This window comes from Monomorium pharaonis, chromosome 4 (assembly GCF_013373865.1).
Source record: "Monomorium pharaonis isolate MP-MQ-018 chromosome 4, ASM1337386v2, whole genome shotgun sequence".
Classification (NCBI taxonomy): Eukaryota; Metazoa; Arthropoda; class Insecta; order Hymenoptera; family Formicidae; genus Monomorium; species Monomorium pharaonis.
Window position 1 is genome coordinate 7,353,976 of NC_050470.1, and position 1,105,242 is coordinate 8,459,217.

At 37.3% G+C, this 1,105,242-nt stretch overlaps 52 protein-coding genes, 10 long non-coding RNA genes and 1 other non-coding gene across 120 annotated transcripts; 30 read left to right on the plus strand and 33 right to left on the minus strand.

Moving 5' to 3' along the window:
• The first annotated feature begins 932 nt into the window (after nucleotides 1-932).
• LOC105830509 (nipped-B-like protein B) lies at nucleotides 933-10,569 on the plus strand. Its single transcript, XM_028189301.2, is given in 4 exon segments — nucleotides 933-1,705; nucleotides 2,468-2,654; nucleotides 2,883-9,341; nucleotides 9,343-10,569. Coding segments are annotated over 2 exon segments (6,726 nt in total). The 5' UTR covers nucleotides 933-1,705; nucleotides 2,468-2,654; nucleotides 2,883-2,888; the 3' UTR covers nucleotides 9,616-10,569.
• Nucleotides 10,570-12,814: 2,245 nt separating this feature from the next.
• On the minus strand, nucleotides 12,815-19,949 carry LOC105830510 (coiled-coil domain-containing protein 112). The gene is made up of 7 exons (XM_028189300.2): nucleotides 19,734-19,949; nucleotides 18,652-19,075; nucleotides 18,440-18,543; nucleotides 17,937-18,206; nucleotides 16,963-17,602; nucleotides 16,474-16,695; nucleotides 12,815-16,401 (listed from the first exon to the last, which is right to left on the minus strand). Exons 2-7 carry the CDS (start codon nucleotides 18,873-18,875, stop codon nucleotides 16,341-16,343), a joined length of 1,521 nt encoding a protein of 506 aa, XP_028045101.1. The 5' UTR covers nucleotides 18,876-19,075; nucleotides 19,734-19,949; the 3' UTR covers nucleotides 12,815-16,340.
• Nucleotides 19,950-20,255: 306 nt separating this feature from the next.
• On the plus strand, nucleotides 20,256-84,149 carry LOC105838292 (GAS2-like protein pickled eggs). The gene is made up of 8 exons (XM_012683750.3): nucleotides 20,256-20,796; nucleotides 33,883-34,072; nucleotides 45,750-46,250; nucleotides 71,210-71,411; nucleotides 71,514-71,598; nucleotides 72,314-72,731; nucleotides 72,962-73,334; nucleotides 79,542-84,149. The coding sequence occupies exons 2-8, from the start codon at nucleotides 33,902-33,904 to the stop codon at nucleotides 80,486-80,488; spliced, it is 2,697 nt and encodes an 898-aa protein (XP_012539204.2). The 5' UTR covers nucleotides 20,256-20,796; nucleotides 33,883-33,901; the 3' UTR covers nucleotides 80,489-84,149.
• LOC118645321 lies at nucleotides 23,696-111,209 on the minus strand. Of its 2 annotated transcripts, none has more exons than XR_004963074.1 (3): nucleotides 110,845-111,209; nucleotides 110,059-110,096; nucleotides 23,696-26,753 (listed from the first exon to the last, which is right to left on the minus strand). It is a non-coding gene; the product is annotated as an uncharacterized LOC118645321 (long non-coding RNA). The 2 variants fall into 2 exon arrangements; XR_004963073.1 differs by lacking the exon at nucleotides 23,696-26,753 and adding an exon at nucleotides 86,723-90,269.
• LOC118645322 lies at nucleotides 28,399-33,913 on the minus strand. Its single transcript, XR_004963075.1, has 2 exons — nucleotides 33,851-33,913; nucleotides 28,399-33,547 (listed from the first exon to the last, which is right to left on the minus strand). It is a non-coding gene; the product is annotated as an uncharacterized LOC118645322 (long non-coding RNA).
• A 2,883-nt stretch (nucleotides 111,210-114,092) lies between the features above and the next one.
• LOC105835784 (protein takeout) lies at nucleotides 114,093-119,380 on the minus strand. The gene is made up of 6 exons (XM_012679334.3): nucleotides 119,204-119,380; nucleotides 117,944-118,036; nucleotides 115,639-115,798; nucleotides 115,358-115,491; nucleotides 114,714-114,863; nucleotides 114,093-114,357 (listed from the first exon to the last, which is right to left on the minus strand). The coding sequence occupies exons 1-6, from the start codon at nucleotides 119,256-119,258 to the stop codon at nucleotides 114,209-114,211; spliced, it is 741 nt and encodes a 246-aa protein (XP_012534788.1). The 5' UTR covers nucleotides 119,259-119,380; the 3' UTR covers nucleotides 114,093-114,208.
• Nucleotides 119,381-122,653: 3,273 nt separating this feature from the next.
• On the minus strand, nucleotides 122,654-124,960 carry LOC105835773. Of its 3 annotated transcripts, none has more exons than XM_028189149.2 (2): nucleotides 124,864-124,960; nucleotides 122,654-124,275 (listed from the first exon to the last, which is right to left on the minus strand). In XM_028189149.2, the coding sequence occupies exon 2, from the start codon at nucleotides 124,126-124,128 to the stop codon at nucleotides 122,887-122,889; it is 1,242 nt and encodes a 413-aa protein (XP_028044950.1). In that variant the 5' UTR covers nucleotides 124,129-124,275; nucleotides 124,864-124,960; the 3' UTR covers nucleotides 122,654-122,886. The 3 variants fall into 3 exon arrangements, with proteins under 3 accessions (XP_028044950.1, XP_036142030.1, XP_036142032.1); XM_036286137.1 differs by lacking the exon at nucleotides 124,864-124,960 and adding an exon at nucleotides 124,350-124,578; XM_036286139.1 differs by lacking the exon at nucleotides 124,864-124,960 and adding an exon at nucleotides 124,333-124,578.
• Nucleotides 124,961-125,251: 291 nt separating this feature from the next.
• Nucleotides 125,252-131,264, plus strand: LOC105835789 (zinc finger protein 90 homolog). Its single transcript, XM_012679340.3, has 4 exons — nucleotides 125,252-125,719; nucleotides 125,836-126,081; nucleotides 126,159-126,650; nucleotides 126,725-131,264. The coding sequence occupies exons 1-4, from the start codon at nucleotides 125,510-125,512 to the stop codon at nucleotides 127,277-127,279; spliced, it is 1,503 nt and encodes a 500-aa protein (XP_012534794.1). The 5' UTR covers nucleotides 125,252-125,509; the 3' UTR covers nucleotides 127,280-131,264.
• Nucleotides 131,265-131,323: 59 nt separating this feature from the next.
• On the minus strand, nucleotides 131,324-138,295 carry LOC105835788. 2 transcript variants are annotated; one of them, XM_012679339.3, is made up of 3 exons: nucleotides 134,072-138,295; nucleotides 132,877-133,426; nucleotides 131,324-132,714 (listed from the first exon to the last, which is right to left on the minus strand). In XM_012679339.3, the coding sequence occupies exons 2-3, from the start codon at nucleotides 132,877-132,879 to the stop codon at nucleotides 132,022-132,024; spliced, it is 696 nt and encodes a 231-aa protein (XP_012534793.1). In that variant the 5' UTR covers nucleotides 132,880-133,426; nucleotides 134,072-138,295; the 3' UTR covers nucleotides 131,324-132,021. The 2 variants fall into 2 exon arrangements, with proteins under 2 accessions (XP_012534793.1, XP_012534792.1); XM_012679338.3 differs by lacking the exon at nucleotides 132,877-133,426 and having other exon boundaries at nucleotides 134,072-138,292.
• Nucleotides 138,296-139,437: 1,142 nt separating this feature from the next.
• Nucleotides 139,438-227,286, minus strand: LOC105835774 (serine/threonine-protein kinase par-1). Of its 3 annotated transcripts, XM_028189150.2 has the most exons (11): nucleotides 226,820-227,280; nucleotides 216,004-216,457; nucleotides 204,257-204,332; nucleotides 158,393-158,961; nucleotides 156,699-156,839; nucleotides 156,412-156,605; nucleotides 153,150-153,510; nucleotides 151,883-152,079; nucleotides 143,136-143,498; nucleotides 140,810-141,003; nucleotides 139,438-140,325 (listed from the first exon to the last, which is right to left on the minus strand). In XM_028189150.2, exons 2-11 carry the CDS (start codon nucleotides 216,032-216,034, stop codon nucleotides 140,271-140,273), a joined length of 2,181 nt encoding a protein of 726 aa, XP_028044951.1. In that variant the 5' UTR covers nucleotides 216,035-216,457; nucleotides 226,820-227,280; the 3' UTR covers nucleotides 139,438-140,270. The 3 variants fall into 3 exon arrangements, with proteins under 3 accessions (XP_028044951.1, XP_012534765.1, XP_012534763.1); XM_012679311.3 differs by having other exon boundaries at nucleotides 156,412-156,839; nucleotides 227,165-227,286; XM_012679309.3 differs by having other exon boundaries at nucleotides 156,412-156,839.
• On the plus strand, nucleotides 185,205-196,097 carry LOC118645304. Of its 2 annotated transcripts, XM_036286141.1 has the most exons (13): nucleotides 185,212-188,024; nucleotides 188,204-188,285; nucleotides 191,201-191,316; nucleotides 191,476-191,643; nucleotides 191,898-192,073; nucleotides 192,237-192,327; nucleotides 192,404-192,595; nucleotides 192,737-192,904; nucleotides 193,031-193,172; nucleotides 193,283-193,353; nucleotides 193,493-193,594; nucleotides 193,691-194,061; nucleotides 194,239-196,097. In XM_036286141.1, the coding sequence occupies exons 1-13, from the start codon at nucleotides 187,992-187,994 to the stop codon at nucleotides 194,282-194,284; spliced, it is 1,758 nt and encodes a 585-aa protein (XP_036142034.1). In that variant the 5' UTR covers nucleotides 185,212-187,991; the 3' UTR covers nucleotides 194,285-196,097. The 2 variants fall into 2 exon arrangements, with proteins under 2 accessions (XP_036142033.1, XP_036142034.1); XM_036286140.1 differs by lacking the exons at nucleotides 191,201-191,316; nucleotides 191,476-191,643; nucleotides 191,898-192,073; ... (6 more) ...; nucleotides 193,691-194,061; nucleotides 194,239-196,097 and having other exon boundaries at nucleotides 185,205-188,024; nucleotides 188,204-191,062.
• On the minus strand, nucleotides 197,602-204,250 carry LOC114253944. Its single transcript, XR_003625375.2, has 2 exons — nucleotides 198,229-204,250; nucleotides 197,602-198,142 (listed from the first exon to the last, which is right to left on the minus strand). It is a non-coding gene; the product is annotated as an uncharacterized LOC114253944 (long non-coding RNA).
• A 3,973-nt stretch (nucleotides 227,287-231,259) lies between the features above and the next one.
• Nucleotides 231,260-233,693, minus strand: LOC105835771. Of its 2 annotated transcripts, XM_036286119.1 has the most exons (4): nucleotides 233,240-233,693; nucleotides 232,575-232,796; nucleotides 231,624-232,014; nucleotides 231,260-231,445 (listed from the first exon to the last, which is right to left on the minus strand). In XM_036286119.1, the coding sequence occupies exons 1-3, from the start codon at nucleotides 233,399-233,401 to the stop codon at nucleotides 231,643-231,645; spliced, it is 756 nt and encodes a 251-aa protein (XP_036142012.1). In that variant the 5' UTR covers nucleotides 233,402-233,693; the 3' UTR covers nucleotides 231,260-231,445; nucleotides 231,624-231,642. The 2 variants fall into 2 exon arrangements, with proteins under 2 accessions (XP_036142012.1, XP_012534759.3); XM_012679305.3 differs by having other exon boundaries at nucleotides 231,260-232,014.
• A 1,835-nt stretch (nucleotides 233,694-235,528) lies between these two features.
• On the plus strand, nucleotides 235,529-238,585 carry LOC105835782. The gene is made up of 4 exons (XM_012679332.3): nucleotides 235,529-235,993; nucleotides 236,402-236,482; nucleotides 236,872-237,608; nucleotides 237,895-238,585. The coding sequence occupies exons 1-4, from the start codon at nucleotides 235,949-235,951 to the stop codon at nucleotides 238,274-238,276; spliced, it is 1,245 nt and encodes a 414-aa protein (XP_012534786.2). The 5' UTR covers nucleotides 235,529-235,948; the 3' UTR covers nucleotides 238,277-238,585.
• Nucleotides 238,111-244,265, minus strand: LOC105835781 (alpha-N-acetylglucosaminidase). 3 transcript variants are annotated; one of them, XM_012679328.3, is made up of 15 exons: nucleotides 243,907-244,265; nucleotides 243,533-243,696; nucleotides 243,263-243,441; nucleotides 242,952-243,170; nucleotides 242,650-242,877; nucleotides 242,338-242,401; nucleotides 242,126-242,271; nucleotides 241,781-241,865; nucleotides 241,273-241,422; nucleotides 240,436-240,578; nucleotides 240,066-240,225; nucleotides 239,677-239,867; nucleotides 239,072-239,457; nucleotides 238,613-238,699; nucleotides 238,111-238,249 (listed from the first exon to the last, which is right to left on the minus strand). In XM_012679328.3, coding segments are annotated over exons 1-15 (2,289 nt in total). In that variant the 5' UTR covers nucleotides 243,992-244,265; the 3' UTR covers nucleotides 238,111-238,247. The 3 variants fall into 3 exon arrangements, with proteins under 3 accessions (XP_012534782.1, XP_012534781.1, XP_012534784.1); XM_012679327.3 differs by lacking the exon at nucleotides 238,111-238,249 and having other exon boundaries at nucleotides 238,440-238,699; nucleotides 243,907-244,263; XM_012679330.3 differs by lacking the exon at nucleotides 238,111-238,249 and having other exon boundaries at nucleotides 238,440-238,699; nucleotides 243,533-243,688; nucleotides 243,907-244,003.
• A 1,373-nt stretch (nucleotides 244,266-245,638) lies between these two features.
• Nucleotides 245,639-249,841, minus strand: LOC105835786 (4-nitrophenylphosphatase). Of its 2 annotated transcripts, none has more exons than XM_012679337.3 (6): nucleotides 249,488-249,841; nucleotides 248,816-248,976; nucleotides 247,872-247,961; nucleotides 246,636-246,849; nucleotides 246,026-246,170; nucleotides 245,639-245,859 (listed from the first exon to the last, which is right to left on the minus strand). In XM_012679337.3, the coding sequence occupies exons 1-6, from the start codon at nucleotides 249,576-249,578 to the stop codon at nucleotides 245,700-245,702; spliced, it is 861 nt and encodes a 286-aa protein (XP_012534791.1). In that variant the 5' UTR covers nucleotides 249,579-249,841; the 3' UTR covers nucleotides 245,639-245,699. The 2 variants fall into 2 exon arrangements, with proteins under 2 accessions (XP_012534791.1, XP_012534790.1); XM_012679336.3 differs by having other exon boundaries at nucleotides 247,872-248,006; nucleotides 249,488-249,837.
• Nucleotides 249,842-249,938: 97 nt separating this feature from the next.
• Nucleotides 249,939-262,103, plus strand: LOC114254003. Its single transcript, XR_004963095.1, has 2 exons — nucleotides 249,939-250,072; nucleotides 260,626-262,103. It is a non-coding gene; the product is annotated as an uncharacterized LOC114254003 (long non-coding RNA).
• Nucleotides 262,104-263,423: 1,320 nt separating this feature from the next.
• Nucleotides 263,424-333,141, minus strand: LOC105835770 (protein kinase C-binding protein NELL1). 4 transcript variants are annotated; one of them, XM_036286318.1, is made up of 14 exons: nucleotides 330,996-333,141; nucleotides 289,745-289,957; nucleotides 282,812-282,962; nucleotides 281,337-281,619; nucleotides 280,906-281,061; nucleotides 280,420-280,642; nucleotides 279,818-280,009; nucleotides 278,926-279,045; nucleotides 277,963-278,217; nucleotides 276,829-277,209; nucleotides 276,449-276,708; nucleotides 276,017-276,259; nucleotides 272,749-272,769; nucleotides 263,424-269,818 (listed from the first exon to the last, which is right to left on the minus strand). In XM_036286318.1, exons 1-14 carry the CDS (start codon nucleotides 331,411-331,413, stop codon nucleotides 269,120-269,122), a joined length of 3,615 nt encoding a protein of 1,204 aa, XP_036142211.1. In that variant the 5' UTR covers nucleotides 331,414-333,141; the 3' UTR covers nucleotides 263,424-269,119. The 4 variants fall into 4 exon arrangements, with proteins under 4 accessions (XP_036142211.1, XP_036142210.1, XP_036142213.1 ...); XM_036286317.1 differs by having other exon boundaries at nucleotides 272,720-272,769; XM_036286320.1 differs by lacking the exon at nucleotides 278,926-279,045 and having other exon boundaries at nucleotides 272,720-272,769.
• A 7,106-nt stretch (nucleotides 333,142-340,247) lies between these two features.
• LOC105830425 lies at nucleotides 340,248-343,734 on the minus strand. 3 transcript variants are annotated; one of them, XM_012669730.3, is made up of 8 exons: nucleotides 343,572-343,734; nucleotides 343,407-343,486; nucleotides 343,118-343,279; nucleotides 342,874-343,039; nucleotides 342,578-342,795; nucleotides 342,344-342,511; nucleotides 342,083-342,261; nucleotides 340,248-342,010 (listed from the first exon to the last, which is right to left on the minus strand). In XM_012669730.3, the coding sequence occupies exons 3-8, from the start codon at nucleotides 343,225-343,227 to the stop codon at nucleotides 341,871-341,873; spliced, it is 981 nt and encodes a 326-aa protein (XP_012525184.1). In that variant the 5' UTR covers nucleotides 343,228-343,279; nucleotides 343,407-343,486; nucleotides 343,572-343,734; the 3' UTR covers nucleotides 340,248-341,870. The 3 variants fall into 3 exon arrangements, with proteins under 3 accessions (XP_012525184.1, XP_012525187.1, XP_012525186.1); XM_012669733.3 differs by lacking the exon at nucleotides 343,572-343,734 and having other exon boundaries at nucleotides 343,118-343,276; nucleotides 343,407-343,542; XM_012669732.3 differs by lacking the exon at nucleotides 343,572-343,734 and having other exon boundaries at nucleotides 343,407-343,542.
• Nucleotides 343,319-346,828, plus strand: LOC105830424 (WD repeat-containing protein 18). Of its 2 annotated transcripts, XM_012669729.3 has the most exons (3): nucleotides 343,319-343,334; nucleotides 344,156-344,204; nucleotides 344,397-346,828. In XM_012669729.3, exon 3 carries the CDS (start codon nucleotides 344,712-344,714, stop codon nucleotides 345,999-346,001), a length of 1,290 nt encoding a protein of 429 aa, XP_012525183.1. In that variant the 5' UTR covers nucleotides 343,319-343,334; nucleotides 344,156-344,204; nucleotides 344,397-344,711; the 3' UTR covers nucleotides 346,002-346,828. The 2 variants fall into 2 exon arrangements, with proteins under 2 accessions (XP_012525183.1, XP_036141583.1); XM_036285690.1 differs by lacking the exon at nucleotides 343,319-343,334 and having other exon boundaries at nucleotides 343,798-344,204.
• Nucleotides 346,829-350,016: 3,188 nt separating this feature from the next.
• On the plus strand, nucleotides 350,017-353,666 carry LOC105829981 (CAPA peptides). Of its 7 annotated transcripts, none has more exons than XR_004962864.1 (6): nucleotides 350,017-350,173; nucleotides 350,982-351,023; nucleotides 351,719-352,012; nucleotides 352,545-352,661; nucleotides 352,847-352,964; nucleotides 353,199-353,666. XR_004962864.1 is itself a non-coding variant. In XM_028189661.2 (6 exons), the coding sequence occupies exons 1-6, from the start codon at nucleotides 350,113-350,115 to the stop codon at nucleotides 353,279-353,281; spliced, it is 600 nt and encodes a 199-aa protein (XP_028045462.1). In that variant the 5' UTR covers nucleotides 350,017-350,112; the 3' UTR covers nucleotides 353,282-353,666. The 7 variants fall into 7 exon arrangements, 5 of the variants coding, with proteins under 5 accessions (XP_028045462.1, XP_028045463.1, XP_012524528.1 ...); XM_028189661.2 differs by lacking the exon at nucleotides 352,847-352,964 and adding an exon at nucleotides 352,781-352,783; XR_004962865.1 differs by having other exon boundaries at nucleotides 350,019-350,173; nucleotides 351,719-351,970.
• A 229-nt stretch (nucleotides 353,667-353,895) lies between these two features.
• Nucleotides 353,896-360,243, minus strand: LOC105829979 (leucine-rich repeat-containing protein 24). Its single transcript, XM_012669070.3, has 3 exons — nucleotides 359,491-360,243; nucleotides 359,157-359,416; nucleotides 353,896-358,637 (listed from the first exon to the last, which is right to left on the minus strand). The coding sequence occupies exon 3, from the start codon at nucleotides 358,481-358,483 to the stop codon at nucleotides 356,429-356,431; it is 2,055 nt and encodes a 684-aa protein (XP_012524524.1). The 5' UTR covers nucleotides 358,484-358,637; nucleotides 359,157-359,416; nucleotides 359,491-360,243; the 3' UTR covers nucleotides 353,896-356,428.
• Nucleotides 360,244-362,297: 2,054 nt separating this feature from the next.
• Nucleotides 362,298-371,096, minus strand: LOC105829980 (carbonic anhydrase-related protein 10). Of its 4 annotated transcripts, none has more exons than XM_012669071.3 (10): nucleotides 370,655-371,096; nucleotides 367,052-367,163; nucleotides 366,236-366,286; nucleotides 365,800-366,128; nucleotides 365,469-365,564; nucleotides 365,309-365,375; nucleotides 364,398-364,552; nucleotides 363,193-363,321; nucleotides 363,073-363,118; nucleotides 362,298-362,842 (listed from the first exon to the last, which is right to left on the minus strand). In XM_012669071.3, exons 2-10 carry the CDS (start codon nucleotides 367,113-367,115, stop codon nucleotides 362,826-362,828), a joined length of 954 nt encoding a protein of 317 aa, XP_012524525.1. In that variant the 5' UTR covers nucleotides 367,116-367,163; nucleotides 370,655-371,096; the 3' UTR covers nucleotides 362,298-362,825. The 4 variants fall into 4 exon arrangements, with proteins under 4 accessions (XP_012524525.1, XP_012524527.1, XP_028045461.1 ...); XM_012669073.3 differs by lacking the exon at nucleotides 370,655-371,096 and adding an exon at nucleotides 369,963-370,620; XM_028189660.2 differs by lacking the exon at nucleotides 370,655-371,096 and adding an exon at nucleotides 369,582-369,952.
• An 11,757-nt stretch (nucleotides 371,097-382,853) lies between these two features.
• On the minus strand, nucleotides 382,854-474,570 carry LOC114253726. The gene is made up of 3 exons (XR_004963054.1): nucleotides 466,698-474,570; nucleotides 402,378-403,002; nucleotides 382,854-385,424 (listed from the first exon to the last, which is right to left on the minus strand). It is a non-coding gene; the product is annotated as an uncharacterized LOC114253726 (long non-coding RNA).
• On the plus strand, nucleotides 439,343-577,194 carry LOC105837623 (lachesin). The gene is made up of 9 exons (XM_012682548.3): nucleotides 439,343-439,894; nucleotides 506,893-507,088; nucleotides 543,807-543,967; nucleotides 553,012-553,197; nucleotides 553,576-553,765; nucleotides 554,299-554,427; nucleotides 563,272-563,391; nucleotides 563,638-563,808; nucleotides 570,817-577,194. The coding sequence occupies exons 2-9, from the start codon at nucleotides 507,037-507,039 to the stop codon at nucleotides 571,068-571,070; spliced, it is 1,263 nt and encodes a 420-aa protein (XP_012538002.1). The 5' UTR covers nucleotides 439,343-439,894; nucleotides 506,893-507,036; the 3' UTR covers nucleotides 571,071-577,194.
• Nucleotides 480,245-616,925, minus strand: LOC114253963. The gene is made up of 5 exons (XR_003625386.2): nucleotides 616,113-616,925; nucleotides 615,937-615,992; nucleotides 576,451-576,718; nucleotides 539,364-539,467; nucleotides 480,245-481,143 (listed from the first exon to the last, which is right to left on the minus strand). It is a non-coding gene; the product is annotated as an uncharacterized LOC114253963 (long non-coding RNA).
• Nucleotides 616,926-617,147: 222 nt separating this feature from the next.
• Nucleotides 617,148-621,740, plus strand: LOC105837634 (regulator of nonsense transcripts 2). Its single transcript, XM_036286120.1, has 2 exons — nucleotides 617,148-617,296; nucleotides 617,515-621,740. Exon 2 carries the CDS (start codon nucleotides 617,525-617,527, stop codon nucleotides 620,996-620,998), a length of 3,474 nt encoding a protein of 1,157 aa, XP_036142013.1. The 5' UTR covers nucleotides 617,148-617,296; nucleotides 617,515-617,524; the 3' UTR covers nucleotides 620,999-621,740.
• LOC105837635 (methylosome subunit pICln) lies at nucleotides 621,737-623,740 on the minus strand. The gene is made up of 6 exons (XM_012682568.3): nucleotides 623,550-623,740; nucleotides 622,916-623,042; nucleotides 622,687-622,832; nucleotides 622,400-622,576; nucleotides 622,231-622,320; nucleotides 621,737-622,031 (listed from the first exon to the last, which is right to left on the minus strand). Exons 2-6 carry the CDS (start codon nucleotides 623,032-623,034, stop codon nucleotides 621,940-621,942), a joined length of 624 nt encoding a protein of 207 aa, XP_012538022.1. The 5' UTR covers nucleotides 623,035-623,042; nucleotides 623,550-623,740; the 3' UTR covers nucleotides 621,737-621,939.
• A 1,046-nt stretch (nucleotides 623,741-624,786) lies between these two features.
• LOC105837637 (probable ATP-dependent RNA helicase Dbp73D) lies at nucleotides 624,787-627,907 on the plus strand. Its single transcript, XM_012682570.3, has 6 exons — nucleotides 624,787-625,376; nucleotides 625,485-626,194; nucleotides 626,304-626,516; nucleotides 626,586-626,796; nucleotides 626,909-627,343; nucleotides 627,479-627,907. The coding sequence occupies exons 1-6, from the start codon at nucleotides 625,354-625,356 to the stop codon at nucleotides 627,864-627,866; spliced, it is 1,980 nt and encodes a 659-aa protein (XP_012538024.1). The 5' UTR covers nucleotides 624,787-625,353; the 3' UTR covers nucleotides 627,867-627,907.
• A 141-nt stretch (nucleotides 627,908-628,048) lies between these two features.
• LOC105837632 (lachesin) lies at nucleotides 628,049-804,963 on the minus strand. The gene is made up of 10 exons (XM_012682562.3): nucleotides 804,727-804,963; nucleotides 706,257-706,385; nucleotides 666,612-666,714; nucleotides 650,466-650,581; nucleotides 649,078-649,263; nucleotides 645,146-645,332; nucleotides 639,214-639,345; nucleotides 636,760-636,879; nucleotides 635,290-635,460; nucleotides 628,049-634,926 (listed from the first exon to the last, which is right to left on the minus strand). The coding sequence occupies exons 3-10, from the start codon at nucleotides 666,664-666,666 to the stop codon at nucleotides 634,586-634,588; spliced, it is 1,308 nt and encodes a 435-aa protein (XP_012538016.1). The 5' UTR covers nucleotides 666,667-666,714; nucleotides 706,257-706,385; nucleotides 804,727-804,963; the 3' UTR covers nucleotides 628,049-634,585.
• LOC118645268 lies at nucleotides 747,767-751,139 on the minus strand. Its single transcript, XM_036286017.1, has 2 exons — nucleotides 749,145-751,139; nucleotides 747,767-749,090 (listed from the first exon to the last, which is right to left on the minus strand). The coding sequence occupies exons 1-2, from the start codon at nucleotides 750,999-751,001 to the stop codon at nucleotides 747,843-747,845; spliced, it is 3,105 nt and encodes a 1,034-aa protein (XP_036141910.1). The 5' UTR covers nucleotides 751,002-751,139; the 3' UTR covers nucleotides 747,767-747,842.
• Nucleotides 804,964-805,479: 516 nt separating the features above from the next.
• LOC118645269 lies at nucleotides 805,480-808,791 on the plus strand. The gene is made up of 2 exons (XR_004963035.1): nucleotides 805,480-805,621; nucleotides 807,057-808,791. It is a non-coding gene; the product is annotated as an uncharacterized LOC118645269 (long non-coding RNA).
• Nucleotides 808,792-849,733: 40,942 nt separating this feature from the next.
• Nucleotides 849,734-866,055, plus strand: LOC105837631 (4-coumarate--CoA ligase 1). Of its 4 annotated transcripts, none has more exons than XM_012682559.3 (7): nucleotides 849,734-849,898; nucleotides 861,415-861,561; nucleotides 862,434-862,641; nucleotides 862,920-863,250; nucleotides 863,586-863,880; nucleotides 864,703-865,258; nucleotides 865,810-866,055. In XM_012682559.3, exons 2-7 carry the CDS (start codon nucleotides 861,457-861,459, stop codon nucleotides 865,941-865,943), a joined length of 1,629 nt encoding a protein of 542 aa, XP_012538013.1. In that variant the 5' UTR covers nucleotides 849,734-849,898; nucleotides 861,415-861,456; the 3' UTR covers nucleotides 865,944-866,055. The 4 variants fall into 4 exon arrangements, with proteins under 4 accessions (XP_012538013.1, XP_012538012.1, XP_036141911.1 ...); XM_012682558.3 differs by having other exon boundaries at nucleotides 861,419-861,561; XM_036286018.1 differs by lacking the exon at nucleotides 849,734-849,898 and adding an exon at nucleotides 849,931-850,077 and having other exon boundaries at nucleotides 861,416-861,561.
• A 725-nt stretch (nucleotides 866,056-866,780) lies between these two features.
• On the plus strand, nucleotides 866,781-879,403 carry LOC105837639 (calcium and integrin-binding protein 1). 2 transcript variants are annotated; one of them, XM_028189387.2, is made up of 6 exons: nucleotides 866,781-870,596; nucleotides 875,798-875,855; nucleotides 876,442-876,544; nucleotides 877,131-877,278; nucleotides 878,372-878,496; nucleotides 879,025-879,403. In XM_028189387.2, exons 1-6 carry the CDS (start codon nucleotides 870,542-870,544, stop codon nucleotides 879,136-879,138), a joined length of 603 nt encoding a protein of 200 aa, XP_028045188.1. In that variant the 5' UTR covers nucleotides 866,781-870,541; the 3' UTR covers nucleotides 879,139-879,403. The 2 variants fall into 2 exon arrangements, with proteins under 2 accessions (XP_028045188.1, XP_012538028.1); XM_012682574.3 differs by lacking the exon at nucleotides 866,781-870,596 and having other exon boundaries at nucleotides 875,169-875,855.
• On the minus strand, nucleotides 877,492-883,614 carry LOC105837638 (E3 ubiquitin-protein ligase TRAIP). Of its 3 annotated transcripts, none has more exons than XM_036286019.1 (8): nucleotides 883,236-883,614; nucleotides 882,457-882,831; nucleotides 882,259-882,360; nucleotides 881,950-882,072; nucleotides 881,618-881,864; nucleotides 881,378-881,521; nucleotides 881,148-881,292; nucleotides 877,492-878,532 (listed from the first exon to the last, which is right to left on the minus strand). In XM_036286019.1, exons 1-8 carry the CDS (start codon nucleotides 883,346-883,348, stop codon nucleotides 878,498-878,500), a joined length of 1,284 nt encoding a protein of 427 aa, XP_036141912.1. In that variant the 5' UTR covers nucleotides 883,349-883,614; the 3' UTR covers nucleotides 877,492-878,497. The 3 variants fall into 3 exon arrangements, with proteins under 3 accessions (XP_036141912.1, XP_012538027.1, XP_012538025.1); XM_012682573.3 differs by lacking the exon at nucleotides 877,492-878,532 and adding an exon at nucleotides 878,539-878,762; XM_012682571.3 differs by lacking the exon at nucleotides 877,492-878,532 and having other exon boundaries at nucleotides 881,034-881,292; nucleotides 883,236-883,613.
• A 1,185-nt stretch (nucleotides 883,615-884,799) lies between these two features.
• On the minus strand, nucleotides 884,800-895,915 carry LOC105837633 (bestrophin-4). 3 transcript variants are annotated; one of them, XM_036285858.1, is made up of 12 exons: nucleotides 895,537-895,915; nucleotides 895,033-895,454; nucleotides 894,418-894,517; nucleotides 889,323-889,601; nucleotides 888,789-888,923; nucleotides 888,416-888,582; nucleotides 888,191-888,348; nucleotides 886,969-887,280; nucleotides 886,736-886,887; nucleotides 886,379-886,510; nucleotides 886,117-886,144; nucleotides 884,800-886,020 (listed from the first exon to the last, which is right to left on the minus strand). In XM_036285858.1, exons 4-12 carry the CDS (start codon nucleotides 889,499-889,501, stop codon nucleotides 885,157-885,159), a joined length of 2,127 nt encoding a protein of 708 aa, XP_036141751.1. In that variant the 5' UTR covers nucleotides 889,502-889,601; nucleotides 894,418-894,517; nucleotides 895,033-895,454; nucleotides 895,537-895,915; the 3' UTR covers nucleotides 884,800-885,156. The 3 variants fall into 3 exon arrangements, with proteins under 3 accessions (XP_036141751.1, XP_012538018.1, XP_012538019.1); XM_012682564.3 differs by having other exon boundaries at nucleotides 895,033-895,915; XM_012682565.3 differs by lacking the exon at nucleotides 886,117-886,144 and having other exon boundaries at nucleotides 884,800-886,024; nucleotides 895,033-895,915.
• A 1,390-nt stretch (nucleotides 895,916-897,305) lies between these two features.
• Nucleotides 897,306-899,774, plus strand: LOC105837630 (RNA polymerase II-associated protein 3). The gene is made up of 8 exons (XM_012682557.3): nucleotides 897,306-897,552; nucleotides 897,721-897,843; nucleotides 897,925-898,169; nucleotides 898,264-898,468; nucleotides 898,541-898,897; nucleotides 898,986-899,255; nucleotides 899,313-899,505; nucleotides 899,578-899,774. Exons 1-8 carry the CDS (start codon nucleotides 897,409-897,411, stop codon nucleotides 899,664-899,666), a joined length of 1,626 nt encoding a protein of 541 aa, XP_012538011.2. The 5' UTR covers nucleotides 897,306-897,408; the 3' UTR covers nucleotides 899,667-899,774.
• Nucleotides 899,775-899,964: 190 nt separating this feature from the next.
• On the minus strand, nucleotides 899,965-903,003 carry LOC105837626 (TRAF3-interacting protein 1). Its single transcript, XM_012682552.3, has 10 exons — nucleotides 902,710-903,003; nucleotides 902,446-902,563; nucleotides 902,257-902,369; nucleotides 901,872-902,189; nucleotides 901,273-901,640; nucleotides 901,066-901,194; nucleotides 900,737-900,986; nucleotides 900,509-900,634; nucleotides 900,326-900,411; nucleotides 899,965-900,230 (listed from the first exon to the last, which is right to left on the minus strand). Exons 1-10 carry the CDS (start codon nucleotides 902,842-902,844, stop codon nucleotides 900,080-900,082), a joined length of 1,794 nt encoding a protein of 597 aa, XP_012538006.2. The 5' UTR covers nucleotides 902,845-903,003; the 3' UTR covers nucleotides 899,965-900,079.
• Nucleotides 903,004-903,101: 98 nt separating this feature from the next.
• On the plus strand, nucleotides 903,102-904,995 carry LOC105837628 (39S ribosomal protein L40, mitochondrial). 2 transcript variants are annotated; one of them, XM_012682554.3, is made up of 5 exons: nucleotides 903,102-903,270; nucleotides 903,636-903,719; nucleotides 903,864-904,034; nucleotides 904,370-904,568; nucleotides 904,706-904,995. In XM_012682554.3, the coding sequence occupies exons 1-5, from the start codon at nucleotides 903,236-903,238 to the stop codon at nucleotides 904,826-904,828; spliced, it is 612 nt and encodes a 203-aa protein (XP_012538008.1). In that variant the 5' UTR covers nucleotides 903,102-903,235; the 3' UTR covers nucleotides 904,829-904,995. The 2 variants fall into 2 exon arrangements, with proteins under 2 accessions (XP_012538008.1, XP_012538009.1); XM_012682555.3 differs by having other exon boundaries at nucleotides 903,148-903,281.
• LOC105837627 lies at nucleotides 904,882-919,461 on the minus strand. Of its 2 annotated transcripts, none has more exons than XM_036286325.1 (4): nucleotides 919,440-919,461; nucleotides 910,340-910,599; nucleotides 906,685-907,096; nucleotides 904,882-906,492 (listed from the first exon to the last, which is right to left on the minus strand). In XM_036286325.1, the coding sequence occupies exons 2-4, from the start codon at nucleotides 910,587-910,589 to the stop codon at nucleotides 905,997-905,999; spliced, it is 1,158 nt and encodes a 385-aa protein (XP_036142218.1). In that variant the 5' UTR covers nucleotides 910,590-910,599; nucleotides 919,440-919,461; the 3' UTR covers nucleotides 904,882-905,996. The 2 variants fall into 2 exon arrangements, with proteins under 2 accessions (XP_036142218.1, XP_012538007.2); XM_012682553.3 differs by lacking the exon at nucleotides 919,440-919,461 and adding an exon at nucleotides 912,903-913,233.
• LOC105837629 (neuroparsin-A) lies at nucleotides 908,780-921,691 on the plus strand. The gene is made up of 4 exons (XM_012682556.3): nucleotides 908,780-908,905; nucleotides 919,491-919,557; nucleotides 919,649-919,790; nucleotides 920,324-921,691. Exons 2-4 carry the CDS (start codon nucleotides 919,505-919,507, stop codon nucleotides 920,534-920,536), a joined length of 408 nt encoding a protein of 135 aa, XP_012538010.1. The 5' UTR covers nucleotides 908,780-908,905; nucleotides 919,491-919,504; the 3' UTR covers nucleotides 920,537-921,691.
• Nucleotides 921,692-922,325: 634 nt separating this feature from the next.
• LOC105837619 (transcription factor SPT20 homolog) lies at nucleotides 922,326-927,309 on the minus strand. 6 transcript variants are annotated; one of them, XM_012682542.3, is made up of 3 exons: nucleotides 927,070-927,309; nucleotides 923,930-924,376; nucleotides 922,326-923,000 (listed from the first exon to the last, which is right to left on the minus strand). In XM_012682542.3, the coding sequence occupies exon 2, from the start codon at nucleotides 924,350-924,352 to the stop codon at nucleotides 923,996-923,998; it is 357 nt and encodes a 118-aa protein (XP_012537996.1). In that variant the 5' UTR covers nucleotides 924,353-924,376; nucleotides 927,070-927,309; the 3' UTR covers nucleotides 922,326-923,000; nucleotides 923,930-923,995. The 6 variants fall into 6 exon arrangements, with proteins under 6 accessions (XP_012537996.1, XP_012537994.1, XP_036142221.1 ...); XM_012682540.3 differs by having other exon boundaries at nucleotides 923,930-924,524; XM_036286328.1 differs by having other exon boundaries at nucleotides 923,930-924,654.
• A 611-nt stretch (nucleotides 927,310-927,920) lies between these two features.
• On the minus strand, nucleotides 927,921-937,888 carry LOC105837616 (titin homolog). Of its 3 annotated transcripts, none has more exons than XM_036286323.1 (6): nucleotides 937,654-937,888; nucleotides 935,699-936,676; nucleotides 930,824-935,544; nucleotides 930,453-930,544; nucleotides 929,392-929,678; nucleotides 927,921-929,265 (listed from the first exon to the last, which is right to left on the minus strand). In XM_036286323.1, exons 2-6 carry the CDS (start codon nucleotides 936,523-936,525, stop codon nucleotides 928,551-928,553), a joined length of 6,642 nt encoding a protein of 2,213 aa, XP_036142216.1. In that variant the 5' UTR covers nucleotides 936,526-936,676; nucleotides 937,654-937,888; the 3' UTR covers nucleotides 927,921-928,550. The 3 variants fall into 3 exon arrangements, with proteins under 3 accessions (XP_036142216.1, XP_036142215.1, XP_036142217.1); XM_036286322.1 differs by having other exon boundaries at nucleotides 937,571-937,888; XM_036286324.1 differs by lacking the exon at nucleotides 927,921-929,265 and having other exon boundaries at nucleotides 929,359-929,678; nucleotides 937,571-937,888.
• LOC114253967 lies at nucleotides 937,887-938,670 on the plus strand. Its single transcript, XR_003625392.2, has 2 exons — nucleotides 937,887-938,020; nucleotides 938,458-938,670. It is a non-coding gene; the product is annotated as an uncharacterized LOC114253967 (long non-coding RNA).
• LOC105837618 (diphthine methyl ester synthase) lies at nucleotides 938,302-940,634 on the minus strand. Of its 2 annotated transcripts, none has more exons than XM_012682539.3 (5): nucleotides 940,510-940,634; nucleotides 939,597-939,773; nucleotides 939,266-939,442; nucleotides 938,805-939,129; nucleotides 938,302-938,612 (listed from the first exon to the last, which is right to left on the minus strand). In XM_012682539.3, the coding sequence occupies exons 2-5, from the start codon at nucleotides 939,729-939,731 to the stop codon at nucleotides 938,398-938,400; spliced, it is 852 nt and encodes a 283-aa protein (XP_012537993.2). In that variant the 5' UTR covers nucleotides 939,732-939,773; nucleotides 940,510-940,634; the 3' UTR covers nucleotides 938,302-938,397. The 2 variants fall into 2 exon arrangements, with proteins under 2 accessions (XP_012537993.2, XP_012537992.2); XM_012682538.3 differs by lacking the exon at nucleotides 940,510-940,634 and adding an exon at nucleotides 939,848-939,933.
• LOC105837620 (essential MCU regulator, mitochondrial) lies at nucleotides 940,535-941,896 on the plus strand. 2 transcript variants are annotated; one of them, XM_012682544.3, is made up of 2 exons: nucleotides 940,535-941,032; nucleotides 941,648-941,896. In XM_012682544.3, exon 1 carries the CDS (start codon nucleotides 940,673-940,675, stop codon nucleotides 940,946-940,948), a length of 276 nt encoding a protein of 91 aa, XP_012537998.1. In that variant the 5' UTR covers nucleotides 940,535-940,672; the 3' UTR covers nucleotides 940,949-941,032; nucleotides 941,648-941,896. The 2 variants fall into 2 exon arrangements, with proteins under 2 accessions (XP_012537998.1, XP_012537997.1); XM_012682543.3 differs by having other exon boundaries at nucleotides 940,535-941,024.
• Nucleotides 941,897-942,870: 974 nt separating this feature from the next.
• Nucleotides 942,871-948,920, minus strand: LOC105837617 (protein flightless-1). Its single transcript, XM_012682537.3, is given in 23 exon segments — nucleotides 942,871-943,005; nucleotides 943,125-943,238; nucleotides 943,348-943,530; nucleotides 943,742-943,871; nucleotides 943,948-944,036; nucleotides 944,038-944,200; nucleotides 944,272-944,393; nucleotides 944,467-944,670; nucleotides 944,754-944,876; nucleotides 944,979-945,105; nucleotides 945,178-945,350; nucleotides 945,489-945,803; nucleotides 945,888-946,073; nucleotides 946,191-946,437; nucleotides 946,521-946,591; nucleotides 946,654-946,742; nucleotides 946,830-947,071; nucleotides 947,160-947,376; nucleotides 947,463-947,683; nucleotides 947,763-947,924; nucleotides 948,025-948,263; nucleotides 948,440-948,550; nucleotides 948,858-948,920. Coding segments are annotated over 23 exon segments (3,726 nt in total).
• A 1,989-nt stretch (nucleotides 948,921-950,909) lies between these two features.
• LOC105831605 (mitochondrial import receptor subunit TOM22 homolog) lies at nucleotides 950,910-953,572 on the plus strand. Its single transcript, XM_012671836.3, has 4 exons — nucleotides 950,910-951,039; nucleotides 951,364-951,467; nucleotides 952,025-952,130; nucleotides 952,602-953,572. The coding sequence occupies exons 1-4, from the start codon at nucleotides 950,994-950,996 to the stop codon at nucleotides 952,805-952,807; spliced, it is 462 nt and encodes a 153-aa protein (XP_012527290.2). The 5' UTR covers nucleotides 950,910-950,993; the 3' UTR covers nucleotides 952,808-953,572.
• Nucleotides 953,573-954,720: 1,148 nt separating this feature from the next.
• LOC105831603 (39S ribosomal protein L17, mitochondrial) lies at nucleotides 954,721-955,929 on the plus strand. The gene is made up of 3 exons (XM_012671832.3): nucleotides 954,721-954,962; nucleotides 955,413-955,623; nucleotides 955,698-955,929. Exons 1-3 carry the CDS (start codon nucleotides 954,768-954,770, stop codon nucleotides 955,829-955,831), a joined length of 540 nt encoding a protein of 179 aa, XP_012527286.1. The 5' UTR covers nucleotides 954,721-954,767; the 3' UTR covers nucleotides 955,832-955,929.
• LOC105831601 (2-oxoisovalerate dehydrogenase subunit alpha, mitochondrial) lies at nucleotides 955,876-958,777 on the minus strand. Its single transcript, XM_012671829.3, is given in 9 exon segments — nucleotides 955,876-956,040; nucleotides 956,114-956,377; nucleotides 956,469-956,569; nucleotides 956,571-956,673; nucleotides 956,744-956,888; nucleotides 957,150-957,311; nucleotides 957,387-957,582; nucleotides 957,752-957,913; nucleotides 958,402-958,777. Coding segments are annotated over 9 exon segments (1,272 nt in total). The 5' UTR covers nucleotides 958,459-958,777; the 3' UTR covers nucleotides 955,876-955,958.
• Nucleotides 958,778-958,975: 198 nt separating this feature from the next.
• On the plus strand, nucleotides 958,976-961,059 carry LOC105831602 (dnaJ homolog subfamily C member 17). The gene is made up of 7 exons (XM_012671831.3): nucleotides 958,976-959,407; nucleotides 959,484-959,612; nucleotides 959,725-959,889; nucleotides 959,969-960,175; nucleotides 960,264-960,344; nucleotides 960,535-960,735; nucleotides 960,832-961,059. The coding sequence occupies exons 1-7, from the start codon at nucleotides 959,339-959,341 to the stop codon at nucleotides 960,964-960,966; spliced, it is 987 nt and encodes a 328-aa protein (XP_012527285.1). The 5' UTR covers nucleotides 958,976-959,338; the 3' UTR covers nucleotides 960,967-961,059.
• On the minus strand, nucleotides 960,974-965,840 carry LOC105831600 (D-aminoacyl-tRNA deacylase 1). Of its 4 annotated transcripts, XM_028189003.2 has the most exons (11): nucleotides 965,328-965,805; nucleotides 964,526-964,761; nucleotides 963,808-963,928; nucleotides 963,620-963,729; nucleotides 963,383-963,547; nucleotides 963,172-963,317; nucleotides 962,810-963,044; nucleotides 962,410-962,722; nucleotides 962,022-962,332; nucleotides 961,319-961,782; nucleotides 961,056-961,221 (listed from the first exon to the last, which is right to left on the minus strand). In XM_028189003.2, exons 3-11 carry the CDS (start codon nucleotides 963,875-963,877, stop codon nucleotides 961,056-961,058), a joined length of 1,980 nt encoding a protein of 659 aa, XP_028044804.1. In that variant the 5' UTR covers nucleotides 963,878-963,928; nucleotides 964,526-964,761; nucleotides 965,328-965,805. The 4 variants fall into 4 exon arrangements, with proteins under 4 accessions (XP_012527280.1, XP_028044804.1, XP_036141221.1 ...); XM_012671826.3 differs by lacking the exon at nucleotides 964,526-964,761 and having other exon boundaries at nucleotides 960,974-961,221; XM_036285328.1 differs by lacking the exons at nucleotides 961,056-961,221; nucleotides 961,319-961,782; nucleotides 962,022-962,332; ... (4 more) ...; nucleotides 963,620-963,729; nucleotides 963,808-963,928 and adding exons at nucleotides 964,227-964,418; nucleotides 964,833-964,923 and having other exon boundaries at nucleotides 964,526-964,776; nucleotides 965,328-965,840.
• Nucleotides 965,841-966,258: 418 nt separating this feature from the next.
• LOC105831604 (putative leucine-rich repeat-containing protein DDB_G0290503) lies at nucleotides 966,259-975,213 on the plus strand. 2 transcript variants are annotated; one of them, XM_012671833.3, is made up of 12 exons: nucleotides 966,704-966,817; nucleotides 968,127-969,021; nucleotides 969,307-969,395; nucleotides 969,468-969,668; nucleotides 969,754-969,789; nucleotides 970,240-970,479; nucleotides 970,592-970,764; nucleotides 970,851-971,312; nucleotides 971,435-971,757; nucleotides 971,860-971,963; nucleotides 972,077-973,396; nucleotides 973,472-975,213. In XM_012671833.3, the coding sequence occupies exons 1-12, from the start codon at nucleotides 966,704-966,706 to the stop codon at nucleotides 973,673-973,675; spliced, it is 4,161 nt and encodes a 1,386-aa protein (XP_012527287.1). In that variant the 3' UTR covers nucleotides 973,676-975,213. The 2 variants fall into 2 exon arrangements, with proteins under 2 accessions (XP_012527288.1, XP_012527287.1); XM_012671834.3 differs by lacking the exon at nucleotides 969,754-969,789 and having other exon boundaries at nucleotides 966,259-966,817; nucleotides 973,472-973,675.
• A 312-nt stretch (nucleotides 975,214-975,525) lies between these two features.
• On the plus strand, nucleotides 975,526-980,880 carry LOC105831599 (lysosomal Pro-X carboxypeptidase). Its single transcript, XM_012671825.3, has 7 exons — nucleotides 975,526-976,318; nucleotides 976,912-977,052; nucleotides 977,521-977,801; nucleotides 978,431-978,588; nucleotides 978,659-978,831; nucleotides 979,039-979,391; nucleotides 979,746-980,880. The coding sequence occupies exons 1-7, from the start codon at nucleotides 976,157-976,159 to the stop codon at nucleotides 979,957-979,959; spliced, it is 1,482 nt and encodes a 493-aa protein (XP_012527279.1). The 5' UTR covers nucleotides 975,526-976,156; the 3' UTR covers nucleotides 979,960-980,880.
• Nucleotides 980,498-984,622, minus strand: LOC105831597 (kinesin-like protein KIF3A). The gene is made up of 9 exons (XM_012671824.3): nucleotides 984,452-984,622; nucleotides 983,647-984,065; nucleotides 983,277-983,467; nucleotides 983,059-983,198; nucleotides 982,754-982,951; nucleotides 982,214-982,605; nucleotides 981,674-982,091; nucleotides 981,455-981,580; nucleotides 980,498-981,311 (listed from the first exon to the last, which is right to left on the minus strand). The coding sequence occupies exons 1-9, from the start codon at nucleotides 984,464-984,466 to the stop codon at nucleotides 981,174-981,176; spliced, it is 2,037 nt and encodes a 678-aa protein (XP_012527278.2). The 5' UTR covers nucleotides 984,467-984,622; the 3' UTR covers nucleotides 980,498-981,173.
• Nucleotides 984,623-986,955: 2,333 nt separating this feature from the next.
• Nucleotides 986,956-1,015,775, plus strand: LOC105835495. 6 transcript variants are annotated; one of them, XM_036285185.1, is made up of 21 exons: nucleotides 992,148-999,128; nucleotides 999,233-999,924; nucleotides 1,002,871-1,003,070; nucleotides 1,007,192-1,007,442; nucleotides 1,009,457-1,009,542; nucleotides 1,009,731-1,009,929; nucleotides 1,010,233-1,010,618; nucleotides 1,011,092-1,011,317; nucleotides 1,011,435-1,011,583; nucleotides 1,011,738-1,011,773; nucleotides 1,012,217-1,012,311; nucleotides 1,012,416-1,012,589; nucleotides 1,012,801-1,012,998; nucleotides 1,013,088-1,013,357; nucleotides 1,013,442-1,013,615; nucleotides 1,013,708-1,013,906; nucleotides 1,014,028-1,014,257; nucleotides 1,014,319-1,014,538; nucleotides 1,014,767-1,014,887; nucleotides 1,014,962-1,015,173; nucleotides 1,015,323-1,015,775. In XM_036285185.1, exons 2-21 carry the CDS (start codon nucleotides 999,864-999,866, stop codon nucleotides 1,015,475-1,015,477), a joined length of 3,642 nt encoding a protein of 1,213 aa, XP_036141078.1. In that variant the 5' UTR covers nucleotides 992,148-999,128; nucleotides 999,233-999,863; the 3' UTR covers nucleotides 1,015,478-1,015,775. The 6 variants fall into 6 exon arrangements, with proteins under 6 accessions (XP_036141080.1, XP_036141079.1, XP_036141078.1 ...); XM_036285187.1 differs by lacking the exons at nucleotides 992,148-999,128; nucleotides 999,233-999,924 and adding an exon at nucleotides 986,956-987,623; XM_036285186.1 differs by lacking the exons at nucleotides 992,148-999,128; nucleotides 999,233-999,924 and adding an exon at nucleotides 989,714-992,135.
• Nucleotides 1,015,776-1,016,302: 527 nt separating this feature from the next.
• Nucleotides 1,016,303-1,017,757, minus strand: LOC105835499 (small VCP/p97-interacting protein). Its single transcript, XM_012678841.3, has 3 exons — nucleotides 1,017,471-1,017,757; nucleotides 1,017,059-1,017,226; nucleotides 1,016,303-1,016,978 (listed from the first exon to the last, which is right to left on the minus strand). Exons 1-3 carry the CDS (start codon nucleotides 1,017,534-1,017,536, stop codon nucleotides 1,016,964-1,016,966), a joined length of 249 nt encoding a protein of 82 aa, XP_012534295.1. The 5' UTR covers nucleotides 1,017,537-1,017,757; the 3' UTR covers nucleotides 1,016,303-1,016,963.
• Nucleotides 1,017,758-1,021,393: 3,636 nt separating this feature from the next.
• On the plus strand, nucleotides 1,021,394-1,021,555 carry LOC114254013. Its single transcript, XR_003625447.1, has one exon. It is a non-coding gene; the product is annotated as a U1 spliceosomal RNA (small nuclear RNA).
• A 1,091-nt stretch (nucleotides 1,021,556-1,022,646) lies between these two features.
• Nucleotides 1,022,647-1,035,513, plus strand: LOC105835498 (somatomedin-B and thrombospondin type-1 domain-containing protein). Its single transcript, XM_012678840.3, has 5 exons — nucleotides 1,022,647-1,023,682; nucleotides 1,029,111-1,029,311; nucleotides 1,029,786-1,029,864; nucleotides 1,030,778-1,030,851; nucleotides 1,033,525-1,035,513. The coding sequence occupies exons 1-5, from the start codon at nucleotides 1,023,412-1,023,414 to the stop codon at nucleotides 1,033,935-1,033,937; spliced, it is 1,038 nt and encodes a 345-aa protein (XP_012534294.1). The 5' UTR covers nucleotides 1,022,647-1,023,411; the 3' UTR covers nucleotides 1,033,938-1,035,513.
• Nucleotides 1,035,514-1,035,774: 261 nt separating this feature from the next.
• Nucleotides 1,035,775-1,043,431, plus strand: LOC105835497 (phenoloxidase 1). Its single transcript, XM_012678839.3, has 9 exons — nucleotides 1,035,775-1,036,554; nucleotides 1,036,939-1,037,131; nucleotides 1,037,983-1,038,206; nucleotides 1,038,688-1,038,890; nucleotides 1,039,619-1,040,036; nucleotides 1,040,379-1,040,507; nucleotides 1,041,182-1,041,509; nucleotides 1,041,833-1,042,065; nucleotides 1,042,350-1,043,431. Exons 1-9 carry the CDS (start codon nucleotides 1,036,447-1,036,449, stop codon nucleotides 1,042,593-1,042,595), a joined length of 2,082 nt encoding a protein of 693 aa, XP_012534293.1. The 5' UTR covers nucleotides 1,035,775-1,036,446; the 3' UTR covers nucleotides 1,042,596-1,043,431.
• A 5,484-nt stretch (nucleotides 1,043,432-1,048,915) lies between these two features.
• On the plus strand, nucleotides 1,048,916-1,064,105 carry LOC114253983. The gene is made up of 2 exons (XR_003625407.2): nucleotides 1,048,916-1,050,323; nucleotides 1,063,659-1,064,105. It is a non-coding gene; the product is annotated as an uncharacterized LOC114253983 (long non-coding RNA).
• A 4,626-nt stretch (nucleotides 1,064,106-1,068,731) lies between these two features.
• LOC114253952 lies at nucleotides 1,068,732-1,070,562 on the plus strand. Its single transcript, XR_004963091.1, has 2 exons — nucleotides 1,068,732-1,069,887; nucleotides 1,070,041-1,070,562. It is a non-coding gene; the product is annotated as an uncharacterized LOC114253952 (long non-coding RNA).
• Nucleotides 1,070,563-1,092,173: 21,611 nt separating this feature from the next.
• On the minus strand, nucleotides 1,092,174-1,104,552 carry LOC105835501 (facilitated trehalose transporter Tret1). 4 transcript variants are annotated; one of them, XM_012678849.3, is made up of 3 exons: nucleotides 1,101,432-1,104,552; nucleotides 1,095,222-1,095,345; nucleotides 1,092,174-1,095,118 (listed from the first exon to the last, which is right to left on the minus strand). In XM_012678849.3, exon 3 carries the CDS (start codon nucleotides 1,095,105-1,095,107, stop codon nucleotides 1,093,692-1,093,694), a length of 1,416 nt encoding a protein of 471 aa, XP_012534303.1. In that variant the 5' UTR covers nucleotides 1,095,108-1,095,118; nucleotides 1,095,222-1,095,345; nucleotides 1,101,432-1,104,552; the 3' UTR covers nucleotides 1,092,174-1,093,691. The 4 variants fall into 4 exon arrangements, with proteins under 4 accessions (XP_012534303.1, XP_012534302.1, XP_028045149.1 ...); XM_012678848.3 differs by lacking the exon at nucleotides 1,101,432-1,104,552 and adding an exon at nucleotides 1,098,313-1,100,589; XM_028189348.2 differs by lacking the exon at nucleotides 1,101,432-1,104,552 and adding an exon at nucleotides 1,097,425-1,098,303.
• Nucleotides 1,104,553-1,105,242: the final 690 nt, after the last annotated feature.

Consider the following 1,105,242-nt stretch of genomic DNA (forward strand, 5'->3'; position numbering starts at 1 on the left):
ATTGGAATCTTTTTATATTCCATAGATTATTGTTTACATAGATGACATATGTAACGCATAGACTGCGTTCAGCGGAGAATGTAGCGGTGGGACTGTTGTAAAATTCTCTTGATTGGTTTATACATTTAGATCCGACTGGAACCGAGGACAAGAACCAATAATCGTGTTAAAGAACTTTACAACAGTTCCACCGCTACATTCTCCACTGAACGTAGCCAATGTAAATTATTTATATTTTACGCGTAAACGCCCAACCTTAATAATTGCCACGAATTTCAATCGATCGCTGAATCGTTAAATTGATCAGAATTTTCGGCATGTGGAGTTCGATAAATAAATTTTGGCGACAAGCACGTGTGTCATCATTTTTTAATTCTTACCTAAAGTCCTTAATCCCTGAATCGAATTTAATTTGTTCAAGGGAACAAAATCGGAAGGCTTCTCTTCGATCAAAGTATAATAAATGGGCAATGTTAAAATGGTTAGTTGCATCAGTTAACTTAAAAAGAAATTTCAAGATAAAACACGTTCGATCTTGTTCACGTCTCACACACGACTCTTCGCGTGTTCGATGCGGGCGCGTGCCGACCAATGACACCGCGCGTCCAGCGTTTCCATTGGCCGTGTCCACGCAGTGGACGCACTGGCCGCTGCGTCGTCGAAGGACTCCGTTCACAGGAGCTTACACCATTTAAACATATCTTTTCCTGTACATCTGCCAGGTTATATTAAATAATATTTTCGCTGATTCGTGAGGATTCGAGCGTCGAACCGCGGGAGAGCCGCCGAATCGCGCGCGCAAGAGGTTCCTCGAACGCTGATCGGTTTACATGCGAACGCGACCGAAGTCGCCGCTTGGAGAGCGCGCTGGCTCTCTCGCGCGACGCCGCCGTAGCGCCCCCCCGCCGGTAATACCTGCGTCTCGGCCCGAGAGCGATATCCCACTACTACGCCACTTCCGCTCGTTCGCCACTGAGCAAAATGGACGCCTTTGTGTCTGTTTTCTTCGCATTCTCACTATAAATACGGTTTACGGGGCGACGCAGCGCCTGCGACGAGGCGATGCCCGTGCGGCGCCGCGTGATACGCGTGTGAGGGCAGTGTCGTGCTCGCGAGTCGTGACCGCGGCCCGCCGTGGCCGACGTGGAAACGCGTCCAACCAAGTAGGCCAAACCGCGGTGGCCCCCGCGGATGACAATTGAGCGAGCATCCCCCGGACGACGGTAGGCTGCCCCGCGGTGAGTCTCGTGACGGGCCAGTCGACGCCGCCAGCCGCCACGACGTGCCTGAGGATCCGCCGGCGGCTGCGAGCGACGCGGGGCCGCGATACGGCGCCCGGCCTCCCGCCAAAACCAGCCGCGGACGCGAGCGGACGGCGACGTAAATAGGCCCCCCCCCCTCCCCCGGGGTAAGCGGAGCGGGCACGGTGCTGTCGCGCGGCGCGACCGCGGCCGCGTCCGCGAGGCGTTGCGTTCCGCGACGCGCGACGGTGTTTTTCCGCGCGAGTGAACCCGGCGAGTTCCTTCTGTCTCTGTCTCGCCTGTGCCCAACACCAGAGTTCAACGTTCATCGTCCGCGGGAGGATCTTGCACTTCTCCCCCTCTACCCCTCGCCCCCCCTCCTCCTGCCCTTGTGTTGTTGTACCTGGTCGGTCGAGGATACGGTGTCACACGGCTTGGATGGTAGACGTTCATTCAGAGAAGGGGTATGCTGTGCTAGTGATAATTATTAATATTGATATATGATCTTGGAAGCAGTGGATTTAAATTAATGAATATCGTAATGTCAATGTAGCACTTCACGTGTAGCTTCCTTGTGTTTGTCGCAGAGAATTCCAATTTGATTTCATGTGCGTCAGCTGATCATGTTACGTTTCTGCCCAGCGACTGGTTGTTTTATGCAAATACGTAGGATTTTTTAATAAAATTAACTTGATGATATTTTTCTAGGAAGAATTTTTCAATGTCTGTTCAGAGTATACTAATGAAGTGATGACGTGTTCTGACAAATATTACTTATAAATTGTATCAATTTAATATGAAACCTTTTCGTCGTAAAAGATAAAATACATGTTTTTTGATACATAATAATTTTATATAGCAATAGCTTAAAACTTGAGATTTGATTTGGATTTTTAAGACTTAAAATAATTGAGAAAACAGTGTAAATTTGATTTTTATAAACACATGTAAAATCAAACGTTTTAAAAATTATAATTAATGTTTATAATTAAATAAGAAAATATTCAATTATGTAAATGTATTATAAGACATTTTAGGTTAGTTATTATTTTTGTTTATATATGTGTGTATTTTATATGAGTATTATTCTCATTGTAGTGTATGAAAATTTTATTTATTTAGATATTTCTCATTTTTATGTTTTTAAATATCTGGTTTTTTAAAGATAATATATTACAAAACTTATACATTAAAAAATGATTATATATATTAAATTTTTGTTGCAGGACAACAAAGACATAAACATGGGTCGTTTATTGGAGGATCCACGGGCTTCATCAAAATTTGGTTGAAACTTTCGTTTGCAACATGGGAACTTAGAAGAGACTTTGTTAAGTTCCCAATATTTGCTTTAGTGCTAGTGTTCTTCAAAGAGGATTTAGAGGCGGCTCTATTCAACGGTGAAATATTAGTGTCAGTATGTCTTAAAATACGTTGTGAGAACACTTTAACAAATTTATTTAGACATTCGTGGAAGCAGTGCATTTAGATATATTCAGTTGATTTACATTTATTTATTGCATATCGTAAGCAATTACTCATAGCATGTCTGCACAGTACTCAGTACATTGTACTGTCCCACGAAGCAAAGAAGCTTAGGAACACCAAAACTGATTTTCATTTTCTTTTTTTTTTGTCCAGGCTGTAATGCCAGAACGAATCAAACTCAAAATGAATGGGGTTGTACCGAGTGTGCCAATAACTACCCTCGCTGGTATTGCGAGTCTCACGGACTTGTTGCCTGAAATGCCCCTACCGACTCCGCTGCCACAAACACTGACTAATAAGTCGCTGTTGTTTCATCCACGAGTAGCGGAAGAGGCGCAGATATTGCTAAGCGTTCGTGACGAGAATCTCGTGCCACAGTTAATAATGTCGTTGTCACAGACGTCGTCAGAACATATTGAACTTAAAGACAATTATCCGAACACTGAACAATCACTTGAAAATGAGCAAAACACGCCTGAATTGCTCAAGGCGATCTTGCAAATAAACCCTGATGTATTCAGAGGAACCCAGCACAATTCTCCAAGGAACTGGCCGCAAGGTGTGCCTATGCTGCACGCGAATCAATCGCCGGCGAGCTACGGCCGTTTTTCGCCGTCCTATTCGAGCTCTTCGGGCTCCAGGCAAACGCCCCAAGGTAGTCCGGCTCATTCTGCGGCACCTAGGACATCCGTACTTCCGCCGCCAGTGGCCAGTGGCATCGCTCACGCGCAACATCCGCGGATGCCGATCACTCCGCAGAATCATGCAGACATCTCGCAGATGTCCCCCTTCGCCGTGCCTTCTCCGTCGCCAAGGAGCAACGTTATGACCGAACAAACGAGAACGTTGACAACGCCCCAGCATATGCAGGAGGACACGAACTGTATAAATCCCTTATCGAACGTGACCCTTCAACCAAACATGTACTCGCCGGCCCACATGAACTCTCCCAATGCACCGATGGCATCTCTCACTAATATGACACCTCAGCATAACATGACTGGTATGACGCCACAACACAATATGCACATGACATCCCCAATCCGCAACATGCCTCTACAACAGCATCCGACCATAGGTATACAGCAGAATCTTTACGATTCTATGATGACTCAACAAGTTCATCATGCATTAGGCAGCGGTCAATCATTGGATATCGATAATACAGTTCAGGAAAATCAGCAGTTCCTTCTCGATCCAGTAGCTGGACTTTCCGATATTGATCTACCGATAGAAAACATTGACGCGAAGCAAAGCGTCGATCATGCGATACAACATTTATTACCGACTTCTCAGACTACGTCCTATCCGAATATACATGCTACCGACATGGTTAGCACTTTAGATCCGGCTGCGGCTAGTATGGCGTCTAATGTGCAACAGAACAATAATTCGGAGAAGAGTATGAAATTTTCTGGATCAGAAAAGCTGAAAGAACCCATTGTTATGTTAAATAGATTATCGCTGGCTGATCAAGCGCTTATGCAAAGGAGTCTGACGGCATTTGCAGAGAAATCGCCGAGTCGCGCGGCAAAAATGGGTATTTCCAATTGTGACGATGCATCAAAAACTGACTCCGAGAGTGAGGAAGAGATCGGCAAGAATAACAAGTACTTTAAGGCTCGCGCGAAAGAGCGGCAGGTGCAGCGAGAGAAGGAGAAAGCGGAGCGGCGGAAAAGCGAGGACAAGGGCCGCAGACGAAAGAGGATAACGGATGACGATGAGGAGGAAGATAAACGAGATTCATCATACTCGCCCACAAAACCAAAAATACGCAAGATTGAGAAAAAGCTAGTGCCTGTGTTAGCCAAACTGAGCGTGGAGGAATTAATGGAGACGAATACGTATCAACGATTTAACTCTGTCATAGAGACGATTTTTGAGAATACCGAGGACATTACGGCGAACGCTGATCTGGAGGACGACGGCGAAGTTCTTCCAGAGATGCTTATTCCCAAGTATCAACTACATGATCTTTGTACAGAAGCGGCCAAGCTCAAAACATTGGGCGCCATGGAATCGATACCTACCGATAAATTGGTGAGATTGTTGAACATCTTGGAAAAGAATATACGAGATGGCGCGAGGGTGTCACCACTCGTAGATCCGGATGACGATGTCGATGAAGGACGATTATGGATGCAATTGGCGATGGAACGGGTTCAGCGCGCTGTAGATGCGTCGTTAATCGCGCTGCACATTATGACTTCCAACAACATGCCGAAGACAGTCTACTTAGAAGATGTGATTGACCGAATAATCCTTTTCATGAAGTTTCAACTACAAAACACGATCTATCCCTCTTTCGACCCTGTATATAAGGTAGATACGAAGAACAAGACTGACAATTTTAATTCTAGCGGACGGAAAAAGCGCGGGCATACAAAGGAAGTGCGCGAGAAAAGTATTCTACAAGTTTACAATAAAATGCACGAGCTAGTGGGTCTACTGGCTGAGCTGTTGAATATACAGGTTCTAACGGATACGAGTGTTTTACATGCATCATCATTGGGCGTCGCACCATTTTTCGTGGAATCGGTGAGCGATCTTCAATTGAGCGCACTAAAACTCGTCACTGTAATATTCACGAAGTACGAGAAGCATAGGAGATTATTATTGGACGATATCCTGGCGTCAATTGCGAGATTACCTAGCAGCAAAAGGAGTTTACGCACGTATAGGCTCAACTCCGAAGATTATATACAGATGTTGACAGCATTGGTTCTGCAACTTATCCAATGCGTGGTGGTTCTATCAGATTCCAAGACAAAGGAGGAGGAGGAGAAGGAGAAGAAACAACCCAGTCATGTAGACGCCGACGTCTTCATTATCAATAGATACGATACCGCCACAAGAATAGCTGGAAATTTTCTAACGGTATTTCTCAATAAATGTGGTAGCAAAGGCGAAGAGATCGATTATAGACCGTTATTTGAAAATTTTGTGCAAGATTTATTAGCGACGGTGAATAAACCCGAATGGCCCGCTGCTGAGTTGCTGTTAAGTCTTCTCGGAAATCTGTTGGTGGGACATTTTTCTAATAAGAGCTCCGATATGTCGCTTCGAGTAGCCTCCATTGATTATCTTGGCGTGGTAGCGGCCAGATTGCGCAAGGATGCAGTCAATTCGCAGTGTAAATTATCAACTATCGACCAAATCATACGAGATATCAAAGCCGAGCAACAAAAGGACTCGGATTATGATCAGATAAAAGACAAGGATATCGTAGGACTAACCGAGGACGATGAGAGGACCGTGTTTCTGCAAAAGGTACTTCTGGATTATCTGGCCGTCAACGGGACGAAGGATCCGGCTCTCGGATATGCGCGTCATTTTTATTTGGCCCAATGGTACCGCGATTGCGCGTTGGAGAAGTCCCGGGTAGGTCAGCCGAAAAATAGTCCGAGTAAGAAGATACATAAGAAACGGGGGAAGAAGAAAAATCGGCATCACAGCAGCGATCAAGATACCGAGTCCGAATTGGAGGAACAAGATCCAGATGAGAACGACAATAACGAGCAAAAGAATTCGGAAGCTTACCGAATTATAGAAGAGAAGAAAAAGTATATTATCAGTAGAATAAGGCCGTGCAGCACAGGAACGAAACCGGATATCCTTCAGACGTACATCGATTACAGCTCTGCAGAATTAATCTCGCAATATCTCGCGTCCAAGAGACCATTCTCACAGAGCTTCGATATATATCTGAAGCAAATTCTTCACGTGCTGACGGAACCGTCAATTGCCATTAGAACCAAGGCAATGAAATGCCTCACGATGATTGTCGAGGCTGATCCAAGCGTGTTGGCGAGAGTGGATATGCAGCTGGGTGTGAAACATTCGTTCCTTGATCATTCAACGTCTGTGAGGGAGGCAGCGGTTGACTTAGTAGGGAAATTTGTATTGAGTAGAACTGAATTGATAGACAAATATTATGATATGCTATCGGCGAGAATTCTGGATACTGGTGTAAGCGTTCGAAAGCGTGTTATCAAAATTCTCAAGGATATCTGTATGGAATGTCCAGACTTTCCCAAAATCCCAGAAATATGCGTAAAGATGATAAGGAGAGTAAACGACGAAGAAGGTATTCGGAAGCTTGTCATGGAGGTTTTCCAAAACATGTGGTTTACGCCAGTGAGAGAGCGTCCTACTCTTGACTCGGAATCGCTATTGAGAAAAGTGATGAATATCACAGATGTCGTAGCAGCTAGCAAGGATATGGGGCTCGAGTGGTTTGAGCAACTCCTGGTAAGTTTATTCAAACCCAAGGAGGATAAGGACGACAGCACAAAGATGCAGACGGAACCACCGCGAGCCTTACTGACAGCGTGCAAACAGATCGTGGATTGTTTGATCGAGAACGTACTGCGGCTGGAGGAGACAAATTTAGATTCGGAGAAATCTGAAAAGAAAGGCTCGTCACAGAGACTAGTCGCCTGTCTAACTACACTCTATTTGTTTGCGAAGATTCGGCCACGGCTGCTGGTCAATCACGCAATCACCCTACAGCCATATCTGAGTTTAAAATGTCAGACACAGGGCGACTATCAGATCATCAGTAGCGTTGCACACACGCTTGAATTAGTAGTGCCTCTGATGGAACATCCCAGTGAGACTTTTTTAGCACAGTTGGAAGAAGATTCGGTGAAGTTAATTTTGCAACATGATAGATCGGTGGTCGCGAGTTGTCTGTCATGTCTGGGCTCTGTAGTCAATAACGTCACGCGAAACTATAAACTAATACGAGATTGCTTCAAGAAATACTATGGACATTTAACGGAGTACAAATCGTTTTACGAGAAGGATCCAACGAATCCCATGCTAATAAGGTGCAGACCGTTTTTCCGACGAGCGCTCTTTACGGTCGGCTTATTGCTGCGTCACTTTAACTTCATGGATCCAGAGGTGATAGAGGGTCTAGCGGAGAACATTAAAGATCAGGTTTTCCAGACACTCAGTTATTTCGTACATTTGGACAATGACGATATCCGACACTTTACGCTGTCGGCTATTGGTTCTCTCTGCATACGACATTACGAGTTCATGATGTTACCGGAACTGCAAGAACTTTATCATCATTTGCTCACATCGGAATACGCATTGGTTCATATGAGAATCCAAGTACTTAATAACATCGAAGTATATCTGCAGGAGGAGGAGAAGAGAATGATCAAGCAAGACTTAGAATGGGCAAAAATGTCAAAACAGGAGAATTTGAAGGAAATGGGTGATGTGTCGTCGGGTATGGCGAGCACTGTTATCCAGCTCTATATCAAACAGATCCTTGAGTCTTTCTTGCATGTTAATATAAATGTACGACATGCGGCTCTCAAAGTTATCCAGTTAATCCTGGCGCAGGGTCTAGTACATCCCGTCCAGATAGTGCCCTATCTGATCTGCATGAGCACCGACTGCGAGAAAGCTGTGAGTCATAGCGCGGATAAACAGTTGCAGGATATCGAAAAGAAATATCCTGGTTTCATCCACATGAAATCGCAATTTGGCATCAAGTTGAGTTACAGGCTGCAAGAAATTCTGCAGAATGACATTACGGTGAGAGGCATGCGAGCAAAGGATGGTGAGTTCCCAGGCGCACTCAACGGTTTTCTCTATACGATCCTACGCAACACGAAACAGCAGAGGCGGGCGATTGTGTTGTCTTTTCTCAAGCACTTCGACGAGACTGCCAAAACTAGTCTGTCGCAAATGCTATACTTGGCGGACAATCTCGCCTATTTTACATATCAAGTACAGGATGAACCACTCTTCATAATCCATCACATTGACATCATTATTTCTATGTCTGGAACAAATTTGGTACAATCTTTTAAAGAGGCTTTGTTGCCTAAGGAGGGCAGCTCAAAGCATATATCGGGACAACTGATGGCACAGCCAATGGCACAGCCGATGGCACAACTGATGGGACAACCGATAGGACAACCGATGGGACACCCAATGGAACAGTCGATGGGACATCCGATGGGACAGCAGACAGAACAAACAACAGTGATGGGACCAGACGGACAACCAAAATCCGGCCAGTTGTCGGTTCTGGAGGACGAAGAAGATGATGAAGAGGACGAAGAATCTCTTTTGACTAGGTTGCCAAGCGATACTACCTTGCTAAGGGAGTATATTACCGCCAGTCAAGGCTTTTTGCTTCTACTAACGCTTCGGCAACATCTCAAAGACCTTTACGGCTTTTCTGACGCAAAGATTGGCCAATATTCACCATCGGAAGCAGCCAAAGTCTATGAAAAGGCAGTGAATCGCAAGAACAATCTGCTCTTTGAGCCCAAAGCCACATTGCAGAGGCTGCGAGAGGGTATGACAAACGTCAGTCAGGAGCTGGACACGAACGGCAGGAAGAAGCTTGTGAAAGAATACTTGGACTTTAAGCAGCTGATGCTCAAATTTGATCCTGAGGAACCGGACGACGATGGCGGCAACGATGCTGCCGATAATAGCGGTAAGCATAGTACGGAGAATCGGCAAGCGGCGAGGATACCGCATTCTGAGGCTGACAGTGGCAGGACGATAGCGGACGGTGGCGTCATGGGAAACGTCGCCTCGTTGGTCATTGCACCTGGCCAGCAGCAATTTCAGTTAGCCGCCACAATCGAACCTGACTACTCCGATGGAGCATCCGAACAATTCGGTAAATTCGCTGCCGCATATGGCAACAGCGGCGGCAACAGCAACGACGCCACGGGTCCCGAAGCTGACGATACATACTAATCCGGATGCGAGGGAGTCGCACCGGAAGCACCGCGCGCACAAGACGGACAAGTCAGTAAGGAAGCACAAGAAGAAGAAAAGGAGAAGAATCTCCGACAGCAGCGACACCGGCGAGGATTACAGTGATCCTGACTTCCTAGTGTGAGTGCGGTGGTATCTCTCATCCTGTGTGTGTGTGTGTATATATATATAAATGTCTGCGATGGTATGCGCGTGTGATCGGTCGGCTGGAAAAACTCTTATTCCGCGCGGCCAAAACTTGGACGCTATTGCAGCGCAGTCGTCCCTTTCCCTTATCATCCAAAATTACTCTTTCTCTCAGAGTTCCGTCAGAAAACTGCATAGAGACTATAATTGCTATGTGGGAATGTATGTGAACGAAAGAAAGAGATCTTTAATAGGAATGATAGCCAGAGATTTTTAAGTGCGATCGAACGTTGAGGTAGGATTAGCGCATTGTTGGCCGAAATGGCGAGTGTCTGCGAGGTTTATCGATCCGCCATGCCGTTGTTAGCAAGATCAGCTCGTTAAATATTTCGTGTGACCGGCTCGGAAACGTGGTTCGTTCAAATTAACTTTTATTTCTTCCCTTCGAAATACACCTTCAATACATTAACAAGCGAAAGTTTCTTAATTATTTGAGTGTATTGAAAGGACATGAGATGAAAAATTATAAAAGATCCGAGAATAATACGAACCAAGTTCTCCGAGAAGAATAAGTACAATAAATGACATTCGAACAAAATTCATCTGTAAATAATATCACATAATAATGATTAATTTCTTTTTACGGATAAAAAAATTAGCGCGAAGAGGAAAAGACTACAAAAATGTACAGTTTGAACGATATCAGTTTTATTCGTCACTGCTTCCTCTTCTTTCCTTTTCTAATTGAATTTGAATAAATTAAACACTGCTTATTTCGATAATGCTCACTTATTAATATTTAAATTCGTCCATTTCGACGATTTATAGATAGGTAAATGTCTAAATTTGCTACGTTTATTTCAATGTTTGTCAATTTTAAATTATACGATCCATATTTCTGTAATAACTACTGTAACATTTATACTAACATGTTTGCAATATTAAAAAAAAATGTAGAAAAATAAATTACTGCGTTAGGATGTTGATACAACAATAAATTTAATAAAAAGTAAATATGATTGTATGGTCTAAAATTATAATTAATAAATTATTTTTAAGAGAACGAATAATTTTTTTATAACAAAATTTGCTTAAAATTTGTTTGATATTAACATCTACTATCATCTTATTATAATTATTATATTAAGTTTTTAATTATATTTAATATATTTATTATAAACATGAATTTTTAAAGAAATTTTTTTAGAAATTTAGTATAACATTTATTTTCAGAAAAAAATGGTACTATTCTTGAATAAACACGTTAAAGAAAACAACATACAATTTCATGTTAAATTTTCAAGCATATCTGAATATTTTAGAGATTAGGTCAGTATTATCGATATAAGCGGTAATTACTCGCTTTTTAGAAGCAGAGTACCAAATATTGAAGATTCATAAAATTTGAACAAACGACACGAATTGAAGTCGAGGGGGCGGATTCGTATAGATCCTCCTCTGCAGTATGTATAATAATGAAGTAGCAGGACGCATTGCCTATGCATTACGAAACGTTGTTTGTAATATCTGTACATAAAAATCTTCAAGTAAAGTATCTTATTTTCTTACAAACTATATAGCGGTGACATTTACGAAGAATACTTAAGATTTTGTTGTAATATTAAGTATTTATTCAGGATTCATGTTGTCCCAGTATAGTTTGCTTTATGCACTCATTCGTCCTTGGTGTACGAAACGACGAAAACGATAAAAGGAAAGAAAAGAACAAACGGAAAGGTATCGTTTTTTTTATACAAGCTTATAGAGATAAACAATAGTGTGTGTGTATTCTTTCGACGAAAGTTAAAAGCGGGATCTATTGGCGTAAGATGACAAAGAAATGCGAAAAATATTGAAAGTGTGGTGAACTATCCGAAGAATGCGATTCTAAAATTTGAGTTATATTTTGGAATTTAGAAACATCAAAGAAAATCTTAACAATGTTTCTTATAATTATTTAAAAATGATGTAGTTGAATTCTTAACACAAATTATTTGTAGGATCCAATATTTAATTATCAATTATACAAAGTGATAAAAAATTTTGCAGCTGTTATTTTTTACAAAATTCTTACAAATAAACACAGTTTTAGAATCGCAAACTTTCATCTTCGTTTCCATAGCCAGTTGGTATTGTACCTGAAGAACAATATTGATTTGTTGTAAACAAAATACGTAAACAAAAAGTATGATTTTTTTATCGTGCTTAAAAATTAGGACGTTAATGTTGGATTCAAAAACAGTTGTGACTTTGAGAATTGTACAAGAGTTGTATTGTATTGACTTTCTTTCCATTGTGGAACAGAAGTAATCTTTTTTATAGTTCATAGATATGCATCGTACAACAAAAAAAGAGAATGAAAGGAGAGGCGAAGTCTCGTGGTATTCTTTTTATGGACTGGGTGCAAACGCGAAATAGATTGTATAGTCCGATTAAATCAAATTCAAACGTTTAAATGATATCTATGTATTGGGATTGAAAATACTGAATATTTAATATCACGTACATTTCTCTGGCTTGGAAACGAAAATGACGACAACGACGACGATTCAAACGCTTCCATTTTTGTTTCGAACCTGTTTTCGTTTTTTCCTGTAGTGAACGCTTCGAGGAATTTGCTAATGACGATTCATTAGCATACATCTTGCTGTAAATGACGATTACATGGATCTTTCATATTTTCCACAATGCGTAGAGAAAAAAATTGAATGGATACTGATGTGCACTTAGAAAAATGAGAATCCTGATCTATTGTTTTAATTTTTCTTTCTCCTCTCGAAAATTTATACTGGGAGAAATTTTTATTACATATAATTTTAAATTTTTGTATGAACATTTTTATTTTCTAAAAAGAAAACGAACTATAGAATTATTTGTATCACATGGGGATCCGTTCAGTTTTATCATCTCAACTTTTCTCTAGTAAAAACAAAAAAAGCTATAGCTTTCAATTTTTACATGTAATTGGCAAAGAAAAATAAATATAAAACAGCGAATACAAGTCAAGCGCGTTATGTAAAAATGATTTAATTATGATATATTTACATGTACTTGTTAAATTTATTAAGTTCTACCACATGTGACTTGTATAAGCTTATCTTATTATTCTTTTTCGAGGAAGTGTTTATCCTAGCTATGCATTTATATTCATCATGAGAGATTATGCGCAAATTTTCGCATTGTTTATGGATTTGATAACTTTTGACAAACGTAAGATCTAGGCGCATGTTCTCTTACATACTTAATTTTCGATTAAACTCGAGCTTTATCGACACCGTACACCTGTCTACACCACGTCAATAAATCTGGCAGCAAAACATGTATGAGAATTCGTTTAGCATTAAGAATGCGCGTAGACTTTGGAAGCGCACGTAAGAATTTTATTTGTGAAAAAAATTGTCGCGCTTTTCGCTTTTTTATCTTTCTGATTTTCTGAAAATTTCTCGGAACTTAACTTTCTTCATACAAAAAGTAGTTAAAATTATTCTACTTTTGTGAATTAATTTTCTTTTTATGAAATATTTTGATAAATTATGGCTGTCTGTATAGAAAGAAATCTACTTATTTGTGGAATGTACTCGGCCACGTGCGTTTCTAATGTTTAAATATTAGTAAAATTCGGTTATTAGACGTATTGAATCCTTAGAAAACAAAAAAATGACCTGTCTCGTTTCTTTATAGAAATTCGAGATAAAAAATACTATATAGAAAAATAATACTATATAGAAGACTGCATAACACCAGATTTTTACGAACGACGACTATCCGGGGGAAAGCAAAATGTGAACCGTGATATGTAGCAATCGTCGCGTTGAAACGACGCGCACAAATCCCGCACAAAATCATTCGTCGTAAAATCATTTTCTCGATTTCAGAAATTTGGTTTTGCGCACGTGACTTTGCTGTTGCTTCTTATAACCGTTCGCATATTTCTTATCAGCTTTTCTTGTCGCATAAACTTTGCAATAAAAAATTTCGATAGTAAAATTCGAAAATTTGTATTCTATACTTCGAGGTCTCTTTAAAATATTATAAATTAAATATTAATTTATTAGTTTTATAATGTATCAAATAGTTTTATATGAGTTAATTCGCTTTGCCTCGTTATATATATAAATATCTCATTATTATTTATCAATCGGCGAATCAGTTAGAGGCTTGATTGCGGAGAGACTAACTTTTTTTTTTTTTATAACTGCACCATGATCGGTGATACGTGCACATAATAACTTAAATGCCTGATTTTCTAATTAGTGCGATACTAGTTCGTTAGGTATTAAACTGTGCAAGAAATTTCTTTATATTCACAACAATTGTGAAGATATTTGCAATTATTGTGTATATAAGTATCTTTACGAAAAATGTTATAATTTTAACGTTCTGTAAAAATATTAACATTTTTCTTACGTGACATTAAATTATTATAATTTTTGTTTTACGAATACTGTGATTATCTAAATTGAAAATTTCTCTAGCTTATATGTCATTACATCTATCACTATTTTGTTGTCACACAGCAAGTCATCACATGGTGCGAAACGTGAGGTCTTGTTTTTGAATTTGTACCGTCCTCGAAGCGTGCAATGCTAGAGTTTAAGCGAGAACTTATTTCCCAACGCGTACAGTTCTCTTTCAGAAAATATATATCGGGAGGAATAATTTATTAATCAGATATTCATTTTAATCGGAAAATTTATCAAAGCAAGCTTTGAGAGAAAATCAAATTAATCGAGTCTCTAGTATTTTTTTACTTTGATAATAACATCTGTCCATAAATATGGTAAAATCTGTGAGAATATTTCTTACAGACTGATAATTTAATGGTGTACTTTGCGCCGAGTTGTATTACATAAAGAAAAAATAAATTAAAAATTTATTAGTTCACTCGTCAACTATCAAAACAATTTCTAAAGCAAATTCCGTAACGATTGAAGATTACTAGTTCTTTCATACATTTTTCTACTGTACGTTTCTATAATCACAATGAAAGAGTTCTCTTTTTATGGACAACATAAGAGCCAAAAACTTCAAAAATACTGTATGCTCTCGCGCGGCTTTGGTAGCAGTTCTCTCCGAAGTTAGCCTCTTCAGTATTGTCACGAAAATTCGAGGAAGTCTTTCTTTCCGAAATCGCATAGCTATGATTATACATATACATATAGTATATATATATACATATGCAATTATATCTGTAAATAATTCACGAATGTAAAGATTCTAATAAAATTTATCAATAACTCATGCGTTCTCCAAACCCTCTCAGAAGTTTTCTTTTTCTTTTTTCGCCGACTGCTTTTTTTTATATTGTCTGTAAATACGATTAGATTAACTTAAACATTTTATTTCGTTTACTAAAGAGGCTTACAAATTTTTATTTTACTGGAACTTACATGAAACTTACATAATTTTACATGGAACTTACATAATTATTTTTGACTTTAAAATATTTTCTCATAAGTTTTCCCAGAAGATACCTTTTCGTTTGTTAAAAAAAAAAAGAGATATGTACGTATTCTCGCTGATCGTCTAGTCGATTTTCGTATTCGAGAAAGTTTTTAATCGTAAAAAGAAGCAAGTGCGGCAGTGTAAAAAAAGTTGTAAAAAGAGAGGATGGCGGAATTAACACTAATAGGGAAAAAAATTAGCAGCAAGAACTAGTCTGCTGAGATGAGGGACAGCGCAGTACACGTGGACTTTACTGTTGACTAAGGAAACACAAATGTTAATGATACATTATAAAGGACAGAAGGGAGGCTTTGCTGTACAAATATTCACATATGTACATTTATCCTTTGGGTTTCGGAAAGGTTAGTGATAAAAAAAGAAATCGCGGCAGCCATTGCAATGACATATATATTATCAATTGAGAGAGCGTGAATGAAACAGAGTATATGTTAAATACAATTTATCGTTCGTTGTAATAAAACAAACTCCTGAGTATGCATTAATAAATTCTAAATAGTTATATTTCTACGTATAAATAAATAAAGAGTATAAATACAAATGCACTAAAGCGAGAAATAAAAAAGAGTACATTTTAGGATATTTGCGCGTATTCTCACAGAGTGAGAGGTGTCACCGTATCGCGCCGTGTAGGATTATCCCGCGATATGTAAACAATTATAATAATAATAGTGATAATTACTAAAGAGGAATTTAAAACTATTGCGGGCAGACTGTCGTCAAACTGTCGTCGAGCTATCATATTCGGCGCGATACAAGACACTCTTTTGTATTATAGCATATTATATATATTATATTACCTATGTGTTTTTGTATTTGGTCTAATCTAACGAAGGAATATCTCGAATTAACGAACAGAAAAAGATTGATAGAAAGTATATTATATATATTTGAGTAAAATGTCGTTGAGAGTTGAAATTATCCGAGACGACTATCCGTTGACAGAATCGTCTCTCCTTCTCTTTATCTTTTATTCCGTCTTGATTCCTGGAAATAAAACAAAAGTTACGAAAATAAACAGAAAGAGAATCGCGGTTTATAATTGTAAAGCCGAATATATGCGAAACGGTGGTCCTGGATAAAGTCAACGCTCATAACTTTACTCATAACTTATTATGTTCATCGTCTAAAAAAAAACAAAAAAGTGCGTTCGTAAAGAAAAATAAATATAAGTATATATCAATATGTTTTGTGTATTTTTTTTTATTGCCTTCTTCGTCAAAATATGAAGGAACTTTAGTCAGGAAAAAATCTTCAACCTCAAGAAAACGACAGAGCATCCTTAATCTCCATCGATTCCTTGTTTCTCCAATGGATATGTCTGTAAAAAATGAAATGTATGGGTATAAATTAATTATGTAAAAAGAAACATTCCTTCTCTTAAGAAACGTACAAACGTGGAACGTCTTTGATATACTGCAACTTCTTTGGCTCCCTCGTGTTAGGATCATGCTTCCTGCATTTTTCTCTCCACACTTCAGTCGAATTCAACAGAGTGGAGTGATCTTGCTTTGTCGATATTTGTGATCTTGCAATTTTTACCGTTTGATTTTTAATCAATCTTTGTTTCGCTATCAAATTCTTTTGTCTTCTTGTATATTCTGCATCTTGCTGCCTGCGTTTTTGAAAAAAATTTAAATTTTATAATTATTTTTAAAATTTAACGTAAGCTATATATATGAAAATATTTAAGTCTATTACTTATTAAAATATTAATATATTTTTTAGAGTTATAAAATAAGTTGCAGATTTGCAAAGATTAACAAAACTTTATATTTTTCTTATTACACGTTTTATTATCTAACATGTGTTGTTATATATAAAATAATAAAAGTATACTTTTATGCAGTTTTGAAAAGAAATAATCAATCGATACCGGTACCTAAAAGCTTTAATCAACATCGGATTATACTTCGGTCCTGTTCTCGAATCGTTTTTCGAAGTTTCGGAAGGAACTACCATCGATTTTCTCTCACAACGCTCCCCCAAAACTTCCCGAAGTCTTTTCAATCTTTCCCTTTTACGTTTTTCTTGCGCGGCAAGCTTCGACTTCATCAGAATCTTCAACTGCTCCTCGTCCATCAAACGTTTACGCTCTTTTTCTGTTTTCCACTGTCTTATTAATTCCTTCTTCTGATTACTGATATCATCAGAGTTGCCAGTCTTCGTTATTCTCCCTTCGCATTTATCCTTCACGCAAGTCGAAAGATCTTTTGTGATATTGGAATTTCTTTCCTCTCGTGAAATCTCTTCCGTGGTTTTGGCTCCGGTTTCATCCTCGCGATTTTTCATCTTCATCTTCTCCGTTTCTTTTTGTTTGCGCCATTCTTTGACGCTCGATCGTTGCTTTTCACGCAGGCTCAGATAAACCTTGTACCAAGCCTCGTGATTCACTATAGTCTCCGCTGTTAGATCCGGACATTTGACTCGAATGGCAGTCACAAGAGCAGGAATGTTGCTGCACTTTTTTCTCATTTTCAGAAATAGGAGATGATCACCGTCGCTCCAGTTATCAGTATGGCCTGTAACGTGACTATTTTAGAACGTACTGCATATTCATTTTTTAAATTCGTTTTTATAGATGTATAATAAACAAAAATTTATAAAAACAAAATTATGGCAGAAAAGTTTTATGAAGTGTGTATTTAATAAAGTTTAAGGATATAAACTTGAGAGTAGAGAGCATGGTTTATTATTTATGGTTTATCATTTGATTGGATTATTATAAACATTTAATTAGGCGATATTTAACGCAAATATATTACGTGTTATAAAGTAACAACCAACTGTCATAAATTATATTTTATTGCGCATTTTAATTGCCAACGCAGGCGCATGCAAATGTGTACGCGGTACCTGTTTTAGCAATTAACTCGTGGAAGTCCTCGATCTCCTTATAATCATAACACTTTTTATTTTCCTTGTTAGAAGATGCGGCGGACGTTGGTTTGCCGATACTACCGGTTGCATTCTCATACTTATGCAAATTCGATTCAAATTCGCGTAATTCAGATTCGAGGGCAGTTTGCTCCTGCGACAAAGTTGCAGCCTGTAGTTGAGAGGACTCCTGAAAGTCCCGAATTTTTTGCGACAATCTCTCGAGCCGTTGTTTGTATGCATTCGTATCTAAATAAACGATTATTCTTTTCTTTTAAATATCAAATCTTTTAATCGTTAAGACAAATTAAAATTTTAAATACATATAGAGATCGCTGTACAACTAAAAATGTATAATAATTTTATATAAATAATATAATTTAAATGTCACACAATACTGGTACTATCTAGTGAAAAAAATTCTATAATACAAAAGTAATACGAAAGTAGCACTTTTCAGTAGAGGATGAGTGAAGATTCACCTAACTTCTGGATCTGTTTGGGACAATTTGTGACCGATTGCACCGATTGCAGTTCCTTAATTATTTCCTTCAAGGGTTTCTTTATACTATCCAAAAAAGTCTCCCTTTAAAAATATAGTTGAAGTTAAAGTCCGCCGTAGAACGGACCTGCCGCGCGGACTTGATATGCATAACGCAATCTAAAATCGACTGATTCGTTTTTCACTACGTACCTGTTTTTCGAGATGTCACTCATATTATGCAAAACGGGTCGTAGAACTTCTGGTTCCAGTTTCATGTTCTCCATCAAGTTGGCGAGGCTCTTTTCCATCAAGTATTCTTGCTGCTTTAGCTTCAACAGGGATTTCCTGCACTTCGTACTTTCAGCGGAGCACACTTTCCCACACGACGGAATTCGCTTTTTTTTCTTATCTTTCTCGTGAATAATTCCATTCATCGTACACACACACACACACACAGCTGCGATATTCTTTTCCGCTTATTATTATATTAAAATAATGTAACCTAAAAGTTTAAGAGCTAATAAACGCGTAGAAAGCTAAGTTCATTGAAGTTTTTGAGGCCTGTTGGAGTTTCACACATGGGTTTCCATAGCAATTCACCATAAATATCTCCCCTCCCATGCAATCGCACCTGCTGATCAAGTAGAAAACTCGTACAATTCTATAGACTTGCAGTAATTTTATTCACGTGTAAATATGCATATATATATATATATATATATATATATATATATATAAAACTTATAAACATTTTATACGTAAAAAATAATATATATATCTATCTATCTATCTATAAAAATATTAAATTATAAATTGTTATATAAGATAAAGTGTTTTTCGTGATACATATCTGCGACTAAAAAGATAATGTTGTTACTAAGACATATTTTATACTAAGAATTCAAATTTTTAGTTAATTGTTCAATTTGCCTACCATTGTTTTTATCGTAATTGACTTGTTAATTATTTAATTAATATATGTTGCTACATGAAATGTTTTCCGCGATATAAAGTTGTTAAAAAATTTTTATTCATAATAAACTTACTTTATGTCTGTTTTACTTTTTATTTAAATTTTCAGCTATCGTTTTTTATTATTATCATAATTAATTTAATTGTCAAATACATTCATAATCGTACATGTACGTTGAACAATAACAATGTATCTTATTTTTGCATACAGTTGATTTTAATTAGCTACGCTAGTTTCATTATTTCATAAAAATTCTATCCTTGCACAAAAAACGCTCATAAATATAAATTTTATAAAAATACGCATAAACCATTGTTACCCAAAGTCGATTAGATTGTAGCGGCAGGGTTCCATTGTACAAGCACGTGCTTATCGACGGCCACATAAGGACGGAGATTTTTGTCGGTAATCAACGAGACATAAACAGAATAACAGAAAATAATCGTCATTATAAACAACAAGCAATCAAAAATTGCAAGACAAGAGAGAGAGAGAGAGAAAGAGAGAGAGAAAGAGAGAGAGAGAAAGACTTCTCTGTGTCTCTGCTGGAAGGAAAAAAAACGTATAATTCGATTTTGCATTAGTTTAAATAAAATACAAAAAAAAAACAGATTTTATACGAAAGATTAAAATAAAGGTCTGCAAATCTAAATTTTATTAAGGAGAGACGAGGCATATTCACGCGGGCGAAGGACAATACGTTTACATATACGATCCTTGCGCGTATCGACGAGATAACGCGTTCTCCAATCCGTAGTGACCCCTCGCGGTGCTCCGCGGACCGACTCCGATCTCTCCCTCCTCCTTTCAACCCGCGGCACTTCTTCGACCGCTTGCGCTGCGGCGCATTTATACGGGCGGCCTGTCTCTAGGCGCCTCAGTCTCTGATTGGGACGCGACGAGTGCGAGCATGGGGTTCGCGCGTACCCCGCGAGACGTAAGACCGTAACGACAACGCGCTTCGACACCGCAGCCACGACGAAACGGCGGGAGGAAGAGCGAGAAGAGGAGAGATAGCGAGCGACACGCACCGAGGACTCCTCTCCGTCTCCGAATGGCCTAGCGATCGTTTCGCCTATCTTTGATATATCGTCTACCTCCGAGTGAGCCTCCTCACCGCGAGCGACGCATTTCCCGGCGCGAGAGCGTGTAAATCCGCGTATGTCGCCGAAAAGTCCACCGGCGCCGACGGACACGCGATTTTCCGCTCGATGAGCGAGAGATCCGTCGCGCTGCCGCGTAAAACGAGCTGATCGGTACGCGCGCGCGCGCGCGCGCGTGCGAGAGAGATCGGCGACTCGCCGCGCTCCGTACAGGTGATTTTCGGTGCTGGTGAGAGATTCGGGAGAGACACCCTCCACCCCTGGATTCGCGAGGCAAGCGTAAGTACTCCTCACTCGTTTTCTCACTCGTTACGCTAACATGCCATTGCAATCGTGTGCTTTTGCAATGTGTGCCGAGAACGATAGCGATCGAGATATTGGATAGGTATTAATCGATCGAGTCGCGCGAATCGAAGGAAATCGAGGTACGTCATCTCGATTGACGTTGAAGGCGAAACGCTCGGCACTTGAATTAATAAGCAGGTGCATTTGTGATTCGCATGTGTTCCGAGCCTTTTTCTCCGCGCGTTGAAAGATTCATTATACGCGTGAGACAGAATATCGTATTAAGTACCTTTTATATTTCGATGGTAATTACGTATGTTAAATGTATAACTTTTATATTCAAATTTATAATTTATTCTCCAAGTTATACATGTATTTGTAGCATTAAATTTTTCGATGGATTCAAGAATTAAAAAAAAAATATTGCAAAAATAATTTTTACGTGAGAAGATCTTTCTAATGATCTTTAAAATCTTTGGATATTTATTAGATAAATTGCTGGTTTGCGTTTTATGTAAATTCTGACACTTGGAATTTCTAGAAGAGAATTCGCTTCTCCCTGTGACGTTATGCATAATATAGTAAAATCGTATGTGTGTATATCTGCAATTGGATCGATCATATATAAATATGACCGTGTAAGTAAAATTGTGACATGACATTCCTTGCGACACACCCTGTAATTAGACCATTTATACGGGAAAATGGAGCATTTCGACTGCGGCAGGACATAAATAACTGATGCATCTGTTGCACTGCAAAGATGACTCATTGAGCGAGTTTTCTCATTCAATGACACTGATAAGGATACATGGCACGCGATATGTCAATGTTAGATTTTGACTTGATTGAAATGGATATTCCAGATAATAATCGTGCAAATAAGATAATCTCCAGCAATGAGGTAAATTCGCGCGAGGTAAATTCCTTGGAAAGTATTGCAGTTGTATATGTGAAATTATCATAAAATTAGATGCATTTATATTAATTCTATACATGTGTACACACACACACAGACAGATATGTGTATATGTAACATAATGGCATATATATAATATTTAATATTTATACACAGAAAAAAAAGTAACATAGCCAATAACATGTATAATTGCGGGCTGCCAACTACATAAAATACTCAATGCAATAATATTTGCTATTAATGCAGGTACAATGTTGATACTGCAATAGCATATATTATTGTATTGAGTATATCTGTAGTTAGCAGCCCGCAATTACATATCTTATTGAACGTATTACTTTTTTTTCAGTGTATTAATAGGGTCAATATAGGACCAATTGTTTCAACTTCTTGATAAACTTACCTATCATGTTGTCCATCTTCGTTTTTTTTCTTAAATAAATAAAGACAGAGACATTTGCGTGATGGGTAATAAGTTTACCAAGAAGTTGAAACAACCGGCCCATAGTGCCATGTAGTATACTAATTCCTCTGTAGGTCCGTAATAGGCAATAATTGATTAAAGTCTTATTTTATACAATTTCATGCTATATTATTATACCTTCCCATTCTGGCTACTTAATCACCCGTTAGAGTCGCTTCTACAGAGAAAGTTTCATTGTTCGTACGATCGTAAGGAGGCTCTGCTCCGTAATCATTTAATCAATTATGAGTAATTGTGACTGCAATACGGTAATATAACTAATTATTCGCGGTAGGTGGACAATGATTAATTATAAGTAATCGAAATTTTATATCATTCCCACAGTACTCTCCGTATTGCGTTTACTCAATCAGTCATTAAAACTTTTACGTAGATAGCGTCATTGTTCTAATCGTTGGAAGGAAACGTTGCATCGCACGAACTTAATTAGAAGTAGTTAATGCAATTGGAATTACGAATCGCGTGACTTTCCTTGCGTTAAATAATTCCACGTGATACAATGTGTGGAAATAGATCGACTAAATTGTAGAGCAGTACGTAATTCTCAAATCCCATGACTTTTCCAAAGAGAAACGAAACTCTGTTATAAGAAACAAAAATATGTTGACCGTACTTCCAATGATTTCCACGTGCAATTACATCAATTATACGTACCAGGATAAATTGCAGAATATAAAACGAAACCAGCGGGATCGGAGATTTGGAAAAGTTATCGATCCAGATCGACGGAGTTAGATCGCGGTTGACGAGTGTACTCTCGCCCGCGGGACGGCTCGCGCGAGTAATGGCGCGATAATTTCGCGGCGATTGAATTGCCGACGCAATTACTCGCTGGAGGCGTGCAATCCTGCGAGCGAAGACGATCGAGATAAGTGGACGGGGACAAAGTGTTTTGTCGCGCTAGATGGTCGGCCCCTCGAACGCGCGGTGCGCAAACGAGATACTCCCGTCCGACAATAAGTAATAAACGCGGGCGTGGTGCATAATAAGCGACGCATGGCTGATGATGCCCGCGTATTACTATTGAACGGCATTGAACTTACGCCCGAGCCTTATCAATCGTGCCGTGCAAGCTAGATATTGCACCTTGCGCCTCGGCATAATTTTTGTGGCTGTCTGCCACATATAAGAGAAATATTGCAGTTTCAGCAGAAAAATAATATGAATTTGATTTCAATAACATTTCTCACAGAGGTACTACCCTAAATTTCTTTGAGTGAAAATACTGCCACTACAATTTCTCAAGTGATTTTCCACACCAATAAGATTTTCCATTCCAATAAAAGTTAGAATTCACTCTGTCAGAGTTTAGAGTGAATTCTAAACTCTGATTAGAATTTTAACCCTTCGAGTGGAAAATCACTCGAAAAATTGCAGTGACAGTATTTTCACTCCAAGAAATTTAGAAAGGAATCGTTCGATACTAAAATCCTAATATTGCCGTGAAAATTTCGATATTTCAATATCGCGTTGTCTTAACGTCTGTCAAATTTTTTTTTTTTTACGTTAATACACTACGCCCGCTTAACGAGAACAAATTCAGGCGTACGAATTCGACTTTCGCGCTTTGAGTACGCGATAAGCCGGGTGAGTGACGTTGTCACGCGTCGCCCAGAACTTAAATCACATTCAGCCCGACGAAGATTCCACGATAATCCACTTGCTATTCCACGAAAGCCGGCATCGCAGGCGAATTGCCGGCGGATCCTCCGCGTGCCGCGCGAGCACTTCGCGGCACTTCGGAGCAACCGTGCCGCTCGTTACGGCTGTTCTCCGGTTAAAAGTGAATGGGGGAACCCGCTCATTCATAAGATTTTCTTCCGAGGGGGGCAGCGAGCCAGCCGCGCGCGTTCCCTGCTTCGCCGTCCAGTCTCGCTCGCTTCGGCGGCGTAGCCTCCGGAGAAGGAGCGCGGTGGTGCGGAGAGGATGCGCGCGTTGCCGCGACCGGACATGCAACTTATCACGCTCGCTAATGCGAGCGTGTCCCCGGTACGAAAGGACGAGGCTCGCCAAAAGGAAAAAAAAAAAGAGCGAATAATTACCCGGAATAAATATTTATAGTGTTTCGCTCGGCGCGCGCGTCGATCGCCTCGCGCAAACGAGTTTCGCGCGAGGATCGAAAACAGGGGGAGGAGGAGGGGGGGAATGGATAACGATTTCGGCAACATCGAGCGATCGAGCGTAACGAAGGGTAGGCGACGTTATATTAGTTTGTTTATCCAACTTTCCGGACATTATCGCAGACACTCGCGTCGGCGAACGTTTCAGCGACTTCTCCGTTGCACGTAACGGGAAATTGATTACTACCTCTCGAAATTGTTTAACGGAATTGCGCTGTAATCTCCGCGCGCGTCTCCCAAATAGAAGTTGAGCATTAAATAAAACGTGTAATGCAGAATTAATTAATGCTGATAAAGACGACGGGACGATGAAACGCTGGACGATGAACGCACGCGAAAACACGGAGTCTAATTACCGGCTGACACATTTGGAAAATGATTAACTAACCAGAGAGCTGACTCGAAAGCCGGCTTTATCTCGTGTCGCGTCTGTGTATCGGGAATAAACGCCAATCGTAAAATCGCTAAAATGTACGTGGCCCCGCCACGCCGGCGTTGATGCAACAAATCAGCGCGCGGATATAGAAAAGAGAGAGAGAGAGAAACGAACGTCGGATTTATCTCGCGGAGAAACACGCGGCCCTTACGCGGTTTGTAGAGGTTTAACATCGTTAAAAAAAAGCGCGGCGATAACGCGGCCGAAACATCTCTCTCTCTCTCTCTTTCTCTCTCTGTCTCTCCGGTAATCCCGTCTCTCGCTTAGCGCTGAACGCCGCGCCGGCCGGCAGATTGCAGCGTATATACCGAACATCACGATTAATGAACGGCTGTCAACGGCGCGGCATCGCCGGAAAATCAGTTGCACGTACATATATCGCGGGCTATGCAATGCTGTCGAGATGCGTTTGGCCGAGAGACGTGCCGCGCTCGCGTGCATCGGATTAAGTTGGATTTCAAGTGCGTTCTGATATTCCGCACGATGACAGCACGATCCTTAGAGCAATCAAGAAGCGTGTAATTTTTGCGAGGGAGGCGGAGGGAGAGGGATGGGGGGGGGAGGAGGGGGGAGAGATTATGACGAAAACCGAGCCGCTAGTTTCGAAAGGAAGCACGTAGAGGAGGTGCCTCGGGTGGAGAAATTATGATGTCAGAGTAGAGAAGCGAGGAGTGCCTCGCACTGATTTTGAAACGAATACCTCTTTCTTTCTTTCTCGTCCTCGCTCGCTTCGGATCGCTTCCTTTGCGGCCGGATTTGGAGTCGAAAAGCTTCAGGGTCCCCCGATCGGTGGTGGGACTTCCCCTTTTCGCGAAGGTGAAACTCGCTCGCGGAATCTTCAGGGTCTCCGGACGCGATTCCGTCAATAACCGCGTCGGTTATGGAAGTGAACCACCTCCGCGGAAGGAGAGAGGGAAAAAGGAGCAGACGCGCGAAAGATGCATGGGGGAGGGCAAATAAGTCCGTGCGGCCGTGGCGGGAGAGGTGATCAATCTCGGCGCGCTCGAAGGTAACTTTACGGGCCGGCGCGTAATGATAAACGACTACGGAGCCGGACGTTATCGGGCCGCGCCGCGTATAAGTATCCGCGATATCGTGTTTCTCTCGTTGGCCGTTGCAACGCGGGCCATCATGCGCGACCATGCGCGACGCGGATTTGCATTCGCGGGCGTAGTCGAGAGCTCGTCGTCGTCGTCGTTGAGAACAGGTTCATTTCGTCGCGCCGCGAAATGAATGAAATCGTTAGGCGTTACGAGCGCACGCCGACGTCGGATCGTTTATTGGCCGCCGGTATCGGTGCGCGTTCGAGCGCAATTACGCGTCGCGTAACTCGATGCGCTTTGCGCGCGAGAGGGAAACAGGCGCCGGCTTACCATATCCGGTTTTTCCCGGATATGCAGCGCCCATCGGCGACTGCCGTCCGTTGAACGCGACGCTGCGATGTCGCTCGTTATTAGACTCGACAGCTTGCTTTTCGAAGATTTCACCGTAGCTACTACCGATTTTTCTTTCTTTTTTTTTTGTCTAAAGGTCTAAATATAATTCTCGTGCCCAGAAACGCTTAAACTTTGGAACAGGAAGGCGTAAATGATGCCGGCCTTACCAGTTTGTGGTCGTGTTTGTCTTGGAGACAGTCGGCCGCTGCGTATCGCCTCGCGCGCGAGTGTTGTACCGGATTATGTTTGTACTCTCTTAAACATCGTTATACTAGAAGGGAATTTTTAAGACAAACAGTCTCTCCCCCGGACAAAGAAACGCCGTCGTGCTTACGCGCGTGAGTGGGCCTCTTAATATCTCGGCGACGATGATATCTCTCGAATCTGAGCCTCCTCTATCCCGCGGTGTAATCGTTACGGTTGCGCTGCACCTCGCGTTTCCTCCTGCGTGTACCGTCCCCTTGGTACACGAAGAAATAGCACCTAGATATAATTGTAGGATGTTTACGACGCGATAAAAGCGCGGAGCGTTACAGTTCCCGGCGATAAGTGCATCCTGAAAAAAAAAAAAAAGTGTCTTATACGATGATGCATTTCGAAAGTCGTTATGCCGTATTGCGCAAAATTCTGTGCATATCTTAGCGCGCAGAGCGGAGAGATAATATTCGTAATATTTTATGAATAATGGAGGAACGGAATATGCATAAAGGAGACGTGTTCGTAAAGATGTTTATCGGCCTACTTGTATCTAATTAGGAAAGTTTGCCAGGTCTGTGACAAGATCGACGGACCTCTCGGACTTCTCTATTATGCAGATCGCGTTCTTACTACGTGTTGTCTTTATGACGGAAATGCAGGGAACAGTTTTCCCGTCGTCCGTTATTCGCGTCTCGTTATTCATATACGGGAAACGTTTTAGACTTCTGCACCGATGGAAATTTATCGGAAACGAAACGAATAATCCTATTCGCGGGACGACTAGCCGGCGAGAAGAAAAAAAGAAGGGGGGGGGGGCAACATTAAATGGACTGTAAAAGAGTAAACGATCGTTAATTACGCGGCGCGCCTCATTGCGCCTGCGTGAAACGGGCATTATATTCCCGGGCGAATTTCGTTTTCTATATTTACCTTTCGCAAAATTATCACACCGGCCATCGCCATAATTACGACGCAGCGAGACTTTCAATTTATCGCGATCTTGTTTCCCCTTAATAATATATCGGTGCTATCTTTGGTACGACGCAAGAATGTTGTCGTCGCATTGCTCGCGTATAACGTAACATTACTTTAACGCGCCCGCGCGCGATTAAATTGCGCGGCCAGCGGCGGCCGATCGAGCGCAACACTCGCGCGCGTACGCCTCTCACGTCTCACATACGTATATATATATATATATCGCACGCAGTGCTTACTTATAAATTGCGAGATTATAAAGGATCTAATGTGAAATATCATCGGGACGCGTGGTAATAAAGCATCAGAAATTGCTCGTAATAAATAACTTATAAAAGTCTTACTCGAGACGAAATCCTGACGTGGATTTGTGAAAAAAGAATACTACGTATGTATGTATCTTACACGGAGAGAATTTTCTCTTAAAAATTACCCTGAAAATCGTGGTAATCGTGAGACAACGTAAACCTTGAAAAATTTTACTATATTTTAAATAAAATTTACTAAAATTTAGTAAAATTTTAATAAAATGTGGCAAAGTTTTAGTAAATTTTGTCAAAAGTGTAGTAAAATTCTTCAAGGTTTACGTTATCCTACAATTATCACGATTTTCAGGGTAATTTTTAAGAGAAAATTCTCTCCGTGTACGATTCTGCAAAACGTCACCGTTCACGCGAATATTGTATTACACGATTACTGTTTACATAACTAATGCTGCATAATATTTACCGTAATCGGCGATGAATGAGGGGGAGAAGGATGAATCGGATTATCTCGCGCGCGCGCTTCCCCTCGGTTTTCCCCCTCCGCCCCATAGAAATTATAGTAATACAGTGTAAGAGTAACTGCTTCCTGGCGATTAGGAGAGTTGGCAAAGTAAGCCGTAGGGATCGGAATTGTGTGCATACGTGTGCGAGCGTCCGCGAGCATCGCTGGACGACACATAAAAAATGATAAAGCGAGTTGAAAAGCGGTCGGAATTAAGTCGCCGGACGACTCGCGAGGACGTTTCAATGTATATATATATATTTTTTTTTTTCTTTCATTTAATCCGGTTCGGCCTTTAATTCTATTCACCCGCCTCATCATGCCCGTTGCTATGCGGCGACACGATCGGCGGAAGCGGACGTTTCGAAAGATTTGACTCGCGTGAACGGAGAGCGGAGGTTCCCCGCGCCACGGCGCACGTCGCTCATGCGTTTTCCCAGCTTTGCGCCTCTTTTTCGTTGAACCCGACTTCATTGTTCGCGCAGAGACGGTACATACGCTGAGAGAGAGAGAGAGAGAGAGAGGTGGTTTCCAGCCGAGCTCCACAGTCGGCTCCTTATTATTCCATTGAGCGGCGTGTACTGCAAGGGACGGAATATTAAGAAGTCGCTTGCCCTACGGATATCGCACTCCACGGTTGTTCCCTATGAAAGCGCGTACGTAAGTTTACATACGTGAGCGTATTCTAAAGGCACTGTGACGTAACGGTGCATCACGTCGTGTCTACGCGCTGTCACGAGGAGCCCCGCGTATGCAGATGAGTACAGGAGCGCGCGATCGTATCCCTCCCGCGGAAGCTTGAGGGGAAATCAAGCTCTCCTTACCACATCGATCTAAATATATTCTCTTGTATTTTATTTTATTTTTTCAACAATTCTTTTTCTCGATACGTAATCTGAAAATGTTATTTCAACGCTCTATAATTCCGTATTCCATTTTCAGTGAAACTTGGTTTCGAGTTTCGGACTTCCAGTTTCAAGTTTCAAGCAAAACGGGGCTGCAATTTCAGAAACGGAGATTTTATTTGTATCCGGCATAACGGAATTTCTAAATTCATCTTAAAAGGGAAAAAAAACAAATTTTGTTGATTATGCGGATAGTAATATCGCGGGTAATCGCAAAGCTAGTTACAGGCTCGTAAATAAAGTACCATCGGCTGGACGGTCGTTAACATTGATAATCGACGTCTGTGTTACTTTGACGACAAAATGAAAACGCGCGCTCTTAGGCTATTTAGTACTCGCAGAGTAGTCGATTATTTATCGCGTGGAATCGCGCGTAGGAATCACGCGAAATCCCGTTAGACACTCTGCGAAATAAAGGAGGACGCTATCAATTCCCCCCGAACGCTGCCTTGGCTGCGGAAGATAGCGAGTGAATCGCGCGTGTTTAAGGATTTAAATTCCACGGTGCATCCGCGCGCATCCCTAATAGATTCCTCGGCGCTGCGCCGACATTTATGAAGGCGAACGGCGAACTCCGTGAAGTGCGACGACGTTTTACACGCCCGCAACAACCCCGCTGTGATTCAGCAACTGCACCGCCTGCGCCTCTCGCGGATGGCGATAAAACGCCACAAATTAGCCTGTAAATTGGCCACCAGTCGCCCACACCCGCTCGCTCGTTTCTCACCTACCATATACATCGTCGGGCATTTTTAATTTATTTTTTACTTTGTAACACAATATAACTTTGCAATTCTTACACATGGTGTTCTCAGTCCGGAAAAATATTCAGAAATTAAAAAAAAAAGAAGAACGATTCCCTTGCGTATTTTTTTTTCTTTTAAGATGTTTTTGTTATTGTTCTCTCTGTAATTTCAAGATTTCTTTCACATTTAAGAACTCTAAAATAAGAAATTCATCAATAAAGTCCGCTGTCATTACGGATCATATCTTTCGAAAAAAAAAAGGGTTTCCTCTCAATTTTTTTTCCAGAAAATTGGGACACTTGTATTTTATTATCGCAGTCTTTTTCTTTTTGGGAAGAAAAAAAAAACCTAATTTTTTTTCTAAAATTTAGAAACATTAATCATACCCAAAAATGTGCTTTGTTCACTGAAATTGTCAGATTGTATAGACTGCATTATGCTGCCCGTTATGAGCGTGCATTTTATCACATATGTAGCGTATCTGGATAAAGAATTCTACGGATACGAGATAAGCGTGTATCGTAAACTATCACGCCGTAGGGGGAAGGCGCGCGATAAAGCATTACTCAAGCTGCTCGTTCCAGACGAGAGCCGTTTCCGCGGATCAGAGCTCTTTATTCATCTCTCCATTCACGTGTATCGCCTCCATCGACTTAAACTTTGGCATTTTCAATCGTTGCGCGCATAATAACGCACCCGACGCAGTATGCGCGTGGCGCCGACGACGTGGGGCGTGTTGCCGCCGGAGGCGAGACGCGCGCGAAACCACGGAGAGCGCGTGCGTCGTATCGCGGGAAACGCGATATGATGACATTTCGCAGTCACCTTTCGTAAATCGTAATCCCGCGCGATTCTTAGCTGCCGGCGAACAAATCCCCTTCCTCTCCCTCTTCCGCCCCTCTTCTCTGTCTCACTCCTTTACGATCCGCTCCCGCGTCCCCTTTAAGCGCTAATCCCTTTCTCATGTCCGCCTATCCTTGTTCATTCCCCCCTCTCCCCCCTCTCCCCCTTCTACCTCTCTCTCTCCGTCGTCCTTCGCATAATGCTGCAGACGTTAATAAATTATAGGCTCGAACGCGCAGGGATGAGAAGTGCCGGCTCCAAAGTCGTCGAGTCTGTCTTCATTTGTGGGTTGCTTCTAAAAATTGAAGACGATATTTCCTTCTATGGTTCTAAAGTTAAGCGACGGCATATTTTATTCTTTAACTCTGAATTCCGGACCAAGTTCCCAGTTTAACTTTCGCTTAAAATAATCTGTGTGTAATATACGCTGCTGAAAGACGATCTTTCGGTCTCGGAAACGAATCCCAAGTTGACTTTGATCAGTTTCCTGACGGACGATTCGCCGAGTCTAAGGGTGGTCTAGACCGCGTGGAAACGAGGTTTTGTGGGGGTCCCATGAATGGTGTGTTTTGTCGCAGTCGGATATAATGCCGGCGGCGCGTCTGCGACGGATCACTTCCCACGATTATCCTCCCCGGTCGCCGCATGCCGGTGGTTGGAAAATTAGGATGTTTATGAAGCGAGGAGGGAATATTTAATTTCGCGCGCCAGTCAATGACCTCAGAATTGTTGAAGGGATTAAAAAGAAAGGTTATACCTCTTTACACGTTGCGCTAAACGTCTCCAAAGAGAGCAACGCGTGCGTAAGCTAATAAGCGTGGAGAATTAGCTCGATGCTAAATGCGGAAACGACACCGATTTTCAGCGTTTTAACCGCATCGCGGAAATCGACCTTCCGCCCGTTCACGCAGATCGACACGCAACATTCTTGAAATTTATTGGCGGTCGCCGATCCCCGCGCGCTTGTCACGAACTTCCTCTTGAATCCGACGCGGCACAGCCAGACGCATTAATCCGTCCCGTGCTCATTCGACTACGCGTGGAGTGTCTGCTCATTAATCCGCCGCGACGCGCGGCGTAGGCTTATTTATCAAATAGCAAAGTCCCGTTCGCGCCGCCGAGATTTCCATTCAGCGAAACTCGAGCGCGCCGAAATGTCACGTCATCCCGCGACGCGACGGTATTCAGTCGCTGAGGTGTCGGTGCAACCATGTCTTACAATGAGTTCACTTGCGACACTGCGAGCTCCCGATATTACCGGTGCATTACTCGACGAGTTGCACACAATGCTGCTGATGGTGATTTATACACGCGACCGCCGTGCGGGAAAGCGTAGCGGGAAACTGAATGACTCGATGGACAACGGAACGTGCGCAAAGTAGGTTGTCCGCTCGGAAATAAATACTTAATATTAGCCAAAGGGATAACACAAATCGGCCTTCGTATAGATTTATTGAAAGGAGACAAAGCTTTAGCTATGTTGTCCTCTTTAAGTCTTGATGACACTCTTTCAATATGTTTTTTCCTCCCGTTGTTTAATCGCACGTTTATTTCCGAACGAACAACCTACTTTACATACGTTCGCGTACTTTCCGTTATTCACGAAATCGAATTTATGATTTTAGATACTTGAGCAAAACCGTTCCTTGTAAATAATATCCGATTAATTAACAAAATGGGCTAGTTGCTGATAATGAAACCTTCCTTTTTTATGCACCAACAACAGTGGCAGCTCGCATAGGCATTTTAGTATTTTCAGATTGATTTAATTCATCCTTATTTATATTTTATTATGTTTTAATTTTTAAATACTATGTTGTTCCGATGAAAAGAAAATTTTAATACGCATACAAATAATTCAAGTTACATGCCTCAACAGCAAAAATTGCAACCTGTTCGTGTTGTTTACATTCTTTGTACATTTTTGTTTTTTCTTTCTCCGTCCGAATGAATATTTATCTCGTTTTAAGTACAAAAATTTTGGGAGGTTTCAAGCAAAACACGAATAAATCTAAAGTTCGCAGACAGAGTTTACCTAAGTTTTCGGTTAATCTGTGTCCCGTGACTTCATCCTGGGGAGTATCATGACAGGGGGGAATGCAACAGGACATATATACAGTATAGGGTGGTTGTACGACGGGTATAGGGGGGAAATATCGCAGGGATGACCGCGCCATTGTCAACAGACACCCGGAGTGGTCCATTGTCTGGCGGAGCTCCGCGTTTTTTATTCATCGGATGTTTATAATCTGCCTCTCGCATCTGCGAAATAACGCCCGCGGATTTGCATACGCAACGGTATCTGGACGTAGAAATATCGCGTGAGAAAACGAATCGGGGCCCCGTTAGCGGCACACCGTACGTAGCTTTCGTCAGAACGATTAATAATCATTGATCATGATCCGGGATATTTCAAGAGTTGAAAAATTGTAAAAATTTAACTGAATGCATAATCGTAAGTTTAATACAACGATCGAATGGATCGTAAGTTTAATACAACATATAAATGCAACTGAATAAATTGATGTGTATAGATTTAATTTTTTTAATACACTGTTATTTTTTAGAATATGCACATAGTTAAGTATTGAATAAAAAGAGAGAAGTACAATGGATAGAAAAAGTAATTTACGAAAAATTGATTGAAAACAAGAAATTAATAAGAAAATGCAAATAAGAAAAATAATCAGTATGATCGATTGAAAAGTTAAAAAAAGAAAGAAGAAAAATCGATGCTATTTCAAAGATTTTAGGAATTTAAGAAATCCGAAAATTGTGCTGAAAGGTTTCTCACTTTCTGTGAATAGCCAGTAAGGGATCCCATTTGGTCCATTAGGTTTCAAAGAACATGGGTCTGAAAAAGGTGCGGAAGCCCTTTGTTGCGATCTAAATCTTGTCAGTTCTGGCCGAACACTCTAAACAAGCGGAGGTGAAAAAACGTAAAGTTTAAAGTAAGAAAAAAGATTGAAAGCTTGCAGATACGAAACGGTATAAATATAATAAGGTATACTTTGTTCGTGTAATATTTTAATTTTAAAACAAAAACACAAGTTGATAATTTAAAAATATTCAAAACCTTATCCGCTCAGAATTCGTAATATCTAAATAAAGAGAGAAAAGAGAACAAAAGAACAAAAATTAAGAAAGTAATTTTCTAAATATAAACTCAACATATAGATTCCAAAAAATTTTTGGATATAATTTATAAATTTACTTACAGCTTAATATAACTTTTAATGTTTGCTTTCAGTTTTCGAATCGTTAAAATCATGTCGGTGCTACTGGAAGGGAGGTCGTACAGGCCGTTCAAGTCCTCGGAGGAGTACCTGATAGCAATGAAGGAGGACCTGGCGGAGTGGCTGAACGCCCTGTATCCGGAGCTCAGGATCAATCTTGACAATTTCATGGACAGACTGGACACGGGCGTCGCGCTATGCAAAGTGAGTGCGGTGTGTCACAATCGTTTGCTTGTCAACTTGCAGCTATATCGCGGAAGCACGATTGTCCGTGCGGTTTAGCGCTCGCCGTGCAGCGCTCGTAACGAGGCGATCCTTATCGCGCGGCTTTATCGCCGTCGCAAAAATTCTCCCTCGCAATCGAGATATACCCATTGACCTCAATCTTAGAGCACGGTTGTCACGGCTCTCCCGCTCGTTCCGCGTTTATTTTCTCACCGGTTCGTAAACATCCGCCTATGCGGGGTAAACGCGAAAGTACGGCCGCGTACATTAGCGACGTGATTCCTTTAGAGATACGCGTCCCTTAGCGAGGATTTTGCAACGAGTTGTTACTCGAAGCTGTGATATGAGTTGTAAATCTTTAGGTATGAATAATAAATATTAGCGGTATCGGTGTTACAAGCGCGATGGTTTAGAGCTAAAAGTGCGAGGAAAACCTCGGTCGCGCTGTATCAGCTCTTTGAATTCGGTTATAAAGTTTTCTGTTGGAAACGCTGGCGTCATTTACAAACGTACGCGGCACGCGCTGAAGACGCATAAAAGCTGCACGTGTGCATCACGACAAGCAGGAAGAAGGATGCGGGTGACGTCCAGCGGAAACTCTTCGTCCTGCGTGGCGTGAATTATAATTGAACTCGCGACTGGGAAGAACGGAGAGTAAAGTGTGCCTTTAAAAAACTCTTTCATTTCTCCAGCGTTTTTTCCACGTCCTTATTAAATATAATTAAATGTTATGAATATTACACAGAAAAGGATACTTGATTCAAATGCATAGTTATTTGAATGGTACTAATAACAAATTTTATAAAAAAATAAATAATATTCATTTCAAATAAGTAAATTTTCTATAATTTAGAAAACGTTTATTTGTTTGAAATATTAACTTTATATGAAATTTGTTATTAGTGTATCCTTTTTTGTCAGTGTACTGTTATTCCGATAATAAAAATTCGCGCGGATTATAAAGCAAGTTCCGTTAATTCTACGATTATTTGGAAACCTGAAATAATTCATTCTTTCTCATTAAATAATTAAAGAGATTTAATATCAAAATAAGAACCATAATTTAAAAGTAATTTAATAATAATAAAACCCTCTTTCTCCTTTTCGATTTTATGCTTATCGTAAAAATGTACTTTTCCGCGAGACAAGTAACGGCGAATATAGATGTCTACTTAAGTAAAGTAGAAATTATGCACGTGACAGCACGCGCGTGTTACTTTTTCGTCAATAAGCGGCAACGAGTAAAACCTGTATGCTAAAATCACTCCCCGGCTCTTATTGACGCGCGGTGTCGAAACAAAAAAAAAAAAAGGAGAGGGGAAAAGAAAACGAAAACTTACGTGCGTACAACCTGTATCTCCCACACGACCGTTGCCGCTCGACATGCAGCGGCGGATAGAGTAGTCATTCGTATATAGCGTGACCGATCGGCTGTCGACGGTGTACACGGTCAGCTTATTAGCTCGGGTATTATTAAAGCAACTTTAACGAGTCATTAAGGGCACGGCAAATTGGAGCGTTTAACAGGAAAGAAAGGATACGGGACACAATGAGTAATGGTTTAATTACCTGATTAATGCGGCCGCGCGGCGATCGCGACGTGCCAGACGGTGGTTGAGTAAATTCGCGGCGTTCGTAACGCAATCCGCGGGGCCTCGAGATAAGTGCGCCGGGGCGATAAAACGAGTATATTATCGGCTGATTCATTACTCGGAAACGCGAGAAGGCAAAAAGGAGCCGTCATGCAGACGCAACGCGGCATTGTGCGATCCGCTAATTGCAATTTTGTGTGTTTGCCAAGTGACGCTGGTGGATTCCCAACGACTTTTGTCACCGTCATCTCATCTCCCGGTCGGAGATCCCACGGGTGATGGTTCCTGGAACGATACCGCGCCCGATCAATCGCGATCCGGTGTGCGCGCGGAATCGGTGCCCGCGTCTCGACTTTCACTGATCTACCGGCGACGATTCGCCACTCTCGAGAAACGAAACGAGCTCCATTCATCGCCACGGGCCCATCGCGTACGCCCGTATAATAACCGTCGGGCCCCGCGACGGGTATCCGATCGGCGACGCTCGTATAAATGCCGAGGGGGGATATCGGGGCCGGACCGCGGCCGCTCGTTATTAGCGACGGCGCGCCGCCATCGTCGTCGTTGTAAATTTATGCCGGGAAAGTATTTAGAGTAGGCAGAGGACGATAAAACCGCGGCGGCTCGCTCGCGGTGCATGCGTGCGCTCCCTGTGTGCCAACTCGGAGAAAGTGTGCACCGGTGCATCGAATACGCGTAACGCCTAAAGCCCGATTCAGGCCGCGGTGAGGCAATCTTTACGTTAACGTTTAGGCTCAAGCTATCAATACTAATTCGTACATGTGTATGACAGTTACCGGGTATCAAAAGAAACGAGAGATTACAGAAGAATTTATTAAAGAGAGAGAGAGAGGAGATTTTCTTTAATGCTCGCGATTGCGTGGTGCACTGTACAGTTTAAATTTAATTGAAATTTCGCAATTAGGTGACGGTCGAAAAGCGAACGGTAAGTCCGAAGATTCGGCATCAGACACGTTCGACTTGTAGTAGACGCGAAGCACTTTAGCCTGAATCGAGCCTAAGGATTATGGCGGATCTCGAAGTGAGGTACTGGAATTTCCTACCTGTGGCAGGGGGTAGATTGGGTTGCAGCAGTCGGCAGCGAGGGTGGGGGGGAGGGAGGGAGGGAGCAGTGCTTTTGCATGTATCGACTTTACGAGCCGTGACGAGTGGCGAGACGGGGAAATATAATAGGTGCGCACGACGAGGAGCGATAAGAAATCCTAATGCTCTCGATACTGGCACTTCTGGGGGCTTCTCTTCTACCCTGTCCTACTCTTTTTTTTTATCGCAGTAAATTTTTGCAGACTGCGATTTTTTTGCAACCTTGTTTACGGCGGGGGAGGCTCGCAGGCGCCCACGTATGCACGTATTGCAAATACGCAATATGCATCGCGGTTTACCGTAGGCGATACGCAGCGATGGATTTGAGAAGCGTTTAAACTTGTGAATGAATTGGCTAAATTCTTTGTTTGCATATCTTTTAATAACGTCTTCTCTTGCAATGCACGACAATGTTGTTCATGTAGTTGTTACTTTTGCGATATTAATTAACGTTAATTTAAGAAAATTATTTTTTATCTTGATCCTTTATTTTAACTTTTTTTCTAATTAAAAATCAAAATATTTTGTGCAACACTGATATACTTATAACAACGAAATTTCCAATTATAGTAACAATTATTGAGGGCTATAGTATATTTATGGATTAAAATTTTAATATGATGTTTATAGGTTGTTGAAAAATTGTTGAATAAAAATTAAATATATGAAAAATAAGTAATACATTTACTGTCAAATAATTTATATCGCAATTAATTTACATTATTGCAATAATGAAATTGATTAATTTACAATGCTGCAATTAATTGAAAATATATATGTCATTAAATCACCCAAAAATAAATCTGACGACTCGATGAGTTCTGTCGTGTGCAGAAAGAGACCTTCGATATGAAGTAGCACGAGGAAACGTTTTTCAAAGCAAATTCGAGAATGGCACTTGTCATATGGTTAAAGGTCGACAGGCAATCCATATTAATCACAATCGCGCGATATCCCGAAAGCGAAAGGAGCCAGAAGGCGCGACGGCGCGGCGCGCGGCCTTTCCTGTCGGAAATGACAAATACCGGGGATCCTGATCGTGAGCCTTATATAGAAATCGACTGGCACTAACTGCGAGCGCTATGCCATCATGCGCAATATTGATCCAAAAATATTAAGCTTCAACTATGCCAGAAACGTTCAGTGAAAATAATCGATCGCTCCGTCCCGTGTCTTTTTTTCTATAAAATACTAGACGTTAAAATTTTTATTTCTAAGAGCAGTATATTCTACGTGCTATTTTTAAAATAATGCATATTCGTGGTGCGCAGTTCGAAGATTACCTCGTGCATTTCGCGCAAGGACATCAAGTCGATATCGTTTCGTGCCAATCGTGACGTCGTTTAGATAATTCCATAACTATATCTTTATATATGTAAAGATAAGGAAGAAGAATGGCCTTCTTCTTATCCAGATTATGCCGCGGAATTCCAGGAATGCACAGCGTGCGCGATTAATTAACGCAATTGTTGCCATCTACTTTTTTCGCTTGTTCCTCTCTCTCATTCGGAATTAGAATTTATGGCGGACGCCACGTCGGGCTCATGCTTGTCCCTTGCAGACTTTAAAGCTTATTTAAGCGAGGCGGTTTAATCAAAGTGGGTAGTAAGCTTAAGACTGCCTATAATTTAAAGGGTACTAAAATTTCTTTTAAAAATATATTATGCACGTCACTTATATTTTTGACGCTAAATAAATTGATATGTTTGTTGCTTTTACTGTGAAAAATAAATATTGGAGACAATATGGTGCAATTTGAGATAATGTGCTGTATGATTTTACAAGCAGTAATGAATCGTCATTGGTTCAATAATTATTTTTATTCGTAATTATATTCTGTAATCACACTATTTCTCGTATTAAAAAAAAGTCGCGTCGCGAGTGTGATATTTTCAGTTCAATTTGGAAGTGACAGTGTCAGGTTTAATGGACCACTTACTTGGATAAATTAATAGGCTAACCGGATCGATGGTCAAACGCGTTAAAGTCGAGATCGCGCGCGATCGGGGTCGATCCCGGGGATCCGAGGAAGCTGGCCGCATTAATGAGCCAATTAACGGAAGAGTTACGAGCCCGGCTTTCCCGACGAGACGATTGTCCGTCGACTTTTCTGACGCGCGTGGCAGAACGGGTTACCTCTCGGCGACGAGTCGCTCGTTAGCCGAGTTTATCGGCATATCTATCAGTGATCTGAAGCGCTATGATTAAATGCGAACGGGATCGACGATTTCCCTCCAATGAGTTGGCGTTATCGATCGCGCTATGATGAATGCAAATCCGACCGGCAATCTTATGTCGCACACGAGCAATCGATCAATGTGATTCTTTATAACACCGATCCTTCCTGGGTGTTATGAACTTACCTCGTTAAAGTAATTTCAACTTCTTTAAACCTTCAGGAAGTTCCGAAAGATTTTAACAATTTTAACATTTTAATTGTGGGCAGGAGTAACTTCATATTAGAATATATTTGTAGCTCATCTGAGGTCAAAGAAATTGTCTAGCACTAATTGACAGAGAAACTTGCAAAGAAAGTTTATGTTTTAGATTGTTTTAACCACAATTAAATTATGAGAAATTTAGATTTGAAATGGGTTTGATCGGGGTGAAAATCTAAATGTGCAGCGTAATCGTAACGTTGATGGATGAAGGTATTAGAAGGAAGCGGGATCGAGGTCGGCAACCTTGAAATTTCTTGCAGTTAATTGAAATCGAGTGGAAAGCTGATGAAACTCGATTCCGCCATAGAATTATGGCGTAAATGGAATGACGATTGCTGTCATTCTGCGATGTCGCGATGTAGAAAAGCGTGGAATCGGATCGGACGGTTTTGGAATCGATGTAACGTCTCTCTTTTTATTTCTGCGAAATAAATTCCCGCGAAACAATAATTTTCTCGGTAGTTTTATAATTGTAGACTGACGAGACAATTCTCATTCTTCTTGCGCGCGGTCTAATGTTTATTTTTTTCTTTCTTTCTTTTTTTTTTAAGAGAAAGTGCGCGCGACTTCTGAGGCTTAGAATAGAATTGTTAATTGCGCGAGAAGTAGGACGGCAAACTTCAATCTGTCTGGAGTAAGTTAGAATCTGTTTTCACACGTCCGTGGTGTACATACGAAGGTGAATCGCGTATTATCCCCTACATGTCACGCGCGGTGCGCACTTGCGTGTCCTTGTAAACTGATTATCCTTTTCGGTAGATCAGTCGTAAAACGAAGTGCGTCGCTGACTGGCGCGCGTTCGTTTCTGCGCATTTCACACCAAGGAAACGCCATTACACACGCGAGGTCAAGAGCGTTTCCTGCCGCCGTCTATTAGCATTTCTATTGAGAGTTCCTAGTCCTTTATCTAGCTTGTTTATGCTCGGAAACGCCGGTAGCATAAAGGACCACCAGTCGCACAAGCTTACATAAGGTTACTATAAATATAGGTATTATACTTTGATCTCGAAATTATTCTTCTCGTATTGATATTAGATTTATACGATAATTAAAAAATGTATGACACAAAAAATAACGTGTACAATTTAACCTTCTATTACTCTCGTTCGACAAATAAATATTTTCAAGGTTTTTATACAAAACAAAATTAAGAAAACAATTATACAAATATACCCTAGAAATTGTCAATGAAAAGTCAGAAAGTTTCAGATTTAATTTTTATCTCATATAGGTTTGTGTAATTAAAAAAATTAAATGTGAACTGAGCGCTTGGCTCATACGATAGCAATGTAGGGTTAAGATATGAAATAAATAATGTAGAAAGTTAATATAAACGTCTAAATTACACCGAGTAATGAATCAATACGATAAATCTTTGCGGAGATTCAAGAGTTTAATAACAGAGGGTTTGCGTTTCCCCAAAAATATCTCTAAAAAATCTTTTAATTTCACTGGGAACACATTGAAGGAATAGAGTTCACCGATGCACATCGATGTGCGTCCGTGTGCGAGCAACGAAAACAGCCGGGGACGCGTCGACGACTCCTTTTGTCTCAGCGGACCGGATGTTTCCTTTTTTCATAATCCCTCGGAACCGGAGATGAGTGCACGGGGGTGGTCTTTTTCAACTTCATGCCTAAATATATACCGTGCCCCCTTTTGCGCCCGCACAGCCCGCGTTCCCGAAATGCGGTGCAAGGGAGATGCGTCGTAAAAACACCGGACTGAAATAACCGAGCGAAAAATCGAGCGGGCGCCACAACGCCACGACGACGCCGACAGTCGCAAGACGCGACGGGCGGTCTAGGACCTTCGGAGATTGCTTTTATAGTCCCGACGCATTTTAATGCCAATGTCGACGCGAACGTAACTGCTCGTGGTCTCAAAGGTTCATTGTACCTTTTCAGTATAGATCGGCTTCATAGGCGGCAGAACGTTTTCCCTTTTCAAGGGGCGGAAGGCATTAACGGAGCAAAGTGAATTTATGTAAATAATAAACTTCTAAGTACGTAAATATAGTATCATATGTATTATATGTATTTATATAAAAAAATAATTTTTCGAAATTACATATCAAATGTTATAAAAGATTATTGCAATAACTATTCTTAAAACAACATTAGTTGTTTCGATTAGTGTTTAATACATGTAATAATTCTAATACAATTTAAAAGTCCGGATGCGTTTCGACTACATTTCGAAATAACTTTCTGCTAAATAACTGTTAGATAAATTATCGCGTGGGCGATAAGGGGATAATTCGTCGGGACGATAGCGGTAGACATTTCTCCCTCGCTATCGGTCATCAGTTAATCGACAATAAAGTGTCTATTAAGTAATTCAGGGTGATCAGGAAAGGGGATATTTGCCTTGTCTCATAACGCCAATGGAATTTATGTGATAGGCAATTGTTAGAACTTCATTGTACTCTTATCGTCAATGAAATTTTTAACAAAGAACATCACACGTTGTCGACTAGACTAGATAATTTTTCTTCGTTTTAATGTTGACGTTCGCTAAATAACTTGAACCGCATTAGTTTAATACTACGGATGGAAAATCTGCATTAATTTTTGTACACTGGAAAAGGACCTAAAACTAAGATCGAAACGTTGTGTTATGTAACAAACGTTATGTAACAACAATTAATAAATTTGGCTAGTCTAGTCGGCAATATATAATGTTCTTTGTTCATTGTATTCATCAATATTTCAGCAAGTATGAATCAATCAAGATTATTTTTATTTGCGAGATACATTTGTCTTCCTTCTCTTTTCTTTTACCGAGGACCGTTTTTCTAAAATCGTGAATGCTCATTGCGAAACTCTTTAATATCGATCTGTCATTTCTGATCTTGAACGACGGCACGCGAATCACTTCCTGGAAAGTACAATACCTCGCGGCGTGTCATTGGCTGCGACCGCATAAAGAATCGCTAAAGGCACGTTCGTACGACTTTACATACTTATTCGCGCGCGTGCGACGCTTTGGAAGGCGTCTTATGGCGCGCGTGTAGAACACGCGATGATTCACGGCGCTTTTGTGCCGGGCCGAGGTCTTACTGTTGGGAATACAAACGGTCGAGGTTTATTAACCTCCGGCGCGCAGGAACGGCAGGATCGCGAACAATCCTAGCGGGGAATCTCTTGGCGCTTTTGCCGGGCAAGGAATTTCGTCACAGTTAAGAACGGCCCGCTGAAAAGTAATTAGCTTTGCCCAGGGATCTAAACTGTACGCGTGTGTCAATTGCGCGCGCGGGGCGTGCACTTTGTCCTCTCGACGACGCATGTTTTCGCTTAATACCGTTGGTTTCTATATAATTACGCGTAACGAGTACCGATCTGCATTTAAATGACGAATGTTATCAAATTTTCGTTTATTTTTTAGACATGAGAAGTAAGCGTTTATAATCTTAGGTGGTTGCAATAAATCGTAATAATTGCAGTCGTTAACAATTTTACGGTACGCAATTTCATGGTAATTGTTTACGTAATGGTCAAGTAGCTTCGTTATCACGGCGTCTATTTAGCGCAACAACGTTCAACAATTTTAATCGGATTAGATCACGCTGCGCGTGCTCGCGCTTCCGATAACGCTCTCGCAGCTTCATTTCGCAGCGCCATGAACAGCCATAAATTTTCGCAACGGTTTATCGCGTAAGCCTGGCCCCCGGAGACTAAATTAAGTTACGGGGTTATGAGTAATGGTTTACTTGCGCTCTCGTTGGTTACGTCTCATTGGTTTCCTTCCACGCCGTGCAGCGTTGCACGCTTAACTCGTACGCGTTCCCCTCCCCCTCCCCCTCGAGCGCAATGAAACGCCTCGCAAACCGTTCCAATTTACAAACGTAGAATGTGCAGCAGCCATTTTCATTAGGCATATTGGTCCGTGGTGGGCGACGACGATACCGAGGAGGGTCAGGGGCCATGTAATGCGACATCCTGCCGTCGCCTCATCTGCCAACCGTATTACCATATGCGCCACTTCTCGTCTTTTATAAGTGCGACTCTTCCTCTCACCAGTGACGCTCAACGCATCATCGAAAAACTCGAGACTGGATTAATGTTCCAATTAAAAGAAAAGTATTTTGTATCTAGTATCAATCAAAGAGCCTTAATTTAGGACAATTAATAAAAATCATTTTTTTAAATAGTATTTAGTAATTGAATGTTATCGCTTTATTTTTACTTGAGATTAAATTTTTTTCATCAATTGTCTGCCCATATTTTTCGTCAATTTCTCAGCGTTGTGTGATTAAAGACTGCAGATAGACAAATGACAAAAATGGTGCTTCTTATTTTAGAAAGTGGTTTCTTTTATCGTCAAAGTTTTCAGTATATTTTAACTCTTTCACTTTCTAGATACACACACGTTTTAATTGAAGTGATAAAAAAATGCATTCGTACCGCTTTCATTCTCGAGTTCATACATCTCTCTAACTCTGACGAACGTTCTCGCTACAGCAGTTTTAAGAGTCCTCGACAAAACGGTCTGACCGTTGAGTCGTCATTATCGCCGTCGCTCGCGTTCAGTTGTAACTGCCGTTGGCGGACTCGCCTAATCTCTATATTATCCCTCGGGAGAGATATCGAGACAGGCCGATGAAACACAACCGGATGCCGTTAGATGTGATTTTTACGAGTGTGCGTCGAGGAGCGGGCGCGTAAACAGCTTCGCGATCTAATGGCGTTCACGTGCAGACGAGAAATACGTTTTCTCGAAGACCCCTAAAACGTGTCTGTAAATTGCGCGTCATGATCCTGTCTCAACCGGAGAGTCATTCGGAGAAGACTTGATTTCGATCCCGTGTTAAGGATGAACATTGGATTAGCCATCGACTCAACGCATCAACGCGAGAACTTTATAACGCAGTTAAAAAGGAAGAAAAAAAAATGAAGTTTGATGTTTGAAGTTTTTTATCCCCACAGAGAATTATTTATCGATTTGTATTTTAGGGGGCGGGGGAGGGACGAAGAAGTTATAAATACAAGTAGTGTAGAAAGTAAAATTTAAAATTTGTAAGGTAATTATATCTCGTAAATATGTATGTTAATTACAATGCATTAATTAATTAATAATTAAATTAGCAAATTTTTATATATTATTTAATAACTTCATAAAACTTTATAAAACTATGATTGTGTGTAAAATGTAAGAATCATTGGTAACTGGGGATTAACCGAACGTGACATCGAAACCTGATGCAGCGCACGTGAACGGGCGCACGCTGCACGCAAGGCGCGTTGTTTGGACGGGCGAAATACGATTTTGTTTAAACAAGTCGGGGACTTTCTAGCAGTCGACTGTTCCAGGTCGTGATCGCGTCTTTTTCCAACGTAACCCGAATACCTCTCGACGAGTCAACTCATCTCGCGTCAACTCTGTTTGAGCAGCGTAGAGGTTCAACGAACTGTCATTAAAACGAGCACCCAGTTTGCTGACATATAGTCGTTTGAGCAGATGTTCGGCGGAAACCGAGCGTTGAGCAAACGGAAAAGAGATTAAAGGGACGAAATAATGCTATTGCTATAGTGACATATACGATGATCGTAATCAAATTGGAGGCAAGGAAAACAAAAAGTGTTCCGGCGAAACACGAAACTAGAAGCTCGGTTACAGCTACTAATTGCCTTTTCTTTCATGTTGTTCAAATCTAGCTGGAAAAATAATAGCAAACTTGTCGTTATGTAAAAGTTGTAATATTAAAAAAAAAAATTACTAATCAAATACCTGTAGGATTGTTTGAAAAATCGATTATTTTTATTTCATGCCCCTTTTGTTTAATTCATTTTGCGAGCCACGATCGAAATTCTTTTCTGTCCATCATCGTCATTTCCCCGTTGATACTTGACATGTAAGGGCGTTGATATTTGACATACAAGGGCGCGCGCATCCCGTATCTGTCTTTAGCGGTTCTCTCTCTCTCGCTCATCTAAATCAATAACGTGATATTGCATTAAGTGCTTTTTTCTCGGGGGATGACGGTCATCAGATGCCATCTGCCGTTTCAATGGTCGCGCTAAATCCAGGATTTTGATGCCGCGTCAAGTCTCGCATTTGAATAATGCGTACGTGTGCGCGCGCGCGCGATGTAAGAGAGGACGACGCGTACGTATGGGAAAGTGTTGAATAGCGTGAAATGAAATATCGCGTACGTTCTACGCGCGTACACTCCAGGCGACAGAAATAAAATATCGACATTCGTTATAGGCGTCGCGAAACATTGACGCGCACATATGTGTCACGTGTTTACCTCGCGAGCATTTCGCGATCTAGGGCGCCCTAAATTACGACATTGTGAAAGTATAGATAGAAATACCCGCTTGATTTGAGACAATAATCCTATTGGAGAGGGGAACAATTCACCTCGAGGAATACTTGGAAAATTGAAGAGTATCACGTTTTGCTTAGGCCGCTTTAAAACGAGCAAAACGCGGTTCGTCTTTCCACCACCCGTCACGTCTCTATCGCCCCCGCGCTCTCGGGAGATGACAAAGTGACCTGTTTTTCTGCTTCCAGCATGCGAACAACGTGCGGAAATACGCGACGGACTACGTGGCCCGCCGTCAGGCCCGCAAGATGCCGATGACACGCTCGATAACGTCCCTGGCGCTGCCGATGAGCCAGGTGGGCGACGTTCCCTACCTGCCGAACGCCAAGGCCGGCACCTTCTTCGCCCGCGACAACGTCTCGAACTTCATCGACTGGTGCCGCAACAGCCTCGGCATCATCGAGTGCCTGCTCTTCGAGACCGAGGATCTGATAATGCGTAAGAACGAGCGGCACGTAATACTATGCCTGCTGGAGGTGGCGCGTCGCGGCGCCAAGTTCGGCATGCTCGCGCCGTTGCTCGTGCAGATGGAGAGGCAGATCGACCGCGAGATCGCCGCCGAGAACAAAGCGGCAAACGGCGCCGGCAACGAGGAGACCGATGACGAGTACGAGGAGGAGCAGCCCTGCCTCATATACGGGCCGCAGCCGCAGATCGTCACGAACGATCTCAAGACTCTCCACGAGCTGGTGAGTGAAAATATGATCTTGGTACTTGGAATACATACATATACATACCACGTGCGAGTCTCAGCGCGAGGGATGACGTGTTTCTACGGTTCTACGTTGACGGAACCCTTCACGCCCCGAATGGAAGTATACGCGCGCGATGAGAGAAGTCAGCGTTCGTAAGAAACTGAATTCTTTTTTTTAAATTTTAGTTCGTTTTCCCGCATAAATTTTGAACGGATCAGTCTCGAGAACGTTCTGTAAAGATTTGAGCTCTTTTATTCTCAAAGGATGCACCGCTTCGAAATAACGATCGCCGTACTTGCGACGCTTCTCGGAATCCCTCCTCGGTAGCCTGAAAGTCCCTCGACGATTCACGGCGCCGATTCCGGTGACCGGGTTCCGATGAAATCCCGACCGGCTTTGAGCGTATTCGAATCCGCGCGTCTCTCTCGTCGCGTATCATCGCCAACGACGACCGTAACGTGCCGTGGCTATGAATATAACTCGCGACCCTGCGGTCCATCCGGATGTATTTATGGCGGTCCTAACCCACCGACGCCGAGCCGTGAATATCGCGCGCGATCGGAAATAAGAGAAGGGACGTCACGGTGCTTAAGTTTAATGGAGTGTCGATAGTTTGCTCTTTCGGGGTATCAGGTACCGCAAAAGATCCAGTATTATACTTTGAGGTATTGTGAAGGATAATAAAAAGAAGAATACGGTCTTTGCAATTTAGCGCAATTGTGCAATACAAACGTGATTGTCATATATATTTAATAAATTTTACATTGCTTTAAGATTACAATCTTGCTACAAGATTATAATGTTGATAACAATTCTTTTTGATTGTTAATTTTTGCAACAACGCGATGTGTCGCGTCAAAAATGGTAAAAAAAATCGCGGTTGTTGGCTAAGAAAATGAGTCAACTTTTCAAATTATTTTAGGTCAAATTATTTTAGATAATTATGGATCAAATTTGTAAAACTAAATATTTTAAGACAGATATACATGTGTTAATAAAAGAGCAGAAATCTTTTTACAATTATTGCAATGTGAAACTTTCTTATACTTATTTAATAATTTCTTGAAATTCTAGTAATTTTTGTAGATTGTATTTAAACACATTAGACATATGACATACTTGAAAAATGTACATTAACGTGTATTAATTTACATTGACATATATTTCAATTATATTGACCACAATTGGAATTTATAAATATTTTTAAATATTTTTTCAAAATTCACAATTGGTTTAGATAATTTTTCTTTAAAATTACAAAATTTACTTCTTATTATACACTGATATTAACAACCTTTTAAAATGTTTACATTAAATTTACACGAATTAATGAAAATTATTTTATCTTCAATAATTAGAATTGTTACCTTATCCCTTACTTCTTTAATTTTTCCTTTTTTCGCGTACGTGTCTTGGCAAAGATAGGGCTAAGTCGTTCTCACCTATTCGCGCGACCTATTCGAGATTTTATTGTCGATCGCTTGTTATAAATTAACGAGCAATAATGACGCGCGCACGACGCGTTAAATGTCCCGTCGTGCACGCGAATCACGCTGACGGCCCGGCGGCGTCGCGATAACGCCATTTCTTCTTCGGCGTTAATTGCAACTGCCGCTGGCGGAGAACGCGACACATCGGCCGACACCACTCTCCCCGGCGATGGAAACATAATATTCTCTATACTTCGCGGACCTGTCGACACTCCGTATCTTCTATACACTTCCGTCCTAGACATCACGATACGGCCAAGCAGTGACGTAGCTAAAGAGGACCTATCCTCCCTCTTCCCTCCGAAATGACGAAATTTAGGAAGAACTATGGCCTCACCTTAGACAATAGCTTCGATCGTTTACTACACGCCGTATCAGAGAAGAGAGAAACATTAAAAAATTGAATGTAACATTTGAACTTGTCATGCATTTATATTTATAACAATTTTAACTTGTAATTCGACTGGTAAATTATTATCGAGCTATCTAATAAATTATATGTTCAATTATTATGTGATTTTCGATGTGATTATTATCGCCTCGTATTACTTTTACCATTAAAGAGCAGTGCAATATATAATAATGATAATAATAATAATAATAACAATGTTCGGTCGAAAAACCGGCTTGTATCAGCTAAAAACGTCGGATTAGCCGATTCGCGAGTATGTCTTACAAGCGGCGATTACCGACGGCGATACACGCGACCGGCATACGTGTTTGCGAGGCTAAATCGCGGCATTTCACGGAGCGGAATAATTCCTTCCCCAGGGCTTACAGCGCCGCGGCGGGCGATAACGTCGCGGCTTAGCCGCATACAGGAATTCCAGGACGCTTTCCCGCGACGTCGTGGCACCAAACGCTCGTGGCGTATGTACCTGGATGGAGGGAAAGGTTTACGAGCGCTTTATCTATCGAAAGAAAATTTCGACGTAATCGTAGAGAATGTTACGATAAATCTGCTCTTGCTGTTATAAATCTATTCTTTTTACGAAAACACAAAGAGATATCTCTGTCGTACTTGAAGATTGTGCGAAGTACAAAATCATACGTAGAGAGAAAATAACGCGGAGAATGCGGCGCATTGGAATCGAACGTTCGAGAATGCCAATGTTTCTCTCACGTTATTACAGTGGAATTTGCATTAAATCACAAATTTCACATTCATTAGTACAAGGGACATTATAGCTTTACATAACGATATCACTTTATTAATTTAGAAAGTATCTTCAGAGAAGATACCAGGGGGGGTTTTTTTTTTAGCATTAAAAGTGGCGGAATGTAAGGAGGAAATTAATTTTCAATGAAACATATACACATACATATATATGTTTCATGAAACGTAACAATACAAAGTGATGATAATTCTCTTGATAAGAGAATTATTATCACTTTGTCTACAAACAAATGATACGCTTCGAGAAAGCGCACGGCAGTACGGTGTTCTTAGAACATTATACGATATACGAATAATCACGTCGCACAATCTCCGTTGATACCGACGATATTGACGAAAGTAATTACACGTAGCGTTCAACGTGCCGAGCGGCAAGGAGGATATCGGGGCGACATCGATACCTTAGTATCGTAATATCATTAACACCCCTAGTGGATAAGCGCTGCGATACGCCAGCGGTGCTGCCCATGTCGCAACGTGGTAGGACCGAGGCGCGTGTTACCGCCGTAAATCTCGTGGGAGCGTCATTACGGCCGCCGTTCGGGCGTATTGTGCGTCGATTTTCGCGATCGGTCGCCGATACCGTCGGATAAATTTCACTTTGCGCCGCGGGGAGGCCGCGCGCGCGCGCGCCGGCTGCAAGTAGTAATGCACTGTGAAAGCGTTGCCCCCTCGATTCCAATAAAGTAGAGGCGAGCTAAAGGCCGCTTTGTCGGCCCCGTAATTAGCAGAAATATTTACCGCGTTTCTAGCTGCGAAAGTAACAAAATATATGCCGGAGGCACGGACGTGGTGGGTTCTCTCTCCATTGTCGCGAGTAAAACGAATTTCGAGTCACGCAACGAAATCTTTTCCTGCCTTTTTGATTTTTTCTTTTATTATCGAAGTAGCACGGAGGACAAGGAGAAAAGGATCGATGGACTTAAAAAAACCATTCAACTTGAAATAGTTTGACACGAAATTGATTTCAATTACAATTTCTCCCCGTCGTCGCGTCGCCTTTTTAATCGCTAAGAATTAACACTTTTACATCGCGCAACGGATCTTGCTCGTTAGAGCAAGCTCGGGCCGTGGAGCTCGGGACGGTGGTGAATCGCGATTGAATCGAAACGGACGATTACGTCGTCTCGTGTCAAGTGTCGGAGCGTTCAAAGCGGCGACCCGCCGCTTTATTGATAATTAATCTAATCTCTCTTCGCGCCGCGAGACACGACGAGACGCGAAGGTGCATTCTCCGAAGCGTCTTCGCTTTTGCATTTAAAGCCTTTCCTCGCGGCGACGCGGCGGCGGATGATTCAAGGGAAGAAGGAGAGAAGAAAACGAGTGGAGAGCCGGTGGAGTAAGAGCGTGTTTTACGCCGGCCATCGATTAGGCTCGCTCTTGTCACGCGTATTATCTTATCGAGCGAGCGTTACGACTTTGTTAGCCGTATTTGATATAAACAACCTCGCGGTCGCAACTCGTCTAATCGCGTTCGAGAAGCGATAATCGCGAAATTGTCATGATAACTCTACGGAGGGACTTGCAGGACGAGATATTTGCGCGAGAGCTCTTGCATCAAGCTTAACGATAAATTACTATGCGTCGAATAACTCTGTCGCTAAGAATAATTTCAATAAAATATACATGACAACAATTTTTCCTGATATTATTCACACAAAAATCAATAAAGTTTTTATTTCTCACTCAAAACTTATGTATAATTTTTTATTTTATTCATATTTTTATGATAAAAATAAAATCCATGAAACGTTTATATAATACTTTTATTTATGATTGTAGTTTTGCTTTTGTTTTTATTACCAGCGTCCATTTGAGTTTCGCACCGTTTAAAATCGCGTTACAATTTATGGCTGTCCTCCAGAAATAAGAGTGGCAAATCCTAACGTCGCATTTGCGGAACCTCGGGTTGCGGAACTTGCGGGGTGATTTCCATGATTCACAATGACTCGGCGGCGATGGCTCGGCGTTCCACGGCCTCCTGGGGCCTACGATAAGATAGCGCGTTTAACAAGGCTGAATCTAATCGATAGCCGAGGTAAACTGTGCAATTCTATACCACGGCGCGCGTGTGTTTCGCGTTCCCGCGACGGGCGGTTGCCCGTAAATGGCGCAACGCGAAACCGCGCGCGCGTTGCCGTTGCCGCCGGCACGTTCGCTTATCACGGAAGCGGATTCGCAGCGCGCGAGAAGACGGACTTTTTTTTTCTCTTAAATTTATATACGCAATCGTATCTTTTTATCCCGCGGAACAGCCGCGCCACCAGTTTGCACACCGTGACTTTTCCGTTCGCGTCACTTTAATGAGTCTGGATTTTTCAACACGCGTCTTTAATCACTGCGATGAGAATTCCCGTATTGTACAGTTGCCTGCAAAATATATATTGGAATTCTTGACCTTCGCATACTCATCTCTCTATTCTTCATTTTTTATTTTTATCTCTTCACTTGAAACTGTTTATTGATCTAAAATTGGATACGCCATATATGTATAATATATAAAATTTATATATAAATTTTTTATTGTAAATATAATATATTTAATTACGTTCATTATTCCCTACAAAGATTTAGCATAATTACTTTTTGCAATTAGATTTAACTCAATGAAAAAAAAAATTAAAAGAACTAAAACATTCTTCTACGTACAGCATCGTAAATAGATAGTAGTTTAGGAAAAAAAACCCATAAAGGTAAATATTTCGCGAGACGCATGGGGTAAATTCTATTGCGAGTTTTCTGAGAAGTTACCGCCACCCGTGCCAGACCGAGCTTCGCCTCGCAAGCGCCGAAAGCTCGTATTGATCGCCGTTAGCCCATTTCGTATCAAGTTCAAGAGCAAAGTCGACGAAGTTACCTCAGAGGACGGGATCCTTTATTTACCGTCACGATATTCGTGTCTTCATGTTATTTTCTTCCTTTTGAACTCAACCTTGCTTTTCATAATTCAGATTATTTAGTGTACACATTATTGGATCTTGTTTCATTATCAAAAAATAATATTGATTCGTCGACCTTTTCGTTCGTTTCAGTGTAATATGTGACATCGTGATTCATGTTTGGCGATAAGCGCACTTTTGTGAAATTTCGAACGACATGTATGTCGTTTCTTTTTACCTGGAAACCACATTGGATTATCGCCAATTTTTGTTCCCATTTTCTGCTCCATATTTTCACTTTGGAAAAGCTTTCGCTTTCAATTTAGAGCATTTCTATCGAGATATTTTTATTTTTATTATTGATTTATATATATATGAAAGAAATCAATTTTTATAAATAAAAAGTATACGATTTTTTATTAATATGTCAAATGTTTTATTTTATTTTAGCTTTGCGTAATTGTTATATTAATTTTATTAACCTACATATATTTTGTGCACTTTTTAATAATGCAAATAAAATAAAATTTATTATTTTATTATTGCTGCGCAATACTATCTTTAGTTATTATTTTACTGTTTAAAAGTTTATGTATTTTTATTCTGTATTATAATATTTTTATTGATAAATTCTTTCTTGATATAATTAGCAGGGTTATTGTGCTTATGATTATCACGTAATTTTCTTCGGATTCTACTTATTAAGAATTCTCATTATTGAGAATTACGTGTATCCCAAGAAGGTATGATTCAGGTTTGACTCCAAAGTTACCGCGTATTTTATATTTGTATACACGTCATTCACACACGTATGATATTCGCACAATCGTCCATGTTCGAAAATAAATGAAGTGTAATGTAATCGAGAATACATATATACTTTATAATCTCAAATTTGTCCATAATGAAAATACTGTGTAAAGTGCAAGAGTCTAACAGTCAATAACTTGTGAATCAAATTTCGTTTCGCTAAAAATAACTGATGTCGAATCACTGAGCAAATTTGTCCGACACCGAGTCGAGTGTCTTTTTCCCCTATTAATTTTTTTGGTTGTTATGCCGAATTCTCGCCGACGACGCGATCGATCATCGTGCGATTTATTTGCGCTCCGATAGAAAGAGTTACTATTTGTCCGAGAGAACGAGAGAGGAATCCGTTCGCGCCTTCGCAGGGAATACCATAAATGGTGTTGAGCTCTTCGAGTCTTCGTGTCGGTTATTACGTACAATTAGCCTGAGATGTTGTCTCGGGAGAGAAGGCTGCTGGAGCCGCGCAAGGTCTGCCTGCGGTCTGACGCTTAGCTAATCATTGTTTGCCGAGCGCGAATTAAACAGAAAGAGAAGGAGAGAGGGAGGGAAGGAGAGAGAGAGAGAGAGGAACACAGAGAGGGATGAAGAAATAGCTTAGAAATTTAATACCGGGATCGGCCGCACTTCGGGGCCGGTCGGTAATTATACGCGGCCGCGTGACGTAGATGAACACAATCGTTTCTAGGCTGCGACATCCGTGAATCGAGGATGTAAACAGAACAAGCGGCTGATCATCGAGCCGATCAGTTAACATTGGCCAACAAACTGCAGAACGCGACCGCTAGGAAGGGTGAGGCAACCTCGAGGGAGCCGTGAGGGATTTTGATTCTAGTGAAACATGGGGTCGAAATATCAACGTGAAAGTAATTGCGAACGTTTAAACTATGATTTCTGGACTATCTCCTCTATTTTCCAGTGTTTTAACATATCCCGCGCTAAGTTACATATACATGTACATGTTATTAGAATTCAAACAGTTGATATATTCATTTGTTCATTTTAACTCCTACTTATTATTAAATTATAAAATACCTTAACATTCTGTCGAATTCGTTTTATTATTTTGGGTCAAAACCTGGCATGTCGTACCGGTAGGATAATTCCGGATGGATGATTCCTTCCGCGGCCGTGCACAGGTCACCCAAATTTACACGGGAGCCGTGCTATCGTCAAATCGATACGTCAATAATCAAGCTCTGCGCGGAAGGGAGAGATCAAAGAAAATTTGGGGGTGCACGCCCCAATAACCTCGTCGGAAATTCTTCGGGGATCCTGAGACGTCGGCATCTCGCACGGTCTTCTCTATCGCGGCGCATGTAGGTTATTCCCAGTTATTTCCAGTGCACTTCAAGTGCTTCTAAACGACGTCAATTATCTCGAAGCACTATGCTGATACGACGAGCGTATCGACCGGAAGTCGCGAATTCCGTTAAACACACACAATCGTAGGAATAACTCGCACAATCCTCGCAAATTTAAAAAAATAATTTTTTCAAAATATTTTTATATCTATGCATATGCATGTAAAACTAATGTAGAGTATTTTTGGAATCTTTACTTGTCGAATTGCTCCTGCATAGCTAGTGCTATTTTCCAATGTGAACCCGATACAGATACGTTTAAATTTAACTTCCGTCTGAGCTTACGCGGCGCAATTTAGAATTGCATTTTTAATACGCGACTGGTAACAACGCTAAATCTACAAAATTGCGAAATATCGTGGCAGATTGCAGGCCAATTTCGTAGATCCTATTTTACCACCACTGGACTTAATTACGTTTTCGCCTCGACGCGTAATAAGGCCGGCGGACTCTGCAGCAGGGCCCGGGATGCAGGCAAGAGCGCGCGATCGCTGCATAAAGGGCGTGACGAGCCGTAGCTCTCGTGAAGCGACGGGGACGACTTCGTGCGTTTTCCTACGGGGAACCTTTCAATTACCGTGAAACGTTTGCGGAATCGCACGTCTCGGGAAAATAAACTAATAATATCGTGAGACGAAAAAGCGCGGCGTGCTGGCCGTCAGCCGCCGCCGCCGTGCTGGATGGAACAGCTGAGAGAGCTCTGCGGGACGTCGGGTCGTCGTCGTCGTCGTCGTCTCGCGCGCGTATTGATTGCCGGGACGCCGGCGCGCGGCGTCGACGCCGCGCGCCGCTCCGCGCCGGGACGCCCGCCCGCCCGTTAAAAGCTGCGCCCACAGAGCGTCGCAATTCCCCCGGAATTCACCTGCCGCGCCGTGTGTGCGGCGCGTGTGTGCGTTGAAGAATCGCCGCCGCTTCAACTTGCCCACGGCGTAGCCATATCTCACACGTTTCTTTTTTTTTTCGCCTCTTCCTTTCACGCGCGCGCGCGACGCCGTGAGATCCGACGACACTACATTCTGTTTCGTCAGGGCTAATTGGCGCTCCAGGGGTGTGTTCCGCCGAGATCGTCGAGAAGCGTGAAGCGCCTCGAGAAGTACCGAGCGTTCTTTCGGGGAAGGGGTCTCTCGCGTTGTTGAAACGTTTTTAATTAGAATGTTGAAACAGCGGGTTAATCTCTTTAAGGGCGATTATGTGCTCTCTCGAAGAGGTGAGGGTAATCCTGACGCTTCGCGCGGTCCTTATTCCTCTTACGCGCGCGCGTAAATAACCCGGCTCTTTCTAATTTATTTGTTTCTTATTTATTAATTGAGATTAATATATCATATTAGAGAGGAAAAATATTCTCGCGCGCTACTTATATTCACATACAACCGCATCAGCGGGACACATTCTTTTCCGTCTGTTCGCGAACCGCAATATTTCAGTTTGAGTTTACGCCGGGGTTTATTGCAACGCCATATCGCCGATTACCTAACGTGAATCGTTAACTGAAATTCGCCAGTGATAATTTATCGCCGCTCGCGCAGCCGTGTGAGCGTGCAAAAATTTCGTTCGACGCGCGCTTCTCGGTCGAATAACTCAATACGCGCCTACGGCGACGTGCGATTGGCGCGCGCGGTTCTCTCTGCGGTATTTTTTAATTTAGCCGCGACACACTGGAAACAACCGGGGGAACGAGCTTCCGAAAGGGAAAAGAGAGCAGCACAATGGCCGTAGAGGAGGAGGAACTCGTAATTAGAATCGGCGCACTGACAAATCGAGGCGATTATTAAAGAGTCGCGCGGACACGACGGCGCGGACCGCCCACGTAACTGTTTTCTTTCCCATTTGCAATCACCTTTCGAATTCTTTTCCTCCCCTTTTTTTTCCCCCCCTGTACACGTTGCTAGTTGTGCAATTACACAGTTGGGACATTTTAAGCCGGCGCGTTGTACTCCGATTTGCTTTAGCGAACGATAGATTATCGTGGAACGAGCGTGGGTTGTCACTTCAGCGACATTACCTTCATTAGTTGACAATTATTAATATCTTTGGACTAGCTTCGGGCAGCCCAAGGAATAACATCTTGAAAAATAAAGTGTATCTTGCAACAAACGATAATAACGCATGACGTAACTAGTATTACGAATGATATTTTTGTGTGGCTGGTATCGATTTCATCATAAGTGTACCATATCGGTCGGCCGACGACCGTGGCGATAGTGATATGCGTATATTTCGAAAACATTCAGAATTTACGAGATAAGTGAAATCCACGCTTGTCCCTGACCGCGCGATGGGCCCTCAGCGAACTGTCAATGCCGGGCATGACGTCGTTAAACGAAAATGGTCGTCCCGGTCGGAACGCTGACCGTCCTTATCTAAAAACCGACGACGGGCGTGGGAGTACAAAAAGACACGTGTAAAAGGTACGAGCTCGTCTTTTTAAAGATAGACGGCTTTTACGACGGTATTTCGTGTACATAAATTGATATCGATGTAAGACGGTCACACCTTCTACTTAAACTATAAACTGTATCCGTTGACAAAACTAGGTACTTTGAGATACAGTAATTTCTTAATGAAACTTTCAGTTTATATTTTTTCTGTTCTTTTTTTTTTTACGTTCGACGTTCTGTAAAAGAGAGTTTTCCTTATTCCGCGACAATAATGTGGAGAAATTTAATAGATATCGAATACAAGACATTGCCATGTGCATATTCGTATCGCATGACGCGTAAATCGCGAGCGTTTGCCTAAGGCAGAACAAAATTGCGGGAGACCTAATTGACCCCCTAATTAACCCTTCCTGCTGCCAGTGTCCTCAATCATGGACGTACTCTTTCTTCATTTGTGATTGTGCGTAAATATGTAATTTTAACATCACTCCTGTCCCAGTTCACGGACGCATTCTGAGTTAATTGAGGTCATTTTAATGTTCACGATTTTTGAACAAAATAATTATAATGATAAGACAAATCCTGACCTACTGCTAGATTATTGCTAAGACTTCTCACTTTTTATTTTATTTTATCTAATTGAAAGCTTCTTATGTAAAAGTTGTTTTATTATTTAAAGAAAAATTACAATAAATTAATTTAAGATATAGGAATGCGCAATAAAAATTATTTTCAATTACTTCATTTGCAATGATGGAACATATTTCAAAATTGATTAGCTTATTTTGGACCTTTCAGAAATGTTTTGTATATAAGAATAATCTGTGAGAGTTTCCGATGTTTCTCTCAATGGATAAGGACTTGGTGAGAGATTAATTTTATTATTACCATCGGGGCGTTACGAATGTTGTCTTACATTATCCGCGGTAAGTGCGTCCATCAATTACGGAGTGAGCGTGGCGATAGGTTGAAATATTCCCCGGCGTTTCATTAGATGATTTCCTTGATCGTGTAACTGCCTCTAAATCGACCCTCGGCAAACGCAACGCCGCGCCCGCTTTATAGAGCGAGTTTTCGAGATATAAATTTCACCCATACGCGCCAGTTTCACATTCTGGATTACGTATGGGGCAAAAGTCGGAAACGAGACAATGTATCGCGAGTGTAATAGACGATCAACGATCGATACTGCCATAAATCTTGATGAATTACAATGTGCGCGGTTACAACGTGTTGTTCACCCGGGGGGGAAATTTATTTGTAGAATTATTTAAGGCCTTATTTGCGTCGGAACATTTTCGCGAATGCATAAAGAGTGCGATTTTTTTTTGTTTGGAAGAGATACCTTGATGAATTTGTCAGGATGTGAAACTTACGTTAAGTGTCTTACAAATATTACAGGTTTCATCTTATTTGCAGATATAGATAGGCAGTTATAATAATCTCTTCAACGAGCTTATTCGAATCCAATTTGTAATAGTATATAAATCTGCCATTTGCATAAGAAGTCAATTAGATTAAATAGATCCGTATCGGTAGAAGTATTTATTTCTGATTTTGCTATATTAATTATTAAATTCTTTTTACAGCTAAATTCTTCTACATCTCTCCTTAATCTCCTTATCTACCTAAGTATATATTTAAGAGTTAAACGAATAGTATTGCCGATGTTAACTGATCTTTATCAGAGAGCGTGTAAGATGTTAGCTTTCTGGCAAGTGAAGCTATAATCGATCGTTAATAAATTATGTCTCGTGGACAGTGAAAAGAAGCTGGGGGGACAAGCTAGACGAGAATAAAACGACATTCTTACTTTCGCCCGATATCCTTCAGCGTCGAACAAAAAAAAAGCACGAAATACCTTCGCGACTCTCGATCGGACTCTATTCTCGCGATCAAGATCCAGTATCGCTGAAACAAATCTCGTCTCGTGGATCACACTCCTCTTTTCCCACGAGAGCCCTCCCCCGCGCGCGCACGATCCTGGGAAGATCGGTCGACGATGATAATGCCAAGATAGCGATCAGTATCTCGTCCGGCGGTTCCATCACTTTCTCCGCCGTGTATACATCTATACACAGCGTTTCAGGAAGAAGTGTCATATATGCGGAAGCTGCAGGATATCATTCCGGGGGGGAAAAAAAGTTCATATAAATGGAGGTGCACTTCTGCAGTTAAGGAGCCGCACACGAGGAGATATATTAAATAACGTCAAGAGTCAACTTTAGAGACAAACTGTAGCTTTGAGAAGAAATCCATAAATCATACAGCTTCCTCGATAAATAATTTACTTAAACAATTTCAGTTATTAATAAAAAAAAAAATTCTTCGCACACAGACACACATAGATAACAGATGTTAAATTATTTCGCCGTTATTTAACTCTCTAATCTGTTATCTAATTCCATATCTAGGCAGCTATGATTTTGTTTTTTTATGAATTTCATTACTATCATCAATCTTTCTATTCGAATTCTCGTCGATCATCTAGATCCAGAACTCATAACCTGCATGTGGAACGACTTATATATCATATCGAGGGCAGATGCCGTGATTAGGAAGTGACCCGACAATCGAGTTTTGAATTCCTTCTTAAGCCTCTTCTGACCAGTCACGGAGTCAATATTTGTGATGTAACCTTGTTTGAGTCACCAGTCCGATACTCTTGGTCATTGCACCTCAATGTGTTGATTAATGTTTATCGAGATCAATTCTCTTCGAAACGCCCGCGGGCCACGATGGAGATGATTTTTCCGTAGTCATTGTGTAGGCAGAAAGACCGGCTATGAATAGTGACTTTTAAGCAGCTGCCTCCTTCACTCCTTTGAGAATCGATTTTAACAAGTTATCGAATTACTGGACGACAAAGATGAATTGACATTTATTAGTAAAATTAATTAGTGGTGTCAAAGAGATGAACAATAAAGAGCGATTATATATTTATATTTCATCTATTTATAACGTATAATAAAAATGAGAAACGATATTTTAATTATATGTATTTAAATCTTTTTAATGTTTCTTATAAGTAATAACATTATACAAGCAACGTAATGCTAATGACAATTTTCTGTAATGTGAGTTTTTCTATTTATTAGAAGAAAATCTGTTACTTCACTCTCTTATAAAGTTAAGTCTCCTTCTAAAATTGGCTCTACTCTACAGTTTTATCTAGAAAGTGCAGGTTTAACTGAACCTGGTGTGTATTAATAGCAACAACTGGAGTGATTTTTAAACGACCGCGGGGACACTCGAGTTTCCTCGAGTTGTAGGTCAGCTTGCAATGGCGAGAGATAAATGAAATTTCCGCCACTTTCGCTTGCACGCGTTACTCTCGTATATGACACGGCAATACGCCGCGATTATAAAAGTTGACTCGGCTTGATCGAGTTTCGAGTCTTTCGTGTTTGCAAATAAGACGCAAAGAAGCGATAAGCAGTGATGCAACTTCGATCATTCTTGACACCCCGCTGATCATATCCTTGACGTGCATTTGTAATGAATTTTCAAAACGAATACATCGCCGTTCAAGCTACACGATTAAGATAAATTGATTTCAATTGGCTCACAAAGCATTTATTTAATTGGTAATTAGTATATACTTAGAAGAAAAAATATATTTTTTGATCTTATTCTCGCGCACGCGCGCAGAAGTAACAAAAGTCGAAAAGTTCTAACCGATGATAATACATCAGAGAATTTTACACATTAGTTTTTTAAATTCTAGATAATGATAGAGCTAACATTGTTATATCACGTCAATAGAAATAAGCCTGTCAGCTTTCACGTTTTACTCATGTATTCGCATACCACTGTATTTCTCTCAGTCGCCAAACTTCAATTCCGCGTATTCCAACTGTCTGTTGCTCTAAGTCCACGCAATTAAGTCTTTTGCATTACGCTCCAGTGATCGCATTCACGAAGAGTTCCGGCATATCTCGCGGAACTATATCCCCTATGTCTATATCATTCCAATGTCTGTCTGTAACATGTACCTATGTATGTAGATATGTATCAATATATAACCAGCAAATTCGGTCTGAACTCTTTTATTCATAAAAAAATATATTTCATTAAAAAAAAAACTTCATAACATGTAGAATTTATGAGTTTACATATCAAGTGTATCTTACAAGTTAAATGTAGTTGAATTTTTACAATTAACTAGAAAAATAATCTGTTTATCTATTCGATGGGGAGAAAAAAAATTAATACACTCGTGGGGGAAATAACTGCAATTGTGATAGTCTTGCATGGGAAGCGAATTTCTCATCACTCGAAGGATAGGCTCGGGACACCCTGTACATTCGATCCGTGGCAACTTTCTTCGCGGGCGCGTAACATTGTAAAATCGATGGCAGTTCAAGCGCAGTAACGTCGCTGACAAGCGCATTAAAAGGCCGCGGGACACTTCTCGTTTGTTCCGCGCGCAACCTTTCGTATATTCTCGGCAATACTTCCGCGTGTCGACGTATCTATTAACATAACAACGCGAGGAAAATTAATCCCGCCGCCGTCGCCGCCGCCGGGGCACCGCGAGGAACTTTCCTCCTGCATCCGCTTCTTCTCCTCCATCATCGTCTTCGAGGTCTACATTCGCGTGACCTCAGCGCGCGCGCGTGCCTCCTCCTCCACCGCGTTCAACGTTCTTGTCCTCTCAAATGCGGCTGCATACTGACGGCGCATGCCGCGCAATCCACGTCGCAATCTACGCAGCCCGAGACGGCCGATCTCCTGATCTTGTCGGTGAATTATTCTCTTCCCGCGCAGGAGCGAGTCTCCTCCCGCGGGGGAGAGAGCACGCGCGCCTGTGGGATGCAAATTCCGGATAATCACTCCTTTTCTCACTCCTTTCGATCAGCGAAAATTGCAGCGTATATTGTATCTTGAAATATGTACACACACACTTAGGATGCATATTACATATAGCTTATTTCTTATTAATATGTTTTGCAAAATTTTACTTATTATTTGTAAAGTTTTTTTTTTATTAAATCTCAACGATAAACAGAGATGAAAATAATCGGGGATAAAATGAGTTTATTTTTATAGGTAGATTTGTGTGGAATGTTTAAATTGTTTAAATATTTTTTCTCCGGTTATGATAAAACGGCGCTTTAATTTATGAAAGGATTATTAGTATTGCCGATCAAAGCTATTTAATCAAGACTAGCTGTAAGTCATTCTAAAACGATCAAGACAAATTAATCTTTGTATCTAACATTTAGTTAACATCAATACACGGTAATAAACAAGGATTATTAATATCGCATGCCGATAAAGTATGTCTGATGTAAAATCGGGGATAATTCCGCTTGTCTTGGGAAATATACGATCCTACCTCGGCAGCCGGCAATTATGCAAAGTCTATAAATTAATTGCGCTAAAAGAAGACACCCTCCGGTAATTAGTGATTTATTTTGCGCATCGAGGAAACGTGCTCGCCGTATTAACCTTTTCCGAGTTTCGAAACCCGTTCTTCTGGCTTTCCGCTTGGCGGAGAATAATCTATTCACGACGCTTATTCCGTTTTCCGTCTATCCGTCGCAATATCACCTTGGAAAGCCACAATTACTTGTCGAAAGAAACATCCTTTCTATGCGTCAAGCGCGAAGAAAGGACACTTCTTTCAATGTAAGTGCCGTTTTGTGAAAAAATTGTTTTGCGTAATTTACCGAGAGACCTTTGTTGTCAATTCTATCACGGACTCTCGATCTCTCTGCTTCCCTCCCCATCGAGCAACGTTCGATGACACAAGAATCCTCGATGACATAAGAAATAATGTATGTCAATGGGGCTGCGCGCGCGTCTCTCTGACAACGTAATAAAATCGGCATAAACCTCCCGGTACTTACCAGTACGGTGCGATTGTCTGCGTTCGTCAAGGCGTATATACCGCAAGTGCATCGATTGAAACCGGCTGTGCCTTTTGCTCGGTCGTCAGGGCGTTACACGCGAAGCGTATCAGTGTCACAAAGAAACGGCCGCGCGTGTATGTAGGACGGTTGATCGATCGCCGTGAAGAGATTTAATGGTCGTCAATTAGGGAAAGGATTTACCGCGGTCGGCTCCTTCGCGCGTTTCATCACAGGAAGTGCACCTGCCGCGCGACTTTTTAATTCGCCGTGGCCTCCCCCTCCCCCGTAGGCTCTTCGATGCGTCACGCGGATTCGCCGTCGGATATTAGAAAGTCATCGATGTGCTGCGGGCAGGAAGGAAGAGAGACATGTTCCTTGAGGAGTCATCACTCTTTTTCCCCTCGTCGGATTCCCTGGGCTTTCTTACATCGCGTAATTAATAACTGATTGAAACTTTGTAGACACCCCTTCTCGAGAATCTTATAGAACAAGAAAAGAGTATTGAGAATTGTAATTGCGATATGTTACCGTTTACGTCGATTTTTAATATGCGTACGACGGTGGCGCTTACGAGACCCGACATGTAACACGTGGAGTAATTAAACGGCGTGGCCGCTGCTGTTCATTAAACCGCGATAACATAAAGTTACGATATACTATATGTATAAATTAATGAACGTAAATAACGCGCGCGATCGCTTGTGTCGCAGACACGCGAGCGATTCGAATTAACTCGTTAGGTATGCGCCACAGGAGTACAATTCGGCAGGCGGGATTTCGCCGGCGCGGATTATTTATGGATCGGTAACGAAAATCTTATATAATGGAAATCGCATTTACAATAGCGTGCACAGCTGTGCACGAGGGAGCCCGGTGGGCATCTAAATAAATATGCATGGGCAGTATGAATTATTATAATTGACCGATTGTTGCTGTAGGACGATTAGACTTACATCTACGTTAAAATATTTCTACATCTTATTATCTATATTATCTACATAAACTGTCTAAATGCCAAAGGGAAGCGGTCGATTTAACTGGCAATTTGTTCACACTGGTTTAGTGAACATTTAGTGGCAATTTATATTTTTCAATAATTCGATACTTCATTATGGGATGTTAAGTACAATACTAATTCCCGGTGAATTAGTGTGACATGTTGAAGTGGGGAGAGGCGAGAGAATGAAAAAGTTGCGCGGCAGTGTTGTTTTTTTAATAGCTTAATTGCGAAATGTAATTTTGTGTAAACGATATACAATGATAATCGTAATTATCGCTACGATTCTTGCCTAAGCCAGATTTAACCAAATCCCGTTATCGCCTTAACTCCAAACGCACTACGTGCAATTCATTAGTGCGCGCGCTATGCGCGCAAAGATCTCTATCTGCATCCGATTTGCGTGCGCGCGCGAGAAAGTTGCTTTACGAGAATCAGCACATTTTTTATCGCTCGGAGCGTGCATCGCGAGGTAATTTTGCGTATAGAGCGATACGATTATCCGCAAAAATTTTCGCAACCGACCAACAAATCTCGATACGCGTGGGTGATACAATTCCTGCCCGATCTCCCCCCTTTCTCTCTTTCTGTCCTTCTCTAGCTTGTCGTTCTCTCTAAACGAATATACTGATACTAATCCGTATTCCGTATCGCTAGGTTGAGTCGTGTTACGTAAGCCGTGACGGCCTTGCATTATAGCATCATAACCATTCATTCTGTCCGTTCACCTGCAATGCGCCATACAATTTGTCCCATGCGATATGTACGTATGTACAGATGTACGAAAAGATGTATCCCAATTCGCGTTTGTTCAACATCAACATTGGTCACAACGAGCTGAGAAAACTATCGCTTCTTCCAATGTTGCTTTGTAGTCATAAGCGATTGCAAATTGAAGGGCTTGTGAGCTGATTGAAAATAGGCGATAATTCATTATTTAATAATAATCATTGGTGTAATTTTGTGTCTTTTGAGTTAGTTTTTGGAAGAGGTATTTTAACAATGTGAAAAATATTTCAGAAAAATTAATTATAAATTTGACAAATAATTAACAAGAATGCTAAATTTCTGAAAATTCGCCAGTGGCGGAGCATTGTCTGACGACAAATTTGTGACGGGTTATTTGGGTAATGTAGAGGAAATTCTACGATCCGTAAAATCAATCTATTGGTTTCCAATCGTCCACTAGATATCCATAGTTCTACATTGCTCCATATTGCAATTTCTAAGAATAAAAATTCAATGAATTGGAAATATGAAGATTTATGGTTTACATATAAATCTCGAACATGATAAAATTTACAGATCTATAAGATTAATCAAATTGAAACTGTTAAGCATTAAGTGTGGATATATCTTTATTAAAATTTTATAAGAAATCATGAGTAAGGTTTGAAACTTAAAAGATTAACGGTTGTCTTTGTGAAATAAGTAAGAAAGGACGTGGTCAGCAAAGGAAATGGAAAGCTGCATATTAAAGAATCGATGCGTCACTTTTGCAAAACGGGAATGAAATCGCGTGGTTTAATTCGAGCTATAAGCGTATTCGCAAACCGGAAACGCGTAGCCTACAAACTCAGTAGCTCGTAGACAATTGGCCTGTCGCAAAACGGTCGAGGACGGCGAAAGAGGTCGGCCGAAGATGGCGAATGTGTCCTACATCCAATCCCTTACGATTATCAATACAATTGGAAAATTGCCGTCTAATAATTCGAGATCGCGATGCAATTAAGTATATAATTAATCGATATTTCTTCGCGATCGATTTTTGGTGTTTGTTATCGTCGCTAATGTCACCCATTAGTCTCGCTGCCGTAACATATTTGCCGACTGAAAAGACAACGAGCCGGATCCGCTTGATAAACGCCATAAATTTCGCCTGTCGCCAGACTAACATGCATTAACGGCTATTAGAAAACCGACGTTGAACCGGTTACATTATCGTCATTGATACTTTCGTTATTCCGTAATAAACGAAGGATTATACGTTACGCAAACTATAGCCGCACGTCGCCATATGTCCGTTTCAATAACATTTAACGATAATTTACCCATTTGTTGAGACGGACTCGTGAGAGACTCGTCAATGCAGTCAAAGTAGAAATTCTTTGTCATAAAGTTTCTTTCTAAACGCATAAACTCATGAGAAAGACGCGATTATATGTTAACACGTACGCATTGCGTTTTCTTTTCAAAGTATAATACATCGTACGCTTTTCTCTTTCCTTCACATTTCATTTCACGGATTATGAATTCTACGGCTTATTAAGAAATTTCTGAAAGTATAAAATTTCAGTACGCTTGGGAATCGAGCGATTGTAATTCGAAGGAATTTTGTTGAAATATCTCTCAGCGTAAAAAAAATCGTACGCCATCCGAACTTTTAAGCAATTTCGTTTATCGGATGCAACATGCTATATATAGGCAAAGTTTATAGGCTATTTCTTAGTTCTGATATATCGGCGATTCGTTCCTCTATATAAAAGACGACTCTGTTCCTTCCTCCGGTTTCGATCCACCGCGCAATTAATGCGACGCGTTAATGATACGCGAATGACGTCGAGTTAATACCTCGTGTAATTGATTCTTAAAATAGCGTTCGGAAACGGGTTCTCCTCGACGGCCGGTGCAGAACGATAACGCAATCGGCGGAGTAAATAAATCTGCGCGGCCGAGCCCTGCAGTGTGCCATTAGGGTCGAGTCAACGATTGGTTGCGACAAGGCGTACATCGTAAAGCCGACGAAATCCTGCGCCGTTAACGTGCGCTCTTAATTGCAAATCGTTCTCTACGTTTGTTTATATGTAAACCGGCTGGTAGTCGTTGTGAATTGTCCAACTACTTCACTACTCCAGTAGTTCATAGTGACGTGGTTCGATATCCTTTCGTGTTTCTCGGCCGCTCAAAGCTACTGCGTGTTGCGTTGCGCTAAAGGCGCCAGACATACTCACGTTTGGCTGTCTCATTGTCTAATTATCCCCATTTTTCTTTTACGTTACAAGTAACGTTAATAAAAAACGATTGCCTGTAATTCCATTGCGGGTTTTTAAGAAGAAAATTCAATTGGACTGATGTATTGTATTAGCTTGTTTGTAAGTTTATGAAAAATAACACGTAGTTTATGCCAAATGCAATTAAGTTCGAACAATCGTAATTTCAGATTTTGACGTTTTTCTGACGTTCTCATGAGAAGTAATCAAACCACGTCCACGGCTCACGGCACAAACAAAGCTTATTAATTATCGAGCGGTACGGTTGCTACGCGATGCGACTGGATTCGTTAACTGACTCCGCGACCTGATTAAATATTTGGAAGGAGAGACAACGTGACGTAAGTGGAAGCTCGCAGTCGACGTCAGCCGGAACGCCCTCGGAATTCGCAATGGGACGCTCGTTCGGCCGAACGAATCGATGATTTACCGAGCCGCCGAGTTGTTTCCTTCCATGAAAAAAAAAAAAACAATCTCGCCCAAGCACCGAGATTTTCAATTCCGTCTTATGTAACGCGTCAATTTGTCAATCGTGATTGGTATCAGACTTGCGAGATAGGGCGCTTGCTATTAACGGAGACACGCGCGGGATTTTTAATGCATAACAATTCGAGGCCACGCGAGATCCGAGGGACGAAATCGATCGACTTTTTATGATAATTACGAGGTAGACGAGGTAATAAACTTGTTAATATGACAACTTAATGTAGTTTTACATGCTGAAATTTCTGAGAACGTTCATCTAAGAAAAAAAATGATAATTTAAATCGGGATCATTTTTTGGCCGATATATCATTTTTATATAATATATGTCATCATTTTGTAACCAAGTCACAGAAATACATTATCAGTATCGACATTTTAATACTAAATATATACCGTTTGTTTTCAAATCTACTTACGTTCCACATGATACGACAATTTCTCCATAAAACTTGCAGCTGCGCGGTCGTGTGCGACGTATGTCACAACTACGGATATTATTATATCTTCTCGCCGCGTACATATTTGCATTCGGCGCGACGTAACGTTCCGCGGATGGATTATTTAACACCTCGAGATACGAGACGGGTAAAAGAAAAAAAAAAAAAAAATCGCGTCACCTTACGTCATCGAGAAAATTCCCGCCCGCGACGGTCGCTTATTACCAATACGCTTGTTAATTTATCGCGCGGCCCGTATAAATCGTCCGCTGGAAAAGTGTCACTGGCACTCGCGGTGGAGGAAAACGCGATGTGGTTCTGGCCACGTGCTCGCTCCCCAGTGGTCCGTGACCAGGAATTTCACACGGCGAAGCCGTGCGTTTTATTGCGCGAGCGGAACGACGCGGTGTCGATAAATAATTTTTTTATTGCCACGAGTGTCAAAAGCATGTCGCTGAACACGAGTCTGAAATCGGGTGACACGCGAGGCGTGTGTCTAAGCTCTTACCAAGAAATTCGTTGAGAACGTGTTAATTGGAAGTATGAGACAGCTCGGCGCAGATTCGGCTGTCGTACAATGACATTTCTGGCCGGTCGAAATTTTCTATGGTAAATTAACATTCTACGGCGAAATTCGCCGACGGTCTCGATATTGGTTTTTTTTTTTCTCTTGAATATATCAACGATCTTGCTCATCGGAATTCCTGGAAGGGATTGAAGCGTGTATAAAGCGGACGTGGACGCGGTTTCCCAACTATTCCGAACAATTTGTCTGACACGTAAATGTTGGATTTCAAACAGTCGTAACTGATTGTAAATGCGGACGTGTACATGATGCTTGGATCTGGGTCGATCTTGGGAACCAGTAAAACACGTTCTTGAAGTTAGATCGGATCTCCCATAGACATCCTGTATATTTAAGGTGATCCGACTCGACGATAAGGGAGAGTGATCGATAGCGTGGTCGATTTACTGTTCGTTGTTAGAGAAAATTTCGATCTTCGAATCATAGAGAAACGATTCAAAATCGGTCGGCTCGGTCGGCTGAGGCGAATCATCGATTACATAAACTCGATTGCTGATGTACGAATGTCAAAGTGAATCGGAAATTTAATAAATCTTGTAAAAAACGCTGAAAATTGAGAAATTATTTCCAAAAACCGAGTCGAATTCTCCCGCAAAACGAGTTATAGAATAATTGGTTACGCCGTTAGAAAAAGAAAAGGCGCGGTGAGTTAAGGGCAGCAAGGAAAAATATTTCTCAGCTTCCAAGGAGCAGCGCAGCTATATCCGTAGAAAATCTAAGGAGGTAGCACTCCTCGCGATTCACTTCCCCGCGATAAACATAACCGATTGCCGAGCACGTTTAGGCGATTCCTCATCGGGACGTGCAAAAATAATAATGAGACGGCACACCGTGTCGGTGCCACCGGCTGCCGGGTCAAGGAACACAACAAACGGAAACACCCTCGACGTCGTAAATCGCGGCCTCGATGACTCGATAAGCGCATGCGCGAATAAAAGCGCCGATAAACTGCCGATCTCACCGATCGGCGATCATCGATACTCCCTTTGCTAATGATCACTTCCGGCGGGGAATATCGACGCGCGGCGGCGCGCTCATTGATAAATGATTACGTCAGGGACGTCGGTGGGGGTGGGGGCGGGGGAGGGGAGTACGGTGGGTGGCCACCTCGTGAATGCCCAAGGACACGACGCCCGTATTTCGCGTGTGTATATCGGCGCGAGATTGGCGACCGCGATACCGCCGGCCCGGCCGCGCGGCGATCAATATGAAGCGAAAGCTCCTGCACACACGCCGGGCGGCGCGTCATTCTGCGACACCACGCTCGAGGAATCGATCGATCAGCCGGCTTTATCGGCCGATCCGATCGATAACGCGGGAGGGGTGAAAAGGAGTCGCGGGTATCGCGATCGGTACGTCGATCTCGGGCGTGTATCTACAACACGCGGGACAATAAATCGTGAGCGACGCCAACGGGGACGTCGGTCGGTGTTGAGGAATTGAATCGGTCAGCGGAAGGAGGTCTCGCGTGTACGCTACCAGGTGTTTCTCCAACTCTCTTACGTTACAGCCGGTGTCGTTATACATATATGTAAAAAAAATTACTGTCGACATACATGAAGAATTCTATTTCTGCCGGCGTGTATTGTTTAAAATTGGGCTTCAAATGCGATTTCTAATAATGTCATAATCGACGCCTCAAACATTTGTCTCAAATACATTCTTGTTTTAAAATCTTAATAAAATTTAGAACATTATAATATAGTCGACAGCATGTTTATGTATCTTCACGAAAATTAAATTTAAAACTTATTTCGCTGCTTAAAAATGCAATTAATTTCCATTAAAAAGATTCAGGATATAAGTAACGAGTTTTTAGAATACGTTTCTCTTTTTTAATGCTTCCATGTAGTTTTATTTTTCTTCACTTGACGAATACATCCGACTAATTTTCTTTATATCTTGATTTGACCAATCAGAAACCTTCTGAATTAAATTGGAATTTTTTTTGGTTTCTCAATTAAGCCATAAAACACGAAATGTATTACGCGAAATGTGCAATTATTCCGTGAAAATTAAATGAGACTACGCAATCCTCGTAACGACTGCAAATGCTAAGACGCGCCATGATTGCGCATTTTTTTTTGCGCAATTTTTTATAGGAACCATTTAATTTTATTATTCGGCGATAAAGAGATTCGCATCTTGCATGTCTTGCATATCTCTTCCTTCCAATTGAAATCGCCAACTCGAACTTGACGTTTCGAAAGTTTTCGCCCGATATAGGGGAAGAGAAGTCGCGCGCGTCTCTTTTTCCTCGCATTTGTGTCGGAGAGGTGAAACGAGCTCGTTTCATAATAAGGGACGCTCTTTTAATGTTGAAGAATTGGGGAACTTTAATGCGCGCAATTTTCTCTGCTTTCTAATTCGAGCGTTTACGAAATGCCTGTGAAAACGATCCCTCTCGCAGTGCTGGTTCAAGTAAATAACCCGCCCTTTTTGGAATTTGTCACTTGACGGGACTTTCGAGTGTCAAGCGTATTAATGAATTCAATTAATTTCTTAAGAAATTAGGCACTGCGAATGGTAAAAAAACTTGGGAAATTGATGATTCTTAATGCAAAGGTATTGGTAAAGATTCTAAAGGATATTTTATTCTGTAAATTTTCACATAAATATATCGATTTAAATGGAAGAAAAAAATCGATGACAAGTAGTTACGACTTTAGAGTATTATTCGTGTTACGTGAATAAACTGACATTCATGTTCACAACGTGCGAACTGGCCAACAAAATCGCGACGCGCGACCTTTCCTTCATTACGCCGCGAGCGGGAGCGACTTTCTCGTGAGGAAAAGCAAGGTTTCCCGGGCTGGTAATTGATCTTACACGAGCGACTCTTACGTTTTTGTTCAACGTGATTCAGCGAGCGACCGCCGCCGCTGAAAGCGACTCGAAAGACGAAGCCGAGCGGTTTTACCTGCTCTTCGCGGCCTTGTTAACGAAACGACGGACGTCCACTGGAACCCATCCTGGTACGACTTCCGAGAATTTCGTTTCGTTCCTACTAATTATCGGAGGCATTCTATATTCTCTCCCCTTTCGGTTCGGCGGTATTTCTCTTCGTGAAACAATGCAACGGAGAAGAAGATTGCGTTTGTTTCGGGGAAAGACAAGACAAATTTAGCTGATATATTTTTACCGCGTTTGTGGTTTGTGATCGAATCTAAAAATACATCGATCATACTATTTTCTTTTTTTTTTAATTATTAAAGAATATATTTGTGAAGTGTAGACAGAGAGAAAGAATGCAACGCTGAAAATAATAAGCTATGGTTCGCGTCAAGATTTCCGGAGATTGTTATATTTGAGTCGAAAGAAAATACTAAAAAAAAAACAAAAAAAAAACAAGACGTCGCACATTTTAATGTTATAAATATTTTGAAAAGAGTTAAAGAAGTAATAAAATTTGTATATTATAATGTATATATTACATTAATCCTTTATACGCACATATAAAATATTATCTGACATTACAAGCCAGCGATTATTTCTTGCTTGCAGGTTCGCGATATCGTGGAGGAGTGCACGTGCCCGACACAGTTTCCGATGATCCATGTGGCTGAGGGCAAGTATCGAATCGGCGACACCAAGGTCACGATCTACGTCCGGGTTTTGCGTAGCCACGTGATGGTGCGTGTCGGCGGTGGATGGGATACCCTCAGCCACTATTTGGAAAAACACGATCCATGTCGATGCAGAAACTGTGAGTATACCGCGGCTGTTTTATCAAGCTCTATCCTCGCTACATGAGCTTCTATCCTAACGAGCTAACGACGAGTTTTTTTTTTTTTTTTTTTTTTTTAAGCACATCGCTCGATGATCTCGGCGAAGCTCATTCAAAAAGCTGGTGGATCCTTCGATCTGGGCAACGCGCAGGTGCATTACGAACGGTGAGTGTGTGCAGTTCTTTTTATGATCCTTTTACGTTTCGTTTTTAATTATACGTTTATTTATTAATGTATTTTTCAAGTTACGAGCCGTTAAAAATTTATTTTTAGCCATATCCATCTTGCGCTAATATTTTCAAGGCTAATTTAAATAACAAAATTTTTATTCCTTTGAAACCAATACTTTTTATTTTATATTCAATGCTAATCATATACGACCATGATTATTGCCTATCTACATTTTGAGTGTAAATACCATCCAGTTTGTAAATCCGATGTTGCATTGGCTACGCTGCCTGAACTATCGACATTCTGTCGCAAGTCACTCCGCGTACTATAGGGTAGTAAAATACGTGGATGCATAAACACGCGTTATGCATACATTATGCGGCTTACAGTACCGTTCATAAGTGCATTAGATTTGCATAAAAGAGAAATAGCCTTTTTTTTTTCTCGTGAAAGCAGAGACTACACCGTATATTGTGTCATATCTCTTGCGAGAGATAAGTGCGAAGTGAGTTTACCTACGCTAGCGCGATTTTTCCTATAAATCTTCCCGATCTTATCTTATAAGTCCGCGCGGGCGACGCGCTATACACCGTCGTGACATTTCGTCGCCATCGCGGAAACTGAAAATTCCCGGGTCAGCGCGACCCCGGGTAACGACCGACATCAATTCCGCCGTTAACGCCCGGCCGTTGGTTTGTTTCGCCGTCAGATCATCACCTCCGAGAACCCGACGGAGTTCCGCGTCGAGCGTCGGCTCGGTGCAGAATCTACAATCGGCGCAGCTGCACGCACCACCCAGAAGCATTTCCAGCAATCGCTCGCGATCGCCCACACCTCACCGGCCGACAACCGGCAGCAAGCAACAACAACATCAACAACAACATCAGCAGCAGCCGTGCGACGAGCAGAAGAAGCGCTCGAGAAGTCCCACGCCTCACAGGAAATTGCTGGCGAGCCCGAATCACCAGGCCGACTTGGCGAAACAGAGATCAAGGTCGCCGACGCCCAGGGCGAATCTGAGATCGAGAAGCCCGACACCGCGGAAGAGCACGGAGTCGTCCAGGAGAAATGCCAACGAGGAGGCGCGCTCGCCGACGTATCACGGCAAACCGCAGGAAAACAGTCGGGTAAGTTTTATCTTTTGCGCCGCGAGGGAAAATATTTCGGGAGAAACCTGAATGTAAACATTTTAAATTTCGAATGTACCTCGACGACTTTGAACTCTTTTTGCGGCACCATTTTGGAATTGCCTTTAATTACATTAGTTTCTATGATTTCGCGAGACCTTATGATAATGAGTGCATGCCGGAGGAGAAAAAGAGTACAACGGGATTTTCCTTTTTTAAACCCCGTTCAGGAGTGCGGCCTGAAGGTGCCGGGCGAGTTCACGAAGCGATACGTCGTGGAGGGCGGCGTGGCACGCCGGGCCGTCGAAAGGGACGACACGCCGAAGTACGAGCCTACCATCTACAGCTACAAGTGCAGCGAGGACTCGAGCGGCAGCCGCAGCCCGACGCCGAGCAAGGAGGAGCAGCCGGCCCTCGAGACGCCGTTCGGCAAAGACACCACGGCGAACACCCAGAAGTCACCGCACGGTGACGGAGAGCACTCGGACAATTGCAGCGAGGTGTCCGACGAGGGCTATCGTAGCCTCGGTGCCGTCCAGTCGTCCACCGCCAACGGGAATTCCGCCAGCACGCAGGGCTCGCCCACGGTTGCCGATTGTCAAAGTAAGTGGACGCCGGTATTACACATATATTCTCTCGTTATCGCGTCTCGCGCGGGATTTAATCGGAAATCCCCCCTTCCCCCCGCGTGTTTCGCAACGGCGAAAGTAAAACATTCGTCCTTTTATGTAATATCCGAGACACGACCACCGTCTTATATCAATGATAAAATGGATCGTTTCTGTTCTCGGGGGAGATTGATAAGGTCTCGCGACGTTCGTTTTCGCTGTTCCGAGTGAATACGGTGATCAGTCTCGAGTGCCCGGCGGTTTGGACGTGCACTCGCCGTCATCAACCGAGCGAGTCATCGAAATTAATAAGAGTGTGGAGGGACAAAAAAGAGGAGAGAGAAAAAAACGGGAAGAGAGAGAGAGAGAGAAAGAAGGAGAAAACGTGGATGCGCGCCGCGCTCGACGAACAAACGCGCATTGTGCGACGGACGAGGAGGCGATGTCGCGTGTCGGGGCGAGGGACGGAGAAAAAAAACTCGACCGACGCGAATCGAGAGATTAAACTCGATTAGGCGGCGGATGAGCGAAGGAGCTGCTTTGTACGCGAAAATAGAGAGAACGAGATCGCGCGCGCGCGGAATTTAATACTCGGCCGCGCGCGACGTTTATCTCCGCCTCGTCGATCTCGCGGGTATATCGACAACGACGAATTAATTCGCTCGCAAAGGCCGCTTTACGCGACGGTAGAGATAGACGGTAGATAAATTTCCTTTGTCAAGAAAAAAGACAAAGATGTGTAATACGCGCGGAGAAAGTTTTGCTTTGTACGAAGGGGGAAAAAAAACACGTTGAAGATAAAGAATCTTGGAAATTGATCGATTCTCTTTTGTGCACTCAAACTGTGCCAGGCTGTTTTCTAATTGGGCAATGCCACAGTCACAATGGAAGGATTTGTACTACTTTATTTATTTCTTTAACTTATCTCTCTCATAACCTTTTGCTAAAGCCATTCATAAATATAACGATGCGTCTATTTAAGCAGACAGCAGCCCGATATGCAAACGCGATCTCGTGGTTCGTGGGCATATTTTCTCACGATTCAAAACAATTTGTTGACGTCGTGTTTTCAACTAGGGAAGAAATAATTCGTTGACAAGCAGAAATTGATGTAAAGATCCGAGAATCCCGTTGGCCCGTACGTACGCTTAAATGAGCCGGTAAAGGCTATCTTACGACCCCGCGCGATGAAAGTCTAGTTTGCATCTCCCTAGCTCGATCGAACTGTCGCATAAATCCCACGCGATTTACATACAATGTGCGCAAATTATTGAGAATTTATACGAATCCACGCACACGTACGACGTTTCGCTGTTTGAACGTACGTACGTCCCGGCATTAATTACACGCGCGCCGTTGACGTGGGACCGGGCGGGCCTTTTATATCGATTCATCGAGATCGCCCTGTCAATCGTGAACATGACAAAGACCTCGGACGCGATATTCGATAGTGGCTCGTGAATCGTGTCTCGCGCGTATGCTCGAACACACACGCGAGGACACCGTCAAATTACCTCGGGCTCTCTCTACAAATCGTCCACGGGCGCCCGACCCCGACACATTCGGACCACCCTGCGAACGATTAATATTCAAAGTACACGGGCGCGCAGAACGGCGTTATAAAACCGTGCGTCCCGGGCTGGGCCGGGCTGACATTTAGCCGGTGCTACGACCGCCGATTATGCGAGGGATCGCTCGGAGCGTGGGCGATCTTCCAACAACCTGTCCTCGGGAACAATCGCCGCCGGTCGATCCTCGATAACACTCTCGCCTTGAACACACGCGAGCTGAGCGAGCGTTCGTGTACTCGGGGCACTCACTCGACTCACTTGACGCGGTTGACGCATTGCCGCAAGTGGAAAAAAGAAAAAAAAATCCGTCGCGGCCAGCCGCGACCCGCTTCGATCGTCCGGACGCTTTTCCTCGTGGCAAATCGCCCGGACTTGGGGACGGCTCTAACTTAACCCGGTGACCTGGACGCTATTCACGTAGAGTGACGTGAAAACAACAACTTTTTAAAAGGAAAAACTTATTAAACTTATAATTCAAAACGTGACGACGTATATAACGGGATGTTTGTTTTTGACTTGAAATTGCGTGTTTGTAATAAGTTTATAACTGCGTCTCGAAATTCCTTTAAGATTTTCATGAAGTATATTTTTCAGGTTCTAATTCATTATTATAATTCATGATTATAATTCATTATTATAATGTGTTATGATACTTTGCAAACAAGTAGAATTTATTTAAATAATTGCAAAAAACTACCTTATACATATAATTTAAAGATCGTAATTTGAAATTCTGTATATAAAAACATACATATTTTTTATACATTTATATATTTTATATTTATTTTCTCTTTTATTTACGTTATTTATATTTCCTCTTTCACGTACATGATTCTTTTGTATATAAATAATTTTTTACAGAATATAGGGCCGGTCGTTCCAACTTCTTGGTAAACTCACCTATCAGATAAGCAAATCTGTCTTCATTTTTTTTATTAAATAAATAAAGACATACACATATTTACCTGATAGGTTTCCCAAAAAGTTGGATCAACCAACCGTTAATAATTTATTTTAAAATTAAAATTGACTCTCTCACATATCATATCGTCTTAGTCTATTTTCGGTCTCGATACGATCGAGATAAACTTTCGCGTTACATTTTGCGAGAAATAAAAGGATCGTTCAGAGGAGTTCTGTAGGCAAGTAAAATATCTTGAAATTGAATTTAAAAAAAAATTAAGATATGCACATAAATATAGGCTTTAGCTGTCGCTGTCTTGTTTCCTATCAAACACATATATATACATAGGTCTAGTTATCTCTAGTTTTCTTATTATTTAGATTAGATCGTATCTTAATTCCACTTTTCTTGAAGTGTTTATTACGCTATCACTCAAAAACATGTGTTTATGAGAATATATGATGTGTAAATGTATGCAAATATCCGCGGTGTATACTGAGCCTCAGGTCCATGGGTTCGCTAAGTCCAAATAACTGTACGGATCAGTCATTCCTGCGGGATTTTATTGGGATTTACGCGAAACTGCCAGGGGCGACCTCCGATGACTCGTTCATTTACATCGGTATCTCTAATTTATGCGACGGCGCTAGACCGCGCATATGCGTATGTTTTCCAAAAACGTGCATCGAGGCAGTTGACTTGTTTTAACGGCAAGAGATATGCATGCGATGTGCACCCTGATGCACGTCAGCACGTTCGCATACCAAGCGTTTCGCTTCGGTTTCGAAGGAGATCCGCGTTCACTCGGGCGAGAGAACTTCTCCTTGGCACCGAGAGTAAAAACAAAATCGCGGCGATTAAGACAGGTAGGCGAGACAACCGTGAAAATATATTAAGATCATATATAACTACAAAATCCTTTTCGTGTACGCTTCAAGAATTAAATTGATTATGTTGGAAGATCGCTTTAAAAATTTATATAATTATTGCCATCCAGTTAAGTGGGATTCAATAATCACTTACTACAGGTATATATATATATATATTTTCAACCTTGTAAACCTTGTAAATTAAATCTTATTAATAGAAATCAAAATCAAAAAGATTGGAAGTTATAAAAAAGTATCTTATGAGTTGATTTTAAGGAATGCTCATTCGTCACATCGTACATCAAGTATTATTGAGAATGGGGTCCGGTAACGATGTGCAATTTTTTAAGGTAGCAAAAAGAATTTCACGATTTCACCGGATTCGTTCCAACGTTTCTGAGCGTGTCGCCGTCATCTGACAATATTCAACGTAACACGAAGTTATTTTGCGACAGTTCCTGGATGAGATAAAAATACAAGGCTAATTTTTCTTGTTACGTTATTTTTCTTTACTAATACGCATTCTTTAATTGGTAATTTATTTCAACAATTCAATCATTTATTTAGTAAAAAAAAGGTAATGCAACAAGAAAAATTAGCCACTTTGTATTTTTAATTCTCTCTCTCTAAGAATAAACTTATCTTTCATCTACGAAAAACTTCACTAGTAGGATAGTAAAAAAACATTTAAAAAGTCAATATTTTCTGACCATTTTACCAGTGGAGTTTTTCGCAGATGAAAGATAAGTTCGTTCTTAGAATTGAATTTCTTTTTGTGAAAATAAAATTGTAGATCGAATGATACAGATGAAGTATTTAAACGAAATACATAATTTTCTGGTTATACATCATAAATCTCCGTAAATTATGTACTTACTTTCTTATATGTTATAAACATCTTATACAATATCGAACAGATGTCATAATATCGAACCAAACATTAAAACTGCGTTTAGCATGAACGTGAACGCAAGTTTCTTCAACAAATTCAATTAGTAATTTATTTACGTAATTTTAATAACAAGTTCCAAGGATTCCTTAGATCGATGAAGGTTGAATCCAGTTTGACCAGCACCGTGTAACTAGGACGAGATCTCGAAATAGATTTTCGATTCTTGGATTTTAATTACAAGTACGAATGTACGTACGCCCACTGTAGCTCAACAACTAAACGGGTTAATATTTATGCGAACGTTTTTGAATTCGGTTTACCGATCGGATTAAAAAGCGCAATGTATTATCGAGAATCTGATTGATTTTTTCAAACTCTAATAAAGCTTAAATTCAACATTCGACGGATCCTATTTCGAAATGTCGTTTCTTTCTTTCTAACTCAGCAAAGAAGGTGATCGCCATTTCCCATGATTACTATTTTCCTATTTGTACGTTTGTTCTGATGGAATCGACGCCATTCTCGCATGGCATCGATACATGAATTTAAAAATCTAATTTTTCTTCTTCGGCGAAGAATGGACTTTCTCTGTAGTTTAGACGTGGGTGCGTGCGAAAATGAAATGTGGGACGAAATGCGACGTGGTGACATCACTTCATAAGAAACATACGAAAGTTGATTCTAATCTGATTTAATAAAGCAACATATCACGATATAAATTTTGATGGACAAGTCCAATTTCCTACGGAAAATTTTGTGTGGAAAAAATTGCAATGCAATTCTATTTAACGTTGTTTCTCTTTCAGTAATAGATGAAAATATTCATGCAATTGATAATAAGGACTCTATGTAACCTACGCTCAAATGATATTAATGGTCTTAACATTAATATCAATAACGCTAAATACACATATATATCATGAAAATTATATAAGCATCGCAAATTATGTGAAGTCAATGGAACATAACGGTGACATCTATATAAAATTTTAAATAAGGTGTTACGTAAGAATTATGTAGAAAATCCCAAGCTCGCATTACATAAAGCAGTAGAACATTTATGATAACCATTCTTGGAAGTCCCGATAAAAGATTTTATTTGCCTTGGATTTTATATTTGTTTCGCAGGTGCGTGGTTTTTGTCGATGCAAATTGAGAGGACGAATATTCTGAATTGTGTCAGGGTTTGCTCTTTTACCTTGTTTATGTTAAATGTGCTAAATGGAGAGATTTGATATTTTTCAGATTCTGAACTGTGTTTGTGAAAGTTGATACCTCTCGATAATAAAAAAAAAAAAAATCGGCTCAGTTCCGAATACGATTGTAATGCGCGTTCATTTATCATCGAAAATGTCGTTATAATGACACGCTGATGGATTGCTACACGGAAACGACAAGGTTGAAATGCTAATTACAAAATTGTGTAACTTTACTTATGTAATTCATAGTTTCCTGTTTTAAATGATAGAAACAGAAGCATTTTTTCAAGCTGCAGCTATAATTAATGAGTTCTGTCGAATTTATTAATTTTCGTAATAAATTTATGATAATAAAGAGCAATTACGAAGATACGTATACATTTTATCATTATTATATAATACGCATTACGTAATAATAAAAATATCAACATAACTGCCAGGAAATATATAAAGAAACTGATTTCGTACTACATCTACATTTGTATAGCACTTGCTAAAATAATTAATTAATTATACAATTATATTTAATATATTTGTATATCAAATTATATACTTTTTTACTCTTTTATGTATCAGAAAGATAATTTTAAAGTATTTGACAATTGTATCGGAAAATTGTATCTTCCGTGAACGTTTCAATATTACTTTTTATCTATTCTAATTGTAACATAACTTGAAATTGTTGGATCAACAAATGAGTTAATTAATCACAGATTATAATTTCGGATATCCAGCGTAAACACGCGTCTTTCCTTTGCCTGTTTCAGAGCAACCTCCAAAAGCGGAACCCGAGGAAAGATCTGGCGTGGAGACTGACAGCATCGAGACCGGACTGCGCAAGGTAGTCCGGAAGGACAGACTGGCGAGTCCCTTACGAGTCTCATCCCCGTCCAGGAGCGCGACGTCCTCATCGACAGGTGACAGAACTCCCCGTGCCGGTTCCATCGCGCGAGAGAACAGTAACTTATCTAAGACGTCGTCTGGTAGCAAGACGCCTAAAGACAGCAATTCCAGCCCGGAAGGTAGCCCACTGAACCGCGGAGGTTCGATTCGCAACAAGGTCAACGGAAGCTACGGGACGCTACGAAAGTCAACGCCGACTGGAAGTATCAGCAAGGCGTTGTCGCCAATAAGCGCATCCAAGTTCTCCCAAGCGCCAGTCGGCAGTAGCGCCACGTGGAACGGTCGACAGACTAGGCGGCGGGCCAGCATCCAGACAGATACCTTCTTGGATCCGAAATCCACGCCGGTCACGTGCACCACGACGCCGAGCTTCTCACGGAAGAGTCCAGGTAGACAAAGTCTACAATCCCGGCCAAGCCCGAATTTTAGTGTCCAATACGATAGAAACGGCAGGAGAATCCGGACCCCCATGGGCACAGCTTCCCTCCAATCGTCACCTACTAAAACGACGAATCCACTGCTTGACCAGATCCTGCAGAAACTGGGCGACTTGAAGGATGAGCGTCAAATGGTGCAAAAGCTGCAGGGTCTTCTGAGAGACTACCAGACCACCTCGACCGATGGTACCGCGGACATGGACTTTGCCAAAGTGTGGGTGGATAGTAACGGGACGATGACAGTGCCCCAGGACGTTCATGTATCGGTCACCCCAAGAAAGGATCCGAAACCCCAGGAAGGATGCTCGAGGATACCGGTACCTCGTGCCCTCTCTTACAAGAGACCGATGTCTGTTGCGTCGGACAGTGTTTGAGGGTGGTTCTTCCCCTTCGGCCACGAGGATCGCAATAGCCCAGGTAGCCTTTGCGCGTTAGGTTAAGTTAGACTGATCGAGTAGGTGCTGACGTCAATAAGGGTAGTCAAGCGCGCGCGTAAATAATTACGCTTCTCGCCGTGCTTGATTCTTGATTTGATTTGATAAATGAGGTCGGACGTTTTGGATCACAACGAGGATAAAAATATTTTGTAGCTGAAGGATTTTATAGTTTGAAGTAGTAGAATGAAAAGATATTCGAGAGATGCAAAGCTCTTATATCTTATAGATTTGTATAAGCAAAGAAAAAAAATGGAATGATGAGGACTGAATTTTATTGCATGCTGATTATTGGAATAAAATTTTTATTTTTACAACGTATTACGAAATACCTTTGATTAGTATTAAAAATAGAATATGAAAACAGATTTTAAATTATATTTGATTGTACATCCAATTACGTACGTCATATTCGATTTAAATTTTATAAATTAGATAATCGATTTAAATTATATTTGATATATAATTACTTTTTCAAGCTCAATAAAAATAAAATTCTGTAAAGTTTTGACTTAAGCAGTAAAAATTTTAATTTATTCAAATCGGACAATTGAGATTTCAAAAGTTTGTGAATCTAGATTTTTACGAGTTCTCCAATATTTTGAGGTTTAAACTTTTGAAAACATTAAATGCCTTTTTGTCATTTAGATAATTATATTTTTGCGCTCGAGATGTCGACAATGCTTAGAATTGCTTTCTATTTCTGCTCTTCGCCTATACCTTCAACAACTATTATCGCAGATCGAAGACGTCCGACCAGAGAGTAACTTAACGGGCCTTAACGGTACGGGGTCAATCAGTTAGTAGTTCTTAGTAGTCACGTATCGGGGTGGTGCTTAGATGGTGCTGAAGTATGAAATGTTTACGATAGACAATGAAAAAGAGAAAGACAGAAACAGAATGAAAGTTGAACGAGTTGGAAATTCGTCCTGCGAACGAGTTTTCAGTTGATCAATGTGGAATCAAAAGTGGGCAATTAACGCTATAGCGAGGCTTACGTTAATGACTTCCCAATTGAATTTCAATCATTTAATTACATCTCGTATGCTTATCGATTATTGGCCTTAAAACGGTTATCTTTAAATTATCATGTAAAATCTTCTTCAAACAAAAATTTACTGTTAAGAATTATCGTTGAGAGTATACATCGAAACATAATTTTTTGAATTCTAACGAAGCAAAAGAGGAGTATTTTAAAGATTGACGATGTCGATTTTCAAGATTACATAATCGAAAAATTTTAAATTTAACAATCGTCGAAAAAACTTGTAACAATTGCACACTCAATTGTTTTTATCGTTCCTGATATCAGCGCCTAATCATTTTTATTTAAAGAATTATATAGTTTATTGGATATATTTATCAAAGATGATTTATTACACGTTAACGAGCTCACTGAAAGAGAAGGAAAAGTAAAGGAGAACAAGAGAGACAGATGAGAAGGAATTGATTAGACATTGAAGATCGAATAAAAGAGATTTAAATGAAAAATCAAACGATCCCCCTCCCTTCCCCTTCCCCATCTCCCCGTCATCGCCTAATGTGAAGCAGACTGCATTGTGTAGATAGCGACGTGTGTCGTCGGACGAATGCCATTCCAGTGTTTAACTGTTTTTTATACCAAACGCAAGCGTAGCGCCAAGTTTTTTACCAAGTGTCTTAGTAACGGACTAAAGCGGAGAGGAAAAAAAAAAGTTTATTTTGTCGACGAATAGCCTGGAAGATGGATATTTTTTAGTATCACTAGTTAGACAGTGTGTACTAGTTAGACGGTCATGTAGCGACGACCGCGAGTAGCGAGGGTGTCTCCGATATTCGGACGATGATGTTGTCGGTCTTTTCTCCCGTTCGTTTCCGCCGCCGGATCCTTCAGGAAAGTCTTCTCTAATCGTCTGCTATAGACGTACGTTACAGTATCGATCACCGTAGGAAATGCGCGAGAATTGAGGCGAGTATCCCGCCGACACGCAGAGCGGGGATTAGCCGCGACGGATTCGAGCCGTCTTGCCTTATTCGGAATTCGAGCGATTTCCTATATGCGTGTGTCTTACGCGCATGAACGACGCTAACGTGTTTTCCATGCGCGCGTATATACGCGAGCCGAAGCATTACTTGTAAATATATCTCCGTGAACTTTTTTTTTTTTTCGGCGAAACAAATCTTTTTATCCCTGGCTTGTAATTATATTAAATTGATCTCTAGTCTGTAAATGGCCATTGTGTTGTACCACTTAGTACTTCGCTTTGAAAGGGCTCGCGGTGATGTCCGGTAAATGTACACACATACGCGTAAACGGATTGTCCGAGGGAACACACGGCGGGCTTACCTGCGACCTGGAGTTCGGTGCTGCGCGGACAAGGCGTTCCATCTTCTGTAAATATAATGAATGCGTTGTTAGAAGCATATCTTCGTTCTCTAAGTATAAAATACGTTCTGCTAAGTTAAACCGACTTAATCCTTCGATAATCTTCGCCCGCGATTAATACGGGGTTATTTGTTGCGCCTCGTTAGTTTAGCGAAAGGTATAAGAATACGTATTTTTATATTTGGTCTTCTCGATACGTAGGATGCTAGCGTAGTGCGCGGAAAATAATACTTCGGACGGTGTATTGCGAGAATCAAAAGTCGCTTAAATAATAATGCAGGTGTGTCGGTGTTGTTATGTGGCGTGCACATATCCCATGAAAATTCTTCGCGTTTTCGTACGGAGAATTGAGTATCCGTCATTGAAGGGTTAAATATACTGAATACCGTTCTCAGCGAATATCATTCTCAGCGAAAGTCAAAGGTACCCGGACATTTATATCGGATGCGCGCGTACGTCGTAAGATCTTTGCGTCGCAGCTTTTGCCCACAAAAACATTTATATTTTTCTTAATTTGCATGAAGGCATCAATTCTTTGATAAGCGATATTATCGTTATTTTCCTAATCCTGAGAAATAGAATACGTATGGAACAATACGCGTGGAACAACAAATAAAAAAGAATGATATCCATATATTGGGAAAAGTTACATTCTTTATATTGAAAAATTGCAGGATGGAGCAATGTGGCGTCGCAGTAAGATCTCGAGTACTCGCGCATATTCGATATTCGATAATGCAATACGACACGATCGATCCGGTGACGTTTGATTCGAAATGGTCCCTGCATTTTCGCGAAAATTGCGCTCGGCTGAGTTTCGCTTTTCTTAAGAGTCACAGCATCGTAATAGCGTATCAGGGCGATTCGATAGTAAGAGAAATATTACTCGTTTCCTCGTTACAGCGCGCAGTATCTTAGGCGCCGGACGGCTAATCCTTAGTCTTAAGCTTTTGTAACCCCCCCCCCCCCCCAGCGATTTCATGGCCGTGCGTTTAACGATTAAGCAATATCGACGATTATCCCAATATTAATATGATTATTGCAGCTATCGCTATGACGACGACGATTACTATTAGTATTATTATTATTATGATTATTATCATCAAGAGGATAATGAAGATTAATTGCTATTATTATTATATGCAACGTTGCCTATGTTACATTATTTTATCTACGAACAGTTATAAATTGACCAAAAACTATATAAAAAGATTAATAAAAGGCCTTAACAAAAAACATCATTTATTGTCTATTTTAATTCTTTCTCCTTTGATTTGATCTTTCAGTCGAGCTGTGCAACTTCACTGATAAAACAGAAGACTAGACATAATAAATTTAATGAAATTATCATCGTTTTCCGTAATCATATCTTCCTCGCATAAATTCTATCTCTACTATTAGATATCTACTTATATTTTATAATTTATACACAATGATATATTGCGAAATAGGACTTTAAATCTTTGCAAGGAGCACAACAAAAAAATCGGTCGTATTTTCCGGATTTTTTCCACGATAACGGCGAGAGAGTACGGCGGAGCCCGTTATGAGGTCCAGTACCACACGGACGGGCGGCCTTGCCGCATATGGTGAGACGGCTCTCCTCGAGAGTACCAACAATGGTGTATACGAGCGGTGTGTGTGTGCGGATCAGCATGCACACACGCCTCTCTTCGAGTTCGAGTGCGCGCGAATCTCGGAAGGAGCCATTTTTGAAACGTCCAGCCGTCGTGCGAGAGATTTACGATCGACCGTAGTAGCCTCGATAATAACAGCGACGATTGGGTCGGAGTTTATAGGTATTAGCATAAAAGCCGCGAGAGTGCTCGTACGTATTTTCTCTGGTCAACGAGAGGTTCTTCCTTTTCGTTCATTCGGAGCGATTTTGATTCTCATCGGAAAAAAAAGAAAAAAAAAAACGAAAATATTCGAGATAATGGAGAAAAGCCTTCTGATATTCGTCTAAAAATTTAAATCAAATGTATACCTATCCGAACATGAAGCTAAACCATTAGAAGCCATAATAGTTGTAATGATACATGTGTAAATAAAATTATTGCAAATTAATTGAAATTATTATTCAATATTCATATGTGTATCGTAATTATCCAAATATTTGCTAATTACCAGTGATAAATCTTTACGTTATGTTATATGTCATTTCCACGCAAGTAGTTTCATAATTTGCCATTTATACATAAGTCTTATTGATGCTAATTGGCAATCATGTTACGTTATTAACGAACCGAGGATCATTAAATTTTGGTGCCGCGTAAAAGTCATGTTTAAACTTACGTCTCATTTTTTGACTTTAAAAGAAAAGGCATTTGATACATGAACGGGGGGGGGGATACATTTACTTTCGATAATATTCGTAATTTTTTTATATCAGGAATTCAATTGCAAACGTTGCGCCGGAGCATAACAACTTTATGGCGAATTTTATGCCAACCATAAATATTATGTAACAAATAGATATGATAGTCGTAAAGTCCAGGTGGAGACAGAAGATTTAACGGGCAAATATGTGTAGAAACGAGATCGGGCAGAAAAAACGGACGACTGACTGCAAGCGATAACACTGGTACCGGTTCAGCTGTTCGATCGTGATTAACGTCGATAGACCGGGTATACCGCGCGCTTTGTCGTTACCGGAGTGGGGACACGCGATTTGTCAACGCGTGGAATTTTAACGGGCACTACTCTTAGCTGAGGCCAACACGCCTTTGGTGTTATGTCTTTCGCGTTTTTCGCTTTGGCCGTAATAACGTTTACGTCGCGGTGAAAGTACTCCCACGCTCTCACGCTGATGACCTTACCTCATCCGAATTTGCGCCACGATTTTATTGCTGGCGGACACGCGGATTGCGTATAAATAGAACGCGCCACTCACGCATAAGCACTCGCCGGCGCATGCATCTCGCCGTAAGGAGAATTATTTACGTGACGACGCGCGAGCAAATCTTAATTCGCAACAAGAAAGAATGGCTCGAGAGCTGCGTCCCATCTTAGGGCACGACGCGCGTTACATTTTGTATAAAAATAAGACGTGGAAAAAAGATCCTTGTGCCCTCGAAGGACGCGCAGTAAAATGTATCGTAAAATGTTGTGCTACGGTAAAAAATATACATGGCAAGTATATCATTCGCGTGAGAAAAAAAGTATATATATTAAAGAGAAACGAGATTAATCGGTGTCAATTTCATTATCTTTTGTGAGTTTTCCTCTGTGAAACAAATATTTGCTAAAGGATTTCACTGATAGAATGCGATAAGATTAATAATGTACGCGTATTTTAATTACTGATACTCGTACAGATATTTATGCAAATACGAAAAGTATATTTATAGTACGTACAGATATATATTTATATATAGAAGAGGATATATATACTATCATAATATTGTCTGAATTGATTTGTCACGCTACGTCTCTCTCTCTCTCTCTCTCTCTCTCTCTCTCTCTCTCTCTCTCTCTCTCTCTCTCCTCTCTCTCTCTCTCTCTCTCTCTCTCTCTCTCTCTCTCTCTCTCTCTCTCTCTCTCTCTCTCGTTGTGTCATATATGCATCTGCGGTAAGCAACGAATGTAACGCGTGGTACGCCATGCGCAAATGATGTCGCCTCAATATGATCAAATTTATACGATTAGTTATCCGATAAATAATCAGAGGTGGGCGAAACAGGCAGACCGTGTGTGGAATACGAGGCACATATTAATAGGACATTTTAAACATTTTTTTAATGGATGTGAGTGGTCGCGGACACGAGAATACTTCAACACTTGCGATTTCGGGAAATGGCGTAATCGCGTTTTTTTTTTTGCTGATGACTTTTAGCCCACGTGAATGAAGTGGTACGTTTATCGCTCTTTTGTTTATTTAGATAAAGATTCTCAGACTTACGTAACGTAGATAATAAAGCGAATAATGATATGATTAGTAAAATGCCTTAAAATATGTAGCCGTGATTTACGATTCAAAAGCTATCACATAGGCTATGATTCACGATTTATAGTGCAGAAATAACACGAAAATAACACGGTTGAATCTTGGCTAGAAAAATGATTCTTGGAACGATTATGGTTTATATCGAATATTCGTAATATTAAATCAATTAGCTTTTCTAAAATAATAGATAGCATATTAAAATAAGAAATGCTTCATACAGTAAAAAAATTATTTATTTAAAATAAAAATAATTAAAGCGAAATGTAATAAAATTTATTTATTACAGCAGGCAGTTAAAGATTTTTAAGTTTTTATAATGATGTCTTTATAACGATGTAAGTATTAATAAAATACAATAATTTAAGAGATATGTGAAAGAATTGTCGTTAGTTTTGTGAAGGATATTTGCAAAGCGGAATTTTGTCGAAATGATCAATAGAAATGGGAAAGTGTGAAATTAGAAGAGTACATAAGTCTCTGAACGATGTTTATTTTGTGTTCGCGTGGAACTTCATTAAGAAGAGAAATCTATGATTTTTTTTTCCTTAAGTAGCCGATCGCGCGCGCACATTCATCAAATTTGATAGGAAAGGCGTTCTCGGCAATAATGGTCACAAGAAGAATTTAAAAGGAGTACGTAAAAAACCAAAGCCGACGGCAATTCGTCTAAAATCACGAAAGCCACACGCAAAGTCTAATCTCTTTAATATCGCTTCCTGTGTAGTCATTATGAGTATACGCACGTATTTCGAAAGTTGGATTTATCGACGTAACGATTGTTCTTTTTTTCTCTCATGGTTAATCAAGCCTGCGAAACACTTCCTCTTGGATTCAGAAGCTCGGACGTGGCGCGTGTGAGACGATTCATGGAGATTTAGGAATTATAAAAATAAATAAACCGAAGAGTACATAAAATCGACGTGTCCGTATCGTTGTAATAATAGCCCGGAGTGATTCATGACGATCGCATTTTAATCGCACTCTTTCGAAGGACGGATGTAGAAAATGGCAGTTGGGATCTTCCACGAGCCATCTGCCACGGTGTATATACGGAAGCTTCATTATTTGTGCGCGCGCGCAAGCGTGTGTTTTCCCATTTATCTATCTCTCCGTCGAGAAGCGGAGATTTCAGATGGGCGATTACGCGGCGAATAACATTAAGATCTTCATCGCTCGCCGGCTAATCGAATCGAATGGGCAACGGCTGTCCGGGACGCTTTTGCCCGAAGTGCCTTGGTTGCCTCGTGGGCGGCACGCAGGTGCCTCCGGGTTCTCCCTGAGAGTGCGTAGGTACTACCTACGCCCACCTGATGCCTGGTGCTCACCACGGTCCAGTAACGACTGGAATACCAGCGGAGATCGACTCCAAACACCAAAGTTCTCAGCTCGCTCTCTTGCGGCTCAGAACTACGCGCACAAAACTTTCTGTCATAATAATCTTAAGGGAATATTAGAGATAAAGTTAGTATTATGGCCTTCCCTCTCATTTACACTTTGTACAACTTCATTAATATGATGAACATTTTCAACTGAAAAAATTAATACATTTCAATTTGCCAATATAGTGTTTGATCGATTTTAACAAAATCGATTAAATCGTTCAAAATTAATAATATTGTTCAAAAATCTACACTTAATAGTTATTATTAATTTTATTGAATTATTATGAAATTTTAGATAAATGATTCTCATTACTCTCTCATTTTTTGTGTACTTAAAAACCATTCTTTTATTTATTTCTATGGGTGCAATAAACTTTGTGCTGTACAGCACGAGACCCAGCGATACTTAAATGGTCTAGCAATTTCGCGATGCTAATGAAAAGCACGTTGTCAACGCGCGGTTGTGTTACTTGTTTCAGAAAAAGGCATATCTCTGACAATAAAAATCATATTTTCCGTGACACGAGAGTACAACGGCGTTGCGAAATTACTGAAATACGTGCTTCACGTACTCGAGAGAGGCAATCCACTTAGTATAGCTGCCCCTTAATTTACAAATTTATTCCTTATGCGATGTTTACGAGATACCTTCTTGGAGTTAAGAGTCTTGTCTTATGACGTCAGAAGCGAGAAAATAAGGGAAAGAATCTCTCGCGGGGCTTGCATTTGCATAAATAATTCTTTACCGATAAAATTTACTTACGCTCATGAAACGCATGCGAAATTTTTAAATTAATTTTTTTTATAATTGACAGAACAATTAAAAAAAATACATTGCAAAAATTTATTCACACGTTTGTTCATTTTTCTGAATCCTAGAAATGCACAATTCAGAAATAAAAGCTTAAAAAAATGAAGTATAGAAAGTAAAAGCATTAGAATGGATAACCTTAATAGAGAACGATTATATCTCAAGTGAAAATAGGTCAGAGGATGGTGGAACGGCGCGGCTAATAAATAAAGGTTCGATACCGAGGGGATTAGAAGACTGGAGAACGCGGGACACGCTCGCGTTCCTTCGTTCCGGAGCTCGTTGCGGCAAGTCCAAGCTTAAAAGGGACTCTATATCGGAGCGTCGTAGGTCTTCGAGCAACCTCTTGTCTCACGGAGTAATCGACTTTCCTGCACACGAATCGAACTTTCTAGAGGAGGCAACCGTGGCACGATTTGCTTCGGCCTATTATCATGTAAAGTCGATTAACAGCCGGTCGTTGACTTTGCTCCGGTTCGCTCTTAGCACTCGTGAACAGACGACGCGCGCTCTTTTAGCACCCGGCGACCCTTTCGCCGAAGGTGAGATCGCCGGAAAAATTCGCCGCTCGGAAAATTTCGCCGGAAAAATGTGTAGCGTGCCGCGTTGGCATTAGCGCGATTGTTACTCGCGTGCGGAATCACGCGTGTTTTATACATATATGTATTGCGCGGAGCCAGTTTTTTTTCTCATCGACAATCGCCGTGCGAAAAAGAGTGCATAGAAAATCGTCATTGGCGCGTAGAAAATCTCGCGTGCGAAATCGTCATTAGGGCGCCGCGCGGGAAATCTCGCGTGTGGAAATTTGTCGTTAGCGCGGTAAATTTAGGACGGGGAATTTAGAAATTATTCGCCAACGCACGTTCCTCGCGTGGGGAAAAAAAAAAAATAATAAAGCGAAGGAAAAACGCGCGCAGACGCGCACGTCGGAAAATCGCGTTGCATCGCGAGAGCATCCGAGCCGCGATGGGCAGATATCGGTGGGAAAATGGCACCGCTGGACCTGGTTACGTTTCGCCGCTATGAGAGTGTAATACTTACCTCGAAACGCGAGATGTGGTACACCGGCTCGGACAGATATCGAAAAGCATGGAATATGCAAATCGCCGCGGGAACGGGACGCGATACGGCCGCTCGGCCGTGTGCGATTTGCATCTTCGCGGCACCTTTCCTCATCGAGCATCGCGAAAAATCGCGGGGTCCGTTGCGGGGACTCCCTGGGAAAATAGCGATTCGACAATATAAAAAAAAAAGAGTCGAGGCTTCTTCGAAGAAGGAAAGAGAAAGAGAATGCACAACTATATAAGAAATTTAATAAGGATATTTTGAAACCTTACAATTATTAATTAACAGTTCAATTAAAGGCTCTACACTGTGAAAAAAATGTTGTTAGCTCGACTAAATTCTTCAACTTAATTAAATTTCTTTACTTCAAGTATTTATACGTTTAACTTAAATACACGAAATACTTAATTTTAATTCAAGTATTTATATATTTGAGTGAAATATATAAATGCTTGAATTAAAGAAATTTAATTAAATTGAAAAATTAGTACAAATTAACAACTTCTTCTCAGTGTACGAAATAAATTTAATGAGTATAAAGCGAAATTGCCAGTAAGAGTCGGCATGGGATCTTTTTTTGTAAATTAATTAATTTTATTGTGTTTAATGGTCGACCAGGGTGTTTCTTTCTCAATGCTTGACTGAACTACTTAATCATTTTTCAAGTGTTTTTTTTTTACGAGAATTAAAAATATTTAAATTAAAAAACGACGTTGTAATTAGACTTGTAATCGGCGTAATCAGAATTTACAAAGAAGATCCATCACGCTATTGAACTCTTTCGTTACGTTTTAATATAATTCCCTGTTCCAGGAACAGCACTCTATACTACGAGTGCTGGGTGCGTCCACGCGACAGAATAACAGAGCGATCGATAAAATGATTTTTCTCCTGACTGCTGGGTGTATCTCATTCGCGACGGTCGCTTCTCCGGATCCATTAAATGTCGATTAAATGCAATCACGGCGCGCTTCGAATGGCCTCTCTGCTGGCGACCGGTCGCTTCGTTAATAAGCAATAATCGCTCTCTCGACGAGGTGCAAGGGTATAAAGCGTAACCGAAATAGACCGACGAGGCAGCCGCAGCGTCGTGTGTGATCGTTGTTAACGATAACAATAATTTACTAAGCAATTTCGTTTTAGCGCTGCAATTAATTTACGACTGGTCATGCAATCGGTTATATTCCCTACGGCAGAGCCGGCGCGCAAAAAGTAGGCCGCAATTGTCTCAATAAAATGCCACGGGGATGCATTTGCTCTTTATCATCCCACAAAAGGCGCGACGAATCATTAGTCATCGTACGGGGGGAAAAACATGTTCGCTGCGTGTCCGTTGTCGCGGCGGACTGTGTCTTAATTATCCTTACCAAAATACAACCTGCTTCGCGGCGCGTCGTCGCGCGCGATATGCACGTTCATCAGTCTCGGGTGAGCCCCGTGTGATGCCCAGGTGAAGTAAGAGGCAGTGAAAGGGAAGTAAAGTGAGGATATATAAAAGATCCAGGAACACTATCGAGGACAGAGACCGACAGATTATATCGTGGAAGCATGCACAACGCTACAAAAAGCGCACGCTTCTTTTACAGATTTCATTACGTTGCCGCGTTATTATCCTTTTAACGAAGCCCCGTGCGGCATTTAAATATAAAAGTATTTAACAAAATCTTTAAAAAACCGATCTTGATAGAATTATTTTTCTATTTTCTATGTTGATTTACGTTATACGTAATTAATATAAAATTGCTAAGGTCACAATTTTATTGCGAGTGGAATTCTCGAGACGGAGAAGGAAGAGGTAAAGGGGGGGAATTCTAGGCCATCAGTTTGAGCGTTGTTCCCAGGGCCGTCGACGACAGGTCCCGAAGGATGAGGCTTAGAGAGTAGGTTACGTGCATGCCATATCGATCGAAATAACAGCAGCAGGGCAACCTTGAAGGTCCTTGCACCACGAAGATCCGCAAAAGGATTGCGTACGCCCACCGGCACGCGGGCAACGTATAACCGGGTACACTTAAACCCTTTCCTCCTCGACGCTCTCACCTTGCATGAATCATGCGGGTATGAGCCCGCAAGAAATAACCCCGCGAATACGAATTTTATCGAGCGCGTCGCGTTTTCTTCGCCGCATACGAGAGGGAGAGAAGAGGGAGGACGAGAGGTGGACGGTCCTTGTTTTCGGCGCGCGAGACGAATGGTTATCGTTCGAGATCACGCGCGCCCCGTCGTCGTAAGGACGTAACGATCCTTCATCGGGGATCCGCATTCGTCGCGAGCGCGAGATAGGATTTACGGTGCACGTGGAGCGAGACGGCGGGGTCGTTAAAATTGATTACGATATAATAATATGTGCACGCGCGCGAAGATTGAAATGCACGGACAGATGTAACGATGGAATAATGCTACTTTAATAGTCGAGAGAGCCTAGACGCGGGCTTTCCTCGCGTAAATCAAACCGACGATAAAGTTAATGAGAAATGTTTGCTCTGTGCGCTGTATCGATTCTGTTATACCTTAGATATAAATGTCATATGCATGATCGTCTCTGTAAAAGTCAGCAGATATATAATTGACGTAAAGCTTTAATTTCCTTCCTCAAACACTTTAACAGTGAAAAAAAAAATAGTACTCTTGATTTTCAGAATCTTTTAAATGAGTTACCTAGAACTTTTTATGAAAACGCCACGTTAAAAGATGACAATTTTCTCTCACGGAAGGTTACAACCTTTCATTTGAGAAATAAAAGATCGCCGCATTAATTTTTATTTTCAATTTTAATGGTCTCGTGTGACACTGAACACAAGTATTGCTAAGAATCTTAAAGACGCCTGTTCAGGAATGTTCAAAGAACATTTTCGCGACGAGTTTTCACTTCTAGAGTTCTTATAACAAAATTTTTAATCTTAATGAACGCAATGAAAAACTTGTGGTACACACAATGCTCTCGCGTCGGCGAATGAAATCGGGAAAGACAAAGACACTGGCCGGCTAATGAGAAGTTAATGGCGCGGTCGGTGTCTGTCTGAAGTGGAAGCGCGCCGGGAGTGTCTTCTCAGACACTCGGACAACGAGCTGCTAAAGAGCTCCTTGCCGCGTAATGCAAAAGGGAGCCGCCGCGCAGGTTCTGCGGTTCTTTCTTAATTCAAAGATGGATGAATCCGCCGGCTTTCGCGAAATTGGCTCGCGCACGGAGAAAGTATTTTCTTATTAACATTAATTCACGGGGTTTCCGTGTGAAATAAACTATGTATAAAATACCGCATGGGACTTCAGAGCTATCTCGAGAAAAGATCCGATCACGGATAGAAGAGCAAAGTCAATGCTTTGAGAAAAGAGAAGATGCATTTTCCGAATTATACCGAACAATTTAAACTCTTGTTGAGATTATTGCAGCCATAAATCCGGAAGCGTTTTCTTTCTTCCGCTTTTAAATTACAAGTTGGACTGGATATACCTGGACATACCTGTTCCGAGCTAATCGTCGGCCAATCGGCAGCGTGTGCCATTAATCACGAAATAATAATTTTATTAACTGACGTGAATAAAATTGCTATTTTATGTTGCGCGGCTAATGATCTAAGTCGCGCCGCACGGAGTCGCTACTGAAATATTCCGTGGTGCGATTAAGTTTAGTTGGACGCGAAACGAGCCCGACGTCCGCCGAGCTTACCGTCCACGAATGGCGTTTCTCGCTCGCGCGGGCACGAGCTCGTTAAGGGGGGAAAAACACGGCGGAAGAAACTGGTCTCGAGCATTACTAAACACCTCTCGGCGCAACACGACTTCTTTGGCGCTGACACGCGGCTAGGCGTTTACCGCGCTCTCGCGCTCTCCTCGTCATTACGTAAAATTAAATAAACATAAATCGCTGAGCGAGCGAGCGGGCGAGCGATGAACGAAACGCCGCACACGTTGATCCGTAATCGAGCCGCCGAGGGGAATTCCGCGTGAACAAATTAACCCTTTCAATAACTAATTTTTACCCAGCGAGAGAGGAATTTAAAATTTCGCCTCGGATAAACTGTTTCTCATTTTTGAAAATGATTAAAACATAATAATTGCCAGGTTTCTTAATGTTATGTAAATTTTCTATAAGTAATTAAATCGAATATGAAAGATTATTATTATACAGATAATGCTATAAATATTTATTAGAGAAGCAGGAAATTATACTATGGTAAAAGATATTAATATTATTTATATAAATCTTAAACCTTAAACAGGCGATTAGAAACGTGGACATTGAAAAACTCGTGATCTCGTCAAGTCTGGCTCGAGGGCAAGTATACTGTCAAGAGATTTAAATCATAACTCAGAATATACGATCGTGAGTTGGAAGAACAACGACGGAGACTACATTTCACAACAACAAATTATATGCATGTTACAAGTGAAAGAAAAAGCATGCGATCGGGAGTGCATGTACGAAAGCGAAAGGGTTAAATAATCCGGCGCGCACGCTGGTCGCGAAATTCGCGCGGCGATTTACTCTCGCCAGGTGCTTGGAAATGATTAATGCTACGCGCGCGATAAATGCTCACGCGATTACACGAGATCGCCGCCGGTAGCGAGCGAGCGGGCCGAGCTTCGACGTTGAGTATCGCATGCGTGCAATTAGGCTTGACGGACGGAACAATGGCGAACGCCGCTTGCATACGTCGCAAGGGATCGGTAATAACGGGAACGATCGGACCGCAAAACCCACGCGCGGATTAGAACTTTTCTTTCTGACGACGACCGATTTAGTGATTCAGTTCACGTCTCGATCGCCTGAATCGCTTTTCCGTGTGTCTCACGATCGAAAGATCGACCGACGATCGGTGACACACGAGATTAACAAACTTTGGCGATTGGATATTTTACGTTGACATTTGTTGCTGTATTAATGATGCAAATTCTTTTCGATCGCTACAAGTGGTCTAAAAAGCGAAAAAGATCCATTTATTATGACACAGTTGCGTAACATTTTTGAAAATGATGGAACGCTTAACTGTTGTAAAAGGAAAGACCACTTGTTACCAAATGTTAATCGATCATTGCGATTATTGCGTATCAGGCTGATGTTGATCCGAGAAAGGGACGTTAGGAAAGTGATCATTTATCATGAAATGATTTTCATTGAACAACCGTTCAATAGCGCTATAATTGTATAGGAATTATTAAACATTCGTAAAGAAATAAAATAATGAGTTAATAAGCTTCACATGGATTCACCATGAATTGCTAATCTATTATATTATAATCACTCTATACATTTAAATTGCATTCACGAAATTATGTACATTTGTACAGGACGTTTCAATAACCATATAGCCATTGGAAACTGAACTGTTAGCAATTAGATTTGTGGCAAACTAAAATATTCAATATTGTCTACAGAAAAACTTTGTGTCCTCAAATACAACATTATTTTCATGTTAAGCTATTGGTATTTACTTAAAAAAAAAAAAGATTCACAATTACGTCCAAAAGGCGTAAACTAAAAATACACCAGGTATATATGGAACACCTCGTATACAAGACGATCAGTGCATTAATTAATAGTAATGACTTTTATCTGAATGCTCGTTCAAGGCGTGCGTGTGTTCGGAGAGCCGCGAAAAGACGACTTCCTACCGCCGGGTTCGTCGATTGCTTATTAACGATATAACCCGATAGCCGTGTATGGCATTACATTTAATTATGCCGCAGTCGCGGTGCGGTTTGATTGACGATGAATGCGGCGTGGCGCGGCGCGCCTCGATTTTATGACGCGATATTTATATATATATATATATACATATATATATCTCCCGGATATATTCCGGATATATAAATATAGTTGCCGCTATCTCTATATACGCGGAACCCCGTGCCGCGGTGGCGGCGGCGGCGGCGGCATTTCCGTTCCGCACCGTGGCTGTATTGTTCGGAAATCTGGCTCGTGGGCGACACTTACGATGTCGTCGCCGATTTAATGGCATTCCAGTGCATTCGTTCCAGCGCAGTATCGAACTAACAAGAAACCCGATAGTTCCTCTGAGTATAATAACTTCTTTAATTCAAAGGCCGTCTTTGAGCCCTGTTATTTGACAGAATTATCTCTTTACGTAATGATACAATTATTTTATATCAAAAATCTTTACATACAGAATATATATATAATCTTATATAATATATAATATATAAAATCTTTGAAAATTGAAGATAAATGAATATATAATATATAAATATATAAAAAATTTGAAAAAAATAAAACTATTGCAGAACTTGCGTATTAATATGTTTGGAATACAATTTTGGCTTCGATTTCGCCAGTTGGCGCCGGCTTTAAAAAGGTTGTAGCGATGTTTATCGCGGTGGGTATGAGAAATATGAAAATTGCAAATGCGGAAGAAAACAAGCGGATCGGCAATGGAAGAATAGTGAGAGAAAAAGAAGGAAGGAGGGACACGCGGAAGCGTGGAGCCTTGAAGAAGCCATTTCGGGACGAGTCCTCGTGTCGCGCCGTATAAAGCGCGCCGTTCGAATTTGCTCCGTCGATCGTGATACACGGCATTGCCAGAGCTGCTCGAGTAATTCGAGAGCCAGCGATTTGATTGCCGGCGTAATGAGAACAACTCGCGAATATAATGAATAAACATATCCGCGACACGGAGAAAAAACTGTTTGCAAAACAGTGCAAAAGTTCGATGTAACGTTACGCGGACGCGGTGGGCGAATGATGACTTTTCGAAATACTTTTTGCGAGCCAGCCAATCCGTCACACGAACGCCTACCGCGCGGTTTTTGTATTTTGCGCGATTAAGCTTCGCTTTAAAGCATCCGCCGAATAAACTTCGCAGGCCATTTTTATGTAGATTTGACATCGCGCAGATTGGATACAGCTAGTCATGTTTAGTGATTTGTATACAATGACGATTTTTAGCATGATTTATGAGCTACATTTCTTTAGTCTTAAAAGAAATGATAATAAATCACCTCTTTTTTTATCTGTTAATTTTAATTTAACGTTCACATCAATTACGAGGCTCACGTATATTAATTTTGCGAATTGTAATCCCATACCGTAATTAATATTGTCTGGCAAGAGATTCGAGATTCGTATCTTTCATATTCTTATTTCTAGCAGAAGAAATGTTTTATACATCTAGATAATTTTTTTTTTTTTTACAGAATCTGAATCGGAGTGTATCTGAATCATGCATTATTTTGTCGCAAACGCACGATTCCCGAGCGTGACTCGCATTTTGGTGGTCGTGAACACTTTTAGAATCGTTTGATTTACGTGAACAGCAGAGAGCAACTATGCTTTCCTAAGAGCGAGATGTGATTCACATCGAAATAGACGCGCGCCGCTTTTAGAATGAAGATGAGCAAACTCGGGGTCACGAAAGAGAAATTATATTACAAAAAAAAGGGGGGGGGGGAATGAAAAACAAGTTAAAGCGGGCGTGTTAACTCTGTCTGGGCGAGTATCGACGTGCCACTTTTTAAAAGGTCCAGCAACCTTGCAGAAACATATAAGGTTCGACACGCGTATCGACGCGTGTAATCCACCAGAAATCGATAATGATGGTTATCTTGATGCCAATAATGAAAATAAAATGCTCCTATATAACGAAGGAATTTATTTCAAAAGAGAGAAACGCTGCCGTGTACTATAGCTTCATTTTCTTGAGATCAATTTGTTCGTTATAATTACCTGTAATTTAATTTTACGTACCTCATCGCTTTTAGCAAGGTCAAAATGTTTTTCGCGTAATTATTTGTATTTTCACTTCTTAGGGATGATATTATATTTCCTCCCGGACTAAGATAGTGAACAGAACTTGATACGTGAGAGCTAAAGTTACGAAAGCTCTGTAAGCTTTCGTGGAATGCGAAGCTGCGCTTTACCTTGCTTTCGGCTCGCTCTGATTTTAGTTGCCCCGCATACGCCACAGGTCGAAAGTTCGTATGACCAACGTCGATTATTTTTGACCCGGAAACAAACGTGGCTTAAGCACGCAAAAATAGATGATTACACATAATATGCACTTTTGATATAATAAATATTAAACGTTTAAATAAAATAAAGTAGGTGAATTATAATATTCTGTGTCGATTATAAGATTAAACTACTGCTTAATCTCTTCAATAATGAAATCTTGATCCAATTACTCGAGAACGAGAACGGGAACATAAAGCTCATAATTTTCCTTAATAATAAGAAGAAACTTCTGTAGACTTAATGGACAATCTGTCATCACCAATAAGAGTAGGGGAGATAATGATAGGAATAAAATGGAACAATATTGTGCTTACAGTTTAATGAGGCCCGCTTGATAATAATCTGCAGCACGATAATCTTCAATCTTACGAAGAAGGGATAAATTGCACGCGGAAGACAATTTTCGAGCGATTGCATATCCATCGTGTACCTTGGATCCTCTCAAATAGAACAGGTGGAAGAAAGCAAAGGTCGCCGTATAAATAGCCGGCGATATCTGTGGGTGCAACACCCAAATAGCAGAACCGGGGGTTCTTACTCTAATCGCCGTACGTATGTTAAGGGCGCGCGTGTCCAACTTTTCCCCCGACAATTTCTCACAAGGCGTGCGTTGCGCGTCTTGCATTATGGATATGTTTACCTCGGTTCGGAGATCGTGGCAAGCGGAAAAAGAGAGAGAGAAAAAGAGAGAAAGGGAAACACTTGAGCGTGTCGGTTACGAGCGTCGCTTGTATGATGCACCGCGACCCGGTGCATCACGACGATATAGAATGTCCGATTTTTAGCGAGGCCGCGGCAGGAGGAAGACGGCGCTTTACGAGCGTTTTCCCGCCGGGTTTCTGGATGTTACGCGGGAAATTAATGGCGCCGCGATGCACGACGCGGCGGCGCGGTTTCAGGCGCGCTTCCTGCTGCTGCGCGCGAAAGGGAAATTGAGATTGCGCGTGCTAAAATGCCGTGAAGTGAAAGACACCTCGGGAAACGTAAGAAGGCCGTTGAGCACGTCTTGGAATATTTCATACCAAGATTTAGTTTTATTTTTATTAATCAAGGATCACAACAGGCCTTCTTCTCGTTGCGATATTTCCTTACATTTGGTTAACTATATATACACTTATTACAATTATTATCATAATGTCCATGTGTAACGATGCAGAGTCTCTCGTTGGTCTCTTTTTCGCTTTTCGGCATTTACCTGAAAGTCATCGGAACCTACAGAGAAGCTTAAAATGGAATTATCTCAATGCTACGCCTAAAAGGCAGCAAATGATGCGGGTCGCTCAATGCGTCGCGAGCGGGAAAGACAGACAGAAAAAAAAAAATAGGCGATTCACAAAGAAGCCAAGTTGTTGTCCAATCGGCCGGACATTCGCGCGAGTCATCGACACCGTCCTTCGGTGTCGAGTGCATGACTAATTTTAAGGTGCGCGGCGACTGTTTTGGGCCGGCAAAGTTGATACGCCGTGAACCCGTGGATGCGGCCGATCGCGGGGTCCTTAGGACTCCCTTAGATGGTAGAACTTTTTATTCGGAATTATCCGACGGAGGCCGAGAGCGGATCAACCGGCAAGGATACACTTCCTATTAGCGCCACCGTGACTCGCCGTATATGGCTTAAGGTGTACTGGCTCGCGGGTCAACCGGTCGCAACGAGACAGCTCGCATTGGCCGCTACAGTCCAAGGTTACTTCCGAAATACCCGATCGTCATTTATTCGAAACGTGAAAGCACCGCCGCGATTTGCATTCTCTCTGTCGTAGGAAAATCTCGGCCGCTCATTGATCGTCGAATGATTATCTATGATTGCCTATTTGGACTCGCTAGCCTCTAATTGGAAAAATAAACGCAATATTCTTCGGCTCTTCAAATGGAGAGAGAATCCCAAGTTCAAATTTTAACGGAAAGTTTACTTTCGACAATTTGATCGATCTATGAAGCTGCACTGAGAGAAAAGTGTCCAGTATTTGCAACTATAATTGCATAGTAAAATAATTATAGTTGCAAATATCATTTTTATAGTTATTATTGCTATAATGTTAGTGTAAATAATCATATATGTATAGTTGTACCCAACAGGGTAAAAATTTTACTATAAACTAAAAAGTTTACTATAAATTATAATAATTTCTACCATACATATTCTACCATACAAATATTCTACCATACATAAATCACAATTATGGCACGTTTATATGGTTGTATGAACGAATGCTATAGCTATCGTAACAATAATATAGTGTTAAGTTAACTATAATTTATATTGTTAATTTAACTATAAAAATATTGTTACGGCCAAAAATAACTATAAATTATGGTTAATGCAACTATTTTTTTCTCTCGATGTGTACGAAGTAAAAGATGATTATTCTCAGATTTTTATACAATCTTTAATTAAATAATGAAACATTGCACGAGCATCAAATCTTTGATTAATCTTGTTTTTTATATTTAAAAGATGATATTTCTTTTAATACTGTCAGATAGTTATATAGAAATAAATTACCTTTAAAATTGTCAAAGTTAGGAGAAAAGTTAGATTGAAAAATGTTCAATATCATTGTTTACTTATTCGCGAATCATGCTTTCGTCAATATCCGTTATCATGTGCCGCTGATCATCATTGATTATCGACACTCTGATTTTCATCGTGGTGCTCGCCTTCGGGCATCACTCATTCGCGCGTAACGCCGTGATTATCCGCTCTCTGTTATTATCTCTTCGCTAAACTCTGCAATTTGGAGCGGTACGGGCGTATACCTTCACCGTAATCGCTTTTAAGTTGACTGCAATGGGCAAAGTGGTATCCGAGATCAACGTCCATTTCCACCAATGTAGATTAACTTTAGTCGCGGTTTATACTTACGTTTTTACATTTTTCAAGTTCTTAGAACTGGGAAAAAAAATAAAGAGTAAGTTAAACTTAAATCGAAATTAATCTACATTGATAAAACTGGATATAGGAAATAACTATGCAACTGCGGAAGATTCGCTGCCACGTAATTGCAAATGGCTGCACATTACACACTTGTCTTTGTTTTTAATAAAGAGATGAATATGCAATAATATTATAAGCATAATATTATAAAACAGAAAAGAATGTTAGAAAGAGTTCGAAAGAATATCGCGCAGATAAAGATTTTTCAATATTTAATATTTTATGTGAGTCACTTTTCTCTGTTGCTTGATTTTTTTTTCATCGATGTTGCGATATTAAGGAATTTTTCTAATTTCTCCTGAACTTTTTTTTTAGGTAAAACAGACTTAAATTGTTGGACAATATAAAAACAGTTTTAATTACTAGAAGTTTAAAACTTAGTTAATTGATTCAGTATATTAAATATTAATTACAGCAAGTAATGTTTCTTAATTAAACTTTATTGTAAAAATTTCTACTAATTGGTGCAGAATATATGATGTTTATGCATGTATTTCAGCTTTTGCGGACCATCTTGGTGTAATCTCTCAGCTGTCTTTCGAATGTTTCTGCAAGAAGCTATTAGAATTTCTTCATTACGAGAATAAGACCGAATAAAAACATTGCGATATACTTTTATGAGCCCGGATAACGTTACATTTTCCGGAAAGTTACATCAACCCGACGTAATCGTGCCGGAGTATCGCAACGAATCAGTGCACTCGATTATTACGATAAACCGCGTCATCCGCCAGGCAGCCGGAAGCGGCGCGGAGCGGTTGCCACGTGCGTGTCACCGTGCCGTTGGCGATCGAGTATCGTCTTCCGCGCGCGTGTACAAGCGACCAATTAGCTCGCCCGGAGAAGATAATCCGTTCTAATCCCGTACCGGCTCTCGGAAAGGACTGTGCGCACCTGCACCAGTTTTCTTTCTTCGACGATCGCGGGAGGTCCAAAGACACACCCATCAATTACGTTCGTTTATGCCTCGAACTTTTTATTCTCAATCACTACATAGGCTCATTTATTCTTGAAATAATATTAATCTACACAAAGAGAATTTTTTCTTAAAATTCACCCTCAAAATCCGGTAATTGTGGGATAATGTGTCGCCTCGAAGAATTTTGCTATACTTTTTAGTAAAACTTACTAAAAGTATAGTAAAATTCTTCGAGGTCACACATTATCCCACACAATCACCAGATTTTGAGGATGAATTTTAAGAGAAAATTCTCCCCGTGTAGTTTCGAAATATTTTACAGATTTCTACATATGAGAGCAAATTGAAACTTGTCATCAGATATTCATAACAAGCTAGCTCACTAATCCCCTGTGCTGCAAAGCCGAAACTTGAAGGTGTCTGACGTATTGTACACCTTGCTACCTTTGGTAAACACCACAATAAAAGATAAATGTTTTATCTGAATTACGATAATTTTATGATTTAAAAGTTAAGCTCTCGCGCCTCGAAAACAAAAGGTACGAAGCGTCAGCGGATATGTACATTAATTTTGATACAATCTGTATCATATACATTTTTGGAATACAAGAGAGAGGATTGAGAGACGGCCATTCTGCCTCTTCCGGAGCACGCAACGCGGCTGTACCGGACGGATTAATGGATACGCACGGTCGTCATCATGACGCGGACGGACTATGGTGTACGCGCGGTCGAGGAGAGAAAATAAAAAGGGGAACGTAAAAGGGAGGAACGTACGGGGAGAGCATATGCGCCTTCATGGACAGACTTCTCGTCGGAAGGATGCACAGCGATAATTGGCGATGCCTTTAAGCATCGCTGTATAGCTCCGGGTGTACCTATTATACCTACCGCGGCGCGTGCATTATGACGAATGAACGTGCACGGGAGGAGGACGGGTATACGTCCTCCTCTGCGTCCTTCTCTATACCGTCGTCGTTATCCGCCAGTACGAGTCCGCTCTCCTATTGTGCTTAACGTAAGATTGTGCCTAGGTGGTTGGACATGTTGGCATACCGTTTAATATAACTCGCGATGGGAAATAAAGATTCAGCCCTTCGGTCTAATTGCCGTTCCCTTTTTCTCTATTTAGCGAAATTTTAATTTTTAGTTGGCAACTGGCGTCTATCGTGATTCTCACTGCTAGAAGAACTATTAGTAAAATTAAAATTGGAATTCTTATTTCCCGCGTTCTAACTAGAGTTTCTAAAAGGCGCCAAATTTACGAGTACATTACATAAGGATTTTTATTTACCGTAGCACAATTTTATGTGTTCTTTCGTCATACGGAAAAACAAACTAATACGTTTCATTCCTCAACGATACACAGGACAGATCGCACAATGGTCTTCGACTAACCGTTAACACAATGCGGCTATGTGCCAAAGGTTAAACGCGCCATCGATCGTCATCTCGGCTTCATCGCAACGTCTACCCGACCTCTTTACTTTGAAGTCAAGCAATATCACCCTGAAACCATCTCGCCTGGGACTACCACAGCGACTCGAGGTAGAATTTCAGGAGGACGAGTCTTCCGGGTGGAACTACTATTACTATCACCACTACTACTACCATTACTACTACTGCTCTACAGGCCTAAAGGGTTAGGCGTATCGCAAGAAACGGACCTCCGCGCGCGGCGATGCTGGGCAATGCTTCCTCTTCCCATCCGCGATCTCCATTTCCCCGGGCAAAAAAGTGGCCGCGCGGCGGACTACACACAGCCGCCGTCTCTCTACAAGGTATGCTAAGCTAAGCGCAAGAAGCGGCCGGCGGAGGCGGCCGCGGTCGGTCTCTCGGGCAACCTCGAAGGTGGAAGGAAGTGGCGAGGCAGCAAGCAGCGCGGCCAAGCTAGGCGTGAGTCATCGAGGCGAGACAAGATCTCGGGTAAGGAGGCGGCCTTGATGCCGCGAAACCGTTCGCGATATCGGAACGCCAACTCCGATCGTCATCACGTCGCGCGCCGGTGGACTATAGAATGCTCCAAGGAGGATTAGGGTAAATTGAACCACTATATAGGGTGTTCAAGGAGTACCACAAATCTCACGACAACCGGCTGTTAATAATCTGTACTTCGCGAACGGTACGACATAGGAAGTCTTTGTAATTAAACTCATTCGTTATAAGTTCTATATGTACGTATTTATTCAGTCAGAATTGCAAATTTGGCAGTAGACAATCGAGTTGCGACTTATTATTGTTGTTTTGTTAATATTTGTATTTTATATCTACACTGTAAAAAATTTTTGTAAAATTACAACTATAATAGATGTAGTTGAATCTAGCAGCCAAAGGCAGCAGCCAAACGCCGAGCAGCCAGGACCGAACGTCATATAGGCGTCATTCCAGAAGACATCATTAAATCAAACGTTAAAAATTCCCTGGTTATGAGATTTTCATTCGCGATCGTTATTAATTGTTTGGTGGTTTTTTAAATTGTTAATTACGTTAGTCAGATAAATACAAGCAACGGTGTCTTCCAATTTTGACCAAAAAATATTTTTTGAAGTCTAGAACGACTTAATTAACCGTATATAAAAATTTTTTATGAAAATGCATTTTTGCAAAACATAGGTGATTACCAGAATAATGCAGCGATTTTTTTTGTAAAGTACATTACCGCTTTTTGCCGCACTCAGAGCCGACGACGAGGACGAAGCGGTTTCACGGCTCCAAACGATAAAAATTAATTTAAAAAATATTTATAACAATTAGGAAAATGCACGTCTTCTCGCGAATGATCAATCAGTCGATTGTACGTTAGGGAAAAATAATTCCAGCCAAATTTGGAGGAAATCGTACTGTGCGTTTAGGCGTGAGGTACAAAAAACGATATAAATTAATTTAAAAAATATTTATAACAATTAGGAAAATGCACGTCCTCTCGCGAATGATCGATCAGTCGGTTGTACGTTACGGAAAGATATTTCCAGCCAAATTTGGAGGAAATCGTATTTTGCGTTTAGGCGTGGGGCGCGGAAAACGATAAAAATTAGTTAAAACAATTTATAACAATTGATAAATTACAAGTCTTGTTGCAAATGATCTATTATGTATTATAATGACTAAACTCTATCCAAATTTTTCAAAGTTTGTTAAAAATAACCAGGGAATTTTTAACGTTTGATTGAATGGTGCCTCCTGGAAATGCCTATATGGCCCTGGCCGTTCGACGTTTGGCTGCTAGCTTCAGTTACTTCTATAATAGTGGGTAATTTTGAGACCAACTATAATACTTGTAAATTTTCTCGTGTCTATAATTTTGCAGTATTCAAGTAAAAATAATTTAATATGTCATAACTTTGTTTACGGTGTATACACAAGTGTAGAAAAACAAATTAAGAAATTATTGCAAAATTTACATACAAAATTACATACACATAAAAATTTACAACTATTATAGTTGGTCTCAAAATTACCCACTATTATAATTATAATTTTACAAAAATTTTTTACAGTGTACGCGGGAAAAATTTTATATAGTAAAACTTACGGTAAATAATAAGCGCGGACCAAGGAAGAGATTATGAAAATTTTAACAGTTTTTCATCAAGGTACCATTTACAATACTTATAATTCTTTGAAATTTCTTCTCATAGTCCGTGGTTACTATCGCGTATAGTATTTTTTAATATAAAATTTTCTCTGTATATAGTTCCGTATAGAATTTGCATAGAATTAATTAATATAGGGGTATAGTTTGTTTAAAATTAGAAAAAATAGCAGGAAAAGAAGTTGATTCCAAAAGCACTTTTTCAAGCGTAAATAACGACACGCGAAAATTCATTTACCGCAGGAAGAAGATCGGACGTGACGTCTCCTTTCTAACGTCATAATTCTATATAATCGCAACGTCCGTTCCGGCACCTTAACGAGAATGACAATAATCTCTAACCTGGATATACGCGACACTTGAGAGCGACATTGGCATAATCGGATTTGCAGAATGTTGACGACGCAGAATATATTATAATAAAACGTGTCTTCGATCCGGTGAGTTCAATAGCACGGTCGCGGGTCGGCCGGTAGCAATCAATCAAAGTGACGAACCTGTTCTTCAGAAGTGCACAATTTTACGCTGTCGTGGAGTATCAGTGACGGCAACGTCTTCATTCCGCGCGTTACAGAAACGCAAGAATGCGTGAGTGTGGCGAAGACGAGCCTTGCGGTTCTCTCGCTCGGCAGAAGTACGATTGAAAAAAACGTGTGCGGAAAAACTGACAAAGAGTGGGCGCGAAATTCAGGCAACTGAATAAATGATCGTTTTCTATAGCAATATTTAATATTTTAATAACTTTTTCTTAAATTCTCATCTACAAAATGTTGATAGACATTAATAAATATAAAAGAAAACTTATGTAAAATGATTAAGTTTTGTAAGTTGTACGTGAATATAAAATTTTTGTTTGCTTCTAAATTTATCAATTATTAATTTTTTCACTTGTGTCATACTTCAAGTAACAGTACTTGGAAAAAACGAATTTGCTGAAATATCTAGAAATTTAACTGGATACAGATCTGAAAATAATTTTGTTAAACTATCAAAATTCTGTAGAATGCTCAAACTAATTGTTAGAATTTTAAATGTTTTACAGTATTACATTTACATTGCTGCCATCATGCTTGAATGTATTTTATGAATATTTTAATAGTCTAACAAAATTATTTTCAGATATTTATCCAGCTAAATTTTTAGATACTTAAGAAAACTGTTCTTTTCATGTAATATAAGGATTAATAACTTTTTCAAGTGGTGCAATAAGTTTATAGAGAAGTGTCGGGGAGAACCATAATCCCGTTTCTATTTTTGATTCTGTAATCACACAATCTAAGTTTGCGTTGCAAACTTGATCCTATCTTTGGGGCAATCTGGCCTAAACAGGATGTCCTTGCGAGAGATAAATCACGCATAAAAATATATTCGCAGCCTTGCGTAGCGACATACGTCGGAAAACACCTGCGTTTTAGTAGCCTAGAGCGGCAGACAATCGTTTGTTGCCGGCCTTCCGTGGAGGCACATTGCGAAATCGTCATCGCTAAGTGCGATTGCGACGATAACGACGAGGCGGTTACTATTAGAATCTTTCTGTAGCGTTACGTTTGCGATGCGTGCATGAATAATTTAACGTGAATCCATTTAAAATAAACCAAGGAGAAAACACCACGAGAAATAAGAATCTTCAGACGGAAAAAGATTTGATTGTTTTCTTAACAATTTAACAAATAAAAATTAGAAAAGATCCCACTATCAAAACGTTGAATATATAGAACAAATAAATATTAACGGAAAAAAATTGTCAATATCTACGTTTAAAATTTTAATATATATATATATATATATATATAAAGTTAATTCAATTAAATTCGAACATATTTCTCACGGAAATAGAAGTAATCACACGTGTGCGTCCCTATTTCTTATACATAAGGCAATGCCTGCAAAGTAATTTTTGATGTTTTTCTTGATTAATACCACCCGTGGCGTAAAAAGATTGAAAAAAAATACGAACAAGATGAAGAGAGCAAAAGAGAAAAGGAAAAAACGGGTGTTATCAAAGAAAGATCCGTTGTCGCCGGTAAAATCAACCGAATGGAAAAATCGGACGTCGGATGGGCTCATTACCGATTCGGCATGTGAATTGCTCAATTTGCAGCTGCAAAGGCACGAACGAGCTCACCTGGTGCAAGTGTAGCCGAGAAGGGGAATAAGAAATTACTGCATTGATCGGACATATCGAGGTAATGGCGAAATTAAGATATTTATTTGGAATGTTATTTAGTCTTCATCACATATAATTTCCTATTGAAAACTTTTCTACAGAAAGACGAGGTAATCTTTAATTTCTGATTATGTTTTACAGATTATAAAGCGTTGGTTAAATAACATATCCCGTCTAAGGTAATCGCATAAGGTACATAATATAATTTTCTCTAAATTCATGTGTAATATCTTAATTTTTTCGTACCTAAATTTTAAATTCTTTGGAATGAAACAATACAAGCTAGTTAAATCGATAAAATATGTGCAAACTAATTGGCTTACAAGGAAACTTCGCGAACTCGAAAATTCAGATTTTAATGAAGCTTGGCATAAATGTAGGGGGTAAATACATGAATTTAGGAATTTTCAGTTGGTGCCCAAAAACGGTTTGAAGGAGTAAAATCACCCTTCAAAGTTGAGACGATTTTTGCGGTTTTTCGATATATCTCGTAAATTAAACCAAATATAAAAAAATGTTTCATACAAAAGTTTTACAGTATAAATACCTTTATCTAACTATGCTATTTATTAAAAACAATTTTTTATAATTTGCTTTTTTTTCCGAAAAATGAGTAACGTAATTAAATGTATTTATGCTGTAAAACTTTTATAGGAAACATTTTTTTATATTTTGTTTAATTTACAACATATATCAAAAAACCGTAAAAATCATCTCAACTTTGAAGGGTGGTTTCACCCCTTCAAACCGTTTTTGGGCACCAACTAAAAATTTCTAAATTCATGTATTCACCCCCCTCTACATTTATGCCAAGTTTCATTAAAATCTGAATTTTCGAGTTCGCGAGGTTCCCTTGTTAGTAAAATATTAATTACGTAATATATTCCGTCGGTAGCTCATTAACTAATTTATAACTATCTATTCGATAATTTTCAAATTAATATCGCAGTACTTTCTAATGACAAAAGTTGTATTTTTTAAACGTTTTTACATACACAGAAAATAAAAGTAATATAGTTAATAACATATGCAATGTAGTTGCGAGCTGCCAATTACATATAATATCAATACAATAATATTTTCTGTTAATGCAAGTACAATGTTGATATTGCAGCGTATATTATTGTATTGAGTATATCTGTAATTGGTAACTTGCAACTACAGATCTTATTGAATTAATTACATTTTTTTTCAGTGTACAAATATGTATATAATGAATAAACGAATTTTAATAACACCTCAAAATCTATTTTATTACGAATAGAAATTTATTTTTGAACGAGTCTGGAAGAAATATAATTATTTTTAAAAAAGCGTATCTTTATATACGCTTTATATATATTTTTTTAAAGATTGTCACAATAGAAATGTGTAATGAAATATGTGCAGATGTTAACAAATTTCGTCAGAATCACAATTCAATTAAAAAAAAAAAAAAAACCAACAACAACGATCATAACAGTAGCATAGAAATATTTATCTTTCTCTCAGATATTATATATATTGTAAACTTTTATTATATTTGTGACAATGTAACAGACTTATATAAGTTAGTGCATTTATCAGTAATTTATTGATACCAATGCACTAATTTTTATAAGTCAGCTGCATTTTGATAATTTACAAACATATTTTTTATAAATTTTTATTCTTACTCACTTTTTAGCATTATTTTATGTTATTTAATTATTTTCTGAAATCTTCATATTTTAAATGCAAGTATTTTTGTTGTATATTAATAACTATTAACAGTTATCTTTTAAATATTATAACAATATTTGTGAAAAAATAGATTTATCTTTTTGAGGTATTTTTGGTATCAATAATTAATGTAATTAAAATTTTTTTAGCAATTTTTTAACAATTTTGATATATAATTGAATAAGATTGATGCTGATTGAATAACATCGACATATAGCTTGTATACCAGACTGAACCATCAGTCTATAGAAAAGTGACAAAAATGAGGAGGATATTCAATGCTATAGCATTGAATAGAGAGTGGCCGTCTACGTGTTCTATCTCTCTCATTTTTGTCGATCACTTTTATGTAGACTGATGGCTTAGTCCAGTACATACATACATGCTGATGGAATAACAGACGATAAATGGACAAGTAGCACTACCTATTGAGAGTTCCTTTCACTAACAACGTGGAAGATTACTCGTCGGTAAAGTATTTATTTGCAGCTACATGCAATACATTGTTCTTTACCATGTGAGAAAAAGAAAGAAAAACAATATATATATTGTACAATTTATACATAAAGATCCTAATAGTTATATTTAATATAATTTTCTGAAATTTATTATATATTTTCTCCCTCCTTAAGAATTTTAAAAATATTTAAAAACTCACCAGTGCGATGTGGCGGTGGCATTGTAGTTCACATTATCCTGTAAAATACAAATACGTTCAAAAATTAAATTAAATATTTATTTAAAACACCAATAGAAAAAAATAATTAATACTTCCAAAACAATTATTATGTGCACTTAATTTTTTTAAAGTTTTTAACAAGCTTTTTACAAATATTAATAAAAGAATTTTATAATTTCCAAAAATTTTATTAAAAATATAAATTTTTATGCAGTTTGATTAAAAAAATCACTAATTTTTGTTTCTGTTTCTTTATATATATAAGTAATTCAAATAATTATTATACTTAATTAGAGGATAAAACATTTTATACTTTTCATACACAAATAGGTATTAAACACTAAATGTTTATTGAATTATTATTTTGACTATTTCGAGAGTATATATTTTGCATGTATATTTGTGCGCTGTGTATTACGTTTTAACAAAAATGAAAATCGGAGCATAAAAAAAAAACAAAAGCGAAACTTTCTAGAAAACGTAAATTAGAACAGCGAAACATAAATAAAGAGACGTTTAGTTCTTAAAACGTTTTCTATATTTGACTTATGCTCCGATTTTTATTCTCGCCAGATGGTGTAAGTTGAATAGTTCACCAAGGTTACGTTCGTTATGCATCATTCGCCGAAATATTAAACAAAAATTAATGAAGCATGTATATAATCCGCTTTACGGAACGCAGCTTGAATGTTCTATGCAAGAGTCGCAGAGGAAAAAACCATTATTGTAAACAACAAAAAATATAGTAATAAACAACGCGCTCACCTGTGGCTGCTTCACTGTCGCTCGATGCCTCTCCGAGCCTCTTCCTCTTCCTTCTCCTCCTCATCTCTTTTTCCTTCGTAGCTCTCATATGCACTTGGGAAAACACAGTTAACCTTGACCGGCCGCGTATCCCCGAAATAATGCGACGATCACACTTAGTACGGCACTCCCGAGGTTAATCAAACTCGAAGCGCACTTTGACACAGACACCCAATAGGATCAAGAGAGATTACGCAGTACGATCACAGATTAGGAAGCGACTCGCTCGCGACTTCGTGAATCAGGGCAAACGAATGGCAAAGCGAACTTAGCGAATTCGGAGATTTCGCGGCCAACTTCACGCCGCCAACGAGCGTGTAATTTCCACGATTTCCACCGTCACGGCGTACGGCGCTGCAGGCTGCACTGATGTTCACATATCTTTCGTGCTTTGAATGAAGAATTATAATAACACTCGCGACTATTTACTTGCATTGTAACACAAGTATAGTTAAAACATTAGATATCCGCAAAGCACGAATCGAACATGATTGACTTAATACTTAAAATAAATTATGAATTAATAATTTTATCGACATATTATGATTCCTATTATTGCACTATCAGATTTAACGATTCGTGCATTATACCGCACTCTGGATCCGGAAACGACGAATAAAAATTCAAATTGGCGAAAAATTCAAAGTACACAAAAAGAAGAATCCCATCTATAATTTAATTTTATACGCCATGTCATACACAAAAAAACGTAAAGGGTTAAACTAAATACGTATATAAAATATTGTATTAAAATACGTACACAAAATTATATATATATATATATATATATATATATATATATATATACTATATATAATATAATTATTTTCAAATTTGTATCTTAAATTATTTTAATACTTTAGCAAAATATTTTTTTTCGTACACGGAGAAGAAAATAATTGATTTAACAAAATGTGTAGTTGCCGGCTGCCAACTACAAATATCTTCAATACAATAATATATGCTATTACAATATCAACATTATATTTGCATTAACAGCAAATATTATTGTATTAAGTTTATTTGTAGTTGGCAGTCTGTCACTACACATTTGATTGAATCGATTACTTTTTTTTCTGTGTATATAACGCGTATTATGTTTGACTCAGATATTATTATTGAATGAATTATTGTCCGCAATTAAACATTTAATTTACAATTAAATTTTCAATTTTTTCGGTTTTTAAAAATTCGATTTTTCTCAATAAAAAAGCGTGAAAAACTGCATCAACAAACCCAGATATAGCACGAGTAGACAGATACAACTGTATGCGAATAATATTTGATAATTCTTCATGCATAGTGAATTAAATGAAAACGCTATGTATTTTTCATTACATTTATGTTCTACAAAATTATTTTAATTCTTGTACAATGAATTCATCAACAAATGTCTGCCAAAAGCATTCTACGTGCATTCTAGTAGGATGCATGTAGGAATGTTTTGGCAGATATTTAGAGTAACATTTAATCTTCTATTGTTGATTACGACTTGCTAGCATTGAGAAACTTAGGGAGAATAATTGTAGTGGATACCGTAGGAAATAGGTTGAAAAAGCTACAATTATTCTCCCTAAGTTCCCAATGCTAGCAAATCGTAATCAACAATAGAAGATTAAATGTTACTCTAAATACCTGCCAAAACATTTCTACATGCATCCTACTAGGACGCATGTAGAATGCTTTAGGCAGACATTTGTTGATGAATTCATCGTGTAAGAATTAAAATAATTTTGTAGGACACAAATATAGCGAAAAATAGATGCGTCTTCATTTAATTCACTATATATGAAGAATTGTTAAATATTATTCGCATACAGTTGTATTTGTCTACTCGTGCTACCTGGAAAACACGTGGGATCGATTCATAGATCATTAATCGCGCGTGTTAATCACGTCGGTCAGTAATTGCAATATTGAGAGACATTGATATATGTAGCGACACGCGTCGTACCGTCTTACTCGAGTCGCATAATTGATAGCGCGATGATCTCGCATGAAAACAATGACGCAGCGTGATGATGCATTAGTGCACGTCATATGCGTCGTATAAAAAAAAACACTTTAAGCGTTATTATGGCCGGAATTCATAGTCGAATCTTATTCAAGTTCCAGCTTAAGCACGATCTTGAGACGTCAATGCTGTTATTTCATTGATTAAGTAAGTCTCAAGTCGGCTCGAAGCTAGACTTAAGACAATGCTTGAGCTTAAGATCGGTCTATGAATCCCGTCCTATATATCGCTTCCGCGAAATCTTTATTTTATTCTATGAGACATTTACACGCGGAATATTGTAATCGTTTCAAGATACTCCCGAATTTTTATTTACACGTTCTGTACTTTGACTTATGGATTCGTTAGCGCATCATTAAAGTTAAATGTATCTATGATTCGTGTTAAATTTTAAGATATAATTTTATTTGTGATGTAATCTAATATATATGCATATTTTTATATGCATATATATTAGATTACATCACAAATATAAATTATATATTTTTTATTTAATCTTTCAAATGTGACATATCAAATTATAAATGGGAATTTTTATTGTGTTTTAAAGTCTAATGCAATGATAGATAAAATATAAAGTAAACTTAAGAGCTGGAATTATGTTTAAAGTGCAGTAGAGATAATGTGTTTACAACACGATTGAAATATGTAAGATGTTTGTAAAATGTATTCTGCATATTTTTTTCATATAATTGAATATAATTTTATCTTGAGTCTCGACTATAATGATTGAATTTCAAAGTATGAAGTACAAAGCACGTTACATTTATGTATATTATTCACTTTAAAAAATCTGTAATTATATTATTTGATTATATTATTTTATAAAAATTTTTTTTGCAAATTACTGATAAATGCATTCGGTTTATAATTGACGATTATCAACCAACGTGACTAATTATAATGCCTGATTGATGACTCGCAAACAAATCAACAATTTTTAAAACACAATAAAATCTTGTTTATAATTTTATGTGCCATGTTATGCTTGAAAAAATTCTTCATGCTTGTTTATTAGAAAAATTAAACCGAAATGTTGACAAAGAATTATTTCGTAAAATTAGAATTATGATCAAAATTTTAATATAATATATATTTTTCATTCAGTGTTTCCTCATACAATATATATTATATATATATATATATATATATATATATACACACACACACCGTTTATATTATTATTAATCGTTCATTCTAACATGTAAACTATTGCGCATACATATACAATTTTGGTACGTTATACTTTTACCCAATTATCTTAAAAATAAAACGCAAAATAACAATAATAATAAAAAGTAATAATTTTATCTATTTAAAAAGTTTGTTTAATGGCACGCGAGTGAAAATATCATTGGTGATTTTAGCAAAGACGAATCCAAAAGCTTCTTCAAAAGGTCCTTGAAGTTCCTTAAAAATTATTTCAGAATTATCCCGGAGGAATTTCTGGATTTGGTCACCTGTAATCAGCGAAATGTAAAAAACTTAATACAAAAAGATAATAAAATAAATAGTCATAATCTATTATGTTACAACATTAACTTATATAGTGCTAAGTATAAATTAAGACTAAGAAATTAAAATTAATATTTTTCAATATCCAAAGCAAAAATCTTTTATCGCCATTTTATAAGATTATATTTTAGTTTTTCAACGTAAAAATATAAAAGAAAATAAAATTATTAGTTTTTGTATTTGTATTTGAATAAAAATACATTTATACAAAATGCATGTATAATAGAAAAAATATACATCTTGTCAAATAATTACTTTACCAAAAATATTAATTAAATACGATTTAACTAAATAATAATACCTAAAATTTGATCTCCACTGAACAGATTATTGAATTGTAGGTCTACGTGTTTGGGAAAGAATTTGACAATATATTTCTTCGTTCTCATATAAATTTCACCATCCCTTTCAAACTTTTCAAAATACGCAACGTGTGTCGTCCTCAAATCATCTGGAATAAAATAAAAAAAGATATATTGACATTGCAGATGTTCCATAAAAAATGTTTCATTAAAATTGTTTTTAGATATCAGAATTTAAAATAAGAATAATCTCTCTCTCTCTCTCTCTCTCTCTCTCTCTCTCTCTCTCTCTCTCTATTTACAATATTATACATAACATGTAATAAGAAAAAAATTTTTTAAAGAAAATTAGAATACTTATAACTCTCTCTCTCTCTCTCTCTCACACACACACACACACACACACACACACACACACACACACACACACACACACACACACACACACACACACACACACACACACACACACACACACACACACACACACACACACACACACACACACACACGTAAAATTTTACATATGTAAAATTGTAAATAGAATAGAATTCAAATAGAACTAAAAAGTAGCACAAATTGTAGATTATCTAAAGTACATCTAAAACAAAAATAATAATATCGCATACATTATAATACTTACGCATAGATATATTACATTTGCCTTCTCCTTGAAGTGACAGTATTAAAATCCTGCCACTGAGTTTGTAATCAGCAACAAAATCCACTTGAGAATTAAAAGTTTCCCAGCTAAATATTAACTTGTCCCAGTCTATTCTAAAGAAAACAGTGACCGATATTTTGGTTAATCTTGTATAACTAATGTATTAATTATATAATCTGATATTTAAATTATATATAATTAACACTGTATTTTTAAATATAAAAATTAAATAAAAAACTAATTTTTTAAACAATACATACTTGTAATTGAAAACTCGCAGTTTATCTCCATCTTTCGTCAATCCATGTACCTTAATATTCCAATATTCTTGTTTAAGCGATACCGAATCCTCAGATTCACCGATTTTTATGCTGTCAACCGCTAGTGGCTCAAGAGGCAAAATTTTAAAACTCTTCAGACCTAAATAAAAATTATAACATTTAGGCATTCAATATGAAAATTCAATGTAGATCTCATTTTAATACATCTTGTATTTCCTCTATACAATGTACAAAATTTATACAACTGCCATAAATGATATTTCCAGAATAAAAAAAGGAAATTTTAAAAAAGGCAAATTATTAAACATAAAAAATTGTGTAATATTTAAAATATTTTAACCAAAAGTTATAACTTTGTTAACGTATTGCGGTTTATTATCAATGTTTATTATTGTCTGTTGCCTATTAAAAGGCAGTTATTTTATTATTTCGACGAAATTCTGCTCAATGTAATTATAAATTACATGAATTACCAATAAAAATAGTAAAATCTGCAAATGCATAAGCTTATTCTAAAAATTAATCTATGCAATTATATGATATGCAATTTTGTGTGTGTGTGTGTGTGTGTGTGTGTATGTGTGTATGTGTATGTGATCAGATATGCCATATTACGCATCGTTAATCCACCATGACATATCCTATTTTGATAAAACAATAAATACTCTTTGCATTAAGAAATGTTACAGCCACAGTGAAAGATAAAACGTTCATGTTTAATTTCCATGCACGTAAAAGTAATTTGAATTTTATAGACGCAAGATTTTATGAATGCCTTATAACCAGCTGAGGCAATAGTGTAGTTAGAAAATAACCGTTATGGTTAACCATTATTATTAGATTACCAAGATTTCTTAAAACACATAAAAGTTATGACTTATAAGAATATAATGTATAGAGTTAAGCTTTGAAAAAGTGTTACAAACTATTATTCCTTAAAATATATATATTAACAAAAAATATTTCAAACAAAAATTGTATAATATCAATATTATTCTGCGCATAAAAGTATTAAAGACGCAATTATTAAAAAGTTAACAATTCACAAGAAATTTTATATTATGTATATATAAATTAATTTTACAATTATTTGTCTCTTTTAATTTAATTTTACTATTATTTGTCCCCGTACACTCATATAACTTTCGCTTGGAACATTTTTGGTGAGATATAAATGATATATAGTGTAGTATATATTTCAAGGATAACAGTTTATAAGTAGTTTGTTTTAAATAATCTATTTTGTATATGTGCGTGTAAAAATAAATTTTATATTCGCAGTTTTGTACATAATGTATGTATATTGAATTATTATTATTCTGTATAATGTGCATCTACATATTTTTCTTAAATATATTTATTTAATTATTTTTACCACATATACATATAAGAAATAAACGAGCAATTTTCTTTTCATTCGCAAAGTTCATTAAGATAGAAAGTAATAATGGCTTATTAGATTAAGAATTGTAGAGATTTTCTAGAAAAAAAACTTAATTTTATATCAATAATAACATCGTCTCGCTGATATTTTGAAAAGAGAATCTATTAATGTGCAAGTGGTCAGTGCCAAATTTTTATTTGTAATAAATCTATACATTAAATTCACATTTTAGAGCCTATAAGAGATTAGCTATTTTTAATAAGCGGTGTATATTATTTACATAATAATAGTGGGTGTGTGACGCACAAATTACTGGCACTTCTATAATTTTTTAAAATGTTAAAACAATTAAACTTGGGCCAATATTCATAATCAAATCTTATATTTAAGATCATCTTAAGTGTTGTTTGTGTATCTTAGAAATGTCATTAACTAATCACAGAATCACGTAAGTACTAAAAATAAAAATTATTCAAGATAATCTTAAGTAAAAATTTATGAATTTTAATCTTTAAAATCTTTACAATAATTAATGAATGTACAACAAAGACATTGCAAAAAAATCACTATTCACATCTTGTGAATAAACTGTGATCGGTTTGACGTAGCTATTCTAAGAACTACGTTTATGGATTTAATGTATTCTAATAAGTTATTCAACGTTACATAGTCTTCATTAATCGCAGAAAATGCGTAGGAAAACCGGAAAACTGTAAAAAAATATTGTCAAGATCAACACGTTTTATATCACTTTTTTATCTTTACACATCTCAATTTATCTTTATACATTTATCTTTATACGCACTGTGTTACATCTGCGTACAATTCGTTTTCTAATGCTTCTTAAGATTTTATAATTTATAGCATGACGTTCTAATAAAAAATAATTCATATATTTACCTTTGGCAAGCATAAGAGTTACGTTTTTGGAAGCATTTGCAACGCATTCTGATAATTTCGGATCCGACCTCTTACAAGTCTTGAAATTACTGGCTGTAAATTAGAAAAAGATAGAGAACCATCGTATATAAGTTATTACATAACTAACTGCATTGCTGCAGCTCCACTAAACCTGCGAGTTCACTCGATCTTTAAACGGTTGTTGGCTTTCTCTTTAAACCTTCTCATTACATATTATTTTCGGTCAAAAGTGCAACTGAATTCATAATAAAAAATAATTGATCATAAATGGATCTAATTGTTGATTTCAACATTACTGTGTACATTATATTTATCTGAGAACTATACAAAGTGCATTAAGTTTTTAAATGTAATATTGAATATAACTTTTTTTGATGACATATTTCATACATTTTATAAAATATATAAAAATTAAAATATACAAACATACAAATATAAATATAAATTTTTAATACATGTATTATTATTAAAATTATTTCAGAAAAAATAAAAATTTAAATTAAATAATAATTTGTTTTAATTTATTCACTGGCGAAGAGAACAACCGTTAACTATTTGAATAAATTTTTTATTACTTAACATCAAATTTGATGTTAATTATGTTTTAATTTATTTAAATTATTTTAAAAATATTAAATTAAAATTTGTTATCTTAAATTTTAAAAAATAAAATAATATTTAAAAAAAATAATAATTTAATTTTATTAAAAATAGTTTTAACCTTTACTCAGATTCTCTCAGCCAATTGATTGTAAACTGATTTGAAATGACTTAGTTGCTAGACAGTTATTGATTGAGGAAAAACCCACAAAGACTGAAAAAAAATCCAAGTCGTGACTAATTTTAATAGACTAACTAACTTTAATTGAAGTTTTATGAAGAATTTATGAAAAATTATTATTGCATAGATTATTACCAATTTGGTAATTAAATTAAAATAAATAAAATTAAATGCAATTAAAGTATCTTAAGATTATTACCAATTACAATAAAATTAAACGATTAAAATAAGCTATTTATAATCCATATTTTATTAATATTTAAATATTTAAAATATTTCTAAGTACTAATTTCAATTTCAAATATTTTATTATAATTTCAAAAATATCAAATTTTAATACTTACATTAACTCAGGTATACGTATTTAACGGCTTAATAGCTACTAAGCTCTTTTACAATAATAATGTTCTTGACAAAAATGATCAAAGGGAAGATACATATGTAATTACGTTACTTACGGAGCTCTAACGCCGTTGTACTAACAATAATTGCAAGCAAAAGAATCGTCTTCATTATTTCTGAATATTATTTTCCAAGAAAGAACCTTCTCGACCAAGAAAGAAGCTTTTATAGATAAAAGTATTCAGTAAAATGAACGTTTAATATAAACTGGAAGATGTGGACAATCCAGACAAGCTATTTAAACACTGCTTGCCCCACCATATTCTCGAATATACTGGACATCGTTTGTGTATATTTTATATGTATGTATATATACATATATATATACATACACATGCGTTCAGGCATAGAAAGTGAACACCTGTTATTGTCCAGCGACATGTCCAGGATAGGTTAACTATCAGTCACCGTGACTTATCCGCTCAGATAATTATTTAACATACCAATAGATAATATATAGGATATATAATTAATTGTATGAGAAGAAAAGTAAAAAAGTGATTACTTGAGTGATTTTAAACTATAAGTAATCACATGCATATCTATTTACAATCAAAATGTTAGATTTTTTAATCTAAATATTATAAGATAAAAACATTTTATGATAAATTAATTTTTTATCATTCATTTATGGAATTGTTTTACAAAAAATTTCTCGATCGTTTAATAAGAAACCAAAATTTTAATTAAAATGCTTAAAATTAGATAAGGTTTGTATATTGTAATGACAAATAACTCAAGCAGTTATTTAATTCAAATTACTGAATCGTATGAGTAAAAATAAAAAAAAAATTGTCTTGAAATGATATGACTGTAGCATTATCGTTTAGAATGATTCATAATTCATAGTATTATCTGAATTAAAAATAACTATAACAAAAGAATTGCAAACATGCTGACCATCATCGTAAATGGATTTTCTTAGAATGTGATTTGTAAGCTCTGCATTCACATATATTTTTGTTTTTACATTGCTCTATCTCGTTAAAATCTTGAAAGTTTGTTTGACATTGACGTGCTTATGAATCTATTTATGCATTGCAATTTTTAGTAGCTTATATATACCTTATACCTATATTATATTTGCCAAATAATGAATAAATAGAAGTTAATTTAAATTTGTTGTAGACCTACTGATCCTTTGTGAAACAAATAATTTTATAAGAAATTTTTATATAGTAAAGAAGAGGGAATATAAATTATGACAATATATTTCAACGCTGAACAATTCTAATTAGTATTATTAATATTTTTTAATTGCATATAATTGACAATATTTTTATTAATTTCTTGTAGAGATAAAATCATAGTAGTGCATTTGTGAGCGAGACGAGACGAAAAAACACCGAGATGTAGTCTTGATAAAAACAAATTTAAATTTTCTTATCTCAACAAATTGATACTGGAAATTTTATGTAAGAAGTGAGACTATCGACAATCTCATCACATCTGATTTTTTTTCTGTTTCTATTCATAAATATCCTAACAAACTTACCAAAGAATCCGTCAGATGGTTATTATGCTTAAATTCCTGAATAATATGATTTAGCAAATTTGTAAATTAATTTTGAAGTCGTTTATATGTTCTATAAATAAATATTAATCCCATAATTACTTGTAAATTGTACTTTGTTCTATTTTTAAATTAATTTACACACACACACACACAGCCTCACAAAAGTAGTTCTGTGTGTAATCAGTTCTTTATTATACTTATGTAATATTTTTTATTTAATTTTTTATTTAATACAAGCACACAAGAAAGAAAATGGTCTGTTACTGGGACCATTTTTCGCGGGAAGCAAAATTATTACGATTTTCAAGGTTTTTTAGATCATTTTTTCGATTAAAAAAAGGTGGATAATAGAGCAATTCTAACACCGGATTCGTGTTCAGCACGTCAAAATACATAGAGATTGTGATTAGTGGGGGCTTTGTAACAGACCACTTTTTTGTTTGTCTGGGTTATTATTTAAAAAAAAATAAAAGCTGTGAAACTGGTAAATTTAATATAATCTGGTCTTTTCTAACCTTTGAGTAAGAATTCTATTTTCCGTTTTACTAATTAAAGAATAAAAAAAAAATTTAACTAAGAACAAAAGTGCAAGAATTTTTAATATCTAACTTTAATATCTAACTATGATAGTGTATATGTATTATTATTTACATGTTCATTATTTCACATTTACATTTTATTTTTCATTTTTAATTAATTTTTTTTCTTTTTCATTGACATATATATCATTTGTAGACGTAATTTTCATAACTTGTTTTTATATCTTTCGATTACTCACTGTTGATCTTTAATTCTAAACGTATTGATTAAATTTTTATATTTTTTATTTTATTTTTTCTTTAATCTTTAATTATTTTGTTATTTTATTGGCTGAAAACGACTTTATGAGGCAACACCATCTTAATATCAAATTATTTTGAAACAAATATTTTAATTATTTCTCGCTCGCACTTCTTTGTTTTGATTTTAATTTTTAATTATTGCTTTAACACATGTTAGTTATTAATGGTAGTTATTAATGCATTGCATGTGTAACATTAAAGATTTTACATAAACTAAATTTACTAAATACTGATACCCTTCTGTAATTTAAAAAAGTTTTTGTATTTTATTTAAATAACTAAAAAATTTAAGTACAATTTAAATTTCTATTTGGTATGTACTATGTGTGCAGTTTCTAGAAAGATATAAGTGTATTAAAATAAATTGCAATATTTAAATGATTTATCTAACTCATTTCAAAGTGAAAAGCATGTATCATCAACCGGAATGTCTTCTTTAAATTCAAAGAAGTCTCGGCAATGGCCTTGACATTGTTTAAAATGGTTTATGAATCACTCTTTAGTAAGACATATGCTATACAAATTTATGAACTTGATATGCGTATGTAATAAAAGAAAATAAATTTTTATAACTTTAGGTTTTAATTAAAAATACTTATATTAGTTAATATTTAACAATAAGTATTAAATGTCAATATTTTTTATATATTTCATTACCTTTTTTGTATTTTCCCATATTTTAAACTAATTGTAAATTATATAAAATATAATCAAGAAATACATATTTGTAAATTAAAATTTAATATTAAAATTATCAAAATTAATATAAAATTAATAAAATTAATATAACTACGATAAATAATAAATTATTAGATCATTGGATAGAATAAATGTGTAAAACTTTTAATAATGTTAAATATAACTAACTATAAATATAACTAATAATGTTAAATATAAATAATGTTTAATAATGTTAACTTTTAATTATGTTAAAAATTATTTAATGCATGTACGCGGATTAGGCATTACAATACGAAATGTTTTAAAGAAAATAATAAGAAAATAATCAAATATATAATTTAAGAACTTCATAAACTTCCGAATAGATTTGCCAAAATGTAAAATGTAAAAAAAAAGTTATTATTAAATATTATTAAATATAATAAGAAAAGTAAAAAAAAATAAATTTAAAAATAAATTAAATTTGATATTATAATATGTTGTTTTATTATAAATAAAGTTACAATATAAAATGTATTTTTACACAAGATATATTTATATACGATGTAAAAGGTAGAGATATATAAAACATTGAGACACGATGTGTGAAATTTTTGTTACCAAATCTTTGAAACAAAAGAAGTTATGTCGCTGTACTTAGATTTCAAAATCTATAATAGAAATCTAGGTTTGAAACCATCATCTTATCACTTCGACTTCGTCAAAGAGCTCTTTTTTGGTACTTAAGTGCTAGGCTATTTAGTGGCGGTCTAGCCTTCAAAACTCCGAGATCAATGGCGTGCCCGGTGAGAGGACAACTTTGGCATCGTTTACGCTTGTAATTAGTATTGCAAGCGTTCTTCTCTTGTCGCACTACGTATCTGGGAAAGTAATGGATACGCTTCCTCTGCGTCGTCGTACACGGCGGCATTGTCACCACCAAATCTCGTCTGTGAATCTTGTCTACTGGTTCCGGAAACAATCGCTCGTTCAGCAAGTACTGTTGCAGCGATTCCGATGATCTGGACGATGTCAAAGTATGCCTCGAGCCATGTGTTTCAAAATAATTTTGCTCTCGAAACTTTTTCAGGTCCTCCATTTCCTGGTCCATAAAAGTTTCGACTGCGGGACTATCGTCATACCTCAAACATCGTTCTCTTTGCTCGCAATATTCCGGTAAATCACATCTTTCCGCACGCTTATCGCGGCCAAACTTCGCAGTCTTTATCTCCAATTCACTTCTGCAACAATAAGGACAATCTTGCTTGTGCAACCGCGTTGTTTTTTTACCTCGCATCGGCGATTTCGACGCGAGTCTTTCGCTGGACTCTGGTATCTGCCTCCTGGATCTGATAGTCTTTCGTAATGTTGACTTTGACAACTTTCGCGAAGACACTTGACTTCTTTTGCTTGAAACGCAAGCAACATTGTCGTCGGATCCATTTTCTTCGTTCGCTAGTGTATGTGCGGGTACTACTAGAGACGTCAGAGATTTTTGCCTTTCGTCAACGTGATTGCATTCACTTGGCAACGCTGTTTTCTCGTCAATATCCTGCATCCTAATGCTTGTCTTAAAGCGGTGGTAGTTGGACGATCGTGGACACTTTCGCAAACAGTCTCCCTGATTTGCAATCCATAACTTGGAGATCTTGTTTTGTACATTGCGAAGGAATTGAGATGTGGGCGTGTAGTCAAGTTTTTGAATTCTTCTGAGCGTCTCACAGCTGATCGGCAGAGTAAGTGCTGCTTTGTCGCTAGCCTCTTTGACAAATCTGGGCTCAAATTCATTTTGACAAGAACAGTAGAGTGACACAGATTTGTGTTGAGTTCTTGATGATTTTGTGCATGTCTTATTCGTCTCAACTTGACAATAACAATCCTTTACTGGTTTCTTAGATGCAACTTTTAAGCATTGTTCTTGGGGTTTCTTAGACGTTAGCGTAAGTTTTCTAGAAGCCAACATGTCTTGGGCTGATTATGTGTTTTGAACTAAAACGTGGAAGTTCTCCAGACACAAAACAGCGTTTAAATTGTTGTGCAATTTCTATAAATTGATGTTTCTTTCTGTGTAAATTTCTCAACCTTTGTAGTTATGATCATTTATAAAGATCTGCAAAAAGATAATAAAAATTAAGTTGCTTAAAAAACAATGCAATATTCCACTTACACATAAAATATATTTACAATGTTTGCCACTCCTCTACTTCAGCATCCACTCTTTTATAGTCTTCAACAAACATGTGTTAACAATTTTTCTTGCACAACTTTTTCGTCATTCAGCATCTCTATCATATGTTTATAGCTTAAGGTATATTGTCATTAACGTTATATTGAGTCATATTAAATACACAAAATACCATCATTATAATAATTCAATTTACATATCAAAACAATTCAATACAATAAATGTATATATAATAATAAATGCTATATTAATAAAACTACAGTAAAATTAAATATATAACATTGCAGTATTATAAATATAACAACAGCAAAAACTTCGTATTATAAATTTTTTCCATGGTTATACATGTAACATATTCGTTTGTGTATGATAGATTTTATTAACCTTTCTCGCTTTATTTAACTTTTGTTTACCATTTTAGCTACAATTTTTACGAGAAATTTATTATCGACAAAAACCCGATTGAAATTGTTATAACTTGACTCACTTTCGCCTTCAACAACGTATACCTACTTTATACGTGCTCCATCCGAAACTTCGACACACATACTGATCACCATGAAGTTCGAGGAGTCTTGAATTGTAAACAAAAAGAGACGCTCCAGGCTGGCCAAATTCCGAAAGACAAACACATTCTACTCGCACTCGGGCGTCTTAGGAATATATTGTTTGTTTAAAAGAAAAATGTTGCTTTTTTCGACGTAATTAAGTGTCATTAAAATTCTTCACTCTAGCTACGTCAATTTACCTCGCACTGTCCGTTACAATAGAGAAAAATTTCACTCGCACGTCCATTCGCGGCCAACTTCACGGTGCTTGACGAGCGTAGTAAATATCGCAGCGACTGCCAACCAAGCGAAGTGCGCGCGCGTCGCCATGTTCGTAGTGTTGATCGAATCATATGGGAGACGCCGTCCGTGGATGGTGTGTGTATGTGTTGCGTGGTCCTTAACGTAGCTAAATTAAACTAGGTAAGACCTCGGGGTATTGATGTATCGCACGACGACACATCGCAGGTGATATTTCAACTCGTCACGTGGGCCGCGTACGGCTGACCCGATGCGATCCTATTGTGTTACCACGCGGACAGGTTATCCGTTTGTAGGTTAGGAACACATCGCGGACGCGCATTTCCCGCACGTTACGCGCGCGTAGCGTCATGGATTTACCCGGGAGCGGCTCGTCATCCCGCGATCTGCCCGCCAAATGTTCCCGCTCGCTACCGCAATTCTCCGAGCTGCGTTCAGTGCCGACCGTTACCGCCGCCGCCGCCGCCGCCATCGCCGCCATCGCGGCAGACGGACGTAGTGTGCAGTCGCAGGGGATGCAAACTACTCCCCAGGTAGTCACGTCCCCTCAAGAGGCCTCGGTAAGTCTCCTTTCGCTTTCTTCTTCGCGTCGCGTCCTTCTTTTTCTACATCAGTTTGTTTATCTTGTTTTGCGATTTAATGTTTAACATTCTTTTTTTTTGGTGTTCTTTCTTAGGCAAGCACACTCAGCAAACTCCTTGCGGCGTCTTGGCAGGACGTGTCAACTGTGCTCCAACTGTGCGACAAGCAAGTTCTGAATCAGATAATTAGTGTCCCGAATTATGGTCAAAATAACGGGACGCTCGGTGCACAATCCAGCAGTTTTAATTTTATCAATAATCCCTATTTACCCTCCACGTCGCAAGCTGATACTGTAAAGCAAGATTCGGATATCCAGCCTAAAGAGAAGATTTCAGATAAGGTAATTTTTTTGTTAATAGATCATTTAAAATTATTTTTGTTTTTAGGCATAGCTATATTTATTTACTTCTATTATAGGAAACTGAAATTATGATAAAACATAATCAGACAGCAGTTATGGCCGATTATTTTCACAAATTATCTGAAGTACCTTCTTCTCTACGCGAAGCATTTGGAAGCGTATGTGCGGAACAAGTAAAAAAAGAGAAATTACGAGAAGAGAAAATAGAACACACTCAGAATAATATTTTAAATATACCAAATATCAGGAATCACTTTTATTTACAAAATGGTAATAATTTTGCAAATTCGGATCACGTGACTGTTTCGAATGATTTAAATCTGCAAAATGAACAAGAAATTGAAAACAGTTTGCGAAACGTTCTAAAAGTCGAACAGCAGGTACAAACCGACTTGCCGAAAATTGAGAAAAAGCCGAAATTTCGAGCGAAAATTGGCGAGATTAAAGTCAGCAATTTCGATGGGATTACGTTTTATTGTTGCCCAGAATGCAATTTAGCACTTCCAGACAGAACGGATGTTGAACAACATATACAGAGCCATTTACAGGTATATATATTTCATTGCCTTTGGTTTTAGATTAAGAAAATATGCGCTAAATAACAAATTTTTATTTATTTCAGGAGCGAAAATACCAATGTAAGGAGTGTGGTGCCATGTTAAAAAGAAAGGAGCATCTTGATCAACATATGCGAGGACATTCGAACGAGCGACCTTATAAATGCGACGTATGTAAGAAAGCGTTCAAGAGGAATGAACATTTAACAAGACATACCGTAATCCATTCTGGCAACAAGGATTTTGCGTGCAGCATGTGCCAGAAAGCGTTTTCACGTAAGGATCACTTGAATAAACATCTTCAAACGCATTTAGGCATTCGTAAGAATAAAATGAAGGAAGATTCTTACTTTTTTGAGCAAAAAGATACAACAAGAGTATTCGATAACAGCATCGATATTGCGGCGGCGCCTAAACAAGAGATAAGTTATACTCTAAAGGATAGTAGTTTATCGAAACAGGAAAATGCTTTTCTACAACAATTTCAGAATTTTCAAAAAAATCCGACTTTATTGCACACGTTTGCTTCCCTTAAGGAACATATGAAAGATATAACTATGCCTGAACAGGCACAGAGCAGTAATATGAATGAAAATTCAAGGTATATAATGCCGTCTTAGTTGTAGATTATATCCGCATATGTTCCAAAGCAATACATGGCGGATAATAAAGCCGTCGTAGGTAATTTCAATTTTTAAATTCATATTTTGTCATTGGAACAATTATAACTTTGAGACTTATAGTTTAATTTCAATATGTCAAAATGTTTTAAAATTGGATTAAAGTCGTATATATTGCTTGAAAAATGTGTATTGCGATAAAGATATCATACAGCCTATCTCCTCTATTCTAATGTCATTGGGACCGAGCACATTTCCTCTATTCTACAATTTCTCCTCAGTCCTTATTTTTATACTAATGATGCAGAATGAAGATATTCTTGTACAATCTGTTTTTTGTTTAATTTATGATTTATAGTGTAACAAGTGTTAGCTGATTATTAATATAAATACAAGTTGCAGAATAGCAATATAAAAGGAGAAACTCAGTTTAGAGGAAGTTACTAATTTAGAGAAAAATTTGGAATAGAGGAGTTCTGTATATCGTCACATGTCAATCTCGCATCTTTAATGCGATAATACGTTGAAATAGTTATGTGCTAAGCTATGAGATAAGCTGTGATTATCTGAATATCTTTAGTATTCTTGTCTTTCCAGTGTTTCTTCCTCGTTGTCACCTCCATTTTATTACGTTATTTTGATTGTATAAAAATTGAGTTTTACAATACAAGAAAGTATCACTGATTCTTATATTTAAAAATATAAGATGCCTTTATCTGATAAAAAATTTTGTCTTACAATTTCTTTTGTAAACTTGTTAGTAATCACGATACGAACACAAATGCAAGCGCACGCACATTGCAATTCTTAAATAAATTAAATTTCAAAAGAATTGATAATCGTTAATGTATACATTAATGTATTAATGTAATTCTTCTCTAATCGCCTTAATTCTTGGAATCCTAGAAACACAATATTTTAAAATTTATTCCAAGATTTTTCTTACGTCCTACATAAAATAAGCATTTTAAAACGAAAATAAAAAATTGATGAGAGGAATTATTATAATAAGGAAACATCAATTTATGTATAATAATTGCATGCTTGTCTGCCTTACTTAAGTTAGTCATAAGAAATATTAGGAAATATTATCAACAATCTAGTCCATTGTCATCATTTTTAATTTTAATGATTACTTGCATTAAGCAAAGACTCATTTTGGACATTTGGACTTTTTCGCGTAATTAAAACGTAATTACATTAAAACTTCATAAAGAATTAAGCATAAGAATAATTATGTGAGAGATATTGCTAAAATTCTGAATCGTCACAAAAGTAAATTTGCTGATAATATAAAAGGTGTTTTTTTTTAAAAAAAAGAAATGAATTATTCCGTAATTGTTCTGTGATCCAGATATTCGGAAGTTTCTTGCTCTTTGTCGCAGTACTTTTCTTTTACATATTTTTTATTTTATTAACTGAAATTCGAAAAACAAAATTGATTGAAATATGTGAAAAGATATGAAATGTGTAATAACGATACAATGCGTGAGAGTTTAGTCCAAGTTCTGATACTTGATATTAAACAGAAGTTTAAAATTTGGTATAGGCATTGAAATATTATCTACGGTAAATAAAAATAGTAAATTGATATACTACCAAAAATTTTGTTTAAAATTATTGGTCAGTATATCAGATCATTCTTATATTTAATACTGTCTCAAGTACAGTCCTAATATGTCATAAATTAATTACAGAGTTATGTTAGCTCTATGATTAGTTATACGAATTTTAAAACCTTACTTAAGATAATTTTGAAATGTGTTATCAGATTATGATCGCAGATAAGATACATTATTATTAGGTAGAACAATTACAATTCTATCTGGCAAAATATTCATTATGATAAATTTTTATATTTACAAAATAGCTTGACCGAAAAATATCTGAGAGACCAGTATTTTTTCCTATATGTCTCGAGTTACATTTATATTGATACGACATAGAAATGTGTTCTAAACATAACGTAAAACGAATTCAGTTTTGCCATTCAAAATTAATTCTTGTGCGAAATGCGTTAAGCGATATTTCCTTGAATAACTTTCATTGGTTTACAGGTAATTTTTTAGTTATTATTTCTCATCTTTTGTCTAAGTAAATCACTCCTCATCTTCTCCATTTTGTCATTTATTGTTTTGAAAGTTAATTATTTGAGAGTCAATAGAATATCGCGCTGGTTATCTAAAAAATAGACTAAGTCTCTTTGATAAAATTTTATTAAATCCCCATGGTTATTTTTTTTCGTAGAATTTGTTTTTTTATATGAATAATTAAGTTTTCAGAAAAAAACTTTTTTTGCTTTTGTTTTACGTCACATTTTACCTCACTAATATTTAAATGGAGATTCTAGTCTAGAAAATGATTTTCAAGATTGAATTTCATAATCTTTTAAATAAAAGCTATTTTTATAACATTATCGTGATACGTTCTTCAAAAAGAAATACTTTACATTAAATAATAAAAATAAACTTACCATATAATTTGATTTTATATTTAAGTATAATTTTAAGATGCTATCAATGAATTATAGAGTCATATTAGCATCTTAAGACATTATTTAAGATAGTCCGAAAATAAAATTCGAACTATGAATCTCGATTTTTGTCGCTGTTGCACTAGACTGAACTAAAAAATTTTCTATTTCTCCAAACTTCAAATATATACATATATCTATTTTATTTTAAGTACAAGTATGTACTTAAAATAAATATTATATACAATAGGTTTAGACTACATATGCTAGTAGTCTAAACCTATTGTCTTAAAACCGACAAATTGGAGAATTTCTAACCATCCGCAACAAATATGCTAACGAAATTATTAGTATATGAATGTATTTTATCTGAATGTGTTTGATAAAAACTTATATTAAAAATAAAATGGTAGTACTATAAATATTCAAGTTACAAATTTTAAAACAATTTTTTCTTTAAAAAATTATTTAAGATATTGATTGATTATAATATGATTTTAATATGAATAATAGCAATGTTTTCGTAGATAAAAAATTACGTTGGCTCGCGTTTTAGATTAATAGAAATCTTCCAATTATGCCCACTTAAGATAAAAGACATTTTAAGATAAACTATGCCTAGTGATTTATATCTGCGATTTGAGAATATTATTTTCTAGAAACCTTAAAAAATGTATGCATATATAGCTTTAACTTCAATAATATGTGAAACTTTAAATTTCTTTATTTAATAGCTTATGTTTAAAAAATCATGAAATTTAACCTTGAAAATTGCTTTGTAGAATTCTCCCTTACATAAAGTTTAAAAAAATATATGATTATGTATAATTACCTATAATCTAAAATTATTAAATAGCAAAAGTTACATTATATTTTACATGTGGATAAGCAGTGTTTGTGAATAAGTTGCATTTGACATTATTTTTATCATACCCACCTGTTTGACAATTCACATTTAATTTGTACATATCCTAGAGCAAGAAGTTTGAGAGACTTCCACTGCATATTGTATATTCGCGACGATTATGATTATAGTTTCCCTAATGTTCTCTTGTGTACGTGCGATTGTGTATGTATGCGTTAGGTATATGAATTAGATGATGGTACTGAATGCACATACCGGATTCTGGTATCACGTAATATAACCAAAGACTTCATATACACATGCGTATGTCAAACAGTATTCTAGGTCATTCGCGCTGGGATCTTTTTATTTAATTCTTCGTAAGTCATTCTGATAATTTAATAAATGCTTCTTGAATGAAGGATCTTTGCATAAAAAAGGAGTGGTAAATTTTTTTTTAATCAGACGATGGTTTTCTTAGCGATGATTTCTCTCAATTTATCTCACTGAGATTAGAGATAATGTAAGGTAATAGAACTTTTTAAACAATGAATGTACATTTATAGGACTTGTGTTTAAGCACTGTTTTGAGCAGTGGATGTGCGTTAACAAGACTTTATGCATTTATCCCACAAGAGAATTGTTATTGTATAGTGATAACAAAAAAAGATAGCTAAAAAAGTGACATGTATTTTTTAGATCAAAATATTTTTGAATAAAACGTATGTAATGTACAAGATCGTATATTATTTCTTTATACATATACATTTTTTACAAATCAAGTGTATGCAGTTTGCGGTTGAGCGCTGCAGAAAGTAGCGTTATATAATTTTACGCAGTGTTATACAATGAAAGGATCGTCTGTGACACTACCGCGGAAATATTAATTCGTCGAACTTTGCATCGCTTCCAGAATGAACTCGGAATCCAATGGGATGGTATAATATTACATAATGATACAATATAAGAATCTGTTGAGTTACTCATACAATTTGGGAGTTGAAGCGTTAAGCATCATATATATATAATTTGATCTCGTGTAATGTAAAATTTATTTGTTTTATTTTTATAATGGAACATGACAACAGTGCAAAGATATAAAATTATTCTATATCTGTATGCTATCTTTTCTTCCTCTGGTCTCCTATTTCTCTTTTTCCTCTATTATTATATTCGATATTAAACGTACTGATATTAAATTTTTATTCGATATTTACTTGTACTGTGTTGGCGTGTATTTGACATTAAATATTACGTTTTTACTTTATATTTGAACGCGAATTTTATATCGGATAAATTACAATTGCAGACATATCTGTGTTACGTATATTTAAACTTATAAATGTAGATTATAAATATATTAGTATAACATAATTTTTGTTGTAATAATATTTTATTCCATCGTTTTTATTTCTCCTTCTATTATTAGTTTGTCATCTTTCCGTTGCCACTATCAGGACCCGATAATTTCGTGTAAATGCTGTAAGTAAAGCCGAAAAGGGATCCAAGCCATTCGAGCAAGTGACGGGCCATCGTTTTCGGAAGGGCCGTTTTTGGCGTTATTATTTCTACTTCATTTTTTTTATCTAGTTCTTCGTCTTGCAGCTCCAGTTGCTCCAAAGGCTGAATATCATTGAACCAATCGTCATCAGGCAATGTCCTGGTTTTGTTGGAACTTCTTTCGTTAAGGTTTGTAGAGCTTACGTTGTTTTCGTTTGCTTTGCTCATTGCTTTTATTTTGATGGACGAATCCTTCTTAAGATTGCTCGAATTCGCCTTGTTGTCGTGATTTTTTAGTGCCGACAATGACTTTACCTGATCCAGAAAGCTATTATTGGGATATTTGAGATTTGTATAGTTATTTACTTTTAATGTATCAGACCAGATCAGCCTTAGAGTTTGCAAATTAGGATCTGATGCGTTTTTCGCCAAGATTTTTTCTATGTTGCTTTTGTTGTTAGGTTGATGGAAAACAAAGTTGTATGTTGTGCGTAGTTTTTCCCAAAATTTATCTAGCGATTCCGTGGTGCTGTTGAATTGTTTGTGATATGCCGTCAGCCCTTCCACTGGGAATAGCTTCGTTATTTGTGGCTTTGGTTGCACTCTCGTGGCGAAGAGCTGCGAGACATCGAAAGGAATTTACAATTTCATATCTGAACACGCGAATACTTTTAAAATATTATTTTTAAAAATTATAGCAAAAATTACGAGATTTCTATTTTACTTTCTCGAAGTAAGCTTACTTATAAAAGTAATTACCAGCTTCTTGTAAAAAATTACCATAATTAGAATCAGATATATATTCAACAAATCGGATGAATCTTCTTCAGAACACGAGTTTTATCGGATGTGATGTTGTAATGTGCCGCGGACAGGTGATACAACACATAATCGTGTGTTGCAACATGTTCAGTTGCTGAACCTACGCGGTAGTTTCATTTTCACCAAAATTATAAGTCACGTTGGCAATCGCGGTTGCAACTGGCGATTTTTACGCTCTGATTAAGAATAGATATTATTTACTGTAAAGTATCTGTCATTATGAGACGGAAATAATTGTGCTCAAAGTTTTGCGCGTATACGAAGTTCCTTCAGGTGCGATTAGGAAGCTTACTTGATAAAATATTCCGTCAACAGAAAGTCGCCAAGAATCTCTACGTAGCTTTCACGCCAAGTATAAATTGTATATTAGATGTGACTTGTATGTTCAAGAAAGGTTCAATATTTTATTAAAATCGATCTTCGTAAAAAAGTTTTTTGAAAGTTTTAGTTAAACCTCAGAAGACCTTTCGGAAAACTGTGACTAAGTCATTCTTGACCTGGAGAGACTCTGTTGGACAATAAAAAATTTATACGTTCCATGTATACGTATAGTACATAAAACCATAGGAAGAAAAAGTTTTTGAGTTTGATTTTTTAAACCCACATAATGATTGTTAAAAAAGGTACGAGTAATTTTCAAAAAATAAATATCTTGAAACGCAGCCAGGATTAATGTAACTTTAATGGACGTATTGAAAACTACACACCTTTATAAACAGCGGTTAAATAAAATTGGTTAGAAAGAAACGACAGAATTAAAATTTAGAAAAATTATTATAAAAAATTGCAATAGAATTAATATGATTTTAGCAAAGGTGATAATATTTTAACACGTCACATTTCTGGAAACTGTATGTATAGGAAGCGACATTACATATATATATAGCTTCAATTTTTATAAAATTTATAGTAAGTCCATTAGAATAGACAGAATTTAATTGAAATTGTTTTAAAATTAAAATTTATTATTTTATTTTTAATATTTATTAAAATAATTATTTTCTATTAACAAAGAGTTTAATATTTTTTAAAAAATTAATTAAAAATATATTTATTAAAGTGTAAAAGTATAAAAATTATAGGAAGAATTTTATAATCTTGAATGCATGTGACAAAAATTTGAAATTAATCAATTTTGAATTAAAGTACTTACGCAAAGAAGACAATATCCCAAGAACTTCATACTTGAAAAGATATTTTCTCAATATGACGATTTATAATTTCCTTGGGCGATCCGGACGATCAACTGAAGGCCCCCTTCGATTTCAAAACCTATTTATACTTGCAATGCAAGAGCGTAAGCATGCATCACCATTGATTGGCTTTCGTGGTTTATATCCATTGTCTTTCGTCTGCGCCTCTGCGAACCATCGGCATACAGTTGCCCAATGGAATTGATAGTCGTGGCACGCATGGTTGCTTCGCGGCCAAATCGACTTGGCTCGTCCAAACGATTTATGATATTGGTCCCCGATTTTTATGGCAGGTCAAGGTATTACCACACAATCACGTCATTGTTTTGATTATATCAAAATTTTTATAAAGCGAAAATTAACGAATTCCATCTCGAGTTAATCTGTTTGCATCAAACGCAAATAATAAAAAATAACTAACTTAGTGGATAAAGTGGTTTGTCATGTTTTTTCACGACATATCAAACGCACTATATGGAAAGGAAATGAAATTTGGAAAGACAGTTTTGTTTTTTTTGCTTCTGATATCATCAGAATGCATGATTTATTTAATAAAATGACACATTTATAGATAATAAAATATACACATATAATTTTTTTATATGTATATATATATTTAGTATATAAATTTACAATAAGAACCGATGGGCATGATAGGCAATTTACGCTCATCGCATGGGCATTTACGCTTTTATTTATTATTGGTGGTCATGATATAATTATGTCCAAATGATTTAAATTTCTTAATGCAAGATCATGGCGTAAGAAAAAGTTAATTTTTTGTTTTTTAATCTTTATTTAAATATTCAGATAAGTATGAAGCAAGAGGAAAAGTCCGTGTTTTTTCTACGAAGTCTTTTCAAAATAAAATTGTCTTACTCATCAACTTGTGGACAATAGAATTCTTTGTGGTTTGGCGAGCATTAAAATGTAAAATATTAATCGATTATTTGAAGCACGACTAAGGAATGCGTTTGCTTATAAGTTCGTTCAGTTATTATGCATCGATCTGATAATAAAAGATTAAGGGAGATTATCGAAGATATTTCAATTAACGTGGAAAAGGAAGAGAGGAGGGAATAGTAGCAGGGTGTGTTAAAGTGGGCTGTTAAAATTTTTACGAGACTCTACGTTAGCTTAATGAAAGGGGCTGATGCACGAGGGAAAGAACAGTAGCACTCGGGAATAAATTACGAAAGATTTAATAGTCAAGTTGAGTTTTACGAGGCAAATGACATTAATGGAAAGATAAAAAGGATTTATTACACAGACGAGCAATTACAGTACTTAGTTATTACAAATGTGCACAAGAAGAATTTCAACTTTTTTCACGACGGATTTCTCAATCGATCGCAAGTAACTAGAAGTGAAAACTCGGTGGAAAGTTATCGTAGATATAGTAAATAGTAAGACAATATAATCTTTTTAAGTGTGCGGAATTGCTTTTGTTTTCATATCGTGTATTAATACAGAAATGTTGTGCGTGTAATCGTGACATCGTGCAATCCCTATTGAAATATTGAAGTTAACAGTTTATTTCCTTAATATAACATATTTCCTTAATATAAATTAATTATATTATCAATATATAATAAAAAAGGACCGATGTTCTAATGTGAATTGCACGATATTTGAATTATTACGATTACATGAATTACACGATTATGAATTGTAAGTCACAACTTGTCGTTTAGTTTTTGTAAAATTTCGAATTTAACATTAGAAAGAGATATAGAGAGATAATCAAAGCGTGTAACATTTAAGAAAGTGTTAGATGAACATATTGTAGCCTCTTAAATCTCTACAGATATATCTAGAGTTGTGGATTTTTCGAAAACTGACAACGGAAGGATTTCGTAATTATAGAACAAGAAAAGACGTACCGAAATAATATATACATGTATCGCGTAATATATTGATTGTCGAGTAAAATCAAACGCATTAATCAGCTATTCATGACTCAATTGAGCATCATTAAGAACTTTTGGTCGCGATATCGAGTGCGGAGATTCGTTACATTCAAATTGATAGTAATCTATGTTCAAAGTGTACTTAAAGTCTACATAAAGTGTGTATACGCTATATAATCCGTTACAGTGAGATTTAGAGACATTAGAGTGTGCGTCTAATACAGGGTACAAAATATCTTGTGCAATCTGTGATAAACAGTATCGCAATGCGTAAAATGCACATACAAATGTATATATATCTATAATTGGTTAAGTAACAATAATTATATACCCGTAACAATTCAGAAAATGTCTACTGACAACAAAATACATTGCATTTTGAATTTTTGATTATAAAAAATATTGAGTAAAATTCAATTTTAGTATAATTTAATGTAAAAAAAAAATAAAATAAAATAAAATAATACAAAGGTAATAGAATGTAGCACAGAGCTCTCATTATAGTACAGAATAATTAATATAACGTCAATCATGACATAATTTTATGCATTTGTTATCAATAGACAGTTCCATATTCCTGGAAGAGGATTTATAGATCCGTATTAGCATCCTCTTTTAACTCTAAATGCAACTGCCTAAGTTTTGAATTAGACGGTCATATTTAGGATTATAAATCAGGTGACGATGCAATGCAGATCTTGAATTATGAGGCGCCGAATATATTTAATAGATGTAAAATATATCAGGAAGTGTATGTATATTGTTTTTTTAATGGCGATAAATTTGTAATCCACTTTCATAAGGCTCATTATTCCCGGTCTATGCAAGAACATGAAGGATGCATTAATTTGCATAGACTTGGAATTGCCACGGCCAAATAAAAGTCAAGAAAAGCATGTGCTTGATAATGGGACACTAATTATCCTTATCGACTAACAAGTCCGTCGCAGTCTCCATGTGGCAATTGTATGCTGAACTAGATTGAGATGTGTGCGAGGCTTGGAACACGATACGTCTCGAGTACCGTCCGCTGCCATGAGCTCTGAAAGCCATCTTTTAATTCATACGTTTGAATTGTGGTCCCCCGTGTCTCAATCCAATAAAATCATGAGTCTCTGTTTGCCTTGTCTTGGTCGTGCGTTCGGCGCCGTTAATATGAACTTAACATACATAAACTTTAAATATTTTACACACTTGAATTTAATAAAGTTATTTATAATTATTAATCACTTGTTTAATTTAACATTAAGAGTCTCGAAAATGAAAGATAATAAAACACAATTTTACCTTCAATCAAAGATATTTGTTTGCATAAAAAGTTTCTTGATTTGAAAGATCAAGATACAGTAGTTAATTATTAAATAATTAAAACAAAATTAATTTAAATTTAAAATTATAGATTGCAATTATAATTCTACTATTATTATATTAAAATATATATTATAACTGGAATTTAAGATTAAATTTATGTGAATATTATAAACTAAAGTATTAAACTATCTAAATGAATAAGACCTACATTGTTTAAACTTTATATAATCATATAATTATTTAGATAATTTATATATACGTATTATATAAAAATCTATAATCGTAAAAGTATATCAAATCAATGTCATAAATAATATCCATGCATAAATTACATGATAAGTATAAAGTTCAATATTATACAAGTGCTCAATCGTAAATTTAATGGCATGAACTGAAGTAGGGCGTCGTTGTATCGCGGGCTTTCGTTTACAAGCCTACTTTTTAAAAAATATTCATTTTTAATATTCATATTATACATACAAAATATGAATACAATATACGTACACCTTTCCGTTTTTATATACAATATCTACGTAACTTATGATATCTTATAAGTGAAAATAAGTGGACTGCAAAAGACACTTATAACGAGTAAGACCTCAAGCACATGGTCGATTTTTCGTCACGTGATTATTATATTTTGTAGCGGAAAATCTGACCGTTTGATAGAACACTTTGTTGTATTCCGATAAGTATACACACAAGAGATTATTTTGTCACGATGGTTTTAAAAACAACATGTTCCATTTTTGCATGTATATAAAACATGCATGTTTATATACGATATGCATACGGGTAGTGAAAGAATATCGATTTCGGAGTAATTATTATCGTACTGCGTAAAATAATAGCTGTACAATCAAATAATATGATGCGGAATTGCATAATATGCAAATTAAAAAGAAGTAAGAAAATCTTGTAGGAAAAAGAATATATAAAATAATTACAAAATAAAAAATATGACACCAAGTATATAAAATTTTTAAATATTATTTAAAAATTGTAAAATAAATGATTAAAATTATTTATATTGTGTTTAAATAATTTTTTTTCTAGTATGCATGTAAGATTAATTGTATTATATATAATTATATACATATATACGATATATAGTATTATACATATATCATTATATATATTATATACTATTTTAACCTATGTAACTGTATATATATATATATATGCTGTAATATCATTAATTTTAATTTTTTATTACTTAAAAAATATTTAAATTCTAATAAAATTTTAAGTTAACTTATTTTTTATAAGAAATTTTTTCGCTGCTTGGGTATATATGAAAGTTGATTGATGTAGAGCAGAAAAATTATTCATGTGCTAGAGATTTTACTCACATTCTTGGGACGATTGATTAATCTATTATCTGTCAATCCAGTTTAGAAGAGAACCATATAATTAGTTATAACTACAAAAATATTATAGAAATACTCTCTCTTTTTCCTTTTTTTCTCTTTTTTTATGTTTATAAAAAAAGTTATCCTTACGAATTTTAGCATTCATAATTTGTTTTTGTTTATTTTTTCTTATAGTCTTTACTAATACAAAAAATTATTTTTTTTGTTTTCATAAAATATGTTTATAATTTACTTGTCATGATATTTAAGACATATTTTTGTTACACTAAATTATTGCTAAATTAAAATATATATTCAAATTTTATATAAATATAGTTAGAAAATATATTTAAATTAAAAGAGTATGCATAAACTATTCTATTTTTTACATTATTTTATTTAAACTGTGACAGAAATTTAATAAGCCAAACGAATTTGTAAGATGAATGTTCTCTTTGAATTTTATTGACATCGAACGTGAAAACTAGTAGAGCTAAAACGAGTTTCACAAAAAAAAAAGAGAGAAAAAATATTTCAGTTTGTATGTTGTTCATACCAGACTGTTGGCATGATATTTTTTGTATTATATATCATACAAAAAAAACATAAAATGTTTTTCGATGGTTCTCTCTCTAGGACTGGATTAGATGTGTATGCAATTAAAAATTTTAAAGTTATTTACAAACGTGCGTATAGAGCACGAATTCCTTATGATATTAATGGAATGAAAACCTCCGGCGAGGCGTATTTTAATTTCGGATCATCCTTCACAATAAAACACATCATCTATTTTCGTTACACAATTTTATACATGTAACGTTTTTAAATATTTCATCGCTTTATTAATCTTTAATAAAAGTGTAGTGATATGCGTTTTTTAATTTTTCCATTATTAATACAAATTGCTTTTGCAAGTTACTGGATAAAAAAACAGAATAAAATAATATTTGGTGGATTATTTACATCTAATATTATCGTGTTGTAGTCATCAAATTTAATAGATTTTTTTATTTATGTAAAAAATGGCAGTCAATAGCAAAGTAAATATAATAATTCTTTCACATTCTTTTGAAGATTGTACGGTGAGCTGTTTATGTGTGATAATTAATTGCAAATAAGGTCCTTCCTATTTTACTATGGTCAAATAATAAAAACAGCCAAAAGTGCAATCACCAAATATCACGCGTAGTACAGTATAATGTCGAACATTCAAACGCGACGTTATATTCTTTTAGACAAAACAATAAACATTTGAGATCCAGCAGAAACATTTTTAACAAGTCCTCGATCCGCTTTTTCGTCAGCCTCGCCGGTTAGGAATTTTCGCGTATTCATATAACAACTCACGGAGCTCTTACCTGCAAAACTAAAGGCAATGCTCCGTGGTTCTGACGATACAAGCGACGAGAGTGAAATCGATAACGATGGTTCTCTGGAAGATTAAACTTTCGTTGGTTCGTTCGACGATTTCGCCTTTTGATGTCACGATCGCTCGTTGAATCGCGATCAACGATGCGTCCCGATCTATCTTCCGTTTGACGACGGCCCGTTTTTCGCTTGGGATTTCGTGCTGACGGACCGTGGCACTATCTCCTCTCGTTTTCCGTTACAGGCGATAGGGGATTTTCTACCGATAATTGTCTGCCAACATGTATATAAAAGAAGGATTAATTAAAGAGGGAATTATTGAAAAACAGACAAACACGAGGAGATAATACCGAGATAATAATTTATATATCATATTTTGCTTTGTATTATCGACTGATTTATATTACATCATGAGTAGCCACGTGTAATTAGTTCTTTTGACGTGCAAAAGTAAAAATAAATTGCACATTATATGGTTTATGAATATAAAGTAACAATGTGACGTTTTACATTAAATTTTGAACGAAATATCTCGCGTACAGAAAACAATTATACGTCTGTAGAAATATCTTCCTAAACAAATTCCATTCGAGAAAGAAATCCTCTGTCGAATATTTGCGTTCGGCAAACGAGATTCTGCTAAATAGAGGCTCTATTGTGCATAACGGGCGCAAAGAGAATTTAAAACGTTATTTGAAAAATACAGAATATATAGAAGTCCCTTTTCTCCTCTACCTGAATAGCGTAACGTATTTACCTGCCGCTTGTGTGCCAATCGTAGGAATCCGGCGCGGAATTGCTTCTCCCGGCTTCGTGAAAACGTTCCGCTTTCGCATCTCTCATCGCGTCGCTCTTCGAGGAGGACACGTCACCTTTTGGTCCTCCCACTGGTGATACCGTGCCGGCGTCGTTGTCCGCTGTCCGCCCGAGTCGCTTAGGCAGAAATGGGTTCTGGGGACCAGAAATAGTACGCGCGCTTATTTCCCCGTTTTATGCCCTAGTAATCCCGAGGGACAAGATATCGGGTTTTCTCTCTTGCACAAAGTTCGCGAGCCGTCCACGTTGGCGATAAAAATGCAGATTCGCTTCAAATGACCGATTCCTCGTGCGCGTCTCAATGCACATGAATGACGGAGGAAGGAAAGAGCGTTTTGACAGACCGTAAAAAGTCGACAGCGCCGTCAGTTTCAGTGTAAGAATATGATTTCACGTTTGAAATCATTCAAATCCATTTTGACTAATTATGATTGTCCGTTTCTCCATTTGCGATCTCAAGAAAAGTTCACGAAACTTGTAATTAACTGCAATCATGTGTTGCTTTTTTTAATGATTTCAATTAATCTCTTAGAAGCTTTAGACAAAAATTAGAGTGTTTAATTCATAAAATATATAGTAGAACGTTGGTATTCCGTATATTTTATAATCATAAAAATTATTTAAATTATCATGTAAGCGTCTGTTCAACAGATGCAGATGAAATGGTCTATCCGTTAAGTTTGTTAAGAGCTGAGAGTTGCATGAATATTACGTCATATTGCATGTTTAGTCGTATCGTCAGTAATTGGTCTGATTTGCGTGGGTGAACTGGAGAATCGATCTGTATGTTTAATATAATCTGGTTGTCTGATATGTTTACTCAATATATTCACCGAAATACCGAGAAAATATTTATACATAATATTTAAGTTAACATTTAAATATTTGAACTGAAGGAATTTAATCAAATTAATAACCGTTTTCTTGTATGTTTAATATAATCGACCGTTGATCATCAGTCTAAGGTTTCCTTGATTCTGAGCACCGTAGAAAAATTCAATCAATTTTTAATATATTTGTCAGTTCTAGGTTTGAATTCACTAGGAATGAAAATAAAACACGAAAGCGAACTGACAATCACAGAACCGCGGATTTTGACGCATCGGTGAGTTAAACTGTTTGCATTCTGAGGAAGTTTATCCGTCGCGAAATCTTTTGCATCTCCATGACGCGAGCTCATTGAAATGTTTTCGTTAGCACTACAAAACCATTGGAGCATTGTTGACGCCTAAAGGCAAATTATGTAGTCAATCGATGTAATCCGATAATACATTTAAAACGTATCGCCCTTCGACATTTGCCGATTGATCGCACTTTCGGTAATCGTTTCAATATCATTAGAGAATACGAACACGATTCTGCGAAATGCCACCAAATATCGGCTCTTCGCGTTTTGAAAGACTAAAGGTACGTTACAACTGTATAAACATTATCGACGTGCACCCGTCGAAATCGTCGTCGTGTAATATTCACGGAGGCACGCGTCGTTATGTCAAACACGTCAGAGTATGTCACTGCGACATTTCGTGAGAGCGATCACATCCCACGTAGCACAAAAATTGCAGTTACATTACATCCATGTTGCAACAAGATTGCAAAATTGTTATAATGTAATTGCAATTTGTTATGTGTGGGATGTTTACATGATTCGGTCCTTCCATCGTGACATTTCCGCTTTTGGACGAACGCAAATTACGTTCCCTGATAAAGTTGCGACCATCTTTTAAATATTCTCCTTTGTAGTGTTACACACATTCATCGGAGGGAAAAAGAACGTAATGTTGCATTTTTTGACTAATAAATTAGTTGTTAACTAAAAAATGTTACGCAACTGTGACGGGAAGAGAAATAGTATATCAAATTTAAAATACTTCCTTTTACATAACATTTCACGATTTCTCTCGTAATACAATTTTAATCCTTTTTATTTTTAAGAACTTTATAACGATGTTAAAGCACATGTATGAGTTATCAAGGAGTTTGTTTACACCTGTAAAAATAATGAAAATTAACTCAGACACGTGGTGACTCAACGTGAGAAAGTGTCGCAAAGTTCACGGAAAAAAATGTAATCAACTAAATTTCAATTGCATATAACTAAAATGTATCTACCATACCATAAATTTATTGCTACTGAAATTAATTTTCTTTTCTTCCACGTGTAGCACACGTGTGTGTGTGTGTGTGTGTGTGTGTGTGTATAAAGGGTGAAAATCATTTTCGTAACATTGTCGAGTGTTTAGGGTTAAATTACATTCTTTGCTTACCTGAAAGCTGTGTTGTTTCAGCATGTTCTTGACGAGGAGTAGAGTGCCCAATCTTATGACCTCCTCCTCGGTGACGGTGACCCGTAAGCGGCAGTTGTCGACCTCAGCCGGCAGTGGTTCGGTTGCGTTATTCGTCAGCCACGGATGCTGTTTTACCTTCGGGAGTATCAGCCTGGTTTCCGGCGACTTATCCAGCATCCCCTCAATTAGATAACACAGTTCCGAAGATAACCGATTGTCGGGGAACACGAGCGGCTTCGAACGAACGATTTCTTGAATAGCCGTGCTGTCAGAAGCGCGCCAAGGAAGATCTCCGATTACAAGCGCGTACAGCGTCACCCCCATCGACCATATATCGCATGGCTAAAATTAGATAAATTTTCGAGATCAATCTTCAATTAGACGCGTATATATGGGACTTTTATTCGAATTGAATAATCTATCGTTATATTGAAAAAAATATTTAAGATTTATTATTCTTATAAGAAGTTTAAGAAGTTTGATTTTTCAAATAGCTGCTGATAAATTTTTAAATTGTAAGATTTTCTAGTAACGATAAATAATATTTTTAGTGTTCTAGCAATAAATCATGCATAACTAATTTGGCACAGAAATTTGCTGAAGTTTATCGAACAGTGAAATTAATTTTGTAATCCCATTCGATACGAGTTTAGTTTGAAAACGCATGCAAAATCCTCTTTTTTGTATTACAAAATTTAATTCTCCTTACGTATTTAAATAAATGATTTATAATGTGTAGTACACGATAGCCAAACGGAATTCGAGAGTTTATGATAAGCGGAAAAAATGCGAAAATATCGCAAAGGCATTCCCGTTATGTCATTATAATAACCATTTATGCAATACATTAATTTGAATTTGTAATGTATGGGTCGATTTAACTCCCTCGATACGAAAAGATTTTGTACTGAATGATGCATTGTATTATTACCATAGCAGTATTTCCTCTTTATAATTTTCCGCTGAATAATACATTTTTTGGCATATTTTACTTTAGAAGACTAAAAAAACAAAATTTTTATAAACATAACTACTTAAACTAGAAAACAATGTATCGGCGATTGTTGTTTTTCACTGCTTTGTTAATAGTATATGCGACAATTCTTTCATAAACAACCCCAGAACGAGCGCGAAATTATTTACTAAATGAACTAAAAATCTGTATTATAAGCTTACAAGTGACATAACTGACAGCACTAAAATAATTGTTATTTATGTAACAGCCGCCGTAAAAGCGGTTAATTAAAAAATTTCATGTTACGGTCTCCTTTCTTAATTAAAAAACAAATTAAAAGATCCAGTTAAAAGTTAACTGAATTAAAAATTAATTAAAAGATATTAATTCTGACCAGCGGTGGTAGCAATATTTTCTGTATCTTGATAATTAAGAAGCTTTCACATCGATCACGTCGCTAAAGAATTTGAATAAAAGCGCTAGACTCTCCAGCCGGATTCGGATAGGCGCCTGAAGTTAGACGCGATTACCGAATGTATCGCGTACGTGCCGCTCAGTTCACTTCGCACCGCGCCACCGTGCGCCACCGATGCGTAATCGCGAAGATCGTTCCGCGCGCGTTCTCGCGTTCTTTTAATCCCGAATCCCCGGTCCGATTTTCGCGTGCCAATCAGTATCGTTGGCGTTAATTCAGTAGATCGCATTCGCGAGAGCTCGTGCTCGCGATCGGAGCGACGGCACCGACACCCGAGAGGGCTCGCGTTCTCTCCAAAACGCGCGTTTTGTACTCGCGAGTGTCATCCAGCATCCTCGAGGAGGCATCGAGGAAGAAAGGATCGTCGGGGAACTGTCCGTGACGTGATCAAAGGAGGGCGAGCCCCGCGATAAACGTCCGTGTCGGCCATGATTGTTGTTGTGGTCCTCTGCTCCGGGCGTTTTTTTTTTCCATGTCGGTCGCGCGTGACAAGAGCGTCGGTTGGAGTGTCGACCGGATTGTTTCGGCGTTCGTCTGCGATCGACTGATGGCGAGTCGATCGAGCGAGAATGAATACGCACCGGGCGATCGTTTTACCGTGCCGGTTGTAAGTGGGTGAGTGCAAATGTGACTAACAATAAGAACGTCGAGGAGCAACGTCGAGGAGCAACGGGCGAATCAAAACAACCAGCGGCGATATCTGGGAGAGGTTAGATGGTGAGTGCGTCTGTTTATTTCTTGACTTTTTTCTCGCATGGAATTCTGACGGAATTTGTATGACGGGAGGAGAGGAGCGACGTCCTCTTTTTTTCCGATTTCGAAACTTTTCAAACGGCGTAATCCGTATAATCCTACGGTGCAAAAAGCGAAATGAATTTCTTCAAGCCGCCTGAAATTGTCAAGCGGGATTAAGACTCCGGGCAAAAAGGTATTTTCGAGATTATTTACAGAATATGAAAGATTGTAAGAGCTACTTATAACTTTTACATGTGCCCCGGTAAAAAAATGTTCATACAAAGAGATAAATATACATAAAATATATGTTTATACTAGCTTCTTCTTTTGTAAAATTTCTATGTGATATAAAATACATAATAGTCATACTGAAAAAGACAGAAAGTAATTAAAAGGATAATTTTCGCGTTGTTTCTTTTACAAAAAGATAAGCTTGGAGAAATGAGAAAAAAAATGTATAATTTTGATTCACGGAATATATATGATTATACAAGGATTATACAATTTTTTTTCCGTATTTTTTATACAATTGCCTAGCTTTTTGTAAAAAGAGCAATGCAAAAATTATCTTTTTAGTTTTTATCTTTTCAATATGACTATTATTTTTTATATCAAAAATTTTACAAAAAGAAAGACACTAGTATAAACAAATATGGACATATTTTTTTATGTATATTTATGTTTTTATATGAAAAAATTTTTTACCTAGTTTTTAACACGCAATGAAAAATTGTTAGAATCACGTTAATAAATGGCTTTGATAATAAATGGCTTGTAAATAATAGATTAATTACAAAAAAGTCGAGATTTTCCCTCTAAATATTTCGCATTAAAAAAAAACCTTATTGTTAATTAATATTTTTTAAGTCTTAAACAGTGTACACAGAGAGTCTTTATAAATTTCGCAAATTTAACACCGAGACTCATTAGCAGTAGTCACATGAGGAAACGTGTTTCAACGTAGCAGACCTCTTGAAATATCGTAAATGCCATTAAATAAACACACCAGGAAACTGGAATACATCTCGATGCGCGGCGCATTTGCTGCAAAAGCGGAGAATAGAATACAACGGTGGCGCTTTAACGCGGGTGCAGTCAGGAGGATGCTTTATTCGCGGAAATCACCGTCGCCGACGGCGAAAATCATGAGTACCGCAACGACACGAGCGTCGGCGCATAATTAAAAGCGATTAATTAAACAACGTTTGCACGAAACGCCCGGCATTAACGACGCAAATGCGCTGCGCGAACCCGGCGGGACGACTTATAAATGATAATTATCTCTTTCCATTGTTTAGCTTATTAAAATAATCTCCGTATCCTTTTAAAAAACCTCCACGCGAGTGAAGTAACACATTAAGAGGTACCTGTGTACAGAGAATGTTTTTGAAATAGGGAAATAAATAAAAATATCTTGAAAACAAAACAAACTCCGTGAAACGTGATAATGAGAAAATTAATTATTTGAGAAAGATGTTTCAAGATAGCAAATGAAGATTTTAACCATTTTTTAAAAACAGAATGATATGATTTTTTTTTTACATAATACGATTTCTTCTTGCATATTAAGAATTACATAATTTTTTGTGCCTAAAGGTGTTAGGGTATAATTGCAAAAAATGAATAGTTATTTTATGTTAAAATATACCAGAAAGTATCTCTTAAACTATTTATTTTTTAATGACTCTATATTTTTTATATAATGAAAAAATCATGTTATTAAAAAAAAACACAACTTCATTAAAAAATGACAATAATCTTCATGTAATAGCAAACGTTGAAAAATCGATGAAAATGGATTTTACGTAGTACATGTATATCACTTTTTAAAATATGAATTACAATTCTATGTTTTAGCTAACTTTCTTCGACATTACTATCTGTTTATTTCGATAGATCGCTAGTTTTTTTTTTTACAAAAATCTTTCCTGCACGCGTGCTATACGCAAATCTGTAAATGTCAAGCTTCTATGTTTAATAGATCCACAAAGGGAATGTTTCTTACGTATAAAAAGCTTACGGGAACCCAGCCTCTGTCTCGCAGAGCTAAACTTAACGTCCGTGAACTCCACACTATGACATTTAAAAAATACTCTCAGCCGGTTAGAAATAAATGACGCATAAATAATATCTATCTGATCTTTAAAGATTAACTCCTAGATACTATTTTTCTCCCATCTACTTTAAATAATCGGCTAGACATTACCGTTCCGTAAATGGTTTTATATTTTATGATATTCGGTCGTTTTCGTGGAAAAAGCTTCTCAAGTTACAACGGTAGAGAAGGGTTGGAATTCGTAATGCATCGCGCACGTTTATACTTCTGAATTGAACAAACTCGCTAATCGTTAAATTAGTTAAGCTTTTCCTGGAATGTCAGCAATGTTCACGGTAACGAACGCAACTTGTTCTGTGGTTATTGCATGTTTCTGTGCCACTCTCTTTATCATGCGATTTTGCAACTGAAATCCATTTTTTTGTTAGGATGAATGAATAAAATACTTTTTTGCATTGAGATAATATCTAAAATTCTTAAAAGACGTGAAAGTTGCTAACTTTAGAGAAAGTTGCTAACTCTTGTTTAAACGTTTATTTGCTTCATATAAGGTTTTGTTAAAGTTTAACATACATACTTAAGATTATCCGACTAATAAGATTTTCTTGTCTATTTGCATATTTAAAACTTGCTTCGTGTTATTAAATTTTGAACTTTTCTGAAAGATGTACTTTGCTACTGTAGAGTGCCCATAGACTGTATCGTCATCTCTTCCATTAGCTAACGCATTCTTAAATAAAATTGATTTATTGATTTTGGTAAATAGATTTGATGCAATCCATCGATCTCTACGTTTTTCTAAAGAATAAATGTAAAATAAACGAGTTTTTCAAAAATGATTAAAAATCGTATTTAAATTATGATGAAAATTAAATATTTTATATTGAACATACGTGAAATAAATTGAGAATCGGGATATTTGAAAGGGAGATATTTTTGAAAATAAATTGTTAATAAAAAGCGATTGGAAACATTCTTTGTCAAGGGAAAAAAGTAAAGTCTAAAACTAATCTGTAAATACGGGCTGTAAAAGCGTACTGTGAAACTGGTGATTAAAAAAGCAAATCCACGTACATATTGTGGAAAATTATTAAAATAAATTAAAAAGATATTTTGCAAGAATGGAAAAAACAAGATATGAAAAGTATTTATAAAATTAAAATATTCATAAAATTAAAAGTACATAAAGAATTATCTGAAGAAGTATTAAATTCGTTAGTTTAATGAATAAAATATAAAAATGTATTAAGTTAGATAAGCGCGCGCGCGTGCGCGTGTGTGTTATATTAATAACATATTGAAATAAAAACAAATAAACATTGTAATAACGTTTCATTTCAAAATGATATATTTCAAGTAATATTATTTTATTTGATACTTTTTTCAAATATAAAAACTTTTATTTGATCATTTAATTTCTGAGAATAATTGATTTTTGCAACTGCTTCTAGAAATCTCTACTTAATAAAAAATCAACCAAAGAATTAAATAATTAAGAATTCATCATAATGAGATATCGTGGAATTTGATAGTTATTTGTTTTATGAAATCATAAATATTCAGGTTTAATTCAATGTGTGTTATGCAAAATATATAAAATTAATTAATATTTTAATTGAGAAAAAGTAATTCAAATAATATGAAAAGTTTTATTCGATTCAGAATACTCAACGATACGTTGCGTCAATTTTATGGAGAAATCTTTCCATTTTTCTAGCACCTCCATCGGATCCCACGCGAGATTTCGCGCGGCCTTATGCATTTTTATTTAGGAATCATACGGGCGGTTTCATCATAAGCGTTGCTGTAAATTCGCGATTTCCCGTGGAACGCGTTCTCACGTAAGCACGTCGTCTCGTCAGGCTGGTGGTGGCCATTTATTTTGTTACGGCGACTTGATTAAGTGTAATCGAGCGTGTGGTCTCGCGGGTCGAGAGTCTCTTATTATAGATATCGCCTTTCCTCGACGACGACGCAGCGGAAATTCAAGCGATCGGCCGTGGTACATCGATAAGGTCACGCGATAACAGTACTCTCGACCAAGTAATCTTGGAGATATATGGGGACAAAATTATAGCTGCCGTGCTAAAATATATTTCTCTCCCCCCCCCTCTCTCTCTCTCTCTCTCTCTCGCTTTTGCTTTCGCTCTTATTACGCTCAAGGCGTAATAATATGGATCAATGTTAATTTTATGCTCACCATCAGACAAGATTTGTATCATCTCCCAAAGTTGCGATACGACTTTTCCAACATGATTAAACATTTTGATTCATTTAGTATGCGTGTTATACTTCTTTGACGTCCGTGCAAGCATATGGAAAATTACAAATGATGGTGGCTGAGGTGAATACGAATGATATAATTAGAAATGAGAGATACGAAGAGAAAACCGGAGATATTAAAAAACAGCAGGGGTGTTGATGAGAAAATCTTGATAATGATGATGATTATATTAGGATTATGAATGGCATGAGAGTTAATCTAGGCATAGGATAACTGAACTAGGGATAGGATAATTGAACTGTGACCTTTCCTGATGGTTGAAAATACACGTTAAAGAGATAGTAAAAAATATAACAGCGCGGCTTTTGTATAATACACGTGCGTGTAAAATAAGTGTTGGCACATCTTATTCATAAATTAAAGTGAGTTAATGAGACTATTTATGATACAACGAGGCAAATATAATTTACTATAATATTTCCGAATTAATCTCAATCTTGATCAGTGTAACAGAATTTAAAAAGTTATAAACATGTATGAATAAAAAGAGATGTAAATTATTGGACGATAATTTAATCTTGAAATAATGCATTTATATTTATTACAGCATTAAGATCTTTGAACACTAATATCATATTTTTTTTTACACATTCGTTGTGTAACAGAATGGTTGTTAAATATGATTGTAAAGCTTAAAATTCAATCGGTATATTTCAATTATTTTTCGTTGCAATCAATATTCACGTGAACACGCTCGCGTAAATTGCATCCCATCGTGAAGCGCTGATTGAAGAAAAAGGGAAAAACACGATGAAATATATAACCGTTCAAGCTTGGCAATTACTATCTTCACATTTTCTCGAATACGTGTGTACCATGCGTGTGTGTTCATCACAAGCACATATTATTTCACGAAACATCAATATCAAGTTTATCCTCGAAAAACAAAGAGCTTGGCGTGCTGTAAAAAATTTTCGCCCAGGAAAGAGCCATTAGATCAAGAGAGGCTCGCGGCTAATTGCAAAACAAAGAAGGTTACACTTTGAGAGCATTTTGTACAAGAGTCCTTTTTTTACACGTCGAACGTATTCCGTATAATTCTGTCGTTTCGCTGATCAAGGCACTCTCGTAAAACACAAAACTACGTCCCACTTGTGAAATGCGAAACCTTCTAAAATTCAGATTAGCCCGTAACGTCAGTTTTTCCACCCCCACCCCCCTCCCCCGGGGGCTTAGAGCCCGTAACGCGCGTAGCTTAATGAACTCGACGCAGCTGGGATACGCAAATTACCTCGTTGCTGCATCAGCCACTTTGTCCCGTCTTTCTTTGTGCATCGCATTGCGTTACTGGCGCACTCGATTCGTTCGGAGACTATTCGGGGCAGGCGACGCGACGCACGCGAGTTTAACGACTTTAATTGAAGCGCATTCAATCCAGCCGACCGACGGCGGAGATGAGCGACGCGACCGGAAAATCTCTTTTTGCTATAATCACGAACATTTATGCGTCGCGCGAAGGGGTCCTTGGTTGGGTGCCACTCTCCCGATGTATGTAGGTCAATCCGCACGTGTCGACTCTGCGGTTTGAGAGGTCACTGCTTGCGGGTGGAAGTGACGTATAATAGCCGGCCGATTTATCGACTTTTAAACCTACGGACGGAGATCGGCATCACTTGGGTGCACGTTCTGTACACGCGCTATTTGTTGCCCGATCCTGTTTCCGCGACTGCGACTCCAATATCACGTATCGTCGCGATTATTGCGACTGTGTATCGCGAGCGTATTGGATTCTCGCGAATGGACGAACGCGACAGAGCTAAACTCGTGTTCAGCGCTCGGAAAAAAATGAATTTTAATAAGCGAGATAATAGCGAAGAAAGAGGAGATAGATTGGCACAGTATAATGAATTATACAATAAAGAAAATAAAATAGGGTCACGCATTAAAAAATTAGAATTCTCTCTGTAAGGGCTTTTTTTGCACCTATATAACCCATATACCTGTATAACAATTTTTTTGCCGTATTTGAATGCGATTATAGTCGCGCAATAATTTTCTAATTATCGTATGATAATTAGCAACTAAGGACAAAGGCAAATTACAGCCACAATCTAATTTAAATACTTTGTATGTGTTCTCTACATTGATATTAATATATTACACACATTTTTCTTAAAATAGGAATTACATGAGAATATGAATATTATTCACATTTTTCTTTTAAATACTGAACATTAATCATACAATATATTACGAGAATGATGTACTATTAATTACTTACCGGTCCCAAGTACTGCGCGTTAGCAACGGTTGTTTCGGGCGCCGCGAAGGCCGGCGTGCCAGCTTGTCCCGTCAATAATTCTCCAGATTCTCTTAATTCCGTGCTGACGCCTAAATCAGCGATTTTAATCCTGTCGTCCCTGTCCACCAGTAAATTGCTCGGCTTTATGTCACGATGCACTATTTTCTGATAATGCACTGCGAAAACAGTAATAAAAATCCATTTTATAATACGTTTTTAATGATTGTGTAATTTTTATTAGAATTTAACTTAAAAAATCTGAATTTTATATCGAAATATCTATTTTTTTTATTAATGTACACTGAAAAAAAAATTTGGTTGAATTAATTGAAATGTGAACTAACGGTTCGGATTCTAGTTGAATCTACCAAATTTCTAATTAATTTAACAAAAATTCTTGTTGAATTAATTGGAAATCTGATCAGATCAACTAGAAATCTGAACCGTTAGTTCAATTCTAGTTAATTCAACAAGACTCTTTTTTTCAGTGTAGAGGCTGCATTTGGCGTTTGTCGCGTTTATAGGCATCACGTGTTTGTCTTTGTTTAATATTTCATGAACAAGGATAGAACTTTTAAAGCGCCAAGTCGAATGCAGCCGGAGTATTTCTTGAATTGAAGATTGTTTACGTAACTGAATGAATACATTTCATATATCCTCCTCTCTCCTCTCGCGGAATTAGATCGGTATTGCAAGTTTTAAGTCGATTTATTATCTAAGCAGCTTTATGTTTTATTGAACAGTGTCTGGTCAGACTACTACACTCTCATGTAAAGTATACTAATGCGGTTACTGGTTTACGTAATGTACGTGACGCTTCTTTCGCCATTGATCCGCGATGAACGTTGTGATCCATAATAGGCGCCAGATACATTACGCAAATCCGCCTGTCGAGGGAATTTGCATTCTATTATTTAACGCGTACGTGATAAACATAATGCACATCAAATGCGAGTGTATTCTCTGTTATACGATTAAAACGCGAATCTGTTAATTTTGAAAATCCATTCAGATGAAAACGAGATTGAAAAGAGAATGAAAAAAAATTTAATTTTAATAACTGTTATTCAATTTGTGATAACGCGGCTAAAAATTACTTTCAAGTTTGCGTTTATTACGACATTTAGAATTTAATTTTGATGATTATGCATTTTGACGAGTTGTACTTGCTAGATATTTTAGGAAAATTTCTTTGTACAAAAATTCTGATTTTTTAAATAAGAAAATAGAATATATAATGACTCACAATATTCGACTCCCATGACAACATCGCGGAAATAACGTCTGGCCGTCGCCTCATTCAAAGGTTTGTCGGTGGGTATAAGAAGGATTTCTCCCCTGTGGACCAGTTCGAAGACCAGGTAGAGATTGTCCTTGTCGGGATGGTCGAGCACCTCGACAAGTTTCACGACGTTCGGGTGATCGAGTTTCTTTAGGATGGCGATCTCCCTGTAAACTTTCGCCAAGGGATCGGCGCCCGCTCGGCGCGGTGGTATCTTCCCAAATATCCCCGTTTTCTTCATTAATTTCCTCTTGCTCACTATCTTCATGGCGTAATACATGCCGTCCTCCTCGTTGAAAACCTTCTTCACGACACCGAAAGAGCCCTGTGGCAAGTGTGAAGTGATGCATAAGTGAAGGCACGAAAGCGTACATAGTTGACAGCACATTCTCAGAGTTGAGATTTTCAAGCGGGCTTCTCTGCGTGGGAATTACTCGATTACTATTTAATTCAACCTTCAGTTCTTTCAACATTTCTTGACATACAAATATGTTATTGAACGTTTTTGAGAAAATTCTCGTTAAACGTAAATTTAATGTAATTTTATCTAAATGTAAATTATGAAACAGTATTCTCTTTTACAATAAGAGTTCCAATTCAATATTTGACTTTTATAAAAATATCAAATTAATCAAGACTCTTGATGGAATAATAACATTTTCTCAATATTTTATCTATTTTTTAACAAAGATTATTTTACCTTTAGAGAATGTTTTCTCTCTTCTAGAATTAATGATTTCTCGTTAATGAAGTTTTAAACGGAATAGTCTTGACGCTGGTACGAAAAATATTGTTAGGTAATACTTAGAGATGAACGCATTTTATATAAAGAGGAATCATGTTTTATCGATAATCTCATCGATTCTCTCTGCATCCTTTTACCTTAACCTTGCAACCCTTTTTGTGGTTCAGCTGCGCTGTTATCATTATGCACTTTACATCACCGTGGCGACTAGGTCGAAGGTCATCGGCGATGCTATCGGGAGTGGAAGTGTAATTTTATAGTTCACGGTATGGTCACCTTTGAGCGCGTCCGGTCGTGGCTATTATTTCGTTATAAATATATAAGCGCGGCAAAAGCAAAATTTAAAAATATTACTATAACGCATATCTCAATCTCGCATTTAATAATGAATATTAATTTTTCAACATTTTCAAGCTTTAAGAGCTTGTGTATTTTAAAACTTAATTATTTGACACATGACTTAGAAAAATGAGTTTTTTATGATTAGAATATTGCCACATTATTTATAACGCACATCTACAGTTATGGTATTAATCAGTGTTAGTTAATTGACTTGCGAGATAAATTAAGTCTCTCAGAAATAGCTTTTGACGCAATATAGTCGGTATAATAATTATCTGGGTTTTTTTTCCAATCTCAACAAGATCTTTTACCGTGTGTATAATTACGCATCGGGGCAGGATTGATGTAACGACATTGCTGCTAAGGACGCAGATCGATACGCGTTAATATACAGTTTATAAATGCATGACAGCGGCGATCGAGCGATTTCGGATACATTTCATTGTCGCGGTTGAAACGATTAATTGCTGGTATGAAACTTTATTGCGATCGATGGCTCTTATCTCAACGAGGAATTCAATCTCAAGTTCCAATGCAGTTTTAAACGATACGATAAGGGAGGAGAGATTAAATCGTGAACTTTGCGAGTTTGTTTCTGTTTTTTTTTTTTCTTTCTCCTTTTCCATCTGCTGGCTCATCGAAGATAATTTCACGCGCGAAATGACATTTGCCCTTGTTCGTAAAAAGTACTTCCTCTCTCTTTTTCTCTTTTTCTCTTTCTCTTTCTCCTTAGGGAATGATCTCTGGAATTCTCGGCGCGAACCTCAAGATCGTGCGCTGCAAACTTCTTCTCGCAGTTGGAAGCTTTGTGCTTTTCACTCGTAGCAAAGTGCGAAGTTATTACGATGGTTGTCTTCCTCGCATTTATTTTGAATCCAATCACGTTATACTATATGTGTTAGCACTGAGCGCCACACATTCACATTTTCGTACGGGCATTTTTGTATGCATTTTCATTTGAGGAAAATATGTTTGTCCGTCATTTACATCAAACGGAGACTTTGCTATTTTTCTTCTAAAACACGCGAGCGACTTTTAACCTTTCTGTTCCACAAAGTTTATTCAGTATTATTTCATCGTGTGTTTTAATCTTTACGCGAAAACGATGAAACGTTTTCAATGAAGTTATTGTTTTTCCGAGTCTTCATTTAATCCATTAAAAGTTTTACAGAAAAGAAGTCGAGCCAGAGATGGATGGTAAATACATACCGAAGAAAGACATACGGCTTATTAGACAAGAAACGCAGCAAGCATTTCTCGGGAAAACACGTCAGCAAATTAACGTATCGGTAGAGACAGAAAAAAATCTATTTATCTCTAATTACAATTATATAATGATCGAGCGGATAAATGCGCATGAAGATGCTACGATAATTTTAATAATTTCTGCGTCGTTCGAATTCCTGTTCCTGCGACTATCGAATATTGCGTTATCGGATGCGATATAACGTGATTATCGGCAGTAATCCGTAGCTGCTGCGTAACCGTTAATTACTTCTTAACAAGTAACACGAAGGATGGGCGGGGGGGGGGGAGAAATTGCTGAAAATGATGACTCGTAGTTATTGGTTATCCAGGAAGCGCTCGCCGTGCTCGATATCGATATCGATATCGATAATCATATCATTCTCTCGTTTTGTTACGTGAGCGCCGTGAAATGGTTTCGCTCTTCAATAAGAGGAATGCGTTGATCCTCTTATCGAATGCAGGTTGATTGTTAAAATACCATGAACATAATTGGAAAGGCATTAGACCGTCGCTATCTATTATGAAATTGGCACGAGATAGTTAGAATATTTTTTATCTTAGATTAAGATGATTCGTTTTCTCTTTATACACAATGACTAATAGCTGAAATTTTCATATTCTTTCATAAAAATCTTGACAATTGAAAAATAAAATTATTGTTTAATAAATTGTAAGTTATAACGGCAAGTATTTCGTACTGTCCTTTTCATATGGATTATTTAAACAAATTCGAAATTAATTTTTTTTTTTAATAGAGATCTATACGATTTCTAATGTTTTACATGTAAACGTAGATATAAAGACTGACAATTTTGGGGAACAAGTATTAATGACAGAATTATTTTTTTATTTGATTTCAAGATGGAGATTTTTGTGGAATTTTAATCTTACCTTTCCGATCTCATTCAGCACTTTGTATTGATTCAACTGCTGTTGACCGTCATGCTGGCTATCGACGGAGCATTCCCTGTTGAGGGCTCGGATGCGTTTCCTCGGCAATCTATTTGGGCTGGCGTGAGGGTAGCGAGAATGAACGGATTTGTAGGTGACATCGGCTTTCTCGAACAGTCGCTGACTCGGTCCTGCTTCGTCGGGCAAGGATAATTTTCTCAAATCTACTGTCCGATTATGATCCAAGGCAATAATAGTTTCCACGTTTGTCTTGTGCACATTCTTACAATTCGAGTCGGCGCTAGAATGATCGATGACTGTGTCAACTCGCTGAATCGTATCCGCCTTGTCCAGTGATGCATTTTTGCCGCTGTTGCGCGGGAGGTAAATGTTGGGGTTCTTGAAGATAGACGTCACTTGCATGTCGGCTAAGAAAATATTGACAATAGTGAAAATTCTGGCAAATCAATTTTGAAGATAACATCTTATACCGTCATTTTTTATCTTACCATGAAGCAACCATTCCATTAAGTAACAAAATTGAGAGGGGCGAAAAACACGGTTTATAAAAATCAGATCGCATCGCTCATTTGCTGTACATAATAAAAAAAAAGTTTTCCAGTTTGAATATCTAAATTATTAAAATTTTGTAACATCATTTTTTATACGATTTTGAGATAACGGTTTGGTCTACTAATATTGCAGAAGGATAAAAGTATCATTAGCTAATTTACTTGGTGTCTTGAATTTTCATCAAAATTCTTTTTTTGTGCAGAGAACTCACAAATGACAAAGTTGAAACAATTATTGCAGCAAATGGGCGATATTATATTACAGGTAAAATCCATTTTGAATAAACGTAATGTGTATATTATATATCAATCGATTATACAAGAATATTTTAAATCGGTTATTGTTCACGTTAGAGTGTCATAATTATTAAATTTGTTTATCTATGAAAATTGTCCGGAAAATTCTCTAATTAATCCGTTTATGAATTTCAAGAATTTCGTTCTATTTAATATAAAAAATCTATCCATAGCATATCGTTTATACACAGTAAAAAAATTTGTATTTTTAACAGATATCGCCTGTTCCAAACGATCCACAGAAATTTTTTTATTAATTTAACGTATTAAACATATGTTAAGTAGCAACATAAATCTTATGTTATATTTTAACATAAAAATAAATGTAAATTTTATAATTTGACATAATTTTTATGTAACAATTTAATAAGAAAATTATGTCAAAATAACACACATAAAATGTTACTTTAACGTTATAATAATGTTAATGTAACATATATAACGTGTTACAATAACATATTAATATATATGTTATTTAATATAATCATAATATTTTTTTAACACGTTATATATATTAATTTAACATATAATATATGTTAAATAATAATTATTTTAGAAATGCTGAAATAATTTTTTTTAATTGCATATATAGATTCAAAGATCATCGATAAAAATTTATGTGTGTATATTATTGGACTAATAGATATATGTGAATGCAATCGTACTAGGTTCTCTGTTCTTGGCGAGCCCCTTTTATTCACCCAGACGAATCTTTTTCACGAGAAATGCGCCATATCGGGGTAGATAGAAGTCCCCAGAAATGAAGTTTTTGTTAAAACCCGATTATAGAGTAAACTCAATATTTTTTTCTCTCAATTTTAACAGATAAATCCTATCACTGATAATAAGGAACATATTTATTGTGTAAAATTAAAAATAGATGCACATCGTGTTACTTTTACACTTTTTTTTCAGTTATTCTCATAATTTAACACTTTACTGGAATTAACACAACAGCAATACGTTAAAGTAACAAGCAAATATGTTAAATTTTGACATAAAAATTTTAACCGGGATATTTTTTAACAAGAAAACACAAAATTTTTTTACTGTGTAGCACTGTCATTTATTTCAGATCCGTAGGTTTGACAGCGACATAGTGTTTTACTTACTGAGACGTGTCGTCAGTCCGTCGGTGATCTCGTGAGCCTCGAAACTTATTTGTCGGGGCAGAGTCTTCTCTCTGGTGGCCTCCTTCGTTTCATCAACATTGGGCATGTCGAGATTGGAGCTCGACACCTCCCTGTGTATCTCTGTCGTCGGCATTCTCTCCTTCGCTGTATCTGCGGACGGCTCAGTGTTCTCCTCAATGTTTTCCTCTTTTCTATCAGCAAGATCCTTAATCAAGGCACCAAGAGGTATCGATTTCGATTTATGCCTCTCTTTGTCTTGCTGTTGCGTGTCGCTACTCGTCATGGAATTTCTTCTATTTTCGTCCAGGCTATCTCGACGGCTCACGTAGCCCGAGCTCTGTCTCCGGAGAACATCAGTGGTGGTCACGGTCTTTAATGCGCCCTCTCCCTCTTCGAGGTACAGTGCGCTGTCTTTGCGTACTTCCTGGATGTACTCTGGGCTCGCTAGTGTTTTTGACGGACCCGGCGCATCCGTCGGCAATTGCTCAGCGTCAGAATCTTTCTTCTGAGTGGGTGAATTTGAAGGTGATTTATCGACCGCAGAACCTCTGAAAAAGAGAAAAAAGCGAGGGTTTTCATATGTGTACTTGAAAACTTTTACAACTACATCATAAAACATTTATAAATAACATTAATATCTCGCAGCGGGTTTTTTTTTTATATTATCGCTATTTTTTGCTGGAAATTGAATTTTTGCAACATTTTGATCATGACGTAACCTTTTTACAGTTTATAATATTGTTTTATTAATAATGCATATGGCTTTCTACGACGATAATGTTACGATAAGTAAAATTAGTTTAAACTTCCGGTTATATCATATATTGTGTATGTACCACTTATAAAATTTATAAGATTTTTTATCAAAGCCCTATTGCCGCTTATTACTCCAACATTGTTCAAAAGTTGCAGAGTTACGGCTCGATAAGAAAATGTCAGACCGCCAACGCGCACAGTATAGTAGATCATCATTTGTCGAGATAATCGGTACGATACTTGACGTCGTAAAATAATCACGGAATAAGAGAAAGAGCATCACCGACACGTAATTAAACTTCTTCAAATGGCCACGAACGATATATAAATAAACCTTTAACAATGCAGATGAAGTTTCACCTATGACCTGATACATAAACAATTTATTTATTAACTTGTGTTATATGTTAATAACGAGACACGTATAAATGTCGATAAATTCAGCTCCAAAGTTGGGAGTAGACAACGATTCTGGTGTTTTATAAATACCTTCATACTTTATTTTTGCATTTAACATGGTTAATAATGTCTCTTATTTAATCCTATCTAAAAAAGGAGATGTTAAATCAAATCGAATTTATTGTTGCCGCTTTTCCGAGATGCTGATTGGCTGTCTCGCTATCTCGTTGTTAAGTGCGTTGTGACTTTCTTCACTTTGTGTCATTTCCAGCTGTCAAACTACTTCGTGTCATTTTCAGCTGTCAAACTGTCACTTTTGATAGTTGATTGAAATAATTACAAAAAATCAGGGAAAAAGAAAAAAGAGCCAAATAAAAAATATACGAGAGGAAGAGAAAGAGAGAGAGAGAGAGAGAGAGAGAGAGAGAGAGAGAGAGAGAGAGAGAGAGAGAGAGAGAGAGAGAGAGAGAAGGGGGGGGGAGAAGTAAGAATCCTTTCTAAAAAAGGGCATGGCATCGATACTCGCATCTCTCGAAGTATTGTTGTCGCTTTTCCGCGATGCCGATAGTTCCGGACGCGTACAATAATTTTCTAAAAAGTTCAGGTGAAATAATTAATTAAAACATTTTTTAAACAATTATTTTGCCCGAAAAACTTGAATTTCTAAGGCTACACGTCAAGTGCTAATCGAATATCGACAGATCTATTTATTTTAACGTAATTCTCATATAGTTCGGGACGCGTACAATATGTTTCTATAGATTTCAGGTGTTATAATTAATTAAAACATTTTTTAAATAATTATTTTGCCCAAAAAACTTGAATTTCTAAGGCTACACGTCAAGTGCTAATCGAATATCGACAGATCTATTTATTTGAACGCAATTCTCATATAGTTCAGGACGCGTACAATATGTTTCTATAGAGTTCAGGTGTTATAATTAATTAAAACATTTTTTAAACAATTATTATGTTCGAAAAACTTGAATTTCTAAGGCTACACGTACAGTGCTAATCGAATATCGACAGATCTATTTATTTGAACGTAATTCTCATATAGTTCGGGACGCGTACAATATGTTTCTATAGAGTTCAGGTGTTATAATTAATTAAAACATTTTTTAAACAATTATTATGTTCGAAAAACTTGAATTTCTAAGGCTACACGTCAAGTGCTAATCGAATATCGACAGATCTATTTATTTTAACGTAATTCTCATATAGTTCGGGACGCGTACAATATGTTTCTATAAAGTTCAGGTGATATAATTAATTAAAACATTTTTTAAACAATTATTTTGCCCGAAAAACTTAAATTTCTAAGGCTACACGTCAAGTGCTAATCGAATATCGACAGATCTATTTATTTTAACGTATATCTCATATAGTTCGGGACGCGTACAATATGTTTCTATAGAGTTTAGGTGTTATAATTAATTAAAACATTTTTTAAACAATTATTTTGCTTGAAAAACTTGAATTTCTAAGGCTACACGTCAAGTGCTAATCGAATATCGACAGATCTATTTATTTGAACGCAATTCTCATATAGTTCAGGACGCGTACAATATGTTTCTATCGAGTTCAGGTGTTATAATTAATTAAAACATTTTTTAAACAATTATTATGTTCGAAAAACTTGAATTTCTAAGGCTACACGTACAGTGCTAATCGAATATCGACAGATCTATTTATTTTAACGTATATCTCATATAGTTCGGGACGCGTACAATATGTTTCTATAGAGTTTAGGTGTTATAATTAATTAAAACATTTTTTAAACAATTATTATGTTCGAAAAACTTGAATTTTTAAGGCTACACGTCAAGTGCTAATCGAATATCGACAGATCTATTTATTTTAACGTAATTCTCATATAGTTCGGGACGCGTACAATATGTTTCTATAAAGTTCAGGTGATATAATTAATTAAAACATTTTTTAAACAATTATTTTGCCCGAAAAACTTGAATTTCTAAGGCTACACGTCAAGTGCTAATCGAATATCGACAGATCTATTTATTTTAACGTATATCTCATATAGTTCGGGACGCGTACAATATGTTTCTATAGAGTTCAGGTGATATAATTAATTAAAACAATTTTTAAACAATTATTTTGCCCGAAAAACTTGAATTTCTAAGGCTACACGTCAAGTGCTAATCGAATATCGACAGATCTATTTATTTTTACGTATATATCATATAGTTCGGGACGCGTACAATATGTTTCTATAGAGTTTAGGTGTTATAATTAATTAAAACATTTTTTAAACAATTATTATGTTCGAAAAACTTGAATTTTTAAGGCTACACGTCAAGTGCTAATCGAATATCGACAGATCTATTTATTTTAATGTATATCTCATATAGTTCGGGACGCGTACAATATGTTTCTATAGAGTTCAGGTGATATAATTAATTAAAACAATTTTTAAACAATTATTATGTTCGAAAAACTTGAATTTCTAAGGCTACACGTACAGTGCTAATCGAATATCGACAGATCTATTTATTTTAACGTATATCTCATATAGTTCGGGACGCGTACAATATGTTTCTATAGAGTTTAGGTGTTATAATTAATTAAAACATTTTTAAACAATTATTATGTTCGAAAAACTTGAATTTTTAAGGCTACACGTACAGTGCTAATCGAATATCGACAGATCTATTTATTTGAACGCAATTCTCATATAGTTCCGGACGCGTACAATATGTTTCTATAGAGTTCAGGTGTTATAATTAATTAAAACATTTTTTAAACAATTATTATGTTCGAAAAACTTGAATTTCTAAGGCTACACGTACAGTGCTAATCGAATATCGACAGATCTATTTATTTTAACGTATATCTCATATAGTTTGGGACGCGTACAATATGTTTCTATAGAGTTTAGGTGTTATAATTAATTAAAACATTTTTTAAACAATTATTATGTTCGAAAAACTTGAATTTTTAAGGCTACACGTCAAGTGTTAATCGAATATCGACAGATCTATTTATTTTAACGTATATCTCATATAGTTCGGGACGCGTACAATATGTTTCTATAGAGTTCAGGTGATATAATTAATTAAAACAATTTTTAAACAATTATTTTGCCCGAAAAACTTGAATTTCTAAGGCTACACGTCAAGTGCTAATCGAATATCGACAGATCTATTTATTTTAACGTATATATCGTATAGTTCGGGACGCGTACAATATGTTTCTATAGAGTTCAGGTGTTATAATTAATTAAAACATTTTTTAAACAATTATTTTGCCCAAAAAACTTGAATTTCTAAGGCTACATGTCAAGTGCTAATCGAATATTGACAGATCTATTTATTTGAACGTAATTCTCATATAGTTCGGGACGCGTACAATATGTTTCTATAAAGTTCAGGTGATATAATTAATTAGAACATTTTTTAAACAATTATTTTGCCCGAAAAACTTGAATTTTTGGGCTAGACGTGAAGTGCTAATAGAATATCGACAGATTTATTTATTTTAACGCAGTTTTCATATAGTTCTGGACGCGTACAATGGTTTTTTAAAGAGTTCAGGTGTTATAATTAATTAAAACATTTTTTAAACAATTGTTATGTTCGAAAAACTTGAATTTCTAAGGCTACACGTACAGTGCTAATCGAATATCGACAGATCTATTTATTTTAACGTATATCTCATATAGTTCGGGACGCGTACAATATGTTTCTATAGAGTTTAGGTGTTATAATTAATTAAAACATTTTTTAAACAATTATTATGTTCGAAAAACTTGAATTTTTAAGGCTACACGTCAAGTGCTAATCGAATATCGACAGATCTATTTATTTTAACGTAATTCTCATATAGTTCGGGACGCGTACAATATGTTTCTATAAATTTTAGGTGATATAATTAATTAAAACATTTTTTAAACAATTATTTTGCCCGAAAAACTTGAATTTCTAAGGCTACACGTCAAGTGCTAATCGAATATCGACAGATCTATTTATTTTAACGTAATTCTCATATAGTTCGGGACGCGTACAATATGTTTCTATAAAGTTCAGGTGATATAATTAATTAAAACATTTTTTAAACAATTATTATGTTCGAAAAACTTGAATTTCTAAGGCTACACGTACAGTGCTAATCGAATATCGACAGATCTATTTATTTTAACGTATATCTCATATAGTTCGGGACGCGTACAATATGTTTCTATAGAGTTTAGGTATTATAATTAATTAAAACATTTTTTAAACAATTATTTTGCTTGAAAAACTTGAATTTCTAAGGCTACACGTCAAGTGCTAATCGAATATCGACAGATCTATTTATTTGAACGCAATTCTCATATAGTTCAGGACGCGTACAATATGTTTCTATAGAGTTCAGGTGTTATAATTAATTAAAACATTTTTTAAACAATTATTATGTTCGAAAAACTTGAATTTCTAAGGCTACACGTACAGTGCTAATCGAATATCGACAGATCTATTTATTTGAACGTAATTCTCATATAGTTCGGGACGCGTACAATATGTTTCTATAGAGTTCAGGTGTTATAATTAATTAAAACATTTTTTAAACAATTATTATGTTCGAAAAACTTGAATTTCTAAGGCTACACGTCAAGTGCTAATCGAATATCGACAGATCTATTTATTTTAACGTAATTCTCATATAGTTCGGGACGCGTACAATATGTTTCTATAAAGTTCAGGTGATATAATTAATTAAAACATTTTTTAAACAATTATTTTGCCCGAAAAACTTGAATTTCTAAGGCTACACGTCAAGTGCTAATCGAATATCGACAGATCTATTTATTTTAACGTATATCTCATATAGTTCGGGACGCGTACAATATGTTTCTATAGAGTTCAGGTGATATAATTAATTAAAACAATTTTTAAACAATTATTTTGCCCGAAAAACTTGAATTTCTAAGGCTACACGTCAAGTGCTAATCGAATATCGACAGATCTATTTATTTTTACGTATATATCATATAGTTCGGGACGCGTACAATATGTTTCTATAGAGTTTAGGTGTTATAATTAATTAAAACATTTTTTAAACAATTATTATGTTCGAAAAACTTGAATTTTTAAGGCTACACGTCAAGTGCTAATCGAATATTGACAGATCTATTTATTTGAACGCAATTCTCATATAGTTCAGGACGCGTACAATATGTTTCTATCGAGTTCAGATGTTATAATTAATTAAAACATTTTTTAAACAATTATTATGTTCGAAAAACTTGAATTTCTAAGGCTACACGTACAGTGCTAATCGAATATCGACAGATCTATTTATTTTAACGTATATCTCATATAGTTCGGGACGCGTACAATATGTTTCTATAGAGTTTAGGTGTTATAATTAATTAAAACATTTTTTAAACAATTATTTTGCTTGAAAAACTTGAATTTTTAAGGCTACACGTCAAGTGCTAATTGAATATCGACAGATCTATTTATTTGAACGCAATTCTCATATAGTTCAGGACGCGTACAATATGTTTCTATAGAGTTCAGGTGTTATAATTAATTAAAACATTTTTTAAACAATTATTATGTTCGAAAAACTTGAATTTCTAAGGCTACACGTACAGTGCTAATCGAATATCGACAGATCTATTTATTTGAACGTAATTCTCATATAGTTCGGGACGCGTACAATATGTTTCTATAGAGTTCAGGTGATATAATTAATTAAAACATTTTTTAAACAATTATTATGTTCGAAAAACTTGAATTTCTAAGGCTACACGTCAAGTACTAATCGAATATCGACAGATCTATTTATTTTAACGTAATTCTCATATAGTTCGGGACGCGTACAATATGTTTCTATAAAGTTCAGGTGATATAATTAATTAAAACATTTTTTAAACAATTATTTTGCCCGAAAAACTTGAATTTCTAAGGCTACACGTCAAGTGCTAATCGAATATCGACAGATCTATTTATTTTAACGTATATCTCATATAGTTCGGGACGCGTACAATATGTTTCTATAGAGTTTAGGTGTTATAATTAATTAAAACATTTTTTAAACAATTATTTTGTTTGAAAAACTTGAATTTCTAAGGCTACACGTCAAGTGCTAATCGAATATCGACAGATCTATTTATTTGAACGCAATTCTCATATAGTTCAGGACGCGTACAATATGTTTCTATAGAGTTCAGGTGTTATAATTAATTAAAACATTTTTTAAACAATTATTATGTTCGAAAAACTTGAATTTCTAAGGCTACACGTACAGTGCTAATCGAATATCGACAGATCTATTTATTTTAACGTATATCTCATATAGTTCGGGACGCGTACAATATGTTTCTATAGAGTTTAGGTGTTATAATTAATTAAAACATTTTTTAAACAATTATTATGTTCGAAAAACTTGAATTTTTAAGGCTACACGTCAAGTGCTAATCGAATATCGACAGATCTATTTATTTTAACGTAATTCTCATATAGTTCGGGACGCGTACAATATGTTTCTATAAAGTTCAGGTGATATAATTAATTAAAACATTTTTTAAACAATTATTTTGCCCGAAAAACTTGAATTTCTAAGGCTACACGTCAAGTGCTAATCGAATATCGACAGATCTATTTATTTTAACGTATATCTCATATAGTTCGGGACGCGTACAATATGTTTCTATAGAGTTCAGGTGATATAATTAATTAAAACAATTTTTAAACAATTATTATGTTCGAAAAACTTGAATTTCTAAGGCTACACGTACAGTGCTAATCGAATATCGACAGATCTATTTATTTTAACGTATATCTCATATAGTTCGGGACGCGTACAATATGTTTCTATAGAGTTTAGGTGTTATAATTAATTAAAACATTTTTTAAACAATTATTATGTTCGAAAAACTTGAATTTTTAAGGCTACACGTACAGTGCTAATCGAATATCGACAGATCTATTTATTTTAACGTATATCTCATATAGTTCGGGACGCGTACAATATGTTTCTATAGAGTTTAGGTGTTATAATTAATTAAAACATTTTTTAAACAATTATTATGTTCGAAAAACTTGAATTTTTAAGGCTACACGTCAAGTGTTAATCGAATATCGACAGATCTATTTATTTTAACGTATATCTCATATAGTTCGGGACGCGTACAATATGTTTCTATAGAGTTCAGGTGATATAATTAATTAAAACAATTTTTAAACAATTATTATGTTCGAAAAACTTGAATTTCTAAGGCTACACGTACAGTGCTAATCGAATATCGACAGATCTATTTATTTTAACGTATATCTCATATAGTTCGGGACGCGTACAATATGTTTCTATAGAGTTTAGGTGTTATAATTAATTAAAACATTTTTTAAACAATTATTATGTTCGAAAAACTTGAATTTTTAAGGCTACACGTACAGTGCTAATCGAATATCGACAGATCTATTTATTTTAACGTATATCTCATATAGTTCGGGACGCGTACAATATGTTTCTATAGAGTTTAGGTGTTATAATTAATTAAAACATTTTTTAAACAATTATTATGTTCGAAAAACTTGAATTTTTAAGGCTACACGTCAAGTGCTAATCGAATATCGACAGATCTATTTATTTTAACGTAATTCTCATATTGTTCGGGACGCGTACAATATGTTTCTATAGAGTTTAAGTGTTATAATTAATTAAAACATTTTTTAAACAATTATTTTGCCCAAAAAACTTGAATTTCTAAGGCTACATGTCAAGTGCTAATCGAATATCGACAGATCTATTTATTTTAACGTATATATCGTATAGTTCGGGACGCGTACAATATGTTTCTATAGAGTTCAGGTGTTATAATTAATTAAAACATTTTTTAAACAATTATTTTGCCCAAAAAACTTGAATTTCTAAGGCTACATGTCAAGTGCTAATCGAATATTGACAGATCTATTTATTTGAACGTAATTCTCATATAGTTCGGGACGCGTACAATATGTTTCTATAAAGTTCAGGTGATATAATTAATTAGAACATTTTTAAACAATTATTTTGCCCGAAAAACTTGAATTTTTGGGCTAGACGTGAAGTGCTAATAGAATATCGACAGATTTATTTATTTTAACGCAGTTTTCATATAGTTCTGGACGCGTACAATGGTTTTTTAAAGAGTTCAGGTGTTATAATTAATTAAAACATTTTTTAAACAATTGTTATGTTCGAAAAAGTTGAATTTCTAAGGCTACACGTACAGTGCTAATCGAATATCGACAGATCTATTTATTTTAACGTATATCTCATATAGTTCGGGACGCGTACAATATGTTTCTATAGAGTTTAGGTGTTATAATTAATTAAAACATTTTTTAAACAATTATTATGTTCGAAAAACTTGAATTTTTAAGGCTACACGTCAAGTGCTAATCGAATATCGACAGATCTATTTATTTTAACGTAATTCTCATATAGTTCGGGACGCGTACAATATGTTTCTATAAATTTTAGGTGATATAATTAATTAAAACATTTTTTAAACAATTATTTTGCCCGAAAAACTTGAATTTCTAAGGCTACACGTCAAGTGCTAATCGAATATCGACAGATCTATTTATTTTAACGTAATTCTCATATAGTTCGGGACGCGTACAATATGTTTCTATAAAGTTCAGGTGATATAATTAATTAAAACATTTTTTAAACAATTATTATGTTCGAAAAACTTGAATTTCTAAGGCTACACGTACAGTGCTAATCGAATATCGACAGATCTATTTATTTTAACGTATATCTCATATAGTTCGGGACGCGTACAATATGTTTCTATAGAGTTTAGGTATTATAATTAATTAAAACATTTTTTAAACAATTATTTTGCTTGAAAAACTTGAATTTCTAAGGCTACACGTCAAGTGCTAATCGAATATCGACAGATCTATTTATTTGAACGCAATTCTCATATAGTTCAGGGACGCGTACAATATGTTTCTATAGAGTTCAGGTGTTATAATTAATTAAAACATTTTTTAAACAATTATTATGTTCGAAAAACTTGAATTTCTAAGGCTACACGTACAGTGCTAATCGAATATCGACAGATCTATTTATTTGAACGTAATTCTCATATAGTTCGGGACGCGTACAATATGTTTCTATAGAGTTCAGGTGTTATAATTAATTAAAACATTTTTTAAACAATTATTATGTTCGAAAAACTTGAATTTCTAAGGCTACACGTCAAGTGCTAATCGAATATCGACAGATCTATTTATTTTAACGTAATTCTCATATAGTTCGGGACGCGTACAATATGTTTCTATAAAGTTCAGGTGATATAATTAATTAAAACATTTTTTAAACAATTATTTTGCCCGAAAAACTTGAATTTCTAAGGCTACACGTCAAGTGCTAATCGAATATCGACAGATCTATTTATTTTAACGTATATCTCATATAGTTCGGGACGCGTACAATATGTTTCTATAGAGTTCAGGTGATATAATTAATTAAAACATTTTTAAACAATTATTTTGCCCGAAAAACTTGAATTTCTAAGGCTACACGTCAAGTGCTAATCGAATATCGACAGATCTATTTATTTTTACGTATATCTCATATAGTTCGGGACGCGTACAATATGTTTCTATAGAGTTTAGGTGTTATAATTAATTAAAACATTTTTTAAACAATTATTATGTTCGAAAAACTTGAATTTTTAAGGCTACACGTCAAGTGCTAATCGAATATTGACAGATCTATTTATTTGAACGCAATTCTCATATAGTTCAGGACGCGTACAATATGTTTCTATAGAGTTCAGGATGTTATAATTAATTAAAACATTTTTTAAACAATTATTATGTTCGAAAAACTTGAATTTCTAAGGCTACACGTACAGTGCTAATCGAATATCGACAGATCTATTTATTTTAACGTATATCTCATATAGTTCGGGACGCGTACAATATGTTTCTATAGAGTTTAGGTGTTATAATTAATTAAAACATTTTTTAAACAATTATTTTGCTTCGAAAAACTTGAATTTTTAAGGCTACACGTCAAGTGCTAATCGAATATCGACAGATCTATTTATTTTAACGTAATTCTCATATAGTTCAGGACGCGTACAATATGTTTCTATAGAGTTCAGGTGATTATAATTAATTAAAACATTTTTTAAACAATTATTTTGTCCGAAAAACTTGAATTTCTAAGGCTACACGTACAGTGCTAATCGAATATCGACAGATCTATTTATTTTAACGTAATTCTCATATAGTTCGGGACGCGTACAATATGTTTCTATAGAGTTCAGGTGATATAATTAATTAAAACATTTTTAAACAATTATTATGTTCGAAAAACTTGAATTTCTAAGGCTACACGTCAAGTGCTAATCGAATATCGACAGATCTATTTATTTTAACGTATATCTCATATAGTTCGGGACGCGTACAATATGTTTCTATAGAGTTCAGGTGTTATAATTAATTAAAACATTTTTTAAACAATTATTTTGTCCGAAAAACTTGAATTTCTAAGGCTACACGTCAAGTGCTAATCGAATATCGACAGATCTATTTATTTTAACGTATATCTCATATAGTTCGGGACGCGTACAATATGTTTCTATAGAGTTTAGGTGTTATAATTAATTAAAACATTTTTTAAACAATTATTATGTTCGAAAAACTTGAATTTCTAAGGCTACACGTCAAGTGCTAATCGAATATCGACAGATCTATTTATTTTAACGTATATTCTCATATAGTTCGGGACGCGTACAATATGTTTCTATAGAGTTCAGGTGATATAATTAATTAAAACAATTTTTAAACAATTATTATGTTCGAAAAACTTGAATTTCTAAGGCTACACGTACAGTGCTAATCGAATATCGACAGATCTATTTATTTTAACGTATATCTCATATAGTTCGGGACGCGTACAATATGTTTCTATAGAGTTTAGGTGTTATAATTAATTAAAACATTTTTTAAACAATTATTATGTTCGAAAACTTGAATTTTTAAGGCTACACGTACAGTGCTAATCGAATATCGACAGATCTATTTATTTTAACGTAATTCTCATATAGTTCGGGACGCGTACAATATGTTTCTATAGAGTTAGGTGTTATAATTAATTAAAACATTTTTTAAACAATTATTATGTTCCGAAAAACTTGAATTTCTAAGGCTACACGTCAAGTGCTAATCGAATATCGACAGATCTATTTATTTTAACGTAATTCTCATATAGTTCGGGACGCGTACAATATGTTTCTATAGAGTTCAGGTGTTATAATTAATTAAAACATTTTTTAAACAATTATTTTGCCCGAAAAACTTGAATTTCTAAGGCTACACGTCAAGTGCTAATCGAATATCGACAGATCTATTTATTTGAACGTAATTCTCATATAGTTCGGGACGCGTACAATATGTTTCTATAAAGTTCAGGTGATATAATTAATTAGAACATTTTTTAAACAATTATTTTGCCCGAAAAACTTGAATTTTTAAGGCTACACGTGAAGTGCTAATCGAATATCGACAGATCTATTTATTTTAACGTAATTCTCATATAGTTCGGGACGCGTACAATATGTTTCTATAAGAGTTAGGTGTTATAATTAATTAAAACATTTTTTAAACAATTATTTTGCCGAAAAACTTGAATTTCTAAGGCTACACGTCAAGTGCTAATCGAATATCGACAGATCTATTTATTTTAACGTAATTCTCATATAGTTCGGGACGCGTACAATATGTTTCTATAAAGTTCAGGTGATATAATTAATTAAAACATTTTTTAAACAATTATTTTGCCCGAAAAACTTGAATTTCTAAGGCTACACGTCAAGTGCTAATCGAATATCGACAGATCTATTTATTTTAACGTATATCTCATATAGTTCGGGACGCGTACAATATGTTTCTATAGAGTTCAGGTGATATAATTAATTAAAACAATTTTTTAAACAATTATTTTGCCCGAAAAACTTGAATTTCTAAGGCTACACGTCAAGTGCTAATCGAATATCGACAGATCTATTTATTTTTACGTATATATCATATAGTTCGGGACGCGTACAATATGTTTCTATAGAGTTAGGTGTTATAATTAATTAAAACATTTTTTAAACAATTATTATGTTCGAAAAACTTGAATTTTTAAGGCTACACGTCAAGTGCTAATCGAATATTGACAGATCTATTTATTTGAACGCAATTCTCATATAGTTCAGGACGCGTACAATATGTTTCTATCGAGTTCAGATGTTATAATTAATTAAAACATTTTTAAACAATTATTATGTTCGAAAAACTTGAATTTCTAAGGCTACACGTACAGTGCTAATCGAATATCGACAGATCTATTTATTTTAACGTATATCTCATATAGTTCGGGACGCGTACAATATGTTTCTATAGAGTTTCAGGTGATTATAATTAATTAAAACATTTTTAAACAATTATTTTGCCTGAAAAACTTGAATTTTTAAGGCTACACGTCAAGTGCTAATCGAATATCGACAGATCTATTTATTTGAACGCAATTCTCATATAGTTCAGGACGCGTACAATATGTTTCTATAGAGTTCAGGTGTTATAATTAATTAAAACATTTTTTTAAACAATTATTATTGCTTCGAAAAACTTGAATTTCTAAGGCTACACGTCAAGTGCTAATCGAATATCGACAGATCTATTTATTTGAACGTAATTCTCATATAGTTCGGGACGCGTACAATATGTTTCTATAGAGTTCAGGTGATATAATTAATTAAAACATTTTTTAAACAATTATTATGTTCGAAAAACTTGAATTTCTAAGGCTACACGTCAAGTACTAATCGAATATCGACAGATCTATTTATTTTAACGTAATTCTCATATAGTTCGGGACGCGTACAATATGTTTCTATAAAGTTCAGGTGATATAATTAATTAAAACATTTTTTAAACAATTATTTTGCCCGAAAAACTTGAATTTCTAAGGCTACACGTCAAGTGCTAATCGAATATCGACAGATCTATTTATTTTAACGTATATCTCATATAGTTCGGGACGCGTACAATATGTTTCTATAGAGTTTAGGTGTTATAATTAATTAAAACATTTTTTAAAACAATTATTTTGTTTGAAAAACTTGAATTTCTAAGGCTACACGTCAAGTGCTAATCGAATATCGACAGATCTATTTATTTGAACGCAATTCTCATATAGTTCAGGACGCGTACAATATGTTTCTATAGAGTTCAGGTGTTATAATTAATTAAAACATTTTTTAAACAATTATTATGTTCGAAAAACTTGAATTTCTAAGGCTACACGTACAGTGCTAATCGAATATCGACAGATCTATTTATTTTAACGTATATCTCATATAGTTCGGGACGCGTACAATATGTTTCTATAGAGTTTAGGTGTTATAATTAATTAAAACATTTTTTAAACAATTATTATGTTCGAAAAACTTGAATTTTTAAGGCTACACGTCAAGTGCTAATCGAATATCGACAGATCTATTTATTTTAACGTAATTCTCATATAGTTCGGGACGCGTACAATATGTTTCTATAAAGTTCAGGTGATATAATTAATTAAAACATTTTTTAAACAATTATTTTGCCCGAAAAACTTGAATTTCTAAGGCTACACGTCAAGTGCTAATCGAATATCGACAGATCTATTTATTTTAACGTATATCTCATATAGTTCGGGACGCGTACAATATGTTTCTATAGAGTTCAGGTGATATAATTAATTAAAACAATTTTTAAACAATTATTATGTTCGAAAAACTTGAATTTCTAAGGCTACACGTACAGTGCTAATCGAATATCGACAGATCTATTTATTTTAACGTATATCTCATATAGTTCGGGACGCGTACAATATGTTTCTATAGAGTTTAGGTGTTATAATTAATTAAAACATTTTTTAAACAATTATTATGTTCGAAAAACTTGAATTTTAAGGCTACACGTACAGTGCTAATCGAATATCGACAGATCTATTTATTTTAACGTATATCTCATATAGTTCGGGACGCGTACAATATGTTTCTATAGAGTTTAGGTGTTATAATTAATTAAAACATTTTTTAAACAATTATTATGTTCGAAAAACTTGAATTTTTAAGGCTACACGTCAAGTGTTAATCGAATATCGACAGATCTATTTATTTTAACGTATATCTCATATAGTTCGGGACGCGTACAATATGTTTCTATAGAGTTCAGGTGATATAATTAATTAAAACAATTTTTTAAACAATTATTATGTTCGAAAAACTTGAATTTCTAAGGCTACACGTACAGTGCTAATCGAATATCGACAGATCTATTTATTTTAACGTATATCTCATATAGTTCGGGACGCGTACAATATGTTTCTATAGAGTTTAGGTGTTATAATTAATTAAAACATTTTTTTAAACAATTATTATGTTCGAAAAACTTGAATTTTTAAGGCTACACGTACAGTGCTAATCGAATATCGACAGATCTATTTATTTTAACGTATATCTCATATAGTTCGGGACGCGTACAATATGTTTCTATAGAGTTTAGGTGTTATAATTAATTAAAACATTTTTTAAACAATTATTATGTTCGAAAAACTTGAATTTTTAAGGCTACACGTCAAGTGCTAATCGAATATCGACAGATCTATTTATTTTAACGTAATTCTCATATTGTTCGGGACGCGTACAATATGTTTCTATAGAGTTTAAGTGTTATAATTAATTAAAACATTTTTTAAACAATTATTTTGCCCAAAAAACTTGAATTTCTAAGGCTACATGTCAAGTGCTAATCGAATATTGACAGATCTATTTATTTGAACGTAATTCTCATATAGTTCGGGACGCGTACAATATGTTTCTATAAAGTTCAGGTGATATAATTAATTAGAACATCTTTTAAACAATTATTTTGCCCGAAAAACTTGAATTTTTGGGCTAGACGTGAAGTGCTAATAGAATATCGACAGATTTATTTATTTTAACGCAGTTTTCATATAGTTCTGGACGCGTACAATGGTTTTTTAAAGAGTTACGGTGTTATAATTAATTAAAACATTTTTTAAACAATTATTTTGCCCGAAAAACTTGAATTTCTAAGGCTACACGTCAAGTGCTAATCGAATATCGACAGATCTATTTATTTTAACGTAATTCTCATATAGTTCGGGACGCGCACAATATGTTTCTATAAAGTTCAGGTGATATAATTAATTAAAACATTTTTTAAACAATTATTTTGCCCGTAAAACGTGAATTTTTAAGGCTGGACGTAAAGTGCTATTCGAATATCGACAGATCTATTTATTTGAACGTAATTCTCATATAGTTCGCGACGCGTGCAATATGTTTCTATAAAGTTCAGGTGATATAATTAATTAGAACATTTTTTAAACAATTATTTTGCCCGAAAAACTTGAATTTTTGGGCTGGACGTGAAGTGCTTATTGAATATCGACAGATTTATTTATTATAACGCAGTTTTCATATAGTTCCGGACGCGTACAATAATTTTCTAAAGAGTTCGCCAGAAAGTGAAAGTTTTGAAAATTGATTGAAAATTAACAGGTAACATTACATATAATATATTATAATTTTTAATTTATTTAAAGGGGATTAAGTATGGAGTGAAAGTATGTAAGAGTGATATTAAGAAACATGAAAATATAATATAATTATTAATTTGTGTTTAGAGAGAGAGAGAGGGGCGTAGGGTGGAGAGTGGGAGAGCGTGAGAGATAAAGACGAGGATTAAATAAGAAAGTAAAATGTAAGAGTAATATTGAACAATATGAAAATAATATAATTAATATCATTAATAATATAATTAGTAATTTAGAGAAGGGGAGAAGGAGCGTGAGATAGAGAAGGGCATTAAATATGATAAAGTGTGTGAGAGTAATATTACAGAAGAAAAAAAAGTGCAATGTTCAATATAAAAATGCTAAGTGGCGCGCGCGAAGCGCGCGCATTGTTGTGTTCTAGTATTAATAAAATTCACATTAAAGAAAAATATTGTAATTACAAAATTAATTATATTCTTTTACAGAAAAGTTATTTATGTTTCTTCCCGAATGTCTTTATTAGTCTTGATACAAATAAGATATGAATAAGCATAAGATCATATAAATCAAAATTATTTTTCTGGACTATTACTTAAAATGAAAGATTATATTTAAAAAAAAATTAAAAATGCAATTTTATGCAATAATATTCATGAAAATTGTATATTTTTGTGAGAATGCACTGCTAAAAAGAGAACATAAATCGGTATTTGATTGCCAGAGTTATATATAATTGTTTGTTTGTTTTTAAATTATTATAATTATTACATTAATAAAAATTATAATTTAATTAATTTTTTAAATTGTATTTAGATAATATTTAAATTATATTTATTTTATATACTTTATTTTTACATTTAATTATAATATATTTGCATATACTTGAAATCTTTTATTAAAAGAAATTATTAAAACATTTCAACAAACTGTTGAGTCAAATATTAATTACTTTGACGAATCCGAATTTAATTAAGTTATTTTGTTTCTTTTTTTTAACATCACAAATTATTTTATTTACAGAACAAAACAATTTAATATGACTTCACTTCTAGATTATATTAATCTTAAAATTCTTGGGCAATATTGGAAAATACAAGGTTGAAACAACAAAATATCTATTTTACAAATAGAATTTATTTATTTGTGACTGTATGTGTGTGTTCAATATTTATAATAATGTTGTGTTTTATAGGAAACAGACAAGGCATTATTAATTATAATTGCTGCTAAGGTGATTTGGTATGCAGTAAATGCAAATGTTCGTTAATTCCCTCCGATGTCAAAGCTATAAGGTTCTTGGGCAAAGTCAATAGCGAATTGTGTCGTAACTAAGATAATAATTTAACATTAAATCGATTCTAAGGTGTCGAGCGTGACATGCTCATTAAATTCCGCAGTTGTTCCGAAGTCGCGTATAAATACGTACATTCACTGCAGAGACGAGCAATCTGCAATTGAAATTCAACTGGCGATGCGGCCACATGTTGAAACGTAAAAATATGAAATTTAAATAACAAAGCGGCTCCGTAGTTAACTGCTTATTCCGTGATAAAAAAATGAAGTATGGGAAGATAAAATCATTGACACGTGTGAGCTCATGTTTTTTTTTATACAAAATGATGACCGGGTTCACCTAATTTACATCATAAGATATTCGCGACAAGATCCAGAATATCTTTTGTATTATATGGAGTGAGGCAACGTTAAGATGTTATTACATGAGACATTTTAATTTAATGGATATTTAATAAATTAAATTTTTTATAATGTAATCAAATCTCTTTATTACGTAGTAATTCACATTGAAAATTAAGAAACTCAGCAGGCTAATATTTGACAAAGTAGGAATATGTTATCTTTGCGCCACTTTTTAAAAAGCGTTTAAGCTAAAGTTAAATTTACGGTTTTCTAAACTTTTACACACTACAATAAAACAAAAATAAAAAATGGATACGTCGTTATTTATTAGTTTGTTATTAGTTACACACACACACACACACATACATATGATACAATATTTAAAGTTAATGATCACTTCAACAAGAGTCGCGTGACTATTACTGGTAAAAATGAAATCTTTCGCTTGCGTGACGTTGCAACTTGTCAGGACTTCACTTTACTTCCTGAAGAAGCGTACACTATAATTCTACATCTACATCATAAGCATTTTTGCGGGCGTAAAAGTCGACAGTCAAAACATCGATAATATGCGGTAGTCCATTTTTCATCCTTCGTAAATGATGGACTAATGGAAGGGGCAACGTTATACTTCGCGGCACGCGAGGCGCTACGCCATTTGCTGCCGTCTGATGCATCCAGGGAGTGAAGTGCGATTCGACACGAAGCCGGTCCTCGCGCGGTATGTGGATCAATTGTACGGTCCAAACTAGGCCAGCGAATGCAATGGCGAGATGCAAGATCCGTATTTGCCGCCGCATGAACAAAGTCGCATCAAACTCCAAATGATCCCCCGATGCGAGGGGTTGTGAGCGATAGCGTCGTCTAAATTCAAACGGGAAACCTTCTCCCAAGAATCATGATATTGCATTTCTCGACTCTATTAATTTTTTAAATCTATGCTGATAAAGTTATGATTATAACGAAATAATATATTTTACTTAAACGTTATTTTGTTTATTTTGTATGAAAAATACATACGATTGAAATTTCTAAAAATCCAAAGAAAAATTTAACGAAAAAAGACGAGTTAAAAAAATCATTATTAAACTTTTGTGAATATATATTTTATATATGTAAATGCATATTTTTATACATTTAAATGAATTAAAAAAGTCATTTTTTATTTGTCCATAATTAAGCATAATTTAATTTTAAAGAATTTCACTTTTCTACATTTGTTTTCTATGTATAAATAAATTTATTTACGAAAATATGTATAATTCAATTTTTATCTTTCTCTTAGATTTATGTGTATTTTTTCTTTAATTTCGACACAGAGAGAAAGATTTCTTTAAATTTAATAAACCGTTTTGTTCGACTGTTCCAAAGCATATATTTCTTTGTTTCTAATAAATTTCATTAAATCTAAAAAAATATAAAAAGTATAAAATTTATTAAAACCAAAGAAATATATGCTTTGGAATGGTCGAATAAAACTGTTTATTACATCTAAAGAAAGCTTTCTCTCTGTGTACTAATATACAATAAGACTTTAGCGGTTTGATATGAAGACAGCTATTCCGAATTCACCATAATTAGTTATTTCCTCGTGGAATCGAATCCCATTATGGTGTGCTGAGGCGTTCTTCGTCAATTTGCTTACACAAGCACATAGAGAATAGTTGCACATTGTCGCTTACAAATGCATGCATCGAATAACGCGAGGTAGTTCAGCACAAACCTATCAAACTATTCCCGATTATCCGCGCAAACTACGTATATACTAGATTCAGGATTGCACATTGTATTCGAGTACTCCTTTAATTATAACTTTAATGTTTTAGTGTCAATTATTCTAGACGTAACAAAACCGCGACTATATAATTATCATAATTTAACATTAGGAAACAAGCATATTAAATAAATAGCTGCTGGCAATTTTAAAACAAATGTGAACCATTTTAAAGTTTAATCAGAAAATTATTGTTAATTATATTAAAATTAACAATTAAAAATTTTTAATATTAACATCTGAACATTTTTTGATATTAAAAAGAAGTTAAAAGAAAATATTATAGTCTACGCTTCTGTGACAGTTACACTTACGTTTTTATATAAGAAATTATTTTTTATATAAAAAAATGTATTGAGAAAATTTATTCGAGTTTGAAATGGATCATAGTGGCAGATGTTACGCGCAAGAACATGCATGTCCATTCGGAGAATGCATCGTCGTATATGTTATACGTTTATATATAATGTATCAAGTTCTTTACAAGCTTTTAGTAAGTTTTCAAAATTTTATCGTACATGTTTCTGATGTGTGGAAATGCATCGCGCACAGCTGTAAAATTAAAAAAGGAATCTTTCACACCTCGTCACGTCGCGAGACAGGTTTTCATTTATAATCGAATACACACGTCAACCGCGGAAAATGGTTCTTGCACGCGTTTCTTCGCACAAATGCACACGTGTCTCGGCAACCGGTTGTCACCTATTACGATCAGCAAGGAATATCCCTGGAGCGTACAGCGTTCCGCAGAAAAAACGTTTAACACTCGATGAGACCGCAAACGATCGACGAATGCCAATAAGCGAACGTGAACATACTGGTTTCGATCTCAGGATATCGGGATCGCCGTAAAAACCGGGCAACGCGTGTCTGCGTTGCGTTGTTTATGTATGTGAAGCACGTACCACCGCGGAATGCGTATTTATCTGCATTTTGTCTCGCCGTTGCATCCGCGTCCCGATCGACAAATGAGCGATACGCGCACGTATGCGCGTGAATTGCGATACACCGTCGGCGTATAGCGTCGATGAATCGAGAGGCGTTTATAAATGATCGAGAATCAAGCAATTTATTTACATTGTGAATGTTTCCTCTCAAAATAGGATTCTACATTTATTCTTCAATTTTATGAACCTATTATAACCATACAGTTAACAATTAATTATTTTTTAAATGATTTATATGAAAGCTATATATTTTCAATACCTAATTTCTTGATTTTTTGTTGTATTACTTTTTTCTTTGTAACACGTTCTCTCTAAAGAGTCTAAAGCATTCCTTTGCACGTTAAAATAACATTTTCCTTTCACTTTGAGATCTTATTAATTTTTTTTCTTAAGGAAAGATGAAAGCTTATTTAGTGTGATTAAAAAGCTTTCTGCACGATGGATATTTTATTCATCATATTTAAGGCAAAAGTGCAGCAGAAAGCTTTAATATTTTCCATTGTTTCATATTTTCCGGAAAAGGTGCGAGGAGAGGAGATGATATAAGGAGAAAAAAGAACGAGCGGACGTTAATAACGGGTGGAACGATCAGTCGGTTTTAGCGGCCGCGCGGAGAAAGCATAAGAAAACGTGAGAATTCCGCGTTCCTCCGGCGAATTATGTAACACAGGAATGATAAAAGTGTGCCACCATGTCTCGTTACTTGCGAATTGTAACGTACGGTTGTATGTCAAGCGCATTATTTCCATACATCGCCCGCAGGCAATTTTGTTTCGTTGTTGTTATCCACTTCTAACTACGGTCAATATATCGCAGAAACCATATAAGCGATGCGATAAGAGCATTGTAACTTGTAATAATCTTATCACAAAGCGGTTGAGTATTCGACTTTTATTAATGATATTGAAAGACTGATAAGCATATTTACAACTCTGCACTTGCGAAAACATATTTTATTAAGATATACTGACGAGCATATAATGACATCGGGGGGCGTTTGTAACGTGTTGCTTAGTTTGCATCGAAGTGTTTAAATAAATTATGGAAGACGATTTTAGAATTTTCAGTAAATAAATTAATCTTGGTATACATCACATACCTTGAATGTGTAAAGTATAGAGAATAACGTGATTCTGGTTTAATCGCGCATTATCATAAATCTCGGTTTCGTGTGGTAGCGATTTGATATGCGTGATCACGAATTACGTTTTCTTATGCCTGGAATGTGACAGTCACGAATGCGATGCTTAAAAGGTTTTCTCGACTACTATTAGACTACTGAAATATATAATGAAATTAATGAATACTCATTGCAAGAGAACACAACTAATATAATATAAAGATTCTTATAATTACTTTGTGTCACGTTGCTTTGATATTGCATGTTTAAACCTTCTGCCTGTATTTAATCTATATCCAAGTAATGCCTGTATTTAATATCCAAGTAATAAAAATTTATAATGCTTTTTTTTTCAATTATGTCTTATATAACATACGCTGAACTTTGTTTTTTTTTTGAGTAAAATTAAATTAGATGTTAGATTATAATTAAGCTTTAATTATTTACGTTTAAACATTATAACAGGAATGTAATGCAGAACAAACTACAAAACTTACATGAAAATTTTACATGGAGAATTTAAATATTTAATAATAAAAATATTAAGAATTTAATTTTGTTCTTAATATATCGACATCTGTATGGTGGTATGATGTAATTTTTTGCATGCTGAGAGAGCATTTAAGTCTGCAATAGCTCAATTATATGTCTTCGGTAACTTTCGCCGAAACGGAAAAATAGTACAACGAAAATTAAAGTCCTTCGTTGAAGAACGTTCGTAAGTCCCCCACGATCATCCCCATTGATCTGTACATCTCGTAATTAAGATTCGTGCCCGTGAGACATTAATCAACCGCGAATGACATGCGGACAAGGCTCCAAATAATTAATTATTATTCTAGGAAATAGTATATGCCTCGCGCGCACACTTACATTCTTCCTTTATCCGAAGGACAAATCGGCTACAAGCGTAATCAGGACGATGGTGGGTGGCGAACCAATGTATTAATTAAACTGTAATTACATTGTGCGTACTTGCAGCGCGCGTCACGCAACACGCCCGTCCATGTGGGTATCTAATAACGAACGTACTGAGCGTATGTTGTTTATTATTGAATTTACAAGTGTGATTTATTTACTGGCCCAATTATCTCGAAAACGCACGCTTTTATCGTGTAAATAAAGCAATCAATACAATCAATGAGCTTCCTTCGTTGAGAAATTTCATTGTAATTTAATAAATTAAATGTGAGAGAAATATATGAAACAATGCAATCGCGCAACATCATAAAACACATTGGCAAAAATGAAAACTGGTGATATTAACGTTTTATTAATAATTTTTCATTGTATCATAATATCATACATCCATATGGTTGGAAAAGAGTTAAAAATGTAAAGTGGAAAAGTTCTTGTTGACTGACAGCAGTTGTACCTTTGACATTAAATCAAGCGGAGCCCATTAATTAATGCCATCCGTGTAAATGCCGTCCGTCCTAACTTTAAATTATTGAAAGCTTTGGCGATGTACCGTTCAGGGTCAACATGCGAATCCATCTGGTCGCGGTAGAAAGCAACTTCCGGGTCTCGAGTTCTGGCAAATGCATTGTATTATTTGCTCCTGACATAAAACGAGGGCCTCAGGGAATCATACATTGCCGCTTTACGATGCGTGCACCACGGTTTGTATACCAGAGTTGGAATAGAAAATAATACAGAGTTTACAATAAATTCTTCAAAACATTGGATGCCGTGTTATTTTCTTATTCGCGTTACTGATATTTTATGTCGTGACTTCTGACACGAGGTTTCCGAGAGAAACCTTCACAAGGACGCAGTTACCTTTTACTGAAATAGGAAGCACTAGAGTTCATAAATCCATTATTTTTCTAGTACAATATCTCTTGTCTCTAAAAATATCGATCTTTTAAATGCAAATTTTTTTACTGTTTAGGAATGGGTTTTTTTTTTATATTAAAATGTTTAGAGCATTGGTAATTTTTAAGTAAGTGATAGAATATAAGGAGGGTCGTCGTAAATTTTACGACTTTTGACAAAATTAAATAACTATATATGACTGTACTATATATGACTGTTGCAAAAATGAGAAAGAAACGGTAATATAAATTCCTTGTAAGTTTCCATTTTTCTGCGAAGCGAATAATGATGATCGATATCGCGGTTGATCGAAGTTTGTACTACCGAAAGGTTTCTCGGCACGAGCGAATAATTCATATGATTGAGTATGTATCGGAACCTATAATTATGTGAGCATTTTATATGAAATTAAATTTATGTGAATTGTATTACGCCAATAATTGAAACTCCAATTGATGCATTTTGATTTACATTTATTTGCAATTAAATATTGTATATATAATTAGGGTAATAATTTTTTTGCATTTTTCAATTTTTTAAGACTAACATGTTAAAGATGTAGAGCTTTGACAAATATTGCAAAATATGTCAAATATCATCAATTATTTATATTTGCTCTTATAAAACATTAATTGCAAAGTTTATTAGTCCACTCACATATCATGTTCCAATTAAGTTTTTAAATGTATAATGCCATATGTTAATAATATCAAATAATAAATTTAATTATATTGAAGTTATGTTAGATTATGGATTTTTGTACATTGGCATGTTCTCAAGACGCGCGCGCTTCATAATTTGGCACGTAACTCGGGAAACCATAAACGCAATGCGGATCTTTAATCGACGAACAAACTTCTTATTCTTTTAATCGGGCTTATCCTTCGGTCTTATCCTGTGCAAAAAGTTTTTCTGAAAGCACACTAAATACAGAATGCGATGCTTGGCGAGTCAGGCGAGTTACTTGAGAAGTAACTCGAAGAAAGAGGACGTTTTGTTAATTTTAGAGGAAACTGCGCTGAAAATGACACTTTTGTATAGAATGAGAGCTGAAATATTTTATTACAAATAGTTAATTGCATAAAAGTAAAAGACTTTCGCGAAAATTAAAATGTCAGTTAATCATTGTCAGCGAAAACTTTTATATACCAGTACAATTGATATTTTTTGTTGCAAAATAAAAAAAGCAAAAAATGGAAAGTTATTCTTTTCACTAGAAAATTAGAGAAAAATCAACGTACTGCATACATCGTGAGTGGGAAATACTATTATATTATGTCTTTTGTTTTAAAACAAAAGGTTTTATAAATTATGTTTATTATTTATGCAAGAACAATTTAATTTGAAGTAATTAATCCATGTAATTAAAATATAAAAAATATATTTTTTATAATTTTTATTATTATATTCCTTGAATGTTTTTAGGTTTTTAACTGAAATAGATTGACATTGAATTACATTCTACATATGCATATATGATAGCGATAATTTTAACATCAACATTCACATTTACATTTTATGTATCTTTATAAGTATTTTATCAATACGTAATTCGATCCAGGATGTTTTTAAAGTCTTTATTTCAATGTCTCGTTGAATTACTGATAAACGTTGATATGATATAGGATAATTGACTTATTACAATTTGTGAAAAGAGATTATTTCTCGAGAAGAGAAACACGAATGTATTAAATACTATATTTAGTCACAATGGATATCTCTCGCAATTCAATTTAGTCTAAGTTTTAGATCGAATTATACATGTGTGCTTTTTTCTAATTATATTCTGCTGCAAATCAATCTACGCATATTTCTTTGTTGGTAAACGTTGTTACAAAAAATTTTATCACAAAAATAAGTTACTTTTATATTTCCATTTTGTAAAAGTTGGACAAAAATACAAGGAATTTTTTGCTTTATATGAATAAAACATTAATCTCTTTTGAATTGAATACTTATACAAAAGTAACAAAGATAAAAGTATTATTTCTGCATTTACAAAAAATTTATCATCTACAGAGTGAAAATCTGGTGTCATTTCTAAATTGGGAATTACTATTGGAACATTCAAATGTGATAAAGATTAAATTTTTAACAAACACTGTTGAATTGTTTAAACATTTTGAGAAATAACGTTCTGAGACGTGATATTTCATATTAATTTTGAATTTCTGTGACACCATATTATACACATATTACGTAGCATGATGATATTTCTGAAAGGTAAAATTATTTCTTGCAATAATTCAGGCAGAATCATTTAAACGCTATGAATCAATTATAATAAAAGGGAGAACGAGATTGTTATGTAAGAAAAGAATATGTCTCTCATGGTAACGGCATTAAGTTTGGTATAATGTAGACAGGCAAGTCGAGTCAAGGGAAAGGAGAGAAGACCGAAGTGTCTCCTGCTAGCTATTAGTCAGTTACTAACGTGACGGTGTCTCGACTAATGGCGTTATTAACGACATGGTTGTGTACGTGACTCGATCCTTGTAGTTGCCGTATCGTTTTCATGCATTGTTACAGCGGTGTGCATCAACGATCGATATCACTCGCAATTAGAGGGACGTGTCATTTTTTGCGATAGGGATCACGAAATGCGTTAGGTGACCTTTCTTCGTTTAAAAAAAAGGAAAGTATACTCGAGTTAATTACCTAATTGATTGATATGAGTTTTCAAAAAGAATTTATTTGCTTCTAAAAGAATATTTATAACGGTATTAAAGAAGAAATTATTTATAATATATTCTAATATATTTTTAAATAATTTGAAATGACAGTGAGAAAAAAAAATAAAATTATTAATATAAGTTTTGCATTGTTCTCGTGCCTATTAATATATTCTAAAGGAAAGAAAAGAAGTAATTTTTTAGCATATTAATTCATCTTGCTTTAAACTGTAAATGATCAGTGAATTATTTTTATTTCAATAAACAAAAGAATAAAGAAGAATGAAAGTTTCTATCTTTTATCATATTGGATAGAACAAGAAATTGCGGTAAAAAGTGATTTATTTTGAACTTGATATATATTTATATATGTATTTGACTCGTTGTTCGTCAGTAAAGCGCCGTAAAATGAAATTCGTGAAGTTAACGGGAATTAAACAAAGGACTTAAACAAAGCGGGACTTCGGCTGTGGAAGAAATCAGAAAACTCGAAATAGAACACCATTCATGTCTTTGTAGTGACGATTAGCATACGAAAGCGCTGATTAACGTGATGAAGTACGAGCTCGTGGATGTTCAATGAATATGCATCACTTTCATGAACCATTGCGCTGTATCATACAGACAATTGAGTGATCATTAATTCCATGATCATTAACACCTCGTCATCAATATTAGTGGCTCTTTGATAATTCTATTCCGTTTGTTATCATAAACCGAAGAAAATTTTGTGTGGTCATGGCTGTTTACGGAATTAAATATCTATAAAAATTTTTTCAAAGTCGCATTTTTTTATGAGTTCCTTTTTCTTTTATAAATATTTGAAAACTTTTCCACTCAGCTTACGATCACTCGATCTGTAAAATTTGGCAAATGCGTTTATGCGTGCATTTTATTTGACAACGCCCTCGCAAATTTTTAGCATCGAAACTACCGGACACGGAATATTATGGTCGAAATATTGCTCACTCTCGTATCACTTTAAAATTACTGTTAAATGGAGAATCTGTTAAATGGAGACGCACTGCGCTCACAGACGCATATATCCTCCGAGTATGACATTTCGAACTGCGATTGCGTGCATTCCTCCGTTTCATTCCTTTTACCTTAGCCGGCATACTGAATTAATGATGCATCGCGCTGTGTCGACGTTCGTTCGCGACCATCGTCGACGCAAACCGATATTGCGATTCGATCGATTCCGATGCACGTTGCGGACGGAGCATGTTTTGGACTAATAAATGACCCCGCGATAGTCGCCAGTCTTACCGGCTCGTGCCAAAGTCACTTTAAATTAATCATGTCCGTTCGATACAAGCGCGCCGTTAACATTTCTCGTATCTTCCTAAATCAATCTTCTAGACTTCGGTGTTCGATTTTACAGAATCATCGCGCTGTTAACATTTTTCAGGGTAGTCTAAAATTTTTATTCTCTCTCTCTCTCTTTCTCTTTCTCTTTCTCTTTCTCTCCTTGTATAAATCAAATTGCTTTCATCTGATTAATTTATTTGCTTATTTATTAATTTATTATGCAAACAATGATTAAATCAACTTTTAAAATAATGAAGAGGATGTTAAAATTGAAGCGTTATCGTTAATATGAAGTACAATTATTTTAATCAATTGAATTTTAACTAGGTATAATATTCTTTCCTTCATCTATCGTTATTATTGCACATTTGCGTTATAATTATTTTCCTAGCATTAGATTTTTATTGGATGAACTGCAGTTGGATCTAATCCGATCTAACAATTTAATTAATGCAATTTAATTAGACTAATCGTGTTGTATTTCTTCCGTTTTTACACAGAATATCGTACGAGATGATTTGCATTTGTAAACTTTATGTATAAAATTTAAGATTATATTATAATATAAAAATATAATACAAAAAATATAATATAAAAATGAAATAATGTATAATAACTTTTAACATTATTTTTATTGATATAAACTATAGAAAATCTACAGGAAAGTTGAAAATATAATCAATATATCCATTTCAATATTTCAATATTTAAATTTTCATATTATTTATTGGCATTATTTTTAGATGATTATTTTTTACAGCATTCGATAGAGTAAAATATTGTTTCATAAAAATAAATGACATTTTTTATAAGTCGGCATTTCGCATTTCTTTAGTTATTGATGATACATCAGCACGTAAATCTCATATATCGAATTGACGTAGTAGCTCTCTGCAGTTTGCCGTAACGTTCACGAATTAATCTTATTAATCGGTGAGACTACTCGTTATCGACGAGCAACTATACGCGACACATTTTATCGCATTATACACGAGCGCGCGCGATTCACGACGTCTTCAGTGCCCGGATCGAATTAATAACGTTCTGTATTAATTGATCAACATTACTGTTCGTGTTACGATGAAGTTGATCGCAGCCAGATTATCTGACTACACTCTAAATTTTTTGGAGTGAAATACGTCACTCTTTGCTGGAGTGAATAGCATATCACTCCAAATAGAGTGATTTTTCACTCTTACGGAGTGAATGAGTTCACTCTTTGCAATGGAGTGAACAAACTCACTCCTACTGTAAGAGTGATTTAAATGGTCTATCAACATTCACTCCTAAAGAGTGACATTTCAGTCTAATAAGAGTGACTGATTCTGCGGAAGAACCAGCGACAGGGGGCGCGGCGCTTCGCAGTCTGTTTTTATTCTTCATCGCCACGTAACATCGGCATCGATTTATATTTATGTTGTGTATGTGGAATTATATTTGAGATAAACGAACGTTTCTCTTGTATCTCTCTATATAGCTTCTGTACTCTAATAGCGCTCTGTACGAACCATCAATACGAAGTTTCTATCGTATATGAAGCAGTTGTACATCATTCGTTATAACTGTGTATATTAGAAGTATGAATTTTCCAGAGAAATACAATTTGCCAGCGGTAAGTATATTTCTATGTCGCATTTAGTATGTGGGTTTTAATTGTATTGTTTTTCACAGAAAAGTCTATCAAAGTAGAACATTTAAATAGCAAAAGAATATGTTGTATTTTGACATAACCTATAAATGTATTGAATAAAATTTATATATTTTTAATAAACATAAATTTAAAAATTTCAGGAAACTTTAAATAATCCTGCTAAACTAGCAGAATATTTATGCATGCAAGGGATACAAAAAGAGGTGACAGAAATATTAGAGCGTAAGTGTTAAGTTATAAATAAAATTGTCTTGTTAATAAAATTAAAAATTAAATTTTAATCCCTCTAAAATACAATGGATAAACTTATATGTTTTAAATGTAAGAAAGCGTTTCATGGAATTAAAAATTTTTCAACTCATTTTCGCCGGAATCATGCGTTACTATTAACTAAATATAAAGCATCGGGATTTTTTTGTAAACAAGATAATTGCACCAGACATTTTCTGAGATACAATTCCTTTATACGACATATAAAAAAATGCCATATTGTAAATCCGATTTGTTCTCCATTGTCTGTTTCTAATGAAACCATAAACCAGACTGAAAATGAATTTTCCATGGAAGTGGAAGTGGCTCCAGATATTGAAACTCGTGATGAATGTATAGATTTATCAGGAATCAAAAATAACGTTGAAAATTTAAAATTAAAACACGACATATCTTCCTGTGCAGCTAAAATGATATCTACTTTAAGAACTTCTTCTTCCATTACTGGTGCAGCTTTAAAAGAAGTTATGACAGCAATTAAAATTTTTGTTTCTAATATTTTCGATTTTGTACAAGACGAAGTAACAGATTTTTGTACATCCCAAGATATTGATGTAAAAAGTTCTACAGTTGAAACGTTGTTAAATAAATTCAAATGTAATGATTTATTTAAAAATATGGATACCTTGCCAGGTCAGATTGAAGTATTAAAAAGGAATTACAAGTATATTCAACCACGTGAAATACCGTTAGGATATAGAATAGATCAGCGATTTAATAGATGTAAACAAGAGTGGGAACAAAAACAAGTTTATGAAACTATGCAATATGTATCAATAATCGAAACGTTGCAATTAATTATGTCTCATAATGATGTACGTGAATATATTAATTCAGAGACAATTTCTGATCATGACTGGTTAATTAATTTTAGAGATGGCCAAAGTTTTCAAACGCATGAATATTTTCGTAAATACCCTAACGCGCTTAGAATTCAATTATATTACGATGATATTGTCATTAATAATCCTCTTGGTTCAAGAGTTCAACCACACAAAATAGGAGCATTTTATTTTGTTGTACAAAATTTACCACAATACTTTAATTCATCATTAGGTGCAATACACGTACTTGCCTTATGTCATACTGCTGATATTGACAAGTACGGTATGGCAGCAGTTTTAAGACCATTTTTGCAAGATATGAAAGTTCTGGAAAGTGATAATGGCGTTGTCACAATGTTTAACGGAGTAGAGTGGACCCTTCGAGCTACTCTTGCTGCTGTATGCACTGATGGACTAGCAGCGCACCAATTATTTGGACTTCTTAATCCAGCAGCTCTACATTTCTGCAGATTGTGCATGATAAACCGCAATGATTTTAAAAATAATACAAACCTGCCTGCAGCAGCTCGCACAAAAGAATTGCACAATAATCAAGTACAAAATATAATGGAAAAAATAAATTTAAAAGATGTAGAAAATGCGATGAAACAATCCGGAGTTAAAGAAAATAGTGCCCTACATTTGTTGCGTTACTTCCACTTTACACAAAATTTTGTATTTGATCCTATGCACGATATTTTTGAAGGCATAGCTCCAATGGAATTGAAACTGGTTTTAAATCATTTCATTACACATGATGAATATAATTTGAAACTGGACACATTTAACAATAGAATTCATCTATTTAAGTATGGTTTTCCAGAACAAAAAAATAAACCATCTGCAAATTTTTCAATAGCATCTTTAAGTAATTTGAAAGACCATAAAATCTCGCAAACAGCCGTTCAAACATGGTGTTTGATGAGAGTATTTCCATTCATTGTGTCCGATAAAGTGCCAGAAGATGATGAATATTTGAGACTAATAATACTTTTAAATAGAATTACAGAAATAGTATTTTCCCCTAAATTAAAGTTATCAATATTGCCATATTTATCTGAATTGATTATCGAACATGACAATCTATTTAGAAAATTGTTTCCAGATGTTAACCCAATTAATAAGCACCATCATCTAAGTCACTATTGCGATTGCATTCGTAATTCAGGGCCTCTACGTTGGTTACACTGTCTTCGTTTCGAAGCAAAACATCGGTTATTAAAAAAATATGGTGCAATATGTTGCAATTATAAAAATATTACTAAAACAATGATTAACATATGTCAAATTTCGCAATGTGCAACTTGGGGAACTGATAAAAGCTTGTTGAAGAGTAATAAGTTTGAATATTCGAAACGCGAATATGTGAAAGTTGCTCATGCTCTTAGTAGAATTGAACTTAATAAACTCGAATTAGAAAATGATAACTACATTTTTAAATTAAACAGAATTATAGTACATGAAATTGAATATCGTAATGGACTATTTGTTGCCATTGATAGCGGTGTTGAAACAGACAATGGAGATATTTTATTTGGTCGAATTAAGGAAATAATACTGAATAATGATAAAGTTTACTTGTGGTGTGAAATATGGCAAACATTATGGTTGCAAGAATCTTTAAATGCTTATTGTGTTTGTGAAAGTTCTGTAGATTATAAATTGATCAATACTGACGATCTGCCAGATTCGAAACCATTTTCTTTGTGGTTAGATTATAAAACAAACTTTTGTTACATAGTTCTCCGTCATATGATTTTATAATCAAATAACTATAATTATATAATAAAAGAGTATAATATAATTTAATATAATAAATATTATACAATATAATTTAATATAATAAAAGAGCATAGACTGTTTTGTGTGAATGAACTATATATTAATAAGCATGTACATTATATATATATATATATATATATATTTAGCATGTAATGTATATCCACACACACACACACACACACACACACACACACACACACACACGCACGCACGCACACATATTTGCATACATTAAAAATGTTTGTTTACTTATAATTTAAGGAGAATGTGTTGATGGTACAGCATTCCTATCATTGACGGAAAATGATTTAAAAGAATTACAAATAAAGATAGGCCCAAGAAAGAGGATTTTAAACTTGATAAATATAGCAAATCCAGTATGTCTTTTTTGAATTACTGATTATATATGTATATAGAAATAATTGATCGATGATATCTTTTATACTGACATAATATGTTCTACATTTGCAGTATATATACTGCAATGTATTATAATACTTCACTATATATCTGTATGTTTTTAAATTATATATTAGGGCTTTATTATTATTAATAATACATTTGAGAAAGATAGTGAAATAATACAGCAAGTTTCCAACATTGATGTAATACCAGCAGAAAATACCGAAGTAGAAGCTTCAACAAGTAATTGCAAACTTCCAAATGATGCATTTGCTAATAGAGAGAAACATAGTGTTCAGAAGGTATATATAATATAAATAAATATATATATAATATAATATAATATAATATATATAATATATACAATATAACATTAATTTGAATGCATTATATAAAATTAAATTTATGTAAATATTATATATATGCATTTAAAATATTTATTGTTTCATCAATTTTACTTGAAAAAATAAAATACTATAAAATACGTGTACGTGTGTGTGTATATATATATATATATATATATATATATATACATATTTAATACTTCTGATAATAGTGCAATAATCAAGGAAGTAGATTAAATGTTCGCGATTGGGTAAAAGCACATGATGCGAAACAAACAAGAAAATCTTCTCTGTTACGTACGCTAGATACTGGCATAGTAGACAATACAGCTCGTCAAGAGTTAATAAGAATAGTTTGCGCAGAAATCGTCAAGATCAGTAATGACATGTAAGTTTCGTTTTAGTTTTAATAATATCACTTGTAGAATTTCATCTACTTAAAAAAATATATATTTAAAATTTCTGAATATTTCTTATCACGCATTATATATAATATATATATATATATATATATATATATATATATATATATTCATTACTCTTATTAAAAGGTATCCATCCAGCGATTTAAAAACTGAATTGGCTAAAGAAATAGTAACAGCATTTCCAAAACTACGATCGTCGCAATCGACAGAAGGATATGTACGTACATTTTTTAAATTATTTTTGACATAATATATTGTGCATGTATAATAAATAACTATATGTACATGTTCAGGAGCATTTTTTTGACAAAAAGACCAACAGCGGCTTTATTCAATATCGATTGAAAACTATGAGAGTAGGATTAAGTCCTTCGAATAAAAAAAGATCAAAGACTTCGCCATCGAACCGAGTAGAAAATGCTATGAAAAGGCAAAAAAAGGATATAAATGAAATATATCTTGATGAAGATATGCTTAATATAAAGGTAAATAAGATTTTAAAAATATATTAAAAACAGAAATAACAAATATATAAATAATTTCCCTTTTAACACCACAGTATATATATGTAAAGAATTCCTTACTTTCAAAGAATAGAAATAGTAAAGAATTTATATTACTTTCAGATTTCGGAGCTTGTATTAAAAATGCCAACTGAACAAAATAAACAAATTATCACTATGTTAATGGACGAAACAAGACCTAACAGGCAACAAAAAATTAGAGATTCTAAGTGCACAGTAGCGGATATTTTAAAGGAATATCCCAGATTTAAAGATTATCATGGTGAATTGGTAAATTAATCGAGAAATCGAATTATTTACAGTAGATTTCTTTATCATAAATTTAAAATCTTACTTTATTAATAGAAGTGAAAGTACTAAATTATATTTAAGGTATAATTTTATGCTTTATTTCAGATACACAGGGAATTTATTTCAATGTTCCCCGGGAAAGATAAATTGTTGAAAAAATTTCCAGAATTTTACGCGTCTAGAATTTTGCAGTTCTGTTCTATATATAAACCCAATTTATTGGAGAAAATTGCAGATTTGGATAATGGTAATAATATATATACAATGCACATTATTTATAAAATACCTTCGATACTTTTTGTACATATTTCTCTGTCTGTATATTTAATTTTTATATATTTGCCATATATTTTATAGATAATTTAAAAGCTCTTGTTCTTCTGCCCGAATTATTACCAACACCAAATTATATGAAAAAAAAATTATCTGTAAGTTTATTAGTTTTAATAATATAAGTTTAATACTTTTGTTCACGTTATTTTTATTACTATTACTATTAGTTATAACTTTTTTTTTAATAATATATTATATTCATATATAATAATAATAATAATTTTATTTTTTAAGGAGAAAGAGAATTTAAAACCTACAAAAAAAAAATTAAAATCGGCTGTATGTAATTTTGCAAGTAAAGAAATCCCAAATACAAATTTACTGCGGTTCATTCATGTGAGTAAAAAAATAATGTCCGCGAATTATTACGTAATTATTATATAACACACACATAATATATATTAATCTATAATTATACATATTCTTTTGCAGACATCAGAAGATTTATTGTCTTATAATACAGACAAGATAGAACAAAAAAAATCAAAAAACGTACAGCCCTTTTTAATATGTAACATGATTGGTCAAAAAAAAAAAGGAAATTTTTTTATTCAGACGGATGGACACTTAATTTCAGTGAGCGATGATCCAATGACAGCATTTGATATTCTTGTCAAATTTCATTATTGTTTTGACATTCATTTTGCATCTGATTTAATTAATTTTTATGACTTCGTAACCGGGTGCATTATGAACTTAAATGAACCACGTGCTTGTTGCACAGCGTTACACACAAGTTTAAATAATATTGATAATCTTTTAACACCAACGCAAACTGTTGATGATAGCGATGAGGATATAAGGTATTTTTTATATACAATAATTAATCTGAACTGCGCACACACACACACACACACACACACACACACACACACACACACACACACACACACACACACACACACACACACACACACACACACACACACACACACACACACACAAAATACTAATATATTAAATTAAGATAATTTTTTCAGTTATGCATCAAACAATGATGAAAAAGGCTCGTCATCAGACAATTAAAAACATAAAAATAAATTTAAAAATTTATTTTGTTCTTTTATATATTATATATATATATTCTTTTATGTATTGTTCATGCATATAGTTCATATAAAACATGTTTAAATATTAAAGTTAAAAATATAAAAGATGTTAATATAAAAAATTTGACTGCATAATTTTATTTTTTCCTTTAAGAAAAATTTATTCCGTATTTATAATATATAAAGGTTGAATAATTGAATAGGTAAATGCTAAAAGTGGTTAAAGTCAAATTTTACACTTTTTTACTTTTTTGTATATGTTTTTTATTAAAACAGTATTTTTTAACATAAATGTTTCAATAAAAAATTTTATACAAAAGTAAAAAAATGCAACATTTGACTCAACTACTTTTAGCATTTACTTAGTCAATTATTCACTCCTTTCAAGAGAGTGAAAATATTCACTCCTCGTTAGATTGAAAATAATTTCCCAATTGGAGTGAATTTTCACTCTCTAAGAGTGAAAATTTCACTCTACTTAAGGAGTGAATGATTCACTCTCTCCTTGGACTGAAAAATCACTCCTGTTGGACTGGCGCAATTTTCACTTTCGTTAGGAGTGACATTTCACTCTTTTAGAGTGAAATTTCACTCCAAAAAATTTAGAGTGTACACAATGCTATTACATTTGTCCGTATCTACGTGCAGTTTGCAGACGTTAAGCTTCTGACAAGGCTTCTGAAGTACGAATTATGCGCGTTGAGATTATCTGACATAACGTTTACAGTTTGTACAATAGACGGATTTTGCAGAAGAGTTTTACGAATGATCATAAAACTTTTATGCGTTTTTATCATTTATGACGCTGAATAATTATGATATTGTATAATACAAAACAAATTAAAAAAAGTCTTGCAGAAAGATATTTAATGAGTAAAAACTTATTTGCATAGCAGACAGTAATTTATATTTCAATAATTATTTTTTGTTTAAATTATGCATGTGTTAGCTCTCTTTCAATATAAGAATTCTAAAAATGATAATTCTAATAATTTATGATTATAATAGACAATTATCACTTTCTCCAATTATTTTCAACTTTTTAATTTAATTCTTTATATTCTTTATTTCTGCTTTTGTAATTTTATTTCTAAATTTATAAGAGAAATGCTGCATTTTTAATGAAAAAAGTTATCATATTCGCATAATGGAATAAACATACGAACTTTTGTTTAGATACAAATGAAATTTTATTATATAATTTTATGCAGAAACTAAAATTTCGTTACTCTTGTTTATATAAAGATCTCTTACCTCTTATTAAAAATGTCTTCAATAATTACACATGCTTTCAATCTGCGTCGACCTATCACTGCAATTTATTAATGGCCACAATTCATCAATTCATCATCGATGTAATCTCCTCTTTTTAAATTTATGACATTTCACATTCAATTGTATCGGCACTCAGACGAACGTGATATTTAATTAAAACGAAGAGATCAAGCCCCAACCCACGCTCGCGAATGTGATTTCGAAAAAGAGAAAATGATGAAAACGATAAAAAACTACACTGGACGATTTTTGAGCACTCTGTTTTCGACGCGTATGCTTTCACTTCAAATTCGGAGACGAACTCGTCCTCGCGTTGCTCTCCGCTCCATTCGCCGACTACATGCAGCTCTGGCGGAGTTTGGACCGACCGCGTGTTTTTCCCACCACCTCTCCTCCATCAGCATCGTCGTAGCCACTACCTTTCGGGCTGATACTTCAGTCGTATATTATATCTGCCTGCTCTGCTCCGATCTTGAGTTGCGTAATGATGGATAAGGAAGAAAGAAAGAGAAAAAGAGACCGCTTGAAGGTGCAGCATTCGTGATAGAGTCTTGTTGCTTAATTAAATCGATTTAAAATACGGAAAAATGAATATACAAAACGTTTTCATTTTGATATCATTAATTGATCATTTTTTTCGGAAAGATGTAGCAACTATCAACTTTTGATAACCTTTCACGGTTTAATAAATAAAACTTTAAACTGCTGTATTATAAAAATACTTATATTTGATAATCAAATGAATTTTTTAAAATAATTTTATTCAAGTTTAACATAGTTGGAAAGAAAAGGATTTAATATGTTTCTTAACAATATGTTTTTTATTCTTGGACATGTTCGACGGATGATCTCGGAAGAAGCATGCGGGTATTTCCAAATGACTAACTTTACACAGACCAACTGAGCTCACGTAAGCGGGCTCCTTGCCTTTCAAATTTATTATTCGGCTTTTGTGTTTGGTGCCCTTTTGACGCTCGCCTGGTTTGCACGTGCCTGAACTCGTCTTTGATTCACAACGATCCTCTGGATCGTAGAAAGTGGGGTATCCGCTGAATCTTTCGGCCAGTCTGGCCTGCGTCATCTCTTTGCAGCGCATTTCTATGTGGCACATGTGTATATTGGGACTACACACGTATAAACGTGTGTAGGTGAGCATTCGAGCTCTTAAGCCTCTCTGTTTGGAGGATACAGTTCTTTTATTTCATGATGCATGGATGTCATTTCTGCGAACACTCACAATCGATGAACACTCTCGCGTTGATATAAATATACTCGAAGGTTGTACTTGAAATTATGGATGATTATTTTTTCGAGCGCTTCCGGATAATTTGCTCGAAGTTTGACAGTGGTACGAGAAACTTGGAAAGTTTCTAGAGAAGGAATATATATTTTTCGTCGTAACATTTCTCAGTGACTCGGAAGTAATTACTTCGAACGCGCTCGCAACAATGCCTCGGTGAAAGAGTCGCGAAAGAATCGCTTTAAGACACGTGAAGAGTATCAAAACGATATGGCAAGAATGGTGCACGTGCGGCTTTATTAGAAAAAGTAATAATTTATAACTTTGACCTTCTTGGCGATATGCCACCGTAATTCGCATAGGAAACGCTGTCATTATTGCATCTATTATATCGCAGCGATGTAAATTATGCTGAGACATCCTGCTGGCAACCACAGTGAAACGTGTACAATTCAAATCGACGATATTTAAGGTTACTTGCCAAACATCAACTAGTTAATCATGCTGGTAATGTTTCATTTTCTCGCATGTAATTTAAAATACCGCAGAAATTTTTATTTTATAAAACTACCAAATGTAAATTAAATATTAATTAAATAAAAAGAACGTTTTGATAAGCGTTTCCACATAATATATTTTATTGAAGTATGTATTTTTAAATAATTAATATAATATTATCAAAACATAATATTATCATGAACATTAAAAGAAAAATTAAAGTTAGAAAGAAATTATTAATGTATTATGGAATAGATTGTGTTTGATATATAAGAGAAAAATGAAAATCTTGAACAGTATTTATTTATGATAATTAACACTTTTTCTCAATTAGTAATAATATAATTTATAATGTGAAAAATACTAAACAAAGCAGACAATTGAGATGTTTTTAAATAAATAATCACGCATTAAATAAATAATCGCTGTATAACACAATTACTACAAATATTAAAAAAATACATTTTTTAATCTTTAATGCACGAGAAATGTAAGCATATAAATTAAAAATAAGAAGTTATTTAGAAAAGGTCGCTAATATTTAAAATTTCAATAGGAATTCTTTCTAACAAAGCTGCAGTAGTCACGTAGCAGTACAAATGATCGTCGAGATAATATCTCAGACCCATTTACATACGCATCCGACAAAACATTCCAGCTGTTTCTGAGTAACTACGTTACGTTGTACTTCCTACGTATGATAATTATTAATATCGCCGCCGCAAACTTCCTTCTTACATCTCCGTAATTAACCGCTTCTAGACGCAATCTTACGTCACCAATTTATGGTGACTCAGTCCTTTTAGTTGCTTAGACCCATGTCTGCAAGTTTTAGAGAAAGAAAGATTTAAGAATTTCATTCACGTAGACCTCTAATGTGTGAAGTTCCATTATCAGTTTTTACGTACTTTGTTGCAAGCTGAAAAGTTTCGGGAAACGTTGGCCAACGGCCGAATCCAATTTCCAGTTGATTTTTCGAGCGAATTTCCAATTTCACCAGACGACGTGCTTCTGAGATTTTACTATGTGAACTGTGCGAAGATCTTTGCACAATACACACGGAAGAGAAGAAATTTAACTATTCGTATATAGTAAACATATATTTGAAATTATCCTTTAATGAAATATTTTCTTCAATGCTTCCATTCGGAACTAATTCTCTATGCAGAGTTTGGCAGTATGTTGCACAATAGGTATACTGAGTTTAAAATCTTTAAACTAAAATAATTTTAGAATATGTACAATTTTCGGTATAGGAGTTCGGCAAAAGTTTCATGCAATAATTGGAAATGTAACATGAGAACAAAAATTAATTTTATTACAGAATAAAATTAATTAATACGATGAAAGCCACGCGAAAGAGATAATTTCATGAAAATAAACTTCTTACTTTAGTAATTAGCAAGAGTAATTATAACTTTAATATAATAAAATTAATTATTTTGGTTTTGAAAGTCACACTATTCAATTATTTATATTAGAAGAATTATTGCTGTAGAAATTGAGAATGATGAATTAATATATACGTATAAATGTAGTTTTAATATTTTAATGTATAATAGGAATTAAAATTATCACTTAACACTTGTTAAAAATATTAAAAATAGATAAGGATTTTTATTTATAATTTAATATAACAATACGTTTTTTGCCCTTTCCCTTTAAATAATTGCTCGCGATTAATTACCGTAAGCTACAAAAGAAAATATTAATATTTAAAGAGATGCTTTGGAGAAGACCACTGCATTCTTAATCAATTTCCAAAGGCTCAAACGAAATAATTTATTCAATTCAGCTATTTTATATTCTGGCGAATTTCTTTTAAAATAGATTCTTTATTACGGCGTAAAAGTAACATTTTACGCGAAAGAAGCATTGTAAGTAATATTTGTAATACACATACGTTTATGGAATTCAAAATGAGAAAATATTTCGAAAGCTCTCAAAACTAATCTTTTAATTATTTAATTTTATAAAAAACGGTAGAAAAGAAATCATTATATATTATATAAACTAAAACTGAAATCTGTGTTTTCTACTTATTATAGTTTTTTTACGTTTATTCATCTATATTTCATATTTATTAATTACTTTTTGTAAATATATGACACGAGGTATAATAAGTGTCTTTGAATTTTTGATATAATTCAAAATTTATTATAGAATTCATACGAATGCATCGAACCAGCGACGGTGATGGTAGAATGATTATAGGTAAAGAAGAAGAATGACAATGGTCTGGGGCATTCTAAAATTTAATCTCTCGGTATTCTGACAAACAGTCGCTTCTGAAATGAAAGCGTGCATTGCCTGGAGGAGAACGGAAACTTGAATAAGACAAAAGATCAGAGCTACTCAAGAGGAGACATTATACTATATAAGAAAAGATTGTCATAATTTCAAGTCGAAAGCTTCTTCATATATACTGACTCGAATTCTACTGATTTTGCGATATCTTTTGCAATATTTTGTAATACATCAAATAGAGTTATAATTTTAATCTTGAGATTTTTATTAAAAAAAAATACACATTGCTAATTGAAATTTATCAAAATATACAGTTTCTTCTGGCTGTGTATCCGATAAGTACATAATTATTTCTTTGAACACATCTTTAATATTCAATATAATTCCCAATAAAGCATATACATTCAGAAGAATTTAATAAAAAATACTTAATATTGTAAAAACACCCTTCAGACTTCTAAAGTTATTTATATTCTGACGAATTAAGATATTTTTTTTTTTAAAGAAAACTTAAACATATAAAAATATTAATCAAGCAAAGGATTGCAATCGTGTCTTATTACGTGTTTTATTATGTATTTCTTTTTCTTCGACATCTCGATATCCTCTCTTTTATACTTACTTTTCACCTTTCAAATCTCTTATACAGACGTAGAGAGTTCTCGTAATTGTACACCGAGACTATCCATGACAGGAGAAATCAGATATCGACTAGATCGGATCAATTTCTGCAGAAGGGGACAGTGCTTTTTGAAGAAAATACAAAGTTTTTTAATAATAATTTTCATTCAAACTACAAATGTTGACGGATTGCATAAAACAATGCTTTGCGAAAATGTCTTTACACGGACAGAATGTTCTCTTAAAAATTATTCTTAAAACCGTTGTAATTGTGAAACATCGTAAACCTTGAAGAATTTTACTATATTTTTAACAAAATTTACGAAAATTTTAATAAAATTTGGCAAAGTTTTAGTAATATTTGTTAGAAGTATAGTAAAATTTACTAAAATTTTAGTAAATTTTGTTACAAGTAAAATAAAATTCTTCAAAGTTTACGTTTACTCACAATTATCATAATTTTTAGGATAATTTTTAAGAAAAAATTCTCCGTGTACTTATTGTATCGATATTTCTCGGTATTTCTCCGAAAATTTACTTGTTTCTGATGTGTCGATCGATTTGTTGCAATGATGAATACACTAATAATTGCAATAGATACAAAATCTTTGATTTAGGTTTGCGAAACAGACAGTATTATACATATTAACAAAAAATAAACTGAAATTTAGGAAAAACTCAATTCCATTGTTACATTTTGAATAAGCGAAGACACAATTTATCAGCGAATGTGGCGAAAATTCGCTGACGGATAAACATCTAACGCTTTCGGATATTGGAAACAATAGTGAGCTTTTATTTTCGGTATCATCTCGGTTGAGAAATAGCGAACGAAAACTGGGCGATGCCCATTCCGGGAGTGCGCGTCAGACGCAGGCTAACCCATCCGTAGGTGAAAAGCTCGGCTTTGATGCGCTCCAGCGAACCGAAAGTTCTGCGAGTGCAAGCTCAACGAAGCGTTGGGATGGCGGAGGGGAGGAAGGACTGACGACTTTACGTGCGTGGTTAACTCCCGCGCATTTTCTTTTTTTCCCTGTTTCTCGCGTGCCTCCTCTCGTTTTCCACCCTTTGTTTTCGCGAATTTCTTTCCTACCCTTTTTGGTTCTTGTTCGAATTGTCATGACTGATTACGAAATTATTCTTCCCGAAAGTCGAAATTTTGAAAGAAAATAAAAGGGGAGGCCTTGTAACATAGAACGTCACACGTGAATGACGTCGAACGGGCTTGCTTCTATAAGAAATAAGTGTTCGCTATACCTACGTCTATACAGAGTGCAGCACGAAATGTCATACATTTTAATATAAAGGTCTGTTTCCAAGAGATTGTGAGACAAAATAACAGCTATAGTCAACATGTTTTATCCATCAATAATACTATTCCAGACTATTGCGTATTTTGCACACGATTCGTATCAATTTTATCAATAACAAATATTTCATACGAGAAAGACAATAATATGACACGTCGTATATTATTATGTATGCGAATACATAAAGAAATTCTTTGTATTATAAATCTCCTCAAATTATCAAATTTTATATTTATGCTGACATATGGAAGAATAATAGGCTTCCGTGCAAAAACTTTAGAAACATTTTTTTTTGTAGCGTCAAAGAAAAGTGTTATCGAGATGAGAACATAACTTCAGACATATTGACATATTTTACACGATTCTAGAAAACGGTGTGTCAATAACGTCGTACTGTTAGAATATTACGGCTAGCATTCTGAAAGACAAACATCTCGTATTTATTCATGACATTTGTTTCTCCCCAATTGATACTGATTGCGCTTCAGTTTCATCATTCGAGGAATCGAGTATCCTATGAAGGATGCTAAACTCTAGTTCACTATATTTACTCTGCATAAATATACGTAATATGTGAATAAAATAAAATTAAGTGGAAAAAGTAGAGTCTTCATTTAATTCTATCGAAATTCGCGAAAATAATTGGGCTTTAAATTTTATTTATTATAAGATTGGTAAATCTTTAACACACTAATTTAGCAATAATTGGCAAATCTTTAACACACTAATTTAGCAATATGGACCATGATGGACGTGCGCAACGTAGTATCAGCAATTTATTTGTACGTCGGACGATACACGGCTCGATATACAGATATTATGAGAGCTCCATCGGCAAAATCCCGTTGACACAGTTGTTTGTAACCACGTTACTCTCGCGATCGTCCTATCTCGGACAATGCAGGCGGCATTTGGAACGTCGCGTGCGATTCCGAGGCTACCTCGCCGCAGGAATACGCGGGCGAATATTGCGCAATGCATTGTTGTCGCTTCGTGTCGCGGTGAGATAAACGTGACTCCGGCGCCCTGAGAGCGGCAGGCAATAGGGAGAAAAATGTTAAGGAAACAAAGGAACAGGAAAAAAAATGAGACGACTTTTTGAAAAAGAGCTCGTCGATCACTGTGGTGTCCGCTGCGTTTCGCTCTCATCCTTGCGTAGCGATGCTCGTACCTCGAGTATCGGTTAGTCCCGCAAGATTCAATAATTTAAGCAGTAATGGCCTGGCCATCGATCGATGCTTGGCTGGAGTTTAAAATATCTCGTGTTACCTACTCTTGCGATTTCCCAGTGCTTATTTTTCCTTCCCGTCGCTTCTCTCTGTGTTACGAAATGTTCAGCACCACACAACGGTGATGTTTGTCGAGAACATTAACTTAGTGACTGAATGTTTATTGACAGGATCGTTAACCCGTTCTTAATGGAGTTATTATTTATAGCTTCGGAAAACTCTGTTTTCACGAATCGTTTACGTGATTAAAGATATATCCACGGTTTCTCGGACGAATTAATCATAAAAAAAGGTCCAGGTGTGACTTAAGATTCCTTTGATGAAAGGAAACAAATATCGTGCCTTTAACGCAAAAGCGACGTCAAAGAACTCAATGCAGTTTTTGCTTTTAACGTTAAGAGGGTAAAGGTGCAATTATTTAGACACAAATCTTCACCACCGTGGTACATATCGATCGGCTTCGGCTATGTGGTTAAAAATATCTATTCGCATGCCTGGATGCATTATGGCAGTTTAGGCCGTCCTCCTTGAACTTCCTTTCTCGCCCCTTTCCTCAACCAAGTGCCGGACGAGGTGTCGAAGGTCGGGATTAATCAATGGATGGTTTATTGCCGGAAGTAAAACATTTTATGTTTGTATTAGATGTAAAAATGTAGAATATTAAAAGTTGGAATGCGATTGATGAAACGACTTAAATCTTCTATTATATTTCGTATAAATTTGTTTGGATCTTGCTTTTGATTTATAATAGAATAATAATTCGGTAATTTAATTAGAAAGACATATTGTTTTAAAATAAAGTTATTAGTCGAGAATAATAATAAGTTTTCGTAGCATGTAGAGGCAAGTTGGATTGATTACATCTGTAACCGAAACTGGGCCAAGTACGGATTAATGCATGCATACCTGGAACACATTGACTCAGGTATTAATTGAAACTATTGTCCAAGCGTGCATGTACGCGCATCTGTTTCTGATGGACCATCTCGAGACGTATTTCGTCAATCTTCCAGGACATATGCATCGTGTCATTCCACAAATGTCATCCCACAAAAGCGGATACTGCATAGTTCATCTCTTCCACTGTCACAATACGAGCGCACTTCATCCATCGCATTATGCACGCGTCTACGTATGCTCGCTCAAATACGCTCCGCATTTATATCTCACGTTTGCATAAGCGGGTGCATCATCATTGTATATTATTCCCGTATATTTTCGAAACGGAGGCACTTTTTTTCAGTAAGCTCTGTTAGCTATTAAGCGAGCCGATAAACGATATTATTAACGATAAATATTGCAACAGTGTCAGGCTGCGATATTACGGCTATTCTAAGTATAAGAATATACATGACGCAAATGGAATATATAAAACTTTTTGCTATCACGATATTTTCGTCATTCGAGATAATTGATACAATTACGTCACATCAATATTTTTTTTTTTACCTCAGGAAGTTTTGATTGAGATTTTTCGATTTTTATTACAATGAAAGAAACAATTAGAAGTCTCAATTTGAGTCACTTACCGTGGAATGTCTCCGATTCGCGGTGGTCGATACTTTCGTGGACTACCTACGTCGCTCCAGTCAGCTACGTTACAAGCTGAAAAATTAAAGAAGAAAATATTTGAGCTAACGTGATGATTTTAGTAGTGTTATATTGCGCAAAATAAAAAAAGTAGTCATTTGTTTTTTCTAGCACCAGAAAAACTTTTTAATACTAATTGTTTGCAAGTTACTGAAATAATTCACAGTTACAAACGAACCATAATCCTGCAATTTTTTCGTTTTTTTTTTTATAGAGTCAGTTGATTTCAAACTGTCAAAAAAATTGTGGATATCTGCGCGAGAAATGAAAAGCCGATACATCGCATTCGCGATAGAGACAATTCGTGACGAGAGGAATTTGTGTGTACTGAGAGAAGCTGGTTTTCCAGCTGCAGCGAATGCGGATTCGCGTCTTTCCTTCGTCCGTAACAATGAAATTATGCGGATCAATTCCACGAGATGAGCACATTTCCACGTCTGTCTCCTATAATTCAATTCCTCTTCCGTACATCAGGCACAATTGCGTCTCACTTTATATTTTTTTTTTTTCATTTCCATATATATCGCGATCAGCTTCCGATAATTGAAACGCAAACGATTTTACAGATCTAAATTAAGGACTGATATAAGCGAATCTATTCATTTTATTAGCATTAAGTGCAAGTTCTGTCAGCAATTATTCTTACAATTGTACAGGATAAAAACTAGATAATAAAAAAATTTTAATTAAGAAAGAAATTTGCTCTATGCGGCCGATCAGTTTTATCACTCTTAATATTATTTTAAAGTTTTATTTTATCAAAAAGCTTATAATATATAGAAAGAATAGAATAAATAACACTTAATACGATTAAATTTATTGTTGATTGTTTAATTTATTATCTTGTATGTCCGGTTTGGTATCTCGATTATACGAAGATCATTTATTTGATTGCTAAGTGTGCTTTTATGAAGTTATAATTTTGCTAATAATAATACTCCCGCTGAACACATTATTTTGAAGATTTTGTCTCTACGTATTTATCTTTGAATTTAAGTTTTGAAATTATGCTTGTTATAATATAAAAAAAAAATTATTTATCCTGGGTTTTATATATTTTCCGTGGCTCTGGTAAAATTTATTAAAAAAAAATTGTGCAGCAAATTTCGAAAATTTTTACATTTTTCGCAATGTATTTTTTAATGTGTATTAATGTGACAGGTTTATTTATATATATATTTATATTGCTTGTAAAATATAAATACAAAGTTGATAGAATGACCAATACTTCCAACCGCTCGTGAAGTAAACAATCTTGGCTCGTAGAGCTTTTTAAGATCAAACAAGTAGGCGTAATATTGAAAGAATCATAGAAGAAAGTAAGCACACGGCAAGTTTAATCGAAGCTCCAAGAATACCGTGCTATAACGGATATTAAAGGTTCACCCTGTTACACGAGCGACATTTGCTAATTATAAAGTTCCGCTTTTACAAAGTCACGAAGTGATATCGATTATGCAGGCGTAATCGAGTATGCAACCAAATGATTTAATCTTTGCAGTGCCGCAATTTCTCTTTTAAATGCGTTATTAAAATATATAAATTATTTATTTATTTTCGAAATTTTTATTACACTTAAAATACAATATGTGCGTTTCTTAAATAATCGCAAAAATTTTTTTATATTTACAGTATCCGATCCGCACGTGTGCATGTTCCGATAAAAAGTATTTAACAAAATACTCCATCGTTAAATTCGTAGTTTAATACATACAAGAGAGAACATATATATATATATATATATATATATATATATATATATATAATTGTTAAATATTTAATTAAAATAGCATTTGTGAACATATGACGCGTATTGCGATGACCGATGGTTAATGAGTGCTTCAGTGGATGTTGATGTTGAATTTGCTCCACAAATTTTCTTTTCATTAATTTTATATAAATTATGTATATTGCATATGAATTTAATTACAGTAATTCATGATGTATTGCACACACAGGCGATTAAAATGCGCAAGTGGCAACGTACGTTTGGTATCGGCAAACTTACGGCTTCATAGGACATTTCTAGGAAATCGTCCCATGATGCACGTTGAACGATCGTTAATTTTTTAGAGTAACTTTTTTACGTTACCACTTTTTCAATGAATTTTTATAATAATAAACGTGAATATTAAACGTACTATATTGTTCTTTGAGATACTAATAAGCTTTTAAAAAAATGTCAATTCAATATTCTTTCTCGGGAAGAAGAATATAACTGGAAAAATAAAATTCAAAATAGAAAGCGCTTTGTAATTATCGAAGTGCATTAGTTGAGCCGTATTCAATTTTGACAGCGTGAAAACAACGTTAATTGCAGGATTGACATTGAATTTTTGTCACTACGATAAACCTGTTATTGATTACGGAAGTTCTCTTTTTTATTGGAATGGCGACGTGACAGCTGACGAATGAATGTGCGGACTACCAGCAATTTCGTATTCAATAATTTTTTCTCGCGTCGCAGCTTGCATTTTCCCTAAATTCACGCACTTTGTTACAGTCGGTGCATTCACTATCCGAATGTAATTAAAAGAGCCCTTATTTCTTTTGATAATTTATCAATTCATTGAAATATGTCATATTAATTACAATATTCGCATACGAATCTGACAAAGAAATTGAGATACGTTTTTAATTCAATACAAAACGTTATTGTTGTATAATCGTCTATATAATCTTTTTAAATTTAAACTAAATTTACTAAAAATGATCATAACGAATGCTTCTTACTATGTTTGACTCTCTTTCATATATTATTTACTTTTCACTATTTCTCCAATTCAAGTATTCCTTTGAGAATACTATTATTGTTATAGAAATGTATATTCAATTTTATGGTTATATATTTTTCACACATGTAAAATACATAAGAGATAAGAATAATTATCTTTCTAGTATATAAATACGTATGTAAAACTTGGTGAAGCCTTGATATGACTGCGTCATTTTACAAATATTTTAATTTCACTAGCTCTCATGCGTTTGAAGTTGTAAAATTTCGTGGTCAGACGATAATTAATTGCTAGTTAGTAGAACTCATGTAATTTTGTTTCATCAATACGATACGCAATAATATTCTTGCTAACAGAATTTCCCACAATTCTCTTTAATCAGTGAAATTATAATAATTGGATTATCGTAGGCCAGATAAAGTTGAATTTTATCAAATTGCATAAACAGAGGAAACATTTAAAAACAAAAGATAATATTTTTACAATATTTTGTGATGTTACGTTTATTATTACAAATTGTATATGATATTTTGTAATTAATTATTTTGCACTGGAATTTTTATTGCTTATTATGAATAAAAAGCATGAATAAAAAATGAAAAAAATTGATAAAATGTTGCAAATTGTAAAATTTTATAATAATTTTTTTATAACTCTTTATTTTCTGAAATTTTGTAAACATTACGCGATATTTTGTTTTAGGAAATATACTGGTAGATACTTTATTTTATCGAATACATGGTATATGTATATATATTTACGATACTTGTTTTCGATAGTTACCACATTACTGTACCACATGTTGAGAGACTTTGTTACTGCATATATTGACTAATAATTAGGCGGTAGTTAATTGCTAACATGAAAGCTTAACGATTTTTGTTTTGTATGGAGATGAATTTTGTATCGAAATGAGATGATTAATATCAAAGAACAATATACAATTATTTCTGAATTATTAACTAATATTAAGTTTTTCATAAAATTGGAAGTTTACTGATTAAATTTTTTAGTTTTTATCTTTTTCTTTTATATTTTATAAATACGTATGTAAAAAATATGTATTTTTGTACAAGAATATTAACAAGAATATTAACCAGCTAGTATGAAATCAACATCCAAATATTATGTAGACATTGTAGACCAATAAACGAGCGGAAAATTATAGGCATTAATTATAAAAATAAATATATAATATATATATTTTTTAATAAAGAAATAAATTTAAATAATTAAACCAATTTATAGTTGACTCAATTGACACTTTATTATAAATTTCAAATAAACATCACTACGTTTCGATCATTACTTACGGTCCTTATCAAGTGATACGATGTTTACACAAATTTCAAATTCATTACAGAACTTCTAGTGAATTATTGGTCTATGCCCGCAAGATCTAAATTAAACATTAATATTATAAGTATTTATAAAATATATAAATTGATTTCACGATAATGTTTAACACTTATAAATCTCTGTAATTTTTTGTTTATTTATTTATTTTTATAAAGTACATTGAAATTCTTAAAGAAAAATTTTAATGTTATTTTAATTGCTGTACCGATATTTTTATATCAATATTATTAATAATGTTAAAAATATTAGTTTAGGAAACTTAGTAATAATAATAATAATACAAATTTCAAAAATATTTAACATTCAAAGAAGTTTTAATTTTTTAAAACACAAAAGCGAAATTCTTTCACGTTTATCGTGATAAAAAGAAGAAATTATCTTAGACGGAAAATTCTAGATAGCATCCGAGATTTTCACGAACGAGTATCGAGTGGAGGAAGCAGTTAGACGAGGGAATCTGGATGAGAATGCAAATATGAGACGGAACAGTGACGGTGTAAAGGGTGTGCGTGTCCCGTGTTCAATTATCCGGCAGATGATTCGTAGGCGCATGAGTAAGTCAATTGTTAAATCGTCAAAAGACCGGCGACCGTGCATCCGTATTATCTTGGCCATATCCTCTTTTCTGGTTATAATCAATTCTTGCTAACTCCTCAGCGTGCCGGCAAAACCATTTCTGTGACACCTGATATTGATCGGGAGAGCCGCGGAAATGAAGCGTCGTCATCGTCGCCACTATAATCGTCGAGTCTTGACAAGAATTGCATTTTGCCTATTCATTCTAGCTATTGAATTCCTAGTAGCATTTTCAGAAATAAATTTAGAATAAATTTTTGGTCAGTCTACCAGTATTTAGGATGCACGTAATCAAAATTTTTATAATTTATTTTTTGCTTTTAAAGTAATTAGGCAACTATTTATTATGTCCTCGTGTAACGCAAGACAAGCGTATTTTGTTAATTAAAAGCAATTGCTTATTAGATATTCAAACGTTAAAAAAAGAAGAAGCATAATTAGAGCAAATTAGAACAATTTTTAAGTGGAGAAATTATGGCGTGAGATTTCAACTGCGAGAAATGATTTCTCATGAAAATACGAACAGCAAAGAACGACAAATACCTGAACGGAGACGACGTTAATCGACTTAGATCCGCTTTTTTATTCGGTGTTTGGTGTGAAGTCGAGCTGTGAGAGGATCGATAAAGGTCGAGCAGAAAGAGCAATCTGGACGGATGAAAGCGAGCGGTTGCGGCAAGTGACGCCGCATTGGAACGGTGATGAAATAAAGACAAAGCGTACGCCAGGCTGCGAAAGGGTCGACAAATTGCGTCAATTTGCGTCATGTTTATGCACTTACAATCTGCACTGAAGAATAATTTACGCTGTTTACTTGCGTTACAGGAAAAAGTTGATTATAAAAATTTTAATCCGCCTAATTACGAGGTTCGTTCTTATTGGGAATTAAAATAGAAATGTATAACTGATATAAAATAGCATTGTGAAAAATATTCGCAAAATAATAATTTTTTATTTAAAAGTAATTTTTTTCTAGATTTACATGGAGAAGTTTGATATTTTCTTTATGTAAAAAATCATATATATATATATATTGTAGTAATAATTATCTGGAATTGGTAAAGCTTATTTGAGAACAAGGTTCTTTATTATGCAACATTATTAATCTGGATAATATCGTGCGTACCACATTTCTGTACTTTTCAGTTTGCAAAAGAGAAAAAATCGTATAAAAGGATGATGACATTGTCATGAAATAAAAGAATGACATCGCTACGGCGGAGGAAACGAAGAAGGTTGAACGGAACAGGAATGTGTTCGCCGTTTACATTATGGACGTTTTGCGGGATTGCTTTTTGTGCGACGTTGCAACTGCATCGCTCTCAAAGATCTAAGTGTAATGAGACCTTGGGACTTCGTCAGAGAAAAAGAGCGGAAGAGAACACGAGCAAAATACGGATGGCAAATTATCATCTTTTAACTTTAGAAACGCAAACGCAAAGGCGATCGTGCGCGTACCGATAATATAGTAAAATTCCTGGAACTATGTTGATTACTTATTACTCTTTTACTATTTTTTAACGTACAAATTTACAACTTAGCGTTAATTTAGCGTTAAATTTGTTTATTAAAAAACAGTGTATATTAATACACATAGATAAAGTAAAAAGATAGTCTATTCAATTCAGTGTTAAAATTCGTATAATATCTCTTCTTGTTAGTATTTCATAGTAATTTGAAAGATAGAATGGTAAATCATGTGGACTTTAAAAAGCAAGACAATTTTTCCGTCACATTTCGAATTTTAGGAAAATCTTCACTCTGAGTAGAACTTTTAAAGTAACTCTGCGAAATTACTAGAATTTTGTTGTCACAGTAGTGAGTCTAAGAGTTGAAAATATTTTTTGACATTTGAGTATTTATTTTGGTTGAGAAACATATATTTTTGATGTTGAAAAACTAGGTCTGTTTGCGATTACGCTGACTCGTTACATCGAAAAAACATGAAAGTAGCCTGCTGGTTTTATAAAAATGTGTGCCATAGTATAAGCGGTATTTCTAAATTGAAGAAAAACTAGTCTTTTCTCTGAAGCACAATTCATATAACATGTAGAGTTTATAATTCCTTTGAAATGATCAAAAATTAACATTTATTTCTATAGCATATGTAAATCCAAAGTTGTAAATAAATGTGAACTAGTTCATTAATCACTGATGCTAGGAATTTAAAAAAGGAAGAGAAAACTAAATAGATCACGTATATTTTTATCTGTAAAGAGAACTTTTTAAAAATCTTTAAATACCAAAAGCAATTTTTTATTATTCAAATCTATTTAGTGTTTTTGAGAGCTTTTTAATGAAATTCCTTTTGAGTGATGCTGAAGGAAAAAAAGGACAAACTAGATTGCTCTTCAATCTCGACTACCGTGTACTTGCGGTAAGATTAAACATTTCTATAAGGACCACCGAAGTTTTATAAGACAAACTTGGAGATAAAACTATTAAATCGTATGCTCTAGATGCTGTCAGACAAAGTATTATGCAATGAATGTTTTATCAGTACAACAGAGTTACGAACTACCTTTTCGAAAACCAGGCGACTTTTAAAAAGACTTTACTTGACAAACTAGAGAAACGAAATTTTTACTTCTTTACTTTTTTTGAAGCTGAAAGAATCGACACATATATCGCATTATGACAATAGAAATGTAAATTATGTTAAACTTACAAAAGAAAGTAAGCACAAAAGTATAATATACACATACAAAGATTTTAATTTATCTTATAAAAAAATTACATATATATATATATATATATATATATATATATATATTAAAACTAATATATATATATATATATATTAAAACTAAATTACATACTTTTTGCCATATTTTATATATATTATTAAGATTCAAATATTTCTGGCACTAAAAATTCTATAAAATAAAAATTGAATTAATCAGAGTTGTTTTACTCAAAAATACTTTACAAATATTATAAATAAAATCACCTCTAATATTACATATTGTGTATCGTTATATAACGTTTGCTTACTGTTGTAATTAGTGTACTGACTGTGTACAATACGTGGTCGTTCATTTAAACATCGCAGTGAAGCGGTGTAATATAACAAAAGTAAATCAGATTAAATTAAATCCCAAAATCCTTGCTTATGAGAGAGAGAGAGAAAGAGAGAGAGAGAGAGAGAGAGAGAGAGAGAGAGAGAGAGAGAGAGAGAGAGAGAGAGAGAGAGAGAGAGAGAGAGAGAAAGAGAGAGAGAGAGAAAGAGAGAGAGAGAGAAACAGAGAGAGAGAGAGAGAAGTGGTGGGTAAAGAAAAGTACTTTGTGTTTGCAATCGGTAGAAAAACTATTAATTAGTGTAGACTTAATTAAGAGTCGTGAAATGCTGACCGCTCTACCTTTCTATTTTCTTTCTCTCTCTCTTTCTCTCTCTCTTCTCTCTCTCTCTCTCTATCTTGCGCGCTCTCTCGCTCTCTTTTATAAGAGCAAGGATTTTTGGAATTTAATTTAATTTGATTTACTTTTGTTACATCACACCGCTTCACTGCGATGTAATTGAAACGTTACTTGGAATCATCTCGGATAATTCCGGCATATGCCGTGCGAAATTATAAATCAACAATGGGTTTTGGATGAGCAAAAATATATATATATTCTCTGAAAAACTAAAGCTAATTACATTACATTACGTTACTTTATTATAATAATGCGTATACATACATATATTTTAGATTTGCAAAAAATAAAATAAAATTTCTTAAAAAAATTGACAAAAATTATACAAATATTATATATTTTATAAATTGGCATATAACTGTGTTTTTTACAAAGCGAAAGATTATCTGAAATAATCGCAAAATTTGTTTCCTAAAATGAAAATGTAAAAATTTTTCTTTGAGTAAAAAAGTTTTCTTCGTTCAATAGATACTTGTGAAATATTTTCCGGATCGTCGGAGACGATCTTCGAACGTCACAAGAAAATTTTTGCAGCTTTTCTGTGGAGAAAAGTCAGATGGCTAACGATAAAGAGTTCTTCCGACACTTGTCGAGGTTATGACGATCTTAGCGAAGAAACTTATCGTAGAACTTATCTTTTGGAGCATATCAGCAAAAATTCACTGACATTTAGCATGGTTCAGTTATCTTTTTACATTTTTAAATTTTCGTGATATTTTCCTGTTTGTTAATATTCTTCGTTGGCAAACAAAAAATTATAGCAAAGTTTTATGATAACTGTTCTCTATTTTTTGCACTTTTTGTCCTAATTATATTATTTTATAATTGGTGATATGAATTTGATTATGAAATCTTATAAAGTACAAAAATTTTTGAATATAAAATATATTATCTGACTATTTTTTCTCTCAAAAAAATTTAACAAATAGTGACGAAATAATTTTAATGTTCGTAGATAGAAAATGTTGACATTTTGTGGTTTGCAAACATTATTGTCAGCATTATCAAGAAAGCCATGTAATATCTATGACGCATATATGATAACCTGAACACTTGTTGTTAAGATTAATATTAGCTAAAGATTATAAAAATTATATATGTGCTTCAACGACTTGCACTTTAGATAAAGAATGAAAAAATGATTATTTGTGATGGATGTTCTCGAAGCGACACTGTGTAAAATGGAAATAACACATACTTTGTCAAGACAGCAATAAGAAAATGTAAAACAAAATAAAAAGTAATAAAATAAAATTTTTATGTTTAGAAATTGTAACAGTATGAAATAATAGTGCTTCGCGACAATATTGGTTTCTATATACAAACAAAAACATATCTCATACTTAAAAAAATCTTTTTTATAAATTTTTTTCCTTATTATACAGAATAAGTCATTTTCTTCATTTTATTTTCCTTAAATAAATTTCTTTAAAATAATGGAGAAAAACATTCGAGAAATTTTTCGTATATCTATATTTTTTAGAGATATTTATCAGAAAAAGTTAAAATGACTCACATCTGACATTATATAGCTATATATTTTTCTCTTATTGTTAGAAAAAAAATTAATACACATTTATCTTTTAAAATAACTTCAAGTTTTATCGCATTTTAACATTAACATTTAAATATGGAGTTCAATACGCACTAAAAATTGCGCGTATAAAAAAATCAGTAATTTGCACTTTTATAATAATAGAATTTGTATTTGTATTTGTTTCTACATTTTATTGGCAGTAAAACTGCAATTTTTCAATCTTTTCGCCGTGAACAATTTGTAGTTTATTACCATTTCACCATTTTACAGTCGTAGAAAATTACATCTTGTTTAAAAGCTTTATCCGTTTTACTATATTTTACTACGGGTGAATATTTTCTCAGCGAAGTGTATCAACTGCTTCGCTGTGTTATATCGAATGCTATTCTTCACTGAGTGTAGCGATTAAATTAATTATTTTGAGGTACGGGCCGTGAATTTCATTTTCATGTATCTATTGTAGTTTGCGAATTGTAGATTGCAACGCTTGTTAAAAAAATGCAATGTTAAAAATATGTTTTGCAGATAATTTTACGAGACTCTCATGCATTTTATAAATATTATCAGTATAATATATATAAAATAGAATTGTTACACAGTATGAACTTTCTTGACATTTTAATAATAATTATGTAACAAAACCTTCTATAAGCTCTGATTATAATTTGATTTTATTTCAATAAAATATAGATCTAGAACACATAGAATTTTTTAAATTTTATTTCTTTAAATTATTTTTGTTATATAAACTATTAAAGTATACAGTTTAAATTTAAATTCTCTATCTTGTATTGATTTATCTTATATACTACTATATACTACTCTAGACTATCTCTTTTATTCTCGAGATACGATTAGTGAAACATAATATAATTGTTATCTTTCCAATTAGACAGTATTGATTAATATCCATGCACACATACCAGCCTGTATATTTTCGTTTTGAATTTAAACAGTTACGTCGCTATATATACATCATCTTTGAATGAATTATTTATTATCTTAGTAGAGTTATGTTCTCGATAAATAAAATTGTCGTTATTTATATTCACGATCCACAGGCATGCTATGGCATATTCAGGGCAAGCTTGAGTATAAACTGAGTTTATAGCTGCATAGTGCAAGCATAAGACGTCCTTCAAGATGTCGCATTTTCTCAAGTTAATCTTAAAACATGTCAAGTTTATTTTATTTGACAATCTCAAAAGAAAATTTCATAGTCACGCACTTTAGGAATAGGATCTAGCATAAAAAATTAATATGTCTTATACAAAACTGATAACTCTGAGTTATAAATGTCAAGTTTACTTCCTCAGTTTTGTCAAATTTAAAATTAATCGCGTTGTTTGTCTTGTCACTGAAAACCCGAGATACTCCCGTTGTATCTGCATGTTTAACGCCTGACCAATGTTGCATGATCTTACCAGATTCAGTATTAGATCAATATGGTCGCACGTGAGAAACGGAATACTAAAATCAAAAGTTAAAGCACTTTTCGACGAAGATCACGTCTTCCTTGCGAAAAGAAACATATGACTAGTATTAAAGGCGAGATAGAAGCGTGAGCGGTAAATAAATCTGAACTTTCACTTCCGCAAGTATAAAATTTATATCCCTTCTCAGTCATAAAAACTTTCAAGGCTAACTCAACATTTTAAACGATATTTAAATACTAGTTTGTAACACGCGACGAATTTCTTCGAGATTTATATTTAGGATACTAGATTACACATAGAGAATTTAGTTAATTTCGCAATAAAAAAAAATAAATTATTCAGAAAGCACAGATTATTTAATGTAAAATAAATTTATATATGTTATTTAATATAAAATAAATAACTTTATTATTTTCATAGAGAGTAGCAGAAAGGCTTCTCTCTCTGATCCGACATTACTATGCATATGTATTAAGTTAGGTATAACTCAATACATACTAGTTGGACATTTTTAGATTGGACTTTGCATCATATTAAGAACGCATGCTACTTTGATAAATTATTTTTCATTAGGTATATTGATGGAATAACTAATACGTCAATTATTCTGGCCAGATATCACTCACCTTCCATAGTCATATTATCTCCCAGTTTCATCTCGCGCGCGATAGCTGTTCTCTTTTCCGCACACTCACGCGGCACTCATTAAGCGCCGATTAACAGGATCGTTCCACACTGATTGCCTAAGCTTCATTCTTTCTCGCGCACTTAATCTCGATCTGACGACTCAATTATTTCGTTCGCCGCGTTTATTCGCGGACACTCGTCAATTTGCCACGTGCACTTGTCACTCGCGCGTAATCTTAATTGTAACGGATCATAATTAACGTTCCTTTTTGGACTCGTAAATCGATTCTCTTTGTGATGCGATTCCGAATCGTCGATTGGTCCTCTACACTGATTTCTCGCTTTTCAACGCACGATGTAGTTGCTGTTCGATGAAATTGGCCCTTTAAATTCTTCGTGTCGTGAGACGATCTATCACTGATAGTCTCTGGAGAGGAAATGCTTCGTTCGATTCTGTAAAACAGAAGTAGACCCTGGTTAAAGTTTCAACAGTTATCGATCACCAAAGATTACGGGAATTGAAATGTGAAAAATTAACTGACATATGTCGGGATATTGTAAAATAGATCATGAATCCAGCTAAAATAGATGATGAAATATTATACATAGACAGAACGGAGGATATAATTAAACGTTCTCTGTAATTATGTTTGCGTAACATAATTCGCAGCAAATTGTGTACTGTACGTGATACTTGTAAACCTTGCACGGTTTGTAATAATCATATGACCGATTTCAAAGCATAATTCGTTTGGCAACTGATACGATCAAATAAAGGGAATACCAACCGTAATGCAATAATTAATATTTTCAAATTTTCGCATGTACGTATTTGCGTCAAATGCCTTTAGTTTAGGAAATTTGAAATACGTGGTTGCTGACTTTTCGAGAGGATAAAGTTGATTACGAGCGACGCCGCAGGTGTTTTGGAAGGACGTAGCCCACGCGCTAATAAGATAACGTTGTTGCGTTTAATGTATCACAGCTATATTGGTGGCTTGGGAGGTATCTTAAGACGAGAAGAGTCGTATCAGCTATTTCCCCCCCGCTTTTCTCGCTTGCATAATGCAGCAATCGGACGAATGCAGCTTTTTGCAAGCTTCGCGAATTTTTAGTGGCAACGAATAAGGGTCAAGACGCTCTCGCCGTTTTGCAGTCAAGTCAAATAGTTACATCTCATTCTCTTTCAGGCGACTGAAAATATCTCGATTCTGATTTCTCTCGCTCTTCTGTTTGATTTCTTTTCCGTTTTTTTTTTGTTTGAAATAAAATGCGCGCTAATGATCTAATTAAGGGATTTATAGCAAGCTGCGAATTTGTGCTGTGGTATGCGCGCATTGTCAGATTCAATCGGTTGTTTCACCTACATGCATTGTGTAACGTGCCGGTACCTGAGAGTTAGTATCTACGTGTTATATGATCCTCTCGAATGTGCTGAGAAGCATAACACGACGCAATTGTATTCCGGTAATTTCAGCGTGCTCTTGCTTCGGTAGGTGCACAACCCTATATTGTATTGCGCCCGTAACGCGAAATTGCGATCTTTCCTCCTCGCATGATTATTATTTCGAAATTAATATTTACCGCCGTGCTGACACGTGCAAAAATTGCATTACCATATCTCATTAATCAAATACAATAGCATATCGAAATACTTAATGTAATATTATAGATAATCTAACACGTATACATATATAAAATGGGAAATTATTGCATTATTCGCTTGCATCAAATCATATCTTAATCACAATCTCTTTTAAATTTGTTGATTGCTTTGGCTCTAAATAATTGACTTTTCATCTATAACGATCCAAATAATTTTACTTTTACATTTGAAATTTTTGAATTTTTAACATATGTACTGACCATAAAATTTATATCTTTTAACTCACTCGGCGACTTTTTTTTCATTTGGAAAAAGATTTACTCTGTTTTTAAGGAAGTCAAATTTTACCTGCCTCTCACTGGAGAGGATTTATACCGCACTGGAGAGGACACGAAATATTTGCACCTTTTAATTTATATGTGACTTTGCATTCTTAATTTATATGCATCCTTGCATTTTAATATGTATACACCTTTTTAATCACTATTGTTTCACTAAAGTTTATATGAACGTTCAGTGGCCGCATGATATCGATTTCTTATCCATTTCTTTATCTTATTTCATTCATACATATTTGACCATTAGTTATTAATTTAATTTTTTATATGAGAATATTAATAGTAGTACACAAGTATTACAAGAAAATAAGCATATTTGGCTTATCTGATGCAAATACTATAATGTGTCGAGAAAATCTGTAATAAAATTTAATTATTTGTAGAAAGACATAACAAGTGTAAACTAGTATGGATTGTTGAGAAATTCAGTGAAACATGAAGGGTTAGTTGCAGGGGTTAGCTGTAATTCTGTGGGCGTTTAATTTTGCGCTTGATATGTTTACCTGGTATATTAGAGTATATGTTAGGTAAAGCGTTGAGCTACCACAACCCGCGTCATTTTGTGGCTTGGAGATAGAACGAAATAGCTGAACGTAATGGTGGACATAATGAACATAATTTGTGCATTTACCCTTAAGCCACATTGGCTTTTCAAGCTGTATATATATATATATATATATACACTGTGTGTGTGTGTGTGTGTGTGTGTGTGCGCGCGCGCGCGCGTGTGTGCGTGTGTGTGTGTGTGTGCGTGCGTGCGTGCGTGCGTGCGTGTGTGCAACACCGCTATTCTTTTACGTGCTGTAAAAGAATATTGAAAGTCCTAAACTTCGAATTACGTTTCTTTTCAAAACAATTCTTTTTATACCCTTCAAGCAGAAAATAATATTGATCTAATCTACAATTCCGTAGGAGAGACGATCTCTATTCTGTCTGTAGAGCACGTACTGCGACGTTTTTAAATTTTGTGGCTACGGGCATTATTAGTAAAATAAGATGTCGTGTAAGAGAATATCTAAAAAGTATCGCGGAAAAGCTTACTCTCATTGAAGCGATTATGGTGCTTTGACGTGAAGCTATCAAAAGTGATACAGTTGATCTGACTTTCATGTTAGACTTTTATGAGAATTTCCTTTTCTCTCCGTAGCGCCATTAGATAGATTATCTTTCTCTTGGAAAATATTGGACAGGCAAACAATACCACCCTGTTCCCTGAACTATGACCAAAAGATGGCGGCTGCTCTAACTCGCAGAAACAGAAGAGGGTATTTTCGTTATGCTTGCTGTCGTTATTGTTACGAAAAATATAAGATGTACAGGCAACGCGTCTCATAAATAAGCAAGTTTGAAGAAGCACTTAAAGCCCGCGAGATATCACAAATATGTATAATGCCGGTCGTAATCATATGATTATATGCACAATTCTTTTTTTAATCTGAAGTTTATAAGAAATTTTTCTTTTCTGAATGCTTTCTACTATAATCTTTCAAGCAGCGTCTTTAGTAAATTTCACAAATTTGAAAAATTATTAGTAAGTACCGAGCGAATAAAATTCGTGGTGGTAGAATTTTCCTTTTCGCAACATATGTTTTTATAGAAAATTGAGAGAAGGAGTTTACATTTAAACTCTGTAAGGACGTAAGACGGCATCAAGTTCTTTCGTCACCAAAATGGTGAATAAGTAAGAGGGACTCCCAATTTTGTCGTTGCTTACGTAAACCTCCTCGGGCACTATATTCAAAGGACCAAACCCGGTCGCTGATTTGCGCGCCTATTCTCGACACTCCTTTGATGTACCGACGGTGTATCTTCGTAAATAGTTGAGGCAGCGTTTCGCACGAGTGGCGCAGTGAAACTCTATTTCCACATTTTGCGTTTAGCAAATTACGCTGTTATCTACAACTACTACTTTGCGAACCCGAGCATTTATTTAACTAGGTTGCCATTTCTGCGTAAAGTATGCGCTAATGGAGAATACCGGGAAATGGCTGATTATTTAAGATAAAATTGAACAACCCGCGGAGACATTTCTTATTTCGCGTCACCGACATAAAACGACATAAAACGAAAAGTACAGTAATGCATGAAAAGTATCAGCGATATATAGTAACGATGAAAAACACAATGGAGGAAAAAGACTTGGAAGTTTGAAAGCGTTAAGGAGAAGAGAAATTTGACTATCAAATTCATATATGGATATAGGATTGTGTTTCGAAATTCAGTACTGTCAGTACTGAAAATCTATGGCATACGTAACGTGAACTATAGATTTTTAGTTACTGCCAGTGCACATCAGAACACAGTCTAGATACACCAGATAACATAGAAAGGCAAACTCTTTATTATAACTGTCGCACGCGTCATATCGGAACGGCGGGAATATGTGTACAGCCACACATAGTTTGTCATGGTTGTCGCATCGTATCGCAGCGATGTACGGAACAATGATATCCGTCCACGGAAACAGATACAGATGGCCAAAGTTCGTAATATGTATTTAAATGAGGGAGACTCGCTTTTACATCACGGCGTTACGCGCGGCGTTATAGTTCGATTGCCGCCGTACGTTATAATGCGCTTAAATTGAAGAAAGTACCGAGTTTAAAGAGATAGCTGTACGTCCATTTCCAGAACGGAAATATTCTCCCAACCTCGTTGTAAGGTACACATATATTCGCTTGCGGTCCACGTTTGTCTCGCACGGTCGTTACGTGCCCGGCTTTGACATAAACGCGGCTTCTGTAAATATGCATTTGCAGCCTCGAGTAATTTGCACCATCCAGAATTTCGAGCGGAGGTACAGTCATGCATACTACATTTAGTCACGCAATATCGGCATTGTTCATTGAAAATAAAATTTCAATATTTTTTAATTGAGGATATTCGTTACGTATTTTATTCTGCAAGTACGCCAGCTATTCCAATATTCATTATTCGAATTCATAGAAAATTAGTCTACAATATATATACTTTGCAAATGTGCTATTATGATTTAATTGACAAAAATTTATAAGGGCAACCCTTGGTCATTATTATTTGCATCGATATTGAATGATAAAATTTTATTTAAATTTATTTAAATTTATCTCTTACATACATATTAAATTTAAATTATAATTATATAATACTATTGCAATAAATCAATAATATTACGTTTGTCCTAAGGGCGAATTTTTTTTTAAATAAAATAACAGGGAATACGAATGTTAGTTTAAGTAAAAATGCAAGAGATGTATGACAGTGTATAGAGGAAGTAATGTAAAACCGACGTGGCACGTGAGGGAAGGTGTACACGTGGAAGTCAAAGACTAAGTTTACATGTGCGACGCACGGTCGTGTATCCCAGCCGGCAGTGCTCTCGCTTCTGGCTCTATCGATTTAGGACGACTCTACGTAACCGCGACAACCAGTCGGTTTATATACACGCTGTTTCTCTTTCAGGTTATGCCTTTCTTACATTGTTGTAAAAAGAAAATCCCAAGATTTACAATCGCCAATGCTTAACGTCGTCGTTTTTCCGAATTTCAATCTTTATTTCGTTTGCTTTTACTGCACCTGCCGACGAATCAAGCTTATGCGTAGTTGAAGATAAATTGATTAACAAAAAGATTAATTAATAGAAACGGCTATTTCGCGGTACAGATGAATTGCATCAATATAGTTAAATAATTATTCATGTCGTTCTTTGCGTTTCACAGTTGTCGGTTATCGCTTTTGTAAGCTGTAATGAGTTGTAATGAGATTTAATCGTCTAAAGCTTTGTGCCGGATTCTTATTACAGCTCATTACGAAGTTGCACGTGCAGTTCTGTGCAGTCCGGCCTCGGCGCGATGAAGCAGGGAGAGATGGCACGAAAGTAAGTGAAACTGTCCTTGACGTGCCTATCGATTTTCTTGAGCATCTTATTTGGTTGAAGAGCAAAAACACATTCTCATACTCGAGAAATTCACTTTTTCTATCGCCGGTTATTGAACCTCAATTACTTTAATAAAGGATGCGATATTATCCGTGTTACTTTTTTTGAGAAATGAAATGTATTATCACCATGACACTCCGTACAATTTCAAAACCGTTAAAACATAAAAGATATAAAATTAAAAATATTAAAAGATTAAAATTAAGATATAAAAAGTCTCTTAAAATAAATTTTAGGTAGTCTATAACACATCATCAATGCAATTTGATATTTAATCGTTAGAGATTTTTAATGCAGTTAATAAATTGTTAAATAAAATAATTACTTTTTTTTACTTTTAAAGATGTATATAAATAACGATAAAGATGGGTTCTCTACTAATCGCGGATTAAAATATTGTTTTCAATTACATGTTTTCGCTCTTGTAATCAGTAAACACAGTTTCCATAAATAGATAATCAGATTACGTTACCAAGAAGAAGCTTGAGATGTATATATATATAATCGTCTCGATTGCATGTTGCGAAGCTCAACTCCGAACTTGTTCGGGTCTTCTACGTAAACGAGAAGGAATTATACGGGCCGCAATATATATAATCTCCTTCGCCCTGGATAATAACGGAATAACGAAGGGCCGAAGTAGAGAGACGTGACGCCTACGCGCAGGATATTGTGCCGGTAAAGTCAATGAGACGTAATTGACTGATTCAGAGGTAATTAGGTGCACCTATGTCGGATCTCGATGAAGATCGGGTCGCGCAATCCAAAACCGAGCGAGATTACGTCACTTCCCTGATTCGCAATTCGTCGTTACCCCATAATAATATTGCGTAATCGAGTCTACACTGTACACCGAGCGTATTCGAGTATATGGCTGGAAAGAATGGAGATTCCTGCGAAGCGGTGACACAATTACGCGTCTAAGCGAAATAAGTATGGAACCGACTGTCTAGGGCAAATTTGTTACGGAAAATAACGAATACGGTTGTTTAAAGGAGGACAACGAAAGTAAAGGACGTTTGTTCCATTCTAAATTTGAGATTCGCTGTCCTTTCATCACAAATTCAAGAAATCATTAAGAAATTTGTTGCGCTGCTTCGTGGTAACAGGTCTTTTTCTTTTATTAATGGATGTGGAGCAGACCTTATTGACGCAAAAGCGTCGTGACGCTAGGATGTGCCAGTAAAATTGACGTCAAAGTCGAATAATATCTCATGCGATACCGATCGAACGCTTCCTCAATTATCAATGAATTACGTCATATCACCTGTCGCCGTGATAAAATGTCAAGCAGGGATGAATCCGTTTGGTAAAGAAATGATTGAACTTTTGCGTATCAAATGCTTGAGAAATATCGTTTGTAATATGAAAAATCTCTTCGTGCGAAAAAAAAGCGAAATAGACAGAAACATGAAAATATCTTTAATTCATCGAGACTATAGACACGGAACTGTTCGGAATCGATTCCGATCGCATTATTTCGCGTTTTCCATACAAATTCAAATATATAATAAATATATATAAATAAAAATCTACGAAATAATTGAATAATTCCGATCGAAATCCATTCCGAACAATTTTATAATACGTGTCTAGCAGATTCAAGGTTAATTTTGTTTTAACGAGGTCAGAGTGCACACGTCCCGGAAGATCGAATGATTAGGGACAATAGCGAATCGGATGTGACAAGTCAAGTGTTCGGCTCGAGACAAAGTTTGTTCAATCGAGATGAAAAAAAAATCCCTTTTCTTTGACGCAGTTTACATTACATTACTTTCACAAACATTACATTTTTCGAGGAAAGAAAATCGATAATCGCTATTATTTTTAAATTATCTTTTTTGTTATATCTTCTTATTCGTTATTTGTTACATGTATATTGAAGTAGAAACGGTAATTTACGTTAATGATTTTTGCAGAATGTTCATTAATTTGCAAGTAGAAATTGGTGGTATAATGGTTGAATGTGATTCGCTGGCATTGATAAATTAAAGAAAAAAACGACCGTGAAATAAGTATATAATAATCGATAATATCATTTTTTGTTCACACACACACACAAGTAATAAAATGAATAAGACAATATTATTTTGCATCTGTTAAAACAAAATTTCACTTGCAACTTAACATAATCTAAGCTCCGTCTTTCTGATCTCGAAAGTTTCGAGTTTTTAAGAATTTTCTCTCTAATCAGACGTTGAAATTACGGAAACTCTCCTAACAAGATAAAAACCACTAGACATACTTTAATAAATTATCAGCTAGACTGATGTTAAGTAGGACTCGTTTCAGCGATTTCTAAATTTATAGCTTTTAAAAAATTGTTGCCATTAGCATATTTATATAATGCAATTGCCTCTTTTATGTTAATTATAATAATGTGCGCGTGATAGTTGGTCGCGAAATTAGCTGTCTTCATAAAATATTACACAGGATATATAATTCACAAAATTATTTTTTTTTAGTATTTAGTGGAAAATTTGGATATCTTCTCTTTAGCAAAATAGAAGTTATTTATCGCACTGCTTCAATTTTAATAATTAGTCTCATCTTTATATCAGTTTTTAAAAAATACATTGGTGTATGTCTCACGTTCTTATAGCGTACGGACAATTTTGTTGTGTTTAATAGATTTTGCGTTCACAAAGTATCGTCTAAAGTCATATTCATGTTTATTTACCCGTCGTGCACGCTTATCCTTTCAATTTTGAATATTTAAGCATGTGATACAGATTATTATCGTAAAAAATTATATTTAATGTACATTATATTTTAATGTAATGTGTATTAAATGTAACTGCCTGTTTGATTTTAATATTCTTTAGGGAAAATAAGTAGCCGGACAGTTTCATCAATGGACAATTAAAATTGTATTAAATGAAATATAGTTGCTATTTCAATATTTTAATAATTATTTGTTTAAATTGAACTTGTCATTCAATAAATAATTCAGTAATTCAATACTTTTATAAACTAAAAATTTCAAGAGAGTGTAAATATTTAATGATTAACTGAATTTTATGATATTAGATATTATAAGTATCTGTTATTAGAGATATTAGATATTTGACAACTATAAATTAACTGTATGATCAATAAAGGCCATTATAGGGAAAGAATTATCTATACGTTTATAAATCTTTAATTTATTTTTAATTTCAGTTTTTTTAGTTTTTTTTATGTAAATCAACTGAAAAATTAAGATAAAATGTAGATCTATTAGTAAAATTTTATAATTAGAAAAACCACAACATATTCGTGTAACTTAATATTTAGATGTACATATATCTACAAAAATAGGAATGAAATAAATTTTTCTTAATAAGAAAATTTCGTAGAAGAGCATAATGTATACTGATGTATATTTTATAATGAATATAATGATATATATTTTCTAATAATTATCTGAAAGCCAAGTACGAGCTGTAATCAATTAATCATGTATTGATTATTATCTTACAATAAAAATAAACAAATATGTACAAAACAGTATAATTTTTTAATATTAATTTGTAATATGTGTACACATATAAAATTTAATATTTACTTTATGCCTTACAGATTTTTTGCAATTTAATTTATTTTTTATTTTTATTTAATAATAAATGTTATATACACGTTATGTATGTGTGTATATATGTCATTTGCATGTTAAAAACTCTTGTAACGAAAACAATTTTTCGCGTTGCATTTTGCACAGCCGAGAGTAAAAAGCATTTCACGGAATTCATTGCTTCATTCTACGAAACTCTTCAACTAGTTTTATCCCTACAGTTTCAACTTTGTAATTGTCTTATCATAAAAGAAAGGGGCCAAATGTAAAAGAATCTCGTAGAACAGTAGTTCACAAAATAATTCCAAAGAACAAGAAATCTATACATTTGTCCTCATTTCTGTTTAAAATAACATTTACGAACATACTGATATATTTTTATCTCCCTCTTTCTGTATCTCTCTTGATTTAAATTTAAACATTCTGCTTTATATGAAATGGAAAAAAAGTTTTAAATGAAATACGATTTTCTCATCTGCTTCAGACAAATTGTTTTAAGCAATAAAATAGCATTAGGAAGAGTGACATGCACATTGCGAGATGTGCGTTGCTGACAAGCATTTGCACAGGAAGAATTGTTAGCAATAATCAAGAAGATGACGCGAGATCCGTGTTTAGAATAGATCCGCTTCTTGGATCAACGTCAGTTAATACGGTAATAATATTTTTCATACTAATGTTTCTAATGTATGCAACAGAATAATATATTTAATAATAATTATTTAATATATTTAAATAACATATTTAACATTTATTTAATATTGCAACATTTAAGAAAGAAGATGAGAGAAAAGAAATGATAAAACTTCATATAAATATTAATGTTGAGAGTGTTGAGACATCTCATTTGCGCATTATGTCCTCTATGATTTTGGGAAAGGAAAAGTCTTATGTCGAGCACATATCGCGAGAGAAACTTTTACTTGTAGTTCTCGTTTACATAGATATTGTACAAAGATTAAAGAGATGATAAGAGCGAGAGAAAGAAAGAAAAAACTCTAGATATATCAGAACGAATATTTATAATAATCTGATATTTGTGCATGTAGAAATTTATTGAAATGCGATTAAAAACTTACAAGAACATGTTTTTTTTCAATTTCTCATTTTTCTAATTCTTATTTAGTGCGAGGTCATTTACGATCTTGTGCAATTTAAGTTTAACTTTATGTAACATTAGTGTTAGCATTGTGATGTAGGAAGAGAGCCGGAATTGGTCAATCAAAGTCACTTGAATAGAACTGTAGTGCTGTTGGTGTAACAGATCCGTAAACAAACGCGACTCGCGATCTACTACGCGTCATGCACACGTGGACGTCCATTCCTCCCTTTCCACACGAGTGTACGACAACAACACGCGGGGGTGGGAGCTTTTTATTCGAATTGTGATGTTCTTACTTACTCGCTACATCAGGCGAGGGTAGCAATCTCTCACAGGAACTTTTCTCTTTTTTCGTTTCCCTCCCGACTAATCGCGCTGGGAGATCCCTTCCAGCAAAGAAAGGGTGTCCTTCACCGAGGACGCCGATAGGTTGAGAATAGCCGACGAGATTGGCCGAGTCTCCCTTTTTTCTCACGATCGAAAGCGTGACGCGTCGATAGGGGTGCGAGCCGATCGAGATACGCGTTGGCCGTCGTCGAAGGGTTGTTTGAAGCGAGAATTTTCGCGGCATCGTATCCGACGCGATATTACTCCTCCCTACGTACGCATGATCACCAATTCCCTCCGCCTTCCTGAGCTTCCTACCCTTTGCAGTGTTTTCTACGAGCTTGAGAGCGGAGTCGATGTAAATGGATCGTCTGACGATCGACCGTCGCTACCCGCGTCGCTCGGTCGACTGACTGGTTTGACTGGTCTGCCTCCCCGTACACTCGGAGATTTTATTCCATCCCCACCAGAACCGCCCGACTCCCCCCTTCTGACAAACCCCACTCGTGACACCCACTCGCGATCCGACGTAGGTGCTCGGGGGTGCGTGAACGTTAAGGGTGAAAGCAAGCCTAGTCGTTGACCATGTAATTGATAGTTTACTGTATCATCCAAAGATCAATTAAAGGTCTGTTCCTTATAACGAAAATAATTGTCTAAAAAGAGCAATGCTGGCTTCACGTTATTAACGTGTTATTGACAGCCTATTCTGTCACCTGGATAATTAAAGAGTTTTTTGTTAAAGTATAATTATTTCACGGTGCAATTATTTTGCCTGAAATTCATGATCGTGTTGTAATTCCAGGGTCGTGTAACATGCCCCTGGAATTATAATGTGAGATTGATTAAGATTGAATTATTTATATTTAATTTATGTAATTATGCTTATATATATTTTCACAGAAATAATTATTATGTTCATACATTTGATTTATATGATGATTATAGTTTGTTTGAAACAATTCACTTTAGAAGTCAACTGAGAAAAAAGAATATATGCACCTTTAAATACTGTCATCATAGTCAAAAGTTTTGAGCTTTAAACCCTTCAATTACTTGAACCAAACTCTTTTATGTAACTAATGATTATGCCTAAAGCACCATTTAAACACCCGAAGTACTTACAGGCAGATTTTGGCTACCTATATAGAGATATGAGAGGACTTATGTCTCTAACTTTGTCCAAGGCTGAGAGTTTTACAATGCGCAAAAATTTTTTATATTAACGAGTTTCTTGTATTAATATTTCTTATTATTTTAAGTTATTTATTAACAAATTATTTGTTTTTTTTTAAATAAAAACCTTGATTATATTACATAACAATCAAATTACATCTTAACAGGTTACATATTTATATTTTCTTGATTCTCTACACTTTTCTAAAAATTTATTCAAATTGCTTGAATTGAAATTTGAAAACCCCATCTTTAGGATTACGATATGATTGATAGAAATTTATTATATCAAAGTTTTGAAAATGATGTGCTAACTTTACTAAAATATTTAGCTTAAATTTTCTTCGTCGGCTGTTTACGTTATCGCGCGAAAAATTTTTCTCGTTCGCGGATAAACCAGATTTCAAGTTTATGTCCAAGGTTACGGGCGTACTTACGTCACAAACATCGATTCGCGGGCGTTCATTGACCCACCTAATTCTAAGTGATCGTGAGCGTCGGTTTCGTGAGTCGGACTCTAAATCCGCCCACTCGCGAATCGAAAGATCTTGCCTAACACACCTTGCATAAATCTTTCATAGTGATTATCGCTATAACGAAAAAAAGTCTCCGACAGTCATTTGCTGACTTTTCCCTCAATGTCGAAACTTCAACATGATTGACCGGACGACACAGGTCGGCCGTAGTCCGTTTATAGTCCACGTCATTTCTCTTTCTCGGATACGATCTATCGATCGCCATTTCAGTCGCTAGTTTAGTTAAAGGCTTGAGATACTGACGGCAGCAGTAACAGCACACCCGTACAATCGTGTCGCTCAGATTTTCCGTCACAACATTCTCTTTCTCTGTTGTCGCTAATTAAAAAGTTCCGCGAGCCGGACTAACGATTCGACTAGTGTTCCAACTCGAGTTGGCAAAGTTTCATTCACGCATACAATGTTGGTTGGCACAACTATTCACGGTTCTAATTTTGCAACTATTAACAAAGCGACTATTATTAGTTAATAATGATACTTTGATTTGCCGAGGGGTAATTTCGCAGCTATTGGAAAGCTAAAGTTTGAAGACAGTTGAGTAAATCTAATCTCTTGTGTTTCAGTTTTAATTTCAAATTAAAAATTAAAAATTAAGTGGATGCTAAAGCTGTGCTGTTTTATCGATTATTTTGCTTATTTTCAATTCACTAATCTTTTAATTGTATTTACAGAATTAAAAATCCTTTTTTACAATTAAAGTACAGATGGCAACATAATACGCACGTAAGAATTTTATATAAAAAACAAAAAAAATTTTAATTTGTAAATTATATTAATTTTTTTTTCATTTTTTGTATAAAATTTTTACGTGCGTATTATCTTACCGTTTGTACTTTAATTGTGAAAAAATATTTTTAATTCTGTAAATACAATTAAAAGATTAGTGAATTGAAAATAATCAAAATAATCGGTAAAACAGAACAGCTTTAGGATCATCTTAAGATTTTATAGGAATTACTTATAACTCCTATAAATTTTTTAAAAGTCGTTTGTCACTAATAATTTTAGCAAATTATTGTAAATTGTGAACTGAAGACATGTGCGTTGATATATAATTTTCAATCGTTTAGTAAAGGTTACGCAATGTTGTTGATGATAATCGACAACTTGCAGTAGAACATTTCTTGATAATGAAATGCAAATAAGACTGTGCAGACGATAAAAATTCAAATAAAAAATTTAAATGTAAGATTAATCTTAGTTTAGACGATTATATCAAGAATAACCTACATATCAATATCATTATTTTGCGCTTTAGCTACATCTTATAAAGATCCTTCATGCATGGTAAATTATTTCCAAGTATATCCATATCTAACATTGCCCCAGTTATGACTTAGTTATATAATAACGTAATAAATTTCTCGAACGCGCAGTAAACGTAAACAACGTGGTACAGTTAAGGTGGAAGACAATTAATGTAGATATTATTAATAACGTGATTCTGCACAGTTCACATCATTTTAGAATAATTAACTTTTAATCGCGACGGCTTAATTCAATGTTGATAGGCTGTATCGTTTAAAATATTCTTGAATATTTGAACGAGAGAAGCTTAAATAATTTGTAGTCATTAACGAGTCAATAAAAGTGTGAGATGGTAAACTGTTGACATGCAGAATTAATCTATAAACGACACGCGGCGCGCTACAAAGTACGACGCCACACTCTCATCGATCACGGATGCTTATACAGGTGTAGCTTGTACACAAGCTCGTACGGGGTGCAGCGTATTATTGCCAATTTATCAAGTGCTACTCCTCCTCCTCCGTATTGAACTAGACAGTAAACAGATTTAATCTTATAGTTGGGAATGACGAATATACATGGCTACATGGACAGATCAAATTTCAATTTGATTGAGAAATTCCTCTCTTACGGTTTTCTCTCACGAACATCCGTCAAGTATAAACTGTTAAAAAATGTTATCGGTTCTGAATTTGGCAAAATTAGGAGATTAGATAAATTAAAAAAAAAAACATTTGTATAATATAACATACATAGAAAATTCTATATATCACTTATGCACACAATGCGTAAACATAATAAAAATTAAGTCGAAAAAAATGCTGTTTAAATAATTATGAGGAACACAAGTTAGAAAATCCTCGGTTTAGTTTTGCAGTAAGGAAAATTGATCCCGCATCGATCATGTTACCAATTATCAAGCATCTCGAGCATACGTATGTCGCGTCGTTTTCTCGCAGCGATACCAATCGCACAAATCAGTCATCGGTTTTAATAAACCTCGCCTCCAGAGATGTCGGCACGCGATCGCACGTGTAACAGGCAATATTTCAGCATGGTCGGATTACAGGTAGCGGAGTCGACCATCGGTCGGGCTCGGGAGATCGAATCTCAATTCGGTAGAAATGAAATTCCTCGCGGCCGACCTCCGTTTTGCGCAGCGTTCAACTCGATATAAAATACGACCGCGCGGCCGCTCGCTGTGAATTCGCGAGATACCGGGAGATATCTTATGCATTTCCAATAACGCATCGCGCTCTCCATTACCGCGCGTTGCCGCGAATTTTTCCCCCCCTTTCTTTTTTTCCCTCTCTCACTTTCCCGTCTCCGGTAACTTAAAACTCGCGTCTTATTAAAAATTTGAAGCGCGTGTCGCGTCGCCGCCGAAAGAATTGCATTAAAAGAATGCGTTGATAGCGCGCGGAATAAGTAGGAACTGACTCCGATCCTGTAATGCTTTACGTTTGGTTTAATTCAAATCTGCTTTATTTACATTATTGGATGCACATAAAAAATAAGAATGTATTATAAATATGTAATGTGATATTGCATTTGTAATGACTTACTTAATATCATCTGTTTGCATTTCTCAGGCTTAACTTGCCAAAGCTTTTCACTAATAATCTTTTACTGGTAGAATCTACAAAAGGAATGAACCGCTTTTTACTTTTTAATGTCTCGTTTAGAGGAAAGAATGGTGAATCTGCGACACTCGATAAACGACTTACTTAACAAATCTACAATTTTCAACATATTGCTCAATCTAAAATTATGCTACATGCGAAGAAGCAGCTTTTGCTTTTCGATTATTTACACACATTTGAACGACAGGTCATCTTATTTCCTTCTGTAAGCACTGGGATAATCCGTGAGTAGGCTGCCGGTGGAGACTATGGCCCCCGGACCGCCGAGAATGCCGCCTTTATTGGCGAACCAACCGTTACCGCCTAGAAAACCGGCCGGTTCCAGCCGATTCGTGTAGAAACCAGAGTCACCCGGACTCAAGAAGTGCACTAAGTGGCTGCCGGGTCCATTTAGCTGTTTCGCCGTCTCGTTTTGTACAATATTGAGGCCCAGATTGTTTAGCGCCTCTTTCAGCAGCACCAAGCGATCCTGCAGGAACGACTGTGGCGAGAATTGGAATTTCTGCGTCAATGGTGCCAGTAACCAGGAGAACGGACTTGGTTTTGTCGAGATTTTGTCCTCGAACTAAAAATTAATTTTATGTCAGTGTTTTTCGTGTGCATTTTTATGACATCTCGTAATACAAAATTAGGAAAGTTATATAGAATTTTTTTCATTTGAAAGTTAATTAGTTTAGGAACATAAGCAACTTTTGATATACATGTAATATATGCGAAAAGAGTTTTTCAGCATAAGGAAAAGCGATAGATCTGTCGATTATTATTAAGTTAATTGTCGTATTTTTGAATTGGATATGCTATAGACATACTAATGCTACAATAACATAATTTTAATTATGGAATGCGTTAATTGCTAAACAACAAATAGATTTTGATTAATTAGTTAATGGTCAAACTGATAATAAATAATATCTGCAAAGGGAATTGGTGAATAGAGTATCCAATTATTGAAATAAACTAGCAGCCAATAATGCGTATTAAAATTAATTAGCGAAATCGAACTTTGGGACTTTGCGTTAATTTTCACAGTTTTATTTTTAACTTTTATTTGAGTTTTTATACTTAAATAAATTGTAATGTAAACCTTCTGATTTTAAATATCAATATCAGTTTACAAAAACTTACGGACTGTGCGGTTGTGTCGAACGTGGTATCAACTGCCGAGTTTGTAGCTTCAGTTTGTGTGGTTATCTTTCTTGAAGCCTCGTTGGTCGGCAAAGCAGAATTCCGTTGCTGTTTCTTCGATTCGAATAGAATATTCTTTTGCAGATTCGCGTTATCATGGTCGATTTCATTGACAGATTCGTCGATCGATGAATTTAACGGTTTTGCTTGCGCTATTGCAGCCTTCACAAATTTTCATTTATTTCTATTATTATGCGACAGTACATTTTTGAAGAATTAATTTACTCTTTATATATTGTCTACATATTTTTGATAATGTCAGTAATTTGAAATATAATACATATGTATGTTAAAAGACAGCTTTAAACACAAAAAAATTGTAGAATTAAATTAAAAATTATATATTGAAGAGAATAAATATATCTTTTAAATCACAAATATTGTTCACAGTACAAATTTTTATATTTGATTTATCCGTAAAATAGAGAGTAATTATAAATTTTAAAAGATATATAAATTTAATTTATATTACGTTATATAAATTTAGAATTTTATTTTAATAAATGGATAAATTTGCTTAACTGTTGCTTGAAAATCAAATAAGTCCACATGATATATTGTTAGTTTAGAGGCAAATTACTGAAGTTTACAGATTTACATCTTACCGCCGCAAATAACAGCCACATAAATCTTGTCGCTTTTGCCATCATTAGACAGAATATTGTGGTAAGGAATCTACGTAACTTACTCTTGCAATATAGAGTATACCGGTTAGAACTGACGAGCAGCACATCATATATATACTTAACTCCGTTTATATATGCCATCTCACACGTAATAAGCAGAATGTAATCTCATAAGGGCGCCCATATGTGCACGTATAGCGGTAGACATTAGTCGCAATCATAAAATGTATTTCGTATTGAGAAACAAATCGTGAAGAGAAATGTTCTTGTTACCGCGATGCGGAGTCCCAGTTTCGTTGAAAATAAACATTCGCTTTGCATTAAAATAATATTGATTGAAGGTGCAACAATAACGAAGTAAATAACTTGAATAATAGTCGTGTCTCATCTTACGATGTACACAAATGTATTTTAATAATAGGGGTAAAAGAAATCTGATAATAAATGGCAAAACTGAGAAAAGTTCATATTTTATATAAATTACAATAGAACAAAAATTATTTTTGTTTAACAATTTAATAATTATGCAATAGTTAACGAACACATATGCGAATACATTGTTATATTAAACGTATTTACTAATTTTAGTTATTTTTACGTTGTATTAATATATTTTTTGTGATACAAATTTTTAATGTAAATTTTCAACGTATTATTTTAGCTGCTTGTTTCATCATGTTAGAATAAATTTTTGCTTTTATAACGAAACATTTTTAATCTGCGAAAGCAAAGAATATATAAGAGTCCGTTATTTTAAAATGAAATTATTATCTCTTAGTAAAAGCGTATGATCTATGATAATGAGCAATCTTTTATAAACTAACTATATTTTTGAGTAACAATCATGAACAGAAGGATATGTAAGTCGTTCGAAAAACCGGTCGAGTCATTTTTCTTGATTGTTCTGGGACGAAGTGTCGTGACCGACTCTCCTTGAAAGAGTTGTTTTCGATCGAGAAATTTTACTCTTATTGGACCGTCCTCGCAAAATCGTCATGAAGGTCGGAACTCCATTAATTTATGATTAATTTAAATTAGACATGCATCTAAAATGAAGAAACGACCGCTTGAAAAAAGAAAGGCGCAGGAGCTCTCAAAGGTTTTTAGAAGAAAGTTTCGAGATTACAGAAAAGAAAATAGGATGGCTACTATAAATTTTCTAGTTAAATAAAAAGTTTGATGTGATATTATCTGAAAGTCTTGCGATTTTCATATCGATCTCACTGCGTTCAATTTTCATAAAGTCACTTACTTGATAAAAAAATTGACTTTGTGCACTGCAAAGAAAAAGTTAGAACGGCGGAACGCAACAAAAAAAGCACGCTGTTGTCGATGAGAAGAGTGAAATGATTGAGTTATTAAACCTTGAAGTTGATTAAAACGAAAAATGGAAGAGGCGAATATAGCTATGGGAATAATTGGATTATATATCAGCGATAGCAATACATGCGCAGAGTGCGAATACACACTTTTATGTAAAAGTATTTGTTAAAAATTGTACGTTCGTTATTTAGCTATTTTGTTTTTACTATTTTGCCAAATATCGACTTTTACATGAATTTTAATTATTTTCAAGGATAGTTAACAACTTTACTTGCAATTTTAAAATTAGTTCAGACAAATATAATTAAATATTTGTTACTGTTAATAAATATCTAATTATATTTGTCTGAAATAATTTTAAAATTGCAAGTTGTTAACTATCCTTGAAAATAATTAAAATTCATGTAAAAGTCGATATTTAGCAAAATAGTAAAAATAAAATAGCTAAATAACGAACGCACAATTTTTAACAAATACTTTTACATAAAATTTATCTTTAAAACTAGATAAATCTAAATTTTAAAAATTTTTTCTTATTTCTTAAGCGTCCTTCTTCATTCTTAATTAAATTTTTTTAAAATATTTAAATGTAGTTTTGTTTTTCATAATTTCGATTAGGATAATATTATTTTAAACAAATTATTATTCCGCCAATTTGTATATGAAAACTAGTTTATACACAGTTCCTGGTATACTGTATATATTCCAATTAGGGAGAGATCGAGGACGAGTGCATAGCGGAAAATGCGTCGGCTGCTCGTCTCGAAACGTGGACGGCATACGGATGACGACTTAGTTTAGGCATCATGCTGTGATTTATCCCCATCGGCATCAACGAGCACCGGCTCGCGGCCGACCGCATGTGCGACTAGCCGGCTTGTCACGCAATTAACAATCCTGTACAGGGACCCGCTCGTTTACATACGCGTGATCGCGAATGTGGAGGTGTGCGACGCCGAGGACGACCTGGGACCGTTATGAGTCTTTTCGAGACCAGTCTTGTCCCAACGGCCGCCCGTGAACCTCAATATAGTCCGTGAAAATTGTCAATTTCTCGACGATCGTCTGAAACCTTTGGAATCTTCTCATAAAATAAATATAAACAAATTTTTTTAAATCAAAACTATTTGATTTTTCTTCTGTGTGATCTCAGAATTGTTCGCGAATATCAATTTCTCGTCTGAAATTTTTCAAAGCCTTGTAATACATCTTACATTATTTTTGACAGTTTTGAGCTTTTATTTATTTTTTTATTTATTCTTGTGAATGGTGATAATAAGCTTATGCTACAGAAATATAACACATTCGTGAATTTTTACAAGGTGCGTGAAAATTATTTTGTATTGATAAAAGCAATATCTCATCATGAAGATATTATTCAGTCTGATGGTGATAATGATTCTCCGGCAAGTAAGTAATATTTATTACATATTTTTAATAGTATTTAATATTACATCAGTGAAACAATGTGTTATTTAGTGTCATGAATGCATATTAAATTTGAGGGAGATTATTATAACTTAACGAATTGAAAACATAAGCATTATAGTTTGAATAAAAATGAAGACGTTATAAGAAAAATATAAATCTTTATTCCCAATTCAATTTGTATGTACAGTTAATTTTGCATAATTTCAAGCTGCAATTTTTTATTTTAACATTTAATGTCATAGTAGTAATGTTCTCGCCTAATTTGCGTTTAATGTGAAATATTTTCATATAAATACGCGCCTACATATAGCCATAATCGCGGCTAACGGCTCAGAGAACTGCGCGTGCTTTAGCGGAAATGTTAATTAAAATTCTTCATTGCTTCAGGCTATCGCCGGAATCGTTAGGAAGCCACCGGCCTTTTCAACACCAGTGTATTCGAATGCGTATCTCCCCGCTGCCTTGCAGGTGAGTCATTTTGATTACTACATTTGATGAGAGATTCTGAATGTTAAATTCTCTCGCGCATTATCATGATGATTTTCATGTTATGCTAATAGTCCAGAAATATTTTATTGTGGTATTTTTATTAATTTTATAGTTTTTCCTCAATAGCACGAACGTTAAAAATTCGTATAATTCTCACGTAATTACAATAAATTTTAATTTTTAATATATTATAATAAAATGTATTTATTAAAGTGATATAAAAGTATATTATATGAATATATATGTATACTTCTATATCTATACATGTATATTTATTTTAGTAAAACGTTACACATGTATTAAAAAGTTTTGAAAAATAGATAATGTCGATAAACTTAATCCACTCATATGATCCATTTTTGATTCAGGTAATTTTTCACGCGGTCGAGCAACTGAAGATGCTCGAAGCGGAAGAAATATTACAAGAAGTATTAGTAATTTCTCCCTCGACATCGACGACCCAATCGATGAAGCAGCAGCAACCACAATCAACGACGCCTAAGGGAATTTCCATAACTTCAACTGCTAGAACCACGAAAATTTATGATAAGAGGACAGAAATTCCTATAATGTCAACTTCGACTTTAATAAGTAAGATATCGAGTCAAGGATCATCTAAGACTTATGATCAAACAACAGAAATTGCTCAGCGCTTGGTAACTTCGACTGCGAGCGTTGTATCTGATTACAAAGAGACACCTGAAGTGAATGAAGAGACGACTGAAATGAATTACGAATTACCGGGTACGCCGGAAGTGAATCACGAATCACCGGAACTCGTGCATGAGACCCAGGAATTGAATCAGGAAGTTCCGGAGAAGAACGAAGAAAACTCAAACGTGGAACGCTCTTTCGATGATGTATCCAAAACTCCGCGATACGATGGTGAGTCGCAACAACAATCGACACAGGTTTTTACCACGCAAGTGTCGAATGATCAAAAAAAGAAGGAACCTACTGTCGACAGCGTCGTGGATAAAATTCACGAAATCGTGAAGACAACTACATCCCTGTTTGTCGAGGAATCGGATGACACCGAGTCGAAGAGCGTGGAAACGTCGATCGAGAAGTCGGAGAACATTGAGGACGAAGAAGAAGAAACAAGGTGATAACTTTTTCATTAAAAAATTAATGTCACACATAAAAAGGGGAATCGCTATTTTGCTATTGGAAGAGATTCAATGATAAAATTTTGCAGAAGTTATATATATATAATATATTGTGTTTCTATTTAAAAGTATCCAATTTTTACTTTTAATGATAAGTAGAATGCAATTATAATTAAATACAAAAAGAACGATTTAACATAATTGGCGTAGCTCTAAAAGATCCCAAAGAGCACTAATAAAAAACGCATTTGATAAACTTTTTCTTTGTCTTTGTCGCTGCAGATTCTGTTTACTGGGCGAGCGAGTGGCTCAAGTGCCGCGTCCAAGTTTGAGTAATTATCTACGACGTTCCAAAGTGCCTCCTAAACCATCTCTTCAACAACTGGCGAACCTTTATGACTCTCTCAGTAAAGACGCGCGGAAGCAAGGGTTCGCGCGTTTTGCTGGTTATACGGACGAAGTCTTGAAGATCTTGTACTCATCAGCCGAAGGTGGCATAGGACCGCAGCTAAAGCAGTTGCTAGAGAAGGTGATAGAGCGGAATGAGCTCACCAGAGATGACGCGAAGTTGAGGACGTCACAGGCGCTGCGTGATCTCAATAATCCTGGTAGCTCGCTCAGCAAGGATCTGAGACCTCTGTTACCGTTACGTTATACGCTTTAATTATTTGAAAGAATTGCAATGTTCTTATAACTTTTAGAAACGATAATACGAATGTTGCAATAGAAAAAAATTATTTTCTTTTTAAAAAGAAAAGATAATTATTATATCCTTATCGATTATAAGAGGATTTTCTAAGTGGTCTCATTCAATAAACTTAAGTGTGAAAGCTAAAAAATGCGTGTATTTAAAAAATATGTCTTATTGAAAACTTGATTAAAACTGTCATGGGGTATTTTTTAAAAATATATCTTATATGGCATTTTAAATGTAATTATCTCATCTTATCTAAATAAAAAAAGAAATTAAATCATAACTTATATTCAGCGTGTTCCTTACATGATGGTGATAATAATGATAATGCTAATGGTGCTTCTATTTTGTACCACTTGGAAATTAATTTTACTGCTATTTCAATAGGATCACCTGTGGAAAAAAGGAATAAAATTTATTAGAAAAACTAATGAAAAGTTAAATGTTAAAAGTTATTCTCGTTATTTTATCTCATTTTTAATTTAAACATTGCTAATTTATTAACATTGTAATTATGCTATGTTTTTAAGTAATTTGTTGTAATTAAACAAAATTTATGCTTTAATTAATTTGTTAAAACAAACGAAACATGATATAACTATAATATCAATCGTTATCCATAAAAAAGTTTATATAAAACATGACAGAAAATTTAGATGCACTTAGAGCGCAGAAAAAGAAAAAAAATCAAGTCTTCTCTATTGGTTAAAGAATGATTGATATAGCGTTCAATATAGCGAAAAACGATAAAAGAGAAGTAAATACCTTTTGGCTCTGTCGGATAAAGCTTCGTGGAGAAAGTAAAAGGCTGCTCGACTTCGCGAAATATTCTATCATTAATCTCAGTAATGTTGAGCTTGGTTCTTTCGATTAATGATTTATCGAGAGCTTTTAAGAAAAGTTCCCATCTAGGCTTAAAATAGTCCGCTATCACCCCTGACCATTGTTTATTGGCGTAGTCTCTGATCTCCCCATTTGGGCCCCATAGAGTAATTTGATTTCTCGCATTATATTCATAGGATCGTCTTTCTTCCTCGTTGTCAGCCATATCTTTAGCTTGGGCTAACCAAGTGCCCAGCAAAAAATTATTTCCTGATGCCAGAATAGATTCAAGATCATCGAAAAGTTCCAATAAATCATTCGCGGACGACCTATAGAGTTAGCGGTAAAATCGTGAAAGATTTTAAATACGTTCGATGTTACTTTTATTTTATGATATTAATTGTTTAAAAAATTTTCTCCTTATTTTTTATCTCTATTAAAAAAATTGGTATACTTAATATTACATAAGCAAAGCTACTTGATAAAGCTAAAAAATATCACGCTTAATATAATTACGAAATCTACTGACTTTGTATGAACGTACTTACCGAAAAGCAATGACATTCTTTTCCTTGTAATAATCTACTATAGTCATGTAAATATCGTCGGCCATTAATTGGAGAGCTTGTCTGGTTATATCGACTACGTCATGTCTGTAGAGGGTATTATTTTCTCTTCCGTATCTCGCTGTTAAAAAATTATCCCACTGTGTATAAAACATTCGTCGCTCATACCAGACCTACGTTAAGAAAAATCGTTTTACATCATAATTTATGACAATAATGCAATTTAAATAATGTAAATAATTTAAATAATTTTTTTCTTATTGTCTTCCATTTTTTGCTTAATTGTATCTCATACTTAATTCAATACTAGCTTGCGCATTTATATCCTCTCACGTTATTGGAAATGCAATTATACAATTCTATCAATCTACCCATGGTGAAATATTTAAACTCGGCCGTCTAGTAATAACGTAGTGTCCTCTGATTTTTTCGGTGCCGTTAAAATTATAAACTGTTCCGCCAAGGTATTTCCAAGTAGTCACTGCATAGTCATTCCATGCGCCGTATCTTCGAGTAGCGTAACTTGCGAACCTGTTGATCAATGATCCTTTTAGAGTTAACTTAATTGATCGAACGGGCTTAAGAAACTTTTTATGCAATTTCCTAAATCGCGTAATAAATTAGGAACCCACTTTGTGGCTAGATTATTTTGAAATGTTGTAAGACGTTAAGAAGACGTCTTTCAATGAAAACCGGTTACATTACATCTACTATGTTAGAATGAAAGATGTGTATTCTCACCAATCGACGAGGTTCACGGGCTTATCACGATAAGCCATTTCGTTCATTAATTCGTAGATTACATAGTTCTGATTGATACCTTCGGGTGTCAGACCAGTTCCCACCATAGTACTGCCATACATGTTTCTACCTTCGAACGTACGCTGAAAAAAAGAGACTGATTATTCTCCAACTTACACTAAATTCTCTAACTAATTCGTTATTCTAATGACTATGTGATACTTTTTAAACTTTTGTTGATGGATGCTTAGTTATTCTCTAAATGACAATCTGTGTATTATCATTGATTTGCAGTGATAGACTTATAATTGTCATAATTAGTGAATATTTATTATCTTTTAGTGATTTTGATTTTAATATTAATGTATCACTGAAAGATCAGTTTATTTTATTGATTGATAAGTTATAAATCAATCACTGAAAATTAGTGTATTTTTACTGACTTCAGTGATTTTTCACTAATTGTAGTTTAAAGAGTAAGGCTGATACTTTTTACAATTTCGAATATTCGAAATATCCGATAATAAATTTGTTTTATATGTAAGGAAAAATAGAGCAGATCAGAAATAACATTTATTTTACAGGTCCAAGATGTATCTGTTTAAAGATGTTAAGTTATAAATGGTCGAGAAAACTGAAAGAAAACTAAATTGAAACAATTATAGATATTATATAAATATATAGTTTAATGGACATACTCAAGAGAAAGAAAAAGAATTAATTCTTACATTAAAATTTTAAAATTACTCTTTTATTCTGACACAACAAAAGACAATCACATACTTGGTTTCAAAAAACTGAAAAAAAGAGCGACGTAAAAAAATAGATTTCTAATACCTGATTAACGATCTGCGCGGAGCCAAACATTCCCAAGGTGCCGCCGAAGTTGTGTAGCATGCACCAAATAAATGGCTGACCATAATATGATTCAAATCGTTCATATTGTGGGAATTGTTCCGATTGTAAATCTAACACCAACATTCGTCCCTGCAGTTCATTTTAGTATACAATTTAAAGTCACATTTACTGTCATTAAAAAATAATATGTTTAGAAATACTGTGATATACAAAATTGTTTTTTTTTTATCAAAGAAAAAGAGAATAGATAAATATTTTTTAAACAATTTTCTATCGGTATCTTGTTTTTCTCTATCCTAATACATGTTAGATATATCATAACGGCAAAATAAATTAAATTCATTGTTGTAAATTCATTAATGTAAATAATACATTTAGAAGATAAAAGACATTTTATCATATTTTGCAGGAATTATCCATTTATGCATTGTAGCTGCGTATTTGTCAATGAGATACAATCGATATTTATTATATATTCCGAACTTACTGTGGGTACCGAGGTCAAAAAGGTTCTCACTCTGGACTCCGTCCAAAACGTGATGTCGTGTACAAACAACCAAGCTTGCATTAACCTAGAAAAGTCACATGATATAACTGATATAGAAATATTACACACACACACACACACGCGCGCACGCGCGCGCGTTACATTTTAAGATCGTCTTAAGTACTATCTTAAAAAATAATTAAGTGATCGGACATATATTAATATCTTAAAACATTACTTAAGACAATCTTAAAGTAAGAATATATATATATATATATACATACCGACCTAAGTGTGTTAAAGTAAATTTAATAAACAATTTCTTTAATTTATCAAACCACTTACCATATTGCTTTAGAATCAACCGCATTCATGGCTAAGAAAACCGATTGGCTGACGTTTTTCAAATAAATAAGTTCAGTGCTGTTAGGTGTATTTTCATTAAAAGTATCGCAATTATAAATATGATCGGTATCAAACTCATCGATGTACTGTAACAATGAAATATTCATGTCTTTACTTGAGCCTTTATCTCTATCGAAATTATTTTAACTTACCATTCGAAGGAATTTTTCTCCAATCATTCGAAATAGCGGACTCGTCGGTTCTAACAAATAAGGGCTGAAAGTAAAAAATGATTTTGAACAAATTAAATAATTGTTATTTAATTCTATTTTATTAAATAAAACTTTCTATGAGATATTTTTATCTGAAAAATGCTCAGCGTGGAGAATATTTTGTATCTATTTTCAATACTTTTCTCTTGGTTTTAGTTATAAATATTTTACGCTACGGAGAATTATTTTAAACTTGGAAATAATCAAGAGAAAAAGATTGCGTTAGATATAACCAGATGATTTTGATCGTACCAACAATATTTGTCTTTGAATTTATTCCACGGTTCAATCTTTGTCATATTAGCATTTGGGAAAAGCCTGGCAAAAGCTCGCGGCACATGACCGGCGAATGCTGGTAACACCGGAACGATCCCGAGATCCCTCATTCTCCGAAGAATTTGATGCTGTAGACGTATAGTGCGATTATGCCAATTTGATGATAATGGTCCACCGAAGCCACGAATATTGCCCATCCTCGCCCTGCGTTATATCAATAAGTGTATTCTATTGTATCCTCCACACATAAAGAAATTTGAGGAATATAAACACTCGACCAGGGTAAGAAAGCAGGTCCTCCCAAGTGCTCGTCAATTTCCCATTTCGTCATATTCAATTCTTGATACAGTCTTTGCCAGATCGCCTCTTGTGCAGTAAAAGCGAGGGCAAGATTAATTCCATTAAGGGCCATCCAATCGATACTTTTTTCCCATTGGCGCCACTGCCACCAGGCCGAACTGTAACCCATGGTGCACACGTTCTGATAATATCTGAATCTGTAAAGTTACGGAAAAACGTTAAAAATATAATATAATCGCCGAAAAAACAAATATATCAGATTAATGTAAGTCAAGTATTGTGCTCTCACCTATCGTTTGATGTAATTTTAACTCGGACATCCGGCAAGGTGTTTGGCAACGAAATTTGCATACCGTCCCATGATATATGAACATTGCAATGGTGTTTCAAATAATAATGTAAACCCCATGTAATAGCTACTCCGGAAGTGCCATGAATTTCGATTTTACCTAGAGGATTTTTTGTTATCTATCAAAAAAAGAAGTTTTTCGACAATTACTGTTATTCTTTCGCAAATTCGCAAACAAAGTGTAATTATTGTACTAAAAAATGAATGTACCTGGAAAGTATCTTTGTCAATAGGCCCCAAATTAGTATTTAGTATCATAATAAACAATTTAGATATCTCTTTGCCCAGCAGTCTTTCCGCGACACCTTTAGCTGCTTTCGCCTGAATTTCGGGCGACGTGCGCGATTTTATATGGCCTAAAGTATTCTGAAATACTACTCACACTTTAAGATATTGTAAAATTTTAAGTGTTATCTTGCGAAAAAGTTTAATTATTAACGACAGATTAGAAATGCAGTTCATGTTGATTGAGAATAATTATCTTTGTGGTGGCATAATTATTAAATATTTTTGTTTTGCATTAATATTTTGTATTAAAAAAAGAATGCACGTACTAAAAGAAAATTGCAAGCCATTTTACTTACTATCCGGTTTGTAACATTGACTGGACGACACGAGCAGTCCAAATATTATTATAAATAATCGTAACGACAATGTTGTGATGTCCATCTTGATCAACCTCAGCACACCGACTGACACAAAGTGGGACCAGAGCGATCATACGTTGCTACAGATTATCATCCCTACTCTTACTTAAGCTTTCTTATCTGACGAGGCCTCTGACCATATAACAACCGTGTCTCAATGACTTATAATGATGATACATTTATGATACAGTATTCTACGGTATTTCTAGTAGTAAAAGTTCGTTATTATTTACGAATAGAATCAATTATTAAATGCACATTTTGTGTAATTAAATTTATCTTTTTATTTATGTAATGATTAATTGAATTGATATATGAATTTTAAGAAATATATTGGAAAACATGATGTGAGCGTGTGTAAAATATAACTGAAAGTATTTAAAATTTATAATATTTAGGAGTAGAAAAAAGATAGACGCTTCTTGTTCGCGCAAACTTGTTTACGGGGAAAGAAACATAAGAAACACGCACGGATGTCTGGCGTGATCATCTTAGCCCCAATCTAACAACAAGAACACCAAGCGTAGAGGTCCGCAAAAACGGGCTTAGAAAGCGGTCGAAGAATCGAAAGAACTTTCGGTAGGAATGAGGAGCAGCGCGAGGGATTTGGTTCGCAATTATTGTATAGAAAGGTTTTGTATTCTTTCGAATAGCACCCTCAAAGGATTTCTGAGACCTGATAAAAAATATTCTTGACATATTTAAACTTATTACAACCTTATGTAGCATGAAAATAAAACAAGATTAAGATTAAATCACAAATTTCTATTCTTCTTTTTCGAATTAATAAGATTGACTTATTACCTTGAGAGTAATATATATAAATTTAAGCTTATAGTATATTTTTATGTTTAAAATATATTTTATTCTTAAGATGGTATTTTGTTCACTACCGCTATGTGGCGTTAAAGAAAAGAAAAAAAGAAATACAAAATACGCAACATACATAAATCTTCTTTAAAGCAGTATGACATTGACACTGTAATGTAAAGAAATGTTGTCAGCTTTGATGACTCTTCTTTTTTTTCTTGTTTTTTTTTTCTTCAATTAACATTAGGGATTAACGACATAGGTTGCGTTCCGAAATTTACTGCCAGTACTGACTGAAAATGACGCCTTTTTTTAGAAAGGAATTATAAGATTGTCAAATTAAATCCTAAGAAAATTAATAAGATAGTATTAAAAATTATTTTATTTTAGATTTAAGAATTTTTTATTTAAGAATAAAATATTTCTTCTGTAATGATAAATATTATTGGCGCTATATCGATCCTATTTTATGATAGATCGAAGAGTAATAGCATTAAGTCCAGAAATCTTTTCTGTGGGTGCAAAATAAGATTGTGAAGAAAGTAGCTATACGTTTTTTTACATCTCTAATTAATAATTAATAAAATATTTTTATACATTGTTTCTATTCGCATTAATGTGTCGAGTTTCTTGACTCAACAAGAATTATATAAAACTCTTGATAGAATAGATAAAATTTTTAAAATTTATTTAGTATTTGATACAATATTTATACAATATCAAATATTTTAATAACAACAGATAAAAAATTATCAGTAATTTATTATTTAAGAAATATATACAATATAATTGTATTCCTATATGTATATCATAATTACTTGTAATATTTGATTTGAACAATTAATATTGTGATTGCTAATTTTTTTCTTTGTTAGAGCTTAAATTATTAATTATTTTTGTGATTGAATACATTAACATTGTTAAGCGTTATTGGCGGAAAATAATTGACTTAAGCTAGGAAGATAGTAATCTGGACAAGTGTCATCTTCTTTTTGGGACTCTTCCAATGTATTAATTCCCGTGCCGACCAAAAGTTTTATGCATCCGTACATTGAAGCAAACTTCATGTCTTGCTTAGCCCTACGTTTACATTTCCAAAATAAATTGATAAAATATTTTTTTATAATAAATATTCTAATGAGATAATATTTTATTTAACATAAATCTATTTTAGAATTTAACGTAAATAGCAATTTTTAACAATTGTAGAAATATTCAGAAATATATTTTGCATAATATTACTCACGAGTCGCCAATGACTAAACATCTTTCTAAATTTGTTACATTACATTTATCCAAAAGATAGTCTTTTAAATTTTGACTAGGTTTTCCACATTGAATCGGTTTTTTTCCACTGTGTGCATTAATAATGTTCACAAATGGTCCAGGACCTAGACTCAATGAAAAAAAAACAAAAAAATCAGATTTTCTTATCTTTTTCTCTCAATTAAGCTTAATTAATTATGAAAAATTGAAATTCGAATACATATATTCATTTTTTTACATATACTTATTGAAAAATATACATATATTTATTTTCTATAATTTTCTATTTTGTATAAAATACATGTATTATATTTTCTACAATAAAAATTGATATGCATCTAATATATAATAATGTATAATTATTTTTTGGTTTATATGTATATGAAGTAGTATATCATCATTTAATAGGATAAATTCTGTTTATTATAATATAACTATAATATAAAGATAGAATTACAATTGCATTGATAATAATAAATACATATATACAGAATATTTTTATTTAATAATCAAGAGACACGGTAGTGGCTCGCGCCAAGTGAAAGCGTAGCGCGAGCCCGACCGTGTTCTTTACGCGAGTTAGTACTTACCCAAGATTTTAATTTGAGGTGATGCTTGTATTTGGTACCATTCGTCTGTTGCTCCTGTTATATACAGTACATCTTTACGTTTGAGGCATGATATAGCCAAAGCTAACTTTGACCAATTGCAAGTGACATCAAAATCAACAATTACAGCTTTAACGGATGGTCGATCTAAGACATCTTTTATAGTTGCATTCGGATCTGTTATAAAAGCTTTTGGCTGCAGAATAGAATGTTAATTTAATATGTCATTACATACTTTCCAATTTTATTAAATCTTTGTAGAAGTAACAAAAGAGACAGATTAACTTCTACATTGTCTTACAAAGGAACGGTTGGACGTGTCGCTCACCGATTTTAATGAGCTTTGGATATGTTGTAGAACATAAAAAAATATTAAACCCATATTTTTTAAAATAATTTTATTAATATGCATGTATTAATCAGAACTATTTTCCTTTGTACTATTTTTAACACTGATTAAACTGATTAATCTTTGTGCAAACGCCACCTCGGATATGATATTGTTTAAATATAATTATGCCTGCAGAGGTAAAATAATCTCTATATTACGCATCACAGCACTATTTTAATTCTTGCAATACAGTACACATACGTATATGTTATTTTTGTTATATATATATATTTATAATCCGTTTTTATGTTCTAATATAAAAATATACGCAGAAGAAGTACTTATTAAGTGTGACACGACTAAAAAAATAACGTAACACTGCTTCCAGCGTGACGTCTATAGCACGAAATTACCATCTTGTTTTGCCAATAATTAGAAAGGATAGAACTCATATATTATTATATATAAATGAATTTGATTTTTAGTGCTCTTTAATTTTGGTCCTTACAAAATTTTTAAAATTTTGCAAAAAAGGGGTTTTGTGGGGGTAAATTAAAAAATTAAAAAATTTTTGAAAAATATAAGTATACCATTATAAAAAGTATAAAATGCCATAAAACTTTCGTATAGAACATTTTTTCACAATCTTTATATTTTCAAAGATATCAAACGTCAAAAACAAAAAAATGGGTTATTTTCAAGGGGTGGTTTCAACCTCTAAACGTTGAGATACGCAGCTAAAAAAAATATATATGTGTAATATTTTTTTACGTTTTACAACATATCCAAAGTTCATTAAAATCTGTAAAGGATACTTCCGACCGTTCCCTTGTTAGTGTTACTTAAGTGAAACTTTATTAAAAAACGAAAAAGATTTATTTACTTACTTGCTCTGTTAATCGTATTCCTGCTTCTATCAAAATTTTCCGAGATTCATTTGGAACGATGGCTAAAGCTTCGTCGCAAAAATTAATCTTCTTTAAATACCAAATAATTATTTTTATGGTGTTGATTACCTGGTTCTATATAATTTTGACTTATTACTGACTGTTTTTATTGTTAAAATAAAATAATCAGCAACTATTTTTTCTAATATTTATTGTTCACTTAATGTTTATTAAAATTTAGTGTAAATTTTTTACAATTAAAAATAGTCTTAACATGAATAATCAATTTGTCTATTTTGGAATTGTTTTAGTCTTGAAAGTTGAAATGCCGTAAATATTTATCGTTAATATTTAATTTTTTATTTTTATTACTACATTTGATTATTGTGACTACATTTGATATTTATTAAAATATTAAATAATTTATTTTGAATAATATAATAAGAAAAAAATATACACATATATACATGTGAAAACACAATTAATTAAAAACAAACCTATTTGGCCATAGCTGAATCTTCGTGCTGATATTTTTTTATGTACTTATTAATTTATTTTATATTTTGTGAAAAAATCAGTCGTATAAGAAAGTGGTTTAAAAATCAATTTAAAACTATTATTTATACTTTCTTCTACTTTTTATTATTAAAGTAAATTTATCTTTTTAATTTTCTTTTATTGTTTGCATAAGTTTTTAAAATTTCTTGATAAAAAAGACGGTCATAGAAAATAAATTGCAAAACAAGTTGTGTCATTATAAATTTTCATCAAAAACACACACACACACACACACACACACACACACACACACACACACACGCACGCACGCACGCACGCACGCGCGCGCGCGCGCACAAGATCTTGCCAATCATTATATCTTTATATGAAGTTACACAATAATATAATAAAATAACCAGATATTTAATCAATATTAAAATACTTACCGAAGTTAAATTTAAACGGATATATTGAATGCTCTCATAAAAACTGTTTAACGATATTGTGCTATTATTCGTTACTAAATACACTTGTTTTCCTAAGTTTTGCAATGTTTTTAAAGACTCAGAAGCACCTTCAATAGGTTTATTGAGTTGCCATATAACTCCTACAAAATGTAACCAGTTGTTGCAACATTTTGTGCGTAAAAAATTTGTTTTATTTATAATTTATTATTTAAGAGATAAGATTATACACATGGCATAGATGTACAACTATGAATACTTATAAATAAAAATTAATTATTGAAATTTATTTTTTAAAAATATTAGATATATAACTTTTTATTGCAGATAAAAAAATAAAAAAACTTTTACATTTCATTATTACATCTTATACATTTTTTTAAAAATATCTCCATTATTTAAAAAATACTTCTAATTATTTAAGTTAATTGTTTATTATATTAACTTTTCAGATAATAATACACACACATACACACCGCGTGTTAAATTATTACTAACACAATGTTTGTGTAAATAGAACGAACTAAACTCAATAGAAAAATCTTTTACCATTTTGCGATTTTTACAATAATTGTTTTTAATTAATGTAAATGTATTCTATCACGTTTAATACACATGCAGTAAAGATTAGAAATTGAGATTTTTATTGCTCACCGTCGATATCGCACAGCACTATGTCGAAAGACGTTAGAAATTCTTGCAGTTGTTCATCTGAGAATTTGGTAATATCTTTGGTTTTAGACATGATAAGTCTTTATAGAAGCCCGATATTTTTTAAAAAGTTTTTTTCCGATTGTAGTCCAAATGGTGAATGCTATTCTGTCAGCGGTACAAAACTGTTTAATGGTTGAACTCTTAAAGAGTTATTTAAAAAGAGCCTCTACTGCGTTGGGAGGGCTGTCACATTATTTAACAAATGTATCGAATAGTTTTTAAACGATAAGAATAAAGTTATTGAGTATTCAGTTTGGAATAATATCGTTTTGACGTTTGAGTCTACGAACATACACGGAGTTTTACGTTATTTAAATCTATGACTTGTGTGCTGCGACGCGGCAGATATACTCCGAACGTCAGCAACAATCATCACGCGCTAACCTTATCTCGCGCATGCCTAATAGTAAATACTGTGGAAGAACGTGAGATGCTGTAATGAAAAGAGACACATACAGAGCTTATAGAATGTGACAGAGACTCGAGATATAGTCACATTATTATCGTTACATCAATGACGTAGAGGTAAGTGTCATGTAGCGCATTGATCTTTTACGCTGTGACGATTCCGTATTCCACCCCGAAAAGAAAACTAGAAAAATTTTATACATTCTCTTTTTCAATAAAATGGGGGGGGGGCAACACCCTTCAAAAATTTTTGCTGATATAGACAGATTTCTTGATATTACAATCAAAATGTATCGCTAATTTTTGTATCTGCTAGAATTTTGGCTGTCACGTATAGAATTTGAAAGTTCTGCTTTTATCAGCTAGATTGATTAGGTGCAATACATATACACACTGTAAAAATTTTTTGTAAAATTATAACTATAATAGTGAGTTATTTTGAAACCCACTATAATAGTTGTAAATGTGTTGGTAATTTTGTTTATAAATTTTTTAATAACTTCTTAATTTGTTTTTTACACTTGTGTATATACTGTAAACAAATTTATGACAAATTAAACATTTTTACATCAAATTATGACATTATTACTTGTATACTGCAAAATTATAGACACGAGAAAATTTACAACTATTATAGTTGGTCTCAAAATTATCAACTATTATAGTTTTATTTTACAAAAATTTTTTACAGTGCATATCACAGTATTTGCTAATTATTCATCTATTTCTGTTAGATTTTACACACATATAATTTTTGTTAAAGTTGCAAGTTTTTTTTTTTTTGGTGAAATTATTAAGTGCTCGAAATCTCTGTTTTAATTGTTGAACACCTGTATATCTGTAACATACATGCACTGCAAATATATGTAGAGAGAAAGTTAAGATTTGACATTGGAATCAACGACATCAGTACACATATGTAGATGTGTGTATGTATGTGTATTTAATAATCTGTATACGCTGATAATATGCTGTTGATGTAATGATAATAGTAAATTTTTCGTATATTTATAAAATTTTATTAATATAAGATTTTTTAATTGTTAGAGTTTTATAATTGATCAATTTTATTTACTAACAATATAAAAGACATATCTTAAAATGTAAATACGTTTAAAAGATATTTGTGGATATTTTCGAGTACAATATACTTATATATTTTCAAATGTATTATTAAATAAAACTGCAATTATATAAAAATAAAACGTTCAAAGTATTTATCGAGATTGAGAAATTACGAAAATGTGCTTTAAATGATGTGGATTTAAGGATTAAGAAAACGTGAAAGAATATAGACATCTGAAGAAAATTTAAATTTATAAAAGTTGACATTTAGAAAGAAAATTGCAAAGAAAAATACAGATTTACACAGATGTATATTCAATTTTACAAAAATTTAGCACTAAAATTTTAATTATCAACAATTACATTAAGATTTTTGTAGTATTTATTATTAAATATCGCAATCTTTACTGCTTTTAAAATTATTGACGTCATAAAAGAATTGCTTTAATTTTAAAAATCTTCGCACAAAGAACCGATTTTGAATACATCTGTCTATTTACAATAAAATATTTTCAGACTGTTATGCATAAGTAGTAGGGACATGATCTATGTAAATCAGTAGATGGCAACAAAACGAAAGAGATAATATATCCAGACAAAATAGTTTACGTAGATGACAAGCAATGATAGCAAGTTTTGATATTAAAACTAATTCATCTATATCTCTGTTATACATTTTAATACATTTATTTTCATTTCAGTCACATTAAGTGATACTGTCAGAAATAGTAAGCTTTTTTTAATTTTTTTGTAAAGAAAATTACACAGTCAAATGAAAAAATAGTACCAAAAGGGATTAGTTATTTTGTGTCTTTTTTGGATGTCAAATACGAATCCGGTTTTTACATTGCTACATTGTCACAATTTTTAAAAAATTTGCGGTTAAAGTTGCAAAAAAGAATTATTTACGTATGTTGTCATATTATAACTACAATATGTGACGTGCTGCAGAAATTTTATTATAATCAAAATTAAGTACGTAGAGGAAAGACACCGAATTTGGAACAGTTTTCTAAATTTGAATTTTCTTGTTTCTCGGAAACATCGCTGTACAAATACCGATAAAAACATGATCCGCTTAATTGATTATTTATTTAATTAAAGAAATAAAAAACCCATATTTCATACAATCATTTTCTACATAAAATCTGTTAAAAACAAATTCAAAAAGGAGAGTTTTATTTGCACAATTTTCTCTTGCTGATTGTAAAGTTTAAACATTATTGAGTGTATTATTGATAACATTACCATCATTTCACATGTTTGTAGTTCACATGTTTCTTACATTAAAAAAAAATTTTTCTCTACTATATTTATTTTATAGTGCAGTTTTAAACATAAAATAAAGTTGCCGTATGTGCGTAAATTGGAACACTCCGTGAGATCAGGGGTCTAGTAATTTCACTTACGACAACTGACCGTAGTATAGCTAGGTCGTGACCATAACTTTAATATATAACTTATATGTATAATAACCTAAATATTTCGAGACAAGATTTTTACGATTTACATCGAGAGACAATAGACGAGTCGAAAAAAGGATGCCTGTTAAAAAATATGCTTTTTTGGTGAACCTAACAGAATATTAGAGAATTACATTCTATAGAATTACATAATTTAAGTAAAATGTATAAAACAATAAAATATAACATTAATTCTTTGATGGTATACAGGTTCCTAATTAGGCGCCCATTTCGTCAGATGCCCTTTTTGACATGTATCACAAAATTAATTATTAAAAAAATACGAAACATTATTATAAAAATTACTATATTATTTAATAGAAGATACTTTCTAATTTAAATTCATGTTTTCAATAGTGTTTTTCTAACCATTATTTAAGAAATATATTCCAAAAACAAAGTGGTATTCTAAATTTGATGCCTATCCTCTAAATATTAGAACTTTCAACTTTTAAGAGGATTTTTTTGGGTATGATTAATAAGATATTTATATTTAAAAATGGAACATACGGTTAAGTAAAATTCTATTGCAGAAAAGCTGCAAATTAGGTCATTGATGAATTATCTCTCAAACAACTTTGAATTATATTTCTTTAAACTTAAGTTTTTTTTAGATTGAATACGAATTTATTATCAAAATTAACAAATTTATACACACACATACAAAATAAATTTGATATATTAAAATTTTAAAAATTCCTGAATATTTACAAAAATTTATATATAGAAGTTTTTCATGATACTGAATATGAAAATCTAAGCTGAAACTGTTGTAAAATTCTTTTATGATTGGTTTATATTTAGATCTGACAAGAACTAAGAGCAAGAACTAATTGTGTTGAAAAATTTTACAACAGCAAACCTACTTTTTCCGCTGAACACAGCCATTGCAATTGAATTGGATAGCTGTCAAATTTGTATAAATGGTTATTTATGTAATTATTCTTGTAACTTATTTTTAAAAGGTAAAAAATAAAAAATTAAATAGCACGCATCTGTGGTATCTAGTATATTCAAAAAAGTTATTTATTATTGAATTTATTTATTATTTTCTGTCACAAATTATGTTTAGCACGTTTGATGGATTTTTTATTATTCATTATTGTCTTAATTAACAAATAAATAATAAATAAAGATAAAGTTAAGATTGTCTATTTCGGTCTGCAGTGACTTTTAATGTTAAATATAATTTTTCAATTAATTTTAATATTTTTAGCTTATATAATTATTAGCTTTATATCGTTACTATAATATACTATTATATCGTTACTTTATATAATTACTAGCATTATATAGTTACTAGCTAGATATCGTTACTAGCTTAGAAGCATCTTTAAGATCTCCCCTTTTTTGAAAAAAAATTATAAATAATTTATTGCAAAAAATAATACCTCAGCTAGAATCTCAAATATTCGAACCTGGATTTCCTATCAGTCTATGAAGGTGTCTTTCTAATTCGATTATCTAGGCATATGATATTATTCTTTGCAATAATTAATATATCTTAAAGAAAACTTTTTTTCAGACGATGTGTAAATACAATAATAGTAAGTTAATTATTCGACTAATGAATGGTTTAAACATAAAGATGAAGTTAAGATTTTTTATTTTGTAATAAAACTGTTGGCACGCAGTTATATAAGCTAAGATGAATATTAACATTATATAATAGAAAATTTATATTTAGCACCAAGGTCCGTTGTAAATCAAGCTAGACAATATTAAATTTATTTTTATGTTTAAACATTTATCGGTCAAATACATAATTAATTTATTATTCAACTTACTACTTCTAGCCCTGATAATGCAAACTGCAATGTTTGCGAAACATCGGCGCAACGTTGTGCCAGGACACAGCATGTATCCGGAAGCCCGTTCTATTGGAAGCAATTAACTTACTATTATTAATAAATAAATAAATAAATATATATATATATATATATGATTTTAATCTACATATGTTTTACGTTACTAGTAAAAAATAGGTTTAAATATTTGTATAAAATTAATATTTATTTCACTGGGCACTTTACAAGATAGGATTTCATATTAAGTGCAAAAATTAATTAAGATTATAATATTGATATAATTAAAAGCAAAATTATCTACAAATAATGGCAATTATGATTCGTGCAACACAATCATGAAACTTACCTTCTTTTTTTTTATTTGTCCATTTCTTGATTTTTTGAGTCATTTTTAGGATACAATAAGTAGACGTAAATGACAATCGAACACCTTTGGGTTAATAGAATTTCAATTTATTAAGTTTCTCTTTTCCCTAGCCCTCAGTGTGTCTTGATTCTCATTTACAAAGGTATAATATAGTTGTAGTGATAATAATTAATAAAGATTGGTAATAATAATCATAATAATCTGTAATCAATAATAATGACAAGTAATAATAATAGCAATTAATGTTGTTACATTAATATGGATAATTGCATATGTTTGATCATCATTTTCGTCATTCCTCGACGTATGGAAATTATTATTAATTTCGTCTGCTCGTTCGACGAACAAAAGAAAGGATATCTTAAGTGTTATTTACGACAGAGCGATTTTTGACGCTTGTCGCTGGCGTTTTTTATCACCAGCTTGTCGCTTTTCGAGAGTAAATATCTGACCAATAAAATTCGCTAATATTAAACCATTTATATGTTGCTAACGAAGTCGTCAGCGTTTTAGCATTTTCTAAGGTCTACAATTTTAAAGCGTTTTAGCTTTTTCGTTAAGGTCTACAATTTTAAAGTCGCGGCGTCTAGTGGTTGCTGCGATAAAATTGAACATGTTTAACTTACCACTTTTGTCAAACAAATAACAACATTATACCAACGTTAAAAAACGTTCCGTGTCAAGACCGTACACGGAAAGAATTTTTTCTTAAAAATTACCATGAAAAAAAGTGTTAATTGTAAGACAACGTAAACCTTGAAGAATTTTACTGTACTTTTGACAAAATTTACCAAAATTTTAATAAAATTTGATAAAATTTTATAAATTTTACTATACTTCTAACAAAATTTACTAAAACTTTATCAAGTTTTATTAAAATTTTCCTAAATTTTAGTAAATTTTATTAAAAGTATAGGGGTAAAATTCTTTAAGGTTTACGTTGTCTCACAATTACCACAATTTTCAGGGTAATTTTTAAGAGAAAATTCTCTTCGTGTAGCGAATAAATCAGAATAAATAATTTGGCATACGGCGTATGTACGAGATATTCAGCTGATATTTTTCATTTGTTGTTTTTTACATGTTCAACTTTGTGGCAGTGATTATTAGATACCGTGACATTAAAATTGTAGATGCTAGCGAATAAAAAAATCAACGATTTTATCAACGAATTCGCTGACGAATTAAGACGCTTGTTCAAAAACGAAAAAAACCCGCTCCGTGTAAATAACATTTTACGTATTCACAGCGATAAAAATGAAATGACTAAGTAACAAATTTATTTATTTATAACCCTGACTAGACAAGAGATGAATCCCATTATATTCCTACGCGGCGCAATTCACCGTACAGCAATTCGTAGCTATCGGCCTAACATTATACACGTATATAGAAACATTCGTCGCGCAACAAGCGTGGAAAATGTCGCTGCGATCTCAACGGATGTGTATTCTGTAAAATATTTCTTAGATATTTTTATTCTGCAATAAAATATTCCATGTAAAAGGGATAGTTTTTATTGACATATTTCTAAAAATAAAAATATATATTAATAGTTAATATTATAATTATGTGAAATTATTTTAAAATTAAATGATAAAATAAGAACGTTTCTTTGAGTCTTTTGAAATATCAGCATACAAAATCAATATATGTTATATACATAAATAATATATAGTATCTCCAAATGCGATTATAATGTGAAAATATTATTAATTTTGATATATACTTAATCATTAAGAAATGGCATATAATGACCTACGTACATATTTGCAATCAATAAAATGATAATGTAACAATGTAATAATGTAAAAAGGAACTGAAAAGTAGCCTCATATTGTAAAACAATATTTTTATACTTATTATTTTTGCAGTTTAAATCGATGATAAAGTTTTTCCATCATTCGGCGACGATTACAACACGTTTTTCACAAAACGCTATTTTTTAAAATAAATTTATAACTTATATATTTTTCATAAATTATCCCTCCCCTCCTCGCCACTGCGCGCGATAAATCCAATAATTTTTCTTTAATGTAATTGCAATTTGCAACATAGCTCTCTCAAGCCAGCCAAGGACATTTTGTTTGCACGAAGAAACTTGTGCGACGTAGGGAGAGATGGGAGAAGGGAGGGGGCTTGAGATTAACTAATAAAGCCTTGTATTGATGATATAACGGACAATTGTCGGCAAGGTCGACCTTCAACTGACCGACAAGTTTATATTATTCGTGAACGTAAGAATTATGTCATAAAAATGTCGCAAAATGTAACTCTGTTGTATTATTCTTGAATCTGGATTACGAAGAACATTGTATTATTAAAAATTATCTTTAATTAAATAATTTAATTTAAGATTAATAGGCAATAATTATTGATGGACAATTTAATTTAATTTTGTATGATTTCGATTATACAGAAAATTATTAATTTAACTCTTATGAAATTATTTATACTCCCAATTTTTCTTAAACAAACTTTCTTATTACATTTTCGCTATAGCATAATGTTAAATTTATTTAGATGTTACATTTATTTCCAATTAAATTAGCTTTTCCTCTCTTGCCGACATTATCGAATTGAAGTGCATCTGTGCAAAAGTGACATAACTTCTTTCTGAGTATATTTTGTCTTTGCTTTGTTGTTTGTATATATTATTAGATAATCGTCGCTAGTCATATAAAGATAGCAACGACACATGTTTGTATGGTACAGACTAGAACACAACAATGCGCACATTTGTTCTTGAGGGTTCGCATGACAGATTTTCTCAGTATTTATAAATAAAATTATATTATTAATTTAAATATATTACATTATATATATATATATATATATATTCCTATAATGGAACGATCGGACAAAAATTTGCCTTTGACTTACGCCGAACTTGTACTGAATACATTTTTATTGATCTTCACATAAGTTCAGATAATTATATTTCAGGTATACGCATTTTTAACATTTGCATAATAATATTGTCTAGAAGTAATATAAGTATAAGTAATAAAAAGTACATAAATTGTCTTGGACATGAAATGTTAAGTAAATAATTTTTATTGCGGGTTCTGGAAATTTTTAATTAGAGAACATATATGTAGTACAGAAATATCAAGATTTGAAATAGTTTCATAATTACAAGCGATTAAAGTTAATGTCAGCATTGAATGAATTTCACGCGCTTAGGGCCGTAATCATCTCTATTCGATACATGAATCACTTTATTTATTTTTACAATTGAGCTAACAATGAACTTCATTAAATAATTAATTTTGTTTTTTTTTTTAATTTATTACATAAAAAATGTAGAAATTATTATAATTTAAAATAAAACTTGAATACTTAATTTGTACCTATACATATTGATTATTAGTTATAAAAAATTGAAAATTTTTGAACTTAATTTTATTCGCGGATTTTATTTTAGAGGACAAGTGGAGTGCGCAATATTCGTGTAATGGAATATTTGTGAAAACAATATAGATTATATTTTAATAATCTCCTTCCAAATTTGTCAAGGAAATAGCAGGGTCTTGTACTTTGATTGATGTTCTATAATGTAACTTAATAAGCGGCTTTATTAGATTCGGCAGTGATGATAATGCCAATTACTACTAACAAAGGACATCATCTAACAACAAAAGTTGAGCAGGTATAAATGTAAAAAGTCTAACATTTTTTTTGTATTTTTTCTATCTGATAAATAATTTTAAAAATGAAAACATCCTTTTATAAATATCCGTTTACGATTTTAAGCTAATATCATCAAAACAATAAAAATCTGAAAAATATGTTTAAAATATAATTAAAATTTTATACTTACGAAAAAATTTTATAACGGCATAATGAGATTTTTCAAAAATATTATATTTATATAACACTTTTACTTATAATGTTTTTAACTTAAAAATTTGTTTACAACTTATTTAAAGTTTATTTTATACCGAATTTAATATAAAATTTACGAACTTTAATTTAGAATTACACAAAAATTAAAAAATTAAAAAGTATAGTAAATGACAAGAATATTTTGAAAAATTTAATATTACACCGTTATAAAGTATTTTAGGAAACTTAAAACTTTTATATTTGAAATATTTTTTTACTTTTATTGTTTAACTTACTGACAAATGTAAAAACTGATTTTTTAAGAGAATATTTTTACTTCTAAAATTGTTTATCGGCAACTACAAAAAAATTGTTTCGATTAATTAGGTGTATGTATTCTCTGTTTATGTAGAGAAGGAGAGAAAGAGAGTGTCTCTTTACACAAGCCAAACTTCTTTTGTGATTATAATTTTTTTAAAAGTATATTATTAAGTATTAAGTATTAAGATTTTAGAGATATATATCTTTCAAGTTTAATTAAGTTTAATTTAGAATTAGCTTCCTTGATAATTCAGATAAGCTTTGATAATAAAAAAATTTTGTGAGATATTTCCGAAACCGTTTATTTAAAATGTTTTAAATCAGAGTTATTTAATTTGGAATGTAGTATGAATTTTTCTGAAAATATGTTTTTTATTAATTTCACTGTAATAAATCACTTTATTGATTTGCTGTAATTTATGAGACGTTTAAATAATATCATACTAAATTTCGTTGTACAATAATTGCAAAGTGCTATCTTATTACGTAAGTCCTATTTAAAAAAAAAAAAAAAATATGTAAAATTTAATAAGGCTTATATATATATGTTATATAAATCTTATTTTTAAAAAGAAAAGTATGTAAACTTTAACGAAACATACATATCTGATTTTGTAATTAAAAATAAAATAAAAGAATCGAATTTTTTAAACATCAATGTTTAATAACTGTTTGCAAGAAAAAATGTTAAAGAAAATTGTCCTTTGTAAGTAGTCTTTCTGTATAATAAAAGACACGATCTTTTTTGCTCTTAATTTGTCGGGATAATAAACTTTTATTGATTTTTTGAATCTCAAACATGAGGATGGTAAAAAAAGTGAACGAAGAATAGTATTTCCCGATAATTGATCTTGCATTCCACAACAAGCGCTTACTGGTAGTCGTTGTTGTAATTACTTGTGGTACTGATTAGGCATATTATTAATCAAACGTAACAGTTTTTTTTTAATATTAAATAGAGCTACGAAATTCCAAACGCTTTCGATTATTGTTAATGCTGAACTGTCTTGACAATCTTAACTGTCGAGGCTGTTACTGATTGCGTATATGATGTAAAAATGTAAGATGAAACATTGCGCATAATGACAGCAAAAACCAATCAAAAATTGGCCCCAAAATTTGCACCAAATTCATAGTATTGATGAAACAAAACATACACATACAAAAACATTTAAAGTAATTATATTCAATTGGAAGTTTAGGGCAAGTCTCCGATTGGTTCGAAGAACCGCCATTAATTTGGACGAGTGCGCGTCCACGGGAATGTTTCACCTTATATCTTTACATCATGATTGCGAAGAGCTTATTTCGTAACCATAGTAATATTACTTGCACCGATAGTAATGTTGATCATATGAGGCACGCGTAAAGCTTTCACTAGGCTGCACAAATGACTCGAGTTTATCACCATAAGATGAAAGGCGAACGGATCAAATTTCCCCTCGAAACATATCTTCTCTATTCACGTGTGAAATTGATTATTAATTCATTTAAGGGAAAATCTGTCTTTGTTATATTTCCGTCCAACCTCCAAAGTGGACCGATTAATAAAATATTTTCATCGTTTGATTTATATCATTGATTAGGCTACGGCCAAAGATTATATTATTTTATGTAGAACATATTCGTGTAGATTGAAGAATTTCTGGAACGTTTTTATTGACTCTTTACATAATGCAGTATTGAGATCGCGAAAAGCATACTTATCAAGTCCGTTTAAGGGGTTAAGCTCCGAGATATACGATAATGAATGTTATGTACATAGAAATTCACTATGATACGCGTATTTGACTGTGTTTATCGCCATTCTGATTTTAGGTACCAATTTTATCTATCGATCTACCTACCTGATTTATCTGTCTAAAAATATTCAGTCACCTTACTAGATGAATTTATAAATTGCTAATCTCTGAAGAGGTCGACATACTCTCAGGTTTAATTCTCATTATGTGAGGTTAACGTTTGGTATGTTTACAATGAAAATTATTATTCGTTATATAGAATTGACTCGAATGTTTGATTGATGTTTTTAAACTTTTTAATTCTTTACATTGATGATTTAAATGTTTTCTAGTACAGTGGTATTTTCTTTTTTTCGAAATAACATTTTCGCGCCAGTAGATAAGTCGAAATAATTATTTAACAATTGTTAAATTTGCACGTATAACTTTCACAATTCGCCTTTGAGTAATTATTATATACAAAGATCACATAAGAACTCGAAATCGTACAAAAGATTTTTGTAACTCCATTTGTATTTTGGCGACAAGATTTGCCTCGGTCTTTTTTTTCCAATGGAGTAAAGCTATATTGTTTTGAATGCACATTTTTCTTTAATAAGAGAGTGATCTCTGTGTTACTTATTCATTGACTTTATAAGGTATGCAGTACTAATTATTTAATTATTCTCCATTGTCAACTATTATTTACCAATAAACATTGGCGTTTCGAAAATTATTCACTGTTTATACTTACACGTATATTGATTATACATTAAGTCACGTGTCTACTTATATTGTAGACAATTGAATACTATTCGAAGGGCATAGGGCAAAAAGAATAAAATCATTTTTTTTCTATACTTAAGATTCACTTAGAGAAGAGATAACAATAAGATATTTAAATGAAATAAAATCACAATATATAAGCTGATTATATTAAAAAGTTAATATATCTTAAGATATTAAATTCGTGTAGAATAACTTATTTGATATGTTTAATAAATTATGTTTATTGATACCTAATTATATATGTCAGTGTGATATGAAATAAACCGATTGCGTAAACGATGATATGATGAATCATGAAATAATAATTAAGAGCAAACTACAGATATATGTTATATTTCTAATAGAACGTAAGAGTATGGATTGTGCTACTAAATAACTTTAGTGTTTAAATTGTGATAAAAAATTTTGATGACAAATAAAATATCAATTGTACCTCAACAGAAATTCTACAAAATTAATTATATTGTCTATTATTAATATTATTATATGGCAATTGAAACATAAATTTTCTTGAATAATATAATTCTCACTATAGAGAGAACAATGGATTTTTAAAATTTGAATTTACCTATGCCCTTCGTGGTAAGTACCGGCTACATTCATGCCTACCGTGCCGTTTTAAACAAAAAGTTTTTGACTAAAAAGATGATTTTTATAGAAAATGTAGCCGGAACGATTTTGTCTTACAAAATGGCGTAACGACCGGCAATGGTTTAGCGCCTCTTCAATTATTCTTTCTTTTCCCATCGTTTTGCTCCATACGTAAATTCGTACAATTCAATTTTTTATCTCATGTGTAAATAGCTAAGATCATACGATTAATCGTTATCAATCGTTTCGCGTACACACGCGTCCTGGTGTATGTGTATGTGTCGTGTATTTAACTAATTATTATAATATATTTGTCGTTCCTATATGGTACTATAACATTACAGGACTATATACAATCAGAGTAACAGCGTTATTTATTGTTATTGTTATGTTATTATTAATAATATTAATAATGTTATTATGTTATTATAATTACTATTATACTATTATTTTTCTCATTTCCTTCTAGCCTAATCTTTCTTTTTTAATGGATTGGCGTGTTTGCGTCATCACGCTGTGTTGCTCATGCAATACAGGCGGACAGGAATGCCTGGCCACATGAAGTTAGCCGCGTTTGGGGACATATTGGCGCTAACACTTTTTGAGTATTCATGCATCATGACTGTTGATTAGTCAAGGACCGGCAACGCTGTCTCTTGCCGCGCATAATTTGACATATCTATGATGCCCTGTGATACCAATAGTTTGACAGATTGACATGGGAAGTGAAAATATTACATAATCGGAATATCGTAAGTATCACACGGTATTGTATCACGAGTTGCATACATATTATCACAATTCGTAATAGTGAATAAGATAATTATTTCTAGCGCCGAGTCGCGCGTAATTTACTTCTTAACTCTTGTAAATTTGCATTTTTATCTATTTTGTAACATGATGTAATGGATATTATTGAACATATGAAAAAAATACAATAAAAATTTGACAATTGTTGCCCGACATATTGAGCACATATCCATACGCTTTGGTGCCATCACTCGCTTGGAAAATGCAAATTTACCAGATTTAAGTGGTAAATTACGCGCGACTCGCTAGAAATAATTATAATCACTATTGTGAATTGTGATAATATGCATGCAACACGTAATACGATATCGTGTGATACTTACGATGTAATATTTTTACTTCATATGTCAATCTGTCAAATTATAGGCATCACAGGGCATCATAGATATGTCAAATTATGCGTGGCAAGACAGCATTACTGGTCCTCGACTAACCAACAGTCACGATGCATGAATACTTAGAAAGTGTTAAGTAGCGCCAATATGTCCCTAAACTCGGCTAACTTCATGTGACCAGGCATTTCTGTCCGCCTGTGTACGAAGTGTTTAAGGCGCAGAGCACAACCCGTTATATCCCACTCTGTAAGATTTGTCAGTAGAATTCAGTTATTTATTGTTTATTATTTTGCACTCAAATTGTTTTAATATTTTTACATACATTGTTGCTTATTGCGTGAAATAAAAATGAGGAATAACGACGCTTTTCTTTTTTTTTTTTTATTGTTCGTTTCATCAGGACAATCTTAATGCAGATAATTGATAATTTGTTTTAAAACAATTTGAATAAACAGGTCACAAAACCTCATACGGGAGTTTGAAAAGAGCAATAAATGACTATCTTATTCTGCTGACAAATCTATTAGTTTTTTTGTTAACTTTCAATTCTGAAAGAATTTGATTTTGGGACACAATGGGTCATCTCTAGTTTTCAAGGGTCATCTCTAGGTTCCATGTCTATGTGTACCTATATATGTATGCTTTGTTTGTTGCTTGTCACTTATATTCTCTCAGCTCGAATTTCTCCTCGTTTTGTCCAATCGTAATATAACCGCATTTAGTTTCTTTTCCATTTCTTTCATCTTTCTATTTTTTCAGAAATCACAAATATTTTCGTAAATTTTTTAACAGTAAATTACGAAAATGGTTATAATACAAATGTAAAATAATAAGATGCAAAGTAACGCGTCTTTTTTAAAGATAATTTAAATGTTAAGTTGATTTATTGTTAATTATTTTGTCATATGTATGTTTTTGTTTTAAAGGTAAGTAGCTGATTGATTGACTGAATAAATCAACTAGAACGACAGTAAAAGATTGGCGAACTAGATGGCTTAGAGTACAAAAAAAGTGCAGAAGATAAACAAGAATATTATCAAATCAGGTAATGCTAGAAGTTAAAAAGTAATTAGTAATAAGAAATTTAAAGAACCAAATCGAAGTCAGTTAAATTTGTTACATCTGTAGAATAATATTTTAAGTTTTCGGTTTTTAACTATTTGCTCCAATGAATTTTGGGGTAGTCTCGCACGTCATAAAAATTATACAGAGATTGCAAAACTCTTGGTATATACTTAACAATATGTTATATAACAAAAGATAAAAAAATTAAATATTGTATTATCTCCTGTATAAAAAATTATAAAAATTTTTAATGAACAAAAATATTAAATTAACAATGATTTAATATTCCAAGTAAATAGATAAAAGTTTACTTTATTTTTTACTCATACAAAAATCCTATTTAGTTATCAAATTATTAACTGTTAAGAAATAAAAGCTTGTGACAAGTGATGGTCCCTTATATTAAACTTCTGTGAAATAAACTTGATTTATTGATTTAAAATGTATTTAACCAATTAAAATCCGTACTGATAGTACAACATTCTATCTTTTATGGCAAGGATAAATATTCCAAATTGGCAGCATTTTTTAATCTTCTAAATATACTGTCAATATGGTTTCGTATTGTCGTATGTTGTTGTATTGTAGCTGATAGACATTTGATTTAGCGCTTCTCTATATTTTTTAAACTCTTTAGGTAGATACTGTATAGTTATTTCATCACAGAGCTGACAAATTCGAGCCGGAGAAATAATGTCAACGCATTTTCCGATCTTTCATGTTTTTTTTTCTTTTCTTCTTTTCACTCATAATTGTCCGTTCGATCACGACATAGCATAGTAGCATCGCTCAATTAGTCGATTACAAGTTAGCGGTGTTATTATTAAATTATTGCACATTGAACGAACAATTACCATTTAGTCCTCAGATATTGCGAGATTTCTTTTTCTCTTTTTCATGAACGCTAATATCAGCCTGGAGATTTATTAAGTCCTGCTTAATTACGAATTAACTCCCTCGTCCCTGTCGTTCTCTCCGTTGCGTCCACACACGTGCACCTGTGTGTACATTCGTACGTGTTTCCGTGTGTGTTTCATATGTATTTATAGTATTTATACACAATAATATGAATATATATATGTAGGATGCCCTGCTCTTCTCTATTACATTTTCTTTCAGCGAATCTTTGATAAATTTTGTTTTCAAATTACAATAATTAAAACGAAAAAAATTTGTTTGTAATATTATGAATATTCTGTTATATTGATATTATTTAATAATATTTTAATTAGAAATGTAATTAGTAAAAACTATAGAAGCCGTTTTAAGTTGGAGCCAAAGGATTCGCGGACGAAAGAAACGATGCAAGTAACAGAGTAACATACTTCGTATGTATATTCATTTATTTATTTATTTATTTATTTATTTATTTATTTATTTATGTTTCTCTCATTAGTGCCTATTTATTGTTAGTCAAGGAGGAATGTAGTCGTAGTGGTCATGGTTGGATTGAGCGAGATAAAGAATCGTTCGAGTCAGCTGGCACGTTCATCGCCAGTATCTAACCGATAGTAACGGGAGACATTATATAATTGGCACGGCGAAAAAGTCTACGATTTTTCCCGTGCGTCGCTCGGAGTTTGAATGATTATGTTTAGCTAGGCCCTTCTTCATCGCGGTTAAGACGTAATCCCTAAAATTAGATGGGCTAAGTCCTCGCCTGTTTCCCGCGTTCTAAATTATTTCGATTATAATTAACATCGCTTAGGCTATTGCTCGTAGGCGAGTTGCAAATGCTTAACTTCTGGTCTGATTAATTTATTAATCGGCGCTATGCTCAAATCGTGTGATAATTCCGAATGTTTATTAGATAATGTCTACGACGACGCCAACAACCAGTTTCGCGTTTACGCGTTGATGTGAGCCGTGGATGTCCGTGTTTAGGGCTTTGACGGATTTTTTGATTGCTTTGACATCTGTGAATGCGTAAAATGATGCGGCAGTCGGTAACATATCAATGACGAGTTGCTGAAAGAAAGAAGAGAACGCAAATGACTGATTTTCAGAGACTCGATGCTTTTTTATAATTATCATTAACTTGTTATATTAAATAAATAGCGATAACAAATTAAGTTTTTTTTTTCCAGGGAAATACCTAGATAGCAAGCTAACGTTATTTGTCGATTTATTTTGACGACAAATAACATCACAGCTTGTTACCTGGATATATTTATCGTATATCTATATATTGTGAATTCAATTCACGCACGCGCGTCTTGCTACGAAAATTACCTTACGTTTAACTCTGCAAGAACCAACTCTATTACAAATGCACACTTTGCGAACGGGCGAAATGCTGAAGAACGGCAGTCTTTCTGCGGAACTTAGCACCGAGAGAGAGCTCAATTGTCCAGCGCAGACAAGAGGTTAAAATCCATTGACCCTCCGAGTATTTCATGGGTTGCAGAGTGCATGTAGGAAAAGTCTGGCTTAGCCTTCCACTCGTTCCGGGAACGTCGGACATACTTGATTTTTACCTCGTCTGAGGGCAGGAAAGACCGCAAGAACGGATCTTCTTTGGCATGATGGTTTTTTAACTACACAGTATGCAATACATCTACAAAATTCACTCTTTCAATTGACATTATTTGCATTCCGCGGAAACAACTATCTTATAATTGTGACATAAGAACCGAACTATTGTCGTTTAATTGTTACATCTATTACACTCTTCATTTGGTACCTGAATTGTGAACAATTGCCACAACGTTAGAAATCTCTCTATTGTCACACTGTGAGTTGCAAAGCCATTCTTTTTTTTTTCTCTCTCTCGGTGACGTATTCCGACATCTCATTCGAGAGCCGTGAATCGAGCATAAGTCCGTCTTCTGCAGGATGACTAAGGATAACGTGGAAATCGGATCGAGCCGAATCCTTAGAAGATAGACTGAATTCTCTTCGGGTTTAAGGATCGCGTCTACCCTATTACCCTTAAACGTACTCTCTCACACAAGCGTAACTATTTTTATCGCCGGATACGCACGCTACGTTGATTGTATATGTACCGGGGCCTCATATCGCTTATATTGTCACGAGATATGATCCTCCATAGTGGATATTTCTATAGCGTAATAGAGAGCCACCCGCGTTGTCATCGACGTTGACGATTGACAGTCGGTGCGTTTGGATATATCGATGGATGCGCAGGAATTACTCATATAGTACACGGTATAATATAATACATACGTTTTTTACTTCTCTTTATATATGTATATTATATATATATATATGTGTGTATAATGTGTGTATAATATATACATATAATATACATCACTCTGTGTGTGTGTGTGTGTGTGTGTGTGTGTGTGTGTGTGTGTGTGTGTGTGTGTTTTCTCCCCTCCGTCAGGGATCAATTCCTTACGACAAACATATATATCGCCCCTGCTTTGCCGTCGTACATACATACATACAAGTGTTTATGTGGTATTTAGCGGAACATCAACAATTTACTTTATAAGGCCCAAATATTGTGCGCTACTTGTTCGCGAAAGGAGCTTCTTCTGCGAAAGTGAATCTGCGCCCTCGGTTCGCTCGGATCATGCTCGATCCACGGAGGACGCGCGACACAGCTTCGATCGACAATCGGTGCTGAAGGTCAACATCGTCAAATAATTACTGCGAATCTATCAATTCGTGGCTTCGAGACTTTTCTGCTTGGAATATTTTCAAAAATCTTCTGGCTACACGCAATTATTTATGACAATACTACTTGATACTCGTACCGTTATGTTTATGTATTGCGCCTTTGTTGCAATTTTGCTGATTACGTAAAAATACGCGACGGCACATTTTGTTTACGCTTGGTACGATCTAATCGTAATTATGTGAATTGCAAAATATGCAATACTTCTTTTAGCAATATCAATATGGTTGTAGTGGTTTCCCCTAAATAACAATTGCAGTTGTTACATTTGCAGAGCAACAGTCATGCAAGGGAAACAAAAATTGTTTATAAGCAAATTCCGTGTGTTTTTGAATTGCATGTTACACGTGACACACCTCATGAGATTCACAAAAAATAGCCTTCAACTCTTTGACGTGTGTATTCCTTATCTACATATCTTATTCATTCTAATTCGTATCGATACAAAGTTCTTTTTTTATACATACGTAATGTACTCTAAGAGCGTAAACAAGTTTTTTTAAGGAATCAACGTATCCGGGCAACATTGTTGTTTTCTTTGTCAGCGAAAATTTAAAAATAAAATCAATTTTAACCTGCACCTTTGATTCGGTTGAACCGCATCTATTGTATCTATTATATTCAGTATTTTGCAAGCTGACCATTGTGCGCAAACTCTTGATGTTGAGTTTAAAAGTCACTTCCGTACCGATTATCTCTCGAGAAACAGTTAGCGCCGCACCCCGACACTCATCCGGTGAGCAAAGGCGAGAAAAGATCACCGCAGCTCGAGCGAGCGATTCAAGCGGAAAAGCGAACGTCCTGGACGCGTATATAACGCGCTTTCAGCCACAAGCCCGGCCCGTGGCTGCTCTAGATCCGGATGTCAATAGCGACTACGTGATCTGTGAACGACTCGATCGCAAACGACACGAGCTTGAGGGTATCGGCGATCTCGAATTTTTAGCGTTTAGAAGACTTTGAGCCTAGCGGGACTAGGGCCAAGATCGGTGACAAGATCTAATGTCAATTCTAGCTCTTTTTAACGAGGCTAACCTTCGACGACGTTGATCGTTAATTCTTCGGAATTGCCAGACATAGATTCCGGAAACAGGCTCCAGAAGATGGAACGAATCTTCCTCGTGGCAACGCGGCACGGCGATGCCGATCGTTCGTGACCGATCGGCCGCGTACCGCCGATCCCTCTTCTTCCTCTTTGCAAACTGTTGGTCTCATTTCTTCCTTTTCTGCCGACGATATAAGACGGGCAACGCGCGTCAGACGACTATTATGGGAGACCTCTCGGGTTTCCCCTCTGGAATGCCTTTGCCAAGTGTGTCGGGTTCGTTCTTTTCTATCTTCCTCTAGATCCACGGCCCTCAAGTGGCGCTGTCGAGGACGATGGACTTCCTGCTGCTCGGCGACGACGACGCCGACGAGGAAGAGGAAAAGGCGATGGCGGCACCGCCGCGACGATTGACAGCATTCGACGACTGGCCACGCCGTAACGATGTCGATCTGTTGTCGATGGATGTTGCGGACGGCATTCTCGTCGTCGTCGTCGTCGTCGTTGTCGTCGTCGTCGTCGTCGTCGTCGATGGTGTCGCGTACCGTTCTGATGCCGTCGACAACATCGAACCTCCGACGGACTGTTGGTGCCTCGTGGTCGACGACGCTTGCTGTTGCTGCGATCTGGTGGTATGAGGGGCCACGTTTCTTTGCTGGACTCGCGACATGGGCGAGATGCGCGAGCCCGTTGCGTGATCTTGCTTGAGATCGTGGGGGTTGTCATTGCTGATGCTGGAGGATGACGAGTAGTGCGAGGGCGACGAGTCGGGGGAGGTGGTGCTCGCGACGGAGGTGATGACAGCGGAGGTGGTGATGGTGCGTGTGGTGCCGGGTGTGCCGGTGACCGCTGGTAGAGCTGCTTCCGGTGCATCGTTGACCAGCGACTGGACCGCAGGGTCTGGTGGATAGCGTATGAGAGACTCAGGAACAGCGACTGGAGAACGTTGCTGCTTGTCGTTGCCCAGATCGCCACCGCAGCCGTAATCGTAGCTGCAGCAAAGCTGCCCGTCCTGCGGAGAGGTTCGTGGGAAACTGGGTTAGCCACGGCGGAGGGAATTGGGCGCTTTTCGTTTATAATTCGTCGACTGCGGATTGGAAAGTCTTGGCCGGCATGATGAGAACATGAGAGAACGCGGTACGTGGCAAAGATGACACGTGAAAAATGCGAATATATGAAATGATATGAATGTGCGGTTGGTCTTCCGATCGTGAATTGATCCTGTGTTCCGATAAGAAAGAAATAGAGTACAGAACAGAAATGTTTCTTGACTATTGTTTGAATTCTTTGCACTAACACAGAATATCAATTGCAATTTTATATTGATTTGAGTTTTTTTTAACAAAGGCGTTTTTTTCAATTCTAATGTTCCCAAGAAAAAGAATTTTTTGAATCATAAAAATTATAATTAACCCATTCCTTGTAGCTCTTGCAATATTAGATTTGTTTTCTCGATGTATCAAATTATTATTATTACAATTTTTCCTTCAATAAATATTTTAATTTAACACTTTACGTGTTAAGATATTTTTGCTTTAATAACAAATAGGTAAAATAATGGATAAAAAATGATATTTTATATTTTCTTATATACAGATATGAAATGGGTTAACTATCAAATCGATTGCTTAGCGCGCCAAGACTTTCCAATCTGTAGTGATGAGGCAGGTACTTGTGTCCATAGTATGTAATTCATTGTTTCGTAGAACAATACCGCATCAGTTCCGCCGTGGCGAGATAATAAACCAACGTGCAAGAATCCGAACCCCGGCTTTACTTCCCTTGAAACTTCCCTTGCGACGTTCCTCGCACCCGCGCCGGCGGCGCCTTTTCTCTCAGTCAAGAAGACGACTTGTAAGTGGTCATGATCACAATTACAAAATAACTGTAAGGACACTCATGCTGACATTCGAAAGGGGGCAAAACAATGAATTTCCATAGTATGTCTTTGATACCCGGCGACAAATCTCTAAGTTTCCACTACTTTCCGCTACGATTCTGGCAAGACATTGTTTTATGGCGTGCACATAATATGTGTAAATACTCGCATAATGTTTATTAATCTTTTGATTCCCATAGTAATTTCCCAGATGGAAATTTCCAAGCGAGGCGAGAGATTAATTTAAAAAAATTTTTCATATAATACCATATTATTTATAATGTTAATAAAAATTATATTAAACTATAGTAAATAAACATGTCGATGCGTACATATGACACCATCATTTGTTTTTATTTATGTTGATATAGAATTTTTAAAACTGCAATTACAATGATTACTATAATTTTTATATTATCCATGGAGTTATTTATGGAGCGAATGGCTCGTCCCCCTTGAAAATCGAAAAATTAATGTACAGTGATACTTGACAGTTATAAATATTTTAATAATTTAATTAATTTAAATTAAAAAATTTGATATTAATCACTTCATTATGATATATTTCTATGCCAGCCTTGATATTTTATTGTTTATATTTTTAATTTTTGTGCGAGTCACTTTCATCTTACCAAAATCGGCGTTTGATAAATCGCTACAGAGAAAGAAAGAGACCTCTTGGTGCTTCTACCGAATCTCGAATGCAGATCAGAGGAGGGTGCAGTGGAGGCTCAGGTGCGACAACGACTCTTTTAAAAAAATAAAAAAAAAAAGAAAAGAGAAAGAGACGTAAGAAACAAATATAATCGCGGATCCAAGACGCAGTCCGTGTATGTGTTGTGTGCACATGTGTATGAGTGTGCGCGCGCGCGCGTGTGTGTATGTATGTTACACATGTCTGCCACCTCGTGCGCCATGCTCCTCGATCGACACGAGAAAGATTCGTCGACCGAAGGATTGCCTTTCTCTTTTATCTTTTTGTACGAACGACCGTGCGTCTCGGAGTGTGCGTAAATAAAAAAAAAAACGGGGGTGAAAGAGAGAAAAGCGAGAGGGAGTAGTGCGCAAAGTCAGGAAGTATGGAAAGTAAAAATGCGTGAAAAGTGCATGCGTCGACGCATGCAGAATTTTCGAAAACGTGCAATCGACCTTATCACGGAGAGACGAGATAAGATAACACGCTGTATTCTCGCTCGATCCGTCGACGAATTTATCTTGCGCGATCGTGAATGATAAAGGCATGCAAATTATTTCTTTGCGGCGTGCAGACGCTATTTTTAGCAACACAAGTACTTTAAATAAGGAATTTAGATAAAGAGTTAGCAAAGCACAAACGCGAACGCAAACGAATACTATTAATTAACCGACTGTTATATAATCTAGATGACCGGAGTTAGATAGCAAGATAAACTCCAATGGCAAAAAAAAAAAATCAAATGTCAAATAGTCAGTAATTTCTAATAGATATACGAGCATCAAGGAATTCTGCCGAACTAATTTGAAATTCGCCCCGTTCTTAAATTTGAAAGATCATCAACGTCACGTCGAGAACACTTCGTCAAATGCAATCAGATGCACATGCTCCGTGCTTACGATACATTTATATATTCATTGTCGAATAGTGATAAAGCTTTTGGTGATCAACGTGCGGCGTTCAACGTTCTGACAACAGGACGTCCTAATAAGTAGGAGTTAAACAGAGAAAAAAATAATTAGTAGGAAAAGAATTACTAAATATCAAGCGAGGATGCAAAAGATATGAAAAATTAAAAAAAATGAAACAGTGGAAGGGGGGGACAGAGAGAGAGAGAGAGAGAGAGAGAGAGAGAGAGAGAGAGAGAGAAAGAGAGAGAGAGAGAATTAAGATTAACGAAAAACAAGACAAAATCGTGAAAATAAATGAGAAGGAAAGGGAAGACGAAGAAAGCACTCGAGCACTCCGTTAGTCGTAGTACATTAATCAGCACACAATAAAGACAGAAGAGAAGAGGCAGGTAGTAGAGATTATAGGTGAGGTAGAAGTGACGTGATTACCGATGCACACAACACGCGCTATTGCTCACCAATTGGGCGCAGTACGGCACCTGCAAGGATACCCATTGTTAGGCTATATGAGGTTAGTCACGGGCAGGGTGGCGGGGTTAATTTACAACAGCATAGTCACAGGCAGACAATGTTTCCCCGGCGCAACTCCCCCTCCTATATCCCTCCCTCGCTATTTTCTCTTTATACGTGACCAGGACCTCTCTGTGCGCCACATTTGATCCACGTTTCGCGATTAGAAGATCGTCATGATTGACCTAGCGGAATCAGTCGAATTCCATTCCGGTGGTCCCCGGCCAATCGATGCCAATGTCATCCACTGATGAAACCGTGCCGCCGCTCTTGATTGAGCAATGCGGCACGATGCTAGACTGTCATCGACCGGCGATCGGGCGATTGCGGATCGGATCGGCGGGGTCAAGGTCGTGATGCACGTGTTTTGATCATTATGAGGTCAGGTCCGTTTTCTATTAATCGTCGCCGGGCGATAAACACTAGTAAAATGATCCATGCAGGGCCGACCCGAAGCACGCGCGATCGTGAGATCTCGGCTCAATCTTGGTTTGGCGTTATATGAGGTGTTCCGGATTTACCACGTTATCTTTCAACCACAGATTGGGAGTGAGAAGTTATGATTGATATTTTAATTAGAAAATTAATTATTGTTGAAGGGATAAGCTTCTGGAAAATTAAGCTGCAGAAATAACAAAGGGTGATCTTAATTAATTTTCAGAGAATTTTCATTCAATATAGATTTAATGTTAATCATTAGAATATTTTAAACGTTCTTTTTATGTTTTAATGTTTTAATTTATATAAAGAAAACATCTCTAAATACTTTTCAAACTCTGAAAGATAAGACGATAAAGAAAACACATGTAATGATTCATCGTCGCCCTACTTATGAAATCGAAAAAGAGTTGAATTTTACAGACAATACATAAAAATGAAAATATAACATGTGTGTATATATGTGTGTGAGTTTAGAATTTCATAAGTTTTATAAAACAATCTAAATTTTAAATTGTTAAACTAAAATTATCCGCCATAAAATATATGCTATTATTAATTTATGGTTTCTGCAATTAAAATGATTAAAAGTTAAGCAGAAATTTCTAAAATACAAAAATCTCGTATATTCAAAGTGACAATAGGATGACGATGATTAGAGCGAAAAACTCGGTAAAGAAGCGAAAAACAATGAGCTTTCTTGAAATTTAAAGTTTTATTTCAAGATTCGATTATATGAACCGGGATTCTCACGGCCGTGGCAGTATTCGATTACATTCCATATCTACAGTTTCTACACATGAAGAGTACAATTTTTTCGATGGAAAGAATATGTAAGAAATTACGTTATTAAAATAATTTTGCAAATCATGCTAAATATCTTACATCTGCGATATTCAATTAATTATATTACTTTTCTTTTACTAATAAGATATTAGCAATTTCATGTAAAAAGGACATACCAAATTTTCAAATTAAATAAAAATAAGTTGTCATTATTTTCTATTATAAAGACGTGAATCTTAAAGAGTAATAAATCATAGGATTATAAAAACGGATTTACGAGGAGGAGGTAGTCATTTAGTAATCTAAAATCTAAGATACGGAATTAATAATCTAAGATATCTATTTCTCCTCTCACGAGAACCAAACGACGAACGCTGCCACGTGCAAGGCAGGCAACGAAAAACAGTCAACATTTATCTTTGGACTAGCTTGGGGACGCCCCTGAATGTGTCTAACAATGTATAAAAATATGAAGTTTGAATATTTTACAGTGGTGAGTATACAGCGCTGAGATCGTATAATGACAAGGCCAGCACGACGCATTAATGCACACCGAGAGAGAAGATGCTTAATATTAGTTATAATACAGATAATATTATTATTTTTGTACAATTTTGTACACATATAAATTCTTGCGAAATACAAAATTGAAGCGTTTGTAAATAATTTAATTTGGTTAGTTAAATTCATGCGAGTGAGAAGTTAGATTTCAACTGTACATTATAAACGTTATTCTTCTTCTCTCAGCATACGGTTAATAAAATTTCAGCGTTTAGCTTTGCAAAATCGATTCGCGTTAATACACACTGCAAAACAAATGGTATACTGCACAAAAAAAAAGAAACAGTCAGTATGTACCTTGTACTATTCGAGGATTACCTACTGACGACAAGTAAAACAGATAGACAGAGAGTAAAGAGAGCGAGTAAAAATAAAATGACAAATGGATACTTGTGTGTATAATTTCATGTTTGTATGGTCGGACAATTTGACCGAATATGTTCAGAAGGTGGAGTCTTCAATCTATAATGGATTGTAAAAAATGTACGAGTATTTATTCGTAGCATTTGAAATAATATTAATCCCTCGTTATTTGAATATGGTTTTGAAGAAAAAAAATTTTTTCTTCATCTTAAGAAAATATACAAAATCAACATATAATTTAATTATTGATTTAAATACGTTAGAATAGAGTCAAAATTATTCTGTATAAAGATAAAGAAGAAGGCAACGTTGATGATGATGCTAATTATCGTCACGGAAAAAATAATATTTAATGACATGAAACAAAAATAAAATTTAATGATATGATTTAATGATATGATTAATACTCCACCATGTATATGTGCATGTACATATTCCGCGATGGATGCCTGCACAGTAATTTTTTTTGCATCTTACGTCGACGTACATAGTATATAGCGAGCGCAATTAAATAGGCACATGACAAATCCACGGCTAAATTGAGGCAATATTTCCTTTTATTTACTGACCTTGAGCTCTTAAATTCGCGAGAGAAGTAAGCGCGATGGGTACCAAGATCTCGTTAGGATGGTTTGATTTGAATGTTGTCGGTTTAACAATTAAAAATAAACAGAGAATATCCATCATACTAAACACTTGGTTTGTGATTGAGATAATCTCCTTGCAGTACACTATTGCTTTTAGAAGAAGCACACAAGAAAAGCTATATTATTTTATTATATTAAATGCGCTCGCAAGTTAACGCGTAACAAAATATAACTAATTGTCATTGTACAACATATTTTATATTAATTAGATTGAATGCTGTTAAAAATTTATGGGGAATAGAGAAAGGACTTGGCGAGCGACCATCCTCACGTCTTCCGTGCCCATGACGTCGTCCTTCTCCGGCGAATTCCCCCTCTTTATCCTATCCGTATCCTTCGGATCTCGTATGGGACCGGGTCAAAGACCGGCGATCGCGGATCCCGCGACGTGACGGATGACACGTCCGATCCTTCTTCTTACCTTGCACTCGCACGTGGTGCACTTGTCGTGGGGGTCCTGCCAGGAGCTGCCGCTGTCGTGGATGATGCCGGCATAGCTGCACGGCCGGGGTCGACTAGGAACCGTCAACGAGGTGCCGTTCACCGGCACCTCACGAGCGCAGGGATCGTCCTCGCAGCGCGGACAACAATCGCCCTCCTCGGTCACGGGATTCGAGCAGGTTACCGGTGGACACTCCATCTGCCAGCAGTCTATTTCGCCGTACTGCAATAGATCATGCGATAATTCGCAGAAAATTTGAAATCGGCTATTGTCTTTTTTTTTTTTTTTCGAGAAATCTCAGTTTTCTCAGTGGAAACTACGATAGGGGTTTGAGATTCAATGGGTTCAGATGCTTAAGCTATTCTTCTTATTCTACTTATATTTTGTCGTATTTGCGGGTAGATTCATTACCAGGCACTCGCAAGTCTGACACTGGTATATCCAACGTTCTCCGCTTCTGAAGACTAGATGATGGAGCTCCTGATGCCTGCAGGACGCGGCGGGATTACATTGCGGGCAACACTTGTCCCTGTGGCTTCCCGGTGCGCTGCAGTCACATACGGGATCCTTGCAGGTGACCACGCCGTCTTGGCACGTGCATCTCCTGCAAGGATTTCCGGACGGCGCCAAAGTCTCGCCGTTGTTAACCTCACGATTTTCGAACCAGCAACCTTAAATTACAGCAATACAGCAATGTAAAATAATTTCTTACGTACTATCGGTATAATTTCAAGCGGTTTTACTCTAAGAGATGAGTGCATCGTGATATCAGATGCGACGAATGAACTCACTGAGTCTGCATTCTTTTTCAGATTCTTCCAGGTCCTTCGCCGGCGGGCACACGCACTCGTATCCGCCCACGGTATTGACGCATTTCGCGGTAGGATGGCACGTATGCCTTCCCTCAGTCGTTAGATCGTTGCACTCGTCGATGTCAACGCATTGCGTGCCCTGAGTGCTGTCGTGCAGGGCACTCCTGTAGCCAGGCTTGCACCGGCAGTAATACCACCCGGGCATGTTGAAACACGTGGACGATTGATGACACCGATGCAGATCGCTGGCACATTCGTCCAGGTCAAGTTCGCAACTGTTGCCGATGTAACCGCGTCGACAAGAGCACCTTCCAGGTGCCACGCATTCGCCACCATTCTGGCAAGTCTGATTGCACATAGCTACAATAGAGAAGATATTGTTTTAATTCAGATCTTTTACTGTTTTAATTCACATCTTTTAAAAAGATGTGATTGTACTTCTAATCTTATTTTATTAATAATTGACGTTAAATTGAGATTTGATTTTTAATGAGACACAATTTTATTATTGTTAGTTTAAAAATCATTTTTAGTGTGTGTAATTATTTTTTCCCGAGAACAAAAAATCGATTGACTAATGTTAAAAAATGATGAGAGTTCTTTCGTACTGTCTTTGTGGAGCAGTATGTTTTGAAGAAAAATAAACATTCTCCATTATTTCAGTATAAATTGCCTTTCACTGTTTTATTCATCAGTGAAAATATCATTACGATTGTTTGTGTACACATTCACTCATTCGAAGATCTCGAATATTTCAATAAAGAAAACACGTTTGAATTCTTTTCTACTTTTAATAAAGTAGCATGTTTACTCAATCATTTCATATAAATTTCTCACAAATGGACTTATACAAATTAAAAATTTTGTACGATTTTTGTAATAAATATTTTCTAATTATATAGAATAGATTAATAATATATTTATATTAATAAATTATTATATTAATGAATTAATATAATAAAAATTATTATTTTCGCGTTTTATCGTATAAAAATTCGTTTTTTTTTTAATTCAAGAGAATCATTAAAACGGAACAAAGAAAAATCTTAAAACGATAGAGAAATTACCGATTAAAATATAGCGCTATTGATATATAAAGGCGATATACTGTACGTTTGCACGTGAAGCCGTCGCCGGTATAGCCGTCCTTGCAGATACAGTAGTAGCTACCATTAGTGTTCACACATGTGGCGTGCTCGTCACACAAGTGCTGACCAGTCGCGCACTCGTCCAGCTCGGCACAGTTGAACGCGTCTATTCTATAGTAACCCGGAAGACACTCGCACGTGTAAGAGCCGATCACGTTGACGCATTTCGTGTTCGCGTTGCAGTAGTTCGATCCATCTGCCTGCTTGCATTCGTCCACGTCTGAATGACGAGGCGAAAAAAAAACATCGTTGATTATATAATGAACGAAGTCGCACAAATGCTTGCCATTAATTATTGTGTTTAAGAAAAAGATTTGTGTAAATAAAATAAAATTCCAGAGAAAAAAGTAGAATGTTATGGGAAAAAAATATATTACTACAATTACTAATAACAATTATTATTTTATGCAATTTATATATTCTTTCAAGTCGATTCTTCATGAAGATCGTGATCTTAATTTGATGCATACTTATGCATGCTTTATTGTGATTGTTTTAACAAAGACATACTTTCGGTGGTTTGTCTTTCGAGAGATGATGATCAATTAAAAGTCTGATATTGTTCTGGAGAGAAATACAATTTATATATAAGAAAATTATAATTATTAAATAAAATGATTATTATAGTAAAAATATGTAGAGAAGTAAATAAAAACACTTAACGTATATTCATATAAAAAATTAAGTAATGACGAAGGAGACAACTATAAAAAGACGAATAAGGTTTATTTTAAGAACTCATTAAAACTGAAAAAGAACACATAAAAATTATGCAAAGTAAAACTTTTGAACTTCCAATTGAAACGAGACACTAATCATGCAAAGGTTTCACTTGGCGTAAAGTTCGCATGCTTCTCGGGCGAGAGCAAGCCTTGTTATTTTTTACATACAATTAATTGCACATGTAAGTTAGGTAAGCATTAGGTACCGTGACAGATACGACCATCCCCTTCGAAACCGCTATGGCAACTGCAGGCGAAGGTCGTCTGGAGATTCAGGCAGGTCGCGTTAGTGTGACACGTGTGGCCCAACCCGCAGTAGTCCACCCCTAGTTAAATTGGATTAGCCAGGCAAATACGGAGGACGGTTAGAAGATTTAATTAGTGATTTAGCGGTTTTAGGCAAAAGGTTATCGCTCGATTTGGCATCGATAACCCTCCCATGCGTAATGGACATTGTAGTTGATTAATAATAGAAAGTAGCAATTTCATGAAGTAAAATTATTCTGTTTGAATTAATATAAATATTATGTAAATACATGTTAATAATCTTAGGACTTTTAATTGCTGTAATACATCATTGAATATCATAATTATTACGCCGTTTTTTATGCTGTCTTTGTATGCTGTCTTGAATAGCTACTTTTTTTTTTTATATAATTATAGATTTTATATACATGCATGATGTGTGGATGTGTTTTTATTCAAAATTAGTAGAAAAGAAGAGAGTTATCGGAAAAGATATTCCATGCATGAGAGAGTTAGAATTAATGATATGCGAACCACGCTTTTGCTGCCTTAAAGCTCGCTTCTTCATGCTTGCTGTTCTTTTCTTTTCAGGCCTAATATTATAACATGCGTTATTTAAAATTTATATATCTGCTGAATTTCAATGTTTGCCGATATTTGTTTGTTTTATAATAAGAACTTATGATTTATACAAATAAAAAGACATTTGCTTAACGAAACTATCAACTATTTCTATAGAATTGAGTGATATCTCGTAGATAGCTTATAATTTCGCTTTGGAAATCTTGCATCGTAAATTTTAAATCGTCGATATATTCATTTCCTTGTGCAACTTTCCAAGCAAGAACGTACCTGGGCAAAACTTGCAGCATTCCTCCGCCACGCTGATCTGCTCGCTGGGTGGACACGGCAGAGGCGGGCATTTGGTGTCAATGTCGATTTTCTGACAGGTAAAGCTACCGTCGTAGCAGTTGCACTCGACGCACTGCTTCGGCGAGACCCTCTCGCCGTGATCGTAAATTATGCCGTGCAAGAAACATTGTCCTGCGAAAACGAACATTGAATGGCGAGATAAATAACATGAGGCACGAGACGGAAGTAGTTCGACTGAACACGAAACCATTCTAATCAGTCAGTTGCGTGCGCATGAAAGTAAAAGAGTACATTTACGTTGTATTAAAGTACTCAAGAGAATTATCCTCTCAGGTTCTAAGAATTTATGCGGTATTCCAAATGTATGTAAATAGTGTAAATGAATAATAAGCTGAATGTGCTGAATAAAAATTAAGACAACAGAAGTCTTGATGTAGTGAGATTCTTGTCAAGTAAAGTTATTGGCTTAGAAGTCATTGATTTATTAAAAAAAAACTTTTATAATCATGGAATATTAAGGAAAGATGTTTGCAAATTACAAGTAAAGGGTATAAAAAACAGAAGTACAACGTTCCACTTACTGAGACAAGTCGGGCAACATTTTCCCTCTGGAATGACAGGATTCTTGCAAGTGACCGGAGTACAGGGCATCGGCCTGCACTCGATCTCGCCGTGGACGCAGGAACAATATTCACAACCCTTCTCCCAGGTCTTACCGTCCTCATGGACAGTACCGTTCACCCTACAGGACTTTTGGCACTCGCACTCCTCTACTTTGCTTATCCTGCCCTCTGCAGCGGCTAGCTAAAAGGAAGGATGTCCATGAACAAAAACAATCTTATTTATATTTTATTAACAAAAAAGTAAGATATGTTTTATTATATGGAGTAATACCTAGAAAGTTGAATCATAAAAAAAAATTTTGTATGTAATTATACAATAAAATAGCAGTACGCATTTATATGATTTATATAATTCGTACAACAACTTTTGTACAACATTGAATTGAATCTTAAATCTCAGTGATAGAAGTTTGCATCATATAAATATATATACAAGTTACTCACCCTACGAGTCAACTCATTGAGATTGTGCATTAGTTGTTCTACGGTATTCTGTAATATCGAAAATTGACCGCATGTGGGGCAGGATGAGTCGAGTTGAGGACACTGAGAAAGATAACCGTGAGGTCCTGCTATTAACTTGACGTCCTGCAAAGCACCCTGTGGCGCGAAAATCAGAAACCTTAATCTGGAGTACGAAATCATGTGTGAATATTACATGTAAAACAAAACAGAAACTTGATTGTGTTTTTGCCGATAAAAATAAAATTAGCAGGAATAATATATATAAATATCTAATAATTTTATTTAAATTTTAACATTGATTTATATTTGTATATATCAGTCTTGCATCAGTTGGTAACTAGATAGAAAAGAACTAGAATTGAAAAAAGAAAACGACAAAGTCTTGTCTGCAGTAAAAGATGCGGCTTTACCTTGAAAAGAAAGTGCCTGACGTTTCTCTGTCCTACCCAGAGCTGGAGCTGCGGCAGGGTGAAGTTAGTGTCGGGTGGACCAGGTCTCAGCAGTCGCCTGTACAAGGGGTGACAGTCGATTAGCAGCTCGACCTGCGAGCCGCTTATGCTCAGGGCGACCCTGTGCCAGGCGCCATCGGCCAGTCGGAAAGGAAACGCCTCGACGTGTACGATTCCGTCGCGGCGTGATACGTAATGAAGTCGAAGCTCGTCCTTGCGTCCGCTGCTCTGCAGCTCCAAGTACCTGACGCGCATTACATTCTTATGTTTATTGCCGATTAAATTATAAACTTATACGACTATTCAAGATTTAATCTAGAACTATTATAATATTTTTAATTAAATTATGTAATACGTAGAGTGACCATGTTTTTTTAGTATTACTTGATATTTATTACAAAATTTTCAGTTTATTGCTGGGTAATAATGTTGAAACTCTATTAAAAGCGATTTAATTTGCATTGTACACTTTAGATTCATGTATCTATCATCAAACAATTGAATTATATGCTATCACCACTAATGGAATATACTTACAGGCGACGCGTAATTAAGTTCTGGAAAATTTATTAGCCTTTAAGAAGCTTATTGAGTTTTCATCTATATTAATCATAGTCGCGGCACGTTAATGTACCTATACCGTGCGATACATACACGAGCGTCAGTTTCTATCCAATTTGTGTCAGCTAGGCGAAAACAGGTAGTCCGCATTCTCGAAGTACCGACGAAGGATGCGGCATCGAGCCGAGTGCTCCTTCACTCCCGCTCGACAATTGACACACTAACTTCTTTTATACCCGATGTATACCGACAAAACGATATACAGATGAGAAATAAAACTGCGAAGCAGGCGACAGAGCGACGAGACGAGAAACGAAACATACATCTAACATACGTACAATTGTTGCACGACAATCTTTCTCGCCACGACAATATTATTTAACAGTAAAGGTTTTTTATTGTCAAATGGGTAATAATTCTTTGTCCTAGTTGTACCGAGTAATGTGGACGTTGTTATTTCCAGTATAACGACAGCGGAATTATTCTGCTGCATTCATTAAGGCAGGATGATGTCATCAAATAATAAAATGCAGAATATTTCACAGTCATTCGTGAAAAATATATATTGCAACATTTCACTTGTAAATTCTAATAGATCATAAAAGTATTTAATTATCTCATATCTCACGTACAAGAGAGTATGTGTATATTTCGTAATTATATTTTATAAAATAATACGTTCGAAAAAGAGAGATTTTCTGCTGTAGCCTATATCTATATCTATATTATTCTCAGCCTATATCTGTATTATTCTCAGTGTTCGAAATAGGTCACAGCTTGTCGTTTATTTCGGTCAACGAGGCCGAAATTCCCGAACGACGTTGCGAAACTTAGAGGGGGAAAGGTGGGGGAAGGGACTTTTCGGTATTTCGTACCTATTGTTCCCGTGTGCAAAGGCGACGATCGTCCCGGAATTGGTCTCCTCCTGGCGCAGCGTGGCGGCTATAGTGAATTCCGGAACCCGCCGGAGTAGCGCGGCCGCCCGTTCGAAGTTCTCCTCGTTCAGTCGGAGCTCCCTCTCCTCGCCTGGAAGTAGTAAAACACAATGGTCGGTGCGACAAGAAGGAATGCGCGGCTGACTCCGCAGTCTTTAACTATATATTTTATACAGTACTGTTTTTTCGTATCCTATATACTCAACTCTTTCTGACGCTTTCAAGTTCTATTCCAAGTGTGAACCCAATCAGACATTACATTAAAACAAAGACATAGGGGAGAACGGGGCAGATACGCTAGCAGCTCGGGGCAAGTCAACATTACATAAATGCATATAACTGTCTACTATGAAGAATGTTAAATTAAGAAATTATACAAAAAATATTATATACAATACTTAAGTGTTTAAAATTTTATTCAAATTTTGAAGCAAAGAAAAATAACATTTTACGTAACATATACTTGATATGCGCAGAACAAACTTTAAAATTCGAAATAAATTTAAATATGTTATAAAGTATAAATTAGCGAACCTACTAAAAACCATCTAATAAAAGTTTACTTTTATTACACAAAACGGTATATTACATATCTACAGAAAACTTTATTTTAACTTAATTTAATTACAGGAAACTTATTTTAACTTTAATATTACGTTATTTAAGTTTATTCATTCAGGAAAAAATATATATATGTGTGTGTCAGGAGAAATTTTCGAGAAGTCTAAAACTTTACTCGACTGCTCTCAAATCAGTTTTTTCTTTCTTTTAGCTATAATAAATTGTTCGATTTTAATAAAAATTGAAAGTAAGTACCTTTATGCTAAAAGAAATATTTTACGATTTTAAACTGTTTTTTTTTTTTTTCAATAATTTTCACAATAGTTTCACATAAACAAAACGATGTGTGTACCTACCCCTGCTGCAAACCTGCCCCATGTATTCCCTAAAGATATTATATATGGTTTTTAAACATATCCACAAGAATTTTTGAATATTCAATAAAATTTAGCAGTCTGCAGGAAGGCATGTCGCATGCCGTGCTCGAAATCGATGCGGGGCTGATTTGAATTTTTAATCTGGCCGCTTCCAAGTAAGGTCTTCCGGAAAGCGGTCCGCCTCTTTTAGGAATTTAGAGCATGGCCAGCGATTATTTACCTGGTTTATATATTGTAGATTCTCACAGTCGTGCAGTGAGAGGGGCCAATATTGAAATTTAATAATCCAATGATGAATTGAGCGAGTACACATGGATTCTTGGAAAGTGCTGTTTAAGTCAAAGTTGCATTTATTTGTGATTGTTTGAAATTTATTTAAAAAAAACATATGCATTATTTATGTAGTATAACGAGCAGTCAATGCTAATAATTATGTAATATTGCTCTATACATATAGATATATGTATTTTTTTTTTAACAGAGAGGTGTAAAGTACTGCTCAATAACTTCATTTAATTATACTTGTTTAAATAGTCATCTAAAATATGGTGCAATGAATAACAATAATATATTTAATCAATTTGTCTTGTTTAAATATATAGATATTATAGTAGATATTTAATTTATTAATATATTTGTTTTCACAGAAACGAGAAGATTTTATAAGAACTTCCTGCTGTCTCCTTTTCCCATCCGCCGTCATATCGCGTCATATATCCTTTAGCTCCAAGCAAAGAAGTAAACAGCAAGAGCATTTTACTCTCGAAGTTGAAGTAACAATGCTTTTAATGTTACGTAAAATGTCATGTTTCAAAATAATGTGAGAACTGGACTATCGACTTAGCAATGGAGATTAGAGCACGGCGATGTAGGCCACCCCGAATTTTTGAAGGTAGTTGGTCATATCCGTTACGTAATCGTATTGATGTGAAAATTCTATTGTTCACAACTTCCGAATGTAGCTTCCTGTTCACGAAAATACTTTTAACGAGATGAATGATCCGATAGCGGAATGATAAACCGCTGGTAACCAGAATAGAGAGAGAAAGAGAGAGAGAGAGAGAGTGTGTGTGAGAGAGAGAGAGAGAGAGAGAGAGAGAGAAAGAGAGAGAGATTTATAAAATAATTTTTTTTTATTTCTTGTCAATTCATACAATTTATATGAGTATAATAATAAAAGAAAAAAGCTATTATTTTTGTATTAATATGATTATTTTTATTATAGGCAAGATTAAAATTAATGTAATTTAATTATGAGTGAGAATATCATAAATACATAAAATCTCATAAAATATAAGTATCTCTTAAAATATTTTATTCGTTACATAAATCAATAACTTGCATTTAAAAAGATATTTCAGAATGCAGTTTACATAATAAATATCTAAAATTTCAGAAAATGACATTGTATATTCACGTAATGGAAATAATCTATTAAATTTAACAGACATCAAAGCGTCCTATTTCGTGGAAAAAATTATGTTAATGTTCTATTATTAGGCTTGCCATGTGCAAACCGATCATAGCCGTACTTTGTGCACATTCAATTAACACGTTCCGTCTGAATGGTTGCTGCTTGTCCGAGTAGCTATCCATTAGACAGATTAATACGGCCATTTGGCAAATTACACCGCAACTAGTCACTGCAATCGACAATCCTAGTGTCCGTCTATCGCGGCTTCAATATCATCGTCATTAAGCGATTCGTGTAATGTGTCACGTGCAAACGAGAAATCCCACAGCTGTGCACACACAATCAGAGAATGAATATAATAGGAAATGGTTTAGCTTTCGAAATTGGGTTTTCAAATGTTCTACTTTTAGTTCGTTTTCTTTAACTCTAGAGTGCTAATGTGAGTAAATTTTCACTGTTAATTTAACTTTAGTGCAGCTTTTGTTATTAGAATTTTGATAGTCCACAATAATGTTTAATAAGATTTCCTTACAAGAGAATAGTATTAGTTATTCTAACATCTTGTAATCTATAAAATGAAAAAATGTAAAAAATTCTTAATTGTAGGTGAATCGTCTACTAGAATAATATTACTTAGAATAATATTAACAGGAGAAATATATGAATATATAAACAGCACTCTAGAATTAAATTTAATAATATCCACCCGTACAATATTAGCCTAACAAATTTTAATAAATCTTATTGTCGGTTTATTGTCTAAATCAAGCTTTAAATTATAATTTTTTAATAATTTTTCTCTTTCTCTTATATATACCTTTCAGATAGAAAATTCATTTCTAAATTATAACGCGACAATATATTTTTTTAACGAAAAAGAGCTGTCCAAATAAGGGACACGACTGCGGCGTGCAAAATGCAGCGTACTGCCACTGGCTGGCTTCTCGCGGCATAGAGTGCGCTTCAAATTTCACAGAGTAACCGGACACCCGACCGATAGTAAAACGTCGGTGCCTTTTTGCGCGTGGGTCTCGCCACCTACGACGACCGAGGGACCGTCGATTCGCGGCTACGACGTCGTCGAGCAATTACGTACGCACACGCTTAATTATAATGTAATACCACCGGCCTCTAGGCGTGAGCGGAGGAGAAAGGCCGACTAGCGAGAAAACACCCCTACCGGGCGCTGCTCGCTCGGCTCGAAGAAAATCGTTTCGCACGAATTGGCACGCACGAACCAACCCTTGCACTCGAACTGACACGGGCAGAAACCATAATTTGACCGTGAAATTTTGTTTTCGCTACGCGAAGACTGGCTGCAGCTTCGAGCACCGGAAAAATGATCATTTCCTGTAGGGGTGCAGTTAACTAGGGTCAACGTTATTTACCTCTCTTTATTAAGTGCATCGCGGACGTAAGAAAGGCATTCGAAATGCTTACAAAGAACGTTCAAAGACCTTTCGTTTCCGATTTCGATGAAACTCGATTCGAAAAGTAAACTAATCTTGACATTTTATTTTCGCTGATGATTCAAGTTGCACTCGTAACGTTAGCAGATGTATATTTTGCCTTTTGTATTTAAAATCAACAATAATTTTTCGTTCAAGATTATTCACATAGTGAGACTTTTATTTATTATTCTATTGCAAAAATAATAATGTTACTTCTTTACAAAGAGAGGAAAGTTGCAGCAGCTTATAAAAATTACAAACAATCGATAATAGACATTGTCCAAACGATAACGCAAAACTCGCGTGTCTCGATCTGATCAATTTATGATTTCATCATAAAATATTTATAGTACGATTAAATCTCTTTCTCTCCCCCTCCCTCACTCTCTTAATGTCTACGTCAACTCCATTGTGAGAATTAAATAAGCATTAAAGGGAAATATTTATTGTTGATATAAAACATTACTTTGTTCAGGAAAGCCACAAAAGAAATGCCACAAAAGAATAGTTAATGAAAGGACTCTGTGAGTTTGTGATAAATAAGATATGACTATTCTTGTCAGGATTTTGTGATTGCTTCAATCGAATTGCCGAAATCATCAGATCGTACTCCCTTATCCAAGCATAAAAGAAGGGTCGCCAGATCCTATTTTCCAAGTTAGGAGAAAACTGACACGTGTCGCTGTATATCATTTTCGTCCTTTGTCCCGTGACGAATACTCTTGTTAGTTCTAACGGTTCATACGAGATAAATCTAATCCTAAAGAATCTTTTTCTCTGTGTGTTTATCCAAAGTGATCAAAATGGAGTGAGAGGCTAAAATGGGATACAAGAAATGTAACGAGAAATAAAAATATTACAAGCCATGAGACAAATACTTCCTCGTTGATGGCGGTTTGTTCTCAATAGATAAAATAAGAGACTTTTTTTCAAAGACTTAGTACGGTTTGCAATAGATCGAGTTTTAATTGTGAATTTAATTAAAGTAATTTTGCAATTTTTAATTACCTGTAAACTTTTATTAATTGCGTTATCAATATCAATATTAATTGGCATGATTACTTTCTAAGTTCTACGTTTAAAGTACAGGATGATTCTAAGGGTTTTACTTTTTATCAAGTAGATGCTTTTAAATTTAATCACAGTATAAATTTTATCTCGTTTATTAATTAAAAGGTTAAATCATCATTTTTTAAGTAATATAAATGTTCATTATTTATTGCTTGTCATCTTCGGAGATTTTTAAATGGTAAGAACTCGATGGAATTATAAAGCAAACATTTGTGGCGTATAGTCACAAAAAAGAAATTATATTACAGTTACATCTGATATCCCTCTAATATGGGGAGGAAAACGTGCGTGCAAAAGCGAACGGATAGACGCGACAGGAGAGCCGGAATGGTAGGAGCGTCAAGGACTCGCAAACGATATGAGGAACAAAAAAGGATTCCCCCTTACATTCCCGATGTTGCAAACCACGAAGAGCCTCAACTTCCACGAAAGCGTCCTGTAAGGGTGCAACTCGAGGAGGGGCGTTCATGTAATTGAAGTTTCTTTCGGGGAAACCCTACTCCCGCGGCAAAACTTCAACCCCCCCTTCCCTGCTTCCAGGTCCGCTTTCCGCGGCCGTTGCACCGCCGCCCACACACCCACGTGGCTTGGGTACCACCCGTCGCCGAAGGGCGCGGAGATGCCCCGGTATAATTGGATACACCATGTTACGGGGTTGAATAGATGTGCTCGTCGATGTGAGAGGTCGACCATTTAAGAGAAATATCGTTTAACTCCTTCGAGCGCGATCAGTTTCGGGAAACATTTATACTATGTCCTGTGTCACGCGCAAAAATTAAGTATAAAAAAAACTAACAATGCTCGATAATTGTTGTTTACGTTACACGTCAGTTGTATTATTTTTTAATAAAAATATTAGAGACTTGGATATTTATGTCGACTGTTGAAAGTATTATGAAATTGGCAACTTCCTGAAATTCGAGGGAAGAATCGATATTCTCGTCACAGGGGAATACCCTCTTGGCGTCTGCGAGCGGAGACGACGCGTAGGCGGTGCTATCAAACTGACCTTTCGCAATATCGATTAATCGCACGTTGCATAACCAGCCGCGCGTAATGAGAGGCAAATATGCATCCATCAAAAGGCAAAGTATTTTAGCCCGCTTGTCGCTCGTCATTTTTCAATGGGCTAATTTTGGAACAAGGATTCTTCATTGAATTGTAAATTAATCGTAATTATGCAATTCGTTGCAGCATTACATGGCATTCAATTAAGAAAATACATTTATCACAAATAAAAACTCGTCCTGTCTATTCACAAATTATATAAATATAGGTATATTTAATATTTTGTGAATTGTTACAAAGTATGCAAAAATTTTTTCTAAATATCACAATGTAATATAAATCATAATATTATAAATTATGATATAATATCAGGGGCGGAAATTTCTTCGCGATAAGAATTCTGATTTCAAGGTAATTTATTTCGTATTTTATCATCTTTTGTGCTGTCGTTCCCAACTTAATTCCTAGGGTGGATTTCATGACCCGGAGATAAGTTTCGTGGGTTATAACTCAAAGAACGCAATCATTGTCTTTACGAGACATAATAATTGCAATATGTGCTGCACGAGGGGCGAGAGGAGAATAGCTCACATAAAGAACACCCCAACGATATGTAAATTAAGGGAGTATTCGGGTTAAGAGAGTATTACCGAAGTGGCAGCTTCGTGTACGAGCCATGATTTATCGCGTAATATATATTACAGTTTTGAAGGGACGTAAATCAAGTAAAAGATTTTATTTCCAATTATGTCTTCATTAATACGATAATAACACGATACGCATTTATTTGCAGATGTGCTTTAATGTATTTTTCATTATCTTATTAATTTTTTTCTGCCGAATGTCAACCATTTAAGATTAAAGTTTCGTAATCTTTCTAAGAATTTCCAAGATTAAAAAAAAAATCAATTATCTAGACGATAATTGTAGATTTCGAGAATATTTTAGATAAGTGGCAAGCCGGTAAAAATATCAAACAAAGTTGACTCACCCTGAAGATAATAGGCTGGTCTCAGTCTAACCAGACCCGGCACCTGCGTAACGCCCTCTCGAGTAGTATTGTAAAGTTGCAGGGCTGCTAATAGATCTATACCTCCTCCAGGATCATTTCCTGCCCTTGTTCTCGCGCCGAGGACTACGGTAGGTCCTTCTGTGGCCGAAGTTATCGCCGTCTCTTCCTCTTTCGTATTCGTCGTTCCAGACACTGAAACAATCAATTCAAAAATATTTGTTATAACATACATAACACTGGATTATTCTTTCTTCTATTAGTATTAAAAAGGTGATTCTAAATGTTTAATTGAAAAAAGCATTGATAACGTGGATAATTTAAATAATGATGTAACAATGTAATGGATAAAACATACAAACGCAAAGCTATGAAAAATGAAATCAAGACAATTGACTTTCATATTTTTTCTCACTTATTAATTATTATTATCGTTTTATGTGCAAGAATGATTAATTATATATCAAAAATAACGATTCTATTCACTTTCTAAAACTTCCATGTTTTATACATACTATGTCGATCGAATAACGTCACATTGTTTCAATGGGTAAAATTTATTTTTGCGTAATAAAGAAATTTTTAATTTGTTTCGTTCGTCAAACATAATCCGTTTTCTTCCTTTCGCGACCATTCAATTTCGTTTCCGATTACATTCGTTAGCAAGGAAAGATCCTCCAGTGGAATTAATCTCCCGATAAGCTACAACCAATCTTATCTTAGATCATGAGGATAAGGATAATGGAAAAGAAGAAGACGAATGAAAAGACAACGATCATAGACGACGTAGACTTCTCGAAATGGCGGTATTGATCGACTCTTCACAGTCGACACTCGTTATCGGCGTTTCCGTGCTTTTCCCCGTTCCATGAAGCTTTCAACCCATTCCGCGAAACCCCGTAAACAGCCTGTTTTATCTATCGTATCCCCCTCCCCTCCCCCTCCACCCTCTCTTTCTCTCTCGCTCTTTGTGTATATAAAATCCATTCCGCCTCTGTCACACTAACTTCATGTTGATAGTGATTGAAGTCCCGTGAAAAAAGTTTGCCGGTCTGACCGTTTTGGGTGGACCCCTCGGACTGGCTACTTTCGCGATGAGCGACAACCCTTGACGTTCAGTTACGTGAGACACGCTCGCCACGAAAACCTGGTCTTCCCTTCTGACAAGGCTGATTGGACGAAAGAGAACGCTAATGGATGGGAATAGAACTGATAGTTTGTAATGTTTCAAACAGAGTATTGCATCGAAATTGTGTGTGTGTGTGTGTGTGTGTGTGTGTAAATAATTCTTTTAATTTTTTTAAATTGTTTAAAATTATTTTTAATAGTACTTAAGTATAAATCTTATTTTTTATAAAATATGCTATTCCAAAAAAGTCAATTCTTTAAAATTCTTTTTATAAAGAATTTGAAAAGTATATTTCTGAAAGAAATCTGAATGGAATTGTAAAACTTTTTATTATTTACACACACACACACACATAATGTAGAAATATTTCTATAATTCTGATATATTTTTATTGATATACATTTTCAATTTTGTAATTTATTTATTTCAATTCGATTCTGAAATAACAACGTATTTAAATTTAGTAGATAAATTTTGTTGGTCGTTGATATAAAATTGATTAAATATTAATAATATTGAAGATGTGAATACTTTTTCCAATATCGATGTGATCCGATTACAATTTTTCTAATGATTTAAAAATTAAGGACTCCTGTCCCTTCTGGATAGTAGAATTGAATTAATAAAATATCGTCAGAGAGATCGGCAGCGAGGATTTTCCCATCGATTGCATTCGCCATGTAATATCAGAAGATAAAGAAGTAGAAACGCGGAGGAAAACGTAGAGTTTTAATGAATAAATCAGAACGTAAACAGTGTTGGCAACATTCTCCGCCAACAGGAAGGCATGCGTCCAAGAGTACGATTTGTTTAAATGCAGTCACCGAAATCTAGAATGATATTTTTAGTCTGCGCTAAGAAAACACCAGGCAGGTGTCTGTAAGCAGGTTCATGCTGATCATTTCGCGTCCTCAATGTTTATTTACGCACATATGCTCCTCTTTGAACACTGCGGAGATTCATACATCACTAGACAAACATTATACATCAAACTAATGTTCCTTTACATCATAAACGATAGACCCAATTTCTTACGAAAATAATCTGATTATACATGTTCTTCTTCTTTAATTGAATACACACTTTGTAAGAGAGATACTTAATATAATTTATTTGTGAGATATAATGTTTATTTCACAGACGTAAATCTTTATTTAAATGCGACAAAATAAACTTTTATTTCTAATAAATCAATCATATAATAAGAAAAATGAAATATATCTTATAGGATTGTACATTTCGTCTTTCGTCGTAACAATTTTTTTTATAAAATTAATAAATGTTGAAGAAATGGCAAATAACATTTGCTTTTGCATATATTGACTTTTTTCAATATAATAAACTTTCGTAGAAGAAAAACAATACTTATGTCTAATTATATAAAACATTTTTGTACCACAATTAAATTAGATTAATTTTTAAGTTATATTTTTTTATAATTCTATAACGAAAGTTCATATTTTGTTTATATTGTATTTAATATTGATATCAAGTTATGTTTTATTGTTATGTAACAGAATTAAGTATAGAACGTGATTGGTTATTATAATTATTACATCAATTAGTGAAACTTCAATTAGTTCTAAGTAGATTTTACGCATGAGCGCTGCAAAGATGCGTTAGTTTCCTCTAATTATGCGATACGCAAAGGGAAGCCTTAGAAACTTCCTTCTTCCTTTCATCCTCCTGTTTTTGCAAAATGAGAAAGACATGCGTTACCTTGGATCTTTGGCGACACTCATCAGATCAAATTGTCCGGTATATTAATATCACCGATTGAATTTCATTATCTGTCAATGTTAATATAGGAAATTTCCATTTATAAATATTGTTTTTTTTTATATTTTGACCTTTGACTATTTTATTCATCTAATAAAATAATTACTCTAATATAATAATGTAAATGAATGAAATTGGAAAATGAAAATTTTTATTAAGAAAATACTTTTTGCCTTTTTAGCTGAAAATTAATTTGAAGATTAATTTAATCGCATAAATGTTTTTATTACATTTTAATTTTGAGTCCCGTTAATATTTTTCTAAAATATCTCTTTCTCAAATATATATTATCGCTAATAAAATTGCCATTTATAATTTTCTATTATTTAAAACTGAAAATTGTGGCGCCTATGTGACTCGTTGCACAAGGGACAGACACTCCAAAGATTTCGTCGGTGTTAGAAAACGCGTAAGCGTCTCCCAAGACGGGATGACGTTGGGTGAAGGATGAAACAGAACAGTGGCAGACTGCCGGGCGTCGCGACGCCCGGTATCGAACCGTACGCGGCATTATCATCAAATTCACAAGAAGGAGAGGGCGGAAGAGTGAGAGAGAACACGTGGTGTCTCTCCTGGCACGACCGTCACCGTCACATTTTCTGGCACATTCACAACGACTGCTACAATTATATCGACAAGTACGGCAAGTCGAGCGACATTGTCGTAAGCAAAAGTTTAAATTTATTAATTTATAAAATTCTACTTTTATTTCTTATACGTTGCGTTGAATCACGTTGCGTGATAAAAAAAAATCAAATCCTTTCATATAATTTCATGTAATTTGCAAGGAAATTTGATACATAATATTTACATTAGAGATATAATTCATAACTCGATTGAGCCGATAATTACGAAAATTGCATTTTTATTAATTTTTTTTGTACGTTTGTGTTCCGATTAATAACTCGCATGCCGAGGGTAATTCTATCTCAATCGCTGATCGTGCCGTTCGACGTCGAGTCGTTAAATCGCACCGGCTGATCGTCGCATGCCGTGTCTTTCATTCACGGCAACGATGAAGCGAGGCGGTACCGAATGCCAGAGACTGTGTGTGCTTGCTCGAATCGATACACGCGACGGTCAAGCCGCGCGGAAACCAACCCGTCCTCGTACGGCACGACTCATCGATCGACACCTTCCGCTCCTCCGCGACCTGCAGTCCCCACGGCACGAGTCTCGCGACCGGCTCCTCGAGGGGGTCGCAGCCCCCGGAAATCCGGAAGCCCGGAAGGCAGACCGGGGAAACACCGGGAGACGCGCGACGATGAATTTTGTCAGATACGCACGAGCGCACATTGTCGAGCTGGTCGTTCTTCCGTGCTTTCTGTATTACGAGACCTGGTGGACTTTTTCATCATCCCTTGAAAACATCGCCGCCGGAATTTTTGCGCAACCCCCTTTCTATACAAGGATGGAATTCCCGGATTCTTTAACTCTCAAGAAATAAAGGTTGTAGATGACAAACGATGACGTTTATGAATTGTTACAAAAATTGCATTATCGACAAACTTCTTTTTTGTCTCGTTTAAATTGATTAATTGATTAATTAATAAGAATGTTACCAGAGAGAGTGTGTGTGTAAAAAATAGAGATTATTTTATAATTAGTCATTTTAAAAAGAAAATGTGTGGATATGTATAGAAGTAAAGTTTAATTACGTATATGTGACAACTATCAATAGTTGTCATATAATTAAATTCAAATATAATGATGATAAATATAATTTTAATAAATCACAGAGGTTATAATGGTATTTTGATACCGTTAAACGAAAGTACTCACGTTCGACATCTTCCTGTTCGTCAAAGCTTTCTGTCCTTAACTGCCCCGTTACTATTGTTATGAAAATAAGAAAACACCAAAGTGACACTATTCCTTTCAGCACGAGAAACGATGACATAGTTATTTTATAATCGCATCACTGGCTTGGTCGCCTGCTCTTTAGCTTCTTGTTGTGCATTAGGCGTAACGTAAAATAAATACCGCGCACAACAAATGTTTATACTCGCCGCGCTCACATAAAGCGTAAGGTAATAACAAAAAAGAAAAAAAGAAGTAAATTCCGTCGAGATCCAGCCTCGTCCATTATTTTCACGACCCCATTCTGTCCTGCGGCCACCTCGGAACATCAATGATGTACACCGTGTGTCGCTTATCGCGACAAACCGTGATCGATCGCCGGCGAAATCTGGCCTTTGCTGCCATCGAGGGAGTTCGCGATCGACTGGCGTCGGGGCATCGGGGATTCTCCTCGATCCACGAGCCAGAAATCGCCGGACGGCGGTATTTCGCGGCGTAAGCGTAAAAAAGCGACGTCTGGTTCTCGCACACGCACACAAGTCGCCATGCGACGCGTTCGATTTTCCCGGCAGTGGATCGTCGAATTTCGCCGGCGCGATATATGCGACGGCCGCCACCTCGCGCGTGCTCGTTCGATCATCAAACGGTCAAGGTCACGGCTCTAGTTGGTCGACGACTCACCTCACGCTAGAGTAACCCCTTGTCCCTCGGTATTTTCCTTTTCCTTTTCCCCCGCGTGTCGCGGGAAAGGCGTGAGGGAGAGCTTTGCGAAGAAGGCGGGAAGGAATTTTCACGAAATTCTTGAGATTCCATAACTTTAAGATTTCCACCCCCTTTCTTTACACTTAAAACAGTCCTTTTTTTTCCTCAAAAACTAACACAAAAAACTTGTGACGTTGGCAAAAGAAATGTTAAAGAATTTTTTTCCCAAAACTGTAGATTACCCCGCGAAAATGTATTTGCTTTCTAATTGTTGGATTTATTTTTTTTTTTCAACTAATTATCGCAATTATTCGACGCGCGTAACACCTTTCTTATATAATTTCACGACACGTTGTACTTAATATGCAACCGTTGATCAGACGTGAAACAATGTGGCCGTGTGCTGCAATCGGTTTCCGCGTAATTCAATTTTGCATTAAATCTAATTGCACTCGGGTCATTGTTTTTGATGCGAAACGCCCGCGGTTACGGCCGCGGCGTTGTCGATGAGGCCGCCTCTAATGAGAGGCAATCCGCAGTAATAGCTTTTGCAGCCTCATAAAAGCCACAACAAATCATCGAAAGGCCAATTTCTCCCTCGATCACGATGCTCTTGCATCGCGGTCGCCCCGATTGATGCATTTACACGTTGAAATAATTGCCGCGATTCATTGCCCGATATAATCCGTTTTTATAGCGTTGACGAGAACGTAAAGTGGAAAACGGGTCTCCTGCGACACATGCGCGAGAGGAATGTCACTGCGATAGTTGTGTTGCATTAGGGCAGGAAAATATTTTGAATTATAAATTAAATAGGAAAAGCAACGGAATTCTCAGGACGCATTACGATGCATTCCCAGAAGGAAGCACGCGACATTATGTATGCAGGTATAACTTGGCATAAGCTCATCCATGCTTGTCTGATGCTCAATATTTCAACAGCTGAGGAATCTGTCACGTCTATCCAACAGAGCGCATATATCTAGCGATATCAAGTACGTACGGGGGGTACATGAACATGTCATACGTCTGTCACGCTGAACGGCATAAGAATATAGTGTCCTGAAGAACACTGCAATATTTACGTTTCGAATTCGTATGCATTTAAAGCTCATTGTCAAATTACATACGTGTAGCTATAGCGCCTGATATTTCGAAAATTGTAAACATTGTTTGATCTTAAATCCCTACATTCGGCGTTTGCTAGAAGGGAGAATAAATTGTGACGCAATGCGGATGCTGGATAGGTATACAGTTGAGCTTGCGGTTCAGATTATGCGATTGTGCATCGAAATTTATACGGCGGATTATATACAGGGTAGGATAAACGTAAAGCGTAACATGGCATGCTTCCACGACGGAGGGGAGTCCTAATCCTCTATTACGGCGTACACACGACCCCTTTATTAATACGGCTGCCATAACGTAGAGCATAACGACCGAGTAACAGAATATTATAAATAAGCCAATATAGCGCGTGAATTTTATTACCATACGAATTGCCGTTCACACGCGCTCGAGGCACAACGATTCGCCAACTGTTGACTCAATCGTTACATCTACGCGTATTATCACATACGCGTAACATAATAATACATACGTTATATGTAAAGGAAAATTAATGTAAAACTTATTTAATATTAAATTTATATTCAGTTTCAATCAATTTTGTTAAGAATTTAATTAATGCAAGAGAGATAATATCTTTTTTATTAATCAAATCTTTCTATCTTCCGCGAATTGTTTTATAAAGGATTGCGCATCTTTCTGATACCAATTTGAGACTTTAATTTAATATTCTATATTAATTTAATATTTAGTATCAAAATTAATTTTCTAAGAATTTAATCCGAAGGAGAGTAGACTTTCTGTTAGTCGAGTTTATTTTCCTTTTGAAAAATTTGAAAGAAACGTTGATGCATTTTTCTTGTGATAGATAAGTGCATCCCCTTTGATACCAGCTTGGAAAGGCGGCTAAGGTTATCAACGCTATCGCGTTGTATGTACACACACACCGACGGGAAGGAGCTCGCAGCTACCTTGGTTCGAATTATCTTGCGCCGAGATCCCGCCGAGATAAGCGCACGCGGCTAGATGAGGGCGTAATGGGGAAACTATGCGAGGAATCTGTTAATGCTACGTTCGCGTCGCGAACAATGGCGCTAACGCGCTGCGTCAATGTTTGACTCCGGGCCCGGCTGTTCGCTTGTCTAAACGAGATTAGGCTATTTTCCACGTTCTCTCGCGCGCGGACATACCAGTCAGTCAGGTGCCACGGCTGCGGCGCGAGAATATCTAAATCCGCCCCGTTCTATTCTTAATGGAAGGCGCGATTCTCTCGCCCTTCTCCCGCTCGATCGGCTCTGTGTGTGTGTGTATGTGTGTAACGACGGGGAATTCAGCGTTCTCTATGGCGCGTCGAACATTCATTCTCTAGGAAAGATTCAGTCTCACACGTGACACCGGTTAGTTTTCCATCTAGCATTGTTTTAACGGGACACCAAGTCTTTGTGCAGAAACGTAACGTTTAACATTTAACATGTTCGCGTAAAAAGACACAAATACCGCGCGTTGAGTTTAACGTTTAAACGAACGGTTGATGATTGTTTTTATTTTTATTTATCGCGAACGAATATCCGATGTTTTATGTAAAGGAATTTTTACGGTATCGCTGTGGGAGAATACCCCTGTTTGCGCCGCAAACATTCAAAATCGGAAGGGAAAATATCAATATTTCAGTACTGTGGAAATATTGCATGCATCTCTATCGGATTACTCGATCGGCAATTGAACACGCGTCACAGAATGATTCACTCGTGTAAACAGGTGAGATATAAAATCGTAATTACGAGTCTCGCGAGTCTATTTTTGCACGCGTCAGTTTCTAAACGCGTTAAAATATTTAAGCGCCAATCCGCTAAACGCGGAGTTACCGAACAATTTACGTTCCATTGCAAAACGATCCCGCGTATGTCGGCTATTGATCAAGCTGCTCATCGAGCCAGGAATATTTATTGGTATATTCACAGATATTTCCCCTTATCGACAAATGCATTAGTAAGTAATTTCACACAGAAAGTGAGTGATTTCGAGTATTGATATGATAATATTGCAGTTATTTCCTCAAGTTTCACAGAATAGTCGTCTTTCAAATTAATAGACTAAGGCGTAATTAAATATTAATTATAATAGTAACGCATGTAATAAATTATACATATTGTTAATATGTATGTTAAAAAATGTATATCAATTAAATTTATCAATATTAACGGCTGTATTATCTCAGTATTGTCAACTGTCATATTCCAGTCACGTGTATCGTCTGAGTTGGTTAGATAAGCTTAAGGAATCGAAGCTCAACGAGGATTACGTAGCACGAAGGCGACCCCCCTAATCCCTGCTTAATTAAAGGGATGGTCGCGAGGCAGCGATTGTATAGTTTGCCTATATCGCTTCTCGATTCCGGCGGTAAAAGGGAAGTAATTCCGTATTACGTTCGTTATTGTTCGTCATTGACCGCCGATGATTGGTTTATTTTTAGCACCGAAAAATAAAGAAACAAATAATCACGGGAAATCAGAAAGTCGGTTTGTTTACGTGTTGTTTTGCGTTATGCGCGAAATTTGATAGAAGTTTTCTGTAAATATCTTATTGTCACACGTTGGTGGCTGAAATTTAATCATAAGAACAGCGGAGGATAGAGAAGCGTAACGGAAGCTAACAATTTTGACATCGTGAGTGAGTCGGCAACGAACAACGATTGAAGAAAAGGATCTTATTGTCAGAAAATATGAATTGAATGTTATTATTCAAGTTTCGTAAAAAAACAATCAGCAATTATGAAGCATATTATGTAAAATTGCACAAAATGATTACTTTTTCATTGATATCCAATGGCGACGTGACGGAGGAATTAAATTGTAATTAAACTCAGAATTTAGTAACTTAAATCGCATAGCAAGACAGCAATAACCGAATCGAAGACTGCAAGGCGCCGAGATATTATACAATAACGCGACAAAGTAATAATACGCAACAAACATGCAATGATTGTATAACGCAGCTCCGTTTGCAGAAGTATATCCCGATTTAAAGGAAATAAAATGCTGGAAACGCTCATTTTTCGCTTCATTCCCGAAATAACGGTCTCACTCAGGCGTGAATCTTTTAAGCAGTGAAGCTAATGAAGGGTTAAGATGTCGGTTTCATGATGAATCACAGTAAAGAGATGAGAGGGGGGGGGAGAGGAGAGACTCAATAAAACGGGGTGGCAAGATGAAACGGGGGATAGGGCGCGTTTTCACGAGCAACGAAATCACGCGCGAAGCTTTACGAGCACCCTAAGCTACTATTTTCGCGACAACTCGTAAGCTGCAACGATGCTTCTTTACGAGACGGGATCCCCCGAAACGGCCTCCGTGACGTGCTTTGAAAATGACGGTTCGCCACGAGACACGTGAGTGACGCCCGCGTGTCTCCGCGATGTAAATGTCACGACATCGTCGTATAGCCACATTGTCGAACGTTATGGGCGTAGATCTATGATGTGATATACATGTCACCTTTAAGTTAACAGATCAGTTTTTTATGCGATTCGAAGTTTCTAGAAAGATACGGTGAGACAGATTAAGGTTTAATTTAAGATAAGCCTTAAATCGCGCCTTTTATTACTTAAAAATTGCGGCTCTTACGCATCCTCTCGTTTCTTCTGTGCGATGCTCTTTAAGGCCTTCATTAAATTAAATTTTTTTTTTTTTTGGTGCGTTTCCCCTTTAACGATAACGATTAGTAGTCTCGGGCGACGAGGGGGAGGCCGGCACCCTAAATTCATTTCTACCGTCTTATCGTCCCTGGATCCCATTAATAGTCCCTACATCGGTGGTAGCGAGGTGGTTTGTACATGTCGTGGGTCCGTCGCGATCAGGCCAAATGGAGTCGTCGTCGGATTTGACGAATCGCGACGATTTATATTACGGCGCGTCAGGTGCATACGATGTCGTAATTGGTTGGCCCGGCGCTGCGGCTGGCTTTGCTCCTGTCGCGGACACGGCGCACAACGGTATATCGTAAATCCAAGCGTCATTAGCAATGAACCTAGTGCTCCGCTTTATGCCGAGGCGCGCGGCAATGACACGTGCGTCAAGACCATTGTCATTGCGCCGCGCCACGCACGTCGCGTGATACCGAGGACACGCCTGACAAGTATTACCTCACCGTCACAATATCGCTGATACAATATGTTACGAGATATCATTAATTGGATCCTATTTAATATTTTATGATCATGCTAACTTTACCCCGACCATGGCTGTTGCAAAGCGACACACAAACACACACACACAGAGAGAGAGGGAGAGAGAGGGAGACAGAGAGAGAGAGAGAGAGAGAGAGAGAGAGAGAGAGCTGCTTGACAAACTGAGATCGTTAAAACGTTTATCGATTAGAGAAAGATGAGTTAGACACGTAGGCCAGCGAATGCTATCTACCCGAAAAGCTTTGGTGCTGGTCAAATTTTTTTACATTTTCGTTTTATTGATTTATTTTTCTTTTTTTAAATTTATTTTAAAAGATAATTAACTTGCGCTTAAAAAAGGTAAAATTATTACAAGGAGTAGGAATCAGATTGTATGTTAATGAAATCACTGCGGCTTCTTCTGCAATTTAAACGACGTTTAACAAATGCGATTCCCGTATCTGGGGATTAATTGCGACTTAAGTACACGGCGGAAGGAAGGATTATAGCGGACTTACGAGACACCAACCGATCGGTCGCGCAGCGTCTCGACGCCTTGGCGCCGCTTACGTACGAACCACCACACTCACATAATCGTAAACTATACACTACACTCCGCTAAATAAATTGCATTGTAAAGTCAACCTCTCGATATTATATTTCAGACGTATTAGTTCTTAAAATCATTTTTGCCGTTTTCTTTGCGGAAGGTATTTTTCGTATTACGTTATTTTGTGTTACGAATATTATCGACAAATTAAAAATTTAAAAGTATCTACTTCTGTTTCGTTATCATTTTCCGAATCATACAATTTTGTAAATAACAATAGAATTTTCTACTATTTTTAAAATTTATAATTTTTTGCTTTAATATTATGAGGGTTAATTTTTTGTCATAAAAAATAAAATGTATTAAAGGAAAATGTATGAAATGTGTTAAAGGAAAACGATATCCTTTTTATTGGATTTATTATATAAGGAAATAATGCGACAGAATTTCGTTATAAGATTACAACACGATGTGGACAATTATTCATCTCCAGCCTCTCAGAATTTACGTGTTTTCGCTTAAAAAATATTACAAAAACAAAAATATAATAACGTTTGTACGTCTTGGATGACGCCGGAGTGGAAGGAAATTGCCCGACTGGAACAGGCGCCAGACAGCAAAATAACGAGAATACGAAAGGAAGAATAAAGGGATGAAAGAAAATGGATGTGAGAGTATCGTGAGATAGCTTGAGAGACGGTATGAAAATTATTTTCGACGGGGATTTATGATAATGTATCCATTCCGTCAAAGTTCTGTTCGCTTAACGTTGTTCACATCTCCAGAACATACATATATTCCTATTTGCTACCTTAATTATATAATATTTATTATGTAATATTTGATTATTTAAAAGACTTTGTATTTTTTTTTTAATTTAAAGTAATTAATTTAGCTATAATGTAACGATGTCAATCCTGTGAAATTTATTGAATATTTAATCATCTTACAAAATAAAAGGAGGAAATTCCGGTCTTTATTTTATTAATAAATGATTATAACTCCGAATATATTTGTTATAGTTACAGATTATTAATTTGAAAGGGTGGTCTCTCAAATTCACTACGGCTGTCCGTAATTAATTTTTGAAATGCCACGTGCAATGTATTTCACGATAAATCACGCAACTACAGCACAAAATGGTGACACAAACTGCACAATTGTGCGAGATTTAAGACTGCTCACTTTTCGTTTAATCCATGTGAGAAGCACGAAGTGCAACGTTAAATGCGCCAAGTTAAATGTGTATTCGCTGAGAGTGCTGTGTAAATTTGCGTTCGCCGTAAAGTCAGCGTTTCCGAGCGAACGAATTTATTGTCACGTGCTAAGGATCCTTCACTTGATTCGCATGCGTCATTGAAAGATTGATTTAATGCCGATATTAATGTCAAAATTCGCTGCAATGCGTGCCCAGAAATTAATAACTTCCGTCAGGAATTGCGATGTCGGTTACATTCGTTAGATTTACAGGTGCATTTGCCGCAGGGCATTTACATATCTCATCAGCGCGAAAGTGCTATCTTTGTTGCAAACTAAATTAGTGTTAAAGCTGCGTAAATCATTTGATATTTACGGCTACGATGTTATCAATGTTTTTTTATACGCGTAAGTTTATACGCGCAAGTGAAATTGAATGGAAGAAACAATTTTGCTAAAAGTTTAACTGTGAATACAGATCTGAAAATAATTTTATTGGACCATCAATATTTATGAGGAATGTTCAAGCATGATATATAATGTCGCAAAAAATTTTGACATTCCAACAAATAGCTTGAGCGTTTCTGCGTAATTATTTCGCTAATTTAACAAAATTATTTTCAGACCCAGTTAAATTTTCAGGTACTTTAATAAAAATCGTTCTTTCCGTGTGGGTATATATGCGCGACACAAACGGTGTACGATTTGCCATTTCTGATAACAAAAGCGGAAATAGAGATTCTAAAAGGATTATCCATTACGAGTACTTACTTACTGCAGAGCGAAACACACAAGACTTGGGATACATAATATATCAGCACTTTCATAGTCGAACGTTTCTAGTACGTGTTGATTTTATCGACGTTCTCGCACGAAAGCGCCGAGGCACGAGCCTTTCTCGTGAAAATGGATATTTTTAGATAATATTCTAGTAAGGCGGCCCATAAGAAAAAGGAATTGATTAATGCATGAGCCTAAAAATACGTAAGCTCATACGAGAAGTTTACACGAAACCGCGAAGCGCAGGTTAAACATTCATTCGCTTCCGTCTTCACCCGTAAATTCTGCGATACTTCGCGAAATGTGATCGTCTTCATTATGAACAATATTATATTACCTATTGTGAACGTTATTTGCTTTACTACTTATAATTTTTATGTGTTTATACAATATTACACTAAACGGAATAGTAACTTCATGTTCTTCAAATTCTTTAGCAACATTTAAACATCGCAATTTATTTATCATAATCACAAATTTGTTATAAATCACTGATAATTGATAAAAAATTAAAAATTTATTAAATAAGAATGAGGAAAAAATACGGTAAAAGGAATAAATCTTTATCCGATAATTGCTAACGTAATTGTTTTTAACGCTACGTTTCCTATGCTGAGTTGTATATGCTTCGAAGACAACTTATTAAGATTCCTTCATGATTCTTCGTGACTCAGCTTTCCATTTTGCCGGCGCGTCCGTGTCTCCAGGAAGCGCAATAAGGAAATCAAAGTGCATTAAACCGCGACCCCGTGCAACGAAGCGCAGAGCTGCGTATCGACAGTCATTCTCCTTTCGTATACAGCTTCCGGCAAAAGGGGTGCAAAGGGCCGATCGATAAAAGAAGTCTACAGGGGGGGGGGGGGTTGCCACCGAAGGGTACCACCAGTCCGACTTAGAGGGAAATGAAATACGCGTGAAGAGCTGCACTTTCGTAAATTCGTACGAATCACTTCCGTTCCATTGCTACACTTCGCCCTCGTCATATACATGGGCTAGAAATGAAATGAGGGGGTGACTCTGAAACTGGATTGGTCATACGCGAAGAAGTGGAGGACGAATGCAACTCTTGAATCTAACAAGCAACTGCAACAGAAATTACTTGGAAAAGTAGCATTTTATAACTTTCAGAAATACAATTTAGGAAAATTTCTTAAAGTAATATTTCCTTCCTAATTATTTATACGTAATTAAATTTATTAAAGAGAACAACACCTGTAGTATTGATCACCGAGAAAAATATATTTTTAATCGTACAGGTATATAATTTATAATGCTATTCGATTTTTTATTATTGATTTACTTGTTACACTGTGTATTGATGTAAATTAAGATTCCGTGTTACTACCACGAAAACAAGCGGAATCGAAACATTGCTATCCACTTCCGCTCATCGATATCTGCTAACTAATTAAAATACTCGCATATCTATACAGGTGTATCTACACCTAAACGCGTTTGAATTGCGAAGCACATTCATCGACCGACATATCTGCCAGTCATCATTTCTACCACTACAGTCGATCGAGGACAATCGACAAGCCTAACGGCCTTTCGGGAAGAACGTCGGAAATCGCGAGTCGCCCTATAAATAATCCACGAGATCGAGCTAGAAATAATTGATGCCACCCTTATGAGAGTCATATACTGGCTCGCGTTTTTAGCGAAAGTAAATTACCGCGCAAACAATTTATTCTTTTGTTCTAAAATTCAACGGATACATATGTAATATGAGCTTCTCCACTGATCGACCGGAATTGTGAAGTTCGAAAGTCCGAAGGATGAGATTCAACATTTATGTGGTGCGACAAGCAAATTACAAATTTTTTTAATAGTAAAGAATTGCCGAAGTCGGACGTTAAATCGGTTTCGAAAGATATGTACTCTCTAAATCGAAATTAGTGATCTTACCCTGATTTGCAGTGTTATACTCATAATTGTGATCGTCAGTGACATCTATTCACTGTTTTCAGTAATAATTCTGATTAAGAACGGAGTACTCTCATTGATCGGAATCGGTGTAACACCAATGAAACTGTATATATTACCGATTGATATAGTTACAAGTATAGCATTGAAATCTCAGACTCGTCACTGTGTATTCAGTGATTCCGATTTGGAGAATAATTTTAGAATCTTACTCTCTTATCATGTAAAATCAATGTGATACAGAGCGTTTCATGTTTTTCCTCCCAAAAGATTTTGACCTAGATATTCCAGATATTCTAACTGTAAGAAAAAAAAAATTACAACATAATGAATACGACGAAATTTTGTAATATCAGCATTAATATCATTTTATTGTGACTCGAGCTCGTTTCGAGCAGCGCTATCATACGTAATTTCTTTCATATACCGGCGCGTTATCGCAATTTCAATTTATCATTATTTCTTATTCATATACCGGCGGCGCCGGTGGCCGTTAAAATTCCACCAGGTTCGCGACTAATGCGACCAAATAAAGGACCGGTTCGAAAAACAACCTAACGAACATACGGCGCCCCTTCTGGCGGCCGAATCGGCACGCGTCCGTGTGTGAGGGAGCACACAAAAGGCTGAGAAATGGTGAGCGAATTGCTCATTATCGAGTGGTCAGGCTGTGCAAGGGGCGTCGAGGCCCCGTCGGGATTTCACGGCGGCTCCTCCGGAGACAGGAACGGTGGTGTGGCCTCGCTTAAGGGAGCCCGGGCCATCCCTCCCCGAAATTGCGGATTCGCCGACGAGGGCGAGAATGAATCGCGCGAAAATTGTCTCTCTACCCTCGTTCGCCCATCACCCACGCTTTTCACCTCCCCCGGGAGGGGAACGCCGGCTTTTCAAATCTTGCCTATTCGAATCTTTTGTAAGTCTTAAGGGCTGTTTAAGCTGCGGAAGCTCCCCGTTTCTGGAAAGCGTAATCGTCGTCGATTGTGAGCGCTTTGAGCCCAAGTCGGGGTGCGATGATGATTCTGTAGGGAGTGTTATTAGCGAGTGTTAAATACGACGAACGCGAAATTGTTATCCAGAAATTGAAAGTCCTGATTCAGCTATATGTTTTTGAGCCAGCATTTTAATAAATAATTCTTCGTACGCCACACTTCATGATGTTAACATGTAATTAATTATTATTATATAACTACGAAGAAAACTCAAGAGAGAATTATTAATAGTCTAATATGATACAAACGAAAAATGGGTTTTTAAACTAGCCAAAAGCTTCCTCATTCCCAACTCAATCCTCGTAACGTCTCGAAAGCGAATACCTAATTACGGGCAAGGGGATGCTCCCTGCAAGGCACTTCGCACCTGTCCCAAAGGGGAACTGTGCTGTGACAGGAGCGTGCCGGTCTCCTCGAGGGAGGGAAAAAAACGGAAGAACGGCACGCGCGCATCAAGAAGAAGGAGCAAAAAAGCAACTAAGAGGCGTCGGTACGTTAATTCCCATGTGGCCCTCGACGAGCCATAGTATGTGGTGTGTAGTGTATATATGTGTACGGAACAAGGGCGCGCCATGTTGTCTGGCCACCCCGCATTGCGCCAGTAAACTCGGCGAAATCCCGGACGTAACCTACCCGTAGTATCAGTCCGTTTCCATTTCTCTATCTTCTCGTTTGTCCTACTCCTGTCTCCATCCAGAATTATCGCCTCTCGATCCTTCTTATGGGATTTTCTCCTGAATTAGTATTTCGATTTGCGAAGTTTCGGTGGGGCTAAAGGGTTGACGGAGGTCTGAGCGAAGTTTCGTGATCAGCTTAGTAATTTCGAGCAATAAGTTCCGTTATTTGTTTTCACAGTGCGTAATTCGTGACGAACCTACATGGGGTCGAGAGTGGAGTTTCACACTACATTGTTACTCATCGTCATAGGCATTTCCAGAATAATAAACTGCAATCGTATCAAGATTTCTATCTCTTCGTAAATACCAAAGAAGGAAATGGAGATACAGTCACGAAGTTTTGTATATATTGGAATATTTTCACGTTTCATTATTTCTTTCTTTTACACCTTTCGAATTAAATTATTGATGTATGAAAAATATTTTTGTGTTAAAAAGTTGTAAGCAAAAGTGACAATAAATAAAATCTTGACTGACACAAGTTTTTATATTATTTAAAAAATGTGATGAAAAAAGAATCATTTTAAAATAAATGTGTGCATATTACATCTCTATCTAATATATAAGGAATAGATAAAAAATAAAGAAGTTTCAAATATAGTTACAATTGTAATGTATGAAGTTAACTTTTATCAGAGTTGGTTTCATATGGAATCTTTTTCATAAGGAAATTTTTATCATATCCTTGAAAATCAACTGAAGGCGGAAAAGAATCAACCAGGACGATAAGCTATCTGCTGCCTTTGATTTTATAAACATACATATTGATAAATCTAGAATAAGTTTTTTTTTTTTCCAGAAGACGGATGTCAATCTCGTTTATTATTCTTTGTTATTTTTCCACCATATTACTACTTCGATAGGAAAACATAAAACAATAGAGAGATAAGTATTGTTCTTCTAATATATCTTATATTATATCGTTCATTGATATAAATTATCTGTTTCGGTGCAGATGACGTTGAAAAAATTTAAGCCTTCAAGAAATTCAACATTATCGAATATTCTCGTTTGATAAAACTGACAGTTTGATAAAATTCGTAAATGTTTTGGGAATTGTGTCATGATTCGTATTGTGCACGCGCAATATTTATTCGTTAAATCTCATCTCTAATACATTATTGAAACCGTAAATCTTATGGGGAGTCTGCAACGCAAGAGGGTCTTTTACTGCCTTCTCTAGCCATTTTTCTTCGTTTCCCCAAGTTCTGCGAGCAATTTGTAAAGAAGCTTTCTATAGACGCGTATTAAATAATGATTAATTGCGGTTGATTTTTTCGTACTTTTATAGTTTATAAAAAAAATAAGATTTGTAAAACTATATTAATGTAAAGTTCTCTTTTAATTAATTTTATAAAAATTCTTTATATTTTTGTTTCTATACGTTTATACGTTTAAATGCGTACACAAACTTTCGATGTTTTCTTTTATTTATGAATTTACTTAACTTTTACTCGAAAAATGAAATAATTTCAGAATCTCGCATTTCCAACGTTCAAAACGCCATACAATACTTTTGCTAACTACCCTTAATGCGATGAAGAGGAGAGAGATAATAAATGTGATGAAATGCCTTGATAGGGATCATTAGATTCGTTATCCTTTTTTTATTTCCGTGGTAGGTAACATGTAGCGTTCCACTTAGGATAATGGGAGATAGCCTTGACATCCTCGAGAAGAAGCTGTTGCCATTATGTTTTCGCAGTAACTTGAAGAAAGAAAAAGAAGCATGAAAAAAAGGAAGATGCTGGAAAGACTACTTAGAAAGACAAGTAACTTGATGCCCCATTCTGTACATTGCACCGAAAGCCTTCACGGCGCTCAACTCTAGACTAATTTAAATTTACTTTACCTAACTTAATACTAGCGTATGACGCTAGTATTAAGTTAGGTAAAGTAAATTTAAATTAGTCTAGAGTCGAGCGCCGCTTCGCGAATTCGACGTATCGAATGACGTGTTAATTAGGAAAACACCAAGTTCTTAGGGCTTTACGACATTCGTACGGGATTTACTCTCAGATACCCCGTGTTCTTCATTCGTTAGCACTTTCCCGTTACGAATATGCTAATTGACAAAAACACGCTGCGGGTGATTCTCTGATTTCACCGACTGAAATTTATTAAATCGCGCGCAAGACATCCCGTCGCAATTTGAAGGTTCTCGAACTGACACTCAGCGTGGTCCGTTCTTAATAGCGCATATATATAGAACGTCATATGGAGGCAGGCCAGGTGTTGGCGTATCCATGTGCGATCTACCTGTCTAGCACCTGCCTTCGCAGGAGGTGCGCTCTTGGAATCCACAGCATGAATTAATAGCATGTTGTATACGAAGCATCACGTGGAATATATTTTAGAGGAGAACAAATAAATTCGATTTTACTTTATATCACTCCTGATTTATTCTTTTTTCTTTTTACTTAAAATATCAAATAATCTGCCAGGCTTTCTTAACAGTGGCAAAATTAAATTTATTTATTTGTAACACGAGCATTGCGTGCAATAAACAAATAAAGTAAGCCATAAGTGTCGTCGTACGATTATAACGTGCCAATTATTATAGAGAAGTTAACTTGATTTTAATAAGGCACGAGAAGATTCGGGATCCCTCTCTTAATTTGAGGGAGGAAATTTAAGTAGGTCGGAGTCACAAAGTTATTCTACGGCGCGGAATAATCCTGGCCCCTCTCTCTCTCTCTCTCTCCTCCTTCCAGATTCGCCGTTCTCTTTCTCCCTTAAGTCCTTCGTCGCCTCCGCCCCGGGATCAAGCGAAGAAACGAGAGGGAAACGGGGCTTGAATTCATTATTTCCCGTCTCTTCGTTCCCAAGTAATTGCATTCGGTTCCAGCGGGCCGTAATTTCGTGCAGCCGTACTCTCCCCGTATTCGTTTTCAGGACGCTGTCACTCGGTATATATCCGAGCATGTGTCACCTCGTTGATAAAATTTCGGCCACCATTAATCAAGAGCGAGATCACTCAGTGACAATTAGACTTTGCAGCGGGAACGGTCTTCGCATCTCATGTCAATTCCCGTTCAATCTCCTCGTTGCTAGCCTCTCTTCATCATTATCGCGAGCTTTGTGATTCCGAACGCATCGCATTCTCGCTCTTAATTCTTTTGCTTGTTTCAATATCACATCTCAACTTCTTTTTTTTTTTAAATAATAATCAAGTCTCATCAATTCCACAACTTTCTCTTCTAATGTAAATATTTCTATAAGACCTATTTAGAGCGCGTTTATTTTTTATTTACTTGTCCCCCCCATCGAGTGTCTCAAAGACAATAAGCATCATCATGATGTATTCAACGTTGTTGTTGCGTCGTTTCACAAAACAGCGCGCCGACCTTCGGGACGAAAGTCACCTGTTTCACATACTGCGTAGCTATCAGTTAATTAGTCCAAGATTATTCGAAAAGAAAGAGAAAAACTCGGCGATCTTGAAAGAACGCGAGGGTAGGGTCGTAGCAAATTACATCTCTCTGACGAGCGTTCTGTATAATTTATTTACCTCACGACTCCGATCGCGTCCAGATTCGCATTATCTGGGATTGTCTTCCGTCGTCCATGAAAATTTCGCTTGACGATTACGGAGATAGTCTCTGACGAGGGCAGACAAGGCCGTTCGAGGGTGCCACCAGCTGTTGCCAATTACCGTCTCCGAGGAAAGGTGGATTCTTGACGAATCTTCTTCTTTGTCGAATGCAATAAAGCCGCTGGCGAGAATTACCGCAGCATGACTGCTTTTTATGTCAAACACAGAAATTGGACGATGCGCCTCTTGCGATTCTAGTTGCCATAGAGCAGTTCTTGAAAAGATGCCTGTTTTTTTTTTGTTCTATAGTCTATAGACTATATAGTCATCAATTGCAGTTATCTTTGCGTTAATTCTTTATGAAAGAATTATATGTCGTAAGAATGATTAAAGACTTTGTAAATAATAAAAAAAAAGAAAGTAATATATCATAATAATAAAAATTACCAGCACGCAAAAAAAGATGATGATTGAAAATTAATATAATATCTCGTACAATTAATTTTTCTTTTCCATCAATTGTAATTTTTCTGCTGTAACCTTCGGCGAATGTACGGAGAAACGACGCAACGACGTTTTCGTCGTTGGGAGGATGGAAACGTTCGTATATTCAGAAGAGGACACCTGTCGCCCATCATTACGCATCGTCTCGACGGGATTACTCATATCGCAGTAGGGGGAAAAAAGAAACTGGAAAGGACAGGGGAGAAAGAAAATAGAAGGTGAGGAAGCGCGGCGGGAGGTGGTAAACGTAGAAGAAGAATCGTCGCGAATATGTTTATTGGTCGCGGAAAGAAAAATTGCTCGTTTCTCTGGCGCCGCTCCACGAAATCGGCGACGTCCGACGGCTGTTGCCTCGTGTTGAGCTTTCGGAGTAGCTCTCGTCATTTCATTCGACGCCTCCTTGCATCTCTGCTTTGCGGGGCTCCGAATCGGGCCTCTATGTGCCGTCGCACAAGGTGCACAGAGTCCCCATTGTAAGCGGATGTTTCCCGTCTGATCTTTGTCCGCGCGGGAAGAGAAGCTGCTCTTTGCCTTGCGAGTTTTGTTTCCGCGTCCGGCACGCTTATTTTCGTTCTACTCGACCGGGAATATAATTGACAGTTAGAAACGTTGGCTGTTGCAAATTTGTAACTGGCTTGTGTTGTGACAACAAAAGAATATGATAAACGATACGATGCGAGTAATGCTGGTTCCAGTCAGAAGTAACTAAAATTGATTAACGTCTAATTGTATACAAATATCTCTCTTGGATTCGATTTGTTAACGTGAAATGTAATTTTCCCTCGAACAAAAGCGCTCCACGATTATTAATTGAGAAACGAGTTTCATTTGTGATAATTATTGTTGGTTGAGAATTACAGCGTGGGTATCTCTAACTGTAACCGCGATTATTACACGGCAATCACAACGAGTTTATATAAGCGATCAGATCGACCATTTACACCGACAAATATAGCTTCCTTTTACACTTGATTTATCTGCGCGACTCTCTCGCTTCGCGCGCCTCTCGCATCTCCGTTTCTTCGTCCTCGTCTCTTCCGATACGGCGCCAAAGATCCAGCGTGGGTGCCGTTGGATTTATCTACGTTAAACGATCCGCGGTTCGTCTGGCCGACGTCTGGCAGCCCGTCCCGCTCATAAAGTCACCAGAAAATAATCAAGGTTTCTACGAGCCTCGAGTAAGATCACTCGCGTTCGCGAACGATTGTATTTTTTTTATAGCGAGACAGAAGTGTTTGCAGCCTCCTGCGGCCTCCCCGATACTAGAGTGGGAGAATAAAAAAGAATCAAAAGGGGAATCCACTTTGAATTTTCGCTTCGAATTTTCATCGCGACCACATATGCTCACGTACAACAAGTATAAACAAATTAAAGATAAATTTAATAAATTTATAAGCAATTGTAACACGGAGAGAATTTTCTCTTAAAATTTACTCTCAAAATCTGGTAATGTGTGACCTCGAGGAATTTTCCTACACTAACAGTATAGTAAATTTTACTAAAAACTATAGTAAAATTTCTTGAGGTCACGCATCCCACAATTACTAGATTTTGAGGGCATAAATTTTAAGAGAAAATTCTCTCCGTGAATAAATAAAAATAAATTTCTGTTACAACAGAAAACCTGATTATCATGAATAATGCAATAACTTGTATTATGATAATAATATGGTAATCATACAATGACAAACATACATGATAAATATATATGAGGTGAAACCTTCGACAATCTCATGATGCTCTTTGTAATAAAATGAGACATAAATTGCTAAAAGGGGAAAACCCGAAAAATTTACGCGGAATCGATAGGAGCGGCTCGTGTCAAAAGGGCCGTGTGTATAATAAAATTGATCGACAGCTGCTAGGGACTTCGCCTCCAGGCAGGAGCGGGAACACCCGCCGATCGAAGGACCTCGACTTACGTAAAACCCTTTGCGCTCGATCGAATTTCCCGACCGACCGGGCCGGCCGGCCACCCGGCGACGGCGGCGGCGGCCTGCACGGTTGTGCGCGCCTATTACGAGTCCGTTTTACGATCGCCTCGTAAACGTCCGGATCTGCGAAATTGATGGACCACTATACGCGACGGCGCCGAGCGCATGCACGCACATATTGCACGCGGTCGCGCGAACGAATTATCGCGCCGGCTCGCGTTACCCTCGATGTGCCCTCGCGTGAGGCCGGCATATTCCTACATTGACGGTATCGCCGTCCGGCCGATAATGAATGTCAGAGGATGCGAACGCGGGAAAAACACCTTTCACACCCGCGGAGATCATTTCAAACCGCTGACGTTAATTTCTTCCTATCGGGTTCCACCGGACTGTTAAACAACTTCATTTCGAATCCCTCGTTCCTTTTTCTTTTTTTTTTTTAAAGAAAAAATCGCGTTATGACACGACATTTTCTTTCCCCTCGCAAACTTCACATATAATCGCCCCGTGCAAGAATCCGTATTTCTTATTCTTACCGCTGCCACTTTGTGCGGAATAAAGGATCCGTTTCGTAGGATCGGCGCGTCATGGCGAGAGAATTTCACAATCCGAAGCGGTGATTTATGTGAAATTGTGTGGCGAGAGGGAGGAAAAAAAAAACAAAGATCCTCACAGCGTGGTCATTGTCCGCGTGGTCAGTCAGTTTCTGCAAAACCCACGATCCTGCGCGCGAGGCAATCGAGGAAGCGAACGATACGGTGTAACACAGGCGTTGATGGTCGTGCGCGCGTTCGTTAGTCCTGCCCTGTGGGCGGTGATCCGCGCAGATCCCTTTTAAATATCCTGCACTAGGTGGTCGCGGCCGGCCGTTATTACTCCGCGCCGCATGTTACTCACGCGTCGCCGCATCGGCGGAATGTTACGATGTTTCTGGGTTACGACCGAAATTTCCGGCGAGCGCGCGCGCGCGCCCGTAGTTTCGTATTTCATATTTAAAGGAGCTATAGGCGCGCGGGCTCCCAGGCTCTCACGTTTAAAAGGCGTGTCGAACACTGACCACCCTCCCTCCCCCCCTCTTTCTCTCTCTCTCTCTCTCTCTCTCTCTCTCTATGGTTTTGCATTATTCACGTCGCGCATTTTCGCGCGGCACAATTCCGAGATTTACGACGTCAAGTTTTATCGAAACCCCGGCCGACTCTCCTCCGGTTCAAAACCGTGTCGCGCCGTGTCGCCCCGGATGTTTGTCTCTCCCCCCCCCCCCATTTAGAATGACTAAAATAATGTTGTGGATAACTGTCCATATCGCTGTACGTCGGGGAAAACGCGCGGGACGCCTCGGCGCTTTCACGAGCCGCTTGCTCGGCGCCTCGCCGTGAAACTCCTTCCTTTTCGTCATAATACTGGGGCGCTTTTCAGGGCCGGTCATTTATCTCGGATCTCTCAGCCCTGTGGAAGATCAGAGCGGCTCTTATCGCGCGCCGGAGACGGCCGCGCGAAACAGAAATATTCGAGAGAGATGGAGAAATCGAGCGGGACGGAAAAGGGAAATACGAGACACGTCTAGGCCTATTTTCGGTCCTCCTCGGGTTCTATCCTTCCTTCTTTCCTCGCGCTCGCCTCTGTTTCTGTTATTTGCCGGTTTACTCTTTGATTCCGCTCCTCCGGCCCTCGCGTGAGGGCCCCCATCGCACGGATATAGCCATCGTTTAAACGATAGTCTAATCGGGCTGTAATCTGTACGGCGCTTACTCGCTGCGGATCGAAGGATTCGCCAGTTGGCTTTAAATTCGGTTGCCTCCTTCGACAATGTCTCATGCACGAAACGACCTGGTTCCTCGGGCAAGAGATACAACGCGCGATCGATCGACCGCATCGGGCCGGGAAGGTCCTCGGGAAAGAATCGAATTGGAGAACGCTCGAATACAACAAACCTCCATTTTCTGCCTAGGTTTTATACATATTATGATGTAGTCTGTGATTAAAATAAAGCCCGGATGACAGTTGACATTTTAAGTCAATTTCAAGTCTCCTTCGTCGCGCGCGTTTGCCGACTGACAGCCGCGGTGCGGAGAGTATTTTCTTTCATTTTTTTTTTCTTTTTGCGACCCAGCCACTTGCGTATTCTCATCGCAAAGATGACGCGAAGAGGAGGAAGCGGAAGCAGTGCGAGACAGCGCACGTCAACGAGAGTGGAACTAACCTACTGTCAATAAACAGCGGCGTCTTTTATCTGAGAGACATGCTGCCGTCACATTCTCTTGCGATGCAACACGAGAAAATGATTGTGGCCAAATATTTACACGTATGCATTCTGTGTTCAGTCTTGACTGAAAACATCCGTCGTCGAGTGCAGCGCGGAGAAGGAACAGCAGCGGGGCTGGACTCTCGCGGACTTTAATAAAGAGTATCGACACGACTTTGCCATTACGTGCGAATAGCAATCATTTACATTTACACATTGAATGCAAATATATATATAATAAGTAAAGTTAACTAATAAATAACTAAGGTAACAAATAGTTTAAGTTCAAAAGATACTGAGCAATTATTGTGTCTTTCTTTCGTTATTAGATAGACAAGATGCAATTAATAAAAGAGTTTACTTAAAAAAAAAAGTAAAGGAAAAGGTGCCATTAATTTTCGGGCGACAAATAGAGCCTAATCGTTATTCAGACGAAAGACTTTTTGCGTGATATACGTGGATATGAGCAATATTTTACGCTTAAAGACATCCGCTATTATTTTACATTAAATTTTATACATAAATTTTATATTAATCTTCTGTGTGCACATTTTATTGAAAAATAAGTGAATGTCCATCTCTTGTCGACATGAAATCTTGATTGTATCTTACATTTAGAGACGTGCGCTTATATTATTTTATATTAAATAAGTTTATATAAATAAATTTTATATTGATTTTTCGCGCACGCACATATTTTTCGGAAAAATAAATGGACGTTTCCGTCACATATCTCGCATTATCGTCAAATCTCTCCGTAGAAGACCCGATGAAGACGTGACATCTCGATACCCTTCGGTCCCGTCTCGCACCGTCATGCCGCGTCGCCGCGCGGATATTCCGCTAATTATAGATCGACTGCCGTCGACGCTGCGGCGCGTTCACGTCGCCCGACGACGACGACGACGACGACGACGACGACGCCGACGCCGACGCCGACGACGACGACGACGGCAATAACGGCGACTACTTCGAAGGCTTGGACTTGAACCAATCCTGACCTTCCCTGCCGCCGTGTCGACCTAGAAAATTGCGTGCACCGTATCCGGGCCAATGTATAGCGTATGACGTCGGGGCCGCGCGCGAACTGGACGCTTTTCGTTCTGCGCTACTCTTATATTCCGCATAATTAAGACCCCGAGTTAAATGTCAGAAGCGTCTCGCAATGAAAATTGGGCGATAAACTGCGATACGGCAGTTGTACTGGCGCTGAGTGTCTTAAAATTCTCAGCCTTGAGAGGAAAAAAAAAGTTTTCATACTTTTCAAAGAGACGATTATTATAATTAGGGCGACTCTACTCCTGAGAGATTCTTTTTATATTTAGTTCGTTATCGAAACAGTTTTGCTAACAAGTTCCATATTTTTGAACGAGAACTGCCTTTATTACATTTATGGCAGCTATGCTGTGAAATTTCAGAGATTCTGTTTATATTGTTTGTTTTTAATAAAAATAAAAATTTAAAAAAGAAACAGTTTCGTTAGTATGATTTCAGTTGCGAAGGTCGTATTCTTATGGAGCTGATTATGTAATGTAATATTAATAATATGATGGGAAGTAAAAATAAAGTGCCAGTCTAAAGAACGAAGCTATGCGTGTGTATAAGCGTTCCTTATAGCAACATAGCAATCAGAATTAAGAGCCAAGTATCTTTCTTTGCGAATCCCATTCCTGCCACTAGCGCTCTATATTGATCTGGACTTGGTGTACGATATATCTCCAGTTCAACCGGGCAACTATTTAAAATCCACTCAAGGCTTAAATTTAATTTAGCGCGCTACGGTGTGCAAGCTTAGAAGAAGTGCGTTTCACCTTTATGCTCTTCAGATTGCACATCCGGGTACTTATCGTATTCCGGAGCTAGCGCAGAGCTAGCTCGCGTTACGATCTCTAAATATTATTCACTGCAACATTCAATTAAGCAGTTACCATCACACTCTGTGGACGCGGAAGCCAAAGCTAAAAGTCGTATCGCGCTAACGGCGGCCCTCTCCCGATGCTCCGTTACATATTCATAGCATGCACATACACACGAGGTCTAGGCGCATTTGGAAAGGTCAGGGCCGTAACGAGACGTCTGAAAATTCACGACCCGCCATGTCGAATCCTCTAGAGCATTTCGGACTCGCGTACCCCCGGCGCGCGGCGTACCGGTGCTCCATTCCAACCCAATTCCCTTTCTTTCATCATCATCGTTCTGGACGTCTTCCAGGCGGCCGAGCGGAAATTAATATCGCCGGGAAATTCGAGGGAACCGGGAAATAGCCCGGGAAGAAACGAAAGCGTGGAATCGATCGGTCGCGGAAAGAGATGCATCGGTAAATCTAATCGGGGTGGGCCTCATGGGATTATCGTTGGATAGAGAACTCAACGGGATTGGAGGAAAGTTGACGATGGAATAATTTGGTAGTAAAGTAACGAGACGAGAAGGAGAGGGGAACGAAGATAATGCGGGATGCGCGTGCCTAAATGCAATTTCGTCGAAAATTGGAAAGACTCCGAAGGGTCGAGTCCTCGTTAGAGATGTTCAAAGTGAGAATCAAAGAGAATTGACAGAAACGAGTAGGATCTAAGATATAGTCGTGAGTTAATTACAAGAGCAAAAAGACTGACAAAATTAGTGAGATTTAATACAATTGATTAATTAACTGTAAATATTATTATTTGTTATTGTTATTTTAAGTCAATAAGTCATACGAATTCGTAAATCGTCTTGAACATCGATGATTGAAGATACGAAAGGATGAAAGAAAAAAATAAAAGCCAGAATCAAGAGCTCTTGCCTTTGAAGGTAGCAATGAAGAAAGTGACTTGAAACGAAAACTAATTTTATGTAATAGAAACTGAACGATCTTGCCTTGGCTCGACGTCCAAAAAGACCCCCCAAAGCCGCGATGGAGAGCTGCAGAAATTCCTATCACGCCGATAAAAGCCTCTTGCCGGAAAGAAAGCGAAAATGAAGACATCAGAGAGCAATCGGTATCCCCTTTCAGCACGATCGTGTGTAAAGAGGCGGAAACGCGCGCCGAGGGAAACGCGCGGCGGCGAAGATCAAAGAAGAAGGAGGAGGAGGAGGAGAAGCAGGAGAGAGGCGAGGGTGACATCGGGTGTCATCCCGAGATCGTAGAAGTTAATTTCGATGGAAGGCCGGCTCGATGGAAGGAGGGGGGAGGGGGGACCTCGCGCGAAGAGCTTTATCGCGCGCGCACGAAGCGAGCCGAAAAGCCGCGAATGAAGATGAAGCGAGAGAAGCGAAGAGAGAGAGAGAGAGAGAGAGAGAGAGAGAGAGAGAGAGAGAGAGAGAGAGAGAGAGAGAGAGAGAGAAAGACCCGAGGGAGAAAGACCGGCCAAAGAGATATCGGAGCTTTCGGTGGTTTTCAAGGGGATGGAGAGGCAAGATGGCAGGTGCGGGTGATTGGGGGCGATCGATGAACCTCCGAGGAAAAGCCCTGGGGTGGTGGGTGCTAGGAGGCGAAAGGGAGGGAGAGGAGCGCCGTGGGGCGGATGCTTCGAGGGGATGCCGAAGGGTGGTCGGTTGTCGGGCAGGGGGTGTTAGGCCGGGGGCAGGAGGTCACACGAGTTCGCGTATGTATATAATACGCGGCTCTTTCTCTCTCTCTCTCGTGTGCACACTCTCCTCGTATTCGACGTTGTGCAAATAGCACGATTTGCACGTGCATGCGATGCGCCCGCACTCGGTGCGAGAGAAGAAGAGAGGGCGAGAGAACGGGACGCGTGAAACGGAATGAGAAGCGCGATTGGGATAAGACGCCGGGCCCTTTAGCGCCGGCTAAAGACGAGAGGTCGATACGCCTCATTTGAGAATGGAGGCTTTTCTCAATACCCCGCGCTTAGCATACGATAGATATTGGAGTCACGTACGCGGTGAGTAATATAGCGGGCATCGACGATGAAAAATTACCAATTTGCAATTGATTGTATCAAACGCGTGATTCTCGTCACGGTCGCGCCTATAGTTGGAATTATACCATTCGACGCGCTAAGGAAAAAAAAAAAAACTCTCTAAGAAAACGTAATGATCAACAGATAATTTTTAAGTTGCTTGCATAAAAGCCAGTGGTGAAAAAAAAAAAAGAATCTTTCCGAATGATGCATGTAACGGAAAGTAGTTCCCAGGGGTTAATCTGCAATTCCAAGAATTCCCCCAAAGGAACAGACCCGGCCAAATGGCCCGAACCGGTAGGGGCCATTACGAACAATCAGAGCGAAAACTCGGGGTCGAATGAGCAGGATAAATGTTCAAGGAGACAATCGAGCTCGGTGTCCTCCTTGGATGTCATATTACTTATTGATTTCAAAGGAATTCCGTGTAGAGGTTGCCGGCCGGCAAATGCTCTTAAATGGCGGTAATATTGGTCCGGGGGCCGGGCCGGTCTTTAACGGGCAATCGAACGGCCACGTCGTTGTCGGTTGGCGGTAAATCAAAGCACGTCTCACTCGTCTGAATTCCGCGCGGATGATGTCACGTTTCGTATCGAGCCGTGAGAACATCCAAAAAGACACAGGAGCGAGATGGAGAAAGAGAGAGAGAGAGGAGGGAACGCGGATCGAGACGTGTCAGCGTAGGAATTCGGCGCGGTCGAGAGAAGCCGCCAATGACAGGGCGCGAGCAATTAAATTAATAGATGACGAGCGGGCACGCCGATAAGCGTCATACTACGGCACCACGTGCCGTCAGAGAAGGGGAGCGAAAAGGTAGGCGCGATTGTGCAATTAGGATTATCGGCAATCGCTTGGCGCGGGCCCTTTGTTCGACCCCGGTGATTCTCGGAGCGTTCGATTAGAAACCCAGGTGGATGAGAAAGGGTGTAGTCATTTGCAGGGAGGGACCACGGAACTTGGAGGGTGCACGTATGCGAAAGTTTCCGGCGAAGGCGATTAATCACGGCGATTAATTCTTGGAAGCAATATTGCGGCAGAATAGAAACGATATCTCGATAAATTCTTATGGGAGCAATAAGCCATAGATGTTTCCCTATTCCAATCTTGACGTACAAAATTGATGCGTTCTCTTTCGAACGATAAGTATTATAATTATAATCTGTGTAAATAATGTTTCTAATCATTATACGATAAGCGAATGCCAATCTGAAATCTTCTTGATTAATCGAATAATTATTCTTTATCCTCCTTCTCGAGAACCATTCTCGCGGCCAACTTTAGCGTTACCTTTCCTATTTTCAACCCGTACTTCGCGACTTGGAGTAATTCACGATCATTTATCTCCGTTAGGTAACAAACGAGAACGATAAAAATGATAATACGAGCGGGGTGGATAGAAAGGGAGATTAAGGACTGTGTACTACTGCATGCATTATAGTGAAGTCAAGTCTTAGGACATTCCTCCCGTTATATAACCGACTTTTTCGCTAAATAAAACTATATGCGGAGAATCAATAATGATAAATGATAACTGTTAAAACTGTTGGAGAAAATTGCGTCCGTATGCTTGCATAATATATACCGATTGTACTTTGGATAGCTTGTAACGTAGATGAAAAACAGACTCGTTGTTTTCATTAATAATTAATTACATGGCATTAATGACTTTTACTTATTACAATTATCGCTCCACAACATATTAATAGAATAAATAAATGTTCTAACTGATAAATACGATCAGCTCCATTATAAAATCAAAAGTGACACTTTATTTCAACCAATACTTATTCCGACCAAATGGATTACGTGCTGGATTTTTTTTTTAATTATTACTTAACTGTTTCGTTAATGGAGCATTAGTCAAGTCCGACAGAACGGAAATTTCATTATCCGATAAAAACAATTTCGGACACATTCGGACACGATCGTGCGCGTAAATTATCGCGTGCATTAAAACTAGACAAACAAGAGCAACGTAGTTGATAACGGCGGCGAGGGTGGTGGAGAGGGAGAAAGCCAAAGGGTAAAGAAACGTAATGCTGCACAAAGTCAACGCCCTGCCAGCTCGACGCTCGCTGCATTATGCAACCCTCCCGAGCGACCAGTCAAAGCTCTCTCTCTCTCTTTCTCATTCTTTCTCTCTCTTTCTTTTTCACTCTTTTTCCACTATAGCTATATATGCATTACCACCAGCAACCCCACCATTACCGACACGAGCGACTCCAGCAAGGCCACAATAGCATAGCCATCTAGAACCAAGACCACCCCTGCAACTAGCAACGCGGCTATGGTAACAGGCCCAAACCTATTTCTATCGATGAGAGCGAGCATAAACGAGTTGTTTCCGATGAGACAGCGAGAAATGTAAATTTATATCATTTACTTGGCATACGTGGAAATGCAGAAAAGGACATTCCATTGAGGGAAAACAATGTAAAAAGTGATAATATCTTTTAATTTAGAATCGTTACGTTTAGATTCGTGAGTCGTCATGACTTGGCACAAAAAATTTGATTTAATACACAAGTGTTCCAATTATCGTAATTATACAAATTTTGTAGATTTTCCTGTAGCAACGTTTTTACTTGTGGTAACGCGGGAAAAGCTCTAATGAGTTCTCTAAAGGGTCCTCCGGAGAGTTCTATTTTCAATTAAAGACTCAAAGAGATCCCAGTAGCTACAAAGTTGAAGATTCAGACCGCTAAAGGCTCGTAGTATTCAAGGACACGACACAATAATTTAACAATCGATAGAGCCTTTACGGAGCCTAATAAAACAAACAACGCGCTAAAGCTGGCATCGATCGGAGAGTATCGATACGCTATTTACAACCGCACCGAGATTGCTGATATTGGATACACGTAGCAATCGTCGCTGGCTTTACACAACACAACACGATGCCAGAAACCATTTCTTTATGACGCAGGGAAAAGTCATAACTGAAACACACTCCTTTCAAACAGTGAAATAACAGAAGAGATATTTAAAAAAATTTAATCCCGAAGAATTTAAGAAATCGAAGAAGCCGCAAAGTTTCACAGATTCAAATATTCACAGATATCAAAGATACTACACGGTAATTTAATCGTTACGGCGTCTAATGAAACGAACAATACGCTAAACCCGGCATCGATCGGAAAATATCGGTAGGTTGTTTACAACTAGTCGAGATTGCAATACCATACGCCAACTGCAAACCGCGTTCCTGACACGGCTCACCCTGCGTAGCTAGGGGGGGTGCGAGCGCTGTCGGGCTGGTGCATTCGCGTAGATAGCGGCGAGGAGGTGCCTCTGTTGCAATTACGGAATTGAGATCCTATCTGGCCGCGCGCGAGTTGTGCTGGAATCGACCGGTAGCTCTTCCGACGAATCGCCAACCTACTTACAACGCGATCGAGATGAGACTGTTTGACTGTTACGTTCAAAATAGAAGGATCTATGGTTAATTATGACAATTTAAAAAAAAAACGTAACCATGGATTACGAATTCATATTGTCTTCTCGTGGAATCTACTCTTGCAAGCGCAAATCGTTCATTGTAATATATATATACATGTATATATATCGTTCCATTCGAACACGTAAACATCTTCATTGTTATATATTACGACTTCGTTTATTTCTAGATCGTGGTGAATTACTTTACACTCGACGATAAACAAAACTATCGTTATAGTCGGAATACCAATTTAAATGGTACATTGCCAAAAGCCATCTTTAACGTGTGATTGTTTCCGCGAATTTCACTGGAAAATCCATTTTGTAATATTTCTCTCATACGCACAAAATTCACCACGCCCGACGCACACTATTATTCCCATGGCGTCGAACAGCGCGATACTTGACTTTATTTTTAACCGAAAATTTGATAAGCACTTTAATACATAGGATTTTACGTACACGTGTATAATATGTAGATTTCGATAACAAACTGCGAATCGAATATCCCCCATCGGGATTTTCATCACAGTCGAGGCACACTGTACTCTCGCGATGCGTCGAGGGAGGATGTAGAAAATGCTCGGCGTGCACCGAGCACATGGTCGGAGCACTACCCGTGACAGCAGCTGTCATATACCGTGCGCACGAACACCATTGTACCGTTTCCATTTTTCTCTTTTTTTTTTCGATATCGCACAACGGCGCTTCCTATAGGCCACGTATTCGCAGGTGTTTCGCCCTCTTTGTCCCGTTTCTCTATCATCTCTATTTTATGCGTCATTGTCCTCGCAATCTCTTTTGCTTTGTATTCTGATTTTCCAATTACCAATAGATGATATTCCGTGTAATTTCCGAATCCGAATAAAACAAGTATTTTTTAGTTAATATGAGCTTGGTTAAACTTGAGTGGCGTCATTAGAACCTGTAAAAAAAATCACTTTTTTTTTCATATTTTCACTCCACGCTCGATATTAAATATTCTTTTGATATTCTCAGATGTAGCATTTTTAGATTAACTCAGACACGATATTTTATATTTTTAGGACGTGTTTTGTATTACTTCTTGAATTTGGGTCACACCGTTTGAATTAACGGAAGGGGTTGACCTGCATTTCTTCAAACACTTTGGATGGAGGAGCTGCATTGAATGTGAATAAAGGAATCTCTCTCTCTCTCTCTCTCTCTTCTTAATACAGAGTGCATGCTTCATTGACGTATAGCGATGTTCTCTTTGCAGTAGCAATGCAGCAGTTTTTTAAGTATTAGTGAACCGTGTTAGAAAGCTATAAACACTATTATGAGATACCTAAAAAAGTTTCTGTATTGTTCCGCGCTGTCGTTGAATTTTGATAAATACAGTTTTCACCCAGTCTTTTTATCGAACGAAACAATTCTTCGTTAAATACTTTGAGAAAATTGTGAAAATATAATATTTTCTAGTGTAGTTCTTTCTCTCTCTCTCTCTCTCTTAAATAAATGCCGAGATCTGAAAGATTAAAATCATAAATTAACAATGCTTCAACCGAGATGCTAATTCATATTTCAACTGGAAATTACATTAATCACGAAGCAGCTCGGCAACTCAGAACATTGCTTCAGTTTCGCTGACGGGTCATTGAGGATAAGGCCACTAGAATTTATGCTAACTCGACAGTAATCAGAGCTGGAACATCCGAGAGCTGGATCAACGCCTGCCAAAACGGGCATCGTACGATTTTCTTTGATTACGTTATATAATATGAGAAAGCACGGAGAGACATGAATTCGACTGACGACTGCACATTCCGGCCGTGTCATAATCATTACATTCATTAACACAAGTCTTTTTTTTTATCTTCATAGAATACGTGGAAAGAAATATGTTCGTCACATTTATAATAGACGTTTCTCTCGCGATTTATAAGAAATTTTTCCATACCCAATATTTATAAGGGTGATTAAAGTATAGGTGTACGAAAACTTTTTTCCCCGTAAAAACGACGGATTTGCTGAAAAAGTTCACCATTTCGAATTGAACGGAATAGTTCCGTTCTAGCGGCTCACTTCCCTGAACACATGGCAGTGTCCAAATATACCGGGCGTACTATTTTAAACTAGTCATTTCTTCGAATTAAATCGTACGAGTGAATCAAAGCCAAGGCAAATCAAGGCCGCTAAATGTGGAATCACGTACGCCGAGTCGAGCTGCGATTCCAAAATCTGTCAAACTGTTAAATATTACGCCTTACCTTTGTCGGATAATACATTGTCATTATCAAAATTCCAAATTTGTTAATAACTTATTTACAAGTAATTAAACAAAGGAACACGGTAACTTTTCCTTCTAAGCTATCGATTCCATTAAAAAAAAAAAAAAAAACGAGATAAATTAATTAACGCAATATTTTAGAAAATATATGCGAACATCTTTTTTTTACCTATTGCACATATCTACGTATATCTGCATCTCGGATTACACAGTACGGTACATACATACATATATATCCAGTTTCCTTCCGAGGGGACATTGCTTCTTCGCGTATCTCTAAACGGGAGATACGCATTGATGATACAGCTGATCTCGCCCGCGGGCGCAAATCGTCCAAGAACAATGACGAAGATACAAGGGGGCCGACTTAAGGGGTCAGGAAGGACTACGAAATCGTGGGAAGGGCACCGTGGCAGGCGACCGTCACGTTTCGTTTCGTTGTTCGTGAACGCACGGGTGTGCGTGAAGGGTATACACCTAAAGGGACGAATGAGAGGGTGGAGGGCGGCAGCTCACCACGTCATGCCACCCCGAAAAAACCCTCGAGACAGTGCCGTCTTTTGCGAGCGGACTTTGCGGGCGCGTAATTTCATCACGCGGCGCGCAGACGAGAACAATTTCCTCTTCCACGAAAATTCGTGTTGTTTATCGAGAAAACGCCCACCGGGCCGATCGGCATGCATGCCACATGCAATTCCAAGGAGTAGTTAACGTAATTCTGATGTCGACCGGATAAAGGTGCGGGGGAGAAATTTCTTTGCCGGGTAAAGACTGATTTCGCTAACGTCGTTTATTGGAACTTCACCCGGGTCTTTGTCGTTTTATTTCAATAGGAAGGCCTGCTATCGTAAGAACAATTTATAATTCGTTCTTACGAAATGAAAGTACTAAGTGGTTAAATGTTTCGAGAAAGAGCCAGATATAATTTTTCGTATTAATCGAGAATCACGATAATAGTGTACGACTTATAATTACGATACGAAGCATTATCCTCTGAAAGCCACATTCTTAGTACGAACGACATTGATATCTACGGAATTAAGCTCGAACATAAAATTATAATCACGAGGGGAGCACAGTGATCGTATTGTTAACGCGCGTGGAGTCGCACAATAATGTAACGCACCGTTTATCTGGCGCCTAAAGGCGCACAAAGAGAGGTCTTATCGCAATGTCGGTAAACGTTCAGTAATTACAATTATTAACGATATACCTATTATCGCAATATTCTTGCGCATCTCGGAAATGTAACTTTAAACAGAACTAGCCAATATCTGTGTTTCCTTGAAGGTATTGATACATACATAGTATTTACATGCGTCACGCTTGCAAATATTAATTAATAAGTATTTAATTAGTATTTTACGCGAAAGTAAATGATAAACAGTTTTATACGTGAGATAATAGTTTCCAATATGTTCTGAAGGTACTGTTTTTTTCTCATATAATGTTTTAAATTTAATACAGGTATTCCCTCTACTTTCATGACTTTAGTCGTAATAATTCTTAATGTAATGTTTGCTATTATAAAATTAATATTGAATTTGGATCATCGGTTAACAAGTGCTCCTAATCATTTTTGTAATTTATTAGTTCACTTTTAATCAATAACATGCCAGTCGGAAAATTCATAAATCGAAATAGTTGCAAATAGATACTCGAATTATATAATTTTCTTTTCATAATTCATATTTGTATACAATTTGATATCATTTCTTAATTACCTTTATTTTCTTTTCTTGATTAGTTTTCTGTTCATTAAAAGTGTACATCTTTTATAAATAATTCTCGACAATAAAAATGAAACATTTTCCACAATTAGACGCAGTATCGCATTGAAATATTATGATGTGTTTCAAGTCCGCATCGTTATATTGCACGCAGACCGAATTAACATCTCTCAAGGCCGTATCGTAATATACATCTGTATTTCAAGAGTTAATTTCCAGCAACGTTTACACGTATCCGAACGTATTTGTTTGAACGTTTGAAAGGAGGGTGCGACCCCGGGGTACTCTGGAGTGTGATGGATGTAAAGCAACTGCCGTTAACACTTCGTTCCGCTTTAATCGAAGGCTCAAGGCTCTCCTTGAAAATCGAGAGCCATTGCGGAGCCGCGTTCAATTAGATTCGAGGCACTCGGAGGCGGGAGACAATGAAATCCGATCGCGCATCGCGACGCGATATGGATCGCCGTCGACGTCGCGTGTACGTAACTAATTCACGACACACGAGGTAAAATCGGAAAAGTGACCCGCAGTCTCGGGAGACAGGAACAAGGGGGATGGCGATGGCGCGTTCTCTCTGACTCACCCTCGCCATCCGGAGAATTATGGGCGTCGAGTGTGTTCACCTTCTCATAAAAATTCAGAGAGAGAGAGAGAGAGAGAGATCCTTCTCCATCGGACGGAGGAGAATCCCGGAGAAAGGTATTTATTATTACGACGCGCCAAGCACGAGCACTAATTGCCTTCTCCCGGGAATAGGATAATGCCGGTTGCAACTAACGTGGGAAGAGATCTCTCGGTTTAGATTTATAAATAGATCGCGTCTACATTGTCAACGCGTGAAAATTTGTTAAGCCGCGGTGCGAGCCGCATGCAATTTTGTTGCCTGGCCGCGGGCGTCGTAGTTTTATCGCGTTTTCTAGAAGCGAAAGAGAGACGCGCGGTTTTACGAGCGGCGACTTTTCTCCGTAGCGATTATTGTATATACGCGCGACCACCTCCGCGTCGCGACCGACTGTCTGGCTGCAGCTTTAAGGAGGTACTTATGAAAGACGGATGACTTCGCGAAATTTATTAATTGCACGGCTCCCGCCCTTCTTTGCTAAACGCATGTGCGGCTCTTACGTTATTTTAGATTTTCCTCGTAAATAAATTTACGAGGGGATATATGAGGAAACGACGGTCGTCTCTGGTAGCGCACAATATATAATTTGTCGCCGCACGCGATTTGCAATATGATATTTTTACGGTGGGCGACAACGAAAAACGAGGGCTGGTCCAGTTCCTGGATCCGAGTCTCTCGAGTCTTTCATTACAAGCACAAATCAAAGATATTTTTAAAAATTACAAAATTAAAAGGGGGATCCACGATTCTTTTTTATTTAACAAAACGTACGACCTCAACTCGGCTATAAGAGCAGCCAGTTGATGAAGCCAGATAGCTCTTAGAAAGTATCTAAATTTAAGAAGTGGCACCACCATCCTCTCTTCGATACGATTTCGTCGCGTGGCTCGTCATCTGTGCTTCCTGGTAACACGGCGAGGCGAACGTTCAAAGTGGAAGAAAGCAAGAGCGATAGATTGTGGTGTAGGAGTGCGACCAGGGGGGCCCCGGTCGCGTTAACCAGAACGAGGAACAGAAGGAGAGAAAGAGACCCGAGAGGCGGCATGCGAAAAAATACTCTCTTGGCACTCGGCTTCGGCAGACGAGATAAATAGCGTACGTGGGTGCGTGGGACGACGATGTCTACGGGCCACACGCCACGTTTCAAGCGGATTGAGCGAGCGAATCCGTGAGGGGGACGACGCGAGAACGGAAGAAAGATTGAGAGAGAGAGAGAGAGAGAGAGAGAAAGAAAAAAAAGAGGGAGGGCGGAAGGGAGAGAGAGGAGGGAAACACGCCGGTGCTACACAGACGAGGAGAGTTCTTACTCACGTTTTAAGTGCATCGACGACGTTTTAATGGCGCATCAGGTAGGAGTAATGCGCGTCGCCCTTACGAGATTACTCCGCAGTCTCCTTTGATTGTCGTCTCGCGGGGATATTTATGCGTTGTCGCGGATAAATAGAGGAGACGAACGGGGGCGGCGAATGCGGAAAGGCGCGAGGGGACATAATTAACGATCAAATCGTGAGGGTTGCACACGCAACCCTGCACGTATGTGGTACGCGATCGTCAAAAAGTCGCACCTGATTTAGCGAAGCTGTGACTGTAAAAGCCTCCGTCTCGATCTCTAACGAGCTACGTCGGCGGCTTTGACCCCCATTTATCCCGAAATAGATTTTTTTTTTTTTTAACTGAATGTCTTTGCTTTTTGTCGCACCTCTTCTGCCAATTTTTACTTGACAAACAAATAAGGAGAAAATAAATTAAATTAAACTAGCCCTTACTAATTATTTCATTCTTTTTTTAACAAAAGTTAATAAAAGTTTAAAAAAATTCAATATATAACTTGTCAAATGCAAGTGGAAAAAAAAGTATAGAAATAAATTGTGCATCAAATGCGCTTGTTAGTGCGCCACGTGTGCGATCTCTTTTGGAATTAATCCGCATTATAACCTTTGAATTGCCAATTATGAATCATTATGAAACGCGAATCATTTCGGCATATCGCCGCAGCGCGACTTGCTGAGCGTGTCTAGTGATTTATATGACGTCGTGTCATTAGCGCATGGGTGGCAAATTAGGAACTAACTGTAATTTATAGCCAATAAATATGACGCGTATTGTGCGCGAGGCGACTATCGTCGCACACATTTGATGATCGCGACGATTTAACAATCGAATACAATGGCGATTTATCTCAATCTTTGCTGAAAAGTATAAGACATATCTCTTATCCCGCTCTCTTATTGCTTTTTTAAATAACGATCGCAGATGCAGTTTCTATGATATATTAGCTTTAGTAGTTCAGCAATTTTCTATTGATTTGTGTAATGATGTCATATATTCTTAGATGGACATTTATTATATCGATATCTAGATCGATATTTTTTGAAATATTAAAGACTGCGTAATCTTTTTACTCAATTCATGCTAAGTTTCATGCCATTCTGATATTTTCATAATTTTATTTGTGATTATCCGGTTGTAATAATTAAAAAAACTAAAGCAATGAGAAATAAAAATCGCTTTAACTTTCAACTTATTAAGCAGAAAAATTATTAATATAATTTATCGATAGGATTCTTTGCATCAAAGCGTAGTGTTATCGGAATTTAACCATTTGACCATTTAAAAACTAATGAATTCCTTTTTTGGACATTTCGAATGTGAAGACCATGATAATGACAAATGATTCAAGTTATGATAATGATTCAAGTCTTTATCTTTTCGTCGTTGAATGGAAGCGGAAGCGGAAATCGAATCAACAACACAATTTATTTCTGACGCAATGCGTCATGCGATAGTTGTTCATTTACCTGCTTCAAGAGCAGTTTACACTGTACGTTTTTAGAACCTTTTGGACATTCCACTGAATAATAATTATCTAAAATGAATATCACCTTCATCCAATTTTATTGTTACAATTCTCACGTTCGCGATAATAATTTATTTTAGGAAAATACTGAAAGATGTTCCGATATTTCGAGATTAGTAGCCATTGCGATTTCGACGTCGGGGGGGGGGGGAGGGGGGCTTGTTTCAATACACGTCGATGCGAGAATGGGATTCCCTGTGGCTGAATCTCGAGAATCTCGGTGTTTTAATAATACACGTGCCTCGCATGTGGACACGATGCAGGCGCACGGTGCAGCGCGGCATGCCGCGAATATTTGTCTTACTTCCTCGTTAAAAGGCCGCCCTGTTTATCCTTCGCATTTCGGGCGAGCCGATCTGGGGCTCTCTCGCGGGCTCCCTTTTGTTAAAGGCCAGGGTGAAGCGCGACGTATGATACGTGGTCCCCGGGGGTGATCGTATCGCAGCGAATTTTCATGGAAATCGGGATACACGTCATCTCTCGATCGTGGGGTGCGATCGATCGATCAAAGATAAATCCGCGGCGGTTCGTCGTTTGTCGACCGTGCGAGATGCACGGACATTCAACTTAGATTCAATTCAATTCGGTTATGAGAATCGAATATTGGTGGAAATCGGAGGCTTTAAAGATTCTCACGTTGGGAGTAGTTTGAAAAATCAACGAACAAATAATATTGGTTGGAAGTAACGAAAGTACACGTTCATGTCTAAAAATTGTATGAATTTTTGAATGAAGGATGAAAGTATCGGTTCTATTATTTCTTTACGATACTTTTTTTTCAGCTGGTGCACAGTTGAATGCTGCTCAAAGAAAAGCGGAACGGCGCTTTTGCACTCTTTTGGCATTCTTATCAAGTGAAGAATGAGAAGGAAAGAAAATAATTTTTTTTGTATTCATATTGAATCAATGAAACATTTGACTAGTATTAGGAAAAAGCTATTTTACCTTACGAATACTAAGCTACGATGTCCAATAAACGAAATAAAAAAATAGAGAAAATAATTTTTGAAGGAAAATTCATGAATTTTGAATTTGTGAGAGGTCAAATGTAATTAAGTAAGTTATTCCTCGCGTCTTATTGAAAAGGACACGAAAATAGAAACTATTAAATATTTAATAAAGATCTGAGCGAGAGCGTGAAATTATAATGAAATTCCAATTCGTTACTGCAATTATTTTTATATTCTCGTAACTATTCAATTTTTGTGAATTATTGGTCTCTCCGCGAGTCTCACTTTTCGAGATACTAAACAAATTCTCTCTCTCACGAAAGAAATGTATCCGGAGAACAGAGAACTCTGTAGAATTGTCTCATCCTTCTCACGTAAGTGCTACGAAACTTTTCTCTGCCAAATTAAAGCAGCCTAAAACGTTTCCATTCTCACTCCACGTGCATGTATTCTATACATTTTTAACAAAGCGTCGTTGCATTGTCGACACAATCGACAGGACTTACCTGGTGAGACGGCAAGCGCGAGGAAGGCAGCGGCGGCAGCGACGTAAAGTATCCTGAGCGCATTTCCCGAGCCGCGCCGTCTTCTACCTGGCCTCTTCTGGGCGGCGCGACAGCAGCAGGAGTTGTCGTTGCAGCACACCCTCGCCGTCGTGGAGTCGCCATACGTGGATCGTCGGGGTAGCACATCGAGAACGACGTAGGCCTCTTCCTCCTCCTCTTCATCCTCCTCCTCCTCCTCTTCCTCCTCCTCCTCCTCTTCCCCGTAGGGTTCTTCCTCGCCGTCGGCGTCCTCGAGCAGGTCGGCGGCCGCCGATGCGCGACGTCGACGCGGCGATCTCGCTCGGCGCGGGTCGCCGGCACTGCGGTTGCCGCCGCCGCCGCTACCGGCACGGTCGATCGCCGGCTCGCCTCGATACATGGCCTGCGGGAGCAGCGACGACGACGGTGGCCAGCAACGTGCCACCGGGGTCGGCTGCGCTCGTCAACGTATCCTGCCCGCGGTGCCCGCAACTACACCCGCGCCAGTACTACCTTCGGCGGCCCAGTCCCTCACCCTGCCTGCGACACCGTGCGACCTGGCGACACGATCGCTGCTACGAGGCATTACCGCTACCTGGGCCGTCCGAGCCGAGCTATCACTAGCCACCGGCACACGTAGCACCAACCAACCGAACCGAACCGAACCGATCAACCGATTAACTGACCACTGACTTTCTTCAGCCCTTCTCTCTCTCTCTCTCTCTCTCTTTCTCTCTCCACACCCTCTCTCTATCTCTCTCTCTATAGCTCTCTCTCTGGTCCTGGCCGAGTCTGGTCCGTTACCGATCACTGTGTCCCCGCCGACGATGATAATCTCGCGAGAAATCCGATAGCGGACGATTGCGGTATGACGAGATAGTCCGTTCTCGGAGATTTGTCGTCAGGACGACGACCCTGACGCGCCGCGCTGCTCCTTTCACGTGACACACGCTCCGAAGTGCCGTAGTACCGTGACGCGTGACGCACCGACCGAGGGTGAAGGCCTCGAGGAATCCGCGTATTATATCCGCCGCGTCGGAGGGAAGAAACCCTCCAAACGTATATACGCGCTATGTATTAGCGATGACACGCGTCGAGCGCGGAAGGAAAGAAGGGTTCCAACTGTCTCTTTCTCCCGCCGTCCCCTTCTTCAACACCCCCGTCTTCTCTTTCGAACCGTTGTCTCTGTCCCCCCTTTGCCGTTCTTTATTCGAAACTCGACGACCACCCTTGCTCGCGCGGCAAGGAACCACCACCAAGCGCCATCGATACGTTTCTTCCTCCTCCACCTTCTCCGTCGAGAGGCGAATGACTGACTATTACAGCTCGTACGTCGTCCAGCGCGCCTGGACACTGCCACCGTCCGGTAGGAAGTGTCGGCTGCCACGAGGTGGACACCTCTGCGAGGTCTTGCCAGCGGCGGCGGCGACGGCGGCGGCGGCGGCGGCGGCGGTGGTGGCGACGGTGGCGGCGGCAATAGCACCGGCGGTAGTGGTAGCACCGTAAAGGCGGTAGTAGCGGCGGTGGCAGCTGCAGCTGGTGGTGCACCGGCGCATGGAGCAACTGTGCTCCGCTCGTGCACGGTGGTACCGAGTACGTAAGCGGACAGGCAAATTCAGTGATTCGAGCGTTCGTTTAAGCAGGACCTACCCGGAAGCCTCTACCCCCCTTTCTCGCATTCGAAAGTTTAGCTCGTACTGTATTCGCCAGGGAGTTTGCGTTACGCAGCTCTTTCACGAGTTTCAGCAGTCCCAATTGACCAATTCACCACCAGTCTCTCTCTCTCTCTCTCCTTTTCAATTGGAATCTCTCCGTTTAACTAACTTTCTCTGTCTTTATCTTTCTCTCCCTCTCTGCCAAACAGTGCGCTCCGGTTTCTTTTTTTTTTTTTTGCCGTCGCAGAGGAGCGGACCCGCGATCCGTCACCGTGAACTCCCGCTCGCGCACTGCTGCGGCTCTCTCGCTTCACTTGACTGAGGGGTAACGCGCCTTCACGCCGGCTGCCAACAAGTCAGCAGCACGAGCAGTGGCGAAGCTCTCTAGCACACGGCCAGCTACTAAGCAGCACCACGCACGACGGGCAGCCTCTCGACTGCTCTCGACTGCCCTCGACTGCCGTAAGTGTGTGTCTGCCTGCCTGCCCGCCCGCCCGCCCGTGTCGGCGCGGCGCGGCGCGGCGTGGCGCGGCGCGGCGCGGCCTCGCGCGCAGGCGGCGTCGGCGTCGGCGTGCGTCGAGCGGAACGGCGCGACGACGCCGTTAGTCGGCGGAGCTGCGAGCGAGCGGCTACCGGTTAAGGTAGAAGTGGTGAGCAGTTTTCCTCGCTCTCTCGCTCCCTGCGACGACGACGACGACGACGACGACGACGACGACGGCGGCGGAGGCAGCGGTAACGGCGGCGGCGGCGGCGGCGGTGGAGGTGGCAGCAGCGCCGCCGCGACGCTCGCGACGACGACGTCGCGGTGGCCCCGTGGAGGAGCGCCCCGTCGATGCCATCGGCCTAGGCCGAAATCGATGCCCGCCGCAACGCGGCGTCTGAAACGCGGCACCCCCGCGACCTGTGCCACACACCACCGCGGCCACACACGCCTTACCCCCGGCGCGGGTATACCGGGTGTCCTATTTTGCCCCGCGGGGCTCTTCGGCTCGCACGAAAAGTGCTCATTGAAAATGTTTGCGAAACCTTTCTGCCGCTCTTTCTCCTTATTTCTTTCCAAATTTAATTATTAACAATTGTTCATGAAATTATACTGTTATTTTATAACGAATATTTGAAAATATTTTTTCAGTCGCACAAAAATGAAGTTTAAAGAAAATCTTCACGCGAATAAGAATCTAAAAATGCATAGCAACAGTTTGGCAGAAAAATATACCTGAGCACAGTCATGTAATTTAAAATGGAATAATTTTTATTGTTTACACTTTTTTCTATTTAATTTTAATCAAATATGAAATATAAAATGTATCACTGATAAAAATTGATATGATTCAGTATATTTTCGCAATGTCTTCACATTGCAATTGCTGTCGTTCTCGAAAAATAACGGCGCTAAGCTATTCTGTTGAGATTGTCGCAAATAAGAGATCTTTCGAGAACGAGGGCAAAGACGGCGAAAATAACAAATTCAGCTAACAACTCAATCGGAGGGTAGCCGTTATCGGGCCATAACATGGCCAAATATGAACATAGCGACAGCAAAAACTATCAGAGGGGTGACAATGAGCCTATCGGGGTGGTCCCACGTAAAAGAATCTCTTTCAATTTGGCCGAGATGTTAAAAGGGCCACGATCGACCGCGCGCGCCGAGGAAAATTCCCGCACGTAAAGCTATCGGTTTATTATCCAATTAGTTTTCACGTTTATTGTCGAGACGTACGGCATGAAATCTCCCTTGCTCCCTCACACTTTCCCGCATTCCTTATTAGAATATTCCCCATTCCGCTTTTAGAAAATATAAATCCTGGATTTTAAAATTAAAACACCCGGTGCACACATCTCGTGCACGCTCCCGGTGCACGAAGATTACCATCACTTGCTATTATGTAAACGTATATTGCACAAATATAAATGTACATTTATGGCTGTGTGTAAATTTGATCACGTTGTACGTGTCCGAAGTGTTATACAAGCATGCGGCAATACAGTGCACATATTACCCACCGTGTAGCACTCATACATGAGTATACATAATCGAACTCAGACGCACGTACAAATACACGAATACGTTGAAAGTATTGGATGGGAGAGACGTGCCAGGAGGCGAGATCCTGAGAAAGAAATTTCCTTCGATTTATCGAGTTGCCTTTAAATATGCATTGCCTCGTTCTAGATGTTGAGCATATTACTCAACAGAAATAGAAAGTCCCCCCCTCCCTCCATATTTGTCAAATAGAAAAGTCCTCTCTCTCTATCGTTGTAATAGATATGAAAGAAACACCATAATTCACACAGTCATTTTTCACGTAGATTGTAAGTTTAGTCGGTATACATATTGCGCAAATGTATCAGGATGTGTACTTAATTTTTTTAGAAAAATTCTTGGAGAGTTCCGGACTTTTCCAGGAATTTTACTTAAAATTCCAGATAAGATTAAGGAATTTTTTAATGCAACTTTGAAATAAACTTACTTTAATATGGGTCAGTTGTTCCAACCTCTTGGTAAACTTACCTATCAGATAAATATTGTGTCTGTCTTTATTTATTTAGAAATGAAGATAGACACATGCTTACCTGATGGGTAAGTTTATCAAAAAGTTGGAACAACCAACCCTAAATCTTTTAATGTTCCTTACAGAAAAGTCACTCAAATTTTGAATGTTAAATTTCAGAAAATATTAAAATATTAAAGAAATAATAGAAATTAAATAACATAATAATAACGATTTGTCCGCAATAATACACATCACTAAAAATGCAAAATACACAAAAGACACAATTTAGTATCTTAGTATTGTATTTACTGCCACTAATTTTTTAATAAAAATCTCACGAACCACGAGAATATATATAGATATGTATGTCATATTTATTGTTATCGATTGTCGACATTTTGTATTATCAAAAATAAAAAAACTGATAAAAAAATAATTTTATCGCGGAAAGAGAGAAATTGAATTTAAATTTAAAAGTAAAATTCCAAAAAATTGTCTGAATTTCATAGTAAAATTCCGCAGTAAAAATCCATGATTTTCAACATTCAAGAGAAATTTTCTGAAAATTCCAGGCTTTCTCGATTTTTCCTGATAGTACACACCCTGATAGTATATCTAAAAGTTACACTTTTTTTAATAATGCGTGCATACATATATATATGCGGGTAATAAGAAGTAATATATGCTGTCAGCAATATCGAGTATCCGGAGTTTGCGGGAGTTTTTTTTTTTTCATTTTTATCGCATCGCGTGAATATGCATATAGGTGGAGCGTTAGAATTTTCTGAAACTATAGCAACCCTGCACGAGGCAACAGAGTTGAAAATGCAATACGGCTGCATTTCAGCGGTGATACGAATGCACGTGCTGCGAGGACATATGATGTAGAACATTTCTACGTTATTTTTGCAGGTAATTTGATTTGAATATCTACGATATCCTTGACCGATTAGATGGAGTAAAAATAATGCAAGGATAATATAAATAACAATTTTGTGTTATACAATGTTTGTTTATCTTCAAAGTTTACTGAAGCTATAAATACTCTTCTTTTATTCACTTATTTTGGCAACACACCCTTGCTATTATAAAAACAACATATCAAAATTGTCTGCGAAGAGCAAGGTTACTTTTTAATTGAAAATGCTGCATTTCGTGAAATATTGCCAGCAAACATTATTGCGAACGTTATTTCTAATTTTTTCATAAAGAAAAGATTAGGTTGTAAAATAATTAAACACATTCAATTTAATATATCCAAGGCTAGATACTAATTTTTATAAATCTTAGATTTTTTTTGAAACTTAGCACCTTGTCGAAGCATCAAATATATTTATCGCAAATTAATTCTGTATTGTATATAATCTTGGATTTAATAATATAAAATATTTAAACATATTGTGTATATGTACACACACACACACACACGTTTAAATATATATATATATATATATATATATATATATATATATACAGATCGAATTCGCCGAAACATTCTACATCCGAAAGAAACATGACGTACTGTAATACACGCGTGATTACTATCGTAACGGCAACTACCGCGTATATATCCCGGCTAATTTTGGGCTTCCGAAATTCGCATGGGATCACCGTTCCCCCCCGACAGGCAGGAGTCAATAGATTCTCCGTTACGGCAGATGTGCGCATCGATTTCAAAATTTCGTCGTCGATTCGCGCGTACATATATCCCCGAACGAACGCGATATCGCACGCCTCGCTCTTTGAGATGCCGGCGACTCCTCGTGCATGCTGTCTTCGTGCTGCTTCACGTTGCGGTGGCGTCGGCGTCGGCCAGCAGGCACACGCAGCGCGAAGCAGGGGGTTTCTACAGGGGGAGCACCTGGAGGGGCCACTGGGTGGCCCGGCGTCACCCTCGCCAGGTGGCTGCAACTTGTTGTTGCGGGACCCCGCGACCTACGTGGGCCTTCTTTCTCCCCCTTTTATGCATGCCCTTTTACTGTCTCTCTCTCTCTCTCTCTCTCTCTCTCTCTCTCTCCACTTCGTACCCTCCTTCGCGTGGTTCCACATTCACGATTATACAATCGTAGACCACACTATAAATCGGTATTCCCATTTTTGCGTAAAAGCGAGGACATCGTGTTTTCCGTTTTAAATCGGAAAATTGAAATTTTGTAGAGAGGGGAGTGGAGGAGGGCGAAATGTAGAAACAGATGCGAGATGGACTGCGATTGAGTCAGCAGTTGCGGCCAATATTAAGTCGCGTCGCAGCATATGTGGAAATTGTACATCATGGAATTTTCTCCAATTTTACGTTTTGATTTGATCTTGGTTTTTTTTCCCTCTGCGTATTTTTCGATGAAAGCAGTAATAGATAAAACAATATGATAAGGAATTTCCTTATTTATTTATTTAACAGTAATGTTTCATCAGCAGATTTCTCTAAACATGTATCTATGTTTTCACATTCCAATGTTTTTGTTAACGTCCATTTCTTTTTTACCTTTCGTCTCTCTTGCGCGGCATTTTTCTACAAATGATTCCGCATGCATAATTTTATTCGTCTTAAATCGTCGCGAATGTAAAGGAAAGTAGATCGCGATAGCCGAAGACGGAGAGCTCGAAGGACAGCTGCTTTCACGCATCATTTACGGCACCCGCTGCCGTTATTCTGTGAGATGACACCTCCTCCAAGTACAATCACACCGCTGAAAGAAATGCGTGAAACCTTGTGTCACGCGATCTTCAAAAAATATATATATATAAATAAGGAAGTGAATATTGTGTTGGAGCGGCACGCGCCATATAATGTCCCCTTTCCTTTTACAGCCGTTGACTTTTTGATCGGGGATGCAAGAAACGTTTCTCACAGTGCATCAACCTCTCGTCTCTCTTCCTTTCTCCCTTACTTTTATGCCCGATGCTTATATTCGCGTACACGTATGCACAATAATTTTAAAGAGTCTGTAATAAAAATTACAAACATATGCGCTAATATAGCCGCTAATAATTTCATATTATCTTCATAGTATCCTAAATTATTCGAAAGCCGATTATCAAAAAGACATGTCGCACCCGCATTTACAGAAGTAACGAGATTGCATCAATTTTCAGCTTTCACCATAAGCACATACAATGTTGTGCGCATTACAAGTCAGTTTTATCGAAGTAGGGTCATCTGTTTAACAGAGCAACGCCTCAATAATGTCAGAATAACTTCTCGCGTAAATCGAGATAGAGAAATCCTTTCTCGATAGATTTTCTTTTAAGCGTGCCGGAGAAAATTTGATCGATCCGCTTTTCAGAAATCGAGGAAATGGTCGACGAGACAAACACTAGATTACTACAACAATCTGTTAGATAGCACGAATACATTATAGAACGTCGGACAATTTAATTTCCGTCGAACGCATATATGTATCTCGTGTGTAAATTCCATTTCGATACCGAATCGAATTGTATTTTGAAGATCTGAAAAAAAAGGGAAGAATTTTTAACACGGGGGGGAGAAGGGTGCAGTCTTGAGAGGAGTGTCGGGGGAGGAGTTGTGCGTCGGGGGTTACTGAAACAGAAGTGGGACACTCGCGGCAAAAGGGGTTGGCCCTCGCGCACTGTGACAACGGCAAAACTCGAAACGACATCGTCGTCGGACTTGGCTTCCGGCCATTTCCCGGCTATCGATCCACGAAGCGTTACGACGAAGCTACCCCACGTGCAATTATAGGTGTATCGTGTGTATATAACACGGATCGGTGCATTATCCTCGTCCCGCAAGGATGATCCACGAAATTCGTGCGTCGCCCGTAAGGGGCGATCCTTGATTGATTATGCAAGGAGACAAACTATTCGATCGTGCTAATTTACACCAGCAAAGTCATTTGAATTTATTAAATTGACGATTCAATCGTTACGTTAAATTCAATCATAACATTTTGTGAGACATAGTATTGTAAACTAATTCAATCCAACTAATATCTTGTGTTCATTTTCGGATTTTATGGTTCTTTTTTTTTTACATACATGCGATAAGGATAGAATAATGATGTTATTATAAATCCCTGTAACATTGACATTAACATGCGTTATATTAATATATCGGTGGCCGCGTGGAAAAGAAACGCCAAGCTATTCTTGGCGCGAGATAAATCGGTGTGAACGACTCCAGGTGCGCACACCGAGTGAAACCCCTCGCAATCGTTTGCAAACCCGTAGCCGGTGAACAGTCGCACACGTATGTACGATCGGAAGCGACCCAAATGCGAGCACAAACGTAGATTAATAACGCCGCTGCGATAATGAAATTGTAACACGTGGCACGTGAAATTTGCAGTCACGTTTCTCCGTGCGACGCGGCCGACGTGCCCATCGACCCAGAAATCGACCGGGAAATCTTCCCAGCGCGACCGACGGGTCGATGCACTTTTCAACGCCATTCTCGGAAGCGAATTCGCGCACCGCGAGAGAGAAGAGTACGCATTGTGGGAACATGCAGAATCAGATTTTACCGATCAACGTTGTCGTCGTCGTAATCGCGTTTCGGTCAGGTGTAAGGAACACGGTGAGAGAGTCCGCCCTACATGAGTACGACACGACCGTACGTTTCCACGTATGCGTGGAATCGATAACTGGGAATTAGTCTGCCCGGCTGTCTCCCAGAACTAAAATGCGAGCGTACGACGGGAGAAAAATTTAGTCGATCGCCCTTGGGAACCGACATATTATATTTGCGCGCGTTCCGCGTTTTATTATCGCTGCAAATATTGAAAGAAACTGACATCCAAATTTAACTTTCACTTTGTCATATAGTATATAAAAACTTTTGTAAAATATGAAAACGATAATTTTACATAGCACTTTTTTATTGTCGTTAATAGTAGCGACAAGCTATGTGGTGTATAATAAACGATAATTTAAATTAATACACAGAAAATCACACATGAGAAATAAACAAAGAAAATATAAATATAAATTATTAAAGGCTTGATATCTCAAAAGATGAAATCAATGATCAAATAAGATCTATGAAGGAGCCTAAGTATAAAGATATTAATTTTAGGTAGAAACAATAGACCCAAATGAAGTACGAATGAGAGAAAATTAATTCATTTTTCATAATCGAAATTGTTTATTTTTCTACATGGTCCAGGGATTAACTAAGAATTCACTACACGATAAGATATTTAACAATTATCGATAAAAAAATAATAGCAGATTTTTCAATCTTTGAAAAAATTCAATATTTTTAAAAAAATATTGAATTTATATGTAATAATAAAGTATTTCCATTATAGCATACATTTTTATTTGACTTATTTTTCACAAAATTTTATGATTTCAATATTCAATTTATTATACACACACATACACAACGCCGAATTAATTATTAGGAGGCGTTTTGAGCTTTAAATTATTTTGTATTAAGGTACAAAAAATATATCTTTTATATTTTCTAGCTAAGCTATTAAATATTCTAAAATAATAAAAATGGACTAGAAATAGTCTCGAATAATTTTGGTAGCTAGTGGCTCATCAGCTATTGTATATCGTAAATTTCCTCTCTTCTTTCACGTTTGTCCTAACGTACTGTATACGTGCCCGGAGGTATTGTCCCATCATACACGTAAGGAACACTAGCCGTCAGAGAAGGGTGGCAAAGTAAACGCGCGCAGTAGAATAAACGAAAATGTACCCGTACGAGAAAGGCAAGAGGCCTGAGAGAAAGAGAGAAAAAGAGACGGAGAAAATATCACTATAGACGGTACCGAGGATCAATACGTCACGAACACGATAACAACTATCGTGCATACATGCGAAACTGCACCCCGTGCAGACCATCATACACTGAGAGATCATTCTTCTGCACGTATCATAATTAGTGCATTACTTCACAAGTGGGCTCGCTTCGTATATAGTGCGTCAACATATAAGATATATTATTTTAAATATTGTTACTTATTTTTTTATTTTGTGATCTATGTAAGCAATATCTGTAGAAGTTAGTTTTACGAGAATGTATACCTTAGTGAAAAAATTTTCACGTCTCATAATATTTTGATAAATTTTTTTCATATTTTAAATTATGAAGATTTCTTGAAACATACTTTAAATTTCTTATATCCTTTTTATAAAGAAGAAATTCGAATACTTTTCAGAAATTCTGAGAAAATCTTTTTTTGTAACTTTATATCTGTAAATTCTGAAATATTCCACAATTTCTCATTTTGTAAAAATTTCAAATAAATTCCAAAATCTGAAGAAATTTAAGGTATTCTTTCAGAAATATCTCCTTAAATATTAAAATAAATATAAAATATGAAAAATTCTTTAATATTATGAAATATTAGTATTTTTTAAGGTATAAATATTATCAAATCATACATGTGTCTTTCCTAACAAACAGTAAGATGTAATAACATACACACAAATTACAAAATATTATACGATGAGCTAATTGTATTTTCAACAATCACAAACTTCCACAAGATTGTCGATTTTTAGTAGTTACTAGTGCACTCAATTGAAAATATTGTACGTAATAATAATCTTTCTTTGTAACCTTATTAAATAATTTTATTAGCAAATATAAATCACATTCTCTGAGTGTCAGATATTGTGTTAATCCACGCATGTAAAGTTTTTCATATATAAAAACTTTTATTTATTACATTGTACTTCCTGTTAGTTTTTATCGAAACTCATTTCACGAGAGTTTGCGCGATTCGAGTATATTAGTTGAAAAAGTCTTCAACTTCTGCCAACTCTCTTATTCGAGCCTGATGATGGGCCCAACGAGCTTCTGCTAGCTTGTCAGATAATCCCCATTTGTCATGATAAACGCGTTGGCCGCAAGTTGGACATTTTTTACCCCCTTTAATAAAAAAATGCTAGGATTTTTTAAAACTCTTTCTATATATGTCTAAAATAAAAATATTATTTTTACCATGGAATGGCGGAGTCTTCATGTACGTCACAAGACATTTTAAATGAAAGAGATGACCACAATAAAGTCTTTCGGCGTGGAAATCCGCATTTTCGTCGGTTACAACCTCTTCTGGATTTGTTGGCAAGCAAATTACTTTGCAGTGTTGACAAGGTTCTTGTGGAAAAGCTTTCACACTTCTGTACAAATTAAAACATGATAAAATTAAAAAGTATTGTAATAATATACTGCTAAAAATATACTTATGTAAGAATAAATTACTTGATGAGAAAGGAAACAACTGTGTTTAATGATGGTGATGGTGTGAACGGTTGTTGTTGTTGTTGCTTCTTCAGTGATGGCTCGATACATTGCCTTGCTAATTCTCTTCCTTGTCCAATTAGATAGCGATTCAACAGCGGTGGAAAATTTGTATCAACATCACTTAAACTGCAAAGAAATGATCTACATTTATAATTTGTTACGGCGTTAATTTTATAGAAAAACTGAACATACGTCACGCAATTGATGGGATAATCATCCGGTACTTCAAGCTTGGTCTTGAAGTGATATAAACCTTGGTGCAGTGTTAAATTAATGGAAGAATTTTTCTGTTTTAACTTTAATTCATCCTTATCCCCTAACAGTTTTTTCAATGTTGATATTTCCTCATAGCAACAAATGAGAGGATTCTCCTCAATAAAATTCCTTATAAACTTTAAAATCAGCAATACCTATAAGTACAAGAATTCATTGTATTGAATATAAATTTTTTGTATAATTGGCTATTATATGTAAACTTAAGTGTAAACCTGTGCTTTGTTCAGAAAACGTTTGCACTCCTTTTCACAGACTTCTGCTAATCCATTGAGCAGCTTTGCAGACAAAGTTTTGCTTTTTAACTCAACAAACAATGGCGATGCGGGATAATTCTCTTGGAACTGGATACATACAACAAGTTGCTTGAACAGTGTTTTTCTACAAGATAAACAAACCACAAATAACAACAATAAGAAGTGATTTTGTTAGTGTGATGAAAGTATAGAGTTTCCTTACGTTATTTCGACACGGACCATACTCCGTACACAAGAGATGAGGCGGCTTCCATCGACAACATTGTGGCAGAGCTGTGATACTTCTTGTAATTCATCGTCGATAAATCCCATGAGCAAGTAAAACTAGATTATGAATAGATCCTTATGAAGAGATTTTTGACTGCTAAATGAAATGAATCAAAGAATTAATATAATCATAGTACAGCATAACCTTCAAGGTATGATTCAATGAGAATTACGTAACAAACAAGATCAGTTTTTACGACGATATTAATCATGAGATCACTTACACGCGATATTAATTAAGAGATCGATTTTCGATCGATTTCCTTCCTTCTTCAACGGTTTTTTCAATGAAAAAGATCGCGAGCTGAAAACCAAATAACCTATATCTCATATAAAAGTCACACTCATAAATGCACACATACATACAATAGTATTTCGAAATGTAATACCATCTAGAGATCCAATGTAAAATTATTGTGTATTATTTAAAGCATTTAAAAGATGTAAATAAATGAAGAGTAGCATGCATTTGTTGGCCCGAATGTTAACTTGCTAAGAAAAACAAAAAGAAATTGCGAATAAACGAAAATAAGGCGAAACTTTTGAAAAGGCCTCTATGTTCTGATTTAGTTTAAATTTAAAAAGAAAGATTCTTTTTAGATAAAGAAAACATACGCAAGAAGAATTTTCAGCGATTCAGACTTTTTTTATGTCGGTAAATAGGAAATCGGTAATGTTTAAAATCTTTCGTCTTACTATAAAAATGAATGAGTTTATATACTAAAAATAATGGATATTGAATAGATTAGCAAGACCTCCACGCAAGGTAAGGTACCTTTACCCCCTTCCTCGTTTGCATACGTACTCACGGATATTCACTAAGATTTTAAGCCTCTTATTTCGAATTTTCTTTAATTACTCTTTACTTTTCCTCTAAAGGAAAATGTAATGAAAGTTATCTTTTACAGTTTAAAATCACATCTATATTGTTTATATATTATATTAATTTACATAAATCTTTTAAATTTTATAGATAATACGAGAGCAAATAATTACAATTCGAAAACACAATACAGAAAAAGGTAATTAAATTTTAAGATTTAAAATATTTTAATGACTTTTAGTGTATTGATAAAATAAATAAGGCATATACATTAAATATTAAAGAAAAAACGGAATATAATTTCCACTATTACTGATGAATCCTCATAGATTTTTGTTTAAATAGATGACAAGTAAAACAGTTTTCGTTGTACAATGTAATATTTTTTTAGGTTGGCGTAAACACCCGATCAATTTTACAGTGCTCTCGATATTGTGACCGACAGACGTCAATACATCGATAGTCGCTCTACTGATCTCGCAGAGTATTTAGCTCCATCTAGACTGGGTTATTTCAACAGAAGATACCTAACCTATTCGTATGCTTTAACACGTGTATACAAATGAAAAGTTGATTGAAGACAGTTCCAAACAGTGACATCCTAACAGCAACTGATTGTAAAGGAAAAACAAAAAGAAATGACAGTCTTCACTACAATTAAAAACAATACAGTAGTGTAGTGTTATAATAATTGTAAGACTCGAAAATGCATCGAGTAACCGACGCGAAAGAAGTGATCCTGACAAGCGACACCACCGGGGAGAGTTGGAGCGCCGCTGTTTGGGATCCCCGGAACGGTTCTCTGCTGTCCGTGTACAAGAACGCGACCGCGCTCGGACAGCGCAGCCTTCAGCTCCTGAGCGACAGCTACGTGATAGGCGCGGACGTCACCAGGCCGCGTCTACACATCTGGCCGCTGAACAACCCGTCGCCCTTGCCCGACGTCCGACTGACCACGCCGGGCAAGGTCAACGCCTTGACCTGCACGCCCAACGGCTCCTACATAATCGCCTCCGTGGGCGAGAAGCTGTTCATCTGGCAGACGTGCAACGGCAGGCTACTGGCCAATCTAATCAAGCACTATCAGACCGTCAACTGCCTGGCCACCACGAAGGACGGCTCGTTGTTCGCCAGCGCCGGCGAGGACACCTTGGTGTTCGTGTGGTCCATCTACAGCGCGCTGAACGACGCGCGTTGTTCCCCCGTTCACGCATTCTCCAACCACAGCCTGCCAGTCAGGGATCTACACTTCGGCCACGGTGGCGCCCGCGCGAGATTGTACACGGCCTCCCTGGACCGTACCGCGAGTATTTACGAGCTCGGCAGCGGGGCTCTCCTGGTCTCGCTCGTCTTCGACGCTCCCCTCACGGCGATCACCGTGAACATTCGCGAGAGCGAGCTCTTCGTGGGCTGCATCAACGGCGACATATTCCAGTGTAACCTGCACGAGCCGCCACGTGGGATCGAGCACCATGTCACGGTGAACTCTGACGGCGCGGGCGAAGAGAGCGCCGTGTTCCAAGCGCACAAATCCAACGTATCCGCTCTGTCGGTATCCGTGGACTGTCGTACTCTGCTGTCCGGGTCTACCGACGGCGCGGTCCACGTCTGGGACATTGTCAGTCGGCAGGTGCTCAGGACGCTCGAACACAAGGGACCGGTTACCGCCGCGTTTTTCGCGCCCGGGTTCGACAACTTTCGCGCCTCCGTTCTCAAACCGCGGCTGCAGGTGCACAGTCTGCAAAGGACGTCGGACGACGGCAGAGAGAGCGTTGTTGAGGTAGTTTCCAGAGGACGGGATCCAGCGGAGATCCTGAACTTCGAATTTTACGCGGACGATTGTAGCAGTTCTCGAGACTCGGATGAGACGTCGAGGAAGCTGGCGGAATTACAGAACGAAGTTAAGAAGTTGAAGAAAATTAATGCCGACATGTATCAGTACGGCGTCACGCATATCTTGAAGAAGATAGCCGGTGGAATTGATGGAACTGGCTGACAGAGAACATTGGAGATGCAACCAATTTTGTGTTTTTACTGAAAGACTGAAATTTTTATTTTCATATATTTTGTTATTGAATAACGATATTACATAGAAACGATAGAGAATATACTGATATCAATCTTCCTCTTTCTTAAAATATGTTTAATATTTATGAAAGATATGTGTAATATTCTACGCGTTGTAAGAACATACATATGTATATAAAGTTATGAAAAATCTATAAATAAAACTAAAAATTTAGTTTTTTATCCAAGAATATTCTTTATTCATAATTTTATTTATTTTTAACAAAATAAATGGATCGGTATATTTTTTCTTTTACAATTTACTATTTATACTTGTATTTTTAATAACATTAATCTCTCTCTGTCCCGCTATTCAATGTTTATAGATTTATTTATTAGAAAGCTGAAAAAATCTTTTGGATTACAAATTAATTCTGCGAGATATGTTTTCCTAGAATTGTCTATGGATGTTGCTAATTATCTTTATTAATTAAAATACTGAAAACATCTAATGCCGAGAGTCAAGATATACTATTTTTCATCAAGTTACATAAAATATAATTAAACTTTTTTTTTACTAAGGCGCTGTAACATAACATACACGATGAAAATAACGTTTTATCGTACCAAGCTAGTCGAAGAGTTATTACTTGTTTCTCGCCATTTCCGATATTAAACCACTATTCTTTTCTTTTGTAATAATATAAAAATTATCGGCTGGTGAGAAAAGTGCATTCTACACGTGCATTCGCAGAAATCTTTGACAAGACAATCTGTACCATTCTTTTCGTTTGAAAATAAATTCATTCAACACAACAATGTCGTACATCTATATACACGTCCCTTTTCATATCCATATATCCGTCTACGAGATACACGTGTACAATTAATTAAACGGTAAGCCGGCGCTAAACGTTAGATACGATCCTCAACGGCGCTCCTTTATATTTAAATGAGCCGTTATGCGCATACAAATGAAACGCTCACTAGCAGTACGTCGTGTCCGTCACACGGATAAATTAAACTTCAGCAGAAACCTTCCTTTGCGAGACAACAAGCTACCAGTTTACCTAATTTTCCACTACATCATGACTATTCGCAAATTTTAGACGTATTAATCGCGCTTCTATCTCTATTTCTTCAAAAGATATTCATTAGGAAATATAATTAATGAATGACGCTTATAATTTTGTATGAACTATGTTCAGTTGTATAAAAATAATCATTACCTTCACTGGAAAAAAAGTTTTGTTGTTTTATGAGAAATTTTGGTTGATTCAACCTGTCCGTTTGTTCGAAAATGAACGATACAAATTTTGTAGTTGGAATTACCAGAGGATTCTGGTTAATTCCATTCTGTTTGAATCTACCAGAATTTCTTGTTAATCTTACTACATCGTTTTGTTAGGTTTACAAAACTCTACAAAAATTTCTTGTTAATCTTATTATATTGTTTTATTAGGTTAACACAATTTTTTGGTTAAAAAACGAGTTTGGATAGAGTTTTTAAAATAATAACAATATATCTTGGTTTAAAGTACACTGCATATATTTTATATATATTTTACTAACCTCTAAAAATCTCTATATAGCTGTCGAAATTCCATTCGCGCAGAAGAGAAGACATTTTTTCGTCCGCCATGCCGTTGAACAGAATAATGTAAATACACGATTGTAAGATACACGAAACAAATATAAAAGCTACCTTATGGGTACCGCGTGATATTAGTATCGCATCGATACCGCGTTGGTTTGCGCGAGATTGGCATGCACCGACTTGCGCTGCGAGAATGAAGGCGCCAGCATTATCGCTATTTTTGTAAATATAACAAGAAGTTTTGTATTATTTTGTAGATTCAACAAGAAGTTTTGTAGATCCAACAAGAAAAACTTAATCAAATCCTTATAGTACAGTTAACCAAACGGTGTAGTTATAAGCTGTAAAATCTTGTTATGATAACCAGAAATTCTGTTTCGTTTAATAAGAATACGCTCAACCAGAACCGTTTTATTATTATAATAAAACCATTTTTCTCAGTGTTTATATTGTGGATATAACTGGACTAAAATAAGCATTAAATTGGTCATAATTAATACTTTTAATATTCAAAATAAGTAATAATTACTGGCCAAAAAAATTTAATTTCTTCAATATTACATTTTTATAAGAGTAATTCTTTTGTTTCTTATACTGCAGATAAATTGATTTATCTGTAAAATATTTTTTTGCGAAGTATTTTCTGATAAAAATCTTTATAAAATTTTTTTGTGTATGAAGAATTTTTTGAGAAGAAGCAATTTATCTGCAAGATATATATATATATATATGTATGTATGTATGTATTATCATTTACACGTGTCAGTTCTGAGCAAGTAATACATCCCAAAATTAAATTATTTATGTTTAATCTAAAGTTATGAATTCGTAATCTTCGAAGAGGTAAATTGGCTGGACTGGCGTTGAAATCTTTTCCATTAATTTTTGACGAACTGTTCCAGTCCCGAAGAATGTTTCACGCCTCTTTCGAGCCGTATATATCCAGCTGGATGTAAACCGCGTGCAGGAATAGCGCGAAAAAGCATCGCGAGAACGTTCACACGCGTTAGGGAGATTATCCTCGGCGCGGAAGATCATACAACATGGGAAAACGTGTCGAGAAAATGTCACGCACAATAATGTGTCATAATCTGTCGCGCGATAATCTCATCACGCGTATATAAATCTATATATTATCCTGCATCATATCGTAATACGGCCTCCTTTTACACCTACGTCGACATCGACCGAATTACTATAATATCGGGTAATTGGACGCCGCGCGCAGCGACGTTTTAGGGAACATTCAAAAGTACATCTGAGAGGATCAATATATATATATTTTTTATAAATACCCTAAGGGTCGTATAGTATATCAAAATCGACTGTGAAAATTAATAATAAATGTATGTTTTCATGATACTATGCATGAAGTAACAGCTGCTATCCATATATATAGGTATGGGCATATTGTATACGGGGAGTTTTAGAAGATTAGAATGTAGTATTTACGTTGTAAATACTATACTATATTGATAAAATTGTTATAAAAAAATAGCTTGTGCGACTTTCATGCATAAAAATATCTATATAATAGAATGTATATATTTTTTATATATTCATGTATCTCATATATTTACCATACCTTATATTTTTATACATTTTATTCATATTATTATTTCATATGTCATTTGTAAGATCAATTAAGATTGTCATAAGTAATTGTTATAAAATAAAATTGTATAAAATTTTATTTAAAAAATTAATATATTTAAATATGTTTAATTTGTTTCAGTTAAAACTTATTTAAAAATAATTTAACTTATTTGAAAAATGTTAACTTAAATTATTAAATTTATTACTTTATCACTTTAAATTTATTACTTGATTCCTACACATTAAATTTATTACTTGATTCCTAATTTTTTAAACTAGTTATTATCCAATTCTGATATCTATTATATTTATTATATCAGGATATGCGTTGATGGGACGTTGAAGGCTATCTTGAATCGATTTTCTAAAGAATCAATTCTTTTTACTGATTCTCGATCTTTTTATATAATTATGTACTTTATATTAATGCGTAATTGATTGTATATATGCATTATGCATTACAAAGTTGTTTAATAAAAGGAGACTAGTTATATGCGCTACATATAAATCTCATTATATGTATGTAGACTTTATATATTTGTTTAATGAAGCTACATCAGTAAACATTTACTGATTTGAATAAAAATATACTGTTGTAATTATGAAAAATTATTATAGTTGCCTCAAACAATTTTTAATATTTTGTGAGTTTAATAAAAAGATTGATCTTTGATGGACTTCATTTGTATGCCGCGAAAAATACGGTCTCACAAAGAGTAGGGGTAAGACACGACGACACGCGGACGCTCTGCGACAAGGGGTTTGAACTGTGGGGTGGCAACTCCGTAATCGGGTGGAGTGGCGCAAGGTATAAAATCGGACGTCGGGTAACAGGAGGCATTCAGTGTTGGTGCGATTCAAAGCTTCACATCGTCCTTACTTAGAATTTCGATCTGGAGTCATAGAAATGCAGGACAACCGATTTTTTATCTTCGTGATTCTTCTGGCATTTTCTACATCTCTCAATCGTGAGTCAAATTTGCGAATTTTACAATTATTTTCAACGAATATTACATTATTTTCAAAATATATTTACTTTCTTGTTTTTTAGTAATTAATGTCTCGTAACTGGTCCTATTAATTTATAAATTTTGATAATGAATTTATAAAAGCATTGTACTTTTCATAAAAAAATTTTTAAACTTGATTTATCATTAAAAATTATTAATGATATTAAGATATTTGTATAATATAATTTTTTAAATTAACTAAAAACTTATCTATTCAGTTTTATAAGTTATACAGTTACAAAGTAAAGCGTTTTGATAAATTAAGATTGGCTTAAATTAACCGTAAAATCGATTCACCTGGTTTGGATATTAAACTTGGAATGTAACTTGAGCCTTAATTCAAAACATATGTATAGAATAATGAAAACAGTTGATTTAATGTTAAATATTATAAAGGATAACCGATATAATAAAAATTATAAATAAAAAAATGGAAAAATTGTAAATTAAAAAAATGCAGCAGGGAGCTTTAATCTAATATTAAAAGTCGTAGTTTCTATTCTCTCGCGAATAATGTGTTAGATAATTCAGTCTCATTGAGACCAAACAGCAACTTGGATGCAGCAGTTCCCAATGCGAAGTAAAAATGAAGTAGGATGGGGAATTAAAATGCAAAAAACAAACGTTGCGCGAAAAAAAGTACTGTACTGAATTCCCACAGGAAATCGTTGAGCGCCATGAGTGCGAGTATAGATTAAATTGTTAGGGATTATGATGTCCGACTTTTGATGAAAAAACGTCGACGACGTTCCTATTTATTTTGCAGTTGCCAGATGCTCGGTTGGCCAGCACTACGAATCCACCAGAGGCAAGAAATTCGCATGAATGTCGCATACTTTCGTAACTTTTATGTGGCATTTTTCATATTTTAAGTCTTATGACTAATTCTTTTTTTTAATTGTTTTACACATAAATGTTGAATATAGACACGACAACGTTACAATTATCGTCACTTAAAACGTTCTACTCTTTTATGTTTATTTTAAATATTTTGCAGATATTTTTTAATTTTTGTGACGTTTTAGTGTATTTAGTATATATTATTTCAATTATGACTTTATTTGACTAAATTGATTATATTTAACAACTTTTATTAATATTAATAAAAAATGTAGATTTTTTTAATAGTGTCATTTACACTTGCAACTAATTTTTAAATTTTTAATATTTTACGTTTATAATATAAGATTGTTTATAAATTATTATTTTTAAATGCTTTATACAAAGTATGTGTATGATAGTACATGCACAAAATTTATTGCGCTTTAATTATGTGTGTACCGAAAATAATTTCTTTCAACAAAATGCTAATTTGTAATGTGTTCCTTTTTATGTTCTTTTACATGTTATTGCATTATTTGTGTAATTAGATGCACTAGACTCGGAGAATTGATTGTTAGCAAAGGAAGAAGAAGATATTGTTTTGTAATTTTCAAGAGAACACAGCAAAATTTCGAGCATTTTCTACATTCTAATCGGCCATTGTCTCGCTTCACGTTCCAGAGGGTCAAAAATTGAAAATCAACGATAGACGATCTGCTGGATTGGTGGCGTATCCAAGAATCGGGCGAAATTCGGAAACAGCAGGCTTTCCTAGATTGGAGCGTACTTTTGGAATAATAAGTAAGCCTCGAGTCGGACGATCCGATGAATCGAGCTTGGGCGATTTGACTCGATTTCGTGATTTGCTGGCCGACATCGATCTCGAGTTCTACATTGCACGCAACATGGAACCTGACATTCTCGATTACGAAGGTGTGAAGAACTTTATAAAAATCATCTGTGACAACATAAAAAGTATATTGAACTTTTAAGAATCACTTCGTATAAAAATTATTTAAAACAAATATAATCTTATAAATAAGAATTACTAGAATATTTATAAGAATAACTTTGATAACGTTATTGATATCAATAAGAATTTTTTTTTTTTTTTTCAAGAAATTAGAAGAGCTTAGCAATACAATTTGCTGCAAAATATTTTAGTATGTATACGTTGAATACACAAATGTTGGAATAAACGTTTAACGCACTTCTTCACGTCAGATCGATATATTCGTGTTGCTGTTATTAATTAAAGCGGCTTTTACCGGATTGAATAAAATTTGTGGAAAAATACGAACGCGAATGTATACATTTGTATACGAAACAATGCAGCATTATGTGGCATGCGCTTGCAGTTTTTAATGAGTTGATTTGAACCGCGTTTTACCTCAGGATTTCGTTCGTCGCTTTTATAAACGAAGTACATGTAATGAAACATATACAGACTTTATACATTTTTGTCACATATGGGAATCCAGTTGTTAATTGTATTCTTCTTATGTAGAGGACAGACCAATAACAATTAAACTTGCCGATAAAATTCAAAAAGACGGTTCCTGGTTAATACCCGATTACTTACGCGGAAACAAGGACCCACGATCATACTACTCTATTTTGCGAGGTATGAACAAAAAGATCTTATTTTTACCTTTCATTACAAGGATGATAAATGATCCATTGATTTAAGTTAAATCGTGATTTACTAATTATATAATAATAGCTTGCGATTTAAAATTTAAGAAGGTAACCAACTTTTTCTGATTTTGTTAAAAATGATTTTTTTGTTAAAATCATTTTTAACAAAAGTGAAATAAATACTTCAATTTTATCTCAACCCCGTGTGACGCTGAGATTGCATTGTACAAAAGAGCACTAGCAGTACGTTCGCAATAATGAATACCGACATCTTTAAATGTTGCAGAAGGTATTGATTATATTATTTTCGATAAATTAAATATTCTCTCAGAATACTCGGGACACGTCACGAATGTTGAATAGATATCGACTGCTATACACGACGTCATTCTTTGACATTATGCGAACCGCTTTTCTATGAAGCAGTCGCGTCGTCTGCTTCATTAATCCTTAAATGCGAGCAATTTAAGACGGTCCACGTGCGATTTTTCTTTCTCTGCAATGTGATTGATCTCTTTTTCAGGTTCTCGAAATAGTCAAGGTCAAGGAGGATACACTCCAAGACTAGGTCGTGAGAGCGAGCACGACGCTGCGAGTTTCTTGTAACTTGCTCCTCTATCACGATTCGCGTCTCGCGAATTTGACGGATGTTGACTCGAGGCAAAGGAGGAATTTTATTGTAAAAAAAAAAAAGAAATGGCAAGGAACGTAACGTGCGGTGCTTTTGATCCTATTTGCATAGGCGATCCACCTTATCCTTGCACTTTGTACGCAAGTTATGCAACACAATACATAATCTGCACCTAAATACTGCAGTTTATAATCTTACATGCAATCCTCTCGCCTTGTATCGTCACGAAATAGCAATTCTCCGGCGAAGCAACCCGATCTTGATGTGACTCGGCATGCTATCCTAGAGATTTCTATTTCGAGCTACTCGATCCAATTTTAATGTTTTTTATAAGAAAATAATAAAGAGCAGAAATATAAATGAAATTTGATTTACATCACGCTGAGCTAATTGGTGATCTGTTTTGTATATATTCTCAAAAAATTAATTAAAAATAGTGTGATTCTTACGTCTCGTGATTATTGATTACATATAGGCAATTTACAAATAGACTCTATTACTAATGATAATTGAAATTTGGTACAATCTCTTCAATATACAGAAAGTCGTTGCCAATTATGTTACAGGTAAAATCTTATAGGAAAAGAACAATCCTCATAGTTTCGTTTTATTGTTAGCGTATAAATTGGGTACAGAAAAAACAATATCATATTGTTTCAATATTTCCGTTGATTTTTCCTCCGAAAAAAATGCGATTTACACACCGATGAATGTTATAATCGAATTTGGTTGAACATAATACGGTAGCGCACCATCATTTTCTCACGAAGTGCACAACGAACGTAATAAGACAATACACAACAGTGGCTCGATGTATGTAAAATTCAATGATTTTATTAATTGACAAAGTGTTCATAATGAATATTTTCCGTGTATAACGCGCCGGCGCGCGGCATGCGCGCACAATTCACATTTCAGGTCGCGCGTGTACACGAATGTGTGTATGCGTGTAGGTGTGTGATGTAATAACAAATATGTACACACGTAGAGAATATGTAACAAACTAGTGATACACTTTGGAGAATGAATGGAAGGGAAAGATAATGAGACGCGGCCAGTTCTCTCGCGCTAATCGAAGGTCCATTTTGTGTTGAAGAAGTAGTCGTGAAGTATATACAAATAGTCGCCTCATTTCGGATTATTTATTAGCGGACTAGAAGAGACTTAGATCTAAGAGGTTCTTCACGCACTCGTCCATCATTCATTCATTATAGGCGCAAGCAGCCGCGGGCAGCTGGCCGGACAAGCGGGCAAGGCAGGCAGACAAGCATAGACAGACAGATATTCGATAGGTCGGACAATCGTGGCCGATATCAGCCCCTCGACCGAATGCTCCGTATACTAATCTCGGTGACACGCCGGCCGCGACACGGCGAAATATCGATTTTCTCTCTCTCGGCGTTTTCTCCGCATTCAGCCGGACGCGCTGCATGCCGAAGGGAAGAACCACATCGACTTAAATTGCACCCGCGGGAAATGTCTAATCACGACTACATTCTCGTCGTTTCTCAAGGGATGTCCGGCTACCCGCCGATAACTACCTACTCATGCGACTTGCGAAATGATCACCAAAAAATGGCTGCTTTCCATTCAGTAACAGAAAGTAATTAACAAGTTTATCAGTTGTCATTTTTGCTTAATCCATGTGGATGCCATAAATCGATTCCAATTGATTGGTAGTGCAATGAAGAAAAGAGAAAAAGGAGAAGATAATTATAGAAATACAAAATCTTTCTATCGTTATCATCATCGCTCTTAACAATTTACTATTAACTATTAATAAAGCAAACAATATTCTTTTATCTGTTAAAAATAAAATTGATTAAGTTACAAAATAGAAAATAAATATTATATTTTTTAAGTTATATTTATAATTATAAGTATAATTATAAATGTATTTAAAATACAATCCGAATATATAAACTTACTTTTTATACCTATATTATTAAAGTATATATATACTTTTATTATTAAAATTAATTATTCTCAATGTTCGGAATATTGCACTATTGTGTATTGTATGCACTAATTTTCATGTCTGATAATTCTTTTTACAATATTTATTGTAGTTATTATTAATCACGTCAAACTAAAACAAATATTTCTATAAATTATATGAATGGAAAACATCCATTGTACATCAACACATATTGATCATTTTCTGAAAATTGTTTACATATTCTTTGTCAGTGTATAATGAAATACTCGAGAAAAATCACTTAGATATACTATACCCATTAGATTTTCTTAAACGTAGTATAGAGGTCCAGAAGATGATGAAAAAATATTAAAGACACTTTTATGATGTCTTTTAAACATTCGTGTTATCCGCATTTGATTATTCCTCAGATCATTGATTGAGTTTTATATCGTCTTTTTTTAAATAACAAATAGAGATTAGATACACAAAAAGCGACATAATATTCAACATTTAATGATATAAAACTTTTAATTGCTAATAGATTATGTAACTTATCTTTATAAACAAATGATATTTAGAAATTTTGATTTCATAAATGGCAGTCCAGAGTTGCGATCAATATTTCGAGGCTGCAAAACCTTTAATGATCACGATGACGCAGCGAACGCGTAATACCGGGCTAAAAATTCTTCGAAACAATCAGTGTGATACTAATTTAAGATATCACTGTTAAATTTGCGATATCGATACGTGATGGTAAATATCAACTAATGATAACATAACATCAATATTACATTTTCTCTCAACAACATAAATGTAATACAACACATGACTGTACGAAACAATTGCATTATTGAGTAGGAATTAATAATATTGATGTTATGTGTTATTGTTAGTTGATGTTTACTAGGGATAGGATTATTTGACATGATTTTGAAATTCCGAGGAGCGTATACGGATCACGCGTTCGACGCGAGCGCGTGAGTTCTCGAGGAGACGATCCGTCGAGCGATTCCTGACACGGTTAATATACCGCGCGCTAATTGTTGTTATCCAATAATACCCGGCCGCTAATAATGGACGCTCCGCAGTATATTGAGATAACGCTATTAGCGGAATATTATTGATTACGAAATCAGTATTGTGCGACAATACGGGTCGGCGTGGAAGAGAGGGGGGGGGGGGGAGAGGGACCGTTGCTTTAGAGGGAAACAAACTCGTGCGGCGGTTGAATGATCCGCGGCGGCGGCGGCGGCGACAGCCGCAGGTCCATGTCCGTCAGCGAGAACGCGGAACTGCCGTTTGCCGTGATGCGCGGCCCCATATTGTCGTAAGGCGAGCCGGCGGCGACCTCGCCGGTGGAGCGTAAGGCCCGGCGCGGCAGGGTGGCAAAGCTAGAAACATTGATTGCCGCCGACGACAAAGCCGTAGTCTTGCTGCCGGTCGACGATACTACGGCCGTGGTGCCGCTAACCGCGTGGACGGGTATGTCAAGGAGGTCCGGGTAGCAGCGCTCCGACGACGCGTCCTGCGGCAGTGACACGGAGATGAAGATATTGCCGAAGATCCCGGCGGGCAGTACACCGGTGGTGAATTCCGGCGGCGGGGGTGGAAACACACCGGCTGCGGCGGCGGCGGCGGCCGCTGTAGCGGCGCACGGAACCGTACGAATGGCGGCGTTCACCGAGCTGTCCGCGGGTCGCAGCCGCTCGACGGTGACCGTGGCCGCGGCCATGGGATCGCAGATGGAACCGCGTTCCGCCAGCTCGAGGTCACCGGTGCTACACGCCTCGCCGAGACTGCCGTGGCCGCTGGCGCGGTCGTTGCTGTTGCCGGGTGTCGTGGTCGTGGTCACGGACAGATCCAGGAGCTTCTTCTCCTGGTCGCCGAAGCTACCGCTGCCCTGCAGTTTCATCTTCTCGCGTTTGCTCTGCCGTCGACTTCCGCCGCACAAACAGAGAATCAGCAATACGGCCGAGATGGAGGCACACGCGGCGGCCGCGCCGCCCCCGGCCAGGCTTACCCAGAGCAGCCAGTTGTCACTCTGGGAGAGAGTCGGGGCCGTATAGACGCGAGGTATCGTTACGGTGACCGTGTCCCGCGCGAGACCGGCGATGTTCCTCGCAAAGCAGGCGTACTCGCCGGCGTCGCTGTCGCTGGCGTTGTAAACGGTTAAATTGCTCCATCGATCCGCGACCGTCCTTGATGCAGATTTGTCGTTGGATGATATGCCGGCGTCGGACGTCGTGTAAACGACGAGCGTCCCCATGTAGGGTTGATCGGTCGATCTGGTAGCATTCACCGGACCGCCGTTTAGTTGCCACCAAACCTCTGGCTCGGGATCGCCGCTCGTCCGACATGCCAGGCTAAGATTACCGTTGGTTTCCTCCTGTATACTGCTCGCTAGAACGAACACCTTTGGCTCGCATGCGAATTCGGTAGACTTCACGTCCTCCCATCTGCGGCCTTCCAATCTTGGCGGACCCGAACAGATCTGCGGTACAGAATACAACTTCCTGGGCACGTCGGGGATAAGCCAAGTGCGGAAGTCTCGTAGTCTGCAATCGCATTTCCATCGGTTGCTGTCCAGCGTTAAGGTTTTCAATCGGGACAAACCGGATATCACCGAGGCTTCCAGATACTCCAGTTGGTTAGAATCCAGCTTTAAGAATTCTAAGCCGGCTAGCCGGGCAAAAGCCTGTCCGTGTACTTCGGTCAAAGAGCACCGCTGTAGCTCCAAATTCCGCAGATGCTGCAGCACCGGAAACTGTAGATTACGTAGAGTACCAAGCGGATTTCCGCTGAGTATCAGAATGCGCAGGCGCTCGTTTCCGAGGAATGTATCCGGCTCCAAGACCGTCACGTGATTGTCCGACAGATCGATCTCGATGAGTATCCTCATGTCCTTGAAAGAATCCGCGTGTATGTTGTGGATGCCGGCGTTACGCAGAAAGACTCGCTGTAGATTCACCAGGCCGGCCAGTTTGAATATTTCCGCCTGCAGAGCGGGTATCTTGTTGCCGGACAGATCGAGCACCTGCATGTCCGGGTCGAGGGACGCCGGCAGCGACGTCAAGCCGGCGTCCGGGCACAGAGCGGACTTCTTGCCGGAGGTCCACTTGCATCGGCAAACCGCGGGACAATCGGTCCAGTCCGGGAAGGCGGCTGCCCGTGACAGCAAGGCAAAACACCCCGTCAAAAGGAATAGGGCGAGTAGTATGCGCCCTCCTAGAGGGTGAGGCCTTGTCACTAACATAACACCGTCCTTTTATCGGTGTCTACCCGATGTCTGCTGATCCTGTCCAATCCTCTTCTCGCCTCGAGGCGAGAATAGGCAGCTGGCTCCACCGCAACAGAGCGATGACGACTACGGCGACGTTGACGACACTTTTCCGTCCTTCAGTTACGATCTGCAAAATAAAAAGCTCGCGTGAGCGTACCGTCTCGATTGTTTGTGTAGTCGATACTTTTCCGATTGTCACGACATCCCTTCAAAGGTTCGCGTTCGCGACGGATTTATTGTCGCCGGCCACCGTTAGACAATTTTCGAACGAAAGACGGGAGCGAGTGCTAACTGCCATCACTACCGGAAAATAGGAATTTAATATAGGCGGGAGAATAGGACGTCGGCGTACAAAAGATGTCGCGCATAAAAGGAGAAATATTACATTGCTGGAATAACAGATAGCTCGCGATGGATTAGAGAAGAATCGTTTCGAGACGGGAGGGAGCTAATACGAAACGATCGTTCATCACGGTCCCCCGATTTCTAGCGAATCTATAATAATGGACGCAAAGGTCATATCATTACGCGAAAGTTCGTAGCTATTTGAAACGAATGGTACGATAGAACGCGTGGCAACGTCGCGCGGGTAAAACAAAAGGGGAGGGAAACAGAATTACGGACGGGAAGTTTCTCTCGGTCTTACTCGAAGATCTCGTTTCTGGCGGTCTGAGCGTGCCGTCCGCGACACCGAATGAGGCCGTCATGCTCGCGCGGATGCTTCCATTGTCTCTCTCAGGAGTATTCATTTCGCAGACCAGTTCGCCGAGTTCCATCGTACCAGCAGCATTGTCAGCGACTTCTCAGATCTCATCCTGATTAAGTGAGCGCCATAAGCGCGCGCGCGCGCGGACCTTAAACCAGCCAGCGAGCCACTTTCCTTTATAACTGCCGTCGCGACTTAATCTGGAAGAAGATTACGACTATTATATAAATTATATTCTTTCACGTTATCGCGCCAGTGTCAGTGGTACACTTACTCGTGGCTGAGAATACCAGGACGATCCCTTAGTTCCGAGCCTGCACGACAACTGCACGATGTTGTTTATTTAGTATGCGGCTCACATAAGTAGAGTTGAAATCAAAAAGAGAACGCGCGTGACAAACTATCGATTATGCGACCGATATGAATTTTAAATTCCCACCTCGCTGGTTTTCTACGCGGTCGGCATATTAATCAACGACGAAATATGCCTGTCTCGCCATATTAATTGCTGAATCCGTTAACGGTGCTACTAACAACCCCTTTTCATCCCCCCCTCCCCCCGTCCCGTCCGTTCTCCTCGCGCGTCAGCGCGCGTCGTAATCCACACCAGGCGGCTCACTACACTTATCATAAATTAATCGCGAAGAAGCGTCCGTAGTACCACGATTAGCCCTTTCATGGAATACGAGCCTGGCGACTTGCTGCGAAGAGTAGGTCGGTGTCAACTTTCCGCCTAGCCCTCGCAGGCGTGGAATATGACACGGCTGCACTGTAATTGAGTTGGACGAAAGTTTCCCGTCGAATTGGCGGCGAGCAGTAGCGGCAATTTCGGCTTATCAGAGTCCATCTAGCTCGTGAGCGTCGTCACGGCGCCCCATCGCGCGAATTAGCGACGTCGATCGCAATGCTGAACCTTGCCGATCAAGCTGGGGAACCCCTTTGGGGTCGCTTTCCGCCTCTCTCTCTCTCTCTCTCTCTCTCTCTCTCTCTCTCTCTCTCTCTCTCTCTCTCTCTCTCTCTCTCTCTCTCTCTCTCTCTCTCTCTCTCTCTCTCTCTCTCTCTCTCTCTCTCTCTCTCTCTCTCTCTCTCTCTCTCTCCCTACCTCCCCCACGCTGTTGGCCGATCTTCGGCTGACCTGACGAGCGTGACGTCGGTCGGCCATCAACCGCAGGCCCTCATCAGTTTACCTCAAACACGTAAACTCGCCTCGTGAACTCGAATTAGCGCATGTAACAGGGCGAAAAAGATTCCCGCGGACGCGTTTAACCAATCACGGGACCGCTTACAGCCTCCCAACGACCTTAAAGACGAGCGTACACTGTGTACTCTCACACCCTCGGAATTTCATCGACTACATTCGTCGCGCATTCGTTCTCCCCGCAGCTTTCCGCTCCTCGGTCCAGCGAACTTTGCTGCAAACTACGGCACCGCCGCGATCGAACGACCTTCACAACGCGGACGCGATTATCCTCAGCGTCGGAGCTCTCCCGCGGGAGACACGGAAGAGCGGGCGCTCTATCCGTTTCTTTCTTCCCCCGAACAAATGGCGATGCGCGTCTCGACGCTGCTGCACGCACTTGCCGACGCACACTTTCCTCTCACCACGCGTACTCTCCGCCGCCGTGAACTTCCGTGTTCGTTCTCACGAGAGAACAACCCCCACTTGCGCCATGAGGTCGTCGACTGACATCGATGCCCTCCAACGCTTTTTCTCTTCTCGCCGATCAATTAATCTCCGTGTCGGCGGAGTCTCGACAACGGGCATCCGCACAAGTCGTTTTCGTCAAATTCGATCTCTGCCAGACTGTGCGAGGGACGTGACAGAGATCGCGCGGAGATCGTTCCATCATCCTTCATCCCTCGGCCTCCGGAGGGAACGGCCTCGGGTCTGGTCGGAAGACACTCCGGGTAACCGATCGGACGATCGCGAATAGCGCGCCGGCACCCAAATCCAGGCCGGGTGCCCTAATACTGCGTCCGGTCACTCGCTCTCTCTTTCTCTCTCTCTCTCTCTCTCTCTTTCCGACTTTCGACGATCGGCCACGGAGAGCCGCAGATTTGCCGCAGCGGCCACCGACACGACGGATCTGTATCCGCGTACTCGTCCCTCTCTCGCGCACGCGGCGCCCTCTCCTCTGCGCTCTCCGTCCTCCACCCCCGCGCTTATCCTTTTCCCCCTTCCTCCCACGAACCTTCCCACTTTGCCGTTGTCTTTCTCTTTCACCTTCTTTAACTCCCTCTCTCTCTCGTCCTCCCTCTTCTCAGTGCACCCTACTATGTGCCGTTCACCCCTTTCCTGTTTCGTAGTCGCATAGCCGTTTGTGGGCAGCACTGTCGAATTCTGGGCAGCAGTTCAATGATAGTAATATCCTTCCCTTCCTACATTCAACTCCCTTCTCACTTGCTCCATCAACATTCTTTGAGACCCCTCTTTGATGCGCGTCGGTCTCTCACTAGGCAAGGATTCTATCGAGAAGATCACTTCACATATCCCAGTGGAGGTCGGTCACAATAAAGGACGTGAAGCGATAGAGGCGCGACAGCGCGGAACCTGGTGGAAGCTGATAATGGTCTGACTGGTGCAGGCGCAGCTACTCCGTTCAAGAGAGATCGATTTTCCCTTCGGACAGCCGCGATGTTAAACCTACGTCGTTTGAATGTCGAGTTGAGATTAACCGAGTTCTGCCCGCGGATTCTGTGTTATCGACTAGGCGCACTCGCGATATCCATTTCAGGTCTCTGCAAACTTTAACTTCGGCCTGACCTATCGGTGGCATCGCTATTTTGTGGTCTGCTTTAAAGTTACTAACAATATCAAAACGTAGATAGACAGCTATTGAAAGAGAATAAAATTTTTAAAGATAGTAAGGAAAACTGATAATGCCAGAATGGGAAATGGATTCTAATTAGCGAAGATGATAACGGGACTCAATCGCACTTGTCCAAGTGCGACTTGTTCTGCGCTTCTGAACTTTTTATTACAAAACAATGTCGAGGTATCGATAGATAGCTATTGTTTAGATAACGGATTTCATGGGTAGGGTAGGATGAGAGCGGCTAATTGATAGGTGGAGAAAAAATTGAGTAAAGCCGCAGGAAAACATCTCGTTTTCTGCGTTTTTTCCAACTTTTATTACAAGAATATAGTATAAACTTTTGCTCGCGATAGCGCTCTCCATTGCGCGTGAATTTTTATACATATAATTGCATCTCTCAACCCCCCGCGCAGGCCACGATAGTCATAGCTTTTTTCGATATTTACCGATATATATATATATATATATATAATAATAGATCTTACGATTAGCTTATCCTCGTCTAACTTGTGATCTATAGGTATATTTGGTTTTCTTCTTCTGATTTAACTGGAAACATACTTGGCAATTCACGTCTAATAAGTACAACGAAGCATTTTTTTTAAATCTCGACCTCGAACATGGGCGTCGTCGGTCATCTTCTTCGCGCGTTCTATCTGCCGTAATTTTTTGTATGACTCGGCGTTATCCGCCTGTAATTGATATGTCAATTTTTTCTTACAGCAAAGTTCCAGCTCGTTCCAGGGAGAAGCGTAGTTACTGTGAACGTCGAACCTCACGGCAGTGCTGGGTATTATTTCCAGGTATTGGCTGAAAAAAAAACATAATAAAATAATTTTAATACAATGGGAGAAAAATAATGCTTTTTTAAATAAACTATAAACAGCTTTTATGCAAAAAAATTACAGTTAATTATGATGTAATGAAGATTATCACAATTAAAAAGACAGTTGTGAGTAATTTAAAAATTTGGCGACAATTGGAATATTAACTTTATTTTAGCGGTCTACGAATTTGTGATTGATTTTGCTTTGTAATACCTTTGTAATATATATCCCTGTTCATCGTCGGACAATTCTTCGGACCCTACACATAGTATGAAAATTAGTGCGATTATTCTTCTAATAGAGGAGATACACATTGCGTTATTTACGGCGTACCTGAACATTGAAATCAATGTTCGTCCGAACGGGACGATGATGAAGGGGTTGCGGTGGTCTAAAGTTATTTGCAAGCGGCGCGTTTGGCTGCTTTTCATCGCCTTGCATTAACTGTCTCAAAGCGTGTAGCTGTAATATAAAATAAGAAATTGTAATAAATCATATAAATAATATACAATTATATATTTTTAATATTCTCTTTTTTTCAATTCTCAATACGCTAGAAGTATAAGGTAAATAAATAAATTAATAAATTAAATTAATAGAAAAATATTTATTTCTATGTAAATAGAAGAATATTTTTAAATAAATGAGATATAATTCGTTTATATAAAAAAATTGTATTCAATAATTCGTTTTTTTTTTATTAATCGTGAGTAAGCTTGATCACATATAAATACTGTGCTCAAAAGATTGAAAAATGAAAATTTTCCCTAATCCGAATCAATATTCGCTATTAAGTGAGGTAGTATGAGGTACATACAAGTGATTTTATTGCCTCGCTGAATGCGATCGATATCAATAATAACAAGATTTGCAATTCTGATGGGACAGCCAATTTAAATACGTGATCGATTATCACAAATATTATCGTACGAGTATGAAGTTGCTCAAGTTATACATCAAAAACAAACGTTTGTTGTTTACTACACAAAGCTATTTTTATAAGATTTCTCAATGACATCTATTAATAGAGTTAGCTAGTTTATTAACTTGAGAAACGCGTTAAGTAGCAACTCACTGAATTAATTAATGTATTCAGTATACGTAACGCCATTCTGTGGAACAAGATTATCGTGAAGAAATTATCGTTATTTTTGTTATTTTTATCGCCACGGAGAATGTATTCATTATTTTTGAAATCAAAATGTCTCTTATTTAATTTCATGCTTCAAAAGAGGATATAACATTGTTTTTTTTTTTTTTTAGAGATTCCCATAAAACCCGTCAAGCGTGTGATTTATGATAGCATTGCTCCAAGATACGAGCCTAGTAAGTGCCTCATTTCCACCCTTATTTCGCAACTTACTCTACTCGCGAAGCACAGGCAACGTTCGACGATGTCTCAAAGACTCTGGTCCCTCTTAATGATCGAAATTGCATAATTGAGTGGGGGCTGGCGTACTTTGCGTCGCGCGCGCGAACGCTCGAGTGCGGCGGGGGCGTGTGCATGCATTTTACAGAAGTATAGCGGCGTTACTTGCCTGCTGCTTGGTGATGTATATAGGCTTGTTGAGGATGATCCATGTGGTGGTCTCGTGACACGCTGGCATCGTGGTGGAGCCGTCGTACGTCATGTAATGCTTCGTGTCCGGCAGAAGTTCGCGCACCCCGAAACGTTTAATTTCCATGGCCTGCCCTGTGCAATTCATACGATCGATAACGTCAACTTCGTTCACGTACACGTATGCATACACGTGCGATGTACGCGTGTTACTGCCCGATTGTTGCCCGACGCTCCGCGGGCAACACACAGCTGATACTTGCATTGTTGCGTATCGCTAAAGTTATCGTGCATCCGATCGTATTTGCATACGTCAGGGAACACTCGCGTTCCCTTAAAGAATGATGGTAATTATCGATTTATCTTCTCGGTAAAAAGTTGGCGACAATACCCTCCCCCCCCCCCATACAAAGTTTTTAGAAAGTTATAACGCATGCCGCCGTCAAACTTTTGAAGGTACATCAATCTTGCAACTTTTTCATTCGAATTGTATTTTTATTTCAAGACGTAAATTTATTAAGAAAAAAGAACAAGTTATGGGACACGATATAGATGTGCATGTATTTCAGACTTTATTAATTATTAATTTACGGGAAAAAAATTCTTATCTCGCTGTCTGAATGAAAACGTTGAATTAAATATACGTCGCTATGGTAAAATAATACCTTACAAATGTTCGTCTGTCGCGAATGTTATGAAAGAACCCGCTTAATTCGTTTGATATTCTAATCTTGGCTATATAACTACTAATATAGGAACTGTCTGAGAATTTTTAAACTCGCGCAGCTAAAATTTGTCGGTTAAAATTGGATTATCGTTTTTGCTGAATTAATCGTCACTCCCCCGCTTCGTATGTTATCCTGGAATTCGTTACGTTATTGGATTTCTCACCTCCGTATTTGATTTTATCCAGCTGCTGCGTGAACGTTCTCAGCTCCGGGTTCGAGAGGTCGCCCACCTGGAAAATGATCGAAGTGGCCTATGACGTATCGCTTATTCCGATCTTTATTCGATGTGTGATAAGTATCTACGGGAGAGATTGAGCATGTACCTGCAAGAGAAGCGACACCGCCACGATCCCCTGCGCCCTGTGCAGGGCGTCCGAGAAATTGTTATAGAGCTGCGAGTTGAACCCGAATATCTGAAGCTACGAGAACAAAATGCCTTGAACGTATTTTCGAGACTAAATGTTAAAGAGAACTTTCTATTTTATTTTATATTTTTTTTCAGACTAAGCCGTCTCTTTACTTAACGCATCGATTAGAATTTAATTTGTATTAAATTCTTTATTTTCGCAAACAAGCTTTGAAATTGAAACTGAAGATTGCGAGGAACTTATTAAATTTGTTTAGATCTAGATTTGTCTCTACTCTGTCTCGTACCTCGGCAGGGAATGCATGTCCATCGACGGTGTGCTCGCTGCCGATACGATCGTCCGCGCCGAAGTGCAGATGAATCTCGTGAAACTGATAACGATAACTGAGTGGACCGCCGGAGATGTTGACGGGATGGCGGGTGTCGTTCTCCACGGCGAATACGACGCTATGGCCGGTGTTCGCCAGTACGCCGTTGATTCTGTGCTTGTCCAGATGAAGCGGTTGTAGATTCGGGTCGAAAAGCAGTTGAGTAGGCTCGAGATTGACCGGTGATTGTCTTCGACCTTTGTTACAGAGCCACCATTCCGGGTTGATGAGACCCCAGAAGGCAGGACCTTTGCGATTGAAGGAATTTTTTTTAATGAGATATGTTGGATGACATACAGTAGGGAAGAGATTATTATCGACAATGATATCGATTTGTAAATAGCCGATAGCTTACCAGAAATACCGTCGTATGTCCACCATTCCTCCCAGCTAACGGGTGTCGATTCTGCAAATGTTTTGTTATTAATGAGCGATATAATCTCCATGAGAAATCCGATAATTCAGCGTAACTTTATGAGAATTGGATAAATGCATTTTGTCCGGGAGACGACAAAAGACTCTTTGTGCAAATCGAATTGCGCTAGGTAAATGTGTCGGACTTTATAATCGCTTCTAGTACCACAGTATTATCCACTTCCTATGAATTACGATCCAATATCCGCGGAGTAAAGTTTTTAATACGCTTTTCTTATATAAAAATTTAATGAGAATAACGTAAAAATTTGATCAATTAATTGTGTTGTAGATTTAAAATATATAGTTAGCTAAATTAAATCAAATTTATACATTTGCGATCGTGTTTGTTTTATTTTACGTTGTATTTTAAGATAAAAAAAGGAGATGATATTTTTACCGCAAATGTTAAAAATAATATTTACAAGATAAAAGGTTAATATAGAATTATGGGAAAAACAAGATTTTTAAATATATTAAAAGTCTAAAATGGTCCCAGCTAGATCTTGATTTTTAGATTTTTCACACACACACACACACACACACACAAATGTATATATAATAAATTAATTTCAGGAATATTATCAATCATTAAGATTTAGCTCTGATTTTAGAACATTTCTCTATTTAAACATACTAATTATGTAATGATAGAGTCTCATTTATTATTATTAAATATAAATGTTTTCTATATTTTGAGACGAGATCATGCATTGAGAAATATTGGAAATGCACAGTAATGTTGGGGCATACGAACCTTTTATCAAAATGGCAACAAACACTCCCCAGACACCCAGGAAGACGGAACTGAAGGGGGCCATTCCTAGCGCTGCGCCGTCTTCGTCAATTGAACATCATTCGGCTCGTTTCTGCGACACAGAGAGAAGGAGAACCAGTTGATTCACGGGCTGGGCTCGAAAATGTGCTCGCGTGTCGCGCACCCTCTCACGTGCCTCTCCGAGGCCCGCGGAGGTCGCGACTTTCGCCCTCTCGGGTAACTTCAACAGCCTGAAACCCACCCACGAGAGACTCCGACGAGCCCGGTAACTTTCGAGAGAGAGAAACTTGACGATCCACGATAACGTAATTGATCCGTCAACTGCACCGCCCCTTGAAAATGAAACAAAAAAAAAAGGGGGAAGAAAATCCGCGAACCGCCGTCGTCGAGTTCTAATCTAATCGCTCGGCGTCACGCAACGCGACGACCACGACGCCGACGAACATCGACGTCGAATTTGCATCCCCGACGCTCGTTCCGCACGAGAGGGTTATCGCGCGGCACGATAACGCTTGTGGGCGACCCTTTCGTGCGAATTCTCGCGTATCGCAATCGGCGTGCCGTTACAACAAACCCGAAATCAAATCGGTCATTCCGTTGTCTTCACAGCAAGAGGAAAATTGTCTTTTCTCCTCTCTCTCACTCTCTCTCTCTCTCTCTTTCTTCCTTTCCCTCTATTTTCTTTTCTCTTTTTCTTCGTCTCTCTTTTTTGCTACTCGTGGTGTTCTCCGGTACGTGGAACGCGAGCAGCAAAGAAAGTACCGGAGCGAGGCGCAAGTCCGAGCAAATGCGAGTAAGAAAGAAGAGACAAAATCCGCAGTCATCGTTGTCCGGCGTTGCTTAAACGGGGGCGGGGTTCTCTCCTCGCTCGATCCCCACTCTGGTCCATTCTGAAGTCCACTCCACCCTGGGTTCCTCCACGGCACTCGAGCCGGTGTATTCTTAGGTCAGGGAAAACTCGAGTGCGCGGCTCGCTTCGATCGATCGATCGGATCTCCACACGTCCGTCCACGCGCGAAGAGGAAGAAGAAAAAGAAAAAAAAGGGAAAAGTTGCGCTAGAGAGAAAGAGAGAGAGAGAGGGGGGGAGGGGGGTGGCCGAGGGTATACGTGTTCTCCGTGCGCTCGTGAATTTCAAAGGGTGGCCACTCTTCGTCGCCGCCGCGTCAGCCACGCGGTTTTCTCCCTTTTTCCCTTCCTACCCTTATCTCCCTCTCGCCTTCTCTCTCGCCTTGCCTTCGCCGATGTGTCTTCGAGATAGATACTTTTATCGCGCATCGAAACTCGCCGCTGAAATATCTCAAGCCTTTGCGCCCATCGATCGTGCTTCGCACGTAGCCACTTCATCCTGCTTTAGTCGCCTATCGACCGATACAAACGGACTTTCTCCCAAAACGCCAGAAGTTTGTGTTCGCCGTTTAATTCTCATGGTTCGCGTCGAAAGCAAATTTAGAAGACATGAGTAAAACGAAGAAATGGCAATTGATCATGTTAAATTACTTCAATTAGATTAGTAGAATTTAAAATCAGAATTTGTGATAAACTATCGTTTTAGGTTAATAAACATCTTATTTTTATATTATAATTATATCTGTGATATAAATAGGAAAAGAAAATTATACTAATCTGGATTAAAGGCAACTGTGATAAAACTGGTTTCCTTTAATTGCATGATTGCGTCGCTATTATTTAACGTTTTTTTTAGTCTATCGGTGAATCACTTAAATTTTTAAAGTAAAAAGCTTTGAAACTGGCGAAGAAAAATGTGATACTGTACTATGATAGCTTTGTAATTTATCGACCAGATGATTAACTCGGTATTTAGTAGAGAATTGTCGGTAGCCTTTAGAAAAAAAACAGGGTATTAATTACAATTCAGTTCTTAAGCTAATTATGTTACGATTGTTAACAGATATTAATAAAAATCGTTTAAAAATGAAACTTTATAATTATTTTATTATCTGTTATTTTCAACGGTAACTGCTGAAAATTTTTCATAGGAATTAATCAATCCAGTATAAATAAGTCAATTAATATTACATTGGTCAATTTTTATAAGAGATGATAATTATACTTAGCATTACGTTATATGACTAATTTTGTGTGAACATTTTACATTTTGAAAATTATGAAAATAAATTTTTTGTAAGATACAATTAATAAGAGAAATACTATGCTATAATTTTATTTAATCTAATTTGATCGATTTAATTGTTAATTTTACTCGCATCAAAAATTGTTCGATTATCGCTCCAAAATTCCATAAAAAAATTAAGTACATTTGTGGCGCATTCAGTTTCCTTTACCAACTCAAAGGAGATATTGACTCGCGATATTTCGCGAGGTCCGTTGGATCCACGGAAAGCGATGCGCGTAGGAATTCATGATCGATTTACCGTATTACCAGAGTGCAAGCGTTCGTCTCTTGTTGCTTCGCGTTTCCAGGCCGTGCGAGCGAGCTAAACTCAAATTGTTATCACCGCTAATCGATTAATCGAACGATGTACCTACCGTCGACGAGCTTCTCCATCCCGAGCAACAAACATTCCATCCGCGCGTTCCGAATCCCAGACAACGCGATGGTAAGGACCGGACGTGGGTTGTCTTGTTCACACGGAAGAAGAGTATGCAGCACGATTCTCCCCTTTTTTCACAGCGTACTATTATAAATGTATATCTTTTATATCCCTTCCGTTTCAATTGCTTCGTAAATCGCGATTTCTTCGTATCTCGTAATCGGCTTCTGCTTTTTATACGCTGTACTCTCACACACATACACGCACCGCATTTTCCCTCTCACACGTCTCTATTTTCTGTCCCCTCATACCCCGCGCTTTCTACTTGATCGCTTCTACTTATAGCTTCATGCTTCAATTGCCCGCTACCTCATACCTGGATCGTCGTGCCTCTCATATCGCCGTCGCGACGCCGCGCACAGTCACGCGACAAAGACACATCCTGACGTTATCCTGTCAACGGTAACTAAACAGTCTTCAGCACTTTTGATGTGGGAAGCGGACTACTGATTGAGGACGATTGAGAAATAAAGGAAAAGGAGATGTAGAGAGAGAAATACAGAGATAGATAGATAGATAGATAGATAGATAGAGAGGGAGAGAGAGGTAGAGAGGAAGAGGAAGATAGGGAAAGAGAGTAAGTACACGCAGGTGCGACGGGGGCAGGAGCGCGCGCGAATCGATCGCGGGGTCCGCGACGCGAAACGCCGCGACGCGGCGACGAACGAACGGCGGTGCGGCCGAAAATTCGCGTGACGAGAACGCGAAATGGGGAACGCGCGCGGCGTCTCTCCCCTGCGGAAATCAATAAGCGGCGATCGCGAAGCGTGTTCCTCCGGCGCCGTCCTGGACGCTTCCCGGCCCTCGTCGTCGACGAGTCGTCGAGAGACCTGGCGCGCACGAGCCGGCGAGGACTCTACGTATCCTACTATATCCCCTGGAGAGAGAGAAAGAGAGAGAGAGAGAGAGAGCCAGGCCACTGTTCCCCTCCCCTCCCCTCCCCCACTGATTACGGTTCGCGTTGCCCCTCGTATTTCCTCTTTCCTAAGGCCACTAGGGGATACTGACCGTGGACGACGAAAAGGACGACGTCTTTCTGCCTTTTCCTCCTCCTCCTCCTTCTCCGCCGACGCACCACTTCTTCCACCGCCGATTTCACCGTCGACCGCGGCCACCACGGCGACGCGCGCCACGCAGGCCGGTGTCCTCTTCGAGGACGATGCCACCGGAGGACGATGCCGCCGTGCGCGTCGCGGCAGGTTCGCGGCCCGGCGCCCGCCGAGAGCTTTCCCCACAGATACTCCCTTGTCTCTCTTTTAATTCTCCTCGGGGTACTCCGCGCTTCTTCTTCCTTCTCCTCCTCCACCTCCTCCTCCTCTTCCTCCTCCTCCTCCTCCTCCTCCGATTCCTCCTGTCCTCCTGCCGATTTCTTTTTTCCCCCGATCACGGAATAATTTCGTTAAAAGCGCACGGCGACGAAGGAACGACGAAGGAGGAACGACTGCCCTACGAGGCGACTGTATACGTCCCTCCTCGCGCGTCCTCCCCCTCCCCCTCGCGCCCCTCCTCCCGCGGCCGATCCTCCTCTCTTGCCCTCGCGCACATCGGCGCTACCCTCGGCGTCTCTCTTTCACTCTCGTCGGTATCGTGGCGCACGCGCCAGGTGTGTCCTTCCTCTCTACCCTCCGCGTGCGCGCTCTTTCTCCCACTCGGTTTCTCTCGCCTTCCATCGGCTTCTCCTTCTCACTCTCTCCCTTTCGCCTCCTCTTCTCCACCCCCCGCTTCGCCCTCTCTCGCGCGCGCGATCTATTTCGTATTCGTTCCTCCTGCGCGTCCCGCTCAGCTCGCTCGCTACGTTCGCGCTTGTTCGGCCGCCGCATCGACGCGTCTGGACACGGGGGACGGGACTCTCGTGCCTCCGTTCGCTCGTACGCTCGTACGCTCGTACGCTCGCTCGCTCGCTCGCAGCCATCGTCCTCGTCAGAAACGTTTGCGCACTCGTGCCACGGGCGCGAGTCGAGACAGGAGGAACGAACACGAGACAGGAAGCACACACCTGGAGGGAAAGGGACGCCCGGAGATACTCACGCGCTCCTCTCCGTTTTCTCTCTCTCTCTCTCTCTCTCCTTCAGTCACGAAGGAATCCCGCGCGAGCCGACTCGAATTACGGCGAATTGACCTATTTGCCTCAAAGGGGTAGGTTGCGCTCCTTCAGGAGGCAGGAGGCGAGTCCGCTCTTGCGAGAAGCGTCCGGAATCGTAAGCCGGATAAGGGCGCAATGTCGTAGAGCGCGACCTCGAAGCGGCTCTCCCGCAATTTCCCTTCCCTTTGTATGCAAGCGGCGGCGCTCGATTGCACAAAGGGGAGAGGGATCGAGGGTCGGAAAATCTTGGAGAGTATCCCTCTCCTCCAACCCTCTCTCTCTCTCTCCCTCTCTCTCTCTCTCGCCCTCTTTACCCTCCGTTCCTCACCTGCCATCGGATTCGCGTTTCTTTTCTTCTCGGGACTTGCCGCGCGTAACCAGAGCGCGCTATTATATCGGGCGCTCGGTCGGTCGATCCCGGGGTTGCTCCCGCTTTCCGGAGAAGTATGCCAGGAATTTATAGAATCCATCGGGGATATCGGCAAACTGATCCCGTCCCGTCTGGATATTTCTTGAACCACCACAAACGCAGATATACAACTTTGAACGGATATTTGAATTATAATTATCGCGCGCTGCACGGAAATTGGATTGATCGACGTCGATTTATTAATAGCCGGTATGTGAATCATTAACGTGTTTTTGTACATATGTACCGCGACGCTCGGCAGCTATCGCGCAGCTATACACAGACCACGACTCCACATGATATGCATTAACGCGCGAGCTTTGATGAAAAATGTCGCGGATACCTATGATAAATGTTACGGGTGCATAGGTGTTATACTACATACATTATGTTACTAGTAATGTTGATGTACATTTGATGTATCAATATAAGTCGCGTGAGCGATAAAATTATACATACACACACACACATATATACATATACACACATTTCTCCTGAAAACATTTATGGTATAATATATACAGAAGGTTTGCGACTTTCGTTTTCTAAATTCTCTACATTTAAATATACGCCATGTATACACACACGTGTCCGAAATAGGACAGTTATATTTAATTCCATTACGTTTCCGAGAATATCACTGCAATGGAAATGTTGCAAGAGCGCTTCTATTTCCATCAATTTCCTCGCCGTTTTCTCTCGACCGACGAAGACCCTCCCCGGCTGCTACCCGTCCCGGCAGGCGGCATCGCCTAGCGTTAATCCTGTCATCGGCATCGGTCGGTGGAACTTTACGACGGCGACTTCCGGCCCCGCCGTGAGTATATCGATAGACACATCGGGGCGAAATTACGCTCGGGGATCCTCTGGTGTTGGCGTTTCGAGGTCACCGGGCACCCCCGCCAGGATCTCCGGCGCGCGGATACACCGAAAAGCCCCTGACTGGTCGACTCTACGCGGAGGCGCTTATCGATTTTCAAAGCGGCATTGCCCCCTCCCCCCCCCCCCCCGCAAACACCGCTCTCCAGCAGGTCGTCTCCGTCGTCGTCGACGACGACGACGACGCCGTCCTCTATGTTCTCATCGTCGTGCACGCCGAGGGATGGAAGGAAGGAAGGTGAAAGAAAGAGGAAGGAGGCTTCTGAACGATCGCGCGACCGGCCGAATCGATGAAACGTGTCCGAACGTCCGGATGCACTCTCTCTCGCGGCCTGCATCTGATTGCCCGTTGCACATGCACGCCTGTTACGATATTGGATTTGCCACGAAACTTATGTCCGAGCCTCGCGTCGGCACGTTCAGCAACCACCGGAGGTGGAAGCGGCGACGACGACGATTATGGGTTATCGATATTGCGGACTTAGCTCGCCGCGCGCGCGAGCTGGAACGCTCATGGATATGCAAAAATGTAAAAAGCGCTTCCCCAGACAACGTCGGGGAAGGGGGGGGGGGATGTTTGGCCGGCGATCGTTCGCTCTGGCGTGAGCAAACTAGTTTGCCTCTTTCGGGAACACGTCAAGAGACGCCGCCGGATCCGAAAGCCTATATGGCCACCGGACAAATTCAGGGCGGTGTTTTTGGTCGATGTCCGATAGTCTAACGACGAGAGGCGGCATAAAAAGAGGGGCTGCGCAGGAAAGGTGTGGAGAGGAGAGAATTTATGGAACTGTTATAAAGCGGAAACGGTTGTTGAAGGGGAGGGGAAGAAAACCCCTTTAATACGTTTACATAATTCCGATAGGTGCGTAAATATGGATTTATTTGTAAAGGAAAAATTGGACGTGGGTTGTTCTTCCGTCCGACAGAAAAAAATTATCCCGAGCGAAGAAATTGATTAAGGACACGTGAAAAATGAACGTTTTTGCCTTGGAAGGTATGAGTACTTGCCATCGGGGGTTTCTTTATATTTATCGCAGCTGGTTCCTCAGTTTCGTCTGACTAATGCAAGAGTGTTCCACTTACGCGGGAGATAGCGGTTCATCATTGCGAAAATGTATAGAGGCAATTAGCCGTGTCACATGATATTATGTTCCGTCAAAACTTTAGGCAGCTTTAGAACCGTTATTAACGTTTACAACGTTTCCCATATCGTACATATTTTGCGAATGTTCTAAAATGCTACTGTATGATTACTCCAGTCGAAAATACGAGTTTAAATTGGTGATTACCTTGCAAATTTCGGAAGTTAAATTAGGCAATTCATGCAGCTTGCTTTTCCGTAGGGGAGGGGGGGGAGGGGATAAATATCTCAGAGGGCTTTCAACTCTTTAAACGATCATTTGAGCGCGTAATTGCTATAACTGGATACCGCAAGCATGGCGCGGCTTATGAATAGTAATTCATGCATTATTATTAGCTTTGACTGCAACGATCTAATTACTATCAGTTTCCAATATTCTACTTATTAGTAGTCATCCAACGTAGATTGTAAATACGAATTCCACAGATGAATGAAACAAAGAAATATAGATAAAGAGAACATAATGACCTTAGCATGAAAATATTTCATTGTTTTAAATAAAAGTTATGTAGACTGTGTGATAACATTTTTTAAATCGTTAAATTTAATAATTTTATATCTCACTCTTTCCCTAATTGTTATAACGATATTTATTTTAACTTTCAGATTGAAATAACCATTTTATGGCAATATCGAAAGATTAAAATAAAAATAAAAATATCGGATTAATAAAAATTAATGATATACCTGCACAACTTTTTTACTTCAGTATTAGAATTTTAAATAGAACTTTTATAATCTATAATATTAATAAATTACACGTTTACCGACTAGATTAAGCAAGCAATGTCATTTTGCAAATTAAAAAAAAATCAATATTTTACATTGTATGGATAACATTTCTTTCTATTCTTAAACTAAGGAATGATGTTCTTTTCATTCCGCACTTGATATTTGGAGCCGACCGTTAATCGAAGTCATGGGTAATGTCCGGAAAATTACCTAGACATCTGGGATAAGACCGAAATATCTTGATACTTGCCTGTAGCACGACTCCCAAAATTTTCCCAAGAAAAGTTCGAGAACAACTAAACAGCAGAATTACTAGTAAATAACAAATCATTAAATTCAAATAGATCTTTTTTAAAACTGAATATAAAAATTGCTATATTTACTACGGATTATTAAAAAATTTAAAAAAATTACATTCCTTGAAATTTTTAACACTTCTGTTAAAACGTTATTTTGTTATCTCACGAAACAGAGATTAGTTTCGAGTGCTCTGATAATTTATAATGATTTCCAACTTTCATGAAAAAGGTTACTTGTTTATACATTACGCTTTCAATTTTAAAATCGTCAAGAGTTCACACATTGAATTTCATCTTATTTTCGTATCGTTTATAAGCATTATGTTTCCTTCTATTTGAATTTCAAATTACCACAAAAGACGTTTCGCCAAGAATTCCCAGCCGTGAGATCTGCCCGAACATGCGGCAATAACAAGTAGTAGCTGCAATAAAAAAAAAAAAAGAGAGTGGGAAGGAACAGTCGCGCGCTCGAAGTTACTTCTTCGAATAGTAGCGATGAAACATTCTTTTCAGGAGTCGAATACAGAAACGTCGTTGGTCGCGAAAATCCAATAAAGACGGTACTCGCAAAAGTGAGGCAAAGAAAGGATTACCATACCAACGAGAATAATGCACAATGTATTTTCGCAATGACGAATTATAACAATAGAACATTACATTCTTGGAGCGTTAAGAAAAAGAAAAAGACTTTCGGCTGCGAGTCGAGGCAACGATTTTTGCTGTCGTAACATCCCGAACGTGCGCCACAGATGTAACATTAAAATAATCTGTGCATATCCCGATCTAGCTTACCATTTAACATTAAACATCTTTAACGGCATATTTCTTTACATTATTTATAGACCTGTAGTGTAAGTTTAGTGCAGAAAAAAAAATTGAATTTTGGTTTAAAATATCTGGAAAAGATAGACTTCTTTCGACTTATCTTGTCAAACATTGCTCCCTGAATTTTTTTTATTTTAACTGTGCTGTAGCTCGAAAGAAGCTGGTCGATACGCTGTACATAAGGCTACCGCAGCGTGACGTCCCTTTATGAGATTTCCTCTTTCAACAGCTGCTCTTCCCAGGTCTCACTTGAAAAGACAAAACACACGGGTGCACATTTTACAGATTCGACGCGCGGCACGGAGGTGCGAGCCTAACTTGACAAAGAGCGCGGGCGTCGGAAGTGAAATGCAGCGCGATATAATGGTGCGCCAGACAAATGTCGATGTGCGAGCAACAAGTGCCAAGAGGGCCGTCTACTTCTGACAATGAGCAGGAAATCTGGCCGGCTCTCCATGTATACGTGTGTGTGTATGTGTGTATGTGTGCGTGTGTGCAAGTAGGGAGTGTAGAAGCGCGGCGCTGGTCACAAAGAGGCATTGCGGTCACAATTAGCGATCACGCAAATTCAGGTCTCGTTCCATTCAGCGACAGCTGCACTCTATATGAAGTCCCTCCCCCTAACACACCGGTATATCGCACGGTGTCGACGCGACGAGTCGAAAGCGCCGCCGAGCACGAGAGCGCCGGCTTTGTTGTGTAAGAAACGTAGGTGGTGGTGCCGCGAATTGAATCAGTCATTCCGAACGAGCGCTGTCTTCACGGAAGTGCGCTTTACGAAGGAGGCGGGAAAGCCGGTAAAACGATAAAATAACGTTCCGGTAACGTAACGAGAGCGATCCGGTGTCTGGAAGACACAACGCTGGACCTTTCATGAAATATTCGTGTCTATCGATCTTGATACGAAAAGAAACGCCGAGGCATGAATTCGAAATACCGAGAGGCCCTGCAGTAACGTAGATCTATTCGGATTCATGTAATTACCTCTTATTACAATTCTCTTAGATTATTCTCAAGAATTCTGAAAGACAAATATTTTTAACAAATAATAAACGAGGCTAGACCGTTATGCGAATAATACAAATAGAGAAGCGTCCTAAACGGTTAGAGCAAATATTTATATTTCATACCTGCGTCTAAGAGTATCATTATTGTCCGGCGTATCGATTGGTTTATACTCACGGTGCGAGTGTAAAGACGTGCGAATGAAATGTTAATTACTTAATACGTGATGTGAATAAAGTCTCGAGTGCGTCACGTGCACGCGGAAAGCCGCGTCGCGAGCACAATAATTGGTAATTGATAATTGAGGAAATGCCGCGGCGACGGATAAGGGTAACAATAGCGCAGCGGCGCTTTGCGCGCCGGGGAGAAGTAAACGATATATTAATTCTACAAATGTATGCGCTTATCTACCTCCTTGATCGCGTTTTTTACAGTCTACACGCGATACAGTCATTAAAAGAGAATTCGATATGTATCGCCGCGTCATTATTATACCGCCCGATCTATCGCGTACCCCGTAACTCTCGTTTTATATTCGTGACAGGTGTAATTTAGAAATCGAACGGGTACTTAGTGCGAGCCTCGGGTGCGAAATATCGCCCGGGGATCGTAAAAAGAAAGTGCTAAACAGCAGCAGCGAGATTTCTCGCTTGACTTTATACGCTATTTATTCGCGGCGAACGTGAGCGGCAAGCGAAAAAATGTATAAACAATATAAGGAAACTATTTTTAATTACGGGACGGCAATAAACATACTAATGAATCAGGTCCCGCGAGTGTAGTAGTACGTTAAACAGTAAATACCATTTGCCTCCTTCCTTCCTCCTCCTTCCTTTCCTCCCCCCCCCAGTAGTTGAAAAAATTAATTACTCATTTACGTTAAAGTGCCAGTGGATAATATTACCACGCTTATGAAGTGTATAATCACGCTATTACTCAAGACTGATGTCGACATTGTGATTTACCTGATAAGCGTACTAGAATATTACCCTACGTTGTTTAGCAAAGTTTAGCAAAGAATTACAAAAATAATGGATAATTATTTGATAACAAACACATTTCTGTATATTAATTCATTTTATATATAAAATTAATTAATATTAATCAGCATAAAATGTATAATTATGTTTATTTATTTTAACGCGTTACGATAAGCGTAGCGTTATAACCTGAAATACAGTTACGTCTCATTTTATGAATAAAGATCTTAAATTTATGAGCTACGATTGCTAAGTCATAGCGCTTACTGCGTGTAATTAAATTTTTTCAGAGCTACGCGATCTGAATAGATAAGTATTTTCTGAGCTATGTAAACGAATTATGAATGTACTGTACATATTATAAATAAAAGAAACATATCCTAGCTCCTTAAAATTAGTTAAAATAAGATTTAAGAACTATCGATGAAAATGTGAGAGGTGTTTCTTGAAACATAACGAAATCCTATCGTCGACGTCCTTCTATCCGACATCGATTTTTTACTAATACATGATTGGATGGACATTTGATAGGAACGGTCATGATATTCCGATAGCTTGCCTCATCCCCTTTTGCTTCTATCATCCCGTTCCATTCCGGTTCCAAGGTCGGCTGGGTCATTTCGGGCTCGGCGGTGGTCGAATTCCAATGGAACAGGGAGTCGATTCCGGTTTTCATGATATTCTTGATTGTCTCCCCGATGTTGTTCAATGTGTTTCCGATATCATTCCAAACAGAACGCCTCGCTCGGAGGCTGCCAGCTTGTGTGGCGCACGTCAAAGCGACGAGCAGCAGAAGCACGTTGAGGAAACGTTGAGGGAAATAAAATCTCATTTCTGTATCTTTCCACGAAGGCGCGGAGAACTGCCACCTTAAACAAGCCTTAGATACGTTCGATACGTTATTGTGAGATATTTCCGGTACAGTAACACGTTGGAAAATCTGTTGTCTGTATATATTTTCTTATTTATTGACGCTTTTTAAACTCTTTAATTTTCAGTTACTGCATTTTAAGAGTTATCGCAAAAGTTGTTTGAAACATTGAAACAATGCTTATTTCTCTTTATTATCGAGTTTTTATCAGGAAGAGTTTTACCGAGAAGAGCAGCGATAGTTGAAATATTATATATGGCTACGAACATCTGCAAACACTTTTAGCAGTGGACACAATTGAATAATTGTGATATGATTCGTGTTATCAATTTATTTTAAACTTCTTAATACACGGAATAACACGGATGTAAAGTGTAATATATAATTTTTGTGTAATATTAAGTTTTATGTAATATATAATAGCGCGGAGGGAAGTATATTATTATATTTTAAAGGAGATATATTATACTAAATATTTTATCAAAATAAAAAAGTTTGCATTATAAAGATTAAAAGAGAATACTGTACTATTGGAACAAATAATATAATATGTCTCAAACGCGATTGCAAATTGCAAACTTGCAAAATTTTTAATTTATTCTTGGAGGCATTCAGATAAATGGAATAAAATAGAAAACGTGTAATAGAAAATGTGTGTGTACTCCTGTTTTCTATCTGTTTCCGACTGCGTCTGAAAGTGGTGCGCAATCGTGGATAGTAGGTTACGTGCCGTGGAAAACGATGAATGGGTTGTCAGAAATGAGTTGTTCGGATCACGGTGGTGGAAGGTTCTTATCGTGCGGAATGAAGTAAAATACGAGCCTGTTCAGAAACATTTATGTGCACGTGCTCAATGTTTCCTCGCCCCTGTCTGCGCGCAGTCACGCGATTGCGCTCTCGTCGCGCCGCGAATTCTGTGTATGCAATATAATACACACCATGTATTTTCTATGTATTATAATACAGCCGTCGAACGCGCGCTGCGATGCGAAACCAAATGCTATTATGGACGCACACCGTACGTCGTCTCGTGAGCGAATTTTGAGCCGCAGGAGATACGTCGTATCGAGATTAATGCTTAAAATTGTATCGCAGCTTTTTAAAAACATTCTTGATATTATTTTTCCTAGTCAACACTTTTTATTTCTTTCAAAGTAATTATAAGAGGCATTAACACGAAACTATAAAAACTGTTTTAAATAAAGCTAGGAAAGTCTCTTAATATTTAATTTTTACGAAATTCAGTCAGTTTTGCCAGGCACAGATTAAAATTTAAAATTTTGAACAGTAAAATATAATCATACCAAAATATAGTTTAGAATTATTATTCTGAGAATTACTTTTATTAATAATTTTACATTTTCAGATTTATGTTATGTCGGAACAAAATAAAAATTTGTTGCAGATCAAAACTTGTACATGTATAAAAATAAATGTAATAAAACTTGATATACATATATTATACAGATAACTTGAAATTTATTCGCATGGTCATGGAAGGATAGAAAACGTAAAATTTGTGTATTTTCTGACAGACTTTATGTTTATTCATCCATTTCCTCCATTCGTTATTCGATATCAAGATCGATCTAAAAACAATGAATGTTACTGTAAAAAAATTTCTTCCTTTGCTCCGAACAGTTTACTTTTTTAATCACGGCGTTACGGTAATGGTAATTACAGCGTAGCGAGATATCGATCAAGCTTACGTGCCGAGTGTTTTAAAAGAAGAAATCAACACCAGAGCAGGTTTCTGAGAAATTTATAGTTGACCCATTCTTGATATAATTTCAGTATAATATTGACACGCTAAGTAAACCTCGATTTTTTTAATGCTCTATAAAATATTAAATTTTAAAAGAGTAAATTTTAATGAATTTCAACAAAACAATTTCAACAAAATAAAATCAATAAAATTTAATTTTGCATTAAACTAAAATATGAGTTAGATTATATCGAGCATATTAAGATTATTTTATCTTTTATTCTAAGTTACTGCCTTTTATTCTAAGTTTAAATTGACATTTGACATAATGAAAAGATGAACGAAATTAGTAGACAATATTTTTGCAGACAAGTGACAAATAATTAAATTTTTGCTTAGATACCGACTTGTCGAAGAACATAGCGAGAGGATCCATTATTCCTATTTCTTCAGACCGACGAAGGTAGCTTCAGTTACACGTAGGTGTTAGATAAATGAAGATAAGAAAGCTGAAGGAGGACGGTATGTCAAATGTACGCGCGAGAAAGGATTCCCTACCTGGTTACGTTTTTGCACTTTGTATGCCAACGACGTTTTATATCCTGCCGGTACCCAGTTGTAAAACCCCGTAGTGCCCGCTCACAATGTAATAAACTCACTTCCAGGACGAATAACGAACGTTATTCACGGGGGACGCAGCCGTGGCGAAGGCTTTCTTTGAGCGACGGCGAGACGTAAATGCGAGAGCTTTCTCGAGACTAAGTCCCACGCTCTCGTCTTGTCGAGATAGTTTTAACGGGTGGGTCAAAGAGGCGCCGTTTTATCTAAACGTACATGATGCGATAGACGCTATCGCACTTTTGCCCTCCCCTCGTGTTTTATATTTTTCAACTTCCATTATCGCCCTGCACTTCTCGTTATTAGTTGGAATAGTAAATCCCATCATCTTCCTCGCGACTCTCGGCACAAAGACACGCGCGCGTACATAATAAAACTTGGAATTCCCGCGTGTGCTCTTGCAACATGCGCAAGACTCTTTAATCAATCTGTTGCTTTTGCGTAAACGAGAGAATACCAATAACACTGACTAATAATAACTTTTACATAAGAATAGATGACAAAATAATTTGATTAGTTATTCAACTAATCTCAAGTTATTTTGAACGAAACTTTACTTTCGCCCCTTTGAGAAAACATATTCAGAACATATTCGGACGTTAGTTAACTGTAACAAAAATCGCTGGGGGGCAATAAATTTTGCGTTAAAAGTCATGCGCGTAATTGACTAAAAAATCCATAGACGAAGCAGAAATTTGTATATTTTCAATGAATGTTTTTTCTCCCCCTGCGCACATGTGTTTCATATTAAACGAACTTTCATTTCATGCATAAAAAAATCTGAATTATTTGGTATAGCGGTCAAAGGATTCAGGCCGCTCGTTAAACCGAGTTACTTAACCAACGTGTGCGCGATGTATGTTTTTATTATTGGATATCTCTCTCCCGTTTTTCCCAGCCGTAATCTGACACGACTGCAGGGTCTCACGTGTATTACAAAATCCGTACACACGGGCAACATGTATCCGCATATTGAAAAGCAACTAAAGCCGTGCAGGTAACTACACGTCAGTAATAACTGTGTTACACTAACCGTGCGCAACGCGCGTCCGTATACGCGCGTATCGGATTTCACGTATATACGTATAATTTAAGCTTCCGATATCATCGCGAAAATCCGTGTGAAACACTTTTTCCCGACGATCTTATTAAGCCAAGACCGATAAAGGCCGTTTGTGATGAGGTCGTTAAACGTCATTTATGTAAAATATTATGGCGTTGTAAACGACGTGTGCACACGTGTCACCTATCAAGAAGGGTGATAAAAGTAGCATAGCTGATTACACGCGAAGTAACGAGCTTCAAATGTGACCGCGGGATGTCGTGGTGGTGGTGGTAGAGGGGGGGGGGAGAGGGGGAGTACCGACAAGTAAATGTCTATAATTCAATTCGGCCGCAAATTCGATACATCCAACCAGAAATATTAATAAAATGCCGCTGAAATATTGTTCATGTTAAAGCAATGATATATAAAGTTTCTACTCACCGGTCGGAAGACAGCGTCACATCGGTGAATATTGCAACACGCTGTGAAGTACGTACTGCGCTACGAACGAAAATCGGATAAATTATTCGAGTTCAGTCTTCTGTGAAAGTTTCTTCAAATGTTTTTCGCAAAACGTCTGTACGAGGCACAAAATATATTCGGACGTATTATTTCTTTTTTTTTTCCTTGCGTCGCTCATCATGCGCCGGATAATTAACGAGTATTTTTTTTCCTCGCTCGGGCTTGTTTTGCAATTACTTTTACGGGCGAATAAATTGTAAAGGAGTGATATGTAAATCATTTCAGTGCGGGCTTTTCATCATCAAAGCCGGAAACAGAAATCTTATGCTTGTGCCGTTAGATTCGTTTCTCGCAAATTAAAATTTGCAGTTTTGCCACAGCAAATATTGCTTGGAAACTGCGGGCATGCTAAGTGGAGTCTGCTCTTTATGGTCGTTCAACCGCAAGATAATTTCTTATAGCGCGCTTGAGAGCGAGAAATTTAATTGCCCAAGTTTGCTGCTTCACAACTTTTGTATCTTGTACGTTTCAAGTATTGCATCAAAATGTTTCGTCGCACTCAAAACGGTTGCAGTCGCGAGAAGTTCTGCGTGAGTTTTTTCCGTGGAGCAGTAGAGTAGTTAGAATTTTTGAATCTTATGGAATATTATGGAAACTCTGGGCCGTATTCAGAAATATTGCCCGGGTACATCCGCGTATTATCATTTTATCCTTGTGTAAGATTCAATGAACAATAAAAATAAAATGACAGACATTTCTTAGTTTCTAGTTTTTGAATGTAGCCTTGTCACTTGCACAGCCGGTGCACTTCATCCTTTTACTAATATCGAATAATTTTTACTGTTAAATAAATAATGCTATTACATCTTGAGCAATATATTATAAATTTGTGTAAGGCCTTTTATGACAAACTCAATTGAAGAATGGCTTTCTTACAACAAGTTATTTTATTAACGATTTTATCGAAGTATACTCATTAGAATAAATGATCTAATTTATTTCTGAAAGTCCCATGATGATCAGGAGATTAAGTCAGCGTGATGGCAGACAGGTTTAATTACGTTAACCTTAATTTAATCGCCCCAAGTCCATCGTGTTTCATAATTATGTGCCTGGTAATGACCTTAAATTATGGGACAACAAATCAGACCGTTTAAGCATGCAATTTACCAATATTTGCACATATCGATCCGTGCGCCTAGGACCATTTATATTGCTCCCATGCAACGCCCGATGCAACTTCCGAAAAAGGAAATTGCATTCACCGAGTGACAACGTGGAAAGTTTAATTCCTCGCTTGGTGCTTTCATTAAGTTCTTAAATAATTTACATTCACGCGCTCGCAAGTCGTTAGGATAATTTATGCGCTTTTTATGCTATAACGGTCACCGTAGCAAATATTTCATCCATGTTGATCGTTTCTCAGAAACATAAAAACTGTTGCGAACGTGAGTGTTATGGCAGAGGAGGGCAGATGTTATTGGTTACAATTTTCCCTATTCACGTCAGCGCTACCGTTAATTTTTACGATCGTATTTCATTTATAAAGTTAAAATAAACGTTTAGTTGAATTTCTGGAATATTTTTATCAGCGGAATTTTGCCAGAAACGTACATGCTATATATAATTCTCTTCCTGTTGTATTACGCGGGTTGGTTTTAACATAGCGAAATTATGATACCGAGGAATTCGCGTCTAGTTGCACGTGAAAAATTCGCCGTGGCAATTATCGTCGAGAGATTATATTTCCGTTAACAAAGTTTTTATCGTCGTTGACGATCGCGTCTACAGTAGAAAAAACGTTTTTAATGTATTCACGCGTGACTCTTCATATAACCATCTCCACGCGCAGCGGGAATACCGAGAGTGATTTATAAAATGGAGGATACAACACGTGTACGATAAACTTGATTCTTGGTAAATTCTGTATGTAAAAAAAAAAAGAATCCCAGGCAGTTAATCATTCCCGAGTTAATTAGCGCGTGATTAATTAATCGTATGTCAAGGTATCAAATCGACCGATCTCCCGGGAGTTCGCTGACTCTAGTTCGGGAAGTTCGGGTTAATTAACCTTTCGTCGATCTAACGGGCAAATTACGGAAATCATCTTAGCGAGCGAATGCTTATACGCGGATGCGTACGTGCACCGTCAGCTCTTTAAACTCATTGTCAGACGCATTCGCGGGGTAGATCGTCAACTTGCGTTTTGCGCAGAATTGGCATATAAAGTTGTCGAATGTCTATGTTTCTCATTTAATTTCTATTCATTTCTTTTTAATTAAGATAAAAGGGTGAATCGAATGCGGAGATACTACACGTTTTCCAGCACGTGAAAATTGCAAGTGCTTATTTATCGATGGTAGGATCTTGTGAGACGAATTCGGTTGTGATAATGTAACATTTTCCTTAAATAAATTTATCTACTATCGCAATATATTCTCGACTGATAGTAACATTGTTTATTCATCAGAAGATATCGATAAACGATGTACCTTATGTACTAAATTTAATAATAATGTCTAATAATCTTGAAATTTTTGAATTTAATTATCCAATTCCTATTTCCCAACAATTACATAAATGTCATCATAATATGTGTAATATTTTTGTGCTGCAATTTATTCTTAAAAATTTACCAGTAGAGTTTCTCAACTGCCTGATCCACTGAGTTATACCTGAACTGGAACATGGTAGATGTCATTCAAAGTATCTTAGGGCTTCCTCCTGTAATAATATAATGATTTTCTCTTTTTAATATTATTAATAATTCTTAACCTATTTATTTAAAATTATTTTTATATCCAGGAAATATTTTATGAATAAAAAATGTTTTTCAGCGTATATGTATATCAACAATAAGAAAAGCGAATATAGTTTTACAAGTTTTGCAAAATAATTGTTGCTCCTTTATTGCTTTTTCTTAATTATATTTTAATTATTACTTAAAAATACTTGTATTAAAAGTTTTAATACTTTACTTTTGTAATCCTAATATACTGAAAAATACTGCATACATACGCATATAATACCATAGAATATCATCTGAAATATGTGTTGTGTACAGCCACGGTATTATGTAACTGTAGCCTATAACATATATTTCTGGAACCTCGACCACGTATTTATTACTCAGCATATTAACTGTTTTACTGTGATAATATAACCATTGCGCGTGGAATTGTTTTACACAACCGCGCATATTTAGGTTCGCGTAAAAGCCGATCGCAATTCCATCTATTAGCGCGGCGAAAATTATTATGGAAATCTCAATTAACTAGTTTACGAACATTATTGAATTGAATTAATTGGTCATTTCTTCTTATATAAATTTCAAAACATGGACCGTAATGGGAAACTGATAATAGGTGAAATTTAATTAATATTGTATCCGTTTAAAAAAAAAAATAATAATAATTCCAGACAAAAAAGGGTCCCTCAAACTTTCAAGGATAACTTCATAAAAATATGGCGTTTATCTCATGCGAAAATTTCAATTTTATTCTAGTCTGTCGCCGACACACGATCGATACTACGTTGCATGCGATTAGGAAATTCTCGCGAAATTAAATTTCCAGGAGAATGAACATAGTTTGCGTTACGCTATAGATATACCGTAATATATCGCACGAGAAGGGGAACAATAATCTTGCTATGCATTCGCATCCGGATCAAGATACATAACAAATTCCCAATTATACAACGTTGAGTATCAAAAGCGGGACACGAGTCTCTCTCTCTCTCTCTCTCTCTCTCTCTCTCTGTCTGTTTGCCGTCTTTTTGTATGGATGAGTAAACAATCAGTTGACATAAGCGAACAACGTATCGATAATTGTGGACCAAGAGCAGCGATGCAAATTGGGACTAAGGTAATGCCACGAACGCGATGGCATCGTTGCCTGATGGAGCTTCCTCTTGCGTGCTCGTATATTTGCTCGTATGTGTGCGGCTTTAACCATGAACCGCGCGTGCACATACGTCCACGCACGTACACACACGCACGTACACATACGGAGACGTAGATTGCACACGTGGCGCGATCACGTATATATGCGGTATACGTATGATTTGCCGGAATCGGCTTTGCGGTCGACCAGCGAATATATCACTGCAGCTTTTGTAGCTTTGATTCCGATCGCCGTCGAGAGAATGAGGGTCAGCGGTGCACCACCCCGGCTATTTTTGTGCCGTAGATACCTCTTCCGAAATGAAGTCCCCGCATTGGCTTTTCCGCCTGCTGGCGGCACACTCTCGAAAATTGCCACTTCGAGCGAAGATATAAGGGAGGATTTAACCCCTTTGATGTACGGATTTTGACAGCGCGCCGCACGCCTCCGGCGTATAAACAATCGCTATCATTTACATTATAAATAGAGAGGGAGAGAGCGCGAGACAAAGCAGTTAAGCTGTACGAGCAGTAGGATTATTATTCATTGCACTGATGCTAATTATTCAAGAAAGTAATAAAAAAATAAAAAAAAAAGAAATAATACGCGATACACTAAATGCTGAACGTAATGTCGCATCGACGGATAAGAGGAGGACGATCTGAATAAGCGGAGAACCATCAACCTCATTTCAGCAGCAAAAGTGAAACGGCATAATCCGTTATTCTTGGAAATTGCCGCAAAAAAACTGTGAACCACCTGATGGACTTCTCTCGTTTCCATTTTAAAGCCACGTGGATTTGCATTTAAGTCACCTGATACGATCGCACGCATCGAAACCTCGAAATCCCCGTGAAGCTATTAAGTAGAGACCATCTTTTTCTTATTCATTATGAAGGCGAGCGGCGAGAAAAATAAAGTTTGCCTCCTAATCACATTAAACGCGAAATTGAAAAGCTCGGCTTCGTTATTTGGGTCAACATCGGATCTCGCAACATTGCCGTATTATCAAGTCTCACTGCAGTAGTTGAGTTAACAAAGTTAAACAAGAAATTAAACAATGAGGAGAGTCTTATCTCAAACGGTCGCGTTAACAAACATGTCTCGCCGCGTGACCGTCTTTCTTTGGACGGATGAGAATCATCGATCCACCTTATCTTCACGCGATCCCGATCCCCATTGTACTTTACGCTTTAACGAGTGTCGATGGGACCCGTAAGCACGACGGCGCGAGAAAGAAGAGTTGAAAGAAGCTACGGTATCGGGAGGGAGGAAGGGAGAGAGGGAGGGTTGGAGAGTAGGCGGGTGACACCACGTCAGGTAGTACAGTCGTCGGGTGAAGAGGGCTCCCTTTTCGCGGCCGGTATTAAAGCCATTTCGCGTAGCTGGCGCCGAAGAGTTCCCCGGGGAAACGCCACCGGCATTCGCCGCGACTCCCGGGGGATTTAAAGAATGGAAAAACTCGCGCGTACCTTCGCGTACAGACACCCCATCGAGAGCGCGGACGCGACGAGTTAAGGAGGATAGAACCACCTCGCGACGCGGCGTAGCCGCGAATAAATAAAAATAACGTCGCTCCCTGCGAGAGACGGGTGGTAAATGAGCCGCTCCTCGTGGATCATTTGTCACCACGCCTCGGAGCTGAGCGCGCCTGATATTACCGTTGTGAGCCGAGGGTGTCATTACGCGGCGTCGGTCGATCATCAGGCACGTAGCGTTTATGTGGACGTTAATTGTTGCTATTATTTTGCGCTGGTGTACCGTCGAGCGGGCGGTTCGGAACAGCGAACGGTTCCGCGTAAAATGAAAAATTCACTCTAACAATATCTTGTATACATATTTATGTGCATTTATGTACCTTGCGTATACATTATTACGATAAATTTATAGAACGTTAGGTTTATAAAAATACGTCATATGTCATAAATGTAAAGATTTCCATCCATCATAATAATCCCTGATTATTGTAATAATATTGCTGCAATAATTGACGTTTGTGACTAGAACGCGCACTGATGGACAATTTATCAATTTAACCATTAGCGATAATTATAGTTTGCGGGCACCACGGCTTCATTCGTTTCTGGAAAATGTTATTGACAGATGAGTAAGCTGAGGGTAAATATATATGTTGTAACGATGTTCCTTGTTCATGAATCATATTTATGAGACAATTTAAAGTGCGTTATAAAGTAAAGCAAGACAAATGTAAAACAATTTCTCGGAGAATTTCAACACAATGTTTCAATTTGAGCGTTGAATTTTTAGAAGTCCGAACCACCTTTGTGTATTATACAGAGTGTCCCGAAATTCACGAATTACAATATTATAACAAGAATATTCTCAAAAAATTAAGTAAAATAGTTATAAATTTTTATTTCAAATAGTATCTTAAATTAAGTTTTACGGTAGTTTTGTCCACATAATAAATGATCGTAATCTTTGATTAATTGTATAGCTTTTTTAAACTTTTATACCCCAAAAACTACTGTTCGAAATAAAAATAACGAATAACTGTCTTACTTGGTTTTTCAAGAATTTTCTTACTTCTATATTATATCGCGAATTTCGAGACACCCTGTAATATGATACATTGAAGTTAAATAATAAATAATGTATCAGAGATTTAAATTTTTCCGAACTTAAATCGCGCGCAAAGTTGGACAGCAAATTCGATCGAATATATTTGCGTGAACCTACGGATCGCAACCCGTCGCGAGTCCATTTGCGCGAATTAAAAGTTCGGGGCGGTATGCTTTATGATGCGCCATGCGGCAGGAAACAAGGCGGGGAACATTTTAGCGCTGCGGAGTTTTTTTCCCACATGACTTGTAACTTTTGCGAGAGCGACTTGGAATTTTTGGAATACAGCGAAATACACATGAAATACATTGTATGAAATACGACGGGTTGCCATTAAAAGAGCTAATGAGTATATATGCTATGTTACGTGTTTCTGGTTTAAACGGACATACCTCTGGGATTTGACGTTTCGTATACGAGTAACCGTGCCTGTGAGTTATCTTTACGTCTCGTATGAATACGACGAACCGGGTTGCGCGATTCTGCAGAGCAGAAAGTGTATTCTTTTCTACGTTTTTTCTTTAAAAATTGAAATAGAGCCACTATGATGTGTACGAAATTTCTAACGTTTAGAAATATTTTATTCGCGTCCATTGAAATTTAATACAATGAAATAAACTCAACATATCAGTGCACTAAAGATTTGATACTGAATTACGTAAAAAATAAAGTCATGTTCTAATTAGAACATGGCTTTATTTCTTACGTAATTCAGTATCAAATCTTTAGTTCTGAATTATCTAAAATTATTTAATTAAATAAAACTCTTTCGTAAATGTTACAAAAATATAAAGAGGAAATTGTATATATATGATTCCGATCTTGGGGGAAAAGGAAATTCCGAGAGTAAATAAGAAATATTCCTCGTAAAAAATATATACGCTGAGTCGGATCGCGGAGTTAATAAGATCGCTTAAGTCGATCGGTAGTGTTGCCTCGCCGATGTTGAGTCATCACCGACTCCTAGTGGGGGGAGAGGAAAAAAACTAGGATTCCTCTAAATTGAGTCTCGCGCACGTGGTCCACTTTTGTCACGGTCGAGGAGACTCACAGATCGAGAAAGAAGGGGAGACGTTATCGTTCACAGGCACGCGCGCCTTTTTCATCCCTTCGAGACACGTCGGCGGTGAGCGCTTTCATTTTTGCGCCTTTGGCAAAGTTCTCGACGCAAAAGCTATAGCGCGGCCTCTCGCCTCTCTATACAAATGTGTGTGTGTGTGTGTGTGTGTTTGTGTCGAAGGAGGGAGCGGAGAATTGTCGGTAAGTGGCAAAGAGATCGGGAGAGAGAGCGCTCTGGGCAAAGGCGGAAAAGAGGGTGGAGAAAGCGACGTCGAAAGGGGCCGTTCGAGGGGTAGCTCGGTCCGACATCGGGGTACGGTGGAGGACCGGTTTAGTGTAAATAGCGAGCGAGTTGCCCGGATAGATACGTGTACAGATAAATCGACAAGTGTAACATGATGACGGAACGGCAATCTGATACATCACAATGCCATGTCATTAATAATGGTGCGAAGGTATTTATATTTCTCTAATCAGTCTAAGGGACACTTCGTATCAATATTTCGGATTGATATAACAAAAATATTTCTTTACATTCTCTTGGAGTTACAAACCTCTTTATTTTTTATACATAATATGAAGATGATATCTGTAAATTACTCTCAACTATTGAGAGAGTACGACATTTACTTTTATTATTGTAACTTTTTATTATATAAGTAATAAATACATGTCTTTGCCGAAAAAATTATTTTAATGACGGAATCTTCTCAAGCTCTTGCCAATGGATATCAATAAAATTGCTTTTGCATTCCTATCTTTCTTTTTTTTTACGTGCCACGAAAGCGTGGACATTTTCACGCCGATATCGAGGTGCTCGACAGAAAGAGCGGAAACGAGAGGAGTCGAATGAGCGCGAGGACCCTCTCGCAAAGAGACGCAATATCCTTTGGAGAGGTGGGTCATTCGAATCGGAGGGTGGACAAATAGAAGGAAAGAAACGCGGGAGAGGAACGGGAGACGGTGCGATCACGCGATGCTGCCGCCGCGTTCGCGATCGTTACATCCCCGAGAGCACGTCTCGCGCACAACTCCTCCCCGCGTTGGTAATACAGACGCCGCTTAATAATTTCTGCGGAAGTTAACCGGCGCCCTGTGTACTCTGTGTTTTTTTTAAATTCCCGCAAGTATTTCAGCGGCGGCGAGTTATTGCCGCGACAAGAGCAAATGGCACGCGGACGTGCCGCACCGACGCTCGACTCGTTTGCGGGGAGACGTTAAGACTTAACGCGGGCAATTCCCCCGGGAGACGACGGAGACGGGTACTAAAGTGGAGCACGATCGCGCTTAGGGATATCGGTTTCCGCGGACGTTGCGGGAATAATCGTGCGATTAATCGGGAATTACCTACGGCGCGCGAATATGGGTACATTCACATTAGAACTTCGCGGAATCTCGCGTTTATTTTTTCGTTTGAGAATTGGCAGATTTTAGAGCAATGTCCTGGAAACTTTTTTAAATCAAAGATTTCAAAAGTTTTTGTATTCCCTTTGATTACGTTTGTAAATATAAAGCCTATAATCAAAGACACTAAGAATTGTTGTCCATGAATTTTGATTATCTAATATAGACACTCAGATGTACATGGATTTGCAAAAGAACTATATCTTAATTATTTTTAAAATTCCAAAAATGGAATATTAATTTTATGTACACCATTATCTTTTAAGAACACAAGGGGTGTTCACGTCAACAAATCAAGAACGTCGATATTTTTTAACATACTCTTTGAATCTGCTGGTATTTTGCTTTATAGACGACATAATTTTCAGATCCTATTCAACTTCGCTCACAAATTTCGGATATATTATAGGTTTTTGGATTTGTAAATTCTGGGATTCTTTCACAAAATCTCTCCGCTCTCTTAAATTTACAAATTCAGAAACTTAGACTCAATACTGGGTTCTGAAATTCGTAAATCTTTGGAATCCACAGAATTTATGGATACATAGATTCCCGAGATCATTACATATGCGGAAATCTCTCGAAGTTTCACATCCCCAAATTTATAACTGATTCACAGAAACGAATTCGCAGGTACTTAAAACCAGAGATTCTTTGATTCATAGGAGTTGCGAACTCCACTTACGTTTAAACTTACAGATCCTAAAATTTACACGCGCTTGCATCCTCCGTGCGGTCGTTGATCCTCTGATATACCGAGGTACTACCGATATACTAGACACATTGTTTCGCAAAGCTTTACACAGATCATGTTTAATACTTCGCGATATGCTCATACCGCGCGCGTTTAATACATTTGCAAATACCGCTGTCGTAAACGAAACGTTAATTTGCCGGAGTGTCATTATCGACGAGTTTTAAGGGAAATACCGGGAATTTCTATGTCGTTTCTGCGAGTTGTATCGAGTTATCCTCTAATCCTCATGATTGTGTTGCCAAACGACGGAACGCATGTGTTATTCAGTGATCGCCTAAGCAATTAAGCTCGGGCACGGACGTTTCCAAATTGAGTTCGTGTTCGGTCGTTCGTGTTATAACGCTCAGCCTGGACATTAGTTATATCCCCGAAAAGGGGCTTCGCGCGATTCGCGGATATCAATTATTCCGGGAGCTTTAAAGGGTATATATTTTGCCAACCTGTAAATGCACGGCTCGTTTTTACATGCTCATTTTGCGTATTTTTCCCGCTATATATTTTATGAAAATAATTCTCCGCTCTCTTTGAGGATTTTTATTAAATATTCTATTTCATTAAAATTTTCATATCCGCATTTACAAAAAGATCTATATAAAATATTATATTACGCAGCAAATTGGTAAATAAATTGGAAAGTCAAATCTTCCTTTCTCTCATCGAAAAAATTAAAAAATTATAATTACGAAAAATCGAAATAGATTTTCGAAATAAACATTCAAGAGACGATTCGCATCTAGGAGCATCGAAGACGATTGCACATGCATATGCATCTCGAGTTCCCCTGGGATTTCAAGATTTGAAAGGAAGTAGCGAAATACATACATTACACCTAATAACTTACGACACAAGACTTTGAAGCCCACTCCTCAAACTCCGCATGGAAACTGCTGGCTGCTCATAACCATTTAGGATTGGTCCTGAGAAAGGATGCGGACCAGGGACGTATGCGGCGGATATCCGTGCCCTCCGCATCTCTCCTTTAGCTCAGTTTCGCTCAAATCCGAAACGAGCTTTCAACTCAACATTAGCAAGTCTTATGCCGTAATGCTCGATACTCCATTTTGAATTTCACGCTAGCACGAAAGCAGATCAGAGGATGTGCAAAGTGACTCATAATTATTTAATTACATTTTGCATAAGTAAAATTGCTGCTGATTGTTCTTATCCATAATGCGAGTATACTTTTAAGTAGATTCCCCAAAATATAGCGGGAAAGGAGTTTTATGAAAATCCTATAATTCATCAAATAGTTAAAACGCGTTAAAGTTCCCAAATTTATTATATCAAATACAAGTGCAAAAGCAACATTTAAGAGCACACACACACCCATAGTTATGTTAAAAAAAAAAAAATTTATTATAAATTGAATCCCGGAAAAATTCCGCAAAGTACTCATATGCACGAATATTTATAAATTCAGCTTATTTTTGCATAAAAAGCATGTAAAATTATTTCAAGCAGGATTCATATGTTAAATTTACATTTAATGATATTAAGATTACATTTAAATCTATAAATTAAAATACGAAACGCGCGCAATGTTATGTTCTAGTATATATAAAAATATATAATAACAAAATTTAATTTATCCGTAACAATACGAGTTCACCGCGCATTTACACTTGAAATGTACACTCTTATCATATCTCGCCAAAAAATTGAGGTACATGTTGAAATAAAAACCCTATGTAATTAAAAGATGTAAGTATTATCCAAAACAGAAGGAACAATGATATCTCAAAATTAGGAATTCCATTTTATTCGTGATATAAATATCCTAATGATTGGAGATACATTTATTATATGATGAAAGGCTCACATAGGTTGTGTTTCGATATTCACTATCAGTACTGAAAATCTTTAGTATACGGAAACTATAGATTTTCAACGCCAACATCGGAATGTAACCGTTATAATAAATTCGAGATATCATTGGCATACAAGATTCTGTAGCAGCAGAAGTGCTATGTAATTTGCGAATTTATTCTATATGTTCACACTGAATATACGCACCACAACAAAACAGCTCGGATGTTAATGTTTGTTAATTTATACATCTTAAATATATTTAATAATATAAAACACTGTAAGATACTATAATTTTTAACGCACTTAAGGGTGCATTATTATCGGCAAATGTTGGAGGTTGGAGATTTTTGCTTACCAAATTGGAGATACATTTATCGTATTAATAGTTATGAGATATATGCGGAAAACTTTGCATCTCCTTAGAAAAGATATCGCAAATTTATAAGACCTTCGATTCGATTAATAGATTTATTATTGCTCATACATGCTATACCTTGTATTAGTTTACCAGAAAAAATATCTTCTATTAATGTGTAACTCAAATATCAATTTTATTTAGAAACTAGACTCCACAGACGCACGCCTTGCGCGCGCTATTTGACTTTTTATTTTTTAATTTTTAAAAATAAATTGTAACGATGATTGTAGATAACCATCTATAGAAATTTGACAGCTGTCAAAATTCAATGTGTTTGACATTAATTGTAACAAATTAAATGTAATTTATTCAACGTTGGCAGTTTTTAATAAACACAAAAAAATTTGCAAAAAGTCAAAAGTAAAAACATAACATGATAAAATTATATGTTCGACGGAGTCAAAAATTTTAATATAAAATTATATATGCAACGATATCAAAATTTTTAATGAACACATGAAAAATTTTGCAGACAGTCAAAAGTGAAAAGTTGTGATATATATCCCTTTATATTTATTTCTAATTTTTCTATAAATTTTTGTGTTTTTCTCTTTTTCTTTCTCTTGCTATTTCTAGTTAAATTTTTCTTTATAATATTCTTCGTTTTCTCTATAAAAAAATAGATATATTCTACAATATTCGTGCTGTCAGGTATAAATTTCCAAACTTTATATAATAATTAAACAATAACAATCTTTCTAGCATTTTCAAAGATATTAAATTATTTATTTACACATTAATTATCATGTATTTACATGTACAAATAATTTACTTTATTTTACTCTTCTTTTTCTTCTTATTTCTCCTTAAATATTTTTAATTTAGTCTTTCTCGCGGAAAACTGTCAACAATAAAATCACTTACATGGCTTTTTAAAGAAAGGATTCATTTTTTACTTTTTAAACAAATTGCAACGATAATTTTATAGATAACCATCTATACAAAGACAGCTGTCAAAATTCAATTGCAATGATAGTTACTCTCGCAGCACGAAGTAAGCGCAGCAAAAGAACTAATCATCATCGTGAAAAATAGTCAACAATAAAATCAATAACACGTCCTTTTTAAGAGTGGAATAGTACCTCGAATTTGAAGGTGCTACGCGATACATGATTAAGAGTGTAGAAGAATGTAAATTCGGCAAGAGAGAAGATCTCTTCCTCACGGTTTTCCCCTCAAACGTCGTTCGAAGACCCGCCCGAGACTTTCTTCGCTCCGATCCCTCTTTGTCGGAAACGCGCTAACGATAAAAGGGGTAGAAAATTCGCCGGATGTATCGCGAAGAATATTCAAGTAATAAGATGATCTCGTTTCTGGCGGCGTGTTGGCGGCTGTAGCACAGTTGCCGATGTCGATTGAACACGCCTCGAATGCGAATGTAAGCGAAACGAAATTGCAGCAGCTGGGCTGCTGCTACTGCTGCACTCTCTCTCTCTCTCTCTCTCTCTCTCTCTCTCTCTCCTTCTCTCTTTCTCTCTCTTGGATAGAGGAAGCACCCTCGAGGTCGTTGATTAGATAGATGAAGAGCAGCTCGACCGAACGCAGCAACGCGAGAGGAGGGAAAATTCCTCATCCGGTACAGTTTGAAACGGTCCAGAAATTGTTTGTTGCTCTGGCATTGGTGGTCCGAGGGTGGGCGAGTATACGCGTCTCGCGACTTCCTTTTCCCCGCACGTACCTCATTTTTATTTCGACTCTCTAATAAAAGCGCAGACTCGATCTAATTCCGTTTGAGGCAATTTGTTCCTCCTGGGCCACTTCATTCGCCCGTTTTTTCCCTCCCCTGCTTCTCACTATATTATTATATAATGGTAACGGGATGCACTTCGCCGTGCTACACTAATGGCATGCCAATATCCTTGGTTGACTAATACCTTTGGACTGGCAAAATTGATTTTATTTGGAAAATTTTTATTTATATAAAAATAACGATGTACCTTTAAAGACTAAAATTGAATGCATTGTGATATATATATATATATATATATATATATATATATATTTATATACATTGTCGTTTTGTTAAATGAAGCACTGTTTTGTCCAAAAGACTATATCAATGGAAAAATTCTGCAATGTGTAATGGAGCCTGATGCACAAGATCTGGCAGCCGAGATTTGCCGAGAGTAACCAGCGCGCCAGTCACGAAGTCACGAGAGGAATAAAAAGGAGAAGAAGAAACGTACGTACGGGGGTAACGGAGCGGGTGCGTCCCGGTAATGGTACCGGAAACTACACTTACCAAGGAGTTCCGGCGCTTTGAGCCTTCCTGCACTCCCGGGCTTCGTACTCCCGCATCGGGTTCTTATAGTTCGCGCTAACGGCCATTCGCCGCTCCCCCGCTATATCCGAAATCCATGAATCCGCACTGTCGTGAGCGCCCGGCATCGCGAAAGTCGGAAAGCGAATTCCTTACGGAAATTGGAAGGAGCGTATTTATTGCTGCTTAGCGATTGATGCCGGAACATCGCTCGAAACTTCCCCCTCCGGGAACAACCGCGAATGTGGAAATTTTGGATATTTATCGTACCCAGCCACACGATTTTAATGCGTTTTTTTTGTTCCACCGGGTTTTTTTTTGTCGTTTAACAATACCTGCGGTACAAATTGCTGTTTTCGCGTGAAACGCTTTTACTGTGCTATCTATTTGTAATCCGAGAGAGCACCTCCGTTTATTTTTCATTTATACCTATCTTTCCTTGCTGCGATTTTAATTACGAATATTAATATAATTTACGTTAGTACGACCGTTCACTTATAGAACAAAAATTGCTCTTTAATAAACTGTGTTACATTCACGCGACAGTGGATCGTTATTTCGCAAGGGGATTAAAGGGGGGGATAAAAGCATAAATCTAACAGATCTCATTTCGAATTTTATTTTAGAAAATCGCAATTAAAAAAATTGAAAATAATACTTAATCGTAAAGTGTCCATATTTATTGTCCGCGCGGGACTATGGGACTAAATTCGTCGACAACTCGGAGTTCTTCAACGTTAAATCGTCCTGTGACAATACTTTTCAACGCAAAAGAAAAAAAAAACAAGACAAGCAAACTTCCACGGATCCACGGATAATTGAGAGGACGAGCGCGATTTCCGCTACACCCTGTACATCGATCAGGTGGTGCGTGCCGGGTTTCTATCGAATTAATAGCTTCTTAATTTTCTCGCGCGCAAATCGGAAGATTTACAGCGCCCGGTGCCCCCTATAGGTACCGGGCATGCAAGCGTTGCGCTCTCCGCGATATTGGTTTCGGCTCGGTCGCTTTAAACGAACGAACCGTTAATGCACTCTGACCTGGTATTGGGCGAGCCATTGTGCAACGGGAGAGCGTGTAAATAATTTCCACCCATCTACCTCCGCGCTCGCAATACGGGCTGTTCGACAGGGGTGGTTTTAAGGGGGTAGGTTCGTAAATCCTCCGCGAGACTTTTGTCAAGCGGATGGCGAAGTAACGACAGGCGGCGTGTAATACGCGCGAGCAAACACGCAAGTAACGTGCGAGCGAAACCGCGTATTGCGACGTCAATAATTAACTGACGATCGCGTCTTATTCACGAACCAATTTCGCTGACGGTTTTGTGTAATCGCCGCGCGTTATTCATGATAATCGGGATTACTTCTCTCTGTTCGCCGTAAACACACAGATACAGGGTGTCCCAAAACATGTGGTTCAACGCTCGTAAAAAGGTAGAAGAGATAAACATAACGTTGACCCACGTGTTTTGGAACACCCTGTATATGGCGCTCCTCTCATTTTCTCAGTCAGCAATTTATTTCAAGAAATATGATGACCTCATTCTAATCGTAAATCACGAATAACTTTTGACTTCGGAGAAAATAGAAATATAAAGACAGCAAATACTTAATTTTTATTTTATCTAAATAAGATTCAAATGACATATTAATAATTAGATTGAATAAATTGGAAATTATATTAAATTTATATTCATATTTTAAGCGCTATCGATATTAGATACGATTTATTAATGCATAGTCTTATCTAATGTGTGGCTTTACTACTTATATTCAGACTACGACGATTCGAAGCTACTTGTCCGAGATTTAATTTATATTATAATTAATTATTGGTTTCCATATTATGTTCGAAAATAAAGACTATATATTAGGACTTATACAATCTCGATTGATAAGAATGTTAATCGATTTGATTATTATTGGGAAAGCTTTTAGCTTTCTGAGATGAATTATACCGTCACAGTTTTTGACGTGGTTGTCGATATCAGTCAACATTATAAGACCATTTAAAAAATACAATAAAATGGCAACTTCGATAAATCTATAATATTATTCATTTTTTATTATTTATGTCTGTATTAATATAACATTTACAGAGTGCTTCCTCCCCGCTCTCTCTTTCTCTCTAAATATATTCTTTTTTATTTTCCTTCATTCAAATAAAATTTTCTACGTAAACTATCTGATTAAAAAAATATTAAATATAATATTAAGATCTCTATTATTTGGAGATAAAAAAAGCTATGCATATAAAATCTGCTTAAAATCTGTCTCAAATTAGACATGACACTTTTAAATAATACATATCATTTCTATACTAAAAATTGTCAAAAGTTCGATCTGATTAAATATAGGAAAAGTTATCGATAAATATCTGTTAAAATTAATTTGTGCCACTATTTTTTCCGATTATTATTTACGACTATTTGTCAAGCGACAGTGTGACGCACATTTATTACCCCGAATATTCAGTTTGTGTTGAAAAAGTGGTCACTGCGTTATCTCAATATTCGGCCGTCCCACCAAGTCGCGTCTCGTACAAACGAAGACATGTCACGAAGTCACGGCGGAAGTCAAATTTCGCAATTTTGCACGAGAGCCGGAATTTACGTTGTCAGCGGCACGAAGCACTCGGGCTACAAATTTATGGGTTGGGTCTTCAAACAAGACGTACGTAGAGCACGATTCCCCGTCCGTTTCTGAGCGTGGGAGTAAAATTAATTAAGCAGTCAAGGACAAACTATCTGCTAGACATATCCGGGGATGTGAACCCGGCCGCCCAATTTTCAGTCGAGGCATATTGCGTTTCTCCTCCCTCCCTTTCTCCCTCATCTCTCGCCCTGAATTTCCCCCCACCTCACCTCCGTGCCCTCGTATCCTTTGTCGTTCTCCCTTTCTTCTCATGGGATTATTCAAATGTCGTCTTGTCGCGTGTCATACTCGAGAATACTTTCCAAATTGTCTATTAGCGTCTCCCTGCCCTTTTACCGCGTATTTTACTTTTATTGCGCCAATTCAAGGGATTGGATGAGTTGCGCGGAAATGTTGGTAGGGGATTCGTTACTGAGTCCTTTACAAGTCGATTGGTAGCGCCACCTCGGAAATTGAGCGTTAGTTGAGACATAAGTCGGACGAAAATGTTACGATACGGTCTGCAGAAATCCTTCCGCAAGACGCTGTAGAAAATGAAGATATTCGACGCAGTTATCTTGTAACAGTGAACATTAATTTTACTAAGAAAATCGCAAAATACTAAAAATGTAGAAGTGTGGAATTTTACCATTTAGTTCCGCTTTGATGTTTTCAAGTATGCGAATTTCGTAAAAAAAAAGAACATTAGAATTTTGTCAGTAAAAAAAATGCCCTCTTCGTTACTATATTCGTATTCGTAGTGCAAAATGAATCAAGAGGGTCATTCCTACGACTTACTGTCCCGTTTCGCACTTTTCGTCTCTGTTGTTCGCGATGCATCCTTTCATTTGCATTAGCCTGCTTTAGGATAAAACTGGGATTTCGACCCTCCTATTTATCATTCCTGTTGGAGATTCCGCTGTAACGCGCTGTTGACCGTCACCCTTCTCGTTATAATTTTGCGAGACTTCTTCGGACTTACACTAATTTCGCAGAGAATTCTTCTTATACATTAGGCTACTGCAAACTTTTGCTTAATATGGTTCGGTTATATATATATATGTAAACATCTGTAACCTTTATCTATTAATAAATATTTGTAAGAAAATATATTTTATTATACAATTCTATATAATCATTATAGAATTTTAAAAATGAAACGTATAAATTTTATACAAGTTTGTAAATCTTGTTATATTACAAATTATTTAGTGTTTTAAACTATTCTCAAATATATAACAAAACTTTCCCGTTTTATATTGATTATCCGAAATTTTGATAAAAATAACTCACACGCGTGCGAATAATATCGACTTTCGGGAATAACCGTTATAACTATACCTGTTTTTTATTGTTTTTAAATTAGCTTCAAAATAAATTGTCGGTTATATCAAATTTTTTGTTCCTTTAAAAGAAAATATGTTTTTTTAGCTCAATATTTTTTAACCAATAAAAAGAAAATAACAAAAATACTAATCTACGAAGTTTTACATATATAATTTTAAAGTTCCACGTTTCTATTTTTATAACATTTAATTTCTTATTTTTGCAATGGTGTTATTATAATAAATATGTTATTAGTATATAAGCATTACATATTCATTGTATCGATATAAAACAATCTTTGTCAAAAGAGAATAAAGAATATTTGCATATATTATTAATACATTTATATGTGAATGCTTTTGATCATACTTTTCTCACATCAGTGTTTTATTTATATATCCGAAATTAAACAAGATTCATCGTAAACTCTCTTTTTTTTACTCCTATTAAATGTAAATTATTAATAACGCCTTCACCTGATGTCGTCTTGGTACATATAATAACAGTCAAAGCACGCAATAGTGGAATATCGTTTTCAACCGCTACAAGTACAAGAGAAACTCCTCTAATAACGGCATCCTCTTCTCAACTATCGTCATTAATCGCGTTGCTTGTCGCTTTTACGTTAAACATTCTCGCGGGAGTGCATGCATTAAACCCGCTGGCATTTCTTGCGCCATCATTAGCAGTGCCTATCATAAACGTCGCGTACCCTGTATTGTTTTCCCGACATGCACGAAACGCACGGACATTAACGTATGATAATTAATAGAATGTCGTCGTGCTAGAGATTCGACGTGCGTTTCCCTGTCTATAAATTTCTATTGTGTTACACGCGCCGTAAACTTCGGCATTATTCCGTCCGCATTTTCGATCGCTCTTATTGTTTTCGCCGCATCAGTTTATATGCTTCCTTTTACATCACAAAGTAAGAGCAAAGAATCCTCTTTTCCCTCTTCCTGATAAGATGTAATCAATAATGCATCGAACGTACATTATAAGCGATTTGCTTCAAAGCGAGGGATGCTTTTATGTTCTTCACTCAGAAACTGCTGCCAGCCGAAGATTGTTGTGATCAACATTTCGTTTTGTGTGGAATAATCAAAATATGAAATTTACTATACACAGCAAAAGGCTAAAAATCTTTCATAGTCTGATTGGAAATCCTATGGATTACATTGAGAAACGAAACGTGCGTCCTTCTCAGACGCGATCTTTTTCGTATCGTCGCGACAACCTAGCAAACGCTTCCTAAACCACCCTCAAAGTCCCATAAACGAGCGTAGGATCGTCAGATAGTTGTTGTTCCGCGATGATAACGAGAATCCGGGGCAGTTCTCAACCAACCGCCGGCTCAACCCCGTTCACCCGAGCGTGCCGCGGCCAGCATTCAGCCCCCTTGTAAGTGAAAACCGAGAACACCTCGGCGATTCCCCAAGTTTCTCGAGCGACTTCCAGACTCCCTCTCCCCTCGCGGCTATCTTCTCCCTGCCCCCCCCCCCCTGTGTCTTTCTCCCCCTCTCCTCTGCCCTACTCTACCTACCTCTCTCACGGTGCATCCCTTCACGCTCGCACTCGTCCCCCGCTCCCGAGATGTGCAGCAACACCGATGGTACCCGCTGCACAGTCGCGGCCTCATCTCACAGCCTTCTCCTCTTCGTGCCAACCCCCGATCCTCTTATCCCTTTCCAGCTCCTTCGGCGAACGGTTTCCACAGTCTGGGTCGTTCCTCTCCCTTTCTCCCTCTTTCCCGTTTTCTCTCCGTCTTCCTTCTGCCTTCCCTTCGATCCTAGGATCTATCCGTCTTCCTACTCACCCTTGTGCGCTTCTCGGCGCTCCGATGGGGGTTGGCCGACTCGCTGCCTGTTCGCCTGACTGCTTGCCCGACTGCAAATCCTCCAGCCTCCCCGCTTCTTCCTCTTCTCCTCGGCATCCTTGTCCTCTCTCTCTCCCTTTCCTTCCTTCCTTTGCTCTTCTATCTCGAAGTCTCCGTCTCTTTTATACCCCCTTAGATCTCCACTCCCCTTCCTTTACCTCCTTCTCTTTCTCGTTTTGGTTCTCTCTTGCTCCCTCCGTAGCTCATGCTTGTAGCGCGCGCACCGGATATAATACGATTCGAAATTAAACTTCCGAGGCACGCGCGGCATCCGAATAACGCGAGCGGCTGCCTAAAACAGTAAAGATATTACGTATTATTACGGCGCTCGGTTACGGGCACCGCCGTAGCGGTGGTGGGCTTATGGTGGAAAACACGGAACATAGGGTGTTTTCGGGGATAAGACGCGCATGTTGCGCCATAGGGCGAACCACGACCAACAGGAAATCTGTTCTGTCCGATACGCCTTCTTCAGCGGGACGGTCACGGCGAGTTGAAAATCTTTAGATTTAGTCTAAAAAAAGCGTTAAAGAGTTTAAAACTACCAAACAAAACTAATTTCCTTTTACGTAATACTGTTTGCGTATTCTGAAAAACGTAGAAAAATATTACTTGCTCTTGTTTAACGCTTCTTTTAAAGCGCAAAGCACACTTAAGTGCCTCTTACTTAAAGTAAACACTTCAAAGTGCATGTTCAAAATAAATTTCAAGAGAAAATAAAAGCTTCGCAAATAAGTTTTGGGAAAGGGGATAATTTTTGCAATGAATCCTTAGTACTTGCAACTACACGCCGACGTTATATTATTTGTCACTTTTATGATACAGAACAAAACGTAATTCAGTTTTACTTCGATATTTTTCAACTGAAAAGCAAATAAAATTTCATATTTGTTAATCTACTGAGAATCCTAGAAACTCGGCTGACGTCTCTCAATCCCACGTCGATCTAGAAATGGCAGTTTGACACGTGATCGATAATCGCGGCCGAGTAGCCCAGATTCCAAATTCATTAGCCAGCTATGCTACGAAGAGAGCCGTACGAATCCATACTCGAAACTCGAAACCCACCGCGCGGCTCGCGACTTGCGCCGAATGCATCGGCGCTATACGAACGAGCGTTGGTTATTTGTTATTTAACGCGGCCGGGTCCCTCATCAATCAACGACAACGAGCGCGACGTGTCGATTCGGCGCTATTAATTTGTTTCCAGCCATTCGGAACATTACCTACCGGTGGTCCGAATATCCACGATACAAATGCATTCGTGGCGAACGGAAAGGGGGTTGCGCGAGGGGTCGAAACGTCGACGGCTAGATGGATATTCCCTTTTTCAAATGAAAAGGATTTCAGAGATAGACGGTTTGAGTAATGCTTTAAATGAGTAATGAGTATAAACGCAGGCAATAATTAGCCCCTGCGGCCAAGGGTTGGAGAGATATATAATTGCGAAGAAGCTCTTCGTTTCTGACGCTTTAAGTAAGAAATGAGACGTAATGAGAGGTAAGAATCAAATAACATCTCGAGTATAAATTAGTAACTTGATGTGAAATTTATTTATTTTAAGGTTTTTTTCACTTCATAAAGGTTTAGCTGTGATTTAATGTAATACTATATACATAAATAACATTTTCAGATAAGGTGAAAATTGAATTGCGTATCCGAGGGTTAATTTACGGCCGTTGCGGAGACAGGCGTCAAATGGTTCTCATATATGGCACTCTTGAACTGAGGGGGTTGTGCCTCAATTGGTGAACCAACTCCACTTCCGCATGTGTTTACAGTACACTTCAGAAATAACAGTTCGTCTAGTATTGCGCAAGTTACACCGGCCACAACGTTTGTCGTTAGCCTTAGTAGCGTTTTATTTCAAAAATTTTCCTATTTTATTTATTTTTTCTATACACTTTTGTTCTATACACTTCTACGTAAATGATACGAGTAAAATATTATTCTGCTAATGTTACGAATCAATCTTATCACGGTTGAAAAATAACTTTATATTTATATTATTTGTGGGCTACAATAAACAAATAGTTTGTCTCACGTAAGTAAAATTATCGAAGTGTAAATTTATTACATTTATGAATTTCAGGTGGCATACATTAGAGCTACAATTGTAATCGTATTAAAAATAACTTGTTAAATTTAATTTGTATACAATTCTTCAAATATATCGCATTTTATTTGAGGATCTTTAATGTATGCATCTCAGTGCTGTGACATTCCATGTACAGCAGCACGTCTGGACCGCCCTGTATCGCGGGCGTTCGTGCATCCTACGGAGCGCCGCTCGAAACGAACCTCTACCCTCCTTTCCCGGCCGGCATCAGCGGCGCTAACCTCCTCCTCGGGCCGACATTATTCTGTTTTAACGGAATTACTCCAAATTGTGCGTATATATCATAGTTATGCTATTGCGGTCGGTTATATTGCGCGCTAAGCGACCTCAGGGCGGCGAGGGGGTTGGGCGGGCACCCCTGCGTCGGCAGAAGTAGCAATTCGTACGAGGGTAGGTTAAAGCAACCTCGCGTGCTGCGGCTAGGCAAACCGATCTGGGCGGAAGGAAAACGGGGGAGAGGGCGAGGAAAATGAGGGACCTGTACCGGGGTGACCGGCGTTTTATAACTTTCGCTTTTTCTCATTCTGCGGCCGGTAATTGTTTTAATCCGGCTCTCTCGATCCTTCTTTCCTTCGTTAAACCCCGACGCTGCAGCAGAGGCGGAATGGATGGTCGGTCCCCCTTTGCAAGGGGGAGGGGGAGAACCCCCGAGGGCGGACCCGATAATTCCGAAGGGGAGGCTCGGCGAAGATATTACGTGTTATTTAAAAAAAACCGGATTACGGGGGATGAGTTACGGGCTAGCTCGGGTTAATTATACTAGCGCGTGTGCGAGGGCGGCGGAGATTGTCGGCGGCGGAAGTGCGCGCGCGAAGCGTGCGAACGAACGGAACGGGTCGCGGATGCGCGTAATTATGGTCGAGAATAGTTGGGCGCGCGCGCGAAAACGGGGGGGAAAAAGAATAATGCGCTTTCCTCGGATTTTGCCGGCGCGCTGTCCGCCGTTCGCCGAGTTCGAGATGAAATTTCGCGCACGACGGGCTACTTAACAATAATGCCCACATTTTCTGTGTTTGTGTCTCAATACATACACTGTTCCTATGCACTCTAATTATTTGTATCGACACATAATTTATTATTATTAGCTAAGAGAATGCAAAATCTTCGCATGGTATCAAAGAAAAGTTGTAAACATAATTATATTTCAACTTCTTCACTTAAAAAAATTAAGAAACGGTGTATGCAATATAGGTATTAACAATAATCATTAAAATGTTTCTTTTTTTCCTTATTTTGTCCTTATTTTAAAAATCTTAATTTTTTAAAGCTCTAGAAACGGAAAAAATAAATATAAGTTCTTACAAAAATTCTAAGTTTACTAGTAATCTTAATTTATTACGGAAATGCTGTGCATACACGCGCCTGAAAGTTAAGAGTGCATAGTCAGAAGTTTCAAAGTGACGTGCGGCGCATCCGATACGATATACCCCCGGAAAAAAGTCGGCGATATATTTTCCGCTTTTCCGTTCCGAAGGGAAGGCGGTTCAAAAACATAAATCAGAAGCTCGATTGCAGGATCGCCGGAAATCCAACAAGTGATTTTATTACGAAGACTAGTCTCTTCCTCGTGTTACCTCCGGTTCTTCCCCGCGATATCGACAATTTCTTCGGAATACGGAAGCGGAGAATGCTCCATCGGGCTAGAAATTTTTTATGCACTTTAAGAACGTCGCGCCACGCTGCGCGATATTTGTGTAACGGCTCCAAGGGCGTCGACTCCCTTTCGAGACTTATTAGCTCGGTAAATAAGCTGCGCGTTCGCACTTTGTTTGTATTATTTCGACGGTAAACTCACGAGACGTTCAGATTACTTGATGCAGCAAAGGACGAAAAATGGAAGATACTTATAATTCAAAGGGAGGTCTTGTTTGCACGATTGTAAATGGAATTTGTTCGCAAATGAAAATTGCAGGTGAGAGACTGAAAATTTTAACTCGGATACTTTCGTGAAAATTGTTATGACATATTGTTGGTAACGATATTTTGTAATATGATACGTAACATAATCGTAAACGCAAAATTATACTTAAAAAAAAAATAAAGATTTTCCGCGTCCAATTCATGGATTACACTTTAAAAGACTCGATCGCGTCACTCTTATCGGGCTCTGACTTTTTCTCCGAGAAAAAAGGTATCTAAATGCTAGATCCGTTCCAAGATCTTGTTAAATTTCCGGAAACCCCAGGACGGACGTTCCGGAAGTATGCCCGGGGGTGGCTTCAAGCCTGGAAAGAAGGATGAGATACGCCTCACGGTGTAAGAAGTGAATGGAGCACTCGCAGAGACGAAAGAGGCAATAAGCCCGCCGTCAGGGACAACCGCGTTCCCGCGGCGGTCCATTAATGTAACGCGAGTTAAGGAGGGTGGAAAGGCACGGGGGGGCCGGGAAAAGGTGGTGGAAAGGGAGCGGGAGAGGATCGATATATAAATACCGCGCGGGGACGACGGAACCGAGAGGCGTTTAGCAAATTAAAAGTTAATGTAGTATACAGGCGATTCCGTCGCGAAATTAATTCATGAGGCAAGTTGCGCGCCACACGGTACGGTCAATCCGCCCGCCGTCTCTCCCCCGCTCGCCACTCCTTCCGCTCGTTTCCGTGTTCTTCCCCGTCCCTTATCCTATCTCCCTTACCGGAAGGGGGGGGGGGAGGTCTCTTTCTGCCCCGCGATCTCGCGACCGCACGCCACGCTTGTTACAAACTTAAATTGCTCCACATCGAAAGTTAACGTGCTCATTCTTCCCGCGGGACACCGGGGACGCCAGCGCGGCGCAGCGCCCGCAGGACACTCCTCTATACCCTGCACCACGGAGGACGCGCTGCGTTTTCGCTATGAGAGCTCGGCGAGCTTTTCTCGGACTTCGCTGTGCCCAGGATATTTCAGATTTTCAGAGTTCAGGCATTAATGGCTCCCGTTTCCGCATCTCGGAACTTACGTGTCCCCGACGCTGATATTACCCTTGCGTTGTTAGGCAGAGAGGTCCTCTGGTAATCTTGTTCCCTTGATTTGCTGTTGATGGTTTCTCGGGTTCATTAATTAAAACAAGCATGTCGTAAACGTAAATTATCTACTCCGCTTTGTATATGCGAACTAATCTTAAATAAAATCTTGAAATTATATATTTGTGTAAATTAATGAAATCTTGAAATCATATATTTGTGTAAATTAAGTGATTGCCTGAACAATAATCTTCAAATAATTATATTGTACGAATAAAGAATAAATCATTTGTAACAAAAATCTTTTGTAAATAGTGCAACGAAAAATTTTGTTAATAGTTATATTAATCTTGATCTTTGATCCCTTTACAGTCATTTGATATAGCAATTTGCCTCGTGGAGCTAAGGTTCTCAAATATTCTTTGGCGAAAACAAAGTTCAAAAAAGTTCACTTTTTGAAAAATTTTGCAGACAAACGGATAAACGAATTAACGATTAGGCCAACACTGTAAAATTATAAAGTAGTTTAATATATTGCATTACTTAATAAGTTAATGCTTAACACGTCAGATAAGAAAAAAAACTGCTGTTAAAAAAACTGTTCAATTTCTAATACTCGGTTAGACATTCATTTTCTTCGGCGATAATTCCTTCAAATTTTTTAAATTTTAGTCTAGATAGACGAAATGAAGAGACACAAGTATATAAGCTAATGCAGACGGTTCCGTATTTAACAATGTAAAGCGAGCACGAAGCTTATTTATTGGAGGAAGGACGGGTCAACTATCTTCATTGCGGTGCGGTAATATCTGCCACTGACAAGTTTAAATCATAAATACCGTTGTGCATCGTTCATCGTGTACATATATAAACGCGGGCCGCGCGCACATCGTGTGTATTATATGCACGATATTACAGGCAGCTTATCCACGTACAGGATATTTCTAGCCAACCCAGTTGAAGATACACGCTACACGAGTAGCTAAGAAGAACATTAAGACGTCGTTACGACACCAGTTTTTTTATTGTCAAATATAAAATTTAATACCTTTAAACATTATCTATTATTAATTGCTCGTATAATAACGATTTTATGATATTTATATGTAATATTATTTATATATTTTGTAATAATGTTTCCAATTTTATTTAAGCTTTATTTAATAAAAATCTATAAAAACTATTTTTCCAGCTTGAAAAATATAGCTCTTCGTTTAATTGCTTTACGTACCGTTCTCGATATCGCGCTCTTTTAATAAACTGTAGTAATCAGGGAGGTTGCTTTATTCGTGTCCGCGTCAAGAGAGTCACGTGCGTACTTGCAAGTGAAAGCAAGCACGGTCGGTCAGACACACCCAGTAGAAGAGAGGTATATCCGACTCGCCGCAATATCGCGGCGGATGCTGCCAGGGAGGGAAAGCTCTGTTGATAATTACGCTTTGCTTTTGACGTCTGACGACTGGTTATGCTCTCTCTCGCGGATATGCGCGATCGTCCAGGGACCGCGGATTACCGAATCGATTTCACTACGAGTGTATTAATTATGGCGGAAGCCTCTTGCCTCCCAATCCGGCGCGATAACTCGTCCGCCGTCCTCTCCCGCGCCGGTATCGGTAATAAAAATACCGAAAGCCATTCATTCACTTTTATTTAAAGAACGACGGTCGACAGTGGTACGCGTGAATTTCCCTTCTATCCCGAAGGGATTAATCTGAATCCGCCGGGAAAGGCAAGCATCATCGCTCTCGCAAATGTGCGTTTTTGACTCTTCACGCGAATACACATCGCTGTATCTAATGCGTATTAATACGTTTGAATAAAGCGAGACTGCTTAATATACCGCGACGGATGCGCTTTAATCGCGATTGACATACACAACCACGACGACGGTTTTATCACCGGCGCTATTTGCACTCGACTTTACGAGCTCATCGCACAGTCTGGTTGTGATAGACTCACCGACTCAGCTTATAATTCCCGTAACGTCTGTGATGTTACAGCGTGAAACGCAGCGATGCGTGATGTACGAATTTAATGGCTGATCATGCAAAGTTTAATAGGGACTTTATATTGTGAATATTATTAGTACCAATAAATGCTGAAAATTATTTTATTGTTCGTAGATGGCATTGACAGTGATGGACAAATACGAGATATTAACGTAAATTGAGCGATCATACATTTTTGGATATTTCACGGTGCTATCTCAGTATGACAATTCATTACTCGTGACAATTTCGACCAAAATAAATGGTAACCTTTATAGAAATTTTACACAGTCGATATCCACAAATACTAACAAAATTATTGATTAAGTGTATAGTTAAGATTGATGGATTGATGTAGACTATTGATGATAAAATCCATTTTTCTCGAGCATCAGTATCGCTGTGTAGTAGAAATATTGACATTAATACTGTTTGTGTATAAGGAATCTACCTATTGTTATAACATTTTATTAAAAGTAAAACTTCGACTAAATAAAAATTCGAATTAATCTAATTTAAAAAAACTTAATAATTTTAATTAAAAAAAATTTTTAATCAAATTTTCGACTTAAACGAATCGTATTTGAGAGTCAGCAAGTAGATCATTTATCTTATTTGTTGTGTAATAGGAATATGTTCAAGAATCAAGAAATCCAAATCACCATCTCAATATTCTACAGCAATATTAACCATAACTTAATCAATAATATTGTCAAAATTTGTGGATTTTGATTATATAAGATTTATATAAAGATTCATTTTCATTTACTTTGGTCCAAAGTCATGAATAAATTGTTATGCCGAGATAGTACCATAAAATATCCATAAATGTTTGATCACTCGACTTACGCTATCTCACATTTAGCATAAATTTCTGGTCGATAAAAATCATAAATTAATTTTATCTAACAAACACTTAATAAAATTATCCATTATCCAATTATCCAAATTATCCCGTTTCTTAGCTGTAAGTTAAAGGTATAATAAATAAATCAATAAAATTATCAACTATATATATATATATATAATTTAAAATAATATCTATCTCCAGATCAACGTATCTAATACTATATATGTCAGAAATAATTTTTGCAAAATTAAATTAATAAAGTTAAATATTTGTCTAAATATTAAATACAAGAATCTCGGGAATTGTGAGGTCCAAGCCGAAAATGCGAAGACTTTACGCGGCAGTATAGTTCGCCGGAGAAAAAGTTGAAGTACCGCTACACATAAGAGGATACGTTCGTCCTCCAGGATCGTATAACGTCCTTCCGTGTCCGATAAGGAGAGAGGCACGGTATATCAAGCCCGGGTAGCTCCTCGATAATCCCGCAGGGCGCCGTAAAGAAACGATGAGGTGAGTATCGCCCTCTCCCTCGACAAGTTGTGCCCCGACTTGGCTTTCCCATGAGAAAGGATAGCACACGAAGAAGCGCCCGGTCGTTTATTAATAAACGCAAGGAGGGTGGAGGAAAAACTTGAAAAGAGCAACGGGTGGGTGAATCAAGATTGCGTCGGTCGGAAAGGAGGTTGACGCGCGCGACTACTTAAAGGGAAATAGGTTGTGTATATATGTCGTCCAAGAATGTCACGCTATTTTAGAATCTTAATATATGTAAAGTATTTTAAATGCAAAAATTTTATCCAGAAATTTTATTTATACAAAAGACTATGTGTGTTTAGTAATCTCGTACTCGACGTGTTTTGCCCGCATCTTTTTACGTGGCTCAAATAATAATTTTTGGTGTAAATAATCTTCCTAAAATATTAACTATATATTCCTGTATTTTTCTCTCTAATGTAAGTAACGAGGAATATCCTACTTCAATTTATTAATATTTCCTATATATCTTCTTGGAAATTAAGTTATGTTTTACGTTAAATTAATTAATCAGAGAGAAATCAGAGAGAAATAGAGCGGCAAGCATTGTCAGAGCAGTTAATAAAGCGTCTTAGTAAAAGTAAGGCGCACTATTAATTCTAGAAATACGAGCGGGCTGAAGTTCATTTATCGACTCGTGGGAACTTTGGTTCTCGCGGTTTTCACTAGAACGCGTACAGCGCGGTGCTTCATTTGATTGATGTCGAATCTAAATAGGAATCTCATCACTTGTATCTCCGATCTATTATATCTCTATGGAAAAAGTATAATAATAAAAATTCTGATCACTTATAGACGTATAATTAATCTCAAATATTTTTTCGTGAATTACGGGTACGACGTAAATTCAAAAATTACATAGGTGTTTAATGTGTGTGACTTTAAATTAATTATTTAAGTACGTATATCATTGTGATACAGTTTAATACCTTAAAGGGATTAAAAAGAAATTTACCGAGAGTACTCGTATAAAGAGTATTACGGGAAAAGTTGAAGGACGTTTAACTTAATAGAAGCTGCGGATGTTCCCTTAAACAAATTAGTATTTAAAGCTCCTTTTAGATGCATTCTTCCATGACATCAATCGCATCTTTTTTTACAACACGATTATTAATACACTTGCGAAGGAGGAAGTGCGTGGATGGCAACGACGCGACGTTCAAGTACGGTCGTTAATCACGGACGGGAATAGCAAACGGAAATTATCCGGCGAAACAATACGGACGATCGTCCGTTTCTTCGAGGTATAGTCAAGCTTATAGAAGGCTTTTAAAGTCGCATCTAAACGGCAGTACGTATACCGAGCAGCACGTAATACCGAGGAAAGTATTTAGGAAGGCTTTTACTTCAACAACTGCAGTTTAATTGTAGCGCATTTGCACTAAAATGTTTCTGGAAATTTCATTGACAGAGACAAGCGCTTGATTATGTACGTACTCAATTATTTATATTGATAAAAGCCGGAAACGCTGTAATAATAACGTCAGGTATATTTAGAGTTCTGTATAAGTAAAATTATTAAAATAATATATAATGTTCTATTTTTGTTTTATAAACGATTACCATTGTGTTGAACATTGTGTAACTTCTTTGTCATAAATAATACGTATTGAATCCATTGTTAAATTTTATATCAACATAAGTAAATAATATATCATCCATTCTCCCTCTTTCTCTCGCCTAAATGTATAATCTTTATAGAATTTTATTTGCATAATACATGCGAATTAATTACCCCAATATGCATATTACAGCACAACAGTATGTAATTATTGCTGCGGTAATGAATTACCGCAATTTTACTCTTACGCGAATGGAATATTTAATATGATAGTAATTACCACATTTCGACTTTCACTGCTTTTAACATTTATAATCGATAAAGAGTTCAATACATACATGTTTGTATCCCAATATATGTAAGAATTATTGGTAAAAAGGCATGTACGTGCAAGAAAAATCAATACGCAGGAGATTTCGAGGATAATCTCTTTTCAATTTAAAACAAACATTCGTTGCACAAGTAGAGCGCGTTACATAATCGTTAATTTTTTTTTTTTTCGTCGAAACGGAGAAAACTCCGGCAAAATATAAAGTCAGCAGTCGTAGACTGCGATTGCGCAATCAGCGCTTTAAAATCGTCTGTTCAACAACGACTCGTTCCCCTTGTCTCATTTCGCGTTCTGTAACAAAGACGAGCGCAGATAACGGGAACAGGTAAAACGCGAAACGATGCGTTTCCGATATCAACTCGCGTGGAAATTAATTGAACGGCGCGTCATATCGCGCGTTTAACTTCGGTATGTCAAATTTCACTTGAATCCGCGAACATGTCTAATATAGAAAACAGCACCAATCGCGTTGTTGCTGAACAAAATATTGATGAATAAAAATAATTAAAAAATACGTATGTTACTTCGGCATAAATAATAAATGAATAAAATGTGATAAACTGCCATGTAGCGGGGAAATTTTTTGAAAATATTTTTTTAAAAAATCACGTTTAAAGTAAACGTCCCAGTGGCCGGACATGTACATGTATATCCGGACACTTACACAAAATTTATTATTAATAATCTGAAATGCTTTTGTTACTATAATATTACAATTTGATTGTAATCTTTAAATATTCAAGAATATAATTAAATTTTATTGTTATTAAAAAAAGAACATTTGAGATTAATATTAAGTTTTTATGTGCAAGTGTCCAGATATATAGGTACATGTCCGGCCACTGGGACATTTACCTTAGCATAATAAAAAATTAAATGTATGCTCTTGCATGCATAATAATACATTTTGCACCTCGGAATTAGCTAACTCGTCTTAATAAAATGTTTCGCGGCTCAGAAGCATTGTTCGGTTCTCCAGAACGTACAAAGAGGGAACGGCGACTGTAATAGGTACAATGAAGATTCACAGTGGTAATACTGGAATCTGGGCCGGAATGCAGATCACACAAACATTGAGAATACTTCGGATGTAACTCCAGAGCCAAAGAAGGACCTCGGAAGAGAGTGCGCGTACCGAGGTTAATAAACGAAGCCGACGAAAAGAAGCGCATGATGACGACTCGGCGAGATGTGACGGGGGGGGGGGGGGAGGTTGGCGGCAGTGACGAAGGGGGTGGCGCGTGACGCGCGGCTCAAGGAAGCCGCTGGGTATATACGTGCGCCGATCGTTCGCCTCTTTAACAATTCGCGGCGCGTCCGCGTTAACAGCATTACGACAACAAGCCGGAGTTGTAGAAACTTATAACGAGAAAATAATGAACCCGGTTCACCGAGTCTACTTGGAATGCGAGCCGGGGTGCCGTTCATCCCTCCCTTTCCCCCGCGTAGACGGCAAAGTCCCCTTCTCAACCCCTTCCCCTCCCGCGCTCGTTTCGCCCACTACCGCTTTGCCTACCTTTTCAATCCTCCGTCTCTGTCCCTCTCCAATTCTGTCATCCCTCTCGTCCGTTTTTTTTTTCACCGGCTGCTCTGCTGCCTTTGGCTTCTCTGTTATATATATTGGGTAGCTTGCGTGAGCTGATCGTAGCGAATTTTTCGCGGAAGCGAGCAAGCTTCACGATAAGTGCCGACGAAAAGAAAGGCGATTTCGCTTTTAAGTTTTTTCGGGGATAAAAGTCTATAACGTCTTTTGTATACGCGTGCGCGCGCGTGAGTAAAATTTCTACTCAAAGAATAAAAAATATAGCTTTAATTAAAAAAAAAGAAGATTTAGATCTTAAATCATATATGTCATGATTTAAAGGTTGGCGAAATAATACTTAAACAGTATTGAGGGTGAGTTTTAATTATGTGAATAATATTAAAAACACATTTTAATTTGTAAATCAAATGAATATAAATTTATGTAAATCGGTTTCTGAAACTGTTTTATAAATTGTCGCGGCTGTTAATTAATATACCAACTACCCTTGTACGTTGTCCGTCAGTGTTTCTTTGCTCTTCTTCTACTTCCGCAAAATTTTCCCATCAGCTATCCTCCAAGTTCCCTTTTTTCTATTCTAATCCTCCTTTACATTCCCGTTTCACCCTTCCTTCCGCTCCTCCTCTCGCGCACTGCTAATTTTTCTCAGTCACCCCCTCGATTTCCTCTCTTACCTTCGGCTGCTGCTCCCCTGAACGTTTCTCTTCCTTCGCGGCATATTTCTCTCTGTCCGTCTAGCGAGTCCCGACATGCTCTTCGGTCACACAAATTACTGTTTCTAGAGCTACTTTGTACATCGCGACATCCAATTGCAGTGCGTACAATTTCCGGGCAGCTGCTGTAATCTTCGGTCGCGTCGAACAACGCGCTTCGGCACTCGGTACTCGACCAATGTTATCCCAGTTTTTTGTTCCCTAACCTCCCTCTCCCGGCCCCACAGCTCCTCTTTCGCCCTGCTATTGTTTTCCGCGAGTGTTTCGCACGTTTGCGCTTTTCGCGTGCATGGATATCTGGAATGCACCCCGTGTTCCGAAACGCTGTGGACTGCCGTTTGTCGTGATATTTTTGTTTACTGGGAAAGACAATTCCATGCGTTATGCTCTTTGAAGTCTTTGTTTTTTGCAAACCCTTCATGTTATAATCTTTTATCTTTGATTGAAAAATTTTGCTTTTCACACGAAATGGTTTTATTATACAAAAGACAAAGATTTTCATAAAATAAATATGAAAACCCGTGGATTTGTAAAATCGATTTATAAAATTCATAGTTGTATAACTAGAATTGATTAATAATTTAATTTTTTAAAATCCATTCCTTGATATATATTAATGACACGATCTAAGCACTTAATCTTCAATTTTAATAAATCCAATAAATCATCTTTATTAATTATAGACGCCCGTCATGAAATATAGGGTGATTTCAGTTCAAACTTTGGCTGGGGTGATATATTTCATAATAAATTTTGTACAGTTTATCAAGATGTTCATTAGCATCAGTATTATTTAATTGGTGATATCACGCTACTCCAGTTTCAGTTTAGAAAATTGTTCTTCAAGACCGACAAATAATCGAAGCGCAGCTCGCGTAAGTTATAAATTATAGAATTAATTTTTCACACAAAAATATTGTTAAGCACTGAGACCTGCTTTGGACAAATAAGATTCTCTTGATTTATCTTTGTTAATTCGTTTATTACTATGATTAATTTATAAAAGAGATAAAAAATGTCAAGGAATTCTTTAAAAGTTGATTTTCTTCTTTCGGAAACTGCAGACAGAAATGCAATCTTAAAAACAAACGACGTTCATCTAACTATTTCACAAAAAAATGTTTTCTTATTTTTTTCAGAAATTAACCATATCCTTTCAACCATAGTCGGAATTCTTTTAGCCTATCATTAGAACGCGACTCAAAGTCATCGAAAAGTCTCTCGTATTTTCGTGCGGCTCGTGAAAGTTTGCCCGAGCCAGCCAGCCAGCCAGCCGAGAAAGGACGAAATATCTCCACATTCGGAAGTTCGTTCGAAGTATCCTTCGACGCGCGGCGCAGCTCCGGCGTTCGTTCGTTTCCATCCCTTTGCATCCCCGTTCCGGTGTTGCTGCGTGCTTTGATCTTCCGTGAAAGTTCCGCAAGATGCGCGGACGACGGGCGCGGGCGCGTATATCCCGGGTGACTAAGTCGATGAGATACTTAACTTTTACCGCGCCGCCGAGCAGAGAGGTGAGAAAAGCAATTTTACGTCACCGTAGTGACGTCCTGCAAATTGCGGCGATTTATTCCGCAGACGAGAGAGGAACGTCTCGCCGACGCGTCGCGCCGTCGCTCGGGGAGCGTGGAATTTTCGTTGCGTTTCATCACGCCAATGTCTATACCATTAATCAATTAACATTAATCACTTTTTTTTTTTCACGGCAATCTTGGCGTCGCTGCGATCTCCGTTTTACCTCGCTGTTGCCTTAAAAGAAAAAAGCTAAAAATACTCGCAGATAATCTGCGTGATTCAACCACTCGAATTTTAGCGAAAAAATCGAAAAAAAGAAAAACGGGAAAGATTTATCGAGTAAAATGTTCCCTGCAACTCTTCCCACTTCCACCACTTTATTTTCATACAAATACCGCTATATTTATTTATTTATTGTATTTATTTTCTCATCGATCAGGGCGATGCTGGGCGAGATAATACGAGGATAAATTCAACGGAGGTGGAGATGCGATTATAAAAGGCTCGGCATTCCTTTCGTATCGTACATTACTTTCCGCAGTCGGCATTATTCTTTATAATTGCACGCGGAGCAATTTATCGCGTTTAAATAACATTACCTTAATAGCCGCCGGGCGCGCGCGCGCGCGCGCGAGGTAAGCATTGTTGCGGACATTAAAGTAGCTCGCGGCGGGAAATGCGTTTCGCATTTAGTCTCTTGGCGGGAGAGACGACAATGATCGATAAAAGCCGCGAAACATATCCATCCCGGTCGCGCTCTCGTATATTTTCATATGTCGCGAATCCCATGGAGGAGACATTAGCGCCGCTGATGTCTCGCAAACGTTCCCCTTTCGATCGCTCAATCCCCTGACACACGCACTCTCTTTCTCTCTTTCTTCCTCCTTCTCTTCCGGAGCCCTCGTAACCGAATGCACGGCAATGTATTGCCATTCCTTCCGTGTTTTCAATTTCTTCTTCTTCTTTTTTTTTTTTTTAAACCAACTCTTGTGAAGTCGACTTTTACCTAACGAAATTCCTACGTGAAAGACGGCCCCGGTACAGCCCCGGGACGGCCCTGTATAATCTCGGTTATTTTATGCATATACTTCTTCGAAGTATGCGTCCTGCATATTTGTATGAGGAAGCACGGGGAAATTATATATCGAGCACAAATTGCCATACACGACGTTAGAACGCCTTCGGATAGCTTCATAATTCCATCCTATAGGACGGAAAATTCTTTAGATGCTCTTTTATCACTGTCCCCTGCACATTCCGAAATATAATCTTCCTTTTAATATCGTCCCGCGCGGTGCGCGCGGCTGTGCGAGTGAACGTGCGCGCGCGCAATCGCTTTGTAGTCGAGCTGCAGTTATACAACGCGTTATAAGGGATTGCAGTTATTTTGACTTGCTAAACCTAATTCTTAAGCAAAGACAAAAAAAAAAAAAATAATAATACTCGTGTTCAAACTGCTACTTTAAATTCCCGCCGCGTTCGAAATCTTTTGAATTTACGCATTGCTGAACCTCCCTTGTCGGCGGTATTGTAACCGCGCTTGCAACTACCTGTTTTAGAATGCTTGAAGCAGATTCATCCGGAAAGCGCGGAATAAATGACTCTTTCTCCTTTCCTCGATCTTCCCGCTCTCCTCCTTCTCTCTCTCTCTCTCTCTCTCTCTCTCTCTCTCTAACTCCTTTTTTCTCCCCCGTTTCGTTCTTTTTCTCGCCGGCGGAATATTTGAATTTCGTAGATTCCACATTACCGACGCACACGACGCCCTCCGGAGAGAGAAAGAGCGCGGACGCGGACGTCGAACGGGGACAGTATTTGTATTGGACGCGCGCGGGCGCGCGAGCGAATCGAGCCGAGGAATTTCTTCGGGGAATCTTCAGGGCCCAGACGTGGCGCGCGAAGACACGGGAGACTGATGCCCCGCGCTGTCGTCGCCTCCTCTCGCCTCGTGTCCCGGCGATAGGATGCCAATAGCAGAACGACGAGGGTGAACGGAAGGGAAGAACGAGGGGGGAGAGGACGTGGCCGTAGCCCGAGAGCCAGGATGGGTTACAGGATGCCGAAGGAAGTAAGGAGGATGCCATAGGTATCCGGAATGGATTACGGAATCAGATGGGATAGCAGACCGGAAAGCCCTCTCTCTCTATCCGAGCACGACACCTCATCATTCCACCACGTTCGCCGATGCGACAAAGGGGAGAGGAGGGGTAGGGGGACGGACGGAGGACACGGTATCCTTCGACACACACCGCGCGTCGATCCTCCCCCGAGGCGTGCACGGTGATTTAAGTCAGTGTTTACGCTTTCGTGTTTTCCGCGTCCCTACCAGCACACAACATCCCGGCTCCTTGGCCCTCCTTTCCTCCCCCCACCTCCCACCCCCCGTCTTGCGAAGGTCTCGCGTCGGAATCCCTATTCCTGGCACCGTTGATTCTGCAACGCTGTATCACCCGAATCTAGATCCGGGACATGCCCCGCTAAAGCTCCCGCCGCCTCGTGTTCGCATTCCACAGGAAATACGGAATATGTAACATTATATATCGATAGCGCACGTGTTCGCAAATAATTTATGGGACAAGAAATATAAACGTTCCAATCGAAATAAATCGGTTTTTTCTTCGTATTTAATATACTATAAACCTTGATTGACCAGCGTTCATTTGAGAACATCAATTTCTTAGCTATAGTTTTTTATTAACGTGTTATTCGTTTAGTAATCTTCGGCACGTTTTATCCGTAAAGCAAAGCACTCTGTCCAACATTTGTGTAACCGGAACAGCGTGTCAGATCATGAAACGTCAACCTATTTTTTATTTTATTAATATAATTCTACGATTGATTGATAGAAATGTTAATTTAGCACAGGTATATTTAATAGCGCATATATTTAACAAAATTAATATAATTAATCATTTTCGCGATGAAATAGTGCACTGGGTTAAGTAAAAAGGTTTACATTATATATTATTCATTCATCCGCGATCAATTTTCTTTCTTATACATAAATCAGACAGCTGTTACAATTCGTACCGCAATTTTCATTGTAACAAAAAAAAAAAAACATTTTCCTATTTATTAATAATCTTAAAAAATATATACATATATATCTCAAATAATTCTAAACTAACACGTTTGCTATAAATAATTCATAGTTTCTAAATTTCAAATTTGCAATGTTAAAAAATAAATGAAGAATTTACGTGAAGAAGAAAAAGCTACGGCAATTTTTTCTACCGGTTAATTTACACGATAATGCTCGTTAAATGCCTCTCACATCGTTTCTAATTATTTGGAGAATGCTCGTTTCACGGTTAACTGAGAGGCGCAGCATCCCAGAGAAAGAAGTAAGACTTTGTCGCTCTTTCTCCTTGGCTCCTTCGTGTGTCGAGTATATGTACCGATTCTTGGTAGCATCACGTCGCGCCATCCCGGAAACTTACAAAGTTTTAATCCAACTTGCAACATACCGTGACGACGATAGCGGGGTAAGGGGAGAATTCGCGTGATGGGAAGGTTCGCCACGGAGAGGATGCATTTTATTATTAGTCCTGCGACAGGTCTTACCTGCCGAAGAGGATTTAAGCTCGGCGCTAATTAAATCATATAGCTTCGGTTAATTGCGGGAAAATGAACAGCCGTTGACAGTTCTTGGTTTCTAATTCATTTAAGCTAGACATATAGAAATAGATACGATAATAATTTAATTAGTTTAATCCGGTCGTCTTTATTAAATAAAAAGGCTGTCTTTATATAAATACAGTATTTACTTTTTGTCTTCTGAAAGTTCTTGGTAAAAAAATTAGAGAACGCAATAAAAGTGTAAACTAATACAAAAATACAAATTCATAGAATATGTATAACAAAATCACACATTTATCGCAGAACCGTAATTTTATTACATCCGTTAAACATTAAATTTCGCTGATCTAATCAGATTTATTAAGCTAAAAAATTAATAACCAAGAAAAAGTATAATTCGGACTGAGAGACGTAAGAGTGGAATGACAAATAATGGGGGCGCTGTGCAAAAAGAAAGTTAAAGAGGAGCAACAATTCGTCTGATGTACGAAAGGTGTCGTAAATACTGGCGCGCTATCGGTTACCCGCGAGTTTTGTATAAACGCCGCGTAATAAAATTATCACGCCATTAATACTCTGCGCGGCCGGTGGTTAAGGTTAATTTAATGATTTTCGTTATTGGCTCCGACGCCGTAAAGCTATCCTCGCACATCTGTTGCCGGCATCGATTTTAATATCGTTCCACGCGCCGGCACGCCGCCCGGTACATGATCGTACCTTTGCCGACTCGGTTTCAGGCCGCTCCAGCCGCGCGAAATCGAATTTTTCGCGTCTGTATCGTCGTCTCAGTACGAAAGTCTCTCTCGTCCCAATTTCATTCCTCTCCCCGTACGCACACGATATAATGTATATTTCACAATTTTCTTAAAAACGATTATTATATCCATCACGCAATAATTTCATTATGGAAAATTACTGTTAATTTATGTTTTATTATTAATTCGTTCCGTTGTATTTAATTTGATTTAATACTTGGTAAGTAGATAAAAAATGCTCAGTACTAATAATAACTGCCATTCGATCTGGCGCAATTGTTATTCGAATACAAACTGTACCTGGAAAGAACGGTTTTGCTAAAGTGTCTAAAAATTTGAGCATACAAGCTTGAAAATAATTTTATTAGATTTTATTTTATTAGATTTTATTAGATTTAATCAAAATAATTACATATGGTCAAGTGGGTTGCTGGAATGTTAAAATTTTTTGTTGGAGTAGTGTTCATTATATTTGAACATTCTTCATAATTATTTGGATGGAAATTTAACGCTACACAAAGAGAAAGATTTATTTAAATTTAATAAACCGTTTTGTTCGACTACTCCAAAGCATATGTTTCTTTGGTTTTAATAAATTTTATACAGATTTCTTTAGATTTAATAAAATTTATTAGAAACAAAGAAATATATACTTTGGAATAGTCGAATAAAATTGTTAATTAAATCTAAAGAAATCTTTCTCTCTCCGTACAGAATAAAAGCGGAATGGTCTAATAAAATTATTTTCAGATCTATATCCTAAATTTTTAGACACTTCAGTACCTAAAGCCGTTTTCTTTCTCTGTATTAAAGTAAAAATTAATTCATTTTCGCCGGCATATAGCTTCAACTAGTTTCGATAATTTTCCTTTGGGTAATAATCGCTGACAGTCGGGCGAGTGTAGAGTCAGGCAAATAGCCAGGGTCCAATCTATCCGCGGGTCCGGAAGCAATCATCCTCGATCGTTCCCTTAGACGGAGGGGATGTCCCGCTTGTTACTACCCTCCACGAGTTTCAAGAAACGGCGCGCGAGGCCTCTGGCTTGAGTTACTGAGATTGCCGAAGTTAGACCCTTCTTCGTCGTCGCGCACTCCGATCCGACTTCGTCGTCGTCGGCCGTTTCTCGCCCCCTCAAATTCGACTTTTCAATTTGATATTCGCGAATCGCGCCCGATCCTCTCGCCTCCGAGTCTCTCCGATCTCCCCCGGCCGGCGGGCTTTCTCCCAAGGTAGCGTCTAAATCACCCCTCTCGCTCGAGGAAGCTGATCCCCGAGTTACGTACAAAGGCGTAGGTGTTATATCAAAGTCGGAATTGACGACTCGCGCGTTAGAATGTGCACGGCAAAGGATTCTAACGTGTCCTCTTTCGGAGCGAGAATGACGAAAGGAAGAGGAGAGTGGGAGAAAGGGGCCGCGAGAAAGAGAGACGGAGGTAGAGGAAAAGGACACGTTCGATGTGAGCGAAATGTCCTTAGGGGATCGAGGATCTTCCTAGAATGTCTTCGGCACCGTTCCTCCCCCCCCCCCCCACCTCGACCCCGTGCTTTTTATGGGCTCAACTTTTTGAAGGATGTGCAAACGACGAAATTGAACGCGCAGTTAGACGTTAAAGGACGTCTCCCCCGCGGAATATATATGTAGGTGGGCGTGCGCCCGATTTTTCTTGCGCGTTGTTTCGCCCGAGCGTGAGATCCGGAACGGAACGTCGCGCTGAATGTGGAATGATCCCGAGTCGAGCGGTTATTTATGCTGCCGGGCGCGAGAGGCATTTTTCAAATGTTGTATTAATTATTTATTTAGGAATTTAGAGATTGTAGCTTTTATTACTGACGGTGGTATAAGCGGATTTAATTTGCGCGCATTTGTTTCAATTCGTAAAATCTCTCATTATTTTAGCATTCGTCAAAATTTGAAAAATATTATCAATAAAATATATTATTTGAAACGTAGTTTTTTAGATTTAAAGCGCGAGATATTTTGTAATAAAACACGGCGCCGGGGAGGTATTAAGGAGAGGCAAGAGCTCGATCAGATCCGTTTCATGTTGACGATAACTTTTCCGTAAAGGATTAATGATGCGTTGTGAGCGCTTGTGTCGAGATAACATGCTTGTTTGTAGACTACGCGCTATAAATTTGCGGCCTGGCAGTCAGATAAATGATACTATACCCAAGGCGGCTGGAAGGACCCCTGTGGGGGAATCTTCATCGCGCTGTGAAACTTCTACGATGCAGTACCTGAGTTGCGCGCCGCTCTCGTATCAACATCGATTTTTAACAAAAAGCAGCGGATATATACCGCCCGCGAAATTACAATTTAAATTGGAAACGGACGTCGCAAAACCTGCTCGTATAAGTTAATATCCGTGGGAATTGAATGACGAAGCGGAATCACACAAAAATCTGCGCTATTGATTAAACATTGTCTGCGAATTAAAATGAATAAGAGATTATACAAAAGAGAGAAGAAATGAAAGGGATATCGGGAGAAGATTAGGAAAAAATCGCATGTAAATAAAAAATCGTTCTTCGCTGTATGTATACATACATACATCCATACATATATGTGTAGGAATAAATGCTGCTATATTTTTTGAGAAGCTAAATAGAGTACGTCGCCCCAAGTGACCCCCGCCTTATTTTCACGACGTCGAAGTTAAGTTCCTGCACCGTTTCGTAATAACGATAAAAGTCATAGAAGCTAATGTCCGAGGAGAAAGGTCGCTGTGCTTTGTTCAGGCTGAGACAATGGCTTACCGCGCTGACATTTCTCGGGCGAATCGCCGCGCGCCTAACATTTATTATAACGACCGACGTCCGACATCGTGACTAAAGTTTGTACTTTTATTAAGCTGCCGTCTTTCACGGGGAAACTCTAATTAGTTTCCTTACGTTAAGCATTTCTCAAACACCTTAGCCTTGTGCCCGAACGTACAAACGCACCACTACATGAAATTTGCAAAAAATTTCGATACATTGTTTCAAAGGAAAAATAACTCGCGAGTGATATGTACGAATTATGTGCTAGTTTAGTACTCCGGTGCAAATTCTGAATGCACTGACAAAAAAATTTGCTAAATTGAAATAAATATTTTTTTCACATAGCAACATGCAGAAGTCTTGTAAAAAATAAATAATACTTGTTTTAAATAAGATAATGGTTTCTATAATTTAGAAAATATTATCTTATTTGAAATAAATATTATTTATTTTTTACAAAATTTCTGGTACTACTTCAAAAAATATTTATTTCAATTTAGTAATTTTTTTTTCAGCGTGGAACAAATAGAACGAATTATATTAATCCTTCGTAGACTAATGTGTTTTTTACCGTTCAAACTAATTGGGTCACGGGTGAACGGTCGTGCTTTTCAAAGAGTTTTTGGACTCTAAAAATTTGAAAAAATTTTGATATATACACTGAGAGAAAAATGTGGGTATACCGAGAAACAAATTTTACTTACGATTTTTCTTTCTGCGATATTTATTTGACACAAAAAAAATTTACTTGCAATGATGAAATATATATTCTGTGAAACATACTTTACTTATCTTATAAATGGTTTATTTGTTATGAATAAAAATTTATTTTGCCCTATCCAAATAAGAGATTTATTTCGTTCAAATAAACTTTACGTCTTCCAAATAAATTTTCAAGCATTTTTCTTTCAGTGTACTTCTAATATTTGGGAATACGACTGTACAATTATATGACCTAAAACAGTTCTTTTTTTTCAACATGTCCGAATTTGAGGTAAACTCGGCAAAATGGAAAAGATAAGAGATTCTTATATTTGTGTGTATTTATTCCATTTATGAAAGAATAATTTTTTACTCCCATTCATACGTAAAATATAAAATTATATTATTGCAATCATTCATCTAGTTTCGATATTAATTTTTAGAGATCAAAAAACTTGTTTTAAAAATATTACAGCTGTTTCTTGAATATAATTTATTATAATTCATTGTATTCCTTATTTCAAAAATAAAAAAAATGATTTTATAATATGTGTGACGTCGAAAAATATTGTTCTATATATCTTCAGCTGCTTTCATCATCACATTTTGCAAGAATCGATTTAGATAACCGTATAACGTAGCACCGGTTGGCAACGCCGGCGAAGGGCTGCCAGACATTTCTCTGAAAGTCGTAGCGGGAAGCCCATTATCGGGCAACGTGAGACGTCGGGAACAGCGCGCGGGCAGACCCGCAGCGAAACGACGCCTCGCGCGAGTTGAAGACGGCCGTCGTCGCCGCCGCGGCGAAGAGTTACGAACACGCGCAGCGTGTGCCGCATCCCTCACTTGGCAGCCAATATTGGCCCACACGTACATGCATGCACGGGCGTCGATCCGCCGCCCTACGCGACACCCTCGCGTCGATAGGCAACGCGTAAGCGCGACGGCAGCCCCGCCGAAATAACGGTGTCGCGGTATTTCTGCGGAAACGCGCGCGACGTTCGCGCTTTGTATTGTTTTCGACGCGTTTACGTGTCAACGGTATACGATTTCATCAACGAACGAATTTCTCGATCGCGTGCGTTTTGTCACGCCTCGGCGAGATCCCGCGAAGCGTCAAAATTAATTGAGCTCTATTAGAGATTAATCCCTTTTTGGTTTGTCGGGAAAGCCCTCGAGTTTTATTTTCTTGCGTTCCGCAGAAAACGGCTGATTACGCATCAACCTGCTCTCGTCGGGACACACGTACTCGCGACCTGGGGAATATCGTTATCGCAACACGCGAGTACACCACGGGAAATGCGACGCTTTATATATTGTTTTGACGTGTTTCGCGGGGATGCGTACTGGGAAGCACCATTGCAATGGAGATTGGGTTCCGTCAGGCCGGGCGGGTGAAAAACGGCCGTTGTGACGATAATTGTGTCTTTAACGCCAGTTACACGTCCGCCTCGCACACATATACGTGACCCGAAAGTGAGCTCGGTTGGTTTTACAAAGATAGAAATGAAAGCGTTTAATTATTTTTCGTTCATTAACTTGATAAAAAATAATTAGTGCATCGTGTATTTTCCTCAATATGAATTTATTGTTTCTGTCACTTTCGTATTTAGCTTTTTATTTTTAAACGTCATGGAATAATGCTTTTTAATTGTATCTGTAAGTTCCTATTGTCCCGGCTAAATCGCATATTTTTTTGTTTCAATTTTTCGTGCCGCGTTGTATTCGGTATACAAATGTAAAATATTTAATTTCGTTTAATTGATCCTATTATAACGGAAACGCGTTTTACGAATTAAATTCTTAAGCTACTATATTGTATATGTTACAATAAAATATGCTTGCATTCTATAATTAAGTATATTTATTTTAAAGCGCTCAATTAACTTCGTATAAATAATTCAACAAGATTTCGAGGTGAATGTATACAACATATTATTAATATTCATTATATGTTTGAAAATGAAACAAGTCATCAAACAAATCAAGAATTGAATTTATATATATATGTATATAATTTTAATTTTTCTTTAATTTTTCATAATTTCGTTTAAGAGAGCTAAATTCTAACAACATTTAATTTTAATTGCAACAAAATTTCTTTACTACATGTAAGTAATCATAGCAGGCTTGAGTATGTAGCGATACTATACACGAAAAAAAAAAAAAACATAAATCTCATCTTGATTGATTTGTCATTCCGAAGTACTTAATGTTTTATAACATAATTTCACATTCAATATTCTGTTTCTTGCATTATATTAATTTCAATATCATTCATAAAATTTAACGTTTAGTCAAAAAATAAAGTTTATCTTCTTTTGATTAAAAAGTATTTACCAAAGTATGATATTTATGTCTGTGGAGAGATTTTCTGACAGTAAACGCATTTTCAAACAAAATATATAATAATATAAAAATATAATAAAGATTTACATGACTGAACAGAAAATTCTTTTACTGTCGTCAGATCGATCTGCGTCTTTGTTACTATCATTACCACTACTATGTCTTATTATTTGTGTTATCACGCATCCCTGCTTCAGGATGATGGAGACTCGCGGGGATGCCGACGGCCGACGTAAGATAATTTCGTTTAATAATCCTCACAAGCGAGATTGGAAGCGCGCTCGAACGCAATTAATGGAACGTTTCGGTCGCAATACGCTTCGGGGGACAGGCGTAACGTATGCATGACATTCATCGTTGCCGCTTGACACCCCTTTATCGTGGACGCACCTGTACACGCCGAGATGAAAATTGCTCGTGCAAGACTCGATAAAGTTTAATTGCCGTGCTTTTCCATGCCTTCCGCCGTTTACGCTCGGTTGGATTAATTTTAAGAACGACGAAATTTTTAGCCTGCTTGATATCCTTTTATTATTTGTTTGCTTCTTCAATACATTACGCCTGTAGTTATGTACCTATGGTTCAATCATTTAAAACTATTAGCGAGAGAGAACATCGATATATACATGCATAGCTTTTTCTTGATATTATTATAAAGTTTTAACAAAAATTATTGGAACATAAAAAACAAAAACGTTAAAAGTATGCAAATAACAAAATTATAGGATAAACGAATAATTAGGAAATAAGAAGAAAAATAAAAAGAAACAAAAGTAAAAAGATCAAACAGGTTAAGAATAGGAGAAATAAAAACGTTAAAAATAGGATTGAAAAATTTTCAAAAATACATTTTGTTTCTTTACGGATTTTCTTCCTTTTCCTTGAAAACGCGTAAGTGAAAATTACCTCGTGGCGCACATGATCATCCATTTAACAACCTACTCTCTCTGTCATCCCAGATTGACTGTCGATGACGCTTACGTGTGCTTGTTTGACGATATTTCACCGAGTATCGAATCTGTCACCGCGATAGTGTTGCGCTTTGAAGCGACCGGTAAAGCCTTCGTTAAATTTGAGCACTTCCAACGACGCGATCGGATGATAATACCACACGATGGACAAACTTCGTCAAAGTTGCACTGGCGTGGAGATTTTGACGAAGATAAAGTGGGGATGTTAACAATGGCTTAATGTGATTTTAAAGCACCGTAGATACTCACATACGCGTGATTGCAAATTCAAAGTTAAAAACGGATATGTAATCGTTCAATATGAAATTAGCATTAATATACTCGTATATAACATCAACTTAATAAATTTATATCAAACAAAACTCCCAACTGCCCACGATTAATTGCTTGTCTCTCCGCGTTCTAAAGTTATTATTCGAAAATTTCGAATAATAATCGTCAAAGAAAGCCTTTTTCGAAGTCTCGAACTAACCAAATATCCCTTCCTTCCGCGAACTCCCCGAGAGCTACGGGGGCGTCTTGTTATTTGCGTAGCCGCATTTACATTCCGCAACCGTAAAGGACAACCCAGAGAAGTGCGAGTTAAACAACTCCCCGAGATCTGTTGGATTGCCGCGAATTTACCTAACTCATCAGTTTGCCTGTTTCGTCGAAGTCTATTAATCGTGTTCGTGTAACAATTTTATTATCCCCTCGCACAGAGAGCATACGATGATGAACGGTCATCTTCTGGAGCCGCATCGGCTTCTTAATCGAAAGAAATCGATGAGAGTGCAGTGGGTGACGTTTTTTTTTTCCCTCGGCGGAGGAACCTAATCGTCTAGGAAAATTGCACCAGTCACATACCTGACGAGGACTTTCTGGCACGGTCCTCGCCTACAATATACTATATTTCTTCCTCTCCGTTTTTCTGCCTTTTTTCACACCCACCTACCAAATATTCCTCCGTAATCGAAATGCATATATACATGAGGTTGAATGCTGTTGATGTGAGACTTAAGCGTGCGCCAGTTGATGAAAAAAGGAATGGCTCGTGAATTGACGTAAGGATAAGAAGAAGGGAAGAAGAGTACGATAGAGTACGACGGAGAGAAAGAATAAAACATCACGGTGTGTAGCTAAGGATAATTTAACGGCCTCGTTGAAATGCAGAAATATTGTAGCGAGTATGTTAACTTAAATGAAATATTTTACAATTTCTTTTTACATTGGAAGATAAGAAAGAATTTTATAAATTGATTGATACATATATGAAATGTCGTATCATGCTTACGAATTTCTTGATAAATTTCAAATTACTTTCTCATCTTATAAAAATGTTATTGCGGAAGCTATATACTGTAATAACAGCTTTTTAATTTTTACCGTCAATTACTGTATAGCAATAATTAAATTAATTATATTGGAGTTCAAGTTTATTAAAATACAATATACTTGGGGAATTAAAATAATTTTAAGTAATTAAAAGTATATCAAGTTGGACATCTTTCCTGCCACTTTAAATTTATTTAATGTTAAACGACAGCTCGTTTTTGCTCTCTTTCACATTTCGTTCAGCATTTTCTGATATATTTTAAACAGATAGACGATTAAATTCCCTCGGTATAAAACGAATATACATATATGTATTGAAAGCGAAGGATTCAGAGGGGAGCGAGAAACGCCGAAAAGGGCGCACGGAGGTCCAAAAGGATGGAAACGAGTAACGCACACTTTCGAGGATTTCTAGGAGGGGAGGATGAGATGCAAGAGGGAGGAGGCGATATGTCATGCGACTCGACGTGTGTTCGGCGAGACGAACAAATTTCCATTAGCCGGTTCAACTTTCCACGGTGACCTGGGGAAAACCGGGTGACCACTGCCAATCAGCACGACCCTGTTTTCAAACCGCGCAACAGGAAAAAAAAAAGTCAGCAGGCCGCCTTTAACGGCGCGCATCCGCCGTCGCTCTCTGCGAATGTTCCCGGCGGTTTATCTGAACGTTATTACGAATTGTTATGGATGAGTTGCGTTTTTTGCCTGCGGCCCCAGTTACCTATACTGCGCTCGGATAATTCGAGAGACGTCTCGCGACGACGTTAAACAGACATTTCGCGTGGAGAGGTCTTCTTAAAGACTTTAAGGGAAATGCACGACTGTTAATCTCCGGATTTTCGAATTTTCGTATCGCGGATCTACAATTCTTCACTCTCTTGATTCTCTAGAAAATCTGAATCAATTATACCATTGTATTGCGTATGTATTTTTCCTACAAGACAAAATCTACCAGCATGCAGGTTTCGAACTACGATCCACAAGGTGGCAACCAAGGAAATCAGCAATAAAACATATTCCGTCCCGCGGGCTTTAGAAACCGGAGCGATTCAATTCCGGGACGTGTGTGCTTACGGTAAAATTGGTTTACGCCGCGGAGGATAAAACCCGCGTATGTTTTGTCTGCGAGTTTAACCGCCACTTTAGCCATCTTCAAAATCATTGTTTTTCATCGGTTTCTAACGGAAGCGAATTTTCTGCTCTTTCTCTTCCCTTTACTTCTCCATCCCTCCTCTCTCTCTCTCTCTCTCTCTCTCTCTCTCTCTCTCTCTCTCTCTCTTTGTGCTGTATTATCCTTGTTATTTTATATTAAACTGCACATTTTCCATAAATTTCACGCCGTGATATTATCATCATTATTATCATAATACAAATTGGTGGAGAGGCAGCTAATAATGATGTCATTTTCAAGTGGCTTATTAATTAGTACACCGAAATAACGTTACTTTCACAGGTTATTTTCGTGCAACAGTGGTCCGCTGCATTTCTAACTTAATTCGGTATTTTCTACTTTAAGCGCCGCACCTTTTACCTACCGTTTGGGGGAAACTTGTTTTGCGGACATTCCGACCATCAGAGTGTTCCACTTTGCTCGTTCTGCATAGCAACAGTAAGCAACGACCGCTCAGGCAAACCACTCATCGATTGCTTTTCACTACCTAAGCTTAACAAGCCGACAACCACAATATGGACTAATGATACTAATACCGTAGAAATACTCACGGTATACTCTCGCTCCGCGAGCCCAATTGTTGACTCACCTCTTGCAAATGTATTTATATCGCTCGCTTAAACAATATCCACCACGCCACAAAATGTAGCGGTTAAACAAACTTTCCCAAATGAGTGATGTTACTAAGGTATTTTATCGTCGGTGTTTGTTAATCACTTGAAAGATGAGAACCGAAATCGAGACAGCAATAATAAATGATTTGTAGATATGGTGTTTTAATTTATATAATTATTTAAGGCTCCTATTCATTTTTACCACTATTATTTCAGATTATGAAGCAAAAAAATATATGTATAATAAAAGTTCTTACAAAACATTAAAATAAAAACATGTTTCAATAAAATAATACACACACACACACACACTCATAATCAATAGACTTAATTTGTAAAGTATACCGAAAATACTTTCTTTTTCGTTAATTAATAAATAACTGTATATTTGAAAATAATTTATCCATAACCAAAAATAAAATAAATTATGGTCACACTTATGAAAACTGTTAAATTAATAATAGAAATAAATTTAACATGATTCAATTCCTCTCCGAAACAAAAAGATAGTGTTCTGATGTATATTTTATAAATCTGTTCTTTCGATTATAAATATTGTTTTATTTAAAAATATTCCATTTCTGTTTGAATTTCTAATTTCTATTTCAATATGTTTTGAATTTTGATTGTATTTTTTTTCTCGCATCTGACGTCACAATCTGAGATAGTAGTGGTGAATGAACAGAAACTTTAATAATAAAATATAATATAAACAAATATATAAAGAAATTTATAAGCTTCATAAAAAGTATATACTCTCTCTAAAATTAAATAGATTATTTTATATGTACATACATTCTTTTCAATTTCGTTATTACTTCTTTTATTTATATTTTTTTCCAAAATTTTAAAATTCTATGTAGAATTTATAAATAATTGGGACAGCTTCGTATGAAAAAAGAATTAGTGGTCGATATTTTTTTCCCCGTTCGGTCTCGGCTATAACAATAATCGAGGGAACGCGCCATGCACGCGAGAGACACCTCTTACGACTTCCCTGCACGCCTTCTGGATCGTCTCGAGAAACCGAGCGGCGCGATTCAATTGTGGCGGGCGAAATTGTTCCCCTACTGTTACGCAACAACGAGAAACATGCATATCACATGCGTATGCAGAAACGATTTATCTGTCGGGGCTTAGTCGTTATTTCAGCACCGTCGCCGCCACACAAAATTACATTAACATAAACACGACCGCGGCCGTATGTATCAAAAAATATACCGCGCGCTACGCCTGGAAGGCCGCTGGCCCCCTCCAAATCGATATCCGCTCGAAATTTCGACGACGAATTGAACGTCCACTCGGAATTTTCCGACGAATCGAGCTTGCATTAAAGCTATCTCCATAGATCTTTCGAAATCATTTCTCCATCATCATATCTCCCTGAAAATATCGACAAGTCTGATTGACAATTGTGATTTTCCTTGCGATAATTTCATACGAAGTGCGGTACTTCGGATTAAAGGGTCACTTCAAAATCGGCTGAAATCAAAATTCTTAATTCCCCAATTGGGATTATTGTTTCTAAAATACAAAGGAAATTTTCGATAGACTTGATCTCGATATATGATTTCGCGTTCGAGATCTCGCGCGGAAAATATCCATACCATCACTGACTGGCTTGGCTTTCTATCTCAGCCGATCGTTCTTTTATTTACGGCCGCAGGCTCGTGTATCCCACGACGATGAGCGGTCGTCACACATGCATTCTGAAGCGGTGGAATATCGGAAAGTGATTTTGAAAGGTTCGTTTGTGCCGAAAGCGGCGCGACGCCTGGCGTCATTCGAAACGAAATCGCCGCGACAAATACTTTTGTTTCGCGTTTAAAGATCCGCCGATTGATTGAAATTAGTACGTTTTTCAGACGAGAACCACTAAAGTTCTTTTATCAAACTCCTGGACGTGCTGAAACGTCCAATACAGTTTTGCGAAATACCACACGCAATTCATAGATATGCATGCACGAAAACTGATTAGTCACGCGCGCTTGCTGTCCGAAATAGATTTGCTGTTAATTTTTTCCCTCATCATTCTTAGCATAATTAGTTGGGCTATACGGAGAAAATTTTATATCAAAAATTACTATGTACAATAGTAGCTACGGACCATAAGAAGAAATTGCAGAAGAGAATTATACCACAAGTAATGTAAATATAATATATTAACAAGTTGGTGAAAAACATAATAAAAATTTTGATAATTTCTTTTTTGTCCGTACGTTTACTAGCTGTTTACCATAGTAATTTTTACTATAAAATTTTCTCCGTGTTACGGAAATTCAACAATGTAATCACATAATAAATAAATGTTAATGCAATTTAACGCAAGAACTTTGCATTATAAAGAATCGCCATATATTCGTTCGATATGAAATTGACATTGACGGAACAATAAAAAAAAAAAAAAAAAACAGTCAAGTAATACGCAAGGGAGTTGTTCGCTTTATCGAGCGCATGAAACTCGAGGATGAGACCGCCTGCGAATGCACTCGACTCTCCCTACGTACCAGGCTTAAACTGTTATTCGAATAATCCCAGACCGAAGCGAGCAGTTACATACGCGATCCGTAACTTCGGCGTCATTACAGAAAGTGGCGACGAACTCATAATTGTAACCATCAGGAACATGGTATGTCACGGCTAACTAACGTCTATAACTAATTTACTTTGCTGTGCGAGCATTACCGACTTAATACGTCCAGACATTTATTATAAATCGGGAGTGCCGAATATGCACGCGTGACCAATTTTCGCGTCCAATTCGATCCGCGACGCTAATACAACGCGTTTGCTTATAAATATTAATGAAATGGAACAGGACCGATGCGACAAAAATGTATTCATATACAGAGAACGCACACGAGATTGCATCCAGCGGCAGAAGCGTAATTTATTGATGTCAGATGGTTTTCAAGTGCAAGATACTAAATTTAATTATTTTTAATATTTTGCAATATTAGAAAAGGTAAAAATTCAATATTTTAATATTCGAGATTTATCTATAAAAAAGTTCATGGTTAAAATTAAAAATTAAAAATATTATAGCAAGAACTTTCGCAAACATTCAGATTTTGAAAAATTAATCAGAAAGTTACTTGTAATTTGTTACGTTTTGATATATATTGCACATAAAGTATATAATGTGCAAAAATTATTAAAATCTAAAAAGATTTGTGATATATACACATTAAAAAAAAATTGCAATAATTAAAGCGTTGGCATTAAACAAAGTTGAGAAGATTAAAGTTATCCACGGCAAGTTTAAAATCTACTGAAAGAGCTTACTAATACTTTTAATGCAACGAGATTTGCAAAGGCAAAAGTTCGCAAAAGCGGAAATACGGCCGCGCCGCGAGATGGAACGCGGGACGCTCTTAATTATTCCGTTCGAGGCAACGCGTTACGCCGTATTAAGCTTTCAAAATTCGGCCAGTTGCGCCTTTTCGAAACGACGCGTATTAAAATACACGACACGGCTGACACAGAGAAATAGAAATGATCCGATTTAAAAGAGTAAAAAGGAACGCATTATGCTCGCCGGCGCGCGGGGCGTTAGGTAAAAACCCATCCGGCCGGTATCTGCACTTCAACCACATCCCGCGGCCATTTGCATCTCATTCCGGACGTTATATCACTTTCATTAACGAAGTGGAATAGTAGATTTCCAGGCTCGCGTGTTGCGGACGCAAATTTCGTCCAAATGCGCAGCGCGCTCCGCGCGATAAAAACTTCGGCGATGCGCGGTTATGCGAAGTTTTCGGCCTGCTCGTGTTTACCGTGGCACAAAATCGGCAAGGATGGAAATTGCAAATTGCGGTCGGAAAGAAAGGCGGAAAGATACGTATTTCGTTCGGGGGAAACTTCTGCTGCGAATAAAGTCGATTTCTATTTTAGGAAAGAAAGTGATATTTCCTTCAATACGAAGATGTAGGTAAGCGTTACGAAGTATACCCAGCGACACGTAATTATATATATTGTACAACTGTCGACTGTGTCACGGGGTGCTTCATCGTTTCCGACAAGATTACAGTCGAACAAATATTTTATTCTAATTGACAGAAAACCTTTAAATATATCTGACTTATAAATGCAAGATGCAAAACTTTCCATCATTCCACGATCGTTCGGTCCACTTAAATACTATTTTTATTCCTAAATTATGAATTCTTATTCATAAATTATATATTAAATTTTACATATCTAATCATCAAATATCCGGTTAGATTCTTTCATTTTTTAAACCTTTAAAAACAAATTAAAAAATCAGATTTTTCGAGTTCTTTCTTTATCTTCAATTACAAGATTTATTATTATCTTTACATAAAGAATTTTCATATAATACAAGACCCGATTTATTAAAACCTTAATTTCTTTTGTGGAAAAAATGTGTTAAAAGTGTTGGAAACTTTTTTAAACGATAAAACTTCTCTTAAGTCAATTTTTTCAATCATGTCCCTATTGTCGACGATGGTAAGTCCGTCTCGTGATCGCGAACACTGTCTTAGAAAAGATTGGCACAAATTGACGGCGAGGCGTGTAATGAGGGTGGTGTATCGGCACTCGCGACAAGTAATTGAATGAGAATCACGGTGGCCGATAGGAACATTATTGACACCGTCAGAGCCGACGAGAATTAAGTTTAAGACGCTTCCGGTAAGAAGGACAGCTCCCTCTCTAGAGAAACGGAATCGGGAGGATCCTCGAGATCCTATGGCCCCTGGGGCACCTCTGTTCTCAGCGGAGGCAGAATCGAACGACGGATAATATTTGAGTTTTCGAAGGCCATCAAGCGCAAACGCGCAGAAGACAAGGCCGAAGGTCGTGGGTTAAGTAAGTGGTTAAGAGGATGGCACCGTGCTGCTGGAGTAATGGAATAAAAACACTCGACACACACACACACATACACACACACATACATACACACCGATGTCACCACCTTCGATCCGAGCAGGTCGAGCAAAACGGGGGAGAGGGGGGGGGGGGCGGAAGAGCAAAAGGGTGAATGTCTTGCCGCTCTCTTTTTCCTCGGACCCAGTGAAAAGAAGAGGACGCGCGCCACGAGAGTTTCGTCGGAAAACGCTCGTATCTTCGAGAGACGTAGAGCGAAAATATTTTGCGATCAGCAGAGCTGGAATATTCTTTATTAATATCACGATGGCATATAATTTCTCTGTTGTTTCACGTTTTGCTGACAAAATATTGCTGTTAGCAATTTCTTCAGTATGCCTGAAGATGAGATGCATTTTCTTCAGAGCATATTCTAACAATATTAAAATGCTTTATAACACTTGTAAATATATCAAATATTTTATATCTCTGTTATACGAATTATTACAAATATTAAATTAAAAATATTTTATTCAACTACTCAATTCGTTTATTAAAAAATATGAAAGATTTTGTTGTAATAAAAATTTATAAAGTATTTGTATTACCTATTTTTATATTTTATATAATTTTTTAATATAATAATAAAACTTTATATTAAAGATAACTTCGAAAATAAAATTTACACTTTAATAAGTGCTTTAATAATTATTATATTATATTATATTTAGAATGTTATATTTTCTTTCGATCACAGATGCTGGAGCGAATACAGAGTTAATTACTGCCACAGACTACAGAATTAATGCCGCATGTACTTGGATCGAATTATGCGTTTAAATGGAGGAAATATGAAATTTCCTGATATTAAGGGGTGCACATCGGAATCTGCTCAATCGACAAAGTTGATTACGATCGCGTTTCAACGTAAATTGAACAGACGGGGTCAGACCGGAAATTTTCGTTAATGGTACCGATGTGATATACATGCGTAAAGAGCTTCATGTATGTGCACGCATCTGTAGCCTCTTTTTGCGCACGTATGACTGCTTTGGAGGTAGTGTGTATGTCTGGGATCGCAATTAGTTTGTAGAATCGCACGTTGTCCTCGATTGATATTCATTGCTAACGCTGCTAATGACGCTTGTCTTGTGCGTCTAGTACACAAAATAATAACAGTTGAATTATATACAGGACCGCTCGCAAAAATAGTTGCCTGCTCTTTCGACAGAATGTTTATTCAAATTGAAAAAAAAGAATTCTCTGAGAATTCCTGAATTTTCTAGAAACTTTATACCAAATGTCAAGTAAGGTTAGAAAATGTTTTCATGTAGCTTTATGATATAAATATTATTATATAATATAATATAAATATTTAATAATATTCCTTAATTAAAAAATGCCAAGTTTTGAATATTAAATTAAAGGAAATACTATGAAGAAATAATACGAATTTAATATGATATATAACGATCAATTTGCAACGGAGTTGTGTATGATGAACCAATTCACCGTAAGTACAAAATTATATAAAAATCCATAGTTTTCAAGAATAAAAAATCATTTCCCTGAAAATTCCAGGTTTTCCCGATTCTTTTTTTTTTATATAGTAAATATCCTGTTCAAAAGTACCGCAAAATTTTCTTACATTATTATTACTGTTTTAAACTTTTATTATAAGTTATTCTTTTTCGAAAAGGTAAAAAGCTACATTCAAAATCGGCGCGATAAAAGACCATAATATATGTTTAGTAGTTACGACCGAAAGTATAAAGTCAGTGCAAATGCAAAGTTTTAATAACGCGGAACTCCAAAGGGAGAACTATAAACTGCAGGACATTCCTACCCCTTTCATTATTCTGAGGCAATCCCTTTGGAACTGCGGAAACGTATTTAGCGACATGAAAAATTTTACGAGTTAATAAAAATTTATTTCAAGTATACGTACATTTATGTTCTTGAAATTGTTCTTTCGTTCTTTATTGAACAATCTTTTTCATAGAATTACTCATATGTCGTTTGTTTCGTAATTGGCAGAATTATTAAATCAGCATTTAATATTATAAAATCAATATAAGAACACGGAAAAAGTATATTCGCCATTTTTTGTGGTAAGAACTTCTTTTACCGCCACAAACAAATTTTGCGGCGATACGCGGAAATACTAGTAAAATATTGAAGATTGGAACAATTTATTTTTATGGAAATACGCACGTATAAAAGATTTCCGTAACACATGTCCCGCGAAAAGTATATTCATTTGGAGAAACCCGGGGATTTCACGCATCGCGTATTATGCGAAAATTAATTTGATGTGTATGTGTATTTGCCGAGTGTGAAATTTTTATTCGTCCACCGCGTCCGCAATCAAATCGTTCGTACTATGAATATCGCATAAATTCAATTCCGTATTGCATTATCTTGTTACGCGAATAGGATTTGACCGCGCGAAAAGCGGCGGCACTTTATTTCAATATTAAATGCGTTTCCGATGTCCCGCGCCTTTAATTATTAAATTTATGCGAGAAACTGCAATAGCTGCAGCCGGCGAGAGAACAAAAGGAAGAGGTGTGAGTGGAGAATAACAAGAGGGAGAGAGAGGCGCCATTAAAAATGCTGAATAAACATGAAGGCGCGGAGGAATTCTTTGCCACGGACAGTATAACCGTACACGCATTAGTGCAAATGACGCGCAATTTGCGAATAGTGTCATTCTTTTGAGATTATTGCAATTTCAAATAAATTATGCTATTGACTAACTCGTCTACTATCAAATAGCTACGTGTTATATACGTTTGGTAAATTATTTCAATTTAACACCTATTTCTCACGCCGGCTCATTATGATAAAACTAATTCGCCAAGGTTTATTTCAATTCCTATAGGTTCGTTTTTACCGAATTATGTTGGAGTTTATGTTGGAAAGAAATGAAGAGATTTCTTTTATGCGAAAATAAAATTAAAACATTTGACTAAACTTTACTTCGCCTTATTGGAAAAGTCTGACTCTGCTCTTTTCTACTACTGTTGCTAGCGTGTCTGGTTCTACTTGTCTTTTTCTACTGCCGTTGCTGAACTCTGTTTCTCTTTCTCTGCTTTTAATATTAGTACGTGAAAAATTAATCAAAGTTTATTAATTCCCACTTAACATTCATGGAAAGAAAACTTGAAATCTTGTATATTTTGACTAATGAGGGACGCGATTCTTAATAATGCTACCATTTAATTGAAAACAAAGAGCTGCTTCTTAATAAGTTTTACCGAAATTTTAACTATGGTGTTGTTGGCGCTCCCGGGTTCCAGCTTGTTCACCGGCTCGCCGGTGACCACGACGGCAAGTCTCCTTGGCGTCGCAGTCGACCTAAGACGACGCCGCCGGCGTCCACCGGGGGATCAAACCCTTGGCACGCTCACAAGGTGGGGATTCGGCGTTCCACGTGGAGGCGGAGCGACGTCGCGCGTCGGGGTGCCGAACCGATGCGGGGGCGTCCAACCCCCGAGACGCCTGGTGGGGAGCCGTGGCAAACGCAGTCCCCGACGGATCACCGAGACGGTGCAACGCGTTCCGCCGGCTCCGCTTGATATCTAGACGAGTCCTTCGCCACGTGACCGTCATTAGAAATCGCACACGAATTGAAGACCCTCGACTAAGTTTTTCGCGACGATCGGAGGAGATCCAAGGGGTTTTTTCAACTCGAAGATACTTTTACGAGAAACCCCCCTTGGTTAACTCCGGAAATCAGAATCTTGATGAGAAAACGGGGATGGAGATCGCATGACTATGACAGGACAAGGTAGAAGGACTGTCGAGTCCGTGAGATCCGTCGCGAGATTCTGAAGTGCATCCTAAAGAATTCGTAACTGTCGCTTGCGCGATCCTTTCGCGGTTGGACACGTGATTCCCACGGGGGTGGCGCACCCCAAGGCCGTCGTGAATGGTGCTGAAAGGTGATGAACGTGTTTTCCCAAGACCGTTAAGGACGGTTCGTGATGTTTAGCTGCTACGGGAGATTTTAAGTGTACGGATTATCGAGGATAGACTACGTCCTGATAAGGTAAATCCATCATTTAGGCTTACAACCGATGCTTTCGTTTATACTTTATAGAATACCTTTAACCTTTTATAGTTTATTGATCTAGGAAAGATCAATGGCTTGTGGATTATACATTTTTATTAGTCAGATGATGACAGTTGCTTTTGTTTTTAAATGTTGCATCTCTTATTTTATAGAATATTTGTAAGTTGTCATTATTTTTCTCGCCTACATTCTTGTTAAATTCCTTAATAAAATAATTTGCGTTAAATTATTATTTAAGTAGATATGTATTTTGATGTTTAAAGTTATACGATTTGCATCAAGAGTCTGTGTGAATTAAGAAAACAAGTTTTATTTAAAACAGATTAAAAAGAATTCTTTTATTTTCTTACAAATAGGTTAAATGAGAAAAACCGTTTTTGTCATTTAAGTTAAATTTCAAGTTAATGTTATTTTAAATCTATTTTACTGTATTGTATAAAATAAATAGAATTTAAACTAATCGATCGATTTTATTTCGTTCAGCTAAAATAAAATCTAGTTAATTCGATTAAAGACTCATAAATAAATGACAGCTATTCTCCGAAGTATACAGATAAAAATTAACATTATTATTATTAATATTAACTCATAAATTTGTCATGGAATTATAAGTTAGATTAAAAGTGTACATTGCAATGGAAATAAACATTAATACATTGTAATTATAGCTAGACCTCTGTAAATGAACATATACAAGAGGCAACACATTTCCACCATTCAATTTTCTTGTACGGCTCTCGTAAGTGAATGTCTATTTAATGTGTCTACATTCAAAAACGCGGCATCCAACTGCGAAATTAATTCTTTACAGAGTTTGCGACGATGCGACGAGGCAGATCAACGCGGTGCCTTCTCAAAGCGATCCGCGAACAATTATCCGCTGCGTTTTTCAAAACGGAAGTTGCCGTGAGCTCCTCTCCTTTTTCTCTTTCGTAACGCTTTTATGCTTGCGATATTCATGGCCCGCGGCGAGAGATCGTAAAATGTGACTGTTTCGCAGATATACCTGTCTCCGCTGTTTCGTTTCTTCGCTTAAAAATGACGGAAATAGCGGCGGTTTGTGCAATATGGTTTATTCCTGCTTTCGCTTTCCGCTTTTCCGAGGCACACTCTCATGATGGAAATCTCGTTGCTAAGGTTCATTAAAAAACGGATAGATTTTGTGATGTGGCGTTAATTAGGAACATAAATTGCAGTTTTATATCCGGCTTTTTTATCAACAGCTTGAGATCATTGCTGAACGTCTAATTCAAATTGCTTTGTGATATACGTTCAGATGCAATATCAGAATTTCGTGAGTTCAATATTTTTTTTTAAATAAAAATAATAGCGATATCGAAATTTCCCAAACAAAAGGTGATACCAAAATTCTGACGAATAAAAGGTCATTCATGATCAACAAAACGAGAATAAAGAGATTTTCATTAAGGTGAATTTTTTAAAATTAATAATTGGCAATTAAAAATGTAACAAAGCTAATGTATAATGAGAAGCAAATTTTTCAGTTATTATGTTAATGCAAATTGTTTTCATTACCGATAATGTATCAATTAATCAAATACTAATTATCCTATATAATAAGATTGCGTAGTAATAAAAAGATATAGAGACGCATAAATTATAGTGAAATATTTTATAAACGTGTTGAATATTTTCCAAGGATAGATAGAGTACTTTTAAATCAGTTTAAAATGAAATAAGAGATATAGATGAAGATTTAACAAGTTCGAATTACACGTAGGAAGTTTAATTACTTTTAAATAAGCGCGCGCGGTTAAATCTTTCTGGCGGTTCTTTCTCCCATATTTTCCCACGGTGCAACACGCGAAATAGGATGAGAAAGGTAATCATTCGAGTTATCCCATCGCGAGATTCGCATTTTCCAATAATTATAAAGTAACCAGCCTGCCAAGCCATTTATCATTTAAATATTAATCCGTTGTTTTTCACGCGGAAAAGTACGCTTTCTTTTTGATTGATTCAGCTGACCGACATCGGTCGAGCTATCAGTGCAGCGCCATTGAATTTTTAACGGTAAATACGCTTGTGTTTTTCCTGCTTCCTTTCTTCCGGGCAAGTTAGCGATAACATATATAATTCCTCTCTTGCTTTTGTTACGATCTCTCATTTTTTAAATATGTAATTTACATATGTCCATCAATTTAATGCTTTATAAAAAGCTCTAGTCTTTGTAATTATTTTAATCACTGCATTACCTTTCCAAAAAGAGGAAACCCCGAAATAATACAAAGATCCTATCACGATCTAACTGATGAAAAAGAATGTCTGAAACTTCTTTTTGTTTGTTATTTTTGTTGTGAAATATAAATACATTGTTGTGAAGTACATTTCTAAAAAGCGCGTGCTTTTAACAGGTGGTACTTAAGTCGTAAAAGTTAGTGTCAAAAGTTACCTCAGAACTCCCGGGTTTCAACGGAGTTTATCATTAGCGGGGCTGCCGGAATTATCACTTGCGTTAAAACTTCACTTGCCCCCCCCCCCTGCTCCCCCGCGATGTGAACAATAAGTCGCGCGGATTCAGACTATTAGGCACACTAATCAGCGTCAAGTCTCTCGGAACGTTGAGGGTCGCGACCGAAGAAACTGAGTGGCTGAGGGGGCGTATGATATACGTCCGATTGCGTAAATGTCGCCGTACTCCTCAAAAGCGAAACAAAATTAGCATTGACTTAACTTAAACTACTTAGGAGAAAGCGGGCGGGCGCTCGCGCCTACCCGCGTCCCGTTATATGGGAAACTTCATAGTTAGATTAACTCGTACGGCAAAGTAAGTTACAGTACGTGACGCATCCATTTTCCTGCAAGCTTTTTTCCTCTTATCTTGCTCCTCTCATCTTCGCGGTTTGAGCGCGACTCGCCAGCTAGTCACGCCGCCGTCGCCTCGCGTCAGCCGCGCGCTTTATAAGATTTATGCGGAAATGATATTACACGAGAGAGTATGTTACACGAGACTAAAGGGGAACTGCGCTTGTCGAGCGGTTAATAGCCGGGGCGATAGGTATTTGTGCGTTGTACATAATTTATAATTCACGTAGTCTCCTTCCCTCTCTCTGTCTCTCTCTCTCTCTTTCAACCGCCGTTGTATTCTTAATTCCATATGCCGGCTTGTGTCCGATTACGTTCCGCTTGTACAATTCTACGTATAATAACCGCAATCTCTTTTGATATTGGACCGAGATTGCTTGACGACTTTAGAACTTTAAAAAAAATTAATGTTGCGCCGCAAAATTTTTCGATCAATATTCTTTTCTTGTTTTCAAATTGATTCCGTGACACAAAAGCAAATTTGAATCGATATTTTTGTGTCATTTTTCCGATATTTGCTATTCCTGTAAATTAAAGTCAATCAACTTTTACGACTCGGGTTTCTTCATCTTTTATGAAAACCCATGTCAAGGAATCTATTTTATGGTCCGTCTGATATTTTTATGGGCAAGGATTTTTTCCCCTTCGATCAAAATACTCAGTCAACACACGTAGTTGCTATTTCGGATTTAAGGTCGGCAATGTACGCTATTGGAGTTGTATTGCCGGTTCAATCTTTGTACCGTAAATATAGATTAGTTTAAGCGGGACGTGCGATCGATCGCTCGTAGTCGAGCTAATAGGTTTTCAGTCGGAAGGAAGGTCTACTAGTCTCTGCTAGAGTCCGCTTAATTAACCGCGCCAGCTATTTTCTCTTCTATCTGTTCGTTTCTTCCGATGGAGAGAGCGTGCGATATAATCAAGGAAACGTTGCGCCTCGCGAAGTACGGAATGATTGGAAACGATGATAGAGTGTTCGATATTTGATGTTTGAAAAATCCTTGAAATATGCCCTACGTGTTGTTTCATAAAATATAATAATGTCCCATATCGTTTTACAAAGTGTTATATGCTTTTGACAATTTCAATTTATAATAAATATGAAATAAGTAATAAAAAAGAGAGAAAAAAAGAGAAAATAAATTTACTTTATAATATATTAGAACACAATTAACATACAAAATAAAATCATGTTCTTTATAACCTTGTTTAGTCTAATTTGATATTATTTCAATTAATTTTTTCAAAAACATTTGTTGTAATAAAGTTTAAAAAAAATTTAATTAAAAATTAATTCCAATTAAAAGCATTAAATTTTATATTGTCAACTTATAAACGATGACTTATAATAACTGTTATCGAACACTTTGTAGGTTAGAATGTCTTCAATTGTATTCAAATATAACATATCGGGTTTTCCATTCAATCACGTTGTTCATTTTGCAGATTTATTTCAATCAATTTTCACGTTGCAGCGTTTCCAGGAATTTATTAGCATTTATCATAACATTTATTTTTACGATTGTCCACACATGTGACAGTTCTAATTTATATTCTGGCTTACAAGTTCAACATTACTGTATCATTAACGCGACACGATTGATTCATTCACATAAAATGTAAATTCAACCGCGTTATTTTCTCCTCAGCGTTCCATTAAAGCGAGTAAAATAAAAATTCCGAGCGTGTCGCAAAAATGGAGAGCTGCGGAGAACGCACATAGATCTCCGTTGGAGGCTTGGGGGTTCAACTATTTATGACGCACCTTGTACACGCCTCGTTCGCCCGAAATGACGGATTTGCGACTCCCCGGTTTTACTCGAGTTTGCCTCGTTTTCGAGTATCGCTTAACTTCCTGCTCATGTGGGTCATGTAAGTACCGAACAGGGAGGTATCGATATACACATACGCACGCGCGCATGTGTGTACGGGCAGGTATGTGTGAGTGATATATGTACGCTTACGTTTAAGGGGCGCCGCTTTAACCGAAGGGGAAGCGGAATGCGACTATCGGTTGGGAAAAAGAAAGGACGTGAGGGAAGAGAGAAGAAGGAGCAGCCGAGAGCGAATCGTTTTAAACTACCATCCACTTCACATTCCCGATTTCAGTTAGAGGCTTGTTTATTTCCTTTTTGGGCTTTCCGAGGACTTGCATTATACGCTCGTGCGCCACCAGAATGCAGCACAACGAGAAGGGGCGGGAAAGGAAACGGAGGGGAAGAGGAGGGAGGGAGAGGGAGAGAGAGAGAGAGAAAGAGAGGATTGCGAGAGTGGACTATCAGTGAACTATCGAGCAGTATCCCGCTACCTCTTCCTCTTATTTGCTTCCTTCCCGTCCATTAAGAATCTTGACAATCGATTCGGCATTTTATTCTTCATTCCGATTTATACGATTTTCTGAAATGCCTTTGCCGAAAAAACGAATTATTTCGAACGTTTTCTATCCCTTCGAAACAGAAAGCCCCGACGACATTCGAGCCGCGAGTTTCTCTAATTTCACCAATTTAATTCGCAGTTTATTATTTCTTCTTTTTTTTTTTTTCATTGAAAGTTGGAATTACTTGGTATTACCCAAGATAGGATAAAACTAGGTCAGTGAAGATAAATTCGTACTGCAAGAAAAGAAGTTTGCGAATTTATATGTTAAGGACTAGTCCTACTATATATTATCTCGCAGTCCTGTTTCGCACTTTATGATACACGGGCGATAATAATAAACTCTAGTGCGCTAAGTATCCAAACTCGAATGAAATGATAAAAAATAAACCGATGAAGAATGCATCCCCCGGTGATGACACGATCGTTGACACGGTTGGACTTTCAAGCGCAATTAACGTTTTAATTCCCCTCTTCCGGCACAATAGACGTTGACGTTGTTTCACATTGCCGGAACAGTTTAATAAACGCGGCATTGTTCAGCTTACGGTTACGAGGCCGTTGAAAAATTTCGATTATTTCGCACTGGGCGTTGTCGGGGCGTCGTGACAAAAAACCGCAATTATCGATATATCGCGGCGCCTCACATCGTGTCGCATCGCGTTGCATGTAAAAATTGAACGCATCAGCCATTGAAGGCGAAGGGCGTTAAAGTGATTTATGCTCTCCTCTCGGTTCATATTGTTGCTTCTACCGCGCGCGTTTGCCGCGCGTACATGGATATCCGGAATTTATTAGCTTGACAACCGCAGCAGCTCACTCTTCAGCAACAAAGAGGATATCGTTCACCTGCTGTAAATTTGCGACGATTACGTTACAACGAGGTCCGCGCGTCTACGTGGCTCGTATCTCGTCAGAGTATAATTTTTGCACGTCACGTTATAAATCTTGCAAAGTCGAAGTTTAATCCATGGAAGGAAATATCGTTTCATTTCTTTTTTTTTTTTTTAATGTTTTCAGCGTATTTTTGTACTATCGCATATTGTTATTCAAAGTCATTTTCAGAGCTTTTTAACATCCGTAGTGCTTGTAGACGTTAAGTGTTTAGACCCGACTTTTAGAATAATAAATAAAATTCATGCACAGATAGGACGATTTTGCTGCGGTAAATATAAATTTAGATAGTTACAGTCTAAAAATAATTTTGTCGGGTCATCAAAATAATTAAAGGATTTTCTACGAGGATCGAACAAGTCACTTTTTCTAAAAATCTGGGTTGTGACATCAAATTATCTATTAGTACACGTCACGAGACAAAAACCTTTTAATTATATTCAAACACGCTAATAATGCTACCAAAAAATTTATATTCTAGTACCATATTCTGGTAACTTTTTTTTGGTTGAAGCAAAAAAATTTTTTTGTCATCCAAAGATAGCAAATAATTAGCAAATAATTAGCAATAATTTATACATTGTTGGTTTTTAAAATTCATTTAATTTGCGTACGTTTTTTGTAGTATCTTGTTATTAAGCTGTCTGTAGCACTGGCAAATTTTTTTTTGGCTGGAGCAAAAACATTTTTTTTGTCACCAAAAGATAGCAAATAATTAGCAAAAAATTCATGTATCGTTGACTCTTTAATTTATTTAGTTTATGTACAATTTTTTGTAGTGGCTAGATAGCATAATATCAAGCTATTTAGCCATTGGTATTTTTTTGGCTGGAGCAAAAAAATATTTTTTTCAGCAAAAAATAACAAATAATTAGCAAATAATTCCAATGTAGAAATCGATGTGTTCTGATGATATGGCTCAGCTATAAGCTTAACATATCTTACGTCTATGCACTTTGCTGTTCATCTAATGATTTCGAATATTCTCTCTACCTCTTTTTAAAGACAATATAATAATATAATAAGTGTATAATATCTCGATTTGTTTGTATATAAATAATTTGTTTATGAATACAAAATTTAACTTTACATTAGTTGACGTTTCGCGCATTAATCTGACAGTGTCATTAAATTGTATTCGTCGAAAAAAATCGAGCACAAGAAAAGGAGGAGAGAAAGGAAAATATAAGAAAGCACGTAAAACTTATATATTTGGACTTATAGGGTAGCTCTGAAAATATTTGACTCAACCTTGCTAAAATTGGGAAGTCAGTGAATAATGTAGTATCTACGATCTGTGGTGTCGTACGTGTCATTCCACCACCATACTAGAAGAAGAACGACGGAGGAACGCGAGCGGGAGGGTGGAAGAACGGTGGCGGCGAGGGTGAAGAGCAAAATCGTTTAGCACGCGATCTTCTCGTAATTCTGCACGCCAGCGCTCCGAACACGCTTCTTCTTCGTCCCTGTCCGACGTGTTACACGTGTTACACGCCGCTGCCACGCGAACGGAGGGTGGAGATGCACTCCTCTTCTCCACGGCCTTCAGCGCGGGCATCGCACGCGTCGCACGCGAAGCCTAATTGATCAGTGGATCGTTAACACGCTCTTGCTCTCTCCCTCTCTTTATCTCGATCTGCTCCTCTCGCTCTCTCTCTCTCTCTCTCTCTCGCCGGCACCTCGGACGGATTGATTATTTGCAGGAGCGCGGTCGATGTACGGCACAACTCGGGCGAGCATCGCGAATTCACAACCCCGACCTGACTGTGTGTTACGATGCTGCATTTTATACTAGACTGAGGCTTAACCCGTTTCCGACAATGTTACGAAAACGCAACACATTTCTTGTAGGCCTTATGTAATGCCATTTTGTGCAGAGAAAGGGCTGGTGATAATCTAATTATTTTTTCCCTCGTGTTTTATTTTATTATATGAAAAATGTTCTATATATATGCAAATATAATTTAATAAAGTTTTAGATTATGCAGATGATTTTATTCAATTTTATTATTTTTTAGATTTGGTTTATAAGTGTGTTGTGATAAATTTTTAAAATATTGTAATAATTTACAGCAAATTCCGATTACGTAGAATTAATTGTGCAAGTTTCGACCTCAAATTTTTTTTTTGATAGGTCATTCGATTCATCTCCAGTATTTTTCTTTCCCGTTATAAGTGCGATGTGTGTATATATACTTACGTATGTAAAACAAAAAATCAATTATGCATGTTTAAAGGCTGAGAGGCTTGAGAAGGTGGAATAACTTAGAACTCGTGTAAGACGACGAGAGGAAAAAGATGTCACGCGATGTCGACAAGAATCTTCATAATTGCAAAAAATGCGCGGGGTCAGTGGGGAAGACATTACTTTGTTTATGAGCGCCAGATGTTGCTCACCCCTACACCTTTCCGCATGTTTCGTTCTCTCTGCTCTCGCAAGATCTGTCTCGGCATTTCGTTCACGTCTTTTTTTCTGTCTCTCTTTCTTTTGTCATACGAACACACTGTGATCCGACGCTCTTTATACAGCCGGCTATTTCACTAGCTGGAGGTGGCTGTCGTCGGTTCCGCTATCAAAGACCACAGGCGGCCTACAGTCGCCACCGCTGCAACTGCGACTGCAACATGGGGGTTTTTGAATGTATCGAGTACACTTCACCGTATCGAAATTCGCGAATGAGTAAGGGAAATGTGGAGGAGAAACCCAGGGCCATACGTGACCTGAACCGTCTGTTTTTGAGAATCGCGCGCGCGACCGCCTACCTCATCGAATTGGTTTTCGGCGGGCGGTTGCAATATCGCTGATTGCGTTGAGTGTAACGAGAAAGGAACAGTTTCAAATTTTATCTATAAATTCTTCGAATGTAAGGTGAGCTAAAGCTTTTTAATAATAATATTAATTTAATGCAGTTTAATATGTTCAATATAGCGATATGTTAAATTTTCATTTGCGTTTCTAATCAATTCAAACTGGCTGCTCCTAACACGACTGGTGTTGGAATCGACTTCTTTGTATTCGACGTTATCAGAATATTAATATTTTTTGAAACACTTCAAAATTTATATAAAAATTCGGGCAGTTTAATGTTGCGTTTATATCATATCTCCATTTTCGCAATATACTTTCTGCTAAATCTCTTTAAACATTCACATGTTACGATTTATCCCCGGCACATTGAATCATTTGAAAGCATGAAAATATGCAGAATGACACACATGTTTAATTGTAAATAAAAAAAATTTAGTCGTTTATTTTAGTTTATTTAAAAAAATACTTGCCTAAAATTATTGTGAAAACGATCTGAGAGGATAAATCGGGAAAAGCGAGTCGGGGGAGCGGGAGGAGGGGGAAGAGAATGCACAGATACCGTGAAATTTAATCTTATTACTTCATCCAGTTATAATCTTATATTCGCGGTGGATCGGGCGGACTTCCCGTGCGAACGCTTACTTAGGATGCCTTTTTTGAATCCAGGGCGGGCGCCTTTCTCGAATCCAGGGCACCGATTTATTTACGCGCGACGCGTTTCGCGCGATCCCGCGCGAAATTGAATCGCGCACGCGTTCGCTGTACCGCGACGCGATGGGATTCGGCCGATACCCCGGCACGATATCATTTGGGGAGGGGGGGAGGAGTATTGTTGTCATTCGGATGTAATTTACTCGTGTGGTCGAGCTTGAAAGTTACGGTGGCGCATTGACATTGTCGTCGTATATTGCTCCGGGGCGCAAATGTTCGAGCTTTGTTTTCTGTTGTGACAGTGTGATTTAAAAATCGTGTATTATGTTAAAAGCGAGCCTCCCGTTTACACGCTCCGAAAGTAAACTCGTTATCATTGACGACTTTGGGACACTGGCGTAATGAGACAGAGTTCGAAAGAGTTGCAAACACAAACGGGAAATTAAATACGCCCTAAAACACAAAGTGTCTCTTGTATTAATTCCAGGACGTATTATTAGAATTAAAACGTACTTTTTTAATACATTTATCTCTCGTAATACATCCATAGTGTTTATACATAAATTCTATGGAATTTATTTAAAATTAATATTGCAGAATATTGAATCATATCAAAAATATATTTATTGTTTAACCGAATTATATAGAACTCGTGGTCTCGTAAAAAAAAAAAGAAAGCGCGAATCTAATCTCTCTCATTCACGTCAGTGGTTCAATTGCAATCTGCAGGAACCATCACCAAGAAACGCGAGGAGTCGCGAAACCACGGATCTCGTTGGCTTCACGGGCGATTGTTATTCTACCGTCCACAAAATTTAACTGAGGCGGACTACGCGAATCCGGTAACGAGAACTTGCGTCTGTCTCGTCTGATCTTTGTCGTTCCAGCTTCACCTTTTCTTTCTCCCCGATACCTAATTTCGCGGCAGCCGCCCCCGACGATGAAACCGAGGAACCTTCACCCCGTGACGGCTTCCTGAATTAACTCCGGGCATTACAGCGAGACTATTTTCCCCAGCCCGATCCAACTGGTTACGGGGAAAGGAAATGTGCTCATCGTAATGTAAAATACTTTGTGGCGCGCTAAAGCGCGCCTTGCACGCATATTTTACAACAAATTAATAATATTTTACTGTAAAAATAATCGTCAGCAAGTAATATTTTTTATATTCTTTACATTCATAGTTAATTGCCGCGATTTTTATTCGATTATTACATTTCATTAAATTTCAATATTACTATTGGATAATTACGGGAGTTCGTAATAAAGATTCAATAGAAACAATACGATGTATGCAGCTGATATTTTATAGCCATGAGTATAATGCCAATTGCATATATCCGAAATATATAAATATCACGAGGTACATCGCGATGGCGTTACAAACTGCATATTTTATACGTAGATTTGCGTGTTCGTAACGGCCGACAATAGATTCGAGATAGCGAAGACAGAACACGCAAATCCATATGATAAGTGGTAAAAAAGGAAACCTCGTCCCCAAAACAGTCAGAAATAAAGTATCGAGACACCAAAATAGAATAATTAAAGTATCGATAAAATCGGATGATTTATTATTGAAACATACGCGAATAAGTCGCAAGAGTTATATTTAGGGAAGGATATCACGAAAAAGATCGATATCCCAGTCCTTTATTTAACGTTGATCGAAAGGTTTAATCCAATTGGATAAACGAACGCACTTTTCCGTCCCACGCAAAACGTGTCAAGCAGTCCGACTGAAATTCATTTAAAATGCGCGACACGGCAAATCTTATAAGAAACTCATTACCATGCCGTCGATGAAACGCCGTTAATATTGTGTGTATGACACACGTACACACAGCCGCGTTACTTGTTCATCAGGTCCTGCGACTGATGATAAATGAGCGCCTAATTCGCCCGTGATAAATGACAATGGAGGAAAAAAATGAGAGCCCCGCCCGATCGCGCGATTTAAATTCACGATTCGACAGATTTCAATTTACTATGAGACGGTTCTCTTTTGTCGCGGAACAAAAAAAAAAACCCGCGGCGTCGCGACGCGCCGATTTGGCGCGGAAAATTGCTCCGAATAAATATTGTATGAATACGTGCGGCGCGTGCTAGCGCGACGTTGCGAAATTTTGGAGAGTTGCACATTCAGTTTTACAGTCGACGTATCACCCAGATCGCGAGAGATGATCGCAAGAGGGAAAAATCATTTTCATTTTGCCAACAGTTGTCCGTTTCCATTTTGCACACGGAACGTATCGCGTCCCAATATTATGCGTGACACTCCGTTGCATTGTACCGTACGAATTTACATGAAAATGTTCATTGCGCACATGAACATTAAATATTTTTGCACTTTATGGGTGTGGAAAACAAATATATCGTTCGTTGAAAATAACAGTTCACGCCATACTATAACTTCTCGTACGCTGTGGCGTTTATTTAAAATTGTTATTTATTTAAAATATCAAGTGGGAATATTCTGTTAAAAAGTTCTCCTGTTTCCGCAAGTAATTTATTGCTCCATTAATACAATATAATAGACGCGCAATATTCCATTTGCGTGGTTAAATAAATTTCAACGTAGTATGAAAAAAATCTTTTAACATGTTGAAATTTAATTCACATTTTTATTCGCCATTCCGTTAGTATCATGAATTAATTAGGGATATGTGCTTACGTGTCAAAATCGTTGTTGTATTTTAATAATCCGTTGTCGTAACTTAATAATATTAATTAATATATCGACGACGACAGAAATGGAAATTTAAATTTTATTAATTTGAACCAGACAACACACCGAGGCAAGCGAACGCTAGAAAATTTCTGCAAAAAGAAAAGCCGCGACAAAAGATGAACCGTCGAATATAAATGCGGGGGAAAGGTATCATTCGGCATGAAACATCGATAATAAAGTCGAATAAAAATGCGCCGCCTCGATCGGAAGTCAGTCGCTTGGAATTACCTTCGTTTGCTGATGCAACGCGCGGCCATCTATCCGGTACAGCGAATTGCAGTTACCCCTCCTCCTCCCCCGTCCGTCCCCCCGTCCGCACGGCCGCGCGTTAATGTATATTTATGTATTAAACAGGCATTATTTATACGACCGATGAATATGCATTGTTTGGTGGCAGTAGCGAGGTGTCGAGTGCAGACCCGTCGCTATCACTGCCTCATCAATCACATACAGTCCCACCGGCTCACCCTGTGCCTCCCTTGCCCCCTCCCCTCCCCCCCCCCCCCCGATTCCCCTTTTCGCTGTGCTGTACCCGCGTTTCCCGTCCTCCGCTCTTCTCATCGCCCCTCTCGCGAGAAGAGGACCCAACGTGTCATCCCTCAGAGCTCTCCGCGCGGTTCTCGCTCATCGTGTTATCCCGCTCGCTCCGCTCCTCGCCCTCCTCTGCAGTCCACCACACACCCTCGCCCGCTGTTTCACTCTCCCCTCTCGGGAGCCAACTGGCCGCAATTGACATTAATTTACGTAATTTTTTCGGGGTGTCCACATGTCACCGCGTTACCGCGCGCCCTCAACCCAGGCGTGCCCGGTGCGGAATACGCGGGGTAAATTCGGTGGTTCGCGGGAGTAATGCGGGAAGGGGAGGCCAGTAACGACGACAAAAGAGGCAGAGGCGTCGAATCACCGAATGGTAGCCCGTGGTTTCCGCCACGCGGCGATATCCGAATCGTTAATCGAACGATTCAATCGGAGGCGAGCTGGCCGTGAAGCCTCAGAGCGGGCGCGTGCGAGGGTATCCCGCGCGAGCCGCGAGTCTCTCTTCGAAAGATCCTCGGAGGGAGTTTTGCCACTCGATCGCCGAAGGATCGATATTACGAACGGATGTAAAATTGAAAAATACGAGCCAGTTGGAAAACTATTGAAACTTTTAGGATTATTACGACTATTCCCGTGCGCAGTAAATATTTTAGTGGAGAATACATTCTCATATTCTTTTATTCTGCTTTTATATCTTTTATAATTTTATGCTCGTGCGATAGGAGGGAGACCTCCCGGGTGTCGTTTCTGGATAACATTAACCATGTGTTTGGTGTGTCGTGTAAGGATATTACCTAATTTTGTTTTCTTCTCCTGTTACTTTAAATAAAAAATCCGCGGTTCTAAGAGCAATCGGCGCGACGTGTCTTTCTCATTTTTTCATATTTCCATATTTTCAAAGAAGCATTACATTACATATCGTTGAATCGTCACAGCAACACGAGCAGATTCTGAGGTTAATTTAAAAAAATTATGAGTATCGTCGCAAGAGCAACAGACAAATTAAATCTTAAAATAATTATTTCACATCGATCGGTATATATAGGAATCAGCAGAAAAAAATTTTGTCTTTAGAAACGCTTCTTCGTTCCTTCACTCTAAAATAAATAACGCGTGTAAAACAAATTTTAATACTTATCGGCGACGGGTGATCGCGCGGTGCGGCCATGCTTGAACTCGAGCTACTCTGTACTCATCGACAAAACCTCATCGAGATTGGGGCGCATGAGAATATCCGCTAAGGTCCGCTTTATTTTTGGTTATTTCCCTTCGTCGACCCGAATTAGTTTCCACCGTACGACTTTTATCGCCCGCTCCTCCGGTAACCATCGCCTAATATCCTCGCGCTCGAGTGGCTTACTCGATCCCGTAACGATCCTGCAAATTCCTCCGACGTCGATTCCGAAATTCCCGACATTTTCCGCGATGAAAGTTTGATTCTCGCCGCGAGCGTCTATTTGTTCGCCACGAAATCCCCCTTTTATGTCTCGCCACGTAATTTTACGAATCTCCGCGGAACACGCCGATCAATATATGAACACGATGTTTGCGGATATCGACTCCCATACACACGGTTACATTCAGATAAACCTGGCTGCTATAACTCAATAATAAATTAAATCGAGTCTATTTGGTATCAATAAATAAATGGTAAAACGACTTATTGACTTAAAAGATCGGAAAGCAATGTACACAGAATATCTTACAATTCCCCCCTTGCAATTATAGTATCGATTTCTCTTGTCGGATTTGCGCTTCTGAGAAACGTAACCCATCCTAATCGATTGAAGTCATCCGGTGTGCAATCTCAACGGGAAAAGTTAAATGCGATAAAACAAATGAAGTGGATTATATCAAACTATGCGCGGGCGCGCGCGACACGTTACGAACGCCAGGCGGGAGACACACTCGGAGGCGCATAAAGAACATTGAACATATTGCGCAAGCATGAATTTGTAATTCTAACAAAGGGACGGTTTAGTGAGGCAACTAGCCGTTCCGCTGAAATAAAAAGTATTTGACATCGCGGCGTTTGCAGCAGCGGACATTTACTTTGAAATACGCGGCCGCTTGTGGCGCATTCTTTTCTTTGTGCCGCGCAACATCGTAGCCGTGTTTGCGGCCCCCTCCCGTGGCAACGGTATTGTACGTCCAGACTTTGTCGAAAGAGAGAGACAGAGAGAGAGAGAGAGAGAGAGAGAGAGAGAGAGAGAGAGAGAGAGAGAGAGAGAGAGAGAGAGAGAGAGAAAAAAATTATGATCAACTGTACGCAAACTCGGTCGGAAAGTGTGTCGCCCGCGTCCGATTAAACTGCGAATCGTGAAGAATTAACTGCTTCGCACTCACCGCGCGAATAGATTATGCTTTGAAAAATACCGAGAGCCCGGGAAAAAAAAAAGTTTATACCGGTTGCAACTTTTTCATTTGCAACTTCCGTGCGCGCGACGTCGGTCTGTTCGCTCAGCCGGCAATCGTTGCGCAAAACTTTTGTAAGATAATTTATCGCGCAGCTACGTAATCTTATGTAATATCTAGAAACGCGGCACACGCGCGAATAACAATGTCGCATTCAGAAATTAAGCGCTGTCTTAACTTAATATGGAGTTTCATCATTAAGGAATAAATTAAGCTGTTAATACGGAAGTAGTTCCTAACAGTCGTTAGCTATTGCAACTGTAATCGTAAATTGTCAAAAGTAAACGAAAGCTAGAGTTGAACGTTTCGACGGAAAATTTGATTTCTGATTGTACATTCTACGCGAACAAATCGCAGCGAAAACGAGTCAAAGGAAGGAGAGAAATGTGGCACGGCAGTTTCGCGTATTTTTCGCGGCTACTTAAAAGTTCCGTGACGAGATGCACTTTCTCACGAGTCTAGCCACTGGCTTAATCCTTCCGCAAGGGGGCAAGGAGTGCGCCTTCGAGGAAAAAAGCCGTTTTACACCGGAACTTCGCTTCCAGTACACCGATAAAGCCGTCGTTGTATGTTTCTTTTTATTTGACTGTATGCATGCATTTTGTGTGACACGCGCTTTAACTACTATTAAAAGCAGGTGGTAATTAGTTGTTATGTTTATTTCTTTCGTGTAACATCAGATAATACTCTAGCGATTTTTTTCATGGAAATTTGAAAGGAGAGAAAAAAGAGAGATAGGGAGTATATGATTTAACACAATTAAATATGTAACTTTGCGTTTTTTAAATTTTAATAGTTACTCGTTTAAATGTCATAATTACACAACTCTACAATTTATTTTACTCGAAAAAAATTCTAATAACGTTTTACTCGAAAAAAATTCTAATAACGTTTTAACCTACAACTATATGACCTTATTGATAAAAGTATCCAATGAAATATTGTTGCGTATATAGAGGCATACCATAATTTTGCTGACGAAATGCTAACAGAAATCGGATCGATTTGCAAAAGCGGGGAATGTTTAGTCCCAAAGAATTCTCAGACGTGCATAATGAATGTGGTATTTCTTTGAGTTCAGACTATCGATTCCCCTTATAGCATAAACAAAGGGTAGTCCGAACCAGAATGTCATTCACTGTCTGTTACGATTCAAGTAACTAGATCCACCAATTTGTCGATTCTCTTAAAAAAAGTGAAGTGATCAAACGAAGAAGACCAAACACAAGATATCGTATATTGTGTACACACAGATAAATTCTCCTACTGATCTAAAGAAACAGAAATTCATAAAAATTAAGATAACAAAATTTCTTTTTCTATATTTTCAATCTTTCTCATCAGCCGAAGCAGAAAATTTATTATTACGTTTTATCAACAAGTTTCTAATTTTATATAAGACTTTAATTGTATTTTCTCAAATTATCGAGATAAAAATATCATTTATCCAATGACGAAAGAAAATCACATATCTGGTGAAACCAGGTCTTAAGTATTCAAAAATTTATATTTAGAATAAGGAAATATTTGAATAAAGAAAATACATGTGACAATATTAACAAGTTGGATAGAACAACTTTTCTTATAAGATATAATTAAGCCCAAGAAACAACGTAAAATGTTATACATTTTTCAAATATATATGTCAACGCTGAGAATTTAAACTATATAACCGCGGTGCGATGCATAACGTTCAACTATTAAATTGCGATTACATCAATGTATCATAATATAATAGATTTCGACTGACCGACTTATCTCGCGGTTTTTCTTAATATTCATGGACCCGGATGAAACGATTCGCGAAGGCCAATCCGCTTTATGAAACGGGAAGGGATATCTCGTAACCGCGCGAAATATGCCGGGGGAAGGGGAAAGGGGAGAGAGAAAAGCGCCCCCGCGCACTCGGTATTTCTATCTTCCTATTACTTTCTCGGCCGCCTTTTCGTTGTTGTTTCTTTCGGCGGTATTCCCTTATTGCCTTCCCGCGCGTCTGCCCCTTTCTCGTAACTTTCCTTAAACTCATCACGTCCGCGCCCTCCGCTTGCTTTGTTTCTTTTCCGTCGTGGTGGTCCGTCCGCGCGCGTCCCGACGTTACCGCTTCACCTTTTCCCGGCTGTTGCCGCGTTTCTTCCGCTCATCTCGGGAAATGGCTTCGCCCCTCATACCGTCTTCTTTCCTCTGCCTCTTCCTTCCGGCGTCCGCATGTTCTTTCCTTCCTAATTCCTCGGGACCTCGCTTCGTCCTTTAAGACGTTTTTCCCGTCCTCGCGGCCATCTTCCCCCCCTCCCCATTCCACCCTCTCCTTTCCCACCAACCACTCCTTTCGGTTTCACGTTACCACGGGGGCATCTATGCAGCTCGCATCGTTGGACGCAGCAACCCGCGGGACGAACGGACGAACGCTTTCGACCGCATTTCCCATTTTCCACGCGGCTGCCGGGAGATCGGAAGAGGATCGCTACCAATCACTCACTGTCCACTACAACTCAAGCTGCCAGATCGCACGCGCGCGCGAGTGTCGGTTCCCGGTCGATTCGACGTTTCTTCGGCGGTCGATGCTAATTTGTTCGTTGTTTCTGCTATTTGTTCGTGGCAATCGACGTTTGCGGAACGGAATATCGAGCCGGTTCGATATCGCGCGCGATATCAATCTCGTGAGATTCTCGGACAAACGACATAAAAATGCTAATACAAAGCAATGCAGAGAATTGGCGATTTTCATAACAGAAAAGACATATATTTATCATTTATCACTGGATTCAGATGGTCAATAGATAGCTGAATTATTGGCGGACAATTGAAATGTAAATTCAGTACAGAGGACTTATCTTTTTTTGCAAGAGCTCGGTTTAATTATACAAATTCCCGGCCTAAATGTTACGAAAAACCGTGCGTCACAGCGGCGCGCGGCGCTCGCGAAACGGGCGTTCCGTTATAAACATCGCAACAGCGAGATTTTTCATTGATTTTGAAAAAAAAAAATGCTCAGAATTCATTCCGTTAAAATATCTGGCGCGACGCGATGTACGCGGCCGTAAAACACCGCGATATAGCAACGAACGCGGATCAGAGGGGTTTCATGTGACCACTTCGGCATTCTCCCGCATAGCAAACGCGGGGAGGAGGGACAGAGGCGCGGAAGGGGGTCGTGGGAGGTGGATGGGATCGAAACCCATCACTCACTGTCCACAACAATCCGAGCAGGACGCGCACATCAGTTATCACTGGCCGCTTCTTCGGCAACGGACGCAAATTTGAGCAGTACTGCAATAGATACCGTAGCTGACAGATGGTTTAAGATTTCGAAACGTTGGCGCTGCGCGCTCACAGGAGATCTCGGTCGAGCGAAGCTTTTCCGATGAGAAAAGTGCGCGCGTATAATAATATATCGCACGCAGAAAAAGGTGACACAAGTCGAATCTTTCGAGTTTCGTTTTAACGTGCGGTCTGTGTTCTAAATGCACCGGCCTTCAATCGGAAAAAGTTGATACGAGTTGAATTCAAATTTTAAAAAAGCGGGAAAAATGAAAACGGAAAAAATCAATCGGGGGGAAGTAATTTTTATAGCAGTCTAACAGTACACCATAATAGAATTAATATTTACTTTTACATTACTTTTGGAAAACTTGAAACAAGCAATTTGTGATTAGATCCTAATTACTTAATTTGTGTTAATACTTAATATACCGTCGTAAATAATTAATTTTAAAATATGCGATTTTCTTTCATCCTGAACATTTTATATTTTCATCTTGTGTCGCCTTTCTTGTGGGTACGTTGTATTACATTATTTTATAATCACCCTCTATGAGTACTCTTTATGTAAATATATACGTTACATTTCCTCAAAGTAATTTTAATTAATATTAATTTTGCACATATGCGAAAAACCTTTGTTATAAAATAATACATATAAAGCAGACGCATTTTCTCTAAAGCAAATAACTGAAGAGATAATTAAATAATCAATTTTGTGTTCCACGTGACTTTGGTCGGCTGTATCGCTTTTTCAGTTAAATTGCCTAAGTAATCAAAGGTACGTGCAAACAACGGAAAACTAGAAACTTGATCGAGTCAGTGAATCGTCGATATATCGAATGTTCAACATTTGTTCGTGTCAACAGAAAGCGGAACTGGCTTCATCGAAGTCGTATCCAGTTCGCCCCGTTACGGTCTCGTTGTAGCATCCTTCTCGTCCTGCATCTCTTCTCCCGAAGTCAGCTGAAGGAGAGACAGACAGATAGACAGACACACACACACATACACACGCGAAGAGAAAGAGAGAGAGACAAGAATATCACAACACCTATAACTTAACTCCTATGTAACTCACTGTTCCAGTTATTGCTGAACCTTCTATCTTAAGAGCGAGGGAGAAAGAGGGAGAGACACGTGGTTTGCACTTATGTCGCGGAAGTGGCATAAGGTCGCGTTGTCGTCAAACGGGAGGCACATTCAATTACCCCGGCGGTACAATCTCGAAGTATAAAGATTAAACGCTGCAACGTACGCAGCAGCAGCAGCAGCATCAACAACAACAACAACAACAACAATAATAATACCAACGGCGGCGGCGATAGGAGTACACGGCATGGTAGATACCCTGGTCGGCTTTTATTGTCGGAGATAACAATAGAGAGGCCATGCAGATGCCCGCCGCTCATAAAGCCTCCCACCCTGTTTTTTAACCTATCCTCCGCTTCGCTCCCCGTCGAGGTGTTCAAATTTTTCCTCTTTACGCCGGAGGGCCGCGTCCGCCTCCCCCTCGCGCACCGCGCTCTTTTCCCTCTGTTCTCCCTTTTATTGGCACGCCGGAATGTTTGCATTGCGAGACCGGCAGAGTGGCCGACCGGCATGGTTCGTATGTCGGTTTCATGAATTTCATTTGTAGCGACAAGACGACGCGCATATATTCACGCCGGGCATGCTGGCAATTCGGCTGGATTTTTATAGATGGAAAGAGGGATATTTCCTTCCCGCTCTTTTACGAGTGAAATCGTGCCTCGCGGCATGTCGACCGAAACGTCGGAATTCGGGAGAGAGGAAGGGGGGAGGGAGAGGGAAGGGGAGAGAGAGATAGAGATAATTGGGCGCGACTTTCACAGTGCGTTTGATAAATGGATGTGCATTTGGTGACAGCAGTATGTTATTCACAGTTACAGGAAATCAACGTAACTTTTTGCATTAGTGTATAAAATTAAATGTCGCCTTTCTAGCCAACACCCTTCTAGAAAAATGTACAGTTAAAATTAACCGAGAGTTAAGAGGCTTATTTGCATGGCAGTTAATTTAAAAAGAAAACTTTCTTTTCCAATTGCTAGATTTTTACGTAAAAAATTAAGGATGCAAATATTAAATTACAAAATGAAAAATTAAAAAACGATCAGATACTTGTGAAACTTATAACCCAATTTGATAACTATTTGATTTGTCATTAGTTCCGCAGTGAAAAATTCAAATGTTCAACGCCTCAATCATTTCATTTATTATTTCTTACTATCATTATATATGGATGACAATTCTAATTAAACTTAATCGTATCTTAATTGCAAAAAATACGAAATGTCGATGAATAAAAATAACTTTTTTAATCGTTCTTATTTGAATATTACCTTTTCTCTTTATTGATCTTTATAATTAGCTGAATATCTGTGACAAGAGCTGAGTGTACGTTGATTCTAAATCGAAAGCATATATTTAGCGATCGCTTAAATTGATGTAAGTTGATTCGAGTTAAGATATTTTATCATTAAATTGCCGTAATAATTTATTAAATTCATTTCTTATCTTTAGACTAAAATTTTCATTTCTATGCAGATTGATTAAGTTTATTAAAATTTATTACAATTTTCAAAACTTAAAATTTCTACACAGACGTGAGAATTTTAAGTCTGAGAATTTTTTTATTTTTGATAGTTTTCAAATCTTTAAAACTTTTTAAAACTTTAAAAATCTTTGGATTTATATAAAATTTAAAAAATTAAAGAGTCTTCGAATTATCAAATTGTCTAATCTTTAAATCTTCGTTCACATGTAAGAAGATCTTATCTTTTATTCAACAGCGACATTTAAAAGTTTCTCGGTTTTTCGAATTTCTTGGTCTTTTTTAAATCATATAAAATCGGCGTGGATAAGACTTCTAGCGGATTACACAGATGTACCGATTAAAGACCAATGTTGATGTATCAGGCGTTAGGCAAGGCAACCAAGAATGAATAGCGTGCAGAGAGAATGAATAGCGCACAGGTATTGGCCGAGCAAAGGGATCAAAGTTTACCGGGCTCTAGGGACACAACACGCAATTACATGAACATACAAACACACACACACACATATTCTCTCTTTTTCTCTTTGCGCCCTTATTCAACCTATTTTCATTCTGTTCTCTCGACATGCACCTATCCTATATGCGTTCCTCGCAATAAATGTAATCCATTCATTTCTTTACAATATCAGTATAATACTCATTAAGACCGTAGAGATTAATTTTCTGTGACTTCAAATTTCAGAATGAGTGATGTTTACCAACGCAATTTTAACCAATTATTTTTGAGTTTTTTTTTAGATTTTTGTACGTTAGTCTTTTACGTTAATAATACACAGAAAAAAATTTTTGTTTTGACAATATCTCCAGTTTCAAAACGAAAATCTTGAAATGAGATGATGTCGCGTTATATCAAAAAGATTTATTTGAATGAAGATTTATTTCAAAATGTTAGTTTAACCAAGAAAATAATATTCTTGTTATTTAAGAATAATTTTCTTGAATGGAAAAAAAAATATTGAATAGAAAATACTACATGTTTAAATCGAAGGTTATAATTTTCTTAGAATAAAATTATCAAAACAATTATATCATATTTTAAAAATAATACTTATAGTATTGAAATAAGATTATAATATCTTGAAATTCAAGATTTTCAAATTTTTCCAAGAAGAATATATATATTGTTGCTTATATATGAAACAAGGATCGCGTTAAATTGAATACGTAAGTTTCAATTTAAGAGTAATTTTTTTCCGTGTAGATTTGACTAAAATACAACAATCTTTTGCGACACTATTTCATCAAATAATGATTGAAGATATTTATATGCAATAAAAATAAAATATTTTGAGACATAATTAAGCAAAAGAGTAGAAAATAATTTCATTGTTCAAAATAGGCTTATTAAAATTCATATACATTTTTCAAGATTTGTAACGTATTTAAAAAATGCATTTTTTACGAATATTTTAATTGATCATTAATAATTGAAATTATAATATAAAAAGATATTAAAAATTCTTTATATATTTTAATGTTTAGTTTATATTAAATACGTAACTAGTACGTAATTAGCACAAACAGCAAAAGCTTGTTTTTCCATTTCTCTGGTATGTATCACATACAATTTTTTAATTAATCCTGCCTCGATTTTGTTTTACTTTGTAGACACTATCTTTCATGTCTGTGAAATTGAGGAACAACGCTTTCATGTCCAAATGTCTTTCATTCTCTTTTATAACGCGTTGGTTACACAATGGTAGTGAAATTCACGTTTCAAGAGAATGATAGTACAGACGACTTCAGTGATATTCGATGACTCGTAAACAAATATATCTTAAAATAATAAACTTCGTAAACGTGGGCATATGTATACGTAACTGATATTGACCGATAAATTTCCGTTCAATAACAGCTGTTATGTTTTCATAGCTTCGAATATTTTTCTCTATTTTTTTAAAACAAACAACGTTCCGCAAAAACTGATAAAAAATATTTGGCCCACGCTTTAAGCTTATCAAGAATCCTTCCAATCAATGTTGAACGATATGATATACAAATATGTTCATTATATCTCATATGAGACGCGTTTGCTTTCGCAAAATATGGCGCATCATTCTGATTTGATAGCACGATAGAAAAAAAAAATGCGAAAATTCAATAAGTCCGATTAATTAATGCGCCAGCTATAAACGTAGATAACTCAAACTCGATTAATCGCCGGCCAATCGCGAGAGTTAACTAATTAAACTGAGCATCGAAAGTTATCGCGCGATATTGGATGGGACTCGAAAATCCCGGATCTCATCGGCGTTACCTCGGAGCGGACTGTGCGTTAATTTTCACCGCGCGCCGGTTCGTTTTCCCACGGATTCTCACTCTTCGCGTCTCACTCTTTCTTTCCCTTTCGTATGAAATTTTCATGGTGTTTTCGCAGGAGCTCAGAAGCGGGTAAAAGCGCATTGTCGGTCGAGGAAGGAAATGGCGGTAACAAGACCGCTTGATATATAACGGCAGTTTTCGCGACACAAAACGTTTTTCGCAGAAAATCAAAAGTGGGTGACGCGCTCGTGGAAATTCTATCAAGGAAAGCGGAGAAAAGCGAAGAGAGACGCAAGAAAGAGAAAAAGAGAAGGATAACGTGGACTGTGTTTCACCGTAACCTGCTCCGACTTTCTCCATCTCTCGTTTTCTTTTTCTATCTTTCGGTTTCATCTCTGCCCTCCCCCCCTCCCCCCTCTATCTGCAACCCGTTTCGGTCTCCCTTTTTCGTCCTGCTCCCGCATCCTCCCCCGCCCTCCTTCCGAGGAGTAAAACTACTCTTTCTCTTCTTTTCACGACGTCGTCGTACCGCCATGCGACCCCGTATTACTCGAGCTATGTAAATGAATTTCGTTTAATTATCTGAGAGAGGACGCGCACCAAGAACGAGAGAACGGCGGGAACGTGGGGGTATGAGGGTTAGCTCCCAAGAGAGGGTGACGTTGCTTTCGCTACACAGTTAAAGACTGCCCCTGAATTCACTGCGACGGCACTTTGCCAGCTTTAGAGAATTTCTCAAGTCCCCTCTCTCTTTCCCTCTCTCTCTTGCCTTTCTCTTTCTCATTTTCTCCGCCTCACCTTCTTTGTCCACCTCTTCTCTTTCCTTCCTTCATTTCTTCCTCTCCTCCACCCTCTCCCTCTTCGCCCGCTATAAACGCTACCCTTCTCTCTGTCGCCCCGTTCTATTTATTTCTCGTTGTCTCGCGGCACCATGGCACGGCTATTACACTGGTTTTGTCTTCTAATCGCGCTATGGCTGGTTCCTTACGGAGACGTCAGTTAATTCGTTGTCTTAGGGAAGGATAATAATGAATCGCGCTGGCTGATTCACGGCGCATCAAATTTGCAACGCGAACAGCGAGCGGTAATGGGTGAAATCGTTAATACAGAAGAGAGAGAGAGAGAGAGAGAGAGAGAGACATTTTGAAAATAAAGTTTTGATGGAAAGATTTATGTAGAATGAACAGGAGAAAAAAAACTTGTCTATACCATTAACGCGTGCTTAATTTATCTCTCCTAAAAAGTCCGAAGATCGATTCAAATCCAAAAGCGGCGTTCGAGTTTGTGCCATTGTAGCTATATACATAGAATGAGTTCTCTAATACATGCTGATTTTTTTATTTCGCTTTTTATATCGATTGGAATTGCATGCTTAACGTTGTTGGCGATTCGACGATATTGTTTTTACTGTTTGGTATGCATCAGTAAATAACCCCTTGGCGATAGAAATTTAATGGATAACATCGCGTACCTGACTCGCATATTTTTCTTGCAGCTCTTGCCAAACATTCGATATCAGATATCTCGCCCCGCGATTTTTCTAACTTTCTATATCGGGAACACTTTGGAAAAACACTGTACGATTGTACGAAAAATCTCCCGCGCGTAAGATAATCATGACTATTAATAACCGATTTTCCGTATGGCGTTCACATGTCACTTTTATTGCATATTTTTCATACAATTTTTATATTTCTCGCGAAATATGTATATTGTAAAAAAATCGTCGTTGCACCTAGCGCTCCGAAAAAACAACAATTTAAGTTTAAATAAATTAAAAGGCAACGACGACAGTGGCGCGAGCAATCCAATCAGCCTAACGCCACGCGATCCGCAAACGTGGAATAAGAATGTATGTACGGCGAATTAAAGTTGGTTCGGAACTATGCGGGCGCTGGATCCCAACTACCGCGAAAGTCCCGGTTTTTCACGTCTCTTCCCCCTCCATTGCAGCCCGAATTCCTGCAGAGTCCTTCCTCGTCTGATCGGTCCCAACGGCGGCGGCGCGCCCAGGCGACGTTAGTTAAGATTAAGTTAAAGTTGGATGAACTTCGGCCCGAGCCGGGAAACTATGCATGAGCGGTTATATTATCGCCAGATTTTGCGCGCCGCGCAGCAATATAATGTGAATTTAGGAGGGATCTTATCACGTCGTTCTACGACCACACATACATGTTTAATATTAATGTAAGACGCTCTGCTGCCGCCGCGGGGCGCTTGGACGTGATTCCTCTTCGTTCGCGACGAAACACCGTTTCACGCCAGAAAAACACATCTGTTTTATCATTATAAAATATTTAAGAGGTCGTATTACGCGAAATATTCCGCTACTTATGCATTTATTTTGCGAATTACAGATACTAGCTTAAAAAAGAACATAAATAATCTATGATCTCTAACACAAATGAATAAATAATTTATAGATCATAAAACTGTTAAAACTGAACTTGTATAAGGATTTGAGTAAAAATTAAATTTCGACTCTTGTGTGTTTATAAATGTATAGTACAGCTACGGTAACTACAATTTCTTAAAAAAAGAAGAATAAAAGTTACAGTTTTAGAGCTTTGGTCTTATATTTTTCGCAGTACAAAACTTTTTACCGCAGTTTTGTTTAAAATTTAAAACTGATTCGACGATTGTGTTGGAGCAAACCCTTGATTTTCTAAATTTAAAATTGGTTCAAAATAACAAAAGATGAAAACGGACATAATTTAGATAATTTTAATTTTAAAAAATTAAAAGATATAAGTAAGAAGAGGCAAAACGAATCAAATATTGCATGAAACTGAATTTTTGACAAACGTTTCCGTGAAAATTCGCTCATTAAGACGACATTAGACACTCAGACGTTAATTAAAAAATGATTTTCCGTACTATTAAAATAAAAGACAAAAATGAGTTTTGAAAAATTAAATATATCTAGAGGATAGTTACCTGAAATAAACCTGTCTTTTACGATAAAAGTATAATCTCCGTACAACACATGTTGTACAATTATTTACAAATTAATCTGTTCGCAATACACAGCTCTAATTTACAAGAAATACAGAATGCGAAAGGTTATTAAGTAATATTGTTCAACGCCAATTTGAGAAACGTTATATTAACTTTTATTGTCACTAATTTTTAAAATAAAAACTCGCGAATTACAATAGATGCACGTGACTGATCGAATAAATACCGCTAATCGATTTTGCATGAAAAAAAAAAAGATCGAAGAAACAATTTTGTCACATGGAAAAAGATGGAATTTAAATTAAAAAAAAAAAGCTTTTTCGAAATTTTTCCGAGTATCAATAAAACCCCATAAAAATCCGCGCAATTTCAATAATAAAATTTCGAAAATTTCAGGTTTTTTCCCAATAGTATACTGTTATTTATACTTGATCGAATTATACCATCATCAAAACTTAACGATAAATGATAAGCGGAACAAGTAACTCACCGTCAGCCGACGTGTCACTGTTGCCTTGTTCCTGTCCGCATCCGGGTGTTCCTTTCCTTTTTTTCACTACAGCATGTACTCTTGGATATATCCGCACTATCACAAGCGCGACACATACATCGTCGTTCGAGAACAACTGGACGATCAGGTTAGGTTAGGTGAGGTTATCGCGACGCAACGCGAATTTTACGAGACGATCGCGCGGACCAAAAAATACGCGGAGCAACTGTCCGTCGGTCGATTCGATTCACTCCCCCGATACTGATTTGTTAGCGATATTCACTTGAAAGATAAAAGGACGCGATATCATGGAATTTCGACTCGGGTACTCCGATCTCGCGCACTTCCTTGTCTCGCCGGGACGGAACTGAGCTATTTACATACCGAAAATTCGCAAGTGCATTATAACGAGAAACGCCACCTCGACGCGAGTGTTTCTCTTTTCCGAGAAAATAGTGATAAAACTGTGATAAAACACAGGCTCGGACGTCGCCTTTTGAGACCTCAGTATCGGCGAAACGAAGAATGCGAAATCACCCGTCGGGACGGCACTGCGAACTGAATTGCGTCGTGTGTCGAGCGCGACGCACTTCACGACACTGAATATCCTTCCGCGTATTTCACACACGCAAAGTTCCTCCAATTTTTCCTACCTTGCGCGGATCAGCGAACTCACCAAGGTCATCGTCGTCGTCCGCGACATTCGCTTCCGACGGAAAGATGCGCGACGATCGCAAGACAAATAATATGATTTCGTCCGACATCCTGTACCGACGTTTTCAGTCCCGACTGAAACGCTTGTCGGAAATTCGAAAAAACATAACGGAGGCGGAAACGCGGCTTGCGAGGGTCACTCCGGCACACCATTCGAGAAAACAGACCGGCCGTGACGTCAACGCGAGCGGGGCACGTGCGAGCACCACTTTTGAGATCGGCAATTAATATTTATATCGACGGAACGAAGGAGGCATCCTTGGCCGAGCGACGGGCGCAGCGAACTGAAGCTCGCCGTGTGTCGAACGCGACGCACTTCACTCGGTATAAGTCGCGTCTCCCGACGGTACTCGAGGGCACTTGCCGAAAATTCGGAAATATGCGGAAACACGGCTTGCGAGGGCTATCGCGCTGTACTTTTCGGTGAGAAGAGAGACCGATGCATCACCTTTGAGATCTCGACGAAACGAGGAACCCGAAAATCTTCCAGGCAAGGCACGAGTGTCTCGGACTGAAAAACGACACAAATCCCAAGGTACCAAATGCACTTCACACGCGACGTTTCTCGTAGTCATTTCTCAAAAACGCACGGAATAATATACCGAAACGACTATCGGTTGCTCGATTCTTTCGTCGAACGGAAAGACGCGCGATCGCGGAGCGTAAACATAACCTTCACGCCCGTGTCATCGCGAATATCGCGATGGGGACTGAAGTCGTTCGTCGAAGCGTTGGGAGCTTGGAAGTAGTGGGTGGGGGTAAAAGTTATGGGAGAGTCAAGTAGCTGATTGATCACTTTGAAAATCGGCATTTCGCGGAAGGAAAAAAAGACGCCGGCCGGCACGCATCGCGAGAGATTATCTCTGTGGCACAAACGGGGGAAAAAGCCTCGGACAAGCGTCGACACTTGAGATCAAAGCGACTTCCAAGAACCGTAATCGTAAATCCATCACTGTCGCTCCGTCGACACGATTGAAAAACTTACCGAAGATTGAAAACAATGGGTTACCTCGAACGCGACTTCCGGGAAAAAAATTAGCCGCAACATCATCGAAACACGAGAGGCGAGGCTTTTGACATCTTGGTTTGAAAAAATTTCGCAATGTATAAAAATGAAATACACATCACCATTTTCTAATACTTTGAAATTGATCCGTCTATACTGGAACAAATGATTTATTTATGTAAATATGAATATATAGGCTTAATATAAAAAAATAAAAACACAGGTCTAATTTGAATAATGTTAGAATAATTTTATTAGACATTAGAATACCAATTAGAAAAGATTTTCCATATTATTTAAAATAAAGGACAAAATTGAATTAAAAAAAAAATAGACATAAAGGACAGCTACTTGAAATAAAGGATTATCTTTTATAGGAAAGAACGTCTGGTCACTGTGAGTATAGTCTTACTTTTAAAGAGAACGTTATCATATTATATTTTAGAAAATATTTAATAATCAAAACAATCTCTCTCTCTCCCCCCTAGGTTTACATTTTTATTCTGTCCGTAAAGTCGAAGTGTCGATTTTCTTCTCGACAAATAAATCCCTAGAAGCAAATGCACCGTACGCGTGCACGTGTAAATCTGCACGTGTGTTTCCGACACGATAAAGATTCGATCAGAGGCGAGGAAGAGCCTTCAAAAGCCCGTTCTGTCTCGCGCAGTAATTTTTTTAAATCGAACCTCCCGGCGACGGCGGCGTCTCGGCTGGCATTCTGGGGCGAAATTCGCAAAAAGTGGCGGCGACATCGTGAGGAAGGTAAAAAAAGCCGCATCACTCGACAGTCTCGCTACGTGGATACACGTACATCTCCCAACGGGATATATACGCCATCATTCTGTCCTCCTTCGCCCTCCTCGCGATCCGTTCCCATCCACACCCTTGCGCGAGAGCACCCCTTGTGCTTTCAACTCCCCTCCCTCCCGCCTCCTCCATCCGCTTCCGATCTGATGCACGCACACACGCGCGCGCGCGTTATAAAATGCTCGTTATAGTTCGCCACGTAGGCGTGCGGGGTGAGGAATTTAATTTAGAACTTGATTTATATTTTAGCGGGCCATAAAATGGGGAAATAATTTGTCCCCTGAACGCGTATGAGATGGGCTTCCCTCTCTTGCACTCTACCATGCGGGGTTTCGTACGTATCAACCGTCTTCCCTCCCGTCCCCCTCGTCCTCCTTGCGTTCTACCCGTACGTTAAACCCACCACGGGTCGCCTTCTGCCGAAAGGACGCGAGTCGACGGGCACATACATTACGCCGGAAGTGCCGAGCCTTCCTTCCCGGCAATGCACGTAGCGGAAGGGAGGGGGAGGGGGATTCTGTTCTTACAGGGACCAACGTTAATCTTGAAAATCTTTTGTGCGCGGATCTTCATGTTGGTCTTCGAGAGGATCGATGTGAGAAAGGCGCGATTTTAAAAGGTACAAGCTGAGAGCGTTTCTTATGCAAATGCGCAACTGAGAAGGCGAATCCGAAGACGCAGACAGATGTGTGTGTCACGTCTCAAGGTACATTATTAAAAATTCAAAAATTTCACAGATTATTCTATTATTTTAAATATTCGTGCAAATTTGGATTCACTTATTCCTTGACTTATTCATTAAAGTTATTTACCTAAAATTACAGCAAAAATCCATTTTCGCTGTATAAGCCAAAATTTTCAGTGTTTCCTTTTTTGCAGCTGATTTTATCAAAATTCGAATATTTACGAAAATTTTTTGTCGTTAATAAAAAAAAAAAGTATAAATTTAAGCTTACGGCTTTTAAAGAGTGACCGCAAAAATCGCCCATTTCGTGGACATCGAGTTTTGATACGATTTTGGTGATAAATGGTTGTATATCTCCTAAAAATTTCGAATTGAGCATACCTTTTATTGCTGAGATATGAAGGGTTAAAGTTGATATTATTCACGAACTTGAAAACGATACGTTTAATCAAAAAAAATCACATAATACTACTTTTGTTAACAGTTTTTCGTGGCTCAATAACAATTATGTAATAGGTAATATATCTCAGTGAAAAAGCTACCACTACTAAAACTATTAGAAAAATCATAGTAAATATCGCAGTATTTCAGAAATCGGTGGTATCTATATTTGAAATATTATTATAAGGTTATCGGATTTATAAAATATAAGGCAAGATAAAACCGTGTTGACATAAAATAACGTTAATAAAATACTCCCGTATATACATCGTTCACAGACCGCAGAGATAGGTATCCGACATCAGTGAAAAAACATTTTTCTGAAAATCGTAAGTTGATCTCTAAATGACATTCACAATTCTGACTTAAATGTTGATTTGAAGCCACGATAAATTAGTCTTCTAACAGATAATCAAATCTTATCTGAAACATTTTTTTATATGAGAAATAACCTCGAAGTTTTGTGTTGAACGGATAAAATGGTATACCCTTCATGTAGCGACCAATTTAATTTTTCATTTTTCATAATCAGTAATAAAAGATATGCTCAATCTGAAATTTTCAGAGGATTGATGTTCCATGATGTACAATTATTTACCACCAAAATCGATTCAAACTTCGATGTCCACGAAACGGGCGATTTTAAGCCTATTTTTGAGGTCACTTTTGACAACTTTTAGCTGCATATAATAGTATAGAGCCTTAAAACAATGATCTCTTTTTTAATAAATTTTATATTGTAATAATTAGAAAGTAATTTCATTCATATATTAATATATAAAAATATATTAACACAGTAAATCCAATTCGCGCCAGTGTAATAATTTTTGTAAAAAAAAAAGCAATCTCTAAACGTGCTGTAAAAAAATTTATTTTTAAAACGTTTTTAATTTTTTACGACGCAATCTCTCTCACGGTCGTTAGTTTGTTGCGAATAGGAAGTATCAAAATAGCAATCTTTAGTATCAGGTACGCAGTTGACGAAAGGGAAGTAGTCATTATCATGACGTTGTAATCAAAGGCGGACTTTATAACGTCGAAGTAAGGAAGAAAGGTCGGGGGATATTTACGACTTGGAAAGAGATAGTGCGGTGAGGCGCGAGTATAAATGTATATAGTATGTATGGGTTGGAGCAATCTCCCCTCATCCTCGATCTTACTGTGACTGAGGGATTCATTAAGGTTGGATGGAGGTGTTAATATAGTGAACACTGCCGTTGGGAGTCCCGCGCGCCACTTTGCCTTTCGCAAGACGGGGATACGAGTCACTGGGAACGATAAAGACGAGGAGAAACAGGGAAGACGCAGGGTGGTAGGAGAGGGAGGAGGGAGAGAAAGAGAGAGAGAGAGAGAGAGACAGCGCACGGTGGATGGCGAGGGTGAAAATTTTGCGAGGAAGACGAGAGAGCGCGAAAGCGTAAACGTGGAACTGTCGACAGAGCGGGACAATCGCGGGGTTCAAGCGTACCCGTGAAGCTAAATTACGCGAGTTCCGCCGCCAGGGCGAAACTATTAGCTAGGATTTAGATTCGCGCGCGACTCAACGGTGTCTTCTTGGCCGCGTATTTTGACGCTGTCGCCTATCGTCCCGGCAATTCCCGGGGATGAAGAGACGACGAGGCGTTATAGACTCCGAAGTGAATTCCGACTCTCCGTGTCAGAGTTAAATAGGTGTAATCTATATCTCGAATATTTGCACCACCATTTTACGTTCAAACCAAGGCAAGGTATATTGAAACCGTAAAAGAAATATGAGTTTGATACAAGTAAAAATGGAAGGATTAATTAGCGCCCTTGTTTAAACGTCGTCAAACTTTACATCATCGCTTTAAAATTATTTCGTAAGGCAGTGTAAAAATTTAATTGCATTAACCTTTTCCAATGGAAAAAGTTAAAAAGTTATAACTGCCGCTCTGTTACATCCATAGTTAATTTATTTGGCGTGCAATTTAGAATTTGCGCTCTTGAATCATAAGCCTGAATAAAGTGCTTTTCGCTGAAGTAATTGACGGTGTATTGCACGAACGAAACGCGCACGCAAAATGCGAAATGGGGGCAATCATTTTGAAAGCTTCAAACCGGCGATTGTGTAGGTACGTGTAACTGGGTCGACAAGTTTAGAAAACATTTATACACCCCCTTTGGATCTATAAAATTTCCGCGTCATCGTGTAACTATCCTATCACCCAATTTATCGCCGCCTCGCGTGGAAATTAATAATCAACCATTGAATGCGCTCAACGAAGGAGCGCTACAATTTGCTCCTATCTCCCGTAATCCCCCGTAAGTAGCGTAATCTCCTTTGAAGTGCTATGAATATGCAGGCGCGATCCCACGTGGTTTCCTATAGCATGCCATATAAATTAATTGTCATATCCACTTAATTGAACTGCGTACAAAAATTTGATTCGTGGCTGCTTTCACTAAGCGTTAGCTGGTGACTCGCTGTCTGACTCGGTTCTCTATTTTTAATTCCAAGGGAATTAAGCGAGGATTATTATTATTATTATAAAAAGTAATAACTTAATCTACATTAATGAAATTTATATCGGGCTATCTTCTCTCTATTGGCATTACCTTTTCTATAATTTATATGACTTTTCATTCAATTCGGTTTGATATCTCGGCTGTAAGGAATTATTATATTCGATATAAAATTCTTTCTTTAGAAAAACTCGACGCTTGATGCAACCTCGAAAGACGTAGAATTCCGGCGGTTCGTTTGCCGGGATGAGGCTACGTTTACGTCGTTTCAAGCCGCATGCGGATTCTTTTTGGACCGCATTAGTTACCAGCGCGATTCCACTCATGAGGCATTGAACGAGCTAGTCCGTTAATGGCGCGCGATCAAAGAATATTGAACGTCGATTCGTTGAAAGTGCTCTAGAAATTTCACGTTAGTTAGACGTAAACGAGCCGTTTCCTTCATTTCTCTGATCCAATCTTGCGCTATTATTCGATCCGCGAGCGGCAGTTGCTTCTGAAGGAAGAAGAAGGATATTCAGTTGTTCAAGCCTGCACAGTTTTTGAACGGATTCGTTAACGTCAGGTGTACGCAAAAACGGGTGAACGAATTTTCACTAAATTTTTTCAATTAATTCTACAATACTGTCAGATAAAAGATTGTATGACAGTTTTTTCAATAAAAGAAACTTTGAATAAATATGAAAAAATTAGACAAATTTTTATCGTCTTCCGCTTAGCAAGCTTAATTTAATTTTTGGCTAAAAAGTCAAATAAATTTGTAATTTAGCTATCCGTAAATTGCAATCAAATTTCGCAGAATCCTATTTACGCAAAAAATAATGAGATGAAGGAATCGGCACGTAATATATTTTTGCTACCCTCGACTGTGCATCTCGTCAAAGAGCAACCCAAGATCAACATCGTTCTCGAAGTCACGTGAGCGCTCCCGTAATCAGCGGAAGATCTCGTCTCACGTCCGACGTCAATGTTTGTGAACATCAGACAAAGTCTTAACTGCGAGCAATTTCATCGAAATAGTTGGCCGATCCTAATTCTGTCAGACCAATTTAGCAGTGGATCCTCAGCTCACACGAAGCAAGACATGATGATAATTCGATTACCGATGTCTCTCATCTTAGCCCCGCTAAAAACTCGACACGTGAGCTCGAATCGCATTGATAACGTTTTACTAAAACGATGCGCTGATTTATATTTATTTAGGTAAAATGCTTCTTTGTGCACGCACAAAAGTAAAGCAAGTTCGGAGATCTGAATCTGAGGTGATGGGATTCTTCGTGTTACAATTTTAAAGTGACGCTCGCGGACTTTCTTGGCTTTATCCAGGACCACGAGGTCACGGGGCGCAACGGCAAAATCCTGAAGAAAAACAACCCTCTCTCCAGCCTGAAACCGCACTCAAAAATCTCCCAAATCCTTAAGTCCTCCTAAGGAAACATCCGTAGCTTAGCGGGGATCTACCGTCAACCTCGTTTACGCGACAAATTCTACGTCGGGAAAATGAGAAAAGAGAGAGAAAGAGAGAGAGAGAGAGAGAGAGAGGTAGGGAGAGAGAGAGAGAGACGCTCAATCAAAATACTCTAACAAAATGAAAATCTTCCTTCACAAATCGCGGGGAAAATATTTGAAAAGCATTTACTTACTATTACTTATGACATCATTACATTGATACATTAATAGCTATACCAGGAAAATATGAATTCTATATTAGTTTCAAAATATCGATATTTCTATTACTATATCTACGCTACTGTGATGATATATAATACTTAAAAAATTTCAAAAATTTAGTTTGTGCTTATCCATTTTTTATGACAAAAAATCGACAGTTATAAAAATAATATTGAATATACGATTTTACCTTTTAAAATATATAGAATTACTATTACGTTTATTGAATATATATATATATATATATATATATATATATATATATTGTTTTTTACAATCGAAAAAAAGGAAGAGAAATAATGATAAATTAAACTGCTGTAATGTCAGAAAATTTTCATTTTACAAATTACTGTCGTTGGTTATCAAAAGTGCTCTGGCATTAATTGAATTAACCGTTTACAAGTGTCGTAGAAACTGTCAGGTTTACTAGGTTGTAAATGAATGGTACGCGACGTGCGATGGACGAGCGATGGATCAAGGAAGGAAGGAAAGTCGCCGAAAACGGATTACGTGTGACAAACACAGGGATAAGTCTTTAGACACGGAGCTAGGTATAAGGGCGTCGTGTGTCACCGACATGCAACAAGTTGCCTCCAGCGAAGTCACCCCCGTGTCTCACCGCCCCGCGAATGGTGAGCCACCCCGCATTAAATCATTTTTAAACGTCCTCACGATCGCCGTCCGACTTTTATTCGGGCCGATACAAACCGAAGTCTGACGCACGATAAATTTCCTCCTCGTCGGATCTCTTTCCCGAGAAATAGAAATCCAACTATCCATTCTGGACTATCCATTCCGCGTATATTGTTTCCTTCTTGGAATAATGTCGAACTTATTAAGTTTAATGACTCGGAAATGTTTAAGAGAAACATGATGTGCTTTGGATACGTTTCTTTGCAATATTGAAAAAAAGACGATATATTATGTCATGGATATACATATAAGTATTACATGCCATAAAGCATTCGATGAAGAGGAAACATTTCCTTGACAATTTGATAAGTTATTCTTGAGGACGTAAAAAAATAAACAAAAGCGATAATTCGCATGTTCACCTTTCAAATTCAACATTCGATGATTTATTTTAATTGATGTATGTTAGGAATTTATCTGAAATTTTGTAATTCTATGAAAAATAACAGAATATTAAAAATAAGAAAAATAATAACGGAGGAAATTATAAAGATATCAGAATTTTCTGTCTCTCTTGTGCTAAGAGGAAACTTGCGCTACCAAATTCGGATGCACTTAGAGGAAGGAGCTCTTTGGAAGTTTATCGCGTATCAGTAACGCAGTCAGAAGTATGCAGAGAATTCCAGCGGGTCAGGTCGGCCCGGTCGTTAGGGCTGGCCTTCCCGGTTCACCCTGAGCATGTATCAAACTGTACGGGTTCGCATTTAATAACGGTCGGAGCTCGCTGTCAGGTCGGAACCGCTGTTTAGAGCAACGGTTCGATCGATTGATTGATTGATCGATTGCTTGGAGCGGTAACCAACCCTGTTACACACAAATGCAGGAACATCTCTCACCTGTATTCTATGCGTCGTTTAACTCTGCGTTATGCGTAAATTACTATACTTTCTTAGAACGAATGCAGCGAGTTCTCATGCAGCATGTTCGAAATTAAAATTTCTATTTGCATTTAATAAAGAAATGGATACTTTTATATTTTTAAAGAGAGACATTCAAACGTTTTTTACGAAACATTTTTATTTTTTATATTTCTATCTATGGTGAGAGATTTTTAAGATATTCTTTTCGAAATTAATTATGTTTTGTTGTTATTTGATAAATTCAGATATTTGTAAAACATTAAACTTGTTCTTTGTCGCTGCATTGGGCTGTAAAATTTACTTGCTTTTGTCAAATTATATTTATAAATATTTATAAATATCTATCAATTTAACTTTTTAAATATCTTGCAATTTAATTTTATGTACAACTAGTTTGTGTTCATTAGTTCAGCTACAATGAATAGATCTTTTTATATTTTTATCTTTTTATATGCATTAGAAAATTTAATTACAAGTATAAAATTTTATTCATTAAAACAGAGAAAGAGAGAGGAGGGAAATATAAAGAAAAAACATGCATCATAGATAGCAATAAAATCTTTTATAAATAATTCAGTTTCTAATTAAAAAAATAATTAAAAAATAATTTCTAATTAAAAAAAATATTGTCAAAATAAAATATTTCTTTATAAGCCAAACAATTTCTGTTTGTGTTAACAAATGTCAGAAGAGCACGAAATATTTTAAGAGTTTCCTTGCATCTGTAAAAATAAAGTCGCGCTCAGAAACTTTGTAAAATTGTAAATCCGCGGAATTGTACCGATAGCAAACTCCGTCGAAAGCTAAAAAAGGACGTTCTATAAAAAAGATTGGCTGGCTTTTTTCCTCTTTTTTTTTTTAAACAAAGTAAATTTCATGGGATCTTCCGCTCGCTTCCTCCTCGCTGTTCTTTGCACGATGTTACGCGAATAATTTGGAAATTGTATCGCGCGGCGGAATCACGTCGTGCGCTTAATGCGGTGCATAATGGAAGCGGAAGGGGATGGAAAGGGAGACGATACTCGATGTAATCCGCGATGCACACACATGCACACAACGGCCGCGCTGCAACTGGGCTACGGGGTTACGCCGGCGACGCGTGCGGGCGTCCTTACGAGCGATAAATCAGCGACGTGCTCGTGAAATTGAGCACGCGTGCAATCCCCCGTGTAAACACGTTAGCAGTTCATAACGTCGCAAGATTCACGGAAGCGATCAAACCTCGGCGCTTTTCCTCCTCCGCATACGGAGGGCGCGGAGCGGCGGATTACGTCTTCCTGATATTAACCCTGCATTGTAGGAGTCTGCACGAAATACGCCCTCCTACGCTGTCCTTCTACAAGAGATGCGGTTGATTAATAAAATATGAGGTGCATCACGACAGAGAGCTCTCTCTCTCTCTCTCTCTCTCTCTCTCTCTCTCTCTCTCTCTCTCTCTCTCTCTCTCTCTCTCTCACTCTCTCGTTGCCGTGGGTTTTACAGTCTTCCTTTGTTGTGAGTATAATAACCGTTTATCAGGCGAAGGATACAAGCCCGAAAGATTTTGTCTTACTTCTACAGTACAAATTATTATTACAAAATTTAGCAGCTCTTTTCAAATGTCATGTCTCAGACGTTGATACCGCTCATTATTTATTTGCTAAATATTAAGAGTGCTACATAAAATTTTTTAAGAGGTAAAAAGATGTACTTTTTAGACATAGATTAAAAAATTGCTTTGTTAAACTTTTAATCAATAACGTGAATATAGTAAGTGAATTTAATAATAATAATAATCGTATATTTAAATTTAACAGTACTTTAATATAAAAAGTACAACAAGCGAGATGAAAAGAGAGAAGAAGAGAAAGCTGCAGTATCGCGTAAAAAAAAAGGTAGAATGACGTTTTATTGCGTACATTCGCGTCTGCGTCCATGCATGAACATCGCCACAATCTTTTTTTAGGAAGTTCACAGCATAGGCGCTACCAAAACTTTTTTTTTTTTAGGAATCTATTAAAAGTTACGAGAGGGCTTTTATATTTTAATTTGTATATTTTCGTATTACAAAAATAGAATTCTATAAAATTTAATATAATAGAAATTTAATAAAACAAAGGTCAAGCAAAACCTTTGATATTTTAATATTTATTGTTTAATTATAGAAGTTTGAACCACAATCATTTACCTCCGTATGAAGCTTGCTATTTTTTAAACAACTCTTTTCAAGCTTAGCCTTAATTTTTTTCTTTCTTTTCTAAAAATTTAAAAAGAAGCAAGCGGAAGAACGCTTTTGCGACGCCCATGTAGTCATATACATCGCACTCGCGATTGCCTCGTAGATTTCCGGTACGCACGTACGCATAAACGGGTCATTGCGCTACCATGGACTCAACCGACGGGGTTGGGCAGAAAGAGAGAGTGGACAGGGACGCGAGATTGGGTTGTGGGAGACGGGGTTGCTGCGGCGAGTGGCGGAGGCACATGGAGGGTTAATGCATCAACATCAAAGTGGCTTGCCGGTACAATTATTGCACTCAACGCACTGGCCGCTACCGCTCGGCGTGCGGTGGTGCACACTCCCACGTGGATCGTAGAGATAAAACGCATACACGGCCGCGCTATAGCGACGTCACGAGAATACAGACCGTATGTATTCGGCCGGGCGAGAAACGGAAAGAGAGAGAGAGAGAGAGAGAGAGAGAGAGAGAGAGAGAGAGAGAGAGAGAGAGAGAGAGAGAGAGAGAGGGGGGGGGGAAAGCGCCGTATATTACATTCTTCTGCATTTAACTGGACGGACATTAATTTGAAAAAGTAGGCGACTATACCGCGCGCGCCACACCGGCGCCGCGGTTTAGAATCTCATATCCGCGGATGTGCGCAGACTTTACGCGAACGTTCAGCCGCAACTTATGCACTTTTGACGCGCGCGATTTTTCTCTTTCGCTTGCCCGTTTTTTTTTTTTTATCCGTTTCTCCACCAACGTTCGCCGCGACCGCGGTGATACGTTGCGTCGCGTTGCGTTACGCTTTTGCGTCGTCTCGCTGCACACGAATGCGTCCCGCCGAGGGATTTAAGATTTCCGCGCGCGTTGTTTCTCCGCGAGAATCCGCGTTCGCAAGACTTAAGCCCGAGCCTGGGGTATTAACGACAAAATCGCAACAGCCAGGCTCTAGCTGGCTGGAAATGCAAAGGGGCAAACTTATGCGATTACACGAATGTAAATATATATATCTCGAAGGTATTTTACCATATTATACTATTATCTGAAACAATTAATTTCGCTTTAAGACTGAGCCTGCATTCAAGTGCGCTATTGCAAAAATTTAACGCTTCTGCGTCAGCGTTTTTGATTTTGCGCATTGGAGTGTGGCTTGGTTGGAGAAATTACATTCAATAGTTTACTCACAAATTCACATATAAGCTAACAAATTATATATTTATGTATATTAAAATGTTCTGCGATGATTTTTATGGCAGATTCTAAAAACTAATCTGAAAATTAAAAATTCTAATACAAAAAGGTTGAAGACGATAATAATCTTCATGTTATAAGTGATCTAAGTTAAAAGCTAAAAATCTAAGGTATAAAATTCATGCGCGTGTTGAGACTAACGATTACACTTGCTCGTGTATCGATCTGTCTGTTCATTTTCAGCTTAGACATTATTGATTTTCAAAGGTCAAATAGTTTTATCTACTTAATTCATTTATATAAATAAAAAATATTCGATATTTATTAATAATTAACTATTAATAATTATCTATTGTTGGAAATATAAATGACACATTGCAGAATTTAACATGCAAATGCAAAAGAAAGAGAGAGAGAGAGAGAGAGAGAGAGAGAGAGTAATCAAATGATTAATAAAGAATATAAAACAATAGCTATACAAGATTAAGATCAGTTAATAATAATAAGAAAATTCTTGTCCGTTTCTTATTTATATTCATAACATATATTTAAAAAATTTCTGAAAATTTTTTTGTGAGCATAAGTTTATATAATATTTAATTATGGAAAAGAAAAATGGATTATATATAAACATATCGAATTCTATTAAAGAAATATTTGAAAAAAGAAAGAAATGGAAAACAAAGTAAAATATGTTTAATATAATAATGTCGATAATATTATCAGTTTTTTCTATTACATATCTTATATTAGTTTATTATGTCAAAAGAAAATATAAAATAACGGTAAAAATATGAGTATAAAAAACTTAAGATAAAAATGAAAATAACATTTATAAATAAAAGTATATTTAAAAATATACTTCTATTTTTCTATTATTACTCAACCTTTAGCTTCATCTCCATGTCATTCTGAAATAGAAAAATTGTGACAAGAAATAAAAATAAAATCACTGTCTCCTAGAAATGTCAATACTTTATTATCATTTCGTTCTATTATTATTTTAGTGTCTTTTATGTGCAATAGGCTCAAAAAATTCAAAAATTTAATCAATTATTCCACACAGAAGAAATTGTTTAAACAATTAATATGTTATTATTTTAAATTTTTGAATTGCTCAATTTTTAATTTATGAAAATCTGAATATAGAACATTAACAAAAAGTAAGAACCATCACTAGAATTAAAACTATTTTTTCTTTTTTGAATATTATTCTATTGCTGTTTGTCGTTTTTTATCGCGCTTACTGTAAAATATTTTCTATAACTCTTTTGATTCTCGCATCCTATAATTTTCAAACGACTGATATATCACGTAATTCGTATTTTATATATCATAACATGAAAATATCAAACATCACAGTGTCAATAAGGACTAAATCAAACTTCTATCTTTCTGCATATGAATGTATGCATATTCATACATTTTGGCATGCGCATATTAAATCAATGTATATATGATTAAACACATTTCCAGGATTAAATATAATTAACCTGTATTAATTATCTATTTTTAAGTAATACATTTGTGAGACGTTATTCGTATAATATCCTGTAATGTCTTATATCATAAACACATTTTATCTATATCTTATATACATTTTTTTTCACAAATCTATCTTTTCAAATTAAAATGAGAGATTTTGTACTTACCGATACGATGCATAACGGAATTAATTAACTACGTTGATCTGTAAAACAAATGTATAAAATCAAATTTATAGCAGCCATAATTTTTAAGGAAAATAATTGTGCACATAATTTTTTTAAATGTATCTTAAATAAATAAATCTAATTAAATAACTACATATATAAAAAATATTTTATATAAGTACTAGCTATGCCCTGCCACGCGTTGCTGTGGCTCTCTATTCTTATGCTACGTTTATTTTTTCAAATTTTCTTTGCTTTCGTTGTTTAACTTTCAAGAGCCTTGCTTTACTGTTGCTTTTCTATTTTACTTTTGAATAAGCATTTATCTATCTTTAATAAATCTAATATTCATGTATTCACGTACTTCTAACTTTTTTTTCTAAAAGCTGCCATGGATTTAGAAATCCATTCAAAAGACTGTTTTAAATAATCCTTTTTTTAAATAATCCTTTTTTTCAATAAAATAACAGCCATCTTTATTTTTCTTATTACCTTAATTTAAACACAATAGAAACATTCTTCGCCTCTCTCGGTCTCACCCCGTCTTTCCCGGTCTCTACCCGTTTCTCCCGGTCTCTCCCCGTCTCTCCCGGTCTCTTCCGGTCTCTCCCCGTCTCCCCCGTCACTCCCGGTCTCTCCCCGTCTCTCCTGGTCTCTCTTCGTTTCTTTCCGTCTCTACTCGTCTCTCCCGGTCTCTACTCGTCTCTGCCCGTCTCTCCTGGTCTCTCCCCGTCTCTCCCGATCTCTCCTCGTCTCTCCCGGTCTCTCCCCGTCTCTCCTGGTCTCTCCCCGTTTCTCCCCGTCTCTCTCGGTCTCTCCCCGTCTCTCACGGTCTCTTCCCGTTTTTCCTGGTCTCTCCCCGTCTCTCTCCGTTTCAATGTGTCAAAATTTCAATAATATTAATGAAAAACTATTTTTCACACTTACATTATAGCCATCATTTTTGAAACACCGGTATATCCAAAATCAAACCCCCTAAGAACACTCCCGTTTTCGAATGCAACATTGTGTCAAAATTTCAAATCCTGCCATTGATTCTAAATTGGCATATACATGCTAAAAGAAACATTCTCAAATTAAAGGCCTGCATTTATGAAATGTGATATCGCGAAACGACCAGTAATAAATCTAATATTCATTTATTCACGTACTTCTAACTAAATTCAATACAACGTTGTGTCAAAATTACAAAAAAATATCATTAAAAAAATATTGTTTAAAATTAAATTATGGCCATCATTTTTGTAACACACGTATTTCCAAAATCAGATTCCATAAGAACACTCCCGGTTACGAGTGCAACGTTGTGTCAAAATTTCAAAGCAATCGTGAAAAACTTACGGAGATCATAGATGAGGAACAAACATTTACATTTTTATTTATATAGATAAACTTTTATAAAATTCAATACATCTCTCTCTTTTTCTTTCTAATAATAATAAATATAAGATTCAATTAAAAATGAATATTAAAGTCTTCCCATGATAATCAAGAAGTTCTTTTAGATTGCTATATTGTCCAACGAAAATTGTAAAATAATGTACAAAATACGTTGCGTGATATCGCGAAACGCTTAATTGCGCAAATAACAAATAATAGTCAAATGATAAATTAGTTAAGTTTTCTTCTCACTCATATTTCTGTTATTGTTTCTTCATAGCACTCGTATATTCGCGAAAACACGATTAATTACCATCGTACGATAATTGCGCGACACTTTTTGTAGCATTAAAGTACGATTGATTAAGTCAAATTGGCGATTAATTAAGATACGACGATTTAAAGATACATAATTAAAGTTTGATTGAACGCTATACATTTTAAACACATAAATCTTTTCTGAAAAAAGATACGCATCATTAATAATCTTTTTTTCTTGTTTTAAATGAATAAATCGCGTGATGAATAAATATACTATTCATTTCGATAGATGACTGCCGTGCTTACTAGGCATAAATGTCGCGAGTTAGTCCGGGCTGATAAAGCACATAGAAAAACTTAAATAGTAAAAAAATCAACATGTTTGATTTGCTATTGCTTATGGTATTGCTTTACATTTTGACTGTGATTAATCAATTACTGACTGCTTATGGTTTTTTTTTATTGGCACTAGCTTAATTGTTAATGGAAAACGATCGAATCTCGAATGAAGAATAATATGACTTCACACGAGCTTGCGTGACTGCTTGTCGGTTCGAGTTTCGGCGTGTAAATGATATCGCGTCGACTTTGCGGATGTTTACAGTGATCATAAGTCCTTTATTGTAAATGGCAATCTCTTATTTTAAGAAGTTGTTTTTTAAATATATTTGTTTTTTCAAGGTTCAAGTTTCTCATTTATTTTATCAACATTAAAAAAAGGTTTTTAAATTAGCGTTTTAATTCTTGATGTTATTAATGAATGTTTAGGGAAACAATCAACGAATTTGTTTCATGTAAAGGTGGCATTAGTTAATCCAGGTATATTGCGTAAGAAAATTTCATGTAATGCGTAAACTCTTGGCAGTCTAGTTGGAAAACAAACTAGTTGGAAAACATGCAGGACAAAGCCCTGAAAATTTCAGATGTGTCCTTTATTTTCTCTAAGAAAATATGGTCGTCGTACGGATACTGCGCACAGGACTTCGCAATAACAAATACCAAGACCGCATGTCAGCCAGTTCGCTACTTTGTTTAAAACAAAAATATATAATTATGTAGACTAATCTATTACTCTTTAAAAATTGTATCGTTTTGCATAGAATAAAACATTATAATTTTAAATAAAGAAAGTATAATTAAGTTGCAAAAATGACATTTTTTTATTAGACTTATTAAAATTGTATACAATTTAATTCTTTTTAAACGCGTAAGAACATTTAGAAAAATAATTTTCATTAAAATAAAGATAAATTTTAACCTTCAAATTTATATTTAATTTCAGATTTAATAATTGTAAAAAAAATTAATTATTTTTATTTTTAACAAAAAGATAAATTAATTTATGTAATATCTACATATGCATGTACATAAATATGATTGATATCACTTCAACTGTGAAAATCAGTAACAAATGATTGATATCCATATATTATAAATGCAATGCCGTTTTAAGCATTGAATTTCTAGGCGACCAATTTTTATACAACTCATAACACAAAAATTATTTTCACCTAAAAAGTTCTATTTCAATTAACGTTATTAAAAAACAATTATTACACTTTTGCGGGACGATAATATCAAAAATCATATCTCAAATTCGATAAAATTTAATCTATTACAAATTGGCTAAATTTCATCCAAATTATTTTCTAAATTTTTATATTTATTTATTCAGATTTATATATCATCCATTTACGATTAAACAAAAATACTGTTTACGATTAAACAAAGATACCGCGGAATATGATCCAATTAAACCGTGAGGTATAAACTGTGAGGATATAAATCCGCGGGCGATCGCCATAATGAACGATGAACGTGGGAAATCGCGAAAAGCTGCCGGTTATTCGTAGATTTTAACTCGTTTTCATCAGCTACGTTACGACCGCGTTTCAGCGCGGTGTATTCAGCTGTGTTCGCTTTTCTCACCTTTCCTCTTTCATTTTTTACGCGATATTCCCTTCTGTCAATCGTCGGAACTCCGGAAACGGGACGTCCGGAGGACGCTCGTCATTCTCAAAAAGTAATTGCGCCGGGAAATGCTAAAGCGTGTAAATTGCATGTTTTACCACCCCTTACGTCCTTCCTCCTTCCGACTGCGCTTCACGCGGGACGTACGTTTGCCGCCTCGCGCGGACGCGTGTAACGTTTGCACGCGTATCCCGCGCCGCGCCGGACACGCGTGCTAAAATTGCCGGGCGTGACGCGGCTGCGGGATGAGCATGGACGAGCGCACAGTAGTATAGACCACGCGGTGTGGGATACGCGGTATGGCCGCGCGAGGAGATGAAAGCGGATAACGTACATTCAGAGGGATCACCGCGACCGGCGCCGATGAATAATACCGGATGTATTCCTCGATGTAGCGCCGCCGTTTTCGATATAACGGTGACTGTGCCCCCTGTTGTGTGGAGGGGGAGAGAAAAAGAGAGCCTAACGCGAAATGCATTTAACTTTGGAGCACGCGAATAAATCTTTCTGTATCATAGAGCCCCCTGTAATTGTCCAGGAAGATAATAATATAACTTTGAAGAAGACCCTTTCACTGCATTTTAATATCAATTTAATAAATTTCAACAAGTTTCCAACGACACGAACAGATTTAACTTTTCTTTGAATTTCCTTTTTGTTTTTTTAATTTTTCCAACTGCAATCTTAATTAGTTTATACACACGTACAGTGTTAATGTTTCTTTCAAAAATGTACGATGTTTTATTAAAAATACGAAACGTAATGAAACCTATAAAACTTATCCGTGCCTGTGATAATTTCGAATATTCGACGCATTGTTACTTAGTCCCTCCGATTTGCAGCTGGTAATTCCGCATTGCAAGTCCCCGCCCGCCCTTCCCCGCCACGAAAGGAGGTTGCTGCCCCGAGAGAGACGCTGGCCGCGTTCACGATCGGAAAGGCCGGGCCGCCCGCGTTATACGCGAGTAGGTTTCTCCGGCGGTCGCAGAAACGAGCTCCGTCCCCGCTCGCCTCGCTCGTTTAACTCAGGCAAGCGGTGCTCGGTGTCCTCGCTAATAGGATTAGTCGGATTCGCGAAGTTCCCTCCCGGAAACGGAATGACCGCGGTGGATGTAAACGCCGGCGAAATTTGCGGCGGATTTCTGGGGCTGCCGCGCGCCGGGCTCATCGCTCCGAGAAACCGGATATTTCGATTCGCCTCGGCTCGATGTGAAAGCGACACTGGACGACGCCAGATGCTGCCGTTAAACGGATACCGCGATTTCGCTCGTAACGTTCGCGCGGACACGGGATATCTCTAAGCCCGTCGACGGGCGAGTTTGAAATCAGTTTTTGTCGAATTGAAAAAGTTTACGGTATATACCAGGGTGCATCGTAAATAGGAACGAGTGTCAAACTCGTCGAGCAAAAATTCGGCGACCCACACGCGGAGCATCATAATCTAAAAATGCAACTTTGCACCGGGAGTGTAATTTTTTCCAGAATTCCGTTGGAATTGAAACGCAGCCGACCTTCCCGCGAAAAGTGAAGGTGGAATGTGTAATTCCGACTTCGACCTTCGCGGGTTTCGGCGGCAGAATGCGCAGGAGGAGTCGGCGCCAAAACTATCCGACGCAGGTTAGCAACATTCGTCGGTACCCACTGTCTCTGTAATGCGACCACTTACGAGTGTGCAGCCGGCAGCTATGCAGTTTAATACTTGCGAGTGTTTCTTGCAGCGGCGGCATACCGCGCATACTGCGTCCTTTCCCCCTCCCCCCCTTCCCCCTCTCCACTTTCCTCTCTTTCTCTCCGTCGGGAGGGAGGGGTGGTTATTCCATTTCGCTAGAATAAACCGGCGAAGGGTGGAATTTTCTTGCGGCAACCGCGAATCGACTTACACGCTGTTGGAGTAAGAATACGGTTTAGCTGTGCATAAAGGAGAGAAGAACAACGTTTAATTCGCTTTCTTGCCGGCGCGCGTTCTGATTCACCGCGATGCGTGGAATTATTGTGACTTTTGCAAGTCGGAGACTTCTCTCCGAAGAGGGAACGAATTTTACAAGAATTTTCAGTGGGTGCACTTAAAAAATTTCCGTATCTCGGAAATGTTACATAAATAAATGTATCTCTTATATTTTTGAGGGAGGAATATTATGCAGAAAATGTAAAGATTATTAAAATATCCGCGACCTTAATTTTCGTATTAACTTGAGCTTGTCGCTTCTGTCGGCATAAATTCTCAAAAAGAATGGAGAAATGAGAGAGAAAGAGAAGGACAACGGAGGAGCGGCGATTCCGGCAAAGAGTGGTTTCTTCACGTGCGACACGGTCTAATTATCGATGTGACCCTGACTAGCGTCGTCGATTCGATCGAACGGAGATCGCCCAATGCGAACTGATAAAGACGACGTTGAGATCTTGAGGCGCAAGTACCCGCGGAAGAGAAGTGCAAACTCCTGCAGACAGCCCCACAAACTCCGTGGGAACACTACGTGCATGTGTGTAACGACGTAATCGTTCACCAACGTATCCCGCGAAGTATAGTATTATTCAAAAAAGATACTACCCTATTCCGTAGCACATTCGCGAGTCGCATACTGCGAATAATTAAAGTCCTGGTATAATTAATGTATGTATATACAATATAATCTTTCACATTGTCATGAATTTCATCGGCAGGTGTGAATTTATCGTAAACTCTTACGCACTACGAGTAAGTCTTTAATAAACTTAGTAATAAAACTTTAGCACTTGCTCCGTAAATTTTATTTTGAAATATTTCTTGAATATTTCAAACTGAAAAAATTTTAAATTTAAAATCACATAACGATGCATTGTGAGACAACAATGAGTTTTCCTTTTCTTCGAAATGAGACGAGAGATGACGCGAAAATGACAAAATACACTTGGACCGAGTATTATTGCTACGTTTATCTTGTAAACTTGCGTTAGCATTGTCATTGAGTCCGCTTCTACAGTGGCCGGCACTACTTCGGCCACTATCACTGAACAGCGCTGTACGTACGGATGGTTTCAACTCGCTCGAGTGGCCGTTATATGGAGTTCTAAGCATTCTGATTCTGCTGACCGTTGCAATCCACCGCCTTCGTCCCTGTTCCGCGCGCTGGTACGAGACCCACCCCTCGAAAGCTACGTGGCTCGCCTTTAAACCACCCCATTCTCGCGCTCGTTCGTTCCGTGACTCTTCCTCGCGCTTACTCTCATTTAGCGACTTTCCCAACCTTTCCTGTGCGGTTCGATCTCCCGCTTGCTTTCTTCATCGACCACGCGCGGATCTCGTTAGCGGTGCCTTCGATTTCACTACGTATCCACTGCATCGGCTATCCCGTCCGTGAGAGGGAACGTGTGCGGAATGATCCTCTGTGAGGGGCAGAACCGTTGGTGATTCCAAATTGAAAAATCAGAACATTAGCGCACGAGTGAAAATTCTGTGGCACTAAAGTAATGATAGTAGTATAATGCAATATTATATATCAAATTTTTATTTGATATGTATAGAAATTAAGTATATGGAAAGAACAGTTTTCCTGAAGTGTTAAAAAAATTTAGCTGAATACAGATCTGAAAATGAATGATTTTGTTGGATCATCAAAATTATTACTGATTATTGAAATTACGCTTGAAGAATGTTCAAGCATAATGAGCAACGCTGCAGTGAACAAAAAGTTTTTCTAGCAAGACATTCGGCGTTCTACATAATTATTAATTTATGGTCCAACAAGTTTGTTTTTAGATTTGTACTTAACTTTCTAGTCATTTCAGCTAAACCGTTCTTTTGTTCGTGTGTAAAATTCTTCAAATAATAAAACAGGAAATTTTTGGTCCAAAAATCTTTTATAACCAATGTATTATTAAGTGAACATATTTTTTTATCTTGCTATAATATCTGCAGACTGTATGTAGACTGTAAATAAAACTACCATATATATTAAATTTACTGTTGAAATATCCGTATTTGCGTTCAGCTACATTTCTTTTCTATTACGTTTTATATATTACGCATCTTCTTATTTGTTTCTTTAACAATAAAACTTGACTCTTAGTTATTTGTTGCCCCGGGAAAACGCGAATCCAATAAAGAAATAAATATCCGGTAGTCTATCGCCATTTAATTTTCCAGAACTACTTTTTCAATAACGCAAATATCTCAAAGACGCGAATACAATTCGAAGATTATGTTATCGAGTGAGAAATTTTATATACACGCATACACACACAGAAAAAGAGAGAGAGAGAAAGAGAGAGAGAGAGAGAGAAAGAGAGAGAAGAAGAGAAAGAAAGGGAGAAAAAAAAAGAAAGAGAAAGAGAGGATATTAATATTTGTAGAAAATAATATCGTTCACAAACTGCGAACAAACGATGCTTGGTAAACATGCTCGGAATTTTAAGCAAAAATCTTCTTGCTACCGCGGTTAAGGGAGAATGTAAATCCGGCGTAGCCGAGCTCGCGGATTATAATTTTCATTCCACGGCACGCGAACAGGAATTTGTACGGGGCGATAGTCAAACTTACGTAAGAATTGCATCGACCAATTACCCTTCCCATTCCAACCTGTTCTACCACCTACTTTCCCGCGGCGGCCGTCTTCGGGATAAATTTTTATGGCATTGAAAGTTTTCTCCGCGATTCTCGATTAAAACGCTCCGCTAAACAATTTCGCCATTACTGAGATACGCCAATCATTGAGTTGGTGGGAGAGGAACTGTAGAGAACTTTTTTAAAATGTCTGGTACGCGACTAAATGAAAATCTAGCACAATAGCTAGCTCCCAGATTTTAGATGCTTTTACACGTAATTGAATATCTCGTTATAAATGCATACCTAAATGAAACGCATTTAAATGATTTCTTATCTTCAAACTGAAACTACGAATGTATAAAGAAGATAATAAGATACATTTGAACAGAAGATATATATTTGAACCTTAAATATCTTTCTCTACTATAAGTAGTTCTAGTATTTCAGACTTTTTAAAATTTATCTTCACGCGACATGAATTATATGCGCGAAATAAGAAAATCATGAAATAGAAGTATATATACGATTTTCAAGTTTATATTAATTTTCTGAAGATAAATAAGTTGTTTACTTTTTTTTATTATTAAAATTTTATTATCGCAGGTTTGGTTATTCTTTTCCTTATTTTATTCTATGTATAAGTTCTCACATTCACATACACACATTTGTTGAGAAAACGTAGAAACATAAAGTCTAATTTATAGTAACTTCTATTGAACTTGAAATAGGAAGTTTCAGAAAAGCAAAGTGTATTTCTCGTAAATTTCTTAGTATATAAAGCCAAGTTATTTTCTTCTTCAAATAAAAAATATCTATTATACGTGTCTCTACTGTATACATGAAGAAAGATTGAAGTAGAAAATAAATATTTATATTTATTAAATTTTTCTCTCTTCTCTATAATTCATCTCTATAGTTTTTTATGTAGCCATACGTTACAAAACTTTCTGTGTAAGTCTGTGCTAAAACGGAATCTTTTCTATTCACATTGTTGTCGCTGCCAAAATTTAGATAAAATTTTACAAAAGCGTTGATCGTTTTAGCTTCAAGCAGTTACATCGACGGAAGTGGCCGAAGAGAGTTGGCTCGTTGTGCCAAGGAAAAAGAAAAAAAGCTACACCAAGAAAGAACGAGCAAAGGACGAAGAATGGGTACCAGAAGTCGGTGAAAACTCGTAGAACCGTCCCGATGGGATATGTCGGGTCGTATATAGGGTGTCTCGAGTTCTTATATAATGTTCAAGTCCTTTTTCTGGTAAAATATTAGAATATAGAAGTAAAAAAGATTTATATTCTAAAATTATTCAGAGAAAAAGCAGATATTTTATAATTGTGGTTATTAAATTTATAAATTTAATTGCCACTATTAGGCTTGTTCTTTTTTGCTGCACTGCTCCACTGGAGCAATAAGTTAGAGTAAGACACATATATATTTGCCTCCCTCTAACTTATTGCGCTAGTGCAGTGTAGCGAAAAAAAAACAAGCTTATTGTTATTATCATTATCATTAGCTACATGAGAGTTAAACTCAATCCAATTAGAATTAATCTGATAGATTTTTAATTATTAACTTGGATTTATTAAATTAAATTGTCATAAAAATTATAACAATAAGAAATATTTTTACGCAATCTTGATTGATGAGATAAACACCCTATATAGACGGAAAGGCGGGAAAAAGTTTGCTCTTGTTTCCAATATCACTGTCTTTGATGCATTGGCGTTTCAGAACACTGCTTATTTCGCTCGATCTTGTGAAAGAAAAGTGAATAGATTTTATACGTATCGCGTAGCGCCGTCTTGACACCAAACATCTCTAACTTTAACACATTTTTCATTCATGTTCTTGAAATCATAAAACTCATAAGTGCATTTATTCATACACGATGCTTCTGGTACACCATCATAAATGTAAATGAAAGCTTTTAAAAAAGAGAAAAAAGTAAAACGTGATTAAGTAACATAATTAAAATTCTTGCGATTACTTAAGAATCAAATTATTAAGACTTTAAGAAACGAACAAGAAGCAATAGGCAAAACTTCGTGGGACTATTTAAGTTGATAATTGATGATTGAAAATCTGATAAGATTAAAGAGCTTCCCAATAAATGCTGGCAGATTCTCGGGGCAGTCCAAGTTCTGGTCGAAATCATCGAAATCTCATACAGAGTTGGATTTTTGTCGCCTAACTGTCGATGGTAACGAGATCTCGGAAACGGCACGCAGTAAGAGAGCCAGCCATCCCGCTGAAATCGAATTCCATCAACTTGAAGAAGTATATCGGCGACGAAGAACCAACTCGAAACTTTTGTAAAGTCTCCCCTTGTCTCCCGCTCCCTCCATTCAAGTCCCGCAATTGTCGCGAACTCATTCCACTCGTAAAAGTTTCTCGACCACGACTTTGCCGTCGTGCTGTGAAAAATATCAGCGGGGATTAGTTAACACCGTTGCAACAATTCTGACCGCAACAAGTAGTTAGCACGACACGCTTTGTGTATGGGGTTACATACCGGATAGCTCCAGAAATAATAATTAAGACCTACGTGATCTTCTTTTATTATATTTATATTGTTATCCCGATTAGGAGATTTAATTTTTTTACATCTTAAAATATGAGCAAAATGTATTAAGAATTCTTTGTGTAAATAAAATATTCTAAATTACCTAGAAACAAATTGTGGAGGGGCCAACTTCACACAGCTACTCAATCTTAATTGAAAATTTCAGAAAAAAATTCAAGATTGAAATGATGAGCAATGTACATACATATGTACAAATATTATCTATCGTAAATATTTAACAAAGACACATACGTATTAATCTCTTAAAAATTAGCGATCTTTTCGCCTTTATGGGCACATTGTACGGTTACAGATTTGAAAAAAGTAGCCAAGATTTGTTCGGCATAAATAAATCGAAATCCATGTGGGTTGACACGCTAGAGAAGTGACCCCCGAAACTTTCGGTCCTCCCACAGATTTTATCCCCCAGAAATCTCTTATTCCTTCGCCTCGCCTCGTATCGCAAAAACTCTCGGCAGGGAGGATGTCAGATGCAGAGATGGTGTCCTAGCTACAATGTATGAGAGAAAGAGGAAAAGACAAGGGAAAGGGAGGAAAGGGAGGAGGAGGAGGAGGAGGAGTAAGGATAAAGACGGAAGTTTCCTTAAGCGGGTAGTGGCCTGCGGTAAAAAGCTGTATTGTAAAATTGAAAGTAAGCAACGTGAAAAGTTTTCTGCGGACGGCGAATCTCGAATTTAGCCAAATCCGCCAAATCAAAGTACAGCAACAATAAATAAAGATTAGCATTCAACAAGAAAATAATTTTTTGCCCCAGTCGATAAGTAGAAAAAATAATGTTCCGGTAATGATTTTCACGATTCATGATTCATACAATATGATGGAATTGCGGAGTGTTTTCGTATTCTATTTACGTTCCAATATTTTTCTATATATTTTACTCGTACAAGGATTACCCGAAACGTTTTATTGCTACGACCTGAAAGCAAGCCGATGTTTTTCATTTCGCAGTATCGGCCAATTTATTATCATTTGTTATTTTTCAGCGTGATGTACAGTTATGCACTTAATATTCGCGAGAGAAGTAGAAATTTTCTTAATAAAAAATACTCATCCCTATATTTCCTTTTGTAATAAATTTAATCTTAAAAGAGTACAGATTTGTCCCTGTTATAATCTATTTAATGTAAAAATTTATTTATTCTTTAGTATTAGGCGTTTACGTGTATTCTTGTTCTGACGAAATTATTCAGAATAATGAACCGATCTTTCTCTCCGATTTTACGTGGGAAACCCCTTCGGGGTTGAGTGCACGCAATTGTTACGCAGCAGCATGAACGCGGGAATTTGTAATGCACGGTTAACATGCTGCTGACACGTATCCGTCGACATCGTCAACCAGCTTGTCCTGCGGGACGGAACTCATGCAAAGTCTTCGATGAATCTCGCAAACGTGCTTTCCCATGGTTGTCTAAGCATTTCTCCCTCACGGGCAATTGTTGTTACGCGATGTACATATACTCGCGTACATTCATCAATGCGATTGAAAATACCGTTGAACGCAAAGGATGATAAAGGGCGAGCGTATTTGAGACAGTGTCGAAATTCCATCTTCCCCATCATCTACAATAACACCCCCGGTGCAAAACTCTCTATTGCTCGACACTACTTCACTACCTAGAAAAATGTCAATTTTCGAACGTGACAGTTTTCCGATTTACTAGTAGGGTGGGCCGGCGTGCTAAACGGTTTCCGCGGGGCGGAAATCGAGTGCCCGCGCGACACCTCGTTTCGTCTCGCGGATGGACGAACTGGACGGTCTCGGTGTGAACTGTCGCGCAGAGGACAGTTGGTCTTGCCTCTTTGAAGATGAAAGATCGCGCCCCATTTATGGCACAGTAAAAGATAAGATCCCGACATTCCCGTTCTTTCCCCCGAACAATGAAGTAAGTTTCTGACGAAGAGACACGCAATTTAGTTTATTGTAACTGTTACAATATAAGCATGTAATAGCATTTGTATATGTATATTGTCAAAACGGTGTTGCAAAAGATAAGTTGTAATTACGTTTGCTGCAATTATGTTTGCATTGTCCGTGTTCCAACTTTATTTCGACAGATAATTATTTCTTTTCGAGATTATGTTCTTAATACAACACACAAGTGTGTTTTTAATTAATATGTGATATTAAAAGCAAAATAAAGATTCGCTCTCTTAAATTCGCCTTTGTCCGAATGTTTCTGCTATATCTTTCCTTAAAGATAAACTCTTTAAATTTTTTACTCAAACTAAAGCTTGCACAGCTCTCATTTTGAAGAGGGAGAGATGATGTGTGCGTATAAGCGAGCGAAAGGGTGTACTTAAACGTTGAGAGCCTCGGATACACGCTCACTTAATTACACCACTATACCTTAATATCGTCCTGTAATTCTGCAATTCTGACTTCCGCGCGCAGCACCCCGGTGAAAATATACAGACCTGCTTCCATCAGCATATGCTATTGTTTCGTTGGAAAAAAACTATTTAATATTTTAATTATAATAAATTATCTAGTTGATAAATATAAAAGAAATTTGCTCGTCTTATTTGATTGATTACAATAAATTATAATAGATATATTAATTTTTTATTAATTTTATTAGTTTTATTTACGCCTGTTAAATACTTAATAAAAACGATTTTTTAATTTGAAAAGATTATATAAAATTTTGCCTCAAACTTAACATATTTATAGCTGTGTGAAATAATTGTGTGAAATTAGTACAATTAATTATGTATAATGAATTATGTGGTCGCGTTTGTGTAAATTGCATTATATTTCGACCACAAATTTATTTACTTCCTGCGGCGCGACAGGATGAGACGTGATTTATTTCGTTCATGCTACGCGACGTGTATTTCCTATCGGATAAGTTCTCGCAATCTTTAAGCGGCGAGCACGGAATCACTTTTTCACACTTATTGCCTTATCGAACTTCGAATGCCCTTGGCTGAAGAATGCAAATCAACGGGACTTAACTTAGATGAACCCTGTCGTCCAAGGAAAAGAGGTATAAAGAGAGAAAGAGAGGGTGGGGCAGGGGGAGGGGAGGAGAGAACGAGATAGAGAAGATCGTGGGAGAGAGTCAGAAGTTTCGGATTACCAAGTGCAACGCCTCCTCCTTAGAATCCAAATGTCGTGGACGGGTTAGTTTGACTTTCAATGGATTGCCAATCGGTGCAAATGCGGCGCGCCGTTGGAATACGATGGCACGTGCGCGCCGCTCGATATCCGGATACAAAATACAACCAGCGCTAGCTGCTTTCTAATTGGATCAACTTTCTGATAAATTGTAAACGTTGTTTCATTAAAATGGATTTACTTAACACAATTGTGAATACACGGACAAAACCGAAACGTATTATTCTCATATATTACATTACTTTGTCGATATAAAACGTACTATAGTCGTGTATATGAAAATAGAAATTGATTTTATTTCTGCGAGTATATTTTCTATTTTATATTAATCATTATTAATTGTTATTTTTATAAATTTGTAGTGGCCAGTGATGCAATGTCTATTTTTCACTCGAAAATCTAAAAATGCATCAGCAAATTAAAAATCTATACAGTTTAATTATATTTAAAAACTGAAAGTGAAATATATAAGTGTTTCTTATCATTAAAGAGACTAAACACACACACGCACATACACATCGCGAATAAAATTAAAATATAAAATAATGTATCGATAGATTTTTGGCTTAATATTTTGTAGTAAAATCAAATAAATAAAAATGTTGTAATAACACGATAACAAGACGATGTGGTCTTTACAAAACCAATCAAATCAATAATAAATTTTGCGCTTTTATCACGCAATTTGATTTTTTTTTTTAAACCGAGAAATTGTATTTTAAGTGAAAAATGGGATATAAGTTAAAACAGATGGTTCAGAGCTGTGAAAGTTTGCTTATGGTTAGCTTATATTAAGATTATACGCTTCGCTTGTTATTATACTCCTATTAAAGAAAAAAATGCACGCGAGAAGCCATGTATTCACGACTACAAAGCACCTACCGCGACGTATGTTCGTCCATCCTGCGGGATACCTCGGTACGATTTTCCGTCGGGATAGGAGTTTGAAGGTTCCTCTCGGTTTTCCCGGCCCCGACAGGCTACGTCCTGCATCACAATACTTCTCCAATTTCCTGAGCAGAAGTTACGGGACACGTTCCATCATGACGTCACGGGAACAAAGCTCTTTCTCTCTCCCCCGTCGTCTCGCTCGCATTTCGCTCCCGCAAGCCCTCAAGCTCGTTCTCCCTGTATAGCTGCTCCTTTCGTTCCACCTTATACCCAGCAGAACGAGAAGACGGCGGTGGTAGGGATAAATAACCATTCGAGGTAAACTAAGTTTGCGCGCGCCGCACCGCGACGAGCGAACAGTCTAAAGATCGCAAACGCGGAGACGGCGACTTTCGTTCGCGGCCGTTCGATCGTTAGCCGTGTTGGAGAATCGATTCGTCTTGCTTTCAGCGCGTCTGCCAAGTTCCCCGCCGCGATGGGTTCGAATATGCAAAAATAATGACCGTGTCCGCGACTCATTATGTTTTCGTTACGGCGCGCGAACTTGCGCCGCGCTCGTCGAAAGGGAGGGGAAAAAACTTTGCACACGGCGCTGCGCGCGCTCATCGCGAGACGAGAGAGAAATCCTCCGTGTTTAAGTTTCAAAATGCGACACGTTCAATTTAATAATTCTGTTAGGCATTGCGAAAGTTCGAAGTTAAATCGTTAATTTTTCATCGGGTAGAACTTTGCAGGAAGATATTGTTGAAAAAGGACAGAATAGAAAAGTAAGAGTGAACGGCTATCTCGTTTCTTTTTTGTTTAAGTACCGCTAAATTGAATGTGAAAGAGCCGCTTAATGGCCGCGAGACAATTTACGACATTCTAAAGCGTAACGTTCTTTCACGTCGCGCGTTATAATCCAATTCTAACGGCGTATCTCTCGCACTCGGAAAATTGTAGGAATCGTTGTAAAAGCACGATAAAAGAGTGCTCGTATCCAGCGGCGGCCAATTTGATTGTGACTCCTCCGAGGGGGATACCGTTCGCGGGGTTACTCGACAAAGATCCACTTATATGCAGTAAAAGTGCAATCAGCCCGATCGCTAATGCGCCCTCACCGCCGATGTGCGGCCATTTCGTGTCCTCTAAATGGAATTTGCAATTATCCACCTCGGGCAGAGGTTCCCGGAGCCTCAGTATCAAGGCTCTCTTGATACCGGCCGGGACGGCTCTTTGGTTTGCCCGGTTCAACCCTAGGAAAACCGCTCGTAAGATGCTTGTGGTTACGTCACTGATAAAGGAACGGACGGGCACAAGGTTGGGATAGAAAGGTATGCGGTCGAGGGATGCTACTGAAGCAAGTTCTTAAAAGCAGTCGCCGTATCGTTGTCATAAACATATTAACTTTTTCCGTATCGCGCGTGTAACATTTATTATGTGTTTTAACATTTAACTTCACTAAACTTTAATTGCATTTTATCCCTGCTATCTTCGCAGATATTAACCCGTGATAGAAGAGAGATCATCACGAGAGGATTAAGACCACCAGAGGCGGCATCGCTTAATGAAGCTACGGCGGCGGCGCCTTTGTCGCCACCGCCGCTGCCGTCGTCGTCGTCGTCGTCGTCGTATGGCGAAAGTGGCTGCACGCATTTGCGAGCGGCGCACAAATTTATTAATATTAGAATCTAACTTGCGCAAGGAGGGAAACGCGTTGTATCGTGTGTACGGTTTCGTAATAAGGACGGGACTCACTCGGAGCTCCCGAGGAGGGAAGAGCGACGAGAGGGGGAAGGGAAAGGGAGGAACGTCGGCGGCGATGAGAGGGAGGCTAACTGCCGGGCGTGGACTATGCGCGCCACGTGTAATTAGCAATGTTCCGGGGTGTAGGGACTCGACTTTAATGGAGCGCGTCGCATTAACCCCGGCATTTGCACGTCAGGCACGAAGATCGAGTGGAGTCGCGCGCACGCGGGTGCGCTTCTCCTTCTTCTTCGACCGGCGATGAACGGATCCCGGGGATCTCTCATCAGCCATTGGCGCGAGAAGCCATCCACGGGAATTGGCCGTCGACAAGCGGAAAACAACGGGATTCATTCTCGACGAAAAAAAAAAATCGAAATTCCTCCTTTTGAATTAACTGGAGCTACAATAACCGATTCCTTAAATCATTTTTGCAAAATCCCGAGCGCGTTTAAATTTATATTTAGAGTCGCAAAATGTTCAGTAATATCGAATATTTGAATTATTTCGTGGATAGAGTGGCGAGAATTGGGAAATCTAAAGGAACGTAAATTATACTTACAAGGGTCGCGGATAAAGATGCGGTAATAATCCCGCGGTTTTACCGAGCACGCAAACATAGAATGCGAGAGAAAAATAAGAGACAGAAAGAAGCGACGCGGATGCGGGGACGTATTACGGTGCATTTGGCTGCAGCGCTGCGCTGCAAAGTTATACGGTGTAAGAACCGAGTTATATTACCTGGCCTGAGGGGTCTAACGCATTCAATTTGCGCAGGTGTTTCTCGCTACTTTCTCAATATTCGACGGCGTAGTGAGGGGAGGGGGGGGAGAGCGGCGCTGCCATTTCCTCGTGGCAGTAAACTCAGTTTTATTATTGATAGTCCAGCACTCGAGATACCGTTCTCCTTCTCCGGAAAACGGTGTCCTCGCCGCCCGCAAAACGAGCGACTTGAGCCCAATGACTCGTTCGCTCGTAAGGCAACACTGATACGCGTCCAAAACGCGCGCCAGGTGCTTCTATTCGCTCTTGTTTGAATTATTGGCAAACAAATGTCATTGCTTCCTTTACATTTAAATTCCAAACCAACCTTGTTTCATTTGTTATTAAATTTTGAGATAAATACTGCACGAAAATAGAAAAAAAAACAATGATCAATTAATACTGTTATCATATATTTGAAAATTTTTTTGAGAAGTGAAAAGGGACAAGGCAAAATGTGTCTGTTTACATTTTCATAAAATCTTAGCACAATCGTACGTGATCTACAATTGTGATTTCATTTCTTCGTTGCAAGAAACACTCTGCCATCCTCAGAATGGTTAACAAAGGACGAAACAAAACACGAAACGCAATCCTTGTAAAGGCAATTAAAAAATATTACAAGAGACCCTTGCCTGTGGAATTCGCAATGCCTCGCGATTCTCCAACCGGTTCTGCGCAAAATAAATATGCTAATTTCGGTCATAAAATTTCCGACGGCGAAATTCCGCTGAATTCATTTGCGGACTTTTCCGCGGAGAGTGTACGTTTCTGTACTTCCTCCCTCTCGCGCGGAGCTGCGTCGCGAAGTGTGATATATTAGGGTGCTTTTGCACAAAGGACGAATTACGTTCGCACTTATACGACATCCTGTAGACGTTCCAGGCTGATCATAATCTTCACGATTGTAGCGAATTAGTACTAGACAAAAAATATATCTCTGTTAATAAATTACATTTCTCGATCAAAATTGGGGAATTTAGAAAGTAAAACTTTAACTTGAAGATGCATTAAAAATAAACATATAGTTATTATAGGGAATAATTTCAGAAATCGTCGCCGAATGTTCTTTATATTTAACCTTTGTAGAGATAAAAATTTAAGATTTTGCCCTTTTCTGCTCATTTTCTGCTTTTATATTTTCTATATATGTATATTTTTTAAAATTGTGCCATATATTTTAAAATTATGTTATATTTACACGATTTTTTTTTATATAGACAGTATACAAGCGATATAAATTATAAATTGAATAATACAAAATACAAAAAGAAGTAATTAAGTTATAAGATTAATATCTAACTTTGATATTGATAAAATAAAATATATAACATTAAAAATAAAAAAACGGACTAAAATTTTTATTATTTTCTGATAAAATCTGAATCTTTTAAGATTAATAAATCATTTATATAGATGACATGTAAAACATAGCTTTCATATTTTAAAACGTATACACGTAATATAGATTATATTTTAAACATAAACGTCTAATTTTCTTTCTAATTTGTTGTAATTTAATCTAAAATAAATTTTGACTAACATACGTTTGAACTTATATAAATGGAAAATAGAATACCACACAGAAATATGTTTACTAAATTTGCTTTTGATTCAAAAAACATAGAATGAGAAGGACGAAATTGTAAGTCTTTCTTTTATAAACGGTTAAATATAACGGCCATTCAGTGAAGATTCCTTAAACTATTCTGTATTCGATGTCATACAATCGTGCATCTCGCTTACTGTAAATACGCATGGAAATTGTAGAAAGCGATTAAGTAGCATTCGGGAGACTGAGTTTAACCAACTCCATTAGCATTCAAGGAACATGCTTTGTGGCGTTTCCTAATTTAATAGCGCCCACAGTTTAGGCTAAAGGCTACGACATTTCGACTTACTGCGGTAGTTATGATAATAGCGCGAAAAGGAATTTCAATGCGCACTCACGTGTGCACGTGTCGGATGTATGATTAGTATTCGATAAGCAGGTGTGATATATCGTGTCGCGATATCAATCCCGGTTTGTGTTGGTACAGGTGTGCGATACAGTATAATAGAACAAATTATATATAATCAATAGTTCGCATATTAAAATATGAATATTACATATCAAAATTTTAATAATGTAAAGTAACAATACGAAATATTTAACGTGTAAATGCGTTGCCTTTGCAATAATGGACAGATTCATCGGATAAGCTTACAAACACGCCAGTTTAAGAAATAATGTGACGCCATTTGTTAAATATTTCAACTATTTCGTTAAAATATCCTATTCTTCAAATGTCCCGCATATTCGTTTCACAACAGGAGATAACACATTTTGAATTTTCCACTTCCCGTCACCTCGTTCCTACCTGCGCATCTTCGAGGAGATAAGCCCGGGGAAAAAAGTCACGTTCGCGCGGTTTATCCGATTTTCCTCTTTGTACCGCCCCGGCGTGTCACCACCGATTCCCTGACAAAGGGAAGCGAGCAAGGGCACGAGGGCAAAAAACTGTCTCCTTCAACACTTTCCGGATACTACCGACACTTTCGGAGCGGTGGTACGTCGCTGTTAAACGCTTCCGGTCGCTACGGTACGATCGACGAAGGCTCGCCGAGCTCGGCAGATATTTTAATGGAAGTTCAAACTCGACTTAAGATATTTTGCCCGAGCGGTACGAGGCCGCCGAAGTGTTCATAATGAGATGTTAATGGAGTAGCCGAGGAAAAAAAGTCTGTCACTCGTCACGTCACGATATCGACAGGTCTCTCCCTGCTCGGGGGGATCCCTTCGGATCTCTCCCTACGTCTCCGCCCTCTCGATGCTTCTTGAGTTCGACTTCTTCTTTACGCCGTGGAACGGCAAGCATTTTCACCCTCCCGCGTGTCTTTCGATCGGATAGGGGGGGGGGGGGGAGAGAAGCCTTATAATCCATTTTGTCTACCGCAGACTTCGCAAATGAACTTCGCTTAAAAACCTTTTCCAGTAGGACCCGGGCTAACCGGGTCGATCGACTAATAATCCCGCATCGGAGACGAAATCCCGCCCGTGCCGACTTACACCGAGGACGGAAGGAGGTGGATCGCGTGGACTAATATTTTTTGATCCTAATAAGGATAGATGACAGCCGCTAAGAGCACAAAATGACGAGGTCCCTCGTCATTTTTCAGCAATTATCGGCTCTGTTCGTCGCCACGCCACGGGACGTATTATACCAAACGATAATGATCCACGACGATAAGGCGAGACGGGGTAACGAGCAAGTTGCCGGTGTTCATTAATTCCGCGATTAACCCTTTCGAGACGGAGGTTACATCCAGCTTCTAGAAAGGTGTCGCACATCAGGTTTATTTTAGCTAAACTCTACAGACAGATTGTCAGAGATATCGGGACTGGTTTTAGAAGAAATAGGTATGCAGCTTAAGGTCATTTAAAATTGAAATCTGTTAGTTAAATTTATATCGCTTTATTTAGGCCTTAAAATAGGTATTGATTTCGAGCGAAAGACTTGACTCGATGCAGCTTTCTGTAAGTGGGGAAGGCGAGCTCGAGGTATCGCCCTTACGTTGATATCGCCGAAGTCAAGGCGGGTATTGTACGATATTATTATACATCTTGTCGGGACGAAGTTTTGGATACGTTGAATTTTTTCACGATGGCCGCAGATCACCGAGACGTGAGAAATAACACAAATGGGATGCGGGGAAATATATTTGATGGTGGACAGCGCGATACAAGTTCGGTAGTTGTGAGTATCTTCAGCGAATATTTGATAACCCCAGGGACGCGCTGTCTAACTTATAACTACGAAATAACACCGACGGGAGACGCGGCCGGGGCGCGCTATCATTTTGGGTTTTACTCAACTTTCTGTTTAATATGAATGTTTTTGTCAATCTTGCCGATTGTTCGGAAACAGAAATAATAGTTCAGTATCGAAATAAGACTTATATAATATGGAAAATGTATGCATATAATATCTTTTTAATGTATGTAATTTTTTACATTGGAAATTAAAATTAAAAACGTTCTAAATGACAAATGATAAAAATGGCTCGCGTTGAATAACGTCGTTTAATTTAATGCACAAACTGATGTGAACGCGAGGTGTACAGATCGATACATTTTACGGCTCCGCGATGGGGCTATAAAATGTTTCTTCTGTTGACTCAAACGAGAAGCGTTTTCTCAAACTCTATTGCCCCTGAATTATACTTTGCCGACACGTGAAATATCAGATCGGATTATCGATTGGGGAGAGAGGGAGGTTGGTACGATAAAATCTCGCAAAACTAATGATAGTCATTGTTCCAATTACTGCGGCTTACCGCAGGAGTCATTTACGTCAGCTCGTATCTCGATCTGACCTCTCCAAAGTCCCTTGCGTCACCCGATGACCCAGCTCCTCAACTGTGTTGTTTGTCGAGACGAAATTTCGAGCTCTTATCGCTCGGATCTTTCATCGGTCACTTTTCACAGTTGAGAGAAAACACGATGATGACGATACGAGGAGAGGACGTCTCGTCGGTTCGGTGCGAAGTCGTTTCTTCCTGACGAACTCGTAAAACCGAGACCGAGGGCCATAAACCTCGCTCCGGGAAAGGTCGGATGGAGTCGCTGAATATTCACGAATACGCCGACCTCTACACGCCGCGCTACACCGAGAACCGCCGCGTGTGTGCGCGCGCGTGTCTTACATATTCCGTATCCACCGTAGGTGGGCCTTGCTCGACGCTTCTGTTGCGAATCGAGTTGAACTTTGCGAAGTGCGTCAGAGCTCCCGGGGATACCCAAGTCCGAGAGAGAAATAGCTAGTTTCGTATTTAATCGTTTCCTCATTCATATATTAACTCGGTTTCGCGCCGTCTTAGCGAAACTCCTGGTTGTACTACTGCTGGAAGTTCGATTAATGTCCTGCCATTCTGTTTGCTAAGAGGAACTAACGTTTCCGAGTAACGTATGCGTAGCGACACGCAACGGATGAAAATAAGCATCCAACGTGGATTATTCTTCGGGAAAACATAAAAATTTCGGCAGGTTTGCATTTGGAAGCTGCAAGGCTGTTTTATTTTGGAAGAAATTGCAGATCAATATTGTGAAATTCAATCATTTTTGTGTGATTTATTTAACAATAACCTACGATAAAAAAAAATAATTGAAACCGAATATTTTTAATTTGAAAATCGAGAAACGCATAACATATTATATTTTTAAAAAAAACCCGCTGCTACATTCAAGATTGAAGGAAGGATTCATTGAAGGGGGATGAAAAGATTTTTCCTGAAAACTCCGGGATTAAAAAAAGAGAAGGATAAGTTTCTTCCAAGATTCAACCGGCCTCTGAAGTAAAGATATCATGCAATTAAGGATTCTTTCCCAGGAAATGTGGATAAGGAAATTATGCAACATGTAGTAAAATTTAGATAATTAGAATTTCTCGGAAACGCGATCTGCATACATCAGCTTGCTCGTCATTCACGCGCGCATCAAGATGGCACGTCCGACATTTATTCAGGGAACTGTTTTTCATCTCTCCTTCCCCGGGACTCAAACCGGTATCTATCTTGCATCCATTATCACACTCCCGTCCGGGCCCGCCAATTAATCACGAAAAGGAAATAAGATTTACCAACAGTCGTAGCTGAAAAATAATTATCTCGACCGCATTATCTCGCACGCCAGCCTTTATCACAGACCGCCCTTTACTTATCCTGTAATCTATGCACGTAACATCCCTGCGTATGCGCCCTTTATCGGCACGACGATCCCTCTACTTCAGCCCCTTTTAAAACATGTCTTATATTCGCAATTACAAGAGGATAAAATCGGCGAAGAGTTATATTTATACCGTACTACGTGAAAGACAATGCTCAGCTCTCCACGTGGAGCTTTAAATATTAATCTTGAGCTATTTGAAGCTACAAGAATGTCCTTCATCTGCACGTATAAAAGTTATGAATTTTTTATTGCGGCGATGTACTCCGTTGATACCGCCCGAAATATTCAGATATGTACAAAAAAAGGTGAAAAGCGTTTCTGATTGTATAATCGCGTTTCTAAATGTTGAAAGAGTATATTATACATCGGAATATCCCCGGATCAAATAAAACCTAAAAGGATCCTTCGAAAAATACAATTGTCTCCCGGTGACCCAGGTGAAACTGATTAAACAGTGAAAATAGAGTGGTCTACAGAGGATTAATTGTTCAGTCTGTAACTCGTGATTTCATTTCTTCGTAAGAATTTGTTCGCGAGATGGAATGTAAACCATCGACGAACCATCGGCCAAAAGCCGCAAAACCGAAACGATATTCGTACGCCTCGCCATCGACGAGCCGCGGGAGCGGCGATGTACCACCGTTCTGTTTTGCTAGTCGCGAACGAGGTCAGGCGGGTTACAGGTCAGGACCATCGAGAGATAACGCGCGTATACGATATATGAATGCAAAATGCAAATTACCGTTACCCCCGCCATTGGTCACTTTTTGCGCGTTCGCTTATGTGCAGGAGAGACTCGTTGCGCTTGCGGCCGCCGCCGGGTTTCTGCGTACCCGAGGATTTGGTATGGATTGGCTTCACGTCGCCGATAACGAACTGTACCACCGGCCAGGTCCGTGTTTCGCATTTTTACCCCGTCGTCCCGGCCGTTTCGTTGCTGGCATGTCGTCAACGAGACACATCCCTTTCTCCGGATCCTGTTTGCTTTAAACTTGCAAGCGTCGATAATCGAATTGCGAGCTCGTTCATTGTTAACGTATTATTCTTCGCGCGCTGATGAAACGGAAACAAACGGGGGCGACGATGGAGCGGCACTCGGATGTTATAGTTCGATTAATGCGCGGCATTAAATGGACGACGATGATCAACGAAAGCAGACGGTGCGTGAAGAGGTACAGCGAGAAGTGTAATTAATAACATTTTGTTAATGAAGAAGAAAAAAAAGAACAAATATCACAGTTGTACAGAAATCGAAATGCAAAATTATCGTAATACGCGGCTGTAAAACATTTCGTTGTATTTTCACAATTTATCTTTCGCAACGAACGATGGTTTGCCAACATTAAACGATCGCAGCATTAATTTTATTGCACAAAGCGCTATTTCGCTGGCAAAGATAATAAAATAATATTTTAATTATTAAACTGAACTTTCATAGATACCCATAAATTAGAAGTGACGTTGCTTATGACAATCAATCTGTATTTGATTGCGATCTTAATCATCAAGTTATTAATTTATGATCATGGATTGATCGGCGCAATAGTCTGGGCCGTGCTCTGATTATTTCACGGCGATCGAGGAACGGATTTTCGGACGGAACTGAATAACATTACTGGCGGTTTATCGCCGCTTAACGGCCCTGTGCATAATGAACGGAAGTGAATCGTGAATCGCGATGTCGTACCGCGCGTATTACGTATGGCACGTGGTTTTATAAAATCAGCCACTTCACGCTACATCGTCCACAATATGCGTAAGTCATAAAATAATGGACGACGGGCACGCGTGATTAATTTCTCCCACGGCGACAGAAATCGTCTAAAGCGGAAATGCATTTAGGAGCAATTTATCGCCGAATATATACGTGACACGTACTTACATAAACGTGACAAACGCGCTATTTGCATTCCACCGTTGCTTTCGTTCCCGTAAATTCTGCCGGCGCCTGTGATAATTTATAAATCCGCGGAAATAACTTATTTTAACTGACGGCGCGCTCGTCAAAATTGTAACAGCGATGTAATTAAATTTATCGCGACGTTTATTACTTTGTAAATGCTGGCCCCGTAAATAGTACTGCAATAATACAGTTTGTGAAAATGCTGCGAATGTAATCCAAAATTTACTTAATATAAAAATTATGTAAAAATATTTAATCATTATTTGTCAGTATTGAATTTTCTCATTGTATTTAAAATGCGCATGTAATATACATGTCTAAATTTACAAGAATATTATAAAGTTCTCCTTTCTCACCTCTCAATTATTGAAAGAGCTGAGAACGCTAAGGATTTAGAGAGATACATTAACACATACATATCGCAAATTCAATTGGTTAAAAAAATTAATTTAATATTTCCTTAATGACTTCTACATCATATGCACAATTAATCTTGAACTTCTAAACAAAAAAGTTTTTATCACACCGTGATCAAATAATATCACCAGTTACGCCTGAAAGAAATATAGATCGCAATTGCATTAATAATCGCGCAGCCAGACGTAAACATGCGGTATCTAAAATGTCAAAGTAGAGCTTCTTATTTATAGGGCAAACAGCGAAATTAACGCTGCTCCGCTCTTAACAAACTCGGCCGCGATACGATCGATGAATGTCACCAAGCGAAACGATACGCTCGACCGGAGAACGCGAGCGCGACGCCGCGCCGCGCCGCTCGATCTCGAGGGATGCAAGGCTGCGACGCCGAGCGAACCCGAAAGTTCGCTCGCTGGAAACGGACGATAAAGCGGCGTGGTGGCGACCGTTCCGGCGAGCAGCAGCTTCTCGGATTCTTCCCCCCTCCCTCCCCTCGATAATGCCACACGATCAAGTAAATGATTGATCGAACCAATGTGATTGTTTCAGGCATGCTATGCGTCAGAGCACCGGAAACGGAGGTCCGTGCCGAAGATGACGGGGTTAAGTAGATAGAGGGAGAGACCTGGGGCTTGGACCACCATCGACGACGGACGATTCCCTCGGCTTCTCTCTTTCTCACCGCAGCGCACAATGCTCTGCTACCGCGCTCTTGTCGTTCTCATCGCTGTCAACGTGCCAATCGGTGAGTGACTTCAACCTTTTCCGCTAAGAAATATTCTTCTGTAATGATTCGATGGAATTTAAAAAAAAAAAAAAAAACTAACACAAGATATCCGGAATTATTTTTAAAAAATTTATGAGAAAACCCGTTCGCATTGAAATTTATTATGTTATTATGCATAAAAAGCTTGCAACAGAAGTGAACGATCTTCAATCCCAAGCAAAATAACAAATCACGATAGAACGTCAAAATAACGTTAAAATGTATCGTGACTGATCGAAAAAGACTCGTAATAATTATTTCGACGTCATCTTTATGCGATGGTCATTTTTTTTGATCTGTCTGGGAGGCTGCTCGATTAGTCATTTTATCGACATTTCGCGAAAGATTTTATCTTTTAAGTTTCAAATTAAATTTCAGAGAATTTAAGAAAGTAATTACTGGAATATGTCCATTTGCACTTCATATTTTAAATTATTTATTTCATATTTTAAATTATTTATTCCATTGTGAAATATAGAATATAGAAATAGCTTTTAACGAGAAACGTCACCCCGCCTCGCCAAATGCATTTATTATCGGGCATTCGATGCAACTAAGTAAATTGAGGTACGTACATGAATTGAGCAGCAAGCTTCTGTCACATATATCATTCCTGGTCCATTACATTGGATACGCTTATTGCGATTGACGCGGGAGTCGATACATTGCGAAAGGTGTCCAATACGAAATCTGTTGTGCCCGACAACGAGCAATAACGCAGATGCAACGGGGGCACAATGCCAACGGGGTGCTCTGTATATATATGCGTGTGGTCCATAAAATAAAATAAATAAAGTGTAGTTCGAGTATACTTCTCTGCGGAAGTGCGACGCCGTCCACCGTAGAACTGTCAGATTCTTGCCCGAATGTTTATCCGATAGCAGTAAATAGAGAGGAGGCGATTGCGTTTTTTGCAAATATTTCATCCTAGCGTTACGATTTATTGTGCACGGGGTTATTCTGATTCAGTATACAATACCTAAATATATATTGTCAAGCATTTATCAAACTTCTTGGTGACTTTTTCTTTTTAGCGTGGGCAAATAAGACTCCTGGGTGATTAATAGAAGTGATGTATTAAATATATTTGTTGCTTATAAAAAAAAACAGAATTTTTTTTTAACAAGAAATTTTACAATTTTCTTGTATTAAAAATAAATTAATAACTGAACAAGTAAGCTTTTAATGCCTTTCAAAAATTTATTTTTTGACAATTGACAGTTTATGCCCATATTTTTATTGTAAATAAGTTGGTGCTTAATTATTTGATTCTGAATATAAAATTCTAGAACTACTATCTGTTCTCTTTAAGAATCGCGATAAAAGCTTAATAGGTTGTGCACTGCCGAGTAATTGCTCTTTCCTTTTTCTCGTGACGGATGTACCGATTAACTGCTCGAATAATCGACTCGATGCAATAAATTCGATTTAACCTCAGCCTCGTGCTCAATCTTGACATAATTCCACCAGTAGATATACTGTGTACTAGATTACGCATCGATTATCCAAGTATCAAGCCATTGAAACATTACGATGAAGCTAACTTGAATAAACAGTTGTAAAAATCATAATTATAAAAATTAATGTGTCACGTAAAACTTACACGTCAAAATTAAATTGAGATTTATATTTATTACAATAATAAAACAACTTTATTTAATTTGTTTAAAATTTACTTTATAACCGCTGTATTTTATGTTCATGAAAACAGTGTGTGTATAGTAAAATAATAATAATTAATAATAGTAAGCAACGAGTAAAAATAATATTTAGGTTCTATTTCATTTAAATGGCGCAATTTGTTAGGTATTTTGCGAGAAAATAAAAGTATGTTTTCGAGTTCAGAATTCAAGTCAATCAAATTACTAAAGAAATAAAAGAACCATCTGCCATAATTTCGTTTATTTATTCCTCATCCTAAATGCATTGCATCAAATATCTGAAAATGATGTGTAAATCGTTTAAGAGTCCAAGCAAAACGTGCACAGGCACAAAATGTTCAAAGTTCGTGTTTATTTGCAATTAACAGTGAATTAGGTAGTACGTGAAATAATAAACGAACGCTCATCGCGAAGTCTGAACCGCGCGATGACAACATCTGGCGCGGATACCGTCATACTAAATACACGTATATCATACGAACGTGCCCGTACGGTATATCTCGAATGTTGCCGGCACCCAAAATGCGTCAGAAACGCCACGGGCCTGGTCGCTGTCACTGATGTTTATTGGTACTGAGAGCATCCACCACACGTACTAAAATTAATGATAGCTTGTTTAGATTATAGTTTGCGAACGTAGTTGGTCCCTGGCAATCTACTCATGCCATTTAACTCTCGTAAGCTTTCGAGATAAAAAGATTATGCGGAAATTAATAATTAAATTATTAAAAAGTATAGAGTTTTAATGCAAGAATAATTTGAGTGTTTTTCACACGATGAAAATTTACTTATTAACTTTTCGAAGTAATGTACAAATAATAAAAGATTGGAGTAAGTAGTTCAAACAAAGATATAGTCATACATTCTTCCAATCTTTCCTGAGCTATGATATATTTAAGACAAATTTACTTTCTTCATATGGTAATAGTATCGCCGTTATCTTTGTTGGCATTAAACAGAAACGACTTCTGAGCAACATTTTTCGTACGCGAAAGAAGAATTTCCGAAAGATAAGTTTGCGGCGATGCAGAAGGAGCGAGAGAAAGAGAGAGAGTCACTTAATTTGCGATCGACAGGACACACGTCTCCTATAATCCGTCCTGTGCAACACCGACGACGTCCGATGCAGATGCAACGGAGGATCGGTGCCAAATACGTTATACGGGCTACGGGAAATGGGCACGTAGATCCCAGATATGGCGCATCCTCCAGTACTGCGGTATAGGTCGCTTCGGTCTGGTCAACTTCTGGCCCTGATGTTTATTCGGCGCGAGTGGAAGCGCCGACTGCGCTTGTCGTTCGAATTAATTTACCGCTTGCGGGCCTCCGGTCTCTTCACAGATATAGATAGATAGACAGATAGACAGAGAGAGAGAGAGAGAGAGAGAGAGAGAGAGAGAGAGAGAGAGAGAGAGAAGAGAGAGAGACGAGACAGAAGAGAGGAATGAGGAATAAACAGAGAGACAGAGCCAGAATCTCGATGGTACAATTTGATCTCATTTCATTAGAAACAAATAGAAAATGTGTGTATATATAACTTTGTAACATTTTAACCAAATAAACCGAAACTTTTGTTTAAATAGACATTTTAAAAAACACGTGTCTATTTCTACCAAATAAAAGTTTAAATAATTCAAGATGAGGTAACATTTATATTTTCAGAAAAATCGGCACGGATAGAACTTTTTAAATAGCTTCATCTAACAATTTCATCTGGTTTTCATATAAATAAGTTCGCATATTTTTCTAAAGCAGCTATCTAGTATCTATATATATATACTCAAGTTTACTCCACGCAGATATCGTCTTTTTCTCTTTGGACAGACGTTGAAAAATTGAAGCGCATTGTCGAAAATTACTATCAAATTGGCCGTGCAATGTCGTAAGACGATATCCTTGTCAACCGCAAGGAGAACACCACCTCACGTCCACGCTATAAAGAAACCGGAGTGCCTTAGTTCCACCGGTAGTGGTAAGACGCTACAAGTCGAGCGTTTCCAGATGCATCATGAAAAATGCACCACCCAAACGTGTCCGGGGCCGATGCAGGATTGGCGGGGTGGACTCCGCTGAAGATTTGACTCGATGAATCGGGCGAACGGCTACTAACCGAGAGAGTGAAAGGAAGAAAGAGAGAAAAAAGAAGAGCCGAACGGTGGTGGTTTTGTCCGTCGGTGACCGGATAAGATTGTTTGTCTTTACTGCGGATCACCGGTCGAGATTCGCCGATTGTTCCACGGGGGTACCGTCGGCTTTGCTTTTCAACCCCCCCTGGCGTCCCTTATCGGGCAAACAACGACCTTTCCGGCCAAATTGGTCGGTCCGACTCGGAATCGAGTAAAACGTGATTAATCGCTCGCCTCCTTTCGCGGGAATGTATCTGCCTCGCCAACCCTCCAGTGGTTATATAGCGATAAACGGATAACCGCGGTCCAGAACCCAATTGAGTCTCGGCTCGATATAGCATAGATCGCTGCGCGCATCGCTTTCGATCTTGGAGGGAACGGGAGGAAGTAATGCGAAAGACGAGAACAGAAGAAGACGGCGTAAGAAAAGGATTTGTTCCTTAGGTGTTAGTTCGTTAAACCGAATTCTTTCCTTCATTATTTTTCTCACTTCCTCTTTATAAAAGTTTGATCTCCAAATTTGCTTCCATCTTCTTTGCCACAATTAATTAATCACATAGAATTCATAATTTTTGAAATCTTATTGACTATCAATTCAATAATTATTAAAAAATAATTTTTACCTTTGTGTAGTATTAAAAATATTCTTTTTGTAAATTTTCTATTTTTTTCTATATATGTAAATTCTTTTTACTATATTTTTGATGAAATAATGCAATTACTGTATCACAAAAATGGATACTTTTGAAAGAAAAAATGTCTTATTTGATTCTTAAATAATATTTTATGTAATTTTATATAGAAAAGAAACTGAGACTGTATCTTTATTACATTTTCACTGAAACTGATTCCAAAATTTTCCGTATGCGCTTCTTAAACAATTGTAGTTTCTAATTTTTTATTGCCATTAAGGAGGAAATGTAATAGTAAAAGAAAGCAAGGTTTAACGCATTTAATCCTTTCTAAACGACGAAGGCCTTTGAAAAACTACGGCTGCGTATTTCAAAGAACGGAAAAGTACCACTTCCTTTAATTACTCTGCTTGTGTGAGATTCTAGGAAGAGAAATCTACCTGAAAATCATTATGCTGCTTCAAAGCCACTTCGCATTACAAAACGGCTTTTAATTGCAAAGCGAATAAATTATTCGATTCAGCTCATCTTCCAACCTTATTGCACTAATTATATTTGCCGCAATCTCTGTATATAAATATAATGAATTTCTTAAATCAAAATAATCAGACAATTATTTGAAATTGTTCAAAACTATGAATCGCAATGAGTATGTATATTGACATTAAAATAAAAATCTCAATTCTCAATTTTTGAAAAAAATTGAAGAAATTAATTTAAAAATACATAATTTTTAAACTTACAAAAAATCGAAATTTTGAAGGGTTTCCTACTTAATTTTCATCAGAATTGCATAAAAAATAATAAATCAAAAACTAAAATATATTATGCAAATTATGTAAATTATATTATGCGAAATTTTATGGAAATTAAAGAGAGATGCAAGGTTTCTTATAGAAATTATTAACGATCTATCTCGTAAATACTATCCTCTCATTTTTATGATGTTTTTAATGTTCCTATCATTTATTCGTTAAAAAATTTACAGAGTTATCTTAATTTAAACTGGTAACTACCGACAAATCTGGAGGCGATTCACGTCCAGGTAAAAATTGTACGGAATTCTTCATCTCTTAATTTCAGGCATTAAACATATTAACCTGGAAACTGAGTTACAAACTAAAATCCTGTTAAGGTGGAATCTATTTGAAATTAACTGACTTCCGCTGAAGGGAGACCCTTCTAATTTTCAAGCTAATTTTTAAAGAACTCGTAATTGACCTGTCTCCGCGGAGAAGTTTCACTGATAAAAAGAGTCGACTTCCAAAATTTAAGAAATCTTTTACGTAAAAAGCTGCGACACATACACACACACACATACACGTAACGCATAAAACACAATACGTAACTAGCTTTATTATATAAACAAGAATGGGGTGTTTGATTGCGTCTCGTATTTGGCTATGCCCTACTATCCGCTACAAGTTTACCCGTATTGTGACAACGTAGTGCATACACTACGAGGATGTTGCACAAGTTCACACGAACGGTTGACCTCGTAGAAGTTTACCCCATACCTGGTAGCGGTATTCCATTAACTTCTGTCAACGCCAAGCGCCACAGGCCCGTGTCCTGAATACGGCAATAAGTTAAAATCAAGTGTTTAGGCCCGCAATAAGACTGCGGTCTTTTTCCGACATTTTAACTACTACAAGTCTGAACGACTACAGACGCATTTCTTATTATTGCAATTTTCACAAAATTAAAGAAAAGTTAAAAAAAGATTACAACTTTTTAACTTTCTTTTGTTAATTGAAAATAGCTTAAAAGTGTATTGATTATAAAATGCTGCACATATTACTTTAATATAATTAATTTTAATCTAATATTAAACGACATTTAATAAAAAATGCAGAAAATAATAATTTTTTTTTGCGATTTAGTGGGGAATTTTTTTCTCAATTCGATATAAATTATAGAGTTTATGTAAATCTATAATATCCACTCTATATGCTAATGTAAACCACATTTTTCTCGGTATTTGTTTGTTTTGGTTAAGTTGTTAAAGGAAATCATAAGTACGTATGAAATATAACGTGCTTCTTTTCGGAATGCGAACGTATTGGAGTACTACGAACACGCGTCTGTACACGCGTGCATACTGGAGTGTGAGCTCATGACAGGATACCGGGGGCTTCGATTTGATCGTATTGCATTGCGAGGGCGCACAGCCGGGTCGCGTCACATCGCGTCGCGTCGCTAGTGGCAAGATTCGAAAGTAGATCGGGAAACGGCGGGGTAGGCGTGCGACAGACAGGCAAGGTAATACATACAATCTCCCTTGTTGTCTGGCATCGAGTTGCCGTCGATAGACGATCGAAAAAGACGGAGAGAACTGAGAGAGAGGGGGGAGAAAGAGAGAGAGAGAGAGAGAGAGAGAAAGGAAGAAGGCGAAAGGATCCTTTCTCTTTCTCTTTCTCTTTAGGATAAAGGCGAGAGTAGAAAAGAGAGCAAACGAAGCAAAGTAGGGAAAGATGGTGGAGGGTGGAAACCTGGGCAGGAGTCTTGAGGAGCTTTGAAAAGCGTGGCAGAGCCACCGGAAGTCTTATAAACAATCCCAGAAGCGCCGGCAGCCAGGACCGAACTATCTCCCGATCTCGCGCAAAGAGGATCAATGAAGAACGGAATGCGTGTAAACAACGGAGCACTGTTACGTGCCTGGGGTGAGACGGTCGTGCATCCGCGCTCTCGCCCACACGAATACTGCACACAAACCGCGAGAGAAGCGGAGACTACGGGGATTGCATCTCTCCTGCAACATTCCTCTCGGCGAGTTCTCGCCGCGTTAGTCCACGGTAAAATTTGAGAATCACGAAAAACTCGGGGATGGGGGTTATTGGCTTAGTTTTCGGGGTAGTTAGATGGGTACGTGTAAAAGAGCCACGTTGATGAGGAGAGTTATGCTCCGCTGTGCGCTCTCCTTTTACGGTTTAGCCGCAAAAAAAAAGAAACTTTAGAAGCTCCCGCAGTTCCGCCGAATTCATTTGATTATGCTTCGTTAAAACAATAATCGCTTGCCAATATCCGCGCAACGGGGAATGACAATTAATTAATTGGAATGGAATTTAACGGGAGGGGGTAAAATCAAATGGACGCAATAAAACATAAGAAATAGAAATATAATAGAATTACGTAAAAGCAGTTGAGTTTTTAAATAACATCCGCCGTTTGCAATATCGCCACGCTTCTTATACAATGTCTTTCGTCTCTAGAATAGACATCCTTCGCTCTGATTTTCCAGCGAGTTTTCACGATCCCATGACTCAAGCTACGCGAAACGTTCCCATTCGTCCACATCGATCCGGGAGGGCTCTGTGCTGATATCGCGCCGCGCACAGAAAATCGACGACAAAAGCGGCAACCTGTTCGCTCGACCTCGGTCATGGAAAATATACGCGGTCCGTGGCGAGGATATCCTGTTCGGAAAATCCTTTTTAGAATCGCGTCCGTCTGCCATTGCTATGTATGACGCACAGACAGCTCGTCGGCATACCCATCTTGCATTATGCATTCCGTCATAATGCAACCCTTGGGGGCAGGGGATGGGAAAGACGCGAGGGGGGGAGGGTGGGGGAGGGTGCGAACGCCAGATTCGCGAATTCCTTTTGCCTGTTTTGTAATATCCTCGCATGCACCGCACGACGAACCCCCCCCCCTACTCCCCATCCCCTACACCCATACGATATCCTGCGCGCGGGGCGCGTATATATCTGCTTAACACATAATCCCGGCCCGCACCTATGTACTTGGCATTGCGTTCACGTGCGATCGGAGAAACCGTTTCCACCTCGCTCGTTTTCTGATTATGAAATTATATCGCGCCCCTTGAGGATCGACGTCGCGCGATTAGGCAGAATCCCCAACGCTGCTACTTGGGAAGTGTATTCCGCTGATCGCTTCTGCACTCCACGGATCGATTACACCCGTTTGTTTGGAATAATTCCAACTGTACAGAGGGTTTATAAGTTGCTTTTTTGCTTCCTCTAGTGAATCCCTCATCGACGATAGTCCCGCTAAAAAGACAATGATCGTTCCACTGATAAAAAATTAATTAACGTTTGATACTTCCGGAACTATTTTTATCAATCATCTTTAAAGGTAATTAAAAGCTTGTTAGCAACGATTAACAATTAACATTTTCTAGACTCGACAAAAAAAGATTGCCTTAAATAACCCGAAGGAATGATTGTTATTTTCCGCTAAAACCGCGAGTTTCTTCTATGAAATCTAAAATAATACGAAGCAGATTCTCTTATATGCGGCGTAAATGCAGTTCTGCCAGTCACGTTATTCGTTTCCTTTTATCTCGGCTTAAACAAGAACGCAAACGATGGTCCGCGCGGGGGCTTAAACGATTCTCCCACGTTGTATTTAGACGGATAAGGGATCTCTCATCGGAGGAAAATGAGTGCCTCTCTCGAGAAAGTGAAACACAGTCCCACCGAGCAGGAAAATAATAACGGAATAATAACGGAAGACCCCATCGTGCCTTTGATGAGAATTTTATCGCGTTACGAACGAAGCACTTTCTCGCTCGACGCCTGCTCCGTCCAAGCTCTTTAACATCAACGAGTTTTTATTAAAATTGACCAATCGTTCTTTTTTTTTCTTCTTTATTTACTCGCTACGTTGCGGTTGTTAAGATGGAGTATTTCTACATAATTAAGATGTTCCTTTTTTTGGAAAAGCCATTTAACGACAAAAACACAGCGCTGAGAAAATCACATTAACAATTTAAAGTAAATTTCATCTATTGCTCATTAATCCTGCATTCATGCCGTTTGATAACTTTATTAAAATTCCAATAGATATCTGAAAGGCAGAGTTTCTAATGTAGAGCAATTATGCATCTCTCGATTCGCTTCTTATCCCATTTTAAGACTTTGACACTACGTGTGCAGATATAGACCCGCTAACGCTGCTCCGAAACTTAAGACGTTTAAGAAACTTTCGGTATAGCGGAGAACTTCGATCATACATACATTATTATGTGAGGATAGTATTAACAAAAGAGAACACGTTCATCAACCGACTTCAAGAAGTTATAATGTTTGCCGGTGTGCAAGAATTTGCAAATCCAAGGTAGACAATGGCCAGGACAAGAACGGCAAATTCGGTAATTGTGACATACATTCTCGGTGTCAAATAATCTATAATGAAAGTTGTAAACCAATGAAAGCCTCCTCCCACAGGAATTTTTTTGTAATGAGAAATGCACAAACGTTTCAAAATAAAATACTGCGTGCACGCACTGATTCCACTGCGATATATTGCTATCTGTTTGCGGTTCTGCAATCTGATCTCGAAAATATTGTCTCGTTATATAAAATACTTTATTGATTTCCGCTTCGACGCGTACTTGCGCTTTTAAAAACGGACTTGTCGTCACCGGAGGGTGTATTTCTCCCGGCGCGATCAGAATCGCCGAAGCCAGGCGAGGCGAAACCGCGTAAAACGGCGGATACGCAAATATTGCGTTACACGGAAAAATACCCCGTAGAGATGCGCCAAAGCCAAAACAGGGGAGGGGGAGGGAAAAAAAAAGATATTTCCCGCGACAGCCACGCGATCCCACGGCATCTCGCTTTAAACCGATATGAGCCCGCGCTCGTGAAAAGCCCGAACGGAATCAATGAGACCGCGTTGTGGAAACGTCATGTGAAATTCTCAAAACGGAAGTTCGATCCCGCAACAAGGAAAACAGCCGACCGCAAATATTGAAATTTTTAACCCGCTCCCGCGTTCGTAGACATGTTTTTTTTTCGTAAATTAGAAGTAAAATCTGCGTGATCCTGCAAAAATTTTGGCGAAAAAAAAAAAAATAAAATAAAATAGGCGAGCCATGTTTGTCGACTTGATAAACTTCCGCGTTTCGTGATGTAGCTTCAACTATTATACACAATGAACTATCTCCTGCATGCGCGCGTAAGTAAATCAGTAGATAAAACTTTAAACGCGGCGTGTTATGGAAATTATTTCTCAACGCGCGTGCACGCGCGCCCGCGTTGTAAAGCACCTTTGAGAACTCTATCAACGACATTATCGTGATTTATGCAATAACATTCAAACACGTCGGCGTGCCGAGATCTACTCTCCCTGAATTTACCAAGGTATAAACGCGGTATTGTCCTTCGGAAGTAAACGACAAAGAGGAGAAAGGGGAGATACGCATTGCACACGGCCGAGGGTCTCGGGGACGCGGGCGTGCTCGCGTGGAATAACTGAAAGAGCGATCCCCGTGGTAGCCGGGGACGTAACATATGTAACACAATATGCGCGGTGTCGTCTGTGCCGGGCCATTTGTTCGGACGCGAGCCTCGGCGCGAGCAAACCCGCGCATTCGACGCGATTCGCGCTATCAAAAGAGCGGACGAGCTCTGCGCCGGCGTTGATAACGGCTCGCCGCCGTTCATATTTTACGCGGCGCTCATCAATAATTCATGCCGTGAATAATGCGCCGCTGTTTCGCGTTACTTTATACCCGGCTCTTCTTCCCGCCACTCTCTCTCTCTCTCTCTCTCTCTCTCTCTCTCTCTCTCTCTCTCTTCTTCCTTCCCCTCCCCCTCTCCGGTTACTCATTCAACGAGGGTGCGAGAGTGTCCCGAGTGACTCGGGGACGAGAGGTCGGGGTGCGCGCTGTATCCGTTCGGGACACTCTTATCTCCAGGTTTATCCACCGAAACGGAGACACGCTTCGGTCCGCTCGTTCACGAGAAGCCGGCTCTGCGGCCGGGCTCTTTTTATATTCGACTCTTTCTCCCGGGAAAGGTTTCCGCGGGATAGTCGGGACGACAGGGGAAAATATCTACTTCTAGTTTATAGCTGAGAGACTCTATACATTCGGTTCTCTTAATCTTCACTTCTTAAACATAATATACTGTATTAACATATCAAGTAGATTGTAAACAATTTTGAGAAAAGGCAAAACTTTTGTTGGAAAACGTGTGCACAGTGTTGGAACAATTTATTTCAGCCATACCTGTTAGTTTTGATTCATTTTCAAGATAAATGAGAGCGATTTATGAATCACACAAAAATCGCTCAATTTCACTTGATACGGAGTTAGTTTTATAAAATAAACCATTAGTTAAGAAGCACATATTCAATCTTCTTTATAACCACCTCTTTCATATTTCATGATCTGTTGTTTTAATCGATTTATTAATCATTTTTCTATTGCGAATAATAAAGTACGACAGTACAGAAATTTGAATTTTTTCCGCCAAACATTTACCTACTTTTACATATGTATCCTCTTTTACGTTCATACAGTCGAAAAAGGAACACTTCAAAAAATACATTGCATGTGCCATTGTTATTACTGCTCAGGTATTTCCCCGTCCCAGAGAAAACGTAGCCCCCTCGCAAAGACAATACTCATTCCGGCACATTCCACCCTCCCGTTTCTCTCACAACGGCCATGCACGCATGCGGTTTGCTTTAACCTTTGCAATAACGCTCACTTGGTCACGTCATCGTTCGCACTGTGAAAAATGGCGGTCCCGTATTTCTGCCTTAACTGCATTCTTCCATTTTTCGGGCCGGCAATGTTTTCCGCGACATTTCTGTCTTTTGGTTCACTTTGCAAAATGGAGACACGTAGCTTCTTCGTCCATGTTCTTCCCTTTCAACGATCGTTTGTATTAGTTCTACACTTTGACTTTACGTCGACAGTATTGATAATTTTAGAAACATTATATATATTTAAAAACAGTATTTACAAATACCGTTTTAATTGAAATTTTTTCTCACAAGAAAGTTATATTTAAATAAAGTCTAAAAATTCTACGCAGAAATAATTATATGTCATTTATTAAGAAATCAATAATTTATTAGCATAATTAGAAAAACATTAAAATTATATTATGTTAAAAAAAATTGCAAATTATTCTAATTATTTAATACAAAACAATAAATTATTAATTTATAAAACTCTGACATCACTTTTCATATAAATCGTAAAATTCGACATTTATTATCTAAATTTAAATCTTATTGAATACAATTAACGATTGATATTATAATCTGTGTGTACGGATACAAAGATGAAGATATAGATTTCAATGCAACTTAAATTGTAAATTGATAATATCTAATTGTAAATTGAATAGCTGCTTTATATTTATTTTATCTGTGATTTAGCATTATTTCTATCATCTAATAAAATGGATTTCGGTCACAATTTATATTAATAAGTAATTTGATTAAAAATTCAAATATCTTAAATGCGTGAAACCAATACAATTTATCTAGAATTTATTTAAAAATTATAGGGCAACTGCAACATACATATAAGTTAAAGTCAAGTTTCAAAGAATGTCCTTAAATTATTGGTATATATTTTCACGTTTCAAATTATTATCTATTCCAAGGTTTTAGTTTTTTAGCATAAATTTATTTATGCATGCTATTTTCTCCACATATTTTTTACTTAAACACTTTTGTAACGTTAATTTCAATTTTCTTTTCGTTTTAATTTAAATAGAACCCATACTTTTTTTATATGTTAGATATCGTTTTTACGCTCTTAATCTCATTCTCGTCATTTATCTTTTTTCCAATAAAAATGTCAAATGCAATTTTAATCTCGCAAAAAATCTGCTACGTATACAAAGAGACTTATTCATTATTAATAATAAGCCATTCGAATTGATTTTATTTCTCTATAATTTGTTATAATTAAGTAATATATCTAGCATATCGCAGGTTTTAAAAGTAAATGTATCTCTTTCGCATCGAAACGTTTTCTGCGGAATATCGATGTGAACAATTTCTAGTAACATATTCGTCATCCGTTACCCCGTGAGTCTGATTTGAATTCTCAGATCGATGAATAATGGATTTATGATTTATCCGCTTGTTACGTAATGCAAAAGATATGTACTTATCCCACCGTACCGTGTCCCTTCCTTTACATTTACTTCTCATTCCGTGCTTTGAATTTTTTGAGATATTTTCGACAAGGTAACGCAGAGAATAAGATTTTGTTTTGTAGCACATGTTATATTTATATAAAGAAAATTAATCTTTATGCCAATTATAATTCATTTTCTCTTAGTGTACAATATTGTATATGTACTTTACATGTATATATGTTTACTGCGTTTTTATAAAATAAAGTAGTTTCGTAAACTCATTAATACTTAACTAAAACTGAAATTTAAGGATTAAACACTTCGTGTACCGTAAAAGATTAAAACACATCTCCTAAATCTCACGGAAATTAAATTTTATTTTGCTTTTTCCGACCGAGTAACGTGTTGGATGTTTTAGAAGGAAGAACAATCGCTTTTTGCCCGTCAAACGGATATTTTCGGCGATGGAATGGACTTATCGGCTAAAAACTGGGAACGAGGGATGGTCGCTTAACCCCGCCTGATCGCTTCTCGCACGCTTTATCCTCTCTTCGTTTCTTTAAACCTCTCAAGCTGTCTTCGTGGAAGACGTTTCGCCGGGAATCCCCCCAGTGATGTGGTCTAGCTCGTACATCAGGCTGCAGAGAGAGAGAGAGAGAGAGAGAGAGAGAGAGAGAGAGAGAGAGAGAGAGAGAGGAGGAAGAGGGGAGAAAGGGAGAGCGAACCGGCCTGGTTCCTCGATACGACAACTCGATGTTCCGTGTCAAATTAGCGAAAAAGTAGTGGCATTTTGTCCCGCGGGAGGAACCGCTTCGCGCAACATGCTGCAATCGTGTAAGGGACGGTGGGATTTAAGAGATATCCTATAGCAGCTCCCGGTTCCCCGTAATTCAAGTTCATATATTGGACGATTCCCTGTCGCGGATCAATGCGACGTTCCCCGCGGGGAATGTATCCTTGCCAACTTGTTCCGCGACATTCCCTGGATACGATCGCGCGAAAAAATTGGATCGCTAAAGTTTCCTTGGTCGATTGACAAAGGTAATTTAATACTATTTTTAATTTATCACTGCATTATTAAAATTATCATTTCGTTTCACTAGTTAAGAAATAATTGAACCAGTAAATCTGTAATTTGATGTAAAATGTACAGAGCAACGTTCCGATGAAACATTTTCTTATCTTTTTACAGATCTTCAACAATTGCTTACAAAAAAAATTTAATAAGAATAATCTAGAATATTCAAAGACAATAGTGTAGAATCATATGCTTTTTTTTCAAAAGGATGAGATATAACTTATTTCTTAAGCTCAAGTCTTTAATGAGCATTTTTTACGAGCGATCTCTTTTCTCTGAATCAAGAATTATTGAATCACATTATTCTCAAAAGAAAAGAGAAAGCGGATGCATAAAAGCGGCGCGGGGGAATTTTATCTGGCAGGCTAATTGCGATAGAATTACGTTGATATCCGTCTTTAAAGTGTAGCTTTAGAGATCGGCCGCCCTCGTCGGGCCGCCCGGATCTTCACTCTTTCCATTTCGTATTACGTAGTCATGAACCCGTTGCACAAAATTCGCACCTTTGCATTCAAAGCGAGTCTGACAATGCAAGCGTGCGGCTTGAATTGATCCGCGAGAAGGACTTTGGAACATCGAGATGGCTCGTTTTCACTATTTGATCAGCAAAAATACATTGATCCGTCATTGATTATCAAACGAGCGAGTGAAGAGAGAGAGAGAGAGAGAGAGAGAAAGAGAACAATCGAAGATATTTACGCATGTGCAACATGAAGCATCAGAACGCAGAAGTTTTATGTCACATGCCACGCTTTGCCTGAGAATATATCATCATCCTGTAAGAAGTATACCCCTTCGCTTCCTCTCTAACTCGATATATCGAGAAGCGAAGGACGTCATCTCAAATTTTGAGAACTCGTCGACGCCTCTGGCTGGGTAATATCGAAAGATCGAAAGAGCGAAAAGGGAGAAAGAGAAAAAGAGAATTAGCATTTATTACTGGGAGACGAGTCTTAGAAATAAATAAATAAATAAATAAAACGAAACATGACAAATAATCAATAAGTTAGCACAAAACATATAATTACACACTTGTGATAACACAAATAAAATAAACTAAGTGTATAAGATGCAAAAGCAGAAATACATTAATTTATTAAATAAATTTTAGGTCGAGATATACCTTGCAAGTTTTATTTAGATCACGTTTATGAGACACTCGCATTTTTTTTAGAAAAAAGAAAAGATCGGGCTAAAAGAGATACGACTTCTCGAAAGTACAACGAGCTGCTTTCGGGTTTCTTCGATTCGTTTGTGAACGTATTACAACGGTAAGAAGTATTTGATTTTGCTGTGTGTACTAAGGCAGCTTGTCGACGACGACGAGGGTATCGAAAACCAGGACGACAGCCGAGACCTCATCAGCATCTTCGACTGCAGGGAGGAAATCACGATGAGAATAGAAAACAACGAAAGGGAGCAATGCGAAAAGTGCGCGCGACTCCTTGGAGGACAGAAGAAAGGATTACAGGCGAAAGAAGATAAGGATAGCGAGCTGGCAGACGGAAAAATACATGGAAATGGTTGTACGGGGTGAAAATATACCAGAGGAAAACTTGAATGTAAGCTGACGTGGCGATATTGCCGGGTACCTAAATTAAGGTTGTTTCGTTAAATAAGTATTAGTTGAAATTAGTTGGAGCTTATTCAACTGCCTCTTCTTTTTTAGATTTGTTGTTTAAGATTCCCCAAGATTGCAATTGCTAGGCATCTTGACTAATTTGACATTTATTTGATTGACTGGTATATACATTGATACATGATATTATATAATAACAAGAAGATAAAAACTATTTATTTGTTTAATTGAAAAAAAAAAAGAGTTTTCTCATTCCGAGTAACATAAGATATATTTCGATGTTATTAAGACATTATGGCGTTGTTTGTGGTCGCTGTTACTTCGAGTGTATGTCAATTTGTAGAAGCATGAATTTTTAAGTACGTTTTCACTTTTGAGGAGCTTCATTGAATGAATCCAGTGAAGTTTACACGTTGCAGTTTTTACGCGCGATCGAATCTTACAACCCCCATTGCCATCTTCCGTTTCTTCTAAAATCTCTTCTCCTTTTTTTTCTTCTAAAAGCTATAGCACAGAAATCTCTTTAATGCTTTGCCTTGCCCGTTGCGCCGATTACGTCTTTACGGTTATTTTTCTTTATGAGCGATCAAAGTAAATCGAGGACGGCGAAGTAGCGAGAAAGAGAGAAAGAGAGGAATTAAAGAAGGTGGCGGCTGGGGGAAAAAGGATGGATAAAACGAGGTAAAGGAAAAGGAGGAGGAAAACGGGAATGATGCGTGAAAAAGAACGAGAGATATAAAAAGCGCGCACGGAAAAGCGGATTCGAAAGATGCGGAAGAGGCAAATGAGAGAAAAAGAAATAAAAGGAAAAGGTCGAGAAAAGAGTAGACTCGTGAAAGATGCGACTGAGGATGGAAAGAAATGAAAGAAGCTCGAGAGAAACTCGAGAACAAGGTAAAGGAAATTACAAAACCAAACTCGAAAACAAGTGAAAGAAAAAGAAAAGAAAAAAAACAAAAGAATGTTTAAAAAAGGGAATGAAAAATAAGCAACAAGAAATAGTCGAACGTTGAGTCGGATAACAAAAACGAAAATCGGAGGATCGCAAGAAATACGTACAGCAATGCAGAGTGAGAGGAAAAAGAGAAACTGGAAAGAGGAAATAAGCAGGATCGCCGCCATTCGTGAAAGTGTGCAAGGGCAAGAATTTCGAATGTGGCGGAAGGAATCCCGATGGCGGCGGAACCAGAGACATAAGATGGAAAAAAAGAAAAAGAAAGAAGAAGAGAAGGGCAAAGAGGGGGAGGGAGGGGAGAGACAGGGGAAAGTGATGTGGGATTCGGTCAGGTGCCTTGACACATCCGGAGACATTCGCGGCAGAGACGATGGATTCGGGAGCCGGTGTTTGCTCACGCCCAATCAAGAGTCGGACTTTTCTTCCGTTCGGTTGCCCACCGTACGTGAGCCACGCGTGTACGTGTAGTTTTAAATACGTGTGTAGAGCACTACCTTCGCGCGATCGCTTCTCCGACCGCCATCTAATCCCCGGACCGGCTCCGATTCTGATTACTCTACGTGGACATTCCCGTGAGACGTACGCGAGCATGTCCGCGATTACCTGCCCGACGCGAGATTAGCCTGTTAATCGAACGTACGTTATACGTCCGGCGAAATCAACTCCCCGGAATCGGTCGAAGCGAGAAAGCACCGCGATACACACCACTCACTTTCAGCTTATCCAAAAAATCTACACGCGATCAGAGCCAAGATTTTACTTTTTAATGCTCTACAACGTGAAAGGAAGATATTGGACGTGGATTTCTTATCCCTTGATCTCCTCTGCTATCCCGTTCCCACGAAGATATCACCGTGGTTTTGATCTATCTTCAACCATAGCCACATATAAAGTGTAAAATTTTATCTTTTATTTAATAATCCATGTTATAGAAAAATGTGTGTATTATATATATAAATTGTAAATGCTTTGCTCTTTTAATCTATCTTACGATCCAATTTGTATAGAATTCTATATTACAATACGTAAAAGATTATTTAATTTTTATTTTGGTGATTACAGTAAACATTTATAAATTTAGCAATTTTTTAATTGTTATTATGGGAATATATTTTTTATCAATTCTCACATAATAATATTGATTCATAAAACATTTGTTTTTTTTTTATTATGACGATCAATGTGTGTTACATTCAACTTTCTAATAACACATAAGTGTAATTTAATACACTGAAAAAAAAAGTAATATATCCAATAAAATATGGTAGTTGCGGGCTGCCAACTACAGATACAATAATATATGCTATTGCAGTATCAACATTGTACTTGCATTAACAGTAAATATTATTGTATTGAGTATTTTATGTAGTTGGCAGCTCGCAATTACATATGTTATTGGCTTTTTTTCTGTGTAGAAATGACAGCGTATAAAACAATGTAATTAAAACAATTTTATAACATCCGATGGGAAATAATAAAGGCACTTTTTGGTGACGGATGCAAAATTAATTTTCGTAGACGAGTAAGAAAACCCTGCGGAGTTTCCGAGATTGGAAATTTAGAAATCAAGACGCTTATTTAGAAGAAGGAAATTGGAGAAATTGCCGTTTGCAGAAAAAAGAAATTCGAAATAAAATACATGGAAATCACTGCGGAACTCGCTGCGAGAACAGCAGGCATTCTGCTCTTCTTAACCGGCTATACATAACTTATGTTTGCGGTATTATATCTCTCAACCGGGCTGTACCGGTTGGTACATCGTATAATTTCATCTCGCGTGCCGACGTGTTGGAGAAGAAACACGTGTAGGCGAGCGCTCAGACGCGGCGGGGATCCGGCGTAAAATGAATGTAAGACATACAGGGAAGATTTTCACGCGAATTCCGCCGCGTACATAAATTCTCTCTTTTCCAAAATTATTAATAAACGCGTGTCTTACCTGTATTACACATTTATCACTAGAGAACACTCGCGCAAAACAAGCAATTTGTCGGCTAAAGGTAATATTGGATGAGTGCAAAAGTTTTAATGGGTTTTCAATAGTTGTAATTAACCGTCCTTCTTTTTTAAGCCAAGAGATCTCCGTCAACGTTTAATTTATCAGCAACTTCTTCTGTGGGTTTTTGTAGCCTAAATTGCGCACGTTGTCATCATCAACATAAGAAGACCGTAATATTTCTTTATAATTTAAATCACCTCACTTAAATTTAGCGAACCATCTTTCGCAAGTTGAAATTGACACGGCATTTCCTTCGAATGCATCACAAAAGTTTTTTATTTTGAATATTTAGTTCTCTCTGAAATTTTTTCTTTGCTCACTTTTTCACTTTTATTATATTTAACATCGTAATACTCATCCAAATTTAGTCAATTTCTTTTCCAAATGCATAGTTCATAACATTACTTTTTTAGCGATTTAACACACTAACATGACAATAAAAATAAAACAATGGAAAAAAATATTAGTTACAACGTCTATTGAAAACTCACTAAACTTTTACACTCATGTCAGCTAATACATTAAATTGCGCGAAAGTATGGGTCGCACAGAAGTAACATCAATCGACTTCTAATGTTTAATGTAACATGTAACGTTTTTAATAGTCGAGTCTTCGAGCGTATGGAGGGAATATTCAGCGTGCGGACACGCAGCACGATTGAAAATCACATTCGAGACACAAGGGATACCGCTCCCGAGGAAAGCGAGGGAGTTTGCTTTTCGTCGAATTTCCGCTGTCGAGACTGATTCCTCGGTGGGCCACGTCCGTCCGGCTAGACGTCCTCGGAAAGGAAACGGACGTACACGTAATTTCAATGACCATCCGTCGCGCTCGACCGCTAATTTCAGTTGCGCGAGGAATTCCTCCGTCCCACGGGCACGCCTCGGTACATTGCTTCACGCGCTCAAAGAAAAACAGGAGAGAATTTCTCGAAGAAATTAAGTCCGAGTAAATTATGTCGAGAATTCTCCAGTTAATAAATCACGGCCTCTCGCTCGAATTCATTTCGAGAAAAACGAAGCGTTAAAGTGTTCTGTCAGTCCGCAAATCAGTCCAAATATTTAGATAAGTCAAGATAAAAGTTTGTAAATCGAGATAAAAGCGACGTTTGAAATGTTAATTTCTTGGTTGCAATCGTTGCCAACGTTCGTAAAGCCTCAATAAATATCGAATCTCTCATAGTAATTAAAAATTTGTGGGAATATTACGTTGAAAGTCGTTAAGGTTAATAATAAATACCCATTGGCCGCGGCACTGATCCATTGTGACCAACGCGCGACGCTAATCTTTTTTCATTACTCGACGACTATTAACTCTTTCAGGCAAATACCATTTATATCCATTGAAACCCGATAAACATAATTTTCTCGACGCGAGCGATCGGAACGGCGTATAAAATAGTCGCGATAAAACATCGTGGCACATTAAACCTGTAACGAAATATCACCGAGCGGTCAATGCGATCGGTGCGATGGCAATTAACTTTCATGTATTGATACAGGGTTCGCGGTGCTTATTTTAGCAAATATTCCTCGGGCGGTCGCGCTTTTGCGTCGATGCGGATTCGTTCGGAATCGCGCGCGTGTTGAGAAAGGAAGGTGACAGGCGAGCACGGCAAAGTGAGATAAACGAATGAAGAATAATCGATTCACCGATCTGCGGGGGATATAAAATAAATTGTGTAAATATTAGCTTCCCCGCAAGTGGTTATGGAAAATATTTTTAATCGTTTCGAGAAACGAAGAAAAACGAAACCATCCGGTTGGACACTTCGTTTCGCGAATATTGATATTCCTCGCTCTCACCATCCTAGGAAAACACTCTCGCACGCATTTGTTGAGAAAATATAGCGGTCGTAGAATCGTTAATACCATGTATACCGAACGTTTACGTTATTCACAACGAGATGTTTTTAGTTTTAATATGTGTAACGCGATGTTTTCTTTATCTGTGCTAGAGAAATCTCCGATTTTTTGTATACAAAAAATAAAATAAAATAAAACCTACCGAGAAAGACAGACAGAGACAGACAGACAGACAGACAGACAGAGAGAGAGAGAGAGAGAGAGATTTATGGAATACTGACAAACGCTTGAAAGTAGTTTAAAAAAATGTAACATTTAAATGAGTTACTGAATATCTTTTAATGATAAATTTTAAAGAAAAAACATTTTCAGACTTTTTATTAAAAAATAAGATTCTGATTCATGTCAGTATAATTTGATGTAGATAAATTAATTCGGGAAATATGTATAAACACATATGTGTCATCGTTTTTGATTAATTTAATTTAATTTGGTAGCAATATTTGTGCATTGTGATCTTGATTTAAATGAGATATGACTTGTCGACGTAATGAATCGTGCGAATCCATATAAATTCGTCAATTCATTCGAATTCAAATAAACAGGCGGACACAATGATCTCACGAATTAATATTAATCGTTCATCCGCAACCACCGCTTAAGCTTTTCTGCATGAATTTGTTACACTCGATGACTTCATTTACGATTGAATTGTTGATAATAACAGATTTTAAAAGAATATTATGTAATAATCGATCAAAAATAGTGAAGTGTGAAGCGAAATGAAGATTATATAAATTTTCATTTCGAAACAAAAATTTATTTTTCCGTTACATATAAATCTAATCTCTTGCACTCCTTGAAATAAAATTGAAACGCATAAAAATTTGAATATAATTCCAACCTTGCTGCTGAAAGTCCAAGATAACTTTTTTTTTCATTTTGCTCACCCGTTAAAGTTTCCTTTGGAAAAAAAAAACGCAGCCCTGATACGACTGACATTCTCTCGCAGCCCCATATCGTCAAGCTCTCGCTCATTAACGTAAATGGCGACGGTCAGATCTACGACCCTTGATTCACGACCCGTTCCCATTCGCGATGGGCGAGTCTGTTTTCTGGGATCGCGGCAGTAGTGGCACTCACGGGAGAGCAGTCGCGTGAAGTAGTATGAGCAAGGCGACGGCGAAGAGAAGTGGAGAAACGTTTGAAGAAGGATCGGAGCCCATCGGAGCGATGGTGTTGGCGGCGATAGTCCGGAATCCTCGTGGGAGACCTCGAATAACACGTTACTTGCTCACGACTCCTTATACCCGGGGACACCATCTCTTGACCCTTCCTCGTGCAAGCCGCTCTATCTACTGTCGTCCGACGTTCTCCACGTTTATACGACGGCCAGTCGATAGACATTTTCCGCTACCACTCCTCTCGTTCTCTCGCTTCCGGCGGCAATTATTACATTTCCGCGAACGGTGATTAGGATACTTGAGACAATCGCTCAAGCACATATACAATCTTCGACTTTATAGGCTCTTTTAAAAACATCTATATGAATGTGAATTTTACAGGATCGATCTAAATTTGTTTTTGGTGTAACTAATAAATATTTAAAACCTTTAATATTTTATACTTTATCGAAAAAAAAGAGTAAAATGTGATTTCTTTCTCTTTCTTCCTCTTCGTCTCTTGCTTATGTTTTTAATACGAATTAATTTACAGTTTCTAATATAATTTAATTGAAAGATGATTAATAAATAAATCACTTGATGAAATAATTGATATGTGAACTAATTTAATAAATAAATTATAACAGTCAGAACGCGCTGACCAATTACATAATCAGCCAACGACAGAGGTACTTTGAAGATTCATCTTCTATATATGAGATAATAAATAAAGAAAAAGTATGTCAATCATCAGGCCCGCAGGGAGTTAAAAGCGTGCTTGATCGAAGAGATATTCCGTAGAATAAAGGACCCGATGACAAACAACAAAAAGCGACAATCACAACGACCCACATGTAACAATATAACGTTTTTGCTCCCTTTCGAGTGTAACCGGCTAACGGTTAACACACGCTTACACGCCGCCCTGTGCGCGCCCTGCTCCTCGTCCGCGATTCTCGTCCTCTATCAGATTTTTCATTCGCGTCACGCGCACGCTATCCAGGTTGAAAAGTTTTATCCGCGCTTTTAGCGACGATCGCGGACAGACGGATTTAGAGGCGGCGGCGGCGGCGGTGGCGGCGAACGCGGTGACGAGGTATTTTCAATTCGGACGGCTCCACGTTGGCCGGCGTCGTGCTGCCGCACCGCTTGAACGGACAAAGGGCCCAGGAACAGTTGATTGGTTGTTCCGTCTTTCTTGTCAGCGTCGCGATACCGCGTGACAGATCCGACCAACCAATCTGTTTCGAAATGTACAGAAACGCCAACGATTCCAACGTGTTTTCCGCATTGCAAAAGCGTGCAATTCGACGGGGGGTGTGTTTAAAGGCATCCGTTCACCCTTCATTTCTCTGTCTCTTCCCATCCCTCTGTTTTCGTGTGCCCTTTCAGCTCCTCTCTCTCTCTCTTTCTCTCTCTCTGTCTCTCTCTCGGTCGGATTTTTCTTTTGTTTCCTCCTTTTTCCAGCGACAGCTCATTTTACCATCACCACGTTAAAAAGCGTTTCACGTATACGTAAGCTTATATAATTGGACGACACGAGATTCGCGCGACCGGATTAAATTTTAAGCCCTCTCCCATCGGTGGATTTTCAAAATTTCGTCGTATCGCGGCATCCATTATCATTCTCGCGTGCGAGTGCAAAAGGGCTCGCAAAAATCTTCAGCAGCAAGATTACGCTTAAAAATTTTTTTTCCCCATTTTTGTCCACGCGCAAGCGTCGATACGTCGTGATGAGAAAATTATGAGAAAAATAAACATTAGAAGTCATGGATGGGCGCGTAGAAAAAAAAATGTTCGTAAATTTCAGGCAAACTAAAAAATGTAGAAAGTCCGTTATTCCTAGAATTAGAATAGATAAACTCTCTATTCTTTTCTCTTATTTCCAAAGTATGTTATTCTGAATTGGATTCTACTTCAATTCGCAGTTCGTTTCGGGCACTAATTTCTTTTTTCATTCCGACACACTCCAAATTACGCCCTATCGATCGCTCTTGTCCCATTTTACATTTATTTGCCCGTATCAAACATCACCGCTCGTGAAATCAAAACGTCGAAAAAGACTATTGCTGTAAATGACACTCGGAAATTAACCAAGCGCCGTCCCGTTCTATTGCCTGTTAAATTAGCAACTTCAACAAATATCGCAAAGCTAACGGATTCTCTCTTGCCTCTTTTGCCTTCCACCTGTGCTATAAAATAATACAAAAGCAATTGCTCTCTCCGAGAGTAATAAATTAATTCCCGTATGAATTGGCTGCGCGCTCATTCACAAACGGTTGCGGAAACGTAATGACTGAATGTTTTATGAACTTTTGTCACGATAATACGTATATCGATAACATGTTTGTTACATTGCGGAAAGTGTTAGTAATATCTTCCATTTTCGCGTTGGATCGTATATATTCGCGTATAATTGTTAGTTTTGAGAAGAATTGGCGATATAAAGTGAAAGATGTTATTGCAGTGCGCAAACACGATTAATAATCCATTAAACGGGAATAATTGTAACGACTTGTAAAATTAGTCTAGTTTATAAGTCGGGAATTATTCGTGTTTACAGCATGTAAAAGGCAGAATTAATATTTCATCGCATAAATTTGCAAAACTCTCGTGTTCCCAGTGGTGGAAAATTTCTGCTTTGATTAAAAGTCTATTAAAGAATAAAGATAGATCTCGCCGCGAATAATTTCGACTATTTACAAAAAGAGCCGTACGCTTGTCAACACGCTTCCATCTCGCGATAATGCGAGGAGGCTTTAATTTAACGGCCGTAGTCGCCGAGAGAAACGAAGTAATAATGCAATGGCGCATTCCGAGAAACAGGTCGGGCACAATCGTAGAATGGAGCTCGCGACCCAGTTACTTCATCTTCTCCGTTCTTGTTTGAGAAAATAAACTTTCTCCGAGTTCACTCTTCCTAGCGGAGCAATGTTAAATTGCAAATGCAGATATTCCTAAGTATTGACACAAAATTGTTATGTTTAAATGTCCTCCTACTTTCTAATCAATTCTGTTTCGCAAACTTAGCCACAAAGTTTTATTCAAAATAGAAACTTATCAAGAAATATATAAAGAAAAAAAACGTTTCGGACTAGTTTAATAATTATCAGTTTCTAACATCATATCTTGACTGTAACAGACGTATTATGTGTGTGTCTCTTGCATTATTTAACTTATATTGTAATTTTTATGACGCACGTTCTCCATAACATATCTGGACTTATGTCATAGTTCTTAATGTGCACAATGTAATTTATGTACATACATATGCACTTGAAAAGGACTGAAACCTACGGTCAAAACGTAGTGCGTTAATTTTGAATTATATTTGGCCAGTTAGGTCAAATCTAATAACTACCTGTGTTGTTTTTTATCCACGTACTGGCGAAGAAAAAAGATTATATTTGACTTTACTTTAATCTATATAAATAAAAATGTAAATGTTTGTTCGTCATCTAAGATCTCCGTAAGTTTTTCATCGATTGCTTTGAAATTTTGACACAACATTGCATTCGTAACCGGGAGTGTTCTTATGGGGTCTGATTTTGGATATACCGGTGTTTTAAAAATGATGGCCATAATTTAAATGTAAAAAATAGTTTTTCATTAATATTATTGAAATTTTGACACATTGAGACGGGGAGAGACCGGGAGAGACGGGGAGAGACCGGGAGAGACGGGGAGAGACCGGGAGAGACGAAGAATGTTTCTATTGTGTTTAAATTAAGGTAATAAGAGAAATAAAGATGGCTGTTATTTTATTGAAAAAAAGGAACTTATTTAAAACAGTCTTTTGAATGGATTTCTAAATCCATAGCAGCTTTTAGAAAAAAAAGTTAGAAGTACGTGAATAAATGAATATTAGATTTATGAAAGATAGATAAATGCTTATTCAAAAATAAAATAAAAAGAGCAACAGTAAAGCAAGGCTTTTGAAAGTTAAACAACGAAAGCAAATTTGAAAAAAAAAACGTAGCATAAGAATAGAGAGCCACAGCAACGCGTGGCAGGGCATAGCTAGTAATTATATATTTTTATGTTATGATTAAATCGCAAATGTATTTTTCGGGTATTAAAAATTATTAAATAAGGGACACACATATATAAAATAATAAAATAATAATTTTAAGCAAGTAAATATACATATATTATCATGCTGACCTGGAAATGTTTGTAAGATTCATGATCTCAAAAATGATCTCGCAGGAACGTGTTCCGTCAGTAAGTCACGCAACACCCCGCAGAATGGATACGAATGTGAAGCGCGAGCGCACGAGAAATCGTCCGAGGAAGCAAAAAGCTTTATTCAGCGCCAGCACGAAAAGGTTAAATGCGAACACACACCTCGGACTCTGAGGCCGATCGCAAGAAGTTAAACGAGAGTACATAGCAATAAAAGCGGAGGGTTAATTCTCAGCTAAGGCCACGATGCTGAATTCAGCTTGGTAAACGGCCCATTTGCTCCGACTTATTTCCTTTCAGCCGACAAGAGCACATCTCGTGCAGTTAGCGGCGATCAATCATAGAGAGCTCGCTAGACATTATTATTGATTAATGGCCGATAACAACTGCGTTAACATTTTTAACATTGTAACCATTTGTTCCAATCTAATGGAATATCAAATATTATGAAAGTCTAATTAAATCTCGCTAAAGTTTGATCTTAAAAATGATTAAAAGATAATTATAACAGTGTAGTTAACGAGATAATTTAATTTGTATAGTCACAATCAGATAAACTTTTCAAGATTATGTAATGTTTTACTAATTTACATATGTTAATAAGTAAGGGAACAATGAAGTTAGCAATTATAATAATTTTCACAATTGGTTTCAAATTTAAATGTAATACATAAATAAATTAGAAAAATAAATGGCAATCAGATTAATTTATAATGCGGGGCAAATTAACAGAAATGTGTTACACCATTAAAATATATAGTCAATTATAGAATTGGAAGTAATTCACAAATTGTTGCGCGAATTTTCACTAAACAGCAACGCTTGGACGGGACATTTTGATCCAGAGCCGGCGTTAAATTCGGCCAAAAGAGAGCGCGGCAAAACCGGCTTCGCGCCGCCTCCACCTCTCGGTCTTAATTGCGAAAATACACCGTGCTTAAACCTCCCCCGATAGCAAGAAGTCTAGAGGCGAAAACAACGCGGCAATAAACGCGAGGGCGCATTCTCGACTGCAACGGTTGTAGCTCACCGAGGGGTGCTTAAATTTGTCTTCTTCTTCTTCTTCTTGTTATTCTTCTCAACTTACCGCGGGGCAAAAATTTAAAACAAATTTGTTTTTGGAAACAATGTGGAAAAAGTGAATAATGAATTTGAATTGTCAACATTTAAATATTTATAAAAGAGAATTCTAAAGATTTTTTAAATTCCCCCTTTCTAAAGATGCCGCGGTTTATTGGAGCTAAAAATATTAAATTAATAAAAAAATTATATTCAGTATCAAGAGCCGCTGCAGACCGAATAGGCGATCTTAACTTTATCTGTATGTTCAAAATCTTTATCGATCGGAGAATTAATTTACCATTATTTTTTAAATTGTTTACTTAATCTGAATCGCGAAGTGATTGCGATAATTTGGAATTGGGTTGCTGCGAGCTGCGCGGCGAATGTATACCTTCGAATATAGAACAGAAATCTCGTCGATATTGAAGCTACTCGGTTCCGAATTGGCGCGACGCCAGGCTCGAAACTCACGCTATGGCGAACACACGCGTCCTGAGGGGTGGTCGAGTGCGCGCTCGTAAGGGAGACGACATTAAACCCCGAAAAGAAACCTTTACGACGCCTAGGCATCCTACGCCCGTCCATTATTCCACGACTTTCCGGTCGCGCCACAGATAATCGCGTTAACAATTACGTGCCGGTTCCGCTGCGAGTTATCTAAATTGATTAGGGGGAGTAATTGCATTTGCCCTCGGGTCTCCGCGACGAATTAAAGGAGAAATAAGGGAGGGGAAGAAAAGCACGGAAGCGGACGATTGCGTTTTCGTAAGTAGGCCCGCGCACATCGGTACGAATTCGCGGGTTGCGCTTGAAAATGATACGAATCGCGTTAATTCCTTATTCAGGATGAGTTTCCCTCCTTAAACCAATGCATGCGTCGTAAAAATTCGAATATTCAACATCGCCTTGCTTTATAGCGCCTACTGCGATCGTATATACTTTATCCCCGATGAAGTTGCATTCTATCACGACACTTTAAAGGCGGATGTTTTCGAATGGATGATAATATCAGCGCCGGTATGAGAGCCGCGTCGTTTACGCTTCGCGATTTCGCTTCCTCGCCGATGCAGAGAAGTTTCGCTGGCATCGCAAGAGGTGAGGATTATTCATTGTTTCGAGGGAGAAAAACAGAGAGAGAGAGAGAGAGAGAAGGAGAGCCATACAAGCGAAATAAAGAAAAAAACGAGAGAGAAGGGAGAGGAAAAAAAGAGAGAGAAAGAGATCCCCGAGATAAGATAGGTAGATGCTACACGTAAGATATTCCGTACGAGGTACGGAGCCCGAGCGAGTTCCTTATCCGCCGCGTCGCGGGATGAGAAAGAAATCTTTAAAGCGCACTTTGATTCATAGGCGACCGCCCCGGCAGTGAGGGACAGAACGTGACCTGGCATTAAGTGCCCCATAAAATATTGCGCTCATGTAAATACCCTCGTAAAATTCAGCGGGCAATGTGACGGCGGGGGTGACGGCGGCGGGTTACCGCTTTCCTCGACTCGCGACGCGCCGTGCCGCGCCGTCGGCACATCACACTGCGATATTCTGGATATTTACGCCCCTTTGAGCCGTCCCTCACCCGTGCCTATCCTGTACCCTTACACGGTTCCGCAAATTCAAATTCGACACGCAACCCTTTCTTCTCGCACCGGGCTGGGAGGTCGGACGAGGACCGTGCAAAGAAGATGAAATGTTTCGGATGAAAGGAAAGCTCACTGAGAGAGTCGGCTCAAAATTTCGCTTCTAAATCCGGCGTGGAGAAAGCTCTTTTTGAAAAATTTGTCGTGAATATGTGGTAAGCAACAGGAAAGCAAAATCTCGGTAAGAGATAAAAGCCGTAGGAGCGGGAACAAGCGGAAAACACGTTTTTGATGAGAAGATTGCTGTTTCTTAGCTGTTAATGCACAGCAAAACGACAGAAATCTTTCCCTGTAAAAATATATACGATGATTAACTTTAGTGAAGCGGTACGCGCGATGCGTACAGGGAAGAAATTATTAGATGGCATAAGGTTCAAATTTTAAATCGAGCATACCGAACATAATTCAGCTTGTGTTCAACGGCGCGACGCTGCGTGTCGCGATATTCGACGTTAGTATTACGGACGCTATAAACTCAGTCGATTCGCCACACAATTCTTTTCCCCGTCGTAAAAGCGCTTGGGATATTGCTTTCTCTCTAATCTCGTAGAACCTGGTAATTCTCGATTCGCCGTCGCGTTACACATGATGGAAGTAGCGTGAAACATAATGCCGAACGAAACGATTGACGAATTAAAGAGAGACGTGTCTAATTTATCGCGAATGTAAAAATACACCATCCCTCAAATAAATATCTAAGGTTTAATCCGCTTTGGTATTCACAGCATTTCACCTTGTCGTTTATCAAATATTAAACAAGGACAAAACAATGCTCACAAATGCCGTGCCGAAGCGAACGCAACCTAAATATAATCAAGCAAGCGGGTGTAAAAACTTTAGTTGTAATAAACCTCTATTACGATCTATTACGCTTTCCACTGTAATTCCAGCGAGAGAGATTTTATGGTAATACATATTTTTGCAAAAATTTTCTAACGCGCGTGGAAGTATGTTTTGGTATATTCACATTAAACCGCGAAATCAATTTTATGGCTAGCTCAGCGGTGTAGTCGAAAAACTTCCGGCATATACACCGAATGCGCGTTAGAGTGCTCGCCGTTGACTCGGTTTCTAATTTTTTTCGACATAAATGTAGAACTATTTCTAGTAAAACTAAAATAATGTACGTAACAGAACGCGTTTTCATACTTCCATAATTGCAGTGTGCATATTTTCAGTTTAATTAAGCTGTATTGATTAAAAACCGCGGCATATCGCAGTCTGACCTACAATTGAGTTCTACTACTTTTTGTCGATCATTATTGACATTTGAATTTACCTTCAAGAACATTTCGTCATAAAAGTGTATAATATCTGAAGTCTTTTTATTTAATCTTATAAAAATCTAACTGCAAATAGTTTAGGTCAAATAATTTAATTTTTTTTAATTCAAGACTTAAATTTAAGTTTCAAGATTCAAATTTAAGTTTCCTGGAACGCTCCATACGATCGATTTGTCAACGGCACCCAGTTACCGAACTTTTTGATGGCAGCACACTCTGCGAGATACATTTGTTATAACACTCAAAACTTTTACCTGCACTGTACGCGCGTAGACTTAACTCGGTGGATTATCGCGGCCACAATCGATCGAGATTCTATATAGTACGTATCTATAAAGTCGCGTGCCTTCCCTTAATTACAGATTTCTTAATGAATAACTAATGAACAACTATGTCTTCGACAAAGTTAAAAACTTACGAGCCGCTCGTCATTATTACCTGCGGTCGTTAATTTTTTAATTTGCAACGTTAAATATCCTGGATTAAACGTCTTAAATTAAAACTCTATGAAAGTAAAACTTTATGAGAAATGAAACTCTACAAAAATCTCTGCAACCTGAAGAAAGTAAGTCTTCTGATAAATTCTGTACGTTCCCTCATATCTGTCACGTCGCGCAATTTTGACGTATATGTGTGTGCATCGCGCGCAAACGTCATCCATTCTCGTCGGGTATATGAAACTTCTGGCATGCAAAAGATTTCCGTATGTCAGTGTTGTATTTACAGTGGCATGAATCCGGAACAGCATCGCGACGCTGATCTTTAACACTACGTGTAACGAGATGCGAATCGGTAAATAAGGTAGCTCGATCGTAGTAGTTTCGTTGATTCCGTTACAAATTCACGACTAAATATGAACTCTGAACTTTCGTGACGCCTCTCATTTCCCCTTTGTTAAATACAAATTTCATATAATCCTTCAGCCGTAAGCGTCGATAAGCGCATTTTTATCGCGATGCTTCGATATAACGTCGTCGTCGTCGTCGTCGTCGTTGTCAACACTCGCAGCGGACAAGCTTGAAACGCGTACAAAATGCGAACGCGTGCTCCCCTCGGGAGTTTACAGGGAAAAATTTCGCGGGGAAACTTCTTAATTGAGTGGGAATATGCTGTGCGATGCACTTCGTACTCTTTGCATTTTTGCAGCCTCGAATTTTCCATACTTCGCATCTTCCACGAAAGTACGGTGCGAATAGTTGGAAGCTCGTAACTCCGTGAGATGCATTTTCGCCATCGATACAGCGAGGCGACGTATCGCGAGATGGAAATTATGGGCTTCCGGAGAATCAATCGTAGATCGTATAATTTTATGATGAAAAAAAAAAGGTATCTCCGTATCCTCATGGAATATATTAGTCGCGTAATAATATAATTTATGATACATATCATATATATTTAGCGTCTTATCTGGACGTTCTTCACTCACCTCTCCCGTCCAGCGAGAAAGTTTATAGAAACACTCTAATTGCACAATAAAAGTGCTGACAGAGCGTAAACAAAAATTTGCATTTGGTTGCACGAGTCGTTGCTTTATGCGCGATGGAAGATAAACGAACATTACACGCACAGGACTTTGCACTGCGCTTCGTAGGATAGTGCGATGGTTTTATTGTAAAGGTAGATGGATTAAGTGGCATTACTTTACACTGTCCTTTGTAGGCGAGGACAATTTATGCGGGACCGTTGCTCCGCATAAAGTGCAAGCGTTTCGGCATAGCGTTCCTTTTACTAATCTAATTACTTTATGTATACGCGTGTGTGCATTTTCTTATGCGCAATAAATCAAGTACTAATGGTATATATTTTAAGACACTAAATACTATTACTGATATTATAAATAATAGATCAGTAACTGATCTAACATGATATTTTAAGAGTGCAACAGATTCGTAAAATAGTAATATTTATTTGTAATATTTGTATGTTTATTTTTAACTTGCCACATGCATCATGGATTGTATATTTTATGATAAACAATTGCTTCATAAATAATTTTCACAAATCCACTATCTCAAATTGAAATAAAATACGATTTGTTTTATTGATATGAGGCGCAACTGCAGAAATTGTGACATAAACTATGCATTAAACTAATATAATAACATAAAATACAAATACGGACAAATAATAGTGACGCCCGTTATAATAAACATTTCAATTTACAATTATATTTTTTCAATTTATACATATAAAATAATTACAAACAATTAATTTGTAAATAAAATAAATTACTCACTCCATTGCTCCGCTGAATCCTGATGAATCTCCTCTCCTTGTTTTTTTCTTCTTTATTTCTTTTTCTTTATTTTTTCACCTTGCAGTCTGGCACTCACATAATGCCTATTGACAAAGAAAACACAATTAATTGCAATTGTGTACTTGCAATTGTATCAACAAAAATTTTTTTATCATAATATCACAATTAATACGATTAATAAAGTCAGTGTAATAGCTAAATAAAACATTGGATTCTCTCTAAAAGTGTTTATAATCAAACGTTTGTATTTGGCACATACATTTCGAAAGCTCATAAAATATACGTATCACTAATATTTGTATTAAATATTCATAAATTAATATATTTATACATTGTTAATATGTGTAAATTTATAAGAATCGATACAACATGATATCGTGCTATTTGAATTATTTACTCCAGTGTTTTTCAATTCATGTGATATTTTGCTCTTCAAAAATCTAAAAAATCGCAAAATAAGCAAACTGTATCTAAGCAACAATGTAAAATATATTTAAATATCTTTAAAAAATTATTTTGAGTAATAATTTATAATTTTTAACTTTATCGTTCCGATTTTCTACTTCCGATTTCTACTTCAAATGAATAACGATAAGCCACGAAGTATCTGGATTTTACATTAAATATACATATATATTATAATAATCATTTTAATATACTAAAATATATTAAAAACCATTATTTAAAGAAGTTAACTAATCATGAAGATTAAAAATTAATAATTATTCACAAGGAAAATCAAGATTTCGAAATAGCGCACTTTGGATCGCAATCAATTTGTCATTACACTCAAAAAAATTATTTTACAATTTCAACAAAAATTATATGCGTGTAAAAATTAATTGAGGTTGATAAATAATTAGCAAATATTGTGATTACTCTTTCTTTCTCTCTCCTTCTCTCTCTGCGCGCGCGTGTGTGTGTGTGTCATTATTCTGACACCACAATGTACATACATTAAAATTTTCGATTCCTCTACTTAACCTTAGAATCACTAAAACTTTATATAATCGCTTTTTCTTTAGTATTTTAATATATTTTATATTTTAAATTTGCATCAATATATGTAAAAAAATTAATAAAATAATTTATAAAATTTATAAAATGAGCAATTCGTTGTATGTATTGACAGTGTATAACAAATATTAAAATACATTTAATAAAGATAATAAAATATATGAATATTAAAATACGAGAAAAAAAAAGAGAGAGAGAGAGAGAGAGAGAGAGAGAGAGAATTTTCATTAGGCATATTAGAAAATAGTGTCATAATATTTATCGGCATGAGCAATAAATTCTTATTTGTTTCATTTTATTCGATCGCCGATATGTTTAGCACGAACAGAAATTTTACGATATATTTTACAAACGTGCCAAGTTACTTAATGTTTATGTATGTGCGTCTGCAAATATTCTCGTAAAATTCTGCCGACAAAATTGCCGGCTCCTCGCGGCATGTCACGATATGTCCTACATCTTCGTCATATCGCAACCGTAAAATTCACCACCCTCTGGAGAAAAGCCATTTTCCTTAAAGCGTAGCACCTCGCGTTGTTACAATTGCGACAAATTACAGCACGTGTAACGTGTATTTACGTAACCAATTATATTAGTGTTACAATAGTAGCGTCACAAATGTATCTCGCGGTGTAAAGCGTTTCGTTTTATTCACATAGAGCTTATGCCGGTTTGGCTGTGGAAACAAAAATCTATTGACATTTCGGTAACAAGTTATCGTTTTATGCGCAGCGTGAAATAAATTCATATTTTTCCATATATTTGAAAAAGACTGCGTCAATTAATGTTTCGTAATTATTACCGGTAAATATCGGAATAAATTTAAAAATTTTACTTTTAATCGATATTTTAAAATAACATTTTGATTAAAATAGAACACAATGTTTATTGATTATCCGCGTTACCGCTTTGTGACTGTCACGCAAATATAAAAATTGATAATCTCTTGTATCATGAAGAAAAGATAATTTTTCTGTAAGATATTACAGCATTGTAACGATATCGGAGCATTTTCGAAGCGCGAAGATCGCGAAACCATTTTTAGTCGCGTCTGTCACCGCGGAAATGTCAGATAAATCGATCAACGGCTTTCATAAGACGCGTTTTCTCCCTCCTTCCATTTGGCCTCATAAAATTCACATAACCGAGTTACATTAGATGATACTAGCTACTACTGCTGCTGCTACCAGTCGTGAATTTAAATTCAATACGCGAAGGTTCTTCTCGCGGTAGAAACGGGCGAACTTTCCTCGTAAGTCAGTTTCTTTGTATCGTTCACCAGACACGAGTATCATATTGAATCTCTCTTTGTCTCCAAGTGTCTCTTTCGCATTGCAATTCCAATTATATAATGGTCATATGATACATTACAACGTGTTCCGGTTTTTTATAGACCGAATAAAAATTGTTATAGGCATTCAATATAAAAGAGCAATATTAAACTGTATTAAAGGTGATGTATTTAGAGAGAGAGAGAGAGAGAGAGAGAGAGAGAGAGAGAGAGAGGGAGAAAGAGAGAGACATAATATATATAAACTTAACGTCGGCCGCGGAGAAAATGCATTTATAATTATAACTTTGATAAATATTCTTCCTTGGTCAAAATATTTTTATACTTTATTAATAAATATTACAATAATAAAATGGAATACTACTTTCACATTTATTATTTACAAAGCTTCATTTTTTAACAAATATAAAGTACATTTTTTATATTGAATAAAGTCTGTTCACAAAAAAGATTCCATTTTTGTGTGTGTGTGTGTATTGAAACTATAGTTATTAAATTGCACACGAAATGCTACAGTGGAAATGTGCAAATTCGTTCACAAAGGTAAGTGTTAAAAGTAACAGGGATTCAGTTTCCAATATTAAATCCTGCTATAGCACCGATTGTTCGACCGCGGTGGGAAAAAATATAGTCAATAAAATTTCCATCACATAGCTTACTATTTCCTGTATTGCCTTTGCTATCGTCACTATTCGGAAATTCTCAAATCTTACTATACGAAATGTGATCGTTATATTCTCTTTTACGTAAATAAAACATTGTTCATGATTTTATGTGTCTATATATTTAAACTAGCGTGCAGTAGAAAATTATAAAATTATTAAAATCTATATTAAAATTTTAATACATGATTTATATGTATATGTTTATTAACGTTATTTCTAACAACATACAGTTGATATTCAATCCTAAATGATAAAATAAAGTCCAATGATAAAATAAGAGAACATAAAATGTATTTCAGTTTCAATGAACAAATAGAAGAAATTTTTACGTCATTGAAATAATAACCATATAAATATAATACTTGTAGGCAGGAAAATATTGAAAAAAAAAAGAACAGCATACTATTTTACACAAAACAAGCGACATTTTCAGCAATTTCGCTGTATCGTTTACTCGCGAAATATAGGTTCCGAGATAAAGTTCGTCGTGAAACTATTTCACGTGCGACAGGTGTTAATTCCGCGTTGATTACTTTTACATCGTAAACCAGCTAAATGTTGCCGATTCGGATCGTTACAGCCTGCGAAATACATGCACCGCACAATGGGACTCCATTAACAAACTATTTAAATTCCACAAATTAATTTAGAGTGCCGCCGCTGAATATGTTAACAGTGATTTGTACATGTAATAGATAGTACATAGAGAGATGCGCTTGATCTCTTAAATTGTGTCACTGCTAATATCCGGAGTATTTTTTTCATTATCGCTATTGTTACCTTACACACACTACAAGTGCCACATTATATTAATGAAAAACAATACGAACAAAAACAATACTAAAAATCTATTTTTCAGACAGCTTGGAAATGTGAGAAAATTGCTTGGAAAGTTCCGTCGCTGACCCGTTTATCACTTTTGAGCGTTTTGCAGAAAAATCCACCGGTACTTAGGCATTCGCTCATGGTGCACGATAGTTTCTGTTATGAGATAGCTGTATGGATGCTCCATAACGCCCAACTTCCTACAAAGGCCCGTTTTTTTCCATGAATATATAACGCGACATAAAATATCCCGCGTATCCGGTGCGTACCATGGCAAAAGCCTCGGGATATTTCCGCGAAACTACTGCGACTTTCCGATTTACTCTACCGAGAATTGACTAACCGATCTTAATATGCAACATGTTTAAGTGATACTCACAAAATTGCGAAATACGCAGCGATCTTCTTTATAAATATATTTATGAAACACTCCTCTTCGCGTCCTAGTAGCCTCTATAATTCGTCCAATAAACATTCGAAGCTTAGCTCTTGAAGAACCTTTTAATTTAATTCAATAACTTTCTTTAAACAATTATTTGTCCCCTTCGATCCGCGAAGCGGAACGAAGCAAAGACCGAGAATCGCATTCAATTGATGCGGGACCATTGTTGTTGTCTGTTTCAGTGACGGGGCTAGAGCCAGACTTCGCTTACCCGCTGGAGAACGTAACGATCCCGCAGGGTCGAGACGCTACCTTCACCTGCGTGGTGAACAACCTCGGTGGATACCGGGTGAGTCCTTCCTCCTCCGCGAGCGGAGATCACTCTGGCAGCGCCAAGGCCCGGGTAACTATTTTACCATTAACCTGTGTCCGCCTGTAATGGACTACTACCTTATCTACTACTACCTACTACTAACTCTACTACTGTCACTAATACTACTACTACTACTGCACCACCTATATGCGCGCGTGCCTGCACTTCACAGCACTGCATTTAACTGCACTACCGCCAGCTATGAAAAAAAAGAGAAATATATATATATATATATATACTACAGTCGCCAGAGCAGCTATCATCACTAACCATCTCTCTGTATACGAACATCCATTTTCATCTATCAGCCGGTATACAGGTACCGCCCGACTACGACGTAGCAACCGAAGTTTCATAGTCTCTTCACGTTCCTCCTGTCTCATTCTCTTGGTTCACTTCGTCTGAGAAATACTGACAATTCATGCCAAACAGAGAGGAAGAGAGGAAAGGACTCTGCAAATTTACGAGCTAATGACGCCTTCCGCACGTCGAAAGAATGCGACGTATCGTTGTCCGTCATTACGGTCGATAGCTGCGTGCATTCAGTCATTACTATAACTTAAGACGCGCCGTTGCTACGGCTTTCCCGTTTTTCCGCGTCGCGAATTGTCGCAACTAAGATGCCAAGAATCGTAATTATCGTTTCCCACGCGTTTCGTGCTTTAAGCTAGCACCTTCCCCCCCTAATGTTCTACGATGATTTGAAACGCAAAATATATCAAACGTTTATCGAGATCGATGTTATCAATATTAACGCGTCGCGTACGTAGCCAGAATGGAATTTATTCGGATCGATCGATCGATCTCCACCTTTGTCCTTTCTCTGAAAAGAATTCGAATCGCGAGAGGATGAATGGTTACAAAAAAGCCGATCCATCGTTGCAGCTGTTCTTTTTTTACAATGGCTTTCGGCTACACTGCCCACCTCTATTTCCATGAAGTCATGCTTTTCAAAAGACTACGTCCAATAGTACTGGCGCAATAATTTCTTCGGTTTCTCGATCGTGGACGATCGGAGATAAGATTCCAAATATGCGCGTGATTTCGTTTAGGTATATATGCAAAAATATGTACTATCACTTGAAGTTTATTTTAACAAATTTGCGGGAAACGTGAATATTTAAATGGCTCTTGGTTAATCCTCTGTCCGAACGACGAAAAGGATTGGAGATTTATTTATTGTAAAAGTAATGACTCATACACAACACGTTTTTAATTAATATAATTTCCAATTTTACCAAATATAATTATTTAATAGAGTTATTGCTGCAACAAACTTTAAATTGGACAGTATATCCAATTATTTTTCCAATTATTGGCAATTATTTTATATATTATTTTAGAAACCTTTTAGATATATAATATTTTAATCTCAATCCAATTTCCAATAAATTTTAATGGTTTCTTATGACATTTTCTTTCTGACTAGTAATCTTAAAACAGATTGCTCGAGAGGTGCTATTTGTACTTTTTCCGGAACACCCCGTAGAGAGCTCAGAGCCGCGTGTAATTGCGTAAGTTCCGCTTTACACTTTCCGGTAATAGCGCGATCCCGGCAATGGAAGGAAGATTGATCAAGGCCGGCACACAGTGCCGCTATATGTAGCGAAATTGATTTCGCGCGGGAACATATCGCCGATGTGGCGTATTAAGCGCTTTACGGCTCCACTTGTTGAACCGATAACTTCCCGATAGCCGAGGGTTTCCCTTTCTCGTGCCGCGGAGACCTCCCGGTCCCGCGGGGAAAGAAATTTCGGCGCCGTGCGCGCGGCCCGTCGTAGGTTTTAATTAAACTTGGCACTGTCAGAGTTTATAACTTGTTGGGAAATGCGATTACTTCCGGCAATGCGCTCGCCCGCGTTTCAACTTCTTTCTTTCAACACGGTCGGACAATCCTCCGTGAGGGAGTTTACGTTCCTTTCTAATAAGAATCATCGCGACAGTTTCATTATTTCTTTTCTTTGTTCTTCTTATTAAGCGTACGGAGATCTATAAATGTGAGAAAATTTTGTTTCTTAGGTTCGCAAATATTTTCGTCAATTTTTTTAAGATTTTATAAAAATAATTTGAAGAATATTTCGAATTAAAAATAGTAATATCGATTATTCATTTCATGAAATAAATAAAATTTCTTATTATTATTCGGTTTTAGCGAACAAATCAAAATTTCTTTAGAGGATTATTTGCAGCAGAACACTTTTATTGTATGTTCCAATCTTTTATTCATTTTTATACAAAAATGGAATTGTTGTTCTATTATACTGTGACACATGAGATAAAAAAATATATCTATTTGTCTAAAACAATAAAATTTTTGTTGATATTAAAGAATTCTATTTTTTTTTTATCAATAACATATCTATTACTTTCGATTATTTTCAAATTAAAAAAAAAACATCAGAAAATATGGTAATCGCGTAATTATCATAATAATTAACCTAAAAAAAATTTGTTTGTACAGCGCACCGTACATAATGATACAATTTGGGAGATACGTTCGTGCATAATTTATTATCGAGGTCGGTCAGCAATCATCTACATACCGTTAATTCAATTGATTAATTCGTAGCTCTTGATTTTGATCATTAGAAGAGAATCGTTCCGTATTCATATTAATATTCATATAGCCATGTGAAATAATTGATAAATAAATGTTTATAATAACAAATACTTTTTTATTATCAAACTGATCTTTGCTTATATTTGAAAAAAAAACACAATATTCATAAAAAGTCACCTTTCTTCTCGTTCTCGGATAATTTTCTCACAAAACAGCTCGAACAATTGTCGAAGATGATTGACAAATTTCGTCTGATTGTGAATTTCACTCCTCAACTTGAAAAGAAACTGACAGAGCAACGACAAATTCAAATTAACATTAAACGAGTACACTGCTTACAACAACTTGAATGCCCTATGCTCTAAGCGAATTTCGCGGATCAACCAATGCGAGCCCGAGCCTACAGCGAAGATGTTTCAAGCCTAGTATCCGGCTTTTCCGCTTGTTAGATTTAAGCTTCGATGCTTAATCGCACCCGCTGGGAAACCGAGGTAGTTCGTCGATTGGCTCCAGGCAACAGCATCTATCTTTGCTTTGAACAACGGTTCACAACGGAAAGCAAAAGTGCATCATGTATCGCAAGAAGGAATTAAAATTTTTGTACACGACAATTTTGTATAACTTGCAAACTCATTTTTTATCATATCTTACAATTATCATTAATAATATGGCCATTTTGTTTAATGATGATTTCAGGATAATCTTAACTTACTTTTTATAATAGGCAATATTTCGTATTAAAAGAAAGTAGATTCTGTTGCCTCGATGGATAATAGCATACTTGGAAATTTGAAAAAAAAATACAAGAAGTTTTAAAACATATTTCAAAATAGGAATGATGGGCATGAAACAATGACAAATTATAAAATGAATAACCACAAGCGTAAGGCATAGTTACTTTCAGCTTTGAGCACATTTGTGTCAAACAAACGCAAGTGTTATCTTACATAATCTCAAGATTATTCTTCATCCCATTTATTATCATCTTAAATGTGCTCCATACTTTGTCAAATGTTATCTTACCATTACGCCTAACGGAAAGTTACAGACGTGTTATATCGATTCTGGTTGTGTCAATTTGCGAATAGCGAAAGAAGACGACAAATTATTCTAACAAAAATTACGGACGATTTGCATTTTGAGCGTTTTGCCATTTCAAAATGTGTCGCGATTCTATATCGGATGTAACGACTCCTTCGCGTTCGAGCGGGTTACAATTGTTCGTTCACTGCCACCAATTTCCCCCAAAGTCGACATCACGACAGATACGTTCCGTGTCCTGCCACCTCCGATACGAAAACATTCAGGTCCACATCGGCTTTGTCCACGAATGCATAATTTCTATTTGCACATGTGTCTGTTTACAATGCATAAAACGCACTTGAGATTTGAATGTTCGTGCGAAATGAAATATGGTGCAAGCTGCATTGGAGAAGGATTGAGATGCACATTGTTCGGACGTGTTATGCGCCCTGAGTAATTGCCGAGTCCGAGAACCGAGATCGTGCTGGATACGTATTGTTCTTAGCGTGTCACTGAATTCCTGTCTATATGCGAGAGGCATGCCAATGATGCATGAATATATAATAACGGAAAGTACACGAGGTTGCATGAGCATGTTTTTAACCAGTATAAGCACTAATCTAGACAGATAAAGAGATATGTAATTTAATATTAGAATTTAGATCGGTGACGATAGGTCGGGTTTTAGCATCAGCAATCAGTTAGCGATTCAGTTAGAAATTAACAAAATCTTTCTCTTTTCGTATAAGTCTCGATTGTCTTTTGTATAAGTGTCTTTACATATTATAGAACGTGTTATCAAGTTAACAAAGTTAAGGGTAGGAAAAATAAGCCGAGAATAACAAGCGGAATTTAAACATTTCACTATCTGTATGTTTGAACGAACAACTTTTTGTAAGCGCGTTCTCGTCGGATATTTTAAATGCGCAATTTTCTTATTTCATTTATATCGATTGCGTAACTCCCGGGGCGAGTAATATCAGGTCCGGATTCGGACCGAGCAAACGAGTGCACGAAAACGCGCCGGGCGAGCAATTTTCATTTCGGCGAGAACGGTATCGTTAGTGCGCTCGAAGCAAGTGATCCATTCGCGTTTGTTCGCGCTCGTTTGCTCGGTCTGGATCCAGCTTTCCAGGTTTATTCGACGCGCTCTTACACGAACGAAATGCGAAAGCGATACCGGCGTGTTTCATTTGTATCACCCGGTATGTCCAGGGGGCGTAGACGCTAGAACGAGTAATCTCGTCCGAAACGTGCGTGTCACGTGGATCGGTTAATCGTTCGAATTCCGCGCACGCGGCCACGCGGATGAGTGCGTTTCGCTGTACCGTCGAGCGTGCCGTACCGTACCGCGCCGTGCCGTGCCGTGCCGCGCCGCGACGCCCGGCGTTTGTGCTCTGCCATAAAATCTAACATTTAACCCGCCGTTATCGTGTTCTCGGGCGCTGCGCTCGAATTTCGCGCGCATTCAGAATGAGATAAGTAATGTATAATGAACAATTACATTTCGTACGCATTCGAAAATATGCAGGTATACTCTTTAAAGTTATTATCGCGCTATGTTTAACCATGCATTTTTTATTTCATTTTAAGTAATTTTAGTTTTCTTTTATTAAAATTTTATTAGAAAATTTCGTTCTCTCGTTCCTCTGTTTATTTTCTTTCTCATTTTAATTGTTGAATATTGTATAAAGTAAAGTGTAAAAATAAACTTTAGATCGCAGCGCTCGCATAATAATGTCTACATTCTCATATCAACTTTTCAACCCTTTCAGGACGTCAGAAATTATTCGTTAAAAAAATTAAGTAGTGTTACGTTACTTCACATATCAGAGATACAGTATTTTTATATATAAAGCTCTAAGCGCGGAAGAGAAACAAGAGTTGCTTATCTTTACTTGAAATTAGAGAAATTTTCTTGGTTCTTTTTGTTAGATTGAAAATATAAATTTCAACAAATAACGATGTAACGGTAGAAAAAGTTTTGAAAGGGTTAAAAGCAGGACGCGGAAGAATGAAGAGGAAAAAAGGAAGGCAAAAAAGGAATAGAAAATAGTCGGATACAAAGATTACAAAATAATAGTTCAGCACTTTGAATCCCAGCCGTAAAGTCACGATGCCGAGGAAGGTACGTCAAGACAAGGGGGATGCCTCCGATCGAGTTGCCCGACAGTGAGCATCGTGATGGGAGACAAGAAAGAGGAGAGCGGTGAAACTTTTAATTAGCGAGTTTATCCGTTTATACTACACGCCGCTCAAAAAAGGGAACAGCCGTATCCTGACGGTCGAAAGTCAAGAAAATAAGAACTGAGAATCGAGTCGCGCTATATAAGTGGGTGACGGTGTTGGAAAGCCACGAATAAAACGCGAAAGATGAGAAGGGATGAAGAGTTAGGTGAGTCGCGGTGAGGGGTTCTCTGAAGAGGCGCGGAGGAGATGGCGGGAAATAAACGAGGTGTGGTAGACTGGACCGAGGCTCCCGATCCCACAATGCGCCACAATGGAGCGCCGACGATGGTTTTGCATATGAAAGAGGGCCGAGAATGGAGGGAACGTGGAGCCAAAGGCCGGGAGGGGGGTTGGAAGGGAAGGTGTACGTAACGCGATATTATATCGGACTAGGGAGTTTAACCCACCCCTCCCTTCCCCCCTCGCCGTTGCTCTCTCATCCCCAAATCTCTTTATGTCTATCTATCCGTCTGTTCCGTTACCACCGTGGGTTTCTCCTTCGCGGGATTCTCCTCCTTAAAGGAGACTACTAAGATCGGAGGACTAGGAGGAGAAGGGAGAAAAATCGTAAGCCGACACTGGGAGGAAACTGCATTAGATAAAGAGGACGTTTTTGCATTAAGATAGAGGCTCGTTTCCATACGAGGCACGGCGTGCCCTTTAAGCTCTCGCTCGTCCTCCCTACTTTAAATCCTCCGCTTCCTTCATTGTGCTGCAAATTCGTGACCCACTCCCGCTCGAAGAAGACATGCTGCGTGTGCCAAAGAGGGAAAGGGAAAATGACGGTTTTCGTCTTGGTGTACAGGATTTCCCTTTTTGGGGGGCACAGCAGAATCGTGAGATCGCTCGGTTTTCGAGTTTCAGCTTTCGGATGCGAAGCGACGTATTGTGCGCGCCTTCGAGTTGCCGTCGTAGCTGCTTGCACGATATTATCCAACTCACGTTGCTATGGATACGTTCTTTCACTTCCGAAAGCGATTTTCATATCGCATATTCACGAGAAATCTGTTACAGAGTTTTGTGAAGTAAGAGCTGCGCACGAAGAAATTATTCGCCGATCATCTTTATTTGATGTAATAAACGATAGATAATTTCTTCTCGGTTTTTCATGTTTCGTTATACCACCTTGTTACTACACTGAATATTTCTGGATAATCCCACTGACATCAAGTATAAACTTTGCAAGTTTCATAAATTTCATTTTTCATCCTCTATGTTTTATTCATTCTCAAAGCGTATTTTTGACTTTTTAATTTTGAGACGCTTTCTCGAAACACGCGTATATTCTCTGCACACCGAGAATGTTTTTAGTCTCTCTTTTCTTCTCTCCCTTTTTCCCCCTTCTCTTTTTGGCCCACAACAATTAATCATCAGCGAATGTATTGACGGCAATACGACATAAATGTTTGAGAGTCGCGAGCATCTGTCGGTCACGGCGACTTTTCCGTCGCCCCTCCTTTCCGAGAGGATGCTTTACCGCCCTTCTCCCTCCCCCTCCCCGAAACGTCGCAGGGCGCATCGAAAGGGAGAATGGGGTCGCGCTTATACTTCGGCATAATATATTATAAGTGGAGGCACTCACAGGGCCGTCACTACCAAACACTCGCACCCTCTCGCATCCCAACCCGCCCCCGTAACCGTCCCCGCCCCTCCCCTCCTCTTTCACCCTCCGCGTCCGCTCTCTATACACTCCGCTCGCGGGTTATCGATAAGAACCGCGGAACTCCTTTGTCGGTTGATAGATAGCCTTTCAGAGCGATGCGAGGTCAGATATTCGACATGGTACAGGTTCAATTTCATGCCAATAATATCTGTGCAGCGAGAGGCGAATAGGGTAGAGGGATACGGGATACGGGAGGAGGATGAATATTCGCAATACGCCACACTGCAGTTTCCTCTTTCAGCTTCAGCCAGAGTGTGGAGCGGAATGACGATTAATACGTGTTAACCGGTCACGATTGCATCTTCTTGCCCCCTTCCTCCGCCTAGCCTTTCTTCCTCTTTCTTTTTCATTGATTTTAATCCGTAAAAAAAATGGGTTTAATTAATGGCGTATATCAGGCGGCCTGGGGCGAGCTGCAATAACCGGTGAGAGTTCAATTTAGCGCTGATGATACGAAGGCTCGCGAGCGAAAGCGCGGTAACCCACATTCGGAATAGTCACGATAGTTACTTCAGAAGTAATATAACTTGCGGAACACATTCACGAGAGCGTGAAGAACCTGTAATAAATTATATCAATACAGCAAGATCACACGGCGAAATGTGTGTGTTTGGCCGACGTTTATTTCTATCCTATTTACTATTTTTATATCCAATATGAAGCGCCCTCGAGTTTTTGATGTAAACATAATGTTACATCCTGTGAGAGTAAAGCACCTGAACTTTGCTACTAAACCGTTATCTCTCGCGGCTACCTTTCTTTATTTTTCTGAAAAGTTACGTTCTATGGGTTATCGTGTTCTTGCTCGCGGAATTCTTCATATTTACACAGTGGCAGACCGTCGCGGCGCGCAACGGTACAGTTTTCCAGTCGAGGGATGTGGCGGAAGAGCCCTAGCAGACTTTGCCATAAAGAGAAGATTCTTCTGTAGAATATACCGGGCTTTTGATGCCCGTCTTCGAGGCGATGTACACGAATATTTCATTCATTCGCGAATAGAAAGCGTCCTCCCCCGTGTTTATATCTCTCTTTCTACGCAAAGTCTGCGAAACGTTATCGTAATCGAGTTCATATTTGAATCGCGACAGAAAACTTAAGATTGTACTACCGAATATTTCAAGAGCGGATGGAAAATCGAGAAAAGCGATAGGAAAGTGCTTTAGGTTAGTAGGAAAGCCCGAGTCGTCCTCAACATCAGTGTACAGGGCAAGTAGCTCAGAACTTTGCTCAATAATTAACTCTTTCGGTACTTACATTCGGCATGTCAAGGCACTTTAAACGTTGACTACCATTTCTACATTAAAATCCACTATCATTTTAATAACATCAAGATGTAAAAAATATAACCATTCTAGAAATTCTATTTTAAATCTGATACCGAAAGAATTGATTAAATTATAAGGTTGAGGAAGCTATAAAAAATCTTAACGAGCACTTTTACGAAATATCTGTCGAGGGTAAGGACTCCGATTAGATCGCGATGAAGAAGGAATCGTTAATTAATTAACGAGTTACGCACGGCGATAAGATTAGGTAGGCTTTGGGAAGGCGAGGAAACGGTTTCGAATCATTCTCTAAGAAATGGGTTTGTGAGGCCAGGTGGCGTGGATTAAAGCAGACACCAAGGCGATCCTAGCGATTCACGAGCACGTGATCACAAACAACGCCCGTCTGTCGGTGACCCACAGCGACTACAACACGTGGACGTTGAACATTCGTAGTGCACGCCGGGAAGATCGCGGGATTTATATGTGCCAGGTCAACACGGACCCTATGAAGAGCCAGGTACGCGGTGTATTCCCCAACGTATATAAAAATGTGACCTTTATAAAGATAACTCGCGCGAGGAATAGTTTTACACATACATTTCTTTTAAGATTACAGAGAAAAAACAGAGAAAGAGGGAGTGCGCGGAAATATTCAAATATATATTAATTATATAATTATCACGCAATTATCGAGCAAACAGAGAATTTCTGTAACGCTTGAAAATTACTTCAAGTTCATTGATTTATAATTGCGACCTCAGACTCGGAGTTCTCCGCTTTAATCCGGTCGGCGGTTTCGTTTCGTGTATATTTCGTAACACCCCATATTCTCTCTTCGCTATGCACGCGTATACACACGCAGATGCGCTATAATTTATCTCCTCCGCATTCGCAGAGCGCGTTTTTGGAGGTGGTAATACCGCCAGACATCATCTCAGAGGAGACCTCCAACGACATGATGGTCCCCGAGGGAGGTGCCGCGAAGCTGGTGTGCAAAGCGCGCGGTTATCCCAAGCCCGACATCGTGTGGAAGCGAGAAGACGGCGCCGAAATCATTTCACGTGCCGGCCAAGGCAAGACAAAAAGTAAGAAGATGTTATTTCACGCCAGTCAATCTCGCTTCTCCCTTAGGAGCGATAACAGCAGCGTGCTGCGTGCACCGAACAGCTAGCTTTCTTTCGGATGCGAAATTAAAATTGATCCCATCGAGATAGTCGGCAAAGGTCAGGAATTTAATCAGCAGTCATCGTTCATATTATTTGATACATCAATTGGGAAATTATTCGAGAAACTATTCTATTTTTAATACACTATTTTTAATCCAAAAATTTGAATTCAAAGAAAACATACGCTACTAACTTATTAATACATTTCTACTTACAAAATTGACTTGTTATATTTGACGCTATAATTTAATACGTTGCAATTTTTGTTTTAATCGAAATCCATGATATCATGAAATCGATTTAATGTAATAACGACGAATTTCCATGTGGATGTACATTTACGCGTCTATACGAGTTTAATCTGTTAAGTTGATCGGGTATTAATGTTACATACTTTGATTACGTGTAACGAGCTAACTTCTGAGATCACCCCTCGTGTTTGCATATTGCAGTACCCACTGCAGAAGGCGAAGTGCTGACTTTGTCAAAAGTAACGAGAGGCGAGATGGGCGCCTACCTGTGCATCGCCAGCAATGGAGTGCCTCCGTCAGTCAGCAAGCGAATGATGCTGCACGTGCACTGTAAGTACATATCTATTATTCTGTTCAAATACTTCCGTATGCCACAAAGGATATTTTTCACAATCGCGGATACTTATTCCGACAATTATTTTATTAATTTCGCGATGTATAATGTTTTAAAATACATTAAAAACTTTTATATTCAAATTATATGTACAAATTACTATGCATATTCAAAGTAGTTTAATAAACGTTAAAAATTGATTTTAAACTAAAAGAAATAAATGTTTAATTTTAAATAAATATTTCAATTTAGCACATTTTTAAAATAATTTTTAATAAATTTAATAAAAGTGTTTTAAATGTTTTTCTTTATTATAAATAATTCCATTCTTTCAATTGTAATTGTAATAAATAGATACATAAAAATATAATATAAATAAAATATAAATAAAATTTGATTATATGTATTTAAAAGTTGTCTTCAGAATTTACATATAATTTTTTTATTACGTAAAAAGTATATACATAAAATATAATAAGGAAAAGTAAAAATAACATCAAAATTCCTATTAGCTAAATGGGGATCATAGTAAGAAAAAATAAATATAGATTACTGAAATGTATTCATAGAATACCTTTAATTTTACGACTCAAAATATTATAGCAAGAAAATTTTCAAAAAATTAAGTAAAAATTGTTATTAAATTTTTACTTAAAGCAATTAGTTTTGAAATATAAGACTTAAAACTGATCAATACCAGACTATGTTTAGACTGTCGTGTGATCACTAATACTATCATAGACGTAACATTCGTGGACTTGAAATTTAAATATATTTTTAAATGTAATTTTAAACGTAACTTTAATTTTAAAAATTTTCAACTATTTTTCAACGTTTTTCCATTTTATCTGATTTAAAACATTTTGACAGTTTATTATATGTATTTTTAATCATGAAAATGTAGCCATTAAACGATTTTTAAACATTTATTAAACATAAATTGTCTAGTTTGGATTGTATTTCTATCTCTATTAAGCAAGCCTCTTGGTCAATTTGAAGTCAATTTCTCGTGGAAACATTCGCAACGAATTGCGTCTTATATAATTGTCTCAGTAAAAGACGAATAACGCCAAAGCGAGACTTGCTAAAACTTTCAACTGTTACAACGCTGCTAAGTGAGAAATAACAGAAGGGCGAGACCGCGCAATTTCTCTTCGTAGTCCAGCACAAAGAATACATCAAAATTTATAAAGTAAACATTGCGGACATTTCGTAACAAATTACAGAACAAATTATATAAAAACTTCTCGCGTGATCCGTGCAGATAAAAATTTATAAATCTGCCATTCATATCACATACAACGTATTTACCCAATTAAAAATTAATAGAATAAATCTATATTGCCTTCTATATACGTAAATTAATAATTATTAAGTAAATTTAATATAAAATAAATGATATCTAAACTTTCTACAAGTTTGCCTCTAGATTTTTTTAAGTTTGAATAATTGAAATTTCGAAATTTAGTAGATTCAGTCATTGCTCCCGTTGCTATTAAAAGCTCCGGTTGATGTTAGTCTATAATAAATCGCGCGTCGATCCGCGAGAGAGACACTCATAAGACGAAAGTAGGACGAGCGTGCTCGCGAGGAAATGCGTCAAGATTCGTTTTTTTACTGGTCGTATAGCGTCACGGTTTCCTGTGTGCGCCGGGGCGTTTCCACGAGCAATCGTCCAGAAGGTGTAAAGTCCGCGAACTGCCGGCAGCAGTCTTATCCACAGCGAGACACACTTCTCGGTGTAAAACGAGAGAGGCGTCTCGGAGGGAATACAAGGCGCCGCGCGGCAACGGCGAAGAAAAGCGTCGCTTGTACGACGAGATAGCCATCGCGCGTCGTCTCCTCTTGCATAATTTTACCGTAGCGGAGACGGCAGAGAGACCGAGATGCTCCTCACCGTAAAAGCCGGAGACGGAGAATGACGAGGACCGCGTCTAGGAACGGGTAGAGGGGAGGGAGGTAGGGGAAGAAGACCGAAGGTAAAATACTGCTTAAATAACAGGCGCGTAATGGCAACGAGAGTGAAGGAGAGATTTCACAGGGTAAGATGGGGTGTCGGTGAGGGGCGCGAGATAATAAAATTACACTCGGGACGACGGTACAACACACTCACGTTCGTGTTCTCCTCTCCCCTTTCGAAGATTTAGCGGGAAGACGGTGTGCGCAATAAGGTTCTGTTCAAATTGCACCAAGACGAGGGTGGATGAAGACGCGCGCGCGGAAAATGCGCTGTGTCGAAGAAACGTCGCAAGCTCAACTCCTTGTTAATTTTATTATAAAATCAGCGTTGGTTACCAATCTGTCTTGTAATATAAATAAAGAAAAACAATCCTTTTCGATTGGTATACAATTAGCTATAATATTTCAAAGGCTGAAATATTAGTAGATAAAAGGGTATCTTACGCAGCTTGTAATGAAAACAAGATTTAAATTCCTATACTTTTGTAATATTTTATTACAATAAAAATAATAAAAAATATATAATTGCACACAAAGTGCAATCAGGCAATTGCTGCAACGTGGCGTAACTATGGTGGCCGCAAATTAGGCAAATAAGAAATGAGAAACACTTTATACGGGAAATTGGATTCTAAATATATTTTTTACGCGAGAAATCCGATTCCGAAATAAATGGCCACACATCAAGAGATTGTATACTCGTTAGAAAAGCGTAATAGCAAAAAGAGAGGCGAGGGAAGGAAGGTAAGTCTCGTAGCTTCATTGTGGGAGAAGCGTGGTGTGACGATAGCGAGTTAAGCCGCGGTTACGACCGACCCGACCGTGTCTTAGAACCTGGCGGAGGAGAGGTAATTCCTCGGCGGAAATTGGACGTAGCTACGTACCCGCGCGCGGTAGAGCGCGGTTGCACGATCTCTCGCACCTGGCCTCCAGGCACCGCGATAAGATCGTGCGATAATCGAGTTTCATTGAAATACACTGTATATAGACGGACTCGCGTCCGCGAGTTGCCGGAAAATTTGCGCGACCAGCGTGGGATATTGCGGGATAGCGAAACGCGCGCCGGCCCCCCCCCGGTTTTGGATTCGGGATTGTATACGGAACTGTTCGTGGCAGCGACGGCCGCGATTGCTCTGAACGATCGCGTGATGCGAGTACCGAAGTGCTCAACTCCCTTTGAAAGCGCGGATGAACCGTCCACGAATTGTCGGCGAATGCCGCCGTTCGCGTGCGATTACGACAGGATTGCTATTACTTTGCCGTTGACATACATACGTGCTAATTGTAAGGCTTTTGCTACATCAATGGTAGGTACTCAGCGCTTGATATTGCCCCATATTTCTTATATAGTATCTTCGTCCCCCGCACGCGTTTCATATACCTTCTTGCGCTCTCAATAAAGATTTGAGAATATTGAAAATCTGACGGTCTCTGTATATACAATACGTATCGAGCTACTTTGTGAAATAAGAATCTTATTGCCTGCAACGTCAAGAAAGACATTGGTATTGGTATAGTAAATAGTACAGTAATCGTAATCGTAAAAAAATACAATATACTTTCTCAAATAAAATTACACTCGCGACTCACGGAGCGTCCGCTCGTCATCGGCATCCACGCGACGACAGAATGAAAGTTCCTTCTTAGTTAAGGACTCGGAAAAGGGAGACCGAGCCCTGATCTAATCATCGCAAGATGTGACAAGCTGAACTTTACTCGGAAACTTTAAACACCCCGCCGTCCGCTCCGGTTTTAACTTAGTCCCAACGTTTTAACTTCTCCGTTACATCTCTCGCGACTTCCTTCCTTCCTCCCTCCCCCGTTTGCAACTTTTCCAACGGAACACTCGGACGTGTAATTACGCGTTAGATAAATATGGTTGTACACGAAGGGACGGAAAAGGAGCCGCCATTGAAAAGCGACGCGACGAGCGGCATCGCAATGCGCGGCTCGAAGTACATGGAACCTCGCCGAGTCTCTCTCGGCGGTCTTAACGCTGCTTCTTAACAAAGAACTATTACCTCGGAATTGTATACGTGGCGCGAGCGCCGTAGAAAAGGATCGGGCGTTATCTTATCACCGCAGAAATATCGGACGTTGGGTCTCCTGCACTCAAACGAAAGAAAATCTTGTCTCTTGTGGACATCGTAGATTTTCGCACTCACGAAGTGAGAGAAAAAGAGAAAGAGAGAGAGAGAGAGAGAGTCATTGAGCAGGCTAAATCGCTGCTTGACCCGAAAATACAATAACAGCTTCCCTACGTTTGTTGCAAGTTGACATTACGTGGTACTATTGGTCCATTTTAAGGAGAATTAATACTGTCACATTGCTATCTTGGGATTACACGTGTCGACCCGCGTTACAATCAGCAAGACAAATCGTTCATCCGAATTGCGAGAGGATGATTTTGTTACCCAATACTGTCCGCAATTACTCATTTGCTTACTGTACTTAACCTTTCGTTTAAGCAAGTAGCACTCGCTTTCTCTTTGCGCGATTCGTCAGAAATAAATATCTCTAAATAATTTTTATAACTCGTGAAAATGCTGAACCGTACGAAAAACACAGTATAATGAATGATAAATCAAGACGTATTATTAGACAATCCAACCTTCCCTCGTATCGAATGTCTATCTTACATTCCTCTTTAAAATATAGCTGGCTTATCTTGCAAGCTCGAGAGCAGAATTTTTCACAATCAATATTGATTTTCAAGTATTGTCCAACTTAATTGTTGTGAAATCGATACGGGAATTATTTATCTCGAGGGCAACTGACGCGATATTGAGAATTGCGCGCTGCGTTGGTGCATTAAATTATTACACCGCATTAAGTTGTTACGCCGCATTAGATTAGAGTATGAACGCGACGAATGCAATTTCGCGCCACAGGTCGCGTTACGCGCCTCAGGGCTCACGCTCGCTGCGCTTAATTAGCGGAGGCGGCGAAAGAAATCAGTCTGTGTCGCTTACTTATTTGCGAGCTCGCGATTGTGCTTCGCGGTCAGCCTTCTATTTCAGACCTTCGGTTCAAATCGATCGGCTGTCCGTTTTGCAGCGCAGATATCGCATCCGCGAACTTGTTTGATTGATGTTCGACAAGCTTATTTTGGCATCGCTATATTTATCGGCGGTACCGCATCGTGAACTTACACACGTTACTGTATATATCCAGTTATGCAGTTACTGCATAAACGTGATATAATGTCCCATATTCATGAAAATATTCTTTGCTAAAAATACTTTGCAAAACAGTCTGCTGGCAGATAAATTTATTATGTGAATGAAAATCTCTTTAAAGTTATAAATAAATGAAAAGGGAACATTTTTTCAATAAACTTTTCATGAATTTTTACCAAGATTTACCAACTCTTTTTAACAAGAATTTAATTAAGCATTCTAAAGTCGAAATTCAAAGAAGTTTAATTATTTATCAAAATGTTGCTAAAGAAAATTGATTAAAGCTCACTTAGTGAATTTGTGATAACAGTTCTAAGATTTATGCAACTATTTAAAATCTAATGAATAAGAAATGTCGGATTGTCTAATAATACTGTGTAGAAAGAAAGGTTTTGAATTATTAAAAAATTTAATTAAATGCAAATCTTTAAAAATAAATTATTGAGACAACGAAACAAACAAATACAAAAAGCTCGTTAATGATAAGCAAAAATAAACGATAAACAGTTAAAAAATGACCATTTAACTGTTTAATTATATTTTCGTTTGCGTTATTTCATTCATGTTTAAGAACATACATATTGGTAATTTATTATGACTGAAGAGGACTAAATATAGTCGAAACGTTTCAAAATTTAACATTTTTTAATACAGATGTTTTTTAGTCGCGTTTATAATTATAATATGTTTATTTAATAAATTATATTGTATTAGGAAAATTTGTCTTGGCTCGATATTGACCTGTTTATCAAATTATTGATATTGAGACATCTGAATAATATTATAGATGCTCAAGCTGTCAATTTTTTAAATCAAATTTTACAGAATTATTATCATCAAACATTAATAATTATTTTGATGATTATTTGTAATAAAATTATTTTTTTTAAGATCGATCTGGAGTTGGCTTAATTTTTATGTAATTCAGCAAAAACGTTTTGTTTTTTTTGTATACACATATATATATATATATCTCCAATAGTATATAAAAGTATTTATATACGAAAAGACATAAACGATTCAATACAATTTTTATAGCCGTTGGTCGATCAGTTTATCAATAAACAGCGATGCACAGTATTTTTATATTCGACGACGATTTGCATTCTGCGCAATTGCTTGGAGGCGAAATGTCGAGGCTGAAATGTCGTAGCGTATTTACGTTTGCCGAGTTCGGCGAGCTTGTTCACAATTAAGAGTAATGTCGAGCGATTTCACTGTTTGTTATCCGGCAAATGCGTCACCTATCGTCACGTACCAAGCTAAATGTTACACGAAGAATTCCCAGCGCGAATATTCGTCACTATCACACTGTCCGTGCGTGAAAATCAGTACCGTGAGTTTTTGGACGATGGCCGAAAGTTGGCGTAAATTCATCGAAAAATCACGCAACAAATTTGCGAGACACGTTCGGCAAATCGGAGCAATTAAAACTCTCTCTTTCTCTCTGCCTCTTTCTACCTCTCTTTCCCGCTGTGGCCAGAAGGGATTCATAAATCAATTCTCGTGATACAGCGCGCGGTTGTACTTAGGGGTGAAAATGTGATTCAATTCGGTGCATAATTGTTCGCCCCGAATTGCCGAGAGTTCCGCGCGTTCGAATTAACACGCGCCGAAGTGCCTCGTTGTGTCGTGTGTGTTTCGTTTTGATAATTCGTCCCGCACTTTCCGGCTCGTTTCGCGTTTTATGGCACAACCGAATACGTGTGTCAAAATTACCAATTATACGTAATCGCCTCACAATTATTATTATCGCGGTTGCATACGGATTTGCGTTTGATAAAAGCGTTCTTCAATTAATACGCACGAATTTGATGCATAAATAATCAAAATATTATTGAAGTTTAACTTCTTGAGGGATTTTCCAGTTACAATTCGGGTTAATGTATAATATTTGAGAATATTCAATAATATTTGTCAAAAATAAATGTTAAAAAGTACTTGTAATAAATAAAATAAGAAACTCATACAAATTTCAATAGAATGGATCTTCAATTAATTAACGAATATGATATCAATGTGAAACTTTGAAAAAGAAACGCACAAAGTCACATGTTATTGCAAAAGTAATTATCTAGTAGGGAAGAATAACGTGCAAAATAAATTCCTTTTCTCCCCGCTGAAACTTGCAACGTCAGAATTATCTAATTTTTATTCTAAGATGTCGATATATCTGACTCATGGTTATCCTGCCGCCAAACGCTCTGTGTATTCCCCTTTCTCGTATAAAAGTGTCGTCTCAGTGTTGCCGGGATCTTCGGTGTGCACAAACGCGGCATGAGCACATATATTTCCCAAGCGGCGCTCGAGATAAAAGAGTCGACCAAAGACCCGCCGAGAAAACGGCCAGTTTATCTCGCGCCATCATCTTAATTTTCTGTTACCACGTACATAATATCGTCACCCAGGATTCCGTTCATCGATATCACCCACATAAACTTTATTACTTAGGAATATGAAGGTGCGGATTATCTTAGGGAGCGTTATCTCTTTAACGACAGCGATACAGAATCGTTGGGGACTGTAATGGTAAATTTTAGATCCCATTACGAATACGGATAGTCTATTCATATTTCAGATTTGTATTTCAGATTGATGCAAATGAATATTTTTAAATTGCCATATACATACACACACACGCACGCACGCAATTTCTCAGAATATTGTACAAAAAGATATTGTGGCGCTAGTTGAATAATGTGATTACTTCAATCATCGCCTTAAAGCTGCAAAAGCTCCAAAACTTTCCGCGGCAAAACTTCCTTAAATACATAAACGTGTAAGATTATTTTGTTAATATTTACATAAATTATATTATAACAATTTGAACTTGCTATTGGCTCCAAATACGTGTAAATAATAACGTTCAATCTTAGCATACATTATTGTTAAAATATTAGTCCTTTACTATATGATGTATTTATTTTAACTTCATTAATAGCAACTTCATTACTGGTCAAATAATAGCATGAAATATGATATTTGCGATACGTAGAGAAATTTCTCTTGCGCAGAGTATGTTAGAAAGGGCACGAGTGAATTCAATGAGCTACAGGGTAGCTTGTTTTCCTGGAGGCAAAATTTCACATCGGTGGGGTTAAGTAGCCGCTGTAAAACGCACTGTAAGCGCTTTGTGACGACACGACGTTTGGCCGAGCTTCGGTCGAAAGAAGAAGTGCTCGGCGCGGTCGCCTGTTAAAACGTAAGCAGCTCACGAAAAGCTGCTTACGATACTCGAAATGAAAGGCAGTGCGACGCTGCCATGAAGCAGAAATGGAGGTAGAGGAAGGAGAGGAAGGGAGGGAAGAAGAGAGAGAGAGAGAGAGAGAGAGAGAGAGAGAACGCGTTGTTTCTGCTCACTCACTAAATGACAATCTGTCAGCGTGTTTCATTAGCGTGAGGTGCTCACGTAGTTTACTAATGACGCACTCGCACAAAGGGACCACAATGTAACTGCGAAGTAAGGCGATTGAATTGTGCAAGTGGTGCAATGCACCACTGCTGTTTCCCTATCTCGAGATATCTTCGCTTTGAAATCAGAAAAATATCCTTTGTGGACGTTACGGGCGATGACGTTCAATTAGAGAAATTAGTTCGCGGCGAACCGCGAGCGCGTGGGTGTGTCACCGATGTTATGGTTGTTGTTGTTGTTGTTGTTGCTGTTACCCTGATCTCGACTGATCGAATCGTTATGGTTTACAGTTCACCCGATGGTCCAGGTACCGAACCAGCTGGTCGGGGCTCCAATCGGAACTAACGTGACGTTGGTCTGCCAGGTGGAAGCGTCACCTAAGGCCATTAATTATTGGACTCGAGAATCGGGTAATAGAACAGTTCAATCAATGTAGATCTTGTTCAAGTTACTCGAAAGATGGATTACCGATCAGTTCAGAGATTTCAAATTATTTTCAAAGCTATTTTATATTTGTGAGCATTCGTTCTATTTCGTACATACGGAGAATATTTCGTCATCTATCTCAGAAATTATCTCGGCTAATAGAATTGCTTTTGAAAGTATGAAACTTTAACATTTCTTAACAATCCAATTTCTAAAATATGTTTCTGCAGACGAAATGATAATCACCAACAGCAAGTACGTGATGTCCGAGGTGAAGACATCAGTGTACAGCGTGCAGATGCGACTGGTGATCATGAATCTGCAGAAGCACGATCTGGGTGGCTACAAGTGCATCTCGAAAAACTCCATCGGCGACGCTGAGGGGAACATCCGGCTTTACGGTGAGTTTCCGCGGTTAACGCGTCGACAAGGACGAAAACAGGTCGTAAAGTCTCTCTGCGCGAGGTGAGGCTTCCGTAAAGTCTCGGAAAACTTCGTCAGACTCAAACGACGTCGTACGGTCGCAAACTCTCTTTCAAGGGTTAATGCATTTATTATGCATTTTTTTGAAAAAATTAGTAGTCGGTCCAAAGACAGGTCGGACACAGGAAGAACACGTCAAATTTCTTTATTAAGTGAAATAGTTAGGGTTTATTGAAATATTCCGACTTCTTTATTAAGTGAAATAGCTAGGGTTTGTTGAAATATTCCGATATTAAGAAAAGATTTCTCTCTAATTCAATAATAATAGTAAAACGACGCCACAGTATCGAATTCTATTTACGAAACGTTATTTTTCCAAAAGTAAATTGGACAGTACGCACAATGTTCGTATATATTTTAAAATATCTCGTATTACAATTTCAAAAGAGTGAAAGTGAGTTTACGGAAATTTAAAACAGTTCCGGATATCGCAGAGACATGCATTTGATTGCGGAGTACGGTCGCAGTTGCACCGTATTCCGACGGCGAGAAAGCGCGGAGTATCACTGCGACATCGCCGTTTCCATTACATGCGCGATTTAATACGTCGCAATCTCGCAGGAACGATCGACGGCAACGACGGTCTCGTGCATTACGCATACGACGGTATTTTTCTTGTCGCCCCGTAACGATACATCGCCGTAAAAATGGTGAATGGGTTAGCTTTACGTGTTGTAGAATTAAATAACGGATGTCTGTTTGTGCCCCCAGCGCTATGTTTGCTTTCGTTCATTCATCGCAAACATTCGGCGGCCAAGTGTGCAATCGGCAGCGCAAATCATTTATTTAAAAAATCCAAAATGTTTTGTGACTTGCAAGTTACAAATTTTAATCTTTTTTTTCTTTCTTTTTTTTTTAGTGTTTCTTCTTTGTACGTGACTCAGTATATTGTACGGCATATTGTACAGCAAAGGATAAAAAACAGTGATAAAACTGAGATAAAGTAAAAATCTGAGTGGAAATATTTAACATGAGCTTGTATAATATTTCTAACTCTCGTCGTTTTGGTAATTTCAAGAATTTATCTCGAAGAAACCGCATGACTGTCACTACAAGTATCGGTATTTGCAAAATTAAGTTTCCTCTCTCGAGTTTTACTATTTAAGGTATCGGAGAGACCGTTGCGCTGCGAGACAGATCGGAATTTCTGCAGTTTCTTAGCCACGTCTCCGTCGTAACCGTAAGTTATTTCACGACGCAGATAATACTGTACTCTTCTGTATAATATTTATGGAATTCGCTTCCATTGTGTGTCTGCGAAACCACCGACCGCTGGTGTACGTCCATGAAATACCTAAGTTAGTAATCTTCAAAATGTCTTTGCAAGATATTGGTTAAAACATGATTACAATCCCTCTCACTTTTCCCCGAGAGTATTCTCTTTTTAACATCCTTAAACCGTTTAAACATTCTGTGATAATTTTACACACATCTCATAAACGTTCTGTAGCAACGTACAAATCATAAAAGATTGTAAAATTCTTTTTTTAAAAAAATCATAGCAATTAAAAACGAGGTATGATTAAAATTTGTGTTTTTTTAGAAGAAAGAGAGACTAGGACAAGATAATGGTTTTTTAAACTTCTTTAATCATAAAGCTAAGGACCAAAAGTACCAAAAGTGAAGAAAATGATGGATTTAGATTTTTATAAAGTATTGTAAATATTTCAATAAATTTTATTTTATTGAATCGCAATCATAAATATATGAAAAAGAAAAATAAGTTAAATAAGTTACTTGTGTCATCTTAACCTATTAATTATTTAAAATAGGTATAAGATAGACTTTTCAATGAGGATCCGTCATAAAATCTTTTTATTAATTAACTTATCTTTGTAATTTTAAATTAGTATTCAACAGATAAATATGTTTAACTTATAATACTTTGTATTATATCTTTGATAATTAAAGAAACAAGAAAATTACATTTACAACAATAGTATTAAATATCAAACATTAAGATTATATTAAACATTAATTAAATATATTACTTAAATTTACTTTAATCTTGAAGGAACGTTTTGTTTGCACATATTATTCTATTATAATCTTTTTAGGAAAGCACGAATAAAAACAATATGAGTGAATGCATGAATAACAAATTATAAATGACGGATCCATCTTGTCCTCTAGCTTTTATCTTATTTTCCTAAATACAATTGTAAGATTTTATATTTATGTTATACACTTTGTGTTTGCTGTTATCATTTTACTTTCTCTTTAAAATTTCAAATAAATAACTTAAAATTTGATTACTCTTGATAGTGCATAAAAAATACGCGTGATTAGAGCGAAAGCTTTGGACGCGATAATTTTCTACATCATTGTGGATGGCACTACGACCGTAATAAGTCTTCACGAGCGGTATCCCTTAATTTTCCACTCTGATTGAACGTTACGATCCGTTTACGACATGTATGCAGGTACCTTTTTTACTATAGAAAAACGAATAAAAAAAGGCGCATTTTTCGCGGACAACGCGCCTCGACGCGGTTCTCTCGCTGCGGCATGTCATCAGCCGTAAATGTGCCCATAACTTCCCGCTTACTTTTCTCGAAGCGCGTCCTTATTTTTTCGCAGTTTATTTACCGGATTCCGCGTCACAATAATTTTTCTCTTTATGGCGCGCGTGAAAATTCAGCGAAGCTCCAAATTATTCCCACCTTCCTGGCACACAATAACGATCAAGTGTAATCAATGTTACATGTCAGAATTTTCAACAATTTTTGATTTATTCCTTGTGATTGGCTGAATCACAAAGAACGTAATCATTAAACAGTATGAAATACTAAAACAAGTGTAATTTCAAATACATCTCTGAAATTATTTGACCTAAATTTATTTAATCTAAGCAACGTTTTTCAGCGGTTCGTCGAATTTTTTGTTGCACAGGAGATCTTGTAAAGTGAAAATTTTGTTTTTCAGAATAGTGACAGCTCAATTTTGTAGGAATATTAAGCGAAATGATATTTCTGCGATATATTGTTTGACGACGTATTCGCGACTCGATCGCTATTCCTGACACGTGTCGCGTATAGACGATAATAGAAAATTGATGTACTTAACAAATGTGACAAACCAATTCATTATCCTCAATTCAGTGCTTTTAAATAAATAACAAAATAGAATTACAATATTGTAATAACAACAAAGTATAATATATACTTACAATATTATTTCTGCTTTTGGCATTAATTTCACAAAGAACTGAATGTGTAATGCTTATATCCATATGTTATTTATACGCTTTACTATTTTATGTACTTTCTTTAATGAATAATTCAGCACGCGTCTGTAATTTCGCCGCTTAACATTTTTCAAAACATATTGCAATATTTTGTATATTTAAAATAGGTCAGAATAAACAACGTCATATTCCGTTTTGGAAAATTAGTACCTTTGGGAAACTTTTATATAATTCACTTAAAAGTTGGCAATAAAAATTATTTATAATATTAAATAGAAATATTAGTACCATTATCGCGGTACGCCATGAGTTTCACGTCCGAATTATCGCAGCGAAAATTCTGCACGTCGCATGATTGGAGCTAAATTCTGAGCGAGTTATCGACGAGGAGCATGCATAAAATTATGGATTCACACGCGACGATGCAATCCGCATAACCGCATCCCTGCGCGCACCTCGGAATACTTTAACATAGATCACGGAGGACACAAGGGAGATTAAAACAGGCAGCGGGAAATGAAATTACACACTGCTACTGTAAAGCCCCGAGAAATAACGTACGCGGAACTCCTACGTCCGCGACTTTTCAATAGAAAAGAATTTACCAAGTCTTCAGTTTATCTCTTTAGCACAAGTAAAACGGCGTAACAAGGCCGGACAAAGCCGGGGCCCGATATCTACGAGTTAACCAACCCCCGCGCCGGTTTATGAGCGCGCGTGCAACCCTTATGCAACCCTAATGACGGCAATTTTATCGCGCTGTCGTGTACGCGCGGAGGAAGCGCGCGATGTTATCCCGGGGGTGCTCGAACTTCTCGTTGGAGTCACGCGATCAGATAAACTCGAAGGATTAACCGTTAAACCGCCGGTGTAAACGGGGCGCGAAGAGCCAGAGTGAAAAGAGCGTGCGCTGTCTACGCTGCCGGTAGATTTAAGGGCTCCGTGCAGGAGGGCAGAGGATCCGGATCGGAGCTATAGTATAGCACGGGGACAGCGGCGGCATGCTGGTGCGTCATGCCGAGAGCCGAAAGTCCGCGAAACAATATCCGAGCTTTCCGACCACCCTCCCTCCCTCCCTCTGTGCTCCGCCTGACCGCGCCGTGCCGGTTTTTCGTGTCCTCTTTTCCGCCGTTCTCCCGGGGATGTTCTTGTCACAGATTGCGCGCGGTCGGGATTATGGATTTACTTTGATAAATGAGGACTCGATATCCGAGGCGTAACTCTGGGATGAAGATCGCGTTGCTTTAAATTATAAGTCTGCGGGTTTGATTTCTCGTATGAGATATACAAGGGTATCTTCGACACATGAAACTCTCCTACGGGTGTTCCATGGCACAGAGAGTGGCCTATATTAAATAATTGGTACCATTACAAAAATTTGATTATAGACTTCTAATAACTTGAAATATTATACGCACATAAATCTTATGAGCCTTCCCGTTCCTGTCTCAACTTATTACGGAAGAAAATCGAAGACGCTGTCTTTTCAATCAGAAAGGAAGAGCGATAATGTTTAAAAACATTCACTAATGTAGTTGTAAAAGCTGTTCAAAAGCTCGCACAAGCTCTCGCCTACGTTTCCAATAATGACTTTTTCTAAATCAGACGGTACGAAACGTCGGGGAAAAAAAGCGCTGCGGAACAGTGGTTGAAGATCGTCGGAGCATCACGTCTCCCCGGTTAAAAGACCGTGAAACAATATCTAACCTGGCCGCCAGCCCGCCGTTATCTCTCTTCTTGCTCCCCCGTCATCCCGGTTCCGCGTACTCGTGTCTCGTATTAGTTATCGTTTATATCAGCCGGCCAGACAAAACGCGCCGCCCGGAATTGGGTGAGCCATCTGTTGCCAGACATGATCGATAAAAGTCTGCCAAGTGTTATCAGTGCTAAACTGCTATTTAGACGGGCTGCGCGCCGCACCCTCTCTTCCACTTCTACTTCTTCTTATACTTCTTCTAACCGCCGGTCTACCGCAACCTGTCTCTTCGTTCGTACAGCAGCTGTATACGGGGTGTCGCAGACTCTCACCGCGATAAATTTTATTCTCGACGGAATGACCCCTCCCGCTGCGGAATTTCGATTTTCGCAGAACAGAAACAATTTTTTTTCCCCTCAAAAAGAGGTAATTTCGAAAATGCTTCATATTGCGAGAAATCTCCGCGCGTGTTTACATTCGAGCATAACACGCGCGAATTTTCTGCGTGAGGCAAAAGTTAAAATTTTTGCGCACAGAGAATTCACGACATATATGGATTAAACTTATTCGCAATATTGCTGAGTGGAGTTGACCGTGCAAAAGGAAAATTAGGATAGAAATTGCGCTTGGCTGCGCGACTCGAGCGTCCCGTAATGAGTAAGTAGCAAAATGGCTAGCAGAGAGCGCACCTAATTCAATATCATTGAAACACGATCTTGTCAATTAGCTCTGTGATTTCGGTATTTAGTAGCTCCGTTGAAGCTATATAATCAATATAGGAGTTAAACATTCTAACATTACACGAGCCCGATTACGTTAATATAATTTCGCTTAAATAACAGAATGCTTCAACATTTAATTAAACGACTTACTCATATCGTAATTAAATACTAATCACAGCTTGCAAATCGATCTGTCGGTTTTCAATTGATTTAGAAGTATTATGTTTTTTTACAGCGGAAGATATAAGCTGGGAGTGATATTTAGGAAGAGCTATTAAAATTAAAAAAAAGTACCTACAAAGCCCTTAATTAATAGTGCTTAATCTAGATGAAACTCGATCAGAGAATTATGAGAGTTGTCTAAATAGCATCCAAATAGTGCGGAAAATTAGTCGATTATTTTCTAAAGACAAAGCAAATCGTATCGATTGCTGCAACAGATCTCCTAACATGCAGAGGAGATAATAGTGTCTCATATCGTTGTATCCTTTTTCTTCCTCCTCGCAACATCACGTTTCCCGCTATCACGTATCGACTTGCTCATCATTCGCTCATTCGAATTTCAATGGAACGTGCCGCGAGTATTAAGCGCCGCTGAAAAATACGACGAGAGATGTCAAAGACAAGGATGTATTCAGGGGAGGTTCGTGTGATAAATACTTAAAAATATAACGAAAAAAGAATATACGGAGACGGAAGAGAAAAAGGGGGGGTGGGGACCAAGTCGATTCGTTTTCCATTGCGCGCAACACGATGGCATCGCACGAAATTTCAAAACGGAATTCTCACTTCAATTTTATTCGCCTCGCGTGTGTCGAACGACGCCAAGCGTAAAAACATCGCGCGATACTTCCCATCGAGGTTCCGCACATGCGGAAAAAAATGATATCTACTCATACCGGATCGCGCAGACTACTGGCTGACCACAGTTGAAATAATGTTTCAACGATCGTGCCTTGAATTCGATAGCGAAGAAACTGCAAGCTTGGCGCTCTCTCTCTCATTGCACGTGCGTAACAGGAGTATCGACAACTCTAACGTTCCTCACATCGACTCGACAACTTGTTGTAAAAAGATCGTTTAATCCTCCCGTTCATTTAACACTCTTTCTATCTTTTCCTGCAACAACAACAACAACAACAGGATCCAAAATAGGATTAAAAACAAAAAAATGGGACAGATGGCTTGGAGAATATCAAACAGGGTTTAAATCCTGAACGTTTAAATAGTCCATGAAATTCTAGAACTTCTATGATAACATAATAATTAACACTACTCCAAAAGAATACTGATGTGACTTTTCCCCTCTTGTTGTGCGTAGATATGGAGCTACCTAAACATCCCAAAAAGACCGGCGACCGGCGATCAGACGACGACGGGAGCGACTCGATCGGTGATCGCGATCACAGATTAAACCACGTGCATCAAGGATCCCTGAGGGAAACGGGATCGACCCTGGAACCAGCTTTCGACGCGGACGACAATTCAGCGTCCACAACGTCGAGAGACAACGCGCCGCCGGCGATGATCGGTGTCGTCTTGATCGTGCTGCACCACTTGCTCGCTTCGACGTAAGATAGACGTAACCTATTTGCCCTTAAATGCAAACTACGTTTACCGCAAACTCGGTTCGCTAACCCAAGGAGACTACGAGACAGCGGCAAAGTAGCTCCGTCGCCTCGCGTTCCCGGCAATCCACGACATTACTGCCGAATCTCGATATCGATAGACGTTGATACTGACGGAATGTTAATCACGTTAATCACAGTGTTTTGCACGATTACTGTGCGTCGTATTACTTCACGATGAAGGAATACAAAAATATTACAAGGCTCACCATTAAATCGCGTTGAATGAAATTTCTCTGCAGAAAGTCAGAGGGTAAATTGACACGGACAACTCGGCTATTATTTCAATCCTTTGCGTGATAACTTTTCGCCGGCCCAATTCCCTTCGAGTGAAAAACACAATTATGTTTTCATTATTTATTTTTGTCATAATAAACGACAGATTAAAATTACTAATGCGGATTCGGAGTCTCTATCAGTGTTGGCTCTATGCGATAATTAAATACTGTCGGTTCATATGTTGATGATGAAGAAAAATTCATTTCATAAAATTCATATGTGTGATATGCGAGAACGTATGTTAGTAATAATAATGTCCACATTCACACAAAAATACCGGAAACTTGAGCTTAAAGCTTAAAAAGAATATCAAATTAACGAGCAATATGTTAAATTAAGTCATTCATAATGCAATGCGAGACTGAACAAGTTAACTGTTAGCGCACGACAGTGCAATATGGATGACTTTTATATTTAAAGAAGATATTTTTAGTAAATTAGTCGATTTTCCTGTTTCAATTTCATCTCCTATAATGCCAGGCATACGAGGACACATATATAATATATAAAATACATGCTTCCTATTTTGAAGTCTATCATTTTACATTTAACAATTTAGAAGGCGGAAAATAGATTCGTTCCTCTTTTCGTGAAATTATAAATGTTATAATTTAGCCCTTAGTATTACTTCATTAGTAAATTAATCTTGCACCTGAAAAAATTGGCTACTTAATATATGTTCCAAAAAATTGTTTTCCTTTTTCATTATTCGCATTCTTTAGGATCGATATTATTTACATTTCACAAAAAGACCGCGATTTCTTTTATATAAAAGCCGTCCATATTTCGTATGGTATCGATCCAACGTGGCCGTTCTTCCGTTCAATGCTCGTTTAAATTAACAGCCAAGCGAATATCGACGAAACGTTAACGGCAGACCGAAGATCGTGAAATTTTGTCCCCGTCGTCATTGAAAGATACGGTTGCTGCGATTATCCATCTACGGCTTAACAAGATATCTCGTTAGCATCTCCACACCACGAATGACATAATTATTAAATCGCCAGCTTTTTTTTTGTAAAGTCGGCACTTCGTGTTCGAAACATCGGATTACGGAGGGAGGTGGTTACACGCGAAATCAATTACACAAATGTCATTTACGTCGAGTGGTCACCGACGCGACGCCGGGAGGAAGTGCTCCGGAGAACGGACTGCCGCGAGCGAGAAATCGCGCGTGTTTAATTAACGCGCGAATTTCCATCGAGCAAATTTCACATTAGACGCGATCGAGCGGAACGAGCCACCGCGTAAGGCATCAACATCTGATCCAGAAGCGTTCGATTGAGGAAGCCGAGGTGCCCGGTCTTCCGCTCGCGTGCGTGAGTTCGCAACTCGTACGCCTCGCATCCTTGGGAAATACAATTTCGCAGTGTATATTCCTTGAATATCTCAACAGGGACTAGGAACGAAAGAGCATCCTTCGGAAATTTTACATCGAACTATAGTCAACATTCACAATTCCAATCGCTTTAAAGACGCTGAGACTTTTCTCGATTGAAAGTTTTCTTTTATACTTTGTGCAGTTTTTATACTTCATGTCACTTATGTTCGATATTTCTCTGAGGGGGAGGGGGGTGCGTTAGCGCGCATGACAGGGCGGTAATTGAAATTTTTCTCATTAACATATTCAGGCGCGAGCAATCGTATGGATATACTTTTATCGGCAATTTCGTTATTAAATGTCTATATCGATCGATCCGCATGACAGAAATGCCTCTCTTTCGGACATCTACAGATGGCATTATTATTCAAGCAACTAGGTAATTTTAATTTCTTCAACACACAACGCCATGACATTTCGTGTGATTTTATTCTTTATATTTATTCTAGTCCTGTGAATATAATGTATTATATTTGAATCAACATCGGTCCAGAATATCCTGTCAAATGAAAGAAGGCTTTCGGTTCTTATGCCACGATAAGAATTTCATAAGAGAGAATTTCATAAGAGATAAATTTCATAAAAGATCCGAAGAGAAATATCGATATATGCTTCGAACAAAAAAAGTAGAAATTAGAAATTTTTTAGATAAAAGGATGCTTTGTAAATAACTAATTGCCAGAGTTCTCGATCGTCAGGATTCAAATCTTGAATTATAAATATTTGGTCGGTATCAAAAGAATCTCCGCATATATCAAGAAATGAGAGTGCGAAACAACCGTAATAAACAAATTACTATTATCCTGTGTCAACAATTACAAATATTATTGAAACTAATCTTATTTCTGCAGAAATTGTAAATTATTTGTATAAAAAATTTTTATAGGAATAACTTATTATTCTCTTTACATAATCTTGAAGTCTATGCTTTCATTCCTTTTTTCAAGTTAAATTTAAGTAAAAGCTCATGTCTCACATTAATATTAGAATTAATTTATAAATAATATTGTAGGTATTTATATAATTCACACTTGTCCAGATTTTCAAAAAATTCGTGGTCCACTAAAAATGCGACGGCTCGGTAAACGATTAGGATATTTTGTACGTAATTTCGACCCCAATTACAACGAGGTGCGCAAATGAAAGCGAAAGTGAGAGATAATTACTCGTCCCGATTAAGAGAAACGTGCCAAATGTTCGCCTTCATTATTCTTTCCTTATTGTAAGACCTTCGTCATTTTATTTAAAACGGCTCATTATAAATATCGGTATTCTAAGGGTCCACATCGCTTATCTCAAGCTCTCAAGTCTAATCTTAGATCCTTATGTTGTTACTTCAATTCACAGGCGGCTTTTCTATAAATGGCATCAATGACAATTTTATTTGTTTTGAGTTGGCGACATTTATGGAGTTCTTACCTAGATCTTGAAAATGTTCATATGAAAACAACAAAGTGACGAAAGAACGATCTATCCATCTTTTTGTATAAATGTATATATACTTTCGAATTAACATTTGTTAATCCATTAGTTAAATCTCAAGTCCTGTAAACTCTGATTTGTTAAGTAGATTAAGGTCCTATAACTTTACTGTAAATTACGATACAAAAAGCTACATTCTCTAGAAAAAAACTTTAGAATCTTATTTCTCGATTTTGACATAAAGGCACTCAGGTCCTTTTACACAAAAGTCGTCCATTTAATAGGACAATGAATAATGTCGGTAGAGAAAGGATGCGGAAGCTTTATAACGACAACACCTTTGCTACCGCTCGTTGTCGACGGCATTGTCAATTATGTTATCCGACAGTCGCGTTGTAGAATGGACGATTAACGCGTTTGGAGGTTAAATATTTTATACTTGTGAAGTACGAAGAATAGGTCCGTCAGCATATAAGCCGTTTTCATAGAGGTATAATACCATATGACAAGGTAAAATGGCTCGTTTCTGATTCCTTCTTTACGTGACATTAAATCAAGTATTATAATTAGTCGTTACATCATCAGTAATTGTACGACTATCGAAAATTTTCAATTATTATAAGAGTTAATAATTTATTCTATGTTTTCGTTGCACGTTTGGATAGACGTTCTTCTTTCCTGTTTTCATAATCGCAATAACATGTTCCCTTTTCTCCCACAATGAATAGAATATATTAAATTTAAAAACATATAAAATAATTCATAAAAATAAACAGAATAAATTAATATAGAAGATTAATCACGAGACTTATCGTCAGATAAGACATAAACAAACTAATATTATATTCATAAAAGTTTACTAAATTTAACTAATTAAACTTTTGTTATTTTTCTTGATTTTGGTTTATTTAACTTATTCGCACACACATTTACATATCTTTAAATGTTGTTAAACCTAATCGCGAATATAAGCTGAACACACAATTATCCGAGTGTTTTGACATCAAAGCTTAAGGAGCTAATTTCTGTACAGTTATCATACTATCAATCGTACAAGTCGTGGAGTGCTATGATGTCGTGACATCGGAAATAGTATCGGTGTCAAACTATCCTGATTGTGAATATATTTCATATTTAATGTCACGTGAAAATGGGTCAAAGCGTCAGCACGATTGTTTCGTTACATTCGCAATTGGGCCTCGTTATAGTCACAATAAGTGGGTGTACATGCCTGTTTTGTGTGCGTGCCTGTGTATGCGTGTACGTGCATGTGTGAGAGAAACATCGCGATGTCTAATTATTAATGAAAAGCGGGAAAACGTCTGTGTGTAGATTGTGTAAATTACGGAATAGGGTTTATTGAATTGTTGATCGTAGGTGTGTTTATATATATATATGCAAGGATTATATTATATATATATATATATATAAATATATATAAATATATCTAAAGCGTAAGTTGAAGTAAGGAAAATAAAAATCAAATCATAATTGAATCGGCCTTTGTGCGTTAGGACGGATAATGCAAGCCTTCGTGGCTCAAAATTATCGACCAGTTCTGTTGATCGATCATTGTTGATTATCGTTTGGAACATTGTTATAGCTGCCAACGTTTTTTAAGGATGAATCGACTATTCGTCATCCCGTAAATCATCTTTATCACGATGAAACGGCAAAAGATAGTTGAGAAATAAGAAAGGTCATACATATAGCATTGCGTTGTGCAGTATATCATTTGACAGTTGAGAAAAAAATAACGCGAAAATATCTCCATTTTAATTCTTAATAATTTGTAATACTTAAAGTGGGTTATATCGAAACAAGGCACATATGAAAAGAACAGAGTGAAATTAATGTTGCAAGAACGTTTTTACTTGAATTTTATCCCTTCAGATGCGTTACGTCAAATCAATGTTTTTAACACAATTTCATTAGACAAATGTCAAAGAGAAGATACGAAAGTAATGTTGAACTATGTTAACTCGTTCGTTAACTCACATTAGTGAATTAGATTTCTTAACGAAATCGTACAGAAGATTTCGATCTGTTCATTTTTATATATGACACATAAAATGTGTAAAAAAAAAACGTAGCATAGAAGAAATTGGTCCATTTTTTAAAATACATCCGAAAATGTTTGCGCGGTTAAAGGGGTTAAGGCGACGCAAGGAGCGAAGGGCGCAAATTGCGTCGCGAGTTAACATATCATTTAATGATTCAAGCATTTCAGTGATGTTTTACTTACATATCGGCGAGTCTCCGTGCGCTTTGATCGTTCTCATGGCTTTCCGAACGTTAGAATTCATCATTATGTGGCGTCGCACACACGAGAGCGCGTAGAAGTACCGATATGTTCTATGCCTTTACTTAAATTGTTAATGTAAAAGTATCGGACATCGAGCTAAATGTGCTGGACAGTAATCGATGCCCGATATTATTGCGAGCGTCGAATATCGATACTTTTAAGCATCCCTACGCATCATATCGCTCCGAGACAGTCCACTTCGTCGTATCTGAAACAATGTAAAAAGTGCTATTTAGTACGATTAGAGTCGAAATGAGAGAGGGAGAGAGAGAGAGAGAGAGAAAAAGAGAACTCGTGCGTACCGATTTCCCTTAGAACTCGATCGCGCTGACTCTTTTAAGGACGAGATAATTAATCCGCGATTCGAAAAAGGGACGGCTAGCCTTTAAGAGGGACGTCTCACGTACGGTGTCCTCGTACGAGTGGCCTGACCTTAATATATTTTGCACTATGTATACATAGATATACAGAATGGCGACCTATCCTCCTCACGAATACCCCTATTGTGAATACTACCGTCTTCGATTCAGCCCTCCGTTCCTCACCCCGCCCTTCCCAAATCCCGTCCTCCTCGAGATGAAAAATGTTTAGTCAACGGCGGCGCATCGCACACTGTACAATAATCTCACGCCCGTGCATATGTTATATAAATACACGATATACGTACGATTAATGATATGCATACCTGTGCGTCGATGTAATTAATTACTGTCCCCCCCCTCCCCTTCTCCCTTAATGTCCCGAGTATGGAACGCAACTTGTACCAAGCCAAGCCATGACTTATCAAAAATTGTCGCCAACGGAGGTATATACATATTATATATATATATATATATATATATATATACATATATATATATAGACAAATAAAGAGACGATTAATGTACATCGTAGTCATTATCTTCATGTCTTACCTCTTAAGTAATTTACAAGTAGATTATCTAAAATTTACCATTACCAGAAAAGAGTAAAGAATTGGTGATAATAATAACTCGATTATTTCTCACGTATGTATTTTAAGTTGGTTAATTATATACGGCAATTCTATTTAATTATAATTTATTGATTTCATGTTATTAACGACAAATCGATATTGCCAAAAAAAATTAATATCTCGCAGTGCGCGAGACTGTGGTCCAGAAGATTGATAGAAGTAATCGATATCCAGCGCGGAGAGAGAGAAATACACAGCATTACTATGTCATTACAAGCACTAGGCAATATGTTCATTACGTTATCGCTGATTACATGACGTTAATCGTGTAGGGAATAAATAATCCGTAGTCGTCAAGGGAACCATTTACCAGTCGATCAAAATTCCGCAGCACGTGGACGTGTACAGACATACGATGATGCGGTAGCCATATAAAGTGTATATGCCATACAATACGATTATGACTGATAATTATTCGATTTAATGAGCTGCTAGAGACGCCAAAATAGTGTTACAGTATTCTCGATTCTGCCGATACGCTATTGTAGAAAGAGAGATAAATTATTTTGCAAGATTAACCTATTTTCCAAGCAAAAGATAATTTTGACAATTTTTACTCAATAATAATATAAGTAAATTATAATTATAAGCTTTCGGGGTTAATATTTTATTAATATGAATACTGTGTTCGTATTTTAATCACATAGTATATGAAATCTTAATATCCAAAATCAGGTAAGTATATAATTAAGAATAATCTTCCTGAAAAATGTAACTAATTATTTAAATAATTACATAACATATCGAATAAGATACCTGTCACTATAGAAAGAGTAAGATTAGAAGTATAAAGTTAGAAGTATAAAACCGCTCTATAGATATCTTATTGAAGATCAAAAGTGAAATATGATATTCAAAGATTTCACTGCTCATGATATAATAATTAAATCACAATGTTGCATACGACATTATTGATTACGAGGAGAGATGACTACCTTTTGATTATAATACGCATCGGTGTAGTGGAACTTTTAATTGTACAAACAATTTATATCACAGAGATGCTAATATCAACTCGTGCACGCATACTCGCGCACGTCCGGCGTATTCAATTTCGATCGGGATTACAATTTCGAATATGACTCTCGTAATTGCGGGGACTAATTAATGACTATTATGAAAATTAATTGGAACGTGACTCCGCGTCGCATATTTTAATGTAGACGATTACGCGTTAGCGTAAAATCGCTAAAAATTCACACTACTATCACACAAATGATACAATAAATTCGCCCTAAAAAATATTTTGCTCACTCTTATTCTCGTGTTTCGCATTGAAGATAAATCGTCATTGCTTTAACATAAAAAAAAAATTATGTCAATTATAATTATTAAAGGGATTACAAATTATTTTTTAATATCCTTGACGAGAAATAAAAAGTACATAAATGATGAAAATAATAAATAAATTAAAATTACTTTCATTATTTTCGATTCTGGACTACGAGTTAATGTAGTTCGAAGTGTACTGCACGAGTGTAATGCAAGACGGGCAACAGATCGTTCGCTCGTTACATCCGAGTGAGCTTCCGAGCGGGCTTTCGAGCTTAGCGCGCAATGACCAAGTAAATTGCAGGTACAGCGTACCTGCGGGCCCTCGATGATTATTCAATTTAATGAGCTATTGTAGACGCCCTCTGGAACGTGACGTTTACACCGCAACCGGTTTCCGGGCCGCGAACGATTGGCCGTTCATGCTCAACGAGTTCGCGGATCGCGCTTCTCTCCTCCTTCCTGTCAATCCTGTTTCTCGCTTCTGCGAACACGCAGGATACGTATAGAAGCGCGAAATCCGCGCGCATACGGCGCTCAGCGCTTAGCGTGCACTCGCGGATTTGCGGCGCCGCACCTCCAGTTAGAATTTCGATGCCGTGTGACAAGCGGCGGAACGCGAACCCATTGATAATTAGTAGACACTTCGAGGCGAATTAATCCACGACGAAACGACGAGCTTCGCGCGGCCGGTCATTAATTAAGGACGACGAGCTCTGCGGGAACGATAAATCTACTCGGCATTCATTACAGCACGGGATACGTGCGCGTATGCGAGATACAAGAGCTTACACTTCTCGGCAAAAATTCACGCGAAACCGTCCAATTTGTAGCAACTTTTTACTTTGCAACTTTAAGTATCTTGATAATGAGGTCTCCAGCTAAGTTACCGTTTAAGCGAGGTCTACTACAAATTAATTGGACAACAAACTTTTGTTACCAATCTACGCCTTTGACGCTTAAGTCTCTGCAAAATCTTTTAAGCTTCTCGATATTAAATACCTCGTCAATTAAACCTGTAAATTCCTGCTAAGGCAACGTCCGATACTTCGATTACTCTTTCTCTCTCTATTTCTTTCTATTTTTCTCTATTTTGTTCTTAGTAAAAAAAATATCTTCTCATTTTCGCGAATATTTTTACAATTATCTTGAAAATAGCGCGCACCTTGATTTTATCGAAATATACTATAACTGAAAAAGAAGGAAACGTTCAGCGCAACCTACGAGTGTGTGCAATGTCTACGATCTATTAGTTCACGTACATAATCGGACATGAGTCCGACGTGATAACCCAAGCTGTTTTCCAAGATCCCGATTGGATCTCGCCAAGGAATCGAATGTACTCGGACAGCCGACGAGGGTGAGCCGCAGGATCCTCTCTCTGGATACGTACATACTAGTCTCATTCTAAGGCGAGTCACGAACGAGCCGGATGGGCCGTAGTTCGGACTCCTCCGAGAAGTCGGCAGAAAAAGGGTTGCCTCGTTAATCCAGATCAGCGAGAAAACGCCGAGAAGGGTGACCGTAGCTACGTAGCGTGAAGGCCAAGTGCTGATAGTAAGGCGAACGCCGAAGAAAGGATGAAGAAGGCAGGGCTTTTCGAACGTCGATGGTGGCGAACGGCACGAAAGAAAGAGGGAGAAAGAGAGAGAGAGAGAGAGAGAGAAATGCAGAGAAGGGATGAGGCGGCAGATTGGAGAGGGTGGATACCGTTAGAGGATGAAATGGCAGGGAAAGGGCGGACTGATATTGTAAGTGGCTGCGAATCCTTTATAACTGAGAGAGAACTCTCGCGGGCTGAGCGGGGCGAGCTTGGAATTTTTGATGTAGTAGCGGGCAGATATGAATATCGGAAAGTTTCCAAAGGAATTCCGCAGGGTCGCGAAGCGGACGGGGGTTGCGATGGGATCGGGAGAGAAGCCGAGGAGCCGAGGAAGCAGCCAGCGGCAAGCAGAGACGATGCTGCACACGCTGCTACGCCAGGAACACAGCGCCAACTTTGAGAAATTGCTGAGAAACCGATAAACTTCGCAGCGGACAAACAACGATTTGAACGGATACACGGATTTCGATATCAAAATAATATCGCGCGTGCATAGCCTCGGATCATCCAGATAAAGTATTATCACTGTGATTGCAGTTAAATCGTAAGAGCTCTCTTGACATTTTTAGAAAAACAAAATACTATAAGTATAATGATTAGATATAAGCCCACGTTGTCTATATAATATATATAACCTAAAGATTTTTTATTTTAACCATTAGAGAGAGAAGAGAAACGGAGAAAGAAAGATAAAGAGAGAGATTTTTTACAAAATAATTTACTATATGCTTTCAGATTTAAAAATGATCATGAAATGTAAATGCACGTTCATATAAAATTTAAAAAATAATTGCATTGTTTTTTTTTTTCATTTTTTAAATAAAACAAATTTTTTAAATATTTATTCCTGCATACGAATAAATGTATTATTTTTAAATCATTAAATCATGGCCAAATGTTGAAAAACATGTTAATAAACATGTTAAATTCGTTTTATATTAAATAACATGTGTTAGTTTCCTTTTTCAAAGTTATCAATGGAATTTGTATGATTCACATAAATTCACATCGTAGTTTAAATAGCATTATTATTGGCTTCAACGTTTCTCTATAGAAAATCGTTTTGTGTAAACGTTTATATCGTTTATCGCGTAGCAGTTTTGGCATCCAAACTATGTTTATATTAAACTTTTGCATTTCTAGGTACATAATCTTTCTATCAGAAATATTTAATCATTATTTTGCAAATGATTCCGCGCAAGATATTATCGTTCTCGTGGATGTATCAGACGCTCTTCAAATACTTTATCGGTATATTGAGGAAGTTTCCCCTAAGGATATAATCAACTCTTATCGATTGTATTCAGTGTGCGCATCGACGGAATAAAGGAAAACTTTGACGCCGTCAATTATGCGTGTAAGCCGGTATTGTTTTAAGTATATTCCTGCAAGCAAAATCAGTTCTTGCGAAACACTCTCAAACTTGATGCTAATGACCGGCAACAAAACAATAAGAAACTAGAAGATAATTAAAAATTTAATTCCTAATATTTGCAAAACCAGTAATACAATTTCCCGAAACAGAAATTATGGTATACAAGTCTCCTCAGCAATATTATTAATAAAATAAGAAGTATAAAATATGTTTTCTTTATTTAACAGTCATTAAAATATATGGTATTTGTTAATATTTTACACATTAAGATAAAGATAATATGTATGAAGATAATGAATCAATAAATTCCTTGTTGGGATATACAATAAATATGTTGTGTAAAGAGAGCCTCCAATATAGATCGCAGACATAGTTCAACGTCCTATGTTCCGAGCCAAGCAAGAGGCTGTGTCTATCGATATCATTGTAAATGGATATCCATAGAGACGATCGCATCAAAGATGACCCGGACACGAAGTAATTTTCCGGAATTCAAGCTGATGTACAGGCTCAGAGAGCAAGAGCGATTCCTTTAAAGGTACACGACTGCTTCAATGAACGATATTTTAGAATTTATTTGCACAGTATTGTAATTGATGTTTGCACAGTATTATAATTGATGTTTGCACAGTATTATAAATAATTCGAAAGCACACGTTAAAATTGTTATTCGTATTGATAAGTATAGTTTTTCTATATAACAAGAATAACCTTTTTTTAAATTTCTTGTAAATCTAGATCTGAATGTCAACCGAAAAGCGATATTTTTATAGATACATTCTTTTACGTATCGGATTAGATTTTTAATTTTTGTGCTCCATAAACATATCATTCCTTTAAATATTCCTTTAAATTACGTTTCTTCTATTCAAATTATGTCTACAAATAAAATATATCTTTTTAAAAATAGAACTGGACAATCAACAAAATTTGTATTTAATTTATATCACATGTTCCATGGATCAAAATAATATGCGCCAAATTTTTGTGTTAAAATAAACATATTAATATATTAAAAAGTAACACAAATATTATGTAAAAATCAACACAAATGTAACATTTTGATACAATTTAAAAACAAATTGTAGAACAATAAATTTAACGTATAATATATTATCAAATACATTTTATTCATTTTATTACGTTTCAAAATAATATTATTTCTATGCTATTTGTTTATTTATGTATCTATAATTTAGCATTTCTTTTACTATTAAAAAATGTTAAATATTAATTTAATGCACACACAAACAAAATATTTAAATATATATTTAAAATTATCGATATTACATCAAATTAAAATTCGGAAATATTAAAAATTCAATACCGGTTCAAAGACCGGTTAGATATAAATAATATTTTGCTGTATATGAGATAACTAATCGTCTCCGTCTTTGCGTTTTTTTTTCGCCAATAATATCAAAAATACTAATGAAAAAAAAATTGAAAAGAGAACAAGACCGTGACATTTGTTCGCGTTACCCTTGGATATTACAATTTCTGAATTGGAGTATTTTTTCTATTAAGGTTAAACTAAAAATTTTTCCGTTACTCGATATTTGCGGTCTCGCTTGTTTTCTTCATAAAACGGATCCACTCATCCACATCACGCATCGTTATAAACTCGAGCATCAGATATCATATAACGCAGCTACGGTGATGCGACCACGTGTATAATTGCACGCGACGTCGATGCTTAGTGCGAAATAATTCCGGCTTCATATTTCGTGTTTCCGCTTTCTCTCGCGGTAACGTTGATGAAACTTTTTATATTTCATCTAACGGTCTGCAATAAGGGACTGTGTAGTTTTTACAGTAGCGTATTGTATTTACATATACAAGTTTCCATTTTGCCGAATGCGTTCAATGTATACTAAGTGGAATTATTTTGATACAGTCGGTTGTTTAACTATTCAAGTTATAATAAATGGTAATAATATTAACTATCTATATGATTAAAATGAAAAAAATAAGAAGAACAGGAAAGAGAAAAAAAAAAAAAAATGATAACAAATGTGTCAGCATATAATCATTGCAATCAAACATATAAAATTATAGAATACTATACTATAATATTTCATTATTATTAATATGAGCATAATTAAAATATATAATTTTAGTATTATTTTAGGAAAAATATTTAAAAAATACGTCCACAAAAAAATATTACAAAGAGAAGAGTATATTATGAAAAAGATAATTTGGAGTATAAATTAGGATACGAGAGAAACAACGGAATAAGCTTTGTGTAATTCCCCGTGGAGAGCAATAAACGTACATTCGTATGATTGGAATGAGAAGCGACTTCGGAAGATCTCTTGCTACGATATCGCGAAGCAAGACTCCGGTAAAGAACTCTACGTCGCATCGAGGCCGCTAATCCTACGGATGTAAGGATTATGCGACTATAAAATTATACAGTCATTGTAATTCATTCTTAATGTTTATTCCGCACTCACGATCCGTGATCTGTTCCGTATGCTAAGCGTGGAGTTCGGTATTTATCGGCACGGCGCAAGGTTGTTGCAGGTATTACGGTGCACGGTGCACGTACTACCTGAAGAGCCCGGGCAAGGTAAAGAGCAGCGAAGCGAGCTGCGCGCTCTATCGCGAATCTTACCGCGCGTGTAAACTCATAAAGCGTAAAGCACAGTAACCAGACCGGCGTCGTGACGTACCTTAAGACCCCCGGCAGAGTAAAGGGTAATAATGTCTCGCGCGCGGCGCTTCGTTTTTACGCCCCAACTGCGCTTCGAATTGCCAACCTTTGAAACAGACTTGAGTCCATTGAACCTGTCTGAGGTCTCTTAATTCAGGAAAGATATTACGATTGTCGGCTAATCGTGCGTATCTGTAAGCCACCATCTTAAATTCGCTGAGGGTAACGGAGATAGCTCCCGTGTATCCACAATCTGATACACGTCCCATACATTGGAATAGCTTTCAATCAACCGGTTCGTCATGCTAAACGCGCGCGTCCCCATGCGTTGTGATGCATCATCGATACGAAAGGCGGCGTTCGCTGATTACAGCCGCGCTTCGAATTTCTGGCCGGAGCTAGGGAGGAGGGAGGGGGAGGGAGGCGCGATAGTGGGATACATATTATGCAAATATGTTTGCGCTACCTCCGCTGTTGTGAAATAATGTCCACGGCCACTGGACGGCGGTCAGCCTAGTGGCCGAGTGCCGATAGCGTTATTATATTATTTCGCTAATGTTATTGCTGTGTGTTATGTGCGGAGTCCAATTAATATAATGCGGACGGGCGGACCGCCGTTTGATCGGATTTGCGCGGGCCTTTGATGCGGCATCCAGCCTGAAATCGACCGCCCGATGATAAAATTGATTAATGTCGCTGCCCTGCCCTTCCTGGGGCAGGCCGAGTGACTCGGGTCTCGTGAACACATACCGCAAGGGATGCATCAGCCCTGGTGAGCGGCGTGGATGACGGTGAAGCGTCACAAGACGTATCGCAAATGTAAAATCAAAATTTACTTCGGCCGCGTGCAACCCTATTAGCGAGAGGAACAGCACGGATAAAACACAATGTTCTCATTATTACGCTTCCGTCCCAGTTTCCAAATTGCGCACGCGGCACACGCGGCGGCGAATTAACACGCATGAATCTTAATGCTCGGGAAAAGTGTCAACGCTTACAATTAGCTACCGAAAGCGCGAGGTCGAAGAAAAGCGTTTCCGATAGCGAATTCCGAGCGAATCGCGAACTCGACGGAGAAATGCCTCTATGCCGAAGTGGGGACCTCGTAAAAGAAAACCTAAAAATCCGCCGGAAAGTTTGTTTGTTTCCAAAGTGAAGCGGAAGGGAATGGGGGAATATTCCCCACGTCCGCGGACTTTCCCTTCCGACGGCGGCGGCGCGAATTTCAGAGATCGAACACGTCAAACTTTGAATAACGAACCAGCTGCTAATGAGCGCCGTTCATTGTGCCCGGAATGCGTTGCCCGCGCGCGCAAATCCCTGGGCGATATTAAATATTTGATCAATATCCCCCGATCGCGCGCGGCGCATTGGCCGCGTCGCCGTCGCTCGCTTGCGATCGGTTATCCGATTACTTTGCAATCGGTTTTATCCGCAAATGGAATCGAAGATCGCCGCGGCAAGTCGGCGATTAAAAGCTCGTTCGCCCGTGCGTGCGAACGTATTAAAGCTCGCAAACCGATAAGCGAGCCTCGCGCACCGCCGGTTGTCTTTTAATTAACAAGTCGGCGTTCCTACTCGTAACAAAAAAAAAAAAAAAGCGCGAGCGCGCTTTTCGCCGGCATGATGTTCCCCGTTTTATTACGTGTTTCAATAGTTCCATGGATTTGCGTGCTATTTTAATTCCAATTAAAATGCGATTTTGCGTTTGTCCGCCTTTCTTGAACCGTTTCTTCGCTCGACAGTGTAAGTCAAAATCACTCTAATTAAATTAAGTCTGTCAAATGAAAATTTCCAGTTAGACATGTCTTAACAAAGTTGTTCATTGACATCTTATATAAGTGGAACGACGTGACATATGTGAAAAGACTCGCTATTAAATTAAATAAACGACTCTTATATTATTTGTCACAAAATTTGATCTTGCACAACTTTCGAATGTCAAATCCGACAATATCGCCGCTAACGACCATAATTCAAACGCATCCCCGGGACCCAAGTTCTTAACGAGCTCGCGTTTCTTAATGATCTTAAAATCGCGTGCATTCAGAGGGATAATTGCGAAACGCGCATTTCCCGGGGAATCCCCTTTTTCGCTGCGCTCCTCTCCCGATTTTTTCCTTCCTCGATTCTTACTCGCCGCGCGACTCGCGATTAGCATTCGCAGTGTCCGCAGCCGCGCGCCACCGCTCGCTCGTCTCTCGTTGCTTATAATCCTCCTCTTACTCATTCATGGCAAACGATGCCCGTCGAGGACAACGACACTGGCGACTGTCGACGTCGCCGTCGAGATCGCAGCGCGACAAGTAGCCGAGACAGGAGAACGAGTTGGCGGGTGGAGCAACAGAGACAGAGACCCGCGCGGCAGACGGATGTGTATGTGTGTGTACGTGTGTGTGTGTGTGTGGGTTTTAATTATTTCCACGAGATGAGATTTCGCCACGGCGACTAGTATTGAGCGTTAGTCCGGTGTAAATTCCGGGATCCCGGGCTAATCGGCATAATTCCACGGAATCCGTAATGGACTTTGGGAATGGGCGCCCGGTAGGACATTGGACCGGCAACGTTCACCCCCCCCCCCCCCCGCCTCTACCTCAATCCCCTCTCGACAGAGTCGTTTTATCCATTGAGTATCTGTACGCACAGTATTTATGTAGTGCGGCATGTATAAGCTTTCATTGGAGTTTGCCAAAAAGTTTTACGTTTACAGGAAGCGTTGTCCCAAAATATAAAAAAAACTAACAAAGAAAATGTAACGTTACTTATAAGACATAGCAGATGGATTAATCTTAATTTAATAGAAATTTTACTTAATTTTGTTTTACAATGCATCAATTTTCAATTGCTCTAAAAGAAATCAAATATGAATATGTAAATGTAAAAAAGTTATCTCTCCGTAGAAAATCTTAAAGAAAGTCATAATTCCTTGTCTTCCCGTAGCATCTCTCGTTTCATCTCGTCACGTGTCCCTTTCATCGCCCTTTCGATACTCCGTGTGCATGCATATGTGCGCGAGTATATGCTACCCTCCTCTCTCCATTCGTTCCACACGGCAAATTAGATCTTTCCGCTATCCGTTGACCAACTGTAAAGAGCTTAATGCAATAGATTAACTGTCCAGAAAATCTGACCAAGCGCGATCGAATTTTGCCCATTATATTTCATCGCAAACTCCTTCGTAATTGTAAATCCTTTCGGCGCATATTGGCGAAGAATACCGGGAAGAGTTATCTACGCGCTCAGGACTTGCGATATGAAAGTACAGACAAAATTTTGAGAAAATCGATTGCGCTAATTTACTTAGACAAAATCGATTGCTCTACGCTATTTATAATTAATGAGAGAAATTAAATTACAATTAACTAAATAATAAAAAGTATAAATATTTAGCTGTGCGGAAAATAAGGTATATTTGTCTTCCTTTATGAAAATCTATAACGTTAAAAATCATTAATTAATTATTCTGTTTATTTAATGTCAATCTTTGTTGTCTTATGGAAAAATTAAATGCTATATTTAACGATAGAACCTATTTATAAGTATGTTTTAATTAAGCTTTATTAAATATCTTTATATAAACTTCCAACATCATGAAAGACTATTATTAATAGAGTAAACTAATCTGAGATAGAGAGAATTTAATCGTGTTCCACGAATAACTGACAAATCATTTGCGCTATGAGCGTTATCGCGGATATAGCGCAACTAACTGGTTAACTCCTCCCTCTTATTTACCCACTAAACCAATTGAGTCATTCACTCAATCTATCTCTCGCTTATTTTTTTAATTATTGATTGATATTTGCAGAGTTATTATTAAAATTGATAATATATTATTGTCATTTTTTAAAAGCATTATACAGATACATTTTACAAAGTAAAAATGAATTAATAAATAAATTTTTAGCTTTTACGAAAACGTCATGTTAATTAATGACTTGAAATAATAAATAAAACTCTCAAATTTAAAGATATTTATTCAGTCATTTAAGTTATCTCATAAATAATCTCATCTTTCTACAAAATGTCAATCACAATTGTTTGATAAAAGCAATGAATAAAATAAATTCCTCGTGAAATTTAAAGCTATTTTTAAAGCAATTTTAATTCTGTTATTCGGACATTGTAAATGTGAACCTTCCTAAGATTGCAGGATTTAATCTGAAATATCTGTCATATGCGGGAATCCATGAAAATTGAAACGTGAATTACGAATCTGATTGAAGTGTCCAATGATCTGATGGAACAGCAGATTTCGATAGAGCGTTGCCTATACCTCTAATGTCCCATTAACTATATGCACGATTACAGGGGATTACATGCAGGATGCATCGAGAGGGAGAGCGATATCCTGCGAATAATTCGATGTCGCATTACTACCATTCCACCTGCGCGTCCCTTGTGGTTAGATTGCTACAGGCAGGTAACAGATGGCCTGTATCCTAAGGTATTTTATGTATGTGTAGTCATATCAACAAAACGAGCACGGCCAAAAAATACAAAAATAATTTCAATAAAAAAAAAGCGGTTCAGTATATGAATTTAAACTTTTATTTAAAAATTTAAAATATTTCAGATTTTAAGATATCGTCAAAAATCTTACTGTCTTTCACAGTATTGGATACAAATTTGTGTATTTGTGTGTGAGTAAATAAATAATATCCAAACTTTTATGTTCCGCTGTAGTAGCGCGTGCTTGCAAGCGACTGGTTTCCGAACGAATAGACGAACACACCGCAAGGAAGGAGCATGAGAGAGAAAGACGGAGACTTGGACAAGCAGCAGCCGACTTGGACAGTTCGACCGGTGGCGTTCAATGCTAATGAAATTCCGCCGGTCGCTTTCATAGATTGTGCAGTCGGCCGAAGCGACTGCCGGTTTGGCATGAGCGCGGACGTCAATGAATGGTCGCGCCGGGACTATCGGAATAAACGATAAAACTGCCTCGAGAACGGCACGTGCGCGCGCGAAGGAGCAGAAATTAATAGCGAGAATTTAATTATTTTATCTGCGTCAGAATGTAAAAAACGAATTTCTCTGTAAATGCAGATACCTACGATATTTCACTGTGTTTGTATAAAATCAGATTTTCTAGTTTTACACAGCTTTTTACATAGTAAAAAACTTTTTGTATGTGTTAAAACTGTCCTCGTTAACATTTTTAAGCAGAATTTGTTAAATACTCGCATTAATTTGACGCATTAATGTGATCGTTATTTGAATACTCTGTGTTAAATAAATATTTAACATTTACTAGTATTAAATAATAATTAAGAATAAATAACATAAAAATAATGTAATTTTGAAATTGGATATATTTTCCTATTGTAAATTCTGAAATAAATAAATAAAATATACGTATTTATATAAATGTTAATTTTACTGTAGAAATATGCTTCTGCAATTTGCTTCCAAAATGTTAATGTTTTTTTTATGTAATATTGATTTGCTATTTTTTAACATATTACCTTGTATTTAATTTAAAAATTTTTTATTGTATATGCACTCGATTGTTTATTAAGTATTTCCTTTTCTTTTTTTAGATTTTATAAAATTTTAAAATTACCGATGAAAAAATAAACAAAGGACAAATAGCGGTTTAATAGTCAGTAAAAAAAATAATGACCGAATAAAAATAATTTCACGAGAATATTTTCAAAGGGCAGGAATATCTCTGAAGAGTATAGAATGATGTAGATTCCACGGAATTTTCTACCGAAACGTAACTCTGATAATTCGAGTTTGCTCGCGAGGATGTCGTGCGAATTGTGAAAGTTAATGAAAGAGATCGATGATATATATGTACGAGGAGTCAATGGAGAAGCGAAGAGGGCACAATCCGATCGACAACCGAGTCGAACTTTTAACCGGATAAATGAAAGGAACTGACGGAAAGAATCGTAGGATTTAATAAACATTCCCGGATGGTAATCGGCCGCCGGCAGTAGCCGGGCTCTCTCTCTCTCCCTCTCTCTGTTCCGCGAACGGTTTTCCCGGACGAACTCAGATTCCAGGGTAGATTAAACCCGCCGGAGATATCCCGCCGCCGTCGTCGATAAGTGGCTTTAACTTTCAGAAGCTGTTCATAGTTCAGTGCGTACGTAATGAAGATTCGCAAGAAAGTCGAGGTGGGAGACGAAATCACGGCGAGCGAAGTCACAGTGACGCATTCGCGAATAATAAAAGTTCTCTCGCGCGGACGGTGGATTCGATCAATTATATTGTATGATCTTATTAGTTCGTAAGAGTTTTCCCAATGCGTGATCATCTAGAAAAAGGACAACATTTGATTCTTTCACCCTCAAAGATTGCGACTATCGTAATTGCGACAGTCTCGTTACATTTTCTTATCGATTTGATTTATTAAACATTTTTTAATAATTGTTGCAGTTGGAATCTCTTTGAATTATAATATTTAGCATTAAATAGTATGTTACATTTTCGCATAATTGCAAGCTCGACATAATCAGCTTTATAGTCGCAAGATTGGTTTCACCTAATGCTACCAACTATGCTGGAAAATGAGATATTTTGACGCGCATAATTATTCAGTGTGTCGGATTTTTAGATAAATTCAAGCGGTCTTAAATCCTATTCATTATATTATATTGCTCGCGCTGTTTGACATTCACTCTTAGTCAACATAAAACATTAACGCTAACTTTTTATAGAGATATCATACGGAGGAAAAGTGTATTATACAAAAAAATTTATTAATGTCATCAATAAGATTAATTTTTTTTCAACGACTTGGATAATAAGCTACACTTTGATCGTAAACTTGACCGATCATCTGTTGCCGTTTGTTGAAATTAACGCAGTACGATTAAATCAACAAGAACGATTGTTACGATAGCGTTACGCCACCCTTTATGTCAAACCATTTGACATTGCCACAGAGAACCATTAGCCATGACATCGCGCACGATTTCGACAATCTTGGGCCCGTTCGCCTTCCTCTTGTAAAGGGCTTTGTAGACCAATCGTGTATCCATGACGGGAAACTGCAAGCGGAAAGGGGGCAGAGGAATAGAGAGAGAGAGAGAGAGAGAGAGAGAGAGAGCTGGCATGCAACAATTGTTGTATACGTATGTACACATATAGTCATGTCAGACATTTACACAGTCACACAAGCCGAAGCGACAGCGCAGGACGGGTCTTTGACGTGTTACTGTTACAGCAAAATGTCCCCTTTGTGCACACGCGAATATGACCGGCATGCATACCAGTCAGCGTAACGGTAATAGACCGGTTGGCGGGCTTTGTAAAATAAATAAATCTTCGAAAGATGCAATTGTTAAGCGTCGCTTATTTGACGCGTGTTCAAAATGGCAATATATCTCAATTGTCTTTTCACTGCAAATGTTCATTTTTAATTGAAATTTTGTAAAAAAACTTGATTCTCTCTCTTAATTTCTCTCTCTCTCTCTCTCTCTCTCTCTCTCTCTCTCTCTCTCTTTCTCTCTCTCTCAAAGCCACAAATAAAACTTAACAAGGTCTGCAATTGCGAAATGTAAAGTATTTAACATATTTGTGTGTGGGAATCATGATATAGAAGTTGTTTAATGTATCAACGTGGAAGTTAGAGAATGTGTAAAATAGTAAATTTATTTGTTTACACGGAGATATATTTTGCAAAGCATCGCCGGCAACTTCCTCAAATTTGGTTTCGTATTTGAAATTCAAATTGCACGCGTTATCAAATTTGTGTGTATCGTATCTATATAGATATATAACTTGGCAAATCTCAATTATAAAAATATTTGACCATAAATCTACGACATAATGGCATGGGGGAGAATTTCCGTTTCATTGCAATATCTCTGAAATATCGTTCGACAAATTTTTCGACGCTGAATCGAGCAACAGCGATACAGTAACGCGAGTACACAAATCGCGCATTCATATCAAATAAACTGAAAGCAATTTTTATCGGCCGCGTAATCGATGGTCACCCTCGCTCGCTCGCGTTGATTACTTAATCCTTCACAAAGCCATAGCGACAATCGCGATAAATTTTCCTTCACACACAGAGTTATTAATTTAATTTATGTATCTTGTATCAATGTAATATTTCATATTAAACGTCATCGACGTTTTATTTAAATAATATGTTAAATATCGTCTCTTAAAATATGTAGCTGATTGTGTAATTTTTAATACCGTATATATTATTAACTATGCGTGCTGTTATATATATAATAATATACATATATAATATTATATATAATAATAAGTTTTATCCATAAAAATATTTTTCGTTTTCTCTCACCTAAAAATCATTAAAATTTAAAAACGTTATTGTATTTCAACTAAAACATTAAATTTTTTATACACAGAAAATTGATTGTAACTCTTATTTGCCTATTTCTTATTCAAAGTTATTCTTTATTGATAAACTTTGCATAACAGATTAATATTTTCTAACGTTCTCATATAATTCCGTTTAGTTTTTAATTAACAAGGTTGAATAGCGTGAATGAACTTCTTATAAAATCGAAAGTGCAACCATTTACTGAAATACATTCGATTATTCGTTATGCGCGCAACATCTATATTACTGCCAGTAGCGTAACCCTGCAATTTATCAGACCGAGAGTTACCTCGTTTTAATTGATCGTACAACAGTGATGAAAACACTGCAAATTTTTATCTTGTTCAATACAAAATTAATCAAGTCTTATCACAGTAATCTTTATAGTAACTAAAACATAAAAAATTATAAAACAAGTTTTACACATACACATATGTATGGAAATTTACTGAAAATACGTAGAAGGTACGTTAATATTAATTTTTTATGTACTAATACAAAGATCTGCCTCTCAGGATTAAAAACTATTAATTTTTCCGTGTCATCTACATACACTGAGAAAAGTATTTGATATTTGTAATTGCAATTAAATGTCAAAATAATAATTGTGACTATTTTTTTTATCATTACAGTAACAATAATCGTAAAAATTATTTTAATTCTTATATCCAATCCTTATAATTATCCAACTCTTATAATTATCTTATATCCAATTATACAGAAAATACACAAATAATTTTCAGCGTAGCAACGACAAACAGAATCACGGAATGAATGATATCCAACCAATGCCTGATAAATAAGTACTGCCGACGTAAAATCTGCTTACGCCACTGGCCACGCAGCGGCCGGTCCTCGGTGCTTTCCCACAGCCAAACCTCACGCTTGTGTATAATTCACCGCTGGCTGCATAGCCGTGCCCCGGGTATATCCATATCCCATTTGTATTCGGTATTACGCGCGCATGGATCGCACGGGAAATCGCGTACCTATTTCCGGCAATATCATATCCGTCACGCGGCCGACGCGACGCGACGCGACGCCCGGCGTGAAACGTTGGCCGCTGCGGCCGCCGTTCGTGCTCGCGAATTCCGCGCGATTGTGCGCGCTGCCAAACGTGACGGAAAACACCTGGTCCGCTCGCAAGGGAAACACAAGAGAAGGGAGAGAGAAAAAGTGACCGATAGCCACGCTGCAATCTTTTTGCGGTCGGAATCGATGTGTCATTTCGCGATCGACGTTCCGCGATTGTTGGCCCCGTCGACCTCGTAACGCAAACCACACGGTCGTGTGGAATATGGAAGGTATTTCAACTCGCTTCATATTCTTGCGATTTTAATGAAAAATCTTCTTATTTTGTACGGCGACAATGTACGGTAATTAATTCCGAATGACTGACACTGAATATATTATCTCATGTAACGTAATTTATTGTATAGTCAAAATAGATCTGAAAATTCAGAACTGACGATAATCCATTTTTCAGAATTTAAAATGGCATTAACGCTTATCTGCAAATTTGCGTGAGGATTCAAATAAGCTATACGAAAATGCATACTGTAATATAATATGCAGCAACAATTCTTACTTTGACAAGTAAAATTTGTTAATTTGATAAGTTTTATTTAGGAGTTTATTCTGTTTATTCATGATAACTCTTTTAATTTCCAAATAGAAGTTTGAGAAACAGGGCATCTCTCCCTTAATGACTTGTCTTTCATTATTAAGTAGTATAAGCAGTGCCTGAAGTCAGACGCGATAAATCAGAAACTCGCGAGCGTTAAATGAACCAGATTTCGCGCGCTCTCTGACATCGTGCATCTTTCGACATCGCCGAGAATATGCAAGAGCGACGAATTGATTCAAACGCGACGATTTACGCAAACGGATGACGAAATGCACGGCGACCGGCGCGGGCGCGGGCGCGTCGAATTTCAAACGTCAATCGCCCAAGTCGACACGGCGAACGTTTTGAGAGACAGACATTTAACACGTTGACTTCTATGGCTTTGGTACGAACTGTTTCAAGCGCACACAACGGCGCAGCCTGATTTCGTCTTTTCGACGACATAAAGCACGGCGCGATCGCGCACGCATTGGAGTCTCAATCCGTCGATTACAAAAGCGTCAAAGTCCGTCGACAAGTCTTTGATGACAATCCGCGAACCATTGGGCCGTGATTAGCTTTCATTAGTGCGCGCATTGCGATGTGTAACATGCGATATCGATGTCATCGTAATTCCATTGTCGCGTTGATCGATTTCCAATGCGGCTTGATTATTCGCATTTAACAGAATTTAGGATGTGACGCGCAAAAGGTTCCTCTTATGTGAGAAAGAAATAATTCAGGCTTACCCTGAATGCATAAATTATCATATCGGAATATTATTGCGCGGCGCAGTTAAAGGGAATGGAACGATGGAAAAATAAGATATAGGATCCATCAAAGAGATGGAAGTTTCTCTCGCGTAATATTGGAATTAGCAAAAGTTGTAATTCCCCGGACTTATCGGGGCAACATTATTCATGAATTATGCAGACAATCTTGTAAAGGCTCTAACTATGTAGCGGACGAGTAATTTTAAGTTTTAACGGGGGTTGCGCCATGCTACACTTAGCTAGAATAAAGAATGCATGGATTACGTTTCAAACGGAATTCGTACTTCCGGGGACTACGGTGGAGAGTTTCTACAATACAAAAAAAAATGATACTTTGTTAACACATTTTTTTTTTCTTTGCTAACCGTAATTTCTATTTCCTCCTTAACCTTTCTTCCAAGAAAATCACATCTTTTAATAATATAACGTAAGAAATAAATTATGTAAATATTATTTCTTTTTTAAACGATAATTAAGACATTTTTTTGTGAGATGCTGCATTGCAGTTTTTATGTATATTTATCTACGTACATAGAGTTTTCGTAATAACAATCACATTTTCTTTTCTTCATCTCTCTTTAGGCGTGCACTGCGAGAAAGTGAAATTGCGAGAAAGAAATAACGCCAATAACGTGAAACTCCAATCGTTTGCGACGCTATCAGAATTCTATCAGGTGAGAGTTTCAGCGTAACAACAATTTCCAGTTACGCGCGATGCTCCTACGAAGGAAACGTATACGCACACGTGCAAGGAGCGCCATTGCGAGAACGCCCGTTCCGGAAACTGCATAACGAAGAAGTAGTTGAATATTGGTATCAATGGGACAGATATGAGGGTTTACATACGTTCCACGTGCCCTCGTCCAATCTCCTTTATGCCCTCCCGGTTTCACGAACTGTCTCGCCTTGTCAATCGATACCAACACACATGGGTAACACGTACGCGCGCATATATCCTGAAACTCACGTAGCGATCGTACCCAACGTCTGATCTGTCGTGCAGAATTCGCTTACGGCCTAGTCGAGCCGACTGTTCTCAAAAGGGCGTGACACAACGTTCAGTCATCTCCGGGGCCCTGTGTCCCCGAATCCGCCATAAATACTCCAAAAGGAAAAACTTCTTTCTTTTATGTCAAGACTGGGACTCCCGTTGCGGTCGTCCTCGGCTGCCACCGAGGTATAAGGGTGCCTTAGTGCCGATAGAGACCACTGACGATAAAGGGACGAGGTTGTCTGACGTTATAGCCCTTGTCTATCCACCATTCGACATGGTCGGTCATCTCTTACCAAGACGTCTTGTCCCCGGAACGTCTCAAGAATCGAGGAACATAAACCAGAACAACTGTTATTTTATTGCTATTCCAAAAAAGATATCGTAACCTTATGTAGTTGTGTTATAAAAGAGCTCATCTTGCAATTTCATATTTATTATTTAGTTTCTATTTTAACTTAAAAAAAAAAACATTTTTCAGAAGAAAAAATATTGTATAAATAATTCTCTTAAAGATTTTTGGACATATTTTTGTGCTAGTATTTTTGCAACTTTTTTTGTAATTAATTTCATAAAATTAAATTAATAGAACTTATAGAAACATAAAAGTTTTGGATGTTAATTATAATATAATAACAGAGCTCATGAAATATTGTATAAAACCTCAATAAATTTACGTTGTTAGATCGTGAGATCCTTATTCTTGATAAGCTGCCTTCGTTAAACTTCTTTGTAGACACGTCGGCGTGCCTGTTTGATTAAACATTACCCGTCGCGAAAACTGCGAAAAGTAGAAGCAAAAGTATGCGTTTCAGTTCGTCGACGTGAAGTCTTCCGAACAAAATAATCAAACATCACAACTTCGACACAGAATAATAATATTTGCAAAATTATCCTTTTGCGATCTTTTCCACCGTCAGAATTTGCACTTTTCTATTAATTACCTTACTTCCGGTAGCCGCTCATAAATTACTATTACTACTACTACTACTACTACTATTATTACTTTGACGATGCGTGAGCAAAGCTTTCGACGAGAGCAGCGCAAACAAGCCGCACGAATGGTCTCTACCTGAAGACTTTCACGATGTAAAACCACGACCATCCGCCGCCGCCATCAGAAACTCTCTTACGCTGATCAGAAACGCGCTCGCCATGAAGAAAAGCTCCGAGTGTGACCTCGGGCTCGTCGTTTGTGAACCCGATTGGTGCGCGGTTCCAGATAACGTCGGCGAGAGGATACCGGAGGCTATTCGTGTACCCTTTCCTTGCGCGGAAACCCCTGAACGAACCGGGGAATGTTAGAGGATGGTGGATAGGCCAGATGCGCTCGTAAAACCATCGTCCCATAAAACCGGCTAGTTCACCGACTACCGAGACGCGCCCATCAACCGTTTCTTACACGGTTTAATTCAAGAGCCTCACATTCGCACCGCACTCGCGCCGGCTCGTGCGTATGCATGAACGCATGCGAACACAAACGCACACACGCATGCGGAGCACGTGTCCTAAACGAACATGTATGCACGCGTTCCTCTCTCTGTACGCAAATTGTATGTATGTACACACTATGTAAAAGTAGTCCGCGTGTGTGCAGATAACTCTGAAATACGGGTGAATTCCTCGCGTCAAGTATTTACCACATAAAATTAATGTTTTTCCTACACCGCGTGTAGGAACGTCTTCATTTATTTTAGTAATAAATAATTTAAACGTATTAAAAAGTTTACTTTAATATCGTCAAATAAAATAACATATGAGTATGTAAACATCGTTCACTTATCTTTAGGAGTGCAGTAAACACTTCCCCTTTTTAAGGATCCCCTTTTACATCATTAGATATAACTTCCATTATTCTTATGCCTAATTGTAAGTCCGATTAGTAATGTTTTTCCTGCTTCCGAAGAAATTGTTTTTAAGATTTTTAAATAGGAACTACGGCAACAATTCTCCGAAAAACCCGAATTTCGAACAACACATATTGCAAGTGAAAATTGTAAATTATAAAATAGGTTTTTTTATACATTAAGAATGAGATCCACGATTCTTACAAGTAATGATATTCTAAAAATAATCCACTGTTAAAATTCAATTTTACAAATTTCGCGCTTTATTCAAACCAAGTGCGAGTAGAACGGGTGCTGGATAAATTACATTATTTAATTATCAATTCTACGGGCGCAGGCCATTTCAATGGCATAGAGTTATTTGTGTGAGTGTGTCTACGGTACCACGCAAGATATTCGTGAAAGTTACTAGCTTACGGTCGCGTTAGAATACGCTCGGTTATCAGCTTGTAACTTGATAACACGCATTAATAGAATCCCGAAGTAATTGTTCGGTCCACGCACGTCGACGTAGAATTCGATTGCACGGCGATGCTTACAGTCTACCGTATACCGTAGACTGTAACTATAGTTTCAATCCACCTAAGGATTGGCAACAGGTAAAACGCGGACATAACCGACCGCGCGCGATAAGTAACGAAACTCCATAAAGTGGAAAATTGATGTTGGCGAACTACTTTCATCGCGGTAGTAGAGCGTCCGGATTTTTTTTACGTATGTGAACCAGATTTGCTAGTTTTCTCGATGTTGACATAGCGCTTTTAGCCTATGTAGGAAACTAGGGCTTTTACACGAACGCAATAAAATTGTCATGCCGTGATCGTACAGTTAGTGACCGAAAACTCCCTTATGCAACTTTAGAATATCCAGAAACTTTTATCTAAAATAATATGTGTTAATTAAGCTTTAATCATATGATCATTAATTTATAAGTCAATTATTTTCATTGAATTGTAAATAATTTTGCAGATGTAAAGTAACTGTCCCAATGCCGTTTTTGTCAATTTAGTAAAATAATATTAATAAAAAGCATGAGAATATTATACATTAATATTAAAGCCTTAATATTAAAGAAAAGCTGTCGTAACATTATAATAAGTGCGTGATGGTAAATAGGAAGATAGTATTATAATATACATGTGGCAAAAATCAGAAGGACAGTATTTAGAATATTGACGGATAGATAAATAAATTTATATTTTTTCACTTTATTTATTATATTTAAATAATCAATTAGTTTCCCCGAGCTTCCTGCTATTATTTTATAAACATATATATATATATATATAATTTTTACTTAAATAACGATAAAAAAAGAATGTTTATTTAAAATATATTTCCAAACATAAAACATCAACTATCACTGTGTTTAAAATAACAATAATTGTCCCCGATAGAACGGCTGTCGACAAAGATATTTTTTCAGTTAGAAAAAACTTTACATCACCTAATTTAAGCCACGACGTGAAATCGATTAAAAAATGTTAAATGTCGCGCACACTTGCCGACATGTGTATTATACGTGTACATACAACTGATAGAAATAACCACCGCGCGCTCGCTCACATCCGTACAAGTTGCATCAACTTTGAAAAATGTTATTTTTCTGAGTTAACTATATATTTCGAGGAAGACGCGGTATCCGAGTTGGAGCCTTGCGATGACCCAGAAGCGCGTATCACGTGCCGCAAGGCGGTAGAATAAAACAGCGGCCGGAAAAGTTGAAGCTGAAGAACAGCATTTTTCGAAGATACCGACCGTGCGTTCGGATCCGCACGAGCTAGTTTCTACGTTTATACTACGCTTTTACGTGCACGTACATATTTTAAGAGCACAGTATGTAGAATGTTCCGATCAAACCAATTTTTGCCTTGAAAATGCAAAAAAGAGACGTCCCCAGATAAGAACTCAATAAAATTGCGTTTGAATGTCGGAAAATACTTTAAATATATAATAATATTATAGCCGCGACTGAAAATTATGACCATCTCTGACTGAATAATCCATGCTTTCAAAATCCCTCAAACACATCGACTCCTTCGTGAAGCTATAAAAGTTAGATTTATAAATTGCAAGGTTACGGGGAGATTGGACTTCCGGTTTAGGTCACGGAGTCATAAATAATCGTAATTCCGTGCGAACCCAGCTGCGGTTTTATCCGCCGGACGAGAGTGCACAGCCGACTTGCCAAGGGAGGTCCATCGAAGCTTAAGTGCCCACCACCATGTAAACGATCTCAGGACATCCCGAAGCCTGAACTGTAGTGCTGAGACCACTTGAGATACCGCTTCTTCATCGCGACAAATTGGATCGCGCGGAAATAGTAATATAGAACACGATTGTTTTTAAATAATTATAATGAGCCATTTAACAGTCAGTATATTATCAATTTAATATTCATTAATGAGAATTTTGTGCTAATGAAATCAATCATTATACTACGATGCAACGAATACTTTAATGAAAAGCAAGTGCCTAGTTCGCAAGTGTACAATATTCACCGGTGTGACATCTATATGTAAATTTTAATTGACGATTAATTTCGCAGTGGTATCTAATTACCAATGTAATAAATAATTATGTGCGTGTTAATAGTTAGTGGCATAGGTAATTAATACAGTATAACAAATAATTATTACGAAAACAATTAACGGTGCGTATGAGAACATGAAAAGGTAAGATGTTTATTCAATTAAATTTTTGTTTATAAAGAAAAAATATTAGCATGTACCACGCGTACATGTTTCACTAATAATGAAAGACCATAGTTAATTTCTTATTACAAACAAACGAAAATTTAATTCAATCAAATTGAGAATTAAATTAGAGAATAAATAATAAATGAGAAAATTTGAGATAGTCGTCCTGGTATGACTGTAAATATTCCAAAATTCGTGTAATATATCTCGCAAAATAATGTCAACCCTTTTACCCGGTAATATCGCGACTCCGCCATCGCAATATTCGCATTTATCATGCACCGCTTTTATTCGCGCGGATCCTTTCTGCTGTCTCATGCGTACTATCTCGATGCGTTAGTTAGCTCGCGCCTCGATCTCGGCGGTTTCGCCAATCTCTCTTTCTCTCTCTTCTTTTGAGATCGAGTTCATTCGCATCGGGTTATTCGGTAGACCCGGAAGCGAGATGTAACGGGCTACTCATCGACATGAAGTGCGATTCATCCGCGGCAAGATGCCTTCCAGAGGAGGAGGAGGAGGAGGAGGAGCAGGAGGAGGAGGAGGAGGGGGGCGAGAGACGAGCAGCACTTACCCGATCTTTCATTCCTCCTCGGTACTCCCGTACTTTCCCGCTCGTTTTCGCTCGCCCACCCCCGCTCACTCTCTCCCCGCGGAGCAATTCAATCTTATCCCGTTTTTCGCTTTTTTTTTTTACCTTTCCCTCTTTCTTTCCTTGTAGCTATCAATGTCTCTACCTTCTAGGGACACCAAGATGAAATCACTTCCGGGCCTGAAGCCCGATGCTTTCAGATATATTATTGCCGCTACTGTGCCACCGGAAGAACCCGTGTATACGTTGAGCGTATCAAAAGTTTAGTCTACACGTAGATCAGACGAATACACAGTGTCGAGCTGTTTCCTTCGATTAAAGCTTAAGAGCGTTATCGATCGTTCATCAGGAAATATTTTCGGCTGGCTATTATTAGCAAAACAATTTGTAACGTCGTGAAAAAAAAAATTAAGATCAAATAAGTTCGTATGAGTAATTTCATTACATTAAATAATTTTTATTTACTAAAAAGAATTAGATATTAATTTAGTTACATTAGATAGATAATACGTGTAGAAAGTAATGTTTCCAAGAACCAAAGCAAGTTACTTATACTCCATGTAGTAATTCAATGTGACAATTACTGACGATTAACCAATCATCGAACGTCTCGGCGTAAGGACAGCTCGGCTTTAATTGGCCGCTCGTTATATCGTTGCTATTAACGTACGAGCACTTAAAGGGAAGGCGTTGAACACTTGCCCTTCCCCATTTGCTATTAATTTCCAATATCGGATAATGAAGTATCAATAATGTCCTTGAACAGGGTAATGCACCTTCGACCGATAGCTAAGGTCCGTTAAGGACGCACTCTGACGTAAACTGTCAACCAGTTTCAAACTATCCAACGATCATACGTTAATTCCATCGTACGTTTCTCTTCATCCTTTCACATCAACGTCCTTCCGAAGAATTTGCGATTAATTGACTTCAAATCAGATCATGATACACGAAGCGACACATGAAAATCTAGAATGTGCATGATACGTATACGGGTAGATATTCAGCGGGTAGATATTAATAAAGAAGATTCCGTTTTCCGTCGAATAAACGAAAAAGGACTGTATCGAGCAAATTTCCAAAATGGCGTTCCGGTATCGGTGAGCCAGCGAGTCTCTGTCAAACCTCCTTAAACTCCTCAGCTGCGAAATCGAATTACGTCGCATTCTCGCGACGCCCCACAGGTAAAGGAAATATAATCTACTTAATTCCTACCATTAACTCGGATTAACGATGTAGGACGTGCGGAAGAACGACATCTCGGAGCGGAGCTCCGGGAGGCTCGGGAGAAAGAAGGAGGGCCGTGCGAGCCGTTTTAGACTCGTCGCGAGGCTGACGAATAAATCTGCTGATGATAAGATTTGCATATTAGTAGCGTTACTGTCTGCGCTTCTGGACCCGGGGCTTCGGCTCCGCCGCCTCTTTCATGTCGCACCCTACCTCCGCTATTCATTCGCATTCCCGCTGCCGGCTCGCCGCACCATCTCTCTCTCTCTCTCTCTCTCTCTCTCTCTCCTTCCCTCTCTTTCTCTCTTGCCAAATGCCGAGCTCTGATTCTGACCACGAGTTTTCCAACCCTTTCCGCCGGAGCGCAGTGGAAGGAGGATAAATCGACATGAGAGAGAAGTATAGAGAGTTCTCTGACGATGCGGTTAAAAAAGTCACGAAAGCTATCAAAGTGCAGACAACTTAACAGAAAGCCCATTAGAAAACAGCTCGATAGATGTGAGAATGCTTTTATTCATTTGATGTTATAAACTGTAATGTATATGTTTCTAGAGTGGATTCTAGTTGCAATGAAAATGCAAGGAAAAATGAGAATAAATAAAAAGAAATAAAATTATTGCTTACAAGAAGCCATCTTTTTAATTAACTAAAAGTAAATCTTTATTTTAATTTTTGTTTATATTTGCCTTTTTTGACTTTAATTTATAATTTGATAATTAAATTTATTTTATTTATAATAAACATAGTAAAGAATAAATGTCTGTTTATCTTTTCGTGCACCTGCATAATAGCTTGTTTTAATACATGAAATAGAAACGTACGAATCTAAGAAATGATTCTAAAGAATCTATCGAGCGTACGAAGAAAGGATGTCAATCTTTCATATATTCGACCTCGCCTTTTCGTAACCCGTCAGAGAATGAAGAGAGCTCGAAAACGAAAAAAAGCTCATGGCTCCATCGTGGTTACGATAACGTAAAAAAATTCTATGAGCCACAGCGATGGATCCGTGAAGAATGGATCAAAAAAAAAAGAATGCGCAAAAAAAAAAGAAAACTACCTTTCGGTTGAGTAATGCCTATTGCAACGTTTCAATCTGACTAAAACTCGCATTCAGATATGACATTTTTTGATACAATTATAACAAAAACTTCAAAATTTATAGTTATTAATTAATGTACACACAAATACAAAGTTACAAATTCAAACGAGGATATAACAATTTTAAGACATAAAAATATACATTGATATATAATGTAATGTTAGAAAGAAATTAATCTTTTTTTTTTCTAAAACAAAATTCAACTCTATATAGATTCAAACATATTACATTCAAGTCTTTGTGATTGTGACCGCGCGTATTGCTGTATTTGCTAATATCTGATGTCGCGTCAAGTTGTTTGGTAACCTGCATGACGCAGGTACTAGGCATTTCCTGAGAAGGAAATGGACCGGAGGAGAGTAAGCGAGTGTTCTTGAGGAACAGCGTGATAAATGATCGCCAGAAGCGCTGACGTTGATTCAGTTTGTATAGGCGTCCATTTAACAAGGAGGGCGCCGATCCATAGATTCTTCAGCCCTTTAACGTTTATAAGGTTGGTGCCGAGAGGATAACGACGGAACGATACTCGTTAATCAACGTGCTTCGCTTTATCCCGAGATCCCGACGATGTCTATCATAGCATTGCGACATGAAATTGATAGCAATCATTTTCAGTCCACATTGTATTTCTATCCGTAACGTTTTCGCCCTCCATTCCCCCCTTCCGTCCCCCGCTGATAAAAGTTCGTAGTCCGAGATTTCTTTCAAATTACGAGGAAGTACAACCGTTGACAATGCAAAGTGAAGAAGTAAAGATACTGCACTCGCGAACAATTATTTAACACAGTATTGACGTGTATAACATAAACGTACGATATATTGCTTCGCATGGCAATATGGCAGATGCAATATTACATCCGAGAACTTTGGTAAATAGCAGAGGTAGAACGCTATTAGAGACAAACTGTGTTATATCCTCGAGTGCTGTTATAAGATATAACTCAAACTTGTATTATTACCATGCGTATGTCTGGCATTTTGCATAAGATTATATTTATATATTAGTCCATACATGCCAGATTATTACCTGTACGTATTATCCTGTATACAGTAATTAAAGTCCTATACGTAAATGTGGATTCATTAATAAAATTTATCAGTAATTAACTAAATAAACTAAAACAAGAAAAAACATATACTAATCTTTGGATCGCACAAGAATTTCGGTACAAATAAAGTTTATTATTGCCAAAAAATATTTATTAAAAATTAATCGATCATCTTGACGCTTAATTTTTCGCTCAAATGCTAACACACACACAGTCCCAGATAGCAAAATATCTCGAAAATTTCTGCAGAACTGATAAACGCTATTGAGAATATTGATAAATTATTGGTCTAAGTAGATCCGCAAAATGAATTAATTTTAGATTAATTACAAACTGAATATAAAATTGTCAATTAGTGCCCAATTTCACATCAATTGAATTGAATATTTTTAACTTGAAATCTTATAATCAATTGTAAACTTTATAATGCAATCCGATATTAAAATGTTAATTCTGCATTAATTACAAGATACTATATTTAAATGGAAAAACAAATTTTATATACATATATATATGTATATATATAATTAAATTAAAATTTTTAGGTGTTTTGCAAAAAAGTAATTATACGCCTTTTTTATTAAATTTATTATTAAGACGTTTATTTAAATTTTTTAACACTACAAATATTAATGTAATTTTATGTGTACTATTCTCTTTACATCAACATACATTTTTTCATGCTAATATTTATTGTCACGTGGAAACACTTGAACTGAATGCGTTTCAAGGAATGCTTTCCATTTACATTCCATTATGTCGACACTTGTATCGACTCAAGTCGATAATTTTAATCCAGTAAATGGAGATTATCAGCAACCCTATTCAACTCTTATTGAAAGCAAAGTCAGTCAAAATTAACTTATGTCACCGATACATTGCTATACAAATTAAAGAGAAGCAAAAATGATACTAAAAGTTATCTTGCATTGACTTGTGTCACTAAATATAAAGCACCCGTTAACAACACGAGCGTAGATTGGATATTATCAATATTTCCACGTGCAAGCAGTACACAACTTGTAACTAGTATATATAATTTAGATATATATACGTTTCATTATATTAAGATACGAATAAGCAAAATAAAATCAGGAAGAAACGTCCTCCGACATGTTAACTCGTCGGCACGAACTAGCCTCACTATATACGCATGATGTCGGTCACTCGATTGGTATAATTTGATATACATGTATATTACGCCACGATTGTCATGTGCAGTTGCATGATTACAATTCTATATAATTAAGCAAATATTGAGTAAATATGGAGAAACAGCTTTTGAATAAAAAGGTTTATAATTGACTATTAAATCTAGAAATGACAACTTGACATGTACAACAATTGGTGTACATGTTAAGTTTTAATTTGAGAAAAAGGTGACTTTATGTTTTAAAGCAATAATTGTTCAAGATGTGTCCGCTTATAGGGTCCATAATTGATCATTGATAATTCAGATTTTAAATCCCATTTATTGATCAATAATTAAGAATTAGTACGGTATTTTACTTTTCTTAATGTCATATTTGATTAAAAATTGATCAATTATGTTGTTCTCCACGTCATGGAATGAACGTGGAATTGCCATTTCTCCACGATTTGCTATCTGGGCGTGCAGGAAATTTCTATATACATCCTTATAAAATTAATTCTCACTATCAACTGCGTGCTATTTTATCATCGCAGCAGATTTCTCGCGGTTTATCGACACCCCCGAGATCTCTATCGTCCCAAATACGATAAACAATCTCCACTTTCGCGCGCTGTTTTCCCGCTTTGTCCTCTTTCGCCGGTCCTTATCCGCTTCCTATCACATGGACAAACAGATACACGGTGCTCTCTTCCTCTCTTTTCCAAGGCACTCGCGCATGCGGCATATACATATACACTGTTCGCTAATGGATATTGCTCTTACTCTTGCTTGAAGCCAACCAGCTAGGCCACCAGAGCCACCAGAGCTAGAGCGACGCCGGCGTTTCGGATAAATTAGAAAAGCCCGCGACCCGTATCCCTCCCACTTTTTTTTTGCCTCTCGAATCACCATTCCGCTTTTCCGCGAGCGCGGCGGAAGGTATTTGCATGACAAACGATGCGCGCATTTCCGGCGTCCAATTTGCACTCGACTCTCTCTGTTTCGCGGCTATGTTCGAGCAATCTCTCTGATATCACGCGGTTATATACTTTATTGGCTGCTCTATACGGAAACGTATGTACGTACGTACATACGTCGCGCACTCGACTCCCTGGCAGTGTACTCTTTCATACGACTGATTATGAATAATTTTGGTTACTGAAATATGGATCATTGTGTTGAGCGCACGACTTTACTGTTTGATATATATATATATATATGCAGAATAACTTATTTTATTATTTAATAATTATATTGAAAAATAAAATTCAATATTTATTTAAATAAAATAAAGTTAATATTCAATTTAATTCATGTTTTTTTAAATCCGTGTTTTTTCATAGAGAAATGAGAAGATTAAAATTTTGAAATAGCTTAGCAGTCATAGAAACTATTCGTTTGTACCGAGCGATCAATTTCTTCGCCAACTGAAGCACGCGCTTCTTTCTGTTAATTTACTCGGCTCGTTGATTTATATGCCGGGCATTATTGTGGATGCCGCGATAAAGTTTTAATTATATTCTCGGTCGAAGATACGCATCGGACCGTAACCGAAGAAGAAAGCCCTCGTGGTCCGGCGAGGTTGGCACGGCCGCGTCTTCTCGCTCGCTGCTACTTATCTCCAAGACACGAAAATTAAATTTGCTCTACCGTGCGTATCAGTGCACGCCCTCGAAGCTGTCAATATTAATCTCACGAAATACGCCCGCGGAATTCCGAAGGGAGTATCGTAGATGCAAGTTTTCGCTGGACGGAATTCCGCTAAGAATATTAAATCGATTATGACGGCATACCCAACCACACACACACATCTCGAGTATAATCAAGGAGAATTTTTCTCTAAGAAATAAATATTATTAATCCGCAAATTAATATTCAGATAAATTACCTTTACAAAACTCGATTAAATCGATTCTATTTACACAAAACATTTTTATAAAATCTATTTGATTATTTTAATAAAGAAGAAATCATACTATTAATTTTTACAAATAAAAAGTATTTAACTTTTTTTTTGAAAAAATATTTTATACTACTTTGCAACAAAATATTGATCTGCTATTTTATTATATTTTATTATTTTATTATTGGATTATATCTAGAAATTTATAAATATGCTGAACAAAATGATTGCAAGTTAAATATTTAATAATTTTTAAAGATATCTTTAAAATATAATAAATAATGCAGAATCCTTTTCTGGCAAATCGATGGAAACGGAAGCAGATGATAGAAATTTCTACGAAAACATATTATTGTAAAAGGAAAGTTTCAACTGTTATCTCTTTCCTGAAGACGTGCTGGACACAAAGATAATTCCGTCTTTCTTCAGAGTACTAAGTCCAAAGTTTCAAAACGTTCACGTCGAAGATTAACACAAATAATAGCCGCTTATTGGTATCGTCGAGTGAATACCGGAGTACGAGTCCCCGTTGACCGCTACTTTCCACCACACCAGAACTTCAGGAGTATCCTAACAGAAACGAGAAAGAAGTACGAAGTCCAATCGAGCAACTCGTTACTCAAAATCGAAGACGAAAAGTTCGACCGACCGGAACTCCATCCATTGCTATTCGATACGCGCCGTATCGACCTAAATGCAAACGTGTATTTGACCAAACTTTCTACTTTTCCAAGAGCTAATTTGAAGAGAATTATAAACATTCGTAACTCTTCGTGATTTTATTATTTACTTTAAATTGGCACATATAAAAGAATTTTTATTGTCAAATCAAAAATTAAAAAATCTATATGACCTGTTAAAACAGATACTAAATCTTATTATAATCAAATTTTTAACGAGCTTCTAAATCAAGTTTGTTAATTTATATTTTTACACCATCAAATTACATCGTTATTGATCGATAAATTAAATTTTGTTGTGATATAAATTTAATTTTTATTATAAAACAAAAGTTCTTCTCAAATACTACAACACTAAAAGTCACAGTCAATCAAGGCTTGTTTGTAAACAAAAATTATTACATGTCGTAAGTTTATAGATATCATTAGAATTCTCTTTATAAATAAAAAGATTATTCATCTATAAATAAAAAAACTATTCTATTATTCATCAGAGCACTGCGACAATCGGAAAACGCAAAACGTTATGAAAGGTGCGAAAGAGTGAACGATCAGCTTCTATGGCACGGAAATCGGTGACGGTCGGTGGATTAAATCCGAGTAGTAACTTCCGCTACTTATTGTCCACACAGCAGCAACAGGTAGTGGACTCGGTCGAGGTCCCACCGCTTCCTTCATTTCACAAATTCCCGGCCGTCTATTTCGCGCTGCAAAATGAATGCGCGCCCCGGCATACCGAAGCGTGAACAAGGGCTCGTGAAGAAAAACGGAAACTTGCCGCGCACGTCCCGACTTTCATACTGAAACATCCCCGATGGCCCCGAAAAGGCCAGTTCAACTCTCAACGAGAGAGAAACTTTCGAATTCCCTCGGGAGATCTCGCTAACGAAACAGTCCCGTCGAAGAAATATATACTCGGTTGTAACTTTCAGAAAACGTACCTGGCTCAAGATAAAAGAAAATGATCACGCACATACATATACACGCGTACACACGCGCAGGTCAGTTATAGCCGTTATATTTGATCAAAGTTCATCGTTTGGATCAGTCATTTGAAGCAGCCATATGTTTCAGCAAGTTTTCAGAAAAAAAGACAACAGCTAGAACTTTTTTTTTCTAAATAATACATTTATGCAAAAATTTCATAATTCTTTGGCCTGTGACAATCAAAATGTCAATCCGATATATCAGCTACGGTGTTTTTAAAATATTGGATGAAAAATATAATATTTCTCCGAAACGTTCATTAACAATATAAGAAGATTAATATTTAATGCTGCAATGATAAAATATTAAGCGTCATTTTCTACGTGAACGCACTTATTAAATATATGCTAATGAATATTATTCCACGAGTGAATATTCCGAATTATTCGTAGATATAATGAAATTCTCGTCGCCAAACGTATCGCCATAATAATGACAAAGCCTCGTCCCGGTTCCAGATTTGCGAGCTGCTTCAACGAATGTTATTCAACAACACCGCGATTATTCTAATGAGATTCGGAATCTCGCGTGTGGAATAGTGGCCGACGAGCGAACGAGGGTCGAGGCGTTGAAACTTTATAGCCCGGTCAGATTTCAAATATGATTAGCACTCGGTATTAGCCGCGGGCTCTGCTGCTTCAGCTATTAACGAGCTACTGTATCAAGTAAGATGTAAATGCCTCTTTTTGCTACGATCTAATTTCGCAGTTAAATTGCCATTTTATTTCCCATTGATAACGTTGAATTAATTCCGTGCGTCACACGATTATTCCAACTATTCGTATTATGTGATAATGCCTGCGGTTACCGCTTCACGATACAATTATTCGTGCATGACGTGCGATTGCCGTTAGTACAACTGTTTACGCAATAACATATGTTAAACCGACATCATTATTCCTCATTAACTCTACAGCGTCATGAATTTCGAGATCAAAGTTCTCCGTATAGTTCCAGACAATCTTTTTTATAAAGATATATGTTTAAATTACATGATGTGTAAACGTTTTCTCGCACAAATCCGTTTCTTTAATAAAAATAATATATATTAGAAACAGAATATTATTTGTTTAAAGTAACTAGAAAGTAAAAGAAATTCTACATGTATTTGTGTTACGATATCGTTAATAAAAAAATTCAATAATAGTTATAAATATAATATTATATTTTTTTCCATCCTTTCTTCTTTTCTCTCAGTATAATGTATATTTTAAAATTTTCAATCTTCAAAAGAAACACGGAGGATATTGATTCGGATAAACATGAAAATAGTATCGTATCAGCTTCACCTAGATCAACAAATCCGATTGAGCCCTATTGAATATGAATGAACTGCCCGCAAGGCCAACGTCAAACGTTCAGCGACGCCGTCATTCTATAGGCTCTACTAATATTCCTAAGTGCATCATCAGCCGCTTGATACAATGTTGCGCGAGCTCTGATATGCTGCAACCCGTGCAGCAACCTCTTCTCATCCTCCAACTCTTTCTTCTCTCTCTCTCTCTCTCTCTCTCTATATATATATATATATATATATATATATATATATATATATCTTTTCTCTTTCTCATCACTTGGCCTTCAATTCCTTTCTCACGGACACAATCCCTACTTTCCATGATTACTTGCGATTTTATCTTAGACACAAAAATTAAATTGCGGTCGTGGCCCCTGAAAAAGTAGTGGCGTAGAGTAGCGCGTTTATTCTCTTTCGGTTTCTTTTTCTCTGAGTGATTTTTTTTATAAATCAATCAATGGTGATAATGAAGACAGAGAAAAAAAGATAACGGGACAAAGTAATCCGAAAAACGGATATCATTATATCCAGAAGTTCATAGTCTTGTACGCGTGCTGGCCAATTCGTTCACCTTTCTTTGATTTTCACTCGCGTTTCGTCTGCTCTTTCTCGAGAGCATCGAAAAAATCCCACTTTGTGTCGATTGATACTTTGCCGCTTATGTGACGACAAAATATTGAATAGTTGTCACCATCGAGCTTATGGTATTTCTCGTCTCAAGATGTTCAATATCTTTTATGAAGGGATAATATATCGTATCAATGATACGAACTGTAACATCTAATAACTTTTTCTACATATCCAGCATGTTATATAGCGCCAATCATAATTTTCCAAAGACTTTTTTACATTTTTTGCCGTCATTATTTTGGATCCATTTAGCCTCCTGAGAAATTCCGTGTGTACTACTAATTATCATTGAGGGACTTAACAAGGACAATTCCGCACAGGTGAGTCTATGAGCCTGGCGATGACGCGAAGGAACGAAGGGGGACCAGAAGAGCGAAGCAGGTGGATTGCTCGCCGAGGTTATGCAAGACATTCAGACTCTATCCGCGATGGCAGAGACTGAGGTGGCATTTAAGGATTACTGGAGTTTAGCATAATATCAGTAGAAGTGGGAAGAAAGAGAGAGAGAGAGAGAGAGAGAGAGATGACAACAGGCAGGCGTTGGGGCGATGAGAAGGCGACGGATGACGGAGCAAGATGGAGCCCGCGAAGAGGAATGCGCCCGAGAAGGGGGCGCGGGTATTATTCATGGATTACCTCACTTGTCTCGGCTACAATCCTCTCAAAGCCTCCATTAGAATAATTGCTTCTTCATCTTCGCGCTTACGCGGTTGCTATCGCCCGCCGTCCCTAGATCCGTTCCCTCTTCCAGAAAGAAATCCACTGACTTTCCCATCAGCAACGGCCGTCGCCACGCTTCCGCGCGTATACGGATCAGTTTTTCCTCCCATTGTTTGTGAGGTTTACTTTGACTTGTCACGAAGAGGAACGTGTCATATCTCGAGATTTGTCGTGGAGAAAACGTATATCAGGCACACAGATGCATTGTCAGCCCCCTATCCAAATAGTCAAATAACCCCAGGTTAATTTTGGCCAGGAAAATCGAATAAACGAAGGGAATTAATTATTCTTGAGTTAGTATATAAATTATGGATCCTCTTTCGCATCTATATTTAATGTGTAATATTATGATGAAATATCGTAGATTTCTCTTCGGTGTTAAACGTTATTATACATATATATTCCATTTGTCGTATAATATTGATAAAGCTAAATAATTGCGTGGAAATAACACAAATATTTTTTTTTACACATTCTGCACCTTTTTAATAAGTATTAAAAATATCGTACGACTATACGATACATATTTTAGATTTTTGAATTTTGCAATGTTGAATTGCAACTTGCACTCTCTCTAACCTGCAAGCAAATTCTACCGTACTGGAAGGAAGAAACTGCAATATACCATACATCCCGGTTACGGAAGTACAAGTGGCAGACCATTAGCCAGTGAGGAAGTCTTTTAAGAACAAGGAAGAGAGTGCCGAGCGATCCCCTAAAGTTCTAAAAGTGCGAGCGAGAAGTTGTCGGCAGACTGGTCTACTCGAGAACTTTGTGTTCGTCGACTATTCACGACTCCGCCTTTTAACCCTTTCGCTATTCGAATAATGATTATAGTCAGCATCGGTCAAATGGTCGGCCAACTATTACGATTTATCGAGCGAAAACTAATCAACCAAATTTATTTCCAATAAAATTAATGTGCAAAGTTACTGTTAGCTTTGCTTCTTTGCCTCTTTTTATTTTTATGTCTCTCATATTTTTTCCTATCTTTTATCAAATTTTTAATAACAAGTGGATTTAGTAAAAAAAAATGCTTAGAAAAAAAAATGCGAGTTTATGCCCTATAAATCTCAATAATAAATATAAAATCATCAATAGAAGGAGAACGAAAGAAAGAATATAAGCTTTTTAGATAAATAATTACATACAAGAAATAATTTTATCCTCAGATGTCCCTGTAATTATTATCTGCGTAAAATCGCATACATATACCGGATAAGATAGCAAGGCATATATAAGATATCATAGTGTAAAAGTATCTCTCTCTCTCACAATGACGTGCAACCGCAAGTCACGGCGAGCATCTAACACCCGCGCCAACTGCGGCGCGCAAGGGGGAACGATTAATACCCCTTAAATTAATTGTAATTCCACGTGAGGCAGCGCGGCAAGTAGAACCGCAACGGTAAGACAACGGTGTTCGGCGGTATCGACAATCGATGCGTAAACGGAGGATCCTGGAGCTACAGGCTCAAGGAATCGTCGCACGTACACCCGGTAATGCGAAATGAAACGGTAACGAGCGCGGTACGCCGCGGTAACTAAATATTCGCGGATAGGCGGATGTTGAGACAATGCTGGGCGGTGGTGGTGAAGGAAAAATAAAAAAAAAGAAGGAAGAACTTGTCGCCCTCGAACGCGAAACAGGTCGTTCGTTCCTTCCAACCCTCCCGCATGCCTCCAGCATCCCCGCCGCGCGCGCGCGGGGGGAAGAAGGACTCGTCGCCGCTACCGGAGACAATTTATTCTCACGGTCTCGCGCGCAATTTGCTCCCGCAACTCCCTTGCCCTCCGCCGCCCCTCCGAGCTTGTAACGAGGATAACGAGAATCATCGAATGAGAACCCACCGTCGCGGCCTGAAATCGCATTTCACGCGACATTTGCCGAGCGGCATCATACCGTAGCGCGCCGATCTCCGATCTCCGCAGGTGCACCGCCGCCGGGGATAGGCGCGCGAGGAAATTTATATTTAATTCCAAAATTTATTTAATTCTTCGTCTCCCTCGCGCCGTTCGGTACGCACGATCTGCGCGCGTGAGCGTCATACTACCGTATCCCGTCCCTTCTCTCGGTGAACATTCACGGCTGAAGACTACGAAATTGAACGGGCGAATTGTAATAATTTGGATGCTAGAAAATTCTGTACTTGCGAGTAACGTGAATATTCTTAATCTAGATTGATTATAAATACTTCGTGCATTATATTTAATATTTAATAAATTGTTAGTACTTAAAAAGTTAGCTTCTTCTGTTTTAATGACGTGGCATTGTAATATTCTAATTCTTGAAAGATCAAGAATATTTAATTAAATGTATTAATTCAGAAATTAATGCCAAAAACAACAGTGTCGTACATCCCTATATCGTACAGATAAAATTATTTTTCTTCTTAAATTTTGCGACTAAAAAATTTCAGACCTTATATTCATACATAAATTTTGTAGAACATACACACTTTATAGAACATTTCACAATATTTATAAAACTCAATTCCTAAGAGATAAGGAACTCGTATTCGAAATGTAAATCCTGTTACGATTAGCTTCGCAGTAACACACGAACGCATACATGGTATTAGAATTTTTTTTAAGCGAACAATTGTCACCGAGTAACACTCGCCGCGTTATGTGCCGTTAAAGTGCATAAAAGCTTTTTTTGAGTGCTTAATACAACCTCGCGGTTAATAGCGACGTGTTATTATGCTCGCGGGGACATAAGTGGGGCGCAGTTCAAAGTGTCTCTACTTTGGTGCCGCATGAAAAACGCGCCAGCCTAACCCTTTATGGATTCTTTGGGGCGGCGCGATTATACCAGGTGTCCTCGATTCGTAGCGCAAACGTACTTTTTTTTTTAAGTTACTCGATTTACTACTTTTTTTTATTCGTACTTTCAGATTCTCAAATAATGAAAATAATCAAATTTTATGAATAATAATCTTGTTAGAGCTGTAGAATAATATTTTGAAACACTTGAATACTAACATTTAGGATTTATAAAATTGTAATATATTTCAGTTTGAAAATGCTAAGTTTATAAGGCCTGGTCTACAATAGCTGGAGTAAACATGGAGTAAGAAGTAAGACTAGGCGTAAAAGAGTTAACCCAGTGTAAGAAAGCTGGCGTAAGGGCGAAATAAATTATTTTCATTTCGTCTTACTCCTACTCCTGCTTTTCTTAACGCTCGGTCAATCACAGTGCAGAAGGAAATTACTTTACTCTTACTTCTTACTGCATGCTTACTCCAGCTATTGTAGACCAGGCCTTATAAACTTAGCATTTTCAAACTGAAATATATTACAATTTTATAAATACTTTATATATTCTGTATTTAAGAATAGTCACAGAGAAATGCTTTTTACAGCAGTAAAAAAAGTATAGCGCATTAATTTTTGTTACTATATAATTGAAAATCCACATTTATTTTGTAAATTTATTTTTAACTTTCTCTTTTTTAAATATTGAGTATAAATTTAAATATACAATAATCTCAAATAAATTATGAAACAGGAAATTGCTATAAAAAAACGTAGGAAACTATTCTCAGGCTAATTTACTTCGAAAATTTTAAATTCTTAAGTTTAAGATTTTTTAATTCCTATAATCTCGTCATCACGATGTCAATTGCATGTTAGTTTTTCTTTTTTGCAGAAATTGTGCGGAACTTAGACGCGTTAGAAAATGCCTTCAAGCGAAGACACCGTGTATATCAGACGCCTTTACGACCACGTACGCCTTCGTATTCATGCGCTCGATCTTCTCTCCCCCTCTTTCCCCCGAAACTCATGAAAAGGAGTGTATGAGGTTTAATATAGGATATAGTATAAAATTCACGCGTAACAACCCACCATAACCGACTGCCATTCCCGCGTCGACGGATCGGCAAAACAAATTATTTCACAGCAATTGAAGACTCCATAAAAAATCCTATCAGAAGCAAGGAACTCGAACAAAAATCGTGTAAAATATTACTTACCCCAAGCCACGCCCGATTTCGTCTTTCGTCCTTTGTCCTGATGCGCTTCCGACTTGCTGAAAAATACTTGTATTTAGTCTGAATAATAATTTTACTTAACGCGAATAAAATAGGTTAATGTACATGTTAATTTACCTAGCGTATTGATAAATTCTCTCTTGATACGACATACTTACTTTTTTGTATGCAAGTTAAAAACATAGAGGAACGCGGGAATTCTCTCCTTCCGATAGCAACACGTTAATTACCGTGACCGCGATTAATGAAAAAACGACTTTTCGATACCGTGCGCGTTCCGCTCGAATACAAATGGCGCCTTTTGTGCGATTAACTTCGCGGCGACTGGCGACATCTCGCGGGTCTGTCTTTCTCTAACGTTGCTCAATCGTTATAGATGCATTATCATATACGGTTATGAGAATTTATCGACATAGGTTAAACGCGATCTAATCATCAAAATTATACAAATGTATATGGGTTATAATAAATTCGGGATCTACGCTTTATTCTTAGATTTTCAAAGATTGAAAAAGTATATCTATATATCTAGCGCAGATCACTAATAAAATTGTATCCTAAACCCAGAAAAGAGAACAAAAAGAGAATTATATAAGACTATCGCACAATGCCAGGCAACAGGCAATAGAAACAGGAAATAAAGAAATAGAGAAAGAGGGAAGAAGATCCTTCCTCTCTTTCATTATTTCTGTTCCTATTGTCTGGCATTGTGTTTAGGCCCTTAACCTCGATCAATTCCAGACCTACACAAAAAGCGTCATCGCCAGTCATCGATATTGAAATCATCGCCGTAGAATATAACGTTCGTGTGCGATGCTCAGCACAACGGACATTCAAGACGCAACTTTTTAGACGCGCGGGATTGACGTTCAAACGTGATTGAAATCGCGAGAAACGCATAGCGAATTGACATGACTTTGCAGTCAAGTTGATGGCGATCGATCTGAAGTGCGATTCGAAATCTATCGAGACGCGATATCGATTTTCGAAGTATCGAAGGTGCCGGGTGGCGCATCATTCGCGCAATACTCGCTGGTCTGTTCGTTTAAATATTTATCCCGGCCATTCGTCGAATCAGAGAGAAACCTTCTCTCTGGCCGAATAGAACGCACCGCGTAGAACCACGTGTGCGTGCGCAGGAATTGCGAGGACGTCATTTTAGCTTCTGCGGTCCGTAACTCCGTACCTCCGTCTGCCTCCGTTCTCCGTCCTCCGTACGTACTGTGCGATGAGGCAAATGGGGTACGGGTGAGCTGTCGTCTGCCATAACATAACCTTAACTGTTTCCCCGAGCGCGGTGGTAAACAAGTGGTATTCCGTTCGGTCGAGCGATTTCCTCAAGGTACTTAATTAGGATTTATTAAGTATTTTTGTATCTGTACGTAAAAACGACACTCCCGTGTTTGCTTAGTCGTGATAATAGATCACCTTGGTAGGTAACACTTAACCGTCCCGTTGCCGCAATATGCGAATTCTCTTGGAAATTTAAACGTATTTTAAGTTAGGTTACTTCACTTTTCGAGTGCGACCGGCGGAGACACGATCTTTTTCGCATTGCAGATCGCTCACGATGTCGGAGAACGCGAACGAAGCGACGCCGGCTGAGAAGGAGAGCGTCGTCGAGGAACCGGACGTCGTCTCGGAGGAGGACCGGCAGTTCTTGACTGAGTACGTGCGAGAAACGGAACAGAGGCTCGCGACGAAGGAGGAGATTCGCGCGGCCAATCTAAATCCTACGAGACCTCCGGATGCGTCATTCAGTAAACTTGACTCGAGCCTCAAAAGAAACACCACGTTTGTCAAGAAACTCAAGAACTTCAGTATGACCCAACTCGACACGGTTCTGAAGGACATGGCGACGTTAAACCTTACCAAATACGTGAGCGAGGTTGCCACTGCTCTGGTGGATGCTAAAATGAAGATGACTGATGTTGCACCTGCTATCAGGGTGTGCAGCTTTCTCCATCAGACGTATGCTGAATTTTCCACTCATTTCTTTGAAAATTGGCAGAGAATACTGTCGTTCAAGATCGGCGACAAGATTGCGAATCCCAGCAAGCTGAGAGTAGATTTGCGATTTTACGCCGAATTAGTGAACGCTGGAATATTCACGCACAAGCAGGGGTTACCGTTGCTTGGTTCAGTGTTAACAGTATTGATCAATATGGATAAGGAGGAGCACAACAACGCTAGTATAATATTGAGTTTCTGCCGACATTGTGGCGAAGATTATGCCGGTCTCGTACCTAAAAGAGTGCGAGAGCTATCCGAAAAATTAAACGTTTCAATTCCAAAGAGCAAACTGTTAACACCAGATAAGCAGCAGAACGTCAGGCTATTGCTGCGTGACTATTATAATTCTCTGTGTAAGCATATGCTGAAAGAGCACAAAGAGCTGCAGGCTTTTGAGAAGCAGAATCGTAAAATACTGCAGACCAGAGGAGAGTTAAATTCAGAACGAAAGGAAAAGCTAGAAGCCCTGCAGGTCTCTTATGAACGTTTATTAACGAGCGTGCAGAGCTTTTCCGATACGCTGGACGAACCGATGCCCGAGCTTCCAGTGGACAATGAAATAAAAACGGAAACCGAGGAAACGCTGAAGATGATTAACGAGGGAGAAGATAACACTATGTTGGAGGATATGTGGGGCGACGAGGAGACGAGACGTTTCTACGAAGTATTACCGGATCTGACTGTCTTTTTACCTGGCTCATACTTGAAGGACACTCCGAAAGATACCCTGAAGGCGGACCCAGTAATAACGGAGGACGCTCTCGATGAAGAAATTGTCTTGGACGAGTTGGAAGAGACCGAGAAAATCGAGGAACCCCCCGAGGTGGAAGTGGAAGAGCCGCAGGTATCCAACACGAGCAACAAGATACTGCTGGACGCCTTCCTGACGCATCTACCGAACTGCGTGAATCGCGAGATGATCGACAACGCCGCTGTGAACTTCCTGATGAATCTCAACACAAAGCACAGCAAGAAAAAGTTGGTAAAAGCTCTTTTCGGCGTTTCTAGAATCCGTCAGGATCTGTTACCCTTTTACTCTCGTTTAGCAGCCATTCTTTATCCAGTAATGCCAGAGATTGGCAATGACTTGTGCCAGATGCTGAAGCAGGATTTTAAGTATCACGTGCGCAAGAAGGATCAGATCAACATTGAGTCGAAGATCAAAGTAGTTCGCTATATCGGCGAGCTCGTCAAGTTTAAACTCTATTCAAAAATAGAAGCGTTGTACTGCCTAAAGGTTTTACTACACGACTTTACGCACCATCACATCGAAATGGCTTGTAACTTATTGGAAATATGTGGTCGATACCTTTTCTGTTCGCCAGATTCTCATCAAAGAACCAAGGTTTATCTGGAGCAGATGATGCGCAAGAAAGCAGTTACCGCGCTGGATTCGCGCTACGTTACGATCATTGAGAATGCGTATTACTTCGTAAATCCACCCGAATCGACCGGCGGCGTCACCAAAAAGGACAGACCACCTGTGCATGAATTTATCAGGAAACTGCTATATCAAGACCTCTCCAAGACAAATACTGATAAGGTACTCAAGTGGATGCGTAAACTTGACTGGGAGGACGAGAGCATGTCGTCCTACGCCGTAAAATGTCTCACTGCCGCCTACAACGTTAAGTATCCCAATATTCGATGCGTGGGAAGCCTATTGGCTGGCTTGGTAGCCCATTACGAAACCATCGGACCACAGGTGGTCGATGGTGTGCTCGAAGATATACGACTATGCATGGAAATTAATCTGCCGAAATACAATCAACGACGCATCGCTATGGTCAAGTACTTGGGCGAGCTGTACAACTACCGGATGGTAGAAAGTGGCGACATTTTCCGCACTCTGTACTTGCTTATCACCTTCGGCGTCAGCGTGGACCACTCGTTGCCTAGTGTGCTCGATCCACCCGACCATCTCTTTCGCATTCGTCTAGTATGCACACTATTGGAGACTTGCGGCCAGTACTTCAGCGGCGGATCCAGCAAGAAAAAGCTTGACTATTTTCTCGTCTTCTTCCAGAACTACTTCTGGTTCAAATACACGGATCCAATCTGGACGACTGAGAATCCGTTCCCCGTTGGGATAGATTACATGTATCGCGACACGTTAACGATGTTACGACCCAAAATGCAATTGTTCCAGAACTACAAAGAGGCGCAATGCGCCGTCGAAGAATTGCGCAACACTCTTTATCCGACCTTAGGTAATCCTTCTGTTGACGATACTAATGCGGAAGGCGAGAACGATATGAGTGTTATTTTGGAAGCCGACGAAGAAGCAGCGATGACTGGAAACGGTAGCGGGGACGCCAAAGGTATGGCTGAACTGCATTTCGAGGAATCGGAAGATTGCTCGGAGGCGCAGTCGGAAGAGGAATGGACAGCCGACGCAGAACGAGACGATGCTATGGGCACCCAAGAGAATACTCAAGGCGATCGATCTCAAAGTCTATCAGCAGAAGGTGGCACTGAAGGTGTGATCATGGATGTGACAGAGGAACTTAACGCAGCATTACCAGCTGGACCACGGCGCGTGAGCTGTCCAGAGGACGATGACTTCCTGTCAGCGCTGGATAAAATGGTCTCTGACAATATACAGGATCGCATGCGAGATTCAGTCAAGCCGCAACAGGTAGACATTTCCGTGCCACTACACGTGAAAAGCACAAAGAAGACGTACGAGCAACTTCAGGAGAGACCAACTGACAGTAGCACGGTAGACTTTGTACTAATGCTGAGAAAGGGTAACAAACAACAGTATAAAAATGTCGCGGTTCCTGTGTCGTCCGAATTAGCTATGAATCTCAGGAATCGTGAACAGGAGCAGAAAGAGGAAAAGGAACGTGTAAAAAGACTAACCTTGAATATTACTGAGAGACAAGAGGAGGAAGACTACCAGGAGACTATGAATCAAAGTACGAGACCGGTCACTGTAAACCTGAATAGAGAACGGCGGCAAAAGTATAATCATCCTAAAGGAGCACCCGATGCCGATCTCATTTTTGGACCGAAAAAGATTCGATAAGCACGCTTAATAACTCAAAGTCAAACGGTTGTATTCCATTGAGAAGTTGATGATACAACTCTGAAACTTCACACTTCGTACTCGTCAACTATATAATTAACTGACTATAGTTTATTGCTTTTTACTATATTTCAGAGTTTCTTCGAGGACGAACATCACGATGTGTATCGCACGCATCAGAATTTCGATGAATGTATTATATGTACAGATCGCGCATCAAATTAGTGCATTTAAATGAGCGAGTTACAAGACTGATACAATAAACCCTCGGCAAAGAAGTTAAGACAATTAACTTCAATATATATATCATAAATACATAAAATTTATTTTCCCGACACAAATATATAAAAAAATTAATTGATATGGACTATTACAAGCACTGCCGATTTTTAATTATGCGTAGGGTTTACTGTATCATATAAATGCACTTTTAACTAGGTATAAATTGATATATCATTTATCATATAATAATAACTTTTGTGTCACGAAATGTTATTACTAGACATTTTTACAGACTTGTAGTCAATCGTTATTTTATGACTTTCAACGAAAGAAAGCTATGTTGTGATAGAATATATGATCAATTTATATACTTAGCACGATATTTTTAACACGATTCCATATATACATATTTGAATAATAAAGTGTTCTTTTTTTCTGCAGATCACGAACGATAAGTGAAATTTGCAGGCTGTATCAAATTTTCTATTGAAAGAAAAACGAATAAAAAACTCAACATTGATGTACAATTATTTATTTTTATCTAAGAAATTATCGCCATGTACAAAATGAATATAAATAAATGTTTTAGGTGCTTTAACGTTTGATACGGCTCCGTAGCAAGTTTTGCAATAACGACGTATATCTACCGAAATACATATATGAAATTGATAAACATGTAAATTAACACTAAATGCATATCTGCACCTAATCATTGCCTCTTACGGATCTTCTTCCGCATCTTCGAATTGACCTGCTTCGATGTCCATAGCTTCTTCTGTATCTGCTCCTGTGTGAGTGGTCCCCATTTGCTCTGTTAATAATGAGAAGCTTATTACTTGATACATCAATAATTCATTTATTTCATTTTCATGTTAAAATTTTATTTTTTTATTATTGCAAATTGCGCAAAAACGCCATATAGTATTAAAGTAGTTCAAGCATTCTTATTTAATCTTAAAAAAATTCAAAATAAATAAAAGCTGAATAAAAGAAATAAATGTACAAATTACCTGTTGGTAAGATACAAGGTGCATCTCCAGCGCCCACCTCTTCATCATATTCACCTTCATAATCCTCTTCGGCGTCTTCATAGATATCCTCTTTAATTATATAAAATTTTTAATCATTGTAATTAATTGGAAATATGAATTTCATTAATTTTATTTGATTATGATTTACCATCTGAAAAGCTGTCCTGTGGGTCAGGATGAAGCGCTTGGCATGCATTCATTGCTTGAAACATTAATTCTAAATTATTCGTATTATCTGGTGCAAACTGCATTTCCGTAATTGGAGGGTCTGCATCATCATCGTCATTTTCTGAACCATTTTCAGATGATAATGCTAATGGCATATCTATGAATAAAATTATAGATTGAGTTTATTAATATGAATTAAAAAGTGGCATCTCTAAAAACTAAATCAATTTTATTAATTAATAAATATAATTTGTATTCCAAATATACCTGGCAGATCTACTTTGGCATCGACCATTACATATAAACATTGTCTTGGATGAACCTGCTCATCTCGCGCAATAGCGTGTAAGGAAATGTGAGGATACTCGAGTGAAAATCCCTGTTGCGTGTCGCTGTCCACCCAGGAAAGCACACTGTGAATAAGAATACACAAAACACATAGAATATCCCATTTTTTAAGTATTCAGAACAGCAAATATTAAAATGAACTCGTTACCTCTCCGTAATATAGAAAGTGCCTTTTCCTACTTCTCTGTCATTAATATATACTGTAGTATTTGGTTCTTCATGGCGTATCCCTTCCTGTGGCGGCAAGAAACTACTAAGCACCACCATGTTTCAATCTAAAAATGTAAACAGCGTTCAATAAAAACACAAATGTAATTGACCAATATTTCTGTTGTTTATGACTGTGGATCATTGTTGCAACAATGCAGCAATGATCCATCAAAAATGACAGTTACAAATCTCGTCAGTTCAATATTTCCATGTGATCTCTGGATACCGGAGGATTTCCCTGTCTTACCCGTCTCAATTAAAAATGTCATACGATACTTGAAAATATCGACCTTACATTTGCGTCGCGCATCCACGTAGATATCATGTAGCAAACGAAACGGCGTAAATATACAAATATCGTCGATATTGAAATGACGCGATCCAGGACGCAGAACCGTAAAACGGAATCACCGCCGTGCGTGAAACGTGCGTGGACGTTTTTGTAAAGGAATACAGCGTACGTGCGTGACAATTGTAGCCGCACCACCCTCCCCTCGAGATCCGCGATTCGTAAACACCGGTGTGTATCGCGTTGTCCGGCGCTTTCTAACCAAGCGGAACCAGGTACTCACCGCTCTCGTTCGCTCCAACGAGACAATTGCCTGGACGAAACGTACCGAACGCGGACGTTCGGCGATAAGGTGAAGGTCCCTCGCGTCGCACGCGGAAACGTATTCTCGGATGCTCGCACTCGCCTTTCGTTACTGTCGTCAGTCGCACGAACGCGGCTGTCACCACGAACCGTCTGAAGTTGCCTACGTACAACGCGACGTCTACATCGCAGCGCGCGCGCGCGCGCATACACAAATCACCGTTCGGTCATGTCCAACAGGATATCGGAATCGAGTTTTCTACTGTGCATAAACAAGTTTAATTTGCCTTCGTCGTTATGTAATAATTTTACGATATTGCGTTTCCATTTTAGTATCTATTTGAATATGCATGTATGCATTCTGTGAAAAAAAAACAATATTCGTTTAATTCACCAAAAGTTCTGGCTCAAATTATTAATTGCTTCTTCTTTTTCGCGGATAAAATATTGAAAAATTTATTTCATTGTATTACGAAAAACGACGTTTAAGAGTTGTTCATATACATCTTAGCTTTGTAAAATACACAAATTTTATTTTTGCAATTTGCTAAACTGCAAACTGCTTTTCTCGCACGTTTCGTCGCTGTAACGCGCCTAGGCGTAGCCAGGTGTACTCAGGCGTAACGCGATATTCCGCGCTGCTATTATTGATGCGCCGTCGCGCGCGTGGCACGTCGGCACAATCGCGACGTCCGCGACGCGGAACGCGGGGAACGACGATCGTTTATTTGACGTTGCCATAGCACGGAAGAGGCGCGACCGTCTATAAACCCTTGTCCGACGACGAATACGCGCGGCTTTATCGCGTGCGAGCAATCCGTTTTTTCGAGATTACATTCGAATGCGTTTTTGTCTCACAATCAGTAAATCTCTGCCATCGGTCCGCGATTCGATAATGAAACTTTTGATGGCCAGAACTGCCAAGTCGATCGATGAAAGTCGTAGATTATTTAATCTCGTTTCTTTGAGATCCAAAAGCAATTAATTACTAACATATATTTTTTATTTTAAGATATATCTTTGAATTGGTTTTAGAAAATACAAAAAGCAAAATAATAAGCGATGATTTTATGATAATATATATACATATATACACATATATATGTATATGTACAAATAATTTTTTTTTAAATCTTTTATTGCATATTTTAAAAAGTGTTTAATATATGCATACTTTAATAATATGGAAAATTTTGCAATTCTGTAAAGCCAATTAAAAAATGTATGTATTTTAAAATTTAAAAATGTCGATAGTTTGCCTTAGGCTAGAGTCCCAGCACGTATTTTTCGCGTAACGCGTATCGCATAACTAATCACATCGTTTATTCTTTTAAAATGTTCCAACAGAAATCTCAATCTTCTAAATTTATTAGTTACATATTATTACAGATACGCGTTAAATATCAATACATGGGATTCCTAGGATTTCTCCTTCAAAAAGTGCCTTGATTTGCTACAATTATATGATGGCAGCACGATACGCTAAAGGGTTAACCTAACCTAACCTATAAAAAATTCACGTGTAATTGAGCTATTTGTACGTTGGCTTGGCTCGAATGTCCCACGATTATTGATTTTACGTTTAACGTAATTGAGAAAACTTTTTTAAAATTCTTAAATATATAAGCAATTGTTACAAGTATAATTACTGATATGCCATTAAATTATTAACATACGATGTATGTTAACTTTACATACCTATTGTAGTACCCGCAAGTTCTTTTTTATAATTCATTTATTGTATTGCACATGTGATAAGTGAATTATTTTTATCTAAAAAGAAGATGAGCTTATTTGTTATTAATAGGTAAGAAACAAATTTTATATTAAATAGTCATGGTGCATGAGATGTAATCTTGCTCTATGCAAATTATCTATTAATTTTACTTATGCAAAATAAATGTATTGTATACAGATATGAAGGTGAAAACAAGAAAGAGGAGGAGAATGAAACAAATCAATTAGCGGACCTGTTGAAGAGGATAGAAGAGCGTAAAAGACAAAGGGCTGCCACAAGTAATAAATCCATATTAGATAAAGATGTAAATAATTTGGAAGAACCTAAGAAAAAGAAAAAGAAAAAACTTAAAACAGAAAGACCTGATGATTTACATATTGAGGATCAAAATGTTAAGAGTGAGAAAATTGAACAAGTCATAGAGACAACCAAGTTACCAACAAAGAAGAAGAAAAAGAAGAAGAAAGATACTGAGAATGAACATTGCTCAGTCACAACGGATAAAAACATAGATTTAGAAGAAAAGGATAAAAATTTAGTAGAAGAAAATGAGGATAAAAATATTACAGAGAAAAAAATATCTTTACAGAGCAATTTTATAATATTAGGCGCAAAGTCTCGAAAAAAACAGCGTGAAGTGAAAAGTATATTGCCAGATTGGTTGGCACATCCCGAGGTTATATCTGCCAATTTAAATAGTGGGCCTACTTTAGAAGAATTTGAATCAGTTTTGGATTCTAAATTGATAGAAATTTTAAAAGCCAATGGCATTGTTAAATTCTTCCCAGTCCAATCTAGCATAATAAAATGGTTACACAAGTGTAAGATGGATAGAAAATCAGGATGGTGGCCTAGAGACACCTGTGTATCTGCTCCTACAGGCAGTGGTAAGTATTTGTAACAATAATAATTTTTATTGTAATATAATCATTGATTATAATATATATTTTCAATATTATTTTATATTAAATAATCTTATGTAATTTTATATTACAGGCAAAACTCTAGCTTACGTCTTACCAATTATACAGGAATTACAAACACGATTGGTACCAAAAATTCGCTGCTTGATCGTCTTGCCAGTGCAAGAACTGGCTGCACAAGTTTATAAAGTAATGATTACTTATTCATCTCATACAAATCTGAAGGTAGGCTTACTCTCTGGTGCATTTCCGTTCGAGCAAGAGCAAAAAAGTATAATTGAGAAAAGTATGTATTTGATAACCAGTGAATTAAATTGATAAGTACATAAAAATTTAATAAAATTTATTTTTAAAGCTGAAAGAGGAAAGTATTTATCTACTGTGGACATCGTCATCGCGACACCCGGTCGCTTATTGGATCACATACTAAAAACGCCTGGATTTTCCTTGGATTCCTTAAGATTTCTTGTCATCGATGAAGCCGACCGCGCAACCGAATGGTTACAGTATTTACCCGAACCACATTCTCGGGCTCCTATTTTGACGCTTGGAAACATGCATTCAAGGTTAATTTTTTAACAATATATTTAATAGAATATATTTTTTATGAAAAATGTTTTTTAATTTCGATTATCATACATATGCGAAGAATTACTCAATTTATCATTTTTTAAACAGCAAAATTGTACCAGCTCAAAAACTATTATTTAGTGCAACCTTGTCACAAGATCCTGAAAAATTGAGCCGACTGGGTCTTTTCCAACCAAGATTGTTCACGACTGTAATGTTCGATAAAGACATTGATATAAATTTAGATAAAATCACAGGTGACTTTGTCGGACGTTATACGAGTCCAGGAGAATTGACGGAACTCGCGGTGGAATGTCCTCCCAACTACAAACCAATTGCCCTTTATGAATTGTTGACGAGGCACGATATCATTCCTAAAACTCTTGTTTTTACGAATTCCGGACAAACCACGCACAGACTGGCACTATTGATGCAGTTACTATTATCAGAACAGAATGTCGCAGTGGGAGAATTATCCGCCCAGCTCACATCAAAGCAACGTGAAAGTGTCTTGAGAAAATTTGCAAACGCGGAGATACGTGTGTAAGTTGTGCACTTTGTCAAAGTAAAATAATTCTACAGAAAAAAAGATAATAAGATAAATTGTATCTTGCATCTAAAATAACGAAAAAATAATTTAGTTTTTAAAATTTACTTAATCTTTATTATTTATTTTAGATTAATAAGTTCAGACGCGCTGGCTAGAGGCTTAGACATACTGGATGTGCAGTTAGTCGTGTCTTATGATTTCTCAAAGCACATCAAGGGCTATATACATAGAGCTGGTAGGACTGGGCGGGCAGGAAAACCTGGCACTGCTGTGTCTATACTTACGGCAAATCAGGTCGGGTTATTCAAGCAAATGTTAAGCGGCGCGCATAAAATCGTGCCCAACATTGAACAAATGGAGCTACATGCCATTGCGAAGGCGGTCAACTATCAGAGTCGCCTTGAAAATTTGATGAAAATTCTCGAGAAGGAAAAGAATGAAAGTCTAGAACGAACGAAGGCCACAAAGCGTAGACGCGCGACAAATGTGATCAAGCAGAATGAAAATGTAAAATAATATTTTATGAAGAGGAATAAAAGGACATGTACATAAGCTTATTTGTATAATATTCGGTTATTACTTTCCAAAAGTCCTGTACAATGGTAAAATTGATACTTATTTAATATCGGTTAATGTGTAAACTCATGTATGCTGTGTAAAAGGTGCTATAGAAGAAAACATCAAAAATACAGATAATAGGGTAACATCGATAATAACATTTTATTGTCTGAAGTTAATAGTATCGTACATCATGCTCATTCCCTCTGATTCGTTCTATGGGTAGTCGCGATGTATCTTGAATTGTATACTAGTTATATTACTCCCATTGTTCTTTATTCCGTCGAAGGCATTGTATTCACAGTTTTAATTTACAAAAGGTAAACGACGTTGCATTTACGGATAACGATGCAGACACAAGTTATTTACTTATTTATTATTGCTGTGCATAGCATCATTGCTCGAAACTGATCGCATTGTTTTTTTTTTAAATATGCAATGTTACAGGGACACTTAATTAGCTTCTTCCAACTTATTTCTCTGAGCAAATCATTGAACAATTTCATGACAATTTGATTTCACAGAAACAGCTGCAGCGCATAATCATTAACATTGATTACAGACCAGTATTAAATTAAATTACAAGTTACAATAGTGTTTATTTTTTAATTATTCGTTATATTTAAAGAAAGAGAAAAAGTCGATAAATTGTATATCGAATGTTTTTTAAAGAAGTTATCTCTCTCTATACGGCAACGCTTTCTGTAAAGTATAAAAAATTGAACAACAATTGAAAAACAATTATTTAATATACGACTGCAATTAATTAATCAGTTTTACATTTAATCGCAAGCAACATTTTTTACGATATATTTATATAAGTTTGACATTTTACATGTTGCGATACCTTTCACCATATTAATGTATAATGTGTGAATTTTGATTTTCGTATAAACAATTGTGCGTTTTCTCTCCAGTATCGCATTATTTTCACATGACATATTCAATTACACAACTCCGGTCAAAGTTCAGGCACCCTCAACTTGTAATTCAAACTTCGGGCATGTTCAAAGCCCGTCGGGATTGTTGCTGTAATTTCGTATTGTGCAACCGCAGTCGCGTCGAGTTGAATTAAATCGTACGGATACTGACCGTTTAAATCCCTCCAATTCTCCAAAAACAAGTTGTCTTAAATTACTTTTCAATGCTCACAGAGTTCCATCTAATTAATGCATCGTTAACAATTACAAACAATCGTGTTGTACTCTGTACGAAAATCAGAGACGGATTGTGCTAATAGATATATCGACCTTTTTCCCCCAAGGATTTCAACTGAAAATATTCGCGAATAATATTCACTTTCTCTATACAGAAAATTTAATGGTTTAATATGGGGATACTTGGCATCTTTATTTCAAATTTTGCATATTTATAGCCTTAGGCCTTCGCGACTCTCCCAATTCACCCGTAGATTCATTAATGATTAGCAATCGAACTGCTGCAAAGGATATGGTAAAGATTGGCAACCTTTTTATACATTGACTATATCTAATTTTATATAACGTAATTATCTCAGTTTCTGCCACTTTTCAATTAGAATAAAAAATAAACTTAAGTTATATAAATATAAATAATTTTATAACTTGCTATTTTGTGTATATAAAGTTTTTATTTTAATAACGAAAAAGAATATTCATTATATATTTAAAAAACTACAAAATAAGCAATTAAATACCCGCTTAAAGCAGCAGTAATTGGAATTCTATAAGAATTTTATATCTAACACGTGTAAGGATCCATAACATGGACATAAAATGTAGATATACGAATAAAAAATAAGATCTAATATAAAATGTGGATATAAATATAAAAAATAAGAATAGAGAAAAACATAAATATATAAGAGAGATATGGATGGAAATTATTTTAATGATAAGAAAATTTAATAAAGATAAAGTTTAAGAAACATTTAATAAATAAAATTTGATTAAACATGAATTAAAGATATTTTATGTCTCGACAAAGGTGTAAACATAAAAGATTTTTTAATAGTAAGCATTTTAGTAAGCATTTAAGTAAGTTGTAATAAAAAACTTAAATTTATAGAATAATGTCATAAATTTATAACTTTTTTAGAATTATTTCTCAGAAAGTTATATAGGTAAATTTATATTTAAATAATGAGATTCTTTTTTATTGCCAATCTTTTCTTGAAACTGTTGACGTCTCTCCTATTTTAGCAGTTGATGAAAGCATCCGCTCGGACTTTCGTTGTCTCAATTTCTAACGAACGAGCAAGACTCACATTTACTTACATCTAATGTATGTATATGTAATTGTACGTGGATACACGTATCGTGCGTACAGGCACGACTTATTTTTCATGTCCATTATGTTACACCCGCCTTACGAACCCTTCTATGTATATCGTATTATTACAAAATCTAGTCTCGTTCGAGAGTACATTAAATCGAACGAATCCTAAACGCTTACCTCGAAAATCCGAACGTCCACACACAGCTTTTGTGTTATTTACACATATGTATTTTTCTCAATGTGTAATACGAGCGTATGTACATACATTAAACGTGGTCCTATATGATTCATATGTCTCGTTGCCATATATATGTATTTTTTTAACTTTTATACTTAACGCCGATGATTTTTTTGCCGCGTTCTTTTAGCAGCATACCTTATAATAAGAGAATATCCAACGGTTGTTGCCTAATTAGACTTCATATATTATGTATATGAAAAATTTACATTATGTATATATTGCATATACAGAGTGTATAAAAATGCGTGTTTTTTTTACATTATACTTATTACGGATCAAAAAACTTATTGCAGATTAAAAGATGTTCTTTACTGTAATTCCTTAAAATTTCCGTAAAAATAACGTGACATATTAAATTTAAACACAAACGTACACTGAGAAAAAAAGTCGAAATAAAAGCAAATATTACTTGTGACGTTTCCTTCAGTATTTATTTGTTATTAAAAAATTTGTGATGACGGAATATATATTTTCAAAATATATATCATTTTTCTTATGAAATTAATTTGCTCAAATTTTATTTTATATTTAAATAAAGATTTACTTCAGTGAAATAAACATTACTTACCTACAAGTCAATTTTTTAATATCTCTTTCTCAGTGTAGATAATGTGTAACACTATGTTTCGTCAATATTAAATAATATTAAATTTAATCAAATTTTTACCTTTATCGAGCATTCTGCAGCTATAAAAAGACGCACGATATATTTTTTATATACCCTGCATATTTTACATGGAGCGCACCAAGCAAGTCGGTGATGTGCTTAAAAACTCGCCGGATTTTTACAAAGTCCCGCCATTATCGCTAAATGTATATATTTAAATACAGTAATGTATTATTTACAGTACAGAAGAAATTCTTCGATTTATACATTAAAGGCATTAACGCAAACAAACGATAAAAATATTTTTTATACATCTAATAAAATAGTTAGCGGATGTTGGCGGTTTCATTACATTAATTTATTTAATTCGCACGAATGTTAGTTATTCAATGGAATAATTAACGCCACGTTAAGCGTAATTAAATCAGTACGACGAATCTTTTGACAAATCTCACATGGGAATAATTTCTGAAAGAAACATTAAATATGAAAATCGCCGGCATTTTCTAGCGAGCTTTTAAGCTGAATGAAAGTCCGATCTGACGAGACTTCACTATACCGTATTTATTGTCGTGCCCTCCGCTCTGCGTACGGACCTACAGTATACGTCGGCTCATCTAATCGTAAAAGTGCATCGACCGAATTAAGCCACGTCAATTTGCGATAGTTGAGCGCACATTTAGCCTGCCCAGTGCCCTGGTCGCGACAGATGTTCATGGAAAAATAAAAAAGTATCGTGGAAGACGAAACGGGGCCGCAAAACGGTCGCCAGCAAAATGAGAATCGACGAATCTCGAATAAATCTCATCTCGTTCAAATTTGCAAAGCTTTCCATCTTATCGTCTGCATTTTATATTAATACATTTGCAATTGTCAACAGCAACAATAACAGCAGGCAGTGACTTATTTTTAAACAACAGCAAATACCGGATACAGGATATTACGTATGCGGAGTAACTCAGAAGAGGTTCCATAAAAAGAATCAATTCGGTCAGAATCAATTAGTCCACGTTATCGTATTTTAAACCGTTCAGTTACAGCAAAGCTCACGAATTTTCACTTTATCTATATATCTACAAATAAATATTTTACTACAATTATGAATCTAATACAAAGAAAAAAAGTAATGTAACAAAGCAAAGACTAGATTTGAAGTTTGTTGAAAATCAAGATCAAAGCAAAAGAAACAACTTTTGGCATCCTGGAATACGTACTTATTCCGTATATTTCAACTCTAAGCGGCAAATATACGAACATTGATTTGCGAGAACTCTTAACGTCGAATCAGTAAGTTCGTGCATCGCGCAAAAATTTCGTATTTTGCTTCTACATGATAAAAATGTCTCTCATAAAATCGTTGATGTGGAACAAAGTTTCCCCAATAAATAACACACCCGTTAAAAAACAAGACGTGTTATTTCTCGATCCGTCTATTTCATATAGATTTGTTTGCCCCTGCTTCAGTTTTTTCTAGTAAAGTCTATTCGACAGTTAAATTCAATAGCCACGACGAAATCTACATGAACTCTGCAGTACACGCAGGATGTCGGCACAGAGAACTCATCTCGCAGTTCCGGTACATTCGCACCCCCGATGTTATCTCCTTTTTCCGCGTTCGCCATGTCGATCGGGCGATGCACGAACTTGTTTGACCTGTATTTTACCTACGGTCCGATTAATCGCCGGTTACGTCTAAACGAGAGAAGAAGAGAAAGAGAGAGAGAGAGAGAGAGAGAAAGAGAGGAAGAGCCTCTCACATGTTGACATCGTGTCGCGTATATTTACAGAGACCCTGTCGAAAGTTTCGACATCGTCTTTTTGGTCGCGGCAGTGACTACATCCGATCGCTTCTAGAAATACATTTTTGTTATATCGAATAAGGGGAAGACCTATTTCTGTTTTTTTTCTTGTTTTTCCAGCGTAGTTGCGCACGCCTTCGCCTCATCAACAAGACTCTATTCCCATCACTAGCCTCTCAATTCAAACAGTGCTATGAAAACATTTTTAGAGAAAAGATTCGTTACTACATCAATATAGTCATTAAATTGTGATGATAGTACCGAACAAAAATTTTTTAACATAAGAGAACACGAAGTTCTTTAATTTTAAAATTGTATATATACTTTTATATATAATTGTATTTTTGTGCAATTATTGAATGTATAGCAATTAAAATTATTTTTAAAAATATCAATGTGTATATCATCAATAAATTTTTATTTGCAAAATTTTAGGAGCACTGCTATGAGGTCTAAATGACTCGGAAGTAGAGTCACTTTTATTCTGTACATTTTGACCGAATTTACTCGTCCTTCATTTATATTTACAATCATCGCCAGAGGGACTGACCTACCCAGATAGGATTGTCGCGTACGCACGGCGCGTCCCTTTGCGTTACTTTTAGGCGACTAATGAAGATCCACGAGAGGTCCCTAACTGACCCCTTTGCTTGCTTTCCTAAGTTCATTCATTAATCTCCATCCTGAATTTATAATAGCTTTGTACGCAACTGGTGTCTGATGATATGCGACATGTTGATTCTCTTATGAACAAGAAATTAAATATCGCATTTATCTAACTGAGAGAGTGAGAAAGAGAAAAAGACTTATACCCTGTTCTTCCTTAAAAATGTTTCATATCTTTTCACGCGAATAATACCTTAGAAACAATTGTGATAATTCGCAATGCGCGATTAGTTTTCGTAAATTTTAAAGATAGATATTCCTAAGGTAATTGTATAATAAATTTTATGTTTATCTTAAAGTCGCGATTAAAAGGAGAAGCTGCCAGTGAATTATGTAGATAATAGGGGGTAATGAAGATAATGACCAGACAGTCGATGTCAGATTCCGTCGGAATCAGGCTTTTCTCCCCTTAAAGAGATTGGTTTTCTACTGTTCAAAGATATTGGATTTCACGATCGATTCTTAGAGCCAAACGCGTAATTCGAGAAAGCATTTTGACATCGCAAAAAACGTAAAATATATCAAATAATGATTAAAGTAGAAGAGTCCGTAATATTCAGAGATTTCTTTATAATGATTACTCTCTTTAAATATATTCTGACAAGCTTTGAGAGAAAACTTTCGCCATTATTAACAGCGGAGATAATCGTTTCCTACAAGGCAGTTGTATAACGGTGAATATTTTTAAAAAATTTATTTTATTCTGACGATAAAAAATGAAAATAAAAGATATGTAGTTACACACATTATATAATTATTTTAAAAAATACAAAATATAAAAACATAAAAAATTATATAATTGCTTTTAAAATTTTCAGAATTAAATTTAAAAAATATATATTTAACAGTAAAAAGTCTTGACCGATAAAAGTGTAAGAAATGTTTTTAAAATTAATAATAATTCCACGCGCGCGTGTATTATCTGCATTTGAAAGATCTCAATCTCTTTAACCGCCGAATCAATGTTAATTCATTAAATGTTAATTTTTATACCTGTATATCACGCGGAATCTTTTAAATCTATCTTTCTCCGGCCTGGCTCGTGGATCTTCATAATCGCCGTTTCTCTCATATTCACCGTTTACTCTTGAAGCTCTTCGCCATTGTTTTATAAAGTGGTCGGCAGAAGAAGCAAGAGTAAAATCGCGGATATCGAGGGATGCCTGAGATTCGCGACACTCACGACGACCCAAGGCGGCGGCGGTAAGGAAGGCGCCATGATGGGTCTGTCTGTTTTTTGGCCCTCCTGAGTACTACCGGTCATGATCTGCGTCGTGCCGAAATCGTCATCGCCACTGACGGAATCGCCGTCGTCGAAACCCGGGTGTCCTCGCCTACCGTTGCTGTTGTTGCTCTTCTTTTTGCCCTTCAATACCGGCTTTTTGCGCTGTCTGATATCCGTGTTTTTCGTGAGTGTCGTCGGTGTCGTCTTTGCGGAGAGATGCAGCTCTAAACAGAAAATGACAAAGCATTCGCGTAATGAATAAAGATATATTTTATATTAACGTAATATTACAAGTCGCGTGATAATAAAATTGAGACAATTATTATTTAAAATAAAGCTAATCAGACATCAGAATTTTCAAAATTCAATAATAAAATTGATTAAATCATTGGTAAAAAATGATTAAAAAATTCTACAATTGTTCCAATATTACACATGGAAAAAATATTATATTTCTAAATATTGTCCGACTTATCGCAGAATGCACCACTTATTTTTTAAATCAAGAACGAGCCGCTGGAGAAGAAAATGGGAGCTAACAAAAATTTGAATTGCGATTGTGAATAATATCGGAGAATTTTCTGTACCTTGCAATCGCACTACGCCGTCGTACTTGCCGAGCGCGTTGACGGACGAGCACACGTATCCGCCGAAGTCCCGTTTTTCCAGGGAATTGACAGTGAGATTCATTTGCCAGGAGTACTCGTTCAACGGGTGCTCCGTCATTACGTATTTGTCACTGGGCAGCAGTTTCTCGCCTAAATAGAAAGCGAATGGAAATATTGCGCTATTTTTAATTGCGCGGCTCTTTCATGTGCAGCAGAAAAACGTTCGTCACGGAATTCAATTTCTGTCCCACAAAAGCGATCAAAAATACAACCGTGCAATATATAGCCTGTGCGTTGATATGATCCAATCGATAGAAGGCTCATTTAAAACGCATCTAATAACACACAATCATTTAACTTTAAAACCTAACTGACACAATTTTCTATATTCTATATTTCTATATTCTGGCAGCGCACACGGCTAGTTTATTAAACGTTTAAATTGCGTCCCAAGTAAGTTTCAAGCTTTAATATTCGAAAATAAAATGTTTACTTTAACATCAAAGACGACTAATGTTTGATAAAGTAAGTTCTTGGTATTAATACACCGGGAAGAGGAATAAATATTTCTGCGAGAAAAATAAAGAAAATTAAATAACAAGAAAAAAACATAAAAAACATTCCTATCCACATCAAGTCGATCGCTGCGAGTAAAACATACAGCTTACAAACAACGTTTTCTCTATGGCTTTCCAATCACAGCGGTACAAATGACTCAATTTTTGCTTACAACTGTATCAATTATCCTCATATATATATATATATATATCAATATTTGCGTATCGTTTATTGCGCAGCATAAAGTAACGCTTTGAAATCATCATCCGAGAGAAACTGTCGTCGTTAATCAGAAATTTTCAAACACATTGATTTTCACGGGAGATTTATGGAGCTTTTTTTCGAAGCACGGCAGCGCGTTTACGAGCAATTCACGAATTTACATGTTTGATTAACGCAGACGTCTGATGCAAAAAATCTTTTCGCGATGCGATAAAACTATAATACAATCGCGTGAATGTGTATGTTTATGTATGTCTCTGTGTAAGCGTGCGTGTATGCATGGGCGCGCGGATTTTCAATCTAACGCAATTCTGACTTGCAATCAATATTATTATGGTACATTGGAGTTTACGCTTTAGAAACTGATTGCAACGATTCTATGGTTAATCAAGAGTGCAAATCTGTGTTGATGTAACATCACATAATATAAATTGTAGAGTATCCAATTATCGAATTTATAAATTTCAACATCTTCGACAAACTTAATTTAATTTGCAAGGAATCTATTGTTTTAATGCACTTTGCGCGAATCCAAACAATATTTGCATTTTGAAATTTCCCACAGATTTCACATTAGAAAGAATTCGTTTTCCAAAATTCTATGGAATATTCGCAAGATAAATTGCGTGAAAAGTCGTAGGCCGTATGAAGCACTCTGTCATCTCTCACCTGTATCTCTGTACCACGTGTTCATAGCGTGCGGCGACGCTTCGACGTAACATTGCAACAAGACATCGCTGTTAATCGGCGCAGCCACTAATTGATTTGCCACTTTAATAAGAGGCGCAACTGAAACAACCGACCATTAAATTATCACAATTAAGAACTAACAATATAGCGATAGTATAGCACGTATCTTGTATTAATCGATAGAACATGTTCTGTCATCTTTTTTAATCCTTAAGTGATTTTGTGCTTGACAAAACATGCAATATATGTTATTAATATTATAATTAAGATAAAAATGAAAATAATGAAAAGCATTCTCGGCTTTACTTGTATAAATCGTTATATTTTTAACACGAGATTTCTTGTCTAATAATAAGATTATGTAGGCTACATTAAGGGAACTATTTGGTAAATTATAAAAATCAGTTATGCAAAAGCAAAAAAATGATTCAGAGAGACGGGCGAAATAATGTTAAACAGAAGAGACAAAATAGATGGAATAAGAAATGAATTAAAAAATGCATGAAACCCCAAAGGAGACCGCGCATGGTACTCGTTCAAGAATTAACTGGTTGCACCGCACTTTGTGCATGGGCGCCACCGGTGGGTTAATATTACATTTTGTAAGCAGCAAATTAATGCGAAACCCTTTTCGCTCAAATATTTACACGACCCGCGACGACGTGGATAAATCGTCAAGCCCGACGGTTAATTTTGCAGTAGCGCGCGGCCGGAAGTTTCGCACGCGAGAAAAACGCCCTGCGCGAACGGACTTCGGGGGTTGATAAAGTTTTCATTTGCGAATGCCGTTAACCAAATTGCACGGTGATTTTTTAGCCTCCCGATACGCGCGGCGTATAACGTTGCACGAACAATGCGCGCATTCCCGGTAATTCTATTGTTTCTCCCAGAAGAATGTTATTGGCATACTTTTCACAACAACGTTGTCTTTCAGTAATGAAACTTTGAATTGCCTAACATTAAAACAGATAATTTCACCCTCCCCCCTCCGTTGTCATGGGACACTTAAAATACAAAATATATAAAAATTTGTAATAATGTGACGAAATAAAAATATAGAAATGTTTTAATATAAATGTTTTTCAAATTATGATGCCAAAAATCAAAATATAATTCAAAAATACTAATTAATAGATATTTTTTCATGTTCTTTTTATGCAACATTAACGATGTAATAGGTACGATAGTTTTAGAGGAAAATTTTTTGAATGGAAATTCGAGGTAACGTAGGTATCGAAAAATGTTTCGAAGTTCAACTCAACCTCATTTTCTGTTTAAAATCTCTATCGGTATATATATTCCTAACCACAGCGCCCTGTAGAAGTCGAGTGATAGTTTTACCACCGATATTGAAGAAGCACTAATAATCGCCACATGGCTTTTCGTCCTAGTAATTAAAATATAAAGTACATTTTCAAGAGAGCTCAATATAACTGAAATAAAAAGACCGCATCGTCTTTCAAAATTTATAATGATTTAATGAAAAACTTTCTTGTAATATTTCATATTTTAAAAAAATTTTTATATTTTAAATTTAATAAGATTTTTTAAAGAAATGTACTTTTTCTTTATATTTTATAGGTTTTCTTTTTAAAAATTATAGAATAATCTTAGAATATTTTAGAATTTATATAAAAAATTCTTTAAAATATAGATTTTCTCAGCATTTCTCTCAAAAGTGTTCAAATTTATTATTTAAATAATATAAATTTAAGAAATTATAAAATTTATACAAAATTCTGTAAAAATTATGTAAAGAATTTTAAGAAAATTTTTTATCAAGGTATTTTAATTGTACAAATTATATATATAACATATCAATTCAAAATAATTTAGTTAAAAGAACTAAATTGCTAATCTGATTGTGCAAATTTTAAAAACAGTTACGGTAAATTTTGAATTAGTGCCCATCAATTGTAAAAGTCTTATTTTGCAACTCCTCTTTTCACAGTTTTGGAAGATATATTACAGTAATGTAGTTTTTCAATATAAAGTTGTGCTCCAAGCGCATGCATTGTTTCAACGGCATTATAATCATTATACATCCTGTTTAATTAAATAATTAATTAACGCTCTCATCTTTATCCGTCCGTCTTGTCGCGTAAACTTGTGAAGAACGGTTACAGGCGAGTAATTATGCAGTATAACGCACAGGGACGGATCCTTTAATGTAATAACTTTTAGAATTAAAATCTAAATTTTCATAGAATTATGTTTAGCTGTAATTATCATTCACAATTATGACGTCTTATCTTTTATAAATAACATTTTATTTTTTATGAAATCGATTTCGTTAAAGCACGTAATTGACGATGCCTGTAACGTTGTTGAACAATCGTGAGAGTACCCATGATGATATTCGGCCATTCCCCGTTAACGTATTCAATACGACACACCGGCTAATTAACGTCCGCATCACGACGCGATACCTACAGTGAACATCGACGGAGTAACGCTTGCTAACCGTCGGCGGCACATTGTTGGTGGCTATGCAGAGATACGTGCCCATCTCTTGCCGAAGTACTCCCGTCAGTTCTAACGTCTCGCCGACGACGGTTTTCAGAGCTGCAATCAAGAAGATTAATATTTAGATTACTTTTAACACCGCGCACGTCTTCTCTGTGCATAATAAGGTTTCAAGAGACAAGATAATCCACAATATTTTTTAAAATCTTCTCTTCGTATGGTTTTGTATTGCATTTTTAATGACATTAATAATTTTTACATGTGGCAAGAATTTATGTATGTAGATGCTATTCCAATCCATTCGGTATGATAAATAGGTCCCGTTAAAGTTACTGAGATTTGCGTTAAATATGTATTTGACGTATGTAGCTAGTAGTCGTCTATATAAAATCGCTGGCGTGATTTTCATATGAAAATATATTTTTAACATAAAGCCCTTCGGAATACGTATGAGGGAATTGTTCGGGACGTTACGTTGAAATTATTCAACATAATTATTTTATACACACTACTGGGGCACACTGCTGGGATCATCAATCCTGATAAGAGCGGAGAGAAAGATGAGAATTAATATCGAGTCGCGAGAAAATATTTATTTAGCGTTTCAAGCATTATTTCGAGCGACAGCCTTCAGAGTAGCTAAGAGATCCGACATTTGCGACGAAGTAATGAAAATGACAAGAAAAGCAATAAGGATTGCAGCTCCATTAAAAACATATATTTTCTAAAGCAAGTATTCAGTTAATTTATAAATAATGTGTAAATGTATTTTCGCTGTCACATAATTATACTCGCATTAGTAAATATTACATCTAAAATCAGTCGACAAATTACATAATAAAAACATCGTTTTTCCGGATCTCCTTTAGTACAAGATTCTTCAGCGCCCTCCGCGAGAATCGCAAATCTTAAAAAAGTGTTTTACCGAACATTTAACAGCCAAGTTATTTTTAATTTCCGCGCGTTTTCTCTTTGTTATCTCTCTATTAATCACCAATTAATATAAAAAAAAAAGGTTTCGAAAGTCATCGCTTAAATTTTTATGAGATGCAGTCAAGCTCAGATTCATTGTTCTGATGATTGTCGAATTTCGAAAATGTTACCAAGAACGCATTACAAAAGTACAGCGTATATCCAGTGCCGCATTCCCGGAAACGTTCGCTCGCCGTTTAATCGGCCACGCGGAGGAGTCACGTTGTGAGGAGATCTCGATTGCCAACTTGGGTGACAACCCCGTTTCTCCTGCGACTCCCACCTCTCGCGATATGCGGGAAGCAACCAGCGGGAAGGAGGAGGCGACTTTACGACCGTTCGTTCGCGCGCTATCGTTCGTTATCCTTCCTCGTCCTTCTCGGGCGATCTCCTTGCGAAGTCCGTCTACCCGCGTTTAACGAGAGTCACTCCCGGATGTCCTCCAGGTGTCTATTTTTACGACGCTTCGGAGATCAGGCTGACAGGGTGGGCTGGCAAGCGGACGGCAGTCGGAGGACGAAGACGACACGAAGCGGCGATTACGATCGAAGTTTTTTTTTTCCCCGTCTTTACCTTCCTTCTGTACCCTCTATAGCCTCGCAGCTTCTCCGAGCTGTCTTCCTTTTTTTTTTCACGCGAGAACTCCTCGACTGATCTCTCCAACGAGAATGACGCTAAGAGGACAGGTCGCCGGGGATTCGGAGATCCTTCCGGCAAGATCGATGCCCCTGTACACGGAATGTACTCCGCATATAGCGGATCTGGGATTATCGCGATGGCGTGGGCGGATTGCTTGTAAGAGCGGTCAATAAGTGTACTTTAACTCGCGAAGGACGACAAGCGGGTCCCTCGTCCTCGACCTGGTCGCCCGGGGGGTCGTTAACCCCCATGTAAACTTTAATCCTTCGGGTAGGATTAATCGCGAGAAGACGAGAGTTCGCTTGAAGTTTATGGGACCTAGAATGATTCTTCTACAATTTCTCTTAATCCGCGGGAGGCGCTAAATAGATCCTTGTACGCTGCTTTACGGCGTTAACACGTGGCACTCTCGGCGTTCCTTCGCTCCGAGACAGAAATGAGAAGGAAGAGGAAGAGGAAGAGGAGGAGGAGGAGGAGAAGGAGGAGGAGACACGCACCGCGACGTTTCAACGATAACGAAACGGGAGTGGCATGAGAGAGGCGCGCGTAGAGCGCAATATGTACTTATCGATTTATTTATTTTGCGATTAAACTTGAAGCAGCGCGTCGTAATAATTTATGGTTTTAGACGTATACCTTCCCCCTTACTTCTCCGCGCGCGCCCATTGTAGGGGAGTGTGCTTATGTATTTGCCGCGGGGTGTAAATTACCGTTTGCGCTGTAATTAATTACCGACGGGTCCCGAGTAAGCGCGAGAGACGATCGATTATTCCGCGCTGATGCGCCCCGACACTTTATCGCTCCGACACTTTTCCAACCGCGTCGGCGCGACCATCTTAATTAGAGAATCGACGTAATCATGGCACCTTTTTCCCCGGGAGCTTTACGCGTATCGCCGACTACCCTCGAGCTTAATCCCATCTAACGGCGTGAAAAGAGCGGATGTTATTAATAATGCTCATCAAAGAAAAAAAAAACAATTGCAGCATTTCAGCCCTGTAGCTGGAACTTTTTATCTCCTTATACAAAGAACCTCTTATTTATTAGCGAAAAGATCAAACGTCCCACTCCCGTACTTTATATTAATGTTATGCACGATAATTAAATGCATATGCAATAAATTACATAACATTGCGCCCGACATACTTTTCTTTACATTTTGATTCCTCGCTTTAAATACTGATATTTCTTAAAATAGAATTCATGGATTTATCGTTATATACAGCTTATATATATGCAGTTCAATAAATTCTACACTCAACAACGGCAATGAATCAAAGATTGTTCAACGCTGTTCGATAATAAAGCTAAGATAACTGGGAACGAGAAATCATGTTGGCATGCACGAACGTTACCTATGACCCTGTTTCTGCAATATGTCCGCTTCACAGTTAGAATTCGCCGTTCAACATCCATCCCGTACTAAGTCAGATGTCGACACTTGGACCGCGCGTATGAATCCTAAACTAATACCTAATGTCAAACTGTAAACTTTAAAATAACTCCAAACTCTTTAATCAATTCAGTTTTATTATAAAATAGGAAATAAGCCTAATTATTTTCAGCCACTAAAGAGACATACTTTTGCAGAGATTTGTTTTATAAAAACTGGATTAATTATTAAGCTTTTAATTGTGTTTGCAATGTATATTAAAAATAAGTTTACTTTATATTACACTTTTACTTTCGTATTCATTCGCTAATTCTCGTTGATTCTATCTCTCTATAAATTAAAGATGTATTTTTACTCGATCAAACAGTGAGAATTTTGTTGATCCATTATTTAACTATTTAATGGTAATTAAACACGTTGTTGTATGTATATAGTAACAAACATACACATTGATTAATACGCTGAAAGATTTAATTAACACACAATTAGCGTTTGCTCAAGCTTTGTACAAAATATTATCGGACAATTATTAATTAGAAGTGTCATTATGACTATTGAGATGCTATATTAAATTCTCTTTGATTCAATTTCGCAAATAAAAATTTAAACACAAGTCTATTTTTAAATCTTAAAATCGTCGTATGCGAGCAAGCGACATGTGTTAACAGTTAATCAATAGAACTCTTTTTTTAAATTACAGAGAATGCTTTATCTCTTCAAAATGAAAGAGAAACTCATATCAGAACTATCGAATATTAATGCGTGGGAGCTAACTTAACCTACGCGACTAACAAACTGACTGACAGACTGACGATCTGTCAGTCGGTCAGTCAGTCTGTCAGTCAGTCTGTCAGTCAATCTGTCAGTTAGTCAGTCAGTTTGTCGGTCGCGTGTGTCAAGTTAGTCTCCACACATTAAAATTCGGTAGTTCTGATATGAGTTCCCATTTCATTTTGAAGAGATAAAAAGTTCCTTGTAGTTGAAAAAAAAAGTTCTGTTGATTAACGGTTTAAAGTTCTGAATACTTTTGACTGCATTTCTAGTTCTCGACAAGTTTTATCAAAAAGTCTTACAAGTGAAAGCGATCGGATCAACGGTTTGCAAGGTACTATCACATATTAGAACGGTGATCGCAAATTTTAAGGTCCCATGATCGAAAAACTTTTTAGAGTACCGAATAATTCTGATTACATTTTTCAGAACTATTGTATCTTAAAATCAAATTTTTAACAATTTCTAATTTTATTAATTAATCAAAATTTTTTTATGCTTCAAGAACTCTAGATAATCGCAAAATAAAGCTACACGGAGAGAATTTTCTTTTAAAATTTACGCTCAAAATCTGATTGTGGGATAATATGTGACCTCGAGGAATTTTACTATTTAATTAAAATTTACTAAAAGTATAGTAAAATTTATTATACTTTTAGTAAAATTACAAAAATATAGTAAATTTTACTAAAAAGTGTAGTAAAATTTTTTGAGATCACACATTATTTCACAATTACCAGGTTTTGAAGGTAAATTTTGAAAGAAAATTCTCTCCGTGTATTGAGCCATTCAGAACTATTCGATCTGAAATTTCGATAAGAAGCACCGCATTTATTTAATTTTAATTTCCGACCGTCAACAAAACTCTTTTTCTAAACAACAGAGAACTCTTTATCTCTCCAAAATCAAACGGGAACTCATATCAGAACTGCCGAATTTTTATGTGTGGAGGCTAACTTAACACACGTGAGCAAATGCCCGCATGTGCAATTGTTATTATTATTATTATTCCGCTAAAACAAATTAGTATCATTAAAATCGGGAATATGAAATTACTAATGAATAATTAAAAGGAGACGTAATTGGCTATTCTGTTTACAAGGAATATGAGCATCAAGGAATTCACCAAAATGTACAGTCCATTACTATTCAACAATATAATGCAAAGTAAATTTAACTAAAGTAAATTTAATCATTTTGTATAATATAACATATTATTAGAGCATAGAGTGTAGAACGTTTTTCTATTACGTTCATAAGACTTTTTGCAAGTATTAATTAAGAAAAATTTTAATCTCCTGATTTCATATATTGTGTTATAAGGTTTACTAGAAAGAGAGTGCTCTGGTTTTGGGATATCTTGTGTATAAATAAATCCGGTTTACATTGCCCACTTCGCGGATCTCAGATGGTCGTAATTTGCACTATTTGACTCTGTTGAGTCTGTTATTATTCCGACGAAATATATATGTACATATATATAGTCGTCTTGCCAAATGCGTTCGTGAAACATGCGGTTTCAAAGGAATCTCAGATAACTCGATTTTACGAGAATGCCGCGTTCTGCGAGTGTAATGCGATTCAAAGCTTATTCTAAAATATCAACGGTAAGTGAATATAAGTTCATCAGAGCATGGACTGCACAGCGGTTTGCGTGTTACATTTTGAGTTCGGCGTACCCGAATCTGCTAATGTATGTACCCACTAATGTATGTCTGTTGAATGCCTCTCATAGTGATGAACGTTAATTATCATTTACGGTAATGATATCGAGCTGCAAAGGCCTCGAATGCATTTGAAATTTAGGTCTAATTTATCGCAATACGGCATTATTATAATATTGTTACGGAAAAATTAATATTTTTTTATTAATATATTAATATTAATATACCAGGAACAATATAATCTTTTCCTTCCCATAACTTTAATCATAAAAAATCCGCATTTTTATCTTCTTTTTGTAAAAATTAAATTCTCTTTTTATTTGTTTTTAATATTGATTAAAAAGTTCTTTCTATACTAAAGTTAAAACAGTTTTTTTATTCAATTCACTCAATTAATGTATTGCAGTTCTTTCTTAGAATAATCTCATAGGTAGAAAAATCACTAAGATCTTCAACTTACATTGTTTTTGTCCATCCTCTCTGAGGATAATGTTACGGCCGTCCTCTCGTTTCCAAGTGACGGTAGGTTTTGGCGAACCAGTGGCGACACATCGCAATCTTATATTGCCTCCTTCGTGAGTAACCATACCATCTGCGGACTCGTCGTCCATTATGTCGGGCGGTATCACTACTTCCATGTACCCCATCTGGAACAAGGAAACATCGAATTATTCTGGCATATCGTGAGAAACTTCGAAACTTCAAGTTTAAGTTTTTATCATTGCAATCTTGTATATAAAGCTCTTTTAGAAATGACAATAGAACAGATAATGCATCATATATAATAATGCATCATCAAGGAATTAACAATATTAATTTTGTATACATAAATATATTATAGTAAAAAAGCCTCTATTCTCACGCTCTTTATACAACAGCATTCTGAATCATTTCATTATTAAAACTGTTCCTAGGAGAGAGATAAGAACGAATTAATTGCATTTTGATGTACTGCGAACGCGAAGATCAAAGAGTTAGAAAGAATTTCTTCTTGCGGAGTAAACAGCTCGTAGGGAGGTTATACTAAAGCCGTCTCGGCAAAGACAAGGCTCGAACTACTCACCGGAAAAAGAGTACATTGTTTTACGGCCCTGAGCACGTACACGATGAGGGTACCTTCGCATGGGTATAACGTGCAGGAGTATAGAATTTACTGGACATGGAATAGTGCACGTAGCTTATCCAATTCGATGAAACGAACATGCAAGGAAATTTATGATTGTAGGCGAAATAAAATAAGCACCGGGTTTTTTTAATTTGCTCCTTTTATCATACGAGCTTGTTTTTTTTTAAATTTAATATAATCGTGCTTCTCTCGTTTATTATTGTACAAAGCACGCCAGGATGAGATCTGCATCCACCATAATAATATTTTAATATCACAATGAAATATCATTTAGATTTCGCATTTAATATTAGTATAGCGATAATATAGTTTAAAACGTGCAAACACATTATTTTCACATACTTTATTTTCTGTACATACGTAAATAAATGCAAAATAAAATGCTGATAATTGACGAAATCTGACCGCGTTTAATTAGAGAACAAAAATTTATTTTATATATTCTCATCTGTAAAATAACAATGTAGAAACAATAAGCTGCTATTTCTGTTGCTTAATATCTTTCAATAATCTTTTTATATAAAAATATTTTTAAAAAATGATTAAAAAATCTTTATAACTATAATTATAAGTATAAAAAGATAGTGTTTATACATATATAAAGTAACAAAATATCTCTGCATCAAATATTGTTAATTAAAAAATTATTTAAATATCTACACAATTTATAAATTAGAAAACCTTTTATATTTATAATACTTTTTAGTAAATTAATATTTATCCAAATTAATTTTATTTTATAGTGAAAATCTTTAAAAAAATAAGTCAAGATGTATAAAAGCAAATAATTTTTTTTGCAAAATTTAAACAAAAAGCATGTAAATTATAAAAATAAACAACAATTAAGTTCTAATAATAAGCTAAACACAAGACCGAATGGTATTATTATCTCGTACGTGCGTGACGTGTTCTATATTAACTTCATCATCGTCAAGTCGAAAATATCGTGTCGTCGCCTTGTGCAAAACGTCAGTCGGCATAAACTGTGCTAAAGAGCCCCGTGGCTGTGTATAATAAAAAAGACATCGTTTTACGTCCCTGGGCACGTACCGACGGTCGCCGGTGTGTCACGGGTTAACGTGAATGTAGGTCAAATTTACTGGTCGTGGTGCGGTGCACATGTCCCGCGGAATTCAATGCGACCGGCAGAGCGGGAAACCTTCCGATGCAATATACGGCCCTGCAGCGAGATAAAGGGCACAGAGTGCTCGTCGTAGTGCAAGCAAGACAAATGATAAGTGTGAGTGGAATATTATGAATGTGTATGTATGTATAGGTGTGAAAAAGGAAAAGAGGATGGAGAAGATAAAAAATGAATGGGAAGAATATCCAAGATCAGAAACTTTCTAAGAATAATCAGATTTCAGTTCAATCGCTTAATGTATGTAATTTAAATTGATTGTATTAATTTTAAATTTAGTATCTTTTATGAATCAGCTGTATCAGTCAACATTTCCAAATCCCTGAAAATTACATTAACGATATACAAATATGTATAAACATTATTAAAATATTTATACGTCGTAATTCGGTAATCAATATGATAATCTTTCGAAAGGCAATGGCAAACCACTAGGAGTACCTTTGCAAGATAGTCACCATGAAACATGCATGAGCATATATCAAATAGAGATCTCGATCTTTAGTCATGAAGGATGTATACACTGAGGAAAAAATATTGTTGATTTGATAAAATTTTCCAACTAAATTAAAATTTTGTCAGTTCCAGAATTTATGCATTTAACTTAAATACACAAATTTCAATTCAAGTGTATTTATATAGTTAATTGAAATATGTAAATACTTGAATAGACAAAATTTAACTTAGTTGGAAAATTTAGTCAAATTAACAACTTTTTTTTTCCTCAGTGTATATATATATATCGTGTGAGAGGCCATTTACGAAAGAATGTAGTAAATGTCCGATAATGGTTTAGCGGATGCGCGTCCCGAGTGGATAAAACAGTGATGGAAGCGTGATAAATAATTTCATCATCGGTCGACTCGGCTCGGGATTTAAGGGATATTTCGAACAGCCAATCCGAGAATCTCGTCGCCGAGGAAACAGTCGCTCGAGCCCGTACGATATGCGCACCTGCCGCACTTCTACGTCGACAATAATTTCCCGTGCGCCTCGTCGAAAATCTGCATAATTAAAACCAGAGGACATCGCGCAGCCACAATGCCCTTCTGCTTTCACTGACCGCCACACAATTTTCCCTTTGCGTGAATATTGCGTGCTGATCACTGAACTTCCATTTTTTTCTACTCTCCTTTTTCTAACCAAAAATGTTAATAAAGTTGCATTACATATGAGAATAATGTTGACAAAGTAAATACCGAAATTATCTCAAGATAATACGTATAAGAACGTATCCGTTTGTCTCTATTTTTTTCCTTTCCTATGCACAAGAAACGTTTTGCCAAATTTGAAATTTAAACCTTCTAAAACTTTTTAGATACATTTATAAAGTACTTATAATGATTATTATCCAAAAAAAGAAAGACATAAAAATCAGAAAAACGCGTGAGAATTCGAGCGAGAAATCAAAATCTTCACGAATCGGAAATTAGCTGCATTCTAATTTTAACAATTTAAAATATTCTATTTTAAATAATATAAAAGTTTCTGCTTCTCGATTCTAAATTGCAGGTGCATTGGTAGGACGATATTACAACCGATATTGCACCGCAAAATAATGGTTGGAGGGCTGAAGAAAAAGCGCGCGTTAAAAAGTTATGGTCGGGCTTGTGTATGGAATTTTAAAAATTCCGCCGGTCGGATCTGACGAAATTGCGCGAAACCTCGATCTTTTTAATCGAATTACGTCGCGCGGGGCGACGCGGCGCTTTGTCGATGGAAATCGATAGAGCCACGCGTGTAACGACCGTCGTGTGCGCACGATTCCAACGTGGAAATGCCGTGGAAAAATAAAGCGTCGGGTGGAAGGTAAATGGAAATTAATTTAACAGAGATACGTTGTTATTGCGGATGCGCGTTGCAACGCGTATCCAACGTACCGGATTAATACTTTTTCAAGCGGCATTTGCGGTATTTCAAAAAATGCGGGTACCCGTGCCATTAAAAAAAAAGGGGGTATAGAAAATAATAACAAAAAGTAAATTACGTAAATACGCGGGAAAAAGCGTAACGTCGTTAAAATCAGAAACCAATTAACGACTTTTAATTACGTTCGGCAACGCGTATCTTTCAATGTTTCAGATGAGTATGTAAATAATTGGGATTGTTGACTTTAAGATCTCACCTGACTACGCATAGGGTCCGTATTGACTTGGCACATGTAGGTACCGGAGTCGTTCTTCTGGACATTCGACACGTGCAGTTTCCACGTGTTGTGCCCGTTGTGCGTGACAGACAGTCGGTTATTGTGCGCCACCATGTGCGTATGTATCGCCAAAATCGCTCGTGAATCCGATTTTATCCAGGCTACCTGGAATACCGAAAGATAATTTTATTTCTCAAAATAAAATTAAACCGAAAATTACGATTAACTACTCTGTTAATTTAAAAAAAAAAAAAAAAAAAAAAAAAAAAAAAAAAAAAAAAAAAGCTGCTTGAAAATCTACGAATAATCAGGGAATAAAATAAATTCAATATATTTAAAAAATTAATTTATTATATTAGCGTAACTGTCTTACTCGAGTAAGTGTCCTTATTATTTTAAAAGCAGAGGGGCAATTGATATGCTTATTTTTATTTACAAATGTTCAAATATAGAATATATATAATAAATTCTTTTTCATCATTACTTGAGTAAATACTTTAATAAACACCAAATAAAAATAACAATCTTGAAAACTGGTTATTTAAATAATAAAAGAAAATAAAAATGTAAGGTATTGTATAAGGTATTAGCAGTATAAATACTGCTCCACCTCTCCTCCAATTATCTAGTATCAATTATTCTCTATTTATCGCCACGCGTTTACTTATATTTATATGATAGTTTTACCTCTCCGTAATTTAATATTAAAACATTCTTAATACACAACGCTCTCGTACTTTTAATTCTAATATTACAGATGAGAAAACCAATTGGAAGTATTGACAGTTGAGACAGTTAGGATAATTATCTTAATTAAATTTGTGGCTAAATTTGATACGTCAATTAATCCACGTTTAATAAAAGATAATTTAGAAAAAATAGTAAGATTTTATCGAATTAGATTTATAACTTTGTTTAAAATTAATTCACAATATATATAGCATACGTTCATATCGTTATTCGCAGTAGTATTTCAGAGAAATATAGTCAGACTCTCGCGGAAGAAAAACGGAATGAGGAACGTTTTCACGAGTAAAACTAAACTCGTACAAATTTAGATTGTCTTATTGACAGATATAATTCTCCATCGCGTTCCGATGTAAATACACATTTTTACAGAAACATGCGCTATTTACTATATATTTATTATATACTTGAAAGACACTACCATCTTTAGAAATACATAAGTCTCGACGAGAGTTTGTAATAGATTTTTATTGCATGTAGTATTGCATGAATTATATTGCATATTGATGCAAATGTATATATTGGACTTTTTTAAATATCCAACGTGCTACAAGCGATAACCCTTTTTTATTATTTTTTACAATATAAGAAGAAAAACTGTTTATGAAAGAAAATTGTACCTTGTACGATTGCAGATGATTAACGACGCAGGTGAAGAAGACGTCACGACCTTGAATCACCGTGTGATTTTCCAAAGGAGCTAAGAACTCGGGCAAAACTTCCGGGGTGATTTGGCCTAAAACATTACAACAATGTGACATGTTTAATTTTTATCACTTTACTTCACTTTCAATCACACCAATTTAATGATCGAAGACAGACGTTGGCGAAATATAATGCATATAACTATTTTATAATAATTTTTTATGGGTATAATACAAGCCTTTGAGTACAAAAACAAACTAAACAACAAGTGTTATAAAATATTCAAACGGCAATGACACATGGGCAATAAAAAAAGGATTTACATTTACAATCAATTCACGAGTATCAAACCTTCGTCATCGATAAACGAGAAACAAAACGACACATTTTGCGTTATATGTCGCGCTCAGCCCTTTCCAATCTCGTCGGATATCACGACGGGGGTGATCGTGTTGCACGCGTCGCGCTTGGAAAAATACAATGCGCCGCGAATGTTCGAAAAAAAAGGGGGGGGGGGACAGAAAGGAACGAAAGAACGAATGCGCTCGGCATCGCCGACGCGAGTAGTGTCTCGCGGAATGCACAGCCGCGATTTCCTACCGTCGAGGCGTATGCATGAGCGAGTAGCACGCCGTCGATTAGATATTCAAGGCGGAGGTCGAGGATGGGGTAGCATCCCCCTTTCTCCTTTCCCTACGGTAGGGGTTTCACCTCCGCGCCCTCCCGTCCAGGAAGCCAGAAAGAGCGCAGAGAGCCACCCATATTCTCGTATCGAATTCTTGTATGCGTTCATGCAAGAAGGGCGATAAATGGAAAAATTCTTGAATCTCGCAGTAGTAATCCGGACACCGGTCCCCCCCAGTTTTCATGGTTCGGTTTTACGATTACGTGTGGATCAGTCGATCCGCGCCCTCGCGCTCGCGCTCTTCATCGCCCCCCTCAATCTTTCCCCTCGTTTCTCCACGCTCTCGTTCCGCTCCCTTTCCCGCTCGACCCTCGTCGGCCTTTTTATTAACTACTTAAATTTAATTTTCGCTTCATTGGAAAAAAGCTGCGAAACTCCACGGGAAAACGCTGTCGGATTTATCGCAAGTAACAGTCTGGTAAAGAAATAATAGCTGCCGCGCGCGCATCAGATAAAATATATTTTAATAAAGTACTAGAAAACTAAATTACTTTAGAGGAACTATCAATTTTTTCCCCTCTTTATCGCTTTCGTTTTCCACTTATGTGATATTGTTTCCAAGATATCTTTTCCCGCGTTTCTTAGCGATGCTCTAATTAAATTGCGTCTCTTCTTTCTCATAAGACATAACACTCAGATATTTTTACTCCGAAATACGAAATAATAGAAAATTTCATTAAGAGAAAGTAGACCCACTGAAAGGCTCAAAGTATTCGCAATAGCGCAACTGCATGTATCCATTCTATTTCTTTCTAGTCTCTTATTCTGCCCGTTCTTGTTCCACTCTAATGAAGGAACTCTAATTTTACATTTAATTTTTCATAAAAGTAAGTTCTTGCATAAGCAACAAAACGTATGCGTGCATTCGCTAGTACGCATGAATGCAAGGCAGAAGAAGATTGAAAGAGAGAGAGAGAGAGAGAGAGAGAGAGAGAGAGAGAGAGAGAGAGAAAGCATAACGCAAGTATAGTATGCCGCGCTTTTATTGCAGTGGAATTTCATTTCAAGTCTAATTGTAATCAGCGAGGTGTAATTCTAGCAATTTGTCGTAGGGATATCTAATTAATTAGGTCCTTTCGCGAGCGGACAGGACTGGCGCTGCATAGACGCGTGCGCGCGCGACCTGCCATCTCCTCGTTAATTACACCGCGCGCAGGATGGAATTTTTCATCGGAATTATCACGCACCATCCGCCCAGGAAATTAAGATCGCCGCCGCGATGTTCACGGCTGCACTACGCCGGAACCAACTCCGTTTTTCTCTTTTTTGTTTTTCTGACATCGTTCTGTTTACGCCAATCATGTGAAACGAGATCGCGCCGTCGAGCATCCTCGCGCAAAAATACGTAATCTCGGTTCGATGTTGGACTGGTTGATGCGAAATTCTTCTATTCGAGTCCAATCGATTTTTTGTTTATCGACGCATAACAAACGTATAACTAATACATAAGTTATATAAATCATATTTACGAGTAATTCCTTGGATTATTTCCGAGAAAAACGACGGTATACAGAATAGTAGAAAAAGTAAAGATAAACCCGGAGTTTGTAAGTCCGTTTCTTCGCATCGATTTAGTCTACGAACAACAGCGAGAGCTAATATAAGACCATCGGGCGTTCTCTCGCCGCGCAATAATAGTTATGCAGCATCCGAAGGCGAGACCTTTCGCGAGCGGTATTAAAAGCGATTATAAAAGTCACCGGGCATCGTCCTCCCTCTAGTTCAAGAGAGAGAGAGAGAGAGAGACGAAACGGGAGATCCTCGAGAGCCGTCGGACGGCTCTCCGGCGATAGACTTGGGATGAGCAGTATCCGGTGATACCCCCGGCTTTATCCCCGGGAGGAAACGACGGTAAGCCACCCACACAATGGCGGCCGCGGAGCCGTCCGCCGATTCAAAGAGTTTGGAGATTTCGCTGGCCTTTCTCCTTCGCGGCCTGAGAGAAATCCTATATCGTTGAAATCGCGAATCTAAAATGTACACCCTCTGGCCGAACGGTCCTTCGGTTCGAGTGAGATAACGGAATGTTCCCGGGAGCCAAGGTGATCGTCAGCGCTGGAAAGCCGTGGGATATGAAAATCTCCCTATCGCTGTTACACACATATCTTCGGGTGCGCTTCTTGGTAATCGTCCGTGATGCATAGATCTGTTTAGCGTTCAGGTTTCAAAATGCGGAAGTCGGGAAGTACAGGTGCTCTTAACAATGTCAAATTGGCTTTGTTACTTAATTAAAAATTCACACAAAAATTATATATTAGACAAACAAGAACTGGCTCGACCAAAAAAATGATACTTCTCTTTTTTTTACATTAATTACAGACATTTACGCAGGTTTCGTAGGTGATGGTTCATAAAACATCGCTTTTTTTATTTGCTAAGTAAATAAGTTAGCAGGAAAAATAAACGAATGGGAGAAGCAACTACTTTTGTAGATTTCGTTTCATGTGATATTTGACAAACAAGAACAGCGAAAGTGTAATTTAGTGCAAAAAGGTGACGTTTTTGAAAATGTCAAGCTGACGTTGCTACTTAATTACAAGACATTATACGTAATCGTAGACGATGGTATTCGTAAGACGTTTCGCTGTTTGCTGAGAAAATAAGTTATCAGGGGTGAGGGAATTCTATGAGGGGTGAGCGGGAGAAGCACTTTTGGAAATTCCATTTCATGTGATATTCAGCGAACGAAAACGGCTGGGAGCAGCAAGAAACGCGACACGCTCGAATGCGTATGCTAATAGGCAGACGTGCTCCGGGCAAAATCGACTATTAGCGTGGGTAGTGACAATGAGCCGATGTCATCAAAGAAACATTTACGCCCGCCACAGCGAAATTATTTTGATACGCAATTCGCGCGCAAGCAAGCGCGAATCGAGCGATTGAAAGCCGAGAATATTGACAAAGGACGTTCGCTTCTGGCAAAATTACTTTCGATGACGCAATATTAATGTCCACTTCCACCAATGTAGATTCGATCTCGGTTGAAGTTTACTTTTCGTCTTTTTCTAAATTAGAAAAATTTACATTGATGGAAACGGGCGCAAGTTTCGTTCGGTGCTTTAAATGGTATGTGAATTTTTCTTTTGCGAAAATTTGACCGTGAGCGAAATCTTTCCATCTTCAAGATCTAACTTTTATGGGTTCTGTTTATGTTCTTCACGTTTTACGATCCTGCCTATTTAATTTCTTTTCTCGTGTTTTCTTTTTTCTTTTTCCTTTTTCTTTTGCTCCACGTTCTGTCCTCTCGAGATCTAATTATCATCTCTTTCTCACAATCATTAGACACATAATGTTAACAGCTTGGTGACGCCTATGTCTTCTTTGTTTCCTTCTTCACGCTTTTTGTAATCATGCAAACTTATATCGGAATCAAGTCTTGCATATACATAATAAAATTGTTATCACATTGTGGCATTTAAATTTTTCACGAAATTAAATTCACACGAGATTAATTAAAGAATAAAGTTTCCTACTACGTACACACTCCAATTATTGATGTCGCAAGACCTACAGAACAATCTATATTCTTCTTAATTCAGTCTCTTATGACTAAAAACTCGAGACTCGCGGTGAATCTGGAACGCCCCCGTGTATAATGTAATTGAACGAAAGTCCTATTTTAATTAAAAAGAGAAGAGGCAAGCCGGATAACCGGACCGAGAGGACAATCGAGAACAGACGGAGGTAGCGACTGCTCGGGAACGGGGGAGAGGAAGACAGCGAAATTACTCCGTATTTCCGCGAGGATTAAACGTTCGGCCTTTTTTGTTTTTGCTCAAATGTTCCGGATTTTCAGATCGCGGCTGCTCGGAGAGCTAACTCGAAAAATTCCACGGATTCTTGCACGGTGCAGAGCGGAGGCGCGAGTTCACCCAACGTGCGCGCGTGTTCGCCCCCGCCGTCGGGGGTGGGGGTTGGGGTGTTGCATAAGACGAAGTGCGCGCAGGGATGGGAACGGAAGAGCTACATCACGTGTCGGCCGCGGACGACGACGGAATCTTTACGGCAAACACAGAACGCCGAAGGGATTACGCGCAAAGAGTTCCGTTAAAAAGTTCCGGTAACGAAGGATTTACGACCGTGCGAGACGGGGGTGGCGGTAAAAACGCGACCGGGACGCTCGCAGGGGCGAACAGAAGCCGAGCGAAACACCCGGCAAAGCTCCGCGTTTAAATGGAACGAGATCGCACGTGACCCTGCGTAAATTCGGGGACACCGTATCGTATAACGGGCGCGATGCAATTTAAAATGGGAATTGTAAACTGACCTCGGGGTCACTTCCTCACGGGTGTCCTCTCTCAGGATCAGGATTCATCTTTTATCTTTTATTTCGACCTTTTAACTTTGTTTAGTTCATCGTTAAACGGGGAATAGCAATATATTTCAGTTGTCCATCCATATGTGAATTTCTGAGACGCACTTGTCCGAACTTGTTATAGTTTTAAGTATCATCGTTCGAGAGTTTGTGTGACGGGTCCCTGCAATTAAAATTGTTATTGAAAAATGGTGAAAATCGATTTCCTCGACATTACTCGAGCGAATCGGGGTTCGTAGGCTCGTAGGAAAGAGCAACGGCAGTTTCACACGTACAGACAAATGTGTTTAAGTGTGCGTCGCAAGGGGATCTACTCTCGACGAGGGAGAGAGGCAGGGCTCTCTCTTCGGGATACTTATCAGATCGGAGCACGCGCCTATTGATTTTGGCTTAAACGGGGAATCCGCCGGTAGATAGAAGTTAGAGAGAGCCGGGACGTTGGAGGAAGAGCGAGCTGCACTCCCGGTAATGCTCGCGAACTTCTAGGCTCTCGTACCCCGCGTCACTGCAATACGCCGCCATGCCGACGTAAAAATAGGGAGCGTGCGTAATTGCGCAATTAAGAGCGTGATTACCGACGAAAATATGTCGCAGATTGGTACGGAGAAAGAAGACAAAGCGGTTGCCTTCTCCAAGGGAGAGATTCTGACGATAAACGAAGGATCGAATGTCCAATAGGCGTTTGAACTGCGCAGCAAAATCGTGATAAAAAGAAATAAACCAGGGAACAATGACAGGGATATAACGAGTAATTTTCGTAAATAAAAGCTGTTGTCCCAAATGAAGATCCCATCATCATTTTTCAAAGATTTAATCTGTCCGCAATCGCTCGTTATCGGTTCGTCGGAAAATCGTCTTGAAACTTCCCCGAAATATTCCCGCGATGTTTCCATTTCCACTTCCGGGACAGATTTCGTTCCTATCGGCATTTTTTTTCACTCACCACCGAAAGGGCCCCAGGCAATTCCGTTTGCCAGGATACGATCGCTACTTTCGTTCCCTCGGTCTGAGGGAGCCAGCGCGGGATCATTGAACGAACGAAAAAAATAAAAAAAGGGGTCCGTTAGACGCGTCTCCGGTGTACCGTGGAGATTGTCTCGTTAGCATAATCTGTGGAAACTGACTCTCCTGTTCGATGATTTTTCTCCCTAGTTCACCTTTATACCACTTCTTATTCTTCCTTTCCCTCGTTTACGGTCGCCTTCTCGTCGAATTGTCGCGTTAATTTTCCCAATACGCTTTTTCCCCAGGAAAACGATCGCAACGCTAACATGTTTGCATTTAAGGATACTAAACACGGCAACCGTGTTTCAATCTCCTCAATCTGGAGCAACCTTTATAGCTTCTCAGCCTGGTACATTTAATTAGGTGGCTTTTATAGCCTCAGTTAAATGAGTTGCACTTCTGGAATCTCGAATATTAATTTTAAGGGTAGATTTATTGACGAGAATAGCTAAGGCTAATTACCTTTCAAAAAATATTTAAATAGAGACCGTTAATTAATGAAATATTGTCATTACTGATACTTACACATTTTTTTCTGTTATTTGCATTAAACGCAATATAAAATATGTAATTATACCGTCACACAATATGCTGTTTAAAGCATCTATATATTTTCTTATTTGCGCTGTAATATTTTTAACTATTCTATAAAAATTATGTGTCACACAATCTCATATAATATTCATTGCAATTTATTCCACGTACGTGTATATATATTCGCATCTACTAAGCTAATTGACAATGATCGAACTTTTTTTATCGGCTTTAATAAATTCTATTTTATTCTGTCTCCATTAAAGATATCCATTAGCTCCTTCATATATCTCTCCGCCAGTAATTTCATAGAAATTTCACGTTCTCCATTTCGTATCTCTTACGCCTGACGCATACGTGCGATACATCATTATTTCCTCGTGATATTCATTATGCGGTATTACGTGCAATTATACGCGATTCTCGCAGTCTCGCGAAAACGGATTCTAAAGTACATACGGTCGATTAACTTCCGACTGTTCTTTTGCGAGAAAGAGGCTCGAGGGTGATTTGCAAGGCTGCGCCGTCGAAGAAAAGAATAAACTCCTCGCGTTTGTGACGGAGGAACGTATTTGCTTAAACGTATTCGGACACTCGTTTATTTGGCCACGCATCCTTCAACGGATACCTCCGGGGTTCCTTGTCCTGAATGCCAAATGAATTCCCGGTGTACCGCCTTCGGGCGTTGCGAAGAAGCGAGCTTCGCCATCGCGGAGCGATTCTGCCAGCAGCGGAAAGAAGAAAACTTTTCCACTGCCTCTACTACCACCGTGCGATGTACCATTCAATGCCGCGCTTCGTTTAAAGTCGTAAAAGCGATATAAAGTCTTCTTTCGAGTGACTAACTTCCTCATTTCGCTTTTTATACTCCGAGGCGTGCGTCCCGACTATCGACGCCTCCGAGCGAACATTACCTGAAGAATATGTGACACTACTTAGAATCAATTCTGCTCCTCTCGTTACCCAGACTACTTCGCAGTTACTTCCTCTTTATCTTTGAGAATAAAAAAAGAGCGAATATACGCATTCATCAGAAAACTAGATCACGGCACGTGAAGCTTTGTCCCGTGTTGATTCCAAAGTTTTTCCTGTCCCTCTCTCTTTCTGCCTCCCCTTCTCTCTCGCACAAAATCATTCTCACGATTTCCACATTGACGAATATTTAATTTAATTACGGCACATTGCTCGCGGATATATGCTAATAATTACAGGGAAAAGTATAGGCACGCAGCTCGCGAGATATCCGTAACATATTCGGCGTGTTTCAAATGGTTTCACCCATTAAAATCTTCCGGCAACTGTGTGAACGCGAATAATGCAGATCCGTGACGCGAATGTCGGTGCATCCTCCGCGAAGAATTCGAGCCTCGCACATACAGACTGTTATGAGGCGTTCCAGAATCTCCTGGCTTCATTATAATGATAAATCCCTCGCTCAACGTAGAATGAATTTTTTTTCTCAGGAAAAAAGGCCTCAAAAAATAAAGGAGAATATAATATTAGGGTCCCTGTAGTGGCCACTCATATAATATATCCGTTATTAGATAATGAATTCTAATAATTACTTGGAGAATCATTTAATGTAGCCCGTTGTTATGCAGCGCTAATGTTCCAATATAATGGTCAACATTTTTTATAAAATATTTTTTACTTTTAAACTTTACTTTTTACTTTTTTACGTTTCGAAATTTTTTACAAGGTACATTTTAGCATATAATTCCCTATTCTTTTTAAACTTCAGCAGAGTATCTCTGAACACATTTCGAGTTATGTCAAGTTAAACAATAGCGTGAAACTTTGCTAATGTAGCCCTTTAAGCGTGCTGACGTCTCAACAAGCCTAACACGGCCTCATTTTTCAAGTTTTCGCTGTTCATCAAAATATAGTTATTAAGATAAGCTTATCGTAGTTCTATATCAATTTTCATTAAACGCATTATAGATTTTCAACACATGTACCTATACAATCCTTTCACATACAGTCTGTATGTGAAAGGATTGTATAGGTACATGTGTTTTTGCAATATTTTCTCAAAAAGTTTTGTGTAACGTTAAATGTGGGGCCTCGAAGGAGAGAAAAGCGTAAGACGGTGTGGTGAGCTAAACAAGACTGATCGAGAATCAGATTGGAAACGTCTCTTGAGTTTGACGGTATTAATAACGTACGGATGTATAATATCGGCCTTGTTAAGTTTGACAGCATGATGTGTCGCTATCGCGCGACGCTGCTGGTCCCGATACGAGCGAAAATTATTAATTCTCCGATAGAATTTGAATATACCCATTTGCATCAGTCAACGACGGAGTTACGGCGGCGTTCAGCGCAATTGTCATGACATTTTCAATTATTCCGGGGCCGGCCGGCGCCGGATAGTCCAAGAGGAACTTTGTCCATATCGTGCCGCGCCAGTTACTGTCCACCTTGCTAGACGGATTACGCGGATTACATGCGTCCCGCCGGAACTTCGACGTTAGCACTTGATATCGTTGCACGTAACACGGAAAACGTCTCGTTTCTTAGTGTATTTGTGACAGCGCACTCGCAAAGGGGGAAAGAAAATCCTTCAGTAAACATAATATGTAATATCCGATGTATTAACGTAAAAATCAATTTAATGACGAAGACTTAATTAAAATGTACACTCTTTTATCTTTGTCTCTTTCTCCCTCTCGTAAATTATGTCTCTTTGGATGCCCGAAAATCGCAGGCTTGACGTAACGAATGGTCTGAGCTTCCGTAATGAAAACGCTCGATGTTTATACACGTAACTTATCGTACCGCTATTTTATGTGAATTGCGCGTTTCTCGGAATATTTAATTACAAACAACGCACGGGACTCCAATATACACGTATCACCGATAAATCCATCAAAATTTATACAAGTGCAATCTTCCGTTGAATTTTTAACAAAAGAAAAATCGATTGCAAATCTGTCTCTCTGTTTCTGTAAATGTCGAAGTATTGAGAATCAAATATTTCTTATGACGTTTTCTTCGATATTTATTTGTTATAAAAAAATTTATTTGTGAAAACAAAATGTATATTTCTATGAAATACATCTCATTTTTCTTATTGATTGGTTTATGTCCTACAAATCAAATTTTTTTGAGTAAAATAAATATGTCGCATAAAAAAATTTTAAGTATTTTAATAAATGGTTAATTTAAATAGGGCAAATTAAATGTTTTATTTCTAGCAAATATATCATTTACTATTCCGCACACTGGATGTTATCTTTTTAAATAAGGTATATTTTAAAGAAATATATTTCACAGAAATGTATATTTTATTTTCACAAATAAATTTTTTAATAACAAACAAATATTAAAGAAAATGTCACAAGAAATATTTGGTTCTCAATACTTCGATATTTTTCGCTCAGTGTATCAAGGAATTAAAACATAAAATATTTTCTCAAAAAATCAGAGCGCTTGAGAAAGAGATTTGTATCCTTTTTGTAATTTTTCTATCATGTCCTCTATATATAATAAATTTTTTTATCATATCCTTTACACTGAGGGAAAAATGTCAAAGTATTGAAAATAAAATATTTCTTGTGACTTTTTAAAATATTTATTTGTTATAAAAAAAATGTATTTGTAAAAACGAAATATACATTTCGGTAAAATATTCTGTGAAATATACTTCTGAAATATATTTCTGCAAAATATACCTTATTTAAAGAGATAACACCCAGTGTGCGTAAAAATAAATAATTTATTTACAAAAAATAAAACATTTAATTCGTTCTATTTAAATAAACCATTTTTATTAGAGAAAAATAATTAAAATTTTTTTTATGAGAAATAGTGTACATTTTACTCAAAAAAATTTTATTCCTAAGAAATAAACTAATTAATAAGAAAAATGAGAAGCATTTCCTAGAAATATATATTTTGTTTTCACAAATAATTTTTTTTATAACAAATAAATATCGCAGACGTTATAAGAAATATTTTGTTCTTAATACTTCGACATTTTTCTCTCAGTATATATATAATAAATAAATGATGAATATAGAGATAATCCTAAACAAATGTTCAATATAATATTCAAAATTTAAATCGCATGATTGAAAAATAGTACTCCAGTGAAATTGTACTGAAGGTGAGACAACATATTTTTTTTTAGCGCCGGTGATTCAGATATTTGATTTCGACTCAGCTTATTGCGTTTCGATACGCACGTACATGCATCCGTATAGAAATCGACGCGGCAACCAACGCGGCGCGGCGAATCGCTGATAACGTCGCGAGCAATGACGGACATCCGAGACTCGCTGAATCCGCCATGAGGGCGAGGATCCTGAAGGCGACTGTCGGTGCGATATTGAAAATGGAAGCTGGCACTCTCTCCCGCGTGTCATCAGCGCCGTCGACCGCCGATGAAGATGGAGCGGATCGAAACGATATCTCCTCTCTCCGCACGACCCCGCGGAGGATTCGCCAAAGTCGAAAGCGGGTATAAAAGATTTTTACCAACTCAAGGAGCTCGTAAATCTCACCGGGAAGCGTGTGGTCGGAATCGATTGATGACAAGAATACGATTGTCTGCGACTTTATGAATGAGAAGGCAAGTAAGATCGATTTACGACCGCATATCGATTTTATGTAAAACATTCTTTTAAAAGTATCAAAATTTATAATGTACAGCAATTAAAAATAATAGAAATCATTAACCAATATTTATTTTATTAATAATTGAACAAAAAAAGAAACAAATATTTAATAATAAATAACAATAATAAAAAGATAAGGAACAAATTTAGCGCGAATTTATTTTGACAATTGACTTTTTTATTCATGTCAATTATTAATTTTACTGTTATTACTTATCTTACATTATTATTATTATGTGATTTTTAAAAATTATTAGTACGCTCAAAATATAAAATGTCATTTATTAAAATTTTGTCTATATTACTCAATTTCTCATTTATTTATATTGTTGTCATTAAACATTATTTATATTAAATAAAAATATATAATATTAATAAAGTTTAATTTAGGTGGCTGACACACATTTAGTAATTTTATCCTATATGAGTAAATAAAAAAAGGCTAGATGAATATTTTGTATTTAGTAAAAATTGTAATTTTTCATAATCTAAATATCAGGTTATATTAACGGTATTTTTTCACATCTAGTTAGATGTATAAAATGTCCAATTTATCTCATTTTTTTCTGTTTGGTGAATTCATGATGGAATAAACTCTGTGGTCTCTCAGTTAAAATGCAAATTTTGTTCCTGACATATATCGGAAATCTATGAAAAGTGCCAAAGAATAATGCGACTAGTATATTGAAATAAGAATAGCCGATGTCACCGCGCAATTTAAAAACGAAACGAAATATCGATTAATACATTCAATTTTCATCACAAAGTCGTAAAATAATATTAATCTTTTTCATTTTGACTTAAATTTTTATGGATTTGGTGTAAAAGTGCGGACGAAAATGTTAACGTTCTTTTGTGAAGACAGATTGAATACACCAAATTACGAGATTAAGGGTAGGGAAAAGGGGATGCGCATCGAAATAAAATAGTATTTTCAAATATGTACACTAAAAAAAAAATGCAATATATTCAATAAGATATGTTATTGCGGGCTGCCAATTAAAAATATACTCAATACAATAATATATGCTATTGCAGTATCAACATTGTACTTGCATTAATAGCAAATATTATTGTATTGAGTATTTTATGTAGTTGGCAGCCCGCAATCACATATGTTATTGGCTGTATTACATTCTTTTTCTGTGTATGGATGAAGGGATAGGAACATTACAGTTACGCGGATTGTGACATTAGGCAGGTGCATTAACGTTCGCATTCGTAATTATTACGTTAATCGCGCAACGCTGCTTCGCATTTTTGTCGTGCTATTCGCATGTTCAGTGAGATGCGCCGTTAATTAACGTTTCCGTAAGCAAAAAATACAGATAACAAAATAAATTAAGAAAAATTGCAAATGTAATGACGCGGTGCAGCGCGCGAGCGAATTCCGCATCGATATACTTGCGTGGAGAAATGGTCGCGTTATTTTTCCCGCGCGTTGTAATAAAAAAAAGGAGTAGAAATATTTTTTTTTTTCACTCCCTGCGACTCGAAGCTTACAGACAGAACTGAAGCGCGCTCCGCAAAAATCCCGCGTAAATTCCCTCGATTCAAAGAAATGCCGTAATACTATTTCGTACGATTTCACCCTCAACTCTCAAAGGGAGAGAGGAGAGGTGAGACGGAAGTATCGGAAGTGAAATAAAGAAAGCGGCGGAGCAATAATAAGACCGCCGGTTAAAAATAAGAAGTACCGCCGAAATTAATTACGTGCCCTCGTCTAATCCCGCTCGAGCGGCCTCTTCTTTTTAATTCTCGACGGACAAAAGAGTCGGCGCTTTAATACCCGTGGAGTCCTCTCTTTTTTTTTTGGCCGCGCGCATACATTATACAATCAACTTAGAAAGGCTCAGTCAGATAAACGCCGCGATTTCTATCTGGGATTCTTTCGCTTTGGAAATTCGCAGCGTTGCCTCGCGCAACAGCACACAACATACCAAAAGAGAACAAATAAGGATTATTTAAATGATTAACGAAATACCGGGAAAATAACCGGGAGCAAAACCTAATAGAAAAAACTCCTAAAGTCAGTAACATCCCGAGAAAAAATGGGCATAATATATATAAATATATATAACTATTAGATATAAACAGATCTAATAACATATACAATTATATATAATTATATCAAAATTTTGACCCGATATAATCTTATTTGTTCAGATGTTTTCACATATAATTATATGTAACTGAATATGATTACATACAGATAAAATCATATTATTTTCTCATTTCAAATATTATTATATATGATCGTATAATATAACATATAATCAATCATATTACATTCACCCATATATAATTATATATAATTGTGTTATATATAATTATATTATATTTGAATATATATAATTGTATATGGTTATATAAAATCATATCGCGCCATTTTCAGATCCAATTATATTATAATATATATGGTCAATTATATGATCATATATATAATTGCATAAGTCCATTTTTTCTCGGGATATAATTAATTCAATGTTTCCTTCTATAAAGAGAAGAGACATATAGTATCGAGATAATAAATATGACGCACTATATACGATTAACAGCTAACCGTTGGCTGACGAATTCTCCTTAACGCTTTCCATCGGCGTTTCTGAAAAGCTCGAGGCCCGGTTACTTATTGCGGCTGCGGCAGCATCTCACCGTAGAGTGAGACGGAGATAAGGGGTGGAAGGAGGAAGAGGAGGAGGTTTGGACGCGGCGTGCCCGAGTAAATCACGGTGGATTTAAGTGGATCCTACAAACTCCCTCGCGCCCGGGACCACCCCCGACGATGTATCGTCCTGGATAGGGTCGTTGCCGCCACCGCAGCGCGGATATAACCGAGTAAGAGATTCAGAGGCGAGAGAACGGCCGGCGAGGTTACATCCGTTGCCGTCTTACGGCCGCGGCTTACAACGGAACTTCGTCGGGGAAAGCTCGGGGCAAGCTCACGGATAGAGTAGGCGGATTATTCGCCGAGGGCCTAAGGCCTGACAAAAGGGCCTCAGAATAGATTATGTGAAATTTATCGTGATATGACACGTGGGACCCACTTTAGAATGGACACAACTCGTGGGTTTGAAAAGGGCAGAAAAAATTAATTTCGTGTATTAAATCAGTGGAGATTACATAACGATAACTCGAGAAATAAAGATATTGATAAATTTATACTGCCTCATCATATGTCACATGCGTTATATGTCATATAGCGCGCGGAGAATTAATAAAATGCTTCAGTTATATATTTTTTATTATATTTTCCATTTATATTGCATTATTAAATTAATGCAAATAAATGTAGCTTTTATTTGCGTCAATCTGTTACCCTTTAGATATTAATGTTTTAAAATCAAAATGTATATGACATATGAAAATTATTAAATATTAAATCTTTGTTTTTGATATATATATATATATATATATATATATATATAAATTATTGATTAAGTAAATATTAGTTTAGAATTCTTTATATTTTTAGTGTTATTTTAATTTATTTAGTTATTTAATTCATAAATTTGATACTTTCAAAGGTGATACAATTTAGAAGACTCTAAGTGGATGCTTAAATCATACTTTTTGCAGCGTATTGTTAAAAGGTTCATAATAAATTAATTTATTATTAAAAGTTGTGAAATAAATAAACGATCCATTGTACTACGGTCTATTTTGCTTCTATCACTTGATGTCTCGGCTCTTTCATCGAATTATCAAAAAAATAATCATATCCTGTGCTCGGAAATATTTTGATGTTTAGTTGACACTGCAAAAAGAAGTTAAAAAATAAATATTGTAACAAATAACCTGAAACATTACATTCATTTGCGCCAATCCAACAATATAATATGAAGGGGAAATGTAATAAAAAATAACTTTAATATTTTAGAAATACTCCGCTGTATGACATAATTACATAATATATGATGCATGTGACATATAACGAGCCAATGTAAATTTGTCAATATCAATATTTCTCGGGTCACTGTTTTAATCTCTGAAAGAAGTATTTTTTTAATGGCGTATGTTAATTTATTTATTTATTAAGTAATTCCTAAATTTAAATTATTAAACAAATTATAACTTTACTTGGAGTGAGAAAAGGCATCACTGAAAAAGTATTGTAAACACTTTATTTTTACCTAAGAAAATGTCCGAGACGTCTGTTATGAATGACAGAAATGTCGATGGTTCAAATAAACATCCTATAAAATATCGCACACGACTCTTTTATATCGGCCATCTAACCATAACTATCTCCATATTTACATCATATTCCGCAGCAAATATTCGAGCGTTATTCCCGTTTCGACGTAACGGTTCAGTACATTCGCCATCGTCAGAACAAACAATATCGCGGAGGAAAGTTGTTGTACGATATCGGAAGAATTTCCGTGGCTTCCTCATGAAAGTCGGTGCAGTTGAAGACGACGCCTACGATCACCCCTTCGATTCATCCTTTTCCCTGGACCTTCAATCTCGTCCTTTTTCTCGTCACGACGATGTGACGCGGCTCTCTCGCCGTTACGACGGTCCATTTTGCTTCCATCGCTCGTCCCGGTTCTTTCATCGAATTATGAGAACCGCCATAGCTCTCCTGTGCTCGGAAATACCGTGACTTCCGGATGACATCGCGAAAAGGTCGGGGATGGTAAACGCCAGAAGAATGATCAGAAATTTTTCGCCTAAGATGAGACGTTGAAAACCTAATAAGCGTCTCTAACTTATTTAGATAGTTGATCTGGTGGTGTGAAATATTACTAATTCGACCATTAGTCAGATTACATTAAAAACGTCAAAAAGTAACAATAATGTTAGAAAAGATTATTTGTTTCTTTATACAAAGCTAAAAAATTTTTAAATAAATTCCTACATTTCCAATTCAAAGTTTGGTGAGTTATGTTTCGAATGGCCTAAACGGATTACGAGGACCCTAGCATGCAAACGTGAACAGGAAGAGAGACTCACTCACATAAGCAAAGTTGCAGGACCGCGGCGAAGAGGGCTGCGAATTTCCGCGCTGCCATGAGAGTCGACCAGTTTTCTGATGAGTCTTCGGGACACCAGTCGGCGATCTAAAAATATAAAAATATTTTTTTAATGGACATGTGCTAATCATCGACAAAGTAACCAACGTTAACAAATTATAATAATTTAAATGTTAAAAACCAATATTCACAGTCAAATCTATTGATGTTATATTTATATGAAATAATCCTAAGATATAAAATTCAATAAGTTGAATAAATCGAAATATTTACAGGTTCAGATTTACCTGTGTATTTACGTGTATGTAAGTATAAAGCGCAAAAGATTTGTTTCTTGTTCTAATCCGCATCATATACATCGTTTATTTTCTATTTTTCATATAATGTTTTTCATCAGAAAGAGAAACGGAGAGAGAACACGTCAATTTTAATTATCGTTTATTTAAACTTTTTCGAAACGCCTTCGCAGAAATGAAAGGATTGGCAAGGGAGAAAAAGGAAGCAACCGAGAAAGAGAGAGAGAGAGAGAGAAAGGAAGAGGTAGAAGAGAGAAGGAGATTAAAAGTAGCTTCGAAACAAACTAAACTAAACGGAACGCCAGGGGTTCCGACTGTAATTAATGACTACCTCGTAGTTATCCTATCACCAATTAATAGAGTTACGTTAAGAGAGGTGTCCCCTCGTTATTTCGACGCTGATAAAGATCAACGGAGCCATCGCACGCGCGTATCCACATGCAATTCGACTCTCACGAATGGGTGCATATGAACGATGAAGTGTAAAGACCGATTAACCATTAACAAGGAACACACAAAGAACGTCCGTTGCACAATTCCTTCCTAAAATTTTGAATAAAAAAAATTTTTTTAATATATAAAATATATTAAAGAAGAAAATTCTTTTAAACAAAAAGGAAATACAAATAAAATTATATAAAAAATTATAAAAAAGATATCTATAAATAATTACTAACATGTGTTAAATTTACGTTAGTAAACATAACACTCTCACCACTAAAAAAAAAGTTCCGACATACCAAATAATTTTCTGCTAATTAACTGTTAATTTTCTGCCTTAGCCCCGAATTATTTGCTCCTACCTGTTTGCAGGAAATTAAGATCAAAAGTGGAGGTGCTAAGTTCACGTGACACTAGCCTACTAATAAAAAAAAAGTATAAACAAAAAACAAATATATATATATCAGAATTTTCTGCTCATTTTCTGCTTTAAGAAACTGTAAAGTAATATCAAAAATTATTAATTTTTTACTTTACTCTTGTATTTTTGTAAGTTTTAAAGCTTTTTAAAATTATTTTGTGAGTTAAAAATTTTTTAATTGTATATTTTACGAGTATTTGATTGAAGAAGTACTTTTAAAGTTGTTGTGTTATTGTTAGCTTCTTATTTTTAACCATTTTCTCTTATATCATTGCGGTACGATGGTTTTGAGTACCGATACTTTGATAACCATTCAATATTTTTGATATCTTTTTACAGTTTCTTACAGCAGAAAATAGGCAGAAAATTAAGGTTTATTTATTTTTTTGTTTATGCTTTTTTTATTAGTGGGGCTGCTAGCGTCATGTAAACTTAGTACCCCCCTCCTCCACTTTTGGTCTTAATTTTCTGCAAACAGGCAAAAAATTCAGGACTAAAGCAGAAAATTAGCAGATATAACAGAAAATTATGCGATATATCGAAACATTTTTTTAGTGGTAGAGATGCTAGGTTCACTGACATGTTAAGTTTAAAATAAAATCAAAGTTCAAAAAGAAGAGAAAAATGTATCTATTTTATTATCAATTTCTTTACAGAGTGCAAACAACACAGGTGAAATAAAAGTAAGCTTTCGAAAAGTTATAGATTGTATATAAAACAAAGTATATTTAATCTTTGTTGTATTCAAAGTTTTCTAAGGCGAATAATGACTAATACTAACGCAATCCACGTTTTCTTTTATCATATTACTGCTTTCTTCAACTTTTTAAATACTATATTTTAAAAGTAAACGCCATAACAAAAAGAAAACTTAACGCTTCAACGTAACGCTTCCAATTTTCAAACTTTTCCAACCCCGTGATAAAGGTCTTTTTTTAAAACTCACATTTGAAAGTCGCACATTTAACTGTATTAATCGGAAATTAACGAGATGGCATTAAAATAAAATAAAATTACATTAAAATAATATTAAATCCGTCACAATAAATATCAATCGTTAAGAAATTTATGGATGCGTGGCGAAGGTTTTTAGATTGCAATGGAAGAACGGAAGTTCAGAGTGTGTCTTTGGTGAAATCCTTGTCAGACAACGCACCCATTCTTTCCGCGGCAGTGCGCTTTTTCCTCATCGACGAGGACATCCGCCGACTCATTCCACGATGTCGATAAAACCGCGGATGAGGAATTTTTATTCCCTTGCATGTCACGCGATGAAAGAAAGTGTCGACGCGCGGCCATCGATCCCGCATGGGCCACACCTGCTCCCAACGCAGATCAATCTGTGATCCACTATCACTTCGGAGAGTTACAATTTCTACGACATACTAATAGTGCAAGCGGAACGATGCACATCAAAAAAGAAAATAAGTGAGTCGATCCTCAACGCGGCGAAGCGTCTATCGTTCGTCCAAGTAACAGCTTTATTGATTGCAAACAATAAAATTAATTAAAATACAAATACGTATACTTTCTTGCGGCGCGTTAATGTACTGAATAAAAAAAGGTAAAAAAAATAGCTTCGGAAATAAAATGTGATAATCTTGGTCATAAATAGAATACCGTCTGCATTCATGTATGTACATAACAGCAACGAGAATGTAAAACATTTAAACGTAAAAAAAAACATTCACATCGTTCCGCACTTTCAATCTGCACTTGTTCGCGAAGGAAATGATCCTCTAACGTACGGATTATTTATTACGGGAAACCATAAATACTCTTCCTAAGATACTTAGATGTAAGTTTAAAAAAAAAAGGAAGAATTCCGTGCGCCAGCCGCTTACACGGGCGTGACACTCCAAGTTTGACAAGGGAGAATCCAACTTTTAGGAGACCCCCGAAATTCTATTGTGCATCCCATACAAGAGTAAAATTCGTTGTCCGCAGTTTGCATGAAAACGCGACGCGAACGAATAAGCGTCACAATGCACGACGCGTTTGGCCGTCGTAACGCGCGCTCGACGTTTCGGTTCATCCGCTAAACGAACATCTCTCTCTCTCTCTCTCTTTTCTCTCTTGCTCTTCGTGAACGGCCAATATAAGCCGGCGCACACATCCATTCCGACACGTCATCTCGCCAACGGCCGGCGATGCGACGCGATGCCCATAAAGCATCAAAACGACGCTTTGTTGCGGCAGCTTTATGGCATAACGGCCGACGTACACACGGCGGCGACGGATCGATTCACTATTTGTCAGCAGTCATCTCGGAAGACAATCCAACCCCGTGGCCCGGTGCATCGAGGTGCGCCCCATAGGAAGAGGGCTGCGCGCGAAGAAAAATGAAAGATGGGGAGGAAGGAGAACGGAAAGGGATGGTTATACGAGGGGGCATAGTCGGAAAGGCGCGATTGATTTATCGCAAAAAAGAGGCCGCGGTAAGTGGACTATTTTTCAATGAATCGGTCGTGAGCGCGCGCGAGAGAGAGAGAGAGAGAGAGGGAAAGGTGGGGCCCGGGATGGAAAAATGGAATTTTTCCGTGGGAAAATGGAATTTTGAGCGCACCGAGAACCTCCGGAAGGAGTGTCAGCCGTCATACGTGCCTCAGTCACCCTCCGGTGATTTTGCGGGTGTTTCGATACTCCCGAGAGCGGACCGGCGGCGGTTTTGGGGTGGGATACGTGCGCCTGAGGGGTTGGCAAGGGGGGTGCAGGGGAGACGGAGAGGCGTGGGACGCACCGTAAGTTATGACTTTCGTCTCGCTCCCGCCATCGCTGCCGTACCGACGGCTCTATGAATGTATGCATGAGATACGAACTTTATGCTTTATGCATTGAACGCGCCGGTGATAAGAAGTCGCGCGCGTACGGCCGGCGCGACTCCACATTTCGCACTGGCTAGCGCGGGGGAGAAGAGAGAAACGAGTCCCTCTCTCAGTTCCAGATACTACTTTGCTAATCAGAATAAGGAATATTCCCAACAATTTCCGATATCATTATTTTCGGTGGCTCTAGACTTGTGTGAACATCTTCTCTCAATTATTATAGAATTAACAAATCCATCGTGAATCATCAATCTACTGTCATATCGCGATTATGTATATCGGCGATACAAAAACGGTATCCATAAAGTCGACCGTCTTAATAACGCAATAATTACTTCTAAATTAAAAACAAAAAAAAAAGATTTTAATTTGCAAAATGAGCTACAGAGACAGAGCTTTATAATAAAATCTTCCGCTTAATTTCACGTGATTTAATTTTAATCAGATTTTAAGTTGGGAGTTTATCGCCATCGAGCATTTAATGCTGCAAATGAAGGAGTTGCGAAAAATTCTAATTCGGATAGAAGACTCGAGTTGGTAATCCGTATCTCGAGGTAATTGAAAGAAAGGTACCATAGCGCCAAGACAATTTATACATCCGCGATCGATCGCGCGCGCAATCATGTCCTGAAGACCAATCCCTTTAAGTGCCGACTGCGAGCTGATAACCAATTGCAAATAAAGGATTGAAAATGGCGTTTAATAGAGACACGAACGTCGCCCGTAAAGGGTACACAGCGGCTATGCACAATATGGAGACCCGTGTCTTATCATAAATCTTCGTGTGTATATCGCTCGGGCATTATCCCGTTACCGGAAGTCACGATTAGTATCGCTCTAGTTGACTAATTATTTCCCAAATATCACCCAGGATAATTTTGTTAAACGGTGGACCAGATATCGAGTTAAAATTGTGAAGATATTAAATAATCGATTAATTTCCTAGGTATTATTTAATTACCTAATTTTCCGATATTACACTGAAAAAGAGTTCGATAATAATAACCAGGCTTAGATAATAGTTATTAATTGAAAGCTTTGATGGGATTTCAATTAAATGCCCGGTTAATATAACCAAATATTTAGCGATCGTTTGGTTACTATTATTATGTTTGGTTACTATTAATGTAATTACTAATTTTATCGCTATAGTCGTTTAATTAAAATTATTACTACAAACTCTGTTCTTCAGTGTTTGTTTAAGCATACATTCCACGCTCGAAAAAGCTGAAATTCATCTGCCTTGTACTAAAAATAATGACAGTGAGGAAAAGTCATTAATTTGACTAAATTTTTCAACTTGATTAAATTTTACTCAAATATATATAAATACTTGAATTGAAGTTTCAGTATTTTATGTATTCCAGTTAAATGAATAAATGCTTGAACTGAAAAAAATTTAATCAAGTTGAAAAATTCAGTCACCTTAACATTTTCTTCTCAAAATATCTATCAATAGCAAAATGACGAAGCTCAATAGAAGCGCATTCGCGTCTCGCAGTCACACTTATCGGAAAGCGGCAGCACAGACACGCATCTCCTCCCCCTCCCCCCCCCCCCGATGCGCTTTTAATCGTAAACTGTAAAACCCGTAAGCCTCGGCGTGTGCAATCGCGGCGAGTTTTAAGGGAAGGAAGTGGAAGTCTCGGCGCGCGGAGACGTTTATGGACGAGAAACGCGCACGATCGCGGACGATTACTCTCGGGCGCGAGACGCCCTGCGGCGGTAATAACTGTCTCTGCTCGCAGAATGAAGAGACAGTTAATCTAATCTTCGCAGTAATGACAGCGACGGGCCCTGGGATTTATTCGTACGTAACGACGTAAACCGTACAAATTGGCGACCGGCGCGCGCGCCGCCCTAATTGCTTTCCGCGCCTCTCTCTCCGGATATACGCGTGATAAATCTTGAAACATTAATTCGATTGTTAAGCGTGCGCGCACGGGCACCTGCGCTCTTAATACTCGTCCCGCCGTGGATTTTTAACTTTCCGGTACCCACAATTCGGAACCGAGTTGTTTCGGGGCGATCTCGATCCTCGTAAATGTAAAGCGATGCAAGCCATGTGTTTCGATTTTTTCAACGGGGGGGCTCGATGCGCGCACCGTGAAAAAAACACGTCTGGAAAAATATTATCGTTGCTTTAAACTTTATTTTATAGATCGTTTTCTCTCTCCATACGAGATTAAAGATATACTTTATTATATAAATATTTCCATTTTTCACATTATTTTTCTCACGCACGGGGAGAGACGGGAGATCACGGGGGCACCTTTAAATATTGGCAGAAATTTAATACAAACAAACGCGACGGCTTAATCCATTCCGCCGTCCCGGCGTATTTTATGTTATAGCCATTATTATCGGATCAATTTTGTCAGGACGCGATTTCTGTTCCTTTTGCCTTTCGGCGGTATATCCGTCACCTCGCGCGAAATTAATACGTTCCATAATTTCGCCGCCATTAGCGGGGCCCGCGCGCATTGGGGTAATAAAAACAGCGTAATTATTAAAAAGTCGCGTACGTACTCTCGCGTCACAACGACGTTCGTGTTTTCACCTTCCACATGACGTGCCAATTACATTTTTAAAAGCTCCCTTTCGCACAACGTTCACGTTCAGTGGCGCACACTGACGTATGCGCGCACATATAAAGGTACCGCTCTTCAAGATAACATCGTACCGCCAGGATGACGAACCTTGTTACGCGACAAAGTACGCGCACTTTTAGCCGCAATTCCGTGTCATTTGGCCGCCGTTAATGAATATGACGTGGGAAAAGGGGGGTGGGAAGCAGGAGGGGGTAGAAGTGACGGCGAGGATAGGACGTTCTCCTCCGCACCGAGGAGGACCGTTTTCGCGGGAACAGGAACACGGCGGGACCAACTTCGTGATGCGAATCCCGCCGTATAGAGAGGGCCGATTAAGCCGCGCTTAGCAACTCGTTTGTGGAAAATTTCAAGTACGCGGAGAATCTCCGTACGAAGGCAGAGAGTGCTCGTGGTATTTCTATCGCGCGGTCCGAGGTCCATTATGCAGCGGAATCGAAACTCTTTCGCGAAGCTTCGTTTAATTTCTCCCGGGCTACCTGCATACGGTCCGCTCGCTCCTGAAGAGAGATAGACTCGGGGATGATGCTCTACTTCGGGACGGGACGGCAGCTAATTCAATAAGGCCGCGCGAGCGAGCGAACAAGTTCGTCTAAGTTAATTTATCACACGACTTTCTTACTCTGCCCGGACATTTCCTTTTATTTTTCGTAATTCAGACGTTAATTCTAAATGATAATGTTTAATTTGGAATAATCCAAGGCCCCGTGAACGTACTTTCCAATGCTTGTTACATGTGTAACAAATGAATCTATCCATTAGATTAACGAGTTGCAATATTTTGAGGCAGGCAAATTAAAATATATGTGGCATTAATCTCCTTTTTTTCCCCCCCCTCTTCACAATACTGCTATTGTGATAAAAATCCAGATTCGCCGAAAAGAGCGGATAATGACCGCCTATTAATCTTTGAAGCGAGGCAAGAAATCAAATCCAAGCGGGCCAGTTCAAAATGCAACTCGATATGGCTGATGCAGGCTTCCTGTCGACAGACCGAGGTCGCGCAGCGACATAAAACGGCATATATTCAATTCGAAATAACAATGGGGGGGCTCTGTCGCGGACACTCCGGCGTCGATTAAACGACTCCAATTTGGAAGGTAAAACCACCAAATTTGATTTCACGCGCGTTTCTATGCGCCGAAATCCCTCACTGTCAGCTCGCCCGCCAGTTTCGAGCGTGTACGATATAATCGTATGAAAATAATGGACGTGCGATGGCGCGAGCAAAATTGGGACGCGGCCAACGCAAAGGCGAAAACGGTTCCTCGTTAAAAAAATATTTTTACGGAGTAAGTAGATCCCGTCCAGTTATATAATTACTGTACGCGCGTATTATTACTCGGAAAGAATGGTTTTGCTAAAGTATGTAAAAATTTAGTCGAATATGAATGCGAAAATAACTTTATGTCACAGTCGAACAAAATAATTATGTAGGACGCTCAAACTGCTTGCTTGAATGTCAAAACTTTCTGCAGTATTATTCATTATGCCTGACCGTCCAGCATAATTATTTTAATGGTTTAACAAAACAATATTTTTATATTTATATTTAGATAAATTTTAGACACCTTAGCAAAACTATTCTTTTCGTGTATTGCAAAATGCAAGATCATTACAAGAAACTATTTCTATAAATAATATGTTTTATTATTTATAATAAAATATTAATTATTATTAGGTATTACTAATATCAAATAAATATTAAATATTAATAATAATTACCATTATTGATGCTTTCTACTATTAATTAAAAATTACCTTGGCATAAGGCAAGCTATGCAGTAACAATAAAATTAAAGAATAATCATTTGGAGAGTCCAATTAAAATAATAACAATGTAGATTATAATCCATTTTTGCATAACTTGCCAACGTAATTAATTGATGGTGGTGAAATCGGTAGAAGGTGCAAAAAGTACATAAATGCACCGAGGGTTAATGTCGCGTAAAAACGGGCTTTTACGAGAAATTTCAACCAAAGTTTGATCGTTTAGGTAAATTAGCGGTCTTTTTTATTTCCCTTCGCGTGTTTGATCGGACATCCATCAGTATGCGTCATCACTTTTGTATCTGCCACTGTTAATATATTCATCGTTTATGTTCACCGAGAGTCTGCGATTTACGTCTCGCATAATGTCGTTGTGATATTATTCACATGCGGCACGTACGTCACGTTTACAGACGTAATTACGCTATTTACGTTCCGCGTAAACTAATGCAACGTCATCCCTGGAGGGAACCGGGAATTTCCGGAATTTCTTTGAATCCGGACGTAATTCGTTCGTTGTCGCGGTCGACGAGCACGCGAAACGCGAAACTGGCGCAGTCCACCGGCGCAATCTAAGAAAATAAGCGGCGATCTATCGGACGGAAAATTGCATCCAGAATTGAAGAGAGCGAAGGCGAAAGGGTCTCGGGAGTAAAGAGAATCTCGAGTCGAGAGGCGGAAGTGCTTAAGCAATCGGTAGCTCGGGTGCTCTACATAAAGCAGAGTATGTAAGTCCACACGCCGCGCGAGATCTCAGAAAGTTATCGGTCCACGCCGTGCGATCGATCATATTTTCAAGAGAAAATAAATTGAAGGCGTAATATAAAATAATTGTATAATAATATAATAATAAAATGCAATAAAAAAAGCGTGAAATAATATTTTCTAAAATTGATGTCTCGGTTTCGCACTTTTTTGTGAGAAAAAAAGAAGTCAAAATATTTGAACACAAATGTTACTTGCTTTTTATTTCAATGTTTATTGGCTATAAAAAAAATTTGGCTGCGGTGACGGAATATACATCTCTGTGAAACATGTCCCTTTTTTTTTATTAACTCGTTTATTTGCTAGGAAAATTTTATTTCGCCGTATTCAAATAAAGGTTTATCTCAGCAAAATAAAATTATATCCCACAAATACAAATTTTTAAGTATCTTTTTTTCTCAGCGCAGTGTTAATTCTCGTTAAAACGCGCGATCGCGTTGTCCGCCGACGGTCGCAACGGGTAGCATCCTGAACGCGGGGAATTTTTGTTAAACGCGTAAAACGGCACGATGTAAACAAATCAGCGTGTCGCGCGAGCGGACTTGCGCAGCTCAGGTGACAGTCGCCCCGCCGGTCAAATAAATCTTTCCATTCAATGCGCGCGTTACGGAGTCGCTCTATTTACTCTCGTCTCGACATCGCGCCTCTCCTATTTCCGAATACACAACTAAAACCCACGCCCGCTTCCCCCCCTCCCCTTCCGCCCCGCTCCCTTATCACATTCTTTTTCTCACTCTATCTCTCCCCCTTGCCCGCGCGTATGTCTTTTGCATCTCGCCGGCTTTTACGAGAAATGAAACGACCGCCTGCATTCACAGAATGAAAACCTCGTTTCGCCACTTGTAACGAAATATCGCGCGAAATGAAACGTCCGACTGACTATTATTAACCGGTTGATTTTCCCCGAGGGAGATTGGCAACAGCCAGCGTCGTATTTCTTAGATATTTCAATACCTGTTACTTCACAGCGCACGCTTTTCACTCAGTTTTTGCATAGCAGCTAATTTTCCCCTTCGGCAAAAATTCATTATCACGTACCATGGACATACTTTTTTTTCCATTTAATTCGACGGCCGTATAAAAGCTTTTTTTTCCGAATTTTTAATTTTTCGAATGATTGCTAACGTGTTAAGAACTTTGTTAATTATAAATTGCATTATATTTATACAACTCATAAATTATACAGTCGTACAAATTTGTAATTAAAGTAATTTATAATTAAATCACATTAATGTATAAAAATATTTACGTATGTCAATTATATGTATAATTAATAATCTATTAATTAAATGTTTATTATCATTAGAGATTGAATGATTGGTGATTCTTATATTTTCTTCCTCAAAATAATCGTGATCGTGTATGCATTAATATTGACGTTTCAGAAGAAAGTCTTTAAAGAATCATAAACACGAGCAAATTTTAGTCTTACGCCACAATGTGAAACCGAACAGCATTGTATCTAGCTCACTCAATCAGTCGATTACTGCTTTTCACTTTATCAGAAATCGCGATGTCGCGCAGCACGCCTCCCTCGTTTCTCCCGAGAGCAATCTGCGCGGGCTGCGAACGACCGTGAGACGCAGCGTGTATCGGTTGCTCTCAGCGGGGGTGGGTCGTTTGATAAATTTTATGGAATCGAAGAAAGAACGATATTTTGCCCCAACAGCGTGCGCACACCGTGTAGGTGTGTTTTCCACGACCGTCTCCTCCTCCTACTGTTCGACGTTTGTACCTGCTCGTGACAGGTGGATCGCAGTTATTCAACCGGGCGATACGGCAACTGGTTACTCTCTCGTACACGTGCCCACCCCCGACCCATTTCCATTTCCCACCCCGTGAATCGCGATCTCGGTTTGTACGGCTCCAAAAGTTACGCGTTTCCCGCGCTCTCCGTTAACAATAGAGAAATTATCTACTTATCCACTAAAAGGGTAGTAAAACGTTTCCCGGGAATCTTGAATTCCATTTTGTAAATAACAATGGAACATATTGAGGTTACATGACGTTGGAATGTCTGAGAAATTGTGTAAAATTACAAATCTGCTTAAACCTTATTTATACACTGATAGAAAAATATATATTTGCGTCTAAAATTGCAGGGTAAAATAATTATAGTCAAGAATATTATCTTACAGTAACCCTGGTAGAAATTTAGTGCAACTTTTGATTGGTTATTGGACAGTTTTACCGGTCTTCGTCAATAATTACAATAAAAAAAAAGATATTCCTGACTATACTTATTTTATTACGCAATTATAGTTACAAATACAACACATTTTTCTATCGATGTACCATTCAATATTTTAGCAATAATATATAGTCAAAGTAATAGTATCTTAAGCAAGAAATTTTCCATTAATTTGCAACAAATTATTTTACAAATATATTACGATTCCTTAACATCCTTCAATTCAAAGAATCTCGTGTTATCTTACGTAATGTAATTTTGAGTTTGTTTATTTTTAGTCTTCACTATCTCGTTCCAATAGGCGAGGATTAAATTGGGAAGACATACATGAAATAGGAACATGTGTCCACCTTCCAATCTCTCCTCTGAAACGCCCGGAAGTCTAATCAGAAACGTTTCTCTTGCAGGCTCGACTTCGCGATTCGTTTAACCGGCCCAATCGCGCACGGGCCGTCGATTCCGCTTGTTGCGGCGCTCCTTTGCGGGAAAAATAAGTTACCCGCGATCCTCCGCGTAGCGCGATTTCTTTCGATCGCAGCCATTCCGTACCGCCAATACCGGTTTTCGTATTACCTACATCGGGTTAAACCCTCATTGCGCGCTGTATACGTGTGTGTCGTATACGGGGCGCGGAACGATCTCCTCTCCCGGACTGCGCTACGTGTAACTTTGGTATTTTCTACGCCCGGAATTTCAGCGGCCGAAACGTTTTCCTCGCAAAACAAAAAAAAAAAAAAAAAACGCTTTCGCGCAGCGTAAGTTATACCACCGACCTTTGTGTGTATAGGATGCCGCTGCAACGAATTGGCTCGATTAAAATGGCCTCTTAAAATAGAGTATCCCTCCGACCTAGTGAGCCTTTTATTGCGATTTTTGTTGTAGATTATATTGAGGGACACGTTGTTCCGGAAAGTTTATTCAAGGATAATTCCACTTGAAATTAACTTCTCTGCTTCAATATCCAATTTACAACACTATAAAATTATATCTCTTACCACAAGTGAAATTCTCCTAAGCCATTAAACCTTTCCGACCCAGCGAACTCAATCAAAGTCACATAAATTATGTCTTACTGAAACGGAAACGTACGATCCGTACGAAAACAGCTAATATTCTTTAACGGCTAATCCTCGACCGTTTCTCGTTAATTTACGGGCGATGAAATAAAAGGGCCTGAAATAACAGGTTAATATTGCAAAATCAATTACATAGCAAGCCCAAGTGTAATTCTTTAATACGTTGGCTCCCTGCAAATACCGATATGTGTACCGATTCGTGTATTTCGATGTCCTCACCCACCGCCCCTAAACACGATTCGCATTAATAAGTCGTGCAGCATCACGGTACGCGTTCCGCGTACGTTGCATCCATTCCATACAGAGCCAGACGATCGCGCGATCGTTTCCGTCGTTTCCATCGGTTATTGTGCCACTGCGCGCCGTTTGCGCCGCATAATTCAGCATCGTGAAAAATTCGAGGAACGCATCGGATCGATAAATTGGCTCGCGATTGAAATCGGACGCGGCGCGCGCTTCTCTCCCCGGCGAGCTTCTCTCTCTCTCTTCCTCTCTCTCCGATATAAAGAGACGCATTTTCGTGCCAGCCACTCGGAAACACTTTGGCGACGGGATAGCAACTGTTTACGGCGCATTCTCCCTCCCTCCAACCGAGGGTGCGCGCACCGAGATGCACGCCGTGATTCCTTTGAGCATTCCACGATGGATGCACGAACGTGCGCGTCTGCCTGCTCGCGCGCTCCGCATCCATCCGCCCTCTCACACCTCTTCTTTACCCTCTCCTCGCACGCCCTTCTATTATATAAACTGAAAGGGTAGGTAGGTCCAACTATACTCGCGGTTTATATAATACAACATCGGGGACGCTGCGCACGTATGCAATTCCTCCATAATTCCTTGGTTTGCCTCATCCCCATCTCGCGCCTTCAGCCGCGGAGGAAACGAGGAAGAAGAGGAGTGATGGTGAATCGAGGGAGTCGATAATACGATTCCTCGTATGTCCTCGACATGAACACGCGCTGCATTTGCCAACCTCTTGCACCTACCTCTCACGGTCCCTCCTGCCCCCCTCCCCCCACTCGCCGCCCTCTCAAACCCTCGGAAAATCTAATCAACCGTCTTCTCCCTGCTGCCGCCAAAGTTCCTCCCTCCCGCGCCGATCCTCTACTTCCGTCGTGCTCTTCTTCCATTTCGCCGTATGATAAAACGCCGCCTATTTGGCGTATCGAGAATGCGTACTTATATTCTGACAGAATATATTCGGTATAACGCTCATAAATAAAATGTAAAGTTACTTAAACGTGCAAAATGAAAGGGAGGGATTTTTGTTGTCTTAATCTCGAGAATAATCTACAAAAAAATTAGGAAGAAGAAATCGCTATTCTTTTCGACCAGCGAATGAAAAAAATTTGTTACGCATTATATTCGAGTAACAGCTTCGTAACGTTCTCGAGTTCTCAACACGTAACTCGAGGGTTAATTTCCCGCTGCAATTACCGCGTGCTGGAGCTCGCAGAATGGATCGAAGCAAATTTATACGAGCAACGGGAGCAACATTGTTTCTCCCTCTCTCTCTCTCTCTCTCTCTCTCTCTCTCTCTCTCTCTCTCTCTCTCTCTCTCGCACCCTCCCCTCTCTCTTTCTCTTTCTCGTTTCCCTCTCATCTCTCTCCTCACCCTATCTTTTCCGCCCCATTTTAATTCTCGTTCGCCGCACGCCGGCGCGAATATCGGCGATTAAAGTGACCTTAAAAGACCGACGGACCGTATGTCGCGTTACATGAAATATCTCCCGGTCGGTGAAAGTCCATTTCGACGAGCGAACGACCAGTAGTACGCCGGAACGACGAGAATGACGACGACGACGGCGGCGTTTTGATAGAGGAAACGTGTTCCGGCGCCATGCCGTGCATACAGAACGCAGTTGCTCCGCCACTTTTCTCGCACGCGTCGAGCATTTTCGCCCCTAAAAAGCTTGTGGTCACCCTCAGACATGTCGTTCTGTAAATCAAAGTCGACCGTCCGCACATAAACTCTATCGCTATCGTTCACGAGGCGAATTCGCAGATTCTTACCAGCTTCTCTTGCAAAGAGAAACCACTCGTGATCACAATGATCGCCTTCGAACGAGCTCCATTTGTACACTGAAAAAAAAAGAGTCTTATTGAATTAACTGGAATTGAACTAACGGTTCAGATTTCTAGTTGATTTTACCAGATTTCCAATTAATTCAACAAGAATTTTTGTTAAATTAATTGGAAATCTGATAGGTTCAACTTGAATCCAAACCGTTAGTTCACATTCCGGTTAATTCAACCAAATTTTTTTTTCAGTGTCTATTGTACACAATAGGAAATATTTTATACTTATATGTTAAAATTGATTTTTGTTAAATTTTTGGTGTTAAATTCGAATATATCCACGTGTTAATTTAACATAATGTGATTATGTTACTTGAATATTTAGTGTTAAATTGATATTCAACATTTCCTAATGTTAAAATAACACAATTTAAGTAAATAAAAAAATTAACAAAAATAACTTAGTTCTAAAACATAAATTCAAAAATTAATGAATGAAATATACGTGTCAACGTATTATAAATGTTAATTTTACTAAAGAAAAATTCCATTTTTTTCACATTCGGTTTCCAAACTGTGCCAAAGTACACTGTTTCGATTAATTTTTTATATAATATTTATATAACTTTTTGACACATTTATCTTGTGTTAAATTAAAATACAAATATTTGAATAAATTTAAATCGCGTTTGAGACACGTAATATAAATTAAATTTACATAAATTATCGAACTGTGTAATGCATGAAAACAGCAGGTGAAATTATCGAATATTACAATGTTACGTAAATAGGAGTTGAAAGAAACTTTTCGCTAACTTTTATTTTTAGATCACAAACGAGCACGTCAATTAGAACAAAGAATAGAAAAAAGACTTTTAACAACAAGTTAAGCAAAAGCTCATGCATATATATATTTTTTAAATTTATATATATCTGAATAAAAGATGAATGTCATTTACGCAATGAGAAGTGTCAATTGCCTCGTTCATGTTGCAAATTTCATCGGTTCGACAAAGTCCAGAAAGCTGTAAAAATTATTACGCTGTTAATCCGCCGTTACGAGCAGTTGGAGAAGATTTCACGCACCGCAACCGTACGGTCCGTCGACCCTTTTAAAGCCACTTTAAATGCCAATATTTGCGCCATGTGTACGTAAACAGAAATTAAAATAGGGACTGAAGGAAGAGGCTGTGGGAGCGAGCAAGGGAGGGTGCGCCATTTACGACGGGATACCATTCAACCCTTTTCGAGCGACGCCTGCTTTAATCGGGACGTTTATGCGCGGCGATGTACACCCTTGAATATCATTTTGTTCGTCGAACAAGTGAATGTCTCCATACATATATCTTTGTCGGTACGTGGGCCATTTATTTCGAAAATGGTCGACATTAATTTCCGAAATAAATCGATCGTCTTTAAAACACTTGAAAGTAAAGGCAGTATTCACAAAGGGGAGAGACTCGTTCTGCATCGTTTCTGCATGATTTAACGCGTGTTCGTATACCCAACAATTTTCCAACAATGTTTTTTTATCAGGGGTCAAATTTACACAATAAGTCCTCAGAAAATGCCAACCGGAGAAAAAAAAACTGCATACGCTTCCATACCCGACACAAGTCACGTTTGCACCGCAAAAAAATATGCGCCGTAAACTTCATTTTTCAAATGAGTGTTTCAAGCGCCGGAGGAGCCGCCGCGAAATGCAAGCGCATCACACTCACACATTATCGCGTAAGCTTTACAGCGTCGGTTGTAAATTTCGCCGGCGTCGAAAAAAAATAAACAAAGTGCGAAAACGCAACGCGTCGATCCGCCAAAATTTACGACCCGCATGCCCAAAACGTCGCTCTGTTAAAAAAGACGGCGACGCGTTAATTTTCCCTGCCGAATTTTTCACAGTCCGATCATCTCGGCACTGTCAGCACCACGAAACGCAATTTTATGGGAACGGGACTATCATGAATCACGTTTTCAGATTCGCGTTTTCGTCCGTTAATGTGTCTTATCCGCACCTTGAAAGTTGCTTGAACGTAGTTCGCATCCTCTCCCAGCCAAGAGAAAAATAAAACATCTTCCATTTTCGGTGTTTTTATAATTCGCCATTTAGATGTCTCTCGATAGAGAAACTTATTTAGCTTGCTAATATTGGAATCCTCGAAGAGGCCGCGCGCTATCTCGGACTGAATACAAATTTACCGAAGCTGCCGGGAAAATTCCGCGCGAATAAACCGCCGCCGTCAGACTCGAAATATCCCCCTTCCGTTAACGTTCTTGAACCGTTCCAGCTATTTCCGCACGGGAAGCGCGGCTGATATTCTTACTCCGAGCACGCGGCGCACGCGATTCTCCAGCCCCAGCGCCGTTAATTATTTTCCGCGGGCTCTTGTGTACCGCATAAAATGACGGGCAAACTTGGCGATGTTCGTCTCGACGGAGGGCCACGTGCCGTGACACGGGCGGTAAACTCGATATTCCCGTCTCGGATGAAGCCGCTGCTGCGACTGACAGCAACAACAGCAACTGCGTGTCACTCTTGGATAGCATCGCCGTCCCGTGGCTTTCACAAATCTTTTCTCCCGGAGAACGCGTAAGTTTCGCAGAATCATTAATAAGATATCTTAAATACAACTTACAATCTCACAATCAGATCCTTTTTCATCAAAAAGTTTGAGAAGATAAAAAGTTTGCAGTGTAACATCGCGAGCATTAGTCGGTAACGGGTTTAAAAAAAAATTTAATAGAGAGTTCAACAATTCAAGAATCAAAGTACGCGATTGTAGTCAGCATTCGAAAAAGTTAATCCCCGAAAGTACGGAAGCTCCTTTCACGAGTCTGCCATTATTTCGTGTAACGTTTTACACAATTTCGAAAGTTGGCCGCTTTAGAAACGTTTACCTCGCATTTCTGCCAGGAGAAACGTTCCGAGTGTCGCAAACGGACTCAGAGACTAGTAATCCTAGGGCTTTCGAAGCCACTGATCCTTCCCGATGAAAGAGAGAGAGAGAGAGAGAGAGAGAGAGAGAGAGAGAGAGAGAGAGAGAGAGAATCATTCTCTTCGGGAAATCTTCTCGGCCTTTTTGAAGTAGGAAGCGACACGTCCGTGAAGAGACTGGGCGAGTGCGCGATTTTTGAGAAACTCATTATGGAAATTTGCCGTCAATTCTCTGATTGATTTCAAGATATTTAATACGTGGAACGCGTTTGAGCTTACTGATTAAGCTTGATTAATTCATTTTTCTTTTTAAAATCTATATGCGACAAAAGATGCCTCATTTATACGTGTAATTTAGTTTTCCGCATAAAAATAACGGCAAGACGTTAAATAATAAGTTTAAATATATAAACTCATCTTTTTATGCAATATAACGGATTATTTTTATAGGGAAAACAATCACACATACAAGGCATTTTTTACACGCTTGTATTTAAAATATAACTATAATAAGCTTGACGGAAAAAGAAGTATAAGGATAAAAAGAAGAGATTTGTCCTAACTGTGCTGTTTTAACTGCATAATAAATTCTGAGCCATTGGAAAAAAAGAGAGAAAAATGCATAAAAAACGAAATATCAAATGTACAGTAAAATCGAAGGTAGAAACTATTCTACATGTGAATACATCATAGTTTAATACTGCGTTATACATAAGATAACTCTATTATAATGTTAGAAGTATCGTTTAATTCGACTTAGTTTTTCATCGCAATTTCACATCCGCCATTTCAACGTAACTTTTTCCGTTATCAGATTAAAACGTAGAAAACATATTTTGTAAGTTTGTTTTTAATGAAAAGAATGATTCTGCTGAAGTAGCTACAAATTTAGCCGTGTATATAAATACTTTGATAAAAGATAATTTCAAAATAAGTTTGTTAGACTATCAAAATAATTAAATGAGACGCTCAAGCATGACGGGCAAGGCTGCAGGGAGTTTTGACGTTCCAGCAACAATGCGACGTTGCGCAATTATTTTGGTGGCTCACAACATTATTTTCAGATCCAGTCCTTCATCCACCTAAACTTTCAGACACTTCAGCAAAGTTGTTCTTTCCGTATACCAATCAATTAATTCGTGAATAATAATTTTCTACATAATTAAAACTACATCAGAGAAAAGTTCGCATCACCCCGAACCTCCTTGGACGGTTCCGAGCTCATCTTGCATGAATCCTTAGAGCTTCGAAACCCTAGATATTAGAATCCCTTCATATTTCGAGTCGTGGATCAGTTTCCAAAAATTTCATTATCAGCTTCACGCATAGCACGAGACGAGTACACGTCGCGCGCTCGGGAAAATGGAAAACGGAACCTATCGGAAGAGGTGGATGAGAAATACCGCGGCCCCTTCACCCTGCCATACGCACGCCACGGTCTCGTCTCGGCGTATCATGCCGCTCGGCTGCCCCCGCGAATTGATTCTTCTCCTCACCGAGGAGAGGAGAGGAGATTCATCTCCCGCGAGTGCCGGGCACACGGGAGCGGCCGGCACGTGACGCAAAAATCCTTCGGACGTGACTCGCCATCCTGTATTCCAGTCAGGAATAGATAAGAAACCCCTCCCTCTTTCCACTCCTTCTCTCCTCCTCCTCTTTTCCTCCTTCTTTCCGACCCCTCCCCCTCCCTCGCGAGAGCCGACACGATAATAATTATGCAAGGAATATCACGGTGCGCGCGCGGCGCGCGCCGCTCGCATAGCAAGTGGACCACGTTTTCCCGTTAGAGCTAGAGTGACCCGCAAGTTTTTCCCGGGGATGATTTATCGGGATGAAGGTGGTTCCCCGTGTCTTCCTGCCCTTCCCCGTCTGTCCCACTATTTTCACATCTGCGGGAGTAGATTCGTTAGCTTCGCGGACCGCCTGATAATCACGTCAAACCGGTTCACGCTCGTACTTTACAAGTACTTTTCACCGTGGCGAAACAAGTTTATCAATTTAACTGAATGGAGAAGCCGCTGATTAATTAAAACGGATTCGCTCGGCCTCTGGACAACGCGCGACGTGTACTATGTATAATTACGTGTAAAAAAAAAAAAAGAGTTAAAAATATTCCGAAACAATGAACGCTACTCCGTCGCCGCGATGAGACGTTCCTCTCCGACGAAGTGTTGACGACGTCGTCGTCGTCGTTGCCAGAAGTTCGAGCGAGCTCCGAGGACCGACAACCGATCGCGCTCGGTATCCTTTTTTTTTCTACCTGCGGCAAAGTCATAAATTCTTGCGTCAAACTTCAACCGATAAAGAATTCCTTACGATGTTATCCGCGGAAAATTTCCTTTAACGTGGCGTTGATGCGAGCGCTCGCTTCTTTCGAGGAATTTTAAAGAGCGAAGATTATCGATGAGCTTTTCTTTATGCGAGAAAACTTTCCTGTAACAAATGCACGTGGAAAGGACGATTGATTCCAAATCGGATCTCGAGGGTAATTATTCGACGTAATAAAACTGCGATAGAATATGTAATCCCAATTTGTAAGTGCAATGAAATTCGTCGTAACAAAAAAAGTTTACTTCTCTCCTCGCTTAAAATTTTCACACACACACACGCAAGTAAAGTATCTTTTAATTTACATGCTAAAAATGCTAAACATTAAAATGAAAGCTGATGGTCATACCTGAAATTTTTACTAAAGCCGGAATGTTAAAATGATCTCGTTAAACATAGTTGTGTAGTTCTCTGACATAAAATTTTAAACAAGCGACGTAAAAATAATGGCGTTGCACGCGCGAGTACGAAAATATCGTTGACATTAAATGGCAGGGTAAAAAGACACGACTAAACGTCTTTTCAAGCAGACAGGAACAAACTTCGCACACGTTATTTCGCGGCGCCGGGTCGGGCTCCTCCTTAAAGTTATCCAAACATCTATTTCACGGCAAGTTTCAGCGACAGTCCCGCTGAAGTGGCAGAAATTCTCCTCGGCCTCTCTCTCTCTCAACTAACTTTTATAATAATTTCATCGCGTCTGCATATTCGATGTTCCATCGACAACTCCATATTCCAGCAATGAATTTCTAAGGCGCTGTGTGCAGATATTCGATGCGAGTTATAGTACAAGTGTCAATAAATATTCATCCATATATTTTATATGCAGCATAATGAGTTTATTAAATCGCATGTAAGATAAAGAAATTTAGAAAATGTAATCACGTGCCATCTGTCTAATGAATATTAGATATGTTTAATACGTAAAATACAACCACGTTCTATATTAGTCTCGAATAAAAAATATCTTGCCCTAGATACGATAATAATATTATATATTCATTAACAAAGATTTTCTTCGAAGTAATAATAAAAAATATATTTTATTGTATAAATACTTAACACTGTAAAAATCAGATATTTGCAAATTGAGCTTCAGGAATTTAGATATGTAGTCTTGTTTTTCAGATAATCTTAAGTAAATTTTTTTTGTTACGACAAAGATTTCATCTAAGACTTAGTTACGCCAAGATATTTAAAATTAAAATCTGGAAAGTTGGGATAAATGATTAGCCCCTATTTTCGCTACGGATACTGCATATTCATCAACGAACTTATCATTAAAATTTCATGCGGTGTGAATAATAAAAATGTTGCACTAATATATAATTGTATTATTTTAACATCCTTTATACTCTCAATACTCCTACGCTAATACAAGGTTACACAGGTTATTGCCGTTGTTCAAGAAATGAAATATCACAGTATGAATTACAAGAGCCACGGAAACTATGTATTTCGTTTTACACGGAATCAAGCGGAATCCGTCGTTTTCTCGAACAGCGAGAGAAATATCATATCGCGGAATTTTTCGCCCTCGCCCGGGGTCAAGTTGTAAACGTTTACGTTTTCTCCGAGAGATAGAGAGTCCATGCTCTGTGTTACTAACGTGTTTCACGAAGCACTCGTGTGATCCTTTCGTGGATCGAGGTTAACGCGAAGTAAGACGACTCCCGGAGGATAATGTTCGCCGTATCGGATTTACCGAGCTGTCGTCGGTACTTACGTTACGCCCGAACATCATTCGCAGCGAGCCGTAAGGCGATTTAGTTACAGCCTCCCTTACTTCATACTTTCCGGACGGATGCTTCACGATGCTTTTAGGTTCGGCACTTCGGTAAAGACATTACGTTGGCGATAATTACCGAAGTTCGTATTCTCCGCCGACCCATCCTCGAAGCGAGTCGAGTTATTTTCAAATTTCGCTATCGTCCCAGCTGAAGAATCTCGCATTAAGTATCTTTTAGGATACTTCACGAAAAATCAAACGCTGGATGATTGGTACAAATCAAAAGATATTGCATATTCATTCACACATACGAATTTCACGTAATTTTCCAAAAATATCCCTAAAATAATGAAAAAAATTAGAAAGTCGAAGTAAAAAAATTAAGTCATTTATTTTATGCATATGTATAGATAATTAATGTAATTTTTTCTTAAGTATTATCAAAAAATGCTATTATATAGTGAGATTAGAAAAATTACGTAAAATTTGCAATGCAAAATTTGCATTTTTGTCGAACTTTTTCAGGCATTATCGAACATTACTTCCTTAATCTGATTACATGAAGAGCGTTTTTTGATTGAAAAGAGTTGGTGAAGTCTTTAAATGCGATGCAACTGTAATTTACTTTAAATATAGTAGGCGATCTTCGATTTCTTGAACAATGGCAAAGAATCCCGAAAGCCGATATTCACTGTCGACTTTGAACAACTTTCTGGAGAGTAAAGTTTTCATTCTTATGCCGATTTCTAACTTTCGTTCAATGAGCAGATAATATAGAATCATAAGAAACTTTTCCGTTTACATTGTGCTAGTACTAGTAGTAACGAAAAACGGATGTGGCAAACAAGCTAAGAATTTTTCAGACAAAGAAAGAAAAAACGAATTTTGAGTAGTACACAGCTTTTTGTCATAAATTGGTCACAAAATCAAGATGTATTAAAAATTATTTCAGATAATAAGTTATTTTATATAATAAAAATAACTGCCTATTACTACAAATTACTTCAGTCTTTAAAAGATTATTTCAGAAAAAAAGCAATTATAATGAACAAAAAGTAACTTCTTTTAACAATTAATATTTTAATTATAACCCATTTTCTTTTAATTACGTTGCGTAAAACGTTTTTGCGCAACGTATCATATTAACCATACGATAAATTATGCTACTTGCAAATATATCACTTAAATTTGACTTTTTTTTTATTTTGACTCGAATAAATTGAATGCTCAAAAAATAAAATGTTCCTTCGCGTAAACGTTTTCTGTAAGATTTTTCTCAAATGTCAATTTTAATCTTGTAAAAAAATACAGATTGTGCTATTTTATTATACTAGAACACAACAATGCGCGCGCTTCGCGCGCGCCACTTAGCATTTTTATATTGAACATTGCACCTTTTTTTCTTCTGTAATATTACTCTCACACACTTTATCATATTTAATGCCCTTCTCTATCTCACGCTCCTTCTCCCCCTCTCTAAATTACTAATTATATTATTAATGATATTAATTATATTATTTTCATTTTGTTCAATATTACTCTTACATTTTACCTTCTTATTTAATCCGCGTCTTTATCTCTCACGCTCTTCCACTCTCCACCCTACGCCCCTCTCTCTCTCTCTAAACACAAATTAGTAATTATAATATATTTTCATGTTTCTTAGAATCACTCTTACACACTTTCACTCCATACTTAATCCCCTTTAAATAAATTAAAAATTATAATATATTATATGTAATGTTACCTGTTAATTTTCAATCAATTTTCAAAACTTTCACTTTCTGGCGAACTCTTTAGAAAATTATTGTACGCGTCCGGAACTATATGAAAACTGCGTTAAAATAAATAAATCTGTCGATATTCAATAAGCACTTTAAGTCCAGCTTTCAAAATTCAAGTTTTTCGGGTAAAATAACTGTTAAAAAAATTTTTTAATTAATTATATTACCGGAACTTCTTAGAAACTTATTGTACGCGTCCAAAACTATATGAGAATTGGGTTCAAATAAATAGAACTGTCGATATTTAAACAACATCTCACCTTTAGAGCCCAAAATTCAAGTTTTTCAGGCAAAATAATTGTTTAAAAAATGTTTTAATTAATTATAACACCGTAACTCTTTAAAAAACCATTGTACGCGTCCAGAACTATATGAAAACTGCGTTAAAATAAATAAATCTGTCAATATTCTATTAGCACTTAATCGTCTAGCCCAAAAATTCAAGTTTTTCGGGCAAAATAATTGTTTAAAAAATGTTCTAATTAATTATATCACCTGAACTTTATAGAAACATATTGTACGCGTCCCGAACTATATGAGAATTACGTTCAAATAAATAGATCTGTCAATATTCGAATAGCACTTTACGTCCAGCCTTAAAAATTCACGTTTTACGGGCAAAATAATTGTTTAAAAAATGTTTTAATTAATTATATCACCTGAACTTTATAGAAACATATTGTACGCGTCCCGAACTATATGAGAATTACGTTAAAATAAATAGATCTGTCGATATTCGATTAGCACTTGACGTGTAGCCTTAGAAATTCAAGTTTTTCGGGCAAAATAATTGTTTAAAAAATGTTCTAAATAATTATATCATCTGAACTGTATAGATACATATTGTACGCGTCCCGAACTATATGAGAATTACGTTAAAATAAATAGATCTGTCGATATTCGATTAGCACTTGACGTGTAGCCTTAGAAATTCAAGTTTTTCGGGCAAAATAATTGTTTAAAAAATGTTCTAATTAATTATAACACCTGAACTCTATAGAAACATATTGTACGCGTCCCGAACTATATGAGAATTACGTTAAAATAAATAGATCTGTCGATATTCGATTAGCACTTGACGTGTAGCCTTAGAAATTCAAGTTTTTCGGGCAAAATAATTGTTTAAAAAATGTTTTAATTAATTATAACACCTGAACTCTATAGAAACATATTGTACGCGTCCCGAACTATATGAGAATTACGTTAAAATAAATAGATCTGTCGATATTCGATTAGCACTTGACGTGTAGCCTTAGAAATTCAAGTTTTTCGGGCAAAATAATTGTTTAAAAAATGTTCTAATTAATTATAACACCTGAACTCTATAGAAACATATTGTACGCGTCCCGAACTATATGAGAATTACGTTAAAATAAATAGATCTGTCGATATTCGATTAGCACTTGACGTGTAGCCTTAGAAATTCAAGTTTTTCGGGCAAAATAATTGTTTAAAAAATGTTCTAATTAATTATAACACCTGAACTCTATAGAAACATATTGTACGCGTCCCGAACTATATGAGAATTGCGTTCAAATAAATAGATCTGTCGATATTCGATTAGCACTTGACGTGTAGCCTTAGAAATTCAAGTTTTTCGGGCAAAATAATTGTTTAAAAAATGTTTTAATTAATTATAACACCTGAACTCTATAGAAACATATTGTACGCGTCCCGAACTATATGAGAATTACGTTAAAATAAATAGATCTGTCGATATTCGATTAGCACTTGACGTGTAGCCTTAGAAATTCAAGTTTTTCGGGCAAAATAATTGTTTAAAAAATGTTCTAATTAATTATATCACCTGAACTTTATAGAAACATATTGTACGCGTCCCGAACTATATGAGAATTGCGTTCAAATAAATAGATCTGTCGATATTCGATTAGCACTTGACGTGTAGCCTTAGAAATTCAAGTTTTTCGGACAAAATAATTGTTTAAAAAATGTTCTAATTAATTATATCACCTGAACTTTATAGAAACATATTGTACGCGTCCCGAACTATATGAGAATTGCGTTCAAATAAATAGATCTGTCGATATTCGATTAGCACTTGGCGTGTAGCCTTAGAAATTCAAGTTTTTCGGGCAAAATAATTGTTTAAAAAATGTTCTAATTAATAATATCACCTGAACTTTATAGAAACATATTGTACGCGTCCCGAACTATATGAGAATTGCGTTCAAATAAATAGATCTGTCGATATTCGATTAGCACTTGACGTGTAGCCTTAGAAATTCAAGTTTTTCGGGCAAAATAATTGTTTAAAAAATGTTCTAATTAATTATATCACCTGAACTTTATAGAAACATATTGTACGCGTCCCGAACTATATGAGAATTGCGTTCAAATAAATAGATCTGTCGATATTCGATTAGCACTTGACGTGTAGCCTTAGAAATTCAAGTTTTTCGGGCAAAATAATTGTTTAAAAAATGTTCTAATTAATTATATCACCTGAACTTTATAGAAACATATTGTACGCGTCCCGAACTATATGAGAATTGCGTTCAAATAAATAGATCTGTCGATATTCGATTAGCACTTGGCGTGTAGCCTTAGAAATTCAAGTTTTTCGGGCAAAATAATTGTTTAAAAAATGTTCTAATTAATTATAACACCTGAACTCTATAGAAACATATTGTACGCGTCCCGAACTATATGAGAATTACGTTAAAATAAATAGATTTGTCGATATTCGATTAGCACTTGACGTGTAGCCTTAGAAATTCAAGTTTTTCGGGCAAAATAATTGTTTAAAAAATGTTCTAATTAATTATATCACCTGAACTTTATAGAAACATATTGTACGCGTCCCGAACTATATGAGAATTGCGTTCAAATAAATAGATCTGTCGATATTCGATTAGCACTTGGCGTGTAGCCTTAGAAATTCAAGTTTTTCGGGCAAAATAATTGTTTAAAAAATGTTTTAATTAATTATAACACCTGAACTTTATAGAAACATATTGTACGCGTCCCGAACTATATGAGAATTACGTTAAAATAAATAGAACTGTCGATATTCGATTAGCACTTGACGTGTAGCCTTAGAAATTCAAGTTTTTCGGGCAAAATAATTGTTTAAAAAATGTTCTAATTAATTATAACACCTGAACTCTATAGAAACATATTGTACGCGTCCCGAACTATATGAGAATTACGTTAAAATAAATAGATCTGTCGATATTCGATTAGCACTTGACGTGTAGCCTTAGAAATTCAAGTTTTTCGGGCAAAATAATTGTTTAAAAAATGTTCTAATTAATTATAACACCTGAACTCTATAGAAACATATTGTACGCGTCCCGAACTATATGAGAATTGCGTTCAAATAAATAGATCTGTCGATATTCGATTAGCACTTGACGTGTAGCCTTAGAAATTCAAGTTTTTCGGGCAAAATAATTGTTTAAAAAATGTTTTAATTAATTATAACACCTGAACTCTATAGAAACATATTGTACGCGTCCCGAACTATATGAGAATTACGTTAAAATAAATAGATCTGTCGATATTCGATTAGCACTTGACGTGTAGCCTTAGAAATTCAAGTTTTTCGGGCAAAATAATTGTTTAAAAAATGTTCTAATTAATTATATCACCTGAACTTTATAGAAACATATTGTACGCGTCCCGAACTATATGAGAATTGCGTTCAAATAAATAGATCTGTCGATATTCGATTAGCACTTGACGTGTAGCCTTAGAAATTCAAGTTTTTCGGACAAAATAATTGTTTAAAAAATGTTCTAATTAATTATATCACCTGAACTTTATAGAAACATATTGTACGCGTCCCGAACTATATGAGAATTGCGTTCAAATAAATAGATCTGTCGATATTCGATTAGCACTTGGCGTGTAGCCTTAGAAATTCAAGTTTTTCGGGCAAAATAATTGTTTAAAAAATGTTCTAATTAATAATATCACCTGAACTTTATAGAAACATATTGTACGCGTCCCGAACTATATGAGAATTGCGTTCAAATAAATAGATCTGTCGATATTCGATTAGCACTTGACGTGTAGCCTTAGAAATTCAAGTTTTTCGGGCAAAATAATTGTTTAAAAAATGTTCTAATTAATTATATCACCTGAACTTTATAGAAACATATTGTACGCGTCCCGAACTATATGAGAATTGCGTTCAAATAAATAGATCTGTCGATATTCGATTAGCACTTGACGTGTAGCCTTAGAAATTCAAGTTTTTCGGGCAAAATAATTGTTTAAAAAATGTTCTAATTAATTATATCACCTGAACTTTATAGAAACATATTGTACGCGTCCCGAACTATATGAGAATTGCGTTCAAATAAATAGATCTGTCGATATTCGATTAGCACTTGGCGTGTAGCCTTAGAAATTCAAGTTTTTCGGGCAAAATAATTGTTTAAAAAATGTTCTAATTAATTATAACACCTGAACTCTATAGAAACATATTGTACGCGTCCCGAACTATATGAGAATTACGTTAAAATAAATAGATTTGTCGATATTCGATTAGCACTTGACGTGTAGCCTTAGAAATTCAAGTTTTTCGGGCAAAATAATTGTTTAAAAAATGTTCTAATTAATTATATCACCTGAACTTTATAGAAACATATTGTACGCGTCCCGAACTATATGAGAATTGCGTTCAAATAAATAGATCTGTCGATATTCGATTAGCACTTGGCGTGTAGCCTTAGAAATTCAAGTTTTTCGGGCAAAATAATTGTTTAAAAAATGTTTTAATTAATTATAACACCTGAACTTTATAGAAACATATTGTACGCGTCCCGAACTATATGAGAATTACGTTAAAATAAATAGAACTGTCGATATTCGATTAGCACTTGACGTGTAGCCTTAGAAATTCAAGTTTTTCGGGCAAAATAATTGTTTAAAAAATGTTCTAATTAATTATAACACCTGAACTCTATAGAAACATATTGTACGCGTCCCGAACTATATGAGAATTACGTTAAAATAAATAGATCTGTCGATATTCGATTAGCACTTGACGTGTAGCCTTAGAAATTCAAGTTTTTCGGGCAAAATAATTGTTTAAAAAATGTTCTAATTAATTATAACACCTGAACTCTATAGAAACATATTGTACGCGTCCCGAACTATATGAGAATTGCGTTCAAATAAATAGATCTGTCGATATTCGATTAGCACTTGACGTGTAGCCTTAGAAATTCAAGTTTTTCGGGCAAAATAATTGTTTAAAAAATGTTTTAATTAATTATAACACCTGAACTCTATAGAAACATATTGTACGCGTCCCGAACTATATGAGAATTACGTTAAAATAAATAGATCTGTCGATATTCGATTAGCACTTGACGTGTAGCCTTAGAAATTCAAGTTTTTCGGGCAAAATAATTGTTTAAAAAATGTTCTAATTAATTATATCACCTGAACTTTATAGAAACATATTGTACGCGTCCCGAACTATATGAGAATTGCGTTCAAATAAATAGATCTGTCGATATTCGATTAGCACTTGACGTGTAGCCTTAGAAATTCAAGTTTTTCGGACAAAATAATTGTTTAAAAAATGTTCTAATTAATTATATCACCTGAACTTTATAGAAACATATTGTACGCGTCCCGAACTATATGAGAATTGCGTTCAAATAAATAGATCTGTCGATATTCGATTAGCACTTGGCGTGTAGCCTTAGAAATTCAAGTTTTTCGGGCAAAATAATTGTTTAAAAAATGTTCTAATTAATAATATCACCTGAACTTTATAGAAACATATTGTACGCGTCCCGAACTATATGAGAATTGCGTTCAAATAAATAGATCTGTCGATATTCGATTAGCACTTGACGTGTAGCCTTAGAAATTCAAGTTTTTCGGGCAAAATAATTGTTTAAAAAATGTTCTAATTAATTATATCACCTGAACTTTATAGAAACATATTGTACGCGTCCCGAACTATATGAGAATTGCGTTCAAATAAATAGATCTGTCGATATTCGATTAGCACTTGACGTGTAGCCTTAGAAATTCAAGTTTTTCGGGCAAAATAATTGTTTAAAAAATGTTCTAATTAATTATATCACCTGAACTTTATAGAAACATATTGTACGCGTCCCGAACTATATGAGAATTGCGTTCAAATAAATAGATCTGTCGATATTCGATTAGCACTTGGCGTGTAGCCTTAGAAATTCAAGTTTTTCGGGCAAAATAATTGTTTAAAAAATGTTCTAATTAATTATAACACCTGAACTCTATAGAAACATATTGTACGCGTCCCGAACTATATGAGAATTACGTTAAAATAAATAGATTTGTCGATATTCGATTAGCACTTGACGTGTAGCCTTAGAAATTCAAGTTTTTCGGGCAAAATAATTGTTTAAAAAATGTTCTAATTAATTATATCACCTGAACTTTATAGAAACATATTGTACGCGTCCCGAACTATATGAGAATTGCGTTCAAATAAATAGATCTGTCGATATTCGATTAGCACTTGGCGTGTAGCCTTAGAAATTCAAGTTTTTCGGGCAAAATAATTGTTTAAAAAATGTTTTAATTAATTATAACACCTGAACTTTATAGAAACATATTGTACGCGTCCCGAACTATATGAGAATTACGTTAAAATAAATAGAACTGTCGATATTCGATTAGCACTTGACGTGTAGCCTTAGAAATTCAAGTTTTTCGGGAAAAATAATTGTTTAAAAAATGTTTTAATTAATTATAGCACCTGAACTCTATAGAAACATATTGTACGCGTCCCGAACTATATCAAAATTACGTTAAAATAAATAGATCTGTCGATATTCGATTAGCACTTGACGTGTAGCCTTAGAAATTCAAGTTTTTCGGGAAAAATAATTGTTTAAAAAATGTTCTAATTAATTATATCACCTGAACTTTATAGAAACATATTGTACGCGTCCCGAACTATATGAGAATTACGTTAAAATAAATAGATCTGTCGATATTCGATTAGCACTTGACGTGTAGCCTTAGAAATTCAAGTTTTTCGGGCAAAATAATTGTTTAAAAAATGTTCTAATTAATTATATCACCTGAACTTTATAGAAACATATTGTACGCGTCCCGAACTATATGAGAATTGCGTTCAAATAAATAGATCTGTCGATATTCGATTAGCACTTGGCGTGTAGCCTTAGAAATTCAAGTTTTTCGGGCAAAATAATTGTTTAAAAAATGTTTTAATTAATTATAACACCTGAACTTTATAGAAACATATTGTACGCGTCCCGAACTATATGAAAATTACGTTAAAATAAATAGATCTGTCGATATTCGATTAGCACTTGACGTGTAGCCTTAGAAATTCAAGTTTTTCGGGCAAAATAATTGTTTAAAAAATGTTCTAATTAATTATAACACCTGAACTCTATAGAAACATATTGTACGCGTCCCGAACTATATGAGAATTGCGTTCAAATAAATAGATCTGTCGATATTCGATTAGCACTTGACGTGTAGCCTTAGAAATTCAAGTTTTTCGGGCAAAATAATTGTTTAAAAAATGTTTTAATTAATTATAACACCTGAACTCTATAGAAACATATTGTACGCGTCCCGAACTATATGAGAATTACGTTAAAATAAATAGATCTGTCGATATTCGATTAGCACTTGACGTGTAGCCTTAGAAATTCAAGTTTTTCGGGCAAAATAATTGTTTAAAAAATGTTCTAATTAATTATATCACCTGAACTTTATAGAAACATATTGTACGCGTCCCGAACTATATGAGAATTGCGTTCAAATAAATAGATCTGTCGATATTCGATTAGCACTTGACGTGTAGCCTTAGAAATTCAAGTTTTTCGGACAAAATAATTGTTTAAAAAATGTTCTAATTAATTATATCACCTGAACTTTATAGAAACATATTGTACGCGTCCCGAACTATATGAGAATTGCGTTCAAATAAATAGATCTGTCGATATTCGATTAGCACTTGGCGTGTAGCCTTAGAAATTCAAGTTTTTCGGGCAAAATAATTGTTTAAAAAATGTTCTAATTAATTATATCACCTGAACTTTATAGAAACATATTGTACGCGTCCCGAACTATATGAGAATTGCGTTCAAATAAATAGATCTGTCGATATTCGATTAGCACTTGACGTGTAGCCTTAGAAATTCAAGTTTTTCGGGCAAAATAATTGTTTAAAAAATGTTCTAATTAATTATATCACCTGAACTTTATAGAAACATATTGTACGCGTCCCGAACTATATGAGAATTGCGTTCAAATAAATAGATCTGTCGATATTCGATTAGCACTTGGCGTGTAGCCTTAGAAATTCAAGTTTTTCGGGCAAAATAATTGTTTAAAAAATGTTCTAATTAATTATATCACCTGAACTTTATAGAAACATATTGTACGCGTCCCGAACTATATGAGAATTGCGTTCAAATAAATAGATCTGTCGATATTCGATTAGCACTTGGCGTGTAGCCTTAGAAATTCAAGTTTTTCGGGCAAAATAATTTAAAAAAAAATGTTTTTATTAATTATAACACCATAACTTTTTTTAAAAACTATTGTACGCGTCCGTATCTGTATGGAAACTGCGTTAAAAATAACAGAACTATCAATATTCAACCAGTATTTCATGTCTAGACCTATAAATATAAGTTTCCCATCTAGATAGTTGTTGAAAAATACTTTTAAAATTTTTAAATTAATTAATTTTGTCTATCTGAGATGCCAGTTACACCAAATCCACGTGCGCAGACGTACACGCATATATACGTATGTTTTGTAAAAAAAAATTATTTTTTCATTAATTTAATCATCAGAACTATTGATAGAACGTCTCTAAACGATAGAACTGTAGATTTAGTCTTCTCTGTGGTCGTATATTCGAAATACGGTGAGATGCTATTATGTGATTTTGGAAGTTAGCATCTCATTTATAAAATTTTAATTAAAATAGATAATTCAACGGAACTATTGTTGATACCTATCAAGAACTGTAGAACTATGCTGGATGCAAGTAATTCTGCAGTATTTTTATGAGATGCTAAACTTTGAGATGCTAACTTCACACACCTTTAATCGGCATCGCGGAAAAGCGACAACAATACTTCGAGAGATGCGAGTATCGATGCCATGCCCTTTTTTAGAAAGAATTCTTACTTCCCTCCCCTTCTCTCTCTCTCTCTCTCTCTCTCTCTCTCTCTCTCTCTCTCTCTCTCTCTCTCTCTCTCTCTCTCTCTCTCTCTCTCTCTCTCTCTCTCTCTCTCTCTCTCTCTTTCTCTCTCTCTCTTTCTCTTCCTCTCGTATATTTTTTATTTGGCTCTTTTTTCTTTTTCCCTAATTTTTTGTAATTATTTCAATCAACTATCAAAAGTGACAGTTTGACAGCTGAAAATGACACGAAGTAGTTTGACAGCTGGAAATGACACGAAGTGAAGAAAGTCACAACGCACTTAACAACGAGATAGCGAGACAGCCAATCAGCTTCTCGGAAAAGCGGCAACAATAAATTCGATTTGATTTAACATCTCCTTTTTTAGATAGGATATGTATCTTTTGAATTTATTATATATCAGTATGCTCGAATTTGTCCACCGCTGTTGTCACAGTGTTTTCGATTAAAATGCGAGGGACCATTTTACGTTAAGCTTCGCAGTTTATCCTGCTTTGTCACTTTGTTGCCGATTCTGATTCCAGTCCTTCTACAGAATAATACTGGAACAGTGTTGTTTTATCAACTGTTTGTTTCAGAGATTTATCCTGTTGAATATAGGGCAAATCTCGATATAACAATCCAGCAATTTCTATGAATTATTTCGGTTTCTTAAATAAATTGTTATTATAATTAGCAGACAAATTTCAATTGTAATATCCAAAAAATATATTCACAGATATTATATTTGCAATTTTTTTAAACAAAAGAGATGAATAATTCAATTTCGAAACAAGTTAGTTCAATTTGAAGCTAATACTCTTATTTTTTCTTTACATAAACATAATGAAGTTTTCGATATAACAGAACATTATCAAAATAATACTAAAAATATATACGACTCCATTAGAAAGAAATATAAAAAAGTATCTTTAAAATCACAATTCCAAGAATAAACAATAATTTTTATTATTAAAATAATTTTCAAACGCGATAAAAAGATATGTTCTCTCTGCGACAGCACATACTAAAGATGTGATTAAAACAACAAAAATAAAAGAAAAATATAAAAAATTTACAATCGATCGTCGAGTGCACCGACCGTCCTGGAGCTTTTATATTAAATTTGGATGCTGCCACGAGGCTAAAGCCTCAAAATCCTGGCGTGGCCAGTAACATGGTATACCCGGTGTCAGCCGGTGATGGGTGGGCGCGAATTAGCACGATTAAGATGCTATCGTATCCGAGTGGACAGGGGAAGCCCGGGGAAGGATCCGCCGAGGCGTGAAGGGTGGGTACCGCAGCGGAGGGTGAGTGTCCCGACCTCAAAGTAACTGGCAAGTGGAACACTCGCGGTTGTAGTCTCGCGTGAGTGTATATCTATGGTGCGCGACGGTGGTGGTGGTGGTGGTGGTGGTGGCCGGGGGATGATGGCGTACGGGGGAGGAAGGGGGGGCGAGCGTGTTGCCCCGGATTACGGGCGATGGTGTGGCCGGGACCCGGCCCGGCTCTCTTGATGCTGAGTTACGTTCTACTCTATATCCCTCGGAGCTATTACACACGCTGCACGTCCCCATAAATACACCGATACCCAGAATCGTTTCCCTTTACCCCGCCAGCTTGTTGAGACGCGTCCGTCAAAGTATCGCTCTCTGATCCCCCGCGCTCCAATAATGGTGATCGGCTTTGACCGAACGAACATGAACGCCTTCTCGCCATAACTTAGCGCGGCGTGATTACGATCGTCGATTTTTAACGAGAGACTCACCGTCCACGCGAGACGATTTCTCAGACTGCCGATTTCTCAGACAGAAAGAGCCTGACTCTAACAATCTTCCATAGGGATTTTTTTTTTTTATCAAAGTATCAAAATATATGATTTATTGTATATGATTTATGTAATATGCAGTGATTAAATTATAATTTTTTTTAACATTTAATAGATCAAGGAGGGAACCCTCGATAATAAAATTACAAATTAATCGAATAATATAGTAGAGATGGTCTTTCCTCTCTGTTAAAATAAAGCATAAATGTATGCGTGTATCGTGCAAATTTAGATATGCTTTTGGTTATTATATCGACGCGAATTCGATATAAAGCATCATTGCAATGTGTAATTATTGGCATAATATTTGCCGCGCAGGCACACATACACCTGCACATGCATACTTTTGAAAGTCACGGATGGCCCGTGCAAATATCGAAATTACGGTCGCGATATAATCACTACATTACTGCAGTTATCGCAATGGTATTAATCAAATGAAAATCCCAAATATCGAATCGTGATCTAACCTCTTTATCGTCGATTTATTGCGAAACTCAAAGAATAAAAACACTAAATCGACAGACAAATTATTATCTGCAATTATTTTGCTGTAAATTTAATTTTAATGTAACAAATATCGGGGAAAACATTCTTTTTTACAATTGCTTTTAGTATTTAATAAGCCTTATAACATTATTATAAATTTCTCTCAAGACAATAAAAGATTCTCTTTCTAAATAAAAATTCTACTATCAAGAAGAATTAAATTCCATGCATTTGGGAGAAAAAACCCAAAGTTTTTGCGCAAAGGTTCCTTTGTTCGTTGTTGGATACCCGGCTCCGCACAAAAGTTCGTGATACGTATTCAAACGTATTCAGATGAAAGGGTTATCTTAGGTCATAGAGCGTAGGGCCCATCGAAGTCGAAGGTTGCGATGTCCGAGGACAATGCCGGAGAGGCGGCGCGGCGACGCTATCGATAGCGCCTGTTAGGTTTTGTATTTGTCGTTATCGCGCTCGGAAAGGGCCACACGATAGGAACGGCCAGAAAGTGCAGCCACGTGCTCGTTAGCTGCCGTACATGTCGGCGAACTTCAATTATAGGACGGCGGAGTTTCCCGTAGGACATCGACGGCGCCCGTGAACTTATGGAGACTCCGCCGTAACGTGTTTGCCGACTCGTCCAACCATATATAGCGTGAAATCGGTTATTTTTACATAATTATGTATTCAAAATTATTTATTTACATCCACGAAATTGACTTTAATCCGGAATAATCGATGATAAATTTTAAACAATCTGTTATCGTGGAAATTTTATCTGATTGACTAATCGAAGACTAAAACGACAAATTGCGAACAAGAATAAATGAACGTGCAACAGTGTTTTAATATAACAGACTCTGTAACGTTAGTCTCTCTTTTTTTTCACCATTAGTTTGATTTGCTTTATTTGATATGCATACGTTATTGAACGTAATTTTCATGACTCTTTTTTCTTTTAGCAGTCATCATTAATTTTAATCAAATTTTAGTGAATACTTGTTTTCTCTTGCTTCTTTTTTATTTTTTCATTCGTTTTTTACGCTTATTTATATCCTCATTTATCTATTTTACCGATTTTTAAAATTAATTTTTTGGACCAAAAAAGATTCTGAGTTGAAATTGTCTTTTAATATCATTGATTTAATAAACAATAAATAAAACTCATTTACATCCTTTGCTCGTCCTGAGCCTTTTAATCTTTCATAATTACTCAACTTTAATCAAGTTGTACAAAATTTTTCTACGGACATCTAATGTAGTATTATACTCATTCAATACTACTAAATTTATATGCACATCATGATTATAATTTTAAATATATTTTAAATATATTTTAAAAAATGTATTATTCATTTCTTTTCTCTTTCTATTTCCATCTCTTTCTTACATCTGAGATATCGCGATTGTGAATTCGCAAGATGCATTACAATGTGCGTATTCTATTAAATAATTGAAAAAGTCAGAGCACGAATTAAAGCATGCTTTTAAGTTGAAATCGACCATTTCAAAATCAAATGGCGCGCATTGCTTTCAGTAATGAAAAAATAATGCAAAAGTAGACAGTTCTCATTCAGTACGCACTGTACCCGAGCTCACGTTTTTTTTTTACCTTGCCAATGAATCGATAAGCACCGAGAGAGTTAATTTATGGAACCAAACCGGAGCGTATATCGATGCGTCCGGTTCGGCGCGATCAATCGGACCCGTAATATTATCGCGATGTACGATTGCGATCGACGGCTGCACGTATCGCGACGACTGCGCGGCGACTCGGCGAAATTTAATTTCGAATAATAATCCGCGGTCGCGCATGACGGAAAAGTGCGAGAATATTACCGATATTACATTATCGCCGAAATTTCATTGCGGCAATAATACCAGCGGTTGCCAATGGAAAAGTGAGAATGTTACTGATATTGTATTGCCGTTGGAATTTAATTTTGACAATAATCCGGTGATCACGATGTACGGCCGAAAATATACGGCTAATATTAAAACGTCGACAGCGAACTACCGCAGAAGAAATTCAGCGTAATTCAGCGGTGCCCGCGTTGTAATTGCGCGTTTATTATCGACATTAATATCTGTTACGTTTTACATTATTAGCATTATGAGCGAACGTGTATCTACGCGGGTTGTTTCCAAACAAGATCCATTACTCATTCATTTCGACTGCAAATATTTATCGCAAAGCTCCTCTTCATTCCTGGTATTTTTTAAATACATTTTTTTTCAAATTAAAAAAACCTTTCGCGTGTGTACGCAAAGGGTAAATATATATTGCGATAAGCTACGGACATTCGTTATGCGCTATTTAATTCCGTGACTGCTTTTTTTTTTCAAAACTCATGAGGGACTGCTTTGTTATATGATAAATCGATAGATATTCAATCACGCTATTACACACCGCCGAGCAGCTCGAATGCGCGCGAAATTGATGAAAATACGCGGCGCGAAATCGCATTTTGGTTAAAACCCATCGGCCCTTACACGCGCTGTAAATATGCGTGATACCGGTAATTATTTCGTTCTCCCGGTGCTCCCTTCGTCGGCCGGAAATCCGCTGCAGTTAATACGGACAATAAAACCAGTCGGTTCGACTGTCGTAATAATATTGCGGCTCGAAAACGTGTCGACCGAAAACTCAATTTGCCGGCAATTCGTCGATCAGCGCGCTGTCATCCGCGATAATCCATGGACGTCATAATTTTTATAAATACCAAAATCACCGCAAACGCGCGACTGAGCACGATAATGAACTTTTGCGCGGGACATATCGAAACTGTCGAAACATTTCCCGGAGGGAAAAAGCGCAAGTATTACAGAGTTAAACAAAACTGAGTGTATGTACATTTTTAATTGCGCGAATAAAATGTCACACGGAAAGATTGCGCGTTAAGAAATAGCCACGTACATTCTCTCTTCCAATCGGATTTTACGTTAAAGAAAATCTAAGTTTAATTCATGACATGTAGACAGTCTTGACATATACGATACTGATGTATACCGATATATATAGAAATTGATAAATTGTAATTTCCACGACGGCGGAGAGATCGAAGAGCATGAACCAAATCGAAAGCCACTAAAATCTCTATACTAGTATACTCTGGTACACTCTCATAATATTATTGGACTCGCACTCGTCGGTACTTGAGCGCAATTTCGTTTGGCTGGGATAACCATTAATTATGCGCGCATATTAAATACGCGGGCGGCATATTTCAGTCTTCACATTACCCACTCAATCATGACGGCGGATACATTTGGCCAATTTATTTAAGTTTGTAACAAGCGAATAATAAATGGTATCTAATGAACAAAATATATAAACATAAAAGGCATACACGCAAACAAGTGCGCTCAATACTTTTGTAACAAGAGAAAAATGAGAGTGAAAATTTAAGAAACGTTAATCATTAATGTTGCTTCTGACGAAAAATTTCTTATACAAAGTTAAAAGATATTTAAAAGTGTAAAGTGATTCGTGATAATCGCAAGCTCATATTTATGTTTACAGCTAAAAGCAGAAAAAAATTTCTACTTTCAAATAAAATTAATAAATTTCCATTTCCTTGTATACATGGAAAATCGTGATATATGTAACATTATTTTCTTTAGAGTTCATCAAAAGATACAGATTTCCCTTCTCAAGAGTCCCCTCATCATTCGTAATACCTAACTCCGCGTCTGCTATACATAAACTGCTATAACACGTTGACTCGCTGGAGCACGCGGCCGTAACTTTCCACGCAAATATCGAAGATATTCGCTATTCAGACCCCACTTGAACGGTCAAGTACTATATATCGCTCGGATTCGCGGATCCGTGTGGAGTGGGCGGATTTCCGACCGGCGCAGCGCGTGGGGGTTAAACTGTCTGCGAAGTTGGCTCCCGCGCTCCCTTTTCCAACCCTTCGACGCTCTTTATCGTCGACTACGCGAACATCGCTTTCATCCCGCCTCATCAGCGAGAGATGCATTTTAGTCTGCGTATCTGTGCCATATTCTCTCGCTAAGCCAGTGAATGTAAACGCGCGAGCCGGTCACCACAAGCAAAACTCACCCCGGCGGGGTGCGTCGAGTTGTGGTGAGTTGCGCTTGTGCGGCGCTCATGTGCGAGCGCTTGCTCGCAGTTAAAACTGGATAACCCGCGAAATATCGGGATGGCTGGAGTATAAACGCCGATTACCGTCGATACCCCCGAAAGCGTCCCCATGCGCGATTATACAATTCATTTATCGTGCCGAGTTTCACGGACGCACGAGTGTGTGCTTGTTATTCGCGCAGCTGTATCGCCCGTAATGCTAATTTCAATTGCGGATTTTAGAGATGTTAAATTTAAGAGTCAGTTAAAGATTCCGCCTCTTTATGCTACTACTCTGCGCAATTTGATGATGCATCTCCATCTGGAGTAGATTACACGCAACATCACGATGCTGCTAGCTCTAGACTATATTAGAGTATTCTGTAACACATGAATATACCATTAATGCGCCTGTAACGAGCGAGCAAGCGAGCGAGCAAAACGGCTTCGTGATAACGCACACGCTGCAAGCAAGATCCCTCTAATATGACCAGCGGCGATACATCGATTATGCGAACTCGCAAATTGCGCGCGTGTGTCCCGAGTGCGTTCTCGTCTTTCTCTCTCTCTCCTTCCCTCTCTCCCACTCTCTCCTGCTTTATTAAACTCTTGAAATTACATTCCACAGTGCACGAGCTTGATAACGACGTCTCGTTTTTCGAGCCAACGAAGCAGCCCATCATTGACGAGCGTGGGAATGCGATTTGCTGGTCGATAACTAATTAGTTTCGAGCGCGCGCGCGAGATTTTTAAGCTGTCGCAACCGGCGCGGAAGGTTTCTCATTAGAATGATGGTTATGCACTCCCAACGTTTCAAATGATATTTAAATCCTACTCTCCGAGATCTCCTCTCTCCGCAGTGCAGATATACTCGAGACGCTTATATTCTGAACTTACCTATTATCCCCTAGAAGTGACCCGTTAGCCGCTTACCAGCAAATTATCCGCTTTTCGGGCTAATTTAGGCATGCGTTCTTAGCTTCTCGTTTCGTTTGTCGCTAAAAATTCTTTCCTGCTCATGCTGACCTGCGGACACAAAAAACAATTCCATATTGAGTCCATAAGATTATTAATACATACAAAGCAAAAATCATTCACGCGTTGCTCCAAGCTGCATTGAAAAAACTACTTTTCTATTCGGAGCTAAATAAAATATTTGTACAGATTTGGTTTGCATTACAATGGTTTTATTTGTGCCAAGTAAACGTATTATTGAGAATAAATATTATTGAGGAAATAAAAATTCGTTGAAGTGTGGACGCAACAAGCTTTTAGCTGCAATTACTAAACATTTAATTTATCATATTTCAATTAAATTATTGTTTAGTATATCAAGTTTTAGTTTCGATAATAAAATTCTTTTTTTCAGTGTATCAGAATTTCAGTTTAATAGTGATAACCAGTCGAATGTATCAAACGTAATAATACATTACGTAATAAGAATGTAAAGTCAGCCTTTTATGCACGAGTGCAAAAAGCCCGTGTTGTATACCGCATTTTTGGTTATCCGTGCGTTGATGCGTGGTCCCTTGTGTCTTGGGTTCTCGCAAATTGACAAGTTAGGTTCGCGAAAGCGACGAAGCATCGGTCAATTCTACAAGAGTTACTATATGCGTGTCGCGAGATGACGTGCATGCGAGTGCTGAAATAATCAAACGTGCTGAAAGTCGTGCTGGAATGTTTTTCGCCACAATTAATACCATCTATTGAAGGACCATAATCATGTAACAATGTTAAAGTGCTGAAATCGGCTTTACTCACAAAAAATTGACATGAAAGGGATCACTTTCGACGCACAAAAAATGCATTTTACACAGCTTAGATCTTATTTGCTTTACATATTGTACTACAATTTTTTACTGCGTAAAGAATTTTACTTACGTCTGATGATAATTTTGCACGTGGAATTGTAGGATATTACAGCTCTTTTACGCGTTAATGTTCTACAATGTCATATAATATTTTATAACATTTCGAATTAAACGGAGGATAATTAGAGAGTCCCCACATTTTCCGGGAAAGCCTGGAAACGTTATTCTTTCACGCGCGACCTAAAATCTCTCTCTCTCTCTCTCCCTGGTCAGTAATGCATGTAGCGGCAAAAACTAAGTATGCCGTTCTTCAATAATTGCGAACGCGGAACCTCAATCCGCTGGCGAAAAATTTAATCCGGAAATTTCGGTTCTACCTGGTATTTAGGTCGGGCTGCACTTTTACCGCGCGCCCAATATTTTCGAACACGCGTGACGCGCGTACGACGACGCGTGCACGCGAATCTCGCCACTGAAAGCCTCGCGTTTCAAACCGCGGCAAAGCTTTGCGGTCTGCTCGGACGAAAATTTTTACTTTCGGCGAGCCAGCCTGTCAATCATAAGACTGAATCGCTTCAAAAAGCGAATGTTGCGTCGTTTATATAAAGCATTAGATAGATGTCGCTTTTTATATTTTTAACATGAATTAAAAATTAATTTTTATATAATGTAAATATTATATAAATTATAACACATATATATAAATGTAATGTGTACATATTCACAATATTTAAAATATTTATCATTTTTTCCTTTAAATTTGCAAGTGTGTTAACTGCAATTTAAATCCTGCACTTAAATGTAATTTATGAAATGCATTCTATGAGCTATATTTGGCATTTCTTAAACTCTTTTTTTATTCAGAAAAATCTCACGGAACACGTTCTCCCAGTTTAAGCATCACGTCTGTCTAACAAGTACAAATAAAATAAAATGCCAATTCTCTCTCCTATCAATCAGCTTGATGCTGCCGCACATAGATCATCGAGGTCATAAATCTTCAACTCGCGGCGAACATTCGCGCTCCGTCCGACGAGTTCGTTCAAAGTATCAAATACCACGTACGTGGTGCATCTGCATTTCCGAAGGTGCATGCGGTAACGGACTTCGCTGCATATTTAAAGCCGCTTTTAGATACGAATTAGATAGCGATCGCCTCGACACACATTCGAAAGCTGCAACCTATAAATTCAGAGCGTCTCGAACCGTGGAAAGTCGCCTCATTCTATCTCTCTCTTTCTCTCTCTCTCTCTCTCTCTCTATACCTTCTCGCCACCTCGCTATCCCAACTCTCGCTCGCGGGGTAAACCGAGGGCTTTCCGGGGATTAACCTTACCCGCGACTCTGCTCCAGTAATTTCCAATTCGACTGCCCGACCTGATCTCCGTGTTAATTAAACCCCCTCCTCACCAGTTATGTTGCTATCGATAGCTCTCGCAGGAGAAGTTATACAAAGCTGAAAAGTTTTTAATCGAATATAGTTGATTTCGAGCGGCTTGAGTCGGTCGTACTGGCAGATATGCACGACGATATTTTGTATATGTTGTAATACCGTATATCAATGCCGGCATAAAACACTCACAATAAAAAGAAACGTGCGCAAAAAGATCTGTTTTAATTACAGGATATTCTTGTTTGTGACAGAGCACATTTAGTTAATTAATTAGCATGGCGCCAATGTGAAACCGTCAACGAATAGGTTGACGCATCGCTTACTCGAAAGCGGGGAGATTTCCAGACGGGTTATAATTAATTTGGGATTACTTAAGTTAGTCGGATTGACATTGTTGTTTCCTATTCCCTTTTCGCCATACAGGATGCACGAATGAAAAGAGAATAATTAAACATAATTTTAATTAACCATACTTACCGTACTAGATGTTAATGCGATTGCTTACTTAGTTGTGCTAAGAATGTAAGTCATATTCAAATTCAGAAATATTTTTAACGGATACACGTGCGCGTTGAAATACTTTAAATTGTGCTCTTAATTTTGCAAAGCTAAAAAAACAAGGACATTAAGGAAAAAAATAAGATTAACGTATTCAATTTAGAAAGTTAATTATTCAATGATTTAAAGCAAATAATTTTGCAACACGATGCGTAAGCTTCAATATTTCAAGACGGTCATTGTGTCTTGCGTTTTCCAGATAAAATAAAATAAATATTCCACTTTCAAGATAGCACACATAAAAAAATATATTATCGTTAATGTCCATGTTCTCTCTTCTGTTGAGTTCGCATTACTCGTTATAATTAAGCGTCACGTTACAAATAAATTTCCACCGCTAGTGCAGTGCATGTTATGGTAACCGTAACGATCTCCGTCTCGAAATAACCATAGCGCGTGGTCCCGTAAAACCATTCAATTACTTCTAACCAATTTTCCACGTATTTGATATGGCTTTATGCTTGGTGATCATATTAAGATGTACAACAAGTCGCATCCTATATACTTTTATACGAGATAAAAACAGTTGTTTCGCGTCCTTCTCTTCTCTCTCTATTGCTTCGTATCTTCCCTTTGCTCGCTCCCTTCCTTTTTTACTGTTCTTTTCTCCCGTCTCGCTCGTTGCATCCCCCTTTGCTCCCATACTAATTCTTTCGCTTATTTTGTGCAATGTACTCTCCTCTCGCGCTTTTTCTGTGTGTTGCAAAGCGTTAGTAAAAAAGATTTCTAATAATTTCTACAATTTAATTTTACGCTATTAATTCTCGCACAAGTTTGAGACAGACGGCTTTGTCCGTTGCTGACCGTTCGCTTTATTACTTCACGTTTTTACCCCTTTTTTGCTAGAGATTCGCAGTCGGGCGAGTGGATTTCTTTCATCGCGTTACATTCCACTCCGCTTTTATCCGCGAATTTCACCTCGCTGTTTTTTTTTCTTTTATTGTATCTCCGCGTTACTTATCCTTTACTTCGCATTCGCATTCCGGATTTAACGCTAAACATGACCGAGATCTCGGATTGACTTTATTCGTATAATACAAAAATCGCGTTCGCGGATTAAAAGTCAAACAGTCGCGTGTAATGCGCCGCATGCATTTTCACCTCTATGTCCTTTATTTCCCTCACACATTGTTTCCCTTTTGTAATCTTCAACGTTTCCCCCAGCATTTCACATTCCACGTTTCAGTTTCTTCTCTCTTTGAATTCTTTGATATGTCATTCTCGAATTTTCTCTGCGAATTTTCGCTGTCATCTTTTCCTCCATCGACGTATCTTCAATTTTTCATTTCTCGATCGGTCGCTTTTTCGTTTCTTGATATTTGCACTTTTCTCAACTACTCTCTCTCTCTCTCTCTCTCTCTCTCTCTCTCTCTCTCTCTCTCTCTCTCTCATTTTCTTTCGTCGATTTGTCTCTTTATTTGATTCCATCGTCCGATACTCCACACTTTCACAATCGCGCTACTGCACGCCGGTCTATTTCTCGCTTTGTCTGCTTTTCTATCTGCTTAGTAAAATCTGCTACGGAGAAGTGAATAGAAAATTATTCGCCCATTAACCAATCTTTAACATTTTTTTACAATGTATCGGTCTCACATACGTATAAAAAATTTTTATCAAAAATTTGCTTTCATAAAAACGTTATGCTAACATAAATATTGAAAATAAATAATAATTTAAAAATTTGGCGTTTTTGTATTTATTTAATATCGCACAAATTATCTTATTTTATATAGTATTCTTTTGATATTTCATGTTTTGATATTTTATGTTTAATGTTCTAAGTAATTAAGTATCATGTACGAGAACTGTTTAAATATTATTTCAGCTGTAATAGCAAGAAAGCACGTCGTGGCATTTGCTGCGTTTATGTTCGCTTCGGCATTTCAATGAGATTCTCTTCTAACTGCGGCTAATGTAATATTCCGAAATGTCTCAGACGAAAGGTCAAACGTTCAAGATATATTTTACGATACACTGCATTTCGTTGCAAATAAAAGTATCTGATACTGCAACGATATTGCACACAGAGAAATAATTACTACTTCCAAGTAATATACTTGCTCTAAGTAATTGGTTTCTTTCTATATCCGTAAATCTATGGTAAACTTGCTACAATTATCACATTTCTTAAAACACACACACACACACACAATATATTTTATATATATATATATATATATATATATATTGTATCCGCCATTTTTAAAAATGAGTAATTGACCAAACATTCGTACTCAGCGATATCAAAAACGACTCACACACATATATCGCAGTAAAATATGATTTCCATGTATTTGGACACCATCTACCATTTTGAATTACTTGAAAAAATCAATTAATAATCATAGTTCATACTTTAAAAAGCCAAACTCTGTCACTTCAATCGTTTACAACAGTTATGGACAAAATGTTTCGAAGTTCTCTACTATAAAAAGTCAATAGTCGTAAAAATTTATATCAACTTTGAGCCGCCATATTTAATTTTCAATGAAAAATTTTAGAATTTTGACCCCGGAATTTAAAAGAGCAACTCTTTTTACATAGAAAAGCATATTTTGTTTTAAGTTTTCATGTGATCTCATCACTTTTCTGACCAATCGACTATAAAAATGTCCGCTTGAGAAGTAATGGAATAATAAGTGTGATACTTCAAGAATATTCAATTCAAACAAATATTCAGTCTACTTACTACAATTCTATGTAATTCTTCTTGAATCAAGTTTTATAATATTCTTGAAACAAGAATAAATTCTTACTTTAAGTAAAAAAATGCTGAAATTTTCTAATACTTGTAGCAAGCATACCTTAAAATTAATATTAAAAAAATATTCTTGGTTGAAGAAAATTATTACTTGAACAGAATAAAATAAAATAAGTAATTATTTTTCTTGGTTGTAAAATGATATTTTTCGGTGTGCTTTTCATGTAGCTGAAGTTAGCAGCCAAACGCCGAGCAGCCAGGGCCGAACGTCATATAAGCGTTTCCAGAAGACACTATTCAATCAAACATTAAAAATTCCCTCGTTATGAAGTTTTCATTTGCAATCGTTATTAATTGATTAGTGGCTTTTTAAATTGTTAATTACGTTAGTCAGATAAATACAAGGAACGCTGTCTTCGAATTTCTACAAAAACATTTTTTGAAGTCTAGAACGACTTAATTAACCGTATATGAAAAATTTTTATAAAAATGCATTTTTGCAAAACATAGTTGATTACCAGAATAATGCAGCAATTTTTTTTGTAAAGTACATTACCGCTTTTTACCGCACCCAGAGCCGACGACCAGGATGTAGCGGTTTCACGGCTCCAAATAATAAAAAATAATTTAAAAAATGTTTATAACAATTAGGAAAATGCACGTCCTCTCGCGAATGATCGATCAGTCGATTGTACGTTACGGAAAGATATTTCCAGCCAAATTTGCAGGAAATCGTACATTGCATTTAGGCGTGAGGCGCAGGAAACAATAAAAGTTAATTTTTTAAATGTTTATAACAATTAGGAAAATGCACGTCCTCTCGCGAATGATCGATCAGTCGATTGTACGTTACGGAAAGATATTTCCAGCCAAATTTGCAGAAAATCGTAGTTTGCGTTTAAACGTGAGACGCGGAAAACGATAAAAATTAGTTATAAAAATTTATAACAATTGGTAAATTACAAGTCTTGTCGCAAATGATCAATTATGTATTATAATGACTAAACTCTATGCAATTTTTTCAAAGTTTGTTAAAAATCTCATAACCAGGGAATTTTTAACGTTTGATTGAATGATGCCCTTTGGAAACGCCTGTAATGACGTTCGGCCCTGGCCGCTCAACGTTTGACTGCTGCCTTTGGCTGCTAGCTTCAGCTACATGTGCTTTTCTTCCTGCAGTGTTATTGCTATATTAAACCAGGCGATTTGCAATACTACAGTCAAAAGATTAAATCGCTTTTTAATACAAATATTACAATTGACAAGATACAATGATATTTAATGTTGTATATTAGATTATATAATTCGTGAGTTTGGTGTAAAAATATCCAATCCATTGATTATTCAGACATCTAACAAAGTATTTTTTACTTTCATACAATATTTAATACAATTTGTATTCTTAGAAAAATATGCTTGACACGTAATATTCTTAATGAGAAACATTGGCTTATTAACTCTTTCAGTATGGCGGGAATCAATCGAAAAGTATTACCAAGTATCCGAGAATCTAGAGCCGCGAAGCGCTGTACTCTTCTTTTGTACAGCCCTAGCAATAGCTATAAATAAAGTTTTATGATATAATAGAAATAAAAATTATATAAGACAGAATATTATGAACAAGACAGCGAATATTTCACAATTGTCAACTAAAATTGACGGTCGAATATATGTTAACATTCCGTAGTCGTCAATTATAATAAACGCTCATATCAAAAGAATTAAAACATTACTTGTAACACATAACAATTGATTATCTTATTATATTTGAATAGTGCTACGTAACTGATACTATCTAATGATCACTTAGGAATAAATGGAACTTAAATTTTAGAATATAATCATTAACGCACAGAGGCTAACGTGCAACAGGCCGTTCACCTTAAATATCGATGTTTAACGGAGGATAATGTCCTCGGACAATCGCGACGAAATGCATGCTATGGCGCGCGCTAAATTACGGCATGAGTGCTGTCAGAGTACGAGGGAACGGAAGCACAGCTTTAAATTGATTTACAGTCGTACAATCAAAAATGCAAATGGGTAATCAAGCGCGTATTCACGTGTCCGCGCCGAATGCCGATGATACGGCGCGCCCGCGTCGCGCCGTGATTACACGATATAAAATGATATCAAGCCCGCGTCGCATTGTAGCGCGCATCTCGCCTGCACTTATCCTTGAAATAGTATTTTTTGTAATTGCAAATATCATACAACGAGGTGCACTCTGCTACCTCATAAAACGAGAGCAAACGTATGTGAGATAATCAGCAAGAATGCAAGCGCAAATTTTTGAATAATAATTTTTTCAAAATGAGATAATGTGAGGTAATGCGACGAAATAATGAAAGCGCGCCTTTAATCCAGATGTCTTTCAGAACCAATATGTTTTTGATGAATCGTTTAAATAATTTGATTCGCGAATGTTTCATTTACCATCTTTGAATTATTCATTTTGCGCATTTCCGTCTGTGTCGCGCGACAGACGCACCGGAACATTTCGACAAACAAAAATTATCTGTACTCTATCAGTTAATCGGCGTTATTAACATTCGCAATTACGAACCGCAACTGTCGAGCGTTACCAAATAATTCTTTTGGCTTGCAGTTTGCATGCTGCATGTCCCATACTATTTACAATATACGATTGCGTGGAATAATTAACGCAAATCGACTGGAAAGCGATAAATTACCGATTAATTACTATTAAAGAGCGCCGTTAAATCAATCAATCGCGCCGTAATTCGTGTTTACGTTTTATTCGGATGGAATATATTGGCCGCGTTTGCGGGAACGTTGCACCGGCGCTGCGATAGGGGGATCCTCTCTTCCTCCCTGGGTATTGTTTGGCGCGTGTTACGTTGCGCGATGTGCGCGCGACGATTAAAAATAATATTTCCACTCACGCGGTCTTTACGCGCAAACAATGCGGCGCCGTTGTACAGATGGCTCGCGCTCTGCATAATTTCTGGTAATTTTAGATCGCCGCGATAAAGCGGCATGTTTCCAGGAGAAAAAGGGGTCCGTAGGGAGCCCCGTGGACTCTTCAAAGCTTTTACTCGCATGCGTAGGTTTCTTGTGGTTACGCGATGGGGACACCGGGCGTTAATTTTATGGAACAATAAGTGCGCCGAGAATATATACATTATCCGATCGTTAACTCGAACTACTATGCCGGGAGATTCGGCTGTGCGTATTTCGTGCGCCGTAATATATCTTAATGCATCGTAATTTCGAAGACTCCGCATATTATAAATACAAAAGTCTCCTTATCAACGGTGACTAATTAATTATTTATCGTGTCTGTGTCTAATTATTCAATACTATTATATATTGTCTTTTCATATTGAGAAATTATGATCTCTGTGTGGTTTAACAGTTGAATTACAGGCGCAAAATTGCCTCGATTCCGAAAAGTGGAACACGATGAACAGTCGTATGTGCGTGGGAGATAGTAGAAAAGACGGGGGTGCATGGGAATTAATTTTGTAATGGCCGCGGGCGCGGCCGCCTCGAGTATCCATCCAGAATGCGTTATACGTTTTTATTATTTCTCAGGACTCATTGTACCACGTTATTGATCCCCCCGCAGCGCGGCGTAACCTAGCTGCGATCGCAATAAAGGTACTCCGCTGATAACTCGTATCCTCAAGGATACAACTTCACAATAACGCAAATCGAAAACGTTCCCCCATTATTTGTGCGAAGAATGGCCGTTCTTAATGGCTTTAGGGAGGGCGGTGCTTCCCCACATCCCCATACATTACCGCTGCTAACTTCGTATAATGCACAGCGCCGCGCCAGGGCAAATGTTGCGCTTAAACATCTAAATAAAACGTGACGATAAAACGATAAAAATAACACGCGTTGTTGAGCCGACACTCGCGCGACGAAAAATATTCCGAATATAATTAACACCGTAAAAATTGCAATATAGAAGTAGGCGTCAGAATAACGTGATAGCTAAGTAACATTAATTACGGAAGTCTAACCATTCGCGAGGAGGCACAATGTATCTCGGACACAAATATCTATCGACTTGCCAGAACATTTCGAATTCTCAAATTAATAATCACTCGTTAAGGAAATTCTCGCGTTTGTGAGTATCGAGGGAGAAATTTCGAGGGAAAAAATGAGTAACTATTATCGAATCGCCTCAAAGAAATCGCGCGACGGAAACGCATCATGAGATAATAGCCGATTGTCAACGTTGGTCCCCGGTTTTTTCGTTCATCGAGACTCGTGTCAGAATATCATTCATAGAATCGACGTTCTGAGGAACAGGAAACTCGTTAGGCATCGCCCCAGGTGCCTTTTGGGACCGTACCGCGTTCGAGACCGCACGTCTCGATTTTCTGGTCCAGCTTGTATACCAGAGGTGTGTGTACATATGTATGTAAATATATCGTGATGGCCTATACGCGATGTTTCCAAAAGCTTTGCTGAAAACACCGTACGATCCTTCCGATGCGGCTCGTGATTCCACTAATCACGGATGTTTTTCGCTGCGGGGAATCTTAGTGGATTAAAAACCTACAGCTCCATTAAAGTAACAGCAGCCACTAACAAACACGGTTTTGTTCTCCGTATTTTTTTGTATACAAATTCAATATCTCATTTCAAATAAAAATTCTCCAATTACATTTATAAAATTAATTAATTTTTACGTAGTGCTACAATTGTATTTGTATTTATTCTTCACATTTTTTTTAAACAAAACTTCAATATTACAGTTTTTAGAGAAAAATTCTTCAATTACAGTTAAAATTAACTATAACTTATATTTATATCTTTTAACTAACTTGTTATTATATGATGAAATTTAAATATCGCAAATCGCACAGATGACACATCTCTTCCTACAAGTCTTCTTATAATTTTTAAATACAAAAGAATCTAAGTTACACGTAGAATCTACGTCGTAGATCAACTCAATGTAAGAGTAATTCTTTTTTTCCGAAATCGTACAAAATAAAAATATTTTGTGGAATTGTTCAATTGTTGTTTCATTGCATCTAGACTATTTGTACCAATTGCAATTTGCAAATTTTATTACGACAAATCTCGTCGAATATTTCTAATTTGATTTTATTATAGGAATTTCGTTACGCCGAATATTGATTTTCGATCAAACTTCGTTAAAGTAAAGCTCTCGTTCTGGTGATTATAAAGAAATGCCGTTATACTAATAGGATTCTGCACACTTAATGGAAACGGAAGGATATTAAAAGCTTCAGATTTTGTTTGATATTTGACCATCGATATTAAATATTGATACTTTTCACGTAAATCCATCTAATCCCCACTGTTTTCTCCACGATAGACATTGTAGAGTATTTCCGAGCTGGACTGGAAGAGTTTTTTTCATTTTTACGTGCAATTTCAAAAATTTTTAACCCAAACGATATACAAACAAATATTACAAATAATTGTACACTGAGTTTTTGTATCCTTCAACTATTTTTTAACACAGTAAGTGTATATATCCTTAAATCGCGCATCGCTGATTTGGCGACCCATTTCTACCTGCCTTCCTACCGCCCTAATTTCCCGTCATGTCCAAGTCGACTGACCACCTCGAGTGGCGAAAGTTGGCTGGCAACAAAGTACATCCCGTTTGGGCCGGAGGCGTCTCAGCTGGTCCCAGCATCAGTTGTCTTTCGCTTATCTAACTTCCGGGATGCAACACGTCACTCGTCGAACTCGCCGACCGTGTTCGCATTCGAACTTCGCGTCGCGCTCTAGCAAATAAGAATAACGTTGTTAACTTTGTGCAGTCACGATGACTGAGTATGCGGCTCGAGATCCTTTCCTGCGAACTTCTCAAGGAACAAGAGAGATCGCACGATCCCGACGTCGGGTTGCTGATGAGGCGACAGGAAACGCCGATCCTCTCAGATAAATCCTTCGACCGGTCGCAGCTTGAAAAGCGACGTCTGAGCGAATTTGAAACCGGATCTCGATTCAACGCGCGCTGAAGGAAGATCCTGATGACGGGGAAGATTGCGACTGTCTCTCCGATGGATTTTTCATTCATGATTTTTCATTCGGACCGCGTCGAGTGCGCGACGGAATTTCGGAAGAGCTCACGCATCTAATCTGCATTAATGCTCTGCTCGCTGCGAGAGAGAGAGAGAGAGAGAGAGAGATTCCCTAGAATCTAGAACGTGTCGAATAGAATGATTGCTCAAAGTTCGTTGAAAATCAAGTACTTATTACGATATGAAACACATAATCTAGAATTCACCTCGTAAATCGAATTCCGTGTGAAATTTCCGTGAAAATGAAATTCCGATATATTGAATCACCTTAATATTTAATATAAAATACTTGATGCGATAAGCTCGACTGTTTCAATACGTTTCATTATAATTATTATAATCTTGTATGTTGGTGTCTGAATCGCATTAACAGACGCGCGCTCAACAAGACCATAAGACGAAGCAGCAGCCCAAGTTTCACGATTCAAACGACAGTTGCGTTAACTGTCGTTGCTGATAATTAGGAAAATTGATTAATTAGAGTATCATTATTAAAACGCGTCGCCGATGAATAGGTCATTCTTTATGAACTCTTCGCTCGTCGTCCATCGTGTCTACTTCATTATCACTGGCGGAGGATCGCTTAATGAGAGACGGCAGTCCGTGTTATCATTCCTCCTTCGAGTTTATCGACCCGAATCCTATCTTCTAGTCCCCCCAGAGCTTGTCCTTTGACAAGTTCAGTTCGACAGATTAAATCTTCTGCCGTATTCGAACTCTCCAAACGAAATCCTTAAAACTGTCTTATAATCGCCACGGGAAAATACGCGGCGCAAGAAACCATTAATCAAGCCCGATAATGAGACAATATCCGAGACATTCTCAAACAGTCAGGTTCGATAAGAGAATCGCGCGAGATCATTGCGACGTTGCATCCAATCATTTGGGGGGGGGGGGAACTCACTCGTTCACGCACGCGAATTCGACTCTCCCAAATAGTTCGTCGGTTATTAACAATCTTTCAATGTTAAATAACATAGTTTAATAAAAATTTTTATAACTTAAAAATCGATTGCATATTTTACATTTCATAATATTTCTGCATTTTTGGACTACCTTTATAACTCTTTGCCACATATAACATGTACATTTTCCTGGACAATTTTTGTTTCATTTTATTTCATCGCGAATTTATTTTATTATTTAGTTTCAAGATTCAAGCGAAGCTTAACTTTGAATGATTCAATCTCCTCCGCGAGCGATGAATCGTGTTCCACGAGAGCCTTGCAAAAAAATTGCGCCAAAAGAAGAATACCCTAAATCGAATATCCAGATGGTCGGGGAGAAAGAAATCCGCCTAACGAACATCCTGTCGCGGAAATATGCGACGATGATTCTCGACCGAGAGCTCTCATGTGAAAAATTCGCTCGTGGAGTAAGGAGCAAGAGCGACAGGAAGTCGCACTCCCCTTTCAAAATGTCTTAGAGGATTTCACTGTACTTTCCCGGGAAGTATGATCTGACGAACTTTAATCTCGACGAACCGGCGCGTCGCGCGGTATAATAATGGCGGAGAATCTCGGCTGATATCTCACTGTTGCATTGATTGTTCCTTGAGCGAAATTGCCTCTTATCTCGCACGTGCCGGAAACGCCGATAGTCTAACAAGGATGCTTGCAAAACGCTTTATTGTCGGACATGCAACAATGGAGCCGCTTTTTCATATCGAAAATTAATGAGAAATATGGATGGACGAGGAGAAAAGGTAGAGATAGTTAAACAATCTCAAATTATCAGTGTTTTGATGATCAATCATCCTAGGAGAGAAATATCGCAGGTAAAGAGGAATTGTTGTGAAATTGTTGACGAGAAGTTTCTTTTAGCGGATCGCAATTAAGAGAAGTAAAGGAAAATAAAAAATAATAAGATAAGAGCTGGTTTACGCAATATACTTTTAATATCTACATGTAATAAATTTGGAAGCTGCATGGTTTTATATTTTTTAAATCATTTTTTTCATCGTTGTTTCTTTTTGTTACTATTAAAAAAATCTTTTTATTTTGCTTTTTCTAGTAGATTTTTTAATCCTTAATCTGGAACGTTTTGTTTATCAGTAGCCTGATTTTGCTGCGGAATTATACCAACGCTTTTACCCGAATTCCGGAGGAAGAACGGAATCCGCATCTGTTGCATTTAGTTTCCGATAGAAAGCGGAAATAAATGCATCTATTGCAGAGAAACGCATGAAAACCGAATGATACCACTACCTGTGTGTAGCTGATGACAGATGCGTTTGCTACTGGGCGGCATTACAAAAAAATACACTATCGAAATCCGTTCCACCGGACTGTGCCGCGATGTGCGCTCGGCTCCTTTCTTTCCAGACACGAGAGCAAGGGAATGCTGTTGAAACATAATACTACATGAAAATCTGCGCAGTCGGGCAGAAATGAAAAATATTTGAATTTTTTTTTTTTTTCACAACAGGCGCGTATCCTAACTTTGCTCAGATAGAGAGCTCGCAACGTTAGTAGACGTCAGTGTTACGCATTATTAATTTATATAACCCATTAAAGTTTTAAATTTAACGGCTTTAAAATATTATTATAATTAAAATTTTGTTACGAAATAAAATATTTCATTATTCCATAAAATTCACACAATTATCTCGATACCGTTTTATATTTTACCAATACAAAAAATATTGCATGTTTACAATGTATTTCTTTTCAAGTAATATCAAATAATGTTATAATACGAAAATATTGCGCAAAAACATTGCCTTTTCGTAATATTTGCGTACGCAATATGTATCTCCAAAATGGGAGCTTTCCGCAGCTCTTTGTGCCCGAAACGGACAAATTTTGGCTCGTTCAGAATGTAATTACATCATTTGAACCCAGACGAGTACTTTGGTCGTTTTAAAGGATTTCACTTCGATCCCGCATGCACGCTGCTGAATTTGCTCTCACTCTCGAGGATTGCATACGTCCGTATGTATGCAATAACGGTCTTATCGGTGTCTGCGTTACGGGGCGTACGTGTGTATGCAACGTGTCCCGGAACCGCGACACTCCAAAGCCATTACCGTTATGTCCTACACGCGCTACTGTTCGCAGCTGCATAGACACTCCGCAAGATCCCGTATTATTTTTTACGGAGACGCGCGTGCATGTTGCGGAACATTTGCACATAAAAGATTCGAAAGGAAACTCGCTCCGGGGTAGAAGCACGAAAAACGCCGCGGGAGAGGCCGCCGCCGCCGTCGCCGCCGCCCCTAATAAAATAAAACTCGACGGCTGAGAAGTTTTAACAATTCCGACTGCATATATCTGACGGATTCGAAGAGAAAGTGGAGTTCGCAAAATACGTGTAACTTTGAGAGAATTTAAATTTGCAAATATCAAAACTTAAAAATGACATAGTAAAACGCCTCCTTCGGTACTTGTAATCACTTTTAGTATCGCGCATCTCAGAGACAGAGCGTTTTGCATGGTGAAATGATAAAGAAAAAAAACTTTCTTTCTGCTTTTAACACCGTGATTTATTTTTTTTTTTTTTTTTTTGTGGAAAGGGATTGCGCGACTACTACAACTATTCGAGAGAATAGAACTATAAGAGAAGAGGTTGAGATTGTCTAACTCTTCTGAATCTGAACTGCAAAGGAAACACAGTTCAAGTAAAAACTAACTCTCTTAAACTTCATGTAGATCCTAATTAAATCGCCATTACGCGAGGAGTGTGAGGTGTTGGATCTAATACCACTAGAATTACAATTCCTACTAATCTCCAAGTTAGAGCCAACATACTCGTATACTATTGATCGTTATATCCGAAGAATTATAAAAGGCAGAGATAGAGAGAAAGAAATAAACGTGCGATAGGATTATAAGGAAAACGAGATAACAGATGGCATTATATACGTAGATATGTATGTGCAGAGAGGACAGAGAATTTTTTAGTTACAAAAAACTCCACATTATCATGTTATGTTTTACTTTAAAGACAGAATTCTTTGTCTTATACCTCTTGACGAGTCCTAACTAAATTTTTACTGTCATCCAAAAATCATTCACATTTACACGTTTCTAATAACGTAAAATAACAATTCCTAATGTATAATTAATTTTCTGCAACTTAATTATTTAATTTATAAAACTATTAATTCAAAATTATTAATAATTTATAACAAAAATAAATAATAAATAATTGTATTAAATAATTATTTATCGGATATTTCACATTCCTAAATATCAAGTATTTCAATTTAGAAAGCGTTACGCCAAGCGTCAGGAGAAATGGAACAATTTACGCAAATGTTCGACGGATAAAACGATAATCGGCAAAAGATTACGTGCTCACATACGCGTATACCCGTATGTGTATGCACATGTCTGTGGATTTACAGGGATGTATCCCCGCCCGGCGTAGCTCGGACCCTCTTACCACAGCTCTTCCTCTAATCTGAACTGCAGGCCAGGGAGAAAGCCGTGAGCGGTTCGATGACTTTGATGGTCTCGTTAGAGCGGCGGATTGACTTCCTCCAACTAGCTGTCGAACTTTCGACGAGATACAGACTTTTGGGCCAATTCCCTCGGCTAGCTGCGGTTACCGAGATCCGCGAAATGGCGTAGTTTACTCCGCCACCACCGTGGACACGCCGTGAGTCCCGGAAGACGAGCGTGTCCGAGAGAGCGCGAGATCGGAAAGCCCCGACAATTGACGCGCCCGTTGATCCGATAAGCGGCCCCAGGTTTTACACGCGAAGCAAATCGGCCCGCGGTGATCGATCGAACACTATCGGATTTCGAAATCGAGGTTTACGACCGCCCCCGGCCGAATTTATATTCATGCGAATTTCTAAAAAAAAAAAAAAAAATTCTTTTTGGTCGCAGATGTGATGTTTGCAGATCAACGTGGACGTATTTCTATTACTTGATGTGAATTTTACTGCAGTAAGTAGTAATCTTGTATTTAAGATATTGTGAACATCTAATTTTGCTAAAGTACCCAAAAATTTATGTGCATGTAATAAATAAATACAAATTAGAAAATAATTTTTTGCTCATCCATTAAAATAATTATGTAAGGTAGTCAAGCTAATTACTACAATGTTCACATTTTTCGCAGGATTATCATCAAACTTCCTATATATAAAATATAAAATAATGTCTACATAAAAAAAATAATTTTGCTAAAGTACTTAAAAATTTTTGTGCATATAATAAGTAAATACAAATTAGAAAATAATTTTTTGCTCATCCATCAAAATAGTTTTTGTAAGGTACTCAAGTTAATTACTAAAATGTTCACATTTTTCGCAGGATTGTCATCAAACGTCGTACGTAATTACTTTCAAATCTGAATTTTACTTCTCCCTTTTAATAAAAATATTGTAAATCCGTACGATTCAAATACTAATAGATACTAATATTATAGAGCACTCAATAATGTATAATGTCTAGGTGATTGTTTATGCAATAAAAAACTAATTGTAAAAGACTATTCCCGGGTTAAAGTGGCTTTCTATGAAAGAGATTGTTCGAGGATTGATTTGAGAATCGTATAGCCGTTACCACAGTTGTCTTCGATTAATCTGCACAACGATAGCATCTCGTGGTGTCGTACGCAGCTCCCTATCACGGGACAGAATCAGTCGTGGACGGAATATGGGGTGGACAAACGGGTTGTTGGAGAGAGGAGTCATAAACGAGAGCAAGGAGAGCGGCGCGAGGAAAACGAAAGAACCGACGCTGTCGACGACAGGACGACATTCGTGTATCCTCCGGCAAAGCCTCTTCCGGAGTTTATTATTATTTGTTCGACGACCAGCGCCGTATGTGGGCTACGTCCCCGAGGTGCACATCCCCTTTGATATCAGATAATCCTCGGCAGGAACAAAAAGGCCCGCACACACACACACACACGCACGCCAACACACTCTAGGAGTTGAGAAACGCACACAGGCGGACTTGGCCGCGAAACCCGAGAGATACGACCGGTCACGGTCGAAGACGAGAAAGAACAAGACGCCGAAGACTTTGGGAAGCCAATTTCGGCCCCGTTTTTCATCATTTTCACGATGGACGAGAGGGGGTTTCATTTCCTCGACCACCCGCCGCGATCGGGAGCGTAAAAGTAGTCTGTTTCGAGGCACACGATGATAACGCCGCCGAATGTATTCGTCGCGTTCGCACTTAGAGACAAATTAGAGAATCTTGACGACGTCATCTTTGAGATAGGGCTTTAATGACAAAATTTCCACGAAGGCTCGTGAAATTTTTTACGAATATACGCAGCATCGTAGCGATATTTTATCTTATCGTTCCAACCCTCTTAATTTCAACAGCAGAATCTCGCGAAATGAATAAAATATTTATTTTAATCTGCACAGAGATGAAAATCACTTTATTTATTAAAATGTTGAATTGCTTTAATTGTTTGCGTTTCTAATTATGTATTTTTATTATGAACATATAATTTGCCGACAGTTGAGATAATAAAATTATTTAATTAAGTATGTAATAAATGCGTAGAAATATGGATGCACTTGGAAAAAAATACATTTATATCTTTTATAGAAAATTGTGTTATACATTTATATAACTTGTATAATTAATATTAAAATTAAAAAGTATTATTTATACTACGCAAAATTTCGGTATTGTATTGCACAATTATATATTTTTCGATGCGTTTGTCCAGGACAAAGCCTGTGATAAAATCTAAATTTTTGGTTGCAATTGATATACTTGAGTCGCACAGCAAAAGTTGTTAATTGAATACGGTGCACACGCCCTTTGTCGTTGGTTACAACGGAATTAGATTCAGTAGTGTTTGAAATTTTATATTAGTTAAATTAGCCGCCGCCGTAACTGCAAAGCGTACAGTTCGGTGACAATTAATTATCCGTGTTGCGCCATTGCAACGTTGCTTACTGCATACCAAACGTTAATGCGCAAATTATGCGTCAGATGTTTATAAGGTCACGCCCGATTTGCAACACACCAATATTTCTTTGCTCATTAATATTCACTTCAATTGACACTATTTCGCGTGTCTTTATGTAATAATAATGTTCGAAAGCAGCTTTCTTTCGCGACAAAAACAAAAAATATAAAGTCGCATACAACTATAGCTTTCACTTTCTCGTTATTGATATCAAAAACAATTTTTTAATTTACAAATAAGTATTACAAAAGTAACAAAATACTTGATAATTTAACATTAACTAAATGCAAAAATGATTTGTATCTATAGCGTTCCATTACGCCAATAACAATTTCTGAAGAATAAACGGAATGCTAATGCGCTCAATAATTGCATCCCGTTCGAGATGAATGCAGAACGTATTGTGCTAAAGCGGCCATTTTCCAGCCCCGTTAAAGACCGCTTCGATTTTATGGGACACCCAGTGCGTTATTGCAACGATAATGCAGTAATTAATAATGCGTGACAACACGCTCAATTTATCACTGAAGTCTGCAGAGTAGTTCAGAAATCGTTTCCTTTAAATTATCGAATCCGTAATCGATTTGAATGTAGCTTTTAACAATCTCTTTTAGAATACTCGCCGAATTACTATTATTAATTAATTTATGAAATTATTAATCAATTTTCAGTATTAAGTAAAAAACTAATTATAACAATCGAGCTGTTACAATTAACGTTAGACACATAACGTATATAAATTGTAACGTGTAATTATATATTTTCTTTTCTTTTCTACTTTTTAAATAAATACTATGATTATCTTTCTCTCACAGATTGAGTAAGATTGGCTCGTGACTTTTTTTAGAGTAAGTGTTTATGTATATATTTTTGAAATAAGATGATAATTAAGTTGCATACCTAATATTTTAAAAATTGGATACATCGTAAATATTTTTCTTAGTGCTGACAATAAGTTAAATAGATGCCAAACTTATATAAACATTTATTATTAAAAATGTTTAAGAATAAAATTAAATATGTGATAATATGTGATAATAAAACTGAACAAGTAAAATTACAAGTTTTTGTCTTATTTGATAAACATTAACTACATAAAATATATACAGCCAACTGTTTCATAATACTATGGCTATCTTTTCCTTAAAAATTGTAAAAGATGGCCAAGATTTGTTTCAATATTTCAATAATATAAAATTTTTATTAAGTATTTTCTCTATAATGTCGGTAATGTTACATGCTTCAGTAAAGTAATATACTAAACGCTATTAAAAAGTAATGAAAATAAAAGTATGTTTTTTTACATTTTAAAAAACTATGGCCATCATATCCGAGTTTGCTATAAAGTCATATTAATTACAACCTTTAATTATAAAAATACTTTGATACTCCGATAGAAATAACAGCCACTGTTTTTAATAATACGAAAAAAGCGCTCCATATATACATACCGTCTCTGTATTCCAAATATTTGTGTAAATATCGTAAACATCTCGAAAAGCATCCGCGAGATATTTGAGCTTCGCAACAAATTAAATCGAACAACAAGTCCCAGCGCATTCATGTTAATGCGACTTACGTTTCGTTTCTAGAAACGGATAGAAAAAAGGAAGGAAACAGACGTGATCGACAAATAGTACACGCGCGCGTCGAAGAGAACTGCAGCGAATTCTATTCCCTTTTATTCCATCTAATTCCAATTCTATTCCACTCTGTTTTATTTCGCTGTGTTACTTCCCTCTTCGACATTTATATAAATTATCGTACTGTGGAATCGCCGTGTGTAGTGTCGTTCCGCGGCGCCATCTTCAACTACGATCCTGTGAAGCGGAGCCTAACGGAATTCCCAGTGTCCTCGCAGTAAAAACGGGGAATTCCCTCCCTCGACCGTGCACCGCCGAACAAATTTGATTCGCGGTGGTGCCCAGAGTATTTCCGGAAGAGCGCGGCAATACCGCGTACGGCATCTTAAAAGCAACCGCACGACTTACGTAAAAGGAACAAACAAAGCGCGATAAATTCAATTTCCCGCAATAGGTCCGCCGCGACATTCTGCCGCGGGGGGTCTTCCCAAACATGTAAACCGAACATACGCCGTAACCGCATTCGAAAAGACCTCCTCTCCATCTGCCTGAGAAGTCCTCAGTGCCAACGGAGAACGCGCAAAGATCGACTCGCACTCGGTCTCTCTGTAGCATTTTGATCATGTACACAGAATACGGAATTTTAAAAATGAAATATTTTCTTCTGATAAACTGAGAGACCAATGAACAAAAAGTCGAATTTAATTTCCGTTGACAGTTTTGCACAGTTGCAAACAGGTAACATTATTTCTTTGTAAAGTCACATTTATTTAAATTACATTATGTAGCAATTGCATATTCAAGGGAAGAGATGATGTCTCGTACAAAAATAAGTTGAAAATACAAGATAAAATTTTCCAGTAAAGTAAATCTTCGGAAAGGTTAAATGGTCAGTTATATATTTTCTCTCTTCTATACAAAAACGATTTTGTTAAAGTATCCGAAAAATCTAGTTAGAGAGAAATTTTGTTCCAAACCGTATCAAAATAATTATGTAAAAAGTTTCGGGTTGATTAATAGAAATGTCAAAATTACTTTTTATAGCATTGTTCATCACGCTTGAATCCTTTATAATTAGTTCGATCTAAACAAAAAATTATCTTCGGATCTGTACCTGGTTAAATTTTAGACGCTTTAATAAAAAAACCTTTCTGTGTACAGGCTGAAACAATTGTAACTAAAAACAGACACCTCGATCAATTCCCATCGAATTAATTCCAATCGTGTTGCGGTCGTATATCCCCAAATGCGACTGTCGCGCGGTTGCAAAAAAATGTAACGTGCTTGAAATCACAAGAAAGTCATTATTTATAGGCCCTATTATTTATTGCCGCCTATCTCTCTTGCGTCATATTATAATCCACGATGTATTATAATGCTCGGTCGATTTCGCGACGGGTCGGCCGGAAGTGTCCGCTTCCTGAAAAGTGGCGTCTGTAGTTTCTCGACCTCGGACCACGGAGGACGGTGGCGAGCGAACGCCTCCGGTGTGGAAGGTGCGCAGCACCCCGGGGAAGAAATACAATCTCTACGTGAGCGTACACGGTGAACGGCGGATACCGTCGGAGTGCATATAACGTTACGCCAGAAAAATGCTCATGGCGCGACATTCATATTCCCGTATATTATCCGACACTTGCCTCCAAGTCCCATAAAAATCTCCACTCCGTCCGTACTCGGAATCGCGGAGGGGGAAGGGGGGGGGAGAGAGGAAGAGGAGGATGCCGTCGCCAATCCCGGGCACGCCAAGGAGCACGTAACGATCTTAATCGAAGCACGACATAACTCCGGCGGAAGTGGAGTAACGGCGCGATTTTACCGGCGTGATTCCTCACGACGTGTCGCGATAAAAAGATCCGCGAATATTTTTCACGGCACTTCGCTCCTCGCGAGCATCTCAAATCCGTTACGGCGCAGGAGAGACGCCGCGGTCGGTTATTCGACGCCGATCTCGCTCGCAGCGCGAACACAAAAGGAATGAATTCGATTTCTCATTTTTACGATCACCTTTCTACAGCGAGATTCGCAGCGGGATTTGTAGAAAATTATTGATCGTTTCAAATTCATATTACATTCAGCAAAAATTCCAGCAAAACGTACTTTACAAGAGATATTTAATTCCGATCGAAAGTAGAGATTCCCCAGTGCGATGATTTCCCTCAAGAACGGTTCAATTTGCCGGCTATTAGTGGCAAATTTGATCCCATTAGCGATTATCCATAAATCGTTTTGTATCCACGAATAAAGTCGCTGGCTTGAGATTGGCGGGTGTTGAGAGTCTCGGTTTTGCGACCTAAAAAGTAGAGGAACTTTCGTGGAAGAATCTCGGTCGAAGGCTTCTCGGGGAGGGGGGGGGGGGTTTCAAGGAGAAGAAGATCGAAGATTCCGGTCGCAGGAAAGTTAAGACAAACTCGAATCATCGCCGGAAACATTGTCGGTCGAAACTTTTCCAGAACGAGTACCACTCTTTAATCCGACGGGCGAATAACAAAAACACATAAACCAGCGGGAACGGTTCATCGGCTTTCCGTAGAAACGCTCGAACGTGCTCCCAGTTACTCGTCAGCAACTTTCGCGATTTTGCATTATTGCCGAGAACTTTGCCCTCTCAGCACTCCGCTCCGGTGTCTAATTGCACATTTGCGTCACAGGAAATTCGTTATTCCCTCCAGTTGAACGAAGATAAAAGACGCGTTGTCAAAATTAAAAAATATATGTATAATAAAATCGATATTCGTTCAGAAACTGAAAGTACACCTGTTTACGAAAACACCGTTATTTTTCCGAGTTCCTATTTTAATATGAAAGAGATGTTTGTACGGAGTCGAAAAGACTCGAGCTATCACGACGAGTAGATCGACGAGTCAAGAGGAAATTACGGGTCGCTGTGGCTGAACTTTAATTCGATTATCGGGTTCAAAAATCTGAGTTATCGCGGCATCGGCGGTGTCAGGTGCCGTTGTTATGCTTCAAAGTGACAGTTGGCAGCGTCCGTCACGTGACAGCGGGATCGCGATAGCGAACGCCTTCCAATTCGCTGGACGTATTCCAATAATAATAATAATCGGCGTATTCAACGGCACCAGCGGCACAATACGGTGGTGGGTATATGCGCGCGTGGATACGACGCGTGGGTTAGTGCGCGTTTATTTGGCCGAATAAACTGGCATCTGTAATACCACTGTCACGGGGAAGACGGGAACCGATATCCGCAAGTTCGACCCACCGCTTGACCGACCGGCGCCGGCGCAAAATAGAAATCCTTCTGTCGGTTATTTCGACAGACAGAATGAGGCGGCACATGAGGTAGTCGGCGGTGTGTCGGTTACTGAGTGATGTAGGACGTGACTCGCGCGATTAAACATTCCGACAAGCCGAATGCTTCGTCATGAATATATAATAAAATAATGGACAATTTTTTTTTTTTTCTCTTCGCGGCGTGTACATACAAGTCAAGACTTTTGGTTTGCCAAATTTTTTTCATTACACTTGTCCGTCCTTTTAAATCCAACGAATGCTTCGTAACTGATTTCCTTAAGGTTCGGCGAGATTCCAGAGGAAGACCCGTTTTTATTTATCACTTTTTGTGCCAAGATAAAATCGATGCCTAGTATTTGTCATTTGCGAATCTCGTTTTATTGCAGTGTCCGCTTAATCCTTCGCGCGACGTTAGTCAGCGTTAATCGAACAATCATACGAGTAAGAATAACGCGGGGCTTTTGCAGTGCTTAAAAATCTCATTCTGCACACAGCGAGAGATTCACAAACAAAGCTCCAGCGTATAATCAAAATCAATTTTCAATCGGAAATATATTAACTCACTCGCGATAAAATTACTTTCTAACGGTTGCAAAATTTTTCAATTTTAATCAGTTCGCTGGAGGCTAACTGCTCTCCCAAGTGAGTAATTATGACACGATTCGATATTCCATCGCTGAACAATTCACCCGACGATACTCCCTAAACGAGAGCTATCGGCTTATTATTAAACAAGAATGATCGACGTATGAAACGAGCGAGCGAGCGAGCGAGTGAGCGAACGACGCGACGACTATCGCCAACTTCTCCGAAACGAGGCGTTTCAAAATCCGGGCGCACAATAAAGAGAAAAGGGAGGTGGAGGATCGGTAATTGCACGTATCGGTGAGTAACGCCGCTCGTAGCGAACTTTTAATACGGTCGTTGAATTCCATGAGCTTCGAAGTGTGCATTTACGTGCGTGCATCCGCGCGCGCGCACGCACACACACACACACAAATACACGAACCAACCATCCACATATCCATACATGTGCGCGAATGTCGGATAAACAGACACCCGCGATATTACCGGTCGGAGGAATCAAATTTCCGTTACTTCGATCCGGAGTTTGGGCTGATCCTATCGCCGGCGCCTGCGAGAGAGAGAGAGAGAGAGAGAGAGAGAGAGAGAGAGAGAGAGAGAGAGAAGGGGGAAGGGCTCCAGTTATATAGGGTGTCCAGCGATTTTAGGCCATAACTTGAAAATCTTATTCCCGCGAAATGATCCCGAGTCAAAAATGCCGCTGTAGACCAAGTAGGTCAACACGGAATCCGACTGTAATCTGCTGAAAAATACGGCCCTTCGAAAAAGTTTGCTTCGCATTATTATATTTGTATGTACTTTGTACAGAGAAGGAATATACATATCGCACACCCGCGAAAAAGGTAACACAAATTGGAATTTCCGAATTTTGTATTACTTGCGGATTGTGTTCTGAATACAATGTTCTGAATATATTCCTTTAATCAGAAAAGTAATACAAGTTAAATTAAAATAAAAGAAAGGGGGGGGGAAAGATGAAAAAAATTAGTTTCTTTTTATTGGAATTTTTAAAAATCCAGCATAACATCATAATACACAATTAATATGTGTTTTTAGAGAACTTGAAACAAGCAATTCGTGATAAACTCTAAGTCATTTAATTTATGTTTAATACTGAATAACTAATAATAAATAATTAATTTTAATATACGTAATTTTATCTCCTAAATATTTTATATTTTCAATCTGTGTCATCTTTCTTGCACAAGTGTGTAATATATAGTACATGATCGAGAAATTACTCTATTATTATTGACATTCTGTAATTCGATTCTGAAGGGATTGTTAGAGAGACAGTTGCTTTCACTGTGCATGCACAATCCGATCCATGCGAAATGGTATATCGTATTTCATACACCTTTGATACGTGGATATGTATTTGCTTTCGTTGATCCGGGAGTATCAGCTTTTTTTTTTAGGATGTTCTGTAAATTATTTTATGCTACACGCATGCGCATATATCTTATTTCAGCGTATCTTTTGTGCGCAAACACCATAAATTTTCTTTTTGCCGTTTTAATCTTTTTCTTTTACATCCCTCTTTCCTTTTAAGCATGTATAAATTTTCTCTTTGATAATACAAAATTTATGCGTTTGAATACTGATGCGCGTCTCGCATCAACGAAAACCGGTCGAAATCATATTTTTCTGATATTCGCATCGACTTTATGTACGACGCTTCTCATGTCACCACGTACGTATATGTATAATGCAACAAACTCGACGCATACCGAGGGCATCCGTTTCGAATCTCCGTACTGCCGTTACGAACGAGAATCAGACTCATGTTTGTATGACATTTTTAATTCAACATCATGCCATGAATAAAATTCTGAAGTATGTACTTTCTGCCCGCTACACGTCGACCAGACTCGACTGCGAGAGAAGCTTAAATCCAATCAAGACGCGAGGTTGAAGGTGACTAAAGATAATATTTGCATTCTATTCGGCGACGTCAGGTTTCGTCAATATTTTTCCATCGCTAAGAGGCAGACGTTAAAATAAGATATTACTATATAAAATCCCTCGATTACGATTCATAATTGAAGACATACTCGCAAAAATGACATCTATAAATTTATTATGTTTTGTGCATTTTTATGCTCGTCACATATTTAATATTACTGTTAAATATTACTTTTCCACTAAAAATATTAAAAGAATATCGCGACCAGTAAACAATTTTCATTTTTCATGCGTTTATATTACTATTTTAAAAAAATTCTTTACAAAGTAATACATTGATTCGAAAGCCAAATTTAAAAGTCAAATATAAGTTAAATTTAATTATTGTTCAATCAAATAAAGAGTACTGTATTCGACTGTATTCGAATGCAATTGAATGTCTTTTACCTAATTACTTAAACAATAATTAAATTTAACTTCAATTTAACACTGTGCAAATACATATTGCACATTGTCAATGTAGAGCGTTTACATTAATGGCCATTTAGTTTTACATCAACTTTCTTTTTATTTTTGCAAATTTTCGCGACAATATTTTACAGGTGAAGCAGATAAGTGCAGAATAAATGTCATTCGGGGAGAAGAGAGGGGTACTATAGTGTGTTAATGTCACGCTTCTAAGCATCGTTACTAAAGCCAGTTTCCCACACACGCCTGTCTCCTTAAAAACTGCTTACGGCTGGAAAAATCATTCATCCGTTCACACACGTGCGGTACAACGTCGCTCTCCTTGGATACCCACCCGCTTTGCTGGGGAAGTTTCGTTGTCGGTGCATTGGCTTTAGCTTGTAAAACGATCCTATTTCCATAACAAAGGGAAGCCCCGCGACCGTTATGAATTGCAGATTGCACTGAAAAACGAGTTTAAACTTCTGTACTTTCGCTTTTAATGTGATTAACCCGATCGTTATAGCGACTCGCCTGTCTCTCCGGGCAATTAAAAGATAAAGTGGAAGAGTTAACTTCGCGCTGTTTTGCCGGTACTACTGTATTATGTTTGATCCTCTGCAGATTACACACAGCGATATCTCATTTCAACGTGTCCGCAAAGCATTTTTCGTTTAGAACCTAAAGTGACTTATTGAGCTTTAAAATATTTTTAAATAGCAAAAACAAGCAAGCAACTTATTCTATTAAATATCCAAAAATATTCTAAAATATTTCAAATTTTTTAAAAAATTAAATAACTGTCTCAATTAAACGCGTTTTCTCTTCCGATGAGTGTTCAGCCTTAGCCGAGACTTAATGTTTTTCTTAAAAACGTACTATTTCTTGTTGTTTAGGGTCAGCACGAGATTAACGTGGCAGCGCGATTTCTCGTCGGAGGAATTTGTATTTCACGCGGAGGAGACGTAAAGCCCGTTGCAGAATAAAAGGACGCAAAAGCGCGGAAAGCAAAGTGGCGTTCCGTTATATACGCGGGGGACCCGGCCGGCGCGGCGCGGCGGTTGCCTCATATTTAATCTTCGCATTTCTCCTTTCCACTTCGCGCTCGCATTACTGCGCTGCACTCGAGAACATCTTTCCATATCCGACCCAACTGTCTGAGCTTTTATCGCAGCCGGCGTTTTAAGCCTGCAGTAACAACGGGCTCATCGTATGCAAGGCTCTTAAATAGAAATAGACGTATGCGTTAATCCGTCAATATTTCACGAGAGGTGTCGTCGTTCCGCATTCCCTTAACAAAGATTCACAAAAACATTCTCTTAGGATCTAAATCTTGCTAACAACAGAGATTTCTATTGCGATAAATATACCTTTTTATTTCATATTTCAATATTTCATTCAATCTTTTCTAATTTATATGTTAAAGCAAAAAAATAATAATAAAATCCATTTAAACAAAATAAAAACCGTTAAAATTTTAATTGCTAATTATATAAAATTATACGAAGATTATATAAAAGCACAAAACGCTGATATAATCTTGCTTGCAAATTTTTCTTTAAGTAAAAGGAAAGATCTAAAATTTCTCAAAGAGTATACTATTAAGATTAATTCTATTTATGTCTTCATTCTTTTCAAAGATAAAAGTTTAAGCTATTGATTATAACAAAAACTCGTAATGTTTCAGAAACTTCAGCGCGGATTCATATAAAACTCACGTAATTGTGTTACAACACTTTTCAACTCATTTTCTTCGTTCCATTTCATTTTTTTTTCCAATCGCATCGATATTCTCTCATTATTTCATCCATTAAATCTTTCAGTTTTTCGTATTTCTTTTATTTTTGTGTTTACCATAATCACATTATTATAATTTATCTCGGAATAAGTAAAGCTGTCAACTTGAAATACAAGATTTCGAAATAGAATCTTATCGATATCGTTATATTATAAAAATGTCAGTTAATTAGGGTAAGTTAGGGTATGATGGTCATACGGGAAAGATGGCCAATAGCTGTAATTTCCCCAATAATTGCTAAATAATGTGTTCTCGCAATTATTTTCAAAGATGATCAATATTTACTGTAATTTATGTGCGTATACTATTCGAAATAATGATATTGTGGATATTACATTACGTTTCACTTTTGACTGCCTGCAAAGTTTTTCAAGTGTTCATCAAAAATTTCCACAAAGTCGAATAAATTATAATTGAACTGTCACAATTAACGTTAGACACATAAAAGATATGTAAATTGTAATATGTAACTATATGTTTTACTTCCTTTTCTATTTCTTAAATAAATACTAAAAATTTTAAAAAATCAAACTATGTTTTTTGCATTAAAAAAAAAACTATGACCCCCTTATCCAAATTTACCCTAACTCATCTGATGTATCGAATAAAAACGCTTCTAACACGGTTGAAATTAATAGTTTCAGTTAGCATATTTGACAAGTATTCTTATCAGGATCCGCTATAATTCTTTCCTGATTTTATTAAATCTTCTACATTTCCATTTTCCACGGAAATCATCACGGCATTCCTTCACGAAAACGCGCCCTGGACGCCGGGGGTACAGGATAGCCGATATATCTCAAGCCAGAGCTGACCTTTCCACCTCGAAAAGTCGACAGCAGCATATGGGGCACCGACGGCGACTAAGGCTTCCAGGCCAGGCAGACGCAGGAAAATGTGTGCACGAGAATAAGCGTGATCGTGAAGCGCCTCGCTCATCCCGTGTCCGCGTATACATATATATCGCGTACACGCGCGTTCTCACACGCGTGTCGGACGGACGGACGGTCGGTCGGTCGACTAGGGGCTGTAACTCGAGCGGGGGGGAGAGGAAAGAGAATAACCGTGTTGCTCTGCAGTCGAGGAATGACGCGGACAGAGTGCAGCAATTTCGCGCAATACCGCCGGAATACCGGGCGTTTCGGGAATGCGGATCAGCATTTTCCCAGCCGTCCTCTATTTCTCTCCCTCACTCCTCCTCTGTCTCTCCGTCTCCCAATCTCTGGCCGAGCACAGACTCGATATCTCCCCGACAGTCTTCTCCTTTCGTAATGTAACCCGCCGTAACAACCCGTCACGCATTCTTTCGCCTTGGCCACGTCGTGCAAATTTCCACTGCGATGCGTGCCCTTTTTCGAAAACTAATGCCCTCTGGATTGAAACTGAAAACGATTACGTAACGTTGCGATTTGATACGCAAATTCGACAAGATAAAAATTGTCCAATGCAACATTTAGACATCCAATTTTCCACCTTAATATCCAATTAATTTCCACGTATTCGTATATTTCCAATTTTCAAAAGTAGCGAGATATTTTAAGAATAAAGGGACCAATTCAACGTGTTTCGATATTAACGCGTTTCGCATCTCGGTCTCTGCGAAGCTGACGCATCGCTCGTAATTGCCCCGCGAAGATCTCGAGCGAACGTATTCCGCTATTCGTCTCGCTCCGTTCGTACGAACACGGCAAACAAATGTAAGATGACGCGTGCAGGTTTCTAAGCCCGCGCCGATCCCTCCAGATCCGCACGTACGGCACGAATCGGTTAACAAGGGAGTCGCGGCCGGGGAACGCGACAAATCTCCCAAGCCGTCGCGGAAGTTCGATGAACGTCAGCCTCTTTCGCGCACAAAGCCAAGCATTGAATTCTACCATTATTCCCTTCGTGCCTCGCGCGTCTTTATGAACTGTATTACGTCTTGCAACAACGCGAAACGTTGTCGTCTTCGCTACACGGTCTTGATTATGCACTCGCTACCCGCTAACAGCACAAGAACCAATTAGGAGTCAGCGAAGTGTTTGTCGGCGAGAGAGCACTTTTGATCCTCCTTTAAATTACAACGAGAACCCAGCAAAAGCCGTAGAAAGGATCGCGTCGCGAGCGAGCGAACGTATCTTTGTCTATTTACTACGATTTGTCAGGATGAAGACCGACGTGTGCTCGACGCGTCGTGCTTTACTGATTCGCAATCCTGCAAGTTCCGTCCTATCGCCTTCTCCTCCTCCTCCTCCTCCGACAACTGACTCAGCCTTTTCGAGACGACAATTATTTAACTATTCGCTTGCTAAGTAGTCCCGCCAGCGACAATGACTGAGCTTTGACGAGGAGAAGCATTACGCGCGACGAGACTCGCGTCGAGATGATGATTGACAGTAAGGCGATTCTTGCGGAAAGTCCTCCGTCCGCAAAGATCGTAAATGAAAACTTTTTTTAATCACACAGAACTAAAAGTCGCATTTCTAAAATACAATCATTTCTATGTGATCTTAATCTTCGTACTAACTTAATTCGACATGGAACTTCCTTATGGTCTTTTATTACGCGACTATCATAAAATTTTTTAAAAAGTAATTTATTAAAAAAGCATTATGTTCACAATTAAATCTTATCTAAATTTAACATATAATAATTATTTAGATTTAATTATCCCTATAAATATAAAATGAAAAATTCAGTATTTCAGGATGGCAGACAGTTAAATTAAACCCCGGCAAATTAAACGCTCGTAAGGTTTGATACTTTTCAAGTTGCACTTTATCTCCAATACGTAAGAGCACTTTAGAAGACTGCCAGTAAATTAACAGTAAATTTCTAACGAACGAGATAATAATAAAAATTTCTCGTTCTCGCACAAACCGCTTCATCATTAACCTACATCGTCATGGTTTTATGATGCTCTACTGCACTGAAGAAGAGCCTATACGGTAACTATAGCAGATAGTAAACTACTCGTAATTTACTCGTTAAAATTAAATTCTTGGTATTAACGCGTATGAAGATACCATCTAAGATCGACCGCTGATGTAAAAGGCAAAGTTGTTGAACGCACATTGATTGCTTTAAATCGTACTTCAATATTTCATACTTTTATTTAATATAAGCAATATTTTTATAAATATGGAATATAAATATAAATATGAAAACAAAAAATAAAATAAATAAAAATTAGTAATATAAACAAAAATTTAATAAATTACATTTTTTGTTTTATGTGTGCTAACAACTTTAAACGATCAGATATAACAATCAAAATGCTAAATTTTTATTTATTTATGTAGCTTATAATATCGTCATACAATCATATAACTTTATTCTGAATTGTTATATGTTCATAAGAAAAGATTTATTGTAGTACATTATATATTTATTGTATGTACATCTTTACAATTATTATACAGATAAATCGATATTTTTATAAAATCTATCAAGTTTTCTAAAAATCGTACTATCACCATTTTTTACAATAAATATTAATATAAAATTTTGTAAGATAAGTGATAATAAATTAATAATTGATATAAATAAAAAGATGTCAATTACAAAAATAAATTCAAGTCAGTTTTATTTCAATATCCAAATTTTTCCACTATTTGTTATTATTTATTACATACTTAATGCATTACTTCGATAAATTATTAATAAAAATCGTTATATATAGTTAATAATTCTTATATTTTTAGTTATTGTAATTTATCATTTTAATACTTTCGCGACATGATTTATGAAATCCACAGGTACAACTAGCTGCCCCTAAATCGCATAATTTTGCAGCATGTTACAACTTATAATAAATTAATTCATTATTTGAGAAAGGTATGTCAAACATTGTAATAATAATAAGTACCTGAAACATACAATTTCCAACGTTTCCAACAATTTATTTGCAAATTATTGCCAAATGGGAAATATAATAAAAGAATAATAATTAAAATAGTACGCATTCGGCAACTCTCCCCTAAAAAGTCGTCGCGAGAATAGCGTATTAATTATTAAATAATAAACAAATGTGCCGAAGTAATATTCGTTTCGCCATTATCGTGAGAAATTAATATTTGCTCGTTCGTGTGTGCGCGAACGAGAACTTTCCAGTTTGGCCTTCGCCAACCCCAAGGTAGGACGGCGGCGGCGGCGGTATAGTTTCGCAGCGCGAAGGAACGTGTTGTGCGCCACGTCGGTCGTTCTATGAAGTTTGGTTTAAAGAGAGATCGGCCCCCCCGGCCTATGCCCGTCTATTCTCCGATTCACTCGCCGCGCCGGGGCCGAACGAGTTCGCCGGGGAGTTCGAGTCGAGTTTCTGTCGCGCGCTCGCGGAAACTTTCATCGAAGGATATCGTCAGCAAACACGGCGTCGGCTTTACGAGCCTCGGCTCGTTTCGCCGCGAAACTCCTTCCCTCTTACACTATCCAAGCCTTCGCGCGGTGATAAATAACTGAATTCTGGCGCGAAGCCTCCCTCTCCCGAACGCGCGATTACCGCACTCCGACGGTTTAGCGGTTATCAATTATCAGAGTTTATGCCATTTAGCGGACATTTATCAACTTCGCAACGTACGGTTGAGAATAGAAAACATGCGCGAGTCAAATTGTCAGAGTACATTGTAAATAACGTTGTAATCGTCCGTTAAAAGTGTTTAGAGTTTTTTTTTTTTTTTTTCAAAGGGGAGAGAAAATTCAGTTCTCGCGTATGCTAACGTGTAAATTTCCACACATCCAATGATTCATTCTGTTTCGTACGATCTCTTCCTTCGACGGTCTTGGAATTTGAACACTTTACATGCGATAACACAACATTTCGGATTTATGTTGTCGCGCATCTTTTATCCAGCCTTTTTATACCCTTCGTCGTAAGGACATAAAATATTCATGCCGCATGCTAAAACATAAATCTCCGCTCTCTCGTCCGTCGCCTAATTCGACGGCGAATTAGCCTGAAACACGAGATTAATAATAATTGCATTTCATAGACGCACGAGGTCTCCGCTAACTGCGCTCGATGTACTGTCAGAGGCGGAATTTATAATTGCAGCGGCAATCTCGACGTGAGATTACAGCACGTTGCAAATCAGGCTTACGCCTGATAGCAAAGTCGGTGAACCGGCAGGAGGGGATCGACGTTATCTGTATTAACTATACCCCGCGCGAAGCCTAAAGCGATGACGCACTCCCGTCTCAGGAACGAAGATTCCTTTGGCTGTTGTTGCTGTTGCTGTTGGCGGTGCAATATCGATCGTCGTTATTGCCGCGCATAAAGGAAGATGTTCCGCCGAGCGACTCCGGCGCGTGTTAGTGCCGGATTTACGAGGGCGATTGACGCGCGCAACCCGGCAGCGGCGCGACAAAGCTCAAACTGGATCACCGCGGCGCGTAGCATCAAATTCGAAACGAGTCTCCACCGCTGCCATTAAGTGGCCGTCATTTAAAAAGTCGTTACTACCGCCGAGGGGCGCCGTAGTGGTTGATTCCTTTCCAGATTCTCTCTTTTTTCCCCCCAATCGCTCGTTGACCCCGCCAACAATTTTTCGCCACAATCGCAGTTGCATAGTGGCAGAAAACTGGCGATATTTCGCAAATATTGTACTGGAATATTTTTGTAACGTTGCATTTTGCTGTTCGTTTTGGCAAGCAAATTTTATATAATTTGTGTGGTAAACGATCACTCTATATTTCCCGTCTTTAAAGCCGATCGACTTCGATTTATAACGAATCCGCCGCGAATCTGTACGAGCAACATGTAGGTTGAATCGAAGCGAAGCGAATCCTCGCTGGAAAAAGTTTATCGAGACGCCAGCTCCAATTTATGTGTAAACTCGGCGGAAAAGATAACGCGCGGCATACTTGCCGCAACAACAGCGAGACCGAATAAAAGCGGTGCACGCGGATGTACACCGTGTCGTTCCAGTTGAATATCTCTAAAACCTCTGCAATACTTGTTTTACATGTCAGCGTAATCCTCCGGCTGGTATAAAATATTTCTTCCGGAAAATTATAGGTCGAGAGAAATCATTTTCGAATCGTCGCTCGCCAAGGTTATTCTATCCGATTTGATTTTTAATTTTCGGGGACCGATTTCGGGGGGGACAGGGGGAATAATTCGACGGGAGAGAAAAGACGGATACTTCCAAAATGAATGTCCACGTTTCAGGTCGAAAGGACGGGAAACGAGAAGTAACGACCACCCATCGTTGTTTCACATCGGACAAACATCCGTTAAGCCTTCGAATCAGGACGAAATAGTCAAGATTCCGAGCAGAAGACAATCCGCTTCCTTTCGAAGGAAGCCCGTGGATACGATCGGAGGATACCTTCGAATCATTCTTCCAGCCACCCTGTAGACCGACCCCTTCTCCTCCTCCTCCTCCTCCTCCATCCCTTTTTCGCGAGAAAACGGAAGAAATGAACGTTGACGTTACGAGGACGGATGGCGCGGCCCGACGCTCGAGAAACGAGAGAAAACGGCGACTCGATTCGACGCTCGGAAACACGATATACGGGGGGAGGGTGCGGGAGGAGAAGCAGGTTTACGAGGAACAGATTCCGTCGCACGGCGACCCCGGGTATATCCGTAGGTATAGCTCTCGATCAGAGATAGAGCGTGGCTCCTCGTGGCCGGGCGATCCCGACGAAACGCCGTGTATCTCGAAAGATAGAGCTTTCCTTCATCCATTCCGGCGCGGTAATCTCCGCCGGAGTCGTATCGCGCGAGGTGGCGAGAAATTGGGTATGAGCAAAAATAATGTCTACGACCAGTTGACGCAAAATATGAAGTCGAAGCGTGACCTGGAAATAGAGTTTGGTCTCGATACGCGACGTAGAGGGTGTCCACTCCTGTAACTCGATCAATTATGATACCTCGATTGTTTTTCTTAACAACAACAAAAAAGAAGCCAAGAGGCAAAGTTGGCAACATTTTTTCGGACACATATTATTTAACGAGATTTCGAGATCAACATTTTTTTTTTTTTTAAACGGGACTTAAAAAACTATTCAATGTCATATTTTTATGTTAAAATTATTATATTTTTAATTGATAATGTGATTTTTAATAGCCGTTTCTATTATCATAGTTAATTAATATTAATGTATTGCAATATTAATTAGACTCTTTCTCCTTTTCTTCCACAGGAACCACTCGGTTGCCGCAACGGCACGACGCGAACGATGTACTGCATATTAATTCTCGCAATCGAAAGTCAACCTCTATATTGCGTTTTGAAATTGACGATTTGCCGTTTGCGTTTATGCAATCGGCGGGTGCGCTTTACGGCGTCGATCCGCGAATACGTTTCCCCCTAATAGATCTGGAGCGCTGCGCTCATATACGAACAGCTGTGACGGCTGCACCGGATGGCTTGGGATTTTACGACGCGCAACCGGAAGTGCGAAACGCCGCAGATCGTTCCTTGCCCTTCACCAAGAATTACGATCGCGATAACGCGTCACCTCCGATATCTCCCCGGCACGGTTTTATTCCCCTTCGTATATTCCTTCTCTCCTCCTCCCTCCCTCCCTCTCTCTCAAGTTGTACATTTCTGTTCGCTGTTTATACACTCGATCGCAAACATCCGCAGCTGAGACACGATGCGCGTGCAATTGCGTAGCAAACAGCGACGATCATTTCACTGCTGCTGAGCGTGCTGTGCTTGAGCAATGTACCTGGATGCCTACTTCAAGAGAAGCGAGCTTAATCCTCAAAGCGAATTTAGTTCGGCTTTTATGTTCGAATTTACGTTATCTAAAACGCTTCGAAAATTTTATCTTTAACAGAAATGTATACAAAATCTATTTAAATCATATAAAATAATGAGAATAAAAATGCCAAACAAATTATAATAATCTACGTATTCCTTAATTGTAATATAAGAGTAATAAATGTAGCTCCAGTGGTAGCGGGGGATTAGCACTAAGTGAAAAGGTAAAATTACGCCATACTGTGTACAAGAGTAAATTACATCGCACATCGATGTAAACAGGTCGATACGGGATTTCGAGAAACGCATACGAAGCATTTTTCCATAAATCCGTGTAAATATTAAACGATACACCAGTTTATTCGTAACCGTATTTAGGGAACAGGAATCGCGCACATCTAAAGAGTTTATTTTCAGCGGAATAAACTCTTCGGGCGTGCGCGATTAAATTCGACTAGCTAAAACGAATGAAGTTTACACAGCATACGTGGCATGCGTTGGCAGTTGATTAAATATCAAACGGTATCTATATGAATTGGTTGACCCGCAGTTGATAGCTACAACGATTTTCCTCAATTTCTCGCTACCAGCGCTGATCGATAATTGCTAATTATTAACAATCAGTATCGGGGAAAGGGGGCACTGCAGCGAGCTATGAAGCTGGTAATTAGGATTATTGTATGCGTTGTATTAGCATTATACTTAATGGTGTATTAAAGATTTCCCGTCGCGGTTGAACCGATCGCGCAGAAAGTCGAAAGCATTATTTCAAGGGACCGCCGTGATTTGTCCACTGCACAAAGTCCGCCATAATTTCCCATTGGCGTTAAGGCAAGGCACTGCTAGGTCGTATATTTTTATGGTTCTGTAAATTCCCGCGTATGTCTGTAACGTACGAGAATGTCGGCAACCGAGCTCGATGCAGGTCCTATCTGCGAGAGGTATCTTTATGGCCGCGGATCGGGTGCTAAAGAGGCGTAGCTGAGTCGTAGGATACGTCGGGATCATTTTCACGTGGCAGCTCGGAGTGTATGCTACCAAGTGCCCTGGCGAATAGTCACCTCTCGTAAGATCGTCCAGATCATGAATAAATAAAAATTTTTCCAGTAAAAAAATTATTACAATATGTATAAAAAAAATATCACCCTATTAAAAATGTTACACAGAAAAAAAGCAAGTGTCAAATTAACTCTTATATGTTCATACGAACGCATTCATTGTCTCATATATACGCAACGATATATAATCTTCTTAGAAGGATTTGAAAATTTTGAATTTCAACAATATTATAGCCTTATTTCAATACTATAGTTGTTATTTCAGAAATATAATATTATTATTTTGATAATTTTATTCTAAAAAAATCTTCGATTTAAACATACAGTATTGTTACGTCCAGCCTTATGGGATTTTACTCTCTATTCGGTAGGAAGGATATCTCAGGGAGAACAGGTAAGGCAGGGAAGAACGTAACAAAACGTGTAGAATTCCCGTAGGCACACAGTTTAAGGAGGGTATGTGCCTCGGGTCGAACGCACTTTTTATGACTCAAAAATATAGGTCAACGTGCCGATAGGCCCGCTATAACCCGTTTCGAGTCGTACGTTCGTCGGTCCAAGTTTCGAGTCAACGAATTGAATCGCTTTAACTCGGGATCGGACCAGGTGCAGTCTTTGTTCGGGATAGACGAGGTCGTTGTTAATTAAAATAAATGATAAAGTTTCACATAAAATTAACAAAAGTATTTATTCTAATAACAAATAAAAATGAAAATATAAAGAAATACAAATAAGCGCTGAAGTCGTGATTTAACATAATTTGTTGGCTATGAATTTATAAAGATTAAATTATAAGAATGGTTCTAAATAAATTTCGCAAGAGTTTACAATGTTTAAAAATACGCAAAGGGTTATAAAAATAGATTTTCGATTGAGTTTACAAAAGTTTTAAAAGTTTAACAAAGGGTTATTAATAAAATAAAAAAAAAACACAAAGGTTATTAATATAAATTTCGGAAGTGTAAAACTAATGGGCAGCTTTTTGTTTGTGAGTTACATTATATCTTAAGTAATTCGGAGAGAGAAGGTTAGGAAAGTGCAGACTCTTGAAAATTAAAACCGTGAATTGTTGTTTGGACTCTCGAACACTAAGGGCGGAATTCGCATACCGGAACGCCCGGTCGGACTCTCGAGCAACAGCCTCTGAATCCGCGCACCGGAACGGCCGGTCGGATTCTCGAGCAACAGTCTCTGAATCCGCGCACCGGAACGGCCGGTCGGACTCTCGAATGACCGTCTCTGAATCCGCGCACCGGAACGACCGGTCGGACTCTCGAGCTGCCAGGCTCGCATCCGCAAACCGAGTAAAGAAGGGGGACGAAAAACTCTAAGAGAGAATTATTTATAAATAATAGGAGGGTGTCTTAAAGAATTAAAATGGAAGGAAGATGTTACCATGAATAACGTAAAAACCAGAGAAATTATGATTGTGGGACTTACTCATTGTTGGTTCTCGAGCAAATTTGTCGGAATCGAATAGATTTCTTGCCCGGATGGAACGGCACTAAAGTCTACTTGCGCACTGATTCTACATGATTACTAACTAACTAACTAACTCTAAAAACGTAACTCTAAAACTTTACTCTCCATTACTATTACTGACTATCTATTACTGACTGCTAAACTCTTATTACTGGTACTTTCATTACTGACTACTATTGCCTACTATTACTAACTGGTATAAAAAAAAAAACTGACTCCCTTCAAGATTTGGTATTATATATATATAGAGTCTTACAAGGGGAGGATCCAGAGATAGGTGGTTCAAATATTCTAATTGGTAGGATTCTTTTTCAGGATTGTGTGGTGGGTGAATTCTAAGTTTTCTTATTGGAGAAATAGTTTTTCCTTTTTGCCCAATCATACGTTAAGTAATCTGTCGAAAGTTTCTCTGTTTCCTCCCACATTCTTTCAATTTTATCGAAGGGATCCGACCTATCGCGTAGGTTATCTTCCCTTTGGGTTTAAGAGATAAATAATTTTTTCTATTGTGCTAGACGCGCTACGGTATGGGTTGCAGATGGAGGAAACGGTTATTTATTTTTTGCTTATGTTTAGATACTTTATTGCTCATTTTTTGTGAGCAAACGTGAAACTTTGCTTAGATCCCATGGTTGTTTTTTGAATTTCTATCTTCAGAATTTATTATTTGTTGACTCAATATTCAAAGGAGTCGGAATTATCTACTTGGTCGTTTCGTCCATCTATGTTTGTTATTACGTTTCTAACAGACTAATCCTAGACACATAAAAATTATCGGAGACCGTTGAAACGGAATTTCTTTTGTAAAATTATTTGTTCCTCTGACGAAGGGAAATCGTGGAGTCTGCCGGACGTAACACTCCCCGCCTTAGACAAATGTTGGGGGCGTATGAACACAACATTTGCAGAATTTAATAGGCTGAGCAACGATTTCTCTTTTTCATGGATTATTATATTTATTTTGTATCGCATTAATATCCTATCTTTCCTTATTCGTTTAGGTATTTATTTATATCAACGCTTGTCTCTTAAGAAAGAGGAAGGAAAAGGCAATCTTTAAAATCCTTTCTTGCTCTTTCGTCTTTCTTTACACGTGTATGTTTTATTTTAATTTCTAAATCAGATTATTCGTATGTACGCACATTTTTACGCAGTAGATAATGATTATAATTCACTTAATAAGTTGTTTTACGCATGTATACGCGCTTTTAATTTATAAATTTTCTTAATTAAAAAAAATTTGTATTAAATATATTTCGAAGCTTTCCCTTTTTTTTCTAAAATTATTATTACCGTTATGTTTTTTTTTCTTGTTTTTTTCTAAAAATATTTTAGAATCACGTGAGTGTCAACTAGGTTTTTCTATTCTCCCTTTTTCCTTGGTTTTTTTTTTTTTCATTAAGAACGGATTTTGTCCAGAGACAATTGAGTATTTCTCGATCCTGTGCATCGCATTCCACAGGCATATCAACATTTGTTGATATAGGTGTGTCGCCAATTTTACCACTGTTATACTTTTTATATTGCATCAAATAAAATTCTTTTATATTAATTTCAGGAGGGCGACAAATAATCAATTCATCCTGCCGATATCTTCGCGCAGGGTTAGAGTAGTTATGATTTTGCAGAAGATGAGTTCTCAAACAGAGCAACACATCTGAACGGCATCAAGTGCCGGAATTGGATCAAATAATCAATTAGCGAGGTTTCATTCTTCGCTTAAAATTTGTAAGAGTAAAGCGGCATTTTGCCGGATTTGTTTTTGACACTCAGGTGATCTATTTAAATTGTTATTATTCAAATAATTTTATTTTAATTTATTCTTTTATCTAAGCATTTATTATATTATATTCATATATCTCCTTTTAATAGAAAAGGAAAACTTCTGAAACACTATGATTAATTTGTCTTATAGTAACATTTAAATTCTAAAATTGCCTTATTTTGGCAATATGGAACAATGTTATGTAACAAGTTTTCGTAACATTACATCTTATTCAAATATGCAATATAAATTTGAACCTTAAATTAATGTTTAGTATAAAACAATGAAGATATAAAATTATTAATATATGTAACTTTAATGTCGATGAAAATATTGATAGAGAGAAAAGGTATCTTAAATATGAATTCCAATATTCATTAATGTCTGATTCGCTTAAGTTATATTATATTTCTTGGTTATTTTTCTACTTCGTTTTATAATTTAACTTGGTTTATATATGAAGAAAAGACGCAATTGCAGCGTGGACAATTATTGTATATCATTCATTCGACTTGTCACGCGAAATTTCTAAACGGAATATTTTGTTTTGACGCAATAATAACGATTACTTAGATTATAGAATCTTATCAAACTAAGATTTTATTAGGCTTATAAATAAGATTGAATATTGAGTTAAAGCTTGTAGCTTAGTTAAAACCTTTGAATATATTGATTCTTTAACACAATTATTTTTCTTTTACAAATTTTAGGAATATTTTTAAATTAAAAAAAAAAAAAAATTAAAGATTCTTAGTTTTTTTTTTATCTATATATTTTTTTTTTTATTATTCAATCTTGGTTACGTAATTATTATTCTATTTGTTATTCTTTCAATTATAAGCTAAAATTATATGTTATTTTTGTCGCGAAAATAAAGGTATTATAAGAATAAAACTAACAATTGACATTATTAAAGAATTTTACAATTATCTATTCCTTATCTACTATAAATTTATATTTCATATGCTGCTATCCTTTGTGATGTGCTGGATGTCTTTTATCTTGATTCCAGCCAATAATTATTTGTTTGTCTTCGCTCTCGCCATGATGCTTGAGCTTAGATTATTGTTGCATTTATTGTCCCCTTTTTCCTAAGGATTCGTATCTATTCTTCTCGGGTTCCTTTTTGTGTGGCGGGATAATTGTTTAGAAATGATGAAGAAGGATGTAGTGTATAAATTTTCCTACATGACGTAGCATGTGATTCAAGGATCCATTAAATGGATAGAGATACATGTCGCAGCATGTGATTTGAAAGTGAGGTAATATAACTTATTATTTTGCAAAATATTTTCATGGTTTTAGAGGCTTTTTAAGGATTCCAAATATTGTCAATTTGTAGCCTTTTGTTATCTCTTGCTGATGAGTAGGCTGTATAATTTTTTAAATTTTATTTTTAGTTTATTCAATGTAAGAAAACTTAGAATTAGAATCTTGTTGTTTTTTTTTTTCATAGGCTGGGATCTAAAGATTTCTCGTCGATATAGTTGAAGTGCGTATATTATTTTTTATAATATTAACAGATTGTGGATATTGATTGTAATATTTTTAAATAGTTGTATATTACTAGTGGAGGATTTATTCGTAACTTGCTTAGAATTTGGTTTTGTTCATCCTTTTTTAGTTCTTCGTCCTTGTCGCGTGTTCTTCCATCATCCTTGATATCATTTATTTTGTCTGGAGGATCATTTCTATCTTCAATTTTATTTTTTTGTTCTTGCGAATCTAGTTGTTTCTTGTCTTTTATGTCTTCATCGTAGGTAAGGTATCCTTTGTCCGGGGGATCATTTCTGTTCTCGATTTCCTCAGGTTCGTATTTATATTTCTTCAAGCTCTTGAATAATTTTGACAAATGTTGACAAATGTAATGATAAATGTATAACAATGTAGTAATCATACTAATAATGTAGTATAAAATAGTAATAAATTTATAATTTCTTCGGTCTTGAAATTGTATTTTGTTAGATTTAAAAGACTCATGGACTGATATCTTTTCTTTAATTTGTAATTTTAGCGGTTGATACATTTCCTCGTATGTAAATAACATTTGGTTAGAGTTCTTAACAGGTACATCGTTAGATAATGAATCTCCCCTTTTTTCATCAGAGAAGTTGAAGTCTTCGTAGCCTTTGTCCTTTTCATTGGAGTCCTTCAGTATCGTGGAAATTAATTTTGCATTTTCCGGATCATTAAGGTTAAGAATTTTATCGTCATTAATTTCATTGCTGTTTATTTCTTCTTTATGTTTCGATTTTCTTCTCCGCATAAATTTTTCTATTATCTTCTGTGATTGGACTTGCATTGATACAAGGATTTTTGAAAGTGGTTTATTTTTCTTCTTGGAATCATATAATTTTCTTGCATTATAAAACTTAGTTCTTCTTATAAGCTCTTCGATAGCAATATGAGAATTGTTATTTTTATTATATTTATTTTTTATATTTATTCCGATTCTTGTGAATTTTAATTTTTTTAGATAAACTAAGGAGCTCTTTGTTTTTGACTCCTTTAAGAAAAATCGTGTCGTGTTACATAGTGAGGTTTGGTTGCTTCCCTCCTTGCAATCGACTGAAGAATACATTATAGAATTTTGGAGATCTTCCTTTATTGTATCATAATTTTTAAGGGGGATTTGATATTCCTTTCCCTTTAAGATTTCAGAATTATTTATTGATTTACGAGGGGTTTGGTAACTTCCCCCTCCAAGGATTTCTGGATCATCAATTAAAACAGGAGAGGTTTGGTAACTTCCCCCTCCAAGGATTTCTGGATCATCAATTAAAACAGGAGAGGTTTGGTAACTTCCCCCTCCAAGGATTTCTGGATCCCTGGGCAGCCCGAGGAATGTTTGAAAATCTCCTCCCTCATGGATTTTTGGATCTCTGGTCAATTCAAGAGAGGTTTGGTAACTTCCCTCCTCAAGAATTCTTGGATCTCTGGGCAATCCAGGAGAGATATGGAAATCCTCATTTCCAACGACTTTTGGATCACTACTTAATTCACGAGGGGTTTGGTAATTTCCCCCTCCAATTCGGGAATCTAGAACTTCGGGAGAGGCATAGGAGCCTGATTTTTGTTCTAGAATAGATTTTTCCTTCAAATTTTTATTTTTTTGTGTTAGTGTATGTTTATCTTTTTCTTTAATTTCAATTTCGTCTTCGGATTTGTTTTCAATTATCCCTTCTTTTTTATTTAACATCTGAATTTCTTTATTTATTGTTTTATTCTCTTCTTCTATTATGTTTTTATTTTCATTTATAATTTTGTCTTCATCGTTTTTCAAATTTACGTTACAATTGTTGTTCGTTTTATCTTTATTGTTAATATTTTCTTTTATTTCTTCCTCATAAATTTTATTAGAGACTTCTTGATCAACAATTGAGAAAGATCTAAGACGTAGGGTTGGTACCTGGACTTCTATTTCTTCGTCCAAGTTACTTACAACATCTATATACGCCTTTCCTGAGCTAACTTCCGCTAGAGTTTCTATCGCATAAATTCCATGCGCTATTTTTAATCTAGGTATATCCCCGATTCTTATTTCAGGGTTTTCTACTCTAATATAAAATGGCGATTTTAATCGTGGTGCTACTATAATCATTTCAGGTGAAAAGAAGGGTAGATTAATTCCAAAAACGTCTAAATGTCCCTTTGCATAATTTATTTTTGCGGAAGTTTGATAAAAAAAATCATTGCCCAATATACTTGGTTGTAAGATCGGAAAGTCGTTAGTTACAATATGAAAAGTTATTTCCTTTCCGTAAAGAAGTAAATTAATTTCTCCTAGAGTGTAAGTCGGATAATCGTAAATACCATTTAATTCTAATATGTTGTCGTAATTGATTGTTTTATTTTTGGGCACAAAATTTTCTTTAATTAAATTTATTTCATAACCTGTATCTAATGCGAAAGTTATAGGAGAAGTTGATTCACAAATTTTTATCTGAACAGTAGGCGGACGACTGTGTTTGTCGAGGTTTATCATTACGGGTCGGGGTTCCCAAGCATTTTGGTTAACATTTTCTGTGACGCCCATGGATGTGGAACTCGTTCGGTCCCCAATTGCATACCTGACTTCGAGGAAGCCATCGGAGTTTTCCGGCTCATTCATATAATTATTACTTGTGATACGTAGTTTACAATTCTTAAGAAGATGCCCTCGTTTTTTACAATAGTGACAGAATAATGAATCTACAGATACTGCGGTTTGCTCTAATTTAGATCGACAATCTTTAGCTATATGCCCAAAGTTATAACAAATTTGGCATGCAATTTTTGATTTTTTATTTATGTTATATTGTTTATTTTGCTTTTTCCAACAATTATTAGCCGTGTGACCCGGTTTATCACACCATTGACAGATTACGTAAGGCTTATTTTGTTCATTAGTTTTATAAATTTTACAAAATTTAGCATGGTGACCGGGTTTAGAACATAACTGGCAAATGACGTAATTTTCTTGTACTACATTAACGGGTTGTTGAGATTGAGCATCGCGGAAGTAACACTTGTCGGCTGCATGCCCGTGGATTTTGCAAATTTGACATTGGATTTGTGTTCTACAATTACAGGCTAAGTGTCCTCTCTTATAACAGAGCTGGCAATTTTTCCATAACCGGTTAATACTTTGATTTTTACCTGAAATATTATCCTGCCCTGATCGGAAATATGCCATTGTACGAAGCTCTCTTTCTATTTACGAGATATCGGCTATGGTTATGCAAGCGTCTAAAATTTTTTTTTTATTTCTGATTTAAAAAATTTTTTTTTTATAAAACATTTCACGACATTTTAATATTTTAAGAAAAAGAACATTTCTGAAATTTTATACGATAGTTTTATTGTTTACGTAATTTTTATTTTTTACTCAATTTACGAAGACGACAATGTATTTTATTTTTTTTTTTATAAATGCAACCTAGTTTTCTTTGTAAAAAGTTTTTAAATAAACCAAAATTTAGCTCTAAATATTTTGTCAATTGGGCAAATTATCGAAATCTTCATCTTGGATAACACGCACTTTACTTATAATCCTTTTGTTCTACTAATTGTGTAAATTAAAATTTGACCTCTACAGCCGGGATAGATTTTACCCCCTTTTTTCCGGTAAAAGCTGATTATATTTTTTGGCCGTTAAATAAAGGAATGACCATCACAATGAATTACAATATAGCAAAAAAATTTGAATTCGATATTATTTTAATTTGTTTACGCTCATAAATATATCTAGTTTCGTGCACTGACTGAATCATTACTCTTTCAAGGTTGTCAAAAATATACATATTAATAAGAGTTCAGTTTGATGCAATTTTCACATGCAAATTTGTCTACTGAAAAAAGGAAATAATTAATTCAGGGAATTATTTATTAGGAACGAAAGCATATAGTTGGATATTGTCTGGATTTAATTTTCTAAAATGATTTTATATAAATTATCGACTTCAGCATTATTTCAAAATTGACCTCATCTTATTCCTTCTCAAAGACAACACCTATTGATCCCGGACGAGCCCCCAAAAATTTTAATTGTTCTGTTACGTCCAGCCTTATGGGATTTTACTCTCTATTCGGTAGGAAGGATATCTCAGGGAGAACAGGTAAGGCAGGGAAGAACGTAACAAAACGTGTAGAATTCCCGTAGGCACACAGTTTAAGGAGGGTATGTGCCTCGGGTCGAACGCACTTTTTATGACTCAAAAATATAGGTCAACGTGCCGATAGGCCCGCTATAACCCGTTTCGAGTCGTACGTTCGTCGGTCCAAGTTTCGAGTCAACGAATTGAATCGCTTTAACTCGGGATCGGACCAGGTGCAGTCTTTGTTCGGGATAGACGAGGTCGTTGTTAATTAAAATAAATGATAAAGTTTCACATAAAATTAACAAAAGTATTTATTCTAATAACAAATAAAAATGAAAATATAAAGAAATACAAATAAGCGCTGAAGTCGTGATTTAACATAATTTGTTGGCTATGAATTTATAAAGATTAAATTATAAGAATGGTTCTAAATAAATTTCGCAAGAGTTTACAATGTTTAAAAATACGCAAAGGGTTATAAAAATAGATTTTCGATTGAGTTTACAAAAGTTTTAAAAGTTTAACAAAGGGTTATTAATAAAATAAAAAAAAAACACAAAGGTTATTAATATAAATTTCGGAAGTGTAAAACTAATGGGCAGCTTTTTGTTTGTGAGTTACATTATATCTTAAGTAATTCGGAGAGAGAAGGTTAGGAAAGTGCAGACTCTTGAAAATTAAAACCGTGAATTGTTGTTTGGACTCTCGAACACTAAGGGCGGAATTCGCATACCGGAACGCCCGGTCGGACTCTCGAGCAACAGCCTCTGAATCCGCGCACCGGAACGGCCGGTCGGATTCTCGAGCAACAGTCTCTGAATCCGCGCACCGGAACGGCCGGTCGGACTCTCGAATGACCGTCTCTGAATCCGCGCACCGGAACGACCGGTCGGACTCTCGAGCTGCCAGGCTCGCATCCGCAAACCGAGTAAAGAAGGGGGACGAAAAACTCTAAGAGAGAATTATTTATAAATAATAGGAGGGTGTCTTAAAGAATTAAAATGGAAGGAAGATGTTACCATGAATAACGTAAAAACCAGAGAAATTATGATTGTGGGACTTACTCATTGTTGGTTCTCGAGCAAATTTGTCGGAATCGAATAGATTTCTTGCCCGGATGGAACGGCACTAAAGTCTACTTGCGCACTGATTCTACATGATTACTAACTAACTAACTAACTCTAAAAACGTAACTCTAAAACTTTACTCTCCATTACTATTACTGACTATCTATTACTGACTGCTAAACTCTTATTACTGGTACTTTCATTACTGACTACTATTGCCTACTATTACTAACTGGTATAAAAAAAAAAACTGACTCCCTTCAAGATTTGGTATTATATATATATAGAGTCTTACAAGGGGAGGATCCAGAGATAGGTGGTTCAAATATTCTAATTGGTAGGATTCTTTTTCAGGATTGTGTGGTGGGTGAATTCTAAGTTTTCTTATTGGAGAAATAGTTTTTCCTTTTTGCCCAATCATACGTTAAGTAATCTGTCGAAAGTTTCTCTGTTTCCTCCCACATTCTTTCAATTTTATCGAAGGGATCCGACCTATCGCGTAGGTTATCTTCCCTTTGGGTTTAAGAGATAAATAATTTTTTCTATTGTGCTAGACGCGCTACGGTATGGGTTGCAGATGGAGGAAACGGTTATTTATTTTTTGCTTATGTTTAGATACTTTATTGCTCATTTTTTGTGAGCAAACGTGAAACTTTGCTTAGATCCCATGGTTGTTTTTTGAATTTCTATCTTCAGAATTTATTATTTGTTGACTCAATATTCAAAGGAGTCGGAATTATCTACTTGGTCGTTTCGTCCATCTATGTTTGTTATTACGTTTCTAACAGACTAATCCTAGACACATAAAAATTATCGGAGACCGTTGAAACGGAATTTCTTTTGTAAAATTATTTGTTCCTCTGACGAAGGGAAATCGTGGAGTCTGCCGGACGTAACAGTATTTTCTATCCAACATTTTTCCATTTCCATTCGAGAAAATTATTCTTAAATAACAAGAATATAATCTTCTTGATTAAACTATATAAAACATTAAAATAAATCTTCATTCAAGTAAATTTCTTTTAATTAACGCAATATAATCTCATTTCAAGGATTTTCATTTTGAAACTAAAGGTATTGTCAAAATAATAATATCCTTTTTTTCTGTGTACAACATTAAATATATAGTATTTGACGATTCAAATAATTCGATCGTTCTTATGGGGAAATTAAAGAAGCTGTGACGGTTATTTATTACAGCGTGTCCGTACACGAGGGTGATGCGCGTTTGCATAAGTATAATAGATTATTATACGTTTACAATGCGAATGTACTCCACGAAATGCTCATGAAAGCGCGGTTTACTCAGCGCGTTGAAGAGCCACTTGTCTTCCTCGGGACGGTAGGCGAGCGCGTGTAACAGAAAAATACGTCATATTTTAAACTCCATTACTTCCTGACCGTCGTGGATCTTGCCACGGTGAAAATGATATATACCGCGCTATTTATCCGCCGGCGAACAAAACGGCGAGCCGCGAGTAGGACAGTTAACGCGGGGAATGGGCCATTTATCGCCGCGTGGGGGCATTCCGCGGAATGTCGGAAACTGTGCATGCGCGCCGAAAAAAAAAAAGAGGGGGAGGATGCCCAAATGAATACACCGTAATCAGATGGCCGTAACCTTATGCCCGTAATAACCATATTTGTGTGCCGTGCTAGAAGCAATTTATGCAATTACCGTACGGACATAACGCGCACGATTTTACCGCGCACGTGAAGATATATAATACACGCACATCGTGCGGGACGCTCAAATAATCGTTACGCGGGCATGCTGGCCGGAAGTGACATTTGATTTAATTATTAATTAATCGACGCGATTAATGCCGCAGAACGATTTCGAAGTTGTAGAACGGCGAATTTTTCTATAAGCGAATTTTTAATCTTTCGAATTTTTCTCCTTCCTTTTATACGGTGGCGTTAACATATTAATTGTACTCAAATATTTCATATTCTGTATTAAAAAGGATGTGTTATAAAAAAAAAGTTTTTAAACAGCTCCTTTTTGATAGTATATCTCTTTCGTAATTAAATAAACGATATATTTGAGTATAATTAATATTCTATGCGTGAGAATCAACACTCTTTTTTACATAACTTTCATCTAGAAAACTCGGCGTAACATCACGAAATGTCGCCTAACTTTTCTGATCTTTAAGAGTCAAATAACAAACTTTTTTCCCCTCCCCGGTAGTTTGTCGACGCTTAATTACTTGTGTCGCGAGCGCTCCGAGAACCGGCCTTCGCTTCGCAACTGCATCGCGTTTGCATTCGCGCGTTTACACTCGCACGTTTGTATTTCGCTCGCGCTCGCGTATATCGCGCTGAAATTCTCGTACCGTTGGATACACGAACGACCGGATGAAGTCATCGCGTTAAACCGCGCCGCCGTCGACACGCGATTCTATGCATCGACTATCGCGCGCGACCGTGCGTCGGCGTTAACCAACTCAGCTGATGTCGAGCGCAATGACCGGCCCTCGCGGAACAGAATGAGCGAAAATTCGCCGTACAGGCTGTGAACCGCGCGTTCGTATGTTTCGAGAATTTATACGAGCGACAATTCCAACTTTGGATTCGAGCTTACGTAACAGAACATACATTGAATTATTTAAACTCATCGGATTGGCATTTCTACGCAATGATCCAGTTAAAATCAATTTTGACAATTCAATTGTGATTTTACACGTATGATCATCATTAACTGTGGCCGTAAAACGCAAAGGAATTAATTCTAACTTTTATAATCGCTCGGGCGATAAGAACTATACTTCGGTATCTCAAAGATATTTCGTATCGTGTATAAAAACTTTCGGAGAGACTGAATCGATGGAGCTTGGATCTTTAAATTGATAATACCTTCAATCGTTTCAACCGGATAGAACCATTCCTTCTCGCTAATCCTCTTAATTGTACAATTCCGAGAGCAACTTCTTGGAGGAGCAAGTTCGAATGCTGATTCAGTGTGCCGCGTCTACCGCATCGATTTCCCGCTTTTTTTATTAGCCTCCTCGGAAACTTTGACGAACTTTTCGTCGGCGACGGCGACGGCGACGGCGACGGCAGCGGCGGCGGCGCGCCGAAATAATTACCGGCGCCGGGCGCACCGATTATTCGTGAACTATGCGAGCAGCGGGCCCGATCAATGGCTTCCTGAACGACCATTGTCCGGGAGAATATCCGGTGTATATCCGTCGAGGAAGGCTGCCGCTATCGTCGACACCGTCGCCGCCTCCGCCGCTGCTGAAGCCCCAAACGCCTCCAAGAATCTCCGATAGTCGCGTCCCGCTTGCTCTCGCATCCCTCCTGTCGTCCCCGAGGCAAAGATGAAGTTTGCAGTCGCGAGATAAAACACGGCTCCACGCGTTTTTCCACAACGTTCTGCGCGAATTCACGGGCTCGCGCGCGTTTTCATGTTCCGCCCCGAAGCAAGCGGAAACGAGAGAGCGAGAGAGAGAGAGAGAAAGAGAGAGCGCGCAGCGCAGCGGGATCTGCATAAAAAGCGACGCGGCGCGCGTCTTTCTCCTCTTCCGGAGAGAAAACTACGTGTGCGCGACTCTCCGTTGCAAAAGTGGAGCGAGAAAATATGAACACTTCGCGTGATACAATATTTCGTCTGTCACGAGACGAATCGTTCTGACTGATATCAGCTTCGGCGCGATTTTCCAGAGGTGAGATTCACCTGCGATTGAAACGTGAGGACGCGACGTGTTTGGGTTTTTTTTTTTTTTTTTCATTTTTTAATAACGCGCACGTGGAAATATCGGAAGTTTTCGTATTTCTTTAATGTCCAAAATATTTTCAAATATTTTGTAAATTCTAAATGCTATTAAGCCTCCGCAGACCGACTTGTTTTTTCACTGACTAGTCAGACCAACTGTGAGTCACTGATAAAGGGTTATATTTTTCAAAGGGTTTCTGTGCTTTAAAAAAATCTGACAAAATCTTGGTCTATATATTCTTTTAACAGTCAGCAATATGATTGTACAGTCATATAAACATAAAACATTTTTTACTTTTTTTGTGCGTTGTCCGAATTTGAGGCAAAATCGGCAAAATGGTAAAATTGTCTACGTCTCAAACGACCCCTGTCTGCAAAGAATCAAATCTTTTTCTCTTCCTTATATTATTATTTATATTTTAGCACAAAAGTAGATAACAATTAAAATTGTTATTAACATGTAATAAAATTTTACAGCTATATCTTTTATTTTATAAAGCAGTTATGTAATTTTTTATGTGTTCTAAATTTTAACGTGAAAAATACATAAAAAATTTATACGATGTACTGTCGCAACTCTAAAATCGCCTTTCTAGCTACAAATATTACGATAAACATGCGAATAAATAAATAAATAATCAAATTAACGTTAGCAACAAAACAAGTGTATAAACATGTTTGATGTCTCGCAAAAATTTTTTTTTGCAAATTTAATATTAGAAATATTTGATAAATATTTCTAATATAGGAACATTCAACAAATATTCCGCGAAAAATCGAAGTAAACAACCAAAATAAAAATCCTCTCCTATGACATTTTTCATAATAAAGCATTGCAATTGTAAGTTGAGATTTGAACATAAAAGACATAAAATAAAGGCTAAATTAACTATAATATAGCCTTTATTATTATATTAATAAATAGAATATTATTTATTTAGTCGTATAAACATACACAAATTACCTTATTAAAATAAGCACAGGTGTACGATAAGTTCATTATTTTGCATTTGCGCCAATTAACGTGCAGAAGAACCTCGAAAATCGGAACATTCGCGCAGATCTACGCGATCCCTTTGATCGATTTGCATGATTAACATTTCTACATAGTCGATACCGCAAACATTTATGCGCGGGTTTTCCACAACGCGTAATTTCGTAATACAAATTCGATGCGCGATATGGCAGCTACGCGACTATACGCGGCTGTGCGTGAGGAGTGTGCATTCGCCGAATTTCGAATCGCGTTACCCGCGAAACGCGTGATAACGCGCGTGTATTATGCGGGATAAAAGCGCAACGTTACCCTGCACTACAATGCGCGCGATAAACAAGCACGCGCGATAAACTTGCGTTGCAGCGCAGCTGACTGTCGTAGTCTACGATTTAAATGTAAACGAAATATAAATTACATTCGAGAACCATCTACTCCGACATCTTTGATTTTAAATATTCTACACTGCAAAAACTATTTGATTATTGCATCAAATATTACAGTTCGCACACGTAATATTTTTATATAAATAATTATTATATTTTTTATTGCTTTTAAATATGTATCAATTAAAAAGTATGCATATTTCTACATATTAGTACAATTTTTAAAAAATTCAGATTTTAATTTTTAATACATGCGCATTATATTGATCTACATATATTTTATTAAATATGTATTATTAAATTTATAGATTGATACCAGGGTATTATGGAATTTTTCGGAACACATTCCGATTAAAATTATTTCATTTCTCCTAGAAAATACAATAGAAATCTAGGAAGTAATTAAATAATTCCAATCAAAATTCATTCCATTTTGAACAATTTCATAAATATCCGAATTATTAGAAGCAAATGTATTAATTTATACATTGCTTTTAGATATAAAAGAAATTTTGTGCATATAATATGTCTTTCATTTCAATTATTCCTATTTCAAAATACTGCATTAATAAATTTAACATTTATCTTGTAGTACAAGTAGTTCGATTTTTTAACATCATCGAATTTTCCTCTCAACAGAGCGAGCTTTGCGCTACGTGGTCTATTAATTTTATGACACACAGAATAAACTGGTAATGTCGCAGAGAGCATATCCGAGTGCCTTTACACAGCCGACAATCAAAATGGAATTTATGAAACTGTAGCGACCGACCGCACTGACCTGTTTCCCCATTTCGAGAAGTCTTGGACTTTATATATTTGCACCGCTGGTTCTGCGGTCGGAATGCTCGCGATAGGATAGGATAGGATACAAAGCCGAAGTCCTATCCGAAGCGTAGAGGACTTCGTGGTGGAGCCATAAACACTAAGACAACATGTCCCGAGGAAGCACGCAAAATTACCACGTGTAGACTCTGTGTCGGAAAAATACTCGTTCGTACTACTTGCTATTTGAAGATACACACATTTGTATCATATTTTAATAATATTCCCGATAATATCTTTACTTTTTACCGAATATCGTTCCTGATTGACAAAGTTAAAATAGGAAAATTATGTTCTTATTATATTAATGTACTGTAAACTTCTTGTTTGTATTATTGAATTTATTAATAAATTCCGCTATAAATACTGACTCGCTTCTTCTAGATAACAGTATTACCCACAGTATCTAATTATTTTATCTATTATAAGTGGTAAATATACAACAAAATAGAAATATATTTATTGTAACGCTTAAATATAAAAATTTAGTTTTGTTAATTAAAACAAAATTAATTTATAAATTAGCCTAGTATCCGTAATATATTCATATTTCAAGATTATTAATACTTTTTAAATCATGTTCAATAATTATATATTAAACATTTATTATTTAGTCAAATATTTTTATATCATTAATCATTATATTAATCATTATATTAATCATTAATATAGAGATTAAAGCGTAAATTATATTTAATATTAAATTAGCGGATATGTCATGATGTAGCCAGTCCATTTTAATATTTCATTTATTGGCGTACACGTGCGCTTATTTTTGACATATGTCATAAAATACCGTTCTATTTAAATTAGCATATTAATTGTTAATTTGTCAAATGCGATTTTTATCATTATTTTATTTTAAGAACACAAATATGCCTGTCATTTTTGTATTATACTACAAATTATGAAATTTCATTATCCAATAGCTCCCAAACTCTCCGAACACATATTTCGAACATCAAATATTTCAAATATTTTAATTATGTGAGAGCATACTTTGTTCGTAAACTTTGTCTAACATAGTTCTCTCTCTCTCTCTCTCTCTCTCTCTCTCTGTCTCTCTCCGCCTCCTCCCATCTTTCTGTCCCCGTTTACATCCTCTGCAATTATTCAGAAATTGTTATTGTAAATATTTCCTCTAATCGATCGTTAATTAATTTGTAATATAAATATTCGCGATATAACAGTATTACAATAGTATTATAATATTTTCAAATATATAAAGGATGCTTATTTGTAATATATTTTAATGAATGGATCATGAGAATCTTTCAATTAATCGCGATATAATTATCAACCTCGTGTCTTAGAATATCTCGAGAATCAAAAATAATAAAACGTTCGATATTAAAACTTCCATGTTCGTAGCAATGATATAATTATCAGATTCGTTCTATTCGCGACACCTTATTCACGCGACTTAAGGGACATAAACATCACGCCGTTTCGGATGTTACGTCTCGTGCACGAATCAAATGTATGAAATACGAAATAACGGGTCGTCGGGCATGACGACGACGGCCAGGATTTTACGTGTATGTTCGTGGAAATTGTGTCTCTCCGCCGTCTCCGGGGATGCTAAACTGGACTAGAAAATGGGAAAGAGAGAGAGAAAGGGGGGAGGGAGGAGAAGAGAGAGAAAGACCGGACATCGCACAAGAGTTTGCTGCATACTGGTATGCATATACGGACGCCATAAACATCCCTCGCAGGCACCTACCGGACCGGGACGGTGCCGTGTCTGCGAGGAAAACGGCGAAATCACCCGGAAGCCACCGGCGGTCCGTTATGGCCGCGTTATGCCGGAATATCGCGTTATAAACTTCCATGAGAGGCGTCTCAGCTCGTGTATGTCCGTCGCTCTCTACGCGCCGGAGATAATGATCCGCCCTTTCCCTCTCTCTCTCTCTCTCGCGTTATTCGCACTCCGAGGATCGCTGCCGGCTCACATGCTCGAGTTACAACTTGAAATCGGTACCGTGGACAAGCCGCGCCGCATGCTGTTGTCCTAGGAACGTTCCCATCTGCGCATAATATCGTTGAGAGGGTGCCGTTAGATTCGGATGTGGATTGGCAGTCTCCGTCCCGGAGCTGAAGCTGTTCGTTATAACAATGTAAATGTGTGGATATCGCACGTTTCCGATTTATGAAAACGTTCAGTGTGAAATATTAAGCAATTCTTCATGATCATCTAATGACAATATAATTTTAAAAAGTTTGGAAAAAAACCTGAGGGAATAACTAGCAATCATTAAACATTCCCGATATTTTTCTTTTCTAATTTCATACAATCGAGAATAATAATATCTCTTTCTATGTAGGTCATTATTCCCTTCCTTTTCGTGAGAGGAATAATAATGTAACAACGTAAAATTAAGGCAACACATTGTTAACTAGAATAACATCTAAAACTTCGCGATACTTTGGTCCACACGAAAGATCTCTAACGAGCAAGCGAATCCGCGAGTTGCTAGTCGGTGAAATTCGAAATCGTCACGTTTCTGGGCGTCGCTAAAACGATAAACGGTAGTACGAGTACGATTTTACGGCGAAATTGGCATTTTATATGACTGGCATGAGAACGGTGCGCATCCACGTCGCGTTTTTACGACGAATAAACTCTAAACGCTGCATCCGCACAGTAGCTCAAGTTATCAATCGAATGGCCGATTTGAGAACGAGCGCGGAAAACTGAAAACGAGAACAATCTGTAAAACGAAGATGTAAAATGATGTATGAAACTGACGTATCCGAGAGTGCCCATGCCTCATACAGAGCCAAATTCCAGGTTCATTTATTCATTGTCTCGCAATGATTGTTCTAATTAACGCAAGTCTCTTGAAAATCATTTCACATAATTTTTCTACAAATAAAACAAAATTCAGTCATTAAAACTATTTACCATGAAAGTAGAGTAAAATAGCTATTTGCTTGTTAAGAATAAGACGTGTATTCTTCTATAAAAATAAAATTTGTTTTACAATTTCCTTAATATCCAAAAGTTTCATAAATGTAAAGTATATATAAAGAACAATATACATCAAAGTTACAAATTATAAATCACAATTCAGAATTTTATCTCTATAGAATGTATAACAATATTATATGCACGTTTAAAACAACTTAAAAATACCGTAAAAATTTTTAAGTATATTTGAAAGTAAACAAAAATACACGTTCCGCTATTTATAAATGGAGAAATTAAAACATACCTTGATAATTAATTATTAATTATTTTTCATTAATTATTTCTCAAATATTTTTGAAACAAAATATTCACATCCGCTGCATCTCCCAATAATAAATATGTCATAAACCTATCGCGACTACCAATAATTTTCAAATTTAACATTTCCGTTAAGAGATGTAAATTTAAATAAAAAATAATTTGCGGATCAATCATGCCTCGACGAAACATCATTTGCCCTTCTAAAAACAAGACGTTAACGTTTAGATATAAAGAATGATTTAAAAACTTGTGCAAATAATTAAAATTTATTATAGAAAATATTTAAATACATTCCTATTATATTAAAATTTTATAATAAGATGTTATTATTACAATCTAGTAGAATTAATATTAATTTTCTTTAGAATTAATGTAATATTAGTTTCCTTAAGATTTCATTAATCCTTTTTGTGGTAAAGAAGTAATATTTTTCACAGTTATAATATTATATTTTGTATTCGATCTTATTTACGCAATAAACGACGTAAGAACACTGCACTTTATTCTTATTTATATTTTTATGGTATTGCGAAATATTTGCCGCGTAAATGTAAACTTCAAAATTAATGTTTTTCGTATATAAATCAACTTTTTTATTTGCTGTATAAAAAGCTTTAAACTCCGTGCTTCAAATCAAGCACGTTTATTGCAACTTTGTTTTAAATTGAGATACGTAACAAAAGTTTTAAATTGAAATATGTTACACAAAAATACGTGACAATATATACAAATGTGTACAAGATGCAAAAAGAAATTAAAATTAATTACATTTAATTAAATCTCTGCGATAAAACTACGGAAGCACAGTACTGTCGTGATATGTATAATGACGTAAAATGGATTTTTATTCTTTCTCATATCAATGAAGAGCGCGATCTGACTTTCGAACAAAAAGCGAAATTTTATGGCCGGCGAAGTGGCAGGTATTCTCTTAATTCACTCGGTGGTGAAGTCGCGCAAATCCGATCTATATAGAGTGGAAGGGCTGAAAATTCTGAATCGCTCGCATTCGCGTCGAATACCATCCCCAAAATTGGCAACAGGCAGCGAGGGTGCGACTTCGGCAGATTGCGAGGTGGCGCGGAATGACTCTGGACCAGCGAGCGGAGCTTACCGAATTATTGTTTGGTAAATCCGTAATATATATAGATCCTCTATTAAATGGAATCGTATGCCTCCCCCTGTTATCGCTCCTCCCCGTCTCTTTCTCTCCTTCCCTCTTTCAATCCGCTTCCCATCGCGTGGCAATAATGCTGGAATGATTGGCCCTCGTCGTCGGGCCTCATAGAGACGAACATTTACTACTAACAATGTGCAATGTTCTATCGTCAACCTGCAACTAGGTCCGGGGAGCGACACTCACGCGCTCGCTTTCCAACTCCGATCCCTAATAGTTACATCAGTCGGCAGAGTCGGCGGGGAGTTGCTCATCCGTGCATATATCATGCATGAAGTCGGCGGAAAGGGGACTTCCGAAGACGTATTAGATACCCGCACAGCTCAAAAACCTATCGAACAATCCGAAACTTTCGGAGCATCGGTTCTTAGATACTTCTCGAGGAAAAGCTCATTTCGCGACTTTAATGGGTACTATAATAAGTACATAACGTACTTATGCAAATTACGTATTAGAAAAGTTTAATAACCGGCACTAAAATATTTTCAAAATAACTTTGTTGAGCCATTAAAATAGCTTATCGTTTTACTAAGAAAAAAATTTACATGCAAATTGTAAGATAAAAATTAATCTGATTTCTATAAATATGATATAAAAAGACCATTATATTTCTCTATATAAAGAATCAAAATATTAAGACAAAAATTTTAATTAAATTGATTACCGTTCAATCAACTTAAATCAAATCTTTTTTTAAATCAAATTTACACATGTTTATGGTATCCGTACCGTGGATGCATTCGGTCGATTCGCGTAAGTATTCCTTACTGCTCCAGATAAAGCAGCGGCACAAAACTTCATTAAGTTCCGGACCGAGTCGAGTCGATTATTCGCGCGGGACTTTTCCCGAGTCACGAGCCCATCGTGTGCGGTATTACCGCGGATTTTATCTCGCTCGGTCCCACTATAAATCTCCAAGTAACCAAGGATGTTACACTCAAACGCAGTAGTGCCGACGAAAGAGCAGCCGCGAGCCGCACACGTGGGGATACGCGAGCGGGAAAGGGATGCGTCACAAGCGCTCCTCCGGAAATGAATATAACGAACTCAATTAAAACCTAGAGTGGGTACTGGAGAGCGGCGTAAAAACTCTTCGCCGGAGGACTCTTGCCGCGTCACAAATGTCGCCGGACGAATCGAGCCGGAAGGAAGGTCGAAAAAATTCGGCGCGTCCGGCGAATTATTTCAGCTATAAAACGGAGCTCGCGTTCCCGTTTAATTTACGCCGAACAAAATCAGGAAGGCAATGCAAAAAAAATGCTTGCGTACTTTTATTTATTTATTTCTTTTTTCATTACCACGCCACTCTTGCTGTATTTCTCGCTCATAATTTTCACTTCCAATCCAAAATTTCAAGATAAAATGTGCGTGTATAGTAGAAAATTTTATTAAAACAAAGACGTCTTATTAAAATATTCGTCTCACTGTCAATTTTCTCGGCACAATATCCCAAATGATCAAGCTGACGAACGTATCTCCATCCGCTTTCCGAGTAGACAACAGAAGCGCTCTCTCAGCACTTCTTAGAGACGAACGCTTCTCTCCTTCCTGTTTTTGAAAAGAAAGCTTTATCTTTCTCTTTCGTCCTCCGTCATCGCAGTGCACTTACTTAGCGCGGGCGGCCAATCCACCGAGTAACTGGTCTTTCAGCCGAGTACAGTGGAAAAGCTCAGCGTAGAAGCTGACCCTTCTCGGCAATCGCCGAGCTTAGGCGACCCGTTTTCTTGTATAGTCCTTTTCGGTAGAGCACACGTATCTACGAATCCGTTACATGCTCGAATAGAAATGGTTTCGCTAAAATGACTAATCTCAAAATCACTTGACAAAATCAGGTAATAATACAATTTAGTTTAATTATATTTTTAAAAAATTTGATGTAAAATTTTGTTTGTTCAGTATTAATCAATGCTCAATTATATAATAAAAACTCGAAGTCATAATATTTATTTTTATATGGCTATTAATTTTTATAAAGTTTTAAATAATTATAAAATTATTTACGTTTATAATGTATTAAAAAACATATAAAATTTTATTTATAGATTTCTATCAAATTAATATGAGTTTTACTTAAAAAATATATAAAGATATAAAAAAAAATTAACAAAAGGACCTTACAAAGATTCTATGAGAATTATTGCAAATTACGTAATCGTATGTTACTTCAAGTCTATCGACATTTATATGTATAATGGCTCTCGTTTCCTGTCCACGGGAGGTTTGCCGTCTCTGGCGAGACCGCGTCTGTTACGATACTTGATTCGAAGACTAGTTATTCGCTAGATTGGCCACTTTTGATAAGTTAGTGCCTGCGAACGATCGAGCAGAAATCGCGGGAATTCTAAGGGAAAGAAAGATGAACGGTTTTCTTCCTCGAATGAACGAGCGCGCCGATAAAATCTTCGGCAATCTCTTCGCAGACTTGCGGCAAATTCTCTTTCAACCGTAAAGAAAAACGTACTCTTCGATACGCTACGAGATACTTATCCGCATGACGGGCGTTTCTCAGTTATTAAATTAAGTTATAATAAGAAAAAAGTAATAAAGGAGGAATACCGTTGAATTTTAGATGCAATTTCTTACTTCAGATTATATGTAGAAGAGAACGTGCATTTTCAAACTCTGAACGCGCACGCGTTTCCCAATAAACTAGCGTCGACTGAAAACGCATGCCTCGATGTAACTGTCGTGCCACAAAGTGATCTTTACCGTGACAAATGTAGCCGTCACTGTCCATGCGAAACGCGTTAATTATCCTCCTGTGCCGTATTTCAGTGCTACGGTACAAGAGCACCAAAATTGCACTGAAGTTATACATACATATTCATTCGGCTAAACGTCTCTGCATTGCGTCTGTAAACCATGGCAGAGACAACTGCGCTGCGTCTTTGCAATACATGAAATTCACTTGCTCGAGAAAAACATTTGAAGCGCGACATTCCGTTCTAAATATTGCGCGGCGGAGCTCCGCGAAACGGAATTCGTTACCGACGCTTGCGTTCAGTCGCAGTTTTTCATAAAATAATGCCGCTAACATAACAGATATACTAACGCGTATTACTTTCTCAAGGTGGTAATAAAAAAGCGCCGCTCTGTATTCGCCCGTGTGCCACTTTTATCACCCTCTGAAAATACATTCGAGAACGTTAGAAACGCCCCACCGCAAACATTGCCCGAATACTTTGAGCTACGTGACCACTATAAACTGCAAGTCGGAAACACCTGTGAAAAACAGGCGCACGCTTGGCGGACCATTTTTATGGCGGGCGGTACATTCTCCAGATATTGTGTAAATTTATCGAAAAATGGCATTCATGGAGTGTTTAAACTTTAATCGTGCTCGTTCGCAATTATTTTCCAAATTTAGTGCTTTCCATTCTAACAATACGTACTCGTGTGTAATATTTTTAACCTAATTCACCGTGACTGGCCGACCTTGATAAATTAAACGTTTAAACGTGAAAAATTAAACTCATAATTCATAAAAGTAAACGTTTTGTAAGTGGGGATGTATTTACCTTGGAGTAAATAGTTAATATTCCTGCTGTACTCTAATAATTCTTGCTGTCTAATCAATTTTTCTCAACTTAATTAATTCTCTTCAAAATAAATTTTTTAAAATCAAGTTGAGAGATTGCTTATTTAATCTATATATCTACATAAATTTTTGCAAACGTATAAAACGATTCATAAATAAAATAGAATAAAGTGACACGCACTTGGAAAATTGCGTGCGGTTGCGAGAACCAAGAGAGGAGTAATTCAGAAGGAGCAGGCGCGTTCTTGAAAAAAATCTCAGAATTTCATCCCGGCGCGTGTGACAGCGGCGCCGGAATACTTGGGACGTTTAATCCCGGTCTGCCATCGTGTTTCATATGGATTAAGTTGCGCTTTACCTCGAGGATATAATTCCCATAATCCAACTAAATTTCAGAGAGAAAAATTTTCGTATTAAACATTGCCGGCGTGTACGCCAATCTCTTCTTTCTTCCGCGTCTTTAGGACAAACATCACAAGCGGAAAGAATAAGTCGAAAAATAAAAAAAAATTCAAAAAAACGAGTAATAAAAGTAGCGAATTTCAATGACGTGAGATAAGACACTGCTGTTAAAATTCTGCTTTATAATACGATTGAAAACTTCATGCATTCTTGCCGACTACGATCCGTCACGCTATTATTCGTAAGACTACTACGTGACGCTTTGATCCACCTGCATCCTCCATTTTTGATGCTTACGTCGTAAGAACCTCATTTTTCCACGTGCGGCGATATTATGCCCGTCCCTTTTTATTTTCGCGTTGCATTACGATTTGAAAAAGAGGTAATAACATAAATCAACGTAGAGAAAATTTCGCATAAATATAAATTCAACAATTCTTTGCAAAAAAGAGTCAGATTTAACAATCTAAAAATCTATAATCTTAATAAAAAAGTTACAGTTATTGATAAAATAAATTAAAAGTCCATCATTCAAATTGACCAATTAAAGAATTATATCATCTAGTTGAAACAATTAAAATGAAAAGATACCGAAAGAGAGAAAGAAAGAGAGAGAGAGAGAGAACATAACGTTGAGCAGATTGTTAAAATGTAACGCTCACCAATGGAAAGTCATTCTTTAGATAGCTCATTTACATTTGGCTTACAAAGATAAAGGGAACGACATATCGGTTCTCCTTTCCTCTCCTTTTCTCCCTTTCCCCATTGTCCTGATACACCTCTTAAGGCAAGGAACCAATCTACTGAGCAACTGGTCCTTCAAGCAAGTATCACTGAAGGGATCTGAGAAAAGCTAACTCCTTCCGGTGATGAGAAAGCTTAGGTGCACCACCGATCTTTTTCTTTTTCCTCTCTTTCTCTCTCATTCCTCTCTCTAAAACGTTCATCTCATTTCGAATTGTTGGAACTTGGATTCTAGATACATCTCGAAATTCACGTAACCAAGATGAGAAAGTGTAAAATGAGAAATAAGAATTGAAAGTGTGAGTACATTTGCAACCTAAAAGAAATAAAACTGCTAGCCGATTGTCAGTTAAATGTCTAGCCTTAGTTAATGACAAAATCGTTTTCCAATGAAAATTTCATATCACATATCAATTGAATCAAATATACATTTAATTTAAATGTACATATAATATATAATTGATATTTTTGTACGCGTGATGAGTTTAATCCTGCTATTGTCATTATTTCGATGATAGCTTTTAAAAGCTTCAAATTAATCTCAGTTTTCGTGCGGTGCGTATTGATATTGTTAAAAATTCGTATTTATACCATACTTATTTATTTAACGTTCTACATTAAATTCAATAGACAGAAATAATTATAACATTTAATATTAATAATAAAAAAAAAAACAAAAAAAGACGGCGAGAAAAAAATTTTTTATCTAATATTTTGAAGTATAATACCATTAATAATATTACTAATAAATTATATATATTTTGAAACATTAAAATATAATATAAAAGCTTTCAGAAAGCTTTATATATGTATACATATATATAATACATTTAAAATAAAATGAGAATTTTGTTGTTTTTGAATCAATCTCAATAATAAATAATAATGATTATAAATAAGTGTAGTTAAAATATTTTTCTTTTCTTAAGTTCTCTTTTTCCTGTATTCTTTCTTTTACATAATTTTCGTATATTTCATATATGTAATCAAAGTAATATAATTTTAGTGATATGATTTCTATTTCAATATTAAATGCAGTTCGATTTTATAACTGAGAGAAAATCGACCCTTTCGGAATCATAATTAAAGTTTCAAAAACTGAATGTAACATCATATCATCTTTAAATTAGATGCGAAAATTATTTAAAAGCATTGACAATTGATGATTTTTGGATCATAATAATTAATTCCTTAGTAACAAATCATAATAACGAAATCGTGCCATGCATCGAATAATTTACTCGATAATCAGTTTCACCGAGCATATGTTATCCATATTGCAGAGTTTATCACTTCTAAAAGTTGCAATTTTATATAGACAACTAACAAAAATAATAAAGATCAAATAATTTACTTGGCAATCAATTTCGCCAAGCATATGTTAGCCATATTATAGAACTTATCACTTCTAAAACTTGCAGTTTTGTATAGATAACTACAAAAAAAGAAAGAAGATAAAACTTCTTTCATACCAGGTTGCTTAATATTTTAATCAACCTCTTCCACTACGCTGCATCAATCAAGGACTCGGTGGATGCTGGCTAAATTAAACGCGTTTAGTGGTTCCTCCGGCTTCCTGTTAATATCAGTTTTAGAAGAAGGGAATATAAAATCGAGAGAGACCAAGCAACACGGGATATTAACGACGCAGAATATTAACGAGATAATTTCCCGTTTAGCGCACAAACACGCGATTAATATTAATTAATGTAACTGTTTCTTGCGTGTCTTATTCCAAAAATGCGCCGGGCTTAATTCGCTAAGCGCTCCGTATAATTGATCGCTGGCAAAGTAAGGGCTTTTCTGCGCGATATACACGATGTCTCGCATAGTCGAGTTTCCCTGCAAAGCAACCAGAGAAAGCCAGATCGGCTTTCGTTTACGTCCGTTGATTATTTCGCATTTCGATGAACCACCGTCGCGCATTTAATTAATCCGATTACAGGCAAAGTTATTCTCGATATTCTCGCTTGCAACTTACTCGCAATGTTAATCCGTACGAACTTTAATAAATTACAATTCTGTTGCGCTGTCCCCTTAAAGATATTGGAAATATCGAAATAATCGACTTTTTAAATCGGTCAAAGGAATAATGCATTTTACCTAAGCTACACATTATCTCATAAAAAGAATAGTAAAAAAGAACCAATTATAAAAATTTCATTAGATTATATACACATCAAAATCTAATATCTAATTTCTTAACAATATGTGACACTAAACAAGATATATGTCCAAATTTGAATTTTAAGAGATATTATACACTATATATTATAATAATATTACATTTTCAGTTTTTTTGCATAAAATTGTTTCAAAATTGTATGTATAGTAATCATTACTTTAAAAAAATTATTACATATTAGACGCAAGATTCTCCAGTAATTACAAATGTTAATATTTCTTATTTTATAATTTATATAATCTTTTATTTTAATATTTATTGTAATTTCTTGTTACTTTACTTCTCCTTCAATTTTATTCGCATTAACACAAAAACGAATACAGTTTATTAGTCCACGAATAAAATCTTTGTTGCATGTCAATCGCGGCGGCGCCGGCGAAGATCGTTTCTGGAAAACAGCGACGTCAAGTCGGATGTCTCTCTGATTATAGATCGTATAATCTTTTATTCCCGGCAATTGAAAGCAATACTTAACCATCCGAAGCCGCGAAACTTGAAGTGATATCGCGAACGCATTTCACACAGACCGATCGTTCAACGTCGTCGTGGCATTGCCAAGCGGTTCTACGATGCGAGGAAAACAGCAAACGGCGATACTGTCGGAAATGTCACCGCGGCCTATGGACATATCCATGGACATGTATGATCGAGCAAATCACCTCGTCCGTTTTCATCAAGGTTATTTGCATTAAATGACTCGGTACTTGGCGCAAGAATCTTTATTGAAACGATTAACTCGTTTTGCGAGAGACTCTAAAATAGTGACGGGGAAAATAAGCGCGTAATAGAATAACTTGAAGGAGAAACGCGAGCAAAGAGGTGGTATAATAGAGAATATTAATCCTTTACAAGAAATGTTACATGGCGCAACGTTTGCGATAAAATATACGCGATAATAATGCGTAAGACTGTTAAAATTTATAAAATTATAATATATTATTACGATAAATGTAATATATACAATTTGCAAAAAATTTAGCGATAAGAAAGCATCGCGACATTAAATAATCAATCGCGACAAAACTGTATCACGTATTTTTTATTCGTCGATTCTTATCGTTTATCGATTTCCTTTCAATGTAAATTTCAAACAGGACATTCTCTTAATACAACGCCAATGTGTTTCATGCAAATATGTTTTAATGATATTATCATAAAATAACTGTATGATAATGTGTATGGCCGATGAGTTCGCAGTTACCTCGCCGCGAACGAATAAATTCGCCGGCTACGTGATCGTTTTGCCAATGCCGCGATCGATAGCTCGTTGCCGGCTACGTGCGGTTTTCGACTCCGCTCCCGTTGTAACGGCGATGCCCGGCCGGGGACGAATAACGTACCACTGATTAACGCGCTCACGCCCTGTTGAGCAAAATGCGCTCTAAGGGTAAATGAGAAAAGAGAAACTGTAACAGGGAGGCGGACAGATCTTGTTTGGACGAGAAACACGAAACATTCGCGAAGACGTTCCAGTACTACGTCCAGAGGTACAATTTAGTGCTTCAATTATTATTAAAAACGTTACATTCGCCGCAGTATTATTATCAATGTAGCGTGTAATTTTTCGAGATTAAATTAAATATTTTGTGAGATGCCGTTTTAATTGTTATTTACAAATTTTACAAAATAAATAGTTCGTCGAACAGTTTAACGAGAGATTTTTATTGGCCATCGTTATTGATTAATTGATCTTTTATTGGAGCAGATAGTGTGTCCCGCGTCTATTTAACCGTTTTTCCATGTCGGTACGTGACCATTTCGCGAAGAACCGAGTTTATAATCTCCTCGTTGAAGTTCCACTCACGAAAGCGGCGACTCATTTTCAACGTCAACGTTATACTCTGCGTCTGATTTTTCTCGGAAATCCGATATTAACTTATGGCCGAATAAATCGGTCGCGCGGTCAATGTACGATGTTGGAGCGTAATTTCCTATAACAGGAGGGCTCCTAATGGCATGTATTAGCGCCCCCATACATTAAAATTCGGTAATTCTGATATAAATTACCGTTTCATTTTGAAGAGATAAAGAGTTCTCTGTAGTCTAGAAAAAGAGATCTGTTAATTAACAGTCGGAAATTAAAATTTAAAAAATGAGGTGCTAACTTCTTGTCGAAATTTCAGATCAAATAGTTCTGAATAACTCAATACCTTCATTTTACGATTATCTAGAGTTCCTAAAGCATAAAAAAATTTTGATTAATTTAAAAAAAAATTAAAAATTGTTAAAAATTTGATTTTAAAATACAATAGTTCTAAGATATTTCTCTTGTTATTTTACTCATTTCAAAGTTCTCGACAAATTAAAAAAAACTGGGTGTGAAATGTCAATTCGTTTTTTGACGTTCACATCCAGTTTGTTTTCCACATTAATACTTTCACTCCAGGCTTTTATTAAGATATTCATGTCATTTTCAACTAACTATACATACAGATAGTTTCCAAGAACTAACTTACAGATAGTTTCTATTATTCGTCGTCGCAATTTGTTATTCAGTTCAATATAGTAATGTACAGCCATGCGCGTAATGCGCAGTATGCAAGAGAGATGAGATATTAGTGCGTAGATACATATGTCTGAACGTGTTATCACCATGAGGGTGAGATCTCGCTATGATTCGTTGATTTACCATTTTGATCGACGAGGTGCACTGGAGCGTTCCTCCGGATTATGGACTGTGCAATATGGTAGCTGAAAGCTGCTTAACACGTTGCCGCAAATTATTATTAACCGTTTCACATATTACACGCGTATAGCAAGAACGCTAGCTTTGACAATTTCTACGCGCAAATATTTCATCCTTTCCAATTACTTTTTGTATTAACATACACTTGTACTGCACATTACACTTTTGTATTCGCGCGAATTATAATAATGCAGAGAATACGTAGTTAATTTTATTCTTTTTTAACGAAGTGAAAAAATACTTTACTCCAACTTCAATCATTCAACAGGTAATTTCGAAGATCGCTTATCGTTTAATTCCGAGCAAATCGATTACATACGGTTATATGAAACATTGAAAATAAATGGCGATTTACTCCGCCAATCTCGCCGGATAATTTTCCCCCGCATTCACGGGGAGTACATTCGGCGGATTCAGTAGCTTCAGCAAATTGTTATTACTATCGTTCAAGTTTTCAAGGATCGCTATGGCGGAGCCCTGCAGACGATTCTCCGCGGCTCACTAATGGCACTCCTGCGGAAACTGCGGCCGGCGCGATTTCCGCACGATAAAATGCACACGCGGGAAACCCATGGCGAGAGCACCTCGTACGCAGAATTTACTGAGCTCGAAAGATTAAGATGAGAGGAAAGAGCCTTTTCTCTCGTCTGGCCGTATAATAAAGATACTAACAATCGTGAATCTTGAATAGGAACCGAGATAGCTAACGTTCCTTATATTTAGATAATTAAAAAAAAAAGATAACGTAAGAAATATCTGTATGGACATAATAACGTTTAAATATTAAAAATATGCTAACAACATTTCGTAACATTACTAAAAATTAAAAATTATTATTTATAAAAATACCAATCTTTGAGAAAAATTGTTACGCGGAAAGCGCATGTAATATTTATTGTGTGATACAGAATAATTGTTTATAATATCAACATTCATCAATGCTTCTATCAAGCTCTTAAATGCAATCAGTGCATTTAACGCAAAATTAAGGTAGCGGAGCAATTGCGAACAATTGCCTTCGCATTTCGAAGCGCAGCATGACGTCCTCCCAATTTGATACTCGTTGTATTACACGTAATCATCGTCGCGTACAACGGCAGGCTTGGTATTCAAAGCCGCCAACAGAGCCGTGATATCACATTTGCATGGCACAAAACGGCAAATGTCAGGCATACGCCAAGAAGGCGACCAAAAAGATCAATGTAATATTATTGCGTTAGGAGAGAGGCGAAGAGACTTGCGTTTATAATATCATTATATATTCAAATTTCGTTAAATCATATTTATAGAAAAAAAAATATTTTTTTTGATAAAAAGATATTTAATAATTGGTCATAAAACTCTTTGCATATTGTTTAAATAATAATTTTTTAGAAAGCAGCATTATATTCGACGTCATATTATTCGAATCATCGTCGTTTCTTACTTCAAATCGCGCAATTCTGGTGCATCACAGTTTCAAGGCGGACAAATGCGTCGTAATTTATGGTCGTTCGACAAACTTACCGGAGGCCCGTTAGGACGGCACTTCGCGGCCTGCTAATAGCACTTTTAGGGAAACCGCAGCGACGATTTTGCGCGATAAAATATACTCGCGCGGTAAAACGATCGACCGTCCCCGTCGTCGTTCGGCTCGACGGCGCAATGGAGAGATTCGGGGGGGCTCGCGCTCTCTGCACTGTTCTCTCCCGGATTTCAGTAGCTTTCCGAAAGCATGCAATTCGCTCAAAGCCAGACTTACCACGTTGCACTCGGAATAACGCGTCTGTGCAACGAGCGAAAAATATTTAATTGAAATCGTATATAATGAAAGAAACAAACTAACCGCAATAATCTATGACGGGGTTTAAAATAATTAACTCATGAGGTAATTAATATCGCGGATTTTTATGACAGAATTATTATCATGAAAGTATTGCATCCAGACAATAATTATTTCAGCAAAGTGACTTCAGTTAATGCGAATAAATCAGAATGGACATTGCCGTTGGATGTTTCTTTCCGTATTTTTTGAGATATACTTGTAGATCGATTTCACCAAGTTCCGAGTTCGGGGAAAGGAAATTTGATTAGCGCACGATTACAATAGACAGACGATGTCTGTATGTATTACTGGCATTCCGACGAGAACCGATTGCACCGTCGGCATTCGATCGGTACAAACGATTGCAGCGGGATACATTAGATCGTAGCTATTCACTTCCGCCCGCATTTTGATGCCATCCGCCGACGAAATCGGCCGCGGTGTGCAGCCCCTATTAAATCCTATTGGCGCAGTGGCGCTCGAATTTTCACCCCGGCCAGCCAGAACTCGACACGCAAAATTAGCCGCATTACGCGGGTCAATCACACAGCTATTTTGATAGTCACTGGATTAACGAAACTCAAACACTGCCGGCGGTATTATGATGCCTCCGCGAACCGCGCGAAACAGCGCGTTCAGTTGTTAATGTGATGGTCCTCGAATTGATAACCATCGGCGATCCTCAAACGCGCCACCGAATAGAGACCGCTGTAATTATGATAGGGAATTAAATGCGCGGCGGCATAATACTTTCCAGGTAATAAAGTCACTCCGCGATCGTAGAATTTAATCCGCGATTATTATACGATAATTCTAAATCGTCGCGTAAAATCAATACAAATTATCCGCTAATCTAACCGGATAAAGAGATACGATTTCGTCTGTTTGTGATTTTAGCGTACTCCGCTGGATTAAATGAATTCGCAAAAGGTCTGTCTGATTAATTTCCCCGACTCTCTGGTCGTAGAATTTCTCTATCGCGAGGCGGAGTTACTACCGTCTGCTATCGCGATCCAGCCCCCGATTTTACGGTACATTGAAAGCAAGGTAAGACAGGACGAGATGCTGTCGGGGAAAGCAAGGCGAAGAACACACGCGCGGGAGAACACAGAGAATGAGAGGCTGCGGATCCGTTCGTTTCATCAAAGGACCAACATAGAAACGACACGGTATCCTAGCGCTGGCCGATTGCGCCGGGGCATTAGACGTTGCGCGTTGCGAAAGGAGATACCGGAAGGCAGGGTCGACGGAAGATAGATAGGTCGGAAGGCAGAGAGACGGAACGTCAATAGAGCGCGAAGGACAGCCCCATTGGTTGGTACCGGGGCACCGTATTTCCTTTACCGGAGGAAGCCCTGCGCGCGCGTTCCTCTCTCGGAGATAGGATGTGCGTGTGTCTATGTGTGCCGGGCGGGGGAGGAAGGGCGAGCCTCGGCCAGGTAATTAGAATTTCCCTAATGTACGCGATACGTCAAAATCCACGAATATACGAGCGACCGGCATATATATCGCCATAAATCCATGCGCTGGCAGGCAGTGAACTGGCGTCAATGGTACTTCGACGGTGACCAAGTGGAGAGAGGGACGCTAAGAGAGAGAGAGAGAGAGAGAGAGAGAGAGAGAGAGAGAGAGAGAGAGAGAAAGAGAGAGAGGCAAAAGGGACGAAGAGATGAATTTGCACGCGCGTGACCACGTGCTTGTACAGGGGTTGATATCTAACACAGTGTAGAGGAATATGCATATAAATCTATACCCTGCACGGGACATCTCGCTTTGATGATTGGAATTTCAATCATCTTTTGTCAGGCACAAAAATGCGATTCATGTAAAATTTATAATTAAAAGTAAACTGACATTCTAACCTTAACTAAAAAATTTGATTTTTTGGTGCAGGCATTTTTTTTTTTTTTTAATAATTCAGAAAACGAGTGAGAAGAGATGAAAATAATTTGATTAGTCGTCTATTGTTTTTCATATAAACAAAAAGTAATTAAAATTTTTTTCGGATTTATTTCAACTTTAGAACAAAGGATTAGATAGAGCTTGAGGAATTTCCATTCAGATGCTGTACACGTTTATGTGTGTTTACATATACGCGGGCGTGTCGAGAGTAAAGGTATTCAAGGGTGGTTTCGGAGAGTAAGCAAGGAAGAGCAGCTGCCTCGGGATGTACATCACCCAGGGGATTACAAATGGTCTTGTTTTTACATATCTCATACAAATAACAAAAAATTCCAGAAAGTCGAGATTAATATCTAATTGTAAGAAGAAACGTGACATTTACTACCGTTATACTGTCGATGTTTACGTATGATTAAAACTTGTGACAACAATTTATCGATATTCATGTTCAATTTTCATTGAGTACGAACCGTAAGCATCGTTCGTGCCACGATTACTCGTTCAAAAGTGACAATCAAAATTAATAAATAATTAATCAAGAGCAATAAGTATAAGCGATTGTGGATGCGCAATTTCCCAGATCCGATGAACGATGCCTGTGGCCTGATGCCCTTATACCCCATACCATCGAATATATGCATATTCAGGACTTGTTATGTACGCCCGGCGATATGGCCGCGGGCCGGTCGCGGCAGGCGACGTCGGAGATACCGGAGGATAGCTGGGTGACGGACTGCCGGACGTCCGACCTGTTACCCCGCTCGGGTCTCGTTGCTACCCCCCTGGAGGCTGTCGACGTATTCTCTCTCTCTCTCTCTCTCCGTTGCTCACTATTCCTGTCTATCCGTAGTCCGCAACTTCCTACCCCTCGCACGCGTCCGAAATCTACCGTAACGTTACACCACGGCTGCTCTCCTCCTCCTCCTCCTCTCCATCTCCGATTTAGCTGCGATCAACACGGGCAAATCCATCTGCCGACCAACGCGTTTCCTTACCTTTCCGGCCCGGCGGCACATAGACGCGGCTAACGTGGGGCTAGAATTGGTGGGCACCGATACTGTTATAAGTAGACGCTACGCGTATAAGGGTGCGCGTGACGTGATAGGATTGCCCGGATAATACGCAGTCTGCGATGTTACTCGATTTGCAAGAATAATTAATGCATTGCCAGTGGCGGCACTATGTAATCGTGGACCATAATGCAGGAAGAGCCTTAATCTCGCGCAATTATAAATTCTCAAATATACAGAGGGAGAAGTCTGAAAGTTATAAGAAAGTTAAAGAAAAATAATTTCATTTACACATCAAATTACAAATTTTACTTAAATTCAAAATTTTCATAAAACTCTACTATAAAAGATCACTAAAAATTCTATGATCCTTTATTATATTTCTATGAAATTTTCTATTTATCAAATGTGATTTCTTTCGGTTTAAATACGTCTAATGATTATCCCTCTCTGGATATTATTAAAGTACGTATATTTTCATGTAACATGAATACCGAAGCTCGTTTCCCTTGTGCGAGTACAAATCAAAATGGAAATACAATATCGAGATATAACAAAGCGGAGAGCCGTCCCTGTAATAAAACAATATTTGCAGATAAAATCAGGAAGTCGGGAAACAGCGATTCTATCACATTCGCGATAGTAAAATTCTGACACGATTGGATCAATAGCCTCATTATTTTATCCCTGCGGCTCGATTCTTGTAGGTAATGCTCGACGCGAGACTTGAATAACGAGATAAATCCAATCGATTCGCTCCACCCGCCTCGAGCAATGCGATCAGCATTTCTCTCATACTTCTTCTATCCTCATCTCTCAAAAGAGAAGCCCTCTAATTAACACGCTTAAACGACGCGCAGAGAGATTTTTATTAAAAAAATCCATCCGATGCGTATCTCCCAATTATTTACAATTATTTTCTTTATAAATATATCTTTATTAAACTAACAAGTTTATCTTGAATTGCATATCCGTAATTCTTTAATGGCTAAAAAAGAACCGACAAAAATTGTTGATCCATTCTTACATTCAATTCGATCTCCTTTATTATTGATTTTTAAAAAACAATAAAATTATTATTTATTTTAAATCCAAATCATAAATTTTCTTGATATAACAATCTAATACAAATCTTTAATTTTGTTAATCTTAATAAAATTAAAAAAAAATATTTAGCACAACATATACAATAAAATTATAAGCTATTGCTATATGGTTGACCTATACATTATTCACCTCAGAATTGTGTCATCATTTTGGATGGAAAATGACCCGCAAATTTTCATCGCTCAAACATCGATCGGTTATCGTAACAATAATTTACAATAGAGTATATTGGGTTACTCTCGCCGCAAAATTTTAGAAATGCTACGCTATCAAGATAAAACTCAAGCCCAATTTGTACACATGTTTAGAATAATCTTTAAATTTTTGACGTGTGTGTGTGTGTGTATGTGTGCGTGCGCGTGCGCGCTTCAATTTCCAATTTTTATTTCAAAAAATAAATAGCAACAAGTAAAATAAAAATTAATATTGCATGTGGCGCATAGAGAGACATTGCTACCAACGCAACTGCGAATGTGCGATTTGTGTAAAAAGATAATAAATAGGCGATAATAAATCCGATTAAAGAACCGCAAAGAATTCTATTCGCATTAGGACGCTGGTAAAAGAAATATGAATAGTACTTAAACGCGAGAACCGAGCTCTGATTGAACGAACTAAAGTACTAAACGGCAAACGTGTCGCTCATTTATTTATTACAATCAAAAATAGAACATGAGTGAATGAATAGATATGCGGCCTAGTTACTCAACCAAAATTCAGCCTAGCATGTGTAAATCGGGCTTTATTACCGTTCGAATTTTCACTCGGTAATAGCGAACGCGTTGAATTAATTGCAGATACGCGAGCATTAATCATAAAAGCCGAAGTCAATCAGTGACGGTGGCGTATTATAATTTACGGGGGAGGAGAGAATGGAGCACCCCGCTCGTTACACCCGGCGGATACATATCGCTGGATGCACAGAATGAAAATTCCACTCGTAGATAAATGGGACAGCCAATTCCACAAATTGTAGATTAATTTCTAGTAATCTACCGACCATGCGAGATGCGTAGCGCGAAGTGCGAATAGCAAGGCGAACAGCACGAATAGCATACAGCACAGTCTAGAACTATTCGAAGTAACACAAAATAACGAACCGGTTGCAAATTCAACGGAAGTTGCTTCTCTTGAACAGTGGTTCAAGAAAATAATCAATTCTAGTAAATTTTCCTGTAAAATTTGAAAGACATGCTGTTTGCGTTGCCGTTACAAGATTATTTGTCTTCTGTTAAAGACAGAGTCGCATTTTGTTTCGGTTCGCTTAACCAAGGCTAAATCTCGCGAGGGCGCCTGTCGGGATCGCGCTATTGAAACGTATCAGCCATTCATCTCTGATCGTCTCATGTTGGTGCGAGCACACGCGCGAGAAGAGAAGCTCGCCGAAATAAATTCCACACGCCACACAGGAATTGACTCAGTACGAGGTGAGAAGGGTTTTGGCGGGTTGGCGCGCGAGGGCAAAGGGTTGAAACTCCCATTCGTAGCGCGTGTGAAATCCTGCGGAATCTCTGGGAAACGTTGAAGATGTCGAGCACGTAGCTCGCTTCCTGATCATCGCCCCGAGGATGGAGCGAACGCTCGCTCAGCGCGGGCTGCGCGGGGCGCAGCGGGCAACGATGGGCTGTTCGTGATATACGAGAAATGGCACAGCGGGATCGCGTTATGGTTATCAAGAAAGTATTCCTTCGGGTTTGCCGAGAGCAATAACTCAGCGAACGTGTGCGATAAAAGCCACTTGACTTTCTGCGACTCGAATTCATCTGTCGCCCTGTAAAGGAGGAAAGTCTTTATTTCCTCGCGACAACGCACAGATTTGTGAAAAACACATGGTATGATTGTTCTTCCGTAAGTTAAAGTAGAAAATATATAACACGTATAGAAAGCGTCATAAGTGTAAAAATTATAATGTCATCGCTGTGAGTTAGCTGTTGACCCATTTTTTTTTTCATTAGAACGCGATAGAGAAAACAATAGTATTATTAATAAAAACGGATTGAATTCAGATGCATTCGAGATTCGTTGACACACTACAAACGCGCGGTTGTTGTTAACCGTTCTTGCGAGCCGGCTGAATTTTCAACGGCGCAGCGACATATCGCATCTGCATATCGCGACCAAAATTCAATTTATCCTGGCACAAAGGACCCGCTTTCGGGAAAGCTCGTGTAAGATCGCGGCCGCGCAGCCGCGCCGTTCTAATTTTTCGAAACAGAGATCAGGGGCGCCGCGGAAATAATAGCGGCGTTTTAAAAGCGGCACAAAATGGAAAATGGAGAAAGGGGCGTAGCGATACGGAAATCGAGATCCGCAAACTATGTAACCACGATGGACGGAGGGCGCATTGATTGCACCACAGCGTTGCGTTCCGGCCGCGGGCCCAGGAGTAACGTTTCAATGAATAAAGTTAACCAATAAAGCATCGAATGCCGTTTCGCGAGAACGGAGCCACGAATACAACCACCACCCTCGCTACCCCCGCTCCCTTCTTCTCCCCCCCCCTCCCACCCTCTCTTTCTCTCTCCTTAGAGAGTTTGTTACTTTCGGCTAAAATTAATCCGCCAAATCGACGCTTTAAAGCGATCGAATCGACCAAGAAGATTGGAGATAGAGAGATCTTCGACAAACTTTGTAGTTTAAGAGGCAGTTTGCAAATCTCCGTGTGACATTCTCTCTCTCTCTCTCTCTCTCTCTCTCTCTCTTTATTTATGCTTTCTTATTTCTACTCCCTCGCTGAAGAATGAAAAAGATGAATCAAAATTCCAAACAGCTAACCCTATTTTTCAAATTTTTTCATTGCAATTATATTCCAGTACTTGTCATAACTCATCATATTCTAAATTTGTGTTCATGTTGGTTGTCTTGACAGATTCCCTCTAACCGAAACTTACAATTTAAAGATTGCTGCCGCGTCACTTTGATACTAACAGTTTGATAGACGAGTATTCTCTTTGGAGCGAAAACTGCTGAACAATAGTAGGCCGCATGGACGAAATGATCGACACGAGAGAGAGTGAAGCGAATTGCGTCGGAGTGATGGAATTCGGGACGGCCGGATTGAATTGAAACCGCCTGCGTGCGTGATACGCGAAACAAACGTAATAATAAACGCGGGCGCGTGCAAAAGGTTGCGTCCGCGATCTAACAAATTAGTCCGAAATTTAATTATACCTGCCGACATACGTCGGGCGTTGGCGAAATTCAATCGCGATTTCCTTGTCGTTAGGACTGCTGCATTGTCGTAAATTGTTTTTTTATTGTCTTCGAAATTAAAATCTAATATCTGACATATAATGATTTCATATTCTGGATAATCAACACGAGGCACGATATTCTTATTTGTTACAATTCTTTTTTTATCGTTTCTCTAGTTTGCACAATGTTGTAATTAAAAAACAACTCCTTATCTGATTTGGCCTTTATTTCTTCGTATCATGATTTGATATAATGTGTAATTTAAGCATTGATATAACGTTAAGTATCCTCTGCACTGTAACCGCGTATTCAACGTTGAACGCGACTGTTTCGTATAAATTTCGCCGACATAGTATGCCGTGCAGACTTAACAAGTAAACGATTAGCGTGATCGCTATTCGTTATGTTGAACACGTGCGGCGACACTGCAGCCGTAGTGTCATCCACCGATTTAATTTATTTAAAGACCATTTGCGCGTGACAGTAAGTATCATTCGTGATAGCGCTGGAGTGTCGCGCTATTTCCAGCGCGTGATAAAAGACAGCGCACAATTGGCGCTCGATTGTCGTTGATTCCAAATGTATCGGTGCGCGCGCGCGTAACACAGTTACGAGTAGCGGCGTTGCTCAAAGTGTGCCACGAGATCCCCGTATCGTTATTCATTCACGGATAACGCTCAGGAAGGGCGCAAATCCGAATGGCGAGCTATCTCGACGACGGGAGAACGGTGTGCATATGGGATTCGCTTCACGGCCGTGTTCTACGCATCGGCGATTTTTCCGGCGACCGAGAATCGCGGAACAATTTCACGTATGGCATGGGAGAACAGGCGGGTTGTTCGTCGCCTCCCTCTCGAAACGGAACGCCGGATACGCGGATTCGTATATACCTATACCCGTGCCCCGAAAGAATCCTCCGTCGCTGTGACCGACGTGTTCGCCCCGCCGTGAAATAAAATGATTCATTCTACGAAGCTACGTTCGAAACGACCGCCATAATACCCCGAAGAATGCTCGAAGGGCACTCTTAGGTTTCACCCTCGTCCTTTTCTGCTCCTCCCTCTCGTAAAGAACTTCCGTCGTGCAATTACGCGTCGGTATTTCGTTTGTCATGTCGCAACTTTAGTTCCGTGCACTTTGTATTCCATATAATGATCAAAATAGATAATAACGAAATAAAATAGATATGTATATAAAATTGGCTGCGATAAATAAAATTATTTGAAAAAAATCCAGGACTTTTGATATTATATTATACTTTCTTGAGGATTTTAATTAACGTCTTTGCGGTAAATAAGGTTAACTGTATTAACGTATCGCTTTGAGGGATGTTATCGATGATCCGGATAGCTCAGTTTCATATAGACGTGTCGATAACAATGATATACCGTGATCAATGCAGCTACTGCTTCGAATTACATTAATATTCGCATGTGTTGCATCACGTGCACAACCCCACGACGGTATAACATCGAACGTTTAAATCATATTACAGTTTAAATCGTATAATCTTTTTATCATATTTCCGTCACATCAGTGAAATTTATTTTTCATATTTTTTTTTTACCTTATAAAACTCAACAATATCCTCTGCACAGTGATATTATCAAAAATATTTAACACTAAAAAATATTGAAACATTTTGTAAAGATTTCTTCACGATAATAAACGCTTTATGTACAAAACAAATTAGTTTCGTTAAATCTCAAAAACAGTTGTATGCATAAAATCTTGTTTCGCTCTGTATTCTGTTTTCTGTGCCGAGTCTTGATTTTTTTTTTCGCTGCCTCCTTTGAGCTTCTCATTTGCACCCTCACGAGCAACACAATTTTCAACTCGCGCCTACGCGACTAAACTGATTTTCGCCGGAGCCTCGAGCGCACCTTTTATCGAATTAGTATATCGCGAAAGGCAAGGAAATACAATCACCCCACCTTCCTTAACCTGCTGACGGAGGGGGGGAGGAGTTCGAGCGCGCGCCGTGTCCTCCCCTCGGTGTGCTTTCATTTTCACGTCCATAATGTCGTTGATTTTGGCTGTACGTCATTTAGCACTCTAAATATACCATGAAAAGTGTTCAACATCGTGACGCCGTTATTATAACTCGCGTTTCTTTAAACTAAAACAAATTGGTCTCCATTTATTTAAATCAGAATCTTTCCTCCTCCTCCTACTCTCTCTCTCTCTCTCTCCCTCATCGCAATTTTTTCTGCAAAAATAAATTCGTGCACTTTCTCTGAAACACGTTAATCTTTGTAAGACGAATATACCAAGCCTTCTAGTGCAGGATTTTATCTAACGTTTATATTTCTCGTGGGGTTTTGCCGACGTCTAAAATAAGTGCACATTGATCGTTTATAATCATAAAGTGGCGTTTCACAGAGTGAGATTTAAACTTACCCCGGAGAATGACCAAAGTTCAAGATTGCCGTTTAAATTCGCCCAAAACCCGGGAATACTTTATGACAACCTGCGCCAGACGTCTGCGATTATGCTAACTCGCGTGCGACTAACAAAGCCGCAGATAAAGTCATTATAGCAGTGTTCATATCGCGTCTTGTGAGAAATAAGAATATCACATTTTACGATAAACGCGATTATGTTTACCACTGATTTCGCGTCCGCCTTGAAATCTTCCGTATCGTTCAGTTCTTCTCGACGGATCGTTATTGTAGGCACATAAACTGCAATTTCAAGCGAATAAACATCCTCTCAAACATCCTCCACTTCAATCGTATCGCTTTCGCGTTTCATATTCAGCTTCGATAGCTGATCTAATATCGCACAGTCATCTCGGTACAAACGTGATTTCTGCCCTCGACAAGATGATGAGAATCACTTTGAAGATAATCTTTCCTAAATTTCTAACACAAATACATAATTGTGTTTTTTTTTTTTAGAAATTACTTAACAATTATTTCGCAGGAACTGTTTTCAGTTTCAAACGGCCGTTTTATTTATTTTATAGTTGCTGCGCAAGAAATTATTAACTTTCCACGAAACCAGAATTAAGTTTTAATCGATATTCACGGGGAAGAAAGAGGAAATAAAACTTGATTTAAAATTTTAACGCGATAAGTTTCGTGATTATGAAGTTAGAAAAAAAAATCGCTAATATCTTATAACTTTAATTTCACAAAAATCGAATGAACATAATTCTCTTTACGAATAGAAGCAGCAATATGTTATGGCAATTCGCGATTTAACGCCGCAATATTTCTAAATCCCCCATTATAACTTTATTAAATATTTTCATATTTTCATCTGGCATGCGTGCTTGTAAAAATAGCCGTTCAATTTCGTTCCGCAAGCGTGTCGAGACGCCGAAATGACTTCATCAATTATAAGCGAGAAACGCAAATCGCTTAATGATGAGCCTTTCAAAATCGAGAAAACCAAGTCCGTGAAATTCGGCGACCCATGAGCCGCAAAATGAAGTCAGGCTATAAGAAGGACTCTGAGAACTGCGAGGAACGTCGAGAGGGGGGAGGAAGGGAGGGGGGAGGGACAGTTGAAGGAGCTGGAAAACGGGCACCGCTGGATAACGGCATCGGGGAAAAGTTTTAAATTGTGCCAGGAAAGGCGGGCGATTAGTGGATTATAAACATACTGGAAACTTCTGATGGGATCAGCCTGCCCGAGTAAAGCTGGCAGAAGCCCGGCCAGCTGCTGAATGGATCGTATAACCTCGGGAAAACATCCTCCCGAAGGACTCCGTCGTGCCTGCCGCAACGATAATGAGGACCTAATCGTGCTTTTAGGAAGGGGCTTCGTAAAATTATTCCTTACAAATATTTATCTCACACCTTACAAATATTTATCTATTCCGCCAAACGTCTACAGTTACAACGATGTTTGAAGCATCTCGTGTATTTAATTGCGAAAACATCCACCTCGTTGAATTAATATTAATGAGACAATCGCGATTTATTTGGAAACTCCAATTGTATTTTGTTTAAGGCGTGACAGGTGTTTATGGGAACGAACTTCGTACAAATATCATCGATGGATATAACTGGGATATAACTCACTTTCGCTGCAGGCACGTCGATATCTCGGTGATATACCCGTGATCAGCGCAATTATTGCGTCGAATTACATTAATGTCGGCACGTGTTGCACCATGTGAACAACAGCGTAACGATGAAATAAAATACGTGTTCGTTAGCCAGTGTTTCGTAATCAAGCAAGATTTCTGTATCAGCGCGGGGATACAATCCTTTGTTTATCAAATGAGCAGTTATGCGCGCGAGCTCCCTGCCAAATGAATTATTTAGCTACGCACGAATAAATGTATATAAGCGCGCACGGTTCGCAGTTTAATATTATGTCGTCGCGTGAGCAATTTTAAACGCAAACGGCTTTAACGATAATTGAAACATTTAATAGCAGCATTGATAATATTCGTCCAAATATATTATCACATTTCGTATAACTGGTACAATAAAAAATTTAGTAACTAAACGATGAGCAAATAAAAAAGAGAGAGAAATTATGATCCTAACAGTATAACATTAATGGAGAAAGGCAATACATATTTTACGTAAAATCAATACAAATTATAATATTTAATGTTTAAATGTAATTAATTATGTGTGAGTTGAAATATTAACTAGTACGAAAGTAATTTTCTATTTTTGAAATAAAACATAATGAACATTATTATTTTCTATCGAAACAGCGTCCAGCGTATAGAAATTGATTATTTCGAAGGAACGATATATTGTTAAGACAGATCAAAAGACGCTTCTCTTTTACAAGAAAAACAAAAAATCTCGCGTTATGTCGTAGTCGACTCGTTTGCTTCCAACTGAAAGAAACACACTCCCGATGTAAGATCGTTTCTTTGCGCAATGGGAATGTCTCGCTCGTAAACGAGCAATGTAGAGAGAAAATACTCGAGCCTCTTCGGATTCTGCGAGAGTATTCAATTCTAAAAGAGCCTTCAACTTCAAATGGCAAAATCTCTTGCCGAATTACCCGCGCCATCAACCACGGTGAAGAAATTTCCTACGCCGTTAAATCACGCTAAGTCAACGCACACGAATATGCTTGCAACTATTAAAAAAAATCTCAAAAGTGCAATTAAAGAGACTCATATTTTTCTCATTTTACCCCCCATTTAGCACTATATTTTAACAAAAGCGTTTTTTTTTTATTATTTAAGCTTTCCAATTATTTACCATAATTTTAATCGCGCTGGAGAGAGATGTTGTGTGTGTGTGTGTGTGTGTGTTGTTGCAATTTAATTATTAAAAACAAAAATCTTTGTACATTCCTTAAATTTATAATTACTTACACCAAGAAAAAAAACTACATACCTATATACCTCGGATATCAGTTTCTATTTAGGAAAATACCGCAACTCGATTACGTTTTGCACAGTCGGAACGTTCTGCTCGTAGACACGGCAGATTCGAGCTGAAAATGCTTGCGCAACCCTCCCATCCGCTTGCTCTCTCCTTCCACGCGGTCGCGAAAAGAACGGTGCTCGAAACGAAATCCATTGTTTCTAGGCCAGGAATCGGGCCCGCTCCCGCTTTCGAGTGTGCTTCAACAGGCGACCCAACGATTAAGTCGGGAAGTGTCTCGAACGCCACTTGAACGCGACGAATGACGAATCGGGGTCTTCGCCCCGACGATTCTTACCGCGTCTTTAATGTAATGTCGGGCTCGCAGTCCGGGCTGAATTAGGGCGCCTACCGCCGGAGCATCTCGAGCACAGTGCACGAGAGTCTCGAAAGAAGAAAGTTCGAGAAAGAGCCCCCTTAAAAGTGTTATTTGCCTGGAAGGAAGTTTTGCAATCGAGAAGAATGCGGAGAACGCCAAGTGTAAATAAAAAATGAAGTAATGCAAGTCTGTAAGTTTCCGAGTACATAATGGATATACATGAAACAACACACATTTTTATTGTTTATATCGTGGACGTAGCCTTTAAAAAGAGGGAAAAGATTTCTTCAGTTTATCTCTCTCTCTACACAAAATTCTGTGCTTGAAGAAGACAGAAAGGCTTAAATAAAGATTTCACATGTGTATTACACGTGTAACGCAGGCCATTTTCACACACACACACACACACACACACACACACACACACACACACACACACACAAATCGATTTCTCCAAAACTGTTCTTATATCCGCTTCAGGGGATAAGCCCGATGTATGATCGGACACTGACCGCAGTGAATCGGGACGACACGACCCGGCAGGTGGTCCCCGGCTGTTTCGCCCCTTTCGGATCTTAATAAATTATCGGCCGGCCTCCCCCGTGCGTCGACCGCGCGCCCGCTCGCTCGCGCCTATCGGCACGCACATTAATCACTCGACATGCACATATAACGGGAAGGTCCACCAGGCGGCTCCGATAATCGGCCGCGCCATCGACGACCGGGAATTCGAATTTCGAGTATGGCCTCTCGAATATCATTGCGATATTGATTCTCCACGAAATCAGGCCGGCAAAAAGAGATTTCGCTCCCCGGCCAGAGGGGGGAGGGGGAGGCACATTAGAGCCTCATCTCGCGACGCGTGCAAATGGCTCGGCCTAACGCAGAGATTGATCGATTTAATTAACAACCGCTCCAAATTGAAGAGAAAATTCGAGTGAGTTGTACATCAACGCGTTTTGACTCTACGAGAGTTTTAAAGTTGGCCCAAGCAAGAAGGTACGGGACTATTAGATTTAGCGAGACTATTACTATGTTAGCATTCACACAAATTTCAAGAATCAACATTTGACTAGAAGGAATAAAGCATCTTTGTATTACTGCATGTATATGATTTGCAAAACAAGCTCTTCATGATTATCGATTAAAAAAAAAAAAAACGGTATTATTGTTTCCAATAATAAAGCCTTCTGCCACACGCACGCATCGAGTTTACAACAAATTATTAATCGGATAAATATGAAAAAAAAGTTCTAAAAGCTCATGTCGTAAAAGAAAATATTATAGAATATTATTCTGTAGAAATAATTTCGTAATAACATCGTTTCGTATCGAAACAAGGCGTTTCTTCGAAGAATGGAAGTAGTCTCGCGAGTCTCTGCTTCAACGGACTCTGGCTGCGTCCGGGGAAAAGCGGCAGAGAAAGATATATAAAATCGAGCATCCTGAAAGCATTTTACCCGTTAAAAGCACCGACGAGAAAACTCATTCCATCTTCCATGGAAAAAGAATGCGCTCTCGTAAAGCGTGTCCAGTCGTGCTCGTCAGACATAATCATCGCGAAAAAAGCACAGCGAGATAACGAGATTGAAATTCGAGGAAAACACATACTTCTAATTGTTATATTACTGCGCAATTATCATCTGCCGCTGTGCAAAGGGGATTGTTATACGTTACATTTCGCGCTCCATGTGCTATGAGGAATTTTCTAATTACATGCCAGAAAATTGTTTCCTGCAAAACAAATTTCTTTGTCGCAATACTATTACGGTCAAAAATAAATTCAAAGTCAAGCAACAAATATCGCGTTGTATACGTGTCATAAATAATGTTATTATACTGATTATATATAATTTCAATAAGATTATTCGTTAAATAAAAGAATGTTACGGTGCGTAAGAGTGATTCAAAACCATTGCCGATCTTGATCAGCCAAGGATGCGGCGCCTGTTTCGATTCCATAAATTTCACTTTTCCATTCGAAGTAATTGCCTTGGCTGTAGGCAGTAGTTTTATCGCCACCCACTTCGGGCATCTATTTAGTGCTACCGTACTTGGGTTCTATCGTTGCTTACTGTCGCTTGAAAAATGCATACAAAACATTTACGTGTGTTGTACAATTTTTTAAACAAAAATACGTAGCCAATATGAAACATGTTTGCACACACAAACATAAAATTTACTTTTATACAAATTTAACAAAACATGTAGAAATTTTTTTATTTTAATATCAACTGCTTATATATTATCATAAATAGTAGTTATAGCAGTTAGTATATCTCCAGGTTTTTTAAATCTTTGATTTCATTTTATTCATTTTGTAAATTATTATCATTTCTTTCCACGTCGTTTAATAGCCTTATGGTATACGTATTATTTGAGAGCGTTTAATAATATTAAATATTAAACAATAAAACAATTATTACAGAGTAGAGCCGAGTCAAATACCATGAATGAGCCATAGTTAATGTCGCATTTCGTACGAGTGGTGCATTCTCGATAGCGCGCGCATCTCTCAAAATTCGCGGCACGAACGGTTGAATATAATTGTTCGTGAAAAGCGAATGGAACATTCGGCGGAATATTTGTTAACGAACTCATCGCGAGAACAACAGAATTAACAACGACGACAATGGTGTTCGCAAAAGCGAAGGATCGTTCATTCCCTGTGTATATTTTGGAATTAATTTCGAAAACGATAAAGCACAATCTATATACGGTAATTAAGGAACAAAATTTCAGAGAGTAAATAATGTAAAAAATCGTCTTAAAAATTCAACAAGCCAAAAATTACGTTTTCTAAATGTAAAATACACAATAAACAAAGTGCTAAGCACTTTTTTTAAATAAATGCTTTTTATGATAAGCTAGAGAATTCATTATTCCCCTGTCTAATTATACGGAAGAAAGGATCTTTACGTATATCTATATCATGCATATGCATGCAGCTTTTCTGAAAGGACTAAAATTGCTCTCTCTCTCTCTCTCGTTTGAATTTTAAAAAATAGTTTAAATAATAGAACCGAATAAAGATTAGGGCTCGGGCGCACCTGAGATATCCGTGTAAGTATTAGCGCGTAGTTTAAAGAGAAAGAAAGAAAAATCCACATGTATGTGCATAACGTGAAAAAATAGAGTGCGCTGGAAAAACGGAGGGGGACGACGGAGGGGAGGAAGAGAGGCAAGGCGGAAGTGGTTTTTGTGCGCGCAACGATAAATTCGGCGGGCAGCGTTTTGCCCCCGAAAACCTATCGCAATAAATACGCGGTACGTCCGGTGCGCGGTTGAGCCGCCGCGTTATACTCTAATGCAGTGCATATGGAGCAATTTATAACGCTTCAGCATTGCAGAGAGATAGAAAGAGGAAGAGAGATAGAGGGAAAGAGAGAGAAAGAGAGATAGAGGGAAAGAGAGAGAAAGAGAGAGAGAGAGAGAGAGAGAGAGCGAGCCCGCCGCGTTTTTCTACGGCGCTACGCGCCGCGTGCGTGTCTCCCGCCATTGTTCACGTATTGTTGAATTATTATTTCGTAATTTGCGTTTTGTATCTGGGGCGAATATGCTTCTTGGCGCGCACGCGACCGTTGTTGAAGTAGCCTTCGAGTGAAACGACGACGAGGCGAAAGAACAAGGAGAGGCTCGTGCGATGCTGCATTCTTTTGAAACTCGTTATCTCTTACACTGTTACATTTCATAAATCATGCGCGAACTTCCAAACTGTTGAAAAGAAATTAAGAATGGTTAATACTGTATCTAAAGAAGATTGGCCTAGTTTTGTAGAATTTAATTCCTGGACATACAATAGGTTAATTCCGTTAAAATGCACGACGGTCCAAGTAGAGAAAATCTTTCGTATTTTTTTCTATGGAAAAAAAAATGGAATGCATTTGTTGTGTGCGGGCTATCGCGATTATTGCATTCTTCCAAATTTAATTTTTTTAAAGATATTTTCGAGATTGCAAAAGTTCAACTGCTGCAGAGAAAAAAATGATAACATCAAATCAAAACGAATAATAGTCTGTGATGTTCAAGACGGACAGTCGGGAATTTTTATTCTCCGCGGATGACTTTTGATAGCGTAACATTCGAGTGTATACTTTTCTTGAGAGGCTGCGATCTGACTCAAAGGTGCAAAGCAAGCAGTAAAAACATTTTTATTGTCTCTTTCACTCTCTCTCTCTTTCTTTCTTTCTCTTTGAAGAACAAAGGACTTATTCGTAGCTCTTAATAGCGACGGAAAACTACAGAAGGATGTTATCGTCATCCACGAAAACACATCTCTAGAGCAACAGTCACGATTCGAAGATACGAAGAAGTAAACCCGTAAAGCATTCCACGAGCCCCGGCGCATCTCCTTAACGGTCTTAATTAGAGAACAGACTCTAAAAAAGTGATTCTCTTCGACGGTGAGAATTTGTCGCTCGGCTTGGCAGCGGGAAACCACGGCTGAATCAACGACGAGCTGCAAAATGCAAAGGCGCGCGCGAAAAAAAAGCCCGAGAGAAAGAGGAAACGGGAGAAATTTGAGGATGAGAGAGCGAACGGGGGGAGATAGGCGAAAAATCGAGAAATCGTCCGAAAAGAGCATCTGGCTATTCATCGCGTTCTCGACCGCGCACTTTCGACGAGAGATTTATAATGGCAAAAGAGAGAGAAAGAGAGAGAGAGAGAGAGAGAGAGAGGAAGAAAAAGCACCAAGATTTTCACTCGTCGACGTATTCGGTCGCGTTTACTCTCTCAAGTTTAGACCGAAATTTTCCCGGATCGGTTCTTCCTAAATTCCGCCGGGGGTTTTTTTTTTCTTCGTTTTCCCCCCTCGTGCAGAGAGTCCCGTCCCGGGCAAATTCCGTCTACTTATTCGAAAATGGCGAGCTTCTATCTACAAGGCGCGCAGAGAATCCCTGTTTCCCATTACGCGTGATTCTTTCTCTCTTTCTCTCCCTACAAAGCATTCGGAATTTTTTCACTCAAGCGAATAGAATTTCAGGACGACAAATGATATCTGAGGATCCGTTCCGTTTTGATGTTCGTAGAAGAGTAATTGAATAAAAGCGTTATTTGGAAAATTCTTTAAAACAATTGGGTCACTTCTATTCGAACCGCCTCCGGTTACACTATTCGTAATGAAACCTAGAACATCGCGCGACTCTCCAGTGGAAAACTGAACAAAGACAATCTGAAAAGCGTTTAAAAATTGATAATGTCAAAATGCCGGGAATGCAACGTTTATTCCCTTCACCTGTACTTCATCTTCGAATTTTACAACGTTGTGCGAGCGTGCGGAGGAAGATTCACCGTACAATAAAATAGATCGCTACCAAAGTCACAGAAATAATCCCGCAAAGTAGCAGTAACGTCGCCATTTTTCGGTACTTATAATTGCTTGTTTCTTTGCAAAAAAAAATCGATGTCATATCGGTATTACCCTATCTCAACGGTAGCGCGAATTGTAAAAGCTCCCTTGCGGCAAAGGGATATTTTGGAGGAGCGATCTTTAACGTACGCTCTGCCGTCTAATAGAATCATATCACGGTGAAATATTCACGATTGTAACGGTATCCGCGAGCTCGCCGCTCGCCGATATACCATTCCGACTCCGATTTTAATGCATCGTCAATCGCTGCGCCGCACTACTAGGATATCCAATTCGGTTATCGCGAATCCGAGAGAAAGGGAAAAAGAGAGAGAGAGAGAGAGAGAGAGAGAGAGAGAGAGAGCAATTCGGACTTTTCCTCCCTCTCCGTGTCTTTGTTCCTCCACGAGAAGAGCCCGTCTCTTCTCTTCTTTCCAGTCCATTACAATTCCGAAATAATGTCCGACGAGAAACGATGCGTTTTCAACACCAAAACTATTACTGGTACACCGGTTGCGGCGAATGCGTTCCGCGTCTTCTATGCGTTTCAAGCTCTGCCGAATTCAATCAAAAATCTGATTGATTTAATTCTATCATTCGTCAGCGATATCTAGCCGCGTTTGTTCTTTTCACGCGGGGCCCTTTTTTCCCCCCCAGACCCGATCTACCGATACTCAGTATTCGCCGAGCGAACGCAGCTAATTTTTCCCGAAAACAGGAACTGAGCGACGATGGAAAAAACGAGCGCGGAAGCAGCGCGGACGACTATTGTTAGCTGCCTTAAAAGGCAGCGAGGGGAAAACTCGCGCGCTGGTAGAAGCTCTCTCGGTATAATAAATCTGCGCTGACTATCCTTCTCAGCGGAAGCCCAAAGGTTCGCCTCGCGAAAAAGGACTCCAATAAGCTGTTTGACAAGTTGCTCGGTAAGGAGAAACGGGTAGTGCTAATTATTCTTTGCTCGGAGGCGATGAAACACTTGTTCTACTTGGGGAACGATGAAATTGTTCTACATATTGTACAATCTGTTTTGAATAGAGCAACCACTTCATACTTATTATAAAATACTATGAATAGAAGACTACTTCACTTTTTCATTCATAAATAAAACGTATTATAAATAAAATTGTTCCGATAATGAAAAGAGACGAAATATGAAATATGTTCAACATTTTGTGATTGAAATACCCAAGGAAAGTATTACTTCATTTCCTCTATCGATCGCTATCGCGTAAATTACAATGTTGCGGAAATTTAATATTAAGATAGACGTCAAATTTTGAATAGCGAGATCTCGTTATCACGAGATTCAGGTCAAATTTCTACTATTTTATTAGAATTTCATTATATATATGTATAATCAAGTTACCGATATATTTTTAAAGCCTAGAAACCTATATCAACGACGCAAAATTTGAGAGAAATGTTTATAAATTTTTACTATTACTTTTTTTATATTGCTATCTGTATTCCTATTAATTAAATGTAGTAAATATAATAAATAAAAAAGGGACAGATTCAACAATATATTTTTAGCGGCTGCAGTAAATTTTAATTACTTTGTTTCCAAATATATTTATTTTCAGATATCATCATTTTTTATGTATTTTACATTTTTTAATATTTTACATTTAAAGCTTTTTATTTACAAAATTTTATATTTTTGGGAAAATACAGAGATTTAAATATTCATGTTACTAACACAATAAAAATATTTATTTATAATAAAACCACCCCGTATTTTTCAGATCAAATTGCGATATACATCACATAAAATTATTTATTACAGTCGACGTGTAAAGTAAAAAAATTAAATGTAGACAAAAAAAAGGTAAGAAAATAGCTAAACCTACACAGAAAAAGCAACTACTTCAGTTGATTATATCGTCATTCATGTTCGCGACCATTTATGAATTCCTGACCGTTGCTGGCCCGTAAATTACCGTACTCGCGGTTGCCAGCCTCTCTCCCTTTCTTCTTTTTTTTTTCGCGACCGCGCACGTCGCCACGCCGTTAAAACGGAAATAATGCCCGCGAGGAACATACACTGTCGGACGATCACACGAAAGGGAGTGAATGAGGGTGAGGGTGAGCATCGCTTTACGCCCGTTTCGCCACCTCCACGACCACCGATCCCGTCGTCTGCTATATAGGATGTCTTTTATTGAAATGCTCGGCACACCCGCGTGCGGTATGCGGTCCTTCGAGTGCCGGAGACATCGAGAAGAACGGGGTGGAGAAGGCTAGAAGACGTTCGGGGTTAGAATGGAATAGGAGCAAGAAGTGTCGAGAGCGGATGTAAAGCTCAGCGATTCGGTGTCTCGTAACCTCCGAAGATCGCCGAAGAAGAGCAAAACCGACTGCTCGAACCTGACAATATGTCGCGCAACTGGCGAAATCATCGGAGAAATGAATTTCAAGTACGGCGCTTATAGCCGACCAAAGAAGAACATAAAATTTAATTATCGATAAAGTAAGTCTATTGATTTGCATTATGTTCTTAATGCGATTAACAACTTTATGAGCGAAACGTTAAAATAATAGAATAAGAAAAACCAATGTTTTATAAAGTATCTTTTTACATAAGTATATCGTTAAGTAATAAATTAATTAATTAAATAATTAAAGTAATAAAAAATATATGATATATCAATGTGATATTACATTTTATATCGCAAATAAATACCCATTATGCAGCTTTATAAAAAGTGAATTCTTATCTTTTGACTGGCACGAATCTTTTAATACATATATAACCTGCAATAAAGTAATTATAATATTTGCATTAAACACGCCTCAGGTTTTACTCCAACTTTCCGTTTGTTTTCAGCAAATGCGTAAACGCCGTAGCGTGAAGCAGTAGTTACAAGACTGTCGCAGACGGACGCAAAGTTTAACGATTCATTGTCGCGTAACAATTTGTAGAAAACAGAAGATATGCAAAGTACGTCGTAAAACTTTAGACCTTCCGTCGTACAAACGTGTCGAAATTATTCGCGCATTTATAATCCCGACCTCTCCTGCGTCGATAATGTTACTTTTATCGTTATTAAAAGACCATTCGCTGTACTTTTTATCTGACTGACAATATAATAATATACATTTCGGAGATTTTGAATAAGATAGCATAAAATCGGCATAAAATCTAGCAACAAATTTTAAAAAAATTTGTTCAATAGGATTATATCAGCGAGATATTCCTATAAATTCGGCTATTAATAACCCAATAAAATTTACACTTCACACATGGATAAATATTTTTATAGCAGTATATAAAGAATCATATTTTTTTTACAAACACAATTCCCGTAATAAATACATCACGAAATTGTTTCCAGAAACACTACAATTCTGCTCAGGTTCAATAAAAAGCTACAAAATCGCATTGAAAAATGCGATAACAAAAAGATCGCGAAAAATTATTTTTTGAACTCAAATCAGGAATGTCGAGCGAATAGGATTATATGCTGCTCGTTCACGTCGAGTTATTTTGTAATTTAATAACAATAGCTTATTAGAGGATACGAAAATTATGGGCGATTATTTCAATACGGGCGACAATAATCGCGGCAAGTTAGCGCAGGCAGGAATATAGCAACTTTGGCTTCGAGAGAACGAAAACTCGACGATATAATGCGTCAATATAATACGTCTATAGGCAGCTGTATCGGCGAGCGTTTATTTCAAAGTTTATCCATTAAGCGCATTGACTAAGGGGACGAAGCGTATGGCGGCGCCGTCGCCGACTTTAAAAGACCGGAATTTTCTCAAGAACGGCGCGCCGCGCCGCGCTCGGTATTCAATTTATTATCAGCCGAAACGGAAATTACTCGAATATCGAATTAACGATTTAAAGAAGAATCTCGACTTCCGAGAGGCCCGCACGACTGACTAACAAACGCTCCGGGTAACGATTACATTTTTGTTGCTCATATACGAACTGTCGTCTCAAATTATCCGTTCCGTAAAAAATTTAACTTTGCCTTTAATGCTCTTTAATTTTAATTTTTTACACACTCATGCGGATGTTTAACGTAATGTTTTATTTGTTATAAAATAAGAGCAAGCAAATTTTCAGCTTGATATTTCTAATAAAAGAAAGGAAACGACGGGCGGAAAGGAAGGACAAGGAATTCGTAGATTTACCCTATCTGTCGTAATACTCGTGCGTTTTTTCGACTTTCTGTCCACAGCGGCGTGCATGTGTTCGACGCACTCGATGGCCTGAAATTCCGTTTTTCCTTCTCGTTTTGTCAGCGCGCCGCGAACCCGTGCCTTATTCTCACCCGCCCCGGCCAGAAATCCGAGCGGCGAAACTGCGGGTCGAACGAATACGTTACGACACACGGGAGCAAAAAAGCAGCAAGCGTGACATCTGCCGTCCATCGGACGGAGAGTGGGACCTTTTTTGTAATAAAGCGTTCGGAAATCCCAGAAAAAGCGTCATCGCGGATTAAGCGGACGGCCGATATTAAAGCGCAATCTAAAATTCGACGGCCGCGGAAAAAAAAAGGGAGAGCCGAACGTCGGAAGCGTCGGTTATTATTTGCACGGCAAATGGCCGTTTAATGGCCGACGTTGCGGATACGTTGCGGAAACGTACGCCCACGTCGATCGTTCCCCTTCGAAAAGCCATCAAATCCATTGTACGTACGTGTTAGACCAAGTTCCTTGCAATTTGAATATTTCTTGGCGATTAATCATTCAATTTGAACGAACAAGAAAATCGTATTAGTCGATTATATTATAGATTTCGATTATATCATTATTTCGAAAAAGAATTAACCTCCCTGCGATCGTAGATCTGGAAACCGTGAAGATTGTGATATAGAAAACTTTCTACTTCCTTCTTTATGTATTTATTAGTTACGCGTTACAAATCAAAAGTGTCTCTCACTGCCAGAAGTGCGATATCCTAAATTACTTAATTCTGTTAAATCTACGACGTACTACATCTGTCGCTGCAGACTAACCGTAACTACTAACCGCGGAAAATTCATCATTAACAATATCTCTACAAGGAAAAAATGCTTGTTTGTCACACAATACTTCTTTTATTATATTGTAGATAAATCGCGATATGCCAAAGACCATTAACCCAAAACAGCATGTCTAAAATTAGAACATCATTCAGACATCATTTAAATATCATATTATAAGATATATTAATATATCATAAACATAATCTTTAAGACATTTTATATCCCGATTTTGGATGTGCGCTTCTTCGAAGATAGGCACTTAAACGGAAACGGAATCAAAGTCGTTGGATATCGGCGAGGAAAAGGAGAGAAAAATGGCAGAGAAGGGGTGAAAATTGGAGCGTGCCGAATCGAGCATTACATCACGCCATTATCAACAGGTTCTTTCCGTTTAAGGATTCATTGGCAATCATCCAAAGACCGCCCACGTCGAAGGGACGATAGAGGGACATGTGCTTCCAGAAAACCTTTCTTCCTTACAATTCTAAGATCTCACCCTTTCTCTCGTCGTGAGAACCGCGCACCTGTGTCGCATTCTCATGAATCAATTGTACGAAAATTTCAATTAAATAATTCACATCCGCTTTATCTCTATTCGTATGGCTGTTCAATTCAAAACTTGTCAAAACTGAACTAGCACGGAAAACATAAAGAGACTAACAAAAATTTATTAAAATAAGGGCTGAGAAATCTCGGCTAAGAAATATTTTAAAGTTCCAAAAGCTTTTAAGTGCTTTTTCAAATTTTAAAGGCCACTTGTAAAAAAAAAAAGAAAGCAATTATAACAAAAATACTGCTTCGTATTAATTATAAACGCATTATTCAAAAGTTAATTTTTACTTTGCGTCTAGATGCTTTAAGTGTCGTCAAAAATGTTAATAAACAACGCGCGCAAGTTGTGAAACTTCAATCGCAGCCGGAGTTGCGAGACTAGAAAAGAATCAATCTGTCGTATCAACGCGAAATGGCTCGCATCTCGATTACTGGGAGGGGCTCAGCTGCTGTGTCACTCGGACTCGTCCCCGAGGATCGCGCGAGCCATCGGCCAAGTTGACCGCGGAAAATACGGAAAATACGGAGGGCATTAGCGCGCCGGGACGAAGACCGGCTGCTACCGGAGCTCGTGCAACGCGTGTATACGCGCGCGCACGTGTGTGTGTGTATGTGTGTTGTGTGTTGTGTGTTGTGTGCGGGCGCACAATGATGCACACATAACCGGATGGGCGAGAAGTTTTTCCATCGCTCTCTGGCGAAAATTGCGTCGGGGATAGTTAATGGTCGTCACGGACGGACGGGACCCATCAGCCGTGCCGGAAGAACGCATTCCGAGAACGGCAACGAGAAATAGGTGGCAGGGAAAAAGAAGGGAGAAGGGTATCACTTCGTTTACCGCCGCCGAGGCCACTTCCTAATCCGGAAATCTGCGTGGAAAACGCTTTCTTTCTCTCTCTCTTTCTCTCTCTCTCGACTGCGAACGGAGGTAACGTTGTAACGATATTTCCATCTCGCGCATGGACTGATAAAGCTGAATTCCGGGTTAATTGCCAAAGAGTAAAATTTCCCCGTTTAAGTTCCACCTATGATAATATTTTCAAACGCTCTATATATACGATATCTCCTAATTAATTTGGCTTCGTGTGCTCTGCATCGAAAGAGTCTATAGAAAAACGACTGCGATATCGAACCTGACATCACAAAAATTGACGATAATTGATCGCTGAGAATTTCTCTTCTAATAACAAAAGCACAAATGCAAAGCTACCGCACGCATTCAGGAACTATTAAACTTCACTTAATGTTACCTGCGGATACATGGAGAAAAGGTAATACGTGTGAGAGAAAAATTGAGAATTACGCGCTGTACGTGCTGACATTCGTCTCGAGCTGTCACGCAGTAAAAACGAAATGCGTGGGATTAAATTCAGAATGGATGCAAGCCGCGGGGAGACAAATGAAAAGGACAGTGGAAGAAACGGTCTCTCGCTTCGGGCGTAACCCATCTCCGAGACGCGGCCGTAAGAGAAATAATTAAGAAGCTCGTCGCCGACTTCGCAACCCGCTCGGCAGTTTCCCTCCTCCCCTCGACTCGCGAGGAGGAAAAAAGCACGAAAGATACACGGGGAAAGGGGGGGGAGGGGAGTGAGGCCGCTGGCTTGATTATTGTTCAACACCCGCGGTGGGGTAGTGGCGAGTCTCGAAGAAGAATGGTTCGAAATTTAAGGGAATCCATCTTGCGCGGCGGACTATGCGAAACGGCCGCGGATACTAAACCGCGCACGCGAAACAATGAATTTGCACTTTACAATGTAAATGTTTCTCTCATGCGGATTAAGTACACTGTATGCTAGCATCTCATTAGGATGCTGCAGTAGACAGTAGAATTTCATTAAACACGGCCAAAAAAACTGCGCACGTTATACGGGGGAGATTACCCGTGGCGCACGCACGAAACGAAAAACAAATGCGATCGTTATATAACTTGAATTACAATATTATCGTATTATCGTAAAATAATACGCGCGACTCGTAAAATTGGATATTTAAAATCGTATGTTACAGATAAAAAAAATTGTGTCGCTTGAGCCCGGTGTTTCCCGCGTAACTCCTCCATTTGCACTTAGCGACGTTCTTACGAGTCTCTTCCCTTTACCTTTCTACCTCCACCAGCTTCGCTTCCTCTCGTACTTTTATCACAATTAACAAGCGCAAATGTTTAACCATCGGATAACAAAGCTCTACGTTGCCATTATTACTGCCGGAAATAATGCGCGCCGGACGCTTACACCTGCGCCTGAAAACGATATCTAATTCACTTGTAATTATGCTGTCTCCTGAGAAATTAAACGCAACGACCGCGATAATAATCGTCCCGCGGAGACTTCGCTCCACCGCCGCTCGTTCGGAAAATACTTTCTCCCATCACGACGGATCGACGGGGATCGCGTCGCGACGTATACTACTATTTGTAACGATCGAACGGTGCCGCGTTAAAAACGAGAAAAACCGGTGCCTCACGACGGTCAAGCGATACGGGAGAAGTTACGGCCGCACGAAATTGGCACGCCGCGCGCGGATCGCGCGTAACGAAAAATTGGAAAAGCGGCAAACGGCGAAAAGATAGAACCGGGGATGTCTCGCGAGCTCTCCGGTCCTATTAGACCTGAAAATACTGCGAACATGTGCTGAATAAGAAACGCGAAGCTCGGTAGAGGTCCCTCGGGGAAATGAAGAAATTAAAAAGGGAAGAACGATACAGCTGGACAAAATGTAAATGTGCTTCCCTCGTGCAATCAAAACCGGACTGACGAGCTCATGACGAAAAAAATTGCATCGCATTCCATTGATAAAAATGTTTGCATTACTCTCGTAATTTGCGAGCTAACGAGCTAATTATTTATATATGTGGCATTCTTATATCGCGTATTTATATCTCAACGTGCTTTCGGATTTCTTATCAATGCACTGAAAAAAAAATCCTTGGTAAACTTGTAAAATGCAATATGATATTGTTTGAAATATTTGATTGCTAGAAATAAATATAATAATAACAAAACGTTTGATAATAAACATTGTAATTACATTATTTCATTGCGTTTAGTTAAAACTCTATTTCACTAAGGTTTTGGTTAACTGTGACCAAGGCTGGATTATTATAACCAAGTCTTTTTTTCAGTATATAAGAAATTAAAGATATAAGAGGAACTAAATACCCCAAATTTATTCTGCGCCTGTGATACCACAAAGAACAGCCGTCGAGAGTAATCGTTAAAAAAAGAATCTACCCGTTTGAAGACGAAGCGCAAAATTCGCGAATCGCCGAGTCATCAACAGGTTCTACGAGTCAGCCAAAAGTCATTGGCAGCACTCCAAAGACGAGTTCGCTGGAAATGTCGGCGCACAGATGCTTAAAACGAGCGTGCTGGAAAAGTTTCTTACGTAGTACTTCTTATATGGGACAAATCGGGAAAGCGATCAAAAAATCGTGTATCAACTCGTGTGCAGTTGCATCCATTTATGATTATAGTTTAAGTTTCATCTGGATTCACGTGATTTCACTAACCTCGTATGATTTTCACTCTTCGCTTTACTTTAACTTATTTTATTTCAACGATAAAAGATAATTTAAAAACATGATAGAAGGAAAATAAAATTAAAAAAAAGAATCTATGTTATTAACATAAATATGTATGCTGATATTATATAATACTCATTGAATAATAAATTTTTATTAATTAATATAAGATTTTCAATTTTCTATGGAGGTGAAATTCAGATACGTTTTTTACGTGTATGTTTTTCAAATTTTCATAAAATCGAAAAACTATTAATTATGTATATGTAAATGTTTGAACGCCTGTCATCAATATATACGTAACAAAATTTCTTTGGTTTCAGATTGATATATATTTTTAAATCGACAGATTTTTAATTATGTCGAATCTATCATCAATATTTACATCTGCGGATCGGTAAAAAGTGATCGGAATACGAGAGTTAAAATAACTTAATATTTAACTGGCTGATAGCTAAAATTCGCAAGCGAGTTTTTGCGATCAACGATAAAGATGAACGCGATCGAGCGAGTTATTACTTCTCGCTGCGCGAATATTATTTTTGCCATGGTAGAACCCATTGGTTGAAGTTAATGAAACTTTCATAGAAGCTCAGGATGATTCTGTCAAAAGAGTACTTGCAATTTTGGGAAGCGTTACGATCAGTATTGGCAATCGGACAAGCGATTCCATCAATATACCTACCGAGATATTATATCTTCAACAGGTTTCTATCGAATCTATTCAAACGGTATTCAAAGAAATTAAATCAATATTATAAATAAGCAAATAAAAAATATATCTTATATTACATGTGCATTACATATCCATTATCAATTCTCTATCATAAAATGGTTATTATACACATATATTAAATTAACTATAAAATTAATTAATTTTGAAAATTATTTTGTCTATTAATGAATATTGTCGACTCCAAGAGAACCCATTATAATAATAAAATATCATTATATGCAATCATCAACCGTGAATCAGTTGACTAATTTAGAATTTCTTCATTTTTAATAGTAACAGTAAGTGTTCCTTTGTTGATCAAACATGGAAAATGAATATTTCTCCTAAGCAATATCAACTTAAAAATAACGAAAAATAGAGTTTTATTATTTGCAACCTTGTAAACTTTATTAATTTTTTCGATTAAAAACTTGTATATATACTATATCTCAATATTTAAAAATGCAGCTTTTTAATATTATCCTTTTTATTATTTATACAGTCAAATCGCAGTTCCTAAACTGTCTTAGGTATCCCGCTCACAAGAAAAGGATTAAATGTGCATGTAAGTCTCAAGAATATTTCTTGAAACGCACCGAGTCGGAGAAAGATCATCAACAGGTCGCCGTTGAATCGCGCAAAGGCCCGCGACCTTTCCTTCGTACTGACCTCAACGACGTTTTAACAAACGATCCCGAGAAATAATCCTTCGATCGATCCCGTCGCGGAAAAATGCGCGTATACCTCGATATACCTAATAGTATTCGCCTCGGAAATAGCGAACGCTGTATCGCTTATAATTCCAACTGGTTAAAAGAGCTCCTGCGAAATTAATTTCCCCCCAAGAAAGAACGCGGAATCTACGCTATATCGCTGAAAATTCCGTCTAGTTAATTTCCTATGAAATTGTTTTCCTGCTAAGGAATTTAATAAATTAGTACAAGTATCTAAATAAAAACTAATACATTTGCTATCTTAACCATCCGACTACTGCATTTAAGAAACAAATTCATCAAGATAAATGCAATCTCTAATATTACGCAAAGGAATGAGAAAGAGAGAGAGAGAACTGTGTAGTATGTTATTTTAAAGTTTTATTCCTACTCCAATGAATCAAATTAAATTTTGTGTAAATCCAATATACCAACGTATCGAATTGAAACTCCGAAAGGAATTTAATTTTGATAATTGAAAATTATATTTATGTTCTTAAAAAAGAATAGATAATAATAGTATTTAAAAAAGATTATATGATATGTGATGTGATATGAATGGTATATATTTGTTTTGGCTAAAAGTAAATCATAGAACGGACAAAAATTTAGTTACGTAATACAAACTATATCTCGGTCAAATGCACTCTTCATTTTATTTTTAATCTACATTTTTATTTAGTCTCGTCATCGCTACAAAAAAATAGCATCAAAAACAATCACTTTATTTTCGAGCATTATTTCAAAATCCGCTTCACGACGTATAGAATAAAACAAAGTTTAAAGCAATTTTTAATAAATTTATAAAAAATTATTAATACAATAAATAAATTGATAAAAAATTAATGTATGTAATAAAAATTACAAAATCTATAATTTATTAAAAAATCACAGAATCGTATTCTTAATAATTTTTAATAATAATCATTCTTAAAAATTTAAACTGTAGGCCTAGTTCTAAATATATCTATACTATCAAAATTCGTCTCTGTATCCGAATAAGATTCTAAAAGACGCGCACTTGCGAAAACGAGATTTGAGGAAAGCAAATTCAATTTTTTGTTTTTAAATTCGATCAGACGTTTTATCTCCAATTTTGTAATTTTCAATATCAAATGCCACGTAACGCGAGAGATTTTATTAAACCAATTTAAAATTAGCTAAAAATTTTGTTTCATTTATTCATATTTTTATTTTAAACTATCTCCTCCCTCCCTCCCTCTCTCTCTCTCTCTCTCTCTCTCTCTCTCTCTCACCGCCATCACGTTAAAAATTTTTTTTTACTGCTGCATCTATAGAATAGAAAAAAATGTACAACATTTAAAATCACTTTATATGAAAACTCACCTCAACGCTGCGCTCCGTACGGCTTTTGCGCTCTCACTTGAAAGAAAATGACGAGGATAAGGCCAATGACGAAGATGGAGGGCACCTTCCTAATCGCGGCCTCAAAAGCATAGCACTGTTCGCGGGCCCTTTTTCGCGATACACGTACACGGTTCTATACACGAGAATGTGGGCTGCCGCGCGCGATTTTACTCGTGGGGGTGTCGCGGTGCGACTGTAGCACAATCGCTACCCTCTCACGCTCTCACGGTCTCCATCCCTCCGGACCGTCCCTTCCCTCTCTCCCGCGACCCTCTCTATCTACCTGACCTCCCTCTCGCTCTCTCTTTCTCTCTGTCTCCTTCTCTCTCTTTCTCTTTCTCTCGCTCTGCCTGCTTATCTCACCCCCTGCTACCTCTCTCTCTCTCTCTCTCACTCTCTTCTCACCCTCTCAGCTCCGCTCTCGCTATAATATCCCCACCACCGATGCGTCTAGCCACTCCTGGAGCGGCAAAGTGCCTTTTCGAAACGCACCCCTCGCGGCGGCACTTTCCCGCTAACGGAATCGACGCCCCCGGCCCCGGGAGAGGATCCGTGGAATCACCGGCTGCATTGACTGCACTGACTGCACTGACTGCTCTCTCTCAACACAGACCGCCGATCTCCGGCCGGTCGAAAGTTCGAAAAGCTCGCGCATGATCGACCGATCGGCCCGCGCATCCCGCGCTCTCGCTCTCTCGTCGAGAAATCGCGGCGACACGCCACGGCGCATTCCGTCGCTCATCCTTATGCATCGCACGCATGCGGGTTTTTGACGCGACGGAATGCAAGAGAGCTCCAGGAATATCACGTGTTGCTGGCACGAGAACTCGCCGAATGCTGGATACCCGAATCACGAGCGACATCGAGACGAGAGGTAGAGAGAGAGAGAGACGGATCGTGACCGCGAGTATCTGCAACGTATGTACCGTCAACTGCGGCGGCATTATCTCATTTTTATTAGCCTCTCTCATTTCCGACACTGTGTTTTCTACCCGACTCCCAGCACTTAAAGTTTCTCCGTTATAAGCTAGTTGTTATTTTTGGATATTTTAAAAGTTCATTAAGTTCGCAAGTACGAGCATACTTTATATTCCCAGTGTTTTGAATACTAAACTATTTCTTTCCAAAATATTCACGAAAGGTTATTACAGTTGCGATTACATCTCGACGATAGAAATAACCCGATTGAAAAGACGTGTATATTACTCAACATATAATAAACATTTTACGAGATATTCCGTTAAATATATCTGTAAAAGTGGAAAACGGAGCTTACTACATTTTTCTAAGGAAGCCTCCATTTGTCTCGGTCTTTACGACTCGGTTTATACAAGGCATGCAAGCCCGTTGCATTTGATAACATTATTCAGTCGCGCCCCGCGGAAGAAACGAAGAAGTTTCGTGAAATTATTATTATTTCGAGAGGAATGCCACCACTAACAACTGTACGTGAGCGCGCACGCACACGAAATATCTTATTACGGCAGGTGTTCGAGGCCCGTGTTCGTAACTTTCTCCTTCAAATTCCATTAACTTTGCGCGAAAATTCCGGAAACATTTCAGGAAAATTCTTGCAACGAAATAATTGCCGTTCTCGCGATATCGCGGCGGAATCTCGGCCACGTGCCGGAAGCGTGCCTCGAAAGGGAAGGAAAGGGACGGAGAAAGCAAAAAAAAAAGAGAGCAAAGGGGATATATATTATTTTTCGCTACGCTCGCTATCCGACTATAATGCGTGGCACACACTGCGTGAGCTCCATACCGCGTCTCAATAAATATAAAAATGCTTTCTAGGCTATAGTACGCTCGATGACAAGAACGGAGAAATTTATAGCGCACGGCTATAATGGCTGGAAAAGATATTTAAGCGAACGTGCTTTTATCTATAATAAATAATAAATATGAAATAAATGAAATAAAACAAAAGAGCATTAGCCGATTCAATTATTCACTCATTCGAAGGCATGAAATATATATTTGGAATACATATTTGTTATTATAACACAAATATTGTATTGCATAATAAACTTTTGAAGTAACTTAAAATTATAAAAGCTCGTAAAAGAAAAGTTTTAACTGCTGCAAATGGTGTCGTATAAAAACTATAAAATATAACATCGAAAAATAAGAGGCTCATAAAAAACAAGATAATGTCCACCGATAATTGACGGTACAGATGCTCGTGCGCGCAATCACGATTTTGTTTTTAACTAATGCGCAATTGGTGCTTTAAAACTGCCGGACCGATGGCTGACACATTTAGAGTTGTCAGAGGTAGACGAGAAACGTTCTTTTTTTTTTTCTTCCAGAACCGCGCTTAATTCCAGACAGCAGAACGTAACGCGGGCGTCCGTCGCCGGCTTTTCTCATCCGAGCGATTTGGAGCGGCGCGGCGCGCATTCGCCGAGCAGATAAATCACGCGCCTCCTCGCGGAGCAGCTTCGCGGCCCGTGTGATGGATGGACGGCCGCGGATAAATGCAGACCTGTGTCATCGCAGGACGATAGGAGGAAGTTCGGCATTCGTCGACGGGAAACACGATGAAACAGAAACGCGGGTGGCGCGGGTGGTTGCGCGCCGTTTTCCCGGAGAACTTTAAGAGGGGACCGAGAGAGGAGGAAGGAAGAAAGCTCGTTAAAAGTTTAACTCATCCCCCGCCCTTCCCCCGCACGCCGATCTGGCCCGAGACGTCGAGTACCGCTGTGACAGGGTATCACGTTACAGGATAAACAAATGTTCTTAAATCTTAAATTTCCCGTTATATTTATTCTCGTTGGATTTATGGGGGAATCATTTATATATAAAGTAAGAGCCTCAGGCTATAAAAAATAATTGTGTTGTTTGCTCGATTTTAAATTGTGCATTTAATAGCATTTAATACAGCTGTGTTTCGCGTGATTCACAAAGAGATTGCAAAAATTTTTTTTTAATATCAGGAAAAAAAAAGAAGTTTATTTTAATTTCTTGCTAATAAAAATAATATCGTTTTATGTTTAACATTAACTACTTTCGACCTTATGCACACTATGAAATGAAAAATCCTTTGTATAGCGAGCGAAAAGATAATACTGTCTGGAATCTTTTTTTTTCTCATTTCTCTTTCGCGGGAGACACATAATTTTCTCTCCTTGTTAAAACTTGAATTTTATCTTCACAACGATTGCCGCACGTCGAGTTTCAGTGCAAGTTTCCACGTTATGTGGCAAACAAATATTTGTCTTAAATTCTCCCCCGTTACGTTTATCCCCCGTGCATTATCGGGAGTTCGTGTACGGGGTGTGCCTAATGCACCGCGTCTATCGCGGATAGAGCAGCTCGTTGCGCAGAATTATATTTGCGCCATAACGCGTGTGCGTTTAAAGTTTCGCAGGTAAACGAGATCGATCGGCGAACTTCCGACGGTAACTATTGTTGAGAATTTAATTAAATCGATTATTGCGAAAACAACGCGCAATTGCAGGGAGAAAGCGGTACGCTTCTGTAAAACGATACTTAATTGGTACTCAACGGATACACGCACGTTCCCGATGTTTATTTAAATGAGAACAGTTTGAAATAATAATATCAATCTCCTGTCAAAACACGTAACAGAATCATTTGTTCGTACGAGTGTACGTAGCACGGTTTCCCCTCTTGAAACAGACGACGTCTAATTCAACACTCTTAAGCATTCGGTTATTTATTCGGGTCATAGGGGCAACTTTCACATAAATTTCGCTGTGTCGCACGTGCGCACGTCCTTCGTATTCCATGCTTGCGTAATCAATATCAAAGTTTATCAAATAGTCAGCAGATATACATCGAAGAAGAAGGAACTTTGTCATCCGTTTTCCCCGTTTTCCAAGAGCACAGTTTCTTCTTTTTAATTTTACCCGAGATTCACTTCTTCGTGCGCAAACACGCTCCGATATTTTTATATTAATATTTTATTGCCGTCTCCCACTGTCTCGATGGGTAGCGTATTACTCTATTTTATCGCTAGAAAAGCGCGACGAAAAATAGACTGCGTTTTCCCAGGAGGAATAAAAGATTTATCGCGGAGAAGCAAACGTCTCACGATGGCTTAACAAACAAATCGCAGAACGTACCTTGGCTATTTTACTAAAAAGTTAATAATCCGTTTTAAGAGCGAGCTTTCACAGCTTCATTGGCCGTCAAAAAATATTTTTAGAATAGAATCTTAATCTCATCTGGAAATTTAAATAGATTTCAGTTGATGTGCAACAATCTTGAGAAGTTACAGAAATTACAAATTTCAGGACGCTTTTATGTGTTTAAAACTAAATTAGAAGAGTATAATATTAAAATTAGACCCGGATAACTTTTGACACGTCATTATTATAATTTAATAAAATTATCTTTATTTGTGAAATCTTGCTTGATGAGATAATACAGACAAAATTGAATAATATAACAATTACCGTCTATTATTTGTCCGTAATAGACACACGTCATTCAGAGATAATTCAAACAAAATTGAATAATATAATAATTACTGTCTACTATTTGTCCGCGATAGACACGCGTCATTCGTCGTTTCGCTTTGTTTTCACGCGATTTGCTTCAACGATCGTACGAGCAGAAATGAGCAGATTCGAGTCACAGCACGATTGGCGCCTCATAAAAAACGCACACTTCATAAATGCCAGTGATACGGTTTTCCTAATCGAAAAAGTGCGGAGAGGAATAAAAAAGAATTCTCCCCCTTCTATCCCTTACGATCCTTTGTTTCAGCGAGATTTTCGGGGGCAAAAGCGCACTTCTGTCTCTTTCTTTCTGCAATGCTTCTCCCTCTCTTCCTGTAATGTCACACCGACATTCTTTTCCAGAGGACGCGCGTTCGATATTAGGAAATACCTCCTGCCAATTTCCCATGTTATATAAGGTGTCCCCCTACGAAGACCGAAGGCCTCCCTGACACACTCTCTTCGGGCGCAAATCGATTTTACTTCGAGAATTTTTATACACTCAGGTAAGAGGAAAATGGAGAATGGCGATTCCGTAAAAAAAAGTTGCTTTTCTGACTTTTTTCTCCCATTTATTTCTAAATCAACCAACGTTAGTAACGAAAGAATCAGTCGATTGAATACAGTAGAGATAAACATTTTTTTCTCACTTATCATATGAACATAATCTTTATACACTAAAAAAAGAGTTTGATAAATAATCGAGTATAGTTACTAAGCTTAATATAATTTCAATTAAATGTTAAATGTTAATTCGATTAATGTAACCAAAAATAGTAATACTTAATTTTGTAACTGTTTAGCAATCGATTGGTTATTATTTGTGAAGAAAATTTTATATCAAAAATTACAATAGTAAGCAATGAGAGCACGAATCAAGGAAAAAAATAAAATTTTTTTCTATGTCATTCTCATCAAATTACTATAATAATTTATATTATTATAATACATAATTCTCTGAAATTTTTCTTATGATTCGTAACTATTATCGCGCAATTTTTGAAAAATTTCTCCGTGTAAAATTATTAAATTTGGTTATACTAATAAAATATTTGATTAAAATTATTTCATCAAGTATGAATATTATTATTAAACTTCTTCTCAATATAAGTTTAAAAGTTCAAATGAGATTAAAACATTCGACCGGGTCTTGTTTTGACGCGCCCGCGATGCGACTACCTTGATAATGTATCTGACTTATGCAAATACTGCAAATAGTATCGGCCAAATTATGCGACTTGCTGGGAATGCGAGCGTTAGATCGTAGAAATAGTTCGCAAATTTGAATTTGGTTGTGAACGGTCATGCAGAATAATATACATTACAAACGCGCAGCAATAGGACGGAGATTATTATAGTCATCTTCACGTACACACATGCAATAAGCCATTGGTGAACTAGTTGAAATGTGCTTCAAATTAATACATCTATCAGTTACTTCTAATCGCGTTTAAAAGTAAGAGATCCTATCATGTGTCTCTCATCATGCTTTACACCTTTTATCTGCCTTATATCTTTTATCAACTTTCAATCTTTCATCAGCATTACATCTTTTATCGGTAATTATTATGCATGGCAACAGTCTCATTAAAACATAAAACAATTTTTTCTAAAGTTTAATTGGATGACCCATTTTCCCGCGATTTATGAAGTTTTGAAGACTTTAAATATCTTAACAACAATGTCTCCCAGGCCAACACTCTATTAGAGCTTAGATTATGTGTAACCGCTTTAAGATGTGATATATTTCGAATAAAAACTATGTTAATTAACAAAAATTGAGTACATTACAAATAAAATAACGTTTATGTGTGAACAAAGTATTCCTGCAGAATATCTCACAACGATCAAAGTCGCGTAATGTTTGCATATTAAAATATAAGTGATCTCACTCGCATATCGATTTATCATTATTCATGTATCGCTCATTTCCATAATATTTTCATTATTCTAATTTCAGCTAATTTTGCCTTTTAATTTCTTGCATGTGCTACAGTAACTAATATAAATAGAAAACTTGAAAATTGTTGCAATTTAAATTAACGAAATTCAATTATTAATAACTGTTGATAATAGAAAATAAAAAACTAGAAATGACAAACTAATGAGAATAGAATTGATTCTATAAAATATGTTAAATAATGCAATATAATAAACTATATATATCTCTCTTTGCACCAGCAAAAGCAATCAATAATTATATATGTCCCAAGATTAAATATTAACACTAATTTATTTCAACTGTCTATTTTAAGACAATAAATTTGTGAGATGTAATAATTTGTTTGACATTTTTCTATCTGTGCTTTTACTTATTAATTTCATACATATATATTTGATTATTTTCACAGATATTACTTTAATTTAAAATAAAATGTAAAGTAATAAATAAAAATAGCGCTCACCCGTATGATGTGCAGCAGCGGAGTTTTATAACTGCAATCATCTGTAAAAAAAATTCAAATCAACAATACTCAATGTAATTGAAATTTCAAAAATTAATTGTGCGCATGTACATTTTTAAGTTGGGTAAGTACATTTTGTATACTTTTAATTCAAATAAATATTTCAAAAGTATTAATAATGCTACATAAATAAAACGTGCTATTAAATATTTTAAATAATTTTAAATAATAAAATTTTTAATAAAAAAGTATTTTATATGTGTACATTTGTGTACATTATGCAATGAAAATGATGCACACAAAAGACATCATATAGCATTCACAGATATGCGCGATTTCCCAAATAACAAAATAGTAAATGCCACTTGGAATGTAAACAAGTAACAAAAAATTGTTGTAAGAACTTCGTTATAAAATTTCGTGCCTCTAATCAACTGATTTTTATCTCTAATCAACTGACTTTTGTCTCGGTGAAAATTCTTGGATATAAACATGCGAAAATAAAGCTTCAAAAAATTAAGTTGTTTCTAAAAATTTTGCATAAGCACGGATCGACGAACGGTCGGCCGAACCAACACCGGAAAATTATAAAGTAGTTTGTTGAATAAATGATACAGTCGGACCTTTCATCCTACGACATTTCCGGTCTGGAAAATCTCTGATCCTATGACAAAAAGAGGGGTCCCCCCCCCCCCCCACTTCGCTTGCCAAAACTTGAATACTCGATTGGGATTAGTCGATTTCCTTATGCTAACGTCTCACGTTCTTACGAACTTTTGAGAAATGGAGATACGATTCTCCTTCCGCGGTCGTGATATGAGAGGCTTTTTTGTCGTTTTGGAAGGTTACGTAGAATGAGAGATTCGACTGTAATATATACCCCATGGTGGCTCCGCCGTCGCTTGATGCCTCCCAGGCCTCCTTTTTCCTCCTGCTTCTCCTTCCTCTCAGTTTCTTCAATATATTCATACACACTCACACTCACAGTGCTTAACTGCAACCGTAATTTACACGACACTCCCGATGCATCAATCGCACAAAATACTCTCGTATAAAACTACAATTTACTCGATACTTGCGATATCCTGTAACTTTTAACATACCAAATAAACGAATCTTGAACCCACGTGCAATTTATAGATTAATCGCCGATTAAACACTTCGCGACTACAACACCAGTCGATTCGTGATCAATTTTTACAGTGAAATTGTTATTTTACAACTTCAGCTTAATACCGCGCGATGCAATTAATAAGATCAAATTAATAAACAGTCTTGAGAGATTTTTCCTGTTCCTAACTCCTACCTGTTTCGACGTCGACCTAACCTAACCTAACCTCCGCGTGAAATTGCGCGAATATATCGGGACAACCATACCGCCGGGCGTCACGACACGTTTGCGGATCTAATCGTCAGATGATCGTGACGGCCAATAGTAGCCGGATGTAGTTGATACGGAAATGCGTTTTCCTCCCGCGAATCACTCCGAGCACGTTTCGAGGGATAATAACGTTACGCTCGCGGAGCGCGACGCGACGCTCGCTCGTGCCGGTGCCTGCTTACTCGAGGAGTCTCGGCGCGCGAATGATAGCGCGGCGACCTTGTTGCGTAAACACGGCGCGCCACTACGTATGTGAACAAACATAGGCCCCCGAGATCGCACTGCTTACCGAAATACCACGAACCGGTCAATTCGCGCGCGCATAGCCATAGAAATACTTGGGCAGGTATTCATAGACAGGTCTTATATTTAAGAACGTTTTAAGTACTACCTTAAGATATCACCAACTAATCACAGACCCGTATTAACATCTTACGACATTGGTTGAGACGGATATTAAAACTCGACTATGAATAGTCGAGTTTTAATATCCGTCTCAACCAATGTCTTAATTTTAACCAATGTCTCGACCAATGTCTTAATATATACTATATATATATATATACACCGGTCTTAAACACGCCGTAAGGCAAACGATCGATTCCGTTTCGTTGAATTTCGAATTAGTTATTGATGTCGGGCGGTCGATTACTACTATCTCTCTTTCTCGTTCTCTCTCTCTTCAAATTGCCTGGATGAAAGTTCGTGCAGCGAGATAAAAAAAACGACGGATGCGAATTGCATTAGCAGAAAATTAAACCGCCAGACGAACCGCTCGATTCGTATTTGACGAAATTATTGGTATTCGTAGTTATCGCGAAGCCAGCGTTTCTCGCGCAAGATATCTATTGCCGTCAAATAAATGTCGTCTTGACGCTTAATTACCTGCAACACAATAGCAGCGATCAATTTTTGTGTATAAATTATAGGCAGCCGTATACAAACACGATCCATGTGGCACAAGCTAGAAAGAAAGAGAGAAAATGAGGTTCCACAAAAGAGAAAAGAGTATGCATAAAATACATATCTTAAAATAAAAAATAGTAGAATTATGAAATTATGATACTATATCTTGATGGTTAATATGCAAATCGCAAATCGCAAGATTAATTCTGTACATATATACATGGAAAAAATTTTATAGTAAAAATTACTATAAAATGATAAATAGTAAGCGCGAATCAAGGAACAAATTATAAAAATTTCTATTAAATTTTTCATCAAATTTACCATAGTATTTATACTACTTATGGTATAATTCTTTAAAATTTTTTTTTCTGATTTGTACATAATAATTTTTACTATAAAATTTTCTTCGTGTACAATTCAACAATTTTATTTTGTAAATGTTTTTCTTCAAAAACCGATAGTACTGTGTGTGTGTGTGTGTGTGTGTGTAATTTTAGTTATAATTATATACAATTTTTTTAAATAAACAAACATAAAAATATTTTCTAAAAATGTTTAAGAATAAGTATAGAAAAAAATAAGTAAAAAAATAAATATAAAAAAATAAGTACAGAAAAATAAGTATAAGTACACAAAGAGAAAGATTTTTTTAGGTGTAATAAAATTTATTAACAACAAAAAATATATGCTTTGGAATAGTCGAATAAAACGGTTTATTAAATTTAAAGAAATTTTTTTCTCTTTGTATGAGTATAGAAAAGAAATTTTTTTACACTTGTTAAAATAATAAAAATTAATTTGTATAGAAAAAAAATTTAAAAAAACGTGTTAATTATTCGTAAAGATTAATCTCTACAAATATTACATGAACATGACGACAGTTGTGTGATACGCATTTATTCGTATCTGAATTACATGTATGGCGGGAAAAGGTCGAAAGCGGTATTTCTGCGAGCGCTAACTGCACTGTTAACCCCGATGCCCTCGAACATGTATGGTTACGAGGGATTTTGAGATACGTCTGAAATCAGTGCAGAGTCGCGCCGACACAGCCGTATGATATACGTGGCTCAGTATAAAATAAAGGATCACCCCGGGCGATGCCTTGTCTATCGGCCGGCAATATCAGCGGGAATTGAAATAGTCGTGATATTTCTTTGAGAGGTGAGAACGGAAGGCGAATAAGGGAGGCCGAGGTTCGTGATGAGGGCGACGAGGGGAAGTAATAAAAGGCGACGAATGGGGTTTGCGGTACATGGCCAACGACGACGACGACGACGACGACGACGATGCCGCGGGAAAAATGGAGGCATGTTAGGTCGTTCTTTCTCGTCGTCGCCCTACAATCAGATTTCTTAGCGCGCCGCTCCATCAGAAGCGCCGATACTCGAACTCTTTTGTCGCGATGGGGCAAAGGCAGGCGCTATTGGGCGACACCCAAGACAACGGAGACAAAGGAAACGAGCGGCTTTCCGATGATGAGAAACGGACATCGTCGAAATAGAACGAAAATATATATATATATCTGTAGGTGAGACTATTTTTGTTGAAAGGGCACGGTCATTCAAAAATATCAAGTAGCTTTAATAAATTGTATAGCTAATCAACCCTGTGTTAGGGTATTAACAGATTAAAATTTTCAAATATCTCTTGTTAATAATGCAAGACATACTGAACTCTGCTCAGCGAAATTAGAATGTCATTATTTTAATGCAATTAATTATTGCATACCATATTTTACGATGCTCTCCGATTACATTATAAAATATTATATTGCAGTTTGATATAAAATTTATTATCATTTATTACCTTAATTTATTATTGCTTATTGTCTTCGGAATTAACTTTTAATTTCTTTTGCACTTGCGCTTTATTCTCTTCTTTCTGTCCTTTTTAAAATATTCTCTATTTATAATTGTATTAAAGAACTTGTAGGATAGAATTGAGTGTGTAGTTTATTAATTTCTTCCTTGAACCACTTCTCTCTTTAACGATCCGCCAAGAAAAACGTTTCATAGGAAACATCAGGATCGTATTGCGGTACGGAAACAGCGGGGTCGGAAGCAAAGTGGCCAATTAACGCGTAATACCTGTTCGAAAATCTTTATGGCCTCCTATAAACTATAGTTGGTATCCTAGCAACAAGATGAAAATGGTCGAAATCAAGAAGAGATACTTCGGCAACCGAGCAATTCCTCGAAATATGAAATGGAACAACTGAGCTTGCCGGTATCTATTCCGGCGCATTTGCAATTACATTGAGCTCTGCATATTCATCGCATGTGAATTTGAATCCAAGAATATATATATATATATTTTTGTCTCTCTCACACCCTTCCCTTTCTCCGCTTCCTTTTCCCAAGTAAGCCTCTAACAGCCTAAAATGATTCCGGAGAATCTAATATTAAGGAAACACGGAGAGAAACATCGAGAATAATGTAAAATTAAAATTTACATTTACTACGAAACTGAATTAATACAATGAAGTGATTATTTTGAAATGACTGTTAAAGTGATTATAATGGAACAACTATTTAAATGAGAGATAAAGAACAAGACATTAGTCTTCTAAATTCTTCAATATTTTTTTAAAACTTTTTTTTATGGATTTTCAAAATAATCGCTAGTTTTCCTTTCGACAAGTTTTCTGTCTCTTTCGCCCTGTTTCAATGGTTAGAAGATTTTCACGATCATCAACGATTTTAATTAACGTCATATTAACTCTAGAGACATGTCTTTTCCGCTACGGAAATCGCTTGTGTTTGCCATCAGTTTGTCTTATGTGTACTAACGGTATTTATCGAGCAGTGAGTATTAATCGAGCTCCTTTGTAAAATGCGCGTTTATCGAGGCCGCACAATAGTGCGCGGGAGAGAGCAGTCTGTAAACCAGGCCGCCCAGGGGTATCGAGAGACCGGGGAAGTTTAATATTACCATCAGAACATCGTCTACAAGTCCTGCGGGGCAAGTTGCGGGCTGACGCTCGACATAGGAACTCTTGTCACAGGATTCAACTTCTGCGGGTTGGTCCGACGGCACGGATGCACGCGCACGCTTGAAAGCGAGAGAGAGAGAGAGAGAGAGAGAGAGGGGGGGGGCGGAAAAAAGAGAGGCGGAAGGGACAGAGCAAAATAGCGTATGCATGCGAAAATGCGAACAATATTCGCCGACCGAGGTAACATACCGAGAAAGAGAGAAAGAGGGGGAGAGAGAGAAAGAGTTCTTTCACCGCAACACGTCCTGTCCGCGTAGAAACGACTGTGTTTGCATAGTTGTCCTGTTTACATTCACCCTGGGATTCCGTCCTGTGGGATTACACGCGAGTGGCGCGATACCCGCGGGCCGGGAAAAGGGCGTCGATGTGCCGGACGACTGTTTAGCGTCTCACCTCGAGCAGAATCCGCGAGAAATACTCGATTTTCAGTTAATTCCTTGCCGCTGCATGAGCGACCGTTCCGCTTTAACCTCTCTTGCAAGCACTACAAATTTTGTTAAGCTTTTAATGCCGCGGTGCCCATATGAGTCTCATCTCAAAAAAAAAAAAGGTGCAAATAAATAACGATAATTTAATGCGCGGCTATATCTTCGCAAGTGACTTTAAAGAGTGAAACTTGAACGCTTCGTTATAAAAGTTTTAAAATTGTTAATTATCGGGATATTTTATTACAAGGGTAATTTAAAATTTGAGAGATTAAAAAAGGGTAGCATTCTAATAAAACAGCATTATGTATATATGTTATATATAAAAGATATTTGGAAGGTATATTCTACTTTTTTTTTTTTATATTCGGCTAATCTTTAGCATACTGATACATAGAAAGTACATGGAAAGTTGTTACAAGCAGAAGCCTGATTAAAACGTAAATAGCTATCATCTCAAGAAACATGTTTTTGCTGAAAGTTTAATTAAAAAGAAAAAAAAAACTATTTCAGTGGCGAAAGGATTAAAGGAAGGTTGCAGCAAGCGGGAATACTTTGTGGCAAGAAGCGCAGGCGAGAGCTTGTTAGATTTTGCGACATTTTTAGATTAAGTACGTCGCCACCTTACCAAGCAACGGCTGAGATGGAGATCGCGCTGGAAAATGCAGTTCGACTTTATTAATGGAATCGAAATCCGGAATATTCTATTGGCACATTAATTCAACGAAGTCGTAAGACTTTGTCTCAAATTAAAGAAAGTTTAATTCAATTAAATGATTTTATACCTTTAATTATATATAATTTACCAATATTTAATGTTAATGAAAATTTGACAAATCAAATACGTGACTGTTAATATCGTGAACTATGTTAATCAAAACTTCTTGTAAATATAGAATAATAATTTCAATTAGCAAATTGTAAAAAGAAAAAGCCGTATGCCAATTTTATTATTTCTGTATTCTTCTCATCGTTTGTCTTTCTAATTAATAGTAAAAGCAATTGTAAATTAAAAATTTTTAGATTGTTACAAAAAGTATTAGTAGGTATCGCAATTTTTCGATATTAATACCAATTTATACATCTTACTATTATTCAAAATTATTAAATTTTCTTTTTAACCATTTGTACGCATTTAATTTGATTATTGTCCCGATGCACGAATCGTTTATAATAAATACAGTGTGCCTTTAAATAAAAGTGGATCTTTTTCGTGTGTTTCATGTACACGATAATCTGAATCAATGCAGAATCCCAGGCGAATAACGAATTTTCACGGATATTACTCGAAATGAATGTCACACACTAAATACTCGAATCACATCTGTAAGACAAGGAGGACCGTGCTCGAGAATTAATGCCTATCATTGCGTCGTTTACGCAGAAGAGCGTCATGCATTTTTCATCCCGCCGCGCAGATTTTCCTTACACGAGATTACTCCGGTTCACTCTCTTTACCGAACTTTCCGCGACGCGACGGTCGCCTAGAGCACGTTAATTCAGTTCTCTCTGCACTTTATACGATAAAAGCACCGTCGTGCGATATTCGCCTTGCACGAGGCAAGACGCGGACCGCTTTTTCCCCGGCGATCATACGTGTTGCACACGCACGCATGCACGTAAGTTCGAAAAAGCTCAGACCATGTACTGAGTGTCTCAGAAATTGCAAGACTTTCTTCTAGGTTGTATGTATTAACTGTTAAGCTTTAGGAATTAATGTACACAAATAAATCCACTTTTTATTTTAATGATGTAGATTTTAATACATTTAAATTTTATACAACGCTTAAACTAAATGAAGAAAAAAATCGCACGATTCTTGATATACTACTGTACATTGTGTTTCCCCGTGGGTTTATGATCATTCTGCATTTTGCTTAAACCGTCGAATCCATAGCAATGAATTATGAGCGGATTATCGTACTTCCAGCGTAAATGAAGCGAGCGTTTTAGGTCGCAGGTTTTAAACGCTGAATTGGCGGTTAATACTTATCGATACAATTTTTTGTTCATGCAAAAGTTTATATAGAAAGTAAATTATTTAACGTAATTTAAAGTAAAACTATCTTCTATTTTTGCAATAGAAACATTGTAAATAATTTACAAAAAAAAAACAGAAAGTGGAAGATTTGAAAGAAGAAAACCGAGATATTTAAGTCAGAGTAACGCCAGAATGTTTTACTGGCTAGTCGTTTTAGTGGTTACTAGTTTTTATTTGCTTAGACGCTTAAAAGTGGAAATGAAATTCCTGAGATGCACATAGAATTTTCTACGCAATATTACTATATTTGCTCACGTATGCCGGTACGGTATAGTACAAGAGTGCATGAGCACATGCTTACGGAGAAAACGATCCATCATGGTTGGCCGTACTATGATTAATGGGGAATATGAGAACGTAATGTAAATGGGATTCAACACTCGCTACTCCGCAGCGCGAAGAATATTTTGATTTAACATAATTTATAACCAACCGGTATTATATTTTCCTAATGCGCAGAACCATAAAAAAAAGTTTAGCCCGTCAACGATATATGGACGGCGCAGCGTAACAGAGCCCGCGATAGTTTCGATGGTGAAATACTCTTGTGCCGTGTATAGTATATGGAACGTAAAATTATAAAGCGAAAGTATCCGACGTGTAAAATGTAAAAGTAATCCCACTTAAAAGATTGTAATAAAAGCCCGTAACGTTATAATTAGTTTTTCCGTACGACTTAAGAAATTTGTTAAATTTTTTACTTGCGACGAATTATCATCGACATTTGCAAAATTCAAAATTACAAGCCGAAATCACCGCACCGCTTGAACCGTAAGCTCGAAAATATTAGACCTAACGTCTGTTTTCGTTGTTCCCCGTTCGAGAGGAAAAAGAGACTTCAATAGATCGCGGAAGAACAGATGGCAGTGTCGAGGGAAACGAGATACACACGCGCACATGCGCGCACACACACACACACACTCTATCTACATGCGCCAACCCGTTTACCGTGAAGAGGAGGAATGGTATCACGGGGAACTATTGCTGCAACGTGAAAGAAACATCTCCACGTGAGCGACATCTTTACAACGAGATGCCTTATCCCTCACCGTGCCAAACATCCATCCGGGCGTTCGAACGGCGGGATTCCCGCTGCCGCGTCCACGATAAGGTACGATAATAGCCAGACGAATTCTAAGAAATCCTCCATGCGGAAACTACAGACGGCAAATTACGTTCTCGCAATTCTGCGAGAGGGAATTCGCAGTGTTCACGCGCTGCCGAATAAATGAAAACCGTTGAGACTGAGGCGGCACACGATTATTACGCGATTAAAGAATGGTGACCGGTTTGGGGTAGGAATCGTCGGGCTGACCCGAAGGAAAATCAACGCGGTATCGAGCGCGACGAGTTTTCGTTAAACTTTCGCGCGCACTTAGTCGTCGGTATAAGGAAAAGATTTCTCTCCTCCAATATTTCTCCCCCCTCTCCCCTTCCCCCCCCACCGCGCCGAGGTGGTGCCGTTCTCCGCAAAGCGTGTGCTTGCCGCACGCTTTTTGATCCGCGCCCGACGAAACTATCCAACTAAATTCAAAACTGGGGTGCGAACTTTATTGGGTGGAATAGCAGAAACGGCCGGAAGATTACTTCCGCGCGCGGAGGACTGTTGAAACTTCCAAGAGAGGCGGTTAACTAAGTTCCGGAGAAATGGACTTCGGATAGTTTTACATCCTCCCGTCTTACTTGCCTACATCTGGACGTAATGGCGATCGCCCCCACGTCTCCTATTCCCGACGATCGCACGGTCATAATCGCGACGATCGGTCTCGTTACTCCCGCGTCGATTCGAAATCGGAAAGGATAATCGGCTTGGAGGGCAAAACCGGGGGGAGGCGTTCGCCAAAAGGGAGGCAGCGTGTTAACTCGCGAATGGTACTACTAATTTCTTGGAGTTCGACTTTCGCCGGGAGTAACGTATAGTCCATCGAGGAATTTACGATCTAGGATATTAAAGGCGCCTTCATGCTATCCGCGAATCGATACCGAAATTCGTATTTTATTAAGTTCGTTTCCCTTTTCTGTTTCTAACTCGCTCTATTTCAGGCTCCCCCTAAAAATGCGATACAAGCTCCTTTGACTTCGTGATCCGAAGGAAGGTCAGGACAGAGATTTCGGAGGGTAAAGAAATATCTGACTTACGTTACGCCCATAGAAGAAACTCGACTCGAGATTGATCGGCAGTATCGAAGTTTCCCTCGTTTGATCTTTCTTCGCAACTTCGCGGGAATCAATCGCCGTATGTCTCGCACCCCCTACGAAACTTCCTTTGCCTATAGCCCCGCTATTTCCGACTAAAACGTTGGCTTTGCCCGCTCTTCTCTCCCGGGCGCGCGAAATCTTCTCCATTTCGCGCTTTATCCGAATATGCCTCGAAATTGATCGGCGAAGCGCGATGCACGCGGCCCGTCCCGCCGCTCCCGGGGAATGTTACCTCCGGGGAAATTTCTGTATTCCTCATTGCGCGCGGAAAGGGCCGCAAGGAGACCTTCCAAAAGCTTTATTGAAAGCTGCGCGAGAAGCTCCTCTCCTCTCCCCCTCCCCCTCCGCTCCCCTCCTTCCGATTGCCAACGCGTTCTTCATCTCGCGAATCAATCTTCGAAATTTCAAGGCAAACCCGTCCGGCTACGAATTTCCGTCGAGGCTTCTGTTGCGGAACTCTTGCGGATTCCCCGAGAAGATAATACGCTTTAATCCCTTGGTTCATCAATTGTGATTATAAGGGAAAAATTACAAAATTAATGATAATCGAATGTTTATCGAAAAAAAATTGCAATTAAAGTGTAAGAAGTGTAGACGTAAGTAAATTTACGTGACCGTATTAATATATAATTAATAATATATAAAAAGTTAAGTAAAACTAATAATTATATAGCGTCTTTAGGTAATGTTAATAATTATTTTAATTCAACAAACTCAAGGATTGTATTTCAGGCGAGGTGTTTAGAAGAAAGTTTCTGAACTTACAATGCGTTTAAATGATGGAAGAAGTAACTTACAGTAATTTGGAAGTTGACAATTGACTTTGTCTAAACTTATGAGTTGAACGCAGAAACTTGCAGATCAAATTAAACATCTTGAGAGTAGTAATTGAAGGAACACATTAAAAGGATTCGTTAATGTTAATTGACAAGCATTTTCTCTCTGGACCTAGAGAGTAATTAATACACACACAAAATAAATGAAAACGTAATTGAAATTGTCTGTTTGTTTATCGTATCTATTATTAAACCGCGGATAAAAGTTATTGTTTTAAAATTGATAATGTTGTCAGTATTAAATTGTGCGCTCCATAACAAACAATTATAAAATAGTTTAATAAATTAAAGGGAACATCCGGATATTTGATTAGTCCAAGCGAAGGAAAATTATAAGGACAAAAAAGAATAATAAAATGAAGGAAAAGGGAAAGATGAAAATAAGTGAAAATAAACAAAACAAAAGCCACAACGCGGACAAGGAAGGAAAATACGTCAAAGAAGAAGTGAAGAGACAAGACAGCAAGAGGGATAATAGAAAATCGCACCGCCTCTTTATCTGTTTCTACTCAGGAAATTAAAAAAGACCACTGACACCGCGCTGATTCCGATACTAACGATGTTTGTGTTCACGTATATGTATATGTATGTACTTCGGAAGCGAAAAGAAAAGAAAAAAAAAAGCAAAGAGGTAGATAGACACACAGTAAAGAAGAGAGAGAAAGAAGAGGAGAGACAGAGGAGACGAGAAAAGAGAGAGGGAGAGAGAGAGAAACAAAGAGAGGGAGAAAGAGGGATATGCAGGGAAATATATCTCCGCGATCCGCGGACGCTATTTGTAGTCCCGTTGTCAAAGGACGAAGCGTTGGAAGCGTTTGCGCAAACAGCTGCGAGCTAACTGCTTATATTGGCCTTCCTTTATGCCGCGTCCTCGCCTCGCAACCACTTCATCGTACGTCTGTCTTTGTCCGTTTGTATCCACATCCACGGCTTTTCTCTCTGCGCTCCCCCTGAACCGCCCATTTCCCGCAGAGACTGGGAAGAACTCGCTCGCGCGATTTAAACTCGCGGCGAAAAAAAAAAAAATCTCGTCAGACGGCGGGTACGCGTAACGTTTGTATATTCGCAGGAATTTGATTACATTCGGCGGTTTTAATTTCGGGCCGCTCGATGCAACGTAAGACCTGATAGAAACCATTCGCTTTGTGCCTGCTCTCTTTCTTTCTCTCTCGCTCGCGATTGACGCGAGCAACGCTGCTATGAGGAAAAGTAATATGATTGTTAATACAATTGGAATGAATTGCCGACGATTTGTATTTTTTAAGAATAGAAAATCTATTACATACAAATATTACTAATTCCGCTAAAATAATCAACTCGTTAAAATAATTGAATGCGGAAAATTAATTTTGTTATATGGAGTATTTGATGTTCAATTCTCTATACGAAGTATACATTTTCGCATAAATTGCATATCTTTTTATGAAAAAAACTTATAATGCCGGCACGAGAGATTCAAAATATAGAAAAAGAATTTTTTCCCACGGAATATTATAACAAATTGAGGATCTTTTTCCCAGTAGCGTTTTTTTTTTCTTATACTTATAACCACAGTATGAAGGCAACTGGATTAACAAATAAAATATTTTACTTAAGGAAAAAAAGCATGTTTGTAAGTCGGTGGTAAGCGGTAACAAACATATGGTAATCACACGAGATGGCAGCCGACGCAAACCCACGTTCTCCGGGCGCGCCGGCGAGATAAACTTGCTGTAGGAAAACTCGCGGAACAACCGAGGAGAATACTTCCGGTGCCCTCGCTCCTCCGTACCAACGTGGATTGCATTTTCCCGGAATGCATCGTCCTTAGCGCGACAAGCGCTCTATGCACTCGCAAATATAAGCACACGATTTCCTCAAGTCTATTCCCCACCATTCATCGAAAGGGTTCCGATCAACTACGTTTTTAAATAGTTTTCTCGACATCTTGGCAGAGCGCGTGAAAACGTGCTGCCTTTTTTTCAAACCTTACTCCGGAAAAAATTGTGACTGTTTTTTTTTTTTTTGTAGTTAAACGACTTAATATTTTGGTTAGTGTCACTTAAATAAAAATTATGTTTATGTAACTGGACGCATATTAATGGAACTTACTGAGAAATTTGACTAGTATAACTTAAAATTTTTTGAAATATGTAGAATAACTAATTGCAATTTATAGTTGTCTACAGGGTTAGTTTGTAGTAATTTAAAAGTAAACGTAAAATTAGGGTTACGAACAAATAATTTGATTACTTAATCGTGGGCCTCAAAGTTCAAACCCTTTTTCCCCCAGAATACAATAAATAAATAAAAGAAATTGTGATATATAGTTCGTTGGAGAAAATTTTATTTCGTCATTCAATAAGATTTCGCGAGGAAACACGGCTCTCTGATTCTCACTGTGCGATAATCATCCCGCTCATAGAAGCGCATTCTCGTTTAGATTGTTTGGTAGTTGGCGTGATAGAACAGCAAAGCCAGTTCGCTTTCGTTGGACAATTGCGCCAGCCGTGACGCTGTGAACGCGGCGAGCGGACACTCGATAGCCAACCGACGGACGAATTAGACTCGACGGTGGGCAGAGATTGAATTACCGGCGCGTGTTTGCGCGATATTGTGTGTCTCCCCCGCGGTTGCAATCAATATGCCGGCATTGAACTTTCAATTAGTGTCACTTAACTCGGCAAACACAGCCGCTCCCGTTCCGGCGACGCGGGACAGAATGCCGCGTCTTCTTCGATTTTCTCGCGCATCCGCGCGCGACGCTTCTCCGCCTTTCGTGTGTTTAACTTTCGATATCACCAAAGCAAACATTCCTGAGTGAAAGAGAGTGAGAGAGAGAGAGAGGGAGAATCCCACGAGGGGGCTAAGAATTTTCCAAGTGCTCCTGAGTCGAATTCCATTGGTAATCACGAACGAGCTCTCGATTTCGTTTTGCACTAAAACTACGAAGAACAAAAACTGTGTATATACATATAAACACACACACACACACACACACATATATATATATACATATATATACAAAATCGTTTTATCGATAAAGATAAAAAAGAAGGGAATAAAAATTCGACGAGAATATTGTATCTGACATAATATAACTAATTACTATTAAACTTTTTTTATAAGATAATAGCATAAATATGTAACGCGTTTTTTCTTCGCACTAAAATGTAAAATCTGAAACGTATAACTGTTACTGCAAAAAAAGTGTGTTTCCTCTGCAACATACCTTTATTTAATTTTTTCATTATTTTAATTAATGTGAGAACACGTTACATGAATCATAAAGTTAAATCACAGGATATCACAGAGATAATTATTTTATACTCTTGTTGATAAATCGATAAATTTATTTAACGCGTAGCCGTGTTTTATTTTAATGATATTTCAATATCGATTCCCTTACTAACGTTTTTATGTGGCCCGAGTTATCTATCGATACAATGCATTTCACGATAAACCCGTGGCCAATATTCCTGGTACAGTCAGCGAGCAAACTATTTGCTTGGGTACGGTCTGCAATCCGGAACACAGAAGCTCTATTCAATTACCGGAGGCGTAACAGACGTCCGATAAGCATCGATTCCGCTAGCAAGGGGCGCCTCCACGCGCCAAGAAAAGCTAACGCAACGTTCTCTAATCTCCCGCACGACTTGCGACCCTCAGCAAGAGTCTATAGCCTGCCTCCTGCCTCCCGCCTATACGAGGATCACGATCTTAAGCGCTCCATCGGCGCGGTAGAGTGCCTCGGGGAATCTTACGGTAAGGGGTCCAAGTAATCCGAACGTGTTCAGAAGTAATCATGAGCCACGTGATCCCATTTAGCGATGTTTCAATGTAATACCACTTATAATTCACCGAGCGAACAATCTAACTTAATTGGAGAGATATTTTTTCGTCGTACAATCCGCCATTGATCGCGATCTCTGATAATGCGTGCAACGGACAGAAGATTTGTGGGCACCTTCGATGCCTTCCCTCGAGTCTGAAACGCCGCGCCGCGGACACCAATACCGAAACACGTTTCTCTCACTGACGTGGAGATTTTCCTAATTTAAATTCTGTTTACACCTTGTTGCTTATCTTGTTGACCGCGAAACCAACACGTGGATCAACTTAATCGCGAAGATCCCAAAGTCCCCGCGAACTCTTTCCCCGCGGCGCTTGTACACACTTTCCTTCAGGTATTACAAAGTTTTAAGATCTAGTTCGCAAATCTTTGATTTCTGAGATCTTACCGCAGCGAAGTTCTAGGATTCTGAGATATTTGCATTTGGAAATCGGCGGACTGTTAAATCCCCAGGTTCCAGAGACCGCTCGAATAGACTCGTGTCTATTCGCTATACTGCGAGGGTGTAGCTGCTGCTTGCGTACGCGTTATTCCACGGCGAATGAACTTCGAGGGGTTGCCGAAGCCGAGGGAGGCTGGTTGGATTATCGAGAGACGTCTTAATCACGCGGTGGATAGTTTACATAGTTAAGAAGTTGCCCCGGAAGATCTAGGATTTAAACACTATGCCTTAATTAGTGAACCAGTCGGTGCTTCTCCGCGAGCATCCTCACGTCATTAATAAAAACAAGTTAACCGTGAACCGTCGTATAAGGTCATGCATCCTTTATTCTCATTAGACAGGTTCTCTGACCTATTTCTACTCAACAGAATGGAATTTATAATGTGTCGCATCGTTCTCTTTTATGCTCATTTTATGACCAGTATTATAAGATTAATAATAAATAAACAAATGGTTACATAAACTTTTTTATTTTTTATTTTTTATTTTAGTAATCTACAATAGAAACAAAGTTTGGAACTTTAAATAATAAAAAAATATATATATATTAGAAATATTTATCTTTAAAGATATTATTTACTTGGAAATAAATATTTCTAAAATTATTTGTTTTCTCTCGCTAATGTATTGGAAGAGACAATCTATATAATTAGTGCCGATAATAATTAATTTAATCAACTTAATTAAAATTTACATTACTATAGGCTAATTTTACAATATATCTCTGAAACAAATATTTTTATATTTAATTTTGTTTTTATTTGATTTTATTTATGAAATCTCTCTATCAAAGAGAATTCCGATTTTCCGCTGTGCTCCTCTCTTTTTCCTCCGTCAAGTTTGTTATTCGTTCAAACAGTACAAACGTACAAATTCACGCATCACGCTAATCCTATTACGAAGTCCTAATGAGAGAATGCGTGGTGATTAAGCTAGCCTGCGGCCATTAAGCATAACACGCTCTCGTGTCCGATAATCTTCAAGCTGCCCGGTCATATGCGTGAAACCGTCAGGATCCGTGCCGTCAGAAGTGCCAGCCGCAGTGGGCCCTGTCGCCTTGGTAATTAGTGGAATAGCATTCGAGTGCAAGTTACGACTCGCGGAGAGTGTTGTGGACTGACCGTGGGGGTCCGGCCTAATCGATATCCGATCACTCGAGCAATACGTCAAGTACATCCCGCGCGCGTTTGTCGCCCCCTCCCGTTTGTACACAGAACTCACCGCTACTCCCCCTCATCCCCCTCTACCTCCCCATTTGCGTACGTATGTATGTACGTATATAATATATGCATTCCACTTCTTGTATTTATGCATAACGCTAATGTGCATTTGGCATTTATAAGTGGATACATTGGGTGATTCGAAAATATCTCAATTCATATCAATATCATTACGAAGGTCCGCGTAAAAAGTTAATTAAAGTACTTAACAAGGAAATCTCTAAAAGTTATCATACTGGTTATTGAACTTTTTTTTCCAGCAGAGCTATCGACGTTTAAACATTTTTTTGTAAAAAAAAAAAAAAAAGAATTTTATTAAACGGTTTTCCCTCGGAGGATCGAGAAGTGATATTATTTCCAGCGGATGATATTTAACTGATGTGTAATTGAACGCATTGGCATCCACAATTCGATTCAGTGATATGGGTATTCGAACTTTCGAAAGATGGCTTTATCGATTGATCACCGATTTCAGAACCGCGAAAGCGATTGATTGTGAGACGAAAACTTAATACGAGGCTCCACGAGAATGTCTTTTACGTTTCTGTGAGATTGAAATTTATAGATAAAAATAAATTGAAAATTCTGAAAACTTTGATTTTGTCGCACAGTCAAGCGCATAGTTACTCATAAATTTATCTGCAAAACTTCGCGATTATTACAATCTGATAAATAATAATAAAATATAGACACCTTTAAAACACCCAGTACACGTGCGTATATATTTAATCTAAACGATACATGCCATCCCACCGTTCGCGCTTCGGAATCGAATGGGGATTCAATAATTAAGTTCACCATTAATCGTGAGCGGTCAGCTGGCTTCACACGATCTGCAGCTGCAATTACTTTGACGAAATAGTCGGTTATACATATCCACGATAAAAAAAAAAGATTAATTTTACGTTTTCTTTTTAAATACTAATTCTCTCATACTTCTTTTTTTCATTTTCAATCCATATACTTCGAACGTTTTATTGCGAGCAGAGGTTTCATTCATTCTCGAATAAACAATGAAATAATTGATTATAGCACGGAATAATTTGTTTTCCTAAAGCATTAAAAATTTTATTCAGATGTCAATTTAAAAATAATTTTATTCAAATTATCACAATAATTATGTAAGACGTTTAAGTATAATAATACTGCAAAAGGTTTTTACATTCCAACTAATTTGAACCTCTTATTTAATTATTTTCAGATTACTTTCAGATCAGCTATCTAGCTAAATTTTTATTCTAGCACACACAAAACCATTCTTTTTGTGAGAGTATATTGTAATGCTTAAATCTTTCTTCAACTATAATTTCTACTTATAAATTTATCTACTTGTAAACTCACTAATTTATTATTATAATCCTACCGTAAATATAATAAGCAAATGTATAAATAATAAAGTAAATAGAAATTCTCTCTCATTTTTTCTAACATAATGAAATACTCTCTGATTAACAAGTACCCAATAAAAGAGGCCTCAATTCTGCAATTTTTCTCCGATTCTATCGATTCCTTCGATTAACTTTTCTCGTGCCCGGCGTGGGCTTGACAATTTCGACGAACGACAGATGTATCGCGCGTTTCTTGCCGCACGGCGGAACGAAGTAGAAAGAGTCAAAGCAAGTCGGACGTCACTAAAATCGCGCGCGTCGAGAAACGAGGCAACCGGAACGAACGATATCATAAAAGGGCTGAGGGAAGATTATGGTTGATACGGTGTTCTGATAAAACGAGAGGACTGTTATCCTTTGGATAATGCCGGTTGAATCAGAGAAACTAACTTGCCTGGGAAAATCCGACGGAGATTGGAATCACTTGAAACGTTGCTGCGAGCCGGCACAAAAATTGTATTGCTAATAGATATGATCGTTTATTTAATTTTTACCATAATGCAGTTTTTTCTCTTATTATTTTTATTAATAGAAAAAAATTTATCCGTCCCGGAGTGTTGACTGAATGGATGAAAGAGATGAATAAAAAGCTGGAATAATAAGCTTTTGAAACGTGCTTACGATGTAATTTCATGCCTTTTCTGACGCTAATTGGATCTTATGAATAAACCCGAACGAGCGTGTTAATTTGTTAAGCTGAATATATCGTATTCGTCTTACAACAAAATCTACAAATATCGCGATGTTTTCTTCATCCAATCATTTAGTGTAATAGAATCAATAATGGAAAAGATGCTATTAAAGTTTAAAAGTTCACTACTTCTTGCAAAGAGTGCATAATAGATTCAAATTGCGTCGAGAGATTATTTCAAACAATTTCACCTAAAACTTCTAAAATTTTTCCTCTTAATTAATGAAATAAACAATAGAATAAATCATGTACTACTAGTAATAAATAAATAAATAAATAAATAAATAAAAATAATTAAACACTCGTCGTTTCTCTATATACAAATAATACTTATAAATAGTTAATAATAGAAATAAATTCAAACATAACGTTATAAATTTGCACAAATTCGACCTTTTATTTAAACTTATTTTGATCCTTTATTTCACGTATTTGAAGTGCATGTGAACTTTCTGTAACAACTTGCAATGGAAAAATGTATCCAAGTATTGCGAAATGCAAAGGCCCGTGTGACGATAAAATCTTTTCCGCTGCAAAGTGGCGAGTATATTTTCAAGTTTGCCTATTTCCCTCAAGTTCTCACGTACAACCCTTGAGTTACAGTTCTGTTGAATCGACGAAGTGGTTTAAAAAAGTCACGTTTGAGAAGCTCTTACATCCGAAAAGAAAATTTAAGAGTGCCATCTTCAAAAACATTCGTACAAATCGCGGTTTCACTCTCAATTTTTACCACTGCCGCTGCGATTTATATATTTTACAAAAAAAAAGTTATTAATTAAAAACAATATAATAAGAAATTGGGAATTGTGAAAGCTTATTTCTATAAATATAACTTTAAAAAATATTACAAAAAATGTTATATAATATGAAAAAAATGGCGCAAAATATTTATAAGAGTTTCCTTCTTCTTACAATCTTTTTATTACAATAATAGAAACGTTTCTATACGCAGATGTTCTTTTATATCTATTTCAGTAGACAGAACCTGCCGAAATGAAATTCAACGAGGGATTCTGAACACTCGCCCTTCGCCCGTCACTTTCACCACTTGCCCCACATTCCTGAAGACCTTCAGCAAGAGGAGAACTCGATTCACCACGGCGTCACTCGAGCGGATGCCTCGCGAAGTTAAAAATTGTCTTCCTGGTGTGCCGATGAAGTGTGAGTTTCGAGCACCGGTCGGCGGTGCGCTAAAGGCGGCCCGTAAATTGGATCTATCAGCGCGTTCGGATGGTGCTATATCATGCTGGAAGCAGCGGACAGAGAGAAGGAGCACCACCATCTTTCAACGTCAGCGCAGAGCCTAGTCGGCCACCCACCCGCGTCCAACCCCGGGCACGGAACACAACACAACACGACCCTCCGAATCTACCACCACCCTCCTCACATCAGAATTGTCGAGAGTAGCCCCAAGTCCGTGCTTTTTATTATTCTCTCTGGCCAACCAAATCTTGTTCACTAATTAGACATGGCTTGATTCGATGTAATTAATTATTTCTTCTTACTCAAATTTTAGTTGAACATTTTTTTTCCGAGATACACGGTGGTGTATTTTTAACATTTAATATAACATTTAATGAAACGTACTTATAGATAACACCTAGATAAAAAGAATATTTTCAATTTTAGGATGAAAAGATTCTAAAGGTGAGATTATTTGAAAGCGATCCAAGTAATCAATTAAAACCAAGCCGTTTATCGCTTAATTATTCTACATTGACGGAGGTCGAGATCATTAAATCCGTTAGAGCTCGATTACCAATAAATCTACGCCCAATTTGCTTCGCAATTAATTCTTTCAACGATAATACCCCACTTCTTCTGACATCATAATAAAGTAATAATAACTAATAGCGCTTATAAATGGAGGCTGTGAAAAGATCCGACGTGAAAGTTAATTATACTTCATCTTTTATATTTTATGTACTTTAAAGAGCACGATCATAAATAGCTAACGATGAAAAATATTGTTTTAACTGTAATAATATAATAATTATACAATTATATGCCGCAAATGTTTTGCGTACAACGAGGTTAATAATTAATAGTGCAAATCAGATCGTTAGGATTATTAATCGCTGCATCGCATTCGCTTGGGTTGCAAGAGAGCAATCCGTATTGCATTCATGTACTGATTTACTCAACTGTCTCGGACGATGCATCGTCGATCTTCTGAACGTCTCTTACGTGAAGTCCTTTTTATCATCTCTTGTTGAACTATATGTCAAGATGTAAATAACAAGCTCACGATATGTACTTAAGATATTCAAGATAATGCCAATGAATATTCCCTAGGAGGATATTCGCGTTTCTTGTTCGAGATCAATAATGCGCAATATATTGCCCGTATAATGCCTGCAATATACCTTTCTGCGCCTTTGCGGAAAATTTATTACATTTAAAGTATAAACTTTTGATTTACTATTTCTAATTTATAATTAATGCATAAATTGCTATGTATAGAATTTGTTTAATTCTTTAATTATCTTTTATTACCTTAGAAAATATATTGGAAACAAAATTAGTATTAGACACATCAACACCATAATTTATAAAATTTTACTTAAGAAATATTTTTCGATCGAAGTCAAAGCTCTTTCAAATGCCGCCAAGTAATAAAATAATTATGCAAACGTGAGAAGTATGAAGAAGTTCCTCGCGACGAAACACGGAGGGCGGACCGAAAATTTTCGGTCGCTCGTACGTGCAATTTGATCCGATTGCGGTGATCAATTGTTCTTCGGTCGATCGACGAATGTCAGAGGCCTCGACGCCGATCCTCGAGCGCATCTCTCCAGGGCCAATCAGCCACCGAGAGTCTCCGGGCGTCGAGTAGCGCAGCGCACGCTCGCGCAACGTGAGGGCACTCGAGAGAAATTGGAACGCATCCCAAAGTATATATACGTAACCCGCCCGCTGTTACTCCGCCGCGCGAGGGAACGGAAACGACACTCTCGAGACGGATCGTCCGCTTTGAACCCCAATGTTACCGCAACGCGACTACCCAAGACGGACGATCGTTTACGGACAGCTCGATACTCTATCGGTCAATCTTTCGCAAAAATGACATCCAGAGAACTTGGAACGATCCTGACAATTGAATTTGTATTATATTTGTTGAAAACTGAACATGTTTCAAACCGGTAGCTTGAAATGCAGATTAGAGCTCGCGATCTATTCGAAACGTTTCGTACTTTCAGTCAAACACAACTGGCTAGCGAAATGTTATTATGTGACGACGTTATACAAATGACGATCATTTACGAAGAGATTAATACAGGTCGGCGATGCGGAAACATGTGGAAGGAGAGAAAGAGCGCGCATCGCGCATTCATGCGGAAATCGCGTGATTAGAGTACAATAAATCACTCGGGTAAGTCTCAACGTCACGCGCAACGAAATGCGTGTATCGCTTTATCGTGAAACGAAGGATTGTAAGATTCACAGATTCGTACGTAGTATAGCCAGTACGTAGTTTGGATAGTACGGAAGCGCAGTGTCGTCATTGATGACCGCAGAGAGAGAGTAAAGCCACCGCTTCCAGGTGGTTTAACAGTCAAGGACGACTTGGGCGCCAAGCAATTCCATTTATCAGCATCGACGGTCCTGCCGGAATCCAGGATGCTCGATCTCAGGAGGTCACCGCCACGGGAATGACGCCGCCATCTCGACAGGATCAACGTACTCCGTCAGACAGGGATGAAGGAGTGAAAGGAAGAAAGAGGATTTGACTGTCACCGAAGAAAAGATCAACTAAAAAGGAAGAAGGAAAGAGATCCAAGAAAAGGACGAATAAAGCGATACAAAACTGAATAAACTTGAAGGCTGCTAGACATAACGAGGAAAAGATAACTTAAGCAATGTTAAAATAAAATTGATCAAAAAAAGAGAATATCGGAAGCACGGGTCACGAAGACAAAAACCGTTCTATTTATAGAGAAGGGTAAGACGAAAAAGAAGATAGAGATACGAGTTCACGGCGACAAGAGAAATACACAAGCGGGTACAAATGATTCCGAGTTAATCTTTTAAGAAACAGTACACAGGTCACATCGAACGGCGTTGGAAAAGAAAAAGGGGAGAAAAACGACGGCAGTATACGAGTTTCACGTCGTCGGTCGGTAGGGTTAAGTAGTCGCGGGCAGGGCCAGTAAGTCCCTGCTTCTCATTCCACTAATCCTACATTGGCAAGGCAATTAACTCCAAACGGGCATAGAGAGATCTCTCGGCTGTGCCTGTTGGTTGGTCCACATTCCTACTCTGCTTCCTATTCGGCACTGTCGTTCTCGTAACACCGACAACACCACGGCCGCCGACGAGGACGACGAGTCTGTAGCCACGTGTAATATCGCGGAAGGTTGCTCAGCGAGAGAGCTGTGTGTCTGCGAGGGATCACAATATCCGTCGGTTCACCCCTCCGGGCTAGTAGCATCTGGCTGCCGTAGCTTTGCCTGCCGCACCGACCGGAAAGATAATCAAACTTCTTACCGGATGCGCGAATGTGTTGGCACGCGCACGACGAGGCTTCTCATTCCTTTCTCGGCTTTCCGGGATTTCCTTTCGCCTCTCGTCCTTTCCCCCTCTCCTCTCACCCTTCTCTCTTTCTCTTTCTGTCTTTCTTTCGCTTTATTCCTCTCTCTCTCTCCATCTTTGACCCATCCTCGCCCATTTCCCCGTTCTTCTACCTGGCATCGTCCGCCTCTGCGAATCTCGACTTAGTTATCTGTAACTAAGCTAATCTCAGCCAAGAAGTCGACCCAACCCGGCAACGCAACCCCCCGACCCTTCCCTCACTCGCTTAAACACGAGTTCGACCGATCCTGCCAAAGCCGTTAGACTCTCTGCACTAATCCAACCTCTCCGAGGTTGTATATGTACGCGGATAGAAGGCACTCGAGAGTATAGCGCTCGCTCTCTCTCCCTTTCTCTCTGATTCTTCAAGGCCGAGAGTCATCAATGTGGTAAAGCCTGCGATTTTCATAGACAAGTTACAGATCGACCATTACTTTTAATAGCCGGCCCGACTGCCAGTTTTAACCACTGCCGTTACGTTACTTCAATTTCCATTACGAGACTTCCAGGAATATGCGAGCCCAAAAAAACTTGCAGACATCGTAATGGAAAGACTTTCTTAAAAACTTCCATTTTATTCAAGGCCGAAAGACTGTACAAAAGAATTACTTTTAAAACAAAAAAAAATGATCTTGATGATCTTTTTACGACTGAATAGCATCCTTATGGAGAATTGCAGACATACATATTTATATGTTTATTGGATGAAACAAATAATAAACAGAAATTGTGGTATATTTGGATGCGTCCAAAATAGTTCGCTCCTTCTGAGAGAGGAACTAGAGAAACTATAGTTTAACGCAGTAACTGCTTGTAAGCCAGCATATTTCGATCCATCATTATACCAATAATCCGATATTCCTCAGGTAAAGCGAAGCAACGGACCCGTGTAATCCGCCATAAACGAGAGTGCGATATTAAGAATCATTAGAGAAACCGACGCTACGGAACAAATGCTCTTTGACGAGCTGCGCTCCGAAAGTAAATCAAGGACCGTTCAGCTCCCAACGAGTATTAAAATCGAGAATAAAAGAAGAAAATCGCTGAAGATCAGTTGAGCCGATAGCTTCGTCGAGGACTGAAAGGACTTGATTGGTGATACAGATCACTACCTCTTGCAAAACAAAATCCCCATAAATCTCAAATTTTCTTACGTGCAGGATGATCGCAGAAAGACGCTGAATTACAAGTCGAACGAGCAGCGATAATGCCGTAATAACGATTATGTGTCGAGCTTACTGAACTATAACGCGCAAATATGACATCTAATCGCCGCATTAACGTTAATTATAAGCGTAACGGATGTTACGTGTTCGTCGATTTGGTGAACTTGTCAGCTGCATGTGTAACCCACCGCGCCGCTCAGCAATTCGCTATCGATCGATTTTATGTGACGGAGGTTGTAGCACATACACATTATATATATATAATTGAATATATATAACTTTTTGTATAGACAATTAAAATAATTAAATAAATTCAAGATGATATAAAAACATATTGATTTTGCAACTTTAATTGTTGATTTAACAGATTACGTTTTTGAAGAATTAACTATTTTTTATTTTAATATTTTACATTAAAATATGTATGTGTAATATATATATATATGTATATCTTTATAAGAATTTTAGAATTTTTTCAATTAACTTTTAGCATTGCACAAAAACGTATACGAATGTGAAAAGATATATGAAAGGCTTTTCATACACAGGATTTTTAGAAAAATGTAGTCGCGCGAGTTGCCAATTATATTATATAATACAAATCTCACGCGGTACGCAACACATTTGAAACCATCTCCGACAATTTTACCTGCATTAAGCGGGCTGCATAATTAAAAGCGAACGGTTTTAACTTGGATGCACGTCATCGTCGATATTGGACGACCGGGCTTGCTGCGTACAAGTGTTCGCCGCGAAATATGATGGCATAATGGACGTCGCGGCTCGCATTTCCGCCGCGGCGTATTGGACGTAATCCAACGGGATTGTCAGTGTGATTCGTAATGCATACTTAAATGCATTTCCTTGGCTGCGACCGTATTGCTAATGTGTTTCGATGATTACCGAATGAGCACTTCATTTTCGCGCGCAAATTATCTCTTTCCATTTCTTTCCCTTTATTATACACGTATATGACGTTACATTTCATTTGTTTTATATCATGTGTGAGACATTACATCTCACCTTGCTATTATTAATAATTATAATCAATTTTGTTAGCAATTCTTGGTTTTTTTATAAAAAATTTTATGAATAACATGTTAAATAAGTATTTGTTTAATTGTTGTAGATTTAAGTTACAGTTATACTTCAAAGCCGTGTTGTTATTTTTGCAGAAAGAAATGTTTCCCTTTTACGCTCCTATAAAGAAAGAAATGCTTCCTCTTTTATGCATATTCATCTTTCCCCGTAGACATTGAGCGCAAGATTCTTTTTAAAAACGCAACGAATCATTGGCACACTCGTCACGACCCAAATACTTCCATTCATCGACCGTTCGATCATTTTCCGTCGGGATATAACGCGCGCAGTGAATTTCACCCTCCTCGATATAAATCGCGTTAAACACAATCCGGAAGTACCCCGGAGGTTCGCGTAGAACGATGGAAGGATAAGCTCTCAATAAAAAACTATAATTTTGTTCGATCATCTTAAAACCCGATTGTGCGCGATTTCTATTTTAAATAGACAGTTATTTCCAGTATAATTCTACAAACAGTTAAGTTTCAATATCACTCAAGATTAAGTATTAATAATGATAATAATAAAAGATTAAAATTCTGTACATTGAAAAAAACTCTTTTACAATTAAAATTCTTTATATCAAGGAAAGTAGCACAAATATTTTCGAGATTATATCTTTATTTTACTTTTATACGTCTATGTGAAACAAAAAATATGTGACATTATGATTCGTGCCTATCAGGATACCTATCTCCAACGTGAGGTATGTAATCTCTTGCAGCAAAATAGGCTGCACGACACAGATACGGGTGTCGCAGTGACGTTCACCAATCCAAAATCCAACGACTGATCTTGATCAGTGACAGTTGCAATCGCATATCAGAAAATAACATGAAAATAATCGGTTTTAATCGACGTATACAGAAAATTTGTTGACGAAAGCAAAAATTTTCCTGACGCAATCTATATTCTAAATATGTAATTTTTCAATGATATCGTTATTTTATTTTTAAATCTTTATCAAAATTGAAGTCAAATCTTTATTTTTAAATCTCTATCAAAATTAAATGTCTTTTCTCTTAAAAGATTTTTGAAAGAATGATTGAGAATATATAAGAAACTAATGTACAATGTTTTGAGAAATGTTTGCATCTAAATAGAATTTTATATCCCAAAAATTTCATATTCCATATAAAAATATTTTTTATACATTATTAGAAACATAAAATACTAGTAAACTATTAGTACGAACAAATAATGCTTTTACAAGACGCAATAGAAAAATATACAAAAAATGTGTTAGGTATATAAAAAATAATAACGTGTTTTTATTTTAAACATTATCAACATTAATTTGTGCCATCATTTATTAGTGATTTGCTATTAATTAAACCATCCCATAGTACAGACAAATATTATTTAAATAAACAGTATTTTGCTATTAAAGCAAAATAATAAAGAAATAAGAGTAATAGTTGCAAAAGGGCATTGCGTTCAATACTTTCAATCTCGCGTCAATTGCCTGTATCAAACCTTTATAAGTGGTTAATTTTTAATGCAACGAACGCGCACCGTAAAAATGCCGTGACGCAGAGATCCGGCGGCGGTAATCGGGCGTCGTGATAGAGAGCCGGGAGGGGGGGGGAGGGGGTAATCGATGAGTCTCGCGAGAGTGCGGCGCTAAGACTCCGCAAGAGCGATTTATGCGACGTTGACGGGGGCGCACATGAAAGACAGCAGCGGAAAATGGGTGGGAAGGCAAGGTAGGTGGAAAGCTACTCCGCAGACTACTCGCCGTGCGTCGAAGGGGGTAGAATATAACCGAGTGACCGAGTGGAGTCGAGGAGAGAGCACGGCTGCGGCGAATTGGCGGGCGAACGACCCGGGCGACGTAGCGCGAGGGTGGCCCGAGTGCAAGGGATAGCGTCTTTAAAATTCGAAGTGAGTTAATTTGATTATCGCCATAACGGCGGAAGGGAGGCGGGAGAAGCGGAGAAGGGTGAAAAGACGTGAGCGCGAGGAATAATCCGGCTGTATAACGACATCGGGCCTAGAGCTATCGCCGTCGACGTTTCCATTGTACTGCTGTAGTAGCGCACCCCCTCTGCAGAAGCGAGCAGACGGAAGGGTGGCGGCGAACGGAGAACGACTATACTGATTGGCCCCCAGCTGGGGCAGCAGTAAACATTCTCTCGCCTTCCCGTCGAAGCGACGGCGGTCGAGAGAGGACGAGGAGAGGGTTGGCATACCCTTGCTCCCTCGTACCCTCATTCACCGTGAGATCTCCGTTCTTCTCGCACCTTCGTGGCAACCTTGCTCTCTCCTGCCTCTACCGCTTCGGCCCACCAACGGCCGCCCACCCTTACGAGCTTAAGCCCGATTTAATGGGGTGGAAACGCGCGGCTCGATCAAGTTGTATTCAATTATCCCTCCTTTCCGTCCTTCAGCCTCACCCGGACCATCTATAGAGTGTCTCGCAAAAAAATTCTCTCCCTTTCTCCGGCAGTACCCTTTGACCCCTTCGCCTGACTTTTTCTAGACACGCAGAATGTATAGTTGTTGGTAATCAAAAGGGGCGGGCCAAGGCCAATTTCAGGTGACAAAAATCAGTTTAATCCGTCAGATAACCTCGGTCAAAAAATTCAAAAAAGCTATCGTAGAGCTTAAAATTTTGTTTGCCAGCTTTGATCGAGGATTTACATAAACAACCGTAATAAATAATATCTACAGTCGATTGAGAGACCTTGTGTTATTTTTACACGAAAAATATAATTTTACTAAAACACCTAAGAATTTAGTTAAGTAGATATAGATTAAAAAATGTTTGTTACGTCATCAAAATAATTATGCAGGATAAGCGCTAAGATAACGGAATTATACAATAACTCACATTTAAAAAAATTATTAAAATATGCATTTCCATAATTTTTTTTCACATTGTATATTATGATCAAAATAAAAAATAAGATACTGTAGTATAGTAACTTGTAAATTTGTATTATCGCAAATTAAATTAATAATTCGTTGTTATTTTCCAAAAGATAATATTTTCAGAAGTATAATTAAGTGTAACAGAAACATAATTAAATTAATTAAATTAATTAATTTAATTAAAAAATTAATTTAATTAAAAAATCTTAGAAAACATTTAATTATACTTCTGTAATTTTAACAATATTAATGATGCTAAAATGTGTTTAATGTTCCCCAATAACATCGAAAATTTATCATCACAATTATATAATCGGATTTATTATAATTAAATTTTCAATTATATTAGAGATTATTCGAATCACTAAATAGGTAATCACCGCAATAAAAATTACAGACTTGGACACGTGTCTTCTGAATAATAAACTCGCGTTACGTCCATTATCGTTCGTCCACGTCGATAAAACAAAGCGCGAAGTGCAAGCCGCAAGTAAATTCGCGAAGTGCGCACTACTATTTCATCGTCCCGGGAGCTTTTTCGTCGTTTTTCCCCCGGCATTTGCGGCATTGTTCCATCCACGTAATCCGTTCTACCGACCCGTTGTCCCGCGACCTCGCCTTCTTCACCTTTACTCATTCTCGACGTTTGATTCTCTCGTTTCTCGCGTTTCGTTCATATTCCAAACAAACGCGCGAAATTGTGAAACCGCAGCGATTAAAAATTCAGTAGTCGCAAACCACCGCAGACATGTTTGTTGAGATTATTATTCGTTAATTTTATGAAGCTACCTCTTGCATTTCTTATTACATTGCGGCCCGTATTTCTAACCACGTGACCGCTAAAGAATACAGTTAAAACTAACCTTGAAATAATCTAATACAATCTAATAAATGCATTTTTTTAATTTTATTAAGAATTTATTACAAATAAATTTATTCACTCATGTTTGTAATCGTAATTTAACTAAGATTCAGATAAAGTTTATGTTAAAACACTTGAATTTTGTTTTGCCGTTTAGTAAATTAATATATTAGTACACTTTTTCAGTTTAATAAATTAATATATTTAATTTTTCAATCAATATAAAAACAAGTTTTATTCTTTAAATAATGTTTATTTATTAGAAGCAATAAATTTAATCATTTTTTTAAGTAAAGTAATTCAATTATTTTAATTGTAATTAAAAGAACAATAGTTTGCATTAATTAAAATTTGTTACTAATGATAAATGTTTTTATATGTTATCTTTAATCAAATTGTAGATTTGACATTGCCAATTCTTTTATCTAAATTAAGATTTAAGTAATAATATGTCTTCTATACTCTAGTTATAAATTAATTTAAATTACATGTAAAAATGTTAAATGTACATTTATTTTATTACATTTAATTTGTTAAAACTTGAACGATTGATCTTGGTGGATTTGTTGTGGCAAAGTTACCACACGCTTTGTTTTTCGTGCAGTGAGAGTCGAGCGACACAAGCAGGTAAACGAACAGCACATATCATCCCATTTTTATCGAAATCATGTTAAGTAAGATCAAAAGATCAAAAGATACAAAACTTAATTACTTCCTGTAAATAATTAATTATAATTTTGTGTGATTAGTTAACTCCATCAATTAACAATTATAAATGTATCGCGTATATTTAAAAACAATTTCGTGCGATTTACTTATATCATGGACATAAAACAATAAAGGGTGATAAAGGATTAATATAAATTATTATTTTATTACAATATTTATATACACAATAAATATATTGCGTTTTAAACTTTTCGCTAATCTATCGTGATGTATTTCATCACATTCGGGATTAAGAGCGCAAAATGAGACACAAATAGCTGAATAAATAATTTAAATTAAAAAAATTAATAAAACACTGTTTTATATTTCATTTTTGTAATTTATAATTTGAAAGCAGAGCTCGAGAAGTAAATAAATTATTACTTTTGACTTTATTTTATTATACTTGCGGAACTAATTACACATTTGTAGTTATTATATTTGCAGATAACCATTATTCTTTGGAGCATTGCTATAATTTGCGTATTTTTATTTTATATATCAACATAGTTTCAACATAGCCACAACTCTATTAGTAGATTCATAATACAATAAATAAAACAATTAAATTGTGTCTCGAGATAAAATTCTAAGTAAAGTCTTTTTATACAAAATTCATGTAGCGACGATAGGCAAATACAAACTTATTTGTATACAGCAAATTATCATGACTTAATGTCAGTTGTCATTTTCTTAAATGTCACGAGAGTTTATATTACGTTCTTTTTTTGTTCACGGTTGGATGATGCGGCATGAATTTTCTTATCTCACAACGAAGACACTATAATCATCGTGTATAATTCCGCGTTATCTTATCGCACGAAACATTACATACGTTTTTCTGTCTTTAAAAATTATTTCAACAAAAAAACTGTTTAATATAACATTATCATCCAGTGATTTTACAGAATTCTACCACCTTATCGTATAACAAACAACATGACAAGTAATGCATACTGGATTTATGTAATTTTGCGACTTTCTTCCTGTTGTCAGTTTTTCAATACATCATAATCGATGTTTGCTTAAAATTTTCAAAATCTTGCCGTCTCATCGTAGAATTTAAACAGCACGAGAAATCACGTGATTATTTTACAATATCACGCAGACTGTTGGTGAAAGTCATTTAGGTGCAACGACCACGCGGCGGTGAATGACAGGCTCTTGGCAAAATCGAGCACTCGGCCGAAGCCGTAAAGAGCTGGCTGCGGCTTTACCCGGTATCGCTGGCAAAATTCGAGCCCTCATACCGCCCCTATCTTTACAACAACAGAGCGCGCCGCTACCCTCCGCCGCGCAATGCCGCCATCATCCGCGGCAATTATTCGCAGCCGAAGAGAAACGTGTATATATCCCGATTTCGCCCCGAACTCCATTCAAAGACACGATATTCCACACCGCCCCGCCGAATCCTCCCTATATTTTCTCCTACCCTCTCCCAGACCCAACCAGACTCTCTCGCAATGACGATTGCGCGGACTGCGGCAGCTATACACCTCGCTTATGCTCTCGAGAGCGTATGCCGGAGGGTTTATGCGAAAAGCTATGTGTTTGCGTCCGTTGTATATATACATGCATGTATACAGAGGGCTGTGCATGCATGGGGTACGCGCGCGAGCGCGTGTGGCGACCATAGAGCTCTGCAGCAACTGCGCCAAACTTCGAATTAGCGTCGGCGACGAACTTCGAGATTTACAGTACAACTGCACGCCCCCCCCCCTCTCTCTCTCTCTCTCTCTCTCTCTCCTCCCCTCCGACCCCGCGCGTCTCTCCCTGCCGCCTAGGCCGAAAGAATTACAGCCCTCCCGTTCGAGATATGCGCATACGGCAGTCGCGCGTGTACAGTATTTGCAATGTGCCCCGCGCGTGCAAACGTATGCGCGGTTGTGTGTATGCACGCGGACGTGCGAGAGCGTACATACATACATACGCAAACAAACACGGTCACAACGCCTCGTAGCACGGGTAATACCTATCCCGGCGCGATATTTACGCAAGCGGATCGCGCGGTAATACCGCGCGCCTATCCGCCGAGCCCTTCGCATACATCAACCCGCATTCCGTTGGGTAAATCACGCCGGAAATCTTACATCGCCTCCTGATCGAACGCGGCGTTGCCGTAAATGAAATGGGGTTTCGGCACGACACACACTAGAATAGACACGGATGATTAATGCACCAGAATCGAGCAGCACTAACGATTCCGCAATTGTAATTCCCACCCGGTATTAATAGAACCTTAAGTGAATCGAACACGTTTAAAGAAAAATCACATCTACAATCAACGATTTTGCTAGGAGGGATTCTATTACGGGGAAATATGGGGAATTATATATAAAGCATAAAGTGGAAATCTCCGGGGGAAACTTGGGTCGCGACACTTTCGAGACGTTGCATTTTAAGTTAATGTATTACTTTCGATTGAGCTGCTCGGCAATACGGATCGGATGAGGATTAAATGAATTCCCGTTCCTATACAGAGGGTGCAAGTATTCCGGCGGTTTCCTTAACTCGGAGTGTGGCATTAAACGCGGGTCAAGTTTGTGCGCGCGATCGAGTCCGCTCAGGACGAGCAAACTTTAGCTCTAGCGCTCTAGCTTTAATTCGCAGTGGCAATCCGCTCGAGAACCATGGAGACCATGGAGACCACGTTGTCTCATCGGCGGGCTGTCACACTTAGGTGAATTCTTCGCGACATCTAGGGATAAACATTGAACTGGCATGGCTCAGTAATAGCGGAAGACATCACACTTTCCGATTGCCGACTCAAGAAAACTTCGAAGAAAGCTCAAAAGGTCCACTATAAGGAGAAAGTAGATCCTTAACAGTAGAATCCCTCGGGAAAAGCACACACGTGCAGAAAATTTCGATGTAAATTATTGATGATATAATAACAAAACAATTATATATTAATAAGTTTTAATCAATAAACATTGTGTAAGTAGTTTTAATGAAATTATTAACTTTCAATGCCATAGTGTATATACTTATTTTTTTAATGTAATGTTATAGATAATTCTATAGAAAATTTACCATAAATAAAAAATATTTAAATCGTAATGTCGTATAGAAAAAAACCTATCTCCTTTTTTCTATAAAATATCGAAAAATATTCTTAAAATGCAAAATTTTTTGTATCAATTTTTGTGTAACAGAGACTTCCGATCATATAGTGTTTTATGAAGCCGTTTTGCTATGCCACGTTGTGTTCCACATGGTGAGCGCATGTCCCGTAAATAATAGAAGCCACGAAACCGTAATCACGCGGACTTGCCTTTTGTTTGACGATAGCCATGATTCTGTTTGCAATCAACGAAGTGTCGCGTCGCGGCGCTGACGGGCTCGTTCGCGCGAAAAATCCGTCAAAGTGCTACAAATCTACGTCACGATGCGCCGATTGACAGTTGTCGAATGCAGAAAGATGCGAGGAGAGTAACTGCGCGCTCTGAAACGAGGAAAGCGGCAGTGATATATCGCCTTGCCCTTCGCGACCGCGTCCGTTTCGATAAATTCCGCAAGAGTCGGAAAACCCGGTAGTCCTTCAATTTCAAATATGAAAAATCGATTAACGTTCAGCTTCATCGACAACAAAAAATTTATTCGCGGTTGCGTATCTGTATAGATTATTTTTCTTATAATCGGAAAAAATATTATATAAATATTAATAGATTTTTCGCATTGTCTATTGCCTGCAAATTTCCATTGACTAAAAGTCAATATTTTCTTAACAGAAATTTTATTAAACGTACATTAATTTGAACATTTCTGATTTTTTAGCTGTTTTTATAATTATAAATTAAAATGTAATTAAAGTTAAGTTTGAATAAAGAAAAATTTTGTTACCGATTTTTGCAGGATTAAAATTACTTTACAAAATTGTTTCTTTTTTAGATTTTTGAATATGAATAAATAAAAAAAAGATTGATGTACAAATAGAGGATTATTTGTTACCGAAATATCAGAACAAATATAACCTTAAAAAAAACATGATATATCGTCTTTAATCTTTTGTCATACTTGTAATGAGATATGTTTACATTTACACAGTTAAGATAAGATAATCGGAGCGTTTGTATAGGTAAACCTGATAATTTAACGGAAAGCAGGAGTTTGTAACCTCTGGTCTATTTCCCTTTACACTCTGGTGCGCAATCTTCATATAAATTTTAGTCTTTATACTCGCATAATTTATATCTTTGCACCTATAAGTAAGTATTATAACTATACAATTAAACAGGCTTTTACGCCCAAATAGCTAAACTCTATCAAAGATGGAAAATTATTACATAGGTTTTTCTTAGAAATAAAACAAAAACTAGAAACTAGAAATAAAACAAATTAAAATATACATTTCTAAATTCAGCTGGCACTGAATATCTTATACACAATGTAGGTATTATATAGCTAATATGCCACACGGGCCCTTCCAACTTTACGACTTTTCGCCTAAATAATTCAACATTCGCCGGAGGTCCGTACCAAGTAATGCCGAGGAATCTGAGAGGGATGTCATGCGCGTGCACATCTTTTATTTTTGCTGGCTGCCCGACTTTTTCGTCGCATGCGAAGAATTTAACGCGACCGAGAAAGCTTAGATGATCTCTCTTTCTCCCTCTCCTTCTTTCTCTCTTTCTCTCTGTCTGTCTCTCTCTCTCTTTCCGTCTTTTTCTCTCTTCTCTCTTCTCTCTTCTCTCTTCTCTGCACGGGCTCGGCCATTTCGAAGGGGATGCCTGAGCAAGTCCGCCGGGGCGCTCAGCGACGGGGGTTTAAGACTGCGGAGTTAAGCTCGGGGCCCGGAACCGGAGAATGTGGTCTTCCCCGAGCCGGGCGTGTAACTACATCATGCCAAGAGTATTCGAAATACCCGGCGATGAAGTATGCCACGGTATCAGAGGTCTGCGGCCTGTAACAAAGCAAGCCCTCCGGGCACCGAGTTTACACACGAGCTCAGGCATCCGCCTCTGCCGCCAGCGAGGGAACGAATGCTAATGCAACCCCGAAAACTTTGTCATCGATGCCAACGACCCGTTATGAGACCGATACGGTACCACGAAGCTAATCGAGTCGACCCAAAACCTACCTGAAATCATACGATTACAACGTTATGTGTAAACGGCGAGTTTCCGCGTACTGAACTAGTGTTCAGTATCCATTAGTATGGATGATTAGAAATCATTCATCACAATATTTCTGCAACATTATTTCCTTGGTGCAATTTCGCGCGAACGAAGAAAAGAGTCGGCTTTTACCCCTTCCCCATGGATTTTCGAAAAAATGGCTGTATCAGCAAAGACACCCTCGAAGTTCAACTCGACCGAACCAATAGCGAAGATGAGTGGGCACTCGATTGCCTATGTCGCCATTTGGCCAATTTAATATAAAATTTTCTGATTGGTCCAGTGGAAAAACTGCAAGCGATCACTGTGAATGAACGAAAGCCAGCAAAGACACGCTCCATAAAAAGAAAAGAGGCGATAGCGATAGCTTTTCAACACTGCTTTGCATTGAAATGGTGAAGAGGGGGTGGGGGGTGGGGGGGTAATACACCAACTTTTTCCTGCTCGCATGGAATTTCAGCTTTAACGAAGTTAACGACTGCTGTCCGATTTGAATAGATATATACGTTATTCACGTCCAAGATAAAAATTAATGACAAGTGTGCAGGTAAAAGAAATGCACGTTAATGCTTTACGTTGATTTTTTGTGTTCTTTTAAATATACGAAAGTAAGGACCTTGCTATTTTATTCTCTACATTGATTGGCCCATTAAAAAGGACAAAGGATTTTAATGTGCCATTATGGGCTTAAAATGTATTCGTTAATTTTTTATTATCTAAAATTTTACTCAGCGCTGGGATATCCGCCCGTTTCAATTAACCATTTCACTCAGAGTACATTACTTCCTATCTTACTTTCATTCTACATACTATATATCACGTTACATAACATAGTAGTCTAACGATACAATCTCTATATAGTTATAATTTTTTATCTATTTAATTACTTTGTTGTATGTTGCAATGATATTTAAAAAATTTTTTAAGACAAATTTAAATAAAGACCCACATTAAAAACATTATAACAAAATAGAAACATTTTCATTGTCTAATGTGCACGCTTCGAAGTTCTCTCGCTCCAAAATGCTGGGGAACGCTTTAACGACAAAAATCCGGTTGAAAAGTACTAAAAACGCTCGTCATCCCCACGTAATTCGTATGTACGTATGCGAAGAATTTGCCGAGAAAAATGCAATTCATCGCCGGAACGTGTGTCGGTTTCGACTCCCTCGTCTCCTATCTCGCAGCCGAGTGTATCTTTCGTCTAGAGGACGGCCAGTATGGCGGGACAATGCTTTTAACTTTACAGTACCGTTGGAGTGTAGTTCTTTCGACCCCTGTTCGTACTACAGGATCGGTTGTTAACCTAAGGGGTTGAGATTTCAAGCAATAAAACCGGCCGGCGTGATTCTTCGCCCCGTATTCAGAACGCGCTTCTAAAGATGTAGCACACATTTTTTGTTACTCTCTCCTTGTTTTATGTCTAATGAATGATAAAGGTAGAACAATAAAAGAAAAGTGCTAACATCTTTATAAGTTCTGAATATGGACTTTTGTTCTTTAAATCGATGGCAACGCCCGCCACACAGAGTCAGTAAATGCTGGCGTAATCCTTCAAAATCTATAATATTTCGAAATAAATGCTTATTTTTCTCAATTTGCAATTATATGTTAAATATACATATGTATGCTACAGTGGTAAAAATTAAAATAGGACTAACCAAGATTTATAAATAATTCATAGATTTATATAATAATGTGTAGACAAGTCAGTAATACGTTTTTTTAACGCTGCTTTTACATTGTGCAAATCAGTTCACTCATATCGCTAAGAAAAAACTGAATATAATATGTTTAATTATCTAATGTTATATTAGAATCATCAGATACATATTACTTAACACATTTATTATAAAAATTGTATTCATAAATCGTTACTTTTACTAAATCATTATATTTATATTATATTATGATCATATACGTATAAAGTTATTTAAATTATTTCCTTTAATTAATTGAGTAGCAAAATACAGTCGACATTTCATATTCATTTTCAAGTAACTAGATATTTGTGAAGACACTAAAAAAAATAATCGAAAAGAACAGATTCAATTTTAACCTAAATTGCCATCAAAAAGTTTAAATATAAAAAATAACTTATTAAAAAAAGATTAATAAGTAGCTTTCGTGACTACTGTTGCAGACGATAGGAAAATCCAATTTGCGACAACAGACTGTGTCACGCGTTCAACCTCTGCGTAATAAGTTCTTACATATTAAGCAGATTTTTTAGTTAATGTAAATATGCGCTCGTTACCGTCGGCATATATTTCGTCTTTAATATCTTGAATTTAGAGTAGCAATGCTTTCCGCAATTAGACACCGTGTTCACGGAACAATGTAATATTCGCATAGTGCTTCCCCTAGACGCCAGAATACCTTTCTCCAGTTGGCTGTTGAATATCAAACAAAACAAAAATCATTTATGTCATTTAATATATGTACCATTAAATAACATAATTATCATATCAAGTGTCGATAAGTATTGCCTTGTTCAAGAGATGTAAATAAGATAACAACGGTTTATCATATATATAATCATCATATTATTTAACACATATTTAATAAAGATAAAATTACTATGCAAAAATTATTTTAAAAAGCTTAGTAATTTCACTAATAATCTTAAAAGATAATTTTATTTCAGTTTTTTACAATGCAGAATAAAAATAGGAAGAAAAATAATTATATTTAAAAATAAACTGTTGCAAAGATCTTCTATTTTCCATACTGCATATTTGCAAACTATGAAAAGAGAGAAAGAGAGAGAGAGAGAGAGAGAGAGAGAGAGGGGGAAAGAGAGAGAGAGAGAGAGAGAGAGAGAGAGAGAGAGAGAGAGAGAGAGAGAGAAAGAGAGATACTGACTAGACAAAAAATTGTTAATTAGCATTTAGATGATATTATTCATGTCAAAAAAATCATTAAATGTATGTGATATATTTGCATAAAGTCCAATGTTCAATGGCAGCTAATTATGTAATTGTATTTCATATAAATTTACATAATAATTTATACATTTCATTTCATATATTTTATTCATATTATTTCATAATAATTAATATATCTTTTTTTGTAAAAATTTCTGTTTTATTCATGACAAATGCTTTTATTTTATTATTGAATACAATCTTCTAAATAGAAATAATCTGATTAATCACATATTATTGTTGCTATGCCAACTATGCCAACACACTTACAGTAAATGCATTATTAAATACATCAATGCATAATAAAATACATACTATCTTTGTGTATAAACAAATGACTGGCATAAGAATTATCTATTTCTATTTTAGAGTTCAATGCGATAATTTCTGATTCGAGTGAAGTCAGTCTCTCCTACCAACACGGCCGGATACGATATAAAGTGCGCGACAATTGACCCTGACGAACAGTATGAGATAATCTCACAACGCGAGACATTCGTTCCGAGTGTGTCTAATTCACAAAAGACGCGGCGCTAGTTGTCGAGTTACAACATAAATATCTCGATTCATCGGCTAAAGCGCTGCATCACTTTTGTTTAATTTTCTAATTCTCAGGTATATTAATATTTTTTGCACGCGTAAATTTAAAATAGAAATAACTGTATCGCTTGATAAAATTATACTGATACTATAAAAATATTAAATCACTCGAGCAATAAATTATATTGTGTATAAAAAATACTCGTGTAATTCTCAAGACAAGAAACCGGCGACTGATAAGACAATTCTTTGTGGTAATTATTATTTTATTTTCATACAGAAATATAATTTCATAATGATAAACTTATGGCACAAAACAAAGAAAGATGTGAATGTAAAATATCCAGACTCAAGACATTACTTTCCAAGTTATATTAAATAGAAAAAATAAAAGTATTTTATAAATAAATATATAAATATATTAAAATATCAAAACGTTCTTTATGGCATATCTGCCATTTCTTAATGAGATAATATTTTTAATATGATACTTTATGATTGTATAATCACCAAATCAAAAAATGACAGATACAGTCACGAAACTAATTATCTGCATACAGGGTGTTGCAAGTTTATTTTATAAATTGTCACAAATATTATAATTTTTTAAAAGAAACTTGATTAAAAATAAAAACGTTTACTAGTAATTCATCAAACGCAAACTCGTGTTTAAATTTAAAAAATCACCTGTTATTAACAAAAATATATTAAAAGATATATTTAAAAAAAATTACAAAAAAGCATCTGATTCTATTTTTTCTTTATTTATTTTTACTTAAGTCTAAGTATATATAAAAGATAATAAAATTATAAACAAAATTAAATAAACAAAATAATATTTATACAGTCACTGATTGTCCGGAAATACAAGATATTGCAAATATATTTTATATTGCACATTTTATACATATGTACATATGTATATATAATATATATATACATATTTGGTAAATTTATAATCTAAAATAAATTTTTATATTCTATGTTTAATTTATTCCATAACTATATGTATTTTATGTATGGTTATGCTAATGAAAATGCTTCTACACATCTTGCAGAAAGTAAACCACTAATTATAATAACAATTGACTAATTGTACGTGAAATCTTTTATTATAAATTATACATATATGCAAATTGCATAAGAATGAGGTTTGCAAATACTGAGGTAAAATCTTTATGTATCGCACAATGAAATAAAATATAAATCTAGCTTGACAGAACTCTAAAATTTTTGAAAGATAATAAAAAAGAAGAAATTATGGTCTCGACACTTATGGTCTCAAAGTCTGTCTGTATGAAATAAGTAAGACACTTGTGTCACTAAATTGGAAATATGATAAGGATCGCATACATCATAATGCATAAAAAGTTTTAACAAAACAAACGTAAAAACGTCGAAAATTCAACGTTTCTAAGACAAATACAAATAAATAAAATATTTCACGTAAACGCTTTTTTCTTAATACTTTGTATAGTATGTTATATTTATGACTAAGATTTTGTATAATTCTTCAAAAAACTAATATCGTTAAATAGTTTTTTTTTAAGTTGTACGATCTTTCCCAAAAGTTTAGAAATAAAAAAAAATGCAGTAACATTTTTATTACTATAAGATATAATTTTATATGAGATACAATACATTAAAAACCATAATTTTTTTATTTTTAAGCTCAAGATAACATGAAAATAAATTTATATGTTCTCTCTCTCTCTCTCTCTCTCTCTCTCTCTCTCTCTCAATTTTCAAATTTTATTCCTTAGTTACACAACAGCTAATTTTATAATAATATATTATCTTTTCTTCTTTTTTTTCTTTTTGCATCTATCAAATATAAATGCCTTGAATTTAGATCTAGATTTAGAAAAGATAACTTGTTGTCAGTCTGATAAAGGCTTGCAAACGTGTAATATTTAAGTGAGAGATATTCTGTATATTATAAAATCATTCCGTAGATCGTAACCATAGACCTTGAGACCTGGACCGAGGCATCTATTGATAAAAGTGATCGGAAGAAAAGAGAGAGAGAGGACGCAAAGACGGCCACTTTCTATCTCTTTCTATTCAACGCCTTAATACTAACTAGAAAAAAAGGGAAATATGGCCGTCTTCACGCTTGCTCTCTCTCTTTTTTCCCAATCATTTTTGAAACACGTTTAGATGGAGATTGCTCGATCCAGATCTCAAAGTCTATGATCGTAACTGGTACGTCAAATATCTTTATCATGATTACATATATGAAATCTAAATTATATTTTTCTACATTTTTCAAAATTTAAACTTTCTTTATTTCAGTCATTTTAAGTATATATTTTTGCCTATAAGTTTTGTTGTTTTTCATTAACTCTTTTTTTCTTTTTTTTCTTCTAAATAAAGGAAATACAACATATATGATAACCTTAAATAAACATTTTAAATATAAACTTTTTTAAATAAAAACTAATTTTGAAAAATGGATTCATTAAAAGATGAACTAAAACAGTAGTATTATCATAATACACCGTTTGTTTAATTATCCGAAAATTTCAAAATAGTATGCTCCTATTAAATTGCACAAAAGCCTTTATCTATTATATCTATTGATGTATAAATGCATCAAGAAAGCATTATCATTAAAAAAAAACAATAGAGAAAAGATGAATATAACAGTCAGAACAATTTTTATTATATTATCTTCCATAGAATAAAACTATTTATATTTTGCCACATTCCCGTTACCTAAAATATAATAAATTGCATACGATATTGAACTCTATTCTTTTCTCAAAATCAAATATGTATAGCATTTCATAACTAATCTTCTTTTAAACTTTTTAAATATAACAAGTATAAATTCAAGAAAAAATATTTAAAGTTTGTGATAAAATTTAACTATATAAAAATTTATTTATATATTCAGCATATATTTAAATTATGATGAAAGTAATCTAAACAACTGTCACTCAATTCTTTATGTTGAACCATGTATAAATCAAAATATTATGAACCCATTAAAACATTTAAAATTAATGAACTAATAGCATAAAATATACAAGTTATAAATTTTTAAAGTTTTATAATATTAAAACTTTATATAAATTCGTGTCTCTCATGTATAAGTAAAACAACCTCGTAAAAATAAAAACAAAAAATAGTTTGCTATTGTCCGATTTGACATAAAGAATTATTTATTTAAATTTTTAGTTATAGAAATATTTTACAGACATATTGCCACATGTAGCACTTTTTTGTAAAAAAATACTAATCTATAATGCATTTGTTTGTGCAAATTTTAAGCAATTGTTACTTTCATTTTCTTTTTCTGGTTTATTTTAAATTTATTCAGCTGGTTTATTTTACTTGAGATCTAATTTTGCTAACTTTTATTGCAATCGATAATGCAATTAATAATTTATATACGCGATTCATTAAGATTCAAAGTACTCGTAAACTCTGATTTATTTTAAATTTAGCCAGCTAGTTTATTGTACTTGAAAGAGATCTAATTTTGCTAATTTTTATTGCAATCGATGCAATTAATAATTCATACACGCGATTCATTAAGATTCAAAGTACTCATAAACTCCTTATGATTCGAACCCCCAAGAATCCATTATCTACTGCGCATCTGCAAATCAACATTCACTATTTAGTCACTATTATTCGTTTAATATAAAACATGTAAAAAAGCATGAATATTAATATCTCAATAATTCAAATGCGTTTCGCAAAGTAGACAAGAGTGTGTATCCATCATTAGATTCCACCAAGCCGAGTACATTAAGATTTTTCTGATTATTTCGCAACGAACATTATTCATCGAAATAAAAGCACGATGTAATTATCGACTCTGAAAACGTCGCATTGTCGACGTACGCCTCGAAGCGAAAATGGACGAGCACTCGCATAATGCGATTACAAAATTTCATCTGACAAGATTCTCCCATCTCGCCAGAATGCACTTCGCATAAGTACAACGATTTCGTGCTCGAAAAACACTTCTCGCTTTCAGTCATAATTTTCGAGCATCATGTCGCGCTTGCGTTCTCCAAGTAATCGTGTGAAAGACAAATTGAAAATATCCCTTGATCAAACTTTACGAACGCGATCGCCATCCATATCTTGTGTCGAACTTTTCAAGAATAAAAGTTTTCGGAAGTTTGTAAAAACAGATGTGACTGTCGAAAACGTGACAAAACTGTTTGTGATGACTCTAAAATAAATTGTTACTCATTTTAAATGAGCTAAGATATTCTTATCGAGGAATTAAATATTAATGTAAACAATTGTTCTCTCTGGCTACTCATTGTTAGAAATATATCTATTAGAAAATTAATGTGACAGTTAGCTTTTAATTGTGCAATATTATATTGTGCTCGCTCTAGTACCTATATATTATGCACTTGTTTTCTGTTACAAACTCTCCCATCGTATTTACTAGTCAAGATCTATAAAATACACTGCATAATTTAGTTGCATAACTTAAGTAGTTTTAGAGAGGAAAGATATTTTTAGACGATTATCAAATAAATGTTTGGTTCGTAACAAATATTCATATCTTAATCATTGCTTATTAATTGTTTCATTAATCTCGTTAAAAATTTATTAATTCTTATAATTCTTATAAAATTAAAAAGTAACTAATACTTTCAAATTAACAGTTTAATTTGATTTCCAGCATTTATAATTACAATTCCTACAACTAAATTATGTAGTGCATTCTGTATACCCTGGATATCAAACGCCGTCAATATTTTGCGTCATTAGCGCTTTCTCAATCATCCGGGCATCCAAAGCGATCTCATCGCTCTTCGCCGTTCGTGAAAGATAATTATGCGCAAACATCGGACAGGTAAACGCAATCGTGCCAAAGTAAAGCGGATTGTTAACGCCGGCGACAGAAAATCGCGCGGACCTCTTCAAACATTTGCGAATCTCCGCGAGAAATCGATCGAGTTGGTACGTGACAATGCAAATCGATGATATTACATCACCGGCGAGATGATATTTTTCAACGCGGAATTATTATTAATATCCGACAGAAAAAAAGGACTTAGTAACGAAAATTTAACGATATTATGCAAAACCCAGTGCGGAGTAGCTCTTGGTTCATGAATGTAAATGGTGTTGGAAAATCAACGTTTACGTAATACAGTTGCAAAATATCAAAAAAGTTACACAAAATGTTTATTATTATTACTTAATAATCAAATATTTACGAATTTATTGTTGTTAATATTAACAATTTCACATCGCGTCGTAGTAGTGTTACTAGAAAATGAGTCAAAAGTTGTGCGCACGATGCAAAAATACAATTTATCAGGACGCAACTTTATTCTTATAACTATCCCTTTCTTGTGCCCTTTTTTTTAAATATGCCATAAAATAAAAAGCTCACGTCACCAATTTCTTTTCAACGACCCACGACTTAAACGGCATCTCTAAGACGGAAAATCGTAACGCGTTATGATTCCGCGTTAGAAATAATGATCTCAGATGTGGTTTTCGTGGCGACAACGCGAACTGAATTCCGCGTTGACAAAACTAGCGAGCCGGAAAACGGCGGTGAAGCGCGCATAACGTTTCTACACGCAAACCGACTTTGCAGAAGAACCAATTCTGCAAAACGTCACGGCAATTATTTTAAAAGGGAGCCCATTATAATATGTCGTAGTGTCAGCGCAAAGTACTGCCGAGTTATCGCCGATTTTCCGCACGCCCGAACGAGCACTTTGCCAGTACCACTCTCTCGCGGTTCCGACGATATTTCCCGCGTCCTAGAGATTTCCACGCGGAACGTACTTCAATTCGTGTTTTATCGACGGTCAAACGACTCGCGTAAAACCGTGATATGTGCCACTTTTAATTTGTGGTTAGTAACCCACTGCTGTAACCCCTGTGCGACTTTATTTTTTTTTTCCCCGTAAAGTTTCGAGTAAAACAATGTTAAGTCTAAATTATTTCGTGAATTCGCGTCTTTCATTAAACCATTAACTTTTATGTTTTATGAAATAGTTCCGATGTAAAGAAGGAAATTCTCTTTTATTAGTATTTACTCGAGACTTTGCGTTTATGAAATACGTCTGCATTTATGATTTATGTAACATTTATATAAATAACTAATTTTTATTAAACTTTGATTAAAGAACATGAAAAAAGGTAATGAAAAAGTAATTCTAAAATGTAAGTTAGAGTCTGTTGGATGGACAGATATTCCAAGATTTTTTTTATGCATATACTGCAAACTTTTAAATAAAAATAAAACAATCATTTATACTCTTTCTAAAGCAAGTGTAAATAATTTATTATAAAGAAAACAATGTAAGACTCTGACTGACGTAATCTAAGCTCACTTTACGCTAGTAAGTTACGTCTGCGAATAGTTGACACCAGTTACAAGTGCGTCGCGACTAGGATACCTCGCGATACATCTTCACGCTATTTCGCCGGCAAATTTTGTAGACAGAAGGATATCTACGAACGCGATGGCGGTTCGTTAAAAAAAAAAAAAAAAAAAACCAACGAGGACACAGAAAACGGTGTGGGAGAGGGAAGGTACCTCGCAACCCCGCAGGCGGTCGCGGCGACGTTATTTATTGCTCGGGCCGATGAGTGTCATTTAAAATTTCGATATAAATTAATTTAAGGGGGTAAAGGGGGTTTCCAGGACGGTCGCAGTGGTACGGGGCGTAATGGCTCGGAAAATGAAGTTCTTGTAGCCTCGCCGAGAGAGAATCTCGCTCGCCGTCAACCCCCTACCCCCTCGACCTCCTCCTGTCCTCCGCTCTAGCACCCTTGCGCCTCTTCGCCACCTCGAGCGTGTGCCGTCCCTCTCCATTCCCCCCGCGCCAACCTTCAACTTCATCCCCTTTCATCCTTTCATCCCCGTTCCCCTCCGCTCTTATACCCTCGGTCTTACCCGCTCGCTCGCTCGCTCGCTCGCGAAGACTCAACATTGCCTGGTGAAATATCCCTTTGCCTCCGCTCCGCCAGGCTTCCATCCACGCCCAAGCACTCCGCCTCGCCATTATCTTAAGTAAACAGACTACCTGCGCGCCGGGGAATTCCAGATAAAGTCACATGTTATCAAAATCCACCCCCGGGCCGCCCCCTCGGCCCCTCCCCCCTCTTCGCAGCTCTGCCACTCGCTCGCGGCCGCCCTCAAAGCGTCCTCCGAGCGCGTAGCCTGTCGTTAATTCCGTTAAGTCGCGGCCTTACGTTCAAGCAAGCGGCAAGCAGCAGCCTGCGAAATCGCTCGATTCCGGAGAGCGACGGCGCGCCGCTTCTAGCGGAAGTCGAGTGTATCCTAATAAGGAATCCTGAAATGATATCGGCAGTCGCTCAGACGGACCCCTCCCTCTCGCCCCTCGCTCTCTTGCGCGCGTCTGCAATTAATCGCGAGGCACTTTTAAGCCGATAAAGATACCGCGTGAAAATTATTCGCGAGAGACGGGGGAAAATCAAATCGGTTTGTTCTTATATTACCGGCGTGTCATCTCCGAGAGAGATCACGTCGACGAGTATCCGCGCGTTTTCGATGGAAATTCACCGGGACTTTCCCAACTCTTCGATCTACTTTCCATGTGAAATTTCCTGAGCTTATTTAACTACATGATGATATGTTTTGAATGGGATTTTAAAGTGGATCGCGCGCTGTATAATGCGATTGAAAATATAATAGAAACGGTATTCTTTCACGGGTTTGAAGCCAACCTTTTCCCGGGCAAAATTACGAGATAAACATTTGTAACCCATTAGCATATATGCGACTATCCTGCTAATTATATTAAGAATTACTCTCTTTCTTGCCTCATAAACGAGGTACATTCTTAAAATTAAGTTACGTTTCATCGTAGGGATTTAAAGGGATTAAAACTGAAAAGTAGCCTTCCGACGTGTGCATTATTATAATCAGCTTGCAGAGATTGGGAAGATTATACCCAAGTTTCGCTGTAAAACGAGCCCGGGAAGAAAGACGGCGAGAAGATATAAATTAATAAGGCGTATAAAATTTTCCGTGGGTTTCTCTTTTTTTTTTCTTTCGGAAAAAAAAACGCCCCACGATTACGATGCGTGACGGGAGAAACGGGAAAAGTAACAGGGAGATTCTCTCGCATTCAATCTCTTCAGCCTCGGGGAGGTTGTAAGTATTCCCGGGGTGTCTAGGCATGTCGCATGAGGCCAAGAATTGTCGGTATGTGGCTCCAGTGTCCTAGTATGGCCGCTACAATCAGAGTGGCACGCGCCCTCGACCACCCTGCACCCACCCCCCTCCTCCGTGTAGCGTCCCAAAGCTTCCTTAACCTCCCTCTCGAACCTCTCTCGGGACCTCGTCCGCGACGTCGACGACTAGACTAACCCCGAAGAGCGATTCCCCAGCACTTCAGCGATTCCCGAGAACGCGTCCTCCCCTCCTCCCCCCCGCCTCGTAGCGCGGTCCCCGTCTCCCCACAATCCCCTCGCGAATACCTAAAGACGAGCGGCTGGATACCGGATGCACACCGTCGCATGCATTCCCGCGGATACGGTGCATATGCCGCGGGGAACGCCGGAAGTCGATTCGCTTGCAATCTAATCATACCGATCATGTGCGTGCTATTCTTTCTCTCTTTCGTTCCGATTTTATTTACTTATTTTTTAACGAGCAACAAAGCCAAAAGTCTCCTGATGAGGTCAAAAGTTAACGTTCATTAAAAATTACAAATTAGTGTTCGTAAACCTGTCTTGAAGAACAGATTCTTGCTAAAAATCCCCGCCGATTCTATTAGCTCTTTCGGTTCAGAAATTTTTAAGATAGAAGATTGAAAAGTATTCGGTTCTAAAGTGCCTAGCAAAACTTAAAGTGCCTTTAGCCACATTTTAAATGTAACAAAATTAATAGCATTATTTTTACTGCTTATTAATTCTGAACCGATGAATGAATATATGTTAAATTATTTCCACTTATTTTAATTTTAAATTTTTACTAAATAAATATCCTAAAGTCGGAATATTATCTTTGTAAATAAACTGTTTAAACTGTATTTGCAAATTCTTTCAGCCACATTTTTTATTACCGTGATTAAAATTTTAGTTGATGTTATAACAAGTTTTTATACAAATCTATTTTTGAATTTCTATAAAATTGTTAACTTGTTGATATAAATTTTCTGTTTAAAAAAATATAGCATATCTCAAGAAGTTGTAATTTTAAGTGAAACTTTGGTCACAGTAATGGAAAATGCGATTGAGAAAGAAAAATTGCAAATATAATCTAGATATTTATTAAGCACATTATTCCAAATCTAATCATATATAACTATTTATCATTATAATATTATATATTTATATTCTTATTTATTTATTTATTTGTAAAATTTATATAAACAATATAAATAAAGTGATTAACGTTAAGACGTAAGTCGTTCAGAATTATTAAATTTATAATTTATTTAATTTTTAACATAATCATCATTATAGTTTAATATGTACAGGTGTCATTCAGATCAATGAAAGATTAAATGGCTTTGATACAATAATCAGATGTATATATAATATACAATACTCTACATAATCTCACCGTTAATACACAATGTATAATGTAATATACGTACATACAAAGTAAATGCTACAAATTATTAATTTAAATGCTACAAATTAATAATTCATTTTAATTTTATTTGCACAATTTTATTTATCAAATTTTTAATTCGTAAATTGTGCATTATAAAGGACGATTAACCCCATTCAATTGCACATCTTGAAGCACATGCTCGAAATGTTATCAAAAATAAATTTGAACCGAAGCGCAAAAAATAGCATTGCGTCTGTCGTAGGAAACAGAGAAACTTGAAAAATGACATTTAAGAATTCCCCGTACTTTTCCCTCACGATTATGGCCACAGCATGGAACTCATGGCACGCTTCCCCATCCCCTTCCCACGTATAAACCCCGAGAGAACGCATTCCCATCTATCCCTCTGCCCGATATCGTCTTGTATATCCAAGGACATTCAGCTGAATGCCAAAGGAACACCATGCCATACATTCTAATGGAAATAGAACAGTCCGCCCAGACTTTTATGGCGTTGTCGCTTTCCCAATCTCACAACTTTTTATATTGTTTGAATGCGTACATCGTGTTTTGATTAAACTGCCGAAAATTATAATCTATGCCTAATCGCGTTTTAATCAATTATCCGTTATTAATTATTTATTATAATAATTAATTAATCCAAGCAGTTATTGAAGAAAAAGATTGTTAATAAATGTATTCTAAAAAAATGTAACATCTTGCAAAAAATAAATATAATAATTTAAAATTTCTTAAAAATTCTCTAAAAATACAATTAAGGATACGTATATATAAAATTATAGAGATATGATGTAAATAAATGTTTGGCAAAAAACGTAAAATAAAAAGCTACATAATTGCATTAAAATTAAAGATATTCATGTGTATTCTTTCGCACAAATTTCTATAATTGCGTTTGCCTAAAAACTTTCTCCAAAGATGCGTTGTTCCCACGTTCGTGACGTCAGCACATTCGAAGTATCGTACTCATAATCGCGCTCAGGCGAGGTGTAATCGCGGGATCTCGCACACGCGCCTCACTCGCTTACTTGCAACAACGACATCGCGCAATAAACATCAACGAGTAATGCCGAATAATAAGTAACTTCACTTCGTAACTCACCGCAGCGGCAATCCCCGTCCTGATTATCTCGTTCCCTCGTCCATCCGTTCCCTCATCCCCGCGTACGTACGTAGTTTCTTCCGTATCCTCGCCGCTTTCATCTCGATCCAATATCCGGGATTCTGGAAAGAAATGCAGAACGAAACCGTGTGATAATGGCGACGCGAGAGAGCGACGATTTTCCATGAAACCGCAATCCGCGCTAATCCTGTCGAATCGGGCGCGCAAGACGCGCGATTTTACGCCAGAAGGATGTAGCGGATAATGGGAAATGCGTTTAATGTGGCATTAGATACCTGTTGATGCCGATTTATGTGAGTCTCTCTCCGAAAGTCCGAGCCGCGGAATCAAACGCTCGTCGCTCGCTGTCGCGCGCCAAAGTGAAGCTGCGCGACCGTGGCGCGATCCTGCGGTCAACTTGACGTATTACCGATCGTGATTTCGGGCGCTGACGATAAGCGCTCGATCCGCTGCTTTGAACGCATAAACTTATGCAATGGGAGTGAATAATTAAATATATCCGGCTTTGAATGGATTTCACTTTGACAGAGAATCTCTGGACCATATTAACTTTAATAACTGATTCACAGCCGGCTTATGCTCGATAAAAATTTTTAATAAACGTTAGGAATTGTAATTAATTCCTTTTTTTAAATTTATTTATAATAGTAAATTATATATCAATTTAAAATTGTGAAATTATATTCTTATCCAGCGCGTTCCTAATTCAAAAATGGACGAATTTTAAACAAATAAAAGTACAAAAAGAGAAGGTGTGCGAAGCAAAAGCATTAGTGCATAAATAATTAATTTAAACAATATCAACATTACTTGCGCGTAACATTATTTTTTAATCCTTTTTTCTTTTTTTTGTGAGTCTTTACTTAATTTAGTTTTTAGATGAATGTTTTGCGCTAATTTAAACTTTTTTTTTAAGTAGAAACTTCACCAATAAACGAATTCTACATCGCCGCAAAAATGGGAAAAATATACGAACACCGCCTGAAAGAGGCAACGCCGAATATATCTATGGGACAACTCGTCCTGGACAAGTTACGACAGAATCTCGATCGTGTTTTTACAGTATGTACCGTAATTATGAAATGCAGCAGTAGCAATTGTTAATTGCGCGTCGATTGTCTGTAAAATTTCGCAATGTAATAATGGAGCGTGCCAAAACAAAAGTTTTTTTGTAATTCCATCAGCTCTAATCGCCGGAGCAAAATTCATGAATTCTATCTCTGAATTTTCCTTATTGCTTATAACAATTGGTCAACTTGATCGCATTTTTATGCTAATTTTCTTTCAAACTCCAAATACTAGAAATTAAAAATCTTTTTTATAATACATTTACGAAATTAATATTTAATTAATTATCTTCATATTTTTAATGTAATAAAGAATTGAATAATTTGTCTGCAGCTATAATATTAAACATGCAATTTGAAAATATTTATTATAAAATAAAGTATTAAACGTGTAAATGTGTAAATGTGTAAATAAGAAATGCCATTTTTCAAAAGTCAAAGCGAATCTTAATAAGCAATATTATTAAGAAATATTATTTTTATATTAATTATTAAATACATTCTGCCATTCTATTACTGCATGTCAATATGACAATCGAACTAATGCAATTATAAACTAAAAAAGAAATAGTATATATAATTAATTTGATTTTCAGATTTGATAAAAAATCCAATTAAAGAATGTATTCAATAATTGACATAATTGATATTGAGCTCTAACAATAAGTTCCACTTTGATCAACAAATGGCACTTTTAATTCTTATGTAAAATATATTGATACCTAAATTTTATTATATTTAACATATAAATTAAATATCTTTTTTTGTTCACGTGTGAAGCTAAATAAAAAAAAATATTTTTTACTTTTCCCCTTCAAAATATCTTATGATTATTGTCAATAACAAAGAAATATCATTTTCTTATAGATAGATGGAGCAACCGGCAAACGGATGACACACAGAGAAATACTCGAAAAAAGCGTAAAGTTAGCGAAGTTTTTACAAAGACACGGAATAAAAGCCGGGGACGCAATTGGCATCGCAACTGAAAATCGACTAAATTGGTTAATACCAGCTTGCGCGAGTTTTTATCTTGGCGCTATATTAGCACCGTATAATCCTATGTATACGGAATGTAAGTAAAACAATCATTATTTAATATGTGTAAATACACACACACACACACACACACACACACACGTATTTATATTACAAATATTTTCTTGCAAAAGCAATTACTAATTTTATATATTAATAATTTAATCCAAAGTGATCTACGTTATTTTAACAAATATAACAAGTGTGTAATTTTAATACATACACAAGTAATTAAAGATATTACATATACAAGCAATTATCGATGCGATATCTGTCGAATTTAAACGCTAATTGATTCGAATGTTTATCGTTTAGATGAATTCCAGCACATATTAAACATCGCGAAGCCGCGTGTTGTTTTCGTGTCTCATCGCACCGAAAATCTCTTCGTTAAAATCCAACCAACATTATCCTGGAAAATGAATATAATACAGCTGGACGATCAATCGCAGATGGTAAATATCCGTACATTGAAGGATATTTTAAATGACGAACCAGGCGTAGACTACATGAAATATCAACCCACCGATATCGGCGATGTCAATCAACATCCGTTAACTGTTCTCTGTTCAAGCGGAACCACGGGCTTGCCGAAAGGAGTAACTCTGTCTCATAAAAATTTAATAGCGTTTATGATGAAAATACGGTAAGTTTTACGTACGATCATTAGTAAATACATTTTCGACGACAAAATTAATATGAATTTAAATTAAACGTTAACGCGCGTTACACGTTTGGTTTAAATAGTGATTTAAATTTAAAATATCACACATAAAATATTATACCACGCACATGAATTATTTACTTCAATATTATTCTCGTGCTATTTCCATGCCAATTTTAATGCCAATTTTAACTTTACATTTCGTGAATTGTGTGTACAATCTCCTCTCGTATTGTACATAAAAACCACAAAATGCTATTTTCTCGCGCGACAACGCAGTTAATGGTTTGATTTTGTAATGTGATTTGAAAACATAGCTTGTACGATCACTTGGATATGCGAAACGGCGACAAAATATTATTGATGCTGCCATTTTATCATGGCTACTCGATGGGCACGATGTTAGCCGGCCTCTGTTCGAGCTGCGTCGTAATCGTGATGTCTGGCTTCGACCCGAAACTCTTCTTAAATCTGATACAGGAGCATAAGGTCACCCATATGCCTATCGTACCACCGACCATGACGTTCCTGGCGAAACACCCGATGGTGGAGAAGTACGACTTTCGCAGCGTGAGAGAAATCATCTGCGGAGCGGCGCCGCTTTCGAAGGACGTAAGTTTTCTTCTGTCATCGTGAAGTTTGTCGTTTCCCTACCCGCCAAACCCTTCCTGGCCAAGTTATCACGGCAAGAAAAGCACCCATCGGCGGGACTAAGTGCCGAAGTGAGTCCTCGATGCCGCGACTGCGGTGAAGAGGATCGAACGAAGAACCCCGGGGAGTGGGAAAGGGGAGGGGGGGAAGAACCGGGAGAGACGTCGCATTTTCACTAGACACGGCCCGGGGAGTAACTTTATCGCGTTCGTTTTTGTTTAACCGGTTCATGGAGTCGCTAAGGAGTAGAAGGAGGAGGAGGAGGAGGAGGAGGAGAAGCAGAAGAAGAAAATAAAAGGCCGCGCTCGCTAGTTCGCAGTTGCGTCTTTCAGAAAATGCGAAACTGATCTCTTATCGGTGAGACGGAATACGGGAAGGGGAGAACTCTTAAAGTTTCAAAAACTAAACAAGCCTTTAAACTTAAATGTCCCCCGAATGCCGCTTTCTACTTGGATAGCATTGCCTTTATCTCTCGCGTGATAGGAAACAATTGTAGTAAAGCAAACCGTACATACATTGGCTTTTTCAACAAAAAAAATTATGTATTACGTTATGTATTACGCTTATGTATTACGTTATGCATTATTCAAAAGTCTGTGCGGGGGCCCATACAGTCAGAACATGTACAACAAGATATGAAAATAAATATGAAAATCGCGAATACATATTCGTTTCTACACAATTAAAGATAATTTTTCTTGACATGTTTATTACTTTACAAGTTGTTAACGTTAATTTTGCATTGATTAATTAGACTAATAGAGCTTATATGTTTCTTTATAGATCGTAGACATGGTAAAATCTCGCATTGGCGCGAAATGGATTCGCAATGGCTACGGCATGACGGAGTTGTCGGTAGTGAGCAATACGAACGGACGCGACGATGACGATAACGATTTCGATCATCCGTCAACGGGACGAATCTTTCCCGGTTTCCTTGCTAAAGTGGTCGATATCGAGACGCAAGAGACGCTGGAGGCTGGTCAGATAGGCGAACTCTGCTACAAGGGGGAACAAGTGATGATGGGTTACTGGAACAACCCCGAGGCAACCAGACAGACCATCGACGCGGACGGGTGGCTTCACACCGGCGACATCGGTTACTTCGACGACAAGGAAAGACTGCACGTGGTCGATCGCATCAAGGAGCTAATCAAGTACAAAGGCTTTCAAGTCTCACCGTCGGAAATAGAGACCGTGCTACTGTCGCATCCTGATATAAAAGACGCCGGGGTCACTGCTAAACCCGACGAACGTAGCGGAGAGGTTCCCGTGGCTTTCGTAGTGAAGCAAATCGGTTCTAAGATCACCGCCGAAGAGGTGCAGGAGTTTGTCAAACGTGAGTTATCACTTAGCCCATTCTTCTTCTTGGCACCTCTCGCGGATTCATTAAGACATTATTTGTTTCAAGTCTGACTTGGGAACCAGTTTGGGACAAATGGCCGCCGTTTTGTTTCTCATAAATCATATACTTTAACTTTTTGGCCTTTTATTCAGAACGCACTTGTTAGAAACATGTTACCACGTTTTTTATCATTTTTGTTCTTATTTTACGTCTAATAAACGATAAAGATAGACTGACGAAAAAGCTAACATCTTTATCAGCCCATTCTGAATGTAAACGCCAGTATTATAGTTTAGCTGAATCACTCAATCTATTTTTTTCCGCGTATTAACGGTTATTATTAGCGACATCGCATTGTAATAATATTAAATGCTGTGGTCAACAAAATTGTTAATTATCTCCCAGCTGTCTGTGTAATTTAAATGTACGGCGCAGCGAGAGCGCGGAAATATTCCGCCCCGTCTTGACATTGCATTTTAATAGCAGACGCTAACCGAGCGACGACCTGTACATACATTAACCGTGCAATTCAATTTATCTTGCAGAGAAACTGTCGCCGCAAAAATGGCTGTATGGCGGGGTGCAATTTGTCGATGCCATACCAAAGAGTGCTGCTGGCAAAATTTTACGCCGTGAACTTAAAGCAATGATTTCTAAAGCAACGGCCTCTAAATTGTAACGATTGAAATCGCAAACACCGATGGACTTGCACTCGTAATCAATAAAAATCTTCTTAAGTAAAAAACAAAAAAGTAAAAATAAGTATATTCAAAATAAAGTATAATAATTTATAACATTTGTTTTATATTACCAAGAGCAATAGTTTAAGAAAAAAAAAAGAGTACCGTGTCAAAGAAGAAAAAAATACTTCCGTTGCGTAGTCGAACGCAAAATTGTGAGATACTTCCGCGAAGAGGGAGTGATTAAACACGGCGTGGATTTCTTGGCTGCAGAAACGCAGAAATTTATTGCGCAGCCTGTTGTCACGTTGATTAATTCGTAAGTAAACCGTTGAACAACCGTGACCGATTAAATACGAACGCTTGGCGGTCCGGTTTCGCTCCCCAAATATAGCGGGTATACAGCACACAGCGAGAGGGTATTTCGAGTTACATTACGCGATGTCACTCTTGCGCCGACCTGCTGCGGTATTACGAAAATAAGCGAAGAAACCTGTTGCGTTACATACGTCGACGAGAAACGCGCGAGTGCGCGCGTGCTCTCGTATTTCATCAATACCAACTTCTTTCTTCCTTTCTTTCCAAAAGTACGAATCGATTCTCCCGTGTGTCTTTTTCCAACGAATCTCTAAGGTAATTCAGAAAACATCTGTAACTGAATTAAATAAACAACAAAAGAGTTTCCCGTATATTGAATCTTATTCATACACAGAAAAAAAAAGTAATATAGCCAATAACATATGTAATTGCGGGCTGCCAACTACATCAAATACTCAATACAATAATATTTACTGTTAATGCAAGTACAATGTTGATACTGCAATAGCATATATTATTGTATTGAGTATATCTGTAGTTGGCAGCTCGCAACTACATATCTTATGGGATATATCTTTTTTTTCAGTGTAGTAGAATTCAAGAGAAGATGTATCCTCCCCCCCCCCCCAACTGAAGTTATAATATTCTTCTTCTTCTCAACGGACCCACTAAAAAACAATTCTTGCTGATATAGACAGATCGCTTGATGTCACAACTGTAATCAAATATATTTATTTTTTATCTGTTAAAATTTTTATAATTTTTGTTGAGGCTGCAAGATCTTTTTTTTTTTGAATGCCGAATTACCTCTAAATCTACCGCATTAAATTACCAACGGCATCAGTCTCCCGTTATTTCTTTATTGTTGATAACATTTTACAGCAAGACCTTTGTAATTTAAAATAACATGATAAAAAAAGAAATATTATTCAAGTCGCGATTTTTTTCAGACGGACGTAGTCGAGATCTAACACCCTAGATGAAATTCTGAGCTTTTACGAGACATTTTAGCAGGGGCACGTTGATCTCGAAAAGGAAAATTATCCGATTCTCGTTTGTCGCCTATTTTAAATACATTCCGCGATAATTGATTATAATTGATAATGGCGGCGTCACTTAACGGAATAGTTAACCGTCGCCTGAAAAGTGCGGCATAAATTGCCGTCGGTGGTTTCGACAAATCAACGGGATTATCGGTGTCCGGTATCGGAGAAATTTAAATTTCACACCGCGAACTCTCCCGTATACGGTCCCCAGGTACAGGTACAGTCAAATCGTGCGCGAAGATACGTATGTAACGTGCGCACGGGGGGGGCTGCGCGAGGGGGATGTGCAGGCGTATGTAACCGTCGACAGTTATGTGTACGTGTTCATGCCTCGCGTTCCTGTTGATTTAATTACGACGATTGGCCTGACAAATCTAATTGACGTGCATCAATTATTTGGGCCGCGTTCGAAGGCCGTTTAATTCCCTCTCTTCTTCCCGACAAGTGCACACGGCAGTTTCGCAGTAATCCCATTTTTCAGGGGATCCCCCGTCGCTCTCTTTGCGAAAATTCGTTCGCCGTTGCGTCGTTGAGTCGGTAGCAACGACTCCGTTTCGATATCCAGTCGATAGATTCAGTCAGGATGGACAGATTTATAAAGACAAGTCTCGGCGCAAATAAACATTCCGGAACTTTATACCGTCTGTTTACTGCTGAATAATATTCCCGCGACGCTAATGTAATATTTGCAGAGTAAGATAATTTAGAACAATTATTACCATTAAGAAACACAATTGTAAAGTAATTATTATTCACTAGGCATACAGTCTAAATAAATAAATTGCAATTTTCTTTATATACCGCTGTCTCTGCAGTGTCGTGCGAATGATATATGGTAGAAGTGGTTGCGCCCGTTTCATAATTTCGAATATTCGTATTTGCGTATCGTTGCACGCCAAACGAATAATCCATAATCGCGTGCCTGCCGCGCCCAATCATGTGCCTAATTATATGAAACCGGTCTGTATACGGTGTACAGATACTAATGCACCAAATTATCTGCGCGCATGCCGTTATTGGAATCACTGTGACATACACGCGGGGCATCGACTACGGAAATCTGCGGGGATATTTAGGCGGGGGGGGAGAGGGTGGAGAGAAAGGTCCGGGGTCGAGGGCGGCGATAAATTATCGTTGATGGAACGAATTTTCAAAAGCGTTGCTCGCGGCTTACTCTTAGCCGGATTACCGGTTCGTTTAAACGTTGAACGGCGAAATTTTGCCGCGCGCATGTTTCGCACAGATTTTGGAAAATAAAATCTATGATTATTTCCGCTTCGGGAGGGAATACCTCTGAAATTGCAATGCGGACCTGCGTATCACGTGTCTAGTGCAAAGTCGTCCGTTTTAACCCTTTCGAACCTCTGAGACATATATGTCCCATTCACAAAAATTATACATAATTATCATAACTTTTAAATAAATAGTTTTATTGACTGTTCTTCTATCTACTTTTGTTTATTTTAAAGAGGAAGGTTCAAGCTACATGTATAAACCGTCGCATACTTTAAAATGTTATGTTTTCAATAAGATGTAGTTATATAAACTTAGCTAAAAATCTAACTTTTAGATAATAAAGAATTATCGCATATTATGTCAAAAATTTATTAAATCGGTGCTAATTACATACTAAAAGTCTTATTTGATTGTAAAAGAAATGCAAAAATATTCAATTTTTCTTATAATAAATTTGTAACAGTTTATTTATCTAATTAAAGTATATACAATCTTCAATTTGTTTCCTTTCACACTTTCAGAATATCTTTATCATTCAAAATTTTGTTTGTTAAACAATTTCATATATATAATAAATATATATTATATGTATATGCTTTGATTCATAATTAGTAATCAGAAAAGAACGTTAATCCGCGATCATATTTTAAATATATTGATATTTTGGCATTTTATGGCTGCCATCTTGAAACCCCTATTTTTAATTTTGATTTTAATTGTTTATTTGAAATTAGAGTCCTCAAAAACCTGTATAACCGTTTCCATATAATCTCTTCTGGGAAAGCCGGAGGTACGAAAGAGTTAAGCTTCGGGAGACAAATTACAATTTCTTTGTAAATTAAAATTTTTTTATTCAAAGTTAACAATTGACTTACTGCACTAAACTCGACGGTTTTATTGCAGCGAAATTGTCTACGTTTGAAAAGGTGGGACCGTTACGAGGCACCGGGTTGTGGTATAACAAAATATCACGTCGCAATGCGTGGCGCACGGATGGAACATTCGCCTCGAGCATGAGCGCGTGCACATATATGAAATACTTGAATGTACTCAGGAAATGAGATCCGAGTCTATCCGCGCGCAATCAGATATGGGAATTCGTGTGCCTCGCGGATATTCAGATATTCACAATGGCCTGGATTCGTGTCGCATGCTTGACATGTTGTTCGCGACGTTAATCAATCCAAACGATTTATTCCTTTCATCAAGTGCATCATCGGTATTTAATCGTCCTGCATTTTTTTTTAACGCGCGAGACACTACATCAGAAAATTATCATCTGCGCTGCAACAAAATGAAATCTCAAGCTTTTGAGGGTAAAGGGTTTTTCAAAACAAAAGATATACTTGTTTCCATTAGTTTTGCAAGGATAATGAAAAACGTGAAAACTCTTTTCAGAATCAAGTAATCATTGAAGCGCCCATTACCTTGCAATAATCTTTTTCTTCTGTCAATTTATTTGGTAAAATAATTTAATTTGCCAATTTACAACGTAGAAAAATTCTACGATAATATCACTATCGATTCTCGAAGGTGATGTCTGTTATGGACGAGGGACCGACGTGAAACATGATAGGAATCGTCCACCGTCGAGGAATGCATTCGTGCATCGGTCGAATCCGCGGTGCACTTAAACTAAAGCCTGGTTGAAAGGGCACAAAACGGCAGAGGCGACGCAGTTGGCCGCAATGGTAGCGATAGATAGCGAGATTTGGGCATAGCGGGAAAGCGGCACAATACACGTTCGCGCCGGGCCTTCAGAAAATGAGATACGATAGAGGAGGGTGAGAGCGCGAAGGGGTTGAGAGTAGGTGAGACGCGCGCGGGGCAGGGGACGAGGGCGTGGAGGAGGTACAGGAGGAAACGCGGGAGAGGGGCCTATCACTCGGCTAGATCCAATACAATGCGAACTATTGTACCCACGTTCGCCATCCACTCCAATTCCTGGCGTGGAGATATGCAGCCGAGTCGAGTCGGAGGCTGCACTTCGCGCGGGGATGGCACACGCGTACGGCTATATATATATAGAGAGAGAGAGAGAGAGAAAGAGAGGTAAGTGCTCGAGAGTTAGAACTAGAGAGACAAAGAGAGAAAAGAAGAGAAATTTGTTCAGTTCAGCGAGTAGTTTTCTGAAGCGTGTTACAAAAATTAAAGTGAGGCGAAAAGAAAAGAGGATTATAAAGATATATATATCTATTATATATATCTTTATATGTTTATATACATATATATTGTATATATTATATGTATATATATATAAATTATATATTAGATTATATAAGTATTAAAATAAATGAAAGATATGCATTATATTTTAAAGAGTATTTACCAGAGAAAACATAATATTTAATAAATTATAAGCTTTATAAGTTAAGACAAGTTTTACTTCAGATTGTCAAATGTGGAGGCATAATTGTTAATAATTTGCTCTTTAATGTGTTTTACAAAGCTATAAGGTAATAAACGTATTAGCGAAGCTCAGTTCTCTCCAGTAATGATAAGTAAGAATTAAAATAGAAAAAATTGAAATAAGTAGACAAAACGGGGATGGAGAAATACAGAAGTGGAGGCAATAAACAAGAATAAAAGATAAAAATAAGGGTACAAGCGTGGGTAAGAAGTAAAGCTTCTGGAAGCAGAAAAACAAGAATCGCGGCTTAGAGGAGGCAAGGGAAAAGAAAAAGTCACTGAGGTCAAGGATGTAAGGGTGATGAAAATGGAAGGGCAGAGTAACATGGAATGAGAAACCTTAAAGAGGAAGGAAGAAAAACTGCAGAGAGAAAGAGAGAAAATGACGAATGTACAGCGAGATAGAATATCTCGCAGCGAAGGTGAAAGAGGAGAGAGACACTAAAATATAAAAGAACGAGTGTAAGAGGGAAAGAGCATTAACGTTTCTTTTTCTCCTCTCACCGATTCCTCTTTCCATGCTGGGGGAGAAGGGAGCAGGGGGAGGGAATGCGGCTGGCCGGAAACGTGCCACACACTTCCCAATCTCTCTTTCTCCCTCGGCCTCGTTCTCCATAATTTAAAGTAATTTCGCAGAGCGGTACACGAGTAACCGCACGTTAATACCCCCTACCCCTCCGTCGCCCGGAACACCCTGTCCGTTCTGCGCCACCGTTACCGCTCGCCCTTGAGCAACGTATGCAGTGCGGTCACGTTCCCGGGGAAATCATGCCGCTGCCGAAAATGAATTGTTATTACGACGACGATGTAGTGTCAAGTGCAACCCCGGGGGTCGATCTACGGCTCGCCACCCGACCCGGGTGTCCATTCCCGCGTGATGCATGGGCTGCGCCGGCGATTTACGCGGTCCGGCGGTCACGTCGACGTAAAATTACCACCGGCGAAAAGTAGACGGACACATTAAACGGTCCCGCGAATTACTATTGACTCGTCTCGATCGACTTGACGTGAAAACGCGGAAAAATCGGGCGAACTCCGCTCGTCGAACAGCATCGATCATCGTTCATCGTGACTCGATCTTTGCACCTGGATGGAGCGAAATCGATATTTCATGGTTAACAAGGGTTCATTTGACCGTCGCTGCTTATTATAATGAACGAGCCCGTATATCTGACCGCGGGTCGCGGCGAAGGGGAAGGGATCGGCGGTCAACGGAAGGGCCGTCGAGTCAGGGCAGAAGCGGCCCAGAGAGAGGGACGCCAAAGGAGCGGGAAGGGGAGGGGGTTGAAACGGCGCGCGAAGGGAGAGAGAGGAGACAGGCGTTTACGTGCGGCAGACATCCGATGATGCATAGTTGCTGTTGACATGCTGGAACGTCAGGCTCACATGACCTCTCGAGCGCAGCCATTATCCACAAAGCGCAATGCCTGCCCCCCTTTCCCCTCTCTCTCCCCTCGTCCCCTCGACCCCTCTTCCGCATCTCGTGTGCCTGTTGCCCGTCCCCCTATGTCCTACGTCGAATTGGGACAATAACCGCTCCGCGAAGTCGTGTTATAATTATTGGCCGGTTTTCGCGAGTCCAGCCCTCGTTATAGCGCGTTTTGCCCCCTCGTTAATTGCGCAATAATGCCACTACCGGTGCGCCTCTTCGCTCCCTCACCCTACCTCCTCTCCCTCCCTCCTCCTCCGGTTTCCGGTTTCATCTCGGACCCGGGGAGGGAAGAGCCCGTTGACATCGTCGGGACCGCGAATTTGTAAAACACAGTTTTGCAACACGCTGCACTTCCGCAGCGCCGTGGGTTGTCCCGCTGACGTTTTCGCCGGACTTTATTTACGCGCGTTTCACGTTCAGATTGATAATGTTGCTCTGGACGCGCGCGACTGATTGGAACACACAACCAGCTTGTGAAAACGAATACTATCCCAATGGGCGGAGATTTGTTGTGTCAATGTATATATTAGACAACGTTGTTTTACCGTGTGTGTATACCCAATGGCCATTTTAATTCATCAAATTGTGGCGCGATAAAAAATATTTTCTCGGCAATCTTGATAACTTTAATGATTATACCGATTTACTCGAAGTTATTGCGATTGCGTCTCGCGCGTTCACGAAAAACGTCTCTCCTTTGCAAACGGAAACCTTTAAAGAGTCAAAAGTCCATTCAAATAATTCAGATGTTAGATTTCGAGTAATTACATAATAGCTTTCTTCCGACATTTGCAAAAATCTACTGCACATATTCTACGATTTGAGCTTTTATACTCTCTAAATGGCAATCAGTGTATTATCACTAATTTACAGTGTTATACTTATAACAGTGGTAATTATAATACTAAATTTATGATCATTTTGACTTCAATTCTAGTGTATTATCACTGAAAAATCAGTGTACTTATTTCGCTGATCGATAAGTTATAAATCTACCCCTGAAAATCAATGTATTTTCACTGATTTTTCATTGATTGTACTAGAGAATACATCCACTTGAATATATTTAGTTAAAGTAGATGGTAGTATATGACTTAAAAATTAATAAACATGTAGCTATACCAAAATTTGTAAAGATGTGTAAAAGTGTAGAAAAATATATGTAGAAGTATTTTGTTTTAAATATTTCCAAAAATGGACGAACCCTTTCGGGAGCTCTAGGCTAGAATATCCCCTTAACACAGGCAATTGGCGTATCGGGCGAGCGGGCTAATTGTTTTACAACAAGACCAGGCGATCGCCCTCGCCCTCGTCCTCGCTCTCGCCCGCCTTGATATGCGACCCGCACTTGGCGCAATACCGCAATCAGCGTGTTGCTGTACACCGGAAATCGTGCCGCGAATGTCATTGTCGCGCGTCCGCGAATAATCGTCAATCGACAATTTGATGTTTGGCCTCTAATTTGGCTGTTTCACACCATTCACAGCAACCGGCAGCGCGCGTACTTCGGAAAACTTCTCGCAGAGGATATCACATGATGCGGAAAAAAATCAGCTTGCAAAAAAAAACTTATTAAAACAAATAGAAACTTGTCTGAATCAAATCTATAGCCGTAACATACAAATAACCATTTGTTGAAATAGCAAAGTTTTACAGCTAAATAAAATTAACAATGATAAGTATAATATCTGTTAAAATGACGCAGCAAGTAGTTTGTAAATATAGCAAGACAATTTTCTGCGAAAATCAATCGAGTATGAAGATTAAATTTTTTTTTAATAACATACTGTGATGAAAAAAATTTGTTACATTAACTATTTTCGTTACAGCTGAATAAGTTAGTTGCTCTCACAATTCGTTGCTTTCAAACATTATTTCTATGCGAAATTATCAAATTTCCGTATTAGTTGTAGATGTTGCAACTTGCGCGTCAGTAACCTGTAGATTTGTTGAATTATCCAATTATTTTTTGTGAGAGATTTTGATTCGCGTTCTACACGATCTTACTCGTTCATTTGTCGATCTTTATTCGATCTCGAGGAGCGAACAATATCCATCGCCGATATTGCGTAAGTGAGTTGCTGAATACACGGAGGGAACGAGGCTCCTGGCATTTCACTTATACAAGACAAACGTTGCGAGCGTGTCTGCGGACCGCTCGAGATCGCGAGTTGGATGTCTACGGGTTACGCGATTCGGTTAACCCGCGTGTCTTCGGTACTCAGCCGCGATATTAATCAAGCCCCGATAGCGAGCACAATTTCACGGATCGCAGAGAAACCCCTCCCCCCTTCTCTCTCTCTCTCTCTCTCTCTCTCTCTCTCTCTCTCTCTCTCTCTCTCTCTCTCTTTCTCTCTCTCGTTGATAGACGCGCCTCACAACGGATGCCTCATCCGCTCGACGAGCGCGTAAATCGCGCGATTTCCGTGCGTTTTCCAATCAACGATCGCCTCGCCGCCGCCGCCGCTGACGATCTAATTAAAGCTCGCACGTGAAATTCCGCACGTTCCACATGTAATCGGTTTAAACGTTTGCGCACACCGCACGGCACCGCTTAATTCTAAGCGGTCCCTCCGCCGCGAGAAAGAGAAAGAGAGGAGACAGAGAGAGAGAGAAAGAGAGAGAGAGAGAGAGAGAGAGAGAGAGAGCGGACGTATCTTGAGCATATTATAAATTTCCGCTCCACGCGCTTATTTACGCGCATCGTGAATATGCATTTGTCTCAAGACGTGATAATGAACCCGGGCAGCATACGGGCGGCTAGTTAAACAACTAATTAAAACACCGTCGCGAAATTGATCGTCCGCAGATTATTATTTCAGTAGCCGACGAGCAGAAATGATTAATACACTCCGCGCGCGCGCAAGCCGCGAAGCTCAACAAATATAGCGAGCGCATTCACTTACACAAGTTGTCTTATATAAATTAAAACATTTCTCGACAAATCTGTAAACGAACTTTCTGTAATGGAGATGCTATTTTTTAAAAACCAATAAAATGAACGAATTAAATATAAGAAAAGTATAGACAAGGAAAGAGACGTGAGAGAAAAATTGTTTCATTAATTTGTCTCTCCATTCAACTATATTTTAAAATTAATAACATTTATCCAGCTGGCTGTAAATTTTATCAATATAAACTTATAAAATGTCCGGATTGTAACTAGGATCGTTAAATTGATGCTACAATGTAACCGTAAACGTTATCGTCGTTAGGCAGTAAGTGCTCCCGCATAAAATTGATAGTACCGATATCGCTTCTTTTTCATAGGCGCATATTGAAATGATAACGTGCGTTATCGCTAATACGATATCTGTCAGTTAGGTTGGTCGCTTGGCCCTATTTCGACGTATTAAATAAAAAAAAATTGTGTCCATGGGTAATACGGATTCTAACGAGAGTTCTATTTCAGAGGAGGCCCTAGACGAATACGTTGAACTAACGTACTTAAACAAGGATGAAATTCGTCAGTACGTACATGTATTTGATTCATATACATATATAAGAAGTACTGTTAAAAAGTACTGTTGTTTCATATATATTGTATGTATGTATATGTGTAAATAAAATATATACGTCAGTGAGCAATTTGAAAAGTATTCTATAAGTGATTTGTATTGAAATCCCATTAATTCTTTACAGTAGAATACTTTTTAATGAGATACAACTGTTTTCACAAATATGTACACATCGTTTTTATAGTCTCTCTTCTACTCTCTAAATTTGAATCTTACTAAAATAATAAAATCTTACTGATTTGCAATGTAACATTATCAATGTTATATTTATAACAGTACCCATTAGTGATTATTCATTGTCTTTCAATGATTCTGATTAAGAGAGAGATACTCTTACTAATCGGAATCATTATTACTGAATACATATATCGCTGATTGATATAGTTATATCATCAAAATCAGATTATTCATACTGCAATCTTCCAATAAATTAATACACTGATTCTAATTTAGATATTGTGTTACTTATGTCCAAATAAATACATTTTTAATTAATCTAATATAATTTATATTTATTTAATTTTTCATTATGTGTCAGAATTTATAAGCTTCTCGACGATTTAGAACCAGACATTCTTAAAAAAAATCTTCATCATCGTTTCTCTGTGGAACAAATCAACAAGATCCTTCCGCAAGTCCGCGTAAGTTTTGAATTTTACTATTATTTTATATTGCTACTATTTGACATTTTAATATACGAAACGTATTTTTTATTTCGTGAAGAATTATTTTATACTAAATTAAAATTGCATTTTGGAAGAACGATATTAAAAAGTTCCGTTAGCAAAGAGCATTGGATTATCATGGTATACAACGTTTTCGTTAGCTATAAACATCGCGTATATTGCGCAGCAATAAATCCTTCTTAAGCGATAGTAAGCTGCTACTATTTTTTTCCTGCGAGATGGAAATTTCGTTATTTACACGAGGCGATGATTAACTGCAATACAACCAATAAAACATATCCATTCTTCAAATATTATACAGAATATCTCAAGATCATCTTTATTAAATTCAAAATTATCACATTTAATTACAATTACTTTAATATTCCTTATATTTTGACGTGTTCCTTAACACATTTAATAAATATAATATAAAGTATAGACGTAAAAAAGTTTTCAAATAACGAGAAAGGATAACTCGAATATTCTGATTTCTTAACGCAATTTGTGTTCATTCTTTAAGACAGAAAATCATGAAATAAAGAGCATGTAATATTTTCAGTGCAGTCCATTCCGTGATGCGATATATCGTATATTCTCGTCGAGACGGGACGGACATTTGAGCTTTGAGGACATCCTCGACCTCTGCTCGGCATTCTCCGCGAATTGTCCGCGGGGCGTTCGGGCTGCATGGGCTTTTGAAATTTTCGGTAAGCTCGGACACAATTGAATCTACATCCGCAGGTTTTTGTGTGGGTGTGTGTATGGAAGTCTAACTTTCGTGCTGGCAAATATTTGCCATCTACCAATCTCATATGTTCATTAAACATACTCGCGAACAATGCCTCAGTCGTCAAAAATACAATTACAAAACTCTGTTATTTGTTGAGGAAAGTGGGAGAGGAGGAATACTTCGACAGCAGTTTTCTCAAAGTGTATACACATTTTATTCAATGTGTAGGACTTCTTGGATAAAACGATTTAAAGGCTTCTTAAAAAATATATTGTGTCTCATAAATATAGCGACTAATTTGATTTAATTAACCAAATATAAATATAAACAATATAACATGTTATAATTATGATAATATGTAAACGATACACAAGTTTGTCAAGTGTTGTCAAGCATTCACACAATGATAAACGGCGGTTCGCAGTCGATTTCGTTAATCGAGATCGTTTAATTTCATGGGCTCATGTCAATTACTGTAGAAATGGAAACGCGCCTCTCGCAGCAATTTGCCGATGTAACCTGCGACTCCATTCAGATAAATTGGATCGTGTTGTGCAGTATGGAAAGTGTCATTTTACACGATCTTTAAATCCGAGAGATGTTATTTAAATTTCAAATATATCTCCTTGGTTTATAATAAATATCTTGTTTTCACCGTGCATAATGTGACATAGTTTGACAGGAAATAAGTCACTTTTTATATCATATGATATAACACTAATTTACAGCATTTATGAGAAAAAAATTCTGAAGATTATTTTTAAGAATTCAAAATGTTTTGCAAATTTTCTTTTAAACATAAATAAATATAATTTTAACCAAACCAATCCAAATAATTATTCAATTCAATTCTTAATCAACTTATCATCAAAAATTTTGTCCTAAAAATTTCAAACCAATCTCGAAAAGATATGTTTTATTTTCCATATATTGATTGTAATTCTTCTCTATCTTTTGCGATGTCAATTTTATTCGTCAACGTTGTACATCCACACGCGCGTACTCGTAACTCGTCCGTTTCGAGTGTGTGGATGCAAACAGCAATCACCGCTGATCATCTTCATTTTCAGACTTCGACGGCGACAATCGAGTCTCTCTCGACGATCTGATCGAAACGGTGCGGAGACTAGCGGGCACGGACGGACACGGGCAGGCCCGAATCGATCGGCAACGCGCGGAGGACGTAGCGCGAATGGTCAGTGAGCATTCCTGCTGTGCATCCTCGACGCAACTACAAAGGACGGAATCGGGAAGCGATTAATCCTTTTGCCGAAAGCCGAGAGGCCGCTTTCTATTGCAACAAATTTCCGGTGGCCGTTGCTAGTTCCGCTGCAGAAAGTAGGTGAATTGAAAGGAACTGCCTTCTGCGAAGAGAAATTAATTCTGTAAAATTGCACTCGCTATCTTCAAAGCTTGGAATCGCTTCTAAAACTCTGTGAACTCCCTCCTATGCTCTTTGCACTAAACAAAAGGAAAACGAATTATTTTTACATTCCGCTGTTAAAATGCAAAACTTTTGTTCTTTTAATAATACCTCTCTTCAAGATAATATACAAATTTCTCAATAAAATTTAATCTATATAAAGTACAACTGTATTCCTTTCTCTTTTGATTTAATTGCGAGAATTTCTGTTAATTCCTTTTAATTCACCTACTTTTTGCAGAATTACAATGGACACCATATAGTAATTTATTATTGTGTTCAGCGACTTTATTCTTTCAGATATTGCAAGAAATGAACCTCTCTGTCACAAGCAACATCACACCACAGGAATTTATATATGTACTCTCTAAAATGCCCGATTTTGCACACACGTTTCAATTTAAAATTAATTAATTTATAATAAAACGTCGCGCATGAAGTATTCAAAACTGAGTTTAGCATTTTTATTTGTGTAGAGATCCTTATTTAAGACACTGGAAACGTTTTGATTGATTTGTCATGATATTCAAATGCTTAAGATAAAATAAAATAATTGCATTAGATAGAATGGAATAGATACATCTATCTTGTTTGTTTAGGATGTAGTGTCAAATCTTTTACTTCAGGATTTCTACTTTATGTAATGAAAATTCCTAATTATAAAAGAAAAACAAAAAAATTTTTTTACACATTCATGTTTTGAGATCAACTTGAAGTTTTATAATTGAATTTAATTTTAAGGGCCGGTTTCACAATCTCCGATTACCTTAACCGACCGATTTTAACAAATGCGATTGGTCAATTCCGATGGAATAATCGGTCGGTTAAGATAACCGGAGATGGTGAAACCAGCAAGAGTCATGTTATATGACGATTTAAGAATACAATTATACTTTATCAATTAAAATATTGCAATCCTTATGTCACCAGTCAAGAATAAAAATAAGTAAGATAAACGTCCCAATGGCCGGACATGTACCTATATATTCAGACACTTACACACAAAAACTTAATATTAATCTCAAATGTTCTTTGTTTAATAATAAGAAAATTTAATTACAATCTTGAATATTTAAAAATTACAATCAAATTGTAATATTATAGTAATAAAAACATTTGAGATTAATAATAAATTTTGCGTAAGTATCTGGATATAGGTACATGTCCGGCCACTGGGACGTTTACCTTAAAATTCCTTTATTCGGTCAACGAACTGGTCAGTTTTTATTCGTAAAAGTTACATATGCACAACGTTTCAACCTTAATTTTAGGTCCTTTTCAAGTGCAAATATTCAAAGGATTCAGATTATAAAAAATTCAGGAAAGCGCACAAATTCATGAGTTCGTGCTAGCAAAATCATTCTATATGTTCTAAAAACATATAGAACACATACACACACACACACACGCACACACACATAGATCATATAGTTTTTAGAACATATAGAATAATTTTGTTGGCAAACTTATGAATTTGTGCGCTTTCCTGAATTTTTTATAATCTGAATCCTTTGAATATTGGCACTTGAAAAGGATCTAAACGAAACGTTGCGCATATGTAATTTTTACGAATAAAAACTGGCCAGTTCGTTGATCGAATAAAGTTTTACTTACTTTATCAATTCTTTTGCATCATATCGTTTTATATCAATACATTTTGCATAAATTACAACATAATAACTATTATATCGATCATAATTAATTTATATTTTTACATTAATATTTCAAATTACATCACACTTCGTGCTATATAACTTCCGTCATATTTTATTAATTTTATTTATTATTTCTATTTTTTAAATCTTTCTGTCGAAAATTCCAATTTAACTCGATTTAATATTGAATAATTAACACTTGTAAGCAATGTAAATCACGATTATTGCTAATTTAGTTTGTTACATATAAATATGAAATTATAAATTGATTTTATTTGCTCCGTCGTTCTTTTACGAATTTTTCATATAATAATCAGATGTGAATAAAATTAAAAATATATGTATACACATATGTATGTATATATTTACTTGACCATAAAATTGTTTGTGTGTACTTTAATTATTAAATTGTGAAAGAGCAAATAAATTTTACAAGCAAATATATATTTATATGGTCTAAAATAATGTACATACAGGATTAAAAAATGATTATATCAAAAGAGAATATTTATTACAAAATTTCATACAATGTAATATATATTTATATAAATTTTAGAGCATAGTTAAAAATACGATTATTTAAAATTTCATTTTCTCAAATTTCAGGTAAATAATATACAATTCCAATTGTAGATTAAAAGTAATCCTTTCATATCTCTACAATTCCTTATAAATTTTTATTTTGTACAATTAAGATATATTTATTACATGTCAATATATGTCACATATCACCAGACATCAGTAAATCAATAAGTGACTGATTATTACCTGTGTCAAGTTTCGGTTTTTTAATTTTCTTTAAATCATCTCTGACTTTTTTTATGTGCGAACTAGAAACTGGATTAGGAAATTTATCATATTTGGCATGCCCTCCAAAGCCATCAAAACTCATACCACTACCACGAGCAGACTTCTGAATTAAATGGAAGAAAATAAGAATTGTAACAAATATAAATATAGCATTACATCTGTATAAATACAAGTACAAAATAACTTACTTGAGTTGATTGTTCAAATCTCGATTTTTTCATAAGTATCGAAGGTACTTGCAAATTGTTACTAGATTTTTGTCTTTTAATACGATTTCTTATCGGAAAGAAATCCAATGATTTTATGCTCTCGGGAGTATTCTCGAAATTATCCTACAACAAATATTCTCCTAGCATTAATACATCCAAACTTATATTAAACTTTTGCGTTTAAACGCAATTAAACGCAGATTTGTAGATTATACTTACTGAATCTATAGTAACAAAACTGTCATTATTTTTTAGTTTTAAACGGTCTTCAAGTTTAGTGAAAGACTCGTTCATTGTTGCAGTAGATTCTATAGTTTCATGCTCTGCTTTTAAACTGTCATGTTTTTCCGAAGATATTTGAAATGTATTACAGATGCATTTACGTGAATCTTTCTTCATCTCAAGAAGCTGTGTTTGTAAAAATATTTTCTCACTTTCACACTTCATTAATTGTTTTTCCAATTCTCTAAAAATATATGTATATATCATAGTAATAACCTAGGAAATATAAATCTAGAAAAAGAATTCGACATATGAAAAACATTATATACTTTCGTTTAGTATGTTCTTCTGATAAAGTCTTGTTTTTTGCAGAGATCCGACTATAATTTTGATTCAAACTGTTATATCTCTCTCTAATTTCTTTGCTCTTCTTTGACATAACTGACAATTCTCTAAAAAATTCAACAATTAAATCTATAATATTATCATATTATATCTCTCCATACAACAAATATAGTGTTATAATTTTACATATAATAGAAATATTTTTTATAGAATTATAACTTTTTTTATAAATGTCTCAAAAATATAGACTATTATAATAAACACAATTCTTATAATATGTAAATATAAAATACTTTTTTAATACTGCTATGTATGTTACAAGTTTGGAACTATCACTTGTCATCATTATTACATCATCTACTTCATCAACAGAAATATTTATGAGGTCCTGTACACTGTAAGATCAACATTTTATTACAATATTAAATATAAACTTAAAAATTATATATCTGTAAAACTTCTAACAAAATATTATAATGAAAAAGATATACTTTTTTAAATTTTGAAGATTTTCTTTCAAATGTTTGTTTTCTCTTTTATAATTATCTGCATCTAAACATTGTTGCTGTAAAAATTTGGTTTGCTCTTTAAGCGCACGAATTGCACTATCTTTACTTTTTATTTCGCTTTCAAGTTTTCGAACTTCTTGTCTCAAGCCAGTTGTCTTAGTCTCCAATTGTTTATTGGAGTCTGTAAGATTATTGAGATTTGTATCTTTCAGCTTTAACTGGAAAAGCAAATTGTCAATTCTATGCTGCAGAGACGTAGCATCTTCCACGATACTATCACTGTTTGAGAAATTAAAATATATCCTATGTATCTTGCCATCCGTTGTCTTTTCCCGACATTGTGGACAAGTTTTTGATCTGAAACAATTTTGTAGATAAACAAACAAATAATAGGATTCATAAAAATGATAAATAAAAATAGAAAACATTAAATGACAAATACAAGTCCAGTGCAATAAATGATGCGCCTCATAAACCTATAATAAAAATGGTTCAAAAGGAACGCCGAAACGTACAATACAGTTTAAATCTTAGAACAATCTTTATTGTTTTAATAAAGCACATTACCTACAGTGCTTTAACATTTCCTAACAACCATTTAACGTTTTCTATTTTTATTTATAGAATGAAGCTAAATACATTAAACACATGCAAACAATATAAAAATTTCCTAGAATTATATGCAGACTTTTCTGAATAATAAACAAAATAAGAATTATAAAAAATGTAAAAATATCGAATGCAGTATTCAAATTATGTACCTTTCAAGCCACTGCATTAAGCATGGGAAGTGAAAAATGTGTCCGCACGGTGTGTGGAACACATCGTCGGATGGTGTTAATAACTCACTACATATCACGCAAACTATATTCATTTTTATACGAATTTGGAAAACCAACGAATTGTTTGTGGTTAGAATCGTAATAAACAATCAGATGTAGATTTCACGATCAAGTTCTTCGTCGAACGTCTTTTATGTCATTATGATCTCTCTACCTACACCGTTGAAAATGGAAAAACGACAACGTAAACTAAAAAAACGTTGAGATATATCGAGAGATCGGTTCTTTAGATCATATCAGATGTGAGGCAAACAACAGCAAATAACGCTAAGCATTTTCGGTTATGCCGGCAAGGCGGCAAGGCATCCGCCAAAGATTTGTGACCTTTAGCACCATCTGTGCTGATTGTTTCACATTTCGTGTGCTGCTCACCTTTTCCAGAATATGGTAACATATCGACGAGATCAGAGAAAAAACCAATTGTTTACAAAAAGAATAAAACTGACATTTTGTGGTCTCAGTTGCTAATTTGAAATGATAAATAGAAGTGATAGGTAGAAAAATAGAGCGGGTAAGAGGGAGGGGAAAATTATAAAGTGCACTTTATTTGCACTTAATTGTACATATATGTACAATTGATTAGATAAAATTATAAATATTAATAATTTAGATATAACACACATTATTTATTTATTATCTTTGAGAATAACATAATTTTTATTATGTATAAATATACTTTTTATAAATTTGTAATTTCTTAATATGAGACAATAAATATTAATATAATTTACAATTTCTGTTGCAAATTAAAAATCATCTTTTTATATATCTTGGGTTTTATTATATTTTTAATGTATCGCTAATTATTACTAAAAAAAAGATCAAATCTTAATTTAACTTAATTCTTAAAAAATTAAATTAAATTAAAATTTGATATTTTCTTTAGTAATAATTTATAAAAATATACAGCAATACATTAAAAATAATATAAGCTTATAAGTACATAATTTTAATACATAATTTAATTAAAAATTTAATTACAAAACTTAATTATATATAATTCAAGAATTACAAATATTAAATATAGTTTACATACAAATTTAATTTGTGTAAGTTTGAGATTTAAAATTAAATATTTTAAAGTTTCAAACATTTGTAAAAACACACAAAACATTAAAAATAAAAAATTTAAGATGTAAAATAAAAAATTTACAACTTTATACAAGAAACATTAATACAAAATTTTGTTAAAATACACCTGAATAATTTTCTGTACATAGGTAGTAGAAATTAAATTTATCATACTTAATAACAGTTAAATTTTATACTACTATTTGCTTCTTTCACAATAAATCTAAGAAATTATGAAAAGAAATACATAGATATATCTATTCATATAATATGTCAATACTATAGAAAGGTGTTCTTGAAGTTCTTTAAAACGCCAACTTATATAATTATTAAAAAATTTTTTTTATATTTTGACCATAAATAAATTATTCCAAAAATATATAATTATATAATTATTTTATTTCTATACGGATTTTTATAACGAGATACATTTTATATTCTATAATTTTTTACATTATATATATTATATTTACAATATTTACATATAAATATGATAATACCTGAATGTGTGCTGATACTCCTCAATTATAATTAAATTAAAGTGTTAAACCAATGTAAGCAGAACATTTTATGTCGCTAGTTATCAAATAGTACATTTCTCTTATTATCTAATTATATTATAACTTTTGACAATTTATTGAATAAGTACAATAATCAAAAAGTTCAGCAGAAACATAATTTTTCTATGAAAGACTCTCGTTAGGAATATTTCTTTAAGATTGTCATAAATTCTTTATTTAGACATGGAAACATTACCTGCGAAATATATTTATAACTTAGAATCTTCTTCTTGCTTGCAAGGAAGATTAACTTTAGCACTTTGCGCGGACTTCGCCTGCTCCTCCAACTCCTTCAGATTCGGCGAGCTCCAGGTTTGACTCAGGATCTCGCTCACCGTAGGTATGCTGTCGGTGGTTCTTCTGCGGAATTTCAATGATTTGCCGGATAACTTTGTCTGCCAGTGAATACCCTTCTTCTTCTTGGAATCGCTGGCTGATCGGTGTCTTTTGATCATTAGATACTTCTTCGGAGATCTCTCGTTGCTCGAATGACTTGGCTCACCTCCGATCACAGACATATCAATCGTCTCTGGAGTCGATGATTTACAAGAAACTTGTCTACATTGAGACCAATGTGAAGGGCCAGAGCCATCATCATCTTCTCCCGTGTCATCACAGCCGCAGATATCCGATATATCGTCCATCCTCTCCTTAGTGAACGCCGAGTTCATGACACCTTCCTGGTTTGCCTCACCTTGCGATGAGATGCTAGGTCGTCCCTCGGAATCCTCTAGGGAGGGCCGACGATATAAGCTCCTGAACGAATCCTTCATCCAGACGCCTCCTCCAGTATCGATAAAAGCCGATGTGGGAATCTGAACGGGGTACGAGATACTCGTCGCACTCGGCCAGGGACTCAGCACCGATCTGGATGGTTTTGTTAAAACCGGGTAAAAAGGTTTCCCGGCGCGATTCGCTGAACTCTTCGTTAAAGAAGAGAACTTCCTGACGGCTTCGGCTATTACCCGTCGCTGCTCCGTGGCAGCCGGCGGTTGCGCTTGATCATCCAGATGCACAACCGTTTCGGAACAATTGCGAGCCATCTTCGCAGATGTTGAAGGGGACCCGCTGATCTGGCTGAAACAAACGAGTCTAACTTAATAGAGTTCCTCGAAACTAGTTTGTTTCAAAAGATGAAACCAGAAGGACGAAGAGAAACTTTACCATACCTTGTGTATATTTGCAAGTGCTGGATTCCTTATAGGAAAAAAATGTGTTAAAAGTATGTAATTTATAAAACTATTTTTAATTTATAAAACTTTTTATAATTTTTTAAAAATGTTACTTATAATTTTATAAGAAAATAAAAACATGTCAAAAAAGTGTATCGATAACTTATAAAACATTATTTGTTTTTAAAATAATTATAATTATTTATCTGAATTTTTAACAAAAATTTGGATACATCAATGTGTACCCCTATAATCTTACCGCCTATCGTACACTGGACTTTCGTTCGGATTCGCTAAACTAAGGGTGGAAGTGCGAGGCGTCATAATCGTGGGTTCCTCCTCTTCTTCCAAAATTCCAGGCAAAAACATCATCTGTTTCTCCTCAGGTACCCTGAAAAGATCGAAGAAAAAATCATTAGTGGAATTTGTTTTAGAGGATAGTGTTTACATTTAATCTTATAGACTTTACAAAAACTGTTTTCTTTCGTAAATCTCGTAACTCGTATTAATTCTAAGAACAACTTTGTAATTAAAATCGATTCATATAAATTAAGAGATCTAATATTCTAAAATTTCTCTCAAAATAAATAATACGATGAACGCAGGTGATACTAACGTCATGTTTGCTACGCTACCGCGATAGGTCTTCTTCTTGTACGCCGCGGCAGCTTCTGTATATGGTAGACTCACGTTTTCAGAATCATAGTAGATATCCTTTACAAGTGGCGGACAGCGGTTCATCAGCGTATCCACTCCGAGGTACGATACCTAATATACGGGCACATATAAGTGAACGATAAGTTTTAGTTTCCCAAAATTCATGTAAACCAATGCTGATCGAGTTTCTACCTTGGTGTGACGATCGATCAGCCAGTTTAGCTCGAAATCCTCATCATCGTCGCCGAATGGATTTATCAGCTGTTCGGCTACCTTTAGCAATCCCATGAAGAAGAAAAACTGCAGAATTGTGAAAATTGGCACGTATTTGTCTATCTTCAATTGGAATTGTCTCTCGACACCCTCGATGTATTGTCGGCCGATTATGGCAACCGCGAAGAAACTGTAAGTGGCGAGTGTCACCACTTGAGTGTACACCAAAGGAATTGACACCCAATCGTAGCTCCACAAAAGGCCGCACTTCGTTCGAAATTCATTAAATTCCTACAAATCGAAAATTAATTTTACAGAATATTTTACCGAAAGATTTTGTACCAATTATTTAATTTTATTAAGTTATAGTAAATAAAATCACGTTTCTGGAAGAAATTTAATTAATTAATTAATTACAATATCGAAATAAACAAATATTTAGATATAATAGATTGTAAAAGCAAAGGAAAAAAAACTCCGTATGTTTCTTTTTAAAAATTAACGCATAATTGCTCGCTGTTTAATTCATGCGCTTTTTATTACATATTAAGATTGACCTCTTGCTTATTTCTTTTATTTTTTGACGCGAGTGGAGAAAAGAAATATTATCTCCGGCAATCTTTGATTAAGGTATTCGCGCGAGCGTATAATGCGTTTGAGACACGCGTGACTAATCGCAGAAAATAAAAGTGTAGGTGATAGACTGCTACACGGTTTACGATGTATTTCAAATCGACCGACTCACCGTCACGGTAGCTACCTATAAAATCGTTTCTCAAACCGAACAATTGATTTTCTGGTTATCAGTATACAATCGTATTGTATCATCTACTATTCTACTCTACGCTTCGAAATGATGTGATAAAAACGAGCAAAAAAATCTGCAATCATGCTTTAAATTAGCGATTATATCTTCAAAGAATACGACAACGTAAATAATTATTTAATATTTAATAATATTATAATTTTAGAAAAAATTAAAAATAAAGCAAGCAATTACTGGTGTTTTTAATTTTCGTTTGTTTTAGCAGTTGGTTTTAGTAACTGGTTTTAACAGAGCATTTTATTTTTATTGATGTGTTTATAAAATAATGTCCACATTTAAAGAAAAAACTTCTTTGTTTCGTAATTTAAAAAAAACTCAAATTTTAAACAAAGAGCGAGAAGATCAAAGGAAGAAACACGTGGAGTTCATTCGCACCTCCATTATCAGCTTTAAACCTTGCGCATCGGATATCCGGCGATTCTTGCGTGCCTCCTTGAGAAGATTAATGAACCATGTACACGGTATCCAATAGGTATTAAACTCGACACTCGGCACCGATTGGTACAATTGGAGCTCCAGCGCGGTCATGAAGCCTGCAACAAGCTCATTAATTTTTAATTGCCACCAGCGGACGATAGCGGTCCCGGTATTGCGATTTACCGGAATCAACGACGTGATCGAGAGTAGGAAATCGTCTCTTCACCGCCGAGCTTATGGAACGTAAAACGAGTATCAACGAGAGATTCAGATAACGCATCAGAGCTCTGCGCAACATTCGACTGTAATCGTCGTTTCCGGTGATGTAGAGCGCCACGAGATGCATCACTCTGCGGAAAAAAAAGAAATAAAAAATTTGCGAAAAGGCTTATATAATGAGGGGACTTGCACTTTTTATTTTTGACAATTAGCTCCTAATGTTAACTTCGCAGTTTTATTTACAAAAAAGTTTTATGTACTTTTTTGTTAGGAATCTAATGACAGATTTAAAGACTAAATTAAGCATTGCTGGACATATAATTGCATCTAAACGCACTTGTCGGGCCACGGTATCGCTGTGTATTGCTTCCACCATCTCTGCGCCACGTAGGAAACATAAAATCCAAGCACGAAACTCAGTGGGATTAGTTTGATCAAGCTATCGCAGTAGATGACAACTTGCTCGAATTCCCTATAACACGTTATATATCACAAACAAACCTCGACGACTAACGAAAAACTATATTTATCAAATCGAAGCGTTTTAAAAGAGAACAAATAACAGACGAACATATGTAAATTTACTAATATTAGAAACAAAATTTATACATTTATATATTTTTTATCTAATACTTTTTTTGATGAAATTAATAAATATCAGAATAATTTATTTTTATAATACTTGTATTCAGAACGCTCTTATAAAGATGTTAGTGCTTTTTAGACTTCATTGTCATTTTATCTTTTTACATCCAATTAATGTCAAAGTTGAAATGAAAAATAGCGCTAACATTTTTATAAATGGATTGTAGACCTAAATTTTAATGTGTGTGTATGTGTATATTTCAAACTTTAAAGGATCAATGTCCACCTTTTTTGCGCGGCAGTGAAGACGTGGCGATAGAGCGCAGACAAGATGCCGAAAAGTAGCAGAAAGAGCAGCAGTTCCCTGTAGATGAGCTTGTAGAGGGAACCGCGCCACATAAACAGGAGCCTGGTGAATCCACCGCTGGTGGAACTGGCGACCTCGTACTGATAAGAGACCGTCATCTTTTATCCATTCAGGAGCACCGTGCCAAATTCTTCTCGAGAACGACGCGCTGGCGAGCACGTTGTTACTCATACTTCCAGAAGTTTTTGTCCGTCGAACCTGAGAGAAAAATTGTACTGCAATTGCAAATCGTGACATGTGTTCAAAGCTGTGAAAATTTTTCTCAGAATATCCAAAAATCTATTTCTTTTAATAATATTAATAAATTAACGCTTTTACGCAATAATAACTAGCTGTATAGATTAATATACTTATATAGAGCGAAATAATAGACAATGGGAAAGGTAAGATAAATCTCATTTCAATACATTTGAAAATTTTATTTTGCGTATTTCCTCTATGCAATCTCTATTTTAAGGTAGACTATTGCATCGAAATGGGCTCGCATTCTGGTGTAAAATATAGACAAAGTTTATTTCAAGCTGTCGCTAAATAACTGTCACAAGAAAATTGATTTTTCTGTTGGCTATTTACATAGATAGCGCATTTCTAGCGCACAATTTTCTGTTCTCCATATATAATTCTGCATTTTCTAATTTTATTATTACGTACTAAGCAAAAGCTAGACCAATTTTCAAGCAACGTTAAAATCCAATAGCTAAAAAAAAATCCTATAAATCAATAAGTATAATTATTCTAAAGACTTGGATTATATTGTATTATAGTGTAGCATATTATTATGCAAAATTGTTATCTACACGAGACGTTTATACAAACATCAAATTTTGCCAATGGCTAAACTACTTCAGCGCTTTCATATATCCTGTGCGGGGAGATGTATTTTGTCATCGCCAGGAAACAATTAACTTACTGTAAAACGCACAATTCCGCAACTTTCCACGAATACGTTGCACGGCTTTACTCGTCGCTTTTAATCTCGTCTACAATATACAAGTCGGTTTACGATCGTTCGCGACGCCAAATTTTCCGAACAAAGAGATCCGATCAAGACAGATCCACTCAACAGGCATCTGCCTGCGAAGATATAGTCTTCCGATGCAAAATCGTCGCGATGACACGCAGCACGCGCAATCGCATCATTCGCCAGAAATATACCGCGGAACGCGAAACGCTGACTAAAAACGGAATGATCTAGGCCTAGATTCGTCCGTCTATATTCCTGTGCTGTGCAAATAATCAGGATCCATAATGCGAAAGTTTGCCAAAACTAGACGATCAGTGAAATCAATGAAATCATCTTTCATAAGATTTCTGCGATTTAGTAAATATTTAAGTAAATCAGAAAATATAGAAAGTATATAAATATAACAAATAATTTCACAAACTTAAAAAAGATACGTAATTTATATCTTGTGTTTATTTAATTCCATTCAAGAGTCTATCCTTTTTTTTCATTTTTTAATTTCCACTTTAATTTTCTAAGCTCTATTTTGTTACAACTGCGGGCTTGGAAATCCGTATCATTCCTGGCGCTTCGTGTGTATATTTCGTCATGGTTATGAGCAGTACAAAGTTTCGGATGACATCGAAGTGACACTAAAAACGGTTGCATGCGTCACAAGAGAGACGTCATTGCCAAATGGCGAAACCGAGAATATCGGCGTGGCTCTCCGCATCCTTTTTTTTTTCTCACGGAAACTCATCGTAAATAATGTCTAGTTGTAATGTCTCTCGGGAATCACGCCAGTAATGCGGTGGTAAATATAACTTTGGACGTCGAAGTAACCACGAAGTGTCTGGGTAAACACACTATTTGCACGAGATTTCCGGGCGCGCGACCTTTGCGGCCTTACTTTAGTATGCACTTTGTCGATCGACACCTCGAAGATGCATCTCGAAGTACCGCCAGAAGTGCTTGGCACTTTACTTGTTATTATTTGACTTCAGTATATAAGAGACAATCCGCCTATTATTCATGTAATTATCATTATTTGTTTCTTTCTTTAAAAAAAAAAAATACTTTAACCCTTATAAAAATGTAATACTGGGCAGTATTAAATTGGCAGTATTAAATTAATACTTATTTTTAGTATTAAAAGTACTGCTGTTAATACTTTTAATACTCAAAATAAGTAATAATTACTGGCCAATTTAATACTGCCTAGTATTATTTTTTATAAGAGAAGTATGTGAAAAAATTAAAACAATAAAAGGTTATAAGCCAAGTTAGATTTTAGTGCTTATATTAGTAATAAATATTGTTACATAAAAATGATTTGAATTATGACATATGTTTTAATTCTAATTAGATCATTTTTAAAGTCTAATATATATATAAAATTTATCTATTATAATTATACGCTAGCAAATTGTTGTTTGCAAATATTCATAAAAATAATTTAATGATTGTCGTTTAAATTATAAGGGTAACGATACAAAAGATTCTAGAAATTAAAAAAAAATTCTTTAGCAACTGCACAATTAAAAAAATTATTTATAATTATATTTATTTAGCCGAAACAAATTTATATGTATTATAGAAAAAATTATAAATTTTTGATAAATTAATAATAAAAACTTGATAATATAAGATAACTAACGCTTTCTTTACAAGTCTGCTGTTGAAAATGTAGATCTACAGGGAATAAGAAAATACCTTCAAGTATCTCCCTTTGAAAGATTTAAGTTTTAGATATGTTAAAATATTTTACCATAAGTACATATTTTATTATAAGTTTGTTCTCTCCCATTAAAAAAATAAAACTTTGAAAAAAATTCTTTTCTTTTAAAGTATAAAAATTTTAATAAAAATGTTCTTTTGTAATAAAAGTTTTAAAAAATTTATCATCTTTAATTATAAAATACTCTTAAAATCATGTCAACTTTTATTAAAGTTTTTTTACTATTCTTCATAGTTTTCACAATATTCGTTTCGGTAATAACCGATCCTTAAAAAAATGTGTCTCTTTTATTTCTATTCAAACATATAAAAAAGCTCATAAAATCGAAGAAGAATACTTGGCTGTGTTCTCTTGTAAGAACACTTTGCACAATAGCTTAACATTTCACTGCAGACAATTTTGGATACAGAGAAGTATTGCATTATTCTCTTTCCACCTCTTTTATTTGAAATCGCCGTTTCTATTGACACATGTGGCATCTCTCGATCGGCGAGCTATTGCATAAAGTACGCGAGACAATTCCGCTTCGCTTGCATTCAGCACTGTGTCTGAAATGAACAACATCCCGGTGTAGTAGCTTCATCTTCAGTTACATCACTCGTGCTGCAACTGTTGCGAGCACGATGACGCCGTTAATAATACGTGTGTACAACAACGTCGTCGCCGTGTCTGACGGATCGTCTGACCGTCGCACTATATTTCCACGCGACCTTACCGAAAATACTTACGATAGAAAGCGCAGCCTTTGACAAAACGCGGAATTTAGTACGTTTTATAGAAGATGCGTCTTATAGATCTTTCCCACCAACAATTCAGTGTCCCAATAAGGTTTATACAAATAATTCTACAAATTATAAAATAATTTTGCAAATAATTTCAACTTGCTGCGTTTAGAATTATCTTTAGAGAGAAGAACCTAGTAGGCAAAAAATATTAAAGCAATATTTTAAAATAATTTTTTAAACATTTAAAATAATACTTTTAAAATATTTTTAAAAGCTTAATTAACACATGATGTTTTTGAAACGTTAAAATGTTTTAAAAATATTGTCCTCAAGTCAAAGTTTGTTTTTATTGATGTTGTATATAACGTTAAATATATATTTGAAAACGTTACATGCTATTGCATATAATATCGTTATAATAATTTGGTAATGCTTTTATGTTTACTGAAAAACATTTATTTTAAAAAAGTATCTTTATTATTGCAAATATTATGTCTTTAATGCAAGAAAAGTTTATAAAATAAGAAATATGCGCATACAAATATTACGTTGTGTGTATGTACAATGTATATTATTATGTAATAAAAACGAGAAATGTATTAAATTATTCTTTTCAATCACGTCAAAGCAAAAATATGTTCTGTTTACAGTTGGATTTTTATAAGAAAGTCGATAGCCATGTTTTCTATTATACAATGTTATAGATAATAAAATTATAAAATAAAGAGAAATTATAGAATATTATAAAAAAATTAGTATTTCTTTAAATTTAAAATGTCAATGGCAATTTGAAATTGTAGAATTAACATATATTATTAATATCTTGTTACAATTTAAATACTGAATTAAATAGTACATCAATATTCTCACTAAAATTATGTTTTTTCATATCAAGATTTTGCAAAGCTAAATATATATAAAATTAAATAAATAATTTAATTAAAATTAATTCAATTAAGAAATACCTTATTTAATCTTAGCTGCTAGGTAAAACAGAATTTTGAATATTGGCCAAGGTCGTGTCTAGTTTCGCTTTAATGAACACATGAATATATATTATCAGTTATAAATTTGCGTATGTTATTATATAAAATTACTTAAAAATTTTGTTCAGTCAAAATTTTATTGTCATTAATATTATTAAACAACAAATAATATTAAACAACAGCTAATAATAAAATGTTTTTAGTAATATAAAACAAAATATTTTTAAACTTACTTTTTTTAAACTTTACTTTTTTTAAATACAATTATTTTTAATAATGTTTCGTAAAAATATTAATTAGTGAGTTATTTGCACACAGCTTGTGTTTATAAAATCAGACATCAAGTGTCAAGCTTGACGGATAATAAATGGACGCAAGAAAACTTCCTCGTAAATATTTATAGCTTCGCGGAAGCGGTACATAAATTATCAATAAACCAATTGCCGTTCTGTCTAATGTCTCCTTTGTAAACCCATATTCAATCCGCTTTTATTCATTTCATTCAAAATTTGTGCAATTTATGTGCGCAATTTATGCGGGCCTCTATATTTTTGCGATTTCTTTCTTAATGGTATGCAAAATGTATTGAACAAAAATTTATGAGAAAACAAGTTTGACTCACCGTATAACATATTCTGTCAATCATAACTAGAGCACTTGTTTATCTTCTTTCTCCTCGCGCAAAATCATTTTTCACTTGTGCACACGTCGATGAATATATACTGAGAAAAAAGGGTTTAATATTTATATATGATTGATAATGATATACCATAATTGCATGGTAAAATAATTATGGTTATCCATTCTATTTTTATAATTATTACTGCTATAATTTTAGTAATAATTTTATGTATTTAAAGTTTGTCTATTAATTACAAAAAATTTTACTATAAAAAATTTTGATAATTTTTAATATTAATATAGTAAAATATCAAAATGTAAATAAAATAAATATGTTTATATATATATATTTATATAATATAATAAATACAATTATAAAGCAAATAAGCAAATACAATTATAATGATTATAACTATTTTTTAAATTTGTGTTTGTTGTTTACATAAAAATAATAAATAATTATAACTTGCAAGATTAAAACAACTATAAATAAATAACACCAAAAATGACTATATAAATTAAAACAACTATAAATAAATAGCATCAAAAATGGCTATATGAATTATAGTTAATGATAATTACAATTATTATTTTTTTTATTAGTTCAAACGCTCACCGTTTCCGCGCCGTCGTATTAGATCAGAGAATTTGATCGATGTCCCTTCCTAAGTTTATGAAATGAACTGGCTGGAATATCACGTTGATTTGAAGAATTAATCTGCGATCTTAGCGATCGTGATAAATATCGATATCACTCATTGTAACAACTTCTTAATTCAGCTTTCTATACAAACACTTTGGAGCAAAATTAAATATTTATTATCACTCATCCAGATTAAATTAATAATGAGGATTATCAGCTTCACCAGATTAACCACCCTTAGATTTTCTGTTTTGCAACGATTTTAACATAACTCCGGAAATTTATATTAAACTATTGTTACAGGTATGCTACGTTGCTTTCAAATTCACTAAAAACTTTTCTTTTTAATTCTTTATGAGTCTGTGACGGATATCAAAATCACAGATGTATGCAACCTTAAATCAATTGTAACGAGAAATTAATAATTAATATTTCTTCTAAATAATATTTCTTCTGATATTATTTGTAATTATTAACATTTTAAATTCACATAAATTCTGCAGCTTGTATTTGTAATTTGAAAATTTTCTTTAGGGCCTGTAGATTCAGAGTTCTTCAAAAAATTCCCAAAGTCTCCCTGAAATTTGCCCGATGTTTTAAGAACGTTACGGAATCGAGACGGTCGCATCGGAGTGAATTTTCGCCTGACGGGAAATTGCTTGCGAGGATCGCAAGGATCACGGTCTTGAGGATCGCGAGGAAACGGACGGAGTACGCGACCCGTGACGAGGGACCGAGAGTCGTGGCATCACGCGGTCGCGGGTGCGCACTTGGCTCTCGTCGGTGGCGAACTGATCGGCCGCGAGTGAATCGAGAGCTAAGTCGCGGCTAAGTCGCACGGAATATTAAACATTCGCGGAGCTAGGAGCGATCGTCCGATCCGATGGCAGTTACCCAAGATCTAAAAAGGGCCCGAATGTCAAGCTCAGCACGAGCGGATCGCGCGTGCCACCACGCCCGGTCACGCGCCCGCGAAAGTGCGAAGCCAGGAGGGATGCTGAGGGCACGTCCCAGCGAGAAATGATGATCAAATTTATATTGGCCTGATAATTTCAATTCGATGGGTTTATTTCTCGCCCGAGTCGTCCTTCTGTCTCTTTTCGGAGATGAATGAAAAAAAAGGTATTTCTTATTTGTCAGAAGGGGAAAAAATTGTCACATCAAGGATCAAATTAAAAATCAAATTATATTAGAGCAGATCTAATTTTATCAATCGCTTTGTAAAATTAGATCTGCTGTGATATAATTTGATATAATATAATTTAATTTGATACTTCTGATATAATTTACTAAATAATATCTATTTTGAAATAAAGATTTTTTCCTGGATAATTAAAACATTAAAATATTAAAAATTACATAATAAAGTTTAAAAGTTAATCATTTTTTAATTAATTTAGCTAATTTTAAATAATTTTATTTTTAACTTTAACTAATGTTATTTTTAAAACATGTAAACATTAATTTATTAACTTTTATTTTCTGTCTAATTTAGTTAAAAATATATATATGTAAAGAAAAAAATTATAAAGAAAAATACATTCTCATATTATTTCTTTGTTATTTTATATGTAAAAGCTTCTACAGAAACTTATTTATTTGTAGCAGAGAGGAACCTAAGAGCGATCATCGCGTCGTTTTAGATGTTTTCCATCAGTGCCTCTATGTGCACAAAATGTGCACATTGAACTATGTAGTCAAATATCTATGAATCCCGTCTCATTGTAAATTTTACGGGTATAACATGAAACAGAACCAAATAAACGTGGACATAGCATAGAAGAGACCCAAAAAGTCATGCACATTACCTACGGGATTCATAGATATTTGACTACATAGTTCAATGTGCACATTTTGTGCACATAGAGGCGCTGATGGATGAAAACACCTAAAACGACGCGATGACCGCTCTCAGGTTCCTCTCTGTTTGTAGATAAAATATTAAATTTATTTATGCCCGATTTCTTCATGTCCAGTTATCTTGCGGTTAAAATTATCCAGGAGATAAACTACCAGATCCATGTACGTGATTGGTTAAACTTGAGATTTATCCTTCGGATAACTTTATCGGAAAGTGAAGAAATCGGGCATAAGAGTGCAACAATTCTCACAATGCTGCAGTAGTGTCACAGAAAAATTGTTGTAACGCCATCTCACAACTAAATTCATAATTAAAGATATTGATAATGAAGATAGTGATTATATCTTTTGTGGATAACGTGAAATACTTGCACGCAGCGCAATTGCGAAGAATGAGATAACCTAACCTAACCACATTTTTTGTTGTCAGCATTGGCGAGCGAAACGTGATATCAAATATTATTACTATTTTGCGAATTTCTGTTTATCATGGAACTTGATAATTCTATATTAATGCAAAAGCAGGTGCGGGATAATTCGGAGGATTTGCAGAGAGAATTTCTGGACTTGACGAATTGGGAGGAACAAATGAAACGGAAGGAGCAAGAGATACTAAGTGAACTTAATGGACAGGTATGATAAATAATATTGAAAAGTAAATAATAACATCACGAGTTTATTGATTCAAGATTTTGAAAGATTGTCAAATATTGATTTTGTACTTTACCAGATAAAATGTACATAATGTATATTTATTTGCAATCTAACTTGTAAAATAATAAGATATATTATACATTCCAGGAAATTATTCCACCTGTCCGAAGTAAGAATAAGAAAAAATGTGTAGTAAAAGAAAATAAAACGTCTAAAAGTTCTAAACGAATAAAATCGTATGACTACACATCATGGGATAAATTTGACGTTGTAAGTATTATTTATGTTATATTATGCAGGTTCTCATTTCAAGATTGGAAATATATTTCTAACAAATTGCTTTTTGCGCAGGAGAAAGCCTGCAAGGTATTAGACAATGAAGAAGAGTCCGATGAGTCTGCAGAAGAATCCTTGTCCAAGGAAGAATTAGAGAAGAATCATAACAAAGCGATAGAGTACAAGCAGCAAGGCAATGATTTCGTGAAGCAAAAAAAATGGGACAAAGCAATTGCTTCGTACAGCGAGGCAATAAAAATTTTTCCTTATGACCCTATATTTTATGCTAATCGTGCGCTTTGTTATTTAAAGCAAGACAAGTAAATTTTGTTTTTTTTATCTTGAGAGCATGATGAATGCATCATGTTAATTTCTCTTATTTGCATGTAACAACTAAATATCATTACATTGCAGCTTATATTCAGCAGAAGCAGACTGCTCATCTGCAATACAATTGGATGAAACTTATGTAAAGGCTTATCACAGACGAGTGACAGCTAGACTAGGATTAAAGCAGTACAAAGAGGCAATGGAAGATGTAAAGAAAATTGCAGATTTGGAACCATGCACGAAAGAAACCGAAATTTTGCTTAATCAAGTTAAAAAGCAGTTTGGAAATGTATGTATCCTGTGGTATTGTTTAATTAAATTGAGAATTTATTATACATTCTATATTTATCTTTTTTTTTAGTCATTTATGTCTGAAAAAGACATATGTACAACTGTATCTGATAGTGAAAAAATGAATCAAAATATAATTGACAAAGAGGATAAAAATAATAAAGATAAAAAAGAAGATAATAAAGAGCATGAAAATGATAAGGATAAAAATAATAAAAAGAAAGATAAAGATAATAAAGAGGATAAAGATAAAAAGCAGGAGAAAAATAATGAAAACTCAACTCTTTATAACGATAATCTTGTAGAACCAATAGCCACAAGTGTAATAGAATCAAAAAAGGATCAATGCATTCCAGATTGGCTACCAGAAAAAGATAATGTTGAAATTGTACAACCTATTGACAAACCTCCCCACCTGCGTTCAAAGGTAAATTTGTGCGCTAATATGTTTTATGGTATATGTATATATACACACACGTGCGCACAATATTTGTTAATTTTTTATTTATTATTAGGAACCATTAAAGAGGATACCTGTACAACAGGCAGATTTAACTAAACCTCTTAAAAAGGAGATGATAGCAACATCTAGTAAACTTCAACAGGTAGAATTATCAGATATACATTCAGATAATCTTACCAAAAAAGAGGGAAACACTGCAATATGTAAATTGGAAGAAAACTTCAGTTGCATAGAAATACCTTGTGTCCCGACAAATGCAGTGCAGTTTCTAGTAAATTGGAAGAAATATCCTTCGTTTGATTTTCGATACAGATATTTAAAAGTAAGTAATAAATTCTTTTACACGTGACAAGTATGAGCTATATATTTTTTCTTTCAGCAAATACCATCAAGTAGCCTGCCAAAAATATTTCAAGATTCAATGGAAAGTAATATTTTTAGTGAGATCTTAACAACACTGAAGACAGAATTTATGAGACGGAATGAACCTATATTTTCCTATTTAAAAGATCTTAGGAATGTTAAGAGGTTTAGAGCATTTATTATGTTCATCAATAACTCAGAAAAGGAAGGTATGTATATAATAGTGTACATTTTCTTTTCTATGATTGATTTAAAAATAATATGACTTAAAATATTTTTAGATCTGAAGCTTATGTTCTCATATTGTAATAAATTTGAAAAGATATCTGAGAAAGAAATTGTAAATTTACAGAATGCATATGAAATTTAACAAGTAAAATTTTTATAAGAAAACATTACTTAATGTAAGGTAAGCTTAAATATTATAACAAACAAAAATAATTTTTGTCAAGTAAATAAAATCTTTTTTTTTGTTTAATTGTGTCATTTACTTTCTCTATTTTATTGTTTTATAATTAGAGTTGAGAAAAAAGCAATTATATAATACACGATTTCTAAAAGTTTTCTCTATATTTTTACATATAAATAATATTTACAAGAGATGTCGTACATATACATACATTCAAATATTATAACTGATAAATAAAGAAATACACATAAATAAAGTTCTGATTATACAGAGAATTTTCTTCTAAGGTAAATAATTTATGGTGAGACAATTCATTATGTATTTCGATGACTTATAAAAATATTTACAATTCAATATATAGCGATATAATTATGTTATAAATTACCATTAAGTAATCGTCGTATTTTTTGATCATTTTTCATGATTTGCGCCTTTACTTGACATATCTTATCTAACTGAATCTTCATGTTACTATCAATTTCTTTCAATGTCTCCTTCATGGGTTCTATCATTTCTTGCGTTTCTCTAAAGAAAATATTTTGTATTAGTATATTCGGAGTAAAGAATTATTAAAATTATTCATTGTTAATTTTATGTACGTATTATACATTTGTACGTACTTTTGTTCTCTTTCCAATTGTTCGCTCAATTGGCGATACTGACTTCTCCAGTCTAGTAGTTCTTTTTGCATTATTTCTACATCTTCCTGAAATTGAATTTTATAAAGAGATGTCGCAATTAAGACGTAAGAATATGTGTGAAAATATATGTATGTGTGTATATAATATACGAAAATATATTACTTGTACATAATCCAACAGTTTCCCCAGAGGATTTGTCGTGCGCGTTAACGTCTGTATAGTTCCTCGTAATTTATCGATTTCCTTAGTTGCTATTTCCCGATCGCGTTTCGAGCCTGGTTCCCATGCCTATACCCAAATGCATTTATTTAATTATAGTTTACTGAACGTTTTGCGTTATAGCGATAATTAGGCAAAGCAGAAACAACAGCAACATATTTTAATTCTTACAATGTCGACTTTCTTTGGCAATACATCGACATTGTCCGTGTTGACCAACTCTCGCTGTGTTTCTAAGATTTGTGCCACGAGATGCCCATGTTCCTGCATCAATTGATTGTCTATCTTATAATCTCCGTTCTCTAAAAGATCACCGCCACTTCCCTTCGCTTCCATCACCACCATATCTTCCGCATCGTCATCGTCGTCATTTTTTAAGTCGGAATTTTCTACAATAACGTTGATGTTTCCCAGTGGCGTTCTGCAATCAAATTTTAAAATAATTTGTAATAATTTTTTCATGCATTATATCTATAATATAAATTAAACCACTATCTTACTTTATCTCCTCGTTGACTATCATCTCTGTCTTTGCTCTCATTCTGGGAGCAGCAGGTCTGGCACTGATGGGTCTAGCACTAGGTGGTCTCAGGGATGTTTTGGGTCTCGCGTTCGATTGTTGAAGAATACTACAACAAACGTTGAATTTTAATATAATATCTTGATTATTTCGTTATCAACAATGAACTTATAAAATCAATTATTACGTCATTTCAGTAGCTTCGACTTGAGATCCTGCAAATTCTGACACTGATTGATCGCTTCGTTCAGCGATTTGTTGCTGCGCTTTGTCCTCCTCCATTCTATTCTCCTTTATTTCTTTAGTATAATTGCTTGTTAGTGGTCTACTTGACTCCTCGTCATTGGATGTCTGTAAAGGCATAGTTCCTATTTTCTCCTGTGATCCATTCACGTGTGCCGAACGTCGTGCTCTAATAGAGGCACTTCTGTGTTGCACCTGTTCTTCCTTCGTCAGATCATTCGGATCTGTTGAAATCGTAGCATCCTCCTTCACTTTGGTGGATGAGGAAGGCCTCCTTCTTTGTGCCGAAGTAGGAACTTTATTCTGAACTGGCTGAATACAATAAAAGTAAAATACCTTTTAAATGTAACTACATATTAATTAATTAATTAATTAAAACGTTTCAAAAACAAATGGAAAAATTTATTTTAATTATAGAAACAAGCAAGTAGTCTGTTTTAAATTTCAAACAAAGAGAAATAGAGCCTTAATTCTCTTTAATAAATATTTGCTTCGAAAGCTCCATTATTATCTTAACTATAACATTTTTCTTTGAATTTTTACCTCAGCCGGCGGAATATTTATGGGCTCAATATTTTTCACGTTTTCCTCCTTATTTTTTTTTCTTGTTTTGCTCTCTTCGATTCTGTTACCCTTTTCGCGCTTTGTTTCGCTCGACGCTGTTTTTTCCGTGCTAGACGACCTTTTCTTTCGCTCCCCACCCGAGATCTTATCTTTTTCCGATGATTTTCTCGTCTGCGATGTCTGTCTTGATGTAGGCTTCTTTGAAGTTTCATCTTTAGTGGATCTCGATTTTGATCCAGTTTTTGTTTTCTTTTCTAAACTCTTTTTGTAGTGTTCAATCGCCTCCCTACTGCTGACCTGACATAGACATACTGTTAATTTACTTTAAAAGTTGTTTTTAAGTCTAAACAGCAAAATTTATTACTTTCTTGTCAAGGGCTTTTCCAATGGCCTGCAGTAGTTCATTTGTCTTCGTTGGCTCTTGACCAGAAACGATCTTACTTGCCCTAACCATTAAATTAGCACCCGAGATTAATTCTAAAACACATGATATTTGCATAATGTATTTAGACATTATAGTGATGTAACATGTTCAATAAAATTAAATACCCACTGATGACATCGATGAGTTTTGTCAAAAAAGAGAGCTTTGCTTCCTTGTCTTTTATATTATCAGAATTTAGTTCCTCCTCACTGAATAATCCTTCTAGGAAGCCGGTCTCTTTAATGATCTGAAATCAATTTTTATTCATATGCATATGGTGAATTGAACACAAGCAGAATCTATATGCTTCGTATAAATTTAAGATGAAACAAATTCAAAAGAGAAAGAGTTTTAGATGCTAAAATATATTGAGTGCACAAGTGATTAAATTACAGCTGTTATAATATCGTGGAGAAAGCGAAACGGCGGTTTGCGGAGTAGTTTCTCGGTCAATGGCGGCTTCTTGAAATATTTTCCGAGTAAATCCTGCGTCTTTTTTATCACCTCGAGTCGCACATCGTCCGTCATCGTGACAACTGTTCTTAATTGTTCTCTCCCGTGTCTAAGTCATGCCTAGCTCGTTGCAACACGCATGCATGACATTTGCAGTTGCAGTAATCCGCGTCCAATGTAATGTCAAACGGTTGCCAGGCAACGCATGACACGTGACGCTGCACGTGATACGCCGTATCACGTGATCATGTATTAATCACAGCAAACGTGCGTGTGATTGGACAGTTCTATTTTTAGAACTTTTCGTGTGGCACGTAGGGATTTTTCAATATCTAGGGAGAATATTGTTAAAACAACACTGCTGTTCTTCTTGTCATTTGCCGGGGGCGACGGGCCGACGGGGTGTTGCGACTTGCGTAATGTTTTTAATATCGGAGTCAACGTGCGAAAAGGTTATCCCACGAGAATGAGCGTCTTGAATTTGTTGCCTGCGTTATCACGGTAATTATGATGTGCGCAATAACATTTTAATTTTATATAAATTATAGTATGAATTTAAATTTTATATGTTAAAATAAATTATTATTAGGTAATAGTTTAAATAATTGAATTTCGATAAGACGACTGCCTTGTCAGCATGACTCGAATATGACTGGAAATTGTACATCAACATTATGATCCGTATTCAGAACGCGCTAACAAAAATGCTAGCGCGTTGTTATCCAATAGAAGAATCTGTATTATAAAAAACATTTTTCTATTGGATAACAACGCGCTAACATTTTTGTTAGCGCGTTCTGAATACGGGCCTATGAGTTTATTACGACTCCTACACAAAAATAAATTTTCTGTCATTTTTCTTGCAGGTTATCCATGCGAGCTATACCTGGCATTCGAAACATATCGACATGCACCGATCCGTTGTACTTCAGAGTCAGCAATGTGCTTTTGTAAGTTATTATTGTAGATTTTTTGCAGTGCACTTATTGTACATATTATAGTATAATTGTATACAATGTATACAACTATACTGTGATATGTACAGTATAGTATACAACTATACTGTAAGCATTTTATTTATTGTTTTTTTGTAGAGGAGAACCATTGAAAAAAAAGAAAAGGCTAGACCCCGCAATCATCAGGGCACGAGAAGAGAGAAGGAAGAAGAAGATAGAAAAGCAAATTCGTCGATTAGAAAAGCAGTCTAAACAACTGAAACCAATCAATGAACTAGAAATACCCTCAAAATTAATAGATGAAAAAGAGTAAGTTTTTTATCTATACTGGGATATTGTATGCGACAATAAAATATCATAAAATAGACTCTTTTAGCATACATAGTCAAAAAAAGGATATTGAGACAAATTAGAGTTGTTCTTTTTAGCTGAAGTTTACAACAGTTTTTCTTTTCTCTTTTCTTTTCTATGTTGAAGAGAAAAAGGAAGAAAGCTGAACGAGACAAGAAATTCAGTTGAAAAGAGCAAACCTATTATATATATGTAAAACAAGTGTAATTGATTAATTGTTTAATCATATTTAATAATAAATAAATAACTTATTCTTATACTGATGATACATTAACTGCCAAAAATGGTTTCAGACAAAGACTACGAAAGCTTCCACCAATATCAGAAAAGGAAGCAGAGTCCAGAATTTTATTGCAAAAAGATTGGAATAGATACAAAACTCAACAGAATTTGGCTAACATCCAAGCAATAGATTCTATCTTTTATTCACAGCAAAGAGCACTCGACGAACTTAGGGCAGAATCAGAGGAATTATATCAAGAAGCGATACAAGTAATTAATTTTACTTAATTTACTCGGGGAATTAAACTGAGCACGATTATTTTTTATGTTATATAATTATAAATAATTTTGCACAAATTTGAATTTATTGCTCCACGATATAAATTTTTGCTTACTTATATTTTCAGATGGATTTCGAGCTTTTACCGTATATGGCAAAAGGTCCGTTAAAAACACCTCCAATAAAAAATTATGACAGCCCTGATGGAGAATATATAAATCTCACTAAAAAATTTGATGGAGAAGAATGAGTGTTTTTGATGCTGCACAAAGGAATGGATTTCACTTTAGGTTTGAAAATATGTACAAATAAACCGTGTATTTCCAACTCGAAATACATTTAACAATGTTACATGAACTCTTAAGAGAATATAAGAAGCGATAGAAGCAAATAAATATTTTAGTATAAGGAGAAAAACTTATTCTTTTTCTTTTGAAAAAGAAAATTTACTGCTTAAGTCAGCAACAAATTACATTAAAAAAAGCATACATTATAAGATATCAATAGCTTCAATGGAATAAAAACTTATTCTATCTGTCATAACTCCTGAGAAAATTAAGTTTTGTTAGACTAGATATCATCTAAAATGTGAAAAGGATTTACTCTATGCAGACATATTTTAATACTATTTGATCTCTCTTAATTGCATTATCATACAGCTTTCAACTTATTTCATTCGCAATTTCTAAAAAACAAATTGTAGCGTGCAAAACGGTACTATTTTAAGTTGTATTAACCCTATGTTGCCCCATGACAATATGTTGCAAAACAATTTTCCATTATTTCAGATTAAAAAAAAAAAGAGAAGGAGGAGTTTGGCACAATTTGTGCCAAACACGCAACAAAAAAAGTACTTTACGAAATATGCATATATAACGCAATTCGCAGTTTTTTTCCGACGAACATTACATTAACGATACATTAACGAAAGATAGTAATATAAAATAAGCGTATTTTCATTCGCCAGTTACATTAAAAATATGAATAACATATCGGTCATGAATTGATCGACTATGTGTATCTCTGGTATGATCCTAAGCTACAATGCTGTTGATCTATATCACAGTAACGTATATCTAAAGGAACATGCATTCCAAGCGAGTTGCGAATGCTCCATATATCGCAAAATATATCTCCTTTACCCTTTGCTGATTCTTTCCTCGAATAATGACGAATGCCTAAGTGTGTCGTTTTAAATCTTTTTTAAACCTTTACACAGAGAAACGAAAAGAATGCCGTAAATCTTTTCGACGCCAATGATGTCGTAAATCCAAATATATATAAAGGACGTCGTAAATCTTCCAAACACGAAATGTCATTCACACACGTCTGCCTCCTCGTCTTCTTCGACTCGTTTCGAGAATCTCGTAAAACTTTCTGGAGGTAATCAAAAGGGCATATTTCTTGACGTCGTTTATTTAATCGAATTTAAGCTCGCGCTTGCACATGGGACATTTGTCGCTGGTCTTCAGGCATTGTCGCAGACAGTCCGCATGGAAGAGATGGTGGCAGGGTGTCACCCTGGCCTTCGTCATGCTACACAGACACACCGCGCACACATCGTCGAACCTCTCGATCTCCTCGAGGGTCGCCTTTCTGTAGCGATTCAACACCTCGCGTTCCCGTCGCAGCACCGCGCCCGAATTCCCCATCAGTTCCTTCCATCGCAGATACACGTTCAGATACGTGGCGGCCATTAGAAACCTCCAAGAGGCCGACGGCAATAGCAGAACGTTGAAGATCGCCGATATGGCGATCGTAAAACAGCGGAGTATTACCGGCGCATAAAGGTTCTCGATGTTCTCCAACGCTTCCAGCTGCAGGAAGCCCAAGATCGTCGGAAACATCTCGACAAAGACCTTCTCCGTCGCCGAATAATAAATCCATGTGATCACCGTATAGATTAAAGAGGGTCTGCAAAATGGGACGTTAAACAATTAAAAGAATACATCAGATATAGGCATCGATTATTTTAAATTGGAATTATTAATTTTTGGCGGGAAAAATATTAGAAAAATTGTACTTATATATTCTTATAATTGTAATATTCTTAATTATTAATAATTAACATTATTATATATGTAGATTTCTAATTAAGTTCCTCACTTATAATGATCGAGGCCTTGCTCCAGTCCAAACACGAGTAGCATGAAAGTCACCGTGACGATAAATGTCACCGCCTTGGTCCACTCGAGCACGATCTTGGTGGCCGACATTGCGAGATGTTTGATCTTGGATCGTTCGGTCAGGGTGACATACGGCGACCAGTCTTCCTTCTGGATCAGCTCCTTAATATAGCTCACGCAGTAGGCTATCACGTTATAAAACATGAGCGTGTACAGGCAGGTCAGTCTCTGCTGCGGCAGCAGCACTTTGTCGGCCAAAATTAGAAATACTATTTGATTCGCCATGACAGAGAGATTGCGCATCTTCAGGAAGAGATTCTCCGCGCGGTCCACCGGCGCGTACAGCCGTCTCAGGAAACGGTTCAAGGGATGCCAAGCTCTCTTCGCTCCACCTTTTAACAATATAACAATTGAAACAAAATTAGAGAGATTATAGAATTTCCTTCGATACAAAATAAGAAGTTATATCTCAATACAGAATACGGGATTTAATTTTACTTCAATATAGAATACAGGATTTAATTTTGTCTCGATATAAAATGAGAGATTTAACTTGGTTTCAGCTTGATTTTGTTTCAATAGAGGATAAGAGGAATTTTGCTCCCAACCTTCAAGAACGTTGATTTAATTAAGAATAGCTGGTAACGTTTACAAACACGAAAGGCGACTCTAAACGGCGCCCTGTACGGGATAGAACGGGACCCTTAATGGTTCTTCGTATAAAGGGGAGAGAGATTAATGCGGTCGTTATGCAACGAAAAAGATCGATGTCCAATCCGAGATTTTTCGTCTCAGTCGCCTTAGAGATATCGGGGATTGGCGTTTATATGATAATTCGAAAACGTTCAACACCGAATTTCAAATATTGGCGTTCGAAGGAGTGATTAACTTTAATTTATACTTTAAGATTACAACGTTGAAGAGAGTTTCTTAATTTATACCTCCAAATTATAACTTATAAAGCGCGGATTCTCGAAAGGCAATTTTTTACTGTTATTGCTCGAGCCGGCGCGGCGCGGCGTGCACCAACCACCGGCATGCCGACGTGATGAAGTAACTAACGCAGATCGATGACTTCAATTTTCATATTGGCCTTATTCGCCTCTATGCAAAAGAAAACTATACGTCTATACATCCGCCATGGCAAAAATCACAGATGATCGAGGCGAGCGTGAAGCCCAGTCGTTCAACCGATAATCACATTTTGAGGATACAAATCGGCCGTGGGGGACGCAAAGGTGCGCAACCTGCCTCCGACCAACTTTAAAAACCGTTTATAGTCGCTACCGTCCTCGTAATTATCGAAGAAGATCAGATCGGTTTAACTTTTGCGCCGGCGAGAGGATGCGGAGGCGAGCAAAAAAGAAACGCGGAGACACGCGACATCTCGTTATTATTAAGCGCAAGAACACATTGATATGCGTTCGTTACGGAGATAGATTTCTCTTCCTCCTCCCCGTTCTCTTCTTCCGTCTCACTCTCTCTCGTCGTCACGCTTGCCTTACGCCTTCGCGAAGAAGAAAGAGAAGCAAAGGACGATAGGAGCCGCGCGTCATCGTGAGTGATTTTCCGGAGGTGGATCCGACTAACGAACGGCAGCGACCAACCCCCGTTGAGGGTTTTACCAGAGGATGACAAGTTACTGAATAACGTGACAGGGCGTGCTTTACGTTAATAAACGTGAACTTGTTGCCAGCTGATGCTGATGAGCGCAAGCGCACGTAAGAAGAAGAGAGGCAGGGAAGAAGATGCAAAGAGAGAGAGAAGAGAAGAGAGAAAGAGAGAGAAAGAGCCTCCCTCGGCCGTTAATTGAGTATAACGTAATTGACGTGGCTTCGATGAATGATCGACTTCATTTTTAGTAACGAGTCCCAGAGAGAGAGCCGGCGAGAGGAGATTTGCATATTAATGGACGTCAGTCAGGACGAGTCACCGACGACATGGCAGCAGGACAAGACAAGGACAGACGCTGAGGATGGCTATGTGAAACTCGCGGGGTTTCACATGGCAACCGAAGGATCACCCATCCCCCGATTGGAGACACCAGGACGGAGGGCCCCCTGCTACCTATAAAACTAACCGCGCTCCGTCTCCGGCCATGCATTGAGCGACTTGGCGTCCACACGATCAGGGATCATCGCCGATTAGAGACGAGACGATACTGTATCCGCGAGCAACGAGAGGACTCCAGGGTTCTTCAGGTGAGTGCGTGACGACATCGTGGATAGACGTGACCTACGGCAATTCCCCGCGAAGTTTGCGTAACGCTACTTCTGCACCACTCGACATATATCCCATTTGAAACAAACGGCTTGGCGCGTATTGCTTGATACTCTTCTGATTTTTTAACTATAATATAGTTAATAATATTATACATTATTATGCACCGAGTACTTTGCTCTAAAGTTCAAATTAATTCCTTCCAATGTGTCGTTGATGTTTAGAGCAAAACATACACTGCTATTATTACTATTATGGGATTTAATGTAGGATTTAAACGCGTGTTAAAGTGAACCTTTTGACTTTTGAAACTCTGTATCTATATCATTAAAGAAAACATTTAATTTTTTTGGAATAGTTTAACAAAAAACAGCTGGTATCTCAGACTGAACGTATCGTATAGCCGCGTTGTTATTACAACACTGATGTAGTATTTAAATACTCGATAAATAAAAAGTAAAGCGTTTACAATTTGATATCCTGTATCAATATTTAAGAAACATTTAATTTTTTAGAATAGCTTAATAAGATTCAGCTTTAGCCAATGTTATCTTAGAGCTGAAGAAAGAACCTCACATTGATTGATAATCTAGTTGTTAGAGATTCATTTTGGAATTGCAAAACATTAAGTATTCTAAAAGGAAAAAGAAATCAGAAGGACCTGAAGTTGCACAGAATAATCATTTTTAGCTTAAAGATGAAATCGGGAAATTAAATATACACAACAAAATATATCAGAGATATCTTGATAGAGATAGCTTGAAAATATCTATATATCAGAATATCATAGTTACATAGAATTGTCAAGATGTCTTAAGAATGTCTTTTAATATATTTTAAAGATACTAAAACATTATGAGGCCTGTTCTTTTCCGCTACACTGCTGCAGTACCCAGCAGAGAAATAATGTTCCAAAAGAGGTCGACATTGGCTCGACGTCTTTTTAATCGTCATTTCTCACTGGGTAGTGCAATAAGTCAAAGTGAGACAAATATATATGGGTCTCATTCTAACTCACTGCCCCAGTGTAGCAGTGCAGCGAAAAAGAACAAGCCTATGATAATTTTATCTCAAATGTGGTATTTGATTTTTATGTTTATTCTTATCTTAAATTCTCGTATTTAAGATAGTCAAAAGTTTATCTTAAGATATGTTGTATAAATTATCCTATTGGTTAATGAAAAACTGTAATACAGACCATATTAAATACAAATGTTCCAAAGATATCTTTTTACAGATTATACGTGATATCAAGTAAGAATGTCCTGCAGAATTCTATGAATATTTGACAATAAGATATCTCAAAATTGATTTAAAATTGTAAGCACAAAGATATCTGTTTATATCCTCAGATATATTTTGCTGTATGGGTAGCTTCGAAGTGGTGAGGTCAGTGTCAGAGTGTCCGTTCGTACCTTTGGCCGCCTCGGCGAGAGTCTTAAGGGTCGGAACCGGGTACCTGTAATTCGCGCTTAAAACGACCGGCAGGACGAGGGCTGAGTACAGGACCGGCGCAGGCGACGGTAGAAGCGGCAGCGGGCCGCGTGGGCAATAGGGCAGAAGGAGAACCGCGCTCAGAAGACAGACGCTTTGCGCCGTTTTCTCCTTGTCGACCGTCAGCGAGTTCGCGCGAACGCGACGCCTCACGCGTGCTATCATCCCCATCTCGACGATCCTGAAATTAAACAACGAGAATATAAAATTCTTTTGTCAATGTTACCTTTCGAAGTTGCATAGGTTTCTTTAGCCTATCTCGATTTTATTATAAAAACACGCGAAACATATACAATAATTTTCTTAATTTCTGTATAATATAATTATATCCATGATCTGATTCGCGTAGCTTATTTATTATTTTAAGAATCGGTAATCGTATACGTCACTTTTAACGTTCTGAATAACAAAAACGCTAATCAAATACTGATTTATTCTCAATTTGTCTCATTTTTCTTGCGAAAAAGTTCCATCCAATTTCAAATATTAAATCCAAAGATTATTATACAATTTTAAAATTTAATTTTTTTAATGTTTTGTTAATTTGTTAATTAAAATTGTTCTTTTCGTTGGTATAGTTTCGCACGTCATGTAGCATCTGTGACGACATCGAAAGATACATGCGATTAAGCAATAAAAATTGTGCAACAGATTAAATGTTGTACTCTCCGATATTTTATTACACTATTAACTATTAACTATTAACATGTCAATCGCGAGTTTGCGAAGTCTGCTAATTGTTTAATGATAAGATCGAAATTCTGAAGGTAAATTGTTTAGGTAAAAACTCGATCAGCGTGCCGCCAGAAATCGTTCGCATCATCGCTCTTGGCAACTCGTCTACGTAAATCCTCACGTTCTTCTGCATCACGCCGCTTCTCTATATCGGACGCACTTCAAACTATTTCTAACCGCGAGAAGCTCTCTTCTCACAAAGATTTGCGCCTTCTCTTTCTTTCTCTCTTGAGAAAAGAGAGAGAAAAGCTATATTTCCGTTTTGCTCCTACGGTTTACCGTACCAATCATTCTGTTTCTCTATCTTTGTATGTTTATCCACAGTCTGGTATGCGTTACTTATTTGTTACTGTTTAAATTAGGAACTGTATATTTTTGACGTGCAGCAATGATGGTAATCAAATAGTCATTTTTCTTCTAATCAATTTATTCTGGATACCCGAGAATCCATCTAATTTTCCTAGCGAAGAAGTATTTAATTTCAAGAATCATATTAGGATTATTAGATATTATAACATTGTAGAACTCTATTTCTGAAGTATTAATTAATTAATTAATTGAGATTTTTCTTTATCTTCGTAAACTTTCGCACATTCGCGATGACGTAGACCGTCAAAAGACACGCGATGTCAGATGATTCGGTAAGGTATATAGCACTAGTGTGTAAAACTTCGGAGGCAACGTGGCACATTTGGCACAAATTTCATTTTGCGGAAATCGCATTTTGCGATTGACACAATAATGTTTTGGTTGTGTCAACAGTTGATAGTAAACATGTTTTTTCAACTTCCGATGAAAATCTAAAAACAAAAGCACGTGCATCGAGAAAATATCAAACTTAATTCATCAATAGATGATGTATTTTCCATGCACGAATAAAAGTTGCTCCTGAATCTTATAACAAAAATATGAGAAGTAGGTACAATTTTAATTTTAATTTCGAATTTTAGCGATAAATTTGATTCTCTTGCTATTTTTAATTTATATTCTTTTTAATTTATTTCACAACACAATGTTTGCCTAAGAAAGTATTTAAAAATAGAGATTTAAAAAAATGTTAAAAACAATTTGTTTCATATTTTCAAAAAAATATTAAATTAGAGGTGAAAATATGGATCATATGTGACAAAGCATATTTAGTGCCAAACGTGCCTTATTTGATTGTTGCTGCATAGTTCTACATTGAAGATGATCTGTGTAAGAAGTAAATAAGACGCAGAATCAGATGCCGCATTTAGCTCAAACCACGCGATGAGAATCTTTAAATATGTAATCATCACAGGCCCGAAGCAATCGGTCATACGATTTGTTTGCCTCATTCGAAATACGTGTTTTTATTTTTATTAAATTTTTTCGTTGAATTAATTATCATTAAATGACTCTCCATTCGTTTCTAATTATAATTTTTTTTCCATCATATATTAAAATTCAAATTAAATTAAACTATACTTATCTATACGATAGAAAAAAAAAAGTGGAACTTGCCTACACTATACAGTCATATAATTGTAAAATAATGTAATATAATGTAATATCTTTTTAGTATTTAATTCTATTTTCATTGTGATCTTATAATAAGACAGCATTTAACGTCAAAAGCTTTTAAAGAATAAAATTACGTTTAAGATCAAAATATATGACTTAGTACAATTGATGCTTCATTGATATTTATGTCTACAAAGCATAACTTGATTGCTAGAATTAGAGTCGATTGAGTGAGTAAATGTCAATGGTATTCCAGCTACTCACTCTCAAACGATGACGAAGGGTGCGTCCACCCTTTACAAGAAAATTGCGAATCAAAAATCTTTTTTTCTCTTTCTCTCTCTCTCTCTCTCTTGAACTCTCTTGAACTCTCTTGAAACTTCGTAGCCCTTCAATATTATTGAAATTTAAGATATTTTCGATAAGTGTGGAGTCTTTGCGGAGTCTCACTTGGAACAAATTTGCCGCTGCAGTTTGTTCGATCGCACACGTCCAAAACGAATGCTAACTGGTACGATACTGAACGTTCAGTCGGTCTTTGTACCAGCAGAGCAACGAAACAAGATGATATGTGTGCGTGAGTACATACATGTGACAGAAAATGAGAGCAAGAGAGAAAAAGAGAGAGAGAGAGAGAGAGAGAGAGAGAGAGAGAGATTGAGGGTGGAGGAGGGATGGGATATACATATAGAAGGGTAGAAGAGAAAAGAGATATGATGATCAGAATCAAAGAAAACAAGAAACAGATGGAACAAAGAGAGGAGGAATAAGACGTTCAACAGTGCAGAGGAGGATGCATAAAAATAAGTAGAAGAGGTAAAGAGAGGCTGGATGGATGGGGCGAGAGACGGATAGGGCGAACGGAGAGAAAGAAGGGTAGACGACGGAGTGGAGGAGACAAGAGGGTGAGATAGGCCAGAGGGAGAGATAATTTGGCATCTGTGTCGAGCAACGCAAATCAGCTATTCTTAGCAGGCGCGATGTCGTGTCTCATCGCACGCGTTTTCCGAACACGGATTTTCTCTCACGGATCGCTGCGGCATCCGGCTGAATGGAAAACGCGCAGCTCTGTGAAATCATTCGCGGTTTCCAGCTAGTGTAAGGATTAAATTGAGCGAATTGATGATTCGTGAAAATCGAGCTGACTTGGACTTCCTTGTCGCCTGTCACCTATATTTTACAATCTAGCCGAACGAATTAAAGATTATTATTTCCTGAAGTGAACAATTTTGCGTCAAATAATTATGATGCTTGACTTCTCTGTCGCAAAATAATTCCATAAACATCTTACACGTCGTAAATATTAAATTTTACAATTTTATGGAAATTCTATTATCTTGATTTTTCCACCATTATAAATATTGATATCACTCGTAAAATAATGATATTAAAATTTATGCACTCGCATAAGGTAATGAATCTATGAATAAGGCACGAAATTATTAACGCGCAGAATGAATCTATAAATAAGATGCGAAATTATTTCTGGCGGAATTTCAAGGGTTAATCACCGTGAAAAATTCAATAAGAATTCCACGTGGCGAGTTTCATATTGTCTGGCAATACGCGTCATTCACTACTTTCGCAGAAGGCACGATTTTAGCCGGTGACTCTTCTACTCTTCTACTTTCTAGTACCGGTGACCACGAAAATATCGATTCATACGACCACGTGAGATTAGTTCCGGTGCAACACTGTGCCATGAAAATAAACAGCGGGATTTATATTGTTTCTTAAAGATCGTGGGTTGTATTTGCGCGCCGCATTCCGGTTCTTATTTATTTGATACGAAGATTTACGCTCGTATGGAAGAAGGATGTACGTGTCACATGTCAAAGTATTTTTAAAAATATATTATAAAATGTTACAATTTAAAATTGCTGCAAATTGTTCTGTTATTACATTTAAATCTATATTTGTGAGATTTCGACATAATTCTCTATCATCGGCTTAAAAGTTATTTCTTTTTTTTTTTACTCTTGATTCCTGTATGTAAAATCATGTTTCGTGGTACTTATTACTTGTAGTAGTAAAATTTCTTGTTGTTGATACGAAGAAAAGAACCTAAGAAGCCTGCAGTTTTATATTTCGATAACTTTCAGCTGATATTGCAGAATAAACTTCCAACGGAGTCATGTTTAACGCGCGCGCACTGACTCCTTAGGAAAATTTACTTTAAATGAAGTTAAAGTTTTTAAAATTACCTTACAAATCTAAAAGTTTACTAAAGAAATTTTTAGGTAATTTAAGGTATGTAAAGGGTTAACCTAAAGCAATTCAAGCCTTTTCCCAAGGGTACAACTCGAAGATTTCTTTTGAAATCGATACAGCTAAAAATCGAAAATCGGATTTCGATAACTCGATAACTCTGCTTCACGTGTCATTGACCCGATTCTCGCGGCACGGTATGTTTTCACTCATCGAGAGGGAATCGGCCAGCCGCCGCCGTCTGGGAGGCTAATTTTACGCCGTCTCTCTCTCAGGCGGAGTTTAGAAAGACTCGCGGTTCGACGCAATGACCCACAATGAGAAGATATAGCACGTCCGCAAATAATCTACCGTCTCTCTTTTGTGAAGCCCTCCGCGCCCCGAAAAAAAAGTGTTCCTCCCTCATTCTTCTCGCTCTCGTGTCACGGGAAACAAAAAGGCGCCGAACCGAACGTAGCCGGTTTTCCGCGCGAGAGGAAAATATTGTGGCGCAAGACGCCGCGCCGCCACCAAGCGCCGTATATCTCTCTTTCTTTCTCTCTCTCTCTCTCTCTCTCTCTCTCTCCTCTCTCTCTCTCTCTCTCTCTCTCTCTCTCTCTCTCTCTCTCTCTCTCTCTTTATAAATAACGATTCATCATCATCATCATCTCTTTCTCTCTGTGCATTTCCATTAATCGTATTTTAATTACGATTCTCTGAAGAAACACGCCGATTGCGCAAACCCGCCGTCGAGATACACGATATTAGAACGGCTAGATGCGCTGACACGAATAACAAATGGTCGCGAAAAATAATGACGGTGCGCGTTCAGGATCACACAGCGCGAGCGTGCATCTTTCTGAGACGGTCCAGAGGGAAAAGGCGCGATAACTGCGGGATTAGAAGGTCGAATCAGTGTTGTGGCATCGTATTTATTGCGCTTTTAGAGGGGCCAAAGTCTCCTTGCAATATTTATATAACAACAAGTGAGATTATTTTAGTCCGAAAATAATGACCCATAAACATATTTAGATAAGATTGCGACATAATTGTGCGGCAAAATAATAGATAAGGAAGGTTGCGCAAGACAAAATATAAATTATAAAAATATAGAAACGAAATGCATGATGAGATAATGAAATAGAACAATAATTTGTTGTTACGCCCACGCGCGTTCACCCGAAAAGAAAGAAAAGAAGCTAAAAGACAAAGGAGGCCGCGAGATTTGCCGAGTATCAATGCTGAGTCAGCCTGCGCAGTTTCCTTGTTTATGAACGGATGTTTGTGGGTAGTCGCGGGAGGAAAGAAGGGAAGCCTTGTTCGATGGAAAGTGGATCATGTGCAGGCCACGTAAAGTGTTTGTGTTTATTATTAGCACAATCGGACAGAATATAGCAGAGCAGATCTGCTTTCTCCCCTCCCCCCCCCCCCGAAAGAAGAAATGGCGCGCCATTTCGGCCGACGAACCCAGGGAGGATTTAAAAATCCACCTCCATTTAGCGCTAGGGTGATCCCTCAACGTCGGAATTTTCAGCCACGATCGCGCGAAGGCGTATACGCCTGTCAATACGAACTAGGACTTTTCGTCATAGCTGTCCGTTATTAATTCGAAATTCCGTGTATTATCAAAATTCGCGTTGAACGCGTGATAGTCCAGGAAAAAAAAGATCTGGCAAATTGATAAGCAAAAAAAAATTAAAAAACGACTAGTTTTATCACGTACGCTATCGCGAATAAATTATCTATTACGCATACCGAAATATAAACAAATATCGTTATAACATGCATAACAAATATCGTTAATTAAAATTTCCCCTTATCTCATCTTCACCGCGCCGGGAAATCACGGAATATTTCTGGCGTCCGACTTTCTCTCTCCTCGGTAGCCTTTAATTTTTCCTGTACGCGGACCTCTTCACCGCCATTCTGTCTAAGTTTCTAGCAGGTTAAATTTCAGTGGCGAAAGAAAGGACATGCAGTTGGAAAATTTCTTTGCCAGGGGGGTTCCGAGCTGCGTCGGTATTCGGCTGCCCTTTCGCCCCTACGTTTATCGATAAATCGCCGGTTCACGTTGGTAGTCTTTGCCCCCGTGAAGTCACGGCGGCTGCGGCTAAACCGTTTCGCTAAATGCAGAGTGGGGACCATCGTGACGATGTGGGACATCAGTTTTACCCGTTTAATTCGCGCGACGAGTCGCCGGCACGAACGCTTTTCCGCGGTCGCGTCGGGCTGCAATATTATCATCCTCATCTTCATCCTCATCATTGTCATCAGCATCATTACCGTTATCGTCATTACTATGTTTTTGTTCGATACGTTTTCTTTTCGACACGACGTTTCTGTAGAATAAATGAGACAGTCGTGAATCCGTACGAAAATAAATGTTAGAACATTATAAAAGATTCCATTTCACAATAGAGAGAATCATGTTACAGTCTTCAGGCTCACGTTTAATAGCCGAACCTCACGAAGTGCCTATAATGTCAGACACTGAAATGTTCATGATCTCGTGTGTTTGTGTTTCGGCGAATCTGTTGAGATCCATGCATTCTTAACTCTTCATTCCTGGACGTATGTCATAACTTACATGCGACCTTCTGGCAATTGGAGCATTCCTCTCTTATCCAGACGCAATTATATACGTGCGTTTTCTCAAATGCACTGTTTTGCAACAAATTACTCGTATAATATACTTTGGTACTCGAAGGATAGAGAAAGAAAGATAGAGGAGCGAAAGATCTTTCGCACATGCTCGCGCTGCAAATGTATACTACAACTAGTGGTAATAACAAATCGATTCTGCAGTATTGATGATATCTCTTCTTCAATATTTCGTGGATGCCCGATATTCTTGTGCTGAAGTGTCAGATTGCTGCGTATAATGTCAAGACGCTGAGGCGAGGTGATTGAACTCGGTAAATGGAAAGATAATCCGCATGTGACATTGTGATAATCGGAATTTACGAGAACATTATTAATTATTATTCTAAACACAAAACTCTTCAACAAAAAGCAAATGACTTTTGTTATTATCAATGATCCTTTTATAATCTTTAACTTATTAACTTTTTTTCTTAAATTAAAAATTTTATCTGGGCGAATTTATATTGTTAAATTAACTGACTGCTAATTTCGGCTTTTGATTGATACATCGGACTATATAAAATAGCTTATCAGGACATTTATTTGAATTTCTTATTGAAACATGTAGAAAATTTATATTAGCTGCTAAGTTTTCGAACTGATGTATTCTGAGGACATAAGATACAATTGCATTGTAAAAACCGTAATTTTGTATTTTTCCAGTGTTGTAAGGTTATTATAATTTAACTTGAAAAGAACCTGAATTAGAGGTTGAAACGTAGTTACACTCATATCAATAAACTTGGTCAGTCAGGTCGACGAAATAAAATTGTTAAGCTGATTATTTAAAAAATTATAAAATAAAATTATAAAGATTATAAAAATAAAAGTACATTCCTGCATAAAAACAATATTTTTTGTTACTTAATATAATTAATACTATAACTTAATTTACAAATAATATTAAATATATTTGATGATCGATATTGTAATTATGTTGATAATCTGACTTAAATAAATTGTATGACTTTTTAATTTAATATAAATAAAGCTTCTCAAAATTAAGTTTTACTTTAACTTGAGTTAAATTAATCTTAACGTAACTTTAACTGAGTTAGTTTTTTATTTATGTATCTTTTAACTAAGCTAATTTTATAATCCATTACTTTAATTTAATTTTAATAAAGAGGGGAAAAGCTAAACTGCCCGAATCAAAGATGACTGGAATTGTATACGGAATAAATTGTCAGAATTGTGATCAAATTTACATAGGACAAACCAAACAACATCTGGAAACTAGAATTAAAGAAATATAAAAAGTCCTTCGAGCAACCATTATGTTATTACTAACCATCGCCTATCGCTTAATCATGAATTTGATTGATCTAAACCTGTTATATTACATAAAGAAAGAAACAGGAGAAGGAGAAAGATTGCAGAAATGTTCTTTATCAAGAAGTCTAATAATAATATTATATAATTTACAAAAAGACACAAAAAATGCAGTATATAATAGAATAATAAGTTTGATCTAATAGTTTTTAATATTTAGTGTTATTATTTATTTATTTAAGTATCCAACGTTTTTAATTTGACTTTACATTTATTTTGTATTTGCCTTCCTCTTTGTCTATGTATTTGTGTAATATTTGCTGTTTCTAAAATATGACTTTCAATTCTGTCATCGATCTCATTCCACTGTCAGACATTACGAATTTTAGACGTGCCTTCCAATACGAATTGCTAATAACCAACCTTTGCAAAACAATTTTTATAATCACATTTACCGTTTTTATATTATCGAAGGTAATATACTAATTATTGTCACATTTCAAACAACTTTGTAACATCTTAAGAACGTCAACTAATAGCTGTAACTTGTATAATCTTCGCTTATTGTAGACCTACTTGATAAGGACCAGAACGTTGTTGATTTCCAACCTTAATAAAATCATCCCAGAATGGGTCATCTTAAGAATCAAACTGTGAATTGATTTAATTTGATTTAATTAAAAAAATATATTAACTTACCCAACCCTGCTAATTTTAAACACGGCGATTTACGCGTCGTCTCTGTTTCAGATCGGCGGATCACCATGCTTATCTTCCAACTCACTCACGCGATCGTTTTTCTGGCCGCGATCTTCCTGTAAGCTTTAGAAACGGTGTAACAGAGTGATAACTGAAATCTTATGCGGATACATATGTTACAATTAACGTGAATTAACGTGGTATTCCAGGATCGACAAGTGCCAAGCGCATCCGGCGATCGCACAACGATATCAGGCACTATCACTGTGCAGGCCCTGCGGCGATCAGTGTGATCAATGCGAGTATGGTACTACTATATCAACCCTCTGCGGCGTCAAGGAATGTCTAAAGGTAAGTAAACGCCAATTAACGATTGCACAATAACACGATTAACTGCAGAAAATTATCCATCGTATCATCCTAGAATTCAAGCTCTGCGATAAAGTCGAGTACAATTTTAATTCTATTTTTATTTGAAAATAAAACGGTATCTTCTGTCACTGTCAGCTTTCGGAATATAAATGACCCAATGACACTGTCCCAAATACTGGAAATTCGATCTTAAATGCTTTTTCTTGAATACATAAGTTATATTATTACACAATTATATTTAATTTTATTTGACTTTTTAAAAAGCTTATTGTTATAATATTTTTTATAATATTTAAAAGTAAAATTTTAATCTTTTAATTTAACAAAATTTAAGATTGAATTTCCAGTATTTAGGACACTGTCAGTAATTGAGCCATTTACTCTTCTACAATTTTTATTTAACATAAAATTTGACATAAAGTTAAACAAATGCGTTTTATCTTTATCCTCATCAATTGAATACGAAAGTCCAACGAAAACCGTCTTATTGGCGTTGATTTGACCGACTGTAGGGTCCCGGGGAAAGATGCGGCGGTCCAAGCGAAATCGAGGGTGTGTGCGGCGACGGAATGATGTGCAACCATTGCAACAAGTGCATTGGCTGCAGCTCGGTCAACTTCAAGTGCAAAACGGACGACTACTGTCTGCCCCATCTGATCACGGATCAGGACACGCGGAGCATCCGGTATCCAGACATATTCAACAGATTCTCCATCGACAAGTAAACGGAAACCCAACGCAATCCCTGGATGGACGAAAAGGATGGATGAGACGACGAGAATGTGCGAGGAGCGAATGTGAAACGAGGAAGGCGGATATATATTAGTGATTTTCCGAATTATTTATTGCATTTCACGATGTAATCCCATTAGGTATCCACGATTGTGATAGATAGCTCATCGGAGCCCGTCTCTACAACCCTGCTCCTTCCTCCCTCCCCCCTTTCCGCGAGATGACGGTGCCCATGTTCGTGTATAATGGCATTTCTGTGATTTCTTTTAATTACGTTTTATCCCGTTTCTTTGGACACGCACGTTTCGACAAAACGCGTGCCCGTGTCCGCGAGCTTAGCGATGCGTGCGTCGCCGGCTAGATTGATCTCGTGAGATGTTCGATGAATCATCGCGCGTGATTCTTGGCTGTGATTCGCGCCTCTCGCCGAGTCAGCGAGGGGCGGCCGACGGGGTCCTCGATGTGTTTTCTCACGCAGGAAACACCGAAAAGGCTGGATCTTTACCGAAAGAGAGAGAGAGAGAGAGAGAGAGAGAAAGAGAATGTGTGTGTGTGCGTCAAAGAGCGGCATGGTGCTGTATGGAAGAAGAAAATGACGTTAGCGACGAAATGAGCGAGGAAGATACAAAAGGCCCCTCTTCTCCCCCTCCACCTCCTCCACCTCCTCCTCCTCCTTCTCCTCCTCCTCCTACCATCCCATGAAACAGTCGTAATATCGTCAATATAATCTTTGACATTCCGATTTGACATTTCGATTATATATGAAAGCTATGCCGACTACACTTCGCATTTATCTTAATATTTATTTCAACGTCGATTTGTTTAGTTTTTAAGGAGTGTCGCGGGGAAAAGCGGGAGATCTCTCCCGTTTAAAGCGCGCTCGCTTGGATATCGATATCGTCAACACATTGCCCCTCACTAACGGACTGTTACTAATATTTATTAACAAAGACACATAGAGAATATAGTTAATATAGTTAATTGAACTTTTTTCACCGGTACTTCTCTCGCGCCGATTAGTCTGTAGGCGCATTCGGGAACGGCGTTACCTTACGCAGCTCTCGATATTCCTGCGGAGACCGGACGTGAATCTTTCGGCGAACGCCGTCCTATGTAACAGACTACAAAATAAAACTGGTTGCATTCATGCGCGCGTCATTGACGTTATACCTTCCCTCATCCCGAATTAATTTGTTTATCCGCGATCTTAAACGGGACCATTCCGCTCACGAGATGAAATTGTTTCTCTATGATGATGACGTATGAAAATAAAACAAAACGGCTTGTTTATGTCGAACAGAAATAACTCTTACTTTTACCAATAAAAGTGTTCTTCCGTATTTTCTAGACTCGTCAGTATCTTCTGCTGTTTTATTTTAATTATACTTTTTGATTATATTTGTTGGCGTATCATTTTAAAACAAACTTTTTTTAAGAAAAACTCGATGTTGAGTCACAAACGCATGTTTGATTAAATTAATTAAGATTAAATATTATAAAGCATCTTGTAGACTGAAGACACGTCTTTCCTATAATCAAGTGCTGCCATCCAGAAATACTGGTGAACTGCTTTACTGGTGAACTGCTTTACTGGTGAACTCGTCGGATAACGCATTTACACACATGCATACAGGAATCTTATTTGCAATTTTAAAAAATGACAAATAAACGTGCCTTAAGTAATAAGAAACATACTTACATCACTGAGATTTCAATGTAGACATTCTTTAATTATATCGATGTATTAGCACTGCTTTATACACATATATATTAAAGAAATAATTGTTATAAAGATTAAAAGTTTTATTATTCACAAAGTCAAAGTGGTGCAAATGTGAAATACGCAAATACAACGACAAAAAGTATATATTATATGTACATCTTTACACGCTAATCATTACACAAATATCATTTAACTACAGAATTGCACAGATCCAAAGTTGTGATATAGAAATATTTTCGATATTAATTTGTTCTATTTGCATTCATAATTAACGCACTAATATATTAATTACATAAAAAATAATATGAAATATAACAAGAGAGTATATCTAGAGATTTATATAATTATTTAACTAATCTCTATCGCGCGTGTATGTATATTAACCGTTTTCATTCTGGCCATAACGTCTCTGATTATTGCTTCTTTCTTCCTTGTCGCCATTTATTGTCGTCATACGAAAGCCACGATGGAAAAAATCAAAACAAGAAAATAAAAGAAGTGGTAAATATTGTCGTAAAACAATATTCCGCAAATTATCATTTGATTAATTCCCGAGATGGCTTTCCACGACGTGATTGACGAAGTTACAGTCCAAAGATACACGGAGTGTCTCGAACGCGCACATGCGTCGAACAGCGTAAATTAACAATGTAATTAACTTAATTGAAATCGTCGTTTCTTCCACGCTTCCGATGCAATCGTAGGGTTTTCCCACAAAAAGAGTCCGCAAAATACTGGAAAAAAAAACAACAAATGACACATAGTATGAGAATATGAGAACAAGTACATAGAGAAGATCGAGAGATGTGCCAAAGAGAGTATTTGGTACTAAGAAGAATTTAAGGGTCAAGGGCTTCGGGGGAGCGCGAGCTTGACGTTATATTTAAACCGCTTACAAGCGACGAGATGTCGCAGACACATGTTGCAGCTGTTTACATTTTCCTTCTGCAGTTAATGAATGCCGATTAATATTAACACGCAATCGTCTCGATCATCGTAAGACATTACGCTTCAAACACAGAGCCCAATGCGGAAAACAATGCTTTTATATTCCGTAAAAAAAAATTGTCGCTTTTGTCGGTACACGCGATGTCGGAGTAAAAAAAGATATTAGATAATACCAATTATGGCACTACGGCACACAAGTGTGTTGTAAATATTTCAAAGCACGCAGAAGCAAGATTAAGCTTAAACTTTCATCAAATCAAGCAGAGATAAAAACTTTTTGCCTCTATTCTTGCCGAGAAAACTTTCACAAGTTTCGAAAAAAAAAAAAATATCTTTATTCTTTTTCCATTATCGTACGATACACGCCCACATGTTTGTATTATACATGCGATATGTATCTTTAATGTGTTAAATCAAAACACTTTTGCGAACATTTGTTAACGTATGTCTGTATATTTAAAAACAACTTCGCAATGCTATAATCTGTACGTGTGATAGCATTATGTAAGTTAGAGAAGATTACATTCCAAATTTCCAGGCAAATTTACGTATCCATTAAAGTATAATAATGTTAGAGGATGGCAGAGAAACGGAGTGTGGAAATAGAGATCGAAGTAATTATCACATCTTCCACTCAGCCCGGCAGCAAACGCACGGCCGTAAAACCGTAACAGGTTTTACGTCAGAGCAATCACGAAACGTAAACGGGGAGAACCTCTTGCACACGTCAACGTCCCACGTCGTTTGTCACGCCAGGAAGGGACCGAACGGCTGGCACGGGCTACTGGCCGTTCTGCTTCAACAATTTCCGCGTCCTGAAGCCTCGGAAACCAGCCTGGATCCTCGTCGCCGCGGCCTGGACGGCCTGCTGCCTCTTCCGCACCAGGAAGCCGCGAATGCCCGCCTGGATCTTCGTCGCCGACTTCTCCTCAAGCGCCTCGCGAGTGCTTTGCCTCTTCAGCAGGTGCTCCTTCGGTTTCGTATATTCCTGCTGGTTCGACTGGTGGTCCTGCTGATTTTGTTGCTGATGCTGGTGCTGCTGCTGACGACGGCGCTGCGTGGCTTCCTTCATCTGCTTGCGCACGCGGTACCCGCGGAAGTTGGCCTGGATCTTCGTCGCCGCCGTGTTGGCCTTCATCGCGTCGGCGTTCTCCTTCGGGGTCTGCGACATGAACGGAGTTCTGAGCCGGTAACGCGAAGCTCCGTGTCTCGTACGTTAAAGCCCGTCCGATTCGAGCACTCCAAAAATTGCTTCCAATAAAGGCTGACTTCGCAGAAAGTTTCCTCCGGATCGCTTACGGGAATCGTATCTGAGGAGATTCGCGTACCTCTGGCTTATTTACAAAGGTCGATTCCGAGAGCGAAAACGATTTCACGTTATTCCTGATTATTTGTAAAGATCCGAGAGTACAGATCTACTCGAGAGTTCCCCCAGGCGATCTGTCGAAATCGTATTCCAAGCGGAAAATTGGAGATAAAGAAAGAGAGAGAGAGAGAGAGAGAGAGGCGAAGATTCCTAAAATATTTTTAAAGATATTTTTCAATGCGGAAGCGGAGAACGGTAAACTTGTGGGATAATTCCTCGATTATTTATGATTCCGTCAGCGGAAATAGGACAGACGACCACCTCAGGATACCTTCGATCGTCTATAAATATCGATACCAGAGAGAATGAACGGACGGCTTTTTCTCTCCTCCGCGCGTACAGATTCTCCTCGGGAGAAGAATCACAGTCGTCTGGGAAATCGGAGTGTGGACGGCAGCGAAGCGAATCGTAAAAAAAAAAAGTAATAATAATAATTGCAAAAACGGACGTCGGTGGATCTTCGCGATGATTTACAAATATCAATCGGAGAGAGGCAAGCCCGCCGATTTCCCCGGGAGAACGGGAACTTTATCCCACGCGGAAAACACGCGCTTCTTCTCACGTTTTCACGCGGAACACTTTCCCGATCTTGCCTTATCGCGCGACCTCCTGGCCAGAAGAGGAATGGAAAACTGACGCGTAAACGGACGCGCGACAAGGAGGCGCGCGTCGGCTCGGCGAGCGCGCGGTTTATCCGAAGGATGGATCTATCACGCATGCGTTCTGCGATGATAACCGGCCGCCTGCGGGTGAGAGGAGGCTCGTTCGGTTCTCGGAAGCGTCGATCGTCTTTTACGTTCACGTCTTATTTCACGCATCCGAGGATGGTTAATTTCGTACAAAGTTGGCAGAGGGTGAGCGCCGATCGCCCGATAGGCCGCGGGACGACCTTCGCGCGCTTTTAAATAAAGCTGAAAACGCAAGCTGGGCTGGATCTTCTTTTTTTTTTCTTATTCGCCTTAACGAAAAGACGGTAGAGAAGAATCAGTTCGAGGGCAATTCGAGGTACAAATGAACCGTGCGGAATATTTTTATTTTTATTTTCTTTTTAAATACGCACAATTTGTAAAGATTTTTATTTACATATTATCTTTTATTATCACCTTAGATATCAGATATTATCTGTTTGATAATAAAAAAGCGTAGGATTTATCGAAAAGCCTTCGCATTACCTACGTTTAAGTTTTATGCATTAAATATCAAGATTTTTCACTCTTTTACTGGACGATTTTTATTTTCTTTCTGTCTCCCCCAGCGACACATCAAGCTCGTTCATTGAGAAATACAATGTAGGCGGTTTAATTTAGGTGAGTCTATATAATACACTTGCTTAAGTACCGTTCGGACATTTATTCTTCCACTTGCGGCTTGATTGATCGCGCAGTGTCAGGGGAGATCGCGCAGTGTTGGGGAGCTCGCGCAAAGTGTTCGTAATACGTCGCCCGGGACTGCATTAATTTCGGTCTCGTGAGTGCGGTCGACACGCGCGTCACAGTAAATTCGTCGTCCTGAGGCCAATATACGCTGATTGATGATTGATGCTCGCGAGAGTGTCGACGAAAGTCCGCGCGTCCGCGCGCGCGCGCGCGCTTGCGGCCAAGAACATTCCAATTTGTTTGCGTCCGCCGTTTGATCTCCGGCTGCGTTATATTCGCGCATAACTCTTCACCGATGTTCATCATCACGAAAATATACCCGCCCGACCGATTCGCGTCGTCCAATTGGCCGGCTCCGGACATCGATAACGATCCCGTTCGTAGATCTCGCGCTGGAACGCGACGCATTTCGTCCGTCGCGCATCTGGCGTCCAACGAAATGTTTCCTGAGAAATTACGTCAATGATATTTGTAGCGTTTTACCAATTAATATACTATCGTTATCGCTCTTTAGATTAGTTTAGATTATCATGTGATGTCAGTTTCGCAAATTGAAATTGCATGATCTTGCACGTTTTCCAAGTTAGAAAGGTGGACACGTTATTTCTTGCTATCGTGAAATCGAGAACACAATTTTAACAGATTTTTAGATAAAAGTGATATTTACAATATTTGAAAAAGCTTTATAAAATTTTACAGTTTTATAAAATTTTATAAAACATATATCTCTCTCTCTCTCTCTCTCTCTCCCTCTCTCTCTTTTTCTTCATCCGCTGTAAAATATATTGGCAGTAATATTAATAGCCAGGAGGAACCTTCGCAAATTCCAATGTAGTTAGATATCAAAGTAACAGATACCTTGTTATTAATGAATTGAAGACGCTCTCAGAATGAGAATCAATTTCAGCATTTTCGATTTTTTTATTAAGGGCACTCACGCGATTATAAGACTCGACGGAAAGCCAAGTGTTCATTCATAGAGAATCTTAAGTATGAGAAATATGAACCGGCAGAATGTTATATGATCCTTCTCGATAAGTTTATCGGGATAAAGTTGTCCCGTTTGCACGGCCCGCAGCTGCACTGCAACTCGCGTTCGCTGACTTCGCTTACCTCTCAGAGATACCGGACGTACGTGACGAAGCTGCGGCAGCGGATCTCACGCGACTATCGATAATCGATTTTCGAAGCGACGATGTATACACGACGATCACCAAGAGGAGAGGAGAGAAAATGAGGAAAAGGAAGAAAACGATAGGTCGCGGTGATGCCTACGCGTGTACCGCGGCGAGTGGCAACGACAACGACGGCGTCGTCGTCGCGACGCCCGGTGACGTCACCGCGACGTCGTGCCCTTACCTTGGATCCCCGCTCACTGGACGCCCGCGACGATCACGATACGGATCGTCATCCGCTTCTCTCTGTCTCACTCTCTCCCTCTCTCTCTCCCTGTCTCTCTTTCTCTCTTCCTCCCACTCTTCTCTCTTTCGCTCTCTAGATCACCGCAGGCACTAAAAATATGTACCAAGGTCCGTATATCCGAGCCACTTGCATTCCGCGTGATCTAAATGCACGGTATTGTCGATCCAATTCCGGAGCTTTTTTTATTATTACAGATGTAATTAATCATTGGCCACTTCCAGGAGAATACAAAACTCTGTCGTAAAATAAAATTTCTCTGCATTGTGGTTCCACTTTCGCGCGATTTTCTCAGAGCCGAGGCTCGATGACCAAATGCAAAATGTTATTAAATACTTGTATGTAAAACACTTGTATGTGGGATTTCAGTTTCATGTCAATTCAAGATTTTTGCGTTGCAATTAATTTGTAAGCCGTAATTGTGCGACCAAGACAGTGCAAATATCTTATCATCGAGAATGCTTAGTTTGTAACTTAGAGCTATTTATACTGTAATTATAATTGATTTAAATTGTTAAATATTTTTGTGCTAAAGTAAAAGTAAATTTTTTAAAGTTATCTTATATATGCAATTTATTTGCTGTTTTTTTTTGCCTACGGAGATATACAATATGTCTTTTAAACTACGTAAAAAGCGGGGAAAGACTGTTCTTGTTTAGCAACTCTAAACAACTCTAAAATTGCAACTCTAGAGTTTGCGTTGTATTTTTTTTTTGTATGTATCCAGCAAACAACATGACGTTAAATAACGCTTCAATGATGTTTTATTAACGTCAGAGACGTCAATGAGACCTTATTAAAACGTCATTTGACGTCACCTTGTTTGCTGTGTAAATTAGTAATTGTGAGCGCTATACGTGATTTCTCATGTACACTAATACTATTCCTGAGAGAGATACTCTTCTCGTACCATCTATTTGTTTCTACATAAACGAGTCAATAAACAGGCACTCTGGACTTACAATTTAAGAATAACATAAAACGCAATGATATATAAATCGCAAGTGCTTTTTGTAAAAATACTCTAATGTGCAGTGAAATCATAGTAATCTTCGTATCGCGCGCAAACGATGACTCTAATCAAGTAGGAACCAATTGATCGATCATTACAATTATTTCATGACTTCTGCCCTGTTTCGTTTGGCCCACAAGTCTCCACAAGTATATGATATTATTCACGTCTTATCGTCCTTCTCTTCTTTCACGTGTTCGCCAGAGGTCTCGTTACAGCTTTTATTTGCATCCTCGCTACGCAAATCACTCTCCTCGACATTCTCATGGTTGCGATCGGACTCTTGTCCCTCAGCTCTTTGTTTCCAGTCTCCAGCTGCATCCGTCGTCCTCGACGACATCCCTAAATCATTCTTCGCGTCCTCAACGTCGCATTCGTCGGATGGCATCGAGCTATTTGTATCCAACGAGGTCTTAGGCGCAGACGATGGTTTTGTTGACTCCGACGGAACGAGCTCATCTAAGCTGGTCACCTCCTCGATCACGACACCCCGAGAAACGTCCGAAAGGGCCAAGGGCTCCCTGGGGCTACCCTCGCCGGAAATCGTCGAAGGATGAACGTCGTCGATATTTTTCGCGCTCTTCATCATGTCGTCCAGAGTCAAGGAATTCATATTGGAACCCAGATCCTCGACGCTGGTTATGAAGTTCAGATATTGATTCTCGTCGTCTCTTGGATAGCCCAGCATCAGGATGTCTACGGTGGGCTTCACGAGCCCCTCTCCGTCAGCACTTGCGTTAAAGTCGGAATGGGAATTTTGGCTGACTGTGAAGTGGCAATTGTGAGATGCGTCCGTCAACAGGTGCATCACGATCGGAAAGGTGGGATCAACGTAGGTGTTACCTTTGTGAAAACTCGCTCCATGTTCGCTGTCGCGACTGTGAGAAGTAGCGAAAATCGTTCACACAAACGTGATTTTAAATTATGATGCTTGGCAGCAAATAATTAATATTTAAAGTGTTATAGATACATTTTTCCATTTCTTTCACGATTTTATTACTTACACATCATTCCCGTTAGAGGCACTAGGTTTTGCGATATCAGGTGAATTAGCTTCTTTTGCCTCGATCTTTTCATCCAAAGAATTGTTTGAGGCAACTAAATTAGTATTATTTATCAGGTCACAAGGAAGCAACGGTACAGAATCGTGAAACTCGCCGGTATGTTGAAGCCGACCCGTCGCGAAGGCGTTCTCCAACGAGAGGGTCGTATTCCGCAGAGCTTCTTCTCGCCGAAGACGTCTGGATTCTCTCAGATTTGAAGTATCCTGCGGTACCATTAGACGATTGCTCTAAACATTAATAAATTATAAAGTTCAATTACATTTATGGTATCATATTATACTATTTCTGTTAATATTAAGAAAAGAGAGGTGCATTAATCAATCGGCCATTTAATCATTATTAAAGAAAAGCACTTATCATTAAAAAGTAATAAACAATTAGCATAAATAAGCTTTATATATTTTGAGACATAAATTTTTTTAAGGAAATACATAAAAAAACAACGCAAGACCGTGGACGTCAATTCTGATTTAAGAAACAATTATTTTAAGGAACGAAAACTCGGGTTTATCTGCCAAGCTGGTTACTGCCAAACCGCCTGTTGCAATCATGAAAGCGCTGACGTTTAGCAGTGACCCGCTGCTTCCTCTTTTACGTAATAAACTTCCGACGGGTGTGGCGTGAGAATTATTGCGTCCAGCTGTTCGGCTCAGGAAAACAGAGGAAAATCGATGGACACAATTCCAAGATCAGTTTCAATACATTAAATAACCAAGTGCAAAACTGTCATATTCCATTAAATTTAATAACAACATTTAGTAAGCAATTTTGTTTAGATTTAATATATCTATCGCGTAAGTTTTATTTTTTATGTAACGTGTTATTAATTATCTGTGCAGCGGCAGTAACGTTTTATTACTTTTATAAAACATGAATTAGTATTATTTTATCCTTGATAAATTTTATTTGTAATTATTTTTTTATTTATTTGTATTTTTTGGAAGGAATCAAGGCTTTATTAAAATCGTTCACGATTATAATATTATAATATGTATATTTACCGTAACTGTTTTCGTTGGTGGAACGTTGCTTGAAACAAATTTTGAGTTCAAATCTCTTCGCGCGCGGCGACGCGCTAAAAATCCTCGAATACCTTCAAAAAAAAAAATTTTTGTTATTTATTATCTATTAAATTACGTCATGAGCCTTGAAAATATTCTACAACTTGTTTAATCTCGGCGAAATATTGATACCGCTTGTTATTTATATCCTAATGTTATTTATATCCGCGAACTTAATTGAACTTTCTTGTTTTATTATATTACTTAAGCGTAATAAAAGATAAGAGAGTCGGTTATCTGTACAGCTAATGCGGCATAATTGTAGAATCAATTCACGACGTAATTTTATCAAAACACTACGTTTTACTCACAAGCTTGAATTTTTACAACCGCTGAGTGGAAGTCATCCTTCTTTCGAATAAGTGATTCATTTGCGATAATTTCTGACGCATCAGCAACAATCTTCGTTTTCTCGTCTGTACTTGTATTAGAGACGAAAGTTTCAATCACCGTTTCCACGGTCGATGATTTCATCTCCGCGGTGGTCCAGTGTTTAAAACGAGAATGATCTTCCGTTGATTGTTCTGATATCGCGCTTGTAATTGGCCCATGGACGCTTTCTATTTTCCCCGAAAGATCTTCAGTTTCTTTTTCTGTCTTAGTTTTCGTGTCTTCTTTTACACAAACGTTAATAATGGTTTCATTATTTGGTTTAGTTTCTTCATGTTCATCGTCGTTTTTTATTGATTCGTTCTTTGAGTCTTTGCTCGAGTTTATTAATTCTATGGGTATTGTTGCATCTATAATTTCTTCTTTCATCTTTATATCTTCTGGATTATCTTTACTTTGAATTTTCAATTTTTCTTGCTTGATTTCTTCTTGAACGTCTAATTTTTCTTGATTGCATTCCTCATATGCTTCTAATGTTCCTTGCTCGCGCTTTTCCTGACTTTGCAACTCTTGTTTATTTTCTTCCTGTTTTTTAATCGATTGTTCAATTTTAGCATCGTTACTTTGGATCTTTGCAGTTTCTTCAACACTTACTTGTTTATCTTCAAATTTTTCTTGAATATCCTCTTTAATAGTATCAGATGTACTTTTACTAATAATTCTATCAACTGTTTCGGATCTACTATTTTGTGTTAATAATTCATCTTGCTCAAAGTGAGCTAAAGGTGCAATTTGCGAATTCTCTATATGTGCTCCTTCTACCATTTCCAATGTAACTTTTCCAGTTTCTTTATCTATTATCTCACTGTTTTCATTTTTGTTATCTTTACTGATATCTGCTACATTATCTGATAACTCACTGGTTGTTTCAGTCCTTACTATTTCATCTACTTTATCTAAAGAATCTTGATGTTGTCTCTTTTCTTGTTCAACTAACATTGAATGCATAGATGCTGTCAGTGCCCGATTAGATTTATCGTCTACATTTATACTGCTTTTCTCAGATTCTCCGCTGTCTTTAGATTCTTGTTTCAAATCTAATTCTTTACTTTGAAGTTGCATATCTTTATCCAGTAATCCTATCAATTCCCTTGCAATTTCTTCTTCGCTTTCTAACTCTTCTGCCTGCACCTTCTCGACTTGTACGTCATCTTCCGATAAACCCTTCGAATCAATATTTTTCTCTTGAGATTTCGTTTTATCTTCCAAGTTAATTTCCGGAGACATCGGATCCTTTCCCAACAATTCATACTCCGTGTGTTCAGCGCGATATAATTGATCGGTTTCCGGAATCTCCGATTGCAGATTTCTCGATTCTTCAGCGACGATTTCTTTCTCATGATCGGCCGTGACTGGCTGATTTATCAATCTCTCATCCGAAATTAACGGTTCAATCAAGGAAATAGTGGCATCGCTTTCCCTAGGACTACCATTGTCTTCCTTTTCTGTTCCATTTGCCGTTATCTTAAAAGACGACACCGTATTATCCTGGAGTGAATCCAAGTTTAGTTCTGGTACTACTGGTCTGCCTGGACTCGGACTCTCAATTGATCGGTTGCTTCCGGTACTCTCCTTCACATCGCTCGACGTAGGCGTATTGGTATCCTGTGTACTTCCGCTTTCTTCCGATGAATTTTCCAACGCGCTTTTAGATTCTATTGCACCGTCTGTTTTTTCTTCGTTTGTCAAACCAATATCAGTCGTTAAATCCCTAATATCAGGCACGGATGCACACTCGACAAGGCCAGAAGAGGAAATCTCTTCAGTATCCTTAGACTCGGTTATTTTTACATCAGTTTCTTCATTTTCTTCGTGCTCGACAATGTTTTCCAATGTCAAAAGTGTCTTCGTTTCTTCCTCTTTTACTGTCTTTTTATCATTTTCCTTCTCTCGATGATCTTCTATTTCTTTTTGATCATCAGTTTCTTTTTCAGTTTCTTCTTCACCTTCTTCCTTGATTCTATCCAAATCTTGATGAACAATCGTTATGTCCTGACTTGATTTTCCTTTCACGCTACGCTTAAAATCAGTATCGGGCAACGGAATAGTTTCTGGTTGAACATATTCACCGAAAATTTCCATGTCGTATCTATGCTGATCCTTCTCCTGTCTTTCATCTTTGGAAATCTCTTTAACCATCTTTTCACCAAAACGTGTAACTGATTTCCCTTTTTGATTCATTGATTTAAACTGATAATTTTCGTTTAGAATAACGGGAGAACAACAAGGCCTGTCCGGAAAGATCACGGTCGTCACGGAATCGGGGATTTCGCAGGGAGAGCCTTCGCTAAGAACATAAGAGTATGGGACCTCTAAGGAGAGCGGTGACAACACCGGTAACTTGTCAATTTCGCGTTTTTTTCGCTCTTCCTGCGTTTTGCCGGTTTCCTTTGGAGGATTTGTTATCGAGCTTTCGTTCTTAATCGTAACATTTTCGGAAGTTGTACCTTTAGAAAATTTATTTGCTGCATTTTCAACATTTTCTTTCGATGTCGTATTATTATCACCGTCCGTTTCGATTACTTCAGTACCCTGAACACTTTCATCATACGATTTTGAATTTGTAGATTGCAAATTTTTAACATGAACCTTAATTGCTAATTCTTCTACGTCATTTGATACGTTTTCGTTTATTAATTTTTCAGTTTTACCCATCAGTTTCTCGTCTTGTATTTTTATTGTGTTATCTGTTGTTTTGATCGTTACTTCTGTTTTGTTAGTCACTTCTTCTACTTCATTCTTTGATATTTTTGCTTCACTTTTCAATTTTTCTGCTTCATTATCGCTTTTCAATTTTTTAAGTTCTTTCTCTAATGTTTCTATTTTATTTAAATTTTCGGTCTTATTAGTCGAGTCTTTTATTTTATTTTCTATTTTTTCTGCTTTGTTAATTTTTCCGTTTGATAATCTTTCCTCGAGGTTTAAATCTTTCATATTACTTGATATTTCTGTTTCTTTTATCTCTTCATTCATCGATTGTCTTTTTTCATCGTCGTTGTTCTTTTTCCTTTTCTCGTCGTCTCTATTTATCGGTATTTTTCCCGCATCGATCGACTTTCGTTTTTCGCTCATAGTCTTTTCCGCCTCATTAGTCGGCTCTCTCGCTTCATTTATCTTCCTGTCAGTCACCGACTTTTCCGCTTGGCTCATTATTTCGCCAGTGTCACACGTCGCGACCTGTTGGCAAGCTAAAGCTTTCTCAATACTGCGTTCCGCCATCTCGATCTCGATCAGTTTATCTTTCAACCTATCAAACGTGTTCTCTCGTGCTGGATCCACATTATCATTTTGAAGTTTGGCTTTGTCTTCATCAGTTTCCAACAAGTCTAGTATATTTGCTACTTCCGGTGTAACGTTTAAACTGTCCCTGAAAACCTCCTCCGACTTCCTTCCCTCTTCCAATTCCTCCAATTCCTCAAATTCCTCGAGACTTCCGCGTTTTTCATCGAGTTTCGCCGAAACATCTTCCTTAAAAATTCTGTTTATATTTTCGTCTCTCTCAAGTTTCTCTTCATTGACAAACTTTGCACCCGATGTTAAATCCTGGTGATCACTACCAAGATTCTGCTTCGCACCTACGATCGTATCTTCGTGACCGTCAGGAAGAACCGCCATATCTTCTATATCACTAGTAATATCGTGCAACGTCGAGGCCTCCTCCGCGTCTTTGGAAATGTCCTGCTCTTGCGGTTTTCTGGCAGAATGATTGCCGTTGTTGGTTGCCGTCGGCAGAATCGGTAAGGACAGCTCATCCTTCTTCTTCGTCGATTTTGGAGCTTCCGGCGAGATAGGTGGCAATGTCACATTGTCCGAACCGTTTTTGGTGGCGCTTCTAGAGTTCTTGGAGGACGGCGGCCTCACGACTGGCAAGGAAACGACGTTCACTTGATCGGAGGTCTCATATTCCGACGGTTCACTTCCAACAGGATCGCTTCTGCGAGCGCCACCCAACTCGGATGTTGACTTCGAGATATCTTCTAGGATGTTTTGCGTGGTGGTCAGTCTCGCTTCCAAGGTATCGCGCGTCGCCCCGGACTCGTGCTCCAATTTATTACTGTGCTTCGAGTTGTCGTCAACCTGATCGACGACTCCGAAATCACCGCTCTCGCGCCTTCTCGATCTCTTGCCCGATCCCGCGCTGCGCCTCCTCGATTGCTTCTCTTCTCTCTCCGTCTCGTCCCTACGAAAAGAATCTTCCGTCTCCTCTTTCCTCACAATGTCGGTTTCTCTCTCTAGCTTCCCACTCTTTCCTCTTTCGCTTTGTCTCTCGTCGTGTCCTCTTTCCTCACGAACGTGTCGATAAAGCGATCCATCGTTCCATGACAGGTCAACCGATTTCGAACGCTTCCCCCGCGGTCTTCCGATCTCCTCCAACTTCTCCTTGATGATCGGCGCCGCGCGATCGATCACCTCCTGCACCTGCTCCACATACGTGGGCGATCGCAGTACCTCCAGGCTCGCGGTGCTCGCGAATTTGCGCAGCACGTACGCCCTGATGCGATCCATGCTGAGCGCCCTCGACGATACTTTCCTCTCGGAGGAATGTTCGGAGAGCCGTGCTTCCAGTCTCCTCTCCCTGCTCCCAGTCCGAGCGATCGCCTCGCGACTCGAACGACAGTCCTTAACACTTGACCTCACGTGTCTGACATTTAAAAGAAAAAAAATACAAATCATCTCATTTATATAAAATATTTATCAAAATTGTAATGAAATATCTACTAAATGGTTATAAATAAATAACCACAATAAGTAATTAGAAAAGAGTGTTGTAGTAATAAATCATTATATATATATACCTATTTTCAAGTGCCGCGGTTTCATGTTCCGTCTCGGTCTCGGACTCGGTCTCGACCCGGCGCACCTTCTTCAGCGGTCTCCGTGCAGACGTTCTACTCGAGCTCGTCGTCGTTGTCGTCGCACGTTCGACCTCGTCTGCAGGATCCTCATCCGTCTTGGGAGCTTTCGCTCTAGAGGATCGCCTGTCGCCTCGAATTCCTTTCTCAATACTATCGGTTTTCGACTTCTCGCCGCTCAGCTTGTTTTTTCTGAGCTCCTGCTTGATATCCTTGGTCTGAATATTCTTGCCGGGAAGAGCGCTCATCTGCGAGATGATCCTCGTAGCGCGAGCGTCCGACGTTGTCTTATTGTCCTTGGATTTCTTCGAGGTTTTCTTTACAGTCGCAGCACCTCTCGAGCATGCTTGCCTCGATGATTTCCGAATTTCTTTGTCAGTGGAGACGTCCTCCTGGCTCTCCTCCGCATCAACAGTCACCTGTTCGCCTCTCTCAAAGATCTCGATCTCCTTCTCCAAGGACCAACCGCCATTCGGAGGTTTCCTGAGGTTTCGGGTCTCCTTGGTAGGCCACAGATTAAAGTCGCGACTGAATTCATGGCTGAACGCACGATCGCTGTATTCTTCGGCATGGTAATCCTCCCGCAGCTTCAGCAGCTTCTCAAAGTGGCGGGCTGCAAAAACGTATATGTCCTCGGGACGATGACGTAGAACCTCCCTCGTTAGACTTTCAACAACGGTCGCGAGCCCATGGGGCACCCGCGGTGCGATCAAGTATCCTGTGCCAGGACGCAGACTGGGACGATCGATCGGAGGGGTCGGGCTTAGCATCGTGCCAGTTTACTATATCTCATAATACTTCCAATTATTTTTTTATCTATACATAGAATTTTCATGTCGGCAGCGTATACACATTGCGGAATACAGCTTCTCTTCTTTTTCAAGGAATTCTTCTAGTATAGGAACTCTTGCATTGCGTTCTCTGTTTGAGATTAAAAAATTTGGATAGTTTTGAAACCTGCATAATTATAAAATGCGACAGCTCTTAATGTTATAACAATTAAGAAAGTATTCGTGTCGAGGAGTTGGGAGATCATGTTCTTTTCTTTTTATCCTTATTTTCTGGAATATTATGAATAGTAAAATTTAGAAAGATACAAAGTGTGATTTTATAAAAAAAATAGTTTTTTCTTTTCAAAGAATTCTTTCAATATAATTTTTGTATTTGTGCTCTATATATATTTGAAGCAAAAAAATTTATTTCTAAAATCTGCGTGATTACAAGAAAATGCGACAACTCTTAATGTTTTTAACAGTTGAGAAAATATTTATCTCAAGAGATTTTGAGAGCTTTTATTTTATTTGTTTTTAAAATCTTTGTTTCTATATAATAAACTCTTAGCAAAAAGATTTAAGACACAAATTCTAATTTCCTAGATGTGTAAAAAAATAACTCCTGCAGTTATGCTGTATTCATTATATTTTATACTTTTTTACAATAAACAATCAGCTTCGACAATTTATTGATATAATTTTTCAACAAAACTTTTTCGAATATATATATTTATATATATTTATTTTTTTAATTGATTTTTCTATTTGATCCCAATTCCGTACTTTAGGATTTGACTATTTGGTATACCAAAGCGTATTATACTTAATTGCTTTCGTGCAGAAGATGTACTCCATATATCTTCAAACTAACTAACTGTGGGTGCGGGGTACAATAATTGCAAGAACAATATTACGATTAGTCGTAGCGTATATTTCTTTTTGCAGAAACAGTTACAGTGAATTACAAATATACGTGTACGTGTGCATATCGGGGTGCAACGTTTATCACGCGAGATAACGGTGCTCGTACAACTTCGTATACCTGCCAAAGTGCGAGAACGTAAATTGGAGCAGTGTCGTAAAAGCGAATGTATCTTTTCCACGTCCTAGAAACCGGTAGTATACCTGCTGCAGGAGGCAACGATAAATGGGAGGGTTGCCACCACACCGAGCGAGTGCACCCCTGTGGCACAACTGAATCGCTGAACACACGAGCCTCGTCGGCGCACGGTGGTCGATGCTTGTCCATTGATTATTTTGCCCTGACGCACGGCCACGTGACTCCGCGGAATTATACACGGCTTAGAATATGGAACCGGGCCAAAACGAATGGAATAATAATGCAGCTCAAGTAAACACGGTGCGCGCGGTCGTCAATCTTCTATCCGCCTTCCCGTAACGGCCCTGCCTAACAATACGGTTCAGTCGTAATCGGTCACCCGTTACGGGGCTGGAAATATCGAACGTTTAATAATACCATGACAGTACCTATGTAAGATTTATGCAAGTCAGGAACTCTATTATGGATCTCAGAACTATGAAACTTACAAAAATACCAATATGAAAAAAACTGCATTAAAAAAGAATGCAAGTTTATAAATAACGTTCAATTACTTCTGGGATATATATATATATATATATATATATATATATATATATATATAATTTAAATTTCTACAAAAAATAAAACTCAGCGGATTCATATCAAGAGTCAGTAATTAAAAAACACATGTTTCTATCGTATCAAATTACATCATACATTTAGGACAAATATATTGTTTAATAATTTGATAAAATCAATTTATTTTGTCAAAGATTCTGTACAAAAAAAAATTCACTCTTTTCTTCGTTGGATAAAAAAGATTATGCTTATTTCGTCATGTCTTTGAATTGATTCTTATCTAGAGCAAATTGCATTAAAAATTCTAGCTCAAGAGGATGAAGCTTTTCAGCTGGTATAACAAGGCAGTGCAACGGCAATCCCAAATCTACATGCATCATATCTTGCAGGGAACAAGCAACAATATGCTGGTCCTCGCAACCCACTCGCGCTAAACTCACTGCTAAACTCTGTTGTGTAAACACTGTCAAATGCAAAAATAATTTATAACTATATTAATAAACATAACAAATTATTTAAATTATGTATTACTTTTAAGTTTTTAATTATTATATAAAATTATTACGTGATCACTATATTTTTCTGTTGTAATTTGTGATTCTGATTATTACAGAATCATTATATCTTTTCAACAAAATAACTTGTTACCACTGACCTAAGTCCTTATGACCATCCTGAATCTTATTGTCAAGTATTGTTATCAGTTGACTGGCAGCCTCATTGACACTCATGAATCTCGGGGGCATGTATTCCTTTTTTTTCTTCGTGATACTTTCCAGAGTAGGCTCCTTAACTTTGATGTCTAAGAGACAGAGGGTGTGCAGGCCTCTCTGCCTGTTGGAAGCTATCTTCTCATAAAAGCTGTCAGGTCGCCAAGTGTCGGTCCAGTATGGAATTGAAACAATTTCCCCATATGAATATAGCTGCAAGCCGCAGCAACCAACCGCAGTCAATATCGATGAATTGTGTATGACTTTTACCTAGTCGAAAACATATAATATTCTAGAATAATCTTTATTGGATACATATTAAATATAAGATAAGATACATATAAAGTGTAGAAAAATTTTCATGCTTCTCAGAGATAATGATTCTGGTAAAAATTGTCACATCCACCTGTATATTTTTTTCCTTTGCACGCAGAACCAGATCTGTGTGTGTGGTAGCTCCAAATGGATCTCCTACAACCAGAAAAGCAACATCTTCGTCCTGTTCCATCGGCAGTATCTCATCCGCATTATTCTCTACCAGCTCGCGATCAGCTGCGATCAGAGAACGTCCGTAGAATTCTTCCTAATACAAGATACATACATATACATACAGAAATATAGTATATAATATATTTTTTATTTACATCAATTGTAGATGTACAATTGAACACATCATTGCGTGAAAGCGCAAATCAAGTTACATGCTATCTGTGACTTGCCTAGAAAACAATACAAACCAAGGATTCCTGCTGTACTGTTAGGATAGAAGTGTAGGACTCCAGGTACACGCGGTCACATCTCCTAATAATTTCGAGCCCTTTGACAGTGATGTCCTTCGCGTCGCCTAGACCTAGTCCTATCACGTAAAACATAACTTCCACTCGGAACTGACGGTCACCCTGTTATCTGCTTCCCTGCAAAACATACATCTTTCAAGTTCTGTTCACGTCACCGAAGACAACTGTGAGTGTGGAGTGTAAACTACTACTGTTTGATCCCCACGTGGTTCCGTTCAGACGTTCAGTTCCGTTTTTCGAAACAGGCACAGTACCGTCAACATATATAATTGGCAACAAAATCCCTATCACTACAATCGATCCGCGTTTTTCTTCGCTGAGAAAAAAAATTATTTAAGAATTGCAGATAGGAATACATTTGTAAAGATTTCACATCGCGCATATATTATATAGCTATATAACAAATGTAATCTCTGCAAGAACCATTTAATATTTAAAATGTAGGTATTCACATTCAAACCCATTAATAAATGAAATTTTCAAGTAGTTAAAAAGACAAATATTATTAAAATTAATATTATTTAATATTATAATTTATTTATATAAAATATAATATTCCTAATTAATAATTAAATAATTAATTAATAATAATAAATTAGATGTAATTTTAAGTTTTGCAGTTGAAAATTGAAATTGTTATTTCAAAATTGCAAATTTATCAAAGGGATTTTTACATCCATTTCGAGGCAACACTGAATTCGCGCCGCGAAGGTGGTGTTACAGCTGTTCGCATTGCTTGCACTTTATACACTCAGTAGCTTCGCTTCTCTTTCTTTTCAATGCCCGAATGTATATTTATCTCGGTTTATTCAGGTGTAAAAAAAGTTTGGGGATTTCAAGTAACGCGACAAACCTTTCATATGCGTCAGTGCGCTGAATATATGGCATTCCGTCATTCTCCCCGTCAAGAAATGCGCTAAATTCTGCTCGATAATCTCGATACCGCCGGTTCGCGAATTCCGGGGAAAGGAGTGCGCGACTGGCCGTCACCGGGAATAAAATCTTATAGTAGGAAGATGCTGCACAGAGTGACGCCGTTGTTTCGTGGAGGGACTGTTCTTAGGGAAACGAACACTGTATCGAAGCAGATCCTCCGGTCGTCGATCACTACACCGTCCGGAGCGATCCTGCCCGAGCCAAAGAGAACACCATTTAGCTTTCTGGGCGTCGTCAGCAGTGTGATATTCGGCCTGCTGGTTGGCGCCACGATTAGCAAGAACATAGCCAACTTCCTGGAGGAGAATGATCTCTTCGTACCTTCCGACGACGATGACGATGATGACGACGACTAGCGACCAGCTGGTTTCATCTCGTTGTGATTATCGAAGATACTCAGCTCGTTAGACGTGCTCTTAATACTAATTGAAGGTAATCTGGTAAATATGTATTATAACGGCAACCTTTCCTGTTTTCTTGTAACTTTTATATTTTGTCTGATATCGAAAAAGTTTTTAAATTAATTAAAAATAAAAGAAATATGAGCGACGATTTTCTTTCTCAAAATCTCATTTAGAGGCCAAAATAAACAAAATATAAAGTTACAAGAAAAAAGAGGTTGCTATTATAATACTTACCAGTAATCTTTCTTAGGATGACTTAGAATGACTGTAATTATATGTTTGATTAATATGAAAAAACATTTGGTGTATCCCAATTTTCAAACATACACTTATGTAGTGTAAAATATATAGTTATATTTTTAATTCATTAATTAATCACAAGTGAAAAATACAGCTTTTATAGAGCAAAGTTCTATTTACATATAATCCAATTGATTATTGATGAATTAAAAAATTATATATATGTGATAAAAATGTATCAAAAAAGGCAAACAATAACTTTCAAAAAACCTATTAATTACACTTATAGAATACATTGCTGAGCATCTTTTAATTCTAAACATTTGATCGACAGTAATTTCAAATTTTGATTCTTATCAATAAATTTTTTACTAATACCTTTTTTTAGAATGCTATCTGGTTTGTTTTCAGATTCAAGTTTGACATTGCAGTGGCACAAGACCAATAATTAAATGAATTCGTGTTAACAGAGGAAGAGGAGATTCTCTTCGCTTATACTACTTAGGTACCTTACTTACGCTTCAATACCTGAAATTATGTAAATTATCATAGAAATATTTATTTATACAATTGTTGAAAGTTAAGTAGAACTTTTACAAAATCTATGTATATATTATATCTATAAATAAATTGTGTTAATTACAGTAAGTAATACAAAAACGCTTATTATGGCATCTGTACAATCGGGCGGTGTTAATTATCAGATGTGTACACATGTGCGATTATAATTACACATACATCTCTTCAGTCTTCAATTAATATTCACAAATTTCCAAATGCGATTTCTACTAATCTGTTCAGAATTAATCATTTTGACAGCATAAAAAATCCTAACTTTTAGGACTATAAAACATCATATCTATCTTCTTACAGAAAAATCGATATTTTCCTACTAAAAAAAAAGAAAAAGCTTTTTTAATGTTACAATTCGACGATAAACATTTATATCACAATTCATCGAACAATTTTTTAAAAATGTCTATCACACTAGATCTGAAACATAAACTTGCGAGAAATAAAAACATAGTCTAGGCTGTACGAGAGTTCATAAATATATGTGGAAATATATGTGAATAAATAAATAAATAAGTCTCGTTGGATACAAAGAGTATGAATTAATTATTAACGATAGACGAGTCTCATTCACAGTGTGTAAAATAGGAGAGAATCACAGAGAGAATCTTTTTTGGATTCCTTGGATAATGGAAATATGAGAGGACTAATTCTTTGTACTTGCATCCGTTTGAAGAAATGAGACTGAATCGAAAAAGTGCCCATAGAAATTTGAATTAAATTATGTATACCAAGCAAACTGACGCTCATAATATTCAAGAAAGCGATTGGTAAATAATTATTCAACAAGTTGAAAGCAAAGAAGCAAATGCAAAGATTTTACTAGTTAGATTCGTTGTTTAGTGAACAATTATTGCGTTTCCTGATCAATCGCTCGCATCAAGGATACGCAGATTATTACGATGGATTAACTTTCGTTTGGTTGGCATATGAAACGCGAGTAAGAACGAAGATCGCAACGCATTACGAATCTATGTAAAAATGTTGCGCTTGTGTGTCATACCCTGCCTGCATATAAAATTAACTCTGATACAATAAACGTAGTGAGCATTGACTCGATTTTACTGCGGTGGCCTTTTGTGTAAACCCCAGCCATGAAAGCACTTCGTGAATTTTTTGGATTCTTTACCTTTGGCAGTTAAAAATAACTTACGGGGTTTTTCGGGTTGTTTAACGCGCAAGTGTTGAATATATACCTGTAAAAAAGAAAAAAATTTATTTAACGTTCTACATCGCTCTGTAATTTATTTACTTTGTTGTAAAATATTTGTAACATTTTCATAAAAATTATCTCAATTAAATTTATATAATTTACCTGGGCTGACTTATAGGCCAGTTTGATTTCGACTTCCGAGCAGCGAGTACCTAACCAAAGGAATACCTGTTCTCCATTGTCAAGAATCATTATATCATCATCTGCCAAGTCATCCTATAAAAAAAATAACGTTCGTTTACCGTAAAAAATCTGAAGAATTTTGTTCATACACTAAAAGCTTGCTGTAATAATATCAAAATATTTTTCTAGATTAGAGATTTACTTGACAAAAATCGGTGCATTTCTCGCTGATTGTAAAGTAGCCCTTCTCATTGGAACATCTAAATAGTCTTGTGTAATTCATATACTCTGCATCAGTGTCATACGGTTTCTTCCCTCCAAGCGCCACCCAGAAAAAATTGTCTGGTTCCTCACCTTCGTTTAATACTTGCAGGCTTATCCATGGCTGTAATCAATTTAGATTTATTTTCTATTTTTACTTATAAATATTTGTTTCCACAATTATAATATATAAAATATTCTATTTTTTTAGAAGTAAAAAAGAACATTTAAGTATTTAGCAGACATTTATATTTGTGATTATTTCAAATTAAATAAAATTGAATTTTAGCTTTTTGGAATCTAAGTACAAAAGATATTATAAGATTTATAATCACATTGTTAAACATTTCCTCCGCTATTTCTGCAATCAGACGAGCATCCTCAGGATCAGCCTTCGATCCAATCCACGCGTATACGATACCAGTTCCTTCGTCGGAATTGTTAAATGGCACATTTAAGAGATAACTATAAATAAAAAGAGATTATATGTGTGCATTACAAATGGAATGTAATCGTGCATAATTTACGTAATGTGCCTCACCAGAAAGCAGAATTCAATAACGTCGAATCCGCTGGTATTTGAATGAGCCGAGTACATAAGGCACTGCCGTTACTTCGCAGATGATAGAACTTCCACTTTGTTACTACCTGCAGCCTTTGGCTGCTTACGTTTACCTTGATGAATGATGAACTTTCGTTTAAAGTAACTCATAAATTTTAGATTTTCTTGCTGCTGATGTGTCCTCACAACTTCCAGGTTTTCTCCGAATAATGATTTAAATTTCTTTTGTAAACTAAAATAGAAAAAGACATGATTCACCTGATATATTGATGATCACAGATAAATATATCTATTATTCTTTACCTAAACGTAAATGTCAGCCATCCCATGTTTCCCGCATCTCTGCCTTGCCAGAAGTATACCGTACACTGATAATCGTCTTCGAACTGTTCCTCACCGTCTTCGTTCTCTGTTATATCTAATGGCTAGTTAATCAAAAGTAAAATGGCAATTAATCTTAAGTTTTGTATCAACAGAAATACAATACGTTTTACATACCATCCAATACCGGCATAAGAAAACGTAACAATCCGCACTGTAAAAATGACCTAACTCCTCCTCCGGCAAACGTACGAATTTCTTTCCCTCCAATACCAACGCTTCCATTCCCTCCAAATCATCGTTCCACTCCGTCATAAGTTGATGCGCTTCGATAGCCGACATCAGTGGTTGCCGTGGCATGAATAAAGCGGCCAAATCCGCCTGAAATAATAAAAAATAAATAAATTGTTTAAAAGTAGAAACATAAAAGAATAAACATTCAATTATGAAATTGTGAAACGTACTTTTGTCTCTTGCTGCTTAGCCCATTTAGTGAGATCTGCTCCAGTTTTAGCGACCGATTCAGCCGTTCTAGTGAAATCTACGGCGATCACTTCATCCCATCCAGTAAATTTAGACTTGAAAATCTGCACAATAAGTAAAGCAATTTTTTTTTATTTTTTAATAAAAAAGCTTATATATTAACTTAAAAATTTGTATAAACATTAATTAAAGAAGCACATTTATACCTGTGATTCAGTACCCTCCTGTAATCTCGTTACCATCGCGTAATCTGGTCTTTCTATCATGTTGAACAATTCTTGAGATAGTTTCACGGCAGCAGCGCGTACTAATCTCGTCGATTTTTTTCCAAACCTATAATCGTACGCATAATCAATTTAGTCACTGTATAAATTTAAAAATCAACCATATTCTGTAGATACTTACCAAACGTAAACATCTAAATAGCAGTCTAATATATACACATTGCGATTGTTTAGTAAAGTATTCGTTAATTTTCCATGAGGAACTTCAACCTGCGGTAATTCCAAATAACCCATTCCGAGTTGAACTTGATACAATCTAGGTACGAGAGGCACAAAATTTGGATCCACATGTTCCTGTTATGAAAACAAAAGCCAAATTATATAAAATTGCAGAAGTAATTATTAAATACATCATAATAAATTAATTAAAATTTAAAATTTACATAAATAGGATAATTGTTTTATTACTGTTACCGTAAAAAGGAAGCTTACAACAATTTGCAGATTTTTCTGTTCGTGTTCCTCTATGCCTAAATGCAGCAGAAAATCTTCAGACTCAGCATCCATGACCTCCGTTAGAATCTCAGCTTTATTTTTCCGTTCATTTTTATTAATTTTCTCTGCCATTAGTCGTGCTTTCGATTTTAACGTACTCTTTGCTTTCTTTCCATACCACATGAATATTTTAGTCCCTGTGTCGAGTACAAATACATAACCAGGATCCAGAGATTCGATACAGACTGGAACTGGTTCCAAATGTATAGAAGCTCCCGCCGCGTGTACTCTATATAAGCGAGTAATCGCTGGCTAAAAAATAAAAAATATGTCCCTTGATATGATTTAAATTCCCCTTTCAAAAATTTATTTACGATAAGAAAGAATTAAGCTCACAGTATCCTCCACCGTGTAAAAACCGGATGACGTGCGACCGCCCTCGATGTAGGTGATACCTGAATCAAACAACATCAGAAATTCATCTGATTCATCTCCTTGTTCTTCCCTGATTGTCCGACATTGTGCGCCTAAATAGTTTCTCAGATTTACAGCGTGAATTGCTGCACACGCTCTTTTATCTAACTGCGAAAATAAATTATTATTCAATTAATCGTGGTTCATAGACGCAATCTATATGATCTAATCACAGCATTCAATCTTAGTCCTTTTTTCATTGTCTCGGTTCAAAAGTATACGTACTGTCGCCTTTTCTCCGATCCAGAAATAAATCGCCCAAGTTAATGATCCACCTTCGTCTATCCCAGTTTTCAAGATGATGTAACAATCGCCTTCATAAAATTTGCCGTGTGCCACCTCTTCAATCTCATTCGGTAGAAAATTCTCTATTTCCCAGACCGACAAGCCGGGTATTTGACCCGCATCCTCGTCAAAAAACTCGGAATAATCCAGCGGTGGCTTCTCTAAAGTTTCATCCCATCGCTTAGGTCTAAAAAATTAATCATATAATAAATAAAAGAAGTCAGAAAAAAATATAGCATATATTAAGAAGTTTATAGATTTTATACTCACTTCAAGGATTCTGCTTTCGATTCCTCACATTCCTTATCCTTGTTCTTCTCTTTCGCTATATCTTTCATGCCCTGAAACCACACAAATCATTATGTAAATAAGTTTCTTTACAAACGATGTGATAATAATATACCTTAAGAATTTTAGCCTGATCTTGGTCAGCTTCCTCCTGATCTCTCCTCCTTCTTAATCTCATTTTACGTGCAATTGGATCTTTACTATCTGCAATCAAAAATATATTTTATAAAAATTACTTAGATCTCTCTACTTATTTTATCATATCTGATCATAATACATCACAATACATACTGGCAGCTTGAACTGGAGCTGGTACATTAGCACCAGCAAGACGCAATTGATGTTGCAACGAGAAATCGATATTGTAAAATTCGATGCCCGACCCCCTTTGCACTTCTGTCGGTTTCGGTGGCATCACTAAATTTGGATTGTCTCGCAAATCCAGCTGTTCTAAATCAGTAAGAAGGTGAATAGCATCCGGCACGGTAATCAACCGATTTGATGTCAATATTAACTGCTTTAATGAACCACATCTAAAAAAATATATACATATATTTCTTTTTACAATATTACTTTAAGAAAAGATTTTTATTCTTCCTGTAATAAAAAATAACAGCTCACCTGCATAGTCCTTCTGGTATCATTTCTAAGTGATTGTTAGCGGCAGAAAAAACCTGCAAAGATGATAATTTCCCTATTCCAGAAGGTATGCCGTCAAAATCTAATTCGTTATCGTTTAAATACAATCTTCTTAATGTAGAAATCTTGCACAAAGCGGCCGGTATTGCACTTAATTTGTTTCGCGACACGTTCAGAGTCTCCAATTTCATCCACAATTCTAGAAGATATATTTTTTAATTAATATCAACGTAAAGTTACACTAAAGAGATAAGACAATTGTGAAAAGTTCAAAAATGTATGCACCTATCGCTATTGATAATTCCGTTATCTGATTGTCACTCAGATTTAAGCGGCGCAAATTCGACAAGGAATAAAGCGCATCAGGCACTCGCGGCAAATTGTTTTGCGACAAATCAAGTTCTTGCAAATTAGTTAGCGTTTCTAGACTAGAAGGTATATTATTCAATGTTCGTTGTGTGTCCCGCATTTGTAACGTTGTTAAATTCATTAATGATGGCAATTGTCTGAAACAATTTGAGAGAAATAAACTCCTCTTGAAAAAAAAAAGAACATTATAAGACGATTTAAAAAAATATTCCCTACCTTAATTGAAAGTGACCTAAGGGATTATGATTTAAATTTAAAGTCTGTAGATTGGCCAAACGTCGAGTCTGTGGTGGTACTGTTTCTAGCTTGTTGTGACTAAGATCCAAGAACAATAAATCTGTCAAATGGATGAACAACGTATTTGGTATAGTTTCGATACTGAAAAAATAAGAATATTGTCAAAGCTCTCTCTCTCTCTCTCTCTCTCTCTTGCAAATTTTTCCATGATAATAGCATTCGTTTAGTCATTAATACTTACTGATTATGGCTTAAATTAAGATTGAGCAAGGAACGTGCTCTTTCTAGGCCTTCAGGTACCTCCTTCAAATTGTTGTGACTTAAATCTAAGGTCGTTAGTTCTTCTAAATGAAACAGCTCTGCTGGAATACCACTGGATTTGATATTATTATGCCTTATGTTTAGCGTCCTGAGACAGCCCAATTCTGTCAATTCTCCATATAAACGTTCCAGTTTGTTCTTGACAAGTGATAGATGTTCCTGACAGATAATTAAATATATTAATTATATTAATATATTACATATATTACATATATTAATATGCAATCTTAGGTATTTAGATAATACAATAAATATTTTTTCATGAAAATAATTATAGAAAATATTTTTTATGCATGAGTAAATGTTATTATAATTTTTTTTTAATAATACTTTACCAATTTCAACAATTTGCCCATCTCCTCTGGGATCTCCATCAAATTTGTCTTGTCCAATTTCAGCCATTGTATTCCAGTCATGAGACGCATGGATTCAGGAAATTTGCCATCCTAGAAATATCAAGAGATAACTTTTGTACTATAGTTTGCCATTACTTATGACCAATCCTAAATCTTATCAAAATCAAGTTGATAAAAGTGGCATGGAATTCAGCTATCCCTTTTTGGAGCAAAGATATGTATAATGTTACATTTAATCAAGAAAGATATTACTATTATGTGCTGATAAAATTACAAAATAAATATACGAAAAAGCATGAACTGGATAATTAAGTCCTTAGGGAGATTCCCACGCATGGTTATCTCCCCGCGAGGTTAACCTCATACAAGGTTAAAACATCCCGGCAATTGCACTCACGCCAAAGTCGTTGCTGCTGAAGTCCACGCCTCGCACGAACGGTAGCACCCCGGTGTTCGCCATCGCGCCTACCGGGCGGTTGCGCGGCAGCGACGACGACGACGAGGAGAGCGTGGATCGTCCGGAGCACAAGAGTCACGTTCCAGGAATCGCGGTGGTGGGTGTCGCGCGCTAAGTGTCGGTGTTGTCGCAGCGGACGCGGCGCGCCGCGTCCACATTCGTCGCCACGATCGTCGGACAGTGGTGTCTGACTTCACCGCGTGCGGATGATTTCTATCGCGCCATGCGGCGCCGCGATTCCGCCTCGCGAGTCTCGCGACCGGGACTCACGTCGTCTACGGCGTCCGATCCGGGTTCAACTGTCGCAGCGCCAGCTCGGTCGAGCATGTGCGGGCGTCGCCGTCGCCGGCTCGACGCGCATCACGACTAAAGGTGCCTTTTCACGCTGACGCTTGACGCTCATTTTCAGCGTCAAAAGATATCACGTGACTGAAAATAAAGATAGCCATTCGTCATTTTTAGTCACGTGATGTCTTTTGACGCTGAAAATGAGCGTCAAGCGTCAGCGTGAAAAGGCACCTTAATACCAGCAGACCAGCACTGAGACGTGACAACGACGACGGCCGGCTGTACACCGCGAAAAGAAACGTTATTTCACTTCACCGAGGACAGAGACAGATCAAAACAGGCTCCGAAACTTCAGGAACGAAAACGCAAGGCAGACAGGCAGACAGACACGTACATACGAAACCGGCGCGCGTAGAATAGCGTCCTGACAGAAGGAACCCGTAGGAAAAAACTATGCAAAAATTACTGCATAAAAAATTGCATATTTTTGTGCATGAATTTCTGCAGTTTTTACAGATTTTTGTACAAAGTTTTCGCCTTCAGAATTTTTCTGCAGAAAATTTTGCAAAATTTTATGTAATTTTTTCTGAAGGCAAAAAATTTCAGAAAACATAAATAATTCTGCAAAATATTGTGCAGAAAATTTTGAAGACAAAAACTTTATACAAAAATTTACAGTAAAAACTATAGGAATTTATGCACAAAAATATGCAATTTTTGATGTAATCATTTTTGCATATATTTTTTCCTACGGGAACAGAGCACTCTCCGGAGTCCGGAGCATTGAGCAACCGACTGTTTTTCATCCTACGATTCACGAGTGAGAAAAAAAGAAAGAAGCATCTTCGTCCGGCGACGCCGAACCTTTTTTCTCCTAATGTTCAAATGTTAAAGTGTATTTCAAGAATGTGGAATCGAGATTGGGAATCTCTCCGCGTGCTTTTACATGGGATGTAACATGCGTACCGGGAATCGGGACGCACATTCGAAGCGCACATTTCCTGTCCTCGCGTTCGTGATTGTTAATTATTCGATAACATTACTATACTGTTTTTAACTATTTATTAATTATTATAGGCCATAGGCCTACTGTTCTTTTTCGCTGCACTACAATAATTACTGTTATAGATAGAATAATAAATTCTGATATGTGTGTATATTAATTTCTTTTACCTCTCTGAACATTTAGTTTAAAGCTGGTTGGCGGAATAAAATATTGATTTTTTTCATGTTTTCGGTTAAATCAAATTTAATAAATATAATTCTGTTGTAACAATATATATGTATACATAATAATCGTTGTATTATATATATATTATTATTATTCTGTATGATGCAATGCTAATAATAATGATATATAAATTGATGTGGATGTTGTACTCGAATTATATAATATCGATTCGTATACGCGTTTTATCAAAAAAAAAATTAAAAATAGGAAAAGAATTAAATCAAAATAATATTAATCCATAATTTTTTGTAAATATTCCATATATTCCATGAACCATCAATAAATTACAAGATTTATCATTTATGAGCGACATTTTTAATATACGATGACACAAATAGAAGCTCCAGGTAAAGCAGGCAAAAAAAATCTCGCAGATTAGAGTTCCTACTCGCCGCGAGTTCCACAAGTTACGTAAGTCGATGAACTTCGATACGCGCGAGCTTCATGCGATTCTAACGCCGCGAGCGAGTGTCTCCGCTGACTCCGCTCCCGTCCACCGTGCAAAAAGTTCGACGGGCGCGCGATCATCGAGCGTTATCGAGATCATCCTCGAGGGAATGGCGGCGTGGGCAGCGGTACGGGCAACCTCGTCTCGAGTCGTAGGTATGGTATAAAATTCATTCACTTTCAGTTTTGCTAGATTTCATATCGCGCGGGCGCGTATGAAACTTGAGCCACGTTGTACCGGCACGTTATCTATTGAGATACGCTCTTTCGCTCTCTCGAGCTTGTACCCTGAAAAAGAGAGAGAGCGAGAGAGTGAGGTGGAACGTGGTGGAACGTGCGGGCTGCGGCGAGTGCACCGCGTTGTGAAGAGAAGAGGAAACGTAGCTCGACGTGAGCAAGAACCTCTCTCCGGCCGCACTTATTCTTAAGACACAAGCAAGCGGAGGGCGTTTACGCTCACCCTCGTGTATATGGCTTCAGTTGAGGAGCTAGATCATCAGGTCGACAGCGGTATGGGCAGCAGCGATGCGCGCTCTCCCGAGGTGAAATCGCTCCTCCCGGACGACGAGGACGATGACGAGGAGGTACGAACGAACACTTATTTTTAAGGTTTACTGAGGGAAATGAAAGATGATCTCTCGTAGAATAGTCTCGTGCCTTGGACTCCTGGTGTGGCTTGTGCCACGGCGTTTGTAGAACGCAGGATGTTCAGTAGGCCGATTTCAGAATCCTATGTGGTCCTGGATTTTATAATCCGAAGATCACCATAAAGTATTATTTGATGATGAGAGAAAAAGTGGGTTTCTAATATCTTGCTTGGTGTGTTAATATTTATTATAATATATAGTAAATATATTTACTATTATATATTTATAATTACATATATATAACCTAGACCTAGACACATGTGCTTTTCTTAGCAATCAAGATCAAAATCAATGATATTTTATATATTTATATTTATAGCATTTTATTATTTGGGTAACAATTTTTTTAATTATTTAAGATTAAAGCAAATGATATTTGTAATATTTTATATATACATTTGTTAATAAACAGAAAGAAATAGTTATTTTTTTATCATAATTTTGTAATTTTATTACTTGGGATTTAATCAGTAAAATTATTCTTTTTGATTTAGGATGAGAGCTTAACAGAAAGATTATTAGGGCTTACTGAAATGTTCCCTGAACCAGTACGCAACTTTGGATACAATGTTGGAACTTGCCTATGCACATGTATCAAAGGTAATATTATTCTTTCAATCTTCTGCAGCTGACGGTAAACTTTTATTGGCTGATACAATTATAAATCTTGAATTGTTAAAATTAACTTGGTATTCTTTTTTTTATATTAGTTATTCTGATCTCTTAAAATTATTTAAATGAGTTTTACAAATCAAGATTTTTACATCAACTTTACAGAATTAAATGTCATGAGGTATATACATTTTGCAACAAAATTAGCAACTTATTAAGTCTATACATAGTTCATAATGTTTATTTGATTGTTTGTTTTAATGTTTATTCAAAATAGTTCACATAGTTACTAGAAAATTAGCAGAAAAATGTTAAAAGCAATGGAAACTTTCAATTATTTAAACAATGTTGTATTTTTACAAGTGTTATAATTTGTTAAAAACCTTTGTGAATTTATGTATAGGTCTAATATAACATAAAGCTAAATTACATAGTTTAGAAATTAATATATTTTTGCAGGTCTATATACATATTCGTGTTCAGCCACATGGCTGATCTTCAGTTCGTCCACTATCCTCTTCGCGCCGATTATCTTCGAGATGGAGCGCGCTCAGATGGAAGATCTGCAACGCACGCAGCAGAAGCAAGTTCTCTTAGGCCCTAACACAGCTCTGTCCGGTGTCAACACCTCGGGTCTTCCAATGGCACCGCCCGTTCAGCGATAGGCCATTAATATCACAAATTTACACGTGCACGCATACAAGGACACGTACAGAAATGACCAGTTAACAAAAAAAATCACTCGAGTTTTCCCGCTCATTTATTAACTAGTGCGACTTCAAACGCCACATAAGACTTCACGCAAATCATAAACAGATTTCTTTCGAACGGGAATTCTTACGTGAATCGAACGCGCATAATTATCTATTTAATTGGAGTAACTCTCTCAGAGTTGTGCGATATGAAATTTTGGAGTAAATATAAATTTGGATTGCTCAATGGGAGATCATTGAATTGCAACATTCGTCGGTCTAGTCCACACTCCTCTGACTCTACACTTACACTTGCACATATAAATAAAAAAAAACCATTGTTCCTTCTGATAATTTTTACTGAAAACTATAACATACTGTGGTATTGCGTGGCATTTTAAAATCGAACGCGTTACAGAAACGACGGTAATAATATTTCGTTCGAAAAGGAAATAATTCCGTCATTCTGTTCGCTTCGTGAATAAATAATTGAGTGAAAAGTTGAGCATGCAATTATTTGTTATTAGTTTAGTACATGAATCATGCCGACAGCGCGGTAATTGTTGTGCCGCATATTAGTATCTTTAATATATGTCTCATCTGTTACATTGTTATTTCGAAAGAAAGAAATAAAAGACATGTAGTGTCTTAATCCCATTGTGTCGTGCCGCGCCGACCTTTCGTGTAACATTTCTGTAAAATTAACAAATAAAAGACATAACGACCTTGTATACCATCGATTTTTTTCGTAATTCTTTGATTGATATCATTGACATTACTTACAAAGATAAATGTGATTTTAGAATTACTAAAATTACAATTGCGAAAATATTGAGAAATATTTAAACAATTCAATTTAGTTTCGATCTTTTCCTAATTATTTGTTTATACAATTTATACATTACTGTATAAAATAAATGTGGTTTCAAAGGTTAATTATTGAAATTACAATTAGGTTGATACAATATTTTAATATAAAGTCATTAGAGTACATTAACAAGATTTCGTATGTATCTATTTTATTTGGAAATTCTTTTCCAGAATTAAAGTATCATATAACTTTATGACTGTACAGAGGATAAACAAAATTTTTCATGTTATTCTACTTATTAAGTTTTCACTTGTATGACTAAATTTTCGTTAATTGAGACGTTTTTGTCTCAAATAGGACATCAAAACTAAATTTCAAAAATTTGACATTGTTTCTGTTATCTATACATATCTGGAATCTCAAATTTCGTCAATACAAATTGTAAATTTTTTATATCAAATTTTATAACATGTTGCATCATATTTAACCAAGAAAAAAATATGGAAAAACAAAATCTCAAGCAATTCCTTACTTAAAAAGATAATTTACCGAAGGTAAAAACAGAAAGACTATAAAGGGATAATATATTAAGCAAAAGAATTTCTTGATATTTTATTTTTCTACGTTTTTTCTATTTTTATTATCGGTAAATTACTTTTTGCAATAGGAACAGTTATACATCTGAAATTATAATAAAAGGTCATATAAGCTAACTGTCTTAATTGTAAAGTCATTTATTGTAACTCTCAATAATAATTTTTGCTTAATTTATTTTATTAAACAATTATTAAACATAATTAAGAAGAAATATAATATCATTTCTTTATAAAGATGTACTACTGGGCAGTATTAAATTGACCAGTAATTATTATTTATTTTAAGTATTAAAAGTACTAAAATAAAAAGAATAATTTTAGTATTAATTTATAATCGTCGAATATCGCAATCTCAAAATAACTTTTAAGATTTTTTAATAGCCATTCAAGATTATTTATTATTATTTAAGAACATTTTATGATCGACTATGTGAATACAATTGAAACGCACGCGTGGTCTTACAAAAGCGTCAGCCATGCGTGGATTAAAGCAAAACCGGAATAAAATATTCAGTAAACATCGAAGATGAATCAAGCGAACGTCGAGAATTTAGTATCGAAATTAAGATATAATGTCAAAGCACGTCGGCAGTTTCGAAATCCTGACGGTCCGGAGGGACGTCTTCGCAAATTCCAGAAAACTCTGACAGCGTTGCTCAAATACGAGCGGCTAGAATTGAATTATAACAGAGCTGACGAGACCAGAGGTTATGTTGAGCAGGTGTGTGCGCATCATTTGTTATTATTCAAATTGTATTATTCAAGAGGCATACGACGTTAATTATGATGTAGGAATATAAAGATACCTTACTCGATGAGTTCAAAGAGTGTGAGAACGATTGCCGCGTTAAATTTTAACTTGATGTCATGATCCACATTTGATGTTATTTTATTCTAAATTTTACTTTGTATATTGTTTTATTAATAGTTTTAACTTGCCGTCGTGACTCTTTTTCAATATTATTTTGGATTTAATTTTTCTATATTATTCTATTGTTTTTTTTAAACAGCTGTCTTAATTTATATATCGGCCATTATTTTTTAAAATCTTATTTTATATATTATCATCTTATTAATTCTAACTAGTCGTGATTCACTTGAAATTATTTTACATTTAATTTTATTTTGAGTCTAGTATTTGAGAATTTTATAATAGCATTTTATTTTTTAGTTGATATTTGAGGCAATACGTCATGGACCTACACATAAAGAGACAATGGATCTGGCCAATTTCTGGGTACTCGAAAAGCAATTGGTACACAAATTATTTAAAGTTCTTGTTCCAAGATATCAGAATTATACCACTTCGTTCACAAAACTTCACAAAGCACCAAATATATATCCCTCGGGTTACTACAGCAGAGCAATTTTAGAACTGAGAGGTAGGTTTTACCCCAGAAATTCTTTGACAAGTCAATCAAAAATTTCATTTATGCGATTATATCCTTTTTTTCAGGTAACATATATCCAAACGTAGAACAGTTCAATCCACATGAACGAAATTTACTTCATAATCTACTGCTTGATGCAGCAAAGAAAGAATATAGGATGGAAAAGTACAAAGAAGTCGCAGACAATATAAAGCAATAGAAAGGCAAGAAAAGTCTATAAAGAATGCTCTTGTACAGTGTGCGTTTTGTTAATTCTTTAGCATTTTAATTATTAAAATAAAAACAATATAAAATTTACATTTGCACAACAAGTAAATTCCTATCCCTTATTTTGAGTGTGTGTAAGAGTGTAATGGATAATGTTCCTTGAATTCTTCTAGATGTCTCTCCATCATGTTCATTTGCTTCCTGAAATTGCGAAATGTTAATAATACTGAAAGTAAAACTAACGATTCCAATTATTACATTTATAGTTGTATACTTGATATGATTGGGGATTTCCTTATAGACGTCAGTGAATAGATTCTTCCAATGTGGCTTAGACTTGCGTTCTGCCTCTCTAAATGTATGAAGAACTTCCTTCTTAGTGGAATTTACTAATTCTTGCTCCCTCTCTTTACACCATAATCCAAGTGATTCTAGATACAGACGGAACTTGACAAGTGGCGTATGGACGCTCCATTGAGCGATCTCGTCGGGTGATCGGTAAGCTGTGGAGTCATCTGATGTGCTGTGATGTCCAAGTCTAAATTTTTTTTTTAATATACAACTTATTAATAATTCGTTTAAAATTTTGCTTTGTAAGAAGAAAGCTGCCAAGATATACATTAGTTCACCTGTAGGTCATAGCTTCTATCAAAACGGGTTTCCCTTGTTTTATGCAGAACTCCCTTGCACTTTTTGTAGCAAAGTACATCGCCAGTACATCGTTGCCGTCCTACTCGAATCGTGTTAATTCCATAAGCCGGGCCTTTGGCCGCGATACCATCTCCCTTAAGCTGTTCCAGGACTGGCGTGGAGATTGCATATGCATTATTTCGACTGATTGAAACAATATGATCATTATCTATATCTATTCTATGAAATGGAATGAGGATTTTTTAAAAATTACCACAAGAATATAACGGGACACGATAGAGTAGCTGCGAAATTGAACGCTGCGTGAGCATCGCCCTCGCTCGCCGCACCCTCGCCGAAATAACAGACCACACATGCGTCCTTTTTATCCAACTTGAAGGCGTAGGCGCATCCCACAGCTACGAGAGTAAAAACTTTTGTTTCAGAACAATCTTTCATTAATTATAACTAAAGTGACCGCTCAATATTATTGCATAATATATAAATATTGCACGATATTGATCTTTATTAAATTTGTTTTTAACTGTCCAGAAGAATAATATTATACAATATTATTGATTGTTCAGGGATTTAAAGCATCAAGTGAAACAATAGTCGTTGATATTAGAGGGCTCATATAGGTCTCTACTACTGTCTCTAGTTGACAAACGTGTTAGTACCTTGAGGAAGCTGAGTCGTTAGCGGAGATGATATAGTCGTAAAATTCAACTCTTTGGAACCGTAGTGCACCGGCATCTGCCTCCCTTTGCCCTCATCCTCGCAGTTGCCATAACACTGATTCATGAACTTTGCTAACGGATACCCACGATGCAGCAACACACCTGTCACATCAATACAGCATATTTTAGATGTTCGTAATGACAAATTCAAATAACGTGTAATTTACAATTTCATACCAGCCTCGCGATACTGCGCGTAAATCGTGTCTTCCAGAGTTAAAGCGGCGGCAGAGCCGATCTGTACGGCCTCTTCGCCGGTGTTAGTCATATAAAATGAGATGCGACCTTGTCTCTGTGACTCGTACATAATCTTATCCATGATGCTTAAGATTGCCATATTGCGATACATTTTCACTAAAAACACGTCGTTCAACTGTAATGGAAGAATTCAGTTTGGTTGATGTATTTTGTTATTAATTAATTTTTATTTTAATTTAGAAGTTTATGTTTAATACTCGTTCAACTTAAGTCAGACTTTATTATTAAAAATTTCATTCTTTTAATAACATTTTATATTATTTTTATAATATTGACAATCAAACCTTTTCGTCTTCAGGTAATTTAGCTTCCTGTGAAAGCTCCAAATACCTATAAATTGGAATAGCTTCATAACTTTCTTTATTAACAAACTGAATACTATTGGTGAAATTATTGTCAATCCCCAAGAATTGTGGGGGATCACTCGTCGTGCTGTATTGTTTTACCTAAAAAAATACATATAAACATATAAGAAAAATAATTAAAAAACAGAATACCAATAAAGAAAAGAAGATAAAATTATAAAATATTTATCGCAACCTATATAATCATGTTTCATTTATAATATTTTTATTATTTAGTCACTGATTCATCATTTTATTTATTTGCAGCTACATATTTAAAATTGTTAATTATTAGATAAGATTAGATTACGTATATCAAAATCTACAAATATATAAACTGTAATAATTAAAACCTGTACTACCAATACTGTACAATTTTTAAAAATAAAAGCTACTCTAGAGTAAATTAGAAAAAATAATTGCACAACTACAAGTTATGTCAGAAAAAGAATGTGTGACATTTGGAGGATGTTTGTCGCGAGCGATGCGTGACTCCACATGAATCATCGCAGTTCAACGAACATATATCATTATAAATATTGCAAGGACATTTAAGCATTCGTTCGTTTACGGCACAGGTGATACAATACCTGTAACAGAGCACGTCGAAAGCGCGAAACGCTTCGAAGTAGGTTTCTCATGATCATCTCGGATACAGGTCTCCTTTTTATGATTATTTTAAGAGAAACGCATATGATTAATGTATGATGTGTGTGCAGGGTGCGGTAGGAGCTGATAACTTTTTCTTCTTCTTCCACCCAATGGATTTCTGTCCCAAAAGGGACACAGTAGTGACAGTACCACGATTTAATGATATCGGAGGGTGACAATCATGGGGATCAAGAGCTGATAATAATTGGTAAATAAGCACGTCAGAGATCACATGTGCGAATCGACATGTAGAGTCTGTTCGCGTCATCACATGCTCCGACCTCCGACCTCCGACGGTTCCGACTCGACATCAGCGTCAGCGGTCGCAGATTGCGGCCCCGGTAGCATACGGGCGCATGGGGAGAGGATGAAGACTAAGGGCAAGAACCAATCATATACTGAGCACTTACTTATTCTTTAATATGATTGGTCCTTGCTCTTAGTCTTAATCCCCTCCGTGATCCAATCCGTGATGTCTTTTGACGCTGAAAATGAGCGTTAAGCGTCAGCGTGAAAAGGCACCTTTATTGTCTGTTGCATGCGGTTGCCTGGCATTGTGTTTAGGTTCTTAAAGTTGACGACTATCAGGTTCTTCTTCTTGAGAGAAATTGTTATCAGCCCTTAACTGTTAATATCTCCCTTTGCGGGGCAGAGTGACGCTTTTTGTCTGTTGCCTGTGGTTGCCTGGCATTGTGTTTAGGTCCTTAAAGTTGACGACTATCAGGTTCTTCTTCTTGAGAGAAATTGTTATCAGCCTTTAACTTAATATCTCTGCAAGATTCGTTCGTTTTGTCCTAAAACGCGTCGATTAAGCCTAAATTCAACGAATTCGGTGAACAGTGAGCTCTCCTCTAGTATTACCACTGAACAATTGACATGGATGAAATTACGCAATTGGATTTATATGGATTGCTTGGTGTGGCATCAACTGCTTCCATATCAGAGGTTAGTATGTTTTTAATTTATATGTTAGAAATTTCTTTATTTGCATAAAAATATTTGTTTTTTTTCATATTTTCAGATCAAAAAAGCGTATCGAAAAAAAGCCTTGACATGCCACCCAGATAAAAATCCAGATAATCCTAGAGCTGCTGAATTATTTCAGGAGCTCTCACGGATTTTGGAGATATTAACTGATGTAAAGGCTAGAGTAAGTATATCTGCATTTTTAAAAAATGTGTTAACATCATATATGCTATATTTTTCTTACACTTCTAAAAAGTCTCATAATCTAATTTATTAAAAATGTGTTGTAAAACAAGGCAGCCTATGACCAAGCTGTTACTGCCAGGAACAAAGCGAAGGAACGCATTAGACAATTTGACAAGAAAAGGAAACGATTTAAAGACGAATTGGAGGCACGAGAGGAAGCTTTTAAGAGATCATTTGATGTACCTAAGGGCAAATCTGAAGAGGACCCTTTTAAGGTATAAGATCAGCTTAATTTTAGTAAAAAGCTTTTTAGATTATTAATAGATATATAGAATATGTAATTTTTTCATTCAGATGACCATAAAGGAATTGCAAGACTGGTATAAAAAAATGGAAGAAGAAATGATGTTCACGCGAAAACTTTTTTCTGAAAAGCTTTGTAAATCAGACAATTCAATGTCCAACATAGGAGATTTTCGAATCAAACTTAAATGGAAGGTACAAGATGGTTCTACGAATGGTGGATACAATTATGATAATTTGTATCAAATGTTTTCCAAGGTAATATCATGATTTTTCAATTCCATTTTTTCTATTATATTCATTTCTTTGTTATATCTGGATATCTTTAATTATTATGTTTTTGCAGTATGGCAACATAGCAGCCCTTGTTATATCATCTACGAAGAAAGGTAGTGCCATGGTAGAATTTAAAGAAAAAAATGCAGCAGTAAGTTCATGAGATGCTTGATTATGAAACAATAAGATTACACACGCGCGCGCGCGCGCGCACCGCACGCACGCACACACACACACACACACACACACACACACACACACACACACACACACACGCGCGCACGCACGCACGCACATAAAATTTAAATTCAAGACAAAATTCTTAAATAAAATGTTTTTAGGAAATGGCAGTTTCAACAGAAATAGGATTAGCGAAAAACCCATTAACATTGCGTGGTTTGTGGGACACACAGAAACGTTCTACCAATATGACATCACATAATGCAAATTTTAATACTGGAAAACCTACATTTCCTGTAACCACATTTCTTAATAGCACGCCATGCGCGTCTGTCAGTTTTTCTGCTGCCCCTGATATATTTGTACGTATTATTTGTCTAATAAACTTCAGAAACTTAATTTATTTTGCTATTTTTGCTACAATAATCTTATTTTGTGATTTGTTTCGCATTATATAGATGCAGCAGCAACCAAGGATGTCGGACGCAGAATATGAAAATTCTGTATTAACCAATTTAAGGAGAACGCAAGAGCGTAAACGGCTCATAGAGGAACTGAAGGCACAGGAAGACATAGGGACTGAAGAAACTTGATCAATGGTATTGAGAGAACTTGTACATATTTGTGTATTTATTTTTCTAAGTAAGAAATATATCTATATAAAATAAAAAAATATCTATCCTTAATGTTTAACTTTACTCAGCTCATCGGGTGTGAAACGCAATACAGTCGAAATGGCATTTAACATATGCCCTTTGCTCGATGCATCGTTGGTTGTCAAGTAATTTATGAATACATTCTTCAGATATTCTAAATTAGCACCTTCTCTTGACTTGCACGCCTCCAACCTGTGATTAAATTATCGGGTCTTTATTCGATACAATTTCAATGTGTAAAATATCTATTTTATTAATGAGATTTTTATCAATATTGTGCTACAATTACCTAGTAATATGTGCCTTCAATTTTTTAACCTCTTCCTGTTGTTGTTCTTTTGTATGGAGCATTTCTCTCTGTTGCTCTCTCAATGTTGCCTCTAACTCCAGAATTTTTTTCCTTGATGATGACACTTGCACTTCTTTTCTGGCCAATTCCTGAGTGTAATGCAGTATCGGAGGACTGTCATTTGTCAACAAACCTGTTACCAAATCAGTAGTCGGCTCAATGGTATTTTCATATATCTTCAAATGAGCATTATTTTCTGTTGTAGCAACGGTCTCCTTGTTAGGTAATAGCGCGCGAAATGATGTTTTCAGGGTCAATATCTCTTTATCCTTTTCCTCCACAAGAGCCATAGATCTCTCTCTTTGTCGCAATAGTTGTTGTTCTAGTATGGATATTCTATTGCGATACTCGTTATCTTTTTGATGCAACGTATGCTCTAGTTTTGAATGTTCTTCTTGAAATAGCTAAAAATAATTATTATTCTATTAATTAAAAGATTAAATATATAGTAACTCGTCGAAAGTGATACAAATTTGAAAATTTGTAATTAATCACTGAATAAGGAGATAGGTAAAAATTGCGAAATACCAAATGAGACAAGCCATAATTTATTTTTTTTCTTTCTTTCTCTTTTAAATGAGTTATGGTTTATTCCATTTGGCATTTCGTAATTCCTATCATACTTTTTTGTAAAAATAATTACCTTTTGTTGATGCTCTAATTGTTCATGCAAAGCTCTTTCTTTATTTAACATTTCACTATTTATCATACGTATTCTTTCCTCCAAGTTACTATTATGAACCTTAAGAAGGTTTAATTGAGTTTTATCATTATCCTTATCGTGCATCAGAGACAAACTATGTCTTTGTTGTTGAGTATTACGAAGTGCGTTAGATGGGACATTATATTTGCACATTACTTGATGCTTATAATCTTCAAATTCTTGTAAAAGAATGTCATATTTCTCTTTATAATCAGAATGTTCTTCGCGCAAATCCAAACTATTTAATAACGCTAAATATAAAAACAAACATATTTAAGTTATTTATTCAAATTTTTATTTTTTACATTTTATCAAGTATGTTACTTACATTTTATGTAGGCCGAATCTTTCTTTTTATTGTCAAGATCCAGTAAGCGAGTATACAGAGACTTTATTTTGAAAATAATTTCCTCTGGCTGGCTACTTGACGTTACAGTTTCATTGTGTTCGGTGTCCTGCAAAGCAACCAATTGGTCCTTCAATTTCTGAATGGCTAATTGGTCCTGTTGCCTCAATCTATCATAGCCACCAACGATTTCGGAAAGTTCAGCTAATCGAGCTTCCAAACCAGCCACTCTCGCCTCGTGTATCATAACCGATCCTCTCGCTTGCTGTTCCGCAGCGGCAGCTCTTTTCTGTTCCTACAAAATCAAAAGATCCATTATTTACTTTTGTTGTATTCGACAATTTTTGTATAATATGCTAAAAGAATTTTTGTTGGATTTTACTTCACGAATCGCGTTCAGGTGTTGCTTCTTCATTACTGCCATCTCGGCTTGTAGAGAAAGAAGAAGCGGTGGTGTCTCTTTCGCTGCTTCTTCAGCCTGTTTAAGCTTGGTCTTTGTAATTTCTAGTTCGGCCTCGAGAATCTTGCATTGCGTCTTATTTGCAAGATGCGTCTTCAATTGCCCTTCCAAATGTTCTTTACTGCGTTGCTCGTCATATAGTAATTTCTGCAATTCTCTGCAAAAAGCCCAATCTTTATGTATATTATGAAAATAAAGTTATTAATTTTCATATTCACATCGTACAAACATCTCGTGAATGGTATAATTTTGCAAAATTAAATGGAGTTAAATGGAGTCATTACTTTATTTTTTTGACAAGGTCGGCATGTTCTTTCTCTCTCTCGTGCCGTTCCATAATTAATTTGCACTTTACTTGCTCGATTTCGGAATGATTAACATTTTGGGCCTTCTTCAACCTGTCTTTCAGATCTTTAATTACTTTTTCACACTGCAAACATTAATGTTCAATTGAATAATTCTGATAACAGAGCGGATGTCAAACTTCTATCTTACTTCGTTGCGTTCGCTTCTTAATTGCTTCTTATCCATTTGAAAGTTTGCTTCCATTTTCGATTTTTCTGCCGATAGAATGGCCAACTGATTCATTAATATACCCAGCTGATTTTTTAGTTGCTCTATCGTTTCTGTATCCTCAGGATCTGTTTGACTCTCGCGTGTCTAAAATTACAGGAATCATAAGAATATTGATAACATAACTGATATTTCTTTCACGAGAAAAAATTATTATACCTGTCGTTGATTAATAATAGATGTATCATTTTTATGAATGGACAATTCATCTGCTTTTAGTTTTCCTATTTCGTCTGTATTTTTTGCACTAGTCTCTGCGATCTTCTTATCTAAAATAAATTCGTTTTATAGAGCCTAAATTAAATAATTGTTTAACAATATATTCATGTACTGAAATAAGCCTATACCTTGATCTTGTCCTTTCAATTTGTTATTTTCATTTTGCACAAGATCCTTTTTCTCTTCAGACATTGCCATTATTGATTATTAAAGGTAAACTATCAAATGTTACAATTCACCAGTCAGCATCTGAAACAAAATTGTAAGAACTTGATTTCATATAAGATATTCTAAGGCACTTCAATTGCTTTAATCATTCAAAGTATCTATAATAATATATTAAGAAGCCTAATTTATGTATATTAACATAAACATTTTAATAAAAACTGTTTAAAATATATAGAAGTCTAAATTGCTTATGTATGTATAAATGTATATATCTATTTTTTAAACCAATATTAACGTCTATTTAAACATTTAATTTAAATTTTGAACCAAAAGTTGGTTTATAATAATGATTAGGTTAAATAAACACATATACACTATATATTATAATATATGAGTTTATTAAACAGTTTGTTATAACACATAAATAGATGCTTGACTTAATCAGATGCTTTTTTATTCTCTACATTCGCAGTATTTTCATTACAAGTAGACTTAATTGGGGATTCTATTTCCAGTGTTACTGGCCCGCTGTTCTGTATGCAAACTTCCATCATTGCACCAAATTTACCATCTGCATAAATTTGTCAAAAATAAAATTTCAAGATTCTTTGACATCTCTTTATTGTTTATATCAAAAATGTAAAAGAATGAATTGTACATTTGGAGAGCGTATATTACCTTTGACCAATTCCGGGATATAGTTTTTACGAAGCTCAGCAAGGAAATTCATATAAAAGGGTTCTGATTCTTGGGCAGGCATCGCTCTGTGAAAGTCTAACTTATTCCCCTTCAATACATGGTACAATGTGAACTGACTAATACACAATATTTCGTACTTCTTATCTGCTACACTTGCGGCCCATCTTTTACCCTTGTCGTCATCAAAAATTTTTGTATTCAGTATCTTTCTTACACTACGACAAAGAAAACTAATGTTCAGTTATACACATGTACACAGCTATACCTATTAATTTTATTTCATTACATGTATTTTATATCTGCTGTTCCGTCGTCTCTCTTTATGCCAATTAACACGCATAGTCCATTCCCAATGCTACTAATAATTTCTCCATCAACTGAAAAACCACACAATACACACTCGAGTCTTGTCATTGTATAAAACAGAGTTGCCAGATTGATGATTTTATTTCAAATTTGGGTTTCATCACACGGAATATTGAAGGAAAATATAACGCTCTGTAGGTATTATTATCCTCCTAAAAAGTCTCATGATTATAACAATTAAACCTAAATTTGGAGGAAAATCATTGAACCTAGAAATACTGGTTTGAGAACCTCATGTATATAATTAAAGTTACCTCTTATCAATCAATATATCACATAAATTGGCACTAAAACTGGCTCTCCTGATGCATCATAAATTTCTTTTTTATCGCGTGGAGGATACAAATTTATGCAGATTTAATGTAAACATATTGGCACAGTATAGGGAGTATATGCAGTTTGCAAGTAACTTTACCTGAAACTGAAGCCTTCGACACTCGTTGTATTACAGCCTTCATGTCGAAAACTGTCAGAAACTATTTAATTTAATCTCCGTTTACGATACTCGTAGTTCCACGTTACATCCGTGCTGATAAGTATCTCCTTTTCTCTCGGAGCGCGAACGCAGTAGTTAGTGACACAATACAATACGCGCGCTCTCATAAGGCAGAGGTTCTCAAAATGCAATTTCATGAAGGTGTACCGTGTAGAATAGAATAGAGAGACAATTGGTCCATTATTAGCGATTGAAGGATCGTTCGTTTAATCAATCATGAATATCAGCAATACAAATAATAAATTTCATGCAAAAATAGTAATAAATTTATTCAGATCAAAGTGAATGTTTAATTTGACTTAAGCCACAAATCAAATATTACTTGATTGTTTTTTCATTCTCTGTCTTTGGTCTTATATGTGATTACTGAGATAAACCGGATGTTATTTTCATCACAAATTCACAGTCGATAAAATAGAAAACTTTTTCACGCGTAAACTGATTTTCAAATATTAAATTTTTATTTAATTATTATATACAACGAAATTATTTTTCAAATATCGAAATTCTACAGACGTATTTTCCAAATGATTTTCAGTCGATTGACATACAAAAGAAATTTTAAAAAATTACGTCTGCTGAACTAAACGTTCAAAATTTTCATTCATCAATTTTTAAATTGTTCCCAAAATATGACAGTATTTTTCTAAACTTACTCCAACGAATTAAAATAAGAAATGTAAACTTGTCTAAAGTAAATGGAGGTCTAAACGCGCCAACACAAGCGGAGGCGCTAAAATGGGCGGTCGCGCTCTAGTGATAGCTGGTGATAACCGTCGGCGGCGGCCAATCGGAGTCGAGCGACGGTCGCGGGAGCCCATTTCCGCGTACGGACGTCGTACTACGCGGTGTTATATGTATGTACTACCCGACGTCTCTCTCCGCCCGCGCGAGAGATTGTTTACAAGCGCGCGCTCCGAAGACTCTCTCGCGTCAGTATATCTCGGCGCGACGTGTGTGTGAATAATCGCGCGGCAGCGTCGTCGAGCAGGCAGCGTCCGCAGCACACAGGCAACGACCCGTCCCGTCCGTGGAGCATCCTCCTCCCGCGAGGGATGTGCGCGTCGCGACGCGTACCCTCCAGTGATCGTCCCCGTCGTCGTCGCCGCGACGCGATAGCGGGACCCGCCGCCGCCTCCGCCGCGGCGTAATACCGTGCGTACGCACCGTGACCCACTTGTTGCGTCTAGGTTATGGCGTTATAAACAAAAATATGCTGCGCACAATAGACGCGTCCGTGTGTCCGTCGTGAGCTCGGCGGCCGCTCGAGCGTGAGAGAGCCCTTAGCCCGGGGCATGGAGGCGGGCCCGGGTCTGAGCCTGTTCCAGGGCTCGGAGAGCATACAATTGAACGCCCAGGGACTCGAGGAGGACGAGGAGCAGGAAGACAAGAGACGACTCAACGAGGAGGTAATACAGCATCCTGCACGTTTTTCCTGGGAACGAAACTTACCTCTTTCATTCCCTCCCTTTTTCTCTTCTCGATTTAGAAAATCGCTATCGCGATGAACAGAGAATTTTGTATGATTACACTTATTACGCTCCATAAAAAAGGTGGAAATCGATTAGCAAGGCCCACCAGTGTAGCGTTTTGACGCGAGGAAAATTTTTTCTCTTTTCTTTTTTTTATATTTATCGCTGACCTCTACGCTAAGAGGCCGATGTATGGGGTCCACTGTGTAGAAACGGCCCCCATTGATCAATCTTATTTATCGTGTATAAAGATAAATTGAAACAGGCAATGGACCTGTTGCTCTTATTCCTGTGGCTAAAATTCTGTAGTTTTGTACTTTTTTCGGGTGTTAATGCTTACAAATGTTATGTGATATAAAACGACTGTGAGAGTGACCATCACTCTTTTTTTTGCTCTTTTTTTTTGCTCTTTTTTTCATGGTAACATTTGTAATAATCCTGTAACAAAAGTCAAACATGATTCATTTTGTTAACGTTTGAACGGATGTTTTGAGTAAATAAAATTAAATGCATGAAATTGCACCTTAACAAGTGAAAAAGAGCAGATGAAAATTTGTTGCATGTCACAGAAAAATGGATATGTTGACTTGTGACATGTATTGTTCTCTTTGCAGGAAAAATTACTGTATAGAATTGCATGCAGTCTTACAAAGAGAGATTTAGGAATGTAACTTATAGCCTTTTTGGAAAATTTAATATTAAGATACAGAATTTTATGTCGTAAAAGTAATATGTAACATTCACAAGTGCCAATAGAAAAGAGTTAGAATTACAAAATTTTTTCTCTTGTTTAAGGTAAACTGATAATATCTTTTTTCCTCAATATTTATTTTTTATTGTGTTCTTAATTTATTTCTTTTTTCTACAAAACAAACATATTTTAAAAATTTATTTTAAATAAAATTAATGATTTGGAAAGATGAAAACATATTAAAACAATTTCTTAAATATGTACAGTTTAATAAAACTGAGAAGTTTAGAACTTTAGGCACCACAGTTAGATTGCTTCAGTTTACTGTGCAGCCATTTCAAACTTTAAAATCTTGTAACTTTAATCCTTTGGTTCAGTGGTATCTGAGTGTTACATATTACTTTTACAATATCAAATTCTACATAATTCTGTAATTTTAAGTTTTTTAAAATTTATAGGATACCTAGATATCTCCATGTTAAAAGAATTTTGTGCATTGTAAAAAATGAAAGAAACATGATGGAATTGTTATAATGTTTTTTTGTGTATTTTCAGATTCAGGATCGTCTGGATAAGGAGTTTAATGATTTGGAAAATGATGACGATGCCAGCTCCATCAACAGCAGTCATTTTCAAGATGATAGCACTAGGGACGACACCGATCATCCTGATACGATGGTCAACTCTGGTGTGGAATTGATGACGTCCGCCAAAGGCCAGATAGCAGTAGTGCCACATTTGCAGAAAGAGTTTGGAGGTGTTTATGATCGGTTGGAGAATTTGAATAGTTATGATTGCGTGGATAATTTGAACAGTTACGATCGCGATGTGATCATGAATCATAGATCCGACTCTGAGACCGGTGGTAGTACCGCGCAATCCGACTTTGATCTATACAAAACACCGTACGATAACAATAGATTTAATGACAGTAACAGCACTGTACTGGAAACGCCATACGAATTGACAAAACCGCCGACTGGATACGTACGTAAGATGCACCCGCAAGAAGAGTACACATTCGGCGAAAATTATCCCTGTAACTACGAGACGCCATCCAATCATTACAATACTCACGTACCCCGGAAATACTCCAATAACGGTATTAATGAAGCATATGAAAATAATGTACAAAGTAAGCAGATTCATGAGTTTGGCGGAGGCGACAACGCTACATCGGATCACATGAATCATTGCTATAAGACTAGTCCGAATGGCAGACCAATAGATGACGACGTAGCGTACAAAGTGGCGGAATACAACAGTAAGGAACAATTGGAGGTAATGTATATGGTTCGAATGAGGGAGATCAACCGTTTGACGGAAGAGCTGCAGCAATTGCAGCTGGAAAAGGAGGACGAGAAGAGTCAAATGAGCAGAAAATTGATGCTGCTACAGGCAGAAGTTGATAGAACCAGCATATCGAGGAATCAAGCACAAGAAGCATTGGGTAAGAAAAAAATTATCAAATTTGTTTACTTTTTTTTTTAAGAAATCTTAACGTTAATTAGCAGTATTGATCAAATAATTTTTATTAAGTATATATGTATAATGTGTGATTGATTTTGTGTGAATATGTATACATCTTTTAATTTTCCCAATCAGCCTTTCACATATATAGGATGAAAGTTGGGAATTGAACTCGTCGACTGAAAATCAACTGCTTTTACACAGAGCCATGTATCATCTCAATAATTTATTCTGTTATTTTATTTCATGTCTTTATTTTTTTCAGTTGATGCTAAGGCCGAGATAGCGAATCTGCAAATGCAAATGGAATCACTGAAAGAGAAAAATGCAGTTTTGGAGAAGACAAATCAAAACGTGAGATACATATCCGCATTCTGTTCTTATTAATATTAACTCCATCAATATCAATAGAATTCGTTTTTATAGATAACGGAAGAATTTAATATCGCGAGAGGCTCTGTCACAGATTTGCAACAGAAGATTGCCGTTTTGGAAAGAGCACAGGCGTTCCAAACGAATGACAAGACACATGAAAAGTTTTTGAAGCAGGCTCAAGAGAAGCACGCGGTTGAAATGAAAAATATGCAGACTCAGATAGATGTTCTTACGGATAAATTAAACGCCAAGGTATTACCGAATTCTTTGTTTAAGTTGTAATATGTGTGTGTTGTATTTCACTTATATGTCCTTTTTATAATTATATTTGCCATAGCTGCTCAATAAGGACACCGACAACAATAGTATTTGGGCAAGTCTCTATTAATTATCCTTGCAAATTCATGATTGCAAAATATAATTATATGTATTTGTTTATTGTTTATAGTTTACACCAGTTTTGCCTGTTTGGCGAATTTTCTTTAAACAAATTTTTTTTTATTTTTATTAAGAATTTTTAGGGGTGCAAAAGATTTACAAGATTTGTTTATCTAAAATATTTTGTAAATTTTTTAAAAATTATATGAGCAAAAAAAGCAAAAAAGCTATCTTTAAGAAAAAATCTTCCAAATTGGCAACACTGAATCACACGTTTGCATGTTTTTTTACACAGATTACATTTTTTATGCACAAATTAATTTGACATTTTTAATTTTTAATGAACTGTATTCGGGTTTTTTTTTATTAATAAAAATTGCTTTACACATTTTTACAATATAGTTTGTAGATTTAATATTATTTATGTTTTTTTTATTTTTAATAGGAAACGTCATGTGTTACTCTTGAACATAAATTGGATGATGCACGAAGAGCGCATGAGGCTCTCATGGTAGAGAAGGGTGACACCATGAATCGATTGGCACAAGCATTGCAAGACAGTCAAACCCAATGTCGCAATCTCATGGCCACTAATAACACTCAACAAGTGATGCAGTTGCAAGCGCAAGTGAAAATGTTAACTCAGGAAAAAGAAGATTTGTATAAAAACGTACAAGAGCTGCAGGTAATTTATAAAATCTATGCTAATTTTATTTTTTTTTTCTGTTAATATCGATTGAATCGGTTGCAAGAAATTGATTTAATGATAAAATCCTTATTACATTAATTATTTGTAGAACAAACTAGAATTAGCTAAAAGCGACGTAGCGCAATACGATTCGTTATTGGCTACTGCTTTGGAAGAGGAATCTGACTCAATTAGACAGATGAAATTAGGTGAACTGTATAATAAATCAAAATCGAAACCTGTTGATGATGTCACAAACAAATTGAGAGGTGAACTACATAGGTAAGTGCTATTTAAATATATTTTTTATTTAATATATATATTTTTAAATTTCTTATACTGTGATCTGCGATGCTATTTTCATTTAGGTGTCTAGCTGGTCAAGCTGTCAAGAGAAAAGAAATAAATCGTTTAGAGAATACTCTGGCACAGAAAGAAAAGGAATTGAACAAAGCTTTGATGTCGGTTGATACTTACCGCCAGGAAGCGGTACAGTATGCCAAGCGAACTAATGAATTGGAGGAAGAATTGAGATCTGTATTAACAGACGAGGCCGTGAAAGCAAATGCTAAGATACAAAAACTTTCGGATCATTTGAATGAAGTGAGGAAGCAGTACGATTTGATGCGCGATAAGAATATTGATTTGGAACAAAAATTGAAGGAGGCCTTAGCCGTTAATCAGGAAAAACTTAAAAGAATGCATCAGGAGATTATGGAGCAACAAGAAAAAGAAGTTATTGATGAGTATAATAAAGAGTACCTGGAGATACATGCTAAAGCCATAGAGAGAGTGAAGCAAGAATCACAAATGGAAATAGTACAATTGTCGTTAGTATTAACCATTTTTGTGATATCTTTTAATCATTTTTTATGTAATTTAATTAAAAGTATCAATAAATATTAATAAATTGACGTAAGTATACATGTACAAACAAAATTTTTATTTTTAGTGTACAATTAGAGCAAACGCAAAAAGAGTTAGATCGTGTAAAAAAAATGTATATAGATGTCTGCGGAACAAAAGAACAATTAATAAACGAGCACAAAAACGAAATTAAAATGCTGAAAAATAAATACACTGCAGTGGAATTGCATCAGAAGGATGTGGAGAAATTAGAGAACGAATTACAAACGCAGGTTAAATTGTGTAATAAGTTAACTGAAGAATGCGAAGACTTTAAAACCAAAATAATTGAATTAGAAAAAGATCTGGTTTCTGAAAAAAGAAAAAAGGAGGATTATCTGAAAAAGATACATTTAGAGATAGAAAGGAGTAAGTATTTTGAATTAATGCAAGAAATTAAGGCAAGAAGCGAAATTTTTTCTTATATAAAAAATGAACTTTGTTTTAATTTAATTGACATTCTGTTTTAAGCAAAAGAAGAAGCGTTACATGAATTGCGAAATGCGCACCCAAATCAAGAAATCAGTTTTCTTCTGCCAGATCATTGTTCTGAACATTTAGAAAAAATTAATCAGGTATAAACCTTTATGAACTTTATACAGAGAATTGTTATATTTGAAATTTTATTATATTTTATTTATTTAAAAATATGTCTTAAAGTTTTGAATATTATTTCATTCCATTATAGCTGGAGGAAGATTATAAGCGTTTAGAAGAGAAGCTTCAAATTGCTGTGCAAGAACAGAAAAAATTATCCGAGTATCAAACCGAATTGGACGACGCCAAATTGAAAATAGCACAAATGGAGATCACTCAGGAATCGTGGAAAAAGAAATATGAGAAAGTTACCGGTGAGAGGAAGGATCTTCTTGCAAAAGTTTCCAAATTAGACTTGGAACTGTTGAATTTGAAACGCACGAAGTTGGAAGATTCGGATGACGTAAAATTAAAAATTGCTCGGTTCCAAGCGGAGAACGAGACATTGAAAAATCAATGTGAGAATCTGCTCAGCGAGAAAAACAATTATAAAGAGAAGATCTTGGAGTTGGAAACGGATCTCCTTGACACGAGAAAGAAAGTTAGCAATTTTGAAGAAAGATTACGGAAAAGCAGCGACAGTACAGTTAATTCTAAGAATGAGTTGGAGAAGGAACTTTCTCATTACAAGGATTTAGTCACACAATTATCCAGGCTGAATAACTCGAAAGAAGGACGCGTGAATGAATTAGTGGTACTGGAGCAGAGGATACAACAATTCGAACATGATTTACGAAACAAGGACGAAAAACTGAACAGACTGTTAAAAGATTATAAAATGATAAAAGACGAAAGAGATCAGCTGGTAATAAAATTGCGAGATCAGGCCAAACAGTTTGAGCAATATGTCAAGAGTCAGAATAAAGTGTCCGCAGAATTGAATCTGTCCCCTCGCAGCACGGGTGACAACACGGACTTTCAGAAGATGAAAGAAATTACGGCAAAAGAGATGCGAGAAGAAATGGAGCAAAGAGTAGCAAAGGAGCTCCGAGAAATCGGAGAGCAGAATAGAAAGATAAAGAAAGAATTAGAAGGGAAGTACAAAACTACCGTATTAGAGTTGCAAAAGAAATGCAACGAGAAGGATCATGAGATGAAAATTCTGCGAGAGGGAATAACAACAGAGAAAATGAAAATGGTCAGTCGAGTTAGTCAAATTGTAAAGAATAAATTAGAGACCTTCAATCAAGAACTGCAAGTGCAAAAGCAGCATATCGAGAAACTGCAGATGGATTTGAAGAAAAAGGAGAATCAAATTGAAGAGGACAGAAACTACATAGCCGAGATAATGATCAAATGGGCCACTGAACTGAAAGAGAGTGAAACTAAGGAAAGAGAGAAAGAGGAGGAGATACAGAAATTGAAATCTATCGAGGAAAAACTGAACGGTGAGATCAAGCAATTGTTAGATAAACAGATGCATGTGAAAGATAAATATCGAAAGGCGAAACAGACCGCGAATAATTACAAGGTACGTATATGAAAATTAACATTTGTTGGTTACTTTTCTATGTAACACATAAGCATATTTATGTTCAAATTTTAGAGTTATGCGAAGAAAAATCGGGAGTTTTTGTCGCGTGAGTGTAAACGTATCCAGGAAGGATACCAAAAAGCCATCGAAGAAGCACAACAAAATTGTCTGGCGCATGATGAGCAGTATGCCACGAAAGCCAAGAAACTTAAGCATCAGTATGCAGAAAAAGAGCAACAAATGCGACTTACACTGAAGTACAAAGATAAATGTTGAAGTACGTATATACTAAGTATTCTCTAAATATATGCAATATAGATTTTCTCCGGTTAAGATAAAGCGGTAGTTACAGAGGCTAGATACCTTCTTTGTCTTTAATTTAAAAGCACATTGTATAACCAGTTAATTAGCGTTTTATGTTAGGGACCAATATACGTGTAAGATAACTACAAAACAAATATGTATAAATCATATAATACGTTTATATCATATAAGCGTTTGCTTGCCAATCTCGAGTCTCGACAGAGCGGCGGACATTGAAGTACAATTAATCATAATATAATGATACGCATATTATTAGTCGGTAGGAAGAAACCGTTTTTACATCAATCCCAATATAGAATCTCTATTCTGGAAAATCGTCGAGATCGAGCTATTGTCCTTTGCTCTCTCTTTCTCATTCTACATGCGGTCACAACAAATATACGTAGAAAGAATGGTGCAAGAAAATTTCGATTTATAAAGGGAATTCGACTTACGATATTTCCAGAATGGAAAGAGATCCGCAATAAAAGGGAACAGAATAGGTTCTATTTGTACACATCACAATTTTATAAATTGTCTGCAACTTAAGACGAAATGATACACAAACTCACGAACAAAAGGAAAAGCTTTAGTCATGTGTTTTTGCTGAGCATTATTATGACATGATATGCAAGACTGGATCTCTCTGTTGGATCTTTCTCTCTTTTTTTTCTCTTACGGAAGTAAGCGCTCTATAAGGAGAGAAAATCGAAACGTAGATTTTAAGGAAAACTTTTAATTTTCATTTCCCTTTCCTTCTCTTTTCCCAGCGAACTGAAAATTTCTCGCTACTCGATCAACATTTCTTTTCACGACCATTAAAGATTTGTTTATATTTCGTGCGCATATCGTGCTAGGAAGAATACGAATAATATCGAGATTGTACATATGGCTTTTAGAAACTCTTGTTTCATATATGACATGTCTTGTAAGTAGACAAAACATTTTTTATCGCGTTGAACAGCAGGACTGAGTAACAAAGATCTAATTAAAGTTAATCTTTACTCTTAAATGTGTTACTTTAAAAGTACATTTAAACCGTTAACATTTAGATTTGATATATATTCGTATCTTTTTTTTATTGAAAATATGATAAATGTAGGTTTTATTGAAATGTGACAAAGTATAATCTTTTAATTAAATGATTCAGATGTCAAAATTCATCGAATCTCTTTTCTTCGTTTCTTTCTTTTTTTTTCTCTCTTTATCTTTCAATTTACTTTATTACGCAATTGTGTGCAATCTCAGAGAATGGCCAATTACGTATCGGCTTGTAAGAAAATCGCGGAATATATAATATAAATTAAATAAATCTCTGTATATCTCTTTTAGAAGATCTTGGTAAGATTATTCCGGCATCGATGCATCGCATGTCGTACGTTTAAATAGGTAAACATTAGTTTGACCAGTGTCGTCACTGGACAGAAGTATTATTAATATTAGTTATTGTATTTTTGTATGTAGAAGAATTAATTTATTTTTTGTAATAAAGAATTTATGTCGCTGTCGAAGTGTATTGTTGTTGCATTATTTTACTCCAACAAGTTATGTGTATAAAAAATTTGTAACTTTAATGTTAAAACTTAAACAGTTTTATACATTTAGGTATCCTACTTTAATTAATCTACTGAAATAACATAAAAACGAGATTAACAAAATTAGATTAACAAAAAAATGTTTTCAGTAAAAATTATATAGTTTAAAGAGGAACAAATTCTTTTTTTTTAATGGATATATTTTTTAAAGTGCTGTAATTTTTCTAGTTATTTTAGTTAATTATTCTACTAAAAGAATTAGAATTACAAAAAAATAAATAATTTATGAAATTATTTTCTATTTTATTCTTATTTAATTTATTTAATATGTATATTTAACATTCTGATCATTACGCAAACTGATCATTTTTAGCAATTTATCTTAATATTTTTATGTACAACGTAATCAGTTAAATCAATTAGTACAAAGATAACACATGGTTGTTTATTACGATTTTAATTAGTATTTTTGCTATCTCATAATTTTGTCATATATGTAATCGCGAATGCGCGGCCATCGATGTGAGCCTTGACGTGGTGCAGCGAAAGAGCTTTGCTCGCGCTCTCATTCGTATAATTTTAAAAATTAATATCTCGATTATTGCGAACATCACAAAACAATAGAACTTTTATGTTATCTCAATCCCTTCTATCTTCCCATGAATAATTGAACACCTCAAAAGACACCCTGTATATGAAACTTAACGGCGCAATACGCGAATAAACAAATATCGCGTTAAAGAGCTGATCCGTTCGTTCGACGACACCCTGTATACGCCGAGTTGCACGACGGCTACACGAATCACGGGATGGAGCGTAGCAGAACGGAGCGCGTTCTGCCAAGACACTAGTGTGTTACAGCGACTCTGAGAGGGCGAGTGTTCATCAGTGAAAACGTGCACTTCATCGTGACTGCATCATGTACCTATGGACACTGCTGTTATTCTGCGTAGCCACGCTTTGCCGGTCGACGGTCCAGCTGACACTTCAAGGCGAATTCGTCAGGAGTTGGGCCAATAATCAAGACATATCATCACGAGGCGCTAGATATAAATATGAGATCAGGACAATTGACATGCGCGTGAGTTGTCGCACGTGGTGTTGTATATTGACTGTTTAATTATGACGCAGTTATTTTTATTTATTTTTATTAATTAAAAACTAATAATTATTTATTTATTACTAATTACTAATTATAAGTGAGATTAGCAATTTTTCAAAACTAAAACTTATAAGTAATTATTTGTGTATGGTATAATTTAAAACATTTCATGCCACTATCACTGATGACCCATGCTGAACTTTCCAACGTAATATATGTTTAATATTTTAAATAAGCAAATATATTATCGTAAAATATTTTATGATATTTCTTTGATTGATATTACGATTGGGTAATTAATTAAAAAATTAAGAACTAAATACTACAGTTAAAAAGTTAACAATTTTTAGCTTAAGATAATTAATTTCAAATGGATAGTTTTCAGAAAATTCTTTGTCTCCTGTAAAAAAGGTTTAACTTTAAATAGTTAAAACACATCATCTTTAATTCATTAATTTTTTTCTTAAAGTTAAAAATTACCTATGTAAATTATATACTATATATGTGTAATTATCAAAAATAATATCAAATGAAAGTAAATTGTTTCGTAATTTTACAATGCATTTCTCAAGGTGGATCACTTTAGCTTCGCCGTGCAGGACACTTTCAAATTGAGATATCTCATAAACGACACTTGGCAAAAAGAGGAAGATGCTCCTATATTCTTCTACACCGGAAATGAAGGCAACATCGAAGTTTTCGCAGACAATACGGTAAGATCGAGCGGTCAATTGTGTTTAGACGCGATAATTGACACATAAATATTGCGTTATCCGCATAGCTACAGTGATAATTTTATTTTATTTGGAAAGGCAGATTGCAGCGAATGTTTTATCGCGCGTGTTCGTAATGCCATATAAAAATAATATATATTTGCATTATATATATATATATATATATATATATATATATAATGTAAATATATATTATTATTATAGTTGCTACGTTTAGTTTAATTTGTGAGTTTATCATTACTAATTTAATACATCAATTTTAATTTTGAGAGATTTTTATCTAATAAAGCTTTATTAGATAAAAATCTTTCAAATTTAAAATTAATATATTAAGTTATAATGATAAGTAAATTAAATTACAAATTGATTGATTTTATAAAATATTGTTCAACTTTCTATATCATTTTATCTTAATTTTTTTTGAAAATAATTCATCATATTCCGTAGGGCTTTATATGGGAAACCGCACCTCAATTCAACGCGTTAGTAGTATTTGCCGAGCACCGTTACTATGGCGAATCGCTGCCTTATGGGAACCGATCCTTCGCGGATCCGCGGCATCTCGGCTATCTAACGTCTCAACAGGCTCTAGCTGATTACGTGCAACTTATTGAACATCTAAAGATGCAACAAAGATATAAGCGCAGTCCAGTCATAGCTTTTGGTGGCTCGTACGGTGGTATGCTCAGTGCTTGGATACGCATGAAGTATCCCCACCTTGTTCAGGGGTACGTTTTATCGTTAGGCGATAGTGGTATCTTGTTTATTCACAATTAAGATTATAGGAATGGGAGAAGAAGATATATCTGACTAAACATATATCTATTTTATATATGTATATTTAAATATATCCTATATTTAATGCTATATAGATGTAGCATAATTGATTAATCAGATATATACGGATGTAATTGTTTAGCCATAAACAGTTGTAAATAGTATTTAAAGATCGATTCTGTCAGTATAGATTATTTTAGTTTAATTTTCCCTTTTTAGAACTAAATATTAGAATTTAAATCTATTTACAGGAAAGAGTGAAAAAGAAACATTTATTTTTACATTTATTTTTATGATATGCCATATTACCATCCCTATTTCTCTTCAACCTATTATACAGTGTTGCTACATTTTTATAAATAATATGTAATATACTAAATATTTCATAACTTTGAATCTAAAATTTAATGAACAATATTGATAAATATTGTTAAGTTTCAATTAAAAATATTGATATTAACAAAATTATTGGATAAAATATAAATGGGTGGTCATATTACCACCTTCTCTTTTAATTTATCGCAACATATAATATTGTATATAAAATATAATATTAAATAGTATTATCATTGTGTTGCAGCGCGATCGCGGCTTCCGCACCACTTCTACAGTTCACTGGTGTCGTGGAGTGCGAGGCATTCGCTCGGATAGCAACCTCGGACTATCGTACCGCGAATCCAACGTGCCCGCAGCTTATCCGGAAGACGTGGGGCACAATTGACAACGTAACTTCCACCGGTAACGAAACAGTTCTCGAACGTCGTAATCCGTTTATCAATTTCTCTAATCTTGCCTTGTTGCGTTTCAGATGAGGGTAAAAAGTGGCTGTCGGACAATTGGAAGCTGTGCAATCCGCTAAAAGCCACAGAGCATGTCAAGAAATTGAAAGATTTTTTGCAAGACATTTTGATAAACCTGGCCATGGTCGATTATCCGTACGAGGCTAACTTTTTAGCGCATCTACCCGCCAATCCGATTAATGTGAGCGTTACTCTAACTTTACAATTATAAACTTTTCTCCACGCATGGATCTTCTATAGCCGCAAACGTAAAATTGTCTCTTCCTTATTGAAAATTAGAGATAAATTATCTTTCATGCTTTATGTATAAAATAATTTTAGAATAATTTAAATCAAAATCAAGCTACAAACTTCAAAGTTGATGATTTTAATGTTCATCATTGCTCAGGTTTTTTGCCAACATTTAACAAACGCGTCGTTGACGGGAAAACCGCTATTATCGGCATTTTATCGAGCTGTTAGCGTTTACACGAATTATACCGGGAAAGCGGCCTGCATTTCCATAAACAGTTCGGAAACAAACTTGGGCGCGGATCAAGGATGGGATTATCAGGCATGCACAGAAATGGTGATGCCGAACTGCCCTGATGGTGTCAACGATATGTTTGAGCCAGAAAAGTGGAGCCTCACAGATTATAATAATACTTGTTTCAAGAAATATTCCGTATCGTCCCAACCTTATCAGATTTGTCAGCAATACGGTTGCGAAGATTTTACCAGCGCAACTAACATTGTTTTCAGGTACATGGAATGATATCTATAAGTATTTTACGCATCTTTTCATTCTATTTTGAAATTTATCACCCTTTTCCCTAAATTAAATATGTTTCATATTTTGGTTTCTTTATACTTTGATTTCAATTTTGTTTCTATATTCGGCGATTTTTTATTGCTGTGTTTGTTAATAAGGATTGTGGATAGCTCTATGAAAACGAAACTTAATATTTCTCTATACTCGATAACTTGTTTTGAGATGTCAAATAAGTAAAATTAAAGTTTTTTTTTAATTAAAAAAATAAAGTTTAGTTTGTAATGTACGAAACTTTATCATCTATCTTGTCACATTAATTACAATAATCTTCTTTTTTTTTACAGTAACGGATTGCTGGATCCATGGACAAGCGGAGGTGTGATGCGCAATTTCTCCGAGTCGGTGATTTCGATACTGATCCCGGATGCCGCACATCATCTCGACTTACGAGAGACTAATCCTAACGATCCATACGCTGTTCTTCTGACGCGCAAGTTTCATCGGTTGTCGATTAAGAAATGGATTCAGGAATATCACAATAGAATAGGAAACTTTTAAAATTTGATGAAAACAAGTTCGCAGAATTATATAAAAAATAACTTGCTCGTTTGGTCGAAATTTATCCTCTTTATTTCTTAAATTAAAAATACAAAAAATAGGACGTACGTCGCTACAACAATAAATATTCAGGCCTCTGCCATACATTATTTATAACGTTAAACAAAGCGTTGGCAAAAATCCAATCAAAAACATACGCAAAAGCATTTGGATATCACAGTAAATAATAAATGCACATATCTCGTTGGGCATTCTAAAAGATCTACGAGAGAGTAAAAAAATGTTTTCAGGTAACGCGAAAATTCGAAACGCGTTTAAAAAAACGTATGATTTTCTCGTGCGTTTTCGCGATGTCTTTCAGACGTTCGCGTTGCTTGAAATCTTTCGTCACGAATCTAATATCACTATAGCACATATAAATGGCTACTTCATCGAATAAAAACTCGTAACACTATCGCGATTATTTGACACTAATACGTGACATTAATTATAAATATATGCGCTGTATTCTAGCTTATCTTTTTATCGTTTTGTGTAATTTTTTATGTCAAGTTTGTCCGAAGGAATCATGTAGGGAGTACAAGCGAACAAAGCTACCGAAGATATACGAATATTTAAATGTAGAATAAATTTCTCTTAGGAGAACGTCGAATTTTAAATCGAGTCTATAAATATGTAAATATGATATCATGATTTTTTTCTATATGATTCTTGAAATTCTCAAATCTTTTTCGTTCCACAGGTACAGCATTGCTTTTTTTTATGGACTCGTATCATTTTCTATATTACCAGAGTGATCTCTCTTCCATATTATTAATACTAAAATTTTATTTCTAATATTTTAACACGTGATGTGCTGGAATACTTTTGTGTGTATGTATGCTACATTACGTTATAAATAAAAAATTGAATACTCTTGGATAACATACTCGTGCTTTCTATGCCGTGCTGTAAAATAACTTAACAAAAATCTTAATCTTTCATGGAGGTCCAGTAGACCTAAAAAAAATCTCGAGATCTTAAAAGTAATAATACGAGAATATCACGAAACCGGAAACGGGCGCATTATCTAATCACGCCAAGTTACTAACACAAATACATTGCAAATATATTTTACATGAGTAAACATGGACGCGTGAGTCTTCAAAAAATAGATCTACAAAAATGTGAGAAAAGATAAACCTTTGAGATTTCGTGACCGAGGATCTTTGTGTTTAGTGCGGTGTACGTCGATGCGCGGTAGTTGGTCTGGGAACACCGGAACGGCTTCGTACTTTTTTTGGTTGCACATACGTATTGTCTATTCCGACGTTATAAGAGAGATATATGTTTGACATGTCTGGTGGCATTGTCTGTAAACAGAGAGAAATTTTTATATGTCGTTGTATATCTCAGACTTTTACAATTGAAATTTTGATCGTAAAAAAATATGGATTAATTTTGGGTAATGTAAAAAAATTATTTTTCTTTTATAACAAAAAAGAGATGATCTTACATCTTTATTATTTCCTGGTGGCGATACGGTTTGTGCTTTGCGCATGTTATTTCCTGTGTACGCCACGCACTTTAGCTGCCATTCGCCTATATCCTCATTCCAGTGAACATATCTCTTGATCATTGTCTGCAAGATAACACAGAAATACATTTAAACAATATATTTAATACATTCTCAAAATTTCATTAGTAATTTCATTAATAATAATATTCCCTATACCTGGTATTGAACAGGAATATAATGATTCACAATAAGATTCTGCAATTGCAACTCTCTACCAATTCCCCGGACACCTTCCAAAAGACCCTCCATCTCTCTTTGATGTTCCTGCTGCAGATCGGACAGTTCCGCCTTAACGGACATTAACATTGTGTATACACGCGCTAGTTTTTTCGTTTTTCCAGCCGCTTCTTCTTGCAGAGACGAGTATTTCTCCTCGATGTCGATGCGTTCCGCCTCCTTCGCTTTAATAGCTTTCTTCAATTGCTCTTCTCGGCTCTTTCGCTGCTCAAGTTCGACCGCCGTGGCAGCTAATAATTGCTCCTGAGCCTCCGCCTTCTCTAATAGATTTTCGCCACCCACTAATATTTTATTCTGTAAATTCTGCATCTTCTCTCGCAGCGCTTCTTTCTCACTCCTGGAATTAAAGTAATTGATCTCATAAAGTGTCTATACATGATGTTACAGATTTAATTATCTGTTATATTATTTTTATATTGGAGTTCAGAATCTATTTTGTACTTTAACGAAAACACTTACTGAGTTTTCTTCAATTCGATGACGTCTTTATCCACTGGACTCTTATCGTCCCTCTCAGCTTTATCGACCTTTTCTGTCGAATCCGTATCTATATCCTCCAATTCTTCAACTGATAACATTTGACTCCTTCTACGCCGAGCTTTCTTGTCCCGCTTTGTTTCTCCAGATTCCTCCGAATCCTCAGACTCGTCTTCGGATTCTGAAAGCTCTGCGCCATTCTCCTCCAACTGTTTGCGCAACTGTTCGATCTCGACTTGGAATTGACGAAGCAAAGCATCCTTCGGATCCTCGTTGATTCTCGCACGATTCCTGATGTTTTTCGCGCGGTTTGCATAACGTAAAGTGCTTATAGTCTCGTCGTAGTTTATGTCTGCTGGACTAATGTTTGCACACTGTAATGTGATATTAATAAGATTTTTTAAACTATATTTATGTATAAAACCACTATATAATTATTTGTATTATATATAGCTTGTACATATTTATAATTATTTAGAATAAGTATGAAATGTATCGTATTGCTTATATTGTATCACTTACCATCAACGTTTTTGAATTTCCGCCCAACGAATCCTGAAGCAATCTAGTCAGTTTGGAATTTCTGTAAGGCACGTGAGAGCTTTGTCCGTCAACCAGCGCAGATATTACGTTTCCCAGTGTCGACAATGACAAGTTAATCTTAGTGGCTTCACGAAGTCGCTGACCCGTCGCCTTTGTCTTACTTTGTCTTTCTGATCCCTAGAAAAATTAAAAAACCAGATTAGTACAAATGGAAAAGCTTAGGAACATTAAAAAATTTTATATTTTTGAAAAAATATTTTACGCCTTATAAGTGACAAACGTACGGCTAAATCCACCAAATGAAGCTTCCCCATTTTCACATGCTGCTCCCCGTCTTCTCCGATCTGACTAGATTCGACCGTAATCGTAAATATCGCGTGGGATCGGGAACTGGATACATTCATGGCAGTCGCCCCGACAACGCCTGCATGAATTCAGGATTATTTTCAGTAGATGTTCGCATCATACGTCGATTTATCTATACAATATTGTTGCGACTCACGGTTTTTGTTGCCGAGAGACATAATGCGATCCAAATCGTCGGCATTGTTCACCACATATCCGCTTAGATCCTTCACGAACACTCCAATGTCTGGTCTTTCTTTCACCTCCAATCGAGTATTTTGATCCTTACCGAGCAAATCCCGAACTTCCTCATTGTAGATCTCTAAATATGTTGCTCGCACGAGAAATCTATTGACAATAATTTATACGTGCATATAATTAATGGCTGGTAAATAAATTCAATGTGTTTACAAAAATTATAAATTATAAATTATAAGTAGATAATTATACAAATCTAATATTTTGTAAACACTTCATTTCTATGTTATTATATTTTGTTTCCAACAAGATTTGTATTGATGTCTTACTTTTGATTTTCATCAGCTTTGGCTATGTGACCAAAGATATGAGCAAACGTGTTTGGAATGATTCCTCTGGCCTGTGGTGAGGTTTTAGCGCCAGACATAGTGTAAGTTTTGCCAGTGCCAGTTTGACCGTAAGCGAAAATTGTTCCATTGTAGCCCTGCAGTACCTTGTCTACTATAGGCCTGGCAGTCTCATTATAGATATCCACTTGGGTTGAATCTGTGTCGAATACTGCGTCAAAGGAGAAGACCTTTGGTGGTTCCCCATGAGCCGCATTTGGATTCTCTACGGTGATCTCGGCGTTCAGAGTATCTACATCTGTTATATTCTTACAATGGGTATCCAATTCCTTGCTGCTCAGTGGCCGAACTCTTACTACCACCCTGACATTTTCTATCTCTCCCAACTCCGTTGTGCTGTCCTAAATATTTAAATGCCATATGATGACAAATCTAGCGTTTTAAAGTATATTATTACTTGATTCTAAAGGTGATTTTTAATCCCATTATAATTAAATGTTTATTATGGTATAATACGTTTTGAAAAAAGAAAGGTATATTAGATTTTAGGATAGACTTAGATTTAAGAGATTATTGTGTAAATAACTATTAATATAATTAAATTATTTTTACAGAATATTATACTTATTGATTAACTAATGAATTCAATCAATAAAAAAGATATTAAATGCGACGTGAAGTTCCAGTTGTTGCAACCGAGATTGACATTAAATAGTGTCACAGAACGTTAAAATTGATCTCTCTGCTCGATATACATATCGCACTTGATGTATAAAGTAATACTAACTTCGGTCCCCGGCATCGCGGATCCGTTGTCGGCAGTAACAGTCACATAAATGCGGGCGTTTTTCACATAATTTGTGCACACCTTTCACGAAACACGTCAGAGATTGTTGGGCTAGCAGACGACCTCGGTAAACAAATGGATCGATGCCTGCCGTCTCCGCTGACATTATACGACGCAGCTAGAAGTTCAGCTCGCTGTACTTGCCGAGAGCTGAGGCCATCTTTTCACTGCCTCGGCGAACAATTATGCAATGGATCTATCAATAATTGTATAACTTCTATTGGTAATGTTGCGTTCGGTATCGACTTACCTGTGTATGAAAACATTTTTGTATTTATTTCATCTATTGTTTCATTAAAGATAACCCAGTCAAAGCACACAAATTTATGAAATATTTTTAAAACACTTATGAAAGAGAGACAGATTAAAATATTTTATGGATAAATATTTTATACATATTCTTATGGAAAATGTATCAAATTATTATAATTTGTATTATGCAATATTTTTTAATTACATTTTAAAAATATATTTCATATATATTGTAACAATTTTTGTTTTCTGAAATTTTTATAAAAATTTTCTATAAATCATTACATATTTTTTTAAACAAATATTTTACAATATTTATGTGGATATCTAATATCATAAATAAAAATGCTGAAAATTAAGAATTTTCCAGGAATTCTTCCAAAAAAATTCTTCTAAATTTACGAAAATTAATAACAATTAGATATTAATAACAGAATACCAGAAGCAAAGAAATTACATTATCTAGAAGTCTAAGAATTCTATAAATCACAATTCAAGGAATTTCTACATAGAACGCTAAAAGTTTTGAATTAACAAAGTTTAAATTCTTGATACAGAAAAGTATATGTATATTAATTAAGATATGATAAAAAAATAATGGGGAAAATCAAAACTTTAAACATTTTAGTTTTAAAAACTAAACCTTTTTATTATTAATTTTTTAGTATTTATTTACATTATAAGCAGCAGACTTATTCTGTATCTCTTAACAACAGTTTCATTATCATTGTAACATTGCATAGTACGTTTTTCTTTATCTGCACAGTGTTGTTATGATAACGAAATTGTCGTTAATAGTTACAGAATAAGTCTGTAGAATACAAAGATACGTATAATTTTATGCGCTAACAAGATACTATGTAAATTTCAGAGATGAGAAAGAGAGAAAGAGAGAGAGAGAGAGATTAGCTTTATCTACTTCAGAATGTACTTCAGGCTTTTAGTTTTAACGTCTTCAAAATATATAGGTTCATCAGCTCGATAATTTTATCGAGAACTAATTTTGGCATCATCATTTAATGTACTTTTAATAATAAGAAAAAACAGACGAGCGATCGAATAAGTGCTTTCTAAAATTAAACGTTTTTCATTCGAGCTACATTATATCATTATGAACGTTCTTGCAATTAATTCTTCAGTCGATTTACACAAAACTCAGCAGCGCTCTGTCAGCAGATCGTTCCTAGGTAATAACATATGAACAGAGTTTACCGTTGTTACTATAACGTATAGCCTACTTTTACCTTATTCTGTTCGATCGAGCAGATGAAACAAAGACTGTATTTTCTACAGATAAGTTGTGACGTCAATAATTTTGTAATTATTATAAAGCGCAAATGCGCGCGTGGAACTACAGATAAACCAAAAAATTGTACTTTTATTTATTTTCGAGAATTTCGTTTCGAAACCTAGTTGCAAATGTACAATATCAAAGAGAAAGAAGGAGAGAGAGAGAGAGAGAGAGAGAGAGAGAGAGAGAGAGAGAGAGAGAGAGAGAGAGAGAGAGAGATTGACAATTATGACAAAAGTATACACGTCCACGCTAATAAAGAATAGACATATGCTCCCTCGAATAGATTGTATTCTCGCAAAATTGAAATTTCTCTTTCTTTCTCTCTCTTCCTCCGCCCCTATCTCCAATTTTACAGAAGATTCTATCATTAACCGGCTAATCTCCGCTAGAAGTAGGACATTCTGCATAATACACTTGTGCGGCGTGACATCGCGCTATAAGTGCCGCGTCATTTGCACTTGTGTATCGCGCAATTTAAACCGTGTAATTAAACGGCCGGCATATAGCGAGCACCCGGCGAAACATTAAAACGAGCGCGCAGAAATCGTGAGAAGATATCTAACTCGTGTGCGTACAGACCCTTACTTTCTATCGATGAAAGTTTTGAATGGAATGCCCGATTACTTTATTTTAGGCCTCTTTAAGAATCAGACTCGACGAGATGGCACTCGGTGTTCTGCAAATTAAATTAATACTTTTGTTTAATTTTCTTTCAATTTCTCTCGTATTCTTTCTTGTGAATGTTTAATTTAAAAAAAGAAATAATCTGTCAATTGGTTATCTCAACTATTCTCTTTTCTTTTTCATGGTTTTTTTTCTGTTTTTCATTTACTTTCCTTCTTTTATATATATTTTACATTAAAAAATTTTTTTATATATATAATATATATATGCGTATTATTTTATTATTTTAAAGTAAAATGGTTTATAATTTACGAAAAATGTAATTTAACCCTTCTGTAAACATTTTTTCCCTCCATCATTACTTTACTGCTTCCTCCCCTCCCCTTTCTCTCTTTTTCTTTGTCCTATACTTTTCGTACATTTTTTCTTTTATCTCCTTTTAATTTTTCGCAACAGGAGAAATAAATAGTATCTGCAATAAATTCCAATAATTAATTATCTACATGTTATTCAAAATGGGACTAATTGGACAAGATGTAAGGGTCCAGCTTCGTATATGCGTCATCAACCGTTTCCCTTCCCGTTTCTTTCTCTTTCCATCTCGCCTTTTCGCCTTTGTCTCTCTCGACGAGACGGTTACCCCCGTCGTTTTACTCCGTACCCTTCTCCACGCTAGGAGCCGGCTTCGCGCCCCTCTCGCTCCCTCCCCGTGGCGTGGAGCGTGCCGGAGCGGTGCGGAGCAGCAGCTGACGGACGTAACAATGCGTCGTTCCCGGTGCACGGTAGCGCTATGTCCCGTACAAGTACCAGAAGAAAACCGCCGCGATAAAGCGGCTTCACCGATATAGAGGGTCGGCTGCGCCTCCGCAGCCGTTACGCGGGGACGCGATGTGAGCCCTTCCTCCCTCTTTCCACCTCTCCGGTACATCACGCACGCATCAGGTAAGAATCAAACTCGATTAGGAGAGAGCTCCTAAACAAGGTTCTCTGACCCGCGCTCTCAGTTGTTGTGAAGAGCCCAGCTTGGGGAGAGAAACTTGGCGCGAAGAGGATGCGATCGCGTACATCTTTCTCGATACGAAAGGGTGAAGCGGAACGATACCTGCGCGAGATGTGCGAAATTACGTGAAGTGAGCGAGTTGTGCGATCGAAAAAAAAGGATATTGAATCTCACAAAAAGAAAGAGAGAGAAAGAGAGAAAGGATGCTTGTCAATAATCTGACGTCGTTCGACGCCGCGACTCCATTCTCGGGACGCTGAGTGCGATTCGCGAGGGTTGCGCAGCGACGAGACTAAAAATTGTCTCCAGAGGTACAAAAATAAAAATATGGATAGATAAAATAGGTCAGACGTCAGAGGCAAGGCGAGAAATGTATAATGGTACAATAATTAATGCGGGGATGTGCATCGGGATGTTGTTTAACGATCTGAGAGTGCAAAGAGCTTCATCGACTCGAAAGTGATTCTCGCGCTTTATTGAGAGAGAAGTGATTCCGTGGAATAATTGATGTGTGTTTAAAGCAACGCGCGCATAACCGATGCGTTATGAATAAAACCGGGAGAGAGAGAGAGAGAGAGCAAGTTCGTGCGGCGCGCCGGGCAATAAGTGTGCGTTACTCCATTTCTCCATCGGCGGAAATTAAGCGCGCGTTATCCGGCACCGGCTGAACGCAACCGCGCGAAATGCACCGAAAGAGGAGTGGTGTTTCCATATGAATTACAAGCGGTTCTCGTCGTACAGGTTTTCTGTTCGGTTACCATTTCCGTTGCGCAACATAAATACGCGCGGATACACATTGAGATACGTGCGAAGGAAACGGGGGGGCCCCCCTCGACATTTACATGGCGCCGCGCCGTAACGCTCACGCTCCGCCTTCGGGACTTAGAACACAACGCAGTTATATTTATTGATCGATCCTGGTTGCGCGCGTTAACGCGTACTAAAACGCGTTAGCTAATCGCAGCGAATCCGAAAGCTCGTAGCACGTAGCCAAATCTTGTAGCAATGCCTCCGTGTAAAGTACGATGAAACGTCAGACGCGTGAGTATTGCATGACCAGCAGACGTGATATTGTCGATTTAAGATGAGCCTTTTAATTCGACTGATCAATTGACGAATTAAGAAACTCGCCGGACAACGCCATCAACGTAAAAACAAGTACGGTGCACGTGGGGTGTTGTACTATACTCGTCTTTGATTATGCTACGCAAGGCGAGTTACGCTGTTTATTTTAATGAATTCAAGTTTCGCAATTACGTGAATTGCTCGGCGTATAATTCATGACGAATATTTTATTGCAATCGTGCGATTTAAAAAACTGTATTTGCGTGTTCTTGGACAATTCGGTCTAGTTTCAGAGGAGTGAGGAATGTATTTTTGAGCTACATTCTATACTTTCAAATATGCATTCTACATGAAGAAAATTATACTTATTTTTAACGAGTATAAATTATATATTCTAGTAAAATCCTACTAGTTATCAACTTGAAGTTCATTATAAGTAAAATTATTTTTTTTTCATATAAAATTAAGAGAATAAAAATGTCATTTTTGTAAATAATGTAAACATGATGTGTAATTTTGTTAATATAATTTTTTAATAATTTAATAATATAATCGCAATTATTTTTTTTTTCTATAATGACCGTTCAGTTATTTAAGTTTTTAATTTCTTTCTCGAAGAAAACAATCGACTTCGATTAAAAAATATGGATGAAGCGATTCGAACATTATTTGGTTTTCCTTGTAAAAAGTGGTTCAACGAATAAAAAGGATTATAATTGATTGGATAAATTAGTAAATGAAAGAATACTTTTTATCTTAATTCTTCATCCTAATTTTATCAATTAAACATTATACTCATATCATGTTACAGAATCAAAATAATTTAACTTCTACAAGAAATTTGAAAAATAATAAATAAGTGGATGACTATCATAAATATAATAATAGTGATTATATTATTAAATAAATAATAAATTAGAACAAAATTATATACTATTTATATTATTTATAAAAATGACAATACTTTCTAATCCCCTAATATATTTGTTTCATTAAAACTATCATCATGAGAAGAAAAAATTATTAAGTCTAACCTTTAGTCTGCTAGAAAAGCCATTTTTATAGTTCTGAACAAAGTTAAAAATTTTATATAACGTTTATGTTATTCACGTAGATAAGTTTTTCGGGAAAAAAACATTATTTTAATGAAAAACTGTTAGCAGCATAAAGGTTAAAAAACTAATAAAAATAAGAAAATAAAAATCATATATAAAATATTATTCAGCACTAAGATCTTTCAATTCTATGATCATCAGGCTTCTCTCAATTTCAATTGTGTTTTACACATTATAGTCTTGTATTAATTGTTAAAAAATTATGCCTCGTATGTGGTATTCACTATAGTCGCATAGTAGTACACGAATAAAATTTTACATAAAAAATTACTACGTACGATAGTAGCCACGGACCATAAGAAGAAAGTTTTAGCAAACTATACCATAAATAGTGTAAATACTATAATAATTGACAAAAAATGTAAAAATTTTCATAATTTCTTGGTTTGCATAAATATTGACTTAATAATTTTTACTATAAAATTTTCTTCTAAGAAATTAAGCTTCATTAACCTGAAGCTAAAACTAATTGTGAGACTCATCGGCTTCCATAAAGATCCGTTCCTCTGTGTGTGTATGTGTGTGTAGCGTAACACGTCATTGCGGAAAAGACAGAAAAGGGGCTTTATCAGGAGTCAATGATCCGCACGCAGGCATTGCTCTCTTCTCAGGCTTCACTGGCAACAAGCGAGGTGTCTCGTCGGACACTTCCTCGTCGGTCATCTGTTTTCTAGTCGCTTACGTTCCTTCGTTACGTCGGACACACACATTTCCAGTCAACGCGGCTTTAGAAACGAGTTGCAAGATAAATAGTTAATCTTTCCAATTTCAAAGTGTAATTTAATTTCTTAAAATAACGAAGAGAATAGGAAGGAATGGGAGACTTTTTCTTTCATCGATTTTTTTCTCCTCTCTCGATGCTATTCAGCAAGGAGATCTGAAATAAAGAGAAATCTTTTGAAGAACTCGATTACGAATCGAATAAAAGCGTGCGACGCTTTTGACGCTCCGTCTTTTCCTGCTATCCAATAAGAAAATTCGAAATAACGAGAAACCTTGAAGAACTCGATTTACAATTCCGAATAAAAGCGTGCGATATTTTGACGCTTCGTCTTTCCCCAAATTGGCGATCTCGACCCAAAGAAGTTCTCTCTTCGGCCTCTGTTTGTGGACTCAAAGCGAAGAAGAAATCTCAGAGGGTACAATTAAAAAAAGGGAAGGTATGTGCCCTCTTTCTGTCGGTGTCTCCCCTCTTGTTCCGTAACCGGCCGCAGACGCGACCCGAAGAGAACCTTTTCTTTTGATACTCTTTATGGACTCAAAGAAGTAACGAAGAAACTTAAATGCTATGATTAAAAGCAAAAAGAACCGTGTCCTCCTTCCGCCGATGCTACTCAATTTTCCCCTTCCTCCGAGGTCTACTTTCCACGTCTCTTCATGAATAAAAAAAAATTCGAAGAGTAAGAGTGTGTAGATCAAACATAAGCGAGAGGTGCCCTCTTTCTGTCAGTGTCGCGTCTTCCTCGGCGAGATCGCCAGGAGATCGCCTTTTTTTTCTAATCCGCTTCCGAATCTCCGGAGAGATGGAAAAAGCCGTCTCTCTTGAGCTTCTTCATATACGTAGGCATCAAAAGTAAAGAAACTCGAAAATCCATTTTTAATCGGAGGTTGAAGTTGACAAACGTTTTTTTCCTCCCTCGCTCACGGAGAATACGAATTTTCCTGAAAATAAAAAATGCAAGTATATTCCTCTTTCTAGACAGATCTCTGTATTTCTCTTCCGAGGCTTCAAGTCTCTCTTCTGAGACACAAGATGAGGTCGCTCTCCTCGTCGCTCTTGTTCCCCTAGAACGCCCGGAGGAACGAGGAGAAGGAAAAGAGAGAGGTGAAAAACAGCGAGGAGGAAGAGAAGCGCGAGCGGAGCGGGGAGTAGGGAGAGGTTGAACACAGCCTGGAGGAACCCGGAGGAGAGAGGTTCTGTTATCCGGTCGCGCGGTCCTCTCTCCTCTCTCTCGCGGTGGTGGCAGGTCAGTGTTGCCGCGCTCGCGGCCGTGGACGGCCGTCGTCGAGCCAGGGAAAACGTTTCTCTCTGTCTCTCGAGCGTCTCTCGCGCGGCGAAACCTACTACTGCTACTACTACTACTACTACTACTACTACTACTACTACTACTACTACTACTACTACTACTACTATTACGCGGGGCGTCGCGTGCCCTCGACACGAGCGAAGAAGAGCGTGCCCGCCGGCGGCGGCGGCAGGCGACCCCGGACGATGCGCGACGCGGCGACCCGGGGAGTAACACCGCCGCCGCGAAGCGACGCCACTGCGACCAGGTATGCGCCACGTATACCCGGTATACCTGGGAGAGGGCCCGAGGGCCGCTTCCGTTCCGTTCCGTTCCTTCGTCGAGCGCGGAGGGATTATCGCGCCGAGAATCCGAGAACCCTTCCGCCGCTTCACTGAACCTTCGTTGAAAAAAAAAAAAAATCTTTGCTGGATTGAAACCAAAAATTTGGTGCACTTGATTATAAATTTGTTTGTTGAAAAACGACCGACTGAAGGTTTAATAATTGCAACCACGAACTTGTGTCGATCTTGACGAATTTGCATATGTTTTGCTTTTTCAATAATATATATATGTTTGCTTGGCACAAGTAGAAATGTTGTATTGTCAACCAAATCTGTAGCAAATATTTTATTTAGTTTCAAGTTAAAAAAAATAAGTTTTCTTTTAGTTTTGCTTATAGTTTTCGTCGTTTGATTTGCCCCACGAAACGAAAGATCTTCACGTAATTCGATAATACGTATGCGTTGAATTTATGTATAACTATGCAAAATTGTTTAAAAATACAAAATCTTACTTTTAATTGATCGTAAGGAAATCAAAAGGCGAGTCTGATAAAGCTAGAAGAGATTTGATAATTGTGAGAATAATTAAAGAGAACAAATAATAATTAAAATAAATAACGAACAAGATGAAATAATGAGGGATAACATGAGATTCTACTTGACACATTTTACAAAATTTCACACTTACGTACTGTGAACAATAAACACACCTACGAATGAAGTGGAGCTAACGGTGGAGCAGTATTTTCAGAGTTGTAAAGAGCTACACGCATGCTCATTGAATAAGTTAAAGAGTGTTTCTCTTGAATGTACGCCAGAGTGCTATAGTTAGACACAATTTATCTGTATAACTTTTCAAAGTTGGAAAGAAAGATGCCAAAAAGCACTCCCCGACACCTCGTGAAACACGAGATAGTTTAGTAATTTATTTATTTTTCTGATATCACAAATATATTGTGTTCTACAAGACATCAGAATTATAGTCCGAGATATCCTCATTAGCATGATGAACCACTCGAGTTTTCATTATCGTAGACCTTTATCGTTATTCGAGTAGCAGCGCTCCGATACGCGGAAAAGAAATGCAAAGTTTCCGTCGATTGTTACGCGGCTTGATTTTCGGAGCGTTACGACGCTCCGTGCCAAGTTCAGGTCGTAACAAGATGGAAAGGATTCAGGGGTCCCGTCCTTCCTCCTCGCGATACCTTCTTCCTTTTTTTTTTTTCAACAGGTCGCGGTCACGGCGTCACGCCACGTGAACCGCGCTTCGCTTCTCGCTCTGATACTTTCCCCCGTCTATTTAGCATTGATCTTGAACTCCATCGCGTAATAGAGATTTTTAAGATTAGGAGCGAATACGCGGAGTGCGTTGACCCTCCGGGGGCGAGATGATGATCCCCAACCTACGTCTCCGACTGAGCCACGACGAGCCGATAATTGCCAAACGCACCGGAAATCTCCGTTACGTGATCACCGTGGGATGCGATCTCGTGACATCTCCCGCTCTCGTTAGATTTCGTGGAAATAATTTCACGTTTTACTCTCTCGCCGGACGCGTACACAACTTAACTGTAACGCGGGCTATCTGTATCCGCAATCAAATAGAATTTAATTTATCGGGACTGTTCTCTTTCCGTTTCCTTCCGTATAAAAAAAAAAAGATACCCGTGCCCGAAAAGCATTAATAATACAAAAAGCCATGCGTACACGCCGTGCGGACGTATTTTTGGTGTCCAGACGGGACTCCATTTCGGGCCACGGTACGAGAATACCGCGCACGGGGACCAATGGCGTACGTCTATGTAAATATGTAAATACGTAAACCGTGGCGGGAAACACAGCCGGGACCCCTCTCCTCCTTTCTTTCGGCAAAACGAGAACAGGTTCCCGGCGGCTTTTCTAAACCTCCGGAATGTACCGGCTTCGGACAGATCTTAGCCGTCCGCAGGTAGTTGATTTAGGAATTGCCTATGCGCGATAATTACAGGGGAGCCAAGATCGAGGATTAATTGCGACGCCCTTTTTTTTTCTACGTGTCTCCTTCGTATATTATCACACGCGCTTCTTGTCGCTGCGAAGAACGTTAGAATACCGTGAAGGAAATGTCGCTTCAATTACCGGCACGTATTATTCAGTCTTGTGACTGTAGGTTTTTTATACTGGCGATCTCTTCTTTTTTTATATGCGATTCTCAGGATCTTAGATTTTTGCGTTCTTAAGATTTGAAATTTTGCAAATATAAAATCTCAAGCATAAATTATTCTGTTAGTATATTCATGTTTTCAAAATCAACAACGTTAGTCTTAGATCAATGCAACGACTTAAAGTTTTTTTTTTTTTTTGGTTAAGAGATTTAACAAAATAGAATTTGAAAACATTATCATAATACAATAATAGAGTGGCATATTTGTAATCCTAGGAGATTGATATGATCACATAAGAATCTCGCATGTTCTTAAAACTACGCGCATATCTAGGATCGCTAGATTCATGTATTATCCGATTTTCGAGCTGCGGAATAATCAGACCCAACCACGCTATTCCAGAGTTTCTTAGTCGTGTAAATTCTAGAAGCTGAAAACACGCTCTTGAATAGAATAATTTATTTATTTTAGCTTGAATACCGAGAAGGGGCTTGGTTTGCAATTTTGCCCTAATATCCTTCCCTTATAATTATTTAACTGGCTAAAATCTAAGACACATATCGCCATGCAATTTTTCTATCTTATATAACACAGTCCCTTTTATATCTATTTGTTTATTCACTCATCGTTTTCACTTACTATTCACTCACAGAAAAATATTTATTTTACTGTCAAGAAAAGCGATTATACTCAATTTACATTTTTCCTTCTAATAAGTAAGGGTTATCTTCAATAAAGAACATTTTCTTGATAGTAGTCTTATATAAAATATACTTACAAATTTCAGAAAAATTTATCATCATAAACTTTAAAAAAATTTATACTTTTTCAAAGAATATTATAAAATTGAATTAAAGAAAAGTCAAAGTAATAAGTAAATCAAACTTTTATTTTAATTTTATATTCTTAGTTGTAGTATTCAATTACTAGGATTCAGAATATATTTTGATTAAATTTGTTACTTATGATGAATTTATGATAGATTTCCGGATATATGTATAAACTTATAAATTATTTAAAATAAGTAATACTTATTTAATTCAAATACATATTTTTTGTGTGTGTTCACGAAAGTTTATTTTGAGTCAATCTTATTTGTTTTAAATAAACGATGAGTGTATTTTACGTCTAGTTATCAGGGAGATGTTCTTTACAAAATTAACCATTATTTAAAAGAAGAGAAATAAAAAAAATAAAAAACTGCTTTCGTCAGTATAAGAATATATTTTTGTGAGTGCACTTGTATCTTATTATCTGATTCTTGCGTACAAAAAACCTCCGACATTTTATTCATTCTTCTTATATCTTTTTACTTTAATCTCATCTTCTTTGCTTATCTTACATTCTTAGTTGTCTCTAGCCTTCTTCTCAACTTTTCTCGCTGAAAAAATAACTTTACTAAAGTATCTAAAAACTTAGTTCGAAAATAATTATATTTTAACTAGATATAGAAACTAATTAATTTGGACCACATTAAGCTGGTGGAAGCTAGAATGTCAAAACTTTTTGCAGCATTATCATGCTTGACCGTCCTACGTAATTATGTTCAGACCTGTATCTAGCTAGCTTTTTAGATACTTGAGCAAGATCATTCTTTCCATGTAAGCCTCTGGATTGGTGGATAGCGAGACGCGCAGGCTCCTCGGACACCCGGTATTTTCCGGTCGCCTTCGTCTAAGTCCTTTTTCTCCGTGTGATTCTCCGAAGCTCTTTCTCTTTCTCTTCCTCGCTCTCTTCCTCTCTCTTTATTTCTCTGCGTTTCTCCCTTTCCCTCTCTCTCTCTCTCTCTTTCTCTGGTGTTGCACCATAAAGTCCGACTCGTCGGCGTCGTCATCTCGGGCGGCGTTATGTACGGTCTGTAGCAGCGCAACGTGGCGGTGCACAAGACAGATGTTGTCCCGAGGAGCAAATAAAACCGGAGGGAAAAGGAAGCGGGAGACGATGACGATGACGGAATGAGATGACGCGGCGCGGCGCGGCGGCGGCGGCGGCGACAACGACGACGGAACGAGCGGAGAGGCTACCGCCTGCCGTTCCGTTCCACATCCATTACCTTTTGCATCGCTCGGGTAAAAGCGAGAAACCCGGCCAAGGGAACACGCCGGACTTCGGACGGCGCGCACAATTAAGAAAGCAATTGAAATATGGAGAACGCATACCTGCCCCGTCCCCCTCCCGCGTTCCTCCATCCACTCTGCGAAATTAAAAACAGAGCCGACGGAGACAGAGACTTCGAGTGTGTGAACTTTTCGTTTATTCTCGTTGGTTTTCTCGGCAAGGAGATTCATTCTTTACGTTTCTCTCTCTCTCTTTCTCTCTGCGATGTGCTTTGCATCGCGCGGAAGGAGACACGATCGAAGCCGCGAGGATCGCGGCGGATTGAAAATTTCGTGCCGCGGCCGGCGGCACTCACGGTGCCGTTAGGCAACGGTGCATCGCATAGTCGGGGGAATCGGAATATCGCCGCCGTGCGCCGACGATCGGCATAAATAATCGTCATCCGAGCGCGAGATAACAGCACGACAATTCCTTCCGCGGAAGCGGAGGCGTAACGCGCGCCGTATCGAAAACGCGCGCTCGCGTTTTCACGCACGTGACACTCCGGATCCCCATGCAGGTCGACTCGAATCGACACGGGGCTGCAGCAGCGGCAGCAGCATTCCCCGATCGAGTCACTGGCACCTTTCCCGCACAGCTACGGGCGGCCGCGCGCTTTCGTTCTCCGAGAGAGAACCCGCGGGCGTAGTGAATGCCGATTACGAGTCGACTCACTTCCAGACGCGCCGCTCGTTCGAGATAATCCGGCGCGATCTCGTGGAAATAATATCAACGGGGGTTTCTTTTTTCCTCGTCTCGCGTCCACAGGGAAAAGGATTCTACAAACGATTTGTCAGAGAGACACCTGACATCCGAGCGATCCATATGGGCGATCGGATCTTCTCCTCCTCACTCCCCCTCCCTCTCCTGCGTCTCATCGAGAGGAGGAATTTAGCGACGGGATTAAGACCGACGCGCGCAATACGCGCTCGCTTACAGCTGCAAAACGGCTATTTTGTATGTTAAGTTAACGGTACGATAACGGTCGTACACGGATGTTAACTGCTGCGATCTTTAATGCCGCCGTGATCGTTGGCCCATTACTCAAATTACTCGCCGTCGCTATTACCGTATGAGAGAGAAAGAGGTGCATCGCGCCGCGGTGTCGAACGCGTGCGCGCGCGTTGCATCGCTCCTCGCTTGATTGAGTAGCGTATTCGACCCGATCAGTTTTTTATTATTGCGAAAAAGACGTTTTAACAATATTTATTTATTTTCTTTATTGTTGTCACGATCTCATGACGACGGGAAAGAATATGACACAAAATATGACATTGAATTAGAAGTCTTTGTTATCGAAATATTCTTATATTACGTAAAGTAATGATATTAATAATATATTTATTACTAGTAATTTGTTATGGGAGTGTCAGTAAGCGTCAAGAGATAATATAATATGCCATATCAATTCTGAAGTATGCTAATACATCATTACGATCTCAATGAAATGATAAGACATGCTTCAAATTTGAATCCAATCGAAAAATTCTCAAATCACGTAGAATTTAACAAATTTATTATTTATTATCAATGTTAAAGGCAAGTTAAAACTGACAGAGTAAACACGCAAACATCATTTTAATTATTTTACAAAAAGCTACACAAACTAAAATAAAAAAAAAAAAAAAATTGTTAGTTGACACATCGAAAATGATCCAAACCTAAGCCTAAGATTGAAACGTTTGTAGCTTTTGTAAAATAAGTAAAGATTTTTACATGATTAACTAGTACGACATACACTGAGAAAAAAATATGTAATATTTGTAAAAAAATATGATCAAGAATATCATTCTTATGGTAATTATTACTTTAATATTGGTAATAATATACTTATAATAAATGCTTGTTTTATGGTAAATCAATTATATTACAATTTCTATTTTGGCAATCATGCCATAAGTTGCATAGATTAATATTATGATTATGAAAACCTTAATTAATTAAACAAACTATAATTTATATTGTTGAACAACTTTGAAATTAGGTTCAAAACTGGCCATAAATTATAGAAATATGACTATAAAATATTGTTCTTATCTGTCATTATTATTTATTTATTAATTTATCACGCGAGTGTTCGGTGATACAATCTCAGGCGTAACATAACATCACTTTATTTTAAAAGCACGTTAATCGATACGAGAAAGGCGCGCGTGCAATCGCAACGAAATTCTTACTCTATCGCGCGGCGTTTGCCACGCAGGTAAATTGCACGTGAACGAGATTTCAGGTAGGGTGTCCTCTGTCGCGACGGTGGCGGTCGGGAAAGGGTGGCGCAGGCGCGAGAGGACTTTCGCAGTCCCTTCGAGAGGGAAACCAACCCCCCTCTCGGCGGTTATCCTCCACCGGGAGGAAGGACCGAAGTTTCCCTCAGTGCTTCCGCGCGCGCCGAGTACTCGCGATCGTCGCGGCGCGTGCTTCCGCATCCGAGGATGCGCGTTCACGAAACCTTGGCGAACGATCCTCCCCCGCCGACGAGTTAATTGTCACCCAACAACGACAAGCGTGTTAGCCGCGTGATTAACGAAATTTTCACGAGGCGCGAGCGTCGGGTTCGTTTAATCCGCTCGTCACTTCCGCGCGTACGCGCGATCGAAAGTAATTTATTCGCGATTACCGACGAACATCGTCCTGAACCGCTTTGCCGCGATGTTGTTGGAAATCAGATGGAATATTAATTCACGGACGAATCGACAATGAATTATGAAACCAGCCTCGAGCGTGTCCGACATTTCCGTTCGTTTCGAGCACAAACAAAAGCTTCCCATTTCATTCAATTAAAATAACAAATGAATTTTTTTTTACTACCGGCGTATTTTGACAGTCGAATATATTTCCAGATTGCGACACGAAAAACGAAAAGACTTTCGTTGCGCGCAACGTAAAGGTAAATTTACGTCTCGAAACTTCAGAGATAACAAGAACCACCGTTCAAAGGAGGGAATTTAATTGACAGAAGGCTTTTGCATTTATTTGATCGACTTGAAAGAGAAAAAAGGAGGTCCGCTCGCGTGGAAAATAAATATTTCAATTTACTCTTCGAGAGAGAGAGAGAGAGACGCGTTCTCTCCCGAGTGCAAAACATTGCGCGCGGATCTTCAAAGAGTTTCTCGAGAATACCTTATATTCATTAGTCGCGGAGAGTTCTCCCCGCCTGACTTTTTTCGCGTATGCAAACCGGAGTGGAACGAGAGAGAGATGCTCGCCGGCGTGCAACGCCGGGAAAGCCGTTGAACGCGGGGGTTACACGTTCGTACTCGTAACGTAATCGTTAAAAACGGCAATGTTTCGGGGAAAACGGTGATACGGAACAAAAAAAAAAAAAAAAAAAAAAAAAAAAGAGGGTGAGAATTCCGAGCAGCGATCATCGTTTCCGGGATCCGCGATCGATAGCCGCTTTATCGCCGCGAGGCCACCACCGCCACACCGGTGGTGGGGCGTTGAAAGTGCTCGGGGAAGGAAAAAAAAAGCATGCAGCTACTTTCCAGCTTCATGGGTCGGCACACGAAGCGAGGAGCCTCCTTGAAAAAAGGTACGTCGCGTCGCGGATGAGCGCGCCCGCTTCTCCTCCACGTGACGTTAATTGGCTTTAACCGGCGGCCGGCGGTGGAGAGCACGTGGCGCGAAAATTTCACGGTGAAAAAGACCGGCGGCGAGTCGCGAAACCTGGGGGCGAAACGGGGCGCAGGAAGCGCTTCTCCCGTTTCCGCGGCGATATCACGTAATAGAGGATAACAGACAGGATACAGTTATATCGGTGATTTTTCGCTAAACGACCGATCCGCACGCATGGATTCACACGATCCACGCCTCGTTAACTTTCCGCTCGAAGTAAACACGAAGGGATCAAGTTCTGAGAGTCATATCACAGGACGAGCTATAATTAATAAACCTGCGTCACACATATGGAAGCGTAATAACGTTACTTTATCGGGATGTATTTTTTTCTTTTTTTTTTTTTCGATAGAATTTAACTCGACAGGAATTTAATTTTTGTCGTCGCCTCTTTCACAAGTGTGATCCATAGGTCGCGTGATAAACGGAGCCCACTTATCGCGGGGCCGTTCCATGCAAACGAGAGGCAACGAGACCGATACATCACGCTAAAAGTCAACGGGGATCATTGCGTTCCTCGCGTGCGCACACGTGCGCGGAAACTATGTATGTGGAACGCAGCGAGTGAAATATTAAAAGCTGAGTAGGCGGGCGCATGATCTAATAACTTATTTGATCGATAATGCCCCTCGTCTAGCGGCCGGGGCGAGAAGGGAGGGGGAGGGAAGGGGCTCACGACGCTCACACGCGATGTAGGATGCTCCGTGACCAGTTTTGTACGGTACGGCGATCATCGGGAGCATCGAAATTGCTTTTCGTCGTGGCACGCGGCACCCTCGAAGACTTCGCGGCGATCAGAGCCGCCCGCCTGAATCCGAAACCCGGCGGCGGCGGCGGCGTCACGGCCTGAATAATGTGGTACGGAACGCGTTAGATCACCGATTAACGCGTAAGAAAAACTCGTAACTCGCCGTCGAGCTTTCTACCGCGCGTCTATCTAAATATACATTACGCCGTTTACACGCGGGACTTATGTTTAGTTTATCGATTTTTATTCGTCGCCGCTTCTTCTCCCTCTTCTTCTTCTTCTTCTTCTTCTTCCTTGCCGTTCCGCGTGCGACACGCCAGCCGGTATTATAATTGCAAGCAGCACGTGGCAGCGCGCTATAACAACGCCGGCCGCATTCGAAATGCGAAGCGTGATTCGCCAAATTCAATCCGCGGAAGTAATTACTCTTGGCACAGGCCGTACGCGACGTCAACCGCGTGAAAGGTTGCAACGCTAATTCCACCCCACACACACACACACACACACACATGTACACACATATGTGGTGCGCCTCCATAATGTCAAGGTCGCCATCCTGAATTATCGCACTCTTCTTATCCCTAGGTTTGATTCGCCATGGAATCAGTCGCCGCATGTGCATTACAACTATGTAACACGGAGCGAGGCTAACTTGGATATCGCGTAAATAACTTTATCGATTGGAATTTGATAACGGGTCGCTTTTTAAATATGCAAAAAGCAGCGAACCCGAACGCGGGACAGAGCGTTACCTTTATGACAAATCGGACTAGGACTCAATACGAGCCTGCAAACATAAAAAAATTACGATTGTATCCCTTTATATATTTTTAATTAGTTTTCAATTAAAAAGGTATTTTCAACTCGCGTCCTTTTCAGCCAATGACCGTGCGCGAACTCTTTTGTTTTTATTATAGTTCGATGAAGTTAATTTAGCAAAACCTTCCTATCGATCGTCTTTCAAGGATATATTCGCGTAGTTTCGCCAAAACATTACATAACTATTTAAGCATACTTATAAATAAGTCAGTAAAGACGTGTGTTTTAAAGGGCCAAAAAGAAAATGACGCCAATTAATAACCGGGACAGTCAGCTTAACAAATAGCTGCAAAATATCCGCGGGACACGCCACGCAAATGTGTCGGAGTGTATGCATTCCTCCGCAGCAATAACTCTTACTCGTGACACTTTGTCCTCGCTCTTTTACCGGCACGCTGATTGATATGCACCGCAATACGGACAGTTGCGAATTTATAGACTACAAATCGCGTTTCACTTCGATCACATAAATCTCACTTAACTATGAACTAACCACGTGAATTAAAGATACACAGTAGAAGGAAGTGTAGAAATTTGTACTACTTTGTTGTAATAATAGGAAAATTTTATGTCTAAAGCAGAATTTTAAGTTACTTTTTTTTTAATCTTTTAACTTTAATAAACTTGTTTTAAGTCACGTATGCGAATGATTATTATTACCAATATTCTAGTAGTAATATAAAAATGATATTCCTGACTATAATTATTTTAATACTATAATTAATTTACTATGCAATTATAGTCGCAAATATAACATGTTTTTTTCCTCAGTGCACGTAGGTGAATTATCGCGGAAATATTTACTCGATGTTTTATGCAATCAATGCCATTCATTCCGAGTTGAAATTATTCAACATTTTTTTATATTATACGCACAAGTTATATTTAGATATATGGGAATTTAACAAATAAGCGAGAAATTGTATCGATTATATTTACATTATAATTATTATTCCACAATTTAAAGACTATTTTAAGTATAATCTTGGTGTAATTTATAAGGGATAGATCTGGAAGCGAGCTTAATAAATAATAAGCGCCCGAAGTCTCGTTTAATTAATTACTTAACTTTTACATAATTAGAAATTGCCGATGGAAATTCAGACCTTGCTAGGAAAGAAGGCTCGCATTCTCCCCCATCGTACGTCGCGCCAAATGCGGTTGTTTAACTCTCACTTATCACGCGACTGCATCCTTTACAGAGGCTGACAGACCGAAATTCTAAATCTTCCCTTAGATGTTATCATCGCACATCGTATACGTCTCTATATAACGTTACCTCTTCTGTTTCCTCAGGAAAGCGCGAGTTCATCGAAGGCGGGTATCCCATTGGTAATTGGCCGTATTCAACGGGGGGTCCGATCAGACCCCTTGGCAGTACCGTCGGCGGTGGTGGCGGCGGCGGCAGCGGCGGTGCGGCGGGGGGCACCAACATGACACCCGACGATCCCGCACCCGACGAAGAATTCGCCCATGCCGTCGCGCAAAAAACACAGGTACATACATGGCTGCTTATCATCGGCTTCTCGCTCGGCCGAGCCGAACAATTCTCGATAGCGCCGCGTGTGTGCCGCGCTATTTCGTATGCCGAGTCACTCGCTGTACGTCGGCCGAAGAAATAGGTCACTTCTGCAAAGTGTAGAAACATTTCTTCTTCTTCTTCTTCTTTTTCTTCGTCTTCCGTCCGCGTGCGGAATTTAATTTAATCGAGACTCTTCATTTTCGATTCCTTGTAGCTCGTGCGAGTGGAGAAGAGTTTCCAGAGAGATCTTCAATTCGATTTACGTCGCGTTTAATTTTTAAACTGGTAAAGAGAGAACACCGTATACCAAGAAAGATCGAATTAGACCGCTGGAATGACGAACTATTAAAAGAATTGGACCGACGACGTACGTGGAACTTTATCGGAGCGCAGGGATCATGAAATATTGAAATCCGATAAAGAGTTTGCCGATGAAAATTGGGACACGCGTGTCTCTCGCTCTGCGAAGTTACAAAATTGCGCCGTTAAATCGTGCAAGGATACATATGTGGGACTCAAATCCATTTCTCGCGTATCTCTCTATGCCGCCACTCGAAAGCACCGCGAGCACGTTAGTCACGTACACGCGTAGCTTCAATGCTCGGTGTCCCCGGTGTCGGGACACGATGGGTATTTTTTTTTTTTTTTCAAAGAAGCCCACGCGAGTTGAATCGTCAATTCCGTAAAAGCGACCGGGCACAATGCTCCGTGACGAGAGAAGAGGAGAGCCGTGACGACCTGACGATGGGTGTTCGCGATGCATACCTCGTGCGCATCGTTGAACGTTCACCGACGTCGTTGGCCGCGTTGCCGCTATTGTTGTTGGACTCAAGTATTTTTCTTTTTTTTTTTACGTTCGAGTCTGCGGTTTTGAATCTCGAAGCCGACCTATTTAAACTTCGAGTGGTTACGCGGGAATGTTTATAACGCGAATATATCGCGAGGATATCCCACATTCAGCCTTGAGCCCGATTATAATTCCAGGATTGAATTACTTGCTGGTTTATCTCATTTTCAATTTAGTAATTTAGTAATTTCTTTCTGATGAAAACTTTTATGATTTAACGCGATGATAACATATTGCAGCGTGAAAAGTTTTGAATTTCTGATGAGTGAAATATAATATACGATCAAGTAGAGAAATTTATGTAAAAATTGTAATTAAAGAGCAATTTGAAATGTATCTTTGTTTATCAAATTTATAATTCGTAAACTTTATAACTTCGTTTGTTGGTTTCATGTCGATCACAAATTGAATTTTGAGAAGAAGAAATTTTGCTTACAGACCGTGTCTAAAATTGGTCAGATATTCTTTGCATGCCACATAACAAATATGATGCTGGATACCCCGATCGGTTTTAATCTAAAAACACTTTATCGAAGCGCTTATATTTTTTCAAAAAATTTGCTCGTACATCTTGAAAGAAAATTCTAACCGAGCAAAATTTGTTTAAAATTAAAAGAAAATTCCAACGTCTTTATTTATATGTAGCCTAAAGATTTACTGCTTGAAAAGTATTAACGCTTTATTATTTTAATTGAGAAAAATATTGATACTGTACGAGGCAAAGGATGAATAATTAAAGTCAAGGCACCTCGTACACGAGTGTGCAGACTTATTATTCGACATTTAAATTTATGAATGCAGTACAGAAATTATTATCTGCGTGAGAAGTCACTGAAATAATGCTTTCCGGCACGGAACTCGTGGGATTTCTCGAGCGATCTTTATCTCGTACTCTTCTCTAGCTACACTACCAAGAGTAATTAGCACTTCACTTAAAAAGGCAGAGTCCCTCGAGATCAATTTTGAACACGTGCTGTATTCGAAAGAAGTCAGTCGCTTGAAAAATTGTTTTCCTTTCAGATGTAAACGATTCTGTTGATTTGTATGCACTTTTACCCAAATGCGTACTGAATTAATCTTAATCAGATCCTAATACTTTTATCTCACTATAATCTAATGCGAAAATAATCACCGTAGAAAGTGTGCTTTTTCCCCGAACAAGACAATCCAAATAAATTGATGTGTATCGCGTTTCGAATTACTTTCCGCAGGAATTTTCTCTAATTAAGAGTGGCGCCTTACGTAAACAAGACTGAATGACGCAAGACCGAACTATTTCGCCGATAAATAATGTTTTCTCTTCGCTGTAATTTCGTAAATGGAGAAAATGCGACGAGACGCACCCTTATGCATGTACGGAGATCAAAGTGTAGAACTGGGAAAAATTTGAAATAGATTCAATAGTAATATTTATTTAAAGAATGTATCTCTAAAAAGTACTATTTAAAATAGGCATTTTATGCAGTAAGTATTAAAAAAGCAAATAGTATTTATTATTTATACATACGTGTATACTCTACTTTTTTGAAGTAAAATATTTATTTTACATTTCAATATATCATGGATAAATAAGTTATTTTTTATTTCCGATAAAATGAAAAATAGCGCGTGGATCTCATGGATATGTAGATATGTTTGTATGTAATTCAATTTTTTCAGACATATAATTTTAAAATAATAATAATTACACAGAACACTTATTTTAAATAATATTTTTTGTAGATATATCCTTTATATGTTTCTATTGTTCTATTTTCTATCTTAACTAAATATTTTTCAGCACTGTCTTCACTACGCTTCTTTTAACATTGGACAACTTTCCAATTAATGTAATATTACGTTCTTGACGGAACGGGTTGAATTACTATTGCGCAAGGGCGCGTGTTACGAGCGAGAACGCGCCTTTCGACCTCGAGACGAGAACGGTGTAGGTGCGTGGAGAGCCCCCATCTCTCGCATTAATATCGCTCTATTTAATTTTAAGAGCGAAGCGCACTTCACTTCACGGAATAAACCGCACGATAATGATCTTGCTCTTTTGAATCTGGCTTTAAAATCAATTTATACGTTAGGAATTACTTACGTCGCCTTAGTTAACAGTCTATTCGTGAGCTATTAGAACTGTACTTGAAGAGAATTTAACCTTTTAGATCCGTTCAGCGTTAACTACTTCTTAATGAGCGCATCTTTCTTTGATATTTGGTATCTTCTTGTATCTTTCCGGGCGGACAAAACTTGCATCTAATGACGTTATATGTGTATATATTATAAAATTTTACCAGCGGGGTTAATGACGTTCTTCGATGACGTCAGAGAGCCTTCTTCGGCGTTACACGCGACGTCGCGTGTATAAGTACACGGGAATCACGTCCTACATCCTAGCAAGACGGAGGTGCAACTTCACGTACGACATGTCGCGTGACGTCGCTTTCACTTCGCGGGCCCGGGGACGAAAATATTTTCCGAGAATGTTCTGAAATTGCGATACGCACGGCCGTACAGTCTTAGAGTCCCTCGCGGGGTAAATTGCTGTTAATGATACGCTGCGAGTGAACGTACGAGAGGACTGTCATTGCGGGGTTGTTTCGTATCGCTAATACTCTTTTATGATTTTTCTTCGTCGGACACGGCAAGGTTGCGCATAATACCATCGGATATACCATCTGCTTGAGTTTCACGCGCAAATATTGAGAAAATGAGAAAGAATTGCAACTTCCAAAATTACACGGATCGTCGGGCATTGTAATAAAGCAAAATGAATTAACAATAAGAAGTCTAAATATAAGTCATATTAAAAAGAAGGGAAAACTGACCGGATAAAATATGCACAAAATGGAAGAAAAGAGTTAACATAATAAAACAATTTTTGAAAGTATTTTCGAAAGTTGAAAGTATTTTTAAATTAATTAAATATGAAATGTTAATGGATAAAATAGATGGATAGCAAATCTAATCCTCGAATTCTAATTAAACCTAAAATCAAACGTGCACTTTTACGTCCCACGTAATGGAAGGATCCTACGGATTAATTATCTCAGAAACAGATAGATAGGCAATACATAAATAGCGATTAACATATAGTAGTTATTGATACTGATGTTAATGCAATACGCCGAGGTCATTATGCGATTTGATTACCGCCGGCTTAAACACACGGAGCGTAGGGTGTAAGCCCACGTAGGCTCTCATTTGATGCATGCAAATGTATGCGCACGAACGCACCGGATGAAATATATCTCTCTTTGCAGAGAGATGCAGAGGCAATTCGCAGCGCACTGTATCTCGGAGTGGCACTCGCGATCACCTGGATAATAGGGGCGGCTGGTCTCTCGCTGGCGTGGCTGGTTCTGGTCCTGGCACTGGCGACGACTGTCGTTAAGGCGAGAGTCTCTCGGCTCCTTCAGACGGAACTGCAACATGAACTGGCCAGGTTACGTAGGAGACGAGCCTTGTACAAAGACGAAACCGCCGAGTGGCTCACTTTGCTCATCAACAAGTGGTAAGTACCGTTTTTCAGCAATTATCGATGAAGTTAATCAGCTGGTACACGTCAATAGACGCAATCAAGATCCTATTGTACCAATGTAACTTACGAATAACGAGTATGTACAAACTTTCCCCGATATTGAAATCCGGAAATTGAATTATTCAAGCAAGATCGATGTACACCGCGCTGTCAATTAATAACACAAGTAACAGAAAAGAGAAAGAATCAAGTCTTGCGTTGAGAAGAGTTAATGCAAGTGTAACCGAAGTGTAACGATGCGTCCATTATTACTGTACATCTCGTGACCTCGCCGGATAGTTGCTCTTCCGTATATACCTGCGATTTCGCAGTAATAACGCTATTGTAATGTCGGTGGGTATATACGCCGCGATTGTCCTCGCCATCAGATCGGGTGAATGAACCTCCCCGTTCGCGAACGAGCACTTACATACGCATTTGTAAACATACCGCATTCCTGCCGCACGTGGTGGTATATAGATGTGGCCTTTCACGTTTCTGCTGTCCGCCGTGTCGCGGATAAAATCCTTGCCAGCCCGTCGTCGTCACACCCCGGCACGTATGTCGAACGGAACGAGTCGTCGACGTTGTTACAATCGACCGCGTTTGAATAAATCGCAGTCTGCCATCGGGTTTGCCGCATACGAGCTCGCGGGATCTTAATATAGATTTTTTTTTCTTTTTAAACAAATGCAAAATCGATAACCACGAAAACCAGCTCCTCTTGAACTAAAACGTATATCAAAAAATAGAGATCCCTCTCTCCGTTCGTTGAAAACAGAGGCGATCCGAAAATTGATTCTTGGTTAAAAAAATTCGCGATTGGATTTCAAAGAGATTTATGCGTATATTAATAGAGGAAAAAAGTTGCATCTGATTTTCTTCGCGTCCTATCCGCGTCTATCAGCAAGCGGAGCGACAAGCGGCGATAAGCGCGGAAAGAGTGTTACTTATTTGGATAGTTGATAGACCTGTTTGAGCATTCCTGAACAGCCTCGGCTGCAGGTTTTCTCGCCGACCAGCGAGAGCATCTACATGCGCGAGGGGGAAAAAGCGATGAATTCAGCGCGACGCGCGTAAAGAAAACGACAGCGTGATCATGCGCACACACGCCGCTTATTTGATCATGTGCGAACGCAGGAAACGTACGATGACTCTTCGGGAAAGTTCCTACGGAATCGAGCACTCCCCGTAAATAATTCCACGGGGTTTCGATAAATCGGATAATAATCCATAGACAGATTCTAATTTCGTACACTTGCAGCGATACTCTAATTACGAGAATGTGATAAATAAACCCCATTTATTTAAATTCTTTCTTAAAGAGGAACAGTGAAAATTAAATATAAGATTATTCATTTAAATAACGAAGTCAAAATAACGAAGAATTGACTATTAATAACAAGAGGAAAAGATAATTTCAGAATGTTTAATATCGTACAAGAGTGTACATATTTAACGAGGGAATTCACCTGAAAGCACCCGGACTGAGAGATGAATGAGATGTTATCCAAACGCCTTGAAAAAAAAAATGACAAGTGCGTGGGCTTGTGTTAATCTACTTGACTGTCCGTTAATCTATTCATCGAAATTCGCGTGGGCCGCTATGTGTATTATGCGAATCAGCTCGTTATCGACGGCGAAAATGGGATGTCATTAACGATAAACTCTGGAAATAACCCGTCAGTTGCGGCACCGAAACATCAGCGCTCGTCTTTCACGCACGAATGAGCGCTTTATCGTATTAAATCTGGCTATTCGCTTAATTAAACTGAATGTTTAATGAATCGTATCTTATCGCATTGCTTTTCGAGACATCTATTTGCGGAGATTTAATATGAAAGGGGGAAAACTTTGAGGAATTGCATGTAAATTGAAAAGGGCGTCTGCGGTTTAAATTTAATAAACTGACACAGGGAGATCAGCGCTACAATTAAAGTCCGGTTCCGACAGAACGGTAGCTTGATGTTGAGGGCTCTCGTCTATGTATCGAATGTTATTCTTTCAGGTGGAGATTCAGCGCTGCCAGTATATTCTCTTTGGCGAAGGAACGACTGGAACCCCTCCTTAATGAAGCCAAACCCGGTATATTAGGTAAGGACTTGGTAAATACACCTTATAAATACACGTTTCGCGATTCACAACAGGAGATTAAAAAAAAACAGGAGAGATAAAGAGAAGTTCGCTAAAGAAATTAATCATCGATCGGTCTCGAGGGATTCCAAATTACTTCGTCATTTAGCGGCTTCATCGTGACTACATAAGAGATACTCGTTTTTCAGGTCCATTAGAATTACGCGAACTCACTCTCGGCGAACAGACGCCGTGCATCACGCGCATCAGAACCCTCGATTGCTGCAGCGACGACGATCTTCCCAATGGCCAACACTTCGGTCAGACTAAATTGTCCATCGAAGCGGACCTGCGGCTGGACTGCGAGCAATTCCGCATGCTCATCACCACGCGGTTGTTTGGTAAAGGGTGAGGAGCAAAGCGTTCACCGTATTAAAAACCTTTATGCACTTTTTGAACAAAGTTGTAAACGTCACGTATTTTCTCTTCTCTTTACGCAATGTTAACTTGCTTTTGTTTGGTACTTCATTAATTGCGATCCATTTGCTTGATCGGAATTTAATTTCGTATAATAAATTCCAAGTTTATTTTTTCTTCAGAATCGTTTGTCATTTTGATATTAAGATTTCATTAATCAAGATTTTTCTAAATCTACTTTCTATTTTTTAAACAAATTTTCATCAATATTTTTTTTTGTAAATACCTCGGCAGTGTGGGAATGGACATCGACCTGGCGGTGGAGAAGCTATCGCTATCCGGCACGATTATCGTCAACCTGACGCTGAACACCTCGGCGCCGTTTCCGCACGCGACCGGGCTCAGTGTAAGTTTCCTGGAGAAACCGGACGTCTGGTTCAGCGTAAGAATCTTAAGAGCGGTGCAGATGATGGAGATGCCGCTGATCAAGACCTGGATTCATGCGGTGGTAACGGACGCTCTGGCTAGCTGGCTGGTCGATCCGGGCCACTTGGAGCTGAACCTAAGAGCGCGAGAGCGACCAGGTCCTGTACTGGACATCGTGACCAATTCGTTGCCGCAAGGAGTACTGACCGTTGTTCTGTGCCAGAATGGTTGTTCTGGTGAGTGCTTCTCAAACTGTGAGTAACCAATTTTTCTATCGTTTAATTTTCTAGAAATATAATTCAAAGTTTTCTTCTGACGTTGAATCAAATCGAATTTTATTTCTTTGTTTGGATTCGAATCGATAAAAATTATATCGATACCAAATCAAATTAAATCATTAAAACTTTTAATTTTAATTAATAACATAATTATTATTGAATAGAGTTTGAATATAAATAATAAAAAATAACATAGATTTCTATATAAGGAAAATATTGATTATATAATATAAAGTTATTTTAAATATAATTTTATAAAGTTCTATTTGATTCGTATTCAAATAATTTCCACATTTCTAAAATTTTCTTTTTGGCGTGATTTAGTATAGTAAAAACATACTTTACTTACTTTAGATGTTCTCGTAAAACGGTTATATGTCATAATGAACGCGTAATTCATTATTATGGACTCGTTAGAAAGTCCCTAACTAGCGTTTCTCCATTGTTAGCGAGTGTCGCTGATGAAGTGAGGTGGCTCGTAGTAACGGTGGGCGATCAGAGGCGAATTACCTCGAATTTGAACTCCACATGGACCGAGGACGTGTCTTTCTTGGTCGGGCCATTAGACAACGAGAGGATCACCATCAAGCTGAAAGCGAAACGTCTCGTTAGTACGATCACTCTGGCGCAGTTCGAATTAGCGTTAGGAGTCTACGACTGGGAGAATTCGCAGATGTAAGTGATAGCGTTAATTTTTTCATGGCGATTTCATCAGTTTTATTGTCGTAAATACCAAATTTTTGATCAGATTTCTGATCAGATTCCATTAATCCATTTATTTCCGTTTGACAGCGTCGAAACCGTGTTACAACAGAAGAAACCGTCTCGCAATAGCGCTAACATTCCGAACATCAATGCGCGATTAGAATATACCACTCTGCCGCTCTTGGACCCCGATTTACCGCAGCCAGAACTAATGGCCGATAATATGCATCTTGCAGGTAATAAAAAAAAAAACATACATTATATAACATGGAATATGTGAAACGGAGAGAGATATTTGTAATTCGATACAGCGAATCTCTACGAAATATCCGAGATACAATCAAACATCTCTTTTCCCGCGATCAGCATTATCGTATGAAATATTTTCAGTGTCGCGAGACTCTTGCAACAAAGCGCACAAAGCAGGTAAATTAAATTAGCGTATCGTGTGGTGAAATTTTGCAGCATGATTGTGTGCAATATTCTTTGATTTGACGTTTAATTAAACGTACAGTTTTATCATCGAGACTTTTGTCAAACAGTAGAGTTTTCAAGCACGCCATATCTATGTTTTACCATTTGCTTTTCCGTGAAAATTTGTAGAGGACCTTTGAGTGTTTTTTTTTTTTTCGTAGTAAAAAATCGAGGACAGGGGCTCAATTTTTGAATTCATTCGCAAAAGAAATGTATTTGCAAATTCTGTTCTTACAGAAAAGTTGGAAATTTATTGGCTATCGTATACGTTTTAACCAATAAACTTGCAACTTTTCTGTTATAGCGAGTATTTGGGCATACGTTCCTCTTGCAAATGAATTCAAGAGTCAAGTCCCTGAGAGATATTCGCATTAAAATGCAATTGTAATTTTCAGGGGTATTGGTGGTTTACATTCACTCCGCTGATAATCTCCACGGCGATACTGCTCAATGCAATCCTTATTGCATGCTCTTCAATAATCGGAAGAAGGTAAACGCAATTTACAATGACATTTTGAACACATTTGCGATATTTAAAATTATATCTGCGCGGAAGTGATGTTCTATTAACTTCTATTATCTTTGGATTTTTAGGTGAAAACGACACATTACGTTCGGTCGACTACGTCCCCGGTTTGGGACTGTAGAGCACAATTTTTGGTGCAGGATTACACGCAAGTGTCACTGAGCTTCGTCATTTATTCATGGAACATAGTAAAATCAATGGACACGGACATGCTTGGACTGGCCATGTTATCTCTGTCTCAGGTAATTAGGTCTTTCTTGATGGAACCGGACGATTCAGCATAATAAATAAAAAAAGTTAAATCAAAAACTGCTTTTAATATAATGTAGTACTTAAAATACATAAATTATGATTAATTTTATTTTTATATTAAATCTTTCAATTCTCATTCTGGCACAGTAACCTTGTAGTGCTGTAAAGAATCTCAATAAAAAGTGATTTTCTTTTTCGAAGGACACGACATGGATCGTCAGAAAAGATCTCACGCTCAGCGGTTCCAACATCGCCTCCTCCATGACGGTCTCCGTGCTATTTTATCCGGTCAAGAGCGTACAACAAGTAGTTAACAGTCGTAGAAGCAGCTTGGTCCCAATCACGGTGGACGAAGAGCCAAAAATCAAACGGAACAGTTTACCGTGGATGCAACAGGCGGTTCGTATAAATATAAAGTCTTATATTTATCCGGGAAAAAAATTTCTTTGTACCCTTGAGTGCTCACTCAAATCTTAAAATACTTTCAGAAGCTGTTATTAACGCACAAGGATACCGATCCCGCCTCCTCCGATATATCCAGCCTCCTATCTACTGGAAGCGGTTTAATGGAGGTGACGTTGTTACGCGCTAAGGATCTCGTTGCGAAAGATCTGAACGGCTTCAGCGATCCTTTCTGCGAACTAAAGTTAAACAACGAAACGAAATACAAGAGCAGCATAAAGAAGAAGACACTGAATCCTTGCTGGGACGAAAGTTCCATCATGGGCTTGCCGAAGGCCGGGGAAGCTTTAGATATCGTAATTATACGCATTTTTTTTTGCCTTGAACTAAAATTTCTCATTTCGAAATAGAGAAATCATTTTTAAAAATTCTTCTTGTAGTTATTATGGGATCATGATACTTTCGGCATGAAGGATTACCTTGGGAAAGTATCACTGACTCTCGACGATATCAGAAAGCTATCGAACAGCGATCAGTCCCATTGGTTTCCGCTCAGGGAAACCAAAACGGGATCTATAGAGCTGAAAATCAAGGTCTTGTCGGAAGAATGCGAGGTAACGTTTACATCGTCGAAACTTGAGCATTTTATAATTTCTCGAATAATCTCGTCGTTCAATAAATTACCGTTTGAAATTAAATGCTCTAGACGCAAAGCACGTACGCGACCAGCAATATCAGCGACAATTCTTCTCGTTTAAACGCCGAGCCTGATTCCTTGTCGAGCATCGTGCGAAGGCCTTCCATGGAAAAATCTAAAATACGTTTGCACTTGGATCCAGTTGTACCGCCACCACCTCCGCCGCGCACCGTCACCCTCCTGAAGCCGACTACGTCCAATCAGTCCGGTAGTGTCACATTCTAAAAATCATACATTTAGTATCTTTAGCAATATAAACTTTTAATCAAAATAAATCAGCATGTTGTTCGATACAAATTATTATAAAATTCTGGTATATTCTCATACAGATAAAATTAGCATCACCAGTAAAGAGTCCAACGAAATAAACGGAACATCGAGCTTCTGGATTCCGAAAGTTATCACGGAATCGGTCGCGGATAATTCTGTCGACGAGTCCGACACCGCCAAAGTGATCGCGGAGAGGCGGTCCTCCCATCACAGTTTGACCCCCAGCCCCGAGCAGAGCTTCAGCAAGAAGATACCGCAATACAACAGCTTTCGCATGATGAAGCAGAAGGTAAACGCGTCGAAGTATCTATGATCGAAACGTCCGATTGAAATGTTTCGTGTAATTGTAGGTGAAGAGGGGTTTAAAACTTCGTAGATTCCGTTCAGAAGTGACTATAGAGGATAAGAATGATAACAAGGGTATCACGCTGAGCCTGGAACCCAGAGGCGGCGGGGAGGCCGACGCCACGGAGCTCTTGTCGGAATCCGGTCTGGCTCACGCGGTGTCGCAACCAGACATGCTGGGCAGGATAAGGCAGCCCAGTCCGCGGTTAAGATTGAGGCCGAATGGTTAGTGGATAGCATCGATAGTGATATTTTAATGTAATCATGCAGATATTTTTGTTCTAAATCTCTCTCATGCTTATTGATGCAATTTTAAACAGTAAAAAAGATACAATAAAAGACATGTTGGTTTTTTTAAACCTATAATCTTCTTTTTTACAGAGAAAAATAACTAGAGTTTTAGAAACTCTAAATGCTGAAACATAAAGTGAAATAAAACTGTTGGATTTTCAGATTTAAAAATTGTTAACGGCACTAGAGAGAAGTATTCCGGAGTGGAGGGAAAAGTTCTTCAGGCACAGGGTCTCCACGTAGCGCACATCGCCCAACTGTACTGCCGAGTAAAGCTTCAAACGTAAGTATTATTAGCGTGTTATTGATGTGGCGATAGCTGGTAGATAAATTTAAATTAAAAATAAGAATCTTTAGGTGTGTCAGTCCGGATAAAATTGCCTCGCCTAGCGGCGGTAAGACCATCGCGAAATCGCGGCTTCTGCCAGCTATGCCTAATCCTCAGTTCAGCATAGATTTCCATATAGACGGCGACGGTGTGCCGAGGCAGGCGTTGCTCATATTCGAGATCAGGAGTGCCAGCAAGGAGTTGTTGGCCAGTCGACGTATAACTCTACACGAATTGCTAGGTATAATATTTTCTATATAAATGTACATATAAGAGGAACATACAAGATATTTCTAATTACGTTTTATATATATGTTTATATAACCTTTAATAAAAATCTATATTCATAAAATCATTTACAAATATTATATGAGATTTCTTTGAAAACAGGTGTGTCCGCAGCTACCGACGAGATTCACACGTGGTTGGCGTTGAATAACGGCGCCTCGTTAGAAGTACAAATCGCTCACGGAAGGGAGTTTAAGAGTAAATCGGCGAAAAAGTTATTTCGCTCTTGGTCTGTTCATCGGATAGGGAAAATATGAAATCTAAAGAAAACCAGACACTAAGGAGTTCAAGTTCGAGAAGGCGAATCTCGTCAGCATTTGCCGTTATGTTGATAGGGAATGGATAAAGAGAATTTTTATACCTCGTTAATGCGGTTTAATGAGGAATATTTTTTTGCAAACCGATTATCTTTTATAAGCTGTATAGAAAAATTCTTAATATCATGTCCAGCCACTCAATGTATTAAGACTTCAATAGCATTCCATATAACATTCAACTTGTTTTGTATGAATATATTAATTTATGAGAATTTATTATCTAAAATATAACTTTTGACAAAATTGTACAAGATAAATTAAAGATATATATATATATATATATATATATATATATATATATATATATATATATACATACACACAGAGATATATATGTTAAGTCTTAATTTATGTATATTATAGATTTTTTAAATATTGCAATTTGCAAAACTTGATACAAAAAATTTGAGATATATCAATCAGAAATATACCATGTCATTCATTTGTAATTTCTGATATATTACATTTGTACATTTACATGTATTACTATATAATATATTTCATATAATACAATATATATATATATATATATATATATATATATATAACAAAATGTAATAATATAATAGTACTAATAATAAGTGTATATTTTGTATTACTCAAATATATTATATATATTATACATACAATATTATATGTAGATATAAATATATTATCGAAGTTTATAATTCAAATTGCTTTTATATCACACAATTATTAAACATTACATATATGAAATTTGTATTTCAATAGATATAAACTTATATAAGAGATCGACAAATGACACACTTTTTAATAGTCTTATTTCTCAAGATATACATTTTTTAAGTGTAGGCACATATATAAATTTTAAATCTGAAAAACTTGAAATCACAAAAGTATATTTTTATTAAAGAAAGATTAACAATGAATAAGGGTTTTTTTTGCTCATCATTCTCATTCATCACTTAAAATTGATGTTCATAACTGTAACTCTTTGGAACATATATAAATATTTATACATTATAACAAGTAAAAAAATAGAGACATGTCCATTTAATAGATTAAAGCAGAAGCAAAATTAAATTTTAAACGATGCAGAACTTTGGGTTAGTGATAGTGTCAGTAGTATATTTTAGAACATGCACAATCATGTATATATACAAACTTACATATAAACCATAACAAAAAATATATATCAGCTGGAAACAAACCTTGGTTTTATTGATTGTTCGATTTCAGCTGATGTATTCTCGTTAAATTAAAAACACTCAAACACCTATTCCCTATAATTCTGTGTAAATCATACAAAGTAAGATTGCACTTGTGTGACTATAATAGTATCATTGGTAACGTTAGGCCTGTCTTCACTTTGGTCAGCCAAGTGTTATGTAAAATACTTAATACCTTCCGAGTGGAAAAAACATAAGGCTCGATTCCATCAAGTCTCGTAGCACATTCCCTCAGTTTATTGTACCTGCCACTGAAATGATTTCATCAAGAGTTTTATGAAATCTTATCCAAGAGTACAGTACAAAACTTGCAATCGCAATGTATCCTTACTCGTAGCGCAGGCTGCGTGCCACTGGCAGCAGCCTCCTGTTCCCGCTTTTCAATCTCCAACGCCCGTCGCTGTTGCCTCTTAACGGACTCTATGTCCTTTATGCCCCGTTGCTGTTGCTCGGCTATCCTCCTCTCAGCCGCCTCTGCCTGTTTCCTGCGTATAGTTTCCTGAATGATTCAAGAGAGTAACGCGTCAGAAATGCTTTAGAGTTAGAGAACCTAGGACATGAGTTTTGCGGTGCAGAGAATCAAAAAGATATGAACGGCGGACTCGAGGAAGAGATAAAAAAAAGTGTCTGCGCTTACCAAGAGTGTCACGACGTGTTTAACAAACTTTCGTTGATCGTCCACGGATTAATATTTATACATCGCGCATTTATAACTTAACTTAACCTAAATGCGGAAGACGCACCCGATCGGGAGTGAGATCCTCGTATGACGATGGTCCCTTGTCGCAGGACCCGCAACAGTTACCCATGTTGAATCGTTACTCGTGCAAAACGTATACTGCAAACGTCGCCTTTAAAGTGGATAAACGAGCGGACGGCGTTTGACAGATCCGAGCAACGGCTGTCGTCAACAATAGCCGACGGCCGACGGCCATATGTAGTGTAGATGCAGTATCGTCACTTATTGGGTCTCCCGGTACCCGTGAACAATAAATAGTATCGACAGAAATCATTTGCAATGATTTGCGGCAAGGAAAAAAATTCCTTACCATGGAATGAAAATTTATTGAAAGTAATTTGTTGCCCATAAAGCTTTAAATCTGATAATTTACGAGGTAAAAGAAATTATGCGTTTTATGTGCTACTTGCAAAATAAAAATTAATAAAACGAATAAAAGCACACAAAAGCGAAATAAATAACATTTTATTTTCCATTTGTTCCGTTTTCAAATCATTAAATTTATATTACAATATTTGCAATAAAATTGATAAAAAAGAAATATAAATTATACAAAATTATACAAAATAAATATTAATTTAAAAAATTTGTACAAAAATAAAAATTATATCTCGCGCTTTTTGATATAAAATTAAATGCAAATAAAGTAAAATAAAAAGAATATTATCAAAAATAAAATATATTTCTTTTATCGCATGTTGTCGTAAGAAATAATATTTGAAGGCTATTTTAATTAGAAATACGTTTTTAATTGCCCGAGTATTTAATCGACGATCGATCGATGTCTCCCAATTATAATCCCATCTTGAAATTTTATCCACATTCACGGCTGCAGTTTCATGATTATAAACGTGAACAACTCATTGATAATGAACTGTGCAATTACCGTGCGATAAGTCTTATCAAGCAACTTGCGTTATGTTTCCGGCTTATCCGGAGCGGCAGAGATCGTATCTATAATCTACCCCGTCGTTGTTTACGCGATATGCAATAACGCGCGGAGGCGTTAAACACTATTTGTCCCGGAAAATGAAGTTTGGTAGCGTATACGTTTCAAGAACAACACCACAGGCAAGGCGCGGAAACCGAGAGGAGGATCCGATTATTTCGCTTGGCAATTATAAGGGAGCTGAACTGTGAGCCCTCCGTTTGTGCGCGGTGACGCTAATGTTCGCACCGAAAACTCCCCGTTTCTCGCCGACCGATAGCTCCGACTGGCAAATTGAATTTTCTCTATATTAGCGCTATATCACAGCGTCTATTCTACGCCTCTACGGGCGAATCGAGTTTCGCGTGTGCAACGTCCTCCGCCGTGCGCTACCGACTTTGCAAAAGTGCGCTCGCACGCTCCCCGGACGACGTGTCAATTTTGCCCGCGAACCGGTTGGATTTTGCTCTACACCGCTGACCGTAAAACTGATATCCATTTTCCCCAGCGTAAAGCTGCGTTTAAAATAAATTCGTGCCTCCCTGCAGAATTTGACCTAGTAAAAAGTGGGGAAATTTCCAAGGGATTTGATAATCCTCGTTGCGTCAAAAATTAACGCGCCAATACTGCTCGCATTTGCGTTCCTCAATATTTTTATTTTGATAAAGGGATATCGCTACATTAACGTAAAACTAAAACACGTAAATAATATACACGTGTTAAATAAAATAAAATCATAATAAGTGTATGTTGTAAGCAATAATGTTTCATTAAAATTAAAATGTTTATTCGTACGTTATCAAATTCTTTACAACCCAAGAATTAAATTAAAGGTCAAATTAAAGATTTTTACCCGGAAACCTTTGCCTTAACATTGTCACAAAAGAAAAGAGTTTTAAAACAGATATAAGACAAATGACCGTCTTGATTTAAATTTTGCCCGACACACATTTTTCCCGTTTCAACGAGTCTCCTTGAAATCTCATTATTAATGGAAGATTACGATTGCGTATTCTGTAGACGGAACACGTGCACTTTTTAGCGAGCAAACTCGGGGCGAACGAAGGAAGCCTCAGTGTACATCGGCTTTCCACTATTCACGGCGATACGTACGTCTTCCCTTATTAATGTCGGCGCAGCTGGCGCGCGAACATCACGGCACACGACCGACAAAATTGAGGAAATTAATTGTCGCCGTCCCAGAGCGCGTTCTCCATCTCTTCCCCGGTGAAGAAAGGGACCGCGGGATATCGAGCAGCGCGTTACACACGTTGTTTGCACCCGCGATTAATCAACGTTCCCGACCGCTCCGATATCAGACCCCGGGGGAATCCAATTCGTTTCAGCCGCTCTGCGTCCACTCGGGACAAAAAAAAAAAAATTATCGTTCGTTACCCGCTGGAGTATACCGCCGCAACAACCCCGTTGCCGAAAGCCTCCGAGAAGCTCCTCTCAAACTCTTGAAACGCGTCTACCGACCTCCCGGCGGAATACCTCCCATGCCATACGATAAATCGCATTCGGGGATTTCCGCTTCTTTTCGAAGCTCGACGAAATTGTTGATTTTCTTCGTGCGTTTGTCGATGAAAGTTTATAATAATTTGTTCTGATATAGCAACATTGTGAAATTATTAATATAAGAATTATACAAGAATTTTATTGACAATACAAAAAGATAACAAATATTACTGAATCATATTTTCCACCTGTGTTCTTCAACATATTGTTAAAATAATGAGATACTTTTCAAGTGTGATATTTATCACTTCCTTTATTTTGCTAATAAAGGATTTATCGACATTTCTATATATAATATTGAAAAAAGACCAGAAGCTAGTTTTTGTTAATTTTATATTAAATGACGCTTTATTAATTAAAAAGGCACTTGCTGTGTGTAATACGTAGATATTGAAAATCTTCGAGCGTAAGACTGCAGGTCAAAGGAAAAGAAAAATTGCGAAACTTTTTTTTGGTGCCGGCGCTCATTAGCATCGTGATGCGTGGTTAAATAAACATTGGGAAGTTTTTATGCATACAAAACTGGAGCGACCTTTCTCATTGTAGCTGCTAACAGACCGGGGCACGTGCCTAAGGTTGGATAATGGGAAACAAGAAACAAGCGGAGAAAAGAGGAGTGCGGGAGAAAGAGATGGGGAAGATTATGCTCTTGGCAATGGCGCGCAATTATAGAACACGCGGCAAACTTTCGCAATATCTGTACCCAACTTCCATTGCTTAATGCAGACTGCATTCTAAGGCGTGAGTGGCTTTTTAACCTTAGTCCGCCCGTTACTTCTTTCGCATATATATTAGCTATTCTGGATGCCGTCTCTTAGATCTTCACTTTCACAAGTGCATCTCCCTGCGAGATTCGCGTAGCTCAAATCAATGACCCGCTATTAAATAATAAGCAGTGATGAGATTCTCAATTGCTTCTTCATGCTTTATACATTTCGCCCGTGTCTTTTTCGTACACGAAGGAATTTTAATAAAATCTGTATGTAACTATTATAATAAATAACTATAAAATAATTGCAAAAATATAAATAATAATGCATCTTCTGTCTGCAAAGAGCATTAACTTTTTTCTAGAATGTTCATTTACTTTTGTTTACTTTAATAACTTTTTGTCGTGTATGTCTTAAATCAATTTCATAAAAGTAACATTTTTTTACTATAAAAAATTATAATAATAATTTCTCTCTGATAAGGTCGCTTAATTATAAAAAGCATACATGTATGCTAAATTCATAAACTAGTAAGGAGTTTTGTCATTATCTTTGCCACAGTTCCGAAATTTCTTCGTACGATCCTGTAAACGTGTTTCCCCTACTTTCTTGGCAATGTGACATGGGGGAAAGTACACTGTAATCGGTCGCTGTATGTATGCGCACGATAGTTCGCAAACTCGTCACTAGGTTTCGCAGGCAGCTGAAAGCTACTCGTGAATAAAATGCTACCTCAAAGGGGATAAATTCGAGCTCCGAGCGGCGAAAAGCATACTTACCTGGCGCAGAGGTTACCGTGATCATGAAGGCGGTTCCTCCAGGGCGAGGCTCTTCCATTGCACTACGGTTGAGCTGACCCTTGCGAATATCCCTAATGTGGATATCTCGGGCGTACAATTTTTGATAGTCGGGACTGCGTTCGCGCTATCCCGGTGCTAAGAGAAGTCAAACAGAAAATAATCTTGAGAATATAATATCTTCTCGAGTGAGATAAATCAACCTAGAGGAGTAAACATTCTCTTGTTGAGTAAATCTTAGTAAGAGAGTTACATTTAACAGCGAGGATATTCTTCGACTTAAATAAAGAGAAGATAATCTCATAACATTATATTATCACAATTTGTTCTCTCTCCGATATCTGTCTACGTTTTATAATATATAGTATTTTAGTAAATCTTCTTTATGTATTTTTATATATTTCTTACTAAAGCAGACTTTTATGCATTAAAAAATAAATTCCATAGCAAAAATAATACAAGTGTGATAAAATAATAGAATATAGATGTAATAAATATAACCAAATAAGTAAATATGTAATAGTAGACAAATAGAAATAAAAATGTAAATTTAAACGAATAATCAATATTTTCATTTCCCGTATGTTATCGTGATACATTTTTTTGCAAATATATTACTTTGATTGTAACAATACATTTAAATATATTTTAAATGTTTTTCCGGCTTTTCGAATTTTGACAGATATTAACTTTTTAAATACGCGTTTCCATTTTTGCAACATCCTCTCTCTGAACAAATAATAGTGAACGTGATGAAATTTATTTCCTCAATTCTTCATATTTTTTGACAACAATAGCATTCACTCAAATCCTACATTGTGCAATAACATCGATAACGATGCAACGTGTCAGCTATTATCCGTTTTATATACAAGATGTTTTCCGAAATCGTCAAAATCTCTCTTTCTCTCACTCGCTCTCTGTGCGTGTGAGATAGTTCGATGTTTCTGAATGTTAAAGATGTAAAAACAAGTTGATTCCGTCGATAAGACCGATCTTTTTCAACATTATCGCAAGTCGTATTTATCTGCTAAATGAACGCGGAATAAGGCATCCGACAGTTACCGGGGAGAATATACGCCTCGTGTAAGTTACCGGTGGTACGAATTGTTGCCCTTTAAATTCCATTAAAAGCTGCAGGCACTAAATCGTGGCGTCCCGTGAGAGCAGACGGGGCATGCGCCCCAGCCAGGCGCCGGCTGCTGCGGTTCCCGTGGGAGGTGCGCCGAGAGTACGAAAAGCAAGGACGACGGCTCGGCGAAGGCGCAACATAGCGCGCGCGCCTCGTTACGTTCTTCTCGCGCTCGCGGGGTTGAAACTCGGCTCAGTTGGATCGCGACACCCTCCGTCGAAGGGTCCGGCCGCGACAGGGTCGTCCCATGGTTGTGTGGCGGTGCGTGAAGAACCCGAGACCGGATGCGTGTCTCGTTTTTAACCCTCCGCGACCCATTCGCGAGAATAAGTATAACGCGATAGTCAGAGATAATAATGATATAAAGCGTTTTAATTAACTGCGAAAATATACGTAAAAAAATTTTAGAGAATCCTAAACAATAAAAGATAACAGTTATCTTTATTTATTTCTGTTAAGAACCACCTCTAAAAAAAAAAATACAAAGAATTTTTTTTTATTGTGCGAATGTAAAGTGCGCTCTCGCCGAGCCGCGCGATTCAATGGTCGGTAAATGTCGGCAGCAGGGGCATTAAATTATAAACTTGGTGCTTCCGAGTATGAACTCCGCTAATACCAAGGAGCTATTTTCGCGTAGGAACTAGGAACCGATATCTCGGAACGCAAGGCCGGTAGATCAATATGACGATCAATCGCGCGCACGACGAGTCGCTGTAACGTGACGAGCGTGAATTACATCATTACGGTACACGTGCGTGGTGCTTCCACGACCATCGGCGGAACCAACAGCAACAATAATCCAAGGTCGTCGTGGGTGGCGGTGAGAGCAAGGTCGCCAGGGTCGCGGAATCGCGAGGAGAATGTGGAGGAAGGACGCGACCAGGTTGGCCAGGCTGATCGTCGTCGTCGCCACGCTGCTGATTTCCCTGACCGTTGACGGGATCGCCGCCGGCAGCTGCAGCTCCGCGAAGCTCTGTTGCCAGGGCAGGGACTCGGGCTGTGTCATTCAGAAGGAGTCGAACGAGATCCCCTCTATCGACAAACGCGCGATTCGCGACAAGCCGTGCTACTGCGACCACGCGTGTCTCAAGCTCGCCGATTGCTGCGACGACTTCAAAGAGACCTGCGGCGGTACGTAATTCGGCGATTTTGTACGGAGGGGATTTGTGGGTTACCGATGGATAATGATAATTGATCGAAGAAGAAGAGGATGGACAAAAGCACAGAATAATTTAACGCTTGAATAATGGATTACGAAAACAAATTGTTTAATAATTTAACACTTGAATAATTTATTACAAAAACAAATTGTTTTTGTCTATATAGACGATTACCTTTTTTAAATTCAATTTGAAAACAATTATTTTTCCCATTTTTATGCGTATTCGGCCAGGTCGCAGAGCTAGGAAACTTCATTTTCAGCCACAATAGATTTAATTTTCTGTGCCCATTTGAAGTACATATTGACGTTCTGTTTTCTCTGCGCAAGAAATACAATAGAATCATAAATGCTGCACACATGCAAACAAGCATACAAGTTAAAAATATATTTTTTTCATATTCATTAATTGCAAAAAGTTTTATGATAAGCAGTACTACTATGTCTAACATAAAAAAAGAGGTAATGAAGATATAATTGACGCTTTTATTAATTAAAATTAAATAAATCAATATTCGATTATAAAGTTAATATTACCAAATAATCATTTATAACAAAAAGCTGGAAAAATTAAAGTATAAAATAAAAAATTTCGATACATCAGTTAATCAAACTTGGAAACGTCGAAGAAATAATCAATTCTTAAAAGAAAATCGTCCGGAGCGTTGATTAATTGATAGACGACGGTCTCCGTCTCTATTTATCTGCGTTAATTACGCGCTTATATACACACACATACACACTCAATATGTCTCGAATTTCATAGAATTACGTTGGATCTTAAAAACGTTTCCTGTGTAAGTAACGTACTTGCTTTAGCGCTTTACACAGAATTTGCTCACTAAGCGACTTGTTATCAGCGCGAAAGTTTCTAATATTAACGGTATCGCGTTCGTATCGAAGGAGTATTTTGTTCACGAGGAATTTTGCACGGAAGTGTTTTTGTCGGGCGAAGAGTCCATTATTTTTCGTTCTTCACACATCGATGTATCAACAACGTGCGATATGCGATTCGTTTTTTTTTTTGTACAATGCCTTTAAAACCAATATCCTCTTCCAATTTTCGATCAAAGCAACTACACATGACCGCTCAAAAAGATGCTGATGGTGCGTTCCTCCAGCATCAGCACAATGTTGCACAACGTTTCGTCAGAATTTAATCAAATATCGAGCAATTATTAGTCTGACGTGATATATTGCATTTAATAGAAACCGACGTGCTCTCGATGATCAAAACGCTTCAAATGATTGTGTCGCGTATCATTAAACACTGATTAATATATCAACGTACAGAGTGTTCCAGTACATACGACAAAAAATTTTATTAAGGAAATTGAATTATCACGGAGAAATTATTCATTTGTTAGAATTAATTAAAATATCTCGCACACTAATTTTTATCAGACGGCAGTTGAATATAAAAACAAATTTGAATAATGGAAAAGATATATATATATATATATATATATATATATATATATATATATCAAGTGCACAGTACTCCGTGTGCGTGTATTTCACATTTTGAAGAAATGGCCTGTAGGGAAACCATCCCACGCAAAAATCGGACGAATTATTGCTGCTGTGTATATTGCCTATGTAAAGATGATAACGCTGACCGAGAGATCAGCTCCGACAAAGTATATATAGAGGTAAAGAATATCTTCGTAAATATACTTCACAATTTATAGACTGAATTTCCTCTTTGCTCATATTTTATGTATTTACGGGATAATGTATAAAATAATGATGTTACCGAATTATATGTTTACCTTTTGCAAAAACGCGATCGCTAGTGCTTTCGATAGACCTTGATTTAATATCTTTTGTATTAAACATTAAAACAGTTAAACAGGAATAAATTTGCCTTTTACAATTATTTAGAAATTCAACGATATTTCATTATCTGCACTCAATTGCTGTTATATATACATATATATAAAGCATCAGCACACTATCGCAGTATTTTATAATATATAACACATTTTTATTACCCGTATACATTTGCCTAAGAGACGGTCGAATTATTCTACATTGGTGCACATGCAGCCATTTGAAATTTTATGGTTCGTCGAACGACACGTCTGTTAATAGCAAAGCGATTAATGTTATTCAATTCACATTTCCGTTCGTTTAGCATGCCTCTGTATTGCCGGTTTAATTGCCAAATAATCGATGGGTAGGCGCGATTAAATTGTTCGCTAAACAACGGGAACGACGTCAAATAAAATCACTATTTATGCGCGCCTATTGTTTACTGCGGGTCAATTACAAAGCGCGAAATGTCTCTCTCTCGTAAAGTGGAGAGGCGCTCCCCCGAAGATAGAGGAATGGTGATTTCGTGTGTTGCGTCTGACTGCATTCTCATCTCCATCTCGTCGGAACTTTCATCTTTAATCACCTAATTTCTGCCATTTGCTGAAGCTGCGAGGGGGAAATCCCGCGCTCGTCGAAGCGCTAGCTAAAGCTGCGCCGAATTCGCAGCGATTATTCACGCTTGCCGGACGAGGAGAAGTGTCGCCCCTCCTTCCGACTTGAAGATGTAACGCGCCGTAGTTGCGGCTGAAATCGTATCTTGAGTGACGCAAAGCCGTCCGCCTTGAAGCGGGATAATCCTCTATTCTTGCCGGTAATAGCTTTCAAACGGGACGAGAATTTACATATTTTGTAAAGGGATTCGTGACGAATCGCGAGAGACGTACTTACTGCGATCGATTTGCATCCGGTTTGCAGGCGGCCAATAAGGGTAGAAACGTAAAGATTGCGCACTTGCGAAGGCAGTACGGACGTCCGTAATCCATTCCCGACGCGAATTTATTTATTATCGTCGGCTTCCCTGTCATTTTTAACGCGTCAAGAAAAGGTGGCTTCGAGATTCTATAACAAGAGCGAAACGTTTTGGGGAAAATAAGACAAAAGGGAGGACAGGCTGGAAAACGAAAAATGATCGCGTACGTCTAAACGTCCGTGCACCATGCTTAATGATACTTCGACAGTAACTTTGCGAATTTATCTTCCGGGGAAGAAAGTCAAATGCACGTATAATATTCTCCCGTCCGCCTGCAGGGTGGCGAAGAGCGCACAAGTTTCGGCGACGGTGTCTCCGTGCAGCATGTGACATCTTATATTGATCGTTACAGACCGGTGACAGTGTATTATTTCCTTCGCGTATTGCCGGGTGGGAATCTCCAACGTCGCGTATGTGTCATTCGACCGTTTCGCGTTCGCCGTACCGTCCGACGACCGGCGGGCACGCGAAATAATTCAGTTCGAGCGTACAATCGATCGGGCCACCGGGTCCCCGGCATCCGATCGCGAGAGCCACCGACGGTACGGTGTCGCGGAACTATAAACACCGTGTAACTGCAAAAGAAGCAATAAACAAGTAGTCTATATCCGCACCGCAGTTCTCACCGCTCGCTAGTAGTCTGATGCAAAATGCAGCTCGAATTTTACCCAACAGCTGCGGCTGCACACACACACACACACACACACATACGGTTGATTATAAAATATTCCTCCCACAATTTGTGACTGCTCGCCCGGTCGTATAATAAATCTTTAAATTATCACTGATTGGAAAATGAGGAATGGGAAACGCGAAAATTGAAAATGCTAATGATTATATTAATACATCAATATGTGTGCGTGTGGGAGGTACAAATGTTGCGATTACAGTAATTACATTAATAAGGTACATCATTTAATTATTCGCGTTATTTGCGTTATCGTAAATGCGAATATATAAAATTAGTGCAAAGTATTTAATTTAATTTTATTAATTCGCGTGATGTGTAATTTTCATATTCTCATTATGCGCCTTGTTTATTATAAATTTCACATTACAGTTTCACTTCGAAATAAATCTCTTCTCTCTATTTTAAAGATGAAAGAGCAAAGTTTAGTGCCGTTTATGCGAATGCTTTTCTCTAATTGCCCTTTTGACTTTGCTTGCGTAATGACGTTCTGCCGTGGGAAAGAAACAATTTAGAAAGTGTAGAATGAATTGTATTTTCCAAATCGTTGCGTCGTCCAACGGAAGACAAGATATCGCTCGGTTAATTGTGCGACTTTTTTCTTAACCGTTAAAATTTCGGCGCGCAAAATAATTATCGCTCGTAGTATTTCAATTAAAACGCCGTTTTAATTAACGCCGTTGACGTCGATCGTCCCATTTTTTTTTATGTCGCGATACTTGTTCTCGATGCATTTAGCGCAAAATGGAGCACGTTAAATGAATTTTCACCCTTCGCGTCCTACGCGCTCCTTAATGGAGAGGAGCATCGGTGATTGCCGCGTTTATCACATTTTTATTCATCTCAAATTTTGCCTCTTCATTTTCCCGGCAAAGGTGCGGAGTAACAACGCACAGTGAAATGCGTTTCGAAAGAACATTCATATAAATCGTTATTTCGGTGAGCTGCTTTTTATATCCGGTGTAAAATATCAGGGAAAAAGAGGCTTTAGTAGAATGAACGAATGTAATTTCAAAGACAGTCTTAAATCTTTTATTATTACATAACGTTACGTACTTTTGTACATTTATATTGTGTGTGCGTGTGTGTGTGCGCGCGGGTGTGTGGAATATTTACTGTAACTCGATTATTTCTCGATTAGAGAGCATCAATTAGAGAGCATCAATATTTTTGTTAATGGGATGGCTTTTAGCGATATTTTCATCAATATAATAATGCAATTCGTAGATAGCACTCACATTGTAAATTTTTTTATATTTAAAGTCATCTTAAGAGTAATATATATATATATTCTGTAGATTGAGTTTTTTATGAATTATTTACATTACTACACCCCACTACATTAATGAAAAATTGTAAAGTAATAAGCATGAAACAAATGTGCTGCCTATTATATTTGCTCCTTTGAAACAAATACTTTTTCTTTTAGTATTTTTGTATCATTAAAGACAACAAAGATATTCTGAATGAGCAAGTCACAGGAAACAGCCTGTATAAAAATTAAATTAGTAATACTTTCATTATATTATACAATAGTTTGTAATTAATAATAAAAGATGGCTCTTCAATTTAAAACTCCAGACTCAAGACAGTTATTGTGTTAATAAAGACAAAGACTTGGAGCACAAAGCATTGTCTTGCAGTCATTCTGCTAAGATCCTAACTTGATTGAATTTTTCTAGACACACGTATGTTTCGTAGCTTTAAAATTTCATTATGGAAAGTTATATCTCCTAATTAAAAGATAATATAATTGCGTTGTCAAATTGGAGGATTTAAACGATAGGAAGCCCAAAGCGCGTCCTTATCGATTTGTCGATCGCGTTTTACCAACGCGGCACTTTCGAGACAATTTTATCGTTTGTCTGCGAGAAACGACCAGATGGCCAGATCTCTTAACGTCGCGCTCATTCCCTCCTTACAGTGGTCGACTGCGCGGTGAGCGAATGGAGCCCGTGGACCCCGTGCGATAACGGATGCGGAAGTGGCACTCAAAGGCGCAGCCGGGTGATCGAGATCGAGGAAAAGAATGGCGGAAAGCACTGTCCGCACTTGGACCAGGTCAGGACGTGCCGCAGCTTCGAGAAATGCCACGCCAGGATTCGCTCGCAGCCGCATGCTAAAAGTGAGTTCACGATCGATCTCACATCAGACACAAGGAGATAAGTCGCATTTTACTTTAATCGGAATATTTCCATACGGACAGCGAGAATTAATATTTGACGGGACTCGTTTAATTTGTACAACGTAACTAGTCAGCCGTATTTTCATTTCACACACATAATTAAAAAAAAAAAAATGCTAAAATAATCAGACAATAATTTTTCTTGCAATAAAATTCGCGACAATTATCGTGTGATTAATTAAAATATTAAATTACAGTGGAGAAGGTTGAAGTACGAGGAAAAAAAATTGTTTTCTTGTATATTCCCTACGTTTTCCTAGTTTCTATAATGATCCTACATTTCTCAAGCATCTCCCGTTCTGGAGAATAAGAAGAATCGGATTATCTTCGATTGTATCTTCTCCCGCGACGTGAAATTCTTGACATCTGTCTACCGTTGCTCGATCCTAGGCGATTTCCTTTCATTTGCCGCAGGTGTGATGCTTCTTGCGCTTTCCCCGAGCGACGGCAACAGTACGGATGTAAGGATCAAGAATAGGATCGCCGATAAAAGGTAGGTCAAGCCCCTGCGCTTAGTCTTCGGGTTCGTGCGAAATGCGATTTGCTGCACATGCTTCCAATTCGCGCTGCAGAAACAACGTCTTTTTCCGTTTTCTTCGATTGGTGCAGCGTCAAAGTAGATAGAACAAGAACGAATTTGTGGGAAAATTAAAGCGCGAAATCGCTTAAAATTGCTTCCTTTCGCGTAATGAACGTTGCCAAAATCTATCGTTTATCGGTGTAAAAGCCGGTGTATTTTATTCTTTCGATTCAATTAAGAATATTTGTCCATTGTTACTCAATTAAATAAGTAACATAATGAGATAGATTTCCGGCAGAATACAACGTGTTAATGTGATGTGTTTAACGAATGGTACATTTATTCCTGTTCTACACCATCATACCGCGTCGTCGAATGATAATTAAGGATCTCCAATCGTATTTTATACGTATATTAATGACGCGGGGTAAATTATATTCGCGCGTAAGAGTAACAAGTTGACGCCCTTAATTTTCAAAGTTTATTACCTCTTCGCGCGATCGAGCATCAAGATTTCAATTTCATTAAAAGCTCCCCGGGCTTGGGCGAGGAATAACATCCCGGGGAATACATTTTTAATCTCGCTATAACCGAGACAGAATCGCTGATATGCCGAGGATCTAATTCGACAGGTCGTGCTCCGACCTGTTACAAAACACGTAGCAAACATCGCGCCGCGGTATCGAGACTCCCCTGTGACGATGCGCCGAGCGGGCAAAGCAAGTTTATAGCAAGGCCGTAAGCGAGGCAACCCTTTGGGTTCCGCTATACAGCGGGTGTATGTGGTGTGTGCGGTGGCTAACGAAAACATGCCGTGGAACATGCACGTTTTGTTCCAGGCTTTGCGATATTTAATATAAAAAAACCGATATTACACACGTTTCAGAGGCAGCTGCGTTCCCTTCACCATTCTGTGGGTCTCGCGGGGCTGCAGGAAGTTTTCGAGTCTGCTCTCACAAGGTTCGTATAATAATACGCCCGCGCCCCGATAACTGATCCTAATCTTATGAATCTCGAAAATAGAAGCTCCTTTTGGCAAAATGTTATTTTCATTATCGAGATCGAAGATTCAAATATGGAATATGCATATCGGATATTCGTGACCTTCCTCTTCCTCTTGATTCTAAATTTATTACAATGTTAAAATTAATCTCTTTCTTTTATGAAGATTAATTGAATCAAAATGTATCATTTTTATGTATATTTTATTATGTGTATTTATACTTTTAATTCTAATTCTTATTTTTCATATTTTTCTTAATCCGTAAAACATGAACCAATTGCTTTTAACGCACAGACGAAACAATTTTGATAAAGTGTCTAAAAATAAATACAAATCTGAAAGTAATTTTGTTAGACCATCAAAATATATAACCATGTCGGACATTTAGATTAATTGCTAAAATGTCAAAACTTCCTGCAGCTTTGTTCATCATGTTTCAGCTTTTCACGTAATTATTTCGAATAACCTGGTCTAACAAAGTGATTTTCAAATCTGTAATTAACAAAATATTTAGGTATTTTAGCAAAACCGCTTTTTCTGTGACATCGTTATTTGCATGCACATTCAAACCTTAAATTGAAATACTTTTAATATTATAAAATTTCAAGTAACTCGTTTCCTTGAAACGTTGGAATAAATCAGAAACTTTGAGTTATGTCTTTACGCTAAGAATGAATATCAGATGCTTAAGTGAAACACTGGGGGAGCTTATAAAAACAGAGTATATATTACAACGAGGAAGAGGAAAAACAACGGCGGATGCTCCGCATACCGGCCATTCTTTTTCGCGGTTAAGTCCTTGCCCCGCGCGCTCAAGTTTTTTGTAACCATAATGCTTCGAAGAGACAATAGACTTGTCTTCTTGCGAAAAACGGTTCGCATCTCCGTGGCGGTATGTAAAACTCGGGATTACGCTTCGAGCGAAAAATTATCGCTTTGCGAAAGTCTTCCCTCGCCTGACGTTATGATAAAAGCAAGATTCCTCAGCCTGCGTGCCCGGCTACAAGTTTCCAACTTGTAATATTAATTTTAACTTTTTGATATTCTCACTTATATTGCGCGAAACACGACATTCGAGAAATCGTACATTTATAAGTAAATAAATAAATATTTAAAAAAGGGGGGACTTTCTAAATATCACTAAAATTTTGTTTCTATTATTTCTAATTTTAATTGATAATTTTTATTGACAACATCGAGATTCGTGTATACGTGATACGTTTTACGAAATAGGACTTATCGAAATGGATTATACACAAAATTTGTTCTCATACTAAGAAAAGCAATTTCTCATGTTTTTTCTTTTAAGTAACGGTTATTTTTGCAAAGAATATCTCTTTGATAAATAGTCTTAAAATACACTCATATTACTTGAAACAAGTAAGATTTACTTAAAATAAACTTCTGTGTACATACAAAAAAACGTATACTTGAATTAAATAAGCATCGCTTATTTTAAATAATTCATAAGTTTATATATTCACAAATCTATTGTAAATTGGTCATAAGTAATGAATTTATTTAAAATATATTCTAAATCCTAGTAATTAAAGTAAACATTTGATTTACTTATTACTTTGACTTTGCTTCAATTCAATTTTATAATATTCTTCGCAAAAGTATAAGTTCTTTTTTCAATTATATAATAATGAGTTTTTTTTAAATTTGGGATAAGTATATTATCAAGAAAATATTTCTTGAAGATAATAATTACTTATTATTTAAAAAAGTAAATTGAGTGAATGGCTTTTCTTAGCAGTAGAATAAACATTTCTCTGTGTATATTGTTATAAGTATACTTCTCATAATTATTGAATATTTTACCTCCGTAACTTAAAAATGACGAGAAATATCGTGTTAGACTTGTGATTGTAATTACTCGTACAAGTCTGATTACGCTGTCCCCGCCAAAAGGATCTTTTACCCGGAGCTATGTAATAAGACGCGGGGCGCTTTTAACGGAATCTGAACTCCGCAAATTCTGAATATGAAATTCGCATAATGACGAATCGCGCCGCCAACGTGGAAATGAAGCGACTCGATCTAGTCTCAATTAACGTGCACTACCACCGTGGTTGCGCGACGTAACGCCATGTAAATTAGAGCGTAGCTCCCGCGACGCCGCTCTACGTCAGCTGTTATCGCGAAGGAATCGACCGAATGAAGTGGATGCGGTGGTGGAGATAACGGTTGTTTCCTGTTGGCGACGTATCTAAAGCAGATAAGCCATGAAACGTGGAAATCTGCGGACGAAAGCAAGTTGTTTTGATGATGACTCACTTATTATATCTCCGTGCCGCTGCTAAATTAGCCGTCTTGCTTTCACCACCTTTCGATTTAATCATTTCATCTCTCTTATTATGACTATCGAGTGACATCAAATCACAACTGCTTTTATATGTATATACAAACGTTTAAAGAAATGCAGTTATTAATTTAAAAATATTAAATTGTCGAATAAAAGTACACACTTACAGAATTGGTAATTTTGAACCTTTCCCGTTGGAATTATATGTTGATAAAGAGGAACTAAGAACTAGGGATTAATTCGTAGCCGTCAGTGGTGTATAATTAAAATGCCATCGACCGAAAGTAAAAAGCACGGTGAGCGAGTATTAAAATCACCGCAGGTTCGTGGATTTGCGTGGAGCGCCCGGGTAACGAGAGTCTGGACAAATACGTGGGCATCGGCAAGTGGAAGCTGTCGGCCGATATTGCTGGCAGCAACAATCGGCACGGTCGGTCGACCTATTCGATCTGCCACGGGAGATGGGTCGGCGATTCGCCGGTGGTTTGTCACGACGATCTGCGATGTTCCGGATACACCTCGCAGCTGGTGGATTGCCGCGATGATTCGCGATGCGTGTACAATCCGCGATTCGAGTCCAGCCTGACGACGACCCCGTACACCACGCAAGCGGTCCGAAGTCGCAGGGGTGCGAACAGCGATAGGCCCGCCGTCAGCAGCAGAGTTGTGAGAAGACGAAGGAGAGGCAGACGACGGAAGAGGAGTAAAAGAAGAAGGCGCGCCGCAGAACGGTGAACGTTCTTTGGAGCTTTACCGTAACTCCCGCAAGTGTCGTCAATGTCGGAGTCCCTTTTTCTTTCTCTACTTTTCTCCTTATTTGTTATTATTATTATTATTATGCAGAATGTATCGTAAGATACTTTAGATGGGATTCTCTGAGAAACTCGATCGTGTCGATTTTTCCGTGGCAAAAATATCGGGGAATTATCGATTTAAAGTTTAGAATCGATTCGATACTTTGCATATTGAGCTGCGAAGCTACAGATAGGCGGGCAAATACAGAACCTTGTCCTTTTCTTTAAGTCCAAGTGTACTTTATAATAGGATTTTAATTTTGAGACTATTTGATTACCAGAGAATTTAATTTTAAAAACAAGAAAGTTGGCGTTCAATTAAATTCTCGCTAACGAAAAATCAACGCTCTGGATTAGTCCGAGAATCCGTGTATTTAACTTAAATATCATTACTCGACGTTTCGTTATCTTTTAAATTGAATTATCTCTTGCATCGTTTATCGATATTTTTATTTATTTAGTTATTTCAAACTTGAAAACTTTTTTTTCTGTGTTAAGTTTCGCTGGGCTGAAACTACAAAACATGGAATAAAATCCATTTTCTCTTTTATTCCTTTTTTTTTTCTCTTTTTCTACTCGGCTTGACGTAGCAATCGCGTACAGATCCATTGTCTAGATTATTCCGATTAATTATCATATCGATTTTATCATTAGCGCAAGCTTGCGAAACGTCCGTCGGGAGAGGAGAATATCTTATTCCCTTTGGAGGGAATCGCGAGATAATCGATACTAGCGACGTAAGAATTATGATTTACGCAGATTATGAGCTAATAAATTGTGACGACGCTCGGGAGATAAGAATATCACAGGAACGAGTGTTGGATAATATATACATGTTGTATTAATTTAGTATTTTCCTCTTTCTTTCTTTTCCTTTTCTTCAGGTTTCATCCAATCTAATGTATTGTATATGCGTTTGTCGAATATAGATATATAAAAAAAAAATATATATATTCGTAGCGAGCGGATAAAAAGAATTTTATCATTATTATAATCATAAATAATTGTATTTTATTAATAACGTGACTATCACAATATCTTCCATAAGACAGGAGATTTATAAGATCAGAGATATATATACTGCCTCATGCACATTTTTCTTTAATCGTTTTGTTCAATTTATTATAAGTATTCTATATATTTACATACAGGGTGTCTCAAAACTATCACTTATTTATAACTCGTTGGAAATGCTCCATTGGAAGAAATAGTATTTTTTCAATTCAGATTCTAGCATTCATAGTAACGATGCTCTCTTTGCGATGCCCTGTATATCTTGAAAATAATTTTTAATGTCATTAAGTGTATATATATATATATCCATCTTATTAATACATATCGTATGATATAATAAAATTTCTGTACAGTCCCGTTTTACTTTTTAGTATTTGCATCTTTAAGTGCAATATCATCATTTCTCTTCACGAGAAACATATCGGCGTGACGAGAGATTAAAGGCTCTCAAAGTGAAACGAACAAAATGTAAAAGCACAGTCAATAAAAAGCACTTGCACATATTTGGATTACGGTGTGTAACTGAATTCAAAACAAAATTCCTCTCTTTCCCTATCAATCTTGAATTTAACGATAAATATTTCACAAAAAAAATTTATAAAACTGTAATTTTTAAATATCTTAAATTTAGATCTTATTGTAGGTACATAAAAAAGAGAGTTAATGTATATCTGTTATTATCGGATATATCAGACAGTTTGGAGAGGATTAGTTCAATTAACGCTAGAGACTTGTTTATTGTTTAATGAAAATAAATTATGCTACACTGAACGGCTGCATGCCAAAACATCATATGTCATAGATTATCATTTGCACTGCATTATACATAAGTAATAATGTTTAATCAATGTATAAATAATTAGCCTGTTGCGATCAGTGTCATACTCGAAATACAAATGTTATGTCGCATTGACATATATCACAGATACGGAATGCATTTAAATAAACATTTTACTTTTTATGTATAATAATATAAACGTAATCTTTATATATTATTTTGTCTATATATACATGTATATATAGACAAAATAATACCAACTTATTTGCGGAACGTTGTTGGTTAATCGCTATCAATTTCCTCCGAGAACAGGAAAACCTGCACACACAAGATCCGGTTTAAGCACGGTGTTTTCGTCGCTTATCCCTCCCGTGTTCGTGCACGGGATTGTCCCATATTTCATGAACGGATCCTGCGGTCGTTCGAAGGCGACGATCGTTTATCGTCAGACAGACCATCGTATCCTCCGTGATTCCCCTATAAATGCAGGCATCAAGAAACTCAGCTACGCAAAGATCCGCCGTACGTTGTCTCGGGAACAACGTTGCGCTTATTCTCCTCGTTTCCGCTCTTGACACTTCGATACCAACTTTCGAAGAGTACGAATCGCGTGATCGATTTTGTCGAATTTTAGTGCGCGCACTCATTGCTATTCAACATGAGTAAGAAAACGGACATCTTGTACCTGTTTGATCGACCGGCAGAGCCGGTGTACGTGCCCAAGGGAGAGAACAAAGTCGCTTTCGATGTACCAGCTAACTACTTGGTAAGCCCTATCCTTGACGGTCTTATTGCGTATCAATATTGAATTTCGTGATATTAGTTGGATGCTGCTCTGCAGTACAGAACTTGAAATCTTGCCGGTAGTACCTATTAAAATTAAGCCTTAGGTCGTAATGCGCGACGCTTCGGGAAACGTAAGATTTCTAATAAAGTTTCACAAAGTAAAAGAGACCTCTTTCTTAAGTTCAATTCTCGTTTTGCGTATTCTTATTTCTCAAACGTAAGAATTCTCCAGCAGTACGAAATATATTTTGTTTTATGTCACGTAAAAGTTCAAGAGAAAGAGCTTCAAACAGGGGAAGCGTTTTGATTCTATCGGATACGAATTTTTGGATATACAATTTTTTTTTCTTAAATAAATTTGCAGCCTGAGTCTCGGCAACAGAATGCTCCCGCAATTGTGAATCGTTTCGCCGATGATACCGTGAGCAAAGTTCCAGTGAAGCAAATCAGTCTACCTGACTTGAGCGTCCCCCTTCAACTTGGACGTCGAGAACCCTTCTCCCTTTTCATCCCTAAGCACCGAAAATTAGCCGCGCGACTTATCGACATCTTCATGGGTTTGTTTCCGACTCTATTCTTAGTGTATTACGTCTCATCCATATATTTTTGTCTTATATACACCGAGAAAAAAAGAATTGCAGTAACCATAATGTTACTATAATATTCTATAGTCATTTTTGGACGCAACTATCATATTTTTATGGTTATTCAACAATATAAATTATAGTTGTTTAAACTATATTAAAGTACTTATAATTATAATGTTGGTCTTACGATATAATTGCCATAATCAAAATGGAGATTAGTAAGCTTGATATGTAAAGCAATCAAATCTAAACCTTTTTTTGAACTTTTTCACATTTAAAATAAAGATTTCAATATAGCAAATTGTACCATAAAACAATCACCATAAGCATATGTTTATTATTACCAATATTATAGTAATAATTACTGTAAAAATGATATTCCTGACTATAATTATTTTACTATGCAATTATAGTCACAAATATCACGTATTTTTTTTCTCAATGTATATTTTGCTTCTTTTGCGGTCTATTTTAAAGGTTGCTGTATGTTTGTTGACCACATTAAGGGTCTCTTTTTAGAAGCTAATTATAATTCAATTTTCATTAATTAACACTAGAACAATCGGCATTAAATGTATACCGATTTCTATCATTTTTTTATTTTTATTGTTAACTTTTTTACGTATCTGTTATTATTCATAATTTTTCACATATTTAAATAAATAATTTAATGTAGAAATGTGAACCTAACCTGTCATTGTTCCGGTGTTAAATTAATTCAGTGCACCGTGTACACCGGCTCGCGTTTACACTATTATATATTCTGTTTACACAAACTTGATTTAAGCGGATGCTTTGCTGATCAACAATTAATGTTATAGGTATGCGAACGTACGATGACTTTCTCTCGGTGACGGTTTACTGTCGCGATCGCGTCAATACCCAGATGTTCATCTACGCGCTCTCGGTGGCGATTCTGCATCGTCCCGACACCAAGAACTTATCGATACCACCGCTGTCGGAAATTTTTCCGGACAAGTACGTCGACAGCGGGATATTTGCCAGAGCGAGGGAGGAAGCTAATGTTGTACCGCCTGGCTCCAGGGTACTTGTTCTTTGACGCATTAATTACGAACAGGCTCGTCACTCAATTATGCAGCTTAATTAGCAAGCTTATTCTTTGAGAGCAAACCGTACGACGCCTACGTAAATATTACGTAAATGAGAGCTTTTTGAGCTTAATAATTTTCAGTTTTAAATTTTTGAAGGATATTAGGCGAGACGATTGTATTCTTTGCATTACAGTAGTTCGCAATTTGCCGTAGTACGGAGTTAACGAAACGTGTTTAGTGTTGTAATTTTCCAAAATTTACATACTTCAGATCGCGCTGTTGAATTTGCACATTTGATATCCGAACCTAAATTTTCAGTGCATTTCCATTAACATGCCTCTTAACCGAAAAGTTAGTGTTAAATTGTGATAACGCGATAAATTTAGGAGACCGCTCTAATAAGAGCCGCTTTATATCGTAATTTTGAATGCGAAAGTCCTCGTTTTATGGTCTCGTTGTCCCCGCAATTTGTAGCTGGCTATCGAAATTCCACGGGATTATACTGCGTCGGATCTTGACGAGGAGCATCGCGTGGCTTATTGGAGAGAAGATATCGGGATCAATCTTCATCACTGGCACTGGCATCTGGTCTATCCATTTGAGACCGACATCAGGATTGTTAACAAGGATCGGCGTGGCGAGCTGTTCTACTATATGCATCATCAGATTCAAGCCAGGTAGGTGCAGACGCCAGCGAAACGCACGTAAGTCGATAAGATTGGGGTATTCCGCCGTGGCATGAGATCACGCAGGTGTTGTAGGCGACCGGATCACATTCTGATCTCGATCGTTATTATCGCCCGGGAAACTCGTCTCAATTCTGCATAGTATTATTCGAACAATATTTGTTGAACGAGCTCGGAAATGCATTTGTGCGCGGAATAACGGAGTAACATTATTATGCGTTTGAGTTTCGGAAATAAATGTAAATTTAAATGCCCATTAAAGCACTTATGAGAATTCACTGGGAAAATGGGGAGAGATGCGAATTAAGGGGTATTACGAGGAATTAGTTTCAAAAACTGCGAAAGAGACCTTTATAATTTAAAATTTATAATTTGCATATAATAGAGCAGCGCTCTAAGACTTGCGCTCTAATTGTTAAATTGCTTTAATTAATAAAACTATCATTATTCTATTATTGTTAACATTAATTATCTGAAATTATTATCACATTATAATTATTACCATTAATTATCTGAAAGCGTATTTATATCAGTAAGAGCCTACCTGCTGTAGCGTCTTCCTATTGTCTAATATATGAGAGTCTCGTCATCGATTTATATGTGATATATATATGAATAACTAACCTAATATCCGGATATTGCCTCGGGCGCTACAGATGAGAGTTTCCTCACGGTCCCTATGTTATTATTCGGGTTTCGCTCGATCTCTCTTTTCGCAGATACAATTGCGAGCGTCTGTGCAACCGATTGGGCCGAGTGAAGCGCTTCCACAATTGGCGCGAGCCAATCCCGGAGGGTTACTTCCCCAAGTTGGACTCGTTGGTGGCCAGTCGCACTTGGCCCGCCCGCCCCGCCGGCGCCATTCTCAAGGATATCAACCGTCCCGTGGACCAACTGAACTTCGACCTTCAAGATCTGGAGAGATGGCGCGATCGCATCTACGAGGCCATTCACACCGGCGCTTACATCAGCCCCCGCGGCGAGAGGGTGCCTTTGACCGAGTTCGGCGGTATAGATGTGCTCGGTAACATCATGGAGGCCAGTATCCTCTCGCCTAATCAAAACGTATACGGAGACCTTCATAATCTCGGCCACGTCGCCATCTCTTACTGCCACGACCCTGATCATCGCTACTTGGTAATGAGATACGCAATCTCTGCTATAATTGAGAAAAAAAAAAAAACTCGAAAATAAAAATTGCGGGAATTTTTACCGAAGCTTGATTTCGCAATATTAATAATTTTTACTTTTTAACATTGTGTATACGTATAAATAATTTTTCTTCCGATCGTACGTGTTGAAGCAACCGTTGCTTTTTTACTTTTAACACAAGTCGCGTCTCGAGAAAAGGACGCATATAACTTCCGAGCACGCTCCTATATTTCACTTTAAAAAAATTGATGCGAAAAATCATGCTACACTGCAAATGATAAACGGGACATTTTATTCTCTTTTTTTTTTCCCTTCGTGGCCTCGCAGGAAACTTTCAGCATCATGGGAGAACCGGCGACCGCCATGAGAGATCCCATCTTCTACAGATTCCATGCTTTCACCGACGATATGTTCCTAGAGCACAAGAATACACTTCCCGAGTACAGCCTACAGCAGGTGGGTGTACACAGCTGTCTCGCTTCCGCGATATATCATCGGTTCACCGGTATATAATGCCGCTAAGTACACGTGCTATGTGGCCCGGAATTACGTGAAGCTCGACGGTGGTAAAAAAAAAGCTCGCTAAACCATTTAGCCCAACGAGACCGCTAGACACGTCGGAATTTATCAATCTTTTCACCCGCATGCTGGGAAATCTCGTTAAATGCTAACTCGACAAATGAGACTTTAATTTACCACCGAATTATATTCGCGAATAATGCACAGGATATCTTCGAGTTCTTTCATCGCAATCCCTCCGAGGAAATCTTTGAAATTCGACATTTTCTAAGTACAAATTTAATCGGCCTAATTTAATTAACATATTATAATCAAACCTCACGATCTTGTAGATTTCAACATTAGATTAAATTGCTTGTAATTAGACGGTCGTTTAAATGTCGGGATAGAATTCTTTTGAAATTCAAGAATCAGTTTCACGTCAGCTTCTCTACGTTCTTTAATTTTTCTCGTTCTAAATTACCTTCATTTTTAATACGCCTCTTAATTAAGCTCCGGTTTTCATTTTTTAAAGAAATTTTACACGGAAGTTTATCATGGATTCTGACTGAAAGGCTAAAAGAAAATGGTGGAATTTAATTGCCTTCTTTCGTTTGTTCGTGGGATTTTAGTTGGACTTCCCGGGTGTAGAAATCACGGACGTAGGAGTGCAGACTCCGAATCAACCGGCGAATCTACTTTCGACCTTCTGGACCAAGAGCGACGTCGATCTGTCTCGCGGTCTGGACTTCACTCCTCGCGGTCCAGTTCTCGCAAGATTCACCCATCTGGATCACGCCGACTTTACGTACAGAATCGTCGCCAACAATCGTAACAACGCACCGCGACGAGGAACCGTTCGTGTATTCATCGCACCCAAGCAAGACGAACGTGGATTGCCCTATGTCTTCAGAGATCAGAAGGAGCTCATGATCGAGATGGACAAGTTCACTGTACTACGTAAGTCATCTGTTGTATAAACTTGTTTCTATTTTAATGTGGCCTTTAGAGTAACATATCTAAAACAATATCTCTCTTGTTATATCAACCCCAATGACACCACACGTTAGAGATACAATTCAGTTTTAACACGTAACGATCGGAAAAAAATGTTAAAAAATTAATTTTTGTCACCAAATCAATTTTACACTTGCATATAATCCTCGAAATAAGAACGTATACTTTTTATTAAAAAAAAAAACAATTGCGTCGAGGTAAAAGAGGTTTTGTATTATTTGTATTTACGCTACTTTACGAAATTTCCGTTCGCGTCCACCCCCCAGTGAGGCCGGGATCGAACACCATCGAGCGTAAATCAACGGATTCTTCGGTAACTATACCGTTCGAGAGGACGTTCCGCAATCTCGACGAGAACAGACCAATCGGCGGCGATAACCTGGAAGAGTTCAACTTCTGCGGGTGCGGCTGGCCGCAGCACATGCTGGTACCTAAGGGGAACAAGGAGGGATTCCCTATGGACCTCTTCATCATGATATCCGATTACACCGGTGACGCGGTGAGTACTTTTTATACTTATCGGGCTCTCGCGGCGCTTAAGAGCTTACAGTCTGCCAGGTGATGGAAACCTTCCACCCTTCCTTCACACCTTTTTCTCTCCCCCTTCCCCTTTTTTCCACTCTTTTAACGGCGACGTTCCGGTACACGGGAAGGCGTTCGCGTTACTTCGCTTCGGGGGGTGCACAAAAAAAAAACGAAGAGGAGGAGGAGAGGGAAGGAAAAAAAGAAAAGAGAGCAACACGCTAAAGGAATTGCTTTGCCGTCCCGCGGCGACATGTACAGGTGGAGCAGGACGAATCGACCGGATGCAAGGACGCGGCGAGCTTCTGCGGCCTGCGGGACCGCAAGTATCCGGACGCGCGTCCCATGGGCTATCCGTTCGATCGCAGAGCTCGCACTGGCGTGGAGAACCTGGCCCAATTTCTGACCGGCAATATGGCAGTCCGGCAGATCACCATTCGCCACGCGGACACCGTGTTGCCGCGCGTGCGATCCGGAAGTATGAGCAACACCCTCACCTTCGCCTGATTCGACGACCGACCGACCAACCGACCGACCGCTCGCGCAACTCCGCCAAGAATTCTAGCGTCTCCGTTCTCCGCCGCGCATTCCCAGTAGAGCGGGCCTGTAATATCCGTCGTGGAATCGTGACTGATTGCGTGGAAGTCCGACACCTAGTTCCATATCCTCGGATGGCGAACGCTGGAATGACGGCGGCGGCGGGTCGGGAGCGGATAAAAAGCCGGAGGTCGACGAAACGCTATTTCCATATCTCTCGACGGCGGTAGATTATCTTAGGGAGCGAGAGCGAGATTCTTCGTGGACATGCACGAGCTTGTGCGTTTTATAATAATCGCTAAAATTTCCCACCCGACACCGCAAAATCGAGTCAAATTTCAACGGAATCAAGGCTATCTTGTGTAGAACGTATCTTCTTTAATCTCGAAACACTTTACGGATATTTTTATACTTTAATCATTTTCCCTCTGTTAGCCCCTTTATTTCGATACAATATAAATATCCATGTCTATGTAAACCAATGACATATAACTAGTTTTAAATTTTGTAAATGTCATGTTATAAAAAAAAAATTTCTTGTGAGCCGCGTTTGAATATTTCCTTAGACGAACTTGTAAAAGTTGTTTTATTTACGATTTCATAACTTGCGCATCCACTAGCAATGAGTACCGCTTAACAAATGTATTTTTGTGTAAAAATGGGGAACAAAGACGTGTTCTGAACGCTCAAGCGAAGCTTTTCCCCCGTCTTCTTTCTCTCGTTTCACTCGCATTACAGGAACTAGATTGTAGAAAGCAGCAAATGTAAAAAGCAAAAAAAGATAAAAATAAAGTTTATGCAAATTAGATGCGCCGTTTTTTTCACCCTTTTATCGTATTACGGATGTTGAAAGCGAGCGACGATGTCTCGAATGCAACGAGAGAGGGCGTGAGAGAGCATCAGTCGGCAAAAAGGACCTAAATGATTTAATTAAATTTTTCAAATTCGCGCGCGGCTACAGTTTTTTTCCATTAGTATTAAGTTTTTACATAATTAATGCGAGTGATGTGCCTCTCGCAGCTCCACATGTAATTTTTAAAATATCCAACTTGAAACATTTTTTAAATTACATTTTCTATCAAATCCACCCGGTTGGCGGATATCCAAATTAATGGCGCGACTAACGGAACACTTGTCGGGAAATAATGGTGCTCTTGTGCGTCATCTAGTTTATAATTAACACAATTCCGTTGAATTACTCAGCATCTCTATCAAAACCGACGTAGCCCCAACACTCCTCATTTATACATATATATATAGTATATATCCAAAACGTTGCTCCGTTTTCCGCATGGGTCCTGTTCTCTCCCCCAAATGCATTTATCACGCGTTTGTTTCTGCTAGTTCGCAGCTAGACGGACGTGGATTTATTCCTACGAGGGGTAGAAATAGGGACGGGCGGACGAAGATAGATACACGTTTACGACCGTCGCTTAAGCGTCGTCCCTGCCTCTAATATCACTCGCGCGGTTATTCAAGGATTCCGTTTCACGCGGGCATACATTCGAACGTTTGATATACCGTGGCGCGCCCGGAGGCAGCAATTGAAGGGCTGGAATTATTTGTCACCGTGCTAAGACATGACTAACCGTAACACGATCGCGCGCTACGGAAGGGTATTTCAGGGCGGTGATAATGCACATTCCGTGTTTGTCGATTTGTCGAGAGAGATTCAGTCGGATATTCAGTTATAAAAAGCCATTATTATTAGAGGTGCGTAGCACGTTGAAAATCTTTGACTCTTTGAGATTTTCATCTCGACAACCACGCAATATAAATAGCAAGCTTGTTATCTTTTGGTATATGTATAATGGATAATTTAACGAGTAAGTTACATTAGAATGGATAGACTTCTCTTTCACTTCTCGACGATTAAGAGAGCACAGTTTATTTTCTGCATTTTGTTACGTGTTGAATGTATTTTAAAGAACATTATTGTGGCTTTGTCCAACTGTTATTTTTGAATTCTCTAGTGTGATGTATGCATACATGCTCAAAGGTAGGAAAGGAAGTTAGAGAAAATGTGTAACAATAAAACGGTTGCGGTAATGAAGTCGCGTTGTGGACGGAAAGGATAGAGCAGTGAAAGAGAACATTGCAGACATTTTAGTTTCAAAAGTAAATCAAGTTAGAATATATTTTATAAACGTTAAACGTAACACGCACGTATATGAAAACGCGAGATACTAAAACAGAATTAAACTAACAATATCGAATTTTTCGTAAATTTCGCCTCTTTCCAATTTTCCTTTAATTAACGCAAATGATACATTCCGTAAATATAAGAACATATTCAAATAAATTTGAAGTACCATATAAACAACCACGATGTAAAATTTATTTTGCATAAATATACCATGTACTAGGAATAAACAATTTTTATTCTCTCATACACGTATACACATATACGCAGTTTTTGAAATGAAAATAACATTTCACAAAAACACTCAAAATAAAATTTTATTCATTAGAAAAGTTCATTTGTGTACATTTGGATTTACATTTACGTTTTCTAATAATTTTCTCTTTCACTTTGTAAATTACTGCGAAATTATTTATTATGATTTGCATTTGACAAAATTAAGAAAGGTACAATTTAGTATACAATTAAATACACAGTTAATTCTGGATACACGTATGTATGCGTGTGTACGCATATTCGTATATAAAATCCTTAGGATAAATTATTTTTTTGGTTAAAAGTACACCTTTCACCCTGAACGTTCATTTCCTTTATTCAAGATTTTACGAGACGTCTCGTTTATGATGTATATAAAGCTAAAGTGCGAGCGTCTATGAAATGGCTACATGAACGTAGCTCTGCTCTCATTTCATAAAGGAGAAATGCACGTCTAGTCGTTTGATTTAAAACATAGAGTCAGTTAATTCGCGCCAATTAACAGCAGGTAAAATCATTTCATTACCCGGAAAAAACGGTTTTACTGTCTAAAAGTTTAGCCAGATGTAGATTTGAAAATAATCTTAGACCATCAAAATAATTATGTAGGGCACTCAAGTTGATTGCTAGAATGTCGAACTTTTTTTGCAATCTTACTCATTATGCTTAAACATCTTACATAATTTTCTTTAATGGACTTAGATAATCTTACATAATCTTTAATGGTTCTACAAAATTATTTCAAAATTGTATGTAGCCAATCTTTTAACATAGATACTGACTTTTAACATAGAATAAAACCATTTTTTCCGTAAATTTTGTTTAAAAAAAAAAAAAACCGGCAAAGTATATTATAAAATCACCGGAAATAGTAATAGTATACTGAAATTATTGTTAATAAAAAATAAATTTATAAAATTTTCGCATTTAAGAGAGATAATTGTTTAACGAGACTCTCGCTGTATAATGGATTTTTATAATATCTAAAAATAATTGATTTATTCGAGTTTCCACCGGTTGTAAAGTTTAGACTTAATTTCCTGACGTTGTGTTCTGCCCACCTTAATTTATCGATCGTTGGGTGTCGTGGTTCTAAAGAGAGACAGGAAGGACCGACAAAAGTGATCGCGTTATACGTTTCACTACTCCGGCGGGCATGAAGCTGCTTTCTACCCTGTCACGAATGCAGCTTAATTCAGAGTAATTAGCGGGGCATGTTGTGTGTGCGTACAATTTGTAGCCGCGTGTTTGTTAATGGCGAGTTAATCGGCCATTAAGCCTTATCATATCCGAGGGATTACTCCAGCAGATAACAGCATTTTAATGCCAATTGATTGTTTATTGAAATAATATTGTATTGACAATTTAGCTTGTTGCGCAATTAATAATAATTATTGATGCGGATTTTCACATATATTACGCGCCATTGTAATTATTATTATCATACTTAATAGAATAGAATAATGTCCATTTGAATATTTTAGAGTATATTTATGTAACTTTGTCTATCTCTCTCTCTCTCTCTTTCTCTCTCTCTCTCTCTCTCTCTCTCTCTCTCTCTCTCTCTCTCTCTTTATACGTAAATCTACTTTATTTTTATTGGACTCGGACTGCAAAGGAAAATAGATATATTAATTAAAAAACCACATTCAGGGAAATTGAGCTTTTTGGATGGTTATGGCAAGGTGCAATCTCTCCGATTGAGTTCATTTATTTATTTCTGTTTGCTAATTTTCATTAACAAACGTATTAAAGTATTAAAGGTTTATTTGAAATTTGCTCATTTTTCGCGCACATGTTAAAACCAGCCACGCATTTTCCATATTTTATTTAATTAACAACATCGTTAGAAGCTGTTTGCTCGTACAGGCTCGCAATACACATTTCAGGCACACATATGCATACCTGAGCATATGTGAGCTTACGGACGGAGTGCCTGCTAAGTTTCGTGACGTTGGAGAAGAGCGAACGCGTGAGCAATGGAAACCTGCCTGTGTACCGCTGAACCTAAATTTTCAACATGCTTTCGTAAAAGTCACGCCAAGTATCTCAGACACCCGTTGCGGTAATACTTGCTCCGCGATGTGTCCGCGCTTGTGGCGGAGTAACGCGAAACAAAGCGAGCTTTTGACACATCTGTCAAATAAATTGATTCGCGCGAAATTTATAGTTTATAAATTTCTATCACCATTTCCACGGTAGACACGATCAATTTTTTTCTAACGTATTTAACATCCCGAATAAGAAGAGCTATTAGCTTGGATCTCGGCTGTTATTTTTTGCAATCTCCCGCTTCTTTTGGAAATACGATTTCCCAGTTGCATCGGACGAAATAAAGATAATATCGCGTTCGCATCTCGATTTGTTGTAGCGGAAGAAATAGGTTTGTCCCTACTTACCGGAGGCAGATACGAAAAGGCATGAGAATGCGAAGGCATGCTTGAAGCTTTCAAAGGAAGCTTTAGTCACTTAGATCAAGCTCATTAAAATCAGTAATTACGCTCGCAAACTACCAAAGAATTTCTAAACAGGATTATCGCCGCGTTAATCATACGCTGCTCATCGTTAACTGGTTGGGGTAATGACATGCGACGTGATAGTTCGGAGTTTGTATACTTTCCGCAGTGCAGCATCAGCTCTGCTTAGGCTTCCTCTCGTATAGATGAGTCCCAGTAATTCCGCGAAGCTGTATCTATGCACGAAATCTTCCAGCGAAAAATATTTGTGGGATCAAATAATAATTATGTCTGCCATAATTAAATCCTATGTTTCGATATAATTAAAGACATATTTTTGCGCAACAACAGATATTCACATACATACAGATTTTCTGTAACTCGATCATTTGAAGACCATTAACATTTCTTTAAATAGAATTACATATTTTCGTTAACGTAGTAATAAATAATAAAGTATGTAATTCTTTTTAATTTAAGAACATCAACAAATCCTGAATGATTAAATTTATTTTTTTAAATAAACCACAGTTAGTACGTTAATGAAAATGTGTCATCCCATTAAAAAATAAGTTAATGACCTCAAAATCTCGCAAAATAAAGGAAAAATGTTATCTATCGTTTATATTTAACCTTTTGAAACGAACATCTTTTTCTTTCGTATCGTTAAAAACAACAGAGCTATTCTAAGTTATCGAGTTATAGAAAACAGTCCGTGATATTTTAATTAAACGCGTAGTAAAATAAGGCCACAATAAAACATAAATATATCGTACACACACACATACATCATATCGTTCTAACTTTATCACGCGAGATATATAACACTATATAAACGGATCTCGAACGCAAAATAACATTGTTTCGCGGGGTGTTTACGCGGGCGCTTTCCGCGAGCACATCTCATTATTTTCCGTTTGCCGTCTCGCAATGTCGTTACTCGAAGCTTATATACGCTTCTTCCGCGTGTTCGCGCTATATAAGTCACGCGTAATAATTGCACCCTCCTCGCGGGCTTGACGACTCGATCCCGATCTCATTCGGTCGACGAAAGTGAACAGTCACGTTTGCGCGTTAATCGTTAAAGTTAAACTCCGTTTGGGCATCCGCATAGTTCCCCGACGCCAATATAACTTGGAGATTTATCACCGGGCACACGTGCTACGGCGGCGTTAATTATTCCACTTTTATTGAATACCGCGGCTTTTTTCACGCGGTCGAGATGAAAACCCATCGTCCCCGGCGGAACTTTTTATCCGGCGATCATATCTCTTCGGCCATTCGTTGTGACTTCTTCTCTACCCCTCTTGTCGGATATGGCGGTTAGAATCGGGCATATATTACCTGACGATGTCAAAAAGTATTGTCCCCGGCTGATCCAGACAACCCAGACGATTTCTCGTTAATTTACCGCGGGAATCCGATCGTCTCCCCCTTCCTACAAATGTTGCAAAAAAATTCACTTTACGATAAATCTATAATGAAAATATTTGAGGCTCGCGAGGGTGATGTGGCCTAGAAACCGGCATGTGATAACCTTGTATACCGCTGCCTTTTAATTTTTTATATATTAAATTTCTCGATAATGAAATTCCTAATTAAAGCGGAGAGTATAATGAAGCGCCCGTGTCGGAGAGCAGAGTCTGCCTGAATTCTTCAAACTTAATTCCTCGATCGTTCTTTCTCTTCCATTAAATTTTCGCTAAGAACGGAATTCGCTCGAAATACGTCCGATAGAAAGTGACTGCCGATATATAGTTCACGTACATAATTTAACTTCCTATCTAACCCACGGCCTTTGGACCAAGGTCATGTATTTTATCACATTAATGTATAATATTTCTTAAGATTCGTTGCTTGTACGTGTAAGATACAGTACTGAGATATTTATGATAATAAAACGTTTGAATTTAGCTGGAAATATCTTCTTGCACGCTCGCCGAGAAGGAACACCGACGAAATATAAATAATGAGAGACAATTTTATCGACCCGAGTGGTATATACCGGTAACAATACGTAACATAAATCGGGATATCTGCGTACTTCCTTTCCACCACATAAAAATTGGAATGATAAATTCGGAGTAAAAAATCGTTTCAGCAAAAAAAAAAAAAAAGACTATTCAGAAAACAATCGAAAATTTATCTCTTTCACATTTTTGCTTCGTCAGAATACCCGGCTGTAGTGTATTCGCGGAAATTTCGCGATCGATCTATCGCTTTTGCATGGTAATAATATATCGATCAACGTCTTTCAATCTCCCATCACGCTTGACGCCGGACCAAATGACGTAAACGCGCCTCGCGAGACATTAACAGCAAATGACAGGCAAATCTGTTCCTCCCTCCTGTCCTTTCGTCCCGAGGAACCGAGGTCCTCCGTCGGCCGGCGTTTTATAAGCCATAAAACGGCGACGTTCCCGCGTCCCGACGAGGCCGTAACTACGAAAGGATAGGGAAATACTGGGGAATCGGTCCGCCGCGCGGGGCTATCGATCGTCCTCCGGCTACACAGACTACTTGCTCCTCCTCGGTCGGTCCTTCTTCGTCACTCGCACCGGCCGACCCTGACTGTCGTCACTCCTCTCGGAGATAAATCGAGTTTACCGCCAGGTACCGCGCTCGGGACAAAGTTATTATAGTTTCGATTCGATTACGTCGCAACTGCAACGACAGTTACGTGGGAAAACCGAGCGCCTCTCTTGAATCCCGTCGCTTCTACCCTTTTGTACCCTTTTACCGGCCACGATGTGATCTTTGCCCTAGATCAGCTAGATCTCTGTCTTCTGGGAAGCCCCTCGCTGGGAACAATATGGGTCAAACGGTGTATCGTGACATATGCGGGTGAGTAACGTTTATGATCATTTCTTGTAATTGATACTTTATCTACTTTATTTTTATATCTGGCAATAAGTACGAGAAGTGTATTAAGGAAATTAGTTTGAGAGATATCGGAAAACAGAAGTGGTGTACCAAAGAAGATCTCCGATCACGTACTAATATTTTACCTTACCATCGTAATCTAGTCGATTTGAAACCACATGGGTATTAGTTGGGTAATCGCGTCTAATTTACCTGGATAATGCGCCAGATAAAACTAGAGATACTTGCTTTTAATAGGATGGTTAATTTTACTCATTTATCAATGTAGGTAGAACAATACGTTGTGCAGTCATGATAAAATTATGCTTTTAATTACCTTTAATTATATATTTAATTATATTTTTATTTCATTTTAGTGTTGTGAGAGCTCAAATTGAAAGTTATTATAATAGAATTTAAAGGTAGTATATGGTTATAGTATATGGTGCAAAAAGTGGAAAGTTATAATAAAAGATAATTCTCTCGAAATATTATATATCCGGGAAAGAAAACTCGATCAAAAATTGTGTCAAAATATCTTTTATTGAAAGGATATCCTGGTAGTTCGGCGACACTCTATATGTTTTAAATTTTGCAGGAAACTTTAGATGCATTTCACAGCTTTTATTTATTATTTCCGTCCCTAACTGAGATGAATAATCATAACATTCAGCGAAATTGTAAAATGGAAAGCACCTCTCGCCATGATTATTCATAGACTCCAGCGACAGAAACAATACAGCGTTGTCCTTCCAACAGTATTGACATAATTTGAGTAAACGCGGTAACAAGATTATTCTTCTTAATAAAACGAGAATTAATTAATGGAGAATTTGATTTTTTTGTTACGACGTCATCAGAGCCGTGAAACACTGTATTTATCCACGCCGGCCAAGTTGGTTAATAATGTACGTGATACGTTACACTTGCGATTCGATCGTTTTGTTGCAAAGGCTATTGTAGCAAACTTGGACACTTATTGAAGCCCGTCGTTGCCAATCGCCGCTCCCAGCAGCTTCCTCTCCCTTTTATCGTCTGTGTTACGTTGCCTTTTTCCCTTCCCCACCTCACGTAGCGTTCGGTCCATCGTCCGCGGGACGAGCTGACACGTATCAAAATGTGGAAAAAAAGGGGCGAAGCCAGCGAATATTGTTGCGTACGTGTCGAGAAATCATTTACTCTACCGTCCTTCGGCGAGAGAAAAAACAATAAAAGAAAAAAAAAAAACGCGGGGTATATTGTTCGCATATCTGACAATTTCTACTTCCCGTACGCCATCATAATGTACGTTGTCTCTACGAATACTGTACACACATAGCTGTATATATTTTCCCCCCTTAATGGAAATGTTGGATGTCAAGCCAACGATGAAGAATCGCGCTTGTTTCAAAGCGAAGGCATAAATAGTTCCTGAGCTCTATGCAATTGTAAGCGAAAGGTCGGGGATAATCCGGAAGTTCGAGAAAGTTTAAGGGCGAAAAAAGAAATTAATTCTTTACGGGGTCTTTCGTACGTATAAAAATAAAGCTCTCCGCGAAGCTTTTAGTAGGGAGAAAATCCTTTTCAGATTTGTCAGAAACTCCCGTCGTCGCGCCAGGCACCAGATTTCTGGGACAGGCTCCGCGTTAACAGCGTAAATAAAGATAAAATTAACCGTCTCGTCAACATGCGCTCTCCTCCGCAGGCGCAGTGGTAAACTAACGACGGTATAACTAACGACGAGAGAGAGAAAGAGAGAGAGAAAGCAACCGCGGAAGCGAGTGCCGTTCATTCGTTCGTTCGTTCGTTCGTTCGGGGGTGAAGCCAGATATCTGCCGAGCTGAATGCTGAAATATCGCCAGGACGTGTCGGGATAGCGCGCGACGTTAATTCGCGCGATGCATTTCATAATCCGCGATTGTAACTTTTCCCACGTACTTCCCCGCCGCCAGCCGTCAGACAGCGGCCGTCCATTTCTCCGCGCTTCCGCGATCGGTCCGACGTCCGCTCGGGTGAGCACCCGCACTCCTCCCCCCCCCCCCTCTCCCCCGGGCGATCATCTCAACGCACGGAAGCCCTTCCGGCCGTCGCGCTTCCGCAGCTTTCACGAATAATGGAAAAACTTTGGCCGCCGGGGACGACGAGGCGAATATCGCGCGTTTTCTCATTCCTCTCGGTCAGCGACGATAAACACGGCGACCGCGAAGTTCCCGCGTTCCACGGTGGCGTTGACGAAGCGACCGACGTATAAATGGGGTCTCCTGGTCTCCGGTTCGGTAACGTCCGCGGGAGAAGAACAAGAGTGTGTCGCATTAAAGCGCGGTCGAAGTGACTTCGGCCCGCGCTTCCTCCTACATCGGAAACCACTAACGCCGCGGCCAGACGGAGAGTCCAACTTCGCTCTTGTATTTTTAACTCGAAATATATTTCTTGTCGATAAGTTTACATTGGTCCCGAGGAAGAAACGGGGGGAAAATAAATGGACAGATGTAGAAAATATCCGGTGCTCCGGTAAATGTGTACAGCGCGTGTACATACGCGCGTGTAGAAATTCCCTCTGGGAATCGTCGTCACGTTTTATAAATATCACGTTCCCGTGATATTTTGCGTTACCTTACTACCGTCGTAAGGCGGAAGGTAAACAATACGGGAAAATGATGAAAATCCCCTCGCGTAACTTCTTTAAATTGTGAGGACGAGATAATCCCGATTTCCGCGGTTTACCGTCCGCGTATATACACCTGCCACCGGCCGGCGCCGCTCGCCGTCGACAGATAAATTTGCACCTTTAGAAACGAAATTCGCGGGTATTTGAAATTCCAGATATGAAACGGCCGCGCGGTCGGCTTACCCCGGCGGAAACTGCAACGCGGTCGATTGCATGCATTCCAATCGAATTCTCCGTTGTAACTGTTGATCGCGGCACTTTATAGTCTATTAGTTTCGCCCCACCGGGTCCGCCGCGAATGCCGCACGATACGATTCCGGCGCGTTTTACGCCATTTCGCCGTAAGTATGCGGCGGCCGGCGGCGCGGCGGTCGCGTGACTGCAAATCGCACCTTGCAAAAGTTAATCCCGCGGAGTTGGGGAAACGACAAGCCCTCCTGGCGCCTCCTCGATGAAAATAGGTTGGTTAAATCTTTGGTCGAGTCGCGGAACACAACATCTAAACGCTCGCTCTCTATTTTTTGCCCAAATCATATCTTCGCGTCACGCGGCATGTACGGACGCACCCCATGCATATAGATTGTCCTTTCAGCCGTTTCAATCAATATTTACCCGACTGTCCCCCGCACACTCTTGCGCGCCACTTCCGCTTTCGCAATCAGAGCGCCCCACTTGCTTACGATACGAAGAGTGTTTAGAAATAATGAAAACGAAAAAAAAAAAGAACTTCGATGCTACTCCGTGAAATCCATCTCTCGATTTACCCTCTAGCTTCCTTTTCTTGATTACAACGCGTTGTACGTCTTCCATTAATTAAAATCATCCCAAACACATTCCCGATTGTTTATTATATCGTCATATCGGAGAAATATGCACGAATACAAACGATATTCTCCCTTAATTGAAATTCACTCTTTGGGATTAGTTTTCAATGCCGAATCTCACGTTCCAGATTTTTCAATCCCACGCTCAGTTAACCCGACGGAATCTTAACGTACTTTATTTGAGTTCATAGATCTTTAGTTGAGTTTACACCTCATATGGCACCGCATATTACATCGAGCGTACATGATTTGCGGTTAAAACAGCGAGATAAAGCGCGACCATATTCAAAAATGCGATTCTACCTTGCGGTTACCCGGAAGGCACGAGATGATGGTGATTTTCCGCTCTGAACCGAGTGTTGCAAATCAATCTCCGTGCAACCGACGGTTTCCGTCGTAGAGATCATTTTTATGCCCGCTTGCCTAACGCGAGAGAGGGTTGCGACGAACGGTGAACGGTAAGGCAGTAGTCCCTCGAAGATGCTCTCGAGCAGCAGCAGCAACGACGGCGGTGGAGAGTACATTTTTCCGCGGCAGAGGAAATTTGAAAGTCAAATCGCTGGAAGAGGAAGATCGTCGAGCTGCTCTAACAAAAATCGACTCGAGCCCCTTCCGGCATCCAGCGTGTTCGCGCATTCGTTTGCTCGCTCTAAGGGCTACCGCGCGCTTTATTTCCATCCATCTCTCCTTCCTTTTATTTATCATGTTAGAGTAATCATGCAGCCGTATGATATATCATTCTGTATACACAGACTGAAAAAAGAAAATCTCGGGGAGATTAACTTTTAACCGGGTGGGCGTTTCAACTCGCGATTGCAATTTAATTAATAATGGTGAGATAATAAAGAAATAATTGTTTTTTCAACTATTGGCAGAGTTATTATCGAGGCGGCATAAAAATATTATGAATAGTATGTAATAAACTGATGAGTTTGTGAAATGCAAGAAGATAACAAGAAAAATCCCATCCTTTTCCTTGCCATACATACTTCACATAAGCGGATTTAGCAGAATTTAAATAACAAGATTCCTTAGCTACCAATCTATTTAACGTTTTTTGTGCTGAAGGAAAACTGATTTTGAACTCGTCAAAAAATCTGCCACTCACCGCTGATCCATTAAAAGCGGAATGTTTTGGAGGGAGAACGAAGCTTAATAACATGCATGAGGCGTATCTAAACGATGGGCGAACTGATCCGTTGCGCTGTCCGCGCAAATAGAAACTGTTTCGACGTTGACGTAGGTTAACCATGCTGTACTTTGTGCCAGTTACCGCATCGTTCAAGTATTGACGCTTCTGGACGAGGATGCCGGGGAATGCTTAACAATCGCAGGCAGCAAGCAAATTTGTCGGGTCGTATAAACCCATTGTTTGACGCGCAATTCATTTTAATGTTATCTAGCTACTCGGACGGAAGCTAAATGGAAATCCTGCCCGGGGACGATAATTCAATTGTGGAAATTTCCATTTCTTATTAAACGACGATGTATCGCGCGGAGGAGACACGACGACGCGGTGCAAATACGACGTGGGAAAAGCGGAGGACAAAAGCCACGGACTGGAAAGTGGCTGCCGGATAAAATCAATCCCTCCAGTTGCCGGCGTCCTGGAGCCCGCCTCGATAAGAACCCCGCTAAATCGCATTGGCTCCCGCATAGTTATTGGCCACTTGTATTTATGAGATTTATATAAACCCTTGCGCTTAACATACATATATTGCTGCATAAGTAAACGCGTACTATTCTCCGCGTGGTATGAACTTAATGATAAACTTTTTCAATGTCGTCGCTTGTTGTCACGCCATTGTTAAAAAGTGACATCTCTAATTCGAGCTTTGTTTCGAGCAAGCTATAATTGACGTTTCCGCAAGAGAAATGGCGAATAACTAATATGTATATAAATGATTAACTTTCGTCGCGTCTGGAAAGGATTGTAATCATAACTACGGTTTTAATGAAATCTTCATAAAATCATTTTGTAACGAAGGGCCTGGATAACCGAGTGATCAATAATTGAACGATTTACTTATTCCTCGCTACGATTTACCTTATTACCATTTTACCAAGGCAGGTAACTGATTAACCTCAGAAGTACTTTACAACCACCGCCGCCTTGCTGGCAGGCTTCGCTTATTGGAGTAATAGGATCAGCGCTTAAGTAGTTTAGAGCGAAGATAAGTTTGGCAACTGGAATCGCGAAATGGCTTTTGCATAAATAACTTTTGAAATAGCAAGGCTTTTTCGCGAGATATTCTCGCGAACTGCATTTATGCGTAACGACGTGTATGTTTTTTTTCTCTTTCTTTTTTTATGTATAAAGATTTTGAAAGAAACGGACAGGGAGCATCAAGTTCTAGAACGTTTTATTAAGTGATCGCGAACACTTTATGTTTCAAAGATTGTATTTTATTATTCAATTTATTATTATTAGTTCCGCGTTAACTGCAACTGCTTTCGAAATGTATGCGCTTCGTTGAAAAGGGTTTATAACGTCGTGCAACGAAGCGCGAAGTGGAAGTTCGATCAAGGTGAATCTTATTACAATAATTAAGAGATTGCTCTAAAAGGGAGAGAGGCAAAGAGAGAGACAATCGTACATTTACGGACTGCAATTAAACTCGCTCCGAACCACGGAGCCGAAAAGGTAGAAATGGTAAAACATTCCGCGATCGTGATTTGCATTTATACAGGTTGGCTGCGCGGCGTGTCTCGCTTTACCCGAGGATGATAAATTTATCGTTACGGGCACACGAACGAGCACGAGAGATTAAATCCGACGTATACCCCTTGTCGTCCTCCTTGGCCACCCTTCTCCTCCTTTTTTGGGGTCGTTCGATGAGACGAAGTAGGGAAACTTTTCACGGATGAATTTTCAAGGTGAATTCATTTCCGCCCGCTCATGGCGACGAATTGAAATGATATATTCTCCCTGGCTTTCAAAAGGATCATTAATTCCTTCGTCAGTTACACGATTCGCGGTGAACTTAAATCGCGCCAAGTGCCGGAACTTTCCACAAGAATTTCCGGGACTCCCAAACACTTGCCGCATTGAATTTTAATAAGCAGTGTCACCGATCGTCTCCGAACGCGTCGCACTCGTCGAGATTGGATTGCGACACTGGAATGCGTATTTTCGAATATTTATAGTAAGTGTGTATGTGTGAAAGGTCGTACAATAATACCTAGAGTTCGAAAAAGATAGTTCGAAAAAAAGACGTTAAAACTTAAAGAGCGTTTGATCTTAAGAGCCGATGTGATGCAATTTCTCATTTTCAGGAGATCTTGATCATTTCTTGTTATAAGTCGATACGAAGTATCGTACTAGACGTACTTTTAAAAGCACATCCAGTCTCAGCGAAATTTAAACTCCCCCACTAATTAATATAATAATCTTTCAGTAAGTTAAACTACAAGATATAGATGTTTTACGAGAGACAACTTAGAAAAAAACGCAGATTTCCGAGATCATAATATCTAATTCCTTATTGCTTAATTCTGCTCGTCAATTTAATGTACATTAACTACAATCCAAGAAACAATTTTTCACACATATGATCAATTGTTGTCATTAAACATTTTATATAAATTATTATAAGTTTTCTTGTTAAGATAATTATTGTGCAGTACATAAAGGTGGTGTAAGTTTAAACCGAAAAACAGAATACGTTTCCGGAATCGCGAAATATAATTCATATTCAGAACTTGTATAATAGGAAATTATTTAGAATTTTTGAAACGTAATTTCTGTAATTCTCGGTTAATTAAGATTTTGTAAAAATTCAACAAAGTTAAAAATGAATGCATATACTGTATCACATGCTGCAGTACGTCGTCACACCGCGTTTCAGATATTTTTATATTAATCGACTTGTTTCAAGTTTAATGAATGAGAACCAAGTGAAACGTTCATTCAATTAACAGTAACAATAACGTAAATTTGGACGATACCGTTGAAGTGTTTGCATACAGGAGAACTTGCGTTTGAAATATAAACAATTAAAACCGCGCCGAAACGTTCACATTGCTTTTATCACGTTCCATCAAAAAATCAGAGCATTTTATTGAATAGATTTGCAAAATAAATCAATGAAGGAAAGAACCCAAACGATACTAAAGGATACAATTTTGTCAGTTTTAAATTAATATTTCCTTTGACGCATATACAACAAACGTGTGAGTAACATAATAACATTTGCCGCACAGTGCGATATATAAATTTATTTTAATAACGCAAACATGTTTTATTTAAAGAATTAGCGCTTTGTATAAATATAAAACGCGTAATTTTTAAATATTGATTTCTAAAACATTCGAAACGTATCAAACATCAACGAGTAGGATAATATAATACGTAACAATCGCATATCTACCTTTCAATTATACAACAACAAATCTATCAATTTTTATAATTGCTTTTTTAATTAAAGAAAATTTAAATATGGAAAATACATTGGAGATTTTAATTATTTCACAAACTTCATCAAATATTGGATGTAAAATTTTCGTAAATGTTCCCAAAGTAGAAAAAAAAACAATTTGAAAAGTATGATTTAAAAATGGCATTATATGTTAACCGTTAACGTATATGCAGTAACAATTGCCGAATGAAAAATTAAAACAGGTACCACTCTTGCTTTTATATTTTATATTTTTGTCGGCGTATCGATTCCCTCGTTCTAACGTTATTCCCGGCGTATTGTAGGTACAACGTGTACATACATTTTATCCGGCAGCGCCTTCGAGGGCATCGAAGCGGGTCGAATCCAAAAGTGGAGAATACCGCGGGAAAAAGGTACGATGCCGGATGAATCGAATGACGAGTACGCGCACATAGGTCGACGATGAAAATGGTGGAATTTACGGAGGTATATCTACCTTTCTTTTCGGTCTTGCCCGCTCCGTTGCGTGTATTGTCGGTCCCTACCGGCAGCACAGACCCAACCCTCCTACAAACGTCCCACGAGAATCTCTCCATTCTACGCGAACCGTGATTCGCGAATCTACCAATTTATTTGCTGTACCTGGTCAGCGGCCGAATGTGACGCGAAAAACTCGCTTAGCTCTCTCTCTCTCTCTCTCCCTCTCCCTCTCTTTCGCGCGCGCCTCACAATCTCGCGTGTATGATAAAAAAATTAATTATTGGCTGTCATACTGTTATTTATAATGCATTTGCGTTTATAAATAAATTCATGATTTCATTTTTCGTTGCCTGTATTCTGAAATTTTTTTATTTATTATTTATTTACCTTGAAAGTACGTAACGTTTATTGGCTAAATATTTGAAAATCATATTGTTCAGTACTTCGGGCATTCAAAAAGATTATGCGCATAATTGTATGATTAATCGAAAACATGTTTTTACGTTTCTAAATGAGGTAAACACATAGTGGTTCTACAAACATATCTATTCCAGTCGTTCGTTTAACGATCGGAAAAACGAATAAGAAACCCGAACGTTTATCTATAGTTGGGAGCAGGATGGTTGTTTAATGAGGTTTCCATTCTTCGAGGATCATTTCTCTCATTTTTCAATTTCTATATCGAATACTTCTTTTTATAATTAAAGAAGAAGAGAAAAAGTTAAAAATTAATATTTAATTCTGTAAATTTATAATTTGATTTTTGAAGATACCCATTGGTCTTTATTTATTCAATTTAGATAAATGCCAAATATAAATATTATGACAAACTGCTCGATGGCCAACGTGTGTGTATGTGTATATGTGTGTGTGTGTGTGTGAAATAATATTTTATAACATAGCATAATTTCAGAAATAAATTCATTTACCAAAAATTCATATATATTAATCATTTTAAAGGTAAACTCAATTATCGAGATACAGGTGATTCTATTAACATTAGAAATGAGCAAAAACTAAAGATATTTATAATACTAATTTATACATATTTATTAATAATTATTTCATATTTTATTAAATAGATATTATTCTTATAATTATATTAGTTATTCAAAATATGTCTCTTTTACTAAACATGGTATTACTCTTTGTACACCTTAGAACGTCGTCAATTAATTAGCCCAAGTTTAATAAAATCTTGAATAAATAATATAATTAAAAGAATAAAATCCCCTTAATAAAATTATAACATAATAGAATTCACTAATAAAATTTATAAGCGTCTGATATTTTTCAGCTATTATACAATATCAACAAAATTTTCTACTGCGATAACTGACCTGAATTGAGTATATATGAACTTTTTGTGTTCTTCTTGTTTTCCTGCATTCATTTCTGTTATACGTATCAACATGTTACGAAACCTGTTACAATAGTACATATACGATACGATTTTTATTGAACAGGAAAGAGCATACGTAGCCGGGGACTCAGTTACACGGTGCATTATACCTCCTGGACTAATTAATAGAATAACGGATGCATCGCGTTCTCGCAATATGCATAATGATTCAGCGATAACCTAATATTATCATTAATTACGCGGAGCCATCCCTGTTGCTTAGTACGCGTATGAAAATTTAAATGTAAAATTTAATCATTCTGATGTCATTTCCTGTGACTGATGTCATATTCCATTTTAGTCAAGGTACGAGAAGGATATTAGATTTTATCTTAACAGGGGATAGACAGCTTAAACAGGAAGTCAGAGCCGCTAGCTGACTAGACGGTGCACACCGCGTGCCACGAATTAATTGGCGCAATGATTAAGAGATTGCGGTATACGTTTTCACCAGATACATAATCCCCACTAACGTTAGGTATTATGGACACGTTAATATAATATTGTGCATCGCTTATTAGCATAAAATTTAAGGGTGAATTTTCTGTGCGCTATGCGACGGGCATTAACGTATTGCATACTACATAATTTAGCTGTGCCTTACAGGCATCCGATATAGGGATTCTCTCAGTAAATACAACTACAACTTGATAACTGACGTGGGTACCTGCGGCAATATTAGTATGATAATGCGAAGGGCTTAAGCGGGACGCTTAGTCTTACCATATCCAATTACGATACAAATTTTGCGAGAGTGCTAATTTCACGTTTATTCATTTAAATTAAGCACACGCGTGTAAAAGGATATGAACTTTACTATACGATTTATCGAAGTCCATTTTAATTCATTGTTTTCACAAAAATTCAATTCACAAAATGTAGTACAATTAAAAAAGCTGTATCAAAGCAAATTATACATATATTATTCATATATTATTTATATACGTTTAATTCATCATAAGTTTTTATCGCGTGAATGTAATAACGTATAAATAGGGATTTGTGAAGGTAGCACTACCTTCTATTAATATAAAAAAAGTAATTACAATTCTAGTAGCACTTTCCATAGTTCTCAAGTTCTTTATAAAAATAAAAAATGCTAACTGCGCGAAATTAGTATAACACCTCCCCTCTAAAGTATAAGAAATACAAGGAATAAATACTATCACTTTTAATACCAGTTTCAGCTAGTTTCTACAATTATGTGTAACATTAAAAAATTTTAACAATGTTCTTTTTTCTAACTTTTAATATTGAACATGACACACATGTCATTCTCAAGCAAAAGATCTCGTGCTAAGTATTTATCGCAGTTTTAGCGAGAGTTCTCGATAGTCATTGCAGAGTTTTATCTGTAATTATTTTTAAACAGAGTTCCGGCGATTAAATATTTTTTATTAATTTCTTAATGCCCAAATCACGACACTCAAACTAGAGCTCTGCAAGATTTACTAAGAATTGTTGTTAAAATTATGATAAACCCAGCACGAAAATTTTTGTCTGAGTGTCGCGTTAACTTCGGATATTAAAAAATTATTTAAAAATACTTTAATTGCCGGAACTCTGTTTACAAATAATCGCACCGTATAAAACTCTGCGAGAACTACTGAAGAACTCTCGTTAGAACTGCGATGAATACTCAGCTCTTTGTTCCAGTTTCGTGTTGACTTTTAGCATTAAAAAATTTTTAAAAGATATTTAATCGAACTTTGTTTAAAAACGAATGCAAAGCATAGAACTTCACGAAGTTAATAATGACATTTTTCATTTTTGTTCTTTTAAAGAGAATACAGAACTTTTTTTCATTTGTATAAAGAATTTGAGAACATTGGAAAATGTTACTGAGATTCTAATTTTTTTTTAATAAAATGTCGTGCTACCTTCACAAATCCTGTAAATCGTTTTCAAATAATTAAATTAAATTACCATAAAACTGAAATCTCACTCTTTTATACAAGAGAATAAATGTTTCAAAAACTTTGAGGAAAGTAAGACGGTTTTACCTCAGTTAACTAATTTGTAGCGGTTTCGCAGCTAATTTGAAGCTACGGTGAAGCTGATCGAAAGACAAAGTGTCGATCGTTGAAAAGAAATATTGCGGAAATGGTGCGAAAGTCTAATTAATACTTTATCGTCCCAAGAGATATTTCATCGATATCTATATCGATATCGGTTGTTATCGCTTCACTTGATTAATAACTACCCGAGCCCGATATTCATCAACGTGTCCCGAACTTAAGCAGGAAGTCGTGCCTTTTCGATGAGATGGATAAATTGGCGGGCTGTCGACACGATAGCCCACGATAGTACCATAGGTGCTAACCGGGAACCGCTTTCAATTAATTTGAAATATCGATTCGCCGCACAGTGGCGTTCGAAAGGAATTTTGCGGATAAAAAGTTCGTAATCGAATTTTTTAATCGTTTCGGAAAATTGATTGCATACGATACACTCTACTCTAATGAATACCATTTATTAATACCTTATGTTAACGTTACGTTAACGTTATTAATATCTTATAATGTATTTACATAATTGCAAATTATTCATTAATATAATAAGAAATTATATACAAAAGTAAGTATTTGTCAGATGCCGAGTTCTTTGTATCAAAAGTGTCACAAATTAGAATATAACAAATTAGTATTTTTTTAAAAACGTTCTATTGATGTATAAGCTTAGTGTAGTAATTAAAACAAGATTTAAATATATTGCCAAGCGTTTTTATATCAATAAATTTTAAATCTTTTACTCTTTATTTTACTAAGCTAATAAGCTTGTGTATCAAGGTATTCAAGAGATGTTTTAAAAAATACTGACTTTGTTACATTTTCGCATTTTTTTTACACGAAAACTTCACATCTGACAACTGCTTACTCTTGCATATTGCTTCTTGTATATTAGCGAGTAATTTGCGATTATGTAGATGAATTTAGGGAAGTTTACAAAAAAAAACAATTACGATTTTATCAGTTTAATCACCGTTATGATGTTGCAAAGCAGTCGCCGACGGCAATGCGCGTTGCAAATTAACGGCGAGGTAATTAGTCGTCCTGGCGAAACGATCGATTATATCACGAACGCATTGCGGCGACGGGAAACGGCCAGATATATAGGACAGAGAGCATTAATAGTAATTATTCCAGAACTTTTCTGCTCTTCCTTTTACCTTAATACCGCTTGCCGTTTTGCGTAAAGACCTATGATGCCATAAAGCCGTAATTACGACGTTTGTAATTTAACTTCGCAATGTCGGTTAGTTATGCAGAAACAAGATTCAATTATCTCACTTTTGCTGGGTTACTCGCGGGGCGATGTAAACGAATAAAATTCACGATCTTCCAAATAAATAAATTTGCTACTCACTTGTCGTAATAAATTTATCGTTTATTACATCGTATATTCAATACTTTAATTACGTAAACTATTAATGATTGATAATAAGTCGAATTTCACGGCGTACGCGAGAAGCAGGAGAGATGGGAAAATTTTTTTCGCCCTGGAATAATCATCCCATGGATTTCGTCTTTTTATTTTCATTATCGGAAAAACTTGTCACTTTACCACTTTCAATTTTTGTTACAGCTTCGGTAGAGAACATAGCACATAGGTTGCCGATGAGGAGCCAATCTTGGTGGCGGTCGAGGCGGATAGTAAATGTTTGACGAAAAGAAGAAAAAAAGGGAAGAAAATAACAGCGATCCCCTCACCTCGGGGTGTATCTCGTGTATCCGAATAAATCGATAGGAACTCCGAAGCATGTATTAGAGATTGACTTCGTTCATTTTAAATACGTCGCAGATTAAATTATCGGATGCGTTATTAGAACAAAAAGGTTGCGAAATTCGATCTGTTTACGTATATGTTACGCCGTAATCTGGGTCATTTGCAAAATAAATGGTTAATAGCGCCAGAAAAAAAATCATGTGCTAATGGTATACTGAATGGTTCCAAAAACATTCCAAATAAATATACATAACTGTCAAAAATATATTTCTCGAAAAATAAAATAAAGAGAGTTTTAAAACAGAACTGTGCTAAAAGCTGCCGTTTTTTCATTGTCCACACGCATCGATCTACTTAATTATGACGCAAAATGTGATGTATAGATTGATGCGCGTAATTAAAAAAGAATTATGCGATTAGCGTTCCATTATCTTCTTTTAATTAATGTCAAGATAAGGGTAACAGACTGATTCAACTCCTCTTCAAAAGATTAGTTTAACGAGATTAAATCGATCAAAGGCAGTTTTTTTTTTTAAATAAAATTGCCAGCAGATAAGAAGAGAGATAAAAAAGATTCTTCTTAAATGATAAAACAGAGATTGCCTCTCGTAGCGGTATTATCATAGAAATATAACGCGCAATCTTTCATCGTAACGTAATTTATCTCGACGTCGCGATACATTTTTTATTTTTAGCACGACATCCGTGATATATTTTTATACAATAATTACAATTGTTTTCGCAGAACTGACACATAAAGTAAGTGTTGGCCCTTGGAGTGCTGAAACTTGTAGGTAATCCGCTGACTTGCGTTTATGTCGCGGAAATTATATTACGCCGACCGTGTGCGTGCGAAAGGGGCCGAGAGTTCTCGTGGCCGTACGGGGGAAAAAAAAACGTGTTGATGTAGAAATGGTAATTTCAACGAAGATGGTGGAAAACTCGCGTAAGAAATGACCGGGCAGACTGCATTTCTCTCTGTGCATGTACATACATATACGCTGTGCTGTGAAAATTATGCTTAGTAAGGTACTGCGGCGGACGGAAAATTATTCAGCGTTTTTATTCGGCAGTCCGGCAGGGCGCTTCATAATTCAGGGGCCGAAAGGTTAATTGCGACTTGGTTAAGCGCAACGTGATGTGTAAAAAGATGCGTCGTAATGATTAATTTAAAGCGCATCAATTCGGAATAGAGAGCGCGTTATACGTGTCAGTCGCCGAAAGAAGTGTTTCGGTAAAAAACAGTTCTGGCGCGAGGCGAAATTTTGCAAAACACGAGGGGAGAACTTTTTCGCATTTATGCCCATAGTCGTGCGCGAGCATGAAATCGCGTCTGGAATATATCGAAATCGCGTGCTGCAAAAAACGAGTGGAGAATGGGAACGATTGGAAAAATATGGGAATGATTTGACTAAGCGTTTCGATACCTCGAAAGCCACTTAACGCATTCGGCTCTTTACTGTTTTTGTCAGATATGTTTCACGTGTGTTCCAATATATTTCGCCGATATAATTAATATAAATTTTTATTAAAATTTTATAACGTATTTGTAACGTTTGATGTATAATATATTAAATCTTCATTAGTTCGTTTTTTTCTGCAAATATAGCGGGACATATATAAACGAAATATTTAATATTTCCGCTAAAATAATCATAATCTGCTGTTTCGTATCGATGATTTTACCACCTGTCTCGAATCAAATATTGGTTACTATAATATGAAATGCATAAATGAATAAAATGGATTAAAATAAAATTGGAACGCATCAAGAGCTCGATAACTCCGCTTAAAACCGCTTAATGGATACATAAAAATTTAATAGTTTTCATAATAAGCATTTTATGTAAATAGCATAAATACGTTTCACGCATTATAAAAATGCACTTGTGTGAGTTTATTTGAAAAATATCGAAGTATAAAGTATATGAAAAAATCTTTGTTAAATCGAGACATTATTTATATTTTGAAAATGTCAAATATTTGCTTTTATGTTAAACACAATATTTTTGTTATTCATGTTAAATCTGATATTTTCTGTTTCTTATTTTTATTGAAACTATTTTTATCTCGATTTTATTTATGTAAGCCATTAAGAAATTTGTTCGTACAGCAAAGAGTTGTATATATAATTTTAATATGTGAGATTTAAAAAAAATGTATATATATATATATACACACATTATAATTTATTTAAACAAAATTCCGCGCTCTATCTCATTTCGTTAAAAAAAATTGATATAAATTCAATATGTTTTTTTCAGAAAAGAAAAACATTTTCTCTAAAAAGTTTTATCCTTCTCTCTGCTATTTTATTTTGTTAATAGTTTCTATTTTATGAATAATAGTAAACAAAATTGTCATTTTTTCTTTTTCTTTAAAAATAATACAATTTTATAAATAAATTTTGATCAATTTCTGACTTTATTGTATAACAGTTGAAATCGCAATTCAATTAAAGTCAAATAAAGTTTGTCTTGAGATACTCCATTCGATTTTTGATTCTTACAGTTCAATAAATGATATTTGGAATAAAGTGTTATATGTACAGTGATCATTTCTGGAGAAAATAAAAGATAAATCTAAACATTTTAGGATCTTACATTACTAAATTAATTTGTGACTGTTAGGAATCTGAGCATTACGAAAAATTTTCTCTCTTGCATAGTTTTCTGATAGTTTGAATTTGATTTGACTGTATTGAAATAAACCCTTTGTTTAAATTGAAAATAGGTTCCAAATAATAGAAATTGTAAACCGATCTAATCTAACTAATGTTAACTTAACAAAATTAAGGCACAATTAACAAAAATTAAGTTATATTGCATGAAACTAAATTTTAAACAAATGTCGATCGTTTCTGCAAAAATCTGCTTTCAGTACGATATTAAAAAATATTGAAATGCGTCTTAAAATTCTCCGTAATATTGTTAAAATAAAGAATAAAATTGAATTTAGAAAAAAGTAAAATATATCTAGAGCACAGAGCCACCTGAAATAAAAGACTGTCGTTTAAATAACGTACGATCACCGTATATAACGAATCTATTCTCAATACACGGATTTAGATCACAGGAAGAACAGAATTCGAAAGGTGATTAACCTCATGATGTCAATTTTAGGATGATGATTGGACAATTGGGACAATGTATTGCCTTCTATTGTCATTAATTTTTTAAATAAGAACTTGCACACGAGAGAATGTACGTATGATGAATATTTACTGCTAATCAATTTTGCATTATCGAGAAAAAAATGATGGAAGGAACTTTTTGACAATTTTATTGGAAAAGAGTAGAATTTAAATTTAAAAGTTTCTCCGTTTAAAATTAAAAAATTCCCTAAGTACCAATAAAATTCCATGAGAATCTATTGAATTATTTTTTTTGTCCAAACATAAAAGATAAATTCCCTGAAAATTTTCGACCGGGTTTTCCCGATAGTAAACACCATGTTACGTATGCCTGATCGAATTACCATCATTGAAACCTGGCGATAAATGATAAGCGATGCAACAAGTAAACTCACTCACCGATCGACGCGTCGTTGTTGCCTTGTTCCTGTCTGCTGTCCCTTTTCTTCCTTCTGCCGTAGCCTGGCATCCTTGATTATATCCGTACTATCATCACTCGTAAAAAAACGACCGGATATAATTGAGGTTAGATCACCGTGAGGCGTGAATTTTACAAGACGATCGCGCGGACCAGAAAACACGCGAGACGATCGCCCGTTGTTCAATTCGATTCACTCCCGATACTCGTTCGTACGCGATTTTCACTTGACGTAAGACGAAGGATAAAAAAAAAGAAATTCCGACGAGTAACTCGATTCTCGCGCACTCCCGTGTTTCCCCGACGGAACTGAGAATACCTAAAATTCCGAGGTAATAAAAAGGCTTGCAGAGCGGACGCACTTTTCAAGAAAATCAGAACCAACTGCGAATATAAAACACAAGCGAGGCTGGGACATCGCTTTTGAGATCCAATTAATGTATCGGCGAAACGAAGAACGCAGACTCATCGTCGGCCGAGCAATCAACGACCGTGCGGACTGAAGTGCGTCGTGTGTTGAACACGCGACGCACTTCACGGCACTGAATATACTTTCCACGACGTAAACGCAAAGGAGACTCGAGCGTCGCTTTTTTAACATCTGTATCAGTTTCTATATCAAAAAACAAGAAACACGAAAATCTCAGTGCCGAGCGACGGACATTGCGAGCAGAAACGTATTCGAGACACCAAACGCGCACTTCACAGGCAACGTTTCACGTGCGGTCATTTCTCGGAAACGCTGGCACGAAGGTAACCTAGACAGACCGAAGCGCGTTGCTCGATTCGACCACTCGTTCATACGCGACGTAAACGACACGACCTCACGTGCGGGTTCTCGTGATGACACTGAGCCGCTTGGCGAAGCGTTGGAAGTTGGAAACAGCAGGCAGGGGTTAAAAATTACGAGCGGGCAGCCAAGTGGCCGATTGGTCACTTTGGAGAATCGGCATTTCGCGGAAGAGAAAGAAAAAAAAAAACTCCAGGCGTCGCTCGCTTATCCCCGACGTGGCGACGGAAGAACCCTCGAGGAGGCACTCGAGATGAGACGGTTGAACGCGCGACGACTTCCGAGAAAGTGTCCCGATCGTAAATCCATCACCGCCTCCGTCGATTAAAAAAAACACCGTAGAATAGGAAACAATGGGCACGCGACCGGCGCGAACTTCCGAGAAGAGACTAGCCGAAACATAGGCTTTCGATATCTTAATTCAACGACATTGACTCCCCCCCCCCCCTCCCTCTCAGAAAAACTTTACCAGCGGCCGAGCGACGAGTATGCGAATACGCGGAGGGCGTCGCTCAAGTTATCGCGCATCTGATTGGCTGTCGCGACCGGCGAGTCCGATCGCTTGGTGCGAAAGCGAGCGTCGGAATATCTCGGCGCACGTTCCGGCTAGTCCCGCTAGTCTCGCTTTTTCGAAAGCTGCGTCGAGACGGCCAACGAGTCATCCGGTGATTTACTAATCCTGGCTAAGGCCGAAGGCAGAGAACGAGACGTAGGTGTCGCAGTCGTAGCCGTAGGGCAACGTAAGTCGTAATATACTACTATTCTAGAGTCTAGAATAGTATATTACATGTACGACTTACGTTTTTCTCTGCCTTACCCTACGACCGCGACTGCGACACCTACGTCTCGTTCTCTGCCTTCGGCCTAACCTTTGACTTCGTTATTCGTCCTTCGCGACGTTGGAGTTGACATTCTCGAATTATTCCGTCGCAACGTAGAACACGGATTAACCGGCGGGTCAATCGGCGCGTCTCGCGTTCATTCGACGTTCATGCTAATTACGTTCGTAGCAATTACGGCTGCACTCGTAAAATCCCTGCCGTTTGAGATTCCTCGCCGATGGGATTCACGGACGTCGAGTTTCGCGACGTGCCTTTTCCATTCGCGATCGCGATTTCGCGGGTGAATAAAACATCGGGTATATGTTGGCTATGCCTGTGTGACCTTGATAAAACGACGCGGCGCGGGAGGCAAAACATGGTGGGACGTTTTTTTTCTCTCGCGCGCGACGATTTGTTGACAGTCGCGGTTGACGACGGGGAACAGATTCTTTCCTGCCCGAGGTCACTCCGGAGTACTGGAAAATGCGTGTAGCGCGGCGCGGAATGTCAGACCTTACATCTATGACATCTATGTCTACGGTGGAGCCGATTACCGTCCGATTGGATTGGAATGAAATGATCTGCTGCTCTTTCGCTCGTCCTCGGTGATTGGCTGGTCGCGCGCGCGCGAGAGAGAGAGAGAGAGAGAGAGAGATTGAGACGGAGAGAAGGAGAGAGAAGTTAGTTGCACAAGCGTAGCGTAGTTTGCACTTGAACGTTGGTCGTCCGTCTTCACTTTCGAAGATCGTTAAGTGCGGGAGTGCGACAGTGGACACGCGCGATCTGTAATTAATCGAGTCTTCGCGAGTGTCGCGTGTGTGCGTGTGTGTGCGACGAGGGAAGCTGAGAGGAAGAAGAGAAAGAGGAGGAGGAGGAGGAGAAGGAGACGCCTGGGAGGCGTCGGGCGACGGCGGAGCAACTGCGGGGTGAGTAAATTGTTACCCTTTATCTCATTTGGCAGTCTGCCGCGAGGACTAATTATTTACGTGATTACTTCACGCGACAATTATTCCTCTGGACGCTAATTACTCTAGCCGGGCGCCGTTATAATTTCGTCCTTTGTATTCCTGCCTTTACAGGTCGACGAGGTACCGGCGATCCTGCCAATGCGCGTCGCGTCGTCGGGTGAGTCGCATGGTTTCCCTTTCCTCTCTTTTTTTTTTATCTCGTTGAGGTTATGGATCCTCGCGAGGGAGAACCGTAGCGGTTGTATGTAATAAATATACAAATCTATGTATCGAGTTAACGGTGCGAGAATGCGGATATGTATACACACAGATTTCTACATGCACGTCCAGTAGACCGTTAACTTCAACCTTCGTGTCGCTATATTTAAAGAGGGTTAAAAGTCATGTCGTGAGATATCAAAGCTCGAAGTTATACAAGTTTTATTTTTTATTAGTATTAAAATAAATTACTTAATTTACTAGTTTTATTATGTATGATTGAAAATATATTAAAAATACAGATTTTATATTATCGAGAAAATATAATAAAAATACAGATTTTATATTATCGAGAAAAATCAAGAAAACTTGGAATTTTCAGGGAATTTCTTTTTTATCCTTGAAAATCGTGGATTTTCACGAAAAAAAAAAAAATTTATTGAAACTCAGGAAAATTTTTACTTTTAAATTTAAATTTTATTTCTCTTTCTTTTTCTGACAAAATTATTTCATTTATCGGTTTTTTCTAATGTTGATAATAAAAATGTCGAAAATTGGTTAGCAATAAATGTGGCACACATATCCACATATGTATAATATATTTCTGTGTGACCTGTGAGTTTATATTTAAAAATCAGTAAAAATATATTTTTCTAAATTGGCATTTCATGTTCTGTAGTGAGATACGTTATGTTGCGGATTATCATATGTTATTTAATTTATATTCTTTCTTTTTAATATTTTTTGAAATATAATCTTTTAAAGTCGAGTGACTTTTTTTGTGTAATTATATATAAGGAATATTAAAAGATATAATAAAATAAATTTATTTTAAAGCTGTATTTAAAATTTTTTTAATCTTTGAAATTTTTAAATGTTTATATTAATAAAAGTCATGAAAAAACCGTAAATTCTTTTGCGAAATTTAAATGTATACTGAAATATTATTAACATTCTTTTAAACGAAATTAAATAATTCTTTAAAATGAAAGTAAACGAAACATTTAGGAAGCATAAACTGGAATAATGAAACTTAAAAAAAGTACTTATTTTTCTTTTCGCTGTTCCAATTTACACTTCTAGAAGTTTTACATGCTGTTAACCTTGTGTTTAACTTACACTCTTTTATTTTGCTACGAATTTCCACTAAGCCACGAATTCAACAGGAGTTAGCGATCTAGTGTAGTATATACAGAAAAAGATTAGTCTCAAGTCTATAATCATTGTCTTATATATAAGTAAGAACATAAAATCTTTAAAGAATTTGTTAATCTAGAACAGACGTAATTTGCTCTCATTAAGAAATTTTATATAGTTTTATTGAGAAAAATATATTCATCTTTGTTCAAAAATAATTTTCATGATTGGAGAGAAAAAAATATTGGATAAAAAATAACACACACACACACATTTTCAAACAAAGAATTAGAATTTTTTAATATTATTATTATTATTGAAATACAATTATATATATATATATATATATATTATAATAAAAATATAATAAATGTATTTTGCTGAAATTTAAGATTATTTTCTTAAAGAAGTTGTATTTTGTTTTGTATTTTTGCTTATATACATATGTATAAGATAACGATTTATGAATATGAATTGAATATTAATTTTTTGTGTGAATAGAAGCCTGTGATATGTTGCCTCATGAAGATCAGTATCCTATTCCCCGAATAGATATTTGATAGATCCAATAATTATCTCATTAGGTATTGTAATATTACGGAATGTGTTTTGTAGCAGTCGACGCTATTATAATTAATCGTGAGGTTTCGCGAGAATAATGGCTCCCCTCGCAATATCTAAACGCACTATCGTTTGATCTCTAATCAGATTGTGGTTAAATCGTTCATGTCTCGAGATATGAAACTTTATTCTGTCTCACTCGCTGCACGTTCCCTGTGACACGCGGAATCCATGCGAAATGAGGACGAATGACGGATATAAAATATTCATTTACGAGAACGAGAGATATAAGGATCATTCAAAGATAAAGTAGCGTCCAATTAAGGAACTGAATATTCCAGGCGGTTAAAGTGGCATTTAACTTTCGCCTTCGTGCACCTCGCGATGAAATATCGATTCAATTCTCGGAATATCGAACTTGGGTTATTCACGATGACGGCATTCCCATGCTTTATCCGACGGAATGCTCTATCTGCCGCGACCCTGGGGTTTATCTCGCGAACGGAGAGACGAACGATCGATGACGACTATGATAAGCAATCCCGGTGCCCGAGGGGGTTTCTGCTTTATCGCCCATCACCGCGTTCTTCCTGGTCTTCGCTCCCTTCACTCCTGCCTATTCTCGAACTACATTATACCCACACGAAAGCTCCCCCCGCCTTTCCTCTCCCGCATACCCCGCACGCCATATAAATCTGAAAAGGAAAAAAAAAAAAAAACCACATTCGTAAGAGAAGATCGCTTGCGCCGTGCGAATCAAGCTTCAATCCAATATATCGCAACGCGCCCGAGACATTTCCCCGGGATCACGCTCGGGCATGATCTTTCGGGGGATTCGTTTACGTATCGGCTGCCATTCGATTCCCTCGGATTGTGTGCTATTCTATACGTCTACGGGCGCGAGCATTGCGCCCTGACACCGGCGGTGATGTCGAAGGGCGCGAGGTACGTTGTTGCAATCGTTCAACAGCGGGACAGGCTATTCGCCCGATTCGATCATCGATTTACTCCGAAACGCAACGAGCGCGCGTATCATAACAAACGAATTAATTTATACGAATTTCTGGTTTAATTTCTGGTTTGCGGGCAGCATTATTTGATATTTGTGGAAGGCTGATATCGATAATTCAAACGTAAAACGTTATATGCAACAAACGTGCCGCGGTTAAGTTTGTAGAAATAATTTCGTGTAGTTAGCTGTATCTATATATATTATTTGTATTATAGATATTGATGTATATTACGTGTATTATTAAATTTTGATAATATTAATTAATGACTTCCGGTAATATAACGGAAACCCAAGAAGACTCTTTAAAAAATTGTCTTTTTACTCGCTTCTGTTATATGAAGCGAATGTTCCTTTTCTTTCTTTTCTTCTGGAATTCAAAGTTTCATATGCGACAGATAAAATATTATTATAGATATCGGATCATTTTTCTTTGCTTTCTTTTATTTGCCGTTGATCTGTACTTAATTGCTTTTTCTAGTAGACGCCGCGTGTACTTTCTGATTATCGCTAAAATTTAATTATCCCTTTGATTCTAGCGTGGACTGATAATGAGGATGGTGTCATTCAATTAAATCGTATGATGCAATCGTAATGTCTCTCAGAGCATAGGGCTGCTTATACATACTTGTTATCACAATTAAATCGAATTCAATGGTAATGCGATTCTCGCATGCAAATGGCAGAAAGTAATCCATAATTCGTTGACAAGCTATTCGCATTCATTTACAATTTATACAATTAAAAGTTGTTATTTTTTATTCGTCATTATACTTTACATAGTGAACTAATATTGTTTTTATATTTTATCGTTTTGTTGTGATAGTAATAGTATGTGAAAAATCGTTCTTAAATGAACATTTATTTTTATAACTGTTATAATATGAAAAAAATGGCTGTTATTGTACGACAAACTTAATAATTAATTATCAAATTTAATTATAGTTCTTGAATGTTTTTTTTTCCAAATTTCCTTATAAGTTTATTACATAAACTTACATCTCATGCATATTTTGATGCATTGTGTGTATTTTGTCGCGACGCCTTTATTATATTTTTCGATCACGTAATATGAAAATCTTATTTCTCCAACTTTCCAACTTTCTCACCGCATTATCATACGTATTATTTTTTTCGTTTTTCTTTCTCTTTTCTTTTTTAGCCTTATTTTTTTTGTTATTACTTCGATTTATTTAGAATGAAGTATAACAAAACCAAACCCGCGTTTATTCTCGTTACATCATTAAACATTTATCGCGCGTGTTGTGTTATGTTTTCTGATGACCCGGGAAAACAAGATTCGTATTAAAATAATTTTCACGTGATATTTAAATAATTAAATATGCTATTTAACAATGTATTTTTAGCATGCCACTTTTAAGGTATCTCTCAACAAGCATTGAATAATAATATCATATTTTGTTAATCATGATGTTAAAATATGAAAATGTATTTGGCATAAATAATTATTCCTTTCGGACGTGCGAATAGAGAAGTTGCGATTCACGTTTATCATGATATTGTTTGTGATTTGACAGCATAGCGGTAATGTATACAAGATAATGTACATAAACGTTTATATATATTCCACTTTTCTTTCGCCATCTTTATCGACGATATTTCATTTCGCGTCTGCCCGAAGCGAAATGCCATTATAATTGCGCGCGATCTCGATTACACGAGTAATTCTAGCCCGGAGGCATAATATGCAAAATTATTTTCGGGAATGCAGCTTGCAAATAAAATTGAACGAAGTTCAATTATTTGTTATCCACAATTACAGTCCGCGACGTGCGTTAACATTAAAAAGTCGTGCGGGAGTTTAGCGAAATGTTGTCGAAACATTTGCGCTGTCTTGAGAGAAAACATGAGGGAATATTAAATTGGCATCTGTCGGCAGCACTCCGCGCGGAATTAAATTCACGCCCCGTTAAATTCGATACACTTTCGTCGCGATTCGTTCGATGAGCCAATTTAACTTTCACGAAAGATTTCTCATTAGATCTAGCCCCATTATTAACCCGGCGTGCCTTAAAACCATTCTTCCCGATTTATCTCTCTTCATCCCTTCGCTTCGCAAAGCGATATGCCCTCTGTTGCGTGGAATCGAGTCGGAAACCCGTTCAATGGCACGAGTAACCATAGTCGATGGTAATACAATCGGGCTAAGTGAAAATTGAGAATTGCCACCGCGTAAAATTAATATATGGTTATCTCATCGAGAGAAAGAGAGAAAGAGAGAGAGAGAGAGAGGGAGGGAATTCAGAAGTAGAAGCAAACTACTTTCTCAGGTTACAGGAAGAGAAATGCTTTTGGCTTGATTTTATTGTGCATTCTATCCGGGGCACAATCTCCATTTATTAAACTTATCGTCGAACAAGATAATCGACTATCGGAAGCTGCAGATTCAGAGAACAACTTCATAAGACTGTCATAGAACGTTTTTATTATTATCGCGTCGCAAGATTGTATTTTGCGTCGTTCATAATTCTGTTCCAGAAGACGCTAATGTTTGATGAAGATATTATCAAAAACTTTTTAGTAAAAAAAAAAAGACTATCGGAGATTCTTTCAAGATATGTTATGCACGTTTGCATTTTAATTGAACCGTTTTTATACGTCCGGCACAGTTCGGATCATCGTATTTTATTCTCTGAACGCGTACACGGTGCCTACGTGTGAAGCAATTGTTATCAGAATTCGGCGTTTTGTGTAGATCGTTGCTTTTTACGATTTAACTCGCGGCGACGGTATCGAAAAAATACGCTTTTAATACAGATATGTATATTTAACCCGTATCTCTTTTGAGAAAACTTTTCCGTTGACGTTTTCATTGATATTGTTGTATGTTTATAACAAATACCTTATTCGCAACATATTATTGTCACGTGAAACAAATTATCGCGATCTTTGGAATTAATTTTGATTGTGTTAATTATAGAACAATATAATGTGGAATTTAATAATATCGCTGACTCTTCCGTTGGATTCATTGTGAACAACCACGGGTGCAGATTCGTCGAGTGGTTTTTAGAAACGCTTAATTGGACACGAAACCGCATAATTCGAGGTATTAATATGCCATAGGTGATAATTGCCGCGCTATTTGCACGCACTCACATATCATTTGGGATTAAAAAATATCAATAAATCGAAGTAGCCCGGTTAACCACCAACAATAAACTAATTAATGACTCTGACGCATTTGATAATAAGCCTCGATTTACGATTAGTTTGTGAACTAAAAGAAATTGCTTGTTTTTTTTAAATATCAATTAATTACGAATTAAAAAACTGTAATACGATATTAATATTTTGTTAAAGATTGATTAATTCATTATATAGTAATAAATAACGGATAAAAATTTAAATATTACGTTGTAAAATTTTGAAAACATACTTATCCGAATTTTAATCAATCGTGAAATAGATGTCCAAGTTATGTCATTATCAAAATTATGTAAAATAAAGACAAAAATCAAGTCAATTTACGGCGAAGATAACGGAGTGTAACAGATTTTAACGGACGAATTTGCAGACAATGCTGCGGAAGATAACATAATTGCACGATTTTCTACGTCACTAAAATTCGTGATAGACGATTAATGTCACTATGGTAGTTTAATTGTTTCGCTGTCGCTAATGCGCACCTATCTAATAGCGGATCTCGCACGTCGTGTTCCATTAACGACCCTTATGCCGTCCCGATTGTTTCTGAACGCTGTTATCAAACGTTGCAGTTGACCGTCATAGTGAAAACGTTGCATTTCGGTGAAAGAGAGGAGGGGAGACAGAGAAGAGAGAGAGAAGATTAATTGTTGCATTGTGACGCGTGTTGTATATACCACGCAGATGCGCCATAACGATTGGCATTATATGCAGTAATATACGAATTACACCAGTCTCGCCGAGTTGAGGTAGTTGTTAAATCATATCTAAACTGAACTATGTTTAGAAACTCTTTGCACGCAGTGCGGGACAGTAAAATAATTATTTGCGCGGATGCATGCGGGCAATGCGGTTAAAAGTTTCGATAGTTAGAACTGCGTATTTTATCGACCGGCTAGTTTATACTTTTCTTCGTTGCGGTTAAAAAAAATTACTCTTTGCGGGTGAAGCGATAAGCAGACAAAGGGAGAAAAATGAACAACGTGGCGCTTGACTCAAGTAAATGTATGCAAATTTGGTGTAACGAGCTCTGAAATTGCCTACAAATAGATAGTTAAATGTAAAAGAAATTTCTACTCTATGCGTTCTATATAATACAGATTGTCCGACTACTGTACAATATTTACATATTTTAGCTGCGTATGTACAGTGGCGTGCAAAAGTTTCCGGCCAGTGACATTTTGTACTCTAATTTATTTTAAAAAAAGATTAATGATTTTTAATTATTATGAGATGTGAGTATGAGATATAGGAAACAAAATAATATAGTAAAACAATATTATTTATGTTTGTAAATATATTTATTATTATAATTGTTATATTTGGATGTGCAAAAGTTTCCGGCCACTTTGTATTACGAGAAAAATTATTAGTCTACATGTTCTGTAATACACTTAAATTATATTTTAGTATTAATATTTTGTAGCCATACCATTTGCAGCGATAACAGCCGCACAACGATGTGGCATCGACTCAATTAATCGATTAATACAAACAGGTGAAATTTTAGCCCATTCTTCCTTCAACGATTTGAATAATGCGGCTTTATTTGAATATGTATGCTTTCGAACTTGACGGTCTAACGTTTCCCATAAATGTTCTATGGGGTTCAAGTCCGGTGATTGAGATGGCCAACTTAAAACTCTCACATTTGAAGAGGAAAACCACTGTTTTAATAACTTGGATGTGTGTTTGGGATCATTATCCTGCTGAAATATCCAATTATGCGGCATTGTTTCTTTAGCATATGTTAATAAATTTTTTTCTAAAATGTCTTTGTAAATAGCAGCGTTCATATTTCCGTTGATCTCGACCAATGGACCAACTCCTTGTGCAGAAAAAATTCCCCAAACCATCACACTTCCTCCACCGTGCTTCACAGTAGGAATTTGATACCGAACGTCATTTCTGGTACCAACAGGACGTCGTATATGTTGTCTACCATCGCTTCCAAAAAGATTAAATTTAGATTCGTCTGAGAAAGCTACTTTTTTCCAATCTTCGACTGTCCAATTTAGATGATCTTTGGCAAATTGTAATCGGGCCTTCTTATTCTTTTTACTAATTAATGGTTTTTTAATACCTATACGGCCAAAAAGTCCCACATCATGTAGTCTTCGTGTCACAGTACTACGACTAACATTAGCTAAGTTTTCATCCTTTAGCTCGCGTGCAATTTCGGCAGCAGTTTTCTTAACATCTGCAGTTGATTTGCGTTTAATGATACGATCTACCTTTTTAGATGTCTTTCTTGGTCTTCCACTACGCGGACGATCTTTTAAACCATACCCACAACTGTATTTTACAATAATATCATTCACGGTTGATTTACCTATCGATAATAATGAAGCAATCTCACGAGAAGACTTTCCTTCTTTTGAAAATTTTATTATTCTTTCACGAATTTGAATTTGCGTATGCCGAGCCATGTTTATGCTTCCACGACCTTCTATGAACTAAATGTAAATATTCAACGCTATACTCTATTCGTAAATAAATTTTTGAAGTCCTACTACGTCAAATATATTATGTGGCCGGAAACTTTTGCACATGCAAATATAACAATTATAATAATAAATGTATTTACAAACATAAATAATATTGTTTTACAATATTATTTTGTTTCCTATATCTCATAATCATATCTCATAATAATTAAAAATCGTTAGTCTTTTTTTAGAATAAATTAGAGTACAAAATGTTACTGGCCGGAAACTTTTGCACGCCACTGTATATATGTATATATTTTTAGAAAAATTATATTTTAGTTAAAATAGAAGGAATATACTTTTTATATGAATATGTTCTATAAAGAAAAAAAAATCACATTCAAAATATTTGGCATAATATAGAATAAATATACGATAAGTATATTCTGCTTTTTGTGAACTGATTTCAACAAACAGATTATTGCTGCATATTTTACGTTTGTGGACTCGTTAGCGTTGCCTATAGTAATAATTAATTTTGTTTGATTAAAAAACTTTTATTAAAAGCAAAATTAAATAATATTTAATGTAATAATTAAAACGTTTGTTATTAATTCTCCACAGAGCAATCCTTTTCACTGCTGAATCATACTAACTGGGTCATCGGTTGTACTTTTCAAAGGGTTTTTAAGCTCCAAAAAATCTAAAAATAATTCTGACATACTCTCTTTTAACATTTAAGAATATGACGGCCCAATTATATGACTTGAAACATTTTTTACTTTTTTGGAGAGGGGGGGGGATTATCTGGATTTCAAATACCGGTTGATGGTTACCGATGGAGAGTTAATTATCAGTATCAATTTATTTCTATGCGTAATACCTACATCAAACGATAAAATTAATACAGCTGTAAAAGTCAATATTACTTGAATTATGAAAATCAATAATGAATCAGCTATAAGTTTGAACGCGCAAGCTCCACGCGATGTTATTGATTAACTTTGATTGCTTATAATTCGAAAACAATTACAATCTTAACATTTTTCTACGAAAATTTTATGTTAAAACTTTATAGAATTTTACATGAATTAATTTCTGAATGCGCGATTACATTATTGGACAATTTACGTAGCTTTTCTAATTTGTTCTAATTAAATTGTATATTGAACGTATATTATCGAAAGGTATACAGCAAAATGAGTAAGAAATTAATATATTATTGTTAAATAGATATTATTTTTTTCTTATTTTTAATTACAACTTAAAAGATTATCAATGATCCTTTGATGTTAGAGACAGGGAGAGTTAGAGGGACTTTCTCCTTTTGAAAAAGAATGCAACAGCTCTAGAATCTGCAATAACGACAATATGAATAAACAGCGCATATCATAACGAAGTAACTCTGGAAGTAATTCTTGACGAACAACGTCTCGCAAATAGAAGCATCGGAGTTAGAAAGACGTAAGCGAGTGGGAGAAGCGGGGAGGAGAAGACTTTTCGTAATAAGTGCCTCGCCCCGAGATGATGCGTCGGGGGATGAGGATGAAAGGGAGAGAAACTTTCAGGATGTTCGGGCGCGGGTACGGCTCGAGCGAAATATCTATAGGAAGGTGAAATAGACTGTTAATTACCAGCGCAGGAACTTGGTCTCGATTTCTCGGACAACTCATTAATCTTAATTAGCATCGGTGGATCTTTGAATGTCCGCACACGCCGCTGCGTTCTACATGACGGGCATCCGCCTCGGGCATTATGCATTTAAACGCATGGAACGATTGATCGGGAGCGACGTCACTCTCGCGTCAACGATGCGTCCATTCACACAGTCCATTCACCGTCCCCGAAATACACGTTACTTTAAAAAAGGTGCGCAAATTAGCGCTACACGGAGAGAATTTTCTCTTAAAAATTACCTTGAAAATTGTGGTAATTGTGAGACAACGTAAACCTTGAAGAATTTTATCATACTTTTAATAAAATTTACTAAAATTTACTAAAATTTTAATACAATTTGGCAAAGTTTTAATAAATTTTGTTAGAAATATAGTAAAATTTTAGTAAATTTTGTCAAAAGTATAGTAAAATTTTTCAAGGTTTACGTTGTCTTACAATTACCACGATTTTCAGGGTAATTTTTAAGAGAAAATTCTTTCCATGTATAAGCGTTAAAAAAGAATATCTCGAAATTTTATAATTAAATAAACGCGGTAAAATTGTACTTCTTATTTGTGTCTAACACAAACTCGATATTTCACATTTCTTTACAATATAGTCTCGTTTACATTTCTCTACAATATATTGCTCGTCATTCTTCCTTGACGCGGGGAGGATTCCTTCAGCGGGTCCATATTTTATTGATACGTTGTGCACTCGCAATGAAATATGCAGGCTCGCGCCGGATCACGAAATTCCGAAATTCCTGGGCTGCGGGAGTATCGACTCGTGAGTTACGTACGTGCGATACAAAGACGGCGGACGATACTAACGAGCACTTTCCTACAGAGAGCCTGAAGGATGTAGTTCGCGAAGGTGCTTCGGTACCGCAGAAGGGATGAGAGAATCATTAGCGGAAGTGAACAAGCCACGTACCACGATATTAGGTATTTATGGGAGTATACACGGGCCGAAGCACGTAATTTTACCGCATAGAAATATGTCTTTTTTCTCAGGAGAAATAGAATGTGTAATTTTACGAAAGGGACCTACAAAAGATTTATGCGGTATTAATGTTTTCAAAAACTCTACGCTTTGTTCCTCGTCTATAAATTTCTGCTTTTTGTTTATAAAATAAATTCAATTATTGCGCCTGATGTACATAGAATAGTGCAGTGCGTCATACATCTACTCGTAAAATTACATGAGCGGGCATATTCGACCCATTTTCAGATTAAATGAATGGGGCAACAGAACTGATATGTCACATTGGGTGCATTCAGCAGGGACAGCAGTTGAGTGGCAATTGGATGTGGTGATTGATATATACCTCTGGATTTCCACTGAATCAGGTTCGATTGTTACGCGGGTACTATTCAATTTTTCCCTGCTAAATGCAGCCATTCTTGCGAGGATTGATTTACGTCTCCATGGATAAATTATTATTTCCCATTGTACGACACGCCCTGGTTTTAATGGCGTCTTGATGTTTAATGAAATTAGCCTCCGACTGGCTGATGCGACATGATAACAAAACACACACACACACACACACACATACACGCCCATAGTTATTATATTATTTGTATTACTTATAATACAGAGGCAATTTATTTATTTAAGGAAGAATTATTTACAGGCAAATAAAGTAGAAAGCTATTGTATGTAGACGATGTGGAAATTATACCTAGGAATTTCTTGAAGAACCGGGCAATGGTTGCTTTCAAACTTCTTGTACTTTCAGACTTCAGACACTCCGGTGCTTTATCGCGAAAGTACCCAAGTTTTGCTTGCCCGCGATGCCTGCGAACGTAAATAATAAATGAAATGGTGCTTCTTTCCCCGTGACGTAGTTCTCATTGCAGTACTCGTGAGATCGGACGCATATCGTGCAAATTGTAATTTTACCGGCTCATTCGCTCGCTCGTAATCACATTCATACCTCGTGTATATCGTTCATAGTATCCAATGAATTTACATGGGACAAAATCGACGATTGAATTCGCGTATCGCTTTTACCAATCTGTTATCTACATTATTCTGCCGTACATGCATCCGCACATTGCCGTTAAAACAGTTACCCCCGACTGGAGCTGAGCGTGCACATTTGCGTGTGTAAAGGGATTTCCATAATTGCGCTGTCGATACTTGCGCATCGATTTGAAGATAATTCCCAAGCCAAAAAAAAAACCCGGCCGACGGATCACTTTCTTTAAAAATTTGCGAATTACCATTCCACTTCGTGAAAGTGTCCGGCAATTATGCACCTCGGTATAAAAACATTTGTTTGTCATTATTGGCTTTAATAATGCGCGACTAATGGAATGGCATGTAAAAGTACTTTTCACGTTACACCAGAGAATGGCGTTATCGTAAAATTAATGCAACGCGCGCAATTTAGCGCGCGGGCGGCTCGCGTGAGTTACCGAAAGTAAAAGTGGGTGATTCACGATCGGCCGTAAGGCGCGAGGGTGGAAGCGGCGGCAAGAATGGCCAGGAAGGACTGCTCCGTTTTCAGGGTTTATCGCGGTTTATCAGACACGTGAGAGAGCTCTAGGCTCGGACGCGGACGCGGCGGAATTATTCGAGGTGACATAATCAGGTTACGAGGGAGCGAAGTTAAGGCACTCGCACGTAACCTTTTACACCGCGGACTCTAAATACTACCGGACTGTGCACGCGCGTTTTCCACGGAAAACATCTCGCGTTTCGCGTTACGGGATACGCAAACGCGGTTGGACGCGGTTTTACACAATATTAACAACGCGATACCGAATTTTCGCATAACGATAATTATGGTTTGGCGCCGGAGAGACCTCTCTCTCTCTCTCTGTATATTTAGTGCAATTTGATTAGAGCGAAGTGAGTTTGTACTAGTCGGGTCAACTAAGCACGTTTCCTTCTCTCCGGATCACGATTCTGCCTGTGATATACAGACCGAAAGGGAATATTCAGTTAGTCGGTATCCCGCTCGCTTTAATTTGTCGCGATTTCCATCGCGCAACTGTCGATGACTGCATTTACATTTACATTCGGGAGAAACTTCGCCGTCCTCCACTTCCATTCACCCGTCGAATCCTCTTTGTCGCATTTCCCCGCCTTTGCAATTAAACCACGAAAGATAACTATGCGAACAAGACGGAGGGTAAATGGCGGAGATAATATCGATCCTGGGAAGCAACCGCGCCGCACAAAACGGAGAGAGAGAGGCAGGAATGATATAACGGTGATCATTTGATATTTGCGGAGCGGCGGCGTGCGCGCGCGAGCGCACGGGCGCGGCGGAAACTTTTCAGGAAGCTTCCTCTCTCGCGCGTTTGTCTTGTCTCGTGTCTTCTGTTCCCCCCCCCCCCCCCGTTGCGCCCGAGTACACGGGAAACCGCACTGTAACGGTTGCAGCGGAAAGGAAAATAACAAGGCCGCCCGTTACAAAGTGATTCTGAAGGCTGGCGCAAAGTCCGCGAGCGCTTTGTGAAAAAGAGTCATTTCCACGCGTATGAGAGATAATAACGTGAGGTGAAACATCTTTTTCCGTTCGCATAGGATTCCGTGTGATCAAAGCGATTTGACGGAATTGAACCCTGTAATCGAATTTTGATCTCTATACGTGAGTTAGCATCTCACTTTTAGAATTTCGTGATTAAAAAGAGGATATCTGGACTTCTTTGTGGGAGAACGAATGGGCTGTTGAATTAATTATATCTAAAAATAAGGAGACTTTATACGACTTTGTCCTTCCCCCGGGAAAAGGAAATTTTCGTCTGTGTCTAAATTAGCCATCTAGTCTGTGAATGGCTAACTTTCCATGGCTATTTTTAATTCTTATCGTTACTAGAATTACATTTTTTACGTTCCAAGTGAAAGAGAATTGGGTACGCAAGTAAAGTCGTTGGGGGGGAAACTCGGAAATTGTAATTTTACTCGGGGTTCTCTTGAACTTAGGTAAACAGGCATTTCCTGCACGTAGAAAAATGCCGCATGTCGTTGTCGCGCTCATTTAACTTAATACACCAACTCGGATCACGTTTCTTTTTTAATCCATTATACCGTCTAATTTACTTGTCTCCCTCTGTCTGCCTGTCCGTCTGTCTTTTTCGCCTGCGCGGTTGTATCGCGCCGCCAAAACGTGGCTGCGAGTATGAAGTAGAGGTACGTCCTGGCCATTTTTAAGTTCTATAAGCCATGAGTGCATCTGACATCGTACAAATTCCTCTTAGAGCCGAAGTTGTTTATTTTCCCGATCCTAGCCACACGCCTTCCGCTTTCTTGGATTCCAATTACAAGATCAAAATAACTGACGCGCGGAGTGAGAGCGGAAGGCAGCGGGATGTCGGATAATTGCGAAGGCTAATCCATCTCTGATATCTAATCTGAGATTAATCTCGACCGTCTCCGTCCCGTCTAGCCAATTCGGTTGAATTCGCCTTCGAACACAGTTGCGTGTTGTTAACCTTAATTAAGACAAATTTAACGTTTCTTCACATACACTTAGCGAACTTCTCTGGGTTGCGTGCGAGAAAGGTAATGTTCCATTAGATACATTGTTACATCTCGCGATTGTACCTAAACGATGCACCAGTTGCATTTTAATAAATATCGTTGCGCCTTATCTACGGGGAAATAGAGTGTTCTCAACGAACGCACATTCAAGGAGCAAGGATAATGCGCGAAGTACGGCTGAAACGGGATAATCTCCCGAGAACTGCTTTCCCCCGCGACGGACTTTGCGTATTTCGTGTAACCGGTTGTTTAATTAAATGATAACAGAAAATAGGATGGCGCAGTACGCGAGCGAGAAGCGAACAAGCCGGACGTTGGAAACGAGGAGAATAAGCGGACGAATAGTCGACCGTTCCCTCGTCCGACGCCGATTTCCATGCAAGAGTTCAACCCTTCTTCTTTTCGAGATTCTTTTCTTTTTTTTTTTTTCGTTCCCTTTTTATCTCGGACTTAACGTTCTCCTGAGCACTGACCTTCTTGCGAGGCAGAAAGTCCATGCTGCGTACGTCGTTATCTGCACTTTGCTATATACAAGAGGGCATAACCACTTTAACGAGTTCCGTGCTATCCTTGCAGAAATTCCATGCAGAAAGTCCAAGCGAACCGTCGACATAATGTAGGATTACACGAATGAGTTAACCCGATGATCCTTTACTTTCAAAATTTTAACACTTGATTCTTAATCCGATATTTTCGCCTCTGATATCATAATTACCGATATAGTAATGTACAGAGTACAATGAGTAAAATAGATTGATTTTGAACTCTAGAGTGGCAAATAGAAACGGTTTTGTAGTATTTGAGTTTTTAAATTTGATCTAATCTTTAGAAAAATTTTAATTTATTGAAAAAATATTTTGAAAATAGCATATGAAGTTATTAAATACTGCAGTATTGTAAGCTATTGTTATTGAGTTTTAAAAACCTGTTTTTTTTTGTTTACGAGTGACATGATAACATGAAAACATGTGAAAACATGATAATATTATATTTCCATCTCGAATAGTTCAGTGTTTTGCTTGATGAAAAAATATCAATATCTAAAAACAGAGAGAGATGCGCGCTGTAATCTTTCTTAGTTTTGACGTTCGTTAAATTTTCGTGGAATCAAATACGCTTGTGCGGACGTATCGGTTTTTTTTCCAACGTCGTTCTCTCGTGTGCTTCGCAATTAGCAACGTAGTATATCAGGGTGAGTGATAGAAGGTGATTTATACGCGCGTTCGGATTTATCTCTGGCCTCGTTTATGCGTGTTAAATAATAATTTATCGCCACGACAGCGTACTGTGCTTGCAGTTAATTCAATCCGTCAGCACGTACCACGGATAGGATTGAAAGGCTCGCATAGTATGCCTTGCGACAGAAAGCCGTACAAGGCTTATACATTTTATAAATTAAAATCTTGAAAGTCTTATTAAGATAGCTACAACACACATTAGTTATAATATTCTTGCTATATATTATATTAGTTAATATCTTTACATTGTATTAGAAATATAAAGAGCCTTGCTCACTTTTGTATTTTTATATTCTACTCTCTGTAAAAGGCAATTAGTGTATTATCACTAATTTGCCTGTATTTTACTTGTTGTGATAATTAGTAAATGTTTGCTGGCTTTTACTGATTTTGACTTTAAAATTAATGTTTTATTACTGATCATTGCATTTATTTTACTGCTTGATAAGTTATAAGTATGCCACTGAAAATCTGTGTATTTTTACTGATTTCATTGACTTTTTGCTGATTGTTATTTAAAGAATAGGCTCTTTGCGTCTACAACGAAATTTTTCTAAAATGAAAGATTTAGAAGATTAAAATAATTTATAATCCCCTAAGTCAGTACGATTAAAAAATATGCTCTTTGAAACATTAGAAAAATATTACATCATGGTTCTACTTAATTTACTGCAATGGTCTTTTTTTTAGCAACAGATATAAGATATTTTCTATCGATCAATATGTGATTCATTACTAGACATGAGGACCTTAAAATGGACAAGGTTTTTTCTACTTTTATAACTACTATATTAGGGTACTTAGGTACAAAGAATAATAGAAACAGAGATAATTGGTAGAAAAGAATATGCGCAAAAGCAAAGACCAAACTTTTAGTACTTACTAAAACTTATTAAAACTTTTAAGTGTAACGTCTCGAGGGTGTTGTTACAGGTCGCGTAGCTCGTTGATAGCGTAGGAAAATTCAGGATTTTTTAAAACACTTAGAAAATATTCTATGGTTTGTAGAATATGTATGATAGTTAAGCAAGATATATATGTTAACATTGAAAAACGATCATGCAAGCGTGATATGACGTCATTGTAGCGATAAAGCTACGAAATTGCTAATGTAATTGTAACTTATTCTACATAAAGTTTTAAAAAGTTTAAAACTTATGGATTATGCGGAACGCGATCTCACTCGATCAGCATAACAACTTGTAAGAAACTCAAATATAAGAACTTTATCGATAGAAATCAGATATAAATATAAAATGCAAACTGCGAAAACATTTACAAGGTTTAATTCACATATTTTATTGTTAGAATTTCTGTTATAAAAAATAGCATTTTTATCATTTCTCTCTCTATATCTTTCTCTCTTTTTTTTTCGACGACTAAAGGTTTCTATCTTCTAACCAATTTGTTCCATCACAGATATACATCCGAATTGATCGTCCGGAACTATTTGCGCAAACGTAAAGGACTACACATGTGCAATGAATAATGCTGCGTTAAAGTGTATTTCCATATCTTTACCATATGCGCGCGGAATATAGTACATATGAGTGGAAAACGTCGCGGGTAATATCGCTCACACGAGTGAGCAAGCCTGAGTGTAAACGAGAAGTTTTCCCCCTCACCTCTTAGAAAATATCTTATGAGACTTCTCCCGGCAAAAATGTACTTTTCACGGCTCGCCATCGTCGTCGTCCCCACACAGTCGTAGTCGTAGTTGCGATGATGCTTTATTCATTATTGTGCCGCCGTGGGCGCCGGCGCGTAAGAATTCGATATCCGGAGGTTCACTCAAAGGGGGAGGAGGCAAGGAATCCCGACAGTGATAGAAATCGTCCTGCTGATACCGTCTCGCGGTGCGAATAGTGGTGAGTTATTTGCAGGAAGCCGTTCGAGAGAATGGCGAATAAAGGGTGAGAGGGTTAGACGTGGAGAGTGGCGGAAATTACAATAGACATATACAGGTAGAGAGAAGAGAGAGAGAGAGAGAGAGAGAGAGAGAGAGAGAGAGAGGGGAGAAAGTGGATGAGAAGGAGGTAGTGGATGGCTGTTCAGCCATCGGAGGGGTCGAGGAGGCGGGTGGATAACCGCGGAGGCGGAAATCGTTATTAGCCTAGAAGCGGCAGGATTTGGATATCAAAGGACCACGACCGCGGCCGGTTTATGCGTGGTATCGGCGTCATCGGATACAAAGAGCCGCGAATGTATAGGTATTACTTTGTCCACATTTGCTTCGCGTATTTAGCGCCAAAAGTGGCTTAAAGCCAGGATCGCATGATGCATGATTTCTTGTATGCTGCTGCTGCTACTGTGCCCGGATTAAAGGTCATTCTACATTAATCAATTCTACATCATTTCCAACTCGCGATTGATATTAGAAAAAGCACGCATGCATAGATACATGTACTGAGGAGGTTTAGAATATACATACTTCGAATAGAAATCTCTTCCTTTTATCTTTCCTTTATACGCTGCTATCATTTTTTACATTCTTTATTTTAGTCTTGATTTCAGGCTGGAATATCGCGCCAATATCCCGACGCTTCTCATAAAGACGCTGCTCGAATTGCTTCGCGTGTCGAGAAACGAGCGTGTCTTCTTGGTCTATCTAGCTAGACGGGAATCTAAAAGCCGATATTGCTTCGATATGAAGTTGTATCGATATTGCAGCTCGCATAACGGTAGGTCATTACAAAAATTTATAAGTAATAGAGCCGGTAAAGAGTCAGGCTAATGAAGAAATAATGGAAAGTTGAAAGGGAAGGATTCTGAATAACCGAACGGCGCACGGCGATACTCTTCAATAATAAATGGTCGAAGGTTATTTTAGTAAATAATTTTCGAAGTGCTCTCTCTCTTCGCTACATTCTATGAGAAACCTACAAAAAAGTTGATAAAACCATCGGGCAAAAGGTGGTAAATTAATTTAGCAAAGGTTGCTGAATGCAGCGTCGATTTGAACACTGCCGCTTGTAATGAAGTCAAGTTTTACCGTTGAGACAATGAAAATATAAATGTTACGATATTGTAAAAGACAGAGACGGAAAACAATGAGAGAGGAGTACACCGGAAATTATGGTCGGACAGAGAATCAGAGCGTTGTTGTTTATTCGACGGAGCACTGCTTGTTCGCGGCGATATATCCTGTTATCTATGTGTATCGATTTTCGTTTTTCCGCGCATTTCTGTGCATCTCAAGGATCATAAAGACATTCGTCGAATAAAATCAGTTGATACAGATACGGGGTATACCCTTTGTACGAGCGGAACATGAGTAGAGCTGCACAAATGGGTGAAAAAGGCGATGACAGGAAGAACGAAGTAAGATTCTATACAGTTACAAATGGTCTGAGAGACAAGCGAGCAATTCGATAAATCGTCAGGGATAAAATTTATTTCAATCGAATAAAATTTAATTATCCGCTCGACGTGATTTATCGAAGTTTATTGAAAGCTTTTTTCACGTCAGCTCGTTTCGTTAATTAAAAATTACTCCTCGCTAAGAGTCTCCAATTTGTCGTCAATCATCTTATAGAAGGCACATGTGTAATACAGTTTTGTCCCTTTTAGAAATTTTCATGAAAAAATCTCAAGTTTAACACGCGACATGGCTTTGCATATTAAACGCATTGACAAAACTGTAATTTTGACATATCGAAGGCTGCTCGCGACAGAGCTGTGAAGTTTGACACGAGCAATACGTAGCTACTTGTGAAAATCGCTGGAAACCTATATTCTATCTATGACTATTTGCTTGCATGCATATCTTCCGATTTCCTGCAGCTCCGCGTGCCGCGTCAATATCCATGGCTGCCTATTTCCAACACAGCCTTTAGTAGAGAGCAGAGTTTGATATTTATGACATATCCTTTATAGCCTTGCGGCTCTACTCCGACATCCCCTTTCTTTATTCCCATGCAGCAATAATTTAATGTGATTCTTGTGTACGTGTGTTAATGTCGTAAGTCCTTAATGCAATGTTTCTTAACAAGCTCGCGAGCTTATTGAATACCACAAAGGAGGAAAGAAACGCGCGAGAGAAATGCGTTCTGTTGAAGGAAGATTTATGTGATTGTTCAACGGAGAGAAAAATAATGAGGGGAGAGAACGAACGTTGTCGCGAAGCTCTGCGTAATGCATTTCAGAAAAAGCGTGCTCTTGCGAGCGTCTAACTAAGAGTTTTCTTTTCGTTTACTTTTCGTAGCTTGCGTGTCAAGAGAACCGATGCAACAGCGAGGAAGGACAATGAACTTTTGCTCGAATCGAGTTCGGATACGGAGTAAAACGAGACGCCGACAATGCGTTTTATTTTTCCTTTCTTATTCGATAATGCATCGATACCTCGAGTGGCGCGGATAAATTGAATTACGCGAGACTCTCGACAATAGAATTAGCCGGCCAGAACGGAAAATATCCGCAATTTACTTTTATGAAGCTTCATCCAGTGCACGCGTCATATGGCGTCGCAATAACCGGCGGAATTGCTAAATCGCTTTGTGGAATAAACCACGTCTGAAGGCAATTCGTGGAGACGTTTCGATTACACCGATATCGATAATGAGTACTAAAAATGATTTAAGAGTTATCGCAATCAAAGATCGTAGCGGGGTAATTTTATAATTATCAATAATTTTTTATCGTATAACACGAGAGTGCTCGTAAAGAAATTCAATTCTTTCGTATTTATATATTCTTAATGAATGGCAGCGCGTAGCTATCGCGGGAACGGAAAAGTTAATTACAACGAATATAAAGTTATCGCGCCACACATTGTTGATTGGCGATGGTAACTTGAGTTATTTTCGCGCTCGCGTATCTCTAATTCCACCATCGCGCATTCACGCATTTATTTTTTTTTCCTCCCGCCCGTAATATCATACATATTTCATCGTTCTGCCGGATATTCAACCGTACGCGGCATTGTTTACGGAAAAAATCGGCGGGCATAAATTCGAAAACAGCGCGGACCGTGCCGTTTGCGGGGTTACATCTGGTACGCGCGGAGAAAATCCCCGATCGTTTTACAAGCTCGTTCGCAGCGTGTCGCCGCATTCTCTTCGCTCGGCGATCGTCGCCATCGTTGCGCGACGCCGGCTGCAGAATAAAACTACAATTCTCCACCAAGCTCGCCATTTCGACGGGTCGGAACAAAGCGGGACGAGCAAAAAGGGACGGTACCGGCGGGAGGGGGGGGGGTGGGAGGAGGCAGCGGCGGGGGTAGAAAAAAAATCGGAGACCCCGCGCGATCGTGGCCGCAGGCGTTTGCAAGTTTCAACGACATCCGGCCAGGGCATTTAATTCACTTTAATCCCTTGCTGCCACGGCTCGCGATCGAGCACGTAAATCGTTCCGGAGTCGACGAAAGTGCCGGGAAACGTTTTGGGGCTAGATTTCCTAAGACCTTCCATTGTTTCCTCGCGAATGCAACCTTTGATACGCGGCTACCGATCTTCGGTACTTTCATGTACCGAAAAGCTACGTTCCCGTGGTCTAAGCGAACGGAAGGGGGGGGGGGATCGGAAAGCCATAATTTTCTTTGTTGAACGATAGAGGAGTCGCGGCGCCGTGAAATTCCGACGTACAAGATGCGATTTTCGATCAAATTAAAAATGCTCGGAGCTCTCAGTAATCTACCCCGCACGATTCTTTTTTTTTTATATCTCTTCTTTTTCTGCTTCGTCCCTTTGAGATCCGAGTTCATTACCTGCAGATCGCGAACTTATTTGACCCGGCCCGTCTACGTCCGAGAGATATTGCAGAAATTGAAATCTAATAATACGCCATTCCGACAGTACGTTAAATCGATCTAGACACGGATCATTTTAGGATGAAACCATCCGCTGCATGCCATGTGGCGCTATAACAATTACGCTATTTCGACGTATACGGACTCTTTGCAATACAGAAAGTGTACACGGGATTTCTTGCGTCTCCCTTTCAAACGAATTTTCTCTTCCCGCTAAATTCGTGATCCTTTCGTCACCGTTTTTCCTCTCGGTGAAACAACGAGGAGAAATTATTCTCTCCATTTGCCGAGTTCTACCTCGCCCTTGTCGGGCAAATGCACAGTTCGCTTTCGTCTCGTACGTTAATTGTATCCATAATACTTTTTCACAAATTTTTCGCTCATTTTATAATTACTTTTATAACGCGTTCCTCTTTCAACTTTCTGTTTGACGAATAAACGGACGGTACATACCGCGACCTCGAAATAATGCTCGGTAGCGGCGGGTAATACGAGAGAAATAAATTGAAATGTCTGTCGTCAACCACGCCGCTTGTGTGGCTTCATTGACGCAGAAAAGAGGAAATGAAATTTCAGAATAGACATCGCGCAACGTAAGGCTCTTTCTCGCTCTTTAAAAATATCACTATTTATTGACTTGGTAACACATTTCTCTTTGGCCCGGCGAGGCATTCTCTTCGCGCTTTAATTTTCTATTAATTTCCTTTTTCTTTCTCTCAACTTTGTTTTTAGATTTTGTTTTTATGTGTAAGAAGTCAATTTTAAAGCTGGTTCGAAGGACGAATATTTTTTGGCAGTAATGTTTTGATAATGTTTACAAAAAAATATTCTCTTTGAACTTTACGCGCAAAAAGATGGTGCATACGTATATCTTTCATATTTTTGTTTACAGAAAAAACAATTGAAATCTGATAGCTGTCAATTTTTTGTTTTAGATTTTGCAATATGCTCTTGATCGAAAGAAAAACGTTACATTTATATTTTCCGCTGTCGTTGCGAAAGACTAAAACCGTGCGCGAAATCCTCGCACACCGGCTATTTCATAAAATGAAACTTTTACGATTTTAACTTAAACTTATTTGGGAAAAAAATGTCGCGTAAAGATTGCGTCACGTTTACGAATAAGATTGATTTGCGATCGTTCGTAAACGTAGCGCAAATATTTATTTTCTCTCGTTTTTTTATTTCGTAATAGCGCAAATACGATTGCCTACCATTGATTGCACTGCTCGAAAAGAAAAGAATATCGCAAAAGTTACATTTACAACGAATTAAGTCTAAAAATAATATAAAACAGTATGTAAAATATGTTACAATGTTAAAAATGTGTGTATAGTCAGCGGTTATGAAAACAGTATAAAGTCGCCTTTCTCGACAATACCGGATCTCTGGAGGGTTTTCCATTATATTTTCTTTTTGTTCTTTACTGCGGAACATTCTCGCGATTTTTCAAGCGCCTTCTTCTCTTTCTCTTTATCTCAATGTTTAACCGTCGCTTATGATTTTTACGCTCCTTGTATAAGAGACGCGGCGTGTTTACTAGAAATTTTTACTTGCCAGTCCTTTTTATTTCCATTTCTCTCATAGTTTTCGTTGCTTAAATATTTCATCTTGCATGCACGAGAAGCTCTGAAGACTGACGTCCCGTTAAATATTCGATCCGCCTAATGTCCAGTGTGAAAAAGGGGAGGAAAGCTGTATAAAAACAGTACTCCTCATAGAGGAGTATTTTAATAAATAAATGTTAAATTTCACGACGATCGTAATCTTCAGAATATTGGCGAAAAATATTCACAGTTGATGAAACACGAATGAGAGTGTATCGAGATGAATTTATACGCAACACAAGAACGACTTAACAAAAACCACTTTATTTTCCGATGGCAGATGCGAGAAAAATCATGGTAAATGTGAACTGCGAGGCAAAGGCGATTCTGCCTTTGCCTCCCGTTTTTCACTGCCTGAAAAACGTGCAAGCGTACATTCGATGTACAGTTGGGAGTAAGTAATCGCCGTTTCAAAGTCCGTCTCTTTGAAGAGAAAAAAGAAATGTTTGATGGCGGTATCTCGTAAGTGAGTTCGCACCGTGTCCAGTACGAGGTGCGACACATTCCTCTCTGTCACGCCGTATTACTCCGCTCCTGCGAACATTCGACAATCTCCGTTTTCTTCTTGTCACTCTTCAGAAGTTCTTGAATTTCGCGGAAAGTCCGACCTTTGGTTTCGGGCACGGTGAACAGCACCATTACGAATGCCAAGAAGCACGACGCCGCGAAGAAATAGTAAACAGTGTCGGCGCCCAGCCAGTCGCCGATCACCTGGTACAGCTTGGACACGGTGAAGGCAAGCACGCCATCGAAGACAATAACGATGGCACCGGCGAACGCCTTCACCTCAGTGGGGAACAATTCGCCGATCAGCGCGTTCGGTAGGGTACCTAAACCAATTTGGAAGACTATCTGGAAGACAATCACGTCGATCACCGGAAGAAGATTTGCCGCTGACACGTCGACACCCTTTCCGTCCAGCATAAGGTATATCGCAAGAATCGCCAGGGTGATGGAGGAGCCCAAAGTAGAGACGATCAGCAGCGGCCGTCTGCCCGCGTTCTCGACGGTTGCGGTTGACGATGCACAGGAGACGAGACCGACCGCGAACACAAGTATCGTGGCCAGGTTGGAGTCGATGCCGATCGCTGCTTTCTTGAAGAGTACCTCAAGGTACTGTATAGTGCTGAAGTTTCCACTAAGATTCTGCGTCGCAATTAGACTGAGTATTATGCCGAGGGCTCGGAGGTTGCTGGGCAACAGCATCAGCTTCAGTTTGGCCATCCAACTGCGCTTAACCGGCTCGGTTCGTGCCCCGGGTCCGATCACCGGGGTGTTATCGCAAACGTCCTCGATAAAAACGTTACGTAAAGTGTACTCCAGCTCTCGTCTCGCCTCGTCGCGATCGCGAATCCCTTTGAAGAACGCGAGAGACCTGGTGGCCTCCGATCTGCGGCCCCTGGTCACGAGGAAGGCGGGAGTCTCGGGGAACCAGGAGAAGCACAGCACGAAGACGACGGGTACCGCGAGGAGTACGACCGTCAGGACTTGATACGACACCCACGGACCGACACTGCACGTCAGCAAGGAGCCGGTGAACACGTTCGCGGCGATCAGGGTGCCGAGGGCACCCCTGATTTCGATGTCGGCGACCTCCGACACGTACATCGGATTGGTAGTGTACGAGATGCCCACGCCAATCCCAAGGATTATCCTGGAGACGTAGAGGGCGGTGACGGTTTGAGCAAAAAAGACGATCGTCCAGCCGACGACGAAGAAACCGCTGGCGAACAGGAGACACCTCTTACGACCGTATCGATCGGCGAAGCTGGCGCCGAGGAACGGGCCGATCATCGAACCGATCACCGTCAGCGACACGATCCATGAGCCTTCGTCATCGGTTATCTTTACTGGGATGTCGCTGGCGCCGGATGTGAGCCGCGAAAGCATAGTGGTGGTCCATCCGTAGACAGTGCCGACCGCCACCATGGATAGAGTCGCTGCGAAATGGAGATTGATGGAAGATTAATGGTGGTTGATTGAACAATTGATTTTTATGTCACCCTCTAAAAGTCGCGATATCTCATGAAATATGACGCAAACCTGATATGCACGCCAGCCACTGCCTCCATTGCGTCCGTTTGCCCGGCGCCGTTTGCTCGTCACGATGTTTGTCTTGAGAAGACGAGACTTGCGTTACGATCTCCCTCTTTGTTCCCACGCTGATCTGCAATGGAAATTAATATTAATTTTTTAAAGGCGACAGAGATATTTTTATTATTTTATGCGACGTTTATAGCTGCATCAGTTGAATGAATACTTTAGCTTTCTTTTTTTTTGTTGATCAAAAATTAATTCTACAATTATTTTAAACTTTTAACTGTAAACGCTATCGTAGTCTACTTTTAAAATATTGAAATGTTTTATTTTTGTCTTCATTTTTAAATATCTAAAAGTGTTTTAATTTTAAACAATATTTAAATATTTAAATTAACAATATTTAAAACACTAAAATGTTTAAAACTGAAATCTTTAATAGTTCTAATGTTTTACATCTAATTATCATTCAAAATTAAAACATTTTTTTAGTTTAAATTTAAAAAACCGAAATAAAACATTCTAATGTTTCAGAATTAAGCATTTCCTTTTTAAGTTATTAAAAATTCTGATTAAAAATTAATCGCTACTTTTCTATCACCGAAGCGAATTGCGAAATGTTTCCGCAAACATCTGAATGTCACTCGCCGATTCGTAATAGGCACCTGATACTTGTGCGTACGTCTCTTTGCACACGTGACGGAATGCACAAGTCTTTTCCGAAGTAGTGTGAAGCAACAGGTGATAGTGATTAATGTGGCACGTAAGAAATCAAATGAAAATCACATTCTTCTCCGGAGGAACCTGGAAATTCCGCTCGGTGATTCACGCGAACTATATCGACACGTGAAGGATTTATCCTTGAATTCGCTGACGATAAACGGACGGCTTACGGGAAGGATTTTACGTTGCTAATGTAGAGAAACGTAATGCACTGACGGAATATTCACTGTGTATAGGTAATTGACGTTTGCCGTTCTTCGATCCGAGCGTGGCGCCAAGATAAGACTTGTGATTGACTGCACATGCGCAGTACCAATTTCAAGAACGATACATCGCTTACTCATAATCATCGCGTGCTCGCCCGCGACATAACCTAGCTCGATCTCATCAACGAGCAACTACACGAGCTTATCGCGATGGCTCGGCGCACGCGAGAACGTTGACTCCGATAAGTGTGCGAGTAACAGTGAAAATGCATCTTGGCTTTCACCTCGGTGGTACTCACCAACGTGTTCGCGCACCTCTTTACGACTTTTCGAAGCCATCGCGCACACCTGCCTGCAAATCGTGTGAGAGGGAGATCTGAGCACCGAGCACCCATGCTCATCTACGGAAGAGCCGAGATGGCAGACGCTGTCGTTTTCTCGTCTCGTGTTTATTTTCGAAACGATACTGCGTCACGAACGCAACGCGTGCAACAAAAAATGGAGTACACGAGACGCAAGAGAGGCATTACGTCACCTGTTAGACAGCGGTCAATGCCCCGCGTAGCATCTTTCAATGTCGAACCGTTTTACCCTATTAAAGTCTCGTGCAGCGCCGAACACGGTATGATCGATCAGCCTAATCATATTTGAGAGATCCTTCTGTGGGATTCGATAGGATGGTATTCTCGCATGGTATTCGAATTTTCTGGTTCACACGAACTCTTTCTCTCTCTCTTTCTCTCGTTTAAAACGCGATGCCTTGTACTGAATAATTCTCCAGTTTGCAGCAAGAGAATGATATTTACTAAGAACTATTTTACAAGTATTTTGCAATACGCATATTAAGAGATTACAGGAATCTTGCGCATTCCGTCCATATTTTCCTGTTACGTGAAGCGAATCGTAGCCTCCGAATCGCACCGTAAGCAGCGCTTACAGTTCAAACGTCAATTCTAATCGCCTTTCTACGACGATTAACGGAAAAAAAGAAGCATTTTCGAAGAAACTTGTACTTATTGTAAGTCATTGAACACACGCGCAGACCACGTGCACTTGCGCACACGCGCGCGTGCCACTACCTACGTGTGGTGATGAGATGACCGGGTGTCGGCTTTTCGCCGCGTGCGTGAGTGCGTACGTGCGTATGCACGTGCGTACAATCGCCCACGTATAACCTTAACTGAAAATGGATTTCTATCTGGCCGTCAAACGTATCTCGTCGAGAGCATGATAAAAGTAACGCGGGCCTCAACGAAAGCAGGACGAGAATCGATACTCACCAGCGGATCCGACACTCCTTCCGTCATGGCCCTCTCGTCAGGCGTTTGAAAACGTGAGGTTCTAATTATAAAAGCAACGCCGCCGCGTGATCGACGCCAGGCACGTTCTCCTCCGGTGATGACCACTTTCACGATTTCGCTGATATTTCGACCGCTTTCGTGAATAACCGGAATACGTCGCGGAAACGCGCACGCGCCGGCGTTCGCTTTCGCGCTCGCGTATTATACACGCGCGATCGGTCTTCTTTGTATCTTCTGTTTATCTTTTTTTTTTAATTTTCTACGTCACTATCTCCCGCCGTTCCGCGTTCACGATTCCTCCTTCCAACCGCGGTATTTATAATCATCGAGACGATAGAGGTCATTGGTTGACGGTCTCTCACCAACGGCATTTCGAAGAATGCAAGACGAAGAAATTGATATTGGATGCAAGAAGCAATTAAATATTAAATGAATGTGATTTTTTCGTTGGGGGTCGTATAGAAATATCGCATAGAAATTGAGTATGCGCTGATTATCGCATTATTTAATTATTACAAATTAATGGATATTGATATTAATTACTGAAAATAATTGAGGATAAATTGAGACAAAAATAACAGTTTACATTATTAAAAATCGAATTAAACCCCCGATTGTCTAACTGTTAATGGTGATAGAAGTACTAACCTCAACATTTCGTTAATTCAATATACGTTAGTGTAGTCGCGTAATAGAATTACAATTGCTGTAATAATATATGTTAATTAATTATCTAAATATTGTGTTACGCGTTGGCGAGTGACAATTAGCGTGTCGGTTTTGTCGGTTCACACGACAACGGGAGAAATCGGAGCAGCGGCGAGGCGCATTGCAGCTGCGGCGCGCAAACGGAACTGTGTCACTTACATTCGTGGCCGTAGCCATGTGAGACGAGAATGGAAACCGGCTGTCCTATTTCTTCTGGCGATTCCGGAGCTTTAGAGCCCTCGACACGGCGAATCCAACAAGTAGCTTCCTCGAGCTTTATTGAATACCCTTAATTTCAGGTCACTCGATACTTTCAGTTGGAAATAATCCGGCGGGGATGTGTCCGGGTGAGATGTGATCGGCGGCGTCACTTCTTTCTGGTTGCCCGATGCTTACCACTGAGTTTTCTGAACACTGTTGTCGCGGCTTTTCAGAATTATCGGCTTACGGTTATCAGTATTTAGTTATGGAAATTATCTCTCTTTCCTTTTCTTGTTTTTTTCATTCCAAATTAAAACGTATGCGTTGGCAAGTAGAGACACGGCAGCAATATTATTTCACAAGAGGGCTGTGTGTGCTTATTTTATATATATAAAATTAAAGTTTATTCCGGAAAGAAATATTACTGAAGATTGTAGGCTCGCACCACGATCGCATGGAGCACTTCACTTTGACCGACAGTCCCAAATAATCTGTTCAATTTTTATCAGTTATCTTTTTTTCTTCTTATTCCTATATCTGCTTTACAGCACGCACATACAGTTCGTTATCAAGTGATTAATTGCCAGTCGTATCAGTCGGCTTCAGCAGCTATTCTCTCAGTACTTCTATCGCCCGCGACTAGCGAGTCAAACACTGGTGACTTTCGAAATCGGAAACCGCGTTGGACCGAGTCAGCTGCGTCTTATCGACGCGTTCAAATTTATCTGGATCTAATATATCCGTTACTTCACAATCAGCTTCAAATCCACGGGACAGACGACTTGTCACCGCCCTCGCGTCCAATTGGCCTTAATCCGGTTGTCGTTAATTGTAAGCTGGTACACATTTAAGTACCACTAAGTCTAGAAATGATGACTGATGGACCGCGAGACCTCGTGACACGCGTCTTCTTTCACTGACTGGTGACAAGCAACAGGCGATCGTTCGGCGTTTCCACATGGTGATGCGATTTACGGTTCATGCACGAAGAGAAGATGTATTCTAGTGCCTCTTTTGTTTTCTTATCTCCTCCATGTTCTCCACTTTCTCGATAACGGGTTGGCATTTCTGTCCGCGTGGTTTTCGTGCAAACCGAACACGAAGACTCGTCGCGGCTTATCTCACGTCGTGCGTCTGCGATGTATGTGCATTCTCAAACAAACCGTGACGGCGGACAATATAGTTGTTAATTGCCAGCGAGAAAATGTCAAACAACGAGTTGAACCGTTCAATCGGTCCCCACGAGCGTCCCGACTTAGTCCAATTTCTGTCCTCTATCGTCGAAACCCATTAGCGTCGAGAATAGAGGAAAAAGAAAAACACGGGCAATAGAAATGTGGTCTTCGTTTTTTTTTTCTATTAGATAGGCGAAGGCTAGCCCGAAGGGTTACGCTTTTACGTCAACCTTTTCATTTTACCGACGAAAAAAGGGAATCGATCGGTCGGGGTCTTAATCGTGCGCTTTTGGCGATTCAATAACGGGAACAACAAGCACGCGATGCGTCAAAGGGATTTATTGCGTTTCAGAGTTAAGCTGATTGCGTTTCAGAGTGAATAGTTCCAGTTCTCCTGGAATACGTGCGATCTGGGATAATCTGACGTTTCAAAGCTGTGGCTTTGCAGAAGTTTCTATTTTCTATAGTGATTCTGAGAATTTATTCCGGCGCGACGCATTAATAAGTTGATCTTTGATTGCTGATGCAATCAGAAAGTAAAATTACGTACATTTTTAGCTACAAGACACAAAACTATCACGAAGATTCCATTCGTACGTCGTTGTATATTAAACATCTCAAAGACAAGCTTACCTCGAGACTTTGCTCTGACACTTGCTTGTATGTTTGATAATGCCGTGACATTGATTATCACTTAACCGAGCAGTTTGGATATTAAATTATTACTTTTTGACAGAAGAGACTGTACCGGTGGAGAATTATGCATGGAAGATGAAGGCCATTTACTTTGCCTTCTAATTGCTAAGATCCACTGTCATTCAATATGTGTGTCAACTTAATTAATCATAACTGACGGATCAAGCTTGATATATTATTAACGAGCGGTGAACGCCACATTGCGCTTGTTTCATGATTAATTTCTATGCAAGCTTCTGTTTCAATTGGCAAACATAAGAGTAATTTCAATGTAATAGAAGTTTATATTTGGAAACAGAGTATATTGAATTGTCCAAACATTTTAACAGGATACCGCATCATTTCCAACTGAAATTTCCAAACGAAATTATATAATTTGAAATTATTAAATAATAATAATTATATATATATATATATATAAACAAGACTGTTAAAATACAAATGCTACATTAATATTTATACTGATTCCTGAAAAATAGTTAAATAATACATTTTGTTATTAACTATTTCATGTGTGATACATTGTCAACGAGATTATTATTATCATGTTGCATTTTATGCTTGTATCGCGAAGCAAATGTCGCTTTATATTATCCGCATAAAACCGTCATCGCGAATGCATAATTAATTTATGAATGTTATCTTCCTAATTACCGAAAACCTTTACGCCTTGCCACTCGCTGCTCCGAGATAGAACTTCTCGTCGATTTAAAGCGATTTCGCCACCGTCGTTAACGAGATAAGAATATCTTGATAGTGATAGAGTTTCGTAAGAATGTTTTTGAAACGGTTTACAAACAACTGCGCCTCTTTCTAACTTTGCTCCTATTCACAGAGGCTGGATTTAGCCTAGATTTTGGATCTTGACGAGAATAGATCTAGGCTGGAATTAAATTGCCCCGGGAGCAGCAGTGTATATGAAAATATTCTACATTTTTTTTAGTTTTATGCATAATTGCTGTCTTATAGCGATCCCCGATTTATATTTTTTTTATTATCTCCAAGTGGCGTGTAATCCCGCTTTAACATAGTAATATTATATTCGCTTATAAGTCGCTTATGAGGAAGAGAAAGAGGGAAATTCATACTGAATATAAATTTATTCTATTCTCTCTCTCTCTCTCTCTCTCTCTCTCTCTCTCTCTCTCTCTCTCTCTCTCTCTCTCTCTCTCTCTCTCTCGAATAAAGTAACGGCAAGTCTCTTACCGACTAATGCATTTCGCGACAAATTGCTTCAGTTTCTCGTAATCACGCAAATCGTCATTATCTCAACTATTTCTGTTCAACAACTGGCTGCTACGTAGGTTGCGCGAAGCGAAGGTTTTCGATTTCAACAAATGTAACGCGGTGCGATAACACGCCGACGGAGAATCGCGCGAGCTCAGCCTCGGAGCCTGTGCTCCGCGTCGTTACGTCGCGAGCGTAAAGTTAATTAAAGTAATCCTCAGTTAATCGGCATCGCCCGAAGCCCGAGGTCCGCGCGCTCTCGCGCGCTCATTATGTCGCCTTTATAAACGCGAATGCAGTATATGCGGGGGACGCCTGCCGCTCGCGGCGATTAAAATTTTAAAGTGGCGCGCACGCCATTTGCTCGGCGAAACGAGCCTGGCGAAAATATCGATCTGCCTCTTTTGACTTTTCCCTCGCGCTTCGGGCAAGAGAACGCGCGTCTATTTGTTCGCTTGTTAACGTTAAATCTGGCTTTGTTATTCCACGGTAGACATTTAACAAAGCGTAACGTGGCACACATTTCCGGTAGATAACGGCATTATCAAATCTAAATTCTTTTATACCTTTTGTGCCTTTATAATTTATTTAGAAAAGCTATAACGAAATCGGAGAATCGCTTCTCCATGACCAAACAAGTTTTGATTTGATTACGATTTACGTGATGAAAAAAAGGTCGATTTAGACCTTGCGAACCGATTATTCGTTCGAAACGCTATAGATCTGCGTAATTTATCGAAATTTTTTTTTTATTTCATCTTTTTTTTACAGTTTATGCACTATCGCGCTTTGTATATTTTTCTATATGCTGCGTATCGAGTATATAAAGCACTATGTTGAGATCCAGGATGACACCCAAGCCTTGTATAACGAATTCGATGAAATATTGACGTTTCAATCCCTCGCGTTCCTTTAATCTTTTTTTCTATCGCAGTTCCGCTGATAAATCCATTTATCCGTCCGGAGCAGTCAGACATCCATTAAATCTCTCTCTCTTTTCCGTATCAAAGGACAAAGGACATTAGAAAAGGGATACGTTTATTAGGCTTTTTACGTGATAGTTGACAGATTTTTTGACGATAAGATTTCGGATCGGGATTGAAAAAAAAAAAAAAATTAGTATCGTGGAAGATTCTCTTGTATAAAGAAGAGCGACGGTTCCCTTCGTAAATGTACAGAAGCCGTTTTGATTAAATTCGCATTGGTATGAATTTTGCCCCAGTCGGGTTTCAGGCGAGTCACGTTCGATTTTGTGGCACACTGTGCCGCCGTAACGAGTGAGCCAGCCACACTTCGTATTATGCGGAATAAATCAGCGCCGATGCGGGATTATATAAGACATTAATCTTTTTGAGACGCGCGATTTTTCACCCCTCTTTATTGATCTCCCGACAAGAGCAATGACTTTCGACGTTTCACGAGCCTGTAGACGGCTACACGTTTCGCGATGAAAAATTCATGAGGCGCTATGTAGTAACGCGTATGTAACACGCTTGCTGTACATAAGACACGGTCCGCGGTAATCCCTGATTCGTATCGACATTGTGTCACGCGAGTCATAATTGTTGCGCTCACTGAGGGTATTAAATTATTTATGGATACTCCTCCAGTGTCGTAAAATTATCAATTCTTTCTTTAAAAAGCACAATTCACTCAGAATATTGAATATTTTAGTGGTATTATCTGTTGTTTCATAACCCGCATAACGGACGGACTGTTAGGTTCTTCTTACAAAGTTTCAAGGATGCGAAAGTCAAAAGAGACAGAGAGAGAGAGAGAGAGAATTCTTGCGCAGTAGATTCAGCGTACATTCTTCGTGATGTACGTTCTTGTAAATTTTCGCAAATTGCTCGGCGAGGGTTAATAAGTGCACAAGCTCTTCCTAATTAAGTACATCTTTTATAATAAAATTCCATATTTTTAAGCGTTCCCTTTATTACTCTTAAACAATCGCACATGTTCGTGCTGCTATTCCATCTATCATTCTATTTTTAACACTTTATGTAATGCGCTTTATTTAGCTCATTATTTAAAAATGAATCGATAAATTAAAACGAATTGTTAATGAAACTTTGTGAGAAGCCGCTGACGCATGAAGCTTTTATCGAGAACATTTGCGATTCATAAAAAAAAACCTATGGTGCATTGGTTCCTCTTTAACGGCGCCACGTAAAGATCGATTTATTTATCTACGAAGACGCATCCTAAATAAAAGCGCAAATATTTTCTCAACTGTACTACACTCCAAATGAAATAGAATCTGCCCGTATTATTTATGTTTTATTTACTGTTGTTTACTATTCTCTACAATGCGAAAATCACGCATGCTGATAATACGTGCATTAATCGTGAGAAAAAATTGGACTTTGATAATGAAGATTTAATTAATACGAGTGTTGATTATTGTAAAGACTTTTATGTAAGTGAAGAAGCATGAAATTTTAATTTTTAGAGCCGGCTCGCATCATCGAGCGAACTGTGGTTATAGCGCCATTGTAAGCCTTTCAGCAATGATATGATAACGCAACGATAAACTTCCACAAACATCTGATTTAACAGAATCACAGTTAATAGACTAGACTATAAATGTTACGATTAAACCCGCATAAGCTCGTACAGCTCGTGCTTTCTGTATAGCAGATTAAGTAGCAATCAATGGATATGAAGTGAATTAGCGAATGAATAGGTACAAATCAATTGTAAAATACGTAACAACGTGTGAACGTGCCAGTTTAATCGACCGATTTAGCTCGTTTTAAACAACTTATCGTTTTGATGCTTTGAAAATTATTTTATAATGTACCTGAAAATTACTTGATAATCCTTATAACATTTTGTAAATAATCTTCGTCTAGATAACGTAAGAAGAATTAAAACATGCGATCTTGCTTCTGCTTATAATCAATTTTTCGAATGAGCCAAATCTTGCATTAAAGATCACTTTATAATATTACTATTTAATAAAATAAACTTTTTAAAGCTTGTTTTTGTAATTTCGTAAAAAAATAATGCATCCAGATAATGCAAAAAACATGTGGTTTTGCTTTTGCTTATACACTGAGAAAAAAAAACTAGATTCAAATAAATATTTCTTTGAATAGTGCTAATAACATATTTTATCGAAAATCAATAACATTTATTTAAAACAAGTACTAGTTTTCTATAATTTAGAAAATATTACTTGTTTGAAATAAATATTGATTTTCTATAAAATATGTTATTAGCACTATTCAAAGAAATATTTATTTGTATCTAGCAATTTTTTTTCTCAGTGTAGCTAACTTCTCTAATGAGCGACAAGTTAGCATTTTATGATAACTGATGTGTTTGTTAAGAAAACTTTTTCAAAACTTGCTCTCGCGATTTTATAAAAAGTAATATGTCCAGATGATGCAAGAAAACTATATAAGGGCCATAAGGGCCATATCACATAACACGATGTAATAACTTTCGTCCTGAAGTAAGTCGATGTAAGTTATACGCCATACACGCCAAAGCTTGTGCATTACTTACATCTAAGACTTACTTCATCTTGAAGCACAAGCTTTGGCGTGGAATGTTCTATGGCATGGAATTTACGTCGATTTATTTCCAGACATTACGCCATGCTATGTTGCTGTAGCGCTGTAACACGCGACTTTACTTTTGCTTATCGTTAATTTTTTGAATGATAAGCTTGCATTATTATCTCATAATGTTGATCACGATTTTATGTATATGTTTTGTTTAACAAGTTAAATCTTTCAAAGTTTGCTTTCGCAATTTTGTAAAACATAACGTAAACTTTGTG

What these genes read in the sequence shown, in the direction of transcription:
- LOC105830510 (XM_028189300.2), bottom strand. Translation starts at nt 18,875, where the DNA reads ATGAATGGAATTATTCACGAGAAAGATAAGAAAAAAAAGCGAATTCCG. An exon ending in CAAACAGATCCAGAAGTTAG is followed by an intron (nt 18,207 to 18,439) that starts GTGAATCTTCAC and finishes TCGTTTATTTAG; the next exon opens with ATACGAATGCATACAAACAA. An exon ending in ATCAAAGACGTTCCACGTTT is followed by an intron (nt 16,402 to 16,473) that starts GTACGTTTCTTA and finishes CATTTTTTACAG; the next exon opens with ACATATCCATTGGAGAAACA.
- LOC105838292 (XM_012683750.3), top strand. Translation starts at nt 33,902, where the DNA reads ATGTCGGTGCTACTGGAAGGGAGGTCGTACAGGCCGTTCAAGTCCTCG. An exon ending in GCGCAGGTGCATTACGAACG is followed by an intron (nt 71,599 to 72,313) that starts GTGAGTGTGTGC and finishes TTTCGCCGTCAG; the next exon opens with ATCATCACCTCCGAGAACCC. An exon ending in AACCGCAGGAAAACAGTCGG is followed by an intron (nt 72,732 to 72,961) that starts GTAAGTTTTATC and finishes AACCCCGTTCAG; the next exon opens with GAGTGCGGCCTGAAGGTGCC.
- LOC105835784 (XM_012679334.3), bottom strand. Translation starts at nt 119,258, where the DNA reads ATGAAGACGATTCTTTTGCTTGCAATTATTGTTAGTACAACGGCGTTA. An exon ending in TACAACGGCGTTAGAGCTCC is followed by an intron (nt 118,037 to 119,203) that starts GTAAGTAACGTA and finishes TCTAATTTACAG; the next exon opens with CCAGTAATTTCAAGACTTGT. An exon ending in CAAATGTAATATATCTATGC is followed by an intron (nt 114,864 to 115,357) that starts GTAAGTATTATA and finishes ATTTTATTCCAG; the next exon opens with ATGATTTGAGGACGACACAC.
- LOC105835773 (XM_028189149.2), bottom strand. Translation starts at nt 124,128, where the DNA reads ATGTTGGCTTCTAGAAAACTTACGCTAACGTCTAAGAAACCCCAAGAA.
- LOC105835789 (XM_012679340.3), top strand. Translation starts at nt 125,510, where the DNA reads ATGGATTTACCCGGGAGCGGCTCGTCATCCCGCGATCTGCCCGCCAAA. An exon ending in CGTCCCCTCAAGAGGCCTCG is followed by an intron (nt 125,720 to 125,835) that starts GTAAGTCTCCTT and finishes GTTCTTTCTTAG; the next exon opens with GCAAGCACACTCAGCAAACT. An exon ending in ATATACAGAGCCATTTACAG is followed by an intron (nt 126,651 to 126,724) that starts GTATATATATTT and finishes TATTTATTTCAG; the next exon opens with GAGCGAAAATACCAATGTAA.
- LOC105835788 (XM_012679338.3), bottom strand. Translation starts at nt 134,101, where the DNA reads ATGAAGTTCTTGGGATATTGTCTTCTTTGC. An exon ending in TGGGATATTGTCTTCTTTGC is followed by an intron (nt 132,715 to 134,071) that starts GTAAGTACTTTA and finishes GATGTCTCGCAG; the next exon opens with CTCTTCGCCACGAGAGTGCA.
- LOC118645304 (XM_036286140.1), top strand. Translation starts at nt 188,360, where the DNA reads ATGGATAAACTTATATGTTTTAAATGTAAGAAAGCGTTTCATGGAATT.
- LOC105835774 (XM_012679311.3), bottom strand. Translation starts at nt 216,034, where the DNA reads ATGAAACTGGGAGATAATATGACTATGGAAG. An exon ending in CGAATCGGAGACATTCCACG is followed by an intron (nt 158,962 to 204,256) that starts GTAAGTGACTCA and finishes TCTCTTTTTCAG; the next exon opens with AGGTTCTGCGGTCGATAAAT. An exon ending in TGTCATGGGAGTCGAATATT is followed by an intron (nt 152,080 to 153,149) that starts GTGAGTCATTAT and finishes CTGTTTTCGCAG; the next exon opens with TGCATTATCAGAAAATAGTG.
- LOC105835771 (XM_036286119.1), bottom strand. Translation starts at nt 233,401, where the DNA reads ATGGCATATATAAACGGAGTTAAGTATATATATGATGTGCTGCTCGTC. An exon ending in TGTGGCTGTTATTTGCGGCG is followed by an intron (nt 232,797 to 233,239) that starts GTAAGATGTAAA and finishes AAATTTGTGAAG; the next exon opens with GCTGCAATAGCGCAAGCAAA. An exon ending in TCGACACAACCGCACAGTCC is followed by an intron (nt 232,015 to 232,574) that starts GTAAGTTTTTGT and finishes ATTAATTTTTAG; the next exon opens with TTCGAGGACAAAATCTCGAC.
- LOC105835782 (XM_012679332.3), top strand. Translation starts at nt 235,949, where the DNA reads ATGAAGATATTATTCAGTCTGATGGTGATAATGATTCTCCGGCAA. An exon ending in TGATAATGATTCTCCGGCAA is followed by an intron (nt 235,994 to 236,401) that starts GTAAGTAATATT and finishes TCATTGCTTCAG; the next exon opens with GCTATCGCCGGAATCGTTAG. An exon ending in ATCTCCCCGCTGCCTTGCAG is followed by an intron (nt 236,483 to 236,871) that starts GTGAGTCATTTT and finishes TTTTTGATTCAG; the next exon opens with GTAATTTTTCACGCGGTCGA.
- LOC105835781 (XM_012679327.3), bottom strand. Translation starts at nt 243,991, where the DNA reads ATGGACATCACAACATTGTCGTTACGATTATTTATAATAATATTTGGA. An exon ending in GAGAAAAATTCCTTCGAATG is followed by an intron (nt 242,272 to 242,337) that starts GTAAGTTAAAAT and finishes TCATTGTTACAG; the next exon opens with TACATCGATGAGTTTGATAC. An exon ending in TTTTGACCTCGGTACCCACA is followed by an intron (nt 241,423 to 241,780) that starts GTAAGTTCGGAA and finishes AATGAACTGCAG; the next exon opens with GGACGAATGTTGGTGTTAGA.
- LOC105835786 (XM_012679336.3), bottom strand. Translation starts at nt 249,578, where the DNA reads ATGTCTAAAACCAAAGATATTACCAAATTCTCAGATGAACAACTGCAA. An exon ending in TCCGTTTAAATTTAACTTCG is followed by an intron (nt 248,007 to 248,815) that starts GTAAGTATTTTA and finishes AAAATTATATAG; the next exon opens with AACCAGGTAATCAACACCAT. An exon ending in GAATACGATTAACAGAGCAA is followed by an intron (nt 246,850 to 247,871) that starts GTAAGTAAATAA and finishes TCTATTCTGCAG; the next exon opens with CCAAAAGCTTTTATAACAGA.
- LOC105835770 (XM_036286317.1), bottom strand. Translation starts at nt 331,413, where the DNA reads ATGTATCGAGGCGAGCCGGCGATCGACCGTGCCGGTAGCGGCGGCGGC. An exon ending in TCAGGCACTTTCTTTTCAAG is followed by an intron (nt 281,062 to 281,336) that starts GTAAAGCCGCAT and finishes TTCGCGCCACAG; the next exon opens with GGTGCTTTGCAGGACGTCAA. An exon ending in GTCAGACTTGCGAGTGCCTG is followed by an intron (nt 276,260 to 276,448) that starts GTAATGAATCTA and finishes GATCTATTGCAG; the next exon opens with TACGGCGAAATAGACTGCTG.
- LOC105830425 (XM_012669730.3), bottom strand. Translation starts at nt 343,227, where the DNA reads ATGGGATTTATCGACGATGAATTACAAGAAGTATCACAGCTCTGCCAC. An exon ending in ATGGTCCGTGTCGAAATAAC is followed by an intron (nt 343,040 to 343,117) that starts GTAAGGAAACTC and finishes TTTATCTTGTAG; the next exon opens with AAAAACACTGTTCAAGCAAC. An exon ending in GAAGACTCCGCCATTCCATG is followed by an intron (nt 342,011 to 342,082) that starts GTAAAAATAATA and finishes TTTTTATTAAAG; the next exon opens with GGGGTAAAAAATGTCCAACT.
- LOC105830424 (XM_012669729.3), top strand. Translation starts at nt 344,712, where the DNA reads ATGCATCGAGTAACCGACGCGAAAGAAGTGATCCTGACAAGCGACACC.
- LOC105829981 (XM_028189661.2), top strand. Translation starts at nt 350,113, where the DNA reads ATGCAGGACAACCGATTTTTTATCTTCGTGATTCTTCTGGCATTTTCT. An exon ending in ATTTTCTACATCTCTCAATC is followed by an intron (nt 350,174 to 350,981) that starts GTGAGTCAAATT and finishes TTTATTTTGCAG; the next exon opens with TTGCCAGATGCTCGGTTGGC. An exon ending in CATCTGTGACAACATAAAAA is followed by an intron (nt 352,013 to 352,544) that starts GTATATTGAACT and finishes CTTCTTATGTAG; the next exon opens with AGGACAGACCAATAACAATT.
- LOC105829979 (XM_012669070.3), bottom strand. Translation starts at nt 358,483, where the DNA reads ATGTTAGTGACAAGGCCTCACCCTCTAGGAGGGCGCATACTACTCGCC.
- LOC105829980 (XM_012669071.3), bottom strand. Translation starts at nt 367,115, where the DNA reads ATGGCCCCCTTCAGTTCCGTCTTCCTGGGTGTCTGGGGAGTGTTTGTT. An exon ending in TATACATCACCAAGCAGCAG is followed by an intron (nt 363,322 to 364,397) that starts GCAAGTAACGCC and finishes TTTATATTACAG; the next exon opens with CTACACGCTTTGAGACAGTT. An exon ending in ACATTGATTTCAATGTTCAG is followed by an intron (nt 363,119 to 363,192) that starts GTACGCCGTAAA and finishes TACTATGTGTAG; the next exon opens with GGTCCGAAGAATTGTCCGAC.
- LOC105837623 (XM_012682548.3), top strand. Translation starts at nt 507,037, where the DNA reads ATGCTCTGCTACCGCGCTCTTGTCGTTCTCATCGCTGTCAACGTGCCA. An exon ending in CGCTGTCAACGTGCCAATCG is followed by an intron (nt 507,089 to 543,806) that starts GTGAGTGACTTC and finishes TGTCTGTTTCAG; the next exon opens with TGACGGGGCTAGAGCCAGAC. An exon ending in CTGGCAGCGCCAAGGCCCGG is followed by an intron (nt 543,968 to 553,011) that starts GTAACTATTTTA and finishes TTGTGAGGCCAG; the next exon opens with GTGGCGTGGATTAAAGCAGA.
- LOC105837634 (XM_036286120.1), top strand. Translation starts at nt 617,525, where the DNA reads ATGTCGGAGAACGCGAACGAAGCGACGCCGGCTGAGAAGGAGAGCGTC.
- LOC105837635 (XM_012682568.3), bottom strand. Translation starts at nt 623,034, where the DNA reads ATGGTGGTGCTTAGTAGTTTCTTGCCGCCACAGGAAGGGATACGCCAT. An exon ending in ACTTTCTATATTACGGAGAG is followed by an intron (nt 622,833 to 622,915) that starts GTAACGAGTTCA and finishes TCTTATTCACAG; the next exon opens with TGTGCTTTCCTGGGTGGACA. An exon ending in ACAGGACAGCTTTTCAGATG is followed by an intron (nt 622,321 to 622,399) that starts GTAAATCATAAT and finishes ATATAATTAAAG; the next exon opens with AGGATATCTATGAAGACGCC.
- LOC105837637 (XM_012682570.3), top strand. Translation starts at nt 625,354, where the DNA reads ATGAGCTTATTTGTTATTAATAG. An exon ending in AGCTTATTTGTTATTAATAG is followed by an intron (nt 625,377 to 625,484) that starts GTAAGAAACAAA and finishes TATTGTATACAG; the next exon opens with ATATGAAGGTGAAAACAAGA. An exon ending in ATCTGCTCCTACAGGCAGTG is followed by an intron (nt 626,195 to 626,303) that starts GTAAGTATTTGT and finishes TTTATATTACAG; the next exon opens with GCAAAACTCTAGCTTACGTC.
- LOC105837632 (XM_012682562.3), bottom strand. Translation starts at nt 666,666, where the DNA reads ATGGCAGCGCGGAAATTCGCAGCCCTCTTCGCCGCGGTCCTGCAACTT. An exon ending in TTACTCCGTCGATGTTCACT is followed by an intron (nt 636,880 to 639,213) that starts GTAGGTATCGCG and finishes CGGTTGTTTCAG; the next exon opens with TTGCGCCTCTTATTAAAGTG. An exon ending in CACGTGGTACAGAGATACAG is followed by an intron (nt 635,461 to 636,759) that starts GTGAGAGATGAC and finishes CTTTCTATTTAG; the next exon opens with GCGAGAAACTGCTGCCCAGT.
- LOC118645268 (XM_036286017.1), bottom strand. Translation starts at nt 751,001, where the DNA reads ATGGCATATTTCCGATCAGGGCAGGATAATATTTCAGGTAAAAATCAA. An exon ending in GGCTGCCCAGGGATCCAGAA is followed by an intron (nt 749,091 to 749,144) that starts ATCCTTGGAGGG and finishes GATGATCCAGAA; the next exon opens with ATCCTTGGAGGGGGAAGTTA.
- LOC105837631 (XM_012682559.3), top strand. Translation starts at nt 861,457, where the DNA reads ATGGGAAAAATATACGAACACCGCCTGAAAGAGGCAACGCCGAATATA. An exon ending in TAATCCTATGTATACGGAAT is followed by an intron (nt 862,642 to 862,919) that starts GTAAGTAAAACA and finishes TTTATCGTTTAG; the next exon opens with ATGAATTCCAGCACATATTA. An exon ending in GGTGCAGGAGTTTGTCAAAC is followed by an intron (nt 865,259 to 865,809) that starts GTGAGTTATCAC and finishes TTTATCTTGCAG; the next exon opens with AGAAACTGTCGCCGCAAAAA.
- LOC105837639 (XM_028189387.2), top strand. Translation starts at nt 870,542, where the DNA reads ATGGCACACGCGTACGGCTATATATATATAGAGAGAGAGAGAGAGAGA. An exon ending in AGATCCTTCCGCAAGTCCGC is followed by an intron (nt 876,545 to 877,130) that starts GTAAGTTTTGAA and finishes TAATATTTTCAG; the next exon opens with TGCAGTCCATTCCGTGATGC. An exon ending in CGGAGGACGTAGCGCGAATG is followed by an intron (nt 878,497 to 879,024) that starts GTCAGTGAGCAT and finishes TTATTCTTTCAG; the next exon opens with ATATTGCAAGAAATGAACCT.
- LOC105837638 (XM_012682571.3), bottom strand. Translation starts at nt 883,348, where the DNA reads ATGAATATAGTTTGCGTGATATGTAGTGAGTTATTAACACCATCCGAC. An exon ending in TTAATGCAGTGGCTTGAAAG is followed by an intron (nt 882,832 to 883,235) that starts GTACATAATTTG and finishes AAATTGTTTCAG; the next exon opens with ATCAAAAACTTGTCCACAAT. An exon ending in GATTTGAACAATCAACTCAA is followed by an intron (nt 881,293 to 881,377) that starts GTAAGTTATTTT and finishes CATTTAATTCAG; the next exon opens with AAGTCTGCTCGTGGTAGTGG.
- LOC105837633 (XM_036285858.1), bottom strand. Translation starts at nt 889,501, where the DNA reads ATGACGGTCTCTTATCAGTACGAGGTCGCCAGTTCCACCAGCGGTGGA. An exon ending in GGTAGCGTAGCAAACATGAC is followed by an intron (nt 886,511 to 886,735) that starts GTTAGTATCACC and finishes CGATCTTTTCAG; the next exon opens with GGTACCTGAGGAGAAACAGA. An exon ending in CACTTGCAAATATACACAAG is followed by an intron (nt 886,021 to 886,116) that starts GTATGGTAAAGT and finishes TGTTTCAGCCAG; the next exon opens with ATCAGCGGGTCCCCTTCAAC.
- LOC105837630 (XM_012682557.3), top strand. Translation starts at nt 897,409, where the DNA reads ATGGAACTTGATAATTCTATATTAATGCAAAAGCAGGTGCGGGATAAT. An exon ending in TAAGTGAACTTAATGGACAG is followed by an intron (nt 897,553 to 897,720) that starts GTATGATAAATA and finishes TATACATTCCAG; the next exon opens with GAAATTATTCCACCTGTCCG. An exon ending in CAATAACTCAGAAAAGGAAG is followed by an intron (nt 899,506 to 899,577) that starts GTATGTATATAA and finishes AAATATTTTTAG; the next exon opens with ATCTGAAGCTTATGTTCTCA.
- LOC105837626 (XM_012682552.3), bottom strand. Translation starts at nt 902,844, where the DNA reads ATGACGGACGATGTGCGACTCGAGGTGATAAAAAAGACGCAGGATTTA. An exon ending in AAAACTCATCGATGTCATCA is followed by an intron (nt 902,370 to 902,445) that starts GTGGGTATTTAA and finishes CATGTGTTTTAG; the next exon opens with AATTAATCTCGGGTGCTAAT. An exon ending in TGCCAAAGAAAGTCGACATT is followed by an intron (nt 900,635 to 900,736) that starts GTAAGAATTAAA and finishes ATTTGGGTATAG; the next exon opens with GCATGGGAACCAGGCTCGAA.
- LOC105837628 (XM_012682554.3), top strand. Translation starts at nt 903,236, where the DNA reads ATGAGCGTCTTGAATTTGTTGCCTGCGTTATCACG. An exon ending in AGAGTCAGCAATGTGCTTTT is followed by an intron (nt 903,720 to 903,863) that starts GTAAGTTATTAT and finishes GTTTTTTTGTAG; the next exon opens with AGGAGAACCATTGAAAAAAA. An exon ending in AAATTAATAGATGAAAAAGA is followed by an intron (nt 904,035 to 904,369) that starts GTAAGTTTTTTA and finishes AAATGGTTTCAG; the next exon opens with ACAAAGACTACGAAAGCTTC.
- LOC105837627 (XM_036286325.1), bottom strand. Translation starts at nt 910,589, where the DNA reads ATGGGGATGATAGCACGCGTGAGGCGTCGCGTTCGCGCGAACTCGCTG. An exon ending in TCTCGCCGAGGCGGCCAAAG is followed by an intron (nt 907,097 to 910,339) that starts GTACGAACGGAC and finishes TATTGTTAAAAG; the next exon opens with GTGGAGCGAAGAGAGCTTGG. An exon ending in CAAGGCCTCGATCATTATAA is followed by an intron (nt 906,493 to 906,684) that starts GTGAGGAACTTA and finishes CCCATTTTGCAG; the next exon opens with ACCCTCTTTAATCTATACGG.
- LOC105837629 (XM_012682556.3), top strand. Translation starts at nt 919,505, where the DNA reads ATGCTTATCTTCCAACTCACTCACGCGATCGTTTTTCTGGCCGCGATC. An exon ending in TTTCTGGCCGCGATCTTCCT is followed by an intron (nt 919,558 to 919,648) that starts GTAAGCTTTAGA and finishes GTGGTATTCCAG; the next exon opens with GATCGACAAGTGCCAAGCGC. An exon ending in GCGTCAAGGAATGTCTAAAG is followed by an intron (nt 919,791 to 920,323) that starts GTAAGTAAACGC and finishes GACCGACTGTAG; the next exon opens with GGTCCCGGGGAAAGATGCGG.
- LOC105837619 (XM_012682540.3), bottom strand. Translation starts at nt 924,385, where the DNA reads ATGTCGCAGACCCCGAAGGAGAACGCCGACGCGATGAAGGCCAACACG.
- LOC105837616 (XM_036286323.1), bottom strand. Translation starts at nt 936,525, where the DNA reads ATGCTAAGCCCGACCCCTCCGATCGATCGTCCCAGTCTGCGTCCTGGC. An exon ending in GGTTGTAAAAATTCAAGCTT is followed by an intron (nt 930,545 to 930,823) that starts GTGAGTAAAACG and finishes TTTTTTTTGAAG; the next exon opens with GTATTCGAGGATTTTTAGCG. An exon ending in GCCTCTAACGGGAATGATGT is followed by an intron (nt 929,266 to 929,391) that starts GTAAGTAATAAA and finishes TACTTCTCACAG; the next exon opens with TCGCGACAGCGAACATGGAG.
- LOC105837618 (XM_012682539.3), bottom strand. Translation starts at nt 939,731, where the DNA reads ATGTTTTACGTGATAGGACTAGGTCTAGGCGACGCGAAGGACATCACT. An exon ending in CAGTACAGCAGGAATCCTTG is followed by an intron (nt 939,443 to 939,596) that starts GTTTGTATTGTT and finishes ATCTTGTATTAG; the next exon opens with GAAGAATTCTACGGACGTTC. An exon ending in CAAAGGAAAAAAATATACAG is followed by an intron (nt 939,130 to 939,265) that starts GTGGATGTGACA and finishes GTTTTCGACTAG; the next exon opens with GTAAAAGTCATACACAATTC.
- LOC105837620 (XM_012682544.3), top strand. Translation starts at nt 940,673, where the DNA reads ATGCTGCACAGAGTGACGCCGTTGTTTCGTGGAGGGACTGTTCTTAGG.
- LOC105831605 (XM_012671836.3), top strand. Translation starts at nt 950,994, where the DNA reads ATGGCGGCGTGGGCAGCGGTACGGGCAACCTCGTCTCGAGTCGTAG. An exon ending in AACCTCGTCTCGAGTCGTAG is followed by an intron (nt 951,040 to 951,363) that starts GTATGGTATAAA and finishes ATATGGCTTCAG; the next exon opens with TTGAGGAGCTAGATCATCAG. An exon ending in ACGAGGACGATGACGAGGAG is followed by an intron (nt 951,468 to 952,024) that starts GTACGAACGAAC and finishes TTTTTGATTTAG; the next exon opens with GATGAGAGCTTAACAGAAAG.
- LOC105831603 (XM_012671832.3), top strand. Translation starts at nt 954,768, where the DNA reads ATGAATCAAGCGAACGTCGAGAATTTAGTATCGAAATTAAGATATAAT. An exon ending in CCAGAGGTTATGTTGAGCAG is followed by an intron (nt 954,963 to 955,412) that starts GTGTGTGCGCAT and finishes TTTATTTTTTAG; the next exon opens with TTGATATTTGAGGCAATACG. An exon ending in AGCAATTTTAGAACTGAGAG is followed by an intron (nt 955,624 to 955,697) that starts GTAGGTTTTACC and finishes CCTTTTTTTCAG; the next exon opens with GTAACATATATCCAAACGTA.
- LOC105831602 (XM_012671831.3), top strand. Translation starts at nt 959,339, where the DNA reads ATGGATGAAATTACGCAATTGGATTTATATGGATTGCTTGGTGTGGCA. An exon ending in TTAAAGAAAAAAATGCAGCA is followed by an intron (nt 960,345 to 960,534) that starts GTAAGTTCATGA and finishes AAATGTTTTTAG; the next exon opens with GAAATGGCAGTTTCAACAGA. An exon ending in CTGCTGCCCCTGATATATTT is followed by an intron (nt 960,736 to 960,831) that starts GTACGTATTATT and finishes CGCATTATATAG; the next exon opens with ATGCAGCAGCAACCAAGGAT.
- LOC105831600 (XM_012671826.3), bottom strand. Translation starts at nt 963,877, where the DNA reads ATGGCAATGTCTGAAGAGAAAAAGGATCTTGTGCAAAATGAAAATAAC. An exon ending in CTATTATTAATCAACGACAG is followed by an intron (nt 963,548 to 963,619) that starts GTATAATAATTT and finishes CTGTAATTTTAG; the next exon opens with ACACGCGAGAGTCAAACAGA. An exon ending in TAAGAAGCGAACGCAACGAA is followed by an intron (nt 963,318 to 963,382) that starts GTAAGATAGAAG and finishes TAATGTTTGCAG; the next exon opens with TGTGAAAAAGTAATTAAAGA.
- LOC105831604 (XM_012671833.3), top strand. Translation starts at nt 966,704, where the DNA reads ATGGAGGCGGGCCCGGGTCTGAGCCTGTTCCAGGGCTCGGAGAGCATA. An exon ending in CCGACAACAATAGTATTTGG is followed by an intron (nt 969,790 to 970,239) that starts GCAAGTCTCTAT and finishes TATTTTTAATAG; the next exon opens with GAAACGTCATGTGTTACTCT. An exon ending in AGACCGCGAATAATTACAAG is followed by an intron (nt 973,397 to 973,471) that starts GTACGTATATGA and finishes TTCAAATTTTAG; the next exon opens with AGTTATGCGAAGAAAAATCG.
- LOC105831599 (XM_012671825.3), top strand. Translation starts at nt 976,157, where the DNA reads ATGTACCTATGGACACTGCTGTTATTCTGCGTAGCCACGCTTTGCCGG. An exon ending in AAGTTTTCGCAGACAATACG is followed by an intron (nt 977,053 to 977,520) that starts GTAAGATCGAGC and finishes CATATTCCGTAG; the next exon opens with GGCTTTATATGGGAAACCGC. An exon ending in TACCCGCCAATCCGATTAAT is followed by an intron (nt 978,832 to 979,038) that starts GTGAGCGTTACT and finishes ATCATTGCTCAG; the next exon opens with GTTTTTTGCCAACATTTAAC.
- LOC105831597 (XM_012671824.3), bottom strand. An exon ending in TTCATTTGGTGGATTTAGCC is followed by an intron (nt 982,952 to 983,058) that starts GTACGTTTGTCA and finishes TAATTTTTCTAG; the next exon opens with GGATCAGAAAGACAAAGTAA. An exon ending in ATATTCCTGTTCAATACCAG is followed by an intron (nt 981,581 to 981,673) that starts GTATAGGGAATA and finishes GTTATCTTGCAG; the next exon opens with ACAATGATCAAGAGATATGT.
- LOC105835495 (XM_036285185.1), top strand. Translation starts at nt 999,864, where the DNA reads ATGCAGCTACTTTCCAGCTTCATGGGTCGGCACACGAAGCGAGGAGCC. An exon ending in ACTTTGCTCATCAACAAGTG is followed by an intron (nt 1,007,443 to 1,009,456) that starts GTAAGTACCGTT and finishes TTATTCTTTCAG; the next exon opens with GTGGAGATTCAGCGCTGCCA. An exon ending in CGATAATATGCATCTTGCAG is followed by an intron (nt 1,011,584 to 1,011,737) that starts GTAATAAAAAAA and finishes AAATATTTTCAG; the next exon opens with TGTCGCGAGACTCTTGCAAC.
- LOC105835499 (XM_012678841.3), bottom strand. Translation starts at nt 1,017,536, where the DNA reads ATGGGTAACTGTTGCGGGTCCTGCGACAAGGGACCATCGTCATACGAG. An exon ending in AGGATCTCACTCCCGATCGG is followed by an intron (nt 1,017,227 to 1,017,470) that starts GTGCGTCTTCCG and finishes TGAATCATTCAG; the next exon opens with GAAACTATACGCAGGAAACA.
- LOC105835498 (XM_012678840.3), top strand. Translation starts at nt 1,023,412, where the DNA reads ATGTGGAGGAAGGACGCGACCAGGTTGGCCAGGCTGATCGTCGTCGTC. An exon ending in CTTCAAAGAGACCTGCGGCG is followed by an intron (nt 1,023,683 to 1,029,110) that starts GTACGTAATTCG and finishes CCCTCCTTACAG; the next exon opens with TGGTCGACTGCGCGGTGAGC. An exon ending in AATAGGATCGCCGATAAAAG is followed by an intron (nt 1,029,865 to 1,030,777) that starts GTAGGTCAAGCC and finishes CACACGTTTCAG; the next exon opens with AGGCAGCTGCGTTCCCTTCA.
- LOC105835497 (XM_012678839.3), top strand. Translation starts at nt 1,036,447, where the DNA reads ATGAGTAAGAAAACGGACATCTTGTACCTGTTTGATCGACCGGCAGAG. An exon ending in ATGTACCAGCTAACTACTTG is followed by an intron (nt 1,036,555 to 1,036,938) that starts GTAAGCCCTATC and finishes ATAAATTTGCAG; the next exon opens with CCTGAGTCTCGGCAACAGAA. An exon ending in CATCATCAGATTCAAGCCAG is followed by an intron (nt 1,038,891 to 1,039,618) that starts GTAGGTGCAGAC and finishes CTCTTTTCGCAG; the next exon opens with ATACAATTGCGAGCGTCTGT.
- LOC105835501 (XM_012678847.3), bottom strand. Translation starts at nt 1,096,545, where the DNA reads ATGAGCATGGGTGCTCGGTGCTCAGATCTCCCTCTCACACGATTTGCA. An exon ending in AGAGGTGCGCGAACACGTTG is followed by an intron (nt 1,095,346 to 1,096,443) that starts GTGAGTACCACC and finishes TTTCCATTGCAG; the next exon opens with ATCAGCGTGGGAACAAAGAG. An exon ending in GTGGCTGGCGTGCATATCAG is followed by an intron (nt 1,095,119 to 1,095,221) that starts GTTTGCGTCATA and finishes TCCATTTCGCAG; the next exon opens with CGACTCTATCCATGGTGGCG.